The sequence below is a fragment of the Vulpes lagopus genome, chromosome 16 (genome assembly GCF_018345385.1).
Source record: "Vulpes lagopus strain Blue_001 chromosome 16, ASM1834538v1, whole genome shotgun sequence".
NCBI classification, from domain to species: domain Eukaryota; kingdom Metazoa; phylum Chordata; class Mammalia; order Carnivora; family Canidae; genus Vulpes; species Vulpes lagopus.
The window spans coordinates 39,480,979-40,634,411 of NC_054839.1; the positions used below are offsets into that span (position 1 = coordinate 39,480,979).

Sequence of the window (1,153,433 nt, forward strand, 5' to 3'; positions counted from 1 at the left end):
TAAATTGTAAAGTCGAAGCATAAATTCTGAACATTGTTTTTGGAATTTTATTTTGTTTTTTAGATTATTCATGTGGATTGTTAGTAATTAGTATTGTTTTCTTCAGGTATTCTGAAGGTACCAGACATTTGAAACATTTTCCTTTTATCCTTACTATAAGTATCATACAAATCTCTAATTCAGAGATGCCATAACTGAAACGAAGTGAGATGAATGTCCAATTATCAGATAGTATTTGTGTTTCCAACCTAGTTCTGAGTCTAAATCCCACGTTTGATTTTTCCTATACTGTGGCAACTCAGTAAAAAAAAATAATAATAATAATAATAATTTTTTAAATTAAAAATTGCTGTTTTCCATTGCTTTATAACAAAAAAAAAAGAAAAATCATGAATATCTATTTTGTCCCCTTTAAGACTTGTAAAATAAATATAATATAAATTATTACTCTTATCCTACAATCAAGAAGCCCAAAACTCTAAGAAGGTAGACATTGTACCTAAGCTCACATTCCCAGAGAGCACAAGGTTATGGAAATTCTTCTATCACCAGTCTGAAAATTCAATAAGCCACCACAAGGACTCCAGGAAACAAGGAAACATTTTTAAAATGGGGCTCAACTTTACAGGCCGCATCTATCAATGTCCATTTCGCCACACTTTTGCCTGCTAATTTGGTTATTTTTTTCCTTCGGAAAAGGAAGATAAAACTATGCAGAACAGCCATGATATAGACCTTCACTCAGAAAGCATGTCTCCTGATGAAAAAGCACAGAAAAATACAGTAATTCGTAATGTATGAGAAGAGAGAATTTCTACAAATCTTTTGCAATAATTAATCTGTTTTCTTTTTCTGCATTGATAGGCCATTCAAGAAGTAATAGGATGGTCTGTGCCAAAAATATAGGTGCTTTTCGGGTTCATAGTGAGGTTCTCAAGTATGAATATGTGGTGCAGAAGCAGATAGACCTGGGATCTAAAACTTTGTACAGTCGTTTAGTAACTATGAGACCCAGGTGAAGCTAATGGGTCTTTCCCACATCAGTTTTCTAATTTGCAAAATGGAGATTTCTAACTGGCATGTAAAAGGTATGAATTTCAATGAGCTTAGTAGATGCCTACTTCTGGATTCCTTAATATCTGTCAGTCCTGTGGTTTAATTTCACTGTTTTAGGTTCTTATTTTATTGTTTGTATACTTCAGAAAAGGTAGGGTGTTTGTTCATTTTACCATCTATCACTCTTACATATTCCCACAAAGTTGGACACTAATGAAGTTAACTCTCAGTTGCTAACTAATTAATCTGAAAATGCTAAATACCCACAGGAATTAAATCCTTGTTTTCATCATGAGTCACTCACTAAAAATGAAGAGCTATTTAAGGTTGTGTAAAACACTGATTAATTATCAGAAATAAGAGTTCAGGGATACTTAAATTCTTTGCATTTCAATAGCAGATGACAGTGTTTAACTTTCATCACCAAACTAAGTCATTTTAGGATTGAGGATGTGAAAAATGAACTCTCAACTGGGAGAGAGGGGTAACATGACACAAGAGAATGACCCTATTCCCCATTTTTGTGACAGCATGTGAAGCGTGTTGCTGTGAAGTGAACAAACAAAATCACATATGGGAAGAGGCAACAGCTGTCTCCATAAAGTCTTTGGCCTCCTGCTGCCCTCCGTCCTAGAGGCAGACGAGGTGGTTGACGGCTGCCCACCATGCTATACTTTATTGCTTCGTTGACTGTGTTGCAAATGCTGACAACAGTTTACCAGCCGCAAAGAAATTATTTGATTTACTCAAGTTCTTTCGCTACCATTCCAGAGTCTTGCATGTCCTTGGTTAAATGGTGCCCTTGTAAAATTGCGAGGCAAAAAATAAACTGTTTTCCCCTTAACCAAATAGATATAGTGCTGTGATGTGAAATTACTGAAAAAAAATGCGATTTGGGGAAATTACAGTTCCTTGTTTAGTATGTATTTTGCATGCCCTACAGCCTTCCCTAACCAGTAGCTCCCAATTTCATTTAAATTGTAATGATTTCCTTTAAGGACAATTAAGTTGCCTAAGAGCAGTGCATGCATACTAATGCGACAGAGGCAAGGCTCAGTGTAGGAGAGAGTAATAACTGTTTATTAATATGATAATTAAGTGTTAATGCTTAGCAACCTAATGATATCTGTTAAATAACTTACATTTTGGAACCAAATCCTGGCAAATGGAATTCTATTAAAAATAACAAAATGCAGTGAATATAAAAATAAATGATGCTAATCTGCCATTAAATCACATATATTTTCTGATTTGCATCTCATATGAGAGAAGGCCCCTATTCTCTCTTTTCCACCAAATATGTGAAACCAGTGTAATTATCCATGCCCATTTTAGAGTTTTTTGGCTTGTGGATGTTTATATATATTCAAAAGGAAGGAGAAGTAATAAGAAGTAGAGATGAAGACGAATACCATTTTAAAATATTCTTTTCAAAACTATCCTCTTAGAAGTATGCATTTAGATTTTTAAGAAATTCTAAAATAAGAAAATAAAACATCCAAAATGTGATATTCAAAATTTTAACACTTTCTATGGGTCCTATTTCTCCAGTCTCAAATTATCTTTCATTTTTTCATAGTCTATTCCATAAATAATGAGTATTTCCAATATCCCCAGTATTATCTGAATTATTTTCTCTTTTTGAAACTCACTTTTAAATTTTAAAATGCATATTTATAATTCTTCATTATCGTGACACTTTTAGTGACATATGTATTTGAGAATGTAACTAGCTATCCATTCTTAAGTGAACAGTTTTAATCAATGGGAAATATTGGGAAAACAACTAGAAATTGCCATTGTTCTTGCAAAATGGGTAACAGGGAAAATTTGTTCTACAAGTGTAGGTCACTTCTATGTAATGAAATGAACAAATCTCTTATGAGTTGCTTCCTTTTGGAGTTGTCAAACTACTTCCTAGTTAGAAATGAAATACAACAGTATCTTATACATTGAGTGATTTTTGGTCTTCGATCGGCAGTCTGAACCCAACAACCAAAGAATACCATCCAATACCACATTCCTGAAATTTCTTTTTTTTTTTTTTTTGCATTTCCTCAGACTGCACTCTCTCTTTCACTGCTGTCCATGAGTTAAAATACACACAAATTGATTATGTAAAGTCCTTTGAAAGAAAACAAAAAGCCTGGTGAGCTTCTTTCCAGAGAGTGACATGTATGAATGTTGATAGAAGAAGTCAAATGCTTTAGCGGATCAAATAAAAAATGAGAACTAGAAACACTCATTGGATTTAATCATGAGGAACTCTTGATTACTTTTAAAAGGGCAGTAATCTTACAGTATTAAGAGCTAGGTCAGGTTGCAGTGGTCTGAAGTGTGAACTGGATTACATTAAATCCATTAAATCACAAAAAAAATTAAAACAAAAAATAATTAATTTTCAGATGGTAGCTACACTCATAGATGTCAGCTACACTTGTAAGTGTAGCATAATGTATAAAGTTGTCCAATCACTATGTGGTACACCTGAAATTAATGTAACATTGTGTATCAATTATACTTTAATTTAAAAAATATAATATTCAAAAAACTTGGCTATTAAAGGGAGGGAAAGGTAGAGGACATTAGCTAGAGAAAGAATATAAAATTGAGAACTATTTTTAAAGATAGAGTATAGGTTTACTTAAATGTGTTTAGATGTTAAAGAAATATTCAGAAGAAATTGGCTGAAATTAACAGGAAAGGAGTAAAAAATAATCTAACAAATTCTCTGAAAAAGTAGGAGGAGATGAGACTCAGAGCACAAAGGTAGATATTGCCCCTGAATCCTACCCAGTGCGCCTAAGTCTCTCAAATTGCAAAAAAAAGGAGGTGAAGTGGTTGTATTTGTATTGTGAAGGCAGGAATCTCTTACTAAATCACCTCTAATATCTCAGCGAAATAAAACAAAAAGCACTGCTATCCAACCTTTTCTTTACTACATACAGTTTTATGTTTGGTGTATTACTCTTCATAATATTCAATAGTGGAGTTTTCAAAATCTGGGTTTCACAGTACACCTGTCATTATTTTCTTTTAGTCCGTAGACCTCTCAACCTCAGAGGTTGTAGTGGATCTAGTTAGTCTTCTTATTTCCAACTTCTGGCTCAAGTTATTGTCTTGTGTCTCTCTTTGGATCTCTAGGGAAGTGAGGAATTCTTTGCTTTTTGGCCCCAGGTTCATCCCTTTGGCTTCTGGTCAAAATTAGACTGGCATACTGTCTACCTCTTCGCAAACTTGGCTGATATCCATAATGTTAACAGGAGAAGGCCTCTGTCTGTTGGCTAACTCTTCTATTCAGACAGGGGCATAAGTCCCACTCCCTCCATTAAAGCAAACTAGATATTCTGTTTTTCTACTTTTTCTGCATGACTTTGACTATTTGTATCCTATCTTTTATAAAGTGTACTAAGGGAAAAAAGTGCAAACAGAATAAGAAGAGCGTTTTTGTTCTAAGTGCCAGTTAGTTATTTATGTTGAGGAGTTTGGACTTTCATTAATATTCCAAGAGCTTGGAAGTCTCTTGTGATCTAATACATGTCTCCTGAGCAACAAGTAAAAGAATAGGATCCACAGCTCTAGACGAAGAGATTAATAGTTTGATAAATTTGGAGTTAAAATGACTTCTTATTTGATATTATGATTGAATAGAGTAGAACTTGTATATTAGGGCTAGCCATGTGAAAGCAGTAAAAATTACACATTACAGTGAACATGTTTCCAAGGAATGTTGTGGATGGGGTCAAATTCAGGTCAGGAAAAGCTAGAACAGTTAGAGCTCTGAATGGAAATATAGCACATTACCAAATTTTCTGTTAACCTAATGAACATGCACATGTCAATGGTTTGGGGATGGGTAAATTGTTATCTAATAGTGAGTTTACTAAGAAATTCTAAGTGTGCCTAAGAAATTTATCCCTCAATGCCAGATGTTTGCATTTATTGTATTTTTGCTTAATCAGATTTCCTAATGCTACTGTGTCAGAGTGCTAATACGAAATCATGCCTTGTCCAATGAGGTAAATTACTTTAGATAGACCTAAAATTGTAAAGGAGATTATAAGACACAAAACCAAAAAGAAACATGCTAGTGAAGGCATTATGAATGCTTTATTTTTACAAAGAAACAAAGACAATAAACTATTGATTTCAAGATGTCAAATTGTGCTCACATATTTATCTTTCTTTCCTTTAGGTATAATAGAAATTATCAAGTAAACACAATAAATTTTAAAACTGGGCTCAGAAAGAACGATGCTATCAACAGAACAAAATTCGGATTAATTTTATAATAGACAAATCAAACGGGATTGGACTAAGAAAAAAGCCAATTAGTTTCAAAGAGGCTTTGATTAAACATATCAAAGGAGAGACAAACAAAACAGGTGGACTTGTTTCCCACTTCAAAAAAATCACCGATTTGGATTATGAAGTCAGTGTTCCATGTGAGCATGCGCTCTTGCACCTATTCTTATGTATGTGCACGGCTGTGTGTGCTTAGTGGTTGGTAGGAATTGAAGGAGTGTGAAAACTTAATCAGGACCAAAGCTGATTGTGTCTTAGAGTTATAGGGGTCACTTGGGGCGAGTCAAGTAGATAGTCCAAGATGGAGAATCCAGTATGGAAAGGTAGGAAAGCGATTCTCCAAGTGAGCATGATATTGTGACTACCACCATAAATACCAGAGAAGAAAAACTTTCAACGAAGTAGTGAAATCTCCAAATGAGACAAGTTTCCTCATCACCTCCTTCCCTATGTCCTGCTCATAATTGTGCTTAGATTGAAAGGCATTCTCCATACCTCACAGGCAGAAGATGAAAGACTAGGGGTTGAACAGTAGACAGGGGTTTGATCAAAGATGTAAGGAACCCCTTTAGCATCCTTCCTCAAGAGCAAGCAGGTACTGCACGCAGCCCCAGGGAAAGTGCAGAAGTGAGTTTTGCCCACCAGCTTCCATTAGCTGAAGTTTCTGGGGCACCCTAAAACTCATTCTGAGAAGTCTTCAAGCATAGGAAGAGAATTCAAGTGATGAGCAGCCAAAGAATTCATGATGTTGCTGTGTTCTTGATACCAAAACCAAAAGCCAACAAAACAAGAGTAATCTAGTGCCACAGTCCAAACTCATAAATGGCACATTCTCGGAACCCATGATAATAAAACTAGAAATTAGCAACAAAATGCAAATCAAACAAAACAGCTTAGTGCTCAGAAATTTAGCACTTCTTAATAAATCTGGGATCAAAAGCCAATTCAAAGTTAAACTACAGAAGTACTCTACAAGGGGACTACAGTAGAAATGAGAGCTAATCTACCCTTCTAAATCCCAGAGGGGCATTGGGCTGGAGTAAGAAGCAAATCCAAGGACTAGTTGAAGGTCTATAAAAAGGAACAATTGTTCCCAACACCTGTCACCTTCTCACCAATACACATAGTGTAACTTCTGGCAAAAGGACAAGTGGTTCTTCTCTAAGAAATTGAAATAGTTATAAGGTGACAAAGGTGAGAGCAAAGTTGTTGTTTTTTCTTTTTTTTTTTAAGATTTTATTTATTTTAGAAAGAGAAAGAGAGCATGGTCTGGGTGGGGGTGGGGCGAGCACAGGGAGAGGGACAGGCAGGCTCAGTGCTGAGCACAGAGTCCGGCTCAGGGCTCCATTTCACGACCCTGAGATCATGACCTGAGCCAAAATCAGGAGCTGGAAGCTTAACTGACTGAGCCATCCAGGCACCCTGAGAGCAAAGGTTTTTAATGGAGTGTTAAAGCCTCACACTAAAACCTTCTCTGTTCTGGGGATTTAGAGTCCTTGCCTGACAGCTAGCTACTTCTCTGTAAGCTACCACCTGAAAGGTGAAGACTGCCAGTCAATCCCAACATTTCCCCATACATCAGGGTCCCTGCAGACTTCCTAGTCAGGGAAGGTGAGAAATCATCCTGTATATATTACAGAAGAAGAAACCCAAAGCACCCTCCCAGGGCTTAATTATCAAATAAAATGGACAAACAGAAATTACCAGACAGATATATAATGAACACCGGTAGCATGAAAAACATATAAATCAAAAAAAGATATTTTATGCTATCTCATTATTATATCCAGAGGATTAGGGGCAAAAATTTACATGTTTAACACAAAAATAGAATACCAAGGGGGGAAAAAAGGAAATATCAGAGAACAAACAAAAACCATTACGAGAATATGGATTTTGTGTGAAAAACATGAGATTTATTATTTAATCCATTCAGCAATTACTTATGGAGTATCGGCTGTGTGTAAGTATGTCAGGCACTTTCTCCCCATGCTCTCACATCTGAAAATTGTTTGGCAGGAGAATCTTGCCGAAAATTCAGGCTTAAAATGCCATTATCACTGAGAAATGAGAGAAAATTTTTAAAATGCAAATAATATGCAATTTAAAAAAAATCAAAATTTTAGATGAGAGAAACTGGATACTAGAAGGCATGGACTGGGCAAAATCCTGAGAAATGAACCAAAAAAAGATACCGGATGTTGAAGAAATCTGCCTACACCAAGCTGCTTGTGGCCCAGCTGTGAACGATTAGTTGTTAGGCCAATGGGTAGGTGCTCCTGGTGAGTTTCCTCACACCTGGACAGTATTTCCTAAATACCTCCTCCAGGCCTCCAAGAAGGATGCACTGAACCAGAATCTCCAGGGGTGGGGCTCTTGTAACAACTAGCTTCCAACCAGGAACTGAGAAAAGGAAAGGAAGTGGAAGTGGATGGGTGGGTTTGCAGGCCCTGGGAAATGACATCTTGGCTCCAGAAAGGGAAAGCTCAGTTCCTGGAAAACTCGAATCCCTGAGGACTAGGGGAGCTTCAGGCATCAGTGCTTCCTCGGTGAGGTTAGTAGGCTCCTCTCTTTCTGCCTTACTTCTTTTGCCTTGTTTTATAGTATTTCTCTAAATTGGAACGCACACTCTCTGAAAGTGAGAAAGAACTGATTGGTATGACGGTGGAGTGCTTGCCTTGTTTTTCTAAGCCTCAGTCTTATTTGGAATGGAGATACTAACTCCTATTACACACGCTACCATTAATATTTACTAAAATGGTAATAATAATAAAAAAAAATAAAAATAAAAATAAAATGGTAATATAAGGAACACCTGGCATGGTGCACCATGCATACTGGGAATTCGCTAAAAGAGACCCATGAAAGCTAGTAAATTTGCAGCCGCTAATGACAAATATTTGAGTCATTTTCATGATTTTATGAATATTAATCATGTTGTCTTTCTCCTGAAAATATTTGAGGATGTGATTATCAGTAGAACTGCTACAACTGCTGTTTTTACTACTAGTTTACAACTCTTCAGTCAGTTGTCAATGCGGCTAAATTTTATAGGACGAAATGCTTAAGATAGTACATAACCATAATTAGGGAAATCGTTCTTTAATTCACAGGAGAAACTGTGAGGGATGGTTGACAAACCTTAGAATGTACAGAAACCACCAGGAAGATTTGGTGAAGAACACAGTTCCCTCTCTCAGAGTTTCTGATTTGGGTCTTGGAGTAATTCCTGCAGAACCCACAGTTCCCCAGTTCTGTACCTGGGAAGTCAGTCCTTGCTTATGAATTGTTGAGAAATTAAAATATCTTCGTCTGTCTGAGTCAGCTATTTCTGGTTGAGCCATTTATTACATCTTAAACTATTAATAGAGTTTAATATCCCCATCTTTACTCTTATTTTAATTCAAGAGGAAGAGAGTTCTGCTGTAGGGAAGTCAATTAAACGACTCATTACTATAAATATGATGAAGGTAGAAAAATTTTATATTACCATAATCCTGTAAGGTACTTGCAGGCAGATTTAAGAGAAAGCTTAGCAGAATATTTATGGTGTGTTCAACTTCACAGGTGTAAACTGTGAGTAAATCTGTAGTTGGGTGTATTTGATTAGTGCTCCTGCTCTGGCTGTGATGGCTCAATACACAAAAATGGGCTGGAATAAATTGAGGTGAGAAAAGGGTTGACTGCAGTCAAATGGACCTTTCAGGTTCTTGTTTGGGGCTCTCTAAAAGCAAAGTTATTTACTTTAACTTTCAGTTGGCTGTTTTCCTATCCAGAAACCATTAGTTCATTTCTTTATTCAATAAATAACTACTGTAAGTGCCTACCATGTACCAACGAATATGTGAAATTAATTTATTTGATTCTTATACCGGGGCTTTTAGTGAAAATTTACAGAGTTCAATACTGTCCTGACTTAAAAGAATAACACTGTTATCAGAGGACAAAACTCAGGATGGACCCACTTCCATTTAAAACCTATTTCAGGGATCCCTGGGTGGCGCAGCGGTTTGGCGCCTGCCTTTGGCCCAGGGCGCGATCCTGGAGACCCGGGATCGAATCCCACATCAGGCTCCCGGTGCATGGAGCCTGCTTCTCCCTCTGCCTGTGTCTCTGCGTCTCTCTCTCTCTCTCTCTGTGACTATCATAAATAAATAAAAATTAAAAAAAAAAAAAAAAAAAAAAAAAAAAACCTATTTCAAGTTCTCTTTGCAAGTCTGTCCCCAGGGGAAGGAGGGGAGTAAGAGTTCCAGATTTTTGCATTTATGAACCTCAGCCAGTTACATGTAAATCACCCATTCATCAGCACATAGAGCCATGCAGATGATTTCATCCTAATCTAGCCTGATTTGTTTATCAAAGGATCCACCACATTTTAAAGCCTAAGCATTATTTTTGTTCTCCACAGGTCACTTTATGGAGGGCTCCACAAAAAACTAAGTCTCCTCAAACATGTCCATTATTATTTACCAAAAGAAAAAATATATTTCAGAACATTTTGACCTAGGAAATATTTATTTCCTCTTTATTTTTCCAAAATATGTCTGGAATTACCACGATAAGATTTAACTTTGGCAAAAATGTAAATCAATACTAAGTAAAATTATATATGATTGGTAAGCTTATTTGACTAACACATTTGAAAAGATTGTCAGATCTTTAAAAATCATTTCATACTGGATTGAATATAAAATATATGGGCATTTCTTTAAAAAAATTCAGGGTTATGCTTCTGTCAGAAATATTTTACCATTATTTCTATAGGAAAATCAGGTTTGATTTATATCATTTTAACTTAAACTATGAGTCTGTAACACACTGTATGTGTCTGTAACACACCGTATGTGTCAACTATTCTTGCCTCTGTTTCTTCCTGCCTCTTGTGGTAATCAAACTCAAGTTGATGTTTTTTTCTGAAGATATCAACATTACAAGAACTACATCTGTGGAAAACAAAGGAAACGTGGAAATAACCTGAAAAGATTACAATAGCTGTCTGAATGCAGCGAGGTGCAAGTAATAAACCTGGTTGGAAGGAAATAAAACTGATGGGATATAGAGATAGTAATCTGTTAATGAAAAAATAAGCTCAAGGAAGATGTAGGAGACATAATGGGAAATGGAGTGAATAAGTCTTCCCAGACAGAAAACCATTCTGATGACAAGTTGATTCTAGTAATTAGAAATTTTGGTACTGAAAAAAAGCAATCAGATACAAACAAGGAAATGACTGTGGCTTGAGGGTTAGGATCTGCTTGTGGAGTAAATACTGTGGCCCCTACAAGATCACCTTCTTGGTTATAGAATAGTCTAAATAAGTATTCTACTTCAGTGAGTCTAGGATTAAAAACAGGAAAGCATTCATGGGAAGAATGTGAAGAATATACACATTTTATAGATAACCTAATGGGTAAGAACTCTTCCAAAAAAAGAAATTCTCCAAACCAAAATAATAAATGATGGAAGGGTGAAGGGCATAATGAAAATACGGTAATATGTATAGCATCTTAGGAAGCTGTGCATTATTCAGGCTTTCTCATTTGATCCCTATAGTCACCAAACAGGAAGATAAGAATCTCAAACAGATGAAAAGGCTTACACTCAGGCTAAATTTTCCAGGCTGTCTTTGTGTTTTTCTCCAATATACCCATAACTTCCAGCATCTCTTGTTTCTTTCCTTTGAATTCTTCTCCTATGCTTTTTTTTTTTTTTTTTTTAAATCTAGAAATTGTAACAGTAAGTATTCATGATCTTATTCTCTGGGTTTCTTATGCCTTTTTTCAGCAGAGGAAAAACTGAATGGTAGTAGCAGGTCTTATGTTTCCTACTGATACACAATGGGGCAGAGGGGCTCCTACACCAGAGTTATGTGCCATTTTTTGTCTCTGAGCTACTTGCTGTCTGGACTCCAAAACTCCCTTGCAGATTTTTATTTTATTTTATTTTATTTTATTTTATTTTATTTTATTTTTTATTTTATTTTATTTTATTTTATTTTATTTTATATTTAATTTTATTTAATTTTATTTAATTTTATTTAATTTTATTTAATTTTATTTTATTTTATTTTATTTTATTTTATTTTATTTTATTTTATTTTATTTTATTTTATTTTATTTTATTTTATTTTATTTTATTTTATTTTATTTTATTTTATTTTATATTTTTTCTTCCAAGTTCTTGTTTAAATTCAAGTTAGTTAAAACATAGTATAGTATTGTTTGCAGGAATAGAATTTAGCAATTCATCAGTTGTGTATAACACCCAGTGCTCATCCCATCAAGTGCCTTCCTTAATGCTTATCACCCACTTAGCCCATCCCCCTCACAGCTCCCCTTCAGCAGCCCTCAGTTCTCTTAAGAGTCTCTTCTGGTTTGCCTCCCTCTCTGTTTTTGTCTTATTTTATTTTTCCTTCCCTTCCCCTATGTTAATCTGTTTTGTTTTTTAAATTCCACTTATGAGTGAAATCCTATGATATTTGTGTTTCTCTGACTTATACCACTTAGGATAATAACACTCTAGTTCCATCCACGTTGCAGACGGCAAGCTTTCATTCTTTTTGATGGCTGAGTAATTCCCTCTAGATTTTGAGGTGAAGATATTTTCCCCATTTATTTATCTATTGGTAGTTAAGACTTAATAAATTACTCCCTTTCCTTCCTACTTCTGCAGTAATGGAGAGACCTGAAACTGGGGTGTTCAAAGTGAACAAGCTGTCATGAACAGAAGTGCTGGAGAAAGCAGTTTGCAGGGAACCTAAACCACCTGATAGACAGTCCTGACACAGCCCTCTTGATAAATGAATTGGTAGAGCAGAAATGTTAGTATAATCCACTGTCTGGCTTGGACACTGGATGGAGAGGGAAGGAAAGTAGACCTTTATATTTTGGAACTTCTAGAAAACCAGACTCCAAGAAACAGACTAGAATGGTGGTTATCAGGTAGGGTAAAGGGGACAAGGTTGAGCAAAGAATACAAACTTCTAGTAGGAGATAAGTTCTGGGAATCTAGTATACAGAATGATAATTATAGTTAATACTATATTTTATATACTTGTAGGTTGCTTAAAAATAGATTTTAAATGTTTTCACAAAAATAATGGTAGTAATGTGATGTGGATGTCAGCTAATGCTATGGTGGTGATCATTTTGCAATATACAAATCAAATCAACAGTTATATGCCCTTAAACTTACACCATGCTATAGGTCAATTCCATCTAGATAAAGCCAGAGAAAAGCTTAGGAAACTTTTTTAAAAAGGTTTTATTTATTGGAACGCCTAGGTGGCTCAGAGGTTGAGCATCTGCCTTCGGCTCAGGACGTGATCCTGGAGTTCTGGGATCGAGTCCTGCATCCGGGCTCCCTGCATGGAGTCTGCTTCTTCTCCCTCTGCCTCTCTCTGTGTCTCTCATGAATAAATAAATAAAATCTTAAAACAGAAAAAAAAAGATTTTATTTATTTAGAGAGAGAGCCTGTACACACGAGGGCAGGTGGAGGGTGGCAGAGGAAGAGGAAGAGAAAGACTCTCAAGCTGACTCAATGCTGGGCAGAGAGCCCGACGTGGAGCTTGATCTCACCACCCTGAGACCATGACCTGAGCTGAAATCAAGAGTCAAACGCTTAACCAACTGGCCACCCAGGCACTCCAAGAACCATTTTGCTTCTATAGAACATACTTGCAAAACAATGGATTACTGTGTTTTTAGACAAGCATTTAGCATGAACTTTTTCTCAGGAGAATAGTTCTCTTACTCCTACCAGTAAAATAAAATACCATCATGTGCATCTTTAAGTCTACAACAAAAGTAACCTACATGAATTAGAGCAGGTAGAGACATAAAGGAGAACAGATGGGTGCAGTGGGCACGAGTGACTTGCTTGCCTATGAGCCAGTACCTTTTATTGTGGTAACAGCCCCTCAAATTTTCCTTCCCCTACTCTCTCCATAGGATTTAGAATTCTGCTCCTGTCCATTTCCCCTAGATTCCAGCAGTGGGCAGATGACCCAGAACTGGTCAAGTGGGGAGGAGGTTGATTCCCCCTAGCTGGAGGGATGGGCAGAGAGGACATGACAGATCAATAGAATCCATACAGAACTATTTAGAGAAAGTTACATGTCAGGGCACAACAGAATCCTGCTGGACCTACAGTCAGGACAACCTCGAGGCTGAGACTTTTTTGTTAAACAAATTACCTTTCTTTTTTGACAAAGCCAGTTGGAGTTAATTTTTTTTCTCAACTTCTTCCTTAAAATCTAGAAAAGGGGAGGTCAGACCTTTGGAATCGTGTATTTTTTACTGTAATCAAAAGCATCTGATATGCATGTGGTAAGTAACCTTAGGGTGGCTGTAATAATTCTGGTATTAGTAGTATTCACAGGCTGCTATAATCCCTTCCTCTGAGTGTGGGCTGATCCAGTAAAACTCTTAAAATGAACAGAAGGCAAAAGTGATGGATTATCTCTCCCAGAATGAATTTGTGAAGAGTTGCGGCTTTTGTCTTGGCGTGCCCTTCCCTAATCTCTGTAATCTCTGTCTCAGCTCTCTCACTCTGAGACAAACCAGCTGCAGCGTTTGAACTGCTCAGGGGGGAGGTCCGTATGGGGGGGGGGGGGGGGACTGATACCTCCTACCAATATGCAGGAAGGACCTAAGACTATAGTCACATGAGAGAGCTTGGAAGGGGCTCCTTCCCGAGTTCAGACTTTAGAGGATGGTAGCCTCAGCTTGTACCTTGATTTTGGACTTAAGAGACACAGTGAACCCAAGGACTCAGCTAAAATGCATGGAAATTTCTGAACCTGTGGAACTATCAAGGAACTATGATCTAACAGATGTTTTTTTAAGCTGCTAAATTCAGTGATAATTTGTCATGTAGTGATAGGTAATCAATAGAACAGAGTTAACCCCCAAATAGATTGACAAGATATTCTTTGAAAAAACTCCTTAATTGCAATGGTGTATCAATAATAATTTATTAGTGGAATTTAAGTTATTAAATTGATGTATCCTTTCTGGTATAATATAAACACTTTGAACAGATTTTTAAAAAGAAAGGCACACTGGAGAGTGGAGATTGCCAGTAATTTTTATTCCCCTTGCCTTCAGCTTCTTGTACACCAGCATGTGACTGGCAGGTAGAGTGACATTCACATGTTCATGGTTTTTCTGTCTCTGGCCAATACGTTTCCAACCATCTCATGAGTTTCTACCCTTAGTTTGATTAATGCTGGTGGTTTTTGTTGTTGTTGTTGTTTTTGCTACTTTTACTTTTTGTTCCTTTGCTTGTTTGCCTTATTAGATGTGGAGAGTGGGAATGTTACAACACTATTTATTCCACCATCTTTTCTGTGTCAGCTTTATTTGATTCATTCTATTGTGCTCACTCAGGATACTGTTTAGTTTTTGAGGCATGTGAAATCTCTCACCCTATAACTTTAAGGAAAATATATATATATATATATATATATATATATATATATATATATATATATATATTTATAGTATTCTAGCTGTGGTGGAAGTTATGAAAAGAATTATACAGATTATTGTCAGAAGATTGTCAATTAACTTTTAAAATTCATGTATCTTTTCTCTTACTGGATTACAAGCTTCTTGTGGCAGAGATCATGTATTATTCTTGAGCCTCAAATGTACATGGTGATGTAAGTATAGGGGATCAAGAATTAAAGAAAATAAAGAGGGATGAGAAATTGAGTTCAGGTAAAAAAGAAGGAGAAAGGAACATGGTGAATATGCTAAATTTTATGAAATAGAAATATTTGGTACATAAGAACAGGCTAGACTACCATGGGAATAAATTGAAAGTGAAAAAGGACACTCAATTTAAAGTCGCAGTCCTGGGATGCCTGGGTGGCTCAGCGGTTGAGCATCTGCCTTCGGCTCAGGGTGTGATCCTGGAGTCCCGGGATCGAGTCCCACCATCAGGCTTCTGCAGGGAGCCTCCCTGTTTCTGCCTCTCTCTCTGTCTCTCATGAATAAATAAATAAATCTTAAAAAAAAAAAAAAAGTCTCAGCCTTTATTACAGATCAATTCAACAGTATTCAAATACATAAACATGACTAAACATGTAAATTGTAGTCAAAATAGACAGGAAAACAAATAGCACATTTTATTAACTTCCATCAGTGATGCATAAAATAATTGAATAATTGCCCTTGTAGGTAAGTATTTTCACTAAATAATTCAACTCCCATGCTTTCATGAAAGAACAAACCAAATGCTAGTGAAAATATATCTTAATACCAAAAGCTAGACCTCTGACCAGTGTTACTAGTTGATACACATTATTTGTGACGGGTATGGTTTAATTAACTCTAAGACTCAAGGATCAACTGAGTTGTGTGATCTACTTTACCAAACCAAACATATCCAAAGTAACATTTTAATCAAAAGAAATATTTTATTAATGCTGTCATGACTTTCTTGGGACTGCTTCTTCTCCAGAAAACTAAAGATGCTAGGTTTAAAAAAAAAAAAAAAAAAAAAAAGAGGGATGTACTTGTCCTTTAGTGGTGGATATACCGGGAAAGGTGTCAGGAAGGTTAAAACAAACAAACAAACAAACAAACTTGTCCTTGCACCTAACTGAATTAATTATTCAGTAGGGTTATAGTCAACTTTATGAAATAGGACAGAGAATGTTAAATAATTCCTGTGGAAAGTGCTATCAGGAAAATGAGTTTTACTCAAACCACTTTCTCTATCCTCTTATTCTAAACTAACGAATTTCTGTTTTCTCTTCACATAAATGTAATTCTCCTTCATGTGTGCTAGATCTCTATATCACTAGCATAGTTAAGTGCCACTTGAGAAAGGATAACTGAGATGCCATCCTTGGTCCCTAAGGTCTTGGCTACTAGAAAGGAGTAATAGTGATAGTAAACTTATCACTATTAAGCCTCACAAAGTTAGTATGTATAAACGTGTATATATACACAAACATACTCTATACATCAGAAAGCAGGCTATATGTAGTGTTGCACTTTCACTAATTTTCAGTACCTCCTACCATACCTACATGTGAGTTTCCAGAGTCCATGAAATATACTACAGTGTGTGGGTACACTTTTAATTCTCCTTAGAGAAGACTTGACCTCTTTGTGCTCAAGATTAGGTGAACTTTAGAATTAGAGTGCTAGGGATGATGCAAGCAGTGTGATTGTTCAATAGAAAATACGTGGTATCATCATTGGTATGTCATTAGAAATTCAAGTTTGTGCCTCAGTTTTAGTAGTGCCAAAACCTTATATAAAATTTATCCAATGGGGGGGGATCCCTGGGTGGCTCAGCAGTTCAGTGCCTGTCTTCAGCCCAGGGCGTGATCCTGGGGTCCTGGGATCGAGTCCCACATCGGGCTCCCTGTGTGGAGCCTGCTTCTCCCTTTGCCTGTGTCTTTGCCTCTCTCTCTTTCTGTGTCTTTCATGAATAAATAATTGGAATCTTAAAAAAAAAAAAATTATCTGGTGGGATGCTTGGGTAGCTCAGTGATTGAGTATCTACTTTTGGCTCAGGGTGTGAGCCCAGAGTTCCAGGACAGATTCCCACATCCAGCTCCCTCCAGGAGTCTGCTTCTCCCTCTACCTATGTCTCTGCCTCTCTCTCTCTCTCTCTCTCTCTCTCTCTCTGTGTGTGTGTGTGTGTGTGTGTCTGATGAATAAATAAGACCTTTAAAAAATTTAGTTATAAAGTACACTGAGAACTGATATTTGTAAAGACTCATTCCAGAAGTATATCAAAGCAGACTAGAAACAGGCCGTATAATTTGGCTAGATCCATGTGACCTCAGACAATGGTAGGTAATGTTTTCTATGATAGGTAGGCGAGTCAGTTTCCACAGTTCAGGTAGAGCCCCAGTGCTATAGGTTTGAGGGGTAGAGAGAAGCTTCAACCAGGCAACACACTTTAGGACTGATTATATCTTGAAATGAAACTAGAATTCTAGGACAAAATCCAGTTATACTTACAGAGCCACCACCGCAAAGGAAGTAGAAAACTGACTTGAGAGCACATTGACTCCTACATGTTCATCTGTGGGTGTGGGGTTCTAATCTAGTTTGTGGTGAACCAGGAAGACTAAAGGATCCACGAGGAATGCCGTCAGTCAAGACCACAGAGGTGGAGCAAATGGTAGCCCTATATGAGGAAGTTTTAGAAAGGTATGGAGAGAGAAAGTAAGCTTAAAAATCTGAAAAGTGGGGGGCGGGGCGACCAGTATTCATCATTTGCTTTTGCATGGGCTAAGGGCCAACATAAAGAGCTGAAAACAAGAGAAATGGCAGTAGTTCCCAGATTTAATAGAAATGTTAAAGGAAAAATGTGGAACAACTATTTTTAAACAACTTTCAAATCAGTTCATGAAACTTGACATGTATTTAAACCAAGAATAAATTTAAAATGGAATAGCCAAAAATCACGATGTACTTTGTTATTATTACAGACTTGGAGAGAATATGCTAATTGCGACGTAGCAGGAGGAACTTGTGATGCACAAGAGGAGATCCTGTGACCTGGCAATGTAGGCAAATTTAGGGCTGTCTCCAACGTTTAAGTTGCAGTTAGAAAAAAAGACTGATGAAGATTTAATATAGAAAAACAAGTGTTGGGGATCCCCGGTGGCTCAGCGGTTTGGTGCCTGTCTTTGGCCCAGGGTGTGATCCTGGGATCCTGGGATTGAGTCCCACATGGGGCTCCTTGCATGGAGCCTGCTTCTCCCTCTGCCTGTGTCTCTGTCTCTCTCTCTCTCTCTCTCTCTCTCAAATAAATGAATAAAATCTTAAAAAAAAGAAAAAAAGAAAAACAAGAGTTGTTTGTAAGCAGTAGCTGGCCTAGAACTATTTAGCAACTATAGGTTTTATTTTAATTTTCATTACAAATTAGCCATCTAAATATCTTTTTTTCTACCCCAATAAGAAGGCTAATCTTTAGTATTTATCACTAACACCAGCCTTGCTCATTTTTAGCTATATTCACTTTCTTAAGGAAATCTCAGCTTTGTAGTCATTAGTGATCATTATCCTTAAATGAAAATGTACTGGAAATAACTTTTATATCATTCTTATTGGGTAATTTAAGGGAGAAAATGGGAATATTAATGTTGAAAATGTACAGTGTAATAGCTAAAAAGCCTGTTGAAGAGAATAACAAGGATTACCCGGAAAGAAGTATCCTTGTCTGATGCTTCACATAGGGTCTCTATTATTTCATTCCCATTACCCCAAAAAACTCCTCCTTGCTTTCCAAAACAAAGAGACAGAATGCCCGCCAATACAACCTAACACCAAGCTGGTGCTTTTAGCTCCCTATACGTGAAGTACCAGCTTTCTTTCACTGCCAGAATTATTCACTAAACCCTAATTCATGCTTGAATTCTCCATCTTAAGATCTGATAATAGAACTTTTAATCTGGACCAAGCATTCATATGCATGAAGCCTACTTACCAGATGCTGCCTTTACTTACCAGCAATAACCAAGTACCCAAGGGTACTCTCACTTTGTATTAACTGTGAGACCTGGGCTTAACAGCAGATGGGACTCAGCAAGTCCAGGCTCAGGCAGTAATGAAAAAACACTGACCAGCCCTGATGATAGGAGGAAGGACAAGGCACTCAGTGCTGTCTTCCACTTAGACTCAGGTTTATATAGCACCTATTGAGATTGTTCCACATGCCAATCCAAGCCGCCCCCACATCAGCTCACCAGTACCCTCTGATGTCTCCCTGAATAGTCCGTGTTCATGGGAATATTCCATCCATACCTCTCACAGCTTCCACTTATATTACGCTTCCACTTAGCCATTACATTCCTCTCCTGCTCAGCTTTCCACTCTTGTTGCAAAATCTTAACTTCACTGCACTTCAAAAGTTCTCTGTAATTATAGCCTATAAGAACCTTACATTTACTTTCCTTCTTAAACCTAGATTTCCACTAGAAACTTCTGCTTTTTCTGCGGCCTCCATGCATGGAAATCTGTCCTTTACTCTTATATTACTGACCATGAAGCGAGGAGGCAGAGTCCTCATTCTTCTAACCGTGCCTTTTGAAGTTTAATTATTATTTTACCCTCCTAGAGAATCCTCTCCTTCAAATTCCTACCCTCTTGCCCTCCTTTTCATTAATCTATTTTGAAGAGTCACTCATTCACATCATTCAGGAGTTACACTGAACTAAAGGCTCTTTAGTCATCTCAACTCTTGCCGCAAGGGTGAGAAATACTCATATAACAATTTGGTTATACATCAGACAACCAAGTCTCTTTCTTTTCTTCATTCAGTGACCTCTGTTGCCCCTCAATTTCTGCAGTTAACTCCCAAGAGCACACCTTAAACTTCTAAAAACTTAGTTCTTACTCTAATTTTTCGCTATAACTTTCTATTCCTTTCATAACATCACTTCTTAAAAATAGAATACATGATATGTAGATCACTTAAAATATTTTATTTTGCGGTGAGGGGGGAGATGAGAAACATCTTAAACTTTGAGGAGGACTTAAATGTCAGAGGGAATTTATTAAAGTTGTAGAGAACAAAAATGATTTAAAAAATTTTAAAGATTCAATAGAGAAAAAATGTCAAAAGTTATTTGTAAAGTTGAATAAAATAGAAATATTGAGTTTAAGGAAAACACGGAAGGCACAATTAAAAGGAGATAAAATCCTACATTAATTTTTTTTAAAATAAAAGAGAATGTCCTAAATACCAGTAAATCAAAGTCTTAGATAAATGAACAATTTTCTGAATAGCTTATAGAAATGGACTCAGGAAATCAAAACTTGAAAAGCCTATAATTAAGGAAATTGAATTTATAGCTGAATTTTTGTCATGGACACAAATATACTAGGCCCAGATACTTAGGTTCTTTATCCTATTGCTGATTTTCAAACTTTTTTTTTTTTTTTAATTTATTCATGAGAGACAGAGAAAGAGGGGCAGAGACACAGGCAGAGGGAGAAGCAGGCTCCATGCAGGGAGCCCGATGTGGGACTTGATCCCAGGTCTCTAGGATCATGCCCTGGGCTGAAGCCAACACTAAACCGCTGAGCCACCCGGGCTGCCCTGATTTTCAAACTTTTAAACAAGATTTTTCTGAAATAAAATTTTAAGGCTATATATTTCCCCCTGAATACAGTTTTTCTGGAAAGGTAAAATCCTCATGGTTCACAAACGATGAAACTGAAAGCTAGAAAGGTGAGCTTTCCATGGTCAAGGGGATGTCCTCCCCCTAAGTGTGCCAGTTACTGTGACTGCCAAAAAAACTATTCCAGAACTTAGTGACATTTCTTTAAACAATCACAATTTGGCACATGAATCTACTAGTTGGGGGAAATGTCAAAGAATTTGCAGATCTGTTTTAAAACCATCCCAGTAACCAAAAAGCAGTGTTTTTAAAAGATGGAGGTGGAAAGAAGTAAGATGGACACTTAGAACTGAGAATGTCTCAAAAAACAATGGTCCAAAGGGACTCAGAGCATAAAATTTTCACCCTGAATGAAACAGTGGTAGGAAGGATGAGCCCACTAGGAGAACAAAAACATGCCTGTCTTAGCCAGGATTCTGGAGAAAGTCCCATTCCCCCCACTTCAAGATTCGTAACTACTGATCCAGCCATTACTTCAGTTTGGTTCTTGCTGAGCCTAAGGTCATAGTGCAACATTGCCAACATATATTGAAAAATAACTGAAATACGGCACCTGGGTGGCTCAGTGGTTGAGTGTCTGCCTTTGGTTCAGGTCATGATCCCAGGGTACTGGGATTGAGTTCCCCATCAGGCTCCCCCAAGGGAGCCTGCTTCTCCCTCTGCCCATGTCTCTGCCTCTGTCTCTGTGTCTCTCCCAAATAAATAAAATATTTTAAAAAAATAAATAACTGAAATACCTTGAAAGCAAGAATTGCCCCCAAATTTTCAAGTGAGTAGTAGAAAGAAAATATACTCACTTTATGAGCTTGATATTGCAACGATAAAGCAGCTTTTGAAGGGGCTGGGGGTGTTAAGAGGGAAATACAAGATCTAACTGATTTTGGTGGAATCATATACTTGCAGCCGGCTTCCTTTATAATGTGTTTAGGGTGGTACCAGATTCCTGAAACAAAAAGCTAAGAAGGGAGGCGGGGAGGTTTGCAGAAGAGAGAAAAAGGTTACTTTAAATGGAGCTTCACTGAAGCATTCGTGAAGCCAATTTGATTTTTTCGGTTACCAGCAGAAAGCCAGACTTGTTGGAGCGGTCTGTACCAAGGCCAAGCGATTTAGTCCCGGGCTCCTTGTTAGAAGAGGGGTGGACATGTGACTCTTTTGGTCCAAGTACAGGTTACTGAATCAGGATTCTGAGAAGGCCTTTTTAAAGAGGCCTGACTCAACATGCCCTTTTGTTCTTTTTTCATCTCCTGCTTGAACCGCCTATGTCATGACTCTTGAAGTCATTTCTTGAGCATGAAGATAAGGTTCACAATTACTATCTGCATTAAAAATCTTTTATGCCCTCTTTTTAAATGACATGGATTTATTGTCTTCCCCCCACTCCCCTTCTCCTTGCTCTCTGTGTTTAAAAGTATATAAGAAACATTGCAGAAGTGATTTATGTTCTTCCTATAACAGGAACCCATAACTAGGGCAGTGGCCCTACGTTGTCATCAATGCTTCAGGCACCATCTACCTATGGGGCCTGTGGTTTTTGAAAAGTGACTTTCATCCTCAATTGCAACAGGGCTCTGCACTCCCATGCATCACAAAGACATTCCAGAAGATAAAAGGAGAGGCGGAAACTAAAAGTAAAAGGGGAATGACAGCTAAATCTGTTTCATTTAATCCAAGAATAAAGCACTCTCCTTGGGGTTCTTCCCAGTATTATTCCATTTACATTTTATTGGCCAAAAGCATATCACTTAGACCACACCTAGGTGGGCAGCAGCCTGGAAAATCTTGTTTTTAGCTGGAAACATTATTAAGTAGAATTGGGTTTCTGTTCCTTTAAAAAAAGGCGGGGGGTGGGGGGGAGGTGGATTGAGGGGACAGCCAGTACTGTCTAGTTACATCCTCTTTCTCTTCAACATTCTGATCTTGTTTGATTCTATGTAGCAAACCAAAGTCATGGGGATAATCTTTAGCCCAAATTAGGCAAACGGATATTTTTCAAGTTAGGAAAAAAGTTGTAGAGTTTCAGTGATGATTTTAACTATTAGTACATATTGACCATTTGTTCTGTCTTTTAGAGATTACATTAACATATGTGGTAGCATTAAGATTATTATAGTTAATATTGGCAATCGTTCCCAATTTATTAATAAAAAAAAAAAAAAAACTAGTATCACTTTGTCTAACTTCCCAGGGAAAGCTTTTGGTTATTATATTCCTAACCCAAATGTCCTTATTATATTTTCCTCAGGCGTTTAGCCATTTTGTTACATCTTACAGCAGCAATAATTCTCCTTTCCATAAAAAATGGAATTTTACAAGCAGGACAAACGGTTCCATAAATTAAGAGGAATACCTGCCTATGCTGGAACAACGCATTTCTTTCTTATTCACACTTTTGTGATCTATTTGTCTTGGAATCACACTCTCATTTTTCTTAAATTTACAACTCCTTTTTATGGGTTGAAAATCTGGTGAAAAATTGGTTGACACCTCGAATATCAAGAAGCAAGGAATTTATAAGTTAAATGCATATTTCCGATATGAATGTTTTCTCAAAACCTAGCTCTTCCTAAAGTGTTCCTGAATGTATTTAGTAAGGTTTTTCTCCCAATCCGCTTCCAGTAGTCGAGGTGTATGTAAACACATTTGTACATGGATGTAGTTAGCCATTTAGTTGAGAATTTTTTGTTGTTTTTCTGAAACAAAATCTCCTTGGTATATTTTTTTTTCCTTGAAAATTTACTAGTATTAATCCAAATCTACACGTGACAATTGCTAAAGGTAACCAGTCCTGTTGAAACCATAGTAAAGCAACAATAATTTACATTTTGCATTTTGATTCATATTGCATATGATCATTTTCTCACATGTTACAGGTGAGGCAACTTTATCAGAACGGGTAAGCACTTTTCATATTTTCACATTTGAATATGTAGTTATAAGTGGAGTCAGGAATATGGAACCCAGGGCCTTTGTGTAAGACAGACACTTAAAAGCCATGCAGATACTGAAAGTAACATTTGTAGAAGTAGGACTTCCTAGCATTGTTACCAGCCCAGTATATAAGTACCTATTAAATTCCAAGAAAAAAGTATAAAAATTTAAAAATTACTCAACTTTTTCAAAATATATATGGCTTAAGAATTTCAACTTAAGGAGCACCTGGCTGGCTCAGTCGGTAGAGCATGTGGCTCTTGATCTCAGAGTTGTGAGTTCAAGTCCCACATTTGATGAGGAGGTTACTTAAAATCTTAAAAATATTTCAGAAATTTGAGTTGAGATTCTTTAGATATTCTTAGGAAAACTCTTTATAAGAGTCAATACTCATTTATTTCTTATAGATGTATAATTATCTCTGAACTCTTACAGATTTTCTGCAGATGGATCAGACTTCATTCATAAATATGTATTAAGCTACTATTTCATCTCACATCCCATTGATACGAGAGAGCTTGGTTCTTGTCTCACGGAGTCAAAGAATGAATCTTGTAGACACAGGAGAGGGAGTAAAGGGATAGAAGTTTATTAAGTAAAGATAGAGAGAAAGCACTCAGGAGTGAGAGAGGTCCTGACAGGGTTGCCGCTGAGAGCTTATAGGGTTGGTCTTTTATTGAGAACCTAATCAGGGAACCTAAATCCTTTTAACATTATCTACTGATATCACCTTTGAGTGAGGACTAGTGATAACATCTTTAATGCCTTCCTTTTTGGGGTCTGGTTATTCTCTGTTGGTCACAGATGATTGTCATAAAAAGACACCCTCCCCACCCACTCCTAGGGCAGGATGGTCTGGCTTGTTCCTTTATCTCTGGTTTCCTTATACCTCAGCATTTTAGGGATTTTTGTGAATCTGCTTTCATGGCCCCCAGTCCTGCCTAGCCCTATTTTTTCCTAACTCACCATGCTTTGGAAAAAAGTTTGTTGATTTATAAATTTCAGTTAAAGAAAAAAAAAATCCAGGTTTGCAGGGGTGAAAAGTTAAAGCTAAGCTTAGTAATACATTTATACTTCATATGACTTTTTTTTTTAAGATTTTATTTATTTATTTGAAAGAGTACCCAAGAGAGAACACAGTGGAGGAGAAAGGGAGAAGGAAAAGCAGATGCCCTGCTGAGCTGAGAGCCTGATGCTGGGTGCAATCCCAGGACCCTGGGATCATGACTTGAGTCAAAGGCCGACCCTTAACTGACTGAGCCACCCAGGTCTCCCGCTTCATATGAGTTTTGAAAAATAAAATGCATAATGCTTTATTTCTATGTCCAGTTCAGATTAAATAGATCTAGAGTTACAGAGAACTCTTACCAAGTCATTTCTGAATTGGAGAATCATGAGTCCTCTCGAAGAATTTAAAAGTGTTCATTGGGAAAAAAAAAAAAAAAAATGTTCTCTGGAAACTATGCCAGGTGCTTAAGGCTAACGCAGACACAAGAATGAACGAAACACATGGTGTGACCCTCCAACACTTAAAATCTAGCAGGCTAAAACGTAATACTAATACAAAGCAAAATGAAAGGTGGAATGTTACAAGTGTTCAGGAGAGAAGACAAAAGGAAAAAGAGGGAATGAACATTCTCTTTGGGACTTCAGAAAAGTGCTTTATGTATTATTCTCAAAGGTATAAATTCCCTTTTATTGATGAGAAAATATAAAGAGACAATAACTTGTAGGGTCTACATCAATCTTTATCTCTTAGAGACTTTATAGAACAAAGTACTCCCTCTGCCTACCTTCCCCACCCTGTCATACACAGAACTATTTTCATAGTCAGCAAGAAATAAACTTTTGTTAGGTTTTATAACTTAGATTTGAGGCTGTTACTACATTGTCACTTGTAATATACCCTCAATCAGAGGCATTCTGGATAGTGGAAACAGTTAAGTATAAATGTTTTAAAGAGTACATCAAGTGTGTAAAATAGCAACAAATTTAGTTTGGCTGAAGTATGTCACTTGTGTAAGGTAATAATGTGGGATGAGATTATAAAGGCCAGTTAGGTCTATGATTTGGGTGTCCTTTAATGCTGGATGGAAAGCATCTATCCTCAATTCAGTAGGTGTAATTCAGTACTTAGGCAGCAGGCTTAATATATCCTATGAAGATTGCGTCAACATGCAATGCATAGAATAAAAGTGCTTTATAAACTAATGAATCTATTATGCTAGATTTTGAATCTATTCTCTATATTAAGTGGATATAAACAATCCTTCTCTAAAATGGTTTTTATAAAAGCTACACAATGTGATAAACTGAAAATAGTCACTTTTGGAATAACATTATTTAAAGTAAGCATGTTTGCTGTATCAGACAACTAATGGTAATAATATGAGGAATATAAATATACAAAGACATACCTATTCAACTAACAGGTAATTTGAAGAAATTCCAGAAGCTGTGTTGGTAAAGATATGGTTGTTTCCCATAAATCATTACTAAGACCGTTAATATAGGGGGAAAAGAGGGGGATTTCCCATAATTTTGGTCCAATCAATAGTGGCTGCTTACCATCTGTAATGTAACAGTTATAAACTGAAGTGACACATGGTATAGATCCTAGGCTAGGAGAAACTCACAGTATTGCAAATAAAAATGGAAGATGTGGAGCTTGGAAGTAAAAACAAAGATGGTGCTCCATGGAGTGTAGCAAAGATCTGGACAGATAAGCAAATGTTCAAACAACAATAGCAAATAGGGATGAGGGCATTTTGAAACTCATGTAGGGCGATAGGGCACACTCAGGAAAAAAAGGTAGCCATCCCTGCCCTAAGTCTCCATATTCTGGGATTGTAGACAAAACTAATCAGTTATTAAAAAACAGAAAATAAAGTTCCATGTCAGTCCATGGAAATACCATGTAAGTGACTAGAAGACCTTGGGGAAAGAAGACAATAGCAGAACTAGTAAAAGTAGAACCTGATACAATGTCAAACATGCATTTTCCTTGGCTCTAGCTCCTCCCCTTTCAATGAGATATATAATCCCTGCAGATTTGAAGTTCTAGATATGCTATAGATTATTCCAAGACCTCTGAAATAAAGAAGTTCATTGTTGAAATAATCTAAATTATAAAAGATACATACTTTGATATAGACATTTGATTCTGCTAGGAATTAGGAAGACAAATTGTAAAGCTGATTTTTAAAAAGTGTACTAATTTGTAGATTTTGAAAACTCAATCTTAAGAAACCTTAGGCTCAGAAGATATTAATTTTCTAAGAAGAGATCTTTGTTCACATGCTCTTTAGAATTACCTTTTCTCTTGTAGCTTCATAATTAAGATGTCAGAGTTCCCAAGATGTCCCAAAGTAAAGAAACATATTTTAACTTTGAGTTAAAGAAGCCTATTTCCACACTAGTTTTTTGTTTGTTTCTGTGAAAACAAACCTAGCAACACCCCTTTAGTGCTAGATTAGAATGCTTAAAATATGACTTCTCAACCTTGGTGCTACTGAAATGTTGGGCCTACATTCATTTTCTCTTGCTACGTAACAAATGACAAATTAGGCAACTTAAAAACAACACCCATTTATTAACATGCAGTTCTGTAGGTCAAAAGCCCAGTACAGTGTGGAGGGCTTCTCTACTCTGGCTTGGGCTGAGTTCTCATCTGGGGGCTCCATGTCCTTTTCCAAACTCATTCCTGTTATGGAAAGAATTCAGTTTGTTGTGGTTGTGGGATTGAACACCCTGCTTTCTTGCTGGATATCAGCCAGAAACTGCTCTCAGTCCTGAGAAGATGCTTGTAGATCCTTGACCACAGGCCCTTGAATCTCAGCAAAGTGAAGAATCTCTGTCATATCTGCTTTCCCCTGTGTGACCATCAGGAGAAAAGTCTCTGCTTTTAAAGGGTTCTTATGATTAGTGTATTTGATTCACCTATATCTTGAAGTCAGTTATGCTGTATAACATCACAGGTATGAAATCTCCTCATATTCACAGTTCAGGGTACATATCCTCCAATGGGGTAATAAATTGTAAGGGACATCTTAGGATCCTGCCTACCACAGCGTGGGATAACTCTTTGTTGCATGTGCTCATCTATGCATCGTGGAATATTTATCAGGATATGTGGCCTCTACCCACTAGGTAACAGTTATACCCTCCACCACATTTGTATCAATCAAAAATACCTCCAGACCAGCAAAATTGTCCTTGGTTATGCTGGTAACTGGCCAAAGGACACTAACCAAAACCCTATTATGGAACTTAGTGCAAAAATATGCATACTCTTATTTTTTTAAGTCCAGTAAAATATAGATTTTGTTAATAGAATTTATTGGTGCTTATTTTTAAGGCATTTCCTAGCCAAAATTTGTATTATAAGCTTTTTATTCATATAGAACCATAGCATTTATTTAGCTTTGCTAGCTAACAACTATGATAAACCAGTTTTAAAAACTTAAGCAGATAGAAGGCAGAGTAGTGGGAACTTAATATTGAGAGAACTCATTATAAAAGTCATAGCTTAGAACGTATTGGCTTCCAAGTTCTAGTTTCCCTTCAATCTGATATGAATTTGTCACCTTTGGAAATTTCTCTACCCTCCTCAGATTTATTTATATCTTCAACATGGAGCATTTTCATGGTTTTAAGTTTCACAGTTTTACAACTAACTCTGTAAAATGGAAGTATCTTTTATTACTTCTAAAAAGTATCTTTTGTGAGTTTCTGGGGACAGCCTCTTCAAATGTTCTCAGATTGCTAAAAACTTTCATGTCCGTTCTCTCATAATATTTTTGAATTTATGGATTTTATAATATTCCTTCTTGACTCTTATTTCTCCAGGTTGAAGAATTCCAATTTTTTAAAATCTCAACTTATATAGTACTATTTTTTTGCTCCATAATTCATGAATCCTTAACCTTTTGTGAGGAGAGGTGAGAAGGTAGGTTGCTTTTTTTAAAAAAAAAAAAAAACCTTGTTACTATCAGTAGTATGGAGAGAAGGGGTATGGGCTGACACTGCCAAAGCAGATAGTAGCTAGTTGTGTGACTTGAGACTACTTAAATTTGGCAGTCCTTACTGTCCTTTTACTAATCTGGGAATATATATCTCTAGGATTATTAAAAAAAAAAAAGGTGTAATTTATGCAAGGGTCTAATATTGTTACTTGGTACTTAGCTCGTAGAAGTACCTAGTAAACAGATTCATTCATTGAAGAAATAACGTGTTGGAAACTAGTGTATGGTAATGCTGAGTAGGAGTTGAAAACACACACAAGGCTGGCCCTTGTTCTCATTGTTCTCTAGTAAGTTTTATGCTCATTTGAGGATGAGGGAAACGAAGACAAAGATGTTAAATGATGTTCTTGCTCCCCACTGGTAGGAAAACTGAAATTTTAGAAGCTACCCCACAGGACCAGATACAATGATAATTGCCAATTCCATCTTTTTAAGCTTTAACGAGATCTAGTAAGCAATTGATGAGTAGTTTATATCCTATGATAATTTCTGGGGGTGACTTGACAAAATACATCTAGGCTATACTCCAGAATAATATGATTGATGGAGTTTCTAGTGTGGAATACTATCTGAATGTTCAGAAAGGATCACAGGTAAATTTGAGATATAATTCAACTCCAGAAGGTATGTCTGTGTGGCCAAGAATTATGACTATGTATAGCATCATTCATTGACCAATTGTGTATCACTGCCTTAATTTTATTACATGGTATGGACTTTCCTCACTGTGTTAATTTCTTGCCTGAAGTGATTTCCAGAAATGCATATAGTATTTCATGTCTGGATGTATCATTTTACAGAAGGGTACAGTATTATTCTATTTTGTGTTTACCATTGCTCAAGGATTCTCAACTTCCCAGCATGTAATGATATCTTCAAGGTAAAGCTCACAGTAATTAATCCTGGAATATGGCGGATTACTAGAGAATCAAATTAAAAATGAAGTAATTTTTTCTCTACAACCTTAGTGATATCTACAAATCTAGCAGATTGACTAATTACTTTAGAAATCCTATTAAGTTATTATGACCCCAGACAATTTTTAGAAACCCTTCCATTCACAGCTTTGCATCTGTTTTTAATCTATGGTCATTGGCTTTATGAACAAATAATTGAAAAAAAATCTATTTCCTCCTTTCCTCTAATCTTTTAATTTTTCAACATTGTATTAAACTTTTCCAAAAAAATTTGAAGATTATTGGTCTCCTTTTCCAATGTTAACAATAAATCTAAATACTCTTCAATTAACCAAAATGATCTTCACTTACAGAAGTTTTGTAACTCTTTCTTAATATATGCAATTCCGTAACTGTCCCCTAATCCTAGCTTTTATCACACCCTAAGTGGAAATAAGTATATAAATGAGACTAGCTGGGCTATAATTCATAGATATCCCAGGAGCCCCTCTCAGGAATAAAAGTCAACTGGTATTCTTGAAGGAACTATTTAATTATATGGTACCATACTTTAATAATTTTACCCTGCCATTTTTTTTCCCAAATTCTTGGTAATTGCTTCTTTAGTAATTCATTTCTCTTTCCCTAAAATGCTGGCTTTTAAGTGTTCACTACAGCTGTGAATAAGATCACTATCTGTTACATGGTGACCAAGGAATATCCAGCACAATGGCTGATGACCAGAGGCATCTTCCTAGCCCAGCCTACATACTTCCTTCAATTTTCTTGGATGACAGTAGCCCCACATTGAGGTGGAACCCAGCGTGTATAGCATGTGTGTATGTCATTGAGCTTTTTGCTGACCTTTGCATTTGGGCATCCAGAACTTGATGGGCATCCAGGATTTGATTTGCTTGGCAAAAGTAGAGAAATGTTACAATTTTTCCATTTCTAGTGTCTTGGAACAGTTAATACCCATTGCAAATGCAATTCTTACTGTTTCTTTGCTGCCTTCTACCATTGTTTCACACAGATTCTAAAATTCACCATTTTCTCTAGAGTCTAGAGATCAGGCTCTATAATTGAATAGAAACTGGCTGTGGTTTGAGCTTTTGTAGTCTTCTACAAGAGATGTATGTGAGACCCTCATTATACAATGATAGAGTCCTGGAAAGTTAAGAATTCTCAGGTTGGTAAACTTTGCATATTTTAAAGAAGAAAAGTAAGGCTGTTTGCCTGTGACTATTTGCCAAAGGCACTGAATTTATTTGTTTTTACAAAGGTTATTCAAGGCAAGAATAGTTTAGAATTTTTCTCTTTTAAATATACAAAGTATCTGCTCTATTTTCTAGGATGATGATGAATTGTTTCCAAAAATATATGCATTTGAACTGAAATGTATCATACTTGAAAAAAGCCTAAAGGCAAGTGAAGTTTAGATATTTGAAATTACCAAGTTTCATATGCTAACATATCATCAACTGATATATATATATATATATATATATATATATATATATATATGTTATGTTAAAAATGTAAATATTAGTAAAAGATTTTTACTTTCTTATACAGAGGTTCTCTCTCAACTTCTAGGAATATTTACTTTGACAGCTAAAATCACGACTCATAAAATTAAGTTGACTAGCACAGAAGATAAGACTGATAAAATTAATTTGTAGGGATGAGAGTCACAGAAGTAAGGTGGAAATGTCACTGTCTAAATATTAAATATTTGAATTCTGTCATTAAGCAAAATATAGTAAAGACTTCAATCTACTTACTTATGCTGTTTCATCACAGGATACCATATTTGAATAGCAGATATAATGAAAACATTGAGAAAGAACAAAGGGGTCATTAAAATACATGTAAAAATGGGAAATAGGTTACAAAAATGAAATATCTGTTATTCAGAACTAGGAGCTTCTATTTTTACATAGAATTTTGATTTATGGAGCTGTTTTTATTTGACCAACTTTTCAATTCATAAATGTATATATATCTTAGGTATGGTATTGACTTTTTTTTAATGGGATAACTACTCTAGGAAATTAAAATATAGAGAGGAAATGACCTATAAATTAACAAATATGATATATTTAGTTGATTGGTAGATTGGTACAGATTTGGAAGGAAGTCTGTCTTAAAGGAAATAGCCAGAGTTTTGCAGTGAGAATGAAATAATTTTGAATCCCTCTTCTGCCACCAACACATGGTATGAACTTGTCATGGCACTTAGCGTTTTGAGAGGTTTATCTGTAAAATGAGATGTAAGTTCCTAGGGGGTAAAAAAGGCTTACATAGGAGACGACACTTGTAAAGTACTTAGTGGAGTACCTGGCACATAGTAGGCATTCAATAAGTGGTTTATCTGTAAAATGAGATGTAAGTTCCTAGGGGGTAAAAAAGGCTTACACAGGAGACGACACTTGTAAAGTACTTAGTGGAGTACCTGGCACATAGTAGGCATTCAATAAGTGGATTTTATATGCTGTCTGCTATTGATAACATTAATTTGCTCTAAAGTTTTATTTGTCCCTGGCCCTATAACTTTTATAAAAAAGGGTACAGCGTAAACAAAATAAAACTGTGCATTATGTTCATTTAAAAATTTTAGTTAGGTAATGGACATCAAAATAGGGTAACCAAGAAAAGCTTATTCAAAATGCAGAGTGACACTGATTTAACTACTTTTAACATATCTAAGTCCTATCAACCTTGAATCACACATGCTTTCAAATAAACCAATACTGATTTGAGAAATTTCTAGGGGTCAGGACATCTTCAACTATGTTTTCACAGCTTTTCTGAAAGTGTCCCTTGATATATCCAATAAGTTGCCAGGAAGAAATTACGGAGGTTGAAAATAGGAAAATAGAGTTAATTTCCAGGTTGGAAATAAGGCAATTAAGTGACTTCAGGCCTGCCACTTTGAATACCTCCAGTTCTATCAACAGTCTTTCATCTTGGGACCTTGTTTTACCCTTTCCTAGAGGCACAGAGAGAAACAGTTGGAATAAAGGACTGTGGTTATCATTGCTGTTTTTGAGGAGAGGTTGGAAATAATGAAACTGAAGGACTAGATCAAAAGAGTATCATAAAAAATGACTAGTTCCTGACCTTTAATTCCATTTTCTAATGTAAGTTTGCTGTGGGAGTACTTGGGTATGTTTATGTTATTTACACAGTCATTTGTCAAGTACGTAATTATCAAGTGTCTAGTGGATACCCACGACTAAGCCAGGAGATACAGAACATCCAGAAAAATGTGGAATGTTCTCCTCACATTTAGTAAATTAGTTTATCGGGTCAAAGGAAATGTATATTCTGTATTGATAAATAGGAATAGGGGCATTCAGTGAAATAGAATGAGAAGAACACATGACTAAAGATACTGGTAGGGGCTGGTTGTACAAGAGAGAAAGGGGTCTTTCTGGAAGAAGAGCTATCTTAGTTGAGAGTTCCTTGCTAGGGATGAGTTAAGGAAATAAAGAGAAAAAAAAAATGCAAACTTACAGTGGAAGAGTGATAGCTCTGATAGAGAGTTGAACTTTAAATATTTAAAATGTACATTCGTAAATAAGAAAAGACAGCTAGCTGTTCAGTTAGCAAACTACCCATCACTATTCAGTATAGAATAGTGGGTGTTAGGAGACTGAGTTTGGAGCGAACATAATTTATTCAACTAAAAGTACTGAGTGAATTTGTGCCAGAGACACATCAAATGCAGATGTTGGACTCCTGTACTTTTTACAACCTCTATGTCCCTCTAGGTAGAGAGTGGTTTTGACTGTTTTGCATAGTTAAAAAGAGAAGGTTGTCCACCTGGCATAGTTCAGATGAGCTGGGCAAAGATTCAGACTCAAAAGGCGTCAACTCCACTGAACTTTCAGGGGAATATATGCTAATATCAAAGAAAAGTCCTTGCAGGACAGAAATGGGAAGTATAAGTAGTCCTTGGCCTTGTCGTAGAGTTCATTCACATAGTGAAGGAGTGGTTACTCACTGGGCTTCCATGCAGCTGCCTGGCACCGGTGAGAGGTGTGCTTGATCTCCTGAAGCTGGCATTGACTTTTAAATGTTTGCCCTGGAATTCCTATCTCAGATGCCACAGACTTGGAGGGTTTAGCTCTCAAATACAAGCTTTTGGAACTCAGTTTTTGTTTCTCTCAAATTAATGCCTTTGAGATGAATATTAAGCATGTTTTGAAATTCAGTAGATAGGCATTGTCTTTCTATTTTTCCTTTCCCAGAGGCAAGGTGGAAACCAGAATTTCCCAGACTAGAAGATTATCAGGTTTAATGTACGTATGTATATAAACAAACATTTTATTCATGTATCTAGATACACAAATACCAAATGTTTATTTTATATATCATGAACGTGTTATATCTACTGTTTTCTGAAACACCCTTTTTTAAACTTTTTAAAGATTTACTTAGAGAGCACGTTTCTGTGAGTAGGGGAGAAGCAGAGGGAGAGAAGCTTCCAGCACATCCCTGCTGAGTGTGAAGCCCAATGAGGGAGTCCAATCATACAACCAATGAGATCATGACTCATGAGTACATGACCCATGAGATCACGACCTGAGCCAAAACCAAGAGTCTGACACTCAGTGGACTAAGCCACTGAAGTGCCTTGTGAAACGCCATTTCTAATTGCTCCTTTGTAAGTAAAAGTGTTCAGTTTATTTTTATTTTTTTGTTAACTTTTTTATTTATTTATGATAGTCACAGAGAGAGAGAGAGAGGCAGAGACATAGGCAGAGGGAGAAGCAGGCTCCATGCACCGGGAGCCCGACGTGGGATTCGATCCCGGGTCTCCAGGATCGCGCCCTGGGCCAAAGGCAGGCGCCAAACCGCTGCGCCACCCAGGGATCCCAAGTGTTCAGTTTAGAAACACATTGTTTCTTTTGCTAAGTGATAACATTTCATAAGGTAATATATTTTATGTGGAACCCTAAAATATATTTAAGTAGAACATTCCAAACTTACTTGATCATGGAATGAATTTCCTTCTAGATCTGTTTTATTTTCTTGTAAGTGCTGATGAACACCTTATAGGAAATGTCCTGGATGACATAGAAATTAGATTTTTAATTGACCTTTTTCTTCTTTTTCTCGTTTTCTACCTCAACCTAAGCTCAGAGAGGATAGAAACACTCTTATTTATCCTATATTCTCAATATCTAACATGTTATACAAATTACAGTTGGACTCAAACCTGTTTTGTTCAAATTTTCCTCATAAATTTTTTTTCCTGGTAAATGTATCAACATGCATTCCTTGCTAAAGTACAGGTTTGAAACTTGGCTTTTATCGTTATTGCCATGTTAGTATAGCTTTCAATAAAGATGAAGGATAATTAAGTAAAACATGTTTTAAAAGTCTGTAACCACTTAATTAGTAAATATTTTTTATGATCGTGGGATGGGTAAGACTCTTATAGCTATGATGTAAAACTTAGAATTGGAAAGGAACACATAACAGATTTGATTACATTTAGCCTTAAATTCTCTATTAAAAATCATAATTAATGTTGAGATGCAAACAGATAAAAATAATCTGAGAATCTTTTCAAAATGCATTAGTTTCTATATTTCAGTAAGAAATATATAATTTGTTAGGAAACAAAATGACATGAACAAGGAACCACTAAAAGAAAGAAAAACATGCATCATTTAAAAATCCCAAATTAATGATCCAATAAATGAGAAGTTAACTTGTTTTTGCCTGTGGGATTATGATCAATCTTGTTCATTTTTATCAATGTCAGAAATAATTCAATATGTACTATAGATACATTTTTAAGTTGATATTGATCTGAAAGGAAATTTGGAAATATTTAACATATACACCTCCTCTGCCCCAACAATCTCAGTTCTGGATATTTATAGGAAGACAAAAGAAACAAGGATATACGTATTGTGATGGCCAACATAGCAATGAGTTTTGGAGAAAAAGTATCTAAGAATGGTTACATTTCAAAAACCTTCTCACCCATACTGATAAAATTGATCTCTGTATTTCTATACAAAAAATAAATATCGAATTCTTATTTGTGTGCATAAGTATGGTGGGGGTGAGAGAAGAGCCTGAGAGTCTAAAGTTATTGTGCACTAATCTGTTGGTAGCTAAAGTGGGGGAGTACAAAAAAGACACTGTGAGAGAAGATATTCACACTCTATATTACACTGTTCTTTAAAAATTTCCTTTTCCCTAAGGAGTTTATATAGCTTTGTAATTTAAGGAGCTATTTCAGCTGAAATGTTTTTATATCTGAATGCCACATTTGGTGGAAAGAGAATATTAAAAGTAAGATTAAATTAAACATGGAATCTAATCACTAATGTGAATAGGTAACTATTCTTTTTGTGTCATACTAAATTAAGTAATCCTGTTACTAACCTGAATTTGTTAAAATGTTTGCAACCCTTGCTTAAGTTATATGGAGAAAACACTGTGTCTCAGCTGTTGAAAGCCTTGTAGGAGAGGTTTGAATTTAAATAGGTTAATTGTATGAATTTAAGATACAAAGTGGTAAAGACAGTGCAGTTTACAGATGATCAGAATTACAAACCGCAAGTATAATTCATACTGCTGTGTAAAATATAAAATACTATTGAAATAAAAACAATAAAAATAGTTAAACTGGAAAACAGCAAAATCCATTTAATTATTCAATGTATGTGTCTTTTAAGAATAAATGAGAACCTTGACAAAATGTCTATGAATCTCATAAAGTCTTAGTAATAAAGCATATTTTAAAAAGATATTATATAGTTTTTCAGTTATATTTAATTTTCTGGATTCCTTTTCAAGCCTTTAAAAAGTTGTTCAGAGAAAAATAAATCATTTGCATGTTGCATGATTTAGACCTCATACAAAATTAACAGAATGCTGGAAACCTGATTAGTGCATATATTTGTTTTACTGTTGGTAGCTGAGTTTTATTAAGTATGTAATTCTGTTGAAAGAGATACGCTGGTGGCTTGTAGACCTGCTGGCTACTTTATGACTATGTCACATATGTCTTGAGTTGGAGTTCAACCCTGAAACCTCAGAAAAATAATCAGGAGACATTACAGTAGGCAGATACCAGTTCTTCACATTGTGAGTAAGTGGTCTATAATGCACCGTGGTCTTTTATATTTGTTTAAAGTACAGATGATTGTTCTTTTTTTAAGTAATGAAGTTACAGGAAAAAAAATGGACTTAAAGAGCAAACATTCTAAAAAGTATTTGTGCAATAAGTTTAGAAGACAGATAGGAATGCCCTCAAATCAATTTGAAAACCACCAAAACCCCAATAGAAAATTTTTCGGTATTTGTGAGAGAGAGAAGAGGAACAGAGGAAGAATGGAGAGAGGCACTGGGTGTTTAGGCAAACAACTAGGCCAGCAGACAGTGGAAAGAAGGTGATCGTTTTAGTTCTTCAGGTTTAATTTAGTTGTTGGAATGCTCCCCAGGATGCAGATGTGGGGTGGGAATGAAGAAAGCAAGCATTACACATGTTAACTTCCAAGACAAATTGATGAATGAGTCCAAATCAAAACGCAGAGGACACATAATCTAGCAAGTCCATAGTTGGTGACCATAGTCTGTACCACAATGAGGTTCAGAATCCTGCCAGTGACAGTATTTGGCTCCTCTGTTGCTCTGTGAATTACAGCTTACTCCAAACAAGGAGGCATAGCAGCAAAGAGAGACCCCAGCACATCAAGAGGAGGGAGTTCAGGATGCCTGCAAGCTAGGAGTCTGCAAAGGCTGAGACCCTGTGGGGAACTATGGGAGAATGAGGAACACAAGTCAGGCAGAGATGGAATCTCAGGAGAGGCTGGGGTTCTAGCAAGTTCATGCTCAGGCCTACATTGTCATTGAGGACTCCTGGTGAATTCTCCAGTGGGAAGTCCCACATATTGGTGGAGTGGGCTCTCAGTCTACTCAAGGTAATGCCTTAAGAACAGTGTTTATATATAGCCTTTCCAAGACTCTACCAAAGCCCTAGCAACTAAAATCGCAGAATAGAGATTTTTTCTTAACACTCTTCCTCAAATGATTTTGCATATGTAGAAAACTACTTGGCTGTGAATTCATTTGTTCAATTACCACTGATGTTCTTTTAATGTTTAATATCTGCTGAATGACAAAGCAAGGCAAACCATCTTTATACTCAGATACTGTGACAGTGGACTGAATTTTTTTCTACCAAGCAACAAACTGGATATTCTTCATCCTGGGGAAATGGTATCAGTGATAGCTAGCAAGAGTGAGCCATGACAAAGCCACAAGAGGTGACATTTTAAAAGTATTTTCTCAGGATTATGCATTCTACGTGTAAAATGACAAAATTAGATGGATGTTTAATTTATCCTCTTTAGACGGAAATTATGAAGTGACTGGAGGCTATTCTAAGTGCAACCAGCATAGTTGACACTGTATTCACATTAATGTGGACTAACTCATTTCTGGGATAGATTTCTAAATCTAATATATAGTGTATATATATTTATACATATATCCATAAGTACATCTAAATACATAATATGTAAATATATCATGTTTTTTTTTTTTTAGAGATAAGGGAATGATTGCTTGTTTAACTCTCTCAAAAAACTCCTCACAGTGACATAAAGAAATAAGATGAGGCAAGAGCCATAAGGGTGAAGAGCACAGAAGGATGTAAGCAGAAGTGAAGTTTCAATAAATTTATGGGAGGTCAAAAAACAAAGGAAGCATATGTTCAAAGTGAAGAAACCTGTGGTTTAGGACACAGGAAATTTAGAGCTGAACCTAGAAAAATCGCTGGCTCACAAGAAATTTAGGAATAAGAAAGATTGCCTAGGTAACTTTACTTTTTCCTGGGTGATTTGTGAGAGAACCCCAAAATTACAGTCTTAACCTGTTTCTCGTTCATAACCTATTTCAGGTTCATTTCTTTCTGGGTGCTATACTAATCAGGGGTTGGGTCTCTAAGGTCTAAGTCCTGGGTCTTCACTACTTTTATCTTGGACCTCATCCATCTTCACAATGTGGATTCAAAATTAAGCCAAACTCAGCACTATCAATTACACAGAGCAATTTGAGGAAAAAACCTGCATTCAGGAGCCAAGAACTGGATGCTATGAAAAAGGATCTCTCACAGAATGTGAAGTAGCATTGGAATTTAAAAATATAGTTGGGGATTCTCTTTTTAAATAGTAGTAAAAGAAAATAGTAAGGAAAGCTCTTTACTGAAAAAATGGCATCTAATAAAAGCAGAAAGGATAATAGCGTTGGAAAATCTGTTTGGTTACATGGAATTACTGATTCAGGTCAGAGATCATCAGTGCATGCCAGGGTCATCTGGTGGCAGTTTGGCTGTCTTTGAATATTTTGTTATTTGGCAGTGTATCATCCCACCAATCATTTATTAATTGAAGGGAGGAAAAAAAGCCCTCTACAAGAGAAAGGATTATAGTTACTTCTTATATAAAATGCCCATACTTGACATCATGATCAGTGAAATAGTCTGAAATAGTCTCCTAGTATAATTGAATATGACGAACACAGCCTCACCTCTGAAATGTTATTGCTCAGAATGCTCAGCTTTAAGACTCTGGTTCTAGTCCTGTGCTACTCAGTATGGGAGCCACGAGACTTCTGTGGCTATTGGAAGCATGAACTGTGCTCTAAGGTTAGAGTATACCCTGGATTTCATAGATATGATACTCTAATAGTTAATATATATTTTTAAAAAATTTATATTGGGTACTGGTGAAATGCATTTTAGATATGATGAGTTAAACAAAATATCTTATTAAAATAATTTTACCTCATTTTTTTTTCTTAAGAATCACTATTAGAATAGTTAAAATTATATGTGTGGCCCAAATTATATTTTTATTGGACAGCGCTGCTTTAGATCTAACTCCCAGTTCACAAAAAATTCAGGTCAAAGAGAATCAGGTTAATGACCCAAGAGGAAGCAATTAAATAAATCCAGATTGTAGAATAGTCTATCCTACAACTGTCCTAAACTGTCAAAAAGAAAAAAAAAAAAAAAGAAAAGAAAAGAAAAGAAAGTAATTAAGACTAAAGAGCTATCACAAAGGATTGTAAACAGATTGGATTGGGTCCAGAAGGGGGACATGTAAATGGCTATAAACTTTCTGGGAATAAAAAGAAAGTTTTGAATTTCAACTAGACACTAGATGTTTTGGAATTTTCACTACTATAGCATGATATTGTGATTATGAGAGAAATTGTTCTTAACTGTGTTTGAGTGATTTTGTAGTGACAGGAATATCTTTGGAATGACTGAGCAAGTATGTGATGAAGAGATCAGGGGCATTGGATAAAATATTTATTTATTTCATTTTTTAAAAGATTTTATTTATGTATTCATGAGAGACACTGAGGGAGAGAGGCAGAGACACAGGCAGAGGGAGAAGCAGGCTCCATGCAGGGAGCCCGACGTGGGACTTGATGTGAGACTGGATCCTGGGCCTTCAGGATTACACCATGGGCCAAATGCAGTGCTAAACTGCTGAGCCACCCAGGCTGCCCTGGATAAAATATTCAAAATTGCTGAATCTAGATAAAGAATTATATTTTCCTACATGTAAGTTTTCTTATTAAGTGGGAAAAGATGGCCAAAAATTTTACATCTTCTGTTTCTCTGTGGTATGTAGTTTTTTTCCATGTGTATTTCTTTTTTTTTCTTTTCCTTTCTCTTTCCTTTCCTTTCCTTTCCTTTCAAGATTTTATTTATTTATTCATGAGAGACACAGAGAGAGAGGCAGAGACACAAGCAGAGGGAGAAGCAGGCTCCATGCAGGAAGCCTGATTGGGACTCAATCCCGGGACTCCAGGATCAGGCCCTGAGCCAAAGGCAGACGCTCAACCGCTGAGCCACCCAGGCATCCCTCCATGTCTATTTCTTAATGTTAAAACACACAGGGGTGTCTGGGTGGCACAGTCGGTTAAGTGTCTGACTCTTAATTTGGGCTCAGGTTGTGATCTCAGGGTCATAGGGTCAAGCCCTACATTGGGCTCAACTCAAAGCTCAGCATCAGAGTTGGCTTGAGATACTCTCCCCTTCTGCCTCTCCCATTCATGCTCACTCTCTCAAATAAATCTTAACAAAAATACATAACTGTATAATATCAAATAATATGAAAATATTAGCAGTTTCCAATATAAAATTAATTTTCTTTGTACATTGATAATGATTCAATTCCTTCCTTTCTCATCAGTGATCATTTACAATTGGAACACCAGATGCAAAATGGTAATGATTATACCAGTCTGCTTTCCACCACTATCATTAACCCTGTAATTTTTACTCATGTAAATGTAAAATAATAATTGAATGAAATTGGACTCTACCATGGATATTCATTGTAATTAAAACATCAGATTATGAAAAGAAAAATTACTTCTTTAATAACTTGCCATAGATTTCTCCTCCAACTAGACATCTGAACAGCTTTATAGCAACTTTGCTGAACTGCATTTTAATGTTATGTGTCTGTCTTATTTGACTTGATTTGAAATTTATACTCTCCTTTGTCTTCCTTTTTTTTTCTCCTTTGTCTTCCTAATAACAGAATAATCTCTAGCAGTTTAAGTGCAGATCTAATATGAAGATTCTAAAATAGCATCTCAGCCATCTAAAAAATTGCAAAAACACCTAATGCTAGTTATATGTGATACAAAGTAGACTGATAAATCTCATTAATAATCTGGAATTCAAGGAGCATACAAAAAATTTCACTAACACTTGTAATAATTTTTAAATACATATATTTGATAGCCATTTCACTTTAAAATGGATGCTATTGGTAATTCAGAAAAAAAAGTCATAGAAATTCTTTTTTTTAATTTTTTAACTATTCACTGATTTTTGATGTTGGAAACTTCACAGGTGTTAAGGTGTTAGCATTTCTATTTAAATAGGCAACACAGCAAGGTATCTCTCTTTTTACACCTTTTTAGATCCTGAGTACCCTGCAGTCTCAGGCACCATTGATTTAATAAGTCCTCAAATAGCAGACCTAGAAATCAGCACATTGTGAATTAATGAAACAGGAGTGAAAAATGTTAAAGTTAAAACTAACACAAAAGAGGTAAGAAAACTAACAAGAATAGCACAGGCAATTTTGTTGTTTTGTTCTGAAGGAAACATTTGTATTAAAGTATATACATTCACATGTTGACATCATTGTATTGCTGGGTTTTCTAGCTCTTGATTCTAATGTATTTTTTGCGAGAATCTGACTATAATTAGTTTATTAAATATCAAAATTAAATTACTATGTTACAAATGTGAATAAACAACTTAAAAACATGGTTAATAAAAATTTCAAAAAACTTCTTTAACAATTAGTATTGATACTTGAAATCACAGCAGAAATTATCTAATGGTTTAATGTTGCTGCTGTTAATTTCACAAGATGGGAATTTTGTTGGGTATGTGAAATTTATAAAAATTACAGCATAAATCCATACATTTAATACATTTGGGCATTTTAGTTTTGATATGCATTACCAAAAAAGTCCTCTAGATGGCAGTGTTTACCACAGTTAGAAAATATTTTAGCACTATTTTAACTTTTAAAATTGTTCTCAAATGAGCCAAATTGTGTATAGTAAAAACTTCAGTCTTTTAGTATTTAGTATTTCTTCAGAATTTTATTTCACTTTGAGTGAATGTTTAACCTAATTCAGCAGGAGTTTGCTCATTTATTATGTTATTATTGCAATTTAATTTGCACATTTCCAGGAACTGTTAAGTTGAACCAAAAACTTCAGAATAAACATATATGTGACCTGTATCCTTTGAATAAATTAAAATAAGTTCTTGAGAGTATGATAACCAGGATGAAATAAATTTTAGCAACTAACTGGATTTTTTTTTTCCAGGCTTGTATATAATCATAGATTTGAATAGAGTTATAAACACTTTACTGGAAACTATAATCTTTTAACCAAAAGAGGTTTTCATCTTCCATTTGAAATAATCATAGTTTAATTTTTTGCCCTGATAAAAACCCAAATGAATCAGATATGTAACAAAGTCTAGGATAATCATGTTTTGTCAGAGAACTTGGTATGGAGTAGATTTTTTAGAACTATGAAATCATAAGGACATATAAAATCAACTTATACTAGATATATTACTAGCATAAAACTAGGAAAAATGCCTCACATACACATGAATCTTAAATTTTCTGAAAACAAGAATGGACAGAAATGGCCAAGTTCAGGCCCTACCGAGTTGGAAGAGATTTCTTCAGATTTCAACTAGTATTTCAGAGATATAATTTGTAACCTTTTTTTGCCCATTTTTCTGTAGGTTATTGAATGAACTCCAGTGGTATTTTAACTTTTGCTCTGGTGAGTTAGAAACTTTAAATATAAATTAAATCACAGTGTATGAAAAACACAAATGCTCTTCCTCTAAAACAGGCTTCCTCAACTTTGGCACCACTGCAAGATTGGGCCAGCTAATTCTTTGGGGGTGGTGTTGTGGGTGGTTAGGGAAGCCGGGGGAAACTGGTCTGTACATTATAGAATATGTAACATCATCCCTGACCTCCACCTACTAGAGATCAGTAGCAAACAGCAGCAACCCTTCCCACAAACTCTTTCCTTTCCCATAAACTCCTCTTTCTGTGCTCTAGTTGTGATAATCTAAATGTCTTCAGACATAACTTGCGCGTTCTTTTCATGTATTCTCTCTTACAATTATAAAATGCCAGTCATGTTACTACAGTTCATTAGTCCTTCAATGGCTAAGTTAGGAATGGAGTCAAGCAAAATTGCTAAGTTGCTGTGGTGAATTCTTACATGAGGACTATGGGTTGCAAGTAATAGCTATCGTAAAGGCTACTCTAAAGTGTAGCTCTCACACAGTGGTAAGGATGACAATACCTACAATGAACTGGAACCAGGTAATTCTCTACCACAGGGGATCCTCATCTCTGATTCTTTCTGTGCATCATCTTTTTTTTTCTCTCTCTCTCTCTCAACCTTTCTTTGGTTTTCTGGCCTATGTCATGAAAAACTGCTTCCAATTCCTCCTGAGTACATAGTCCAAAGCGATTATATTGTGGAATATCCCTGTTCTCAGCTTCTTTAGTGAAGAGGTTTGCTGGTCAGTCTTGAATTTAGTATCTTCATAACTCAAGAGTTGTCAGATTGGTTGGATCTGTCGACTTCTGGCAGGGTGGAAGGAATCCGAACCATGTGAAGATGGCTGTTTTGCGGACCATGTGGATGGAACATGGGGGAAAACATTTCTGAAAAAGGAGGTCTGTGAGCTTTGGAGATGACCTGTAGGTGTCCACACATTTATCACCTCCTTGATACCTTCGATATGCATTAATGGCTTGGTATTATCACATTGCTCAGAAAGTGTCTGAGCCCTCCCGTTCTGCCCCTGAAGAGTACCAGGCTCTCCAAATAGGCTTCTTTCTCACTGCCAGTCCAAAGTAAAACTAAAACTTAGCTTAAGATACTGTCTCTCTGAGGAAAAAAATCCTAAAGTTAACATGTGTAATGTGTAAATTCCTCGAGTCTCTGAGCAGTATTTCCATCAAAAGAATGCTTGGTAACAGAATTAATTACTGTCGGGTAAAATGATTAGTATAATCCTTTCTCCAATGTTTTCGCCTTTTTTTTTTTTTTTTTTTCCTGGTGGTCATGACACTTCTTAAAACTCCTCCTAGGTCCTTGCTCCTTAAGATGTGGTCTTCCACCAACATCACGATCCCCTGGGAATTTGGTAGAAATGCACAGCTTCAGGTCCCACCCTAAAACTACTGTATCAGAACCTGCATTTTAATTTAACAAGATATATGGGTAATTAGTATCCATACTAAAGTTTGAGAAACACAGAATCAGGTTAATTCTTCTTTAAATCATGAAATCAATTTTAGCATAATATTAAGCTTAAAATAATAAACTCAGTAGACCTTCTGGACTAACCTGAAGATTGAAAACAATTAGATTGCTGGCATATTTATGAATATTATCAAGAACTTGCTACTAAGCATTTGAACTGTTAAGATTAATGTCACAAGCAAAATTTTTTAAATCTAAAATATAAAGGAGAGATAGTGTTGAAGAGTTAGGAAAGTAGAAAGGACTCACAGGCTAGGATGCCTCAGCTGGATTGTACTTGAGATACAGATATTGAATATTTCTGTGCTGAGCATACAGGAGACTTTAAAAAGTATAGTAGGAAAAAAATGTAGTTGGTATTTTTTTTTACATAGTATGGTTGAGGTTTTTAAATAGATTTTTGAATGAGCTAGTGAATAGATTAATGACACTAAATTTGTCCCATATGAGTTTAATAATGTCATGTAACTCTCATTTTATACTTTCTTAATTGTGCTATTTACGTGAAGTGTCCCTTGGTCATTAGGATGTACTTAACTGTTGTAATATATCAAAAAGTCGGTCTGGTTCCATGGTGAGAAACAAATATTACTCAAAAATAATCCCATTACACTTCTTCACCATAGCTGTTAAAGACACCTTTATTGGTATAGTTGTTATTCCCAGAAATTAACAAATAAGTTTGCAGTGAGGTCATAGATACACTGACATTGCTCTCAAACATGGCGCTATTTACTCTCCAAAATCAATACATTGCATGAATATTTTTGTGATATGTTTATGATCTTTTTGAAATTATATTGTAAGGCATTTATTGTTTTTTGTTATATTTTACAAGGATATTTTTCCAAAGAAAATTTCCCTAGTTAAGCTTTCTTATAAAATTCCATGTAATGTGTCTTGTAACATACTATTTTTAAAAATAAGTCACTTATGATGTGTCCTGGCTTACTTCAAAGCAGATCAACTCCATTCTATACATTCAAGAAGTTTCCGTGAGGCTCTGTTAATCCTTTCTAAAAATTCACCAATCTTCTATGGCTTGAGCAAAGTAAATTCATAGGCATAGGATTGAAAAGATGATGCGCATTTTAGAATCTTTTAAAGGAGTGTATTAGTATATGCTACAGAGTCAGTTTTTCATTTAAGAAAAAATTAAAGAATTATGTGTATATACACAATTTTTGTAGACTGAGTGGTATTGACTTAAGTCCCAGTCAAAGCGTACCAGTATCTTTAAAGGCTGAGCAATCCTTATATCCATTACTTGGGTCTTATCAATGATACAGAGTTAAGCCAGGGCGGCAGGAGTCAATGGAATATGCATAGTCTCCCTGACTCATCCTAATTCAATTAGAGGGGACTGTGGGTTGAATTTGGTTCCTGAGAGGAGATTATAAGAGAAAAATGAGGCTTATCCAGTCTGCCCTATATTAAGTCTATTTATGTGCACATTATATAACAAATCGGGCTCTTAGAATACCATATGAATTTGTCCTTAAAAAGGAAAAAAATTATAGGCTTGAAGAAGTTGGGGGGAGTATAGAATGAGTTTCTAGAATGGTGTTTCAAGTAATAGGAACTTCTATTTTCAACAACCTGTTAATGAGAAAGTCCTGAAAGAAGGAAAAAATGTACTATATTTTAACTTGACAAAGTTCTAATATCTAAGAAAACCATTTTCCCGGTTATCCTTGGGCAGATGCTGTTGTGCTGGAAACATGTTTTTGTCTCGAACATTTTTCTGTCTCTATTTTTAAGTGTAAATAGAGGTGCTTCCAAATGTGTGTTGTTATTTTGCGTCTTCGGACATTTATATAAGTATGAATGGAATAGATCATACTTGATATTCTAATCTGTTTTTTACCCACCAAAATCTCATACACAGGAAACAGAAAGTTTTGTGTGTTCTATTTCACTTGAACTTACATGACTTTAAAGTGATCAAATTAAAGTGGAACATATATTCTTCTATTACTACCTTAAAATCCCCTTTTCATGTTTTCCTGAGTGATTACATGTGTACCACCTATGACAGGGAAAAACCTTCATTATGAAAGCTATGTCTGTACATAACCTTAAGTCTTAAATAACCAATAACAAAATTTGAAAATTCAATATTTCCTTTATACAGTAATTGTGATAAAAACAGCACTGGAAAATGTCAGTTAATATTGTAATAACGTTAGAGCTACAAACCTGACATCTATAATCGTTGTCAGTCATAAAATATAGCAAATTGGGATTAAATTTAGTTCAGTCATTCAAACGGAATGAAGCTTCTTGTCACCTGCTTTCCTTTGTGATTTGATTACCATGGACTGGGTTTTCCTTAAAGAAAAAGAAAAAAAAAAAGTATTCAAAGGAAAGAAAAAGGAAAAAAAAAAGTATACAAAGGAAAGAGCTAATAGTAAAGCAGAAGAATTATTCAAGAAGCTCAAGACACATTGCCAGTTTGCACAGCCTTAAAAGGTGTTAATTTTCTTTTTTGTGGTGTTAAAATTCTGCATTGTCATTTTCTAAACAGTGATAATATGAATAACCTTTAGTATTCACAGGTTTTCCTCTGGAAGTATACTACTAGTCTAGCCTCTTTTGTGAAATGGGGACAATAATACCTGCTGTGACGTCAGAGCCCTTGTGACTGATTGATTGATTAATGTCCCTTAGACAGAGTAAGATATCTGGATTAAAGCAACTTTAGAAGTATAGGGCATAGAAGTATTTTTTAAACTTAATTTTTAACTTTGATTACAATATACAACTAGGATACCGGAGATGAAATATAGTCTTGAAATCTTTGAGGTCATTTGATCATTCCGATTACTACAGTCTGACTCTTATATAAAACGTTTCTTTAAAAAGCTTTTACAATCCGTGTGAAATGTGATTTTAAAATGCTGGGTGATAACTAGAAAATCAGATGAAAATCCAATTAAACAAGGTCATAATTTAGGTTATTAAATGCCATTACCTGGAAACTGTTATTTAACATATATAAACGGAGCAGCATTAAATGTTTAAAATATAAAAAAATTGTAACTTGACATCTGTTTCTGTATAAATCTTTAATAGCATTTTAGTTTTCAGTTAGCTGGCTGAAGGTGACTTAGCTTTACAAGTGTCCCATGACTTACATAACACACAGAGAACACTACAGGCAATTTTACTACAGTCCAGATGACATAATTCCTAAAGTCCTAATCAGGTACAACGCAGGTGAGAACATCATAATTCCTGGATGTAGAACACATTCATTGACAAAGATGAATAAGGGCTGAAGAGATCTAATTGGAAGTCTAGAATACATATTGAAAGATCCGTAAGAGAAGTCATAATTGGAAATCTAATATTTTATTAAATGCACTAGGGAAAAATGACTAAAATGTAGTAAAACAATATACTCCCTCACAAAAACTAAAATTACTATTTCCCAAATTCATAATTCTGCAGGCATAACTTTTGAAATAGAGGTGGATTGTGAGCAGCTCTCATTATGCACATGTTTTACATAGTGTTTTGGGCAGAAGCCTCAAGTTATTTTTTCCCTGGAATATTAATGAGATATCTACTCGTAGTTCTTATTCTATAGTTTATAAGTTGGAATATAATAGGGCAAACAATAAGCTTCAGTTCTGACTTTAAGAGCTAAAACCGGTATGGTTAAAGAATTTCAATAATTTAGAAATGCTAAATAAACACAAAATAGGATGCACTGAAGTCAGCTCTATTTCTGTATTCAATTTCCTTTGCAAAGAACCTAGAGGTACTTCTTTTTGGGGGCTTTGACCTGTGGGTTCCATTAATTGGAGTCTCATGGTCATAGATTTAATCATGTGATGATTTTCTTCTCTTTCCTAACCTTCGTCTGTGTTCTAAGATTTCATCTATGAGCCTAGGATAATAATGGGTTCTGACTACGAGTCAAGCTATCCCTTAGCAAACAGAAACAATTACGCTTGATAATAAGGTTAAATAATTATTGCTAAGCTATGTGTTGGAGATTACAACAGAACTTTGAAATGGCTACAGTATGATTAGAATAAGAATGTGAGATAGCATGATCCTTATGAAATGAACTGGAAAGTGGCTGTGCTGCTGTGTTTATTATAAATGTATCAGGATGATGGTTCATTTATTTTAAACTAGTCCAAAGCATAAAGTAGGTGACAATTGGAACAATGCACTGGTGTTAACTGTAGACTTTGTGAATGGCAAAATAATCATCAATGGTAAGAGAAAAGAATTCCTTTATTTCACATTGTATCAGGTAATTTTTTTTTTTTTTACTTTTAGATACTTAAGCAGCCCTTTTTAAAGTTAAATTTGTGTATTCTAATCTTACAAACTATTATAAGAGTTGGTAGACTATTTAAAAACAATCAACCTATTATTGCTTGCAAGAAACCAGTTTTACATTTTTCGTGTAAGGGATCGATGTCTTTTACAGTGGGCTTTTAGGCACTTTTACTGTGAATATTCGCCAGAGAAGTTTGAATAAAAAGGAGCTTTTCATAGATGAGGGGAAATTGCAATACTAAATGAGTTGGTTAAAAAATGGAATTATATACAATACCTAAGTTTGATAGGCTTAGTGGTTTGTTTTTTTTTTAACTTTTAAATATCTAAAAATAAGTTGTTCCTATTGGGAAAAAAAAAAAAAAACACCCATTGTACTAAAAACCACAATGTATTCCCTAAATATGCCATCATGGTGCCTAACTATGTGAAGAGTCTTAATGCATCTACAGCCCAGTACAGAATATGGAACACGGAGGTTTAAAATAAATGCTCTTTATCCTCCGTGGAAGTTAGAACAAGTGACTCCATCATGCATTAAGACCTTCTCAGACAACCTTCGAGGTCATTCAAAAATACATTTTTGTGTGTTCCAAGTGAACTGTTACTAATGCCTCCAGCTTAGGGATCTGGCAGTGTAGGTATACAGCCCCTTACACAAATGTTCATGGTTTACTAATTTATTTATTTATTCTGGTTTACTAATTTTTAAAGCTCAACCAAAAACAGTGCTTTGGGGGGCAACTATTTAGGGAATAATAAGGCGAATCCTTTCTGGAGTCGTTCGGTTCAGCTCTCCTAGGAAAAGGAGAAGCGTGCGAGGTCTGCTACAGAACCGGTGAGAAACGCACAGGGCAGGGCAAGCGCTACACCTGCTAAAGTTGGCATCAAAAGTGCAAAGGGGAAGGACGAAGTCCTAACGGCCTGGGGAGCAGCTGCGCGGGACGGCGCCGGCCTCCGCGAGCCGAGTCTGCAGCCGGGTGAGCTGCGGGCGGGCTCGGCTGCAGCCGCGCGGCCCAGGGGCTCGGGGTCGCGGCGGCGGGAGCCCCGGGGCGAGGCCCGCAGGGACCCCGGCGCCCGGCGCCGCGGGCTGGTCCCGGGAGTCCGAGAGGCTCCCGCGCGCCCTCCCTCCGTCCCCCTCCCCGCGGGCAGCGTGCGCCCCCGCGTGCTCCCGGGCCGAGCTCAGACCCCTTTCCTCTCCGCTCCTGCTGCAGGTGCGAACCCCGCGAGCCGACCTTTCGCCGTCCGCCCTCTCTGCCCTTCTCGCCAGGGCTCCCGCCGGCAAAGCCTCTGGGTGCGGTTCTGGGCACCTGGTCTGATCGACGCTCTCCCGCCCGGAGTGGGGGGGGGGGTGACGGTGCAAACCGCGGGCCTGCTGGCACGCTGTGCACTGCGGTTGGCTCGCTCCCTTCTTTGCATTTTGGTCCCTCGGTTGAGCAAAGGCGAGTGCGAAACGTGCGCCCGCGTCGGCGCGCCCCCGCCCCCACCCCTCCCCCGGGCCGCCCACCGCTGCGGGAGGCTCCCGGATCCTCGCCCGCGCCCCGCCGCCGCCCCCCGGGCTCCGCGGGTCTCGGCCCCGCGCGGCGCACGGCAGCAGCGCCCCCCGCCCCCTGCAGCCCGGCTCGCGGGGTTGCTCCGGCGCTTCCCTCCGGGCCGCCCTGCTGGGCATGCTCAGTGCGCCTCCGGGAGCCCGGCTCTCCCGGGGCCGGGATCGGCTCTCCGGGTTTTCGCGGCTGCCGAGGGGCGCGGAGGAGGGGGGAGGCTGGAGACAGTCGGAGCCTTGTTCCTCGCCCCCTCCCTGCCGCCGGGCTGCGGCCGCCCGCACCGCAAGATGCGGGCCAATCAGGGCCCGGGGGCGGGCCCGGGCAGTCCCGCCCTCCCTCCGGGCTTATTGAGAGTTCCTGCAAGAAATTCAGTTCAGAGAGGAGAGGAGAGGAGCGGCGAGGAGCGGAGCGGGGCAGAGGAGCAGGCAGAGGGGCGAGCGTGCGCGGCGGCGGAGCGCCTCGACCCCGGAGCACGGGAGGCAGCGCCCGCCAGGAATTTTTCAGGCGACTGTCATCCCGGAGAGAAGCCAGGGGACCGCGTCACCCCAACTCTGACGTCTCCTGCAAGAAGTTCAGAGACTTCAGCAGTCCTGACCTCGGAGGGAAATGGCACGCCTGACGCGGTGGAAAATCCCCCAGAGCTGAAGAAGTGCCCCTGGGTGGTGCGTGTGCGCGTGTCTGTGCGTGTGCAACACCACGAGAGCGCGGACCCCGTGGGTGATGGAGACGAAATGCGGAGAGAATGACTAGCGACGAATCTGTGAATGTGTTCCCCGGAGTTGCTAATTTGCCAGCCCGAAGCAGCACATTGTACGAGGAGGAGACGTTTGGCTGCTTGTGATTTCTCCCCAAACTGGTGCTGCCAGATGCATGGCTCTCTACGTGTGGGAACCAGTCGTTCCTAGCTGCAGCATACCGGGAAAGGGGAAAGGTTGAGGCAACTAACGTAAGTGTAAAGTTTCGCATGCACGATTGTAAATGTTGTGTCTAGATGTGTCCTCGGTGTGGACGAGGGGCGTCCGTAATTGGGGAGACGGTTGGGGCACAGCTCACCTACTAGGCTGTATCTGCATCCCTACCTGCATCACTCTGCTGGAACTAATCGCGGGCATCAGCTACCGTGCAGCCTAATGCAGATAAGATTAGAGCCTGGGAACTGACCAGTTCTACTCAAGTAGGTGGCTGCCTGGAGGCTTGCACCCATCTAGATTGCAGTTAGGGGAGCATCTAAGCAGAAGCCTTTTTACCTGCGTTCAGTGGGTTGCAGTGTTTACGTGTGGCAGATGTTACTAATGTTATAACCGGGGATCAGGGTTAAGAAACTGCATTTTTTTTTCCCCCTGTCTTTTACGCTCAGTCGAAAATATTGTGCTGTTACATGGGAATGTTAGCTGCGTTTCACTTACATCTCAACACTCTCTTCCACATCTAGGATAAGGAATCCTGTATTATACATTTTTAAAAGTTTCGTGTGTTTCTTAATCCAAATGGGGAGAATTTGGCAATATGGAGAAATGAGAGCAAGGTCTGGGCAGGAGATTTGAAGTCTTGGTATTGTGCTCTTAGGCAATGAGGATATGTAGTGGCCGGTGACTATTGGCTTCTGATGCTGCAGCAGCATGTCCGGATGCTTGTTTCCCAGTAAGATGGGATTAGAAGGCAGTTGAGGAACTGGGGGCAGAGAAAAAAAGATAGTCTTTTTAGAAGGAAGAGATGACTCAGTGTAACAGAGAAGAAAACATCACATTTGACATGTGACAAAGCAATTAGCAGGAACCATAGCTAAATACTTAGTGTTTTTCACTTGTACCTAAAAAAACTAAGGGAGGTGGATTAGGAGCCAGGAGGCGGGTAAGACAGGGGGAGGGGAAGAAGAGAACAAGAATGCATGTTTTGAATTAAACAGTGTCCTGAAAAACAGTGTGGGTGAATACAGGTAAAAATAGCAGCTGTCCTTAATTCAGAAGTAGATTAATCTCATTTTCTCTGGGCAAATGCAACAAGCAGTGGGTATTTAGTGTTTTCATCCACAGAGTTAACTTGCAAACAGTGGCAGAGCAAACTGCCATGTTTACTAATGTGCAGTGGAAAATGTGTTGTGATATTTCATGACTGTGTGTTTTTGTTTACTGAAGAATAATATTGTCTATACGATTGTGTTGACAGTGGCTGTCTCCAAATAAGCGATGAGATGTAATGCATCCTCCAGTCCATGCACGCTTCCTCTTGCAGTCCGTGCATCATTCCTCAGTGGAAACCTTTAAACCCTAAAATCCAGGAAAAGAAAATAAATACATTATCATGGACCTGAGGGATTTTTACCTGTTGGCTGCTCTGATTGCCTGTTTAAGGCTGGATTCCGCAATAGCTCAAGAACTTATTTACACTATTAGAGAGGAATTGCCTGAAAATGTGCCCATAGGAAACATACCAAAGGATCTGAACATTTCTCACATCAATGCTGCCACAGGGACCAGTGCCAGCCTTGTCTACAGACTGGTTTCTAAAGCTGGGGATGCCCCTCTGGTGAAAGTGTCCAGTAGCACTGGGGAAATTTTCACAACCTCCAACAGAATAGACAGAGAAAAACTCTGTGCTGGAGCCTCTTATGCGGAGGAGAATGAGTGTTTCTTTGAACTTGAGGTAGTGATCCTCCCCAATGATTTCTTCAGGCTGATCAAAATAAAAATAATTGTCAAGGATACCAATGATAATGCCCCCATGTTTCCATCTCCTGTCATCAATATTTCCATTCCAGAAAACACTTTGATCAACAGCCGCTTTCCAATTCCATCAGCAACAGATCCTGACACAGGCTTCAATGGTGTACAGCATTATGAATTGTTAAATGGGCAGAGTGTTTTTGGACTGGATATCGTGGAAACTCCGGAGGGAGAGAAGTGGCCACAATTGATTGTTCAGCAAAACTTGGACAGAGAACAGAAAGACACCTATGTGATGAAAATCAAAGTAGAGGATGGAGGCACTCCACAGAAATCCAGCACGGCCATACTGCAGGTCACAGTAAGTGATGTAAATGACAACAGGCCAGTGTTTAAAGAGGGTCAAGTGGAGGTGCATATCCCAGAGAATGCTCCTGTAGGCACCTCTGTGATTCAGCTCCACGCCACTGACGCAGATATAGGCAGTAATGCTGAAATCCGATACATTTTTGGTGCCCAGGTCGCCCCTGCAACCAAAAGACTCTTTGCTTTAAATAATACTACTGGGCTGATTACAGTTCAGAGGTCCTTAGATCGAGAGGAGACGGCCATTCACAAAGTGACAGTGCTGGCTAGTGATGGCAGCTCCACACCCGCTCGGGCAACGGTTACCATCAATGTCACTGATGTAAATGATAACCCTCCTAACATAGACCTCAGGTACATTATAAGTCCCATCAATGGCACGGTGTATTTATCTGAGAAAGATCCTGTCAATACAAAGATTGCCCTCATTACAGTTTCAGATAAGGACACAGATGTGAATGGCAAAGTGATCTGTTTTATTGAAAGAGAGGTCCCATTTCATTTGAAGGCAGTATACGACAACCAGTATTTGTTAGAGACCTCCTCTTTGTTGGACTATGAGGGCACCAAAGAATTCAGCTTTAAAATTGTCGCCTCTGATTCTGGGAAGCCCAGTTTAAATCAGACTGCCCTGGTAAGGGTTAAGCTTGAGGACGAAAATGACAACCCACCAATTTTCAACCAGCCTGTAATTGAGCTGTCAGTTTCTGAAAACAACCGACGTGGGTTATACTTAACAACTATTAGTGCCACAGATGAAGACAGTGGGAAAAATGCGGACATTGTTTATCAGCTTGGACCGAATGCCTCCTTCTTTGATCTGGACCGAAAGACAGGAGTTTTGACAGCCTCCAGAGTCTTTGACAGAGAAGAACAAGAACGATTCATTTTTACAGTAACTGCCAGGGACAATGGGACCCCTCCCCTCCAAAGCCAAGCGGCTGTGATAGTTACTGTTCTGGATGAGAATGACAATAGCCCCAAGTTTACTCATAATCATTTTCAATTTTTTGTGTCTGAGAATCTGCCAAAGTATAGTACTGTGGGGGTAATCACAGTGACAGATGCAGATGCTGGAGAGAATAAAGCTGTGACTCTTTCCATTCTGAATGACAATGATAATTTTGTGTTGGATCCCTATTCTGGAGTCATAAAGTCAAATGTCTCGTTTGATAGAGAGCAGCAGAGTTCCTACACTTTCGATGTCAAGGCCACTGATGGAGGACAACCGCCCCGCTCTTCTACTGCAAAAGTAACCATCAATGTCATGGATGTCAATGACAATAGCCCAGTTGTCATTTCTCCACCTTCCAACACTTCTTTTAAGTTGGTGCCCCTCTCAGCCATTCCCGGCTCTGTGGTGGCAGAAGTTTTTGCGGTGGACATCGACACTGGGATGAACGCCGAACTTAAGTACACGATTGTGAGTGGGAACAACAAAGGCTTGTTTCGGATCGATCCAGTAACAGGTAACATCACCCTGGAAGAAAAACCGGCACCCACTGACGTGGGCTTGCACCGTCTGGTGGTCAACATCAGTGACCTGGGATACCCTAAGTCTTTGCACACACTCGTGCTTGTTTTTCTTTACGTTAATGACACTGCTGGGAATGCCTCCTATATCTATGACTTGATTCGCAGGACTATGGAGACCCCACTGGACAGGAACATAGGGGACAGTAGCCAACCCTATCAAAATGAGGACTATCTCACCATCATGATCGCCATCGTCGCAGGCGCCATGGTGGTCATCGTCGTGATCTTCGTGACCGTCCTGGTGCGCTGTCGCCACGCGTCAAGGTTCAAAGCAGCTCAGAGGAGCAAGCAGGGTGCTGAATGGATGTCCCCAAACCAGGAGAACAAACAAAACAAGAAAAAGAAAAGGAAGAAAAGAAAGTCTCCCAAGAGCTCCCTTTTGAACTTTGTTACAATCGAAGAGTCCAAACCTGATGATGCAGTTCACGAACCTATCAATGGGACAATAAGCCTCCCGGCTGAGCTGGAGGAGCAAAGTATAGGAAGATTTGACTGGGGCCCGGCCCCTCCAACAACCTTCAAGCCTAACAGCCCTGACCTGGCCAAGCACTACAAATCTGCTTCTCCACAGCCTGCTTTTCATCTTAAACCAGACACTCCAGTTTCTGTGAAAAAGCATCATGTGATTCAGGAACTCCCGTTGGACAACACCTTTGTCGGGGGTTGTGACACCCTTTCCAAACGCTCTTCCACTAGTTCAGATCACTTCAGTGCCTCAGAGTGCAGTTCCCAAGGAGGCTTCAAGACAAAGGGCCCCTTACACACCAGACAGGTAAACGAGCACTTTTACTGGTCTATAAGTACTGCATACAAGTGCCCAGTCAACCAGTATTAACGTGCCAGTGTGTCTGTTGTTTTGGTCTAACTTTAGCTTAGTTATAAAGAGGGAAAAAAAAACTTGACCCCTTTTCTGTTCCTCTGGGGCTCAGTCAAGAATTTTTAGAACAGCTTTGAAATTTCTGAGTTCTGAGAATTATTTAACCTCCCAGTTTCCTTCAAATGGCAAAAGATGAAAAGAGGAAGTAATTCCAAAAATGTCCCAAGATAATGTTTGCTGAAGAAGAAAACCTGTCCTGATATGCCAAATTCTGCTCCGGGGGTTTCCAAATTGACTGCTTCAAGATTTTCACCTTACCTTTTGATCTAAAGAGTCACCTTCAAATCCCAAGTTTTAAATGACGTTTGAAGGTCTGACTGTAATTATTTTGGAGCTGTGGTTGCTAAAGGGGTTAATTTTTTTTTAGTCTCTAAACAAGATAGTAGATTATTAAATGTACATCAGCTGTGAAGCACATGATTGTCGATAGATTGCAACGAAGCCATATAGGAAGCCTTCTCTTTGATTTCAGATGATTTCATTGTAATATAGCAAATCGGGTATTGACTAGAAAGGTTGGCAAATTGTCCATAATGGCCAAATTACTCTTTCAAGAAAAAAAAAATAGAAGGAATGCTTTCTCCCTGATATAACCAATTTATATAGAAAAGAATGAATCCATTGTAAATATTCTCCCATCTTAGTAATGCATAAGTGATCTGTCATAACTCATTTTAAACTGTGAAATATGCCATATGAAGAGGGATTAAGAGGCTGAGAAACTCATATTTCAACCAAATCCAGAATTAGTTTTTCTTAGGTCTAATAATTCCTTGTTAATAAAGATTTAAATGCAGCGCTGTCTAATTTATTTCACTGGTGCTTGTCTATTGCCATGAAATTTGAGTGTCAGTAATAGCCTGTAGATGGCACTAGGGTATCATGTCGCTTGTGCTGGCCAGGTGCCAATCCCGCAGTAGCAAGGAAGGGGGGGGGGGAGGGAAGGATCAAGCTGGTACTACAACCAAAGATACCTTTTATTTAATGATAGTTGCTCTGGAGCAACTAGCATTTAAATTCATTTGCTTGCTCTTTTGCGATTAGCTCTCACCACACCAACTTTCTAGGATTTCGTAACCCAAGTTCTATCCTTGTTGTTGGTATTGAGTCCACCTATGGTGATGGCCCATCTGAATTTGTTAGAAATAAGGAACGTGTAGATTTCAGAAAATCAAGTCAAGCAAAATAAATTTGCAGAGTAGTTTTGACGGTTGTTGATTAGTATTTGAAAACTCGAGAGTTTTTCCTTTCTTATGTTGGGAGGGGTGGGGGGTGGCGGGAAGTAGAATGTTTTATTGAAACTCTATTTCCCTCCTACCTACCATCTTAATGTTTATTGCTCTGGAGTGACTTTAAGGTTTTGTGGCAATAGATACTTATAAAAATAATTTTGACAGTGGATCACATAGATATTCCCAGAACAGTAAGCATAATGCCTGTGATTACTCGACTAAAATTTCTATTTTTTAAAGTAAAAGATTAGATACCTAGAGCATTTTAAAAGTACATATACTTAGAGCTAGAGTGCACAGAATGAAAGGAATTTAAATAAGTCTGAATAGAAACTCTAGAGGAGAATGTGAGATTATTCGATAGAAGTTGAAGTTGGAAAGATGTATTTTTATGTTAAATTCCTCAGCTTTTCAAGAAAGAATGGTGTTTTAAAATTTAGGAAATTTCCGAGCTTAGTAAAGGTTTATAAAAGTTGGTAAATAGATAATCATGTTGAGTAATTTATGAAGCTAAGTGGATTTAAATATGAATTTGCTGTTAATGAAAAGAAAGAAAATGGCTTTTTAAATTTACCTTTAATGTGAAGGTCACTCACAATACACTGATATTTTATGATTTGATTTGCATAGAATCTTAAGAAAAGCGAACATGATTTAAACTTTTCACATAAAATCTGAAATCTGTCTTCCGAAAGGATATACTGACATTCTTCCGACATCATCTTTCTTTTCATGTAAATGTGGTGTGTGTTAGCATTGACGTACAGGCCCACTTTTTCTGACTTCGCAAAAGTTGAAACTATATGTAGTACAGTGACATAAATGTTAAGTGCATTTCAGCAAATTATGGAAAAGATATTTTGTTGAGGCTTAGTCATAAGAGTATTTGTATGATGTAATCTTTAAAATAGGATGCTGACTAATTCTCTAACTGGAACTAAAGTGCGTTTTAGACATTCCTTGAGACCATGTGTCACTGTGCAGTTCCCATTGTAGGCACTTTGATGTTCAGACATAGCTATAATTCACTATTATGATAAAGAGCTATTGAAATGGCTTTGCTTATACCTTTCAGAAGTTTTCATGCTGAGGAAGAAAAAGTGCCATGTTAGAGAAAAGGAATTTTGGAAGTAAGGAGAAGTGGTGGTGAAAGCAATATGTACAATTTTAGTATAAAAGAGGCATATTTTCTATGAATGAGGAACACAAATTATATACTATCCTTTTAGTTTTCTTTTTTTAACTGAACCACATGAGTGTTATCTGAAGATGTTCTAGTTAAGCTAAAATAAAAATTCTTTTTTTAGCTCCTTCACTTCCACTCGTGGCTTTTATACAAAAATGTGCTCCCGAAGCTACACAATTTTGAAAAAGTAGGGTTTATTACAACAAAAAAGCTTTCAAAGGAATTTATAAACATATAATCTGTGAAGATCTTTAGTTGAGTGGGCACAGTGCTGTTAAGAGGAATACTTTTTCACTTAATGGTGCTAGGTGATGTGTGAATAAAATGTAAGACTCTTCTTGAGTAAAGCTTTACCAAATTTAAATATCATTAATTTGTATTGTCTGTACAATGAAAACATGATGTCTGACTCTTGAACCATGAGTTTGCTTACAGTGCGTTGGTTCTTATTTTGTCTTCTATTCACCTGCTGTTTTGCCTTGTGTGACCCCGCAAAGAACGTTGTAAACCGCACTCCTCATCCACTTTGTTTCACTAAGCTTTCATTTTCCTCGAATATGGCAAATCTGTCACTGGATTTTCTACCAGTTGTTTCACATGAATTTTTGGAAGTACCCTTAGCATTCACAGATTGAGTGAAATGTCCCTTAAAAAAAAAAAAAAAAAAAAAAGAAAAGCAAGATCATATTTTGATATTTATTCACAAATAAGCAAAGTTCACTCTTACAGGATTAAGAGGATGACAACATAATTAATTCTGGTAAGGCTTTCAGTGATAAAGCTCATTGGTGTATTTTACTAAAAGGGAAATATATTCTTAATGGATATGATTTTTATAATGTATGACGTTAAGTTTTCACATTTTAAAGTGTCTCAGAATCACGTGGAGGGTTTCTTAAAACATGGGTTGTTGGACCCCTCTCCCAGAGGTTCTGAGTCAGCGCCATTGGGTTAAACCCCCAGTGGCACTGAAAATCTACACTGCTGACAAGATCCTAGGCCATGTGGATGCTACTAGCCCAGGGACCATACTTTGAGAACCACTGCCTCAGCATATTGGAATCAGAAGCCTCAGCTCCCTTCCCTATCAGATGATCATTTCCAGAGTACCTGTTTGTGTACAGTCCAGCTCTCGGCTCACTTATTGACAGCTGTTTTATTGTAGCTGGAGGGGCTTTACAGTAAGCTGTTTATTGCTATTTCCCAATCCGGTTGACAGCATTTGGGGAATTAATTTTCTTGGCCCCAGTGTGGTTTTTTGTGGGGGTATGAATGAAAATGTTTGTTGTTGTTGTTGTTGTTGTTTTTAAGTGACCTATTTACATTTGACAACTTCTTCCAGTAATAACACAATCTGTGAGAGTTGTACTAGAGTTTGGTTCTGGGTAAACGGTCATGTTTAATTTTCTAAATGAAATGCTTATTTTAGAGTTTAAACATCCTGACTTTCACTGTTCTCAATTGAGAGTATCGGCTCCTATATACATCTGTGTATATATTGAAGGAATTGTACATTGAAAACGTGTATGCATGCTATACTCAAGTATATACATATACTTGTACTGTGTAAAGGGAGTTGCCTCTATTCCCAATCATTTAGAGATACTATGCTATATTTATGATTACTTTTCATTTTTGAGTAATCCCACTACAGCCACTAAAATGCTATGTCACGTAAAAGGCTCAAGACAGTCATAGAATTGCTATTTAGAAGAGTGAAAAAATGCAATTGAAAGTGAAGGGAGCAAATCTTAACTAATGTGAGGCTAGTAAAAAACTTGGAGTTACTTTACTAAATTTTGCAGTGTATCGTGACAGTTGAACACAGGTGGCATGTGGAGAAAAATTGCCCCCCCCCCCAAAGCAAGTTATATTTAAAGTGCTGTCAGTTGTGATTTTTATTTCTACTCCTTCCCTTTGGCTAAGTGCCCTGTGATCATGAAGTCAGTTATGAGGCAAAGGATACCCAGACCCCTTGGACTGATTCAGGAATTTGAAATGAGGATGGACCATCTATTCAAACTGGCCACCTTTCTTCTTGGGTTTGTGGGACAAATACTTGATTTTTTTTTTTTGATTTTTTTTTTTTGATTTTTTTTTTTTTCAAATTGATACAGCTAAGTTATAAAATTCAAGGTGTATTTTAGTATTCATTGCTAATAACCTTAAAGAGAGTAAAAATAAAAGTTGCCATCGTATTAAGCATAGATGTGTCTTCTGATTACTGAATATGTGTTAACATAGAGAACATAATTTCTGTAGTTAAAATATTATCTACTAAATTTTGCAATTATTTCTATATATAGGAACACTAAACTGATGTTCCTTTAATTTCAAATGAGTCATCCTTATGGTGTCACAGAACAGGCGTTAGCATCATTAAAATTACCTTGCAAGTATTGTACTTGTAATAATGTGTTATATTCTTATGGTATATGCATAGTCTTACTAAATATGTCAAGCTATAATGCTCTTCTCGTAATAGCACAAATTGAAATATATGTGAAATAATAAAATAGAATTTGGATTTAATGAAAAACCTCAAACCTAAAATCACATTTCCTTATAACTAATTGTGAATTAGTTTGACTCTTGAACTTTCATTTTTCATGTTGACATACATGAGATTTGTGTAAACTATGCCCCCCAAAATTGGCCTCTGAATTATTTTTCCTATTAGATTACATGACAGTACTGAGGTATGAAAATGAGACCTGTAAATTATTTTCTCAGAAGCTCTGTTTCCACAGTTTTATTTTGTTATTCAGATTTTATTTCTGATTGTGTTTTGGTTGGGTAGGAATGCAGAAATCCCCCACATGCTAAAAACTACAGTGGTCATATTGGTCCAGAGGTAGCGGATCAAGCGTTCATAGGATCGAGGGCCATGTCAACTATCCTTCTCTTTTTTCAGTACTTTCTCAGTTTGGCTTTGGCAGAGTCGAACTCTTAGCTTGCATACTGTTACAGACCAAAACAAAACTGAGTTTGATGGATTATTTACCACTTTCACTTAAAATCCCTGTGGTAAGCGTTCTCTGAATTTAGGGTGGTGTTTTCTCTGAATTTAGGGTGGTGTTTTCTTGATGGAGATCCTCTATTCAAACTAGTCTCCTGCTAATATTTTTTTCTCTCCTGCTAATATTAACGAACCAGTTAATATCTTATATAGTCGAGGTAGTTGGAAACTAAGAATTAGTTGACATGGATTTTTAAAGTTTGGCTTTTTTGAAAGCTGATTTGATGTTTAATATCTTTTCCAGGATTTTATATACCAAGCCCCTGAAGTTTGCGTGTTTTTTTTTTTGTTTTGTTTTGTTTTGTTTTGTTTTTTAACTATGACTCTAATCACAGGCCAGATGTTAGTGAGAATTTGAGAATGCAAATCAGCAAGGGGCTTACTCTGAAGTCTTCAGTATCTGGAGGCAGAGTAGCTCAATAACTAATGATGCTAAAGTGATAAATTCTTTGTAATAGTTAGGATCCCTCAAATCTGCATCAGATCACAGAGGAAAATCTGAATGTAGAAAGGAGATCTCTCATGTAAAGACTCTGCTATTTAAGATTTCATCAGTTATTTCAGATAGCTGTTCAATCTGTCAAACATTTCATTTGGAAAGGAACACATGCTTTTTACCTTTGTTTGATACAAACCTATTGGGCTGTCAGTCATCAGAAACATAGAACAAGAAAGACATATTACTATGATTGACATTTTGGTTTTGATTTATATTCCTTTTTCCCTAAGCCAAGATTGATTAAAATGGAAATTCCTAAGTAAAACAACTACCCTTCCTTAACAGTGAAGAATGATGGCAGGAACAAGCTGGGAAAACAACCCATATTTAATCTCTCACTCATATTTTTGTCCTCTAGACAGTTTGTATCCTATAGACAAGAACGGTAGCAGAACTAGTAGACTGTTCCAAGCCGTAATATGACTTTAAGGCATTCAAAACTTGAAGTCATTCATTAGGGATGTGTTTTTACATACATATCCATTATTTAAATGGCATGTGAAAATATTTCCCCTGATCGTTAACAGTCTGATTGATTACAGCGCCATCAGCACATAACACTTTAAAATGATGGACTTGGAGCCACCTGTACTGCTGGGGGTGGCGAAGATATAAGCATGGTCTTTGAGGCATATTTGATTAATTCTTTCTAGCGTTTTACGCTCATTATTCCGGAATTCCTTGAGAAAACAAGTGCAATTAACTTACCTTTTCTTAAAAGGAGTCTACCACAACCTCACCACTCATTAATTTATATAGATTTTTTAATTATATGGGCTGCAGGGAGATGGAAATTTGGTCTGTTTGCCATGTTTGTATAATATCTTGTATTTTAACATTCTCCCATCGCTTGTCTATCTGACCATCTCTGCCTTTTAGTGTTGCACTGCCTGCGAATATCCAGTCTCTGGCCTTTTTCAGTCTGTTAGCAGTTGATTAAGAAATACTCTAATCCCTTCCAGGATATTGAGAAACTAATGGGTTGCAGAGTATTTGGGTCTTTAAGCTTCAATTGTAAATGGTATGAAGAATTGTCATTGAGCTGATATTTGCATATATCTCTCCCAGTGCTAGTTACTCTGCCTCCTTTTTTTTGTCCTCCTAATCTTCAGCTTTCATTCTAAGAATATTTATTTTGGTCGGAAATAAGCATGCCAGTGATAGAAATTTGGGATTCACCTCCAAATGAATGCCATCACAGACAGGGAAGTTCTGGCACATTTTGCATAGATCTGTATGAACACAGTGAACCCTTCATAAGCTCTTAGATTGCAGGAAATCAGTGCTGAAAATTAAGTGGGGTTTTAAAGATTTGCAAAGTAGAGAGCTTTGTATAATGCCGGTATCGCAGGTGCCTATTAAATATGAAGTAAAGGCTTTGTAATACAACTAGCTAACACATTTCCCCTCCGCATTAGAGTGATTTATAGCCTAGGGAATTAGTCTTGCCTATTTTTTCCAAATGCAGAAACATTGGAAGTGTCTGAAAGAATAAAAATGCCAAACACATGCCTTAGAATAGACAGATTTGCCTTCTGATGAATCTAGTGATGCCAAGTGGACAGTGCAGGCCTGCCCACACTTACCTTCAGCACTCTGGATGCCTGTGGTCTGGCTTTCCACTCTTCCTGAGAAGAAACCCTCAATTGTGTGTGCATAGATTCTCCTCTACATGTAAATCAGATTAAAACCCTAGGTATCTATAAAACTATAGCATTACCATAATTAAGAGGGCTGGCTACTAAGTGAGTGCTTTGATCCTCCTAGGAATTGATATGGAAACATTTCTCAGGCTGTATTTTTAGAATTCGTCTTTGCTCCATTTGTAAATACTGTGTATCCGTAGCACAGCATCTCGTTCCAGACATATGTGCATTTCAATACATTTACCTTCATGACAGTGCTCAGTAGAATGCCTTGCAGTTCTTTAATACTTAATGTCTTTGGCCCCGTTAGATATAAATCAGTGGAAATAGCCATGCATATTTTGAAATGATTTTACAAATCCTATATTTTTGCCTACCAGAAAGAGCATATAATCCATGTGCAGTCCACAGTAGGTACAGTGGACTTGCTGAGAATCATCATAGATGATTGATTTTTAAAACAAAAACGTTTTTTGTGCAAGACAATAGCAACCGCAATTCAGTGAATGAGGTTTTTTCCTCATTAAACAAACCTCAATATGGAGAAGAATGGAAACACAGAAGGATATAGAAAATGAAACCATATCTTTTATAGGAAGAAAATGTCTTCTGCTGACAGGAGTTCTGTAGTAGATGTTTTCTTTGGGAAAAAAAAAAATACTGGTGTCTTTTGGATTCGGAGGATATAACCAGTCTGTGCCTCTGTGTGATAGGAGTTGCATGCTGAGGACTTTCAAATACACAGCTACATAGGATTCTGCAGGAAACTTTTTGTAGAAGGTGCAAGTGACAAATGGAGACAAAATGGAGTGAGTTCTGAGTTGTGAGTTGATGCCCTCCTGTGTCATATATTCATGTCATTGAACCAATTTTCACATTGGAAGCCTAGAATCACAATAGCCTTCCTTCTGTTTGTCAGCTGTGAACACACCTGCACTGGCGACTTTTCTTTGCTCCACTTCATGTCATTCACTAGGTGGATTATATTCATTCATATTACTTAATATACACCTGCTTTCTTAAGTTTCTTGAGAGATTTTTAAATGATGCAGATTTTTTTTCTGCACATCTATTCTGCATGTCTGTGTGTTTTGCTCAAGAACATCCGTAAAGTATCAAAACACCCACAATGTGTCCTTTCTTCCTAGAAATAGAAAATCTCGATCTTTTTTTCTTTTGCAATTTTTAAAATTGAGTTTTTCTTACTGATAACCATTTTCAAGGTGAAGAAGTAATGTTAAATTTAACTGTGTGGATTAATGTTCCAATGCATTCCTAATCTTCAAATTTCCAACATAAAAAAGATGTTAGAATTTTTATAAAAATAAATTCTCTTTTTGCTGCAGAATTGAAATGAGTATCAAAATTACATTAAGTTGTAGTAAAAACAGACACAGTCTTTAGGATATTTTAGTTTGACATGAGCTCATTCTTGGTCTTGACAGCAAAATCTTCTGCCAAGCAGTGACGGCAAAATATGTTGAATTCATTGATTGATTTTTAAACATGGTAATAATTAAGCAAAATCATTTTGACACCTCAAGTCTCTGTTTTAGACAATTAAATTCTGCTTTCGCTAAGGTTATTGACTTCTGGATGATACTGGAAGCAACGCTCCTCAGGGTTTAAACTATTCCTGTAGGACCATCTGTTATTGGCAAGGCTGTGCATCCACTCTAGCCAATGCAGTAGCAACCCCAGGCGTATATTCAGGATTGTTCAAAACACGGTCCTCGTTCCTCATGATCCTTCAGTCTCAAGTGGTAACTCAGTGAAGTCAAATACTGCTATATCATAATTTAAAGCTTAATAATTACGGTGGCTGTAGGCAAGTTCCTTAAAGTAAGAGATGTATCTTATTTACCTTTGTATTTCCAAGACCAAATCTACAATGATGCCTAAGAGTGAACTTAGTAGGCATTCAGTAAATGTTGGCCTAACCGGGAGAGAGGAGCTGATATTGGCGTTGTACTTTCTGTGTGTATAGCAGTTGCATTGATTTAATCCCCATAACCGTATAAGGAAAATGTTCCCTTCTCTCTCAGCTAATGTAGAAACTGAGATTCAGAAAATATGTTGGGCTTTTTTTTTTTTTTTTTCCCAAGTCACATGGCTAAAGCCAATGGCTTTTATTTCCAGGCTACAACCCTACCTTTACTCTGGTATTTCTTCCTTATATGTGGTGGCCTACTTTTACTTGTAAAACACTATTTTTAGGCTATATATGTTTGAAACATTTTCTTCATTAGGGACATATTTTCGTTGCAAAGGTTTGCAACCCATTTATATATATATTTTAAAAACCATATTATAAGGCAACTCAGTGCACTCAAAATTATTCTTTACAAATTACCTCCTAGTAAACTAACTCTAGCTTACGTTAAAATGTGGTAAGTGTATGACACAGAGAAGTTCATCTGTATCCATTGCTGCTGTGACAGAGGCCAAAATGAATAAAATATATGTGGAGAGACTGAATGTTTGACTTTAGCTGCCGTACATACTTTCCTCTATACCATGTGTGTCTTGATGACAAAAGCTCTAATTAGTTTAAAGAATTTTTTGTGGCCAAGGAATCACTATGCTCTCTAATCTAAGAAATTATGGGCTCTCTGGCACCCCTCTATTCATATTTCTGGAGGTCTAACTTAATCCAGTCCTATGGATGAGCGTGTATAGCTTGTCTTGGACTCTGCATTTTACCATTTTGATATTTTAACATATATAGTACACCTTTGTATCATTTATCAGTGTCTTGACTCAATGATTTCTGCATGTACATCAGAGGGAAGCAGAAAATTAGAAAACTGCCAAACTACTGATTCTAATGGAAATACTTTCCTGTCACATAATCAGATATCTCCAATTTCCATCTTCTCCTTCATTTCTTCCACACCACTATGTCTGCCAATCATAATACCTTCTTAAAAAAATATATATTGAGATATAATGGAAAACGAAAGGATGAACTAAAAAAACAGAACCAGATTCCTTTTTTAAGATTTTATTTATTTAAGAGAGAGAGCATGAGTGGGGGAAGGGATAAAGGGAGAAAGAATCTGAAGCAGACTCTGTACTGAGTGGAGAGCCCAACGCTGGGCTCCATCTCACCCACCACAAGATCGTGACCTGAGCCAAAACCAAGAGTGGATGTTTAACTGACTGAGCCACCCAGACATCCCAGATTCCTTTTCTTCTAACCTTTTTCATCAGAAATTTTGACATGAGGGATCCCTGGGTGGCTCAGCGGTTTGGCTCCTGCCTTTGGCCCAGGGCGCGATTCTGGAGACCCGGGATCGAATCCCACGTCGGGCTCCCGGTGCATGGAGCCTGCTTCTCCCTCTGCCTGTGTCTCTGCCTCTCTCTCTCTCTCTCTCTCTCTCTCTCTCTCTGTGACTATCATAAAAAATAAAAAGAAAAAAAAGAAATTTTGACTTGAATCTTTAAATACTTAGATTATTGAGTAATTACCTCTAAACATAGTGTTCAATAGATTTACTTTGTTACCTGCTTGATAGGGACAGGTGATTTAGAAGTAAGAAAAAAAGTTGTTACATTAAAGTTCCCTTAATAATCTTTTGAGTCAGCCAGACATCACCCTAGAATCATGTATGGATTCTATAAAAAGAAGCAAAATAATAATTGAATAGTGATTAGAGCAGTGTCTAGCTACTATATTAATTTTAGAAAGATAAATTTGGTGTCTAAAAGAACACACAGAATAGTTTCTCAAGACTCAAATGGGCCTTTGAGACTATTTGGCCTATTTAATTCTTTTTCCAGCTAAAAAAAACCGAGACCCAAGAAGTAATTTGATATTTGGAGTAGGAAAAATGACTCCATGAACTGCTACTAAAAACTGTGACATTGGGCACTTCATTTAAATATACCAGTCCTAGCTTTTGTTGTCTGTAAAATGAATGTGATCATGCCTAAGCCATAAGGTTATCTTGAGATTAAGTGAATGGGTACGTGGACCCCTCTAAATGTTTGGCCTCCGGTAGGCAGACATGAAAAAAAATAAAAACAAAAACCCTCACACAAAACAAAACCTATCTTCTCTTTTTTTTCTGTCCAAGGATATCAGCTTGCCACTGACAGAGGTGCTGATTTCACTTAATGCCTGTTCTCGTAGTTTTGTTCTTGGTGGTTTTTGGAATCTGAGTTTTATATCTTTTTAATAAGTAAGTTATCTTTGTTAATCTGCCTTTGGTTTAAAACACTTTTTTGGAAGCGGGGGGGGGGGGGTGGTGGTTATGTAGGATTTCTGAAAAGTTGATCTTGTAACAACAGCATCAGAATAGTGCCAACAGGATCTTCTGCTTTCTTTTGAATCTTAGTCCCTATTGTTTCCCATTTATATAATTGCTTTGTCTTTCATTTTGAGTGTTTCACCATTTTCATTTGCATGTTGTATTTAAAATTATTCTGCTTTTAGCATTTGTTATTAATTTACTTCCCTGTTGATTGCCCATTGGAGCTCCACCCGTCTGGGGATTTTCACCTTATACATCACTCCTATTACAAAACAACATATAAGAGAGTGAATCTGTTTCACAGTCAGTACTTAACACAGCTGGAGCCATTTGAAACCTGCTGGTTTTTGCTTCCAATTATTCCATAGACTAGAAAGCATCTCTGTTGAAGTAATGACATCCATGGTGTAATCAAACTAGTTAAAATGCCTTGGAGTATATGGATCATATTTCTGGGATTCATCATATGTAAGCCAGAAGCATAAAAATCAATAGATTTTTTCCTTTCTTATTTTAAAGTAATATATATTCACTTATAAGCAAGTTTTTAATGTCTAAATATGCAGGCCTATATTGTTTGAAACTGTAGGTGACGTAATAACATAAATTGGATCCAACAAATGAAAATATAACACGATATGATGGCATCTGAAAAATACCTTTTTTAAATATCCTGGAGTCAGAATCATTGCCTTGTGTTAGACTAGCTGAAATCATCAAGATGAAGTTATTGATTTGGATTTGGAGCAGAATGTAGTGGGGATTTGTTACTAATTCAATTAACTTTATCAACTAAATAAGTAGATTTGGCCAATTTTTAGTTGCTTCATTGTGACTTGGTTGTAGAAATTAAAATTTTAACGTCTACTGACCTTTACTATCTTCTCAGTGTGATAAAATTGTTTTTGTATTGGCTTTTTGGTTTAGTTCTAATTTTGTATACAGACAGTGGCCAAGTAAGAAAAAAAGGACTTTAGAACAAAAACAATATGCAAACTTACTCCTTGTGCTTGGAAAATTTGAATCAAACAGATAAAACATAGCACATTGGCAGGATTTCCTTTAGAGTACTGATTGTTTTATGCTAAGATGTTCTATCTTACAGCAGTGGGATGGTGAGCAGAGCAGGGACATAGTATGGATGTTACCTTGAGTTATCAGACTTCAAGGAGTTGTAAAGATTATAGCATGGCATATACTAGATGTTCAATAAATTTTACTTAACCCCACCACAAGGGCAAACATGGAGATAATCAGACAAAATGAAGGTGTTAAATGCATTTTAAGTGGCAAGAATCAGACTCTAAAGATTTAGATTTATTGGTTTTTTTTTTTAGATTTATTTTTTATAAAAAAATATTTAGTCTTCTCATGGCATCAAGTACAATGTATACTGTATATACATAAATACAAGTCAAGATGACCGCCATTTTATGTTGTCCATTTCAATGATAAACCTCTGTTAACTCTTAGAATAGAGAAGTGATTGTGCATCCCAGGAAGTATATGTAAATTACAGTTCAGATAATGACCAAACACTTATTTTATGAAGAGAATTATATTTTTTGTGCTGCAGTTTTCACATCTCTCCTTCTGTGAACAGAGTCCACCTGATTTTTTTCCTGTAGCTGTGTGAGGGACCTTTCCAGGTTGAATTCCTATTTGGGCATAAGCTTTGCAAGTAGACAATTTCTAGCCTTTATCACTAGACTACTACACCATGTTATATTTTCCTTAATGGATACTAAAACTTGTTCCAGAATTATATCCTACAGTTTTAAATGTGTATTTTTTTGAGAATTTCTAAAATCTTTTTAAAAAATACATAACTATGAATTTTTTCTGCCAAAGATCTGTAATAGGATCTACTGATATATGTATGTTAATATTTATTTTTCATTAATTCTATTATTCAACAGACATCTATTGAGTCACTGCTGTGATCCAGAAACCATATGAGAGAGAAAGATTTTTAAGAAAATAAGACATTGCTTTTGCTTTAAAAGATTCCAGTGGGTTTTAAACACAATACTTTTTTTTCTTGGAATTCCCTTATTTAAAATATGAGTTCTCTCTGTTTTAAATTGATGTCATCATTTCCCTGAAATATATTTTTTGAAGTCTTTTTCTTAACTGGTGCCAGAGACTTGATCTTTCAGTAGGGTAATAAAATTCTAAGATCTATTACTCTAATTATAAGAATGCCACATTTAAATTTATCCTTTGGTTAATTTAGAGGGAAATGTACTTTTTCATCCTTAAAATCACACGTCTTCTACAGGCAAAGGTGTTAATAAAATATAGTTGTGAGAAAACTTCATTTTTGTAACTATGAGATTAGCATATTTGTTATATTAAAAATCACTTTAAAAACATGGCACACATTGATAATGTTGAATAATAACCTAAGTGGAAGAAGACAGTGTCCTCTACAAATGGAGTTCCACTTACACAGGGATCCCCCCCCTTTTTTTTAGAGATCCCTTTTTAAAGGGTCATTTTGAATCATGATATTCTGCGAAACAGCCTTCACCCTTTGAAAAGATTTAATCTTAAATGAAACATAGATTTTAAACTCTTGCTAGAATAAATATTTGGTTTAATTGGCTTTTACCTCCAGATGGTTATGAGTTGGGCAAGTCTATTTTCTTATGAATAGTTATCACAATATTTCAAGGAATTAATGCAATGAAATGATGTTGAAAAATTGAGACCTTCATTGTATATTTTGTTCTTAAATTGAGAAACAGTGATATCCTGAAGATTTGGTTTCCTTTAATCACAGAAGAAAATGTCATAAGTGAGCTTTATATTTCAGGCAAGACAGACTATAATATTTTTAACTTTAATCATTTCTAAAACACTAATTTACATATGGATGATGTTTATATGAGCAGGTCATTTCAAAATTCTGACATAGTATTCAAACAGAATTTTTTTTTAGAAAAATGGTGCATTTAATGCCTCACCTGCACTCTCTTGTGCAGACCTTTTTTTAAGATAAATTTTTACTGCCAGAAAATGTACTATTTTAAATGCAGTTAGGCTTCAGTGATAACCATCAAGATGGTGCCTACCTCCAAAAAGATCTTTCCAACTGTTCTGTGGATACTTAGGCAACTATCTCTAAGTAATTACTCCAACCTAAATGAGCTACAAAATTGAAACCTTAGGAATGTGTACACCTTAGGAATAAAATGTGTAATGGCACTTAAATATACTTAATAAAATAATTTGGTGGGAAATGATAAATTTGATATGACCAAGCACATAACTAATGTAATTCATTTTTCAATGTGAAAATATGGACAGTTAGTTAAGCTAATTTAGTACCAGGAAACAGTATACATTAAACTTAGTAAAATAGATACATATAAATAAGGATTGGTATGGAAATCACATGAATGTTACTCTGTTTGCAGTAGCTAGTTTCTACATATGATCGATCAGAAATGTGTCAATCTCATCATTATGGTAATTGTTAACTTGGTGTCTTTACATAGTTTTAATTTATTGCTTACTATGATTTTTGTGACTGTGCATTGCTGTACCAAAGAAAATGAACCAGTAGGGGTCATTAAAATAAATGAATTTTCCTATATTTAAAACTTTGGTACTTCTTGCTTTCTAATTTTGGGCAACAATCCTATCTATTAAAAAACACTTATACTTTGCTGAAGTTTCACTTAGCATTTTGAGAATTACATTTTCTCATCTGAAAATTATATCATCAAATTCAGCCATTTTTTTTCATTTCTATTAAAAATTGAACGATGACTTTAATTAATACTTAGACATCCTCTTTGGCAGATTTCCTCATATCACCCAATATCTGTCTGGCCTACTTCTTTCTATCATTTGATATATGTTCAAACGGTGCAAATCAATGTTGACATTGACTCATGAAAAACAATTACAAAATAAACCCTATGGTTCAATCTCTCCTGACAATGAACAATTTGCAATATCCCCGTTGTTTGTTTGATCTCTGTTATCATTCTCTTGCCTTAATGTTGATAACAGAGCATTGCCTTTATCTTCTTTGAGGTCTCTGCCTGATTCATTTTCCCTTCTGAGCTAGAAAATTAACTTTTTTTCCTCCTGAATCAGAAAGCACAAAACAGAAGAACTCTAAAAATTTCAAACAGATTATTGGTGTTTATAATTTGATTAGAAAATTATCCAGTTAAAACAGTATGTAGTTACCCTACTTTGATCAATAATACCACTCTGAATTTTTTCTGTAGTAAAGCATGAAGATTAATTTTAGTATTTTAACTTTTGTGAATATTAGAGATACATAGTTTTGGGGTAATGTGTAAATATAATTTTTGAAAAGTCAAACAGTGGCCATTTAGATTTACAGTGGTGTTTATTATCAGGATATATCCTGGAAAAGTTAATTAAACCTAATGCTTGTTGATTTTATTGGCAGCATGTTTATTCGAACACAAAATAGGGTTAAATAGAAGAAATAATGTAAATAATCAGAACTGTCAATCTATTGCTGAAGGAAAATCAAGTTTGGGATTAAAAAGACTGATTTGCAAATTAACTGAAGTAGCCCCCAAATATACCACCTAAATGTCAGACAACAAGTGCTATTTGCTTACAGGAACATATACTGGAACTATGTTTTGCCACAACAGAGCAGCCTACCACATTCTCTCCAGAACAGTACAGAAGGGGGCCTTTCAGGATGGTTCTGAAACCTGAACAGTAGCATAGGAATGCTCATTCTAATATCTAATACCTCAATGATTTCTGAACCTCAAATTTGCGTCCATTTATCCTGACTTACTGCACTGTGCTCTGTCATCTTATAAAAACTTTAGGAAAGAACAGTTATATCAGTGTTTCTGCTGGAGGTATTACAAAAAGGCTATTTTTACACTGTAGGTGGATGTGTTTAGGAGTTGACAAAGATGGAGGAGATGTAGTTCCAGAAATGCCACATGTTGGTCACAAGACACTTTTTTTTGTTTGTTTTTCATATTAAGCAGCCTCATTCAATGCTCACATCTTGAATGTGTAACAGATGCCTTTCTTAGCCATAAGGCTATGTGGACCTGATACTTAAATTTTTTTCTTCCACGAGTATAAGGTCATTTGGAGGTAATTCAAAATAAAATCTCCAAACTATTTAATTTTACTAACCCAGGCAACAGCAAATTATAAAGACTCTAAAAGTAATATAAAGGAAAACAATAAGCCACATAGATTAAGTGTCAAATGAATATCCTGTGATTCTTCCCTAAGAGGCATCTTAGCTATTTTGAGCAGTAGTAATTGATGGAATGAGATGTAAGCAGTCACTGGCAAGGTGAGAAGCTGGACAGGCCAAGTCTTAAAATCCTGTGAGTTTATGGAGCATTGTCAGTATGAGCCATTCTGGGGACAATACAGTGAATCACAGCTATATGATTAATCAAATCAGTCCTCTATTGTAAAAGTACAAAGAGAGTGATGCCCGTTGGCATCTGATTTGGAATTGGATACTTGTATATTAATGAATTTGTGTAGACTGTGCGTTCCAATGTTTTGCCTGGAAAAGAAATTCATTAGGAATCTGGACAAAAGCAACATTAGATAGCCACAATAGAGTTAGAGTAGCCTATACAGAGGAAAAGCTAACGTTAAGAAGAGTAAACTCATTAGTCCTAATAGTATGTTACTGAGGTTGAAACTAATTATTGAGTACTTTAACATGATTAGTCATTACTTTATTACTAAAAGATGTAAACATGCTCTAAACATATATAAAAGTAACTGGCCAAAATAAACCACACTAATTTCAGCTAAATAGCAAACCGTTTCACAGGAGGAATGGGGGACATTTGGAGCTCTAAAGGAGAAGATCACAATATTCATTTTGGCACCATTATCTCTTTATTTCTGAAATATGTTGGAACTAGATTTCCAACACCAGTAATGATAATAACCAACACTGACTTGAGTATTCACTGTATGCCTGGCATTCTTCTCAACCCTTTCCGTGTATTAACTCCTTAAATGAGAACAGCGACCTTGTGAGTCAGGTACTATTATTAATATCCCTCTTTTATATCTGAGAATAAGTTAAATGATTTGCTTAAGGTCACAGTTCTTGTAGGTGGAGAGTAGTTCAGGACTTGAACTCTCCCAGTGTTCTACCAGAAGCTTTGCTCATAGTTGCTAGGCAATACTGCCTCTCAATTGAACTTTAAGTTAAAAAAAATAAAATTGTGATGCATCACTGAGAGTCAGTTGTGCCAAAAATAAATTCTTTGTGTGAAGGTAAAAAAGGACAAAGTATAATGTGTTTTGTTTTTAATCCCTTTGTGTATACATTTTGCCACCTGAGCACATGGCATGATGATGTGGCCGTACCTGAGGCATGTGTGGGTTTTTCTGGTTTCCCGTGAACCTTCACAGACAGTACAGAGGAAGAGTGGAAGAGTAGGAAAAGCGTTTATATCTTTTAGGCAGTAGGATTCTGAATACTTTTCACCAACAGTGGATTTTAGCAGTGAATTTAAAACATTCTGCTAATCTCAAAATAGAACAAGAGTTTTTTGATTATCCTTTTTTAGACTACTCGTATCCGATAAGAAGGGATGTAGAAGAGGGGGAGGTCAAACTGTAAAACTATAGTGATAACAAAAAGCTCTCTCTCTTCTGCTCTAGGCTAGAATGATGCTTTCTGACTTTTTTAAAAAACTATATTCCAGCCCCTGTTTCTGAATGGGTCAGAAGTACCCACCACCATCCACCTCTGCACAAACTTGCCAGCTAAGACCTTCTGGCAAGGTCCATCAGCAAGGACCTTCTCCTATTTGTAGTGCACTGTGAGAACACAACCTCACGTCTCTTTAGAAACATGCATATAAGTATTGTTTATTAAATTTTAGCCCTTTCATAAGGTTTTTCAGGTTTATCACCTGCAACCACAAAAATTATCCATTAATTTTATACAGTTCTATAAACATATCATATTTTATTACTGGTTTAATGCCTCCTTGCTTAAAACTCTCACAGTAGATGGTAAACACTTGCCAACCATGTGTTGGACTTTCAACCTCCTCCTTAAGCCTGAGAACTGGAGAGAATGATTTCAGCCCTATAGTCAAATAACATTTCTTTTTTGTTGATTCTTATAATGGTTGCATTACAATAAAACTTCTAGGTGAGAAAGTTGCAGTTTTGAGGTACATTTGAAGGTTAAAATGAATAGCTAGGAGTTACACATACACAACTTTCCTTATTCCATCTGGCAAAGGAGAGTGATCTTGGAACAACAACATGCTAACCTTTCTGTCCATTGTGTCTAGTGCACGGGGGTCATTAAATAACTTTCATGAATGCTATTCTTATTTAGAACATAAATTCCGTCACATTCCTAAACAATAAAAAAATTATCTCTTTGAACAAATTTTTTGATATGACACAAGCAGATTGACTTACACTTCCAAAACCTGTAGTTTTAAAGCTAAAGTTACATTTTGATTGTGTGGACTCAATTATTATTTAAAATTTTTTTTTTAATTTTTTATTTATTTATGATAGTCACAGAGAGAGAGAGAGAGGCAGAGACACAGGCGGAGGGAGAAGCAGGCTCCATGCACCGGGAGCCCGATGTGGGATTCGATCCCAGGTCTCCAGGATCGCGCCCTGGGCCAAAGGCAGGCGCCAAACCGCTGCGCCACCCAGGGATCCCTCAATTATTATTTAAAGCTTAGTTTGATTTGGGGGCAGTAGCTTTTTCTTGATGACCTTTACTAATAAGCTTTAATTGGCAGAAAAATTTCAATTATTGTAATTAAAGAGCAGAATTGAACATGTTGACCGAAGTAGATTTCATGTTTCTAATTAGGCAACAAGTATTTGGTAAGGGCATACTTTCAGATCACCCATTTGTGAAAGAAACCTAAGTTTACCTGGTAATTTGTCAGTGAACTAGAGTATGGCAAGATTTCATTAGTTTAAATTATTAAGGTAAGATATTGGAAAAATATGATTCTCAGATAGGACTTCAAAGACATACAGGCAAGTTTACTTTGAACTCAATAAAATATGTAAGAATGGAAATCAATTTGTGGTACTGATGTGAGGAATGATTTTTGTATATTTGTTTAAAGAGTCATTTTTAGAGAAGTAATCTTTTTTTAAAATTATACTGTCTTGATGTAACTCATGTTTAATGAGACCAAACATAAAAGTAAACACTTTTAGTAAGCTCTTTTTATCGGGTTCAAGTAGAAGGCTGCCAACCTGTTTGGTTTTGCAATAGGTTACGGTCTTATGACGGAGTTCCCAGGTGGGGTTTGGAAACTAAAACCCTGGCATACAGACAGGGTTTTTTAACATGATGTGTTGCTCCCACTTTCTAGATAACTTAAAATATGGCTGGAGTTCTTCTTATTTAGAAATTTACAAGGCCTTGTGAGAGACTAATTTTGCATCGACATTCTTGGTGTTGGTGATAATTTGTAGTGACATCATGCTAGTTGGTTATGATTGTGATAGGCAAGCTTCATCCAAATGGACATTACAGGAGCCAAATTTAAGAGTCTTAGTAGTGGACATTTCTGCCTTGAGGAGAGCAGAGGCTCTCCAGCGGGTACTTTGCTTTCTACCTCCACAGTTATGTATTAATATACATCAGTTCACAGAAGTCGTGGAAGGGCATGAGAGGATGAATGGAAATGGACAATATTACAGTAGTGGAGTGAAAGTTCTGTGGTCGTTTTTCTGCATGGATGTGGTAGAAAAGGCACATGGACACCAATTCCCAGCCTTTGAACATTCAGGAAAATGAATTAGCTTTCAAGAAAATGAATAAAATGGGAAGTGAAAAACAGCTATGTAACTTAAGCTGGTATGCTTCTTCTCATTAAATAAATACTTTTTCGCAAGTATCAAGAATTGGTTCAACAAGGAGACCCAATATTGTATGTAGTATATGATTTTGTCCATTTAATTACAACCACTTTTATCTCTTAAAAACATTCACAGGAAAGGTATGCTTTGCCTGACCACAATAAGAAAGTTAGATATGATGAATATACACAACGAATCTATTCGATCATATACATATGGCTGTAAGAAATATCTGAAGTGAAAAGATTTTTTCCATACCTTACCAAAAGTTTTAATAATATTTCAACTACAGCATATTGAAGCCTTCCTTGATTTCAGCTCCCTTTTTGGCTATAAAACTTATCTACGATAGCAATAGAATTATGGCAATATTTGGTTGACCCTTGAATGACATGGGATTGAACTGCTCAGGTCCACTTAATGTGAATTTTTTTTTTTTATCAGTACAATACTGTCAACTTATTTTCTCGTGATTTTCTTAATATTTTCTTTTCTTTAGCTTTATTGTAAGAACACAGTATATAATACATATGCCATATAGCATATGTGTTAATCAACTGTTTATGTTGTGGGTAAGGCTTCCAGTCAACAGTAGGCTATTAAATTTTGCGGGGAGTCAAAAGTTATACACAGATTTTCGACTGTGCCCCTAACTCCTGAGTTGTTCAAGCATTAACTGCCTTCTACTACTAAGGCTGTGTATTTTCTCAAGTTATCTGAGAACTTTTTAACCATCTTTATTGCAAATTGATAAAATTACTGTTTTAAAATTACTGTTTTAATTTGGCAAGCTCTGGAACATATTTTTACATAGATTTCTGATGGGTGTGCTAATATTTAGATTTTTGACAGTATGACTTTTTTTGAGAGGATTAATGCAGCTGCACAACATTACCATAGTAGAGTAAAAATTCTGTTGTGGGTTTTCAACAGTGATGTGATCGAAAAGGCAAATGGACACCCATTTCTAATTAGAGATATCTATTCAATAGATCATTTCTTTTCCTTGATTGCATGCATTTGATTTTTTTAAACCACAAAATGTGTGTGAAAGCTGTGCACAGATTGACATAAGTGAACTACAGCAACACGAAAATAATTTACTTGGCATCACTTTTATGGGTCAAGCAATGGATTCTAGCAACTCACGATGTTTTTTAAAGCTTTTAAAAATTACCCCTTATAATAGTAATTATAAAGATGAAAGATCAGGAGTATGCCAAATAATCATAAGGCATTTGAAATGATTATAGATGAGGTTTTGACATACAGAGTGACATTAAGATAGAAGAATACAGTCAACCGAAATGATGGAGCTCTAGATATAGACAAATAAGATGATTGTTTATAAACTTTCAATAAATTTGATACCTAGGGATATTTGTAGCTTATGAACCCTTATTTATGTTTATTTAACTTAAAAAAATTAAGAAAGAGTATTTGAAGTTATTTAGTTTCTAGTATTCTAAGAGAGTGGCTAAGAGACCGGCAATGTCTAACTTAGTGTGAATGTAGTTAAAGGAATCATTACTATGCTACTGTCCTGGTCTTAAAGTGCAAAGAATTGAGAAGACATAGAAATTTACTTAATTAACCCCTGTTGATTTTACAGGACAAGAAATAAGATTACTCTTTGGCAATCACATGTTACTTGAATTATATTTAATTTTTATTAACCTGAAAACATACCAGCACACTCCCACACACAACCCCTAATGCAAATATGGACAGAAGGAATCCCCCCCCCCCCCCCATAAATCAGTGTATTTCTTTCTAACATACAACAAATATTAGTAGGTCTGATGAAAAAAATAAGGGGCCTTAGTAAGGCAAAGCTCGTGCCTTACAGTTTATGGCCTGACTAAAAGTAGATAAAATCTGCATTTTTGTGTTTCCTCTATATAGCCCCCAAATATCAACCGACTTCTCACAGAAAATGTATATGCTTTTCATTCTGACCAATAAAAGGCAACTTGGTGAGTTATAGAGATTGACTGGGTGCTTGACATGTGGTGCTGCTCCATTAAAATACTGGGGAGGTTTAGGAGAATTTAACTTGCTTGCTTGTTTTTAGATATGTTGATATCCAAATATTCTAAAAATATAAAAATGCAAGTTTAGTTCACATATAATAGGTTTCCTTACATTGCTTTGTAGTTCATATGTAAAAAAAAAGAAAATAATGTGCTCCTAGTCATTCTATAATTGTGTTCTGATATTACCAGGCAGTTTCTGTAGACATAGTCAAATAAGCACATTGTTCATTATTTAAATGCAAAATGCATCTTTTCAATCACTATTGCCTAAGTAATTTCTAGAGAATGATCATTGAGTGGTCCTTCTTCCCACTTCACCACTTTAAGATAGGTGGATGTGTTTGATTCCTTTTCCATTCTTTTATTATTAAAAGAGCCCTTGGGAAAATAAAACATTTGTTTTCAATTAAAAAGAAAAACCACTCTGGTAATTATATTGTTTTACTTCTGCAAAGTAACCACATTTTTACATACTCCAAATAAATTGTCACATGTAACTATATGCTAAAAAACGATGGAATGTGGCTGAAAATAATTTCCCTTATTGTACTACGATGTATGAATAATTATAGATGTAAACACTTAATGTCACATTTTCCTGTAATACCATTATTCTATAGGTACCATTCACAATACAGTATATTCTATTGCTACTTTGTGGAATGAGTTCTTGAGATTCATATTAAGGCACTACACAAAGCATTATTATTAAAGAATTATAGGGAAAACGTTCCCAATTGAAAACTGATAACTGAAGGTATTATGTAAAATAAGTATATTGCAGAGTAGATAAGTTCAATGTAGCAATATCTTTCTATTTTGGTTTCAAATTAAGTTTTTATATACACGAAAACGATTTGCCTCAAGAATTAGGTGATATATTTTAGAAGATTTAAAATAACCAAAATATTGTCGCAGTGTGTTACATTAGTAATTTATCAATAAAAATTATTACTGTTAATAATTGGTAGAATTTTTTTCCTCCCTGTGCTAGTGATTTAAGTTGATGGGGATTTAGTAACATGTATAGGGATGCATCTTAATATCTATATTTACTGAACAGTGTTAAAAACACAAAACTGTCCTCATTAAAATGGACTTTTGTACACTATAATTTGAATTAAGTAATAAATATATGAAGTATTTAAAAAGTTGTATATCAAAATGTATAACATTCCATTTTTGGCTATATTTTGTAAAACATTTTCGGTGTAATCAGTATGACTCTCACATATGTCAAATCAAGTATTTTACTATTTATTTAAACAGATATATACCTAATGTATTTGGAAGCTTATTGCACTCATATAATTGTATATATTGTGGCTTCAAAAGTCTGTACTTATCCTTGCTTTAAAAAAGTAGTGTGTGCATTTCTTTCCAATTTATTTTAATTATATTAAGGAAAACATCCTTTACTAAATGTATCTTAAAATTCACAATAAAGTTTCAGAAATTGTTTTGTACAATGTGGAGATTTTGTGTTGAATTTGTTTGTGAGCATTTTTTGAAATTGTTCTCTGGTTTTCTAATAAGGGTTCCCTGAACTTGATCTTATTGATAAAATGATGAGTTGCAACACGTGGTGTGGTGACTAGCTAGCCTCTGTTTAATTGGGAGGCTGTTTTCCTAAGTGGTGGAGTGCTAACGCCTGTGGAACCTTGGCAAAAAGACACGAGATGGGCTTCCCCCTCAAATTTCTAGTAACTTACTATGTCCAGTTTTCAGCATTGGGAAGTCAAGGAATTTTACTGAGTGTCCTAGAATGCAGAGAAGCAGTTAACATGGAGGTAACGTGAAGAAAATATATGCGGGTCTGTTAATCAAACTTGTTTATGCTTTCTTTACAGAAATTAGGTAGATATTTAAGAGTTCAAGTTTGGCGTGTTACCTTTGACAACCTATTAAAAAGATAAGGCTAGACTCCTAAATACAGTAAATGTAAATACCCATATTTGGTTCAAGGTAGTTTACTGAGGGACAGACTCACTTATTTTTGCTAAGAAAATTCAGGTTTCTCAAGTGAGGAAAAGCCCTGTTTGGTTGTGAGTTCGCCACAGTACTTAAGGTCACCCTTGAAGCCTGTTGGGACACAACCTACTGGCTATTTCCACATGAAATCCATGAACCTCTACATTGCTGGATGGGATAAGTATCTGTTTCATGTTCAGATTTCCTACGATCAGAAGTGGGGAGTGGAGCTGAATTTTTATAACCACATTCCCAGTTGCACTTTGATTATTTTATGCATACTTGTTAAAGACAAGCAAAAAAATCATAGATGTCCTTAAAAGGTCCTGACATTTTTCATGTGAAAGGATTTCTTTTTGTAATGATACTCATTTGAAATATCAGAGGTGAAAACGTAATCATAAATATGGAATGCATATTGTTGCTCTTAAATTTATTTTTTAACCCGGAGAGATTGAACCCATCTGCCCTATTTGCTGGTTTTGTTTGTGTAGGTGTTTTTTTTTTTCTTAAAAAGAGTAAGTTGGTCAGGTCCATTCATCAAATGCAGTTGATGAATATGAAATAAAAAATATGAAAATATTTTTGCTTACACTGACATTCTGATGCAACCCATAAAACAGAAAACCTTTTTACTCTCCATTCAGGTACTGAAAAATCTTTTGAATACTGACGTAGTCAAACATGAGGACCAATAGGAGCTGGGCAGGTGGCTTGTTGGCATCTCAAATATTAAACAGCCGGGGATTAACAGGGTGCTTTTTCCATAGAAGTGAAGTGATTCAAAATCACTTCATTTTCCCCTTTGGATTAGTTCTTTGCAGCTGTTTCCTATTCTAATGCTATCCAACAGTTATATCCATTTCTTCTTTTATATTTTTTCATGAGATACATTTCTTACAAGGATTTTACTCACTCTTAAATTCATAAATAGTGCATATTTTGTTAGTAATATTAAAACACATTAATACAGTACATTATCCCAAACCATTTTGACCACTTAATTTCACCTCAATCATGCATTCTGATATTAACTTGAAAGGTTAAATAAGAATTATTGGTCATAATTTAGAAGATGCAAGTTTTTTTTGTTTTTTTTTTTTTTTATGCAAGTGATTTTTAACAAGAATCAGTTGGGGGAAAAGGAATGCATATTCCTGGCACCAATGTATTCTGATCAACAATACCAGATAATGTAGTCTATACTTTTAAGTATTTGGTGATTAGAAATAAAACGCTTAAATTTAGAGATATGTGTGGGTATGTGTTCATATATTTATATATAGATAATTTATGCATATATATATGGAATAATATATGTATGTTATTTATTATTTTTATTTAGATTGAGAATGATTGGAATGTTAATTCTTTTATATTGTAAAACCTAATTTTTGTTGTTTGTTAAGTGCTATTGGCTACTTATTTATTATACAATCAGATTTTAATACATATTTTAATGCCAGTACTTACTTTTGATATTATTTGAATTAAACCTATCAGCTTTCTGTTTTAAATTTTTAACTAGAGTTGGAATTTTTGGAATTTTTATTAATATTTTTATTAACCTAAGTATCATAGGCTGAGGGCATTACTTTTATATAGCTGTTATTGATATTTAAACATATTTTCTTTAGTAGAGCACAATACCCACTTAGTTTTTGAAAATGTGCAAGTAAGCATTTACTCATGAATATATAAATAAATTCAGAATTCTCTAATTAGTGTAAATGAATCCTTCCTTTAACTTTTTAGTGACTTTAAAATGTGTCATAAGAAAAAGGATGATTCCATACTTTATAAATATCTGCTGATCACCTATATTATGGTGCATGTTTTTGCCAAGTGAGTCTTTACACATAATTCGATGTGTTTTGCATGCTGCACTTACATTCTTTATTTGTAAGGTGACTAGGTTTGGGGGGAGGGTGATGAGGATAAAATGGAGTTTTGTATACCAAGTGGGATTTAATGATATGCTGCAATTCAAAAGAAATCTGGCAGAGTTCCTGGTTCATAGTAGAAACTCAAACAGAAGACTCCTGATGATGGAGTTGTTTTTATTAATGTATATTAGCAATTATAATTTCTACCCTTTTCAAATAAAATTTCAGTTAATCTTGTTAGATAACAGGATGCATGCTAAGATTAATTTCATTTAATTTCTTTTTCCTCAATATACTTGGAAGATAGAAAAAGTATATTCCTTATACAATGGGAAAAATAACTATTTTTTGTTTTGTTAGACAGAGTGCGCACTTGATATTTAAAATAAATATTGTCCTTACAGTCCAGAAAAGTCATCATCCAACTATTTGCCATTTTAGTGAAAGTCTGTGTTTAATAAAATGGTATTCTATTTTTAAAATATTGAAAGCAAAATACTGGCACACTTTTGACAAGCATGTGTTATTTGCATTATTACTTCATTTCTTATTTAGAAGGGTAAGGGTGTTCAAATTAATCCATTTGTGAATCAGAACTATTGGTACAGTTAACGGATTATTCTTAAATATATGGATTAAACGTATACATGTGATATTGTGCCTTTTAGCAATTACTTGTTTTAGTCCTTTTAGAAATGTGCAGTAGCCTCAAGCACATAGTTATTAATATAATAAATATGTTTGTTACTTTAAATATTTTGTTTTATAACTGGCAGTGCTTAAATTTTCTGTTTTGACTTCATTGAGTATCATTTAAAAGCTGTAGGCTCACTTTCCAGAAAAAGTCATATACTCACATATATTTTTTTTAACTGAAATCATTCAGAGCTTCCACAGACCCTGTGAAGCCCATTGATGAAATCTGTCAGGGACCTATGGCCCTGGGTAATAACCAAACACATGTAAATTATTGGACTCCCTATGCAACTCCTACTAAATATTCTTTGAAAATAGTTTGAAGTACTTCCATTAAAAGAATTTTATTTTTTTATTTTTTTATTTTTTAAATTTTATTTATTTATGATAGGCACACAGTGAGAGAGAGAGAAGCAGAGACATAGGCAGAGGGAGAAGCAGGCTCCATGCACCGGGAGCCCGACGTGGGATTCGATCCCGGGTCTCCAGGATCACGCCCCGGGCCAAAGGCAGGCGCCAAACCGCTGCGCCACCCAGGAATCCCTAAAAGAATTTTAATATTCTTTTCTCAGCACTATTTTTTAGAAAATGAACTATTTTGAGAACAGTTACTCCTCTAATAATGGATAGAGCCTAGGAATATTTTCCCTTCCTTGTACAAAAAAAAAAATATGGTAATACATTAAAAACATACGTTTTGCCATAGGAATGAATACATTGATCACATTAATAAGATGCTTTTTATCCCATGTATAACTGATGCTGTTAGCAGACATGCAAATAAGCAGCTAGACAGCTAGCCAAATGGAATGGGGCAGCTATAAGTTTAAGCTCCCTTTGATACATGAAGTTTTCGCTATTTGTTAAATCTGATTTCTTTTTTATATTTTGCCTATTGTTCTATTGCTGCTGTAAGGTGCACAGACAATCCCTACAGAGTGACATCACACAGGTGTAATTTCCTGCTCACCTTCACATTTCTAACCTAGATTTTGCCTGACATTTTCTTTCTTCTAACAAAGAGAATAATAAAAACGATACTTTTTTTTGCCGAGAGCCATATAAATTTGTAAAGTAATTTCACATAAAATAGTGTGTTTGAATCCCACTAAAAATGTGTGAAGTTGGTTTTTATCCCCATTTCTGAGAAAATTAAAGCTCAGTGTCTGAGCCTTTTTCAAGGCCACACAGCTCCTATGTGGCTCAGCTAGGAGTTTTTTTTTTTAATTATTCAACACTCATGCCAAGAATCGGGATTGATTTGAAAAAGAGACAAAAATATGTTAATGACAGTGATGTGAAACATTGCATAAATATACATCAAATTGTATTTGCCCAGAATTCATCTTTGAAAATACATTCAAAACTTTAAGGAATTTATTATAGTATGTTAATAGTATTTGTCACATATGCAGAGAGACTTTTCACAATACATTTTCACTATCTGTAGTTTTCTCTAACTCCTGATCAGAGACATTTCAAACGTAGCAAGGTCATAAGGATTTCTGTCTTCCTCTCTGTGTGTCTGTCTCTGTCCCTCTGTCCTTCCCTCCCCCCCCTTCTTCCTTCTTTCCTTCCTTTGAGTGTCTCTTTGCCAGAATTAAGACATAAATGTAGTTTCTCATCTCTCAGGGGGTAATATGTCCTAAGTGAGGATTCTAACCAAGACAAACTTATTTCCATGTCCTGAGTATGATTCTTTATCAGTACGTTTTTAAAGGATGGATTTCTTTCTTTATTCCCCTCCTGTTATGATTCCTCTTTAGTTTTGGCAAACTGAGAGTAGTACCGGAACTGCTATCTGTAGTAATTATTATGTATTAAATATATTCAACACATTATTTTATTCAGGGGCTTTTTAAATGCTCAAAACAGCCCTATGAAGTAAATGCCTCATCATTTAATTGATGAGGAACCTTGAGTTTCATTGGCATTATGTATCCAAAAAATTTGTTTCACCTTCCTAACAAACTCACAAGATTAAGTAATAAATCACTTCAACTTTTCCTTTAAAAGTTAGTGATCTCTTTATATATTATGACTTTATTGAGGCATATTATACATATTATTCTCCATTTATGTTCTACAATTCCGCTGTTTTTAGTGAATTTAGCAACTTGTGCAACCATCATTATAAGTCACTTTTAGAACATTTTTATCGGTCCACTGAGGTCCTATTGTTGATCTCTGCCCCGCCCCCACCAACCACTACTTTACTACCTGTCTTTATAGATTTGACTTTTTTTGACATTTAGTATACATGAGGTCATACAACGTGTATGATTTTTTCCTCTTGTATTTTGTTTTTTGTTTTTTTTTAAATTTTTTTTATTATTATTATTTATTTATGATAGTCACAGAGAGAGAGAGAGAGAGGCAGAGACACAGGCAGAGGGAGAAGCAGGCTCCATTCACCGGGAGCCCGATGTGGGATTCGATCCCGGGTCTCCAGGATCGCGCCCTGGGCCAAAGGCAGGCGCCGAACCACTGCACCACCCAGGGATCCCCATGTATTTTGTTTTTTAATGATTATTTTTGAGACTTATAAAAACTACAACTTAAACTATTACAGTTATTAATACTGTGAAAATATAGTAACGTATTCTCATGGAGATGAGTCATTCCCCCCAATTGACCTCAATTCTTATATTTCTCAAAAAGAACTGATAAAAACCAATAACAAATTGTCATTACTGCACCCAAAATTGATATTTGCGTCTTTTGTTATCCACTAAATAAATAATAGACTATTAAAAGATTAATTAAAGGATCTCAAAATGTATGGAATTAAAAATATTCAAGACACTATGAATTTACCAAGTGGGGCTGACCTTACTGCATTTTTATAAGCATTTTTTGGTAGTTTTGGTAGTGATTTGGATGTGTCTCTGATAGCCTCTTGTTATGGAGTTTCCTCAGTTGACACCAAAGATCCACCCTCACTTAAACTGGCAATTCTTCCTTGAAAAATATTCCACCGATGTAAATATTCCACCGTTGTAATTACAACTGGCTTGTGGTAGACATTCCCTCCTTTATATGAGTGGTGGATGTCTCTTCATTATGTTTTTGAGACCTGTTGGTATTTACCATATTTGTGCATGTATTTAACCTGCAGAGTGGTTCCAACTGTGCCACTCTTAGTTATAGAACCATAAAACCTATCAGTCCTCCCTCAGGAAGTTACATGAGCAGAAAGAAATTACTTACTATGTCCTTGCATAAATTATTGATAGAGATCATTAGAACAGAAAACTTCAAATTTAAAGGACAATCAATCTAACAAAATAATAAATAGGAGTATCCATATACTTGAGAAGCAATGATAATATATATTACAAAACAGCGAATAATCCAGCTATATGTGTTTTTATCTTAAGATGGCATTCCTGGGTTTTGGTAGCAAATTGAATTCTTCAATTGTAATTTTTGAGCAAATATTCCAATGATTGTATTTTCAGCAAATATTAAATAGGTGGTAACATGAGGAGATGCCAGACACGGTCACTAACAGATAAATAGCTCACTGAAGATTCATCATATGTATGAAGAATGAAGCACATAAAAATAACGGAGAGTAAAGTGAAGTTACAAAGTTTATTTTCATCTTCTGTGCTCACTATTGAATTTTCTCTTTGTCTCTTTTTAAAATTTGGAGCCAGTGATTCTGTGAGTGTCTCAATATTTGTGAAACAGAGAAATATTAAATGTGTTAACATTTCTATAATGTTTATATGAGTGCAATAATCAATAAATTAATATTTGGAAGGGCTTAGGATACGAAGAACATCATAAAGCATTTGATAAATAATATCGCTAAACAAAATAAAATTTTCCTCTCAATTTAACTTTAACAACTATTTTTGTTTTCACAGTATTTTGTCCCATCAGGTTTTTTTTAAAAAGATTCATTTGACTCCTGTGGGGAAAAAGAACAAAATCATCTAAGTGTGTAAAATTTGGAAGTTACATTGTTTCTTGTTCCTGTGTGTGTGTGTATAACTTAAATATCAATGACACTGAAGGTAAATGCTACCCCTGTTTGTATAATAAAATATGATTTAACAGAAATAGTTAAAACTAGCTTCACTTCTGCAGAAATATGGACAAAATTAGTAGAAGGTTGTTGCCATGGGGATTACAAGAGACCATCAAATTGAAAAATTGAAAAGAGCTCTTTTTTGAAACTTCCATAAACTCATAAGTGCAGGCTTTTTCTTTCATCATTACTTGTGATTAAATTTTTCTTTTCTCACTTATAAAGAAGTGAACTAAGAATATATATCCAAGATGATCTACAGTAATATAGGCCTTGCATGAGAGGTTACATATTTTTATGATTGATTTCTTTTGGAAAAACTCCTGTTTTGGACTTTAACAGATTCAGGATCATCTCTTAATTTCACTCAACATCAGATCAGATTTGAGATATTGTGCTTTTCTGCATTCACTTTTATCAAATATAATGAAATGTAAATAGAAGAAAAATAGATAAATGACTACACAAAAGGAATTGCATGAATGGAAGGGGTAAAATCCTGAGAGTGTGACAGAGGCTTTTTTTTCTTCTTCTGTGTGTGTGTGTGTATGTGTCTGTGCATGTGTGCACACGCATGTGCTCAGGTGTTTTCAATAACCTGCAGCACACAGCACGATTCCTTATATACAGTTGACCAAGAACTAAAGCTTCAAGGAAAGGGAAGATCTTATGATACTCACCACTCTGGTGTGGGATTAACTTATTACATATCTTTTTTTCACCAGGCTGAAGAATTTATTCTAGATATAGTCTGACTCTGGCTCGTCACTGGATGTATGCTTGATTATAACCAAATGTGAATTTAATCAGGCATATATGAGTGCAGTAATAATGTCTCATGCTGTAATTGGGTTTCATGTGCATATTTTCAGTTTATCTCTCTAGTTTTTACAAAATTAAATTGGGTGCTAACAAATTGAGAAAGGAACAATAGGAGGAAGGAGCCCACAACAGAACTGAGCAGAGAAGATGGTTCCTGCTAAACAGTCTTCCCTTCTGGCTATTTGATGGAAGATATTAGAATTTTACATAAACTTCCTTACGAACACATGGAAGTCATATAAGCTTCTGGTAATGAATAATTCAATGATCAGTGTATTTAAATTGAGTGGATGTAAAGTTGCAACTTTAAAAAAAGGAGTTGCCACTTTGTACACAAAAGCAAGGCAAGGACTGTCCCTCTTGTAGAACAGCTGCATTATTTTCAATGGCCTCTCCTGGAGAAACCTGCTTTCCTCACAATGATTTCTACTTTTCTGAGTTTAGCCATTAATGCTTAGTTATTCGGCTTTCCTTCCATTTCATGAGAAGCCCAGGGAACTTCGGATACCTTTCTAACTCAACCCCTCTACCTTTGAATTCATTTTCGTTAAGTCAGCCTGGGTATGTTATTGTCATTTGGAATCCAAGGATCCTAAAAATATTTTATACTTATCAATCTATGGATTTTATATTTATAAGACTAGGCAATATATACATGGTCAAAATGTTCTACAGCCAACAGGTTCTGTGCTTTATGACTGGAATGGTCAGGAAACCTTCACAGTAGAGATGGAAACTTCAGAAGTGCCTCAGTGTCTAGGTCGGTAGTAACATAAATGTTTGGTTTTTAGCTTTTTCATGTCACTTTAATATTTATTCTCTCAGTTATACCTACCACATGGGTTTGGAAAGTCAAGCTTTTTCTTTTCCCCCACATCTTATCATTGACAAAATTAAGGTCGTTGATGGAATGCATGGTGGAAGAAGAAAATATTTTATATTCTTAATATGTACTAAGAACTATATTAATCTAAGTCTCCCAGCAATCCTTATAATCATAGTTTGATTTGACCTAATTTTTACAAGTAAGCAATCAAGGAAGTGACTTGCCTAGGGTCACATGGAAAGCAAATAGACTAATTCTAGTAAGAACTCTTTGTTTCTGATTTGATTCAGATTTTTTTTTCTTTCATATAGTTTCTAGAAGGAGAATTAGCAGGGAAAATAAGAGAAAGACATCTTGGAAGATGCCTGAGGCAGGGCCAGTAGAGGAGAGATAATAGAGTGCTGAAGTATATTAACAGTCTAGCTGAGGGTGCTGCTGGTTTGGCCAAGCAGTGATTTGTGCTGGCTAGAGGTGTGCCCGAAGTAGCAGGGGTGTTAAATTACAGTGAGCAGCAGAAACTCTCTGGATGTTTTCATTGTTTCCAGTGTTTTCAAACTGAAGTGTGGGCATGTGTTCCTAACATGTAAAATTATATATTATTTTTTACAAAAACATTGGAAATACTTTGGTCAGTAGAAAGCAATTCAGGATTGTGAGTAGGGGAGGACATGGACAGAGTAGTAGACTGTGGAGATGAACTCTTCAAATTCATTCAAATACTTATCAAGTATTTATTGATAGCCTGTTACATGCTCCAATCTGAGACAATAAAGTGAGCAAGATACCCTTCCTGTGTTCAAGGAATTTTTTTTAGATTATTTATTTATTTATTTATTTGACAGAAAGAGCAAGCAAGCGGGGAGGGGGGCGGCAGATAGAGGGATAGGGAGAAGCAGATGCCCCACTGAGCAAGGAGCCCATGTAGGGCTCAATCCCAGGATCTTGGGATCATGTCCTGAGGTGAAGGCAGACGCTTAACTGACTGAGCCACCCAGGTGCTCCAAGGAATTTCTATTTTTCGAGGCACATACATTTTCCCAGGAATTTACATTCTAGACAGAGAAATATAGTGGTTATATAATGTACATATTAAGTATACATAGGTATAAATATTTGTTTTACTTATGGAATTAGGACTTAGCTCACAGTAAAGATTGAAACCTTAAAGAGTGAATTATTCTCCCCAAGAAAGGAGTATTTTCAGAAGTCACTAAGTATTAGTGGTTATTAAAATGTAAAAAACATATTTCATTGTTTTGAGAGTTCAGTCTTCAGAGATCATGTGTGAGTGGAATAGAGGCGAAAGCCGTGAGAACTTCTTGTGCAATCATTTTGCAGTATTTTTCAGTGGGATAGAAAATACAAATTACCAGTGTGACATTTCCCCTCACCCCCATTTTCTACTGATATATAAGGAGGCCAAATGAAAAATTAGCTTTCATTTGACATTTTTAAATATTTCTGAGAAGAATCAAGAACTTAAGGCATATAGAACACTAAAAATGCACTGTATGCTCCAAGTAAAAGAGAAAAATTAAGTTTTCTGCTATGTTTCAAAATACACCATTTAAAATTACAGAAATGTTTGAATTATAAATAGTAGAACTATTCATATTTTAAAAACTTTGTTGACAAATCTAGATTAGCTAATGCATTTGAACACTTTTCCTATCTGTAATTACTAAATTTACATGAACAGCTTTTTACTTGATTCTGACCACCCAGTATGCTGGATTCAGCATTTTCAAAGTAGAAATCCAAAGTTCTGTCTTGGAAACTGCATTACTCAATTTGCAACTTCATCTTTCTCAAAAAGATACATTAATTCCTCAATTTCTAGATACTGAATTCATTAGACATACAAGAAAACAAAACATTTCTACCTAATTTAAGGTTTTAAAGTCTTAGTGACCTTTAAAGAAATCTAGTAAAGAAATCTGGCAGTTTCAAACTTGCGAAAAGTCAAAATTAGCCCTCCTACCATTCATCCATTAATTCTTAAACAAGCACTGATATTTTGTTCATGAGTAGTGTCTTTGCCTGTCTTATTTTTTGCTTATCTAATGTTAGATGTATTAAAGATTCCAGGCTTAGCACCATCATGTAATTAGCAGCAGGCATGGAGGTCAAAGGGCCTAGTGACAGGAATTATGTAATATCTTTACACCTCAGCGTCTTTATCTGTACAATCAGAAATTTTAAGTAGAGGGTCACCTGGGTGGCTCAGTCAGTTAAGCGTCTGCCTCCAGCTCAGATCATGATCCCGGGTCCAGGGATTCAGTCCTACATCGGGCTCTGCTCAGGGAGCCAGCTTTTCCCTCTGCCTGTGTCTCTGCCGCTCTCTCTGTGTCTCTCATGAATAAATAAATAAAATCTTTTAGAAAAAAAGAAATTTTGAGTAGAATTTCCAAGATTCTTTGGTTATTAATATTCAACGAAGACCTCTCCAAAATTTTCAAATAGCGTAAGCCTTACAAAATGAGATTGGCAAAGAAGCTTTTACTTGATAAATGTAAATGTGAAGAATAGCATAAATGTTTGATGTGCCTTGGTAGTGGTATCTAAAGTTGTATCAGTTTTGATCATTTTATTTTAAGAATATTTGTTTCATTTCATCTTATTTTAGAAATATTAGTTTCACTGGATTAGTTTACATCCACCGATTGCATTTAAGAGATAAATTAAAATATCATGCTTTTCTTTTTTCAAGTGAAGTTATTTTTCCTTGAAGTATTAGTGTAGTAACTAACCTCTTTCCCCCCTAAGTCCTTTATATCCACCTGGAACTTCTTTCCCTCCCTAGCTTGTCAGGTGGCTTTCTCCTTCACTAGATTCACATCTCTGTTCATTACTCCTCCAATGCTATCTAGTCTTTAAAATCATTCTTTCTAACATTGCACATTTTTTTTTAAATTCTGTATATTCTTGTGACTAATGAGAAATAAGCTTTATGAGGCTGGTTCCTTCTTTGTTTTTCTTTTATTAAGATTTTATTTATTTATTTTATTCCTGAGAGACTCAGTGAGAGAGGCAGAGACATAGGCAGAAGGAGAAGCAGGCTCCCTGTGGGAGCCCAATGCAGGACTCGATCCCAGGACCCAGGGATCACAACCTGAGTCAAAGGCGGATGCTCAACCACTGAGCCACCCAGGCCTCCCTGGTTCCTTCTTTATGGCAAAGCTATATCCCTATTGCCTGGATTTGCTTTGCTGCCTAGTAAACTAGATTCTAGCAACATGTGACACTTTATTTGAAAGTAAATTATATGAGAGAAATATTTTCTCAGTCACAGTAGTCACATACCTGCTACTCAATAGTCAAGTGTGGTTAGTGGTTACTATTTTGGAGGGTGTAGTCATAGAACATTTCCATCACCCCAGGAATTGTTATGCTCAGCACCACAGTGATTGACATATAAAAGATGCACAAGAAATGAGTGGTCAAAACACAAATCTGAAAATTTAATGTTTTGAATTAAAATCTATTATTTTTTGCTTTCTTTAGATAAAAGACTTCCTAGGCAGTGAAAGATATTATAAAAGTGAAAGGTGAAACCCATATCCCAGACCCTTATTTACCAGTAAAGTCAAAGATTTCCAGGGCAAATCACTAGTTTTTTCTTCTTTTCAAGTGTGGTTCCAAGTATTTTATTAAAAGAAAAATATTTCTTTATAGATAACTTATTGAAATTAGCAGAAAATTAATTTGTTAGGAAGACAGAATTAGTGTTAATAGACATCACATGAGGAATTATACCTTCCTTGCCAATTAAAAAATACTTTTTTTAAAAAAAGATTGTATTTATTTATTCATAAGAGACACAGGCAGAGGGAGAAGCAGGCTCCCTTGCAGGGAACCCCATGTGGGACTCGATCCCAGTACCCCACGATCACGCCCTGAGCCAAAGGCAGATGTGCTTAACCGCTGAGCCACCCAGGCATCCCTAAAGAATACTTTTAATAAAATTGTTTATTTTATAAATAACAAAGCTATCAAAATAAAAATCCCCATACCTTTAACTTTAAAAAAACTACATTTGCTCCACATTAGTAGGTTTAATAAAGATTTAGACAAAATTAAGAAGATAGCAAGGGGAGGGCTGATTATTTACAACAGTAAATAACCTCTTTTATACTAATACTAATACTAATACTAATATAGGTTTGGTGATATAACAAAGAAATGACTTAAGTCAGTAAGTTATTGCCAACCAAAATTATTATCACTAAATTAGTAATCTCACATAGATGCATAGAAATTGGTATAATATAGTACACAGATTTTTTTCCAATTCTGCTTAAAATTCAACTTCATGAGTAAATAATCACATATAAGCTGGCTTGTTAGTTTTAATACCAAAAATTTCTTATAAGAGTTTTTCAAATCGATTTTACTCTTGAAATTGACTTGCTCATCTGAAGAATATGGGCTTTGAAATTGATGTATTGTGGACACAGCTGCATTTTCCTTTACCCTATATCAATAAAATAAAATAGATGTGATTTCCAACTTATAGGCATATACATGTGATAACATTATGATTATATGTATATATGAGGTTGTAGAAAATCTATGATGCAGTTCAGGAACATTTTTTAATCAGTCATCCATTAGAAAAATAGAATTTTATAGATAGACCATTTAAAGATGTTAGAAGGTCTTCTGCTGGAAACAGAAACTTTATCTAAGAAAACTCATTTTCTAATCTTCACAGGTTATAGCAGACCATACTGTGTAAATCAAATCCATCCGTGGACACTTTGGTGCACATTTCTATACGCTGCCTTTCCTCTATCCCCAGAGGTTCAACAAGACTCGGGGAAAGACAGTTATGATTGTTTTCAGTTACTGAAGAAAGCAGCTTTTATATTTATGGGGAGGATCAGAGAGGCATCGTACAACCTGGAGAGCTCCCTTGGCTCCAGGTTTTAAGTTGTTAGGGTGTGTTTGTTCTTTTGTTTGTCTTTCAGAGCTGCATGGAACAGCATGACCATCATGTTCAGCTTTGATGCCTGTGGGAGGGATAGGTTAGATATAAAACACAGTACAGAGGAAGACAGATGCTTGCTGCATTTGTATTGAAAAGTTTAGAGGAAAAATGTTAAAAGCATTTGGGTCCACTTAAATTCAAACAAACAAACAAACAAACAAGCAAAAATACTTACAAATTGCTGGTCAGACTATCAGTGGTTCCTCTCTTTAATGATAACATACACTATAGAAAATGGCCTTAATACTTCAGATTTTGCTTTGCAAAACCATTTTTCTTTTCCTTTTTTTTTTAAAGATTTTATTTATTTATTCATGAGAGACACAGAGAGAGAGGCAGAGACACAGGCAGAGGGAGAAGCAGGCTCCATGCAGGGAACCTGATATGGGACTGGATCCTGGAACTCTGGGATCAGGCCCTGGTCAGAGGGCGGCGCTAAACTGCTGAGCCACCCAGGCATCCCCTGCAAAACCATTTATTGTGCAGGCTTAAGATCAGCTCATGAATTTAACATGTCTGAAGCTTAATGTGTGTGTTCATTCTGGGACTGTACCAAACCCATATGGGAAGAAATAAACATTAGTATATCTAACTATTGTTACACATTAAAGTTATTATCCAGCTGGTCTTTGACCAGATCTTTCCCTTTCATCTCTTTATCCTAATCTTTTCCCTTTCTGGTAGATCATTAAAACTTAACTAATTCTATTTAAGGTCTTGCTACTAAAAATGCAGTCCACTCATGGACCAGAAATATCTACCTTACCTGGGAGTTTGAAATGCAGGATCCTCATTCCTCCTGAAGCAGGATTTCCAGGTGATCTGGAATGTATATTGAAGTTTGAGAAACAATATTTTAATGTATACATTATACTGCAGTGGACATTTCCTAATCCCATATAAAGTTTTGATTCCTGAAATGAAATTATGCTTTTTCTCTTACATAAAACTGTCAAGACCTGATTTTTTTTAAGATTCCATTTATTTATTCATGGACACACACACACACACACACACACACACACACAGGCAGAGACACAGGCAGAGACACAGGCAGAGACACAGGCAGAGGGAGAAGCAGGCTCCATGCAGGGAGCCTGACATGGGACTTGATCCCGGATCTCCAGGATCACGCCCTGGGCTGAAGGTGGTGCTAAACCACTGAGCCACCTGGGCTGCCCAAGACCTGAATTTTTAACTTCATTGTCACTCAACATACTCAAAGGTTAAGTAAACATAAATTATTTTAATATTATACTTATCTGTCAGTATCCAGATTGTTTACTTGAGTCTATGCTTTTAGGATTCAAGAGACAATGTGAAGGATAGTTCATTCCAACAGCAAATCATTTCATATCTATCAATACCTAAATTATGTTGTTATACACCAGACAAGTTTTGGCTTTTGAAGTACTTATTAAAAATATTTACAACTAGTTGAAGAATATCAATGATAGAGTGTCCCCATGATACAATGATTTTTTTTCAGAAGATTTGAGATCTGTGGTCTTGGTGCCATGTCTTTGAAGAGACTTAAAAATAGTAGATTATATATGTGACCAAATTAAATATTTCAAACAATCAATTTTGTTTTATTAATTGCAGCCTCTTAGTCTCATGTATAAAGATTTCTTGGCCTATTGATGAAGTACATTGTTTTAATGTCTACTTATTTCATATATTGCAATCACTTACACCATGTTGCATATTTTTATATGTATATAAAATCAGCTATAATCCTGATTCATGACATCACATCTGTCCACTCACACCCATGATACTAACTTTAAAACAGTATTCATTCTCTTCTCTTTGTTCTCAATTTATCCATCTTCTATAATTTAGTTGAATAATACTTACCCTTGTCCTTTTTAGCTAATTTTTTTAGCTCAAAATCATCTACACATTCAACTACTTTCAAATCTGAAAACAATTAGGAAAAGAATATTGTTTTAAATTGTTTATCAGAGACTTCATCATTATTTATAAAGCATAACAATTAATAAACATTTCTTTTTGGTTTAACCAATCATTTACTTCTTTTTTGGGCATATATCTTCAACTAGAAATCTGAGATATATTGGACTCTCAGAATACAATATAAAACTGCATAGACATTTTCAGAATATCATAAAATTCTTCTTAAAAATTTATTCTAGGGGCTCCTGGGTGGCCCAGTCAGTTAAGCATCTTGCCTTTGGTTCAGGTCATGATCCCTGGGTCCTGGGATTGAGCCCCACATTGGGCTCTCTCTTCAGTAGGAAGTCTGCTTCTCCCTCTCTCTCTGCTGCTCTCCCTGTTTGTGCTCTCTCTCTCTCTCTGACAAATAATAAATAAATAAACTCTTAAAAATATCTATTCTATTATATAGTTCTGTATTTTAAGAAGCTTAATTATAAGTAGCCACTTATAATTATTTTAAATATTAATGTATTTTATTTAATTATATGTAAAGCAGATGACTTAATTTTTAAGTTGTTATTTTATATTTTTCACATAGAGTTGGTGATGGGTTTTCACTCTTCCCTACTAAACAAATAAAATACACAAAATTAGACAATGAGAGTAGAAATCTATATGGTAGAAATATTGTTAAAGAAAATGTCACATAGGGATCCCTGGGTGGCGCAGTGGTTTAGCGCCTGCCTTTGGCCCAGGGCGCGATCCTGGAGACCCGGGATCGAATCCCACATCAGGCTCCCGGTGCATGGAGCCTGCTTCTCCCTCTGCCTGTGTCTCTGCCTCTCTCTCTCTCACTGTGTGCCTATCATAAATAAATAAAAATTAAAAAAAAAAATTAAAAAAAAAAAAAAAAAGAAAATGTCACATAAATTGTCCTTCGTGGTGTTGGTGGCGTTTCCTTACCACGTGCATGTGTGTATGTATGTGTAATTATGGTTAGAATACAACATAAGAACTATTCTTTTATTGTGCATTTTTAAGGACTAAATACTTTGTGTTGTGTTCTTTAAAAAAAAAAACAAATTACAAACAATACTTTTATTTTAGTTGACAGTCTCCCTAATGGTTCAAGAAATTAGTATAACATAGACTCACTGCCCTCAAGGACGTTGATAGATATAAGAGATCGAGAAAATTAGTGGGCAAGGCATTACTGTAGAAGGTAGTATATGACACTGCCATAAGGGAAGTCTTGATTATGTCATATAGACATTCTGTGGAAGGAGTTGTTGCAGTCAGCTGAGAAGACCAGAAAGAAATGTATTAGGATGAGGTTTGAAAGATGAATCACCTTTTGACAGATCAAGAAAGGTCACCCCTAAATGAATGGAAAATAGTGAAAAACTGTTCTATTTCTACAATTCATGGTTTTATTTGCCAAGGTAATAAAGTTACTTTCCCTGATAACACAGACATGAATTTATAGGGTAGAGTTGTCATTTACAATTTATGAACACCCCTCACCCTGTGCATGCCTTAGTTTTAAAATCCTGTACCTCCACAAATTCAGAGATCTAAGTGGGGATCAAGTTAGATTATCACATGATCAAAAGGCATAATTTGTTCAGAATTAGCATAGAAGCCATTGCATGAAAAGGACCTTGACCTCTTTTTCCATTATAACTCTCATCTTCATATTTTTTTACTGCTAAAGAGGCTGTGTGAGTTTTATTTCCAGTTTGTTCCCTGTGTCCTATAATAGAATGTTCAGACACCAAGCACCTGAAAGAAACTTTATCATGCATTTCCACTGATCGGGTTGTTCTGAAGTACCAACTAAAGAAAGAGGCATTGTTCTTTTTTTTTTTCACTTGAGCACAAAACAGAAAATTTAGCTGCACATGCAAATTATTACATGTTTTAGAAAAAGCCAACTATAGCACCAGGGCACTAGTTTTCTCACTAATGCCAGGCATTTAAGTAGGAAAATTATCAATGCATCATAGAATAATTTGCAAATATACATGGAAAGGTACTGCAAATATATCTTATATCTTAATTTTTAACCACTGAAACAGTCTTGTTATTGTGTATGTTTACCCAAATTATTATTTGAAAATAAAATAATAACCTTCATTATAAACATTAAAATTAGTCGAACTGCTTAGACAATTTCTCTTTTCCCTCAAACATCAGGCATAATGGTTTTTTTTTCTTTTTTGGCTTTTGAAAATTAAAATATATAATGTATGGGAAATTTTGTAGTTAAAAGTGGTGGCCTTTATCCTCTGAAGCACCCTGATTTAATAATATCCCAAGGACTTAAGATAAACATAATAAGAATAGCAGCTAAGATATTTGAAGTGATATTTGGATTCTAAAGAAGAAGAAGAAGCAGCAGCAGCAGCAGCAGCAGCAGCAGCAGCAGGGGCTTGTAAAGGATCTAGTTCACAACAAGGTTTTTCAAAAATATATTTACCTATACTGCCCCAAATTCCACCTGACACACTAATTTTGTATTTTTTTTTAACCCAGGCTTAGATTCAGTGGAACTGGATTTCATTTCTGCCAATTGCTTGCTCTCTGGTTTTAGGCAAAATTTTAGCCTCCCTGATACTTTCTGAAATACATTGTAGTAAGATTCAAATGTACTTTGAACTAGGTATTCAATACATAGTAATTATTTTTATTACCTTTGATATTGGCTACAGTGGTAGTAACAGTAGCTGTAGCCATAATTCACATCTACAGATAAATTAATTAAATCCAATTAATTCCTCTCAACACCTAGCCAAGAAAGCTGCAGTGAGGAAATAGAGACATTGTTTTCATTTATTTTCCTTTTTCAAGAGATTGAAAGGAGAGTCATTTTAGAACTTAGATCCTTCCTGCCATGGCACCTACCAAGCATTTTATAGAAGTTGAGAGTAGTCATGAGGAGCTTAAGGTAGGAGAGCACTTAAGGGAAGGCTGACTAAAGTAGGAGGGTGCTTCAAAATAAATTTTATCTAATTCCCAACTTCCCAGAAAGGACTAATAGACACTTTATTTGACCTCCTTCAACCAATGGTCTGGATGGTGAAAATTTACTCTCCATGCATTAAGGGATGTTGATGAATCGAGGAGTAAGCAGAGATCAGTTCATCTAAGGTCTAATCAGCAAAGATTGAGATTGTAGGAAGAAGAGTGATTGGACATTTTCAGCAAAGGAATAGCTTGATCTGACCTATGATTTAAAAAAAATCATTCCAATTACTATGCAAGAATGATTTCAGTGGGTAAAGAATGAAAACAAAGAAATAATGGTAGCTTGGACCTGGGTACATAGCCAAGGACGTAAAGAATGGGAAGATTTAGGATATATACTACATAAATGGTAGAGCTGATATGACATGTTCACAGATTAAGTATAGAAGTTGGAGTAAGGAGATGATTTGTATCTAACTTCTTGATTCCTTGGTTTTTGGCCTGAATGAAAAAGGGAATGGGGAATCCTGGCACTGGCATAGATTTAGGATGGAAACTAAGAGTCCTGCTTTAGTTAGAAGTTTAAGTTGCCTATTTGACATCTAAATATCAATGCCAGGGAGATAGTTTAATTAATGAGTCTTGAGAGCGAAGGAGGTTGTATCTGGAGATAGAGATTGGGAATCTGTCATTGTATAGCTAAATGCCCTGAAATCTAGTTGGCATGGGGGAGAAGAGACTCAAGGACAGTACCTTGAGACATGCCTACATTCAGAAGTGGGAGGAGGGGAGCCACCAAGGTATACAGAGAATAAGGCGAGGGGCAAATTGAGGACAGTGGTGTCCTAGAAACCAAGTAAAGAAAGTGTGTCTGGAAAAGAGAGTGATTAACTGGTAAAATTTTGCTAAGGGTGCATGAGTGCATTAGAAGACAGAATGGACCATTGGAAAAGAGGTGGTGACCTCGAGACGAATGGTTGTAGAATATGTTTCATGGCAATTTTTTCATGTCTTGCATTTTCGGTCACTTCCCTTTGATGACTTTAAAAGAAATAGCTCAGTTACTGTGTCCCTTCACTTCTCCAAGATTAGCCCACATTATTCTGATTCTACACCCACTTATAGAGCTGGCACACAGTTATTCTCAGCATTTTTAGGATATTCATGTGGAATGCTTATTATACTGGCTCTGTTACACTATTACCTACGAAAATTCAAATCCTGTCCTATCTTAACGAGTTAAAAATATTATCTTAACCTCCAAGTTGTTTTCATATTCATTTTGTAAACCTGTTTTGAGAATGCTCTGTGTCCTTTTTCTACATTTCCTCTCTATTCTCTCTCAAACCTCTTGCGATACAAATTTCCTCTACAACTCCCCTGAAATTGCTCTGCTTAATGACACCAGTGATTTCTTAAACACTGAAACCAGTGGTTTTTTATGATTATTCTCTCTATGCAGCTACTTTAAGTAGGAAGTTGAAAAAAATTGTTTGTACTGTTTGCAAGTTTGATTTACCATGACTTAAATTTCAATAATAAATCCCCAGGAACTCCTTTTTGACTTAAGCTTTTCATAGACCCCAGTTTGAAAGCCACTGATCTAGAAAACAAGCATTATGCTAATGTCTTTTACAGAGGACTACACCTAAGGTAAAGGCCAAGTTGATTGTCTCTGGGTTCCTCCACATCTCCCATGGTTAAATTTCACATTAATTTGAAATTGATTTTTAGTAATTAAAATCACAGTTATATTAGCCTCTTGACACAAATTTAAAATGAAGAGCTTTAACTTTATAAACGATAATGCTTATTGCAGTTGATGGTACTAAAAGGTAACAATACAACTCTGTAAACACATTTGGAGTTGCTATCCTTGAACATGAGCCAGCATCATAATCTGCTTATCAGTGAGAAATGTTCAGGGAGTGTGAAATTCAACAAGACAAGCCAAAGAAAATTAATTCAGACTTGCCTTAGAAATGCCAATTGACCTAATCTTCTCAATCTATTAATTCTGAAGGTAGAAGGAGCAATAGATAGAAAAGCCTAGGGGGTAATCATAATGACACAAGACCTAGGAGTAGCTCAGGAGTCAGCCCCACTCCTGAAGACCAACCAGGGAATTTTGAATAGTTATTTTAAATGTGCATAGGCCATTCTGAGTCTTATAGGTCAAAAGCAAAATCCAAAAATCAATAACAAAAAGTGAATTAGGAAACTTGAAGACATAAATAATGTGATGGGGTTGATTTAATACAAGTGACTCTTGGAGTTGAAGCATCCTATAATAATAGCAGTGAGCCAGCCCATGCAGCTCAATAGTGAGCTTCACTAGCAGATCTGTAGATAATAAAATGTTTGAATCATAAGACTTCTAAATGACATAACTAAGAAAAAAAAGTTTCTGCAAAGTAGTGCCAGTTACATAGCATGCAGAGTGTGGTTGTGAGTTAAAGTTTGTAGGCTTTAGACTCTGTCCATTCTTTAATTTTCCTTTACAAATAATAAAGCAGAGGAACACCTGGGTGGCTCAGTGGTTGAGCATCTGCCTTCACCTCAGGCCATGATCTCAGGGTCTTACAATTGAGTCCTGCGTCAGGAGAGCCTGCTTTTCCCTCTGCCTATGTCTCTGCCTCTCTGTGTCTTTCATGAATAAACAAATAAAATCTTTAAAATAATAATAATAATAAAGCAGAAAGCATCTGTAATTAAGAGATGAAACTGATCTAGGAAATATTATAGATTTAAAAAGCATCTCAGTATGTCATACTTAAATATTCATTAGCTATTTCATCCAACAATCAGGTTTTGTAGGAAGAATTTCAAAGAAATCATATTAATGAGTCATTCGGAAATTTAGAAAAAAATTCTATCCTAGGTGTCTAATGGACCATAAACACATGGACTGATAGATATATTTTAGTTTGGACTTTTCTTGGATGCTGGAAATATGGACTGTGGATTTCTTAGCAACCCATAGTTTCAAGTCTGTATTGCAATCAATATTTACTTTCCTATTCTATTTCTCTTTTCCATTCCCCTAACCTTGAGTTTGAAATAGGTTTTAAAAAGATGATAGGAACAGATTCCCAAGAGAAGTAATGAGAGCACATCTAAGAAACTGGGAAGAAATGCTATAGCTTAGCTTAATTTTTTAACATTTTTCTCCGAAATAAGAGCTCTTAGTTAGAGAAGATCTATGACATATTTGCCTCATAAAATGATGACCCCAAAACCACTTCTGGTGTTTTTATCCTTAATTCTAATAGAGTATGACAGGCATAAAAACTAGATTTAATACCAGTAATTATTATAATTATTATAAATTAAATAAATAGCAGTTAACACTGGAAATCTGTTTTTGCTTAACCTGGTTTATTGGGATGTAGCCCTACAGTTTTGATTTGACCTATAACTTAGTTACTTTAACAACCCACTTCATTGTCAGCGCATGAACATTGAACAGACTTCAGTGGGCAGCCTGTGGATAGATCGCCACGGGTCTGTCACAGCTACTGCCTTAAGCCTCAATGATCCCCTTACAAGGGCCCCTCATGCAGATGTTTAAATAAAGAAAATATAATATCTATATGGACTTTTGTGTGTGACAGTTTTGAGTGAGAGCTGGCTGTGATAGTTGCTATGGGCGTTGGGCAATAAGTAGATGTTCTTTGAACCTCTGTTTTCTGTACAAAGTGATTTTACTACCTTACTCATAGCAGTTAAAGAATGCCAACTCAGTATGGTCCCTGGGATGTCGTAATACTTTCCCTTCCATCTTTAGGACTCAACAGTGTTTATTATGTGTTACCGTGTACCACAACTATATATGGACTAGGGATATGGGCATAAGTGCACAAGTTCATATTTAGTCTCTGTCCTTATGGGCTTCAGAGTAGAACTGGGGAGAAAATTAAGCAAGCCCTTGTAATGTGCACTCTTTGTAGTAGTATAGGGTTCCAAGGGGTTTTATAGCCAGGGGATCTGTTTGTCACTGTATTGGAGGTCAGAAAAGTCTTTCTCTGTCATGGGACTATTTTGAGGCATTTAAAAATGAAATTATTTGTATAAATCTTTATTTGATGTCCAGCATAAAATAAGCATGCAGCAAATATTACCTGTCATTAACAAGTTTAAGATGGACCTAACTGGCAAAGACAGTGAGGTGGATGTTTCAGGAAAATGCAACAACATGTACAGAGACCTGGAGTGAATGAGACTGGCACTTAGAGGAGTTGGGAGAAAAAAAAAGGCTACTGCACACAGTATGAGTTTGGACTAAAAGGGATGGAGTATTCAAGGCTAGAGTCATGAAAAGGCCTATTATAAACTAAGTTAGAAAATGTAGACGTTAAATTGTAGTGGAAACTCATCAAAAGTCTTAATATGAAGAGTTGCCATAATCAAATATAGACCAAACAATGGTAAGGAATAGTTCCTGAATATTAGAATGAATGGTTATTGCATGCCAAATATGTCATTGAATCCTCCCAATGTAAGATTCATGGCCCTATTTTACAACTGAAGAGATTGAGAAAGACAGAAATGAGTCATTTGTCCAAGATCATACAACTATGCTGGTGAAAATGGAATTTTAGCCTATTTTTGTGCTGCCTTAACTTCTGTGTTCCCCCCCCCCCCACCATCTTAGTGATCTTAACAAGATCTCTTTCAGTGGACAGAGAGGTAAGTTATGAGTTGGCAGGAGTAAGAATTGAGGAAATAATGTCACGTGGACTAAGAGAGTAGCAGCGAAATAAAGAGCAGATAACAGGCTTGAGAGACAGAGTCGACAGCATTTGCTACCTGAGTGTATATTGTGTTTGGATGAGAAAGAGGATTCAAAGATGAACTCCAGGCCTGGCTTTGGCATTGGGTGGGTATTGCTTCCATTGAGTGAACTAAGGAAAACATGAAGAGTTTAGGTGTGGAAGTTAAACATTATCAGTTCAATTTTGGACATGTTGAGGTGGAGACTTCTGGGACATATCCAAGTTGAGAGGTCCAGTAGAGTGCAGTATGTCTTTCTGTGTAAAGGCTGAGATTTGGGGACCATCAGTGGTAAATGGTAAAAAATAGTAATTGAAGTCTTGCTCTACAAGAGGTTGTAAGGGAGAAGAGGACAAAGGGACGAAACACTGACACAGAAGCATCAATACTTAAAGGTTATACACAGAGACAAGACTGTGGAGTTGTGTTTTCAGACATGAACAGAAGTATGGAGTGGGAGGGTGGAGGGCCAGAGGCCAACAAATTTGGAAGGTCTAAGTGTCAAATGATGACATGATACTAAATATGGTAAGGCTTGGGAAATCAATTGGATTTGGTATAGGTCCTCCTGTGAGAAATTTTGGCATAGTGGTAAATTTCAGACAGCAGTCAGGCAAAAGCAATGATAAAATAATACAGCAATAATAAAGGCACTTAATCGAATGCTTACTATGTACTGGGCACAATATTCCATATTAACAAGAGATATTTTAATTCTTTTACCAACTATTAAGAATGTGTGACTCTTACTCCCATTTTTTAGAAATAGAAACATTATAGCTATGAGAAATTACAGTTAGTATCTCAATAATTGCACTGTCTTTCCAATAGCAAATTGGTATAACATGTTTTTCCTTATTTATTTATTTATTTATTTATTTATTTATTTATTTATTTATTTATTTTGTAATAGGATCATTGGAGTAAGATCTTATGAGGGTAGAAAAAAGTATCCTCACATCCTCTTAAAAAGGGGAATGCCTATGTTGGTACAAAAAAAAGAGAAGTCCTATGAACAAACCAGATTTGTAGTGGAAGTCACAAAGCTAAATAAAGGATAAAAATAATCTATTCTTTCTTAATGTTTTATTATAGAGATATATACTCATTTTTCCTTAGTCTAAAATGCTTAGTAGTGCAGAAATAAATGAAGGCAAGTAGCACTATCAGTTGAAACATTTCTGAATATGTTTTCAGTCCTAATAGTGACTTTTATTTTTGCTTTTTGTTTTTAATTCTGGAAACCATTCAAGAGACCTTTGAACAATAGTGCTTTGATAGTAGAGTGATGTTAGCCAAAAACTTTAATGTTGGACAGAAAGTACCTTTTAGTTGAAGAGAGAATAAATGAAGAGAGTGGGGCAAGATGTATGTGCAAAGATCTAGGCAGATCATCTGGTTAAGCATGGGGGGCTGAACCTGAAAAGATTTACGGGACCCTGAGCAATTTGCTTTAGGCTGGTAATAATTGCAGTGCCGCTTGTTCCCCACTTCCCTTATTCACTTTCTCTGCATCGCCGCTCTTTTTGAGTTCATCCATCTTAATGAAATATCCATCTTCTGTCTTTCTTTCCTGCTTTACATTTTAGACCTTATAGGGGATTGTAAGTAGTTTTCTCAGCTGGACTCACTCACTAGCCAGAGGCCAACTTTGCTTCCAAGTAAGACTCCATGCAATTTCCCCCATTAGGCATTTGTTTCATTGTCTTACACGAGAGCAATAAAACTTATCATCTAGCTCAATCAAACATATCAGCTGGAAATGTCTTCTCGCTGTGAATGAACAGATCAGTTTAAAAAATTTAAAAAAGGGTTCCCCCGGATTTTGTTAGAACAGTACGGATCATTAGACGTGGTTTCTATGTCTACGTATTTGTGCATTTCTAAAATCTTTGCTGATATTTTAAAGTAAGTACTATCATAATTTGCTTTATAATTAGTTAAGGTGTAGGACTGGAAGTATAACTTTTAGGTGAGTTTTGAGAGTTAGAGAAATAAGTACTTTATTCTATCCATAACGAATGTGAACAAATAACCCCTCTGCAGCAACAATTAAGTTTCTATTCTCTCTTATAATAAGGGAAAATATATTTATGAGATCTTTTTCACTTATCTGGGACACTCCCTGAGCTTTGAATGGGAGGATCATTGGTGTGGGTGGTAGCAAGGGAGGGCTTAGGGGAGACAATTGTAGAAGCAGGAAGCTGGGTTTCACCACAATCATCAATGTGTGTGTGTGTGTGTGTGTGTGTAAGAGAGATATTTAATTTTCTCACAAATACATAGTCTTGTTATTTTATTTTTTATTATTTTTTTATTTTTATTTTTTTTTATATTCTTGTTATTTTAATCAGTGTTTTATCTTGGAGCTCCTATGTAATATCCCACAGACCATACATATATGTATATATATATAATGTATATATAATACATAATACATTATACATAATACATTATATATAATACATATGTATTATATAATACACAATACATTATACATAATACATTATATATAATACATATGTATTATATAATACACATATTATATAATATATAGGTATTTTTCCCCATTTTATAGCCTATTTGCTCCAGGCCCTGAATATGGTAGTCTCATGGATAGTTAGGGTGGTTTATATGTGAGAGTTCAGATCAGATAGTTTACCACATCAAGGTGATTTACATATAACAAATCTCAGGTTGTTGCAGGCAGAAACCAACCAAGACCCCTTTATTTCTGGGGTTGTGAAAATTACTTTTCAATAATAGTAATAGTACTTTTCATCATTAAAAAGCTAGTTTCTCTGAAGAATATCATAAATGTCTGAGGCATAAGCACCATACACTATCCAAGTTTAGAGGATCACTAAAGATATATTGAGTCAAATTACAAAGGATGTTTGCTTCTGCCCATATATGGATATACCATGCAAAAGTGTCTAAAAGCAAATTTCTACTCAACCTTTCACTCAATGGAAATGTCTCTTTATAAAAGAGCATTTAGCTTTACTTAAATCAAAGTCAGTGAGTACGGAGTATTTTTCTGATACGAGAGGCTTAATTTGTCTTCAAATGTAGAGTAACTTATTACACATAAATTTGACATTAACACAAGGTAAATAAATGAAAGAGCCTCTTAAGATGGAAATAAGAAATCTAGGATGCTGGCAGCCTGGGTGGCTTAGCTGTTTAGCGCCACCTTTGGCCCAGGGGTGATCCTGGAGACCTAAGATCGAGTCCTACTTTGGGCTCCCTGCATGGAGCCTACCTCTCCCTCTGCCAGTGTCTCTGCCTCTCTCTGTGTCTCTCATGAATAAATAAATAAAATCTTAAAAAAAAAATCTAGGATGTGACACATAAGACTTGTATTTAGTGCTGTGGGATCTCCCCCACACAGATCCAGCCCACCTTATCTTCTGCTTAACTTGAAGGAATGTAGCTTTAGCTATTAGTTCAATAAACAGATAAATTTATTTTTAACAATGTTTGTGATCCATAAAAAAGAGCCATTGATAGTTGGACTTTATAGATAGGACTGCCATAATAAACAATAAATTTCTTTCCTCCTTCCATATCTTCCATGTATGCATGTATGCATGTATGTTTATATTATCTACTATCTGCAATCAATGGTTCATCTCAAAATTAATATTTTACATATAAGTACACAAGAACAAGTTGCATATATATCTGCAATGTATGCATGGGTGTATGTGAAAGATATTTAATTTTCCACACTTAAGTATTCTTGTTAATCAATGTTTTGTCGTGTAGACCATATGGTCTATTGGATATTAAAGATGCCTTTAATTTTTTCTTCCACTTTAAAATATAAAATAATATGAATAAAATGATTATAAAATTTAATGTCTATAAATTATATGGATTATTAACCTTTGTCCTCTTTAATGAATAGTTTCATTTGACAAGGACAACCTGTCATCTGAGTTGTTGGAAAAATGTTAGCTTTTGGTTCTGTACAAAGTGATTTAAAAAAGAAAAAAACACAAATAATTCATGCATACAATTCTACAGATCAAGCCTCTTTTGGAGGAAGTTTATGGTTTGAGAAGAGGGTGGTGGGGTTCTGTTTTATTTTTGTCTTATCGCTGGAGGCATAAAACAGCATTTTCTGCCTGTAAAGAGTACTTAGAATTCGAAATTCAAAACATATCGAGGCACACACTTCCTGCTGCCTTGCTAACCTATTTTCCAGGGTCATTTTCTTTCAAGTGCAGTTAAATTTTTTCTCTGTCGAACTGAAGTATGTACCAGAGGCTCTTGGGATTTGAGTTCACCATTCCAGACTTTTATCTAGAGCAGGTAGGCTAAGTGAATTTTCCATCTTGCGAGACTCCTGCAGTGAGGCCACGGAGGGGGAAATGGAGCTAAGTACTGACAGATGTGCCACGAGGCCCCAGATTGTGAATCAGGGTTGCAGTTGGAAAAAATATATATAATTTGCTGATCTTGGAGGATATATCTTTCAAGGGGCTAAGCTATTCACCCTTACAGTTTCTGCTTTAATATTTTTCACTGGAAGTTTGATTCAGTGCCCATACTTCTCAGGTGACATAGTTCTCCAACCTTCACTCCTCCCAATTGTTTTTATAAAGCAAATTGCAAATTCTATTTATTTAAGAAGAGCGCTACAGGGGAGAGGGGAATAGAAAAATCCCTTCATGTGGATAACTTCAGTGTTGCCAACCCCTGCTCCAATTTTTTTGGTCTGTCTGTATAAGGTAACCATAGGGGCCTAAAATTCCCCCTCTTTGATTCTTCCTTAAAGATTTTTTTTTTTTTTTTTGGTTATTATTCTGATTTCGAGTATTCTGGGCTGAAGGAACAGAGTTTGAGAGAGTTGAGTAATCCTTTGCTATTTAGATTTTAGCTGCTATGGCTACAAAGGTATGAGTTTCTGCTTGAGGTCTAAATACAGCCTATAGATTTATTTTATTTGGTCTTGCAAGTGTTTTAAATTTGAATTGGCTGCCAATATGTTAGCTTTCCTTGAATGGCTGCATGAACCAGCAACACCGCTCTACTCTTGAATGGCCACAAAACCCCTCAAGAATTTATCTCCAGCTACCACTTTAGAAAGCACAGGCTCCCTCAGATTCATTGGTCCTGAACTGCCCACTATTCCCTCCATGTGAGGCCACATCCCTATTGCCATTTTTCTCTTTCTCCCCATCTGAGCTTCACTTATTTACTTTAACCACCTGTTCATTGAAGTCGTTTGAGTTTTCTGCTCATTCTACAGAGAGGGCAGAGATGTTACAAATTTTCTACCAACTGTTATGAATTAGTATGTGTTGCCTGGAGAGTTGTATGAAGAATAATGCTGGGGCTCTGGCCTAAGCAGCAAAGTGTGCCTCCAGAATTACACTACCTACTAGGGGAAGCCATGAGAGCAATCATGCCAGACATGGTTGACATACACTTAAGATGAAGAACATCAAGGTTGCCTGAAATAGTTCCATTATAGCAATTGGAAGAGAGGCTGGTGCTTACTGTACAATTTATTTCGGACAGATTAACACACAGTCACAGATCTTGGCTGCATAATAATCTTGTTAGACCCATTTTACAGATAAGAAGCTGAAGTCCAAGGTCTCATCTAATGTAATAAAATTAGGAAGTGGGAGTCTTAAGTTTTGAAGGTACATCTCTGTTTATTACATTGTACTCCCTTAGTGTTTTGAAAATATTAATATTTTTTTTCTGTACAGCAGCCAATGAAATCCATATAACCGTAAGCAGAGAATTAGATGCTAAAAGTAGGGCTTTTTAGAGAATCAGATCCACTGCTCTCATTTATTGAGGGCTTGTGATGCATGCATCATGCCGCTAGGTACTTCATAAAGGTTATCTCATTTACCTCTACAATTTCTCAATTTGTAGGAAAGTATAATCATGACTTTATAGAAGAGGAAACGTAAGTTCAGTGGCTTCAGGCAATATATCTAAGATCACAAAACTAATAAGTCACTGAGGCAGGATTTATATCCTGAGGGATAATTTCTTCAATGCCTAGTTTCTAGGCACTATACCATTAAAGGTCTTTGTTGAAATGTATAATAAAATGAGGATATAACTATATTACCAAAGATAAATCACTGCCATCACAATTTTGCCTATATCTAGTTCTTGAGATTTTGGATGAGATCATAAGTAGCTCAGTATCTTGGTTCAAGGCTTTCAGTTTGGCTTCTGAGGCATAGGGAAGAAGTATGTCAATTTGACACAGTATTGCATGAATAAAGTTGAGTTTTAATGATTGGTGACAATCTGTACCCACAAAGTCTTCTGTTATGAATGGGAATAGCACCCCAGGACATACCCTAAGCTAAAAAAGCCAACTGTTACCCTCTTTTTAAAATTTTACCCCAGTTTGTAAGTATTTATGCTGGCCTTTTCTTAAAGTAGTTGCCCTATCTTCATTTTTATCTTTTAAATATTATTTGGGGGATCCCTGGGTGGCTGAGTAGTTTAGCACTTGCCTTCAGCCCAGGGCGTGATCCTGGAGTCCCAGGATCAAGTCCCGCATCTTGCTCCCTACATGGAGCCTGCTTCTCCCTCTGCCTGTGTCTCTGCCTCTCTCTCTCTCTCTGTGCCTCTCATGTATAAATAAATAAAATATTTTTAAAAAAATATTATTTGGGCTGAAGTGCATACAGTTAATTTAAAAAATCATTCCCTGTAGAAAAATTTACTTGGAAAAATTAAAAATGACAAAAATCACTCATTAAGAATATGGAACCAGGTCATGGTAATGGATTTGGGCATGCTGTATTTAGTGTAAGAGAGATAAGTTGCTTGGGTTGGAAGTTGTCACACTTTATGACATCACTCCTTGATAGCTCCAGGTATATGGTGGCCATATTTCTCCCTTACTCCTGATTACGTATGATTTTTAAATTATCTCCCTGGTTCTCATTTCTTACATCTGGTAAGTTTATTCCAATATGCATCCCCATTGTTATTATATTATAACACTCTAATGTTCTATCGCAAAAGTTTGATTCTAAAGGAAAGACCTCTTACAGAGTTTCCTTAACTATCTCAAGCCAAATGGTTTTTTTCACTTTAGACTTCTTGTCCTTTCTAGACAGCCACTCTCCGTATCTGGTATAGAAATAATCCTTTTACCAGAGACTTTACCCATTTTTAAAGTAACTTTTAACAAATGATTTTTGAAACCTTAATTAAAATGCAGTCTTCTGTGTTAGGCAAATAATCATGATCTTCCCCTACAAGCAAATAGTTATTATGTTCAGCAGCGTTATATGTGTTGCCATTTCTTTTTAGTGGACACTGGGATACATGCCTGTGTATGTTTTAAACTTTCTTAATGAGGCATTAAATTCAAATATGAATACCAAAAAGAACTTTGCAAAAGAATGTAAATAAAAGTACCCTGATATTTTTACAATTCCATAGCACTGTTACTTCTGAATAACATGAAACAATTCTTGCCCTTAAAGAATGTAGCAACTAGAATGAGAGACCAACCTATAAATAAGCTGATTCCTATTATGTAATAAATTATATGAAAGAGGAATAGGATTGTAACAGGATGCTCTATAAGCATACAGTGGTGCACCTAATCTAATTCTAATTTGGGGAATTGGGTGTGTTGCCAGCTTTATAATTCGACACAGTGCGATACAGCAGAAAAAGAAGCCGAGACCCATGTGAGATTTTGAGCAATGAGCTAATTGGACAAAAAAGATATAGAGAGGAAAATAAGTGCTAAAGAGGTTGATTTACTTGTTCAAGAGCCCTTACATGGTTAATAGAAGTTTTTATTAATCATAGAAAATGTCATTTTATATATCTTGTTAGGAAAATACATAGATACTTTGTTGTTGTTATTTCTCCCTAGCACAGGGTTGCTAAGATTCTGTGAATTGACAGGGACATGACAGTTTTAACAGCTACAGGATTAAGTTTAAAGTATTGTTTAACTTACAAAACAATCTCTTAGTCCATTTAGAGCTTTTTGGTGACAATAATTAAAAAATGAACACTTCACAATCTGCTATAAGATTCTATTTTAAAGAAGCAAAAGAAGTGTAAACAGCAATAATGTTATGAGTAAAATCTGTCAGAGCTTTCCTTAACAACAAAAACAACAAAATGGAAGGACTTTTCTATAGTAAAGCATTGGAATACATCCCTGTGTAAGTTTTTAATTTTCTTAATGAAGCAAAAATTTAAATACAAATACCGATGCGGGAGAGCTTGGTTCTTGTCTCACGGAGTCAAAGAATGAATCTCATGGACAACAGAGAGTGAGTAAAGTGATAAAAGTTTATTAAGCAGAGATACAGGGACAGCTCTCAGAAGTGAGAGGGGTCCTGACAGGGTTGCACTGAGGACTTTCTGGCTGGCCTTTTATTGAGAACCTAGCCAGGGAGCCCATGGCCTTGAGATTCTGGTGCCGTCTTGGTTTGAGCAGGGACTATTGATAACACCTTAATGACATATTTCTTTGTGGTCTGGTGAGTTTCTGTGATTACTTAGTAGCCATTGAAGGGGGATACTCTCTAACATTTGGGAGTTAGGGAGCCAGGTTTACTTTTTTTCTCTGTTTTTACTGTCTTATCTTTGTTTTATTGGGATGGGTAGGAGCCTGACTCTGGGGCCTTTCAGTGTCTTTGGGGTTCATAGGAGCCCATAGATTCCTGGGAGCCCGACTCTGGGCCTTTCCTTATCTTTCCCTGTCTAGCCTCTAACTTGTTCCTACATCAATACCACAATGAGCATTGTAAAATATATATAACTAGTTTGAACTGATGGTTTTAGAATGTTACAGCTTTTACTTCCTTAAAATGTGAATTTTCAATAGTTGCATAGTTCTTGCCTCATAGTTGCATTCTTGGTTTTTATGTCAAATGCAATAATCTGTGTGATAAATATAACTGTGGTGTTCATTTATAAATAACCATTGATTTTCTACAATGACTCTGTTGACTGCCAGTGTCAACAAAATGAATAGAATAATATCTCTACACTCAAGTGTGTAATGTCTTATGAATGTATGAGGAGTAGGGAAGGATGCATAAAACATATATTAATAACTACTTGTTCAATGAACATTTGTTTGTTTATTTGTTTTAAAGATTTATTTATTTATTTGAGAGAGAGAAAGAGAGCACCATGGGAGGGGCAAAGGGAGAGGGAGAGAGGATCTTAAGTAGGCTCCATGGTGAGTGCAGAGTCCAACGTGGGGCTCCATCTCAAGACACTGAGATCATGACCTGAGCCAAAACCAAGATTCAGATGCTCAACTGACTGTGCCCCTTAATGAACATTTATTAAACATTTATTAAACTGGAGCTAGTGCCCATCCTTAGAAATACTAAAATGATCCAGACTTACTAATGAAAGGTGCCCTAAAAGTCATTTTAAAAAAATATCGTATAGATTCAGAGGAAGCTGAGCTCATTCAGTTAGAGATAACAAAGATTTAAAGATTGGAATAGCATTTTATATGAATTTTGAATAATGGTTGACATTCGGTAGTCTTTTAAAATTTTTTCTTCTGTATTACTAATATTCATTTTTAAAGTCACTGAAAACCTTTTTAGTATTCTTGGTATAGATCTGTTTCTGTCCTCATATTTCCTCCTCTTCCCTGTTTATTTCCCCATGGTTATGAACATTCTGTATCAGCCTTTAGAATCAATGTTCTTGAACTATAGCAATATAAGATGGGGATATGATGCCAAGGCTTAGCTGAGAGATTATATATTGAAATCATTTTCAAATCAGATATTTTACATCAGAAGAAGGCTGCAAGAATAAAGGTTTTGTCACAACTTGTCATAAATGTGAATACGGATTGCCACCTGCTTTGGATAACAAGTGATTTTCTAGAGAAGTTGTCTACAACATGGTTGCCTTTATCAGTATGTTTTCTTCTCTCCCGGCATTGTATTTGTCATTTTTAATATGGGCTTTGGTTATCTATTGCTGTAAAGCAAACAATTTGTTTCTGCGTGAAATAGTAAGGATGTGACCTCAAGTTCCCGAAGACTGCTCTGCCTCCTTTTATTTTTCCTTGGGTGTGTCAGAAGCTTTGTTTCTGACTATTTCATGTAAACTTAAATTCCTCTATAATTAATTTTGATACATTTGCTAATAAATTGGATTATGAATATAACTCCAGATAGCTATCTAAGTTTGGTCATAGTGCAATAATTGTTATTATGGAATAGCCATGAAGGAAAGGAAAAAATAAATGTTCCAATACTTATTTATTTATTTTTCTCTCACTTTAATTTTAATTTTATTATATTTATTATTTTTTTTAGTAATCTCTACACACAATGGGGGGCTTGAACTCATGACCCCAATATCAAAAGTCACATATTCTTCCAACTGAGCTAACCGAGTGCCGTGAAAGGTTCCAGAATTTAGATGGAATGGGGCTCAAAAAGATACAAAAGGCTTTTGAAAATGAATTGGAAATGGATAGATGCCAAAGCTGGGCCTGAGTCCGTTATTTAAAGCAAGTGACTCAAAATGTTGATTTTCCTGCCACAGGGGAATGTCAACACTTGTAAAGAAAAAGATATTGACTTAAATCAAATGAGTTAGAAGGCCACATCAAAAGCTTTTCCATGGTTAAATGAAAGCTTGATGAAGAGTGGCTTTTCTCCTTATGAAACAGTAAATTTGACTTTACGTACTAGAGAATTGTATGATACAAACACTATCAGAGTCAGGTACTATCCTTACTATTTCTATATTAGCATCTTAAATTCTCATAACCACACTATGAAGTAAATATAGTTATTATCCTTATCATTTTATAAGATGGGAAATAGAGCCCCAAAGGGTTTAAGTAATTTGCTGAGAGCTATGCAGTTATTAAGTAGTAGAAGCAGATTAGACCTTATATAGTCTGGCCACAGATTCTCTTTGCTCTTAACCATTTCATTATGCTCTCTAATGATATACATAGTCCCTTTTAAAGTCAAATAACGTAACCTAAATATTTTATACTTGGATAGGACAAAGGCTTAAAAAAATCATAATGAATTCTTATGGATTTATTACTTTAAAGTAGGACAAGGAGGGATATTGTTCTAAGGCAAGAAACTTGAATTAATTAATCACTAATGACATAGTGTTAGGAACCTTTATTTTTCAGTGATCTTTTTATAAAATATGTGATTATTAATGTTACACAAAGACCTTTTCTAGTTAGTTTACAAAGAAATAATACTTCCCAGATAATAGAAATAAGCGTAAAGCAGTGGTCTACTGGGCAGAAATGCAGTTAGAGATAAATATGGACTTGGACCACTCATTGTAAGCATCTTATTCCAACATTATGCATTTTTTTTATCCTGATACAGACAAGAAACCTTATTTCTCCTATTGCGATGATAATAAAATAGCACAGAATAAAGGCACAACAAAACAATCAAACAAAACAAACTCAAAATCCTTAAAAATTCTTATTGGGCATGCTTTATGTAAGATTCTAATAAAATAAGCACACACATTTGACAAAAAAATATGTTATGTTGTGTTACCAAACTTTAACAATGTACTAACCAAATAATTTATATAAATTCATCACACTCATGGTTTAGGTACACACCTAAATAACTACATTTTGTATTATACGACATTAAGTTTTCAAAGCGGTTAAGTGACTTGTTCGAGGTTATGTAGTATAAAGTAGGCTTTCAGTTCAAAAGAATGCCATGAATGCTGTGAATCAGTCTATTCTCTTAGACTCCTGCCCTAGGCAGTCATCTTTTAGATGCCTGATTCATATGTATCACAGGTGGGGGGTATAGAACTAGCAAACCAAGACTCTGCATCCATGGTACTTATCTGTATCTAGCAGAGGAGTAAAACAAATTATTGTATGTCATATGCTCATAAAGGTCAAAGGTGAATTAGAGAAGTATAAAGGGCTGGGGAATTATGGCAAATGTGAAAATTATTCTATATGGAGTGGTCAGCAGAGGCCATAGTGATAAGAAAATCCAGAGGGACCCATTTCAAAACCCTTGTTAACCATTCAGACAAACTGACCCCACCCTACAGCATTTTCCACTCAAGAAGAAACACATTCATAAAGCCTAATGAATCATATTGGCTTAAATATGGTTAAGTCATTACTTGTAATTCATATATATATATATGTATATATGAAAGTCTGCAAAATGGGTGGAATTATGGAGCTTCTAATTAACAGAACATGATAAGCTATTAAGAAGTAATTGTAAATGAACAAATCAGGCCTTCAAATAAGATATATCACACTAACAAAAAAATGCAAATGCCAAAACATCTTGGAAAGTTATTCAAATTTACTAACAAATAAAAATTATATTAAAGATAATAATTAATGCCTATCCACCTGTCAAAAATAAAAAAAAAAAGAAGTATCCAAGATTGATTCCCCAAAACAGACATTCTCTGAATTTATGAAAAGGCTGATGGCCATATAAATTAGAATAACTTTCTTTTTCCTGGAAGGGGTGGATAGATGGAAGGATGGATGGCTAGATAGAATAAAATGTTCTCTTTGAACAGGGTTCAATCTCCATTCTGCCACTTAATTCTAAGGTAGTCTTGACAATTCATAAAGCAGAACAGTATCAGACTTACTGAGAACATAGATGAAGTAATTAATGTAAGCTTTTTAACCCAGAACATAATGCAATAAGCACCCACAAAATATTAAATATTACTATTGTAAAATACAATTGTAAAATACCATTATGTAAAATACATAATGGTATATTCAGCAGCCATAAAATTCAGCTATGAATTTAATGGCATGCTGAATTTTTTAATAATATATTATGGATTAATAAAAATTGCAGGTTATAAAACAATGTGTATGGTATGCTTTTACTTGGTAAAAATAATCATATTTATTTTATCATATATAACCACATTTATGTTTCACTATTTAACTAGTTCAAACTCCTTTCTTTATTATCACAGTTCCCTAATGAAACATATGGAATGGAAGAAATAAAGAATAACAGAGTTTATTTCTGAGTGATAGGATTACATGTCATTTAATTTTTTTTTTCATTTATTCCTTCACATATTGTTTTTCAACTCACAATATCAAGTACTTATGCTTTGCTAGAGCCTATTTCAGATGCTGTATTGCTGTGGCCAATCACATGGTCAAGGTCTCTGCCTGGGGTTTTCACTGAGGGGTATAGTTGACAGGTACGGTATATTTGTAAGATAATTTTCACAGGGTTAGTGTCACTGGGGCATGAAACAGAGTAAGGAGGTAGAAACTGCCCGGGTAAAAGAGGGAGGAAGGAGGTCCTGTGTATAAAGCGTGATCCTCTGAGATCTTAGGATAAAGATCTAAAATAATAAAAATATTGAAATACTTTTCTGAATATATTCAGAAATAAACTCAGACCAGGTTGAGGAGAGGAAGACACAGGTGAAAAGCAGTCTGGTCTAACGCTGGAGATGAAAAATAAGCTCCACCCAGGTGACAATAGAAAAAGAGCCACCAGAGCAGAGGGCCCATCCTGGAGGGCAGTGGAAATTTGACAGCCGGAGTCAAATATTTGTGCTTCTTAATACTCCTGTTGACTTCAGTATTTTTCTATAGAGACATGTTACATATTTCCAGATATTTCAACTGATCGTAATTATAAATCTGTGTTGTTATAAGGGGGAGAAATAACACATCTAAAAATGTTTATAGACAAAATGAGAACAGCAAAAAATTAACTTGGAGATGTATTATAATTGCATGACGTGCAAATGCACATGCATTTGGGCAATGACTAGAAGATATCAAAGCACATAATTATGCTTGAGTGGATTAATAACTTTTAAAAAACTAAATCCTTTAAGCTTTCAGCTAATTAATTTTTTACAGTAAGGTAAGAGAAAAATCATGTTATTTATTCCCTTCACAAACTTCAGAAACCCCTTTTATCTTTACTTCAAAATTCCTGTAGGCTTTCATACTTTATTGTAATGGCCTGGTTTCAGATTACCAATAACAAAACTGGACATATTTATTGATAGTTTTCCTGACCATGTATGAGAGAAAAATAACAATGTAAGCCACCAATTATTACCTAAAGAACCGTACAGTTTGGCCACCTCAATATATGTGATGATATATCTTTGCACAATATTATATTCTGTTTAAATTCAGTTGCTCAACACAGCAAAGTTTGGGGATAAAAAATAAACTTTTTTGTTCTTCATTGATATATTAATAACTAAAACCAGAAACTATAATTACTGCCTGAATATCTTCCTACAAGATAAAATGAAATGTTACATGATTTGAAGTTAGAGAGTTTAATGTTTTTGATCTGACCTTGTTACAGAAAACCTGCACTGGAATTCTAAATGGTTGGAATATAGTGACAGAGAAGCAACTCTGAGATAGAAAAGTGAGAGCACACATAGAGGATAATTTTAATAACTATGTCTAACAAATGAAATTAAAGTATCAGATCTATCTTCTGAAAGTACTATTCCATATCCACTATATTACATATTTTTAAAATATGAGTTTTAGATATTTTTAATACATGTTATACTTGAGAGTAGTTTGACTCCTGTCTGCTGAGGACTGCTAATTTTTTTTTATATATTTTATTTATTTATTCATGAGAGACACACAGAGAGAAGCAGAGACATAGGCAGAGGGAGAAGCAGGCTCCATGCAGGGAGCATAATGTGGGACTCGATCCTGGGACCCCGGGATGAAGCCCTGAGCAGAAGGCAGGCACGCTCAATCACTGAGCCACCCAGGGGCCGGAGGATTGCTAAATTTATGAACAATTGTACAGAATATTTCTGTAACTTTGTGCCTACGGATAGCCATACTGTATTGTACCCTTAAAAATCTGTCAAGAGAGTAGATACATTAGGAGTCCCTACCACGATACAATTTTTAAAAATAATAAAATAATATACATAGGTTTTTATAATACTATGATCTTAAAATAAGAAAATAGATTGATTCCAAAAAGAAATTATGAGCAATTAGTGCAATTTTAATTGAGAGCTGTGGTCTTCCACATTTTTATTTATCAGGGCTCAGATCTGTGTGCGCCTCTCTATATTTGATTCCTTTTGATTCTCATTCATGCGCATGGAGTTGCTACAGTAACGAAACATTTGAAAGCTCAGAGTTGGTTACTTCTCTGATTTTATATGCAGGAACTTAAAAGTGTTACTATTTATATATGGTAACTAATTAATTGTCCTGGCTACTCTGCATCATGATCTGAAAGTAGAAGACATGGATAGCAATGAAAGACTGCGAAAATACACACACACAGGATCTTGCTCATATTTTCTCGTTAACTTCTACATTTCCCTACTAAATTTAATGACATGCTTAAGAGAGATTTTTCTCTCTCTCTCTCTCTCTCTTTTTTTTTTTTTTTTTTGTGGCCTCACACCAAAGTGCTGTTTTCTCGGGTTAGAACAGTGCAGGTAGTTGTATACTGGACAGTTAGCTTTTTTTTTTTTTTTCCGAATACATTATGACTTAAACAGTAATGTCTAGGGGGTACTTGATCAGTTTTCCTTTCTCCCCGACATGAAAAAAAGATGTGAAAGGCTCTGAAGCACCTTATCTTCTCCCCTCACTTGGGAGTTTGGGAAGAGGACATTGAAGTAAGGCTGATTTTATTTTCTGTTGCAGAGTCCTGCAGGCCAGGAACTAGGTCAAAAACTGCTGACCTTCTGTGAACAATTTCTTCTGGTGATCAGATAGGAAAGGCTTTTGATGCTTGTTCTGTGAGTTAGGAGTCCAGCAAGTGGAAGCCAGCGCTGCTTGTGGTCTTTGGCATGTGCACTTTAATAAAAATATTTCACACAGAAATTCCCGAGAGAATCTGTGTAGTCCACTTTAATCAACTGAAATTTTGAAACTAAAGTTCTAGAGAGAAGCTTTCAGATAGTCAGATGCTTTCAAAGTTAACAAGTATTTTGCACTTTTTGTATTTTAGGAGAAATCCAACCTGTAATTCAGTTTGAGAAAGAGACTGGCATGTCTTCCTATTTTATGAAAAGTTATAATTTACAAATGTTAGGGTTTGCAAATGTATATTATTTAGGGTGGCTAGTAAGTATTAATAAATGGAAAGAATGGAGCCAGGGAAAAATCTCACCTGAATATGAAAAATTAATACCACTAAAAATTATTGGCTTTATAATTGCTTCCCAAAAGATGTGTTAAAATCTCTACTCCTAGGGTCATTTAAGAAGGCTGACTTGAACCAAATGCTTACACTGTGGGCTAGGCCAGTTAATAGGTTTTGGCCCTCTCCAATTCCCAAACACTGTTGACTGTACATAGAATATCACAGTTATCACTTTAGGAAGTCCAGAGAAGGGCAAAACTCTCTATAATCCTTGGAGGAATTGTGGTGTTGCTATTATTACAACGTCTTCTCTAGTTGTGAAACTAATGGAAGAGGCACAAATTACAGACATTTGGCAAGGGGAATAGTTTCATTTTCTATTATTCTCCTCTATTAGCTACCAATTCCCTCTCCCTACTCACATTAACCCTGCCGGACAGTCCCTAGAAATTAAAGTGTTTATTAGGTTCCAGTCCTCTCTACACTGTCAGTAGTACTTTCTACAGTCAACAGTTCCCCACCGTAAATAATAGCTCTGCATGTGGGACTGTGACCTGCAGAAAGTGACTTACTTCTCTTGGAGTTCCGTGGCTCTCTTTGGAGCTTACCCTCAGACAAGCTGCAAAAGCCTTGGGCTCTATGGATAAATATCGTATGGAACAAGAAGGAAGAAAGAGATGTAGCTATTCAGAGGAGGCTGGATGGAGTCAGTGAGTCCTAAGCCAGGTGTTTCTGTCATTGAACAGCTGTAAGCATGGAAGTGGCAGCAAGGCAACAAAGCAAGACCTCCTGAATAATTCATCCCTGCTCTATGCTCTTTTGAGGCTGTACTCTTATTTATGAACATAGATTACACTGTTATTGATTGCAGTCCTCACAGAGGCATTTCATTAACTAGGAGGTTTGTCTGTTTGCATATGCTTTGTTTCCTTGAGAGTTTCCTTGTATTTGAACAGAAATTTATAGCTGAAGCAAAATTAAAGAGAATTGTCTAACAATTCTGGCTCGTTCTGCAGTCAGGAAGGGGATTGGAAATGGTTTCCTCTAGATACCCAGAGTCTTAAATCACTTTATTCCATTAATTGTACTGTGATCTGAACGTGTGATGAAAAACACCCCCCCCAAAAAAAAATTCCTCTTCCCAACAGTCTCTCTACCGACATCATTTACTACTGTTGTTCCAGATAGATTATCTGAAATTTCAAATAAATTTTCCCATGGTGCTTGGATTTCAGAGATGCTTAAGATATCTAAGTAGCTAGAAAAATTGCTTGAATGCTCCACAAACTAGCTCCTAACCACATTAATTCAAAGGGTGTGAGAGTTCAATTGTACTCAGCACTGCATGAATGTTCAGAGGGAATCCAGAATCTGACTCAGTAGGATGAATTGTTCTGGTAGGTGCCTATAAGGAGAAGTGGCCTTTCTCAAGAGGAATCCTGAATGATGCTTGTGGCACATAATAGTATAGTAGCTGGTTAAAGTATAATGCTAATTTAAATCCTATAAGAGCACGATGGTGTAAGGGTTGCCACAGCCCACATGATTGTCTTGAATCATGATATTTAAACGTGAACTTTGAGACTTCGTGCAATCGAATCAAAATAGATATATGAAGACAATTTTTTGTATTGCAGGAAAGGAAACTCATGAAACTTTTGGAGTATTTGTTTCTGCTGCATTTTGTTGCTGTTGTGGATGATGATTTATTTGTTTGAAACCCGTAAGTGTGAAAAGAAATGAATCACAAAAACTAAGAGGGGTCAGGATTTCTCAGGTGGCCGTGATGTTCATCTGAAGAAGCTCTTCAGAATGTCTCTGAGCTGTAGTACTTTGACAGTGGAAGAAAGAATAAGGAAATTCATATCAGTATTTGATTCATGTGCAAATGAATTACAAAGAAACTCAAAGTTCTAAGAACCATGCTAAAAATAATAGAAAAAAGTAAGCAGGCAAGGGCTTCTTTCTTACAGAATGAAAATATTTTGGTTGCATACTTTACTTATTTATTACAGTGTTATTGGTTTTCTTTGCACTAAGTGATACGTTATTTTTTTTTTCAGTGTGAGGCTTATTTTTTTCCTGAATAAACTTGCTTACAAGAGTCAATTCCTAAATGAATTAATTCCTTAAGAAGGTACATTGCCAGCTGTTAGGCCAAAAGTTATTCACCACCTGTCCCTTCAGTCATCTTTCCAGTTATCTTAAAGGTTTTAAATGGGAATGTTCAAATAAATTGCAAATCTAAAAGAATATTTTATTTTTCAAAAAATTTTTACCTTCACTGCATCCTTCTGGGATGCAGTCTTATCTCTCTGACCTCCATTCTTGAGGTTCAAGAACTCATCCTGTTGATTTTCTTTTTGTAAATTCCATTTGCTTTAAGCAAGTGCTATGAAGGGCCAGTGTGCCAAGAGTGTGCCAAATGTGACAGACCACAATGGCCTCAAGTCATGTTATCCTTGTGTTTGAACAATTCAGTGGTAAACCTTGTCTTTTGGAATGGTTCATATGGTTTATAATGGTTTATATATCTCTACATAGGTTGCCTACTCTCATCCTTTGTACATGACTGTCCATCCTTTGTCCATGACGTTAACCTGAAAGTCCTATGTCTCGATGAGTCAAGGCAGGTGATCAGTCTACACTGCAACCTTCTTCTCTAACATCCTCCTATTCCAATCCCTTCCTTCCTTCCTTTCAACAATTTCCAGGTGCATGATCTTGAAGAAATCATCTTATTTTGCTGATCTTCAATCTCTTCATTTGCAAGAGAGGAGTAATAATAGTTTCTTTCACAGTTTTTTTTTTTTTTTAAGATTAAAGATAGTGTCACTGGGTTGGTATCTATCCTATTATTCATGAATGGAGTTACTTTTTCTCTTTTTAGTGTGATATTATTTTGGACTACAGGGAGACGGTTATTTTCTCTTGCTGATAGGAACTAAACTAGTATAATTTCAACATGGTAGTTTGTGTAATTTCATAATTCCTATGGCTAGATAGACATAGCAAAAAACACCGGAGAAGGCAAGTCCCATTTACCATATCTCATAAACAGTACAAGCTGTAACAAAGACTATTCTTTTGTATCCATGCTTTGGGACCTTTTATCCTTTGGGATTAAAAAAATAGCACTAAAAAAGAAATTCAGTGCTTGTCATTCCTGTTCTCTGTTTGCTACATAAACAGTTGAGCCCAGGATATATGGAAATGAATTGACATTGTGTTCTATTGGCTGATATAGTAGTCTCCTCTTATCCATGGAGGGTATGTTCCAAGACCCCCAGTGGATGCCTGAAACCACCGATAGTACCCAACTCTCTAAATATATTTTTTCCTCTACGTACCTACCTATGATAAAGTTTAATTTATAAATTAAGCACAGTAAGAGATTAAAACAATAATAATACAATAGAACAATTGTAACAATCTACTGTAATAAAAGCTGTGTGAATGTGGTCTCTCTCTCTTTCAAAATATCTTATTGTACTAGACTCACATTACTTGTGATGATGTGAGATGAGATGAAGAGAGGTGAGCAACACAGACTTTGTGATGTAGTGTTAGGCTGCCACTGACCTTCTGTGGATACATCAGAAAGAGGATCATCTGCTTCTGGACTGAGTGGATGGCAGGTAACTGAGACCTCACAAAGTGAGACTGCAGATAAGGGAGCAATGCTGAACCATGTGAAACAAAATGAAGAAGCAGACGTATTTACTTTCTTTGGGCCTAAAATAAATGTTGATACCCTTATCCTTGTAACTTGTCTCTTAGGAACATTAAAAGGTCTAGTGATACCAATTATGCCAATTATAAGAGTGTGTATATGATATACTACAGAAAGACATGGTAATTATCATCATTTTAGAGAAAAGCATAAGATTCTGACATTCAGTTACCTTTGTAAGAAGTTTACTTTTAAAATCACTTCATCTCATTTGGCATCTAAACCCACCACAGATGCTTTATGATTTTATGTTTTTAATTAATGTCAACCCCCAGGTTGCAGTGAGAGTTGTCTGATTTCCCTGCCAGAGCCCAGACTGAGAGAATTATGCTGGCAATGAAGAAATGATGATGCCCATTAAGGTTTCAAACTCAAGTTTGAAACTTTAGGAAAAATCTGGTCTGTTTATGTGCTACTCTTAAGGTTGTCTTCTGCTAAGGGCCCTTCTATGATCACCAGAGAAATACCTTTAATAAATATTATCACTGAAAAACAGACCACATTCATAATTATAGTACTACTTCATTATCTCACATGGCATATTTTTATTTCTTATAGAATTCCTATTCAATAAAAGAAATTATTTGGAATTATAAGCACCTTTTACATGATCTTACATGGGTTTGAGAGTCAGTAGAGTTTACATACAACGTAGGCGAGGTGCTGTCATCATATAGGTGCCATATCAGAGACTTTTAGCAAACTGAACATTCTTTAAAGATGCTGGGTGAAGTAGAAATAATCATTCTTAGACTCGCTATTAATGTAATTTACATTCATTCATTTAAATTATATTATTTGAGCACTTTGTATATCTATGTCTTTGGAAATGAATATTTCAGAAACAAATACAAGAAAATCCAGCTAAAAAGAAATGTATAGCTTAGGCGCACCTGGGTGGCTCAGTTGGCTAAACATCTGTCTTTGGCTCAGTCACGATCCCAGGACGTTGGGATCAAGCCCCATGTTGGGCTCCCTGCTCAGTCAATCGGGAGCCTGCATCTTCTCCCTCTGCCGCTCCCCCCAGTTCATGCTTTCTCTCTCCTGCTTTCTCTCTCTCTCTTTCAAATAAATACATGAGGGGCAGCCCTGGTGGCTTAGCGGTTTAGCGCCACCTTCAGCCCAGGGCATGATCCTGGAGACAGGGGATTGAGTCCCACCTTGGGCTCCCTGCATGGAGCCTGCTTCTCCCTCTGCCTGTGTCTCTGCCTCTTTCTCTTTCTCTTTCTCTCTCTGTCTCTAATAAATAAATAAAATCTTAAAAAAAATACATGAAATCTTTAAAAAAAGATTTAATAGAGGAGATTTTTAAATTACATAACTTCAGAGAGTGGTAAATGGCTCAGGTGATTTACACACACAGTTTCAGGGCAAGGATAAATATAAAGAGGTATGATGCAATTAAGATCTATTAATATCCAAAAAGGAGTGCATTTCTTCAATCAATTAATATTCTATATATGTCAGGCATGAATGTAGGCTCTAAGGATACAGGGGATAGCATAAAAGATAAGCAATCTATTTTATAAAGCAAAGAAGGAAATAAAAAATAACATCAGATAATGTTAAATATTCCAAAGAAATGTGTAGAGATTGAGAGGAAGCATATATGATATAGTCTGATCTCCTTAATGATGTGGTATTGGAGTTGAGGCTTGAAGGATTAAATTTGCCAGCCACATGAAAATCAGGGAAGTGGATGTCCAGGCAGTAAGAAGAGCAAGCTCAAGAGCTCTGAAACAGTCATGTTTGCCAGTCATATTAGGATTTGAGTTGGATTCTTAGTTATTGATAAAATTCAGACACCTAAAGGTAGATGAGTTTGATACTGCCTCTTTTTTTTTTTTTTTCTATTCCCACAAAATAGTTTCCTTTTGTTGGTTATTTCAGAGTGAGTCCAATGTTTTACTTCTCTTTGTACAGTTTTTAGTATTCTGGATCTTTCCTTTAGGGTATATAGCTTCTGTCAACAGTGAGTAATTTCTCAGCAAATACAGAAGGAAAAAGGGGACTGCCCCTGGGAAGTAAAGGGAAGATGGCTTAAAAATAAAATCACCTAATGGAATACATCATGCATCTAGCATATGTTCCATTGTTATAAAAAAAAATACAAGAATATTTGCTTTCCATATATTTGGTAATTACTACTAAGATAATCCAATTTCAACACAAATAAATTATGGTTTTACATCTCCTTCTTTCCCATTTGGGAATCTTCCCATGCTTCTGTCACACTCTAGCCTCTGATACGGTAATATCAAATAATCACTTAACCAAAGCCTTATAACAGATTTTAAAATATTACAAAAGCCTGAAGCATTGAACTGTCTCTGAAAAACTTTTGAAAGATTTAGAAATGATGCTGGAATTACTTGGGCCTGCCAGCCTATTGCATTCAGGTCCAGACAGTTTTAGTTTGCTTCTGAAAAATAACTGAGATGAGTTTTAAAAGGCGAGTTAAAGAGAAACTGTGAAATATCTGATAAGCTGGGAAGGGATGCCAAAATACAAAATTGAAAATCACATGTATAGAAAGCAAAACCCCTTTGACAAAATATATACATTAAGAGAATGCAGTGAAAATTAGGTATAAAGAAATCATTATAGGATAACATTTCTTAATATAGCAGAAGTGTCCAAAACAAGATAGTATCTCTCACATATTCTAAACTGGCAGTGGATTATTTTATATACTTACTTTTTACATCTTATACGAAGAGAACTTTTTGTCATTTTAGTTTCTGTTTATTTTTATTCTCTACTTTACATTTGTTTCAATTCAATGCACCAATTCTTTTGAAATTAGTTGTATAAAACAATATATGCCTTGAGCAAGACGCCAAAGTATATGTGTGTGTTCATGGTGTGTCTTTAATTCTAAGGTCACAACAAGGCCAAATGAGACTGCTATTGCTTTTGTCATTCATACAAAATGATTTCCTTTGGCGATTTAGTTATTTCAGGGTGAACTAAATTTTTCATCAGTGCCTATTATACTGTAAATGTATTTTTTCAGCAAATGGTAAATCTCCAGTAACTGTAGATAAAAGTGTCATAGAAGAAGAAACCTCTTCTAAGCAAAAGGGTAGATATTAAAGGTGTTTTTGGTTTTTTTTAGTTGTAGACCTTCATCACCATCTATAGAATACCCTAAATGTGTAAGGCATTTCAAAGTACACAAGGATGAAAATGACACAACTTCAATAGGTGAAAGGAGCTCAAATAGCTCATAGTTTTACAAACAGAAAGTATGTTTAAACAAGCTAAGTATGTTGAGAGAAGTGCTGTAAAAATTTTTTAAAAAATATATTGTGGAAATGACAACTAGCTCTGTTAGAGAAGAAGGTTAGAAAGAAGAGCTTGGCCTGAGTCATAGGGCCACACAGGTACCCCTGGGTACACAGGAAAATGGGAGAGGGCAGCATGGCCATCAAGCCCTGAGGTCAGAAAGAGGCACAGGGCAGGTCTTGGTTGCACTGATTAGGGTTAGGTGGGGAAGTATCTGGAATGTTGCACAAAGTTTGGGGCCCAGGTAATAGCTAACCTCATCCACTTAAACAGGAAGACAGAATGGTCTCTTTGCTAGAAGGCCCTGCTGCATTGAGATCTAAGCCTCAGTTCCTCTAATTAGCATCTTAGATGTATTCTTCCTAGGTATTTAAAATGTAATTTAAATTTAAAAATGTAATAAAAAAATAAAATGTAAAACTCTCATCCTCCTCATTCTTATTTCTTGAGCATAATTTTGAAGGAGGTTTCCCCAAATAAAGTGGGTTTAAAAGTAGCATTAATGATGATTCTTTTTTTTTTTTTTTTTTTTTTGTATTGATAGGCTTTATGTTTTTCATCTTACTGGGGAAAAAGAAGGTTCTTTTTTTTTTTTTTTTAAGAGTATAAAGACAAAACAACATGCCATTGAACAAAGCTAATATTCCTTCCTTTCCAAAAGGGCATCAATCATTTTGAGGCAGCAGACATTTTCTTAAGCCTGTCAGGTCTAAGGGGATTTAATCAGAGATTTAGAAATATTCTCTTATCTACCCAAAGAGATGCTGATTTCAACTGATTTACTGTTGCTGTTGCAAAACTGAAGAAATGCTCAGAGATTTAGGTTAGAAAACATATGTTGTTCATAATTCTTTCTTCATCAATGAGGTAAAATCAGAAATCTAGCAATGTCATGCTTTTTTACTCTGAAAGGTACAGAGAGGCCTTAGGCACAAGTGGATTTCTGGAAGCAGTAGATTTCATAAATTTGAGCTAAATTGTATCAGGCATGGAGAGCTGCCAAATTCTAATTCATTAGTTCACTGTTTGGCAGAGTTCCGCTTCCTATCAACAATGAAGCATACAGGTTTCTTGTGGGGGTATGGAATGTTCTCACTTCCAAAAGGCAGCTTGTACTTTTATTTAATGTAAAACATGATTCTTAAAACAAGTACAACACAAAAAGTCTCATAAGTTCTCTACTTATGAGAAGATGAAGTTTGGGGGAATTTGTGAAATATTACAGTTTCTCTTATGTTATTTGAGATGTTTTAAGAAGTGAAAAAATATTAAGAATCTTTGAATTCACTTGTATCATCTTGCAACAAAAGAATTACCTCATTTTTAAAAAATATTATGTATTTATTTATTCATAAGAGACACAGAGAGAGAGAGGGGCAGAGACATAGGCAGAGGGAGAAGCAGGCTTCCTGCTGGGAGCCTGATGTGGGACTCAATCCCAGGACCCTGGGATCAGGCCCTGAGCCGACGGCAGATGCTCAACCACTGAGCCACCCAGGCGTCCCAAGAATTACATGTTTAGACACAATGATGATACGGGAACTCTGAGTGCACCTGAGCCATGGTAACTTAAAGGTGAGTGTGGTCCAGAAATGAGTGAAGATGTTCCCTTCAGCTCTACTCTGATTGCTGCTTCCTGAGGTCTTTACAAAGCCTTAAAAGCCCAAAGTCCCTGAGCTTAATGACATTTTTCTCTTGATTATTATTTGCCTCAGTTTTGATCGATTGAAAGATATTTTTTTTCTTCATTTAAGTATTGAGCAAAAAGCTTTCCCAGCTTCTAAAAGGGCAGTATTCCCCATTGTTAGTTGCTGTGTGAGATGAGGTCCTTGGTTCAGATGAGGTCTTCAGTTCTAACATTATAGGATTTTAGAATGCAGTGTTTCCTCTTAGATTTCCTACCCAAGTCGGAATCATGCCCATTTCTTTCAAAACAGTCATGAAAGAAGTTGTAGCTATTGATTTACCAGGAGAAACTAACCTGTTCCCCTTGTGTTACTCAGACACATACCCCCACATCCAGCAACTCATAAGGAGAAATAGCAAGGCAGTTAGGAAATACAGTCATGGTCCTTCACTACCTTAAATATTAATAACAGTAAAGAGGAAGAGATGTTATTTTTTCTTCAAGTATTTTTTTTATCACTTGCTATATGCAAAGTGTTGTATTAAGCTGCAATGGGAGAATATAAAAGTAAAAAAAAGATTGTCTTTCTTACTAAAAGTTGGTCTCTAGTAGCAGAAGACACAATAAATGGCCCTATTTCAAGATAGTATAAATCAACAAATGTTGATTTAAAAAAAAAACAGGAACCCTAGATATTCATGGAAGGAATAATTTTTTTTTTTTTATTTATTTATGATAGTCACAGAGAGAGAGAGAGAGAGAGAGGCAGAGACACAGGCAGAGGGAGAAGCAGGTTCCATGCACCGGGAGCCCAACGTGGGATTCGATCCCGGGTCTCCAGGATCGCGCCCTGGGCCAAAGGCAGGCGCCAAACTGCTGCGCCACCCAGGGATCCCCTTTTTTTTTTTATTTACATGGAAGGAATAATTTTAAATAGAAAGGCCAAAGAGACCCTCAAGAAGAGGATGAGCATTTCCCCGGACTTTGAAAAAAATGGAGGACTTTTGGGGGTTAAAATAGGTAAAGGCAGAGGACAAGGTACTGTACAGCAGAAGTCATATATGGTGAATATTGAATTCAGTTTTTCCATAGATTAAGCTTTTTATGGAGTGGACAGTGGAGAGTAATTGGAAGGTCTTAGGAAAGCGAGAGTCACAATCAAAATTGTTGAGATAAAGTTAATCTACTGTAGCAGGTAGGTTGGATTTAAAAGGATTAGTTACTAACTCTGCTTGCAAATAGTTGTGCAGTGAAAAGATACGGCCTTCTTGAAGTTCTTGTTAGATGAGTGAACAGCACTGAGTGCATTTGTGTAAATTTGATTACAAAAGGCAAGTTCTACTTACTCTATTTTCCAGTATATATATATTTTTTTCTTTTTGGTAGGTTAAAAACAAGTGTGCATTAGCTGTAAATGGCTCTCCACTTATTTACCAATCGTTATTCTCACTCTTTGATATAATTACAGGCACTTATTTTGGTGTTTTGTGGTTAAGAATCACATGACTTAAATAAATTACACATATTGATTTAGCAAAACCAAGGTTGGGGGAGCAACATGGGGCCATTGAGATGAATAAGAAACCAATGATTATATTTCTTGTTAACATTCATTCAAGATGTCTTAATTATGAGTTCACTTTACTTGCCACGGCAATCAAACTATGGCTTAATAAAAATAACAATCTTTATTAGTTATGATTTTTTGGACTTGTTATGGAAAGTTAATGCCTCAGACTTTTTGTTTTGATTAAAACTAGAATTTTGTTTTGCCACTAAAATATGGACTGAAAATATTCCTGCCTACATATATCCCTTATAAGCTTTTATTTTTTTTAAAGATTTTATTTATTTATTCATGAGAGACACAGAGAGATAGGCAGAGACATAGGCAGAGGGAGAAGCAGGCTCCCTGCGGGAAGCCCAATGTGGACTCCATCCCAGGAGCCTGGGATCATGCTTTGAGCTAAAGGCAGATGCTCAACCACTGAGCCACCCCTGATAACCATTTATTTTCAGAATCTTAGTATTAGAGAGTATTTCTGCTGCTAAGAAGTTCTGTAAATTTGAGTTTTAGTTTCTTCATTTGTAAAATGTGGATAAAAATACAATCCAGGGTATTTGTAAGGGTTAAATACATTAATTTGTGTGAAACTGTCTAGGTAAAAGGAGAGTTTTTAAAACTATATCAATGCAATTTTATTACTACTGCCATTCCCTAGTTTTAAAGTTAATAATCTTAGGTTTTTACAGGAAGTAAAAGCTTTTAAAGTAGTTTTTCTGTATGAAAGTAGAAATTGCGATTTCTTTGTGATTTTAGGGTAATAAGTAATCATAAAATATCAAAGCCTCATGGCTATTAATATTCATAGTTTGATTTTGCCTTTAGTGTTACTTTGTTTTTTATGAAAATAGATGTCTGTTTAGGTTTATTTCTTTACTTTCTTGTGAAAATGTGAATGATGACCATAATAACACAGGTACTGTGATTAAAATAAGATAGCTCACTGAATTATCATCACACCTATAAAGTAGGCAGTATTACATACCTTTCATAAGAAAAGTGAGATTTAGAAATATTAAAAATGATATGTTTGATATGACTGAACTGAGCAGTGAAACAGAATTCAGCTGAGGCAGTCAGCAGTAGGAGCCCATATCCTTGCTATGTTATGCTTGCTGTGTTCACACTGATAGTATGAAGGTAGCTTTTGAAGGATCACAAATTCAAGGAGGACAGATCTCTATCTTTGCACTTTTCCCACATAATTACTCATGTTAATATTCCCTCAACAGATCTAGCAGCACTGTTGGAACATAGTTGCTCCATAAATACTCTCACAAGGTTGTTGGTATCATATAGTAGACTAGGGCCGAGACTTGGGTGCTGAGGTTTGAGTACCAGTTTGGGGGAGGGGGAAACCATGGCCTCATTTGTGCCATCCTAGTTGTAGCCCTGCTCAAGGAAAGTTTGCTTCTTTGGATGATCCCAGTTCTTGATTAGAACTGATTAGATCATGGGATGGTTTTACATCTTAGGAATCAAAAACTTCATATAATATATTTTTGAAGATCAAAGGAACTTGTCTATTTATTGTATTCATCGCTGGATAGTTTTCAGTTGCTGTATTTTTGCAATTTAACATGTAAACTCAAAACTTGAAGAACATGAAACCTCCAGGCCTTGATCAATTTTTCTTAGGCTTTAATGGTAAGTAAAAATGTCCTTATGACAAGTGTAAAGAATGTAGAGAAGGACTTCAAAGGACCTGGAAGAAAAATATGACTGAAGTAAGAAATGCCAAGTTTTAAATGCAAATGAATATGTTGATTGATTCAGAAAAGTGGTAATTTTAAAGAGAATGTTGGTTTCCTTTGCCTTAATCTTTTCATTTAAAATTAAAACTCGTACAAGCATTCTAACCAAATGCTGGTTATTGCATATAACAAGGAACAACATAATTACTTTTTTCTTTTCTTTTTTTTTCTTTTCTGTGTCTCATTGCACATGTGCATGCTGCTGTTACCTAGGAGAGGAAGCAGTGTACATCAGCTGTAAAAATCCAAAGAATAGAGGAAATTCCTATAATTGGTCCCTAACTGTCTGGGGAGAGCTGCTTCACACACAGAAATGGTCTTGAACAAATCTTATTCTGTAGTATGTTTCCTTCAAATCACAAAGGGAAAGAAAAAATACAAATTCCAATTAATGTAATTTTGCAGAAAAAAAAAGACATGGAAGGTATTCTTAACATCCTGGATATGCTTATGAATTCTCAAAGCCACTGAGACTTAGTGACTTCTGAGGACTTGAAGTATGTTAAAAAGATAGACCCGCATTTAAATGCTGATCTCAACTTTTCACTGGGGACCACTAAAAAGCCTTTCAGAAGAAAAGACCAGGATCAGCAAAACATGAAATCATTATAGCAGCAGACTTTCTAGGTCTGCTTTATATTTTATTTTTGAAAAGGACATTTGTTTAAAGATATGATAGTTTTATCCTGCATGTAATGCCTACTCATTTATTGGGGAGGGTGGAGCAGGCTGGAGGGGTGGGATGGAATACTGTGACAGTGAGTTTACAGACCAGAAATGCAAGAGAACTGGCCTAGACCCCAGCTATTTTTTAGCAATTCATCTGTGAAGGCATTTTCCTAATTCTTAATGAGGGCAAAAAAATGAACAGCAGCCTCTGCTTACAATGGATCCCTGAAATATAAGGAGATGATTTTGGCTATTGCAAAGGTGACTGTCTCGGATCAGCCCCCAAATGTCCTTGTCTTCTTTCAAAATCCCTCCATCTCAGTTGTTAGTCCTTTCGGTTAAAAACAGCAGCAGCAGCAACAACAACAACAACAACAACAACAAAACTGAATATGGTACCCTTCTCAAGTTCATTACCACAGCTGTGAACATGGGTCGAAATGGTCACTTTAAAGTAAGGCAAGCGTATCCTCCCTCCAGCAACAGTGCAGAGTGGGTGGTTAGATGTGACCAAACAGCATGTCATTGCTCTCCTAGTAAATACTCATCATGGTCTTGTATGTGTGATGTAGATTTCCTCTCACTCTTTCCTCTTGTCCCACTCCCACCTGTACCATTGAAAAAAAAAACAAAACACCATAAGTAGATTTAAATAACTGCAAAGAAAAAGCCATTTTGTCTTTCCAAAAATGATCATTTCTCATTCAAAAAATGAAGTTCTGATAGAAAGTTGAAGCATCCAATTTTCAGCTGTTGAAAATAAGAAATTGAACAAAAAAGAAGGCTAAGGCTAAAAACAATGGTCTAAGAAGTCTTTTCAGATGAACAGTAATACTTGCAGAACAAATCAAATGCTGTAGGCTAGAGGAGGGGAGTAGGGAAACGGTCCATTAGAGCATCTTTCTTACATTGTTTATCTACTTTGTATGTATAAAAATGCTTCTGCTTGCCTCTGGGCACCTATATAACACAATTCAGAACCTTGAAAGAATAACTAAACTTAAACAAGAAAGCCAAAAATCACAGTTGTTCCTTGCCGAACCAGAATCTCACTTCCTATCAGAAAAAGGAGATCGGAGAAAAAAACCTGCTTCACTATTTACTTTATGAAAATGTTTAGAAAAAACCCTGCTCTTAAGTGGAAGTTTGTTTTGACTGAAGAAGGCTTTTCTGGCAGAGTACGTTTAATAAAAAAGAAAGGAGTTGCCAGTTATCCACAAGCATTGAAAGCATTTCAGAATTGGACCCCTTTCATAAGTCCTTAATGTAACCACTGCCGCTTCTAAATGTGAACAGTCTCAAAGATTCCTGGAAGGATCTATTTTGGAAAGGGTCATTTGCTGGTTTCCGATGTTCCCTGCATATTTTTTGTGCACTTTACAAAATTTACTGAGCAGATGATTTTTCAAGATTTCCATTGACATAAATAATGGCAGAAAGCCTGAATCAAGATGTCCATCAGAGCAAACCAAGGACAATCATTCTGGTTTGTTTGTTTTGTCTTGGTTTGTGTTTTAGGAATTTGGCTTGAAAATTACACTAGAAATTTCATTTGGAGGAAAGAACATATGGCATGTGTGATATCCTCCATTGGGCAAATCATCATATAGCCACATATTAATTTATATGCATTTTATATATGCTTAGTTTTGTGACATCTTAACAAGTCAAGTAAATTATCGTGAGTGCATATAGCTTCATTACATAATATCTTAGGAAAAGCTTTATTAGATACACGTATTTCTGCTGTTATTCAATATCAAATATAACAGAGACTGTTTAGCATGAGTTTCCTGGAAACATTTGAAGACATTTCAATGTCATTTTATGTTGACTGAAATGAAACGTGGACTATTTCCTCAATTACCTGCCTAAAACATTCAGCAAAAAGAGACCTATTAAATCTGAAGATTAAAGGCAAGCCAGCTTTATAGCAGACAAAATTAATTCTTAAACTTATTGCCTTGCAAGTTAAGAGCAAAAGACTTTCTGATTATAGATATTAAGATCCTATAATGTCATCCTTCAAAAGCACGTGTTAATCTAAAATCCTTGTAAAATATGATTTTGGTGTCATTTTATTGACATATATATCATCTCTTCTGAAGTTTGAGAAATGTCATTGAAATGACTTTCTAAACACTTTAGGGAGACTTTTCATTCATTATACTAGTATATTTTATATGCTATAAAAAGTAATACAGTAACCATCGTGTAGTAATTTGACTTTGAACTGGACTACTTTGCATTAATGCTTCTCTTAGTCATTATCCATAAAAGATTCTTGTTACTTGTTTCTGGATTTGAAAAGTTATGACATGCATATCTGAATATACAACTGAAACTTCAAAACTTTTCTTTGTGTCTACTATTTTATACCATAAAACCTATAGTATAAACTGTAGTGTTGATGATAATCTAATAGGGTGAAATATACTTTCCTATTAGGCATGAAGAGTCTCTACTTCTTAATGAGAAATCCTATTTTGTCTTAATTAAGACTGTTGAGCTTCTCTGGTACTAAATGAGGTGCCTAAAATCCCTCAACATTCCTATCATGTATGAAAAAGGAAGAACAAAAAAATTTGACAAGGTAAAAATAATTAATTCAGAACGCTTGGAAGAATCCTAATAGAGAGATAATTCATTTATAAGTATCTTGTTCAGACCAAATCATGAGTTCTTGAAGAATTCTATTTCTTTGGTGTTTGCTACTATATTTAGACAGCCCTCCAAAGAATGCTTTGAGCAATCATCAATATATGTTGGAGCAGATATATACACTATATATATATATATATATATATTTTTTTTTTACTGTCATCATTACATTGTACTATAGTGTATAATATATTTTTCCTTTAAAATCGTTTAGGGAGACTGATGAATGTCTGATTTAAGAGAACTTTCATTTTCTGGTTGTTTTTATGTCAAACACTGAAGATCAGAAATCTGAAAATCTGTGAACACCACCACTCCCCATTAAATCTATGGATATGCTTGTAAAGCAGGGATTTAGTGTCTAGAATAACTTATTTTTGGAATTATGGGGTCAAAGTGACAGGTGGGCTTTAAATAATTGGCAAACATGAGAGGTTTTAATTTGAAAGAATGTGACCGCTGACATAGTGTTCCCTACTTCATCTCATTTATTTGTGTAAGGAAAATATCTTGTGAATTGCAGAACATTTGCATGTCCTTTTTGCATGTTTTTCTCCCTGATGCATACCATACCCACCTTCTATCAACAGCTTTAAAATGTAAGTGGAATGAATCAGAAGGAACATTGGATCTGATATACAACGTATTCTCTGGACACTCTATTAGCCTTCTTTTACAGTGAATGATAAAAGTCGTTCACACAGGGATTTAGGATCCTTGACATTTTTACTCCTTCAATGTCAGTTTGGTATATAGCAAGTGCCTAATGTATTACACATTTAATATGTGTATTTGTTCCCAGAACTATAGATATTTCCTAGTATGAATATTTTATAAATGGTATGAATATTTCACTAATTAACTGAGGTGGTTCAAGATTAATAGACAAGATTACCTGGACTATATTTTCTTTAGTAATGACAACACCAACAGTAAGATATATACAGCAAGGCCCTTCTCACATGAACACTGTTCATGAGGATGAAAAACAAGGACCATTATTCCTAAGAAACTGTTGGAAATTTTACAAAGTTGTAGCACCCTCTTGGTCCTTCATTTTAAAACATTTTCTTCTTGTTTCCTAACAAAATAAACCCACTATTTTCAAAGCAAATTTAACCTCTTTTGGAAATTGTGTGGCAAGGCAAAGATTGAGAATTGTTGCTCTAAAGAGTTCTATTTGCATTTCCTCTTTACACATTTTTCTATCAGAAAGCTCCCAAAAGCCACCCGTTTTGCCTTTCTTAGACTAGGGGAGTTCCTCTGTGATAATTACTATTGCCCTTCAGGGGGATATAGGGCCCGTTTCCTCATGAGAAGAAATGGGAAGTGTGTTCTCTGGCACCGTTCAGTCTCCCAAAATACACAGGTGCTTAATGCTTATGATACACCAAAGTATAAGGATGCATTTCTTCTTCAGTTTCCCTTTCACAGTCTGCCTGAGTGTGTCACAGCCATGGTATCTTTAAATGAATTGAATAGGACTTGGGTTGGAAGCCTCTATCACTGGGGAAGCTACATGTATATGATGATATATCTCTCCCTTTGCATCATTCCCCCAGAGTTCGGCCTGCTAGTCTATCTGGCCAACACAATGTCACCTCCCTCCCACCTTCCCTGCTTGCTCCCTCCCTTGCTTCTTTCCTTCCTAGATCTTTTGTGACTTTTCTTAAAATTTTTTTTTAATTTTTATTTATTTATGATAGTCACAGAGAGATAGAGAGAGAGGCAGAGACACAGGCAGAGGGAGAAGCAGGCTCCATGCACCGGGAGCCTGACGTGGGATTCGATCCCGGGTCTCCAGGATCGCGCCCTGGGCCAAAGGCAGGCGCCAAACCGCTGCGCCACCCAGGGATCCCTTTTGTGACTTTTCTAAACCTGTAAGCCCAAGAGAGGAGGAACACTTCTCGGAGAGCTCTCCGACTTCTTCCACTTCAGATACTTACAGATGTCTTTTATTTTGTAAAAGTGTATCTAACATAAATGCTGTTTGTTAGATACATTTATTTTAGATACATTTATATTTTGTTTATGTTAGATACATTTATATTTTGTGCTGGGTGTATCTGTATTAGATGTATTTATATTTTCTAAGAATTGGCATTATGAAGTAAGTCAGTGTGACAAGAAACATTTTTCCAATAACTAGCAGAAAGGGGCACTATACAAAACCCCAAACCTGGAGCAGATCAAACTTTAACCACAAGGTGTACTGATTCTAAACCTTAGATTCCTTAATGTTAAACTCTATGTCTACCTTATAGAATTGTTGTGAAGTTCAATTGAGGATATTTTTGAAAATATAAAGAGTAAAATTGAATTCATAAAGTCTGGTCCTGTTGCTGTCCAGATGTATTTGATGAAATAATTTGTTTTGATGTATTTAATATATATTTAAGGAAAGTTAAGTCTAATGATGTATTTGATGAAATAATGTTTTGATGTATTTAATATATATTTAAGGAAACTAAGTCTAATTTTTGATTGCTTGTTTTCTCATTTTATGTACTCTCATAAAATCTATCAGTTATTTCTAAATTTTGCAAGGATTTCAATTTCAGAAACCAAATTCAAATAATGCTAGTATCTATTTGTATTTATTTATTCTCTTAATATTTTAATTTTACTTTCCCTTAGTATCACCTTGCACTCTCAGAGCTTACCTTTTTTCATTCTGTAACATTTTCTTGAGCATGTGTTATGTGCCAAACACTCTTAATTGCTAGCTAGAAAGTACTGAACTAGGCTGCCATCTTTATTTTCATTTAAAATTCAAACATTGGAAATGAATGGGACCATTGAAACTGTTGCTGATTTAAAAGTCACAAAATCAAAATGAATTATAACCCATAATTGTTAAAATATCAGCTTTTTATTAGAATCAGTTTGAGCCATTTTTCTAGGTCTTTGATGCAGAGCAATTTTATATCCATATTGAATCAATGTAAGATCTTAGCTGAGGCAATTAATGTTGATAAATGGAACTATATAAAAGTTTATTAAAACTTACACAGGCGTACCTTGGAGGTATTGCGGGTTTGGTTCTAGATCATTACAGTAAAACAAATATTGCAATAAAGTGAGTCAAATAAATTTTTTGGTTTCCCAGTGCATATAAAAGTTACGCTTACATTATCCTGTAGCCTATTAAATCTAGCATTATATCTGAAAAAAATGTACATTCCTTAATTAAAAAATATATTATCACTAAAAAAATGCAAGCCATCATCTGAGCTTTTAGCAAATAATAATCTTTTTGTGCTTTAGCAAATCTTACCTCAGTGTTGATTGCTTCTAACTGAGTTAGGGTGGTGGTTGCTGAAGGTTGGGGTGGCTGTGGCAATTTCTTAACGTAAGACAACAACAAAGTTTGCCACATTAATTACCTCTCTCTTTCGTGAATGATTTCTCTGTAGCATGCAATATTATTTGAAAGCATTTAACTTACATAGAACTTCCTTCAAAATTGGAGTCAGTCCTCCCAAATGCTGCCACTGATTTATCAATTAAGTTTTTGTAATATTCTAAACCCTTTCTTGTCTTTTCAACAATCTTCACAGCCTGTCCACTAGAAGTAGATTCCATCTTGAGAAGCCACTTTCTTTGCTCATCCATAGAAAGCAATTGCTCATCCATTACAATTTTATCATTTATCATGAGATTGCAGCAATTCAGTGACATCTTCAGTTCTCTTGCTATTTCTACCACATGGGCCGTAACTTCCTCTACTGAAGTCTTAATCCTCTGAAAGTCATCCGTGATGGTTGATGTCAACTTCTTCCAAATTCCTGTTAATGTTGATATGTTGACCTCTTCCCATGAATCACAGATGTTCCTAATGCCATCTGGAATGGTGAATCCTGTCCAAAAAGTTTTCAATTTACTTTGCTGAGATTCATCTCTGGAATCACTATTTATGGCAGCAATAACCTTATAAGTTGTATTTCTTAAGTAATAAGACTTGAAAGTTGAAATTACTACTTGATCCATGGGCTGCAGAATGCATCACTGTGTTACCAGGCATGAAAGCATTGATCTCATTGTATATCTCCATCAGAGCTCTTATGGGATCAGGTGCATTATCAATGAGCAGAAATATTTTGAAAGGAATATGGGTTTTTGAAGAGTAGGTTTCAACAGTGGACTTAAATTATTTAGTAAGCCATGCTGAAAACAGATTGAATGTCATCTAGGCTTCCATCTAGGCTTCTGTTCCATTTACAGAGCACCAGAAGAGCAAATTTAGCATAATTCTTAAGGGCCCTAGGATTTTTTAAATGGCCAGTGAGCATTGGCTTCAGCATCAAGTTACCAGGTACATTTGCCCCTGATGAAACAGCCTGTCCTTTGAACCTTTGAAACCAGGCACTGACTTCTCCTCACTAGCAATGAAAGTACTAGATACCATCTTTTCCCAATAGAAAGCTATTTCATCTACACTGAAAATCTGTTGTTTAATGTAGCTATCTTCATTAATTATTTTAGCCAGATCTGAATAAGTTGCTGAATCAGTACTTGCTGCTTCACCTAGCAATATTGTGTTATGGAGATACCTTCTTTCCTTAAACCTCGTGAACCAACCTCTGCTAGCTTCAAACTCTCTTCTGCAGCTTCCTCACCTCTCTCAGCCTTCACAAAATTGAAGGGAGTTAGGACTTTGCTCTGATCAGGCTTTGGCGTAAAGGAATGTTATAGCTGGTTTGATCTTCTGCCCAGACCACTAAAACTTTCTCCATGTCAGCAATATGAGGGTGTTTTGCTTTCTTATCATTCATGTGTTCACTGGAGTGGCACTTTTACATTTCCTTCAAGAACTTTTCCTTTGCATTAACAGCTTGGCTAACTAGTGTAAGAGGCATAGCTTTCAATCTATCTCAGCTTTCAACATACCTTCCTCACTAAGTTTAATAATTTCAGCTTTTGATTTAAATTGGAGACATGTGACTCTTACTTCCTCTTGAACACTTGGAGGCCAATATAGGGTTATTAACTGACTAAATTTCAATATTGTGTCTCAGAGAATAGGAGAGAAGAGGGAGAGAGAAAAGAGGATAGCTGGTTGTGGAGTACTCAGAACACATAGCATTTCTGATTAACTTTTTTGTCTTGTATGGGCACAGTTCATGATGCCCTAAAACAATTATAATATTAACATCAAAGATCACTGATCACAGATAATGAATATGTAATAATACTTAAAAAGTTTGAAATATTGCTAAGATTACCAAAATGTGAGAGACACAAAGTGAGAAAGTGCTGTTGGAAAAATGATGCCAATAGACTTGCTCAACATAGGGTTGCCACAAATCTTCAATTTGTAAACAGAACCCAATTTCTGCAAAGCACGATAAAATAAAGCATGCTTGCAAACTTACTAGATCATACAAAAGCTTAATTGTTTGATTTTCTTAAAACATATAGTACCAAAACAATGGGGATGAAATGGGATTAATTATCCACATTCTGGAGTCAAATGAACATATTCTGATATTTACTTGTATCTTCTCAGACTTTCATATCAGAATTTGTTTTATTGACAGTAACGTAAAAGAGTAGTCACCAGTACTACCACAATATTTTCTTACCCAAAGTGAATTTAGGTAGTCACATAAAATTATTTTATAAAGGGGTGCCTGGGTGGTTCAGTTGGTTAAATATCTGCCTTTGGTTCAGGTCATGATCTTAGGGTCCTGGGATCTGGCCTGCCTTGGGCTCTCTGCTGTCAGGAGTTTGCTTCTTCCTCTCCCTCTGCTTCTCTCTCACCTTTCACTAGTGCTCTCTCTCTCTCTCTCTCTCTCTCTCAAATAAATAAATAAAATCTTTTATGTGAAAAAAATTGTTTTACATAAAAATGTAAACCCTATGTTTATAAGTGGTAAGAGGCAAGTCTTAAAGCCATTGAAAATACTGGCACACTATAAATAAAGAATTGTTGATGTAAAATGGATTCCATGTGATGATGTTGCCAGAAACCAAGGAATTCTAGAGTTGGTGCAATCACTTTGTTGAGACTCAGGATTGTAGTTATTCTGTGTAACCTAAAACTGGCACTCTATGTTGCTTCCCTTACTCTCTTCTTCCCACTACTGAACTTCCATGCCTTCTACTTTCCAATTCTTGTTTTTTCCCATAACACTTAACCTGCTGTTCCTATTGCATATGTCTTTTGTCTCTCTTTTTATTTTTGTCCATATTAAATGATTTGCAGAATATTCCAAACAATAGAGGTAGAGTCATTCTAAAGTTTCTTTAGGCCTCCCATTGCTTTTAATCATATATTTGTCTTATATTTTCTCTATTGTTAGGCATCTAGTTCCTTACCTTTTGTGATGTCCCAAGTTATTCTTCAAAGTTAGCTTTCAATAAGATACATAACAGCAAAATAAATATTACAAACAAATGTGGGGAAAATACAAAAGAAAGAAAATGTAGTGCCCTAAAACTGAGCCAGAAAAGAATGTATGTCCTGGAAAACCATGCAGACATGGAATGTTCACTGCAGACTTCAGCTTAAGCATTCCAATAGCTAAGACAACAAGAGAAATGTATTACGATGATCCTCAGTGTCCGGGGCATGCATTTTTCAAAATAAGAACAAACTCTTTCTGATCCTAAGAGAAGAGAAACATTTATCCTAATGGTACAAATAGAGAGAAGGCATATTGGAATTAACTGGGGGCTTTTAAGAAACACTAGTCATAGGGCAGCCCGGGTGGCTCAGCGGTTTAGCATCACCTTCAGTCCACGGCCTGATCCTGGAGACCTGGGATCGAGTCCCATGTCGGGCTCCCTGCATGGAGCCTGCTTCTCCTCTGCCTATGTCTCTGTCTCTCATGAATAAATAAATAAAATCTTAAAAAAAAAAAAACACCATTTATAGGCCTCACCTTAGATCACTTAAATCAGAATCTTTGTGGGGAGGGGGACCAACAATTCTTGTTTTTTAAAAAACACTGAAGGTAATTGTAATGTGCCCTCAGAGTTGAGAACACCTAAGTTGAGTACAGAGGACTGGTCCCTTGGCTTGAAGCGACTACATACCAATTGTACTGTATGTGCTTGACAGTATTATTACACTGAGTTTTCTTATTTCTAAATCAAAGAGTTTGAATTAGATACTTTAAAGCATCTTTCAAGTTTGCAATATTTTTCTCCTTATTCTTTCACCAGTGGAGTTTTACCTCTAATAGTTCTCATGTTGCACATTTTCCAGAAAAAGCTAAGATATACATGGATGGCCACCTGCGGTCATTATAATTAATGGTCAATTCTGGCAATGTGAGCCAGACACTTTGTATGACTAAGTTCTGGACCCAGGAGGTACATTTAGTCTTCCAGACAATAATTGACTAAAAGTGCTCATCATAAATCAGTAGCCATTGACGCTAGCGAGCATGTTCTTTTATGATTTAACCCTTTCTTAAACCCCAAGAATATTGTTGTTCTGAAAAATAAGGCAATGGGGAATGAGTAGAAAATAGCACTTTCCAGTAGCAAAAGAGAAATCAATTGATGGAATGACATTATGAAGAGTATTTCAGATAAAGAGAAATACCCAATCCTGTTGTAAAAGTAACCCCCAAACACCAGACCACTTGCAAATAACCCAGATGACTTAATTATTAGCTGGTTTCTCATTTGTGACCAAATATCAGTGGATGGGAATTGTTTTGAGGTTAATGAAAGCATAATTACTTTATTTCTAAGGGTTCATATCCACAGTCAGATTGCGTACTGTAGAGCAGATGTCATGCTATGGTGCAACCTGAACCCTATTACAACAGTTCTCTCAACTGGATTGGGTCACCAGATGTACAAGTCATATACTTTGAAAGGCAAAACTGCTGATTGTTGGGATGCTTTTAATTTTTAAAGCAATAGTAAACATATTTTGGTTATGTTCAAATCCTTGGTGATACTGGATATTAATAGCCACTGCAAATTCAAGAGATAGCTGCTTACAAAGAAGTCTGTAAGATGGTTTCATTTTTATTCACAGAGAAGTGGGAGAAAAGGAGATAAAGTTAGAGAATTTTGTATTATCACTCTGTTAGTTTCATTGGTAACTTCTGTGCTGGAATCAAATGGGGGAATTTGCTCTGATTGCAATATCCTACTGTGCTGAATCTCTGGGTGATTAAGACTTGTTAATAGCAGGGAAGAGTCAATAAGACTGCTCATAGGTTTGAATGGCAATGTTGAACCGTCAGAACAAAAACATTACTTTAATAAGCAAATCTGATTGGCACATAGTGTGGCAGTTGATGCCAGAGAGTCTTCTGTTAATGTTTTAGTTGGTTATGTTATTACTTGGGTGATTTGACAAGAATCTACCATGGCTTATGCAAAATAGGACATGACAGATGTTGGGACAGCAGAAGATACACATGTGATAGTGCTAACTGGAGTTTTGCCCTTGAGAATTGGGGTGTGTGTGTGTCATTTCCTTCCCAATATAGGTAACATCTTACTGCTTTGGGCTCTCAAATGGGAGATCCTGAATCACACAATGGCACACGTTGAGATTGTTTCATATTATTTTTCTTTAAATCATAATCATTCCACTTTGTTTCCAAAGAGAATTTTGTGTGATCTGATTTGTACAATTTTTCCATCATATACTAACAGATTACTGTGAATTTAGTACTTTAGATCAATAAAAGACACAGACTGTATGTAAACAAAACTTGAACACACAAAAACCATTATAACCATATCTTAAACATATCTTGCAATTTATGTAACTTGAATAAATAGTGGACACTATGTATTGAGTACCTGTAATGTGCCAGACAAGACACTAAACAGTCTCAATAGCCCAGATCATTTGGTCCTCACAACAACTCAATGAAAAGGGAACGTGTTATTCTTAACCTTTTTATAGAGGAGGATATTAGGGCTCAATGATACAGAGTACTTTGCTCAGAATCTCTCAAATAAATAGTCAAGATGGGCTTTAAAGCTACTTCATATGATAAATTCATGTAATTTTCCATTGAGTTAAAATGTAATTAATGCTACCATGAACATAGGGTGTGTATATCTTTTTGAATTGGTGTTTTTATTTTCTTTGTCTAAACAGAAGTGAAATTGCTGGATTGTATGGTATTTTAATTTTCAATTTTTTGATGGAACTTCCATATTGTTTTCCATAGTTGCCACACCAATTTACATTCCCAAAAACAGTCCATTGCTAAATGGCTAAAATGGACATCTTCCCAGGCTCTCTCTATCTCTGTCTCTCTTAAACAGAAAATTTCCTTATTCCTTACTATATGATCTATACAAGACTACTGATGATAATTAGACTGGAATCAGATTACTTGTGGGCATTCCTTCCAGCTTCAAATTTTAAAGAAATTTTTGAGATGGAATTGAACAAATTTTCTCTCCATTTTGGACATTTTCAAAGTTATGTTTTTTTAGTAAAAGCCAAGTATTGATTATGGACAAAGAAAAACAAATAATCCCTGTGGTTGATGACATTATTAGGCCGAGCAGCTCTTTAAATAGCTGGAAGAGACCACCAGTGAAAAAAGAACTCCCTTTTGCTCCCATATATTAATAGCACATAAGTAGCTTTCACAGAATCTGTAACAATAGCACTACCTCTCACTATTGCAGATATAGCTGAACAAATGTGGATAGGTTAAATGTTCTAAAATGTATTATAAAATTACATGTCACAGCAGCTGAAAGCCAATTTCCATTACAACATAGCTTCACTGTGCAGAAGTTGAGTCATCTCTATTTTGGTAACTGTTCTTTATCACTAAAGATAATTCATGCTATATTTTCATCCTCATGATGGAGGCAAGAGGATCACCTCAAAGTTTTGACCTACAAAATTGCACTTGATAAAGCAGACTGAGGAAATAGTGATAGAAACTCTCATGCTTTCATTGAGCTTATGGTTGTAGATTTCAATAGACAAGATTTGATTTAAATAGATTATCAACTAGTCTTTATCTTTACATTATTACCTGAATCTGACTTGGCTTACGTGTATCAGTTTCTGCTCTTCATAGGCAGGATAAAATATTTGCTGAGTAAAATGAGTGAATGAGAAGTTCTTGCTTTTCACATTGCCTCTCATGTTGCTACACAGTAACATTCCAGGGCACATAAATATAAATAATTTCCCTGAGTCATTTTACAGAGCCTTCTATTCATAACCACATTGTGTAAAATTTGTGGAAAGAGAAAATGGAGCCACAGATATTTTCCTGTTTTTCCTGTTATTATTATCTACTTTGTAAAATGTTAAAGTCCAAGTGATTGATTCAGATTGCAACTTTAGTCTCCATTTCAAGGGATTACATGGTGTTATTCATCTGGAACTACAGCATTACATAGACAGTTTAGTTACCCTTCATTTCTAGTGGGTGCAGTTAAATATAGCACATCAAATTCTCGAAGTATATACTTAGTGCCACCTCCCAATCTGCTTTGCTTAGGCACTATATGATGGAGCAAACTCAAAGGACCAACCACAGGTCTAGGCTATGATGCCATCTAGAATACAGGTACTCTTAAAGAGGCCCAAGTGCTGCACTGAAGGAAAGATGCATGATCTATCCATCACCTGTAGTTACAGTTTAAGAATATTCAGTATGGGTGGAGAGAAATTAATAGCAATTGAGGAATCACCATAGCAGACACAGCAGAGAAGACCTTTCTTGCATTTTAGGAACAGAAAATGTCATCGTAAATGAGGATAACATAACGAGCATAGCTTCACTACAGTCAACACTATCAGATCTCCTATTGTCCCACTGTCCAAGAAGAGAAAAATATATGGCGGGAAAACATTCCATACCTCCCTCCACTCCAATGTGCTACAATGTCTTCCACTTATATTTTTCTGCAAATGTTTTTTTTTTATTGATTCATCACAAGTTTATTGCATGCATTTTCAAATTCCCCTTGACTATTCTCATTGTACATCCTCTCCTCAGAACACTTCTTTATAAACCACCAATTATTCGTATCTCCTAAACACTGCCCATCAGTGTTCTTAATGTGAAATTGCCTTGGCTACTGAAGTACTGGTATTTGGTTAGATCTTCTACCTCATAATTTTAGAAAACCTTAAGCTTTATGTGAATATAAGTGAGACAGATTGAAAAATGTAGAGGGAAAGACGGGAAATGTTCCTTATCAAAATGATGTCTGCGGGAAGAAAATGGAGAGAGACATAGAAAATATAAATTGGATGCATGCAGCTAGATATTAGATTATTTTTCCCCAAGCTGGGTTCTGAAGCCAAATATCCAGTTTGAGCCGCCTATGATACCCCACATGTCTCTGCCCTACCCTAATGGCATCATAAACAACAAACAATAAAAACTAGAAAATATTAATATATTTTAACAATTCACAACAAATGTTTTGATATTTCTGAAATTGTGCTGCTTCTTGAATCATGGATCTTAAAAATAGTTGATAACCTTTTTAATGGCACATGGAATTGTAGTAGTATCTTGTGTAATTGACAGCATTGTAGAGTCAGTGAAATGCATTATTGTTAGCAATAATAGTTAACAGTAATCTTTCCTACCCAGGAATGATTTTTTATAAATCTATGCATATTATATAGTGGCCTGGAAATTTCTTATTCCTCACATGGCATTGCTACCTCCTAACTACAGCCTCTCTCCAATTTTTATGGCATAATAACCAACAAGCACAACGTGATGTTTTTCCTCCTAAATGATCAGTTGTTTGAAGGAGTTTTAAACATAAATTTGGGTGAAGAGTTGAGAAGTTTAAATTGTCATCTCACCCATGCCAGATGCCACTTTCACATTGTTTTAGAAGTTCCTGGAGTGTATTTATAGATGGCTTGTTTGTTCTCTTGCATGTTGCTAAGTTTATATATGCTGCTGTCTGGAAGTATTTTCAGATGAATTGTAGTAGCAAACCCTGCAATTTAGCCTGTATTCCTGAAGAATGTGCTTTTGAAAAACAAAACAAAACAAAAACAAAAACAAAAACAAAACAAAAAAGGAAGGGGGAAAATAACCCCAAGCTTTAAATAAAGAAGCACACATATGTTAGAGGCAAATGCAGCAAGAGAGAATTGGCTACGGGACCAAGATTTCAGCGACTCTGATTCTCCAGGGTCATCTTACTGCTGCATGAGCAGCAAGGCTAGTGATTCCAGGTCCCCTTGGGGTAGCCACGTATATGAACCATGGTGAATTAGAGTGCCAAAAAGAATGGCTTATTCTGGATTATTAAAACAGCTAATTCTGTGATAAAGGGTGATTTATATCACTTATTACAAGTTTGTGTTTTTATCTAAATGAAATGACCTATATCTAAGAACCTCAGGGAGTGTTTTGAATTTTAAATTCTCCTGAATCCTGATCTTTGCTATTTGAAAATGGGAAAAGAAGAGGATACAACTACTAAGGCTTTTGTTTCTTCAATCATACATTTTTGTCAACACTGGATTCCATAGTTACTTTGAAAATACTTGGAAGCTGTCTTAGGAGATTTTGTGAGGAAAAAAATCACTTTTATTGGAAGTTAAATAGCTCAACATGAAAATAGAATTATTGGACATAAATATTGTAAAATTATCAAAATGATATTGATACAGACTTTCAAGTGAGGACTTTTCCTGACCTCCTTTAATAAATTTTCATTGCAATCTCTTTTTTTTTAAAGATTTATTTATTTATTTATTTATTTATTTATTTATTTATTTATTCATTCAGAGAGAGTGAAAGAGAGGCAGAGACACAGGCAGAGAGAGAAGCAGGCTCCATGCAGGGAGCCCGATGTGGGACTCGATCCCCGGTCTCCAGGATCACACCCCGGGCTGGAGGCGGCGCTAAACCAATGCACCACTGGGGCTGCCCTGCAATCTCTTTTAAGAGACATCTCTGACTGTGAAGATTCACTAGTATCTTTAGGTAAAAGTCTTTCTCATACTGCTCTCACCGTGGACTTTTTAAAAGAGCACATGAGAACCCCATGTATTTCTAAACTAAATTAGTCCATGAAACAGGCACTGTTTCTAGCATTGCTTTTGATTAATTTATTGCATGAAGAGTCTAACCTTCACTATTAAGATACTTTCTTAGTGATGTCTTATTATAACCTTTCATTTGTGGATGAACAACACAAGAAGTAATGTACTCATTTAGATGAAACACAAAATGCCTGCCAGGGAACCTGGGATTGTTCCAATTCTCCTCTTAGGCAGATCTTTTATCCCCCTTTGATACAGACCAGGTTCTATAGAGCACTAAACTAATGAAAAGGGGTTGTCTTTTTCTTTAATGTTATGACATGGAATTTTGATTTGATATTATAGAACTGTGGAATTGAAGAAGACCTTATAGTCATGTAATCTAACTTCTCAAGCAATGTAAGAATTCTGATTTAGAATTCTTTGCATGCAATTCTTCTATGCAAGTGGATCCAAATATCTAAAACTCATCATTTTTACAGGTAGCCTATGTCACTATGGGGCTTCACTTACAAGTCAAGCTAAAATCCACTTCTCTTTTACCTTTATCTGTTGGTCCTCTTTCTACTCTCTGGGGGAAAAAAATGGATAGATCAATTTTTCTCCAACTTAAGGCCCATCAGAATTTTGGAGCAGCTTATTATGGCCCTTTTCTATGCATATAGATCAAGATGTCACATTCCAAATTCAATTTATTTTTTATTTTTTGAGATCATGCATTTCTCGTTTGGAAATCTGATATGCAGATTTTATATGGGGACAGGATTGCCTACATATGGTCTGAATGTGGCAGAGTACTTTTGAAGTGTTGTTTCTCATTGGTACCCAATCTATGAATGTATTTTTTGAGAAGCATTACTGAAATATCTTACAGGAATATATCATCTTGAGTACTGGTATACAAAACTGTTTATTGTGGAAATTCACAAAACACATAATGTACTCAGGATAGATTTCCTGGGTATAATTGCATCTGAGTATGGCTTTAAGGAATGCACAGAGTTTTAAATAGGAAAAGGGATCAGGAGTGTTTTCCCTCTGTCTGACAAAAACACTTTGTATTGAATTCCTGAGTTTTACTGACCCATTTGATACACTAAAGACCTCAATCTTCGACATACACTTTTTCAACCATATCTGTAGCCATATATTTAAAATCACTTAGTTTTTTAATGTTATGTTCTGCCCTTGACATTACTAACCTCTCTGTTGTTGATTTTTGACCCACTATTATAGCCTGTTAAAATTATTTCAAATTTTTGCTGTTATCTGCCATTATTGCTATCATCTATGTGATATTTTCTATTTGACACACATGAGTTCTGTATCTTAATTTAACTTATTGATTTAAACATGGTGAAAATGGAAAGTCTTTGAACTGCAGTTTCAGTTTACGTAGTACAAGAAGGTAAACTCAATTGTGAACCCCTCAGAAATTTCTAACTGGAGAAATGAGGATCATTTCTTGAAAGCCATAAACTTTTAATTGTGGATCAGAAGATGAGAGGAAAGGAGAATGAGGAGTGTATTTTAAGTAATTCAAATATATTCCTGGAGGTGAGAAGTTATAGTCACATGGTGAAATGACAGCATTGGTTGCTGAGAGGGACAAAATGAAAATTGGGGCTGAAGTAATATCCATTCTTTCCCCGTTTCCCCTGATCAGAAAATCAACTTTAATTTTCTAACTCTCTGATTTCTTATACTTTCATATAACTTACCCATTGAAATTTAAGTCATATCTATAGGTACAGAAGGCAATTCGGTAGATAATTAAACTGAGCTGACATTTGCATTTGTAATCCCTGTGAGAAGAGAACACCTCTTTCCTGATAATTGCAGCAGAAATTCCAGGTAGGCATTTGACTGATTTGGTGTGAGATCATAGAGTCAAACCTGTGGTTAGGTGAGTGGGCAGCAGCTGAGCTCTCATGGAAAAGTGATCTTCTGTTATCAGAACAAGGGTGCGGTTCTGCAGGCCATCATAGGGTCTGTTGTAGGTGTGATCCCATGTTTCTGACACCTGTGCTTCCAGTTGCAGAGGCACATGGTCCAAGCAGCGCTGTACTGTGTTGTTGAAGATGACCCCTGAGTAGAAACCAAAAGTTGTGTGAAAATAAGACAAAGTAGTTTGTCCTTAGTTTCTTTGTATTTTATTTATCTTCCAAACTTTTTCTGAACTTCCCCCAATCTTTCTGCAACATTTCCCCATAATCATTAATGCTTTTTCATAAGCAATTTCCAAAAAAAAAAAAAAATCATGTCACTGAGATTTTGTGAATGTAATACTTTCTATCCTGGCTTAACCTCAGAAGCAACAAATCATAGGGTTAGCAACCAAGATGTCAACAAGTTCAGTAATGCACACAACATAATTGGAAGAATTTGCCATGTTAAATCACACATCATAACCTTTAAGGTTAGGAGAATGTCTGTAAGGTGTGCCTTCTTCTCCTTTCAAATCCATTCTATTTTCCAGGAGCAGTAAACCAGTCACAGAGAGGCAAAGTATCTCTGATGATCAGTGGAGATGGATTTATATAACATCCATCTCCAAAGAGGTAGGATTCCTGTGATATGGAGACTTCCTGGACCCCTTCTACAATCTCTGCTTTAGGATAAATAATACATTGGAGATCACAGATCCAAATGATAGTTTAAAACATAAGTTGAAATTTCATATTTAATTACAAAATATATCATCAAGCCCAAACTATAATGTAAGTAAGCACCAGTTTGAAGTAAACATCTAAACATCTGCTCTTTCTTTTCATTGTTCTCAGTTGTTATTTCTACATTTTAACTTGGTAGTATTTTATTTTTAATAAATAATTATTTCAGTTTCCTCACTGCAAAAGACATCATAGAACATGAAAGCCTATGTAATATCCTGTAAGCAACATAACCATTTTAGAGTATTAGATCTATGAATTTTAGATAATTCATACATTTTAAAAAAGCAGATGAATTACTTTACTACATTTAGAATTAAGGCCTTATATTGTGTATGATGGTCATCTTATAGTTCTGCTTTTTATTGTTGTTTTGGTTTTAAATGTTTATTCATCTTTGATGTGTTTTGTTTCTAATAGCAAGATGGTATCAGAGATACTCTGAAATAATCCTTTCTTGCAGAGCTAAGTGACTACATCTGTCTCCTGTTTCTTTCTTTGTGTGTGCAGAAAGTGAAAATGCCCATTCATAATAAGAAAATGTAAGTCTGGTAGGCACCAAGGTTTTAATATTTAATTTTCCACATTATAAAGCAGACTCTTCTCTGCCTTCCCATAAATGCAGAAATGGATAAGATTAATTAAACATTAAACCATTATTCTTCATAAAAGAAAAGTCCATTGCCAGTCATGTTTGATATACTTTCTTTCCAAGGTGATCTTTCCCAAGTCTTAACTCTCATCCCTTCTTAAAATTTTTAAAATAATAACAAGGATTGTAGTCATTTTACTGTCATTTTTCTCTTTTATTTTTCTCTTATATTATTGTGACAGACTTTCACATGAATTGTGGATTGATTCCAGAATAGAGAATTTATTCGATATTATCCAACTTAGCACTTATCTTGTAGTAGAACTGTCTGGCAGGATAGAAAAACAAATTTCTTTTCTAGATCTCTTAGCTATAAAAATAAATATATACCATATATTTACATAGTATATATTCATTACATATTACATATATATGTAAATATATAATGTATATTTATTCTTTATTATACATTTATTTATACATGTATATATATATTTGATTCAAATTAAGAGCAGATATGTGAACATTTAGCAGCCAATTATGTTGATGTTTGTGATTATACTCTTTTAACCAGTGACTCATTCCTAATAGATTCAAAAGGTAAAAAACAAAAAAGCCAAGAAATATTAGACCCAAATGTACAGTTGAAATGAGGCTAGAATATTGGATGGAAACACACATGCACACACACATGCACATGCATACATTTCTCATGCACATAATTTCTATCATGCATTGTTACCTTCTACATCTATAAACATAACTCATAATTGCTTGCACTTTTTAAACCATGGGCATAATCACCATGAACATAATTATAGCATTCGCCAGATTCTGTTCATCATAGAGAGGTTACCTTTCCTGTCTCCCCTTCTTTTCTTAGACAAGGTTATTAGCTATTTTCACTGTCAGATGATGATATACTTTCTGTATTTTACAATGATATTGAAGAAAATCCATGGAAACATTCTGCATAAAATATAAATATAAAAGAACTGCTAACTATTATTCATGATTATGTTATAATTGTTCTCAGAGGATTGCCTTCTGTCCTGAGGTGGCAATGAGTTAAAAAAAAAAAAAAAAAAAGCCGGTGGTCAGGTGTTACACTAGGCGGGAGAATATGTCTGCCATTGGGAAGAGACAAAACGGATAGATAGACCAAGATCAAATTTACCTCTTTTGTCTGCTTTTTGACTTTCTGAGAGTAGACAGAGTTTCATTAAATCATCAAACTCATGTGCTAATGAGAATTTTTTGAACAGGATTGTATAGTAGCTGTTCCACCATCATTCCTATGTGACACCTTAGATTGGAATATAGTTGTGGAGGCTCAGTATTTCCTAGGGGAATTCAAGAAATGGAAAGAGAAGTAACACCAGTGTTTATCCATAGAAACCTTACTAGTAATGACACTCTATGTCCCCTTTTCTAAACAGCAACTGAAGCAAAAGTTTAACAACCAGTAATACAAACTGGGGGTTAAATGCTAGAGGGAGAGCAGAGGGTGATAATAAACCCATTGAGTGTCTGAATTAAATTAAATAAATAAATAAACTTAAGGAAGACCTCTGTGTGGTACCCAACTGCCATAACTTTGATTAACCTCACTGTGTTTCAGCACTGGGTCATGCAAGCCTTTGACACAGTTTCTTTGAGATGTCAGTCACATTTCAATAACTTTTCAGCATGGGCTTGTAAGTCCTGTCTTTTCATTGACTTTGAATGAGGCAGGTTGCTTATGAATGCAGCTTGAAGTGTCACTCAGAGATACTTGCATTGTGTTATCTTTGATTGGCATGTCTGGGAGTTGTGGAAAAAATTCCAGCATATCCAAATGTGCTTCTCTAAACACTGAATATCTTTACACAAGTGTTTTCTCCAGGAGAATCAGCTCATACCCTTATGATGATAATCTGTTATTGCAGTGTTCCCTCTTACTATAGAGGAGGTATATCCTAAAGGGGTAGGTTTATAGGACTTGGGAACTCAGATTGCGTTTGCAATTCTGATCCTACAAGCCTTTGGGGCTACAATTTAACTAATGTATCACATTAACTGCCACATGCAGAGCCTATCTAACAACCTAATTACTTTGATGAGAATACCTGTGTAATATCCTTCTACTTGGCAAAAACAAGTGGTGCTAAAAAGATCCCAAAGCATCTACTTCATCTAGAAAAAAATAATAAAAGCATTCCCTTCATTAACAAAATGCCAGACATATAAACAACTGATTTGCAAATGATCCTTATGGACAAAGAAGTGCTCTTGTCCCCAGTACTGACTCCCTTGCAACAGATGACATGAGCTGTTGGTATCCAGACTTGAGCAATTAGAGAGACTGGCTTGATATATTATGTATACATACATATAACAAAAGCAAAAAAACCTTGAAATGCATAGGAGAACTATGTTTAGAGGGCTAAAGCAAGGATATGCTCAAAATGCCCTTCCCCACAGATGAGCCTTTGTTCTGTTGTAGTGCAAAAAGTGCACACATGCACATGAACACACACACTTTCAGACACACACACACATGTGTAGCACATGGCAGTGTATTGGATTACAGGGGAAGAGTCATTACCAATGTCCCCCCCAAATTCTCATCATCCCACAGAGAAGAGAGCTTAGGCTTGGCATAGATAGAACAATCACAACAGGTAAAATGCTGTAGGAGGGGTTTTCCACCCCAATAATGCTTTACATATTAGAGACCATGGCTGGACAACCGTGTACAGCTAGAATTCTAGAATTTCTGGTCAAAAAAGTGGTCTTGGAAGGTGATGTCTTCAGAGAATACCATGTATGTCTGCTCTTCCGTTTGGGCTCATTGGGTCTGTTGAGCAAGTTTTTTCTGACACTACCAAAAGCAAGGGAAAATCAGCCTCTAGGACCATCTGGGTTGTCTCCGCTCAGTTAGAGACCAAATTCAATTAATTTACTATTAATGTTGGTAAGGAGTACCTTTTTATAATATGAATATGCTGGGTCCATTATGGGACAGTTGTCATTTATATATTATTATTCATTTAAAGTCTGTACTCCCACCTAACACATAGCAAAGATCAATTGGTTTAATGAAATAAAAATCTCGATTGCCATGGCAATGAAATATGATGGGGTAAAATAGCTTGAGGACACTAGGGATATTTGGGAAGTACCAAAGTCAGATTTCAACTGTTTTAAATTTTGCCTGCAGTCAGCCCTACTCCTTTTTAGGAAAGGGAAGAAACTTCTCTATACTTTTTCTTTGTCATACCTCTCTCCTTGCTGCCAAGAAATAGGAGCACCAATGCTCCTATTTAATGATTAATGATTAATTAATTAATTAATAATGGTTTAAACAGACCTTTATAACTATCCTTGACATTTAACCACTATTTATAATATTTTCCCATATATATAACTGATGTACAAATTAATTCTTTAAAAAAATCAAACCATTTATAAACTAGTATCTTAGCTACATTGATCTAACGAGTACTTATTTAACAGAAGCAAAATTTCACTCTATGAGTATACTCGTGTTTACTACAGAACAATTTTATTGGTTGATTAAGATGGTTAAATGAAAAGTAAAATAGCTTCAGTGTGTTAATTAACTTACAACAATATATCAGCTAAAAGCCCAGGCTCAGGAACCACATAGTCTAAATTTGAATCCTGAACACTACTTACTATACACGTATTACATATATAATTTTTAAATCTTTTTATACTTCAGTTTTCTGACCTGGAAAATAAGGATATTAATAGATCACTAGGAATATTAAAGTAGTATAAGTAACACACTGAAAACAGTGATAAGTGCACATGGTAAGTGCTCAATAAATGTCAGCTATATTGAATATTAAATATTAGCAGAGAATTTACATTATTTTGAAGAATTTCAATAGAAAAGTAAATGCATACTAATATGTTAATAATACTAAGTTAGTAATTAATGGAGACTAGATATATTTCAGTTTAAAAATTAGGCTGTTCATTTTAAATACAATGCCTATTATGTAAATGTTTAATTATTACATTTCTTAAAACTCAACCTTTTGTATATTAATACATGAAGGAAGCTGTAAAAAGAGATGCTTGGAAAAGCTTAAGATACAAAGAATGTTGCTGTAATAGGAGTTTAGGATACTTAACCTGTTAAACCATGTTTCCACTGTTCTCAACTCATTATTATATAAAATTATAGATACAGACATAAACTTTAAGGAGAAACTTTCTTTACTTGAAGTATATTTCACATATAACATTGTGTAAGTTTAAGGTATACAACATGTTGGTTTGATACATTTAACATTGTAATGATTGTCATTTATAGCATTAGAAGACTCTTTTTAAAAGGACACTATAAATGGCCAAACTAAAAGGTAGAAAATATGAAAATGTCTGGTCAACCTAAGACAAATTAAGCAAAGCTAAGTGAGAATGTAAGAGACTAGCCCATTGGAATATATGAGAGGTTGTTATAGATCACTTATTCTGCATGCTATTGAGTTTAGAACTAAGAATAAATAAATTTCAAATGCATCATGGACTGGATGGTGGCAATACTGATAATGAAAGAGATAAGTGGACATAGTTTCAAAAATTTCCAGAATTTACTTACTTCTCTTTCTTTTTGTATTCTCATGCTCACAATTATGTTGTAATTTTTCTGGAGCTTAATATTTCTGTAACACAGGAGAGAGGAGAGATTCTTCTTTTCTTCTCATGTTTTGTTCTCTCCCACCTCTGGCCAGGTAAAGCCAAAGAGCTTTGATTTTAAGCACAAGGTGTGTGGGTAAGCAGAGTAAGGATTAAGATTAAAGGGTAAGAACTAATTGTTCCCTAATAAGGCTTATTCTTTCGCCGACAACACTCTTGCACATGCACTATGTTCAGGCTGCAGAGTCACCGAGGTGTGTGTATAATATGACACCATAGGTCCAAATCCATTTCTGTATGAGGCCCAGTGGCATACCAAGGAGAGTACTGATCTAGGAGCTAGGAAGGAAGAGAGGTGAATATTTTATTAGTGTCTGCTCTGTGTCAGACACAGACACTTTATTTCCATTATCTCACTAAATTTTCACACATTTCTGCACATTTCCAATTTTGCAGACAAGAAAACTGAGGCTCAAAGACTCGCCCAGGGTCAGAAGTTTCATGAGGTGCAGAACTAGAATTTGCCCTCGGCACTGATTCTAAACCCAGAATCCTTCTCCTTCCACATGACCTGATTTCTAGTTCCAGGCTTGCCATTGGCTATGTTGACATAAACAAGTCACTTTCCTAATGTGTTACTTTAGGCAGGTGTACCAGGACCCATCTGGATCTTGGGAATATCTAAATTAGTAAAACCCAATGGGGTGAAACTAAATACATTAATGCCATTGACAGGAATGCATCACATAGAAGGTACACAGAAATCTCTCTTTTTTTTTTTTTACACAGAAATCTCTTTCTCAACACCAGTGAAACGTTTTAACCCCACAAGGATAATGCTTCCTGAACAATGTATTTCTCTGCCAGGTCAGCAGAAATCTAATGTAGACAGCAATGACCATAAGGGGGAAAAGATGAAAAATCAAAGAGAATCCAAAATCTGTCTTCTATTCCCACTTCTTCTTATTCGCTGTGTATTTCAAAAGATTTCTTTTGTTTCCTCCTCCTCCACTTCCTCCTCCAAAAAATTAATCAAAACAAGAGAGAATTACTACAGGTGAGGTCAATGATCTACATCAACAAATAATACCACAAGAAAGGTAGGGGTGATACTCTAGTAGATGTTAGGTTATTAAATTTAATAAAGAATAATGTAGCTTGAAAAGTGCTTTGGGTTTGTCATAAATTAATACTGGGCAGCCAACAATATGTTTATTGTTTTACAGCTAAGAACTGATTAAGAAACCTCATAGGACCTTCTACCTTGTTACAGAATTAATTTTTAACATCCTTTTCTACTTCACAAGATTGAAAAATGCTTGAGGGAAGAGAACAGGTTGTTTATATGCCCTTATTTTTCATTATACCTATAATATTCCTATATACATGTTGGATATTTAATAAGTATATATTAAAGTCTTCAAATGAATATATATGCCTACTATATCTGAGACCCTCACTAGTCATTTATCTAGTTGAGTTTAGAGTTTTCATTTGCTGCGTTTATTTGTCATGAATAACAAAGACCTGAGCATACTTAAAACTCAGTTTGATCTTCTTTGTCTCCAGTGGATAGCAGTATGGCATACTACAAATGCCATTGCTTTGACAATATTTAGTAGTTACGGAATGCATGCATTTTACTCTTTTGAGACTGTGGATTCATTATTGTTTAGTATTTGAAAACAAAACAGTTATGATTCAGAATAATTGTATAAATTATAATAAAAGTAAAGACATATCCAGTCATGGCTAGGCATAAAAACAAGATTTTTTTTTTTTTGCTTAACTCTTTAGATGAAGCATATTTTGAGAATTAAGATAGTGTTTGGAGTGATCTTCAGGTACTGATTATTTAACTAATAATCCTAAACTAATTTTGAGCAATAGTTTATAACATGCATATAAATAATGGATATTTTATAATCTACTGTGACTAGATGTTTTATGAAGGAGAAGTACAGAAACTTGTGTATTTTTTAATAACTTCTTGGAAACTTTTAATTTCTTCTTAATAGTCATGATAAGTTGGTTCTCTAATACCTTACATTTTCTTTAGATTAATCAAGAATGGAGATGACAGGTATTAAGTTTAATTGAAAGCACAGACTCTCTTCTAAACACGTTTTTATAACTTAATAATCATACTAACTGATGATGGGTGTCATAAAACTGCCTTAGAAAGAAACATCTCAATAAAGAAAAATTAAAGTAGCACTAGAAAATCACTAGTGCTAAAAACAAAAAAGATAGAAACAGAAGTAATGAAAGTTTTTCTCTTCAACCAAATGTATGTTTATAAAGGATGTAGAGCATTGTTCTTCACCTTAAACATGTGAATGGAGGTGCTATGTTGGAGCAGAGCCATGTCTTGATTTGTTCTAACTGGGGACAGGCTAGGAGAGGAAAGGAGACAGTTCTGGGTGGTTACATCTCTCAGAATTTCTTGCAGGAAATATGCTGCCATGTGTTCATCTAAAAGTAGCAAACCATGACAGTTTTGATTTATTTGCTTTCTGATTTTGGGAACTTATCTTTTGTGAGTCAGGTAGGAATAAAAAGATGGGTAGAAAGAAGTCCTTTACTGCAACATGTCCATAAAGGTGAAGAGATTTTGTCTTTCCATGTTTTAATTTAAAAGCGATTATATTAATACCTGAATGAATGAATGAGAAAGCCTACAACAAAATTAGGGAATTTGCATACTAAATTTGATGAACCCTCTTAATTGTTTTTTCAATGTTTGTACCACTAATAAAATAGCAACAGAATTATTTCTTGGACAGAATGACATTAATTTCATGGATGAACTAATCTTTACATTAAAAGCAACATTATTTGCTTCATCTCCTTGGAAGATTTTTGGTATAAGAAAGTTACATTCTGCTGAGTAGGAGCCATGCTTCCTAATTGTTAATTTCACAATAAGCCTCAACTTTCTCATCTATAAAATGGTGCTAAAATATTCTTCATGAGGTTATTGTTAGCAATAATCTAGAAAGTATATATAGTGTGTTAAAGAGGTAAGACATTTCAGAGATATTGATCCCTTTTTGCAGGTATCTCTACCATGTAAGAAAACTGCTTGGTAGTTACAGTGAAATGTCATATTTTATTTATGTAGATATTAATTTCCTTTATTGCAGTTGGAATTGTAACATCTATAATTCAGTTATTCATAAGAAAGAAAAAAAAAAACATAAATACCCAGTCAGAAATCTAGAGCAATTAATGAATGTTGGGAGAGACCTTGTCAATAAATTCAACTCAGTCATCGTAAGATAGATTCAAGTTCTTAAATGTGTTTAGAATATATTCATTATGATCAATTATACCATTAAAAAAAAAGAACAAAGCAAATAACTTAGATCCAGGTGAGAAAATTGAAGCCCAGGGCAACTACATGAATTCTATAAGATTACATACCTTTATTTAATGGCGGATCCCAAGTCATGGCAAGTCTCTTGCATTCCCATATCCAGCCAACTTTCCACTATATAACAAAAGATTTTTTCTTACAAAGAGCGATATTTATATGATCTTGCATCAGAGGATTCTATTTGCTATCATACAAGGACTTTTTCTAACTAAAAGTCCTGAAAGGGGTATACATTTAAGAGGCATTCCCTTGAGGTTGCTGATAGTATCTAAAAAAGATTAGAGAACAATATAATGTGGAAAAAGGCAGAGAAAAATAATTATTCTGTATGATGAAAAAAAAAGTTTAAGATACCACAACAAAGACATTAAAAGTTAACATTGCTCTAGGCAGCAATATGTTGTAATTCTTTGGCAGAACACAGAGCAGATTTCCCCAGTCCCAATACAATAGCTCATGGGGCCTGCAGGTTCAACACATTTTAAAATAATAACTCATGCTCATTGTTTGCTTGTGGGACAAATAGTTGGAGCTTCTAGAAGCAAGAATAAGAATCTATATGTCTCCGACTACACAGCAGGCCAAAATATATTTGTAGATCTTATGTCCGTTGATTCTGATATTTTATAACAATTCCTACATTAAAAAATAAATATTTATATGCAGTAGTACCCTGAAAGAGATGGAGATTATTTTATGATAGCTTTGTGTAATTTGTCTGTCTCACTGCTCAATTCTGAGTTGTTTTGAGAGACTTTGCCATTAACTGGTGTCTTCAGAATCTTGCAGAGTATATGTTAGGAAGTCAGTAGTTGTTAAATAGATTAATAAGTCGATAGATTTTGTTGACAATGGAGGATTCCTTCTCAATGGAATAGTGCCTCTAGGCCAATTTCCTCTGTAGTAGTCCAAATAATTTCCTTAAAACAAGATGTTTTTAAGCTACTTAAACATATGCTGACTCCTTATTACAAACTCTATATTTTTCTGTGTCTTAATACATGAGAAAATAACTAGAGAACTGTAATGTTACATAAATAGAAAAAATATCAATTTATTTTAGCAAGGTTTTAAAGAGGGCTTATTATATGACCCTGAGGACCTCAAGGTTAATTAGACGTAATATTCGTCATATTAGGCCAAGCATACCCGTGACTAAACACTGATATGATGTAAATGAACTAAGTGTAAAGTACTACGTAAGCAATAATGAAAAAGCAATTTGGTTTGTTGTGCCAGGGAAGAGTAAGAGATAATTAGAGAAAGTCATACTTTAAACTGAATCTCTAAGATTGAGTGGTACAAAGATTAAAGGAGAAAAAGGGAGAAGCCAAAGGAGAGGGTTTGGGTAGTGAAAGCCAAAATGTTGAGTGGCAGAGAGAGGAATTCAACACTCATTTCTAACCCTTCATTCTAGGTGTTAGCCATGAGTGAGGGCTAATAATGATTCACATTCATAATGGGTGCCATCAGCATCCACAAGGGTGGCCTGTGTACAAAGAAAAATCTATATTGCACATTTAATCATGTAATTGCATATAAACGCAGAGCAAGAACAATGACATAAGTATTAATGTCTCTTCCAGAAGCACCATCAGCCTTCTTTGAGGCCTTTATGAAGATACTTATCTCTTCATGGATAGGCATGATGTGTAGTAGGTTTAGAAGATTTGAATTTAATTCACACACTACATACATATATAAGTTTAGAAAAAAAATAGTCTTCTTAGATTCCTCATATATTGAAATATATTGTCTGTTCTTGGGGACAGCATGAGATTATTAAATAAGTGGCATATGAAGTTATAAAGTTAGAGTAAGATGAATACATAATCATTGCTATTTTCTTTATGTAGTTACAAATTTTCTAAAAAAATAAAAACAGACAATGAAAGATCTGGTGCTATAAAACAAAGACCATTAAATATTAAAACTCAATATTTTAAACCCTTTTAAACCCAACTTTATGACTACCTAGCTCAGTATTTTCCAAACTAACTTACATCATTCTTTGAGGTCCTGAGGTTATTTACCTGGCTCACTCCCATATACCCTATCTTAGTGCTTAAGCATTTCTAAAATGTGTAGGTTTCTGTATCTCAGGATAGATTACATCATTTGGGCAATCAGTGCCTGAGATAACTTCTACTCCTGCATCTTGAGGAAGCAAATGAATTTGTGTCATTTCCCTATGTAAGTCACCACAATTCCAGATTGCATAATTTTTTTTTTTGTCTACTTGACTAAATTTTGTTCCGTGACTCTTTCCTCTGCTAGTTTATGGCTGAGTGGAGCATTCTGCATTTACCTATCTTACATTAGAAGTATAGACTAAAAATCTGTTTGAAAGACACTTTAATAGTAACATTTAATTTTTAAAAAGAAGAAAGATATGGGAATGAATAATCTTTCCTTATTTACTGATGCAATGATAGTGTTTGGAAGGAAGTATTAAATGTTGTAAGCTAACAATTAATTGTAAGCTCTCATAGCTGATTGCTTACAGACAATGTAAAGGTACATTATGTACATTATGTATTTTATTCCAGGTTAAGGTCCAAAAGATCTAAACCCAGTTAATTAAATACAGATCATAACAACAACAACAACAACAGCAACAACAAAATCAACAACCAAACCCAAAAAGGAAGAAAAAAAAAAAAAAAGCTTGTGAACCTCTTAAGTTTTTAAGCCCACAATGGATTTAAAAAAAAAAATCCTATGGTAAACACTTTTTGTTGTTGTTGTTGTTGTTAAAGACTTTATTTATTTATTCATAGAGACACACAGAGAGAGAGAGAGAGGCAGAGACACAGGCAGAGGGAGAAGCAGGCTCCATGCAGGGAGCCCGACGTGGGACTCGATCCCAAGTCTCCAGGATCACGCCCTGGGCTGATGTCCGCGCTAAACCGCTGAGCCAGCAGGACTGCCCCACCATGGATTTTAATTTAAGATGTAGCCTTTTATTTTTCCATCCACTACATCCTTGCTGAAAGGACATTCTGTTTCTTACTTGATATATTCTAAACATGATCTTAACCGTTTGTGCTTTCAGTCACTGTTATAAACCACCTGCTACTGCAAAGAAGATGTTTTAAATCCCAAGCACAACTAAATTAATAATCATATGATGCATGCCAGGTCACCTAGCTTTTTTTCTGACCAAATAAACTAATTTAAATAAGTTACTTGTTCTACATTTGGATGCTGACCCTGGTAAATTGTGGTGACATCCAGAAAATTACTTGTTAGGAAAAGGTATTTAGGATAAATAGGTTGTAGTGTGAAGGTGCTGCAATGCCAGAGATATAAATATTTAGGAGCTTGATTAAATTTTGATCTTTAGTTCAGGCCAATCTTCGGTTGAATACTATCATGTTCTATGGCTTCATATTTTTCAGAAAGCTGTGGCCACTTGGAAAGTTAATTTAAGGTGTACATGTACATTTCACCTTGCTTGGCTTACAGGGAATCATATTTATAATAGATCTTTCTCAAACAAAGAAGAAATGCTGTGAGCTCACTTTAATGAAGCACAGATAAACAAACAAAATCCATTGTGCCATATGGCAATTATGCCATATGATTGAATTTATTACCAGATAAAACTGTTGGCTTATGCATTTCACAGTTTTTACTCTACATATCCAGTGTTGTTTAGAGGTTTTCTGTAGGCTTATTTGCCCAGAATTCAACAACAACAAAACAATGTATCTTTGTTGCAGGAAGTATAAGAAAATGAAATCCAACTAGAACAGTGAAAAAAATTACAGACCAGTTCCCACCCAGTCCTATTACAAATGCCAAGATCTATAAAGACATTTAACCTAATGAATATAGCATTTTGTTTAGTTATGGAGAGGTGTATGCTTGTATGCAGTGTCCACAGCAAAAGTTTCTGTAGCATATAATCTTTTGCTCCTAAAGAGAAAGTAGATTTTTCTTACCTTAAAATTATTTAACATTGCCCTTATGAAACCTTAACTGCCAATTAGGCTGCTAAATTGTATTGAGTTCAGATAAACCGGTGTTGAAAATTTAATGTCATTTTTTATTTATGTAGTAATGTTACACTTTTCTTAATATATCATATATTTTAGTCCTGATCATCCAGTCAACTTACCTGAATTATAAGGAATACTAGCAAGTCCTTCCCTTGGGGAGTAACTGAATAGTTCTTGCTATTTTATGTGGGTTATCTTCAAATCCTCAAATAAGTCATATTTGAGATCTGACATTTTTATGGCTCAAAATCTTTTTTAATTTACACCCTTAATTAGGTCACATTAAGAAAAGTGCTTTTTTAAAAAATCCAATGTATCCATTCATCTGTGAAAGTGGACATTTATATTATTACTTCAGATAAGATTGCTCTCTGTGGTTCAGAGGCTCTGATGCATTTAACAAGTGTAATTTCATAGCATGCATACATAGACAACATTATAAGTCGTATTCAGTGTAACTTTTATTCTGGCTATAAATTATTTTGTTTTCTTTTTTAACTTCTCTGTGTTTCTCATTTTTCATTAAGTCACTTTAAAAATAAACTTAAAATGTGATGCTTATGTTTGGAACCCATCACAACCCCCTCTCAAGAACAAAGCTGGATGCGAACCCCCCTTACTTCCACTTGGATATGCAGTTTGACTTTCTCAATGAAGTTGGCAGTGATCCTTAAGGCTGAAAGGGAATCCTTCAAGGAGGACAATAGTGCTTTTCTTTGGCAGTAGGAAAAGAAGCAAGAGAACACAATTAATTCCCTACTCTTGCCTTCAATGGCTCAATTCAGCTGGGCCCGTTCACCGGCATTTTCAGTGATTGGCATGGAAAGGAATACAGAAAAGTGGATCTACAGAATTGCTCCTCAACGAAGACAACTCACTTATCTATAACCTGTCACATTTGCCACCAATTAGTGTCAGTAACATAAATTCTTTACAAATTTGTCAAGATACTTCTTTTCTTTTTCTTTTTTTTTAAGATTGGTTATCAGAGCATATCCTTAAATTTCATCCCTCTCCATTATATAAGTTTCTTCTCTTTTTTAATGGATAACATAAAATATGATATAATTGTGAATGGTATTTGGCCCCATTCATGGAAATTTCCTGAGAGCCAACATAAACAATGGGTTGGTACAAGAAGTTGGCTAGAATGAGTCTGACACCTTGATTGTATATTTCTGAGGTGTTATTGCTTGGGGAAAGTGTATATATATTGGGTTCAAGAGAGCATAGAATTTTAAGTTAACCTGTCATTTTCCTCCTTTTGAACATATGATTTTAATAGTATCTTCTTTCCCAGTTAAGGCAGGTAGAACAAAGGAGAAATGTGTTTGCTTTTATCAGTATCTCTAGCCTACTTTCGGTCAGTTCAACTTAGAGTGAGAAAGTATCAGTGACTGCTCATCCATCTGTTTTGTAGGTCACTTGACTAAGCCTCATTCCCAAGAGGATATTTTTTATCAAGTTGAATTCAACAGTAATTTACTCTAATCAGATCCTAAGAGTGGGAATGATTAGTACTTCATTTTCCAATTGGCCTACCTAATCTTTTCTCTAACTCCCATCTCCAACTGGATAAACTTTTTAAGAATCTGGGAAAACCACTAGTTGATTTTTGAAAGTTATCAAACCTTGTCAGGATCTGTTTTTGATGTAAATAGCATTTTTTTTAATGGAGAGATGCAATTAAAAGTAACTTGTAAGGTTGAAGATAACATAATCTTTTTCTTTAATTTCCTCTGATTCTATGTGGCTATGTTTTCAGCATTCTCTGGTTGATATGTGATTGGTATCACAATATTTAAGTTTGGGGATTTCCGTCGAAGTTTGGGGCATTTTCATATACCAAACGAAATGAAACTATTTCTGAATAAATCTAAGAGAAAGAGGCTGAACAAAAGAATTTATGTGTTGAACAGATTGTATCATTCATCCCAGGAGGTCACCAATTTAAAGTATGTTGGAATAAGGGAGGAAAGAAGAAAACCAACATTATGTTAGTCACAAATAAAGAAAAAAGAAACAAAGAAATGATAGAAACTTAAATATTCCTACTACTCTCATTGCTACTCCAAGTAGTCTCTAATATGTAGCTCCAGTCATTTGGCAGTCTGAGTTCATTGCATTTATTTTCACATTTACTTATCCCCAAATCCCATGAGATAGGAGCTGTAGTGTTCCCATGTCACTGATAGGAAACAAAGGCATATTGATTTTTTTTTAATTTATAAGGAAGTTATATTATGCAAAACTTTTGTCTATTGCTGAAATGGATACTAGGAGGAGTTAAGTAACTTTGTCCAAATCACAAAGCTGGCAATATCTGGATTCTAACCCAGATGGTGGTCTGACTAGTGTCTTTGGTTCTAAAAACTGTGCTGTGCTGCCACTCCTTACTTGAGTTGATACGGGATAAAATGTAAAACAGGATAAAGCTATTACTCTCATCCAGACATAAAATTAAAACATGCCAAAGATTTTGAGAATCCATTCATTAATGAGAGAGCATGTAAGTTATTGCATATGGCTTAAAGGGGTACCCCAAATTCCACACATTAAAGTCAGATAAGGAGTGCCAGAATAAATCTACAAATGGATGCAAACTGGCCAAACAAGCCAGTCACCAGAGAGGCCTAAGGAATTGCAGTCCACCAGCACAATTTATATTTTTATAGATGATAATTATTTGTATTACTATCTCTATTAATTGCACTTTCACCCCCTTAGCTTTCTCCACTACTGAAATACCCACAAGAGTCACTTTATTCTTATGGGACACATTTATTACAGGCAGAAGGTACAAAACAGCAGCAGCAGTATCATTTGCATGAAAAAGGGTCCAGAGAAAGTAGGTAGAGGCTTTTTTTGTCCTCCCACTCCTGAGTGGGTTGCATAGGACTTAAATCATCACCATGGTATATGCAAAAGCACCTCTGTGCCAGGTACCCCAAAGTCTGCTTATAGTGGGAGGTATGCTGTTCACACAGGCACTTCCTAGTCATATGACCAGCATTAACCTTTAAATCCCCACCCACCAGAACTAGAAGCAAATCATAAATCCAATTACTATTTAACAATGCTAGCAGCTTGATACATCCTACTCCAAAACAACAGGTAGACTCATGGTTATAGACTAGCGTTTATCATTAGTTAAGAGATTCTATAACTTTGGGTCAGTAGCCATGGGGATTAATGTGTGTCCATGCAAACCAAACTGAAAGGAACTCGTGCATTTTTCTACAGTTTAAATTCTATCCGTATACAGCCATTAAAACAAAAACAAAAACAATAACAAACAACCCTGGACAAAGATAATTAGATAACAATGAAGTAGAGATATAACGCAGATGGGTGACAGGACAAATTTCAGTCTTTCACAATTTTTTCATAGAACGTGTACTCAAAAGTTAGACAAATGCTATATAATACCAGTCTAACCTGATAAAATATTTTTTAAAAATCCAGGCAATCTTTGTGCTTTTCTATCTAGAACCCAAGTTTCTGGTACATGAATATATTTATTGTTGACTTTCTCTTTGGTTCTCCTTTCCCTGCACATCCTCCCCCTCCCCATAGAGACTGTATTTTACAAAATTAGAATTCACAGAAAGGAGCTGTTGCATAGTTCTTGAGTTAATTTAAAACTCTTTTTTTTGGGATGCCTGGGTGGCTCAGTGGTTGATCATCTGCCTTCAGCTCAGGACATGAGGTTCCGGGATTGAGTCCCACATCGGGCTCCTGCATGGAGTCTGCTTCTCCCCCTGCCTGTGTCTCTGCCTCTCTCTCTGTGTCTCTCATGAATAAATAAATAAATAAAATCTTAAAAAAATGAAATAAAGCAAAACTCTTTATTTGTAAATATAGTTGAAATTTTACTTTCAGCAATATCTCCTCTCATGAAATAATTGTGCTGTATATCGCTTTAAAGATGGTTAGAAAAAAATTTCTTTGACTCTCTTCATTTATCTGATTTCTTTCATTTAAAATTTTTTCTACCAAAAAAAAAAAAAAAACTGAGGGCAGGTCAAACTATATGAACAGGCAAATAAATGTCCCCTTGAATTTAAATAATTTTTTCAATAATTTGAAACTTTGAGCTTTGTCTACTTGTATATTCTCAATGGGAGATACAGCTCCCAAAGGTGCTAAAATTGGTTCCTGGAGGGAGGTGGTGAAAAAAAGCCTTACTCTTTGTGTGTATAAAACACAGATATACATACATTACAGAAATATTTATACCCTTTATCTGTGGCATTAAAGTTTCATGGGGTTAAGAGTTAAGAAAAAAAGCTGTAAAAGATTACATAGGGGAGAAATGGAAAAAAGGTTGATAAACAACCTCCTTGAAGTTCACTGAATAGTGAATTACAATATAGTCCATGGATTATTTTTATCTTTTTAACATTGAACTGATCAATTGTTTTGACTTTAAGCATATTGAACTCAGATTTTGCTGGTAAATTATAATTATGCTATGTTATGTTCTCTAATTTGATTAAAAAATGTAAATAAATAAAACTTGGGTTACACTGTATAAAGCATTACTCTCTGTGATGTACCAAATTGAACACCTTGACTTTTAATTAGCTCTATCCAGCAAAACAGGAACATTTTATTGCCTACCTCAGTGATTGCATTTCTCAGTGTGATCCAGGTGTTTGATGGGCAAAGTTTTGGCAGTTACTGTATCAGAAGAAAACATGACTTGGCAATGCATAGACTAATGTAAAGTGTTCTTTCTGTTACCATATGGAACAAAAGTAATTATTAATGATGGAACCTAGAGCAGTTTTATCACTTGCAGTTTGTTGATATATATTCTTCATAGATGACAGTGTTGATCCTGAACTTAGAAGTAGATATGGAACATTGGAAGTCAACTGCATTAGGAATGTAAACAATATTTTCCCTTGCCTTTTTCTAGAGACAAAAGCAGAGGAAATATTATCACTTATATTTTATGTGGTTTTTGTTTGGATAAAGTTATATTTATCTAAGTAAGATTATAGACTGATTTGGCCTGCTTCAATACATCTAATAGGTACTATACTTTTATTTAGCATCACATTGTGGATTCAACATTAATTCTAGCTAAGTTTCAACCTAAAGGCAAATTTTTTTAAAGATTTTATTTATTTATTCACAGTGAGGAAGACAGAAAGAGAGAGATAGAGAGAGAGAGAGGCAGAAACACAGGCAGAGGGAGAAGCAGGCCATGCAGGGAGCCTGACCTGGGACTCGATCCCAGGTCTCCAGGATCAGGCCCTGGGCTGAAGGTGGTGCTAAACCGCTAAGCCACCCAGGCTGCCCAAGGCAAAATATTAATAAGGAACTAAGGGCTAGGACTAGGAAATAAGATCACACTGAGGTCAGTGATATGATTCTAATTGGAAAATTAAATATTCTAGTAAGATTGGACTAACATCACAAGGCAAAGGATGCCCAAATAGATATACAACATCATCATGTAGATCCTTACACATTTTTGCATTTAGTTAAATGACAAAGAAAATATTACTTAGTTTTTTTTTAAAAGTTGGAAAATTTGTAGCTTCACTTGTTCTTTTAATTCTTTGATAGATAACTAGTATATATATTCTACTAGGAACAGCAAATCAGGGCAAATGAGAATTCCTACCCTGCAAGAGTTGTGTTGCTAAGGGCAAAAAGAACAGTGTACACAGAGTTACAACAGAATGTGTCGTGTGTGTGTGTGTGTGTTCTGCCTCAGAATGCAGCAACATGTAGGTTCTAAATGTGGATCTTCCACACATTGCCTGTATGTTCTTGAAGAGATGTGTTAACTCACCTATTGAATGACAATCATGATGATTGTAGCATAAAACTACTTTTATATGTATTCAGGCAAATACATAAAATGTGACAAACACCCTGACTATCATACAGTAAGTGTTCAAAGAAGATCTAATATTAGGGATAAAGAAGATAAGGATGAGGCATCTGTGTGGCTCAGTTGGTTAAGCTTCTGCTTTCAGCTCAGGTCATGATCCCAAGTTTCTTGGATGGAGCTGACTTTGGGCTCCCTGCTCAGTGGGGTGTCTGCTTCTCCTTCTGCTCTTCCCCCTGCTCATGCTCTCATTCTTTTTCAAAAATAAATCAATAAAAATCTTTAAAAAATGATGATGAGGGGAATGATACTAAGAAATTGTGTACACAGCCTTGGAAGGTGCACCGAGCAGGATTATGCGTGGAAGTTGGGGCCGAACGCTACTTACTCTATGTTGGTTATGTCCTAAATGTAGAAAATGACTCAGAAATAATCTAACTGGCATTATCCTGACATCAAATTTGCACTATTAAAAATGTATAAAACTGGGATCCCTGGGTGGCGCAGCGGTTTGGCGCCTGCCTTTGGCCCAGGGCGCGATCCTGGAGACCTGGGATCGAATCCCACATCAGGCTCCCAGTGCATGGAGCCTGCTTCTCCCTCTGCCTGTGTCTCTGCCTCTCTCTCTTTCTCTCTGTATGACTATCATAAATAAATAAAATTAAAAAAAAAATGTATAAAACTAAGATGCTTGCTTATATGGCAAGAGGAATATGGCATGGCGCATCTAATGATTGGATAAACTACATGCATGTAAAATTATGTGTGAATTTCCTAAAATTTAGTTGCAGGTTAAGACAGTAACACCATTAGTTATATAAAATTAATAACTTTCTTATAAATGAGTGACAGCAGCAGTATGGGAGTCTTAATCAGCACAAAGAAGTAAAGATACATATAATCCACATTTTTATAGCTATTATAATTATATGTCTATAACTACAATATATTTATATATTAATTATATACTTATAAATTCAATATATATTTATATATTATTTATAAGTTATGTATTAAATATACATAATATGTAAATATATTAAAATATTATATATTAATAGCTATCTTATAGCTATAATGTCTGTTCCATTGATCATTTCAATGCTACTCAAAAATAGGATTTGACATACTAATTTCCAGTGACTGATCCTACCTCCTTCAAAATAACTAATACGCCTTTAGAAGAATGAGTGGCAAAATATATACAATGAATAATTAAAGATCAGTAATGTGACATCCTCCTTAAGAGGAAAAAAAAAACCCTAATTTGGTAGTATGACAAGGAATTTGGAATTTTCATGATGTTTCACTCTTTGGCTGGTATATATGACTTATCCCTTGCAATAGGCCATACATACAATCTAAGAGTTGCCCTTTTGGCCTAGTGCTCACTTCTGAAGACAAATATGTTTGTTTTATGTAAAGCTCTAGTTTCTGGGATCTTTTACCTAAAAGAATAATATGGAAATATTGTTAAATTATATCTCAGATGATAATAACCATATCTACATTCCACATGTTACTAGATTCATTACTTCTCTTACTTGCTATCCCGGGTTTATGTATTTACCTATAGGTTTGCTTTACAAAAAGGGACTTGAAAATATGATATTTAGAGGCAGAATTAGAATTTTAACTCCCTTTGGTTAGATAAAAAAAGAAATGTTCTAGGAAACCACCTGAAAGAATGGCAAGGCAGATAATGAAAGGGGGGGGATGAGATTCAATTCATTCAATTGTTTGTTTATCTAGATAGTCAGTCAGTCAATAAGCATTGAGTAGTCACTGTGTTCTAAATGCTAGGAATACAGAAAGTATTGACTTTATGGAGGAAACATAGTGAAGTAGGGTAATAGGTTAAAATACATTGGGTGGGTGTGCTTTATTGAGGAATAATATAAAACAAGCCCAAGCCTAGAACCGGAGAGGTAAACAGATACATATTGGTTAAGGCTTAGCCATTTTCTGAGTATATATGTTAGTCAGGCTCAGTGAACTTCTGTTTCCTTATCAATATAGGAAGGATCACACCAGCCTTGCAAAACTGTCATGAGATTATAAATATTATGTGTACAATGCCTAGTCTATTGAAGGCCTTGAAAAATTCTAATCATTAAACACCATCATGAATCCACGAAGATCTCTCATGTGTTGCACTTGTCTATAATGTCCCTTTCTTTTAGAATTGCTTTTTCAAAGGCCTCATAAACTACATAAATAGGTATTATATTTAACTTTTAATTCTCACTATTGGCTAATTATTCCTTGGTCAGGAGTTTTTACTCCTCTAAAAGGGTGAAGAGATGGTAGTGAGATGCTCATTGGGTATTTTGGGAAATTATTAATCTCAGTGAACCTGGCTCAAATGCATCACTACCAGTTTGGATTTCAGGGGCCACCTGGCTTATCATCTGCACAACAACAGTCTGTGTGACATTAAAAGAATCATTTCCATACTTTAATTTTCTGTAAATGAGCATTTTTTGCATAGTAGTTTTCCATACGAAGAGCTTAAACCTAGATTGCAAGGACTCTTAAAATGTGCACTTGCTTAGATGTTGCTTTGTTAGTCTATTTATTATTAAATTCTTTCATATGTATGTAAAGCCTCCTCCACTAAATTGTCAAGTCTTTGAGATCAAGGACTCATCTACTTCTTTAAAATAATTTGGAAATGTGGTACAGAAAGTAAGTGTTGTGTACGTCGTAAGGGTCACTTGTTATGGCTAAATGTAATTATATTATATGATGAACTTCAAGAGACATGTTGTCATTTCACTAAGGATTCATCACAATAGCTTTGATTTTTCATTTTATAAATAAGAAATCAAAGCTTCAAGATGCAAAATAGCCCGTCCTAAAACCGAATAAAGAAGTTTGAAACAGCTTTTTTCATTATCCCAAAGAACTATTTTGATCTAAAACAAAAGATTTCACTATTTCTAGAAAAGCTGAATATCAAGTTAGCCTTCCTAGAGGATGAGTTTTGAAACAATTCTTATGTCATTATGATGCTAAATATCAGTATTTTCTAGAGACTTTTATTCAAATAAGTAGTATAAATATTGCTTGTGGGTTAGAAAGTATTAAGCACAATTTTTAGAGAAACCTTTTAAAAAATCAGTAATGAAGGTTTATGTGTACTTATGAATAGGGAAGATGTCCAGACTATAAGCATACCAATTAAAGACAGATGCATTTGAAAAATGAAATATGCCAAACCATGTGATTAGGCTACATTATTGGCTTACTTAGGAAAATGAATTTGATCATTTTCATAACACACAATTACCTAAATCCCATTGGCAAAATAGAGCTTCAAAATAAATCAAGATCATAGCTGGTAAAATGTTAGGTATGGATATGAAGTAGGAAGAGGGTGAGTAAGTGGAGAGGAAAGAGAAAAAGTGGCAAAATCAGAGAATCCTCTTTCAGGAAATCAGAGATCACCATTTATTTTTTCTTTTGAAATATGATTTATCATCATTAACTCTTTAAAATGACAGATGTGTGAGTTTGCAGTGGATTAGGTATTATTGTAGGAAAATTTTACAAAATGTACATATTTTTCAATTTCATACATGCTTTCTGGACACAGAATGGGGACCACTTATTTCAAATAGGTCACACCGATTTTGACTAAAATTGACTGAAAATATATGACAATGCTAGTGAACCAAACTGCTAAAATTATGCAAAAAAATTTTGGTGGCCTGATAAATAGTTTTGTGTGTCCATACTGCAGTGTTATCCTTTATGATTTATCAAATTGGAAAATAGTGTATGTTTCCCCAAATACACATTTACTAGTATAAAATGTATGTGTTCATTCAAGTTTATTAAAATGTTCACCTTGTCTCCACTGTTATTTAATATAATGCCTAGTTAGTTTAATTAATATTGTGTATTTGATAAAGAAATAGTGATTTTCATGTTTGTTTGTACGAATTTAATCAGTCCCTGCTGGAGCCTTGTATATTTTTTCTAACAAATGTTATATCAGGCTATCTAATAAGTGGTATATGCTATACACTAGAAGTAGTACAAATGACAATGAGTTCTTCCTCTAAAATAGGAATTTTTCATTGTACTAAAGTGAGATTTTTCTACTTTGAAATTGACAAAATAAGTTGTTTATCACTTTGGCATAGGTGTCCTTTTTGGCACATCTGCCTCATTCCCACTATCATAATTTAAAATATTATATATTGCTTATTATGAATAATCTTCACTTTCACATAATTATGCTATCAGCTTACCAGTAAGTAATTTGTGTGTATCACTTAATTATCTTGAAACACAGTATCCTAAGTCAGAACTGCATTACCCTTAATTTATCATATTAAAATTAGAACTGTAATATGGCCAAATGAACTTTCATCATAAAATATGAAATAATCACAACCGATGATTAACCTACTATTTTTCACTTAAAGATGATATAAACCCTTGTTACTAAATACAGAGCAAGCCTAGAAAATAATCAATGTTTTTTTTTGTTTGTTTGTTTTTTTTTTTTTTGGAAAATAGTCAATGTTTAAGATAACCTTGGTGACCTTACATTTATCTCATATTTTATATGAAATATTCTTTTATTTTTTTGTTTTTGAAGATTTTATTTATTTAATTATTTGACAGAGAGATAGTAAGAAAGAGCAAGAGCACAAGTTGGAGGGTGGAGAAGGCTCCCCACTGAGAAGGAAGCCTGATGCATGCTGTGGGGCTGGATCCCAGGGTCCTGAGATCATGATCTGAGGCAGATCCTTAACTGAGTCCCTAAAACACTCTCTTAAAGTAAAGCACTTAAAATATCTAGCACACAGTAAGTACTTTACATGTATATGTTGGATGAATGAATAAATGGATAAAACGCAATTGCATGTATAGTAGGGCATCAAAAGTTTCCATAAATTACCCAATTTAATCCTCATAATGTCTCTGACATAAACAAGTACTTTTATTGACTGTCTTCCACATGTGAGGCACTTTATATATTTAATCTTCCTCAATTCTAACAGCATTATTTTCAATTTACTCATAAAGAAACAGATTTGAAAAATTGGGTGATTTGGTCAATGACATCATTATCTTAGTGGTCGAGTGAGTATTGATGCAAGTTCTAGCTGACTCAGAAGTCCATCAAAATTTCTTTCCTTATACCACAAACTACTACTATATATACTAAATATATATTTTGAGGTTGTCAATTTTATACAATTACATGTTATGTATCTGATATACTAAATATATTTTTATCTTGGGGCTATTAGTTTATTTTACATTTAGGCAATTATGAAAATTCAAGCTTTAGAGCTTAATAAATATTATTCAGTTATATATAAATTTAATGACAGAAAAGAAAATGAAAAACTGCTCATTAAAAAAAAGAAAAGAAAGACCAAAAAAATAAAAAGTAAAAAAGGACTGTGTCCCTTAGTTTTTTTTTTTTAAGATTTTATTTATTCATAGAGACAGAGAGAGAGAGAGAGAGAGAGAGAGAGAGACAGGCAGAGGGAGAAGCAGGCCCTATGCAAGGAGCCTGAATGGGACTCGATCCCCGGTCTCTGGGATCACGCCCTGGACTGAAGGCGCTAAACTGCTGGGCCACCTGGGCTGCCCATGCCCCTTAGTTTTAAAAGATACTTTATCAGTGTTCTTGTCACTCATTTTCTATTTACTTACTTACTTACTTACTTACTTACTTACTTACTTATAGAAAGAGTGTGGAGAGTGTGGGGGGAGGAACAGAGGGAGAAAGAATCTCAAGTAGGCTCACACTCAGCCTGTAGCTAGGCACTTTCTCATGACCCTGAGATCATGACCTGAGCTGAAATCAAGAGTTGGACACATAACAGACTGAGCTACCCAGGCACCCAGTCACTCCTTTTCTGAGGAGGCTGCTTTTATTCTGTAAAATTAGATCATTTCTGAACATCATAAAAATCATAAGGGCTTTCAAGTTTTTATTTAAAAGTACACGTTTATTTCACAAATAGGCACATTTTATAATAGTTCTAATTCGTGTGCTCACTTCATCTCTGGGTACACAGAGAATTTGCAGCTAGAATTATTTATTTCAGCACTTTCCTGTCAGTGACCCATTCTTTTCCCGTAATCTAACATGCAATTCTCAAAACCTATAGCCAAAGAATAGGGGTTTTATGGTCTAAAAGAAAGTGTTCTGCTTCTTGTGTTTCATTTCCAAAATTTAGAGTTCCTTTACCCGATAGTATTATTTTAATTTACTAAATTACTGACAGGTGAAGGAAGACTTTCCTTTTACTTGATTATTTTCTTGGAACTATTTTCTTAAAAAATAGTACAATCCTCCATATTTTTAGTCTTTGCCAAAAAGTGTAAGCAATTTCACATGATCTTTCCAAATCAGTTGGTGATTCAACTATAGAAAAGAGACATAAAATACTGAATGAATGGAACAGCAACTCAAGGGCCAGATTTCAATTTTCAAAGAGCGCTAGTGGCAAGATATGTGATTGCAGATGTAGCAGTGTGTGATGAGAGAGGATCTGAGTTCAAGAGTCAGGTAAGCTTGTGAAGAAAAAGTTTCAGAAGAACATTCTGGGGAAGGGTAATGGTTTTTATTTCAGTGAAGCTGAACTGATTTAAGTGAGATTAAAAATTCTCTTATAAAAAGGGGGAGATCATGAAGGTGAAAACAATTTCATTACATAAGCAGATTTAATCAAAAGGGATCGTTTGTAAAGTGTCATGCTAAGTACATATGCAGTTTAAAATCTACGTTGTAACTGGGAAGGAACATGGCCCCAAAGGGAGATGGGGGGAATATCAAAACAGCCCCTATCATTGATATAACTAGTCTGACAATGCTCTAAATTCCATGTGAGTTTATTATTTTTGCCATAGAATCATGAAACATTTGAGTTTCCATCAGTTCAATGCATAAACAGGCTAGTTAGAAGTAATAAAGATACACATGTCTGTAATCCTCACAGTAAAACCTAGACTAAAATCAACATGATAGGTTTTAAACTCTAGGACCCAGATTTTAGATTAGGAACTGTCAGTTGCTTCTTCACATGAACGTCATGCCATTCTTTTCAAGAGATAATCTAGAAGGAAACACAAAGTTTAAGATGTTTCTGCATTTCATGATGCTTGAAAGCAAAGCCTAATTTTGACTATCTCATATAAAAACTATGTATTATTCAAGTGTATTTGATTATCTTGAAATGTCTCACGTAATAGTCTTAAGATCACTAAACTCTAACCACACCATCACTACTGTAATTTGATCTCAATTGGCCTCTTTGCAACTAGATTCAAAGTATTTCACTTAGCCCTGCACATTACCATCAAATTGACTGTGTGAATTCCCTGCTCAGAGAACTTCAATGCCTCCCCACTGCCTATTCAATGACAGAAATTCCTTAGTCAGGCATTCAAGTCCCTGTGCAATCCACCAGTCTCCAGCGTTTTCTATGAGTGCAAGCTAAATTATCTTCTATGAGTACAAACTATATTATCCTGTTTCTTGTCCATCATGCATCCCTTCTGTTTCAACATAATTTAAAATACTTTTCCTGACTGTGTGATACACATTTATTATAGATTAGGAAAATATAGAAAAGGAAGAAAAGAAAGAAAAACTCTTGTTCTGCTGCTTGAAGAAAATCAATATTAATTGCTAACCTTGCTAGCAAGTTTGAAATTATATTGAATTTAGAGTTTGCAATATTTCTCTTAAGTAGTTTCCTTTTTCTTTTTTTTTTAGTTTCTTTTTTTAGTTTCCTTTTTCTAAAATTTTATAGTATATACATTTTGTGAGCATTTCTAATATACTTGTAAAAATTCTTGAAAGTGGGATTACTGAATTATAAGGTAGGAAGATTTGAAAGCTTTTCAGTTTTTGTCAACATCTTTATCTGCAAAGCAGTCACAATGAGTAGCCTTCCAAAAGGTGAGGGTAAGGTGTTCATTTCTCCAACCCTCCTCACATATGTGTTGGTATTTAATGTTTTAAAATTATGAGTATTTTTTTCATTGACGTAATTATTTTCCCAGTACTATTATTGTATTTTTATTGATATTAAAGATCCTAATATATGTATAACATTTTGTCATATATCGTGACATTTTCCCTAATTTACTTAGATTCTGCTGCCTTTTATTAACATTTTAAAGTGCTTAGTGGAGCTTTTTTTCTTTCTTTTTTTTTATGGTTGTTTCCTTTGCCATATAGTTATAAGATATTTTAGGCAAATTGTTACCTATATTTTTACATATGTATTTAAGTATAAAGATGTTATTGCCCTGTTCTATAGGGACCTTGTTTTGGTATGTGATGAGAAGTAGAAATATAACATTGTCTTTGAAACAAATTTATCAATTCCCCAGTTACTATGGATTTAATAAACTAATGGTTTTCATTGCCAATTTAATTATGAACTAAATTAATGTATATACTAATCCATTTCTCTTATTTTTGTTTTTCACTTTCATCTGGCAAGTGTTCTCTTAGTAGTACAGTGGGTTTATAATATATTTTACATCCGATAGTTCAAGTCTAATCATTATCTCTTTGTACCTTCCCTTTATGGAGAGTAAAGAAAAGCTTGAATGTGTTTTTTTGTTTACTTTGAGAGGTATGAAAGATAAATAAAGATGGTAATTTGGTCATCAAGTAGTTTTAGGTTTTCTTTTTTTAATAGTGTTTCATTTTTTAGACCTTTGACTTTTGTTGTTTTATATGTGAAAACACAGATGTTAGGGCACACTGTTGGCAACACAATATTTTTGAATGTCAGCGTTTTATATCTGTGTATCATACTATGTTGAGAATATGTTCAGTTGTAGATATGGTTTGACTACTTTACAGATGAGATCACTGAGGCTCAGAATGATCTCGGGATTGCAAAATCTGAAGAAACTCATAAAGGAGCCTTTGTTTTTGCCTGTGTACAAAGTCTGTTATACTCAAACAGCTAAGGATCATGGAACCCAAAGTCCAAAGCCCAATTCTAGTAGTTTCACTCTAGCACTATGCAGAGTTCCTTATGTCCTTCACATCTGATGCATTTTAATTGAAGCTCTGGGAAGACTCACAATTGTTTGATCTTTTAATTTAGGAGGATAACTTTTGAAAAAGGACCTCTGCTCTTTTATGATAGAGACCTCTTATTAAAAGGGACATAAATATTATAGCTGCTACAGAAAGAAACATTCTCACATAAACTCAGTATTGGTTCTGAGGTATTGTGGAGACTTAGAAATTTTTAATTATAAGATGGTGTTGGTATTACATTGAGGCATTCCAATCCATTCCATAACAAGCACTGGTGTTACTTTTAACAGTCTAGGTTATCCATTGTTTGCTTTTATTCTTTTTATTACTTTTTTTTTCTTCACTGTCACTCGTGATGTTTACCTCAAAAGAAAACTTGTGTCATAGCTGAAAATAGTGTAACGTAAACCTAGAGTTAAAAATCAATAGATTATTCTCTTTGGAGTTAAAATGTTCATTGAGTGATACACACAAAAATATTATTTGGAATGTGTACATCAATATAAAAAACAAATAAAAATTCCTTACTGTATTTTGGAGTTACATTATTATACATAGGTCGATGTTTTCAATTTTGTGGATACACTTATGTGTGTATACTTATATTTATATATAATATATATTTACATACATATATATGAGTATATATATATATATATATATATATATATATATATATCTGAGAGGATATGCTAAATGGGTGAGGCAAATTTATATCCTAATTCATTAACAGCCTACTTTTTAAATTTTTGTTCTGAAATTTTATTTATTTATTTGAGAGAAAGAGAGAGAGAGAGAGAGAGAGAGAGAATGAGCAGGGGGAGAGGAGGAGAGAGGGAGAAGCAGACCCTGCTGATCATGTAGCCCAATGGGGGCTCGATCCCAGGACCCTGAGATGATGACCTGTGTCAAAGTCAGGTGCTTAATTGACTGGGCCACCCAGGCACCCCTGCTTTTAAAAAAAAAATTCTTAAAGGAATCCTGTTTTTAAGAAATTGCTTTTACATTGAACTTTAGAAGAAAAGCTGAAATATGAAATCCCAGAGTGTTTTCTATTCACACATAAAATATACTCCCTTTACTTCTTTTCTCCCAGCTGTACAGAAGCTGATTCAGTGAGTGATGATTAAGTGGCAGTATACATCACAATTACAGTTTTTGTTTTTGCTTCTAACCAGATTGCATTTAAAGCACTTTCTGAAGGCATGAATGAAAAGGTAGGAGTTACTGTTTGATATTGTTTTACTGTGAAAATTTTCCATTGCTGGGTGGCAGTGGCATGGGAAAGGGTAAGGAATAGTGTTGCTCTGGGGAGCTGACAAGACACTTGATATCAGTGGTTCTGCCTTCTATAGATAGGCAGTGCTTTTCCAGCCTGATGGGGATGGTTAGGCACTTGCTGACACCCTTCAGGAGTAAATCAGAGATTCTGTTCACGAAGCACTTTGCACTCTAGAGAAATGTACCCATTTTCTGAGTGATTACATTTCTTTTTCAAAGTTTTGTCTCTTAGCTCTCCGTATTTTTTATTGTGCTCCCTCTTTAGAAAACTTCTTCTATAGATATCCCATAATCAGCCTAAAATACAGAAGTTCAACATCAGCTAAATAAGTTGAGAAGGAATAAATTGTTTAGAGCAATTTGTAAGCCACCAGACAAAGAAGGAAATTCTCAAAGTATCTGCTAATATTAGAAGACAATAAGGAAATGAGTGAGAAAAGACTGTGACAGATATCTCTGAGGAAGAAAGGGGCAACTAAAGGTCTTTCTGAAAGAATTTTTGATAAAGCTGAGCTAAGATAGAAACTGCAGTACTTACTTCTTGGTACTTATGTCTGTAGTTTCCTAGTATTAATTCTTACATGGAATTAATAGTATTCCTTAAATGCATACTTGTGATTCAAGATACAAAGATTTCCTGTGTCCCAGCAGGCTTTACTTTAATAAAGATAGTATGAATCAAGACAAATATTTCTATGAGTTCTGCTTGATGTATACATTTAAGGGAAAGTTATTTTGTGCTCTCCAAGTATTTTTGCATTTCATTTAAACTGAAAAATACATATAAAAGAGTCCCTGGAACATCCTGAACACTCAGCAAATTATCTCATTATTATTTTCATAATTACTAAGTGTATAGTATTTCTTGATAGCATAACGAGGATCAAGAGAAGCCAATAAAGTTATAATTTAATTAATTAAACAGTTACAGGTTAGCAGATGTAAAGTGCATTAATGATTGAAGCAATGTCAAGCTCTTTAGGGACTGTGAAGAGGGAGCATTAATGAAGATGTCAACCACTTCAGAGGCAAGGGCAAAAAGCCACGGACTTAGTGACATATCTACTCTAATGTTTTCTTTTATTTTCTTTTAAATGTAGTTCAATGATTTAAAATCACTAGGAAGAGTATGTTTGAACTTCTAGAGATGTGTAATAGATGTTATACAGTGCCATGGAGCACAGGGACCCATTATTATATTTCATTGTCTCTTTTATTACCTGAGGGTAAGTGCAGGCAATAGAACAAGGTGTCAAACTTACTTTTAACCTTTGCTAGAGGAAGAAGTTAGATGAAGGGTTGAAAGGTATTTCTAAGTTATTATCCTTAGAGACACCTCACTCGCTGTCCCTTTGCAGCTACTGAGCATGAATGTTATCCAGTCTGTATGTCAGCCCCTCATAGCAAGTTCTACTTAGTCCTGTTGTGTTCTCCACGGGGCCATTCACCCGAGTGCCTCTGCTTCATCTAATGCATTGTAGATGAGTTAGCTTTTCCCACTGTGCAGTCTAGTTGGATGAATTGTGCTTAACAACACAATAAACTCCCTTTCTGAATATGTAGAAAAAATTACTTTTTACATCATTTCATTTAGGACATTCTAGATCAAATGTCAGATTTACTGACAGTAATACATCCCCTTAAGTTAGATCTCTCTACGTATATACATATCTCTCTCTCTCTCTATATATATATGTATATGCACACACATATATAGATATAATTGAGATAATTATTATAGATAATATAGTAATGTAATTATTATTACATTATGTATAATATATAGATAATTTAAAAGCTAATATTGGAAGTCATTGATATTTGCCTCATTTATTTTAACGTTTACAAAATTAACAACAGATTCGTAAAAGCCCATTGACTTTTGACTTAAATGGATGGTTTCAGGTGGGCCCCATCAGTTTATCTGACATGCTGTATACATAAAAGGACGTAGAGAATATGGTCATTTAGGTATGTGAAGCCTCACCTATTCAGTGAGTTCTCAGATCATCTTTTTTTATGAGCAAAAAAAGGAAAACTAGAGCATCAAGCTAAAGTTCTAAAGTCTGTGTAATGGCAACTACTGTATTCACAGCATTTCTAAGTTTATGTAAATTGATTCTAACCTTTGACAACTTTTTTGTTGTTAGTTGACCTGCAGGATTAGACTGAGAGAATGACATGAATCCACAGATTTTAGTGTAAAATTTTAGATTCAGAGGGCCCAACTTGAGATCGTTGTTTGCTTGACACTTAGTGAGAGCAAATGCTTCGTGATTTATTCAATATCTACCCTACTTCTAGAAAAAAACTGGAACAATTAGTCTACTCACCATCACCAACTTTCTAATTAGAATCAGTTCTCTTGTTGCTATTTCATTGCCATTTTGTTTTTGCCATTTTATCACTTATATGGGTTTGTGGATATTTTAACCATCCTTTCCTGTCACCCAGCAATAATAAAACTACTGCACTGAGTAAGAGCAGGTTGTGAGAATACAAATTGCCACTCTTGTTTGTATTACTCTTTTTAAATTCATTTTTTCCTAATACTTTTGACATAAGGTAGCTATGCAAAACTATAAAACTTAAAGAAAAGTTAAAGAAATTTAAATAGGGACACCTCAGTGGCTTAGTGGTTGCGTGTCTGCCTTTAGCTCAGATCATGATTCCTGGGTCCAGGATGGACCCACATTGGGCTCCCTACCCTGCGGGGAGCCTGCCTCTCCCTCTGCCTTTTTCCCTGCCTCTTCCTTTGTGTCTCTCATGATAAATAAATAAAATCTTTAAAAAAAATAAATTTAAATAGAAATGAGATTTAGACAAAGAATTTAAAAATAATTGTGCACAGTAAAATGAATTGTTTATCATCAGAAGATATAAGGGAAAACATTACATTTAGGAGACTTTGAAAATAATACCTACATTTTTTTTTTATTTCACTTAATTTTAACAGGCATTTCCCCTAAGCATTTAAACATTCTTTAAAATTATATTATTCCTAGATGCCTAGAATTACAGATCTGGGCAATTCTTCAGAGATCAGTCCCATTCCTTACCAGATGTGAATGATTTAGAGATGATATAAATGTTTTGACATTCTGCAAGGTAATATTTCTGTATTGCATACTATTCTATAGATCTGTTTGTTTGGGTCTTTATTTTATTTTATTTTATTTTATTTTATTTTATTTTATTTTATTTTATTTTATTAATTTATTTTAGTCATTTACTCCTCCTGTGTCTTTTGTTGTTCTTGCTGCTGCTACTATACACATTATATTTCATCTTGCCAATAATACTAATTTTGGTGGGTTTTTTAAAAAAGATCTTATTTATTTATTCATGAGACACAGAGAGAGAGAGAGAGAGAGAGAGGCAGAGACACAGGCAGAGGGAGAAGCATGCTCCATGCAGGGAGCTCTACATGGGACTCGATCCTGGGTCTCCAGGATCACACTCTGGGGTGAAGCAGCGCTAAACTTCTGAGCCACCCGGGCTGCTGTAATTTTGGTTTTTCAGTGATGTTCTTCATGATCAGAAATTGTCATGTGAGTGTTTTGTGTGTATATGATTGTGTGTGTGTGTGTTTAATCAAATCTGCAAGAGTGGTTTTTGAACTGCTTTACCTTCTGCAATGTTTTTTACAAATATTTTTTATTCATAAATGTGGATAACACTTAATTTCACAAGGATGTTGTCTGGAGTAGCTAATTAAAAACTACTTAGCACATTTATAATAAGTAATCTGAAGTCCTTATCTGATAATGTTTTCCCACAACAGTGAACTGTTTAGCTCTCAATTGGTTGTGTTCCTTGTTTTTATCAGTTCTAAGTATGTGGTTTTTCTTTCTATCACGAATGTATAAATGCTTTTTACCCCACAAATTTGCCTTAGTGACAGTTCCAGGATGCTAAAATAAAATAAAAAAATATGTTTTTCCTTTATTGTAAAGAGTAATTATAGATCAAATGATCATGAGAGCAGAAAGTTCACTTAATGGTAGTTTGTAACAACTCTTTTCCAAAACTCCTGTCCTAAAAAGCCCAATTACTATTTGAGCTATACTGAGTCCTCCTCCCCCTTTTTTTCTAATCACAGCTTAGCAATGAAAGTATTTTTTATTAAAAAATATCCTATTGCTTTACTTTGCATTATATTTGATAGATTTACTCTCAAATTGATTGGTTCCTAAAAATAGAGATAGTTTATTTTGTAATGCAGGGAAAATTCTTAAAAGAAAAGAGAAATTAATGGGATAACTTGTAGTTAAACCTGCAGTTATATTTTGAAAATATTTCAGTTACAAACTTCCTAGAACATTTTTAAAACTGTGCCAGTCACATATTTGAAAATGAAAGCAAGGTAAGGAAAATTATTGCTTAATTTTACGTAGTTTTTAAACTTAGACTTTATTTTTGGGGGGCAGTTTTTTAGGCTCACAGCAAAATTGAGAAGAAAGTACAGAATTCCTATATAACCCCCATTTCCACACTTGCAGAACCTCCTTAATGCTACCCACAGCAGTTTTACATACTTTTTACTTTTACTATTAAAAGAGAAAGAAAAAAAAAAAATAAAAGAGAAAGAAAAAAAAAAAATAAAAGAGAAAGAAAACAGAGATGGATGAATAATGCAGCAACACAAAACCCACAGAACTACCATGTCAAATATGGTTGTCGGCACTACATACTGTGGTTATCCTTAGCCAGTGGTGTAAAACAGAACCTCTGATAAGAGCAGTTAAAGAGATGTGAAAAGCATCTACAAGTGGTCTTTTAGCCAACATGATGTAATTAGGATCCTGTTCCTTGAGCTGCTGAAGATTCTTGTGCTATTGCTGAGAACTATATCCATCCAGGGGAAGACTATCTACAGAAGAAAAAACAATTTAGTTTTTATACTTCTTAGTTGGTACAATGAAAATATATTCTGGAGAGAAGATTTTAATAAAATGAATATTTTTTTAAAAAAATTCTTCTGAGTCTAGGAAATAGAATGTTTTTCAAATGAGTTGGTTGAATTTTACGGGCTATGGCTTTGTTGTGGTACCATGTGATAATCCAGTTAAAACAGTGACAGCAATACTGTAAATTGCTAAAAAAAAAAAAAAAAAAAAAAGGATATAGGAAACATTCTCCCCAACACACATACACATACACATATATACAATTTATTGTGTGATGCCTCTTTATTGATGGCTCCTCTACGTAGATGTTAAGTACATGTTTTTCCCAAAATAAGTAAAATTTGTAGTCTTTTTTTTTTTAAGATTTTATTTATTTATCCATGAGAGAGAGAGAGAGAGAGAGAGAGAGAGGCAGAGGGAGAAGCAGACTCCATATAGGGAGCCCGTTGTGGGACTCAATCCCAGGACTCCAGGATCATGCCCTGAGCCGAAGGCAGGCCCTAAACCACTGAGCCACCCAGGAATCCCCAAACTTGTAGTTTCTTAAGAAAAAATTATTATCTGTCAAATATTAACCATGTTTCAGCAAAGAGAAAACATTGACTGTTAGGTGCTTGCTTAGCTTTACCAAGATAGTGTGCATAATTCCAAAAGTTAGCTTTCTTTTCTGTACTAGTTTGAGTACAACTATAGCTTTGGCATACAAGAATCAAGATTTGCCTTTTAGTCAAAGGTATTTAGTTTCTATTTAATTGTGGCTTTTTTGTGAGTATAAAAATTCCAACTGCAGTTATTTGGACCAGGTGTTGTTATATAACAAACCCAACAGTTCATGATAAATAGGGTATTGTATGAGACCTTGTTTTAGATTCATTTAGCCAGGGAAAGGAACTAATCATTTCTTTAGTAACAAAGACTCAGTAGGTGACAAGTACTATGATAGGTACTTTAAATACATTATCTAATTTAATCTTCACAACAAGGAGTCCATTAAAGTGAACTGAAGAGCAGAAAGCTAATAATGCTTCTAAAGTCACATAGCTATGAATGACAAATGTAGAGTTTAGTAAAATATATTGCCCTGATGGCTAATATAGTAATGTTTCATTCTAGTCAAATATGCATCCTCTCTTCTGTATTAACAGAGAGGATGCCATCCTGAGCTGTGGTTTCTCAAATGTTTTCCTTTAGTCCGATTTACCACACATATGCCTATGGACTAACCTTGAGGATCTTAAATATATTACCTTTTTAAAAATAGAACATTTAAAACCTCTTCTGAATTTGGTAATAATTTTAAATAATCCATGACTTTGAAGTAATAACCAAGAAATACCTTGGGTACAAGTCCAAACTATAATCATTCACATGCAATCCAAGTGAATTCTATACCACAGTATACAGAGTTTTTTAAAGAAACTCTGAAATACTTCTTGGACACAGCTGTATTCCATGCTGTCTGAGTAATTGGAATGCAAGTAACACTTGATTGAATCGCATACAAGCCAAAGACTAATGCCTACTTCTGTGCTATTCATGCTTCAGTGAAGGTGGTAAAAATGAAACAATATTTGTCTTTTGGAAAAAAAACCTCTCAAGATTTTAAATAAAAATATATGTCATAAGAGACCCAAATGTTTCATAGTTTTCCTATCAGCTGAGGGAGACAACTTGATTTTCCACTAAGGTTTGCTTTTCAGTTCTTAAAATTACTGATTTTAGCCCGAGATTTTGGCCAAATTCTGGGCTGAGAAGACAAATTGATAAAACATCTGAAAAGAAGGGTGTCTGGGTGACTCAGTTGGTTAAGCGTCAGATTTTGGCTCAGGTCATGATTTCAGGGTCCTGGGATTGAGCCCCACATTGTCTCCACTCAGCAAAAGTCTGCTTCTTCCTTTGTAACCCTGCTATGAGAGAGAGACACACACACACTCTCCCTCTCAAATAAATAAATAAATAAATAAATAAATAAATAAATAAATAAATAAATAAATAAATAAGGGGATCCTTGGGTAGCTCAGCGGTTTTAGCACCTGCCTTCAGCCCACAGCATATCCTGAAGTCCTGGGATCCAGTCCCACATCAGGCTCTCTGCATGGAGCCTGCTTCTCTCTCTGCCTGTCTCTATCTCTGTATCTCTCATGAATAAATAAATAAAATCTTTTAAAAATAAATAAATAAATAAATAAATAAATAAATAAAATATTAGGGAAAAAAAAGACACCTGAAAAGAATGGATCACTTTTAATTGGAAGACAGTAATGATACATGGTTAGATTTTCCCCAAAAATAAGATTCAGAAAATTGGTAAGATTTTGAAATTGTATAGAAAGATTCATGAATCGAAGTACTGACTTGTCATTATTTTAAAAACACAGAGAGTAGGAGAGAGACAATTTGTGCCTGTTTTTTTTTAAGTGTATTTATGCAGGCACAAAACCAAACTAGAATGTCTAAGGTCTTTTTTCATAGGCTATGAAGTAATACAAGACATGGGTTATATCTTGGTATTCTTATGTCACCTTATCACTTTTGGCAAGTTTACTTAATCTTATTTCCATCATCTATAAAGAAACACAGAATAAGAATCAGTGTTAAATGCTACAAATTGGGGTGGGGGATGAGTAACTGGGTGATGGGTATTAAGGAGAGCACATGATTTGATGAGCACTGGGGATTGTACACAACTGATAAATTATTGAAAACTACATCTGAAATTAATTATGTACTATATGTTGACTAATTGAATTCAAATACTGAAAAAATATTTTTTAAATGCTACAAAATATCTAGAGCATAAAACACATTGAATGCCTTTCAGAAATCTCAGTTTCATTCTTTCCTCCCCATATTAAACCTGGACCATTAGCCTAGGGTGGAAATGATGACACCAACAAAAAAGGTATGTAAAATTTGCTAAGTTACAGGACTGGGAAATTGAAAACTGAGGAGAAGAGAGTAGAATGATGGAAATAGTTTTTCACCATCAGTTCTCACTAGTCTATGATTTGAATTCATGCCTATCACTGCTATAGATATTACTTAGGAATATCCTGCTCCTAAGTATCCAGAAGTTCTAATTGCTTATTTATGAGTATATGTCCTATGACTTAACATCACAGCCAAAGATTAGTGGACTATAAAGATTTTCAATTTTATAAACAAATGTAGTCAACAGGAGTCCTTGGAGTGGAAGAGTTAAAAAATTATTTTTCCATTTTCTCTTTCCTACCAAATGTATTCATTCCATATCTGGTACTTTTTCTACCAGCTCACCTTCCAAATTCCCTAAAACTAGAAAGTAAATTAACCAAGATAAATTGCGTTAACAATATTGGAACTAGTTCATAATGCCACCTAATGGCCGACAGCCCCATTCATAAGTCCCATTGTCTGTTAACTGTAGCCACCTACAGGCCAGAATTGACTTCCAGGGCTGGAATCCTTGCAAATCTCCTATATTGAAATAGATATACTAGTCTCCTAATGAGAAAAGAGAAGCAAGATATGATTTTCAAAAAATGATTAGCATACTTGTATTGGAAGTGTTATTCTGAGGTATTTTTGTTTCGGTTCAGAGTCCTAAGATTTTTGTTGATACTGTTGCTACTTTAAAGACATTAATCAGGGACACCTGGGGGGCTCAGCAGTTGAGTATCATGTCTGCCTTGGGCTCAGGCCATGATCCTGGGGTCTGGGATCAAGTCCCACATTGGGATCCCTTCAAGGAGTCTGCTTTTTCCTCTGCCTATTATCTCTGCTTCTCTGTATCTCTCATAAATAAATAAATAAAATCTTAAAAAGACAAATTACTCAGATCTTATTTTTCACTAATAAACTAAACTTTCCTAATAGCTACTTCTTTGGGTTACAAATGGTAACAATTTCTCTTTTTGGGGGTCAAAACATGCCTAGCTCAGATCTTATTAGTGTGTTACTGAATTGTATAATTACTAAATTTTGAAGTTACTATAGATCCCCCCCCTCTTTACCTAGCAGCTTAGTAATCTACATCACTAAATAACTGAAATTCTATTCAGTAAGTGAATCTAATAGCTGGTTGGGCCTCAGAAATGCCAAAGCCAACGTGAGAAACTCATTCACATTGCCCACATTATTATTTTTCTGTAAGAAACTTAATGATGTTATAAAACTGAACATTACAGTTGGAGAGTAAAAGCTCTGGCTCCTAGGATATTTCTCATTGTGCTTTTTATGGGAAGTAAAATGAAATAACATAGGGGAGAAATCATGTGGTTTAGTGCTGTTGAGATGACAACTTTAGCAAACAAGGTATGCTACCATCAAGGAAGGCTGGAGAGGCGTTAGGCATTATAACTGTCTCCTCACTTGGGGGAATAAACTATGTCCAAAGAGTTACAGCAGTGGCAGTAGTTCAAATCTCTATGGGCCCTTAAATATGAGATTTTTGCTTTTCTCCTTTAGGTTTTTGCCTGGATTCTAATAGCTATACATATATCCAGGTATATTGAGTCATTTTCCTTACAATTTGGTACAGATTTAATGAAGAAATTAATAATAAGCCACATTATTGAAGTTTTGACTTTGCTACAAATTGAGAACTATTAATCCCATAGAGTCAAAAGCAAAATACCTAAAATAAAAATCTACCAGTAAAGACTGGAATCATTTTCCATGTATGTTTCATAAGTTAGATACAGAATAGATCTTTTATGTGAATGTTAATAGAAAATAAAAAGCATCCAAGTAAGTGGACAAAGGGCTTTTTGTTAGCTTAAAAATAGGATCAGAATGAAAATAAGTTTAATTAAAACTGATAATTTCAGCTAGAATCTCTCAAATTGTTTTTGATATATGTCCAAAATCTTAAATCTTGTTTCCGTGTTTTAGATTTAAGTAAAATGTATTCCCTTTAAAGGATTACATTATGCCTCAGAAAATAATTATAGAACAACTTGAAAAAGCATGAAACTCAATAAACAATAAGTAATACTTAAAGCCATTTTGGGAATGAAAGCACATGATCATTTTTATTTCTCAGGAGTCGCTAGTTAATTGATACTCTAAATGAAATCAGGGGAAAAAAAAAAGATAAGGTGTCTGACATACCTGAGGCAGTATTAACAGTAAATGTCTACCACATTTTGAACCATGCCAGAGAGCTAGTCTACTGATTTTTACATATATTTGGTAAGTTTAATGCTTATATGAGTGTTAGTATCTTCATTATGCAAATAAGGCTTAAGGATAGAGCAAGATCAGCTGTGTGTGACATCAGAGGCACTGATCTCACAGCAACAATATAGTGTGTCCTTGTAGGAGATACTGAAGGCACAATTGTATTGGTTATAAAAGTAAAGAAAGGATGTTTGAGTGCCTATTTGTATCTGATATAAGTAAGATTTCTAATAATCTTGGCATAATAAACAGTAGTGGTGTAAAGAACAGCAGTGGGATTTTGATTCACAAACCCTGAATTCAGAATATTTCCCTGTGAGCCTCAGTTTTCTCATCTGTAAAAAGAAGTTTTCATATCACCTTCTGGTTGATACATAATAGTCATATGAAATGTTGTATGTGTTTTGTCAATTACAGATCACATACAGATGTTGATTTTTTTATTATCGTAACTATTAATTACTGTAGCAAAGCAGAAGTCAGGAGCAAAAAAGTGCTCCAACCCTGCTGTCTGTACTCAAGCCTATAATCATTCTATTTATGAAAATGTTTCTTAGGATGATTGAAATGTAGAACATTTGTCTCTAATAATCTGATTACTGTTGGAAGATGGAAAATATGACAAACTAGAGTGAGCATGAACAAATTCAAAGGTTGTGGCTGCCATCACAGATTATTGGGCCTGTAAGCTAAAATCTGCATATAACAGTAAGAGAACAACACTGGCAGCAAGTCCTACAAGTCATGGCAATCCGCATATTCAACAAAACATGGTAATATCTGTAGTTAGAGTTTTATGAACTTTAGCCTTTGTAATTTTGAACAGTGTAGATTTAAGTTGACAAAATCTATACCATATTAGCTTCATCTCTTGCATTTTTCATGAGGGTTCTTGTGTAGATAAAACATAGATTGTGTTTTGAATTTCAGCTTTATGTACTTTTATAATATTTAAGTCATTTAAATAAAGAACATATGTGATTTTAAATTTCATTGCACCAAAGGGATATAGAATTTATTTAAATTAATACTTGAGTTCAAACATGCTATGAATTTACAAATTCACTGGAGAAGGAACAAAGTGAAACATTTTAGGAAGCATTCAAAGGAGAAAGAAGTTGAAACTGAGTCATTTTCCACTGCCACATATAACATCAAGGATTGAGGAAAAGTACAATGAAGTTCTAAAAATGATAACACACTTTTAGATCTACGGTCTCTCTAATGTTCAAGAAAAATAATTTCAGAGAAGATTATAGAATTACTTTATGTGAATACTGGTTCTACCAGTTCCAAGCTGTGTGACCTAGACCAAGAGATTTAACTTATCTATATTTCCATTTTTTCATCTATACAATAGTACTCGTCTCAGGTTATTTCTAAGAGTTAACAAATGCGAGCATCTAAAATGTGACTGACTCAAGCCTTTTGTGATTGGAATACACCCTCGATGAAATAGCATGTGTTCTTTTTCTCATATTTCTATCAAGCTTAGCGATTTTCCTTCATTTTTCTTCTTCAGCATTTCAGTACTTCATTGTAAATTTATACAACCTTTGCTTTTATAGCTGGTAATGGGTAGTATAGTTAATACATTTTTTTCTCTTTTAGTTGCACAACATTGTTTATTCACCCTCCAGTGAATTTATAAATTCCTAACCTATAAAATGCCTGCCATGGGGTAAGCACATAGTAAGTACCAAATAAGAAACAAATAGCATCGTTATTTTTAAGTTCAGTGAAAGATTATGCCTTCTAATGGATGTTTAATCCAAGTGCTTATAGTCAAGAAACATAGATTCAATAATGAAATTTTATAGTAACCCAAATTCTTCCTATTCAAAGTGTTGATGAGGACCAGCAACATTAGCATTACTTGAAAGCATGTTAGAAATGCAGACTCAAAAAAATAAAAAAAGAAAAAAAGAAAAAAAAAAAAGAAATGAAGACTCTCAGGTCCCACCCCAGAAGTAAGGAATCAGATATATATTTTACAAGTTCCCACAGATAATTCACATAAATATTAAAATGTGAGAAAGACTGTCCTAAAACATTTTTATCCAACATTAGTAATCATTGAATCCACCATTTTAATAGATACTTAGCAGGTGCCTATTTTGGTTTCCTGAAATTTTTCCATTCCAGTCATTTGAAAGGTTACAGTCAATGCAAAGGGGGCAAAGGTTGATTTGGAATGACCATGCTAAGACCCTCCCAAACTAATTAGCATCTTAGTTTGAGCGAGGGGAGAGGTCACAGAAGCAATTAAGAAAAATCAGGACAATCCTGTGATTTGGGAATGCTAGTAAATTGATCCATGACAGGTGTAACTGATGGTACTTACAGGTAGACTAAAAGCTCCAGAACAAATTGGGTAAAGAAGCGACACCAAATATGGACTTGGGACCTTTTGCCCAGAGACCTCCATGAACACTTGCAAAGGGACCAAAAAAATAATGTTAAAATGCAGGTAAGTGTGACGGAGAATATTCTAGAGGACTCACTATTTGACCAGAGATTCTCTATAGTTTCCTTTGGGTATTTAGAACAATTTTATTTATAACATGTGACTAAGTAGTTCTATTTCAGGAGTTATTTGTCACAGTATAGCTTTTTTTTTTTTTAATTAACTTTTATTGGTGTTCAATTTAGGAGTTATTTGTCACAGTATAGCTTTTTATAAAAGGAAATTACAAAATTTTCACAAAATTCTATATTGATTGAAGGCAGAATTCAAATTTGCTTATCCTTCATATATTCATGACCTGATTCATGGATATGGTGTATGTTCAGAAAAAAATCGTTCAGTAAACATTTATTGAATGGAACTTGACTGAAGCCTTTGGATTCATTCATAGGAGACAAAGTTCTTCGGATAAATTACTGCTATCTCATCATTGAGGAAAGGACTACTGAGGTTATACATGTTGGGCTTTGTAAATAGAAAGCAATCTTAGAAAAAGCCAAATAAGAATACAATTTATATAAACAAACAATTATATTTCTGTACTTGTATGCCATTAAAGTGAGAAAGAAGACAAGTGATATTTGAATCTTGAATTACATATCCTCCACACACACTGTTCCTTCTTATTGTTGTAATGGTCTGCCTCTGAATGTGGAATTTGATATTAGAAAATAATGCACACGTATTAATGATTTTTACTCTTCCTTCTTTTGGCATATATAGTCTAAAACAACTTTTCAGGTTAAAAAAATTTTGAATGAAGGCAACGAATATACAAAAGAAGATATAATGTGTCTCCTTTATATAAATTATGTCATCTCTTTAGTTACATTATCTAATTTTATAGCTACTGTTCTTCTTCTTCCATGCCACAAATTAAATATGATTCTGGGGCACCTGGCTGGCTCAGTCGGTAGAGCATGTGACTCTTGACCTTGGGGTTGTAAATTCAAGCCCCACGTTGGGTGTAGAGATTACTTAAACATAGAATCTTTTAAAAAATTAAATATGATTCTATTATTAATATTAAAAATACTTGAAATATTAATTCAAATGTCAAAGACTTCCATGACAACCATTGACTTTCTTATAGCATTCTTTTCATTAGAATACAGCTAGAATTGTATTTTTAAGCTGCTCGGTAATATTTTTTAAACATATATTTGATAATGCAACCAATCTCACAGAATCCAGAATGCCCAGTTCTCAACTCAAGCACTCTGAACCCTAATCTTGTGTATATTTCAAATTATTAAACACTTTGTTTCTGCTGGATGAAGTGACAATTACACCCTCTGCCAAGTCTTCTCAAGACTTCCTAGGACATGGCAAGACCTTTCCCTTTTTAGGGGAGAACAAGTGGCCAGTCTGTTAGATAAATAAATGAATGAATGATAAATAAATGAACGAATAAATAGACATTATTAATCGACATACTTAGCTAATCATTAGAGTTTTCTTATGACTTTTGCCAAAATTCTAAGTTATTTTATGTCAGCCTTATATGGAAAAATCAGGAAGAAGGTATAAAACAAAAAAAACAAAAACAACCCTGTTTTGCCACTACTGAATTGTCCATTCAAGTTGAATCTCTGGTACATAGTAGATGCTTGATAAAATTTGGTGAATGAACAGATGGCCTGCAGACTGATCTTGATGTTGGGTATCATCTGAATTTGTTAGCATACCCATTTCTAGAAGCTGGATAAAACTGAACTGCAGTCTAAAATGATTTGAGATCCAAGAGACGGGTTATTATAGTACATTAAACAACACTATGACCTCATCCACAAAACTAGAGATAAATGTCACATCAAGCCATTCAAGCAGAAATTCTTGTTCTTTAGTCAGTAACTCTAGGAGGGGGGAAAAAACCACAATGATGAAATAGACCAAATCCCCTATCTTTCACATTGCAGAGTAGCTGCAGTTCCTAATAGCGAGGCTCAGCAGCTTTTGGGCTGATCAGGCTATTTTGGTGCTATATCAAGAGAAAATTTTGACAGTCTTGGCTCGCAATTTAACCTCATTCAGAACTGTTACAATCTGGTGGGGGAATATCCACGGAATACTAACCATCTATCTTGTTTTAAAACCAGCCATTCTCTCATAAATAATAGCTGTATTTCATGCATGATCCTCTTTTTGTTCTGTTGCTGCAGAGGCAGCCAACTAAGCAACAGAGGAAGCAAAAGTAAACTAACATATTCCCAGTTCTCTTGGCATCACTGATGAAAATGTCTATGATGCTTATGATGATCCAAAAGACATCAGAAGAAAAACCGTGTTGGCTTGTGTAATATAAGTAAAGTGTGTGTAACAGGAGGACGGAGCATGGACAGCCAATGTTTGCCAATTGAGAACAAAGCTTGGAGGGAGAATGTGTTACAGCGCCGCAGTGTGATGCAGTTCACGGAGACTAGGAGATGAGCACTGAAAATATTTTTAACACTCAGAACTTGCATTTACCATTTATATTCTAGTAATGGTTGAATTACTTACTATATTAAAATTTATTTCTTAAGGAAGATTAGAAAGTATAAACCTTTCTCTCTGTAGATTAGAATAAAATGGGGTTTTCGACATATTTGTAAAATTGGTACTAAGAAGGTTTATTCCTATATCCTTTAATCTTTGCTCTCACGGAGCATATCAAATACTTTTTTTAAGGCCTACAACTAAGAATCCTAGTGGAGGGTTTTAGCACAGGGGCTAGTAAAGCCCCTTTTTTGAAATACAGGCAGTCCTGGTGTTACACACTAGGGAAGGGCCTTAAAAATGACTATGAGCTGAGGTTTTGCAAACAGGTCTTAATAATTGATGGGAAAAATACAGTTGTTCTGTCTCTTTTTTCTCCAAATGCTGGAAACTCTCTTTCTGATGGCTACAAGTATGGGGAAATGAACAAATGGTAAAACTACTATTTATTTAGTACACTGTAGTTTAAAGCTTCAGAAACTTTGGGGATTAAAGTATTTTGTTTCTTTGCAAACACACACACACACACATACACACACACACACAAAACTTACCAAAAAAAATTTAAATAGTACTTGCCTTTTTTTTTATCTCATCATAGAACTTGGAGTACAGAAGTAGCATCTTTTCTATGTCTTGGTGAATTGTCATGCTCCTTTTAAATTTGGATCAGCTAGCAACATTTTATCTGTTGCAGTTTCAATGTTTTGAAGAGTCTCTGAGAGTGCCATTATTGTGACGTTTTTGCCAGTCACTTCTTCTGGGACATCATCATCCTTTCTGTCACAGCTACTTTGCTCTACTACATCAATAATTTTGCCTTGTGTAAGTTCCTCTAGATCTAAAGTGTCTTGAACAGTAGCAGGATCAACACTCTCTACTCAGTTATTTCTTCTATAGCTCACTTATATTCTATCCAAATTTTACTTGTGATGCTATCACTTTTTGTTTCTTTGCTGTACTTGCCTCTTTGTTGGCCAATAGCCTCTTCCAGTTACCCATTTCTGTAAAATGTCACGTGGGTTTATCACTGGGAGACAGAAGGCAATAGAACTATATGCTTTGCTGTCTGTGCATTTTGAAAGAAGTACCACAACTGGTCACTGATAAACACATAGTGATTTGTGGACTGAACAGCTAGCAGCAAAGTTTGTACTGCGTAACTTTACAAACTGTTTGCCAGCTACTGTAGTATCTGAAGTTTGAGCCATGTTATTGGGACACTGGTGTTTAAATCATGGTACCTGCAATTTCATACATGTAGGAAATGCATAAATGACCCTGCCTGTATAGATAATTTGTTAATAAATTACATGATTTAAGATGCTTTATACCTACAGAATAAATTCTTTTAGGTTATTTATCAAAAATAAAAACACTGAGGTCTGTAGGGTATATATGGTTTGTTCTCAGCCATAGCTATGCCTACATAGAATTTGCCTGAGTGTCAATATTTCCCATAGTTCTAAAGATGATTAGAAAGAAAATTATAGTTTATAACCAGTTTGGTCTCACAGGGTCAGCTAGTAGAGTTCTTTGGGGGTCAAGGAGCATTTTGTTTTGTTTTGTCTTGTTTTTCACCTTACAGATTGTGAAACTTCACTTTAACAAATGGCCTGTATAAGTGATGCAGTTCTGGAGCATTCATTCTCATTAACTAGGCTAATAAGAAAATACTAATTTACATGGGGAGATGTCTCTACCCCAACTGGTTGTTTGCATTTGGCAGTTCCTTTGGACAAACTCATTCAGTCTAGAAGTGAAATCATTTATTGGAATATTGCCTATTAGCTACAGAAATAGAATATATTAAGAGTTAAATCTCAAAGTATCAAAATGAACACGGTAAAAACATTTTTCTCTCCGTATCTGAGAAACATTTATCTTTAGATCATGAGACCACTTAATAGAATAAGCACTTTATATATAACCTTGGTGTGAAACGAGTACTGACAAACTTTAAGTTTCCAATGCTTGTTTGTCAACAACGCTTATTATGTACCAAAATTGGTTCATTTTTAAATCTTCCCTTGTAAATACTTGGACTTTACATTTCATATGGTAATATTCTACATATATTTGAACAGTGCCAGTACACTGTATATGTGTATTATTTCTTTATCTTTTGCTTCCTTTAGTTATTTTTGTTGATGGTAATCTTTCTTTAAGGACATATAGTATTGCTCCTTGTAGAGAATAAAAAGCTCCTTAGGATTCTCAAGGGCAATATTTACAGACTACTACCTTGATTATTTTTGTACTGGGAATATTTCCATCAGGAAGCTATTTTCAATTATTGGTGTAAGTCTTCATTCATAGAATGAATTTTTCCTCCAAAAGGAAAACACAGAGAGTAAAATTTTGTAACTTTTGGCCCCTCCCAGTGAGGGTAATGGTCAATGAGACGTATAATTTCTAGTTGGTATATATGCTCCCAATTATAAGATTAAATGACAACATATACCAGGAACTAGTAGGACATACACTTTAAATACAGGCCCTACATTTAGATGGAATTTATATGGGCTAGAAAATTAAAACAGACTAAAATTCTCTTTCAAACCAAATTGTCAACCTGTTCAAAATGAGTGTTCCCAAGACATGGTAATAAATTGAGTTACATCATATTCATATTTGGAAACTTCTAAGGGCATTTTTCAAAACAGCCTTCTCTGGTGTTACATGGATGCAGCTCTCAGAGTGTCTTGTACTAACATGATGCATACTCTGACATGTTCCATTTAAGGAGTACTTTGTCCTCATTTTTCTGCTGACTACTTCCTTGTCAACTTTTTTTCTTAATCCTACATGAACAACACTCTTGATTAAAACAAAACAAAACAAAACATATTGGACTCATGATATCTCGTAAGAATACTTGGTAATGAAGAGCCACAGAACTGATTTTTTTCCCATAATTTCTGTAAAATAAAGTGCATACTTTATTTTAAACAGTCATAATTTCTTTTTCCCAGGGGTAGAGTGATTTTTAAATTAATATATAGACCCTCTTTTCTTAATAGTACTAGTGACACATTTTTTGTTGCTGTCTCTAATTAGTTATTTAAGGCTGATATAGGAATACTTCCCACTAGACATCACTAAATGTACATAACCCAGTTATGTTTCCAGACTGACTTCTGTTACTGTAACACGATTAAAATACCACATTAATTATGCAAAACTTTATAAAATGGAATTCAACAGAGGTAATAAATGCATTTTAATAAAACATAAATTCTTAATCTGTATATTCTGTTGAATGAGATGCAGAATATTTTTTCAATTCATAGAGATTAACTACTTTTTTATACAGTTATTATCTTTAATCTTATCCAGCTAAAAAAAGAAAACCTTTTTCCTGGTTAATGAGGATTCAAGATCATTGTCATTAATTTTATTTTAGCTTTATAATCTAATTTGAATAATTACTTGGTACACTGGAAAGCTCCAGAGACATTCTAGTATGTTTTAGGCTTGGGTTTTCATTTCACAGAAGAACAAGTAGAAATCGATGTTTGAAAAGATAGAGTTTTGGAAGTTTGTTGGTAATTTTTATTTAAAAATAGCACTGTAAAATTATTTGGTCTGTATATTTAAGAATTTGAAAATGGGTATAGCTCTGAGAACATACGTTTGTGATTTTGTTTGTTTTTTGTTTTTTTTTTGAAGAAGCAACACAGACATGAGAGTGATAAAAAGTATCATTTGTACCTATGGCTCTTTAGGTAATTTGTCTCCAAATTCTGAGAAAAGCTTTGAAATCTAGAATAAGGGATAGTAGAACATTAAAAAGACTAAATAATTGGTGAAGTTTTGATTTAAAAACTAAATCGCAACTCAGAAATACTAAGCAAAATTAAGCAAAATTTGTGAGTGTGCAAGACCTAAATTATATCTTGTCAGAGGCCAAACAGGATCACTGATTAAAAGAAAGTTAAGAGGGACGCCTGGGTAGCTCAGAGGTGGAGCATCTGCCTTTGGCTCAGGGTGTAATCCCAGCATTCTGGGATTGAGTCCTGCATTGGGCTCCCTGCATGGAGCCTGCTTCTCCCTCTGCCTGTGTCTCTGCCTCTCTTTCTCTGTCTTTCATGAATAAATAAATAAAATCTTTAAAAATAAATGAATGAATGAAAAAGAAAGAAAGAAAGAATAAAGAAAAGAAAAGAAAGAAAAGAAAAGAAAAAAGAAAAGAAAGAAAAGAAAAGAAAAGAAAAGAAAAGAAAAGAAAAGAAAAGAAAAGAAAAGAAAAGAAAGTTAGGAAAAGTTCCAGTCAGTCTCCAGGAAACTATTCAGTAGAGCAGAAATGTTACATTTCATATTAATAGTAAATTTAATACTAAAGTTAGGACAGGATCTTACCATTTTACGAACAGAAGATTTAGAGTACAGGGAAGTGAATACAGATTACATTTGTAGGGTTTCAACATAAACCAACATTAATCATGTAAAAGTAACATCCTGTTCTAGGAGATTGTGATTAACCACAGATGGTACTTGCTTAAATGCACAACAAAACAACACAAACAAAAATCATTACATTCCTTAAAGTATTATTACCACAAGTAACTGTTTATTATACGTTTTATTCTCAAATTACCAATGTTCTCTGTATTCTTGTTCATTCATTTCTTTGAGTCAGTTTTGTTATTACCAATATAATAAATTGAACAATGTTTAAACTCTAAGGTAATTAGGTATAGGTATTTCTTTTTTTCAAAATTAAACCAGAGATTTCTATTATCATCACTACTACCTTATTGTAAGTACACCTCACGTTAAGTTAGGTAGGTTAGCAATGTTTTAATGGTTTGCTAATCAAAAAGTTATTGTACTTTTTGCAAAACAATGATTTTTTTCAATTATATTTTATAACAAAATCACATAATTTCATGTGTTTATTATGCACCAATACATGTATCATACCTAATGTACATAAATATTCCTCACAAATGTGTTAATTCACAGGTTGTACTTCTGATAACACTTCTGTTACCCACTCAGCCCTGACTCTATTTGTTGACTACCATCCTAGTAAGCTGTTAACATTGGGCAGTTGATTTCAAGGCAGTTTGCCTAAATATTAGTAATTTGTTTTTATTTTCTAATTCCTTCTGAAATCCCAAATTGTTTTATTGATTTTGATTTGCCAATTCCCCTTAATGCAGAAAGTGGTCACAGTTACATGACAACAGCTTTAGGCTGAAAACTAACAATACTTCATAGAAAAATAGTTTAATATATGGCCAGAGTGGTACATAAAGAGGGACCTTTGAACATTGACTACTAGGCAAAAGAATGTTGCTAATGTAGCAATGTGTTCATTAGCATTGTGATTTTGAAAATTTCAATTCAAATAGACTTTTCATACATTTTCCAGTAAAATCCCAAAGTTGTATTCTGAAGACTGTGTGAAATATATGTATAGAAACAAAAATATTTATTTATTTATTTATTTATTTATTTATTTATTTATTTATTTATTATTTTACTTATTTATTCATGACAGGCATAGAGAGGCAGAGACATAGGCAGAGGGAGAAGCAGGCTCTCTGGAGGGAGCCTGATGTGGGACTTGATCCCAGAACACCAGGATCACGACCTGAGCTGAATGCAGACGCTCAACCACTAAGCCATCTAGGTGCCTGGAAAAAAATATTTATTACAGTTTATTGGGTACTTGGTTAAAATTTTGAGTGCTTTGATAATGATTTAGGAATGATAAAATCATGTTTTAAATTAGTGAAAATTTTATTAATTTACCAAGATAGAGTTTCTTTTTCCACTTAAGATAACACATTTAAGAACTATTTTATATTTCATACACTTAATCATATTTTTAAAAGTCTTCTTTTTTAAATTTATTTTTAAGTAATCCCTATACTCAACATGGGGCTTGAACTCATAATCCCAAGATTAAGAGTCAAATACTACACTGACTGAATCAGCAGGTCCCCCTCATCTCATCATATTTGTAAGTGTAAAATAGGAATAGAGCTATAAATATTATAATTTCTTTTTTTAAGATTTTATTTGTTAATTCGTAAGAGACCCAGATAGAGAGGCAGAGACACAGGCAGAGGGAGAAGCAGGCTCCATGCAGGGAGCCCAACGTGGGACTGGATCCTGGGACTCCAGGATCACGCCCTGGGCTGAAGGCGGCGCTAAACCGCTGAGCCACCCAGGCTGCCCTGAATATTATAATTTTTTAATTTAACTTTTCTTTTCTACATGATAAATGTATCCTAATTGCCTTGCCTTTTGCACTCCTCCAAAATACTTGATTGAGCTGAAGGCAGCCGCTGAGCCAGTTAGTTTTGTTAACTAGAACATATAGAATATAACCCAGGTAAGGAGCTACCTCATGAAGGGCCTGAAATGTAATGCTTTACAATGTGTACTTACTTTATCTAATGGAAAGACATTGAGAAGTTTTAGACATTTCTATAGAACTATCATTTAGAAATTATTAGCATTTGGAACTATATCTAAATTAATATATACATAATGAATATTTAAAAGGGAGCAGGTTGGCTACACAAACAGAATCAGTGTCTGTTCTACCTACTGCACTAAAAAACATGATACCCTAAATATTAATATTAAAAGTTAATAGCTATGAGTGAAATGCAATGTCAGGTAAACATGCTGACAAAAGAATCAAAGATTCAGGGAGAGGTAACAAGTAGGATTAAAGAATGTGAGGGAAGAGAAGTAACTCTGAATTTAAATCTACATTTCTCAAAGAATGTTAATATCATCCATTTACTCATTCAAAAATATTTATTGAGCATCTACTATGTGCCAAATATTATTTTAGCCCCCAGGAGCTGGCAGAGAAAAGGGACAAAATTCTTTTTTCAACGGAGTTTACGCTTGAGAGGGATAAGACTGAAAATAAAGGTACAATTTTTATCAAGTGGTGATAAGTGTCAGGAGAAAAATCAAGCAGAGAGTGCAGAAGAGTAAGAAGTAGCAGGGAAGTGAGGAGATTAGTTGCTCTTTAAAAATAGTGACCAGGGACATCTCACCAAAATGACATTTGAGAAACAAACACAGAAATAGCTGAAGATGCAGGCAAATGGGTATCTGAGGGAAAGTGAGACAGAGAAGAAAAGCAGCAAGGGCAAAGGCCCTGAGGTGAGACCATTTCTATTACATTCGGTAAACAGCAAAGGAGCCAGGGAGATTGTAGAAAAGCAAGTGCCGGAAAGTTGCGGGAGACCACGGTAGAGACTGGTGAGTGATGATGATTATGGCATGGGAGCAGGTATCTTTTATGACATGACATAAAATTAAAAGTTGTTATTTTTGAACAGAGCAGTGAGATGATCTCACTTTGGTCTTCATTCTGCTTATTCTCTTGAGAACAGATCACAGGAGAGCAATTTCAGAAACAGGACAACCTCATTCGAGGCTCTTTCATTACCAGGCAGGAGATGTTTAGCAACGAATGTAGTGGGAAGACTTCAGATTTTGGATAAATTAATCGGACATGATCAGACATTAAACACTGCTTCCCTGTCATTTTTTTGCACATTCGCTACTCAGAGGATGAAGTGATGGCAATAAACATGTCTTAATTTACTTTGAATGGGATAATTAAACTCTATATTGTGCACACATTGAGTGTAGCTGGTGATCAGTCTTGAATAAGACGTACTATCATTTCTCTTCCTTCAGTCTTTGAAAAGGAGCTTCGTTTCATGAAGTTTTATGATCAGTTCTATTAATAGTTTTCATAGAAACTAAAGAAGACTGTGTAGATGCAGATTCATTTGTCACAAATACTATTTCCTTTCCTCATAGTTTTGCTGTTGGGTTATTTTTATTTTTTTATTTTTAAAGATTTTATTTATTTATTCATGAGAGACACAGAGAAAGAGGCAGAGACACAGATAGAGAGAGAAGCAGGCTCCATGCATGGAGCCCAATGTGGGTCTCGATGCCTGGACCAGGATCACACCTTGAATCAAAGGCAGCTGCTCAACCCTGAGGCACCCAGGCGTCCCTCGTTGTTGGTTTGAAAAGCACTTCAGCTGAGAAATCTCCCTGACTAAAGGCCCACACCATACCTGTTACCAGTCTGTATGCCCACAGCCTCTCTGTTTTGCTTGTTATGGCACCAATGCTTTGCAGTGCTTGCCGTTTTAAACTTCTATCTTCCTCTTAGCTGACTAGTCCTTCTCATTGAATGAAATTCTTTCTTCTGCTTCATTACACAGCTATCTGACTTACCAAAGCATGTTTCCAGTTCTTCACATACCGAAAAGGCATAGCTTCTCACAAATGTCTGAACATAATCTATTTCCACAAATCAAATTCCCCAGTATGCTAAATCTCTATATACAGACTTTCTCCCAAGTAAGAAATTTGCTTTTATTCATACCTATAAAAGATCTATAACTAAAATAATGTAGGTAAAGTACTTTGAGAAGTACTTGGCACATGGAATGTGCGCAACATGTTTTTGTCCCCTTACTAGCATGACTATACTCATTTTCTTTTTTGCAATGGTTGGAAAAATAGAGGTTGTAAGTGGAGTGCTTTGGGCAATCCACAGCTTTGCTTATTTTATTTTTTCTTTAAACTTTTAATACAGGTTAAAGCTTTTTGCATGTGAAAATTATAATAATATATTCCTATAACTGCCTTGTCAATATATTTGTCAATTCTTTCCCAAATTTTTTGATCTTGAAATTTATAGAATTGCATAATGGGGCTAGATAAGTATTCCACAAAGTAGATCAAGATTTTCTTACAGTTTTGACATATCATGATATATTAACATTTTTATTTGTTATTAGTAGTGGTCACAGTATCGTGATTCATTATTTTTTTACTTTTAAAGATTTTATTTATTTATTCATGAAAGACACACAGAGAGAGAGGCAGAGACATAGGCAGAGGGAGAAGCAGGCTCCCTGCGGGGGAGGGAGGCAAAGGCAAATGTGCAACCACTGAACCACCCAGGTGTCCCAATCATTATTTTTTTGAATTAAAAAACACATTTGAAAAGTCCTAACTAAAGTATTCAGACGGAGTGTTTTATTTGCTCGTAAGGAAAACAATGGGTATTGTCAAATAGATTTTAAAATCTAAATCAGAGAGAGTATCATGTTGTGTGTGAAATATAGAAGAAAGAGCACAGAAATATATATATGATGAGTCATAGCACAGAAAGGTGTGATGGAATTTCAACTAGATGGGAAAATAGATGGGGAGATTTTGAGAAATGTTCTGAAATGTGCCTATTGTAACTACAAGAGAAAACATTAGTGATTTCTTAGTACCTCCAGGAAGAATGAACCATTATAATAGAGAAGTGAGAACTGGGGATGGCAAAGCAAGTTTGAAAAAGCTTCCTAGGATCTCTATCCCCCTTATGAAAACCAGATTTTAAAAACCATATTTTTCCTTTAAGCAATTAATTGAATTGAATTAACTCAAATATTATACTATATAAGAAATTAGGAATTTAAAAGGAAAAGAGTATAGAAAGTATAGAAGGGAATGAGAGTATAGAAGAGAATGCCCTAGAATCCTCTTGTATTTTATCCAGGGAGCATTAATAAAAGCTACATATGTGGGAATGCCTGGGTGGCTCATCAGTTGAGTGCCTGCCTTTGGCTCAGGATATGATCCCGGGGTCTGGGATCTAGTCCCACATCGGGCTCCTTCCACGGAGCCTGCTTCTCCCTCCTCCTGTGTCTCTGCCTCTCTGTGTCTCTCATGAATAAATAGACAAAATCTTAAAAAAAAAAAAAAAAAAAAGCTACATCTGTTAGGTTGGGGGTTGTGTTTTGTTTTTTTGTTTTTACTTTATATTTCCTGAAAAATCAAAACATTCCCAGTCCCTTTCCTCTTCTTTCTCTCTTTCATAACTGACTTCAATAACCTTCCTCTTTGTGTATCCACAAGAAGAACAGTAATTTTATTCCCCAAAGAAAAACAAACGTACTGATTGACTGAGAAGTTTTGAGCAAAACAAACTACTTCAAAAGAGAGAACTAAATATTGAAAATGATACATGTAGGTGAATTATACTGTTGGGTGTCCTGAGACACCTTCATCATTTGGCTATCTGCTTCTAAGCATTTGTGTGTGTGTGTGTGTGTGTGTGTGTGTGTGTGTGTGTGTGTGTGTTTTCCTGAGCATTTGATTTTAAACAAAAAGTTGCATTGTTTTTAGTTTTTTTTTCCCTTGTCTATCACACTAATACACTAAGGGATTGCAAATAGAAATATGCGTGACAACTGATCCATTTCCCATTAGAACAACACAAGGCGCCTAAAAAATGTCTATACTTAGGATAAACAAATTCTGTCTCCAGCTCAGGTTTACAGTGTCTGATCAGGTTCCAGGGGATTCTCCAATTCTCAAGTGTTAGAATAAACGAATATATATTGAGAACCACAGTTTCCATAAAAGCATTTTTTTAGTTCAAAACAATCTTTTACATATTAATACTAAAATTCTATGCTCTTAATTCCTTTTTATTCAGAGATTATAAATCACATTAAAGACACATTAAGGTGCAATAAATCCTCCAAGTTTTTCTCAATTTTGGTTGACTTTTATATTTTTACAGTTGAGTAGAACCATTCTATAGTACTTGTCTTGAGTTTTCTTCCTCTGGATAACCTTATAAATGAAACTACCTGTAGGTATTTTAGGATATAAATATCATGTTAGATGACTTTCTATATATAAATTATATTGAATTTTACTCCATAATATTCACTATTATAGGGAGATGGATTACTAATAGATTTTTCCATTATTTACTGTTACATAGCCAAACACATGCTTCTTTGTAGAAATTTTGAAGTATTTACCTAACAAATCCTGAAAGTATATTATGTAAGAAATTCCCTTCCCCACTTTTGGGTTTCAGCATGTAGAAGAACCCTATCCTCCAGTGCCCACAATTTGGGATTGATATCTTCATGAGGTCAGCAATCACTCCTAGTTTGCTCAAACGGACATCTCTCAAATGTCTGAAATAAGACTTATGCAAAACTCTTTAGCTTCCACTAGGAACTCAATTATATTACCATATTGCCATTTTGGTAACTTTACTAAGATTTATGGGGTAACAGGTCACTGAACTATATGTTTCCTAAGCATTGTCTTCCTATTGAATAGTTTGTCTTATTTATTTATTCATTGTCTTAAATCTTTCCTTGTTATACTTTTAATAAGTGTGTTTTATTTTTCTAGGCAAAAATTAAAAGTAACATTGCTGGATAAAAGATTATGATAGTCTTAGCTTTGATAGATACTATCATATTACTCTCACCATTGATTTTGCCAATGCTAGCAATAAGTTTTGAATATTTAAAATATTGCCACTCTTAAGAGTCAGTTTGTATCATATGTAATATCTATTGACTTTTTATTGTATCTGGTGAGTTTTGCTTTTTATATTTCATCTTTTGTGATTGAAGGATGGGTGTTGTTCATTTTGTTTAAAAAAATCACTTCAGTGGTTAACATGAAATAGGGACATAGGATGACTAATCTATTAAAACTGATCATTATATTGTCATCTAATAATGTGTTTCTTCCTGTTTTCTTTATTATGTCCAGATATAGAGGGCTGGGCAGGGAAAGCTGATTTTCCTTAAAGGGAAAATCCCTGAAGAGAAAATGCCTTTTGCTTGGGAAATTAGCAGGAATGAATATGTAAATCTGAATGTTCAGATTATTGCTTCAATTTGCTGGAATGACATTTTGTCAAATATATGCCAGACTATCTAGAGTTTAGGAGCTTGATAAAAATGCAGATTACTGCTCCAGATCTTTTGAATTAGAATTTCTGGAAAGTGAGGGTAAGGAATCTGCATTTTAGCATTGCCCATATGCAAACTAAAATTTGAATGCCAATGCTAGAGGGAGGAAGAAAGTGACCAATTTATATGTAATTATTAGATTTTTGCATTCAAGAGCTGAATTGAACAAATAATTAGAAATCCCTACTATAGACCACAATGTTTTTTTTTTAAGGGAGCTATTAAGATGCATAATTTAAAGAGAAAATATACGTTAAGGCTTAATATGATTTTCCATGTCCTCTGCATAATTTAATCATTGGCAGTTGCAGTGCTTAGGTGAAGTAGGACAGGCTTAACATAAAAGAGTTGTTTTGCTGTTCAATGCAATCACTAAAAACAAGCACAGCAGGTAGATTCCTGAAACAATTGTGAGCCTAAAGAGGATAAGTTTAAAAATAGGAAAGACAACTTTCATGCAAACTGCAAAGTGTGAATACTTCTCATAGTTAACAGTGAAAAGCTGTCCATTTCTTTACTACATTCAGTAAGTAGTACTGATTTCACAAACCTCCATAATATCTTTTGGCAAAATTAAAATAACTTGTTTTGGAGGGGCATCTGGGTGGCTCAGTGGTTGAGCATCTGCCTTTGCCTCAGGGTAGGATCCCAGGTCCTGGGATCAATCCCTCATCGGTCTTCCTGCATGGAGCCTGCTTCTCCCTCTGCCTGTCTCTGCCTCTCTCTCTGTGTGTGTGTGTCTCTCATGAATAAATAAATAAATTCTTAAAAAAAAGAACCTTTTTTTGAAACTGAAGGTAAAATGAACCTCTCTTTTCTTCATAGCACTTTTGCTTAGCAACACTTAACATCAAGTTAAGTATTGTGATTGAAGACTTTATTTTATTTTAGAGATTTTATTTATTTATTTATTTATTTATTTATTTATTTATTTATTTATTTATGAGAGAGAGAGAGAGAGGATAGAGCCAGAGTGAGAGGAGAGGGAATCTCAAGCAGTCTCTGTGCTGAGTGTAGAGCCTGACACAGGGTTCAGTCTCAGAACCCTGAGATCATGACCCAAGCTGAAATCAAGAGTCAGACAATCAGCCAACTGAGCTACCTAGGCACCCCTTGTGATTGGTTCCTTTAAACATTTCTTTTTACATGATGGATTCAAGGGGTGAATACTTTTTAATTTAGCCCATAATGAAACAAAGTACTAATACATAGCTATTAAAAACCTCTGCATGGAAAACAATCACATTTTATTTAAAACATATATTTTTATATTTATAATGCACTCTATCTTGTTTAATCTTCATATAGTAGGTGGCAGGGCTGATAAAAGTCAAGAATCTGTCAGTTACTCAGAAAGTTCTTGAAGCATTTTGGATCACAGAATGTCAAGAGAAAGAGGAAAGCTTAATGGTCTCTGTCAAAAGAGGTTCTTAGTCTTTTACTTGATATAACATGAACGATAGATGATACTCACATGCCTAACATGTTCCTACGAATATACCCTGCTTTTGACAATCCCAGGATTTTTCAGAGAAGCAGAGCAATTAGCACCACAGATTTTTTTTAATCAATTAATCTGCCTAAATCTGTTCCCATTAGTACTGTTTATTCTTAGCCTCCATAAGGGTAAAAAAAAAAAGCAAGAATTTAATTAGAGGAAATTTCCTCACAGTAAATACATGTAATGATTTCTTTACCATAAAGAAGTTTTGTGGTCTGCAAAAAGCAAATTCGGAAAGAAAGGAGCTGGTCTATTATAGGGTGTGAAAAGCACTAGTGAGAGATCAAGCTGCTCATTCTCAGTGTGTACTGGGAAGAAAGGGAAAGTTAAGCAAGTTTGAAACTGATCTTTCTCCGGCAGGTTGTAAATTTATTGGCCTACAACCTTGGTTGAATTTTTTGTAACTCATATATCATTACTTACAAAAATCTCAACTTTATTTTCCTTTATTTCATTTTTTAAAAAGGCTTATTTATTTGATAGAACACAAGTGCACATGAGTGGGGGGAGGGGCAGAGATAGAGGGAGATAAGCAGACTCTGCACTGAGTATGGAGCCCAGTGGGCTCCATCTCACAGCCCTGAGCAGAAATCAAGAGTCGGACGCTTAGCCAAATGAGTCACTCAGGCACCCCTGAACATAATTTACAAACAATTGCAAACTGAATAGTACTTGAAAAATTTTTTTTTTCATTTAGGTTGCTATTTTCTCCAGCACTGCACACCAACACAGAACATAAGAGTTGCCCTTACTTCAGTTCACTTGTTTATCTGGGGTTTTGGAAGAATTGGGGAAATGGTGAAAGATACTACTATCACATACTATGTTCTCTTCATTAAAATCTTTTTTGAAAGAAAGGATATTGGCAGTTATTCCAGAAATTCATTAGAATGTAAGTACTAATATAACTGATACAATAATTATAATGAATAGTATTAGTTTTATGAAATTGTAAATTCAATGTACTTTCTTATATGCTTTAAAAAGTGAGCATTACATGCGAGTCAAGTGGTTTTATTTAGCATTCATTTTACAAAAACATTACTGTAGCAACATCCTCAACTTCAAAATGTTAAGTTCAAAAATTTAAGGAAGGGAATTTTGCGTTATTAGAAGATAAACTGGGTACACCGTTTTCATTTGAGCTTCGTGGGAGAGGCTGAAGTCCTGTTAGACACTGTCAGCTGCCCAGTTGGCCAGCTTCTGGCTACTGAAAAAAATCCCTTCAAATATCTTGTCAGGTATCGGCTGGGACAAACAGTATATATTCTATTCCTGGCAATATTGAACAACCCCTTAGAAGCAGGATGCTTCTCCAAAAAGGGTGCAAAGGACATTATTCTCTCAAGATTCAGAGCCACTCCCAAAGATAACCAAAAGAAAGTGAGGCTTAGGTCAAGCCCGGGAGTGGGCAGGATCAGCAGGACCCTAGCCGCACATGGAGTGAGATCCACAATTCTGTGCAGCCAGGCATAGCCACACATGGGGTGCAGCCCACATTGCTGTTTGGCCATAATTTGGAGGTCCCCAACATGACATTGCCAAGTCAAGTTCTCAGGATACAAAAAGGAGAAAAACAACAAGGCAATAGCTGCTCCTGGGAAAGAAAGAATTCACAACTAACGGGTACCTGAAAGCAAATTCACAAGCCACAGTTCAAGGATCTAATTCATACACATGTTTTTTTTGCCTGCCAATCCGAATTTGGAAAGGGGCAACATGAAATTTTACCTTCTTCTCTTGGCCAGGCAGCACAGCAGACATCTGGGACAGCCGACCTTGTTAAGAATTCGCACCCTTTGCTGATTTCTGCCAGTTTTCCCAGGATCCTGTCTGCAGGCTTCAAAGTGAGCGGGCTGTTCCTGTGGGCTTCATCCTGGTCCCTAGTCCCTATAAAAGAAAAACTAATTTTCCTTCTCTCCTCAATGATGAGTGTTTCGCTGTGACCCCTTTATCTCTAGGGCACCTCAGTGAATATTTATCTAAAAGGTTAAAAGTTCTCTCCTGTGGCCACTGCAATCTAGGATTATCTTTGGAAAGGTTAACCTGATTATCTTTGGTAAGGTTAAAACAAAATTCTACTCACCTGAGGCCTCACAGGGGCCCTAGTCAGAACCAGTTTGACACTGGAGCCATTCTGATCCTGGACTCTGCCGGGTTTCTGAGTCGGACCCAGTCAGATGCTGGACCCAGCCCTGTTTCTCAGCCGGAGCCAGGTTGATCCTGCAATTGTCCTATATTTAAGTCAGACCCACTGGGGCAGCCCAGGTGGCTCAGCAGTTTAACGCTGTCTTCAGCCTAGGGATCCTGGAGACCCGAGATCGAATCCCGCATCGGGCTTCCTGCATGGAGCCTGCTTCTCCCTCTACCTGTGTCTCTGCCTCTCTCTCTCTCTCTCTCTGTGTGTGTCTCTCATGAATGAATGAATAAATAAAATCTTTAAAAAAAAAATAAGTCAGACTCACTGAGAAAAAGAAATTCTCAAATAAACTCTGAAAACTCATAAGGCAAAAGTTGCTAAGCTAGGATCCAAGGACTTTCCTACCACCTCCACCTCCAGAGGCAGCAAGAAAGCCACCAGCTCATGGGGTGGAACAGGTACAGCTCCTGTGTAGGTGTGCTCACTGAGGCCAGGGCTCTGGGGGACTCCTTTGGTTCTCCCCTCTGACAACAGAGCTGTTAGAAGACAAACTGAGGCATATTAGAAATTTTAAGAGTTTATCTGAGCAAGAATTGATTCAAATCGGGCAGCATCCAGTCTAGCGGATAGAAAGGAGCTCAAGGGAGTCATACAAAATAAGACTTGCATAGGCTGAGGGGGGCAGAAAGGAGGAAGTTATACTAGGAAAAAGGGCAGGTTGGTTATTGCAAAGTTGCTTTTCTGTGGGGGATGGCAGAGGTCTGTCGGGCAAATGACCTCACTAGTGTTGATCAGGTGATTTCTGATTGACAGGGTTGAGATTCCTTTTCTGGGAGAGCTGAACCTGTAATTAAGTCTTGGTTTGGTGCTGGGGGACTTGGTATAGGCCATCCATTTGGGGCTTGTTGCCTTGCTTTTAATATGTGCAACTAAATATAGTTTAGAGAGCTTTCTAAACAGAAGTTTTAAACTCAAAGAAATGACAAGAAAGATGGACGTTCTGATAGGATTAGTCCTTCATATTTTCACATGTTGAGATGACTTAAAGTTATATTTAATGTTCTTACATGTACAGTTGTTGATGAATTAAATGTACCACTTTGGCAAGTATTTGAAAGATTATTTTTCCTGTTTTCAATTTTTGCTAGATGATTCTAAACTGTAAGCAACATGCTGTTTAGAGAGAGTTCAAGGTTTGGGATCAAACACACCTATCTAATGCAGATTTTGCCACTTAAACGTTTAAAAACAGGAACAGTCTATATTTCTTCTTCTTTTTTTTTAAAGATTTACTTATTTTAGAGAATGTGTGTACAAGGAGGAAGGCAGAGGGAAAGAGAGTTTTGAGCAGGCTCTGCACTGAGCATGGAGCCCTAAGCAGCTCCATCTCATGACCCTGAGATCACCTGAATGGAAATGAAGAGTCTGTCACTTAGCCAACTGCGCCACCCAGGCGCCTCGGCTATTTAATATTCCTGTATTTCAGTTTCCTCATGTATAAAATGGCAATGATAATACCCAACCTTTAAAGGCACTGTGATTAAGTGTAATAAATATGTAGCTCCTAATTTTCTAACCACAATAAATATTCTCTTTACTATAGCTCCATAGAGATCACATATCAGGCATCTTTGTATATCCAGGTTTTTGTATAATGCATATACCATGTGCATGCAGAGCTAATTTTTGTTGATACCTGCTTCTTGAAAAAATAAACTTTTAATGAATATGCTTTACATAAAAAATCATATTCTAGAATATCCTCTTATCTAATACTTGAAATACGTTTTTAAAGAAAATTTAAACAAGGTAGCACTTATTAAGTGTATATTGACTTTATCAATACTATTGTTTGTGCTTGATGCTATGTAAACTTGGAAAGTAACTAGCATTGTTTTGTACTTCGTATGCTTGTTTTACACTGTTTTCTTGGGTTATTCTGTTGTAAAATAAGTATGGCTACTTATGGAGGAATTTGCCTAGGAGTTAAGAGCTTTCAAAATGAATGACACTGAATGCTGTGTCACCACAACTAGTTCTACCAAAAGAGAGTAGTAAGGAACTATGAACTTTGAGTGACCTAAGGATGACAAACTTTTATTGGAAGTAAATGAAAACTTTTCTCACTGGAGATTATTGCCATTAAACCTGGATAAAACTTACTTAACAAATGCAATCCAGTCCATGGAGCTAGCTTTTCATCCTTAGTTATCATTAGCATAAGTTGCATGAAACTCCATCTCCTCTTCCATATGGGCCCAGCATTCAAACCATGGACTTCTTTCTCTAAATCAGTGACCTACCTACACAGCATACTTCAATGCCAGACATTCCCTTGCCTGGGAAGTTAATACACTCAGATTTTTGTCTTATTCTTGTTTTGTTTTTTAACTCTGGTGACTTTGTTTTATTTTTTTAAATTCCTCTTTCCCTTCCTTTGACCTCCCCTCCCCCAAAGAAAAAGGCTAAAAGAAACAAAATCACATGGCTATGGAGTAACTACTATGGAAGGAGAAATGACCTTTTACATTAGTAAAGACTCTGCTATCCAATAGGGTACTTATGAACCCCATGTGGCAATTGAGCCCTTGAATGTGGCTAGTTTAAATTGAGATGTGCTCCAAGTGTGAAAATACACAGTAATTCCAAAGACAGCACACATACACATGGAAATTATAAAGATCTCGCTAACATTTTATATTGATATCATGTTGAAGAGATGGTATTTTGGATATACTGCGTAAAATAAAGTGCATTTTTAAAAGTAATTTCACCTATTTCTTCTTGCTTTTAAGATATGACTATTTTAGATACTTAAAATTACATATGTGGCTCACATCTTCTATAGGACAGTTCTGGCTTAGAACTTGCCAATTTTGTATCTGTGCTCATTAACAGAATCTTCTCCCACAATTAAATTGAGGGACAATATAAATAAGAATGGTTAGAAATATGAATGAAAAGATTTTGTCTGAAATTCTTGGCTAAAAAAAGAAAAAAGAGAAGAAAGGCAGCAAACAACCCTGGCAGGCATGACAGCCCTAAGTGATTTCCAAGTCTTAGCCATTTATCACTGAGAAGCAGAGTTCAATGCTACTAACAGGCAACAATGCCATTGAGGATATAGATTCATTTACTTACTATGGATATGCTGTGTCTACTCTGAGTATAATAGTGGTAGGTGTAGGAGAGGAAAAAGTTTTCCTCCACCCACCCTCCTAAGGTCCCTGGATAGATCTGAAAATTAAACTGGCAAAGACAGATTAACAGGATGAAAGAATATGTATTTATTTAATATAAGTTTTACCTGACATGGGAGCCTTCATATGAAAATGAAGACCCAAAGAAACAGACCTGAGTATTTTTATGCTAGATTTCATGAAAAGTAGACAGTTGTGGAGAGAGATGATGGTTTGAGGTAAGTATAGTAAACTTGGGGAAACTTAGCAAGGCTTATTTGTTCTGATTCTGTGCAGCATTCCTTTGTTCCTAGAGATAAGAATGCTCCATTCTTCCATGTATAGAGGGGAAACTTCTCATATGAGAGTTTTATGACCGATTTCAGAGGAGAGGGTTGGGGTAAGGTCAGATTGAACATCCTGCTTCTGCTGTTTTCTCAAGCCTCAACTTAAAATATTCAATATGCCAAGGTGACATATTTTGGGGGTAGCATGTGCTGGACCCCCACCAAGGGACATTACAGGTGCATAGCCTTATTATCTGATTAAGGAAATGTTGTCTGACCTCAAACAAATTGAGACAAATTAGGGCATATTGAAATTGGTCATATAGGTAAAAAAATTACTAGGTATATATTAAGGTGGAAAATTAAGAAGTAGCTTTTATTTTATGATAACCATATCCATTATTCCTTTAGCAAAAAATACACTGACAAAATCCATATAATTTCAAAATAAAATATAAAAAACATTTTTCTGTATGAAAAGCTTCACTTAAGATTCTTAAGTATTTATTCCATTTTAAAAGTCAACTTAAACAATAAGAAAAGAAAGAGGTCTCCTGTATGTGTAGTTTAAGGTAAAGCATACTTTTTCTTTGGGTTTTCAAACCAACTGGAATTTACAGTGGTTGCTTTTTTAATGACTCCCAAATATACCACTGAGTCGATAGGCTAAAGATGTACAAATATATAATTTCTATTTACAAAAATGTTGTAAGGAACAAACCTTAACCCTCACATCATAGAACACACATCTTTTTTATTTTATTATTTTAATTTCTTAAAGAGAGGTGCAAAGTGAAAGGAAACACTTATTTTAGCATGATTTTCAGAGCCATAGTTTGTGTCACTTTGTACTTTTATATGCGATATAGGAGACTGACTCTTTTTTCTAACCCTGTCTTCTCTAAATTTTAATCAAAATTTTAATTCAAAACATATATTGATTTTTATTTCCTACCTCGGTGCCTAAGTATTCAAATTAATATATGCTTTATTTCATAGTCTTAATTTTTTAAAAGTAATTTCTATCCCCAGCATGAGGCCTGAACTCACAACCCTGAGATCAAGAATCGTGTGCTCTTCTGACTGAGCCAGCCAGGTGCCCCTTAATTTTTTTAATTATAAAATTAAAGTACCAGGAAAGGAGTGACAAGAGCAAAATTCTTTTCATATCAAATGAAAGAATATTGGGCTTGTGTGATGAAACCTGTTCTGCCCCCAACAACCATATGGCTTTATGATTTTCATATCAATTATCTGAGTCACAGTTCCTCATTTCCAAAGCAGCAGTGGTGGTGGGTAATACTTGCCAGTTTTGAAGTTCAAAACTAAAATTGTTTTAAAGTTGTATCATTTAAACCATACCATGATGGGGTATTTAGTGGGATTTTTAACCCTCACAGATTCCTAGCATCTCTGTAACATGACTAAGAAGCTTCCAAACTCAATTCTATCTCACTCTGTTATGTTGGAATTGAAGTTCAGTTAATATCTGAAATAAAAATAAAATTTTAGAGAACTGGATAGAATCTGTGAAAGAATAATTATATATTTAAGTGAAAGTTTACTTGTTTTCAGGTAGTAACTTAAAATTAGATGAATAAACACCCCCCCTTTTTTTCTCTTAAAAGAACATATCCAAACTCCTGTTCTTTAAAAAAGCTGGGATGAGGAGGGTGTGGCAGGTAGAACACTTGCATGTTTTTTTTTTTCACTTTATCACTATTCAGTGGACTTGCAACAAAAGAATGATTAAATACTTGATTAACATCATGTAAGCATGCGTCATTGTCATTCCAGTTTCCTGACAAGATACCAAATCCTCTGAGTTTTATGTGAGAAGTAATCCCAAGATCCAATGTCAGCATAATTCCCCCAAGACAGTTTAAATATCATTCTTTCTTAAATCAAGGAATCCCTTAGGTTTGTTTGGATTCTATTTCTGTAGATATACATATCAATATCCATCTATCAAACATCTATCTCTTTACACAGGCATATACACACACACATATATTTTTTCCCTTGGAATACCCTGAAGGATTGTTGAACGCTTGCCATTTGTTTCTCTTTATAGTACTCTAATGAAATACATTTTAAAAAGTGTGCATGGTTGACAAATTATATCTTTTGGGAAAGCCTAAACCTGGAATAAAAAAAAACAAAACATGAGGGGAAAGACGTTTATTATGATTACTAGACTGGAATCTCAGTAGGCTAGGATTATTGTAAGTAAAATTGATTTTGTCCATGATTTGATTTTAATCTAGTTTCGCAGAATCATATTCTACAAGGAACAGATATTTAATTTAGTACATTATGATGAAAAGGCTTCAGTTCAAAGAAGTTTAATGCATTTGATGCGATAAAAGCACTAACTGATTATTAGGTTTTTAAAAATAGTTATTCCTTATTATTTTATTACCATCCAAATAACTTCTCATAATATTTATATTAAATGTGGAAAAATATTTTAGGCTCTTGTACTGGTACTCAGGCTGATTGTCTCAGTAAAAGGCAGCACTTCCTTACGAAGGAATGAATAGGATTTAAAATTTGCTGCATAGTTGTTTTGTTTTGTTTTGTTTGATCTGGAGATTTTCAGAGAAACCACTTGCCATAGAATGAGTTGGAGCTGTCTACTTACCAGCTACAGTTGTAAACAAGAGTCTATGGAAACCAATCTCTTGTAATTTTCCAGTCTACTGTTTTCCAATATCAAGGAGTTAGAACACTTGGCAATTTTGAAGATGCTGCTCAACAGAGGTCTCTAGCACTTTAACAGTTGGGACCAGATGGGACTATTTTCTGAGGTTAAAACCAAGGCCAAGAGAACTATCCAAGCAAAGGAAAAGAGACAAAAAGGGAAATTCAGAGGGTGGCATATCATATTTCTTTTTTTATTAAATTTATGTTAAAACATTCTTGGTCTCTCTTCATTTTTCCTATACGCTCTTGATGCTATATAAATATTGTGTCAATTCATCACATTTCCTGAAGCTCCACAACTTATTTGTACTACAGTGATTCCTCCATATCCGAGGTTTCACTGTCTATGGTCAACCATAACCTAGAAGTAGAGGATCCTCCTTCTGACCTATTGTCAGAAAGTCAGTAGTAGCCTAATGCTACATCACAGTGCCTCCATCATTCCCCTCACTTCATCTCATCAGGTGGACATTTTATCATCTCACATCATCACAAGCAGGGTGAGTGCAGTACAATAAGATATTTTGAGAGAGAGAGAGACCATATTCATAGAACTTTTATTATAGTATATTGATATAATTGTCCTATTATTGTCATTAATATCTAGTGTGCATGATTTATGAATTAAACTTTATTGTACATAAGTATATATAGGAAAATCATAGTAAGTGTAGGATTCAATACTATCCCCAGTTTCAGGCATCCACTTAGGGCCTTGGAACATATTTGCTGCAGATAAAGGGAAGCTGCGACATATTTTTGAGTTGTAATTAATTCAGAGTATCCACTTTTTTTAAGTTAAGGTTGTGCTTTCCTTTTCTGTAAATAAACGATTAAAACCATCTTTTATCTCTATATCATTAATTCCTTTACAAACATTTTGTTCTATTAAATTACAAAGTCACATCCAAATGGCTCTAGGCATGTGGCACGCACTTTGTTATTGCTTTTAAGCTGAAGAATTAAATAGTATTTGAGACCTAATGGGAGAATCTGCAGTACAGTATAGAGAAAGGAGGGTGACCATTGTCTGATAGTAATAGCTTTATTGCGTTGGAAAGCTTCTTAAATTCTATGAGCCTCAGGTTCATTTAGTAAACTAAATGGAACCTTAATAATATCTACCTGCAAGAGGTACTGTATGTATTAAAATTATGCAAATTAGTTAAAGCACCTCCCCAAACTGAGCACTTAGTTAGTCCTTAATAAATGGTTGCTGCTTCTTCTGATATTTATGCTTCCTGACTCCCTTGTGGCTAGATGGTCTCTTGCGAATAGCACACAATGAATTGTGGGCAGGAGTGAGGTTTATTCCTGCTGGGCCGGAGCATGTAATTGCTCCTGTAAGATTGTCCAGAACTCTTTATTTCTCTCTACCATGGCAACCAGCAATGTTACAGGTAGTAGCTGCTCCATCAACTAAGACCCCAAAGTGAGTAAGACACAGAACAGAGCCTCTAGCTGATCTGTGATGGACGTGTAATATGTGTGAAGAATAAATCCTTTGTATTTGCTTTAAACTACTGAGCCCATTTGGGGGCTATTTACTGTGACATATCTACCCCATCCTGATTTACATAACCTTTAGATACATACCATATAGAGTTTAATACTAACATTATTCTGGTTCTTTGAAGCTACTTACCACTTAGCAGATTCTGACCTGGATTAGGAAACTTTAATGCACATGTTTTAGATTGCTTCTCTTCACTTTTAAGAGACAAGAGATGAATATATTCTATTGTTCTCAAACACATTAGAAAAGACCAAATTTACATCAATTTAATTAAGCTGACGCATATTTAGCTAGTTTCTCCAAAATTGTTTTAGGACACAAATTCACTCCCAATACTTCTGATTTCAGAATAATTTTGCAATTCACTACATTGCTGAATGAAATCTATCTGTATACAATTTTGAAAGTTTAAAAAAAAAATGGAACAGTTTAAGACCAGCACTCCAGATGTTGTAAGGAACACACAATTGTTCATAGTTCCTGATGATTATCTTTTTCTTCCTTTTCAACATGTATCTGCCTCTGCGAATGCGAGCTAACAGTATACAATGTGCAATATGCAGTCATACAGAGAAATGGCAGGAGATGTGCTTGCTTTTATATTATCTAAGATGGTTAACATTGTGAAAGAAGTCTTGCATCCTCTGCAAATTTCTCCCTTACCACTCTTGGGAACTGCAAAGAAGGCTTTTCTTTTGTCAGATGGCTGTAGCATGCTTGCACCCATTCTGATCAACACTGGAATTTTTTCTGCAATATGTTGAGGAATTTGGGGCACAGGTCACAAGCTTAAATGTGTTGTGTTTTTTTGTTTTGTTTTTTTTTAAATCTATCTAATCTCTCCAATTTCTTGTCCGTGTTTCACTATCTCTTTGGGGCAAGTAAGATTGATAGTGCTACCTTGGATTCCTGTCACTTGGGGCCTGGTGAAGTAGTGTAAGACACATCACCCACGCTGAAGCAAGGGAGCACTCCTTCTGCCCGTCTTTATCAGTAATCTTTGACTTCCACCAGCTGCAGTTGCTAGAATGCTTCACTCAGCCTCCTCCTCCCTCCTCTAGATTCAGGAGTAATGAGAATTCCCCTCGTTCCTGCCTACAAGTCCTGCACTGAGATTACATCAGTTCATTTAGCTGGAGCTTTTCAGGCACTCGTTGGCAGGAACTGATTTCCTTATTTTAGTCCCTTTGCTTTTGGACTCTGCCCAAAAGACAGATTCATGGAAGTGAATTCTCCCGTCGCAAGGTCTGTTTCAGATAATTACCTGAAAATGTTAGAAAATGTAAGCCAGTAGGCAAGTTGTTTTTCTTTATCTGTAAGCCCACTAAGAACGTGTCTATAATGCACTTTTCTTCTTGGGAGTTTGTTGAGAGGCAAGAGACAGGAAGGGAAATGAGAAAATTAATTGATTTCCCTTTCAAATTGTTTCATTAGAAAGTTTCTAAAAGACCAAAGGTTCTGAAATAACAATGAAAAAGTAAACTGAAAAAAAAAAATAGCACGTATTTTTAAACCAATCTTTTATTCATCAGTCATCATGTCATTTCAAATACATTTCCTACCAGTTTCAAACCACATCTCCTTTGCATACGAATATAGCAATTATTTTATACCTATGCTAGGTGTATATACAAATATATGATTAATGCATTGTTCCTGCTCTCAAAGACCTTGCAGTTCAACTGGTATTAGGTTTTCTTCTCATTTGACTGTCTTCATAACTGATCAGCAAGGTCTCTGTGAAGGCAGTCAAATGAATAGAAAAACTGGTTTTTGATGAAAACTGCTGTGATTGAAGGAAACACCTCCTTAACTAGACTGCTTAACCTAGGGGAATGGAAACTATGGAGAAATGAGGGGCCAGGAGAAGTCCCCATTTGAAGAGAAAGAAACAGAATTGTTGGAGGGGAGGGTGGGATGGGGTAACTGGGTGATGGGCATTAAGGAGGGCACATGATGTAATGAGCACTGGGTGTTATAGAAGACTGATGAATCACTGAACTCTACCTCTGAAACTAATACATTCTATGTTAATTAATTAAATGTAAATAAAATAATTTTAAAAAGGGGAAGTTTTGGGGGATCCCTGGGTGGCTCAGCGGTTTAGCTCCTGCCTTCGGCCTGGGGCGTGATTCTGGAGTCCTGGGATCGAGTCCCACATCAGGCTCCCTGCATGGAGCCTGCTTCTCCCTCTGCCTGTGCCTCTGCTTCTCTTCTCTCTCTCTGTGTCTCTCATGAATAAATAAATTTTTTTTTTAAAAAAAGGGGAGGGAAGGTTTTACCTTTTGTTTCTGTTTTTGTTTTTACTGCTACTAGACAATATTTTTTTTCATATTTCACGTGACATAATTAACTTAACATGAGTACACAAACAGTAATTGAAAAAAATCGTTTGACTCATCAGCTATGCAAGATGTAGCTTTATTTGGTTCTATAATGATGATAATGATGAGAGTGATAATAATAGTAAAATAGTACAAACCAGATCTTATTTGCCAAACAGGTTGCTCTTCCTTCCTCCCCAAAGATTTTATGCATGAACATTCTAGTACAAATGATCTTAAAGGTAACCTTTATAGAATAGACACCAGAGAAGGGAATTGTAGAAGAAAAAATCCAATCCACATCATCTGGGAAATGATTCAAGAGTGGATAGAATTGGCCTATATTACTTTTGATGTTCTGCTTGGATTTGAGTCCATGAATGTTGTTCTCAGAGTAATTTAGAGAAAGTAATTTGGAGATAGAGGAGGAAACGGAAACAAAAAGGCTGATTTGAATATCATCATATTTCCATTATATGGTGATAATTGTTAGAATTGTGATGCTGGTGGTGAGAATGGAAATGAAGAAATTTATAAAAGAGCCATTTCAAAACAAAACAAAAATAAATATCCAGGTCTTAGAGAGTGATTAGATATGACAGGTGAGAAAAAAAGAATCTAAAGTACTTATTATTTGCGAAGTGACATAGCAGACAAAAAACAAAAAGGAAAACAACAAACAAATGGAAACTAAAAAATCAAAACAGGTATTTGTGATTGTAAAGATCCTAGATTTGAAATTTAGCTCTTCACTTCCACTGTGGAAGCTTGGAGAAATTACCTAACTTTTTAGGCTTGGGTAAATTGGCTGTTTTAAAAGTTACATGGAATAAAGCATGGTAAATATCCACTACCCGTGGTCTCCTTTGCTCCACTGGAGTGCCAAGCAATGCTCTGGCATTTTGTGCACCTGACCTCTTGAAATCCTTCCAGCAAAAATGCTGAGGAAGGTTTCTTCTCATGATTTGTAAGAGTGAGGATCAAGTGATGTGAGCAACCTGCCCTGTCTTAGTTCATTCAGGCTGCTATGGCAAAATATCACAGACTGGGTAGTTTACAAACACAAGAAATTTATTGCTCACAGTTTTGGAGGCTGGAAGTCCAAAATCAGGGTACCAGCATGGTCTGGTGAGTGCCCTCTTCTGATCATAGTTCTCCTGGTATCCTTAAATGGGGAAAAGGAGGCTAAGGGGCTCTGTGGGCTGTCTTTTATCAGAGCACTTTCCTGAAGATTCCACCTTCTGGTAATCTTCTCCAAAAAGCCATTGTCTTTGGGGATTAGGATTTCAACATATGAATTTGGGGAGGGTTACAAACATTCCCGCTATGGCTAGAGTCACATGGATAATGAGTGGCACAATTAGAATTTCTATCTAGATCTCTCTAAATTTAGAATCCCCCCCCCCAAAAAAAAAGAACCACATTCCCTATTACACAGCAGGCACTCAGTAGTGACATTTTTCCTCTTTGCAAAGTGTTTGTTACACTTTTTGAACATACAGCAAAAGTGGTGGGCTTTCACTCCAGAGGGGGAAAAAAGAGAACACATATAAACACAAAATGTTGGCATTATGGATGCTTTTAAACCAGTAAAAACCTCTGAGAAGGGATGTCTGGGTGCCTTAGCGGTTGAGTTTCTGCCTTCAGCTCAGGTCATGATCCCCGGGTCCCGGACTGAGTCCCCCACATCAGGCTCTCTGCAGGGAGCCTGCTTTTCTCCTCTGCCTATGTCTCTGCCTCTTTCTCTTTGTCTCTCATGAATAAATGAATAAATAAAATCTTTCAAAAAACCACAAAACTCTGAGAAGCTGATAGTTTCAAATTTAATTTTTATAAATTTGAAAATATGTTAACTAGAAAATAAGCACAACACTAGAAATATATTTCCTCCTCAAAACAGTTTCTTCTGTTAAAGCTTCCTGTGTTACTCTGGGAAGGCAAACGTTGAGTAGTTTCACTGTTGCCTGGAAAGGACATTTAGACCCACAGATGCCTGGATTCTCCTCCCAAGACTCCTCAAGACTACACTCCTTCCTCTCATTCAGGTCTCTGCTCAAATGTCAGGGGCCCTCTTTGACCAACCGCCTTATTTACAATCACCCCACAACATGTCACATTCCACACCCTGCTGTAGTTTTCTTTATAACACTCTATAAATATTTGACAGTGTATCACAGTTATATTAAATTTTTGTTTTCCTATTTCCCCACTGGAATGTAAGATCATGAGGTCTGGACTTTGTCTTGCTTGTTTGCCTCAGCACCTAGAACAATTGTGTCAAAAGGTAGGCAGTAAATATGTACTGTGCACATGAATGGAAGAGTTTCTAGGTAGCAATTGCAGGTGGACAACAGTAAAGTTGTGCTTGCTGTTTTCAAATGACAGATGAGGATAGAGCAGGAAGAAGAGGACAGTTGTTCTGGAACTTTTGGTTCAGAGTGCTTGAGTGACCCTGTGAGAGCTCAGACTCTTGGGGAGTGGCTGCGTAAGAGGAAGAAGAGAGCAGTGTGCAGTTGGGTGCAATTGGAATAGCCTCACTGATGTTGAGCTTATTTACTAAAATTTCCTTAAGATATTTTTCATTCAATATATGTTGAAAGACCTCTTTTTAAAAAAACTTATACCTGGGATGCCTGGGTGGCCCAGTCTGTTAAGCCTACCTTTGGCTCCAGTCGGGGATCCCAGAGTGCTGCAATCAAGCCCAGAGTAGGGAGCTCCCCGCTCAGCATAAAATTTGCTGCTGCTTCTCCCTCTGCTGCTCCCCCTGCTTGTGTTCTCTCTTGGGCTCTCTCTCAAATAAATAAATAAAAATCTTTAAAAAAAATTACACCTAAGAACAAGTGGTATATATGTGTTTACAGTAATTAGAAAGCTGTCTTAAATTTGCAGGTTACCTCTATCCAGTTAGTTTCAGGATGTGGGCTTCCCTGTGTCATATAATGCCTTCATCTCTAGCTAAAAGCCCTTTCCAAAGGTGTGCTAATGTATAGAAAACTATTAATACAATTATTTATTACTCTTTGAAGGTCAGAGGTGAGCCACTTAGAGTGTTGCCATTTAGCATGGATCATAAGTATGCTGTTATTGCTATTTAGGATTCCCCACACACTTCAACACATGGAAGTCTGTTTGCTCTCATTTACAGTAATACTTCTGTGGTAGGAGGAAAAGTATGTATAGTTATAAGTTCAATTACAGCTCCTGGTTTATCAGTAGCAGTGTCCTAGACTGGACCGTGGCCCTGACGAGGGCAATGCAGTGAAAAATGAGGATCGTGCCGAGTACAATGGAAACTTAAAATGAGATTGGGTTTAAATTCACTGCTGGGACTTGCACACTTGGCACAGAAGAACATGGGGTCGCTATAGTAAGATAAGGAGCATTCAATCATAGCCTTCAGGGAAGCTAAGATACTCGTTTTATGGCTGTTGTTTAAATGCCTAGAACTTTCTCTTGGATGATGTATACGTTTGTATATAAGGCTGCATGTATATATATTTTTAGACACAAACACATACATGTGTGTATTTTGAATAAGCTTTATTTGCATATTGAGAGAGAAAAATTGTAAATTTGAAAAATTTACAATTTATTATCTTTTCAATATTATTTTTATGATGCTTGATAAAAAAAAGAAGATATAATGTAAAATATGAGACTTTAGAAATAATGTTTCCTTATGATTTTAACAGCTATTGTTAAGGAATGTTACTATTTAAAAAAGATATACATTCAATTTTTAAATTTTTATTTGTACATTTATAATTGCAGAGTTTCAGAGAATAAGACTGAATTGGAAAAAAATAAACAACAAAAATTGTAAGTGAGAGAGAGAGCATGTTATTTGTGGGCTGCTTATGTGCCAGATGTATCGGTTGGCCATTTTGGGGGAGGGGGGTTGCAATACTATATATAGTCACAGATAATAATATAAAAGCTTAAGTATCATCTCTCTTTTTTGAGGAAAGGATACAAAATTAAGACATTCAATAATTTGTCCATTTTTATATTGGTTGCCATTGACAGAATTTGAAGTATGTATTATTTCTGGGCTTATCTAGTTTTTCCCCTCTTTCCACAAAAATAATGTTAATTTGGGCTTGTTTGTTTATTATGTTTTTCTTAACATATTATTTAGGAAAGGGCATCACAGAGTAAGCCTAATTAAGTTCTGGGAATGCCTGAAAATCTCTCAAACACAGCAAATACATGGTTAAGTGGTTTAGATTAGGTATATCTCTGCTTTTGATGGCCAGCTATTGTGCTGATGATCTATTACCTTGTTGTAAGATGCACATTTTGGTTATTTCCAAGTGTTGTCATGCTGAGAATTTCATATCCTCTCAGTTATTTCCCTAGATCAGTTGTCAATGGATAAAAAATTAGTTTGAATCTAAGAAGGAGTGGTTAATTTAAAAACTACTGTGCTTACCTTTGGATTTCTGTCATTTATTTATTCATTCAGCAGATACATGATGAATTATCACTTGTGTAGATACTGTGCCAGACCTTGTCCTGATCTTTATGGAGCCTGAGGGTTTCTACTAGAGTTGAGAACACAAATTTTTAGACAGGTAATATAAAGAAGAGGAGTAGGTCTATGGGGTCCATCTGTAATAACCCAAAAGACACTTGCACATGTTAAAATGAAATAATTCATGTTAAAATATTGACAATTTTTGTTGTTTAACTATGTGCAGAACATTTGGCTTATAGCTCAACACTTTGAAATGCCTCATTTATAGAGATTATGTTGTTTAAAATGTTTTCTACCAATAGATAGTGAGTTCCTAGAGGAGTGGGATTATCTTTCCATTTGGAGAGTTTAGGAGACAATATAGGTTAATAATTACCAAATAAGGTAGAGAAATATAAGCTTAGGAAGCAGTTGGTGACTATTAGTAAGTGGGAAATAAGCCTATGATAAAAATGGGAAGAAGATATTTATGGGTACCTAATATATCATAGGTATCTTGAATTGGTAATACCATTTAGTGATCCAAATCAATGTTATCATTAGAATTTTCTGTTTTATAAATGAAGAACATAGCATAATGGGGTTTCATCCTGCAATAAATGCATGTTTTTTTTTAATGCATGTTTAAAATAACTGGAATCTTGAGTCAACTATACCTGACTTCAAATTCTGGTGATTTCAAGTTATATTCTTATAGCATTGTATAAGATATTTAAACTCACCAATCATCAATTTTCTGATATATGCAGGGAACAGAATAAAAACCTTATAGAGCTTCTGTGATATTTCTTTGAGATAAGATACATGATATTCTTTGAAGAGTGTGTGACATCTAGTTGGTTTTTAATGACTGATAGATACCATTATAGTTATTGTTTTATGCTTAAAACCTGTGTTCTGTTTGCTATACCTCAAAGGGCAAAGATTTCCAAACAGTATATCAATGGTATTGAATTTTAGGAAAGCAGAGACAGTGGCTTGTTATCTTTCCACATATTTGGTTATTTTTAAGTTGCTATGCTAGTAGGCCCAAAGGCCACCAAGACTAGACCCATGCTTCTCTGTGGATACAGAATCAACTTTAGCATCTCTCTCCCAAGTTCCTCCAGTCAATCAGATTCAAACTATTCAGTTAATTTCACTCAGCAATGATGTAGCCTCTTTTAAAGAAAATGGGCATTGAATCACAGATTTTAACCTGGAAAACACATTCAGAATTCCTGAGTTATCTTTGTCTAGTTACAGGTTTTCCTAACCCCACGGAAGCATATCAAGTAGCTGCAGCCTGAATCGAGAACCATTAGTTTTCCAGAAGCCTGTATTCAACTGGAAATGTTAAAAAGATAAGAATACTATTTCATGGTGATGATTTATATCTTTTTAATTAAATATCTATATTGTCATGAATCTGAGAATATACGTTGAATAGTGTAGTAATATAGTTATAGACTAGAGAGTCATGCATCTTTGTATCTTAAATTCCTTTCACAGTGTATATAAAATGGTGCCTACATCATCAGTGCTGGCTTAAAAGCTTAGGTTGCATCCATTCCTTCTGTTTGTGATAGTGTGGATGATGATGATAAAGATAAAGCATCCACTCATACTCATGGAGTACCTGGCCCTATGTTAAGTGCTTTACATGTAGTATTCCATATAATCCTCACAATATCCCCATTCCTAAGGTGCCATTTCATCTGCATTTAACAGAGGATGAAAAGAATGGGTGGGAAGGCTAATTAGTCAAGGTTTATACACTGTTACAGAACCATGATGTGAACCCAGACCGTGGGTTTCTAGTTTTATGTTTTGTTGTGCCCTGTGAAGAACAAATAGTTCTGAGGCTAGGGGGTCTCCCATAAATAGTCCCCCCAGGACACACTTCTAACCAAGAAAGCTTCTTTATTATCTATGATATTGGACCTTCATCCTCTCCTATAGTGAATATAATTAATAATCGACTGTGCATCTTATTGGGAAATCAAACAGAGATACAAAAATAGACATAGAAATACATAGATTGTATCTGGTCACCTATCTAACTAGAATAGATTTAGCAATCAGATCCAGAAATAATCACATTTTTGTTAATTAGGCCTTCAGTATTCTTTTTTAAATGCTATCCATTCTCTTAACAAATAAGTGCTTGTCTCTTGATAAGTGAATTGCAGTATTGGTCTCAATTAGTAGATTAGCCACTTTATGAGAATTGATAAGACCTCTTTAAATATCCTAATATCTGTGGTCTCCTTTTAAAATAATAGCACTCAGTTTCATAGATTCCACTTTAGTAAATCCTTGAATATCGCCTTTCGTGAAATATGCTATTTGTTTGTTCTATAACTGCTGGCACTGTTTCTATGTAGACGTTATTCCTTAGAATATGAGCCCCCCTTCACCCCCTGCATGTCTAGAATATGTAATTCCATTTGGATATGGCCAAAAATCCTAGAGGTAGTACTGAGCCTTTAAAAGCAATGAATGTGAATTGGATGACAGCTGATTCTGTTGACACAACCTGTTGAGTTACACACATATTTATCTTAAAACATCAACAAATATATTAGAATTTTCAGAAAAATGATTTGACACTTGTAAACTGTATGGAACTTCTCAGAGTTTATTTTGACCAATGCTTTAGCAACTATCTATTACCCTTATATTTACTGTTTCAACAAGCATACTGTAATAATATAAAAAGTGCCAAAGCAAATAATAATTTTTAGTAAGTGCGATATTTTCCTCAAAGGAAAGAAAAACAGGATCAAAATAGTTCAATGAGTTTTAAGCAGAAATAACAAAGTATTCCACTAAAGGAAAGTTGAATTTCATAGTAGGATCAACACAATGGTTAAAATTTTAAGCAAGAATTTAGCACCATATAGAGCTAAAGACTTTTAGCATCATATAGTTCCTTGATGGTCTCAACAAGTAGAATATGCTTATCCTTTTGCTGCCCAAGCAAGCACATTTACTCATCTATCCATAGAAAAAATACATATTTTTTTGAAAATCCATTGAATACATGTCCCAGTGCCAGATAATATGACAGATGCTGGGAAGTAAATGTTCCTGACATTAAGGATTGTGATTTTTCTCAGGGTGAATTTAGTCCTGTTATTTCCACTTTTAACCCTTCAAGCTGTTTTGATTATAACAAGTTCCTTAACATTAAAGCATTGCAGAGTTTTATTTTTTATTCTGAAGTGTTGAATGTTAACATAGTAACTGTCCAAAACTTAAATATGCCAACCAGATGTGAATTAGAAAAAGATAGAAAAACTCTGAAATTTTACTAATTGATTTATCTAAACTCCAGGGCTGCCAATATAGTCATTTTAGGGCTCTTTTTTTTTTTTAAATATTTTATTTATTTATTTATGAGAGACAGAGAGAAACAGGCAGAGAGATATAGGCAGAGAGAGAAGCAGGCTCCATGCAGGGAACCCGATGTGGGACTCAATCCTGGGATTCCAGGATCACACCCTGGGCCGAAGGCAGATGCTCAACCCCTGAGCCACCCAGGCATCCCAAGTTTTAGGGCTCTTAGATGAATTTTTTTTCAGACGAAATTGGAATATACAACAAAATCGACAGTAATTAATCCAACATCTTTGAACCAGTATATGCAAAAGCTCACATATTCCCAGACAAAATAAACAAAGGTCTTTGCCTGCTTTGTCTGTGGGTGTATATATATATATATATACAGTTGAATGTACTTATGCTTTCATTTGCAGATTAAAATATATGGAAATAGAAATGACTCAATCTTAAAATAGCAGAATTTTTCCCCCAGTGTATTACTCTGTGAACTAAGTTATGTACTTTCAATTAAAGTGAACTATTATTGATATTTTGAAGAGATTTTAGAAGTGATTCTAAATATATGGTCATAAAGAATAAAAAGAAAACATTCATGTTTTACCCCTTCCCTTTTTTTCTTCTTTATTTTCCTACTCTATCTATTACAACTAGGTTTGCTATTTTTTCCAAAGTGGGTAGGTGGGTGAGTGGGGGGAATCAACAGTTTGTATCTTCCACTGATGATGATTCAGATATTCCATAATTTTAGAGCATCTTAGAATAGAGTGTTTTCCTCCACTGAAAAGAGTGTAATGATCTCTAGCTCATTGGGTTTTTGTGAGGATTCAATTAATTAATAGCTATAAATTGTTTAGAACAATATCTGACATATAATAAGTGCTCATTAAAAGTGTTCAGTAATCAGAGAACTTGTTTCAAACATGAGTCTTGATAAATATTGTAATAGTAAACTTCAATGTGTCATTTATATCATTAACATACCTAATTTAAATGACAACTTTGTCTGAAAGGCAAGTCATATATATCTGTCTCTCTGTGTGTGTATATAGGTGGATCGCAAAGATGTTTTGCATTATTTAGTTTGTTTTGGTGTGTAAATCACTGTTTTGAGATAGCTTATGGACTGGAGACCATATTTGGCAGGAAAGAGTGAGCGCAAGAGAGACCAAGATCTAATGGCTTTTATGTGTGTTTTAGTCTCTGCCCCCTTTCAATATCTTGTATCATGTTTTATGCTGTTAACCGAGATTTCTTACCCCAGAGCACAACACTTTGTTCCTTCATTCTGAAACACTTTGCTGTTTCTTGTCATGTGTCGTGTTTCTTCTGTGCTATTTGTGGCTTCCATATCCTTCTGCTCCTCCCTTCCATTCTGAGGTTCCTGGAGGATAGAGCAAAAGTAAGGTTATAGACAAAGCTCTGACATAAATCCCCCCTTCCCCATTTTTAATAATATGGGTTGGACAGTTGAGTTGAAATTGAAATTCCTATTTTATTTTATTTGTAAATTGTGCCCTAATGTATGTCTTATTCAAATGATCTGTATTTCCTCCACCTTGGGATCTCTGCTGCTCCCACTGGCTTCACTGAAACAAGGTACTCTATTGCACTTGACCTCTCCCACCCTTTCTCAGACTATGAGCTGGTCTCTAGATGACTGCTCCCTTTCAAACTGATAGAACTGCTTATTTGTCTTGTCCGTATGGGCAACACCATATGGATATCTGCAGTGCATCAAACTCATCCTTGTCCAAAACAGTAATATCTATGCTCTGCCTTTGTAGCTTGTCCTAGTAAACAGCATACCACTTCCTCAAACCAGAAACTTTGAATACTCCTTCATTCTCTACCCTCTACCTCTGCAAATAAGTCACAAAACTCAGTTCTTTCTGCCTAATACATATCTCATGAGTTTATATATTTATATATAACTTATACAGCTCACTTCCTCCTGTTGCACATTCACCCACCACTTCTACCAACCTTTCATCTGAGTGTCTGCACCTCCCTCCTACCTGGTCTTCTTGGATCCACTCTTAAGCTACCTATACTGGCAGATTTTTTTTTTTTCCAGCGATGCTGCTAGCGTGATTACAAATATGATCCTGCTGAGTAGAAATTCCCATGGATTTTTTAGTCATCCTTCAGATAACCTCCCAAGTCTTTAACAGGTTTTTCAAGGTGATCTGAATACTGACCATTTAGCCTCACTTCTTTTAGTTCCTAGAGCCCTTCAGGCTCCTTTCCTTCTTACCCTGAGGATGTGTTTCCTCTACCCACCCAAAGCATCTTCCCTTTCTCCCTTCCTCCACTCCTTAATGGGGTGACTTCTGTTCTCACTGCGGTTACATTCCTCAGGGTGTCCCCTTGGCCTTCTACTGGCCCCACTTCTGTATATGGTGTGCACCCTGTTTGTTTACACCTGTACTGCTGCTGCTCATTGATATCTCCCAGCCTATATGAGCACCAAATAATTATTTGGGAAACTGAATTCGGATTCAGAAATACGAGAACCTAGTTCCAATCACATCCCTTATAGCTGAGTGACTATAAATTAAATGTGGATGCCATTTAACTTCTCTGGGTTTTATTTCCTCCATTTATAAAATATGGACTATAATTTCAATCTTGTGTGACTGCATTAAGTTTTAATAACATCATATGGTAGCTAACATGGTACCTGGAACACTTAAAGTACAGCGTGAATGGCAGCTATTATCTGGTATTTTCCAATATAAATTATTCAACCTTCCAATGAGTTCAGTTGTATTATCTATTAATCCTGCCTACCAAGATATGACCTAACAAATACTAAGTAAGATAGCCTAACATATATTAGGAGAGAAAAAAGTTGAGAGGCAGATGGCTTTTGCCTGCCAAAGTTGTAAAAAATGACCAGTTTCCCTTAGGTCTTTTCTTACTGGTCCTTCACTATTTGGTAATGGATTTTTGTGTTGTTTCACCTTTTCATTGTGCTTCTGGCTTTTTAACCTTAATTAAGAACCACTAATCCTTACTTCAGATCATGCAACCCATCTCCCAAAAAGATGGAGACAGGAGGATAGTTAGCAAGTCAGTGCCAATTTCAAGCCAGCTAATGTTTCCTTTCCCTTTATTAATGTGTTTGCATTTTTATAAGAGCTCTCAGAGATAATATGGTTTAACCTAAAGGCTGCAAGAGTAGGTATTTTCATTGCCAAGGTCAGTCTGGTAGGTAATTATTTTGGAGCAGATTCTATTTAAGGAATCTTGAAACATTCTCTACTTTATCTGTGCTCTGAGTAGAGCCTGATTCCTACTTCCACCACATCTTCATTTGCAGCCATTAATACAATTCAAAAAACCAAGTGAAGGAATAAGATTTCTAATCCCCCAAGGATCTATATATATTGCTTGTTGAGCTTTTAGTTGTATTTTTTATTACTAAGTCTTGACATGTTTGTGTATGCTGAAGATTTCAATTAAAATAGACAGCAGGGTGATATTGAATCAATACTTGTTGTTTTGTATCTAGGGAAAAAGAAGCAATATGAAATATGGAAATCTGAGAGAATGTAACTACTCTAGGATCTGCTATGAGACATACCCTCCTGCTTGTCAGATAGACATGATTTTTAGAGCAGAGAATTTGTGGGCTTAACGACGACAACTTGCCAGTTTCATTAGTTCTGTATCTTACTCTAGACGGAGTAACTGTTCCTATCATTAAAGTACCAGTCCTAAGCTTCCATTAAGTTGGAGCCAAATGATAACATATTTTAGAAGTGCTTCGTACGATAACAATATGTAGCTGAATACTGCTTATCAATGAGTAAACTTGTGATAACTTCACTGTAAACTGGATTCTGCTCTCTCATTCTTGCTTCAGTTTAATTTTCATGAGCTTGCCAAGAACATCATTATTAGTGCTTCTTATAAATACCCAGTAAATATCACACTGAAAGAGAGTCATTCTTAGAAGAGTGGAAAATTTACAAATAGAAACTTAAGTACCCATATGGTAGGAACCCAGTGGGCGGAATCACTGATTGATTTTCATTATGGTAAAGTTGTGGCTTTTCCCCCCTGCCTACTCAGGGGTGTATGGAGAGTTCAAACAGATTAGATCCAAAGAACAGTGAATTGATTAAACATATGTAAGGAACTCTTCAGAATAAGTGCTATCAGATCATGGGGTATCTCTTTTGACCAAAACTTAGATGGGATATCCACCTGCAAAGAGCAAAATAATATGTTTTCATTTTTAAAACCAAAGTATTTCATTATTGTGTGCCATACTGTGCACCCCACATAGCATCAGCCTGGGATTCAGAGAACCTGCGGGAAATCTTGTGACAAACATTTAAGGTCAACTAGATAACATTTTCATTCTCTGTGATTCCCTCTGAATTTGCTATTGTTCAATCTGAATTCATTGTTCTCCAAAGGCAAGAAACAGAACAAACAGTAACTGTTGGATATCTTGTCTTGCTGTCTATCTGCAGAATTTTTGGCTACATGCAGTTCTTCAGAGTATGATAGAAAATAGTATTTATGTTTATACATTTTGTGTTTTTCTTGAACGTATCATTTTCTTACAGATGCATTACACTTCTTAAACTACTAATGTACAAGTTTCCCAATTTGGCAGTTATTTCATAGACTGGCAAGGTAAATACTTCCTTTGTTTGGAAAGTTAATCCTGAAGTAAAGATGAGGTTACTCAGCCAGCTACCTACCAATAAATGCTTGGTGCCTTGTTTAAAAGTGCATGGCTTCTTTATAGTCATCTGCAGGCAAAGATTCCTACAATAGGTGTTGATAAGTTCGTAATATATATACATATGCCTCTAGGGCTTTTTCTCCACCAACAGCGGGCAAGAACTATAATAATCTGTCTCTTGAGAAAACTCTGTTCATTGCAGGGAAGAAGAACCTGGTTGCTTTTTTCATAACACTTGGAATACGTTTCATTCCTATTGTTACAGATGTCCAAATATAAAATGATATGGTAAATGATTTTCCACAATTTATAGATTTCTACTGTTAGCAACATCATCCCTTAATGTGTGCCTATAAAATAGTTCATCAGGACAGTATAAATAATATAGTCAAGATTCTTTTTAAAGAAATATGCTAGGCCCATGGAATAATTAGTTCTGTATTGTTCAAATATTATCATTTTTACATTTATTCAGGTGTTTCAATAGACATAGTCTAGTGTTCAAGAAAGCTACTTTCCGTTAAAATAAAAAAAATCAATTAAAGAGAGCTCAAAGTTAAAGAAAGTAGATCATTTTAAATTTTAGACTATTAGAAATGTCTGATTACAAGCACTCACATCTAAAAAGTAATTTACCTTTCAAGGGTGACCAGAATTTTTGGTCTCCTAAAGCTTTAAGCACATGTCACCACTGCAAACTCTGCAGGTATTTCAGTATTATAATGTTTGCCAGTGGTTTTGTTTTTAATTCAAACTGTAACAGGCCCCCATGTTTGCCTGTCAGTATAACAGAACTAACCCAGCAGCAGATTCAATTCTACAGACATGATATGAACACCTACTGTGTATAAAAACTATGCTAACCACTGATCAGGACATACCTGTGAATAAGGCAGAGGCCCTGCCTATAAACTGCCCACTATCTAAGGGGAGAGGCATAAGCTTTATTGAGCTTTTAATTAAAGCCAAATAGCTTCAGAGTTAGCAGGCCCAGGGAAACTCCATTCAGCACACTTTTGTTCTATCCCCCTCCCACCCAGTTACTGTTAATCTTTGTTTTCCCATGCAGTCTGATTTTTTTCTTTTGACCTCCTTCCTCTGAAGCTGAGAACATACATCTGTCTGGGAGTAAATGCCCTGAGTCACTGCACAAGCACATGAAAACAAACAGGAGGGGCAGGCAGCATGTTATGCTTTTGAAAGCATGGCCTTATTCCCCTTCACTCCTGACAGTGTCACTTCAGGCCCTGAGCATATGGGCAACGGCTTGTCTTCAGAACCACTCATGGCACATATGTAAAATTTACCTTACCTTTCTGGAAAAATGCAGTGTTTGTGAACCACTCGGGAGAGGGATGGATTTATGCAAGGGAAAAAAATACCCCCCCCACCCCCCCTACCCCCGTCAAGCTATTAAACACTGGTTTCCAAGCCATTTTCGGTCACTAGGATATGATTGAGGAGCTCTCATGTTAGGCTGTAAGATGAGCAATGTTTGGATCCTTTTTGAATGAAACTCCTGTCAAGATTTCTTTTAGGGATCAATTTCACTGTATCTTTGGAATCCTAGGTTTTTGAGGTCATTATCAAGGATTAGGGATGGGCAACACATGTAATGACAGAAGTAGTATAAAAGTTATTTTTCTGTTACTGAAGAGAAGTGCAATAGTATCAGAAACAGCTATTTCTCATGCAATTAATCCTTCTGAATTGATTTTTCAAAGAAATCTGGCTCATAGAGTATACTATGCTTTTTTTGATAGAGAAAGTGGTAATATGTTCTATAGTGCTTTGGAGTGAATAATCTTAAAGTATTAATGCATATAGGTCCTTAAATCCATCTTCCAATTTAACATTAGTATTCCCGTTTCACTACGTATAATATTTTTAACATCAGAAGAGTTGACGTTCTGTGTAGGTAGAACACAAGATCTTAGCGGCATGCCGTTAGGATCCTGTTTTACTTGGAATGGCATTGTAAGTTTTCACTTATATGTTTTATTTTACTTAATGGTATTACATTTATTCCATCCTGTATCTACTTGTGAAGTTGTATCAATAATTTCTCGTGGTGAAATGTAGTCCCAAACTGATAGGCAGCAAGGGTAGGAAAGAAATAGAACACTCATGAGAAGACCTTCTGGATGTCGATTTCCAATGAACAGAAGGAGGGAGAGTCCTTTGTATGTAACTGTATATTTTGCATAACTTAACCTTTGAAGTGCTGTGAGATTTATTTATATATATGAAATCAAAAGGAAAATGCCATTCTTTTCTATTGCAGATGTCATTTTGGTTAGAGCTATAATTAGAAATGCATAACTTGAATATTTAGAAAGTGTTTTGTTTTTACTTGGGTGGGGTGTTGAGGAGGAAAGAGAATGGCAAGTGTACTTCAGCAGGTGCCGCTTACTAGTCAACTGAAGAGTTCATCCCAGTGGAGCCTGTGAGCACCATGGCCTTTTGGAAAAGGCATTAGAGTGAGTGCTAAGAAACTTGAGTTCTAGCTGGTTTTGCCACTAGTATGTAACCAAGAAAACCTCACTAGTCTTATCTCATTGCCTTACCTGCAGTCCCCATTAGTACTTTCTATGTTAAATGCATATTATCTAAATATATATATATATATATAATATATTATATATATATTATGTATTATGTGCTTACTATGCAGACATGGTGATAAGTCTTTTATGTATGTTGGCTTATTTGAAATGTCTTTTCAGAATATTTACTATATTATATTGAAATTATCTCTGCATGAGTTAACTTTCCTGTGTCATGGAGACTATAGTTTATTGACATATTGGGTGCTTAGTAAGGTTTGTTAAGAGGAACTGATCTTTTATGTCTCTCATTTCTCAATTGTTTGGGTTTTTATTTTGTCAGATAAAAACAAGATCATATTTTCTTCCCATCAGGGTGAGGAGGGTTTTCTTAGTGTTTTCTGTATTGTTGTTATGTTATGGGTTAGCCTTTTTTTTGGTATACATTTCCTGTGTTATCATAGATCATTGCTATTTTAATTTTATGTTTATAGCTCAGATGACTCACTCAGACAACATTCCCTCAATAGATTGTTCTGAGTGATAAAATGGGCAAAAACATCATAGATTCTCTGTTCTATGATACAATAAAAATGTATAGCAAAGCCACAGGGTTTGCCAAAATCTTTGATCTTTACATTTGATCTTTATGTTGATCATTGTGAACTTGACCTTAGCTCTTTTAAAAATAGCTATGCCTTTTTATGTTTTTGTATTTGTTTTTGTGATACAACTACTTGATATATTTACTAAGCTTTATCAGTTTTATCAAACAGAAAAAAGTTTGGTTGGATAAGGTTTGTTAGTCTGTCCCTGTTAATCTAAAAACATCGTTCAAGAGTTATTTTCTAAAATAGTCTTAGAGTCTATATTTTAAAGCTGAGTATAAAATCCATTAGCAGCCCACACTGAGGGCTAATTGCTGGAGTGTAATCTTGGCAACATTTTATAACTGCTAGTGAAGCCCACATAGCTAAGAGGGTACATTATCTTATAATAATTATATTCTTGGGGGATTTTGTTCTTAACATATTATAATAGTGTGAATAATAGCATGGGTCTCTGGCCAAGGATGGAATTCTAATCTGTTGAGATGAAGATCTCCTACTAACATAAACTATGTTTGTGGTTTGAGTTTCACTTGAGGTGGATGAATGAGTTACATTTAGTTAAACACTCTTCCTTTTTCTCTTTCTTTTTGTCCATTAAAACATGTCAGTACCATTCAGAAGGAGGAAAGAGAAAAAGAGAGAGAGAAAAAAAAACAAGGATAAAATGAAAACAAAACCAAAACACATACTAAAAGTAATCAGGGACAACAATCACCAGAGTTTGATGAAAAGTTCCTTTCCACACTGTTATGGACAAAGTGAGGCCACGTGTTTATTCCTTTTGGAAAGGAACACTAAAGTTTCTCATCATTGTCAATTAAATTTTAGTAGGCATGATAGGACATTAAAAACATTTATAGGATTTATGTAAGGAGGGGGTGGTAAAAAGTAAAATAGAAAAGGGAAGCCTGAATCATGTTGTAGAAAAACTCAAATTCAACTGAGAACCACATCAGGTGCTAAAGTTGGTATTAGTCACTAAAATGATAAAGATGCTAGACAAAGGGCTCTGTTTGTAAATGTTATTTTACCTAGACCTTTGCTGAGGCTCCCCTGCCTCTTAGAGATCTGAGTAAACTTGCTCTTTCTCCTAAATTCCTTGTATCCTATAAATGTCTCAAACTTTCTCTAAATCGTGAATTCCCAAAGGCTGGCATTTCCATTGTCTGTTCCATTTGTGCCCTCTGTGCACAGACAATCTCTACTTCATCTAATATGTCCAGTATCAGATAGGATATCAGATCCAGCATACTCATTTTTTTTCCATAAAAAATCCATTTACAACAAGCATTTCACATTTTAAGTAATTTTGTTGAAGATTTGAGTGGCCATACCCTGAAGCTGTTTCTTTATCCTCTCCCTCCCATTTCACTGGGAATAATTCCTCCCCCTTCTCTGGAGCCCTGATACAAACTGACATCCATGCCCTTAAGGGGCTCCCCCACCACCTCCATGAATTTGCTCATTTTCTTGAATTATTAATGTTCAATAAGATTTAGTCACAGCCTTTTCCTATCTCTGAGACTGTAGTGTAAAGTCAGCAGCCTTTGGAAGATCTCAGGATATACTTTAACATCTGCCATTCCACTTATGATACTCCATTGAAAGCATTAGATTTGTTTTAAAAAGGATGGCCTGGGGCAAGCTTAGGGCATAATTCTCTTGGGGCTAAAAAAATGAGTGAGTTATTGCCCTTTATATGTGTGTGTGCGTATATCGTGCATAAATACACACTTTAATACATGAAAATAACACTGAATATTTTTGAAAAGCACTAAAAATTCCATGTAGAATTGGCATTTTGGGTATCATTTTGATAGCCACACAAAATGTGACATGAATTTTAATTTCTAGTGGCTCTAGTAATGGAATTTTGTTATAAGATTATATTTCTTACTATTTTCTGATGCACGGGGTATTTTAAACTTTTCTTTTCAAAACGATATTGCTTTCTTCCATTTTTCTCCCTTTGAATGCAGCTTCAAGATAAACAAATTTCAGAAATCGGGCGAATTTCTTCAGATTGAGCTTTGTGGGCATTTTTGGTTGCCTGCCTAATATCTGTGACTCCACTCCTTATTCCCAGTAGAGCCCTGATGTGTTTGGGTTTCTTCCTTGGTTCCAACCCTTGCCCCAGGGCTGGGATTTTGTTCAAATGAGCTAATCCTATTAATACCGTTCTTCTTTTCCTAGGTTGGGGATGGATAAGTTTAAACCGGCTTAAACTAATTTGATAAGAGATTTGCAGTGTAATATTCCACTGAGTGTGTGTATATATATATATATATATATATATATATATATATATATATATTCAGCCATCAAAAAGGATGAATACTTACCATGTACATCGACATGGATGGAACTGGAAGGTCTTATGCTGAGTGAAATAAGTCATTCAGAGAAAGACAATTATCACATGGTTTCACTCATGTGGAATATAAGAAACAGTGCAGAGGATAATAGGGTAGGGGAGTGAAAATTGAATGGGAAGATATCAAAGAGGGAGAAAAACCATGAGAGACCCTTTTTTAAAAAAATTTTTAATTTGCCAACATATAGTATAACACTTAGTGCTCATCTCATCATAAGAGACTCTTAACTATAGGAAACAAAATGAGGGTCGAAGGAGTGGAGGTAGGTGGAGGGATGGTGATGGGCTTATTAAGAAGGGCACGTGTTGTGATGAACACTGGGTGTTATATACAACTGATAAACCACTGAACACTTAATTAAGGGGAAAAAAAGAATGCTTGTGTGCATGCGAGAGAGATTTGCAGTGGCTTGCTTAAAGTTTCTATGCATTTATTTTGTTTTTGTTTTTTTTTGTGTTTTTTTTGTTTGTTTTTTGTTTCTATGAATTTAAAGCAGAGAATAGAAAGCTCACACAACTCTCCTACAGGACATCAACAAAGTCACACATACATGATCATGACTGTTATACTGGGAGGCCATCCCATGACCATCGGAGATAGCAAACTTGAAACTGCAGACCACAATGTGTAAAGGAATTGGAAATTGATGGTGGTATTAAACTGCTAGATCAACTAATGTTGACACATTCTCTAACTTTGGATTCTTATTAGAAGAACCAATACTTTTCTGTGTACTCTAAGCCATTTTTTTCCTTCTTACTAAACCAGCCCAGACATTTTCCTATTACTTGAGTCTATGTTTCCAGTGACTACATCTTTTTATCTCAGTGTCCTATAGGCCCTGCAGTTATATTACATTATTTCCATTATACTATTTCCTATAAGTTTTATCCTTGACTTTGGTACCACCATTTGGTTTGTCACAGAAAAGAAATCTGACATTTTTCCTTCCTCTTCCCCCTCACTTTTCTCACATCCAACTGATCATTACGTCTTATTGATTCAAACTTCAGTATCTCTCTTAAATTCATACAATTCTCTAATGTCTACTTCAACTGGCTTGCTTCAATCCTTAAATCATTCTTTATGTGGATTCCTGCAATAGATGCCAATCACTTTCTTGGCCTTCCATTTCTTTCCCCAGCGATCCAATCTCCAAAATTACTTCCAGGAAGAGCTTTCTAAAATACAAATTTGGCATGTCATTTTCTTGCATAAAATTTGTAAGCAATTTCCTATCCCTCGAGAATAAAGTCCCGTCTTTTTCATGATATTTAAGACATGCTATTTTTTTCTTTTCCTTTTTGTACACTTCTTAGCTTATTACTGTATGAATCCCATGTGCCAACTCTACTGAATTTTCCAAAATTTCCTAAATATGACTTTCTTTCTCACAACTTTAAGGTTTTTCAAATTCACCTCCTTTCATGTACTCCTTCTAACTTATAATATTTGTGTATGGCAAACCCTTTTTTATCTTCAAAGATTGTCAGGGATTATCTTTTATGTAATTGCTACTCTACTACTCCTTAGGAAGCATTAGGTCAAACTCTCCCTCTTCGCCAATGACATGATACTCTACTAGAAAATCCAAAAGACTCCATCCCAAGATTGCTAGAACTCATACAGCAGTTTGGCAGCATGGCAGGATACAAAATCAGTGCCCAGAAGTCAGTGGCATTTCTATACACTAACAATGAGACTGAAGAAAGAGAAATTAAGGAATCAATCCCATTTACAATTGTACCCAAAAGCATAAGATACCTAGGAATAAACCTAACCAAAGAGGTAAAGGATCTATACCCTAAAAACTATAGAACACTTCTGAAAGAAATTGAGGAAGACACAAAGAGATGGAAAAATATTCCATGCTCATGGATTGGCAGAATTAATATTGTGAAAATGTCAATGCTACCCAGGGCAATTTACACGTTTAATGCAATCCCTATCAAAATACCATGGACTTTCTTCAGAGAGTTAGAACAAATTATTTTAAGATTTGTGTGGAATCAGAAAAGACCCCGAATAGCCAGGGGAATTTTAAAAAAGAAAACCATAGTTGGGGGCATCACAATGCCAGATTTCAGGTTGTACTACAAAGCTGTGGTCATCAAGACAGTGTGGTACTGGCACAAAAACAGACACATAGATCAATGGAAAAGAATAGAGAACCCAGAAGTGGACCCTCAACTTTATGGTCAACTAATATTCGATAAAGGAGGAAAGACTATCCATTGGAAGAAAGACAGTCTCTTCAATAAATGGTGCTGGGAAAATTGGACATCCACATGCAGAAGAATGAAACTAGACCACTCTCTTGCACCATACACAAAGATAAACTCAAAATGGATGAAAGATCTAAATGTGAGACAAGATTCCATCAAAATCCTAGAGGAGAACACAGGCAACACCCTTTTTGAACTCGGCCACAGTAACTTCTTGCAAGATACATCCACAAAGGCAAAAGAAACAAAAGCAAAAATGAACTATTGGGACTTCATCAAGATAAGAAGCTTTTGCACAGCAAAGGATACAGTCAACAAAACTAAAGGACAACCTACAGAATGGGAGAAGATATTTGCAAATGACGTATCAGATAAAGGGCTAGTTTCCAAGATCTATAAAGAACTTATTAAACTCAACAGCAAAGAAACAAACAATCCAATCATGAAATGGGCGAAAGACATGAAGAGAAATCTCACAGAGGAAGACATAGACATGGCCAACAAGCACATGAGAAAATGCTCTGCATCACTTGTCATCAGGGAAATACAAATCAAAACCACAATTAGATACCACCTCACACCAGTGAGAATGGGGAACATTAACAAGGCAGGAAACCACAAATGTTGGAGAGGATGCGGAGAAAAGGGAACCCTCTTACACTGTTGGTGGGAATGTGAACTGGTGCAGCCACTCTGGAAAACTGTGTGGAGGTTCCTCAAAGAGTTAAAAATAGACCTGCCCTACGACCCAGCAATTGCACTGTTGGAGATTTACCCCAAAGATACAGATGCAATGAAATGCCGGGACACCTGCACCCCGATGTTTCTAGCAGCAATGTCCTCAATAGCCAAACTGTGGAAGGAGCCTCAGTGTCCATCGAAAGATGAATGGATAAAGAAGATGTGGTTTATGTATACAATGGAATATTACTCAGCAATTAGAAATGACAAATACCCGCCATTTGCTTTGACATGGATGGAACTGGAGGGTATTATGCTGAGTGAAATCGGAGAAGGACAAACATTATATGGTTTCATTCATTTGGGGAATATAAATAATAGTGAAAGGGAATAGAGGGGAAGGGAGAAGAAATGGGTAGGAAATATCAGAAAGGGAGACAGAACATGAGAGACTCCTAACTCTGGGAAACGACCTAGGGGTGAGGGAAGGGGAGGAGGGCGGGGGGTGGGGGTGACTGGGTGGTGGGCACTTAGGAGGGCACTTGACGGGATGAGCGCTGGGTGTTACTCTGTATGTTGGCAAATTGAACACCAATAAAAATAAATTAATTATTAAAAAAAAAGGAAGCATTAGGTATTTCTCTTCAGGGCTCCTGCAGTGTCACTGCATACCTCTATTAGAGCACAACAAGGCAAATTCTAATTGTTCATTTTCTTTTCTGTTTCTTTACCAAATCCTGAACTCTTGGAGCTAGGTACCATTTGTCATTGTATTTCTGATATTGTCATTGTGCTTGGCACATAGTAGACAAGGAATGTTTGTTTTCTAATGAATAGTGAGAAAGACAATTGCTAATGTAAAGACTAAAGACTATCTGTACATGATGTCAGCCCGGCTTGTTAAAAAGGAAAATTTCAGAGAGTTAACTGTTCTTTTTTTCAGCTATCTTTGTAGTAACACATGACCAGTTTTATATTTGTTTTGGTCATTTCATTTTGTTTTTCGCTTAGATACTTGAAATTGCTTTGTAGTTTTGTGTTTCTGCTCTGGAATGTATTCAGTAACAGGAGATAAGGCGGATTTGTCTTACATGAGAATTTAAGCCACTAATCACAAAATGGAAATCACATTTTTAACCAAAATTATTTATTAATTACAATAATATTAAATGAATGTATATTCTGTCCAACTTAAGGGTAGACTGTAGTACTTTGAGTGATCTCAGGAAGCGATCTTCTCTAGATTATTATGGGAGAGGATACTGTAGTTATCAGGATGGGCTAGGTCATGTTGTAGTAAAACTAAACGAAGCATCCTCACACCTCCCTCCCCAAACTCCAAGATCTCAGAGGCTCAACGCTACAAAACCTCACTTCTCACTTGTGCTTCAAACCTCATGCATGACCGAATACCTCCATTATATGCACTCACTCAGGGACCCAGGCTGACAAAATTTGCCCATCTTGGAGACGCACCCTTAGGAACATTGGTCCTTCCTGACGAAGAAGTCCAGGAGCAACTGGGACACCAAAGCTCATTTTGGGAACAAAAAAGACAAGGATTGAGCAGGATTTTTTCCCCCACCTGCCCAAACTTGGAAGTGATACACTTCATTTTGATGGCAATTCTGTGGCAAGAACTAGTCAGATGGCTTTGTCTAATGCCCGAGGGCTAAAAACATGAAGGAGCAAAAAGGAACTATGACTGTTAGTGAGCAGTTCATTCTACCATAATTTTGTGATACCTCTTTCATAGATGGGACTTTAGGAATACAGCTTTAGAAAAGTTACTGAAATTTGTGAGAAGGCAAAGAGAGGAAAGAAAAACATTTTCTTTCTTTCCTGTAAGCAATACTACTTTTCATTTTATTTATTTATTTATTTATTTACTTATTTAAGATTTTATTTATTTATTCATGAGAGACACACACACACACACACACACACACACAGAGGAGAGAGAGGCAGAAACAAAGGTAGAGGGGGAAGTAGGCTCCATGCAGGGAGCCCGACGTGGGACTCGATCCCTAGTCTCTAGGATCACACCCTGGGCCGAAGGCGGCGCTAAACCACTGAGCCACCTGGGCTGCCCTACTCTTCATTTTAGAATCAAGTTCCCTTTCTCAGCCTTCATGCTCTTTATTATCTATTTTATTTATATTTACATTGAATTAAACATAGAGCATTAAATGAAATATAAATGACATTTTAACAGTAATACATTATCCTGTTTTTATCAAGACTTATTCTAAGGTGCAGTACCCAACTGTGTTTTTATTTTATTTATTTTTATTTAAAAAATATTTTATTAATTCATTCCTTTAATTATTTATTTATGTGTGTGTGTGTGTGAGAGAGAGAGAGAGAGAGAGATAGAGAGGAAGAGAGAGAGAGAGAGAGAGAGAGAATGCCTTGTATGAGCTGGGGAGGAGATGAGGAGGACCAGAGAAGGAAGGAGACGGACAAGCAGACTCAGTGCTGAGCATAAGCCCCAAGCAAGGTCTGGATCTTAGGACCCTGAGATCATGACCAGAGCAGAAACCAAGAGTAATCCACTAAGCCACCCAGGCACCTCCCAACTCTATTTTTAGGGGAACATGTTGGCTGATAGCATTGGGAGTTCAGACATAGCCCAGACTTAATTCAGGCTCAGCTGTGTCCTGTTGCTCTAATAAAGTACAGACATGGGTTCTTTTAATTTTCTGTATTTAGATCATTTGTGCTTTATTTCTAGGTGGGCTCTTGTCACTTAGTGTTCCCTAGACATCTCCGCATCCTACTTGCTCAGTCAATGTGGGATTAACATTAAGAGGATGACATTAGTTACTATAGATTGTGTCTAGAAGAAGGCCTGGTACTTGGTAAACTTGCATGCATGTTAGTTGTTTTATTTTTGCCCACTATTCCAAGAAAGTCCCAAAAGAGGATTTCATTGCCTTGGCTCATATGAAATGCTCAAGTCTTAACTAATTAGTGTGATTAGTAGATCATATATTGTGAATGGCTGGTACATCATTTGCCCAATCTTGGAGCCGGGAGGAATGTATGGGTTGTGTGCATCTGACATTCTTGAATTTGTTGTTGGGGAGGAGGATTCCTTGGATAATAAAAGAATTCTGGGGAGACAAAACAAACAAACAAAATGCCTACTGTGCTTATTACCTAAATACACACTAGTGTGTTCATTTGGAATTGTCCATATGCATATATGGGGTGTACTGATAAAGTCTCATTTTCTATCAATGTTTTTATACATTATTCAAAATTATCAATTATAATGGAGGGAAATATTTCAGAACAATATAGGCTACATAAAATTTTAAGTCTTAAAGAAGTAGAAATTTTCCTTCTGAAATAATTATCTTATAAGTTAATTATTTAATAAAGCTGTAACCTGTTTTATTTGTGTGATGAATTTTTATTGTTTCTTCAAAATATTAAGCTTTGCCAGGAAAATTTATTCAATATTTCTTACCTCCAGCACTCCTCCATGCCCCTGTTGTGTACTACAGTTTTTATCCTGAGTTAAAAAATTTGATGAGCAATTGGTTATTGAAAAACATATTTCTAAGTTTTCAATGTAATCTTAATGTTTATTTTCATAAATAAGGCATAATAGTGTGATTATTATTACTTAAGTGCTTTCCTTTCTGGAAGAGTAGAGGGGCATTGGGGCTGCTCAGTTGTTGAGCATCTGCCTTTGGCTCAGGTTGTGATCCCAGAGTCCTGGGATCAAGTCCCACATCAGGCTCCCTGCCTGTGTCTCTGCCTCTCTCTGTGTGTCTCTCATGAATAAATAAATAAAATCTTAAAAAAAAAAAGAAGAGTAGATTATTTGACTAGGGGCTTTAAGAGTTAGATTTGGAATGTCATCTGGAAATCGGACACCATTTGGTTCAAATCTAATTAATTTAGATTTGGGGCATGTTTACGTTTGTTAAGGCAACTTGCTCTGTTATTTCTTTAGTAGCAGTTACATTACAAAATAATTACTTTAAATACCATAGGATATTGCATTTTCCTAAAGTCCTAACATAACGTTGATCAAATTATGAAAAATCACATTATAATATATATTATATACTATAAATATATTTATAATGATCATAAACATAATAACTGTATTCCTATTCTCTCAGGTCTATGGTGATCTTAAAATATCTCTGAAAAATGTTTGAAGTATGTGACTTTTCATAATGTGATCAATGTTATAATATTTTTATTTTAAAGACAGTCTCTTAAGTTAAAATTTAATTTGTTTTATAATATAAACCCCCAAATAATTTCTTAATGCTGGCAGGCAATATCAAAGCTATTTCCTTGGATTCTAGGTGAGTTCTTGATTTCAAGTGGAATTTCGTGCAACTTACTTTAAAGTTTTTGTGATTTCCATTTCTGGTGTAAAACAGCTGTTTTCATCATTTCCATATGAGCTGTTATTTATATCCTCATGTTAAGCTTCTAGGAATTTCTTTTCACTGGACCGTCTCACGACATAATCTAAAATTTGCTATCTTTCCCCCCAGCTCTCTCATTACCACCGACTTTCCATTTCTACTGCAGTGATCTTTTCACTATTTTTATTACCAAAAAAATTGGCCTCTATTCTAGAATCCGAATATTCTTATTGCTCAGAGTGACATTTTTCCATTGGCCAAGAATTAAGGCTTATGGGATTAAATTAGCTACTCCACATTCTCAAGTTGTTCTTCTTTATCAGAAGTTCCCATTACTTTCATCTTGCTGAGATACTGAAGTATATAGCAGTAATATACTTTCATTTCTGAAATGGAACATTCCTAAACCACAACCCATCTGAGAGTTTCCATCTCTCATTTCTGTGATCTGTGACAGTAAACTTGGCACCAGAGAGGAATTTACAGAATAATCTGTCATCTGAAAGCTATAATATAGTTTTCACAGGAAGAGCTCTCCTAGTATTAGACTTATAGAACGTAACAAGAATAGCATTGTGTACTCAACATGAAAATTTGAAAATTTCTTTAAGATGACACATGTAAATCCAGAATGAAGACCTCATAATTATATGTTTATATTTGGGATCATAAGAAGTCACAAAAATGGGTATAGTCTTAGTTAACAACAACAAGAACAACAAGAAGAAAATAACCCTTTAAAATAATACTTTTAGGGGATCCCTGGGTGGCTCAGCGGTTTAGCGCCTGCCTTTGGTCCAGGGCGTGATCCTGGAGTCCCGGGATCGAGTCCCATGTCAGACTCCTGGCATGGAGCCTGCTTCTCTCTCTGCCTGTGTCTCTGCCTCTCTCTCTCTGTCTCTCTCTCTCTATGTCTATCACGAACAAATAAATAAAATCTTAAAATAAAATAACACTTTTAGCATTGAAAAGTATTTTTATTTATTTAGCATTGAAAAATTATAGTGGAATATTATAGCTGTTCATAGAATATAGTGGAATATTATAGCTGAGTAAAACTGCAGAAAGCATGAGTATCCCCAGACTCAGGGCTGAGAGTATATACAAGAGTGAAAAAGCTAAGTCCAAAAACTGCTCCTGTGCAAGCCAAGCAAGTAACGTACTGTCATGATTAAATGTCGCTAAAGTGAGCATTTTTTCCCCCAGTTTCAACACTACTTAATCTGAAATTTGAAAGAAGTTAAACAAAAATCCACAACTTCTCTTGAAATGATTTAGAGTTTTTCTCCCTATGGAACAGCACTCAGGGAAAAGTGTAGGATTTGGTGGAAAGTTGAAGGGGATGTAATCAGGGATTGAGGGGTACTCTAAAGCTGCTTTTAACTAAGTCTGTGGGGTAATCTGAAAACTAGATCCTCTAGCCTAGTGTCGGGTATATGCTAAACCCCAGTTTTAATTTACAACCCACAATATAGTTTCCTTGGCAGTGATTCATAAATCCACATCTCAGCCAACAACTGCTGCATGATAATGGTGCTTTCTCTGGAGCAGCTTCTATCTCCACTAAGCCTGTGTCTCAGGCCACGAAGGCTTCTGCTTAGAGAATACCACCCATACCAGTCTTAACAAATGCATAGCCTTATTGAAAATGTGCTGGTGCCTCATATTGTTATGCCGGTCCATGGTCATTAAAATTTTATCATATAAACCCTGCTGTCTGCACAGAAGAGGAATTGAAAATGCTGGCAAGAGATGACCACATATTTTATCAGAATCTCCTAAAAGGGAAAACCAACATGTTTAGAGCAGGAAGGAACCAAAATAACATTGCCTTTAATTTAAATATAACAAAATGTCAAAAGCCCTGAAATTGACATTTATCTACTACAGTTCATTTTCACATTTTCCTTGAATGTTTCGGTTTCTCGAAGTTGCATGACAGTTAGATCCAGTTGCACATGATATGATTTTCATGTTTCTCTTGGAAAGCTGATATTAATCAAAAGATGCCACTGAGACCCAAAGACAGCATGCTATTGATTGCAGTGTTGACTTATCAAAGGGCTGAGAGATTAGTGGGTTTAGCGCTTTATGTAAGAAAGAGAGATTTCAATGGCTGGAAACCTGATTTAGGGAATGTACTTTAGCTTATGAATGCAGATAAAATATGTAACAGTGGAGACAAAACCAATCTCATGGTATCCACAACATTCTTGTTAAATGCCTGTGCATTCCCCATCCCCCTCATCCATCCATATCCCTCCTTACAGTTGTGTCTGAATACATTTTGTTTATTGTGAAATGTGGCATTTTATGTTACTCACTTTTAGATTTAGAACAGACTGTAACTCTACTAAAATGCTCATGTGCTGTTCCAATTTTCATCAATGGTATGAGTAATCATTTTAAAAAGAGAAAATCTATCAGAGCTTTGAAAATATATAGGAGTTCTTTCTTGTCATATTTTAACATTTTGTTTTTAATAGTTTTTTTTTAAAGATTTTATTCATTTATTTGAGAGAGAGAGTACACAGGAGCAGTGGAGAGGGGCAGAGGGAGGGGGAGAATCAAACTCTCCATTGACCAGCGAGCCTGATGTGGGACTCTATTCCAGGACCCTGAGATCATGCCCTAAATGGAAGGTAGACGCTTAATGAACTGAGCCACACAGGTGGCGATTTGTAATAGTTTTAATGATTAATGTCTGTAAGTTTTCAAGGTTAAACTCAGTGTATTTAGATAACTTTTAAGGCAGATGAGAAAATCAACCAAGGACAAATGTTGGATTATGTGTTAAACTGTTAAATATTTATATTATTTTGTGTATAGATAAGAATTCTTATCATTGGTAAGCAACGTCTGAATAGTGTTCTAATCTATTATTAAGATTTGCTCTGATTTATCATTTTCTCTTCAGCCTTTTGTGATTGTTGTGGAGTTTAGCACGAAGAATTTTCATCCCAAGCAAAGTTAATTAATCTATGTCGAAATCTACCTTGGTTAGGTGCCTATCATACTTACATTCATTTTTTTCTCTAAAAAATCAAAATTTAATATATAATTTAATTTTAATACATAGTTTAATTTAATAAATAATTGTATACTTATTTATTTGAAACAGTTTTTGTTTTTATTGAAGCCAAGTTTCTGAGTTAGTTTTAAAATGTTCTAAAGGCAAGAGAAGATAGGGTTATGATGAATAATTGCAAGTGTCTGCTTAAGAAATTGAACACTCTGTATTGATCCTATGAGCATAATTCTGCCATTATGGAAATTCTGAGTAAATACAGTAGAAAAATTGAAGTGGGGATTATATCTATTGTAGATAATGTATATGCAAATAAGTGTTATATTTAGCACATTCATATAAGAATAAAGCTTAATTAGATATTTTGGTAAGGGCTGTGTGTCTTCTACATGACTTGCACAGGTTGGATAGTATATGCCTGCCTGCCACTGTGTTCTGTGGTGTACTCTTGGTCTGAAATCTATTTATACAACAACAGAGAACGTTTGTCAGCTCAGATTTCATACTACCAAGAAGAAATGAACAATTACTTGATAATAATTGAGTCTTCTTTTTCTCTTTAAGCATTATATAGCATATAATAAACATATATACACATACACATATATGCATGTGTGTATATATAGGCACACAGAACCAACAGAACATAGTGTTTCAGAACCACTATGTTCATGATGTCACCACACAGTTCTTTTCAGTGGGAATGTAATATTATCCTAGGGTTGGCTAGGAAAGTTGAACAAATTGACTAAACTTATAGCAATGTGATATTCCTGAACTTATGTTTATTAAATTATACCTCAAATAGTTTAAATAGGTCAAATGCTTCAAATAGTTTAAAATTTTGAACAAATTTTAAGAAATGGAAGAACATCCTGGCATAAAAATATAGACCTAAAAAAATATAAGCCTAAATAATTCCATGGTGTATTTGCAAAAAAACACAATTTTTTTACCATATTTGTTCCTTCAGAGCTAGATCTGTCATATAGTTCCCTTTGCCCAGGGTGCCATGGCTAGACCATTGGTCTGTATTTTACAGTGTACATTGGTTTATGTTTTTGCTCCTTTCTCTTTAACTAAACATGCTAAAAGATTGTCAGTAAAATCCTGCTTCACTCATAACGAAGACTTTGGTATGAATGTCATAGGCAGGATCAGTATATTGAGAATGTTAAGGATTGGCCTTAGCTTATTACGTTCATGTTCTTTTGTTTATACTTCAAATAGTATATAACATGTTTAGGATTATGTCACTGTCCATGTTATTTATAGAAATTAAAATAATGGGCACCTGGGTAGCTCAGTTGGTTAAGCACTTGACTCTTGATTTTGGCTCAGTTCATGATCTCGGGGTTATGAGACTGAGCTCCCTGTCAGGCTCCACACTGGGGGCATGGAGCCTGCTTAAGATTCTACTTCTGACCCTCCCTCTCCCAAATTTGAAGTAAAACACTATCCTTTTGAAATTTGTAAGTTTATTTCCTATAAAATAATTCCATAGTCTGAATTTCTTCCTAATCTTTGCTGTCTTCAGTGAATAGATGCTTTATTTGTTTATCATTACTGAAATGAAATGGACATTAAGTTTTCAAAGGATATTGAATATCTTGCTTCATGGAAGTGTCTCAATGATTTCCAGTATGAGAATACTCAGCCAACTGTTCCTTAAGCAACAAAGACATTTAATAATTTAATAATCTTATATTACAGAAAGTGGAGAGATAGGCGGTTCTGGGGTCCAGTGGGTCAGTGATTTAAGGGTAGCTTTTGTGACGTGTATAATTTTGAAAATTCTCTTGGCTTCCCCTCAGGGCCATGCGATGCCTGCCACAGCACTGATTATGAGGCCCTCATGCTATTGTTTCAGGCAGGTGGATACTCTAAAGCAACATATCCTTGCTAACAAAACCTTTATGTACAATTCCAGCACCTATATTCTCACAGATTGAATAACAAAATTTTCTTCTGTCCATGTCCCATTTTTTTTTCCTCTTCAGTCTTTCAGTATCACATCTATAACACAGGAACTCAGCCTCTTTCTATTTTTTAAAATTTATTTACTTATTCATGAGAAACAGAGAGAGAAAGAGAGAGAGGCAGAGACACAGGCAGAGGGAGAAGCAGGCTCTATGCAGGGAGCCCAACGTGGGATTTGATCCCGGGTCTCCAGGATCAGGCCCTGGACTGAAGGCAACGCTAAACCGCTGAGCCATCGAGTCTGCCCTCTCTCTAACTTTTCAGAAATACTTCCTGACCAGTGGGCTAGTCCCTTTCCCCATACCCTCTGGACTATTACCTTTTCCTTGTTTGTTTGGTGCTAACATTTATATGAGCGTTGACTTTTCCTTGTAGTCACCCATAGCTCTATGGAAAATATTTTATTATCCTGTCCCAACATTTAGTAAAAATATAAATGCACTATTTGACAACAGCACTGCAACAAAGAAAGAGAATTCCTCATTTTCACTGGCATGAGGGTAACTATTATAGCCCCTTTGCTTGTAAATCTGTGCAGGAGGAATGGCAGTAAAAGTGGACAGAAAATCAGGGAAGTGAGTCCAGCTTATATTTAAGGATTTCCTCAGACCTTCTAATTTTTACTTTTTACCACTCATCACAGCAGTCAAGAGTCAGCATTTAGAAGAAAACTTAACAGACTAAAAACACGGACCAGTATTAGAACTCGGTGACCCAGATTTTACAAACTAAGAAAATCATCCTGGTAGATAGACAAATAAAAGCTAATTTGAACAAAACACTTGTCGTGCTTAGGAGCAAGCTCTTCAAATTATTACTCAGTAACTTCCATGGAACAGCATCAGTCCTGTTTTATATTGAGAGCTATCTTCTTAAGTTTGATGCCCTTGATATAATATAGGTAATGATACTTAATATTTCACAGTTTTTTTTCCTCTCTCTTTTTTTAAGATTTTTATTTATTTATTCATAGACACAGAGAGAGAGAGGCAGAGACACAGGCAGAGGGAGAAGCAGGCTCCATGCAGGGAGCCCGATGTGGGACTCAATCCCGGGTCCCCAGGATTACACCCCAGGCTGGAGGCGGAGCCAAACCGCTGCGCCACCAGGGCTGCCCAGTATTTCACAGTTTTAACTCAAACTAAAAAAATAGCCTGGCCATTTGTCTCAGTCTTATAATAAGTCTCATTCAACTTGTGCTAATGACATGTAAAAACTTCTTGGTTTTACATTTAAATCTTAGGACAAGAGATTTGTTTTACTAGTCGGGAGGATTTTTACATAAATACAAGCAATTATTCACTTTTCCAAGTTGGAGATATTTGCTTATTAAAACTGAATTTTTAATTCCAAAAGTCACTTAGTGATTGCCTTCACACCTACAATCCATGACTACTGACTTTTTTAACAACCTTCAATGGCAGCACAGTGGCTAATTACAAAATTCCTATTGGTGCAGGTACACCTATATTCTCTATAGAATTGCCCTCTTACTAAAGCTTTTTAAACTTTTGTTTTGAGATTGTTTGTTCCCTGTATTTACCAATGCAAGTTTCTGTAAAAATCATATGAAGCCTAAGTGAAAGACCAGAAGGGCTATATCTCCTTTACAGGCATTGTTTCCAAAGTTGGTTTCTCTTAATTCTGTAATAATAGGTCAGAAGCAATATAAAACATTTCACATTCAAAAAGTGGACTGGCAAAGCAAGTGTTTCAGACACAAATAATGGAAAAAACTATCAAAATATCCAAACAATGAAAAACCTAATGTTTTATAGAATTGTATCTTAAACATAAACTGATGGATATTTTGGAGGGATGCAAGTGTTATTTGAATTGGATTTATGGGTGGGAAAAAAGAGTTAAGAGTTCTGTGTGAAATTATTACTATGGATTGCAGAAAATATAGATAATCCTTAACTTCATTGTGCGTGTATATGTATATTTTTTTCATTTTCTGAAATAACTTGTTTTTTTTTTTATATACTTGCTCATTACAAAAATTATGGATGGTTTCAACTTTAGATTACTCTGGTTTCATTATTGGTTCTTTTCTTAACACATGCTTGCAAAGTATTTATGGCTGGAAAAAAGAGACAACATTATAGCTCTCTTAAAGATTTCCATAAATGGTTTAATTTTTTTCACTCATTTATGCTTTGAATACAAAGTTTGAAGCAGTAATTTTTTTTCTTTATTTTACTCACAAAATGTCACTGTGAAACCATAGCATACAGTTTTAGGGGTAGTTATTCTAAATTTCTTGATTCAGAGCTCCTAGGGGCTTCAAATGGGTTACTGTGAATGACTAGTTTAAAATACTAATAAAGCAAATTTACTCTAGGAGTTGAGGATTTTTAGGTCTTCATATACCTGATAGTTTTCATTTTACTGTCCAAAATTTTAAATTTTGTTTTCTAAGTCTTAGGGTAATACCTTTAATCAACAATAAAAGAAGAGTGAAGACAAGCTTCAATGAATTGGGCAGAAAGAACCCGAGTTGTGGCCAAAGTATCCTTAATCTCAGTTGAAGGAAAGTCCTGGCTCTAGAGACCCTTGTGAACATTTTGAATCCTAGAACAATTATCGTTTCATTTTGCCCATTTGCACCAATGGAGAATGTTTTACTATTAGTCTAAAGCTATAGTTACAGAGCATCATATGCCTGGGACATTTCCTTTACTCATGCATGATAAAGTATAGTCTCTTTCTGATAAGGGGATCACTAAGCGACCAAGAAGAGTAACTGGTTCAGAAATTGCAAAGTTTTGGGTGTCCTAAAGCCTTTGCTAATTTTTATAGTTGTTTTGACAGGAGGATAAAGGGTTTTGACTTTTTTCCAAATACTGTTTATCAAAATGAGATATTTACTTGGAAAGAATGAAAAACTAATAGAAAAACTAAAATACTTAGAGTTTGGGAGTTGAAAAATGGAGAGCAATGAGAGGTTGCATGAGGTTAGTATTATTATTTATGTTTAAATGTTCTTGGCAGAATTTTGATGTGTTTTCCTGGTTGGAAAAAATGATGAATAAGCAATAGTTCCATAATGCATATTGATCATTCAAAAGCACATTGAAAACTAAAAGGCAAACAACTCAGTCAAAGCTCTTAAAAATGCAGGGAATTATGCCAGTAAAGGAAGCTGCTTTCTAGGGAACATAGGGATGTATTAGCTTTTGAATGAAGAGGTTAACCACTAAAGGGCTATTTTAGAAGTGATAGAAAAACAGCAAATATTGGAAAAAAGATAGATAATTCTCCATGACTAGGAACAGACTTCCATGCAAGTCTACGAAGGATATTTTTAAGAACTAGATAATTAGACTGAAAACTGGCAAAAGACTACATTATATTCTTTTTAAGAAACCATTATATTTTTCTCATGCTTCCCTGCATAGCTTTTCATGTATAAATCTCATCTAAGGGCAAATTTGAGGAAGATAGCATCCTCCTTTCTTTGTGCTCTTCCTTTCTGATAAAAAAAAAATGATTCCAACAGCTTTTTAAGTATTTTATCAAAATTATTATTCCATCTGTCTTGCCTTGATATTACGAGTTCCATGACAGCAGATAATCTTTTTTGATCATTTTTGCATAATCAGTATTTAAGTCAAAATATTTATTGAATAAATTAAGACATTGATAGGAATATATTAAGATTTATTTAAAATTATAGAGTTCATATGGGCTATTTTTAGAAGCTAATTTGATTTTAGGCCAACATGATTTTGCCAGAATTATCTTTCTGATATAATTCAGAAAGAATAAAGTTCTTTGAAGATGCCAAGATATCTGTAGCCTTCATTTAAATTTGTAACTAATCCATTAAAATTAAGGTGTCATTTATTCTAAGGAGTCACTGTGTGTGCCCTGAAGCAGATATTTAAATGACATGTTTTCAGTGTAGGGAAGTAACACATGTTAGTAAAATATTTAGAAGAAAACATATTTGGAATGCAAGTACAAGAGAGGAAGTCTTAAAGCTTGCAGTCTCATAAGCCTCGGGTTAACTTTTAATAGTTAAACATCTTTATCTTTTTCTCTAAATTTCACACTTTAAAAATGAGTTTTTTCCTTTATATAGTGTTATACTTGCTTAGAAATATAATTTACTTGTTTGTTATTTTTTGAGAAGAACATACTGTAAAAGAGACACAGTAGGCACAAAATAAGCTACAAATATGGCATATAGCATTCTACTATGTATTTTACAGTTTTATATAGTATTATATATGATATAGGTTATGTAGTATGAGATATACTATATATAGTTAGAGAATTCTTTCTTCATTCTATAAACTTTCGAATAGGTTTATTGAGGTAAACTGACAGGGAATAAAATGCACATAGTTAAAATTCAATTGATAGGTTTTGACATGTGGATATACTTGCAAAAGCATCACCACAATTAAAATAGCAGACATCTCCAACACCCACAAAAGATCCTTCAAGCCTTTGTAACCATCCCCTCCTTAGTAACTTTTAATCTACCGTTTCATAAATGAAATTGCTTTAGGATATAGTGGACATTCAACAAATGGAAATTAAGTAAGTCAATATTAAGTTCATGCTCCTAAGCAATTCTTTTCAGACAGAATAATTTAGTTAATTTTTGATGCCAATGGCAAGATCATCATTATATACTTCATCATTATATACAATGTGCCTCTATAGTCTGGAGAGTAAAAGATAAAATAAAGGGGCTTCCCTCAATAGCAATCAAGATTTTTAAATACTTAAGGAAGAGTCAGGAAACATTCATATTAATTTTTTTGGACACTCCATGAATTATATTTGGAATGACTTGGTTTTGCTCTTTTATTATGTTTGTCTAATATCGGATAAGAACCAATAGCAGATGGTCTGGCTTTGTGTGGAAGAATTAAGATAAAACATACTAAACCATTTTCTCCTGTCCATTTAGAAGACAAAATTAGAATAAAGCACCACAAGCAAGCAATAGGTTCTTCTTCCCTAGCACGTGTACACATACGTATCTTCATACTAACACACAGTTATCATACATTATGCTAATCTAAATAATGTATGTCTCACAATTTGTGAATAATAACATATACCCATCATAAATTCCATATAACCAACTGATTCTTACGGAATATTTTAATTAATTGGTGGTAAAGGACAAATGAGTATAATTTTGACATGCCTATCGGTTGATATTTTTTATTTATGTTAATAAATAAAGCAGAAGTAAAGCAGAAGTAAGACGTATTTCAGAACTTCATCTATTCATCAAAAATGCAAGCACTTATCTGTTTAATCAGATAATAGTTCTCCTATACTGGAAGAATATTTCATCACTTTTTTTCTCCTGTATGCAATGATAATAGCTATAGTTTATTCTGTATTATTAATATTTTTCCATCACTCTCCTTAGTCTAGATAATTAACAAAGCAATAAATCAAGCCATAATATGCAATGTTTGCCAATTTCTATGGTGTAAGTCTTTCCACCACAACCAATTTCAAGGTACCAACATGATATTACGGAACATCGAGTTGAGAAGGATTGCGTATAGTACACCATTATATACTGTTTTCACCATACATTTACAATAGATGGAAAAACCTCAAGAGCATAGATAATAGTGAAAGTAAAACAATTATTTCAATATTATTTATTAAATTATAAGTTCACATGCATTAATTTTAATATTGATTGTGTTTAATAGCCAGCTCAAAAAAATCCCTGAAAAAGGTAACATGTTTTAACAGCTCAGTACACCATTGCCCATAGATTGCTGTACTGCTAGATATAGAAACTATGCTTATTCTGATACAAATTTTTGCTTTTTAGTAATTAATCACTGCTCAATCACTGGTCAAGTTGCTAAAGTCCACCTAAGTTTGTACCAGATTGTAAAGTTCTATATCTCTTGATCTAATTAACTCAACAGTTTCCTGTCATTCCTTTACATTAAAATACACTGATTTAAAGGTAAAATACAAAAATTGGTTTCTATTGGCCTTCGATAAAACAATTGAGAATAATACATGGGCTAACAGTTGCACGCAGGCTTCACTTTTCTGAGGTGCCTGAGCACAGAAAACAGTTATGGCAATCAGAGCTACTTCTATTACTACCATTCTCTTTCTCTTCATCTTTTTCTTGCTTTTTCTTCTTTTTTCACCTCCAGATACAATGTCTTATAACATGAGACATTCCTTAAAATACAATCTGGCTTCTTGTTGATATAATTTAATGTATTTTCTTTGTTTATATTCTTTCTGATAGACTGTCTTTGCCTAAAAATTGCATTTGAATATGCATTCTTTCTAGTCTAACTTGTTTTTCTTTTTAAGTGTTTCCCAACTGCCTTATTTTTAAGCTAGTTTTTTCCCCCCTTGTTGGCTGTTTGTAGCCATGGCAACAACCTGTGGTTCGCCATTGTGAGCCTCTCCATCCAGGAGCTTTGCACAGGCTGGCCAAATGCCAGGGATATGTGTTGATTCAGAACTTTGAAAGGGTCCATTTAGTTGTCCAGTCTTTGATCCAAATTGAGAGTTCTTCGCTCTGTTTGCTTCCCCTTAGGCAAACTATCTTCATTTACTTGTTTCAAATTCTTGACTTAGCTATTAGGTGTCACTTCAAGTAACTGTTAAAATGAAAAGATTCACTTCAAATATATCTTTATTTTATTTGCTTTCCTATTTCCTGGAAGTTGATTATGTTGGCATATAGAAGATGCAGTTTTAGTATAGAACTTTTGGTATGTCTTTGAAGTTTTGAAATTGTGTTACAAAGGATGCTAATGTGATTGCTTTTTTATGGGTAAAGGAAGGCAAATGACAGTTGGTGGGGAAGAGAAAAAAAGAGTGCAGCCCTCGAGTACTAATTTGAAACAGGTGTTGATCATTTTTGCCTAGATTAAATAGTGTAACTATAAACAAATTGTTTTCTAAAATGAAGGCTCAAAGTTAAAAAGGCTGAAAGAAAGGCTTTCCAGGAGATCGTCCCCAAGCCTCTTCCTGAAACAGAAATGTTACTGTAAAATAGAAGTCTCAAAGTGGTGAAGAGTAGTTGGTTGGAAATACAAGCCGAAAGAGAAAACTGCATTGCAGTGATTGTTTTGATTTGGTGAATAAATTGCTATTTTCAGATTCAATTTATATCAATAGGTAAAACTCTGTACCTGCAGGCCCTATCACAGTCAGAATCAGGGCACTGAAACAGCCAGGTTTCAACAGTCTGCTTCCCTTTCGACAATAATTGCACCCCCATTCTGGAAGCCTAAGAGAGGAGCCTTTGATGTCTGATCGGCAAGCAATATTCTTCTATTTCTAATGGAAGGAACACCATGGTGTAAAATTTAGAGAATATCTCAGAAAATTCTGCCTTCTCATTGTTAAAAAAGCTGAGGGTGTTGAACTGCTAGAAAGATTCATCTTTATTAAATGTGACTGAACACTGGAAGTGTAAGATACTGTTTCCTGAAAGAAAGTAAAGAATTCACATTTTGGTTATTTACAATGCTCAGTATAGCAGATTGAATTAAACAGGTATTCATGGAAGTTGTGCATAATTCCTGTCTAAGAAGAAAAGCAGCAAAGTAATTTCACACACTTCTCACTATGGAGGAGGAGGGATTCAGGTGAAATACCTCAGTCTTCCTAAGCTCTGATTCAGTTCCATAATTTAAGACCATCTCCTTGTCAATGTTAGCACTCAGAAGCTGGAGCATGTTTACGAAATGAAGCAATCTTCCATTTTGAGGCCATAATGCATTCAAAGTAATTCAAAAATATTAAAAAATATTAAAAAATTAAAATATTTTATTTATTTCAAAGAGAGCAAGAGAACTCGAGTTGGGGGAGGGGGTAGAGAGAATAGGAGAAGCAGACTCCCCACTAAATAGGGAGCTCAATGCCAGGCTCGATCCCAGGATGGCAGGATCATGACCTTAGCTAAAGGCAGATGCTTAACTGACTGAGCCACCTAGGTGCCCCAATTCAAAAATAGTTTTTTTCTAACTTTTCATTTGGTTAATATTAACAAAAATGCAAATATATATATATATATATATATATATATATATATATATAGAGAGAGAGAGAGAGAGAGAGAGAGAGAGAGAACAAACCACAAAAGCTTACATTTGAAAATGACATCATAATCAGTATAAAAAATGCCACATGGTATATTCATAGTAACATATAAACTTTTAAACCCAGAGGTATAAAGGGAAAAATATGTAATTTATTTCAGTGATACTTTACTTTTCTATTATCAAAAACTTTTGTGGGTGCTTGAATAAAATAAAGCTATACTACTTGTCATGTGTAAGTATGCATTCAAGTATTTAATGATTCTGTTTTTCCTGTTACATTCATTTATTAAATATTTATTGAGTGTCTGGTATTCAGGCACTATACTAATGAGAGATATACAACTGTGAATGGCTTTTGCAGAATTCCACTTAATTTTTGAAAAAGAGCCTATAGGTATATAGCAAAATATTCTTCCTTTGCTAGTAGTTGTACAGTATAACAGTATAACATAAGCAGTTGTCAATTTGCTTCTTGAGTTTGAAGCTTGACTAGGTCTGTATTGGGTAACATAGAAATGAGTCGTACCCTGGATGACAAGAAATGTAAGGGAGACTGGAATTTTGAAAACGGAATGTTTCTTTTATTTCTTTTTAACTTTTTAAAAAATATTTTATTTTACTTTATTTTTTAAAAAGATTTTATTCATTCCACAGAAAGAGAGGGAGAGGGAAAAGGAGGCATCCCCTGACCCCTGATGCTAATCTTAATCCAGGAGCAGGGAGCCTGATGCTAAGCCTAACCCAGGACCCTGGGATCATGACCTGAGCAGAAGGTAGACACTTAACTGACTGAACCACCCAGGCATCCTGTTTCTTTCATTTCACATAGACAAAGAAGATAAGGACAGAAATGCCAAGTTATAATATGTAGATATTTGTGTAACGAAGATATTCATATTTAATTGTGTACTTTGTTTCAACAGAGTTTTCTCATACTAGTTTTCACCAGTGTTTTAACTACTGATAGAAATCTCATATATTCAGATTTTGTGGGCTCAAAACATTTCATACACCAAATGAAAAATTTCCATAGTCTCATATGATTTAGGTTAACAGATGACAGATACATAATCCAGTCAAAACTAAACACATTGTTAGTGATGTTATTATGATGATTCTATTCCCATAATTCTGCATATGATATAACAGGTTGGATTGATTTCTTTGACCCCTCCTCAGATATTTGATTATTGACTGAAATCTACATGGCATTTTTCTCTGTGGGGATTTGGCTGTATATAAGAACAACATGCCAACTATGTATTTTACTGTTTTGATTTTTCCAGCTGCTTTCTTGATGGACAGTCTGTTCCTGATTTTTCGTTTTACTTTGCAAACAATTTGGGGGAAAAAAAGGATGTTTGCATTTCATTTTATGATGTGGAGGTACTTTTTCAGGGGTTCAGACCTCCTGACCCACACTTTGTCTTCTTAATAATCCAGACAGATATGGATACTGCTTGGGTTGCTATGGATTCAACAAAGCTTTACGTGAGCACTGAATCCAGAAATAATTTTGTCTGTCAATGTACTTCAGCTTCTATTTAACTGCAGCTTGTCAATGGCTGGTGGGGAGAAGGCAGGTGGTTGGATGCATTGGCATTAGTCACACATGATATAGCATTGTCAAACTGGGATAAGTGACTATCACACAACCAAATAAAAGCTTTTTTGTTGTTTTTCTGTATGTTTTTTCCCCCACAGATGGATGCTACCTATAAGCAGTACTTGACTTTTAGAGGAAAAGGAACATATACTACACACACAGACTAAAAAGAAAAATTTAACTTGATACATGTGCATTTTGAAATATACAATATAATATGAAATTAAGGGCTTATTTGCAGAAAATTTATTAAAGCATTAAGTTTTTCAACCATAGATTTGTTTATAACTAAATAATTCTTAGTTTGTAAATGATTGACAGAGTATGTCCAATAAAGCAAATTATTAGTTAAAAGCCACCGTATCCATCTACCATCCCTCTCCAGGCACTTTCTCTCCCTATTGACTGTCATATGGGCAAAACAGTTTGCCCATTGTCCCTGGAGTGCGTCTGGAATTCCCCTCTTCTGCCTCTGAAATTTTGCTCTATCCCCAATCAGAGTGGAGTCGCTTTCAGCTTCCTCCCTGCCTTCCGGATAATCCTTTTAAATCTCTTCTCTGGGGACGCCTGGGTGGCTCAGCAATAGAGTCTGCCTTTGGCTACGGGCCTGATCCTGGGTTCGGGGATTTAGTCCTGCATCAGACCCTCTGCGAGGAGCCTGCTTCTCCCTCTACCTATGTCTCTGCCTCTCTCTGTCTCTTGCGAATAAATAAATAAAATCTTTAAAAAAATAAATCTCTTCTCTGATATTTCCCCATTTTCCCTGTCTACTCTAGCTTAAGGTCATCCTTCTTCTCCTTAAGCATTTACTGAAGACTTATTATAGCCAAGGTAATGTTCAGGTCCTGGGAATAGTGCCTCCCCTTATAGTCTTGTGGAAGATCCATAAAAAGCAAACATCACAATGGGAATACATAGATAGTAAAAATAAAGGAGTTACTGCCTGAAGATCTTGAGAAGGTCTCACAGGCAACTACTGAACGGACATTTTTCAAAAGAAGGAGAAGATTCTCATGTCAATTTTGTGAGGGAAGGCATTTCAAGAAGAGGAAAAAAAAGTGTGAGAAAACGATGTGAATAATGGGTCTGTTCAAAAAGCTGTAATTAGTTTAGCACTACTTAAAGGAAAAGTGAGAAACAGGCAGGTGATGATGGTTGTTATGAGACTAGGTATTTATGAAGTCATGAGATCACGAATGTTCTTATTTGGCCAAATAAATTAAGTTTGAACTTTATAATGGTTTTGAGTTAGGGGAGTGGGTGACATAGTCGTATTTAAATGTCAGAAAGAGAATTTAATTATCAAGATTCATTATTGAGTTTAGAGGCAGAGATACTAGAATATGAGCATTGCAATGCCTAAGTGACGGGTATGAGAGAACTAAAGTGTTAAGGAGAGACTAGTAGATGGATCAGAGAATGAGAAAAAAGGAAATGTCTAGGAGAAGGATGGCAAATACAGCTGTGAGTGCCAGCTCTCCCACTCTTGCACCCACAGGTGCAGAACTAACCAATCAGGATACTCATTGTAGCTAAACCAGAGTATGGCTCAAGAACACAACATTTCTGAAACCTACCCCAATCAATCCAAGAGGCCAACCTAGGGGACCCATATTTGCAATTACTGAGATAAGATGACTCGTAGTTTATTGTTTTTTGGGGGAATTTTATGGAAAAATAAATTTTATGTAGTAACTCATTATTTGGCCATCCCATTTGTTATGACATGTCATATATTTTACCTACTTATGTTTCTTATGAAATGCAAAATGAATCTTTCATTTTTAATTAGTTTTACCCATTTATGACTCTTCTTCCAATTAAATTGCAAGTTCATTTAGAATCCTGATGATAGCCCCAGTATCCTAATGGATAAGGCACTGGCCTCCTAGAATCCTGATGATATTATTTACCTAACACATAATTTGGACATAATTAGCAATTAGTCCATATTTACTAAGTGAACTTGTGAGCCGTATAGGCTATCACAAGGCAATGTCCAAAGAATGGTAACAGATAGGAACACCTTGCATGTTAGTGATAGGTGAATTTGTAAAACAAAACAAAAAAAAAATAAACAGTAACAACAAAGAGTTGGATTACTACTAGAGAAAAAAGGGTGTATAAGTGTGTCTATGTCCAAATACTTCTACTTGAGTCCATCTCAGTTGTTTTTCTGTGGGTATTCAAAGTAGTTATCTTCCCTCACCTACAACATTACTTCTAAATTGATATGTACCTTCTGGAATATCAATCTGAGGTTATTGGATTTGTAATTTTTATCTGTGGACAGCAAAACTTTATTTTTCCCTACATAAATTCATTTGCACTATAGTTTTAATTACTCACAGACTTTCACAGAAATAATTTTCTGGAATTCCTGAAGGTTTTGTAATTTTTGTTTTGTAATCGTTGTTAAAAACAGTCATTATTTTACAGTTGGAATATATTTAAGTTCTAAAAATGCAAAAATAGTAAAAATGTTTTAGCTGTGATTTATCCTATTCTTCCTTCATAGCTGAAACAAAAATATAAAAATAGAACTATTTCTTCAGTAAACCTGGGATCATGGGCACATACACAGTAACAGGTGGGCATCTCTCCTTTTCCCCTCATGGTGCCCATCTGCTGGTACCCATCTGCCTTATCTTTGTAAACAGGGATATTTTAAAACTGTAAGGGAATATCAGTATCTGTAAATTGCTTAGAGAGCAAGATTTATTTAGATTCCCAAAAGTGACAGTATAATTCACTTAAAGTGAAACTTCATTTATAGTAAAACCGAATGAATGCTCAGATATCTAAATGTATTGTGTTGTTTAAATTGCATTTTTGGTTTATATAGAGGCACTTTTCTTGGAGCAGGGTTTACTTATGAAATCAAATTGAATTCTACTCTATTTCTGTTTAACAGATCACGATTATGCCCTAAATGAAATCATTCTGTTTTCTAAACAGTGGAAAACAGGACATGGCTAGCTTTGTCTGGCCTGCATATGATTCATATTTGCCTGTGTATCGGAGCTTCTTCTTCATATTATGTGGCTATTTCAATGGCATTCACATTGTTAAATTCAGAACTATTGGAGGTTGCATTGATTGTATTGCCCTTCTGAGAGTGCTAGATATCCTCTCAGAGGCCAAAAAGAAAAATGTCTTGTAGAAAATATTGTTGAGCACTTATTGGGTGCCCTTGGGTCCTATGTAGTAGGTGCTATTATTGAAAAAGACTGCAGTGCAAGAAGTACACTTTTGAAGGCTTATGTGAATTCTTATGTAGTACCTACCCATAAATGTAATAATATGAAAGAGAAAATGCTTTTATATAAAATCAATATTGTTATTTGAGACTATTGTTAAAATATTAGCCATGAAACAAGTCAAATATGCTTGTACTCTGATTTTGATGAGTAGTAGCTTTGGTGATGTAATAGGTCAGTGAACTATTCTAAAGAATATGGGAAAAGTACAAATAAAATTTACTGAACTGAGACCAAAACTCATTTTCAAGAAGTTCATTTACTGAGTTTTATAGAAGACTTGTATGATTGTAAAGCTTGAGGTAAATTGGCATGATGATTGGAAAAATGACACAGTAACTTCCTCTCTGTAGAGGCTTTGAGCCAATCCACTTATTTGTGAATCCAATTTATCAAATTCATCTCTTAAATTATATAGCCTGCTTTTCCTGAGTAGCTCAAATTGTCTTACAGACATTATCTCATTTGTCCTCATAAAGAGATGGGGAGTTACTATTGAATGAATGCTTCATGGAGTGAATATGTTAATGAATGGAAATTTAAAGTAAGTGTTTTTAATCCCTACTGTATCACCCACTGGCTTTATGACAATGATAAGTAACTTAACCTCTATTAGTCTTATTTTCTTTATCTATACCATGGAGAAATATTCATACTTTTCAGTTAATATCATGAGGAGTATTGTAGGAAGTCATGCCTATGCTCAAGAAAATTCCTGGAATCCTTCTGACGATAAGACATGCACTAAATTTTAATAAACTTTAAGCTATGCTAAATAAAGTGTGTTTTGTTATTGAATTAACCTCATCTCAAGGCAGTTCATTCTCATAGTTTTCAGAGTGATTTTCATTACTCACATGAATTTTTATTTTTTTATTTTTTGAAAATTTACTTATTAGAGAGTGAGTGAGCACATGCATTAGTGGGGATAAGAGCAGAGGGAGAAGGAGAGAAATCCTCAAGCAGACTCCCTGCTGAGTGTGGAACCCTAGGTGGGGCTCCATCCCAAGACCCTGAAATCATGACCTAAGCCAAAATCAAGAGGCAGGAATTTAGCCAACTGAGCCACTCAGTTACCTCTACTGAAATTAATTTTTAAAGCACTTATAGAGCCCAAAATATTTATCTGAAATTATGCTGGTATAGATTACAAAGATGAATAATGTGGTTGCTACCTTTCAGGAACTTTTGATCTAACTGGAAGGACAAACATGCTTAAGAATTTAATAAAACAGGAGTTGAGAGCTATAATTGTCCCCATGAACACTGAGCCATGGGAGCATAGATGAAATAGAGATTCATTCTGCTTGGAGGGAATAAAAAGAATTATGCAGGAACAGAGATTAGAAAATGATATTGGGACCAAATGTAAAGGAGTTGAATTGTTGCTGTATTTTGAATCCTATTAACAGAAACGTCAGTTTTTAAGCCTCTTGAATCTGATCTGTTTATATGATCTATTCTATGTATTTGAAAGGTGATTGTGATGGTAGTGAGAAAAATAGATTAAAAATGGGTTGTGGAGGGCAGCCGAGGTGGCTCAGTGGTTTAGCGCCGCCTTCAGCTCAGGACCTGAACCTGGAGACCCAGGATCAAGTCCCACGTTGGAGCCTGCTTCTCCCTCTGCCTGTGTCTCTGCCTCTGTGTGTGTGTGTGTGTGTGTGATGAATAAATAAATAAAATCTTAAAAAAAATGGGTTGTGGAGAGGAACAACAACCAAGAAGGATAAATCAAACAGGATTTGAAGACTTCTAACTTGAGTTGACTGCGTGGATGGTGATACCATTAACCAAATATCAGAAGTAAGGAGGGGTAGCAAAACTAAATGGAAGGAAAGGATAACAAAGTGTGATCTTTATAAATTTCAGTTTGATAGTCCCCTGTACCTTACATTCCAATCTTGACTTAAAAATCAGGCTATATATATATTTTAATATCCACCCAAATATATGCAGCTTTGATATTTACCTGTGTTGAGGTAACAGAGCAATAGAGGTCAATGTGCCTCTCCAAAGAGAATAGAGGGAGAAAGAATACAAGAGAGGGAGGACCAAACCTAATAACATTTACGATGTTACTCCCAAACAACATGTCCATGCAGAGAGCAGGAATAAAAGTTGTAAGGGAAGAGACAGAAGTGAATAATGCAATGAAAGCTCTAGAAGAAAATCTCAAAAAATGATTATCATATTACTAAAAGCTTTAGTGATGTCAAGGAGACTTCATTAAGCCCCAAACTCATTTTGTAAGACCAAGAATTGATCTCTGGAAGAGCAATTACAAATTTACTGTGGGATGGAATGTGATGCTTATATTATAGTAAACAGAAGATAAAGCTAGATAATTCAAAAAGTTTGGTAACTAAGGAAAGGAAAGACAAGACATCCTCTTGAAGAGGAACTAGGCTCAAAAGAGATCTTTGACTATGGAGGATATTTTAACATATCTACAAGCATAGGAAAAAGGTAAAAAGGTAGGTAGAAGCAGTGAAAGTCCAGGAGGGAGAATATAGCTTTCTTAGAGTAAAGCTGTAAGAAGTGGAAGAAGAATAAGATCAAAAACACAGTCCAAAATTAATTGAGCCACTTATTCCCAAGGACTGTAAACAAGTCAGCTAGTGGTGGTGTAGAAATAGGTCACTTGCTGAAGGATTAGTGGTATGTGTTCAGTGGAGGGAGGGATGGGTATTTTGAGTAGGGTAGTTATAACTCAGAACTTTGTTAAAAGAAGTAGAAAGGGAAGCCAGGTAGATGTGATTAAGTGTGCCTGGTAGCAGTGAAATAAAAACAGTGATATTATAGACTTCAGGTAAGTGGAGCAATAGAATGTTGTGGGGAAAAAGATTGAGGACATGTATTTTCTCTCAGCAAGTGAATGAAAATTCTAGAGGACACAGTCAGCCTAGAAAGGACATTTTGCAAGGCAAGAGACATGAAAGAGTCCAGCAGGGGCCTGTGCATATGCTGCCTGTGGCAGCCCTACTTCTTCAAAGAGCCAGTTCTTTGTTTACATAAAGGACATCTAGAGAAGACAATCTTACTTTTCAGCCAGGCCCAGAACAGCCGTCTTTGGATAATATTCCAGCAAGATGTGTATGTCAGAAGTTATAGAAAGTGATCTTTGAGTGGGGATGATTAAATTGCCTAGATTTAGGAAAGGCAAAAGAAGTGTAAAGTTCTGACTGGCTTCAAGTTTGAACAGGAGAACATATTTTGATCTGACTTTTAATACCCTAAGTATTAAGGGTATAGAAACAGTTGTGAAGAGCAAGTAAACAGAGTTCAAAATGGGCCAATGGCCTGAGCTTTGGGTTATACACCCTGAAAACAGGAACAAGAACATGGGATCCAGAGAATGCTTGCCTCATGATGGCAACCCTTTCCCTTGTGGTGTCTGTCTGCTACCCTCAGGGCCTTTCCTTTCTTGGCTACTTTGTCTTTTTTCATAGTTAAGGTGAGTTTATCATCTGAAGAATGACAAGTGAGGAGGCCCAGTCTATGCACAAATCATAGGTTATATGGTCAACACATGGTTTTGAATGATATATTTTTAAAAAACATTTTGTCATAATCTCAGCATATGAAAATCAAAACCTTGATCTATTTCCTGGGGTTTATGTCAATGAAAAAAATCAGACATATGGAGAAAGAATTATGCATAGAGTTTATCAGAAATAGATACATGGTTAAAAGTATATGATGTGTCCATAGCACGCAATTATAATTTTTTACTTAATATTTAATGCTATTGGAAAAAAGCCTTGTTATGAATTTAAGTAAAAAAAGTAAGATACAAAAGAATCATTCATATTTTAGGAAGGAGAAGTGTGTGTGTGTGTGTGTGTGTGTGTGTGTGTGTGTGTGTATCACAAGCATATATTTAGAAAAAAACTCTGGAAAAAATATAATATGATTCTTGCACTGATTATTCCTGAGTGGTGGTTTCATAGATGCCTTATGCTTTTCCAATACACTCACCTAGATAGGCTGAATTTTTCATCGTGACCACGTATCCCTTTTCTAATCAAAGAAATATTGCTAATAAAAAATAATACTTATGTGATCACTGCTATAATTTTGTTATGCCACGATTTTTATGGTATACACAAGTGCGCATGCACATACACACACACACACACACACACATTGACACATTGTCTGGGTCTTAAATGAATACAGTGACTTCATCTAGTAATTGGCCCTAATTATCTCCTGCAGGTCTGGGACGTGTGTTCTTTTTGCCATGATGTCTAATGCCAGCCAATTTACACTTAGGTCCTCTACAATTGATCTTCTGGGCTTTTCATGATATAATAACACTTTAGAATTTTCTCAACAGCATGACTGGTTAATCTTTTTACATAAAAAAGGAAATATTTGTCTATAATTGAGTGTTTTCAGTGTTAACTATTTGATGAGTTAGTTAGAGGAGGAAGGTGTAGAAACCATCCCAATTATGGGGGTAGAAGCTGGATGAATCAGAGGCTGTCTCTGCTGTTCATGAGGTAGAAAACAATGTGATTCTCTAACCATTAAATTCATTTGTACTCTTCCTGTTCATTAGTCCGTGAATAGTATAAACTGGTTGAAACAATGATTCAGAATTTTCTTATCAGTGTTCATTCAGCAGGAGAAATCTTGAGGTCCCACGGTTTGTTTTGCTTTTTTTCTTTCCTTCTTGCATCAGTGATAAATTAGAATAAAGTAATTAAATACCGTTGGTAATAATTTGCTTGTTGTACCTTGAAAAAGACTATAACTCATTATAGAAGACCCACTGGCCAGGTTTATTCTGATTCTTTCTGTCTTTCTCTCCTGCATACACATACACACAAACAGGCTACCAGATTATTTAAACACTATTTTTCTGTTGTGACTACAGCCTAAATCCCACTAAATCTAATAGTTATCAATAATGCAACCATTATTAAAAATACTATTAGAGAAGAGTTGTTGAGTTCTGAATATGGCCCAGGTGCTGTATACATGCTATGCATAACTCATTCCTTGTTGATGACTTTCCTATTCCTTTACTAGTATTCAAATAATATATTAATTTACTCTATAACTTTATTTATTTATTTATTTATATTTATTTATATTTATTTATTTATTTATTTATTTATTATTTATTTACTGAGAGACACAGAAGGGGAGGCAGAGACATAGGCAGAGGGAGAAGCAGGCTCCCCGCTGGGAGCCTGAAATGGGACTCAATCCCAGGACCCCAGGATCACCAAAGGCAGATGCTCAACCACTGAGCCACTCAGATTCCCCACTCTATAACTTTATTGAAGTTTAAATTTATTTAATTTCTCATAGTTTAACAATTAATAGAATCACTGTTCAAAAATTTTGTTGTTTTGAGATCCAGTGCTTTTTTTAAAAATTAAGATTTTTATTTTAATTCCAGTATAGTTAACATACAGTGTTACATTAGTTTCAGGTATACAATATAGCGATTCAATGCTTCCATACAACACCTGGTGCTCATCACAAGTGCACTCCTTAATCTCCATCACCCATTTTACCCGTCCCCCTACTTACCTCCCCTCTGGTAATCAACAGTTTGCTCTCTATGGTTAAGAGTTTGTTTCTTGATTTGTCACTCTCTCTCCTTTTTTTTTCCCTTTGCTCATTTGTTTTGTTTCTTAAATTCCACTTTATGAGTGAAATTATATGGTATTTTTCTTCCTCTATTTCACTTAACATTATACTCTCTAGTTCCATCCAGTGCTTTTAAAAATAAAACCTATATAAGTAACAGAGTGATTTTGGAATTTCAAAAAGAAAGGGAAAAAGAGTAGAGGAAGAGAAGAAGGAAAGAAGAAGGGGAAGGAGAAACAGAAAGAAAGGAAAGAGACAAGAGAAAGGAAAAGGAAGAAATGGACTTACTACTCTGCACAGAATATTCTACCCAAAGCGAGATCCTGTATTTATTCTTAGCTTCATGGTTTAATTGGTAGTTGAGCTAGCTGAACTGTGTACTCTTGATACAACTATAAAGAAGAGTTGCCATGCTGTTTTTGCTGAGTAAAACAGAGATGAATTTGAAAATCAGCACATTGTTACTTTGGAGTGCAGGTTGCTAATATTAGTGGCCACATAGACATTTCTTTAAGGAATAGGATATTGAAACATGAACATCTATCATAAAAGCAAAAGATTTTTGCAGGATAATTTCATGAAGACGGCCACAACAGTAAGCTCTCCGGCTATCATTTGTTGATACTATTATTTATCTATGTACATTTAATTTGATGAGTTTTTTAGAGGTTTCTCTGATTGAAAATGCCTCAGATCCCATTATAATGGCCTAGTGATGTTTCATATGCAGTCTCTTGCATAACTGTGATGGGTTGGTGCTGTACACAAAACATTTAATTATTTGCACACCAAAAATATTTCCTCAGTAGTAAACTCACTGCTCAAGTAATTATTTAACAGATACCCTAATGAAAAGCATTTTAGCAAAACTTTCATCTCTCAAGACAAGAATGAAATGCTTTTGTTTTAGAAAACTAGTATTTTGGTATCCCTATTATGTTAAATAAATAAAAATCATTTAATTAATGATAAACTGGATTAAATCTTTTAGTAATATTCTGCTTTATTAGACTTTAGACTATAAATGTAGGATGTGAATATAGACTTTTCTGTTTCCTTATGGTTACATTGTTCATAACATGTGCCTAGTAAGTTATGAATATCAATTATGTAAGTACACATTTAATATCATTTTATCATGGAGTTGATGCTATAACATCAGAAAGGAATGATTAAAAATGATACATGAAGAGAAAATGTGACAATATATTAAGTAAAGTCAGAAGTTTTTGCTCAGATGTTACATATATGTCTTAACTTTTTCTTTAGTTTTATGTTGATATAAAGAATTGTATTAGTCACCTTCTTTCTAAGTCACATGAATATTATGATTAATATTATAATGTTTGTGAAATTTTTTGAATCCATAGAAGAGTAACCGGCAGAGAGTGAGAACTAAGTATTTAACAGAAAAATGGAAGTCAAATACTTCCACATTTGAGTTTACCAGCTGTTTTCTATCTACTGCCAAAGGTGACTGATCTGAGTTTGAATTACTTTCCTTTAAATTAGTAAAGTTCAGTGGAAATGTTAATATGCCCTGAGGTGTAGTATCTCTGTCATTGGGACAAGGAATCTCTGCATGAGTTAAAAGTTGTTACAAATTGAGCAATATATACACAAGCAAGGAAAAGAATATTGCAAAGAGATCAGGATAATCTATTAATATGGAATTCTGAATCTAATAGAACATTCATCAAAATGATAGCAACTATCACAATCTATTAACTAGTATTTTATCAGTCTGGAAGCTATATCATTTCTGATATTCTTCAGTATTATTCTTCTGGCTTCCAAGTGTATGTGTTCTGTTTGGAGTTGGTGGAGTGCTGTTATCCATGGTGCTGTTGTGCTTCAACTGTTATTAGCATCTTGCCTTGCAGGCTTTGTAGGTAATAGAAGAAAAGATGATTGAAAGAACCTCCCCACATCCACTGCTCCTAAACAGAAGGGATTACAGTTTCTAGTTTAGCTGATTAAAAGTTAAGGTTTTGGAGTCCTATAGTTTGGAGTTGGAATAGATACTCTATATTAGCTAAGGGACTTGGAGGAAGTTATTTAACCTTTCTGTGCCTCAGTTTTATCTTAAAGCAAAGCAATCATTGCAACAATAATGGTAGCTTATTTTAGGGAAAATGTAAGGTTAGAATGAAACTCTATGTGTAAAGCCATAGCATGGTGCTTGCCGGTTAGAAAGTCTTCAGTAAATACCAGCTGCTATTGTTATAGTTATTTTAACTAACATGATTAACTTATTCTTCACATTTCTCTAAAGTTGATTTGTTAACTGATGGATATGTCGCGTGGCAAGTAATATCCAAAAGGATTTTTACACGTATTCTCTTTAAAGAAAAACACATAAAGATCTAATAGCAACACAAAGCAGTTGACAGTTGATAAAAAAGGGCTAGTCAGTCTAGTAAATAAAGAAATGGTTTTGGTAGTAAAAAAAAATGGGTGGAATTTGCTGTGGGAGAAAATCAAGTGCGGAGTGAGGGCTGAAGGATTTACAAGGCAAAGGGAACAGATTGGATGGGGTACATAAATGTAAAGAAGTTTAACATGCTCATAAATCAGTGCAAAACTCTAGATCCCTAGCAGCAGAGGAGGATCCAGTCTGTGTGACTTAAAGCATATATTTTCAGAGCTCTCTTTAAGGAAGAGAATACACATAAGGCCTTTGAGGAGGCCTGTGCAAATGAAGGGACTGATGTGTTAACTTCACTATGAATCCACATCTATCTAAGAGAAGTATTTACTAAGTGAAATGAAATGAGTAGGGTGGCCTCAAATTATGGAGAGCTCTGAAACCTCAGAAGGAGTTTAGAACGTATTAAAACAGTGGTTCTCAAAGTATACTTCCAGGACTAGCAGTATCAGCCTCATCTAGTAACTTGTCAGAAAGAGTAATATTTTAGGGCCTAATCTCCAACCTTCTGATCCAGAAATTCTAAGGCTAGCAGACTTTGTTTTAACAAGCCTTCCTGGTGATTATGATACACACTCAAGTTTGAAAGGCACTGCATTAGATGATGGGCTCTGGGCTCCCTATAATGAACATGAGTTAGGGAATAGCATCCTCTGAATGAGAGAGGGTTTAGGCACATTCCTAGTACTGAGCATTGGCTAGATTAGAGGCAGACAGGCAAGTGATAGTGCTGTTGAGTTGGAAGCATATAATGCTTAGAAGAAGGCATATAAGAAGGGGAAACTGACTAGATTTGATTGCCGTCTGTCAAGTATGAAGGAGGATTGATTCAGGTTGAGTCAGGGTGTCCAGGTTACTTTGGACACCAAAGAGTGAAAGTTGAGGACTTAGAGGTAGTTTGCTGGAAAGAGAAGATGGGATTGATGGATGATGGAAGGGATAGAAGATTCTGTTTTAAATGTAGTTAGAGACCCAGACTAAGACATATTCAGTGCACATTGTAAATTCTTTTCATTTCTGTACTGGAGGTGTCTCCTAAAGTCTCAGGTTGACAATGGGACTCATTCAGGGCTGACATCCTCCCAAATCAGTATCCCTCAAGACTGCAGCAGGTGACGTAAAGATGTGAGACTTTATGGATGTAGGGGTTTGGTATCTCCAGATTTCTAGCATCTTCTGTTCCTCAAACCATAATTGACTATCTGTATAAACTGGGGAGAGAGATACAAATCTGAACATGAACAAACCACAGAACCACTCAGAGGCATCAGAAAATGGAAGTTTGAGATTCTACAATAGCAACAGCACAGGTTTATTTTTTCTTGTTCTCTTTCATCATTTATAAGTAACATGTAGAATAAAAGAAGGGAAATGACAGTTACACTACCTAGAGTTGTATAGCATCTTCTGTATTTCCCCAACTTTTATTTTATTTAATAAAATAATTTTTAAAAAATTATTCTTTCATCACTCCTATCATACAAATAGGGCCAGTACTATTATCCTTATCTTTGAGATGAGTGTAGGGAGGACCAGAGAGAGGAATTGACCTCCATTAAGTTAAAAAAAAATTCTGCTTTGAACATGCGAACTTTGGGATATCCATGACATATCCAACTAAAAAGTATCTGGTACCCAGTGGGGTGAAAGGGACTGGAGTTGGTTGCAGGACTAGAAGTATAGAGTTAGCATACTTCCTGGATAGCAACATAATACAAAACAATGTATATAATAACATACCCCCCTCACCTTGCAAAAGAATAAACTAACAATTTTATAGATTGTGCACTAGCTGATTTCTTCTTGCTTGAATTGTTTACATAGAAAAGAAATGTGATATAGTTCTTTTCCCAGTGGGTAGCTGTACCTAAAAAAAAAAAATTCCACTATTGGTTTTAGTGCTTTTTACTTTCCAGTAACTTTGAATAGGCTCTAGCAATTTTAACTGCTAGAAAGACTGTAAACAGAAACAAAGGATTTGTTGAGAGCTTTTCATTATTTTGTTCCATATTATTATGGTTTTGTTTCATTCTTTTATTCCAAAATGTACATATTATATCCGATGCTGATTGGGAATTATCCAAACTTTAATAAAATCTGCCTGTTTCATTTGTACTTTTGCACTGTATACAGAATAAATGTATTTGCATTTTATGCTAATATGAATAGTGAAGTAAGCTGTGATTAGAAGCCTTCTTTTTGTGTATAGTCACACAAGACCAAAAGCATTTTCCATATATCAGTTATTTCTAAAGCGGTATATAAACTGCATTCTGTGTCTTTAACTGTGTGAAGTTGTTTTACTCGTGACTCTCCTCACCACTCTCAAATTGGCTGTCTTACATTTTATGAAAGATACCTGAATAAAAACATTAGTCTTAGTCACAAGGACTCAAAGGTTTATAGGTAGTGAGTTTTGGCCACACAAATTGTTGATCAGCACCAGCCAAAATGAGCAGGACATCACCTGCATATACACATGAGGATTCTTATTTAAATTCCACTGCATGGCCTGAACATCGTATAGGGTTAGTAACTTCTTGCTGAATGAGTGAATGGAAGTTGTCTTCTTCCTTCTGTTTACCCAATACTCCAACTACTCAAGAAAGTTAGGAGAGAATAGTGCTTTCAATTCCACAAATGACAATATACTGAAAAGATTTCTAAGCCAAACTAATGTAGTATTTCTCGCCATACAGAGAATTTTAATTTAAAAAAAATACTTTATTTACACATTTTCTAAGTTGATAAATATAAGTAATACTTTGAAATTTAAATAAATATTTCCAAATACCTCATAATCCCTCTATTTTATCATGATTTATGTTGTAGCTCTTTCCCTTTTGTTCTTTGCACTATGATACAAATATATCTACAAATTTATTATCTTCGCTTTTGTACTCAAAATTATATCTTAAATATTTTCAAACATTTTCACATTTTCACTATTATCATTTTGATGGCAGCACAATATTCATTGTAATATCATTGGATTGATAGTCTAAAATATATTTAGTCATTTCCACTCTTGTCATAGATATTGCTGCTTTAAAAGGTTTTGGAGAATAGTTCTTTTTACTTTTATAAACTTAGGAAGAATTTCCAGAAAAAAAAAATTTCAGAATACATTTTCATACTCTTTGGGATATTTCATTATAATATATTCATACATTGGCAGTATTGCTAAAGCTTGAATATATATTATAATTATGAAAAATATATAATTATAAATATTATAAATAATATGTATTTGAGCTTAAGTATTATATATATATATATATATATATATATATATATATATATATATATGATCTTGATACAGGAGACCAAATTGGGCTTAGATGGATTACATCTTTTAAAAAGTATTTCTTCCAAAAAATAAAAAAAGTATTTCTTCCTAGGAAATTTTAACATTTCCACTTGAAATTGAATTAGATTTAAAAACTTGAAAAATCCGTGAAATTATTTCCCTTTAAAGTTGTAAATATAACTATTTATATCTTATTAAAATATATAATGCATAGTTGTTATATATAATAATAAAATATATATAGTAATATATATCACATAATAGGAGCTAAATAAATGAAAATTACATTCAAATTAATGGTCCCAAAGAGATACTTTTAGAATAAATGATCTTAATGAAACATATAAAGCCAAAAAAAAAAAATCTGTTTTTAAATATTTCCCTTTACTGATCTTCCCTCTTCTTTAGGTTATTGAGTTCTAAATGATGGCCCAAGGACCCGTGTGGAAGGGATTGTATAAAATCACCCGGGATATAACTAAAAATACTTATTTCTAGATCTCATCAACCAAATCTTTAGGGGTTGAGACGTGGGAGTCCGTATTTTTAATAAGTTCCCCAGGTAGTTCCGATAATTTCAGATAGGATTCAGGACCAATGACCTAGATTACGAGAGATGTCCACTCCATTTCTATTCCTGTTTTATATTTTTTCCAGTCCATTCTTCATGTTTTAAATAGATCCCATTCTCTAAGGGCTTAGACTTAAGTATTATATTTTCCCTGTGAGATCCAATTTTAATCCCATTATTTAATGATGCCAGCTACTTCTTTTTTAGATTTATCATCTAAGCCTTATATAAAGCCATTCTGAATATAGGGCAGGAGAAAATACCTGTGAAATAAGTAGAAATATATTATTTAAAGGATATTGAAATACCGTATTCATTCTTCACTTTCACTGACAGGATGTAATCATCACCTGCTATCCTAGCTAAATTCATTCCTAATGTTTGAAAATTAGAATGTGTATATTATCTCTGGAAGACTTTTTTTTTAAATATTTTATTTATTTATTCATTCCTGAGAAACACACAGAGAGAGGCAGAGACATAGGCAGAGGGAGAAGCAGACTCCCTGTGGGGAGCCTGATGCAGGACTGGATCTCAGGACTCCAGGATCACACCCTGAGCCAAAGGTAGACACTCAACCACTGAGCCATCTAGGTGCCCCTGAAAGACATTTTTGAAATGTACATATTGACATTATCATGGTATAAATTAATGTGATCACCACTACAGGAAGCACAAAGGCCTGAAGAGGTGTTTGATGGCAGGAAAACTGATGACCCATCAGATATAGGGTGCCACCCGCGGGGAGCTCACATGGAATGTTTGAGGAAAATGTAAGGCACATTTAAAAGTTTTGAAGCAGGAGTGTGGAAGAAGGCGTGGAGAAGGAATTCTGAGGACAAAGTGATTAATAGTACAGACATAGCTACACAGAAAAGCCCATCTAGCTCTGTTTTTGCCTAGTTTTACTGCTAGCCAAGCACACTTACCCGAACCCTAAACAAACCAAAATAAAAAACCCACAATTTTTATTTATTTTTTTAAAAATTAAGAAAAAGATATTTTATTTATTTATTTATTTATTTATTTATTTATTTATTTATTTATTTATGAGAGAGAGAGATTGAGAGAGAGAGAGAGGAGAAGCAGAGACACAGGGAGAGGGAGAAGCAGGCTCCATGCAGGGAGCTTGACATGGGACTCCAACCCCGAGGGCCTCCAGGATCACACCCTGGACTGAAGGCGACACTAAACTGCTGAGCCACCCAGGCTGCCCAAAACCCACAATGATTTAAAGTGAATTCAAATAATAAAAGAAAGTCCCCTTACTTCACTAAACCAAATTCCCCACTCCTCCCTCAGCCAAACTCCTCTTTCTACCATGTTTTTCATAAAGATGTAGCTGAGAAATCTATGATTCTGCTTGCCTTAGTTTTTTTTTCAAATTTCCTTCATCTCCTGTGTGACATTTTAAAACAGGAAATACTTGCTGCACCACCTCTTCCTCCGTCATCCACCTCTTTCCTAAAGGAGCCTTGTTTAATGTCTGCTAAAGAGACAGAGAGGAGAAAAATGATGCCACAAATAATTTGGAAAAAAAAGTATTTGTTACATGGACTACTTCAAAGTACCCCTTTTATTTTTTGCTGGATTGTTGACATACACAGTTAGAGATTCCTGCCTTGAAGATTGGTTGGACAGCTCTAATGCTAATCGTCATCATCATCATCATCAACAACAACAAACAACAGCAATAACAACAATGGCTAATGCATTTAATTATCTGTTATTATAAGGAATAACAAGAGCCTTAAATAAAATAGCACATTTACTCATTTCCCAAATCCCATGAATCTAATATTTCCCTTCCCACTTTACAGAAAATTAAAGCACAAATAATTCAAGAAACGTCTCCAAAATCTCACATTTACCAAATAAGAAAAACTGGATTCCAACCTGGACTCCTTAGAAGCCTACAGTTTACTGCTTGCTGCCAAAAACTTTAAAAACATATTTGTTTTAAGATATGGTCTATGTAATGAAATGCTCATAATGAAGTATAAGGTATAAATTCATTTTTAATATAAGAAACTGATATTTTGTGTGAATATTTTAAAAGAATCTGATTAATGTACAGAACTGTAAGAATTTTCTAAATCTATAATGTGGTTTTTAACTATATGTCTGCACTAAACAAATCAATATATCTAGGAAAATAAGAGTTAATTTTTTCCTCTGTGACCTAATCCTTTCTATGGAATAAATCAGAATCCTGGTAACACCACACTGTAGAATAGGAGCATTTTTCAAAGGCATTTTTCTCTTCTCAGTTTTTCAAAGAACTTCATCAAAACTAATGGGACTATAGAGAAGATTTATCAGAAACTCAGTCAGGTCTTTTAGATCTCCCCTGCACATGGGAATGGGCACATCCATCTGCCTTCCCTAGACACTAGTGGGATAGAGAACTCATGACAGATACTATGCCTTCTAAAGAGACTTTTTTTTTTTAAATAAAGGCTCTTTCTTCCTATGCTATTCTCTAATAATAAGTAGCAATCATTAAAATAGTTTCTGTAAAATGTTATTTAATTTTGTAGTTATAATGGATAGACTAGAGAGTAAAAATCTTAAGAATATATCATGACTGATTTTACAAGTGGGACAGACTCTTTGGCAGTATATGAAGTAATGAGAATTCTTGCTTCATACGATATTGGTTTCCTTTGAATCTTCATTTAACTAATTGGTAGGGTGTTTTTAAGTATATTCCAAGTCCAGTAATATTAGATCTATCTAATAATATGTGCATCTGTTGTGGGCTACTTCTGCTGAAGAAAAAAAAAAAAACATCTAGTGAAGATACCCTCAGACAGAATAAAGATTAAAATGTGAAAGTAAACTTCCATCATTGTAGATTCTTAATATAGTGATGATATGTTAATAATAAACATACTATAGAATGAGGAGGTAAATTGATTGAATCTATTTTCCCTCTGTTTTTGAAATTTAAACTGTTGTTCAAAGCCCAGTATAAGGGGACAAAATGTGAAAGTTTTTGGAATAAGTACTTTCTAGAAGTCAGATATTATATATATATATATATATATATATATATATATATATATACACACACATATATAATCTATATAGAGACTATATATAGACTATATATACACACACGTATATATATATGCACATTCATATATATAGTATCTTTGTTGCAAAAAAAGTTATTTGTAAAGCTGCTTTTATTTTTTTAAAGATGTTTATTTATTTATTTATTTATTTATTTATTTATTTATTTATGAAACCGTGAGAGAGTGAGTGGAGGTAAGCCGGGGTGGGCAGGGGGAGAAGCAGAGGGAGAGAGAGAGAATCTCAAGCAGACTCCGTTTTAAGCTTGGAGTGTGACTTGGGGCTGGATCTCATGACCTTGAGATCATGACCTGAGCCCAAATCTAAAGTTGGACCCTTAACCAACAGAGACACCCAAACAGCCCTGTAAAGCTGCTTTTAAAATCTAATGGTACTTCCTGGGGCACCTGGGTGGCACAGTTGGTTAAGTATCTGCCTTTGGCTCAGGTCATGATCACAGGGTCTTGGGATCCAGGCCCACATCCAGATCCCTGCTCAGCAGGAAGCCTGCTTCTCCCTGTCCTGCTCCCCCTGATTGTGCCCTCTCTCTCATTCTCTTTGTCAAATAAGTAAAATCTTAATAAAATAAAATATAACAGTACTTCCAGTATATTTGCTATATATAATGGATTTCTAAATCATGTGCTCTTCTGTATATGTGATGTGTGTACACTTATAATTGAGAAAAAGCTCCATAAATGAACCAGGTCAATCAGTTTGATTGGGAGATTGTAGAAAATAAATCTGATAAAGACCAATATGATGTAACAAGAATTTTTATAAACTGATGTGGACTCTTTTAAAACCATCTCTGTCTCAGGGCGCCTGGATAGCTCAGTCTGTTAAGCATCGAACTTCAGCTCAGGTCATGATCTCAGGGTTGTGAGATCCAGCCCCACATCGGTCTTCTTGCTCAATGCGGTACCTGCTTCTCCCTCTTCCTCTGCCACTGCCCCTGCTTGTGCTTTCTCTCTCAAATAAAATCTTTAAAAAAAATTAAAACCCCGCTGTCTCAATACTGTTATGTTTAACATTAAAACAACAACCAAAAAAGAAAACAAAACAAAAAACAACCCTAAACAGACTCCATGTCCACATAAAACTACAGAAAGACCCAGAGGTAGATGTCTGAAAATGAAAGCACTAGACACACTGATAATTAACAGACTAGTCAATATGTCCCTTTCTAATACCATTCATAATATTTTCCATTAGAGACACAAACAGCATAATAAACCTGATAATAAAAGTATCGTCAGATGGCAAATGAACAGAAAGAAGGATATTCATAGAAGATTAAACTCTCTCTTAGGAAGGCTAACTTTGTTTCAGTGAAAGTTAACTTATATGACTAATTAGATTTAGCACATCATTAATCCTATTTGGAAACCAAACAGGAATAATCACTGATCTCTAATACTTGATAGTTGTCTTTTTAAATGGGGGAAAAAAAGGAGTGCAAAAATTGGATCTCTTAGAGTCCTGGTTGTTAAATTCATTTCAAAAACAGAATAGTGACTGTTGGGACTAGCTTCATGAATTAAAAAAAAAATCAGTCTTGAACATATTTTATTACCATTCTAACTAGGGATGAAGTATGGTTTCAAGTACACACCTAGATGATACACATTTTGATATAAATTTTGAGAAATTTATTGTATCTTTGTTTATTGAGTTAAATTAGGATTTTGAAGAGCTTATGAATTATTCTAGGCAACTTTAAAATCTCAGTAAAATCTCTTAGTGTGAGTTTATGGATGTAGTAAATTATATTTTTAATAATAAGCATTTCTCTTAATGATTGCTATGTTGTCCATATTTCAATATTGATAGATTGATGGTTTTACATAAAAATAAACGTTTTGAATCTTTTACAAATATTTACCCCAAGGAATCTTAAAGACATTCTATGGAAAATTTAACTGACTTACTTATATTAAGGTAGCTTGGTTGTAACCATTTGTGGAGACGTTGGGAACAAGGTCATAGCATTATTTCAAATAATAAATATTTATTTTACAAATGACATAATACAGGAGAAACCTATATTTATTTTGTGTGGAAACTTTGAGGCATAGTAATTAAGCTGAAAAATCTTCCTGACAATAACTGATTTCTTACAAGCTTTCCACAGAATACTCACCTGTACTGGTAGAAATTAAAGCTAGGGGAATAAGAAGTAAAAGCTAAAAATGCTTAATATAGCAAGTGCATTCATGTTTTTGGTATGGCTACTAGTTGTTTCTGGAAGGTTATCTTCTTAAGCAGGGTTTCTGGGATTCATAATTACCATGGGGGACTCTCCTGTCCCTCCATCCCACTAGGAGTACACGACTCCGTCTGTTCCTCCTACTTCTCAGATCCCATGTTGCTCTCTCTCTGTCTTTCAGTCACAGCCAAACAACTCCAGTTTTAATTAAACCAAGGGGATTGACATTCTCTCCTAGGTACTTAGAATGCTGTACCAAGAGCATTCTCAGACCATGCCAGGCAGGGAACAAGCCATGGCTTTTCCCATTTTGGGATTTCTCTACCCTTGTTTTGTTAACAGTAAGAAACAAACTAAAACTTGGATTCCCGGCAGCACAGCATAGCTCCTACTCTTGTTCCTTTGTGTCTGGTGAAATAATTTTCAGGGACATAACTCTTAAAGTTTCATGGCACAACTTTTCAATGTTTTACATAGTTTTGAAATTATTTTGCTCTTTTATTCTAACTGATATGGTTCATAGAAGCATGGTAACTGTGTATTTGAATCTTAGTTTAAATATCAAATCTCCCACTTCTATTAGAGTATGGTGATTTCAAAAGCTAGCTTAGCTCTGTAGTTGGAAAATAAGCTTTTGATTAAGACTTAGTGTGTGTTGACTTTATTAGCTATGTGACTTCAGGAAGATATTTTGCCTTTCTACGTCTTAGTGAATCTTCGTAAAATGTGGATAATTATAATACAAGCTAGTCTTCATCTATCATTTTATAAATGGGTAAAGGATGTTAAGTACTTAGAAAAATGGCAGGGTCATATAAATACTCAATAACATATATCAGTAATATCAATAAAGATATTATTTTATATAAATGTTTTTTAAAGTTTTATTTATTCATTTGAGAGAAAGGGAGAGAGCACAAAGGGACAGTGAGAGGGAGAAACGCATTACCCACTGAGCAGAGAGCTTGACATGAGGCTCAATCCCAGGACCATGAGATTATAACCTGAGCCAAAGACAGATACTTAACTGACTGAGCCACCTGGGCACCCCTAAATATTTTTTACCCTTTTAAAAGTATCAGCAGAGAGGAATATTTTCATTGTTAGGAAAATTTAGGTATTTGTTTTCTATCTTGAGACTATTTAAAAATACTATGAATAACATGCATTGGTCATGAATTAAGTTTAAAAACCTACTTTTTAGCATGGATAAAAATTAAGATGTTATTATTTCTTTATGTACAAAAATAATTTGATTCTGTTCCTTGCAAATTTTATTTTCTCAGAAATATGATTGAAGAATGGAAATGATGTTGTTATATTTCCTTTTTTTTAAAGATTTTATTTATTCATGAGAGATGCACAGAGAGAGGCAGAGACACAGGCAGAGGGAGAAGCAGGCTCCCCTCAAGGAGCCCAATGTGGAACTCAATTGCAGGACTCTGGTACTACGTCCTGAGCCAAAGGCAGACGCTCAACCACTGAGCCATGCAGGCGTCCCAAGTTACAGTTTCCTTTAACAGTAAATTTATTTAGCTTAAAAATTAAATAATCCAGAAGAAACATGCAAAGGTAGCATATACTCTAGAAATATAAGTGGGTTTGCTCATTTCCCTTCACATCTTTTTTCTGTAATGTTTTTTTTCCTTTGCTACTCTCATCAATTATCAGCATTTCTACTACTTGTTACTGAGCCTGAAACCTGTATCTCAAACTTGCTTGACATTTCAGGCCAAATTAGTTAACTTGGAGATTAAATGACATATGGAGTGGGTCTCGGAGGATAAGTAGGAGCTTGTCAGACTGAGAACAATAGAATAAATGCTATAGCCTGAGCACAGGAAGAGAGGTGGGAAAGACCCAGTTTGTCTGTAGAGCACAGTGTGCTAAAGGCAAGTGGTTATGAAGGATGAAAAGGAGGCTAGTATAGTTGGCAAAGGACTATGGCTCTTTCTCAGGTATTGATGGCTTCTCTTGCTTTGTCAATAATGATTGATTGAAGTCTTTGCTTTTTATTTTGTTTTTCTTTTTGAGTTTTAATTATATGACTTTTCAAAAAAAATCTCTAAATGAATGAATCTTTTCTTTTGTGTAAGGCCCGGCGTTCAAGTTCCAATATCATAATCTGAGATGAAGTCTGTGTTATCTCTTTTAAAGAATATTTAAGAGCCTATTAATCACCTCTCCTATCTCCAGTCTGATACCTCACATATAATCTAATTCAGACATCCCTTTACAGCGAAACTCTGTTAACCAGTCTTTTCCTCTTTTCCACAACACCTTGACTCTAGTTAAAAACTTCAGTAATTTTCAATGCTATGCCGAATTTCCTATAAAACCCTGTGTCTTTGAACTTGAAATAAGGCTTTGACCTAACTTTTTAGCTTTTGCTACAGTGATTCTGCTACAAACACACCACTTTCCAACTAAATGGGGCTATTCACATTTGGACAAGTGCCTAGGTGATACCATTAATTTGTTTATACATTTAGTTATTCAGTATATTTTTGTGTGCCTGTTTTGCGTCAGTTTAGTACTAGGCTCCTAGGATGAACATAAAAATGAATTATGATTTTGATGCAATCTCCTTCCTTAAAATAGTCTTTTCCACAAGCCAATGCTTATTAAAATTCTTCAAGTTCTTGTTCAAATGTCATTTTCTCAATGAAGCCTATCTCATCCACCCTATTTAAAATTGTAATCACTCATTTCAGCGTGGGCAATCCGAATCCCCAACTAACCTCTGCTTTTCTTTTTTTCTTAGCATTAATGTTCTAACTTGTCATATAACTTATTATGACTATAGTAAATAATTTGCCTCTACTCACTAGAATGTTAGCTTTCCAAGGGCAGGGATCTGTAACCTTTAAGCAATGTATCCTAACTGCCTGGAACGTAGTAACAGTCAATAAAATGTCCAGCTCAAAAGACACTCTCTTAATGAAATTTCTTCTGAGGACCGAAGCTATAGTTTATTTAATACTTTTCTTGTGCCTCTCAGATGAGACTTCATGTTTTCCCTTGCAGCATCTTCTTATTAAAGAGTTCTATGAGGCTAGACAGGGTTGTTTACATATTGTTATCTTCCATAGCATTTAGCCCATTAGCCGAGTAAATGGCAAAGAACTGTTTACTGGAAAAAAAAAAATGAATGAGGATTATAAAATGTGAAGTAATATACTGTGAACATCTTCTACCTTTTCAAATATAGTAGTCCACTAATCATATGAGAGGTCTCAGATCTCTAGATTTGTTCATTCAGGCTCTTTTAATTTGAATTTAGTATATATCAGAGCATTTTAGATAGTAATGTGGATAATCTCTTCTCTCTTACCTGGTCGAATATGTTTGATATAAGCTATTTTCTAATCATTTTATAGAATGAGATTGAGCCCTGCCTGGAAAGAGAAGAGTTCTAGATGCTGCAGTGTTTGCTGCAAGAACACACAATATAACAGATGTTCTTTTCTTCTTTATAGTCACAGAAAACCATCTTCACTTTGCAACATTAAAGGGTAAATCTGACACAAATATTGAACAGTTCTCTTGACTTCTTACCCCAACCCCAAAACTTAGAGTTTATCTAAAATTGGTTACAGCTGTTCCTTTCAGCTTCTTTTTTTTTCTTTCTTTCTTTCTTTCTTTCTTTCTTTCTTTCTTTCTTTCTTTCTTTCTCTTCTTTCTTTCTTTCTTTCTTCTTTCTTTCTTTTTTTTTCAACCTTACTGATGGACACGTTTATGCACCAGCAGTAAAAAAGAGCCTCTGACTGCAGGTGCATTTACCATTTGGGGAGTGTGCTGCCCTTGTTTTGTTAGCCTCAGCATTTTCCAAAACCTCACTTCGCCTGTGGAGCTTGTGAATATATCACTGTCCACCTCTTTTGCCTTTTGTATTTACCGTTGTCTTATGCTTCAGCGTTTCTGATGCCCTTGAGAAGCCGTAACCATGCTTTACGTTTGAAAGAGCGCCAGCTCATTTAATCAGGTGGAGTTTGAGAGGCATGGATGAATTTATTCTATCTAACATTTAATAAAAAATAAATTAAAAATGTGACTTACGCCATGACACGCTTAGCATTATCTTTCTAGGTTTAAATTTGAGAGTTGTCAGCACCCTCCCTGGTCTGGAAACTGACATGTTATCAATCTAGTGCGTGGGTGACAAGGCCGCTGATGTCTTCCCAAGGTTCTTGTTTAATAATTAATTTTTCATTGCAGGCATGTTCAATAAATGGATTACAAAACTTAAGCCCATTTAAAAGGTTTTAGAAATTCATTATTAGTTTTAAAAGATGAATGCACAAATTAACTATCCCATGATAGATGGGGCATACCAAATATAGCCAGATCCTCCGAGGTCTTAGCCTATATTTATATACAGTATAGAATAAGTTATAAAGTCAGTACAGTTTTGTAGACAATGCCACTGAATCATTGAGGGAATGATTATTTTCAAAGGAGACTCAGAAAGGGAGATGAGATGACAAAATCAGACTGAGCATTTTCATCTTTTCGCTTGCCCTCGGAAGTCCTCAAAACACCTAGCCTGTGGACATGCTTCATGCTATTTCTGGAGTCACTACCTTAGCTTGAGTTCTTCCATAGAATGATATTATGATTTAAAATGAAAGGAATCTTATCAGTTATCACATCTTAATTTCCTTGATTAAATTTTATGCCAGTTATTAGGCTGGAGCTTCCAGCTTCAGACCCACCAGCTTTGTGATTTCAGGTCACGAGCTCTTTGAACTGCATTTCCCCTTGGCCATCTGTCTTTCCCTTAGGATCTGCTGAAAGGGAGCACCTTAGGAAGGTCCACTACTCAGGAAGAGGGGAGAATGGCTTCCTTCTTTGCTAGTGGTGCCTTTCATTGCCCTCTAGCCGTGACACCTCACCTGGCAGCAATCCTTTCCTTTTCTTCTTTTTTCTTCATTCCTAGAATCTGTCTCATTGTACCCCCTTTAGGCAGGGCCTGAAGTTACCAGGCAGGGCCAGGCAGTGCTCCTCTTCAGAAGTCCAAGTTCCCATTCTGTGACGTCTTCTGACAGGCATCCAGAGTCTAATAACCCCAGGCTGATCCCTTTGTGTTCTAAGCTGTATAAGTGTTTGATCCTTTCCACAGGTATTCATAACTATGTTATCTCAGTGTCTTTTTTCATTTCCTTCCTTCCTTCCTTCCTTCCTTCCTTCCTTCCTTCCTTCCTTCCTTTTCTCCCTGTTTTATTTGAACTTTTAATTGTCCAACATTTGATTAACAATTCTTTGTGTTAAAACAACTAATAAGCTTTATATTTTCCCAGCCAGTCCTTGGGTGGTACAAATGTCACAGAATTTTAAAAACAAAATGAAAGAACCAATTTCTCTCTAGCCTTCTAAATTTTTTTTTTTTTAAATTTTTTATTTATTTATGATAGTCACAGAGAGAGAGAGAGAGGCAGAGACACAGGCGGAGGGAGAAGCAGGCTCCATGCACCGGGAGCCTGATGTGGGATTCGATCCCGGGTCTCCAGGATCGCGCCCTGGGCCAAAGGCAGGCGCCAAACCGCTGCGCCACCCAGGGATCCCTCTCTCTAGCCTTCTAAGGGATTCCATGCAATTGGGTAATTAGAGAATTCAGTGGTTCTTAAACAATTGAAAATGTTTTATATGTTTTATATGGTATGTCTTTTGTATTTCAAGCCAATGTGTGAAGAAGAAGGCCAGTACTATGACATGGCTACGACTCTAAAATCTCTTCCTTATTAACTGTTGTACTAGTGAGGAAGTCTATTATTCAGTTTCCTTGCTCCTTCAGAGTAAATGAGAAGCTTCAGATAAAAAACAGAAGTTACCCTCCTTTCATTAATGTCTTTCAGAGACAGTATACTAACACTTTTGCTTTCTGAAATGGCTACTCTTGCTTCATAGTCATCCCTCAGATTATACTGAAGAAATGCTATGTCAGGACTTAGTCTAACTAAAATATTGCCCCAAATAAAATTGAACTGAAGTTTTTATTTATAGGAAGTTAGAATTACTGACATTGTCTTATTTTTCCGTATTTAGTGCATGTGTAAATATCTGGCAAATCAGGAGAATAAAGCCATTTCCTTGTTTAATCATTTTTGCATTTACTGTATATTTGTTCATTCATTTTTTTCTAATGATATTTTGCAAATGGTTACTACATATTATACAACATACTAAAACCTGAACATTTTTAATGACAAATTCCTTGTGGAATCACTCCTCACAAAATAATAACTAGTGTGAGCAATTCAGAGAAAATTGTTTCATGAAGACTGAAAATTATTTGTTGTCTCTACTAGAGTTCATTTTATAGGAAATATAAATGTAAGTATCTAAACTTTGAGGTAAAACATTTTCTTCATCTGATAATGGCAGACATGTTTTCTCCTTTGCTGCTACTTTACTTTTGTTTTGTTTCGTTTTGTTTTACTTTTTAGCTGTAGTTATTTCTGTACTTTTTTTTGAGTCCAGACTAAGCAATCAGAGAATTTTACTCTATAGTTCTGATTTACATCTTCATAAAGACAATGAACAGGCAAAAATAATGATATTCCTTGGTCGTAGGAGATCTTTGATGATAAAATTCTTGGCCTGTTTTCTCTGCTATTCTGTATTTTGTCTTTTAGAGCTTGTATTTTTATCTGTTCAGTTTGTTGTTTTGTCTAGTCCAAAGTTGTCCATGGTTTTCTGTCTGGATTAAGCCATTAATTAGTCAATGTGCTTGTACTACCCTCTCAATTCAACTTAGAGTGACAAGGGGCTGTGAAGGGAAAACAGATACTGACTCTAAAATTAAAAGAGCTAATTTTCTAACAGAAGTGTGATGAGATAGGAAAGAATAAATGAATTAATATTACAGAAGAGATACAATGGTCAAAGAAAAGAACATTACTTAGATGTAGTTAATCTGGTGCATGGGCAAGGAGAACAAGCAGCACCTTTGATGACGTGGTATGCATTTCAGGTTGCCCCACTCCACTGTGCTTGAGGCAGCAACAGTGTCTTTCCTCTGTTGTACCCCACCTACCAAAACATAGTAGGTGTTCAGAAGATATTTAATGAGTGAATGCATCAGTAGATGACTGAAGCATTTGTTTTCCTGTAGGGATTAGTTTCCTTTCTTCTCCTGAATCTCAGGTTATAATCTGCTCATTGATAGACCAGGAGACATAAAATATTTATTAGAAGTCACTGTTATCATCAATATATTTCTCTAAAAATCTAGAGTTCGTGGAATTGTTTTCATTGTAACTTTAGGCAAAAACAAATCTTATTCTATCAGTGGAGACTTAAAAGTTCCATCAAATAGGAAGGAAGTAATATTAAATAAAAAAATATACTTTAACATGATCATCTATCATTTCCTACATTCTGAAATATTAAGGTATGAGACTTCTCCTAATAATCAAGAAGTATGCCCCAATGATTTTCTACATTGCCTCTCTCATTTCCATTTATATTTATGCTAGTGAAACTTATTACTATCCTTCATGAAAACACTATTATTTTTCCCCTAAGGAAAATACTTTATTTCTTTCATGAAAATATGCTTTACTTTACTTCTGAAATAAAGACTTCATTTTGGCTTTGTTTTTATTTTTGTTCTTTTTGATTGTTTTCAAGTCAACCTCAAAATTATTTCCAGGTTTGAGTTTAGGTAAAAATGTTAATAGAATTGTAAAGCAGTTAGTCAAGTGAAATTATAATGAATAAATTAAATTTGAGATAACTGAAATAACAGCTATGTTTATGAAGGAAAAGTAAATGAAGGGGCCCCGAGCCCACTGAGAAAAAAAAAAAAAGAAAAGAAAAAGAAAAGTAAATCAAAATTATGCTTTCAAAAAAGTGTGTATCTGGAGAAAGTAATTTTATTGTGATATTGCCCATGATTCTTAGAAAAAAAATATTTCTTTTTCTTCCTAGAGAGTACTCTTTGGGTAACATATACAGGAGACAGTTAATTTTGGTGAAACAGCATGAATCATACTTGTGCACTGCAATGGGAAAAAATGTGTTCCATTTCTTCTTTTCTATTAATAGTTTTTAGATATGAATGAACTGGTCTTGCAAAATTAAGTTTACACCTGCTGATGCTTTGGAGCTCCATCTTGATCCTTATCATATATAGGTAAGTCATAACTTATCATATATAGATAAGTTATGGACCATAGACAGGTTAAAAATACTGACTCACAGAAAAGAGAATAAGAAAATATTTTATGAACTCTAGTCTTGGCAAAGTAGAATCAAAAACATACTAAGAAAAAGAATATTAATATTGAAGATCTTTTCAGATTGGTCTTCTGGAAAGGAAAATTATCATTAAACGGGAACAAGAAAACCAAAATTTATAAAGAGAGAAATGCTAGACCAATTTTTTCTTTATGTTTTCTGTAGTGAACTTCTTCTTTTTCCCCCTATTATATGATTGTAAGTTTTTGGTGTGATAAAATACTTGTAACATGAAATTACCCTTTTTAACTGTTTTAAATTGTACAATTCAGTGGCATTTAGTGCATTTATGGTGTTGTGCAGCAATCATCAAAATGTAGTTCCAGATCCTCATCACTCCAAAAGGAAACTCCTTGCCCATGAAGCAGTCACTTCCCTTTCTCTCCTTCTCCCAACCCCTGGCAACCACTAATCTTTTTACTGTCTTTATGAATTTACTTAATCTGAATATTTCACATAAATGAAATCATACATGTGGCCTTTTTGTGACTTTTGTGGCTTCTTTCACCTGAGTGAATAATGCTTTAGCCATACAACATTCCTTTTTATGGTTGAGTAATGTTCTGTGTGGCTATACCACATTTTGTTTATTCATCAGTTGATAGACATTTGAGTGGTGTCCACATTTTGACTATTGGAATAGTGCTAGTGCTGGTATAAATATTGGTGTACAAAGTTTTGTTTCAACATCCATTTTTAATTCTCTTGAGTATATACCTAGGTGTGGAATTTCTAGTCACATGGTAATACTATGTTTAATTAATTGAGGAACTACCAACCTGTTTTCCATAGTCACTGTACCATTTTATATCCCCATCAGCACTTTTCCATTTTTTTACATCCCCACCAACACTTCTTTTTCATTTTGTGTTACCCAATTCTAGTGCGTCTAAAGTGGTATCTCATTGTGGTTTTGATTTGCATTTCTCTTGTGAGAATGATGATGTTGAACATCTTTTCATTTGCTTCTTGGCCATTTTCATATCTTTTTAAGATTTGTATATCGTGACTTCTTTAATAATTTCCCTAACTTTGGCTTCAGTGCCTTTCTAATTTTTGCCATTGTATTGCTGCTATGAATATCTCTCTATAAAAATTGTGTGCATATCTGTTTTTTTTCTATAGGATAGCTTCCCTAAAGTGGAATTGTGGGACCAAAGCAAGTATTTCTAGAGTTTGATATGAATGAACTTATTCTTAATTAGTGAAAGTATGTCTCTTTTAAGAAAAAAATATGCAAAATTTTAATCAAAATTAGGATAAGGAGGGGTTGGGAGATAGAAATTATATAAGTTATCCAATTGATGAAAATATCAAATATAAATAGCATAAATCTTAGTATTTTATTAGAAATCAAGTGTGGAGATATCTGTGTTCTTCAGAAATATGAATTCCTTTTGAATGTAAATTAGAAGTTGCTATCAATTTTGTTTGCTATTGAGTTTGTTTTTGATATTGATTTGATTCTGACATTTGATTAACTGTTACAAATGCTGTGTTCTTCTGAAGAAAAGGAAGAAGATAGGGAGATGATGGACTGTCACTTGAGTTTTCACCAGTCTAGGCATAGCTACTGTTTGGAGTTTACTACTTATAATTATTTAAAATATTCTGGTTTTTAAAACTTTATCCTATTTTACTCCTCAAGATATAAGGCTATACTTGATTATTATTTTAAATCTCATCTAATTTAGTCTTTAAATTAATGGCCCCATTCACTGGACTGTTACTAAATTTGTAAAGGAGTTGGAAAACTGCAAACAATTACAGAAAAAAAATATATATATAAACAAACAAACAAAACCACTGAATTTCTTCCATTGAAAAGAATTGCTATCTTTTTTTAGATAAGAAAGTTGCTGATACATTTATTATACTGCTATGGCTTGAAAACTTATTATTTTTCATCAGTCTTTGAAATGTGCTATTATAGAGTGCCTTGTTTCTTCTAAGGAAACAGCCTAAGCTTCTAGCAAGATGGTAATTTTGAATTGTTCTACAATGCAGGTAAAAATGCTGCCAATCTGAAGACGTATTTCTCCTTGTTCAATTTTTTATTTCCCCATTGTGCTAATGGCTCACCCTGTTCTTTAATATTCTGTGAGAGTCTTAGGAAGTGGCTGCTATATCAAGTGCATAGTCAATTAGACACTCTGTCACATGAAGTGAGAATGTAAATTTTAACAATAATTTAGATATCTAAAATAATTCACAAGTATACAGGATTGTTAGTTCATTATTCATGAATAAAGTGATTTAGAGCTGAAGCTGAGATGAAAGTCTTTCTGGTAAAGAGGTTGAGTAAAAAAAAAAAAGACTTAGGAGCAAAGAGTAATTTCATAAAGTGCTATTTCTACAATCACCAAGTGGCATTTATTACTTGATAAAATTAGTGGAGGAATAAATTTTTATCTGTTTCTCAAATAATTGTATTTGTAAGATCATAGCAAGCAAACCATTGGAAAGATGAAACTAGACTGTAGTCTATCTATTGGCTACAATCTCTACATTAAGGAACTTGCCTGTTCCTGATAGTGATGTGACTATCTTATTTCATTAGGTCATTTGGGATATAGTGGGTCAGATAAGGAAAATATTTCTAGCTAACTTAACATTACATGCTAATTCATAAATTAATTAGATTATTCATAAATGAATTAGAATATAATCTTTTCAATAATACACATTCTAGTTGCTCCGTATTATTTCAGTTGGGATCACAATCAGTTTATGATTCGTAACATATGATATATTTATACCAGTACTTATTCATGTGATTGGGAAACAAGTGGAAATCTTTTAATTTTGCGCCTCTCAAAAACCCTTTCTCCAAAACTCACCTACCTTCCTAGTAGTCCCCATTGCTTAGTATATATGTAATTGCCTCTAGCTCTGACATTCTAATGCCCACTAACTCTTTCCTTATTTTTTCATTTGTATTCTTGACTAGTTCTTTCATTTACATTCCATATGGGAAATTTTGTATGTGTTCTACTTTCTAAAGCATTTTCTAAGTACTCAGAGCACTATATAGAACAATACTCTCCAACAATGAAAATTCAATAAACATCCCCAAAGTCTGTGTCATCCTTTCTGTCATGAAATGTACTACCTTGTCTTATGCTTTTTGTAGAATACAAAACTCACAAACTTGCCATTTGGTGTCTAGTGAGGGAGAAATTGTGTGAGGACTCTTTTTAAAAAACCTTTTCTTGGCATTTTGAGGGTGGACTGGAAATGGAGAAACTGGCAAAAGTGCTTTTGTGAGATTTTATTGTATAAACATCAGACCACATGTTAAAAAGTTGCCTTTAAGATAGAGAATTCTATTTTCATCTTGCATCATAACCAAATTTCTATGGCCTCAATTAACTTGTGTGCATTTTCCAATAAACTTTCATTTCTTGGGGAGCAAAGAACTTTACTCAGGTTTTACAAACAACAGTTCTGTTAAAAAATACTTTTGAATAGATATTTATGGTGTCATAAAGCACATTCTTAATTTATTTGACGTTTTAATTAGAATACCTATTTAAAGTTTTAAGTTTTAGAGCCATTTCCCTTGCTTCAAAGCATGAGTATATTGCCTGGCCCACTCATATGGTAATTATTATTTAAAAGAAAATTACATTTTAAAAAATATGGAGCATCTTTTCTAATCATGAGGCTGTAGCATCACGGTTTTGCGATTATGCAGTTCTTTGCAATATAAATTCTGCCTACCAATGATTTAGTTGATTAAAAAAATAATGAGGTGCATATCATATGACTCTTTTTTCATTTTGTAAATTTATTGGTATAATACACATTATGTAGGTTGTTGAATGTGGCAATTCACTAGAAAAGTGCAAAACAAGGTCAAATTGGAATGCAGATGAGGTTATAAACTTTTAAAATAGTCAATAAAGCAATTAATGTATCAACAGCATGTGCTATTAAGCAGCAATGTAATGATGCCAGTGATCACACCAGGGTCCTCTGAGTGTTTATAAACAGGCGAGGAAGCTGGGCTCTATAGATATTTCACATGCATGCTGCAGAAAAATACCAACATGTAGCCTTGGAATTATTAAAAAGAACTTGATTTCAAATGTTTGCAAGAAGCTCAGAAATATACATATTACCAAGCATACTTAGAAGAAATAAAATAGAATCATAGCAAATATAAATTATAGTCCCCCTTTTAGTGTAACTTTCTTTTTATTGTGAAGCAACATGCATTCATTGTAATAAATTTAAGTAAAACTAAAGTGTAGAAACTAAAAATAAAAATCTCTGTCCTTTTCAATGCCATTTCTGGAGGTAGGCTTTGTGCATAGTTTAGTTTGAATTCAATTTTCCTGTTTGTTATATCTATCTATGTAGTGATGTAGATACACATATAGATATTACCATATGTATATGTTTATCTATCCTCTATATAAGCATTGATAGTAAAATAATGGAATCATGCTTGACTTGATTGTTTTGCATATTTATTTTTTCTCTATTTCACTCTACTATGTAATTTTATGTTAATTTTTTTGTTAAATTGGAATACTTGAAACATTATTGAGAATGAAGCAAATCTTCTTATGGAGCAGTAATATTCAGTGCAATTGATAATACCTTGCTATGTTTTTAGGTATCTCAAGCCATCATGGCCTTAGTACCCCTAAAAATGTATTGAAAAATCATTATGAAAATTCACTATAGAAATTGTAATAAGATATCAATTAACTTAAATTCCAAGAATAAAACAAGCAACTAAAGGTCATTCTTTCCTCACCAGTTGTAAAGATGGACTATCTAGTATTTGGACTTTATTTCCAGTTTACATCTAAAAGGTAGTATCAGATTGTCCTGATTTTTTTGTCCTAAATATAAACCAGATTATTTAGTTGCATTTGTTTTGTTATGATCATTTATTCATAAGGTGTCCAGGAAAATACAGGAAGTGCTTATGTTCCTGTTTTTGTGGATGTGATGAAGAGACCTTACCAATGAAAAATAGTCTATGAATTTATGAACTTTTAGATAATATTCATGGCTATGGGAATGGATGTAGTGGCTATTAAGTATAGAGGGTTTAGGGAGGATTTTTTTAAAAGATTTTGTTTATTTATTCATGAGGGACACACAGAGAAAGGTGGAGACATAGGCAGAGGGAGAAGCAGGCTCCCTGCGGGGGAAGCCTGATGTGAGACTCGATCCCAGGACCCCAGGATCATGACCAGAGCCAAAGGCAGATGCCCAACCACTGAGCCACACCGGTGCCCCTAGAGTAGGATTGACTATCATTTTTTCTATATATTTTCCCCTCCCAGATTGTATAAAAAAGCGTGCAGCACTATATTGAAATGCAAGAGTATAATACACCCAACTCCAACATACAAACATACACACATACAACTAAACATCTATTTTACTAATTTACATGCTTTTGTAGTAGAAAGATGATAAGCCATTATCAGTCAGCCACCATGCAGTTATTATTACAGGACTTGAACAGTACAGCAGCTGAACATCATTCAGTGAATAACTAAATTTTATAATCAGTCATGCAAATAAGCTATGTTGATGCCTGGGTGGAATCCAAAGAGAAGTATATAGCCTGTGAACTTTGATACAGTTCATGGTTAAAGAAGAAAATAACTCTGGTCTTGTTAACACCTGAAATTTTAAATAAGCTTTAAGATAAAAAAAAAACATAGTATCAGATTGAACTGTATATACAATGCATTATTATTAGGCATAGCTCCTTGTTCATAGGCCCAATTTATACATGTAACATAATCATAATTTATTAACTGCCAATGAATTAGCTTTATATTTTTTTTTTAGCTTTATATTTTTTAATAATAATTTAGCTTTTTTAGTATTATCAATGCTTAAATGCACTTATATTCTGTCAACATCAGTAGTTTTGGTTGCTAGGAACTGATCTTGGAACTGTGGTAGAGAAGACAGAAAGAATACATACTTTTGTCAAGGCAAAGAAGGAAACAAGCAAAAACACAAGCAAAATGATTTTGCCTTGTAATAAGCACCCTGAAAAAGATAAACCTGAGAAATAACAGTAGACACTATGGTATAATAGGCAGTAATAGCTGGACAAATCAGAGATACTTTTCTGAGGATATGAGAGTCAAACTGAGATCTGAATGGTCTAGATAAGCAGAGATTTGGAAAGGTGCTTCAGGCAGAAATAAGTGCAAATAACCTGAGGCTGACTCTCTTGGCAGGTTGGAAGAACAGAGAGATAGCCAATAGCGCTGGAACAGGAAGAGTGACATATAGGGTCTGCTGATATGAGAGATCTTTTCAAATCAACCTCTGGTGACAGTATAGGAAATTACTAAAAATCTGCTTATCATTAAAAATGGTGAGGAAATATACAAGTATGATATTTTATAAAATAGCATGTCAATTATTGTTTTGTTAAAAGGAAAAAGATAATAAAAATTTTGTTAGAAATTATTTTGGTAATAAATTTCAATTATAGTTAAATTAGTCCCTTCATAATTTATTATACGTAGATGGATTTTATTTCTGTCATTTACTTTCTTGAGTCTATTATGTGGTTCCGATTTGGAATTAGAGTGTTGGAAAAATATCTTGGCTTTAATCAGATCCAAATATATCCTTGCTTCCCTTTTACAAATGAGGAAACCCAGGGCCAAATGGTTTCAGTGATTTTTGCTAGGTCAATCAAGTGGTGCTAGGAAAGCATCTAGAAGTAACTTAACCTGAGCACTTAGAGCAGTGTGTGTTTTCCTGCTGCACCACATGTGAATCCTTATGGAAATACTGAAGGGGTGGGAAAAATGACGTCGGTTTGAAAATGTAGATTATAGATACCTTAAAAACATGTGACAGGCAGCCCCAGTGGCTCAGGGGTTTAGCGCTGCTTTGAGCCCAGGGCGTGATCTTAGAGACCTGGGATCCAGTTCCACGTTGGGCTCCCAGCATGGAGCCTGCTTCTCCCTCTGCCTGTCTCTGCCTTTCTCTCTCTCTGTGTCTCTCGTGAATAAATAAAATCTAAAAAAAAAAAATGACAATTTTCATGACCACTTACATGTCTTATTTAAGTAATTCTTAAAGCAATCTTAGATGATAGCAAATATTATTCTAGCTATTAAAAATTGTGAATGATTTCCTTGTTCTCAGTTTTACAGTAAGTGGAATCTTGCGCTAGTAAAGATTTACTCTCAATCCTAAATTAACATTTGATAGAGTTGCTATTTATTTACATCTGTCTTCTTGAAATTTTGAATTTTGTAAAATTTAGTTTATTTATTTGCATAGTAGAAATGTATAAAAAGGGCATATAGATTGTAATGAGTTACTTATTTATGAGCATTTGTATAATTTATTTAGTTGGTATTAGAAAATGTTCAGATTGAGAAGTTTTGCAAAAAGTAGCTTTCCAATAGAATGCAATTCTTATTTACATTTGATTACATCAGTGAAAATAAGAGTGAATGTATAAAGTAAAAGTTTATGATTTCTGTTGTCAGATCACACGCTAAACTCATGTTTTAATTTGAGAATATTTTTAAAGCCATCTGCTGCATCTCTAGTAATTCTGAGAACGCAATCAGTTCCCAATTACCTTCTCAAAAGAAGGATAAAGTAAAGCAGTGAATAATCCAAAAACTATTTATATTTGACTAATTACCTATCTTCTCCTTTTATTTTTTTCCCTCACAAATTTTCTCACACATATGCCTGACCTCTCACACATTCACTTTTTCACAAATTGGAAATAAACAGGTATTTCTTTGTTCATTTTATTATTTTTTAAGTCACAACTCTCCTGGATAGCAAAGGGAAGAAAAGTATTCCATCATAGTGAATCATCTGCACATTTTATTCTACAAAGTGACATTTTAAAATGTCATAGTTTTTTTCCCCCTTAAAGGTAGTGAGAACTCTGAGAAGAATCTTTAACACCTAAGAATAATTCATAGGAATTAGAAAACATTCCATTAAAACAATAGGGTATCATTTACTTAACACATGATTTTAATATAAGTTTGTATGTATAAAGAAATATATATGTGCTACTTTAGATATGTCTCTGTTTTATTACAGAATAGCATTATTAACTCCTGCAGAAATCCCACTGAAGTTAACCTGTAGTTCTGCAGCTTCTTCTAATTTACATATTTTGAAAAAACACCCAGAGGTCATAGTAATATGGTAGATATTATGGTAGATCTTGTCTGCCTACAGAAAAAAAAAGGCAAAAAAAAAAAAAACAAAAAAACACCACACACACACACACACACACACTCAGACTGTCTTAAACAAACAAGCAAACAAACAAAAAATATGTTGGCTCTTTGATCTGAAAGGCCAGGATATACAGGCTTCAGCTATGATTTGAAAAGGAATTTTGCTCTATAAGTCTGCCATTTTCCTGTATCATCTTTGCTTTGTCATAAGACGTAGACTCTTGCTGGTTTCTCTCATACTAGAAATACTGTAAAATACTATAAAACATTATAACAGTTTTTAACCTCACATAGCACATGCTACCTGGAACATCAAAGCCAAGTTCTAGGCTTCCCTCTGATTAGAGCAATTTAATTCATTGAGTCACTTTGAAACAGTCATTTGTGTCTATGGATGCCATATGGGGGTTGGCTAACTCAAGTTTTGTACTTGTTCTCAAACCAACTACCAGTTTGATTATTTGGATTGGCAAAGCAGTCAGAGGCCACTCTTAAGGCCAAGAGTGGAATCATCCTTCCTAAACTCTGATAATGTGTAATGTAAAAAAAAACAAACAAACAAACAAACAAACAAACAAAAAACAAGTTCTGTAATTTATCTCATGGAAGGAATGAGAAATAAGCAGAAGTACTTTTATAATGAGAATGGAGGGGATTTTTTTTGGTTGTTTTGATTAAAATATATAATTTACTTTATGCACATATACATTACATTTTTAAAAGTGCTTCACTTACTATTAATGCTATGTTATAATAATTTTATCATGAAATAATGACAGTTATATTTAACTTTCTTATTTCTCAACAGTAAACATTCATTTTTTGGAAAAATATTTTTTTAAATGAAAGTCAGAAGATTTTCTATACTCGGCAAACTTCTTATCATTTATGATTGTTCTTATTAATTTATAATTGTTTTCTTTCCTACAATATAGTGAAATTTGAGAAAACTGTGAACTTCCTAATTATGAAACAAACTATGTTTCCTTTAGTTAAATACCATAGAGTTAAACATAAACATATAACTATGCAATTTTAAACAACATAAAACAATATATGACATATGGCATCTAGATCATACTTGAAACTAGGAAATAAGGGGGTGCCTGGGTGGCTCACTTTGTTGAGCATCTGGTTTTGGCTCAGACCATGACATTGAGGTCCTGGGATTTGCCCCTTGTTGCTTCTCCCTCTGCCTCTGCCCACCGCTGCTCATGCTCACTCTCTCTCTTAAATAAATAAATAAAATCTTAAAAAAAATAAAACTAGTAAATAAGAGAAAATTAATAAAATATTTTCCATCTGCATTGTTCTAAACATAAACTCTAATAAAATTACTGGGCTGTGGTCTAATTCATCTCAGAAAATATAATCCTTTCATCAGAGGCAAGAGGAGGAAAACACCATGATGTTCATGCCTGCCCAACCCCTGCTTTAATCAATATACCATAAGTACTTTTTGTCTCACTTCAGGGTTGTGATTACAGATATGCTGTTAGATAGATCATATCTCCTACCATTTTGTAAATATACACACATGTATTTTTGTGTGAATTATTATATACATATATATACATAATGTCCGTGTAGTATAATAACAGGTTAAATGATGATTCCTCTCTTCTCCAAAATCTCTTACTGAATATAATGTGTTTTTTTTTTAAGATTTTATTTATTTATTCATAAGAGACACACAGAGAGAGACAGAGACATAGGCAGAGGGAGAGGCAGGCTCCATGCAGGGAGCCTGATGCGAGACTCAATCCCAGGACTCCGGGATCACGCCCTGAGCAGAAGGCAGACACTCAACTGCTGAGCCATCCAGGCGTCCCTATAAAGTTATTTTTTAAATAAGAGACATTTTTTATGTGAATATTTAAACTAAAGTTGAAGGAGATATGTTCTTACTTTGGAAAACTCTATTTAAAGTCTTCAATACTGGATGTATATGCCCAGATAACCTATTAGGTAATTAAAATGCTAGTAATAATTAAAGCATTTGGTCTCCCTGAGTGACTTTGTTGGGTCATCATTGTCTTCACTTCTATTGACTGTCACTAGCAGAAGTTATGATTGTTTTTTTTTAGATAAAATGTAAATGTTGAGAATAATACTAATATTTATTTATATACTATATATATTATTTATTATACACACACACAAGCACAATAGTCTTTGAGTGTCTATATAGTGTAATTGGTCACTTAGTACAAAGTTGCAAGTACCCACTGGATGAAGATATGTCTGAAAACACTGATAAAGAAACTGAAATGTAATGGATGTTGTGAATAGATGTACGTTCTTTTTCTTTTTCTTTCTTTTTTTTTTATGTACATTCTTCTACTTAAGCATTTGGGCAATTTATTCACATAAGAAGCTGAAATGAAGGGAGAAAAATAGCATAATAACTACTGCATAGTAAACACTGAAAAAATGAGCTCATAATTTTTTAGTGCTTCTAAGATCTCATGCAAACCTCTCAGCATCCTCTGAGGTAGGTATTTATTGCCATTTTCAAAATGAGAAAACTGGTTAACTTGCCCAAAGGACTTTAAACTCAAACCTATTTGACCACACACTTATGATCTTCATAGCACCTCATTTGAAAGCAGTTATGTGAAAAGGGGAAGTAAATCTTTTAGGAAAACTAAAGAAGGGTATCAAGCTCCTGCCTGGTTTGTTAAATACAAGAAAGAAAGAGGATTGTATTTATCCTATTTCATTTGTCATATGCAAGGAAAACAATAATGGATTTAGAGATGCTGAGAAGGAATGAGAGAAAAGAATAAAATTATTTCCCAGCTACAAGCTTCTACTTGAGTGAGACTCCTCTATCACCGGACTGCTCCTTTCTCAGAACTTTTATAGAAATTTTAACTCGTAAGTATGAACTTGTCTCTTTTTCCAGTAAGCTATTTTTTGTTAACTGATAACTTTTTCAACTTTAGAGTTTCAATGAAAATTTTACTCTTGTAGAAATGGAATATACAATAAACTTAAGTGTATGTCAAAACCAGGAGTTCACATTGCTGCTAATAAAAAAAAAATGTTGCTTGGGAGATAGAAGAATCCCAGTGTTTTCTCTTTTCCTAGATTTTCTGATTGAAACATACATTCTCACCATTTCTTTGCAAGACAGCATCTGGAGGAGGTGCTCAGTGCAGGCCAGTGTTGATGCAGGTGGTAGAAATGATCTAAGATCTTTTTGAGGAGGGCATAGATGGGGTAAGCAGATGATACTTTTCTTCTTTCTGGAAAGCCCAGATGTAGGTAGGGCTGGAAGACAGTGTTCCTATATTTAACAAATTCAATCAAAGCGGAAAAGGCTACTTCCCATCCTGCCTTTTTAACTATTGAATTATATTGCATTTTTTGCATCCTAATATTTAACTCATGTCTACTTTTATATCCATCCTCTTATTTTGGCTTTTTGGTATATTTTGGAAGCACATTCTATAGGAAAATGTGTATACTATAGGAATTGATATAAGGGATTTGTTACTTTATGGTTACTGACAAATAAATTACCGTTGGACTCATTTTGTTATAAATCTTACCTGTGTCATACATTTTAGGGTAATTTTCCCAGTTAATTTTCAACTTCTGCCATTGCAGTTTATTTTTAAACATTTATTAATGTTTGCAATTAGCATTATGACAAATCAAGAAAGTGGATGTATATATATTTATGCATTTAGTAAGTAAAGAGCTTTAATTTATAGGATAGCAAGAATTTCATTAATAAGTTAATCAACTGGGGAAGGTTTTTTTTTTTTTTTTTTTTTCCCGGTAGAACTTGTATAATTAACAGGATCTTTAATAAGATGTAAGAATTAAGTACGTTTAAATTGAATCAAGTTTTATATAACTAATTATATTAGTAATAAAAAAATTAAATCTTTTTCAAGTGTATTTTTGAATATAATTTACTGCTTTTTATTTTTTTATGTCTTAGCCTTATTTTTCTCTATTCTGGAAATTTCTTTAAGGTCAGTACTTTATATATTCTGTTAATAGATACAACACCTAGCATATAGCACATGTTTAAAATAGACTGTTAATAGCAAAACACATGGAGCTTACTTTAATAGCATTGTACAAAGGCTGACTATGATGGAACAAATATAGCTTATAAAACAGCTTGGAACCAGCATGTGTGTTTTTATGCATTTTTTGTTTATTTTGTTTTAGATTTATACTGAATTTCACCCTAATACTCTTTACTACTGAAAGAATTTTGCTAAAATATTTGTTTATTTGGCAAATATTTAATTACGTACCTACTGAGTGCCAAGTATAAAGCAAGGGGTTGGGTATAAAGTAGTAAAGAAAGCATACATAAACACAATTTTGGTTCTTTAAAATTAATGATTAGTTTAAATAAATAAGAATGCAAAGGAATATATTATTACAAATTGTGGTAAGGCTTCTAGTGGAAAAATAGAGGGTATAAGAAAGGAAAATGGGACTTTCTTTAGATCAAATAAGGAGAATTGTCTTATAGGCAGAATATTCAAGTTGAGATCTGAAGGATGGATAGAAGATTCTAGAGCACTGTGAAGTGGTTGAAGTAGTTAGAAACCAAAAGGAAATGTTGGTCAAGATAATAAGTCTTTATCTTTAAATTAACAGTCTTTTTAGATAGAAAAATATATGATCCCATTATACTTTTATAAGGTTATTCTGGCTATCCTATATGAAGTAGACTTGCACTTGGCTTGAACTTGGATGGTGGAGATGGAGAGGGTGTGTGTATGTGTGTGTGTGTGTGTGTGTGATAGAGACAGAGAGAGAAAGAAACAGAGAGAGAGAGAGAGAGAATATGTGGTGTGATCAAAATCACATCTTGATGAAGCTGCTGAGGGGGATGGAGGTTTTAAGAATGCCCCTCAGGTTGGGAACAGAAGTAAATGAATAATCAACATTGCCATTTCTTGAAATGGAGAAATGGGATAAAAACAAGTTGTTGGAGAGGTACGTGGGTGGCTCAGTCAGTTAAACATCTGACTCTTGATTTTGGCTCAGATCAAGATCTCAGGGTCATGAGATTGAGCCCCGCTTTGGAGCCTCCCTTTAAGAGTCATGCTCAGGGCAGAGTCTGCTTGTCCCTCTGCCTCTACTCCCCTCCCCGCCTTGTTCAGCCTGTTCTTGATTGCCAGCATGTGTGTGCTCAGTCTCTCTCTCAAATAAATACAATAAACAAAATCTTTAAAGGATGAGATACTTAAAAAAATACACGTTGTTGGAAGGATCAAAAGTTAAGATGGATGATAAATACAGGCAAATGTGTGTGTGTGTGTGTGTGTGTGTGTATACACATGTATATGCATGTAGGCATATAGTTTGTATATTAATGTGAACATCATTGCTAAATAAATGATAATCAAAACAAGTGGGAATAGATATTACCATGTAGGAGAAAAAAATAACTCCAAGTTGAGCTCTTAAGAGTTTCAGTAGGCAGCAGTTAAATAGAAGAGAATGAGATAAGAAAGAAAATCAGAAAGATACGGAGAGGGATGGGAAAGAATAACTAGTAGGTGGTGAGTTAGAAAAGTCAAACAGAGAGGGAGAGGAGAGGGATGGAAGAGGTGGGAAGGAGAAGAGAAGAAGGGAGGGTAGAGGGAGAGATTCAAGTATAGTGTGCTCATTTGTGTGAAAGGAGCACCGAAAAGTATCCATATGATTTGATTTGATAGATATGAAGATTATTGGTGGCCTTAGGAATGTTTTTTTTTTTTCAGTTATAAGGGAGAGAACCTAATTAGAATAGACAACTATTTTTAAGAACTTTGAACATGATCGAGAGAAGAGAAAATAGATGATATTTTAAGGGAAATATGAAGTAAAATACAATTCGTTGTGTTTGTTTTAAAATGGGAGTCAGAATATTTGTATGTTGTTAGAGTGAGCCATTAGAGAGGACTGCTGGAGATTCAGGGGAAGGAAATCTTTGAGAAGGTATGGTGTGTGGAGGTTGACTCCAGGGTAGATGGTTATATTGACTTGTAATAGCAAGAAAGAGATTTCCACCATTATTAATGAGCAAGATGATAGAAAAGATAGATTTAAGACCATGTGGTTGTGTAGACATTTTGGATAAAATATGAAGTTTCTGCCAAATGACTTTTATTTTCTCAATAAGATGTGATACAGGGTGTTGGTTTTTCATTGGGATCCACACTTCGGCATTCTGTTACAGAAGTAAAGAAAGGACATAATTATAAGAAAGCTTGCGTAGGGTCTGTTTCTGCATGGATTGCAAGTCAAACCATTCAGAGCTAGTGAGAATTCCAAGTTTGTTGTTTACTTTTTGTGCGGGCTTTAATCTCCCTGCTCTGATAAGGATGTTTAATATCAGCTGAACACTAACAACATGTAGTTTAGAAAATCAAGTCATTCTCTGCTAAGCAAATATGAATATTGACCATAAATTTAAGGATAGTTTTCTGTAATAATTCATAAACATAAATATGTTTATTCTTTAATTCTGAACAGGTACAGTATTTGGCTTTGATAATTTAAATAGTTGTGTATATATATTTTTTCTCATAGAAGTTAATAGCTCAAAATAAGAAGAAAGCAATATATGTATGGGTCTCTGGTCTATAATTCACTTCTATATAGGAATACTGGATAAATATGTTCTGTAGATAATATGGAAGAATTAAAATAGGAAATATGTTAATGTCTGTAATAAATTTCATTTTATGAACAAATACATATGTATAAAAGGTACTCTTCAGAAATTTATAATAAAGCCTGCTAGCTAATATTATCCTTTTTTTTGTAAGCATGTGGAAATTATAGTAGCTTTAATTTTGCAGATGGAAAATCTTGAGTAAGAAGAAAATCTATGTTGTTGTTTTCTTTCCCCTCATATTTACAGAGCAACTTTACCCTAAACATCTCAGGAGCTCTTGCTGAAAATTATCATTTAAATGTATTCTTAAATTTCAGCACCTGAAAATAAGTCTCTTTTCTCTTATGGTTAATAACAGCAATGATAATTGTAACAATAACATAAAAACTATTGAAGATAATAATATAAGATGAAATAAAAATGTCAAATACCTGAAAGTATATATCTAAATTGTTGTTCATATCTTTGGTAAATTAATATATCATCTTAATGAGAAAGTTGGAAAGCTTGTTTTTTTTTTTTTTCATTTATGTTATGAAAAGGTTTTAAAGTATTTTGAGGGCTTAACACATATGGTTAAAGATTAACTTAGCATATTTTCACTTAACATTTTGACATCTATATGGGTTGTGTGCTTCACTCAGATATTGCAATTTTGTCTTTAAAATCAGGGTTCTTTTCCTTGTACCTTAGCAATTTTCTGTAGGAAATTGGTGGCATGGACTATTTCCACTGAGGAGATCAGATTTCACCAGAAGCACTATTTCCCAGCACTCCTTTCTGGTAGAAGCTGGGTTCCTAGTGGAAATGATGCTGCTATTAGGATGATCTGAAGTACGCTGGAGAGAGACCTTCTGCTCAGTTACCATTCAAGCTGGAGCCTGCTATGACAGTTGTCAACAGTGCCCTTTCTGATGTCTCCCAGTTGTGTTCCATTTAGAATAAGTACTTAAAGAGACACCTGCTAGGAAAGCCAGAATAGAGAAGCTGCATGATTCTGGCAAACATATGTAGACAATAATATCCCTTTCCTACCTTGGGCAATAACTTAATAAAGCCTTTAAGACAACAGAATCTTAAGTAGTCATCCTTTTTGTTGTTGATGAGAAGGAGGAATATGGATACTAGCATCAAAACTTCCTTTGTGTGCCTACAGCTGTGATCTGGGCACTGCCACACTTTCCTGCTGCTATGACTCTCTAGCCATATGCTGCCGCTTAGAGCACAGTCTATGATTCCGGCTACAGTGTTTGTGAAGTTGGCATATAGGCTGTCATCATTGTATTCTAAATACCCTGCAAGCAAGATTTGTCTTCTTCCTATGAAAATTAGACAAGATCCCCTGAGTGTCAAACATATAGGTGTATATATTCTAAAGATAGAAAGAGAGGTATACTATTCAAGAAGAGTGAAATATTATTTATTAATTGTTACCTAGGGGGAAGTATAAAGAACTCAAAAATTTATTAACAAAATGAGAACAAAATGACATAGCCCAAACCTATTATAGTTTTCCAGTGAATAGAGGAACAAGATACTCCCAAGAAATAATTTAAACATAACAGATTAGAGTTTGGATCCCTGGTTTGGGGGGAGGGAGCCTGGTCTACTTTTGAGAATTTGGAAAGGGTTTAAATGGAAAGCGAAAATGAAAAATTAGGTCAAATTTCCAAAAGAGATGTCTTATTATGCTTTGTCTTTATTCTCAAGAACTATAAAATTTAAAAAATCATAGTGTAGATGGATCTATAGATAGAATCAAAGGTGATGTAAACTCTCTTCACTTTCCTAGACATGGTGTTCATCCTTTTTCTGTTATTTGATTACAGATAAAATGTAATATCCTGGACTGGATATAGGTCATATAAATGACAAATGACAGTTTGTATTCGTTTTTCCCACTTTCCCTGCCTTCAGCTTAAAGGACATGCCCTCAACCTTAGCACTGCCTCTGTTGCCTAAATATTGACTCCCGTTGTCCATATTGGTTCTCAGCTTTGTTACATTTACTCAGTTGCTACTCCCAGGAAAAGATAGTATGCATGGGAATAATGTGTGTTTCTTGCCTAAGGGGATCTACAGTTTATTCATGAAGCCAAAAAATATTTGAAACTCGAGGAATTATTTTACTGGTAAAATTTCAGGCATTGAGAGATGCCATGGAGGAAATGAGTTTTAGCCAAAGGGCCTGTAGAGTCTTCCTCAAATTATGCCCATATAAGAGCTACCTAGTGGAACTTTAAATGTATCTCCAGTTTATGTGTTCCTTAGATTGACTGTTTTATAAATAAGTACTGTGTCTTCAGTATATTTTTTCTGTTAATATTTTAAGATGATTAATCTTTTCTTCCTCCAATATTGAAAACTGAAAAAAAAAAAGTGGATACAAAATAATTGCTTGTAACTGAAATGCAATTTCCTAGTGAGAGGATTTTAGGATTGAAGGATATTCATTAGATTGATTGAAGTAGACAGTAGGCAATAGTTACTTTGCATATTTTTCCTCAAAGGGCAAAGGGAATATCTCCTGTCTCACTTTGTTCATATCCTGTCTTTCAAAAGAATATTTTTTCAATGCCTCCTTTCTCTCTCCCAATCTCAGATCCTCATTCTTTTCAAAAAAATTAGGCAAAACCTCACCTCTTATGGACTGTTTCATGTGATTAGCTAAATCACACTGATTACTGGATTGCTCTTCCACACAGTTTTACTTAGAAATATATTCTTTTTTACTCATTGTAAAGTTGCTTTTGGAGGGGGATGATATCATAGCACTTAGTATGTAAATATATTGCCTCTTACCATCTCCTACTGCAGTTACTTCTATTTCCTCTACAATACTGAGATCTCCCCAAGGTCAAGTACATTATTTTTTTATTGCTGGCACCTAGTTACCTAGTTCCTGGCACATAGGGTGCACTTGATAAAGGTTTGCTGAATGAGAATATTAATGAATATAGAAATGCCTATTGAGTGAGTCTTTAATTTCTTTGTCCCCTCTTCCCTACCTTTCTGTATCACTGCTCTTAAACAAAATGTTCGACATTGCCTGGAGTTTTTTGAACTTCTCAGAAATAGCCTTTAACTTCCTAAATAGTAGTTAATTAGTATCAGCAAAGTGGTTAAAAGCATACCCTATTAGCTGGATGCCTTTGGGCAAGATACTTGGATCTTTGCTTTTGTTTATGTACTTTATATATTAAATGGGAAAAAAATAATACCTATCTACCTTATGAGATGGTTTTTGGATTAAGTAATCCATGAATGTAAAGCATGTAGGAGAGTATTTAACACATGTTGGTCAATGTTGCAATTATCAACTCTTACCCAACTAAAAACATCCATTCAGATAATTTGACATTAGAACTGATTCTGTGTTCCTCTCCCAAATAATTTTATTTCATTCATGTATTTTTAACTGAGAAAATCTTGTGGTATTAGAACTAATTCTGATTGTTGTAATTCAATAATTTGAGGTAATTTATATGTTTATCTGTAACATGGCCTGTCTGTGTCTTTTCTAGTTCATTATAAAGAGGTACTTTGTAGGCATTTATCATGCTAGTTCATGGCGAAGTTACGGACTTCTTAAATGGAAATTTTAAACCTACAATTTTCTTTTATTAGTTTAGTACAATGATTAATATTCTCAAAATAAACAAAGGAGTAAAAGCCTCAGCATCTCTAACATCAGACAGGCTTTTATTAGTGTCATATCAAAAGTCATTTAACTACCATGTGGTTAAAACTGTCGTATTTAAACCAGGTTATGTCACAACACTGTTGCAGATAAGGTGAATAGTTCATACTGTACTGCACGTTCAGTCGCTCATAATTAAATTTCACAATATAAAATTTCATTTCAGAGCTGCTTTAGACTTTCAGTTGGCATAAGACCTAGAAATTTCTACATGGGCAATTTGTCATTTATGAATGGGTTTTGTTTCTAAAATATATGGTTAAGGTCAATTGTTTCAAATTAGGAAGATGCTTTATTAGAGAAACAATGTGTTTTAAGAAGAGGTTAGGTAAACATACACAAGCTCACAAATAATTTGCCCAGAAATTACCTCAAGAACAAGTTCTGTAGAATGTTTACTGATACATGACTGTTATGTGGAAAAGTGCTTTCAGAAGTTCAAAATAGGATGTCAAGGTTGTCTTTCCCTCAACTCTGGACTTTAATTTCCCTGCTTTTTATCTAATACAATTTCTACACAAATGTAATCAAATCTCCTTCATCTCAAGCCCATAGCTTACAGCAGAAAGTTGAACAAGGTAGGCCTCAAATGACTCTGAGTAAAGGATTGTAACTAGAGAAGAAAAGAATGTGGTTGGCGTAGGGAAAACAGAAATGAGATTTTCTTTTCTATAGTCATTTACAGCTACCAGTAGCTTCTAAAGTGGGGAGCACATTTCCCAGAGGATAATTGATGATGCACTGTAGTGTACAGAAAAACATTAGAAGTTCAATTTATTTTTTTAAAGAAAATAATGCTTAACCCTCTATTAATTACTATATGAATCGAGACTCAACTCCATCACCAGGGTCATTGTGGTCATATACACCTTTGCTAGGTATTCTGAGGGCAGAGTAGGAGAATCATAACATGGAAAGATGAAGAGTAGCATCCTTCATCACACATTTGCTGTCAGTGTAATATATAATGTTCCATGTTCACTCCTGTTAGGTGAAATAACAATTATATTATTCCATTATGACCGATCCTCAGCAAGTGGGCATCTGTCTGTGTTCAGATGGACAAAGCACATAACTGATAATTGAACATAATGCAAATAACATCAAGACAATCACTTGTCTTGCAAACAAACATCAAGAAAATCACTTGTCTATTCCTAGAATAAGCTTTACATCAGATACAATGTATTTTGAAACTGATGATTTATCTGATAAAGAAGTCATAAAAATGGAAAATGGACAAGATATTTGAAATCATGTCTTACATTGTCTATTATTAATGATGAATTTTACCCTAGCTTTTTATCGTGCCTTGAGAAATTAGCTAGCAATATAAACACATGGCTATAACTGAAATTGGATAGTTACGTATAGTAGGTCCATGTTCATATCTTATTTTTCAAATTGGTTGAAGTACACAATCAAAATAGATTGAAACCACTGGTCTAGAACAGCGTCCTGTTGCTTTTTCATTTTCCTTTGAGGATTTCCAGTGTCAGTCTGTCCTATTCCTCTTTCACTTCTACACCTTGTAACTCATAAATACAGTTTCATCTCTCCTTTTGTAGCTTACAATGCCACCCAACACAATCTTATGTGCGTGTCTTTTAATAAAATAGCTATGGTGTGGTGTCTTGTTATTTGGGAGTTTGCTTACATCTTGAGAAGGTAAAAAAAAGAATGAAGGTGAACCTTGGGATTTCTAAGAAGACTATTGCAATTTTTCAAAAGTGATGGATTAAGAAAAGAGGTGAGTATTGAGGAGTTGGATACCAGGAATCTACCCTGATGAGGCCACAATGAAAAATAAAACACAGAGCTACTCAGAGGGCTAATTCTCCTAATGATACTACAATTGATTGAATACAAAAGAAGGAAAGTAGTGGTTTTAGGGTATAGTTACAGCCAGTAATATTAGATAGAGTTTTGATTAGAGAGGGACTGAACATAGTACATAGGTCAAGGAAGAAATTGTCTGAGGCTACTTACATTTACTAATACCAGATGAAATTTTAACAAATATTTCATTTATTTATTTGAGAGAGAGAGAGAGAGAGAGCTAGTGAGATAGTGAGCAACAGCAGGGAGGAGGAGCAGAGGGAGAAGGAGAAGCAGGCACCCCCACTGAGCAGGGAGCCCAATGCAGGGCTCCATCCCAGGACCCTGGGATCATGACCTGAGCTGAAGACAGATGCTTAACCAACTAAGCCACCCAGATGACGCAGATGAATTTTTATATATGAAGCATGGACGAAGAAAAGACAGGGACCAGTCTTCTAACTTAGCTTTATTTCCTAGTCTTATTTTACTATTAAGGAAGGATGATAGCACACGCGTAAGTCATAAATCTTAAGTTTCTATCAGAGCTGTGAGTGATTCAAGTTGATCTTGAAACTTTTTGTTCACCAAAACTAGGTTTGAAATTTCTATGTAAGAGTAACAGAGATTAGAACTGTGTCAAATCATTCTTGTGAAACATAAATGAGACAGTGAAACAGGATTTCAGATGGGTGTTTTTGCAAACAGCCATTGAACTCAACAAGGCCACAAATTAGTGACTCCAGAACTTATTGTAAAATATGCTCTAGTATTTTTGAGAAAAACTGTGGTATTGCATATATGCTTGGTGAAAAGAGTAGCACAAGCCATTTCTTAAGCTGAAATGATTGCAAGTATATAGTTTGCACGACTTACGTCATATCCCTTTCAGGATTCAACATTAGGTTAAATTGCAAGGAAAGGCCTACAAAAAGAAAAAGCATGGTGTCTGGAAAATATACTTTTGAAAACAAATTATTTTTTCCTGGGTTTAATAGCAATTGTCTCTCATTCTCCTTCTACCACTATGTGTCTGTAGTAGGTAGGAAGACATGATCAGTCTGTTTAACAAGACTGATCAGAAGAGAATCTAGGTTTGGATATCTTTCAGCAGTTCTATTTCTAAGAAGTAGAACATTCTAGTTCTATAGAAATTCTAGTTCTATAGAAATTGTATAGTAGTTTTATTTCTTGTGTTATGGGGTGTGTGTGTGTGTGTGTGTGTGTGTGTGTGTGTGTGTGTGTTAGCAATGCAGTCAGGTGGAGTTCCTTATAATTAGTGGGGAATAGCATAGGGTTAGGAAATATATGGTCATAATAACCTTAGTTTTCTTCCTTGGTATTAAGAACATTTGCCCTCAGTAGATAACATATGCCTAAAACACAATTTTTGCTACATCAATTGTATTAAGCTCACATTTATGACCTAATGTTATCTTTTAGTATAGCACACTATTGGTTAAGGGTAGCCTGAAGTCTAAACTGTAATGTAAATGCATTCCTTATAAAATATAAAAGAGCAAGGAGCTATTTAGTTTTATTCTTTTCAACTAAAATATCTTTTGGGCTTTTAAGATCTCTTGGATGCATTGTTTGAAAGGGCTTTCTCCCATTTTATTATTCTTGTTTTGTTTCTGCTCTTCATCAGGACAAACACATGTTCAAGGACACATCTGAAGGATGGAATTTATGGGCTGTCTGTTCCAGTGTGCATTAGATTTGCAGTCATTGAATAGATTAGTTTAAGCAATTAAAAGAGACACCATATAAACCTTACACAAGCATATAATGATGCCAGGAGGCAGTAATGGCCTTGGGAGAATATAAATCAAATAATCAGAATAAGATTATATTGTAGTTCCTTTTCAAAAATGCAAGAGAGGAAGCATAAACTTTTCCATGCATTCATCCTTGATCTTATTTAATGTTTTTGAGAGATGGGAAAAATGTGGTTTTAAGAAAGGGATTTTTTAAGGACACATCAGTAAACATTATTCTGGAGGTTTGTGTTTGGTTTTGTTTATGTTCATTTGCATATTATGGACTGCTGTTTGCATAATAAGACTACTGTTATTTCTAGTCAGTCCATGGATGATTACACATATGAATAACACAATCGTGTATCCTTTGTGATATACATTATTGTAATCTATAAAAGTATCCTGATAATTCTCTGCACTGAAGGCCTGTGAGTCATGCTACAGTGTTAGATGACAATTCCACAGTATTGTACTACCATTTAAAAGGAGGAAGATTCTAAAAACACATAGAATTCATCCAAACACACTTTAGATCTGCAGTGCTTTGATTAGAAAGCTGATCTCATACATGGCCCAAGATCTGGACAACTTGGCCCCCTTTGATCAATATCTATGACTGACACGTTTGCGCAGTGATCTGCATAGATAAGACGGCCAAACAATTAGACTGAGTAGCTGGCAATTCTGACACCGATCATTACAGGCTAGACAGAAGAATTCGATATAGGCCAACTTCTTCTCCTCTCTCTCTCTTTTTAAATGCCTTCGGAGACTTGTAACCATAATGGAGGAGGGGATAGTGTGGGGAATAATGTAAACCTCAGTGCTTGGAATAGTCTTGTGTAACTCTGGAAATGTTAGGATAGGTCTCATTAGCCAGAAGGGACCCAGAGTGAGAACTCAACTAGTAAGGTGGGCAAGTGTGAGAAATGAGGCTACTAAGCCTTTTGTTAACCCCTTACTTTTTTCATAAGGGCTTCCAAAGACATGCCTCATTGCTTGCTATTCTCAGTATGCATGTAATTTCACCTAATACTACACATTTCTACAAATTATTTTTTAGGTTCTTCTACAGTGAAAATTATGTGAGAGTAATAATCATCACACTATCTCTATTTGTTATGCATCTAGATTTTTGGAAATTCTAATCAGTTTCAAGAAGCATCGACCTGGAACAACTTTCATAGGTGTGAGATAATCTAGTCTTTTTTGCAAGAATACCTAAGGCAGATTCACTTTTCTATTTTCTCTTCTTTCAAAGAGTATGTATTAATAATCACAGAAAGAGAAAAGGAGAATTGGATCTGGAATGATATCTTAATAGCACACATATATGCAAATATTTTGGACACATAACCAGGAGCTAAAATATCATTGTTATTAATATGATTATTTTAAGACCTGTGACTTTTTCCAGGAAGCACTTTTGCAATTAACTTTCACTCTCAAAAATGTAAAAGGTAGCTAGTTATGCCTCAAGAGTATGTATATGCTCCATTTCAGAATTATATAAGGAGAAAAATCTAATAGCTGATACTCTGAAGAATAGATTTAACTTCTATAGTTGATTCTGTGTATATGTGTGAAAATAGAATATGATGAAAATACATTTTAGATGTTTTAGGTAAAATACAAATATTTCTGAGATTTTTTATAATAATTGTTAGAAAGTGAATCAGTCAATGCTTGTTATTGAAAAATGGTTTGAAACAGAAGGTATTTAATTGATGAGCATGATCCTATTTCACACAGGAAGTGGTGGGCAAGAGTCAAATTTTGATTTCGATTTCTTAGTCATACTATTGAAGTTAAAGAGTACAATGTTTTTTCACCTGACAAGGATTGTGTTATGAACATAATTACAAGCAGTAAACTGTAGTGATTTCAATTTACTATTACTTTATATGCTTCTAGACATAACAACGAGCAAAAATGTGTTGAAATAGAAAGTGTCTACACATATAATTTGCTTTTGGGGTGTCTGAATTCAAAAAGGATTCAATGTAAGATATTAAAACGTAAAGATTAATGGACTTAACTCATATATAGCAAAGTATAGGACAGAAAATATGTATGTTACAAACACTTAGGAAAAGAAATAGAATCACTAAGAAGTATTTACAGTAGCAAGAATGGCAAACAAAGTTCATTTTTATTTTTGAAGAAATAGATTGGCGGCTTACTGGAATGCTACAGAACTAAATTAGCAATGTCAGTACGACTCTTGACAGTTTTTGTTATATTTCAAGGAATAGAATAGATAAATAGGTTCTAGGTGTTAGATCTAAGAGGATCCAACTATACTTAAAGGGAGTCATTATGTAATGCGGTAACAGGCAGGATCTGGAATGAGAAGATTTCATTTGGAATTCCAGCTGGTAATGTCTAATTAAGAGCTCTTGGTGAAATCATTCACATTTTCCAATCTTTCTCTATAAAACAGGGATAGTATTTTAAAGGGTTGTTGTAAGAGTTAAAGATCATGTATGTGTAGTTCCTAAAATATTGTAAGTGTTAAAAAATGGTAATGTGTGAATACTATCCTAGAAAGAAATTTCTGGTATTGTGATGTAGGTATTTATTTGCCCTTGGTCTATTTTTATCAGTTGCTTCAATGTAGACATGTATATTATGTTTATCAAATTTGCACTCAGCACAAAGCTGAATTGATAGCTAGTGTTTTAGATGATTGACACAATCAAGGTTTAGAAAATATTGACTGATGGAAACAATGTTGCCCAAGCCATCAGCATGAAATAGAGCCCTCCCCTCAAATACAAGAAATCAACTTAAAGAACCAAGGACGAAGGAGTCATGATTTGACAACATTTCATCTTAAAGAGTTAGGAACTCAGTTGATTGTAAGTGGACTATGAGTCATCCTGTGATGAGAATGCCAAGAAAAGCTAATGGAATCTTGGGCATCGTTAATAGAAGTATACTGTACAGAGCCATGGAGGTAATTCCCACTGTTCTCTGCACTGATAAAAGTAACTGGTAGATAATGTAATGTTCTGGACATTGCACTTCAATAGATGTAAAATTAGAAGAGGAAAAAAAGAAGTATCTGGAAATGTCTTATGAGGCAAGTTAGTAGGTTAAGTATTATAGTTATACACAAGTGTTTCAAAAGCTCTTACACAGAAAAAGAAATAAACTTCTTCTTTTAAACTTTATCTGCTAAAATGTAGGATTAATGGAAGTTATATAAGCAGGTAAATTTGGATTTTCTGTAATTAAGAAACTTCTTTCTAACTGAACTGTTAAAAATGGAATGCTTTTCCTTATGAGGTGGTAAATCCTTTGCCAATGTAAGTGTTGAAGCAGATGCTGAATGATTTCCTGTTAGAACTGGATGAGAGTCTCCCTCATTCCACAAACAAGTACTGAGTGCATACTAGGTACTAGGGTTACAGAGATGATAAAGAGAGACTAGTGAATGGTACAAGTTTTAAAATAGCAATATGTGCCAGGATGCATTGAAGGAGAAACTAACTCATCCGCTTAAGACTTCTAATTATTCTGTAAATGTGAAATTTAATGGATAAAAATAAAATGAAGAAATTAAACCCTTGAGGTCAAAATACTTAGTTTGATTTAACTTTTGACTTTAGCTAGCATTTATTCTGAGAAAAACTGTTGCATTTTCTTTGTATTTGTATTCTTTGCTTTTCTGTTACAAGTAGTATTATTATAGTTATAAGTTGGGCTTATCTGTGATTTTAGACAGCCCTGTTCCTTATGAAATATTCATATGAATATGTAAAAAAACTGCATTACATTCAAGCAGTATTATTTATTTATTTATTTTTAAGATTTTATTTATTCACTCATGAGAGACACAGAGAGAGAGAGGCAGAGACACAGGCAGAGGGAGAAACAAGCTCCACGCAGGCAGCCTGACTTGGGACTCGATTCTGGATCTACAGGATCCCGCTCTGGGCTGAAGGCTGGGCTAAACCGCTGGGCCACCAGGGTTGCCCGTTAAACTACTTTTCTAATGTCAGGTTGAAAGCTATATTGGGATAGTCCTCCAGCTTTGTTCCTTTTCTTTCACACTGTTCTGTCAGGTAGGCATTGAAGCTTGCATTTCATATGTTTATTTATTCATATATTTAGGAGGTGAGGCTATGGGCCACTTTTAGTTTATCCATATGACTCCATGCCATTGCATTTTGTTTGCTAATGTTTCCTGATTCTAAGTTACTAACAACTCTATACAGAATATGTTTCTAATTTTCTTTTCTTTTTCACACTCTGATCTTCATTTTCTTACCTCTTCACCATAGAGTTCATTTGTGAACTTTCCATTGAATGCACCACTGTATCTTTGAACACTGGCATGCCCTCACAACCCTATAGCAAAAGGTGTAGGGCACTAAAATTATTGTAAATAGTTTTTACCTCACTATGAAGTCAGCTTAAAAAAACTATCATCTAAAAATCATAGAATCATGGAACTTTAGAGCAAAGCTGAATTTAAGAAATATTTGAATCTCTCTACTGCTCTGAGAGGAAATTGCCTTTATTCTCACTTACAGGAAAGATATCCTTAGTATTTCCTAAGGAGTGAGTCTATTTTCCTAATAAAACCATTATTATTAACATTCCTCACTGACTATATAATTATAAACATCATAGAGATTAACATACTGAACTATATATACATTTGTGTATAGTTATATAGTTATAAAGTTATAATATATATATAATACATCAGGACATAAACTATATAAATTAAAAAAATATATATAGCAGTTCTAGGTTCACATTGAGGGGAAGATAAAGAAATTTCCCATGTATCCTCTGCCCCCACACATGCGTTTCCTCCCCCATTATCAATATCCCTCACCAAAATAGTACATCTGTTACAATTGATGAATATACATGGACACATCATGATCACCCAAAGTCCATCTTTTACATTAGAGTTCACTTTTGGTGTTGTATATTCTATGGGATTGGACAAATGTATAATGACAGGTACCCACTATTATTGTATTATACAGAATATTTTTATTGCCCTAAAAATGCTCTGTGGTTTATATTTTCCTCCCTCCCAACCCCTAACCCCTAGCAAGTACTGCTCTTTTTACTGTGTCCATAGTTTTGCCTTTTCCAGAATATCATGTAGTTGGAATCATTCAGTATGTAGCCTTTTTAGATGGGTTTCTTCACTTAGTAATATGTATTTATGTTCCCTTCATGTCTTTTCAGGAAGCTTGATAGCTCATTTCTTTTTAGCACTGAATAATATTTTTGGTTCTGGAAGTACCATAGTTTATTTATCTATTCCCCGGCTGAAGGACATCTTGGTTGCTTCCAAGTTATGGCAATTTAAAGTAAAGCTACCATAAACATCTGTGTGAAAGTTTTTGTGTGGACATAAGTTTTCAACTCCCTTGGGCAAATACCAAAGAGCACAAATGCTAGGTTGCATTAATATGTTTGACTTTGTAAAAAAACTGCCAACTGTATTCCAGAATGGCTGTACCGTCTTTCATTCTCACCAGCAATGAATGAGAGTTCCTCTCGCTCGATATCCTCACTAGCATTTTGGTGTTGTCAGTGTCCCAACTTTTGGCCATTTTAATAGATATTTTGTAGTATTTTGTTTTAACTTAATTTTATTTTTATAAAAGTGTTTTTATGTTCTCTCATTTGATAAACAACTTAAACAGCAAGTGAGGTAGGCAGGGCAATCATTACTATTCTTGTTTGCTAAATCAGATAACCAAAACTCTGACATAAGGGACTGGCCCAGGGGCTTGTGTGTATTGATTTACAGAGATAGGAGAAGAATCAGACCTTTTTTTGCTTAATGCCCCTAATGTCAAGAAATAAGAGGTACCATGAGCATATATAATAAATATTTTTAAAATATGGCATACAGTTTAGTTATTTCCTTGTTCGTGGCATAAATTAGTCATTGGAATATTTTCAAAAGGATTTAGATGACCTGATTTAATTCTTAAAAGTCTAAAGTCCTCTTTGACCTTGGATCTCTAGCTTCCTCTCCTTAATTTATAATTTGACATTGACTAGTATGTTTTGAAGAAATATATCTTAATTTTTTATGTAAGAATTTATGTACCTGTTTTTATATATTTTATCTTCTCTTTAACTAGAGCAACAACAGCTGACATTAAAAATAATCAGAGATTATTCTATTAATATGGTAATAGTGTCATCACCTTCACCATGTTATTAGGGCATAATGAGTTGCTGTGATTAAAAATAATCATTCATTCATAAGCATTACAATAAATAAATTATGAAAACTTTTGCAATCGATTAATAATAAATTTCTGACGTAAGGTGTGATGGCCCTAAGTGAAAAAAAGAAGTAGAACAATTTAATATAAATAGAGAAATTGAGATTTGTAAAAGGTCACGATTGGAATGTTTGAGCAGGTTGCTTTTTGGAGATATATGGAGGAGGCTGCTATAGCTTGATGCGTATAATCTGGAAGGCTTCCTAAGCATATGGAGTGGTGAGAAAAAGTGGCACAGAAATGCTAGTGACGAAAGATGAAAATTGGATAAATCAAGGGAAAAGACTGGGGGAAGGGAAATGTCTGAGGGAAAATGAGAGCAGATGTAGAGATGGTCAGTTTATTTTCTGACATCATAAGATTATTTTGAATATGCTCTTTAAAAGAATAAGCTACTATAATATTTCAGTAAGAGGCTAAAATGGTTGGAATGGTTAAAGGAGGTTCTACATGATAGCAGTTTCCAGTTTCAGCATATTGACTAAAAGAGAATTTAATGTTAAGAATATCTAGTAATTGGTGAGCTGCATTTTTTAAGTTTATGCTTTGCATAGCATCATACTGACTTTATTTTATAGTATGTGCGTTATTTCCCTTCTGACTATAAGGGCATTTACAATGTATGAAGAATTTTAAATGCTTTATTTTTTTTTTATTTCTAAAAAGAAACATTAACATTTTTGTCCAAATATATTATCTCTAATAGATGAAAAACTACATACTTAGTAGTTTTGGTTTTTATTTTATGATATTTGGGCAGATTCACGGTGTATAGTTCTATAATGGCCTTGATTTTACATATGCCCCAGATCTCTCACTCAAAAAAAAAAAAATGATGTTAATTAACCTTGGACATAAACTTTTACTTCAAACGGATATTTATATATAGATATTTATTCCAGATAATTGAAGGTAATGTTTAGAACATAAATTTTGTCTGTCATTCTGAAACCAGAAAGAAATTTTGCCAAGAAAGGACTTGAGATTAGAAGGGGAAAAAGTCCTTAATTGAAGGGCTGTTAGAATGCTGAACAAACTTTTCTTTTTTGTATTTTTCCCAGGAATTCATCCCATTCGAATAGATTGAGCCATAAAAAGCACACAGTAGGTCAATGTTGCCATAAAGCAATCATTTTAAGTCAAAAAGTTGTCATAGAGAATTTGACAGTGACCTCCTAGGCCAAAGGTAGGAACTGCACTTGCTCCAGTTCAGATGGATATAATTCATTTGCCATTCACTGTTAAAGTATGCAATCACCACAGTCTATTTCCTTTGTAGTTTTGGTGTTTGCTAATATAATTAGATTCTTTTTTCTATCTTTATCTGGTATGCCTAATCTTGTCTCAGAAGAAGCCAAATATATAACCACGGTGAGAAGTATTCCATTTAGACTTGACTCTTAAATGTACTGGATAGTAGTGTGCTCCACAAAAAGTGATACAAAATTAGATTTTGCTACATGTCTGTTTAGAATTTACCCTATTGCCAATAGGCATCCATCTTACCTACCAAACAGCAACTGAGTTTATACTATTTATTCATTTCATGCAGTTGCAGAACTCACAAAGTATCAACCTAGGAGATAATGTATTATTCTCATTATTAAATCTGTAAACTATTCTAGTATTACTAATAGTTTCAACATTTATATCACTACAATTTTAATGTGTTACTTAATAGATAGTATGCACACAAATTTTCTCTACATGTAATACCTGTGACCAAAAAAATGTTGCCTTATTCAAAATTATTACAAGTTCAGAAACATACAAGATTCTCTTGTTTTTACTTTGATAAAATGAATCTATTAATCCATTATATATTGACTCATTACATTGTGTTTTTTATTGTTTCCATAAAAGAAGAATAATGAACATTTGGAGTTCTTACATGAAGCTGCTGCCTATCTCTGTGTCACCTTCGACCAACAACTATGTTTGTAAGATTATTTGAATATTTTTATCCCATCATCTCTACATTATTAAGAGAAAAAAAGGGAGGGAGGCAATTACAAAAAAGTTCAGATAGTAGTCATAAAAACAAAGTTTTATCAATTTAATTCACTTAGCATGGGATTCGGTAAGATTAAGTAGTGAATTTTTAAAACTTACTTGTATCCCTCCTGGATTTAAACCCATCTACTAAATATTCAATTATGAAAAGACAGTAAACTAGACCTAAAATGCTAGAAACAAAAGACTGTATTTAAAAAACAATGTGAAAACCCACTGCTATATGGTCAGTCTTCGACAAAGCAGGAAAAAGAATGGGATTAGGAAAAAGAATGTCTCTTGAACAAATGGTGTTGGGAAAACTGGACAGCAGTGTGCAAAAGAATGAAACTGGACCACCTTATTACACCATACATAAAAATAAATTAAAAATGGATTGAAGACCTAAATGCGAGACCTGAAACCATAAAAATCCTAGGAGAGAACATAGACAGTAACCTCTTTGACATTGGCCATAGCAACTTCTTTCTAGATATGTCTCCTGAGGCAATGAAACAGAAGCAAATAAACTTTGGGACTTCATCAAAATAAATAGCTTTTGTACAGCAAAAGAAACAGTCAACAAAACTAAATGGCAACCTATGGAATTGGAGAAGATATTTGCAAATGACATATGCGATAAAGGGTTAATATCCAAATATATAAAGAATTTATAAACTCAACACCCAAAGAACAAATAATCCAATTAAAAAATGGGCAGAAGACATGTATAGACATTTTTCCAAAGAAGGCAACCAGGTGGCCAGCAGACATATGAAAAGATGTTCAACATCACTGATCATCAAGGAAATCCAAATCAAAACTACAATGGGATATCACCTCACACCTGTCAGAATGGCTAAAATCAAAACAACAGAAACAACAGGTGTTGGTGGGGATATGGAGGAAAGGGAATCCTTTTACACTATTCACGGGAATACAAACTGGTGCAGCCACTCTGGAAAAAAGTAGGGAGATTCCTCAAAAAATTAAAAATAGAACCACCCTATGATTGTAATTGCATAGCTAGGTATTTATCTGAAGAATACAAAAATACTAATTTGAAGGAATACATGCACCCTGATGTTTATAGCAGCATTACCTATAATAGCCAGATTATGGAGAAAGCCCAAGTGTCCATTGACTGATACATGGATAGAAGATGCGGTGTGTGTGTGTGTGTGTGTGTGTGTGTGTGTGTGTGTGTGTAATGAAATATAAAAGAATGAAAGAATAAAATCCATAAAAAAGAATGAAAGAATAAAATCTTGCCATTTACAATGACATGGATGGAGCTAGAGAGTATTATGCTAAGCAAAATAAGTCAGTTAGATAAAGGCAAATACTATATCATTTCACTCATATGTGAAATTTAAGAAACAAAACAAAGGAGTAAAGGACAATAAAAAGAGAGGCAAACCAAATGTAGAGAACAAACTGATAATCACTAGAAGGGAGGTGGGTGGAGGGATGTGTTAAATTAGTGATGAGGATTAAGGTGTACACTTGTTGGAGTGAACACTAGGAGTTGAATGGAAGTGTACTGTGTACCTGAAACTAATAAAGTACACTGTATGCTAACCAAGTGAAATCTAAATAAAAACATAAAAAAACCCAACCAAGGTGTAAGATGGGAATTCATATGGCATTTTACTTTTCTGGAAATTGAGTCTCTTCTTCATAGCACAAAAATCCAAGGTTTGATTTTTGTTATACGTTTTCATTGATATGTATAAAAGAAAAAAATATCTGCTTATAATTGATGAGATTTTCTTGGTAGTATCTGTAGCACTTGAGAAATTGTTCTGACTCATACCCAGTTTTGCAGATTTCCTTGAATATTTAAAAGCAATTACTTATGATCCCTCTCTAGAGAATGTGAATCTAGGAGAGTGATACATGTCTTCAGATTATTAGAAGTCTAGGTAAGTCCATCACCAAACCATATTCATGAAAGATCTTTCTCATTATCCCTTTCTCCAAATCAGTTTTTTTCTAATGCATTATTAAGTAATTACTTGCCTTATAATTTTTGTTAATGAAAGACATCTACAATTTATAATCAAAGTTTTTGATCAGCATAAACAATCTAATGCTACTTTTTTCAATTGATTCATTTCTATCCAAACAAAAATACTTGATATTTTAGGCTGTGCAGACTTACACTGGATAAGCATTTGAATTTTAGTCAATATAATTTAAATATTTTTTTAAATTCAAAAAGAACATAGGCATCCATTACCCCCTTTGAAAACTCTCTTAACAATTGCATTTATTTTGTTAGTTTTTGTAATAACTATTTAGCACCAGGCAATGTGTCTACTGAGAACTATGTTCAGGCTAGAGTACCTTGTTTCTTGTCATCACTGTGCTCAAAGTCTAGTGGACTTAATTTCAGGGATATAATCTCCATGTTACATAAAAAAACAATGAACTTTGCTTGCTTTTATAATATCTTTTAAATGATATATACCAATGGAGTATATGTTTTGTTCTTTTTTGGTTCGGTTTGGTTTCAGGAGTAGAGTTTAGTGATTCATCACTTACAGATAACACCCAGTGCTCATCACAATACCCATCACCCCTTTAGCCTAATCCTCACCCATTCCTCCCTCCAACCCCCCAACCCGCGATGCAGCAACCCTCAATTTGTTCTCTATACTTGAGTCTCTTTTATGGTTTGCCTCTTTCCCTCTTTTTTTTTTTCTTTTTCCTACATTCATTTGTTTTGTTTCTTAAATTCCATATCTGAGTGAAATCATATGGTTTTTGTCTTTCTCTGACTGACTTATTTCTCTTAGCATAATATACTCTAGCTTCATCCATGTTGACCAAGGGCATATTTGAACCCACACTTTAAAATATAATGCAATATTTCTTTTTCAGTTCTACTTTAAATTTGTATCATTGTTTAAACAAAAATAGGAACGGTAAAATTTTTTGTACTACAGTCATATTAATGTTGAAGATATCATAACTATGGGGTGCCTGGGGTGGCTCAGCTTGTTAAGTGTCTGCCTTTGGCCCAGGTCATGATCTAAGGGTCCCGGGATCAAGCCCTATGCTGGGCTCTCTGCTCAGCAGGAGTCTGCTTCTCCCTCTCATTCTCCCTCTCTCAAATAAATTAAGTAATTAAATAAAATAAAAAAGAAATAATAATTAGAAGATATACAGATATGTTAAATACATATATATACATACGATATATATGTCTGTGTATGTGTATGAATGAATTTCCACATCTGCAGTCTTCAGACCTAATAAGTAATTACATAATGTTCTGCTTATTTTACCAATTGATAGTCAATATAGTTTAACCTTCCATAGAAACAAGCCATGCATGGATAAACATGTATAGTTTTTTAATAATTTGAAAAAATAACCAGCATTACTTTTAGAATTTTACAAGTTAATTGGGCATTATTATTAAGAGTTACATTAGTGATCCTATTTTCTTTGGAAAATATTTTTTTTCATTCTCTGGTGCATTAAAATTATAATGAATGTTATTTTCTGTTTTCTTAACTGCCCAATTATAAATTCTGTTAAAGTAATAATTATACATCTATAGCTAGAATATAGAGCTTTTAATCTAATCATGTAAAAATTCATGTAAAATCTAAGGAGGTAAATAATAATGTGAGAGTGACCTTCATTATATCTTGGGCAAAATTTAATTAACAAGAGATCATCTTCTTCCATGAGCCCACTGTGGCCTTTTGAAATTTTTTGGAGTGATTGAATTCCTATCATAAATTCTTCATTTTTAAATTTTTTTTATTAGAGTTTGATTCGCCAACATATAGTATAACACCAAGTGCTCATCCCGTCAAGTGCCTGTCACCCAGTCACTCCATCCCCCCGCCTACCTCACCTTCTACTACCCCTTGGTTATTTCCCAGAGTTAGGAGTCTCTCCTGTTCCGTTATAAATTCTTTACAGGAATTTCAAAATTACTGGAGGAAAGTAAGTAGAGAAAATAAATCTAGACGTATAACTTTGATGATCGTCAACAAAGCACTCTGATACACATGGGGTCTTAGGATGTGGCATTGGTTAGAAATATTTATATGTTACTTTTAAAAATTAAAACCAGGATCCCTGGGTGGCGCAGCAGTTTGGCGCCTGCCTTTGGCCCAGGGCGTGATCCTGGAGACCTGGGATCGAGTCCCATGTCGGGCTCCTGGTGCATGGAGCCTGATTCTCCCTCTGCCTGTGTCTCTGCATCTCTCTCTGTGTGACTATCATAAATGAATAAAAAATAAAAATTAAAACCATTCATTTGTTATTATTTTCTTTTAAATTGCTTCTGTAAGATGTTCATAGAAAGTTGACACCTAATTTTGGCTGATGACCAAAAGCTCTGTTTGCAATTAAATATATTTTTTAAGTGAACACTAGTTCATCAGAAGTGTTTTGACTTCAGTTCTGTTACAAAAGCATAAGGACTGATCTTTATTGGCTGTTAAGTCAATTCACAAACAAAACTTTCAGATAATTTTCTGGGACTTTTTGCTTTATACTTTTTAGTGTCAAAATCATTTTCTAATAAGTATTCTAGTATGTTAGATGATGTTTTAGAACACTCAGGAAATGATATAAAAGTCCTCAGTAAGTTAAATGGGTTCAGAAACTATGGAAAACTTGACATAAAGTCTCAAGCACTTCGGAAAGTCTGTTGATTTCTATTTCTTTGATTGAGACACAAAGATCTTAGGCCAGGAGAATATCTTTTCTTATTTGAGTAATTTTGTAATCGATACTTTTGTATGAATGGCTTACAATTGGCCAAAATTATGATAATTTCTTTCCTTTTCTTTTTTTTTTTTTAAGATTTTACTTATTTATTCATGAGAGACAGAGAGAGAAAGGTAGAAACATAGGCAGAGGGAGAAGAAGCAGGCTCCATGCAAGAAGCCCAATGTGGGACTTGATCCCAGGACCCTAGGATCACGCCCTGAGCCAAAGGCAGACAGACGCTCAATCGCTGAGCCACCGAGAGGTCCTGAGAATTTCTTTCTTATTAAGAGAATGCTTTTGTTTATAGTTTACAATTGTTAAACACCCTTACAGAAGAAAGCAGTATAGGATGTTGGTTTTATTTTTTTTAATTTCAAAATCATTTGTATTTCAAGGCACCTGCTCTAGTATTCACTTAAGATTTTCAGAAACTCTACGTGCCACCTCTTTTGCCTGCCCCATGTTATATGAAGAATACTACATTCAAACAGAAATTTTTTATTGTGTCCTTTAAAAAATATCGTTTGAATATTTCCTGAATTTTTTATTTGAGGTGACTCATTTGAAACTACATAAACCCACATACACTCTTACTTTAAAGTAGGTAGTAACTTGCCACAAATTAGAATATCTGTAAGTGATCATTTAGCTCAGCTCCTAAAAGAGGAGGAAAAGACAGAGGTTGAGTTTAGGATAGAAAGAACAGCAAGTTTTCAAAGAAAAACTAGTCAGAAAATAGGATGGGAAATTTAAATGTTTTCATTCCTGAGAAAAATGTCTAAGTATAAAACACAGCATGATGAATCTCTGTAGAGAGAACCACCTACTCGCTATCGTGAGTACTCCTCTAAGTGACACTTCAATGGAAATGGGGAGAGCTCCTATTTATGTTTAACTTAGCTTAAAAACAGCAGTAAAGCTGTGTGCCTAATATAGAAATGCTCTCAGAAGATCTAGTTCATTTCATGAAAAAATAAAAGAACAAAAACTTAAAAAAATACATCAATGAATAGCATGTCCTAGTTGCATTTGTAAGGGGGAAAGTGAAGAGATTTTTGTTTGTTTATTTATTTTTTATTTTGGTAATGTAATATATGAGAAAACAAATATGGGTCCTTAAATATTAAATGCTATGTAGTACATATTTATAAAATTAAAGTCATGTAAATCCATGTTACTGCCTCATCATCTTTCTCTATCTTCAGTCTTATACAATTTAAGGCATACCATGAAGAAAATGGAAAATTGACCCTCCTACTGTATCAGTGCTATTCCCTGATGGCACTTTCTACTTCCTTTCATCTTATTTTCAGGAAGTGAGATTAGTCATAAGAATTTCTTGTCTTTATCCAAACTACCTCATAAATCCATCATTCTAAATACTCCAGTTTTAATACCCCACCTCCAGGATTTTCTTTGCATCATTAGCTTTCATTTTAGCCAGTTGTTCTTACAACTATACCATCCCTCTTCATTATGTTCAGTTGTAGTGTTTTCATGGATTTCATTTCTTCTGCCTTCAGACAAGGGGAGATCTCTTAAACAGGAATACACCTTCATGTATGATCCTTCCTCTTCTAATCATAAATCTTTTTGTTTTTGGAAATGAAACTCTCTGTGGATGATATTTAATAAATGCTACTATATCTTATTTTTACAAACCTTATATTAATCCATCATCAAATGTGTAATAACTTCTCTCAAGCTTACAAGCAACTCTCTTTCATTTTACTTTGTATTAGCTCAGCTTGCCACAAGTAATACCATAGACTAGGTGTTCTCCAAACAGAAATTAATTTTCTCTTATTTCCAAAGGATGAAAGTCCAAGATCAGGGTACCAGTAGAGTATAGTTCTGGTAAGAAGTCTCTTCTTTTCTTGCAGACTGCTTCCTTGTCATCAAGTCCTCACAGGGCAGGAAGAAAAGACAGAAGTTCTTCAGTGTCTCTTCCTTTACATAAGGCACTAATCCTATCAGGGCCTCACCCTTATGTCCTCATCTAAACCTAATTATCTCCCAAAGGCCCCATCTCCAAATACCATCACACTGGGGGTTGAGCTTCAACATACAAGTTTTGGGGAGACACAGTTCACTCCATAGCAACTTTTCTGAAGTATTTAACCTCTCTGACTGATCTTTCTTTAGGGAATGAGCTGTTTTTAACTTCATGACATTCCACCAAGGCATCTTCATTTACTTTCTCTATACAAACCTCAGTTAGGTCACAGATACCTAATAGGCATCACATTTGCAGATTATGCGAAACTTGGAGGTGTAGTACTCTATTAGAAGGCTATCTTGTAAGATGGACAAAAGTAAGGGTGAAAATAGAGTTCAGTGTAGCTGTGGCACAAGTATGGTTGGAGGATTATGAGGCTTATCAGCACATGTCAGAAAGATGTTGGGATTTTAGTTGCTGGAAGTCTGAATATTAGTCAATAGTGTGATATGACTGCCAAAGTGCAAATGCAATTTTAAGCTACTTTAGTCAGCATACAGCTCCCAAAATAAGGGAGATAAAAACCTCAGTCTATGCTCTAACTACAAAGCACTGTTACATTAAATCCTGGGTGCCACATACTCAGTGATTTATGAGGGTGAATCAAAATCATGCCTTATGAGTATCCCCTGTGAAAATAGAAGATTCATTCTAAAAAGACACCAACTTGGAAGCCAAGGCTTCAAATTCCTCATAAATCGAAACATTTATAATGCTAATCCAATTAAAAATAATCCTTTTGTCCCTGGAAAACAAACAAACAATGACCTATCTGAATATATAAACAAGTAGGGATATAGGAAATAGTCAAAATTTTACTTATAACATTTAAATTACATCGTCTGTTGTCAAGTTATTAGAGAGATGGTACTTTCTAAGGGTGATGTTCTCACAAGAAATTTTTCTTTCAAACCATAATTAGCCATATATCCATTCATTCCTTTAGTCAGCAAATGCATTCTGAGCACATCCTTGTTTTCAGGCACTGTTGTAGGTAATAGGGATGGGATGACTCAGTGAGCAAGAGTAACAAAGCCTAGCCCTTGTGTTCTTAGATTTGCATAACAAGAGAACAATCAGTTTTCATTTATCACTTTGGTATCTTTACCTCATTGCCACAACAGCTACATTTTGTTCCTTGATTTTTTTTTTTTTTAATTGGTTTCGGAGGTAGAACTTGGTGATTCATCAGTTACATATAACACCCGGTCCTCATTATAACAAGTCCCCTCCTTAATGCCCATCACCCAATGATCCATTCTTCCCACCCACTTCCCCCCCAGCAACCCTCAGTTTGTTTCCTAGACCTCTATAAGCAACCAAAATGATTCATATTCTCAAAGTTGATGTGCCTTCCTCCAACAGGACTCATAACATGAAAGAATCCTAAAGATGCTCAACATAGTGCAGCTTCTTCCTTTGTTCTGAGGTATAGTTTTGGGGAAAAAAAGATCACCTTATATTCAAGCATGTATGATACTTGATGAATCTTAAAAAGGAGGTATGTTGAAATCTTTCTGGCTCCAAAGGACCAACGTTGGAGGGGCAGATTACAGCTGATTATATTTATTTGAATAGTATTCTAATAATTACTCTTAAATTTTCTAAAAATGGAAATAACTCATTAGGAGAGCAAGTTTACTATCTCTGGGAATCCTAACATAGAGCTGGAGGACCAGTCTCCACCATCCCTCCCTATCTCCCTTCGTTCCTTCTTCTCTCTCTGTCTCTTTCTCAAAGTTCTACTAGTGAATCCTCAATTCCCTCTGAATTCTACTTTGTTATATAATTTTAACCTTTACAGAGCTTTGAAATAATCAGATCATTGTTAGTTGATGATATGCTCTTGAGCAAGGAAAGATGGGTAACAGGTTGTTGTGATCTAAGATTTTGATCTGAAGGAGGGAGAGTTTAGCGGGGGCTGTACCTGATATAATTATGTCCTTTGTATGAGAGATGGGGGGGGGGTTGCTGTTGGGATGTTACCTTTTGTGCTAGAGCACAGGTTGGTCAGGGAGCGAACACCTGCAGTGATAGACACCAGAGGTTTCTACAAGGAGGCAATGGGGAGGAGCCCAAGTTCCCTTTGGGAATACACTCCAGCACCCTTGTATAAGTTAATGTCACTCTTGCAACAACCTAGAAACTGCTCTTCCCATCAGCTTTAGCCCATTAAGTATTTAGGTTAAAACTGTATGGGATCCCTGGGTGGCGCAGTGGTTTGGCACCTGCCTTTGGCCCAGGGCGCGATCCTGGAGACCCGGGATCGAATCCCACATCGGGCTCCCCGTGCATGGAGCCTGCTTCTCCCTCTGCCTGTGTCTCTGCCTCTCTCTCTCTCTCTGTGACTATCATAAATAAATTAAAAAAAAAAAAAAAAGATTAAAAACTGTATGAGGCAACACAGCAATCACAGAGTAGTGGGGGCAGAGTTGAGGGCCTAAACTGAATCACATTTTATCCTATTGCTTGCAGGGTGGCTTTGTACAAAGGACTTAATCTCTCCAAATACCAGTTTTATGAATAAAGTGGAGAAAATAGTTTTTATCTAGCAAGGTTGTTGTGAGATTATATATTTAGACTATGCACATACATAGTTGTGTACACATATAATTATATACATATAAATATAGCATAAATCCATATAGAAGGAGACTCACAAGTGTCATAAGGCATGAGCTAGCAGCAGTTGGAAACATTTTTTAAAAGTATAGAATTGTGTTATTTCAAGGTTGCAGCAGCTCCTGATACTTGGCAGATGCTACTGCCCACTCTTCTAGACTGTTGGCCTAGAGGTTTCTTCACTTGATGTTGTACCCTGACCCTGTACCCTGACCACATTATGACATTATGATATGGAGTGTGATTATCATGATATCATGTGTCCTTGAAATTTCAATTGGTTTGCTGAACTGCAGAGCTATCATATTATAGTTGGAAGCAAAAGGGAAAGGTAAAGTGAAGATCACTGTTATGCCTTCCAGTATCTCTTCAGGAAAGAGAGTGTGGTTTTCTTGATTTTCTATGATTCAGTTCCCTTATCATCTATTTAGTGTAGCTCCCCCAGTAGAATTCTGAACCTAAGGATAAAATACATATATTAGATATACAAGGTAAAATTATTGTGAAGAAATATATATATGTATATGAAATATGTATATTTCAAACATGTACTACAAATAGGTTTGTTGGTAAGAGGAGTGGAAGTGGTAAATGAGGAGTCATGAGGACATAACACTAGTACCCCCATTTTTATTAGTGGGTATGGGGTAGAGGGCTGACATATGACAAGAAAAGAGCAGATAAAAAGGAAGGACATAGGCACTAATGCAGTTAGAAATATTTTGAGTAATATTTTTCAACCGTAAGTCTGTATTCTAGACTTGCCAAGAAATTTTGGGGATAAGTGTATGAGTGTATGTATACAACATATATTTTAAATTTGGCAATGGCTAACCTTGTGGTTAAGAGATGCAGTGGAAGGGCACCTGGGTGGCTCAGTTGCTTAAGCTCTGAATCTTGGTTTCAACTCAGGTTGTGATTTCACCAGTCATGAGATTGAACCCCATGCCGGGCTCCATGCTCAGTGCAGAGACTACTTCAGATTCTCTCTCCCTCTGCTTCTCCCCCTACTTGTGCACACTCTCCCTCTAAAATAAATAAATAAAATCTTAAAGAGATGTAGTGAAATGTTCAATTCCTGATTCAGCAATTATATTTGAGCATGTACTATGTTCTGGGCATTATAAACACTGGGGACGCAAGGATGAACAAATCCTATCAGGCCCATGACATGAAAGAGCATAGGGTAAATAATTACAATATTATGGCATGTGGATTCAATGTTAGCATTTTTGCATATATTTTTAAAAATCATATTATAACATATTGGTAATTATTTTTTCTGAGCAGAATTTTGTAAGCTCTTATGCCTGTAGCACATGTTTATTTGCATATGTTCATGCATACCCATTCTGGTTTTAACTTTTTCTTTTCTCAAAAATAATAAATCTGATTATCTGTTTTGGTGTTTCCTGCTTTTGCACTGGGGAATGGCATGAGTAGCCAAGATAGAATATAGGTTACAGCATATAATTAGCATCCCTTAAATCTGTGGCCTTGCATTTAATGCTTTACATTTCTTTGGCTTCACGTGACTGTTTAACCTCTAGGAAAATGATATTACTCTGTTATGAAAAGGATTTCATTTTGGATGAGATGAATGAGAAAGAAAAGATTATAAGAACAAGAGACACATTTTCAGAGCACCTTTGATATGCTAGGTCCTTTCTTGTTCTTGGAACAAACTATGAACTTACACTATTTCTATGAGGCCGTAAAACCGCACAGTAGTGTGAAATGTCAGCTTGAATAATTAGGACAATGTTGTAGATGCAGGAGGTTGAACATCACTCAGTAAATACAGGGGAGCAGGATTTGTATCAATTACTGCCCAAGGTGCCTTCCACAATCCATTGTGCTTTTGCTGGAGAAGCATTTGTACCCTAGAGTGTGCTGTCAGCACCCTGCTATTTCATGAAGGAGAAACTAGCCTGTGCATAACTATGTGCGATGTTCATCTATAGGAATGTACGTTTAGGAGATACAAGAAAATTGGGAGAAATGACTTGCAGCATTACCAGGCCAGTAAAGCCAGTTTGCTTACCTTAGCACAGATGCTTCCCCCTACTTTAGTTAAAATCATCTCTAGTAACAGATGAAAGAAATAATTACAACACACCCCATGTTTATTTTATAGGGAGAGGATTAACATACAAATTCACCTTCTCCTTTGAACGTTGCTTTTAAACAGATAGATCCCTGCAGGCACTTAGAAGATGGAAACTGTATCTACATTTAAAAGGGGAATGAGGAAATTAAATTGTTATCAGGGAAGTGGAACCCCCAAATCCCCCTCTTTTTAAACAAATGCTATGGGAAATTCAGTGAGGAAAAGCTACATACCACCATCAAGACCATGTCTGTTTTTGTTGGGAGGCCTACATTGGTGTTTTGACGTCCATGGCATTATGGATACTGACTCTGTTAGGAAGTGGGGGCACTGGAAGACCATTTTGCTCAGACACACTCATCTTTGCTTTCTTTTTTCTAGTTCACTCCCCTAGCATTTAAAATGATCACCCAGGTTGCTTATGTGAAAACAGGGTCTTTGATGACAATTTCACTTGTGACTGCTGCTTATTTCTCATTTAAAGTTATGAGTCCAATTATGTCAGCATTCACTCTTTCTGATGTGAAAGAAAACTCCCTGTGGCTGAGCAAAAATGTATTCCATTTTCCTCATCCCCCGAGACACCTTTCATTCCAGGCTGCTTTGGAAGACTTTCACTTGGATGTGTCTGTATATATCTTCACTTTATTTGTAATAGCATTTGCTATCACCATAAGCAAATGGTGTATATATCTGCTGCACTGAAAAATAAAAGAGAGAGAGAGAGAGAGAGAGAGAGAGAGAGAGAGAGGAGAAAGGAATAAATTAGCACTTAAACCCAAATCCTTCATCATTATGAAGCATTTATTAATAATCTATTTGTATGAGGTGCTGGGCTAGAGTCTTTGCAAAGTTAAGTGCTCATTGCACTATGCTCTAGGGCTTTACCAATAACCAAGAAATAGGGCATAATGGAAGACATTTAACCCAGTAAACACTGAGAAAAAATAAATTAAATGATAAAATTCAATATTTTTCTTGCTTACAAGCCAAGGGTTAAGTGTATCTGATAGAAAATTCACATTCAACCAGCTGTCCTTAGTAATGAGAAAAAATAAATACACAATGGGAAAACCTGTCCCATACCATATGACAGATAGATGGATAGATAGCTTGTAGAAGAGGAGCCGTTTGTTGTTAAGTAGACAATTTTAAGCTCTTCACCTGGTTTTAATCATTTAAAAAAGTCCACATGATCACCTGTCTTGAATGTTTATTTTCCTTGTCAATGTCCTGGCAGAGCTGAGTAGATACTTTCTAGTGAAGTTTTTCTGTGTGTATTGTCTGTGGTCATCTGTTTTACATTTTTAAATTCGGCCACTTAGTATTATAAAACATTAAGATAACAATACCTTTTAACCAAATATATACAATAACCTAATATACAAGGAGAAAACAATATTTTCCCAGAACAGAATCTGAAATTTTCATTTAAGTAATAATCCTGAGTGAAAAATACCACAAATATGCTTTATTGTGAAAATACTATGTTCCCCAACTAAAGACACTTATACATCAAGTATCTCAAAGTTATTTTTAAAAATCCTACATGACATAGCATAATGACAGTGATTATTTTTATAGATGAGGAAATTAACATTTATAAAGGTTGAATAAAGTGCTAAAAATCTCATAGCTATTAAGTGACAAAATCTGGATTCAAATCTTTCTGATTATACTTCACTGCTGTAGCATGTCACAGATGCAGGAGAGATAACAACTTCTGAGGGAATTCTGTGTATTAAATTGGAACATTGGGGATCCCTGGGTGGCTCAGCGGTTTAGCACCTGCTTTTGGCTCAGGGCGTGATCCTGGGGTCCCCCAGATCAAGTCCCACATCAGGCTCCCTGCATGGAGCCTGTTTTTCCCTCTGCCTGTGTCTCTGCCTCTCTCTCTGTTTCTCATGAATAAATAAATAAAATCTTTAAAAAAAATTGGAACATACACAACTATTTGAGTTACAGACAAGTCTGATTGTCATTAAATATTTTGTGTCACTCTATATATACATCATCTAATGTAATATTTACAGAGATCCTGTGGTAGGTATTGTTTTTTTCCATTTCATATCGTATACTTGTTTGCCAAGATTAATTAAGTTTTCACAGTCATTTGAAAGTGAATAGAACCTAGACCTAGAAAGCAAGGTCCAAAGACATTTCTTCTAACCACTAGATTCTTCTGTTAAATATAAATTATTCAGGGGCATCTGGTTGGCTCAGTCGTTTAAGCATCTGATTCTTGATTTCAGCTCATGTCATGATCTCAGGGTTGTGAGATCAAGCCCCACATTGGGCTCTGAGCTGGGCATGGAACCTGCTTAAGATTCTCTCTCTCCCTCTCCCACTCTAATGTATATGTATATATGTATATATACATATATATTTAATGATTATATATAGTTCAATAATTATATATATATATTTCAAAGTTTTTTTGAATAGCATTTAAATCTGAGTCTAAAAGCCTTTCTGTGTCTTTTTTTCTTTCTTTCATATACAGGTACCCAGTTTACTCAGAACTGGTGCCAAGCAAAATTGTAAACTATGGAAGTTTCTATTTCAGTGTCTTCTAACTTCTGCCTGTATCCCTTTTTCCTTTATCTTGTTTCTCCACTCATTTTTCCAAAGCTCTATTTTATTTCTTGTTTCATTCCTACTAGTCCACTAAGATGATAGTTGATAAAAGATTAAGGCTCTGCATCTCCCAGGAGTATTTACATTTTAATGGGGGTCTCTTGCCGATCAAAAAAGCCTCCAAGATGCAGAGGAATAAATTCTAAAGGTAACAGGAGGGAGAGATATTTTTAGATAGGAGCATCTGGCTTGCCCCTCTAATCACATCCCATAAGCTGCCTACTCCATTTATTTGTAAGACCTTGGCTTTGCTGTTTACGCGGAGAAGGTTCTCTGTAATTGCACATGCTTTTTCAAAGGTTTGAATCCTGTCTCAGAGATGGTGTGATATTGGTACTTCAGTGTTTATTCTCTCTCCTTGTTCGGCATTTTTGATGACTGGAACACATTCTAAAAGGCTTTTTAACGATGATGTAAGGCCTTGAACAAAATGAAAATCTGTTGTTTTAGCATATTTGGAAGGGAATAGTTCAGCTGTCACAGGATGAAAGACTTGTCTGGAAATGCCATCTTTCCTTCGCTGTGTTATGATGCACACCTAAAAGGGAAATACCGTTTTGTATAAACGTTAGAGTTCTCTTAGATATAAAGAAAAGAATGCATAATAAAGCACCCAGCAAGCTTTTGTCACTTCACCTGCAGAAATCTCTCTTTAAAGCATATTTAGCCAAACCAGTACGCCTACTTGTTTTATTAACTGAAAGAACTGAAAAGATTAAGAGAAAGTTTTTTTTTCTTTTAAGCATTGATTTAACGTATATGCTAGATTAAATTGGGCGCTCTCACATAGTAATTTTCTATGCAAAAATAGACACCCTACTGGGTAGTTTCAAACCTAAAATGCTGAATAATTTTCAAAAAGCCTTAGTAATTAAGTATGATGATAATGCATTAAAAATGGAAAATAATTAAAGGAGGCTTTCAACACATTCTTGAAGTGAAGAAAGTTGGGGAAACATCCTGAAAAACTTGGCTTCCATTTGGTCAATTAATTAATATCCTAGTTTTTAACTGTGGAGTACAGTAAAGTTTTTCCTGACAAAATATTAACATTTGCCACTCTTTTTAATATTTGTATAAAAATCTCTAGAAATCTCTATTTCCTGCTTTATGTTATTTATTTTCCCAAACACTCTGAGGATGCTTATGTATTTTAGAGCTTATAATTAAAGATAGGCTGTTTAGTGCCGTACCTTTTCTTTTCTTTATCACTGTACATACTTAAGAAGAAAGCAAAAAGAAAGAGACATATACATCTGAACCTCGAATATAAATCCAGCATTCCAACTTCCTTCCCAAGAGCAGAGTGAATAAGTTTGAAAAGTAAAAGGGCAAGACATCACTATAATATCTCACGTAGCAACATATTTTTTTCAGGAAGTCCCTGTTATTTTGGTTTACTGGTCAGTTATTAATCACCAGCAATTCCTTAAATTTCTATGATATGCTAGGACCCATAGCAGTATGAATGGCATCTACTTCTCTCCAAATAAATCTTAACATTTATGCAGTTTGATGTCTCCAGATAACCTATTAGTATATCTGGCAAATGTATATGGTAAACCAACCATTTCTGCAGAGTTGCCAATTTATATCAGTAGCACCACTATCCTCTGAATCATACAACTTCAATTTATGAAAGTATCTTTAAAATGTCCATTAGTCTTCACTGTCCCATATTTGTTAATAACTCTTGTCACTTCTACATCTGTACTATCTCAACAATTTTCCCCATAAAAAAAAATCCCTACTATATTCTATTTCCCTCTAGGTTAGGTAGTCACAGTAACTATTTGATTTTCCTCTTAATCCAGTACTTCCTGTTCAATCCCGACAACTCCCTGAGGACAGATTTACCTAGTCAAAGAGTACCTTTAATTATGCTAACCCTATAACCCAGATATTTCCCCTAAAAAATATGATCATGTTTACCTGAATATGCATGCTCCTTTATAATTTCACCCCTAAAACTTGTCCAAAATGTTTTTCCTAAACATAACCTAATTTCAAGCTAAAATGAATGATATATTCTTCTCTAAAAAAAAGATTCCATACATTTCCACCTCTGAAAAGATGTGTACTCATGCTGATCCTATCCTTCTGTTCCAATTCTTTAATTTTCATTTAAATCTGTCTCCATGAAGTCTTTCTCACCAACATCTCTATCATTAACAAAAAGAAAAAAGATAAAATATATCAATATGTTGTTTTAAAACTTTTTAGTTCTTCATCTTCATTTTTATTGTGGCAGTTGAATTCTGCTTTGTACTAATCTGTACTAATCTTTGCGCTAATCTGTGTACTTGTCCTAATTTTCATACCAGGGATTATTTTTTGGAGAGAGAACATATTTTACCAGTTTGTTTTTACAGTAAAGTTCCTTTTTTATTCTAATGTATTTTGCTAATGTACTATTCTAACAGCTACTGTTTCTGACTCTTGGTTTCCTCATCTGTAATATGGAGATAATAATTTGTTATTGATGGGGCTGTTTTGACAGATGAATAAGGTAATGCTACGTAAAAATACTTTAGCATAGTTGTATTTACTTTAGCTCTCATTATAGGATATCAGGGATTGATATGTACATTATGAAAATTTCAGATGAATTGTCTGACCTTAAATATTCTGGCTATTGTACACTACCCTGCTGTCCTGCCAGCCAGTTTCCCATAAAAGAGATGTTTCATGGTAGGACAAGCTCTCAATTGAGCACTGTTGAATTATATACCCTAAGATCAACCTAGTCAACACTACTTGATTAACATTTTATGGCCTTATGCTAAAATGTGAGTTTGAAGTTATTTTTTCTTCTTCTGAAGTTGAAGAGACTGTTTGCATTAAGGATGAAAAATTCATAGCAAAAACACAGCACATTTATTGAACATATATTTTGTACAAGGCATATGGTAGCTTCATTTTACAGAAAAGTGTCATTTTTTGGAGCTATTCTTGAAAAATTCATATTTACTACATATTAGCCCCCTTCTGGCTACTAAAATTCCATGAGGAATTATTTCCAAAATATATAGTATTTGTGGTAGGGTCAGACAGAGATAGAAAAAGAGATATTTTGCCATAAAATCCATGAAGACTTTACAGTTTTGAGATGGCCAATGACGCCTGGATTCTCCAGTGTTCACAAGATGTTATAATTTAGGATTACATATTTATGGCCTTTGCTATGATTTTATTTTTTACTCTTTTTACCATTATTGCTATTAATATCAGTACCACAGTCAGGTTTCTTTTCACAGGTGTTTTATATGACCTTTTGGAAAATATTTTTAAGGCAGCAAATAAAATATAATATGTGTCCATAAATGTAATAATATAATATTTTTTGTATTTTCATATGCCGTCAATGTGATTTAATTGTACCAATGTTTAATGAGTATCTGTTTTGTACTCAGCATTTCATCACTCTAATCAAAATCCCTTTGTTTAGCCTTTATGCTAAAATGTGGTCTCTAAATTTTTCATATGTTTTATAATTAAAGAGGTAGTTCCATTGAAGGAAGAAAGATTTATGAGAAGATTACAGAACATTTATTGATAGGGATCTTGTGTAACAAATATCAATGGCTTGGTGGTTGAGAAGTATCATGGTTTTGAGCAGTTCTTGAATTAATTATAATAACTGCTATTTGAATATTGCTAATAGTTTTCAAAGAGATTTAATAGTCATTGTTTCATTAGATGCTCACAAAAGCCCTAAGATACAGACATAGAATCATTATAATTATTGAAATATGCCACTGAGAAGAATGAATTGCTGAGTTTTCAAGACACAGGCCTAGGGTCCTGCAGTTTATATTTAGGAAGGCAAAGACTCAAAGCTTATTCACTCGTCTGTACAACTCACATTTTTACATTGTCGCAAACAGGTTTTCTGGCCCACATTGGTGCCATTTCAAAGCAAGTTCTCTGCAGTCTGTCTTCTCACTTCCCTCTCCCTGAATATAGTAATTGCTTGAGGTCTTCTCATATTTTTGTATTGATAGAAAAATTACACCAAGAGTCAAACTTCTTTGAATACAAAGCGTAACGATAGATATAGATAAGTACAAGGTCCTTTGAGTATAGAGATCTATATTAATCTCTAGGAGTCTCCAGAGAAAGCTATAACGTGACAAGTCTATATAGTTAATTTCAAAAAAAGTTTCCAAAACCTTAGAGTAATTGTGTCTGAATCTAATGGAGGTAATTTTCATGTAATTTCAAAATTTACAAGTTAAGTAAACTGAAAATTTCAAGGAACGAGAATTGTCACCAGGGAAATTATTGGCAGTAGTGGAGTGGAAAAATGTCAGTTCTCTATGATTTCCCCAATCATTGATTATCTATCTAAGCAATTTAAGGTGGAACATTAAAATAATCTTTGTTAATCTTCTTCTGTTGTCCCATTTCAAATAGATATCTATGACCATGACAAAAATAGGCTCTGTAATCTATTCCATGAAGGCACAGTGGTGAATGGGGTCGGGGCAGGTGAAGGATGGAGTTCATGACTAGAAAAAGAGCAAAAACAATTATTGTGAAATTATACATAAGTTGTCATGTAAAGATAATAACTTATCATGATTTATTAGGCTTGCAAATACAATAAAAAGATACGATAACTACCTTTAATGTGAATTAGAGGTATTAGAGGTATTAATTAGATATTGATGTCTAAATAATGCTTAATTTAAGAGAGTCATGATAATGCTTCTCAAACTATCGAGTAGGGTTAATTACAATCTCTAATGTTTTGTTTCTTCTACTTGTAAATTTGATATAATAATTGGAGGAATATCAAATGTCATTCAGAGAATGCTGTGAGGTTACAAGTCAATCTGTTCTTCAAGACTTGCTCTCCAGCCATTGTTAATCCATTACCTTAGTGGTCAGTTTTCTAGGGATATTCAGATAATTGGCTCAAGATACTTGAGAATTAAAGCAGAAAAATCAGTTCCATCATTTAAATTAAGAAATTCAGATTCCATATTAGGTCTTCACTAGCTTTCTTTCAGCTCAGAAACAGTGAAATTCTGAATGATTAAACATTCCTTTTGAAATAATAAGAATGGTTTTAAAGAAGCTTCATTGAGCAGGATATGTTTTATTTGCTAAGGAAGAGAAGGCGGCAGCTAAGGCACCAGAACAAGTTCTTGATCTGAGGGGTTTGTTGGTATAGGCACCGGCCTTATTCCATTTCTTCATCTTCCTCATATAGCCTTGAAATGTGCATTTGATTGCACAACCCAGATAGAGCATGTAGTTTGGATTTAAAATATGGCTTGACCAGTAAGGTGACTCAGAATGGTTTTAGAAAGAATGGTGCAATACTTTATTATTCCAGAAAAATGAAGGAATGGTCAGATGAAAATTTCCAAAACTGAATTAGATAATATTACTATATGCAATGAATTGCAGGCTCACCCTGTCTTAGCCTTTGTGTTCTGTTTGGTAGAGGGGATTGAAAGGTGTAGGTGTATTGAATAAAATCAAAGATAGAGGGTGCCTGGGTGGTTCAGTTGGTCAAGCAACTGATTCTTGGTTTCAGTTCAGGTTATAATCTTGTGGGTTGTGGGATGCAGCCCCCACATCAGGCTCCACACTGAGGGGGAGATCACTCTTGCTCACTCTCTCTCTCAAATGAATAAATGAATCTTAAAAAAAAATCAGAGACAGTATTCTTTTGAAGCACAACACATCGCAGATGCATGTGCAGGGATTGACAGAAATGTACTAACGCTCCACATTTATTGTAATTTTGCCCAAATCATGGAATTATGCATTGCTGATAAGGACAACACATTATGTTGTAATGCCATTGAATATATCATGTGTTGTAACATAATACTAATAATCCCTGAATTGTACATATTCACACATATTTCCAATAACTGTTTTGTGTATTGAAATGCCAAAATTTCTTTACAAGATTTCTCCATCAAACAGAAAATCCCATGTATCAGAAATATCTTGAAAACCACTTTCTAAAAAAAAAAATTATTTATTTATTTATTTATTTATTTATTTATTTATTTATTTGAGAGAGCAAGGCAGTGCACACACACGCACACACACAGAACTGCTAGTTGGGGGAGGGGCAGAGGGAGAGAATCCTCAAGCAGATGCCCAGTTGAGTGCAGAGTCTGACATGGGGCTCCATTCCACCCCCCCTGAGATCATGACCTTAACGGAAACCAAGTCAATGGCTTAACCAGCTGAACCACCCAGGTGCCCCCAAAGCACTTTTTAGGGCAAGCTCATAAAGATATATTTCCTAAAAGAGAAATGTCAGGGATCCCTGGGTGGCGCAGCGGTTTGGCGCCTGCCTTTGGCCCGGGGCGCGATCCTGGAGACCCGGAATCGAATCCCACGTCGGGCTCCCGGTGCATGGAGCCTGCTTCTCCCTCTATGTCTCTGCCTCTCTCTCTCTCTCTGTGTGTGACTATCATAAATAAAAAAAAAAAAAAAAAAAAAAAAGAGAAATGTCATAGAGATTGTGTTCTTGACCAAAAAGTCAGAATGAAATACATCAGATAATGACAAATAATGTATAATAAGGGAGAGATACAATATTTATAAACTTTATTAAAACTTGGAGTAGAAAATTATGTTCCAAGGCATTAGCATGCTTAAAAGATGCCTAAATATGTCTTCCCCCTACGTCCATATGATTATATGAATGGACTGAAGACTAATGTGATAAGAGATTGAGAATTTCTAAAGTTTATAATCTAAATAGTCTTTATTCCAGCATAATAATATATTTGTAATTTCTGTAACATGGTTTTGCTTTGCAGATAATACCATTTGTACCTGCCTTTTCTTTTCTTTTTTCTTTAAATTTCTTTTTCTAATTGTTTAAAAGATTTTATTTATTTATTTATTCATGAGAGACACAGAGAGAGAGAGAGAGAGAGAGACACATGCAGAAGCAGGCTCCATTCAGGGAGCCTAGTGTGGGATTCGATCTCGAGACCCCAGGATCACACCCTGGGCTAAAGGCAGATGCTCAACCGCTGAGCCACCCAGGTGTCCCTTCTTAACTTTTAGACCCAATTTCTGCCAATCTCAATTGTAAAGTTAGTTGAAATGCAGATTAAATTTTTGTTAATGAACACTACCTTATTTTTATTTTATTTTTATGGACTAATCTCCTTTCTTCCAATTCTCATTCTTTATTGGTAAGTCTCATTATATATCTACTGGTTTATATTTGAGTTATCTATGTATTTATCTTATTGTCTTTTTCTTAGAGTGTTACTTTTTTAGTAAGCAAAATCCATACAAAAAGTAAGAGACCTTAGTTGTATTTTCAAGCATAACTTCATTAACTAGTAACTTCTGGAGTCTTTGATTTGTTTTATTATAATATAGCATGATTTTATGAAGATTCTGATAACCAAGATTCCTTAACCTACACAATTACATTAATTAAATTCAATTCTAATTAAATTAGAATTCTTGGTATTCTAACTGATTTATTGATAATTCAAAATCTTCTTTATGATTCAGGTATTTTAAATGTATTTGTTTTGCATAATTATAAATAACCAAACATTTACATGCTTTTTTTTTCCTCCAAAGGATCTCTTGAGATCTTTATTGCAAAACCAGTCCATTGGTTTAATACATTTCTGAAAAGATGGGACCCTTTTTAAATATCTGAATGTTTTCTCCTCTTTTGCTACTAAGTGGAATACCAGCGAGTTGTTAATTGGATGAAATGCAGTCATCATGGTAACTGCTTCTCTAATCTATTGGGTTTTTTTAAAAAAAATTTTGAGCATAATATTACCTTAAATAACTCCAGATTTGATTCAGGGACATATGTTACTAACAAGAAGAAAAAAAAATGTGTTAAAATCATTCTGAATGACTCCATGGATGAAGTACCATATATGATATACAAATGACAATGTTTGCCTCTATTTTAAACTCAGAAAGAAGAAATTAACTGAAATGGTATTGGTAGTGTAGTATTTATTGAATGCCCATGTCAGTCAATATTTTAAGTACTTTAAACACGTTTACATATTAAATATGACTTTATATACTGTAAGTATATCATTAGCCATTTGAGTGACTCAGTTAAATACGGAACAGCTTGAATAAAAACCATGGTGCCCAAAGGAAGCAAAATCTATTATCTCACAGTAACTAACTCATTACATTTTAGTTGAATATATAAGTCTGCCCCTTTTATATGTTTTCTGATGTTATATCTCAATATGAAGAAAAAATGATAGATATTTCCTCAATTAAATAACATGAATACATGTATTTTAAAATAATTCTATTAGAATTTTGCTTATCATATTTTGCGCATACATTCAAATTGAAGTGATTGGACATGCAAAATTTGTGTAGACAGATACAGAAACAGACTCAATACATTATATTCAAAAATAAAGTATAAGTGATTATATTAATCCAACAAAAATAATTTTCTGGATTTTCCCACTCTTCCACGGTTGTTATGGTGATGAGTTTAAAATGAAAGAGAAAGATATAAAAGAACAAAAAGGTCAAAGATTATGTCAATAAGAATAGTTTCTGCATGAAGTTAGGAATTGTTGAAGAGAACATTGGAACAAACAACCACCACGTGGAAAAATTGCATTTTGATTTGTGGCTGCTGCAATTTTTACAGAGTTTTCTAGAGTTTATTTTGTGTTTCTAAACTCAGTCAAGATCCTCCATTCAAAAAGAGCCATGACTCCAAATTTCATAGAGGTCTACATCCAAATTACTGCAACTAAATTAATTGATTATTGCATCTTGCAAGCTTCCCCATAGTCTAATTCTGTGGCATCAATTTTTAATCAATATTTAAATACCAGTGCTTTATTTATTTCAGTCTATCATGTAAAGGAAATTATTTCATTTAAATCTTGACTTTGTAACCATGATCATCTTAAATAAGCCCTACTGATACTTTTCTGTTTTATTTTTCCTTCATGGTAATTAATTATATATATAGTATTTTCAGGGCTTCTTGTCAAACCACTATCTCTCAGAATTAAAGCTTGGACTACTCTAGTTTAGAAGACTAAAATGTCTACTACTTACAGAGAGATTGACAAAATTTATTTTGAATCATAGGAATGAGCCATACTTTTAGAGTATTGAGGTATGAACCACACAGTTTTACTCCATCTGAAAGATGATTTATTTATGTATTTGTTTAATAAATATTGCTTTCCTTTATGTATGAAGTTTATACCAAATGTGAATAGATATAAAGTAATGAACAAGCAATATATTTTTCTGCCCCCATGTAGCTTAGGAACAAGTTGAGGAGTCAGGCAGCAACAAAAATAAAGAAGTAAGTATTTAATTTCATATAGTAATACAGTTACCCCTTGAACATTACGGGTTTGAACTACCTGGTCCACTTATATGTGGGTTGTTTGTTTGTTTATTTGTCTTGATAAATACAGTACTGTAATTTTTTCAACATTTTCTTTCTCTGCTTTAAATATACAGTTTATAATACATAAATATACAAAATATGTGTTTATCAACTGTTTATGTTACTGGCAAGGCTTGAAGTCAACAGTAGGCTATTAATTAGTAATTGAGTTTGTGGGAATCAAAAGTCATATGTGGATTTTTGATTGTGTGGGGAGGCTGTTTGTGCAAGGATCAACTGTACATACTAAGCAGAAAGAGGAGGTTAATACCAATTTTCTTTTCTATATGTAACAATTTCAGATAAGAGTGAAGAGCATGCTGTTTAGCATCAGGCATTCCTGGATGTGAATGCAAATTTCTGCAAGTTAAGTAATTTTACTGAAGTTGAAATTCCTTATTTACACAGTAGAATAATAAAATGAACCTTATAGAGTACCTATGATTACCAAATAGGATAATGTATATAAAAAGCATAGCCAAATATCTAGTACATTATCCACATTCTAAAATGATTATAGCAGTACTAATTGTTATTACATATTTCTGACAAATAAAGGCAGATGGTAGAACTAGAAAAAGTATATTAAGAAACATAATGATTGCCACAAATATTTATATTTTATATCTCATTGCTTGAGAAAAAAAGATTGCATGATATGAACAGAAATTATTGTTCTGTCTTTCCAGATTGTGTACTTTCCAGTTTTGTAAAATGGCTTATACAATTTGATCTATAGGATTTTCAATCTTTAATAGAATATATAGTAGTGAGATAAAAAATAAGTCAGAGAATTATTTTTAAATGCCTTAGATATCATTATAGTTTATGAAGATTTAGGAACTTGACTGAGAGCTCACTGTTACTAACTGGTAAAATATTGTAATTCAAACTCACCTTCTGTTATTATTGATATATCTTTCTCATTTATTTAATGGACAGACAGTGAAAGAGCCAGGTGTAATTCAGGGGTTCCATTACCATCTATGTGCAGAGACTCCTTCTTCAAGCACTAATTTACATTAGTTTCAACCAATGATTTCTACTTGTCTAGATTTCTTCAGAATTTTAATTTTGTCACTCAACATGATGGTATAACTGTCTTTAATTTCCTTTTCCAAAAATCTGGTTAAAAATGCCATTCAAAATACGAAAACCCTTTAAAAATAATCCTTAAACATTCGCTACATACACCTGGTTTGGGGGCTCACATTATTAATCAGATAACAAAATGACACAGAAACTGAAGCTCAGAAAAGTACTATAAGTTATGCTGTCAAATTGTAGAATTGTTAAGAATAGAGTGTATAGATCCCTGATAAACTGTGATATTCATGCTTTCTAAACAAAAATATTCCAAATGACATTAAGCCTGATAATACCTCAAAAAAAAAAAAAAACCTGTATAATACATTTAGGAAAAACCAGGTATCATTTTCAACTCAAAGAAATGCTTATCCTTTACTACTTTTACAAACTAGAAGATTTTGTGATACTTGAAAGGATGTTCCATAACTAACATTGAAAACATTAGGATTTTAAAAATTGTAACATTTATTTTTGTTTTACTTCTAGTTAAATACCCTTATTTTCCTGCTGTTTCTCTGTTAAGGTCTACTTTGTAATCAAAACAATGCACCTCTAGGTGAACAACTGTTACTTAGTAATTATCTACAATAAGGATTTTACTTTTCGTTATTTCACTGGAGTTAATTGTAACTATGCACCTTGACAGAGCTTATTTCTTCATTTTATTTGTACCATCTGTCACTATATTTCTATTTGTACAATATACACCTAGTTTATTGCACTGTACCTAGTGAAGGAGACACCACTGATTCAACTCAGTAACACCTTAACTTGATAAACCTTAAGTTCTAAATTAGAAAAAAAATAACTGAATGAATTAGTAAAATGTAAAAATGCAAATATACTAAAATTGAGTATAAGTATCCAAAGGAAATGTTATCATAAAATATTCACTGCAAATTCCTCAACCCATAACAATTCTGCTTTCTGTTGTATCTGCTTTTTTTCTCTTACGTCTTACCTAGCTTTTACATTTGCCCCAGAGAGTGTATGTTAGGGAAGACGATTGTGTAACAGTCAACTTAGTGAAGTAGCTGCAAACTGTACTATCATGTCATTCTGCTGAATCAATGTCAAGGTGAATCTTGGAAAACAGTGACAAGGGCAGTGGGCATGCTGGCTTTAGGTATTTGGAGTGTATTTGTTTATCAACCAGGATTTGTATTTATATAATTTTTGACTTTTTTTTAAATTTTTGACATTTTAATATTGATTACTTTTGGTTGGGATCATTACATTGCAAGTGGATGTTTATTTTTTTTCTTAGTTCAACTGAAACCCAGTCTCTTCTGCCCTAATATTTTCTAACCTCATTTGTATTTTTTTAAAGATTTTATTTATTTATTTGTGACAGACACACACAGAGAGAGAGAGAGAGAGGCAGAGGGAGAAGCAGGTTCCATGTAGAAAGCCTGATGTGGGATTTGATCCTGGAACTCCAGGATCATGTCACTGAGCCACCCAGGCATCCCTCATTTGTATTTTTTATAGAATTACTGGATTCTAAATGTTTCATATAAAAACAAGTGTCATGTTTTGAGATGTTTAGTTAGAGCTGAGGCAAATTAATACAGATTTTCTAATTGATATTTACAGAATTCAAAACACTTTACAAGATTCTAAGATTTGATTGATGACTTTTTTTTTTTTTTTTGCCTTGTTTGCCTGACGTTCAAATTGCTGAAATCGAAATGAGAACTAAACATTTTATCTTGGCAGTAAAACAACACTGCAAATATCTCTTACCTTGGGTTGAGTAAAGCATTTTTATAAATCTATGAACCACTGAGGGCATTCTTATCCCCAGTTTAGATACTGGGGTCTAATAAGTCTACTTTAACTATTATAGCAATACAAAATCTTGAAAGTGTTTTTCTCAGTGGGTGCCAAATTTGGCTGGATTATTTGGATTATGAAAGAAAACCAACTACCACATGCTAATATATGCTGTTGACAAGTCATCTTAATCTTTCCTGTTGAGTTTTACAAGAAACTGAGAAACTTGTTTAACTCTAAACTGATTCTTTCATATTCTCTTTATTAACCATGATGAAAATAGACTGATGTCATAGACTAAAGGCTTTTAGATCACAGACTATTAAGAAAAAAAAGTTCTTTATAGAAAGAGGGCATTTGTTTTCTGTCAAAGAGAGACTTGTTTACATAAGAAATCACGCATATCTCAGGATAGAGGAGGGAGAACCTAGGAAGGCAAAAATATACTGTGAAAATGAATACTATTGTGGTTCTCTGGGTGATAAAATATAAAGAATATGCAATATTTCTGAAAAATTTGCTATATTTAATATACTTCTTATATAGTTTAGAGAACAATGTTTCAATTAACTCAATAAATTTCATTATTTTAACTCTTTCTACATCAAAGTATTATATCATGCAATATATAATACATCTTATATGAATGCAAAAAACATACTACTTGAAAATAACTGGCTATTTTCTAAACTTTTCATATTAAATATCCTAGAAATGGTTTTAGGGACATTTCTGCCTCAGTCACACAACTATAAAATATACTATATTCTGAATTTTAATATATAATTTAAAAGTCTTTAAGTCTATTCTAAAACAAACAAACAAAAAAGGGTATTTACACATTTAAGCCTGGTCAAAAAAATGGAAGTTTTTTTTTTCCTTCTAACTTTCCAAAGTGAATGATGTGACTTTTCTTCTTCTGAAGGGAGTAAATCAAGTATTTAATTATAATATACTACTCTATCTAGGGAAGTCATTTCTTTCTTTTCGGTGGGGAGGGTTGTTTTGTTTTGCTGATGTGTCTCTTAAGTATTCATCTGAGTTTACAGTTACAGGAGAAATATTTTAGAAATCAGTTTGGAATCAAAGAAAAATGAAAGGTTTCAAAAGTTAATTTCTTTAAAATGATTTTTGTATTACAAGACAGTTGAAGGGATGTTCTTAGCTAGCTTTGATATTATATGGAGGAAGAAACTGAGACGCTGGAAAGCTAAGTGAATTTACTTTAATATTAAACACCTCACAAGTAGCAGAGCCAAGATTTTTACTCAAGGCTTCTACATCCTGTGAATCAAAAGTGCTCTGAAACTCTTTCAAGAAAGAGAGATCATGAATTATTCTTTGAGGTCTCCCAAAAGAGACTCGACAATTTCCTTCCTGTTATGAGAGTGGATGCTAATATTTGTGTCCAGTTGACTACTGACTTCTACCTCACAAATTTCCCAAATACTTCATTCCTAGTAATGTTAACATTTCATTTAAAAAAGAGGAAGCACCTCCACACAGTTTTCCAGAGTGGCTGTACCAGTTCACATTCCCACCAACAATGCAAGAGGGTTCCCCTTTCTCGATATCCTCTCCAACATTTGCTTCAACGTGGGTGGAACTGGAGGGTATTAGGTTGAGTGGAGTAAGTCAATCGGAGAAGGACAAACATCATATGGTCTCATTCATTTGGGGAATATAAGAAATAGTGAAAGGGAATAAAGGGGAAAGGAGAGAAAATGAGTGGGAAATATCAGAGAGGGAGACAGAACATGAGAGACTCCTAACTCTGGGAAACGAACAAGGGGTGGTGGAAAGGGAGGTGAGCGGGGGGGGGGGGGGGGGGGGGGGGGGGATGGGGTGACTGGGTGACGGGCACTGAGGGGGGCACTTGATGGGATGAGCACTGGGTGTTATATGTTGGTAAACCAAACTCCAATAAAAAATATACAAAAAAAAAAGAGGAAGTCAGATGTGTAAACCCACATCCATCCATCCACCCACACATATGCATGGGTAGGTATACATGTACTCTCACTCATACTGTCCATCACTGAAAATACAGATTCTCTCAGCAACTTCATAGAACTTTGCTATGTAAGTTGTGATGAGGGGGATGACGATAAGCAAACTCTGTCACTTCTGGGAAATCTTTGTAAGATTTGAAAATTTAAAGAATTGGCATTATTAGTAGCATTAAATCAGAGTTTAATCAGATTAAACTCTGAGTGGAATCACTCAGTGGATTAAACGCAGAGTGGAATCAGCGGCTGATGATATCAGGTGTTAAGGACTTGGCAGAGGAAATTTCTCTCTTCTAGGAATATACATATGAAACAGAAAATTCATGTCAGCTGTTCAATGCTTCTTACTTTTGAGAGCACTGGGAATACAGTGCATCAGAAATCCAATGAGTAAAAGCATTTTTCTCTTTGATTTCTGTGTGTGTGTGTGTGTGTGTGTGTGTGTGTGTGTGTGTTGGTGTGCTTGAACTCATTCTTCCAAAACATCATTAGCTTCAAAACTAAAATTAAATATATTACATTTGTCTTCTATATCAAACATCCTTTTATGCTTTCCCGAGGATACAGCAGAATCCCTCTGGTTGACCATGGGAGTTTTTTTTTCTTTTCTCAAGATTCCTCAGCACTATATTTATAAACCACCAAGTGGGTAAGATGTGTGGAGGTTGGATGCTCATTATTTCTTGTTCTTAATATTTTGTTTGTTATACAGACCCCATATATTCTGAGACTATTTTTATATCTCCTATTTTTACAATGGGGTTAGCTCATTTTTCAGTATTAAATGAACAAAGAAGAAAAGGACAAAGTAACATTTATTATTGGAATTAAACTTACAAAGAAAATTTAAATACAGAACATTCTATTCATGACTAAAAGCAATTTTTACAAAGCTCTAAGCTGATCCCTTGTTTTGAAATAAGTAAGATGGGATGGGAGTTCAGTGAGCTGTAGTCAACAAAACAGAGCTGGAAAACATTAGTTGATGTGGGCAGAAAAGATAGGTTTCCCTTTTGAAAATTTTAAAACCCTGAGCACATTCAGTGTGTGCTGCCACTTAATGCATTGTCCAAGTATTTCCTGCACATCCAATTTTTATGAGAACCTTAAAAGGTTTCTAGTAGACAGTTTAATCACATTTCCTCTCACCACTTGTATGTGTGCTTCTTATATGGAGGTCATTGTCATAAAAAGGAAACTTGTTTGGTTTCTTGGTGTACCTTTTCATTTTCATTTTTTTGGGGGGGAGGGGAGGTCAGAGAGGGATGTGGAACCTGGATAAATACCCGAAAGCAGGTAACATTTACAAATGCATGCCATTGCTTGATTTGTCAAATGAGCTATCATTAATATCTGCAAAACACATATTTGTATATCTCTAGACTTGGCTCCACCTCCTCCCCTGCCCTCCAAAGGAATTAATGACCGTGAACATTAATAGATGAATGACAGCAGGACAATTGCTCATAATCCCTATGATATATGTGTAGTCATATGAGGGCTTCAAAAGATTGTCATGCTCATACTTCTTTGATGGCTTTTACACCAGATAACCTAAATTTACAGATCAAAGGTTATAAGGAATGAAAACAGAGCCCTAAAATGAGAAACCAAGCGTTGTCCTCTCCAGGTCTCATTTTCCCCCAGTAAATATTCTTTAGTTGAAGTTTTTGCTGCTGCTGTCACTGACAGGGCGTAGGAAAGTACTAAATCAAAATTACTCTTCTTGAGAGAGATTTTATATCAGGAACAATGGAAGAAATAAATTTTGGTCATTTTGTGAAAACTACTCAAGATGATTTTTAAGGTCACAAAATGGTGTTACAGATTTGAATGACTGTATCCTTGGAAGGAGAGCAGAATGCTAAATAGCAGTACTTTTAGGTAAAATAAAAGAGCACATTCTGTTGGTTTGATGTAGTGCTTTCAACGTCTGTACAAGGCCAGAGAATACCATAGGAAAACAATTTAGATAAAAAGACCGTGTCTACATTTCATAGAGTGAATATCTGTTTCTTGTTAATATAGATCATCAGAAAGCAGCAAAAAAAAATTCTCAATTTAACCAGGTAACTGCCAATTAATAGTGTGAGAGTATAAACTATACTTTATTATAGGACTAGATTATATATCACTTAGGAGCATAGTAGAACACAATACATCTTTCAAGTTTCTATTTATTTCATTACCAGGAATTACAAAGATTTTCCCGTGATATTATTAAGTGAAAATTCCATGCTCCATTATATCCCTTAGTATATCTAAATATTTGTCTTATTGTGAAGACTAAATAATATAGAAAGTATACTAACTGGCATATTCCAAAAGGCACACCACAATATTTTATTATATGGATGTGTACACATTGTTATGGTATAGAATAAGGTTTAAATGATCAAAAACATAGTTTCTAAAATTTTTCATTTTCACATAAAAAGTAAAAATAAAAGATTAAGTTAATATGAAGGATTCAACCTAATAGTATAAATAAGTTTTAATCAGAAGTTATGTTTACTCAATACCTTATGTTATATTGACATTTTTCATGTCTAGTCGCCTTATAAGTTCTGATTTATTAAATCTTATTTTTACTATTAAATTGAATCATTCAAATTAATTTAATCTTTTATTTTTAACTTTGAGGTTTGACCAAAATATTTTGATAGCATGAGTTTTCAAATTTTTTGTGTACAATATTTAAGAGGAAAATGACAAACAGCACTATTCTTTGGTTAAAAAAAAATATCACTTCTTTTGGATGTGCTTAAAGGTAAATATATTTAAAATATCACAATTATGTCTTATAATTTATATATTCAGTATGGAAGTAATTCTCAGTCCAAAAAATATTTTTAAGCATATAAGATGGAGTCAAGATTTTTTTAAAACCATATACATTTTCAAAACTGTAGGCCTACATCAGCTTGATAGGGAAAGGTGATGAGTTGTGGAACACATTTCTTTCTTGGTTATGAGACTTTAGAAGATTTCTTTAGTATTCTGAGCTTTATTTCCATATCAGAAAAGTGGAGAAATAATGTTCACCTTGTGTATTGTGAGAACATGAAATTTTGTATACAAATTGCCAGAGTAGAATGTCTGAAACTTGTATTAGATACATGGTACCAGTTATTACCACCTTCATCATCATGATCCCACCACCTTGTTGAAATAGACGTCATTAAAATCTCCTTTATCTTAGAGAAATTTCAGAATACTTCTCCGAGTTTATACTTAAAAAAACATGACATAATTGAGAACCTAATAGCTGACCCTCCAAGGCCACACAGCAGATGTATATGGCAAACTGAGAAGAAGCCCATGGCTCATGACTTCTAAACTAGTATTCTTTCCCTATGATTATAAGTGAAAGGAATCAATATGATATGCTTTTCTTTTCTAACATTTTTCCACCCTTACTCCCATGTGGTATGTATGCAGGTTAGAGAGATATGAATTGAAATAGGATTTGAAAATAAAATAATTTGATTGATAGAGATTATTTGGCTATTTATTTAATTTTCTACCCAATAAATGTGCATTTACTAGGTGTTATGCACTGAATTGCATCCCCTCCGGAATACTTATGTTGAAGTCCTAAGCTATAATACCTTAGAATATGATTGTATCAGAAATAGGGTCTTTAGAGGGATAATTAAGTTAAAATGAGGCCATGAGGGCGTGCTTTAATCTAATATTGTTGGTGTCCTTATAAGAAGAGGAAATTAGGACATTGGTACACACAGAGAGAAGACAATCTGAAGATAGGAATATGATGGCCATCTATAAGATAGGGAGAGAGGCCTCAAAAGAAACCAATTTTTTGGCACTTTAATTTTGAACTTCTATCTTCCAGAATTGTGGTACTTTGTTATAGTCGGCTTAGCAAATTAATATAGTAGGTACTAGACACTCTTCTGAAAACTTGATTCGCATCATGTCATTCAGACGTGAATTTCAAGACTAGTTATTTCAACTGTCATGAAAATGTTAAGATCATGTACCCAAATGGAGACTTTATTCTTTTCCTTAAAAACATGACCATCTAAGGGTCAAAGGAGAAGAGTGGTACCCAGAAATCTCTCATTAGAAAGCCATCGTAATGTTACTTTGAACACATTTTCCTAGTCCAAGCCTATGAACCTACTTTAGTAGATGGTGTGAACTAGGAAACTCTTCATACTATGTTTTACTGATTCCTTGTGTGTCTTTCACTCCTGAAAGAATGTTTGTTAGTTCACACAAAATGAAGACTCTATCCCCAAGCACTTAGCACAGAAAATTGTAGTGTGTGGCACATGTAGGTACTTGATAAATGCTCACGGAATTATACTGAAACCTCTTCATAATGCTGATCTGAGTACCTATGCTATGTAACTCTTTGCCTTGGTGGTGAAATAGTCTTATAACATGATCTTTTAAATGCCTCAATAATTAAATTTGCTTGGATGGTCTCCAGGAAAGACTAACTCATGCCAGTGTTATTATAGCAAAATTCCAGAACGGTAATTCTGGTTCTTGGTTGTAGAGATGATCCTTGGTACCTAAAGCTAATTAACATAACAATAAAAATCTTAATCCATGCAGTTTACAAGTGGAAAAAACAATTAGAGTGATGTTATACTAATTAGAAGAAAATAAGGAGTTTGGATTGAGAGCATGGTGACACAGTTTGAGTTACCAATAGGAGCATGTATAAAGGGAGGGAATGGAGGGGGAGCTATCAACACAGGGCATAACAGCTTCCGTTACTTGAGAAACTGTGACTTATTTTAAGGGTGTTTCAAATGTCTTTTAATTCATCTGAGAAGAGAAAGATATAACTTAAAAACATGGTGATTTGGGTTTTCCCCAACCCCCACAGATACTATAGAGTAGGCAAGAAAGGGAACAGGAAAATTGTATTCAGGGAAAATCAGTGAGGGAGCACCTACTTCCCCACTGCTAAGATAAGACGGGAGCCATATGCAGTGATAAAACCATATAAGGCTACTGGGTTTTTTTAGAGGAAATTCAGTATGTTGATTAATGGTGCTTCTCTAGGAATACAAGGTTTGGAAAGTAAAATAGCATTTGGAAATATAATTCTGTAATTCAGGTATTGCTGTTGCCATGATAGTTTTATTTAGATGATTATATGTAGATAATAAATAAATGAAGCCCAGCAAAGAATTAATTATAATTAAATTAACATATCCAGAGGCAAAGATTTATTTTAAGAATTATCACAGAAATTTGTTAGGAAAAATATTTTTATGCTATTATCTATTTATTTTACTATGTATTATTATATTATAATACATTTGTATGCTATGAAGTGTTACATAAAGGGAATATAAATAATTGTAAAAGCATTCAAGTATGCCATTAATGAAAGAGTCATTGAAGACGTAAGAATAAGGAGAAAATGTACAAATCGACTTAACAAGTTTAACAGATCAACAGACAACAACTGATGACTATATAATTGTGTCAAACTCAGAAATGAACAGGGAATTGAAGTTAAAGACTGTTGTTCAGGGAAGAACCAACTTTATATTCGGTGTGACTTAGTTAAATCAAATATGTGTATTGTGGCCGCTCCACAAAAGACTCCAAAAGGAACACATACAGAGTTCTCAACATATTGAATCATGATATATTAGAGAAAATATTTTATGAGGTGCATTTTTAGAGATTTGACTCAGACACAAATGTAAATTAAAGGGAGTTATTTTTACCATTGGAAGAAATTTTCAATTTTTAAAATAAAACAGCTTATGCATGGTCACCTGGGTGGCTCTGTCAGTTAAGCACCAGACTCTTGATCTCAGTTCAGAACTTGATCCCGAGGTCACGAGTTCAAGCCCTGTGGTGGGCTCCATGGTGGAAGTGGAACCTACTTAAAAAAATAAACAAATAAAATGGCTTGTAAAAGAATATTTAGAAATCATGTTTTAAAATTTCTCAATGAATAGTCATCTATCATAACATATTTCTTAATCCATTTTAAATTATTTGAGAATATAATTTGATAGTTGAATCAAATTGACAAGGAATAGATTTAAAGTTTATTTGTAGGCCATTTATCCACTTTAGTTTTATGATTTGTATACTTCTTATTTTCTATTTGACAGATCATTTGCTGAGATCTTTAATGTCTCTTACAAAACCTTATGTTTATATTTGTGCCATTCACTTATATATTCATCCTACTTTGTGAGTTTTAAAAAGCATCAGAGGTTTATGTGCTGTATCACAGCCTGCCAATTCTCCCTGTGGGATAGTGCATTCTACTAATCCCAATCCCTACAGATTTCAATAATGATTTAACTACACTAGCCAACTTGAAATTCTAAACACTCTAACTCTGTGCAGTGAAATTCTCTAATATGTATCAAACCTGTAGATATTTTAATTTTTATATGCACATATTTTTACATTTTTTACATTTTTCTTTTCACACAAAGCATGTGCTTATCTGTGTAATACATTTAAAAATAATAACATCAAAACATGAGAGACTCCTAACTCTGGGAAATGAACAGGTGTAGTGGATGGGGAGGTGGGCAGGGGGTTGGGGTGACTGGGTGACAAGCACTGAGAGGGGCACTTGGTGAGATGAGCACTGGGTGTTATGCTATATGTTGGCAAATTGAACTCCAGTACAAAAATAAAAATAAATAAAAAATAAAAAATAATAATAACATGGTGGGGAGAATACATTGCAGTGGGAATCTTACTATATTCAAAGTGGTGCTATCTGAAAGGGCAAATTTTTTTTAATCCATCCTGCTCTGTCTGTATTTGAGGACTGCCTGAGATAAGATATAAATATATTTTAAATGTAACACTAACAATTTGATTTGGTGAGAGCTAAAAAGAGTAGTTTATAAATTACATGAGTTTTTAAATGATACACTTTCTGTGAGCAGCAGGTGGCTACTTGTTCATGGATTGGTGGCACAATTGAGTTCTTACCCAAAGGAATTTTCCAAAGGTTTTTAAATTATACAAGTTGAAAAACAGTATTGAATAAGAGAGTAAGCTAACAGTGGTCAAATATGTTAAGGATAAAATAAAATTTAAGAATAGCTGTCTTTCAGGTTCCAGGATTTGAGAGTAGGTGGTCTCTATTTCTCTTAACATCATTTTTTTTCTTGGCCCTCCTACTTCTTGCTTTAATTCTGTGCCAATGTCACTGCATGCTTTTAGAACCTGACCTCAAGTTGAAAGCTTATTGCAGGGACTAGATGAAGCAGGAAGATCTTACATCTTTCAACCTGTTTTGAACATAAAATTATTCCACTGATACGTAAACTACTGTATTTAAGCATGAAACAGACAACAGTTTCATGAAATAGACTATATCTAGAAAAATGGAAAGAATTGTGGAGGTGATTAAGAAACTTTTTGTTAATTCTTAGCACCTACTTCACCCTCATTAATAAAGCTGTAATAGAAGAGTGCAGTTGCCAACATTAGGGCCCTCTTGCCATGGCAGTGGACTCACAAGTGGGTTTTTTAATCAGTTAGCTTTGTGACATTGAGCAAATTACTTACCCTGTGCTTAGGTTTCCTTATCTAATAAAATGAGGATATAGATTGTATACATTCTCTTTGGTGATTATGAAGATTAAAGAAAAGGAGAATACATTTGAATTACTTGGAGCCACATATGGCACATAGTAATGTTAGCTGTAATTATAAGCTTTTGATTTTTTATAAGCTTTTGATTTTAACTCCAATATCAAAATAACCCCAATCATATAGAACTAGATATGTTGATTATCTTGATTAAAATGGAATCTTTATTCAATTTATAAAGTTAAAATATTTGAATACAAAATTTTCAGAAATAATTCTGTCATGAAACAGAGTTTATATATAATTATGTACACAACTAAAAGATGTGCTGTGTTTTTCTCATTTCACTTAGTCTTCGTTGTCAAGATTTGGTACATGTAATTAGTTATCAAATGTGCCAATTATACAACTGCTTATGTGTATTAGGCAGGTGTAACATACCTTAAATATTAATTCTGTGAATCTGGAGAATTTATATAAATGATGAACCATTTTTGATTCTTCAGATAATGGGCATACAATAATACATCTATTCACTGGTGGTTTAATCTTTTCAGATTTGTGTGTATTTTTTTTAGCTATCTGAATCATGATACATTAATACATTATATTCTCAGTTTCTGAATCGAACATAAATATTCTCCTCTCTTTCATCTCCAGTGGTGCCAGGAGAATATTAGATAAGATAAAGTTGAAAACTGATAAACATAGACTTCTGGTTCTATTTATTTCTAAACATTTAGGAAAATAATGAGATTTTTTTAATAAGATGAAAAAAATAAGTGAGTTAGAAAAATATGACCATTGCAATCATAGTTAGTCATGGTAGCATTATCCTTTCCCCAAGGAGAAAAGAAGGGAGATGTATTTTACTTGGCTGTATCACCTAAAGAAAGACTCAACTGTGAAACTGAGCAGGACTGTCCAGTTCCTAATACCTAATACAGGAGTGGAAAATTAGAGTTATCTGCAGCACTAGCAATAGGAACAGATTGCATTATAAATCATCATATCATTGACAGACAATTACATTCAGAACTTTCCAAGCATGAGGCAGTGGCTATGTTTGTCCACCAACAAAGTTATTCAAGCCAAAAGCTCAGTGCAGATGTGAACATAAGGAAGTTACTTCTGGGTGACTTGCTGGAATTAATTTCTCCTATTACCTTCCTCCTACACGTCTCTAATAGAATCATGAAAATTAAAGATAGAAAATGCCTATTACTGCTCATTGAGTCTGCTCTCCTGGTCATTCAGAAGCAATTCAAATGTACTGTCTTTCTTTCTTTCTCTTTCTTTCTTTCTTTCTTTCTTTCTTTCTTTCTTTCTTTCTTTCTTTCTTTCTTCTTTCTTTCTTTCTTTTTTTCTTTCTTTCTTTCTTCTTTCTTTCTTTCTTTCTTTCTTTCTTTCTTTCTTTCTTTCTTTCTTTCTTCTTTTGTCAGTTTATATAACTGTTAGAATTATTTCTGTTATGATAGTTTTGAGAATTTCCCTGGAAGTTTTGCTAATCACCCGACTCAACTCCACTGTATTCATTTAGGAAGCATTCGAATAACAATCCACCTCCTTTTAAATCACTTTCTGTACATGCGGTCTTTCCCTGAGGTCTAAGATTCTGCAAGAGAGATGCTATGCTTTAGTATTCAATTTTTCCACTAGGGTTGAATATGTGCTTTTCTTCTGCTTTATGCAAAGCATATGTCCATGTAATATGTGTGTGTTCATGTGGCAAATTTTAGCTCTGCCAGGTCTCCCACTAAAATTGGCTTTGTCTGTATATGATTTTGGTAAAATGAAGATTATTTACTACTATGAGAGGAACAGATGCAATAAAGATGGCCCTTCACCTTAGTTTTATCAACTGGATTGGCCAGTAGAACCTATTGGAGGTGATTTCGTTGTCTGCCTTATAAATGGGATTAGTCTGAATCTAATTCTGGGTTTTAGTCTTTAAAGAAATCCTATTTCTTAAATAAATACAATTTCTGCTTCCATAGTTACAATAATTAAATGTAGTTAAGGATATTGAATTTTAAAATGCTTATCCAATATTCCTAACTTCGTCACTTTGGAAATACACCAGTCACCCGAAACCTTTTAGCTAACGTTTCCTGGTTTACCAGAGAATTCTCTGACATAACTCTACTATCTGTTCTAGAATATGTTTTTCAGGTAGAGATCTTTGCAAGCTGAACTAAGAACTTATGTCAGTTTGTTGAGTATATACTTTATGGTCTTTATGCATAATGAAATTCAGTACAAACATTCATCAGTCTTACTCAAAGAGTAAGCCTCCATTACTGAACTCCGAGATTCACTCTTAGATAGTTTTATGTAAATGGTAGTCTTGCAGATTCCAAGAATAACCCTATAATCTGGCTTCACCATAATTGTTGAGGCATTCATATGAAGAGGCATTTTTTAAATACTGATTGAAAATATGCAAACATTCAGGAGGTTATTGTTTTAGGATGCCTTTGATTTTGGAAAGGGATTATTTTTTGCTCTGAAAATTATGGCTCACTAGAAACAAGAATTCACTCAATAGAATTGATTTGGAACACAAAATGCTACATAATTTTCAATATATCCATGTTACATAAGTGCAGAAGGCTGCATAATTTTACATTACATGGGTTGAGGATTGGGGATATGTGTTTTGTTTCTGCTTCAACAATTGCCTGTAAAAAAGATGATGAATTGCAAGGTGGTTACAGGCTTTAATTTTTTGATTGAATGAAGGGATTGTGTTTATAGAAGGTCATTCAGCTCCTAAGGGGAAGGTTATTAATATAAGAAATTATGTGCTGAGGTAAACCACCTCAGTCAGACAGTGAAATTCATCATTCAAGACTTGTTTAGGGACATGCAAAATACACTGTAAATTGAGTGTCTCCCTTTCAAGGAGATTAATGCTGCTGCTCAGGAATTTTCAGGAAGTTGTGATAAGAGTCCTAAGGATTAGTGACAATCAGCATACAGTTAATTTTTCCTTACTTTATCTGGAAACCAAATCTGTTTTGGGATACTTCCCTAAATTCTTGTTCTGCATATCTTGCTTGAAAATACATGGGGATAACTGTTTATTCCTATCATCCTTGAGAAAAAGTTAAAAACACACATTTTAAAATATGTGGGTTCATTAAGTCAGTATTTTTCAAGGCAAAGAGTATATAAGTGAACACAAACAGTGGAAACAGTGTTTAGATATCAAGCATATGTCCTTCTGAACAATAGCATGCCGATGTTTATTCTTGGAACGGTGTTGTAAGGGTCACAAACAGCATATTATTCAGGTTTTTCTAGGAAAGGGACATATTATCAGTTATATGAATATACTTAAGAAAGGAAAGAATGTTAAAAACATTGCCCTAATCTGTTATTTTGAAAAATGAACATCATGCTAGGTTTAAAACTTAATAAGGAATAATAGGAACATGTTGTATATAATTTTAAATGTTAATGCTAATTAACAGAATTTGATTTGTATAGCCCCTCATACTTTTCAAATTCTTTCACACCTAATTATCTCATTTAAGCCTCTTAGCCACCTTCCTTGACAGGCAGGAAAGGGGTCATTATCCCCACAGGGACATAACCATTTGCTCATGGTGTTAAAGTAAATACAAACCTTTTTCCACTAGAACACTGAAGATTTTGCCTGCATGCAACCAACCTGTCTGAATGAAACAATCCCAAATATTCAATACTTCCAATTAGCTGTAGCAAATCTATGGGGTTCTATGAATGCCAATGTATTTTGTGGTTCCAAAGTAGAATTTGAAATTGAAAATACTGAATATCTGAATTCAAAAACAGTTTTAAGAATATACTACCTGCTAGATACTGTGCACAGCACTGGAACATCACAGTGAAAATAGGCACAAAACCACATGATTATTATACAGAGAAATGAATGTTCAAAAAGTTATTTTTGCTATGAATACAAAAGGAAAAGAGTAAAAAGAGTATAAGCCAATAACTTGGACTTTGGGTGAGTTGGTTTCAAGATGAATGAAAAAATCTTAGGTGGAGAACTTAGCAGACATTTAAAAATGCACAATGAGGCATAGGGAAATAGTTGGTTCTGAAGCAGTGAATTTGGGTGTTGTCCCTTAAAGGTGTGTGGAAGAAAATTAAAGGTGTGGAATTACATGAAGTTTCCCAGAGAAATAAGAACTAATAAAAAGATAAGCTAACCAAGAATGTAGACTTGAACAACACCAATATCGAAGATGCTTCTGGTGAGAAAGGAACAGTCAAGGATACTGAAATGAAGAGAATTATTGAGGAACAGAGAGATCAGCATTATGGAAGAAAAGGGAAAGAAAGGAGAGTGATGACTTTCCAACTTTTGTCAAATGTTAAGGAAGCTGAGGCATAAGGAAGTTGAAAATAGAAGGTACAGAATACTCTTTCCAAAGCGCACAAGAGAAATATGTGGAAAACAGAGGATTGAAAATGCCAGTGAGAGTTAGATTAATTACAAGTAAATTATGTGACAAAGATGATATCATTATTTAGACTTACCTCCATTTGGCATGTCAGGAGTACTCAGTGGTCTTATCATGATAATATAGGAATAGTGGGGCATCCATCTGATACTTGGATACATATATTTTCTGCTTATTTTTTTAAGAGAGGAAACTTAGTGAAAATTATTACCGTAGTGACTATATAAAACTTTTAAAATGGTAAATTAAGACGTAGAACTGAGTTTGAAAATGTTTCCCTTTACTTGTCTTAACCCTTTTCAGCAAAAAAGGAATGAGAACCTGATACAAAGCAAGCTTTTAAAAAAAAGTCTTAATAAAGTATAATATAATTATAAAAGTTTATATAGATGCTTATGGTTATAAGAAAGAGAATTAATTTATACCAGCTACATTAAAAGATCTCTTGTTATCCAAAGGGAGAAAATGAAGAACACTTGAGTTCTTACCTAAGTGGAAAAGAGAATAATCAATTAAGCACTTTGTCTGTGTATCTCTATTCTCTCATTGTCTGTCTGTGTCTCTCTTCTTTTACTCTTGGTGTCTAAATATTTCTGGAAACGTCTGTTTACTTTCTCTGTAACATTTTATCACCTTTATACATGGCTGCTCCTGGGACGTTGTATACTCCAACCCTTCAATTTCAACTTCAGTCACCAACTGAGACTCTTTCCTCCATCCCAATATCCATTTCCACAAAAGCATTGGGGAAGAAGAACTCATCATTTTTTGAACATAGCACATACAGAAATTTCAGCATAAGCCATAGTCATCTTAGATTTTGCTTGTCTGGGTGTCTGAGGCACACCGCTTTGCAGCTAATGTGCCAGGTTGTAGGGGAGAAGTGATGGGAGGTGATTTTATCCTGTATGTTGGGCTGTCTCTTCAGGGGATTTGGGTATAGCAGAGGGAGATGTCTTAAGTAGTTTGTAATATACATAATTTAAAGTGAAATCATAGCATTTTATATTTACATAATTGTTTATATAAATAAAGAAAATTATTACTCTGGGAACATTTTAGTAAGGGGATGTTTATGTATTTATTTGATATTGTAATGAAATTAAAAGGAATCTTCTGGTAGATTCTCTCTTACATACTTTGTATTGGACTCTCACACAAAATATTTGTCATTTCTTTTCAATAAACTTATTTTACACTGAATCACAATGAATAACTATCATAAAAACAAATAGCATGTCAACACATATATTGGACCAGGGCCTCTTGAGATAATGTCTGAATTTTTACCAAGACTGTAGTGATGAGTGTTTCTGATTATGATAATCAAATAATTCATTAGTAATTCTGTTTCAAAAAGGATTTAGAATATAAAATATGTCTAGAATATGGTGAGTTATTTGACTCAGGCTATTGGAAGATGAGAAAAGCTAAAAAAACATTTTTGGCCCTTAATATCAGGTGAGTGCCCCACTTTTACATGTAACACCTCTCCAAAGGCCTGGTTTCATGGCAATTCATCTTAAAATATACTTTTGTTTGTGAAAGTGTATTATTAGCTTATGAAGAATAAATTGAGCAAAAGATGCTGTCCAACTTGATGTCAACATAAGGCATCCAATGATGCAATTAAGTTTTCAACAAGTGAGGTGTATGTTTTATTACTTGATGCTAAATATATGTAGTAAGCAACTAAAGTAAGAGAAAGTAGGTTGTTACTTTATTTTTCAAAGAAAACTTCATTTGCAAGTAGTTTCAGTTTAATGAGCAGCAGAAAATAAGGTTTTGTTTTCTTTCATGTGTACTTTCTATAGCTTATTTAAAAGTTCTTGAATATTTGCTGAATGTGTCCTTTATTGAGTGTTTGTGTGTGAATGAGTTTTCCTTCCTTAGGCAAACTTTCCTTGTGTTTAGCTATTTATTTTAATAAGACTGTGGACAAATTTCTATACTTCTCCATGCTTTAGAAAGCTCACTAGGGAATAAGATTGGAAGGAATATTCTGTATTTGGAGAAGATATGTACAATGTCAATTAGCTTAAAAACACAAAATACAAGTTGGTAAAGTTCAGTCAAGCCTTGCTCACAATCAGCCATTAACACAAAAGGGTCTAAGCTATATGGATAAATTACATATACAGTTATAATACTTAGACCTACAATTCTGGCCATATTCAAACACATATTTTTCATAGTATCTGGTTTTAAATTCATGAGACTCTCCTTTTTAGCTGATGTTTCAGAATATCTGATTGGCCCTTTTAACTCCCCAATTCTGAGCATGGGGTATTTCAAGTTGAACTGAGAAAGATGTGTTTTATGAATACATTTGAATATTGAGTTAAGCAGATGGTTTCTTGAGATTTGGTTATAAGTCCCTTCCAGGGAGAATTTTTTTTCCCTATTAAATTGAATGGCCATCTGGATTGAATGAACTAGAGACTCTAAATTCAGTCTATTGATGAGTCTTTGTTATTAGTCCTTTTCATGAGAGTGATCTGGGCAATTTGTAAGAATATTAATGAACTAGGTTCAAAGGTTCCTTTAAACTCTGTAAGCCTGTAATTTAAAATATGGGATTGAAAATATGGCTGAATTTCTTTTTGCTTCAATTATATTAAAAGGAATTAAGATAATTTCTACCCTATGTCATACGTCATCCCAAACAGAATATGTCACCCATTGGCCTCTGAATATTTGACCTTGGGTCAGTCAGTCTCTATGCCTTAATTTCCTCATTGATAATAGAGTTTGCAAAAAGAATCTTTAGCATCCTTTTCATCTCTACCATTCAGTGAGCCTATCAGATACTGAAGTTACCCAAAGGAAGGGAATTGCTACAAATCCTTACTTGCAAGCACAATTTTCAAGCCCAGATTCCAACTCTTAAAAGGGTTTCAGTGCCACTGAGGGGAATAAAAAAGAGACCTAATAGAACTTCAAAAGAGCAAAGGCTAAAAGAAAGGCAAAGACAGATTCAGAACTACTGAGCTCAGTGTCAGGAGTATGAATCATATTTACTCTGATTTCCTGCTTCTTTTCATGTTCAGTCTCAAAAGAAGCCAGCTACCTTATCTGGTTGCTTCCTTCTGCTTCTCTACAGACACACAGACATGCAGACTGACACACACACTCTCTCTCTCTCACACACACACACACACACATACACACACATACACACACACATCCTGCAGACCCCTACCTCTTAGAAGCTGGAAAAAAGTTATATTTTGTTTTCTAAAGTGTCCCATAGCTGTTTGGGTAATTGCATATTATGGATTACAAGATTAATTTAAACAACATCTTGCGACACTGAGGTAAGAAAATGAACACAAATTAATATTGTTGGTCTCATTCTCTATTTTAGGTATCCTGGTAATCCAAATGGTAAGAAAAAGATATTGGGTAGTCTAGCAGAAGCTTCTCTGTTGTTTCACTGAAGGGAAGATGAAAAAGTCTACTCATTCTTGTCAGATCCTTATCATCTGAAGTTGAATAAAAAAAAAATCTTTGTGAAAGAGCTTGAATTTGTAATAGAGTGCTAATTCAAGATCACAAAGTGCCATGCTTCAGTGCTGCTGAATTTAAGTTAAGAGGCAATAATTAGGAGATATATATTTATATCTCCTATATGTGTGTGTGTGTGTGTGTTCTCTTTTCCTAAAATTATTTTTTAAATCATGCATTATCTTGGTTTGGAAGCGTATTCCTGTTATCAGTATTATTTCTTTAAAGATTTTATTTATTTGAGAGAGAGAAAAAGAGAGCATGAGAAGGGGGAGGGGCAGAGGGACAAACAGACTCCTTGTTGAGCATAGAACCTGCCTTAGGGCTCCATCCCAGGACCCTGAGACCAAGACTTGAGCCAAAATCAAGAGTCAAATACTTACCCAACTGAGCCACCCAGGTGACCCTCTGTTATTGGTATTATTAATATGAAAAGTTTTATAAAATATTATTTATTGTTTAATCTCTATTTATTGTTAAAATATTGACCTTCCTTCAACTCATAAGAGCTATCATAAACTTCAACATTAATCCTTATTTAGAATATAATATTTATATAATATCATTGTAGGACAAAAGTATGTTACTGTCTAACAAAAGACTGTATGTATTCTTCTAAAAAATACAACGTAAGGAAAAAAAAACCTGTAAAAATGTAAAATTCATTCCTATTCTCAGATTTTATTCTCTTTTCTCTTCTATTTTGATTATATATATATATATATATATATATATATATATATATATATATAAATGCATTTGGGAAGATAGAGAGTTCATTAAAATGACCACCTTGAAAATACTGTCAATTCTTTGAGGACAGAAATATTTAATTGTATTCTTTTAACAAAATCTATTTAACAAATACTAAAAATTATTTGGTACATAGAGGTTATTATGAAATATTTGTTGAATGAATGGATGTGTTTATTTTTAAAATAAAATTTATAGCATTTTACATGCTTCTTGAAGAGAATACTGAATCATGTATTTTACCATTTTCTTCCTCAGAAAACAAAAGTTTTCCAAGTTATGCTTCATATTTATTACCATAAATTTTCAAAATAGATTTTTTTTTGTTTCTGTAATCTGTTTCTGTTCATTTTCATACTTCCCTTCTTCAAGGAACAACTTCATAAGGAGAAATCAAAGAAATAGTAGTGTTTTAGAGATTCATCTAAGTGTTACAGTTCTATTACCTGAGGATTAAAGATAAACAGTAAAGTGGTTTTGATGAAGTTATATTAGTTTGGAGCTTGGAGAAAAAGTAATTCAAAAGATAGACTCTATTAGTAGTGACTATATCTACAGATATTTTCTTATTTGTTAAAATACATCTCTTCAGGGATTCTCAGCCCAAACCTGTAATAGAACCATTTTTAAGGCTTTGAAAGTGAGCATGTTTCTCATGTGACTTGATTTTGTTCCTTAAAAACATAGAACTTTAATTTTGAAAATAGATTTTAAAATGCTCTAGCCTTTCATACATTCACAGCTTGATAGATTCCAGACTTGCTAAAGATTTGCCCTCCAGCAGTACTGTGGTTAGTTTCTTTAATTTGGCCCTATATACTCTAAACTATTTCAAAAGTTGTCCAGTGCACTGATTGGTTCTCTAGAATGAAAATAAAAGTATAGTCAATAAACATCAGGCCTTTGATAGTGTTTTTTTTCTCTTCATGAATAAAAATATGTATATAGAGCATGAGAGTTATAGTTTTACCTTAGTTTTAATACAGCCACATACATTTCCAAAACTATCAGCAGGATGAGAGCAAATGATTATAGCAGAATCAGTGGTAAAGTTTCCACTCTCCTGCAGTTTCCTTTATCAACTAAATTATTTATGCTATTTTATGAGGATCTAAATTTAGAGATTTATATTTGGGGAAAAAAACTATTTTTAAGTTTTGGTTAACATATTTAGTAATATCTAGCACAAATACTGCTGCATTCTTCTCTTGTTGAGATGGAGGAGATCTAAACTCTAAACTTCCCATTTTACAGACAAAAATACTGAGGCAAAAGCACATGGTCAGATGGTAGTGGGGCTAACGGTCAATTCCAAGCCCCCCAAAGAGCCAGTTGGAACTTTCCCCATATTCTAGAATATCTTAACTGTAATAAATCATTAATTAAAGAGTTGCAAATTTTCACTCAATTTTTGATAGTGTACAATTTCCATAAGTGAATTAAAATAAGAACATGAAACATTCAACTTACAAAAGCACATCTTAAAATTATGAATTTAATGGGTAGTGTTTGTTCTTAGTATACTACAAAAAAATCTTGTTCTCTTGCTTTGTATAGGCTATTAATACTATAGTTCCAATTCAGGGTCTGTTTTAGAAAGCTTGCCAGGAAGAGAAGTGTAATAAACCCTGAACTTATTCAAGAATTTGTCTAGAAAGATAATGTTCAAATAACTGGCACAGCCTTGAATTTTGAATACACTTTAAAGCACTCTAGATGTGAATCTCTAGATTTATTATCGGATTTCTTTGACTAAAGGTTTACTTGAAGGTTGTTGTTAAAGACTACCATGCAGATAGTGAAGGCTAATATTATATTAAATATTTATTTTTGGAAAGAATTTTTCATGATATAAGGACATAGTCCTATTAATGGAAATTATATCCAGCCCAGATTTTTAAAAAATTCTCTCTTTACCACAGAAATTTCAAAATATAGTTTTTTTTTTAAAAAATATTTTATTTATTACTTCATGAAAAATACACACACACACACACACACACACAGAGGCAGAGAAACAGGCAGAGGGAGAAACAGGCTCCCGTTGGGGAGTCCCAAGCGGGACTTGATCCCGAAACCCTGGGATCATACCCTGAGCTGAAGGCAGATGTCAACCACTGAGCCACCCAGGCGTCCCTCAAAATATAATTCTTTTTTTTAAGATTTTTTTTAATTAATTAATTAATTAATTAATTAATTTTTAAAAGATTTTATTTATTTATTTATTCATAGAGACACAGACTGAGAGAGAGAGGCAGAGACCCAGGCAGAGGGAGAAGCAGGCCCCACGCAGGAAGCCCAACATGGGACTCAATCCTGGGACTCCAGGATCCCGCCCTGGGCCAAAGGCAGGTGCTAAACCATTGAGCCAACCAGGGATCCCTCAAAATATAATTCTTGATAGAATTTTTTTTCAGAAATATTTCACCCTAAACTCCAGGATGCATTTTTGTTAGACATTATACACATTAACTTAGTGTCCTATCTGTGCTTTATTTATAGCACATTTAAAACTTTATAGATAGGGGTGTCCTGGTGGCTCAGTCGGTAAGCACCTGCCTTTGGCTCATGTCATGATCCAGGGTCTTGGGTTTGGACCCTGTGCTGGGCTTCCTGCTCAGCGGGAAGTCTCCTTGTCCCTTTTCCCTCTGTTTGCTGCTCCCCCTCCTTGTGCTCTCTCTCTGTCAAGTGAATTAATAAAATCTTTTAAAAATTTTTATTAATATATGTTTTCACATACTTTATGTGGTTAAAAGTGAAATATTTTAGAAAAATGTATTACTTGTACTATTAATCATGTACATATTCTTTCATATACAAATATATGCAATCATCTCTATGAAAAAATATATGAGGGATCCCTGGGTGGGTCAGTGGTTTAGCTCCTGGCTTTGGCTCAGGGCCTGATCCTGGAGACCTGGGATCGAGTCCCACATCAGGCTCCCTGCATGGAGCCTGCTTCTCCCCCTGCCTGTCTCTGCCTCTCTCTCCCTCTCTCTCTGGGATCCCTGGGTGGCGCAGCGGTTTGGCGCCTGCCTTTGGCCCAGGGCGCGATCCTGGAGACCCGGGATCGAATCCCATGTCGGGCTCCCGGTGCATGGAGCCTGCTTCTCCCTCTGCCTGTGTCTCTGCCTCTCTCTCTCTCTGTGTGACTATCATAAATAAATAAAAATTAAAAAAAATAAATTCCTTTATAAAAAAAATCATATATATATATATATGAATTGCTCACATGAAACATGTATTTACAACCATGGTATGTGTGTGTGCACACATGTAAATGCCGTTTATAAATGGCCACCTCTGCAGGGATGGAAAGCCTGTCACCCTATCACTGGACTCTGCTGTATCGTAGCCTCATAGAACTTTTCTGTGCATTTTGATAGCTAATATTATTGTTTTCTAATATGTTGGTTTTAGCACTCTGTATTTGGTACTCTTTCAGAACTCCTGTTTCAGGAATTTTATTATACTGAATAAGGGAATAAACTTAAAATAAACTACCAAAACCCCCAAAACAATTGCCTTGAATAAAAATAGAGCATGAATAATCCTGATCAACCCCAGTACTGAAAAGGTCTTTATTGTATTACTTGAAATATATTTGGACAGAAGTTAACATCTTTCTTAAGTGTATGCGGAGCTGCAAAGGCCTACATTGCCTGCATCATTTATTTAAATGCGTAATTAAGTTACAATGTGCAGTGTCGACTGGCATTAATAGGTCTTTGCTCAAGCAATATAACATGTAATCGTTTTGTAATTTGAAACCTTTCAATATATTATTGTTCTTATGAAATGGCTTTACAGAAAGGTAGTAATACAAGGAGAGGGGACAATGAAGAAATTTTAAAGTTCAGAACCTTAGTTACTAGGCTTGGCGGTAATTGCTCATGAACGAATTAACAGCCAAATGTGGGAAAATATATGGGCTTATTTATATATTTATTTACTTAGCAAAATTTTATTCATCCTGGGTACCCAGCTCCCTAGTACTGTGAGAAATCTTTGGCACACTGAATATTCAGTTCAAAGAGCATGTCGGCTCTGCTTTTGCATATTTAGAGGGAACTTGGTAAGTTACATTGACTTAGGGAGTTATTGTTTAACTCTTAATTGCATTGTCAAAAATTCTACAAGACTTCAAAATTATTTTTCCTTTTCTTCTCTCTCTCATACTTTATTGAGAAAAGAAGGCAAAATCCAGCCTTTTCAAAACCTAATGATTATTTTTGGAGTGTATCTCTGTCTTTATTTCTGCATTTGTGAATAGTCCCTTAAGAAAAACCTTCCAAGTCATTGCATAAGAGGAAAATCAACTGAAAAAGCATTCTCAAGAAATGGATAATGTACAGAATTGCTAAAACTTTATAGTAACCAAATTTATTTATGGCAATAGATTGCTTTCAAATATCACATAAGCAATAACACATTGAAAAAAAAACTATTTCTTGGTTATGGTACTTGGCACCTATACATTTTATTAAATTGTTAGAATTATCTGAAAAATGTCAGCCAGCCAATGATAGGAATTTTGGAATAGCATATAAGATATAAATTCCTAAGCAAAGAAAAAAATAAAATGTCTCATCTGGTGCTTGGGTTTGTACCTCTTAATGAATTTCCTCAGACTTTAATTTCACATTTTTAATATTTTTTCCAATTTTTTTTAGTTAGTTCGGATTTTTTTCTGATTATAATGTATTCCTTGTAACTTGACTGTTTTGGAACAAGTGGATTTCATTTAGTATATCATAACGTAGTAAATTGAGGTAAAGTTTCTACTAATGTTTGAATATGACCTACTTGTGACAACAAAATACACAATAAATTTTTTTTAAATTTTGATTTCACTTAATCACAAGGAACTATAATTGAAGAAACCAAACTGGTCTACTTAATGGCCTGTGCCAAAGGACTAAAAAATCATAATTTGTTTTCTCATATATATCACACATGGAACAGTCAATTTGTTGCTGTTTGTTGAATAGTATGACTACCTCTATCTGGCTAGTCACTGTGCAAACCTGGATTAAAAATGAAAAGGCTTGTTGGAATAGGAACAAAAAACTGCTATTAAGAAGGAGAGGAGAGGAGGTACCTTTGAGACATCAAGAAGGAAGAAGGAGAAATGATGTCTGTCTCTAGACTGAAAGGAGGTCTGGAATGGGGATTGTAAGAAGAGTGAAGGAAAACTAAAAAAAAAAAATGGTAAGGGTTATTTCATTTCAGGGGGTTATGAAGTAGATCCTATCCTCATCAACTTCCTTACCAGGTGGTTTGCTGCTCTAGAAGAACCAAAGGTGAACTTAGCACTCTCCTGGGTAGGGAAATGCTGCAGGACCCAGGAGTTGAACTGGAATTATTTGTTCGTATATATAGTAGGTAACTTCAAATTTATCCATTTAGGTAATATATTACTGTAAGAAACTTATTTCTTGCCATGAGTTGTTAAGGTCCATTTGGAGAAGCAAAGCATGAAGACTTAAAACCACGGCGTTGTTTAATTTTTCTACTGCAAGTAGTCTCAATCCATGCAGCTAGTGTACCTTATTTTTTGTGATAGCATCTGTGAGACAAAAAATGCTAATTTGGGGATTCTAGGGGATACTAATTTTGCAATGAATTGTCTGTCATGGAGTAATAACAACAACGACAAAACAAACAAGCACACAAAAAGAAAACAGCTACAAAGGAATTATCAATTAGAGAGTTAGAAGCCAAAACAATCTAGGTGACTACAAATCATTGTAAAGTCTTGCATTTATTCATTTATTCTTTTATTTCACTTAAAATTTTCACTTAAAATACCTAGTAATGTTGAAGGCATTGTATTATATACTTGTGATAACCTGTCAAAAAGAGGATCATGTTCCCTCGTGAAGTGAAAAAAAGTGAAACCATATTTAAAGGAAGTAGAGAAAGACATTTATGCTGTAATACCATAGAAGGAAAAATTAGCATGTTCCTCACCTGGCTTTAGGGAAACTTCTTTTTCTTTTTAAAAGAGATTTTATTTATTCATTTGAGAGTAAGAGAGAGAGAGAGAAGAAAGCAGGAATGGAGGTGGGGGAGGGGCAGAAGGTGAGGACTAGCAGACTCCCTGCTGGGTGAGGAGCTTGATGCCCTTGAAGGAGGCTCAATCCCAGGATCTGGAGATTAGGACCGGAGCTGAAGTCAGGGACTCAACCCACTGAGCCACCCAGGTGCCCTAGAAAAACATTTTCACTGACAAGGGGAGAATTGACCCTGAGCCAAATCAGAAGGCACCTAACACCCACATGATATCTTAATTTCTGAGGAAGCAAAATTTCAAGATTTTATGGCTTATAAAATTGTTTTACAACCATCACAAAAATATGTTGAGTTTTAACAAGGCCTTGCTAATCTTTTTTCCCCTATGTGCTTATTCATATTCAAGTATTTGAAAAATTTAGAGAAAGTAAAGAAAAATAAGGAAAATATTTATGTCCCCCATACCCAGAATTAACATATGCTAATATTTAGTGATATTTGTCTCCGATTTTTAAAGAAAAATATTCTTTGTTTTTTTAGAGGGAAGAGCAAAACAAGCAATTTTTTTTAAATGAACAGATTTCCTGTATATTGAAGGTATCGTTGACATTCCTTTTGAATTCTTTGATGGTCCACCTTCGTTTCTCATTTTACTTAAGTAATCTCTACCTTGAAATTGATATGGTTATTCTGGTCATGTGTATTTTATGATTTGGATAGGTATTTATATGGCATTTGGTTTAAAAAATTATTATACTGCCTTTTTATTTTAATCAAAATGCCTATTACTCAAGCTGAATACCTTTGTGTTCCCCACAGTTTGATGGGCATTTTAGTTTTGTTTTCAAATTATATTTAATGGTGGCAGAAAATATGCCAATGGAGAAGGGTATATAGAATATATTAGAAGGCTGTTGATACAGGCTCAAGGCTTCCTGATTTAAAACACACTAGGTTTCAGGACAGTAAGTGATTGGAACACATTTTCAGAAATGGTAAGAATCTATACTATAGATCTCCTAAGCTATAAATTTTCATCAGTTTCTAGAAATACTCTTTGAGGTAAGCATGTTTAGGTATGTTCTAAGAGTTCTTCCCTTGTCTGCTTATAAATAAAGAATTTCATTTGTCTATCTGAGGAAGTATTTTAGAGTCAGGAGCTAGTAGAAAACACCATCAGAAAACATACTTTCTGAGAAAGTACTTAGATTTCATTTTCCCTATGTTTTGTAATTAAAAAATTATTTTTACAACAACAACATGAATAGTTAAATGATTCCAGAAAGAGAACATAGAGGTGAAAAGAAAACCATGAGTGTGTGGTGTCTAGAAGCCTAGTGACATAAATATGTCCAGAATAAAGGAGTCATCATTTGTGTCAAGTGAGATGAGAACTGCGAATTGCTCTGTGAGCTACTAATGTGGAAATCATTGGTAGTTATGACAGAGCAGTTTCAGTGGAATGGAGACGGTGAAAACCTGACACATATGGGTCCTCCGAAGGAATGAATGAAGAGAAGTTCAAGGCACCAAAAACAGACAGTTCTTTAAATTCATTTCTGTACATGTGAATTTCTTATTAACCTTAGAGCTCTTTTTAATCAGAAGTTTTAAGAATGTTTCATAATTTGTAAAAAGAATTCTTCACAAAAATACTTTCTTAAAATGGGTAGGAATAACATTTTCAAAGGGAGTTTTTTTTTTTTTTAACAAGTGGAATTGTTTAATGAAACCTATAGCATAAAAATACAAGGTTACTGCCTCTATAATGATTGCACAGAACTTATAACAGTGCCATTGATTTTTAGCAAACAACCTTGATTTTATAAGAAGGTAGTAGGAGGAGTAGAATAAAAAGGCATATTGTTGCTACTATAGGGTTTGATAGAAAATGTAAAGAACCCTCTTTTTAGCAAAGAAAACAGCTGTGTCTTAGCTATGTTTATGTGATTTTTCATAAAACTTTTGTTGCTTTTGCTACTGTTGATACTTTTCTCTTACTACCATGACTATGAAGTCCCTTTTTAGAAATTTGTCAAAAATGAAAAAGCTAATATTCATGACCATGAGGCAAGTTTGAGTAGGTGTGATATCTCTTTTTCTTTCCTCCATCTCCCTCTCTCCCTCCCCCTTCCCTTTGACGACTTCTTCTTCTTCTTCTTCTTGAGTAGTTATTTCTGTAGGTAGTAAATGACAATTTCCCAAGAACTATAATGGGTGTTTTGGAGAAGAAAGACTTATCCACATATTAAAATCGAGACTATTAATCATAGGTAGTGGAAAACATCAAATGGATTTTAAAGTATAAAACTAATGTATTTACAGTGATTTCCATTTAATATGATTGTTGTTATGAGCTCTGGACCTCTCAAGTGATTTGTCTGTAATGCGAAATCTGATTTAGCAAAATCATCTTAACCATAATTCATTATATAGTTATTCACATCAAATTTGGCAAACAAAAAATTTAGTGGGTGAAATCTTGAGACATTTATAATAAATCTTCTTTCCATTTCAGGCTACAGCTCTCCCTGAAATAGAAACTTGTTAGAAAGGATTCATAGTGATTAAATTGTTTTGCACTTAAGAACTTGTTTCCTTAAGGTTTTGGCTATTTATAATATTTGATCTCAAAATAGTGTTTATAGTTATTTTTAAACTTCTTTTCTATTTTTACCCCAAGCTCATAGATTTATAATCTCCAGAAGCTATTTACATCATAACACTCAAAAAATTTAAAAAGTGAGGAAGGAAAAGTGGATTAAACTTTTCCTTTGATGCCATTTCCTGCTTTACAAACAGAGGCTGCTCTAGAATTAGACATAGGAGAGGCTTAGGTTTGAGATCTTGTTGGGATGAAGGGACTGACTCAGGGGTCACAGTAATATTGCAAACACACCCAGTTTGCTTATATTTCTTTACTGAATTTGAGAGAGAGGAAGGTGACTTAACACTTTGATACCACCAGAGTGGAGCGCTTATGCATCCCATTATTTGATAATCCTGTCTTATGCGAAGCCCTATTCTGTAACTTCTCATCATTGGATCTGCTGTTAAATTTATTGTTCTAATAACTTGTCCCTATCCTCAAATTAATCCTCACAGGGTCCACGATTAAATCACTGGCGAAATCCTTGTAGCTCACATAGTCACAAGAATTCATGTCTTCTAGCCTTTGCATATGCTATCTGTTCTGTTGTGAATGTGTGCTAACCACGATTCCCTTACTGGCTCATCTTTCTAGATTCTTCCCATGCATCAAACTCAGGAGAGTAGTCATTCTGTCTTCTTTGTCCCTAAGGAACCTGTGGATACATTTTCATGTGGCATTTTCACATATTGTGGTGGTGATTTCTATGTATGTAGTTTCACTGCTGTAGTATTACAGATCTTAAATGCTGTATCTTAACCAATAAAATCCAGACACATAGCATGCACTCAGTAAATATCTGATGATCAAATGAACAAACAAGCAGAACAGAATATCTGAATGAATGAGCAAATAAACAAAATCCTTGAGGTAAATGTGGCAGAGGAGAAATAGCCTGAGTTTTGTCACTTAGGAATGCTTTTGCTTGGCAAATCATTGCACAAAGGGCACTGAATATATCTGAACCTCTGTCTTCCCCATCTGTTAAGGAAGGTTTATGTTTCTTCTCTCTGTAGAGGTTTCTCGGAGATGATACATAAAATCTTATATGTAAAGGTATAAAGTATTATACAAACATAGGGTTTTTTTTCACATTCAGAGGCATTATGATACAATCCTTAAAAAATAAAAAAAACCCTCCCAATATGTGACAGATTAATAAGGAAAAGGAAGAACAAATGCTAAAGAGCATGAGATCAGATTAAAAGAGGAGTGAAGCCAAAATTTGCTTTATTGTCATGAGCACCAGACAAGGAAATGTTAACTCAGTGATTCTAAACTGGCTACACATTAGAATTATCTGGGTATTTAAACCATGTTTTTGCCTGAGCTCTAATTCATCTGGTGTGAGGTAGGGCTCAGTTACTGATATTTTTTTTAAAGCTCCCCAGGTGATCCTAGTATATTTCCAGGCTGTGAGCCACTACCAGGCCATAGGACTTGAAATGTTTCTAGGGTGAAAAACTGCATAAGACATGAGATGTTTTAAAAAGATTGATCAACATGAATAGGTATGAAGAGAGACAAGGGATAGGAGTTGAATGATTAAAATGTCTAGGAGCATCACAGATGAAAATAACTTTTTTAAGGTCTAAGCTTTTTTATTTAGAAATTTCTAGCAAAGGAAGCCTCTCCATTATTTGGAGAGATATACGAAAGATAGTCCTTCATAATTAACAGTGAAGTTGTTCAGATAAACCCAGGCACATTCCAAGAATTAAGCTGTCAGAGCAGCATTTTACAAAGTACACCTAGAAAGTACTTAGTTTGCAAGCAGAGGTTAAAATGGCTATTGCTATTTATTTACTTACACATGAAAAGTTCCTAGAGGAGGTAAGTTTTGAACATGGCTGAAATGATACTGTTTGTACAGAGGACAGGAACAAAATATTTTTTCATGAGAAACAAATTTCTAAAATAGTTTGGGCTTAAGTGTCATGCCTTCCTAGTCTGTCATATTGCTATTTCCCTTAAACTAACAATGAGATAACTAATTGATATACTTGAAATAGTAATACAGAGGATCCTAGAATTCTTTTTTGCTGCTCTTCTGTGTTTAAAATTATTTCAAAGTAAAAAGCCTAAAAGAATGTAATGTGTTTAAAAATATATTTAAATATAAAATAGGGTCTTGAGGTGAAAATACACTGAACTTGCACTAAACTCTAAAATTAATTTGCTTTTTAAAATGTCTTTGATACTCATTTTCTAACAGATTATTCCTTGGCATGGGCAAAGGAAAATTTCATTAGTTAATTGAAAATGTGCCATACCAGTTTGAAAAAATATCATCTTCCCTACTTATGTCATACAAATCTGTTCATATGTTATAGTCTTATGAAAGAGGAAAGGTTATATAGTAATGGTGAACTTTTTTTTTGGAGGCTCTACAACATCTTTCATTAATGTAGAAGCCTTTAAAACTCCAATGTTATGGTTAACATAGGGCCAGACAGCAATATGTATAAATATTCCTTGCCTTGAATCTAATAAGAGATTTAGGAAAGAAGGAAGTAAGGATAAAAGGAAGCAAATAATATCTTATTTTCACATAAAAAAATCTTGTGAAGAATATGGAAAACAGCCATTTTAATATTTTCATGGAGAAAGATCAAGCCATAATTTAATGTCTTATATACCACAATTCACATCCTTTTCTAAGTGAATTATTTTAGTTAACCTGTTTCAAAAAATACTTGATATTTGGCACAGAAGAAAAGTGAAGTAATATTTTAAGACTTTAAACATTTAGTTTTTCACCTTTGTTTGCTTCAAATGTATCATTTATAAAAGCTGTGCACGTAATTTATAATATACGGAGTGTGGTCCCAGAAACCCGGGCAGGCAGCCCAACCTTGGGAAGGGTATTTTATATGCCTAATTTTCCTCAACTGTAAGTGGAGATAATAATAATATCTATGTAGAGATGTGTATGATATATATCAAGCGCTTGAATAATAACTCACACAAATAGTAGCACATGGAAGATTTAGCTACTAACATCATAAGCACAATCATATTGCTTTAAAAAAGACAGTGTAGAAATAAAAGAACTACATTTGAGATTTCTTTAGTTTTACTTAAAGCATCTTGACAATTTGTTTATCCTGGGGACATTTTTAATCTCTTTTGGAAAAGGCTCCATGTTAATGCATGTTCCAGTGAGTGTAGACCCTTGCTAGTTCAAATGGTACTCCTTTAATTAGATTCTTAGCAAGCAACCATGTCTCTCAATAGACACTCTACATGTGGAGTAGTTTGTCACAATTATTTGGTAATCTCTTTCAGTGTAACTCACACAGCAAAAGTGACAATATTCCTGTCACTCCTCAGAAATGTCCCAGCTCTGCGGGTTTCCACATTCAGGAGAATGAAGAAAGCCATTACGAGGTATGCCATATCTCTATAGAGACCATGTTAGAATTGAGCAATTTGCATTTTCCTAGTGATTTTATATAGCCTGAGTTAACTATTATAAATATTTTCTTGCCATCCTCCTTTATGTTTATATTTTATACTAGTACTTCTTTAAACAACTGAAATAATTTTAGAACAAAAAGCAAATACTATTTTTCTTCTTTGGTAATAATCTAACTTAATATGATGTTCCTGTCATTGAATGCAAGGTGTTGATTATTACCTAGTTTTGGAGAAAATAATGAGTAACGTTCTTTTGGAGTTAAAGACTCTTAATTGAGTCATTTTTAGTAATTGAGCTGAAAGATACAAACATCTATTTGTTGAAAGACTGATTTGTTTCATCCCTTATACTTAAGGAAGATAAAAAAGACAATGTTGCTTAATATGAACTGGAATTTCCATTAATCTTGTCCCTTTTTTCTGTCTTTTCTCAGCTTGATCCTTTATTTCCTTGTATATTTGGTTTTAAAATAAAAATTACTTTCCTTTTTTTTTTAATGAGTCCATCCATTATAAAATGTAGAAGATCCATATTTTATTCTTTTTTTTTTCTTTTTTTATATTGGGAGGGCTATTCCAGCACCAATTATTCTAACATGACTGAATACAAGAATCTGTTATCTTTCTTTTAGTTTATTAAAATTGTGGTATAAAACACATAACATAACATTTACCATTTAATCATTTTAAAGTTACAGTTCAATAATATCAAGTGTGTTCACACTGTGAAATAGAAGATCAATTTTTTAAGGTCGATATTCTTAAGGAATTGTGTTTCAATAGTTAACTCTACTATTAATACATAGATATGTGTTTCATGTATTTCTACAGTCCTAACATGTAGATTGTAGATAGACATATAATATGTGTATGTATATATGTAAGTATGAGTGTGTTATTATGTACTCTATTTTCTCATTGAAGCTAGCCCCCCCCATTTCCTTAAAGGTATTGAAAATATTTTAATTAGTGGTAGTAGTACAGAGTTTTTGCATTTGTTTTTGCCAAGTATAGGAATCTATCATTTTCAAAACTCCTAGTAGTAATGTAGGTCAGAGAAACTACTTTAATAGAAATTTGATTGAGTAAGCAAACTCTTTTCTAACAAATTATTAATTGAGATGGAAAAAGGATAACATGATATTTTAGATCGTTTTATGCCTAATGCTTCCTTTGCATTTTTTCTTTTTCTTTATGCAGATCTAAGTATTCAAACATCCTTCTAATCCTATAGCATATATTCTTCCTCATCTTCCACTTTTATTTTCTCTCGTTCTGCAAAATCTCAGTCACTTGACAGTTGAGAGAAGAACTATAATTTAACCCTTTGATTTTTCATCATTGCTGTGTAATTTCAAGTGTATAGAACTGGAAATTTCTCTCATGAGTCACCCTTATTTCATCCAGCACAACACAATAATGGATCGAAGTGCTATAAAGCATTCTGTGAGACAGGGTTTCTGTATAAATGCTTAATATCTGTAGACCAATAACAACGGGGATAGTTTCCATAACCAGTTCCTTAAAAGTTATTAATCTAGTATTAACCATTCTTGAGAATTAATGAAAGGTGATTATAACCTACAAAATTGCTTCCTGTGCTATGCTGTTTTTTTCCTTTATATCAAATAATGTGGTAAACCTGGTAAATATATTACTTTTTTTTCACAATTTATATTTTCCCTCTTTATTTACCTTACTAAAGCAAAAAAAAAAAATGTTAGATCTTTTAATCATAAAAAAATAATTAAATAAAACTATACTGTCAAGGAGAAAGTCATATTTCTTGTTAGCTGATGTTGATTAATATGAATGAAGTTATTAAGTTTATGTTATGACTTTAGATACAAAATGGAATGAAGGCTGTATGACTAGCAAGCTTTTACTCATTCTTAAATTATCAGACTTTACCCATCATGCTTAACCTAGATATAACAATTTTTGCTTACTTACAGAGAAATGTTAGCTATTGCATAATTTTTTTGAATCAGACATTATCCCAAGCATTTCATGTGTATTACCAAATTTTGTCTAACTTAAAATGTTAAGATATTATTGTATAACATCTTAGTATAACACATGCTATAATTTCATCTACTAATGAGAAAAAATGCTGTTGATTAAACTCTGGGAAAGCTTATTTTTTATTTCTTTAGCATGTATTCTGCTTTGAGATATGTTAAAATAGAAGAAAGCTTACATATTAGAAGCATTTAATTCTGACAACAGGCCCATTATTATTATTCTAGTTCTACAGATAGGGAAACTGAGACATACAGAACTTACATATTTGCTTGAATTCACACAAGTAGCAATGAATGGAACTGGAATATAACCACAGCAACCATAGTTTCAGAAACTACAATATTAACTGCTTAAAGATAGTATTTAAGTAAAAAAAAAAAATTCACGGGCTATTTGACTGTGAGGGACCATAGAGATTATATATTCATACTACTGAAGCATAGCTTGATGACAAGAAAGATGGAGTAGCTTGCCCTAGGCCACAGAGCTAGCTAGTGATAACACTAGAATAAGATCTAGGTTTTCTGATCTTGGGGTGATCTAATGACTACTCCCAAACTGCATAAAAATTTTCCAACCAAATGTTAGAGAAAATAATTCATATTTGAAATTTTTCTTAAATTGGATTTTAAATAAGGTATGGAATTTAAAGGAACTGTCACATTTAAGCTTTTTTTCATCCTGGCAGGCCTTCTGTCATTGGATACACAAAGTGCCTTAATGGTTAAAATAGAAGCAAAGAAATGAATAAGTGCACATTGTTTTCATGCCATAAATGCATATTACCTTTACTAAGCATCTTTGATCTATAAATTTTATTGTCATTTCCCGTCTATTATGTTCAGTTCCCTTTACCCATGAAATAGTATGGGATGCAAGCAGATAGAGCTTTCAGTGTCTATATTCTGCAATCTGTAGGAAAATGTCTCATAGTTATTGGAATTCACACAAGACTGCATCTCAGTATGAGTAGCTGTTCCCTGTCACTGTTTTTGATGCTTGAGCTAAAGTATTTTTACAAAATGGTCTAGTGTTCAGTGTATGAATTTTTGAGATAAGACTTTTCCCTTGTAGCAATGAAATCCGAAAATCAATGTCAGATGGAAATCTTAGCTCTAAGAGTTAGGGAGATTGGTGGAAGAGTTTTAAAATAAGTATGAATTTCAGCCGCTAGACTTTGGAAATGTGGCAGTTATCGCAAGTGTGAAATTCATGGGTGCAGATGGTTGATCAAGATATCCCAGGGTGGACTACTACTATAAATCTCCCAACCAAAACCAAGAAAACAATTTTGATAAGAGAAATATTTCTGACCTTTTATGTAAATTTATAACACAGGTTTTGCTGGATTCACTGATACACAGAACTTAAATTATCATTGGAATTTCGTGAACATTACAATTGTGTCATTTGATGGAGATATTTAATAGAATAAAAATGTGTCAAATGAAGAGTTAAAGGAGCATGTGGGAAGAGAATAGAACTAAAATGTATTAGACTATTAAGATTATTATGTGTCTTGCGTTTCACACTTATAATCTCATTTAGGGCAATACTTGTCCTTTTTAATTTTCTCACCATTAAAGATGAAGGTACAGGTTTACCTTGAGCTTGAGTTCACTGACTTAAAACACACTGAGGGCTAGGAGAACAAGGGTTCTCTGTGCTTGTAATTACAACTTAGAACACTCCTACTTAAATTAATAATAACAAATGGAGTAACAGCAAAATGGTAACGTTATCTGTGACTCTAATAAAAAGGGAAAGATGTAAAGCCAAAAACCCTTTTGCTTTTGTCTTACTTGATCTTGGTCTTTTCTTTTCTTTTCTTATCTCTCTTCTCTTTTTCACCTATGACATAGTAACCTTACCTAACAGTCTGGATCTAAATAAATAGAATTAATTATGTGAATAATATGCCACATATTTATATTTTCCCGTTCTTGGTGTTTTATTTAGTTGTGTGACCCAAGCACATTTAATTTTCAATAAATAAACATATTCAGCCCTTAGAATAGATATTACAGTTGATATCAGCCTTTAAGTTAAAATAATCAATAGGCAAATCATTTAGCAATAGTTCTTTATGTGTTACAATATTTGGGAGTAACATAGGTAATTTAAATTAATAGATTGTCACTAATAATAATAAATTAGTTCACAAGCCAGTTTATTTTCATTTTCTTTCTTCATAAGAAAAGCCTTTTCAAAAACCCAAAGGTAAAAATATTTAAAATACACACACACATACATAATACCATATATATTTTGGGAATAATTCCTAATATATCAAAATATTTAAATTCTCAGTAACATATAGAATTATCCTCCAAAATGAAATAAATTAACAAAAATGATAAAAGCTCTATTACACCTCAGTCACTTACTCTGAAACTTTGTATGTATTATAATAAGTAGAAGAAGTATGCTAGATGACAGACTGACTCACTCACTCAGCTGGATAAGAATTTATTTCTCGGCAGCCCCGGTGGCTCAGCGGTTTAGCGCTGCCTTCAGCCCAGGGTGTGATCCTGGAGACCCGGGATTGAGTCCCATGTCGGGCTCCCTGCGTGGAGCCTGCTTCTCCCTCTGCCTGTGTCTGTGCCTTTCTCTCTGTGTGTTTCTCATGAATAATAAGTAAAATCTAAAAAAAAAGAATTTATTCTTCTTCCATCTTTATCATAAAGGACCCAAATCTGCACTTCAGCAAAATAACAAAAAATACATAACATGGGTTGCAGACTTGTTAGAGTTAAGTTCTCACATGTCCAGCTGGGAAAAGTCAAAGATCTTACATGCCATTTTATGTAAGATTGTCCTTGCAAACAGTTTCTAACAAATCCCGGGACAATTGCTCTCTACCATTATAAACAGTATTTAATGACTGGTTGAAAACTCTCCTTGATATGTATTTATTATATGTAACTTATATAAGGATGAATTTTCCCTAAGTCTTTACATTTTTGACCACTTATTAGCCACCAAGTATATATGAATTTGAAACAAATTACTAAGAATTCAAAGAATTTATAGTACAATAGGATAGATACTACGTGCATTCATGTCTAATGCCTATGTATATTTTTCTAGAAACATGAATATTTTATTTCACACTATTGAACTTGTTTAACAATTGTAGGAGGTATCAGCAATGTGGTAAAATTTAAAAATATACCTATTTGACCAACTCTGTACAAATCTCTGCCTTTTGAGGTACTTTGATTTGATTTTTTAAATGGAACCGTAAGTACATCCCCTAAACAGAGATTTAAAATGGAACCATAAATAAACCCCCTAAACATCCCCCAGATAAACAGAGATTGGGTGCTAGATATTCCCTCCTTTGTTACTTGTCCATAGACATGATATTGAGACTGTTCTTTGGAGGGGAAACAAATTACCCTTTTTCCCTTTGTTGGCCTTTTCCATAATTATGCTGAAACCAATCTATGAATCCTGAATTAACAATCCCTTCCTGCCTGCCTTCCACAAATATGCATCTAGCAAATATATATCAGAGATGCTGTTATGTGATATGCTGAGTACATCATGCTGAGAAGGTACACATGCTTCTCTGTGTCTCAGATTTTATAGGGGATATACTCTTATAGTCAATAAGTTACCATAAAGAGCAAGCAGTGCTACAAATAGGTTCAAGATTCAGAAACATACAACAGGAACCAATTTAACCTAGTAGAGGAAAAATATAATAATGTTAATATAAGACTTGAAGAAATCTACCAGGTGAATGATCAGAAGTGATGTGATCACTGTGGTTGTGGGCAAATGAGAATGTTTCTCAAGAAGACTGCATGTGTGAAGCTGGGTGTTAGAGGAAGTCATCACAGGTTTGAGAAAAGTTCCACTGATTATTTCTCTTCTCAATTCAGAGCTCTTTCCTGGCACTATTATCAAGAGATGATATCTACATACACTTAAGTATGAGGAACAATGACTATAAAATGTTTCTCAGTTCATGTTCAATATTGTTGCTTTAAAAACTTCTAAACAGGGATCCCTGGGTGGCTCAGTGGTTGAGCACCTGCCTTTGGCCAAGGGCTGGAGTCCTGGGATCAAGTTCCACATCAGGCTGCCTGCATGGACCCTGCTTCTCTCTCTGCCTATGTTTCTGCCTCTCTCTGTCTCTCATGAATAAATAAATAAAATCATAAATAAATAAATAAATAAATAAATAAATAAATAAATAAATACTTCTAAACAATCGTGAACTCGAATATGAATATCTATAAATGTTTTGCCAAATATTAAGATTTTTAAATCAATTTTATATATAATACATACTATATATGAATATATGTAATCGATGTGATTTAATGTTGCATCTATATGTGAATGTGCAAATCTGATTTTATTTATGAGAATTCATAGCCCCCTATTATTAAAGAGAGCGCACATTAGTGTTTTCTAGAAGCTAAGTAAATATACATGATCAATGGAATTGTTCCATTAGAGATTCATGGGGAAGTTTTCAGTTTGATTCCCTGTATTCCAGCAACAACTATAAATCAGATACTGGATTTTCCACTAGCTAAGATTTTTTTTAAATTACTTAACTCTGTTTAAAGGATGGCTATCACCCTCTTTTACTTTTTGTTATGTATGTTCTGCGAATTTCTTCTTTACCATAGGACAAGTGGCCTTGGGTTTATTCATGGGAAGAGCCACATTTGACAGATTTGCTGATGGTGTCAGTGGTGGTTGCATGCCTGATGGACAGCACCAAACCTTGCTGTGGCCCAACTCCTGCTAATTAGTTGTTTGAAGCCACTCTGTGTGCCACAGACACAGGCTTATCAGCCAAAGACATCTTTGCCTTTCAGAATGACAGGTGTGATGCAGCTGTTTGTGGAGAGAATGGAGTGTACAAAGAGAGAGGAGAAGAGCCTTTCAAACAAGTGACAACCACAGTACCTTTCACTGAGGGATCCTGAAAATATAACAAAACAGCCAAAAGGTAGAATACAAAAAGATACAAATCAATATCTGTTATATCAGCATGGAAACCACACATAAAATGACAATAAATAGCATCAGACTATGAGAATGAGAGAATTATATACCTCTCACAGTACTTTATAAATCAACTGAAGTTTCATGTCATGATTAACACAGGTCAGGCATTTGTTTATAGAATTAACATAGATGTGTGGAGTTTTCAGAAGGTTCTGAGTATATCTGTGGAAACTCATAAGGAGGCTTGCCAGAAAGCCTAGTATTTAAAGTCCTATAGAGTATTTGATCATAAATAACTTTTTGGGATGCTAAGTATCTCAAGATATTGAAGACACATCGGGAGGAGTAACAGTAATACAAATATATGTGAGAAGAGTATAGAAATGGAAAAGATAGAAAAAAGAGGAAGTGTTAACATTTTTTTTAGAAAATTAAAATATTGAAATGATAATGAATGAAATTTTCTTCTTCTCTGTGATGATTATGAACTATGAGATTTCTTCCTAACTACCATTGAAAGGATTCGGAAATCTAATGGAAAGTCAAAAGATCCATCGTTAGAAGTGCACATTGGCAAATTAAATAAATACCTTTCACAAAAGCATTCATATTATAATATCCTCATTCTGATTTTTAAATATCCAAGAATCAATGTGTTTACAGATGATATTTCATATTTATAAAACAATTTTAATTGTGCATATACATTATAGGGTTTATAAATATGTTCTAAATTATTATGTAAGCTGCAGAAATTCTGATAGTAAGAAACTTCAAACTCGAAATGGGTTTTTGGATATTTGTGTTGGTTTTATATATTTATATAACATAAATATTATAATTATTATACTCTATAGACATATATAATAATTATTTCAGAGGGCATAAAAGATGTTATTTGTGTATCACCAAATTCTGGAAAGAATGGAGGTAGAATTACAGCTAGTCTTCTTATCTGTTCTATAGTATATAAAACTGTAGATATAAATATAAGAATGTTTTACCTATTTAAAGGGCTTGAGGGGTACCTGGATGGCTCACTAGGCTAAGCTAAGTGTCTGCCTTTGGCTCAGGTCATGATTCCAGCAGCCTGGGATAGAGCTCCCAGTCAAGCTCCCTGCTCAGCAGGGAGTTTGCTTCCTTCCCCTCCCGCCCTCACAACTCTTGCACTCTTGCTCTCTCTCTCTCAAATAAATACAATCTTTTTTTTTTAAAGACTTTATTTATTTATTCGTGAAAGACGCAGAGAGAGAGGCAGAGACACAGGCAGAGGGAGAAGCAGGCTCCATGCAAGGAGCCTGATGTGGGACTCGATCCCTAGACCCCAGGATCACGCCTTGGGCCAAAGGCAGGCGCCAAACTGCTGAGCCACCCAGGCTTCCCTCAGATAAATAAAATCTTTAAAAAAAAGTCTTGAGACACACTTGTCTAGTCAATTAAGTAGAAAAATGATACAGATAATATAAACTATATAATCCATATTTTAACTTGATTTTAGTTTTTATTTTAACATTATATACTTTTGAGTTTAAAAATGCTAAGATTTCTAAAGTGTCATAGAATCACTCTAATTATTGAGGAAGGTTACCTAGATTTATTTATTTCCTTTAGTTAGTTCCAGGGAACAGAAGTGTTAGAATTTATGCGTATGTGTTACAAGTACTAAATATAGATGAAATCTTAAAAAAGAATAGATTAAGTAAATACCTTCTCTTTAAATGCCATTTATTTCTTCAATTTTGGAATTATTGGATACCTCGATTGTTTGGTATCTACAGTATGTTATATGTGAGAGAGATTCTGGAGCCATAACCACCAGGAGATCCACATTAAGCAGGTCAGGAATAGGGATAAGTCATTATATATTTAATACTTTCCTAATATACTTTAATTTTTCAATATGTCACCCACATGTTTGCATCTTAAAATTGGAATGAAAGTGAGGAAACTGCCATGACATTCAAATATTTTTTAGAAATCTGTTCTCTAGCTATGGAAGATAGAACTTCCTTGATGCCCAGGAGTCAGAATCTCCCAAATAATTCTACTCACTGTCAGTTAAAGATGAAAAAGGAAGCCAAAACTAATTAACTAACTAACCAACAAAATCCCATAACACATATAGATTTGACAATTAATTCTAAAATAATGAAATTTGTATATTTAAAATATGAGTTTAGCCCACATCTAAGAACAGGAATTTTCTTTAAAAATACACTTTTAGGGAAGAGTTTTATACTTTTTTCAAATTGGATCCTATAGCCTTCTATATAATATTCCTATTCTTTTGCTACATAGTTATTCCCATGTTTTCGTGAGGAGGTCAACCTGCTTTAAAATATACTTTCTGGCTGAATTATCTCAATTTCGACTTAAATGGATATTTAGGACGTGATATCTGTTTAGAAGAAATGAACAGTATAAAATATCAACACATTTCATACTGATACTTAACTTTAAGCAATTTGTAGATATGCATGTTACCAAAATTTTATATGAGATTTGGTATTGTTTTTAAAGAAATGGCTGGATTGTTTATTCACTTATTGGCATAGTAATTATATGAGAAGTTTTCTGGCCAAAACCATGGAAAACCTCTATTCAACCTGGAAAGGAAAAGAAAGGACCTGTAGGGTGAATCTAATCTTGATTCAGAATATAACTGGAAAACAGGACATGTACTCTATTAAGACAAATATGGATATAATAAGGAAAGCCAAATTTAAAATAAAAAATGGATTGAAAACAGATCAATCATGGCAGTATACAGTGTAACACTATGCAGCAATGAAAAGAAGAAACCATGGATACATGCAATAACTTGGTGGATGAGTATCATGCTAAGTGAAAGAGAAAAAAACATATAAAAGGTTACATATTCTATGATGTAATCTCTGTGACATTTTGGAAAAGGTAAAACTATAGAGACAGAACTTAGGTCTGTGGTTGCCAGGAGTTGGGGCTTTAGGGGCTCAGAGGAAGTTCTTAGAGGGTTGAAGATGTTCTATCTATAATTTGACTGCAGTTGTAAAACATGAAAAAATTGCAGTGGCTGGAGTTAAATCAGCAAAGGAGAGTTGTTTTAGGAGTGTAGTTAGGAGAGAAATGAACTCAACTCCTTTGAAATAAATGTAGGAGAGTTCTTAAGCGCTGGAGTGAGCTAGTGGGAAAAGATTGGAGGACATTAAGAGGGAGGTTGGTCAATGTGATTAGGGCTGAGTTTCTGATTGGCAATTAGCCAAGCTGGGCTTCTCCCCTCCCACAGAGACTAGCAGATGCAGAAGTGATTTTTTTTTTTTTTTGATGTATGCATTTCAAAGGGATAACTACTACAAGAAAGACATTCCAGAGATGTGACACTGATGTGAGCTGGGAAGAGTTACATCTCAAAAGGGCAGTGACAGTATTTACAGTTGCCAGTTTTGGTTTTTGTTTTTAAGTAAATGCTCTAAGAAGAGAGAGGCCCAGTGATCTAGAGTGAGGAAGAAGCCTGTCTCAAATGGAGTCAAGCTGAGGGGAGCATTAAGAGCATTTTAGGTTCCCATATTGTGTGTGTCAGAACTCGTAGAACTTTACTCCTAAATGGGTGACTTTCACTGTCTGCAAATTATTCCATGGTATGTTTAAAAAAAAAAAAGCAACAACAACAAAACAACAACAACAACAACAAAAACACCTGACATACAGCTGGAAAAATCGAATACAGTTGGGAAAAATATCCTCCTTGGTGTAGATTGAAAGCAGTAGAATCACGATGCCAAAGAGAAAGGGGAAAGAATGAGATTATAACCCCACAGGGAATAAGTCCCTTTCTCTTCCATATATGGAACATCTGACATCTTTCATTAGTGACATGATAATTCATAGAACGTAATATATACACCAGACGGCAGGTCTCTGTGGAGAAATACAAAATAGAGACCCTAGCTGCTATAGATAAATTACGGTTGCTTGCTTATCTTTCTGTTTACTGGATTGTTAAGAAAAACAAGAAGTTGTTACCCAGAGGAGCATGTTTGATTAAAATCAATACACTTATATATCCACATGCAATGCCACACTCACTCTTCCAACTTCATAGAATTGAAGCAACCATACTATTCTTTCCACAACAACTGATGTACACAGTAATGGTGAAAAGCATCTCAGCAGGAGTGAACTTCGCTTTTTGTCCTGTGCCTCTTTCTCAGAATGCAGTAGTCTAGTGGCAGCAAAGAAAAGAGAGTTTCTGTATGTTGACTCCTATACTTCTGAATGCTTTATTTTAATTCCAGAACCAGAGTGTCTACTCTCCCCACAGTGGCAATTGGAGGGCAAAGTTCTTGTTTTCACATAGGTGACAAAGGGCTGGGGGCACAAGGGACCAGGATCTCCAGAGGACAGCTTGTTAACAGGATTCACCAGCCCCTCTCCCTCCACCCTTTAGTCGATTCATTGAAAATACAAAAGGCTCATTTAGCAGCACCCTTAGGCATATGCATCACAGAACCAGTCAACACAAATATTTCCTCTCTGAGGCTCCCTTGTGACCTTGAGAAGTGTGGCCAAGGACTTAGAGGATGGAACAGACTGCAGGTTTCGTGATAAACCAAAAAATTATGCCCTGCTGCATGATGAAGAGAAATAAAAGGGAGAGAGCTAGATATATGTTTAGTTTAAATAAGGCTCGATAAATTCTATAATGCTTTGTGCGGCCTTGGCTCCAGATCAGAGGTACTCAGCCTGCACAGTAATCAGGACTTTCTCAATAAACCTCAGCCTGTTACGGTTCTTACCACATTTACTTTCTCAATATGATAGTACTTTACAGCTATCTACTCGATTATGGCCGGAGTTCCTAGCAGTTATTGATAACCATACCGTAGGCTTTATATCTCAACCAGCACAGGCAGGAGGAAGGCAATCAGCACAGTGAATTTCCTAACCTGGATCTATCTTCCTGAAACGCGAAGATGATGACTCAGTTCTACAATTGAGCTTGTGATTCTCACTGTGGCGAAACTTCTTATGTCATTTTTATTTTTAGCTCTTTGGCACAATTATAGAAAAGTATTGTAGGAAAATCACAGCTTCCATAAGGAGGAGCCCTGACTGCTTTTAAGAGGTTCTACATGTTGGGAAAACTCATAAAACCTGTGTAGTGCATTTCTTGGTGGGGAAATGCAGATAAAAATGTGTTTACTAAAAGAAGGAAGCAAGATTGCAAGACAGTTTCAGTTTATCTTTCCCATTCTCGATCCTCTCTTTCTGAACCCTGCCTTGTATTTCCTTTGCCGGAGTGGCTATCAAAAATCCACTCTTCTAAGGTTTCCCTTTCTTCAAAAATCACCTCTCTTAAATTCAAGGGTCCATTTCCTGCGTGTGCAGCATAACTAAGTTGCGTGAACTGTAGTTGATGAGAATGACAATTTTGAGTAACTACCACCTCTCTCTCACTCAGATGCAGGTGAGTAAAATGAATTAGTTTAATAGAAAGCCAGAGGTGTTTGCAAAAGCTGAATTCAGTAAGACTGTGTCATAGTGATTTGATACGTCAGAGTGACTTCAATACCACAAAATATGGGGCCAGAATTTTGGATCGCCATCTCTGTAACGTAATGCATGGTTATTATCCACGTTATGTATGCAATCAGTCCTTTACTAAAAGCAGTGTTATGGCTTTTATGTCTGCAACAACATAATTTTTGATATTCTTGTTATGTAGAAAAATGACATTTAGATTTTACAGTTTGGGATTTTAGTAATTTTATCTATATGGGTATGCTTTGATTTCTAAGCCAGTGTCTAGTACACTTCAAATACCAGACTTGATGTGAAATAATGATATGAATGCAAGATCTAGGTAATATTTTATAACAGCTGTTACTTAATGGTCACTTCTGATGGTTTGTTAGTAATTAGCATATTAGTATTACTGTTACCAGTGCTAAAGTGTAGCAATATCCAGTAATAAGAGTGCTCTTAATGATTTTATATTATTATGAGTGCTTGCTATTTATGAGGGTGCTCTACAGCTACCAATCAGTACATTCCTTATTTGCAAGTTTCAAATGCATTTATTAACATCTCCCTTTTATACAAATATTCTCATGCTTCCTTTTCTACTTTATCTTTGCTAAAAAGTGTCTGCTGTAGAAAATAGAACGTAGCTTTTTTTTTTTCCCATGACAGAATGCACATCTCCGTTTTTAATGCATGAGCAGGCGGTTTGGTTCATTAAGCTCAGTGGCACCGATAGTAAACTAAAGAGGAATGAAAGGAAGAGGAACTGAAATACCATCATCCCACTAATGATACTGAAACTGCTCAGCTTTATTGGGAGACTGCCCAGACATCCACTAATAGAAGGCATGGTCCAGGATGTGAACTTGGTGTTGGAGTGCCAAAACCACAAAATCTAGAAAAAAATAAAAAAGCATTACCTAGAAGAACATCTGGAACAATTTAAGGAATTGTCCAGAATTATGGGGTGTGTGTGTGTGTGTGTGTGTGTATTACTATATTTGTTGGTGGATGAATTAGAGAGAATGAGAGAGAGGGCATACACACAACAAGATAGAAGAACAAAATGGAAGTGGAAAATAATCCAGTTACCTCAAGACTGTATTGAAATAAGGATAGCAGTTGAATCACAGGGATATATGTATCTCAGGATGCATGAATTGGAGAATATCCAGATCGCTTGGTGTCACTTTTTGAGTTAAAGAATGTAGCTTCAGAATGTTAAATAATTTCTGATAAATGCGCATTTTCTTAAGAAGAGACTGGAAATACATGGCTCTTCAGACACCCATACACTTCCATATCACAGTATTTACTAACACTCAGTTATAATAATTAACACTATGATTTCTTTTATAAATGAATATTATTGTTCCCAGTTCACCCCTGCACATGAAGAAGTATTCAGAAATGTGCCCTTTGAAATGAGGGAAGAAAACAGATTCTCTGTTCGAATTGGGCTTATGCCCAGTTCGAACAGAGAATCACTCAGCTGGGGATGGCAGCTTTCGTGGCCTCTGGCTAACACAAACCCCTCAGTGGCTTTTCACAGCCACTTAGAATCAAGTCCCAGTAGGCTCCAAGTGGAAGCTGCAGCTGCGGACACTGGGGAATCACCTATGTGGCCCTCAGCACATGCTCACAGGTCCCTTTCTGATATCAGTTCTGCTTATGTTTTTGTAAAGAAGGTCGGAGGGCAGATAAAGAAGGGACATTCACCCACTTTCCCCTTCCTATTTGATAAACCCTCTGAGAGAGATAAATCTTTTGGAAATTGCTCAGGTATGCTCTGAGAAACACAGATCAGAGATTGGGCTCAGTGACATCTTTGCTCTTCAAAAAACACAGAACTAATCATAGAAGTCCCTTCTTTAATGTTCCAACAAAGGCAAATGAGTCACAGAACAGAGATATTAAGAAGACCAGGTTTGATAATTGTACCTGAGTTCATCCTGAACATTTAAACGTGGTAGGGGAATCCACCCATGGTTAAAACTCGTCCTGCTGGAGACTTCACTGAGAGCAAATGGTATATTTTACAATGCCAAGAGGATCCCTCCTATAGGGGAAGGACATGGAACATATGGAAGAAATGGAAAAAGTCCAGCAAGATATCCTTAAATAGAAATGAGTTTTTAGATAAAGAAAAGACTTTCATGAGAAAGAAATACCAGCTCTTTCTGGGTCCCAGGTGTTTATAACCCAGCAGAAATCTCCATTTACTATTATAGGTTATAAAAAATTATGTTATTACAATTCCTCCAATTTGTATCATTTTTTATTCCCATACTCTTCAAAGTAACAAAAGAGAAATTAAGTATTCTTACAGGGACTAAAAGACCTTGATAAAACTAAAAACATCTTAGAGTTCGGTAATATCAACTGGTGAACTGGAATGTTAGCTGGTTTGGCAATATAAAAGCAAAATCCTGATTTTTACTGCAACCCTCTTTCTCTTTCTCACCAGTTTTCTCTCCATTCAATGTTGAGTCCAGGAACTTCATATTTTTTAAAGATATCCAGTAAAAGAAACATCTTGGACCTTAATCAAAGCAAATTCTTCAAGATATCATAAACTATTGTTATATGATATTATGGCTCAAAAGTTAATAAGTCCATTTAATTCAGAATAGCCTAGGTAATTAAGTACACTCTTTTGATATTCAGTTTAACATACAAATATTAATATATTGCTTATCTATAATATGCAATATTTTCCTAGGCACTTCAGGGATAAGCAGTTCTTGAGTTCTACATCCAAGGTTTCTAGAGTTTGGGACAGATCCTACGTACACATTAATAGTGCAACCCTTGTTACTGTCTGCTGTGTTGGGCACACCAGCTGGAAGTAAGTTGGGCAGTGAGAAAGATTCAGGCTGACATACCAAAGAATGACTCTTGGAAGAGGTGGTTTCCAGAAGAGCATTTGAGAATAGTAGAAGAGCTATTGGGAGATTAGAGTACTAATCAGGAAAGAAAATTGTAAGAGCAGTGGAGTTTAGATGAATGAGGTAGCAAAATAAGGGGTAGAGGATGGGAAATTTTATGGTACATCATGGTATAGAGAGTGTACTATCAGGAGGGGTACATTTTTACCCTTGATCCTACTATCAAGAAGAATACATTTTTTACCGTTGGCAAAGAGGCCAAGAAGTGGTAGAAGAGTTACAGTTTGATCAAATATATTGCTGATGTGAATTTGTAAACCAGAAATAATATCATGGCACTAAAGATTTAGTGAGATACACAGCAATAGAGTTCAAGATTATAAATGTCTTTTAAAAATGTTTTTGAGAGAAACAATACTTAGTCTCTCTCTCTCTCTCTCTCTCTCTCTCTCTCTCTTTCTCTCTCTGTGATTTACAAAGCTTCCAGTAAAGGAATTTTTTTCCATTCAGGTAGTAATGTTTTGGGAGGTGGAAAAGAAGCGGAAACAGAGAGGAAAAAACATTTTTATTAATAACATTGATGTGGCATATGCCCTTTATTTTCACTTCTTCTTCAAAAGCATGCCTTCTATTTGATGACCTACAATAGTATAAACTTGATCAGTCTGTAAGAGCACTTATTTTATAAATGGTCTGGTCAACTATCAACATAATATTACCTAATAAAAATATTATAATGAGGCAAAAGCCAGGTTAGCTTTAGGATTCTTTTCTTATGCTAATTCTTTTACTTTTTCCCCTCAAGTGAGCATAACCACCACTGACCCACTCTCCCAGCACACACCCATAGAAAATCAGCCTAATTCCTGAGATCCTTTCAGTATTGCAGACATTTTAGATTGTCTGTTGAGTGCAGGACAATGAGAGACAAGTGTAAACTGAGGGACAAGCATAAAATAAATGACAATGATATGATACCTACTGTATTATTGCAGGTGCTGTGAGAATACAAAGAAGAAACAATTAGATTCTAATAGAAGCCACGTGAAAGAACCAGTAGAGTGTGATATTTAAGATCTATCTTCTAGGCTGAAGCCTGTATTTGTTGGTGCAAGACTCTAGTGCTTTTCCTGCCTAGGTCATGGAAGCCCATACAGAAAAAGGGACCAGAAACTCAAAAGTGGTTTGGAATGTCAAGCACCCTACATGGAGGAGCAGCTGTCCTGGAGACTCCCACAGTCCTGTGATGGACTTTATGAGAAATAAACTTTTGTTAAACTACTGAAAGAAAAAGACCCACCTTGAGTGATGGTTAGGGGTTCAGTAGGTGATCAATTAGGAGCAAAAGCCGTCCAGGTAGAGGGGACGGCAGATGGGAAAAGGGAAAGGATGAAGGTGTACGTGTGCAGTTATGTTACTGGAGGAGCTAGTCATCTGCAGAGGCTGGACCAGAACTTTCCAAACTATGTCTCATGAGATGGGGAAAAGCAAACAAAGAAGCATGGTCTGAAAACAGCAAATATTTAAACCTCCAGATTTCCTTCCTAGAGGACTTCTTTTTACCTCTTTAATATGTTAATAGGTTTCATTACTCTTCCATAAGACACTTCCATTATTTCAGGAGGCATCTTATGTGACTAGTATTTTATGGTCTACAACTTGGGAAAGGCTGACTCAGTAAGTAAAATGTGCCTATTTTGTTAGAAGAAGGAAAATGAAGGTATTTAAGATTCACTGGGTGCTTGAAACCGGGACAAATCCTTTCAAACAAACAAATACACACACACACACACACACACACAAACACATTAGTACTGATTATACATCTGGCAGTATGTCTGTGGCTTCGTAAGCATGAGAAAAAGATGAGTAAAACAGTGTAAATCTCTAAGTAGCTGGCAGTGTGTTTGAGTTTTACAAAGAAGTGAATATTATTTCCAACTGTTGGCATAGGTGAATCCTCTTGAAGCAGGTGACAGTCCAGCAGTGTCTTATAGCAGATGCAGATCTATAGGAAGGGCATTCTGCAGGCAGAGGGAATGGCAGGAACCAAAGTTCTGTCTTGAGCCCCAGGGAGAATGAGGTGACCTGGCTCAATTAGATCTGTGCAGCATGTTTTGAAAAAAAAAAAAAAGAGAAAAAGAGTTTAATCTTATCTAGATAATAAAGGATACTGAATGTCATGATAAGGAGTTTGAAAGTCAATCTCTAGCTAGTGTGAAGTTGTAAATTTTTTTTTTTTTTTAAAGAAAGGAGGAGGTGGGACACTTGGGTACATCAGAACCAAGAGACTCGGGGCTTTAGACATTCAGGCCTGGCTGGGAAGCTGTACCCTGAGACCAGCCCAGACCTTCCCTTCCTACCTTTCTTTTTTTTTTTTTTTTAAATTTTTTTTTTAAATTTATTTATGATAGAGAGAGAGAGAGAGAGAGAGAGAGAGAGAGAGAGGCAGAGACATAGGCAGAGGGAGAAGCAGGCTCCATGCACCGGGAGCCCGATGTGGGATTCGATCCCGGTCTCCAGGATCGCGCCCTGGGCCAAAGGCAGGCGCCAAACCGCTGCGCCACCCAGGGATCCCCTGAAGTTGTAAATTTGTGAACTGTGACATCATCATAAGAAAGAAGAAACAGAGAACTTCATGAGATCAACATTATTGATCTTTAATTAAGATAGTGCGGACAGATAGCACTTATGTACTCATATATTTTTGAAGACAGTTTCGTTTCATGGGATTTATATATTTTTAAGTTATGTCCTGTAACTGGACAGCTTTTCCAATAGTTAGTGTCATGGTTAAAGAGTAGTTGCCATTACCTTACATTTAAAGCAGTGAACAAATTACCATTGAGTAACTGCTTTTTGGATATGTTTTGAGGGCATACAGAATTGAACAAGTATTAATCAAGTGTTGTTCTGTTTGAGGGAAGCCTTATCTACGTATATGACATTTTTTTGAGAGCAATTATATTCTAGGTAATATGGAATTGAAATGTAAATACAATAACACAGAAAGAGGAATGCGGGTTGCTCCTCTTCACTAAAAGAATTGAAAACAGGATCGGGCCTTGATGAATGAGGAAAATCTGAAAAGGTAGGGAGCAAGCATTAGCTTAATGCAGTAGGAGAAAGCATGAGCAAAAGTGCACTATCAAGTCTTGTTGCTGCACTTGCCTGGTATTGAAGAGGAATAGGCAGGATTCTAATATGACAAGTAAATATTGTTTGTGGAGTGGAAGGACACTGAGGAAATATAAGGTGAATTATGACAACCAAGATTTTACTTCCAGGTTTCTAAAAATGTTAACCAGACTTTGTGGCACATGAGATAAATATTAGTTTCAGAAGTAATTATATTGCCACCAAGATAATTTCTTAGGAACCAGTGTTCCATGGAGACAGAGAACTACTTGATTTTGAATTTGGTGATTTGGCATTCAAGACTGAATAGGCAATATAGCAGGAAGTTATGTGTTAGAGAAGTGCAAATTTGCTTTTAAAAGTGGATTGTACTAAAAAAAGTGGATTATATGGCAGACAGATTTAGTAAGTTATGCATAAAATACTACAACAACTGAATTAAGAACAGCCATGTATTTTCAAAGCATTGTTTAAAGTTACCTTAGATAAACCTATAAAGCTATCTTGCTTTACCCAATTCTAACATTGGTGAAATTTCCTCTTCCATATTTCACATATGCAACGATTTCTCTACTTTTGCATTATTTTTGTGGTTATGAATTCAAGAATATTTACAATTTGAATATTTGTAGAAGGCATTGGAAGTAATCCTGGAGTTTTAGGACCATGATGCTTTAAAACTGATTTTTTTTTTTTTTACATCTGAAAAAGAATTCATTTTTAGATGTCTATCATTACTTTCTTTTGTAAAATATTTTCAAACAATGTAACTCTGGAATTACATATTCTTATTCCTACTAATATAAAATGTTTTCCTAATCGCAAATCAAAACTGCAAATTATGATATTCATCTAGTGGTTCAGTTAGTTGCAAATACATATTCATAGATGACCTTCTAACTACTAGTTTATGAGGATTCCTGTCTAACATGACTGAAGTACTTTGCATGAATTATTTTATTTAAAACTCAAAATAATTACTATCTCCCATTTTTTTGGAGGAGACTACTGTGTTGCAAAAAGGTTTAGCAATTTGTCCAAGTTCACACATCCATGGTTAGTGTTGAAATTTCAATGGTGGCTCCAGAATCTACAATTTTTGCCACCGTATGAAACTCAGTATCATCAGGAATTTATTAGCAATAAGCAATGCATTGAATTAATATAATTATTACCAAAAGTTAAGAAAAATAACCAAATATGTTATATGACACCACTGCCTATTATTGCTTTATATATATTTATATATATAAATAGAGAGTATATTATATATATAATATATATTATGCCAAATAAATACCCTGTTAGTTAATTCTTCTTGTGTTGTAGATGGGAATCTTTTTTGTTGTACAGAAAAAGGAGACCTTGAGATAGTTTTCAGACAATTAAGATTATTCATACCAGGGCTATGAGATATTAAATACCATAGAATTACAGAAAGATACCTGAATGAACTTAGATTTTTTTGCATTAAATTTTATATTGTCTCCCTGCCCAATAATATAATTATTTGCTTTTCTACTTTTTTTTTTCTTTGAGTCCAATGAGGTTTCAAAATCTTTCTGTTCATGATTGCCAGCTTTTATTACTGAGAGTGGACTATCCCATTTGAAAGGCACATGTCTCATCCCTTATCAATTTTCCTTTATTTTGGAGTTGTTGCTGTCACAAGTGATGATGTCTGATGTTTGAACTTCATAGGATGATTGTACCCAGAGGCTTTTTAGGCAGCTGTGTTTGGTGTCTCATGGACATTAAAAGGAATGCCCTCGCCATAGCTTCCTAACAAAGTAGTAGTCATATAGTAAGTACTATGAATCCAACCAGTGTTTTGTCATTATTCTACTTACTTTGATTTATTCTTTAGTACTTCAATAGCACAATATAACCAATCTCTTGTTTGTTCTATTCACTGCCACTATGCATTGAGCTGAGTGCTTTGTAGCTATTTTTCCTTAAATAATAACTTCTCCTTTTTCATCTTGTATCCTGAAGCATTTTTTTGGATTTGTCCTTTGGCTCCAGGATTTGTTTGCATTCATTTGTACTAAACTACATTTATAAAAAAAAAATTGTCTTCAAGCCAAGCCACTTAAATTATCTAAATGTGTCAGTAAGTTCTAAAGGATGTCTTATTTCCTATTCTGCTTTTTTTTACAGTATTAGTAATTGTGCAACCTATTGTAAATCTAATTTGAATAATTTTTTATTCAATTAGATGCTCGATGTGTTGTCTCACAAATGCATTTCTGAGATTTCCTTTTATGTTCCTTTCCTATTTCTAGGTCTGGGCAAAATGAGGAGAGCTATCTTTTGTCAAAAATACCTTTTTAGTTGAGGTTATTTTTTAAATGAGCGAGGTGGGAAAATGGACTTCTTACATATTCATGTTATTTACACATAATTAATCCCAAATTGTCATTTGATATTGGCAAGTGCATTAGCTTATTTCCAAAGCTATCATGCCATCTGTAGGGTTATGTGTATATGTATATCTCTCAGAGGAAAAAAAAAGTGATCATTGGTAGCCAACCACTGGGACCAACTGTGTTCATTCTGTTGGGCTCCCTCAATCTTAGACATAGTGATGTTTAGCCTCTCTTTTCAGTGTAAGAATATGTTTTAAAATGAAGGGTGGTCTGTGGCTGCTGCCAAAGCAATAATGTAGCCAGGTATAAAATTAGCTTAAGATTTGTACTTGTTTGTTTTTCCACCACCCTAGATAATGCCTCCACTAGTGATTTTGATAGTGGAAATTCCCACTATTCACATGATAAAATTCAAAGTAAGAGAAACATAATTATTAATTGTGCATTAGGTATTTTTTCATTTGACTTGAGAAGAAGTCAGTGTTCTCTACTCTTTTAAAATTAGCTCACAGCAAATCTGCTAAGTGTCTGTTTTCCAAAGTGACTGTCTTCTCCATGGGAGAGGCATAGCTTTTCACAAACAACAGCTTTACTGTTTCTATAGTGATGCCTCCTCCTCACTACACTGAATGACAGTGTGCCATAGTCTTAGGTTATTCACACTCACACATAGATTCCTTGGTTTACTTGTCTTCTGTGCACATGATGCCCTGTCCAATTTGGAAGCGGACATTCATTAGAAAAGAAAAAAGAAAAACATCGAAGCCATCCTGCTGTTCTTGCTTGTGCTCTACCCTGTTCTTCACCTTCTGTTCTCTGGTGTATTATACTTTTAAAACCACAGAAATTTTGTCTTAATCTCAAATTCCCATTAATTCTCCACCTTTGTAAATATCTTTGTTTACAAATAGATTTCCTTTTTGTGTTTTGTTTTGTTTTCAGTTGTAAAGTGTATAACTTGCCAGCTATTCCTCATTCCACTTTTAGGATCTCAGACACTAAAGCCTGGTTGTTTATTTTGCCTCTCCACCATGATATCCAACATCACACTCCACAGAGATGAAGATAGGCTTTCAGGGTCCAAAAATGAAAAAAAGGGGACGCCTGGGTGGCTCAGCAGTTAGGCATCTGCCTTCAGCTCGGGGTGTGATCCTGGAGACCCGGGATGGATTCCCACATCGGGCTACATGCATGGAGCCTACTTCTCTCTCTGCCTGTGTCTCTGCCCCTCTCTCTGTGTGTCTCTCATGAATAGATAAATCTTTTTAAAAAAATGAAAAAGTGTTTCTTTTCACTTAGCTTATTTGCGAGTTTGATTGTCCTTACTCATCTCCCTTTTTTCACCCTCCCCTCCCCCTACTTTCTCCTTTATGATACAATCCTTATTTTTGTACCTGCCATTATCTGTGAAGCTATTTCTGAACTAATTTAAAAATCTTTTGGGTGCGAAATGCAAATGAAGGAAAACGGAATATTGGATTAAAAGTTTGTCTGTGATCAGCAGGCTGAACATAAGTATCCATTGAGATGAAAGGGCTTGTGGGAGTCCCTGAAATAGAGAAGTGTTCCCTATTCCTACCAAGTTTAGAGACATACAGTTCCAGATAAGGTATATTTGAATTCACAGGAGCCAACCGTCAGAAAAAAAATAAGTTTCTCAGGAGTTGAAAAATAATATTTTTTCCTCTATGAACATCAAACGTTGTGCACTTGAAAGGGGCCGTCCAATGAAGATGTTGTTTCCTGACTAAGGTGTTGGTTTAAACATAAAACTGACCATATGATGCCTGGAGGGAAAAACTGGAGTGAAAGTGATCTAAGTGCTTTCACAAATATCTGAAGCCTGGAATGAGCAAAATGCAGGTAGATTTTCTGAGAGAAAACTCCTGAAAACCTGTTAACTGAAATTGATGGCTTGTAAATTCACATTCTCTAGATCGTTGACCACTTCTGATTTGGGATTCTCCTTGAATTTGAAACCACTTTGTGAAGATAGCAGAAGCCTAGGTGCAAAGCAAAAACTGCCAGGAGAGAAACTAATCCAATGGTACTGAGATTTACATTTCTTTGAATCTTGCTTCCTGTTAATTCTAGTACTATTATGTATTTATAGAATGCAGCGTTGTTTTAAACACATATCTATTTTTAATGGTCAAAAGGACGTATATCTGATTTTCTTGCCTTTCAACCAGTGCATTTCTTTTCTTTTTTTTTTTTTGTTTCCAGTTTTTATTTAAATTCTAGTTAGTTAACATACAGTGTAATATTGGTTTCTAGAGTGGAATTGACTGATTCATCACTTACATGCAACAGCCAGTGCTCATCACAACAAATACTGTCCTTCATACCCATCACCCATTTAGCCTATTTATTTTCAGTTTTCAGTTTGGCTAAGATTAATTAAATATCAAGCATTATTAGGAGCCTTTATATACATTGTCTTATTTAATCTTCTCAATGAAATCTGTAAGATATATATTATTATTTTAATGTTTTGATTATAAAACTATTTCAATATTGAAGAGGGACCCAACACCAAGTGGTAAAAGCAATCTGAATTGCAGGACAGTGTTCTAAAGATACATATCTTTAAGAAATCAGAAAACATCATTATATTAAATAAAAATAGAATATGCGAAACTATCAAATTTTTCTTTTTCTTTAAAGCCATGTTTTGCCTGGTGACATTTAAAACATTTTGATCTTCAGAAGTCTCTTTTCTCTATTTATTTCAAAAATAATTTCTCTAACATAGTTTGTAATACCTCTTTTTACTATTCATTTTTGTTTCACTGCTAATTAGGCTACATACACCCGTGACTTGAGATCATCATCATTGATGCCCATGTCTATAAGACAAAAAATCAAGTAATATCAAATGCTAGAGAAACTGAATTTTTCCTAATTCACACCTTTAAAAAATAAGTTCATTAGTTTCTTTGTTATGCTGAAGACCAGAGAAATGCATTTGAATTTAGAGAGAAGCAACCAGATTTGAATGAACAATAAAAAACTTGATGTTTTATAATTTTCTTTTCTTTTTTTACTTCGCTACTTCTAAGGTGAGTTATTTGTTACGCAGAGCTTCTTTCTTAATCAGCAGCAACTGAATATCTGATCTGTTGTCATGCTCTCATTTTTCACTGAGGAAGATAGATGCACAATAATTGAGTTAATATATTTTCTTATTTCCTTACCCTGATTCTTGATGCATAGTATTCACTTTAATTCACAGTACAAAGTCTAATCCGTTCTGGTCATTGGTTTAAGTAAGTTCTGGCAATATCTTAGTGAATAACTGTATCAACTGCTAAACACTATGAGGATTCATATTATGAATTTATAGCTACGTTTACAAATCCTACAGGGCCAGTGAGCCCTTTCATATTTTTTATACTGGAACTTATAGATTATTAGAGTTAGCGATTTAATGTGCGGAGGCTTGGAATACATACTTTCATTCTCCCTAAATACTGTAAACACATGTTATGCTTTAGGCAGCACGCCAGATCCTGAAGTCATACCTTTCCCTTGAAAGACAACCAATTCTAATATGTTTATGTATTATAAAGGCTGACTTTGAATTTTAAATATAGATCCTCTTGACCACCAAGACAATTCATCAAAGCATTAAATACTGTCATTGTAAATTCTGCTTTTCTGTCTTCTCATTTAATGAATGATAATGGATTGATTAATGCTTAGTAAACTTTAACAGTAAACCACCAATAGATTGGGGACAGATAACTTTTTGGAATGTAGATATTAAACACACAGGATTATATAGAAAAGACAAGATAAAATGTGATTTTTATGGTAAGTGGAAACTTTTCCCTGGTTGACATTTAAAAATACATAGCACAGTTCTTTTCACCAAAATAGACGCTGGAATGGAAACTGCCCACACTCTCTCGTAGAAAAGCAGGAAAATGTTTCCAGCAGCCTCTCACCCCTTGCTTTGTATGCTCTGTGTATCTGGCATCATGTGCACTCAGTGAGAATCCAAATGTGTTGATGTTTACTAAACAGCATGGTGCACAATTTCCCACCACAGTGCATAGGAAGAAAAGCAGAACATATGCTTGGATATTCCAAATAACTTGTTAGAAGATGCATGTGGATCTATATCTAATATGAAATTAATTTTTCACACACACATGGAGCTCTGTAACCAGATTTTTACACAGTGGGTTGTGATATTGTAATCCCTCATTCATGAGCTATGTGTTTGAATTACACTACTTGAATTATCAAAGTCATCTTGCTGTTTGAATGCCGTTGGCATCATATTTGAAAAAAATTTTATAATCAAGTCTAGCTCCTTTAGGGGAGATGTTGATACTGCCCCTGTAGGTGGTACAATAGATGTTAGTTAGTGGCTTGAAGCTAATTTTTCTATTTCATCTGTTTATGAAACATTGTTTTTCCAAAAGATACCATAGTTGGGATAGACCCTTCATTTTCCTCTTTCTCTCTCTCTCTCTCTCTCTCTCTCTCTTTCTTTCTTATGCACACACACAAACATATATGTCCACTTTTGCACATGGAATCCAGAATCCATTACCTTCCTCATCTATAAAACACTGCTAAAAAGACAACTCAATGGACTTTTAAAAGTTTGAAAAATTTCGAAAATTTTATAGAGGCTTGGATGCTTGGGGAGTCTTCAAACCTCCAGATAGCCAGTTAAGTGAGTCTTACCAGTGAAATGAATCTTATTTAGTGTTTGGCCTCAAAAGAATCATACCAAGTATATTTTACTGAATACCTATTCTAAGCTGAATATCTCCCTAGGCATTCTCATTTATCTTTCTTACTTGTGACAGCTTTATAATGTTATAATTATTTCCATGTGAGAGCTATGTAAAGCTGAAGGAGTTCCATATATTGTTATGCAACACAGTACTGCTTCTGATGCTATTTTTGTCTAGCCTTCTTTATTACTGACTTTGATAAAGATCCAGAAAATATGTTCATCATATCTGCATGTTGTATGAAGTAAAGTCTACAAGGTAGGTGACAGAATCAGGATGAATAAAATTTATAAGTGACTAGAATAACAAAGACAAAAATTAACTGCTTTATGTGTGATAGTCTACATATGCATTAGAGCTGAGGAGGCATATAATTAGAAAATGCATTTGACCCAGCTTTGCAATGAATCAAGTGATAAGATTTGGAATGTTAAATTCATCATAATTCATTGTAATCTAGCAGAATTACATTGTTTCTGGAAAAAAAAATGTGACTCTGCTAGAGTTTCTTGGACCAGGTTAAGAAAATATTCTGGGTCTGTGTAATGAATATAATGATTTGAATTTATGTTGGGGTAGTCAAATCCTAGCTAGGGTTTTACATTCAACTCTGGGTGCCAAATTTTCAAAGATGCATTGCTAGATTGGAAAGTATACAAAGGGGGTAAACTTGGATGGTTGTGATCTGGACTCCATTTCCTGTTTCAGCTGGGGATGATACATCTGGAAAACCGGGAGACTTGAGGAGCTGGGACAGAGTGGGAGTAGGAATTGTGTATCTATGTATCCTCATTGTTAAAAAAGATATTTATTTATTTATTTATTTATTTATTTATTTATTTATTTATTTATGAGAGAGAGTGTGCAAGAGAGCAAGGGAAGGGAGAGGCATAGAAGGAAGGAGAGGGAAAGGCCAACTCTGGCTCTACACTGAGCTGAGCCCATAGTGCCACTGATCTCAACACCCTGAAATCATGACCTGAGCCCAAACCAAGAGATCAGATGCTTAACCAGCTGACCCATCCAGATGCCTCTCTCTGTGTCTTGAAATGTTCAAAAGATTATCTTGGAAAGTGGAATAAAGTGAATCTAAAGCATTCAATGGACCAGTGAATGTATGGAGATTAGGAGAAAAGCCTGCCTTACTAAAAGGAAAGTTAGAGCAAGTAAAAAATGTCCCATGATAGAATGGTTTATAATGAGCTTCTTTTCTTTGGAACTACGTTTCTCATGTTAAAAAGTAAATTGGATCGTTTGTCGTTCACTATTCCTTCCATTTTAAGTGCATAAGACTTTATACTTAAAGTGTTGAATGAAGTAATGAGAGAAAATAACTTATGCATATTTTCAATATATAAAAAATGGCATTCCTCCTACTTTTAAAACATGTTTTTATAGATATTGTGGTGACATTTCATAACAGGCCATAATGGCATTATATAACATAAGTAAACTGACTCATGAAAGTTTTTACAAAAAAGATCCTATTCAGACACAAGTTAAGTTGATTTGACATTTTTTCTTATCAAGGCGATGTTTTTTCAGAGTAAATAGAAAAAATGTAATGCTTTATATTATCTGTATTTAATGACTTTAAAAATGTATCTATATACACATAAATACATTTTCACTGGCCTCACTGAAGAATGTGATATAAAGAACATAAGAAATAGTATTTTTTAAAGTATTAATATAGATAAAAGATTTGATAAAAAACTTATTTGGTTTCATTAAACTCCTCTGCATATGGTTTGTGGGGTTTTTAATTTGCCACACCCATCTTTTCTCTAGTAGAATGTGATTTTATGAAGAATTTCGAGATACTTAAAGTTCTTCCAAACAGTACAGCCAAGCTAGATGTATGCTGGGGACATGGGTACAGCCAGATATGATAAAATTATTTCAGCTTTATTTATCACAACTACAACTGAAAAGGGCAGGTCAACATTCTAGAGAAAAAACCAGAATCTTACAGTTCTGTATGAATTGATTCATTAAAGAGATGAATATAATTAATTATATTTCCTTGTCCATATGTGATAATAAAATAGTTATGGCAATAAACGAGAGATGCATTTTACCCTCTTGAAATCAAAGATTTACAATAGATCAACATCATTAATTTTGATGATTTCCTCAGATTTGGTTCATACTTTTATCATTTGCCCTTTATTGAGAATCTTCAGTATCTGGCACTTTTAAGATAATTTTATAAGAATTTGAAGTGTGGTAGTAGATAGACATGTTAAAATAATCAAAACACTGTTTTACAAATATGCTAGACATATGTGTAGAAAGAATTGTCACTCATTCTGATTAGGAGGCTTGAAGAAGTCATTTAGGGAGATAAAGTTTGACTTGTGTCTGGAAGGATGAGACATTTGCCACATAGTAAGGGTAGAGCAGACAATTTCAGACAAAGAGAATAAGAAATGTAGGGGAAAAAAAAGAGATAAAATAGCACCGACATAAAAAACTGGTTTTGTATGAGTGTCAGGAATTAAATCTTAAAAGTTGCACTAAGGCAGATCAAGAAATGACCAATATCTACAATCAATATAACATGATAAATGTGAATAATAAGAAATTTAAACTGATAGTGACTTGGGCATACGGGTATGGCAAAAGACCATTCTAGACATAGGATGGGCAGACGAATTAGAGTATATCTCATCCTGATTCAGAAAGATGAATTAGGAGACTATCACAAGGGGTGTCTGGGTGCCTCAATTGGTTAAGCGTCTGCCTTTGGCTCAGGTCATGATCCCAGGTCCTAGGAATGAGCCCTGTATCAGGTTCCCTGCTCAACGGAGAGCCTACTTCTCCCCCTGCCATCCCCCTGTCCCCCACCCCACCTGTTCATTCTCTCTCTCTAATAAATAAATAACATCTTTTTTATAAAGATGATCATGGGGTGTCTGGGTGGCTCAGTGGTTGAGTGTCTGCCTCTGGCTCAGGGAGTGATCCCAGGGTTCTGGGATCATTTCTGCATCAGGCTTCCTGCAGGGAGCCTGCTTCTCCCTCTGCCTGTGTCTCTGACTCTCTCATGAATAAATAAATAAAATCTTTAAAAAAACAAAAACAAAAAACACTATCACTAAAATCCAGTTCTGAAGCAAAGAGAAACAGAGTGACAATCAGCAGTAGACCATGATGGTCAGTTTATTTTTCTTATCCTCTATGCTCACAGAAGAATTACAGAGAGTCGTGTTTTAACTGGAGTTAAAACTTCCCCTCTGTGGACCTAACCCTCCCTTCTCTTCTTTTCCTCCTTTCCATCCAAAACTGTTTTTGAGTCCATAGTCTACCTTCAGTCTCCTAGTTACTAGAGAAACAATAGTGAAAAGTAAGGAAAAAGTGACAGGAATGTGTCTAAGTTTGTGTGCATGCATGTTTATAAGCATGCGTGCACATGCACGTGTGTGTGTGTTTGGAGGGGGCGCTAACAAGGTTTTGCAAGTTCAAGTGGAATGAGCAAATATTTGACCAACAGCAAAATGTCAAATATATAACATATCTTCTGTAAAAACAAAACTTGGAGGTATGCAAAATAAATCCTCATTTTCCACAACAGTATTATCATTGTTCAAAATATTTGTATTAGAGCATGGAATCTGAGCAAGATGGATGGGAAAGTAGATAGGATGGAAATGGAGAGTTTCAGCCTTTACAGTCTAAGAAATCTGTGTTCAAATCTTATCTCTATTGCTTTCCAGCAGTAAAACTTTAAGTAGTTTATTTGACCTCTCTGAGCTTCAGTTTTCTTTCCACTGGAAAGGTGGCAAAAACAAAACAAATAATGTACTCAGCATCTGGCTCATGGGAGGCCTTCAATAAATGTTGGTTTATTGACGATGATGATTAAGACTCTGTTAGGAAGAGGATGCTGTTAAAACCTGTTTTTATTGTTACTGCTCTAATTGTTAAACTCAGTATTAATTTTGTCATCTTAAAATCACTTCTTAAATGCTCCATCTCTTACATGCTTAAGAAAGCAGAAAGAAATTGTGATGAAGGACATCTTATGGTGGGCAGCTTTGCTAAATGAAAGTCTTGCATGGGTTGACTGAATCTAAAATTTAGTATGTAATCAGTTATTTTAGACCTATTTAAACACATAGCCTGTAAATTCTTTAAAAGAGGGCAGCCTGGTTGGCTCAGCAGTGTAGCGCTGCCTTCAGCCCAGGCGTGATCCTGGAGACCCAGGATCAAGTCCCACATCGGGCTCCCTGCATGGAGCCTGCTTCTCCCTCTGCCTGTGTCTCTGCTTCTCTCTCTCTCTCTCTCTCTCTCTCTGTCACTCTCTGTCTCTCGTGAATAAATAAAATCTTTTTAAAAATTATTTAAAAGAACCAGTTTTTTTTTCTGATGTTTTTAAACTCCGTGCTTCTTAGCATGGTGCCTGGCACATAGTAGGCATGTAATAAATACTTGTTCATTATATCATATGGAAGCTTTATTTTTCCCGACTTTTCCTTGAAGTGAACAGAAGTCATCACCTGGAGTCAATCAACATCTGCCATACTCTTATGCCATTTGTCTTGTAATCCTTGTGTGTAGCAGCAAATTTATTTCATGAACAGACTGCAAATGTCCAGTATCCATCCTGGGTCCTCGTTCACTGGACTCATGTCTGATGTTTCTTCCTTGTATCATGGTAGAAAGCTAGTACAGATACCATCTATAGAACACTCAACACATTTTTGTTCTTACAGTTCTTAATTTTTTTTTCTCAGTCGTGTTGGTATTCCTCAAATATTTGTTAAAAAGATGTAAAAGGAAGGTACATTGGTATATTTGGGGGTATTCTTCTATAAGAGAATACGAAAACCTCAACCAATCATTTTAAATGATTGTAGTATTTCGTGTAATTATATATTATCTTTTATAAAAATTTTGACGATGGATTGAAAACGAGTTAGTATTGTTGAAATTCGCCGTGTAAATAAATGTAATTATAAAACTAATTATAGTATTTTGTCATGGTAAAATTACCTAATTTGCCCAGTTGTACTGTTATCTTCGTAGACTAATATTGGATTTAGCCATGCTAAATTTGTACTGCATATTACATTCCAGCAGCAGTTTCAGAACCCATTATTAACTGTCAGATGTCATATTATATCAGTGAAATTTGAATCACTCATTACGTTTTGGCATTTATATTATGACAGTAATTCAGCCTAGGAAACCTATTTAGACGGTGATTTTAACTTTAGCTAATTTATTATTTAAATAATACACATTTAACTATCTATCAATTATATTTATGTGACTATATACTATAAAGTAAACTTTTAATTGATCAGACTCAAATTAATTGAAAGCCCATTTATTTATTAAGTAATTCACAAAAATAACTGCAGACTTTTCATACCTGATTTTAAAAGGAAAAATGAAAGCACACAAAGTAATATTAGGATTTTTTTCAAAAAGTTGGTTATATTTGGTAGAGTCAGAAAATATTCATCTCAATGATCTTTATTTGACCCCTACAGATTTACATTATCAATGGTTTTGAAAGGTTTACTTTTTGATAATAGAAGGATCCAAGTCATCAAAGAAAAATGATAGCTTGATATACATTTATAATGATACATTATGGGTGTTTTTTGAATAGCATGGCTTAACAAATTGTTTTTCCCTCATATTTCTAAGCTTTTTAAAAATTGTAGCTATTATCACACATTCATGCCTCTGTTTTGTCTTTTACACTTTATGATTCATATAAAAATATTAAATCATATACTATTCAGTAACTCAGCATTGTACTCTGCAGGCCCCCTAAAGGGAGGAAATATTACTTAAAGATAGCAATTAGGTATTTTAAATATTTAGATACCTAAATATCATTCTACAGTCTTAGTCTCTCTTATTGAGACAAATTGTTCCCTCGTTCTGCATTCATAAACATCACCAGAAAGAACATTAATAATCATTAGGTATGTGCCTCAATAGAAATTGGGAAAGAGTTTAATGGGATTTTAACTTAAATGAAGACCAACCATGAGTAACACTTACTTTATGATGGATCCTCAGGGTCTGAGAAATAACCACTAACAAGAAAATGATCACATATCTTTTGGTTTGCTCTTTCTTCCTGCGTAAATTCCAGAATAAAAGGCTTAAAAAGTAAAACTGGAATAACAATTCAGTCCTATTAAATGCTGAATATAAAAATGCAGCACAAGAAATTGATTTGATCATTACCATAAACAGTTTGAGAACCATACAGATCTAGTTTCTGGATTTCTAATATTAATATCCATAGTCTTAGAATAACTGTGTTTTGCCTTAGGGTTGCTAGATTTCAAGAATGTCAGAAATTTAGTGTATCTCCCTACTGTAAAGTGATGGTATTCATATACATGTGGGCAAGTTTTTTCCCCAAGATTATTATTTCTCTCACAAAGTGATACCTATAGAAATGATAAAATAGAAACAGATTCTCATAAAACAAATATTCCAAATATATCTCATGTAACATTCTTGCCTTTTCTTTTTTCTATAGTCCTATTTCTCTTCCTCCCATCATAACAAAGCAGTGTACTCCATACCTTCTATGCTCAATATTTTTTTTTACTTATGGATAGAAAGGAATAAAAGCCTATTTTTAAAATTTATTTATTTACTCATGAGAGACAGAGAGAGAGAGAGAGAGAGAGAGAAAGAGAGAGGCAGAGGGAGAAGACATAGGCAGAGACATAGACAGAGGGAGAAGCAGACTCCATGCAGGGAGCTTGATGTGGGACCTGATCACGGGACCCTTGGATCACACCCTGAGCCGAAGGCACTCAACCACTGAGCCACCCAGGTGTCCCTAAAGGCCCACTTTTAAGTGAAAATTTGTAGTAAATGAACAAATTTGAAAGAATACAATTTCAGGATAGTTTTTAATTCTTCATTAGTTAATATATATTTCTGGCTCAAATGATTTTTTTGAAAACAGGGGTGCACATTTAAAAGCATATTTTAAAAATACTCAACCAGTTAATATTGCTACATATCTCTCCCAATCTAGCTATCATAATTCAAGAGTTTACTTTAGAAATAACTTGAAAGAAGCATAAAGCAAAAATAATATCTGCCACACTGTAGAGCACTTATAATAAAAGCATTTTGAGAAAGAAATGGGCACTCCTAATCCATTCTGTGTTCTTCTCTGTAATGTTCATCAGACATCCCTAAGTGGTAGGGAAGATAGTTTGTGGTGTGTCTTAGCATAGACCCACTGAAAATGATCTAATCTGTATTGACTGGTGCTTCTAACCTATGAAAAAGTTAAATTAAAACTGCCCCTGTAAAATAAAAGCTAATAAGGATCAAAAGACATCATATTTTTAATAAGTTCTAATCCCTCAAAACCATTGAGTTATTTCAATAATAGAGATCATAGCTATTTGTAATAGCATGTAAAGAAATGTTTAAAATTATAAAGAAAAAAATTGGCTACATACAAAAACAGAGAATATGTCTTTCTGGAATTGAATGCTCTATTAATATATTCTTAGTATTCTTTTGTGAGGCAAATGCACCCATTTATCTGAAATGATCATTAGTGAGCATAATAAGCTCAGAGGATTATAATGTGCCTGTAACATTCTTATGTGTAAATTATTTTAATTATATTTAAAAATTAATCTTAAAGTGCTTTACCGTGTTCTGAAACTATTCAGACAGTATTATTTTAGGAAAAGAATGAAGGTAAAGGAATAAACAATGTATGAAGATTCTGTTTTAGAGATATACACTTTTCAATTTTTAACGTATTTGTAAAACTTGATCAAGGAAGGAAGGAAGGATTTGCTTTTAAGATCGTGGCTCATTCCTTTCCTTTCTACTTGTTTTTCTTCTTGTCCTTTCTCCAACTTTCCACCATGACAAAGTGATTGAGAACACTTTAGCACTTTTGTTCAGCAAGTGTTCTTTTTTGGGACTTTCCAGGCAATTGGTCCACTCTCAAGTTTATTTGCATTTTTAAGGTAACACGCAAAATAAAGCACTCTTGGATCTAATTAATGCTCACAGTTTAACTTCTGAAACACAATAAACAAACAGTACAGGTCACCCACCTGCAAAATACTAAAGGGGCCTCATGATTATTGGGAGAGAGAGAGCATTGCATGAGAAATTGTGCAGACAGGAGAAAGTATGCAGGGTTGGCTCTAGAGAAAATGAGTTTGCTCATCAGTTTTGGATACAGTTAAATATAAATGAAAAATATTTTATTTTTTTTTTAATTTTTTTTTTAATTTTTTTTTATTTATTTATGACAGTCACAGAGAGAGAGAGAGAGGCAGAGACACAGGCGGAGGGAGAAGCAGGCTCCATGCACCGGGAGCCCGATGTGGGATTCGATCCCGGTCCGCAGGATCGCGCCCTGGGCCAAAGGCAGGCGCCAAACCGCTGCGCCACCCAGGGATCCCTGAAAAATATTTTAAATGTGCTTTGGTAGTGATATGATGGGATATTGAAATAAATTTTCTATAATCAGTTTTTTTATTAAGTGGCTTCAACTATGACAACAACAAAAGAAAATTACGTAGAATTTAGAATAAAGTTGATCTGGTTTCAAAGCACCTAATATCTGCTTTTCTGTCTTTCCAATCCAGCTTTTTGGGGGAGGGAGGTGCACTGAGTGAGCCTCAGAAATTGATGGATCAATGATCAAAGAATGTTGGAAATGTTCCCATTGTTACCATGAAACTGAGGAATAAAAATACAGAATGTCTGTACCATAATTTCCCATAATACTATAAAGCACTTTTGTACTATAATTTTCTATAATGTCCTATAGTGATAAAGTTCCCAGGAAATTTTATATGTCACATAGCTCATACAGTGATTTACTGTTGTTATTATTAGATATTATCCCAAAAAATCAGTTTCAGAAGTGTTCAATCACATATTTTGTTTTGGAAAACCAAAACTCCATAAATTGATTTCCCAGGATTTTGTCCCAATCATCATTTATTATTTGCTAGTCAGTATCCTGAATGGTTTTCCCCTTCATTATCTCAGTTAATCCTCAAGACCAAATTTTGAGGTGGTTTTGATTTTACCACTATTTTATAGTTGAGCAAACTGAAGCCTAGAAAGGTTATATAACTTTTCTAAGGGTTACTAGGCCAGAGAGGACAGAGGCAGAATTGGAATCTAAGCAGGCTGTTTTCAAACCTTATTTTTTGTTTGTTTGTTTTAAACTTTATTCCAGCCCTATGAGACAACTAAATTAACTTCTGAATAGGAGCATTTACATATTTAAATGATACCAACTACTTTAAAAGAAATAGGATATTGTGACTTTGAAAATGTGACTTATAAAAAAAAACAAAAAAAAAAAACAAAAAAAGAAAATGTGACTTATAACATTCCACTTGTTAACACAGATCCACTATTGTAGAGAGAAGAATTTTTTTTTTTTTTTACTTGTAGTGAGCTGCTAAAAACAGTTTTGGGGAAGTGATATCTTCCCAATGTCTAAAAATATACAATTAATTTTCTCAATGTTTAGCTTTTATTTCAAATTATTTCTCAAAATGTTCTTGCTTGCCACCATTTTTCTACTAGGGTGTGCTGAAGGATGACAAAATAGTGAGTAGCAAATACATATTAATTAAAAACCTTGGACACAGCAATGATGCAAATCATAGGGGATTCTTTCTTGAGGGAAATATGTTCATTTCATGAATCTAGATTGCTCATGTCATATAATATAATAATAATTTTTGTTGGCAAATTATCCCATCTTTTATATTAAAAATTACTGGCTTTAAGGGATTTACCAAGTGGTTTGGAAGGGAAAGTATGGGTAGATCATTATAATACAGAGTGATGAACGCCATGAAAGCTATAGGCAGGGAGGCTATCCGGCATACAAGTGACTCAACCCAGTGTGGAGGATTATTTTAAGAGGTATTTTGAGAAGGAAACCCTCAACTGAAACTTCATGAACTAAGAAAACAAAAGTGAACTTCATTTCCTTAACAGTTTTATTTCAGATAGTTTCAAACAGATCATGAAAAGAATAAACAACTAATTTTCCTCCCAGTACTATAATAAATACTAGCAAAAGCTAAAGCCACTCTCAATATTAACTTCGAGTAAAAGATCTATATTTAGCAGCCATTTGGATGCAGGATCTTCATACAACAGAGGAATATGGGAGTTGCAAAATAGGCAGTAATGTTTCTCTATAACAGGAAGACTTAACAGCAAAGGTTTTTCTTCTCAGAATCATTAGACTTAATATGCTTTACAACCCTACACCTACTCCCCAGAAACACATATTACTGAATATATATTTTTTTTCCTGGCTTAAAATCAAAGTTTTTTTCTAAGTGATTCTTTTTGCATGCACTCCCTTCTGAGCTAATACAACACCTACAAGATATGGCCAAAAAAAAAAAAAAAAAAAAAAAGCTTAGACATGCACTATCCCTTTCTCTAAAGATTGTTAGGTATTAGTAACTGAAGTTTGAGAACATATTATTTAAGTGGCTTCAAAACTAATGTAAAGGCAATAGAGCAATACTGTTAATACTGTTTAAGTAATATTAGTATGACTGATGATGGCATGTTGCTGTATTGTTGAATGCTCAACAATCAGTGAAAATAGAGTCTATGATTGGTTATAGAATTTGTTTGCTTCAGTTTTATAGTCCTCCTTTTATAAAATGAGAAGCTCAGTTGTTAAAAAAAAATCAGTGACACTTATTAATGATGCTAAGGCAGACTTTATTCAGGACCATCGCAATAGGCATAGGGACCACTGCAGTGGCATTTTATAGTGGACGAGAGAGATTGATTGGACTCAACTCTGAATACAGTGTGGGCAAGTGGAATTTATAGCCAAAGAGTAGGGTGGGGGTGAGTGGATGGGAAATTACTCAGAGAAAACATCAGTGGTTAAGTGAGGTTCTGGCTAAAGCAACCTAACAGGATTATTGCTGAAGACAGTCTCAGATGATCAGATACCAGCTACAGTGGCAGAGGATGAGGAACCTGATCAGATATCCAGGAAGATCAGATAACTAGGAATTTGCAAGACAGTGCACAGATGAACCTGGAAGGAGGTTCAGTAGCCTGACTAAAAAGTTTGGTCAAACAGAGAATCTTTCTCATAGGAGAGAAAGGAAAGGATATAAAAGTTTACAAGGATTGTTTCCCCACAAGTGCTTTAAATCCTCCAAACTCTATATAGATTTCAATTTCTTCCCTTATTCTGTGATTTCATTAATGATAGTGTATAAAGTATAATGTCAGCACTATTTCATTTATATAAAAGCAGTGCCATTTTATTTATTTATAGATAAGTAAACCTCTGAAAATATTAAAATATTTGTCTAAGAGCTGAAAATAATGGGCAAATTGTATGTAATGGAAACAACATGGCTCACTGGAGGCATTTAGTGTCCAGAATGGAATAGCCTTTGACTGATTAAGTGGGCAGACTTTATTGACTACGTTATTAAATATGAAATCTATTAAACTTAAGTACAACCTTTCCCCCCTTCAAATGTTAACATCAGTGCCAGTGGGAGAGTAAAACTTGTGACATTTAGAAAGGAGAGAGAATCAGATGAGATTTACCAGAAAGAGGATATATAAATAATTGAATAGGAATGTCTGTAACAATGCAGCTCTTTTAGATAATGTGTGACAAAATATTTCCCTATTTTCTAATAGGGAAAAGTTTCTAATAGAGGACTCAATCAGTTTTTCCTAAGGCCCCGCAATCAGGGTAATTTTGGAGGCTTCCTTCCAAGTTCTGATTTATCACCCCAGTATCCCAAGGGCCCTCCATGTGATTGCCTTGGCACTGATATTTATGCTGGATGAACTCAAAGTGCCGCACTTAACTCGATATTATCCTTCTTTAGGTCACGAGAGTGCTATCTTTCAAGTACATTTGGGTGATTTTCACACCGCCCCATATCTCACCAACACTAGAGGTATCTCTTCTTTGAAACTGAGAAGGAGTCCACTAGACCTGTAAATAAAATTCAGCAAGTCTCAGTAAATATTTCTTTTCCCAGCTGGGATGCCAGTTCACAGAAGAGGAAAGTCGATGCACTGAAGTGGGATAAATTAGTGCATTGGCTCCTAGTACCAGCTTCGCAGCTGTGTCATGATTTCCTTTAGGGGTCTAGGAAAATGTAGCTTTTCACGCCTGATATTCTTTCTATTGTTGTTATCTATTTCCTCTTCAGAGGTGTAAAGAAATGACCTTTCCCCTGGAAATGCCAAACTGATTCTTTCAGAGAGACTGCTGTTGCTTCTAAAGCGACAGGCCTCTGTTTTGCTCTTTTGAAGAATCTGCCATTGCAATCACAGGTAAAGTAGTTAGCAGGAAGAAGACAGTGCCAGGAGTCTCCAAGGTAGGCTTACTCTCACGACGGGGCTTGGGATTTGCCATTGCCTCGCCGTGTTCAAGCTGCCAGAGAGCTTCTTGCATGCTGATATCTTTAGATAGCAAGACCTTCACTGTCCTTGTTTACATTCTTAAAGGGAGGCTTTCATTTTACTCAAAGTTTGCAGGCTGACAGCTTTGGAATGTGAATTTTTCTGTGTCTTTTCAGGTAGCACTGACAGGATCTTCCTACACTGCCTCACATTGGTTTTTTGCAAAGCTTGGGTAGAGACTGGTGTCAACTCTGCTCTCCAGCTAGCTGGACCCGAGGCCAAAGGCAGTGGGCCTTCCCTAGCCCAGCAAGGGCTCAAGTGGCATGTCTGCTGCTGATGCCCACATAATTTTTACTAGAGTACTTACAGGGTAACAAAGAGTGGGTTCATTGGTGTAAGTCAGGAGTGAAAATGTTCTCCTCCTCGATCCTTTGCCGAATATGGATGCCACTTAGGATATGTATTGTTAGAATGGTTTAGACATTGACATTGTTAGGAAATGGAAATTCTTTATTTTAGGAACCTTGACATTATCACTCTCTTGTCATTTGCATAATGTTAACTGATCGGCCAACTCTTGATTTTTATATATCTTTCCTTGTAATCCAACCTATCTTTTACTGAAATAGACTGAAGACCTCAAATACATCCAGCTCTAGTAAAACTACACTGTAGATGTTTGTAAATTTTTAAAATCTGAAGATTCATTAAATTCAGATGACCTTGCACATCTTTAAATTAGAACAAAGACACATGTTTTATTAGTAAAATTGTGTCTCCATAAAGCCAAAGGGTTATAAAGCAATCAGCAATTATTTGACAATAACACTACAGTGTATTGCTCTATGTACTTTCTTTAGACTATATAGTTATTCTTAGACTGTACTGTATTTTCTTAAAATAATTTTGAAATTTCTATTTTAGAGATAGCGTCACAATCAGACTAGTAATTAACACAAGAAGAAATTACTTTATTTGATTGCTTTATATTATTTCATCAGAAACAGTATTACATGCCAATTTAATTACCAAATTTCTTCTCTAAACTTACACTCAGGTGATTTTTGTGCCTGAAAGCATGCAGACTTTCTGTTCCTGAGAGCATTTAAAGACTGACTATAAAACTTAAAGATAGTTTTTATGAGATATTGCATAAAACTAACTAATCTACTTCATCTAAACTTTATCCTTTAACTGCATTCTAAGCTGACATGTTGGTTAAATGTTGGCTCTAGAAAGGCTCTTTTTGTTCATATGCAGATATTAACAGAAATTAATATGAACAAATGCCAACCAAAGAAACAATGAATGAGAGTCCCTATTTACACCAAAAAGAAAATGTTAATGATGATGGAATCGAGCTCTGAGTCCCCTACAAATAGGAAGCTTTCTGAAAAATGAAATGTAATTAAAGTATGGATAACTATTTAGTAATTTGGGTAAAGAAAAGCTTTATGTGCATAAACTAGCCAAACAGCCCTTTGTTGTTCTTACTAACCATCATGATTTAATAGAATCGCATATTCAAGAAGGAGATACTGATAGAACCATACCTAAATCCTAAATGCTTTTGTTTTGAAAGATGTTTCCAAATATCTGATATTCAGAGTACTGATAGTAGACTCCCCACAGATCATTTTCACCAGTAATTGCTATAAAATTTTAAATAAAACTGTGTAGTGATTATATAGACATAATAAAATTGGTATCAGAGGACCTAGGAGAGAGAATGGGAAGGGCCTTATGAAGCATTGTCTACTCTATGCCAGACAGTCTCCTAAACACTGTTGAAGCCAGAATCATTGGAGGTGTGAGGAGCTGTTACCTAGTCAAGGAGGCAGGCTCATAAGCAGTTACTACATTGAGGACTATTAAAATAGAAGACAACAGAGAGCTCTGAGAATATCCAGAAAAACATGGGAAACTGTCCTGTGGAGATTGGTAATATGAGGGTGGCCGGGGAGAGACTACTTCAAACGTGTGTTGAAATTTGAGCTGATTCTTAAAATGTGGAGTCAGGTAAAAAGGAAGAGAATTCCAGACAAAGGGAAAAGTATGCAGCTGTGGGCTTAATATAAATATAAGTAAATCCATGTAGCAGGACCTATTGGTGTTGTGTGTGGACATGGCAAAAGATGGGTTTGTAAGGACAGGAATACAAGCCACATGCAACTTTCATGTCCTACTAAAACAGGTACACCTTTCACCTGTAGCAAAGGAATGCAATGAAATATTTTAAGCATATTTTATTAGCATCAAATTTGATTTCTAGGGAAGAAATCACTCTAGCAAGTGTTTGAAATTAACTATCATATCATTTGTTCAGGTTAATGGAGCTGATTAATTAACGGCATGCCCTCCCAAATAGAATCTCCTTTAGGAACCAAAAGAGAAAACAAATCAAATGAAAAATAAATAAACTTACCATGTTTAGGCTTTACAGTGAGTCAGAGTTGACTTTAATAATTTAATTGTTTGGAGCACCTAGATAGCTCAGTCAGTTAAGCCTCTGCCTTCCGCTCAGATCATGATCTCCAGGTCCCAGGATCTAGTCCTACATTGGGCTCCCTGCTCCCTGGGATCCTGCTTCTCCCTCTTCCTCTGCTACTCCCCCTGCTTGTGGGAGGGCAAGATATTTTGTATTTGTATGTATGTATGTATGTATCTCTCAAATAAATAAAATCTTTAAAAAAATTTAATTGTGCTATTCATCCTAGTACGGATATTATCTTAAGGAATTAATTAATTGAATTGGAATAAAGATTCCAAACATTTTTGTCAACCCCAGCATGATGCTTCTTGGGTTATTCTGTACAAAATAAAGGATAAGCACATTTTTTTTTTTTTTTTTTTTTTTTTTGCTGAGGGCCTGTTTGTTGTTGTTGTTGTTGTTGTTATTTTCTTTCCTGTTCTTTGCCATGCAGTTCAAAGTTCTAGGACTATTGCTGTGGTCAAAGCAGATATTACCTATCTGTTTATGAATTTGGAGGAGGAGTAGCTGTAGGATCAGTATGTGGATCACATTTCCAGAGATGTAACCGCAGGAGAAAATGAGCTATCAAGCTTTAATATTTGCTACATTTTCCCTATCAAATAACAATAATATATAATCTGAAATCATTTATATAGTTGGAAATGGATGGGTATAAGTAAATGAAGGAGGAGGAGGAAAAAAGGAGAAGGAGAAATGAACATATGGACCAAAATGAAGAACAAATGTGTTTAAACTTCTGATGCATAACCTGTACTTTGTATTAGGGTATAAATGAAGCAATATAAAGAAAGGTCTGTATTTGTGCCCTCATTACCTCCAGAGTTGCTGCTTTTAACAGTGTAGTTTTCTGCAATGTACAAGTAGAGCAGCTGCTCTTTTACAGACTCCTTTCTGGTTACTTAACATCCTTTCCCCCTCATCTTTTCTACCTCTACCTACATACATATCTTTTGCTAATCAATAAAACAAACAAACCAACAAAATCTTGACTGCTCATTTATTTTCTAAAGGATTTCAGTAAACCAAATGTACCAATGGAATAATGCTCATTTGCCCTCAAGCAAAAAAGTCATTTGAACTTCAAAAGTCAAACATAGATTGAATTCATGGTAAAGCACAAAACTCTTAATACCCTCTGACCTCTTCAAAGACTTTGTTATAAGATATTGTTAACACTCTGAGATCGCAGAATGTAAGACAGATGTGGAGAATTTAGCATGTAGTCTAGATGAATTTAATTGGTATGATTAAATTCTTGAACAATAATGGCTTAAACTTAAAAAAATTAAAGGCTAATTCTATGGAATTATGTTAAAGGAAAAAGATTGAAAGTTTAAGAGATTGAATGTTATATAGGGACTCCTAAATTCTTTATATTCAATTATGTGAAGTTTTTTAAAGGAAAAGCCTTATCAGGTTTTTTTGTGAAACAGAAATAAATCTTCAAAGGTATATGCCCTTCTATTCCAAGGTAAATCCCTCCCCCACCAAGATAAGAGTGCATGCACCTGGTTTTTAGGGAAAATTATGATTGTAGAAATACCTTTTTTTGTGGGAACATGGAGGTATAGAGGAGAGCAGATGATGAGTATCATATTTCTGGCATAGACATTGCTGATATGCATGTTAAGATATTCACTGAATATCATATTTACAGTGGACATTCTATTCCCATAATCTCATCTCTACTTACTAATTTGGGTGCCTATGACAGTGGTCTTGAATCAAAGGGATGGGACTGATAGGCCTGTAATGAAAATTTTTAAGGGAGATTCATAATGTTCCAGAGGAAGCACAATGAGATTGTGTACATATTAACCTGTCTCTAAAAAAAAAAAAAAAAAAAAAAGCCAAAAAACAAAACAACAACAACAAAAAAAAAAACATAGGGGAAAAATTATCTTTCTGTTGTTGTTACAGGTTCCAGAAAATATTTCCCAGGCATAAAACTATTATTTTTAAAAGAAGCTTTTTTATTGTGGTTGATAACCTATTTTCAGGTGATCAGAGAAACTAATTACTACTCTGTTTCACATTTGTGCTCTAGCACTAGATGCCTTAAATGCATTTGAGCTTTCATAAGTTAAAAAGAGATTACTTCCAACTTTCTCCCATTTTCCTTGATATGCAGTGTATTTTACTATTCTTTTACAATCTCTAAAATGGTGATAAATATTTAGTTTAAACTAACCTATCATCTGTCAAAACTGCTACAGTGTGCTAGAAAGTAGCAAAATACTATCACATTTTATATTCCCATTTATACATGTTACTGAAGTTAGTAAATTATTTCTTTATTATTGTGGAAAGGACTAAAATAAGAAAATCCTTCATTTTTTGTATTTGAAAGCAAAACTATATTTATGAAGCCAAAAATCTATATCTATACTGCATGCAAATGATCCACCTTTTCCCATTTATCTCTTTGCAGAAAGAAACTGAACAGAATTCCTAATGTTTCACCCTTTCAATAGATCTTTCCCATGATAATAAATGTCTCCCTTTTTCTCTAGTAGATAAGTAAATATGTGTTTGTGTTTATACATATATAAGTATACATAAAATTGCATTCCCAATGAAGAAAACAGAAGAAACAGTGAACAAATACATTAACCAAGGGTTTGAATTCCCAGTTGAATTCTCAACCACTTATTCACTGGCCTTACACAAATTACTTAATTTTTTTCCATTTTTTTTTTTTTTTGGTTTGGTTTGGTTTGGTTTCTGTCAGTAAGCTGGCACAATAACAGTAATAATAACATCTAATTCATAGAGTTGCTATGGAGATATATATATATATGTGTGTGTGTGTGTGTGTGTGTGTGTGTGTCCAGTTTAACATAGTTTCTGGAATAATAGCTCAGTTAATGTTGGCTGTTAGTTTAGTCCTGTGTCAATTGAAAAGTTGTTTATATTTTTTAAATGAAAAGTCTAGCAAAATCAGGAAATGAATAAATGCTACAAAAGCATAATTGTATTCAATAACAATGGTCCGATTCCAAGCAGATTGGGAGATTTGTACCTTGTCAGCACTTAGCACATATTAAGGAAACAATCAATCAAGATATTGTTACAACATGGCAGTCCAGATACATGAGCATTAGTATCATGACACCAAACCCACTCTTACTTCTTTTATAAATACCTCATATTTGTCACCTGTGAAGTAGAAGAAAGAGGAATATAGTCTTTATTGAATTTTCAAACTCCATGTTTATATATTTCCTTTTAGAAAGAAATGTATTCAGGTTCTCATTATTCACAGTACTTATAGTCTATAATGATGCCTCAGATACTGAATTTGTGAATATTGAACCATTGCTCCTGGGGCAAACACAGGGTTAGTGAGCCTCTGGTCATAGCATTTTAATGTATTGTCAGTACGTAACTTTGTCTTATATGTGCTCCTATTTAAAAACATCTTATTTAATACATATTTTTGATTCATTAGTATTGAACTTGTGGGCAACAACACTGTAACTCATGCTTGAACAAAGCTTATCTAACACATATTTTCTCTGTAAGACACATCACGGTCTTTTTGTGTTTAGGAACACTAGACAGCACTTTATCACTATCACTATAAAATTGGAGTCCATTTTAAAGAGCAAAATCAACAACAAAAAGCACAGAGATGCAAAAAAATTGCTCTAAATAGATTCAGAAAAAAATGCTTATTTACAAAATAATAGCTGAAACAGGAAGGCAGAGTGTCACACTTTTTAAATTTAGCTGGGTATATGTGTGCTGGGCAACTCAAATTTTTTTGATCTCTGGGTATCAGAGATTTTTTTGATCTTCTGTGGTCCAGAGTGGCCACAGAAACACTGTGATTACTGACTTTGGGATAGCAAATAAGTTTCAACAAGTAGGAAAATTCATAAATATGAAACATAGGAATAATAAAGATTGACTATACCTAAATAATCTATATTTAAAAAAATTTTTTTCATTACACTGGGATAACAATGGTACAGAGATGATTTATAATAATAATAATGAGTAAATGTCAGGTCAGGCTCTGAAGTAAGTACTTCATATTCATTTAACCACCTTGACTATACTACTTTTTGCTACAGACAGGAAAATAAAGGCTTCAGGAAATAATGCCACAATCTCACAGCTAGAAGTGGACTAGCCAGGATTCGAAACATTCTGCTTGAGTCTAGAAGCTACAAGCTCTTAACGACCATGTTGTATTTCTTATTATAAGGAATGCAGCTTTCAGTTGTTCACAATAGAGCAAGATTAGTGACTTAAAGAATATTGCATTCCATTTTAGTGCTTCTTTGATTTTTGAATCTCACATTCAAAGCTTTACTTCTTACCTTTGAACATACTATTCAAATATAAAATATTTCCTCCTTTGTATATGTTCCAAAGCCATATTTTTATTCATGTTTTTGACTATCTAAATAAGTTTACGTTTTTCTCTACTTGTATTTCCACTAAAAATGATTCATAGGTGTCATGTTCCCAACATTCATTCATGAGCCATTCAGAAGTTTCATTATTTAGACATAGTGGGTAATGCCCTGGATCAGCCTCTCTAAGCCCATTTATCTCATAGTGACTTAATAGCAAAAGAATGCCATAGTACTTTTGGAATCACCTTTTATAACAATATTTCCTTGGGACAACAGAGTTTCTTGGTAGAATAACAAAAATATATATCTCCAGTACAGTCAGTTAGGTACTTATAGTCACATGATATATGGAAGATTTGGAAACTCCCCCACCTCAAAGGCATTGCTGGCAGCCTGAGAAAGGAACTGGAAGGAACTTTGGAAAGTTTGGATCTGAAGAAAGTGAGAAGAAAACAGATGGAGATCAGAAGTTGGGGAAGTTGAGCATAAGGACTGAGGGAACCAGAGGGACTCCTAGTCTTTTAAGAGGGGACCATCTTAGAGGCAGGACATCTTCCAACCTAAAAAGTATCTCTTTTTACTGCTGCTCCCTCAGATTTTGATTTGTAAACTGACTTTTGCATATCTATATTTGTTGCTTTGGATGTGTTTTTTTCATCTTCCTACTATCCTGAAGATAATTCTACAGATTTTTATTTATATTTTTGTCCCTGAAGTTCAAAATTCACAAATAATTGAAACATTCTTAGAATATTTAGAGTTAATTCTTTTCCTCTCTCTCTCTCTTTCTCCCTACCTCCCTCCTTTCCCCCTTCTCTCTCCCTCTGTAATTGTTTTATCTTTCAATTTTTAGTATAAATAAAAATTCTAAGGACTTTGTATTTTAAAAACATATAGATCCATGGATTTCCCCTTCGATAGTCTGATCAAATAGGTCTGCAATGCAGTTCAGTGATCTGCATTTCTAAAATGTGCCCCAAGGATCCCTCGGTGGCTCAGCGGTTTGGCACCTGCCTTCAGCTCAGGGCGTGATCCTGGAGTCCTGGGATCAAGTCCCACATCGGGCTCCCTGCATGGAGACTGCTTCTCCCTCTGCCTGTGCCTCTGCCTCTCTCTCTGTGTGTGTCTCTCATAAATAAATAAATAAATAAAATCTTTAAAAAATAAATAAATAAAAAATAAAATGTGCCCCAGGTGATTCTGATGGAAGTATTATGGAACCATCTTGAATTCTATGATTTAGTGCTTAAAAAGAAATGAAGTTTGTATAGGAGGTTACAAAGGATCTCTACATTCTGATATGGAAATGTAAATGGAATTGGCCTTTCAGAGGCCCAGAAAAAAGCTCTACACAACATTTGAGTATACAATTAGGAGCAAGAGGTTGGCAATGATGGTGCCATCATTTGGAAAGAAGTGTTGGGAATTTGGCCTGGGGGAACTTTCTCTTCTCACCCACAATGATCAAGAGAAGAAAATGAAAGATAATCCATAGAAACCTTTCATGTTCATACCTTTTCCTTGTCTTTCACTACTGGTAATTTGGCCATCAAATGTTTTACTTTGATTGGATTGTAGCAGAAAATGAAGAGAGAATTTTTCTTTTTTTTTTTTAAAGATTTTATGTGTTTATTCATGAGAGACAGAGAGAGGCAAAGACACAAGCACACTCCATGCAGGGAGCCTGATGTGGGACTCGATCCCAGGACTCCAGGATCACACCCTGGCCCAAAGGCAGGCCTTAAACCGCCTAGCCACCCAGGGATTAGATTAAGGGAGAAATTAAGATTAGAGGGCAGTGATTGAGCCGTATTTATGTCAAGAGATTGAGAAGGAAAGGAAGATTAATTACCTTTTAACTACCAAGTTATATAGTTCGGTAGCACATTCTGGAAAAATGTCCATTACTGGATGAGCAGCATTATCATCATCATTATCATTATGATATCCATCATCAAACATTGTTACATTTATCCATAATTAAGGACAATGCTATGGACTGAATTTTGTCCTCCCAAATTCATATGTTTACTGTAAACCTCCAATATGATTGCATTTGGAGATAGGGCCTATAGAGAAGTAATTAAGGTTAAGTGAGGGTATAAGGGTAGGGCCCTGATCCAATAGGATTAGTATCTTTATAGAGAGACCATAGTGATCTATCTCTCTTTCTGTGTCCCTTCCCATGGACCTTGGAAAGGCCATGTAACAGACACAGAGAGATAGTGGGCATCTACAAGCCAGGAGGCATGTTCTCACCATAAACTGCATCAGCCAGCACCTTGATCTTGGACTTCCCAACCTGCAGAACTATGAGAAATACATATCTTTGGTTAAGCTGCTCCATTGTATTTTCTTATGGCAGTTCAAGCAAACTTGTTTGTTCTTGTTAAAGACAAAAACTTTAATACATTCTTATCTTGTTGTCCTAGGAATTTGAAAAGAATTATTATCCATTATAGTCAAAGAGCCCAAGTCTAGAGAAGTAAAGTAACTTGTTCAAGGTCACATAGCTAGTAAAAATTGTGTGTGTTAGGTGTAACTCAGTCTAACACCAGAACTTAAAATCCTAGTGATAGATAAAACCATGCCTATTTCTCATAGTTACATGTAATTTGACTTTATTTTTTTTTATTATGGGTTTTTAATTTGAATATTATGTTTTTCTTTTAAAATCACTTTTCATCTTAATTTATTTGATAAGAAACATAACAACTCATCATTGAATAAACTTACTGTTATATATTGAATAGATTCTTTGTCAATAAATTTGTTATTCCTTTTTAAAAGGATTTCGGATTCTGTATGATACAGTCAGAAATTTTGCAATCTATTCAGAGGAGGGTTTTTTTTTTTTCCCTCCTAATAGGTGGAATATTTCTAGACACTAAAGCTTTTGTGGCAGACTTCAAAGGAAAGTTGTCTAAGGGCAGCATGTATTTTAGAAGAGTTTCTCAAATGCTTTCCTGTTCTTTGTTACACTTTGTATTTTAAGTTCTTTGAAAGTAGGTATAGTGCCTCATATTCAAAAGATGTTAGAAGAACCTAAACTAGATTTCTGTTGGTTTAATTCGACATTTCTTTGAAAACATGCAAGTTGGCAGAGACAGAAGTTCCTCAAGGAGGTCCAGAATTTCAGTTCAGAAAAGACTGGTTGTCCGTAGACACACTGTTTCAAAGCATTTAACACTGTGATGTAACTTGAGAAGGACATGGGGCCTCAGTAAGATATCTGAAAGATCAGCTAGGTGTATTTTCAAACAGAAGAATTTTCTATTAAGGTTGACTCCCTTGTTTGAATTAAAAGTTTCTAATGTTTCATGTTAATGTATAATGATAAAAGAATTTACAATCATTGTAAATGGAAAAACCAACAAATAGGTAACCATTGGGATATAATTTCACTTAGGGGGAAGGACTCATAAGTATTATTTTTAAGTTAAGCTTCAATCGATTTTAAGGTAATTCATTTTAATTTATTTTAAATAACTTCCTTAACAAAGGAAATAGAGGCACCTGGGTGTCTCAGTCAGTTGAATGTCTGACACTGGATTTCAGCTCAGGTGGTGATCTCTGGGTCCTGGGATTGAGCTCCGTGTCAGGCTCCATGCTCAGGGTGGAATCTGCTTGAGATTCCTTCTTTCTTTGTCTCTCTCTGCCCCTTCCTCTCTCTCCCCAGCTCGTGCATGCACACTCGCTTAATCTCATTCTCTCTTTAAAATAAATAAATTTTTAAAGAAAAAAGGACGTAACTCTCTCTTGCTGTTTGTCTTCTTCCTTCACCTTGCTATTTTAACTTACATTCCAATAGTGCCAAAAAGTAGAAACAAAACATCTCAGTTTCTGTAGTGGTGTCACTCTAACATACTGAGCAATCAGTCACAATTTCTGCACCTCCGGTTCTATTATCGTGTTTAGCGGCACTAAATTATTGTTTTTTCCTTCATAGGTGGTAAGATGGAAAGAACAGCCATCTTTAGGAAGGAGGAACCCTGAGATATTAAGTGGCCATGAGGGAACTGACCCTCTCTTTCTTGAAGAGTGACTCAATACTGAAGAACAGATGCTCCCAGGCATTACACAGCCTGGTCTGGCATTCCGTTTATCCTAATATGTGGCAGCACCATGGTCAGCAGCATTTATCAGCTGTTTCTGTTCCCCTTGTCTCTGGTCGCTTTTCTTGAAGACTTGCAGATGCTAAAAGCAGCATCACCTGGTGGCTCCTTATGTTACCAGATTTCTTCCTAACTCATTTCTTGTTGGCAGTAAGTCCTAGACATAATTACATAGCTCTTTGCCTACTCTAAAGGGTTCAATCACATGCTTTTCCCTAAGGCTAGATATAGATTCAGTGACTCTCTCAGAATCCATAACCTTAAAGTAGCACAGCTCCCTCATTCCACTCATGCCTAAAGGGTATTGTCAGGTAAGACTTGCAATCTCTATCTATCATCTCTCTCTATCATCATCTATCTGTCTATATGTGGTATAATCCCTAAATATCACATAGGTCCTCTTGAAAAGTTGCATATATACTAACCAAGTGCAAAACCAATTATTAAATACAGTGCACCTAAAAAAGACTGTCTTGCAAGCTATTTTTTAACAGAACCATTATCACTGGCCCACATTACCAATATTATGTATATGGTCAAACTGAATTGAACAAATGAATGCCACTGTATTTTGTATATTATTTAGTGGCAGTGGTGGTAGTATTATTAGCCAAATCATAATAGATTAACCAAATATTACCATGGGAGAAAAAATGAATAATATTAAATCCTTATATATCCAATTATTATTACTTGAATAGTTGATGAAAGTGGTTACAAATGTATAATGTACCAAAAATGCTTATGCATTAGAACTTCCAACTTAAAGGGATCACAAGTAGAAGGATGTTTGGTAATGAAGTTACTGTAAGCTCGTTATGACAAATGAAAGAAAATTAATTTTCTCTTCCCTTATATATCCTAGAAATTACATCCCCAAAGTATGTGGAGTTATCTGAAGTGCATATTATGAAAGGATTGAGCTATAGAGTACTGTTTATATTTAGCAGGTAGTGACAGAGCATGAACATTTATTAATACTCCCACATTAAACTAATTTATATTATACATCCTGAGATCTGCTTTTATTGCTTTTAAGGGTAAATATTAGACAAATGGTGTCCTAGCAAGTAAGTTAAAATGATATTATTTTGTTCTTTGGTCATGTAAGACAGCAATAAAATGTGATGGTCCACTTGAAGATCTCTTGCCAGTTTTCAGCATGAGCAAAGCTGAAAAATTAAATTATGGGATTTAAAAAGTATGCTAGTTATTTTAAAATGATAAGTGTTCCATTATTGTAAATATAGTTTATTTTTAGTAAGTTTAGTAATTTTAATATCAGTTTAAAATATAGCCAAAAAAGGGGAAAACATTTTTTTGATAACAGATTCTTTGTAGTTATATATCTTTTTATTCAAATATGACTTACTTTTTAGGCCCTAAATTTTGTTGGTTTGCCAAAATACTGACAGGAAGTCATGGAAAACCATGGAAAACCATGGATGGTAAGATATCAGAGATTTCAAATGATAATCAAACGAAAAACACAAGCGTGGTCACAAACACATAAACACAGAATAATCAAGTTAAATACTTACAAGTAGAAATACACTTTATACAAATATGTAGGCATGAAATTACTTTAAAAAGGTCTATAATAATTGCTGGAAGAGAAAACGATGTATTCTGAAATCAGTTCTATTATAGAAAAAAAAAAACCTAAATGCTTTAAAGGAATATTTAGATGTATGAAAATAATTTTACATAAATCTTGTTTTGGAGACAACATCAATGCAAATCTTTTCTAAAGGCAAGAACAACTTAATAGCTTTAATGGATCAAATTTAGAAAAATTTATCATTTAGACTAAATAAAGATTTTATTTATTTCTTCATGAGAGACACAGGGAGAGAGAGAGGCAGAGACACAGGCAGAGGGAGAAGCAGGCTCCATGCAGGGAGCCTGATGTGGGGCTTGATTCCAGGACCCCAGGATCATGCCCTGGGTGGAAGGCAGGCACTAAACCGCTTAGCCACCCAGGTGTCCCGAGTATTAGAGTATTTATACAGAAAGCCAAAAAGAAGGAAAATATACTTTAAACATTTTTGGTAATTTACCCACTGCTTAAAAATTCTGCTTTATTGCCAGTAATATTCACATATTTTTCACAGATGGAAATTAATTTGATGTAAAGGGACTCTAGCTGAGTATAGTGCCCAGTAATTTGAGTCATGAAAAGAAAGAGAAAAAAAGCAAAGGTCAATAAAATAGAAAAGAAAATAGAAAAGAAAAGAAAGAAAAGGAATTTAACAGCTCTCAGAAGACTATCAATATGAATCATGTTTCTAAAAAGAAAGGGTAAAAAAATCCACATAATTTTAGGTGATAGAATTATCTTCTGTTTCTAGTATTTTTGGTGGATAATAAAACAGCAGGTTTAATACGTTAGTGAAAACAAGGCATGCATATATTCTCTCATTCAGCAAGATTGGAATCTGCTTAATTATTTAGGAAAATACGTTAATCAACAATAACCCACATTTGAGATTTCCTTTTATATTTAGAGAACACAATTTTTTTTTCTATTGAAAAGGTATTTACATAGTTAGTGATACTTTTCCCAAGTTCTTTGCAAATCATTTTCTAAATATATACCCAATGTCCTGCATTTTGTTCCCAGGAAGCTTTTATGCACTGCTCATATACAAGCTGATTTTTGCTTCCCTCCCTCGGCCCTTGCATTATCTATATGTGTTTACACATTTCACTGTAATGGCCCCAGAGGAAGTATTATGGTCCATCTCGTCGATAATCCATATTTTAAATTCTCTAAATACATGGATGGCATTATCAGCTATCATTGTACTGATGTCCATTTTAAGAAGTATCTAAATACATATTTACCAGCTTAATCTATATCTTGAAAGGTCCCTAAGTGTGTATTTATATGATAAAATATACTGACACAATGCAAACTGACCTTTTATGCACTGTTATAACTGGTTTTTAATTTTTAAAGTAAAACACAAAGCTATGAGGTACATTTAAAGCATACATTTAGTTGCACAACTTAAGTATTTTCTTTTGGTAAATGGCTTTTGGATTCTTTTGGTTTATAAATGTCCTAGAATCAAATTTGAACAAATTACCTAAAAGCCAATAAAATATAAGAAATTCTTAGGGTATTTTCTTTTTCTCTTTGTTTTTGGATTGAACTTATTTTTCAAAAGGGCAGGGGCAGGAATACATGTGGCAGGACAAAGTATCTATTTCCAAAAAATAGAAACATTCCTTGATATATAATATGATATTTAGATATGCTCCATTACCCAAAGAACTCCTACAGAATGAATACTCTTGATCTGCATGTTACTTAGGTTATGTGATCTTTTAGGGGCTTTTATTCTACTTAGAGTGTTTGGAATGCTTTCTTTAGTCGTATTTGTTTAAAACTGTATCTACTAATTCAAGCTAGAAACCATACTTGTGTATATAACATTGGATATGTGAAATTCAGAAAACATACTTAAATTCAGAATTAAATAGTAATATGTATATTTATGTGGGTTTTCCCCCTAAATTAACTAGATTGAAATCTCACATAAGGCAGACACAGATCTTCATTCCTCTCATTCCTCTCATTGTCAATTGTGTCTCTGAAATATGTCTCTGAAAACAAGCACTGGAAAATCTACTTCCATGGTGTATTTGAATCGAGTTTACTAATTGCACAATGCATTGGGCACAACTGAAATACACTTGGAGACTTAAGCCACAAATGCACATATACAAGATACTTTCACAAAAGAGCATTTATCAGGGTATTTATTGACTTGTGCCTTGGTTGTACCTTCATTTAAAATCCAAGCAATGGACATTAAGGAGGGCATGTGATATAGTGAGCACCTGGTGTTATATAAGACTGATGAATCACTGACCTCTAAATCCGAAACCAGTAATACATTATGTTAATTAATTGAATTTAAATAAAGTGGAAAGATAAAATCCAAGCAATAGCATTAGCTTCCATGTCAGTATCCCATTCCTCTTAGCTATTCCGCTGACAGCTCCTCTCTGTGACCCCAGCAGCAGGCCCAGCTCATGTGTTTCAGTCTTGTCCAGGTGTTCCTACATTAGATTTGGTGTTCTCCCTATCTCATGTAGGATACTAGCCTGTGCTTCTGTTTCTGAACTATTGTCTCTGTCTGGGAAGATAGAAGTTCAGTTTGGGATAATCCTTGCCCCTGCTCTCAGACTCAGGGATTGAAAGTAAAGAACAAGTTTTGTGTAGAACAAATTTGGGATGTGATTACCAAAAGAAAAGGAAGTGCCTTCTAGTCTGAAAACAATGATAAATATCTAGTACACGGGACTCTAAAGTTTTACTAACTCTGGATTCTAGTGTGTTCACCAGAGAATATTGGTGTGTGTGTGTGTGTGTGTGTGTGTTTCTGTGTGTATTTGTGTATGCTTCTTTGATAGACTTGGTCTTCTAGAAGTTCAGCTGGGTCAGACAGATATTTTTGTTGATGAGGTTAGGTGGTTTATAATGTTTAGGTTTTTCCATCCGTCTCTGTCTACATTTAAAACACAACCACTTAAAATTTCAAAGCAGTGAATGCAGTAGCACTTCTACTTAATGAAGGCTTAGTCAGAATTATCTTTGCTGAGGGCACACACCTGCGTGTAGCTGGCATCTCAAACCTGGGTCTACCTGAAGTTCACTGCCGATAATAATTGATTTCCTTCCTTCAGTCAACTTAACATAGATCAAGAGTGAAGTGGCACTTGGCTACATACACAATCTCAGCAGCTGCAATTTTTCTGTTGCCTGTCAGAGTCCTTCTTTTATGGTTAAAATACAGGCTGGGCATGTTACTGAATTTAATTTTAAAGCACTGATTCCTCCCTATGCATCCGAGTTAGGGAGACATCTGGCACCACCAGATTTGAAAAGAAAATCATCTCCTTTGACATCATTAAATTTGTACCTTTCCTCTTTATTAAGTACTTGCAATAGTTTTATAATATTTCATCCCCATTATCCAAACATTGGGAGGTGATATTTTATTCTTATGCCCCAAGCATCAGGATTAATAAATGGATAATACCAAATCATGTATATACAAAATTGGTCCTATGATGTTTTGTGCTCAGATTGGAAGTAATTGTGTGCCATCCTCAGTTTAGAAAAGAGATGAAATTTCCTTATTTCTATAATTCGAGGAAAATAATGTATGGTCTTGGGGACTACAGCAGGTCAAAACTTCATTGGGATACTTACTGTTCCTTTTGGAGGCATCATTCAAAGCCTGAAAAGGGAAATGAGGAAAAGAATATGGAGGGGAGAAGGGACCATGAATTGCCCTTCCCTCACAGTGCATGTGGCTTTAAAGAACTGGGATTTGAATCACTTTGAATTAATTCGCTATGCATATATGGGAAAGGAGTGAGGGAAATAAATTCTTTTTTCCAAGATAATGTTTAAAATAAGACTCAGGTCATTGATAAATTATTTTACAGCTGACACTACTCTCATACATAATGGTAGCTATATGAGGATTTATTGGTTTTTGAAAAACCTTACATATAATTCCATATAGAAAAAAACTAAGATAAAAGATAATATTAAACTATGAACTTAAATGAAGCTACCTTTGATGTTAGTAAAGTATGGTATTATATGCCTTGAGGAATCCATGGTAATATTCCCATCTGATTTTCCTCCAATCTTCTCCACTCCTAGTTCACTAAACTGGGAATCAGAGTTATTCTACTCTCCCCTTTCCTTCATCCTTACCTTAGATCGTTCTCTGATACCCAATTCCTACCTTTAGAATGTCATATTTTTCCTACACTGTCTTAACTGAGCCCCTAATTATCTTTTATATGAATTAATATAATATTTTACGTCTTTCCATGTAAGTTTCTAGTGAGAAAATCAAGAAATAAAGAGATTTACTTTGAGGGGATTCCAGATAAAACTTCAGATCTGTGTTTGGTCCTCCAGCTTTGTAGCAGGGATGCGTGAGCTACAGAGCAAATCTTGGAATGTCTCCACTAATATTTACTAAAAAAGAAAAAAAAAGGATAATAATTGTTATTAGTTTCCTAAACCCAGATATGTGAATTTCCAAAGAAAGTGGAGGGGCAGGTTATAGCTTGGGCAATTCAAATATGGCATGATTCTAAAGTTATTTTTATTGTTTTTTTTTCATTATTGTCATGAAATATGCTGATTATGAAAACTACAGAGAAAATGCGCTTTCTATAGAGCTCTAACATTTTATAACCTGTGGTTAATTCTTAACTGTATTGCTAGATTTTAACTATGTTTAAAAAATACTTAATTTATTTTCAATAGCATATTATGCTGTTTTAATTTGCACTGCTTATAGCTCATTTAATTAAACATAAGAAAAACAGGCGTATAGGGGGAAAATCACATAATTGTCATGCAGTGTACATGGTAGAAGGATTCCTGTTTTTTTTCTGAAGACTAAGATGTTTGTCAAGAAGACTTTTATATATGCCTATATTTATGCATTCCTTATTTAGGGAGCTGCAGGCTATTGTAAAACTCATTATCATAATTTTCTTCATTTTTTTTTCACTTTGCTACCTCTTAAAGATAGATACCCTGTCTTTTAAACATATTTGGATCTGATCTAAATGCCCAGATTTAATCACATTGAATTTTTAAAAATAAATAATCTTTTAAAAAGTAAGATATTTTTATGTTAGAGTTTTCTTTTAAGCTGCTCATGAGGCAACAATTACATGAGAATTCAGACTGAGACAAGCCACTGAGGTGCTGTTTTCAGTACCCAAATGGTCTCCACGAAACAGAGCATCGAGGGGTATATTTTCTTTTAACTTGACTTCATTTCTCTCTAATTAGTAGTGTGCAATGTACCATTGTGATGCCTGCTTCACCCCCTTGGTTCTTGCACCTCCCCTTGGGGATTTCCCAGCTGTTTTGCTCTCCTGTTGTAATTGAAATCTTACTTGTTCCAGCCTGTAACTGATAGTGAACCCAACCATTTTATGTTTGTCATTCAACAGATGTACAACAGAAACACTTAAAGTGGCATATGGAAAAACTGCCCTGCTCAAGTGAAATCAGATCCACTCCTATATCACTATTCCATTCTCTCAACATTCTGTGATTTTTCTCCTCTTTGCAAATACTTTGTTGTTGCAAAGTCAGCCGAAAGTCATAATATTCATTGGCTATATGGTGATTCTTCTTTAGCCTTATTACATGATTCTATATAATAAGGGCTTCACAGAATAATGTAGATGATTCAAATATAATAGGGCTCTCTATACACTTTTGTCAAGTCTGGCCACTTCTGTTAAGTAAAATAATTAAGCTTACATGAATATGTCTTGCTCACGAATAAATCGAGTGATGTGTGAATTAGTTAATATATTTCTTAAATTAAAAAAATTACTTGCAAATGCAAAATGAACCTCCAAATCAATTAATTCCAATTATAATTACATCTTCAATTCAAGAGTAATTCAAATAATTCAAGAACATTTGCTTAAAAAGAAATATTATCTTTCCAATATAACATAAGGGATCTTTGAGTAATTGATTCCATATTATACGGTATATTTTCAAAAAATATTGTTGGATGCTTTATAGATTGTTTGATAAGCTTTTCTGAGGATATGTTAGGCCCTGAGTGACTTAACTAGTGTGGAAAGAAGAGACGGGGCCTGTACTGAGAGGGACAGAGTCTCGGGTAATTGGCCATTTCTTAAGATGGAAAACCCTGGTGAAATGGGATACCCAATTACAATGTCCATTGCACTAAGAATTTTTCATGTAAGTATCAAACAAAATTAGATCCAGAAGAAAAAATATGGAAGTTAAGTATTTGGGTGGTGGTGAATCAGGAAATAAAATGAATAGCAAATTCATATTGCAAGTATTGTTTTTAATTTTTAGCAAAACCTCAGCCGATCTCTGAGAATGTGAGGACCAGGGTGGGAGGAAAAAATAATTGACCAGTGTTTAGGATCATGCTAGGGTACCAGTCAAGGGTCTTAGAATCTAAGTGAGAGCTCTGGTCCCAGTGGAGACTGCCAGGGCTCATTAGCTAACCGAGACAGAAGGCTGAATGACTGATAGTATCAGAGAAGTATTTTTGAAAAAAAAAAAATGATTGATGACATTGCAGCCAGTGGGTTTAAGGATAGAGAAATGGAAGCAGGGAAATGAGTTAAAGGGCTGCTAAAATATCCAAATAAGATACCAGAATTGAACAGAGGACTTGGGGAATGCCCATGACATAGGAAGATATTTCAGATGTGTAAGTGGCGTGGCACTCCATGAAATGTGAAGCAAGGAAAATGTGGCAGGTCATCCAGATATCTGTAGCCTGACTGGCTGGAAACTGTTTTAATATTGGTAGAAGGTGAGGTCGGGGGCTACTAGAAGAAAAACAGATTTGGGAGATAAAATGAGGAAATCAGGCATCTAATATCTTGGAAATTCTGTTGATACATCTAGACACAGTGTAAAGTTATTATTCTGAAGCAGGAATCTGGAGAGAAGTCAGATTAGATATACTTTAAAAAGTAATGGTTGCATATTAACCAGTTACATAATATTTTAAGTATGTTTCAGAATCTTCTATGGAAGGTCATTTTTAACATAAATCTATTGGGAAGTTAATATAATATTATTTTTTAAAATGTAATACCATTCGTCCCTTGAAATAACTTATATCTATACAAAATGTATTTGATAGGAAAATGGTTAAAATTTTATTACTATATTTTGCAGTTTACAAAAACACAGATTGGATTATCATTAGAGGAGTTAGTTTTCTTGCACCAGTTCACAATTTATTTGCAGTGACTTTTTTTTGTTCTAAATTATTCAAATAGCTGACGTTATTTTTAAAGTGATCACTTCTCCCTTTTGAATAAAAGTCTGTTACTAGAGATTAGTGCTTCATACATTATAAACAGAACAGAGAAATGAGCTGCTTTAAATAATTCTAGTATATCATGTTTTCCTTTTAAGTGAAAAAAGAATAGAAACATGGCACTTATATTTAGCTATGTTTGTAATAAGACATGGCTATAGACTCATACATTTTATTTCAATTGTAATATTAAAATGCAAACATTCACATGGTTTTTTATGTACTATAGTTTTTCATACTAGCAAGAAAAATTGTATTAATATTGGTTCAATTTTAATGAAGTAGAACAAAAGGTTGTAAAATATATCAGATACATTTCAGCTATTTATATCAAAACAAGTTTTCTCTGTTGAAAGCCTGGCTAAATTTAACAGGATTCTTAAAGTATATATGAATATGTAAAACTTTATTTTATTTACAATAAATTCATATTTTTCCAAATCATCAACACATTGACATTATGCTTTTTTAAAAAATGAATATTTTTGAAGGTTAAATTAAATTAAATACTTTTATAAACATAAAGTTTAAAGTCTATGGTACTGTTGAATTGATTTTATTAGAATACATATATGTCAGATGGCTGAAGTGTACCTAGAGAAGGTCTTTAATGGAGAAAAAGTAAATGGCTTTCTGGCTAGACTTCAGTGAGTTGTTGAGACTCACAGAAGACAGAAGATGAGAAAAGATAATGTGGAATGAAATATATATTCTGTAGCATGAATATATATTTAGAAACCTGGAAGTAATGGTAATGAGTACAAAACTGGAAAATTTGGCATAGTGGATTAATCTCATTTTTAATTTTTTATGTTTTAATTTTAATTTTTGATGTTTCATTTTTTTTCTTTTATATTTCCGTGAAAATCCAGATTTCAATTTCATTCACACCATCTTCCTATTGCTATTGCACTTTCTGGCACTGATTAAAATGAGAGAGCAGGAAGCTCTTGGTATTAACTCCCATGGGTGTATGTTTGGCAGTCTTGTAGTGTAACTCTATCTATTACCTGGGGATTGCCTTTATCTTCTTGAAGCTTATTTGATGAAGATATCACCAAACCTCATAGCTACACAAAGATAGCTTGGAAGATTACTACTTATAGACAAAGTCATTTCAGCATAAAAATTTGAGATGTGCAATACTTTCAACACATTTTTTGTAGGCTTTAGAGCAGGGCAAAATTTGAAGCAAGAAAGAGAAAAAAAGAAAGGTTTCTGCCCACTACATAGTTCTCCTTTCTCCCTTCCCTACTACTTGATTTGGGAAAAGGAAGCAGAACAGGAATTGGGACAAGGGAAAAAAGAAAGGAGTCAGAACAGGCTTAAGAATGGCAGGATGTCCAAAGGGGGTCCGGCTTGGTGAGGGTTAAAGGACAGAAGGATGCGGCGGTTCTTCTGATCATGATCTTTGGAGCCACTTACTTTTGCCTCATTTTGTTCAGATCAGTAAAGTTCTCTATTCCTCACTTCCCTCCTCTGCAAAATGAAGCCACTAACAGTATAGTATGTTAGTTCATGAGAACTAGGTGAATTAATACATATAAAGTATTTGGGAAAAGACCTGACATATCAAAAATGCTGGGTGAACATTTATTCAATACAAAATAAAGGGAAACTCAAAGGAGTACTTGTTTTTAAGAGATTTTGGAATTAAGGCAGACAAAAAATTAAAACATGTTACTTAACAGCACCTCAAAAGTTGACTTCCATAATTCAGGTGTGTCTTGTGACCTAGCAATCTCATCCATGGGTACATGTGCCAAGGAGACCCTCATAGTTCTGTATAGGTGGCTCCATGCATTAATGAGGATACGGATTGTTAGAGCTTACTTGTGTGCTTAGTATGTACTGAACTTATTTGTAAGCAGTTTTTGTACATCAACACATTTACCCCTCAGGCAAACTACATGAGTAGACTATTTTATGGGTGGAGTATTGAGGCCCAGAAAAATGACTTGCCGAAGATCACACACCTAGTCCATCAGGGATCCGAAATTCAAGCCAAGACAAACTGACCTGAAATCTTGCTTTTAGCTATCAGTCATAGCAAATGGAAAGTCAGACACAGGGAAAGCCGCTGATAGATTCATTCACAAGCATTTCCTCAATATCCACAAAGGGCCAGAAACTGTTCTAGATTTGCCACTGAAGCAAAGGTCGGGGATTGGGGAGGATGTTATTCCCAATCTCAAAAAGTTCAGCTTTTCTTGAGTAAAACAGGCATATAAGCAAGAATTACCATCTAGTGAAATTAGTGCTGAAGGTTCACAGAAAACAGAATTAACTTCTGTTTCTTTATTTGTGGGATTCAGGTGAAGACATAGTAGAGAATGGAACTGTGAATGGAATCACTAACAAGATCAAGACGTTTAATAGGTACTAGGATGCCTTTCCAAACAAAAGACCATCTTTAAAAAAAATCATGTGAAAATGATATTTAAGTATGAAAGGAATGTAATAAAAGAAGGTCAATTTATAAAATTTGCATAACATAAAAATTATTGATACTTCAGTCATCAAATTGAAGTAGACTATTGGGAAGAAGATCTCACATCAGATTTTCATGCTTTTTTATTCCTAAGAAATGTAGAGCCAATTCCTAAGAAATAGGGGACAAAGGTATAAGAGAAATGGCTTTCATTTTGAACTTCAGGGTTCACTAGTGTGGACAATATCAAATTCAAACAAATACAGTTCCTTTCAACTGTTTCCCCATGTGACTAAACGTACTGTCACTTTTATTCTTCTCTATTCTGTACACAGCTGCTGTTTTCTTTGTTTCTGATGTTTCAACTCACTCAACATTACTTTTATGCTCAAACTTCAGTATTTCTTACACCTGGAAAAAGAAATGCTGGTTCTTTTATATTTCAAATTCATAGTGCTTTTGATTTTCAACTTTTATCTCCAATTAGATGTCTAGGGTCATATTTAAGCTTTTTTTCTCCTTTTTATAATTTGAGTAAATACATTATTTGTCCTTAAAAATCTGTTAATAAGTATATATTAAATAAATTGGGAGGCATAATCCCTTTCAAAATTAAAATCCCTTTCAAAAATGATTATCTTCTAATATTTTCTGTTCAAAAGAAATGAAGTCCACTGATTTTTAGTTCATTATTTAAATGTGTATAGGCTAGAATTCTAATGCAAAAAATATTTGTTGAGATGGCTGGGTAGTTAGGAGGAAAACAAGTTTTGTAGCATCATAACAAACCCTCAAAGAAAAGTGAACCCAGCACCTAACACTGATTTGATGGTGAGAATAGAACTGCAGATCATCCATCATTTTGTGTCATGACCTCTGCTGAATCTACTAGCAAAGTCTGTGTTACTGAATCACGATGACAGACCCAAATACAAATGTCACGACTTTGCTATGTTCCCTGGGTCTTGCCACATCACCATCACCATTTTATATTCACTTCCTAGGGACACTTTGGAAGATTTAAAGGCTTTCAACCTAATCTGACTGGCTCCACACAAACACCTGGAGCTTTGCCAAGAGCCAAGCCCGATTATGTCAACAAGACAGCTTCGTCCACAGGGGAGCTCCAGACGGGTATGCAGGAGCTCTGGGAACTGCCATGAATTAGCTTTATATGCTCCAAGAGGCAATTTCCTATAAAAACAAACTTCAAAAGCTGCCAGAGGAAATTGTTTCCCATTGGAACCAGTCCTAGCTAGTGATTGTCTTTAACAACTGTGTCACTTTGGTAGCCAGTCCTCAGGACATACCATGCTTAGCACGTGGACATCAGTTTCAAGACAGAACCAAAGCCTAATTAACACTGTACATGTTGGAACACTTCTGTAAGAATTATGGAGTTGTTGTTCAGCACGCAATTATTTAAGTTATTGTTTTTAAGTTTAAAAGTTAGCTAGCTAAACAGGTATTTTCTGATCTCAAAGAGGCTTGCTCCTTTAAAGAGGTCATTCTATTAAACATAGTATCTAGATTAAACTAGGCACAAAGCACTCCTCAGTTCATTAGCCTTTTGCTAAAGTGTTAAATGGAACAGTAGGAAGCTTCACATACAGGTATATTTAAATATTAGTGGCATTTAAATAGGCCTTTTGCATTTTGACTCTTTGTTCTGTTCTTTCCAAAGAGTCTTCCAGTTGAAAGACCACTAGGGAGGTTAACTCTTAGCTTCCCCAATGTACTATGAACTTGGCTTCTTTTTTTTTTTTTTAAGATTTTATTTATTTATTTACGAGAGAGAGACAGAGAGACAGAGAGACAGAGAGGGAGAGAGAGGCAGAGACACAGACAGAGGGAGAAGCAGGCTCCATGCAGGGAGCCTGATGTGGGACTCGATTCTGGGACTCCAGGATCATGCCCTGGGCTGAAGGCAGACGTTTAACCACTGAGCCATGCAGACGTCCCTGAACTTGGCTTCTTAAACAGTAATCAGTTGGTGTACAATAGCTACATCATAGCTACATCTATAAGCCCCACAACATAATGACTTTTTGTACAACCCATAAAGGAAACACCAGGAGTTTGTGATGATTCTAGTGTTCTTCTGGGCTTCTACAAAATTTAGAAGTATCTGTAAATTGTAATTTTGGGTATGGTTTTATATATATATGCATCCAAAAGTGCATAAACATTTAGATCATGAGGCGTATATAAATTATATTCAGGGTAGTAAATTGGTAAATGTGTGTTGAGGGAACACCAGAATATAAAGACTATGTGAATATAAAGGAAGTCATATTAGTGCAAAGGAATAGATTCATACAAGCTGGAGTTTGTTTTTTTTTGTTTTTGTTTTTGTTTTTTTTTCACTCTGCCAGAAGGTAGAATAGATATGTTCTTTACTTCCATAGAAACAGATATTTGGTAGTGGTTTCACTGAGTGGTTTCTCTGAGTATGTGTCAGCTAGTATTAGCTAGTTAAACAGTACCAGGTGAAACTAGTCATGGTCAGGCCATTTCTGTTACTAGTCACCTGCTATCCATATTTTCCTATACAACCAAAGAAGAATTTGTTCAATTTCAAGTTTACAAGAAACATTTTTCCTAATATTTAATTAATTAATTAATTTGACAGAGAGAGAGAGAGAAAGAGAGAGAGAATAGCACAAGCAGGAGAAACGGGAGGGGAGAAGCAGACCTCTCGTTGAGCAGGAATCCAGATGTGGGGCTGGATCCCAGGACTCTGGGACCATTACTGGAGCCAAAGGCAGACACTTAACCAAGTAAACCCAAAAAACCCATGCACCCCACGGGTTTTTTTGTAAATGTCTAGTCTACAAACATTATCTGGTATTGATTTCCTTACACAATTATAACCTCTTGTCTATATGAAATTGCTAACTTAAACTAAAAACTTATGTAGAAATGTTTAAATCATTTATTCATTCACCTATTAAAAACCACTAATCATGTTACCGCAGTTAAAATAATCTTCCTGGTAGAGTGTCTGGGTGGCTCAGTGGGTTAAGTGTTCAACTCTTGATTTTGTCTCAGTCTCTCTCTCTGCCCCTCCACTTACCCCCCAAAAAGATAAATCATCATCCTCATCATCATCATCATCATCTTCATCTTCTGGCTTTTTTGAGAATACAAAGATAAGAAACAGTGGTTATATTCCTTACATAAGAAGGACAGGTATACAGTAGTTAAGGAAAAAAAGCAAGACAATGAAAAACAGAAAGACAAACAGAGTGTATAAGGAAGATGAGAGTATGATTCCCCTGGCCTTGGGATAGAGAGAGGATCAGCTAGGATGCTACAGAGGAGTTGGCATTTCAGACAAGGCCAATAAGCTGAATTTACACCTGTAGAAATATGAATAAAGGAAGGACAAAAGACAACAGGATTGGTCTGACCAAGACAAGACCTGGGCTCCAGGGAGGAGTTTCAGTTTAGTTTTGTTAGAAAGAAGAAAGAAAAAAGATGGAGCACATCCCCTGAATGTTACCGTGAGGAATCAGTAAAGAAGGTAGCACAGGAAGGTATGTTTACCAGATGCTAATGTGCAGGAATGTTGAAAGGGAAAGATTGATTGGCTGGGAGACTACATGGTCAAGTGTTGGTTCTAAAATAGGGGCAATGAAAATGAAAAGAAAGGGACACTTTGAGATGCAAAAAAGACTTAATGACTGATTCTTTTCCAGTATCAAGAGGCAGAGCTTAAGATCTTGAGCCAAAGTGACTCAGCCTGTTGGCTCTATCAACAAGCACAAGGAGCAGAGGAAGGATATGGATGGCCTTAGAAATAAACTCAGTTGGGGATCCCTGGGTGGCTCAGCAGTTTAGTGTCTGCCTTTGGCTCTGCCATGGAGTCCCAGGGTCTGATCCTGGAGCCCAAGGATCGAGTCCCACATCGGGGTCCCTGCATGGAGCCTGCTTCTCCCTCTGCCTATGTCTCTGCCTCTCTCTCTGTGTGTCTCTCATGAATAAATAATAAAATCTTAAAAAAAAGAAAGAAACTTGGTGCTGTGCATGATTAGTATAGCACTGATGTATCATCCAGTGGCTTAAAGACCTTGGGAAAGGCTCCAAGAGCAGAGAAACATGGGATAATCATTTGATTTGAGTTAATGTCTCTGAGTTGATATTAACAGCTATTTTATAAGATAGCAATCATAGGGAAAATGCATTTTTAATTTTATTTGATTAAACATTTGGGAAAGGCATTTAGGCATTATAACCTAAATTTAACCAAATGGGATCACCCTACATATGGAAAAGTAGAGAGATTGAGAAATGGATAACCATTACTCATATCTATATATACTCACTCATAATGGTATATACTCAGTATACACATGTATCAGTATATGTGAAAAATATTTTTATAGGTTTGATTTTGCATAAATATCTATGAAATACATTCATAATTATAACATCATTAGAGGTAAAGCTTAGGGGAAAAACATATGGTATTATAGTGAGTTAGAGTATTTAAATTTCTGCAAGATGTTTTAAATACTTTCTTCAATCGAAGAATATTCTAATTCTGTTTTAGTTATTAGTCATCTTTAAATACACTAAATCCAATATAAAATTTTATATGCTATAAGTTCATTATAAGTTTGGTTTTCTTGAATATGATCAGACAACACAATTTTTATTTATAATCTTTAAAAATGATTTGTGTCTTGGGTTAGATTATGTTCTTTTCAGACACCTATGCTCCTATACCCTTTGTGTACTGTTACTGTATCAAAAAGATTTTTTTTTTTTAGGTTGTTGATCAGTTAGTGTCATTCTTTAACTCTGTGAAAATTGAGTAGCCTCCTCTGGTTTGCTCTGAATCCAATAGCATATTTAAGCAACTATGTGAAGAGAAAACAAATGTATTTGAAATATTTTCCCAGAATTTTATATCCAACAAAAAGGTAACATTCCAAGGAATTATGTGAGCTTTTTTTTTTTCCACTGAAGTTTTCATTATACTACTTAATTGATAGGCATCTAACTCTATTAGCAGTGTTATCCCAGAAGCTGAGAGTCATGTGCATACCAGGGTAAAATCTATTCTTAAATTTCCCCCATAGATAGTAACCCCAGTATGCCAACAGTGACCTACAAATCTGCAGCTGAAAGCCAGCCACTCATCATGCTAACAATTAATTCGGACACATCTTAATATACAGGCCCATTTCTCAGTCTCAGATTTAATTTGGTGCTTCAGATGAAATCTTATTTGTGAAAATCAAATAGAGGTTAACTGAAGATTAGGCTTTCTGCTATGTAAACGTCCTCAGCTTTGATGTGACACCAGTGTGACATCTAGGTTTTATTTCCGTATCCCTATTGGTTCTACCTCTCTGTCTCAGAGATCATTTCCTCCTGCCAGTTAACAAACAGAAGTGGTGCACAAGAATTAGTATGCTTGTCACAGCTGCTATCATTTTGGAATTCCCTTGTAACAACTCAGAATATAAAAGGCAAGGAAAACATCGCCTGCTTAGTGCAGCTTAATCTCTAGGAAGACTGGTGTCCGGAAGCCACACCTCGTACTTTACACTGCCAATTTTAAAAAGCCTTTCAGCTGGAAACAAAAAAGAGGTCGAAGGTGTTTTTTTCTTTGTTTGTTTGTTTGTTAATATAAAATGCTGCACAACAGCCAATACAAATAACAATACACATTTTGGATCAACAACTCATATACACCAAAGATCTGTATGACAGAAGGAGATACCACTGCTGAGGAGAACCCCCTCATCTGCAGTGTGCCTCTGTCCACAGAGAGCCTGGCCCCACAAAACTCACATTACTCCTAAGTCTCCCAGAGTCTGTAACAGGCCATGGTATGAACTCACATCTTTGTGTATTGACCCATCCAAGGGACCTTGCTTTTGTAATAGCTGCAGCTGCTCCATTTAATGTGTTTCCATTAATGTTTTTGCTTTAATGTTTGTGCCACAGGCACAGAGTTTGTGAAAGGTACAATTTGAAAAGTTGAAACTTAATAAAAAAATATTATCTAGCTCTAATGTATCCATGTGCTGATCATCTTGAATTCATTCTCTTCTTCCTAGAAAACAAGCATTTTAAGAGTTGGTTTTGCCATTGTGAAAACCTACCAACTCTTTATTTAAGATACTCTAGATAGGTTCACACATTTATTGGCCAGGGGTAAATTAACATATCAAAAATAGATACATTTTGAATTTCATAGAAGTGGTCTAATAATCACTATATTCTAATAATTACTATATTGACACCTACAACTAGGGTAGAGGACCTTAATGTAAATACCAGTGTCTCTAGAGCACCCGGGGTGGCTCAGTGGTTGAGCATCTGCCTTTGGCTCGGGGTGTGATCCTGGGATCCAGGCCCACATTGGGTTTCCTCTGGGGAGCCTGCTTCTCCCTCTGCCTATGTCTCTGCCTCTCTCTGTGTTTCTCATGAATAAATAAATAAAATGTTTAAAAAAACCCATAAATACCAATGTCTCACAACTCAGTCTTTAATCGCTTGAACTTTTTTCATAATATAATTATAAACAATATCTTTGATTATGTATATTATGTATATATTTATGCATGAACATATATTAATATTAACGTCTTTAGATGATATTATATTTGATTAGAATATATTTATGACCTAACTTTAAGAACCTGGAGATGATGTCCATTTATGGAAATATGTTTAACGTGTCCTGCTCTTTTTTGGAGAAGTTGATAATGAAGGTGTGTTAATGACCACTGGCAAACCAGCCAAATTGCTTCAGATGAAGTAGCTATTAGTCTTTTAAAAAATCAAGTTGGAAATTAAGCAATCGTAAAATCACTTGTTTAACCAGTGTTCAGTTCCTTTCATATCTGTATTCCTGTCTCTACTTAAAAAATTATATCCCAAGTGGACGCTGCTAGTCATTAAGAAGGAAAGTACATGTTGCATATTTTGTCTCTAGTTCCAAAGATGTGCTCTGGCTTTATTCACATTAAGGTTTCAATGATGTTTTTGTAATATTTATAACTCAGCTTGGCCAATTTGTTGCTGTTTTGTTTTATTTTCCTCTCAACAAACTCAAAACCAAAGTAATAAAAAGTTGGAACTTTTTCTCTTTCTTTTATATAGTTTTTATATGTTTTAGCCTTAGGGTTGTATGTAAATGAGTTATTTTTTTAATATAAACTTTAGATTTTTGAATAAAGATTTGATAAGTTAAAAATGGGCTGCAAACTTAAGATTTTGAAATAAATTATATAACCTAGAATTTCTAGAACCAAATATGTAGCTTTTTCTAAAGGTTTTATATATTGATTTATTTGAGAGAGAGAGAAAGCAAGCGAGTGTGAGCACTGGAGCATGTAAGTGAGCAACCCAGCAAGCTGGGGTAGGAGGAAATGGGAAAGAGAAAAGAGGGAGGGAGAGAGACAAGCCAACCCCTCACTGAGTGCAGAGCCGAGCATGGGGCTCAATCCCAGGACCCCAAGGTCATGACCTGAGCCAAAATCAAGAGTCAGATGCTCAACTGACTGAGACACCCAGGCATCTTCAAAACCTATCTTGTTGTTGTTGTTGTTTTTTTAAACATTTCAAAGGGATATTTTTCTTTAACTTTTTAAAGTAAGGTTGACTGAGGCAAATTTCATGTAGTAAAATCTCCCCTTTCAGTGTACAGTTGCTGTTTATTTGAAAAATGGACACTGTTCTATAATCACAAGCACAATCAAGATATGGAACATTCTATCATCCTCAGTAATTCCCTTTGTCCCTTTATTGTTGACATTTCCCCCAATCCCAGCCCTTTGATAACCTCTAATCTGTTTTCTGTCCGCAGATTTTTGCCTTTTCCAAAATGTCATGTAAATAGAATCATACGTTATGTAACATTTTGAGTCTGGCTTTTTACTTGTCTTTCATTTTTAATAATGCCATTACTAATTCCCTTGTATGGCTGTTTATAACATCTAACAGAGACAAACATCCTTATCAAATGTGGGTGTGGTGGGAGGTAAACTTTTTAACTCAACCTGCATAGGTGATAAAGAAAAATGTTTGTTCTCTTCAAATTATTATCATAATTTTGATGTATAGCTCACCATAAAACTTGAAGAGCAATCACTGCGGATATGCAGGAGACGTTTAATAAGTTACTCAAACTTCTTTAAAAAATTATTTTACTCTATACCTTCTCCCTGATTCCCTGTATTCTTTGTTACTTTTTTTTTTAAGATCTTATTTATTTATTTGAGGGAGAGTGAGCATATGAGAGAAAAAGAGAGAGAGAGAACTCCAGCAGCAAGCAGAGGGGAAGGACAGATGGAGAAGCAGACTCCTCACGGAGCAGGGAGCCAGATTTGGGATTAGATCACAGAACCCTGGGATCATGACCTGAGCCAAAGGCAGACATTTAACTGACTGAGCCACCCAGGTGCCCATCACTTTTTCTTAATATACTGTATTAGTATTTACTAAAATAAGTGAGTGATTTAAGAACATTTAAGTTATTTTAGCTTTTTCCTACTGTTCTAAAACTTTCTGTACTATCTGATAGACTGTTAAAAAAACAATGATTTTCTTAGATGATTAATGATACGTAGTATTGTTTATCAATGTTCCTGGTTTTACCTCAAAAAAGTCAATTAAATAACATAATTAAAAGATTGTACATGTTGGAGGAAAAGTATATACTTTTAATAACTGGGGACAAACTTCGTATTTAGTTCTGTTTTATGTTATGTTATCAATATTTTTTAAAGTTTAATTTTGGTGCACTATATTTATATTTCTCTTCTGAAAGGGTTATGGCAGAGGAATTTAGGAATTATTTTGTGTTTAAGATAAAATTGACTATCACATAGGACTTTGAAGTATCAAACTATGCCTTGATTTACCTCTAGATACTACAAGGTTACTGATTTTCATTTATGTTTTCATTTATCTTTACATCAGCCCTACAAATTATTAGTACTTTCTTGTTTTAAACGTAGTATTATATGTTTTTTTTTTCTTTTATTCTGTTTGCCAGTATTTTCCTCAGATGTTGTTCAACACTGGCTTGAATTTAATTAGTAAGTGGATATGTTTGCGATTTTACCTGTAAGAAACTGGATAGAAGAGATGAGATCTATTTTTATATTCAGTAATAAAATTTTAAAAATAATAGTTATTTTTGTTGTTTAATAGTTATTTTTTTGTTGTTGTTTATTTTTATTTATTTATTTATTTATTTTTTGTTTAATAGTTATTGAGGGACACCTGAGTGGCTCAGTGGTTAAGCATCTGCCTTCGGCTCAGGGCATGAACCTGGAGTCCTGGGATCGAGTCCCACATCGGGCTCCCTGCAGGAAGCCTGCTTCTCCCTCTGCCTGAGTCTCTGCCTCTCTCTCTCTCTCTGTGTCTCTCACGAATAAATAAATAAAATCTTGAAAAAAAATAGTTATTGATAACATGCGATCTCTGGGGAAGTCTTGTGTGTGTATGAGTGCATGTGTGTGTATGTGTCTTTTAATAATGTCCTCTAACTATCCTGTTGGGGATGAGAGCATAGGGCACTATCATCTTCACTGTTCCTGGTCATTCTTTTTAACTGAATCACTTTGTTTTCCATTAGTTATCATTTAAAACAATTCCACAGCTTCAAATAGAATATGGACAAGATATGAACTCTCATTTCCTTTTCTACCATTTCCTACCATCTTTGTGTAGGCTTAGCTGTCTCTTGTAAATGATGGACACTAACCTGGTTGCTCCAGATTTTTGGATGGCTTCATTCCACTTACCCTAACCATCAGTAAGTACTGTTAACACCACCTTCAAAATATAACCCATACCTGAGCCATTTCTCAATCTCAAACACCACCACTACCCAGGTCCAATTTAGCATCATCTGATGCTAGAGTATCCTTTTCTATTACTGCTGTACAAATGGCCATAAGCTTAGTGGCTTATAGCAACAGAAAGTTACCTACAGAAATTCAAAATCAGTTTCACTGGCCTACAATCAAGATGTCTGTGGGCTTGTTCATTTTGGAAACTCTGGAAGAGAATCCATTTGCTTGGCTTTTCTTGCTTCCTGAATCCTTAACCGGTGACCTATTCTTTCCATCACTCCAGCCTCTTGCTTCACATCTCCTACCACTCTTCTGTAGTCAATTCTTATTTTACCTTCAATTTATAAAAAAAAACACATGTAATTACTAGTAATCCAGGATAATCATCCCACCTCAAAAATCTTTATCACATCTTCAAAGTCCCTTTCATTATACAAGGTAATATTCACAGTTTTCAGGGATGAGGACTTGCACATCTTTGGGGTCATTACTAAATTTACCACACCCCTGAATTGCTTTGATAAAAACAAAGCTGATTTCTTAAGTTAAGTTTTTATAGACTCTGAGCTTTTCTGCTTTTTGTCCTTTCTGTTGAGAATATGGCCTCTTCTCATCATTTAATCCCTGCTCAAAAGCCGTTTCCTCAAAGAGATCTTCTCTGACTGCATATTTTAAAAATCTTCCTTCCTTCCCACTTTTTAGTTCTGCATTATTTTCTTCACAGTCCATATAACTCTGATATCATTTTATTTGTTCATTATCTAATTGACTCCTCCACCACAAGTCAGATTTTTGTCTTATTCATTGATGCATTCGCTAGATTAATTGTGTTGGTAAGAACATAGTAATCTCTTAAATACATATTGAGTAAACAATGTATTATTCCAATTATAAAGGCACAAACTGAGACTCACAGGTGTTAATTCTTTAGGATCACAGATCTAGTAGGGGCAGAACTAAAATTTCAACTCAGATTTGTTTAACTTCAAAATTCACATTCTTTATATTACCCTTTTTCTCTTTAATGGAATTTAACTTTAATAATCATGACCTTTATTAGTATGCATCTACATTAGCCACAACAAGAAGAACCAAACCCAGAACTGACATCATTTGCATTTTTTCAGGGAATCCTGGAGAGTAATATGCTAATAAGTGCTATTGTCAGTGCTTTGCTGACATTGTGCCATTTTGGAATCCATTCCATGACCATGTGGCGAATTCAAGCTCAGGGAATGATTTATGTAAGTCCTTGAATATGTTATACAATATGGTCTTTAACATGCAAGTTATCTTTCTATCATCCTAAAAATGTTTCTGGAATGTAAAATGCACTCATTCTTTGGGTAGTTTTATTGAATCCTTAAGGAGTCTCTAGGTTTTAATTCAATACTAGAAATGCAATTTTATATATGTAATGCCTTTTTTTTACTTACTATTTCTTTAAAGATAAATATTAATGCCTTACCAAGTCAATGATTATAGTCAATATGCAAAAACACTATATTATTTTAATAAATGAGAATACTTTCCTTCTATAGTGCCATGTAGCTTGTGATTTCTTTTGGCACCATTTATTTTATCAGGCTGGTTGTCTATCAGCCAAATTCTTGAATCACTGTATTCATGTGGAGTAGTTGCTTGGATGTGTGAGAAAACAGGAATTTCATACGTTGATTTTGTTTTGAAACCCGTCGACTTTTATCACTACTTTGGCAATTTTGATTTAGCTCATCAGATAACTTAACAAACTTGCATTAAGCTTTTTAAAGCTTTTGAAACACTCTGCTTAATATTACTTAGAGATAACAGAATAAAGTTTAGTACCAGTCCTAAATGCTCCTGAAATATGGTATGAAAAAATATAGTATGTCCAAAAGAAGGAAGTACATTTGCATTTGTTCTATGTGTCATTTAGTGACAAACCAAATGGAATGAAAACATTCTAGAACCACCCTTCCCTTCCAGATCATTAGAAAATGCTAGTAAATTAAACTTAAAGAATATCATGTTGTTGATTTTAACAATATGAACATGAGTACCTTAAACTTATGGAGGGAATTATTTTATTCCTGAAGAGTTTAGCCTCTATTCTTAAGACATTGACTATGCTGATAATAGAAGCATCTTATAGCTTGAGCTATTTAGGAATAGAATATATAAAGACAGCAACAAAAACCTATCCTTTTATATGGGTACAATCTTTTGGATAGATTTCGGACTTTCACTTGGGATATTTCTGGAATATGCTCTAAACCTTGATCATTTTTTAAATTGGAAAATCAAATATAATAATCCTGTATCTGATTGGATTTAAGATTATATTTTAACATTTTGCTATATACATATTATTTCAAGTAAATGAAAGTGGAATTAAAAATTTAGTCCAAACTACCTTTGACAAGTCAAAGAAAAATTTTGTTGAAAATATCTCAGTATGCTAAGACAAGTTTTTAAAAAATAGATTTTAAATAGTTAAATAGATTTAATAGATTCAAATTTTGTTTTAGTAAAACATTTTTAATGACCTGAATTGAATTGATTAATTTTGACTATTTAATAAATCATGAAAGTAATTTTGGATATAAAACAACTAAGACTCTGTAAAAAAAGTTTTCCAGGTATTCATCTTTGGAGTCCATGCAGTGAAGACAAGGATATGGACATGGAGACATGGAAGACCTAGGAGAATGCTTTATAAATATTGTGTGCTTTATAAATTTAGGTTGACTGGGTGAACACATTAGATGACATAACAATATAGAAAAAAGAAATCAGAAAACCTGACATTTTTGATACCTGATATAATAATAGTGTGAACGAATCAGTTTTGTTCACTAAAACAACATTTTTATGGTCTGAAATAAAATATGCCACAAATACCTTGGACCATTTTGCAAGTCCTGTCTAAAATTACTATTTAAGGGACACCTGGGTGGCTCAGCAGTTTGGCACCTGCCTTTGGCCCAGGGTGTGATCCTAGAAACACAGGATCAAGTCCCACATCAGGCTCCCTGCATGGAGCCTGCTTCTCCCTCTGCCTGTGTCTCTGCCTCTCTCTCTCTCTGTGTGTCTCTCATGAACAAATAAATAAAATCTTTAAAATAAATAAATAAAATAAAATTACTATTTAATATTAGAGCACAGTCGCTGAGGTGAACCAAAATATGCTTTGAGAATAGGGTGAGATTTTACGCATACCTCAGTAACTAGTCTGTGTTCTAATAAAGATCAATACTTTATCATTTTCAATTAAAATTATATTAAGATGTCATATGAAACTTCATTATTAAAGGAAATCTTTGGCTAACTCTTTGATATAATTAAGCAACTTGGGATGCCCGGGTAGCTCAGTGGTTGAGTGTCTGCCTTTGACTCAGGACGTGATCCTGGGGTCCGGGATGGAGTCCCATGTCAGGCTCCTGCAGAGAGCCTACTTCTCCCTCTGCCTATGTCTGCCTCTCTCTCTTTCTCTCTCTGTCTCTCATGAATAAATAAATAAAATCTTAAAAAAAATAAACAACTTGCAGAATTATTACTTTCTATGCTATAAAATCTCTACTTTTAATTATTTAATTTAGGTTTTTTGCCTATATATTTATGGCTTATTTATTAAAGTCTGCTTATACCTGATGAAATAGTTTTGTGTTTTCTTCAATATTTATTAGTTTATTTGAGAGAGAAAGAGCGTGAGCATTAGAGGGAGGGACATAGAGAAAGAGAAACTCAAGCGTGAATTGTGGAGCCTTACTCAGAGTCCGATCATGACACTGAGATCACGACCTCAGCTAAAACTGAGAGTTGGAAGCTTAACTCACTGGGCCACCCAGGTGCCCCCCTATTGAAATATTTTGAAGGAATTGTCTTTATAAATTATTCTTTATACTTTTTCCATAAAGTAGGGCACATGTGTATTTAATGTTCCATTTTTAAATGAGGTATGACTCAATATTCTGCCTTTATTAGATACATTGTCTGAAAACACTATAATATAAAAATGACTTCATTTTTAAACTTTATGGAAAACTAAAAACATGTAAATATATACTGAAAGTAGAACCATTTTTTCTGTTTCGCATATGAAAATAATCTCAAATTCTATATATACAATTCTTAGTGTTGTGAGATTTATAATCTAATGGAGAATATGAGATAGAACATGTTTGTTTCTCAATAATTTGATGCTTTTTTAACATTTTACACTGCCTTATTAAATGTATAGATAATTACATATTACAATCTCTAAAAACTCATTAACTATTTAAAATACATGTTACAATTTCACCATACAGCTCTCTATATAAATGTATTAATAATATCCATATGGTGCATATGTACTAGCTTATATCCATCCAGATTCAGGGAAGTCAGTTGTCTTTATTTAATATGTATCTTTTTAAAGTAATAATGAAAACCAATAATAGATTAATTATTTCAAAAATCTAAAGTATCATAAATTCAAACTAATTGTTCAATATAGATGTAGCACTGCATAATAAGAACTTCTATTCATAATTATGACTGAAACATGTCAACAATTGAAAGTAGGATTTGTTTGATATGGTACAGGTTCTAAGTCTTTGAATATTGGTCATCCATTAACCATACACATTTCAACTTTCAACTAATTTCATCAGAGATGTCCATTCCTTAGAAGATATGGATAAATTTGAAATTACTGAGCATGCAAAACATTCAAGATCTGCATGCCAAGACAAAAGAAAATACATGAAGTAAATAAATCCTATACATATGTTTGTGTGTATCAGTAAAAAATTCTAATACTTATGTACACAGTATATCTGTGTGTTTAAGTATTAAGTGGAACTCATTACACTTGACCCTTGAACAACACAGATTTGAACTGAGTGGGTACACTTACACATGGATTTTTTGTTAATAAATACAATGTAGTAATGTAAATATATTTTCTCTCTGGTATAATTTTCTTATTAATATTTTCTTTTCTCTAGCTTACTTTATTATAAGAATATAGTATATAATACATATAACATACAAAATATGTGTTAAATCAGCTGTTTATGTTATCAGTAATGCTTCCTGTCAACAATAGACTATTAGTAGTTAAGTTTTGGGGGAATCAAAAGTTATACACAGATTTTCCACTGCATGAGAGGGTGTGGTTTGGTGTCCCTCACCATGCTCCCCTCCCATGTTGTTTAAGGATTACTGTAAAGAGTTAATGTTTGGAGGGCTTATGCCAAGTGAAATAAAAAAGAAAGAGAAAGACAAATACTGTATTGTATCATTTACATGTGGAATCAAAAAACAAAAAGGCCAGCTTCACATAAGCAGAAAATAGAAGAATGGTTACCAGGGACTGAAGAGAAAGGGGAAACAGAGTGATGTAGATCAAAGGGTACACATTTTCATTTATAAGAAGTATAAGTTTTAAGGATCTAATGAACAGCATGGACCATAATTCGTAATATGGTATTGTATACTTGAAAGTTGCTGAGAGTAGATCTTAAGCATTCTCAGCACACACACACAAAACTTACTTATGCAAACTATATGAAGTGATGAATGTGTTCATTATCTTGATCTTGGCAATCATTTGACAATATATATGTATATCAAATTATCACATTGTACACTTTGAACATAAACAATTATATCTGTCAATGATGCCTCAACAAAGTTTAAAAAAAAAAGAATGAAAAGCCAAGGGACTAGTGAGCTGATTCATGCTGCTTTGTACCGACATGTTCAAAATATTGATATAGGTTGAGGCATAAAATTCAATAATAAAGAAAACAACTCTCAACATTTTCTAAAAGCGGTGTTCATATAGTCTGCAATTTTATGAGTAGTCAGTTGACATAAAATCATATAGACAAACTCAGTAAGAAATCTGCAAAAATAAATGTGCAGGATAAAAGAACTATCTCCAGGCCAAATTAATATGTTTCTTAGCTAAATCTTCTAGACATGTTGCTAATTATTTCCAGTTATGATATTAAGGCACATTGGGAATTGAATGCACCACAAAAATCCTCACATAAGGATAACAATTTCATACAGGGACAATTAACAGATGTTTTTATTTTTAAGTTGGGGATTCTGGTCACAGAGTTTGTAGAACTGCTATGAAATTAGGATGACTTAATAAAAAAAGTTCCTGCATCATTTACCACTCCAAATTTATTTCTTCCAGAAAATAAATGGTCTGGCTTACTCTCTTAAGGATGCCATTTAAAATACTGCCTTTTTCTATGAAAACTGACTAAGTACTTGGTAGAAGATATGTTGTGCCATTGCTAGTGAAGTATGACTCTTATGAGTTTGGCTTCCAGAAAGTCTCAGAGGGATATAAAATGGTCCGTTTAGCTTATGTTTATATAAACCCTATTACTCTGTAAGGTTCAAAAAGGAATAGCTACTATATTTCTGTGATTCAATTTTCCTCTTGTTGCCTATTTCTTTTTGATCCTCTGAAGTATCTTCATTTTTTCCTAATCCAGAAGTCTAAGAGAGATCTGAGTAGGAAAACATGATTGTACTTATTTATCTAGTGTAAAATACCGCTTTCAGCTGAACATAAAAATGGAGACAAACATTTCCACCTTTAACTTAAAATTGTACAATGTAGAATTCAAGGTCATAAGAGATATAAAAGGTTTAGAAAATATAAATAACTAAAGACAGAGTTCAATTTGAGCTGACATTTGAAACTTCAATTTGAATTTACATTATAATCAGAACCTGATAACCACAGTTTATGAATAGGGTACTTTTATTAGAGAAAGATCAAAGTTTTGGTTTGCTGACATGTTACCCCAGGCAGAAGTGGCTTTGTCTTGGGTCTAAAAATTTCAGCAGTCCCCCCCTTTGGTCATCCTTTTGATCATTTAAGAGTTTGGATTAAAAATATCAATCTCGGGGCACCTGGGTGGCTCAATTGGTTAAGCATCTCCTTTTGGCTCAGGTCATGATCTCAGGGTCCTGGTATCAAGCACCACATCTGGTTCCCTGTTTAGTAGGGAGTCTGCTTCTCTCTTTCCCTCTGCTCCTCCCCCTTGTGCTCTCTCTTTTCTCTCAAATTAATAAATACAATATATTTATTGTATTTATTAATTGATATGTATCACTATATATATATATATAGGGATATATATCAATCTTAGTGTAATTCTTAGTTACCATTGCCTCTTCAGGGGTCAGTGTAGGATATACAAGAAGCCATATTACGAGTGTGTTCTTATACATGGTTACACTCTTTTGTTCTGTCATTCCAGTGTCAGAGGGATCATATGTCAACTGGCCAAGGGTTGCCCGTGTGCATTTAAAACTTTTAAGAAAAAAAATTACAAAGTAAGACTTTTGAGAGAACATGGCATATTAGAGAGACAATAATAATTATTAGCAACAAAACAGTCAGTGGTTTGGAGAGTGCTCCTGAGCCAGAGTCCCCATGACCCAAACCAGCTAGAATCAAATAAGCCAAGAAATGATCCCAAAGAGAGGGATACTTCTATAAGCCAGTTGGCCTCTTTATGTATTTCTTATAACTGTGTCTCTACTTCCCCTGAAGTGCTTACTCAGCAAGGCTGTTTGAGAGAAACTGAGATATTGAAAATCAGGGTCAATGTTTTGACTACAAATCCCTAGGAAGGTTCATGGGGGAGGTCAAGTGTTTTTAAATCTCTGATCTAGGAGCTGTTGCAATTGTAAACTTGGTGGACTTTGGTTTATAGGCTTGTGGTCTCTTCAGAGTAGAAAGACAACTCAGATAGCGGAGAAATAGACTGTGAGTACTCTGATAAAGGAGGATAGAGGAGAGTAGTAGAAGTCATTTCAGTCTTACAGTTTTTTGTTTAAAATACCCATCTTTAATTTTTCATTAGCCTTTGCAAAGAATCATCCAGTGAAGCTATTTTGGAATTTTGAAGCCCTTTCAAGGTTTCTGCATGCCAGTTGAAATAGGTATTTTATTCTTTTTGACTTGGGAACACTCTTTCAAGCACTCCTATTGATGTAAATGATCTTATCTAATTGGAACATTCCTCATAATGGTCATTGTAATTCCAGGCTGTCCTAGTATGATTTTGCCATTTTTGTCGCTATCTACAGCTTCCAGGACCACAGTTCCTAGACAGAAAATAAGCAGATGTGCCAAAAGGATGGCATGCTCAATTCTTTGAAACTTGAGGATCCCATTTCTTTAGCTAAGCTTTGGGTCTCTCAGAGCCACTTTAATACCTAAAGAAGGGTGTGCTGCTGGGTTGGGGATTTTGTGGTATTTTACATTGTTCCTCCCTGCACAGAAATTTTCTTGAGGTTCATAGGATGATTTAGTGTCAATCTAGCCCATTCTGTGACCAATTTATCCTGGCATGGGAGTCTTAGAGTCAGGTGGTGAGCTCTCTAACAGCTTCACAGCACTCTATGCCACGTCCACCAATTTTGTGGCTTTGGCTTCTGAGCTGGCCATTAGCAATTGATCTGTTCTTCCTTTCAAGAGGAGATTTTTTTTTACAGTGGTGTACACTCTAATGTCTTTTAATAGTCCCATTTGTGCCTGCTTAGATTTTGGTTTTGATGAATTTCTTGTCTAAATTTATTTGCCCAAGTCCCCTATTGGTTTATAATGTGGATTTATCTTGAGGCTTTGTGAATCTCTAAGAGCTACCTACCTCCCATTGTCAACTCCCAGGGTAGCTCTCCTGGAAACTTTCTGGAAACCAGAACCTTTCTGGCATTTTTAATAAATCCCAGAATATTTTCAGGACCCCAGAACCTTTCTGAGATCAGTCAGTTGATCTATCAATCTATTTCTCTGTCTCTCTGTGGAAGCTGCCTCCAAAGGAGCAGAGCTCAAATCCAAGAGTGACTTACTCACAGCCCTCATTCACTACAACAGAAACAGTGAACTCACTGTGGATCTTATCATCCCACCGGCTGTTGGGAGTAACTTTATGATCTCATTCCTCATCACCAAAAACTGCTTAAAAATCATTAAAGGAAAACAATTTAAGTGACATAAACATCTATTTAACACTTTATGAAGTGGACACTCTCAGAGAACTGCAAAATGGGTCAGAAGGCAGAAAATGTTTAAAGGATAGAGAAAGGAACAAGGGAGAGAAAAATAAAAATACCTCACTGGCTGGGGCCACATAATCCTTCTTGTTTGGGGTGAGAAGGCGGAGAGTTGGATTGTCACTTGGGAATTGGCTGCCTGGAAATAATGTTGTTTCTGGTCATGTGGAATATTTACAGGGACACAAAGGTTATTAAAGTTTTAGTTCATTGATGTGGTACCTGGGTAGGAGTGGCTTCATCTTGGGCCTAGAAATTTATTTCACCAAACATAAATCTTCTTTCTATCTTACAATACTATCTAATACCATGAATAGCACATAAGATAGATTACGTTTTTGGTTTGTATTTGAATGATTAAATTTATTTCCACTGAAAAGCAAATAAGCATTTTGATCTTACTGTTTACAAAATACCTTATTGGAGTCCAATAAGCGTTAAAATTTGCTGATTATTTCTAATATAATATTCCTACTTACCCTAAAAATTACTTACTTTGAACTATTTTGAATAAAGAGTAACAATGTATTTTTGTTTATTTTAAAGTACACATAATTCTCTTTTCTCTTGAAACTTATGTTTGTCCTTTAGAATGAATTAAAATGAGGAGAAATTGCAAAGCATATTTTAAAAAGATACAACAGTTACTCTCTCCAGTGTACTAATTTTTAGGGATTTCATGAAAGCCTAATCAGAGTTGTTGACTTTCAATCAAAGAGGTTCCAACAATAAAGGAATCTACATATTTCTTGTCATAGTAAATACTAACTTCAACCTATGTAGACTACAGAATGGGTAAATAACAGATTCCAAAGTCTTTATCTACAGTCCTTTTAAGATTGTTCATTGTAATAAAGAACCAAGCAAAAATACCTTTTGAAAGGTTTGTTTTTCCTTCTCAACAACTACTTTGGGAGAAAGCAAATTCAAAGTTTTATGATGAAAAAAATAAATATATAAATCAATGCTTGAGGAGGCAGCTCTGTTAAGGTTTGAAAATTTGGCAAACCAGCGGTTCAGGTAGCTTTCTCTTTTATTTGTTTAAAATATGGACTACACAGCCAAGCACTTTATCTTTCTTATGCTCAATTGAAGGAAGTGATGAGCTGGAACACATCTGTTGGTTTTGGCTGCCCTAACGAACCCCTTCTTTGTAGGGTACTTTGTTGTATTCATGCATATTGACACCCATTTTAAGCTTTACTTTAAATACTTTGGCTTTTCATTTGAAATAAATTATCACACCTTTTTGACAGAGAACACTGATTCTTTTTCCTTCTGCTTGTTTCTGGCAAATGTCAGCATTTGTAACATGGAAAGGGAAAGTATTATGTGTTATTAATTAGTCTATTGTTTGATATATTCTAAGTGTAGTTTTTTTTTTTTTCATTTTTATCTTGGTGATACTGTGCCACAGGATAGGAGTTTAGATATAATTATTTTCTGTGCTTATTTAAGATAAGTGAATTTTTATTTAAAAAATTAGATACTGATTGAAATTGGAGTTAAAGTAAATCCTCCTCTCCTGAGAATCATTATCAAATATTTTTAAAAATTATAACAGTAAGCAACAACAGTACTTAAACACCAATTAAGGGCAGCAATATAACTATAAAAGATAATTTAAAACGGGCAGCAATATAACTATAAAAGATAATTTAAAACTTCCTCTTTTTTGGACACATTTTAATTAAAATGTATGTTTTGTCATTTGCTCAGCAAGTGAATCTGCTCATGGCTAGGAGAAAAGGGCAAAATCATACACCTGAATTTATAAAAATGCTCCTTTCCACAGCAGTGTTCTGAAACCAGTCAAGATTTCAAATCTTGATAATAGATATATATTCTCAAAATGTTATCAAATAAGAAACTAGATGAGACTCTGTCCTTTAAGAAGGAAAGCTCTGTATATTTTATATTCAGCAGCAGTGATTTATTTGGATATATTTGTTTTGGTCCCTAGTGAAATAGTTCTCTAGAGTGTTAAAAAAATCTAGGGATTAATTATTTATCTCTATAAAATGACAAATCTAATTAAATGCATAATTTCATTGGCCCGAAATTTCTTAAATGATTTTACTCGAATGTATCAATAGTACTACAATATTATAATGATGTTTTGTTAAAATGAGAACTAAACTAAAGAATGCTAAGATGTTAATGTACTCATTTAGCTTCTATTCATTAGGTAATTTTAAAAAACACAACGTAGAGTTTTACAAATGGTTCAGTAATTATTCAGTATAGTCAACAGTATGTACCAATCACATAGATGTGAGAGAGATGTGATGTGTATGTGTGTATGAGAAACACGTTTTAAACAAATTAAAATTCCTAAGCAAAATGGTATCCTTTAAAATATTAGTCTTCTGCAGACTCCTTTTTCTAGTCCAAATTTAGGAAGAGGGAGAAGGTATATGCAACATTCATCATTAAAAGAATTAATAAACCTCTGCAACTTTGTGATCCCAACATGTTAGTAATGTAAATGGTAATTACTATATAGTCTATTGAGTTCATTCTCCAATCATATGATATCATCATCACACCAAGATTCACAAAACTATGAACTATGAACTTTGTTTCGTAAAAAAAAGTTAGGTTTCTTTAACAACCCCTTGAGATAAAAAATATTTACAAAAGTACATCTAAGCTTTGGAAATTCCTGCAGAAAAATTTCTCCTACTCTCTGCAGGCTGTCCCCAAACCTGGAAAGGAACATTGATGCTAACTTAGGTAAGGTCAAGGAAATTCAGTTTAAAAATATTGTGATTATGACTGTGTGTGTGTGTGTGTGTGTGTGTGTGTGTGTGTGTGTGTGTGTGTTGAGGGGATTGATTGTGCACATGCCCCCTACACTTAGGTTCTAACTCTGGCCATATTGGCATTTGATCATAATCCTACTGATCTAGAACTGGTTTAGTTTTAGATGGTTTCTTAGATACTGTTACCATCTTATCTAGGGCCAGACCAAGGTGTACTGGAAAGAGTGTGCAGTTGGTCATCAAGTACACATGCTGCATTCTGCACACCTAACATTTATGGAAAATTGAGATAGTTACTTAATTTCTTCACATCTTAGTTTTCCGGTTTGAGAGAAGGAATTACAATCTCCAATAAATAGATTTGTTCTGGGAAACATAGATGATCTATGTAAAGCATCTGCCGCAATAAACAGCAGTACTCAATAAACTTTTCCCTAAGCTTTGAAATATCATGGAAAATAATTTGTATTTGTAGAATAATGTTATTTAAAGAAGAAGACCAGACAAATATAATATTTGCTTTCAATTTAGAAGTCCATTTAGTAGAAATGATGCATTTGAGGCTGGTTATTTCATTGGAAGCCCAATAATGGATATTTGGATACTTGTACCCAGATAGATAAATGTATTTTTTTTCTGTGCATCAAACCAGGCTTGCTCCAGACATTGGTGATTAGCAGGCTTATATTACCTAATTTGATAAGTATTTATTTCTATGCAAATGTAACACTTTAATAGCATAAACATTCAATAAATTGTATTTATATGAATATCTAAGCAGACTTGGAATTAGTTAGAAATTTTACATCTTGTCTCATAGCCATCATTGATTAATAAAAGCTTAATAAATTTATGCTAGAGAAAATTGTTAGTGAAAAAGAAGAAATAATTAAGCTACAAAGAAGTTACACTAGTTTAGGCTTAAATTTCCATGGCGATTATTTACAATTACTCTGTGATAAGTTATTAAATTCATTCTGAACAAGACTGTTTAGTTGGAGGGCACTACTTTCTTAATTTTTTAAAACATATTTATTTATTTACTTGAGAGAGAGAGATAGTGTGGTGGGGAGAGACATAGGGAGAAGGAGAGAGAGTCTTAAATAGACTGCTGAGTCTGACGTGGGGCTCCATCTCACAGCCCTGAGATCATAACTCTGAGGATCAAGACCTGAGCCAAAACCAAGGGTCAATTATTCAACCTACTATACCACTCAGGCACCCCTACTTTCTTAATGTTACATCTTTTATCTTTGTAACTAAAAGGAATCATAAATTCTTCTATTAAATACTATATGTTGACTTTTTAAAAGGTGAAGGCCTGTTACCCATTTTTCCCTATGATCAGTAGGTAAACTAAACATTTGTGGCATTTGCATGTTTTAGTTCAGTAGTGCATTTACACATTAATTTGACTGTGTTTTAGTAATTAGTAATAAACTGCTGGTAGTTTGTTTGTAACTGGCCACAGTTCTTCCTGCCAGTATTTTAAATATCTGGGTTTTTGTAGTAATATTCACTGTTTTTCAGCTTTGCCTCTTTTTTTTTAAGACCATTTCTTTAAAGAGGGTAAGCTATTTTTGAACCTGAATTTCACTATATTGTGTATAATAAAGCACTTGTCCTTGTTCTCTTTTTAAGAACAATTGAAGGATAATTTGTCAGGTGGGATAGCATGATTAACAAAAAAAATCTGCTATACTTGATAAAGAACAGAATAATAGGCAATTTATACTCAATGCTACTGAAAAACCACCATGAAATCAATATAATTTCCAAAGGTATTTTGTTTTTGTCTTTAAGATTTTTATTTATTGGGCAGCCCAGATGGCTCAGCGGTTTACCACTGACTCCAGCCCAGGGCCTGATCCTGGGGATCCTGAATCGAGTCCCACGTCGGGCTCCCTGCATGGAGCCTACTTCTCCCTCTGCCTGTGTCTCTGCCTCTCTCTCTGTCTCATGAATAAATAAATAATTTTTTTAAAAGATTTTTATTTATTTATATGTTAGGTAAATAATACTCTTTATCTTGATGTCTTTCTTTCTTTCTTTCTTTCTTTCTTTCTTTCTTTCTTTCTTTCTTTCTTTCTTTTTTCTTTCTGTATTTCCTTCCACTCTTCCTTCTTTCTGTCATTCCGGTTTCCATTCATTTGCACATTTCAGCAAATATTTATTGAGTATTAACTATGTACCAGGAGTTATTTGGTCACAATCTCTGGATATATATATATAGAACATATATATATATATATATATATATATATATTCTATATTCTGGAATATATAAATATAGAATATATATTCTATATTCTGGAATATATATATATATTCTTTTCTTTAAGCATATATATATTCTGCTTAAAGAAAAGAATAGAGTAAATCTACTTTAATGCATGCCTTCTTACAATCAAATTAGATACTATTTTTATTGCTTTAAGAATTGCTTAAGGAATTCTGAGAGTCAGAATGCCTTGAGGCGGTCATCTCTATTCTATTAATTCCACGTACATCAGCCCATGGTAGCGATCTTCCCATTTTTTGACAAGTGAAAGAGTTGGTGCTTATGAAAAATCAATTTCCACAACCATCACTGACTCCATTCATCATGCTCCTGCCAAAAAAGGGGAAAGTGAACAGTTCCATGTGAACAATTTGCATTTATGCATGTGAGGAATTACACTGATTGTTTATTGATTGCTTATCCTCATTTAGGCTGCTCCAGAGTGACTAGCAAGCCTGAACACATATGACCACAGGATTGGGATAATGTTAGGACAGACTGATGTTTGCGATGATTGCTGTTGGAACTATAATTACCAGTGAGTGGTATTACCACTTGACCTTTATAGAAAACAATATTTAAGCCAAACAAAAATAACAGAACTGATAAACCTGTACTTAATCATTTCCTCAAATATTATTTTTAATCCAGTAACAACTAAACTTTGGTCACCTAGTCATAATATTAGTACTTTTTAAATGTGTCACTGCTTATGGAAATAACATTCCACAGTCAGATGTCATGCTCTGCACTATTCTATTTTATGGCACTCAGATGCTCTCTTTCTTCCACATACTACTTTAAATCCCCCCAGGCTCCATCAGTGCCTTAGGCTGTGAAATCGGAATAGAAAATGAGTTGCTCCTAGACAAATCAGATACATTTTATATGCAAATAATTTCTTCCTCAGAATCATCAGAGTACAATAATTTGGTGTTTGACACAGTGATTTTTCATTGTCTATAATATGTCTTTTAAATATTAGAGTTCTGACCCAACAGGAATTGATTGGAGTGGTAGCTAAACTTTGTAAGTTTTTCTTTTCCTTCATTCTGCTTTTCCTTAGATGTCTAGTTTAGAATTACCTAATTCTTATAAGATTTATTACATAGAGGATATTGGGGATTTTATATTTCATCACCTTATGTATTTTATATATCCTTTCACCCAGCTTTTTTTTTTAATCCTTATGGGTATTACTGAGTATCCTGAATGTTCTACCCATAAGACAGTATTGAAAGATAAGGCTTAATTCAGAAGCATTTCTATGGAAACTTTATGTTTTGTGATTTTCTACAGGCTTGTGAAGATATTTTGGACTGCAAACTTTGTAATCAAGTGAAAGAAAGAATGAGAGAGAAAAAAAAAGAGAGAGAGAGGGGGATGGGTCTGAAAAATATTGGAGTTGACTACCAGTAAGCAAAAATATTTTAAGTATGAGCTATTAATTTGATGCATTATTTTAAGCATGGGGAAATAGCATTAATATGGAAGCTGAGTGGGAGCATTCCTTAAAATATCTTTATTAGTTATTCCCCTCATGATTACAAAATCTTTGACAATCACACACCTGGTACACTGAAAGATGCTTAATGCAGGACCATAGGGGCCTCATTAGCAGATTCTTTAATACAACTGTTTTGCCCCCTTTGTCAATTAGAATTTCTTTGTAAAATAGCAAGAATACTTCTTTCCACTTGTTTTCCCCTGGTGGACAAAAGACGCATCAGGCTATAAACCAATAATTGAAATTGCCATTCACAGTATCTAGATATTCATTGCTTTAATAAGTTTTTGTTTCTTTACTAAACTAAAATACAATTTTATTTGTAAACACATTTGAGGCAAAATGTGTAGTAGCATGACTTTTTTTTGACACAAAAACGCCTATGCTAAAATAACATTCAATGATTTTGCAATCAAGTCTCAAAAGTGCTATTTAGAAGTTCCATTTATCAGTATTAGTTAAGATGATCACCAATAATAATATTAAAAGCATATTTATATTAGTGAAAATGGAATTATATATATATATATATATATATATATATATGTTCACTCATCTATACAAAAAGATAGCAATACCTATCTTGTAGTGTTATTGGCTCTACCATAGAAAAACTCCTAACTAGCTTCCATAATAATGTTTATTTTCACAAGCTTGCAATAATCACCAAAATAATATTTGCTACCTGAAAATATTTTGTTCTCTGGCACTTGGTTATAAGATTCTTCAAATTTACTTTGGTTTCTTTTAGATAGAGGTTTTTTTTTTTTTTTTAAGATTTCATTTATTTATTCTTGAGAGGCACACAGAGAGAGGCAAAGACATAGGCAGAGGGAGAAGCAGGCTCCCTCCAGGGTCGGGGGGGCCCGATGAGGAACTTGGTCCCAGGACCCCAGGATCACGGTCTGAGCCAAAGGCAGACGCTCAACCAACGAGCCACCCAGGTGCCCCTAGATTCGGTTTTAGAGCTTAATACAGCTCTTTTAATAGAAACAAAGTGTGTTAGTGTTAGAGGTTTAATTTCAGCTTGTGTCATCATGTACTTAAGTACTCAGTCTGGTTTAAATAAAATAGCATAAGCAACACAACTACTACTGATTGAGCAACTACCTGCTCCGGTACCTTACATTCATTTTATTCCCAGTAATTTTAAAAACTATACGTTTTTACCTACTTTTTAACAGATGAGGAACTTGGGATTCTGAGAAGTTAAATAACTTATCCATTGTCATATAACTAACAGATGACAAGACTAAACTTAAATTTGAGTGGATTTCTTGGGCTGTGAAGTTCCTAAATTTTCCATACTGATTAGTTTTGATTTATAAGTTAATAAAAATGTAATGTAACAGAAGGTCGCTTAAAGAAAAAAAAATTGTACTAATCCTTTGCTTCCAAAAGAGAATTTTAAGTCCATTTATTACTTGGACTTATTATTCCAAACCTACTTGCAAAACCGTTTTGTAAAGTTAACAGAATGTTGAATGAATTGTATCTGCATGTTTTTTTTTTTCTGCATGGTTTTATGATAGTAAATAACAGTAATAAAACATAACTCTGTATCATATGGTCCTTTTTGGCTAGCATTTTCAATACATATTCTTCTTCATCCCTAATTGTATTTCTTTTGGTACTTCATGACTCTTTTCTGTACTGTTTTTATCTTGTGTATTCTTAATAGATTTATTTTTATTTATGGTTACTATTTTAATAACAACTTTCTCTAGTCACGACAGTCAAGGCCAACATATGGAATATTCTTATAAACTTTATGAAAACTTCTGATCATATTAACTTTATTGAACATATTTTCACTGATATTCAATAAATATTCATTAAACATATAATATATATATATATATATTTTTTTTTTTTTGCCAAGGACCAAGGTAGATAACTAGAATTACAAAAGCTAGTAAAACAAGATCCCTACTTTCATAAGCCTGTAAGTACAGAAGACATAATGAACAAAGAAATACACTGAAATTAGAAGGCACTGACCTGGAGGTGTATACAGATTGGTGCTAAATTGTTGTAATAATGAACCTTTGCAGGAAACACACAAAAAAGTGTCACTTCAATAATGATACTGACCCTTAGAGACAGAGAGATTTGCTACCATATTTAGTGCCTTCATAGAATTTACTGATTTCTTTTTTCTACTTTGGCCACACATTTGGTAATAATTTAATCATTCTTGTTATTGCAGAATAGTTAACAAAAAAACTAGATTCCAGAAAGATCTTGTGATCTTTATCATTTTGCCTGTTTTCTGTTATAGCAAAGCTAGACAAAATTTCTATAAATCTTAAAATGTATTCAATACATTGTCTACTTAGTACCCAGACTCCAGGTATTCTCCACCCCTTTTTAATTATTTTTAATTTTATTTATTTTTAGTTTAATTTATTTATTCATGAGCAGCAGCAGCAGAGAGAGAGAAAGAGAGAGAGAGAGGCAGAGACACAGAGGGAGAACCAGGCTCCATGCAGGGAGCCCGACGTGGTACTCGATCCCAGGTCTCCAGGATCATGCCCCGGGCTGAAGGCAGTGCTAAATCACTGAGCCACCCGGGCTGCCCAACCCCTTTAAAAAAAAAATGATTATTTTTCATTTTTAAATCATAGGAGTAGCTTTAGTGTAGTTTCTCAAAATGTAATGTGTGTACAATTCCCTTGGATTTCTTGCTAAAATATAGATATGCATTCAGTAATCCTGGGGTAAGGCCTGAGATCCTGTATTTCTAATAAGCTTTTAGGTTTTGTTGATGCAACTGGTTTAGGGTCTGCATGTGAAGAAACAGGAGGAAGAGTAGTCATGACTAATCTGCATTCTGTAAGGCTGATAGCCTATCTTACCTCTGTGGTCAATTAGCCTAGTAATGCTTTATGGTGAAGCAGGAATGGAAATATTTCAATGAACCTAAGTTTAATCAGATTGGTTTTGAAAGACCTATCAGGCAAGTATCAGGAATTGGGTCACATAACCTGCTCTCAAGCCTGTTAACACTTAGTTAAATCTTTTTTCACTTTAGCCCCAAAATAATAGATGAAATCACTCTATTACTATATAATTATTTAAAAGATACTTTTATAAATATAAAAATCATATACATTTGCTATAAATAGTAAACACATCTTGCCTATCTTGACTTCTATCTGGTCTATGTTGTTCATGGCATGTTGATGATAGATCATAGCACTATGGGAACTTGATAAAATCAAATTTAATCTGCCCTGTTTTACTTCAATATGGGAATCCACGGTCCCAAATACAATCCATGTCCTTACATTTGCCAAGATTTGCTTTTTCATTAGGATGAAACTGTGTAGTCTGCATATTTAATATATTTTTTTATTATTTGATAGTAATGTCTAGTTTTTTTCCTGCCAGTCTGGCTGGCTATGATACTTTTATAACTTAATCTGTAGGTACCTTGGATAGAAAGAAAGGTGTGATGAAAGGTAGATTGCAGATTAGATTTTGTTTGTTTCAAATAGGTACAAATAACAATGTTTTCCTTTTGCAGAATGCATAATAATTGCTGTTATTATGCACATGCTAGTTGCCAATATTTGAAAATTAAATGGATTGGTGGATGAATACGTGTAGACAGGGTGCTAAGCACTATACTAATTTGCCTCACTGAATGCAACACAATATTATCCCAGGTTTATATTATTATTATCCCAACTTTATATACAAAACTTAGATGGAGTGCTTTACTTTAGGTTGTATAGCAAGAAATTATAAACAGCAGAGTCAGACTACAAATCCAGAAGCAGTCCTCGTCTTTATAGTAGTTATTTAAGTATGCTAATGAGTATATGTGGGTTGTGGAACTATTTGTAGAATAGGTAACTAGCTCTTTGCTTCCATAACAACAATGACAAAGGTAATCATACATAGCCAAGATTACACTGGGCAAAAGCGTTCAGCAGATGGGCCTGTTCTAATATAGTAACTAATAGTCTGATTCATGTTGGATACTGGCTTGGAAACAAGTTTCCAGCAAGAGGTGGTTATATATTCTTCCAACATCTTCTAAGCTATGAGTTAGTTAACATTAAATCATAACACCTGGGGCCACTCTGAATTACCAGAGCTCCAAACAGCTGCTAGTCGGATAACACTGAAGTACCCATGATACCAAGCCTCAAAAAGTAAAAATTAAATTGAATTGTATTTGGGATTTAAAATAAAATTTAACAAATATTTTTAGCAGGAATGTTTATTCATAGATGAACACACATCCGTGTGTGTGTATGTATAGATAGATAGATATACATCTGTTCACACCTACATACATAAGAGTCTAAAATTTGACATTTTCCCCTGGATTTGAACTATTAAAAAATATATTTTGCATTCATAAAAACATGCTGTCAGCAGCTAGAGCTTCATTGGCAACCCATTGAAGGAGTCATGTTTATTTCTAGAATTGATTGATGGTTTACTGAGGAAAAGAACATTGGGCTTTGGGAAAAAATGTCATAAAACAGAAAATAAATATGAACTACTGTGGTATTTGGCAACCTTTTATCAACTCTGCTAAGCCAAAAGGGCAGTCTGCCAAATATTGTATTGTATCCAGAGTAGATAAAAATACTATAACAAAATAAATAAGGAAAAAGCCATGGTATCATCTTAGTCTGAAGAAAATATAAGAGAATTGGAATATTGACTACTTTTTATATTAACAAACCTGTTTTTTTTTTTTCTTTCATTAAGGGTACAATGGAGGGAAGGTTAGCTTACAGCCCCAGTGGGCAAGTGTGTGGTTGGGTGACTTTGTGCCTGTTATTTAACTTCAATGATCTTGATGTCTGCCTGTGTAACTAACATAAAAGTATTAAAAAACATCACCATTCATCTCCTTCCAGCAATAGAAATCCATGTTTCTAATTTTATAGATTTTATTTTTACTTATTTTAGTTTAAAGGTTGCATCTGTCTTGATATTCTCTGTGGATAGAGACTTGTCACCCTTGGGTTTTCCTAAAATGTCCTCAAGCCTTAAATTATTGTCTTTGTGGGATGAGCACTGGGTGTTATGCTATATATTGGCAAATTGAATTTAAATTAAAAAAAATTACTGTCTTTGGACCACTGCTATTGAGTGTACTGAATAAGTTTACTGTAGAATTAATTCCCTTGTTTGGCAATTAGAACATAAAAATATTCTCCAGAGATCTGCTATATATCCTGTAGGATTTCTGCAGTATGTGTACTTTAGGAAACACTGCAAAATTAAATTTTTAAAACTTACAACTATTTCCGTATTGTAAAATGAATACAAATGGTGCTGTATGATACCATCAAATCAAGTGTTTAAACACCCACAGAAACATAAGTAAACAATGGCTAACAAAATATTTATTAGGTGTCTGTGAAACAAGGAGGATAGTAGAATAGGATATATTCTGCCATTGGTATCTTTTCCATGGAACCCCTATGGTCAGTAACCTTAGTCAATGTTCTTAGAACATCCAAAAACATTACTTACAGGTAGGTTGACCATATATCCCACTTTGTCCACAATCATGTTGGTTGTCTTTATGTAGTTATTAACAGCAATCTCTTTTACTCTCTAAAGTGTTTGAAATTGGGTAATTAAATAATTTATCATCCTACCTAGGAAGTATAAGAAGTTCCCAACTTTATATAGTTGAACTTCAGATCTTCATAGCTTTTCCTCCTAATACTCCTGGAGAAACTAAGGATGTATGAATTATATTCCCAACTTTCTAGAAAATGAAATAATAATTTTCATTTAGGAAAAAATACAAGAACTGTGGCTAAGAACTAATTTGACTCTTACAGGAATAATTCCAATTAGTTAATAAATCTTTTGAGCACTAATAGATTCACAACGGGGGCTTTCTATGTATTTATTTTTATGTATTAATATTTTGTTAATACTGCTTCATTTGTAACTTTAATGGGAAGAGGTAAAAGACAGCTGGCAATTGTCCTGCCCTGCTTGTGAAGACATGTACCCTTTATTGTCTTCATTTTTACCCCACTCAGGACACTGTAATAAAGTAATTTATATTTTGCCAAAAGTTAAACAATTTAGGAATCATGCAAAATGTCATAAAATATGCATTTTGGTTATGCCAAGTACCAGTCTCCTCTGTTCTTTATATATGTAGTATACATTCTTATAATCTAAATATTTACTAATATTTAGGAAAATGAAATACTGACAAGGCTCTTAACCCAGAGATCATTTTTACAGATGACTTGTTTGAGTGCTTGGTCCAAAATGAAATGTAGAAAAGCGAGACATCCTACGGGGTGTGAGGGGATGGGGAGATGGAGAATTACATGCAAATAAATTAGATAGGAAGGCTCCTGATTGATTAACAGTGGATCGTATGCCCAAATGCTGCTATTACAGCAGAATTTCATTGATATTAACCAGGATAATGGCTGCCTGTATCAAATCATGTTTTGGTCACTAAGCAGTCTGTCAGGCTCAAGGCTGAGCTGTTCAAGTCACCCCTGGCACCCAGTGAGCCAGAGACAACTGGTTATTACACCAGGCTAATCACACAGATCACTTAACAGCATGTCTGTCTCAGTCAGTTGGAAAGCACCTTCATATTTTGTGGATTTTTCTGCAAGCCAATACAGTTATGCCACACATGTTTTGAGATAATGTTTAAAATACTTTACTAAGCAAAATAATCTAGCTGACAGTTCCTTCTCATGGGTCAAGTTAACTGTAACATTATCCAAGCATTTTTACAAAGAGCAGTCTCTAAACCTGTTTGCCATATGCATATGAAATGAATCATTATTGTAATGAAATTCCAAACACCCTAGAGTAATGGAGAGGAAAGGGAAAATAAAATAAAAACCTGCTGCCCTGGTATTGAAGACTGCCAAAGAAAGGGAATTGCTTCACTGAGCATGTGGTTAGTGATTTCAGAGTTGCTGCAGGAGTTCTGATGCAGCCGGTGGTAGGGGGCAGGTGGTCCCTACTGGATACTCAATAGTAGATATTAAATGTCTAGTGAGGATCACTGAGGCTTTGCTGTCTGGAATATTATAAAATGGTAGTGTTTGAAATTAGAGGTGGTTGAAAGTCAGCATTTGTTTCATTTAACTCTTAAATGTTACCTTTTGACCTAATTACTACTCCATAGGTTTCCTCAATACTAATGCATTCTTCATTCCTGCATTTGATAGCTTTTTATTTCAACCATTTTTTGCATCAGGAATTGCATGTTTATAGAAGGCAAAGAAGAGAAAAAGTGTGCTTGGTTTATTGTATAGGGCTGAGAACAACTCATATTCGTTGCCTACCTCAAGGGACATGCCCCCTCTGGAGAAGCTGACATCATAATTAATTACACCTGTTTGTTTCATAGGAATTCAGTCTTGGACTCCACTGTGTAGAGAGTTGATCCCATTCATAAACCTGTATAACATACTTTAATAACTTGAACTCTAGAAATATATCATTAAATTAGTAATGTCTTCCATACTTCATGACTGGACTGCTACTCAATACCTGGTTGAATTTGGAAGTAAAAAGACCCCTTAGGCTAATCATTTAGTACGGCTAGAGTACTAGTGACTCCACTGTCTCTCTGTTTAATTAGCAAATCACCTGTTACTTTGAAAACATTGAAAAATAGTGAAGTGAAAGGAAATAGTAAGAAATTGATATACTTTAAGATTTTTGTTCATCCCAGTTGTTTTGCAGCACTATAGAAATAAACAAATCACCCTATAAACCATAAGTTAATAGTTTTTTTTTAATTATTTGGGTGGATTTTTAAAAGTTTAATGACTCTTGTGACAGAAAAATTAAGTACTTTTGAACTTTCACAACAATCCACGGTAGGGACATCTGGGTGGCTTAGCGGTTGAGTGTCTGCCTTAGACTCCAGATGTGATCCTGGAATCCAGGATCTAGTCCCACATCGGGGTCCCTGTGGGGAGCCTGCTTCTTCCTCTGCCTAAGTCACTACCTCTCTCTCTCTCTCTGTGTCTTTCATGAATGAATGAATGAATCAATGAGTGAATAAAAAAATAAATAAATCTTTAAAAAAATAATCCACAGTAGTGGACCTTTATAACAGATTAAATAATGATGAAATGGATAGTGCCTACTATATTTCTCATTTGAATGAGATTCTTCATTGTCTTTAAGAAGTAGGCCATACAAAACATGTTATTATAATGATAATTATTACATCTCTGATTTCAAAATATTCCTAAAGTGAAATATATGAATAATCTCAATTTTTACTTGAGAAATCTTATGCCTGATATTTATTAACATTTTCACTGTTTTAAATATCCTATATTAATAAATGGCCTTGTGTGTGCCAGACTCTGTTCATGGTATTTTATATTGCAGAGGCAGTATTTTAAAAAAAGAAATCACCCCTCTGAGAAGTTTTGCCTTGACAAAGACTCTTTAGTTGATCGAACTTTAGTCAGGCTCCTGATCCTTTTCTAAGCCTCATCTGTGGACTTCCTTAAAAATCAATTCAGCAAGAATTGTGCTATATTAGTTTAACCAGAACCCTCACCCTTGATATCTCATCATCCTCGCTATCTGTCAGGGTTCCTCATCCTCCACCATTTCCTAGGTGGTGTCTCATTACCCTGGCCTATCTTATTAGAGTGGTTTAGCCAGAATTCCCTTTACACCTGGTGTTTCCTCTTAGTGATTCCATCTACAGACCCCTACCCTACTCCTTGGCTAAAAATTCCCACTTGCACAAGCTGTATATGGAATTGAGCCCAAATGCTTCCACACTGTAAAATCCCATTGCAATAGGCCCTGTGCCTATTGCAGTAGTCCTCAGTAAAGTCTGCCTTAGTGTCTTTAACAAGTGTCACTGAGTATTTTTCTCGTTAATAGTATCTGTGATCACTTAGGACTAAATCAGTTGTTAGTACTGTATTTTGGAAGCTTTGATAAATACTGACTAGAATTAATTTTTAAGAGCTGACTAAAGCAAATACTGAATAGCTCTAAGAAAAAAAGAGATCTGATTGGGGAATTCTGTATGGCTGGTTTAGAAGTGTTTTCACCATTTCGTTATATTTCCTCTCAGAAAATTATTCTAAAAAATCCCATAGTCCACACATTATAAAAATTAAGAATTCAATGTATATATAAATATATAATGTTATATATATATATATACATATATATATATATAAATCCTGATTTGGGGTCTGATGAATTCTTTGGAAATAAACTGCATAAATTATTTTCTGAAGTTAATATAGTTAGCTTAAATAATTTATAGAGAAATAGACTGTGTATGGATTTTGTTCAAAAAAATGTTCAAAAGAATTTCAAAATCCACAGGACTACTCTCCATTTCCTTAATAATATACATTAACCTAGGGATCCCTGGGTGGCGCAGCGGTTTGGCGCCTGCCTTTGGCCCGGGGCGCGATCCTGGAGACCCGGGATCGAATCCCACGTCGGGCTCCCGGTGCATGGAGCCTGCTTCTCCCTCCGCCTGTGTCTCTGCCTCTCTCTCTCTCTGTGTGACTATCATAAATAGATAAAAAATATATATATATATATACATTAACCTTTCTGCAATTTGAACTACATATACATTGAATTAATATATATTTTTTAAAATAACTAACTAACTAACTAAATAAATAAATAAATAATAAAATAACCAAAAAACTGCATGGCAATTTTGAACATTCAGGAATTATATAACATTTTCTTCCTTGAATTTATATAGTAGTTTATAGATAGCTGCTTGATGTTTAAAAGCATTTTTCTCCTTAATCCTCAAACAAATAAAATGATAAATTCTGACACTCTGGTAATTTGCATAACAATTGGCCACAAAGAGTAATTCATTAATATTCAATGAAGTTCTAATTTGCACAATGCCTGCAGCAATATGTAAACTTCATTTTGCTTTAAGATGGAAATTTGTTACAGTGCAAATATCAGTAAGTATAATTTTATTAATCAGCCCCAGTGAGCATTTGATTCTGTGACCTTGACAATGTCTGTACTTTTGTCCTAGAACACACAGAAAAATGAAAATAAAGGTCACTGTATTTTCTTCTGGTTGCTACTTAGTTAACATAGTTCTAGATAAACACACCATGGTGCAAGAAACCCTCATTATTGAAAAGAAAGCTAATGTTATTGCTTAATCTTCTCCCCACCACAAAAGAATCAGGCTTATTTTCAATCACGTTCATTAATGTAGTCAAGTAGCATTTGTTGAATATCTGTCATTTTCCAGGGAACTTATGAGATGCTGGGGATACATTTAGACTTGGTTTGGCCTCCAAGAATTTTCAGACTACACATTTTGAATTAAGAAGGATGCATTTACTGTGAAATAGGAATGGAGATGCTGTAAATGCATTTTGGTTTGACCTAAATTACAATAGTAATAATAAGAGTCACCATTTATTGAGTGCTTATAAGTACCAGGCACTATTCTTAGTGGTTAACATGTATTAACTTGTTTAATTTTCAAAACAACCCTGGGAAGTGCATATCATTATTATCCCCATTTTAAGTAAGGAAAATGGGGAATAGTGAGGTTGTTAAATATGTTTATACAAAGAGCAATTTGGCCTACATTGTGATTTAAAATCAAAGTTTAATTTCTCCCAGGATTTTCTGGTTAGATTTAAATGTACCAAGTAACTTAATCAAAATTAATATGCAGGTTATGCATCTTACTGACTGAAACCTTGTTCTCAAAATTTTTAGATAACCAAAGTACCTTTCATCTATTCATTTGAAGTAGATATCCAACCTGTCTTAGCTAGGCACTGAAGATTTATTAGTAAAACAAACAAACCTTGTAGTTTAGATGCTTATATAAGGAAGTTGGAGACAAATGATAAACAAGTAAATAAGTAAATATATGCATACTATACTCTCAGAAGTGGTAAGAAAACAAAGCAGGGGCCTCTGGGTGACACCATCCTTTAGGTGTACAAACTCTAGGTTTCAGCTCAGGTCACAATCTGTAGTCTTGAGATGCAGTCCTCTACCCCTACTGCTTTCATCAGGCTCAGAGCTTAGCAAAGAGTCTGCTGGAGTTTCTCTCTCTCTCACCCCCTCCGCCAGTCCTCTCTCTCTCTCTCTCTCTCTCTCTGTGTGTGAGTGTGTGTGTGTCTCTAAAATAAATAAATAAATCTTAAAAAAGAAAAAGAATGAAAAACAAAGCAGTACACGATGATTGACAGTGGGAGTTGGATAAGGTTAATCTGTAGCTGAGTAGTGAGGAATTATTTAGTTGAACAAAGACTTGAATGATGGATAAAGGAGGCTAAATTCAACAATATGGAGGAAGGTATGTCAGGAAGAAGGAATAGACCCTAGGGAAACCAAAAGAGATTGGTTTTATGGAGGAAAAGGTCAAAAGGTTGACCTGAGTATATTATAAAGTCAGAGATTGCAACTGCTGGACAGCATTGTAACACAGTGACCCCGGAAAATAGTTTAGATTTTATTCTAAATATGATAAGAAAACAGTGGATGTTTTGAGGAAGTAAATCAAGTACAAAAGATTACGAATTTTAAAAGAGGCCTCTGGCTTCTGTAAGATTATACAGGTAGCTAGGAGGGAAGTGACCATGTAAGTTAGAAGTTCCTGCTCCAGTCCAGGTGACTACTGCCAGGATGGTACAGAAGTGGTGAGACGTGGTCAGATTCAGGGAAGATTTAAATGACTGAGTCAACAAAACTTTCTGGTGGACAGGAATTTTAAAACTCTTACTCAGACTGCTAAGTGTCCAAAGTTCAGACAGACTCATAAAATATTCAATTTTTTGACCCTGGTTTCTGATATTGTGAATTGACATTTAAAAGAAGGTAGGGTTTGTGGGTATCTGTGTGGTGCAGTTGGTTAAGGAGCCAGCTCTTGGTTTCAGCTCAGGTTTGATCTCAGGCTCGTGAGATCAAGTCCCAAGTGGGGCTCCACACTAAGGAGTCTGCTTGAGATTATCTCTTCCTCCCCTTCTGCCCCCTCCCACTAGTGCTCCCTCTCAAAAATAAAATAAATAAATATTTTTAAAAATTCAAAAAATAAAAGAAGGTAGGGTTTTAATGAAAGTTATGAGGAAAGATAATTTAAAATCACTGATTATTCATTATCATAAATCAGTGGTTGTATTAAAGGGAAAACAGGAGGAGATAACATATAGTCATTCCTTATTACCTGAGAATAAATTGTAAATGAAGTAAGTACTGATTTTATATTTCTTAGCTGATAATTACTGAATATTGCTATTAAGGGAAAATAATTTTATTACATATTGGACATCTTGCTAGTAAAGTCAATCATATGTTCATCAGTGACTCATCAAGATTAGAAATTAATGTGATAATACACTAATGTAGCAAGATTCCAATCCACACCCAGCTATATTGAGGTATAATAGACAAAATTGTAATATACTTAAAGTGTACATTGTAAAAAAAAAATAAATAAATAAAGTGTACAATGTAATATACATACACATTGTGAAAGGATTCCCACAATCAAGTTAACACATCCATCACTTCAAATATTACCTTTTTTTCTTTTTAGCGAGAACTCTTAAGACCCATTCTCTTAGCAAGTTTCAATTATACAATACAATTATTATAGTCACCATGCTTGCTATATATTATATATATATTCTATATTAGATCCTACAATTATTATTATTAGATCCTACAATACAATTATTATAGTCACCATGCTTACTATATATTATATATATATTCTATATTAGATCCTAAGAACTTATTCATCTTATAATTGAAAATTTTTACCCTTTTACCAACTTCTCATTTCCTCTCCTAGCCCTTGGCAATCACCAATCCACTCTGTTTCTATGATTTGGACTGTTTTAGATGCCACATGTAAGTAAGACCATACCGTATTTGGCTTTTTCTGTGTGACTTATTGCATTTAACCTAATGCCCTCCAGGTTCATTCATGTTGTTGCAAATGGCCAAGACTTTCTTCATTTTATGACTGAACTATACACACACATACACACACACACACATTTATTCATATATAAATGGTATTATTCTATCTCTCTTTCTCCATATAAATAGTCAAAGTTTCTTTATTCACTCCTTTACTGAGAGACACTTAAATTGTTTCCATGTGTTGGCTATTGTAAATAATGTTGCAATGAACATAGTGGTGCAGGTATCTCTTGGAAAATCATAATTTCAATTTCTTTGGGTATACCCTGAGGGGATTCCTGGATAATAGAGTAGCTCAGTTTTTAAATTTTTTTTGGAACTTCTAGACTGTTTTCTTTCTTTCTTTTTTAATATTTTATTTGTTTATTCATGAGAGACACAGAGTGGTAGAGGCAGAGGGAGAAGCAGGCTCTCCAAGGAGAGCCCAATGTGGGACTTGATCCCAGGGCCCTAGGATCACGCCCTTAGCTGAAGGCACATGCTCAACCACTGAGCCACCCAGGTGTCCCTAGACTGTTTGCATAGTGGCTGCACCTATTTACATTCCTACCAACAGTGTGTAAGGGTTCCCTTTTCTTCACAGCCTCACCAGCATTTGTTATCACATATCTTTTTAATAATAGCTATCCTAACAGATATGAGGTGATATCTCACTGTAGTTTTGATTTGAAAAGCAGTAAGATTTCTTAGGTGATTTTCATAGCGCACAGTCTCCACTTTGCCAACCATATGTCCTTGGCATGATATGTGGGATGACAGGCTCTTCACAGTAGGCTAATGGACTCTCTTTATTCAGTCACTGTGCTTACCTTTTTGACCATTGGATTGTATTAACTATCTCTTGTACTTTCCACTTAGAAAAAAGCAATATGTGGATGTAAATCCAAGGATTTAAGATAAGAAAGGAGTTTAAAGTACATAGTAAAGTGTGGTTGTGAAAAATATATAAAAGAAAGCATGGTGAAATATTCTCTTTAAAAATAAAAAAGAGGGCACTTCAGTGACTCACTCAGTTAAGCATCTGCTTTTAGCTCAGGTCATGATCCTGGGGTTCTGGGATTGAGCCTGCATGGCTCCCTGCTCAGTGGGGAGTCTGCTTTTCCTTCTCCCCTTGTCCCTCCCCCTTCTTGTGCTTTCCCTCTCTCTTTCTCTTTCTTAAAAAAAAAATGAAATCTAAACAAAAATAAATAAAAAGGAACAGGAATAAAGATCACAGAGTAAAATAATTCAAGTAATTTGGAGCCTTTTTTGCATACCAGTAATTTCTAATTGAAAGCACCTTCTTTGGAAGAAAATGTTATGGGTCAAAGATTGTGTTTGCTCTTAGAAACTTGATTGAATGAATGAATGAATGAATGAATGAATGAATGAATGAAGCAGCCCTGAGATTCCAGCAGCCCTAAGCTGCTGCCTAGGACAGGTTTCCATTAGGCAAAACTCTCCTTCAGAATAACCTTCTCTATTGCCAAGAGATCATTTCAAATATGTCCACATTTATACAAATGCAGAGGGAATCAACCTTTCCTTTTCTAATCTTGATGGGGTAACTGTAGTCTTTTCTCTGTAACATTAGTCTTTTGTCTAGATTTAATGTCTGTGAACACTTATGCCTGCTATTAGAAATGTTTATTACTCCAAAGGAGGAAGGAAGATGAAAGGAAGAGAAGAGGGTAGAGACTCTCCTAAAGGAGCATTTGATTCTAGAGATTCACTGACCAGGAAAAAGTGATCATTTTAATTACTAAATCAAATCCTTTAGGATATTTAATATTAAAAAATTATAGAATATTCTGGTTAATTCATATTTAGAACACACTTTGAAAAGATGGTCATATGTTTCACAGAACTGCATTCACGTTAGTAAAGAATTTAGTGAATATCTAATTTGATACTAGCATATGGAAAAATAAGAAAAAAGACTGATTCCTAAGAATTACTTCCTTCTTCCTCTTCTTCTTCATTATCCTCTTCCTCCTCCTTGTTCTCTCTCTCCTCCTTTCTGTTCTCCTCCTTCCTTTTATCCCATAAACAAAACAAAGCAAAGTGTTTAGTGATTTCTGTGCATATGGGCTGAGAACACCATGTTGTAACCAGATATGATTGGTAGAAAAGACCAAAGAGAAAGATTCCAGCTAAACTGTGAAAAGGCATTAATAATCCATCTGAGATTAACAATCTCCCGTTCTTGTCTATATACAATGCTGCTCCTTATTTTTAAAAATCTCATTTGTGTTTATTTTAATGTGTGTATTCTTTAAATACAATCATATTTATGTGAGGGAATTATGAACAAAAGGAAGCCATATCATATGGAGAGGGTTCAATGTTATTTTGTAAAAAATAATCATATATGTTTTATTCATCATAACATATGTACCAACTTGGCGATACCCTCCTTTACCATTTGTGCAAAATTGTTTTTGAAAATTATGATTTACCTGGTTTACTTAGAATATTCATTACTAGAGGACTAATATTTTGTATTCTGCAGTAGCTTTATTCTTTTTTTTTTGCAGTAACTTTATTCTTTAATAAACCTGAAACAGCCAAACTTCTACAATTCAGAGATCCATGTCACTATGACAAAGTGCTAAATTCTAATTCAAAACCTACACACATTTGGATTATGGGTTAAAAAATAATTTTAAATAAATATATGTGACTATCATCTTGTATTTTTAATGACCCCTTATCCCACTTTCCGCAAGAAATCTGAATATGGGTGGGTTGAATGTCTTTAAACCATTATAAGTAATGCCTAGGGCACTAGAAAGATTAATACAGTATTTATTTTGAGAGTAAAATCCCAATCAACAGATCCCTATAACCTATGGGATGGAGTCTTAATTACTTTACATGGCATAGAACTATATCCTCAATTGTTTCTTTGTTTACATCCCTGGCTCTTTTTCTGTATCTCAACATATGAATTAGTGAGACAGAATTTCTTGAAATTCCTTACTGAACCATATCATTTCATTGCTTTATGTCTTTGCACTTATATTCTTTGCATAGAATTTTCTTCGCCACTACCCACTTTTAAAGTCTTGCTCTAGCACAAAAATGAAACTTCCTTTTCTTTGTAGCTTTGCCTAACATTTTCCTTCTTTTCCTGTGTCAATTATTCTCTTTTTTAACTGTTTTTAAAGATTTGTTTATTTATAAGAGAGAGAGAGAAAGGGAGAGTGTATGCATGATTGGGGTTAGGGGCAGAGGGAGAGAATCTTCAAGCAGACTCCCTGCTGAGCATGGAGCCTAATGCAAGCTCCATCCCAGTACCCATGATATCATGACCTAAGCCAAAATAGAGTTGGATGCCCAACTGACTGAGCCACCCAGGCACCTCTATTCTCATCTTGAATGTTGATATACTTTGATTGGCTTTTATTGTATCAATACAAATATGGTATGATTATGTATCTATGTCTGTCTCCCTAGACTCTGTGCTTCTTGAAGGCAAGAACTATTTTAATCATCATTTTTATAATGTGTGTGGTAGAAGCTCAATAAATATTTGTTGAATGAATTAATTCCCTAGAATGAAATTCTCTTCTCAATAATGCTATTTTTCATCTGTTCAGTTTATTATTTATGTATACTTCCTATAGGGATCCCCAAGTTATATCTGCCTTAGATCAATACCATTGAGAACTAAAAAATGGTCTTACTTTTTTTTTTCAACTAGAGAAGGAGAGCTGTTTGAGAAAGCTGTCACTATCTGCAGTAGACTGGGATACTGCTTAAATGATTGTCACTAATTGAAGAAAGGAGACTAATGGTTACAAGCAACACCACCGCAATAATGAGAACATTACATTGACATTATCATGTCGTTCCTTGGTAGGCTCACACGTTTTGCATACAGGGGCTGCAACATTATTCTTCTCTAGCTTCTGCACACATTACAAAAATGCCACAATGCTATAGTAAATGTGAAGCTGGCTGAGAAATAAGCTTCCTTTACACATATTCAAATGGATCAGGAGTAGTCATGACATGTAAGTGCTCGCCAACTGCAGATGAAAGCCAGAAGTTCCCATAAGCCAATGGCTAGTGATAACTGGTAGAAAATGACCCTAAAGGATCATGCTAACTGTTATAGAAATATCATGCTGCAGTGAAAGCCTAAATTATTTGTTTTGTTGAATAAATCACTGATTAACCTGCTAATATTGCCTATAAAATGAAGGAGAGAGTTTGCAGACAGCCATCCTGGAACATTACTGGGCAACAGTTACTGCTTCCCAGAGGAGAGAAGAGCTGAATCCTTCCAAAAGCAATGAGCAAGCACACAAACAAATCAGTGGGGAAAGCAAGAGGATACAGCAGAATTCACTGTTTGTAGTAACAAAGGGATGCTGTTTTATAGCCACAGTAAAAGTTCAGTTGTAGAACAAAATGAGCACAAACATTCCTCCTTGTAATGAACTGCCTTAAACTGACAGCATTATCATGTTTTACCATCTTTGCAAAACATTTTTATTAGCTTGATTGGTAATGAATAAACAGAGCCCACTTCCTTTGCCCTATCATTTGAATGTGGAAGAATGTCTTACATAGAAATGATGACAGCCATAAAAATACAGGGGGCATAAAAATACCACTTCTGGTGTGGAAGCATTGCATATCACCAGTAAAGAAAGAGTAAATTAAGAAAGAGTGGGAAATCACCACATCACCACATTTTTTTCCCCTCCAGTCATATATTGACTAGGATTGTTTGATTAAAGGTATTTATAAATTATTTGTCAGGAGGTACCTTTCATAAAAGTGTAGACTGTAAGTATTTATTAAGCATGTTATATATTTCCACATAATGCTATTTATTTTAGACTACAAAGGAAAAATAATTTATATGTTAAATAAGCCATTCAGAAACTTTATCGTGTGTTGGTTAGCTTTTAACAATACTGTCCTTTTTTTCTTATTTCAGTTTCTATATGTGTGTGTATTTAATTCCACTTTTGAAACTATCTGATTAGTGACCCTAGAACTAAAATCTAATTAGGATTCATTCATTTTAAATGTATTTATTAAAATACTATAGATGTAGCCTTGAGTGTTTTAGTAAAGTGGAAGCAGAAAAAGGGCCCAAATGCTAATAACAGTGCAAAGGCTTTTATATAGTTTCATTGCTTAATCAAGAACTTTACAGTGCAATATACACACAGGATGAAAAAGCAAGTTAACAGGCTGCGATACAGTATTGACAGCAGGAGAGTTAAGGTCAAGCAAAGTTGAATGGCAACATTACTGCTAGCCATTCTTCCTTGTAGATCTGAACTTTAATCCACAGAGATTGTTAAAGCCTCAGGTGGAGGCTGGGTGATAATGGTGGCTGTTATCCTAAGGAACAGATGGTAGAGTGAGTGACACCTATAAATGTGCAGGCTGTGTTGCTTCAGTGACAAGATGCTAAACCCTTCTGGCACTGAAGTAAAAAGACAGGTGTCTTGACACAAAAAGAAGTATTGAAACTATGCCTCTAGCCATGTATAACAGTGGAGCCAATTCTTCAAGCCTAAGTAACTGAAAATCTAAATTGGGGTGTATTAGTATGGGAAGATTGCTCTTGGATCTTGCCCATTAATGTTTCTCCCTTTCTTTCCTTCTCCCCTCCTTGTCTGCCCTCCCCTCCCTTGTTTCCTTCCTTCCTTCCTTCCTTCTCAATGAGACTCATTGCCTTTCATCTCATAGTAAGTTAGCAAGTAATAATTGCAGTCTAAATTTTTGATTTTAATGGGTTCATGCATTTATGTGAATAATCTCCATTTCTTATTTGTAAGACAAAATAGCAAACACAGTATTTCTTAGAATTTTAGAATTACATGTGACAGTGGAGTTCTTCAGTTACCTTTATGTCTGCTTTAAGTGTAGTGTGAAGTTAATCACATGTATATATGCCATTTATTATAATTGTAATTAGCAATGTCAGGTTAAGAGATTCATGTGGCCAACAGGGAAACCACAATAGTGTAAAAACCAATATAATGAATGTACTTACTTTAAATTCCATTATCACTTCAACAGATTACTTGTTTTAAAAGGTATTAAAGCTAATAACATTTAATCTACTTGCTTGAGTGTAGCAGCATTTTTGGGGGAAGCCAATGAAAATAAAGCGTCAATAATCAAGTACAACAGATGTTAAAGTTTTCAACACAATTCTTTCTCAAAGAAATTAGGTTCTAATAGCAAATTCCTTGCCCTCTTTTTCCTCCCTTGGATTTTAAATGATAGAGTCATATATTTGTCTACAAAGAGATAAATGTTGATGGAACAATAAATCATTTCATAAGACTCAAATTAAGTTCTGGCACTAGTAATAAATAAATAAAGACATTACAAATGTTGAAAGACAACATGAGGATTGTTTACATATACTTCAGTGAGGTGGTAATAAGAGTGAACAGTATCACTAGATTCAATGTAGTAATGGTATTTATAATTAATTACATCTTGGGCCCTACTTTTCCTCACCTGCAAAATCAATGTCTCATCAAATTAATTTTTTCCTAGCTCTATTATTCTAGACTGTGTCTTTTTAAAAGACATTTTCTTTTCATCTATCCCTAGTAAAATTAATTCACTACACCCACTTTTGCATTAAGTCTAATATTTGTTGAAAGAGTATAGGTAAGTGCATATAATCATGGTTAATTAGCAGTAAATCAGTAGAGTCCAAGTTCTCTGAAGATGGGTGCCTGGTAGAGGAGAGATGTTCACGGACTAAATGTAGGGCCAGGTTCCAGGTCTTCTGACTGTCATATGACAATGCATTTTAAGGTACCATGTAGTCTATCTTTTATATATTACATGTACAGTGTTGTGAAATTGTTAAATTGCTAGCAAAAGCCGATTTTAATCTTTTTTGCTTATTTGTTTTCTTTCACAAAGGATCCCACCATAATAATAAAATCCAACCAAGGGGAAAATATTATTCATTCTTTGATTCACCATCAAAATTATTTTTAAATTATTTCAGTGATTCTATTTAACATTTTAAAAAAGATTTTATTTATTTATTCATGAGAGACACACACAGAGAGAGAGAGAGAGAGAGAGAGAGAGGCAGAGGGAGAAGCAGGCTCCATGCAGGGAGCCCCACATGGGACTCGATCCCAGCTCTCCAGGATCATGCTCTGGACTGAAGGCGGCACTAAACTGCTGAGCCACCCAGACTGCCCTCTATTTAACATTTTAGATACCAGTGTAGTCTATGTAACTATCCTAATTATACTAATTTAGTGTTTGTTTTGCTTTGTTATTCTGCCCTTAAGTGCAAAATCCACAAATAAGTTATTGAAAAAAATTATGATCACAAAGTTAAGTCTATGCATGTTTATGAATGTTATATGTAGCAATATGTAGGTACAACATATGTAGCACATATATGACATGTTACAACACAAAAATGTGACATATATATGCATGTATATATATATACACACACAGACATATATATGCATGTATATGCAAGACGTGTGTGTGTGTGTATATATGCATGGACTCAATTTAGTGATTGGAAATTTTCAAAGGTAACCTATAGTAATGTGACAAAATATCATAAGCTTTGTTTTATAGTACGTCCTACATACATGGCCTGTTTTCTCTTAACAAGTATAGAATTAGTTTGTATACATGTGTTATATATTTAATAAAAGCTTATGTTCACATAATTTTAACTTGCATGTTATTGTAATAATTTGTCCACAGCTGTATATATTAATATAGTCAGTTTCCTACTACTGAGGAATTCTTCATGACCCTGGAATAAATGCTGAAGGTGATAGACTAACCAAGAAGAAAAATATTTTCAATGATTGCATTACATAAAACCACACAAATAAGCCTTTTATAGACCCTTGGAGTTTTGTGAAGTGAAATTTGCAAAGTGCTCTGTGTAGCAAAGTAAGCATTCTAAATAGGAAATTATTGATTTCCATTGCAAAATTCATAACCTGGTCTTTAAGAGTCTTAGAATAAGTATTTATTGACTTTGGGTCAACTAAGATTTGGGGGGACATAATCGATATATTTGGGTGGTAATTGATACACTATAATATTTATATTATAGGAAAGTCACATGTTAGGGGAAGAGTAAAGACAGTGTGGTTTATATATGTTTAGAAAGCTATTACAGCAAAATGCTATTGTATGTAGTGCATGTAAATCTCAAAATCTTTACAGTCCTGCAGAGTTAGTCATTTTAACATTGCCAAGAACCTAAATTTATTTCACTGAAGGGTATACTAGCATAGCATTGTAATGAGCTCTCTTTTAAACATATACTTAATTATTTTTATAGAACATTGCCCAAGTTATAATATATTGAGTGCTTCACAAATTCAAAACATATAATAATTGTCAAACATTAAATTCTCTGTGTGTTATGACTCACCAACCTTGATTTTGCTGTACTTATTTAAAATGTATTAATTTCCCGATGTGTTTATGTGCAAAGCCTTGCTCTCACATTATTGCAGATTAACAGAGCTACAATAGAAAGTGAAGTCACTCCACCTACTCTGGCAATAAATCCACTGCGTGGTGAAAGATGATAGCTAACCTTACACAATAAGGTCTGCCTTGCTACAGGCTCAGAGCTGAGAATTTGCATAGTGATAGTAAATTGCCTGTTTAGAAATTGTCTCACATTTGAGTATTAACTTTCCTACGTTATGTTTGATTGATTATTTATTGAAATGTAACTCCCACAGAGAACTTACATTGACTGGCTAAGATAAAATACAATTTTAAAAACAGCTAGGTGATTAGATTCCTGAATGACATGAGATTTCTTCTCTAATCCTGTATAAAGTTCCACAGATTAAAAATATGGCTGAGGGTTTCTGGCCATATAGAGGAATATTGTTTGAAACTATATATGAGATTGGGCACTCGAAAAGGAAATAGTAAAATTTGATATATGAGAGAGGTGCGCACATTGAATATCATTGGGTTAAGGATCGAATTTTCAATAGATATTGATGGGAGACTTTGTTATTCATTTAAATAAAAACATTAAGTAGGCCCCTGCCTCACACCATACACAAAAATCAATCCCAGATGCATTAAAGAACCAAATATGTAAGGAAAAATTAGTGAACTTTTAGAAGCCAATATAGAAATATATCTCTGCAATACAATATCTCTTTTAAAATAGACAAAAAATTATATCATATGCAGACAAAGGCTAATAAATTCAAGTACAATTAATAAGAAACTCTATGTGAAGTTACCAAAAAACTGAATGAAAATTCAGACCATTAACTGGAACATATTTTCCACTTACTTAGTCTATGAAATCTATGAATGATTACTATGCAAAATAAATAATGAACTTTGATGCATCAATATGAATAAAAACAATAATCTGTGGGGGAACAATTGGCAAAATAATTTTACAGAAGAGAAAGAATTACAGTTGTATGAAATGATATTTCACCTTATTAACTAACAAAGAAGTGCTAATAAAACTATAGTGAAATATCATTTCACACCTCTCTGGTTGAAGAAAAATTTTAAAAGTCTCAAAATACCAAGTAGTCTGCATGTGGCTTCAGTGAAATTCCTGTTCATTGTGGAAACAAGAATTGAAAGAGCCACTTTAATGACAGATTAGTATCACCTAGTAAATATCCTGCAATACAGCTATTCTACTACAAAATAGGTTCTCTGGAAATAATTTTTGTTGATAAAGTATTATAGACTTCAGCATTATCCAAAAGTAACAGAATTCTTTACCAAAGAATAGATACATCTATCCACTGTTCATTTTTTAACTAATTAATTTAGCAAATATTTATTAAACACCTCTTATACGCTAGATGTTCTAGATGTGGAAGATATAGCAGCAAACAACACTAACAAAAATTCTGTCCTTATAGAGCTTGTGTTTTATGAAGAAGAGCCAGATAATAAAAAAAAAGCAAATATTGGAAGATAGTAACTGTTAGCAAGACCAATAAAGAAGGAAAGAAGGATAAAGGGTATTGGCAGGAAGTTGCAATCTTAAATTTTGCTTTACTAGTAGAGAATATAGAGCAAGGAAAACATTTGTAATCCATTGTGCAGTCCAGAAGTAGGTTTAGTTGCTTTGTTAGTAGAAGCAAGGTTGAGAACAAAAACATTCGTAACTGTAAAAAAACAAACAAACAAACAAACAAACAAACAAAAAAAGCACTGTAGATAAATTAATGCCTTATTATGTGGAGCCTGTTTTGATAAGCTGAAAGTAAAAATTTAAGTTTGCCAAAATGCCAAGGAAGAATCATTTCAGTATGTGTGGGAACAGCAGGCACTGGTTGAAATAGAAATTTTTGTAATGTTAATGGCCTGGCCATAGGAACTGTAAGCCACCTAGGAGATTGCCTTGGGATGGAAGACTGCTGATTAAAAATCTGGACTACTAAGTCAGATAGACATTTATGCACTTCTCAGCTTTGCTAGATGTCACCCAGCTGAACATGAGCAAGTTCCTCAGGGTCTGGATTACCCATAATCCATAGAGACTTTATAATGGATTAAATTGAACATCTATAAATGTTTCACTGCAGACCCTCGACACAAGGAAAACACTCATAAATGGGAAATGTCTTTGTTGTAATGGTTGCTTGGGTGTTTAGGATTGTTGAATCCTCCTGGTGAAGTCCAGGAGAGGAAGAAGAGAAGAACAATTTTTTAAAGCCCAGTGGATTTGTAAAGAATCAAGGAAATTCTGGATGTGCTAGTCAGAGTGGAAGTCTTATTTCTAGAAACCTCTGCCTGTATCCTATGTTGCTAGGAAAGAGAGAAGACCAAACAGGGAGGACAGTAGTAGGATAAGTTTAGTTTGCTGGGATTTTTTTGCTTTATTTTGTTTTGAGTTTTCCTTAGAGCCTTTAAGATATTGACTTGAAGCCTAGAGAGAAAGAAATACTGTTTCTTTTTGTACCTTGGGAGATAATAGACTGAAATTTTAGCCTGAAATTCAGAGTGGGAAGTCTGTGAGCCAGCAAGCAATTCCAAAACTTAATATTAGAACAACAGGGAGATGCTAAATGTGCCAGGCATTATTAAATGCCTTTACAAATGCTATTCAACTTAACAGTCACATTCTATAACATATATATTATTTCTATTACCATATTACAGATGAGGAAGGCAACAGTCCAGTAAGTCATATAATTTACCCAAGGTTGCCAAACAGTAACATGGTAAACAGGGATTTAAACCAGGACTAGTTGTCTGGTGCCCATGCCATCTCCCTGACTACCTCAAACGTGAGTCGGAATGAAAAACAAACAAAAAACAAAACCAAAAAAGATACAAAAAACCAAGATTACGTATTTCCTGTGTCTTTAAATTTTGAAGAATCCTTCTCTCTAAAAAGTGTGTTGATTTCTCCAACATACGTTCTTATCAGACTTTAAAATGGCGCATTGGTAATATAAAATGTGTATGTTCCCCTTGACAGTGAGGATTTTAGTACTGTGTCCCTGAATGATTGGGGGAAAAGTTCTCCTCAGGTGATTCCAAAGGCTAGCCAGGTTTGAAAAACACTGGGTTAAAGTTCAAAAGCATTATTTAAAATAACTAAAATAAAGCAGAATTTACAAGTTTAACATTTTTTCAAAATTTACCTTTTAACAGACTTCATTCACTTGGGAAAAATATTAATAATACAATACTACATATAAATTATTCTGTGTTCTTTACTAAGTGTCTGCTGCTCCAACCTTGTATGTCAGAGATACTAGTCTCTGTATGTCTCTTAAGGACAAGAATTACACCAAATAACACTGAATGTAGCTGAGTCATGCAAATGTCTACACACACGCATACAAACATACACACGAAAGTGACAAACCTGATCACATTGATGGCGAATAGCATAGATTAGAAGACCGTGATTTATTTTACTTCCCACCTGCATTTTTTTCACTCAGGATTAGTTTTTAACTAAGTCTTCAAGGTTTGGAGAAGCTTGGGTTAGGAAGTCAGATAAATAACAGTCAAAATAAAAATAGATTTGCTTTTGAGAACCTGTTACTATCATCTGTGTTGTCTTCTTTATCCTTTTTAATATATTACTTAGGCATCTCATGTAACACACCATTGGTTGATTTTCTTCTCTCTCCTTAATATACATGCCAAAGTCTTTTTCTTGTTTCATTTTTAAAAAGAATTAATCAAGGTTAAATTTTCTCCACAAGAAGAACTTTATTGTTTGTTTACTGTCTTAATTGTCAGGGTTTCCAATTTGAATCATTAAACTATTTGCTATCTTTAAATCATATATTTACCCAAATGAGATTTTTCCCTAATTAAAGCTAGCCCTACTTTCTGGAAGTATAGGGCAGTTGAAGGAGGTTGATTGTTGTCTCTGGGAGGCCACAGGAGTAAATTGGGAGATTCTGGATGCAAGCAATTGAAACTCTGATTCAAACTGACTTTTTAAAAAATAAGAAAATGTATACTTCCCTTAAGTATCTTGATGCAGTCAGATCAGTGATTCGATAATGTCAGAGAGAAATCCAGAACTTTCTTCTATATTCTACTGCCTGGTGTCAGATTCATTTTAGTTCTCATGTTTACAAGATAATGCAAGTGACAATTTGGACAGTTTCCTTCACATGCAGGAGTCCATAAAAACAAACCTCTTCCCCAAATGTGGAACCTTCTCCTTTGATCCTGTTGGACCAGATTATATAATGGTTCTAATCCTTGATCAAGAGCAATAACAGGGCAGTACCATATGGCTGGTTCTCATGAGAATTTGCTTTCTGGAGCTTGGCATGTACCCAGCTGTTCTTGATGCATGTGGCTGTATGTAGCAGAGATAGACACTTCAAATGATACCAAGGTTCTATAATTAAGTGGAGAGGAAGAAATGGATATTGACCATTCAACCAACTTAACACTAGAGCTAATTAGCTGTGTGATCAGGAAAACATTGATTAAGCTCTCAGAGTAATATGAGTATAGAGATTAAAACTGCTTCATAAAGAACTAAGAAATTAAATGAGATAACGTGGCATGAAGTATAATATAATACTTGGCAATTATTGTCAAAATTATTACATGGTTATAACAATATCATGTTCATGTCACTATTATTTCTAAAATGTGAAAATTGAACATTGCTGTCTCTCCCCAGTCTCTATGAACTAGATAAATGACATTCTCAAGCATTTTTTTTTTCTTGGTAGGAACTGTGACATCTCAACAGTAATTAGTGAGCAAAAGTCATGATACAGAATGACCCACACATGCGCTGTTCAATGATGCCCCTCAATTGAGGAAAATGGTGAAATAATGAATAGTCACATTTTGCCAAGGGCCTTTTATTGGATGATAGAATAAGAGGATGTAGATCAGAATGATAGACATGCAGACATGTCACCTTGGTGCTGCTGATGTCCTGTCACTTATCAATAGAATGTAATTTTCTGAAGCAGACTAAAACCAATGGCACCATTCCTGCCTTGGCAGATATATGTTTCCTGAGGTAAATGGTTTTAGGAAAACTCTACCTTTCCCATTTTAAAAACCAAGAGAGATACATTAATCAAGTAAATGCAAATTAAATCAAAATTATTGTCAGTAACAAAAAATAAGTGATCTGTTTGGGCAAAGAGGCTAAAATGATATACCCTTCAAAGAGATCAATTTGAAAATATTTATTAATAGTACTAAAGATACACATGCTTTTGAACTCAAAATTATATTCACCAATTTTCCAAAGGCATAATTGATACAGACATGAATTTATTAACTTGTTACCATGCTGTGTTTTGGTAAAGCATTAAAAAACCTAACAATATCCAATGATAGATATTTAATATCATGACTTATAAAGCTGTTATCCTGTTAAGTGAGTAAAAAAAATATATAAAAAATGCAGTTGGTGTCATCCCATGTGTCATCTCTTTAAAGGAGAAATTACATTTACATAATAAAACAATTATTAGTATTTTTAATGTATTTTAGAATTACAAGTTTCAATAGTAGTGGAATTACTAAAGTAGAGTTTCAACAATGAGAGAAAAGGAAAATATTGTTTTCAGCAGTACCTTCTATAGTTAGAAAAATTATTAAGATAGATGTTTATCACTTAGAGGTTATGTGTAGTTTATGGAAGAATAGGCATCATAATTATGACTTTCCTTTTGGAAATAGTATTAAGACGTATTGATATCAGAAATATGTTTTAACTGTCCTTTTTTATATAAAGATGCTATTGGCAATCTAAATGTTTTGTATTATAAAACTTGACTCTTTTTTTTTAATACATTTGTAGAGATACCAATAGAAGAGTTTTAAACTTACAAGTTTTGGGAAAAATGCCCACGTGAGTTAAAAAATGAACATGGCTTTAGCATTAGTAATACTCTGTCAATAAGGATTAGATTCAGTTGCATTTAATAGAAAAACACAAATTAGAATCACTTAAAATATATCAAGGGTTATTTATCTGCATATAAATTGGAGGGGATCCCTGGATGACTCAGCAGTTTAGCGCCTGCCTTCGGCCTAGGGCATGATCCTGGAGTCCCGGGATCGAGTCCCACATCAGGCTCCCTGCATAGAGCCTGCTTCTCCCTCTGCCTGTGTCTCTGCCTCTCTCTCTCTCTCACTCTGTGTCTCTCATGAATAAATAAATAAAATCTTTAAAAAATAAATAAATAAATTAGGTTTGGAGATGGGTGACCGTAGGTTTCTGGGTTGCTTCCTGGTGTGCACAGAGACCTGACACAACATCCTGGCATATGGCTTCCATTTTCACGTTCATCACAGATCTTAGAAGGTTATTAGAACTTTAGACTGCATTCCTTCATTCCAGGTAACTGGAAGGACAAAGGAAGGAAAATGAGTGAATCTAATCTCTTTTACAGAAGACTTCCCACCTGTCTCACACATTTCTGCTGGTATCTCATTGGCTCAAATTTACATACCCAGTAGTTCATACTTGCAAGGGGCACTCGCAAGTCTTTTTTTAAGTGTGTGGTGGCAATGTGTTAGCTAAACATCACAATACTACAACTAAGGTGGAAGAGAAAAATAGCTGTTGGAGTAGGCAATCAGCAGCTTTTTCTACATGATTAAATTTCTACTATCAATACTTTCGATACCACTATCCTTCCCTTAATAAAATTTCTATTTAATGTAAGCTGTTTATGAAAGTCTTCTCAATGATACAATCCCATTTTAGCATCTTGAAATCAAAGATTTATTTTGTTATATGTCAGCCCTTAGATAAAATTAAATCATATTCAATGATACAGCAATCATTTAAAATGAATTTAAAAGGAATAGCTATGCAATCTTGCATACAGTTTGATAATACTCAAGATATTTCAATTCTGCTGTATTTACCCAAAGTAAGTCAGAAAATATAGAGGGATAAGAGGAGTGATAATTTTTAGGGGAAATAATATAGAATGTCTGATGAAAACTACACATAACTAAGAAATATAGCAATATGATTATCTCCTTCATTTTGTAACTCCATTCAGTAATGTGTGTGGAATTTTTTGTGTATTTGTTTTCTGTTTATTTTTTAAATATATTAGAATGAATTAAAATAGTAACTATTAAAAACTAGGCATGTTTTTGATAAACATACAAGTTTCTGTTTTTGTACTGGGCATTGTTCATTAGTTTCAATTAGATTTATCCCATTTCTTTCACTGTGTATGACATTGTTCATGACATTCCTGCCTTAGTATGGCACTTTTGAAAGAAACTGCCCTGCAGTTTCTGGACCAAAGTATGGTGTCTTTGTTTTGTTTTTGCCAAGCGACCTTGTCCCTGATAGTTGCAGCATCTAGAAGTTAGCCAGTCACCTTTGAGCTATGGCAGAGCATGACAAGATGAGCAAGGACAACCCCGTGAAGATTCCCTTCACAGGGAATGTGAATTATAAAATAAAGAGAATTGACTGAGAACAAACTTTAAAAAAAAAATCACAATCAGAGAGAGACTGGGGGACAGGCTTCTGGAATCACATAAGGGCCAAAGCTGAAGGGGACAAGGAATAAAGCAGGTGGGAAGTCAAGAAAACATGGGCTAGAGAGAAAAGCCGGGGTCAGCATGCAGGGAGAAGTAGAAACACATGGAATGATTAAGACGACGTACATGTCTTTTCAGAGTGTTAATGGCCTTTGGAGCTGCTTTGATTCTTGACCAGACCTGCCCTGCTGCTTTAGAAAAAGTTTCTGTTCTTGCAATGGGAAGAACAAAGCTAAAACACATAAATGTGAAATTGTTTAGATTAATTTATGTTAAATGAGCCATAGCTGTATGGTGGGTCATTAATTTAGAAATATTAATAATATCCATTACGTTTTGACAGAGAAGAAAGCTTATTTATCTGACTGAAGTTATGTGTAATTACCTCTTGCAGGACACACTCCCCTATTTAAGATATTCTCTTTAAATAAATTCTAGAGTACTGTTGTCTAATAGAAATATAATGTGAACCACAAATATAAGCCATACATGCAATTTAAAATTTTCTAGTAGCTGTATTAGCAAACATAAAAAGAAATAGGGGGAAATGAATTTTAATCCATTTACTAAATAATTGATATTAATAATGTTTCATTTAATCCCATATATCTAAAACATTATCACTTCAACATGAAATCAATGTGAAAATATCATAGCAATATATTATATTTCTCTTGAAATATAGTGTATATTTTATATCTCAAGCACATCTCAGTTTGAACTAATTATACTTCAACTACTCAATAGCTACATGTGGTGGCTGGCTACTATATTGAACAGCCTGGTTCTAGAGAGTACCATAACTGATGTCACTGGCCTCCAGTCCTCCTTAAAATAAATGAATCAGCTAGCTTACAGCCATCTCTCCTAAACTCTTCTTGCTTTTTTTTTTTTTAGTTCTTTATTAGACTAGAAAATAATTTATGTTGTGTGCTTATACCGATACAATTCTTTCTAGTTACTAATTCATAGGAGATAGGAATTTTCCATTGCATAAATAGAAGGAATATATAGGCATAGGAACATTTGCAGTAGATAGTGGGGAGGGAGGAAGAGCAGGAATGGAAGAGAGGAAGAACACCCAGAGCAAGATGTTGTAAGGTTAAGAATGTGAGATGTAATGATGAGACTGTGAGATACAATGTAATGCAAGATGTTAATACTTAGAAAATGGCAAAACATTAAAATACCAAATTCTGAATACAGGAATTTTAATATATTGAGAGTTGCATGAACGGAAGAATGAAAATAGCTTATCTCCTCCTTACAAGTTATTTTCCATGAAGAAAAGAACCTCATAATAATAAAGAGGTACAGGTGTTTGGGGCAAATTATTAGATTGCATGCAGATGCTGTTGATTGAGCCCTAGATGCAGCCATTTTATCCGAAACTCATTATTATATGACTTATTTTATTGAAGTAGCTTAATATATCACTAAAATAAGTTCATAACTTATGTGCTTGTTTCATGATTGAAGTATTGCTTTCATAATTACATTCAGACAGGACGGAATTTTAAAAATCCAAACCCCTGAAACACTCTTTAAAATACATGAATTCATATGTTCTACCGGTTTGGCATGTGACTGAAATTACTTAGTCCTTACTTGGCCAAAAAATATTTCATATGAAACCTGAGGATATGTAAGACTATGTATACTTTTACATTTTTCTTCCCAAATATGTTTTCTTTTCCTGCCAAGGACAAAATAGAAGTGCTGAGCTAATACAATCTTCAGAGATCAAGCCCCTACTAATTATAATTTCCTATGCTGATTTTTAATTTCTTTGTAATATCAGTAACAGTTTTAACACCTTGTCAGGCATTCAGGAACTTCCATCTGTGCCGTATAGTGTATTCATGAAACAAACCCATCTGTACAGCTGATTAAAAGTTGGATTAAATCCACGTTTTGACTTTGCCCTGGAAGAGGTGAATCCTAGTGCAGTTGTTGCTGTTAAAGGCAAAATGTGGGATGACTGACATATATGGAGGTAATGGAACCAAAAGTCATTTTCTGTTTGTTTGTTAGTTAATTTTAATATAATCCAAATTTAAATAAAATCAAAATAATTCTAAGAGTAAGTGAGATAATTTGACCCAATTAGAAATAAAAGATTTCCTCTCATTGTTCCTTTGTAGTCAGAAACATATAGCAAGACCCACCCAATTTTATGCTACTTAATATTGGCCACATCATGTGAGTTATTTGTCGGGAAATTGTAATTACAAATTATAATACATTATTAATATTATATTGTCATTATATAATATCTTAATAATAAATTCTCTTGAAATGCCTAGCTGTCTGTCATTCTTTAGTGTGGCTGGAAATTCCACAATTATAGCTTCATGCCATTACCTCAATAATGTTTTATTGGCCTTTTAAATTGCATGTGTTATGGTAAAGAGTAAAGAAAATGTTAATGTATTTGGTCAGTTAAAAAATATTTGAGTATTTACTATATGGTAGGTACTGTATTAGGCACTGAAAATGAAGTCCTGAGCTAACCAAAAATCATTTGTTTTCCCAGGACTTATATTATATGGTGAGGAGACCTAAGAAATAAATAAGTTTATATATATATATATATATATATATATATATATATATATATATATATGTAATGTTATATACATTGTATATAGAGGGTGTGGGAAATCAGTTTTAAATAGAATGGTCTTAAATATCACTGAAAAAAATCTCTCTTCAGTGAGGATCTCAAGAAAGAGAGCAAGCTGGCCATGTGGATATCTAGTCAGAGGAAACATCCCAGTTCCTAAGTCAGGAGAGCACCTGGTGTGCTTGAGGAATAGCAGAAGGCATGCAGTCAGGATTTGAGCCTGGGGGTTGGCAACCAGAGTGTACTCTCTTCCATACTCTGCATGGCCTCACATGGTTATGTTTCAAGTAGAAAGACACAGATTCTTTTCCCACTGAAATATAAAACTGTTATCTTTAGGAAATACTATTTTAAAAATAAAATGTAAAACAACGGAGAGATTTGCTTTTATGCGCAACCTTTCTAAATTGTAATATCACTCAAGGAGAAGGGAAATGTAAAAACTGACATAATTATACTGTACAATTATGAATAAACCCAGTGAGGAAGTGATCAGTAGAATAGCTGTCAAAATCAAGGTGAGTGCATAGGGAGCTCTCTAACAAACTAATACTTCGATACTGTGGAATATTGATAGAATAAACTGGAAGTGAACCAAAGGTAAATTCAAAAGAGTAACATAATTCCTAAAAATGATGTTCTTAAAGTTCAAATCCTAAATGCACTACAATATGTGGAAACGTCAAGGAATTTAAAAGTGATTTATTTAACCTATGTTGTAAATAAGATAGACAAGGTGAGGTTTACTATCTAGTGTTTACTATCTAGTGTTAATATTAATATTAATATTAGTGTTTACTATCTAGTGTCTAAGAGAGTAGACAGGGAACCATAGAATGTTGCTGGTTACATTACTGCATTAAAAAAAAATCCCCCCCAAAACACTGACAGGCTTGAATTTGAATCCCAGGATGGTCAGTTAGTAGCTCTATGACTCAAGACATATTTAAGTTTTTAAATTTCACTCAGTTTCATTGCTGATTATATGTGATTTAGAGTTATATGAAATAATATTTCAGAGCATTAATCACAGTTCTGGGCACATAGACAATAACTAAGAGTTATTTGTATAACTGTAGGGCAATTTCTGTGTAATTACCTCTTCAGTAATCTATTTAATCAATTCAATAAACACTGTGTAGAAGTGTACTGTGACAGGCATCATGGCAAGTCAAACATGGAAGAGGCATCATTCCCACCATCTTGGAGGAATGGTATGTAAATAATGATCTGCAATATAAAGAAAAAGATTTGAAAATTAGAGGTAAAATATGCAGTCTAAACCTGGAAGCCAGAGTAAATACTTTCACAGCTGTTACTGGAAATGATATTTGAGAGAAAAGAAAATGCCTCAGTCCGGGCTACTATACCAAAACAACTGTAGACTTGCTATATTATAAATAACAAACTTATATTTCTCAGAGTTCTGGAGTCTGGGAAGTCCAAGAATAAGGTGCCAGCCAATTCAGTGTCTGAGGAGAGCCCATCTCCTGGCTCATAGACTGCAGGCTTTTCACTCTGTCCTCACATAGCAGAAGGGATAGCGAGCTCTCTGGGGTCTCTCTCTCTTTTTTTTTTTTAAAGATTTTATATATTTATTCATGAGAGACACACACAGAGAGAGAGAGGCAGAGACGCAGGCAGAGGGAGAAGCAGGCTCCATGCAGGGAGCCCAACGTGGGACTCGATCCCAGGTCTCCAGGATCACACCCTGGGCTGAAGGCAGCGCTAAACCACTGAGCCACCCGGGCTGCCCTGGGGTCTCTTTTATAAGGGCACGAATAACATTCATTAGGGCACCACCTCAAAATACCTTCACATTGAGGTTTAGGTTTCAACACATGAATTTTGGGGAGGCAGAAACATTCAGTATATAACCAAAGACTCACAGGAAGAATTTTGAAATGGAATTTGGTAATGATATTTCAGACAATAAGATAAACACCAAGATATTGAACACTGTGAGTGTGCAACAAGACTTGAGATAAAAAATAGAATCATTAACAGGGGCCCTCGATAGGGTAGACTAATGAACCCTCTTGTAACAAAGGGGAACTCAGGCCTGACTTCAGGGAAGGCTTGGTTTACTATATTCTCAAGGATTCATCTCTACTGAAGAGAATTCCTGTGAAATATCCAAGCATACTTAAATCCAGGATCACTATGTCCTGGTTTATCCCATTTACAGCTACTAGCTTAATTATTTACATAGCTTGATTTCACTCTCAAAAGTGTCCCATTCTGGAATGATAAATTATATGGATACCATACCCAAGTTTGAAAGCAACATTAGGCATATTGAAAAGGTAAAGTGATTTAATTTTGCCATCTACATGCCCTGCTTCCTGAGACACTGATAAATCTCTTTATTCCACTTCTAAGTCCCCAAAGTGATCCTTTTTAAAAAGCAAACAAATGTTAGGTCATTTTTGAAAGAAACACTGCGTTAGTTCATAATCCATATATCAAAGCTTCTCAGGTAAAAGGCTCTTCCTTTTATAAAGCATTAGCAGTAATCAGCATAAAAAATAGTAACTTAATCATGTATATAGAATCTGATAATTATAAAGGATTTCAATGTCATATACTTAGAAAATGATACCAAAATTAAATCAAGTGAGGAAAAGTAACAAGATAGTTGACGGTAAGCTGGAAAATTTTCCAAGGCATCCAAGTACCCAAACTTGAGTAGATAAAACAAAACTGTCTGTTTGAAGATGAGTGAATGTGAACATTGGCTAAAAGTTAGAAGGACATGGGTTACTGTAATTATACACAATAGAATAGTTACCCACTGAGTGCTGATTTTGCTTGAATGTAGGCCACTTTAATGCTTAGGTGATAATAACAATACGTCATTTAGAGTATTGTAAATCACCTCAAGGGATCAATATGAAAACTCTAGGGTTGAACAATGCCCAAGTGCTGGTACCTTGATGAAGAACAATAAATACATCGGCTTCTTTTATAGAACAAGTAGGACTAAAATATAAGCCAAGTGTGTTATGTTTGGCATGACATCCACAATCTGTCTGTTTTATATGCTTCGGAAATATGTTAAATATCTTTTAAAGTTTTCTGATAAGGTCCCCCCAGAGTGAAAATCTAGTGGGTGAACAGAAAAAAAAAATGACTCCATCACTTTGCCCGTCTTTCTGCACAGCAAAAACCATCTGTTTGGGACCTGCCTTCTTCCTCTCATCCCAGAAGCAGACGGTGATTCACGCAGGGACAGTGCAAGCACGTTAGGTTTGCAAGGTGGCTTTTTATTCCCCTAGGTAAAGATGGGGTGAGTCAGACATTGCCTCTCATAATAGCAAGTCTGTCTCTTGTGATCTTCAGTCCCTTACGAATATAACTAAGGAGACTCACGAAGAGTCATATTCTGCAACTTGAAACAGATTATTATTAAAATGTTTTGACGTATTTGGCTTGTTTCTGGATACCAGTGTTAATTTTAAAAATTGCAGAAATAGATGCAGGCATACTTATTCAGACCATTCCCTGCTGACCAGTATGGTAGCCACCAGCTACATGTTGTTGTTTAGATTTAAATTAGTTAAAATACAATAAAATAAAAAATTCAGACCTTTAGTCACAGTAGGCACATTTCAAGGGATCAATAGCCACATGTGGCTTGAGGCTACCATTTTGGACAGCTCAAATATAGAACGTTTCCATCACTGAAGAAAGTTCTGTTGGAAAGCACTGACTAAGCATGTAAGTTTCTCTTTCTTTTGTATTTGATGTCTTGGGAACAATCATAAATGGATCACACACCAGCTGGCTCACTTAGAATCAGTCATGTGGTTGAATGGATACTTCATATTATCATAAGAAGTGAAATTCCACAACTTATACATTTAGTTTAATTTATGCAGTTCATGTCTAATCAACTAAACTTAAGAGGGTTGCTGGCATCCTTTGTAATCATCTAAATTTAAATGACTAAAACTATTTTTGTAAGAGCTGGTTTTTTTTTTTTCCTGGCTTACTTTCCACGAAATGTGAATCTATGCACAGAGGGTAGAGAAATAATAATGACTAATATGCTAGGCATAAATATTGATAGTCCTATGACATTGGCATGCTTTGTAATACTATGCTAAACCACTATATAATTTGATATTTGAAAGTGAGCAATCAAAAAATAGTATTTTTAACTTATAAGGCAAACCAAGTTTTCATGGTTTTATTTTTGGTTATTCTTACTTTAGTTCTTTTATACTATGTTGACCCCTACTCTGTAGCATTTACAGATATTACGTAAACCAAGAAGAACAGCATGGTATGAAGTTATTTATATCTAAGTTTACATGGCATGAAATAAAAAAAATTAACAGACAGTAATGTTTCCGATTGGCATAATTTTCTCAAGGATAATTCAAAGAATTCAACAACAGTCTATAATATAATACACAGCTTTTGTGTGTGTACAGTTTACCAAATATAAAAAAGATCTCCAAAAATAAATTTATAAAAGGGGCAAGAATTGGGGGATCCCTGGGTGGCTCAGCCGTTTAACGCCTGCTTTGGACCCAGGGCGTGATTCTGGAGTCCTGGGATCGAGTCCCATATCGGGCTCCCTGCCTGGAGCCTGCTTCTCCCTCCGCCTGTGTCTCTGCCTCTCTCTCTCTGTGTGTGTCTCCCATGAATAAATAAATAAAACCTTTAAAAAAATAAAAAGGGGAGAGAATAAAAGGGGCTAGAAATTGAACACTTGCATGTAAGCAAGGCCCGCCACTAATAAAGAGGTATGATTTAACTTTGGTTTGCAAATGAATACTCAGCTGAAACCACAAAGGATGGGAGTTTTAAGAATGTATAGAAACATGATTTTTTTCTCCTACTGCAGGTGTCTTGAGGCATACAGGATGATTGCTAGAGCAAATCTGATCAGATTTATGCATGAAACATACTGTATTAATAAAGCTGTTTTATTGCATTTGCCAGGTGGCTTCTTGCACGTAAAGCTATATTTCTGAAGCTCATATAATGTGTGTTTTTTTTTTTCAAATTCCTTATGCCACAATGTTGGCTACCTTATGCTTTGTGCTTAAAATTCAATTGTTCCATGTTTTTGTGAAGTTTTAATTATGGTTAATTTAAATTGAGATAGCCTTCTAAAAATAGAAGTGTTGATTGTGTTGTTCCTTTTCTTGCGAATTTATATACATAGACCAAGATATCTTGCTCTTCTAGAAATACTACCTTAGTGCTACCTCTATATGTCTATCGGATTCTCTTCTCAGTGATTTATATATTTTTTTCTTATTTGATGTTTACACTAATTCCATAGGGATGATTTTGTAAGTCCTCTTTATAATTAAGAATTAGGGAGGTTAATCAATTTGCCTACTGTCCACAGGTGAGAAAAGTCAAAGTCCAAAATTTGAATCCAATTAGAACTGACAGCACCACCAATTGTTTTTTATCAGAACTCTATACTGAGTTCTTGCCTTATGGCAGGTCTTTTATCTGCCAGTTTCTGTTGGTTCTGATGTTAATGCAATAAAGATAGTATATGACCTTGAATGTTGTCTTCCTAACACTTATCATGCTTATAATTAAATGATCAGTATTTCAATTAATGGTTTAATGTCTTCCTTCCCCATTAAAATGTAATGTTCAGGAGAGCTCACCATAGTGAGCTCTTGCTAAATATTTATGAAAAGAACAAACTGAAAGAAAGACTCGATAATAATGACTAAAGACATGAATGAAGGAAAGAAGGGAGACAGGGAGTGAGGGAGAGAGGGAGAGAAGGAACCAATGAGAGAGAGGTGGAAGAGGGAAGAAGAAAAAACAGTCCATATTCTCCTGTAAGCCAAAAGCTAATAAATTATTCACATTCAGATGATTGCTATGAGGAAGTACAGGAACACAGTAGGGATATGAACCTGGATTTAGGTTGGGTCCTGAAGGATGAGTAGGAAGTAATTCAGGTGAAACTAGGACCTACTGTATTTTGTAACTCAGGTTAATACTTTAAGATTTATCAATGACCATATTTATATTTCTAAAAAGTTTCTTTGGCTTCAAGGTTTAAAACAGACTTAAGGGAGCTAAGTGTGGTTTGGTTTTTTTCTTTTTTTTCTTTTGCTTAAAGGGCCGAAAAGGGAAGAATTTGCCAGGATAAGGGAGAGAACTGTTGTTATAGTAGAAGAAGCTCTTTGGCAGAAGCTGTGACTTTTCTTGGAGGCACACAGAAGCAGGCCTTTCATAAGAGATCCCTGAGAATATTTACTCAGACTTGTATCTCTGCCCACCATCCAGTCCCCTACTGATGTCACCTTGCCTGAACCTAACAAGAAGACAGAAGGCAGGAGGGTCCTGTTGAGTATCAGCCTTCTGGGCCCAAAGGAGGTAGAAAAGGCAAAATATTCAGCACAGTTATAAATTAGTCATCCTAAAAGAGATTAGTCTTCTTGAGGGAATTGATCGAGATTTTGGGCATACTGTAACTGAACTAATGTGAGTTCACTCCTTGGTGAGTCACAGATAGAAACTATACCAGATGGAGTTATTGCACAAAGTAAACTTTATTTGCAGCAAATAAAGAGATCATAGAAAAAACTTCCAAAGCCATGACTCCCTGAGCAAGGGTGGATTTTTTGTTGTTTTTTCTCTTTTTTTTGCTTTAGGGTTAGGATGAATATTTAGATAGGGAAGCCTTGTCATCCTATGCAGAGGCAGGCATAAGTTCTCATGTGCACTTTAAGGAAACATGTCTATACATATATGTTATGTAAGTGAGGCTTGTGCTCCTCCTCGGGCAGGTATTTTAGTAGTATAATGTATAGTATAATACATATTATATATTGTATAGTATACTATTATACAATTATTTATTAATATATTAATATATATAATTAATATATATACATTATGTATACTATATAATGTATAGTATAATACATATTATAGTAGTATAATAAGATAATTAATTGTTAGTTATTCTGTGGGTCACTTCATGGTCCATTTGCTCCAGAGTGAATCCAGAGTTAAGCTGAAACAGTTCTGGGTGGTCTGAGCCAGCTGCAATTCTTTGGGAACTCTTTATCATTATTGCTTGAGGGCTAGTTTGGTTTCCATCACAGGATATTCTGTCCTTCTAGTCTTTTGCCTGAGTGAAGAGGCTGGAAGGAAGAGCTTAAAAATATGGGACAAAGTGGGCACAAGCAGGTGAGCACTGAAGGTTGGGTTTTGGGGTCTAGCTGGCGACAATACTACCACAAAACCTACAGATTGTAGATGCTACTAAACTTATTCTTTTTTAAATTAATTATTTTTTTTTTTAATTTATGATAGAGAGAGAGAGAGAGAGAGAGGCAGAGACATAGGCAGAGGGAGAAGCAGGCTCCATGCACCGGGAGCCCAATGTGGGATTCGATCCCGGGTCTCCAGGATCGCGCACTGGGCCAAAGGGAGGCGCCAAACCACTGCGCCACCCAGGGATCCCTAAACTTATTCTTTAAGCTTGACTTATTTGTTTATGTAGGTACTCTACTCTTCTGTTGAGTAAGAATTAAATATTGTTTCTGCCTTTTGACCTAAAGATACTGAATAACTTTTCATTATTAAATTGTACATGTAAAAAATAAATAAATAAATAAATAAATAAATAAATAAATAAATAAATAAATAAATTGTACATGTAACTCCATTTCCCAATGCAAATAGAGTGATTCTGTTTGCCACCTCTATACTTCCCTTAATAAAGAATTATTTTTAAAGCATTATAGAATCACAAGGTATTGAGATGGTATGTAAATAACTACTTTTTTCTCAGTGATTTATTTTCTAAAGGAAATACTTTTTCTCCTGATCAAATGAGCCTCTACATGTCCCCCAATAAAGGCCTAGATTTGTTCTAGAACTTTCAGTCATTTGTTTTCATGCTGTTCCTTCAACTGTAAAATTAGGGCATTTGACCAGATAAATGATCAATGAGGTTCCCTGAGGCTCTACAATTTTGTGGTTCTGTTTCCTGGAAGATCATCTAATTGAAAGCCAGTGTTTGTTGCAGTGAACATTTAAGGATATCATCTTCAAAAAAGCAGCCCATTTTAACTTCAATCACAGAGTGATGTGATCTTGTTGAATTTCTAATTGCAAAGCAACTACATGTGGTCTGCAGGTCAACTTTTAATAGCACAAGTATATTTTGGTTGATAGAATTGTAACCACACTGTTATCAAAGTGGCTCCAAGAAACCTAGAGAATTGCATCTTTGAAAAAAAAAGCCTATTAATGATGCCAGAGAACTTCAGGAGATTGCCTTCCCAAATATTAATTTTTCTATATTATTCCTACTTTTATTATAGTGTTACACCCAATTAAAGCATCAAGCACTTAACCTATACTTGTGAAAAAAGCAGTTTATGATGGGTGTAATCATATTCCCATAGGTCCAATTATCTCAGTTGGCTCCCAATTAATCCATGCAGTTGTTAGGGACTCATTTTAATTAGATCTCTTCCTCTCAAAGAACAATCTTTTTTTTTTTTCATATTTCACATTATTATTTCCTTTTCTGGAACCCTGCAGGGTAGGGATACTACTTTGAAATGTAGTTGTTTGTTTGATAGCTAGTTGAGATTTAATAAAGATGATAGTTTTAACCAGAGTCTTTCTGAGTAGAGATATAAATGCAAGTCCTTCTCTAGGAAAATTAAATGCAAATATGTACAAAGAGAGAGGAGGCATTTCTTGTATATTTTAACATTTTTCTTATTAAATCTCATTGATCTTTTGCATTATCTCCCTGAATGTGAAAATTGGCATAGAATTAACTGCTTCTTTTTTTATACTATCTGATCTACCTGTTAACTTTATTACCTTTAAGGACATTAATTTATGTTTTAAATTAAGATATAATAAAGTGAGCTCTGGAAGGAAGACATTTGATCCACAGTGACATTTTGCCTGTTAAATCTCCTCTAGGCCATAGATAAAGTACGAAGGATAAAAGGTTGCTTTGTCAGCAAGGGGTTTCTTTTATATTTGCTTTCTGGTAGCTCGTATACTCTTGCTTTCTTTTTAGAGTTCATCAAGAAAACTCTTTGAAATTATAGATTAAAATCTAAAATTGTGTCACTCTTGTCCCACTTTCTAAGCTGTTAAAAATATTGTTTTATGTATGAGTAAAACCTTCTCAGTAAATCCAGAACTGATACAACTTTATAGGAGTACAATTCCCTTTGTCACATCCTACATACCCTATTCACTAGCATAGAGTGCATTTTCCTGACAGGAAGGAAAGTAAACCATTTCATCTTTAAATTTACTGACATTGGGGCTCCCTGGGTGGCTCAGCGGTTTAGTGCCTGCCTTTGGCCCAGAGCCTGATCCCGGAGTCCTGGGATCGAGTCCCATATCGGGCTCCCTGCATGGAGCCTGCTTCTTCCTCGCCTGTGTCTCTTTCTTTCTCTCTGTGTCTCTCATGAATACATAAAATCTTTAAAATAAATAAATAAATAAATTTACTGACATTAAGGAATTTAGGAAGTTAGCCTTCATAAGGACTGAATTACCTCATAAACTTTGTTATATATACTCAACATAATATATAAGTAAGTATAAACTTAAAATTTGTTTGGAAAATCTGGCTGACCAGATATATATAGTGAGATATAAATTTAGTGCCTTAGACTGTGTCTACTGTGGCCATCAGGGAAAGATTTACACATTTAGAATGTCAATGAACAATAAAAGTCATAAATATACAAAAACACCTATAGATATAATTTTTGTAGTAAAATATCTTTATTGACTGGGAACTTATAGAATGATAAACTAAGACCTTGACTCTAGAATTTTCTCAATACTAGTCTTTTTCACTGAGTTGATTTTTTCAACCCATATATTTCTTCTTCATGGCAACTATCACACTTTGTTGCGATTATTACTTTTTGAGTCTTTCTACTCTATTAGACTGAGTAAATGTAGGACTTAATTGTAGGAATATCTGCAATTGCAGAGATTTTTTTTATTGCCTGGAGTATTTACAAGGCTCTCAATAAATGTTTATGGAAAGAAAGGAGAAGAGAAAGAAGGATCACTTTTAATATTTATATGGTGGCTTGTTCTATAGATAAGATCGACTACTACAGACATTCTTTTAGTACTTAAGGAATAAACATATATATTGAACATAGTTCAACAGAATCCCTTTATCCTGAATCCCATCCCTTCCTGTCAGGCTGCTCACCATAATTAACTCTTTTCCTGAAAGGTACTTGCTATGTATTGTTAGTAGAAGTTCAAAAGGATCAATGGATATATTACTATTAGGGTGAGTGTCAATTTTAATCTCCATCTGGCGTGAACTAACAAAAATTTATGTAAACCAGAGTCTCCAGTTATTAAATGAAAATAAAGACTAGTTGAACAAACATTAAATCAGGAACAATTCTGATTATCTTGACTCGGTTTTTCTCAGATGAATAAATGAGAGAGAAGTAAACTGCCAGAATGTTGTTTGGTGATATAGGAATTCCATCTTTGGGATCTGTTTAAAGGAATTAGGCTAAGATTGCCTGAAAGTTAATGCATCTGCACTTTTTAGATAAAACTTCCCCTTGGATCTTATGGGGGATCTTTTCCCCAGCACAGCACCTAGAAGTTTCTGCTAATGTGAATTTCATTGACTCCTTTTCTTTTCCTGCTTTGTCAACCATATCCCCTTCAGATGGGCACAATTTTTCTTTACATATGTTTTTACTTCAATTATGTTTTTAGACTCTAGATCAGACCTGGGACTCAGTTAATGTGAAGAAATTCTAACCATATCCACTCAAACCATTAGGAGTTGATTATATGGTTTAACTTGTCTGAAATCAGTGTTACTTCACTTCTTTTGTGTAGAGAACCCTACCGTAGCTTCAAGTGACAACACATTAGATATTCAAAAATCTTATTGAATGAAAGCACTATGTGGTACTCTAATGCCATGTTACAATAGCCGATATCAGTGGTGAGACATATTTATTGAGGAAGCTAAAATCTCAACTTATATTTGGGCTTGCTGTTTTACATAGTAATCTTCAGTTATCTAGCACCATTGATCACTGACTCATCCCAATAATTAAGTTTCCCAAATACATGAGTTTGAGAATGTTAGAATATTTAATGCTGTCAAGACCAACTAAAACTATTTTTGGTATTCCCCCTCTCCTCCTTCCCTGTCTCCTCTCCTCTTCCCCCTCTACTTTCACTCCCCAACTCTGTTTTTTTATAATTATAAGTGCATTATTCATTTAAGCATTTCTTTAGGATAATTTAAGATCATTTTAAAGAATAAAATTTGCCTTTATTAATAGACTAAAGAATAGAACCAAGTGCCCCAGTATTACTTTATTTCAAAAATTAAATAACAATATAGTGCTTCTAAATTAACAGAGTTATTGAGAAGCTAACAAATATAGTGCTTTGATACAATAAATGCTCTTCTTTCTTTGGTTATATAGTCATAGCATTGACCCCTAGCCTTGGTCCATTTTTCCCAATGTTATACATCCAAGTGGATGCACTCAACCTGTGCATGAAATTTTTGTGAGACAGCTCTAAATCTACTTATTTCCCTTTTAGGAAAACAAATCTGAGTGAAAGTTAAAAATGGTTTTGGGGTGGAGTACCCATGAATCTACTCCAATTTACTTTTAAAATAAATCATTCTCAACCTTTATTATTTGTAAAAATTTCATTTTCACACACTTTGCAATTATTAATGTCATTTTGTATCCCAGACTCTGTAAAATATTGGCTTCAATCTGATTGCAATGGATACCCATGAAGAACATTACATATACATTAAAAACCTCAACCATTTAGCTAATACCAGGTGCCTCTGTTCACAACAAGCAACTTTTTGTCATGAGGTAGTTCCATTTTGCAGTCCATTCCAAGAATATTAACAGGCATATATAAGATCTCTTATACGAAAAATACCCCAAGGACAAGAACATAGTAAATATCAACCTGGGGTCCACTTGGAAAAATTAAATGGAAAAAAAATCTCAATTTTTCTTAAATTATAAGGAGATAATTATTTTGAATGAATCTTTTTCTCTGTGTATCAATTACTCAATGAACTGATAGATTTTGCATAGCTACTAGGAAAAATATATTTCTATTTCATCTTGCACTTTTATGCTATTTCAGGATTCTAGTAAGATTTTATATATTTAATGTGTATACAAATGGGAAATATCAAGAAATCAGCATTTTCTTAATCAATGTACACATACACTAACAGTGACACACAAAAAAAGCTGTAATAGCATTTTTGGCACTGTCGATCATTTCTTTGCTTGCTCAGAAATCACTGAATTTGCTATACCAGGAAAACTGAAGTGATCAACTGTAGCCTTCTTAGCTATTGAACTTGCACTGCACATGACTTTGAACTTCATTCCCTAGATCTGCTTTAGAAGATGTAGAATAATTGTGCTGCTTCTTCCCTTCATTTCTCCCCCTCTTTTTCATTTTGGAAACTAAGCATTTTAAAGCTAAATTATAAAATGCTATTATGTTACAAGAATTCTTCTCACTTTCTTCAAACTATTTAACCTTTAGCTTAATAGATGTGTGACTTAATGATCTATGGCTATTCCAAGGTCTGAAATTGGAACATCTCATATAATCTGTATAGAAAGTTCTACATGCAAATGTTAAGGGCTGTAAACCAAAGAAATTTAAATAAGTTAAGTCCTTTCTAAGTCACAAGCTTCTTGTTGCCTGGATCATCTCTTTTAATTGATCTTGTCTCTAAAATAAAGACAATGATATTCAATGATATTTTGTTTGTTTGGAAGCACCTGCGCATGTTTGTGCCATTGAATATGGTGGGGTTTTTTTGTTTTTTTGTTTTTTGTTTTTTGTTTTTTGTTTTTTTTACCATATAGACCTTCTCCATACTCCACCTCTTGAGAAATATATTATAGAAAGACAGTATAGAAATATAATACAGAAGGTCCTACATAGTTAAAACTGTCAAAGATAATACATTCCTCTAACCTACCATAAAATAAATGAAACCATGGCTCGACAAACTTGGCATGGGACTCCTTGGAAAATTAGACTTGAGAGTACTGGTTGTCTTGTGCCTGGCATCCCTGTAGTCAGCCTTGATGCCATCTCACCTCTTCTACTAAATGCTACACTTTTAATAAGAATGAATTTTCATCCCTCTCAGTGTGAAAAAATAATTTCTTCCTTTCTTTTGGAAGTCTCTTTGAGCATCTCTAGGAAAATGGAGTAGGAGAGAGTCACAGGTATGAAGTATTTGGCTTTAGTTATATAGTAAATCTGGAATTAAAGTTCTGTTAGCCTTAGTAGAATCATCTTTATCTTAGTTCAACCTCACTGTCCTTTCCCTTGTGTTTACATACTTCATATACTTGCCACTAAATATTGCCTTTTATTTGGTTCTGATTCTATCTTTCAATACAACTGCTACTTAGCTAAATATAGCTTGTTTTTGTTCGCTTGTTGCCCTGTCTGAATTCTGTTTACTTTCTACTTTTATATATATTTATTATGTTCTTCTTTACTCATGTATATAGTTTATAGAGAAAATATATGTGCTATTTTATAAAATTTATATATGCACACATAAAACATATACACAAAAACTAAGTACTCTACTAATTTTAGAAGATGAAGTATTTACTATACTTTTGTTTTATATTCTTTTTACTATACTTTTGTTTTAAATGCTGAGCTCTGAATTTGAATGTGAGCTGATTCATGGTTTATTTATTAAATTTCTTGGTCAGTTCTCAAGAGTACTATGTTAATAAATTTGGATATTCATATGGTATGGACTGACCCAATGGTTTAACATAATTTATGTTTAATGACATCAAATAAATAGATTTTAAATTATGTACCTTAGAAGCAATTTGTTTACTTCGCATATTCCTTATCTTTACATCATGCAATAACATGTAATAATGTTGGATGTACTTAAAAGATAATTATTGAGATTTTAAATTTCAAATGCACTTAAGAATACATTTAGGGATTTTGACTAGGCCTTTGAACTATTTCAGTTCCTTAATAATAGAAAATTGGAAGATCTTTCTTTATTATTCATGTGATTAGAGTTTGGTAAAATCTTATCTTCTGTACTTCTTTACTCTTTCATCTACACAAAAACATTTTAGCTAAATTGATATTGAGATACTTGACATTAGCTGGTGCATATGAGGCTGTTGAATAATTACTATTGGATATTTTCTTTACATAGTAGTTAGATATTTTCCCCTTTTTTGGGTAAGGTAAGGTAATATCTTTCCTCATATATGATATATAAGTTAGACTCTAATAATTTACATGTTATGCTTGAGTTCTACTCCTATATCCTGAAAGGTAAACTCTAGTTTATTTTTCATCATGTCTAAATTCTAAGAATTTTTCATTTTTTTAAGAAGGACACAGAAATTAATTGAATGACTAAATGAATAAAACAACCAGATTTAAGTAAACCTAGGGTAGAACATTCAGAACAAAATTACAGTAGTTAATTTGACTAATAAGCCTTTAGCAAAGGATCTAAAATAATTCAGTGACTTAAAGACAAAAAAATAAGAATAAAGTAAAACAAATTAGTTTATTTTAATGGTCCAAATTAGCTATTCCAAGTCAATGAATGGTTGTACTCCAAAAAGTCATTCAGAAACCTAAGCTAAGGGCAACTGTGTCATTTTTAACTTGTGCTCTCCAAAGTCATTCTAAGAAAGGTGAACAAAAAAAGCCTTGAAGATCTAACATGCAAGATGGTCCAGAAACCAACCACATGACTATACCTAGCTACAGGGAGTGCTGGAAAATACAGTCCCTAGATAGTCAGTAACTCCCATCTACAAATCAATTATTATAAAATAAGCAGAATTTGGTATATAATTACCAATATCCACCATAATTCCCTTGACACATAAAATATTTTTAAAAAGACTACAAGGTTTAGAAATACATGGCAAAAATATGGGAATTCGAATTGCTATCTCCATGATATGCCACCTTAGATTCATACCAGTATTGCATCAAAGATTATTCTATGGGGATCCCTGGGTGGCGCAGCGGTTTGGCGCCTGCCTTGGGCCCAGGGCATGATCCTGGAGACCCGGGATCGAATCCCACATCGGGCTCCCGGTGCATGGAGCCTGCTTCTCCCTCTGCCTGTGTCTCTGCCTCTCTCTCTCTCTCTGTGACTATCATACATAAATAAATAAAAAATTAAAAAAAAAAGATTATTCTATAAAAAATGTTGTTGACCTCACTGATATCAACATCAGAGGTGACTGATCTTTTTGCAAGTATCTCCTTATTATCTTTAATAATATACAATGGTATATCACTTAATAAAAGTCCTAAAACAATTTACATATTCACTTTATAACCTCATATGATAACCAATTTAATGAGTTAACTTGTGGTTTACAAAACATCCATTTATGTTCATCTTATCTTATCTTATTCAAGATTCTTTGATTTTCATTGTTTTGAAATGCTAAGATTTATAATAAATATATTCATCTTATATTCCTCATAATTTTTTAAATAGTTTATTCTGAATGTACAACTGTTTTTTTCCCCTTAAACACTAAAATATACTGTTTTACCTACACTAGCCACTTAATTTTGAATTTGTAGCTCTAACTCTAAACTTAGGCTATTTTAAAGAACATCCATTTCCTCCTTCCCGTGAGTAATGTACTGTTTACTCTGGGCCTTCTACAGGTCCATGGTACCAAGATATGACCATACTTCCCAGCACGTGTTATTAATAAGGCACCTTCTTGAGAGTTCTAAGGGATGCAAAAGATTTTGACATGCACATGGAACCACTTAAGTATAGAGGCCTCCTGGTCCATAGCCATAAGAACACATAATCTGGAATTCAAAAGCTAACTCTGGAGAAACTCTCTGTATTTGTTGACGTCTTATCCATTGGAATTTTCTTCTTGTGCTCTTCTACTGTTTTGTTCATCCTTGTTTTCCTGGACAATGTTTCAAAATCCAGGACATATATTTCTTATTTCCTCAATTTTATGGGATTCCTCTATCTCCATCCCCCAACACCTTAGCCTCCCAATTTCATTTAGTTTTATGGTTCTTTTGGTGGGTTTTTTTTGGGGGGGAGGATATTATTACTACATATTTCAGAAAACTAAAACTGCTTTTTCACATTAAAGAAGGTCAAACAAAAAGGATTTGCAATGTAGTGGATGCCTATATTTTGTGGCAAAAAAAATTCTATTTTTATTCTGCAGAGTGTTATATAACACAATGGAAAGATGATGAGTTTTAAGGCTAAAAAAATACTCACTTTTATTCCCAGCTTCAATATTTTATTTCAGTTGAACAGACATACTGCATTCCTATGATATGTCACTCACTCTCCTAACTATATACACTGTAGGTTCAGAAAAGAATAAGAGTCATGGCACTCAAAAGTCTGCTAACTCTGTGATATGGACAATATAGTTCATATTTGTAGGTACCAGTTTCCTTCTCTATGGAAAGGGAATAAGATCTGTCTCATAAGAATATTATGAGAAATTAAATGATTTTATTCAATTCCCATAATTATAATGCATAATTATAGTGAATATGAACTTATATGTTTCTACTCAGCAAATTTTTTCTTCTATGGAATAATTTCAAAATTTTAACTACACTTTTGGAGATTCTTTGAATATTGAATTTATTTTTTAAAGATTTTATTTATTTATTCATGAGAGACAGAGAGACAGAGAGGCAGAAACACAGGCAGAGGGAGAAGCAGATGCCACGCTGGATCCGGATATGGGACTTGATCCCAGGACTCCATGCCCCAAGCCAAAGGCAGACACTCAACCCCTGAGCCACCCAGGTGTCCTAAATATTGACTTTACATAGAGGAAGCAAAAAAAGAAATATCCCTAAAATACCTTACAAGCTGGTGATAAACAATTTATCACAAATTCTTTCCATGTTTTTATAATTCATATAATTCATTTTTCACTGATAATTTCTTCACATAAAAATAAATCTTAGAGATGTATTCATTTCATTTGTACTTTAACCTGCCTTAGAATATTAATATTAGGGCAACCCAGGTGGCTCAGCGGTTAAGCGCCGCCTTCATCCAGGGCGTGATCCTGAAGACCCGGGATCGAGTCCCGTGTCAGGCTCCCTGCACGGAGCCTGCTTATCCCTCTGCCTGTGTCTCTGCCTCTCTCTCTCTCTCTCTCTCTGTGTCTCTATGAATAAATAAATAAAATATTTTTTAAGAAATAAAATAGAATACTAATATTATATATACATATATTTATAAATACATATATGTATTTTTCCTTGGTTAATACTTCTCATAAATAAGAGGAGTCAATGAATTACCAATATGATTTATAATTTTGGTATAGGAAGGACCAGACTTTCCATTTTAGTTTCTAATGTAAATGCTTGATATATTTCCACTAATATCATTTTCATCAGGTTAATATACTTTTTACATAATTATGAGAATAGACAATCAGCAGTTGTGCTTCTTTATGGAATTCTCAAGGAATCAGAATTCCTAACGTATGTAGATTAAGGATAGCATGATACATTTTAAAAAAATTTTTCATGCAATGTTTCTTGATAACTCTGGACTACAAGATATGCTTCAGAATTCAGTTTACCCTATCCTCTACTCCCGCATCTCACACACACACACACACACACACACACACACACACACACACAAAGCTCTTTCAACAAAGAGAATGAAAAAAGGTTAAGAAGCCATTTAGTTAAGAAAGATTCAGGAAGAAATGGGTGACAACACTGCCAGAAATTAGAAGAAAAAAAATAGTGATTAATTTTACTTATTGGTAATCAATGAATTACTGAAAAAATTTATGAAGATTCAATATTAACATTATTACAAGAAAGTTTATGTTCATAATATTTACCTGTCCCCATGCATGTTTTGACAGTTTTGGTTGTCTGGATGGCATCTTTAAACAAATGATGGCATATTTTGTACCTTTTTGCCATACTGCTTGGAGTGGGATATGGTATCATTTACCTAAAGTGATTAAGCAGTGTCGAGCTTTGGGTCAATGCACTGAAACTTTTTATAGGTAAAGCCTATATGAGAGCATTATTGTAGTCACAATAAGGGAAATAGAGCAGAATAGACATCCTACTCTGTTCACCTTATGCCCCCAGTCAGAATCCACTGAGCAAGTTTTCTTAGTTGGATGACATTTCTCCATTCATTTTTATTTGAAGTGGAAAATTCCTTTAATAAAAATTGCATTAACAACCTACTAAAAAGTTTTTGGGAATACAGGTTTGAATGTGTGTCATACTTTTCTTCGTATCAGTTCCCATTTGAATCTTCATTTATTCCTTTCTTTGTTCAGTGTCACTGATACTATCCCATAAATTCTAGGACTGGTTTCACTTTTTACTGCACAGCCGCCCACCAGATTCTTAACTGCAAGAGTACAATTGGAACTGTGGTGTCCAATATGGTAGCCAAGAGACACATGTAGCTTTTAACATTGAAAGTTTAATTAATTAAAAATTAAATAAAATTAAAAGTTTAGTCCCTCAGTTGTACCTGCCACATTTCAATTGTTAAGTAGGCACATGAGGCTAGTGGTTACTGTATTAGACAGCATAGGGAATATGTCCGTGACTGCACTGAAAAAAGAATAATGCTGCTTTAGAATGAGTAACAGTCTAGTTGCTTGCTTTGAGAGATTGCTATATCATTCTACTGAGACAGTTGTTAATATAACACAGAATTGTAAAAATCATACATTATTGGTACATGGACTTAGTGAAATTTTATCTCTTATAATAAGGCAAAGAGATTTTAATAGTGGGAGGTTTTTAAACTTGTTTTTGTTTTTTGTTGGCCTCTTTTTTTTATTAGTTTTTGACTAAAGTGAATCATTGTTATTTTATGTCTTGACATGAAAAAACTTCAGTTTATACATTACAAACCTTGCTCACTTCTTTCACAGAAAATTTTTCTTTGAAGTCATTGGGAGATCCAAACAGGAGTAGGAGATAGAAGAATTGTGCCAGGGGGCAAAATGCTATTCCTTTTCATGTATCTATAAAATGAAATAAAATATGTTTGATGAATTGCCAGTCTATTTGCTCTGCATCAAAACTTGCAAGGTACCGATGTTATTATGAAATATAGATGCCAAGGACAACTGGAGTGTCTGAAGAGGGAGTGAAAATCTTAGAAGGCATGGTGAGGAACTTTGTAAAAAATACGAAGTAGAGAAATTAAAGTGTCTGGGTCTATTGTTAGCTATTTGTTGTGAGCTAATGTTTCCTATAACCTGAAAGTGCCCTCTGTGTTTCTGATATTTCATGACTTAGGAATCCACTTTCATGACTGTCTAAGTCTTAAACAAATGCTATGTGTATATTTATGAGTAAAACACATCATTTGGCCTCAGAATGTTTAAATATTAGTTTGATATGAAGATAGCTATACCTATTTCCCTTTTCTGATATTTTATGACTCTCAGTATGCTTATTTCATTTTTATATTTATTCTGAAATTTTATTTTTAAGCCTCCTTATGTCTATTTTAGGCAAAACGTAGATTAAAAAAGTCAACCCAAGATATACGTTTTCTTTTAATGGATTAATTGAGTTGATTATATTTGTCATATTTTGTTACAGTAGGTACATTTTCATTTGGCATTCTGATTTTTGATTTTATGATTTACCTTTTTGGTTTCTTGGTACAAAAGTGGATAGGGGCATGCCTTTGCATTGTCACAAAAACAAAAGTAGCTTCAGTGATATGAGGGCATAGAGAGAAACAAATTGTGCTTTGTAGTTTAGGCCTCTTTCACACAAGGAGATGCCTTCTCCACCCTGCCACACTTTGAATTAGCAGTAACAGGGCAGTAACCCTCTCTTCCCCTAATCCTACCTGGGAAATTGCATCCCATGTCAGCAGTTCTCACAATAACTGTAGGAACACAGGACCTATGTCCCTGTCCCCTCTGTTCCACATGTGCATACGCACATAAATATGGAAGTGTGCCCTATATTCAAAAAGCTGTCTTTCTCTCTTTTTCTTCTCTCTCTCTCTCTCTCTCTCTCTCAAAGGATAGTGGGACCTCACTTGATTGCAAAGGGAATGTGCTTTGGACTGAGAAAAGGAACTATGCACTGTTGGATCTCAATGCCTGGCTGGTAAATGACACAGTTAATTGCAAGGCAAGCAAGCCTCCCCCCTTCTCTTCTATAACCTCTGTTAGGCAGACGTCAGTGCCAATGACAGGACACAGAAGAGATCCCAGTGAGGATGACTGTAACTAGGGCATAGGGGTACAATAGCACCTGGTTCTGGGGCTCCCAAACAGACCAGGCTCAGCTACTCACAGCTGACAAAATCCAAAGGCAGAGAGAGGAGGTGGGGAAACAAGAAAGGAATCTATTTCAGTGAGGTCCACATTTGGAAAACAGTGGACTAGTGTTCCAAAGGCTGTCTCCAAAGTGCTGAAAATACTTCCAGGTTCATACAAGGAAAATGTGGGACAGAGGTCAGTGGGTCTGTGCAGGGGGGCAGTAAAGGTTAGGTGGATCATTGTCTCGCGGTCAAACATGTGTGGTCTTTATTGCTTGAGATGGTAGTTTCCGTTCCCATCACAGGATGCTTTGCACTCTGGGTCTTTTGCCTGAGTTAAAAGAGAAGCTGGAAAGGAGAACTTAAACAGTAGAAAGTACAGACTGAGGTCAAAAAGAGGTAGCTGAAGTCCTCTTTCATGATTACTTTCACCCTGGCTGCAAGAGGCTAGGAGTTGGGTCCTACCCACACGTAGTGCCATGCCTTTGGCATTGTTGTGAGGAATAACACCTCAGCCCTACCAAAACTCAGAAGGTATTGGGAAATGCAGGGCTGAAAAATACGGCAGGTGAGGACAGAGACATCCTTTCACTTTCTGGACACACACACACACACACACACGCATACACACACGCATACACACACACACAGGTTTTCTGTTGCCAAGGTACTAAGTGACCTCAATGATGTCCTGGAGCTCTGCTGCTCTCCCAGAGTGCCAAGACCTGAGGGGATGTATCTATCCCCACCATGGGGTAAGAGGCCAGGTTTGCTTAGAAAGGTAGAACAGCCACAAAAGGAAGAACTCCAAATGAGGACAGAAGAGGAGGCCATGTAAGAGATTCACTCTTGTTCATCCTATTTTCCTAATATGGAATTTATTTGAAATATTGGTTGAGTAATATTTCTGACTTATTTTCTTTCACTTCTTTGACAAATGCTCTTGATGAATTAGTTTCAGGACCAGCTCTGTGGACTTTGGCCCACAGAAGTGTCCTACACTTGTGTTAATGTTCTGCTGTTTGCCATCTTGGAATTCTTAATACTTTTGAATAAGAGGCCTCACATTCTGCACTGGACTCCAAAGATGATGAAGCCAATTCTGATTAATCTTACCTGTAACAATATTTACCAGATTAGTTATAGAGTCATCTCTTATATCTCTTTCAACTTCCACATTTCATCAATCATCAAGTGTTATCTATTTCCATCTTTTTTTTTCTTTTTTTCTTTACGTCATAAATCCTCTTTTCTCCATTCCTGCTGCCACTTTCTTATTTCAGGATAAGGTAGTCTCTTAACTGGGCCATTGTGGTAGTCTCAGGATCTTTTTGTTTTGTCTTTATGATTCAGCCTTCGTATACCTACAAGAGTTATCATCTTAAGGCAAAGATATCATCTAGATTGCCACTTAAATAAGCCATGACAAACTGCTTTTTCTAAAATTATTTTTTTATTCTATGTATTTTTCTTGAGTGTATTTTGTATTTAGTGGTAATTTAGTGATATACTAAATTGACATTTTCTTCTATTAAAGAATTTTCATTGCTCTCTTCTTCTTTAATAGTAATGGTGTTTTTCTTCTGTATCTAAGATTACATGATACCCATTTTTAAAAAGATGTGTTCATTTATTTTAGAGAGAGAGAACACAGATGGGGTGGGCTAGGGGTGTTGGTGCAGGAGAAGGGGAGAGAGTCTTTGACCAGACTCCCAGCTGAGTATGAAGTCTGACCCAGGGCTTAGTCTCAGGACCCTGAGACTATGACCTGAGCAGAAATCAAGAATCAACTGCTTAACTGACTGAGCTACCCAGGCACCTCATGATGATACCCATTTTTTAAGAGTTGTTCAATATCTTACCTCTGGTGTGTGTGTGTATGAGTGAGTGACAAAATGAGAGAGAAAAAGAAAGATGAAAACTTTTTCCTTGGACCTACAGTGTTTTTGTGCCTATTCTCCATTTATCCTTCTTGCAGGGTTTTTCTGTTAGAGAAACTAGAGGTAGTATAAAGAGATGATGAATGTCAGGTATCTGATTATGAAGCAGATTTTGTCTTCTAGTTCAGTCTATTCCTAAAGCAAGCTTAAACCAGAGGGTTGTGTTGAAACCTAGAGATACATAGCTAGTAAGAGGTAGGTGTCCAGCTTCGAGTATATACATTTACCCTAATTTTAGGAATTGTGCATTTTCATTTTGAAATATTTTAACTCTTTCTAAAATCTGCTGTTAAGGTACTGGTAAGGAAGAGAATGCCAACATTCTGTGGTGATTAAGATAACTGATTTTGGAACTAAATTGAATTCCAATCATACCAACCCTTCTTAATATGATTATATCTTCAGTTCCTAAACAAGTTTTCTCATGTGAAAAATCGAATTGTAGTGCTTATGTTATAACATTGTTCTGAGGATAAAAAGAGATAATTGCCTGTCAACAATCATAAGTGATTGTTGATTTCATGTAATATTGTTGTTATTGTTCCTGCGGTGGGTGCAAGAGGGTGCAGATGGATTTTGATCATTCTATTATCATAGCTCTTGATAGGGCAAAGTTTAAAATGGGTACAGTCACTGTTACATATTACAGATATTACTGGAATGCTCACCTTACCCACACCATATTATTGGTGGAAATGATATTTAAAAAGATAAATTTCTTTGTGCTGCTTAAGAGTCAATAATCTAGATGAGTGATTCTTAAGTCTGTACTTGCACGTGTATTATTCACTAATATTATGTTTTGATAATAGGGACTGTAGATGAGAGAATCTCACAAATAATTGTACAATCATTACATGTTGGTTTCTTCCTAAGTCACCATCAGCAGCATTCAAATGAGTTGCATATGGAGTGTGCTCTGCTGGCACACCATACCTGTGTGATCAAGAAGAGATGGTGGCAAAATTTTTTAAGTGCAGCTATGGAGAATAATCAATATCAGAGCAAATCACATCAGCTTTTAAAAACACATGGCACCTTCTAGAGAATTATCCTTGTGATACTTGAATGGGCTGGAGTGTTTCAGAATGGGAGGAAGTCCTGAAACTCCTTTTGTGATTGATTATGGTTTAACTCTCATGCATTCACCCACTTTAGGAATGAATTTGACTTTTGGCATATGTATGCACCAGTCGAGATATGTGTAAAATAAAATGTATCTCATTAAAGTTGTCCAAACAATATACTACATAATTCTAAAAGAATCCACTTAGGATCCCTGGGTGGCTAAGCGGTTTAGCATCTGCCTTTGGCCCGGGGCGCGATCCTGGAGACCCGGGATCGAATCCCACATCGGGCTCCTGGTGCATGGAACCTGCTTCTCCCTCTGCCTGTGTCTCTGCCTCTCTCTCTCTCTCTCTCTCTCTCTCTCTGGGACTATCATAAATAAATAAAAATTTTAAAAAAACCTTTTAAAAGAATCCACTTTATATTTATCCATTGCTATTGGTTTAGGTCTCTGTATTCCTAACAACTATTTAAATCATTATGATAGCCTTGTCAATGTAAAATCAGTACTCTAAGGCTATCCTCCTTTTCTGATTTACAATATGCTTTGGGATATATCAGCAATTCAAGTTTTTCTGCTTGAATGTGCGTGTTCAGTAGCATTGAACCCAAAATATGAAGGTCTAATGAATTGGCTTTAATGTTTGGTTTCCTTGCCTCCTTAAATGTTTTTGTTTTAATTGGTTATACTACACTATATCCTGAACTACACTGAAAAGTTCATAGCATTGATGCTAATGGTCTCTTTCTAATTACTGCATAATGAACAGGGTCTGACAGTGCAGTTTTAGAGGTTAGACACCACACTTAGTGATTATCTTCATATTTTTATGAAGTAGAAATCTAAGCCTTCCATTATAATGTGGGAATTGTATATGTACACATGTGCTACAGTGTATATGTATATGTGTGTCTATTTTAGATAAATGTTTGGCAAAATGTATATTTAGGATATTTTATTTTTAGGTTATATTTATGTGTTTGAATATACATGTGCATGTCTATGTAAACATGTGCACATTCATTGGAGAAAAAAACACTACATAATAATCAAATTTTCAATTTATTTACCAAAAGCTTTATTTCCAGTTTGATATATTCTTTCATAAATGTATCTAGTACTTATAAAACATCTTTCTCTCTCTCTCTCTTTCTCTCTCTCTCTCTCTCTGGTCTTGAGTTTGACAAAATATTCAGATTGGTCACAATTAAAATACTCTAATGAAAAGCGTTAGGATCATGCCATATATTTAACAGATTTAGGCATCTTGTTTTCATTATAAATGCATGCCTCTGCATAAAATCTTTATAAATTGTTGTTACACTTTGATATTTAAGGAGAAATAAGGCAAGAAATCAAACAAATTATGAAAATTGGGGAGGAACAGCCACATTAGGAATCCAAAACACCTGTTACACAAAAAGTGCCAAACTATTATACTTACGCTTCTAGTATTGGTTCTCCAAAGCATTGATTTGTTTTTATCAAAGATGGTGAGAAAAATTTAATCTGGTTTTGGCTATACACATTTTGGTTTGATATGCCTCTCCAGAGTGAAAATATTACTATTTAATTTGAAAGAAGTCTGATGCCAAGGTACCTATCAAAAGAGCAATAGACAATATGTTAACATTTTAGAAAAAAAAAGACCTCTAAATATCTTTTACACAAATTAAATTGTAAGTACATATATTGATTTTTCTGAGTTTCTAAAAGAATTTCAACTGAATTTTTGTGCATATTTGTTTTAGAGATTTTTCAGTCCCCTTTTGATTCCAGTATCATTATTTCTTTCTTTATTCTATTTAGTATTACTTATTCTATTTATCACTATTCCTTAAATTTAGCTTAGTTAAGGCATGCTTTCATATGTGAAAATTCTATTTATTCACCTTGTCAGCATTGCTACATTTTTAGGTGCTGTAAGCAAAGTACATGGCAGGGAAACATTCCTATTGTATTATTTGCAGTCTAAAGTTAATATACACATTAAAGGTATGTGACAATACAGATAAAGCTAAATGGATGGAAGGAAGGAAAATGAAATAAGAAAAAATGATTTAAATGAATATATCAATGTGTTGAGTAAAATGAGCAGAAATGAATCAGTTAGCAGCATTTCTGAGAGGAGAAAAGCTCAATACAGATGTAGAGGAAACATTTAAATTTTAAACAGGAGGCGACTGGGAGCCAGTGAAAGGATCTAAGGGGGTAATAATGTGTTTGAGCAAAGTAAAAATGTTCTCCATGTTGGCAAATCTTAATCATTTCTTGCTGTGATAATTAATCAGACAGCTAAGCACTAGCCACTCACCTGCTTCAAAACATAAATTTTACTTTATGTGCACAACAAATTACCCTTTCATGCACACATAAAAAATATACAAATTCTCCATGGGATGGAGGAGATGTTCGATATCTGTCTTTGGTGGAAATAATTATTATTAATTTAAGATTAGCATACTCTAGACAGACTGTTAGTATTCCCGTTTTATCTAAACACAGCCATGTGAGGGGCACAAGGCTGTCAGTGTATTGGTGGAAGCTCTCCCACTGTTCCCAACAGCTGCTGAAATCACAAACATTTCAATCCTATTAATTCAACATGAAAAAATCATTAGCATTGTACTGAGGTGTTGGAACCAGCTCATTCCTGCTTGGTTGATCTCTCAAGTCAAATTAGGAAACCTCCTGCTCAGGAGCAATTTACTTTTTGTTGAATAAAGCCTATTATTCTGGTCACATTTTAAGATGGTGCTCCTTTTGCTTGTCTTATAAGCAATGATAAATTTAACTCAAGAAGGAAATTGACTATTAGGAATTTGAGAGGAAGGGCTTTTCTGTCTCTTATGAATCTCATCAATATAATTCTTAGAAAAAAATCCATAAAATATTTAAATAAATAACACAAATCATCATCATCATCACCATCATCATCATCATCACAGTCATCAGCAACAGAAACAGTTAACATTTATTTAATCTTCGTTTAATGTGGGGCATCATTCTAATTACTGAAGATATGTTAACCCTTTTGATCCTCCTAACATCTTTATGAGTCTGTTATTCACATTCTTCAGATGAGGAAACTGAGATACAGAGAGAAAATGTAAATCATTTACAGTTCTGTAGCTATATATCATGGAGAGTGAATTTGAATCCAGACAGTTTGACCCTGGACTATATGGTCATTGTATACAGTTGAATGTAGAAATAAAATTAAACAAAAGAGAAAGTGAAAAGAAATGAGAAACTTGTCCCTCTAAGATATTTATAGTCGATCTCTTTATTTCTATAGGTGAGGAAATAGCTAGTAAATGCCAGAACTAATATAAATTTGAAATATCAGATTTATGAAAGTCAGTATGTCAGTGGTCCAACTGGGACTAGAAGCCATAATTTCCTTTCATCTATAACTCTGTCTATTTCTAGCTTGGAAGAATAACACTGAATAGATCATGATTCTTTATATCCGGATTTCTTCTTTCATGTGTTTGTGTTGGGTATAACACAGGGTATAAAGGAGACAATATAATCAGGGCTTGATTTATTATATAACAGTTGTTCACTACACAAAGTAAAATAATGGCACATTTGACTTTATGTATAATTAACCAAGTATGGGAAGTATATTTTCTTTATGAACATGTATTGGGTGTGATGGATGTTGAAAGACTAACACAATCACAGTGTTTAGTTAGGAGAGTAATTATATGCCTTTCATTTAGTTTTAGGTTTCTCTCAAAACAGTAATTCACCGATATTTCTGATTAACCTTTACTTGAAAGTCATGCTTTAGATTCCATCTTTATAGTTTTGGGCATTTGATCTAAGTAGATAAATTGCTTAGCTATTTCATAAATTGAATAAGAATTTTTGTTCTGTAAGGCCTATTTAGTGTTCACAGACTCATCAAGTATCCTTCTTTCAGGAAATATAAGAGGGTTACTATGAAAATGATGGTACTACGTCCTAAGAATTGATAACTGTTTAAAAAATGTTTCACAGTTTAGGAATTTCTGGTACAAGCATCAGAATTCCTTATCGAGAGTTGTTGGACTCTCTGCTTCCAGTCATGGTGCTGAGATAGGATTTCAAATGAACAGGGGTAAAGCACTAATCCTATTAGATACCTTTGGGCTGGCTATTTATGAACTTAGCACCTCATATTTCCTTTCTCTTTTGCATCTTTGGGGAGAGGTTTGTGGCCATGTCTATTTTGCCAAGTAGACTTTAAGCTACTTTAAAAGCAGTCACTTTTAAAGTTATTTTTTAGTTGTTGCCTCACTTGTTTATTTCCTTACAGAAGATTTTTTTAAAATAACTTAATAAAGATAAAATAACCTGTCTGGTTAAAACAGTGAAATGGAATATGATGAAATGATATCTGTTAGATTACTTATTTGCAAGATATGTCCTGTTGTGGCTTTTGCAAGTTTCTGCGTGCTCTTTCAAGTTATTTCTGCACCACTATGAAGACTCCATATGCCTAGCGCATGGGTCCTCCTCAAGCAGTTACTACGTATATTTTCACTAAATGGAAACTTGACCTTTCTCACATATCTCTTTAATACATGAAACTAGTGAACTCCATGACAATAACCTGTTAATCACTACAAGATGTGTTTAAGGGTGTTTAAGATGGTGTTTATGGACATGGATTTTGGGCAATCTGTGACGTTCTGACACTATTGCAGGTGTGTGCCCGTGTGTGTGTGTTTGTGTCTCCATTTGAGGTAAGAAAACCTATTGGTTTTGATAAGATTCTGAAAGAGATATCTGGCAAATAAAGCTTCAGGAACCACTAATTTAAGGGTAAGGAGTGGACAATTCTGTGTAGGCTAAATTTATTCATCTTGAATCACTATGCTAATAACATAACAGGAAACCAGACAAAACCAAAATGTGAAAGATTGTGTTTTTATATGGTAAAAAGAAATAAGGAGAGATTGAGCAAGAATATTTTTAAATTTGTTAGTGCAACCTGTATAAAATAGCTGTTATTTGATGAAAGAATACAAAATAAAAATATTTTGCAATAACTTTTCACTTGTTAATATTTTATTAAAATTATTCATTAGTTCAGTATCTTTTTCATGCTTAGTTTATGAAATGTACTATCCTGAATCTTGTGTAAAATACCAAAAATATAGTCTCGTATGCTTTTTCCTCTCAGAAAATTACATTTTATGTTGCGTTAGAAGTAAGGCAAATGATCCTGAAAGGTTACCAGATAAAAAAGATACTTGTTAAGGGTCAATTCAGGGGTAAGATCTCTGAGGGACTGAATCATTACTTATGTCTTTAGGGAAAGAGCTAGTTTCTGCCTGACAGTTTAGATTCAGATAGATGTAAAGGACATGCATGTTTCAGAAATGGGAGCTCCATGAGCACACATAAAAAGTGAGACTCTCATAAGCATCTTCAAGGTAAAGAGAGTAGAGTTGCCTACTCGTATTATCTGATTCGTGCTTGAGTGCATTGAAAACTATTGTAGTAGTGACCAGTTTTCAATGTCTGAACAAGCATTTGTACTGCCAATTAAATATTATCCTGAAAACCATTTTTTTATTGGAAGGCTGTATTAGTTTGCTAGGGCTGCCATAACAAAATACTAAACAAGAGTAGATAGCTTAAACAAGAGAAACTTATTTTCTCACGTTCTGGATGTTGGAAGTACAAGCTCAAGGAGTCAGCTGGTTTGGTTTTTCCCGAAGCCTCTCTTCTTGGCTTGCAGATCATTGCCTGTGTATGGTGTCTTCACGTGGTCTTTTCTCTGTGGGTGCGTATCCCTATCTCTCTCTACATCCAAATTTCTTTTTCTCATAAGGGCTCTAGTCAAACTGGGTTAGAGCCCACCCGTCAGCATCATGTGAACACAATTACCTCTTAAAGACCCTACTTTCAAATATAGTCACATTCTGAAGTACTGTGTAATAGGGCTCCAAAGTATGAATTTGGGGGGAATATAATTCATTCCATAACAAACTCCAATGTTCTGGCTGTAAGAAAATAAACATTTTAAATATATTACAGCACAATAGTATATTTAATTAATAATATGTGAATGAAAATTTTAATATCCTCAACTAAAATTTTTTGAATAACCATAATGTTTCAACATATGTAAGGAACATTTTCAAATACATTATGTTTCATTTACAATTACTTCATGAGAAGAGGAGCAAAATTATACAGTGACAAACCTAAGATAAAGGTTCATGAAATTCTTTTTTTCTTTTTAAATATTTTATTTATTTATTCATGAGAGACAGAGAGAGGCAGAGACACAAGCAGAGGGAGCCTGCTATGAGACTCAATCCCGGATCCGGGATCCCAGGATCACTCCCTGAGCTGAAGGCAGACGCTCAACCACTGAGCCACCCAGGCGTTCATGAAATTCTGACTCCGAACTTACTGCTTTTTCTACCAGTTTCTGTCAAGCCTATACATTTCCTATATGTGCCTGGACAGGAAGATTTGTGATTCTCTTTGGTTTAGTTTCCTTACGTCCTACAGATTTCTATGCATATACAGTTCTGTGCATATCTAAATGTCTGTAAATATATGTGGTACCACATAGCCTTGAATTTGTGCACAAAGTATGTCCAATCTTTAATTTATGAGACATTTTCTGTATCTCCTAAATATCTCCCTATTTTAATAGTTAGAAACCTCCCCAGTTTTAATAGAATGAACTTTAGTTACATAAGATTTTGCAAGTGTTTGATAGTTAAGCTTTACATTATATTTGGGAGCATCTTGACAGTATGTTGTGTCAAATGAAAGTAGTAAAATCAGTCTGAGATTTCACAGCTGCCCTAATTAGCTGATACTCTTGAAACTTTGAGAAGTCAGTAGCACAATCTGTTGTAGATATAATTTTGCAATGAACAACTATATATTTTGGGTTCACCAAAAGTGTCCAGCACTATATTTATGTGTCTAAACCAGCTATTCCTTGTATTTTAGCTAATCATGTTAATCAAAATTGCATATGCTTTTAGCTTTGAAATATTTCAGACTTAATCAACTCAGCCTCAAAATAGGTTTGGGAGCTGTGTTAACAAGGAGAGGCTGCATTTGATAGTCACTCTGAGTGTGGGATTTGAAACAGAGCTGGTTTTGAATTCTGACTGTGCCACACATTAGGTGTTGAATCTCAGTTGAATCTTTATTTCTCTTCCTCCCTGGAAACAGACATAATAATATCTATTTCACAGACTGATAAAATAAACCAAGCATTTAATATGTGTGCAGAACCTATAATATAGTCAGTACTCAATACATAAAGCTACTATTTATTTTACCAGATATATATTTTAATTATTTTTCAAAAGCTTTCAACTAAGCAGAGGTAGGTATCAATTAATATTGATGTCTAGCATAGACTAGTCATATGCTAGAGGATTGAAAAAGTGCCAAACTGCAAAGGTTCAAGATACAGTACCCAAGACTGCCTTCACTTCTGACACCGCTTGAAATTTGGGGGTTCACAAAACCACTCTCAGGTATAATAATTGGCTGGAGAGCTTACAGAACTCAATGAAAGCTGTTATAGTCATGGTTACAGTTTATTATAGGATGAATATTAAAATCAGTGAAAGAATGAGACTCATAGGGCCAAACCTGGGTATGTTCCAAAAGTTTCCAATGTCCTCAGGATGTGTTATCTTCCTGTCATTGATGTGACAATATTCAGAGAGTACTATTAACCTAGGAAGCTCACTTGAAAGCTCTGATGTCCAGAATATCTATTGAGGGCTCATAACTTAGTCCTGATTGATTGATTGACTGATTGCCCACATGGTTGAACTCCATCACAATGTTAACTGATAGAATGCGACTCACCCTAAATCACATGGTTGGTCTTTTCCAGCATAGCCAACATGCTCCATAAGATAGTTGGGGTGTAGCTAGCATGCCTATAATATCTGATGTGGCAAATGTCTGCCCTAAATGAAGTCACTCATGTCATATCTGACATAGATTACCTTCCAGAAGCTGGGGGGAAAGGGCCGTACTCTCATTGGGCAAGGCCAAATTGTTGACTACACAGTTATGTTGCTAGAATTACACAGGTAAGTTGATTTGATATGTGTTTGTTGCACTGTTATTTTATAAACGCTCAGTAGGGTGACTGTGAAATAATATTGAATATGAACATAAATACAAAATGTTGCTATTTTATGAACATTTTCAAAGTATAATCTGCAACAGGCAATATTATAATGATATTTTTAATGTTATAAACATACCTGAAAGCTGGACTGACAGTTGTAAGTCCTTCATGGTTTTAATGCTATAAATCAAGTCCACTTTGAAACATTTTCTATATATAAAAATACCATTAATCTTAATATATATCTATAAAGATTACAACACAATATAGCTATAAATCTTTTTTTCAAAGATTTTATTTATTTATTCATGAGAGACACAGAGAGAGAGAGGCAGAGACACAGGCAGAGGGAGAAGCCGGCTCCATGTAGGGAGCCTGACATGGGACTCGATCCCGGGACTCTTGGGATCACACCCTGGGCTGAAGGCAGTGCTAAACCACTGAGCCACCTGGGCTGACCTTATAAATCTTTTACACAGAAGTTTGTTGAGGTCTGAATAGAGAATTGGACTACCCGCCTTGATTGTTAATTTGTAGTATATAAGCACATATTCAATAACTTATACCTGCTTATTTGGGGAATGAATTCTTGGCACCAGTTTCGTAGTTTGTATGTTTTTAGTTACAAGATGAATAAATATATCCATCAAAATTGATTAGTGTGGAGGAAGGTGATCTAAACAATTAACTAAAGGTGACTGAGTAGCACTTTTTAAATTTAAAAATGTGAATGGAATAATTTGTGGCTACACCTGATAGAACTGTAAGGAGGAGTTCTGAGTTTCTGTCCTATTGATGTCATAGTTAACCAGGACATTGTGAGAGATGGAAATATCCTCAATAGGATAATTATGTAAATGAAAACACTCCCTGATGACTAAGTTTATAAAATTATATGAAGGGGATTTTCAAGGTTAGATTCAAATCCATAGAGCCAAGTCTCAAATCTGTATAGTGGTCATGGTCTACATCATGACCTATAAAGCTTTATTTGTATTACTGATAATGCAACCAGCTCCTGTTTCTGTTAAAATATTTCTTTTCGTAAAGCATATGCATATATGCTTAAATTGTAAGTTCCCATTTTGGTATCAGAGATAGCAAATATTACACATGTCCATGTTGAGGTGAAGTGACTTGAAACGAGTTGAAGTGAAGTAAGGTGAAGTGAGGCGATGTGAGCTACAGGAACTAAGTATGTAAAATATCAACAATTAATACTTATCATAAAGTTTCTCTCATAGATTACATTTCTTGGAATATTTTAAAGTTGTAGGTCAACTAAATCTTAGGACAATTTTCATATTTTATTCTTATACAAGTAAAAATGCCAGTTTTCAAATGAGCCTGTCCAAATTCAAGAACTCAATTAGTCTTATATTACACAATTTGGGAATATAAGCAATTTAGCAAAAAATAAAGTATCAGGAAAAAACAAAACAAAAGTATCAGTCTTTGGGTCTAAAATGGAAGCAAAACAATGAAAGTATTTGGTAGTGATTTAGTATTTAGAAATTTGGTCTTAATGACTTTGGAAAATAATATTTTAAAAGTTTTTATTTAAATAATCTCTACACCCAACATGGGCTCGAAAAGATGACCCCGAGATCAAGATTCACATGATTCTCCGACTGAGCCAGCCAGGTGCCCTGAAAAATGATTTTTTAAATGTTAGTTTTGCAGTGAGGTAGTGAAATTTTGTCTTATCTCAAATAGAAGCTAATAATTGAATAATTTTAAATTATTTCCCAAAGCTGGCCTGTATGAACACATCTAGATATTATTTAAGCCAGGTGAACGTAAACATTAAATTTTATATGACATCACAGATGATAGTAGCAGGTTGACTTTTAAGAATATTAGTGCCAGGCACCTGGGTGGCTCAGTGGTTGAGTATCTGCCTTTGGCTCAGGTCATGATCCCGGGGTCCTGGGATTGAGTCCTGCATCAGGCTTCCCTCAGGAAGCCTGCTTCTTCCTCTGCCTATGTCTCTGCTTCTCTCTGTCTGTCTCTCATGAATAAATAAATAAAATCTTTAAAAAATAAATAAAAATATCATTGCCTATAAAGTTAAAAATTGCATTTTATTTTCAGATCAAAAGAATACCTTAAATGTAAGAAAGAAACTAAATGAGAAATTTTTTTTCCAAATATTTTCTGACTTTTCAAGGGATATATATACTAGGACTTATTCTTCCACATATGGTGACATTCTAATGGTCCACAACAGATAATTAAGCAACATCAAATGTTTTAAGAAATATGGCAATCTATTTCTCATGATATAAAATATACTTTTCTTGAATATTGATATAAAACATTTTAAATTGTGTTTTCAAGAAAGGTGTGGAAGAGAAATCTATTGATAAATAGGGAATATAATTTAATATTATGATAATACTAGTTTGGATTTGGCTATGACATTTATAATATATATCCTTTGACTTTGGGTTTTACTGCTTGTGAATTATTGAAACTTGATTCACTTATGAGATATGTTTATCTCAATTCAGTTCAAAGTGAATTTCCTTTTCCTTTCCATGCAAGAACTCATATTGAATGTTCAGTGGGACTATAATCCATCATGTTGTGTCTTGGAAAACACACTTATAAACTTAATATTGTACAGATAATTTACATTTCTATTGCATAGGAAACACAGAGTTTTATTTTATTAGGCTAATGAGACAATACTAAGTATTATCTGAGCATATCCGATTCAAGAATTTCATAATCATAAGTAAAATAAAGTGGATTCAAAATCTAAAGGCTAAAAATAACCCTAAAAAGCTATCTTCTCTGTTTTTACTAGAGCCACATTCAGACACAAATTAGATAGAAACTGTCTGACTTCAACAGCAATCCTATATATAACTATGATGCTTGTACAGAAGAAATTCCATAAACTTCCCTAGCAGGTTATTTCAATATCTAAAGCTTTTCATTGGAAATAAATTAAAGCCTCTAATGAAAGTTTATTCCTTTGATTACTAGCATTTTCTCCTGCATAGAATTGAGAAATACCTGGCTATTCTCTTGGAAAGCTCCTTCTCTAAGCCTAAGATTTTTTTTTATTGAATCACATTTGACTATCCCTCTTTGGAGTTATATTTATTCATTATTTGTGTATATATATTTACATATACACACGTATGTGTATATATATATATATATATGTATATATAAGATATTGTCAGTAGAATTAAATGGTTAAGATGATTTGAATTCGTAGAATATACTGAAAACCATAAATCTACAGAAAATGCACAATGGAATAACAGGTCAACTGTAGTTGGTGAAATGTTTTTAAAAACAAAACAAACATAGAGCAATGACGACAATAATTCAGAAAACTTTCTCTAAACATATGTACTTTAAAGTCTTTTAAGTTATAGGTACTAAGATGGAATAAAATGCTATGTTTTAGGCTCTTAAATAATCCATAGTCTATTTGGCAAGTTAGACAAGCAGAGGTCTAAGTTACTTTTTAGCACATTGTGATAAGTTCTAAAATCTTGGTTAGCACAAAGGACAATCAGTGCATAAAAAGTCAAGAAATCTCAAGGAAGTCTTCATGGAGGAGTTCAACATTGAAAAAAAGAATAGGAATTAGACAAGCAAAATTGGCCTAGTAGATGGTGGAAAGAGTTTTCTTGAGCAGAAGGAGCAACAATAGCAATGTAAGTTGGTAACTAGAATAAATAGCAATTGGTTCAGTGGCAGGAAGAAAAGTGTGCAGAGGTTGGAAATAAAGGCAGCTGAAAATAAAGACTGAAACAATCATCAGAATCATGCCATAATATTCTGAAAAGTTTGGACTTTCTAATAAAGTTAAGGGGAAGGTTTGAAGATTGTTAAACAGGGGAGTAACACAATTGATTTGCATTTTATGGAAATGTTTCTGGAAGCAGAAGAATAGTGAAATTTTTAAAATGCATTCTTAGTAGCACACATACACACTTGAATAAAAGCAAAGAGTTCACTTGATTGTCTATTGTACTAACACTGGAGTGAAATGATAAGAGCCTGATCCAAGGGGAATTTGTGATGAATTTTGAGCCAAAGAGAGAGGGAGGATTAAAGATATCCAGCAGGGCTCCCACTTGGGAATCACATGACTGCGAAGGGTGTGACACTACCTTATTTATTCCACTCATCAAAGGAACACAAGAACAACAGTTTTGGGAATAAGATGTTGAGTCTACTTTTAGATATGTTGATTATTAGAGATTTCTAGAATATTCAAGTAAATATTACATAAACACTCAATGCCATGAAAACTCAAATGTATAGGTTGAAAGCTCAGAAGAAATAACTAGACTGATGATATAGCATAAATTGTCAACAAATCAATGGTAATTGATGATGTCACCTGTAAAGAAAGTTTTATTTCTTCCTTACCAATGTGTATATCTTTGTTACCTTGTCTTGTCATATTGGATTAGCAAGGACTTCCAATATGACATTGCAAAGGAGTGGTGAGGGGACAGTCTTACCTTGTACCTGGGGTCATAGTGATAAAGCTTTTGAGTTTCTCACCACTATGACATTAGCTGTAGGTTTTTCGTACATAGTCTTTGTCATGTTGAAGCAGTTCCCTTCAAATGATACTTACTTAGTCTAAAGATTGATGATTTATATATTGGATAAAAAAATGAAACTTAAAGAAATCTTAGCAACATAAATGTAAAAGTACCAAATTTAAATCAAAGAATCAATTGCACAAATTAAGAGTGGGCAAGATAGTTTGAGGAGTATTAAACCTGGAAAATTAAATTACTATTATTTCCTAAGGAATAACAATATAACATGATGACAGAAACAGAAGGAGAAAATACCAAAATTAAAAGCAAAGAAAAAATTCCTAATGAAGCTTCTAGGTTTTTTTTTTTTTAAAGATTTTATTTATTTATTTATTTATTTATTTATTTATTTATTTATTTATTCATGAGAGACACAGTGAAAAAGAGGAGACAGAGACAATGGCATAGGGAGAAGCAGGCTCCTCTCAGGGAGCCTAATGTGGGACTCAATCCTCAGAACTGGGGATCACATCCTGAGGTGAAGGCAGATGCTCAACCACTGAGCCACCCAGGCATCCCAAGCTTCTAGGTTTTTATTGGCATAGCTACAAATTTTACAGGCCCTGTAGAAATAAGAATATGATTTAAGAACAGTTATTTGGAAACTTCAGTGAACAAAAAAAAATTGAGCAGAATAACATTGTTGCCCTAAATTGTTCCTGAAAAAGTGGGGTTATCGACCAGTTCAATTAAAATAGTGAATTGATGTGTACATCATATATTATGAAGGATAGTTAACTGAACTAAGTAGGAAGGGTATAACAGTTCTTTTAAACTTAAAGATTTATCATGTGAAAAGAAAATGATGTTTTTATTATTCTGAATGACCAAATAGGAATTTTAGGAAGGTATATTTTTGAATTAGTGCACAAAAATAAATTTACTCATAGTTGTTAATATACAAAATACTTGCCTATCAAATTAATGAGTGCTTTGACACTGTGACTATTCTAGAAGTACTTTAAAAACCAACTACTAGTTGTTTTATGGCCTCCTAGGTTATATAGGCCTTAAAATTAAATTATAAAGTGATGTTCCCAATATTGATACCTCATTGGAAAAATGAACCATAGGAACGCTTTTTCTTTTTACCGAGTTTACATTAATTTTCTACATCAATGACATTTGTGGAAGAAAAGGAAAAAAAATAAGATGAAAGAGGAGAAAGAGGAAGAGAATAATTTGGCTCCACCTGCCATGTCTATACCTATTTGTATTTCTGTATTTATATCCTTCACACACACAGTGGAATATTACCTGCAAAAGTGTAATCTGTTTTTATTTGACTTCCCTTTATTCTCGGTTAAAGCTCAAAATCTTGCAGTACATTCTACTGGGATTCTTTTCCTCTGTTAGTGTAATATTTTCAGCAAATCTCTTCATGGTTTTATTTTTATTTTTATTTTTTTGAGAAATAGAGCATAGAGGAAAGATAGATAATGAACAACAGAGACTTAAATATTATTATTAGGCAGATGACTAAAGAAAAACACTTAAATATCATCCTCTTTTACCATATTTGAAAGATATTGTAAATTTAATGTGTCAATAATTATGTTATTGAACATTTTGGATTAAAAAAATCAGTATGGGTAACCTGGGTGGCTCAGTCAGTTGGGTGTCTGCCTTCAGCTCAGGTTGTGATCCCAGGGTCCTGGGCTCAAACCAGCATCCAGCTTCCTGCCTGGTGGAGAGCCTGCTTCTCTCTCTCTCTCTCTCTCTCTCTCTGCTGCTCCCCCTGCTTGTGATCTCTCTCTCTCTCTCTCTCTCTAATAAATAAATAAATACAATCTTTTTATAAAATCAGTATACCTAAAGATATGCAATAAATGAGGTGAGCAATGGGCTGATGTGTGAGTAGAATCTTTTTGCTCTTAGTGAATATACTTGAGATTCACAAGCAGTCTCTAAAAGCCAGCTTGGCTAACTTAGAGAAATTTGACTACATTCATTTAAGTCACTTTAGATCTCTAAGCATTTATGTAACATACTACACCTCAGGCAGTGTGGTAGAAATCAAATATAACATGAATAGTGCTATATTTGGGGTCTTTGGTATATGGGAGGGGGAAAAGGGCTAAGGCAAGCTACTTCAATTGTTGCAAGATTATTTTGAGGCAATTTCGGTTAGAAGTGGGGGAGGAATCCCACCAAAGTCTTGGAACAGCTGGACTTCACAGAGATGGGAGTATATTCTCATGACAATGCAAGACACTACTCCAGTAGAGTGGCAAGCATCCATGGATCTTCACCCTAATGTACTTTAAAGAGGTTCATTTCCTTCTCTATTTTTCTTACTCTCTGTATATGTATGCTTCTTTTACCATATAATTTCTGTATCTTTCACTTTCTATCACACAAGTTTTCACTATCTTAAAATTTTTTATCAAGCCTCCTTTGGCCCAGCTCTGCTTTTTCCCTGTTACAGCTCAGAATCTATTTCCTGAGTTCTCACAATACATCTTACCACCTTCAGGTTGGCTTTCAACTTGTGTGATCTTTCCATGTTGCCTCTTTCAAATATTAAAGAAAGAAAATTCAATCCACCTCCCGTGATGTACACAAACACATTCCTTCTCTTATATCCTCCTCCCTTCCCCCTCCTTCTCTCCCTCCCCTCCAATCTCCTCTCCTCCCTCCACTCCCCCTTCTTCCCCTCCTACTCCCTCTCAATTTCTTTCTTCTGCCAAGAAAAGTTTGTAAATGCTTTTAAATTTCAAAAAAAGAAAAAAAAAAGAAGAAAAGAAAAGACCAGGAAATATTTACATGAGTAAATTTACTCATGTAAATTATTTCTTGTTGGACTATTTTAAAACTCTAGAGAAAAAAAAAAACCATAAAACTCTAGAGGTTGTAGAAAAGTGATAATAGTGGAAATGATCCTTATACATAGAAAACTAATTGCTCCTTTGGATAATTCTGGTCCTTACCTATTTGTAAATTCATTTCAGAATCACTGTTCTCTGTATATATGTCTCTGCTTTTTTGAGTCTCCTTTAAATAAATTGTAACATCTTACTGGTTCCCTCATTAATTAAGAAGGAAAATAAATTATTTGACACATGTTCATGTTATACTCATGTGAGATTTATTATCACATTCTCCTTTTATTTTTTTAAAGACTTATTTATTTGAGAAAGAGTCTGAGCATGTGAGTGGAGGGGGAGGGGCAGAGAAGAGGGAGAGAGAATCTCCAGCAAACTCCAACCCCCTGGCCACTCAGTGCAGAGCCTGAAGCAGGGGCTCAATCTCACAACCCTGAAATCATGACCCAAACCTAAAGCAAAAGTCAGCTGTTTAACCACCTGAGCCACCCAGAAGCTCCTATAAAAATGTATCCTTTTCTTTTTAAAGTATATCCTTTAACACTATTTGTTTGTTTTTTAAACCAGATTCTATAAAAGGTCATTGACCAGCCTTTGGAGAGGTAACTGTCACAGTCCAAACAGCTGTAGCTAGGAGATAACTGGGGAGAAAAAAAAGTATATATATATATATATATATATTGATGATTATATTGATGATTAGATTATGTAAGGCCTTATAGAAAATTTTGCAACTTTGACAATTATTCTGAGTGAGAAAGGGTGCAGAGAAGTGCCAAATTGATTGACACTTTTAAAGGACTACTGTGGATGTGGTTTTGACAGGAAACAGGAGGTCAAGGGTAGAAGCAAGGAAATCAATTAAAAGGCTGTTACAGTTATCTGGATGAAGGGCGATGATAGCTTGAACAACTAAGTAGGCAATGGTAAAATAGTACAATTGAATCATATTATGGATATCTTTTGAGTGAACAGAATTTGCCATTGAATTAGATGCAAGGCAAATGAGAATGAGAGAAATCATGAGCTACGTCAAGATATTGGACTTAGTTAATTGGAATGGTGGAACATTTAGGAAATATGCACGGTGTGGTATTTTTGTACTTGTTAAGTTTAACAAACTCATTAAACTTCCATATATAGATGTTGTGGAAGGAGCCAGGCATTCAGATGTCTGGACTAGAAATATAATATTGGGAATCACTAACATCCATATGATATTTTAACCCCAAGCATTTGTGGTAATATACAAATATCAGCCAAATGAGATCAAAAAAGACTATTAGTTCAGAGCTTCTTATGTAAAAGTTTCAGCCATCATTAGTATTTGGCATCTTTCAGGGCAGGCCGGGGAGTAGGAAAGCTTTTCAGTAGAGAAAAAAAATAAAGGAAGATTTCAGATATGCTCTGGTTGGAGGTTACTAGCATGAGAAAGGTGGAGGTGGGCTAATTAAAAGTGGGGCTTTAGATATGATTGGTTCTAGAAGGTGATTTGGCTTTGTATTTGGTCTTAAACTTGAGTTGTAAAGGGAAAAGGGTGGTAGCAAAATAGCAAGCATTTGTTGACAAAGTACTAACTATTCTGGAATAGTTGCTGTAGCGACTGTGGTTTGGCTTAATGGACACCTTACGTGGATCAGAATTCTATTGTCATATTTGTCTGGTCATTGTTGGTATATTCAGTCTCTCTTACACTAGATAAGATGACCATGGAAATAAATTAGGTAAAAAAAGATAAAGGTGGAAACAGGAAGATTTACATTCATATAAATGTGTCTAGAATTTTGTTGCTACACTGCATGAGGCATGACTTTAAGTGGCAATTTTAAGCCCTATGCTTTCATATATTTCCAATAGTGCTTCTGATCCAAGTTCAGCTCATCTCTGCAAGGACACAGCTGACTGAAATATCGTTGTTACCTTATTTAAAGAACACCTGTAATAAAAAATAATCAAATGAGTTATGTGGAAATCCTAAGTATTAGACTGATGTGTGGAGATACCTTCGCTATGAGTCAAGGTCATTTGGAGAGAATCAGGAGGTTTTCTAAAGGGGGAAAAAAATTCTGGGCACCATCAACATCATAATTGATTAGCATTGCTGTTATTGTCATTTTACCCACTTTTGTCTTTCACCTCTTTTCTTCTTTCATTGCGTTCTGTTGTCAAGTTTTTCCTCCCTAAACCTGTGGCCTTCTTTCAAAGAATGACTTCCAATTAAGCAAAGCCATGTACTTTAAATTTTAAAGGACTCTCTGTGGGGTGAGTCTCACTACAAGCCCTCTGGCACAATGCTACATTTAAAAACTGTCCAACTGTTGTGTGGCCTTTTACTGTTGCTCTTCAGCTCTGTGCTCTCCAGTGCTGCAGCTTTTCATTAGAATTCTGGGCATGTTACATCATGTTGGCATCCCTATCCTTCCCTTTATTACTATGCCCTTCCTTTTACCCCTTTCTCTTTTGCTTCTGCTTGGATCTTTTGTTATCCGGCTTCTTTTACCCTCCTTGCCTTGCTTCCTTGTCCTTTGTCTTCTTCCGTTATGATTTATGATTATGCCCTGCTCCTTCCTTCTTCAGGCCATCTGCTTCCAAGCGAACTCCCTACCTTAAACCACAGTCAATACTTTGTATAACTATTTGACTATTTGCAACTGAATTTTTAAACAACCAAAACTGAGATAACTTTCATTTACAGTTATATTAAAAACGCACAAATTTTCTTACACCATTTCCCTGCGTTTGTAAAACCTAGTGCTATTCCCTTTTCAACACTTTATTCTAAAAATTTCAATTAGAAATGATTGTGCATTTTATCAGGGATGATTCCTTTTCTACAAGATGTTACATGTAGATCCTTCTCTTTTTATGGAGGTCCAGAAAGGAAGGGCCTATTTAACTTCATCTTCCTTTCCCTCCCTCCTCCCTCCCTCCTTCCCCCTTCCCTTTCTTTCTTTCTTTCTTTCTTTCTTTCTTTCTTTCTTTCTTTCTTTCTTTCTTCTTTCTTTCTTCTTTTTCTTCTTTCTTTCTTTCTTTCTTTCTTTCTTTCTTTCTTTCTTTCTTTCTTTCTTTCTTTTTTCTTTTCTTTTTTCCTTCCTTCCTTCCTTCCTTCCTTCCTTCCTTCCTTCCTTCCTTCCTTCCTTCCTTCTCTCCATGAGAGAGACAGGAGAGAGCGACCTAAAGAAAAGGCCAATAGTAGGGCAAAGAATCAGGCAGATTTAGAATATTAGTGAGAAACTATTTGGTTGCATATAATAGAAAGCAATGCCAAATTACTTAAGCCAGAAACATAATTGTGTGGTGATTTATTATGCCTTGTAACATAAGAGCAGAAATTAGAAATTTGCAAGAGTAAGAAATAGGACTCTTTCATTGTTTCTCATCGCATTTGTTTTATTCTTCTCTCTTCCACGTTGTCTTTCTCCATGAGGAAGAAAATGGCTGCCCCACAAATCACATCTAAAAAATTAGCTGACACTGAGACAGGAATGTCTCGCACAGAAGAATTTCAGAGGGAAGGTACTCTGCCTGGCATATCTAAACCAACCAAGTCCAATTAATAATTGTTGGAGTAGAAGAGGGTGACACAGTACAATTAATCATGGCTTCCAGGGAAGTCTGTCTCCCACAATCCCTAATTGTTTAACTTGAAAAAAATGTGCTCAATCTCTTTGAGATTTAGTGTTCTTATTTGTAAAATGGGGATAGTAGTACCTACCACATTAAATAAGAATACCTGTAAATGCTAGCTGTTATTATTGCCAAAAACAAGACATTAAGGGCATTATATTCTAACTATATAATTATTGTGGAGCACATTCTAATTTGGTATATTCACGCCCCTGACATATAGCCTTAGTTTTAAGAAAATGCAGGCAGCACTTACCTCTTAATATTATGAGGCCATTTGCACATGGATGACAGTTCTGGCAAATGTCCATGATTATCTAGGTCACCCTAAGTACTGTAGAAAGTAAGGAAGTATTAAGTCTTCCTTTGAGCAAGTATATTTAGACAATGGTTAAAGATAAATGACACCCAAGGAAAGCCCTTGTGGGTCTGTGTTCATATATTTATCCCCTTAGAAAATGATTAGAAACCATAATAAGGTTCTAAACTGGAGGTTCATATTGTTGGAAGTTTGGAGAGATAAGAGGAGATTCTAGTACTTGAGGTAGAATGGGAGCAGCACTATAGTAGACCGTGGCAGGCCAAAAGGAAAGATATGGACTTCAGTGTTTTTAGAAAATTTTTGGAGAATTTACAGACTGACTAGATGTGAGTGATATTGGCTATCAGAGATCTAGCTTTGGCTTAAGGTTTCCTGATTTCACATCTGGGTAGCTGTGAATGCTTCAAAAGAATATTGCCAGATGAAATGCTCAGTGACTATTTTAAAAATATAAATCCCTCTATAAATTCCAGTGGTTTTTTTAAAATATGAATCAGGTTATGGTTATAGGGCAACATGAGTTCTGTCTGTCACAGTTCTGACTCAGCCTTCATAAGAAAAGTCACCAAAATATAGAAGATCTAATATAAATATATTCAGAAACTTCTGTAATTTAGATCAGTACTTCATAAAGCATATTGTTCATTTCTTAAATGTTAATAGGTGATAACAAAACACACTGTATTAAGCAAAGATAAATAGATATCTTTACTGCAAGACTTCACAGAAACTTTAGCATGCCAAATGTGCATTTTCATCCAAGAAAGGAATATGCAATATGCTGAATTTCCAAGATATATTTGATATCAGTGCACTTTTGCAGTTCTGAAGACCTGGCTTGAGAAAACAACTTTGTTACATTGTTTCTCCACATTGCATTATATTATTCCAAAATTAGTAAAATCCAATCAGCACAACCTATATAACAGCAAGATTGTTTTATACATACTTTATTAAAAGCACTTGTATTTCCTGTTTACAAAACATTGAATTAAATTAATAATAGTGTTTACAAACCCATAACATTTAGAAACTTTTACATTAATGGATTTTTTAATGTGTATGACAGTGACTTTTACATTGTGATAGAGTTGTATTCAGTGTAGGTTCACAGATATTATGGACTCACTTAATGCTATTTATCTTCACTCTACCATACAAAATTTTTTACTATGTACACCAACAATTCCACCTAGATTTTAGGGCCCAGAATATACAATCATCAAGTTAGCATTGTATTCTCTAATTATTCTCCTTATTATAATTTTTCTTTTATACTTTATTATATGTCAGTATTGCTATCCTAATTTTACCTAATGTGTTGAAGGTTTTCTTATTGCTGTTCTTTTGTCTGATTGGTGTCTAAAAATTAAAAATCATTCAATAGGATGTATTTAATATTTTAGTTTCCTGCCAGATATGGCTCTTAAACTCTCTTAATTTTGCATTTTGTAGCGGAAGTGTGTGTGGTATATATGGCACTTAGAATTATAGTGCTTCTTAAAAAAAAAAAGAATTATAGTGGTTCTTAGAAGAAAAAAATTGTTGGAATATTCTCAATTTTTTAAAACAATTATTGGTGCTATATCTCTATATAAATGTCCCCCCCTTATGTGTATATCATCTAATGTAAATACTTTTTAATGAAATCTAGGAACTGGTCCTAAATTAAAGATATTTAACAACATTTAATACCCATTGTGCCCATTCCTGCCTTAGGCTACCCAAATGCTTAGACATGGTCACTGGGCTATCAGAAATTCACTTGAAACTTTAGGCCAACCGAGGAGGAGGAGGAGGATTCAGTTACAATTTGAAGTCCACAGGTGCTTTCTTCTTTTGAACTCACATCTTATTTTTACATACACCATTGGTGCTTTCATCAGTCTGTCCCCTTATTTGTCATTAATTATGTCCCGGCTGAATAACTTCATCACAGTTTCTTAGAAAAAGATCTGAAATCATTTTCAAATTATTATGTTGTTTGTATTCTGATGCCAAAGGACTTCACTATGGTTGCTTAGCAAAAGGTCTAGAATCTTCTTCACATTATTCATTTAAACAAAAGTAACACAAATGTTAAGCTATCTTCATTATTACTATCATCACTTTATTCTAAGCAGTAATCATGTTTCATGTTCATATTTAATCCATAATCTTAGCACATTCATGGAAATGAGAAGGATTATTTTTAAGAAAATGAGATCTTAAAGACTTCTACAAGACCATTTAGCTACAGAGTAGCTGGGATGGAAGCCCGGGTATAGTTATCTCCAAAGACTAAATTCAGTCTATTAAACCACCCTTCCTTCTATCACATCTAAAAAATGTATTATTGACATCTACACTAAGTATAATGGGCTCCTGTTTGAAGATAAGACATAAAAATTAAGCTATATTCGAGCACCTGGGTGGCTAAGTCAGTTAAACATCAACCTTTGGTTCAAGTCATGATCCCAGGCTCCTGGGATGGAACCCTCAGCTCAGATCATGATCTCAGGCTCTTGGGATGGAGCCCCATTTCAGGTTCCATGCTCAGGAAAACTTACTAACTAAGCTTTGTAAATTTAGATTAAAAACTAAATCTGTAGGCAAGAAATACTTTAACAAGCTTCTTTTTCACCATCTCATAGGCTTGGAGTTTATCTTAACTAATATTTAGGGCCCCTAATAGCTCTAAGGCAGCTGCCCCATGCTTTCAGGCAGGTACTACCAATGCATGGGAAGATGAAAATAAATCTGCTCAAGAAAATATTAGAATTTGTTTCTTACAGCCCATGCTTACTTATACTCAGAACTTCCATGAGACATACGTAAATCTGGTGTTTATTTGGGGAGCCAGTACCTTTATATGTGCTTTTGTCTCATTGTAGTTTGAATTGTTAAAACTATTTGTTGTTGTTCCCTCCCCAATTGCTTATAATTCTCATGACAACTTAATTATAAGCTTTCTAGAAATTACTATCTGATAACTTTTATGCTTTTTTTTGCCTCTTAGCACATAGCAATTTTAAGACAAATGGCAATAGAATATTTTATAACTTTCTAATTCTGTTATTCATAGCTTGAAGATATAAATAGGAGTCATTTTTCTAACATCACGGTATAGTGGATTATTGAATCAGATTCAAATTTACCTCGAGTCCTCGATTGAAGTCCTTCCTGAATAGGCTATAGTAGGAATAATTTTAAATGTCACTTACCCCCTCTGAACCTCAGTTTGTACACCTACAAAAATTTTGACATAACAGAATTGTTGTGAAGTATAAATAACATAATATATATGAAAACACTTTACAAAGTGTTATACTTATAATACCTTCCCTCTTAGTTTAAATAGATCTTAAAGTCAATAAGCTAAATATGAATTCTAACCCTCATACTTACCTTTTAATTTTATTAAGTTTATGAGCCCCAATTTGCTCATCTACAAAGTGCAATTAAAAATAAGTTTCCAGAGTATTTTGACCATGAGCATATTTAAATAAGGACAATGGTTAAAAGACAATTATTTTCTTTCATCTCATCACTGTACCATAATCCAAATCTACTTGATGTGTCCTTCAGTTGATGGTTTTCTTTTTCAATGTTAAAGAAAACAATTCCTGAAGTTGTTATATTATGAAAAGACAATGCTTTGTGTTATAATGATCTTGGTTATTTTGATTATTATTGGGAATACCAACATGATCTCTTCCTTGCTGTAATGAAAAGCATGAGACTATATAAATAAATAGATCACCTACTTGTAAATTATATAAGACATCTCAATAAGGACCATGGGAGACATTTAAGAATTTTTGCTCTGAGAATCAGATCTAGGAAGACTAGATATTAACTTGCTACTAAGACTAGATATTAGTACTTGCTACTAAAGAATATTTAAGTGGTTGGAGGTAGAAGAATGACACAAAGACCCAGTACAGGCTGAGTATCAAACTTTGAGGGCTGTGTTTAAGATAACCTGTGAATGTTAGGGCTATTTAAACACTAGACAGTAAATAAATTGAGACTAATACAACTCTTAAGCAAATTTGCACTCATCTGTCAGACCTATTGTATACTGCTTAAATTTTAGCTTCTTTTTATTTTTAAGGTTCCTATGTGGTATAAGTAAGTGGAAAACACCTTGAAGATTCCCTAAGAAGTTAAAAATAAAGAAAAGATAATTATATGAAACTTACACTTTAAGATCAGAATATGCACATGAAAAATCACCATGATATGACAAAATGGGTCCCAGACTAGGACTACAGTATTGAACCATAACCAGAATGAATTCAGGTTTTATAGGGATTGAAACTTATATTGGAAGAACTTTCAGACAAAAATCTTACTTTCACAGATGTTATAAAAATATATTACCATGTGAACACTTTGTTCTGGCCTCTCTCCAGCCTTGGAAGAGACCTTCTCAAGTGAAGAGCTTAACTTTCTTTCACTTCAGGGCTGGTCTACCACTGAGTAGAGCTGTTTAATAGATGAGTATATGTGAAAGAAAAACATGTCAATAAGAAAAAAAAGTCAAATCAGGAGAATCCCTGAGATAAATATTCACGTTGTCCATCCAAGTAATGACAAGGAGAAAAATCAAAGATAATAGATTTGAGAATTTGAGTTTTGTCAGCAAAATTGCTTATATTGTGGGATGGGTCCATCTGGCCTACCACATCTGATTCCTTAATTATAAAGGTTGGATTAATCCTGACCTAAGTCTTAGCATTGCTTTTCCCTGTCCCCTCCAGTATCCCCATATAAGAAGAGATGATAAGGCAAAATGATTGCACTTCTCTGGTCTCTTCTGCACTTCTTATTGTAAATTAATGAATAGGCCTACTGATTATACATATAAATTTATTCAAGCCTAAACATTACTTATCTCTCAAAAGATATCCACATGTTGACTCGGTAACTCAGATTCTGTTATCATGAAGTAAACATAACTATTTTTCTCTAGCACTCTTTATATTAGCAGAGGTTTTACCAATCTTCTAGACAAAAGCAAGTTCTCAAAATAAACTAAGAGCTCATCATTTGGAATTTGAAAAACAGCAATTAGAAATCAGAGATATAAACCTATTCTCAATGCTTTGCAGCCACCTCTTGGTTCCCTCTGATAGGATCATGCATGAAATTTATTAGTCCTATTTTATACCAAAACAGTGGCTCTATTAGTAGAGCAGTTGCTGTAACAGTGGCAGATAGGAATAATCCATTATTTCTGTTTTTCTTTACAAATTGTTTTGAAGGTTCCAAGTACTCCTTTATACTTGTATATCTAGGAAAGCAGAGATGTCAAAAGAAGGAAGAAAGCAAGGCATGCCTGTGAAACGGAGCTTTTCTTTAACTTAAACCACCTCTGAAATGCAGACACTAATGTACATTCATATTGATCTATTGGTTCTTAGTATCTGTTTATTATTGCATTTTTTTGTATCTACATTATTTATTGACAACTTTATACTCAGAGGAATTAGATAAAGACTAGACTTTTTATTATGGGGAAATAGAATGTTGTAGAAACATAGCACATTACACACAAGGATGTGCACAATGATAAATTAGATATGCATATCATCTGTACTATAACATCCTACAGTGCCAGGTAAATAATTGAGTTAATTTATTGAGTTGATACCCAATTATAAGTTATATATGGCTCAAGCATACTATAAAAACAACATTTTGACTGCTATATTATGGATCCTCTTATTTTCGGGTAAACAAATGTCTCATTATTACATGTTCTTCTTATTAATCACCTCATTTTTAAGTCAAATCTCTGGAAGTCAAGTAAACCCATGATTAGCATTAGTGAAACACCAACAAAACCTGTAACTTTGAGAAGGTAGCTATTGATCACCTTGGTGAGGTAGTTTAATACCTCAGATTTGAAAAAAAAAAGATATGTTTAAGAAACAAAATATAAATAGTAGATGCAGTTTGATAGGAAATTATTTGGAACTTTGACCATCTACATTTTATAAAAATTGGAGTACTAGGGATCTCTGTTAGTTTACAGAAACAAAAACATGCCAAAGGACTGATGATTTAGGGCTGAAGTTAGAAGTGGCTTGCTATGACAGTTGTGTATTTGTCGTTCTTTGCTCCAAAGATGCTAACTTTTCTATTCTTATATCCAGGTAATTCTATAAGACTACAAGCATCTTATTTTTCTTGCTTTCTCCAGCAGGGGCAAAATGACCACTGCTTTTGGACAAATTCATAATCAGTTGCTGGTATCTGACTTAGTTATGCTTAGCCATAAATTATTGTGCTAGGGTTGGAGAGAGTTAATAACATGAGTTAATTAAATTTAAATAATTTAAAATATTTGATTTTCTGATGTTTAATTGGTCCTCAAGAAAAGGTAATACTATTTTAAACTATTTTAAGTTTAAATAACTTTATTTAAACTATTTTAAGTTTAAGGAAAACATACTTAAAAGGAAAAATGGAAGTCTTTTATCTGAATGAATTAACTAATTCAAGCCACAAAAAATGGTAAAATCATACTTATGTACTTACATGCATACTTATATACATTCAGTATATAGCCATTAGTATAACCTCGGTTTAAGTGGTGGTGTGATAGAAATGGAAACAATTTGCATGAATACCTAAGTAAACCAGATTTGATAGATAGAAATGTAGTCATATACCATATATTTATTGATTTTATTAGTATTTTCATTTCCATTACTCATTACATTTTTGGATTCTGAAATTGTTCCTTGCACTTAGAAAATAAAATGTAATATTTCTTTAAAATGCCATTGATAAGCAATGCCCTTTTCTTTACATGAGACATCTATACCCTAGTATAGTTATGTATTTATTTATGTTATATAGCATTAACATATACATAGTTATCCACTTACCTAGGAATCTGAAGTAACCTTCAAAAATATATGAATTTTTAAAATATATATATATGAATTTTATCAGCTTTAGAATAAATTATACAATGAGGAAACAATAATTAAACAAATGGATCAATCATTCACATGCAATAAGTAGAGATCAAAAAAAAAAAAATAAGTAGAGATCAAATTATAGGAACTAAAATAATACTTAACAGGATTCATTCTCTGTGACCTTGCATTACAGGAGATGTTGAATGCTATAAGGTCTTCAGCAAGTTCCATGAACCTCTTACTTCTTAGAGATTTAATTTATTCCTTCGCAGTTTGATTGACACTATTAATTGATTGTGGGTATCAGAACACAACTGTGCACACAAATGAAAGTAAAAGAGTTAAGGATTAAAAGTAAAATACAGTTTTGTTTTGAATTCACACAGGATCATTCAGGAAATTTTATATCTACCCATTCTTAAAAGCTCACAGTGGTACCATCCGTTTGTTCACCAGATCTCAAAAATGTATTAAGCAGTGGAGATACCAAGAGAGCATGCACTCTTTCCTTTCTTCTTCTTATTTATAAAAAATTTATATTTGTATATTTACTGACAATATATTTAATCTCTGTCTTTTTTCCTAGGTAATAATTTAGAGTAAGATAAGGTAATTTTTGAGAACATGGTAATGTAGGAACCAGAGCAAAACGTCAGGAGACCGAGAGAATTCCTATTAGAAAAGGACATTTGAACATAGCTTTGGGTACTGAGGAGTTGTTAATTGGTTAAAAAAAAAGAGGCCTATATCCTTCTCCCTGTGTTCCTTACTACTGAAGCGGAGCAGGCCTTAGAGTCTTAGAAAATGGGGGTGGATGGATCTACTCACTTACAGGTATGATTTAGCTATATCGTGATAAATGTATATGCTAGAAATATTATGAAACATATAATATATACATGAACATGTCAGATATATTTAAAAGTAAGTGCAAAGATAATCTGAAAGAATAATTAATCCAAATATTCCAGTATTGGAATTTACATGTGGCGCATAATGGTAGCCTTTATCATTACATTTTGGACAATGATTTTAAATTTCTTGCAAAGATATTAAACAATGACAACATCAAGAAAGGAACTATAAAAAAGATTGACAAAAAGGAGGAGATACATTCAGGAGTAGTAAACCCAACAAAATAAAACTAAATTCAATGTGAACCTTTTCTTGGTAATAACACAAAAATAATATTATATATTCTGAAGGTATTAAGCATCAATTCTATAAAGTTTAGATATTACCTTTGGTCACACAACCAATAAGGGGATAAAAGGCAATAGATCATTGTCAACTCTTATTTTTTAGAAAACATCAGTTTCGTTTCTTTTGGAATATTTTATTTTGTTCTTTATATATTTCCTTAGATTTTCAGGAGTTATAAAAGATAAATAAAATAACTAATAGAAAATGCATTGGTTTATCTTAACATTATTTTAAACATTTTTAGGTATCATTACATTCTTGCTATAGCTTCCATAGGGTGATACACTGAATCATATTTGGCAGTTACAAATCAATCTTGTTTTGGCTAATTTACTGTTACTGTTTTGAATATTTTAAGATCAACTGGAAGTTGGGATAGCCAGCAAATGATGCTGGTGAAAGTTAGAGTTTAAGTAGAAAGCATAGTTCTACTCTAGTATATTTCATTTTGTGTCCCTTTGTAAATTGATTGTTTAGAACACCCCCAAAATGTTCTTGTACAGTAAATGTGATGAAAGGTCTGTAGCTTCCCAGGCCTCATTGTGAAACTCACTCATTCATTTACTCTTTTATTCATTTCAGTTTTTATTACATGTTATCTCAGTGAGATCTTCCCTTGGCACTAAGTCTAAAATTTTAAACTCTCACTAAATATTTCATATTTCTTTTTTTCTTTGCTTTATTTTCCCTTCCATTTAACTCTGTGTAACCTATTTTTCCTTTTTATTATGTCTATTATCTCTCTTCTCCAGTAGAATATAAAATTCACTTATGGCAGATTTTTTTTAATATCTTATTTATTTATTCATGAGAGACACAGGAAGAGGCAAAAACATAGGCAAAGGGAGAAGCAGGCTCCCTGCTGGGAGCCCCATGCAGAACTCTATCCCAGGATCCCAGGATCATGACCTGAGCTGAAGGCAGACGCTCAACCACTGAGCCACCAAGGTGCCTCCCATCTTTTTAACTACTCTTTTTCTATGACCAGAATAAGGCATATAATTGATCAAAAAAATTTATAACAGTGATTATTTGTGTTCTTAAAGAAATGAAATGAAATACAACTATACAGTAGAACTCCCAGACTTAACCACATTTCTGAGCATTTCATCTTTTATTGTGAGGCAAAAATCTATTGGTTAGAGCATAGGGACATAACTACCATCATTAAAATAGGCACTTTGAATAGGTAACTAATATATGTTATCTCTCACTCTCCATATAGCTCTGACTAATGATAAGCAAAACTGAGGTCAGAGATTTTAGGTAAAGAACTTGTAGTCACACAGCTACAAGGAGAGTGACAATTGGATTACCTTTTTTTTTTTTTAAACCTTCCAGATTTCACATTTTTATACATGAAATAAAACAGAAACTTTTCTTTTAATTCTCCTTTATTTCTGCTGTTACTCTTCCCTGGTAGTGCTAATGCTTTACTGTAGCAAGGTAATCTAGATTATTAGGAGAGAGAAAGAGAAGGTTTAAGGAAGCAGAGAATGGAAAGGACAAAGGGAAGGAAATCCCAAGAGGGATAGCTAGTAGAGTTCTATCTTTGGTCACTAGTCTACATCTACTTCTCTCTCACTTCTCTCTCTCTCTCTCTCTCTCTCTCTCTCTCTCTCTATATATATATATATATATATATATATATATATATATATATATAAAGTTAATTTGTACTGTTATAAAAATATATATATTATATATATAATTGATAGAGATAGATATATATAGATATATAGATATGTGTGTGTGTATGTATTTCTGAAGTAAGGAGAGTAGAGAAATCAAGCTTATTTGAAGACAGTTTACAATTGGAAGTTAATGTTTATGATCTTGATCTGTTGATCATTCCAGTTTGCAACCTTATTAGACAGTGAAGTTTGATTTCATTGATTTAATGTTCCTTTTTTAATTTTATGAAATGCAACATACAGATTTTTTTAATCTCTCCAGTACAATTCTTTTTTTTTTTTTCCAGTACAATTCTATATCAAGTAGCAATAGAATCCCCTTTACCTGAGATCCAATATGAATATAAGAAATACTATGATTGGTCCTATTATTAATAATACATATTTCTATTTTGGATGTATTAAGGAATCTTGTTACATGAAAATGCATGAGTTATTACAGTGTTAGTATCATATGATTAAAAAACATAACCATATGATGTCAATAGTATCCTATTGCAAACACAAATGTCATTAATTTATTCTTGACCTTTATCATGTCCCTAGGAGGTTAAATGATCCAACTTTGTCTAGATTATTCATGGTAAAGAAGTATATAATGTTCAGGGCAGCATAAAAATAAATTATCTGAGCATTTTTCTTCTAGCATTAATCCGCTGAAATTAATTCCAATTTTTTAAAAGTTAATTTTTACCACTCCTGAATATGAACATTTCTTATGACACAAAATGATAGTCTATGTTGTAATTTACCTAACCATGCATAAGTAAGGATTTATATTTGAAGCTCTTCTTGGTGATAATTGTATTAACCATCATCTTGCCCCACTTTTCTCTCACCCACTAGAAACCTTATTCCAAAAAAGGCTAAGATATATAATTTTAATATATTCTTTAATTTATATTTATTTAATTAAATTTTCATACAACACATAGTTTTTGTTCTATCTGATTAGAGGAAACTGTAATACAGCCTTCAAAAGAGGAGACTGTAATACAGCCTTCAAAAATTTAGAAGGGAACTCATATTTGCCCACAATACTGAATATGATTTTATTGTTTGCTTAATGGGGTATCTTCTACTTTACATGGGTTTATAGAACACCTTTATATTTGCAGTGGGAATAATTTATCGAGGGAAATATCTTCAGAAAGTATATTTTGGATGAATGTATTGTCAAAATAACTTCTTGAATAAGTGGCATTTGGGTTTTCTTTTTCACTTGGGAATGGCACCTGCCTTCAAAGGTAAAAGAATCAAGTGGAAATATCAGTGGAAGTCCCTGTTCATTGAAAACAAAACAAAAAAAAAAAAAAGTATTGTATTCAGACATCCCCCTCAAGATTGTGTAATAAGACTTGGTTAAGCAGCTAAATTGATATCCACTATTTGTGAATAGTTTATATGTTTTCTTTTAAAAGCTGGACTAGGGGCGCCGAGGCGGCTCAATCAGTCAAGCTTCTGAGTTCGGCTCAAGTCATAATCTTGGGGGTCGTGGTATGGAGCCCTGAATCAGACTCCTTGCTCAGTGTGGAGTCTGCTTGTCCCTATCCCTCTCCCCCTCTTCCCCCCTCCCCCCTGCTCATGCTTTCTCTCTTTCAAATAAATAAATGAAATCTTTAAAAAAAATAAATAAATGAAAGCTGGACTCTGTTATTTTGTACATTATTATGAATGAACTCAAAACAATGTAAACCAAGTAACAGTATCTGGTTTTCATTGACATACATACATGCATATACACACACATAGAACACATAGAAACACATAATTGGATACACTTCATGTTTTAGATCTTTCAATTAATTTTAACTTGAATAATTTTCTCAGAATTTTTCTACATCAAAAATAAATATGTCTCAAGTTTTTGATGTGTCTTACTTCCTGTGTATTTGACTTATTTAAATCCAGTTCCTTTATTTTAAAAAATGACTTTATACAAGAAGACTATCTCAGGAAAATGATAATCAGATTTAGTAAACACTATCAGAGGAAAAAATAGGAGAGAGCAGAGATGGTTATAGTATTAAAATAGCTAGAAAATTTCCAAAGAAATTTGGACAGAGTATAATGACTTATAGTTTGCCTTTTATTCTTTTTTTTTTTCTAAGAGAGACGCTATTTTATCCAGAACAATATGATAGTGACATGAGGCACACAACACAAACATTATTATAAGATATGTAATTTAAAACTAAGCAGGACTTTTATTTAGTGTCTTTTTGTTTTTGTTATGTGTTTATTTCTTTCTTTTTTTTTTTTGAGAACATCTTGTAAGGTTACCGTATTTCAGGACTACACTATACCTTCCTTTCTGAACCCCCAAAAACTCTATGATCAGGTTTTTAAAAGTGACCAGTTCATCCTCCCCCCACCTCCAAAAAAAAACCATAGTAGCTTATACTGTCTAAGGAATTGCTGTGGGGCAGCCCGGGTGGCTCAGCGGTTGAGCATCTGCCTTCAGCCCAGGGCGTGACCCTGGAGACCCAGAATCGAGTCCCACGTTGGGCTCCTGCGTGGAACCTGCTTCTTCCTCTGCCTGTGTCTCTGCCTCTCTGTATCTCCCATGAATAAATAAATACAATCTTTTAAAAAATAAAATAAAATAAAAAATTGCTGTGCCATTTGGAAACATACTGATGTTGGATTGTTAAAACATTCACTGAAATAAAGGGTTAGAAGATTTATTGGCAAACAAAATCTGAACTCAAAGCTTGGGAATCTAAGATGATTTTAATTGTCCACTTAATTTTTCAAGTTGTTTCTCAACTAAACTGAACTTTGATTATTTAGAATTTGCCATTGTGGGCTGAATTTGACCTTTTGCTCTATGCATATGCTTAATATATGCCTTTCTAGCTTATGTAGAAAAAGCCAATTCAAAGGCTTCAGTTTTGTTACAATGTACTAGAAAAATATATGATGTCTGTGCAATATCAATAGCTCCACAATGCTACCTTCAAAATTAACAACAGTAGGAAAAAAAAATTAGATAGTCATTTAAAGGTAATATTGCTGGTATAGAATAAACAACAAGGTTATCCAAATGACTTCTGCCTTCAAAGCTTAGCAGTGTCCACTTTCCTCTTAAAAGGAAATCTAGTTTTAAAATGTTAATAGGGGCAGCCCAGGTGGCTCAGCGGTTTAGCGCCTGCCTTCAGCCCAGGGTGTGATCCTAGAGACCCGGGATCGAGTCCCATGTCAGGCTCCCTGCATGGAGCCTGCTTCTCCCTCTGTCTGTGTCTCTGCCTCTCTCTCTCTCTCTCTCTCTCTGTGTGTCTCTTATGAATAAATAAATAAAATATTTAAAAAATTAATAGGAAATTTTTCTACATTCAAATGTATTAGCTTTTCATTTCCTGGTGCCCATTACAATATTTATTCTTGTATTTAAATGAACGAAAATCATCATATTTGTGTGAAGGCTATTTTACAGAAAATTAGAACTCTAAGTTCCGACTTGCATTTTAGCAAGCATTATTAACATGACCCTATCATATGTAAGCTGAGTAGCAAATGAATAAGTGCTGTTTTTGTTTTGTTATGCTTTGTTTCATTATGTTTCTCTTGACTATCAGTTTTGTGGAATAATAACTCTTTTATCATTCACTGTGAATGATATCATTCACTGTGAATGAATCTAACAAATTCATTATATCATATAATTTTAACTACATGCACAATACATCTGATAAAATCAAAAGAAAAATATTCCAAGAAATACTAAAATATGAAAAAATACTATGATTTATTTTAAAATTAGTTCTGAATTTCAACAAATGCAAATGAAATATTCCTTCTTTTAATTTTCCAAATATATATCTATGTAACTATTAAAAATTCAGATTCACAAGTAAGTCATACTCTTGCTCTATAACCCATGAAGGAGGAACATAATGAAAGAGTGGGGGCGGGGGAAACAACTAAACTTCATGAGCTGGAAAGGGATCATGCAATGTCATAAAGCTGGAAACTGGGAAACAGAGACATAAAATAAAAGTGAAGTTGCTGTTTGTGAGTTTGAATAAAATCTCCACAGTAAATTGCTGTCCACAGTAGAAGCCAACAAGGGCTAAAAAATCAAGTGAAACTATTGCAGCAGATGTTCCTTGAAACATTGAGCATACAGTAGGCTCCAAAAAGCTCAAGGCTAAGAGCACAAATGATTCAGATAATATGATCGTCTATTATAAGAGGGATAAGTAATTTGTGGTAAAGAATGAGCATATTTCAAATGTAATTTTAACTCCAATTTTCATTATTTCCAAAATTACTGACATAACCCAGGGTCCACCATTCTTGGATTTATAATCTTTCATGTGTAAAACATGAAAATTAAGTAACAGTTATTTTTAAGTAAAATACTACTGAATTTCTTCTTTATTTTTGGCACTTGATAATGCTCAAGAATAAGGCTAAAAAATATAAACTCTGAACATCACAATCTCCATGTGACTTTTAGTAAAATCATCTATATAATACATGGGTTGCTGCAATTCTAGTTAATTTGTTTTACAATTTTCTTATTCCTCAATGCATCTAAATTCCTTTCTATAAAAAGACAATAGAGTTGGATCTGAACATGGTGGATCTGAATGATGGATCCAGTTGTCTTAACAAACATACTTGAGAACATCTTCCTTTTTGTATTTAATATATACTGTTATCATATTTATATGCCACTATATGTGTGGCTGCCTTGTTCTAACAGATGTGTAACATTGCATTACATGTATATATCACATTTTTTTTAGTCAATTCTCTGTTAATGGGTAGTTTCCAATTTATTTATTTATTTTTTTGGTAGTTTCCAATTTAATGTGAATTTAAAAAATATATTTTTATTTGTACAGTAGACCAACAATACCCCTCCCCCCCCAAACTCCATATCCTGATCTCCAGAATCTGTAACTGTGTCACCTTACAAGAGAAAATGAACTTTGACATGTGAACAAATTAAGGAATTTGAGACAAGGAGATTATTTTAGATTAATAGGGCAGTCCCAATGTAATTGCAAAGTCTTTAAAAGTGGAAAAGAGAAGGAGAATAGGAGAGTTAGAGAGACATGTGACCATGGAAGAATGGTCAGAGGGATGCAACATTGCTGGCTTTGAAGATGGAGAGAGTCATGAGCCAAGAAACGTAAGCAGGCTTTGGAAAATGGAAAAAGCACAGAAATGTAGCCTGAAGAGGAATGTAGCACCATCATTGTCTTGGTATTAGTCAGGTAAGAACTGAATCAGTCTTCCTACCTACAGAAAAATAAAATTATAAACCTGGATTAAGTCACTGGATTTGTGGTAATTTGTTACAGCAGCAAGAGAAAACTAATACAGTATGCTTATATTAACATTTCTGTAGGTAGCCATTTCTTGAAATAGAATTACTAAAATACAGAAAACAACATACTTTGAGTGTTTCAAGAAAGGTATAAAGGCTGCGAAATAAAAAAACCCATATCTTTTACAGTAAAAGCAGATCTTATCCCTAGCAAAGGGCATTGCTGTCTTGTCATCATATATGCTTTTATCTTTTAAAAGGTGAATGGTTAAGTATCATTGTTTATGTACCAGGATAATACAATGCATTCTCTGTTCTCTTGGAGCCTGAAGTGAAATCAAATTGAGTCAATTGCTATACCATAACAATAAATAATAGAAGACATAAAACATTCTAGTAAAATGTGCAAAGAAAGTTACATATTAATTTTCAGTAAGAAAAAGAGTACTCTAGCTACAGTTATATCTTGAATAGGACAGATTTCATTCCACAAGTCTCATCCCAGACAATGTGCACTAAATGCATATAATGCTAAATCCATTGGTGATCACATTTGTTCAACTTGTCTTTAATGGCTGACCATTGAGTAATTTTTAACCCACATATTCTAAAGATTTTATTTATCTATTTTAGAGAGAGATAGAGAGACATACAAAATGGGAAGAGGGGCAGAGGGAGAGAGAGAAAGAATCACAAGAAGTGGGACTCGATTACACAACCCTGATACCATGACCTGAGCTGAAATCAAGAGTTGGACACTTAACCAACTGAGCCACTCAGGCTCCCCAAACCCAAAGATTTTAGAAACATAGAGAAAGTAACTATTTTTAAATCATTTGATAAATTTTACTTATTTTAAATGAGAAGATATTTTCTTTTGACAGTATTTAAATTATTTGATATTTTATTTTCTGACAGTATTTAAATATTTTACTTATTTATATATGTGGGTATGCATGCATTTATTGAATAATTGATTGTCTCAACCCAAATCTTTGGTCAGAATTAGCCTTAGAAAGTATGACAAACAATAATATTTTTCTTTGACATTCTGTTAACTTGTCTACTGCATTCTTCTTCTAAAATGCATTTGTCAGGCAGCCCGGGTGGCTCAGCACTTTAGCGCTGCCTTGGGTCCAGGATATGATCCTGGAGTCCCGGGATGGAGTCCCACATCGGGCTCCCTGCATGGAGCCTGCTTCTCCCTCTGCCTGTGTCTCTGCCTCTCTCTCTCTCTCTCTCTGTCTCTCTCTCTCTCTGTCTCTCATAAATAAATACATAAAATTTAAAATAAAATAAAATAAAATAAAATAAAATAAAATAAAATAAAATAAAATAAAATGCATTTGTCTCCTTAGATGAAGGGAGATCTCAAATTTGCATCTTTCCTGACTCTGTCAATAATATAATCCCTCTTCTACATCTTCCATCATCAAAACATGCATGTTCTGTATCACAGCACTGGGGCTCTTTGCTGGAATACAAACTGAAGTAGCCAATGGCAGTTATTTTTAACACAGTATTCCTATGTTGCAAACATTTTCATGTTGACATCAGTATTCAAAGGCCAGTGTCATGACTCAAAACAATGTATTTGACAGTGAAATTTTCAGGCACCAGAGAGGGGATTGATGTTTGTTTGCTTGTTTGTTTTGTTAGTAAAGCAACCTGTGGGTAGCTCACTAATCAGGCTCTGCTCTTTGCTCTCTGTTGACTCGTGTGCTTACTTAGAGAAGGGTACTTGAAATTTGGCTTTAGAAAAAAATCACAAGATGAGTGCAAAGGACCATAGAGTGTACCATGTAACCTGTTTTGGGTAAACTGAAACTGGGAACAAGCAAATAAGTATTTCTGAATGATAAATTATTTTCTTTGATATAGTTATACGTAGTTATTGTTGGGACTAGGTAACATTTAAAAATAGTGTAAATTCTATTCATGGATGTAGTTTTTATGAAGTAAAATAATCAGTCTATATGTGTAGTCTCTTGCTGTCCTTCACAGTGCCACGATTCCCTAAGTCTGTAAATGTTAATAACAGCAGTATAGACAATATTATGTTATTTTCCAGTGGATTGGAAAAAACTCCTTCCAGGAAGTTGTGCAGTAAATCAATTGTCAAGTCGTGTTTTCTACCAGCACATCTCGCTATATCCTTCAAATGAAAAAGCCTGGAGACTATCTTATGGCTAAAGCTTTCAATCTCAATTCTGATCTTGTCCCTGAACCAAGGGCTTACTTAGAAATGGTATGTTTCCCAAAGATATATCAGAGCACACCATATCTACTATGACACTTTTGGGTGGTATAATCATCTCCCTAAAACCAAACCTCTGAAAATTTGGTTGGGGGCAGAATGAGTGATCTCTATCAAAACAGCAGCTGAATGTCATGGATTTTGCTATTGGGTGTTATTTTTGAAGCCAGGGATTGTTTTATCAACACTCTCCTTTTGAGCTACAGGGTCTTGGGTTTAATTGCAAATCTGATTCTCCCGTCACTGAAAGCAGTGTCCATTATTTGGGTCACATTCTTATAACTAAGGAAGACAGGTATTTTCAATATATCTGTATGTTTTTTGATGTGAAAAATGGTTCTGTGATAGTGTACATTCACAATCCTATCTTATATTGCAAACTGGAATATTGATTCCACTTACTGTCATTAAGAGACATCTCCGTATCAAGCTGTAGTTTTCCACAGCTATTACTTTCTCTAAAAATGATATTATGCCTGAGGAAATAGTGTTCTATGGAACACCTCCTGGAACTGCAGTTGTTGCTGGGCTGTTTCAAACTAGACCTGACAAAAAGAAAAAGATCTTGAACTAAATCACCACGTACACTTCTAAGTTTAAAAGAAGAATGAGGGGCACCTGGGTGGCTCAGTTGGTTAAGTGTCTGACTCTTGATCTCAGCTCTGGTCTTGATCTCAGGGTCATGAGTTCAAGGCCTGTGTTGAACTCCATGCTGGGTGTGGAGCCTACTTAAAAAAGAGAGAGAGAGAGAAATTAAAAATAAAGGGGTTTCCCCTGTGTTTAATTTGAATATTTCCTTGAAAATAAAAATAGAAGCAAAAAGATAAGAAAATTCTACTGTAAACTGGTGTGAAGATTGGTGTCAAGAAACGGTCTAACAAGAAATTAGTAAATAAGCAGAATAATTTTCTAGGAAGAATAAGAGGTACCTATCATGGCATATCAAGGAAAGCATATTAAATCTTATAAATATTTTAACTAGTAAATTGTTATTACATTGCTTGACAATTCAGTACAGAGTGAGATATTCATAAAGCATTCAATAAATGTTAATTGATGGTGATTAGATAAAATCCTGCTGAACACCCCCTTGCATACAATCAAATGAGTGACCTGAGCGAAAGGAGGAGCATGTTCCTTTTCCATTGCTGCTAATTTGTCATCTTTAAAATCTTGATAATCTCTATGGGTTAATTTCATTGATGAGTTAATTAATTAATGTTTATTATCTGAGTTTAGTAAGAGAGCCTATGTAATCTCATTTATCCCTATGCTGATTGGCACTAACAAATAAATGTGATAAGCATTTTCCTCTAAGTGTAGAGTGAATTAAGTGCTGCCTAAGCTAAGGCAAGTTCATTTTAAATTACCAGTACATGAAGGTTACTTTAGCTTACTAAATGACTTTATAGGCTGCTTTTTGGATTTATCACTTATTTTTTCTAAATGCTTCATCATCATTGTTTCTCCTCATTCAGTGCTGTGAAATAAGTCAACAGCACAAATATGTAGATTAAGAAACACAGTCAAAGATATTTTGTAGTGTTTGAAATGGCATAAAGAAGTTGGAATTATCAACCCAGGCCTGTCTTAAATGGCAACTGCTTAACTTCCTCGACCATGTTCCAGCTACATGTTTTGATTGAGGACCAAGTATTATCATGCTAAGATCATCTCTTTCACATCAATGGTTTGTTTCATATTTGAGGTAGTGGAGAAGGTTACTAAAATTAAAATATTTGTTGGGGGAAAAACTTTAAAGGAACCTCAGCACATACTAGTTTGAAAGATTACTTATTCAGATTTCTGCTCACCTTTGGCTCAAAGCTTGACCCTAGCCCTGTGATTTTGCATGTTGTCTTACAGGCTTAGAATGCCTAGCACGACATCTGGGGACTGATGCCCATCTGACACCAAAATAGAAGATGCTCTATGACTGAGCTAGTTGTCCCCTAATAACCCATTGTCTTAGTTTCATGGCAGTGCCTATGAGCCATTAGATAACTATTTTTTAGTCCTGACCCTGAAAACTAAATTCCTTGATTTTTAACTCTTTCGTCTCAGTTCTGGCGTTCAAAGTTTTCATATGGTAAAGAATAAAAGTAGATAGGCTTCTTACCTTTCACAGTCTTCCAGCCTTAACTTATCAGTCACTTCACATATTTTTACTGTAGTAAAATGTAGTTTGGCACATGGCATTTGATTTATGCTTTGGTTATACAGAAGTATTTTTTTGTTAATAACTAAAAATTTTACTGACACTACCACTACGGGGGTTACTAGTGGTTTAATGTTTGTCAAGCATGTAATATTTATGGCATTTTTCACTAATCACTTTACACATCTCAACTGATGCAATTCTAACCAAAGAAAAAAAACACCTCCAGAAAAATGGGATCTAAATGTTTCTTTACTCTGTATTATTAAAGAAATAGTTTCTAAGAAGTTATGGAACTTTTCTAAATATGTTCATCTAGTAAGCTATAGAGTATGAATTTCAACCAGTGTGAGACTGTTAAAGAACTTTGATGAAAGGGTCTCTGAATCTAACCCAATATCTTTGTATCTCTGTCACCCAACATAATCCATTACACCTGAAGGTATTCTTGACGTTGACAATGATGATGCCAGAGTTTCATGATCATGCTTTAACTCACAGGTTTCTAAGCATTTCTAAGTTAGATTATTTCTCCCAAAGAATATATTTCTCCTGTTCAAATACATACTCTACTCTTCATGTTTTGACTCAGCTATAATTAATAACTCTTCATTTACATAATGTTAGCTGTCTTTTGGCCCCAAGTGTGCTTTTTATTCTTCCCTAATCAAAGTATTTCATTACAGACACTTGGGTTGTGATCAATAGCTGATGAATAACTTCAAAGGAAATTGTCTAAAATCAGATGCCTACAGGGCAAGGAAAAGTAGCCACGAGATGAAGGACTTTTAAATAATGAACAATCAAATATATTTATTACTTGTAGAAGCAAGGTTTTTATAGTCCTCTTATGTTTATGATTATTTATATGCTTTCTTGAATTAAATTCTCAGTCTAAGTTTTAACTTATCATCCTGTCTTATGATGTATTATTTTCTCTGTCATTAGCATATGTACTTCTCATGTAATTCTATATTTCTTTATGTGGGTAGAGAAGAATGAAAACTGCATGTTAGCTTTTATTTCTTTGTATAATATATTTTCACATACAAAAGAGATTTGTTTGCAAAGTTTTAATATATATGGGGTATGAATTTATTGATGAAAAATGCCATACGTTACACCAATTCGCAGGCACTTCCAAGCTTCTCCTTCTAAGATAGATGAGGTGAACTTTATTTAGGTGTGATGGGGGATTGGGCAATTTGTTGTTTTCCCCTAGCTAACTGTATAATTTAAGAGGAAGTCAACATAAGCAACAAACATGTTGAATCAACATGTAGTTAAGCTTGGAAAAATGTGCTAGCATCCAAATTTGATTAATGCCAGTATGGAGAACAATCTTTCCCATGTCTCCTATAAACATTATCACAATAGCAGCAGTTTATATGCTACATATTTTGCCTTTGTTCTTCATTTTAGAAAATGATGTCCTGGTATGCACATGTGTTATGTATAATATTCTTATAATGTACAAATGTCCCAAGAAACCTTATATATTTTCATGAATAGAAGCAACTGAGTTATCTATTCTATAAAATCTTTATTGTAAAAACCATCACTATAAAATTTAACCCTTTGTAAGCATTTCTAGAATAACTGTTTTTTTTTTATTAGAGAAGGGTATATATTTTATAGTTTCAGGTTTAATTGGATATTACAAGTTATAAAATAAAACTTACAAATTTAAATTTTTATTTGTTAGCATTCATGAACACAAATTACTTTAAACTATAAAATAATAGTTGAGTGTTTAGCATTGAGAGTAGGTGTCAGTGCACTAATGTTTCAATACCAACATAATATTTACCCAAATGAAGGAAACTATTTTAAGAAACTCTAAATTGAACAAAATGAGCAGATTAGATACTTTATCTTTTTTTTTTTTAAGACATTTATTTATTTGGGCACCTGAGTAGCTGAGTCAGTTAAGTGTCCAACTCTTGATTTGGGTATTTTGGTTCAGGTCAGGATCTCAGGGTTGTGGGATCCATTCCTACATTGGGCTCTGTGCTTAGCACAGAGTCTGTTTGTCCCTCTGCCTCTGCTCCTCCCCAGGAATATTTATTTGTTTACTTACTTACTTACTTACTTATTTGAGAGAGACAGCACACGTTGGGGAAAGGGAGAGTGAGAGACAGAATCTCAAGCAGACTCCCCACACTGGTGTGGGGCTGGATAACTGATTGTGAGATCATGACCTAAGCCAAAACCAAGAGTCAGATGTCCAACCAATTGAGCCAGCCAGCCACTTTATATCACTTGCATTTTCTTTCTTTCTGTCTTTTGTTTTTTTTTTAACCACTCTGTTGAGGTATGATTGACATGCAAGAAGCTTCACATATTTTATGTATGCAACTTGATGAGCTTTAGAGTAAGTATGTACCTGTGAAACCATCACCATAATCTATACCACAAACATAGCAATCACCAGCAAATGCTGCATGATACCACTTGTAGGAGGAACCTAAAATAATCATAGAAACAGAGAGTAAAATAGTGGTTTCCAGGGTGTGAGAGAAAGGAGAAATGAGGAGATATTAGTCAAAGTGTATAAAGTGTCAATCATATAAGATGAATAGGTACTAGAGATCTACTGTACAGTGTGGAGCCACTTGCATTTTCTAAATTAGCATATAGTGAATTATTTCTCTAAAACATGTTTTCATATAGTATCTATTATAATGGAAATGTAACTTTATTTTCCTTTGCTAAAAGTTACACTTACCAGTCTCTTTCATCCATAACCTTATTCCCATTGTCATCATTCTGTCCTGTTCTATTAAAATAATTTATTATAATTTATAAATGAATTGGAAATCTTCTCCCTTCTTCCCAACTGCCTTTTTCATTTACTTCAGTTTTCTCAAGTGCCAGAAGCTTACCTTATTGTAATTTTTACATTTTACATTAAGGAAAGCATAAATCCAACTAAATTTGCTTTTATTTAGACCCTTAATAAAACAAGAATTATCTATGTAAGGCAGAAATGTTACAGAAAGAAAACAGCTCTAAGAAATGTCTAGTCTTTGGCTTATATCAGCTTAGCCTCAGGCAACTAAACTGCCTGTCATGCGTAAGACATTGGTTTATGTTTTAACTATAGTGAAGGCATGTTACAAAATTGAAACTATCATTTTTTCCTAACTGTATAGTAATTTTATTTCATTCATAAATGAACACATATCAAATCTCATTTCATAAACATGTTTGGTGTTTTAGTTAGAACTAAGCATCTAGTCAAAGTTATTTCTGTATATCTTACATATCTGAGTATACAAAAATACTCTGAAAAAATGATTTTTAAACTGTGCACCATGAGCGTAATGAAGTGTAATGAAGCATTTTTAGTGTTGTTAAAAGAAAAAAATAATTAGGGCAGATATGTTTCATCACTTTCTATTCTTTATAGACTGAATCAACATCAAGGAATGAGAATGTATGGCTATAAATATTTTACTAAATGGAAAAATCTTTAATTTCAATTAATGTATCTATCTGTCAAATGTATATAGGATATCTTGAGAAAACAAATGATGTTTTAATTCCATCTACTCTTCTGGATCTAAAGGTGAGCAACACCAAGAGAGTTGAACATGATTGTTTAAGGTATTTTAACATGAAGCTTGATCTGTCTTATCATATAACTGTTGTTTATTAGGCCAATTATTCAAATCCTAGCACTCTGCTCAATTAATTATATAAACAAGGCAATGTAATCCATTATATTAATGCAGAGTCAAAGCCAGAGAGTTATTTGTGGTATTGTTTGTATGAGCAGGAGGGAAGGGCAATTCCTAGAAGGAAGTAATTGGGTCAAGTGTAAACACTGAATAGAATGATATACACTTAACAAAAATATAATAATAATATAATGTATTGCGTGATAGTAGTTACTGAAATATTAAAATTCTGGGAAATCTATACTGTTTTTTATTTTACAACATTTTTCCTAGCAATAATAACTTCATTGTATTAATTTGTATTCAATGTATAATTTCATTGTTTATTCCAAATTTATCTTGGAAAAACACACGTATGTATGTACACATATACATACATGCATATATATGTATACATACAAACCTACACATAGATATTATATTTTGGCATTTTCTTTTTTTTTAAGATTTTTTAAAAAATTTTATTACACGGAGAAAGAAAGTCCACAAGCAAGCAGAGCAGCAGGCAGAGGGAGAGGGAGAAGCAGGCTCCCCACTGAGCAGAGAGCCCTACGCCAGCCTTGATCCCGAGACCCCAGGATCCTGATACCAGCTGAAGGCAGACACCTAACCAACTGAGCCCACCCAGGCGGCCCTTGGCATTTCTTTTTTTAAATTTGATTTGTTTTTCTACAACTAGGAGTCTCATTCAGCTACGATAGTGCTGATATTAGAAGTTGAAACATTCAAATAAAACTCACAAGACATATATTTTACATTTATGTCTTTCCTTAGAACACTGAAGCCTTATCGTTATCAGTTTAGATGTTCTGATTATTTCCTTTATTAACAGCATATTAGTATATCTATTTTCTAAAACTGAAAATCTGTGCTCTGAATGGCTTTTTAGTTTCCTTTTAAATACTTTTAGAGATAGAAACGTTAGCGCTAAAATAGAAGTTAAGTATCTTTAGTGCTTCATAATTTTCAGATGTTCTCTCTTACAAGGTGTTTTTTTTTAAAAGAGTTCATTTCTTAAAGGAAGTACATATTCAAGCAAATCACGTAAATTAAACTTCATATCATCAAACTCTGTATAAGTCAGTGTTGCTTATGTTTCTGTTATAAGTAATATAAGTAAATATAAGTAAAAAAAAAAAGTAGAAATGAATAAGCTCTCTGGACACAAATCTTTCCAGTTCAGAGCATGTGTATCAGAATCAGACCTCCATGAGGTAGCCCCAGAGGCTCAGCGGTTTAGCGCAGTCTTCAGCCCAGGGTGTGATCCTGGAGTCCTGGGATGGAGTCCCACATCGGGCTCCCTGCATGGAGCCTGCTTCTCCCTCTGCCTGTGTCTCTGCCTCTCTCTCTCTCTCTTTCTCTCTCATGAATAAATAAATAAAATCTAAAAAAAAAAAAAAAAAAAAAGAATCAGACCTCCATATCTTTGCTTTTCCTAGACTCCTGACTTTGGGGAAGTTACTCATTTCATTAGACTTCAATTTCTTCACTCTCACACATACACACACATACACCCACAAGCAAATTCGGGATCCCTGGGTGGCGCAGCGGTTTGGCGCCTGCCTTTGGCCCAGGGCGCGATCCTGAAGACCCGGGATCGAATCCCACGTCAGGCTCCCGGTGCATGGAGCCTGCTTCTTCCTCTGCCTGTGTCTCTGCCTCTCTCTCTCTCTCTGTATGACTATCATAAATAAATAATAAAAAAAAAAAATTAAAAAAAAAAAACAAGCAAATAACAACGTCTGTATCACATGAGTGCACATTATGAAGATTATATTAGAAAATGCGCATGGTATTGGGCATAGAGTTAACCAGTGGTAAATGAGAACTTTTGCTATTTTCTTTACTATATTTTTAATTATTATTATTATACCTTAACACAGAATACAGAATACCAGAAAAATTCAGCTTACAATAGCCTAATAAATTATTTTGTTGCTGGTAAAATAAAGGGATAGACAAAACCAACCAAACAGTAGTAGTAACAACAGAAGAAAGTCAATTATTGATGAAGGCTTTTGAACCTGCCTTTAAAAAAAATGCAGTTTTTTTTTTTTTTTCTGCACACAAATATCAGGTCAAGCAAACAGGAGTCATGATAATCAGGAATTTCATAGTTTCCTTTTTTTAAGATTTTATTTATTTATTTGACAGAGAGAAAGAGAGAGGAAGAGAGAGAGAAAGAGCACAGGTAGGGGGAGTGACAGAAGGAGAAGGAGAAACAGATTCCTGCTGAGCAGGGAGCCTCATATGTGGGGCTCTATCCCAAGACGCTGGGATCATGACCTGAGCCCAAAGCAGTTGCTTAACCAGCGGAGACACACAGGTGCCCCAGTTTTATAGTTTCTTAACTTCTGTTGAATTAATCTCAAGAATTGGGTAGGCTGAGCCTCAACAAAATGTAGAAACACACATGTACTAACATATGTATTTATATATATGTGTATATATATACATACATGTATATATACATGCATACACTGAGATATGGACATACATATAGAGAGAGACAGAGAGAGAGGGAAAGAGAGTGACATATAGTATTTTTGTTCACAGCAGCCATGTCACGGAAGTATGATCAGAGAGAAAGCATGAGGTACATTATATTCGAAAAAGTCTCACAGCTATTCCTCATTTCATGATAACTGAAGCCTTCGCATAAATGTGTCGGTCCGATGAAAGTTGTGGAATGCAAATATCTCTAATTTCCACTTCTAATTACAGTGTCTGTTTGTTTATTCCAGACAAAAGCTAACAAAAATTAGAATTCACTGAAAAGTTTAAAATATCTAAGTAGAGGAAAAGGGGCGTCGAACTGAATTCCTTATGACTATGAAAAGGAAGAGAAATATGTATATAGCAGAATTTATAGAAAGAAGATTTCAAAGCATGGAGAGGATAGAAAATAATTTGTCAAAGTGTGAAAATTATTCCCACTGACACATATTTTTAAATGACGGTATGTGACTCTTACTGTATATAAGAAAACAGCTTATTGTTGGAGTAGGTCAGCACATTTTGCCAATTCAGCACATGTTTGACAGAACAAATAAGTTTGCTTTTGAAAGTCCCGTCCTGATTTATAAAGAGCACTTAATTTGTTTCCTTTTGTTGAACCTCAGATTAATCCACCCACTATTTTCAGTCTGGCCTTTGGATGTTCTTCCTGTTTTTCCCTCAACTGTAATTACTTACTGGGAATTCTTGTGTTCTTTTGAGAGCGTGCAGTGACACAACTCAGAAGTGGTGAATAATGGGTTCAGACTGCTACCGGATTCCAGCTCATCCTTTCATAACCTTTTGGAAAGCTTAGAATCCCTTGTTTTATCGGCGGCTTATATTAGTTTTAATCTCAGTTATGGCCTGAGAAAGCTTTGTAAAATTAAAGAAAGAAGGGAGAGGAGTGACACTGGGTTTTTTTTTTTCTGCAGGACCTCTTGTAGGCTTCTGTCTCATTATGTTAACAATCTGCCAAGAGAATGGAGTCAGATCTCAAGAGCAGACTAGATTGATTTACTTTACAGGCCTTTCCACCCAGCCTAATTATTGCATTACAAATAGCGATTCTTTCACCCCATGAAGGAGCACTTTGATTAGTGCTTGCGATACAGGTGCCCGGGTCTGCTACAGTATGTGCATGTTAACTAGCTTCCTGTAACACAGTCAAACGGCCCTAACAGTACAGAACAGGGGCAGGCGTCTTCTTATACATATTTCTTGAGGTCTCTAAATGAACATGCTTAGGACTATTATAAACAATGCAGTATGATGTTTTTATTGTTGGGTAAAAATAGGCACACTCTATTGCAGCATCCCTTAAAAAAAAAGAAGAGCCTAACATAGTCTCTCCTATCAACATTATGTTTGAAATATGGTTAAATATTTGAAATCTTGTTTTAGAGAAGAGTGAGTATAGTGTTTCTGAGTGCAAATTGTAACTGCCTTTTGTATTAGTTTTCTGTGACTGCTATAACAAATTACTCAAAGTTGGGTGGTTTAAATAACAGAAATTTATTCTCTCACAATTCTGAGGTCAGAAGTCTAAAGTTGAGGTGTTGGCAAGACCACGTGCTCTCAGGAGGCTCTGGACAGGCATCCCTTCCATGCCTTTCTCCTAGTTGCCGGTGGCCATGGCAACACTTGGCATTCCTTGGATAGTGGTGGCATCCATTTCAATCTCAGCCTCTGTCATCACATTGACATCCCCCTCTGTATGTCTCCTCAATGTGTCTCTTATAAGGACTGTATTTAGGGCCCCTGGATATTCCAAGATGCTCTCATGTAAAGGTCTTTACCTTAGGTTTTATGGGCAAAGACCCCTTTTGCTAAATAAATTTACATTCACAGGTTCCAGGCATTAGGACATTGATAGATGTTTTGGGGAACCACCATTCAATCCACTATATATCTTACATGCTTGGCCAGGGCGTTCAGTGATTTGTCATAGATGTGCTGGTCTTTAGACAATTATTTTTTGTTGTACTAATGAAGGACTCATTTAAAAATGGGTATTGTTTCTAAGCAAAAATGGGCTTCTGAAAAAAATAGTACTAATCAGTTAAAACAGGAGAAAATGTTTTCCTTTTATGTTGTAGTGCAGTAGTACACAAACATCAGTGATTTTGTTCCTTCTGCCCACCCTCTGTGGAATGTTTGATAATCTCTAGAGACATTTATTTTCAATGTGGCAAAATATGCATTAAATGAAGTTTACCATTTTAAGGGTATAGTTCAGTGACACTAGGTATCTGCATTTCACCACCATCAACAACACCTATTTCTAGCACTTTTTCATCTTCCTGAGCTGAAAGTCTATAGCCATTTAACAATAACCACTTATTCCTCCCTCTCACAAGCCCCGGCAACCACCATTCTATTTTCTGTTTCTATGAATTTGACTATTCTAGGTACCTTATGTCAGTGAAATCCAGCATTTGCCCTTCAGCATCTATACTGTTTTGCTTAGCATAATGTTTTCAAGGCTCATCCATACTGCAGTATGCATCAGAATTTCATTCCCTTTTGAGACTGAATGATATTCTTTTGCAGTTATATACCACATCTGGGCATTTTCGTTGCTTCCACCTTTTGGCTATTGTAAATAATGTTGCCATGTACATTGATATATGAGTATCTACTTGAATCTCTGCTTTCCATTATTTTGAGTATATATCCAGAAGTGGAATTGTAGGATCATATGTTAATTATATGTTCAGTTTTTTTGTTGTTGTTGTTGAGGAATCATCATCCTATAGAAATGTTTCATGACCAGTGGTGGTAGTGCTACTGGCATCTAGTGGATAGAAGCCAGGGATGCTGAGAGATAGCCTACTATATACAAGACAGCACCCTTCCCCATAAGCAAAGCATTAACTGGTCCAGAATGTCAATAATGTCCCTGTTGAGAAACTTTGTTTTTAAAAAAAATCGTAAATGAAGAATGATCCTCATTCTATTACTTTAATTATTCCAAATATTGTCAAAGAGATATGGAATATTGTGTTATACAGTTCTATAAATAATGCTGAAAATGTGTATAATGCATGAAAATGTGTATAATACAATTTCTCTTTACCTATGTGTGAGCCTATCTCTCTCTTCTGCTACTGCTCTCTCTTCTGCTACTGCTCTGCTCTCTAATATTGGTTTACATGGTGGACAGTGAAGAGGATTGCTGTTTAACTGTGTTACTTTCCTTCAGTTTGGGACTTTTTTCAGGGGTGTAACTTTTAGAAAACAATTTATAAAATCATGCATGAGGACTACTAATATGAGTACCTTCAAATTTTATTACATTATTTGTGATAATGTAATTAAAGAACATAGCTTAAAAACTTATAAACATATTTTTAATAGGTAAATATACCAGAGTACTTTAAAACCTTGCAGGACAATTTTAACAATCAATGATTACAAGAGAAATGATTTTATAGAAAAGAAATAATTTAAAACTTCTAGTGGTTATAGAATTTTAGAGCTAGAAGAAATTTCAGATTGCAAAGGGCCTGTATGTAAATGGAAATGTGTAACTGTTACCACAGTGAATCTACAATGCCTATTTCATTGATAAAGAAACTGACACTCAAGGAGATTAAATAGGTTCTTCAAAACCAATCAGCTAATGAGTGGTAGATCCAAGAGTAAATATCTTCTCTGTTGGCTCTAATGCTGCCACTCCAAACCCCTTGAGTCAATCTTTCTTTCACAAATGAAGAACCCAAGACCCATAGAGATTGAGTTGGCCAAAGGTGCCAGACAAAGAAAGACCAAACCTAGCTTTCAAACTTGTGTGTTGTGTTATTACAGTTTTTATTTAGTCTATGAATCTTAAGCCTCTTCCATGGACATCTAGATCCTAAGTAACTGGCAGCTCTTCGCCCAAGGTCCTATTTGTATGGACTAGAAAAGTGTCTCCTTCAAAGTAAAAAAATGGAGGATTCCAGTAGATTATTTGGTCCACATATTAGAGGGGGGAAAAAGTAACTACAAACATTTGACTGCACAAAAGTAAAGTTATGTAGCATCCTATTGGTCAAAATTTCTTCCCAGAATGATCCAATTTTGCTGTTCATAAGTTTGTTACATTGCTCAATAAAAGTGATGGTTTGCATCAACATAAACTAAGGTATATATTGTAGAACATCCAATGAATGAATGAGGAATATTTCTTTACAGAAAAGTTAGGGAAGAGTTATTTTGTCTGGCACGGCTATGAATATGGAAATTATTGTAAAATGAGTTACATTATGTCTTTTTAAAATAGGTGATTACACAAAGTAAAAGGACAGATTAACATTTCAGTTATCTTTTTTATAAAAAAGATTAAAAATTATCAGAAAACCACATCAATGATTATTGAAATGTCAAATTGTTGTAACATAAGCAAAGATTCAGCAATCATTAATTTAGTACAATTGAAAATTATTTTGGGATGCCTGGGTGGCTCAGCAGTTGAGTATCTGCCTTCCAATCAGGGTATGATCCCAGGGCACTGGGATCATGTCCCACATCAGGCTCTCTGCAGGGAGCCTGCTTCTCCCTCTGCCTATGTCTCTGCCTCTCTCTCTGTGTCTCTCATGAATAAATAAAAATCTTTAAACAATAAAAAGAAAAGAAAATTATTTCTCCTTTTTTTAGTGTTATGCAGTCACAGAAAAATGATTTTAAAAATCCACTAGATTCACATATCACCTGTAGCATAATTCTAATTACCAGTGAGTTCTAATTAGTGCATGATTTTCTGCTTTTTAATCACCATACAAACATCATTCATGAGTTTACATAATTTTTAATATAATAAAGATTTTTAAAATCTAAGATGGATAACTAGCTAAATTTATTGTTTGCTCATCATGTCTATATTTTCTGAGTAAATGCAAAGATAATGCATGATAATGCAAACCAAATCATGTTTTAATTGCTTTTTAATATATATTCACAAACATAAATTTTAATATTATTTAACCACTTATTGAAAATATTGATATGGCTGTATAATATAATAAATATAATGGCCTCACAATTAAACTGATATGTAAACTACATTTAATCTTACGTTCAAGCTCAGAGACACTAAAACTGACATGCGTATTTTTGTGTTTACAATGCAATCAATTCATTAATAAAAGATTTTTATGGGACTAAAACTTAAAAAAAAAAAAAAAGCACTTGTGCAGCACCTAGGTGGCTCAGTCAGTTAAGTGTCTGATTCTTGGTTTTGGCTCAGGTCATAATCTCCTGGGGCATAGGGTGGAGACTCATCTCCATCTGGCTCTGAGCTCAGCTCAGCTCAGAGGGAGCCTGCTTAGGATTCTCTCTCTCCTCTTTATCTGCCCCAACCCCTGTTCTCTCTTTCTCTCTCTCTCTCTCAAATAAATAAATCTAAAAAAAAAAAACAAAAACAAAAACAAAAAACAAAAAAACAAAAACAAAAACAAAAAAAACCACCTTTTGTGAGCTGGGATGAAGTTGGGAAAATAGAAATTCTGTTGTTTATTTCAATAGAGTTTTTAATATAGGCAAAGTTTAAAGATATTAAAAGACTAAAACATGAAAGTGGGCACACTGGAGGGACATTGAAGTAGTAACTGCTAGAAATCGTTACTGTCCTGAGGACAGTAGGAGCAAAGGGAAGGGGATGTTTGGAAACTAGGAACTTGAAACAGGTCCTCTATCTTACTGGGACCAGATCTTTGAGGAGATGGGCCTACCTGGCTAGTGCTGATCTCTCAAGAGCGTATAGGTCAAGTTCCCTAGAGAGAGAATCCAAACCCCAGTAGCTCAGGTGATGAGCTATGGAATTTGAATTATAAAAAGGTGGCACTGGTGGTACATCTTCTGAGTCATGATGGGTCTGGAGGTGTGAAAAGGAGCTAGAATCTGAAATGAATTGCAATTTTGAACCAATGTCACAACCTGGGTAATGTACCAATGCTTGGGTTGTGCTGTCAGGAACTGACAGGAACCTTCTCTCCTAAAATGTATGAGTTACATATTCGATGGGGCCCTCCTGCATACACCAGCCCGACAGCAGGTGCTCCTCCTCCCTTCCACTCAGCTAAGTGTCCCATTCTGGAAGAACCTACTAAGGGGCCAGCTGGCAAAAAAGTAATGCAGTTTGCAGAGTTCATCTTCTGTCTCATAGAGACTAGTGGAATGGATTTGGATTGAAGGATAATTGCTTAATAACCAGCACAGTGCCCAAACCTGGCTTCAAAACCTGTCTTATACTATTACATATGTTACATTTATTTCTAGCAAATTACCATCAACCTACTAGTATTTACTAGTGTACCTAAAAAAATTACTGAAGGAGAAAGCATGATATGTTATATGTGCTCAAGATAACCATATCATGTGAATCATCATTATTGAAATTTGTTTTTAAATATCCTGCCTGGATATGGTAGTTCGACATTAGACTCAGATTTCATTGAATCAATTGCTGGAAGAATCTAGATTAAAAATAGGTTATATTATAGGAGTTAAGTCTCAGATTTAGCGATAGGAGCCAGAATCCAATATTTTAATGCTCAGTTTTAAACTGGCGTTAATATAACACAATTAGTGCTTAAAATATTTTCATAAGTGATGAATGTATATTTTTAAGAAATGTTCATCTATTTACTTCAGCAAATATCTATTCCCCACCTGCAGTGTGCCTGATGTTGTGTAAATTGCTAGAAATGCTAGAATGAATGAAAAAAGACCTTTAAAATAAAGAAGTTTCTAAAATCTATGATATAACATATATTATATTTGGCTATTTGCTTTCAATCTAATATCTTCTATAAAATGTGTTTAAGATAACCAGTTAACATATAACAATCACAAATTTTTACAATGATGTTTTTCCCTATACAGGCCATATTTTTTAACCTCTTGGTGCATTTGTGTGTGAGTAACCACAAATTAATGCCTGATATCACCTGAGGGGGTCCCTGATGCAATCAATATAAACCAAAATACTCTCCTGAGAAGTAAATGCAACTTTAGTTTGTGATAATGTCTTTCCCTTAACTGACCTTATAAATTAACTTGCCTGAAACCTACACAGTTGTTTTCTGATATTTTGGTTTATGTTGATCATCTGACAGCCCCTTAGGCCAATGCTGTGCACAGCCACTATTACCAAGGTGTTTATGCTTTGGTAATGCATTTCTCGAATCACATTATATACCAGCTTTTATTACAGACATCCACTATAGAAATTCAGATAAGATCCTTTCAGTTTTGAGTTACAATGTCACCCATAGTTGAATTTTTGCATTTATATAATATTTTCACAAGGTGATATAAAAACATTTTTAAAACAATAGGACATTAACTGGATTTCTCAGCTGGGCTGTCTCTATGGAAGTGTCCTATACTTTAAACCAGCAAGACTACTAAAAGTCATCTGCAAATTCCACCTTCATTTACATTTTGTTTTTTGTGTATTTCACAATGTTTGTCAGGTATTGTGTGGCTAGAGACATGTCATTGTGTTTTACTCTCTCTTACAAAATTGTTAACTGGAACACTGCCATTTGCCATACCAAAAAATCTCACAGATGGAAATTGAATATCTTACCTATCACTCCACTTCGTGCTACTGATATTAATCTGAATATCAAATGACATATTTGTTATTTTTTATGTGGATATATAATATATTTCTGTTTAGGAGGAGACAGTTCGACCAATCCATATACAGTTTGGAAAAACACAAAGCCTGCCAAATTTGTTATTGGGAAAACAGCTGACAAATTCTAGGGCATTTGGATATGGAAACAATTGGCAAATTGTCCATAAAAAGTAATCTCAGGAAACATACTGATGTTTCTAATTTTTAAAATAATGGATTTAATAAATATAAATCATGAATTATGAATAAATAATAGATAATTTTGTCACCAAGTATTTATTGGTGGTTACTATGCTCAAGTTGCAATGATATATGGCTCCTTATAAATCCCTTTTACTTTCTATTCTTATCTGGGGATTCTGTAAGAATCTTAGGCCAAACTGTTTTTTTGCCTAGTATAATAATTTAAAAATCTTCCTGAAAAAGGTAGCGGAATCTAAGAAATGATTTATAATCAATAAGTATTTGAGACTGGACAAATTTCAAACTATTCAAAGTTTATGAAAATGAGTATAATGCCACAACTCTGTGATACAAGCAAGAATGTTATTTCAATTACATGACGAAATTAATGTTCACAAAGAGTGAAACTTTTTGACAGGATGACATGGTTAATGGTAGAACGTGGATTAGAATTTATGTCTCCTATCTAGAAGAATGTACGTGATGACGCACTATCCTAAATATTCTCTAAACTTTAAATCAAAATGCTACTCTTGTTGATTAGAAATTATATATAATATTTCACCAGTATATTTCAAAATAATACGATTGAATAACTTACAACAATAATTAAAGATACTTCTAAATGTAATTGAAATGTCGTAATATCTAAGTTATATTGTTATACTATGACTAAGAGTATTTGTGTAAAACAGTATATGATATCTTACATTGAATCAAAGCATAATGTATAAATGGATGGTTATGGATTAGTATGGGTTTCTGTGGATACTTCAAATACCTTAGTTGCATTAGGAGTGGAACTAAATGCCTTAGAAAATAAAAATAAAATCTAAGAATATTATTTTTTCTTTATCAATGCCTAGCATAAGAACTTTAATCAGTAATTGTAGAATGAACATAATTCTTTTTTAAGATTTTATTTATTTATTCATGAGAGACATAGAGAGAATGAGTGAAAGAGAGAGAGAGGCAGAGACACAGGCAGAGGGAGAAGCAGGCTCCACGCAGGGAGCCCGATGTGCGACTCCATCCCCGGACTCCAGGATCACACCCCAGGGCAAAGGCAGGTGCTAAACCACTGAGCTACCCAGGGATCCCCAAGAGTGAACATAATTATATTATTACATCTCAGCACTTCTTGTTGAATGTCTTATTGGAGATTAAGAACACAGAATTATGTAAAGGTCTTCAAAGCTAAATGTGATTCTTTCGGTCTTCCAAAATTAAGTTTTCCTTTATTTTTAACAATTTATATACTATGATCAAGGAAATGTTTTCTCTCTGAGATTCTAACATGTTATACATTGAAGAGAAAGCTAGAGTTTTAAGTTTCTTTTAAGACTGATTTCTCATTCATAATTATAATTTAGAAGGTGAATTGAAGATTGACAAAATTGCTCCATGCTTGGGCAGCCCAGATGGCTCAGTGGTTTAGTGCTGCCTTCAACCCAGGGCCTGATCGTGGAGACCTTGGATCGAGTCCCACTTCAGGCTCCCTGCATGGAGCCTGCTTCTCCTTCTGCCTGTGTCTCTGCCTCTCTCTCTCTCTTTCTCTCTCTCTCTCTTTCTCTCATGAATAATTTTTTTAAAAATCTTAAAAAGAAAAATTACTCCATGCCATAAGAAGGCTCTATCAGTGAAACTTTGCTGCAGTATGGGTATCATCTAATCTATTTGTCATTGACTTACACATTGATAGTAAGGTTTTACATAGAAATTCAGAAGCCCAGTGCTCCATGACTCAAGATGGACTAGCTAGAGCTTTGGATGAATGACGGAATCTAGATTTTCAAAAATTCATCTTCCATGTGCATCAAACATTGCCCAATTTTAAGCAGGTGGTACTGCATCCTTCTTTCCCTGCCTTCACCAGTGAAAACACTTACTCTTATTTTAAAATATGCTACATTTACAATGAAACTAAAGATAACAAACATCTATTTGGAGATAAGATATAAAGATATTGACCATTATTTCAAATATTATGACTTTAATATGAAATTTGAAAACATATCATTATCATATTTTTAGCCTTTTACAGCACAGAACACATTTTTACAAATATAATGCATGTTATCTTTTTCTTATTCTTGTTCTTTTCTAAAGAACTCTAATTTCAATGAGTATAGAATATGTGGGTTTATTTTCCCAATGGTGATTATAGTGATTAAGTTTATTTTTCCTTTGAGATATCAAGACAGATATTATAGTAATTTTCAGATGCAAAAGCATCTATGTTTAAGTAAGTTTGTATTGCTTATCACATAAAAAGTTGAAATAATCAGAAAACATCAGATATAGCTTTGTTTTGTTTTTAATCCTACAGCAACAAAACACAAGAGGACAGGTGTTTTGACAATTTACTGGACCAGGTGTTAATTCTTAGCATGCTTTAAGCATTCCATAATAATGGGAGTTCAGTATTCTGTTATCCTAGTTAAGACAATAATTACACAGCAGTTGAAAGGTATTTAAATTTGAGTAAGAGAATTTGTTTAAAACTTTAGAGAAGTGTTAATAATTTTTAAAAATCCTGGTGAAGGGACTCCTGGGGTGGCTCCGCAGTTGAGCGTCTGCCTTTGGCTCAGGGCGTGAGCCCAGAGTCCCAGGATCAAGTCCTGCATTGGGCTTCCTGCATGGAGCCTGCTTCTCCCTCTGCCTGTGTCTCTGTGTCTTTCTGTGTCTTTCATGAATAAATAAATAAAATATTTTTAAAATTTTTTTTAAAAATAAAAATAAAATTTGGAGCAATATGTCTCAGGACTAAACCCGTGAGTTTCCTGATATATTTCATGAGGTTCATATTTGAGAGCAGATGTTTTGCTTGCATTCTATATTATTTGCTTGCATTTCGACTCTTATTCACTAAGCCTCTTTAATTCCATTCTGAGCAGATACTAATACATAATTCACCTAGAAATGTGTTTTGTTGTTGAAAGAATTTAGGAAGGAAAACAGGGAAAGCTCGTTTCTGACCCTGATTTTGACACCTATCAGCCGTGATGTTTTTCCAAGTCAGTTTCCACTTCTGGAAAATAATGAAATTTTCCTAGGTGACCTTAAAACTTCAGCTTAACTGACTTTTTAAATTGCCTTTCTGATATACAACAGTACTTATGGTTAGAGTTTTCCTTCCATTTCCACAGCCCTTTACACTGTCCTAAAGCTTTTGATGTGTCTATTATATATACTGTAACTATAAAATTCTTGAAAGCAGGAGATGGTTTAGATGATTCTTTAGTTATAATAGCAACCAAATGTAACCATTCACGTGAGTTATGTTTGTATTTGTTGAAAGAATAGATGAGTGATTCCTAACATCTCTTCTAACTCTAAAAATCCATCAGATTTTGTCTGGATTATCATCAAAGTTCCTTTCAACTTTAAAATTAGACAGTTCCATATTCATCTATTCCATACTTAGATTTTCTTAAGTAACTATGTCACCTGCCTGTTATAATGTGATGATGTAGTGTTTGATTAAAAAAGAATGTATTCCATCACAGGAAGTATTGTTTAAATACTAAATGTCAAATAATTTAATGTGCTATGTTCTAAATTCCCATTAAGAAGGGAATGATATACAGAATCTATTTCTGCACTATCATGTCTTATATTACATCGTCTCTCCATGTGCTTGAATTGCTTTTTACTGGCATATATCTCTATTTTTATTTATGTAGGCTTTATGTGTTCCGATTCTATAACTAAGATAATGCTCATCAAATTTTGAAGCTGTTTTTAATTTTGAAAGGATAGTTCTATTTTAATTGAAAATATAATACTTAGAATACATCTTGAGGCATAATCCTTAAAACAAAAACAAAAAAAAAAAAAAAGGAAAGAAACATTCAATAAAACTTCTCTGTGCCCTGCTTTTTCTCAAGTGGATAGTACTGTTTTGTCAATAGCTCCATCTGCAGACCAGGGACAGCTTGTGAATCTTGCTTAGTGATCAGGTTATAAAGAATGAGCTCTCAGCTCACAGTTGTCTATTAAAATTTGATTTGAAAGGCAACACCCGAAGACACCTTTTTGAGGTTAATTTTTTAGCACTGTCAGGTTTTATATGATCTCTGAGAGGATAGCTGTAGGCTCTGTCGATGGGAATTCACTGGGAGAGAGGGAAAGAAGGAAAAGGAAGCAATACCCATTGCTGAAGGCCTGCAATCAAGCATAATAAACTCTTCAGTCAGCTGTTTAAATAAATACACAGCAAATTAATTTTTTTCCTTTTTTTTTCTGCAGAAAATTGATTTATTTGAACATTTTCCCCCATGAAGGCAGTTTCTAAGCTGTCATGTACTCAGCGCTCTTTCCCTAGTGATGTGAGAACAGTTCAGTTCCCACTGCCAACGCTATAATTTCAGTAGTTTAAATAATATGTGCTCCTAGCAGTGGTATTGTCAGCAGTGATTCTGCATTAAAGGATGTGGGTGAGGGGATGAGTTTTGCCATGCTTGAATGTATTTTCTGCTGGGGGTCTCTAGCTTTGGAACACTAGAGGGCTGTATAAGTCTTTTTTTTAGTAACCTGTAATGGTACTGGAATCCCTGAGAAGATGGGGTTGACCTTATATGTTAGAATCAAATCTCAGTCTTTGAAAATGCAAAAATATCAGCAGAAGTCAAAAGGATAGTGTATACTAGTGGCTATATACATGTATGTGTGCCTCTTTTTATACAGTGTATGTCGAAGCATAATTACTAGAATTGAGAACACCTGCTTATTGAATGTATTGGTCCTCAATACAACCATACCTTAATTTTTAAATGACCATAGATTTTTCCCATACAGGCATGAGAGGCAATATATTTTCTTACATAATTAATATGCTTATATTGGAGCACATTAACATAGGATGCGAAACAAATGCAAGGAGTACAATGAATTTGCTACTATGTATACCATATTCATAACAGCAGGGTGGTTATGAGGCTGAGATGAGGTAATAGCTGAGAAAATGCCTTGAAAGTAGGCAAGTGCTGTAAAAATATAAGGTGGCTATACTTATTGTTTTTAATCAGTAAGTTTCCATGGTGTAGTGGTTTTCAGACAGTGGTTTCTGGAACATAACAGACTGAATTAGATTAGGGAAAATTGCATTGTTGGTGAAGCAATTTATTCAAAACCACATCACAAAGAAAGATAATTCTCTCATACTTTTTTTTGGTTGATTTTGGCTTCAATGCTTATACACATCAACTTTTAGTTTCAAGCTAAAATGATCCTTCCACATCTGCTTCCACACTGAATAGATAGCAACACTGTGCACTTCTGTTCTTACAAACTCTTTGAAGAGTAGAAAAGCACTTTTACATAAGATACTTGGACACATGGTCTCTATTCATCAGGTGAAAACTGAGAAAAAGTGGAAAGGCAGATCAATCTATATAAACAAATAATAGATGGAGTGCATGATCTAAATAGTTTATTTATTACAAAGCTGAGATCACATAATGGATGTGTGAAATATAACAAAAGTAGAGGGATTAAGGCAGTGGGTCTCAGGAGTTTGTGACAGAAAAAATAAGGCAAGTGTATTGAGTCAAGTGTATAAAGTAGGTACATAAATAGTCATGGAAAAAAGGCAGACTATGATAAATGTTTAAAAAGAGGAAAACGTTAAGAGAAGAAAATAGTAAATGTAGATAGAAGTGTAGAAAATCTGTCATAAACAAGGCAGCATTTGGAAGAGAGGCTTTGGATTTGGTAACATATTGAGAAGTACAAATTAAGAAAAGATTATTAAGGAGAAAGAGAAGCATGAACAAAATTTCCCAGGCAGAAAAGGCAAGACCTAATTCCACAACATAAACTGTAATTCAAACCAAAGAATTTTAAACTTTATCCTCTAGGACCTAGAGCATAGGCCATGGGAACAGGAAAATGTCAAGATCTCTTGAAGAGAGCAGTCTTATTGCACAAAATGAAAGCTATGAAAAGGGAACACTTGCAACCTCATGTCACCATTAAGTTTTGAAATACACAAGGCCAGTAGATATGGGTGGGAAAAAAGTGAGCAAAAATAAAGAATGGAGGCAAAAATGTGCATGACTTTGTATATCTATTAATTCATTCAAAATAAGTGCTGGACATTGAAGTTCTATATAGTTGTAAGTATCCAGTAAGTAATAAGAAATTCAAGTATAGAACTTGAAAAAAGAAGTCTCAGTGTGTGGAATTGGGAGAAAGCTACATAGAGTGATGATTGAACTAGAGTAGATGCAAAGCCTGAGAGCAGTAAAGACAAAATGAAGAAAGCTCCAGGAAATGCATTGTTGAAGATCTGGAAGGAAAAATTAGTATGACACCAAGTAAAACAAAGGCGTTAAGTGAAACAAAGTAGAAAAAATATGAAGAAAAAAAAACATCAATAAGGCAGAATTTTAAAGAATGGCTATGTAGCATTTTCAAATTCTGGAGAATGGAAATCCATATCTCAAAAAAGGGGGTAACTCCAGGCATCTGGGTGGCTCAGTCACTTGAGCTGCTGATTCTTGGTTTCGGCTCAGGTGATAACTCCTGGTTGTGAAATCAAGTCCTGCATTGGGCTCTGTACTCAACACAGAGTCTGCTTCAGAGTCTCTCCCTCCAACTCCAACTCTCTCTCTCAAATAAATAAATACAATATTTTTTTTTAAGAGAGTAACTCATGGATTTACTATCTGTTCCTTTCCTGTATTTCTATGTTTGAATCAAGCATATTCTTCAGTTTGGTCCTAGAAAAAATTCTCAGCTTATTGGAGTTTGTGATCGCCTCACAAGAAAAACTTCTAGGTCTCCCATACTCACCTTTTGTCTCATGAGTCATCTGCAGCTTACCTTGCAGCTGCCCAGAATGTGTCTGATCCTACTTTCTGTAGGAAATCTGTCCTTCTTTGGGCATAATTAGGACCCAGCCTTTTGTTCTGAATAGTCTTTTTTTTTAAAGTCCCACTTCTTTATACTCAGTCTTTCAAATTTAAATTTAGAAACTATAATTAAAATTTTGAAAATCTGTACTTCTATTTTCTGAACCTAATAGTTCTCTTTTTTTTGCTAGTCCTGTATTCTGTCTCAGAATGTCACCTCTGAAGGAAACGATGAGGCCTTTGTTCAAACCCTTACTAGTAAATTACTCACTTATTAGAAAATGTTATACAGTGGTAGTAAGTAAGAAATGGTTTCACTACCATCTGCAACTATATTCACAGATGTAGTATGTGAAATAAATGTGTATTTTCTAGAGAATAAATGTTATTTATTTTTCCTACGTTTTTCTTTCAGGATATGGAAAAGTTGGGATTAATTTGTTCTTTTATTTTTAATTTGTTTATCTATCTATTTCTTTATTTACTTTGGAGAGAAGAGCAGAGGGGGAGGACACAATATCAAGCAAACTCCTCACTAAGTGTGGAGCCCGATGTAGTGCTTGATCCCACGACCCATGAGATCATAACCTGAGCCAAACCAAGAGTCAGAGGCTTAACTGACTGAGCCCCTCAGGTGCCCCTAACTTGTTCTTTTAGTTTAAAACATTTTATTGAGCCTCTGTGTTGACTATGTTGGTTGACCTCTCCAAGAGATTTGAAATGGTCCAACATTGATGGTGTGCACTTAAAGTATGAAATAATTTTGGCTATTAATTTAGAAGATTCAAACAAATTTCCCAGAAGTAAATGTACAGAAACAAAACAAATTTCCATTAATAAGCAAAGTATACTTCAAGCTCTAATAATGAGCACTATCACAACTAATAATTTATTTCTTAGATATGAAATGTAAAACAATCCTTCATATATGCAATACTAATTATATGATTTTAAAGGGACTATATTCACATTGAGTATAAACTATATGTAACAGAGCATGAGAAAAATCCTTTTCTTTTGATATTGCTTTTTAGTAAGGATCATGTTTATTCAAGCCTAGATTTTATGCTCAATCACAAAATATAATACCCATTTTATAAACAAAGCAGGAGTTTATAGACAAAGCTAATAACTCAATTCCCATTTTAAATTTGTATACAGGAGCACCTGAGCAGCTCAGTTAGTTGACTGTCTGACTCTTGTTTCGGTCAAAGGACATGATCTCAGGGTCCTGAGATTAAGCCCCTCTTCCAGCTCTATGCTGAGTGTGGAATCTGCTAAAGATTCTCTCTCTCTCCCTCTTCCTCTGCTTCTCCCCCTGATTGCATGCACTCATGCTCTCCCTCAGGAAACAAAGAAATAAATTTGTATAAAGAGGTTGTAAATTTCCAACTTCAAGAATTTCCATTTGTAATAATTTAATTATAATTTTTTTCCTCAAAATACCAATCAATGACAAGAGTAGATAATGAAAAAATGTTTATTGTCAGGTTGTACTTACTAATTATTGTGAACATTTTAGGTTGAATACTTTGTAGTGTTACATTTTATTTCCTTGCCATAATTTATCAAAACTACTTTGAAAAAAGTGATGATGTGTAGTGATGATGATAATTGCAGTCATATTGCCTATAATAATGATCAGGGAATAAACACTTAGGTGATGTATATGTAGGATATATTTTAGCTGAATTACAAATAAGAAATTAAAAGTTGAAGAAATTAAATTATTTGTCAAGGGATATAACCACTTAAGATGCAACATATCTCCCAGCTTCAACTGATGTTGTTTCCTATTTTGGATCCTAGGTTGCTAAAAAAAAAAAAAAAAAAAGTTTTTTTTTTATATTTTTTTAGACTTTTAAAATTTATTTGCTTATTTGAAAGAGTGAAAGAGAGAGGGCGGGATAGGGGGAGAGGGAGAGAGAGACTCTCAAGCTGACTCCACACGGAGCCTTGAGCCAAAATCAGGAGTCAGTCACTTAACCAACTGAGCCACCCAAGGACTCCAGCCATAAAAGTTTTTAAAGTCCGGTTTCATTACTATTAGATAGCTACTATTATTTCTTCCTAGAGGGTCATTATTTTTATATCACTGGTTTTGATCAAGATGTCACTGGTATCTTGGTCTGATCTCTCTCTGTGTCTTTCTATCTATATATAATACACATAATCATCTCCTATGTACATATATATTATATATAATGTGTATATTATACATAATCATGTGTGTGTATGTACACACATACATACATATACATATATACGTGTATACATATATATATATGTATACACGTATATATGTATATATTTTTTTCCCATTTGGAAAACAAGAAAGAAACCAATAAGCAAACTTCTGAGGGACAAACGTGGTAATAATTTTGTATACCCGGGAGGTAAAGACCACTTAATATACTAGGTCAATAACTGTTTGGTTGCTGCTGGAGACTGGTCTGCTGCTTTTCATCCTTGTATATCTGCCCTTCAGATTTGACCTGCAATAATTAGGAGCTTTCCAAGAAATTCTATAATTTGTGCAAAGAATTTCAAGTGATTTTTTATGTATCGGTAAGTTAGACTTTAGCAATAGGTAGGGTAAATCAGAGAAATGACCAATTATGCAGAATAACCAAAGGGCACAATTGTAATTAAAATACAAGACTCTTAATTGACTATTCTGTAGGAGTCAAGTAAAAGACAAGAGAAGCTGTTGTTTGTTTTCTTGGACTATTTGGTAACTCCAGACATTTCCCAGCTATTGCTAAATCAAAGGAATTTTTCCTTTCTTTTTTCTTTTTCTTTCTTTCTTTTTTTTTTTTTTTACAATTTCATACTATGTACAAGACATTGTGCTACTCATTATAAAAAATACTAGAAGTATCAGAAATAGTTCCTTCCCCAAAAAACCTTTTGATCTGTTTAGAAGTGATCTATTTAAGGCATCATCTTGAAAAGTTAAGCAGTGGGACACCTAGGTGGCTCAGTGGTTGAGCACCTGCCTTCGGCCCAGGGCATGATCCTGGAGTCCTGGGATCGAGTCTCACATCAGTCTCCCTGCATGAAGCCTGCTTCTCCCTCTGCCTGTGTCTCTGCCTCTTTCTGTGTGTGTCTCTTGTGAATAAAAATAATCAAAATCTTTTTAAAAAATGAAAACTTAAACAGTAATATGCAAAATGATATTCACACGAAATTATTTTATAAATGGATTATTTGCGTTCCGACACTTAAAATATCGCTATGAACTACATGCCTTTAGAGAGATGTAGGGTAGGAAGAGAGCTTGGATTTGGATTTGAAAGATGGCTATGATTTGGGTACTTGTGATGGTGGGGAAACACAATTGTCTTTGTTTTGTAATACTGATTAAGGAGATGCAGTTCAGCATAAAGATTAAGCCCGTGGGTTCTGTATGCATACCCTCAGATTTTAAACCTATGATCTATTCTTCCCTGGCTGTTTCCTCATCTGTAAGAACAGAATGATAATAACAGCCATCTCTTATGGCTGGTGTGAGGATAAATGCATTGGAACATTTACACACACTGCCTGTTGACAGAGTGAGCGCCAGCTGTTGTTATCAAGGTACGGTCTGTGAATGCATGCACTCAACCAAAATGAGATATTGTAAATGCCTGTGGCTAGTGTGGGGCAGGGGAATTGGGGGAACATTTGGAAACTTCTCTAAATTTTGCTGTAACTAATGCCTGTTTGTTTTTGAAGCCAATGTGGTATTGGATGACTCCATTGAGGCCAGCAACTAATGACTTGGGACAAGCATGACTTGTCAGTTAAACCATGTAAATTGACAGTGTGTCTGGACCAACCTGGTGTTAGGCAGATAGTTTGTGAGTGCCTGCTGGGCAAAAGGGGGGAAAAACACAAATAGAGAGTGTCTTTTAGATTTGGTATTATCACAAAACCTTCCTTGATTGTGGGCTTTTACCTGCCACCCACCTTCTGGGTCATAACAAGTTGTAACATTGTATTTAAATGACAACAGCCACTGTAAGTAGATTTAACAAGGTGGTGGTCCCCAGAGGCATTGTAAAATGTTCCCAGCAAACCCCTGCCATTTGTCTCTAACCACTCCGTGGACTAATAAAACCCAGAAAAAGCAAGAAATAGGGCTGCAATCCCATTCTCTCTGCAGCTGCTCATGTAAGACCACGGTTTTCCCTGCACCTGAGATGTTTGCCTGTAGAGAGTTATTTTTCAAGCTGCCAGTGGAAACTGAACAGATCCTAATGCCACCAATAGCTTTTAAAGCTTCAACTCTGATACAGCTTTGAAAGTAATTAGATAAAGAAAATTAATTCCAGTTGGGAACACATAAAACATTTCATTTGGAAACTGACATGAATAAAATTATAACTATGGTAAATATAAAATATGAAAATCTAAAATTACAATACATTCTGACTTTAATATTTCCATACAAATTAATGTTTTGTTAACACTCAATAAAGTACATAGTAGCCAGGAGACCAACACAACAATCAGAGAGGACGCTTTTTTTTTTTTTTTTTTTTTTTGTGCAAAGCCTCTGGGCAGACCCAAACTCTGAGACTGAGCTGGGAAGCAGGAAGAGATTGTGAAAGAGCAGCCAAAGCAATACATCAAGAGTGATCAATTGGACATTTTCTCTCTCCTTCTTTCTCTCTCCCTCCTTCCTCCCCTCCCGCACTCCTTTTCTCCCTATATTAAGAAACATGATAGATATAAACAGAGACAGACAGATAGACATGGAAATAAAGATAGATGGTACATTGTCAACAAGGTCAATATTGCCCCAACAGGTGAAAATTGATTTTGAGGAGCAAAAATTCTTACGTGTTATAATGATTATAGACCCTCCAAAGAAAGGGCCACGGTACATAAAGAGTTATTGTCTGTGTGTGTGGGGGGTGGGGAGGGTATTAAAACTTCACATTGGGCATGGGTGATTGGACAAAAGTGTCTAATAATAGCAGTGAGATAATATAAAAATACTGGGAAACACTGCTGTAGATATATATGGACTTTGGGTGATAGATACCTTCAGTCAGACCCCTAATTCTATGGAGAGGGCTCAGAGGACAGCAGCATCATGGAATTTAAAACCGAAACAAAACCCCCAAACTGTTATGTGCATATATTTATTCTGATATGTACAATATCAGATAAACATATATATTTAACTTCAGCTGAGCTTCACAGATATTTATGCCTACTGTATGCTAGGCATTGTACATCCTCGGGAATAGAGCAGTGAATGTGCTCGTAAGGGGAATATGAGCAAGATGAAACAAATCAACTAGCACTAGCAGAGAGGATGTAGGAAGGAAGGAAGAAGTTAGTGCTTGGAGAGCATATAGCAGAGGAGCCCGTGGAAGGTGACTTTTAATGGGACTTGGGTGGCGAATAGAAGGCAGCCAGACAGAGTTCACAGAAGAAAAGTGTTCCAAGTAAAGATACTAGCATGGCCAAAGGCCAGAGGTCAGAAGCAGTGTGATGTGTTCAAATAAACAAGTGGGATCCGAAAGGCTGAGATTTGGAGGAAAGGAAGAGGCCAGTTGAAGACAGTGAGTTCTGAAGGAGCTCAGAGGTGAATGGAGGCCACACATGTCATGTAAAGCATTTTGGAATATATCCCCAAAGAAAAGGGAAACTTCTGTATAATTTTAAGAAGGAGAGTGATCCATCAGGATTGTGTAGCTAAAACACTGGATTCCATCAAGTTAAATTTCCAATGCCAATAAATATCTAATAACAGATTTCCTTCAAGTACTAGTAAATACTCTTGCAACCATTTCAGGTTCTTGTTTAAAGTAAAAACTCTGAAGGTTGGAATCCTTCCTTGGCAATATACCATCTGGAAATTGGGGAAAAAAAAGAATGCAATGGCTTATTTAGCCAAATACAGTACTCACCATTTCCTTTTGTGTATTTTCAATTCCCTGTGGTCAACCCTGGTCTGTAAGCCAATGATCTTCCTTCTGACCTAAGTCAGAAGGCAAACAACAGCCTAATGTTAGGACACAATTCCCACGTCATTCCCCTCACTTGATCTTCGCACATCATCACAAGAAGAAAGAGGAGGGCAGCACAATATGATAGATTGAGGGAGAGAGTACATTCACATAAGTTTCATTACTGTGTATTGTTATAATTGTTCTCTTTTATTATTACCATTGTTCATCTTTTACTGTTGCCTGATGTATAAATTAACTTTTATCATAGGTATGTATTTACAGGAATAAACATAGTATAAATAGAGTTTGGTACTATCCGTGGTTTTGTACTGGGGCCTTGGAATGTATTCCCCGTGAATAAGGGGGGGATGACTGTGTACAGATAGTATACTCATAGGGGGTGAAGCTATTGTGACAAGTTTTTACAGGGCATTCGGGCCAGTTTGGAATAAGATGCTTGTGGACAAATAAGATGCCTGTGCAGTTAACGGAGTAGTCCAAGTTGATGGAATGACTCAAGATAGAATTTGAATAAAGGTAGGAGTGTGATTGAGCTGGTTTTCCTGACTTTTGTGATTTCTACTTGCAACATGGAAATCATATATGATGCCATATGGATTGGTTGGGGCCAGTATATCTGTGGTAATGGAAAGCCAAAGACCCTCTGTGAGCTGTAGTCAATACATCTTTTGGAACACTGGTTGTTTTATTCTAAAATAAAAGTATAGAAGGAGTAGATGATTTTAAGCCATTTTATTAATAAGGATACATGATCCGTTAAATTATTCCACCACCCTATCGCTGATTTTTTATGTTCACAAGAGGAGTGAATATAAAACAAAACTTTAACTCAAAGTATTTTCTATAAAAGCAGGTGACAAACTGAGAGAATTTAATAATCAAAGCTTTTGTAGGATGTAAAGAGTTTACATATGAACATAAAAATACACTGCAGTGAAAAAAAAAATACACTGCAGTGAAGGCATAAAAATAAGAAAATCTATTGTCTCTTATGTTTTATATCAGTGCATGGTTATTATGTACATATGTATACTATTTATTTTTGGTGTTCATTTTGTTGCTGTTTTATCCTTTCTTGAATTATATTTGGCTGCAAGAGTATTTACAAAACATTACATTAAAATTCATATTTCTTGAAATGTGTGACTTTTGTTGTTTTGTTTTGCGTTTCTGTTGAGGGGAGTTTATTTTGGTACTGTGTATTGTGTCCAAGTTCTCTTTGGTAGTAGCTCCTGAGTTCACATAGAGAGCTACAGGGCTTTTGAAATGCCATTAATCAAAATGGGAAATTATAAAGGAAAATGCAGTTTTATTTTATTACAAGAACCTGTGGATGAAAGTAAGCCCTGAAAAAAAACAAACAAACAAACAAACAAACAAAAAAAAACATGAGCTGGTCTGAAAACACTTAGTGAAATAGTGACTCCTAGAAAGCAGACTCTCACAGTTAGTGGATATGACTATTGTCTTTAAATTCAAAATACTGAAAAATATATGTAAAAAGACTAACCCAAATAAAACTTCTCAGATTATCTAGAGAATAAACTGTGTATTAAGCATAATGCACTACTAAATTATTTGCTTGGCTGTCTAAATTGGCAAAATCCCACTAATCTCTATCTCTTATCAATGAAAAGAAACTTTCTAAATTACCTATAAATAAGATGGTCATTGTTAGAAAGTAAGGAAGCATTGAATCAGTGTCTAAATATATGTGTATTATTTCTTTTGCTGTCTGACATAGATCAGTTGTACAAAAGTCCAAGATAGTGCAGCATAAAACTGAAACGCTACTTAGTGACAGTATACATACATCATCCATGCTGTTGTCAGATTCTAAAGTGCCTCGGACATAGTTTATCTTCCATAAGTATTTGCCAAAGTAATCTAGGAGTTAAAATTTTGAATCTAAACTCTTAAACACATGCTGATTCTTACTAGAAGAAATAATAATGAAAAAACTATGTGAACCCTAGCTAGATTATCAGAATCCTTTAGTAGCATTAAAGATTTTTAAAAAGCAATTTAATTTGGTGGTTTCTCCCATGAATCATCTACCTCTTTTTAAAATAGAATTTTCAAAAGATCATCTAATTAAAGATGCATTCAGGACCTTGCCATGTATCAGGTGAGCTAATTTTCAAAAGCATTTGCATATAAAAATTATATAAATTGTTCTTTTTAGCATTGGAAATCTATGCATATTATATCACTGAAAGCAATTATGTCTCTATATTCTTAGATAACATATTTAAATAATCTATTGGGGATTTGCTTTTCAAATTAAATTACTGTAACATTAACATTGCTACATTCTTACAAAAATGAAGGTTTCAGATACATTAGTTCCAATTTAAACCTTTTCTTCTCCTCTTCTTTCAGAGCACTGCAATAATAATTTGGAACAAAAAAAAAATTAAACACACATGAGAAGGTTATGTTGAGTTGGGATCTTTAGTCTAAAAGCTCCAAAAGGCCCATTATTGGATGTAGTGCTTTTGCCTGTTTGGGTATGTGCTGGTGAATGCATGTGTTATTACAATGTGTAAAATGCAATTGAGTTCAATCTTGTCAAGGTTTCAATTCCACCAAGATGCCATTATAATTATGTTGATACGTGTATTATGGCACAGTGAGCATTATTTGATGCATTTTTATAATTAATAAGAAATTAATGAGACTACACCCCTCAATTTTTCTAAGATGAAATTGCTTTTTCAGAATACCAATTGTATGTACAAAATGTTCAAGAACTCGACACTCAATGCATTTAATTTTTTGAGAAAAAATACTGGAAAAGGACAATTAGTTTAATTAAAGTTTCAATTGAACACATAGATTATGTATTTATTTATACAATGTAATCGTGCACCTGAAGCGATCATGATGGATAGGTTAAATATAATGAATATGTACCTTGAAATGTTTATCTTCAGGGCATCTGGGTGGCTCAGTGGTTGAGCATTTGCCTTTGGCACAGATTGTGATCCCGGGGTCCTGGGATTGAGTCCCACGTTGGGGTCCCCGCAAGGAGCTTGCTCCTCTCTCTGCCTATGTCTCTGCCTCTCTCTCTGTCTCCCAAATAAAATATTTTTAAAAAAGAAGAAGAAAAAAAGAAAAGAAAAGAAATACTTATCTTGCCTCAGAACATGTAATGTACAGGCCACGACCCTTCTTTGAATATTTGCTGGAACTCTGCCCCTTCTTTCTTGCAAAAATAAACCAAAAAACCGCATTAACTATGAATCCTAGGTTTGTTTTCAAGAGTCAGTGTGAGATTCATTAGAGATTTCTTGACTCTCTACTTTTTCTGCAATTGCTCTTATCAATCTAAACAGAACTTGTTAACAACCTCATCAAAGTTTACCTAAGTAATCAACTCAATTTCCATAGAAACAATATTTCTTTTCTTCCGCTCATATTTCACTGCAAGTTCATATTACTTCATAACATCTAATCAGTTTATATAGTACCAGTAAAATTATTAGTGAAGTCAACAGATTGGGAACAAAAACAACTTAATGCTGTGAACACCTCCTCCCTCCCACCCATGGGTGTTTGTGTGCATACACACGTGTACTGCAGATGTCCTCTTAGCTGAGTCTCCAGACTGTTGTAGACATTGGTCAGTGTGGTTATCAAGTGCAGTCCAGTAGGAGTTATCAACTATTCAAGGAATACCAAACAGTAATCCATTAATCAGAAGGCAGTTTGGAGAGATTACTCTACTATACTCAAAATGTGACCTGGAAATTTTTTGATTGATGTTCTGACCTCTTTGCAAAAACCACAAAGATTCACATAACATGTAGCTCCTAGAGAAATTTCTCTCTCCCTCTTGCTCTCTTCTTCTCTCTCTTCCCTGCCCCCCATTCCTGTCACATATTTATATATGTATAATTATTTTTACTATTTACATGTTTAAATATCAGATTCCTGACTAGTCCAAAGCCCTCTGCACCTTAGTGGTAAATATAGTTAAAAAGCTCACATTTTCCATTCCCTAATCCAGTTATTTTTCCTGCTTTTTTCTAAGAAAATTCTCTTTCTCTTATTAAATGTTCCTCCTGTAGGGATGCCTGGGTGGCTCAGCAGTTGAGCATCTGCCTTTGGCTGAGGGCAAGATCCAGGGTCCGAGATCAAGTCCCACATCAGATTCCTTGCAGGGAGCCGGCTTCTCCCTCTGCCTATGTCTCTGCCTCTCTCTCTCTTTATGTGTCTCTCAAGAGTAAATAAATAAAATCTTAAAAAGATGTTCCTCCCATATATAGGAATAATCACCATGGTTGATAATATGTAGAACATATGCTCTGTATTGACAAACTCTGTTTCCAATCTTCGCTTTGTAATAACTATTTGGCTTTGTGCATGAATAAATTATTAGGTAGATGTGATAAGCTTAGAATAGTGCCTGGCCCTCGGTAAGTGTCACCTGTATTAACTATTACTAAGTTACTTGATCTTAGTCACTCTGACACTTGGTTTCTCAACCATTAAAATGGATATTTCATAAAATAATGACTGTTAAGAACCTAAGTGACTCATTTCTGTATGACATGCAAGTGTTTGTGTTCAATTGTGGTTCATTCATTTTAAATCAGCTCCTAAGTTCTGAGGAATTTTCTGGGTTTAGAGAAAAGATCTAAATGCTATACTTCTATATAGTCATTGCTTTATTTACGATGTTTTATATACGCATTTAAAAGCATGCAACGTACCATGACAACACTTGACTGTAATATTTGTTACAATCATTAATGAACTTCAGAAATAAATCTCTAGTGAAAAATAAAGTAAGGATAAGAGGAACTAAGCCAGCAAGCTAAGGCCAATGTTTGTACAGGAACATCAAAAGTAGGTGGAAGGGAAAATGAGAAACCATAACATAGGAACTTTACAAAACAATCATAAGTTTTCATAATTTACAAAATAACTTACAATAATCTGATAAATGTTTCTTTAGAATATTCTGTTCATGATTTTTTAATTACAGTTTAAAAAGAAATTGTTTCTAATTTTTAAGTAAAAGAGAAATTCTTTTTTATGCAAATATTCAAATACAAAACACGTACTTTAAAAGGACACCAAACTGTCACTGAGGCAGAAGGTTAACTAATACATATTTTTAAGAAATTTCTTCAATACCATATGTGCTGTTTACTTTAAAAAACTTTTAAACATGTTTGTATCTCAAACCAGCTTACTCACCGTTGTAGAGCTTAAAAGAATAGAATTCATATTTATAAAACTTTAAAAAATAGTAAAAGCATTGTTGACAAGTGGCTTTTTATAAGTTCAAGGCACTTAAAATGAAATTTCACATTGATTAGATAGCATTTTTAAAAATTCTATTATCTTAAAACTGCTGTCTGGGCATTGTGTTTATGGTTTTCTAAATTGCTTTATAAAGAAGTTAAGAGGACAGGTACCCTGATGGCTGTACACCCTTTAATGATTTTCTAACTACGGTCAATCCATTAACCTTTAAGACATTCATGTATCACTATCTGTATCTTCTGGGTTTGAGGCTAAAAGAAGTTTTAATCCACATACCTACTTTGAATAGTTGAAAATGAATCAATATTGACACATAAATAGATGTTCATGTTTTAATAGTATAAGGGAAAACAAATATATAAATTATGTTAGGATTGCTAAATGTAGTGAACATTTTGTAGAAAATGGATGTTTCTGTATACCAAGGGTGTACAGTTTTATGATTTTAGCAGGATATGTATGATCTGCATTCCAAAACATGCATGCCAATAAGTTATAGAATGAGATCCACCTATGCACATTTAAATACAGAATTGCTTTCTTTTTTTTTTAGCTAGATTTTAGATTCACCAAGAAATAGATGATAGTTACACATCATAAAGACTTAATTTCAATAGCAATATGTTAGTTCTTAAGAGGATGATGTAATCAATGAAAAGAGCCTTAATATTTGGAGTAACAGATCTAAATGAGTTTTTTTAAAGATCTTATTTATTTATTAATGAGAGATACAGAGAGAGAGGCAGAGACACAGGCAGACAGAGAGAAGCAGGCTCCATGCAGAGAGCCTGATGCCGGACTCGATCCCGGGTCTCCTGGATCACGCACTGGGCTGAAGGCAGGCACCAAACCACTGAGGCACCCAGGCGTCCCTGGAGTAACAGATCTAGATAACGATCTTAGCTTCACCAATAACTTGTCATGAGAACTTTAGGAAGTTTATAACCTATCCACAGATTTCCATGTTTTAAGCATATATGTTAAGTCACCTGAGAAGATGGGCAGGTGTATTTAATTTTTCCTTTTATACCTTTGCAATGTTTCAGACAATTTTTTGTACTGATTAAAAATAACTAATGTTGAAGCTAGGTCTGATGGAATAGGATTTGATTACTAATATTACGTGACATGTTTCCATTAGACTGCAATGATTATAATGATCGCTTTTGTAGATGATGAGTAATTCAGTGATTCATATTATAATATGAAGCAAATAGTTTCTATTTTTTAAAGGTAACAATGCTGAGGTCAGAGTTTACTTGGGATGCCAGAGCTAACTTGCATGAAATAAAGTTTCTGAAATTGTGGTTCTTCGTGTTGTAAGGATCGAGATAAAACACCTGAAAAAAAAAAAAAAAAGCACAGAAACGGACAATTGTTAGATGCCCTTACCAAAATCTGGACCTATAAAAAAGAAAAGGACCTATTTGTGAATGTTAAAATTGTCTGGATGCAGTACTATATCGTTATATGAGTTTAGGGGAGGGGGAGAGGAGAATTGAGCAATCTGCCTCTTTCAAATTACTTTGTGTAATGCTTGAAGATATACTAGATTAATAAAAATAGGAATGAAAAAAATCTAAAAAGGAAAGGGAAAAGATCTAAGAAGTTAAACTCCTCTTTCTGCAAATAAGAAAACTGACACGAGGTACTAAACTGATGGCTCAAGAGCAAGAGCTTCTTGGTGACAGGGCTATGAAAGCCAATGATACTATTATATAGTAAACTATACTGCTCTTATATTCTGAGGAAGGATGAAGAAGGGTCAGAAAAGGAGGTGGTATTTGCTCACTGCCAGTTAGAGATTCTGTACTATGCACTTGAACACTATGTATTTAATCATCCCAAGGGTAGACATCATTATGATCACTTTAGGGAGGACACCTGAAACTCAATTTCCTTAAGTTACTTTTTCCTTTCACAAGTGAGTCACTCCCAATAATGGATGGGATTCTCTCTCTCAGCCTGAGTACTGACTGTAGATCCTGATTAGAAGTCAACATTCTTGACTACTTTGTAGAAGATAGTAACATTATAATCAGAAATATTCACAAAACAATTACTAGTACCATTCTCTGCAAAATCAATCAAAATTTGAAAGCCAGATACATTTGCATTTCTTTTGCCCATTTAAAATATTATTCAAAATTGCAAGAAAGTGATATTTATGATTTCAAAAAAGAGCACTTGGAGAAAAATCAAACCACAGGTAAAGACACAAGCAATAGGCTTCCGAAAATAGCACACTGATCTTTCTCATTTGTGTTTATTGAATTTTACTCTTTAGTTTCAGAACTGAAACTTAAAAAAAATCTACAAAACGCAAATGAAGGATTTTATCAGAAAATTCTCAGTCTATTTTTACATATAAGGAATGTGAGGCATGTAATCAGGAGTTTAAATTTCTTATTTCCACAAGAATCCTGTCTAGTTTTCTCGTGACATTAAATAGACCTCACAAAAATTTAAGATTGGAGTAGTAAATGGAAATACAAATCATGACAAGAGTTAAATTCAAAGATTTATCAGGAGAGATTTAGAATTAAATACACTATGGGTGTCTCCATGGCTCAGTTGGCAAAGCAACGATGTTTGCTCTCAGGTCATGAATTTGGAGCCCATGAATCAGGTCCTGATTTGGAGCCCTGTGTGGGGCTCCACACACAAAGAGGAGCCTGCTTCAGGATTCTCTCTTCCCCTCTCTCTCTGCCCCTCCCCCAGTCACTCTCTTTCTCTCTCAAATAAATAAATAAATTTTTAAAGATGAAATATACTGTGATTTGTTTTTAGAATCATTAGATGGTAATTTAATATACTCCATTGGAAGCATCAGTTAACTACACTCTTTCATCCGAATTCAATATAGGTTTTCATGTCTATAAGGAAAATTTTTGTTGAGTTTGTTTTTCTGTAAGGTTTAGAGCATCTTATAGAAGTGAAATAAATATTAGTTAAGTTAAAGTGAATTACATTAAAGGCAAACACTTATTTTACAGATGATTGATTCAAATTCACATATCCACAGTTGTAGTGTGTTTTTTAATAAATGCAAAAGAAAAGTAGTTATTACTTTTTTCTAATCCTTACTGTTAATTATATTCCTTTGATAACCCTAATATTTAATGAAAAACTCCTATATTCATTTTACAGTTTTTAGAAAGAAAACTAAAAATGGCAGTTTGTAGGTTATACAATTCCGAAGTATAATACAAATTAACATAATGGCTTGCCCACAGAGCCCATTTATATTAATATTAAACTATACTACTGATTATCCATCTGTATTCAATAATTTTTCATCAGTAACATATAAAATGGGAACCCTTTTTACATATAAGGGTTGTCAATACATTGTTGACAGTTCTTTTTAGTTTATGTTATAGAGTCAAGCAGAATGTGAATTTTTAGGATTAAAACAAAATAACTGGGCAGCCCGGGTGGCGCAGTGGTTTAGCACTGCCTTCGGCCTAGGACGTGATCCTGGAGATCTGGGTTCGAGTCCCACATCGGGCTCCCTGCATGGAGCCTGCTTCTCCCTCTGCCTGTGTTTCTGCCTCTCTGTGTATCTCTCATGAATAAATAAATAAAATCTTTAAAAAGAAAAAAAAAACTGACAATTCCTTTGATAACTGTATCAGACAAGGTTTATTTTAGAATATTCATTTACCAGGTGCCTGGGTGGCTCAGTCAGTTAAGCATCTGCCTTCAGCTCATATTGTGATCCAAGGTCCTGTAATCGAGCCCCATAGTGGGCTCCCTGCTCAGCAGAGAGTCTGCTTCTTCCTTTCCCTCTCCCATTCCCCTTGGTTGTACTCTCTGATGCTCTCTCTCTCAAATAAATAAATAAAGCATTTTTAAAAAGAATATTCATTTACTATGGATATAAATAAAGATTTTTAAATCACTCTCATAAAATTAACACCATAGATTTTAAAATGTTATATTAATTGTATGCCTAACATTAAATATCTTGCTTGATGGTGGGAAAAAATCTGATAATTTGGAGAGGATACAAATGTTATAAATTAACTCCCCATATGTGTAAGTGAAAATTCGTATTAATATTTAATTTTATACACTATAAATAAAATTCAAAATAATATATCCTAATTTTAGACTTAGACCTTGTCATAATTCTCTAAATGTGTTGATGGCAACAGAATGATACCATAAACTAATTTCATAGCAAGTTAATAACACAAAGAAGACAAATTAATTGAAACTCTGTAATTATTTTAAAGAATTATTAAACTAAATGTTAGGAAAAAATCTAAATTATTTAAATGAATGCCGTGGAACATAATAGGCTAGTTGAGTCCATATCTAGATATCTAGATATTGGGCTTATGTAGTGACAATAACCACTGAAGTTGAAAATGGATTGTGTGTTAGTTTGCTAGGACCATTATAATAAAGTACCAAAACTGGGTGTCTTGAACAAAAGAAATTTATTTTTTCACAGTTCTGGAAGGTAGAAACCTGAAATCAAGATGTTTGCAGGTTTGGTTTCTCCTAAGAGCTGCAAGTGAGGCTCTGTTCCAAGCCTCTCTCCCAGCTTCTGGAAACCTCAGTATTTCCTTGGCTTGAAGGCATTCTCCATGTGCCTTCACCATCCTTCCTCCGTGCCTGCCTCCTGTGTCTGTCACTGTTCAAATGTCTCATTTTGATAAGGGCATGGTCCTATTCAATTAGGGTCCAGCCTAATGACCTTATTTTAACTTGATCATCTACAAATATTTCCAAATAAGGTCAGCATCACAAGCGCTATGAATTAGGATTTTGACTTTTCAGGGACATAGTAAAATACATAACATATGGACTTTGTATAAATTCATTATATGACCAAGATTTTCCAGAAATAGTGGTTGTTGCATATGAATATAAGGAAATATATTTGTTTCACTTAGTGTCACACAACTTCTATCTGTCCTCATATAACCTTCACTCTTCCCACTTGACCAAATACGTACTGTCTTCTGGGAGATACATCAAAATACATTCGTGTCATCAAGTTGGTAAAAGTTCAGTATTTTTAAAGATGCTGGTCTAAATGTTTGAATCCTAAGCTAGAACTAAGATAGTAAGGTTTAGTAGCCTTTTATATCAAATCTCGATTCTTTTCTTCTTTCCACATACATTTACTAAATACCTACTATGTGCTGCACTTTTTGTTAGGGATATCTCACTATGAATTATTTAAGTCAAATGAACAGATTACTTAAAATTACATATTTTATTTTGAAGCTCAATTTATTTTATCTTTCAACAAATATTTATTGATACCTACCATATTCTAGTATTCTATTAGGTGCTGGTAAAACAAGACAAATAAGGCCACTCCCCTCATGGAACTTAAATTCTAATAATATGACAGATAATTTAAAAATGCTAGATGAATAATTTCAGATAGGAGTGTTAATAGAAGGAAAATAACAGGATAGTGAGGGAGTCATGTTAGGGAGACATTTATACATGAGGCTACTTTACATGCAGTTAAGGAAGTCTTCTTGGAGGAGGTGCACTTTAGCTATTTATAAGAGAAACCAAGTAAAAACTCTTGAACAGATATGATTACCTATGTTTAGTGGACTCATTTACACATTACATGTATAAAGTAAAATTTTCTGAGCTTGTTTTTTGTTTTTGTTTTTGTTTTCTGCGTAGTTAAGAGTGATCCTTGTAACACATGTGTGATGGCAGAAAGACCCTTTGCTATCTTTGTTCATTTCATGTAAGTTGTCTCAGCTCAAATAGCTACTAGTTAATTCCAAGTGAATGTCTTATACCTGTGTTGTCTTCTTGCTTTTCTCCTTACTTCCACCTTCTTATCCTCCATTTGTATTTGGTTTTCTGAGTTGTTAGAGAGAGGCTCAGGTTGCTTGTTAGGAAATACTGCTGTAACACCTCTGAGAACATTGGCTCCCTTTCTGTCAACTTGGCACAATTCACACATCTTCAATTCGCTTCATTATTTATTGTTTTGTAGAACAGTGACAGGATACTTGGCTGGGAAAAAAAAAAAAAGATGGAAGGCCGCTCTCTGCCCCAAGGACATGCAATTTAAGTTAGACAATTCAGACATAAAACACAATGGCTGGGAAACTGTTTTGTTTTCAGTGTGAAAACAACCCGAGTTTCCATTCTTGTTTGCAGAGGTAAGATACGTTTTCTTAAAGAGCAAATAGATATGGAGAGATAGACAGTACTATCTTTACATTTTATTCTTTGTTTTAGACCAATTACTAGCTAAATTTCACCCCTATAGTTAAATACTAGAAAAAAATTCCATGATGTAGGTAGGCTTAGATGCATAAGCATACATGTAGGTATTTCCTTAGCTTATTATTGGACAAAAACAAATGCAGTGGATTCAATGAGGTAAAATCAAATTCAAAACCAAATGCAAAATGACATTGAATTAATTATTACCAAAAATGTAGGTGAAATATTTCCTTAAGTAGTCTGAAAATGCTTTGTATATCAAATCAGTGATCTGAAAGCAGTAGGGCAGAAATTATTGAAAACAAATGTGAAATAATAATTCTACAATGAAAGAGTAAAATCTATTGAATACACTAGATTTAAAAAATCTGAGCAAACAATAAAAAATTGTCTCTGTATTAACAGTGAGCTAACTTATACACAGTGGATGCTCAACAAATATTCTGGAAGAAAAGGAGCAAGAAAGATTCTTCAGAAAAAGAGTACTTTACATTAAGTTGCTTTTAAAATTTTGGTCTATGAAAGCCAGTTGTTCTGGAAATTCTTAGAGGGTTCTCTCCATAACCACTCCATATTACCATCTACATTTCTCCAAGAAATTCTTATCTTACTATGAATTGCTTAAATCAAACTAATGGACTACTTAAATTATATGTTTTTAAGGGAATAAATAAAGTTTTGATGACAGTAATCAAATAAATACTAGTATTTCTCATTTCAGGTCCCTTTTAGTAATGAAGCAGTTGTGGGTAGGACACCACCACATATGTGAGATTGATGTGTGCAAAGAAAACATATAGGATATAAGATCCTATAGGACAAGAGAGATGAGCAGAGAGGGAAGTTAGACAAACTCTTAGAAAAACAAATTACTATGTACCAGTTGTCTTGAAGGTCAACCATAGCTATGTATGCCACCAAAAAATGTTGTATCTTAGTTACAAAAAATGGTTGCTAGTGTTTTGTTTATATTTTTATCACTCACCTCTTCGAACTGTTCTAAAAGAAGAGGCAAAGAAAAATAATCACCCTAATCTGCCTTACTGAATATAGGCTGCTAGGAATTATAACTATAGAATCTACAGAGACAGGGAAACAAATAAGTAATTTAATTCCCAACCTCCTGAAGCTCATATCTTTTCAAATCATTCAGTGGATTTTATTCATTGTGCTTATTCCACTGTAAAATTAGATGTACAAAGAAATACATAATTCTTTTATTTGCTATTGGTTATAAATCTTTAGAATAAGCTTAGGCTACAGTTATTTAAAACTATGTATCATGACCACATTTGCCGGGTTTTTCCAATATTTAGTTAATACTACATAGACAGATACTTATTAAGATTCATTTAGTTGTGAAGCTAAATATAGCTTACTCTCAAATTATGTTGGTGAGGCATAATAATATATAATACAACACTGCACTTAGTACTAGGTACGTACACTATTTGTCAGGAATAAATTATGTAGTTAGGGGAATATAATGGCGACTCTCTATGGCAACAAGAATGAATTCAAACATGCCCATTTGTAGGTATTGACAGACCCTAGATTTTCATAATTTTTGTTAAGACTTACTAAAGCTATTAACCGATAAAATATTATAAATTTGGAGTTCTTAACTTGTGATTCATAACTCCACTAGATCCATGGACCTAGGTTCAACACTTCAAGTTTTCTGTAAAACCCCAACATATACAGTATTTGCATTACGCTGGAGAGATTTCATTAGATTTCCAAAAGACACTGAGAAAACAACAATAATAACAACAACAACAAATAAACAAAATTGAAAATGAGAGTGAACAATTATTTTGTAAAATTCTTGTCCAGTATATTGATGTTTCCATTGCTGTGGATGTTTTATGAAACATCCAAGTGTCTGGGAATAACAAGAGTCGTAAGTAATAAACCAGGACATTTGTGAGGGCTTTAGAGTTTGCAAAGACCTTGCACATGGGTGACACCCTCCCAAGTTTTTCCATCCTTCCCTGTCCTTCCTTCTTCCTCCTTCCCTTCTTCCTTACATTGTCATCAAGCCAGGCACTATGTTAAGAACGGGCATCTTGTGTCCACTGTTAGATCCATTTTAACAGATTTTTTCCCCTCCCTTTCTTTTCTCAGCTTTCTCTGCTCACTTTTTTAGATAAAATGTGCTGACAGCCACCCTACTAGTTCTAAAGCTTGATGTCCTAAATAGATGATTTATATTTTGAACCTAAGGCTGGCATTATAGCTTCCTTCTATATATCATAGTTCCTCTTTTTATTCGGTTCACAAGTATGTAAGGAAAGCTTCACTTTCCTTAACTATAAAAGATGAAGAGAGTAATAATAGCCCACCTCGTAAGTTTGTATGAAAAATAAAACTGAGTATAAATCTCATATATTCAAATATTTTGCTCATATCTGAAATATAACAGGTCAAAGCAAGTATCAATAAATGCCAGCCATTACTAGGAAGTAGCTAATGCCACATGAAAATCTCTTGACTCTCACAATATAGTCTGTTGTGAATAGGAAATTTTTATCATGATCATTAATAACAATAAAGGAATAAGTGTTTTCCTGTAGACAATCTGGCACATTGTAGAACAATTTTTGGGAAGTGCATTCTGGAATCTGCCTGGCTAACATGGTGAAAATTCTTGAACTGTTTGATTGGAGTACAGAAAGATACACTGTGTCTGTCTTCCCAGGTAGTTAAAAAGAAAAACCTATTTTTTAATTCACTTCTGGCATTTTCTACAAATGGGGTCACCTTATGGAGCTTCTGGCAAAATAGCTTTATGAGGTTTCTTCGAGAGCAACCAAAAGATAGAAAACTATAGAACATCAGAAGCCAGTTGGAAGAATCTGTGCATGAGGAGCGAATGGGACCTGGAGCCAGCTGGAGCCGAGAACAGACATCCAGCAGAATTCCATCTGGACTCAGGCAGAAACTACCCTTGCAGCCTGCGAGGCATGGAGCATTCCCTGGCTTTGACCTGGTCTGCTCTGACCACAGCCCCTTCCACATTTGACCTGCTCTGTTTTTTAGCTCTGACTTCTGGATGTGCCCCTGTTGCCATGGCTACCAGTCCTTGGTTTTGACTCAGCCTGGCTTCTGGTCACAGCTTCTGCACTCATGCACAACCGGCTGCTCAGTTCCTAGCTTTGGATTAATTTGCAACCTTATCTGTACACTTGCTTCAGGCCTCTAATTCAACAATAACCTCTTTGGTTTCACTCATTGGATTGAGGTCCAGACCCAGGGTCCCAAAAATGGGCCTGGAGGGGAAAACTTCAGTTTGATTATTTGATGTTATTTGGGTCCTGTCCATGTCTCTCTTTAGTGGATGGCTCTGAAACAGCACTTCATTACTCACCTTTAGTGGCGAATACTTCCCTACCTAATCTAATCTCTCTTGAAGCCATAAGTAAATCAATCCTGCCAGCATGCATTTACTCTTCTATGAATGGTTCAAGTGTTAGCTTACATGAATTTATATCAATAATTCAATTTAAAATTATAGTGAGCATAGACAAGGGGAAAGCATGTATAGAGGACAATACTGGGCAGAGAATCACCACATAAATAATAATCAGACTATGCCAAGTACCTCACAGGTACATTAAAAAAAATAATAACAGCAACATGAAAAACAGAGCAAAGGGAGTGCATTCATAGGTGGCAGAAATGATGTATGTTGGGGACACCACAGAAGTCTTCCTTGTGGAGGCAAATTTGATATGGCTCTTAATGAGCGAGCAGAATTTAGGCAGAAGCTGGGCAATGTATGTGGAACTAGCAGGATGAGAAAACAATGAGGGAGAAAATGTGGAATTGTAAGATATGGAACATCATCAGGGAAGTAGTTAATTTCTATTTTGGCAAGAGGATACTGTTGGTATAAGAAAATACTCCCAAGAACAAAATTGACCAGTTGGCTAGAATTTTCCACAGAGAGTTTCAAAGCTTCTGTGAGGAGCCTACATTTTCTTATAAAATTACTGTTAAGACATGGCATATGTTACTTATACCTTGGAAAGATCATTTTTTTATGTTGTATGGGGGAAATACTGGGAATGGGATGGCAGAGATAGGGAGAAGCCTCAGAAATATTCCAGGCAAAAGGGTATAAGTGCTGAAACAAAGACAGTAAAAGAGAATATACAAGAAAGAGTGGATGGGAGGTATATGGCATAGAGTAGACATGAGAAGGCTGCAAAGTTTATAACCATATCTGCACTTCCAAGCATATTATTTTCTATGGGGATTAATGAAATTTTTAAAGGAGAAATGAATCCCATTTATCTTCTTAGAAAGAAAACTTTAAAAATGGATTCTTTCTTGAACTTCATAGAAGTTTTCAGAAGCCACAATAGCATCTAGTACAGTGGTCCCTAAACTTGGTGTGTATCAGAATCATTTGAATAACTTGTTAATTTTTTTAAAATGTCATAGGTATTAGGTAATATATTTAAATCTTTATCTTGGAAAAAACAAGTAGCTATTTGGGAAGGGATCTGAAAATTGCTGATGGCAGGACACGAGTATCTAGCCTCAACCCTCAGCTTTCCCTGAAGTCATTACAAACTGCCACTAATGCTCTTTTGACCCGATGGCATCGTTATAAGTTATTTTAATGGCAGCTCAATAAAATGAATTTCTTATTTGTCCTTATCCAACATAGATAAAATTATACAGACTGTAAATGGCATAATTATGTATGCATGCAGACAAATTATTCAGAAGAGAATTTCAATAAAATAAATCTTGAAGCTGTTTAGAATCACTTTTTTCATTTTTAATGGGAATGACTATTGGCCAATTAGACAAGATTGTATTTTTTATGTAGCTAAGGGGCTAGTGAACTTATCCCTCACTGGTCTGGTTGGATGGATTCAGTGTGCCCTGCTAGCAGAATTACAGTTGAAAGTCTGTGGTTCTTTTTTTATCTTGCTCCAAGCTCCATGGTGCTCAGCCAAGCAAGAAGCTCCTATTGCCTTCAAAGATGGTTCTTCACTCGAATAAGCACTGTGGGGTGCAGAGCAAGAGGAGAGTCTGGCCTTGTGTAAGAAGCTTTAACATATGCCTCGTTTTAGATCAGACTCCACCTAACGAGGACTTTATGGAAACTCCAAGTCATGTACACATCTGTAATTCACAATAGGAAATTATGAATTACACAATAAACCAGATTAAACTGTATGTTTAAAAGAGATTTAGGATATTAGGATAAAAAAGTTAGAAATAAAAGAATTTTCATATCTGATTCTTTTTATGCATCTAGTTTATTTGTCAGGAGATATAGTAGCAATTTATAGGTCAGTGGTACAGATAACGTATATGTAGGAAGACACAAAACATTTGTAGGATGTACGTCCTTTTATTCTGTGAAAAAATATATTTGGGGATATAGGCCACTTTTCTATGTTAGTGAAGATACATAGTTATGAAAATTTTCATCTTTATTTCTCAAATCTCTTTTTGTCACCAGCTACCAAAGATGATAATATATGCTCTGTTCCCCCAGACAGTTCTAATTCAGCAGCATTTTTCTCTCATGCTGTCAGGTTCTGCCCAGATTTTTTTTTCCTTGACATTTGTAAGGATCCTACTGCCTTCAGGGCTATGAAATAATAGTAATGGTCACAGAGTATTCCAGTTTTGTTTTGTTTTGCTTTGCTTGAATGAATATACACCTAAAACTCCCAGGACAGTAAATTCCTAGGTTATGTAAGTGAGAAATCTGTCAAAATATTTATGAAATATCATAAGCCAAAATATCATTAGGTACCACAACTTAACCAGGAATAGGACACATTTATCATGTATCTGGTTATCTCCCTTCACATCATTTAAGCTACGGTTGTTAAGACTCTCTATTGAGACCAGTTTATTAAAAAGATGCAGGAAAAAAGAAGATACTGAATAGTGTCACTTAGCATTAAATATATAACATTGTTACTTATTTTTAAAACCATAAGAGAACTCTTGATATTCTGTGGTCTCAGAAGATAATGACAGCTGAAATCTAAATTAGAAGTATTTCAACTCAAAATTAGTTATAAGTCTAAGCCACTAATTTTCTCCCTTATAGTGTTCCTTACTAATTTTTACATATATTCTGCTATGAAACAGAATTATTTAGGTTTTCCTTTCTTTGTCTTCTCTTATTTGCCTTTGACTTCCTTCACTCATTGATGCTACATCTCCCATTCATCCTTTCCCACTTATCTCTTCACATACATCTGAGAGTTTGCTGCATGCCAGTCCCTTGCTGGATACTGAATATGCAGTATCTTAGACAATCCATCTAACTTAGAGGAATTGCCTAGTTTTTTGACATTTAAATTCTGTTTTCCACATTGTCTTTTTCTTTTTTAAATATTTTATTTATTTGAGAGAGACAAAGAGTACAAGCAGGGGTGGGGAAGAACAGAAGGACAAGCAGACTTCCCACTGAGTGTGGAGCCCAACATGGGCCTCGATCCCAGGACCCTGAGATTGTGAGCTGAGTTGAAGTCAGATGCTTAACCGACTGAGCCACCCAGGTGCCCCCACAATGTCTTCGAATCATTTATTATACTAGTTCTTTTGGGTCTTATCTTTTATATAATTGAAATGTTTTGTGTTTGTTATTTTTCCCCTCAAAGTTCTTAGCTGTACTGAAAGGATTAAAATTTCTGGAAGCCTTCCCATCCTTACTCCCAACACACACACACACACACACACACGCACACACACACGATAATTTTCTAGCATGTCATATCACTGACCTGTAGGGAAAGTAAGCCTGAACTATTTGATTGATTGACTTTGAGTGATTATATCCTAAGAAGTACGTGTATTAATTTCTGCCAGTACTGTGCTGTTAGAACTCCAGAACTATATGGTTAGAAGTATAAATCAACCAGAAAATGTAGTTTATTCAAAGTCCACCATTCCTCCTTGCATATTTAGAGATTAGGCAGTAGCTCCACAGTTCCACAGACAAAATTTGGCTTCTGGCCTCAGTTTGTATACCTGCATATAGATTTATTTGGTTTATGAAGAACCTAGTTGTATTTGTGTCTGGATAAAATTGTGAGCCAATTTTATCAATTTATTTTCAACATTTTCATTGGAGTTATGTAACAAATCATGGTCCCAGGGTTGATTCAACTGTGATTTCATGGTCTAACCTAGATAAATAAGGGTAAACCTCAGGGGATCTCTCAGTGGTAAAGCAATTTGAATTAGTAAAATATCCTGGAACTGCACATGCAAACAGCCAGTCTTGTTGAGCAGACAATATGACAATATTGGTGCATCAGAGTTCTCATTCGTGGCTTGTGGAAGGCAGAGAGCTTTGGGGAAGAGCTGGTGAGGGGTAATGAGAAGTGTCACTTAAAGTTACTTCCTGGAAGTAAAGATCAAAGTGAAGGACACTCATCCTCCTGGCACTAGAATTCATATCAAAGTGTCAGACTTCAGAGTTATCTCAATTCTGCAGTTACAGCCAGAAAGGGGAAATACGCAGTAAACTTTCTATAAGAAATAAGGTTCTTGGGCAGCCCAGGTGGCTCAGTGGTTTAGCACCGTCTTCAGCCTAGGGCCTGATCCTGGAGACCCAGGATCTAGTCCCATGTCGGGCTCCCTGCATGGAGCCTGCTTCTCCCTCTGCCTGTGTTTCTGCCATTCTCTCTCTCTGTGTCTCATGAATAAATAAATAAAATATTTAAAATAAAAAAATAAATAAATAAATAAATAAAATAGAGATAAAGTTCATCTTAAAATTCTTAGTTCTTAGTTTTTATTGCCTTATTAAAGAAATAGAAAATGATAGCATAATTATGGCTATCGCTAAACCAACATGTCGCCAAATCAAAATTCTCACCTCAAAAAAGGGGATCCGGGATAAAGATTCATACATGGACCAGTTTTTCACTATTTTGTTTAAATGCCAAATTATTAAATTTTCCCTTTTTTTTCTAATATCCTCACTTGTATTTTCAAGAATTATTTTCTCTTAAGCCTCTCTATGAATTGTTTTAGATTTCAGTTATTTGTACTAAACGACTAATAATAATATTGTGATTGATAAATTGCTAGGTGTATTTCTAGAAAGCATCACTAAGATATTTGTACTATGTAACCTTAAAACCATTTCTGCAGTTTGAAAATAAATATTATAGAGAAAATTTTTTAAAAACCCAGATTTTATTTTTGCTTCCAAAAGTCTTTACGTGCAAATTTATTGGGCATTAAAGTCAAATATATGAGTACACAGATCATTATTATAAGTTGGAAAAGTCAGTAATCAATGTTGGGACACACCTCTTCTTTCATCATCTCAGGCTACCTTGTCTAAACACAATCTATTGCACAGATAATGGAATGACAAGATGATAAGACCAAAGAAGACAAAAAAGGAAACTCAGTGTGAAAAGGCTGAGGAAATAAAGACAAGTCTGTAGTGCAAGTACCCAGGATAGCTCTTGCTTTCCAGGTGAATGAAGCTGGTGCTAAAGGCATCAGTGTTCCTGTGCTAATCCCACTTTTCCAAGGAACGCTTACCAGGCTGCAGTTTCTCTTCCTCCAGTACTCTTCCATGTTCTAAGCCCCAATAAGTTATTATTTGCTCAACCGTATGGCAGTATGTTAATATTTTCAATTCATGCGTACACACACACACACACACACACACACACACACACACACACTGGAGACAGAGAGAGAGGAAGAGAAGGAAAGAATGAAATTTCAGGCATTTATATGGTTCTGAATGTTCGAAAGATTTAAATATTTAACCCTTCTCAGGCAGTGAGACCCCCCCTTTTTTTCCAATAAATCCATGGGTGGAGTTAAGATGAGAACAAGAGAAGAAACAGGAAAGAACAGACCAAGGCAGGGAAGGGAGGGAGAGGTGGGAGGTGGTGGAAAGAAGCAACAATGGGAACGAAGTGTTTAAAAAGTTTCTCAGGGAAAATGCAGCAGGATACATGTACTTTAAAATTGGAGAAGAAAATTAAAACCTGCTAAAGAATAAGGAAACACTCTTTCCTGTGCTTCTTCTGTCAAACCTACAGAACTATACCCTAAATGGAGAGATAAGCCATATTAAACTGCATCTGGTTTCAAATGTTCCAAGGTCTGTTTTAGCATAGTTATTTTTCCATAATTCATTCTGAAATTATTGGAAGAGTGGTCCTCCCCAAGGATGTGAAACTTAGAGACACTAATATTTGAGTCTATGATTCTGATGGTTAAACTGAGTCTCTTTTTTTGGTTAAAATAGAGAATGCACAAAATCAGCCTTCATTCAAGACTGAAATTCTTTAATTCTGTCAATACTTACTGGACCCTGCTATAAGGCAAAGGCTACATTTAACAGTAAAACAAATATGACCCTATCTTCATGGTCCTTATAAACTAGTGGGAAAATAAGCCAATTTATCATTGTCTTGGTTACTTTCTATATTTTTATCATTTTAAATATTTTAGTTACTTTTCCCATCATTGGAGATAATTTAGATTTTCCTTTTGCTTTTGTTGTGCTTATTTTGTTTGCACAAATGGAAGAGAACATGCAAATAACACGCAAGGGACTTGACCCTGACAGTGGCACTTAAAAATATGACCTGGGGCAAATTAGTTACTGGACCTCTTTAAATCTATTTTCTCCTTTGCAAAAAAAGAGGATACTAGTTCATAAGTCAGAGTTTGTTGAATATGATCATTAGTATAAAGCACCTAGTTTAATGACTAGAAAATAATAGATGCTAAAAAATGTTAGTTGCATTTTTTTTCCTCTCCTGGCTATTAACATAGTATTTCATCAGTTCTGAAAAGCCATAGATTGCAAAGCACAGAGTATCATTATTTTATGTACTGTTGAGAAAATAATGCTGACAAATTACAATATGATACCATCTTAGCACATTGATTATATGACACATTCTGAATCTAGAATGCATGTATGCATTTTAGGAAATGGGTGTTTAAATTGTGCTCCTGAGACATAGCGGTGGTGGTGTTTTAAATTTCAAGATAACTCATGTTACTGGATATAGAAAAAAGATAAAATTGATAACTGTATGTATACACATCCATGTGTGTGTTGAGGAAGGACGTGGAAGTAAAAAGTAAATTAACCAGTAAAGGATCATGACTGAACATTACCCTTAAGAAGGGAGACAGAACATAAAGACTCCTAACTCGGGGAAACGAACTAGGGGTGGTGGAAGGGGAGGAGGGCGGGTGTTGGAGGGGAATGGGTGATGGGCACTGAGGTGGACACTTGATGGGATGAGCACTGGGTGTTTTTCTGTATGTTGGTAAATTGAACACCAATAAAAAATAATTAAAAAAAATAAAATAAAATAAATAAAATCCTAAAAAAAAAAAAAAGATCCGCTTACTCTGTAGTTTAAGCGATAGACTGGAACAAATGCATAAAAAATCTTTAAAACTTATAGGTACCAAAAATTATAAATACCTCTTAAGTTAAAATAGAAATTGTTTTATTTCTACGGGAAATTAGAAATACTCAAAAACTAATTCAATTTAACATAATAGTATTTCTTATTGTATTCATTATCTTTAAGTGGAAGAAGTTTTACTTCTAAATATAATTAATGACATTGGCATCATTCAGCCAACTTACCCAATAATGTTTTTCCCAACACAAATTTGATTGTTATAAATAACTTGAGAAAACTCAAACCACTCAACAGGAATCATAAAAAGTCCAACAGAGACAAGGTTGTCCTGATAGATTTCTTTGATGTGGAGACACTGGAAGACTAACATTAGACTTAGAATAGACATCATGACAGCTAATCCATGTAAGTGATGGCACTTTTGTGCTCAGAAATGAGCCCAGGGTTTGGGATGCTTTTCCTTGCACTATGGTAGGAGGAGATATTATGGAATTGTCTTTCCATGAATTCTTGAAATGAAATACACACACACACACACACACACACACACATACCATTCAAATCTACTGGATTCCAAAGGATCACTTCAATATTGGATATCAAATTGCTATGAAATGCAGCATACAGAATCAAAATTTTGTTTAATGTCACATTTGCAGTTAGAAAGTGCAGTTGTTAATCTCGCTAAAGCCATTTTTGCGACGTAATCTGAGCCATGAAGGGGCTCCTTGCCCACGGGTCTCTTTGTTCTCCTACCTGCTGAACTGCTCAGATTCATACCTGTGTGAGAACCTCATATGATTAAGGAACTTGGTGTGCTCTTTCATTTGTATTAACCATTCACCTAGTAACAGCAGATGCTGCAGTGACTCAGTGAGAGCTGTTTACGGAAGAGGATAAGGGAGAGCTCATGGGAAGTTAAGTGATCCGCACAAATGAGCTGAGTCTTCCATAACTGTACGGAGCTAGAGTGGAAACTCATGTAAATAGCTATCTGATATTTTAGATCCGCTGATCTCTCCATGCTGAGATAGCCTAATTTGTAGATTCCCTGGTGGCCCAGACATGCACATGTAATAAAAATGCACACAGGACTTTCGGAATCTTGTTTCTGCTGTTTGCTTTTTCTTATCATAACCCCACCCTCGCCCCTACTCTGACTTGCTCTTTTGGGGCAAAAGATAATTCTGCTTTATACTCTTCTTCACATATTCTTTTGGGGGATTCAAGAAAGCAAACACAACTGTCTAGGAATTCACCAGGTAAATGGCCAAATCTGTCATTTGTTTTCCTCTCTCTGTGTAAAGGGAGATCTACAGTGTACCTAACTATTATAAGAAATTTCAAACTTGGAATTTTATAAATATGTATCTACTTCTCATCAGATTATTCTGTTAGTGGAAAGCACGGGAATGTGAACTCTTAGCAGCTCCCATTTCAAGAGACAATGGAGGAAGGGATTTTTTTTAAACAGCCCCCACCCTGAGGTGCTCCTAAGCAATGCATGCACCTTTAAATGTGTGCAACATACCTAAAAAGGAGTCACTTTCACAGTAGGAGAATGACACTTATTAAAGAAAGAAAAGGAAAAATGTCATTAGCTTTGGAGGAAGACTGTAGATTTTTTTTTGTCTTTTAAGAGAGAACAAAGTACCTAACCAAATTTGTTTTTCAAAGAGTAGCCTGGATGCAAAGAAGTGGGAGCTTTTCTAATTAGAATGTAATTCCAGAAAGCTCTGATGGTGTCTCAACTCTACTGAATATGGAAATTTCAGGCCTTCTCTGTTAATTAACTCAATTCACTAATATTGAGATGGACAGGGCTCCTTGCTGCTATGCTTTAGTATTACCCTTTGAAAGCAGTAGGTCAGTGGGCTTCCACCACCATGCTTGCTTGCACAACTGGCTTTGTTCAGTAACAGTCTGAGCCAAGTAAATGGCCTGCTGACAAGCATTTTGCTTTGGTTTTACTTTTTTTTTTTCCTTTCCCTTTTAAAATCTTTCATTTGTTTTGCCAACATGCCTGCTTTTCTGGCACACCTGCTTTCCTCCTTAGATGGTGTTAGTTCTCTCAGAATCAATTGCGAGCAGCTTGCAACCAAATGCCTGATTAAAAAGTTAGCAGACCTTGAGTGCAATTACTTCAGCTCTATAGCACTCAGGCATTAAACCCAGTGTTAATTGTTTCCCATTTTTGTAACGATCCTTATAATAGGATAAAAACAGAAGAGATCATTTCTTGTAGTTAAAACAGCAGAAAATAAAGTCATTCACTCTGATTAATCATCACAATATGAAATTAAACTCTATTGGGAGTAAATACATTCTAAGGTATTTTTTGACTCTAGAAAAGGTCATTATTCTTTCTATAGCAAGATATATCTACCAATTGTCATTGCAACAAATTATTCACCTAAAAGATCTATGTAATAAATAAATTTTAATGTAATTATTTGAAGATTTTATTTTGTTTCTGAGCATTATTTACTTTAATGATGTTTATCATAAATACATATTTCCTTGATAAATCATTTTATGCTCAATGTGGCTTATTTTTTTTTATACTGTAACTTTTAAAACATTTAAACTAAATATTTTTTAAAGAATTGATTTTCCATAAGGAGAGATTCCATAATAATCTTTCATAAGAAGATTGCATGAAAAAAATTCTAGCCAACATTTTCTTATCCCAGTATTCCATAGCATTAAAATATTCTGTAAGACTTAGAATTTTAGGACACCTGGGTGGCTCAATTGGCTAAGCATTTGGCTTTGGCTCAGGTCATGATCCCAGTGTCCTAGGATCGAGTCTCACATCAGGCTCCCTGCTCATCAGAGAGTGCTTCTCCCTCTCCCTCTGCCTGCTCCTTGTTTATTCTTTCTCTCTCTCTTTCTGTCAAATGAATAAGTAAAAAGTTTTTTTAAAAAGGTTTAGAAAAAAAAAGTAGAAAAAAAAATAAAAAATAAAAAAAAATAAAAATAAAATAAAAAGGTTTAGACTTTTGTTATTTAACACACCTAACATTTTAAATATTTTCTCCATGTGAAAATAAGGAAATGCTTGAAAGCCTCTTTTCTATTTTCTACTCTGCATAGCTGTTTGGTACTGTTTCCTTTTCTTTTCTTTTTTCTTTTTTTTACCTGCCTTCAAGAAACTGAGCATCATTTGTCAGATAGGACCCATTGGATTTAAGTGCTGGTTTTGATGAGATCAGGCTATGATTTTGTGTTTTCTTGCATGATCCAAGGGTCCATCCTTGGCAGAGTCCCTTGCAGTTCCCAGAGAAGAAGACACTGTAGGCAGGGTTACAACTGTTAAATGGTCTTCAGAATTAAAATGGTGGAAAAATCTATTGAGATAATCAACACTCCTATAGAGTCCATTCACTTGCATTTATTTATATATGCTTTTTAAAAATTATTAAAAGAAATGCAGAGCTTATCTCCTCTTTTTTCCTTCTGTCAACTCAGGTAAATTTGTAGTAAATTTTTTTTTTTAACAGATAATTACTTTCCTTTAGTGTTTAAAGGAAAACTCAGTCAAACTAGTTCTTTTATATTGACAATGTTAAGGAAAAGAAATCTTTGTGATTATGTAGATTGTTATGTGTTTTGATTCAATACATATTTGGAGTACCTATCAGATGTTAAGGGCTGTACTAAGCACTAGATATATCAAGTCAAAGAATACAGGGTTCCTCCCTTTCAAGAATTCCTACTTTTAGTTTTGATTAGTCATACTTTCTTCACATATGATCTTGATCATACTATCAGATAATAAGCTGAAATTAATTTCAGATGTTGAAAGAAATCAGATGTTGAAAGAAACAATGGAGGCTGTATCAGAGCACCATTTTTAAGTACTCAGCATTATTGGGACATAATAATTTAATCTCAAAAAGATAAATGTTACTACATTCATATATATGATATATATTCATATATATATATCAATGTATTTAGGTGAAATCAGTAAAAAGAAAAAAGAGATCCTCGTACATGTTGGGAAATGTGCTTCAAAAGCAACCAGAATTTGTGATGTTCTTTTTACTTAGGAGTTACAGAGTTTGTATTCTACCAAAGAAAGAAAGAAAGAAAGAAAAGACAAGATTTTAAACCTGGGGGGGCGGGGGTATTTTGCATGGATTTATAAACTAGTGGGAATATGAGTTATAGCCTCCTAATGTCTGACAAGGCCATGCATGAACTGGAATATCTCTTATTGGAAGGTTTCCCTGGGTGAGCTGGAACCTTCTCTTATACACATCTATTGGACCTTAAAGTTCTCCTTTATATTACCTAACACATTTGTAATTACTTATTCCAGCCAATTTTACTTATTAGACTGTAAGTAAGCTTTAGGAGTGGAGAAATTGTGACATTTTGATTGCCAAAGTTCCCTCAGTATCTAAGAGTACTTGATAGAAAGTAGGTGATTAACAATGTTTGTTGAATAGCTAAGTACAATTCTTTTAGGAATTTCTTAAAGCTTAAACCATTGTATTTTAGCATGTATTCTCCACATTTACAAATTCTTCCAATGATATAGTTTCAGAGATGTTCATTTTTTGAGGACTCATAATTTAGTTTTTCTTTTACTCTATTTTTCTGGTACGTGTATCTCTTGCTTGAAATTTGAAGCCTAGGGCAGCCTGGGTGGCTCAGTGGTTAAGCACTGCCTTCAGCCAGGGCGTGGTCCTGAAGACCCGGGATCGAGTCCCACGTCGGGCTCCCTGCATGGAGCCTGCTTCTCCCTCTGCCTGTGTGTCTGCCTCTCTCTCTCTCTCTCTCTCTCTCTCTCTCTCTGTGTCTCTAATGAATAAGTAAATAGAATCTTAAAAAAAAAAAAATTTGAAGCCTAGTAATGAAATTAGTGAATAAATTGAATTAGAAAAATTTTAACAAATATTTATATATGATTATATTTATTATTTATAAATATACTTAGCATCTATTTAACATATATTGCTAAAATAAATTTAAATATCAAATTGTTAATTCTTAATTCCTTCTTTCACCAGAAACATGATGATTGTGTTTTTTAGTCAAACGATATTATGCTATGTACCTTGGAAGAGATTACGTATGTATGGAAGTCCAATGATCATGCCCTTGCACTGAAAGAACTTTTTTCCAACAGAGTTTTCCAGAAACTGAAATTAGTTAGCTGCCATGTTTGACCAGTTATCACCCAAACTGTATGTCTGATGAAAATCTGCTAGATTTTCATATCTAGGAAAAGTTAGGTATCAAATGAGATATCTGAGCTGCATTCTGTATGCAGTTTGTCAGTCTGTGAAATCTAAGATAAAATTCCTTCTATAGACACTAAACTCTATGATCTATTCCAGGATAGGTAATTCCTAATTCCCAAAATACCATCATCTATCTTCTTTCATCTGTCAGGCTAGCCCATGGAGTAGATCAGAATTATTTTCTGATATGAGGAATATTTCATTTCATCTTCATGAAGTTAACTCTGAAATATGCTCCTAGAAGTGTCAAGATAGGTTTATATCATTATAAAATATGAATTAAAATGTCTATTTAATGGAGTACCTTTAAAAGTGTATAGGATTCAAATATTTTTAAAGGAACAAGGGATAGTTTTAGACAATAATAAAAATCACGTGAATGTAGAAATACTTTTTAAATGCATATAATTATATAAATTAGAATATTTAAGACTTAAAAATACCCACTAAGAGCTAAATATAATGTACATGAGTGTTTGTATCTCCAACACACACACACACGCACTCAAAAAATTAACATTCAACATGATACAGAATAGTGCTATCATTTAAGTTCCTTGAATATGGCCTTACATCCCCTCCACTCTCACTACAGAAGTCCTTGCCCACATCCTCTCCCTGTCTAATTCTTAGTTTTTTTTTTTTAAATAGGCCATTTGTAAAGCAGTTTTAGGTTTATCAAAATACAATGAACACAGACTTCCCATAGATACTCTCTTCCTGAGCAATCTTTCCTATTAATGTTCTACATTAGTTTTGTACACCTGTTGCAATGGATGAACAATATTAATGTGTTATAGCCAAAGCCCATAGTTTATATATTAGCTCTTTCTGTTCAAAACTTTTAAAATATATCCTAAAGTTTTCTTTCAAATATTTAACTGTACTTTGCCCACATTCTGAGCACAAATATAAATAATTGTTGGTTACAATATTTCTTTGAAAAAAGTGAATCCTAGACTACCAATTTGTTAATAATTCTCAACATTCTGTAAATAGGATAATATATTCCTGGATTTCAAGGTCCTAAATGTAAAATGTAGGAAATTTAATATTTTTTTTTTCAAATTGGAAGCTGTCTTACAGTTCTCAAATTTTAAGTGTGCAGGCTAACTTGTACTACATAGTAAGTTACCCCTCATGGGGAAATTTTATAGTCTCATTCTGAAACTGTCTTTCCCTCTCTGCCCCAGACAAAACTTAGAAGGCATTTCTGTGCACACATATTGGATCTTAGAGTCAAGTGGACTTAACATGTGTTTACTTTCTTCTCTTCAAAAACATTGCTCAGGTATTTGGATCTTTACCTTCTGAATGTGATGTATTCACATTTGGAGCATATTTGAGAGTTTTGTCTCTTCAAAAGTAACCATGTTTTCCTGAGTATAGCACATTATTTTATAGATGCTACCTACCTAAATCTACAGAAGCTTTTGACATGCAGAAGTTCCTGACATATGTTTGAATTTTATATTTGTATTCAGGGAAAACAAATGATCCCCAGTTTACAAATAACTTAGGTTGGTGACTCAGTAATGTTTTCAAAAGAGAGACTAAGAGCCACAGGGCAAATGTGATTATCAATGAGCTGTGGGAGAGATTTTTATTTCAGATATCAGGCCCAAAGTCACAGTGACTATCTGCAATAATAGGTGGATATATATATATATATATATTTTTAAATACAATCCACCCAATTTGACTTCAGAACAAAGGCCTCTCTACCCAGGAGAAAAGTAATATAAAATCTTGCTTGTGTTTATTCCAACTGGGTTAGTTTCTGTGTTTTCTTAAGATCACTAAAAGGCTCTGATTCTTACAGCGTGGAGGAGGCAGTTACATATTACATTTTTCAAGGCTTAAAACATTTCCCTCCAGCTTATTAGGATATCAGTGTTTTAAAGTCTACAGAATAATGCTTATTAATTCTTTTAAAAATATTTTGATATGATTTCCATATCCAAATGGTACTGCTCTGTATGTATGTAGCAAACTTGTTTGGAAAACATATTCTCAGATTTCTGTAATTCAAAGCCCCTATGGAAGTCCATCACATTCATCTCATTCTCTCATACTATACCACCTCACTATGCTTTCTAAATTTATGATCCAAAAAGTACATTCCTGTACATTAAGCTGAGAATAAAGTCAAGACTGATCTTTATCCCAAGGAACAGAAATTATACATTTAGGTGAGTGTTGTCCTTCAAACTTCCCCTTTGTACCTACTATAATTAATATTATAATTTCTCAGAATATTTTGGAATTCCTCTTTCATAATGGCCTTCAAAATTTTGAAGCCATTGAAAAAAAATGTGCCATATCATTTTGCAGTCTCTCCTTCTTAAACTACTATTGTTCACCACTACAGACAGCTTTTAGACATTTCAGGAAGTAAAATCAGATTGTAAAAGGGAGAGCTGGCACCTTGAGACTGTACAATATAATGTCATGCTCTCATAACAATTCAAAACCAGATGCTCCAAAATATTTAAAAATATTGTGCTATCACTGCAGTATTTAGTTTATTAAGTAGCTCCTCCTTGAAAGAATTAAAAAGATGTTTTATACAATTTTGGTTATTTAATAAATGTTTTTCCTCATCTTATAATCATAATTTTACATGATGAATTCTACCCTAAATGAAGTATCATTGCTAAACAAGTAATTTTTTGTCACCAGGCAAGGCTGGATATTATATGTCACTAAATGTAACTGCAAAAAGACTGTTTCTAGAATGTGCTTTATGGCATCAGAATTTGTCCATATTAATTCAGGTTTTCTTAGATTCAATTAATAAAGTTTGGATTTAATTTTCAAAATTAATAAAGTACAAATCTCAGGTATAATTGACAGATCTCAGATATAATTTCCTTGTCTAAGAATGGAGAAATTTCATGTTCTAAGACATTTGTCTGTAGTAGAGGGAGTTTGTGCATAAATTTTGTATCATATATGCATATATAAATACACAGACACAAATTTATATCTATGTTGTATTATATTCTTAAAAGTACCCTCATTTTCTTCCTAACTTAATCTTAAAAAAAGACTTGAATATCACACATTCCTAATCAAAATTTCTCAACTGTAAACAGTATTTTCATTGACATCTTTTGAGAGAACCAAAAGAAGGCAAAATTAGAAAATGAATAAATAAAATCAAACTGCTATGTGGGGCACAAGATCAAATGAAACAAATTATATCACATTTTAGGTGTAAATTAACAATCCTTCATGAGGACTTTTAAATAACCTTATTGTATAGTAATAGTATTTTTTGGATGATTCATACAGATGGTTTCTTCCATTTGTCTAATGTAGAATAACATAATCTGTCCTGTAAAGCCTTGAATTACTAGTTTTTATTCTTACTAGGTAATTATGATACACAGGGGAAGTTTAACGTGGATGTGTATGTTTATGTGTATGTGTGGGGGAGAATATGGGTATGAGTGCATGCTTAAACTCTTTTCTGAGTCAAATGTCCATGGTCTGAGCTTAATTATAAAATTGGGGCTACCTCCTAAAAAGATACTAATTACTTAAAGTAAATATGGCCTACTTTGGTTTTACAAGTCTTATTTGTATTGAGAATTATTAACAGAAATGCTAGGGAGATGCCTCTTGTCTCTTTGTTAATTCTGCTAGAATTACTTGAGATAAATTCTTGAATTCTAGACACTAAATTAGACTTTATTTCATTTATCAATGCTTACAGATTTGACCCATTATTTTTCAGTGATTTTTTATTACTCAAAGAAAAGACTTACTTTTTGTAAAAGACCAATGCTATGTCAATGGGTTCTATATTTTTACTTAATAACAGTGATAACTTTGTGTAATTTCTAATTAAATTGCTGTAACTATTATGTGTGCTGATTTTGTAAATATGATAAGGGTAACTTACTTTGTCACATGGATTTGTTTATACTAGAAAACTAAATTGGAAAGGACTCTTGCTGAGTCGTTTCTTCCCTATTTCTGTACATATAATTTATAGATGCAAAAATTCTGCTTGCAGATTCAGGAGCAGCTGCTCCTGTTTAATGTAATCATTTTATATTTTGTATGCTCAGATAAAGTGCTGCATTCCTACTGGGCAACATTTAACTGTGAGAAATAGGTTGAGGTTGTTTCTGATAGCAGGAACTAAATAAGAATATAAGAAGCAAAATAACCAACAACTCTGACAATTCTTAATCCTCTCTACTTGCCTGGGACCCCAGAGGAAATTTAAGGGTGGGGTGATGTCACCAAACCAAAGAGGAAAGTTGACTCAGACACTTAGGATGTAGGGAGGAGATTCCTATTGTATGCTTTTTCCTAATATTTAAATTCAAGCACCAAGTTTACACCCAGAAAGAGTACAAAGAATTTACTTTTATTCTTAAAGCTATCAATTGTTTTTTGCACATGAAGAGAAATGCGTCCTACCTTTCTCACAAATCATACTGAGATAAAAAGGAAATAAAAATACTTAAAAATTTTAACCGCAAATTATTAATATGAGTCTTTTCAGCCATAGGTGCTTCTAGGAGCCATAGGTGCTTCTATTCAATGTACTTTATTTATAAAGCACAAAAGACATAGGTCCTTAATTTGAGGGTCATTTCATAATAAGACTGCAAACTAAACAGGCTAAGTTTAAGTTCATGTGGGTTCCCCACATACACTGAAACAAGTTTCCTCAACTAAATATACAGTTGAGTAGTGAAGGTCGACAAAAATTGACACATGTGTGCTGAAATTAAGCAGTTGCCGGTCTTCAAGTAGCCAACTGTTTAATGAGTGATAATAAGTAGAGTATAGATGAACACTCACCGTTTCCCCTGAAAATGTTACTCAATTTTATATGGCCAGTAATCATCCACACCCTAGTCCTATCTCTAAATAACATAGATATCTCTAAGAATAAAAAGAAATCATTTTAGAGTTGTTGATACTTTTACATCCATCTCCTATGGTCAGGGAAGTTGTTATCTATCTTTTTCAAACACAAGCCAACCCTTCCTATTTGTCTCCAAATATTCTAGGATGTAAACTTGAAAGAGGATAGAAAGAAAAGACTGACCATTTGGTGGATTGTTATCAATCCAATTTGGTGGATGTTTCATTTTGCTACTCTTAAAATAAGACAGTAAACTTGCTGGGGAGACAGAGATCTTTTCCCATGGAAATCACCTTTGGAAGATGGACAATGATACTTCATTTGTACTACATCCTTTTTAGATGTCCTGGTTCAATTCTGGGTAAATCATCTTCATCCAGTAAATAAATATTCATTATAAGCTTATAAAATGTCAAGTGTATATGTTCTCAGAAAAACTCGATGGGTTTGATTTCATCAATTCTTATTTGGGGCTGTTACATTTCTCTACCTGGATATGAAAAATAATTTTTCAAGGATATGCAAAGTTAACAAGGATTCTGTATTTGAGTCAACAGCCTGCTCTAACAGTCTCAGTTACTCTTTTAGCCTTTTTATTTTTCATCTTCACAAATTGGCAATGAATTCCAATCCAGGGAAGGCAACGGATCTAGGTATTATTTTGGCATAAACTCAGAAACACTCCCCTTCTTTCTTTTTTTTCTCCCTAGGCTATTGTTAATTAGTGAAGGTTTCCCATTCATGCGCTGACCTTGCCTAAGTATGCAGAGTTTGCAAGAATTAGAAGGAAATCACGTTTTAAAACCTGCTGGCCAAATACATCATCAGAACTGGTAGAAACTAGCCTAATGAAATTTGACTTCTTCGGAAGTTGTGGGATATACTGTTTGTCTTATTCACCACTTTATTCTTAGCAGCTAGAATGATGTCTAGCATATAGTAGGTGCTCAATAATTAATTTATTAAGTAGAAGGATGAATGATGAGTAGTGTTTCGTGTTGAAAACCAGAAAATAAGCATTCTAGTTTCCACTGCAACTTCTATAGACGAGTCACTTTACTTTATTTCCTTATCTGAAAAAGAAATGTAACATTAAAATAGAAAATCTCTAAGTAATTTGCAGCTAAAAATAAATAAATAAAGGCTACATTAGCAGAACCATTTAATCAAATATACTCCCAATAAACAGGAGAGGAGAATGACTCATTTTTCCAGTTACAAATAGTAAAACGACTCATTATAAAATAATTCGGTGCTCAAAACATTTCATTTATCACTAGTCAAAAATTTCCTTATGATTTTGTCCTTCAAAACTATTCCTTTTTTAATAATGAGCTCATTTTACTCATAATTACTAGTAATTTTCCTAAGTCATAAATCCAGAAATCTCTTCTTGATTTACCACTTTGGACCTCATCTCTCAAACATGAATAAAAAAGAACATGTGTGTATTAATATTAGATTCCCTTAGTTGAGCCTGCAAGTATTGAGCAGTAACAAATTAGACTTATAATCACAGATTGCTTTTGGGTCCCACTTACCTTACATTCTAATTTACCATGAATTTCACTCAATTCTGGATTTTATTAAGAGGATGAAGGTGTATTGATTGTAGATGGCAAGGAGCTGTCGAGGAACTTCCTATTTTTTTAAACAATTATTTTTTTAAAGATTTTATTTATTTATTCATGAAAGAAACAGAGAAAGAGAGAGAGGCAGAGACAGAGGCAGAGGGAGAAGCAGGCTCCATGCAGGGAGCCCGATGTGGGATTCGATCCCGGGTCTCCAGGGTCACACCCTGGGCTGAAGGCGGCGCTAAACCACTGAGCTACCCGGGCTGCCCAGAACTTCCTTTGAATTGAGTTAGTAGTTTTAGTTGAAAATATGTTCTTTTGTTGGGACACCTGAGTGGCTCAGCGGTTGAGCATCTGCCTTTGGCTCAAGGCATGATCTGGAGTTCTGGGATCGAGTCCCACATCAGGCTCACTGCATGGAGCCTGCTTCTCCCTCTGCCTCTGTCTCTGCCTCTCTCTCTGTGTCTCTCATGAACAAATAAATAAAATCTTAAAAAAAAAATGTCACTTTGTCATTGTGTAGCACACATCAGCAGACCCTAAGCGAAGGGTGGGTGATGGTCTGGCAAGGCTGAAGAAAAGACCCAGAAACCGTAAGATGTAGGTTTATTGGAACTTACACGGAGTCCAGGAGCAGCAGACTGGACAAATTTAGCATCCTCTGCTAAAATCTCCATGCAGCAAGCTTTAATAATGTAGGAACTAGCCTAGCAACTGTCTGTGGACACTCTTTTCTTGCATGGCCAGAACATTCCAAGGACCTTGAGGGCTGCCATCTGGACATTTTTTGTTACAAAGGAGAAGCTCCAGGTTGGTGACCTCTAGGGCCCCTGACCTTAAAGACTAAACTTGTTTCTCTACATATTCTCTCTGATGGCAATATAGAGGGAAGACAAGATCTTATATTCTGAAGATAGTGATTAATGGGTGCACTCAGAGGATGCTTATACAAACCAGCCATCCAGCATGTACCATACAGTTATTTAAAACAACTTCTCAGGCTTGGAATACACTCATGACTGTTTTTTTTTTTAATCTCAATTAAAATGTGTTCTCTTAAAAATAAGAAAGGTCAAATGTTTCCAATTAATATTAGTAGAGATGTTTGTACTAAACTGCAGTTTCCAGTCTGCAGTTTTCTTTTTTCCCTTTTTTGGAGTGATTTCCTTTGCTACTTTGAGAGGAGATATATAGGAAAACATTATTTCAAGTAGATAAAGAGCATATATTCATTGGATTTAATGCTCAGGTAAAGCAAAAACCAGTTCACAGATGGAACTTTAATATCATTTTTTGTTTTTTACCTCATCATAAGTAATTTCAGACAACTTATGTGTGTGTATATGTGTATTATTTAGGATTAGATAGATGAATGATACATTAATATTTCTTAAATATGCTTAAAAGAACTAAATCAGAGTTAAGAATATTTCCTTGAAAAGATATTTAAGGAATTCTGCACTTGAAATCATATTTAAACAACACTGCACTTTTTTTCCTACTTCCACAATATCAATGTGTAATTTTAGAGAGAACGATTATTTTAGGTGTCAGTTATTGACTCGTAAATTTGTTTGTTTGTCTTGTAATAATTGGCATAGTGTGCCAAATTCAGGTTGTTATTTTGTGATTGGAGGAAAAGACAGGAATTTTTTACCACAATGATTCAAAATCTTAGTAGATAAAGTAAAGAATAGAAGTTAGAATAGCAGAGCAGGGATAGTAAAATTGTTTGGCATTCCTTAGCTCAAGAGAGACCCCATCTCCTGTGTACTATATGTTTTCTATTTTTTTCCTAATTGCTCTGAGTGATGAAGAGGAATACATAAATATTAGAATGTGTTTTAATGTTGCCAGGATAATCCATGCAAATTTTAGTGTATCCAAATAATGAAATTTTAAAATACTGTATTGCATAACCAGACAATACCACTTTAAACACTTAATCTGGGATCCCTGGGTGGCTCAGCAGTTTAGTGCCTGCCTTCGGCCCAGGGCGTGATCCTGGAGACCTGGGATCGGGTCCCACATCAGGCTCCCTGCATGGAGCCTGCTTCTCCCTTTGCCTATGTCTCTGCCTCTCTCTCTCTGTGTTTCTCATGAATAAATAAATAAAATCTTTAATAATAAAAAATAAACACTTAATCTACCCATAGTCAGATCTTAGCTTATGCATATTTATACAAAAAAACACATTAACAAAATGTAATTCAGCTAAGTAAAATCTTTACTAACCTGATTTTTACACTTAACAATAGAGTACGAATATTTTCATGTCAGTAAACATCAATAAAATTTTAAGGATTGTGATTTGTTCAGTTCTATGATATGTAGCTTATTAAATGAATGCCTATCCGTGTTAGGCATGTCACTCATTTCTACCTTTTGGTTATTTTATGCAAAGACAGAATGAACTTGACCACTTAATCTTTGCCATAGGAATCCTTGGAGGTTAGTGGGACTGGGATTGTAGACTTGAATGTGAATCATTCATTGGTGAATAATGTTCTGTATCAGAAAGAAACACATGAAAGGAGTATTCAGGCAAAGATTGAGATTTCTTAGGTAGCTCAGAGTTCTTTTAGTGACTCTTAGAGAACGGTGCCCAATACAGGAACTTGTGTATCTTCCCTGAGCTTCTTAAATTTTCCCTCTCTTTCCTTTCTACTAACCTGCAAGAAAAAATATTGTAAAAGTGTTTCGTGATGTTTCTTAAATTAAACCAGTGTGGCATCTTCCGACTTGCAGCATCCTGAACCTATATTTGTATGCATGGCCTTTTATGCTTGTGTAGAGTACAGAATTTCTGATGAAAGTTTCGCATGGTTAGAATTCATAGCAGCAGCCCTGAGATAAAATAACATGAAGCAGCCTTAGTAGTTACTGGTTCCCATCTTATTCCTTCTCAGGGCAGCCAGGGACCTAGAGCTAACTTGTTAGCGATAAATCAGATAAACAAATGTGACATTCAAACCGTTAACAAGACATAGCCAATAATAATAATAATGCTTACCATGGGAGAAAATGGAATGGGTAAGAGAGACATTTTAGGAAAACAAAAGTGCGAAGGCTTTAGAAAGTCTGAAGTAGTCTCATGATAACATATGTTGTCCCAATTCAGTCAAGCAGGGCTTGACTGTATTTATAACACAAATTGGGTATATTTCCATGGGGATAACCCAGAGGCAATATTCCCAGAGGCAGGCAGTAAGAAAGCTAATCCCTCTTTCTCTCTTCGAATATGCAAACAATTATAGGTTTCTTGAAAGGATAATAGGAAAACCTTCACTTTCTCAGAGGAGAAACAATGTGTTCTAAACTGTCCATCTTCATCCACTGCTCCCACCAAAAACAGCTTTCCCTCAGAAAGGCTCTGAGCTGACATTATCTACAAGCACTTTGGGAGATGTGCCAAGGTAATGGGGTCCAGGCAGTTCCCTTACGAGAGAAGAACATTTTTTTTTTTCTGATGGAAGGAATCACATCTTAAAACTAGCTAAATGTTGATAGCCCAGGAGCTTAAAAGAGAATATGCAACTGTAAATTTCAAGAATGGTATTAACTTTGTATAAAGTACCTACTATGTGTCAAATATCATACACCACCAGTGCTTCTTATTTTATCTGCTTGGGCCTTACAACACTTCTCTGGTGAAGGCACTATTTTCTTCATCTTGCAAAGCCAGGAACTCATTCAAAGAGAAAAAGCAACTTGCCCTAGGCCAGTCTCTGCAGAGCAAGGGCTTCTAGCGGAGAGGTCAGGTTCTGGCTTCCTCACCTGGCACTCTACTGCAACATCTGAACAAATACTGTTAAGTCCTTGAACACCTTATAACTCCTGTTTCTTAACATTTCATGGATCCTTGTTTTTCTGCATTTCAATTTTTTTTCATATCCTTTCCTTATTTCTACTTGATACTTCAGACATTGTTGTACTTGCATCAGTCATTATGATGATAAATTAAATATTGATTTGCTTGATCAATTTGCTTCTTTCCATAATATCCATGTTCTGATTCTTTGTCCATATGCCCCACCATCCCAACCTCCCATTAAAAGGATAAACTGTGCACAATTTTGCCAATTAAGACTTAAATATCTTTGAGTCAAATTAATTAGGAAATATTTTCATAAACCACCATGGTTTAAGCATTGTACCACTAATTTACACTGTCTTCTTGCAAATAAATTACATTAGATTTCTGTCTTTGCTTATTCTCACTTATAAAGTGGTAAAGGAATATCATAGTATATAATGTGTGTGAGATGGAATCCAATTGTATTTGAAACAGTTTTGAAAAAAAATGTTTTTCTTATTCTCAGTGAAATCATAGTACCAGGCTATGTACCAGTAGGTGTTCAATTAATACTAGTTCTCATGGCTGTTCTGTGAGAAACACTGGGTTCAGGTATTACTGGGGCTACAGATTCACACGTTTTAGGAGAAAAAAATATAGTAGTTAAAGCAATAGTAATTATGCTTAGAAGAATATCATAGATGCAGATTTTTTTTCCTTCTGTCTATGGAACATATACTTTATAATGGCTTATGCGGCCTCTGAAAATACTTTATAAAGACTGAAGAATATCCTGTCCCATTGTTTTTCTCCTGTATTTGACTTCTTTTTCACTCACCTGAGTTATAACTAAGAGGTATTCTCCAATGATAAAATCAAAGATACTATAATCACTGAAACTACAGACTTTTGAGTAGGCCATCACTTTAAAAGTTGTTTGACAGTCATGTATAATGGGCAACCTGGTCATTGACCTTAATTCTGTGCTTCTCACAAAAGGATACAGATCAATTAGGGGCATATTGAAACAGAAACAGAAAAACTTGCATTATTGGTTTTCTCTAAAGGGTTAAATTCACATGAGAGAGGAAAGCACTATAATAAATTAAAATGGTAGCATCTTCGTATACAAGGAAAAATACATTTCAGATATTAATAATCAAGTTGGGCTTGCATATTGTGGAGCACTCACCTAGGCACGTTTCAAAATCTATTGAGGAGGGAATGAGATAGTTGTGCATGAAGGTGAAATGTGCTACAATAGACTCAATTAGTACCATTTATGATTATAGTTTATGTGATGTCGGCATCAGTTCATTAAAAATGTACTGAACTATCAAATCATTTCACACAGGTCATTGAACAGCAATAAAGTGGTATCAGCTCTTCTCCATTATGACTCTGAGCTGGATTTGAACCAGTGACTCATAGGAAATAGCCTATGTTCTATTGTTGTCTATAAAAATGCATTTATAGAGTGGCAATATATCTATCTATAGCATTTGTGTCTAACTGCATTCTTTTTTCTTAGAAATGGATACAGTCTATAAATTGCCTCTGGGAAAAACACAAGTTTTATGTATTATAAAGTGATTATACATTACATACTTATATTTTATATACTTTATTACTTATATATTCATAATTTTGTTAAATATGAGTAAAAGTGGTCACATGTGACATGATATTGAAAGGTCTTTTGGCTGTTAAAGCAGAATGAAAATTAGGTGCAGTCAGACATACAGCACAAATTTACTACTCTCATATAATTCCATAAGTCATAAATCTCCACCCCACACAGCTGCAAATATTCTCATATCTCATGGATTACATCAGCTAAAGAACATTTACCAAGAGTACTAAGCAGAAATCTGTGCTGAAATGCACACTTCTATTTTATTAAAACACTAAAATGTATTGAAGTACCGATATACATATTTTAGGTCACTTCTGATAGTGACATTGTAAAAATGGATGCCAGAATAATATTCCTAATACCTTTCTACTGGGATGTTCTATAACCAAAGACTGGTAGTAATATCTGAGCCAGTGGGCAATCATGACTTCTTTGCAACTACCTTAAAACCATTAAGTAAACAAAATGCCTGTTCATTCAAAAGAATTGGAATGTTACATTATATATGTATTTATTCTGATCTATGGAACAAATATTTGCATTTTTCTGCTTATTTCAGGTGTTTTTTATTTTTTTTAATAACTGACAACTAGTATATTCTCTTGTTGACTTTTTTTTTGCTATAATTTTCAACGGTTTACCATTGGGGGGTTTTTTGTTCTTAAACGAGACTGAAATTCTTTCTTGTATTTTGCAAGTTAGACATCCTATGGTAAATAGAAAATGGTAAATTTCATTGCTAGATTTGTTCCAAGTTTCATCTGTTTTGCTTTTACGTTGTATCATTTGTTAAGAGTTGTTTTGACTGTGTGTAGGGCCGCGCCCCTTTGACCTGGGAAGAGTGTTAATCCGAGTGTCCTGTGGTCTTCTTTGTAGTCGCAGCGCCGCGTTACCTTTCACCTCCCCGACGGCTCCCAGGAAAGCTGCAGTGACAGTGGTCTAGGAGACCACGAGCCGGTGGGTAGTGGAACCCTGATCTCACACCCTCTTCCTCTGGTTCAGCCACAGGACGAATTCTACGACCAGGCCTCTCCGGACAAGAGGACCGAAGCAGATGGCAACTCCGACCCCAACTCGGTGAGTCCCCTTAAACTCTGTGACCGTGGAGTTCTGCTTTTCTGTTGCGTGCACTCGCCTTTGAATGGTGATCTGGGGGGAGCCAGGCAATGGACTTTTGGGTTCTGCTGGCTTTCTTGTTGCTGTATTCAAAATATATCAAGTCTGCTGCGCCTGTTGTTGTTCTGTGGAATGCTATTCTCTAGAGAAGACTTTAAAGCAAGTGCAAAGAGGGGTGATAATGATTTGGGGGTCTTGCTTTTTTTTTTTTTTGGTCTATTTCAATTTTGGATATGTTTTTAACCGATTGCATTGAACAAGCAGAATGAGTGAGGTGGAATTCGCAAAAGTCTTTATTCTGAACAGAGCCACACTATACCTCAGAAATCATTGCCCATTCAAAGTAAGCCCTGTGAGGGTACTTCTTTCTTTGCCTTTGCAGGTAATTTGGGGCATGTACTATACCTTTTTTTTGGTGTGTGATTATATTAAAAAAAAATCACTGACTAGTTCACTTTCATTAAAAAGTTAAAAGTCTAATGCAATAATTATGTCCAGTCCAGAGTAATGACTGTGATTTCTACTTGATTTAAATTAAAACTGTTTTCTGACTCATCTTGACCTGCATCAGGCTGGTGGACTACAGTGAGAAATGGGGATAGGGTGAGCTTTCCCTAATTTTCTAGCTACTTCTCTTCTGCAGTAGACATTGATTTGCCTCTGGCAATTCTGTGGTTGAAGTATAATACCAAGAGGAGGTAAACAGCACAAAGGCTTTCTTAACTCATCTATTGTGAGAATCCAGAATTGGTGTTCTCTGACTTCTAGGATTTATAAACTGCCTCTTTGTTTCCAGGGTGATTGGAGATCTTTTGTACATATTACCCCCCATCTCCTAAAGCTATGCACCCATTTCTGCATGTTTCTCCAATCAGTATCTTTCTTCCCATGGGCATGCATAGTTACATTTGCCTCTTCTTTCTGCTGAAGTTTCTCTCTACTCCAACCACTCTTTTACAAAGACCTAAGTAAATTGTACACCAGCTCTGCTTCTTGATCTTTCACATTCTGTATATTCAATTCATAAGGAAAACATAAGTGTATCTTTTTACTTCATATATCCAGAAGGGCAGGCCATATGCAAAGAGGTGGCTTCTCATCCCATGGCATTTGGAAGAGCTGGCCAACTGCCCTTCTTAGATGTCCTGGTTTTGATTAGTCTAAGTACCATTGAATCTAAGTGATTCCTCTGAATCATCCTTTCCTAGACATGTGTGAGAGGTCAGATAGGTAAGATAGCTTTTTCTTAACTGATTTCCTGGTTTTCAACTTCCCAATCTCCAATTTTAAGACATCTCATATTGTCATTAAGCTGAGAGTACCAAACTGGTTCTTGGCCTCCTCTTCTGCATGTGGGAATGGTTGAATTCTAACGTCTTTGGGCTTCAGCTAAAACCAAGACAGGAAGACTCTTGTTTTAAGAAAACAGTTTTAGGTATTATCTGTACAGTTCACCAAAGTTGGGTTCTGTTTGTTTGTCTGTTGTTTTTTACAGAAGTAAAAGGGGAAGAAAAGTAGACTTTAAGTATGGCTAACCTAAGTTACCTTAGACCAGAACTTTATCCAAAATGTGTAACTACTCACCTAATGCCTTTTAGACCAGGGCAGTAGCACTAAGTGAGCTGCCAAAAGGTAGCAGTTAAAGAAGATTCTAAAACCAAAAAAAAAAAAAAAAAAAGGCCCTTCTTTCAAAATAGCTTCAAGAGGTCCCCAGAGTTTTTACCAATCTAGTCACATGGAAAAAGAGACCCAAAGGATGACATACTCTTGCACACTCCAACATTCAACCCAAAACAGTGACTTCACCCAGGAGAATCATGGTCAATAAAGTGTGTTAAACTACTCCTTGGTGGAGATAACTTCCTTATTCATCATTAAGAAAGAAGGAGAATAGGCAGAGAAGGAAAGGAGGAGCCCTGAGGGCCCCTGGAAGCCAGCTATTCTTTTGACATTTAATGGGACTTAAGATTTTAACCTCCTCTGTAAATGTCTAGAGCAGAATTAATCAGAATAGCCTAGAAATATTAAGAGATTCATAACTAAATAGTAATTCATATTAGGACAGTATTATGATATATCATCTTAAAATTCCACAGTTGTATTTTTGTAATTAACTTTGAGGAATTTGTGAAGTGAGGTATAGTATAATTGAAGCAGTAATCTTCGATAGTAATAATCTTGCTATTCAGATCTAGACTGTGTTCTTTGTCTTCAGTGGGGTTTTCTGTCAGTGGTGTGATAATTCTTGAAGAACCAAGATTTTATATTAAATGTGCTCTATCCATGTACATCATGAATGTCAGTATTATTTGTATGGTTATTAAGTATTAAACCTGTACAGATTCCTATTTTTTAAAATGTTATGCTTCTCAAAAATACATCTTTGAAGATTAGTAGTGATTCCATAGTATTTTCTTTCATTATACTTTTTTAATTATACTTTTTAAACAGGATTAATAAACAGTGTATTTAATGAGAGTTTTTGGAAACATTAGGCTTTAATATAGGGTCTTGCTTCTATACACACACGGTGGTATTGCTCTACAGTATTCTTCTTTGCTTTCAAATTTATACTTCTGAGTTGTTAGCATCATAAATTTTGTATTACACCAAATACATGAATTTTGAAAAAAATAAAATATGAAGGTTTTTACATGCAATCCAAAAATAAAGTTCACAAATTATACACCTATAATTGATGGTTTTTGTAAATGATATTATGCAAAATCTACAGTAGTCTTTATTGTATCAGATGTGGCTGATGCCAGTAGTTCAGATGTGCTGGACATACAACTTTCTTTTCTTTGTTTTATTAAAAAAAAAAAAGCTTGAAAATTCACTCACCCCCCTCAATTTCACATGATCTACATCATGCTGAAATGAATTAGAATATTCTGGTTCCTTGATTATCTGTCTACTGTGATTCCTCTTGTTTCACTAGGTCCACAAGTATCTCAAATAATACTTGCCTATATCTCAACCCGCCTGGCCCCTTCATGACTACTGTCATTGTCTTCATGCCACTGGTGGGCAAAGGAGTTTGTTCATGGCTGTCTCTGGACCGTAGTACCTAGATGCATGATGAGTTTATTACCCTAGGACCTTCCTGCTTGCCTGGATTCAGCCATGGGATCTAGGCTCAAGACTCTGTGATCTTAACCTGCTAGGTTTCTCTGATTTCTGCCCAACAAGCACCATGTAGAATCTCTCCCCTCTATTCCTATTTCTTTCATCCCTTCCATCCCAGCCAGGCTGAGTAAATGTTTTTAATGTCTGCAGCTGGACGTCCCCACTGTATTTCTTGATAGTTTTCCACAAAGACAAAATTCCTCCAACCTTTTTTTCTCCTAGTAGCAATTGAAAAAACTAATCTCCGTGGTAAGTTTAGAACTTCGAAAAATAACAGAATACCTTTTTACCGTTCTCTACCCTGTCTCATCCTTATCTATGCTGTGAATCTAAAGCCAATAGCTGTTTGAAAAGACTGGAGCAGGTAAAGGGATATATATATATATATATATATATATATATATATATATATATACAGAAAAAATAAGTATACTAACACTTGAAATTATTTTCATAAATAATCGTGTAATATGATAGTTGTGTTTATTGCCAAAATAATTACAGAGCATGCTATTAAATTGTATAGTGAGTGGATATAAAAGTGATAGGTAAAAGAAACTATTCCTTTTTAATGACATAGTTTTAAAAAACATGCGATGAATAACTTCAACCCATTAGTCATTGATTACCACATGAGATCCAGTTCTCACAGGAAATTCAAAGTATATACTTGGTTGGTATATTAATTTATAAAATGAACTGGTGCCCCAGAAGCCTACAGTGGTGACCAGTAAGTTTGTTTCTTTTTTTCAGTATCATAAACATTTTTTAAGACAATTGTCGCTATATGAGTATGTGTTGGGTTTTAAATAATATTAAGAATTTCTTATTTTGTTAGATGTGATAATGGTATAGTAATTTTATTAAGAGAAATCCCTATTGGCAGTGATGGACTGTGAAGAATTTATAGCAGAAACAATATAATGTCCGGGAATTTGTTTTAATGATACTTCAGCAAAATACTAATAATGATGATAATGGTGATAGTAATAATGGGACTAAATTAAACAATGAAATGTTAGTGCTTGTTGAGGTTGGATAATGGATGTATAAAGTCTTATTATAGGGATCCCTGGGTGGCGCAGTGGTTTGGCACCTGCCTTTGGCCCAGGGCGCGATTCTGGAGACCTGGGATCGAATCCCACATCGGGCTCCCGGTGCATGGAGTCTGCTTCTCCCTCTGCCTGTGTCTCTGCCTCTCTCTCTCTCTCTCTGTGGCTATCATAAATTAAAAAAAAAAAAAAGTCTTATTATATTGTTCTTCTTAATCTTTTACAAATCTCAAACTGTGAAGTTTATTTTAAATGTATAGTAGGAGACTGATATAAAACCCAGAATCAATATATGAAATATCCAAGTTCTTCCTTTTTCTATTAGTTGTTTTGAACTAAAGATATGGTTTATTATGCAAAAGTATAGCCAGATGGTTTTGTATAAAGCAAGCATATTTTATACATTGAAGTATATTTCAAATGGTGAAATTGCAATTAAACAGAGATTTTCAGTAATTACATTTGTATTTGGAAGACTAGAATGTAAATTGGCATTTGCTTCCATTAAAGACCTTTTGAGTAAAATAAAGTCTTTGAAAAGTTCTCCTTAGAATTTAGCAATAAAACCGTTAAGCAAGAACCTCAGCCCAGCTCTGTTTGTGTAACACCCAGGGGGAGTTTAAGGACAGGGCGTGATGACAAGTATCCTTTGGCAAAGAGATGGTGTCTCCGTGTTCTAGGCACATCTGAGTCTTAGAACATATAGTCAGCTTCCCCACAGATAACACACTCACATGCAGAATGTCTTGAACAGAGTTTTGCCACCTTTTCTGCATATAGAGACTTGAACTATTCCCAATAGCAGAGTAGATCATATTTCTTTAAGAAGGCAGCTCATGAATGTGATCATATACTCCACGTATAATTCAATAAAATCATTACTTCTAAGAAAATACTAAGGGGATTTTCAGTGGAAGTTTGCTATTTTTAATGATAGTCACAGAGAGAGAGAGAGAGAGAGAGGCAGAGACACAGGCAGAGGGAGAAGCAGGCTCCATGCACCGGGAGCCCGATGTGGGATTCGATCCCGGGTCTCCAGGATCGCGCCCTGGGCCAAAGGCCGGCGCCAAACCGCTGCGCCACCCAGGGATCCCCAGAATTTCACTAACTTAAAGGCAAACAAAAACAATTATGTGATCAGATCAGGAACAGCTTATTACCACTAATTCAGAATTAAGGCTTAATCTTGTCCCACTGAGAATCATAAATAGAGTTATTTTTATATCTGGCATTTCTTTTAAATGTCATTTTAAAAGATGTTCTGCTGTTTAACATGTGCAAAATTGCAGATTATATTTACTTTATTAAAGCCCTATCTGTTCGTATGCTCCTGACTCTTTCTGGACTATATTTGAGTCAGTTGGTGGATTTCTTTCTCACTAAGGATAATTTCGGTACTGGAGGATATGTAAGGGTAATATTTATTCAGGTCTACTTATAAGTCAGGGATGCTAGTAAATGCTTCAATATATTGTCCATGATTCCATACCAATATTACAAATTATATAGTGTTTAAGTAGATTGGATTTCAGGAAATTTCAGTTATTTGTCTAAAATTACTTAACAGATAGCTGAGGCACAATATGAATTTAGGAGTGCCTGACTCCACAGCTTATGCTCTCTCTGTGCAGAGAAACCACCTTCATGTACACATGGCTTACAGCAGTGTCATCACTGGCATTGAATTTTAAATTCTATGGCACTAATGTATATACCTCTATATCTAGGTGTAGAGATATATACACACATTTTTTTTTTCTTTCTAGCTGCCCCAAGCAGCTCCTTCTGGGTGCCTGGGTGGCTCAGTTGGTTAAGTGTCTGACTCTTGATTCCCTCTCAGGTCATGACCTCATGGGTCATGACAATCTTACTTTTTAAGGGAAGATTTGAGAAATTGGATCTTAAGATGACTTGGTTGAATGATCTGTTAGCAAGATGAACAAGTTATGAAAGATCTGCTCCTGTGGTTTTGTTTTGTTTTGCTTTTTGGAGGGGAGGCATGGGTTAGTCCTTAGTAGAACCCTGCAGATCATACAGTATAACATATTTCTATACAGAGGCATTAAAAGGGGAGGCTTTGCCTACAGTTACATAGTTTTTGAGTTAAGAATAAAATTCATATATGTCAACTCTTGTTTAGTGCTCTTTTCAGTAAATAATTTTTCCTTTTCATGACCTTTATATCTTTTGTCCTTTTTTTTTTCTTACACATTTTCCTCAGAGAAAACCTGTATGATTATTTGATTAACAATTGTCTGTCCCATTAATCAGTGAGGACTGGTTTGCTCACCTTTCTATTCTCTGTGGATGACAGCACCTGGCATAGAGTAGGCCAGTAATGTGTATTTGTGACTGAATGAATAAATCAGTATTTCAACAGCACATGAAATACAATCAAACAAATTAAAATTGTTCTATTGAAATAAAAATAAATAAATAAACAAAAGTACACCAGGTTAACTGTAGCTATCTTTAGCTTGGAACATTGATTTCTTCCTTTTAATTAATTGTATCTTCAACAATTTTAATAATGTATTTAAAATTATGCTTTCATTTGGTGATGAGGTGACATAAATGGAAAGCACCTGATGTAGAGCTGAGGAAATATTTATTCTTAATATGTATATTTTTTGTATATTTACATAAAAATATTCTTCCTGTCAGTTGTACATGCTAAGAAATGTCGAGAATTTGAAATATGTAGGTATGAGAGATAGACTGTCAGTGTAGGAAGAAAATAAACAGGTTAATAAATTAAAAAGATTTTTAAAAATTCAGAAAAAATAAATCCAAATTTCAATCCTAAGAATTTGTGCTAATACTAACCTGCAGGAAAAAACAATCATTAGCCATAATATGCTTTGGGAATTAAACATGAATTTTATTTTTTTGGCACAGTATTGTATTAAATAACTTTATGAACTGTGTTTATAATTTTTCTAAGTAGCCTGGGTTGAGCTAATTATACAAACTCACAGAATATTGTTCAGAAGTTTTATATTGTCACCTGCTGTGTATATTTCCCCATGGGATTTTCATAGTCAGTTCATGGTGACTATACAATAATGGATCCTGAATTAATAAATGCAGAGTTCCTTAGATAATAATATAGAGAAAAAGAAATTAATCCTATTGTGATTTCAGTTTAAAGGGGAAAAATAGGGCAGCCCTGGAGGCTCAGCAGTTTAGTGCCGCCTTCAGCCCAGGGCGTGATCCTGGAGACCTGGGATCGAGTCCCACATTGGGCTGGCTCCTTGTGTGGAGCCTGCTTCTCCCTCTGCCTGTGTCTCTGCCTCTCTCTCTCTCTTTGTGTCTCTGAATAAGTAAATAAAATCTTTAAAAAAAAAAGAGAAAAACTAATTTAAAAAATAAAGGAGGAAATAATAATAATTTGATTACCTTATTTTATTCTATGAGACTTTAATTTTTTGCTTTATTAAATATATTTTTCTAATTCTGACTTCAAAACTTATCTATTATTTATTTTCATCTCAAAATTGGGGCAGAAAGCTTTCTGGAGCAGAATGATCTATATTGTAAACGAAATATATATATATTATATCTCCCCATCTCCTTTCTATGTACCTACCGTCTGTGTTCTTTGGCTAATTACAACACTTAGTGCCTTATAGCAGCACACATCCATAATCTCACAGTATCTTTAAGTCAAGAGTCTGAAAAAAAAAAGTCAAGAGTCTGACCATGGTTTGTCTGAATTCTCTGTATAGGGTCTCAAAAGCCAGCAATCAGGGTGTCAGCCAGGTTACATTCTCATCTACAGGCAAACCGTGGAAGAATTTGCTAAGATTTTTCAGACTGTTAGCAGAATTTATTTCCTTGCATTTGTAGGATTGAGCACCTCAGCATCTTTCTGGTCTTCAGCTGGAGTCTGCTCTCAGCTTCTAGAGACCACCCTCAGGTGCTAGCTACACATGCCTCCTAACATGTCTACTTACTTCTTTAAAGCCAATTAGAGAGATAGAGTCTCTAGAGTGGGTTTGTAACAGCATAATATTTTAGAGAACTTAATCATCGGAGTTGCATTTTGTCACCAGGCATATTCTATTGGTTAGAAGCAAGTCTTAGGTCCTGCCCACACTCAAGGGAAGTGGATACACACAGTTATGAATACCAGGAGGTGGGGACCATAAGGGTCCACCCTAAAATATGTCTGCCACAATCTGTATAAGACTTAGTCATCCTGATATACCTTAGTATTCAAAAGTTTTTGTTTAAGATCCTTTATTCACTTGACTATTCCATGATTTACTTATTTATTAATTTATCTGTTTATTCTGTTAATACTCATGTAGTCTACTGTGGTGCCAAGTACTATGCTAGCTTCTAGAAATAGACATTAAAACCAAGACTTCCTAAACTTACAAAAACTCTCCGTTACTAAACTGGGAGAGCAAGAGTTCTTAATCTAGATTTCCTTAGTTGGAGAAGCCTATGAGTAGGTTTTTGAGAATCTATGAAGTTCCTGAAATTGTTTTGCAATTTTTTTTCTATGAAGGTAGGCTATGAGCATTTTATAGACTATAAGAAGACCCCACCCCCCAAAAAGGAGGAAAAAGGAAAAGAAACACTGATTTTTTAGAAGATACTGGATACCTGTAACAGTGAATTATAATAAATGCTAATGCCAAATGTATAAAAAAAGTGGGTTTTAGCATAGAATAAGTCTTGAATAAGTAAACAATAACGATTGTTTTCATAAAAATGATACTTTAGTTTTAAAATTTCTTTTTAGGCACTATATATAATATATTTATTGTAGAGAGAAAACACATGTGCATGTAGGAGCAGGAAGGAAGGGCAGAGGGAAAGAGAGAGAATCTTAAGCAGACTCCATGCTGAGTATGGAGCCCAACCTGGGCTGGATCCCAGGACCCTGAGATCATGACCTGAGCCAAAACAAGAGTGGGATGCTCAACCAACTGCACCACCCAGCGCCCAGATAAAGTGATACTTTGTTTTTTTCTTTTTCTTTTCTTTTAAAGTGATACTTTGAAGAAGTGACACTAGATGAACAAAAACTGTCAAGCATATAAAATGTTTATGCCTGGGCATGTGTGTGAACATTCTCACCAGTGGGGGCCTCTTGGTGCTGTGAAAGGTTCATATTTGGGGAAGCAATGAATAGTTCATTGTCTTTGGAGCACATGCAAATATGATTAGCTCCACTACTTGGTCTTAGATTCCAAACCTCCAAAATAGAGCTATTAATAACCTATAAAAATATTGTTATAAAGATTACAGATACTTGACATAGCTAATCACCTAGCACAGAACCTGAAACATAGATACTCAATAAATGGTTGCTATTAAATTATTTGAGTATGTGACAATAAATGAAAATGGACTGCGAAATAGATGGGGACCAGATTTTGAATGATGGGAAGGATAGGATGTAGCAGATAAGGGAAAAGAAAGACTTGAGAGTCTTTTCAAGATTTTGGTTTGTGAAACATTGGAGAATTATGCAATTAAATAAATTAGAAAATATAAGAGAAAAGCTCAGATTAGGAATTACTAATTTTACCTTAATTTTAAAGTTTGAGGGATCCCTGGGTGGCGCAGCGGTTTGGCGCCTGCCTTTGGCCCAGGGCGCGATCCTGGAGACCCGGGATCGAGTCCCACGTCAGGCTCCCGGTGCATGGAGCCTGCTTCTCCCTCCGCCTGTGTCTCTGCCTCTTTCTCTCTCTCTCTCTCTCTCTCTGTGACTATCATAGATTAAAAAAAAAAAAAATTTTAAAGTTTGAGCTGCCAGACAAGAAAATCTAGGAAGTAGGAATATGACCCTGGTCATATTCTTTGAGTAAATACAATAATTATGAGGAGAGACAAGGAACCCAATAAAAAATCATCACAAACCTTAACATTTAAGGCAGGCAAAGATGAAAGTGGAGTGGAGTAAAGATATTTGAAAGCTCTGAAGAGATTTGAATCCTGTACATATAGTCAATGACTTTTTTGGGAACCAACTATTTGTAAGTGTTATTAAGAACAAAGGCTGTGAAATCAAAATAACCTATGACCTAACTCATAGACCTTGGGGCCACTGGGCTATTGGCACTTAATACAGGCTCAGTTTACAGGTATCATTATATTTTATTGTTATTATTATTATCAATAGATATTGAAAAAGTGTAGAACAAACAAAATAGGTATCTGATTATTTAGCAAAATTTCCAATCAGGTTTTAAAAATTACCATAGTGAGTTTTCAAATGTAAAATTGCTACACATTTGAAGAAATAAAATTCTAAAAAAAAAAACAAAAAACATTAGTTTCAAATTCTTTTTTTTTTTAGTTTCAAATTCTTAAAACTTTATGCTTTGAAAACTTTTCACGTGACTTTTTCATGTTTAGCATATCTGATGGCTGATTTCAAAACATTGCTATTTGCTAAAGATTTATAAAAATTATATAGTAGAGTGAATTTATGCTCCAGTATCTGCACTGTTTTACTTTAAAATACTTATATTCATTTATTATTTTAAATTATTTACTATTCATTACTTGCAATACATTTTCCATTTTGTTGCCATTTATTTTTTACTTAAAAGGTACAGTGAAATGACTTTATGAAATATTACCTATTGTAGCTAAAAGATACCTATAAAATAGGCTGGGACTCAAGCTTTCTCTGCTGGAAAGTTTTAGATCTCATCAATTTAAAGTATGACTTTAATTCCCAAAATAATTAGCTTTGAGTACTCATTTATTATAAATACTTAAAAGGTTTTATAATATTCTCTTGCATTTGAGCATATTAAACCAGGTCACAAAGTGTTTAGTATTAGTGTTTAGTAAGTAGAAAAATGTATAGTAACAATATGCCTCCTAGTGTAAAGTAAGGGTAATGTCAACTTACATTGTATGGGTATGGAATCGCATTTCCAGAACTGTGTGCTGTCATGTGATTCATTCTTGAAGGACCCATAAGGAGAAATGGCAGTATTTAACCTTGAACATGTAGTATGCCCTAGAGGTGAAATAACAATTACTTTTATGTCTGTGTTTATAATAATTTGAGAGTGGTAGAAGTGAAGAGGTAAATAAGCAAATCAGTCGTATCTAAAAATAAGCTTACTGATATCATTACCTTTTAGAAGCATAAAATTAAGTTGTTTTTTTAAGCTCAAAATGAAGCCATTTCATAGGAAAACATGAAAGTAATTACTAACTCTAAGGTACATAGACTCATAAAATCAAACTATTATTCTATCTTACCTTAATATGTAAAAATAAATAAATAAAATAAATTGTCCATAAAGTTTTAAAACAATTTGAAATTTTTGACGAAACTATTGATGTTTATTTAAAATATCCCCAATTTACTTGAGCATTATTTCGACACATATTTCTACTAGGGGAATTATTCCGATTAGTGTAACTAACAAATATATACATGCCCACATTTTAATAAACCTGAAGTAAGTTTGCCAAATAATAGATGGGATGATCAGCTAAATTTGAATTTAATATAGATAATGACATTGGGAGGTATCTATATATGTCTCAAATATAGCAATATTGCCGTGTACTTTGAAATATTTAGGACTTACGTGGACTAAAATAAATTATATCAAATATCTGAAATTTGAAATTTAACTGTCTTTTATTTTTTCTAAATCTGGTTACTTTAATGATGCACTGTTTTAGTAAAATGGCATTAAATGAATTAAATTATGTAACTCAAATATTACGAGGAAATCTATCCCTGGCACATATTTAATTGTAAATAAATTTCAGAGCAGTGATTAGTTGACCTCATATTAGAATTAGTCATGTAACACTGCCCCATATAAAAACATTATTTCTTTACTTAAAACACATCAGTTTCTGGAATAGTTCTTTCTGTGTCCAGAAAATAATCATATATCAACATTAGAAGTTCAGCTTATACATATATTCAACACTATAAATGCAGTGTTCTTTTTTTTTTCTTTTTAAAATTTTATGTATTTATTCATGAGAGACACAGAGAGAGAGGCAGAGACATAGGCAGAGAGAGAAGCAGGCTCCACGCAGGGAGCCCGATATGGGACTCGATCCTGGGACTCCAGGATCACGCCCTGGGCCAAAGGAAGGTCATCAACTTCTGAGCCACTCAGGTGTCCCGCATTGTTCAATCTTTGAATGATGATTCCTGTGTTGGTCTTTTACTGTTGCTGCAGACAGAAATTGTGGTTAAAGTTTCTAATTCATGATTTTTAAATTTTTGGTTTGATGATTCTTTTGATACATCATATTTTAGGATTCTTTATGTTTTCATTGACTATGACATGCTTTTTTTGCTTTCAGTATCTAATCTGTAGATTTTAGGATCTTAACCACTTCCAAGAGAGCCTTTGTCAACATGGGAGAATGGTGAGGTTGGAGAGAGAAGGGGAAGGAGAAGAGGAGAGATACTGTTAAAATTTGTTTCTGGAATTTTAAGGCTTTGCTTACATATCTTAGAAAATATATCCATTTAGAAAACACAAAATGTTTTGACACTGAGAAGAAATGTGTGTACTGGTTAATTGCTTTGGAGCTAGACAGACTGAGCCCAAGGCAGGCCTCTTCCATTGCCAGCCAGAAGAGCTTGGCAGGTTAGTGACCCTGGCCCAATGACATCTGTCACATGGGATGAGCACAATGCTTAGCTATAGACTTACTGTACAGGTTGTAACACTTGTAACTCATGTGGAATAGTTCTGGGTTCATAGTAAGTTTTCAATTGTGTTAGCTATCAGTGAAAGAGTTAAAGTCAAACTTCACCAGTTCTATAAGCAAACCCCTTGGCTTCCACCCTGTCCTCAGAAATAATATATAAGGAAAGAAATATCAGACCCATCTTTCCTAAATTCCAATTTCTTGTTGACCAGTGGAAGAAGATCTTGTTTTTTTAGTGTATCTTGAATCATCAATATAATGTCTTAGCTCTGCATATTTTTTACTTGTATATATAGAAAATTTTGTGTTTGAAAATTGTGTGATTTAATACCAGCTTGAAATGTTACACAGATTTAATAAAATAGAGACAGAGAGAGCTTTTGAATAATAACATGGAGGGAACTTGGCATTTCTATAAGATCAACCCAAGCATCTACAAATAGATTTAACTGGTAAGCACTTAGTTATATATGAGGAATATTAATGAAAATCTTGTAGATATTCTAGAATTCTTATCTTCACTTGAATTTTGGACCTTTACAGATTTATTCCTAATTGGGCAAAAAACTCTTTATTTCTTTGCAATTAGTAATAACCTAACTCCTAGTCAGATCTGCAAACAGGCAATATACTGTACTTTGAGCAAATTTGCCATTTAATCTCTGCAAATCAACAGTGTAGTTAAAAATAACATAATAACAATTTCAATTTAAATGATCCTTGGAAGAAAAGAATTAAACCATAAACTTCCTAAAGTGCAGGCACTGGTTTCATTGATTTTTTTGTGTGTGTTTTTGTGTTCTGATATGAACAGCTATTTTATCATTCCTCAGTATTCCGATCAAAAATCCTTTCACATTTAAAATAAGAAAACTTGAACTGATTTTTAAAATATTTTAGAAAAAAAATCTCTTTAGTTAAGGAGGGGTATACATTATATTGTATTTTTTTAAGATGCTAAGCACAGTAGGGCAATTGTGAAATTGCCAGAAATAGGGGCCAGAAATAGATGCAAGGACCCCACAAAACAACACACTGAGTCTTAGGGAAGGCATCATCCTATTGTAGGAAGAGTGGTGCCCCATTGGAATATTTTCTCAAGGCTTCTTTTTATTAGGGAAATATATTTTTTAAAAGAAGTAAAAGAGGGTTCTTCATTTGGAAGAGGATATTGAGTTCTGATTTAAGCTCCTTAAGAAATAGTTATAGAATATCTAACAGTAACTCTTTAGTAATCTGTCCTAAGTCAGATCTATTATGCAGTAGATTATGTTTTAAAATAAGAAGTGCGGGTATTTTGAGCAAGAAATACCAATATTTCATATACAGTAAAGTCTTGACATAAGTGACAAGCAGCAAAAGAGAAAAGAGAAATTGGTCTATAGTCTATCAATTTTACATGATGCTAGCACAGTCAGAAGGCTTTTTAGTGCTTTAGTTTGTTTGTTGTTCAGAAAAAGTATGAATGGGTTGCCTGGGTGGCTCGGTCGGTTAAACATCTGCCTTTTGCTCAGGTCATGATCTTGGGGTCCTGGGATCAAACCCCACATGGGGCTCCCTGCGCACAGGGAACCTGCTTCTCCCTCTTCTCTCTACTCATGCTCTCTCGCAAATAAATAAAATCTCAAAAAAAAAGGTATGAAGTAGGAAAGTATTTTATGATCTGCAGAGCCCTAGGATCATGTGCTTCAGAAAAGGAAAATTGAGATTGACATTCACTTTGTACTTTCTAGTGATGCTCTGAAGTCTTGATGTCTCTCTCTCTTGCCCCCCTTGCTCTAGTTCTCAATCTTGTTCTCTCTCCCTTTATCTCTCTTGTTCTTTCAATCTTGCTCTCTGTCTCTTTAAGATAATAATACAACAATTAAAGTATTAGAAATAATATAAGCAAAGTGTCCTGAATAAGGTCTGGCAGATAATAAGAGCTCAAAAATGTCAGTAATATTGTTATTAAGTGAGAAATGCTCTCTCTCCTCACACCTAGTCCTAACAATATGATGTTTCTAATCAAATTTGAGTTAATAAACTGAAGAGATAATTTGAGTGAATAAATGAGGCAAGACCTGTGGGATATTTCCATGAATTATGTGCCATGTGCCAGAATTTTTTTATGAACATAAGAAGCTGTATTTTGACTATTCAGACAACATTTTTATCTGCTTCATAGTTTTCAAAATAATTATTTTAATGAGTTTTTTCACATATAAAATCAGAGGAAAGGCAATAATGCTTAATTTTGATAGTTTAGGTGGTTACTGAATAGTTTTAAAGTTCTCAAATGGTCAAGTATTCAAAATAACCTGCCAAATGTATATGGAAAGTATAAACTTTATAAAGAGTTTTTAAAACTAAAAACCCACTGTATCTTGTTATGCTTATCCTCACACAATAAAAATATATAAATTGGGCAGCCCGGGTAGCTCAGTGGTTTAGCGCCGCCTTCAGTCCAGAGCCTGATCCTGGAGACCTGGGATCGAGTCTCATGTCGGCTTCCTGCATGGAGCCTGCTTCTCCCTCTGCCTGTGTCTCTGCCTCTCTCTCTCTCTCTGTGTCTCTCATGAATAAATAAATGAAATCTTAAAAACAAAAAACCATAAATTATTGATTTAGGTTATACTTAACAGATATTTGAATCAGTAATAGTAACCCATAGTGAAATAAAATGTCGTGGAAGAGGTAAGGACAAAATAAAACATCTGCTTTTATTTTTTTTAACATCTACTTTTATTATATATGTTTTTATGTTGACAAAAATGATACATTTGTAAGAATATATAGTTAAACTCTGAATGCTATTGATACAGAAACCAAATTTTCTATTTCATTTAGAGGGTGTTTCTGTTTTCCTTATATCTTCAAATTGCTTATTTATTTGGGCCCCAAACAAGTGGAGGAAAGCATTCTGATTCATTGTTAGAAAGCCTGATACATGGCATGGACTTTTTCATTTTCACTGAATTGTATGAGCACCTGGAATAGTGTTTCCTTTCTCCTAAGCATCCCCTTCCTCTTTGACCTTTGCTACAATGGGGTCACTCACTTGCAACATTACTGACTCACACCCAAAGACCTCACTTAGTACACACCAGGTTGGAGGTCTCCATGGAGTGAAAAGGCAAAAGTAAGGGAGACCTTGAGTGGTCCATCAGTAAATTCCTTTGCTACTATTCAAGGTTATATTCTATAGAGATCATCCATCTTCTTTTTGTTTTTCTTATTGACATTTATATTTTTCTTCCTCTCACAATTCAAAATGCTAATTTTGACCTACAACATTTTAATCTATTTCCCCACTATTTTAGGAACCGTTTCTTTCTTGTCCTATGGTGATGTGGAGGTCAAGTGGAGCAGCGCACCTAAAGGGTCCCTTGGTTTGATTCTAGGTCTGAGTGTAGCTTAGTTTATATCCTGCTTGGAGGAGTTTGACAGAACTTTCTTCTATTAGCCTTTAGGGTGAGGTTCAAACTCTCTCTATTCTCGTCGTCTCTTTCCTAGCACTATTAGTTTGGGGAATTGGAGGTTTGAGTGAACAATGTGACTTGTCCTCTTATTGCAAGCAACAAGAACAAAATGTTAACTATCATGCTGCCTCTTTGTACTAGTAAAGCAAAATGAAGGGCCTTTTTAAATATTTAAATTGTTTTTCCCCCTCCAATCTTTATTAAGAAGAAATGTGTGAGATCGTAAATATGTGAGACTTTGTAATTATTAAAAAAAAATCACTGTGGTGTCCTTGAAGTTTTAGACTTTGGTATGTTTTCCCCAAGCAATAAGAGCAGTTTATGGAAATTACACTATAAATTAAAAGTTTAATCTTAACTTAATGATACTCTGTAAACTCTGTAATCAATTATCGTAGACATCTAACTTGTAGTTTTGCTGAAATTTTTTATTAGCTTTTATCTATCTGTTTATGTTTTGAAGGACAAATATGCTACAAAATACACAGTTATAAAATACCCTCTGATCCTGATTGTCCCCAAAGAAGCAAATTTCTTCCATATACACCTTATTCATTGGTTCATCTTTCATTCAAACATTTTTCATTTATTTCAAAAATTATTTAATTCAATAATTTCATTTTTTATTTATTTACACATTGGCAAACTTTTACAGACTACCTATTTATATTGCAGGATGTTTGAAGAAGCACATTTTTAAAATGAGTTATTGTTCATTTGCTTTTGTCTACTTAAGTAATGCTCATTTTATTCACACTTCCTATGAAAAAGGATTATATATAAAATATGTAGTCACATATTAATAATTAAATAAATCATGAAACAGTCTCAAAAGTGATCAGCTCCTTAACTGAAAGATTTCCTCAGTTATTTTAATTATGATTTAGGTGAATACTTAAGTCCCTACTTTACAAAGGCCAAAAATTGCATAGTATTCCGTTTAGCAGACGTTAAGATTTTGGACTTATTTTCCCATAGCCAATCCAACAAGTGAATTCTAAGATTGATTCATTGGAACTATAAACACACACACATACACACACACACACACGCACACACACACGTACTTTATATGAGATGTGGGCTGATGTCTCTATGTGACATAATTAATTAGAACTGCACAGAAATTAGGACTAGCTTCAGTAGAATGCATTATTTTATGCCTGTGGAGGCTTTATTTTGCCTTTAATACAAGTAGTTCAGTTTGTAGGCAGCCCCATCATTTTTCTACCTCCAAAAACTGTGATTATAGCCAGGTTTAATGAAAGAAAAGTAGAAGACACTACATAATTTCTTATACAGTTGGACCTTAATAATAATACTTACCATTTATTGAGCACTTACAATGTGCAGGGCGGTGTGATACGTTATTTTCCTGGCTAAAATCATTTTGTCCTTGTTACAACCTTAGGAATTAAGTTTTATTTTCCCATACAAAACCCCCTGAGGCTTAAAATCACTAATAAATTCTTCAAGGTCCAGTGCTGATGAGCAGAGGATAGGGTCTTGAATTCAGCTTTCAACTGCTCAAGTAATTGCCTCCTCAAAACACTCCTTAACTAATGTTCTATTTTTAATCTTCATATTTTTATATTTAGCAAACAGTTTTTCAATGGAGATATTTAGCATTTTAACACACCCACTGAAAGCCAATTAATTTTGGACTCCTGAGTATGAGTAGGATCTGTAGTCTCAGATTAGCCATTAACTAGACTTTGTCTTTCACATCACAAAAGGACAACTGGGATCCGAGTGTAACAGGACTTTAATGTAAATATGTGGGCTTTAAGAAATGTTGATACAATAGCTCTAACCTCCTCTTAGCTTTTGTTTGAAAAATGCTTAGATGATTTTGATACTAATTTTTAAGCTTTAGATAAAAGAGACAAGCTGCTACTTATGCTATAATGGCCTATGTAAAGAAAACAAAGTGCCACTTGGTTAGGTTGCTATTTTTAAAAGTAAAAATACAGGACACCTTGTACAATTTGATTTTCAGATGAATGATAATTTTATTTAATGTACCACAATTTTTCAGGGATATGCTTATACTGAAACAACATCTATGTTTATCTAAAAATCAAATTTAACTGGGTATCTGATATTTTATCTGGCACACTTGCGCCTACTGATAAATATTGGTTATGTTTTACTCTTAGTAATTTTATTTTTATTTATTTTTTTTTCTTAGTAATTTTATTGATAGTAGTTGCACACAGATTTGGATCACCATTACTATTACTTCATCCTCCTTTGTGTGGGAGCAAGCAGATTTTTACTCTAGAATCCCAGTGCTCTTCACTTCAGGATATTTTGCTGACCACTTGTTGCCATCTAATGGAAGTTCCATGTGTTTTGTTCAGTGCTGTATCCCCAGTGCCTAGAATGATGCCTATAACACAGGGGGCACTTCATCGATATACTGAAAAAGCAATCAGGGATGCTTGGATGGCTCAGTCGGTTAAGCATCTGCCTTTGGCTCAGGTCAGGATCCTGGGATCCTGGGATTGAGCCCTGCATCCAACCCTGCATTGGACTCCCTGCTTGGTGGGGAGTCAGCTTCTCCCCTTCCCTCTGCCTGCTGCTTCCCCTGCTTGTGCTCTCTCTCTCTCTCTCTGTGTCAAATGAATAAATAAAATATTTTAAAAAAAAAAGGTCATGAACGACTATGGAAAGCACTCCTTGCACTTGTGTTAGGTATTCAACATATAGTTAGGAGGGAAATGTGTACATCTTTCTTACCACTGATAGAAGCACAAAAACTGTTGCAGTGACCCTCTGTGCCAGAGGCAGTGAACCAGCCATTTGTTCTCACTGCCTGTCCTCCTAATTCTGATTATGTGTGGGAAAAATAAGTGAGTGGGTGAGCCTTGTTCCTCTGTAAACTCTAATCCCAAGGACCGTTGATAGATGAAAGGGCTGCCTGCAGCTTAAAGAGCTGCATGAATGCTGAAGGCAGCCTTTTGATTTCCATTTCACTCCACCAAACTGCATTTTAGATTCTGCAAATCTTGGCAGACCCTCAAGGAAGGTGCATGCCCCTGTTATCCAGAATAATGAATTGTACTTGAAAAGTGAACCCAGCCAATGTTGCTATTGGGAAAAAAAATGGTTCCAGCACATGATAAATGAATTTCTCCCCAACACTGAGAATTAGAAGAAAAAAAATGCAGTCATTTGAGACACACATGACACTGTCTAATATTATCTTTGCATCATCAAGTCTATTAAGATAATGTATGGAAAACATGTTTATTCATCTGGCAAAACTGATAAATAAATAAAACTGTTAAATAAGTAATCAGAGTGCCAGTTCTGCTGAATAGTCTGTCATGTGGACACTTCATTTACTGTTTAGCTGAAGGCTGAACAGGACAGACCAGGAGCCAAGTAGACAATAACTTTTAAATATAGATGAGGGTTTATTATTAAACCTACGGTTCAATATTTGTAAGAGCTCCTGGTAAAAGTCACATATTGTCCTTTGGTATTTTCTCCTTTGTTCTTTTGTGTCTTTTCTTTCAGAAATTTAATTTTTAACTTTTGTATTCAACAACGTAAAATATCATAGAAAGTATATACAAGGAGTCCTGTATACCACAAAGTAATACATATATTACTTGTTGATTTTTGTTCCTACCAAGATGTAATTTCCATATAAATCCAGTGATTTTGTCCTAAGCATAATTTGGGTCAGTTCTAGTACAAATATTATTCTGGTCAAGTATTTGGTTCAATATGTAGCAAATACAGATGAATCTACAACTCCAGTTTTATAGATATGTGTGTATGTCAGTTGTGGTAAATTTGGATGGAAAATATATTTAATATGTCATAAATATCCCAGCATTTAATATTATTGCACTAACATAGGAAATTTCAGATATAATAGTATCCTAAAAGATAAGTCTGAAGGATTCTTAATACCTCCCTTCTGTCCAACACCCAGAAACCTAGTAAATGTCACATTTGATCAGGACATGACTATCTCATCTAGTTGGAACTTTGCAGCCTTACTTAAAAGCAAGTGTTAAATCAGAAGGAAATACTATGAAAAGTGATGCAGTTGTTCTTCCACCAGCAGATATATCTTTGGGGAAAACTGTGAATGGAAAATACTTGAAAAACATATTGATAATGGATAGTGTCCATTGAGTGATAGGATTGAGAAGGAATTTATCATTCTGTTTTTCTCTGTATTTTAATTATATATTTCAGGCCTATGTTCACTTCCTATTAAGGAAAATAGCTCCTGTTAATAATTTTTAAAAATTCTTTTTGGTAATCATGTTAGAATAAATCAATCACCCATCTAGTCATTAACACTTCTTTAGAGTAATATTAATTAAGAGAGATATGCTAATTTTGGACAAAATAAATGTATAATTAGTAATGTATAATAATTTACCTGAAATAATAGAGAACCCTTTTTTACATTTAGGTCAGCAGAAAAAAAATAGTTAGGTTGAATAAAAACAATTACTTGTTCCATTATCACAATGAAATGATGAAAATAAATGTGTATATACAAAAATTTCATCTGTCTATATACGCATTTAAATTATTTTTAGAAGATTCTATTCTGCAGAGGAAGATTCAGTATGAAAAATCATCTGTTGAGTCAGGTGCATTGGAAAAACATTGATTTCAACCTGAAAAAGAATCTATTTCTTTGAAGCAAGCAGAAGAACTCTGAGCTGCCGAGTTGCTGACAGAGTCAAAGAAAGCATGAGATAACAAAGTACCAAAGACTGGGAAGTCAAAGAGTGGGGAAGAATGGGGCCAAAGTTGAGTGCTCACTTTGAGGACTCAAAGTATTTTGGAATATAAATCTCACAACCTCAAATATAAGCAATAAAATGTAGTATTTATATTTATAAAGAGAAGTCAAAATATTTATCACAAATGAAAAGGAGATGCATTGTTACAGCCATGTTTAATTAAAGAGAATTTTACTAGAGAAAATCAATAAATGAGAAATTACACCAAAGTTCATTGAATAGGTGTGTACTATGGTTTTATGTTGTTGTATTTGTGATTTGTTAATATCATGTATTTTTCAATCGGTTTTGAACTGCATAATTAGATAACAACGTTTTAAATTATGGGAGGTATTCTATAGGCAACTAAAATGTAAAACTTTTCGAAAGATAGTTGGGACACCAGAAATATGTCATATTTTTTTAAACCTTTACACTTGCAGGAATAGGTGTCACACCTAAACATGCAATATAAAAGTGGTAAAAAAAGGGCCACTTATAATAAAGAAAACACATTGATTAAAGCTCAACTAGTTCTTAATGCTCTATGTATGAATTTCAGTGTATAGTTTGTGAATGCATGTTCAGTCATATATGTCTATGACATTTCCGGGATGTAAATTGAATACATTGAACAATTTCTCAACGACTAACATATCACTACTCTACATGGAAGAATCTTTTTGATATAATATACAAGCATATTTAGAATTTTGGAAAAATTATGGTGAATACATGCAAGAAATTATACTTTCTTAAATTCAAATTAATTTTCAATGAAAAAGTCTGTGTTTATCACAGCCACATTCTCCAAGTTAAAAGGCAACTAATCTCTCGCTAAATGATCTATGCTCTCTTAGATTTCTGCATGTTTAATTGTTAATCTCTGCATAGTCGTTGAGAGTGTGTAAGTATTGGTCTTAAGAAAACTTTCTAACTCTACTTACTTTTGAACTGATATACTTTATTTTTTAATGTGCTCCTAGAATATTTTTATCTGGTAATCCAAGCTTTTGATAAAATGTCAATACAAATAATATGTTCTATATATTAAGCTATTTGACTTAATTGTGATACTGATGGTGACAATCATGAGAGGATGTACTATCACAATTAAGTCAATTACAGTTCTAATAGGTTGGTGGCCTATTATTTAACTCTTCACTCACTCTCACCAAATAAAATGAAGCCAATTTCACAGTTCCCCAGTGAAACTAATATCTGTTTTTAATATCCACCTTAGTCAAATTAACTAACAAATTAATTGCACTTGTACCACATCAATATCATGCCCTAGCCAAAATTCTCCTGAGTGCTGTGTGTTTATGTGCATGTGTATGAGGGTATCCATGTTTTAAGTAATAGACCAAAATACATTTTAAGATCTGTACAAAGCATTGAGAAAAGTTACCTATTTTTTAAGGACAGCTAAAGGCCTTTTCAAGGGATACCTCTTGAAACTCTATCAGATGGAAATAAAATCCAGAATTTGTAAGACCTGGCCCAGAGTTATCAACTAAAGAGTACGATTCTTTATGTGACATATATGTTTTATGAACAAAATAATGTATTTATTAAACCTTTACACTTGCTCACTAATAGAGTTAAAAAGACACTTCAAATATAAAGCAGTATTTTCTTACAATGTAAGTACATAGAAGTGTACAAATGAATCCCAAATAAGTCCCTGGGAAAGATTTGTTTAATTTATTTATGAAAATCACTGGAAATGGATTATATTCATTCTCTCTCTCTTTCTCTCTCTCCTTGGAATTTTATAGTAATTAAGAAAAGAAATATGAAAAAAAAATCTTAAGGGTGCTTTCAACTAGATTAGAGTGCTCCCTGAGACATGTGTGTAATTTCAGTCTTACTGCATAAATAGAGAAAAAAAATTATAACATGGTATAAAGTTAGCTCCTTTAAAAAAACATATACTTTTAATGTGTTTGTCTAAAATATTTTACATGTGTTTTCTTGAATAAATAAGGAGTTCAGACAAACTCCAATACTAATGTCTATACCAATATCCATAATTAGTGTTCATAAAATGTAAAGTACAAAACAGATATGACAGTATAATACTCTACTTCTGCAGAATATGTAACAGGACCAACTGCTAATTGCTAGTGTACGGCAATTAAGTATTTTATCATGCACTTGCATTAAATGTTAGAAGAAAAATGTGTAATTACAGAATTGCTTGAAGTGCTTTTATTTTGTATTTGCCTTTTGTTGGCTTATTAGAAACTTAAGAAAGCCAGTCATAAGAAATAGTATTAGCAGAACAAAATATAATTTTTTTTTGTTTTCTACAAAAAAACATAATTGACACTCAATAATAGCTGCTAGACAGTCCCTTAGTAGACACTGTGGTACTGAAATATTTCATCTTGAATGGACTCAAATGAACTCTAAAGCCATGGTTCTGATCATGCACTTTTACACTTGATGCACATATTCTGGAATTCAAATCACTTTGGAAACTTGCACAGTATATTTAATAGTTCTTTCTTGGTCTATTGGTCTAATAAACTCATTGAAAGTACTTAGATGGAAGGGATCTAGTTTAATTGCTTTTCTGGAACGCATATTCCACTCATTTATTTGTGCTTTTATTGATTTAAAATTTACTGGGGTTTATATATAACTGGGAAAGGAAATATAAATGAGATATGGTCTCAATTTGAAAACTGTTATAATTGAGGTAATGGGGCATTTGTAAGTATCACATCATATCAGTAGGGAAGCTTATCATTGTTAAATATTGATATTGAAACCCAATTCTGAAATCCCTCTTTAATAAAATTTTGAGAAAATTATATTAGGAACAAAATTTATCAGAGAAAAAATAGAAGTACTAAAATTTGTTTCTGGCATTTTTTTTCTCTTTGCTATATATAGAGAGCATTTGCATAATCAAATTGATAACATTAAAATAATTAAAATGATTGTGCATGGTCTGAAAATTGTTAATAGTGTAGAGCAAAATTAAATATTTTTCAAGAAATAAAAGTATTTGCAAGCATAAGCAAAATATTAGGATTTAATTTAATAATTTCTTGTAGTTGGAAAACACTAGAAAAGTAGCCCACTGAGTGATAGGTGTTTTAAATATTTCTGAATAGGTTTTTAAAATATTTATGGCTTTTTAAAATTAGAAAACCTCCTCAATCAAAACAAATACATATTGAATTCCCAGAAGAAATAAAAAGATTTTGTTTTTAAAGTATTTCATAAATCTATCAAGGAGGAATATATAGAGCCCAATTTGTGTTATGGACAGTTAATGGAAATATCACTATGGAAAAGTTAAGAATAGATCCAGCAATTATATTGCTAGATATTTACCCAAAAATACAAAAATCCTAATTCAAAGTAATATATACACCTTGATGTTTATAGCAGCACTATCTACAATAGCGAGGTTATGGAAGCAGCCCAAATGTCTATCAACTTATGAATGGATAAAGAAGAGGATATATATGTATTTATATGGAATATAGGTGGAATATTACTCAGCCATTAAAAAGAATGAAATCTTGCCATTTGCAATAATGTGAATGGAGTGAGAGAGTATTATGCTAAGTGAAATCAGTCAACTGAAAGACAAATATATGATTTCACTTATATGTAGAATTTAAGACCCAAAACAAAACAAATGAGCAAAAGGGTAAAAAAGAGAGAAAGAGGTAAACCAAGAAAAAGATTCTTAATTATAGAGATAAACTGATGGTTACCAGAGGGGAGGTGGTGGGAGCATGAGTTAATTAGATGATGGGGATTAAGAAGGGCACTTGTGATGAGTACCAGGTGCTGTATGGAAGAGGTGAATGGCTATATTGTACACCTGAAACTAGTATTTCACTGTGTAGTAACTAACTGAAATTTAAATGAAAAAAATTTAAAAAACAGATTAAGAAACCCAAATGAACAAAGAAAAAAAAGATTCTAAGACCATCTTAATTGTCATTTCATCTTCTATCTTATACTTACCATATACTTCTTAGAAAATTTATTCTACCGCTTACAGCAAAAAACAAAAAAACAAAAAACCCACCACCAACAAAAGTACCTATATATCACTACATATCAAAACCACTTGAAATTAAAATTTTTCTAAATGATCAAAACTATGGTTTTGCAAAAAGAACCATTTCAAGATTCCAGAGGTAACAAGAAAAATAAATTACATGATTTTAAATTGTTCACTTAAAGTAATTGTTACAACAGAGATACTTTAAAGAAAGCTAGTATTCTAATTATATTCCACTTTGATTATCACTGTCTTTCCTTTAGAGCAGTTTTATAGATATACTGTACTAATCAAAGCTGTTTCAGTTTAGTAAAATAAGGTAAATAATTACAAGGCCAAATATATGAACTCATTCCCTCAAGTTCCCCATACGGTTCTTATGAGGCATTTATGTAAGATCTGGTAATTGTCCTTTTTCCCCTAAAACACTTTTAGAATTTATGAATACACCCTTAGTTTTTAATCTCCATTAATGTGTCATGTGCTAAACAAATTTAAGCAAGCACAAAATTTTGCATGTTTAGATTAATTAAATCATTAAGCCAGTAGTTGCTATGCTGCAAATATCCATTTGGCCCTGTTGAATTTATTATCTAATATCTGTGGGCACTGATTAGCAGTTTTGCTCATTATTAAACTGAACTTGTTGCATAAATCAAGGCCCTGAAACATTTACTTAGCATGGTTGTTCCCTGAGCCATTTTTAACCTTTCTGGCTCAAATACTTCATTAGTTTAAAAAAGATAAATATGTATTAATTTCTTGAGCATAATTTTGAATACAAAACACTACAGTATTTGAAAAATTTTGTTTCAACTCATATATTTTTTCTATATATCCTACATATTTAAATTTTCATTTAATATAAAGAAAACTAGTGGAATAAAAAACAACAAAAAACATAGTTTCTTTTTAATAGCCATGTTTTGCTCCAGTAAAAACTCTACCCCTATATTTGAAATACTCCCTCTGCCTTTTTTTTTTTTTTTGTCTTATTTTATAGAATTGGTTACTTGGCAAAAAAATGAATTAAAGCAAAATATTTTTTTCATAGAGTAATGAACCATTACATAGTATATATGTGAGTTCTGCCAAACAGATTTCAAATATTTCTGTTGAGTTTTTAATCTTTTGACTTATTATAGTTAAGGCAAAACAATGGGCCAGGAGTGGAGAACGTTATTTCACATTCTTGTAAAGTCTTTGACTCATCCACTTATTTAACGTGTCACGTGTAAAATTCCTAAAAGGAAAACTGCAAATGGCAAATATGAATATGTATATGTACTACATATAGAGGAAATGAAAGTACAATGTATCTGTCTCACATTTACGTATATGTGGATATATACATATGCGCATATCTATAAACCTATATATTTATGTGAGTATGCATGTATAAATCTATATACATAGATACATATAGACCATCTTACACTTTGCATTTTATTTTTTCAATTAAAGAATTTTTCTAAAAAAAAAAAAGAATTTTTCTAGAAAAAATGGACAATGTCCAACTTGTTAATGTATGCACTCAAGAATCATTTGTTAAGAAATGGGACAAAGTTGGGCAGCCCAGGTGGCGCAGCGGTTTAGCGCTGCCTGCAGCCCAGGATGTGATCCTGGAGACCCGGGATCGAGTCCCACGTCGGGCTCCCTGCATGGAGCCTGCTTCTCCCTCTGCCTGTGTCTCTGCCTCTCTCTTCGCTCTCTCTGATTGAATAAATAAATCTTAAAAAATAAATAAATAGATAAATAAATTAAATGTTTTAAAAAAAAAAAGAAATGGGACAAAGTGTAGATAAATTTAAAGAGTGCTTGGTATAACAATTTTTCTCCTGCCTGGATAGAAGGTATGTTGTACTAGTCATTTTTGTATGTGTGTGAAATAAAACTAATCTCTGTGCAATGTAGAGTTAAAATTTGCATTTCTTAGATACCTTCAATATTGGATCAAACAGTGTGACCTTCATTTGAATTATGGGAATACAATAAACATTTGTTTTGTTTGTAATACATTATTGTATATCACTGTTACATGATCTTATTGATTAAAAATAATTATTTTTTAATGTTTGGCAGCACAGCCTTGTGCTTTTAATATGCTATCCAATCTAAAGCATTGTTAAAATCCTAGTCTGCTAGAGGATTATGCCAAATTTTTACTTTTACCTTGTAAGTTCGGTTTTTCTTGTGCACTTAATTAACAATGGTGTTGGTGAGCCAAGAGAAGAGTCTCATACTCTTTAAAGAGTTTTTACATCATTACTGAGAAAAGGAATGATCCCTATATGTTAGTACATTGTATTTATAAAATGTGCTTATCAATAATGTGCATAAATCTTTTTTAAGTTATGTCACTAATACTAAATTACTAAATGTTGCCATATGTTTTTCTCTCTGGTGCAAATATCCTGAATTCTTTGTTTCTAATTTTTGCCATTATTGAGAAATTATCAAAACAAAATTTTCTGTCAACCCAGAAATTCTTTCTACAAATATAGGAGGGAAAGAAATCACTTTCCTTATTGATAAACATTGAGCCAAAATATGAGAAGCATCATAGGCAATCCTGAGAGGTTGCAAAGACAGAATGAAATCTTATCCCCTTGTATGGACAAGAGATAAAACCCATTACAGAATGTTTTCAAGATAAGCAACAATTATTCCTTAAGTAACAGAACTTCATAGCACCAGTTGTCACATATAGTGCAACTAGCTTTATCTGCTTATAGGACTCACCATCTGTGTTTGCTCATTGGTGTCTCATTTTGCAACCTGTAGCAAGGGTACCCCACTGAATTTGGGCTCCTGCTCATCCACAGAAACTGGGAGATTAGGTGTCCTATCTACCTGGATGTGTAAGATTCAAAGTGATGACTCCCAGGTTCTTGAGAAATATTCCTGGATTCTAAAGATGACAAAAGGCCTCTAGTTTTCAAAAAGATTTATGTATATTTCAGACAGATGAGAAAGTACTTACAATTTTAAGTTTTATAAAGTATATACTTTATGAAAAGAGAAGGGATGGCAATCTCTTCCTTTATTATCAACTGAGAAAATGAAACCTTTTATTTTTTTTAACTTTCCTTTATACCTAACCATTAATACTGTATTTGTTCAATCTAAACTAACCTGATGCTACCTTAATTTTGGCTATCTTAACTAGTTATGTGGTCTGTGTTTAACAATATTGTTCCCACCACTAATTCTATTTTCCTTAAAATAAGGAATTGAGGTGGCAGCTGCACGTTGCTTTCATATAAATTTTCACCAGAATGTTTTTCTCAGAGAACCAGGGTGGGAGGTTTTTTGTTCCTAGTCTTTGATTCAGAATATTATACTCAGATGTAGCATACTAAGTAGAATATTGTTCATGAAAATATATTGGGCATATTGTTTTTCTCTCTTCCCCTCATATCACACATCTCAGTCATATTATTCTGACTTCAGAAAATATTTTGCCTTGATTCATTACTTCTAAATCAACTTAAATTTAGCAAAGCCCTGTTTCCAAGTGGATGTTTTGTGTAGTCCCACAGTATGTTACATTAATAAACCATAATTGCTTCAGTTATGTCATACCATCTGTTGCCCCAAACACCAATATCCTTGAAAAAAATTCACGCTTAAAAACTCTATTAAAAAGCTTTGTATATAATAATATTAATTCCACCATGTTTCAAGCCCTGATGAGCAGTATACTAATGTATAGAAGAATTTGATGTAATTTAAAATAAAATTACCTTAAAAGGGTGAAGGGGAAACAAAATAATTTTCTGTCTACCCTTCTGAGTTCTTGGCTGAGACTCTGTCAATGAAAGACAGATTATCATGTAAAAAAAAATACAAAAACAAAAAAAGAAACTCACAACAGAGATTTATTAGCATTTTGTATCTGACATATACACATGAGATACCCAGGGAAAAATGAATAACTTCCCAAGGTGCTATCATTGAGAGTAGAAAAAATTCCAAATCTGTTTCATCATTGGAAAGACTATTCTTTTCCCTTTGTTTTTAAACCAAAACTTAAGAGTTAAAAAACATCCCTTTCCTGCCTTAAAAAGAATTCTAGCCATGGTTATTTATAATTAAATTATTGACTAATGCTTTTAGGGTATTAGAAAAATAATTTTTCTGGCTCTATAACCATTTTTTATAACCATTTTTAAGTAAGAAAACTATCATGCATTTTAATGTTTTCTGTGTTACAAATGATTTTTATATGCACAGAATAAAATAAATTTGATCATAAAGCAGTATCCTTTATAGATAATAGTACCATCCTTGTTTATTGTTGTAGACCACTGGATCCAAATCACAACCAGTTTCTAGGGGAGGAATGTAGGAATGTATTTCTTAATAATTCTATCCCATATCCTCTTTTTGTGAATTTATGTTTTGTAACTTCATAAATACCTTACTGCATTCCGTAGCTTCCAGGGTATCATTAGAATTCCTTTCTAGCACCTCACGTGAAAATCTAGCTCTGGTTAATACAACATCATTAAAGTTAACTTTTATAATGACAAGGAGAAATGCTCTAAGAAGATGATCTTTAGTGCCAAGTCTACACATACACATTGAGGACATACAAGCACCGTATCTAATAGGACACCAAAAATGTCCCATGTAATCTTCACAGTTCTTGATAAATACTTCCAAATTTAGAAAAGATCACAGAACCAGTTTTGAAGATTTCATGGTCCATTGTATTCTTGAAATATTATCTTTCCTTGGACCTTTTCTAATGTTGCTATAACCTTTAACCTTAAGGTACAGTGGAAAATAAATGTCCAAAATAATACTTATTTTTTAAGTAAAATAATAGGAAACTGACCACATTGAAATACTGTTTTCTTCTATACTTACTTTTTACTTTTCCTCTCTTTTACATTTATTCTATTTATCCATGTGTTCATATAAACTAGTCTTAACCCTTTAATAATCAACTATTATTATAGCTTATTTTATTCCTGTCATTATTTCCTTGTTCTATTTCTTTTGAAATTTTTCTTTTTTGGCCTTAAGTTTTAAAATTTGAATTCAATTAATTAACGATAGTATATTATTATTTTCAGAGGTAGAGTTCAGTGATTCATCAGTCTTATATAATACCCAGTGCTCATCACGTCATGTACTTTCCTTAATGTCCATCACCCAGTTACCCATGCCCCTTCCCCCCTTTCCTCCAGTGACCTTCAGTTTGTTTCCTATGATTAAGAGTCTTTTGGTTCGTCTCCCTCTCTGATTTCATCTTGTTTTATCTTTCCTCTCCTTTCCCCTTTGAACCTCTGTTTTGTTTCTTAAATTCCATATATGAGCGAGATCATAGGATAATTATTTTTCTCTGATTGACTTATTTCACTTGGCACAATTTCCTCTAGTTCCATCCACATCATTGCAAATATCGATTTCATTTTTTTGATGATTGAGTAGTATTCCACTGTATTTATATACCACATGTTCTTTATCCAGTCATCTGTCAATGGACATCTGGGCTCTTTCCATAATTTGATTATTGTGGACATTGCTGCTATGAACATTGGGGTGGAGGTACCCCTTCAGATCACTACACATCTATCTTTGTGGTAAATACCAGTAGTGCAATTGCTGGGTTGTAGGGTAACTCTATTTTCAACTTTTTGAGGACCCTACATACTGTTTTCCATAGTGACCACATCAGCTTGCATTCCCACCAACAGCGTAAGAGGCTTCCTTTGTCCACATCCTCACCATCTTTCGTTTACTGACTTGCTAATTTTAGTCATTCTGATTGGCATGAGGTGATATCTCACCAATATATAGATATACACAATGTATCATTATAGTTTTGATTAGTATTTCCCTGATGCCAAGTGATGTTGAATATTTTTTCATGTATCTGTTGGCCATTTGTATGTCTTTAGAGAAATACCTGTTCCTGTCTCCTGCCCATTTTTTGATTGGGTTCTTTGTTCTGTGGGTATTGAGTTTGATAAGTTCTTTATAGATTTTGGATACTGGCCCTTTATCTGATAAGACATTTGCAAATATCTTCTCTCATTCTGTTAGTTGTCTTTTGTTTTTTGTCAGCTGTTTCCTTTGCTGTACAAAAGTGTTGTTGTATCTTGATGAAGTCCCAATAGCTCATTTTTTGCCTTTGTTTCCCTCGCCTTTGGAGACATTTCCAGCAAGAGGTTGCTGTGGCCAATTTCAAAGAGGTTGCTGCCTGTATTCTCCTCTAGGGTTTTGATGGATTCCTGTCTCACATTTATGCCTTCCTCCATTTTGAGTCAATTTTTGTGTATGGTGTAAGGAAATTGTCTAGCTTCATTCTTCTGCGTGTGGCTGTCCAATTTTCACAACACCATTTGTTAAAGAGACTGTCCTATTTCTATTAGACATTCTTTCCTGCTTTATCAAAAATTAGTTGACCATAGAGTTGAGGGTCCGTTTCTGGGTTCTCTATTCTGTTTCATATCTTTTGAAATATTTCTTAGTCATTTCTCTAAAATAACATTACAGAAAATTAAGCTATATTTGTCTCAAACAGACAAAATAAATAAAATGAGAAAACATTTAAACAAACCAGTTACAGTAAAAATATGTATAAACTGGAATAAAGCAATATAAAATCTACAATTCCCTGAAATTTTTTTCTACATTAGAGTTTAGGAGAAAGGAAAATCACAGAAAACAAGGAGAAAATAGAATGTTTTTGAAAAGCACTGTATATTCCTGGTATCAATGTAGATTCAGTTAATTGCTTTTGCTTTTAATATCTTGAGCCACTGATATATCAAATTTCAATAGCACTGCTTTCTGAAAAGTTCTGAACTATCAATTAACTATTAAGTATTGAGGCAGAAAAGCATTACGTAGACTATTTTAAATTCTTCCTTCTTCCATCCTTCCATCTATCCCTCCTTTCTCCCCAATCCTTATCTCTCTCACCTTTCTTTCTTATTAAAACCTTAATACTGATCTCTGACTTAACAAATACATTAGATGCATCATAATGATTCATGCCCATTATTCTAGTTAACTGGGAATGTGTTCTACTTTTTTTGTGTCTTGTTGAACATACAGCACTGTTTGGTTGATTGAATCTTGCCTTTTCTTAAAGGTGAGTATAGTCCAATCACACTCAGGATATAAATAAAGCCTCTCCCTTACTGTGTTTATCTGTGCTGTATGTATTGAGAGTCACTCCTGCAAAGAGGCTCACACCAAAATGATACTCTCTGAAAGTTTCCTGGATAATGTACAGTTCATTAAATAGTTGACTTTCTCACAAGCTGTCGATGTTTTCAATTTTCTCCTTTTATTGTATTTTCAGTAGGTTCTTTTCAATCAAGATTGTCATGAAAACACACTTCGTTTATTTGTAATGTTACTGTTTAATGCTTCAAATAGTACAGATATTTTCTTCAATACTTAAAATTATTTTATCACTTTATTTTCCTTCCAGTGTATCTCTCCCCTCATTGCTTTGCATAACCATAACTAAATCATCAAAATTTTATACTATTTCAATATTATCAAGCCTATAACTATTGCAGATCTTTTCTTCTGGCTTACTCAAATTTCATTGTTGTTAGATAATTACAAATTAAAATATGTTCTAAGCCTCTTGTAATTCTGTCGGAGTCAACTCTTCTTCCCTTGAAGTTTAAATCATAGCTGATCATTACTTGTTACATGATAATTGATTTCTGTTTAATTTGGCTTCTTTCTTTATTGCAGTAGATCAAACTACTTGACAAGATTCCAAAAGTAGGATTTTGCTTTAGTTTTTCTTTTAAGATAGTTACCATCTGTGGGTAAAAGTTTGGCTCAGATTGGCTTAATTTTTATACTACTATTTCTCCTAATGTGATTCATCTTAAGGTAAAATGCACTATTAGCAAAATCTACATTTAAGTGAGAAATATATTTTAGGCCAGATACATTATTTACAAAATATTGATATAAAAGAGCTGCAGAAAGCATATGATGCTCTGGGAAAACCAACATATCACAATTGCTTTATTTTAGATGCAAAACAACAAACTAAATCTAATATCAAGATAAATGGGAAACAGAGAAATTAATGATGGGTTGATATCAGTCGATGCCTTTTGTGGGACATTAACATAGAATTCCTGGGGATCCCTGGGTGGCTCAGCAGTTTAGTGCCACCTTTGGCCCAGGGCATGATCCTGGAGTCCCGGGTTCGAGTCCCACATCCTGCTTCTCCCTCTACCTGTGTCTCTGCCTCTCTCTCTCTCTCTTTCTCTGTTCTCATGAGTAAATAAATAGAATCTAAGGGAAAAAATAGATTTTTGTTTATCATAGATTAATATTAACTTGTAATATTAAATAATAAAGAGCAACTAAGGTACTTATTCTTTTTAACATCAAAGACAGATTACCTGTAGTAGTTAATGTAATTTTGCATTTTTAAAAAAATCTTGATTTGACAGAACCCAATACAGGAGGTTAAATTTTTTTGGGTAGGGGGTTAATACCTAAATTAAAAAAAAATAAAACCCTTATATTAAATTGTATATGTTATTGTATTTAGGTTATATATTAAGTGGAAAGAGACAATACGGTAATATAAGGAAAGAATTCAGATTATAGAACTATAGGGGTGCCTGGGTAGCCTAGTTAGTTAAGCATCTGCCTTCAGCTCAGGTCATGATTTCGGGGTCCTGGGATTAAGAACCCCGTGTTAGGCTCCCTGCTCAGCAAGAAGTCTGCTGTTCCCTCTCCCTCTGTCTGCTACTTCCCCTGCTTATGCTGTCTCTCTCTCTCTCTCAAATGAATAAATAAAATCTTTAAAAACAAACATAAATTTAGGTATTTTGAAAGACTGCCTCATATTTATTATATTAACTTTTTTAAAAAGTAAGTTCAAGGATATTTTTGTTTGTTTTCTCTTCCTGGCTACGTAGATTTTTTAGCTGTTCTTAAAGACTGGATTACTGGTGTTCATCAAGACTCTTTGATACCAGAATAAGTTAAAGACTTAAAATATCTATGGAATTATTGTTAATTTTTGTACATTTAGAAGTTTTAGGGTTTACACAACAAAACACCACCTCACACCTGTCAGGATGGCTAAGATTAACACCACAGGAAACAACAGATGTTGGTAGGGATGTGGAGAAAGAGGAAACCTCTTACACTTTTGGTTGGAATGCAAACTGGTACAGCCACTCTGGAAAACAGTATGGAGGTTTCTTAAAAAGTTAAAAATGGAACTATCCTATGATTCAGAAATTGTACTACTAGATATTTGTCCAGAGGGTACAAAAATGCTGATTCAAAGGGGCATATGCACCCTGATGTTAACAGCAGCATTATCAACAATAGCCAAATTATGGAAAGAGCCCAAATATGCATCAACTGATGAATGGATAAAGATCACTGTGGTATTACCTAGGATTAAAAAGAATGAAATCTTGCCATTTGCAACAATCTGGATGGAACTATGGTAAATTATGCTAAACAAAATAAGTCAGAGAAAGATAAAAATATTGTATGGTTTCACTCATATTTAAGAAACAAAACAGGTGAATATAGAGGAACGGTGACGGGCATTAAGGAGGACACTTGTTGGGGTGCCTGGGTGGCTCGTCCGTCTTTGCCTCAGGGTCATGATCCCAAGGTCCTTGGATTGAGCCCCATGTCTGCTCTCTGCTCAGCAGGGAGCCTACTTCTCCCTTTCCCTCTGTCTGCTGTCCCCTCTGTTAGTGTTTCCTCTCTCTCTAATAAAAAAATAAAATATTTACATGTAAAAAATAAGGACACTGTTGGGACAAGCATGGGGTGTTATATGTAAATGTTATATATAAATCACTAAATTTGAATCTTGAAACCAATGCTACACTATATGTTAAGTAACTTAAATTTCAAATAAATAAATAAATAAAATTTGATAAATAAGGCAGTTTTAGAGTTTAAAAATTTTGTGCTTAGGAGTTTTGGGTCAAGAGTTCTAAACGTTTTTTCATTAATGTTTTCTTAAATATATTTTTAGAATATTAGTCGGAGATAATAATCATATTAATAACTTTTTAAAAATGCAAGAACTTCTTATCTAAGCCTCAGATTTGAAAATCACCATGTTAGTTAAATAATCACTGTGGAATACAAATGTAATCAATTTTGTTGTTTGGTTTGAGAATATAAGCTTATATAAATGTGTAAAAAACAGAAAACCTTAAGCAATACAAAACAAACTTACATGACATCATAAAAATGATCATTTATTTTTCTTTTAGAGTTCTTCCAATTTTTCCCATTTGATTAAGCATGTCTACATGTGAAAAAATCAATGAAACCCTGCTTTAGCTGACCTGGAAAACATGCCAATCATTTATTGACATGACAAAATATGTTTGCTTCTGATTTGTTAAATAGATCTGTGAAATTACTGCAGTCACATAATATCCCCAGATGTAAAATTATTAAATTTGACTATAAAAGATATTCTCAAACTTTTTTTCTTCAATTATATAACTTTTCAATCACATGCAGTATTATTTGTAATATCAAATGGCTGCTGTAATTGAAGAAAAGATAAACAGCACAGAGCCCAACCTGTTGCCTTCCCAGGAACCACCCCAATGTCCACAATGATGACCACCTCCCCAAGGGACCCTCAGGGACCTTTGAGCTTGTAGGGGTCCATGGAGCACTACTCTCAAATCACGTCATTCCACATGACTATCCCACGCAGTTACTTTAAAATTACCTTTAATTGATTGATTTTAAAGATTTTATGTATTTTTTCATGAGAGACACAGAGAGAGAGGCAGAGACATAGGCAGAGGGAAAAGCAGGCTCCCTGTGGGAAGCCTAATGCAGGACTCCATTCCAGAATCCTGGGATCATGACCTGAGCCAAAGGCAGACACTAAACTACTGAGCCAGCCATGTATCCCTAAGATTAACCTTTTAATATATTCCTGACTTCACTCTAGTTTACTGACAGAATGTATCAGAATTTATTTCAAGTAGACTGGCTCTATGTAATTTGTTCCTAACAATAAGATTGAAGACAGCTAGACACAGCCTATAAAACCATGCAGTAATTATTCAATTAATTGAATTTAAAGAATAGAACATATTCCAACCTTTTTTGGAACTGGATAAGCAATAGCCAACCACAAATACAGCACTTTTTGGGGGGCTTAGGTAAAAGCAGACATTTAATGTAACATCCATATTAAAATAGAACAAAGCAAAAATAAGTATGGGAAACCTTTTAGAAGTATTGATTGTTAAGCAATTTAAAAGTCAAACTTTGTTTCTATTCTTTATTTGTGAAACAGTGGAAAGTTTAAAAAAAAGTTTTTATAATAATACATTTGTAATTTCCCTAGAAAACTAGTGGGTTTTTTCTATTAATTCTCCATTTCAAGATACTGTCTGCATTAGAACCCCAAACTATATAATTATATAAAAAGTATTATGCTGTCAGTTTACCGAGTTTCCATGAATTATATTTGAGAAAATAACTTGCTTAATCAACTTTAAGTATAATCCTCAGGAATTTTATCCTGTGTATCTTTCTCCTGTAGACATAAAAATTAAGGACAACACATGACAGATTTTAGGTCAAGAAATTTATTTTAAACTTTTCAGGTGCATAGACTTTAATTTTCCCTAAATTTTCAACAGTTTAATAAACATCTAACACATGAATATATATATGTGTGTATATGTTTGTGTATATATACACACAAACACACATATAAACACATACCCATGTAATAAAGGTTCTCTCCTTTGAGTGAAAAATAAAATAAAAAGTAATAACAGTAAAAAGCCGATGGGCAAAAATTGATTCATAAATGAGATGGTGGCATTCATCTCAACGCTCTTATTGGAAACCTAAATCTCAGTAAATTTGTAGCCTAAGGATACAATGGGCTTAAAGGATTTCTGTCTCTGAAGAAAAATTAGAAGGCCTTTGAGGTAAGGTAAATGGAAAAGGTTGTTTGGGCAAATGTGGAGCTCTAGCACTATTAAATGTTAAGCACCATCAGGGGGTATCTCAGTCATTAACAAGAGTGGCATGTGGGAAATTGTTTCAAGCAGGAGAAAAATTATAGATGGCTATGTGAATGTGGCCCAATGCCATAGGGAAATTCTGTCAAGCAAGAAATGATTTTTTTTACAAAGTTATTGTAAAGAAAAAGTGAAGAGTTGTGACCATTTCTTCCCATTTTCTGTCCATTCTCCCAGAATATGGGAGAACAAGATAGTTGTAAGAGAGGGGAAACAGAAAGAGAGATTTTGGAGGTGAGTGGGTCACTCAGTGGTGTTCAACCAAAGAAGTGAGGGCAAGTAAAGATGTAAAATTCCAGAATTATTATACTCTAGCTGTTTAGCATCCTTGATTGTTTAGGCAGTGGTTTATTTGGTTTGAAAGTTGGTTTTATGGGTGGTTAAAAAAATCTCCAAGACTGTTTCTTTTTATTATATTGCAAATTAGCTTCTGCTGTGTTGCTGCAACATACTTTTTCACTTGAGAAGGCATTGTGTAAGGAATAATTCAGGAATTTTATCTCTGACCCTATTAGAAACCTAAGCACCACATATACACACAGAAGACTGTATTTTGAGACAGCTACGTTCATAGAGCACTAGGCCATCCACTTGCCAACTCTGAGAAATACCCTCAGATTCACAGTTCTGGAAGAAGACATAGATAAACTCCCAGCTGGAAGTGTGTAGTGATGACAGCAGTTACATAAATTTCACCAGTACTGAGGTCGGTTTACCTTTACAGTGCTAACTCAACATTACTCTTAGATTTTCCTTAAATAGCCCAAAAATTGGTAGTCAAGACAGATGATAACTACAATTATTTTTTAGATTTTAATATGATGCTCATTTTGTTTGCATGCTTATATTTTCTGTTCATATGTTTGTAACTCATCTTGACTTATACTGTATTCTAAGCAATAATACTTTAATTCTATTTTCAGTTTTTCTTTAAATAAGTTATATTTGTCTGGTCAGGCAATTAATAATAATATAGTTCTATCAATATGATTAATTTACTCTAAAAGAGAAAAAAATGTTATTGCCATAAGGAGATGAGAGGTTTTTTTTTTTTTTTTTTTTTTTTTCCAACCCATTTTTGGAAATAACAAATTATGCTAGCCAAAAATTTTGGTTTTATTTTGAGATTTACCACTTAAAAGTTCTAGCCCTGAGCATATTGTGTATTAATTTTATGGTAGATTCTCTTTAAAAAGCCATGCTATTTTGGGATTCTTCCCGTAGAGAGGTGGGAAAGTGTAGGCCTGTTGGAGTTTGCTGTGTGTTGCTGCTGGGAACCCTGAGATTTCCAAATAAACATACTTGGGCCAACCTCCCAGCTGAGCCCAGACCCCAGTTGGTCTGTCAGAGGACTTGCAGCAAAGGTGAACAGTTACACATTTAGGTCTGCTTTCCTCAGAAATGCGTACAATGTCATGATGATTACTTTCTTCTAAAAGGCATTCCTTGAATTGAAAATTAGAATCAGTTAAAGAACATCCGAAACTTAATCTCGTAATTTTACCTATTTTTTGTCACTTTAGCATACTATTATATTGACTCTCTGATAGTTTTCATTTTTTAAAATGTGCTGGCATTGATCTGCCTAAAATTTAATCTGTTATTCTGCTACTATATTAACTGCTTTTTAGTTCACTTATGTTTATTTCTCCCTGCGTGTATTGAAGAATCAAAATAATCAGTGTAGTATCTCCAGTATGTTTAACAAGTGTATGAGCTGATACTCAGATGTGAATGCTTTCTCTGACTCCATCCTATCCCATAGATCGACTTTTATAATAAGAGGTCTATGTTTGATGTGGTTTGAAATGGAGCAAGCTTGTATCACAAAGGTAGAGGATGCTAACCCAATAGAGTTGCCTCAATATACATCACTCATTTAATAGTCTCAGCTTGAAACACAGAGTGTTGGCCACAAAAGAAACAGAAGACCTCTTTTAGTTTCTTTGTCTTAGGTCAAAATGGAAACTGAATTTGTTGGTCATATATTCATGTTATATGATCATTGGTTCACCTCTACACACTGCAATACAGTTCAAAGTAATTGTCAGTCCTTTAAAAGAAAAAAAAAGGGGCAGTGTCATGGCAGGCCACTTTGGAGGTCCTCTGATAGAATGTGTGAGATCTTCAAGCCCCCTGCCTAGTGCCACTCACTAGTGCTTTATTTTCATGACACAAGAAATTAATTTTTAAGACAAAATAATGAATCATAAGGGGTATTTTAAAGGATTTGATTTCTGAAATATTAAGTTCTTAAATGAATGGATAAAATACTCTTTTTTAAAATGATTTTTTATTTACGTATTCATGAGAGAGAGAGAGAGAGAGAGAGAGAGAGGCAGAGACACAGGCAGAGGGAGACGCAGGCTCCATCCAGGGAGCCTAATGTGGGACTTGATCCCAGGACTCCAGGATCATGCCCTGGGCTGAAGGCAGACGCTCAAACACTGAGCCACCCAGGCATCCCTGGATAAAATACGCTTTAAGTGACTTATTTTATTTAAAAAAAATTGATAAGAGAAGAAGCAGCCTTGCACAGTCTCACTTAGGAAGTTCTGTTAGAAATGCAGAGATCAGAATTTGTTAAATATATGGAAAGGAGATACACATTTAAATTAATTTTAATTGGTTGCACTTGATATTTATGTAATGGTGAGTAAAAGTACTGGTTATACTAGAAAACTACCCAATTGGTTTCAACTTTTCACTTATAATCAAATCTTTATACAGTACAAAGGCAATTTATTTGTGTGTTTTATATTAGATATTCTCCCAACATGCACCCCCATAGTCTAGTCTCCCCAAACTACTAATTCATGTGCTTTCTTAATTATATGGCCTCATGTAAACTATTTCCCTAACTGAAATAACCTTACCATTGTTCATTACCTAACAGAGTTTTATTTATCTTTAATTTAAAATACTACTTTCTCTCTGAAATGCTTTTAGTGTATTTCTATTTGGAATTAAACAATTTCCCTCATTTTCTTAAGAGAGGTGTTATAATGTTTAGCAGTTATAAACTGCCTCCTACTTCAATTATGTGCCTCTAGAAGCCAAGGACAATATTTCATTCCTCCTTTTATCAATTATCATGCCTTGTACATATTTGGAATTAAATGAATGTCATTTGAACTCAACTTAATAATACTTTCTTGGCAACACCTGAAATAATGAAGGCAGTTATGAAAAAAGTTCAGGATAGTTTTTGTGGAGATAGAGATGGTATAGAGAAAAATGAAATATAAGGGTTAAAATGAATAGTGTATTGGCACCTTTTGAATCATATGAACCTGAAATAAATGAAACTTTTATCACTCATTTAAGAATTTCATGGCCATAGGAGTCAATGGTTCTCCAATTTGGTCAGTGATTTGGTAACTTGAATCTGTGGTGATCAAATGGAAATGCCTAGGTTGTTTGGAGCAGAAATATTTGGTTGTAATCTAGAATTTGTGGGCTTTCATTTGAGCCTGAAAGTCATCATTAATTCTCTACTCAAAATAACCTTGTTAAAAAAAAAAAAAAAAACCTTGTTGAGTATACAGTTGACCCTTAAATAATGTGGGGGTTAGGGGCACTAATCCCTGTGTGTTAACTTTTGACTCCTCAAAAATGTAACTATTAACAGTCTACTGATGACCTGAAGCCTTACCAATAACATAAACGATCAACACCTATTTTGTATGCTATATGTATTATACACTGTATTCTTATCATAAAGTAAGCTAGAAAAAAGATGTTACTAAGAAAATCATAAGGAAAAGAAAAAAAAAAACACATTTATAATACTACACTGTAAAAAATCTACCTGTAAGTAAATCTGCACAATTAAAAACAATGTTGTTCAAGTAGCAAGTATATATTTTATTAGAATTTGAGAAGCAGCTTTCTTAGGCTTTTCCATGAAATGGCATCATTTCTTTCTCGACATATAAAGTGATTAAATAGAGTATAGGACAATATTTTTAAAAGTTTTCATTCTAAATAATGAGTAGGTATTCAGGTGGTAGGAAAGTACTCTCAAGAAAATAAAAAATAATCAAGATGTCATAAGCAAGTACATATATGCATTTATTTTTTTCTGGAGAGGATATCCATTTCTTTAACTAGGTTGTCAGAGTGATTTGTGACACCAAAATGAACAACTAAAAGAAAAATACCTACGCACATATACTTAATTTTGTATATAATTTCAGGAACAGTCTTAACCCCATGTATGGATCTTGTTTAGGGGAGGAGAAAAATGAGACTAATAAGAAAAAAAAAAATAAAAAATAGAAATATAACTTAATGAAAATAAGAGCTTATGAAAGAGAAAGGCAAATAAAAGAGAAGGACAAATTAAAAAAAAAAACAGTCTAACATAATGAAATTAAGGGCTTATAAAACACTAAAACTTGGTATTGGTGTCCAGATAAAATGAATGATGAAAACTAGATGATAATCACTGGAGTGATTTATCACAAGTGTTTTGGTACAGAGTGGATAGAGAATTTGTGTTTGGAGCACAAAGAGAGCTTGAGACATAAAGAAATATTAACAAGAATTGATGGTAGATCCTTGTCCTCAGAAGAGTATTAAGATGGAACCAAAATCTTGCTTCAGCCTTTGTAAATTTCTTGTGCTTACTGAGAAATAGATTTTATGGTAGGTCCCACTAGTGGTAAACCAGGGCTTAGAGAAGACAATTAATAATTCCAAATCTGGTTGTCTATAAATGCCTCTGAACCACTTAGGTAGTTTTGACCACAGAGTAGTAGTTTTGCAGATTATTGGACTTAATATATTGTCAGCATTCAAAATTTTTTTGATATCTCCTTTTAGGTAATTGCACTAAATGTCAGAAATTATACAAGAGGTATCTGTTAGTACATTAAGAAATGTTGAAAGAACAAGGCTCTCTAGAAGTAACAATTATCAATCAACTTAGTATTTTATCCTTCATAGGAGATAGTTTCCTGAGATGAGTGATCTATATCAGGATGATTATTGAAATGACTTAACAGCATTTTAATTTACACAGATTGTTCTTAGACTAGGTGCTATCTAGATAAAGAAATCTTATCTTCTAATATGGAATATAACAGTGTGAAATTGCAAAGGTAAGTCCATTTTTTTTAAGAGAATAGAACCCAATATTTTACACTTCTTTTAAAAAATAAGAGTCATTTTCTGTCTCTCAGGTTAGGTGTGTAACAATATAGTCTTTGGTCTCAACACATTACCCAGAATCACTCGATGGAGCATAAGATTCTCACTGGCTTTCAGGAGGAATATTTAAGTTTGAGACTGACTCATTAGAGGGTGTGAAGAGAAATGGATGAGTTGATCATGTGTCGCATGAATAGTTATTATGCTGACCAGATGAGGTACATTTTTCGAGATCCAAGTATCATGACGGGTGGACAGTGGAAGTTTTGTATTAAGTGGATCTCTGAGCCAGAGCTTCAGGCAGTAGGCATTTGAAACCACAAAGAGACCAAAGAGACCAAAGCAAAAATGTGAGGCGGCCCTTGAGTTGCTGGTTTTCATAGCAGCACCTGGCACCCTCTTCCTGGGCACACATGGACCATAATTTAATGTCTGTGGATGAAAACTAAATTTCTTCTGAAGAAACGTTAGAGTAGTTAAATGATTCTGCTTCGTGATGAGAACTTTTTGTTTTTCAGTTTGGAGTCACGTATTTCCTTTTAGTAATCTTATTTGCATGTTTCCTTCCAAAGTAAGTTTGTTGTCATGAGGAGTAGGAATATATGCTACAATTAAAAGCATCTCTGATAACATTGTACTTCAGGGAATTCACTTTTGCTCTGCGTCTTCTTTGAGATAGAAAACCCACAACAGATGGTGTATTTAATGTTAATCTCCTTATTATTCACCACCCAGTATTGCAGGAAACCTTCACATAGCAAAATATAGCCTGGCTTAATAATCATGCTATCTCGATGCTTATTTTATCCCATCCATGGAATGATACTGACTTGCCAGTGGCAATAAAGTCTTAAGACTTTGATTTGCGTTTTGAAATTTGTTCTAGAAAGCAAAACCATTTTCCAGACATAATCTATTTACAAATTTTCACTGTCTGGAATTCAAAAATTACGACTTCGTGGTTTCTATTTGCAGCAAATGTGAGGCATTACATATTTTATGCTAAAGTTTAGTAGCTCTCATGGCATTTTAAAAAATGGCAATAAAAAAAAAATGGCAATAAAGAGATTTAATCTAAGAATTAGGGCTCCATAAACATAGGAATATCTGTGGAACTGAAGATTGGCAAGGCTGCAGCCAAGAGGTCACTCTACTGACCACCTCTGTGTGGTTGGAACTCTGGCCATGTGCAGTACTAATGAAGCAAACTCTCACTTTCTGTGATCCTCTCCCATTTCCCCTTATGTCCTCTCATCCTGTTCTGACTCCTCTCAGTTATTTTCAACATCAACTTGAGATTATAGAAGAAAAGTTGTCAAAGTTGACATAACAATTATTGAGCTTATTGTATTTTAACAGCTATACTGAGATACCATTTGCATACTATAAAATGCTCTCATGTAAAGTGTACATTTCTGTGGTTTTCAGTATATTCATAGAGTCATGTTATCATCAATAGTCTCAATTATAGAATATTTTCATCACCCCAAAAAGAAACCTATATCCATTAGCAGTCACTTCCTGCCACCACTACCCTGCATGCCTTATCAGTATTTGACAATATTTAGCGCTTCATGCGAGGCTTAATGACCTTTTCCACACATGCATTATGGTGATATCAGAGATATACTTGTTTAACAAGCACTTTATTGAGTATCTCCCAGGTGTCAGACAGCATGATAAGTAGGATGGAAGAATGAATATGACACTGGATCTAGGCCTAGTAAGAAAGTGATCTAGTAAGAAATAAAATCATGTATGCCAGTATTTCTAGAAAAATGAGAGAAACATTTCAACAATGTAATCTCAGAAGAAGATTTGGTTATAATTTATCTTGGATGGGGAAAATATAAAGTTTATACACATATACTATAGGAAATGATTTATTGCTTTTTTATTAAAACATTCATTTCATATAATACATTTCATGTAATGCTTTTTAATTAAAGCATTCATTTCATTTCATAGTTTATGACAAGCCTGAATCTATAGTCTTTCAAGAGATATAGATCCTGTTGGTACTGGAAACTTGAATGTTCAAAGATATATTTTAAAGAAACATGTTTGAACACCTTTAATTTTTTATAATCGTTTAGATCTAGTTTTGACTCTGGAGATAGTACTTGGGTGTTTAATTATGTCCACAGTCAACTCACTTAATGTGCTCCAATGAGAGCTTTTTGAAGATATTTTTCCTAAATTTATAGTGTAGATCTCACCCGTTTTGTCAGATTCTAACTGATTGACATGCCTATTTTTCACTGCATTTTAATTGTTATTTTTTTTTATTTATTTTTTATTATTTATTTACGATAGTCACAGAGAGGGAGAGAGAGAGAGAGGCAGAGACACAGGCAGAGGGAGAAGCAGGCTCCATGCACCAGGAGCCCGACGTGGGATTCGATCCCGGGTCTCCAGGATCGCGCCCTGGGCCAAAGGCAAGGCGCCAAACCGCTGCGCCACCCAGGGATCCCCTAATTGTTATTTTTTAAAGATGTACATCTTTATTTAAGAGAAAGAGTGAGGAGGGGGAGGGGCTGGGTAAGAGAGAGAGAGACAGAGTCCTCAAGCAGACCACACTAAGCATGGAGCCTGACGCAGGGCTCTATCCCGGAATGGGGAGATTAGGACCAGAGCCAAAAGCAAGTTAGCTGCTTAACTGACTGAGCCACCCAGGCATCTCTCACCGTATTTTTTATCGTAAAAACATTGTTGCTTGATAACTTTCTCTTACCTTTTATCTCCCCAACACACCAACACATCAAATGTCCAGGTTCATGGCAGCATTTTCTGCAAAAAGAATCTGTTTCTCTACCCTTGGTCTATATATCTCGTAACAGTCATTTTCTCATTCATGTTTTTGACCTTCAGTAAATGAATGTGGCAATATTTGTTTGGTCGTGATTTAACATTGCTTGTCCCTGTTGCAATATTTTTCCGGTTCGAAGTTTAGCATTTTGGCTGCTGATATACTTCAGTATATTTATATGAAGCCATTTTATGTAGTAGATTTTATGATCTCCATTATGGAACACTTATTATGATTTATATATTTATATTTTAGTTGTGGTTAATGGCTACTGCAGAATGAAACTAATAGGAGCATCAATTTCAGAAGAAAGAGTTCCCTATTTATTATGCATGCCAAAACTACAGACAAAGCAATTAAGAGACCATGTACCTGTAGCATGGAGGGGCTTCTATTAAATATGCAATTCCTGTGGTTGTAAAAAAATGGGAGGAAGTTTATTCTAGAGGCCGCAGCCCTTACTGGTTGATCACTAAGAGTCAACCTACACAGGCAGGAGGACAAAGGCCCATATTGAGTGTCTCCAGTGGGGATCAATGATAGAATGTAAGTTGCCTTACCTTGCAGAGATAGTTAAATAGCACTCAGATCTGCAAAGATTAAAGAAGCTTAAAGACTGACTGGAAAGTCATGGGAAGAGTGGTTGTGGCTAGTTGGCAGAGAACAATATGAACGCCACTGGTTTTTCTCTAGGCTTACTAAATTTATTGCATTACCTCCTATTATGTGCCATTATAGTATTATCATTGATATTGTCTTTAGTATTATTTTTACAGAAGAAATGCAGGAAATGGTTTTTCAATGGATCATTCAAGCACAGCTTTCCCATTCTTCTACTTAAATCGTGGACTGTTGGAAATTTCAGTGTAGTTTCTAGTTCTGGGCATTCATTTCTTTCTTGTGAAATGTGTTTGTCTAAGATTGAAACATTTGAGATCAGGGTTTCAGAAGTTGCTACTGTGAGGAGCTTTATAGTTGTTCTGTCCCCATGAGGCAAACCTGTAAGCACTCAGTAGACAGACTGAGCCCTTCTCCAGGCCCTATACCTGACTAACTACAAGCATTTTTTCCCTCTTCACCCTGCAGAGTGAATAGTTCTTATCTTCACTTTAAAGAAAAAAAAATCTGGAGCTCATTAAACTATGGAATTTGTTCAAAGTCAGACAACTAAAACCATTCAATTCAAAGTCAGGATGAAAGCCTCAATACAGATACTTTTCCCTGAATAAAGAAGCACCACATTTAGATAAGAAAATATGAGCCTAGGTAGTACGATGTTTTCCTTGAAGCTGAAAAATATTTTAACAAATCACCTCAAAGAGTACATGTCTGTATGGATTTTAGTAATATTTGTTTCTGTATTTGCTTCCAGTATCTTCATGGAATGTATTAATACATTAGGGAAATATTTAAAATATCAAACTTTCATTTTTATTAATCTTTTAGGTAGATTCACAGTACACCTTTTGCAAAGAGACAAATATTAACTTTGATTTCAATCTAATTGCCAGTTGTGATAAGAGGAAAGTGCCAGAAATGAGTTTGTGATCATAGCTTTCCTACCTTTACCTTGGTATCAGCACTTTAAGAAATAGTAAATTGGCAGTGGAAGTTTATCAGCTGAGCTTACAGTTGTGTGTCCTATTTTTCAACTTTTCATGCATCTGTCATATTCTAGGTTTCAGCCAGGTTTGCTGAGCATCAGAATCCTCAGTCAACAAAGTGCTAAAATCCATAGCTCTGAAAACTCTCTTTTAACCAATAACGAATGCTCTTCAACTCAAGTGGAACTGCAAAACTTAAGAAAATCTGAAAGCAATCCCCTATCAGTGAACCAGGCTCCTTCTATTTCAATTTCTTTGAGGATACAAAAGTAGTAAAAATATAGATATGAACAATACATCCTATGCAGTGTATTTCAGGACTACCAGCCAGGGAAAAGGACAAAATTCTGAAATAGAAGTCAGAGCATACCAAGTTTTCTAGCAGTATAAGTATTTTGCATTCCAAATATTTGTATTTGAAATACAAATATTATCAATAATATATGGAATATATATATTATTGATAATATACATATTATTCTAAAATGTCAGTGAAACAAAATTTAAATTAAAAAATGCTTCCACCATCCATTTTTGTTTCTATTTTTTACTTGGTAATTCCTGTTCCTAAAATCCAGATAGTTTGGTTACTAAGAATAATAATTCAATCCTGAGGATGAAGACTATTTTTTTTTTAATTTAAAGATCCATCTTAATTTGTATACTACTGTTAAAGAGTATACATGATATATTTCTTATTTTAATTGACTATATATTTATTTGTTAGTAGACTGGTTCATACAAGAAATCAATACCAATAATTCTGATCTTTTATAACAGTTGCAAAGACTTTTGAAATTAATTTAAATTATATAAGAGTATTTCTCAGTGAGGTAGCTTCTCAGTTTCTTGTTCCATGAAATTGTGTGTTATTTTTTATTCAGGCAGCTGTAAGTCTTATATATAATATAATTATATAATGCATATTATTTCTCTTTAATGTAAATTTACATGGAAAAAATACACTGTACTGATAGAAATGTTTGCCTCTGAATGAAGTCACTAATGAGTTTCTCTTGTTTTAATTACCCATAGAACCTATTTCTCAATCCCATGGCATACTACTCTATCCAGTTTTTCTATAGCTTCTTTTCTCATAAGATTTCATTCCACGCAAGAATGGAAAATTGAAAAGGAGTGAGATTGTGGCAAAATAATTGATGTCCCTTTAGGTTTTCCCCATGAGAATGCTCCCATAATAGCTTAAATTCCCCTGATTTAGGTCTCACAGTTTAACTTGTCAATATGTAATTATGATTCCAAAACAAAACAGATTACTTTGCAGTTATGGTGTGGATGCTGTCATGCTGAATAAGAAAGAAGCATTGGCTAGAAGAAGGGAATGTCTCATTAGTAGTTTCTTATTTAATGATCTACTAAGGTTAGGACTCTAACTGTGAATGCTATCTTTGACAGTCTTAAGCAGGATTCCTCCAGAGGCTTTGTAATAGCTGTAAAGGTTTGAGTCTATAACCTTAAATTTGAATGCTATGATTATGGCCATTATAAAAAGAAATATGTGTACACATAGCAGGATGCATGTATCTGTGAATCGTGTGTGTAAAGAAACTTATGTGTTAACATGTAATGCCTAATCACATAGAACTACATCCTTCATTTATAATCAACTTTGAAATTCTAAAAAAATGAAACTATCAAAGCAATAAAATGTTTGTATTTAAATAGTTGATTGGTTTTAATCTCATGTTGATTACAGAAGTAAGGACTACCTGTTTTGGACTATTGAATTTTCTTTCTTTTTTTTTTCTCCATTGTAATGTTATATGCTAACTGATTTTTTAATTTGGATTAAAAATAATACAAGGAGTTTAGCTTACATACTCTAATCTGATTATGCTTTATACTCTACCTATGTGTTAATTTTAAGTAAAAAGATATAATTAACATATTGATTGAGCAGCCACTATTTAGAAGACCATGCTGTGTATATGTGCATATGTATATATATATATTTGTATATAATACCTGTATTATATTTTATAACATTGTATCATATATGTCATGTACATTATATCCTTAATGTATATTATACCTATATTATATTATTATATACTATATATTATATATGTTATATTTATATTATCACCTCTGATCTATATCTGTGTATATGACTTCTTCTCTCGTTAGCCTTGTCTAGTAAAGAAATAGCATATAATTAACTGGGGACACCTGGGTGGCTCAGTCTAAGCGGCTGACTCTTGATTTTGGCTCATGTCATGATCTCAGATCTCTGAGTCAGGTTCCAAGCTCAGTAGGGAGTCAGCCTGAGGATTCTTCCTCTCCCTCTGCCCCTCCCTCCTCTCTCTCTCAATCTCTCTCCACCCCCCTCTCTCAAATAGATAAATAAACCTTTAAAGATACCAAAAAACAAAAAAAAAACTAATTAATTTGTAAAAATAATAATAAATTAAGAAAAATTACAGGGTGTTTTGTGAGTTAATTAAAGAGAAATGGTATAATTGGATAAGAATGGTCAAGGAATGACATCTCAGCTAAGATGTAAAGAATGGAAAGGTATGGTTGGATAAGGAGGATACCACATAGTGAGGAATGCTTAAGACCCAGAGGGAATTAAGAACAAGTCATATATCTTTAAGGAATGAAATGAAGGCACTGATTTGGAGCATACTAATCACTGAAAAAGAGAGTGGTAGACAAAGGGAGATCATACACAGGCTTGTGAACTGTGTAAAGCTTTTCAACATTATTCCTAAAGCAGTGGAGAACCATTGTCAGATTCTAAATTAATGCTGCTGGAACTGGATGTGAGGAGGAGTCAAAGGAGGTATCAGTAAAGACACTTAGATTTCTGACTTGAGCAACCAGCTGGATTATTACGGTACTATGTCCTGAGGTAGCAACCAACCACTGGAGGAATGATAAATGCTTGTAAGAAATACAACCAGATGTTTCTGTTAGGAACCAGGGAAGAGCTAGGGCTGAATATGTAAACCTAGGTATTCTCAAACCTAAATATCTGTGTTGTTACTAGGCCACTCCTTATTTCTCCTTCTAAGACATTTAGTTAAAATGGAATCATTGGTGGATGTAGCAAGGCCAGCTTCTATGAAACAGTCAAGAGCAGAAGCCATCACTGGAGTTTGTTGAAGAGTGAAGAATCACTGGTTGGAAACCAAAGGATGTGACTTTCTTCGGAATCTTTGGTGGAAAGTAAGAAATGTCAAATGGTAGCTAGACACATTGGCTTAAGGAAGTTATTTCTGAAGATGAATATGACTTAATCTATTTGAAAGACTTGTAAGATAGTGGGGAGTTTAAAGATACAAAAGAGGGGATCCTTAGATGGCTCAGCGGTTTAGCACCTGCCTCTGGCCCAGGGAGTGGTCCTGGAGTCCTGGGATCGAGTCCCACATCGGGCTCCCTGCATGGAGCCTGCTTCTCCCTCTGCCTGTGTCTCTGCCTTTCTCTCTGTCTCTCTCTGTCTCTGTCTCTGTCTCTCTCTCTCTGTCTTTCATGAATAAATAAATAAAATCTTAAAAAAAAAAAGATACAAAAGAGATGGATTCAACAGCAGTCGGGTATTTAGGAGTCTAGAGAGATTGGAATATACAACCCAGAAGTAAAAAAAAAATAGTAACAGACACTGTATTAAAAAAAAAAAAAAAAAGCTTTTGAAAAGAGGATCTGGGGTAGCCCAGGTGGCTCAGTGGTTTAGCGCCACCTTCAGCCCAGGGCCTAATACTGGAGACCCGGGATCAAGTCCCACATCGGGCTCCTTGCATGGAGCCTGCTTCTCCCTCTGCCTGTGTCTCTGCCTCTCTCTTTCTTTCTCTCTCTCTCTTTCTTTTTCTGTGTCTCTCATGAATAAATAAATAAAATCTTAAAAAAAAAGAAAGAAAAGAGGATCTGTTGGTAGCTTCTACATCATCAATTTAAGGTTAGTCTCATATGAAGACTTTTATTTTCTCTCTATAAGTAGGTGGATCTTGCCTGGGGGTTAAGGCTGGTTCAGGAAAGGAAAAACAGAAAGGAGGCTATGGAAGGAGAAAGATGGAACACTTCAAAAGTGGTTGTGAAGAGTACCATGGATTGCCCAGAGAACCAGTGTAGTTGTGCCAAGCAATGTTCAGTTTTCACCAAAGGCTGGTGATCACAAATATGTCCCTGAACTATCCTGGTTATGCGATGTGATTTTTCTCCAGCAATAGTTAACAACTCAGGTGTAGGGATGGAGGAAAACAGAAATGAATTTATTGAAAAGCAGTGTTTTTTTGCTCTGTGGTTTTGCCCACAGCAACAGGGTAGGTAGGTTACTGAGTAGAGGGATTTTATGAACAGATGATAGAATTTTAAAATGAAAAGCAGGGGAGAAAATTAAATCTAGAGTAGACTAATTGAGAGAAGAAAGTGAAGGAGAAAATTAATTGGAGAGTAACCATAAGGTAAAAGGAACTCTGGTGGGAATTGTTCAGGATGCCTGTGTCCTTATGCAGATGGTGTGGAATGACAGTTGCACTGTATCTCTGTTGGTTTTGTACCACCCCACAAAAAAAATCATCGCTCAACTAAATACCCTTAATTGTGTGACTACCACTTAATAGCATTAATTATAAAGACGTAAGTCTACAAGTCATTTTTCAGTTTATAAAGCATTGAACGTGCATTATTTCAACCTGCTACCTCAAGGTAATATCTAGTCAGCTACTGTGCTAAAATCCAGTGGTACAAGATGAACAAGATGTGATCCTTGCCTTCAAGAAACTCACATAAGGCAATGGGCAATTTTATTTAGGAGAGTCATACAAAATTACAGAAAGAAATTGAATTGGATCCTAATTGAGAACAGGGAAATTCAGAAGGTTTAAAAGATTTACCCAAATTTATATTATCAAAAAGTCAGAAGTTGAAGTAGAATCCAACTCCTATGAATCTAAATCCTATTACTTTGTTTTCCGCATTTGGACATACTGTCGGCAAAATCACATGTATTTAAAAGTTACTGTCACCACCAATTAGCATCAAGAACAACTAGAGTGAATTGTAGATTTTTAACATGTAATCAGACATTCATATTAATTCAGTCATATGCAATGACATATTTGTTTCCAAGACCCACCCAAGATATCCAGGAACAAAGTGTCAGATTAAGAGACTAGAAAAAGGGGGGAAATTATTTTTATACTGGAACATTTGACTGTTCTGTGACCTCAGCAGAATTATTTGCCCATTCACTGTTAAGCTTTCTCATTTATAATTGCATATGCAATAGACTTACCAGACTATCCCACAAGCTTTTTTATGAAAAATGGCTAATAAGAATAATTATATAAAAACAGCAATCTTTTAGCAGTTGAACTGTCAAGTGATAATGAGGATGTTAGCTGGGAGTACAACTGGTATGTAGGGCAGAAGAGGACAATTATTTCTCATGGCAACAAGGTAAAAAAGAACATCAATGCCATTTAATTGCTATTTTTAGCCTATGTGGAGCTTGCTAAGACTTTGATAACGCCCTTCTATTTATCCATAACATTCAATCTCTGGCTATTATAATTTTTCACATACAGTTAGGTGAGCAAATCATTCTGATAGATCTACAAATAGTAGGCAAAGGTCAGAGTTTTTAAATTACATGTATTTATTGCTTATGAAGAGACTTCCAAATGTATTGGAATATTGTTTGAATTAAGCCATCACAATTCACAATAAATGCCTGAGAGGACCAGGATTAGAAAGAGTATCTGAGATATGTGAGTGTGCTATTTAGGTAGGATAACTTACCATATCACAGTGAACATATTCTCATAGGAAACATACTTCAAATTTTATTAGGCTTTATCTAATATATTTTGATGAAGCAAAAGCTCTTGAAAAGTTACCTTGAGCCTGTAGTGAAATTTTGATTATTCTGTGCCTAATAATGTTAAAAATATTATTTATAATATAAAACATGACATGTTTCCATTATTGAGGAATTTATGAATATAGATATTAATACATATTGGTCAGTTTCACTTTCTTTTTTTGATACTCAATGTTCAATCATATTAAGTATTGACATTATTATAAAATAATAATTTTAGACTTACTAATTTTCCTTTATTTTTGATAGCCACTTATTTAAATGTGTCCTTCAATTCACAAATAAATTAAATATCTTCTTATTTTATGTCTATAACTGTCACATATGGATTCTGTGCCTTCAAGCTTTACAATTCTGTCTTCAAAATACATTGCCCTTGGGACTCCTGGGTGGCTCAGCAGTTGAGTGTCTGCCTTCAGCTCAGGTTGTTGTCCTGGAGTTCCAGGATCGAGTCCTGCATCGGGCTCCCTGCATGGAGCCTGATTCTCCCTCTGCCTATATCTCTGATTCTCTCTCTCTCTTTCTCTCTCTCAGTGTGTCTCTTACGAATAAATAAATTAAATATTAAAAAAAAAAAAACATTGCGGGATACCTGGGTGGCTCAGTACCTGCCTTCAGCCCAGGGCGTGATTCTGGAATCCCAGGATCGAGTCCTGCATCAGGCTCCCTGCATGGAGCCTCATTCTCCCTCTGCCTGTGTCTCTGCCTCTCACTCTCTCTGTGTCTCTCATGAATAAATAAATAAAATCTTAAAAAATACATTGCTCAAATATAACCACTTCATGAAGCTAACCACTTACATTTCCTTTTCTAAAATTTTAATTGTCCTTTTTTCCACTATCAATCTTCTCTTCCAATTAATTTTTTATTAAAATGTTGAGGTAATTGATTCACTTGCAGCTTTAAGAAATAAAAGAGATCCTCTTTTGCCCAAGTTATCAAATGGTAACATTTTGCAAAGCTGTAGTACAAAATCACAATCAGGGTATTGACATTTGTACAATCTATCTATCTTATCGAAATTTACCAGTGTTACTGGTACTCATTTGTGTGTGTGTGTGTGTGTGTGTGTGTGTGTGTGTGTGTGTGCTGTAGCTACTTCTATACAATTTTATCTCCTGGGTAGGTTCATATATACACCATAACAGTCAAGATACTAAATAGTTCCCACACTACAAATATCTCTCCTATTGATTGCTCTTTTATAACCCTGCATACCTCTTTCTCATCACCCCAACCCATCCCTAAACTCTGGTAACCACTAATCTGTCCTCCATTTCTTTTCTTTTTTTTTTAAGATTTTTTTTTTAAATTTATTTGAGAGAAAGAGAGATAACAAGCAGGGTTGAGGAAGGGCAGAGGGAGAGGGAGAAACAGACTCCTTGCTGAGCAGGGAGCCCAGCCCAGGGCTCAATCCCAGAACAGTTAAGGCAGACACTTAACCGACTGAGCCATCCAGGCGCCCTGTCCTCCATTTCTTAAGTTTATCACTTCACAATTGTTATATTAATGAAATCATACAGTATGTAAACTTTTTGTGTCAGTGGGTTTTTTTCAGCATAATTTCCTGGAGATTTGTCCAAATGGCTGCATGTGTCAATAGTTAAATCCATTTCATTGCTTAGTAGTATTCCATGGTAAAATCAGTTTGATTAATCATTCATTAATTGAAGGATATTTGGGATATCCAGATTTGCATAGGTTTCTATATTTGCCTACTAAGCTGAAGGTACATGTTTTCGTGTAAAACATGAATTTCTATGTGATGTGACCAAAAAGTATGTGGTATAGTTGCAGATTTGATTTCATAAGACTTAATAAGTCTTAGTCTCCAGAAACGCTGTACCATTTTACATTCTTACAACCATGTATCCAGTTGTGAATCCAATGTGATCCAGCATCTCCACATCCTCACCATTTGATGGTGCCTTCCATTAAGTTTTGATCACTAGATCTTCTGCCAAATAAGCCTTAAAATTCTCTGAATGTTCTTCATAAACACAAGCATCCCTCAACCAACGAACAAACAAAAATCCCATAGGTGGTGATTTGGCTGCACAAATTTTTTAGTATGGAGTAGATTTTTTTGGTAACCTCAAAAATATTGTATTTATATGGGTGCCTGGCTGGCACAGTTGGTGGAGTGTGTAACTCTTGATCTGGAGGTTGTGAATTTCAGTCCCACATTGGGTACAGAGATTACTTAAAAAATAAAATCTTTAGAAAAATGATGTATCAAAAGAGTAACAATGGTGTACAATAACATTGAAAAACATACATAATATTAAGCGAAAGACTTAAATTATTGTATGTATTGTACATTATATATATGGAGAAAATAAAAATGTTTCTTTTTTTAAGATTTATTTATTTATTTATGATAGAGAGAGAAAGAGAGAGGCAGAGACACAGGAGGGGGAAGAAGCAGGCTCCATGCTGGGAGCCCGACGTGGGACTCGATCCCGGGACTCCAGGATCGCACCCTGGGCCAAAGGCAGGTGGTAAACCGCTGAGCCACCCAAGGATCCTCAATAAAAATGTTTCTTATGTTTAACCTTTAGTAGTAGCATTATAGGTGACTTTATAATTTATTTGTATTTATCTGCAACTTCTAATCTTTTAAATGACAATTTATAAAGAAAATAAACAATAAAAACTCCAAACATACCAACATTTCATGATACATATTACTTAGTATTTGCCCATCAAGGTACATCTCTCTTATAACCAAGTGGTATAAAGAAACCCTTTCTTTTCTAGAACTTCCATTAATTTTCACCTTCCATTTACAAATTTACATCCTTCTTTCCCTTTAGAATGTTGTGATGGGTGAATATATTTTGCTCTTGCCCTCTTGACTTCCATTAAATGATAAAGGGACATTTGGATTTCTCCTGTCACTTCTCCTAATGTACTTTACATGATCTTTATAAAACACTGTGTGTGTGCATGTGTGTGCGCATGTGTATAAACATCCCCAGGTCTTACTTGCACAGTGCCTTAGTCTGCTTGGGCTGCCATCACAAATTAACACAGACCGAGTAGCTTAAGCAACAGAAATTCATTTTCTCGTAGTTCTGGAGGCTGAGAAGTCCAAGATCATGCTGTCAGAAAATTTGGTTCCTGACCACATGTCCTCTATGGTGGAAGAGATACAAAACTCCTGTGTCTTTGCTGCTTCTTATAAGGGCACCAGCCCTTTCATTTTAGGACCCCACCCTTATGACCACATCAACTCTTTATCACTTCCCCATGGGCCTTAACTCTGAAATACAGTCACATTGAGGATTAGAGCTTCATTATATGAATTTTTGGGGAGAAGGGAAGCACATTCAATTCATAGCACACAGAATAACACACAATAGGCTTGTTTATTAAGCAATCCTTTAGGCTTTGGCTGCAAAATAACAGAAAAACATATTTTTCAACTAAAATGTAGTTCTAAATTAGGTTAGCATGGATGTGATCATATGTGATTTATACAATAAGAATTAAAATTTCACATGAGAAACTCTAAAAACACTACAATTTTTTTTTCTGAGTTTATAAGGATTATTTCTTACTGATTACATAATTTGATAGTGAAAAGTCACTTACCGTAATGCCAATTATATTTGTTTTTTGTATTTTAAGATGGTACTTTCAATAGTTTTAAAGAAAATTTGTGTTAAGTTGTTGATATTGGTGGTAAGTTGTGATTCACTAAATATTGCTCCAAACATGTCCTCTTGACCTATAATGCGAAAGAAAGAACTGTAAGGGCTTAAGAGGTTTATGCATTTTTTTGTTGGAATCATGCATTTGCATTGTAATATCATTTGTTGAGGTCAAGACTATCGATTCATTAGCTGAAAGATGGATTTATTCAGTGTTGTAAAATGAAAGAAATCGAAATAGTAATTGAAGGTCAGTCAGTGATTGGCATTTTGGTGTAATGGATAGGAAAGGGAGACAGAAGACAAGTGTCAGGGGAGAAGGGGGCAGATTAAAAAACCAATGTAAAACAAACCTTAAACTGCATAACCCATGCCATGCATTTTTATTCAAATCTAGTCTGGTAGTGTCATCTGTGTAAACATTTCCTCCATAATTAGAAAGTGAACTCCTTGAGAAAGAAGCAGAGATGCAGATTCCATCATATCCTGGGTGTCACCAGCAAGTGCTTTTCCCAGAGAAACACTTAATGCACTTTCTGAATGGAATGGACTTAGACTGAACAACACTGAATTGATTAGACTTTTCCCTTAGGACTGGATGAAGGTCCAAGAAACAATTGAATCTTAAAGGTGTTTTTTTTTTTTTTTAATGTAAGGATAGAAACAACCCCCTCCACACACACACACACTTTCTTCCAGTCATGTACCACTTTTATTTTACCTACATTTTCCACATAATCGCAGTGGATTTGCTGTGATCCTATCATTCCCTTCCACAGTTTATTAATTGCAGTCTGTTGTGTAACTGTGAGATGTCAAAATAATCTCCATTAACATCTAAGACACTGTGCTTTACTCTTGGTATATAATTAAATGAATGCATCAAAAATTTGAGCATGATTTTTTATAAGATGCAAACAAAATTATAACTAGATGTTAAAATTATGACCTAATTGACCATTAAGACTAGCCATTAATTTGGTTTCTAAGACATGAAAGACAACTCCACTTCAGAACAACTAATAATAGGCCAAATCACTTTGATATATCAACTGTTATATCCCTGACAAGCAATCATATTAATCAAATAAATGCATGTGATAGAGAGCACTTTGGTATAGCCATTCTACTTTCCTTGAGTTTTATGTTACATACTTTCACACCTTTTCACTGACTAGTTGTTTGGTCTGAAGAAAGGAATAGGCAATCTATTCAGACCATGTTGTGACTTCTTTATTATATAAGGCACATATATATAGGAAAGAGAAATCATCTAAAGGCACCCTGATTTTTGATATGGAGATAAAAATGGATCATCGAGGGATCCCTGGGTGGCTCAGCGGTTTGGCGCCTGCCTTTGGCCCAGGGCATGATCCTGGAGACCTGGGATCGAGTCTCACATCAGGCTCCCTGCGTGGAGCCTTCTTCTCCCTCTGCATGGGTCTCTGCCTCTCTCTCTCTCTCTCTCTCTCTCATGAATAAATAAATAAAGTCTTAAAAAAAAAGGTTTTTTTTTTAAAAAAAATGGATCATCGTGAGCCTTAACCGGGAAATCCAAAGCTCTCTCTGTGTTTTATGAATATCTACAGTGGGCTTGCATTCCTATACAGAAGTTTTCTTCTTTATCTGCCTTCTACTGCCCCAAAGATGTAGCAGTATTATTATTACTATTATTATTATTATTTACAAAAATGTACACTCCTGGAAACTATTTTTCAATGTAGTGGACTTTTTTTTCTTAATATTCTAGGATAAGGGGAAATCTGATAAGTTTTCAAAGGTCAAGTAACTTCAAATTTAACACTAAGCTTTTATGTTTTTAAAAACTTTGGGGGACTCTGCCACTTTGAATTTCTTCCACGCCCAGCTCCACTCTGAAACCAGATTCTCATACGTTTCCTTGTCTCTTCTCCAAATCCCCTCCTTCTCTGCTGTTCTCATTCTCTCCTCCCTCCGGGAGCAAAGAAAACAACTAAAATAAAAACTAATAATTTATTTTTCTAAGGAAGCAGGAGAGGGATTCTCCATGTTTGCTTAGGCTCTTGCCACCATTTTTTGAAGTCTTAGGGTCCCTCCCAAGCAGCAGAAATATGAGCCCCAGATGTTAAAACAATGAATAGATTACCATTCTATTTATTTTCTGGTAGACCAGTGTTCTAGAAGGAATGCATTTAAATATACAGAACTGTACGTGAATGTCTATATATTTTCTTGCTTTCATAAAATAACATTTTTAGTAAAAAAAGAAATCTTATATTTGAGTATGAAGACGTTCAATGATAGAAAAGCCTAAAGAGATCACCAACCACATGAGAGGTGTAGTAAAGCAGAGCATGAAATCTAAGATGGAGATAAATTTGAAGCATTCTCTCTACTAGCATTAGCAGCTGTTCTGTCAAAATCTGCCATTCTCTCCAGTTTCTATGAACCTAGGACTGAGGAAGTTCATTTCAGGAATTTGTTTCACTATACTTTCTGGGTTTCCCATACAGCTTGTCTTCATCATACCCTGTGAATCTCGAGGGCATATCCATTCATGAAAATGGAAAGACAATCTTTATCACAAAACTAGATAATTATTCTTCTGCACTTAAGTTGCTATCACTATTTATTTTGCATGCTGTTATGTTCTCGATATAAGAGTGGAAACTGTATATCAGCATTAGGATCAATTTGAGGTTACAATTTCAAGACATAGCAATGTACCAACAAAAATGATTTACATAGCGTTTTAGCACCGATCAAACATGAATGAGTATATGGTATTCAAAATGTACATTTATTGATCTGAAACAGTTAAAAGAACATGTACAAACTTTATGATATTGTATTATATTTGTATAGCTTCCTAAGGGAAGAATATTCTCCACATGATGTCTATCAGAGAGAAAAGAGGCTACATCTGTGTGGATGAATATAACCCTTCCATTGATTTATGAACAACAAAAAAATCCTCAGGGTACCAAAATTTAAAAAAGCCAACAACCCTACATTATGTGCATGATGTATCTGAGTGAGTTTAATTTTTATTTGCATTCCTGAGATGGATGAAAGATATAGAAAAAATCACTTGTGAGAGAGAACTCCCTATTGACTGTGAATCAGGAAAAAAGTAAAATGTGTTGGTATATCAGCAACTCGATGGAATATTTTTATGATTAATATACTAACTTCTGAGAGGAGAATTCAAATAACTAGAAGGAAGGAAGGAAGGAAGGAGAATTTGGAAGAAAGAAAGAAGAAAGAAGAAAAAGAAAGAAAGAAAGAAAGAAAGAAAGAAAGAAAGAAAGAAAGAAAAAAGAAAGAAAGAAAGAAAGAAAGAAAGAAAGAAAGAAAGAAAGGGAGAAAAAAGAAAGAAAGAGAAAGAGGAGGAGGAGGAAGAAATAAGTTCACATAGTTCTCTCTGTTTTAAGAGTCTTGCATTTTCAGAAGATATTGTCATTTTAGTGACATCACATGTAGTGATCCCTCCACTTCTCCTTCATCAGTCTTTTTTGCCATATTTAAAACCATTTTTAAAATCTTTGCCAAGCTGCTGGTAAAAGAATATCAAAATTTCTCGTAAAAAATATTGAAACAGGATGTCACTGTCAGTGTTCCTTTTGGGTCTGCCAGCTTTTAAGATTACATCCTTCTGGTCTATTGTCAGCAACAAAGCCCTTTCATTCCTGTCCCACAATTGTTTCTCAAGCATGGACTGCATGGCAGACGCATTTTAGCCCCTGGGAATATAATGGACGATGACAGTCAATGGCTTTTACAAAGGACTGCATTGAGGGAGGGTAGAATTAATAAATTAAAACCAAAAAAGCTATATGATATTTCAGTTGCAAAAAGTGCTTGATGAAAATAAACATGGATAATGTGATTCAAAATGGGGGGTGGATAGGCAGTTAGGCTGCTAATCTAGAATGACTGGATAAGGACTCACCATCTAACAGGTAACATTTAAATCCAAACTTGAAAACAAAAAGGTGTCAAGGATGGAACAATGGTTTTGGCAAAGAGGGCCATGTAAATCTGTTGAGGACTGAATGGGCTTTTCTCTTGAAAAACAGAAAAAAGATCACTTTTTTTCTGTTTAGTGAGGGTAGAGCCTAGTAAGTAAGGTTGAGTGTGGTGGGTGATGACAGCAACAGGGCAACAGTCAGATCACAAAATCCTTTTTCTGAAAACGAGTTCAGATTTTATTTACAGCACAAGGAGAAGACAGTGTGATGTTCAAAGCATGGGAAATGAGCTCTCATTTATTGTTTCGATGGATTGCTCTGGCTTGAGCTTAAAGGTGAATGTTCAGGAGCATGTTAAAGAGGCCAGAAGAATAGTATGGAGTATGCAGCAGGCACCCAGATGAGAAGTGGTGGTTTTGGCTAAAGTAGGGGTCAAGAGATAGAAGATAGAAGCACATGCAGGATCTATTCTGAAGGTGCAGCCAAGAGGACTTGCAAATAGATTGGATTTACCTGTGGAAGGGAGAAGGAAGGATGGCTCCTGGATTTTCCACATCATGACTGGGTAGGTAGTGTGATGGTGCTATGAAAGCTGGGATGTGAAAATGGGGCAGGAAGAGGTTTACACAGGAAGTAGAGGGGAAGAATCAATAAGAATTCTATTTAGAATAATTAAAGGTAGAAGAGGGATCCCTGGGTGGCGCAGCGGTTTGGCGCCTGCCTTTGGCCCAGGGCGCGATCCTGGAGACCCGGGATCGAATCCCACATCAGGCTCCCGGTGCATGGAGCCTGCTTCTCCCTCCGCCTGTGTCTCTGCCTCTCTCTCTCTCTCTGTGACTATCATAAATAAATAAAAAAAAAATTTAAAAAAAAAAATATTTAAAAAAAAAAAAATTAAAGGTAGAAGAATATAGAAAACAGAAGAGTTGAGACATCAGTCCTTATTATCGAACTCCCCAAGCCTGAACAATGTCCAGCCAAAGCCAAGAATGTGAAATAAACCCCACAAAAGTCCATGAATTCAACCAGAGAAGAAAGCTGTTAGAGAACATGTGAAACTGAATATTGTTTAGAGTATTACTAATCACCATATATATACAAGCGTACATACAGGCAACATATTTATACTCCAGATACACCAATCTGCAGACCCATATACCCGTGGTTTTAATATAAATGAGGAGCATGACCGTGGTCTGCTGGTGATGCTTTTTTTTGCCCCACCTGGGTGGCTCTGGGAGTTCCTGTGACTCGGTTTCACAACTCTCCATTGACTTAGGGGAGATGGCTTTGCTCTGATCTCTCATGCATTTAGTATGTCTGCTTCACTGAGATCTATTTGTGTTCAAAACCAGGAGCTTTTTAAAGGTTTAATGATGTGTAAAACACAGCAGCCTACATGCTGGGCGCAGAAAAAATATATATCAGGGTGATGATGTCATCGGTGATCATAGATTTATAGTTTGTTGTGTTTGAATATTTTTTCCTTGTAAATACATTTTTATGTGGAAGTAGTGCTCCATATGGGTCAAGAAATTCTAAAACTACACAGTGCCTAGCTTCTGGACTGACAGTGGATCATACTACTATAGGTAAGTGTAGACTGGGCAGTGGCAGGTCTGTGGCAGAGGCCGTGGGAAGGTTCAGACAAAGTGGAAGTTAGATAAGGTAGCTTTAAATCAAAAATATATTTTAAGTTATGGCCCGGAGACAAAGATGTCTTGAGTTAAATCTTCCCTTTCAACTCTGCAATTCAAGAGTAGCTTGCAGCCAATTTTATTAATTGACCATTTATTTGAATTCACATAATTACCTACTATGACATCCAGAGCTGAGTGTTTTCACCATTCACTGGGAGGCCAGGCTGTGCAGTCAAGATTAAAAGGCAGTTAAGTGCCACCCAGGGAAGAGACCAGATTATGATTCTGTGCTGCTAAGAATAGGAAACATACAGGCCAGGCTCCAGCAGTACGGCCTTTGCTTACAGCAAGAAAGGGGAGAGTGCACAAGACCCAGTGCCTTGCAATGCACGGGTCCCTCGTGGCCAGCAGATCCACCCTGCAGCCTGGGCAGGCAATGTAGCTGCACAGCCCAACCTTATGCTGCAGTGGACAGACCCTACCCCCCTGTGCCACAGGGTCTGAATGCAGAAGGCTGAGGTGTACCTGAGGGCCACTGACTCCTGTGCTGAAACAGAATTAAGGAGTACACATCAAGCCTGGAACAGAGAAAGGTATTCCCCAAGTGAGGCCCCGGTAGATTGAGGGCCCTTTAGACTCTAGGCCTGATCTCGTGTGGTCCAGTGAGGGTTGAAAGACTATGCATGAGACTACCTCTCCCAGCACTGAGAAACAACTATTTTGGGACTCAATAGGCTCAGTATTTCTGATTTTTTAAAAAATTTCTGTTGCTCTCCAATGTGTAAAAATATGCTCTTAGCTGTGCATGTTGAAGTAGCTGAAGCTGCAAGCTTAGTGATGTGAGAAAGAATGGACCTTGCCTGGGTTGACCTCCATTTAAATCCTGATCTACCCTTTCGGTTAAGTTGATATCAAATAAGTATTTAACTTCTAGGAAGTCTACTTTCATAATATTAGAGTCACTGTCTGCCTCAAGAGATTTGTAAGGTTAAATGAAGCAATGTATAATAAAATATTGTTCAGATAGCAAGCCCAGAGTGTCTTCTAAAAAAAAAATGTCAGAAGACAAACGTTCCTATTTTGTGGGGATAGAAAGGGCTTTAAGAAATATGTGTTCTTAGTAGCTTATTTGTTTACACAAATCTGTTCACAATCACCAAGAGTTCACGGTCCCAGGAAAGTGAGCATATTAATAGTTTGAGCAGGATGTAAGTAGTCAAAGGGTGAGATGTTTCATGCACTTTACTCTCCTGACAAATCCCTCTGATTGTGATCAAAAGTAACTCTTACTGACAGAAACAACAGGTTTCAAATTCACTGCACAGAAGAAACTTAAGTGCAGTTTCCGCTTGTAGCCTTTTAACGATTCCTTCTGACCCCACTTCTCAAGTCTTCAAAACCCCAGTGCTTGTCAGCTTTGTCATTGAAGCACAAATTAAGAACTTTTCCACTACCACCAGGTAATTATGTCTCACTTCATTGACAAAGTCTTCCATTTGGCTTACAGAATTTCAGTTCCCTTAATTACAACTAAAAACAATCCTAGGAACAACTTATAGAATAAGCCATTTGAACCTTTGCCCTAAGGAGTCTTGAGAACCAAATTTCAGCTTCTGGCTGACTGCATCCAGAGTGGTCTGAGGGGAATCCAGCATTTTCCAGACTAAGCCCATACTTTGCATCACTGCCTTCCTTTACTGTTAGCGCCTGCCCTCTCTGCTTGAGGCGCTGACTCGGGCAATTGCTCCAGAGGAACTCACTGTGTACTAGGGCACTTTCTTAAAGTTTCAGGGAGGGAAGAAAGGTTTTTTTTTTTTTTTTTTTTTTTTTTTTTTTTCTGTCAGTGCCAAAGAGGGCTTTGGGGTATTTTCTTCCTCAGCAACTCTTTAACTCTCCCCTTGTGAAACATCTTTCTGTGTACTTTGCAGAGAATGGAATCTCACCGGAGGCCCTCTGAAATGACTGCAGCAAAGCGTAGCCGGGAGTCTAACGCAGTCAGTGTTAAGTCCCCCTGACCCCCACTTGGGCAGCTGCAGGACAGGACTTTCGACCTCTCTTTTGACTATGCTAAAATCGTCATATCATAAAAGACCCTTTTTAAAGTCTAAATTTGTGTGATACTATGTAAAGCGATTCCCCAAAGCAGTCTTTTTACTGGAAATGGACTTAGGTGTAATAATGGCCCTGGTTAGTAATAAAAGAAATAGTGGCATGGCTGGCTAATAATCATTCACTTCTGTTCTTTGTCAATAATTTGGTCCTACTTCTGATATTGACCTTTGTATAAAATTCTACATATCATAGTCCGGGTGTACTCATCATCTATCTCTGTAGATTCTTTATAAACACACACACACACACACACACACACACACACACACACGTTGCTTTTCTTTGAGTATCTTCTCTATCATATACTAATCATACATTTAACTTAGAATATAACAAGATGTTATAAATTTATGAACATTTGTCATATTATAGACTAGATTTTTTTTTTACTTCAGCTTTTCCCTCTTTTAAAAAATGCTTATCAAATTTATCGGGGGTTTCTATTATAATTAATGTAGAGGGAAATGATGGTTCCTATACAGTAAAGGGAAAGCAATAACTCATTATATAATCATGTACATGGTGATATCTATATTTATTAGTAGGCGAGAAGCATAGGTTTCTCTGAAGTTGTATGATTTTCTCTGAAAGGAATCTCTTTAATATTAAAATAGTCCTAAAATCTACATTTATAAAATAGACTACACTTACTCAGTATTACATATTCAAAGTCTCAATGAATATATTGTGTTTTTAGTGTTAATTTTGTATATTTAAAGAATCTGTAGTCACGTTTTTGGATTAACCAAGGAAATTTTTCTAAACTTCTAACCAAGTCTTTGTGATAAATAATTATCAGCTTCTTTTATAACGTAATTATATCCATAAGATTTTTGCATGGTTTACGCACAAAAAATTAGTTCCTTTCTCGTGCCTGCTGGCAATTTTTTCCCTTTATGTTTTTCTCTAATCCATTTGAACTTGAAAGGATGGACTACTTCCTCAGCAGTATTTGGGTGTCTCTCGTCCATAATCTTATTGATGGGCTCCTTTGTAATTTGTAAAGCAAAATTAAAATCGACCTGTAATCTGTTAAAACAGTGCTAAGCATTCACATCAACCATTAGCTCTGATAACTCCTTTATCTTTGTGAAGAAGGAAAGGCTCTTAAGTATTGATTTTAAATAACAAAACATAGCTGCTGATCTGGTTTGGCCTGTGACACACATAGGCTCACGGGTTTTGTTCTTTCTACTTAATAGTTGCTTGCCTTTTTTGTTATGAAATAATATCCTCTTCTGTTTCAGAGGAGTACTGTAGACTTGTTTCTTTCCTAACAAACAACTGTAGTTTGACTGTTTGCCACGATAGAGACCTAAGTAAAACACTGTAAGACTATAATTCAGGATGTTGTCCACAGTTCTACTACAAAATATTAATAATTAAATTATGTACTTCAAACATTATAAAAATAATTTACTAGTACAATTTGATCAGCATATTTACAACATCTAGACTGTTGATTATTGTGGTGGAAAGAGTAACCCTCTCCAAAAATATTCCTTCTGCTCCCTGTACTTCCCAAATCCTTAGCAGGTAGGCAGATTCATCTCCTTTATGTTGGCTGATGGGATGAAGTATATCCAGGCTAATAAGAGCACAACCTTCAATCTCTCTCTTTCAGCTGAGATGACCTAGAAGGCTACATGTTCTAGGTGAGAATGTAGTATCAGTTAGTCTGATCTCCAAGTGGCTTTGTAAAGAAACACTCACCTGCAAAGATGATGTAAAATTATCAAGAAATAGAGCTTTGTTTTATGATAGCAGACATTCAATCATTTATTATATCATAATGTAGGCTAACCTGGGTAATATAATTTTAGATTAATTCATGAGTAGAAATTATCATGTCATCACCTACAATGATGTGTCCCATGAAAATCCACTGTAAAACTTTCAGAAAAATATTATTATAATAATATTATAATATTATTATATTATTGTTATTAATATAAGAATATTATTCTCTATGTTAAGTTGGAGAGTTTCTTATTCCATTCAGCCTCTTATTGTCAAGGATAAGAGTGAGTGAAAAGCCAGAAAAAAGTGAAATTGTTCTTTAACAGAAGAATTGTGCTTGCTATAACTCATCTTACCAGAGAAGATTTAAGGGCAGAATGTCTCTAGAGTTTTTGAAGACATTATAGGCCAATTTCTTGAAGAAGACAGTTTTTAACTTACTTAAAAGTCCTACTATATTATTTTTATGTTATTTTCTCAGGTTTAGTTCTTAAATATCTTCAAAATATGTTGAAAATGTGATTTGTTTTCACTGAATTATATGTAATTTGCATCTAATTATCTCAAGCTCAAAATTTATATTAAAAACCACCTTGCAATCTACTAAGAACTATTTATATTTTATTGTGTTTTCATGGAAATTCATATACAACATGGTAAAGCTTTTGGTCTTATCACCTTGATTTATCTAAGAATCTAACTTTGCTTTTAAAGTTCTGAAATGTCTAACTACCAAAGAAGAAAAATATTGAGTTCCTTCCATTTTTCGAATGCTGTGACATTATAAATATGGAAACAGAAATTACCTGTTTGTTTCTTTGAAGAAAATCCACTCAAAAGCAAATCACCTTTTTTTTTTTTTACAGAGAAATAAAGTTTATACCTTAATACTCAAGTAGTGTACTATTTATATTATAGTAGCCAGTTTTTCCCAGTACCTACATTTTGTATTCAGGCTCTAGAAGAAACAAACGAAATACATATTTTCATATAGTGTATTATATATATGATATCATGATATACATAATATATTACATGCATATACAAAGTTGAAGTCTCCATTACCTAAAAAAAAGTTTTGAAATTTAAAGATGTATTTTAAGACTCTATCTCTTGTTAATGAAACTACTATTATAGGACTCTAAACAAATTTAGAATGGTTTTTATATTGCATTCAAAGAATAGCGTTGGTAGTCTAGGCTCAGAATAAGAGTCTGAAACTAATTTTATTCTGCTCACATACTGTTTTATATGATAGACGCTAGAGAAATGAGTATGTTATGGACCTTTACCCTCTAGATTTACCAGTGTAATGGAGAACATCGATGTGTAAATGGAAAACTTCAAATACAAGTTGATTATTATAACTGTTACAATAGTACGACTAATTGAGTACTTTAATATGCAAAAGGAACTTCAGATAGTTTCAGGAGAGAAAATTAAAAGAAATAATGCAAATGTGAACTAGACAGTAACAATGGTAGGAAAAAATGAAAGGTATGTTTTGCAGATAATTTTTTCTTTATTTAGCCACATTTGGATGATAAAAGAAAAAAAGAAATTAAAAATTGATACCTAAGTTTCTAGAATAAGTGACCCAGTAATTCCATTAATTATATTAGAGAATCCTTAAAAACAAATAAAAAACATTTGAGAGAAAGTACTTTTTTTCTGTGAAATAACTTTTGTATCTCCAATGTAAGCATGTGGCCCAGCCTGGAGGTAACATCAAAGAAGTACTTTTTAAAATGGACACACAGAGCTACTTTATGTTGTACCTCTATTCTTCAGTAGATGTTCTCCTAGGCCATCATAATTTTAACCATTACTGTACTAGCATGTTGTTTGTTTTTCCTCCAAATTTCTTGTTAATCTTTAGTAATTGCTCTAGATTTTCCTAATTTTTAGGATTAAAAAATGTTTATTTATTTGAGAGAGAGAGACAGAGATAGCAAGAGAGAGCACAAGTAGGAAAAGAGACGGAAGCAGACTCCCTGCTGAGCAGGGAGCCCCACTCGACTACAGGACCCTGTGATCATGACTTGAGCCAAAAGCAGACGCTTAACTGACTGAGCCACCCAGGTGCCTCCCTAGTTTTGTATTAGCTTTGCTAATGATGATATCCTGCACCTATTAAATAAAATCTGACACCTAGCAGTTTTTCTGCAAGCCAACAAAAAGCGTCCATATTTAGCATATTCAGGCTTTACTTTTTGCATATAAACTACACGGATTTTAGCTATTAGTTCATTTGAGTTCAGAAGAAATATTTCATAGTATGTTTATAGATCTGGCTATCCATTTAATATCTATATACCCTTACTCAATAAAATTTGTGGCTGATTGGAAATGTTTTACTGCCTTAATCTTTCAAAAAATTATAACTTTTACAACTACCTTCTTGGAAAAGGTCTTATTTCACTTTCTGTTGCTGAAAATGGCCCTACTATAAAGTTGCAACAGAATACATTATAAATATCAAAACTCAAGTTATGGCTTCAAAGTTAATGTCTAGAAAACAAATATGTAGCATTCTAAAAACTTACTTCTAGGGGTTAAAGAGTACTTTTTAGGTGGTTAGAAAAAAAGTAATTACTATTGATTAGCAATTGGCTCAGATTCTGTAGAAGGGTTATTAAGGTCTTAAAATACAGAACAGAGTGTTATAAACAATGCTGTGTTCTCCCAGTCTGTCTTGGACTAACCATTTCTTTGTCTGAATTGTCCTTTTGACATAGCTTATGCATCTCAGGAGCTTTGATATAAGGAGCACTTTAGAAGTAAAGACTATTTCAGCATTTAAAATGGAGAATGCTCGGAAACCCCCATAGAAGCAGTATAAACTCTGAGTGAATGGAATGGAATAATTATAGCACCTATCAATAATGAATCGTTGTATATGAAATTACTTTGTGAAATAAGATTAAATAATCCTTCTGGATTTATATGATTATAATGGAAATAGAAATGGCTCCAAAATGTGTAAAAATGGGGATATTATCAAATGGCAGAGGCAATAAAATGTCTCCATTACACATGTATTTTTTATATACAGGAGAAACTTTACAGTATTGAGATACCTCTTGAAACGTTAGTTAATTTTCAAATGATTGAACACAGAATTGTCTGTGTAGGCACCTGGCATTCACCCAAATCACATTTCTTTTGAGGGTCAGGTCTTTTTTCCCTTACATAGCTTCTCAATTTAAGTAACAAATTTAACTCTTCAATCTTCCACAGAAATGTTGTCTCTCTTTTTGAGCAGTTTTTGTCCTGATTGAAGTAATGTATAAAGCCACCTTACAAATACGTTTTATGTGTTACAATTTAGTACATATGGCACATATATTTGAGTTACATACTGACATGAGGGAGAATTTCACATTGATTTATTTAACTTATACAAGTTTAATTTGCAGTAAGAATAAATTCATCCCATCAGTAATCATTCAACAAGTATTTAGTGCATTTTTACAATGTATTCGGCTGTATTTTAGGCATTGGGGATAGAAGGATACACAAGGAACATTCTGCTGTTTTGTTGGTCCTTTCTTTAATTTTCTTCCAAATTAGTTGAGTGATTTTGTCTTAGAACTAGACTCCCTTTTGACCAGTACAGAGATGCCCAGATTTCTTCTTTTAGGTATTTCATATAATTAAATCGCTGGGCCAATCATCAACATAGTGAACATATTATGTTGATTTTTATATGTATATGATTTTTCCCAAAGATAGAATCCATATATGATTCATTTTAATCCAGTGCCTGGAAATCTGTAGTTTCTCAACATTGTTTGTAGAACTGAATTAACCATAAGACTTACTACATCATAATGCAAAGGGAGTTGAGATAAGCATCAAGCTCTGGCACTGGACTCAGTAAATATGTCAGAAGTTATTGGGATTATGCCCAGCTGATACCTGAGAGGGCAATGACACCATCCAAATTTTGGTCTTTCACACATCTGTACTAAAATTCTAAGGTGGAACTTGGTGATGCTCAAAGAAAGAGATGGCCTAGCATTAGAGAATGGAGGAAGGAAGTAAACATTCAGACAGGGAAATATCGAGCCTAGGCGACACAGGAAAATAGCTCATAGATGCTCTGGGCATGAAACTCTTTACAAAACTAGACACCACGGTAGTATAGGCTGAGATGGGGGAATAACCTAGAAACTAGAAATCAATATCAGGAAATCTCAACTAAGATCAGATGTTCCAGGTGATATGGGTAATAATCTGCCTTGAACCAGATTGGGATGGAAAGTAGGTGGGGCTAACTTTCATGGGAAACAAGGTACCTGTGGGTTTATCTTTCTCATCTTTAGGGGACTGGAGAAAGAACCTTTCTGGGGACTGTCAACTATAAGACAATCTGCATTAGTGTTTTCTGTGTTTGGCCTGTTAATAAATGGGTTCATTTTACATTTAAAATTTAGCAATAGGTAATAGAAAAATCAGGCACTTCCTTCATTAGGATAAAATCCCCACACAAAATATTTTTTTTCCGTGAAACTGAATAAAGCAAATGTAGGTTATTTGGCTCCTGGAATTGCATCCTATATTATATGATACATGTTTTTGCTCCACTTTTTAGAGAATTATTCCACACTATTTGCAGTGCAAAAAAAAAGAAAGAAAGAAAAATTGACAATCTAAAAATGCACATCAGTAGTTAATCATAGCCTTGGAATTTGAATTAACCGAACTTTGTGTCTACTTAACACTAAGCTTAAAGCTTAGTTTCTTAAAGCTTAAAGAACTTCATTCTTCTTTATCATTAGGGTGTCAGTGTTTATGTTATATTCTGTATGTAGGTACCAGAGTACATGGAGAATTTTTAAAAATTGGTTAGCTGTCACTCTCAGTTTGCCTTAAATTTGACATGAGTTCTAGAACTCATTCATTTCCTGTTATCTCTTCCCTCCTAGTTTTCTTCTATGTTGCCACCTTCTTTGTAATTCTTTCTAATTTAATTCTTCTCAATACAGAAAGAGCCAAGGAATAGCAGAAGGGCATGTGATTCCAGGTGCTTTTCCCAAAGTTGGTGTGCTATGAATGCTGTGAATCATATGGCTCTATGATGCTATGAATCATATTCTCTATCTTTTCTGCAGCAAGATGCATTGTGCTTCAAGTCTGTCACTGTAAAAAATAACCAGTTAGTCTCCTTTAGGCAGAGAGGGTTTAAATTGAATACGGTCCTTTGGGATCTTAGTTCCAAGGTCATTTTAGGGAGATTTCACATGAAGTCCAGGAAAAGACCCTATTGGCCAACATAAATGAAAGGATTCGTTACTAGAAAAGCTCTGCTTCTCTTAGAAAATGAGAAATTAAAAAAAAAATTAACTGCCGAGTCACCCTGAGCTTAAAACTCCAGCTGACAAGCTTGTGAAAAGTAGATTAGCCAAATTTCTGAAAATGTCATGAATTACTTTTGCTTTCCCTCAATTGAGAATAGTGTCAAGGGGCTAATCAAACAAGTTGTAGTAGAGAAATCAGGGATATTAGTCTAGAGTATCGTTTGTAATGTTGTACATAATGCCTCTCTTGTGCGTTCGTGAATCACTTAAAAGGTAAAGAGTGACTGTTCTTTGATAAAAATGCCAACTTGTTTTGCCAGCATCATCCTTCTTCCCTCCAACAATTCTGTATTAGTGAAGCTGAAGTTTAGCTGCAAGTGGCACAAAACCCAAACTAGCATGTGACATTAACCAAATAGTAATTTCCTTTTTTGCTTATATACAAATTTAGGGCTGGTATGGGGCTTTCTGTTGTCAGGGCCATAGCTTCTTTGTACTTGTTGCTTTCCATACATTGCCTCTAACTTAAGATAGCAGCTCTAAAACCCAGGCAGGGGATGGTGGAGGAGATGAAGAAGAGGCCAAAAATATCCTCTAGTACTTCTATTTATCACTGATTGCCCAGTACTTTATATCAAGACAGGCTGGAAAATATGTCATGGTGGCCACATGCCCAACCAAAATGGACATTTCTGTGGAGCAAGGAAGGAGCAGATGTTGAAGGAAAACCAGAAGTCTCTGCACCTCATTTGTTTCAGGGAAGTCTTATAAAATATTGATATTCTTCTACTGTAATTTTTTTGTAGAAATACTAATGGGATTTTAGATTCTGTGACTTACAAAGAATTTTGTAAACTTTGCATGACATTCTCTTACTTGAATTTAGCCATTAAGCTTCAGTTATTCAACAATTACAAAATTTGAATGCAAAACAACAGCAAACAGATGAAAATATGGATTGTATCTATCAATAACTCAAAATTCATCTCTTTGCCTTACATGTAAAAATGTTTTGGAACTATGGATTTTTTTCAGTTATGGCTGCTTTTTGCTAAATATAAAAGGCAAGTTTTTAAATGACGATTGTTTTTTTCTTTCAACTAATGTTATTACAATTTGTTTTCTACTCAATAATTTCAAGAAAAAAGTAGTATTATTATATCCATGAGTCTGAAGTCGCATTTCTCATAGATTCCTCTTTCCTCTTGTTTAATTAGCACCATATAACCAAGAAAATTAGCCTTACAGTTACCCCAAGATATACTTAAAATTTAGAACATATCTTCGATCATCAAACTTTTATAAAATTAATCTGTTTTGTCAACTATCTTTAAAACCTTTCATGATAAATGGACCAATGTTTCTAATGTAATAGTTTCCTGATAAAACTAGTTTAGTATATACATTTGTACACTCACCCACACAGAGCTATCTGATTTATTTCAGTCGTTTATAATAATGTATTTAATTATGTAATCATGTATTTGAGTAAGTTTGGAAATACTGGGTTTAACAAAATTCAGCACAATTTTATAATGGAGCATTTTGAAGATCTTCTAATATGTTACTCTTCACTGAACCTCTTCCAGAGAGGAGTATAATATGTAAACATATTTGGACACATATCTTTTATTCTAAAATCAATTAATTATCCTCATAGAACCAGTATTCTGTGGAAAATATTTTAGGAAATGATGAAAATCATTGACTGAGGTACAAATAGTTTATATATTTATTAAAATCTAGTTACAAATTGAGCATACAACCTACTTTACCATAACCCTGGAGAAAAAAGTCTTCATAGGAAGAGGGTAAGTACCCATGCTGGTCATTTTAGGAGCACTGGGAATATCTAACATGGGAAATTCATTATTATAGAAATCATCTAATTTTGCTAATAATTTTTTAAATCCAACTGTATTCTGAATAGCAATCCTATAGAGTATAATAATGTATTCATTGTTTTATTTCATTTATCTAGGCTGTATCTGTAACAAGAAATTATTTTGAATGACTTTGTTCACCGCTGTCCTTCATGAACATCATTTATTTGCCACCTTTACTCCATCTCAACTGGTAATAGAATAAAAACAAAAATAAAGGAAAACATTTATTATTGAAAGCCTACCATGCAGAAGGAATGATACTTCGCACTGGAAATACAAAATTAATATAATTGTGGACTATAATAAGTTTACATTTAAATATGGAAGAGATGCAAAAATTGATGCCTATCCAGAACATTACTTAAAATTATGTAAAACTCTTTGGAATTGACTAGAAAAATTGTCTAGGACAAAGAAAAATATTCATATTATCAAGCTTCTAATCACATTTGAGTACTAATAGCATGTTTATTACTTGTTACAAAATTCAGAAGGATACTTCCATAGAAACCAAATAATTTTGAATTAATTAATCTTGAGTGACAATAAATATATATACATTCCAGAAAGCAGGAATTGTGAGTCCTGTGTTTTCTGACTACAGTGCAGAATAATTAGATATTAGTAACAAGATTGAATAACCCCTGCATGGAAGATACACTTAAAATAAAAATAGTAGGCTGTTTTGAAAATCAGAAAAACTTAAACTAATGTAACATATTTAAAAGTCACAGGCCTAGATCCTTATATTATTAAACTAATAAGTAAAAAAGAAAATATATAACTGTTTATTCAACTAGGAAGAGTAATCAAATCTAAATAATTGAGGAAGACTAAATAATTAATTAAAGGCTATATGATATAGAAAACAGAAAAAGGATAGGTAAATATATATAACAGCTGGAAAGTTTAATTAGTAGAAAGGGAAAAATCATAAAGGAGTAAGAGTAAGAAATAGGATCTAAGCAAATTAATGGGAAAAATTTTAAGTTAGTATGATTTAAAGATTTATTTTTTTGCCTGTTAATTAACATAATGTTTAAATTATCAAAAAACTAAAACAAGCTTGAAGTTATCTGAGAGGTTATACATAGTTAGGATCACAGCCTCTCTAACCAGAGTATCCGGTTCCAAAACCTGGCTCTGCTAATTACCTGTTGTATGAACTTGGTCAAATATGGGAAGTCCTAACTGCATTATTTCTCTCTTCTAAAATGGGGATAATAGAACCTACTAAATAATATTGTTTTAAGAATTAGGGTGCCTAGGTGGCTTAGTAGGTTAAGCCTTGGCCTTCAGCTCAGGTCATGATCCCAGGATCTTGGGTTGGAATCCTGTGTCAGGCTCCCTGCTCCTCGGGGAGCCTGCTTCTCCCTCTGTCTCTACTTCTCTCTCTCTCTCGCTCTTGCTCTCGCTCTCTCTCACTCTCTTGTCTCTCTCTTTCTCATGAATAAATAAAGAAAATCTTAAAAAAACATTAAATAATAGTATATATAAAGCACCTAGTATAATTTAAGCACTATAACGATCGTTTGCTAAATCTAAAACTGCACCTCTTTTCTACTTTAATCTCCATTATATAAATCACCTCTGCTTAAAACAAAAAGTGAACATATTGCCTTTATTTTTCATTCTACTTGTATTTTGCATTCTATTTGTCACTTAATTTTACCTTCATTATAAGCTACAAACAATTGTCTGACATAATGAGAAGGTGTATATCAGTAATCAAAAACTTTTTAAAAATGCATCTACAAATATAAAAAGCATTCTGAAAGTGTTTTATTTTCATGTAGGACAAAATAAAAAGCCTCATATGTAAGTGGGAAAATATTCCCATGCAAATTCACATGACTCATTCTTCCCCAACTAGCTCTTTCTCTCTCTCTCTCTCTCTCTCTCTCTCTCTCTCACACACACACACACACACACACATACACATTTCAAAAACTAAGAAATGTGTGTTGGAAGAAAAGACTGTCTTGCAAATAGGATAAGACTAATTGCAATGAGTTGAGGAAAATCAAACTCTTTTTTTACCTGTGTTGGCATATTTTTCTTTGAATTGTCCACCTAAACCAAAGGACATTTTATTTCTTTTTAAGATTTTATTTATTTATTCATGAGAGATAAAGACAGAGGCAGAGACACAGGCAGAGGGAGAAGCAGGCTCCATACAGAGAGCCCGAGGTGGGACTCGATCCGGGGACTCCAGTATCACACCCTGAGCCAAAGGCAGATGCTGAACCACTGAGCCACCCAGGTGTCCCAACATTTTAAAATTTATTCCTGATTTTTGTTTATTTTTTCAACTTTAATTCTAGCATAGTTAACATACAGTGTTATATTAGCTCTAGGTACACAATATAGGAACTCAACAATTTTGTGCAACACCCAATGCTCATAATAACCAGTGCATTCCTTAATCCCCATCACCTATTTTACCCATTCTCTACCAACCTTCCTTTTGGTAACTGTTTTTTTTTTTTTTTTTTTTTTTATAGTTAAGACTCTGTTTTTTGGTGTGTCTCTTTCTCTTTTTCCCTTCTGTTTGTTAGTTTTGTTTCTTAAATTCCACATATTTGTCTTTCTCTGACTGACTTATTTCACTTAGCATCCATCCATGTCATTGCAAATGGCAAGATTTCATTCTTTTTATGGCTGAATAATATTCTGTATATATAGATATCTACATATCTATTACATATAGATATATACACATCATATCATCTTTATCCATTCATCTATTGATGGACACTTGGGCTGCTTCCATAATTTGGCTCTTGTAAATAATGCTGCTATTAAACATCGGGACACATGTATGCCTTTGAATTAGTGTCTTGGTATTTTGGGAGTAAATACCTAGTAGTGTCATTACTGGATTGTAGGACAGTTCTATTTTTAATTTTTTGATGAACTTCCATACTGCTTTCTACAGTGACTGCTCTGGTTTGTATTCACACCAATAGTGTAAGAGGGTTCCTTTTTCCACACACCCTCACCAACACTTGTTTCTTGTGTTTTTTATTTTAGCCCCTCTGATGGGTGTGAGGTGATATTTCATTGTGTGTGTTTTCTTTCATTGTGGTTTTCATTTGCACTTTCCTGATGATGAGTGATGTTGAGCATCTACTCATCTGTCTGTTGGCTATCTGTATATCTTCTTTGGAGATATGTTATTCATGTCTTCTACCTATTTTTAAGTGGACTATTTTGTTTAGAAGTGTTGAGTTTTTGGAAGTTCTTTATAGATTTTGGACACTATCCCTTTATTGGATATGTCATTTGCAAATTCCTTCTCCCATTCAGTAGATTGCCTCTTAGTTTCATCAATTGTTTTCTTTGCTCTTTAAAAGCTTTTTATTTGGGTGTAGTTCTAATAGTTCATTTTTACTCTTATTTCTCTGGCCTCAAATCTAGAAAAAAGAGGTTCTGGCCAATGTCAGAGACATTACTACCTGTGCTCTATTCTAGGATTTTTATGGTTTCAGATCTCACATTCAGGTCTTTATTCTGTTTTGAGTTTATTTTTGTGTATGGTATAACAAAGCAGTCCAATTTCATTCTTTTGCATGTAGCTGACCAGTTTTTACAACACCATTTGTTGAAGAGACTGTCTTTTTCCAATAGATGTTCTTTCTTGCTTGCTGAAGATAAGTGACTATTTAAGTGTGGGTTTATTTCTGGGTTTTGTATTCTATTGATCTATGTATCTATTTTTGTGCCAGTACCATACTATTTTGATTACTGTAGTTTTGTAATATGGCCTAAAGTCTGCAATTATGGTATATCCTACTTTGCTCTGCTTTTCCAAAATTGCTTTGGCTATTTGGGGTATTTGGTGGTTCCACATACATTCTAGGATTGCTTGTTCTAGCTGTGAAAAATGGTATTTTGATAAAGATTGCATTAAATCTCTAGGTTGCTTTGGGTAGTATAGATATTTTAACAATATTTATTCTTCCAATCCATGAGCATGGAATTCTTTCCATTTCTTTTTGTTATCTTCAATTTCTTTCATTAGTGTTCTATAGTTTTCAGAGTACAGATCTTTCACTTCTTTGGTAAGGTTTATCCCTTATCATTTTTGATGCAATTGTACAAGGGTTTGATTTCTTAATTTATCTTTTTTGCTGCTTAATTATTAGTGTATAGAAATTCAACAGATTTCTGCACATTGATTTTTTGTTTTTTTGGTCCTGTGACTTCACTGAATTCATTTATAAGATCTACTAGTTTTTTTGGTAGAATCTTGCAGGTTTTTTATATAGTATTTCATCTGCAAATAGTGGAAGTTTTACTTCTTCCTTACCAATTTAAATGCCTTTTGTTTCTTTTGTTGTCTGATTGCTGTGGCTAGGACTTCCAGTACTATGTTGAATAAAAATGGTGAAAAGAGACATCCTTGGGTAGCCTCAATGGCCCAGCAGTTTAGCGCCACCTGCAGCCCAGGGCATGATCCTGGAGACCCGGGATCAAGTCCCATGTCAGGATCCCTGTATGGAGCCTGCTTCTCCCTCTGCCTGTGTCTCTGCCCCTCTCTCTCTCTGTGTCTCTCATGAATAAATAAATAAAATCTTAAAAAAAAAAGGACATCTCTTTCTTGGTCCTGACATTAGGGGGAAGGTCTCAGTTTTTCCCCATTGAGTATGATTTCTGATTTTGAATCATAATATTTTAATAGAAACAAGTTATCAATGGCATTGTTGATAAAAATTAAAGATCCTTTTCAGTTTTTGGTTACTTTGGAAAATTGTTTCTGAAATATAAAAGGGGGATCTGTCTGTATCATGAATACTATTTGTAATTACCTTTGAAAAGCTCAAGTAAATTCTATACCATTCAAATATAGATCATTTAAAGTGAATATTACTAAAATTACCCAGCCATTAAAAAGGGTGATATCTTACCATTTGGTAAGATAAACTAGCATTTATAATAGATGAACCTAGAGGGTATTATGTTAGGTCTGAAATAGTCTGAAATAAGTCAGACTGAGAAAGACAAATACCATAAGACTCCACACTTATGTGGAACGTAAAGAACAAAACAAATGCATAAACAATGAGAGGTAGAATCTGGCCTATAAATACAGAGAACAGACTTATAGATTCTGGACAATGGGTGAAGGGGAGTGGGAGATATGGACTTCCAGTTATGGAAGGAATAAGGCATGGGAATAAAGGGCACAGCATAAAGAATATAGTTAATGATATAATAATGGTGTTATGGTGATAGGTATAGTTGTGGTGAGCATAGCAGAACCTATAGAGAAATTGAATCACTGTGCTTTACACTTGAGACTAGTGTAATATTTTGTGTCAACTGTACTGAAATAAAAACATGTTATGAAAAATAAAGTAGATATTATTATAGTTATTGTGATCACAACAAAATAAATCCAAGTCAGGAGTTTCATAAATTATAGAAAATTACTAAAATAAAATTTAAAAAACAATAAAACTAGCATTTATAATTTTCACAAGAATAGATTACTGTATTTAAAAAATACAATAATGTTTTGAATTATAAGGCTTTAATATTGCAGAGTTAAAATGTCTATTTAAAAGCATTGCTGTTATGTTTTAGTGGTAAAATATCTTGTTGCACAGTAAAGAAGGTATCATTGTTCTTCTCAACATGAAGATAGTGGAAAAATAAGCACTGAAACACACACACACACACACACACACACACACACACTTGCATGTGCCATAAAGCTTCCTACACGTTACAGTGTCTTTAAGGTCATTATTTTATATTGAAATATTATTTAAACAGTTACATGAGTTAATTTATACATTGCCATATCCCTTTGACTCTTTAGATTATTCAGAAATGTGCATTCTGTTACAGGCTTAAGAATCTTGCTCTATTTGGAGAGGAAAATAGGAATATCACTTTTTAAAATGATACCTGTAAGACAATTTCCTTCCACAGGTTACCAAAGATAGTAATATGGTAATATGGTTACCAAAGATAGTAAAATATCTTGTTGCACAGTAAAGAAGGTATCATTGTTCTTCTCAACATGAAGATAGTGGAAAAATAAGCACGGAAACACACACACACACACACACACACACACACTTGCATGTGCCATAAAGCTTCCTACAAGTTACAGTGTCTTTAAGGTCATTATTTTATATTGAAATATTATTTAAACAGTTACATGAGTTAATTTATACATTGACATATCCCTTTGACTCTTTAGATTATTCAGAAATGTGCATTCTGTTACAGTCTTAAGAATCTTGCTCTATTTGGAGAGGAAAATAGAAATATCACTTTTTAAAATGATACCTGTAAGACAATTTCCTTCCACAGGTTACCAAAGATAGTAATATGGTAGTTATTTGTTATCCCTCTGTAAAATTAGGGGAAAGATGTGCAGGTACATCTTCATGATTATTAGAATTAAGGAAAAAGATCACAACCCAAGCAAATACAGGAGGGATATGGGAAGGTGTTTGCCAATACTGGAAGTAATGCAGAATGCAGTCACCTTTGTGCCCATAAGAAAATGTACTATATGGTTCAGTGGAAGAGAATGGCAATGGTTACTAGAAAGTCAATTTAATTAACCTACTCTCCCAACAATAGCCTTGTGTATTCTGTTGATTTGAACATTCAGTTATCAAATGGCATATGTAAAAATACAGTTGCTTTAGTTTTCTTTTTCGACTAAGGCATATAATGGCCCCAAGTTAAGAATAAATGCCCCTAAGGTACCCTTGGCTCTGCAAAGTCCCACAAAGAGTATACAAGTTATAGATTTATTTAAATAGTGGTTAAAATAAAATGCTTTTTAGCAATTGCTACATACATGGCAAATGATAACTGATTAAAAGTTATAATTGGAATTTAACTTCTATAAAGCTGGTATGATGAATAACTGGGATGAAAACTGAAGTAATTATAGGATAATGACCCCATTTTCCAAGTTGTCAAAGCCCAGTTTTATCAAATACAGAAGTATGTCATCATCAACTTAAAACAAGCTTGATTTTTATTGCCTTTCTTGAAATCTTTTATTAACTAATTTGACAAGTTTTTATCTTACATCTATTTACCCCAGATAGTGAAAATCTAGGGGTAGGGTAATCAATATCAGAAGGCTCTGTTCTGGTTCACCAAGGGAAAACAAAGTTGAAGATTTCTCAATGAAAATGACTATTGTTCTCTTTTTTTTTTTCTTTTTTTTTTTTTTTAATTTTTATTTATTTATGATAGTCACAGAGAGAGAGAGAGGCAGAGACACAGGCGGAGGGAGAAGCAGGCTCCATGCACCGGGAGCCTGATATGGGATTCGATCCCGGGTCTCCAGGATCGCGCCCTGGGCCAAAGGCGGGCGCCAAACCGCTGCGCCACCCAGGGATCCCGACTATTGTTCTCTTTGTCATGGTTTTAACTGACAATAAAACGAACATAATAGGACTGAGCCTACAAATCAAGTAAAGGAAATTAAATATACTTTATGTTTTTCATATTCGATGTATTCTTATAATCTTAGGATAACAAACAATGTGTCCCAATTCCAATCTCACTCCCTGAATAGCACATAGAGGGTAGTTTGGTTCTAACCAAACTACCAAAAACTAGATTTTTTTTTCTAAATGATTTTTGATTACAGACAAAATTCCTACAGCAGGATGCTACTATGTGTCATTTCTATATGTTATTTATATTATTTGTTTATAATACAGATTATAATACAGATTGTTTGAAAGAAAAAAAATAGAAGTGTCTTTTCTTAGATGTTTAATTCTACTGACTTTTCTCTTTTTCCTTTTTAACCACTTTACAGTGCATTTAATGAGTTTGTGGGACAAATATTCATTTCTCAGACTGAGAAGAATTATGCCACCTGACCAGATTACATATACATGTTTCAGGTGCAAATTACATATACTGCTGATTATTTTATTCTACTTTCTAATGATAGGAAAGAATAATCTGTCAGTTATTTTCACAGTCTAGTGTGCACCTGATTTAAAATTATTTTATTCCCTTCCTCAAGAACACCATTATGTTAATGAGTATGTAGAAAAAAAAGAAAGGAAAAGAATAAATCATTGGAAAGTAAAGATGTTCTAGTCAATGCACAAAGATTATAATAATTTTGTGTGTTTCTTCCAGGTTGAAGAACATATATTTTATGACTATATAATTTTCTATATATATATATATTAATCTGAAAATTGCAAGTGTTGTAAATGTCTCTATAATGATGATTATGTAACTCACTCTTTTTATTAGGAGTTCTTCTGAGAAACAGAACCAATAAGATGAATGTATAAAATTGTAAATGTAACTGTAAAATACATGCATACATAAAGGCATCTATTTTTTAAGAAACAAATAGGAAAATCATGTGATGATAAACAATAAGAGAAGATGGCCCTATAAAGATGGAGGCAGAGATTGGAGTTAGATTCCCCGAAGCCAAGGAACACCAGAAACCACCAGAAATTGAACGGGGCAAGGAAAAATTTCCCCAGTGCCTTCAGAGGGAGTATAGCCTTATTGACACCTTGATTTTGGACTCTAGCTTTGACTGTGAGAGAAAAAAAAATTCTATTGTTGTAAATCATCCAATCTGTGGTAATTTAGCATGACAGCCCTAAGCAGGAATACACTCTCATTACAACTAACCATTGGATCTTTCTCCACCTTCCTCACATTACTTTTGAAAAGAATAATGAACCTTAAATCTTACCTGACTTGTGTTAAATCTAAAATTTTGAGACTTCGTGTCTAGAGGGAATCCCCGTTTTGGCACTTCTCTTTAGAGCGTTGCATGGAGTGGTATAGGTTAGGACTGCCATTTACACTGACAAGGAGGAAGGGTTTTGTGTTTGATGAATATGTTTAAAATACCACATTCATTGAATTGAATTGCATTGAATTGAATTGAATTGAATTTAGTCAAAATTCCTTTCCTCATCCAACTTATTCTTGCCCAGAGAATTAACTGACCCAATCTGTGATGTGTAGAGTACAATTAGTTACTTCCATGAGCATAAGAAAGAACAACGAAAGCTATCAAAGACATGGTCTTTTGAGGTGCATTGCTCAGTTTAGAGCCATGTTGCAACCAAAGACTCATTAAGCTCACCTAATTAAATAAAAAAAAATAACCCAAATAATTAAGGACAAAGTCATGACCTTTAATGATTCCTTAGCTTATCACTGTTGCAAAATGAATTTTAATTACCATTAATGGTTTGTATATATCTTAGGTATGACACAGCAGTTATAATCTACCCAAAGGGAGTCCTCTGTTCCTTTTGTAGAGGAGGTACCCATTTGGGAATGAGTATTAATTACTCATACACAGAAATAAATGTGCATTACATTCTCAAGACATTTTCTGACAACTGTCATAAAATTTTAATTGTATCCTGGGTGGCTTTTAATATAAAACTATCCTTGAGAGCTTTTAGAAAAACTTAAAACTTTAGTTGCCAGGTAAAGAAAGCTTAACAACTAATTTTCTGATTATGTTCAGGCAGCATAAGTTACAATTAGTTTACATGAATAGAACTGACAGTTTGATATGTGGTTCAAATCAAATTTAATTTCCTACTAAAATTACTAAATTTACAAAACCAGCACTACAATGTACTATGTTTATATGAACCTACAATTTGTTTTTCAGTAGTTTCTTTATAAATATATATGTATAAATAGCTTTTCCCCCAAAAAATCAATGTATTACTGCTCACTTTTAGTTAGAAGGCTCTTCAGCAATCAGTTGTTCATACTATAAATTGTGGGTCCCCTTTTGGGAATCTCTTAGAAATGAATTTTGGAGAGGTAGCAAGGTTTTATAGTCCAAGGGGGAGATCCTACTGGCACAGGGGCTGGTGGAGAGTCCATCTATGGAGCCCCATTCAAGGATGAATTCCACTCACGGTTACGTTTTAATCGGAGAGGACTGGTTGCCATGGCAAATGCTGGTCCCCACGATAATGGAAGCCAATTTTTCTTTACACTGGGTCGAGCAGATGAACTTAACAATAAGCATACCATTTTTGGAAAGGTCACAGGGGATACAATATATAACATGCTGTGGTTGACAGAAGTAGACATTGGTGAGGAAGAAAGACCACGTAATCCACACAAAATAAGAAGCTGTGAGGTTTTGTTTAATCCTTTTGATGACATCATTCCAAGAGAAATAAAAAAGCCAAAAAAAGAGAAACCAGAAGAAGAACTAAAGAAATTGAAATCCAAAGGCACAAAGTAATCAGAAATAATAAAATAATAGAAATTCAAAAAAAAAAATTAGTAAATTTTTAGGCAAAAAAAAAAGGTAGTAAGTGTTAAACTTTTAGTGTTTATAAGAAATAACTTAAGGATTTCTGTTAGTTATCTATTACTATGTAAAACCAAAGCAAGGCAAACCAACCAACCCCTAAAACTGCATGATTTAATGTAATGAACCTTTGTTTAGCTTGAATTCTGTGGGTCAGCAACGAGGGCTGAGCTCAGCTGGGAGCGGTCTTTAGTCTATGGCTGGGTCCTGTGACTGTATTCAGATGCCGCTCAGATGGTGGATTGGGCAGGGGATGGTCTAAGATGGCCTTACTCACATCTCAGGTCATTAATTCCCTGTTGGCCTAGGTGAAAGAGCAATTAGACCACGTTTCTTATCATCCCACAGGCTAGCATAGTAGGCTTGTTCTCATGGGCAGCTTTGCACTGTCTTGGTGGGGAAGGTGGCACTGGGAAAGGCCTCTTGTGTTGTAAGCTCAGAATTGGCACAGTTCCATTTATTCCATACTGTGTTGCACAAAGCAAGTCATGAAACCCATCAAGATACAAGGCATACATAAATAGGCTCAACGTATCAATGGGAGAAGCTGCCAAGTCACAGTGCAAAAATAATGTGATCGTAGGGTAAAATGGGGAATTGTAATCCCTTTTGCAGCCTACCACAAGATGCTTGTCAAATATGAATGGATCCATACAAAGAATCTAATTTAGTTGGTCTAGAAACCACTTGAGTAATATTTACAGAGCAGAAACAGCCCATTAGTGACAAAGTGTACCTATGGTTCTCATAAAGTTGGGGTGGGGTGAGTTGTAATTCTGTTAAGTATTAATTTCTCCAGTGAAATAACAAGGTAAAGTTGATAAGTCTAACTGCCCACTCAAGTCTGCAAGTCTTGCCATCTAATTTCAGTTCTCCAGGAAAGCATTTCACATTTAGTACAATATTATTAAATATTGTATTACCCTTAGGTGTATAAAAGAATATCCTATTTACATAAAGCAATTTATATTTATTATTTTTAAATATCTTATTAAGTCCAGTCCATATATTTTATACTTATAAATTAATGGATCAATTAAAAAAACTGATGTCTTTGTCATGTTTCAAAACAACAGGTCTTTTTATTATAAGGCTCTTAGGTTGTTTGGGTTATGAAGTCTTTTAAATTTAGGGAACATCTTTCTGTATGCTTCTGTGGTTTGAAATAGTGCTTATTTCCATGTCATATACTTCATATGGAGTGTCTTACAATACAGAAAAGAGTACAAGTTTGTGGTTTAGATATGTCAGAATTTTTATGTCTTTGCTTCATTCAGCATGGAGCAAAGACGTAAATTACCTGAGTGAGCGGCTCTTATAGGGAGGTTCTATTTGAACTAAATCTCACTGATGAGGACGAGATGTCAGACCAATGGTTAGGGAGTGTGAAGCATGTAGTAAGGCAGAAAGAGGGAAATATCCCAGTTTGTACAAAGATACCATGTGGTGTTCAATATATGGTACAAAGTAGAAGAGAGGTGAAGCTGACTCTGTGTCACAGGGCCAGGGACACCATGTAAAGAGCTTGGGTATAACCCAAAAGTTATCTGGGATTTTTCAGGAGATAAAAAATAAACTTTCCCAAATTATAGGCATTTCAAATCAGTCCAGGTAAATGATTTTGACTTTGGAGTTTGTGTAGAGGGAGAAGAGAATCTGTAAAATCCTAAGATGATCAGAAAATAGCCCATGAAGGAGGTGAAGAAGATAATAGACTTTCAGAAGGTAATGTTGAGTGTCAAGAAGAAAGAGGCTAGGGATCCCTGGGTGGTGCAGCAGTTTGGCGCCTGCCTTTGGCCCAGAGCGCGATCCTGGAGACCCAGGATCGAATCCCACATCGGGCTCCCTGGCCTGCTTCTCCCTCTGCCTGTGTCTCTGCCTCTCTCTCTCTCTCTCTCTCTCTCTCTCTCTGTGACTATCATAAATAAATAAAAATTAAAAAAAAAAAAAAGAAGAAAGAGGCTATACAATCAATAAGACTGAGAAGTACCCGGTAGCCATCAGGAGGTCAATGGCAGCTTTGGTGAAAGTGGCTCCAGTAGACTGTAGAAGGCTGTTGAGACTTGGAGGCATTGGATCTAAATCATCTTTCTGAGCAGCTGGAAGCAAAGGAAGAAAGACTTTACAATCTTACTATGAACAGACACAAAAATATTTAAATGTTTATATATATATAAACAATACATAGATAATTTTAAAGTTTTATCCCCATTTTATTTAATGGCTCTAGAATCATGAAACGCTATGTTGAAAATTGCGCTTCTCACTGAAAAGTAATCTTCTGGCAAAAATTTTGCTGAGGTGAACCTTTAACACTCCCTAGAGAGAATCTTACTCCACCCCAAACCTGTAGTGGACTTCATTCCATATGAGATGGGTAATTTTATGTATCAACTTATTTATGTCACAATACTCAAATATTTGATCAAACATTATGCCACATGTTATTGTAAAGATATTTTTACATGAGATTAACATTTAAATCAGCAGACTTTGAGTAAAGGAGATTATCCTCTGTAATTATGGTGGGCCTTTGTCCAATCCTTTGAAGGCATTAAGAGAAGAAAAAGGGGTTTTCCCAGTGAAGAGGAAGTTCTACCAGTAGGTTTCCTTTGGACTCAAACTGCAATTTTTTCCTGGGTCTCCAGTCCACAACAACACATTTTGTAGATTCTGTCCTTGACAGATTCTGCAATTGAGTAAGCCAGTTCCTTAAACTAAATCTCATTTTCTCTTTCTCTGTCTACACACACACACACACATTTTGCCATTGTGGCAACAATTATTTCTCTGAACTTTTTAATTGTGGATTGTGTTGTCTGAACATTTCTATATATGAAAGTATTAAATCATTACCTACTAGTGATATATGTTTTTTGTTGCTGTTTCCTCCACTCATAATTGCTTTCCGTATTCATATTTTAATTGTTACCCCATTACCTTTCATTCTGTCTCTGTGAATAATATGCAGAAACTAAGAGCACAAAGCACTAGTTAATGAAAATATAAGTGAAACATTTGTACTGTCTGAACATCATTAACATGAAAGACTTTTTTAAAAAAATATTTTATTTATTTATTCATGAGAGACACAGAGAGAGAGTGGCAGAGACACAAGCAGAGGGAGAAGCAGGCTCCATGCATGCAGGGAGCCCAACATGGGACTTGATCCCAGGTATCCAGGATCACACCCTGGGCCAAAGGTGGCGCTAAACCGCTGAGCCACCTGGGCTGTCCAGCATGAAAGACTTTTCAAGAGTATTCTTGTCACTTACTTAGACAACCAAGGTAACTCTAATGAGAAGTATAGAAAATAAATATTTTACTTTCTTGTATTCCTGTGTTGCATTTTTGGTTTTCTTGTGGTCTTGTCTAACAGAAAAGCACATTCATTTTTCCACAGGGAGAATTCACAATGATTAACTTGGAGGGTCCTTGGAGTGTTTAATGAAAATTTTACTGGGTAGCTTTTAACAGGAACTTGTGAAAAAAATGTTTACCTCACTTCAGTCACTGAATACCCAAGCCTAGAGGACTTCCTGTTCAGTGACTTAAGTTATTCAGTGACCAAATGTGCCCTGGATAAAAGATTTATTTTAATTAGAATAACTGTTTGAATGACTTCTGTGTTAATCTTTACAGAGTAAACACTAAAGACTTTTCAATAGTCTGCAAGGCTCTACATAATCTGGCCGCTGGCTCTCTCCTTGACCTCATCTCTCCACACATCTCCCTTATTTCTCTCAGTGTCAGCACTGCAGGCCTCCATTTATTCTGCAGACATGCAAAGCTAATTCTGCCTGGAATTCTCTTCACCTAGGTATCTTCAAACTCCTTCACTTCTTTGAGGTTTTCTGTTTAAATGTCACATTCTCAGTAGGCCTTTGACGTTATATAAAATGTCAACCAATCCTATAGGTCTTATCTATTTGTTATGTATATCAAAAAACTACCTGCTAATTATATAATTTGTTAATTAAATAGTTAATATGGCCAATATAGATAGGTTTTGGGTTCACTCCAATCCAGACTCTGTATCTACCAAGAGTGATGCCAGTGCTCAGCACTCGCTGAACATAATGCATCATTAGCTGACTAATGAGCCATGAAAACTCAAGGGTGCTCATAACCAGGGTGCTCATGATCACTGTGTGCAATGCAACTAGTGGTTCTCATCTAGGCAGATAATTAGAAATACCTGAGCACGCTCCCAGCACTCCCACAAAACACATGCTAGATAGCTATACATTATCTCTCTCCTTCATCCCCCTACCGTCTAAAGTTCAGGTGTATTCTTCAGAACAGTAGTGTTGAGAGCTAAAGAAGGTAATACGTTTAGACCTGCGATTTTAAAAATATTACGTTGTACTCTCAAACACTTCAAAGAGATGTGTGAGAGTTTTTAACCACTAAAATTCAGCAGCAGAACCCACTTTAATAATAGGAAGATGAGGCCTCCTTTTGAGGCTTATCTTTCCATCAGAGAGAGATGAGGCTTGAATCTGACAATATATGAGAAGAATTTAGAAGACCATAAAACTCTTAAGAGCACAAGAAAATTTTCCTAAAAGCCAAATAAATAAGTTTATTTTTATATTGAAAGAAATTGTGCTAAATGGTTAAACTTATTCCTAATATTAAATAATATTTGGGTTCAGTTGCATCCTTCCTTGTACAAAGGGAAAGCAGGCACTAGTGATGGGAAGGCAGAGCAAGACACAGGGAAAGGGGCACCAGGTGAGGAGTCAGAAGACCTGTGTTGGAGCTTCAGCTATCTTACTCCCTAAGATGTATGACCCTTGGAGTCACCTAATAAAATAAAATTGCTTATGATCTATAAAATGCCAGTAATATTTTTCTTAAAAACTGTATGGGAGAGTGAGGATAATCAAGTGAAATAATACTTGAAAAATTGCTTCTAAATTTAAAGGGCCATAAGATACACACATGGTTTTTAAGATACCATTTGATAACCAATTACCTCATCTCATTGATATTATTACAAATATAGCTAGGATCCTTTACAAAAACACTTTGAAACTTTCTTCTAGTTAGTAGCATTAACTTCCTGAGAGGAACCGTTTCCTCATACCACGATTCCAATGCTGTGGATTATGATGGGGCTGCCAATGATGTTGTCATTCGACTCTTAGGAAATTGGAGGGAAGGTACCCAAGTAGTGTCAGTCAGAGCCCTTCCTGAGCATTATTTTAGTCAGAAAAAAAGAGACTTTTCTAGAATCCACTGGCAATGATAATATCTGCTTTCTAAATAGCCAGGGGTAGCTTTTTACCACTTTGTTCTGAATTAATCAAGTTTGGTATGAAATTCTGGCATATTGTAACTTAAATTAAAATGATACTTCATACAGAGAGTGGCATAAATTGTTGTTTTTTGAGATTATTCCAGCTGCTGTTGTTCTCACAGCTAGGTTATTTCATCGAGGGCTGGGCAGAAAAAAATACTAGTATGTATAGCAAACCTTTAGATCTTGTTGTTCTTAGAGTTTCAACAAGAATATTTGTGATAATAGTATAGTATTTTGTACTTTAAGGGGTTGCAAAAATGTTCACTGTGTGTGTGTGCACGTGCGTGCATGCATGTGTGTGTTTAAAGGGAGCATCTTATGTGTATGTAACTCAGGACGTAGTAGTGTGTTGCTGCAGGGGAAACCAGGCGTGTTAAGAAAATGTTTTCCATCTTGCTAACAATTTTTAATGTGCCCACAGTTTACTATTTCTACTGTTACTAATATTGAAGTGATTATATTCTGGTTTTACAACATTGCATGTTCTGAAAAATATCATTTAAATATTGTTCTGTTATCATCTTTCACTAATCAGAATGCCAAAAAAATTAATGGGCCACTGATTTGGTGCCCATTTACACTGCATATACATAAAGAAAGAGCTTTGGATCACAAGACTCAAAAGCACTTCTTTATTACAGAGCCATTTACACTTTGAGGGCCAGGTGTATTTTTATATAATAAACTAAGGAAAACCAAAAGGTGAGCCACTGTTATGAAATAAAACATGCCTGCCAGGTATTAATAACTGTAGCTTTTGTCACACTTGACAAGAGCTATTTTTGAATTTGTTACAAATTTCAGAATCTCTAACAACAGATTATGCTGCCAATATTCATAAGGGTACTAAAAAGACTGTCAGCCTTGACGTATGCTGCATTCATTAGACATTTACACTGAGTGAAGAGTCACAAGTTAGTATAACTCTTGTAGGAATGCATGCAATTAAGGCCAATATAAAGAGGAAGTGCATATGAGAAGGGATGGAAAGGAAACATGTAATAATATTTTAATTAAGGCATCCTTTAAAAATATCTATTAATCTTTATAAATCTAGAGTTTCAGATTCTCTTGACTTTTCTCCAAAAATTGCCCTGACTCTTCTGAATTACATATTGGTATCAAAATGACATCATAGAGCAGGGACCAGCTGAATTTTCAATTTTCAATTCATCTGGCTCATTCTTTGAAGTTGAAATATCAACATACATTAATGAAAATAGCATTCCTAAAACCAAGAGTAAGAAAAACAATTGAATCTGTGTACGCTGCCATGATAACTATTTCATAGTGTTATTTTCAGTCATACTTTCAAATTGTCTGGTTGGATAGATTCCCATCTTCCATAAACGGGTGGCCTGTACAGCCCTGGAAGTCAACCAATGACACTAAAATTGGGTTTGATTAAATGAAATGAGTTTTGGTGGAGTTTTGTTTTGTTTTGTTTTTTGTTTTGTTGTTTTTTTTTTGGTGAGGGTTTTTTGTTTGATTTGTTTTTGTGTTTTCAGTTTTTCTTTCTGCAACTTCATATTTGGTTGCATTTTTTCAAAACATGTTCTTAATTACGTAGTCAAATTAATAAAGTAGTTGGGTAGCCGTGAAAAATACTTGTTGACTTCTCTCTAAGTTTATGTCTCTTAAAACTAACAGCATAAACAAATTAAAATAATACTGTGGTTAAATAAGGGTATCGGAATGAATATGTAATGACATTTAGTCTATTTAAACTTAGTGACATGAGAAAAAATGCTTAAAAGCAGATGTTTTCATCAGTGAGTGTAAGACTGGGATATAATACTTTGAAGTTGATTTTAGAAATATTTTGATTGTTAAATTTGCAGAAGACTGAAAGATAAATGCTTAAACTTTCAATAATTTGCTGCTCTTTCTTAATTATCATATGTTGATACTTACTTTATGTGGGAAAATACATAATAAAATTTAGAAGAATTTTCAGGAAAAATCTTTTGGTGTATTTTAACTTCGATACGGTATATCTTGGCTTTATGACGATATCTGTTTTCTTACAACTTCATGTTTTTAAAATATGATTTTCTACTTTAGTTTTGCTTCTAATGGAAGCACATGGGACCTGCATCATTAAAAGTTAAATACTGCAAAACAAACTGTTATGATCAATAGGGACATTTAAACTAATTTTTCTTAATTCTATTATTTTTATTTTTAAAATATTTTATTTATTTATTCACAAAGACACACACACAGAGGCAGAGACCCTGGCAGAGGGAGAAACAGAATTCCCGCAAGAAGCCTGATGTGGTACTCCGGCCAGATCCCGGGATCATATGCTGAGCCAAAGGCAAACGCTCAACTGCTAAGCCACCCAGGAGTCCCTAAAAATAATTTTTTAAAAGCACACAGATCCTTTCAATATATGGATTCTTTTCACTTTTTTAACCATTTTCTAGAATATTGATCAAAAATAGTGTTTACTCATCAAAAGTGAAAGATACATACTTACATGCCTTTCTAGGAGATAAATTTTTTCCTATTGACAAATGAAATCCAGAATTAGTAAATGATTATGTATTTTATAAACTTAATCTATATATTCAGTACTTTTACTGTTATTGTGCAATACTATTTCTCCCACTATGTAACCTCATGTACTTTCTCTTTTATATCTGCATTTTTCATTTCTTTTTTAGTTATTTAACTACTGGAATCTTTATATAGAACTTAAAACTTAGAGGTCTATATGGAACTTACAGACCTCTATATAAAACAATTTTAAAAGCATAATATATTTTATCACAGCTAAGAAAAGAGTTTATAATTTAATTCAACTCAGTGGCTAAATTATATTTCATGTTAAACTAAATAATAAAACCACTGAAGATATTTCTTTTATTCTCATTGTTTTCATATACTCTTTAGAAGTATTTTTATTGGGACACCTGGGTGGCTCAGCAGTTGAGCGTCTGCCTTCAGCTCAGGGCATGATCCCGGGGTCCAGGACCAAGTCCCACATCAGGTTCCCTGCAAGGAACCTACTTCTCTCTTTTCCTATGTCTGCCTCTCTCTCTCTCTCTCTCTCTCTCTCTCTGTCACTCATGAATAAATAAATAAAATCTTTAAAAATAAAAGTATTTTTTTAATAAAAATCATAGTTTTTTAAAAAAGAAAAAATATAACATATGCAAAAAAACATAGTAAAAATTTCCATTACTCCTGTCTCCAACTTTAGTCTTGTGGATGTTTTCAAGATCGGTAAATAGATGTAGGTATAATTATAAAAGAAATCAAGTTCATTGTGTTGTTGGTAAGCCTTTTTTTTTAACAATATATTTCAGAAAACCTTCACATCCTATCTATTCTACTGACTTCTCCCAATAAGTTGATTATCTACTACCAAAATTAAGTGACTAACAGTTCAGTATCTAGCTTAAAAAAGGATCTGAGGATCTAGAGAACAATGACTTATTAAAAAAAAAAAAAAAAAAAAAAAAAAACTTTCCTCAAGGTGATTATTATACTCAGAGGCAAAGGGAATTTGATGATTAATTTATGAGTATCTAAATAGTTTTGTACTTTCTGTTTATTTTTTACATATTCTCAATATTTGACCTTAAGAAAAGTATCAGCCATGAGATGTAGAAAGGGGTACAGTGGTCATTATGAGAAAATAGAAAGTGAACTAAAATTTTTAAAAAGAATAGATTAATAGTCTGGAACATATCCACAATTATCTGGAAACAGCTGGTGCCCTTTCACCATTGCTTCAAGTACAGGCTCTGGTTTTATGCCTCTCTGCCAGAAATAACATCAGTCCAGAAGCCCTGAATCCCAGCAGCAGGGAACTGCCAGAGTGCTAGGGTACATGAGTGCACAAGTGGCTTCCTCAGCCTGCATGAAGATGTGTTGCTAAACCATGGGATAACCTTTTAACTTTTTCATAGATGCTTTGAGTTATGCATATCTTTAAGCTACTACATCTTATCTGTAGTTCAACCATTTTCTAAAAACTATAATTAATTCTCATACTGTCACTTAGTTTGAAATAGCGTATTGCGGGATCCCTGGGTGGCGCAGCGGTTTGGCGCCTGCCTTTGGCCCAGGGCGCGATCCTGGAGACCCGGATCGAATCCCACGTCAGGCTCCCAGTGCATGGAGCCTGCTTCTCCCTCTGCCTGTCTCTGCCTCTCTCTCTCTCTCTCTCTGTATGACTATCATAAATAAATAATTAAAAAAAAAAAAAATGAAATAGCGTATTGCACTCTGCAAAATTGCTGTAATAGCCAAACCCTCATAACAGGTAGAAAGAAAAGTGAAAGCCAAGGAGGATGGCTATTATGATATGGGAGTGAGCAATAAAAGATAGAATCAATCAAATATTTATGTATTTGGAACAGATAATAAAGTCACAATTTCTAAGAGTGTTAAAAAAATCTAAGTATTTTTCTTCATTTATAACTCATCTTCAGTGTCTTAAATATTAAAACTCACAGGTCGAATTATAAATCTTTTCTACCCTTGGGGCACCTGGGTGGCTCAGTGGTTGAGCGTCTGTCTGCCTTTGGCTCAGGTCATGATCTCAGAGATTGAGTCTCACATCCGGCTCCCCTGCTTCTCCCTCTGCCTGTGTCTCTGCCTCTCTCTCTCTCTATGTCTATTATGAATAAATAAATAAATCTGTAAATAATAATAATAATAATAATAATAATAAATATTTTTTTTCTACCCTTATTGGGACAACTGGATGCTAACTTACAGGACATGTTTAAGCATAAAGATCTCCAACTTAAGAAGTAAACACAAATAGAATACCTTAGGATGAAATAAATAGAGCCATTAGAGATGTATAGACATTTTCCTCATTTTGCAGAGAAGGAAATTGTAACTCAGAATTTAAGTTAATGGGAGTCTATAACCTAAGTCTCTAAGTTTCTCTTTTGTTATTGATTAATAAGCACATGATAGGAATCTGACTTAAAATTCCATAAACATGTTTGTTTTCAAGCTTCATTAATTTGAATGCATAAAAAGTATTTTTAAATAAGCACTATTTAAAGCCTCAAATGAAAATCTGTTCTTGTTTGTCCAGAAGCTTTCTTGTATTTTACAGGTGTAGGGAGCAGACCACCACCCAAAATGAATATCAAAACATGATCAATATTTCTTAGAAGAGCTGCTAAAATTTGGATGAGGCTTCTCTTCCTTTAGTACAGATTCCAGATTATAAAGAATCTCAAGTGAATGAAAAAGATTCATACCATAACAAGAATATTGCTTCTTGAGATGCTCATAATATATGATCCTTTTATGTTAACCTTTGTCTTGTTGGTAACAGTGCTTGCCACTGCCAGGTTGAAAACCATGATTTTTAATCAGCTCTCCATATATAACTTTTAATGAGTACATCACAGCAATCCATTGAGATTAAATGGGGATAAAGATTGTTGTTTTCTTGTACTTGATAGGTATAAAGTGCAGCATCCTCCCAGTCTGAAAATAAATGCAAAAGTGGAGCTATCTATTATCAGCAAGTTCTCATTTGTCTTTTGTTCTTTAGACCAGAGTTCTTATCACCACCTGAGTCTGATAGAACCAATATTACCAAGAAAGCAGGGGACAAAAGGGATCAAAGACAGGGGACAAAGGAAGCAAAGACAAAAAAAAAAAAAAAAAAAAAGGTTTCAAAAACAAAACAGGGTTTTTTTGTTTTGTTTTGTTTTTACCTCCAACACTTCTTAATCATTTAAAGTTATTTTTAAAGTCCTTTTTGTTAAGGCATTCCAGTACTATCATGATAATAAGCATGGGGATAACAATAGAAGATTAAAAAAAAAAAAAAAACAGAGACTTTTTAACATCAAGCATCATAGCCTGGCCTGGGGAAATGGGAGAAAATAGTGGTAGTAGAAAGGTAGATAAACATTTCAAAAGAGAAAGAGTTTAGTAAAATATTTCAGAAGCCAGATTTCTCCCCAGAGTAAATTCACAGAATGATAATGCAACCAACATCAGCAAAAGATTTAGTTGTGCTATAATTGGATAAAATCTCTTATTTTATCCTTCAACTTCTTTGCTGAAAAGTGGGGGAAAACTGTGTTGGTGATGTTAACCATATTTTGTATTTTCATTGGATCAGCAGGCACATGAAAATCGACATTCCAAATTGTACTCAGAGGATTCTGCTAATTTCTAAATAGCATTTCTTTTAGCACATATGTGATACTAGATTGATGAATGATGGAGACTTTTTTTTTCTTGTTCTTGTTAACGTCATAGTTTACTTAAAAATAAAATACCACAAAGACACTTAATAGATGGCGCAGAGATAAGAATCCTCCAAATAGAGATATGACTAGGGAACCAATCTACCTCGATTAATAGATATCTAATACTCGAAGCCCTGCAGTAAGAGAGAAGTAAAATGTTACGAAGTCAGCATTAAGTTTTCATCTCATTTGAGATGGTTCCAGGAGATAAGCCACACACTGTCTAAAAATAATGAAGTCTGAAAGGTTGGCCACTGGGAATCCTTGTCACAAACACATATCTTCTCATGCTCTGACAGTATTAATAATTTCTTTCCATAGACAAAAGACCTTCAAAACCATAGGCCATATCAGAAGGAAATAGGAGGTTAAAAATAAGTTAAAATTAAAACCTACACTTAAATTTGAAATTGCAAGCAGAGAAGTTATTGTTTATTAAATTCTAGTAATGATTGACAATACAAAATATCAGTATAACTTCATTGCATACACAAGGAGATATGAGTGTGTGTATGTATGTGTTCATGGTATATTGTGTGTGTATTTATGACTCTTATAAAAGTGGTAGATCATTAAATTCCTGCAAAAGGAGGAATTTTTTTATTGAAACAAATCCTTTTGCCCCCCCCCCCCCCCGTGTGGTGATATAATTTCTTTGTAGTATGCAGTACTATCTTGTGTTTATGTGGTATTGATCTGTATGAGAGCCTTTTGCTCTATATTTTTGTTCTGTAGCGGTGGTAAATATCATGTTTTTATGTCACAGATATATACTACCTACCCTGTAAGACAGATACAAGAAGAAAAAGACTAAACACATCAATTTGATCTATCAGATACTTTTGCAAATAGGAAAAAAGCAAAAACAAAAACAAGTTTAAAACAGACTTCTTATAATAAAAAGAGATTGCATAATATTCAGTTCCAATACAGTTTTACTGGGTATTTGAGACACAATCAGATTTCATTACATCTCAACAAACAGTGTAGTTATTAGTTTTTGGAACAAATTTGATTCTACTGATGTGCAAACAAAAAGAAAAAGACACAAACCGTTTTGTTGCTCGGAAAACTTCATACAAATGGTAATAAAAGGTAGTTACTTTTTCCTGAAATCGTTCACTTTAGTGCAATAGGTTCTATTTTCTCAGCTGTCAGTACTATTATTGGCATAAAGACTGGGTGTATACCTGGAATTTTCCAATTTCCTTAAGTGGGGATTCCGTGTCTGAAGAAATGGTGCATTTCGAGTCCTTTTCAACCTGTCAGTATTTGAGAGTTATTAACTTCAACTTCCTTTCTGCCTTTTGAAATCTGACACTGATTTGTCCCATATTTCCCAGAGGCCTCTGTGTGCAATTAGCCATTGGAGTCACTGAGTAATTACTTCATTTTTCATGTAAAATGCTCTTGATTTATTATATACTTGGGAAGCAATGGCAGAGATAGGTCAACAGCAGTTAGAGGAGATTAAAGTAGATATTCTATTTAACTGTGGAAGCAATCAATCCCATAAGTCTGCTAGCGAAGGGTAAGAAGGGTGCCACTCAGAGTTTAACAGTGGCTTTCTGGATGGGTTTGCCACTGCTTTGAAAATTCGCTGAGAAATGGGAGGGCATCTTTAAAAATCCTGCCTTGCAAACTTATCAAAGTGAGCAGTAGAATGGCTCACCTCTTAGGACAAATTCAAGAAAAAAATGTTTTTAATTCCCAGCGAGAGTTTTACATCCCTTATAAACTCTGTAAATCACTGAGGTTGTACTGTTTACAAGGGAAAAAAGGAGGCCATTGTTATACTTCCCTGCCATCCTTTAAGGAGAATTTTGCTAGCAATTGCTGGCCTAATGTCATACTTTTCTAAATGGATTTCCCCTGTCTGTGGCTAGGTTACTCTGACTTAAATAAATGATCCTTTGCAGGCTGATACAAAAGGTATGACTGGCTTAGAAGGAAGAAAGCTCGTTTCCTCTTGACTAGGTACTCACATTTTATGCGTAGTTTAGTAGTTGATACCGTACAGCTGAAAATTACACCTCACTTGCTTAGGAAAACACATTTTAGCACGATGCCAGCACTTTGTTTCTGTTTGTACAATTGCACTATCACGGGGAGCTTCCTCTCAGTAGAGTAGTTTCCTTCTGTGGGGCTGGCGTCTGAAGAGAGGATAATTGAGTGACCTTGTCTCGCTGAGGAGGGATGCCAAGTCGGAAATGGAAGACTCCCCTGTGAAGGGAGCTGCTGAGAGTTTTCATTGCACAGGATAACAAAGCAGGGGTGGATCTTTCAAAAATTAGAGAGCTAGCTCCAAAGGCACTAGGCTGTCTCTTCCTCTGCCATTTCTGTTTTTGTATTTCTAATTCTAGTCATTGAGAGACAGTGAAATTGCTGGAAGGAGAAAAAAAGAGAAAAAGAAAAAGCTATTCCTTTGGGGTCATCACCATTTGCTTTAACAATATATTAGTTATTTCTTGTTTGCGCCATTTAGGGTGTTTTCCTGTGATAACATCTTCCACTCCCTTTACTCTGGAGACTATGGCATAACAACTCACCAATGGGAGTTGTTGTACTGTAATTTGATTCTTTTTAGTATTTATTTAGGGACGCATTTGGGTGTCTTCAGATGTTTGACCAGTGTATGCATAATTAGGGTGTTTGATGATTAACTTCTAATAAATGAGACATTCTTCTCTGTATTATTTTATCTTCAACTTTCTTACATATTTTGGGCTATTGCGTCATGTACAGTTAAAAATGGAAAAAGGCAAGCTGGTTTCCTTATGTAGTTTTAACATAGGAACCTCATCAGCCCAAAGCGTACAGAGTCTATGATATAAAAAGTCCAGAATGCTAAACCTTCTACTGTGGACTTTCAGCACCGTGTCCACGGAAGCTTCTTAATACCATTCCCTATTTTACAGAAATTAAAAGAGAGAGAGGCAGAGATGAATGCAGAAAAAGAGAAACCAATCATCTGTAGGTCAAAGTAGTAGGGAAGATTTATATCTAACATACTAAGTGATGAATTCAGAGAGAGAATTCTGTCTTTTAATTAAAAAAAATGACATGACAATATTTGCTGGTCTGGAATTTTTTTTAGCAGCTTGGATAAGACAAGGTAGCCAGCTATTTCACCCTGACACTTAAGTAATTTGGGAATGATCACAACATAGAAAAATGGACAAAACTAACAAAAGTTTTGCATAGTCAGATATTTTCCCCCAAAGATGCCTTGTAAGAGTGATGACGTTTTCTGAAAGACTTGTGTAGAGAGGATTGGTGCTACTAGTTTTCCCTGTCCCAAAACAAAACTGGCCAAGGAGTGAGGAAATCCCAGGAACATTCATATTCAAATCCACAACCACTGTAAGGCCTACCTCTTCAAATTTAGCTCTGGCAACCACGGAAAGGCTTTTTTTTTTTTTTTTTTCCTACCACTATGGCAGTTGAGTGAATTTACGGATAGGTTCACAGTACTTTCATATATTTTTGCTTGTACCCAAAGTAATCGTGTAGGTTTATCATTTATAAGTAATCTAAAAGACAGATCTCTTATTCACAGAGGTTTTGTTAAAAACAAAAGTAATCCTAACATTTCAAAGGTATGTGGCTTTGAGATGCTCTTGCTGGGGATGTGTTAAGTCTGTTTAGAGCTTCCATTCATGTGAAATTTGACGTTATTGTATTTCAGATGTTCATTTCAGGTATTTGTTCCAGATATTAGTTTCAGATAGAGAAAAACCATATCAAAAACATCTTGGATGTTAACTCCCAATGCAATGAGAATTAATCTCTAAGTATTCATAAGATAAAAGGACAAATTATGCCAAATTAACAAATATTAGTGACCTCGGAGAGGAGGAGTGAAGGAGAGAGAGACATTTCAAAGCATTGTATAATTTACAAAACATGGACTTGAAGACTATGATGATTTTTAGGCATTTTAGCTTGGCAAAATTTCTGAACTTTGAGCTGTACACTTTCCTCTTCTGGGGGAATCTTCATTCTGACAAAATTATTAATCAAAATATTTATACAAGACACAGTATTCTTATTTTTAACTTTTATTAGCACCGCAGGATCACAGTCACTTTACATAACATTTGTAACTCAAACCTCAGGTGTTCCTTCTTTATGCTTGTTCAGTTCATAATTAAAATAAATAGCATTATTTCTTCTCTAAAGCACCTACAATGGAGAGACTCCAGTTAGTGGAAGGTTTCTGCTTTTCTTGATAGGTGGATTTACACTTCTAGCTATTATTTATTTTTGTTGAGCACCAATTATCTCCCAGCCTGGTGCTCAGTCCTAAGAACATATAAGGAATAATACTGTCATAGCCTTTTCTACTGGGGGAATCAGACTAATATCCAATTAAGTAGTATACCTAAGTGCTTTGAAAGGGAGGAGCTGTGTGGTGGAGATGTAAATAAATGGAAGGATTTAAATGCATTGTAGGAGCTAATATCAAAAGGTTAAATCGGGTTGATTGAGGAGAGGGCTCCGTCAAGAATAACTTTGTAGCCCTAGCCTTGGCAATAAGGTGAAAACTGTGGGGTTTGAAAGGGAAGATGAGAAGCCTCATGTTGGACATACTGATTTTGGAGTATCTTTGGAGAAGAGGAACAGAAATGTCTGAGATGCAGTTGAGTGTATGTTGTGGGCAGAGGCCAGATGACAGCAGCTTGAAGCACAAATGGGTGGTAAAGAGGGACATTCAGTGTAGAGAAATGTACCCAAAGATACTTGGCTTAATGCAGCAAGAATGAGTCGATGGACTAAAGAGAACCTTTTTTTTTTTTTTTTTTGGTTTGTTTTAGAAGGAAAAAATTTGGACCTATGTAAATGCTGAGGTGCTAAGTGCCAGAAAAGAAGGAAGCATCGAAGGCTAAATAAAGAGTCATAATTGATAATATTTAGTTCCACGGACAGGAAGGAAAATGAATGCAGAGTGCATATGGTGGAGGTGAGGTGTGAGAGCAGACAGGCCAATGTTAACTTGAAACATAGGAAAGCAGAAAAGAGAAGTGAGGAATAAGGGAGGATTGTAAACAGGTGGCAAATTGGGGGACTGCCCTACCGATAATGTCTTCCAAGAATTGATATGGCCTTTTTTGAGGTGAAGGGAGATTGGTGGAGATGAGGGGTTACAGAGAGCAGGGGAGATTTAAAATGCTGTTGTGAATGAGAGGAATGAGAGGGAAAGAGAGAACTAGAAACAGTGCCTGGCAATACTAGGAGTACATGGCTGAGGTTAGAACCACAAATGAATAATGACATTAGCCTGTGAGATTCTGAGATTTTTCTCCTGAGGCATATGTGCGCGCATGGGCACACGTGCGTGCACACACACACACACACACACACACACACACACACATTTCAGATTTTTTAATAGAGATTTCCCCTGAATGTTACCAGCTATATTAAAATAAGAGCAAAAGTTGGCAATTTTTTCAAGTTACCTGGGTTATCTACATATTTTGGTTTAAGAATAATATTCTCTATTTTAAGAATGAATATTCTCTACTTCTTTAGTTCCCAACTTATATCATTACAAACTGCCACATATTGGCTTCTTTTGGCTTTGCTGGAAAGCTCATATGACCACTTTAGCCCTTTTGCATTCCTCAGCAAAGACTGAGTTAACATTTGCAGGGATGGGGTGGGATAGTCAAACATTCTCACTTCTGTTCCTCTCCCTCTGGGCTGCCCTTTTGATAGCTCTGCATTTCCAGATTTCTGCATGTCACTTTGCAAATCCAAATTTGTTACCATTGACACTCCCCTTTTGCTGAAGAGAGTTCTCAACAGATCTTAACATTTGTCAGATTTGCCTGTGACCTCTTTAGAAATTCTTGAACAGAAAGGGTGCTGATTATTTGTTCTGAAATTATATATAAAAGTTCAAGACACACAAGATTCACAAAACTAAAGTGCCAGTCTTCAATGGCAGAATAAAGATAGGAAAGGAAGGGAGAATTAGAATTAGAATTAGAATTAGAATAGAATTAGAATTAGAATTCTTCTAAAGGAAGAATTATAAGAAAAAAAATCTGATACTTCTTTTATTATTTTTTGATACTTCTGAAACAAATGGAATTCATACCCCAAAGGAAATTGATAATCATTTATTTAATTCTAAAACTATGAGGATGTATCATACATAACAAGATACTTTAAAACTATTTTTATTACTTTCAATTTGCTGGATTTTAACAGAATTATTCTTATAATTAGATTGTGATAAAGATTTCTGTAGCTTATTTTGGCAAAGCCACGAACTCATTAAAGCCCCTTTCCACTACTTACTTAGTTTTTCCCTCTCACTTCTCCACCTGAGTTGCAGATGATTAAGCACATTAATCATTATTTAGCATCACTTCATAATGGGATATCTACATATCAGTGGAGGTTTCATTCGTGTACATACATAAATAAATGTATGTACATACATACATACATAAATCTACAGTATATAACCCAATTCAAAACTTTCTGACTTGTTCTTTTAGGTAAATCATGGTCTGCTTAAATGTCTTTCAAAAGTTTAAATTTCAAAAACCGTAGGAAGTTTGCAGTTTTCTTTCTCTCTGATATATGACTTTTTTCTTTTGTGCTAGCAGAGAAATCCAGGTGATGAGAATGAGTCTATGATAGTATCACTTGATCCAGTCATCTTCTTTGTAATAATGATAATAATAACAACAACAAAAGCATCTTTAACTTAATCTCTTCTCACCCCTCATTATACCTCTCTCCTGAATCTAACCCCCATACCCCCATGGAGCACTGTGTGTGAGCATGCTTCTCTTGAGTCACTGTGCATGCATATCCTATTATTCTTACATAAAAAAATAATAAATAAATAAATAAACAAACAAACAAACAAATAAATAAATAAATAAATTCAGTTCATCTGAACCGTAGTTTGGGGAATGAACCATGCTCTTAGAAGGCACACATCATCTATTACTTGAACAAATGAATGGTTGTCATTCCCAGTAATAGTGTTACCACTTGGCAGTTTCTTTTTCTCATGTCAACTCTTTTTCATTATTTCACTTTTGGGCAATTGCTCAAGCCCTATTTTTCAGTTCCTCATCTGTAGTATCTTGTGTATAGCAAGTGCTCTATGGTTGTAAGTAATAATAGTGATAGCAGTGGGGAGGTTGATGATGGGGCATTTCACAAATAGGCAGTGGGTACAGGGAAGGCAAATGAGAGAGTGAGTTAACTTTAAAGAATGGTGAAGATTCTTCCCTGAACACATTGCTATGACTTCACCTGAAGTCACCCTTGCTTTAGGGTCTTTTTGAAGAAACACCCTGCAAGTAAGAGGAACACTGCACACTCTCTTCTGAGATTATGATTTCAATCCAGTGAAGGAGATCGAGGTGACTGTGCCATCTACTCTTATTCTATCTACTGATAGTTTAAATAAAATAAGAGGTTCTAGTAGCTTTCTGTAGCTGCTATAACAAATTACCACAGACTTGGTCAACTGAAAACCACAAATTTCTTCTCTCCTATTTCTGGAGGCTAGAAGTCAGAAATCAAGGTGCTGGCAGGACTGCAATCTCTCTAGAGGTTTTAGGGGAATTCTTATTCCTTAGGTCTTCAGTTCCTGTGGAAGTCACACGTTCCTTGGTTTGTGGATACCTTTGCCTCCACGGTCACATTGCTCCCTCCTCTTTTTCCTGTGTGTCTGTTCTCTGTGTTTCCATTCTAAGGACACTTATCATTGGACATAGGTCCCACCTGGAAAATTCAGGATGATCTCATGTCTAGATTTTTAATTATGTTTACAGAGACCCTTCTTCCAAATGAGATCACATTCACAATTCCAGAGATTAGGATATGAACATATCTTTTTGGAGCCATAGTTGAACCACCTACAGATAGGTACACTTAGGTTATATGAAGCTATGTTTAGAAATAACTGTGAAATTATCCTTCTTAATCAATACTGAGGTTACTTAATCTTTTTCTTTCATTCTAAAAGCTACCCGATTTTCAGTTTGATGTTGTAGTCAAACCTTTTCCAGAAGATCTTCTCTAGCCACTCAAATTTATATCAGACTCCCATTTTCCAGATGTCAATAGCATATTTTGTCTGTATTGCTTATTTTGGTTCCTGCTCATATATTATCTTAAAATTTAAGGCATTTAGAAGAAATTCCATGCCTTGATCCTGTCCCTTGATATTTTGATTCAATTCAGCTTCAGAAAGGTTTCTGGTATGATATTCAAAAAAAAAAATCTCAAGGTAATTTTTAAAGTACAGCCAAGGTATAGGAGACACTGCCTTATACAATAATTCCTCCAAGTGTGGTATCAAATTTCTCTTTAAAAATCTAATGCAAATTCTTGGATCTATCCCAGAAAAAATGTATATATGTGTACAAACAAACAAAATACTATATTAAAAAGATATGTGTGTACACATGTCCATATAAGTCCTTTCATAGAGGTAAGAAAGTTAAAGAGAACCATATTAAAAACCTCTAAATAATGAGTGAATTTTGTGAATTGTTTCCTATACCAAATTTTTCTGAAGCAAATCCCACAAGGTAAGTTAAATCTTTTTGAACTAGTTTGCATTGTGAGGATTCAGTCACATTGTGCCTTAAACTGAGCCTCTCTGTTTATAAAAATGACTCACAATAGCATAGCATGGGCATCCTGAGGCCTGAGCAATATAGTGGGCACTTCCCTATTTTCACTCATGATATCAATATCAGTGCTCCTACTGAAAGGTAGTTTCTTTTGACAGTTTTTATAAAATTGAAATTCTATGTTAGCCACCTATGATAGGATCTGTGATGTTCATAAAAGCAGTTTTCTTATTCTATCTTCAAAGCGGTGACTGTGTTTTGAGTGACTGACAGAGAGCAAGATTCTACATCATATGGCAGAAACTACTGACCTCATCATGGCCCATTTCCTTTCAAATTGTGCAGGAAAATAAATGATGAGAAAATGTGAAGGAAATGTTTCAGAAACAATCTTTCATGTTTCTAACCACATTACACAACACATGGAAAGGCTAATACTGTATTTTATCTCAGTTAGTGTAACTCATAGTCATGCTTTCAACAGAGGGAAAAAAAAGATTTAAATGCAGGTCTTGGTTTAATTTAGAACTGATTGCTCATTAATCTTTGGAATAGGTATGCAAGCTGTCTTCCAAATGAAGGGGAGGCTGTTGGCTGAGTACCCTAAACCCTACTGTGCTGTTTTCAATTTGTTTTTCCATATGATATTTAGTCTTTCATTCAGTGTTTAATACTAAACATTAATGGGGAAAATATTGCTTAATGAGCTGTTGTGTTGGGCAGAATGCAGCGAAACACGCCTCCTTTGCAAGAGCTCGCCAGCTTGTGCCAGTATTTAGATAGTGTCATTAATCATGAAGCATTTCATTCTCCTCTATCCTGGAAGACAAGGGTTTCCTGATGTCATGGAAACAGGCCCTTTTAAAACTGGTTTTGAATTAAGACATAGGCTACCTAAATACAAGACATCATATGGTTCAATTACTGTGAGGCAAATACCTCGTTTATGGTTCATAAGTGCTTCTGCTGTGGATTTTATTAGCTTTAAAGAGTAAAAGTCCAGAGTTAAGAATTCATCCTGCTAATGCGCAGGACTTGATGATTCTGCCATTGGAAAAGATCACCTAGATAATCAGATACCTGATAGATCAATTCTTAAGGCAATGAGCATTAAAATAAGCTTGTCTGGTCCCAGGGAGACTGCTTTGCCTCATAGGTTTTCATGTGGCTTCAGACCTGCAAGGTGACCTGTAGGACAACCACAGGAATAGTGCAGTAGTACACAATACCCGGCCGTTTCTGAACTGATATTATCTCCCACACAGAGTAATGACAAAAAAAAAAAAAATAGATGTATTTAGTTCACGTTCAGATTACTGATTTCTTTTATTAACAGAAGAGAAGGACTAAGGAATTTCAGGACAATAATAAATTCCAAATTAAATGAGAGAGAGAGGGGGAAAAAGTCATTATGTACACATTTAATACAAATTCAAGGAAATCTATCACTAACATCTTATTACATAGTATTTGTGAGTTTAAGAAGTTAAAGGGAAAAGATGCTAACACGGAGAAAAGTATGAGGGTACTGAAAGGACATAAAGAGGACTGTAGCTCCAAACACCCCTGTAGCCCCTGCCCGCTGGGAGGCACGTTGCTCCCTCTCGTCATCGCTAATAGTCAGAAGAGGACAAGGCCTCCTCACTTTTTTGTCGTGAACCTATTTGGCTTGCTGCTTTGGCAGCAGAGGACGATCTGAGTAATAGGAAATATGTGTCAGTCAAAAAAGTTTTACTTAGTGTAATCCCTTGTCAGTAAAATGTGAAAGTGTAGATTCTGTTTTAATAGGACTGCCACTGTTCACTCCAAAACAGAAGCTCGTGGAAACTGTGAGCCCTGGTCATCCTGGCTTTGCAGAAGCTTTCCAATGGCCTCAAGCTGCTTTGGTCTGCAAAATCAGAAAAATACTTAACAAAGTCTACGTAATTGAGAATGTTACAGTGTTGTGCAAATACAGATTAAAAGGCTCTTCAGTCATAGCAGGATCAGAACCTCTGGTAAGGAAGAGAACTGGCTTGTGTTTTGTCTATTTCTTTCATAATGCTTAGCAAAGGTCTGAAAAACATGATACTCACACATTAAGAGGATTCATAGACTAATAAAAAATCTTAGGGCCAAAAAGACCTTAGGGATTCTCTAGACTAACTCCTTTTTTTATCTCTCAGCTATGGAAATTGAGACTCAGAGCTGTAAGTGGTTTACTCAAGGACATACTGCTAATTAGAAACAAGCCTGAGATTATAAAAAGTGTTCCTCTGACTCCTCCATTGATGGTCAATTTGATCATCACAAAGCTTTTGCCCATTTTTCTGTCACCAGTTACATATATAACCCAATTAGTGGTGAATCCACTTGGCATATATGGCCAGTTGTACTGATTGGCTATAATACTAAGCAATCTCTCATGTAGGATTTATTAGGTACCTGATGTTTTTAGAGGCTTTACATATATGAACTTGTTTAATCCTTACAGAACCCTAAGAGGAATACACTGTTATCACCACCTTCTTTCAGGATATCAGAGCACTGACAGCTGAAAAACCCATCTAAATTCAGAGTTCGGGGATCCCTGGGTGGCGCAGCGGTTTGGCGCCTGCCTTTGGCCCAGGGCGCGATCCTGGAGACCCGGGATCGAATCCCACGTCGGGCTCCCGGTGCATGGAGCCTGCTTCTCCCTCTGCCTGTGTCTCTGCCTCTCTCTCTATCTCTCTGTGACTATCATACATAAATAAAAATTTAAAAAAATAAAAAATAAAACTAAATTCAGAGTTCAGGTGCTCATTCAACTTTCCAAAGCACAATGCTAGTGCCAAGTGGCCAGGTCCACAGAGGTCTTCCCAGCCTCAAACAGACTATGCCCAGAGACAGGCATTTCTCCATGAACTCTGAGAAAAATTTTTGTTACGTAGGGGTCACCAGACAAAATTTCTTTTATTTAAAGCAGTTTTACTTCAGAGATTTTGTTGCCATATTTGCCCTTAGGCCTCTGTTGGGACCACTGGGTTCTAGTAAAGAAACTCGCCCTGATTTCAAACAATCAGTTAGGGTTCTGGGCCTTCCTATTCTAAAAGTTTTTAAATTCTTTATAAAAATGGATGGAACTCCCCTTGAATTTTCTTGGCTCTTTCCCCCTTCCCAACAACCCAACAACACCATAGAGCAAGGATTTCTGAATATGACAAGTCAAAAGTTTTATCCCCGTTCCCTGCTAACCCATATATACCCAAAAATATTCCTCCTGAATATACAACCTTCAGGTGTTTCCTCATAAAGCAAATGTCTGCTTAAACGTGACTAACTTGTCACCCTTAACATAAATAGACTAACATAAGTTTTGACTTCCTCAAAGTGCACCCTTTAATCCCTGCTTAACAGCCCCAATCTTGCACATACAGAGGTCTATTTCCATAATATTTAATTAATATTTAATATTAGATTAGATGACATTTTAGACAGATTAGGTTAAAATAGATTAATATTTAAATCTAGTTTTCATTTGGGAGAGGAGTTTTCCTAACAAGGGTCAGGAATCAGCTATTGTTTCTAAATTTCACTATTGAAACTTTTTCAGTATTGCTCTATTGTTACTTGTTTTGATGAGATAGGAAATAGGATTGGATAGAACATGCCAATTTGGTTTTTTTGGGAATAACAGATGCCATAATCTGGGATGTATTTATTTGTTCTCTCCTTTATTTATTTATGCATGCATTCATTCATCATTTTTTGTCATGCCTACTTCCAGAATGATTTTATTGTACGTAATTTAAATATATATATATATATATATATATATATATATATATATATATATAATCATTAAAAAGAAAAACAAGAATTATGTGTTAAAAGAATGGAATGCAAAAGTGTGGAGAGCATGACAGGAAAGGAAATGTAAGATCAGCTACTGAAATGGAGCTTTAATATTAGCTCTGAGTTTCCAGAAGGCCAGTTTTAAAAAGGAAGGACAGTGGATTGGGTAGCTGTCACTGTATAATAAAAGGAAACATAGCAGTTCATTAGGAAACACACTTTTCTTTAATGTTGAACTCTGGGTGGAATTTCAACATGAGCTTTTAAGAGAAGCTTTGAAGAACACAGTGGATGTAGTCCTTGATGGCAATTTATTATTATTATTATTACTATTATCATTATTATTATTTTAAATTACAGGGACTTCTAAGAATGCCTGTTTCATAGGAAAAGCTAAAAGCATAATTATTGTCAAAGGTCCTCAAATCTATCTTTAATCCTCCAGTTATGCAGCCAGTTATGTAGTTCTCTGGTGATCTTGCTAGATAAAGGGATCAAGTTTAGAGGAAATGTGGTTTATACCATAATTGGATTTTTTGCTCTACAATGATTTAATAAATCAATTAGGTATCAAGTGTCCAATATGTCCCCTGAGCTGTATGAGGTGCTTTGAGGTCATACTCAAAATATAAGTTTTAAAAAAGTGTTCTTAATCTCAAGTATCTTACATTTTAGAAAAATAAACTTATGTAAAGCATACTGGAAATATACAGTTAAATTATATTTTTTTATGTTCTATTCTGTATCAAACAGCTTACCAGGGGTTAGCGAACTTTCTATAAAGGTCTTGATGGCAAATGTTTTAGGCTTCCCTGATTATAAAAGGCTTCATTGGCAACTACTCAATCCTGCCACTGTAGCAGGAAAGTACTAAACAAATGCCATGGCTGGATCTGGTCTGCTGGCAGTGGTTTGCAAACTTGTTATAGAAAATAGCTTTTAACTTACTTCTAAACTATGGGACACTGATTACAGATGCATAATGAATTTAAGGGAAGAGAGACCCTTAAGTAAGGAGATAGTTGCTGATGATGAAGAGAATGAATTGGAGTATGATCTGAGTAGATAAAATGACTGGCACATAACACACAAAGTATATGTATGTGTGTGTTGAGGTTCCATAGTTTCAGGAAGTTCTTCAGGTATGTAGCCAAACGGCTAAAGACAAGGAGTCAGATAGTCTCTGAATAATAACTGGGTGCATTAATCAAAATACCAAATTGTTCAGGGGCACCTGGGTGGCTTAGTTGGTTGAAGGACCAACTCTTGGTTTCCACTCAGGTCATGATCTCAGGGTTATGAGATGGAACCTGGTGCAGGCTCCCTGCTCAGCAGGGAGTCTGCTTGTCCCTTTCCCTGTGCTCTCTCCCCAACTTGTGTACTCTCTCTCTCTCTGTGTGTCTCTAAAATGAATAAGTAAAATATTTTTTAAAAATACTGAATTGCTCACAAAATATATGTGGAAAAATGATAAGCCATGCTGGAATGTCTTCCTACTCTACCTTCATAAATATTTTCTTTCCAGAACTTTTCTAATTTGGAACATGTGTTAGGGTATATTTTAAAAATGTAATTAATAAATATTGAAGAGAAAATGTCAGAGGCTTAGAATATCATGTTGGCGTTTTTGCCATTATAGAGCATTGTAGAATAACAAAAAGGGAAGCATACCTTCCAGGATCATGATTGATAATATTAGATGTTAGGTATCATGATTTTTTTAAATTTAATTTTATTTATTTATGATAGGCACACAGTGAGAGAGAGAGAAAGGCAGAGACATAGGCAGAGGGAGAAGCAGGCTCCATGCACCAGGAGCCTGACGTGGGATTCGATCCCGAGTCTCCAGGATCGCGCCCTGGGCCAGAGGCAGGCGCCAAACTGCTGCGCCACCCAGGGATCCCAGGTATCATGATTGATAATATTAGATGTATTCAGTAGTTCTTTTTCCTTTGCTTGAAGGACTTGAAGCCATGAAACCATCTTGAACTACTGTAAACATATCTTTGAATATTTTTGCACATTGTATCTATTGAATACTGTATGTTTTTTGTGGACTCTTGTTTTATAAAGTTAATGCATGTTTCATCTATTAAATTGTACTTAGGAAAATTAATTATATTGGGCTATTATACTATTTTCAAGTTGATGAAAGTTAACAAAGAAACTAATGTTATATGGGCCAATTTTTTCTTCTAAAACTAAAGTTATTTCAAATGATATCCAGAAAAATTCTTTTAAAAAATTCATTTTCAGAAGGAGCAAAACCAAAACCAGTGATTATGGGAGGAAGATGTAACATTGTAAACTTAGAAATGTAATAGTCATCCTCTTTTATTTGAAAACATAAAAAAAACAACAACAACAATGCAGATCCTTGAAAAGTCTAACTAATTTTAAAGCTAAATCTGTAATAGTGAGACACACTCTGTAAGTTTAATTTATATGAATTCATTCCTATATACACACAGAAAGGCAATCTCTTTTTGTATCCTAACTTTGTATTTTCAAAGAAATTTTTATGTTTACAAATTTGAAATTCACTATAGAAGGGATTCTAAATTTGTTTTATGAAAAATTAAAGAAAATAACAAGCAACAAACTTGCTTTTGTGCAAAACTTGTATAGAATAGCTCTATATAATCCATAATCTTCTATCAATTTTACTACACATTTGTGGTTTTGCTAAATAATATTTTTAATTTTTCCTTTTTTTGATTTTGAAAGATTTCTAATATAGAGAAAAAATGAAATGCTTGTATACTTTCTTTCCTTCTGCTTGCTTAATTTTTTATGAAAGAAATAAGACATTACAGAAACAGCATTATCTCTCTACTCAGGCATATCTTTCCATGTATGTATGATTTTATGATTTTTCTAAATAGTTATGTATTCCCCCAGAAATATATAATTATTTTCTTTTTTTTAAGATTTTATTTATTTATGAGAGACATGGAAAGAGAGAGAGAGAGAGGGAGGCAGAGACACAGGCAGAGGGAGAAGCAGGCTTCTTCCGAGGAGCCCGATGTGGGACTCGTTCCCAGATCGCGGGATCACGTCCTGAGCCAAAGGCAGATGCTCACCCACTGAGCCACCCAGGTGTCCCTAATTATTTTCTTATTTTAAATTTTACCAAGATGATATCAGGTATTTATCCTTTTGCAGCTTTTATCTTAAAAATCAGATTGTCTTAAGAGCATTTTAATGACAAGAAATTTGATTAGCTGAAATTATTAAAATACTGTTACTTACTAAACATGTTAGTAACTCTCTCTAATTGGTAGAATAATAATAAACTTGAATTTGTTCAACCATCAATCATATTTTGATTTCTTATTCCAAAATAATATATTGTGATGCCTGGGTGTCTCAGTGGTTGAGCATCTGTTGTTGGCTCAGGGTGTGATCTTGGAGTTCTGGGATCGATTCCCATATCGGGCTCCCTGCTTGGAGCCTGCTTCTCCCTCTGCTTATGTCTCTACCTCTCTTTCTGTGTCTCTCATGAATAAATAAATAAAATCTTCAAAAACAAGAACAAAACAAAAAAAACCCCAAAATTATATATTGTGTACCTGTGAGCAAAGCAATGTTGATATGAGTACCTCAGTAATACAAATAAATACATCTATTTATACAAAATGGACATCATGCATTATCCAGAAAAAAATTCTCCATAAACCCTTTCTGACTCTTCTGCTCTTTTTTCAGTGACTGTTACTCATTTTAGAGCTGTGTTACTAAAGAACCAGGAATGAGATTGGTAGCTCTCTCACAGAACTTGCAGAAATCCAGGTATAATCAGGAAGCTAATATAGTTTTATGATGATGAAAACACTGTACTTATAAAACAGAATGGAAATAAGTAGATATTTGGGCCTTGAATTTAAACTGAGACAAATGTCTCTATGTGAAATGGACTATTACAGGTTTATCTTCAATTCATTTCAGAAATACACTACAGTAGACCAGTGGACCAGATAATCACATATAGTTGAAAGTGTGAACAATGCAGTGTAGCCATTCATTGCTTTTACATTATGTAGCAGGCAGAAAATTGGTAAGAATTCAAAATGCCTGTAAATAGCAACCTCTTCTGAATAGAGATTTTCAGAGTGCTTACTAAATAAGACAATGGAAGCTTGCTAAATCAACTGGTTTTCTTATGTCAGCTGCAAAAGCGCACCTGAAGAATAAATTTTCAACATTGAATTTCTGAATTCTATATAATGTACTTAAGAAAGCCTTAATGTAAACTGTTGCCTAAGGCTTCTCCTTCCTACACTCAGCAACCCGTTTTGCATGTCTCTCTTCTTTCCGTTTCTGCTTCATTTTCCCATTCATTATTTTTACACTCAAACAATTTTTTCGGCACACTGCCATTCTCTGTCTACATATAAAGAAATGCCCCTGCACCATCTCTCGGCCCCACCACTGAATGAATTTTGTATTATACGAACTAGGTCTAGGTCTTCGAACAAGGTGAATGTCCCAATAAGTGTGGCTAATTCAAGACCAAAAAATAGATTTTATTGAATCACATTTAGGGACCTGGGATATGCCAGGCAACCATGTCTCAGCAAAATCAATTTGCAAACTTTGATTAAGTATACAGTACTGTGTATGCCTAATCAAACTTTATTTTACTCAGACCTATTTAACCAGGTTTGCAAATATAGAGTCCATATTTTTAAAGAGATAAATCTCTACTCTGTCCGAATCCACCTAGTGATTACCAGGCGCTTATTTTACTTCCTAATATGTGGATGTGGGCTTGGGGGTCACAGAACGGAATTTACCCAAGAGTTGTTGATTCAGCTAAAACAAAAATGCCATGTCAAACCTCCTTCTGCAGTTAGTGCTAGTTACTGCCAGGAAATAGCTTTCTGAAAAGGAGTTCTTAAATTTAATCTCCACTTGATTGAATTAAACACACATATCTATCTGCAAAGAGAGTAAGAGGAGAAAAAAGAAAAGAGAAAAAGAGTCATCTCATTGCCAAACTGTTAAAGAAAAGAATGGCTAGACCTTTTGAGGGAAAAATATCCCGACTTCAACTTATTTCAAGGGCATAGTCAGGGCTTTTTTTTTTTTTTTTTAAGTTAAGAAAGGTTACACATTTGTACTCTGTCAGCCATTCTATTGTTTTCATTAAAGACTGAAGAATGAAAGACCATGAGAATATTCAGCTGTACCTGATAAGATTTTTTTCTTTAAAGATGACCCCAACCTGTGGAAGATGATTTATGAAATCATGGTTTTCATTATTGGACTTGGTGCTGACTGTGTTGTTTTTGATTGATGGGCCTGGAGTTTTCGTCTTCTTTTGTCTTCAGCAGAGAACAAGGGCATAAGAACACTGCTAGCAGATGGATGAAATTCTGAAAGGTAGCACTATTTAGGGATGGTTCGTTTTAAGGAAACAAGAGGAAAGCCTTCTAATACTTTAGGCACATAATAAAACATGAGGCTTTATTTTATGTTTTATTGTTTTTTTAAAGGATATACATAAACATGGCAGACAATTTGTAAATGTTTTCATTTTCTGTTGATGAAAATAATAGTAAAACGCAAGAAAAGGGACATTTCATTCACCCTGACATTTAAAATGTTCTAGCGGAGAAGAATACCTATTGTTTTATAGACAAACAGAAAATAGATGTGTCTGTGTGTATAGTATATATAGGAACATATGGAGGTTTTGGGTTGTTTTTGTTTTGCTAGAGTTAATATTCCTACAGCTTATTAAATTTCAGGGGATTTTTTAATCACATAAACAATATCCAATATGAAATAATTTTTTCTTATTTTTTGTGAACGTAAAGACCATGTGTGTGAATGTGTGAGTGCGCATATGTGTATGTGTTCTTTAAAACTTCTCAAAATAATACTGACATGTCTATAAATTGATGGGGGTAGATTTCCACAGCTAAGCCTTGGCACATAGCGTCTGTGGATACTCGGAAGGGCCAGCTAGGACCACAGACAGTGAGAAGCATCTTCATTCCCCTCCTTTGAAATACTTTCTAGTTATTCTCGGAGCTTAATCTCACTTTTTGTTGGATAAATTGTTTTCTGTGTTTCCGTGAAAGTTCAGCAAAAAAGTAGGCAGGCATGGATCTAGCCCTAAATATTATAAAAGTTTTGGGACCCTCTTTAAGAAAAAAATATAAAATTATAAATGTGGAGATTGCATAAGAAAGTAAATATATGAATAGGAAGATATCTGTACAAGTGAGAATCCTTGAAAGCAAAGCTTCATTAACTTCATGGTAAACCTGTCTCTGCAATTCTTTTCAAAATGGATTGGATTTAAAAAGTCATCCAATATAGGTAAAACACATCAGTTATGATGACTTGACCAGTCTATATCACTATGGCCACCACCACCATCACCACTTATTGAGCGGTTACAACAAGGCAAGCACTGTGCAAAGACTTTGCAGTAATTATCCCCTTTAAGTCCCATAAGAAGGCTATGAGGCATGTGTGATCTTCTTATCTGCAGTTTAGAGATGAGGCGGTTAATACTGAACGAGGTCAAATAATATGCCCCAGGGTATGCAGTTAATATTTGCAGGAATAAAAATTCCAATTCAAGTGTATAGGGATTTCAAGTCATTGAAATTAAATAGGATACTCTTTTGTATAAATACAATGAAAAACAACAACTACAATGCAAAACGGATGTGGACGTTTTTGTCTTTCTTCAAAAACAGGACTCAAATTCACAGTGATTGTTATGTTTCATAAATACTTCAGGAATTTTAATGGGACAGATATAATACCAGAATCTTTCTGGATATTAATCCTGGGAGGAGCACTGGAACGTTCAAAGCTCATCACAATTTCAGGCCTCGTTGACACCATTTATCTTGCATGTTTATTGGAAAGAATGGTTTTTCTTTAGTAAGCGAAGGAAGCATCACAACAAATTTCTTGGTTTCTAAATTTGACCTAGTTGTTTATAGCTAACAAAAATTTAACAGCACTTCGATGAGAAATTTCAGGGATCATGTAAAATGGCTATTTTTGCAAACATTTTAACCTCTTAAAAATTCAAATACAGCTACTTTGTAAGAGAATTAATGTAAAAATGTTAAAAATATGTTTTTCAAATCAAAATACAAAATTCAAGACTTGGCTGCTTTAAAAGTGGAAAACAAAAGCAAAGATTATTACACCCTGAACAGGAAGGCAGTGCATGTATTTTTAAAATGAGGCACGTTAAAATGCAAAACAGTCAATAGTTTGATTAAACAGAAATACTTTTCTTGAAGATACAGAAATAATGATGTATATTAATGACTCATAGTTCAGGTGTAACATTGGGTCCTGACTCCACCTTATAAACCTGAGAGATACCTTGAGACAAAGTTTTTCACAATCTACTGTAATTTTCTCAGGGGAAGAGTGAACGTCAGAAAACAAGCAGAACTTGCAAGTTCAGGCAAAATTTATCAGTCTTTATTTGGAAATACATCTCATAAGTGCATATGAATATTGAATTCTCCATAACATACACATGTTGGTTTTCATAGAAAATGTTTTAAGTGTCCAGGTAAGTTGCATTTTTTCTTTGAAATCTTCATGTAAATTGTGAGCACCAAGAAGATGTCAGCGGGCTCTGTGGGAACTGTCAAAGCAAACATTGCACTAGCTAAAATTAAGCAGGCAAGGAAGACTTTTTTCAAGACTATTGCAACAGAAGGGAGAGACTGGACTGCCCAAACAAAAGGTGAGAGGGTTTTTCTTTTTGTTTTGTTTTGTTTTTAAGATTTTATTTATTCATTCATAAGAGACACACAGAGAGAGAGGGAGAGAGAGGCAGAGACACAGGCAGAGGGAGAAGCAGGCTCCCTGCAGGAGCCTGATGTGGGACTCAATCCCGGATCCCAGGATCACTCCCTGAGCCGAAGGAAGATGCTCAACCACTGAGCCACCCAAGCATCCCAGTGAGAGGAATTTTAAGCATTGAGGTGAGCCATGGAAAAGTTCTGGAGGAAAAACAAATAAAAAAAAAAGAAAAAAAGAAAAGTTCTGGAGGACATTGGCTATGTCATGCTAGTGTAGTTAGTCCTGAGTTTGCAGATGTTTTTGTCTCTGACTAGGCCACCTCTGTTTGCTAACTGCTACCCATCTAAGAAATTAGGGTCCTAAGCTCCCACAGATACTGGGAGATAGGAGTGTTCACTCTTTCAAGGTTACATTTTAAAGAGTTGGTTCCCAGGTCCCTGAGAAAGACATTTCCTGGGTTGTAAAACTGACAAGAGTCTGGGAGAAGATTTGCAAACATTCCATAGAAGCAGAAAAATAATTCATGATTTCAAGTTTTCAAAACTAAGTGCTCTAAGAGCAGGGAGTCCAGAGGCCTGGAGTCAGGAAGAAATATGTCTAAATTTTAGCCAAGCTGATGGGAACTTGCTAAGAGCTCGGTCACAGTGTATGTATATAGTCTGATTTGAGAATCTGCTGGTTTCTTTTTATCTACTACAACATGCCTCCACCTCTTTTACACCTAATGTTATATAATAATAACAAAAGGCACATTTATAAGTATTTATTATATGCCAAGCAAAATTCAAACCCATTATGTTCACAATCTCCTTCAGTCCTCGCAACATCCCAAGAAGTGTTATTTGTTTGTTTGTTTCCATTGTCAAAATTTACCTATGAGAGAAGAGAAGCTTTGGAAGGCCAATAAGTGAAGGGACTGGGATTTGAATCAAGGCCTTTCTGACTTCAAATAACAGTAATACAATATTACCTCCCCTAGAGTTTTTCAAAAGAAAGTGGCTCCTAATTTCTCCACGTTTTCATAAACTAGGCTTGATATCACTACATCTGTTACTCAGCCTTCCCATACGGTGCAAGATAGTGAAAATGACTAAGATGATTGGCTAATGTGCTGGATGGTACAGGGTAACTGTATTTGAGGTGGTCTTTTCGTGAATATCTCTGGGGGTGCCAAGATTCCCTGTCTGGTGAAAGTCAATGCTTGTTAAAAATTGATTAATTGAGGGCAGCCCAGGTGGCTCAGCGGTTTAGCTCTGCCTTTGGCCCAGAGCCTGATCCTGGAGACCTGAGATCGATTCCCACATTGGGCTTCCTGCATGGAGCCTGCTTCTCCCTCCGCCTGTGTCTCTGCCTATCTCTCTCTCTCTCTCCTCTCTCTCTCTGTGTGTGTGTGTGTGTCTCATGAATAAATAAATAAATAAATAAAACCTGATTAATGGAATATAAAGTTCTTGCTGTTATTTGTACTTTCTTGATATCTGTATTTCAAAGTACATTCTTCCATATGATGATTATTAGCGAGCAACACAAAAGTGAAGAATTCAATATCTGTTATCTAATGAGCACACTTTTCAATGAACTGTTGTGGTAGAGAAAAAGCACATGGGAAAAAGAAAACATGAATATGCTCTTGACAGGCATGCAAATCAGGGCTTTGGATAGCCCTGACTGAGGGTGGAGGCCTTGAAGAAGTAGAGAAATGAACTCCAGGGAGGAGGGGCCTCCAGGCTGCCAAGGTGGCAATGCCGGCAATTGGATGGAGGTGCCAGGAACAAGCACTCTTGAGCAGAATCACCTCTTCCTGAGCCCACGGCTGGACGGCACCGAGGAGCAGCCTGTGCACCCCAGACGCCTGCTCCAGCACTGCTTCATGGCCAGAGTGACTGCCAGTGACATCCCAGGAAGCCCTGAGGAGGCCCCTATCCCAAACTTAGACCCATGTGGACCAGCCCCATAAACATCCAATAAATGTCTCTACACCCTCAAAAAAAAAAAAAAAAAAAAAAAAAAAAAAAAAAAAAAAAAGGCCCCCAGCCCTCAGGTGGTATAAAAAGTGATACATTTCTCCTCTTAGCATGTGGCTGAGAGACCAGGATAGTATGGGGTAACTCAATTGGTTCCCTGAGAATGCGAGGTGAGATCTGGCCTTCTAAAAAGGTCTTTACTGCTTTATGATTTAAAACCTTTCTTTTTGAGAACATTGTTCTCAGTTTTCAGAAACATGGGTAAAGAAGCTACTTCCAGATATGCCTTAACTCAGATTACAATAGATTCTTGCTCTCTCCCAAAGATCCATGACTCCAGTTTAGAGTTACCTGAGGACCATTTAAAGATACAGCTACTTAGGTGCCTCTCTAGAGATTCTCATTCATTTGGGCTGGGTGGTGGTTGGGCTTCTGAAATCCTTTAAATCATCTCAGGCGATTCTTTTTTTTTTTTTTTTTTTTTAAGATTTATTTATTTATTTATTTATTTATTTATTTATTTATTTATGATAGACATAGGGAGAGAGAGAGAGAGAGAGAGAGAGAGAGAGAGGCAGAGACACAGGAGGGAGAAGCAGGCTCCATGCACCGGGACCCCGACGCGGGACTCGATCCCGGGACTCCAGGATCGCGCCCTGGGCCAAAGGCAGGCGCCAAATTGCTGAGCCACCCATGGATCCCCCAGGCAAATCTAATCATAAGCAGACTTGAGATCTCTTGCTCTTTATCCTCAGAGTTTACAATAAAAGGAACAAACACATCCAAACATTCACCCTTCTATCTCAGGCCAGGGATGTAAGGATGTACCTAGCAATTTGTTATTTCTATGTGAAACTCATAGTCTTGTAGACATTCCAGGTATTGTCAAAAGCAAGCCATCTGGGGATCCCTGGGTGGCTCAGCGGTTTGGCGCCTGCCTTTGGCCCAGGGCATGATCCTGGAGTCCCAGGATCCAGTCCTGTGTCCGGCTCCCGGCATGGGGCCTGCTTCTCCCTCTGCCTATGTCTGCCTCTCTCTCTCTGTGTCTCTGTCTCTGTCTCTCTCTCTCTCTCTTTGTGTCTATCATGAATAAATAAATAAATCTTAAAAAAAAAAGCAAGCCATCTCTTCAATATCACATTCTTCCCAGATGCAGAGCATAATTCATGTAATATTTACTCCTTCTAGAAAGCTGCATGGTATAATGGAAAGAGCATTGGACCAGGTGTTTAAAGAGGAGTATTCTTATCCCAAATCTACCTCAAAATAAGGTTTGAGGACTTGTATCAGCCAATTAACACATTGAGCCTCAGTTTCTTCCCCTAAATATGATATTCCCTTCTAGCTCTTTTACTAATGTTTTAGACATCTAGTCTCTAGCTTGCAACAGTTCAAATTAAGTATTATTAACCGCATTTTATAGATGATTAATTTACAATAAAAAATCTGGACAATTTGCCCCCACTCAAACCTTTAAGGATCAGAGATAAGACTTCCAGACAAATCTCTTTGCCTTTAATGTTGAATAGGTTAATAGGTTAAGGTTCATTTGTAAACAAAACTCCTTTAACTTATTTAAACAGAAAGGTGGCTTACAAATTCAGTGAATGAAATGGGAGGGGCAGGCTCTAGGCTTAGCTTCCAATAATGATTACCCGCCCCTAGAGACACTCCCCTTGTCCTGGATTGGGAAAGCTCTTGCTTACTTTGTAAGGAGCCATTGAGTTACAAAGCAGCTAACAAAGAGAGATGCAGTTAGAATCCCACCAGCAAAATTGATTCATGGCACTTTGCCTGTCCTTCACTTAACTCAGTTCTGAATATGAATGTAAGATAAGTTCATCTGATTGGTGAAAATCTAAATTTAATCAAGACCAGGGTTGCAAAGCCATTTGGGAAATGTAGTTTTACCCCTCCTACCTTCTGCATATAAGAAGGAGGTAAAATGGATCTTGAACAGCCAATGTACAACATCTGCCACAAATTTATATGCAGGTTTCACTGTTTCTGATTATATTATATGCTTGTTCTGATCAAGAAATGAGATAATGTGTGAGAAGTCCCCACAATATGAGGTCTTTTTCAAATGCACGTTATTATCCTCAGGAAGGGTCCAAATGATACGTCATACTCCTTAAGAGCAACATTTATTTAGAAGGTACCATGTCCCAAGGACTATTTTAAATGCTTTATACCAAATAATTTATTTGATCTGCACAGCAACCTTATAGACAAATCAAGGCATGGTGGTTAAACAGCTATCACAAGTAACATGAAATAGAGCCAGCTTTGTACACATTTAGTCTGCACACCTAGGACCAGGTAATCCTGTGTCCCTGTGGCAGACATAGACACAACTATGCTTTCATTGAACCCTTGGATGCTTTACAACTTGATTAATGCTAGAACTTGACACATACCCGAAAAAAATCAAACAGTAAACAACACCCACAAATACACACGTGCAGTTTTTCTGACAAAGGAGATAAATGACTTAGGCCAGAAACAGTAAAGAGGGTTGCATAAGGAAGAAGGAAAGCCCAAAGCTCTCCCCATGTAAAGTTCAAAATAAATTATTATTTTGCAATTTGTCCACCCGTGATACCCATTCTGAATTTTTGCTGCATAAAAATGAAGAAAAAATGTGTTTCAACTTAAATACATTTTGCCTTAAGGAGCTTCAGACAGTTTGAACTTGAAATGCAGCCTGTGAATGAATATTTAATTTCACTTTCCTTATAAGTGAAGTTGAATCACTTTTGCAAGTCTGAGGGTGACAGTTTCAAATTTCAGCTCAGGCAGGCAATCAACAGAGAATAATATTACAGCAGGGTAAAAAGTTGGTGATTCAGTAATGACATTTTAATGTTACAGAACAGAGTATTGGTATAGAAATTTGCAGTCCCTTGTGATAGCTTTCTGTTGACTTAACAATCAATACCATCATAACAATAAAAATATGCAAGTCCCTAGCTATAGGCAATGCCTAAGAATGAGAACTTGTCCATCATTTGTTACAGCCTTCCAGCTTTTCCTACACAACAAAGAATTTTCCTTGTATTTAATCTGGTGTTATAAAGCAAGGCATAGACATTTAAAGATATTGAAAAAGTATTTCTTCCTTTTGGCTATTATTTACTAAAGCATAGGTGGTTTTACAGACTACTTTTTAAAGTTAGCTTCTAAAACTCATTTGCATTTTTATTTTAAATTCAAATAGCTTTGAATGCAATAGATGGTATCTTATCTTCATTAAGCATTTATTAAGCTTCCTTGTTGCGTGGCGCCATAATCAGGATTTAAAACAGACATGGTCTCTGTCCATTAGAACAGAGCGGCCTATAACCTACTATAACCACAGAATGGACTTCAGCCCACTCACTGTCTTTACTTACTGAGTTAAAGAATAATGACTGTAACAGTCTGGTCTTTTCTAGTAATGATGTTTATAAATTGATCTTCTTTCTTATTATGATCCACAAGCATTTTCTCATTTCTGACATGTTTTTCTGTTTCCAAGGAACCTTGAAATAAACTGTTATTATGTCCATCTTCCAGGGTGGGAGGAAAGAATGAGAAACAGCTAGAGTTTGCAGCTTTTTAAATTTTGAGTTAGGGAAATATGATCATAGAAATTTTCTAGCCTTGTTTTGTCGGGTTATTCAACTCTATCTATAAACAAAATATGTGTAGGCTTACAGGCCCACAAAAGTCAATGTGATATTGAATCACTCTCCCCCACCAAATATTTCTAAGCATGATTTATTCACTTCACAACAGTTTATACTGAGTAGCTATCTGCCGAAGATAGAGAAGGCAGTGAGATATCATGTCTACCCTCAAGGACCATGTAATCTTGAAAAAGAGAAAAGTCCGAAGTTTTTAAAAGGTACTGAAGGAAATATACTCTACATAGGTGCAAGAACTATTCAGGTGTACAGATTACTCTCCTGCCTTAATAAATGCATCTCATGAGAGATGGAACTAGAAATAGTCTTTGAATGCTGAGTAGAGCTAGCTCAGGCTCAGAAAGGTAAAAAGGGCACACTAGAGAGATTGAATAGCACTGAGGTGTTCATCAACCTCGGAACTCAAAGAATGTCTGGAAATGGTACATAAACTGATATGGAAAGAATGTAGGATATGTAATGATGGGATTTCTGAAGGTAAGTGTGGAACAGAATACAAGTGCCAGCTTTTGAAGGATCATGTTTGCTTTACTAAGGAGTTTGCATTTGTCCTAATAAAATTAGCAGCTGTTGAAGGGGAGTGATTTGTTAAGACGATATAAGGGAAGATAACCAAGGGAATAAATATTTACTCAAAGAGTGTTTTACCTCATAAGCATTACTTATCCTGTCTCAGAGCACATGTGAAGTGTCCCTGATACCTTTCCTGGCAGACAAAAACTTACCAGTGCACTCTTATCTGGCCACCTCTTTCCATGTGCATTTACTAAACACTCATGGTTCTATCCATAGTTCTTGGACCTGTGGACACAGCAATAACAAATGCTGACAGTCTCTATGCTCAAAGAAGTTCAGTTTCTTGAGGGTATATGAATTCATTACCTATAAACAAATCACCCAAACCATAATCCTTTTATTTCTCAAAATTCTGTGGGTTAACTGGGCAATATTCTATTAGTCTAATCTAGGCTTACTCTCGGGGCTGTATTCAGCAGAAGTTAGCTGGACTTGGTGGTCTATAATGGTCTTACTCACGTGACCAGCCCAGGTTAAAGAATTGATAAATAGACTCCATCCTTTGAATGGAGAAGCTGAAAAGAAGTTTGGGCATATGACCATAAGGGGAGTTATAATTAAATAAATGAATAAGAAAATTACAAATACCAAAAAAAAGCTTTGAAGGAAATAGCCTAGTATGAGACAGGCATGAGTCCAGCAGATTGTTTTAGAAAAAAAAGGATCAGCCAAGGCCTTCCTAAGAAGGTTGCATTAATCTGCAACCTGAAAAACAAAAGGAGTCAATAAGTACAATGGCTTATCTTGAAGAGGCATGAAAGGATATTTGAGGAGCAGAGAAGAGGTAAAGTGGATCTGAGGAATGAGAAGCTGTAAGGGCCAAGGGTCTTGAAATGAAGTTGGATTTGTAGTTAGGATCATTCTGCTTAATGAATTTTGTGGACGATGGTAAGAAGATTTAAACTTTTCTTTTGGCAAATTTCACACATCATCTGTCTCTTTTGTTGACTTTACATGTTTATAGGAATGTGATGATATCTTATGTCCTTTCATTTAGCAAGGACCTCCCTCATTTTTGCACATAAAGGGTGATCAATAAATGTGATCTGAGTGGAAGTGGTAAGGGAATAGATAACAATAATTTGGAAATATTAAGATTGAAATCCATCATTGAAATATTTACATACCTTAAAGAGGGACATCATCTTTTGGATATTAAAATAAGATGGGATTGATATGATTATTATCCCTTTTGTAAGATAAGAAAAATGAAGCTTGAATAAGTCAAACTGCTTACTCAAATTCCCTCAGAAATTATCAGTGGATCTGATTACCCTTACCCAATACCCTATATCTCCTTTCATGTTTTCTTTTTCATAAAATAATAAAAAAGGGAATATATCAGTAAAGGAAAAAATTACACACTAATATTTTCTTACAATAATTCTAAAGTATTATTTAGGTTTAGCATAAAAGAGAATCATCTTTTGTGTTTGGTTAAATGTAGATTCTAACTAAATCATACAATCCCCATGGAGACTCTGGAAATACATATTTTTAATTTCTCCCCTGAAACACTGATGTATCTACACTGTATTTTGGAAAACAGAGTTTTCATGTTTCTTCACAGGGTAAAGACATTTATTCTAAAAACTTTTGTCAAATAAATTATTCCATTGCTTAAGAATTATGTGATAAAGGGGTGTCTGGGTGGCTCGGTTGGTTAAGTGTCTGTCTTCAGCTCAGGTCATGATCCCTGGGTCCAGGGATCCAGCCCTCTGTTGGGCTCCCTGCTCAGTGGAGAATCTGCTTCTCCCTCTCTCTCTGCCACTCCCCTTGCTTGTGCTCTGTCTCAAATCAGTAAATAAAATCTTAAAGAAAAATTAATTATATGATAAAAAAAGAATTACAAAAAAAGAATTATATGCTTTTGGAGATTAAACACACATTTATGAAGATAAATTAACAGATTTAGTACAATACCAAATTGTACATAATAAGCATTTTTGTGGAAGGAATTGACTGACTCTTAAAGGAACATTTTATAGTGGGATTTATACTTTTCCAATATTTTAACAAACTGCCTTGAGTGTTTACTTCTATTTTATTAGAAGTTTATTCTTTATTAAGGTAACTTCTATTTAGATATCTGGACATTCCTCCTATGCATGTACTTTTTTATTCTTCTTATCCCTTTGCAATACAAGGGGAAAATTATTTAAAAGTTTTGGTGGATAAAATTGCTAACCTTGGGAGATGATTATTTTTCTTAATATGTTTTTTATATAGTTTTAATTTTTATAAAAGAATAAATCATGTTTGCATTAAAAAATTTAATAAACTTTATGAAAAAAATATCTTTATCATATAAAAGACCATAATTTTTCTAAGCGGTCTATTAATAGAGCATCCTTGTGCAATAGAAGTATAAGAGCCAAATATGAAATTCTGAATGTTCTAGTAGCTGTGTTAAAAATAAAGGTAAAAAAAATACGTGTACTACAATAATACCTCATACAATGTGACAGCTAACGTGAAATGAAGTTTTACTAGAGCTATAGTCAGTTTAACAGAAAAATATTTTACTTCAGTTTGTAAGGTTAAAATTTAATTAATTAAATTTAGCCCATAGGCACATTTCCAATGCTCAATAGCTGCATGTGAGTAGTAGCCACCGTATTGGATAATGCACAGAAAGAGTATCAAAGCTAGCCATCGGCAAAATTGCAGAAACTGCTGTTTCTCACCTATATATTAATTAAGCCTTTATATCACTTTCTGGATGCCTAACACACAACTGCAGACCAGAAGGCACTGAAAGTTCTCAGACTTTATGAATTGTTTTATAACTCTGCCTTCTGTTAGATGACAGTGCTTTGTTAGAAGTCACTTGGACTCTACTGCTTTATGCTTTCTGGAGAGCTTAATGCCTTTAAGTAAAATGCACTACCTTATATAAAGGTCCTTGCATGAGTGTGCTACTGGCTAATGGAGGGCAGATTTTTTGAGTCAGTTTGATTTTTCACTTCTTCAGGATGCTGTGTTACTACAATGATGAATACTTTTTGGGATTCTCATTTATCTTAATTGTTTAATAGGCCTGCATATTGGACCAGTTAGAATTTACTAGTATGATTATTGTTGCTGACTATTGAGAAAGTGACTTTTTGATTCTAGGTACATTTTTTTTTAAATTTTGCTAGTATGATTATTGTTGCTGACTATTGAGAAAGTGACCTTTTGATTCTAGGTACATTTTTTTAAATTTATAAATGGACAGTTGGGGTAGAAGCATTTGGATGAGGAAGAGATGATATATAGTTGGTGGAAGAAAATAGAATGGAAGAGGAAAAATAACCCTCACAATGAAAGATTACAGAGGAGGAAAATTCCTGAAATCACTTGGTTCATCTTTTTCTGTGTTGTTTAATGAAATTTTCTAAGACACAAAATATATTTGACATTCAGAATTGGCAAATGCTTAATAATGATTCACCACGTGATGAAATATCCTAGAGTCAGTCCTAGGACTGACTTATCCCTGAAGGAGGAATGAGATGTAAAACACTCAAGTTCTTGGGGCACCTGAGTGGCACAGTTAGTTATGCACCTGACTTTTGGTTTCAGCTCAGGTTATGATCTCATGGTGGTGGGATGGAGCCCCATGTTGGACTTGGCACTCAGTATGGAGTCAGCTTCAGATTCTCTCTCCTTCTCCCTCTGCCCCCTCCCTTCCTTAAATAAATAAATCTTAAAAAAATTAAAAACACTCAAGTTCTTGAGTCTCCCAGTCAAAAAAGAAGATGGCTTTCTGATATGGAAGTTGGGCGCAAACCTTGCAGGTAATACATGTTTTAATTTCAGACTTCTCGGCATGGAATACTGTTAAGAATGTGCATATTAAGTTTAAATTAAGTGATATTTTATTTTTAGCAGTTCTTTACATTTGGTCCTATGCAAAGAAGCCAAATATTGCCAGAACTTGTAGCCTTGATTGGAAAGACAGGAGTGAGGTGGAATGGGAAACACTTACAAGGCCGAGAATCCCATCAACAGCAGGACTAAATGGGGACTGATTATGACCACTTCTGAAATCCTAGTTTCAGATTGTATTGTGTGTGTGTGTGTGTGGGGGGGGTTACCCCTTTACCCAGGACAGTATTCTGGGAATTGAAAAAGTCATGTCCCCACAGGCTTGGAGAGCCCTGGGATCCCACTGCCTGTTGGACTATGGACTACATTCTTGATTCAGAATGTCAGGAACCAGTCCCCTTCTGGACATGTGCTGGCAAGAAACAGAGGGCCTCTAAGTCAGGTCTCTCAGGTTTCTCTCAAGAGCAAATTCTTTGCTGACATAGGGATGGAAAGGCAAGAGTTCATGAGAGATTTGTGGTTTGTGTGTCTAAAATTCTCTTCAGATATATACCCAATACTGGGATTGCTAGATCATATGGTAGTTCTATTTTTCTTTTTTTTTAAGGGAATCTCCATACTGTTTTCCATAGGAGCTGTACCAATTTATATTCTTATCAGCTATGTACAAGAGATTTCTCATGTTTTGCATTAAATTTGAAAGTTTCCAGTGATTCTTTTCCTACAGAAATATTTCCTATGAAAATAACAACTAATCAGTTAACTCAGCTATTAGAAATATAATTAAACCTAACAAAATTCTTGTAATGTGAATTATTGTATTTTAGGTATTAGCTCTTTCAAGTATTTTTTGTTATTGTTTATCTCAACCAAATGGAAAATGCTATGTGGAAAGAAGGAAAAAAAGCAAGTAATTTTCATATCATATAAGGAATATATCTCATTTATAATGAAAATGGTGATATTAGAATATTAGTTTAGGAATAAATGAAATGTAGTCTACTGAAAAAAAGTAGAAAATAAAAGTAGGAAAGATATAGGAAAACCTGGACACCAAGAATGTAATGTAGTCTTTGAAATGGATTAACATTTTTGGGGAAACTTACCAGTTTTATCAACAATAAAATATGTTAAAATTGTAATGTTCATGATGTAAAAAATCTTGACATTTCAGACTTTGGGTAGTACTAATAAAAATAACAATTACCAGGTCTTCCTAAGAGTCAGTTATGCTGATAAATGTTTTATATGCACTCTCTCATTACAAACTTACCCTGGTAGGAAATTTTATTTTTCCTGTCTTATATACTTTTTAAAAAAGGAAGGAAAAAGAAACTCTGAGACATACACTGAGCATACAAACTGGAATTACAATTACTGTAACAATATAATTACTCTCTTTTATGTCATACACTTAATAATTTATTAATTCTATGCAATAGATCAGAAGAGATTATTCTAGTATGTTGCCCACTTTTTATGTGTCAGTATGGTATTCACATAGTTACATATTTCTATCAGTGCTACTGCACTTAATAAGTTTTAGAGGAAATGATTAATAATTCTTCTGTCTCAGCACCCGCCCCCATGGGCTATGTGGTTTAAACTGGATTTTGATGTACACCAACAACACTGCCTCCATCACCACCAACTTGAGAATTATGACTTCTAGTCACAGAGATGTTCAGATCATATAGCTTGTTAACTAGAACTACACTGTTCCTTACACCCTGCCATACTGTTTTGGACACATTTTTAAAAAATGAATTACTTTCATCATTATTCAAATATATACATCATAGAAATTGTGTTTTTCAAACATGGGCATTTTTTTAAATAAAAATATCTGTTTCAAAGATTTAGTGTGAAGGAAAGATTAAATAAGATAAATCACACATTACTCTTTCCTTTTTTCACTCAGATATTGCCTTTCTTTTCATTTCAAGTTGTAGAAGTTTTATATTTTTAAACATAATACTAGGATAAAATATATATGGTATAACTATTCTTCTAGCCCCAAATCTGTAAGCTTTTATTTTTTTATTATTTAATTTTTATTTTTTTAATTTTTTATTTGTTTCTCTCTTCCACATTTGTCTTTTGGTGTTCAGGTCTAACATATCTATCAGAATATAAGTAAACAATGATGCAAAGTAAAATATTTATTTAATACTTAGTCCTGTTTACTCTTCTTTAAGTGAATTATGGACATACGACATCTGAGAATGATATCCTTTATTTTTAGATCTAAAAATTCCTCTGGTCTTGTATTTTGATTCCTTTGATGGAAATCAACTTTTGGTATAGCTGCCAACTGACCTGAAAACCAAACTTAAGGCTAAACTGTAAGAACAAATTTATCCAAAGGCAAGATGAAAACTACTTCTCTATACTTTTAGCTCCTCTCTTTCCCTACATCATACAAGATACAATGTCTGCATTTTGATTTATTCTTTTTTTAAATATTTTATTTATTTACTTGACAGAGTGATAGAACCAGAGAGCACAAGTGGAGGGTAGGGGCAGAAGGAGAGGGAGAAGCAGGCTTCTTGCTGAGCAGGGAGCCAGATGTGATGCGGAGCTCATCTCAAGATCCTGGGATCACAACTTGAGCCGAAGGCAGATGCTTTAACCAACTGAGCCACCCAGGCATCCCAATCTATTCCTTTCTTAAATGTTTGCAGGGTCTTATTTTTAAAATGTCCATCTAATATTGAGCTGATATTTCTTTGATTTAAATTCTAGTGTATTCTACTTGAAAATCAGAATATTTATAGGGATTGAGAATGAAATATGACATTATGTTATTATATATAGGGAACAAGTTCCAAAAGACAATGTTTCTTTTAAGACTATTGGAATGTTTAGGAAGTGTGTAGGTTAATAGTTAACGCAAAGAGTATTTCGTAAAGATACTTCTTGACTGTATTTTTCCAACTTGAGAGAGGAGACATTAGACTAGGTTGCAATTAAGGAGAGGAGAGTGTCAAAAACAAAGAGAGGGGATGCCTGAGTGGCTCAGCAGTTTAGCACCTGCCTTCACCCCAAGGCGTGATCCTGGATTCCCAGGATTGATTCCCACATTGGGCTCCCTGCATGGAGCCTGCTTCTCCCTCTGCCTATATCTCTGCCTCTCTCTCTGTGTCTCTCATGAATAAATAAATAGAATCTTTAAAACAAAACAAAACGAAAAAAGCAAAGTATAGGGGTCCTTGGGTGGCTCAGTCAGTTAAGCATCTGACTCTTGCTTTCAACTCATGTCATAATCTCAGGGCCCTAGGATCAAGCCCCCTGTCGGCTTCATGATCAGCAAGGAGTTTGCGTGAGGATTCTCTACCTCTCCCCCTACTCCTGCTTGCATGCACAGGCTCTCTCTCTTTTCTCTTTCTAAAATAAATAAATAAAATTTTAAAAACAAGAAACAAAACAAAGAGATTGCCTATAGCAGTTTTTCTTTGCACAGTTTCTTAGCTTTTGTTCCCTCATGGGGAGGGAATTGGTGCTGTGTAAAGAACACCTGCTTACAAGTCTGAGAACCTGAATTATCAACTGTTCTTTCTACCACCTGGCAATCTTAAAAATGTCCCCTAACCTCTTTTGGTCTCAAATTTCTAACTGTTATTATGTGGCATATGAAACATCATCTCTAACTCTATAACTGAGGGATCTCTCAGTTATAAACATGACAGGTTGAGAAAGAAGGGAAGAGAGATGGCTAGCTTTTGAGCATAAACTCAGATTTATATTGACTATTGGACTTTAGGACAAGTGAGGAATTCGGTTAAAATTATAACAAACTAAGCATGGTAAGTAAGTAAAACAAAGCCTGGCTTTCTAAATATAGATGATTTATGTGTACCATTCTTCTTTTTAATTTTTTTTTCTAGAGAGAGAGCACATGCAAGTGAGTGGGGGGGCAGAGGGAAGGAGAAAAAGAATTTTAAGCAGCTCTACACCCACCACATAGCTTGACACTGGGCTCGATCTCATAACCCTGAGATTAAAACCTGAGCCAAAACCAAGAGTCTGACGCTTAACTAACTGAGCAACCCAGGTGCCCCAGTGGGAATGACAGGTATCAAACCTCATATATGTCAAACATATATGAGCTCAGTACTCTACCACTGAGCTATATCCCCTGAGTACCACTCTTCTTAATATGCTCCTAATATTATTAAAAATAAGCAGAAACTTTAAAGAATTCTTTGCAAATATAAGTGTTGAAAAAAAAGTTTGTGGTTGCCTGGTGTTAAAAGGTGGAAAATCAAAGATAATACATGAATTATGTGTCCTTCTGAAAGCAGATAACTAATCATAGCCAGTAATGCAATGGATGTAAGAGCCTTAATAGAATATAGATAAATAATCCCGTATTGCCTTGGGATTTTAATAAGAAAAAAAACCTTTTTTTTTTTTTTTTGCTTGCATTTGGTCTTCCACTAATTGCACTATTAGGAACTTAATTGCTTGTGATATGAGGCCATGTTCACTATTAAATAAGGGACAAGTAGTTAATTGTTGATATAAGTATGTAATTGTATCTCACTAAGGAATTATTGACATTATGTTCCATGTTCCAAATTACCAACTTCTATAAACCAGTGTAGGTCATCTTAAGACAGATATTCACAGTATCTAATTGACATAGATAACATTTATTTATTCAATATCATATATATATATTAGTTTGTACATCATATGTAATAGTTTGTACTGAGGCTCAATGTTAGCAATGAAGGAAGGAAATGAATGTACCAGTGCAAGAGATACTTAAATAATGGAAGAATGGAACACTAGGATAATTATTATCTAGAAGATAATGAGCTTTGGGATTTGGAGAACAGAAAATGTAAAAAAAAAAATAATAATAAGACCTGGGATACATAATATAGAAGGCATGAAGATAGTCTGGCTATAGTGGACAAGGATCAAAATTGGTCAGAAGAGTTAATGGATTCCCTTAGTTTACCAGAGGGATGTAACGTTTTAAAAAATGTGATCTAGTTTGAGTAGCAGAAGAGTACTATTTTGAATATGAGCCAACTAACAGAGGCCAACCAAGTTAACATTTTTCTTAGTCAAAAAAGAATGAGTGAATACAGTATTGAAGATAGATATTTAAGTGTTCACACCATGAGGAATAACAAGAACAATAGTAAATATCGAACTTTCATTATTGTGGGTCAGACTAGATCTTAGGCACTTTTAAACATATAAACCATATAATCCCCTTAGTAAAGCAATAGTGAGTGGGTATCACTATTACATCTACTTTACAGAGAGGAAACTGAGTCCCAGACAAGAGGAGTAAAGCAATCTGTTCAAGAGCACTAAATAAGTGGTAGTCAGGATTTGAATCCGGGTAGTCTGATTGAAGAGTGTATGCTCTCAATTGCTAGCAATGATTGGTGCCTAGTGGATCCTGCAGAGATGAAGGGCTGAACCTCGAGTGGCATACATATTCTGGGTTTAGAAGGTAGAAATGCAGCCAATAAAGGAGGGAAAAGAGTCATTATCATGGTCGCTAGCTAGTGCTAAATTCAACAACCCTCTTCTTTTATAATGTGCTATTTCAAGAAGGAAGGTTTCGGGCTGATCACCTCTGGACCCAGAGTCTTTCTCAGCAAGCAGTCATTCCCTGAATGCCAGCTGTTTCCAAAGCACTATGTTAAATCAGAAGTATCACCTTAATGCTCCGTGGGGAAGAACTGGATCCTGACTGACCAGGAATAACTCCCTGCCAGTCCCCAATGGTCATGAGGGGGTGCCTTTCCACAGAGTAACAGCTGGAAGTGCTTGCCAGTTGTTTTATTTCAAATGATTTATTCCAGAGAGAGCCAATCTCATTTTCTTTAGTGTTTCTCAAAGTATCATCTGCTGACCACCTGCATTAAAAATACCTGGTGTGTTTTTAAAATAGAGGTTTCTGGGCCCAGGCACGAATTAGAAATCAGATTCTGACAGAGAATACATAAGAATCTCCAGTGGTTTGCCAGAAACTTTTTCTTTGCTTCTTTTAATTATGAAAATTTTAGCCATAGGTTTAATCAACCTCTGTCTACCCATCTACTAAACTCAACAATTATAAAAATTGAAATTTTGCCATATTTTCCCAGTCCTCCCTTCCCTTCCTCCATTTCTTCCTTGTTTTCTTGCATTGAATTACTTTTTTTTCTTTAATTGAACTAATTTTCAAGTATCTAGACATCATTTCATCTTACATACTCTATGCATAGTGAAAGATGTAGGTATTTGCTTATATAACCCACTGACATTATCATACCTAATGCCATTATCATACCTGTGCCAGTTGTAAAGATACCTTTACAGTATCTCTTTAGTATCATTCTTTTTTTTAAAGATTTTATTTATTTATTCATGAGAGACACAGAGAGAGAGGCAGAGACATAGACAGAGGGAGAAGTAGGCTCCATGCAGGAAACCAGATGTGGGACTTGATCCGGGCACTCCGGGATCATGAGAGCCAAAGGCATGCTCAACTGCTGAGCCACCCAGGTGTCCCCCCCTTACTATCATTCTTATTGAAAGGTTCACAATTGTCTGAAGAAGAGTATTTGTGTGCATGTTTTTTCTAACCAAGGACAAACAAAATTCAGACATTGCCTTTGGTTGTTATGTATAATAAGTATAATAAATCTCCTTGGATTTAAAGCCATCGCTCACTCATTAAAAAAAAATATTTTATTTATTTATTCATGAAAGACACACAGAGAGAGGCAGAGACATAGGCAGAGGGAGAAGGAGGCTCCTCGAGGGGAGCCCGATATGGAGCTGGATCCTAGATCCCAGATTCATGGCTTGAGCCAAAGGCAGACATTCAACCTCTGAGCCACCTGGACATCCCAATCCCCCACCCATTTTAAATCATTTTTTAATATAGTGAATATATTGAAGAAAGCAAGTCAATTCTCCTATGAAATGTCTGACAATCTGGATATGGCTCCACACTCTTAATTCTAAAAAAATCATATAAATATTCTGAATGTATATATCCCTTCAAGCCTGCTAACCTCAAAGTTTTTGTTTTCTGGTTTAATTGTTGGCAGAAGTAGAGAATGATGGAGAGAAATGGTCTATAGATGCAGGATAGATGAATGGATGGATGGGCAGATACACATGTACATATTTAATATACTTAGGTAATTCTTATGTATGGTCAGGATATATTTATCTTCTCAAACTCATGGCAAATTTGAGACAGCTGTTTCAATCATCTAATGGTTTATTTACAAAATCAAAAACCGCCTCTTCCACTGGATTTGCATTTCATTGTTTGTCAGGCTTGGTGGATTGTTGTCCATGTCAGCATCACCCAGTCCTAATATTTCATGCTATGATGGAATGTCTCAGTATCTTGACTATTATCACTTAGTACAATTTCATGCCTTGAAAGCTGAGAGCTTGCTGTTTACTGAATATCTGCCATCCTAAAAGCATATAAGTCTCTGAATAGAAAATTCCCTGGGTAAGTAGCTCTGTTGAGCTTGTTCTTTAGCCAACCAGATTCATTTTCTAATAATGTTTCACACCTCTGCATTCTCATCGACAGAAAGTTTACATTCCATTTCCTTTCACTTGTTAGAATTTCTTTCCTCATCTATAAATTAACAAAATTATTTTTAATTCCTAGGTCTTACAAATGAAATTCAACCAATTACTCAGTGATCATGGTTATGATTGGCATTGTTACTTATTAGTGACACATTATATCATCATAAATATTCACTGTTATACTGAAAAATGTTATTAAGCCTTTTTAAGCATTGCAATTATCATTAGTAATTATAAGTTTCATCATGTGGTATACCATAATGTGAATATGAAAGGCAAGTGTATTGACAAAATGAGCTGTTTTATAAATCAGCCAGTCTGTCAAATTCCTTCATCAGTGGCTAGTAGAGAGTAGGAAATTAATAAATATTTGTTAAGTGAGCGAATGCATATTTTTGATAATAAACTAGTGGGTTTTTTTGTTTGTTTGTTTGTTGTTTTTTTCATAAACCAGTGTTTTAAATATAAAGTATGGTATTGTCCTTGATATGGCAATTCCTTGGTAAGTGTGGATACCAAGGTATGAAAGTTATTTGTATCTGAGAAACCTAGAATTGAGTTGCTTTTTTTTTAGACCACTCACATTTAAAGGTTTAAAATACTTTTTATGCTAATCAATTAAATTACCAAGGTTGTATGAAACATGAGCACAATTTTGCTTGTTTAAAAATGAAACTATTTAGATTGTTGTTATTTGCTCAAGTATGTCAAATAATATATAAATGTGTGCTGAATTTGAATTTAATACAACTGTTGTTGTAACAAGACTTAATTATTGGAAGGTTGACAAAGAGAACAATCTGTGTAGCTTTAGAAATTGAAGTTAGGGATATAATTTGCAGCTTTGTCTCACAAAGGAAGACTTGCTAGCTAGTATTCAAATTTCACAGGAATATATTTGCCAAACTGAGAGAAAGTACAATTGAACTTTTCCTCTAAATACCATAAAGGAGATTTACCAAAAATCTGCCAAAAGATATAAATGTAAGAATTTCTATATATGATCTTCCTCTGAATATTTTTTGTTTGTGCACAGAATATACTCTAACAAGTTTATAATCACTTAGGGAACCTATTATTTAATTTATTTATTGTATAGTATTCTAGTCTAGATTGAAGTTTAGGGTTATCCCGTAAGTAGTGAGAAATCACTCTTAGGATATTTTTAATGAGGCAAGACTTTCACTTCATTAATAAAACATTCAGTAGGACAAAGTTCCAGGATCACACTTAGCTCTAGCCTGCTCACCTTTTCTTTGCAATAATGTCTCTAATTTGTTGTATTAATTTGTATATATTTCATGTATTCGTCAAAGAAATTCATTTAATTTGATCATGACCTTATTATTCAAAGCTTAAATGGGAAACATAACCTTTTCTCCTCAAGTGGTGTCACAAAAGGTTGCATCTTAGTCTTGCCGCAGATCAATGGCTGTCATGCAGAATGAGGCTTCCATCAGCTCTGAGTGGCACCTGGTGGTTATTTATAGCATGACCAGCAAAGCCATCTATCTTTTCTGACAGCTTGCAGTGTTACTAACCCAGCATCATGTTTTCCTCTAATGCTACTTCCAAAACATCCACCCATCTATTCATCATTCATTTATTCAACCCAATTTTAAACAAATATGTATTGAAGATTTAATGCCAAGGATAGAATGATCAACAAGCTACCTCCCTACCTTCAGGAAGCTTTCATTTTCTCTTTACTGATTAGAGAAAATGTGATGGCATACAGATATATGTAAATACAGGACAAGGCTCCAAGACCCAAAGAACTTACTGTCTTATAAGGGAATATAACCATGAAAGCAAATAACTGTAAATCAGGGAAGCTAAAAATAAATACCATGAGAAAGTGATAATATAATAGAGAAGACAGAAAGTGTTTCTTCTATGTCTCCCTCCAGGATATTTCTTTTTTTTTTTAATTTATTTTTTATTTTTTTATTAATGATAGTCACACAGAGAGAGAGAGAGAGAGGCAGAGACATAGGCAGAGAGAGAAGCAGGCTCCATGCACCTGGAGCCCAACGTGGGATTTGATCCCGGGTCTCCTGGATCAGGCCCTGGGCCAAAGGCAGGCGCTAAACCGCTGCGCCACCCAGGGATCCCCAGGATATTTCTTTTAAAGCAGCTTCTTTTTTAAAAACCCTGAAAGAAGTCTTTTCTCTCATTTTGTTGACCCAAGTTGGGTCACTTATGCCCATTTGGGAACCAGACTTATGGCTGGAGAGTGCCATGCATGTGTGGGTTTCATTTGGGTTACCTGGATCAATCCTTTAACACAAGTTATATAGACTAAGGGGTGGGACTTATCATTATACATTCCCATGATGTGAAATCAGCCTAAATCAAAGTACAGGAGGTGCAGAGGGTAAGCATGGATAATAAACCATGTCTTTAAGAAGGAGAGGGAACCTAATCAACAATCATTAAAAAATTACTATAATAAAAATTTACCTTGCCTTATGAGAAAAAGATACCATTATAAAACCAACATATGTTGGTTATGTTACAATTATCTGAGCAGATGATATTATGACAAAAGTAATTATATGATATATGAGTTAAAGCCTCAAATATCTACACATTAAACAGAATAATTCAAAACAGGGATCCCTGGGTGGTGCAGCGGTTTAGCTCCTGCCTTTGGCGCAGGGCACGATACTGGAGACCCGGGATCGAATCCCACGTCGGGCTCCCGGTGCATGGAGACTGCTTCTCCCTCTGCCTATGTCTCTGCCTCTCTCTCTCTCTCTGTGACTATCATAAATAAATAAATTAAAAAAAAAAAAACAGTGCCAGTTCTTCAAGGGGAATCAGATGCTTTTTAAATTTTTTTCATTTAAATTCAGTTAATTGGCATATAATGTATTATTGGTTTCAGAGGTAGAGGTCAGTGATTCACCAGTTGCATATAACACCAAGTGTTCATTACATCACGTGCCCTCCTAATGCCCATCACCCAGTTACCCCACCCCCCACCATCTCCCCTCCAGCAACCCTCAGTTTCTTTCCCTTGACGATGAGTCTCTTATGATTTGTCTCCCTCTCTGATTTGTCGTTTTACTTTATCCTCTCTTTACCTATGATCCTCTATTCTGTCTCTTAAGTTCCACATATGAGTAAGATCATATATTTGTCTTTCTCTGATTGACTTATTTCACTTAGCATAATATCCTCTAGTTCCATCCACATCATTACAGATGGCAAGATTTTAATTTTTTGATGGCTGAGTAGTATTCCATTGTATTTATATACCACATCTTCTTTATCTGTTCATCTGTCAATGGACATTTGGGCTCTTTCCATAGTTTGACTATTGTGGACATTGCTGCTATGAACTTTGGAGTGGAGGTGCTCCTTTGGATCATTACGTTCATATCCTTGGGGTAACTCTATTTTCAACTTTTTGAGGAGCTTTCATCCGGTTTTCCAGAATGGCTGTGCCAGTGTGCATTCCCACCAACAGTGTAAGCAGCTTCCCCTTTCTCCGCATCCTCGCCAACACCTGTTGCTTCCTGACTTGTTCATTTCAGCCATTCTGACTGGCGTGAGCTAATATCTCATTGTGGTTTTGATTTGTATTTCCCTGGTGCGGAGTGATGTTGAGCATTTTTTCATATGTCTATTGGCCATCTCTGTCTTCTTTGGAGAAATGCCTGTTCCTGGCTTCTGCCCATTTCTTGATTGGATTATTTGTTCTTTGAGTGTTTCAGTTTGGTAAGTTCTTTATAGATTTTGGGTGCTAGCCCTTTATCTGATATGTCATTTGCAAATATCTTCTCCCATTCTATTGGTTGTCTTTTGGTTTTGTTAACAGTTTCCTTTGTTGTGTAAAAGCTTTTTATCTTGATGCAATCCCGGTTGTTCATTTTTGCCCTTGTTTTCCTTGCCTTTGGAGATGAGTCTAACAGAAGTTTCTGTGGCTAAGGTCAAAGAGGTTGCTGCGTGTAAGAGGAACCAGATTCTTTTTGGTGTCTTACTTTATTGAAAGGATAGCAGCTAAAGAAGAAACAAACAACTTTCTAAGAATAGAATTTGGAAACTGACATGCTATTTTCTCATTAATGTGGTACATTTGGGAGTCCTTAGTTGGTACTAGATCAAAAAATGTTTTGAATTCTCTATTGGTTCATAGTAGGTCCTTACTAAATATTGTCTCACTGAACACCCACACCTACACACACTATATGTTTGTCCAAGATCTGTTTAGTTCTAGGCAAGATTTACCTGAAAATTTTAATAAAAGCTAGCTTCTCATTAAATTTCCCTATTTGAGTTTTAAACCAAATGATCCTTAACTAATGTCTAAAAAGAAGAACCATAGACTAATTAGACTCAATCGGGATAGCTGGGTCCTATCCAGGTGTGTTCTTATTATACAATGAAACAAAAAGGCAAAGGAGTATCTGCTTTGTTAACAGTAGAAGTGTTTAGTGAGGTTTAGTTTCAGTTTAAATTAGATGTTAAAGAGAAGCTGAGAAGGCGGCTGTAAAACTAATACCCCAAAGTGAAGGGATATCTCATTTCTATAAACTGAGGGCTTAATTAGCTGAAAGAAAAGGTAGGCTTACTTCCAGACCTGCTGTGATTCTCTATAGGGTAGCCTGAAGCAGGGACAGGCTTGTTTGGCAGAGAAAAGCCATGGAAAGTTCTGACCAAGAAAATACATTTTATACATATTTAACTTTTATCTATAAGAAATAAGCTTATTTGGATCAGGTGCCAGGAGGATAACTGCCCTAGCTTGCCTCAGAGTTCTTTGTGTCAGGAAATTGTTTTGTGTTTTATGTATCTAATTAGTCTATTACAAAAAAGTTAGGCAGGCTATAGATTGACGCAGTTGACGGTTTTCTTGCTTGAAACACTCTTTTAGGTCCACACCTCATCCATTAAAACAGTTTAGCATCACAAGCTGACCCAAAAAGTTCCCCCAAACAAAAACAAAAACATAAACCCCAGAAATAGATGTAACAGGTATAAAACAAACAGGCACACATAAAACCTGTGCTAAATCTCATGAACTACACCCACGAAGAATCAGTCCATATAATTGCCAGCACCATGTTCTAGTTTTAAAGTGCACAGTGATTAAAGAAACAAATTAGGAGGAGAAATGGTTAGCTACAGCTGATGCAGTGAGAACAGCACCAATAAGGCCCCCAGCATGACAGTGTTGCAGGACCCCCAGCTCATCTACAGAGAAAACACTCACGAGCCTAAAAATACCACTTAGGACTTTTGACAAAAAGGCAAAAACTGTGAAAAACGCATGAGGCCTTGATGGCACTGATGTCCTTCAGCAGAGGACAAGAATTTCTATTGCTAATCATAACACTGGGGTAAGCATTATTGTCAGCATAGTCTCCTGAAGAAGTCAGGAAAGCAGATACAAGCTTTAGAAATATTTCAACCAGTGCTTGAGTTTTTGTGTTTAGACAGGGATCAGGAAATCACTAGCTTACTCAGTTGCTGAGAGTTCACAATTGAAATGGTTTTCTTGTTTGAGGACAATAAAAACCGAAAAGTTTTTAACTCTAGCTCTCTGAGTTCTGAGCATACCAGAAACTGGTTATACTGTAAGCTAGCAATAATGTGTGTAAAGATGAGTAACCTTCACTGATTTTCTCTCTACGTATATGTTCAGTGGGATCAACAAAATTACAAAAAGCACTGGGCATACAAAGATGGAATTTTCCTGAAAGGATTTCCAGTATGTGGATATATACACAGTGTATATATAATTGTGTATTAATAAAAAAATATATACTGAGGGAATTCTGGAATAAGAAAAAGGAGCAGAAACCCTAGTCTGGGATGGACTCCTTTGGGAGTAGACATTAAAATGGTTTTTCAGTGCAATCACACAGTAATATGTGATATACAGCATCAGCTGTCAATCATGCCACACTTAGGAAGGAGCATCATGACTAATTCAAAAGAACAAAATATAAAATTAAAACCATCTATATTTTGTTTGAAAAGTATCTACTACCTTTATGATGACTCTGTCGTTTAAAAACTTTACAGGATGTAAGATAATAAAATCACTACCAAATACAAAGAATTTGCAATGCGACTAAAATGCACTGTGTTGGTGTATACACACACACACACATTCTATTTTTATATATTTTACATTTTGTGTATTCTAGTACACTCACCTGTGGGAACTAATTACTAAACCAATTAATAAACTGTTTTTATTAGTTAGTTTTATTTAAGTGTCTAATTCATCTGAAATACATTTTTATGTAATGCAATATAGGGATTCAATTTTATTTTCCTCAAGATGGATTACCAGCACTTTTTATGCCACCAACTTTTATTAAATAATTGATCCTACTCACACAGAATTGAACTATCACCAGTTTCACACATTAAACTCTCACAAATGTATAAATTCTCATATATATATAAATGTATGTATGTATATGTATATATTGTATTTTATTTCTATAAATTATTCATCAGCCAATACAACATTAATCTTATTACAGTGAGTCTATATAATTTTATGGTATCATTGAAAGTAACCTCATTATTTTCTGTTCCTACTCTTGGCTATTTTGGATGTTTAGTTTTCCATATAAAGAGCTAGGTTTTTATATCTGTGCTCTACAGCTACTCCTAAAAGTCTCTTATCCATTCATTATGATTTATCACTTTTTAAAAGTAATTTTTAAATCTCTGCTTTACGATAGCTCTTGCATTTGTTCTCTCGGGCACTCATTTGGTCCTCACCAGTGACCATCCCTTTGTCAGAGCACACGCTCAATTGCTAATTGGGAATTCAGGTTTGTTAGTGCCAGAATTCTCCTAGGTACTATATTTGAATCCCTATAGGCCACCTGTCCCTCTGTGCAACCCTGTCCCACTGTGTCTGCTTGTGTTTCTCTGGGCTGATGATCTCCCTCCAGATAACTACATTACTACATTAGCTTCATTTTTACTGCTCAATGTTGGCTTCTAGTTCAGAGGTGGTGGTTGGAGTTCCCTAGTGTCAACATTTTGGTAGCCGGATACAACAACCTCAGTGGTTTAAAACAAATGTCAGTTGTCAGTCATGAATCCTGTTGGATGCTATGGTCGTGCTGGAGGGCAGCCATGGCTCTACTTCACATGCCTCCGCCACTTGAGCCCATAGCTCTGACACGGACTTCCTGCCATGGTTCTCCTGATCCTGGCCTACAAGCTTGTCTAGTCAACTTCTCTCTCCATAGATCTTTAGTCCTCATTGCACCTGGCTGGTCTGTCAGTTTGACTTAGGAGAGGCAAAACTGGAGTTGGCAGAGAGGGGAAATGAGACTTTTTCAGGTATGGTCTTAGAATTCATGCAATAAAACTGTCTTTGAGACAGATTTGAAATATCTCATTTCTCATAGAGACACAATATTTTAGATTATTCATATAATAAGCTATTTCACTCTTTATATACATTCCTTAACAGTTTATGTTATGAATACTGACAGAGTAAGTTTGACAAAGGATGGAAGAACATGTAACCATATCAATACATACTGTAAATACTCAAGCTATATTGACTTTACAGGTATAGTTTCTTTAAAAATGAAAACATCTCTAAGGAGAAATTTAGTGAAAGACACATAGGTATTTTTATTAACTCAATAACTATAAACTAAGTCTTTCTGCATACATGGAAATTATCCTTTTTTTCTAGATAATATAAACAAATGTGTACAGAATTAGGCAATGCTTTGAGGAATGATTGCATGTTACACATATATCTTTATATGCTGTAGTTTATACAGTTTTATTGATCAGATACTTAGCTCATATATTGAAAGCCTAAAATTATTCTTTAAAATTCATAGTCCAAGTTGATTCACAAAAGAAATCTCTAGCACTGCATCCTGGCAAGACAGAGGAAAAATTGTCAAAATCTTCACAAATATGTATATTTAGTGTTAACATGATATACTACAATTAAAATATGATAATGTTAGTATGATATATTATAATTAAAATACGATAGTATGTTTAATGTTTCTTTTAAAAATACATATATCAAAAAAAATAAAAAAAAAATAAAAATACATATATCACAGGCACCTGTCTGGCTTAGTAAAGCATGAGACTCTTGATCTTGGGGTTGTAAATTCGAGCCCCATGTTGGGTGTAGAGATTATTTTAAAAAATAAAATCTTTTAAAAAATATATGTATCAGACAAATTAACTTCAATCAAATTTTAGATCAATACATCTTGTGAAAAAATTTTATGTATATGCACGCTATTAATGGTTTCACAGAATTTTTTTTAATAATGTGAAGTTAATGGCATGTTCACTTTCTAGATCACTTCTGAAATTTCACTACTAGCTAACAATCCAGTGGTTTATTATGACGTTTATCTGTCCACACACACATGTTGCCAGTGCTAATCTTATTTGATTGAAGTAAACCTCTAGCAATGTTGTCAAATTGAGATATATATATATATAATGTATATAATATACATATAATATTGAGATATATATAGTCTCCACACAAGCATATATAACAAATACATATACTCATATGCATATATAATATTATACACATATATTCACATGTTGTTCCCTTCCCTATTTATCCCTTGAATATAGAAATTCCAGAGTGCAAATACCATGTCTTATTTAATATTGTTAAATCTGAATTCAGAACTCACTGGCTAATATATGCATATGGTAGAGACACCAGAAATGTTTCCCAAATGAAGAAATTTACTTTAAACCATCTAGCATATTATTTGGTAAGTCTAATGGTTCATTATCTCAAAATAAGTCATTATTGCATAAGAATATTATAAACATCAAGAATAGGCCTTTACAAGTGAATTGTAGAGTGACTAGTACATAAAGAAATTATGCAGAGAATTAGCCTTGGCAAGGTTATTCCATCAATGTTAGACATGTTTCCATGGCATAACATTTTACTTTTTTAAAGAAACAGAAAACAAAAGTAGTTTCAAATTTTCCCCAAGCTATACTTCAAGTTTTCAAGAATACTATTTAACTGTCAGAGCTGAACACCTTAGAATTTATCATCCTCCTTTCTACTTCACTTTCTTGCAGAATGGAATAAAAAAGTGACAGATATCAGTGTTTTAAAATTGATTTTGTGAACACATAAATAATCCAAATTGCAGGTACATTTTATTTTTTAATACTAGAGCAGAACTTTAAAGGATACATGTGTATGTCTCTACATCCTTTACTCGATACATAACAAATATTTTTAGAGCTCCTCTCATCTTACAAAACACGAGCACATGTTTTATTCTACTTGATTTTTACAACAAGTGAATGAAATATTCAAATAATTATTGTTGTTTACAGTTAAGGGAAAAAAGTCTCAGAGGAATTAAGTGATATTCCCATGAGTAGAATTTGAATCCAAAACCATGTCCGAATTCCGATCGCACTTTTCCTGTCACTGTACATGCATATTAGTGTGGTATAAAATTTTCTTGGCAATGAATAACTGTCTTATATAGGTGTCTACATGAGAGTGTCTCAATATCATTGGCAAGAAAGCTGGGGAATAATTGTAATTTAATCATACCTATTTAAATTACATGTATGTCACCAAAGACTGCCCAGAAATACAGTCTTCTAGAATTTTCTCTTTCTTTTTAATTTAGGGTACTTTGTAGGGAGAATACTGGTAAAGAATAACACACTGTATTGCCATTTCCTGTTAGAAATGTAGATATCAAAGTACTTTTAGAAGAGGAAATTTTTTCCATCTCTATTGAGCTATAATTGACATACGACCTAGTCTAAGATGTATAACCTAGCGATTTCATTTATGTTATAAATGTTATATATATAAAATGATTACCACAGTAAGGTTTCCATTGTGTGTGTGTGTGTGTGTGTCTGTGTGTATGTGTGTATGTGGTGAGAACATTTAAGATCTACCCTCTTAGGAACACTCAAGTTTACCATTCAGTATTGTTAATTATAAGTACCATACTGTACATCAGATCCCTAGAACTTATTCATCTTACAGCTGGAAGTTTGTACCCTTTGACCAACTCTTGCTCATTTCCTCAACCCCCCTCCAACCCCTGAAAACTACTTTCTTTTTCTTAAGCTTGACTTTTTTTAGATTCCACATATGAGTGAGATCATATATAATTTGTCTTTCTCTGACAGTTTTCACTTAGCATAATGCCCTCAACATTCATATGTTTTGTCAAAAATAGCAGGGTTTTCTTATTGTATGTGCTGAAAAATGTTTTATTATATATATATATATTCAAGGCATTGGAAACAACTTCTCTATTAACAGATGAATATCATATTTTCCTTATCTATTCATCTGTCAATAAGCACTTAGGTTGTTTCTATGTCTTGACTATTGTGAATAATGCTGAAGTGAACCTGAGAGTACAGATATTTCTTCTAGATAGTGATGTCATCTCCTTCAGATACAAACTGAGAAGTGGAATTGCTGAATCATATGCTTGTTCAATTTTTAAATGGATTTTTAAAAATAAAATTAAATTTTCCTTGCTTCTGTATATATGCATGAAAATACATATGTTGCTGGTGATGATAGTTTTCGTATGTTAGAGGTGACATGAAAGGAGCTACCTTCACTTTCTTCACTTTTCACATTGTTATTGTGGCAATATTACAGTAATGATAAACTTGACTTTTGACTTGCCTACCTCAGTTGTCCCTTTAAATAAAGACACTGACACAGCAGTCTCCTTCTCTGGCCATAATATGTTGAGGGCTGTAATTCCTTTGGGGTATATTCTTGTTTCATATAAGACAAAGGTATAAATGAGTGAGAAAGTGACAATTTGGCATACTTTTTGACATGTTATCTAATCAGAGACTCATAATTGCTTTCAAGTAAACATTAAAAATGTTTGAGGTCAAACATTCATATGTAACTACAGATCTTTCTTCTGTGCATTTCAGATGATTTAACAATTTCTAAATAGGTTGTAGACTCTTCAGAACATGAGTCAAAAAGAATAGTTTTTTATCTTCAATCATCTGGTCGACATTCTTATTCAGAGCAAAAACTCTGCAGTGTCCATGAGTTTCAGAGTGAAACACAACGGGCTTAGTATGTGTGGGTGGGTGCCAATATCCAGGGAAGTGAGAGAGCCAGAAGGTCCTCACAATATTATCACAGAACCATTTATTTTGTTAACATCATAAAATTATATTTTAAGATTATTTTATAATGTTCACCTCTGCAATGCAGCTTGGATATTGAGATTGTCTTCATCATAATTAAGAATAATTTTTTGCCCGAGAGTATTGGAGAGTTCTCAGAATTAACTGAATATTTGGAGAAATCAAAGTAGAGAAAAATAAGAGGAAAAGTAAATCATGTCATAGTCATACAGATTCTCCTGCAGCTGTTTTCAGAACACCTCCTTGTTGTAGATGCTTGGAGTTGCCCAAATGATATCCATTTTACCAGGTACTTTTCTTCCTTGCTTTCAGAGTATGACTCCATTTAGGGTGGCAACACACCCAGAATTAAATGCTAAATCATGATTTGTATAGGCCTATCACAAAAATTTGATTTCATTTTGTCAGACACTAACTCTCAGCTTTGCTGTAGCTAGGGATGGTAGGGTGACCTACTTCTTCTCAGTAAGGAATGAGGAGAAGACTAGTAAGAATGGACAGCAGTGGCTGAGGCCGCTTTCAGATGTTATTCCTGGAGCTGAAGTAGCTATATTGGGAGACTGAAATGACAAACATTGGGTCAAAAGACCAACTGCCAAAAATGGCAGAGAGAAAAGTAGAAAGGGACTGGCCCTTGCAGACATTGTTGAGCTGTTGCTCCGTCATTTGTCTTCTTACCACCAGCCATCTTGTTCTGTGGGATATTGATGCCTTCATTGCTCAGGCCACAGTTAGAAGCTTTGTTACTGTTGCTTGAAGCTGAGAACATTCCAAACTAATAATCTTCCCTTACTATCTGCAAGTAGATGAAAAGTTTACATCAATAGAGTTTATAGATTTCGGTTTATACACTGAGGTGATTCATTTATGAACTTTGTATTTGTGTTTTATTTTGCATTTATGTGTGTGTTTCTCTGAATAGCTTGTGATTTTTTTCAATATTTCCTGAAGCGTCTTTGTTAGTGACTTTTGCTCTGGATATCTTTCAAATCTCCAAAGGAGTGGAGATTTTGGATTTTGCTTAATTTAAGGCATGGAGTAGGAGGAGATAGTTTACAGTTGTTGATTGCTGTTTCAAAGACAGACTTTTTAAACTGGATCTATATTTAACATTGAATAACTCAACATTGTGTTGTGCTATTTAAGCTGATTTCACAAAATAGATGTTTTAACTGACAAATAGTTTCTCATAATAACCCCTTTATAGTTTCATGGACATGTAAGATTATGCTAAAAATAATTATGAATTTATGTAAGATAATTCACATTTTTATGATGTAAGAGGATGGATAGAGCATAATTTTTTAAATCATTTTATATTTTTTATGTTAATTACACACACACACACACACACACACCTACATATATTTGTCTAGAGAAAAGTGATTCATGTATGGTTTGTATTAGGTTTGTATTAATAACAATCAAATCAACTTCTATGGAAAACTTATATGCTAGGTGCTGTAATAAATATTTTCATGATAATTCTTTTAATCTTCACAAACAGCCTCAAATAGGTTTTATTATTATCCTTGCTTTTCAAATGAGGGAACCAAGTCACAGAGAGATAAAGCAGTATGTGAAACACCTTACAGCCAGTACCAGTAGAGACAATCCAAACCTGGGATGTCTGTTGGATGGCTCTTTCTTGATATCTGTAACTTGCCCACAGTCCATCTCAAATTTCATATGATTTAAGTACCAAATCTCATTTAGTTTAGATAGGCATAAATTCCCATAAATCAGATCATAACCATAAGTAGTCAGGTATTGATAGTTATGAAATACACTCTGTGAAGTGCTTGGGTGCTTTTTTTTTTAATATGTATTTATTTATTCATTAGAGACGCAGAGAGAGAGAGAGAGAGAGAGAGAGAGAGAGGATTGAAAGAGAGAGAGAGAGAGACAGGTAGAGGCAGAAGCAGGCTTCTCACAGGTGCCCAATGTGAGACTTGATCCTAGATCCCGGGATCATGACCTGATCCAAAGACAACTGCCTAACCGCTGAGCCACCCAGGCATCCCATGCTTGAGTGTTATGATCCCATTTAATCCTCACACTAATTAGGTATTGTTATTATTTAGTTTTGTATGAGAAAACAGGTTCAGAACCAGTTGGCCAAGCCATATAGCTTATACGTAGATAATGTCGAGAGGTTATAGGTGTGTCTGACTAGAGTACATACTTCTAACTAAACCTTTCCTAATAAGATGTATGGCGTTATAATATTGTTTTATTTATCTCTCTCTCTCTCTCTCTCTCTCTCTCTGTCTCTCTGTCTCTCTGTCTCTCTCTCTCTCTGTCACACACACAGACACACACACACACACACACACTCACAGACATTAAAGCCCCTCCCTGTTCATGTCAGCATTGATACTTTGAATTCTTTTTAATGACTGAAATACATGAAATGAGTTAGTTGTTTAAGTAAAATGGTTATTAGATTATTCACTCTATACTTCATACCAATGAATAATACATTTTAAGAAAGGTAACAAATTGAACTATCCATTATATTTCATCTGCTTATTTAAATGGGTATGGTTTAAGAACCTTTATATCCTAAGAAATGTTTTAAGCAGAGATATTTGTTTGACAAACTGAGGGTTGAAATAACATCATTATCATCAAATTAACGTTGTTCCCTCCTTACTGACAATATTTTCCACTATTAGTCGCCAAAAGACACTCCTAGTTTCCTAGCTGTGATAATAAAGCAATGTCATCAGTACTGAGTCAAATCAATCCTTTTGAATTTGCTGACAGATTTAGTTAGGAAGGACACTGAAGTTGATTAATAAAATTATGTTTTACATTTTTAATGTCATCAATCCCTAAGAAATATTTATTTTCTTACATGATATGGGAACGAGGCAAGCACTCTGTTTACTTGGCTTCATAGCATTGACATATCAGAAATATTATACATTGAATTCACTTTGCAACAGAGATGTTATTGTACTCTTTTAAAAATATTGGATATATAACCCATGTCCACTATTAAAAAGATATACTTATTTCATTTTTAAAATATTTATGATAAAGTTTTCTTTTAATCTGATAGTAGTTTAATACAGTATAATTAATTACGATTGCAGATCCTCAAATATAGTAATATTGGAACATCTCACTGAATGCATTTAACAGTGATTTTTTGACAATTCTCTTTATAACAAAATAGTGTTTTATCTCTTTATGTGACAAAGCCTAATAATTTGTGTGATATTAGTGTTAGGTAATATTTTAGTGATTTTAAAAAAGAAAAGTCTCCTGTTGGGGAAGGAGATTTCAGCTAAATGGTGATAATACTTTGAGTGTGTATCTGAGAGTGGACACATACAAATCCCCAGGCTGTGTCAAGAATACTTGAGCAATGAACTGGTTTACTGGCTTTATGAAGGTATGTGTGTTATAAGTGAAGTCACAGAAAAGGGCTGCGGCATTTGTCTTAGGGAAAAAAATTTGAGAAGATTTTTAAAGAAAGAAAGACAACTCAACTCTCAGCAAGTGAGAAGCTCAGTGAAGAAGGCTGTACACTGAAAGGGAGAAAAAATGACATTAAACCTAAAAGGGCAGAACACTTGAAGAGTTAAGGCAAAGAGTAAAAGGTAAAGGACAAGGGAAGAGTCAAGAGAGAGGGTTTAGTTAGGGAAGAGACTGGAGGGAAACTGAGACACTTGAATTCAGAGAGAGAGAGAGAAAAGAGACAGAGAAAGACCATCTGGTGCTATTGTTTTGTCGTAATATTCAGGTTGAACCAATGTTTACAGTTCATTGTGACTAAATAGCCTCAAACCTCTCTATCTGGGCTTGGGCTGTCAGGATTTCAGTGGTGACATGAGAATTTTTCTCTCCTGATGGGAGACCATTTTGATGGCATGCTACTAAGTAGAGCTCATATCAAATATGCATTTATTACATTGTCTTTCATCTACCTTGTGTGGACATAGGAAGAATAAAGATAAGAACATACACATGAGAGGGAGGAAGGGAGAAGACAAGGGGAGAAAAGGAAAATATTCATGCAGGAAAAATTGGAAAGCTGCAAAAAATAGTCTGCTAGTTCCCAATGGTTCATCTCAAAATGGATGAATTTAAACATCTTTAAGAATATAGAAGTTTTAAAACTTATTGTTTAGGAATTGAGTAGTGTGTAGTAAAATATCATGATAAAAAGCCCTTATAAGGAAACATATTTTTTGCAAACCTATTTTCAAGTTACAGTGACAGCAGGGGTGTAAGAAGGTGATTAACATATTCTGCGCATCTACTATGTGCCAACAAGTGTGCTTTATACATATGGTCTCTTTTAGCAAAACTGGCAGATATTTGCTAATCTTGTATCTAGATAGTCTCCACAACCAACAACAAATGCGTTTCTTTATGCTATAAGCATATAACACTTGTATAATGAAAAAAAAGCATCTTGTTATACTCAGCAGTCTCTTTTCCTTAGAAATTTTATAAAATTCATCTTTTCTACCAGTCTGGGAGTCTTCACACATCACCTAACTTGATAGGTTATATTTTCCACCTCTCTGTTGTGACAGTGTTGTTTCAGGATGATATTTATCCACAGGAAAAATTGTAGATGTAGACACAGTTTCAATTATTCTTTGGGATGGCAATAGAACTCATTCAAGGAGACTCTAGGTAACTTCCTCTGTTCTGCCTCAGAATTCATTAGTACTAAGAACCATAGGGACAAACTATTAAGAACTCTGGAATATCAACTCAAAAGGTAGAGGATTTGTTCACTCTGGTAACTACCAGTTTAAGAATCCCATGCTGATTCAGTGATGCACAGTGTTAGCCAAGAAATAGTAATCCCATCTCCCTTTCCACTTCAGTCATCTAAATAATTTTATTAATGTAAAATTTCTGCATATTAAGCCTAAATTCATTTTACATTTTAATCCTACTCAGTGACCATTGTTGATATGCTTGTGATTCAGTGTATTTTATACCATAATTTTAATGATTTTTTTTTTTATGATTTTTAATTTACTTAATATTTTCTTCTATGAATAGTAAAGGCTCTTATAACCAAATATTGACTACATATACCTTTTAAAATTTCAATTCAGCAAGTATTTATTGAATATTTAATATACTAGTAGTTATGGTTCAGTCTATTGTATACAGTTTCAGTTTAGTACATCAGATGGTAGAAGTGAATCTCTCAGTTTTCTGTGATTTTCTCATTTAACTATTGAAATCATGTCTTCCAAACAGCTGACATCTGTATGAACTCAGAAATAAGAGCCATCTTTTTCACTGGGGTCTGTCTTTAAGTTTTATGTGCCATGGAGCTGTGTTCCCTGAGTCATAGTATGGTTTGCCCGTGCAGATGGATACGCCGAGGTGAGAAATGGATGCAAACTTGTGGTTTTACTGAATTTGATCATGATCATAAAAATATCCATAGGTTATCTGTGCCTCAGTTTATATTAATATATTGAGTATATTGATCATCATACTCAATTTCCTTAAATGGTGATGTTAAATAAAGTTAAGTACATGGTAATTTTATCTTGACCTTTTAAGATTTGATGGACATTAAAAGTTGTGATTGGTATATGCACAGCGAGATTAAAGAGTTAAGGATTTTTATACCTTTTATTAAGACAGTTATTCATGGCATTGCTTGTTAATGGAAAATTTATGCAAACATATACAAACTACATATCCATAGGAGATAAAGAGCCAGTCTGTTCTTTTATGGATACTATATGAATGAAAATTCCCCTTTCTCTTTGCAGCATTATAAGAGAAGCTTTACTAGTCCCCAGGGAAAAGTCAAAATCTGCATTTAAATAAAGATATTAATAACTTGAACTGGGTTCTCTTTAGAAAGCTAAGTGGCTTGAGATATTTTGTATAGGTAAGAATGTGAAGAGAATTGCTAATGACACATACAGAATGATTTCTGAAGGGCTCATCTTTTGTCATTTATCACATTGTATGCAGTAAATTACTAGTTACATTGTAACATGAATTCTAATAAATGTATTATTCAGGACTTATTGATAAAATTTTAATAGAGATATACCAGCTTAGTTTCAGCATGCATTTATCAATAGTATTCATTGTAATAATTCTAACTTAGGTTTCTAAATAGACTATGTCTCCCTATATATGCCAATAAAAATTTAAAAAAACATAATACCTTCATTATTATTAATTTGTCATTCATATTTATATTAGGTTATTAAAAGTAAGACTGGCAAATGTTAATAGTTCAGGTCTTTTTGCCTGCTAATTTTTTTCAATTTATGCTATGCATCTGCTTTATCTTTTTGTTAAAATCTCTACCACTATAACCTTCAAAAATTACCCTGCAGATAATAATCATAAAATATATCATTTCTTCTGTAAGACTTAGAATCTCTGTGAAATCCAAAGGAAACTTAAGTAATCTGCTGTGGCTTAATATCTTAGACTATATATAAAACTACAATTGTCAATTGGAAGTTCCTCAAATGTACAAAATATACTAAGAACATTTGTATTTATTTTTTTCCTAAGAACATTTTTTTTTTTTAGAAAGTTAGTTTTTTTTTTTTTAATTTTTATTTATTTATGATAGTCACAGAGAGAGAGAGAGGCAGAGACACAGGCAGAGGGAGAAGCGGGCTCCATGCACCGGGAGCCCGATGTGGGATTCAATCCCGGGTCTCCAGGATAGCAACCTGGGCCAAAGGCAGGCGCCAAACCACTGCGCCACCCAGGGATCCCCCCTAAGAACATTTTTAAGTTCATGATCACATATTAGTATTTAAATGGAATAAATACAACTAGAAATCATAAAGCACCAAATATAATAACTAACAATAATGCACTGTTTTATACTTTCAGAAACTGTTCAGTATTATCATCCCTCATGATAATTTTTTTTAAAACATAGAATGCATAAATTCTTGGCTCTCAAATTCTTTCCTCCTATCTAGTGCTTTTTGAGTTTCACTTGATTCTAATAATAAGACAGGCTTGGATGCTTAAACCCTAAAACTCAGAAGGTTCTTAACTAGGAGAAAGATTTTTAAAGATGAGAGTTCTGGAATCATTTTCAATGTTGAAACTTGGCCACAGATGTCCATAGTCAATAGGAAAATCAACAAAGCAAAATTGTAGTATAGATTCATTTTTTTTCTGCCAAAATGAACTATATTTCTATTTTAAATCAGTAAATATGTTATATTAGGAAATATAATTTGGGAGAACCACAAAATAACCCAGATCTTGACCCAATGCACATTCTTTTTTATTGTTTTATATATTCTCCTCATAATACCAGGATGGTTATTAGGATACAGAATGGAACTAAATACCAGGGTTCAAATTCCAACTGTGTCACTTAGCTGCTATGTAAGTTTGGCAAAGTTACTTAAACTCTGTTGCCTCAGTCTTCTCACCTGTGAAGCAGCAATAATAGAACTTTCTTTATAGTGTTGTTATAAAGATTAAATGTGTTCATCATAAGTAAATTGTTTTACATTGTGTCTGGCAAATAGAGTATGGGATATGTGGTTAGCTACTACAATGTTAAACTAAAAATGTGTCTGTCTTTCCGTCATATCAAGTAACTACACATCCAGAAGCTGACCAAGTTTAGATCCATTATGATGGAATTAAAATTATTGCCAACTTCTATTTCTGCAAGAACCTTTAGTAGATCTACAGTATTAATATTTTTTAACAGTGCCTCTAAGATCAATTAAATGGAATTGACTGCTTTTAGCTAAACTTGTAGGAGCTGAGTAACTGCTAAGAATGTCTTTTTGCTTATTTCACAATTGGTTCTCATTGTTGTCAAGGTAACAATTTAACAATCACCTTTTCTCACTGCCTCCCCCCTCCCTGAAAAAAAAAAAAAAGGCATGTACTAAGGAATCAGTACTTTTGAAACTAACTAAAAATATGAAGTAAAAAACACATAGATTTTATGAGCAAGTAGTAATTTTTTTTCCCAAGGGTTCTATGGTGGTCTGGCTTACTGGATAAGGAATCATTTTCTCTAGGTTCTCAACAGAGGTAATTTCCTCATACCAGATATTAGCAGTTGAACAACATTAATGAAGGCTGCCTTTTATTGAATATTTACTGTTTACCACCCAGTGTGCTCTGGGCACTTCACCTATATTTATTTAAAAAAAATCCTTCTAAATCACCTAACAGTCAGATATTATATCACCATTTTATAGCTGTGAAAGTTTAGATTCGGAGAGATAAAACACTTCTTCAAGTTTGTACAGAGAGAAGTAGAACTGGTAGGATTTGAACCCAGTCATGTGTCTTACGTAGTCTTTCATGTTAATTCCTATATGAGCTTCCAAAAGTATTTTTGGGTTTCAAGGCTTGTGTCTGTACAAAGCCACACAATCCACCCCCCTTGGCTTTTTCCTCTAGATATTTATAAGATTTCATATTTTTAGTATTTGGTACCTCATAATAGAAAATAGAGATATGCTTGTATATGTTATTGAGTGTGGCCCTGCTGAGGTGAGCTTTTTCTTCACAGTTAAACTGACCCAGATTCTAGTAACTCACCAAATACTCTTTAGGAATATTGCACTTTTCAAAGATGCATTAACACTTTCAGATTTCCAGATATTTTAGTGACTAGTGGTAATGTACTCAGGGAATTGAGTTAATGCGTCTTATATAAGTGCCTGAATTTTAGGGAGTAGGCACTGGATAAATATGGCAAGCCATGTGTTGGGTGTGCACATGTACTAAAATTCAACAGAAGGATATATATATATATATATTCTAAGTATAAAAGTGCCTTAAGTTATACTGTTTCTTTTTGGGTTTTATTTTCTTGTTATCTTCTCATTCTCATCTATATGTATATATACATACCTACAGATGTCACAACTCAAACTAGCAAGGAAGGGTCTGTTATATTCTTTTAATTATGGAAGCAATTATACTAATATAAAAATGCCATTAATCAGTACTTGCCCAATCACTTAGAATGGAAACATTCCTATGAATTGAAAAAACAGAGAGAATTTGTGTATCTCAGGGCTTCACCAGAGACCACGACAAAAGTGGACAAAGTCCAGTTGACAGGCAGACAGCAGAATTCACAGGATGACCCTTTACCATCAGCTTTGAAGGACAATTAAAATGCTCTTCTTCATGAAATGCTCTGGCTTTATCAGTTATAGATATGACAGATAAAATGTCCATGATAGAAGGAAAAAAAGAGAGAAGGGGGTACAGATAAAGAGAGAGAGAGAAAGAAAATGAACCATTAGGGAATGAGAAGCCTGCAGAAAGTCATAATGAGAAAAGTGGCACGGCTCCATGTACAAACAAGGGGCCATCTGAGATACTACATTTTTCATATTTCCTGTGTACTATCACCACACCCTGAAGGAATATTTGATAATATGAAGAGTATAGTATAATAAAGATGCTCAGTGGCACAGAAGGAATTATACCAATATCTACTTAGTTACAGAGATCTTGTAAAATAAGAGAGGAAATGGAAGTGCTTGAAGTGTTTGGTTACAATCTGAGCAGTTCTATCCTTCTGTTCTTTCCTTTCTTCCACCCCTTCATCCTCCTTCCCTCTTCTCTCCCTCTCTTCCTTCTTTCCTCTCTCCTTCCTTCCTTTCCTCCTAGCTTTCTATAATTGATGCCTTTTTGTAAATTTAATATTAATATGCTATATATATTTAAATAGGTATCTGAGAAGACAACATAATGTGGTTTTGTCATAGCAAAATGTTTTTTTTTATGTCAACAGGTATGTTACTATCCTCATTAAAACAAATTAAACTGTCAACTGTAACTGCATATTTAATTATTACATTTATAAGCATCTTTGGAGCAATAGGAAAAGAAATAATAACCAGAATTTTTTAAAAGTAGCAATACAGCCTCAAATTGATAAAGGGCATAAGGAAGATACTGATTAGTCATTAATTAGGCAATAGGGATGTTTTTGACCCAATTTCTTTTTAGGCCCTATAAACATACACAGGCATATATACTGCACAGCACACATACACACAGCAACACACTCATGAACGTGCATAAATGAGCCGTTAAATAAGCATCCTTACTTACATTATGTTTTCAAAATAATGCTTTTGCATATATTTTGTCCAATTTTGTTCCTTCACCCTGTCTCCTTGACCATATCAAGTGGGTATTCTTATAACTTTGGGTATTTAACCTCTTTGGGAAGCACAAGGAAGAATGCTTGGAAACTTTCTCTCTAGGAGTATACTCACAACTTTATTCAACTCATTATCAATGTGAGGTACTTGTAGATATGGAAATAAGGTATGTAACCTAATTGTTAATACAAAACAAATTTGGGTTCACAAGACATTGAGCAAAGGATCATTTTATCATCCATATTTTATCAATGAATAAACTGGGACACTAGTAAAAATATATGTAACTGGTAATATGTCTTGTATTTGAGAGATGTTTAATAGAGAGTATTACCATTATCACTGTATTGCAAGAAGAGTATGTATAGTGATGAACTGTAAAGGATGATGAATCTTGTTTTCAAGAAATGAGGTTACCAAAATGGTTAACATATAAAAAGTCCACATATAAAAAGTGGACAACACTAAGAGATTCAATACTAGGTAATTAAGAGAAATGATGGTTACCTACCTTACATTTTCAAAATGCTCATTCTGCATTCTGTATTAATAATATAATATGTCATTAGAGAAGACTCTGAGATGATGGTAGTTTGGATCAGCATGGTGGTAATGGAGGTATAAGGAAATAGATTGATTATCAAGTTATTTTTGAAATAAAGCATTGGCTGACAGATTAGAGGTAATGTGTGAGAAAAGCTAAGAATGATCTAAAGGCTTCTGGACTTTGTTTCTGAAAAACATGGTGGTGCTATTTCCTAGGATGAGAAAGAGTGCAGGGTAGACAAATTGATACTTGGGGAAGAAGATGATAGACTGGTTCTGGATATGATAAATTAAAAAAAAAACCTATTAGACATTCAGTTGCAGGCATGGAAGAGATAGTTGGACAAACAAATAAAGAGAGGACAGTGAGCTATGCAGAAAAGATGGAGGGTACAGATGCAGATGTGACTGGTAGGTGTGGGGTGCTTCTGCTTTCTCAGTAAAATAGATAGCAAAGTCATCATCTAAGAATGCAGTTGAGGAGGAAGGCATTGGAAGTTTGAGAAGATTAGTGAGTAGACTTGGGTAATCCATGGAGGATCTCTACAACAGTCCACAAGAAGCCAGGAACTGTGGTTGTCTTTGTGGAAGAGATTTGATGGGGCTGAAGATTGGGGTTGAGGGGAAACGGATTCAGTAACAAATGGTGATGGAGTGAATGAAGGTGAGCCTTTGTGGAACTTAGTGCCTCTTTAGGTCATCTCAAGGGCATTCAAATTTATTTATTTATTTATTTATTTATTTATTTATTTATTTATTTATTCATTCATTCATTCATTCATTCATGAGAGAGGCAGAGACATAGGCAGGACCCCAGGATCACAACCCGAGCAGAAGGCAAATGTTCAATCACTGAACCACCCAGGTGCCCCAAGGACATTCAAATTTAAACTGTGATTAATTTTAAGCACTTATTGATATATTGTACCTCCCAGTCTGAAGCATTTTTTTAAAGTGTGTTTCCCAAACACCTGTATTAGAATCATCTGAGATACATGTTAAAACACAGTTTACTATCACTCCAGGTGTCTTAACTCATTATCTCCTTGAACACAAACGTTTGAAAGTCACATTTATGCTTCATAGGAAGTCATTAAAGAACAAGTAATGGTGATCAGATATCATTTTAGAAAGATTGCCCTTAAAGTAATATGGAGAATAAACTCACTCCATGGAAGTGGATTTTCAGAAGCTACGCTGCCTGTCTTAGTAGGGGGTCTTGAACCGAGGCAAGGGGACTAGAAAGCACACATAGGATCTGAGACATGCTTAAGAGGGTTTAGACTCTGTAGAACTTGGGGATCCGCAGATGTTTCATGAGTGATGGAATGGAAGACTTGAAAGAATCTCAGTTACTGGCTTCAAAGGAATGCTGATCCCATAGATGAAGATCAGGGTTCAGGATAAAAAGCATAGTTGTTGGTGAGGAGGTGAAAGTGAGAGGTGTGGAAGGCAAAAAAAACTCAGGAATGGATTTGTTACACTAGAAGTAGTACATCAGCGGATAGAATAAGATAAATATTTCTAATATGAAGACTTCTTTTGTCCATGGTTGGGGAAGGGGTTGAGAGGAGGAAGAAGGGTGGGAAGGAAGGAGGGAGGAAAGTGAATTTTTCAGGTTTGTACAGAATTAAAAATTCTGTACAGAGATATAGTCTCATTTCTGTGAGCAAAACAATTCACCAGTATTTGAAAAAAGTAAGCCCAGAATCCAGGTTCTATATTTTTTTATTTGAGAGTTCTTTATTTCTCTCAGTGTACTTGGAACTTTCAAGGGAACATTTTTAGGGTGTTAACATTTGATTAAAGCAGCCTTTCTTTACTTACCAAATTGTAAGGATTTTGCAGAAGAGACTAGTACTATTTCTTTTTTTCTTTAGCTTAGGCTGAATTTACCATATTAATACATTTTAATAAAACGTTGTATTGGCTAACACAGAGGAGCTTTCGCTTAAAAACTTATACATTTAATTTATTAAAATAAAAGTCAGCATTTAATTTCTGTGGGATTATTTAGACTAAAAGCAAATTCTATGCTTGTAATAATTTAACAAATGAGCAAACAGGCACAATGATACTAAACAGCATTTCGAGGATTAGAGCAAGTGGAAGAGCCACTTCAGTGTTCATTCTTCTATAATGCTGTGGTTAGTGTAAGCTCACCAAAGCATGAGAAAGATTTTTGATGTGAATAAAACTAGACGGTGTACTGCCTACCTTAATAGTATAATTATTTTGAAGTATATAAATCATACTAATTGAGCTGTCACATATACTTACATTTTACTAAAATTAATTTTATATGTGTTTAACTGGCAATTTAGTTACAATCCAAAGCTAAACTACTTAGTCTGAGTCATTATAAATACTGTTAGATTCAGGTTATGACAAGATTTAAATGATTTTGAATGCATTTTTCAGGTCATCGGAATTTTTGTGTTTATATTTCTGGATTTGTTGAAACATAATTTGGTCCCCTATGAAAGGTCTTTTATCATTTGATTTCTGGTAACATCAAGATTGTGTTAAGATCATCCAAGGTTACAGTCCTGATACAGTCAGTTTTCACAGGCTTTTGTTGTATTGATGCTGCAGCGTAAATCAGGGCTCCTTCTTGCTATTAAATCACTCAAGTCACATTTCCCCCAAGATGGTACAGATGTATAAATTGCTACTGCTGAAACTTCACTTTCCACCAGATGTTCAAGAAAGGCTAATATGCTTTCACCCTAAATACGGCTCAGTCATTGCCTTTCTATAGAAAAGTATGTGTTAGAAAGAGTAGGATGGTATCCTTAATGAAGGTGAAATGTGGTGTGGCCACACAGAGAGGATGGGAAAGTAACTGCAAGAAATTAAATAGAGCCTTTGTAACTGTTTCATGTGAAAAAGAAGTTGGAACCTTTGAACACAAAAATCAGATTTCCAGGAGACACCAATGTGAATATACTTACACTTGTCCCTTTCCAAATCCTCTTTTTTCTAAGAGTGCCACCCAAGTCTGGGAAGCTGTGCCCAACCACTTTTCTACAAATAGGCCACTATCCATCCCTTATCCGGACTAAACGGAAGAGTCACAGATTTGTTCCGTTAAGCATGTCCAACCTTTGATTACTTCTATTACTGCACAGTCCCTATATCTGGCTATTAAATTGTGCAATTTTCCATCATCATAGAGTCGGGCTGCTTCAGTTTGAGCATACTGTACTCTGCCTTCTAATTCCAGTAAAGTCAATTATATAAAATCTTTTGCTTTTACAAAATGCTCTTTAGCACACTGGCTCCCTCAAAGCAGGCAGAGCCAAGCAAAAGAGAATTGTGGAACCTTTTCAGGTGTAACTGTGTTCTGCTCAGCAGGTACATTTATTACTAATGGGTAAAATAGTCTCCCTTTTTAGCTACATAATGCTTCTGAAGCCTTCCGTTTGCTGGTTTTGATAGACATTCCGGTTACACTGAGAGAAGGAGGTGAATACCATTGATCACACTATGAAGCTGCCACGGGAGCACTTTTTTCCCCCTTTTTTTAATCATTCGCTTTGCTTCATAAGTCAGCGACTGCACTTGTCTTAATGGGCTGATTTGCATGGTATACTGGGGTCCTCCCTGGCTTAAACGCTTGAATCTGCTTACTGGTCTGTGCAAATACTTATAAGGAGATGAGACTTCAATATTTTGGTTTCATATATGCAATGTAAATGTTTGAGGAGAAAGGATGCCATTGATCACTTTGGTGCATATAGTGTGAAACAGACATGCTCTGGAATCCTGGTATCACTTAAATTTAAATTCTTAATGCTGATTATTTTGCCTTCCCCCCCCCCTTAGATATCTACTTATATATGAATAAGTAATATAGAATCATGTGTAGATTCATGGCTAGCTTAAGACAGTACTCGATGAAACATTCTTTGCTAACAATGACTAATGGTACCTTTGAGGAAAATATGGTGATTTTGGCAGGGAGTTGGGGAAAGACAGTCCTTCCTGCTGTGTATTATGATATTCAGAGCACACAGTATTGCCGTTGACCCTATAAGGTGAAAAGGGAATGAATCTAATGGATCCAACAAACTTTTTTGTTCTGGGTCTTTACCATCCTGCTATTCAAAGTGAGGTGCATGTACTAATAGACTTTAACACCATCAGCTTCCCCTGGGAACTTGGTGAAAATGGAGAATCTTAGGTCCAGAACTATTGAATCAGAATCTGTGTTTTATTATTTTATTTTTTTTAGAATCTGTGTTTTAAATGCACACTAAGTGCTGGAAATCCTTGCTTTGCAGACCTGTCTCTGCCCTCTCCCTGGCTGTGTCTGTTGTACTCTCTTGAATTCAAAGAGCAGAATCATAGAATCACCCCGACTGTTTATAACCTTAATGAAGTCTGTCAGGAGAGCACATGCCTAAGGAGGTAATTCTCTTACATACAAAGTGTCATTTAAGAGGTTGAATGAGCTACTTCTTCTGCCACAATTACAAAAAATATTTATGGTATTATGTTTGGTGAGTTAGACATGCATTATGCAAGGTATGAGACATTTGATTTTGGATAGCTTGTGCAAGTGGTGACATCACATTTCAGTTTATACCAAGAACAACTAACTTTTTTCTCACGATTCCCTGACTACCAACTGTTAAAGTGTGGGGGTAGTGGAAAGCCACTGAATTCATTTAACTGAATTCCTCTTCTGCAGTTGAAAATAGGAGTGCTGTTTACCTTAGCTCTGAGTAATGGCAGTAACTAGCATGCTTTAGGGATGGACCTTAAAAGCCCTGAAGCTTGTGATGTCTCCACTTCTCTCTGTATTTCAGGAATTTAAGGCATTAAATACTTTTCCAAAAAAAAACAAATACTTTTCCATGTTCAAATCATTAGACTAGTGTGACCCAAACATGTCTGCACCTTAGAATCACTTGGCATCTTTAAAGCATTCCAAGGCTCAGACCATATTCTAAACCAATTAAACCACAGTCTATGGGAGTGGTATACACATATCAGCATTTTTGAGATTCTCAGCTAATTTTGATGTTCAGATAATTTGGGCAACTATTGTCATACACAAAGATATGATCATGGATGATTTGAACTCTCATATTTAGCTCCTCTCATGTTTCCACTGAATTTCATCCTTAGACAAACAGCTCAGGTCCCAAGCAAAGTTCCCAAGTGAATATCCTTCCTGAATTCTGTATTTCTATTAATCGCACTTTCATTCTCCAAACCATAAAGGTTTAAGCTGCTACAATTAGCTTTTTTCTCTTTTTGGTTTTAAGCTTCATCTCTCCCATTTGCTCTCTTCAGATAAGCATGTTAAGAACTGGATCTGAGGTTTAGGTATTATTTTGCCCCTATTGTACTCCCGCACATATATTTTTTCCTAAATAGTTTATAGTCGTGTATCAGTAAGGAGGCTACCGAGAGGCATAATTTATACTATTTGCCAGTTTCTGTGGTGTAAATTATAACACCATGGCAATGATGGCTTTCAAGAGTCATGATATTTAACAATCAGTTCTTGCAAGCTGGCACAAGCTGGCTCCAGAACACACTGCATCAAGTACTTTTAAAAAGTACTTTAAAAAATACAGGTGTTGAATAGGATTACTGAGTAAGGAGTAGGGCTATAAGGACAAGGGCTCTGATTACACATGAATTTTGACATTAATATCTGTTCACTTGTATGTTAAGTTGTTGAACTTTATGTTCTAATATATTCATTTATTTAATAACTAAAGAAAAATTAGCATTTGGTACTCATATTTTTATTCACAGTTTATCTCAAAACTGTGTATTTTAATGCAATTGATATACCTAAAGTAATTATTTATTGGGGCACCTGCGTGGCTCGGTGGTTGAGCATCTGGCTTCAACTCAGGTTGTGATCCAGGTCCTGGGACTGAATCCCACATTGGGCTCCCTGCAGGGAGCCTGCTTCTCCCTCTGCTTGTGTCTCTACCTCTCTCTGTGTCGCTCATGAATAAATAAATAAAATCTTTAAAAATTGAAATTAAATTAAAAATAAAGTACTTATTAATTCTCAAGGCACTATATGACATTCCTTTGAAACAAAAATAACTATGCTTACACATAAAACAATAAGCTAAAATTGTAGGCCTTATATTTTGTGCATATTGCTTTAATGTCATCATGTGTCCTGCAAGAAAAACAAAATCACAATCCATGTTAAGCATAATGTTAATTTTTTTTTTGCATAGCTGATTTTATGGACACTCAGGCTTTTTAAAATGTATTTGAAGGTGTATGCTTTTGAAATGTAAGTCATTTAAACTAAAACCATTATTTTGCTGACCCATTTTTTTCAAGATCAATATTACTTCTAAACGTTTTCTTTTCCATTCAACACAAAACACTAATTTTAATTCAGTGAAGTCTGAGAATAGAAATGTACAGTATCCCAGAGGAACTTGAAAGATTAAAAAGGTATTTTTGGCTAAAGATGATTTATTTAGTTTTGATATAACTGAAACTATGCAACAGGAATCTTTTAAGATGTAACAAATGTGATTTGTAGTCTTAAATTCCACATGAGTGAGTAATCAAAGGAGTTTGTGAGTCAGGCATAATCTTTTAAGAAGGTTTAATGTGGTTGTGATATCTTAGGAACTGACTCCCGATTAATTTATTTTAGCATTTTGAAGACAGTCTCTGGAGGCATTCCTTAATGGTGGGCAGGCAGAGGATGTGCAGTTTTAATTGTTGACCAACATGAGCCTTCCTTATTTACCATCCAATAATTTGTCTGAGCAGATATGAAAAATCTTTGGCCAATTTCTCTTATGGTATTCATCGCATAAGTGTTAGTCATCTAAGCAGTATTATTTTTAAAAATGAAGAAACGACCAGAGTGTAGGTAGAAGCTTCTAGTGTTGTCATATCTGCTGAGATTCTATAATGATTAGGACGGTGTCACCAGTGAAGGGCTTACATGCTGGAGTACTTTAGGCAATTTCACAGGTGTTGAGTGAGGGAAGAGTCTACAGCTCCTGCTGTCTCTGTCACTCAGGAGCTGTGCCTGTCTCTCCCACTAACTCATCTATGTGACCTTGGAGAAAGTCGCTTAAAACCCCGGGTATCTTTATTCTGATGTCTCTAAAACAGTGCGTTGGTTTAAATTTAACCACCTCATAGTAGTATTGGTACAAAATCTATTCAATGCTTTGCAGTCATTGTGAGAAAAAGCCAAGGCTTTTTATAATTTTTTGTTTTCTGTTAGTTATGTTCTTACTTTTGAAATTTGAATTTCCCCTTGCTTGGCAGAGTTTCTGAATATCCACCATTTCTCACCACAATTATTGACACCCTACTGTCACCTTAAATATAGAAAATTCTTGCTAAGTAAGCCATACTGGGCCACCATAGAGTTCATTCCTCCCATGGTTTCCTATTTGTTAAAGTAGCTTCGAGCTGATAAAGCTCTTTAAATTAGGAGAGGTAGCAGTTCTACATTTAAATATTTATATTACATTTCTAAATTATAACTGCTTTCCTGTTTTTCTTATCTCTCCTATTATTTAAGTCTGTAATTCAGTATATTTTACTTGATAGTGTCATTGATTTTCTGTCATGCTCATTTGAATTGTATGCTTTAAACAATATAAACAATATTTATATTTTATAACTCTGGATGTAAGTCATTACCTGTCACAAAGTCTGAAAAAAATTAAATAGTATACAATATAAAGATACTAAAATAGCACAATTGATTTGACAAATGGAACAGGTCAAACATTATGTCAGTTTGTTGGTGTTGTTCCTCACTTCTTTTATCTAGAATACAGATGCTCTTTAACTAAACAAGCTGTAGCTATAAACTGGAGGTGGGGTTTAGATAATGTTATTCTGCATGAGCACAACAGTTGCACACCTCCTCACCATATTTTCGTGTGCTGTGTATGATTTACATAATTTGTATAAATGTTAAAGGATTCAAAAGCAAGCCCAGAGCTAACTTTGAATCTAAAATCCAATTTGATATGCAGATATTTATTAGATGCTATAACATTAAACATTAATTCATAGCTGTAAGCATGATAATGCGTTTTGTCTTCAAGTTCATTAGGAATATGAGGTAAACTGGCACCAAAGCAGATGGATGCTGAAGCGGCAATCTAACTGCCTTTCTTCTACTCCTTTAAGAACAAACTCTTTTTCTATTACTAGTTTTTGTAGTTTTCATCTATTTTATGGTTTTATATTTTTAGGCCCTCCAGAAATTTACATCAATGAATATACCTTCGATATATTAACTCAAACTCAAAAGCTGTTAAAATCCAAAAGGGGATTTTTTTATTTCGGAAGTAAAACCTCATGTCATGTCAATCAATATCATCCACATGGAAGGCAGATATAAATATCTTCCTATTTTTCATTGCGACATGATACCAATGTCATAAATGCTATCAAATCTCTATTCCTCTATATTATTGCACTAGGTGACAGCCATGGTTAGGAACTGGCCCCTCTAACACCGTAAACAACCCTGAACCCCATAAATACACATGCTTCTGTGACTCAGCTGGTTGGATTCTTTTCCTCTGGGTCACCCTCTCCGCAGGCAACACTTACCGCAGGCTTAATATTTTCCACCTGGAACATCAGGCCCCTGAAAGTAATATTTCCTACAGTTTCAACTGAAAACAGACAACACTGAATCACAAGTTATTATTTTCAAGAGCCAGAAGCAGCATATGTGGGTCCTTTCAGAGTTAAAGTACCCCTACCTCTACCCTATAAAAAACATACTGCTTCAATATAATTTAATATCCATGATATATCTGGCATTAGTTTTGGATTTTCCTACTACCTAAGCATTACTACTTCCTGCAGAATGTCATCATAGTGGAGAGTAACCAACAACTGACAATAATTTGAATTAGAGTTAGTTAATATTTAAAGTAAATGGCTACACTTGACGTGTTATAGTAGTCTTTTCTCATGGGAAAATTTGGGCAGTAGTGATTATAATGCACAGTAGGTTTATAGTCTTTGCATGTGACCATGTGTCCTCTCAGTAGATAATTCAAACTATCTTAAATAAGATTTTGTGTAAGATCAAGGCAGTTTTCTGATTTTCCTGATTATGCATGTTAACTTGATTACATTCCACCACACTTCCAACTATGTTGAGTATAGATAAGTGAAAAAGCATATATTACCATTGGAAGTGATGGGGAAATATGGAGAGAGATTGGGAAAGTGAGGAAAGCAATAGAAATCAGCAAAGTGTAGGACAACAGAAAAAAGATTCTCTTTGTCCCTGCTTCAGCTGGGCGTGTACGCCTTCCTAAGTTTAGGTTGAATTCAATACATAAATTCCTTTGTACTGAAGATAATTCTCTGTTAAAAATAAATAGAATATTTTTGGAGCATACATTGTTGGTTCTAAGTGTACTATATAGTTTCTATTTAATTCCGATGTGCTTATATTTAAGTAAATATGAATAAAATTATGATCTGAAGGAAGCTAAGTAAAAAACTACTGAAACGATTTAAACTATTTGTAACTGCATAAAATGGGTAAAGTTGAATAAAAAAGTCTATAGTACAAGAGCTCAGGGATTATGTATGATTTAAGAAACTTGGTACACGATTTTAGAGTTATAATTTTTATTTTGTACAAGAAAATCATTATCAGAAAAAAGCGCAATTTATTTCTCAGCATGTACCAGTTTGTTAGGTACTATACAGAGCTAATTCACTCACTTGTTTCCAAATCCTTAGGACTTCAAGATGTGCAACTGATAATAATATAAATGTATGTAAAAGACTTAAAAACAGCAGAGAGTGAATCTGAGAGCAAGATGAACTATGTTAATTTAAGGTATATTGTTCAGGGACAACAGCAGCTGGTTTTACGGGTAACATGTATACAGAAATTGATCCAAAAAAAAAATTGACACTTTCTCTTGGAAGATTTCCTAGAGTAAAGAAAGGTGGTGGCAGTTAGTCAGTGTGCTTGGGGCTATAGGAAAGTATTGAAACCTCAATACTTTAAATAAAAAATAGCTCGACATAACTTAGTGTTTGCCAACTTTGCTGTATTTTGCAATTACCTGGGAATCTTTTAAAAATATTAATGCTTGGCTTTCACTTTCAGACACTCTGATTTGATTAGTATGGGGTATGAGCTAGGCATTGGGATTTTCAAAAACTTCCTAGCCTATTTTAATGTACAGCTATGTTTGAGAATCACTGGCATGAATGTACTTTCTTTAATAGGCAATAACTTTTTGTATTTATAGCTTTCCTTAGTTGTATTTAAATGTTAATATATCTTTATTTTAAAATAAGACAGGCTCTTGAACTACTTGGATTCAAAAAGCGATTCTGGCTACTTGGGTTGTGAACAGCTGACAGATGCATTTAGTGAAATTCTATATAGGGTTAAAAATGAACATATTGAAACCTTACATATTAACGTGGATAAATATCAAAATAATAAATGTTTTTGGAGAGGGGAAACTCCAAAAGCATTCACATAGTACCATAACATTCATATAAAGTATAAAAAGATGTAAAATAATTGCTTTTGTTTATGAGTATGTAATAAGCATAAAATACATGAATAGGCATAACATTCACTAAATTTAAGATAGTGATTACTTCTAAGAAATGTGGGAAGAATTAGAATGATGAAGGGGTAAACGTTTATTATCTTTAATTTTTTAAGTAATATCCCAATCAAATACAGCAAAATTATAAGATTAGGCAAAATTAATGGTAATGCACATGTTTCCATAAGTTTAATAGATGGTGCTGGGAAAACTGGACAGATGCATGCAAAAGAATGAAATTGAACCTTATCTTTCATTGTATACAAAACTCAACTCAAAAAGGATTAAAGACTTAAACATAAGACCTGAAAGCAGTGAAACTCCGAGAAGAAAGAGGAGACTATCTCCTTGACATTGGCTTTGGCAAGGAGTTTTTGGAATTGATGCTGAAAGCATAGGCAACAAAAACAACGGTAAATAAGCAGCTGCATCAATCTACAATACTTCTGGATGGCAAAGGAAGCAATTGGCAAAAGGAAGAGGCAACCCATGGAATGTTAGAAGATACTTACAGAGCATCTATCTGATAAAGGGTTAATATCCAAAATGTATAAGGATCTCATAAAAATCAAGAGCAAAAACCTCCAAATAGTTCAATTAAAAAATGGGCAAAGGACCTAAACAGACATTTTTCTGAAGAAGATATACAGATAGACAATAGGATAGGAAAATGTGCTCAACATTACTCATCATCAAGGAAATGCAAATCAAGACCACAATGAGATAGCACTTCACACCTGTAGGAATAGGTATTATAAAAAAATCAGAAGATACCAGTTTTTGGTATGAATATGAAGAAAAGGAAACCCTTGTACACTGTTGGTGGTAATGTAAACTAGTACAGCTACTATGGAAAACAGTATGGAGGTTCCTTGAGAAATTAAAAATAGAACTACCAACCATCCAGAAATTCCATTTCTGGGCATATACCCACTATCTCAAAGAGATGTCTGTACTCCCATGTTTATTTGCAGCATTTTTCACAATGGCCAAGAAATGGAAACAGCCTAAGTATCTATCCATAGATGAATGATATAGATCATGTTTTCTTTATTCATTCATACACACACATAGTAGAATACTATTGAACCTTTAAAAGGAGGGAAATCCTGCCATTAATGACAACATGATGAACTTAGAGTACATTATGGTAAGTGAAACAAGTTAGATACACAAACACAAATATCACATTACTTCACTTACATATGTAATTAAGAAGAAATATTTCAAATTCTTAGTAACAGGCAGTAGAATTATGGTACTATAGTTTGAAGATGGGAGAATAGGGAAAATATGATCAAAGGTTAAAGACCTTCCATTTTAACATGTTATGGAGTCCTAATGTAAAGCATGGTGACTATAATTAATAGTAATGTATTGTATAGTTGCAATTTGATAAGATCTGAACTATTCTCACCACATATGCACAAAGGATCTCTATGGGAAGTAGTGGATATGTTAATGAGTTTGTGGCAATTTTTTTCACAATGTATACATAAATCAAAACATCACAGTGTATACCTTGAATATATATACTTTTTTGTCAAAAACAAATACATTTAAAAGAGCATACTTTTCAAGCTTATGATATTCTTTTTTTTATAAAAAAAGATTTTATTTATTTATTCATGAGAGACACACACACACACACACAGAGAGGCAGAGACACAGGCAGAGGGAGAAGCAGGCTCCACGCAGGGAGCCCAATATGGGACTCGATCCTGGGTCTCCAGGATCACACCCTGGGCTGAAGGCAGCGCTAAACTGCTGAGCCACCTGGGCTGCCCCGTGATATTCTTTTTTTATAGTGAAACAGTATAAGAAATTGAATATTATAGATGAAGAGAGACTATCCTTTAGCATTGCATGCATACTTCTCTAAGAATACAAATATGGTAAATATGAATGGTCACACTGAGCAATTTAAAATAGAAGTCTAAATTGAAAGAATTGTCCAATTAAAATTAACCAGAATTTATTCATTTATTTTTAATACTCTCATCTTAAAACATTTATTGGGAATCAAATTAATGTCTCATTTGGGGCCAAGACAAAAGCATTATAGTTTGCTTTTGGAATCTGGTATATTATGGGAACATCAAAGAATATTTTAATAGAATTTTGTGTTTTTATTCCAAAATATTAGAAACTATTGTGAAATGTTATGAGTGGGAAAAAATGAATACTTTTATGTGAGGGGAAAACTTGTGCAGAAAACAATTCTAAATTATGTAATGTTTTAGGTTTTAAAATATGGAAATATATGAATAAAATGGCAAGGAATATATGGTCAATGTTGATCAGTGTCAACACAAGACACTGATATCCCCATAGGCTGGGGTTATTAACAGAATTAAAATGAATAAATATAAACCCAAAAAATTATAATAGTTCTTTTTATAATTAAATCATTAAACCCATAATTGAATTAGGTAGGTGATGATCTTACCTTGATCTTTTTGTAAAACTATAGAAATATGTGAAAAGAAAATTGTCAAGCATTTCTAAAAGACTTAACCATATCAGAGAAAATTAACACAAATAATAGCTATTCTAAAATACTTACCTAATTAGAAAAAAGAATTCTCATTGTTCCTCAAAAGGATTTCCTCATATTAAGATATAAACTTGGTAATTTTTACAATCATACATTCAAGAGGATCAAGTAATAAACTCTTGGGGCAAACTTATATCTCAAAATTCACTTTCCCTACATTTTGCCAAGAAATGATATGCAAAGATTGTGTTTTTCAGGAAGAAAGGAAACTTTACCAGTAATCCCCTAATCTTTTTTTTTTTTTTTTTCCACTCCTTCTACAAGAGAAGAGATAGTCTGGGTCTCTTTTCTTCAAGTCCACTGTTACTTTAGGTAATTCATCATTAAGGGATAAAGAGCACAGCTTTCCATATGTGTCTTTAATACACATTCCCTTTGAACAGGAAGGAGGGAATGGTTCCTATCTCAGCACTGCTTCCTTTTGCCCATTATACATCATTGGGGAGATCAATTTTGTCTGTGTAGGATAGATGGACAAGGAAGAGATCCCTATGACCTTTTTCATTCTTGTTCTATGATTTGTAAATTTAGTACATCTATGAACGTTCTTAAATATTATAGGTGATAATTAAAAATCTAATAGGAAATTCAAGTTTGCTATTTTTTTCCTCTACATTGTAGCTCATGTTTTATTTGCTCGGATAAGAACTTTTATGTGGCTGTAAGAATAATGTTTTTTTTAAACTACCCTATAAACTGCATACTATTTTTAGAAAGAAAATGCATTCCTTTAATGAAATAAGTCTTTGCTTGGAGACTTTTTCCCCCAGACTATTTTAGTTTGGACTGCAATTACAATATATGCTTATTAGAAATGACAAAAAAAAAGTTGTAAAAAACTTGTAAAGTTTTTAGTTCTAGAACTATACATTTATATGTAAAAAAAGCCATTGTGCTATTAAAAAATTCAGTTATTATTCCAAAGGCAAATATCATATTTTCCTCTAATTAAAAAGTGTATGGGTGCTTCCTGGATTGATTGTTGACAATGAAGTGAGTTAGGATGGAAAGATTTATTTTGTTTATTTTTATTGCTGAATTATTACTAATATATGCACATACCACTAATGTGGTATGTGCATATATTAGTAATAATTCAAAAATAAATAATTCAGGAATATTCTTAATAATTCAGGAATTAAAAAAAGAAAAACAGTTTTGACCCATGTAGAAGCCACTGATGTCCTAATTTCAAATTCTCAGAAGAAATCTGATTTAGCTCTCTACCACCACGGAAATATGGCTACTGGTTGCCTCCAAAATGACATTTCCACAGATGTCCCCATGGGTGTCCACAGTGGCTAGAGGATTACTGGGAAGAAGAACTGATTTAATTAACTTCAAGAGTGTTTATGTTAGCACAGTTAAAAGTAATTCATCATTATAATAGGCACTGGAGGAACAAAAAAGGAGAACCAGTCTGCCTTTGATGAAGCTAGTGATTTCCTGTGGATAGATTATAGTTCTGGGACCTGCAAAAAGGAAATATTAGAGAACAATATGATATAGAATCTCACTATGTTGAAAGTGCGTTTGACAGCTAGTGGGAAGAGTAGCTTTCTAGGTCAGCTCACTTTGTTGAGGACAGCTTTATGTAGGAAGTTAGACTTGAGGTTTTCATTGAAAGAAGTGGAGTCATTTTTTTTTTAAGGCAGGATTTTATATGGGTAGGAAATTCTAAGATTCTAAATTCTTAGAAAATTCTAAGATTTTCTTTAGGCTTCACCTTCTTTTCCTTATTGTTGCAAGCTGAGTTAAAGGCCCTTTCAAATTCTTCCATAATATATGTCTTATTTGTAGTATATACTGCTATGTAATAGGGAATATTAGTCTCTCAACTTGAGTAGGGACATCCTGAGGACAGGCCAGTGTTTTAGTCTGTATTTCTTATATCTAGCACCTCTAAATATTAGTGGGGACCTCTAAAATGTGGGCTATTTGACTGCTGGCTGGCTGGACAGACAGCTGACTGGGGTAAGATAGATGGGTGGATGGATGGATGGATGGATGGATAGATGAATGGACAGATATATTTAAACTGAAAGGATTGACTTGGTCAAAATCACATAAGAAAGGATACCTAGGGAGTGATAATAGTGAGGGAAATATCCATCTGAAACACTGTATGTTTAGGTAAGGTAATATATTTGGTTGTGTAGACAAGGTGAAACCTATATATGGCACTTCTGAGAGGCCATTAATGTGATTCTGCACCTGACCAATTTTGAGAAAGTTGCTGAGAACTCTTAAGAGAGTGGCATCATGAAAGTAACAATTTGAGTGGACTGAAAGATGAGACCAGGAGTATATTGCAGTAATCTAGGCATGGAGCGATGGGGTCATGGACCAGAAGAGTAGTGGTGAGAATATAGCAGTTCAGCCAAGTCCTAGAACAGTCCAAAGATAGGATTCCCAAGAAACGCATATATGTTATAAATGAGGATGATGAAGAGGGAGCAGTAAGAAATCCATCCAAAATTTTGAATTTGGCTATTGGGAAAGTGATAAAATATTGACAGAATTGAAAACTTGGCAAAAGATAGTTTGCTTGAGGTAGATGGCTAATAAGCTATGCTTTGAACCTATCAAGCATAATACAATTCGTTTTAACTAATAAAACCTAAGAGCAATTACAAAAACCAGTTATAGCCACAGTATTAGAATAATTAAGATGCCCTTTCCTCCTCCCCAGTAAGCATGACTTTCCCCCAGTGAAACCAATATGTAGCAATTTTGCACTCCTGTCAGCTACAATATCAAGAGATTTTCTTTTGGATATTAGCTGATAAAGTTGTCAGCCATTATAGTGATATGTTCATCATCCTTCAGAGGATTATTGAAGACATAAGAGTCTTCAAGCCTCAAAAGAATATTTGAGAATTTAGGGGCCCCATGACAGGCAAGGCCTTTGCTTAAGCTTAAAAACAACCAAACAGAGACGCTGAAGGAAATCTTGCCAACATTATCAAAATTTTTGCAAAAGATAGTAATTGCCATTATTATCTTTGAACTCTAATAGTATGTAAATTTATTCTAAGTTCTTAAATAGTCTAATGAAAAGAGAACATCACAGGATCTCCAATTTATGACTCTAGATGATTTTCTACATACTAATAGTGTACTTTGGATTTTTATGTATTCATTTTTAATAGAACACTTACTAGATAGCTAGATCCCAAAATGCTTGATTTTTAGCTGTGGAAATCTCACGTGCTAATTTTATGACTTCTAAGAATTGAAGTGGTCTTTCTAAATCTTAGATTTCTTACTTGTAAACAGTTTTGTGAATGTACATAAATATTGAACATAAAATGCAGAGTACAAACAATTGCTAGCATTATTTTCTGTAAATATTATTTAAAAGTTTATTTCATTAAACTAATAATAGCTTTGCAAAAATTAAAAAATAATAGTTTTGTAGATAAAGCTATGGTGAAATTCATCAAAGTTTTCTTATGCTCAGGTTCACATTAAAATGTCACCATAGCACATGCTTAGGACATTATAATTTGAAAGAATGGAGCCTACTTATTATTTTGCAAAGCCAGGCTAGGTAAACTGTATCAAAACACAGTCTGCAAAATAGAGTAAATTCTGTGGAATATCAGGAATAGACAGTTGTATGAATTAGTTTTATAGATTTTCTAAATTTTATTCTGCAAAAGTATTTTCCTTCATTCATTTTGTGCAGAATAGACCTGACTTTAGAAGTATAGTTTTTTAGTGAATTTTAATTCCCATTACTTTGCTAAGCTATCAATAATTTTGGCATAAAAAATACATAAAAAATAGATTACAATTTGATAACATTAGCAATGTCACAACTCTGAAAACATTATTGGTCATTAGTATTATTCAGACGTGCTCTTCTATGTCCAAAATCTTGCTTATTCTTCCCCTCTACCACTTCCCAGTATCTCCAATTGAAATATGACAAATCGTTTTACATCTTTCTAAATGCTCAATCTTCTTTCAAAGCCTCTGCAGTCTTCCAGCCAACAGGAAAGTACTTTCCCGCCTCTGACTCATCTTTGTCCGTTAGTCAGAATTCCCTGGGAAATACTCTATTCTATCATTCATTATCATTATTTAGTCGCTTCTGTTCTCGTATTTGTAGGAATGAAAGGCAGAGACTCTTTGTTGATGATCTCTGAATCCTGTGTTGTGTAATGGCCTATGTGTTATATATATAATAGGGGTAAATAGGGGTTTATTAACTATGTTTTGTTAAATTGTTGCAAAATGACAACTTGCTTATGGTGTGGTGTTATTAGCTAGTTGCACACAATCCAGATTTTGTACAACTTTGAAATAGTATGAATAAAATCAACAGATGGCTCCTGAAATTTTCTTGGATCAAATTTGGTCATCACTATTTTTCATTCTTTGAAAAAAATAAACTTCAAAGTGAATAATTGGAAATATTAAAGCCTAAACTGCTACTTCCTTCTTTGTATTTTACGATGGCAGTTTTCAAAGCAGTATTCTTGCCTATTATGTAGAGAAGGTAAGTCTCATGAAGGCGATGGAATTTTCAACTGTTTTATGTTTTTGAAGGTGCAAATGTTGCTTATGTACAATTAATGTAACAGTACATGTAGGAAAACTTTTTCTAATCCTTAAAAAGAATCCTGTATGGATGCATGGTAATCATTTTTGCTAAAGCAACATTGTAAGTTATCTGTGTACACCAAAGTAAAATTGGGATATAGATGTTTAATAAAATTCTAGAAAAGTATTATGCATAGATTTAAATACGTATTTTGATGATTTCACTCCTTTTGAAAACCCTGTGAAAAAGATCTTGGTATTTATTTAGTCATTTTATTTGTAATATATGATTTTCTTAATACTCATGTGAGGTGTTCATGGCAATATTAATGTCTCCATTATACCCATAACACAGTGGAAGATGATAAAGAGCAGGTGACAAGCCTGTAGTGCCAAAGCTAAGAGTGGAGGAACAAAATATCAAGTCCAGATCACTGCTTTCTCTGAAAACAAAAACAAAATCAAAATCCTGCAATCTAAACTAAATACAGTAGAAGAAACAGAAGGGAAGAGGGCAGACAGGAAGACATAATAATGAGAAATAAAAAGAAGATGAAATAATCACTTCGAAGTTATATCTTGTCATTGCATGGCATACTTAAGCATGAAATGATATTAAATTTTACTCTTGTTAATTTTCCTATTTGTCTGAAGCATTCTGAAGGCCTTTTCCTGGTTATATGTTTAAATACTAGTGGCTAATTGGGTGTTTAATATTAAAGTACCTTAAGATATAGGTTTTTTTTTTTTTCTTCTTTTTTCACTCCAGTCAGTGTTTCATAGAAGATTGTATAAGCTCACTAGGAGGAGCAGATGATTTTATCCTTTTGTCTCTTGCTGAGCTGCATTAAGAGGACTGTCTGCACTATTAAATTTCTTTATATCAAAGGTGTATCACCTCTGCTGGGGGCTGAAAGGTTGATTGAAACTAAGGAAGAATTGGACAGCTAAAAGGGCCAAAAGCATCAAAATGTGGCTGATAAGTTTCCGTGATAGAAAAGATATTCAGCTAGAATTATTTCATGTTTCAAAGAAGATCGCAGCATAATTTAATTTCCTTTAAACAAATCTACAAACTTGATTATATGGCTGGAAAAATTATTTGAAAATCAAAAATAGTGGGTAGCAAATGTCTTTGTTTTTTCCATTATGAACCAATAGATGGTCCTCTCAGCTGGTTTTCCAAGTATTTTCCTTTCGTTAATATGGTGCTTTTTAACATATGGTCTAATTTACCTTTGTTAGCCTACAATTAAATCTCTGTCCCAGTTTCTTTGATGTAGTATTATCAAAACTGCATGTGGTCTTATACATACCACCAAGATAGGTCAGTACAGGGAATTTCAAACATTTTCTTTTCACACTAAGATTTTTAACCTGTCCTCATAACTCAGTCTCTTTAATCCTAGGATTAACCTAGCTACAATTCTGGGAATCTTTTCTTTAAAGTGTTGCAATGTCTTTTTGCTATATAGTGAAAAGAACTAACACAGGACTCCAATTAGGGCCTGACCCTTACAATGTGAAATGCAGCTTTCACTCAGTTTATCTCACATGTACACGTGGACTGTGCATACACATTCACTGCACACAATGTACAGCGATGTCTCTAGGGATGTAATTGGAGTTCTGTGGGTCTGAGCCATCAAAAATATACTTCTGTAGCAGCTTCTCACAAAACTATGTGGATTTCTGGCATTAGGTCATCCATAAATACTACATGACATAGATTTTCACATCTCAAATCCACCATTTTCTTGGACTTGTATTTGTGCCTACTTTGGTCTGAGAAATCCCTTTCTAAAGAGCCAATAACTAAATTTTTCCACTAACTTTTTGTCTTTTTTTTACTGGCTAACAAGAGAAAAGAAAGGAACCAAGTCAGCCAAATATTAGGACCTAATTACAGTGTGATAACTAAATGATTAAGACATAAATGACTCCAGTAAAGTTCATATAATGAGAAAGAGGTAGAATTTTTGTAGTTCTCTAACCTAATGGAAAATAATCAGATACAATGTCATCACAGTACTTTTTCAGTACTCGAGTGTTGAGTTGAATTGGCAATTTGGTAAAGATGCAAGATCAGGATCTAATCATGTTCTATGTTGGCCATGCAACATCAAACAGAATTTGTTAAATACTCAGCTTTTAAAAATTATAAGACACCTTTTACTCAATCATGATTTTTTCAAGTGATTCTAATAACAGATTAGCTCTATCCCAGATAATCATGTTATCTGTTTTTATTTTATTAAATTTTGTAACCCTTAAGTACCGCGCATTTTTAAAGAATGGCAATTAGTGACAAACTGAGATGAAGGAACTGGGTTCTGATTACCTCATAGAGATTTAATTTGGTACAGAAATATTAAAACATTAAGTAGAAAGGAATGTGAAATGATTTTTTTTTTGCAGGAAGAAAAAAAGTCACAAGTAAATTTCTTGGGAAAAGCTGCATTAGTATGGGCAGATTCCTCTGACATAGACTCATAATATGTGGTAATTATTCCCAGTTATATTCCTTAAGCATTAGCAGTTTATTATGAACACAGTGCAATTTATAAGCCTAATATTAGACTCAAATCTCCCAGGCTATTAGTTATGTTAACTCTGAATACACATGCTCAAGCAGAATTGTGTTGGAAATATTACTTAATGAAGGTGTAATTGATAAAGGAAATCTATTTTGCAACCTAAAAACTATATTGTAGCCTTTTCAACAACTTTTATAGAGCCCAGAAAAGTAACACCTCATAGATTTCATTAAATATATATGATCGTAAATAGATGATGAATATAAAGTTTGCATTCCTGTATTTGTTGAAAAATCTTGCTATCAGAGTGGAGAAAAAAGTGCTTTAAAAATTGCATGATCAGAAAAGAAAATTTCATGATCATTTTTATGCCCCTAAACTTAATAAACTTAAATGTTTAGAAGGAAGATGTTAACCTTGTAATTTAGAGCCCAAATCCCTATTTATATTTTAGGGAATCTTTTGTTTATCCCCACCTATTTATTAATAGAATATGCCATTTGTCCATAAATGCATTTTTATGTATTTATTTATTTAAAAAATAATTATATGTGAGAAAGACAGATTTCTTTTTTAGACTCCATGATTTCATTTTCACTAGATCCTACATTTAACAGGTTTAACAATTTTAAGATTTTTGACTATGATAGACAACATAAACATCCGTTCATTTAATATGAACATACTATTTCTTGATCGTTAGTCATTGCTCAAGGAAACCAAAATGAAATTTGCATTCACCTGCTTCATCTTAAGGATAAAATGTACATTACTCTACAGAAAAGAAAACTAGCAACATTCTTTACATATGTAGCATGGCTATTTTAATATTCTGTATAAGTCTTTATAAAAACTTTTGATAATTCTAGTTTCTTTCAGGTAAATCACATTTGGGGTCCACTTTTTCCTACCCACCCTTCAGAAATTCCAATAAAACTATTTTTAACTGAGTAGCTAATCCGTGGTGCTTATTTGATATTGTAATCTCCAGCTGTCTCCTTTTGTTATTTTTACTTACAAGTGCTGATTTTGCTATTTCTTAGCATTTTTATAAATGCCTCTTATCTATAAGTTCATGTTCATATGCTTAATTCTAAGCAACAAAATGGGTTAACGATATGGAAAGTTTGAAACATTCCCTTGTAACAGAATAAGTAGTCATCAGTAATATCTTTAGCAATTTTTTTTATTGCGGTATAACATTATGTCAGTTTCAGGTGTACAACATAGTGATTGGACATTTGTATACACTGTGAATTAATCATTCATTACAAGAAGTCTAGTTTCTGTCATCATCATATGAAGTTATATAATATGCAATATAATATTATTGACTATAGTCACCGTGCTGTACATTACATCCCATTGACTTCTTTATTTTATGATTAGAAGTTTGTGCCTCTTAACTCCCTTCTCACATTTCCCCCAAGCCCACCACCAACTCTGACAACCACCAGTTTGTTCCCTCTATCTGTGAGTTTCATTTCGTTTTGTTTTTTAGAGTGAGCATATAAGAGAAATTATGTGGTTCTTTCTTTCTCTGTCTGAATTATTTCATCTAGCATAATACTCTCTATGCCCAGCCATGTTGTTGCAAATGGCAAGATCTCATTATTTTTTATGGCTGAATAGTATTCGATTCACGTCTTCTTTTTCTATTCATTCATTGATAGCCACTTTGGTTGTTTCCATACCTTGATTAAATGAATAATGCTACAGTGAATATAGGGGTGCAAGTATCTTTTCAAATTAGTTTTGTTATTTTCTTCAGATACTACTTAGAAGGAAGTAGAATTGCTAGATTATATGGTTCACCTATTTTTTGTCTTTTTGAGGAATATCCATACTGTTTTCCATAGTGGCTGCACCCATTTACATTCCCACCAACAGTGCAGGAGGGTTCCCTTACCTCAACATCATTGCCAAAACTTACTACTTATCTTTTTGATAATAGCCAGTATGATAAATGTGAGGTGATACCCCATTGTGGTTTTGATTTGCATTTCCTTTATAATTAGTGATGTTGAGCATCTTTTTTATGTGCTTATTGACCATCTGTATGTCTTTGGAAAAACATCTATTCAAGTCTTCTGCCCATTTTAAATTGGATTTTTGTTGTGTTGAGTTGTAAGTTATTTATGTATTTTGTGTATTAATCTCTTGTTGGATAAATGATTTGCAAATATCCTCTTTCATTCAGTATGTTGCCTTTTTATCTTGCTGATGATTTCTTTCACTTTACAGAAATTTTGTAGTTTGATATAGTCCCATTTGTTTATTTTTGTTTTTGTGGCCATTACCTTTGGGGTTGAATCCAAAAAAAAAAAAACTATCTGTAAGTGCAATGTCAAGTTTACCACATATGTTTTCTACTTGGAGGCTTATGGTTTCTGGTCTTTACATTCATCTTTAATCCATTTTGAGTTAATTTGTATATGATACAGGATAGTAGTCCAGTTTCATTCTTTCACATGTGGCTGTTCCATTTTCCCACATTCTTTATTGAAGAGATTATCCTTTCCCCATTGTATGGGCTTGGATCCCTTGTCATGAACTGGCTGTATATTGCATGGGTCCATTTCTGGGATCTCTATTCTAGTACATTGTTCTATGTGAGTGCTTTTATGACAAGACCATACAGTTTTCATTACCACATGTGGGTAGTATAGCTTGAAATCAGGAAATGTGATGCTGCTAGCACTGTTTTCCTTTCTCAAGAGTGCTTTCACTACTTGAAGTCATTTGTGGTTCCATAAAATCTGAAGGTTGATTGATTCTACTATTCTGTGGAAAATGCCATTGGCATTTTGATGAGGATTGCATCAAATCCATAGGCTGTTTTTTTCTAATATGGATATTTTTAACAATATTATTCCAATACATAAGCAAGAATATCTTTCCTCTTTTTGTATCTTCTTAAGTTTCCTTTATCAGCCTTTTGTAGTTTTCAGTGTACAGGTGTTTCACTTCCTTGTTTATATTTATTCCTAGATATTTTATTGCTTTCAAAGCCATTAGAAATGGGATTATTTTCTTAATTTCTCTTTCTGGTAGTTTTATTAGTCTACAAAAACACAACAGATTTTTATATGTTGATTTTGTGTCCTGCAATTTTATTAAAATTTTAAATTAGATATAACAGTTTTTAATGTAGTCTTTAGGGTGTTCTATATACAAAATCATGTTATTTTTACTAAAAAAATGGCAGTTTTACTTTTTCCTTTCCAATTTGGATGTATTTCATATCTCTTTCTTGCCTAGTTGTTTTGCCTTGGACTTTCAATACTATGTTGAATAAATGTGCTAACAGGGGGCATCCTCGTCTTATCATATCTGATCTTAGAAGAAAAGCTTTCAGGTTTTCACCATTCAGAATGATACTAGCTGTTAGGCTTGCCATTATGGCTTTTACTAGGTTGAGAAACATTCTGTCTATCCACTTTGTTGAGTGTTTTTATTATAAATAGATGTTGAATTTCATCAAGTGTTTTCTCTGCATCTATTGAGATGGTCATATGATTTTTATCCTTCAGTTTGAAGTATCAGATTTTTTGAGATATTGAACCATCCTTTCATCCCTGGAATAAATCCTCCTTGATCATGGTGTATGATCCTTTCAAAGTGTTAATTCAGGTTGCAAACATTTTGTTGAAGAATTTTGCATTTATGCTCATCAGGGATTACCTTTTTTTTTTTTTTTTTTATTTTTTTTTAAATTTTTATTTATTTATGATAGTCACAGAGAGAGAGAGAGAGGCAGAGACACAGGCAGAGGGAGAAGCAGGCTCCATGCACCGGGAGCCCGATGTGGGATTCGATCCTGGGTCTCCAGGATCGTGCCCTGGGCCAAAGGCAGGCGCCAAACCGCTGCGCCACCCAGGGATCCCGGATTACCTTTTTTTGAGGTGTTTTTTGTCTAATTCTGGTATTAGGGTAACACTCGACTCATAAAATGAGTTTGGAAGCATTCCCTTCCCTTCAACTTTTTGGAAACGTTTAAGAGGATAGGTATTAAATTTTCTTTGAATGTTTGCTAGAATTTACCAGCGAAGACATCTGACCCTATACTTTAGATTGTCGGGAGGTTTTTGATTAGTGATTCAATCTCCTTGATAGTAATCAATCTATTCATATTTTCTATTTCTTGTTGATGAGGTCCTGGAAGACTGTATGTCTGTAAGAATTTATCCATGTCATCTAGGTTTTCCAATTTGTTGGCATATAGTCAATGATACCTGTCTCTTGTGATCTTTTGTATTTTTTGGTATCATTTGAAACTTCCTCTCTTTCATTTCCAATTTTATTTCTCTAGGCCCTCTCTCTGTTGTTCTTAGTGAATCTAGCAAAAAAATTCTCGTTGTTTATTCTTTCAAAGAACTAGCTCTTAGTTTCATTGATCTTCTCTATTGTCTTTTAAATCTTTATTTCATTTATTTCTGCTCTGATCCATATTATTTCCTTCCTTCTAATTTAAGGATTGGTTTATTCCTCTTTTTTGTTGCTTTATGTGTACAGTTAGATTTGTTTATTTGAGATTTTTTCATGTTTTTACTGCATCCTGTAGATTTTGGTAGCTGTATTTTCATTTTAATTTGTTTCAAGGTTTTTAAAAAAACTTCTTCTTTAATTTATTCATTGATCCATTTGTTGTTTAGTAGTATGTTTTAGTGGCATGTTTCCACATATTTGTGATTTTTTTCCAGTTTTCTTTTTATGATTGGTTTCCAGTTTCATATGAAACTGTGCTTAATAAACTTTCAGTCTTCTTAAATATATTGAGACTTGTTCTATGGCCTAACATATGATCTTGCTGGAGAATTTTCCATGCACAGGGTGTCTGGGTGGCTCAGGTGGTAAAGTGTCTGCCTTTGACTCAGGTCATGATCCCAGAGACCTGGGATCGAACCCCCTCCTGGGCTACTCATCATGGAGTCTGCTTCTCCATCTCCTTCTGCTGCTACCCTCGCTTGTGCTCTCTCTCTCTGCTCTCTCTCTCTCTCTCTCAAATAAATAAATAAATAAATAAATAAATAAATAAATAAAATCTTTAAAAGAGAATATTCTATACACATTTGAAAAAAGTGAGTATTCTACTACTTCTATATAGAAGATTCTGTATAAATCTATTAAGTCCATCTGGTATAATGTCATTTAAGCCTATTGTTTCCTTATTGATTTTATGTCTGGATGATTTATTCATTGATGTAATAGGGATATTAAAGTTTCTTACTACTTTATTATATTATATTATTATCACCCTTTAGTTCTGTTAATATGGGCTTTGTATATTTAGGTACTTCTATGTTGGATGCATAAATATTTACACATGTTATATCTCCTTGCTGGATTGACACCTTTTTCACTATGTAATGCTTGTCTTTGTCTTTTATTACAGTCTTCACTTTAAGGTTTATTTTGTCTGATATAAGGAAAGCTACCTAGGATTTCTTTTGGTTTCCATTTTCATAAAACATCTTTTTCCATCACTTCACCTTCAATCTATGTATGTTCTTGTATCTGAGGTGAAGCTCTTATAGGCAGTATATAGATGGGTATTGTTTTATTTTGCTTTGTTTTAATACATTCAGCTAGCCACTCTGTCTTTTGATTGGGGAATTTAGTCCATTTACATTTAAAGTAATTATAGATATGTATGCAGTTATTGCCATTTTGTTGTATTCTAGATCTTTTGTAGTTCTTTTTCAAACTTCTTTTCTTGATCTCTTCTTTTGTTATTTGAAGACTTTATTTATTGTTTCATTTTAGATTCCATTCTATTATCTTTTGTGTATATACTTTAGGTTTTGAGTTGCAGTTAACTTGAGACTTACATATGATAGCCTATATATATGCCATTCTATTTTAAGTTGATAGCAAATTAAGTTTGAATGCATTCTAAAATTCTCCATCCCCTCCTAACATTTTATGTGATTGATGTCACATTTTACATCTTTTTATTTTTTGCATCCTTACCTAATTATTATAGTTATCGTTATTGTTATTACCATTGTCACTTAACCTTCATGCTAACTTTATTAGTGATTAGTTCATTACCTTTACCAGTGAGATTTTTTACTTTCATATGCTTTCTGGTTACTAATCAGTGCCCTTTCTTTTCAGCTTAAAGAAGTTCCTTTAATATTTTCTGTAAGGCCAGTTTCATAGTGGTGAACTTTTTTAGTCTTTGCTTAATTGGAAAATTCTCTCTCTCCTTCAATTCTGAATGATAACCTTGGTAAACAGAATATTCTTAGTTGGAAGTTTTATGCTGTCAGCACTTTGAGTAAGTCATGCCACTTTTTTTCAGCCTCCAAATTTCTGTTGAAAAGTTTGCTCAGTCTTATGGGAGTTACCTTGTATGGAACATTTTGTTTTTCCTCTTGCTGCTTTTAAGATTCCGTCTTTAACTTTTGACATTTAATTATAATGTGTCTTGTTGTGAATTTCCTTGGATTTATCTTTTTTTGGAACTTTTTGGGCTCTTTGGATCTGGATGTCTGTTTCCTTTTCTAGGTTAGGGAAATTTTCAGTCATCATTTCTTCAAATAAATTTTCTGTTCCTTCCTTTCTCTCTCTTCTCTTTTTGGGACTCCTATTATATGAATGTTGTTTTGTTAGATGTTTTCTCATAATCCCTTAAGCTATCTTAATTTTTTTAAGTTATTATTTTTTTTTTTCTTTTTGCATTCTGTTTGAGTGAGTTCCACTGCCCTGTCTTCCAGGTCACCGATCCTTTCGTCTACTTTGATTTTGAACCGCTCTAGTGTATTTTTCAGTTCAGTTATTGTATTCTTCAGCTCTGTGACTTATGTTTGGTATTTGCTTATGTTTTCTATCTCTCTATTGAAGTTCTTTCTGAGTTTATTCATTCTTTCCTGAGAGTGGTGAATATCTTTATGACCATACTTTGAAAACTTCCTCAGGTAAATTATTTATCTCTGTTTCATTATGGCTTCTCTTCTGGCATTTTATCTTATTAGTTCATTTGGTGCATATTCCTCTGTTTCCTCATTTTGCTTGACTCTCTGTGTTTGTTTCTCTGAGTTAGTTGAAACAGCTATCTCTCCCAATCTTCACAGGAAGACCGGGGATGTTTCAGTCTGCTGTCTGTGAAGTGCCCTGGAAGTGGTAGCCTGCCAAGAATTGTCTATTTGATTGTTTCAATCTCGTAGAACCCAGAAAAATAAGTCTCCTTGGCCATTAGAGGCAGGCTTCAAGGAGTGTCTCCTGTGAGAAGTGTGTGCACTCTCTTTCTTTAGTGGGACTATGGAGGAGCAGCAGGCTGAGGTAAATAAACCTGACAGGTTTAGTTGGACAGAGCCACATGAGAATGCTGCTTTTAGCATAGTGAAGCTGAAGGAGAGTATTAGTCCAGGCAAGTCCACCTGCCTGGATTAGTGGGACAAAGCTGCAGGAGAGCACAGAGACAGAGCAAGCAGTGCTCTCAAGATAAAATGAGAATGCAAAAGTAGTGTCTCTGCCAGCACCTCCATCCCCAGAAAGAATCCCAATAGACCTTTACTCCTCAAGCAGAGACTATAAGGCTAGCCAATGAATTTCCCTTACATAGGGTCTAGGCACTCTTCAACTTGTAGCTTTTGTGCTGGGTCCCTAGGAGAATGAGGCTCTGTGTGAGCCTTTTAAGAATAGTCTCAGTGTCCTAAAGCCCTTGTGGTCTCCTAAACACTAGTCCCTTTGGTTTTCAAAACCAGATGTTTTGAGGGCTCATGTCTCCAGTGCAGATCCCAGGGACTAAAGATGCCTCATGTGGGCTCAAACCCCTTGCTCCTCAAGGCTTTGCTCCATAGTTATGAGATCTCTCCTACTTGTGGATCACCACATGGTGGGGGGAGTGTGATTTGACTAGACTGTCTCTGCCTCTCCTATGCATCTTGATGTGGCTTTTTTTATCCTTTGTTGTGGTAGGGTTGTTCAGCTAGTATTCAACTCTTTTTCAGAAAGAATTGTTTTATATGTAGTTGTAGATCTGTTGTATCTCTGGAAGAGGTGAGTTCAGGGTCTTGCTACATTGCCATTTTAAACTGTCCTCTTGATTTTGACTTCAGTATAAGAATTAAGTGCTGAGCTAGCAAACTTATCAAATATTTGCTACTCTTTTTCTAGGGTTACCAGCTGGACACTGGGATAAAACCCTGCTAATGGGCTTCCTGTTTCAAACAGAAAAGGATGCAGATGTTTTAACCTGCAACAAACACAGAGAAACATATTTCCATAATAGACAACACACACACACAAGCTCTGAGCTTTTTAAATATCTATTCGTTTGGAGTATGGCATCTAATATGCTAACATTTTCTAAAATATAAGCTCTCTAAGATTGCAAATTATTTTTCTATTAGCACAACAAACTTTCAGTGAAATTCTCATTATAGGTATACCACTCTTGGCTCCATTTCTTATGAAAATTCTTTTCAAAATATCATCTCTCTAATGCATAATATTCCCGGCTGGAGAAAAAAAAAGTCTTATTAGGAGAAAGCAAAATAATATCTTTCCTTGTGGAAGCTTTGTGTTAAAACTCATAACTTCATTTCCTCTGCCTCTAAGCTACACTATGTAGAAGTCACTCCTGGTAAGTTATAATTAGACATGTAGGATAATTCTAATGATGTCTTACAACTGATGAAATCAGTTTCAGCCCTGTCTACCACCTGATTACCATGGAAACCATTGCTGGCCAACCAAGTAATTCTGATCAAAAGGAATTATTATTAATCCTCCTAGTATATGTTGGATAGGGATTTGCACAGCTTTTGTTAAAGTTTCTTGTGGAGGCTGAAAGGTCCAGTAAGGGTAAATATTAATTCTTAATGTGCTGGAGAGCAAGAATGGCTTAGTCTCTATGGGACACAACTGGCTCTTGGTAAATCAGATATTAACAGATTATAGGATCAGCCTTGCACTACCCAGGGATTAGAGATAAACAGGTGAATTTGTAGAGGAGGAAAATAATTTCTAAAGCTGACTTAACCAAGTCATTGCCTTGCCAAATTGAATTTGAACAAGAAAAACAGAATGAGCAAAAAATTAGAAATTTTTAAAATAATATTTATGGTAATTTCCGGGAAATCAGATGATAACACTGAACAATTGTTCTCTTTCTTTGCATAAGTATAGATATGAGATGATGTGGAGGATGATGACTAAATGTACTGAGAGGCACAATGTTCTTAGGGACCTTTTTTTACATATCTTTATCTAGATATTTACCATATTATATTGCACACTTAAAAAATGGTTAAAGTAGTAGGTCTCATGTTATGTAAGTAGGCTTAACTCATTAAAAATGCAAACCCAAAATAAAATAAAATTCAAAAATTGTGTAATCAGACTTGACATAATAAATACTGCCAAGAACTGAAAACAAGCTCTTAATTAAAAGAATCATCATGCAAACTCGTGTCATGTAAAGTTGTGACAAAATCATAAGTGTTTCCCCAACTTTCAGTTTATATTCCAAGACTAAAAAAAAAAAAAAAAATGAAAATGAGGACTATTAGTTATATTAGCATTTTGTCACTATTAATCATGAACATTGTAAAACTACTTGTCTTGCTGGTTTGTTGGTATTCTAATGAGTATATAGAAGCTCAAGATTGATAGCAACATGGGACCTAATTCATTCAGACCAGTGGAAACTGATAGCCTTGAAAAATGTCACTGTTTTTATGATTGTGTCAGAATTAGAAAGCTGTACATTCTTCGACCAATTAAAATCCATTATCAATGCCAACTGAAAAATTTTTCAGCCTGTTGGCCAAGGGATGAATAAGTTTGTTTTGAAATGCTCATTAAGTATGTGGCTTTGTCTTAAATCCATTTGTTTTATGGAAGATAAGGTAAAGCCAAGCCAGTATTTTCTAAATTAGTTCTTGGCTACTCTGACCTTTCATGTTACTTTATACATTTCTTGTTTTAGTTTTCTGGTGTGTGTAGTTAGGCCCTTGCTTTGCTCTTGTTTTGGCATTCAGAAAGAGTCAGAAGGTTGAATTGGCACTTGTGCCATGTATTTTTGGCGTGCCCTGTGAAATGTGTTAATTTCTGCAGCTGTGTAAACTGAAAAAGGAAATATCATGTAGATGTGCCTGGAATTAGGAGCTACCATTTACACATTTGGCTAACTTAATAAAGTTAATCATGAAGGTAAATTACGTATATTTATTTATTTATTTTTTTGTCAGTGGTTAAATCGCAAAAACCTAAAGAGAAATGATATTATGGTGAGCAAAGATACTACTATGTGATATGGGAGTCCAAACAATTTCAAAATCGAATAATTTATTACTAAACTAATATTTTACGCTAATAATACCTTCAAAGCTCATGAGAAAATGATTCAGATCAGATAAGACTAAGAAACAATGAACTAAAGGTGAATGTATTCTTTTAGGCAATTAGAGTAGTTCTTACTAGTCTGAAATCTAGAATTTACTTATTTGAATAATTAGGTATTCTATACATTTAACAGTGTTTTCCATCCTTCAGAAGAGATCATCCCTTGGCTGATTAATTTGTATATTAATTAATATAGTTATTTCTTTATACTTTTTTCTTTTTTTTCTTTTTTTTTTTAAGATTTTATTTATCTATTCGTAGAGACAGAGACAGACAGAGAGAGAGAGAGAGAGGCAGAGACATAGGCAGAGGGAGAAGCAGGCTCCATGCAGGAGCCTGACGTGGGACTCGATACCAGGTCTCCGGGATCATGCCCTGGATTGAAGGCGATGCTAAACCACTGAGCAACCCAGGCTGCCCCTCTTTCAAATTTGCTATTTGCATACATAACCTGACCACTAGGGATAATTAAGGGTACATAAATAATAGGTTTTAAGATTTATAATATAGGAACCTTGAAACTGTATAGTAGAAAAGAAATGTAGGACTGAGAAGTCATTTTTAAAATATGTACTGCTTCTTCCCTTTTTTAATAGATACTTTTTGTGTTTTTCATTATTCACCAATGATTACTCTTTTTCTTCTTTAATTCATTGAAATAAAAACCCTAATGAATTTAATAAAAATATAAAGTAATAAAATATGAAAGAGCCAGCCTAATGGCAGTTTTTATTCTGAAGATCATTATTGTAAAAATAGTTTATTGGCTTTGGAAACTCTGTCCCTACATTTAGGAATTTCAAAACCCCTGAGATTTAAACAACCTATGCTTATATTTTTTTGAAAACCTTTTAACAATTTTTAAGAGAAATAATTTTTTAAACTGAAATAATTTATTTAATACTTATCTTGCTTTGTGAAGTACATTCTAAAATTTAAAATAATTTTTTGCCTCAATTTATTTTTAGGTGGTTGTCCTAATAATTTATCTCCCTTTCTTCAAGACACAAAAAAATCGAAAACAAAAACCCCATCCCAATATCTTACATTTTCATTGCTTTGAGAATACAAAATTTATTTCTAGCTTTGTGATAAATACTTGTGAAAACATTGGAGATATTCAGACTTGTTAATGTAGCTTGTCTGCCCATACCCATACAGGAAGCACTCCATCCGCCAGAGTGCATACAAATAACACACTTCACTTGCTGGTGAAGTCACATCCAAAGAGTGGTTTTAATGTTCTAGAGATGTAAATGGAGTGTATGGTGGAATGGCAATAAAAAAGCAATTTCATTTAGGAAAACTCATTTCTTAGTGTATATCCTGTGAAGGGATATTGTTTGATTAAAATAAAAGACATTAAAATTCAATAAAGACAGAGTGATCATGGCTGAAGAAAGTTGAATCATTTTAAAGTTAATTATGCTTGCAGTTGATCTTGTGGCTCTGTGGTGATATATGTGATGTAAAATCTTTATGTTTCCATGAAACCATATCATATCTCTATGTTGGATGCGTGGAGGAACACGATGGCATGGAGGAAAATAAAAAAGGGCACAGAAAATAAGAATAAGAATATGAGAGTTTCTTTATGAAAAAGGAAGTTTGAAAATAATATTCTGTTAGATACATTTGTCCCACATTTACATTAGTGAAAGAAATGCAACAGTGTTCATTACCCAGTACGTAGAAGACCTTGTCTAAGTCCCACTCTACTCCTTCCATTTGTTACCTGTGTGACTTTAGACTTAACTTCACACCTTTCTGAATTTATTTTCTCATCTATAAATTGGAGCTAATGATATCTGTTCTACATGTATCATATTGCAAATAATATAAAAGCACTGTATACATTGTAAAATTAGCATATTTCAAAATATCTTTATTAGACAGTATTTGTAAATGTAATATTCATTACAGAAACTGATTTAACTCTTGAATTTCTGCCAAAATCTAAAAATTATTTCTAGACATCAAACACAAGTTGATAGTAAATGAAGCAATGGCCTAATTTCTTTTAGCAATGGTTTAGGCAGTTTCTCCTGTAAATCAAAGTGGCCAGTGACATCAGCATTGGCATACCTGCCTTGTGGATCAAAAAATAAATAAATGCATGAGGGAAATTCTGAGATATTCTTTTATGGTCAAACTGCAAAATTTACTGGTACAGTTGTCACTGCATTGGCTTAAGTTGGCCTGCTTACAGCTCATGTAAGTATACGCATATGCCAACTGTTTGATGGAATAACTCACATTATGTGAAGAGAAATTCATTCATTGTAAAGAACTATTTATCATTTATGCCATATATTTAAGAATTCTTACTGTTTTTTTTTTTGTCAATATGATGAGGCGTTATTACCTTGTGTAGATGTTTGTTTACCTCAGGGTAAACTTTAATTTACTCAACAAATGTATACTTGAGAAATTAAGGATAAAGTACAAACTTACTTACAGACTATAATGGGTTGTAGAGTTGAATTCAGAAATAAATTTTTTTCTAACCCTTTATTAATTCCTTTAACACAATAGAGCTGTGGTAGCTATTTTGAAGCAGAAGGAGAGAATCTTAAAGCAGAATCTCCATTGAGTGAGGAGCCAGACACTGGCTCGGCACCAGGCTTGATCCTATGACTCAGGAGATCATGACTTAAGCAGAAACCAAGAGTTGGACACTTAACCGACTGAGACACTCTCAGGCTTCCCAACAAACTCTATTTTGTAGGATAAACACTAACTAGGATCTCTCAATTAAAAATGAACAAGCAACAGTAATGGCTGCAGCAGCCACATTTATTGTCTGCCCACTGCATGAGAAACAGCATATCTTACATGTATTTATTATTTAATTAACTAAACAAAGAAAGATACTATTATGTTATTAACCACATTTCAATATGAGATAAGCGATATTTATATACATTAAATTTCATCCCAAGTTCATATAAAACTCAGGTGAACTATGGAAAATGAATTAAAGCAAGTCCTGGTTTGAAGAAACAAGGTTGGGCCAGGAATGAGCAATACGGATGTTCCTAAGGAAAGCAGCAACTACATACTCAAAATTGAAGAAGGAAAGGATGTCTCATCCTACGCTGAGTCACACGTTTGTACAGAATTTTCTGTATAAGTATTTCTTCTTGATCTTGGATTTCAACCAGACCCACTTTTGTTTAGGATCAGACTGTCCAGATTACAAGCATAATGGGGTATATTGGACCCAATGTTTCAGTATTGAAAACTATCATTTCTCAGTCTACTTGACTATTCCTAGCTACCTCTCTCTACTGAGTTGGTTTCAGTTCTAGTATTAAGGTACACTTACTGTTTTAATAACCCCAATTTTTTAAAGATTTTATTTATTTATTCATGAGAGACACAGAGAGAGAGCAGCAGAGACATAGGAAGAGGGAAAAACAAACTCCTTGCGGGGAGCCCAATGTGGGACTCGATCCCAGAACTACGGGATCATGCCCTGGGCTGAAGGCAGACGTTCAACCGCTGAGCCACCCAGGCATCCCAATAACCCCAAATCTTAATGATTAAACACAATACCTTTTATTTATTATTGTATCACTGACCAGAGTGTGTCTGAGATAAGGTTTTGTGTTGTTACACAATGGGCTATGTCTTAGACTCCTCTCTCAAGCCTTTAAATCTTTTAGACAAGTACAGCTATATGGAAGAGAATTGTGTGGGGTTTTACGGGTTGGGCCTGCAGGTGATGAATAACGTCCATGCACACATTGTATTGGTCATCTGTCACATATCTGCCATCCACCAACAGAAGGAATAGGAAATATTTTCTTGATGAATGCACAGGTGAAAAAGAGGAATAGTTTTGTAAATAATTAACCAGCCTGTCATTTTGCCCTAGAACTGTTTACTGATTGTAAAAAGCTAGCAACAATTATTTAGCATGCCTTCCCTTACAAGCACCTGAATGTATAGGATACATGGTAGGGATGGACTATTTTTTCAGATAAAATAATTTGCTTCTGATGTCAAGGAGTGGACAGGATGCTTTTGTTTTTAATAAATAAACGTTTTTGTTAAAACATAATATAGTTAAATAAAACTACATATAAGGGTACTTGCCCAAACCAAAAACAACCGTGTAAGAAGTTCCCAGATCAAGAAACAGAACATAACCTAAATCCAGAATTCTTTTTAGGGGGTCTCTTCCAATTCCCTTTTAGTACATGTCTTGTGGTGAACATATGTGTGGAATTATTTTAGGTATAGACATAGGAATGGAATTATGGGGCATAAGACATGTTTTTTTTTTTTTCAGTGTTAGCACATACTGCCAAGCCAAGCAGTATTCCAAAGTTGTTATGCCAATTTACATTCCCACCCACATGCATGAGACTTTTGGGTGTGCTGCATTCTCTCCTAGTTGGTATTTTATGTCTCTTTCATTTTAGCCATTCTGTTGGCATATCAACTATCTCATTGCCATTTTATTCATATGTCCTCAATGGCTAATGTTATTAAGCATCTTTTCAGTCACAGATTTCTGATTTATGTGATGGGAATCCCACTCCTATATGTTTTTTTTCTCTTTCATTTCAAATTATAACTTGAAAATTTAGAAGTCGCCTTTGTTTTTTCCCCCTTGTTTTCAACAAACAAGCGTGCAGGAATTATCCATAGGGTGAAATCTGCATTGTCGTTTTCTCATCATGGAGTAAAGTGAAAACAGAGATGTAGTGCATTTGAGCATAATTCCTTTACTGTACAACAAAGAGAGTCACCTATTGTCTATTCTCACTTGAACTTGGCAGGAAAATGCTTTATTATGACTGTTTTGCCATCATAAAATTTTTAGTTTCTGAAAACAATGTTCATTTTGAAGAAATCAGTAAGAAAAATCTAGCACACTCTGGAATGGAAATTGCTCATAAACTTTCTCTCTTCTAATTTCTTTTTGACTTCAAAAAGTATTAAAATCATATGTTACATATTAATTTAAGCAATTTAAAGATATAGAGTTTAAGCCTGTAGTATCTTTATGTCAAGAGTTATAACAATTTAGCGACACCTAGGGGGTTCAGTCAGTTAAGCATCAGACTCCTGGTTTCAGCTCAGGTAATGATCTTGGGGTCCTGAGATGGAACCCTGCATTGGCCTCTGTGCTCAGCATGATATCTGCTTCTCCTCTCCCTCTCCCTCTGCCCCTCCCCTGCTCACACACGTGGATGTGCACATACCCTCTCTTTCTTAAATAAATAAGTAAATCTTTTCTTAAAAAAGAATTATGACAATTTAATTGAAATTAAGGCACAGTTTAGGTTTCCATATTCAACTCAATATGAAGGAATGACCTCAGAGGTAAAGTATACCATGCTGCATTTCAAAAGAGAGTTCAGGATGTAGAAGTAGAATTGAGCAATCCAGAAGCAAAGCTAAAGTTTATTTTGGAAATAAATCTCATCCAAAGATGGATGAGAACCTCTAGCAGTTTCCTAACACTACTGAGATTATGGTAACTCTCCTCATATTTAAGTTAAAATAATACTAAGCCATAGAACAAATAAAAGGCAATTTAGCAAAATTACGCTTATTATTGTGGTTACTAGGCAATGATTTTGTGTGTACCAAATGATTTTGAAAAATAAGGCCACTGGTTTTCTGACAATCCTAATATTGCCAAATAGATGAACCATTTGAATGAAGAGTGAATCACGGATATCTGATATCTGGGGTCCTAGGTTAACTAACTTAACCTAGTTAACTTAGTTAACTAACTTAACCTTAGTTAACTAGGTTAACTAAAAGTTAGAGGGGATCCCTGGGTGGCGTAGTGGTTTGGCGCCTGCCTTTGACTGGAGACCCAGGATCGAATCCCACATCAGGCTCCCGGTGCATGGAGCCTGCTTCTCCCTCTGCCTATGTCTCTGCCTCTCTCTCTCTCTCTCTCTCTCTCTCTCTCTCTCTGTGTGTGGCTATCATAAATAAAATAAATAAATAAATAAATAAATAAATAAATAAATAAATAAATAAAATACTAAAAGAGCACTGGCAAAACCATTTCCTATCCTGGGACCTGAGTTCCATTAGAATCTTCCAGCCTGCCATGCCTTCAACCATGGGTTCCTAATACAGGTTTTCCTTTCTTAGCTGTTCAGCTTTTTGTGAATATCTGTGGTAGATTAAAACAGAAACATCTTGTAGTTCATCCGTTATTCTCAAGCAGTATGTAACATCTCTAGTCTCTGCTTTGTCTTAATGAATTCAATTTTAATGAATATTATGTGAAAGTACTTTGCTATATATAATATTAAAGCCTTAGCCTGTGAGTGAACATGAAATGAGTTAAGCTTAGTAAAGTTATTAATACATCTTAAAGTATTATCATTGCTTTAACATATTAGTGACTTCCATACTCCAAATTGGCTCATGTGATAAGAAAGCAATTATCATACTACCAATACAAATATTATGATAAGAGTTTTATGTTGAATTACCAGCTTTGATAAAACCCTGGTAGTTTCCATTTAATAATTGATTTATACGCTCTAGATAATGTACTAACACCCACTGTAGACATGATATTTAGGGAATTATAGATCCTGTTTTCCTTTTTACAAATGTATTTCCACTTAAAAGGAACTGGATATAGAAAGAGTTACTTGCCAAAGGCACAGTAATTTACCATTTTACTTAATTTTTCAATCACAAATGATTAATTTTACCAGCTACTTTTCCATACTTACTTGCTGTCATTTCCCTCCAACATATCCTGTACTACAACTTATTGAAAGAAAAAAAAAAAAAAAAGAGCAGTTTCCCAGCCCATATAATGAATCCCTTTGCACTTTTGTCATCTTCCCAGAATGACCTTCTTGACTTGTGATTTCCACACTCTGATTTCTCCTTTCAGTCTTAAGTCAAACCTGCACTTTTAATGCAGCCCTATACTGGTGTCTAGGAAGTCAGACATTTCCTTTTTGGAACTCTCCTAGCACAGTTTTTTTCATACTCTGTTATAGCATGTTTTACATTATTATTGAATTATTTTTATATATCATTATCCTTTTAATAGACTCAGAATATGATTGATAGACTCCTAGTATAATGGCTGGTATGCCATAGAAATATTCAGAAATGTTTTTATGAATGGATGAATGAATGAATGAATGAATGAACGTTATTAGTTTAGCTTTAGAAAATAGCTTACAAATGAAGTTAAATTGTTTGAACATTATCTTCAGTTTATATCTATGCTATTTTAAAACCTACATATATTCTAAATTTATCAGACTTTTTAAAAAATGATAACAATTTTTACTACTGTATTCCAATGTTCTTGGCCTTATTCATCTTTTTATCTAGTTGACAAGCATTGATCACCCATTTTATGCTACACACTGAATTCTACTAATGATGCAACAGTGAACAAAACAGAAATTTTCCACTTTAATGTACCTTGCTTTAGAGTCAGGGAAAGCAGAACACAAACAAATGAATATGTGACATATAATATCAACCCAAGAAATGCACAGCTCCTTTGATTAAGTTTAAAGGACAGTTTATTTGAACTTACCTTCTAAATACTGAAATTCGACTGAGAATAAGAACAAGAATGATCAGTTATGTTGTGTTTTTTATGTAAAATCCAGAATGCTTATAGATGTTAGAATGCACCAAGTATTTGTTTGTCAGTTTAAAGAAATTGGAAGGATTCATGTGAAGACCACATCATAAAAATGAATTGGTGTCATGTAGGATCAGAATGACCTCATTACAGATTTTGATAGATTTCTCTAAATTTCCAGCCATTTTCACAGACTATCTTGAAAATTTTGTATTTTATGTATTTGTGCTTTTCATTTATACATTAAATTAAAGTGGCACTGAATCCAACTCTATCAGCATTACTGTATTTAACCCTTGGGTCTAAAAAAATAATTATTGCCTCTTGACCAAAGATAATACCTATCTGGCCATGCTGTTGGTTCCAAGCAAGATTATGCAAACAAAAAAATCAGTTAACATCATTGAAATAAAGATACAATTGTGAAAATCTAATTAACACTCTTTCTTCATTTTTTACCCAGAAAAATGCTTACCTGATTTGCTCTGTTGTTTAATATTGCATTTACAAAAAGAGACTTCTAATTTCTGAGTACATAAAAACAACAAAATACACTTTACCTAACTTAAATATGAAGACACTCGAATGGAACCACTATTTAAATGGTATTTTAAATAGCTGGCATATTAATACATAAAGTGTGATACTTTGAGGTGATAAGTATTATGAAAAAACATTACAAGCTATTGTAGCTCAGGTCCTAACTCCTATAAGCCAATTAAGAGATACACGTTAATATGAATACATACATGTGTTTAAATGCATGTCAAGAATTCACTTCTGTAGCATATGAATTGTCCCTATTAGCATGCATGCATTATTCTCTGATATCTAGATTTGTTTATGAAATAGATAAATAGCTTGAAAAATAAGGTTTTCATTAATTTTCAATTACATGTTAATTAAGATAATTTTTATGAGAGCATTTTTGTATGTTAAGTTAGGTTTTAAAAAAAACGATGAAAGTGAGAGAAGATTAATTGCTTAGTAATCATAAATATAAAATGTGAAAACTCCAAAGACACTAAAATTAAACTAATAGTTAACATTTATTCTTTTAATTAACATTTGGCAAACTTGCTATTGCAAGTTAGTGTGATATAATTTAGTTGATTAAAATTATAATTGACATTTAATAAGTGTGTTGATTAAAATATATGTTGTTTTGTCTTCCATTTCAAATGACAATTACCTGCTTAAGCATCCCTTTCATTTCACAGATTAATAAGAACAATAGAATTTTAATATTCCTCTGGCCCCAAGACTGTTATTTATATGATTTATACTACAAAGGATTTTCCCAGTACAGAATTTACTACCTTGTAGTAAATTAGGCAACTTCCTAAGGGCATTGAGCCATATTTTCCTGGTGTGCACAATCTATGCCCTGGGAGTAATTGAAGCACACTGGGAGCTGTGTGAACTCGTACAGGCCAGTGGGGTGCTATTTAGTAAATAACTACTGAGACTAGATGGTATTCACCATTTCTTCCTCATTCTAAACCTATCATTTTTATTTTCTAATCACTGTCTACAATCCTGCCTCCTTGCTTTCTGTCATGTCTTCAATCTGGTGGTCACCAGTGATCAGAACAGAGAGTGCTAGTGACGGGGGTCCTGCCACGTGGGAAGGGCAAAATCCAGTCTAAGAATTTCTCCTGTATGTTTTCATCTCCTCCAACTTTATATTCCTCTATGACATCTTTCCCTCCTCTCTGGTTTTCTGTAAAGACTGATGAAAAATTAGTTTTCCTATCACATCTATTAGGTTCTCTTTTTTTCCTATGCGGTCTACACCTTTCTTCCTGGTGCACCCTGGTACTTTAAAGAGGTCTCTGTCCAGCTTACCTTTTGTGAAAAGACATTAAGTCCTCTAAAATTTCACTAAATATTACATATTTTAAAATTCTAAACAATAGGTTTCATAAAAGGTGGATATTACTTAGGGATATCAAGAATGTTATTATAGTAAAAAATTGTGGAGAATTGACTACTATTGCTTTGAAAATTCCCAGGCTCCACTTGCCTCAGGTCAGTTATCTCAAGCCTCAGGTATCATGTTGTCATCAATTCCCGGAGGCAGCTTTAAGCAGCCTTCTCATCTCTTATTCTGTTAGGCCTGTTAGGTTGTTATGCGCATTGGGCCTTTTAGCCTGGGCAATGCCATAATATTCCATTTGACTCAAGACTTCTCCGTAACTGAGGTTTACCTAAATATAAACATTTGGATAATAAATATAACCTACTTTATTTCCTAATGTTTTCTTATGCTGTAACAAGTAAGTAAAAAGAACTTGCTTAAATAAGTCATTTTTACTTATGTATAAAAGAAATTTTACACAGAAGAGAAATTGGTACCATCAATATCGTTACAAACGCACCAAGCGAAAACAATCTTGCCATTGGAAGTATATTCCTGGAAGCTCTTTGGAAATACTAATTGAATAAAACAAGTAGTGTTATTAATAATCAAAATGAACAATATTAGAAATCTGCCCATTGACTGAATTGGCTTATTATTCACTTTTCTTGTTTCCATAGTCTATGAAAATCATACCAGAGAGAATGATGAGACACAAACCCTAATAAATCTCAGAAGTCGTTAAAATGCAATCACCCATGTTTTTGTAAGCTTTTCTTTTTAAAGCTTCTTTCCATATCACCAGTGGTTTTTAAATAATCAGTGTGATTATTAAGTATCTTGGTTTCAAAATATGACATTGAACTGAAATACACTTTGATTTTGATAAAGATTTAGTCAGCATGTATTGTTAAACCCTTGTATGTTCATGTTATACAGGAGAAAACTAATCTTTGATTAGCAATATAGTAAGATTCTTAAGAAGATCTATTAATATGATGTACATCCTTTATGGACTTAACAATTCTAACAAACTATATTGTTGATAAATCATGCATTGTGGAATAAAAACAGAAATCTTTGAGTTTTGGTCTCACTTCTACCATTTGCTGACCTTATGACTTGATCTACTTGTTTAGCCTGTTTGTGTATTAGTTTCCCATTTTATAAAATTTAGATATTAATTCTTATAGCATTGATGTACTAATAAAGTTAATATGGAGAGAGTATTTTGTATGGTTCCTTACATATCGAAGGCACTAAATACATTTTAATTTGTCTTGTTAATAAATCAAGAATAAACTCCAAATTTGCTCCCTTGAATAAGAATGTGTGGTAATAGGACTTGATGAACTATTATAGAAACAGATTTGAGCTGAATGGAAAATTATTCTTCCCATTTCCTCAGACCTATATACATACAGTATCACCAAATTTCTTGAGAAAGAGTCATTGGTATGATGCACAAAAATTGCAGTTTTATTTAAACACAGTGTTCCAGCTGATGTTATCCAAGGTATGCCTTATAGCTAAATTGTAGATTTGCGAGATTATTTGTGAATTTATGAATTGGTGCATCCAGTCTCCTATGATTTGGGAATTAACAGTTCAAATTGCTCTCCAACTTTGAGTGAAGGTTTTTTTATGCCTACATTCCCAGACCTTTTATGCCTATGCTGCACTTTGAAGTTGGCCCTCATTGCAGTACTTACCATACCACTTTTAAATAACTGTTTACATGTATAGCTCCCTTCAGTTCACTTAGCAATGTTCCAAGACTCTGCTATGTGCTAGTGATAAAATGAGTCAAAGATGTTTGCTGCTCTCCCAGAGGCAGTTGCAGGGTAAGGGAGAAACCCTTGATGGCAGGACCCTGTCACCATGTTGGTGTTGCCTAGCGACTAACACATGGCCAGTGTCTGGTTTCCACTCGGGTACGTTTGCCGAGTGAATAAATGAATACACTATGTTATTGCCTCCCTGGAAGGATTCAACAATCCTCCACTCTCCCTTGAACAGAAGACTATGTGGAGCCAAGATTTTGCAGCTGCAAGAAAAATAGAGGACTAGTTTCTCTCATTCCTCCTCTACTTTTAGCTTAGCCTATTCTTATTCTGACCCACATTTGTTTTATTTATTGATGTGGAAATATGCCCTTGATATATTAAGTAAAAGAATTAGGTTAAAAATGAGATGTGTAGCATGATCCCATTTTTTAAAAATGTGTGAGTTTGGCTGTCATTGTGTGGTTGAATTCAGAGGAATCTTTATTTCTCTCAATGTTTTTAAGTAAGCATGTATTACTTTTATAAATAAGAAAAAAGTAAGTTATTTTAAAAACAAAGAAGTAACTTGGACTAGAAACAGGATGTAAAATGGTCAAAGGGTCTGCATGCGTGCCCATCTATAAACAAAAGGGCCGTTTGGCTACTTAAAGTATGGTTTCTAGGAACTTTATTTGCCCTGTTAGACACTTACCTCATGGTGAAAGGGATGAGTTGATGAAAGTATATTTGCTTTTTCTCACTAGCAATTTCATTGCCCTTAATAAGTCCTGTAATATCAAGGATGATGTGGATTCTAACATGCTAACTTCACCATTGGTGCTAATACCTTTGACCAAACGTCCTTGACTATCAACAGCAATCATTGCTGTGTGCTTATCTGCTAGTGATCAAACCAGTTGACCTCAGCCTTAAGAATTTAAAATAACCAGAAAAAGTTTTTTTTTTTCCTTCTCTTTAGCTATAGGCCATTGTTCTGTGTCTATCTTTTGACATATGAATGATGTCCTTCCCTTAGTCACAGGTTACCTTGAAGATATTTATAGACCAAGCTCAGATCCCTCTGAGGGAGCTCTTCAGTTTGCACTCTTCAGGCTCAATGTTTTGTATCCTCCAAACCTCCTTTGTAACATATTTATTCTGGCAAAGGTGTTCTGTATTAGGAAAGTTTTTTTTTTTTTTTTGGTATACATTTTTCTTACCTACTCTGAGTGCAAAACAAAATAAAACAAAAAGTAAAAAGGTAATGAAAAAGGAAAAAAAAAATCAAGTCGCACCAGGAGATTTGTGGTTCACATACTCATCAATGCATATTATATAATTTCTCCCACTTCTACTCCTATTTATATTGCCTCTTCTTCAGGAAATGACATCGGCTTGGTTTTCTGAATTCTTCTGTGTACATTCTTATTAATCCCTTTTGCTTTTCTCAGACATGTCATTCCTTAAATGCTTTATTTATCTGTAATCTGAGTGTAATCATATATTTTGGTTAATTGCAGTCATATCAGAGTAAATTTTACTGTATAAACGTATTTTGCCACAAAGCAAATAGGACACAGTGTGTATTCTTTCTTATTTCAGGTCAGTATTGTAAAACTGCGTGTGTAATTTAATCCCATGCATGCTACAATAAAAATAAAAATCTTTTCCCTCTCTTCAGCTCTTTATCTTAGACTAAGATCCTATTGTATACTATGAAAATGTGGCTATTAATGCACCAAATGTTTAGTTGTTTGATTATGCATAAATTTATATTATTTTTAGCAAATTTATCTTTTTTAATATTGAGGCATATCCTAAAAAGATTGATATGTTAATTACTGTCAGGTCTGAGCTAATACTCCATTTTTTGTTGATTGAAATGACTGACAAACCAAGAGCTGAATTTAATAATCCAATTTATGTAAAAGGAAGAACGAATATCTGGAATGATTCAAGCCCATTAACCCTAGATATCTCATACAATCATTCAGTCACTCAGCATCTATCCAGTGGAGATATATAAATTTAAAATTCAATCTTTATAATAACTTTATAGTAATAGATATATTTTTCTCTGTTTTGCTGCTGAGGCAGTTATGGACAGAAAGATCGACTTGCCTGAAGTGTGTATTAGCACTCTTTTGTCTTTTACATTTCACTACATTTGCAGACCAATATTTGTCAATAAAAAGATCACACAGTTCCAAGGCCTGTCCTGAGGGAGTTCAGAGTGCTACAGTTTTACAAGCATTCTGTACAATCCCTTGCCAGGACCTTGATCTAGTTTCATTGGGCTATAAGTCAAGCTTACAGTAAGAAATTCAGCATTCTTTGCATAAAGTTTGTGCAAGAACATACATTGTTTTTAAGACCTTTGTTAATATATACAATAAGGTCTTTATTAATCTAAGGTAAGTTTTTCTGACACTTATGGATTCATTAGTTGTGATTTCCCCCCCCCCTATCCTTCATGCATTGGGTTATACAGAATGAAATCAGGATGTTTAAAAAAGATTGTAGAGAAACATGATCCACCATCTAGTATGGAGATGTTGTGCATAGCTTCCATTGAACTTTTAAAATAGCAGAAACAAGATAGGCAAAATGTTACTGCTTAGAGCCAAATAGATATTTTTTAAATAAAATGTTTTTATAATAAAGAAGAGAGACAAGTATCAAAGCTTTAGCTTTCAAACTTACTTAATAATGTTTAATTACCTCAAAATATAGAATGCTGGTTCTTCGGATATGTTTTTTATATCTCTTGACATTTTTATTGAGCTTGGTTAATTTTCTTCATCATAATCAACATGAAACATTTACTGAGAATAGCTACCCTTGGTGATGACTGAGCTTACTATGAAAAACCTATGTGAGTTAGAATACTTGATGCTAAAGACTCCCAAACTTGGTTGATGGGCTTCTTCATAAGACTAGTGGCTGGAAAAGTTGTATTTTATGTGCTGAAAATTTTCAGTAGATTAAGGAAGCCATTCTGTGAGGTTGCAATTCAAATGGAAATGGGGCAGTTGCCCAGATTTTATTCCTGGGCTCCTGACTTCCAGTTTACAATTCTGACAAGAACAAACTTTCATATCTGGAATTGATGCAAAACATGAATCTAAGCAAACCAGTGAGCTGCTAGTTTCCCACACATGAGATTAAATGGATTAGAAAAGAAGTTCATTCATAGAAGAATAAATGCAAACAATGGGAAAAAATGGAGAGATAGGACATCAAGTAAGTCAAGTAACTAAACAGGCTTCATTTTGCCAGTGAATGTGCAGGTAAGATGTACTACAGCTAATCAAGGATCATTTAATTAGGATTTAACTGTTATGGTAGTAATGCAGCTTTGTAATCAGAAGTATTTACCATATATATTAAACAATCATTTCCCACAGATTCACAACATACATTTGTAATTTAGAAAATTAGTACCTTTAGAGATTTTGAGTTTTATTTTATTCACAAAAAAAAAAAAAACCATTTTGTTAACCTTTTCAAAAGAGCAGTGTCAAATTTTCTGATGTTGGCACTGTCACTAAAACCTATTTCCTTTTTCATTTTTCCATATGTTTGCATGCCATAAAAATGACAGCACCTAGCTCACTGATTTCAAATTCAAAATATAAAATCAGAACTTACAAAATAAATTACACAGTAACTATTCTGTATAAGATTCTGTGACAAAAATGCTCTAATTATAAGTCATGTTCAAGAATGGTTTTTAATTTGGAACTCCACTAGTATGTTTATGATGAGAAAGAAGGATATCCATCTACATAACTTTTGAAGGGGTGGATTATAGTAAAATATACATAGTTTCTTTAAATGTGGTAAACTTTTATTAAGATGATGGAAAAAAAAAGGTAGAATGTTACTCCATAGGGTATTGGTTTTTAATGATTGCCAGATAACTTCCACTCAACTAATTAGTCTTTTTTTAAGTTGGGATCATGAATTTCTATGGAATTAGAAACTCATTATGTTTAGTTTCCACCTCTTTTCTCATAATCATCATCATAATAGCAATCAATACTTTCTGTGAACAAGCTTTTAACATTACATAGTGTACTTTTACCCATGTTTACCAATAGTATCAAAGGAAACCTAAGTTTGTATTGTTCACAGGCTAGGTGGTAGTCTGGAAAATATAATGTAGAAAAATAGATGCTCCAATAAATTGCAGGACTATTTAAAATATAAACCAATTAAATGGAGGTTTTCACTATAGATCTGCTTTAAGTTCAGAGAATGTATTAATGGTTCATATATTCTATTGGATATTCTGTGGTTAAGAAAAGATATATAGAACTATGGTATCTACTCCTCTCATTAAATTTCATTAATGTACAGAATCTCAATTTCTGGTTCTAGCAAGGAATACTTTTTCTTGTTTCATTAATAAATGAGTTGAATAGAAAGAAAGAATCATTACCCTGCTACTTACCAAATAGACTAGCACGTCCATATGGCCGATTTGATCACTTTCTTCTATAACCAGTATTTAGTACAAACCAAAAAATGTTTTATTCCTACCTCTCTGTTTTCTATCATGGCTATCAGTTCTGATCAGCTTCTATCATTACACCATTATGTTATGATGGATATGTTTATAATTAATTAGACTATAACTTAGCTTTCATTAATTACATTTTGGATGGATGTCTTCATTTCTTGCTGCTTAAGAGATTTGATGGGGATTAGAAGTCTTAATGAACTTCAGATGTCACCCTTATCTGTTCAACCAAGAGTGTCTTCACCAAACTTTTATTATGATACTTTTTTCTTTGGTAACCATCCACACATGCCCAAATTCATCTAATTTATGATAAACACTAATTATTCTAACCAGAAGGCTTTTTTTTAAAAGATTTTATTTATTTATTCATGAGAGAAACAGAGAGAGAGAGGCAGAGACATAGGCAGAGGGAGAAGCAGGCTCCCTGTGGAAGACTAATGCGGCTCTTGAACCCAGGACCCCAGAATCACAATCTAAACTAAAGGCAGACGCTAAACCACTGAGCCACCCAGGCATCCCTAGAAGGATTTTGTATAAAACTACTTCCCCACAAGTTTGGCCTGTACATATGCAAGTGAAGTGCTATGTTAGATAATCTTGGTGACCTGAACAAACATACACAGGTCCTTCCTCCATTCCTAAGACATAATTTATGCTTTAGGGGAAGTTTTTAAGAGCACTCTTGTAAAAGCAAAGGCACATCTTTTTTTTTTTTTCTTCCTATTTTCTGAAAACAGCATAAACTCTGCAGCCATTGGGATGGATCGTCTTCCCAAATAAATGGACAAAAAAAGCCTTTGATGAGATAGGAAAATTTTAAAAATAAACCTGAAATGTATTAGCTGTGTTTCTGTTGGATTCTTGCTTTTATTATTGACAAACCATGGGAAACTGAGTTATACACTTAGTGAGATAGGAAGTCACTGCGATTGCCTAAATTGTATGTCTATTGCACCATTAAATTTTATAACTTCAGAAGGCATTGGAAATAAAAAAATTCACTGTGACCAAAATTGTCAAACTTTAATGGTCTTTATCTGTAATGTTTTTCACAAAGCTCTTTAGGCAGGAAGAGAGATGAAGTGCTATTGGTTTAATGGTGGAATATATTCAAACAAGATATGTGGTACAATAGTCATTATTCTTTTGTGTCTAAAAGCAAATACCATAAAATGATGAATGTAATAGAACTTTAGATTTTGGATTTTTCATTCAAATTATGCAAAAACAGTTGTTATGCACTAAAATATCTGCATTACATTTGTTATGGTTTGACCATCCTGGTGCAAAAACATTTTTTTAGCAAATAGACTGAGATTGTATGTATTGCTTTTAGATATAATTGCAAGTATCATTGGTGAAGTTTCCAGGTAACTATTTCTTTACTTTTTAATATAGTAATTAAAAGTAATCAAGATTGACAAGTATAATTCCAGGTATTGCTAAAATCTTGTGGAAGAGTATAAGTAGATTTAGCCTAGTGCCTCTTAACCTACAAACTCCAGACATCTTTAATCAAAGGAAAATTAAATAAATTGATGAATCTAATAATCTGATTCTCTTTTTCTTTCCCTCTTTTTTTCTTCTTAATTTTTAAAATATAGATATATGTTTGTTTTGGTAGTATAAACTTTTGGGCAGTGTACAAGGAATGTATAATAGGATTTCTTCAGAATGGTTGTGAACACTTGTATGCAGACTGGGAAATAAACAGCATGGCCATCCAGTGGTACTAAATTCATTTTAGATTTAAGTTTCCTGGTCTGTGGACATTATAAATGACAGAGTCTCAGAGTCGGAAGAAACTATCTATACAGGTTTTCTGAAGCTTAGATTCTTCCCATACGACTTCCAAATGGTCTTCCACACAATGTTTGTATATCTCTAGGGAAAGGAACTCATCTTTCCTCTAAAGAAACTCAATCTTTTTAGGCTTGCTCAGATTAAAAGTGTTGTTTTCTCAAAAATGAAACAAAAATTCATCTTATCATCATCACATACTTATCATACCCACATCATACAAAAGATCTATTTCATCCACATTATAACACTTGAAATATTTGATGACATTTCCTTTCTTACGATGCACATCTTTGACGTTGGTCTAAGTTCCTTTGCCATACAGATTGTTTTCTCTGTTTTTCTCTTCTCACTCAGAGCTGAGCACAGTAATCCTAGTGTTCCTGACCAGTGCAGAGGAGAAGACTATCAACTTCATTGCTATAGATAAAATTCTAAGAGTGAAGCCTTCCAACTTTGTTAAGGCTTGTTGCCTCTGCCACCCAGGCCATATTCCTATTAAGGCTTCCTGCATGCCTGGATCTATACTGAGTGCACACTCATGATAACTCCCTGCTGCAAAGTTCGGCTTGCTGAATATGGTAAGCTGTTACAGATTCAGGGCAATGAGCACTGTAACTGTAACTTCTGAAAATGCCATCCTATCTTAGGGCATTGGTTACTACTCTAACTTTAGAAAAATATTTAATTAGATATTTAGAGGAAGGTAGGGATAAAATCACAGCTTGAGAATCTATTACCCAACTGGTAGACTGTTGGAGTCTTGGATATGATCTGAAAGAGTTTTTAGAAATTCTTATGATTTCTTTTTTGTTTTTTTTTTCTTTTTTTCAAACTGTTTTCTTTGGGCTCGTAATGTGCACTGTCTGCCAGGGGCACATAAACTGCCAACAGTAACTAAATGCTATCTCCTTTAAACTTTGACTTCATGCCATTGAAAAAGAAGATGGTTTCAAAATTCCCAGGTCATATTGCTTTCAGAGTGCCCAGAAAACAGATAAACAAAAATATACAAAAGGTTGTATTCCATATGCCATTGTCATTCATTTAAAAAAAAAATTGCTTCCCTCCACCCCAACAAAATAGCAATATCTATTAAAACAGCTTGGAATTCACTGAAGCAACAACACTTAGACTTTAGTAATGAGGCATTCCTCTGGCTTCACATCTGTTAACATTTTTTGCTGTAGACTAAATTTTGAAGGGAAACTAATAAAAATTCCTGACAGTAATCAGGAAATATCCTGAAACAATTACACTTTAAAAGTCCACTGTTGTAATATTTACTATTTTTTAAAGTGAAGTCCTACGTGATTTCACATGAATCACTTTACAGCCTGCTTGTACATTAAGACAACAATTGCATTTATACGACTTTTACATTATTTATTTGGAATCAAAAAGTAAGGTGTAAGACTGATGCTTCTGTCACTTCTCTTAGTTTTTCCTATTATCTTGTATCTCTTTTATTTTTCATGTGTCTATTTTTTTTTCCTTAGCATTCTTATCTACCTCCCTTTGAGATGATAATGTCTTTCATTCTTTGAAGTTGAATGAGGGTGGAAGGGAACTAGGACGTGGCTTCCAGAAGACAGAGCAGGATAAGGGAATGCAAGATAGCAGTAGTCAGCAACTGGTAGAGCCTTCTGTAGCAAAACAATCTGACAGTTGTTATACATTGGATACCACCTAGCCAGTTATAGTAGACCTTATTTGTGGGTGGTGGAAAATGATACGCAGTGGATTTGCAATGTAGAGTAGGTGGTCAATGAATCTGAAATGTTTTCTGGAACAGATGGGTTTGGGTGAGGCATTCTGGTGGATACTGTTTGCATTATAAACACTCTCCTGAACTTTTACTTCATAGCACAGCTATTTCCATTTGAATAAGAAAGGCATAATAATGGGATAAGGGGTGAGAGGTGGAAGGTAATAATAATGTTGGAGGGAGAGATAAGTTTTGCTTGATATTAAGGATGTCTTTAATCACATTCTTTTTTTAAAAAAATCAACTGACAAAATTTATTCAGCTTATTTATTTTAAAAACTTAATCCCAGATACTGCATTTGGCTCTACCCAATCTCATCAATTTCTCTCATTCACATTTTTAGCATCAGAATTTTCATCTATTAATACCATAGGGGTGGCTAAGAAGTTCTGAGCATCTTTCTCTGAGTGATGCGAGTTCTTTTAGCAATGTAGTATTTTTATGCTTTCAGAAATCATATTTGGCCCATTTTCATACATCTATCCTTTCACAGAGGAAAGCGGATATGCATTTGGTTTTGTTTGTGCATCCATAACATTTTTACCATTTTGAAATTCAAATCTGTTTATTCTCTGGGGGGGAAAACTAAAAAAGTATGACATAATAGTTTTCATGTTGAAATAGTACACTTCCAAAGCTGGCGACAAATTATAGTGAGAGGATTGTACTAGTAATTTGATCACATGGGCAAGTCTGATCTCTCAGAAATAACATATGTTCTACATTTTCAGCAGTATTTAGTGGCATCTTGCAAAAACTCCAAGCCTTTAAACTTCTTTAACTCCTGTACTTTATTAACCCCTGTCAAAGACCATTCAGAGCTCAAGTAGACCAAGCAAATACATTTATGTTTCCATGAAGTTGAAACAAGATGATCTTCGTCAGGATAAGGATATAATCCATACCCCCTGGGAGCTTTTGGCATGCCAGGTGTTCTCTATTCAGGAAGGGAACAGTTGTGGAGAACTCTCCTTTCTATCCAAAAGGGGCTTTAATGATGTAAGGAACCTGAGGCTAGCTCAAGAGTTTCATGCAAACTTTGCATAACCAAAGCCCTGCTTTATTTGTAAGAGCTGTCCAATGTAACATATGCCAAAGTCATAACTGTTGTAGCTAAGTCAGCATCTCCACAAGTTTGTCGAAAACCAAGCCCATTTGTTTATTTTCATTGCAGTTGAAAAACACTGACACATGAAAGCAAGTTGATCAAATCTGTTCCAAATTGCAGAGTGAAATTTAAAGTGTTAGGAAAGAGATGAAAATAAATGAACTGCATAAAACACATGTTTAGTCTTTGGATTTTTAAAATGTAGTCTTCTTTTTAATCTTTCAAGATAAAAATGTAATTTTTTCTTTCAATTTTTGAGTGTTTGAAGAAAGGACCCTTTTCTATCTATTAATTGAAATGAGAATTTTATATACAAAAGGAAAAAAAAAACGTTTTAACATTAGATGCCCAAGGGACAATTTCAAAACCTGAAACTCCGTATATGAAGCTACATTAGGAGATACTTTGGTAATATTTAGAGGGACATCTGTCTTTTGCTAGTGTGCCCCAGATCACAGATCAGTAATCACTTAGCAACTACAAATTGCAGTTTCTCCCCCTCAGTTTATCACAGCTCAATCTGAACAAAGATTCTTTTAAATAAAACTAGTCAGAAGTCTGAGAACTCTTGGAAAGATCATTCAATTGCAAAGGAATCTCTGTATTCTTTCAGTTACTTGTATGTACAATTTGTGGCATATAGGTACATGGGTGTTCGTAGAATATATATCACTAAATAATTATGAGCCTATTAAAGTGCCAATGATTTTAGAGTTCCCTTAAGTACAATTTAAATATTTAAAAGTCAGGAATCATATCCTGGATACCATAAGTAAATGGGCATCCAGAAAGATGGTGAGATACGAAGAGATAGGGAATGAGTTATAAGCACTTACATGTTTTCCCAGTACGATTCCTTGTCTTGTGACAGCTTTATTCAAACATGTAGATGTCCACTTAGAGAACGATATATTTGGAATTAGGTACATGATGCTTGTTAACAGTAACAAGGCTTCTTAATCTAAATCTGTGCAGACTCTACTGAAAGTATCCTTTCGTGCATAGGTGTAGCTAATAATGAACACATTCCCTGCATGCGTTTGTTTAGCTCAAGCGGTGCCTTCATCTTTCCCTATAAAACATTTAAGATATCTAGGGCAGTTTACCACATTCCGCCTTCAATTTGCTCAACATCATGCCAGATTATTTTTACTCAATTGACAGAAGGACAAAAATTGGGCAGGGGCCAAAGGGAAGCAACTAAAATACAGAAAAGCAAGTACAAGTTCGGACACCGAACTGGTATGGACCGGCTATTAGCCTGAAGGGAAAAAAAAGTAAGTTAATAGTGTTGTTCAGTTATCTGACAGTAACTGTCAGATACCAGATTATTTTCAGGATCCCAGATTATCTGTGTCTACTGAAGGAACAAAAGATAATGCTTAAAATTGCAGAAGAGATTATTTAATTCATACATAAATAAAGAATAGCTATAAGAGTTGTATAATAAATGTAGTAACAAAACAAATGAAATCTTCTTTCCAAAGAATGGTGCATTATAGAAGAATCCTTCTACCTTGCCTGGCCTACATTTATGCTAATAAACAAAGGGCCTCTTAATGACATTCCTCTGATCAGACTATAACTCTGAGTTGGTATATAATTTGAACAGGGTCCCAACCATTCATATTTGCCATCAGATGGGTCTTGAGAGTTCTGTAGGTAAGTTCTCCCGGGAAAAGTCAACAGCAGAGAATTCTTTGATATATGTTATTGCGGTCCCCTATGTAGTTTGTGGAGTTTATTTGTTGTTTTTAAATGAGGAGCATTATTTGCAAATATCTTCAGGGTGATACTTCTGTTTATCTGGGAGCAGCCCACTATTTTAGTGAATGATACTGTATTTCGGTGTCCACTGCTACATCATTATCTGTCTAGATGGATATTGAAATAAAACCATTTGGAAAAGATTGACTTTACATGAGTAAAAGTTGTACATATTTCAGAAGAGAATCCATCTCGTGTATGTGCACAGAGTGAATTTCTCTTCCTCACTGCCTCCAGAGTGTTTATTTTAGGATATCTCCCTATCTGTGTATCTATCTCTCTATCATCTATTGATCTACCTACCTACCTATCTACCTATCTATCTTCACTGATCAAAGTCAAGCATGTAGCTAGCCAGATTTTCAAAGTTGTAATAGCATTTCAGGAATTTTTCTGTTACATTTTAGGGAAAGATAAATGATATTTCTTTAAATCACTGCACCAGGAAATGATTATCCAATTCATCCAGTTTAAGGAAAGATTTCAACTGATGTGGATGTCAGCCTTTGTGTAAAAGTACTCTTTTGTCATTAAGAAGGTCAAAATATTTCTTCCCCGTTACATGACTAAAGAATACCAATCATATAAGTAATAATGTAATTTGGGGACATTTAAAAAAACAAATCAAAAGGGAGGTAAGCTACTGATGAATATTATTTTTTTAAGTTTATTTATTACCAGTCCAGGGACTAACAGATGCAAGCCTTGAATTTATTTGAAGAACTCTGGCAGAAGTCAGGTTTCTCATTATTTTGGGGGGAAACTTGTGGTTTTTAGACTATCTTAGTATTCATATAGCCTGTTATTAGTCAAAAGTTTTTATAGATTTGGCAACAGAGAAGCAGGAAAAAAATAAATTACTAAATTTTTTTGTCTTGTTTTGGAAAAAAAATTAATATCTTGTCTTCCATTTAAGGCAATTGATACTAAACTTGTGGGCCAGAAAGAATTGTATGACTCAAAGTCATAATCTAGGGCAGCCCGGGTGGCTCAGCGGTTTAGCACTGCCCAGGGTGTGATCCTGGAGACCTGGGATCGAGTCCCTATTTGGGCTCCCTACATGGAGCCTGCTTCTCCCTCTGCCTGTGTCATTACCTCTCTCTCTGTGTCTCTCATGAATAAATAAATAAAATCTTTTAAAAAAGTCATAATCTAGTCAGAAGGTACCATTCAATGAGTGATGCTCAGCTTCTCACGCACATCCTTACCTCCCCATGCTCAGCAGCGTTCTGTCCTAAGGAGCTAAACTTCTTACCAAGAGGTGTAGATACAACTGCAATGGCTGGCAAGTTTCCAAATTTCTAGTCTTCCACTTTCCTGGAACACCAGAAGTCATTCATTTTGAACAGCAACATCTGGCCCTGAAAGTGGCCATAACTAAGCAGAAGAATCAGAAAGTGACATTGGCACAAGTTGTAGTTGCCAGTGGCCACTCAGGAATATTCAGCATTACTTATGAGATTATTTCTAATTTCCTATTCTACACTGTTCGCAAAGGTATGACCATGCTATGGTTTGAGCATTGTAAAACTATGTTAAAATGCTAAACCTCATGTGGAGAATACATTTCTACATTGTAGCCTTCCTGAAAATGTCATTCTCTTAATGCTACTGAGCTATTTTCTTTGTTTTTAAAGAATAAATGATTTCAGAAACACAATTTTATTTTTCATATTTCCATTATTATCATTATAGATACAAATAAATGCAGAGGCTACTTTTCTCATACTTGGCAGTTGTAGTTTATTACTTGATATCCAAGTTAAAAATCTAAAATTGATTTCCCATGTGAAGTGAGTTTTAGCCAACCATCTGCTTAGGAGAGGGGAAAGGCAGACAAAGCTCATTCTTTCCTGCTGCTGCTTCTCAGTGCTGTTAGATGACTACTGGGAACCTTAAAATAGGATTGCCAGGTTTAACTTTTCAGAATATGGAGTAGGCATATGTGTCTACCAGGGACTTGGGGCAGGGTAGGTTGTACTTAGACCAGTGGGACTAACTCACTTACTAGAAACTGACGTTGCTGAATGCCATAGATGGGAGCACAGATGTCACAACCATGTCCTGCTTCCCATCTCACATTCATGATTCAGCAATAAAAATAGAATCATCTTGAATATATAGATCACCTGGGAACCCAGGTCTAGACTTCAATGTTATTATAATACCTGGATTGCTTAATCTAGTGGATGGCAATTTTCAGGATGTTTAGGTTATAGAAAACTAACTTTGGTGCTGGCTACAAATTAAAGGAACATCTATGAAAAAACAGAAGTTCTGGAGCCAAAGAATTTGCATGATGTTCAAATGTGGAAAATATTGGAAACTTTAGTGTTCGGAGTATGCCCAACTGTGGAATAGAATTCCTGGCATTATAAAGTTTGTCATTCAAAATATACTTTAATAGAAAAGAAAAGGTGGAAATAATTAATGCAATACCTAACTAAATACTTAAATCTGATATATGAAGCTAGATTTTGAAATGCAGCAAATACTGAATCATATTTTAAAAGCCCATGGAATTCATAGGAAGGCAACATAACATTAAAGATGTTTTCTGCCAAAATATATAAAAAATGATTATAAACTCTGTATTTATTTTCTCATATTTATGGTATTTTCTTGGCTTCCTGGCTTCTTTCCTTCATTTATCAAAGTCTGTGTGGTATTCAAGCATTAAATCTCTCTGGTCCCACATGTGCTCATCCTCATTTTAATCTCTTCCCCTCTCTTCCTCGCTTCCCATCCTATTCCTGTCTTTCTTCCATTATATTACCTAATCCTTACATATAAAGAATTTCTATACTGTCTGCTTTACTTCACAGAATATCTTAAATATGTTTCTATAAATTTCGAAGTAGGGAGATTTTCTTCCTTACGTGTCAGTACATATTTTCCCCCCAGAAAACCTCAAAGGCTAAAATTTATCAACTGAAACAGAAATAGTCATGTTGAAGCAGGAAAATGTTCGCTACTTAATGCCATTTAACCTAAACCTATTCAATGATTTAGTGTGCATGACCTCCGTAATTGCTATTTGAAAACCAGAGAAAAGTAAGAAGAAAAGGAGGAGGGAAAAAGAATGAGGTGGGGAGGGAGGAGGGAAAGCAGAAGAAAAATGTATGCATTTGTATGTGGCTATTCAGGACTCGGAGCAAGTAGACATTCACAAGGACATAGCCAAATATTTAAAGTAGGTTCTACTATTTAGCGAAAGTAAAAAATTAAAACCAGAGTTCACTATTATGCTTTTCTCTTTCCAGAGTTTTAAAGAACAAAGCTAAAACTCTATCCATGTGTTTTCCTGTTATTTTCTTACTTACCCCATATCTGCTAACATATATCCAGGGAAAAAAAAAGTTCTTTTTGTTATACTTACCAACGTTTAAAATTCTGTAGTCCCTGTCAAGAAAATGGTAAATGCAGACGATTCACAATTAGCTGTTTCCTGGTTCTTGCTGGTTCTCTGCCCTTCAAAAGTGACCTTGCCAATAGAGGATCCATTTCAGTTCTGGATATTTTCGCTTGAACCTTGTTTCAAGTCTGAATTGTCTTTCTTTCAATTATATAATCTGCTGTGGTGTAGTGAACCTGACTTTATTTTATTTAACAATGTTTAAAGTACTGAAATAGGATAGACGACTTAGATATAATTTCACTGAATAAGTACATCAAATTTGGGACACCTGGGTGGCTCAGTGGTTGAGCATCTGCCTTCAGCTCAGGGTGTGATCCCAGGGTCTTGGGATCCAGTCCCACATCGGGCTTCCTGCGGGGACCCTGCTTCTCCCTCTGCCTGTATCTCTGTCTCTCTCTCTCTCTGTGTGTCTTTCATGAATAAATAAATAAAATCTATTTTTTTAAAAAAGGAACATCAAATTTAAGAGCCTTAAAGGGCCATCTAAATGACTTTTGTTTCAGTGGCTACAAATGGTTGATGTTTCATTTTAAACTGTCAAGAATCTCCAGAATGCTTATACTGATGGATTACAGTTCTTCATGTAATTTTTTTTAAAGATTGTATTTCTTTATTTATGAGAGACACAGAAAGAGAAGCAGAGATATAGGCAGAGGGAGAAGCAGGCTCCCTGCAGGGAGCCCGATGCACGACTGGATCCAGGGATCCCAGGATCATGACCTGAGCCAAAGGCAGACAAGACACTCAACCACTGAGCCACCCAGGTGCCCCACAGTTCTTTATGTTAAATGCTTGGGACATATTAAGCTTTCATGTTAAAAATTCGTGTTGACCATGAGTTGTATTTCCAACATTTCAGAGTGAGATCAAATGAAAACAATTTTCCCAGGAATGTTGTAGGTGCTACAGTGAACTATTTAAGATGTGATTTGTTAAAATGTTCTAAATTATGTTTTGCTACACAGAAAGCCCACTTAAAGCAGAAACATTAAAAAACAAAAAATCTCCCCATGGTTTCAGTTAGATAAATGCTGCCCGAGGGCAGGCCACACAATCGGCACCCCTCTGTACCATGTCAGAATACATTTGGAGTGATAAAGCATGTCTGTGCATTAGTGAGTCCAAACCCGTGTCCTTTACTGAACACAGTGTTTAGCATGCGAGAAAGAATGTAGATTAGAAGAAAGAGATTTTGTTGGGCAGAAATCCTAAGCTGTTTCCTTTGTTGACTTTCCCTCTCAGATATATTTACGCTGAAGCATATTTATTACTACTTTTTCCATTGCTTTGTTAGTATTACAAGCGCTTTAAACTTTGGGAAGTCCCCCATCTCTGAGGAGAAATGATGTCAGTCATTGAATGGGAGGACATCGCTCCAGGGGAGAGGTTTACCATGAATGCTTTCTAAGTGGCTCTTCTGGGCTCTAAGGGAGATCTGTGCCTTGTTTCTGAGAGAAGCATATAAACTCTGTTTTGGAAAGGCCTGGCTTTTCTTTAGTCACCTCTTGGGTGCTTCTTTCTAAACCACTGTATATGGTTTTGCTGAATCATGGAAAATAGAAATTTCTCTGTAGCTAAAAATCCCATGTATGTTTTAAACTGAAAGTTGGTAATCTTAGATGAAAAATGTAAGAATCTACAACGTTGTGGCATTTATAGATGTCACATCCATGTATTTTTCTATCGTTAATGCTTATGTGGTTGTTTTTTATTTGTTGGCTCGGTTTTGGTTTTGTTTTTGCGCTATGCCAGACACTGATGATACGGTGGTGAATAAAACCACATTGTCCTTATAGGATGTAAATTCTAAGTAATTCAAAGATTAAGGATATAATTTTGGATTTGAACAGACTTAAACTGTGATCCTAACTTTGCTGATTATTAACCCTGTGAATATGGAAATGTGTTTGAAATTCTGTGAGTCACAATGTGCTTATGGGTAAAAAAACAAATAATAATCCCCTTTTGGGGGGTTTATGTACATAATTATAGTGAGGAGCCTAAGCTATGCCCCAACTTCCCAGAAATATATAATAAATATTAGTTACCAATAGTGTTTGATATGTGCTAAGGTTCTAATAATAATAGCTGTCCATTGGCTGTGTGGGTCACAGATATTGTCTGCAAACTTCGCAGCCATCTTACAAGGGATATATTCTGTTATAGCTGAAGAATCTGGGGCTTAAGGCAAGAGTCTAAGGAACAGTCGTCCAAGTCTCATTGTTGTTACTTTGAACAAAGACTTGAACCACGTTCATCTAATGCCAAAGCCCATGTATTTTCCATTGCATTGATCTGCTCCTTAATCTGAAGTTCCCACTGGTTGGAGCAGCCATTCTTCTCTTTCTTCCTGTTTGGGAGAGAAACAAATACCTTTCCCTATCCCCAAGCCTGTATTCTGAAAGCAGCAAAAGAGTCAGCAAATCTCCTCATAAAAACTGCACTCTGACTACATAACCTTAGAGCAGATTTTAGCCATCCACCATTAAAATAATCTTTCTCTAGAATCACTTCTTTCCTAACTTATTCCATTCCAGATCTGTGCCCTCATATATAGGGTCTCCATACAACTTATCTCCCAAACTTGGACATTTGGGGAAGTAAAAAGGGGCACTAATGGTAATTATTCTGGGTTAGCGGTTGCAAACCAGCTCCATCCTGGAGAAACCAAGTGTACGGTCATTCTGTTTACAAGAGTCCAAGGTTTAGATTTTCTGTCAGATTAGAAAAATACTGCGCATAAAAAGGAGAAATATTCTTTGCCCTGATAAGTGGACACATAAGCATTTCCCCAGCAAGGCCAGAGTAAAGTCACTACACTATTAAAGCAGCTCAGCCGGTGCTCAGCCACCTGCTATAGCTGGGTGATAGTAATTTCCACCTTTCTTGCTTCTTTAGACTGAGGGGAGATGAGTAACTGGCACCCTCTTATAACATTTAAATAATCTCTTTTCTGTTCAGGGGATCTTTGGATAAAAACACTCCTTTTTTTTTCTTTTCCCTGCAAGTCTTTTGGTCAGTGCCCAAATACACACCCAATGTATTTGGGAGGAAATGTGCTGTGTAAAATGGTTTGTTGAATCAAAGCTAAGTATCTCTGCAAAGGAAGAGGTATTTGTAAAGTCTAATGCAAATTTTGCTATCACAGCAAACACCAGTTATTTGAGGCGGTTTCTTATTGCAACTGACATCTTGGAAATTGACTGCTAGGTTAAATCTTTTATAAAGAAATAATGAAGAGAAATGTGGAGATAAGCAGAGTGTTCAGTAGGTGATTGAACCCACGGGTGGGGGAGAAAGAAAGGAAAGAAAATGGAGCAAATAGAAATGAGACATAATATAGTTATTATGATTTCCCTCAGATTTTACAGAGTTTTAGGATCTGTTTACAATCAGTGAATTTGCCAAAATTGGTTGTCCATCTTTACCAGGTATCTGTGATACTGGTGATAGGTGATGTCTTTTAAAATAATATTTTTATTATTCGCATTTAGATAGCAAGCAAGCTATAAATAAAAGGAAAGAGAATTGACTATAAATCTGGTTTTACAGTTACTGTAGCTATAAGCAGGAACATTGCAACAATTTACCTTAAAATTTACATAAAACTCATAATTGACATAATATATCTTAATCTGATAGAAACTCAAAGTAGAAAGTCAGGGAAAGGTCACTGAAGAGGGACATACAAGTAAAAATATTTAAAAATTCTTTAATGCCCCCACCCCCCGAAAAAAACCCTTATTAAAACAGCAGAGGCCAATTATAAAGCTGTGAATTTCAGTGACCTATTTAACTTGAATGATTCTTGTCCTGACTTGTAATTCCATTTACTCACTTTTTCTATCCTCTATTCTTTTTTTTTGCCTGCTTCATTCATTCATTTCCTTTTATTTATTCACAGTTCTGAGATAATCCATTTCTTTTTGAACCTGATTTCCTTAGAAGACTTTCACTCCCACTTCTTCTTTACTAGCTTTCTATATAGTTATACTGCTACATTTCCATTTTTAGGATCCCGTTCCCCCCTTCTTATTAGTCCTACTTTTCAGAAACTCTGGCAATAAAATCCTAAGTGTCTTTTCGTAGAAGTATTGGACTCTGCTCATCTAAAATTCCTGCCTGACTATAGTTTCTTTTCTTTATTATTTAAAACATGAGCAGTTCATGTCTTCTGAGGATTCCTACCACTTACACATAAACAAGCACCAGTTTTTCCTTATTTATCCGAATTAAGCCAGGAGGAAGCAGTGCCTCTATTTATTTCTACTTTCCGTGAGATAAAATTGACTTCAAGGCAAGTCTTAAATTTTATCAGATATTCTACTTTTAGATAGTGGAACCGTCTAGCAGTTTTCATGATAGTTAATGTACCCATAAGCACTGCCAGCTACAAACTGAATTAGAAAAAGCATTTTCCATGTTGCAGGCTTTTCAGTAGAGTATCCACCTTTATCTTTTTTTCCTTCAATCAATTGTTCTTTTTGAATACTTGCCCGAAGAACAATGTACCTCCCAGCAACTTTGGTCTATTCATTTTGCTCCAACTTTTCTTCCCATTACTGTAGGCCAGTGGTTATCAGAGGAAGGGCTGGGGACTCCCAGGTTTCTGAAAGATCACACCGTTTTGTCAGTAATACTAAGTCTGCTTTTTCTACTATCATCCTCTCACATGACAAGGAGTTTGCCAAAGACTGTGTATCAAGTGTGATGGCTTTATTTCTCTGATCATAAATGGGGTGAGCTCTTGGTATCCATATGTTTCGAATGTTTCTGTTTAATTCTTCATATGGCAAACACTGATCGTTATATCTCACGCAAACTGAAGCTCGTTAGAATCCTCAGTACCCTTTAAAAGTATACAGAGATCCTGAGACCTGATTGGAGAACCTGCTGCTCTGTTCAGTCAGGGGTAGTGATTTACCAAGTCACAATGAAAACAGTAAAATATATGTAATTTGTGTAAAGGTGCAAATACATTTTGCTTTTTTCTAATACTTGGCTGAAGTTTGACCGGACACCTTAAGCTGAAGTGGTTTTGGCAGCCCTTTCTAGTTTCTCTTAAGAGTTTCCCGTTTTTCTCCAGCATTTTTCCTCATTCTCTAAAAAGGCTTTTCGCCTGAGGACAGCGTGCTTTATTTGTTATTTATTTATTTAGAAAAAGAGACATTTATATTTATTTCATTAGTAGTGATTTTAGTCGGCTGTCATCACCTTTTGATAAAAATAAATAACTGGCACTTGGAAAGATGATTTAAAACACATAAGGGCATAATGTCAATTATTTTGCTTATTATCTCTGTCATTATCATATCCATGTGATAAATAACTTTTGTTTTTCCTTGTTTACTGTTGAGTATATTTTGCATGACTTAAGTTAAGAGTCGACATTATATCAGTTTAAAATGCTGAGAAACAGAGATTTTCAGCAGAGGTAACTTTAAGATAATACACATTTAAATGGCATGTCAGCATTAATAAGAATTTGAATTTATAACAAAATTAATAGTGACATCTCTGCTGCATCCATTAAGATGATTTAATAAATCAGGATCCAGGTCAATCAACAATCAGATTGTGATCATTATGGTTTCAAAGTTTTAAATTAGGAGGATGGATATAAATCTTTAATCTAAACTATATTGGCATTTACTTTATGTAGCCAGTAATAATATAATAATAATAATATAGATATTGGGCATGTTAATGAACAAGTTTTTACGTACATTTTTAAATTCAGTTTTTCTCTTATAAAAGAAATATATGCAAATAAAATAAATCAGATTTCTCTGAACCATGAAGACATTTCTTGTTTACTTAATAAGACCTCTGGTTATACTCCGTTTTAGAATTGGTTTAACGGCAGTTTAATGATGTCATCAAAGGCTGAGTCTTTTCTATTCTACTGTGTCACCTTTTATTCCTTTCGTTGCTTTCAATATGGCTGTACTAGATTCAAATTCCACACAGCTAGACTCTGTCTTTTAAGGCAGAAAGTAGTCTGTGTGAAAGAGATGACTTATTAATTAATTTTTAAAATATGAGGACTAGATTTTCTCAGAAGCCCTCCCAGAGACTTTTCCTAATGTGTTCCTCCCTAGGATAGTGTCATATGGCCATCCCCTAGGGCAAGCAAAGGTTGGAAAATAAATATCAGGTGGAAACGAAGATTTGAATAATTGATTTATATCTCTCAGTCACTTTCTAGGCTGGGCACATTAACATTCTGAGAAATATACTAGTTTTATTAGAAATGGAGGGGGTGATTCCCTTTGAATAAGAAACTAACAGCTTTTGCCACAATTGATAAGTGATAAAAACAAGGATATGCACAGGATGCTCAGAAACCCAGAGGGTCAGGAAGCCCTATGTCGTAGCGGGGGGGAGGCACACTGGAAGGGTGGACTCAGTGATCCAAATCTAGAAGGCACAGTAAGAGTTGGCCAGGTAAAGTCATGTGGAAAGGCAAATGGAAAGATATCCAAGGCCTTAAGTGGTATGAAAAATCTGAAATGATTTCAATAAGGAAGACCAGCTTTTCATTGTACAAAATGTATTTGTTAGAAGGCCGTTACTATACATTTTAGCTCACCCTTGCATGGGTGTGTTTCAAGACCCAAGCAGTGCTAGGATTAAACCAGTATGGGGGGAATCCACATCGTCATAGCACTGCACTAGATCCATGAAGTGCTTTCACACACTTATGATTTCCCTACACATTTAAAGTGGTGTGAGAAAGCCATGTCTTTTTTTTTTTTTTTTTTTTCCTGTTAGTCCTCCACTGGAATTCATTATTGCATTCTGTGGGATTACATTAGCAGTCCCTTGTGAGGTCTTCTTAAGGGCTAAAGCACAAAAGAATTGAAATCACTGAACAAAGAGGCTTGGGACCCATTGGCTTGGGGTTTTTGTTTTGTTTTTCTTCTAATATTATACTCTCAAGTTGAGAAGTTGAAATCAGACACCTACTTTTTAAGGTATTTGCTATATAATGACTGTTAAGACTCTGCTTTTTCCACACAAATTGTTCAGTTAGTTATTTGCCAAGTTCTTCAGCAACTTTATAGTCCCATTTGATATGGTTTTGCCTGGAGAATAGATATTCCATGTGTTTCCTTACAGGGCATGTGGGAACCCAGTAATTGTGACTGGGCTGTTTCTATCGCTCTTGCCAGTCATTATTGCAAATACAAATTTATAAGTTATCTGGATATAGGATGACTCTTCTCAGTAAGGACAGCTGTAATTGGATAACAACTACTAACTATGAAGAAGTGATGGCTATATATTTTTGCCCTGAGGAAATGTATTATATAGAAGTGATCTATTATTTATGCATTGTCTTTAAGATTCACTTGTAAAGATTTCAAAATATATATATTTGTTTACCTTTTGATTAATAGTGATTCCTTGCCTAGGACTGATGCTTATTGCATGTGTCAAGAGGATGCACCCTTGCATTGGCAAACAAAGCTATACCTTGAGAGACATGTATTTTTAGCTGATTATTAAAAATAAAGTGAATAGGGATCCCTGGGTGGCGCAGCGGTTTGGCGCCTGCCTTTGGCCCAGGGCGCGATCCTGGAGACCCGGGATCGAATCCCACATCAGGCTCCCGGTGCATGGAGCCTGCTTCTCCCTCCGCCTGTGTCTCTGCCTCTCTCTCTCTCTCTGTGACTATCATAAATAAATTTAAAAAAAAAAAATTAAAAAAAAAATAAAAAAATAAAGTGAATAGACTGCATGGCAACCAGGAAGATAGGATAATACTTTTTCTAAATCCAGTGTTTGTTTGGATGACCTATGACAGTGGGTATTTATTCCAGTGATAGGATAGGAACAGGCTGCATTGGCCTGAAGTGGTTGCAGGGTGTGAGTGAGTATGAAGGCCCTTGAGTTGTTAGAGGATTAATGGTGATGTTGGACCGCACTGTGAATAACTTGCTTAATGAACCCCAGCTTTTTTTTTCTCTGAAATCGAATGGCTAGTCAGAAAATAAAAAATAGAAGACAGTAAACTATAACCTAGAGTCTGATGCTCACTTCTTTCATTTAAACAAATTAAAGAAATCTGTGTATATGATAATCAAATGTGTTTTCATATTTACTTACGTTGATCCTCCCATCCCGATTCCAAAGAAATATCAGTAATATCACCAAATCTCTTTTTGCAGCTTCTTATTTTACCAAAAGAAAAGGGGGAAAATCTTTGCTCCTGTCTAAACCATTTGAACATCAAAAATAAGCTGCTGGCGAGAGAAAGATGCAGACCTACTCTAGTGTAATACACACCTTTCAGAAGTTTCTTTCTAGCACCGAAAATGGAATAATCTCACCTTGGATGAGTTTATGGTTCTGCCCAGCTCAGAGCAGTGGAAGACCATAGGCAGAAACCCAGGATGATTATTCAGGAGAGAAAAATAATTGAATACACATGGTGTCAGCCTCTATTCTAGGAGCCCTCAAGTGCATGTTCACTTATACTCCACTATAGCTCTACTGGATAGGGATTATGATCGTCACTATTTATAAATGGAAAAAAAAAACTGAGGCTTTGAGTAGCCTAATAACTTGTCTGGGGTCCCTCATTTGCATGTGGTAGTACCAGAATTCAGTTACAGGTGTGCCTAATTCCAAGTTTTTCCCACTGCATAGCTCAGTAAAAAGCTGCTATCTTAATGAATGGTGAGATGAGTACTGTTTTATCCCTTGGCAGCATAATCAACAAATCTCACAGCATGCAATTAAAAATTATTTTGTCCAGGTGCATGGTATCTAGAAACTACATGTCGCTTTTGTTATTTGTCTTATTTTTTTTTTTGTAAGTTTGTTGTGTTTAGTGGATAAAAACCACACTTTAATTTGTAATAAAAATTATTCTCAAAGATTTTAATAAATATTAACTGTGGTTTAGTGATTGACATAGATAATACATTGGTCTTAGTTTTTCAACTTTCTTAGTAGACCCTAAAATGTTATTTTCTTGTATATTTAAATATGTAACCAGAAGTCAATCTAAGATTGAATTAAATGTGATATGTAAACTTTTTGTTTTCTTCTTTCACATTCAGTGAGGATATATCAACTTTAAATATTTGTGAGAGGGCAGCCTGGGTGGCTCAGTGGTTTAGCGCCACCTTCAGCCCAGGGCATGATCCTGGAGCCTCGGGAACGAGTCCCACATCAGTCTCCCTCCATGGAGCCTGCTTCTCCCTTTGCCTGTGTCTCTGCCTCTCTCCCTCTCTGTGTCTCTCATGAATAAATACATAAAATCTTTAAAAAAAATATTTGTGAGAATCAGCAAAAGAGAAAGGAAAATCTAATGCAGATGTAGATTTTTTAAAATAGACAAATCAAGTCCTAAATAAATGAGAATACCTTTAAGTCTTTTGTGCTCTTCACTTGTATAAACCTAAACCCAAGAAGAATCCATTACTTATAAAAGAAGTCATAATCATTCCAGCAGTAGAATTTGCAAGTATATTTATTGAATGCAGTTACAATAATTCAAGAAATATCAACCAAAAACATTCTTTCTACTGAGAATTTACCTTTAATTTATACATTTCATCTAATCTTACAAAGTTACTTTTTTTACTACTATACTCCTCACTCCAGATTTTGATTTAAAACAGGCTATAGTATGTGGTAGCCCCCTTTCTTTCAATCTAAATTCTGCATATCATGTATTATATAATGTTGGGCAAATCATATGACCTTTTGAAATCTCAGTGTTCTGTTTCATAAAATGAATCTCAGAGTATTTTCCAGTTTTGAATAACTGGGATTGTACAATATTAAATATATGTTGCTATTATTAATTCTATAACTTGAGTTTATTGAGTTTATCTCATTTTTCCTTTCTAAAAAAAACTGATTATTTCACAAATTTATTAACCATACAAAGCTTGCTGTAAGCAATAGCAGTCATTTCACAACAATAAATTTGGTTGGAAGCATTCAGAGGGAGAAGCTTGGTGTCACTACCTTCCTTTTGCATGGAGAATAAAAGAAGATGCTTAGAAAAGGAAGAATAGTTCAGTAATTAGCACAGAATTGTTTAGCCAATCAAGAATAACAAGGAAGCATATAAAGCACAGTTTCACAAAGATATTTTTAAAAAATTAATACAATCTGTTTATGCTTTGCTATTACTGTGTTTAGAAACAGAATTGAATACTCCTTTAGCACACTTCAATCAGTGATTACATGATATGAACCCCTGATATCTTCTTGGAGTCAAGGCATCTCCTAAATTCAAATTATGTTTATGATTCAAGAAGTGTGAGCATACATTTTGCTAATATGGTTATCTGTGAAAGATGAGTTGAGAGAAAGTCTATGACAATCAGAATTATTGCCCATCTCCCCTGGATGGCTCCTCTAATATTGTGCATATTCCATGAGAGACTGAAAGTGCTTGGAGTGTGTCTTTGCTCAAGTTCTCAGGGTGATTCTGATTCTTAATATCCCTTTCTTTATCCTCTCCTCTCCATTATACTAGTTTTAAACCCTTAAACATGTTAGATGCATACTATACACAAACCCAGTCCTTCTATCCATACTTTCTTCAAATATTTTTACTTATATATGGCTTTCTCAATATATTTAAATCTTTGACAAAATATATTCTATTTATTTTGTGTCCTCATTCTACAATGTATACTTGAGTCAAACTCTATGAGAGGAATGCAATTGACTTGGTAGAAAAATTTTAAAATGTTTGATAGATAAATAGCTGACAGTGTCATGAGACTTTAGAGTGAATATAAGTACATCATAGACAAAGTAACATAAGAGCATATTTTTAAGTGTACACATTTTTACCTCATATTTAACCCCATAATTATCAAGTGCCTAATGATTTTTTGAAAGAGAGTATTTTGCTAATACAGAATAGTTTTCTCATTATATAAATATGTTCTCTGGACGCTGTATAAGTTCAAACCTATTTATTTCAAACTTTCTATAAATTTATTTTTTAATAGAGTTTACCAACATTGTTTTTGCATGTTGATGCAATTGCCTTGAACACTGCCACTTTTGGAATTCCCATCTTACCAAGAGATCAGCAGAGTTACTTAATGCCCATGCTCTGGTCACTGACATACATTGTAGTAATTTAACTTTATTCAGTGTATTTTATTCAGTACAGAATATTCAGGCTCCTTTTATGTTCTAGTTGTCAGCTACATTTATTTAAAAGTAACTGTGCTATGTCCTCTACTATATGTAATTGTCCTTTTTATTCATTCAAAAAATAGTATGTGTTCATTAAAGAAACATCATCATCTATTCCACTCCTTTTTCTGCTCCATTTCTCAAACTCGTATATTAATTAGAACATTTTGTATTTAAATCAAACATCAAATTAGAAAGAGGGCAGTTGACATTGCAAAGATGATGGCCCTTAATGTATTTTAAATGAGATGGAAGTTTAAAAATTCTCAGTCCTTTTCTATAGTTTGTAAAGAAAATGTGAATGCAAATATGCCCAGGCCACCAATAAATAAGCATATTTAATTCTGCTATGGGCAAATAGTTATGTTGTTGTAGGTTTTTATGTAATTGATTATGGCTGGCCATTAAGGAAAAGACCGTAAAACATGGATATATTTATTAATCCCAATCTTCAAGTCCGGTTTTCTTTTCCTCCCCATTGCCAAGTAGATAGGTAGACCTATATAAGTAAGCATCATACAAATACACACTAACTTCTTTCTGGAAGCAATAGGAGGTGTAAATTCTAATGGAAGGAAATCTGGGTGCTGATATTTCTTAAAGTAAGGTAACTTCCTATATATATCACCAAAAAATACTTGTTTCACTGCAGTGCTATAGAAGGTAAACTTCACAGTTTATCATTTAGGCCAATGACCCATAAAAATCTAGGAGAATTTTCCACTGCAATCAGTTATCAGATCGCCATCCTCCTGTCCGGATTATCACAGTAGTTTTCTTACTAGACTCCCAGCCCACTGAGTCACCTTCCACCTTTCTACCAGATGAAAAGTGAAAGTGTTTTATTTCTCAGCTTCATATCCATTTAGTTCTCCTATCAGCCACAGTATAATATCAAATGCCTTAGCATTGTACCCGTTATCCCCTAACAAACTTCATAGATTTGTCTCTTGCCTCACCCTCTCACTTTTCTCTTATTCGGCTAATATTTCCTTACTACCCAGTAGACAAATGGATAAATGAACCTCAGTCCTGCCTTCAGTAACTCAATGTATTCCTCATTTAAGAGGTAAACTCAGGAGTCACCTCTGAAAACACATTTTATCTTCAGTTAACCTGGATGCTTCTCCGTAACAACTACCCACAGTTTTCTAGTTCTATAATAATTTATGCATACTTGTTTTACTTATTCATGTGACTAATGCATGACATACCTTTAAAGCTATTCACTCATTTAATACATATTTATTCAACATTAATTATGTGTAAGTGACTGGTCATTGCCAAAAGCTACTTTGGATTCCTGCTGTCCTTTCCCAATGGCATGAATCTCTCATGCCTATCAATGTGTCCATATTTTGCTGCACTATTTTCTTTTTTTTTTTTTTTTTGCACTATTTTTGATGTTACTGAATTTCTGTTCCCCAGACAGACATCAGCTCCCCCTTCCACAGTGACAGCTCCTCTCCCTACAGAGTTCTGAAGACACTGTGCCAACTCAGCTCTTTGCATAAAGGAGTTAGCAGTGGTGCTGTGTCCATGTTTGTATTCACAAGTCTTCTTTTCCCCCATTCTTATAACATAAATCATTACTTGTCTTGTCTGAGTAGCCTTGTGGCTATTTGCAAACATGAAGTGTCATCTACATTTTGACTTTTCTATTGTCAGTGTGCAGATATTTTTTAGAAGGAGAAAATTTTAGATCTATGACCTTAAATATCAACAAATGAGAATTATATGATTTTAAGACTGGAAGGACATTTATACTTGGAACAATCAAACCCAAGAGCTCAAGCTCAAGGTCATGCAACAAGTCAGATGAAATATACAGAAAACAATAAAAGTGAAAGTATAGAGCAGTGCTTTCATTTGCATCTAAAAATGCCCAAGATTTAAATAATGTATCAATGTTATACAGAAGAAATAAATCAATTACTCTTTGTCCAGTGGGTTTTTAAAGTCCTACTTTAGGAAAAAAGCAATGCCCATATTTTTCCCCTACTCTGCTCTTTTGAAAAGAAGAGTAATATGTCACCTGTAGAGATAGGAAAGTTTCTTCTAGCTCTGTCATAGTGGGGCAATTCTGAAGTAGAAATGTGACTTTCATTGCATTTTTTTACATAGCTTAACCTGAAGTACTGTTGGCTAATTTTATATCCATAAGATATGAAAGTATGCAGTTCAAACCCACAAGTGTAGATGGCCAAGTAAAATATGTTTAACCCACTGACCCATCTCCCCTTCACTTTGTGCTCTGCAGACTTTGAAGTTTACAATTCCAAAGGCAAACAACTCTGTTTTAAATGTAAAGAATAACAGAGAATCGCACTGCCAAGCAGACTGAGAGGAGCAGCTTGAGGAATAAAGGATTTGTTGTGAGAGTAGACAATGCATGATATTCTTACTAATAATGCATGATGTCTTGCTTTTTCATTTAGTTAGTGCTAGAATGTGTTTGGGACTTATTAAAAATATCTGACCTGAATTGCATGTCCAACCATATAAAAATTTCCAAAGTTAATTTAATAAATATTCTTAAGATGATGGGATACCTGAGTAATTTTTGAAAATACCATGAATTATAATTCTTTGGTGTTGTAACTTTCTCATCTGTTGCTAAAACATATATATATATAGTACACCTATCATAGATATATGTCTTAATTGGCTTAGTAAATTATTTCTGCAAATCATTAGCTGAAATAATTTTGTTAGCCTTGGAAAACCATAAATGTTTTCTCCAGTGACTTCCTAATCTTAATATCTCAATTCAGTTTCATTTGACAAATTTATTTATTTACTTAATTTTTCCATGTGACAAATTTATTTGTTTTTGCATTTGACAAATTTATATTGGATACTTACCATATGTCGTGTAGTTCTGAGTTTATGCAAACTAGCAAGGCAAAATTCCCTGTTCTCAATGATTCAAAATTTGTCTCTAATTCCTAGTTTTATATAGCAGTAGGTTTTGAGAAGGTTGCAAGTGTGTCACTTAATATATTGTTTACTCCTAACAGAAATTATCATGTAAACTAAAAAGAAAAAAATATGTATATATGTGTGTGAGTGTATGTGTGTGTGTGTGTGTGTGTATGTATATATAAAGAGTTTAGGTGTATTTTTACTGTGAATTGTACATCAGGTTTATTTTGAGCAACTTGATTCCATATCAGGATAGATTGGATGTAGATCGTTTTCATTGCTGTCATAAACTGAATGCCTTAAACTGAATACATGATAAATTCCTTCTCTAAGACTCCTACAGTATGAGCTACTTTTAAGTTGTTCATTCATTTATGAAGGTTTAGGTTTGGTTCTCTGAATTGGGGGAAAAATTGCAATTCATGATACCAAGAAATGAGCATAGACTTCTTGCCATGCAACATTGAATTTGTGAATCTAACCTGAATATATAATGTGAGTTTCCTAAATTCGTTGGCAAGTTCCTCTTTTATGAAATCACTGAAGCTCAAGGCTCTATTAGATACACTTGTTGACACTTGGGTGCCTTAAAAATGTACCTGTTCACTGAAGAAAATGATAAAACAGACAGAGCATTTGTAGAGTTTAACAGTATTCAAAGCCTCCTACTTACATTGTACAACTTTCATTAGGAACTTTCAAGACATTGACATGAAGAATATCTTTATAATTGCATGGCTTGTCAGCAGAATGTACATATGCAGGACCTAAAATCTTAAATAGGTTCTGATCACTTACTGTAGAGCAATTCTTGCTCATAAAATTGTTGGTTGTTATTGGATGTTATTTTTTTTTGACATTTTACTGATGACAGTTTATTTTATATTACAGCATTCTACTGAAATAAGACAAAAAATAATGACTTATGGATCAGTGTTAAAATAAGGGATGATACTGGTAATTTTACATATTATACACTGTCTTACAATGACTGTGTAAGTAAAACAAAGATGTCATTTGAGTTTATTTTCTCAAAGAACTCCAAACCAAAAACTGTGGTTGTTTTCTCATTTGATATTATCCTCATAATAGTATGTTGGATTGGGATAAAGGACAGAGAGTTAGGAAAAATACCCTGGTGTTCTTTACTCTCCACTTAATAGAGATGAATACTAATTTTAAGTCATAGTATGAGAAGCTTTGAGAGGAAAAACAAAGGAAAGGCAGCTCAAGGTATAATATAAATGGAGCTGTGAAAGTTTGATAATCTTGGAAACTAGTCCCATTTCTCCATGATAACAGTTTCTCATCGCATACATTCCATACATTTCCTAGCATGTGACAGTGGGATCTAAAAGATAAAAGTCATAGCATAGAAAGCAATGTTGTGGGTGGAATGGTCTTGCTCAGATTTTTAGACAATGACTAGGTCTCCCATTTGGTTTCCGGCTGTTCTCTCTGAGGAATTATTATTCACTCGGGAGATCTACTAGAGGATGTGATTTAATCATAAGGTCATGGGGTGACTTCTGTTTTTGGGTCAGAGTGAAAAAAAGATGGAGGGTTGTAAGATCCATGGCCACAATTGATTTCTCATGTCAGCAAAAACATAGATTGAGTCTACTATGTTTGCCACTTATCCACAGTTTAAGAGGAGAGAGCATTAACTCGTATCACTGGGGAAATGCATTCTCTTTTGAATCAGCATTTTGAAACTTAGATAAGTGCATTTTAGACATTGTTTATCAACCAGGCTTTTTTCAATGGAAAAATTATCTAAACAATCTTATTAGTTGTGGCCATATGCCTGGATGTTATCTATCTCTTTGTCCCTGTTTATATCTCTCCGTGTCTCTCTCTCTGATTATGAAAAATACATGACTATGAAAAGAAAATATTTGTGTGTGTGTATGTCAGCATTTTCTTCCAGCAAACACAACATTAAGATGTAGCACTTTAATTAAAATAGACATATACGCCCGTATAAAATGCTATGCAAGCCTTTTAATATAACTTTGTTTAGTTGAGGTAAAGATCCCTATCTGGCAAGAACAATCATCACTAAAGTCATTGACTACATTTTTGAGTCTGCATGAAACTGGAAGATTAGCTTATAAGAGGCAAAAGCAAATCAATATGGCTCTGCTTATCTGATACTACACTTAGCCCCCTCTAACCAGTCAAGGGATTTGAAATCTCTTTACCAGCTAACTTTGAGCCACCTGAGAGCCTAGACAAACATCAAGCTTTTACTCTTTTGGACACTATTTGCATAGATAGGGAGAGATGATCTTGAAATGAATTTATGCTTAAATTACCACTCTAACTACCATTAGAATTTATGTTTAAATCTCAAAGCCATTTGGTACAAATTCTATCTTTGAAGGTCCTAGAAAATTAAACAATTTTTTGAGAACTGTTGTAAGTTCGAATGGTCATCCTTAATCTTTGACTCAGAGCTTGATTTATGTGTAATGGCAGAACATATTGGTTCTTGTGTTTTTAGAAATCATTTGTCATGAACCAATTCGTGTGTGCATCCAATATAAAGAAAAAAGTCGCATTTCTTTAACGATCTTTCACATTGGATTAAACCATTTTGAGACAGAGTTTGAGAAGGGAGGAAGCTAAATGTTGGGGAGAGAAGATGGTAAATGAGCCTGGGGATGGTACCTGAAAACACATATACAGATAAAGGTTAGATGCTAAAATTTGAAGTGGCTAACTTCTTAACCCAATGATTTTATTCATAAACTAAGGAGAGTTTCCTTATTTTTTTTAAAGATTTATTTATTTATTTATTTATTTATTTATTTATTTATTTATGATAGACAGAGAGAGAGAGAGGCAGAGACACAGACAGAGGGAGAAGCAGGCTCCATGCAGGGAGCCCGACGTGGGAGTCGATCCCGGGTCTCCAGGATTGCGCCCTGGGCCGAAGGCAGTGCTAAACTGCTGAGCCACCTGGGCTGCCTGAGAGTTTCCTTCTTGCATGATTTTCTGTTACTATAATTATTTAACAAATGCATGTTGTAACAGTGTGAAGAAACATGATGAAAACACATGGATAGAGAAAATGAGACTGCACACACAATTTAAAGGAATATTGGGGATCCCTGGGTGGCGCAGCGGTTTGGCGCCTGCCTTTGGCGCAGGGCGTGATCCTGGAGACCCGGAATCGAATCCCACATCGGGCTCCCGGTGCATGGAGCCTGCTTCTCCCTCTGCCTGTGTCTCTGCCTCTCTCTCTCTCTCTCTCTCTCTCTCTCTCTGTGACTATCATAAATAAATAAAAATTTAAAGGAATATTGAGCATTGCAATCTACTTCAGAATAGCATAAAACATAATAAAATAAGTCTAATTCACAATAATTCTATCGGTTGTTACTAATTTTGTTTCTTAGAAAAAGGACCTGAATGTACATGTAGGCTTTACTCTCTGAGAAGCTGCCTCATTACATCTTTATGAAGATTGGCTGTTTTTCCAAGACTTTTGCATGATCACATGCTTGTGAACATATCTATTGGTTAGCAGGATTTTGAAACAAGTGTTTGTGATATTCAATAGTATCAATAACAGTATCATATAAAATGCAATTTTCTGCCCACAGATGACAATGAACATTAAATTATTTTAAATTTATTTTTGTAAATAGTAAATCGCAGGACTTGGATAAAAGGCATGAACATTTTTCTTTTAATTCCTAAAAAAATTGGCTCACAGCGGTGTAAATTTCTCAGTAAAAAATAAAGCCTTCAAATCTTCAAAACCTTCACATATGACCAATTAAACATGACTGAGAATCTTATAAAGTGGTTGTAGTGGAGAATAGAAGGAAAAAAACTTGATAAGATCATAAATAACACATTGACTATCTTTGAACCTTGGTAACAGCCCCTGTGAAATCTATATCAATCCATTAATGAAAAAGCTAAAATCAGTTTGCTGAAGGTGAAATCATTATTCAGCATAGACTAATTCCATTTCCAGTGAGTAGGGAGTATAATTCTTATGAGTGTAAATATAGTCATACATCTTATAGTTTCATAAATATAAATGATATATCTACCATTCCTTTTAGTCTAGAAGAGTTCATTCTGTTGGCATGCACAATCATTTAAAGGAAATATATCTTTACATTGAGTGGTCATGGATAAAAATTGAGACAACTATAAATTAATGATATTCTCTGATAGAAGGCTCTTTGAAAATATGTTTACAATCATCACCTTCTCCTTAGATACCTATTTCAAGGGATTTGACTGGTATCTAGATAATAGCAAACTGACTTTTAAAAACTGCCCAATACCAGCTTAGGGGAAAGAACTCTATTTTTCTCTTTTTAATTCATTTAATTATGTATTCATCAAAAGATTGGTACAGCCATGCACCACGCACATAGTAGGCTCGGAGACAGACATAAATGGAGCTGAAGGCTGCATTTGAGAAACTTCCAGTGGAAATTGCAGAGAGTAATAATTGCAGAAAAGGAGGTTTTGTCAGTAAACCTATCCAGGGAGCTCAGAGGAGGAAGCAGCAAGATCTTTGTAATTTTATGGGAAATTTCACACTAGAAATAACTTTTGAGATACATTTGAAGGATGAGTAGAAATCAATCAAAAGGTGGGGACTTTCATTGCTTAATTGGTTGGCTGGAGAAGAAAGTCTTATAATTGGTAATAGTGTACAGCCAGGAGGAAAAGAAAAAAAAAAGGTAAAATAATGCTTTGTTTCTGAGGAGTTTCTGCTTGTTTATTTGTCTGTTTTTTAAAAGGAGTCTATCCATGAGACCATTTCTCCAAAATAATGTGTTATCTTTGGAGTGCAGAATGATAAATGGTTATTTCAATATTGTATATTAATTACAGAGTTGATTTTTGTGTCTCAGGGGACCATTAAATTGACAAGTTATGGTTTTGTTGTGGAAAGTAAAACATTCAGAAATTATTGAAAATGCAGATATAACTCTTACCATTATTGTATCAGTTAAAGAACAGAGAAACTGTGACATTGTGTAGCAAAGCTGATGTTCAGTGATATAGTTTAATAACTTGACCTATTTGACAGATCTCTGTCTGGTGTTTTGGTCTCAATAAATTAATGTTAATATTAATAGATCATGTTGCCATGTAACATGTGCATGCTAGTGTCGGAAACTATTCAAATTTGTCATTAATTCAGAATTAAGTAGATCTCCATTTCTGTCAATCACTACTAGCATATTTCTATGACACCATGATTTCTGGAACCCATTTGCAAGGTACAGGCTATAGTCTAATTAATTTAAAACAGATTAAACTGATCAATAAATAATTAAAAATAACCTTACTGCTATTAGTAAGGCTTGCTGTGTGAGTACAATGAAATAAATCATAATGCTTCAAGTTACATTTGGTAAGTACTTCCTTTATTCTTTGGTAGATAAACCATTTATCCAACTAAAAATACATCATTTCACCCCCAAAGCTGAGGGATAATCATGGTATGTTCATCAGGGGCTTCATGGGATGGAGTGGAGCAGGAATACAAAGAGGTTAAAGATACAGTATCTGACTTTCAAAAAACGAAGACAAAAAAACAAACTTTGGTAGTGGAGAAGGGAATACATTTCAAAGATTTTTTCTATTGAGAAGGAAGATTTAATGTCATTTTCATAAAATAGTAGTAAGTTAATAATATTATGAACAGGGCAGACACACCTCTGTTTTGGAGTAATGTGCAGCATTGTTGCAAAATATATATAATTTGTATACATAAAACAGAAGAATCTTATGGGCCATTAAACTGATTTATTACCAACATTTTTGACTCTAGTTAAAGATACCTTTTCTTCTCTTTCCTTGTCAGACATGTTTCTTAGAACAAAATAGAAAATACAGTTGTAACAGTCTTTCATTTGCTACATTAAACACATTTAAGTGCCTGTCCACCAAAGACTTTCACATCTCATGCTTTCTCTCAAGATTGACATATTATTCCCCAGAGTTCTGAAGTGATTTTTTTTTCTATTAAACCCTACCAGATGGGTAATATCTGAAACCACTGTTTGAATTAAAATGTAACTGAACCCACTTAACTCTTATTACAATGAGAGCTGACTGCCCTCTTATAATCTTCCTGTTCAAATCCTCCAAATATCCAAAACCATTTACTATAAGCTATACATTTAAGTTATAAATAAAGATAATGAGAAAGAAGACAGAAGCTCTGAGAATCTGTTGATCATATCATCTTATGTCTGATTAATCACCTCCATGACATCATTAATACCTTATTTAGATGACCTGAGACCCTTCTGGTTAATTTGTAGGACTGGAATAAGATAAAGGAACATTCCAGTTATTGGGGGCAGGAGAGGAGGTGATGGGCCAGGGTGGAGTTAGGCATGAGAAAACATTATATTTTATTTACTTTTTACCTTTCCTGAAAACTGGTGTAAATATTCTTCATGTTTTCTTACTTAAAAATGTCTCAACTCTCTTTGCAGCATCAACAGATATACACAGATAACATTAGATTTTACAAACTTTAAGTCAGGATGCTTAACTAGTAATCAAAGTAAAGATATGAATTCGTTAAAACTAAAGATCAAATATTCATAATATGTACAGCTGTAGTGCACGTGTAGAAAAGTGTTCATTTATATGTTAATTGTTCCTGTAAGTTTCGTGTTGTCAAAATTATCATGGATACTCTGATCAGAGGTATTTTTACTGAAAAATAGTGATTTGGTTTAGATTCTGTGTTTGAAATCTAAGTCCTGAAAGACATAAGGATAGTTAAAGAAAAGAGAGCAATATATTTTAATAATGGTTACTAATCACCCATAAACAATAATATAAATAAACAACGTATTTCAGTAGAAATATTATATCTTTGAATTGTTATTACTCCTTTGTTAGAATATCATCTTGCTAAAGAAATTTTGTTTCAATTATTTTTAGTTAGAAACTTTTTACATTATTTGTATTGATTTTCACATAGGGTTGCATATGGGGGAAATGAGAGTTTGGAAAATTAGAGTGGTTGCTGGAAATTCCCAGAAAGTGAAAGACCAATCAATATTAGGTCATAAATGGAAGAGTGGCACAAGCAAGATCTCCCTCTTCATATGGGAGATCATGATGACACTGTATTTTTGTTATTTTTGCTGAAATCTGGATGCCAATTGATCAGTCTTGCTTGCCTTAGAATTGCTGCTGGAATAACTAGGTAATATTCATTGTTCTCGGGAAACAACTAAAACCAATTAGCAAATTGACTTTGATGTGCACCATCCTTGACAATGGCAGTGCATTTCCCCCTGAAGAGATACGGTTTTCCTGAGCATTTCAAATGAAACATGAACACCAAGAACTCACATTTTTTTAGAAGGGAGGCAGTGGGATACAGTGTTTTTAACCAACCTTGTGAGTGTGGATGCAAAGCAATGAATGAAGAGTCAAAAGATCCTTATATGTATATTGTGATGAAGTACTGATACAGCAAGAGACCCCTCTTTTGTGTTCTTTGAGTCTGCTTGGCCTCATCAGATAAAGGCTCATATTGTAACCTTTCTTTTGTGACAGCCTCGTTGATCAGCAGAAATTAATGCCTGATAACATTTATTTGTTTTATTTTTTTGCCTGATAGCATTTAATGTGAACTATATTATGCTTTGTAAAGATAAGGTGCATTTTCCTTCATATAGGAAATAATTAAAGATATTTTATTACCCTTGTATCATAGTTGAAGACTGTCTCTTAGGGTTAGCAAAATCACAAATCCCATCCTTGGACAGCAGCTTTTCATAAGTGTTCAGGTTTTCTCTAGACAGCTTTCTTCCTAAAACAAACAAACAAACAAAAAGCAGTTGATTAAATGACCAAGTAAATTCACAAGAAATTATTGTAACACTGTCATAATTGAAACAGCAGAAACGTCAGGTGTTTGCTTGTATTTTAAGCATCTTAGGAGCTAGAGAAAGAGCAGTCATCTCAAAGGGTACAGCTTTCTGAGTTTTGGGGGGGGGGGTTGTTTTGTGTTTTTCACTCAACTTAGCAATTGTATTGTGTCTGTAGCCACCAATTCTGACATCCTTGACATTAATATCAACCCCATTTCTGGATCTCATCAGATAGCTTTCCTTGCCCATGGGCTAGGTGGCCTATTCTTGCTAATTAGATTCACTTCAAAGAATTTGGCCTGTCAATACCCTTGGATTTGAATTAGGGTCATTTTAAAGAAATACATTTGTTTTCACAGTGTATATTTAGAAGATGAAAAGTTTAACAATTAGTAGATTTCCCGGGTAAGAGTTCATTTTTAAGCATAGCTTTAAAAGAAAGGTTGTAATATTTTTCCTCTATTCACCTACCCTTTCTGATCTTCATATAGCTTCTTTTTAGAAGAAATTATTGGAGCGCCTAACCTGCACGCTTTACACAGCCATCGATGCCAAGTCACGGATTTTCTTTTTTTTCCCCTTTTTTCCTTTTAATAATTCAGCTCTTATGCACCCCTTATCACATTGAATTTGCCCTTGGTGTAGATGGCAAAGCTCTAAGTGAGGGTTTAATTATAGCCATTTAGAGACAACTTAAAAACTCCTGTCTAATTTACTGCAGTTCTAAAGTAGAGTCTGGATAAGAGTTTGAAAGTTTTAAAACTACTAATAGATAACATGCTTACAGGGAGGTTTGTATAGTTCAAATTATTTTTCAAGGAGAAATGAAAGAATACAAGAGACTTTTTCATATTACAGTCACATGACCAGATCTAGGTTAAAATTTTAACTCCTTTACTTCTGCCTTAGAATGTAGTAGCTTCATTGATTGTTTCTGTTAATCTTCCCTAAGGTGGTCTTTGAAGAACTTTTAGCTAATATTTCTGATTTAGGACTTGCTTGATGTTTGTTTTCTTTTTTTTTTTTTTTCAGAGAAAACTGCTTTAGATCATAAAAACTTATTTTTTAAAGATTTTATTTATTTATTTATTTATTTATTTATTTATTTATTTATTTATGAGAGACACAGAGAGAGGCAGAGACATAGGCATAGGGAGAAGCAAGCTCCATGAGGGGAGCCCGATGCAGGACTCGATCCCAGGACCCCAGGATCACGACCTGAGCCGAAGGCAAACGGTCAACCACTCAGCCACCCAGGCATCCCAAATCATAAAAACTTTAATTTGGTACTAAGACTTACAAATTCTGGCAAGAGGAAAATCATCTTCAGTTATTTTTAACTCACTTAAAAATTCCCTCAGATATATATAATTATTATATGCCCAAGTTTCCTCTTACTGTTTCTCTTATAATACTTTAATCAAATATTTTGTCACTGTGAAACAAAGAAATAGGTGCTCCAAACACTTCTCCTGTATGTTTTCTTTGCTGTCGCATGCCAAGCTCTTCCCATAATGAATTTCCCAAATGAATTCTAATCCTTTATAAATTCCCATAATGAATTCTAATCCTTTATAAATTATGAGATGTAAGTTTGTCTCCTGAAAAATAGAAAGTGAAAGACCTGAGTTAAGGAATGAAAACACTATCCCTAAGAGAGAGGCTATTGCCAAGGCAGTGGTCTTTGGAAGGAGAAATATTTTAACTGCTATTTTAAAAATATAGTTTCAAATTTCATTCTTCAAAGAAATAAAATGGCTTTTTTTTACATGTATATAGTGTTGTAAGCACTGTGTACACTGTTAGAAACCCTTCATTGTGTTTCTCATACCGATGGTTGCCACGAATATTTTTTCCTCAACTTGAATCAGAGTTTCACTTCTGGGTCCCAAAAAAAGAAAACAGATAATATCATGTTTTATAGACCATGGAAGAAAATGTGATTTTCTCCCTTAAAATAACCACAATCCCTTCACTATCTTTTTCTCCCCAGTAATATGTGTCATCTACTGTACTTATTACAATGTCAATTCGCTATGGAGGTTTGTATTGCTTATGTCTTATCACTTCCCAAGTTTCTGAGCTTGCTTACAGTTGTTTCAGTGTATGGTTTAATGAAATCCCTGAAATAGGAAAGTAATATGAAATATCTTCAGAGGATATTGGAATGGAGAAGAGTTTTGAAGGTTTTGTCTTGAACTTCCAAAGATAGAGCTATCATTTTATCGAGTGTGACTCTTAGGATTTCAGTATTAGGAAGCTGTATCATATAGGCCCATTAATTCATGAACTCCAATGTATTCCTCAGGATTAAAATCTTTATAGCTTCATTTAAATTATTTGTGACTAAAGAGCCAATTTCTAATGAATTTAGTACTTTTTCCTCTATGCTCCATATAAATAAATCCTTGATCTCAACTGTGTGTTTGGATGACTTTTAACTTCACTAGGTCCATATATATTCTAAGTCTAATCCCTCTCCACTGATCTTTTTTTCTCTACCTGGGAAACAATAACCTAATATTTGTGTTTTTTTCAGTGTTTAAGGCACAGGCCATTCTGAGCCCCTTATCAAATAGCCAGTTATTTCTTAAAAAGGAAGGAAAGAAAGGAAAGAAAGCTCATTGCCTTCAGCAGCTCTATACATGCATGCACAAATATAATGCACAATTTAAGTTCCATTTTTTCCTTGTAGGTTTTCCTCTCCTGCTTTTCCTTTTCTTCCCCCTTTTTTCTTCTTCTCCTCCTTTCTCCATTCCCTTGTCCTCTTGTTTTTCTTATTCCTCCTCCTTCTCTTCCTCCTCTTCTTCAGCGAGGTTACCAGGGCACACAGCAAAGTTTGTTCCCTATACTAATACACAGCCCCTTCAGCCCCAGGCAAGAATCTCAGTTCACCAAGACCTATGGCAGTGCACCCCAGTCACACCTGTCACCCTAAGCCTGCCCCTGCGTGCCACCAAATGTACATGAATGAGAAGATATTATTGTAATCATTCAACAAAGATTTATTCATCCAGCTATGTGTTCCAGGAGCACAATTTCTCTTCCACACTTAGGTTTTGAAAGTGAAGATTAGTTCATCTAATAGCTGCACTGTGCTAAAATATTATGCTGAGTTCTGACCTGATGTCAACACTAATACCAGGGTAATCCAGAGGTATAGATACCATACTTCTTGGGTTTGGAACTTCATTGACATTAATTTGGCCCATGATACCCTGCAGCAGTCCCTCTGAACCTTTATATCATCCATAGGGGTGTCATACAGGAGAAAATTGCCACGCGCAATTCCTGCATCACAGCTCTAGCTGTGCATCTTTCCTTGCCACTCAGGAAAGAAGATCAGAGTGCAGTGATGAAGAGAAAAGGATAACATGACACTAATTTATTTTTAAAAAATACGTAATGGTCGGGGTGCCTGGATGGCTCAGTCAGTTAGGTATCTGCCTTCAGCTCAGGTCATGATCAGGGTCCTGGGATCAAGCCCCGTATGGGGCTCCCTGCTCAGGAGGGAGTCTGCTTCTCCCTTTCACTCTTCCTGCCACTTCCCCTGCTCATGCTCATTCTCTATCTCAAATAAATGTTTAAAAGTACGTAATGCTTAAAGCCTTGGGTCTGAGTCCTTGAAGTAACACCAGCAGCACATTCCTTGCCATGTTAATAAAAACTCGTATGCTCTAGTGTCACCCTGCTTTAGGAAGCCATCCTTCGCCACCCTGAGAAACTTCTCTGTAAGTTGTGCTCAGCTGTCCACTCTCCTCACACCCTCTTGTGATGTGCAGCACACATGGCAGGACAGATGGCCAGAGAGAGGTGTGTTATCTGTGCTCGTGCAGCAGTTTCTCTGTGCATCTTTACTATTAGCATATGACTCTTCTGCCCTTAATTTCTTCCTAAGATAGTGTTAAGTGAGGTAGTCACATCTGCTGTACAGATTGTTGGGATCCTTGCTGCAAAACAATTAGGTAGGGATTGCCTATACAGTGAAAAAATTCCACGTGTCTGTTTCTGCATGGTTTCCCGTGAGAGGCAAAGGCCATCTATTGACAGCTTGAAGGTGACTTGCCTGGTGAACTTTTGTCATCTTCCTAATTCAGCAGCAAACTGCGGGTTCACAGAACTGAATGACCTAAAAATCTTTTTATCTTAAGGCCACTAAAATGCCTAATGGTACATAGTAGCCTTGACTGTGAATGAGAGCATAAAGCCTAAGTCCCGTCCTCTTATGTGTAAACATTCAACTGGTTAGGAAACAAGAAGTTATAGCAAGTTCTATGAGCTACCAAAACACTAGTCTCCTTAGATTTTTTTCATTAATAGTGAATGAATACATATTTTGGAACAATGACAAAAAGAAGGATATAAAATATGTTTCTTAACCTCAAGAGGTCTCAAGTCTAGTTGAAGAAATGAAAACCCACAGCTTTGAAGTGGATACTGTGCTTGGGGGTAGGATAGGTGGTAGCGGATATGTTTTGACTTATCTGTGAAAGACAGAACTATAATACTACACTTGTCACATATGGTGCTTTAGGGGAATCCTGTGCATTTTGATATTTTTGTCTTTTGGATAGCATGGAATTCAAAATGAATTAGGTTTTAATGTCGTACTGTAATTGCATTCAGTGATCACATTAGAAATACACGGCATTTACTTAATATTCTATTGAAAATCCAGTTTTATTTTATACTATTTTTATTTAATAAATGTAATACCGAAATTTAGGTTTTTTACTGTGTCTGTTTAGAAGCCTAAAGCTGTGACCATTCTCACTTACTTTCTGTATATACATAGAAGTAATGTTCATATGCCCATTTTGTTCCTGGAGCATATAAAAGCAGTTCTGTATAAAAAGCACACATCCCTTGTATAGCAAAAGGTAGTTCGATTCAGATTCTTTAGTGTGGCCCTTAAGAACAGAGCCTCCTATTATTTTCAGGTTTCTCATTTAGCTTTGAAAAAATGTGCCCCCCAAACCCCTGACTTAATGACACTTTCTGATGGAGTCAGTGTGAACATGTATGGTTTTAGTAACTGTAAAATGAACTCAGGATGGATTACTTCTCACAAAAACCAGAGCTCAGGCAAAGTGATGTAAAAAAAAAAAATCTTACGTCTTTGAAATGTTGAACGAAAATAATTCCGGCACAGTTTATGTGATTAGATCTATTTTCATTTAGCCACACAGTTTGTACTTCTCTTCATCCTTGGGGTTTTTTAGCAAAGTTATTTGTGTAATCAATCCTTTAAAGAGGAAAAGAAAATGTAACCTAGAGTCTCTCTTTGAAAGAATGTTCTTTTTTCTCCACAATTTAAATTTCTTCGAAAAATGTTTTCTAAGTAGATTGTAATCTATTATACTGATGAACAGAATTGTATCCTTAAGATCAGCTTGTGACACACTTGGAGCTATTGCTGAAATATTGACTTTAAAAACCTCATTTGTGATAGTAATTCCACCTAACTGTAGACCTAGTGGCAGAAAGGAACATTGGGAAGAGAAAGGAAGAATATTGGGCAGAAAAGGTAAGATGAAGGAAAGATAGGAATATAGATATGAAAAGAGAGATAGTAAGTATCTTCTCAGTTCTCTCTAAGTTGCAGTCAGATTTTAAGAAAAAGGGACATATAATTTTATCAGCCTTTCAAAGTATTTCTTTAAAAAAAAGATTTTATTTATTTATTTATTCATTAGAAACACACAGAGAGAGAGAGAGTGAGAACGGCAAAGACACGGGCAGAGGGAGAAGCAGGCTCCATGCAGGGAGCCTGACATGGGACTCGATCCCGGGTCTCCAGGACCACACCCTGGGCCAAAGGAGGCGCTAAACCCACTGAGCCACCCGGGCTGCCCCTCAAAATATTTCTTAGCACATTTGTGTTCCTACAAGTGCTCATTATCCTACTTTATTCTTGGGAAAGATATTTTCTTTCTTATTCCTTTAAAATAATTTATATCTTGGGATGCATGATATAGCCAACTCTGGGATGCATCAGTGTACAACCAATTGGTTAACTTATATATTAAACTATGTATATGCCTTGCTGATTAAACTGTTTGCTAGTATTGTTTTCAGCACACTATTTTTTAAAATTATTTTTCTACTTTTCATAATTATATATATATGATACTTATGCTATTGGCCTAGGTAGTTTGTTGATTATTTAAATGAGTTAATGAAAGTAGGAATAACAAAAACATTTTGATTTAAAACCTATAATTGTATAACCATTTTTATGGCCTTGGCTATTTTTTGGTTAGTCTCCTTCAGGAGCTTGTCACTGTGTTTTTTATTAACTCATAGTATAATTCATCCATTTTTATAATATTTAAGTACAAAATTCTCTAAAATTTAAAATACAAGTAAAGAGGGGCACCTGTGTGGCTTAGTCAGTTAAGCAACCAACTCTTGGTTTCAGTTCAGGTCATTATCTCCAGGTCCTGGGATTGAGCCCCACGTCAAGATTAGCACTTGGTGTGGAATCTGCTGGAGATTCTCTCTCTCCATCTCCCCACCCCCACTCACATACACTCTCTCTGAAATAAATAAATCTTAAAAAAAAAGAAAAGAAAGACTTTTTTGATATAGAACCTTTCTAGATGTTTATGATATTTCCCTCCCACCTTTCACACATTTTACCCATATATAATTCAGAACGTTCTGTTTTGATTTTGTTTGGATAACTTTTTCATTTTGCCTTTCAAGAGAGATCACCATAGTTTTCATGACCAAAAAATACCATTTGACACTTAAATTGTAATGATACATAAAATATTTAATTAAGCTTACATATTGATAAAAAAGAGTGCAGTTAAAAAGACCATGTTAATTAAATTAGATTATTAAAAACAGGGATCCCTGGGTGGCTCAGCAGTTTAGCGCCTGCCTTTGGCTCAGGGCACGATCCTGGAGTCCCAGGATCGAGTCCCATGTCAGGCTCCTGGCATGGAGCCTGCTTCTCCCTCCTCCTGTGTCTCTGCCTCTCTCTTTCTCTCTCTCTATGTCTATCATAAATAAATATATCTTTAAAAAATTATTAAAAAATAAAATACTAAGATAAAATCTGAGAACAATCCACAGTAACTTTTGGAAAGCAGGCAGCCCAGTGGGTGCGAGGTAAAATACAGAAGCCTGTGAACCAGAGCAGCCAGTGCATGAGGGATCTCCCATCATTAGCTTTGAGACAACAGAGGTCCTTTAACAGGTGAGTTGGCTAAAGTCCTCTACTGTATTAGAATATAGGCTAATGTGCTAGGTTCTCTGATTCAACCATATTTTACTTTTTTCTATTTTAGGCGATGGTAAATTTAAAGGTATTGATTTTCTCTTTTTTTCCTGCATTTGTGCATGTGTGATTCTAATCTTTAGGAAATTTTGAGCAGTTGAACTCCATGGGAAGTCCGTTATGAGGATGTACTCACTTTGTTTCTTGGTAGTGTGTAAATTGAACATTTGTTTCTCATTAGATGCCCGGCACTCACAAAATAGAAGTGATCGTGCTTGCTTTTGTGGGTTTTTGTTGTTGTTGTTGTTGTTTTCAAATATCTCATGCAGGACTTTGACGCTAAAGAAGACTCAATTTATTCCATGGGATATTCGAGTAGTATTTAGTGGTAGTGGTGGTGAGGTGTATTTCTGGGTCTAGAAATAATGATTTTAAGTGCAAACATACTACAGTTATTCAAATTATATTTCATCTTAAGTAATAGTTAGCTCCACTCTTATCAGCTATTCTCAATTTATTACGTGCATTTTCTTAATATTACATTGCAGGCTAATGAGTGTTCTCTAGCATGGCTATGTTCACTTACAAGTCTGTAAGGAACAATGCAAGATGAACATTTAAAGTCCTGTAAGTCACACTAAGTGTTGAAGAAGCCCAGTTCTATTACTTGTCCTGATGTTTCATATTATAATCGTATGAAAATAGGTGTCCCCTGTAATGAAAGAGAATGAAAGGGCAAATATACTGCCTATTTTTTTCCTGTCATATAGACTAAAACAAAGCCACAGCTTAGTATTAGGTACTAATACAAAGAGGATAAAATTAATAGGGAGCAATGATAATAGGAAAACAGCTGTTTCACTGCAAGGGTGGGAACTCACAAGTGCCGGTGTTGCTAGGCAAATCCTGTAATCCTGTTAGTGATTACAGGTAATAGTATAGAGTTACTTCCAAGAATTTTGGTGATCGAGTTAAGAAAGGATATCGCTTATTAGTAGGCACCTGAGTCATAACATGCAATTACAGAAAAAGTAGCCTAACTCCATCTGGCAAATACTGACAACTTTTGATAAAGTAACTATGCCATTGGCAATGAAATTTCTGTTATCTTTTAGTAACAAGTTCAGTGTTTTTAATGGAGTTAATCACATATCAGGCAGTACTCTATTAATCCCTGAATGGCTTTAGAATATTGATAAGTAATACTTAGCAACTTAAATCTGTTTGCCTAAAATTGGCAGTGTTTTGTGAAGCAGTGGCATAATATATGGGAAGAATATCATCAACTGGTTGAGTGCACTTGAACATTCTTTCCTTTCTCCGGGTCTAATTGTCCTCGATGAGACTATTAGCTGTGGTGACCTCTGAGCATTCTTTCAGCTCTAAACTACTCTGACCTGTCTGTTATCATGGAAGAAATATGTTTTGTTGTTCACCAAAGGAATGTACTCTGTTTTATAGACATATGCCCTCCAGTTAGAGACGGTTCAGATTTAGAAGATGAAATGCCATAGAGGCTGGGATCTTTCTGGCAAACCCACGCGAGTGCGTTTTGAGAAGTGGAAGTTCGGTCAAATGGTGGTATAGAAAAATGCCTGTGCACAGGTGCTAGAGAGAATTGACTAGAAACTCACCAGCCATTTACTACTTGTGTGCTTTGGGGCAAAGTACTTACAGTGTCCCCATCTAAAAAATGAGGATAAAAGTCTATCTTCTAGAATTGTTGTGAAAATTGAATATAATAAAATGTGTAAAGTGCTGAGCTCAGTGGTGGAAACTGCTGTTCCCTCTCTCCCTAGCTTCCTGTCTGTTGCAATCTAAATGAATGAGAATTCCCTAATCAAATTTCTAAAAGTAGTATTATTCCATCACTTTTAGTCCCTCCATGATGCTCGTTTTTCCTCTTGCCTTCTCATATTCTGTCAAATTCACAGAGGCTCCCTGTTCCCTTTCCATCCATTCCTCTCTACTGCAATGTAGGGAATTTACCTGAAAGACCTACACTTACTAACAAAATAAAGCAAGGAGGGAAGGAGTGCTGAATTGATTTAAGTAAATCATATTAATGTAAATATAAAGACCTGGTAAATGAGTCCAAACTTTTGAGTCTAAATGATCTAGTTTGTTCTCAGCACTGACCTCGATGCCCTGTGTGATGTTCCTAGCTAATAATGGTCTCGGCCTGCCCTTGACAGTCTGGCAATACTCTCTACAGCAATTAACCTAGAAATTGCTATCATTGTTTATACAAAGCCCATCAAGGAGGTCAACAGATAATAATAACATTTGCCTTTCTTGTATACCAAGCACTAATAAATGTATTATTTGAATCTCACAATAATCCCATGAGATAAGCAGATATTATTATTTATGAATTGTTTGTTTTAATTGAGTCATTAAGAAGTAACTTTTCCGAGGTCTTATAAATAGAAAGTGTCAGAAGCTAGGACTGGAAGTTAGGCCTCCTGTTATATTATCCTCATACTTACACAGTGGGGACTCTTCGAAAACCTTTCTTTGACAGGTTCCAATAATTAATTTCATCCACCTGTTACAATAGTACCACCTACCCTTACATAGACCAAGTGTATCTGCCTTGTTCACATTGCTCTTAAATAGGTAACTATTTAAAGGCTATTTAAAGGTGAATTTTAAAGGCTGTTTCTGTTTGACATCCTCTTTTCACTATGCACTGTATTGAAGAAGTAATTCGGATTAACTCTATGTGTACATATATGGCTGTCTGTTTCTTTTCTCTTTTTTTGGTCCTTTTTCCTATTCTTTTTTTTCTTTTTTCTTTTCTTTTTCTTTCTCATAGTTTTTTTTAATTTTTAAAATTTTGATTAAGATAAAATGCATATGTAAAAAAATTACCATCATAATAAAGATCTGTATCTGTACAGTTCAGTAATGTTAAGTATAATCACACTGTGGTACAACCCATCTTCAGAACTTTCTCATCTTGCAAGACTGGAACTTTGTACCTATGAAACAACTCCCCATCTCTTTTTCCCCCAAGCACCTGGCGGCTACTCTTCTACTTTCAAACGTACCAAGGTTGACCACTCTCAATACCTTATGTAAGCGAAATTATATAGTATGTGCCTTTTTGTAACTGGTTTGTTTCACTTAGCATCGTGCCCTTAAGGTTTGTCCACATTGTACCATGTGTCAGAATTTTCTTCATTTTTATGACTGAATAATTTTCTATTGTATATATATGCTACATTTTGTTTCCACTCACCCATCAATGGATATTCAGGTCATTTTCACCTTTTGGCTATTGAAATAATATTGCTATGAATATGAGTGCACAACTCTCTGTGAAATCATACTTTCAATTCTTTGGGATATATATATTTGGAAGTAATATTGCTAGATTACATGGCAATTCTAATTTTTATTTTTGGGAGAACCACCATACTGTTTTCCATAGCAGTTGTCCTAGACATCAATAGTAGAAGACCTCCTAGGAACCAGGCTAAATTAGAATAATCTAGGACTTTTTGTCTGCTCTGTGCTTTATTCTTCACATCCAATCATTGGTCATGTTTTACAGATTATACTTCTTCAGCATATCCTGATGCTTCCATGTTTACAGACCAAATTACCTCATACCCAGATAATTATAATTATGTCCTTAGGGACTTGTCTTGCTAATGGCTATTTTCTCCCTGCAGTATATCTTCAAACTCCTGCCAAATAAGCATTTTTATATTAGAGCTCTAATACTGCCCTTCCTTTGGTTGATATTTAAATGTGTCTCTATTCATTGACTACTATATAAAATCAAAACTGCTTAGTCTGGGGATCAAGATTTGCTATAATTTCAACTTCTTTTCCAATCCAGTTTCCCCTATTTCCCTCTCCCACGCCTATGTTCTAGCCAGGTTGAATTACTTACAGACATATTTTCTACACTTTCTACTTTCCGATTTTGCCTGTTTATATGCTGTTCACCACCTGGAATGTTTTAAACATACTTACTCTGCTTCTTATCCAAATGCTTCGTGTCCTTTAAACTCAGCTAAAATTCTGAAACCATCCCAGATTTCATGGTTTTATATAGCCTCCCCAAACCCAGGACCCTGATAACACCTTATCGGTTGTTATTCTTTGGCATGTATCACTTTCTTTCTTGTACAGTAGTTATTTATGTACCTTAAATTTCATACAAGTTTTAGCTCCAAGCAGCTTGAGGGCAGATATCGTGTGTGTGTGTGTGTGTGTGTGTGTGTGTGTTCATCTTTTTATCTTCTCCAGTACAAAAGGAGTACTTTGCACATAATTAACAATCAATACATATGTTTTGAGGGAAGAAAAATCAACAAATAAATTAAGTATTGTGAAATGGGACAGACACAGTTTTCTCAGACTTTTAAAGTTGATGAAAACTTCATATTTACTGGGAAGAAGCAAGGAGAAATGTATTCAAACAGCCCTGGCATGTGAGCCTACAACCACAGATCTTTTAAAGCAAATTACTTATAACTTTTCTGAGCATTGAGGAGGTATTTGAGGAAACAAACAAAAACCAAAAAGTTTGGTTTCTGAAATACGTGTTTGAGGAAAAATTGTAAGTAGTGCCAGTAGGATTTTGCTAGTCAATGAGAAGGAGTATTTTATTTAATAGTTAACTTCCTGCTTTCTTAAATTATTTATTATTTTGGGGGGTATATTAGGCTGGATGCTAAAAACTAGCTCAATTCACGATTAATTGAACAGTCACTTTAATGTGTTAGATGCTTCAAGTTCTAGCTCCATTTAATTTCAAGAATACTCAAATATTAAAGGAAAAAGTATTTTAAAGAGTTTTATTGTAGCTAAATATGCACAAAAGACTATCATTTTGGACACACTTAAATTTTGCCTAACATCGTAAAATACATCTTAGTACCCATCCCTCCTATGAAATGCAACTTTAACTAAGAAACAAAAATATTTATTTTGATATATAGACGAACTTTTTTTCACATGGGCAGAATATATGGAAAGTCAAGTACTATTCTGTTAAATTGTAGGGATGATTGAATAATAACAATGTGTGATCCCTGGGTGCCTGAGTGGCTCACCTGGTTAAGTGGCTGCCTTTGGTCATGATCCCAGAGTCCTGGGATTTGGTCCCGCATCAGGCTTGCTGCTTATCAGGGATTCTACTTGAAGATTCTCTTCCTCTGCCCCTCCCCCAACTCCTCCTCGCATGCACACTCTCTTTCATTCTCTCTCAAATAAATAAAAATATTTTTTTAAAAAAGAATATGTGATCCTCAAATATCCAATAAAATCTCAATATTGGGACATAATGACAAGTTAACTGAAAAGTCACTGAACTAATTTCCTCATGTTCCTCATGTTGACTGACTTCGTGAGAAATGCTTCTTTATAATTAATTTAGAAAAAAATGGATAAATACGATTCATCTTTCTCAAATGTAGAGAACATTTTTTCCACCTTTGTAACATTTTTGAACTCATAATATTACTTTAAAAATCATCTTGTATCATCAGCAATGATGGTCTTTTAATTAAAAGAGAACATTTATAATTTTCCCAAACCTCATTAAGCTATAATTAACTAAGTCTGTGTCATTATCATTTCCATGTATTTCTTATAAATGCAGCAAAATATTATTTTATGGATTTACCCATGACCAGAAGTTTCAATGATATAACTGAATGAAATGGCTCTAATTCACAAATGCAAAGAAATAGTGACAGTGGTTTAAAAAAAAAAAATTACCAGATACTTGTGAAAAATAGCAAGGGAGATTTTATTCAAGACTACTGCAATAGGGGGAGAAAGTTGAGCTCATTTTGCTGAAACAAAAGAGAGGTGAGCTAATGGAAAAGTACTTTAAGGAAGAGGTTGGTCTAAATGATTAAGTCATTGTGTTTCTTAATTGTCCCCTTATCCAGGGGTCCTACAGGAATTGGGAAGTAAGGATCTGATTTTTTTCTTGATGATAAGATTTCAAAGGGATGGCTTCTAGGTCTTGGAGAAAGACATTCCTGGATTGTAGAAGATTTCTATCTCAAAGGGGTAGAGAAAGAGTTTGCCATTGCAACTTTTCTAGAGTAAATGCTTTAAGAAAAAGAGATCAGGGAACTAAAGTCAGGAAGAAATCTTTCTAAAGCTGAATTAAACTGAGGAAATAGGGCAGCCCAGGTGGCTCAGTGGTTTAACACCACCATCAGCTCAGGGTGTGGTCCTGGAGACCTGGGATCAAGTCCCACATCGGGCTCCCTCCCTGGGGCCTGCTTCTCTCTCTGCCTGTGTTTCTGCCTCTCTCTTTCTCTCTGTGTCTCTCATGAATAAAAAAACAAAACAAAACAAAACAAAAAAACTGAGGAAATGTTCTGACCTTTTTTGTTTACAGTAGGTATTTGCTTTTTAGGAGTTTTTAACTACGTAGCAAAAAAAAATAAATTTAAGGTTTAAATTTTAATTAGAATTAATTTAATTTTAATTTAATTAATTTTAATTAATTTTAATTTACTTATTCATGAGAGACACAGAGAGAGGCAGAGATCTAGGCTGAGGGAGAAGTAGGCCCCATGCAGGGAGCCTGATGTAGGACTCCATCGAGGAATTCCAGGATCATGCCCTGAGCTGAAGGCTCAACTGCTGAGCCACCCAGGTGTCCCCTTAGCAAAATATTTGAATTTGTTCTTTGTTACACTTCTCACTGGAGTGATTCTGACCCAATATGTGACAAGAATTCTTCCCAAAGGAGGTAGTACACTGCTCTCTGGGGGAAGTTAATTTTCAGTACTTTCGACAAATGAGATGTCATACCTAAAGGAGTAGAAGTAGACAATTTTTAGGCTTTCTGTCAACAGTTTCCAATTATCAGTCTTTCTGGTATTGTTTGATAGTCTTTCTATCAAAATTATTTCTTACTGGATCATCCTCAATCCGCCCTCACCGTATACCACGCTTCCTTATTTGTTAATTCAGGAAGAACTACTGTTATTTCTAAGTGCCTAAATTCATATTCTGTAACTAAAGAGTTCCCCTATATTTTTTCATCCATGTTAGAATTATTTAAATACTAAGAAAAGTAAAATAAAATTAACTTTCTTTTTCAAAAATAAATGGCATTGTGCTTTCCTGCACAACATGTTCTGTTAAAACCAAAGTGATTATCAATAGTGCAAGAAAGAAGGGAACTCTGTTCTCTACCTCAAAAAATTAGCATTTTATGAAAGAAAAGAGAAATGGAGCAGACCTTAAGTTTTCTTCTCACCAACTCAAAAATCCCAATTAGAAAAATTATCTGATACTAATTTTATCTTGTAAACTAATTATAGAAAACAGGATAGTGTTAAGTGTAAAGTGGCATGTCAAGGTTGTACACATAAACCTTTAAATATTCCTGATTTATACTAAATAAAGTGAATTAGCAAGTAAGTGCAGTGTACAAATTTAACCACATATTCTTCTCAGATAACTATCAAAGTATCTACATAGTTGCAGAAAAGGGCACAGATGTTCACCCTAAAAAAACCTGTAATTAAGACACATTTATGCTCTGCAGATGCAGCCATTTCTAAAGACTACCAAGTACTCTTGTAAACACACCCAAACCAAAGGAAAATCTTTTTGAACTTTCTTGGTTTTATTTTAACAAGAAAATCAAAACAAGAATCCTGTTCATACAAATGTGGCCATTTAATAATGTAACATTTGCTCACCAGCCATGTATATTTTACAGGATGTGTTGAACTTAAATTCATAATATTTAATTTTTTTTATCCCAGACACAGTTTCTGAAACTTAACAGGAAGATTTATGTCCTAAGTCATGAGTAATATAAAATTAGAGGTATCACTGATTTCAGTAAATCCAATATAAATCAATATTTGAACACTATAAGGAACTAACAAATGCCTATGGAAGTAAAGAAAGATTATCTCAAAATTTTGAATATATTCAGTAATTTAGGCATGTGTTTTATTTAATCTTGAAAATACTAGAAAATAATACTGAATATATCCATCCTTTAGTGAAAGGATACTTTCAAATTCATTTTTGCAGTAACATTTTAACTCTTTTAGTCATGTTAATAAAGACATCCAAAAAGGACTCTGCATGCTTTCAAATTCATTTTTGCAGTAACATTTTAACTCTTTTTTTTTTTTAATCTACGATAGTCACACAGAGAGAGAGAGAGAGAGAGAGAGAGAGAGAGGCCTGTGCACCAGGAGCCCGACGTGGGATTCAATCCCTGGTCTCCAGGATCGCGCCCTGGGCCAAAGGCAGGCGCCAAACAGCTGCACCACCCAGGGATCCCACATTTTAACTCTTTAATCATGTTAACAAAGACATCCAAAAAGGATTCATTATCTGTTCTGATAACGTCAAATTTAATTGTTCTCCTTACAGTGGAGTCCGTTGTTTTTTCTTTCTTTTTTTAAACAAAATTTTGTGTACTTCATTCGTTTTTACTTCAGATATTTGTCACTTAAATTTCTTAATTTAAATATTCCATCTGTATTTCAAAAATATATTTACATCCTGACATCTTGATTACACTTTAAGAGATGTAGAGATTTAATGTAACCTGTAAGGATTGCATCTAAGTTGTACAGAAGTTTGTTTCTTGGGTTATAGGTATTACAGAGTTCCTGGAGTTACCCTTCTAAAACAAATTTCATTATGCTTTCAAAAATATTTTAATGATTACTCCTCAGCATCATAATAAAGTTCAAATGCCTGAGTAAAGTATAAAATACTTCATGGATAACCCTTTGTTTCACTTGCCCCATTCTCTATATCCTCTCTGTCACCCTCCGACATCTGGGACTCTGCTCTGCAGTTCCTCATGCTTGCCATTTTCTTTCTACAGGGTATATGAAACTTCTTTTCACTGGTCACCTTTGAACCCATCATTTTCCAATCTTGATGTTAAATTGCAATTAACCTGTTAAAGAATACTTTTTCAAAAGCTCTTCCTTGAGACATTCATGGGTGGCTCACATGGTTAAGCTGCCAACTCTTGATTTCTGCTTAGGTCATGATCCCAGAATCCTGGGATCAAGCCCTGTGTTGGTTTCCTGGCTCACCAGGGACTCTGCTCCAGGATTCTCTTTCCCTCTGCCCTTACCCCCATTCTATCTCTCTCTCTAAAATAAATAAATAAGTCTTGAAAATAAATAAGTAAAAGGGCTTCCTTGGAATGTGACGTTTGAATTTTAAGATTAAGGCTATAAGGACAATGCCAACACAATATTGAGAATTGAAGCCCTGTTTTGGTTGACAAGGAAAGGTAGTTAAATGTGTATTTATTTTGAATTATGCTTTCTTCTTTGAAAAATACTAAATGTCTTTTATTTTGCCTTCACAAACTTCTTATTTTGAAACAATTACAGACTCAGAAGAAGTTGCAAGAATAGTACAGAATATCCTCTGTACCTTTCCTTGAACTTCCCCCCAATGGTGACATGTAATATAACTGCAGGTAAGATATGGAACCAGGAAACTGACACTGACACATTACCATTTAACCAGACTGCAAATCTCACTTAGTTATCACTATTTTCTAACATGCATTCATCTGTTTGTATAGTGTACCCCTCTATCCTGTACATAGGCTCTATTTCATTCACCACTGTAAACATGTTTGGTTTTTTCCTTACATATAACTTTTCTTAAAATAAATCTATTAGTTATTTGTGATTTTGTTTTGAAATGAATGAATACACAATAGAAAAACATAATTGGTGGAAGCAGAATAAAATGGATGTTTGAGCTACATCATATTTGTTTAATGTTGGTTTGGGTAGACATATGTATGATACTGAAAAAGTAAACGTTGCTTATAAAGCACAAAAGAATGTGACAGTAAGTTCTGTTGTACATTATCTGTGATATCAAAAATACAAAATTGCACATATACATTATGTCTGATATCACGAATACAAAAATAATATCATGATTAACGTTGAATCCTGTTGAACATAACCACAGTTTATGAGATTTTATTTATTTTTTAAAGATTTTTTAAAATGTATTTATTCATGAGAGACACAGAGAGAGAGGCAGAGACACAGGCAGAGGGAGAAGCAGGCTCCATGCAGGGAGCCTGGTGTGGGACTCAATCCTGGGTCTCCAGTATCAGGCCCTGGGCTGAAGGTGGGGTTAAACCGCTGGGCCACCAGGGCTGCCCAGTTTATGAGATTTTAAATGTGCTTATAATAGTTGAGGTCAGTTATACTGATGGACAGTTAAGAATCATATTGCTTTTATCATCTACTTTAAAAAGAACTTAGGATGAACCAGGCCAACTTAATTATTATCATCTACACTATCCAGGGATGTTAGATTGTAATGAAATCCATTATTTACTGGGATTCTGGTATTTTTATCAGCTAATATTTCTTTAGATACTTAGTATGTAGCTAGGAGTTTTGTACACATTAATCTAGGGACTATGCAATCTTCTATGAGAAAGTATAAAAGTATGACACCTTCACTTCCCTCTATGAACATGCAATTTAATTAGATAAATAATATACTTACACATTAAAGTTTAAAAAATACTCAAGAGGTTAATAGAAATCTTATAACTCATGATTAATTTTAGAAACAGTAAATGCAATTAAAAGGAGGTTTTAAAAGAGACACCAATATTAGTATCATTTCACAAAAAGATCTGGGTCTGGGTTAGAATGAATTGAAAGATATTGTAATGGAAGAGAAACATACCAATGGTTATTGAGAAAAGATTATTTCAGTCAATAAATTTAGGTAAACATGCTTATTTCATAGATATAATCTTTTGGCATTAGGTGATACATAAAGAGTTAAAGAATGATCATAATCAGTAAATAAACTTTCTGAACCTGTAGAGGTCCATTTTGTGATAACAAAAACAGTAGCTTAGGTAGGAGAAATATATTTTTAACATGAACTTAGGGAATTTAAAAGAACATTGTAAATCACTCACATTGAATCTGAAGTCCAAGGAAGAAATAATGGATTCTCTTTGCTGTTGTTTTATTTCCTTCTTTCCTTATTTTGATTTAGTGAATCCTAATATACCTTAATAGAAAATTTTACTACACGTACATTGTAAGTTATTTTGAGAGTTTTATAACAAATGCAAAGTGATACTTTTAAAATTTGCAATACTAGTTTTATACTAACCTCGGATTACTCCTATATGATTATGTGAGTAATATATATGAACTATATGATTTGTTTTAAATAATTAATTCTATCACTCTATTCAATAAACAGTTATTAGGCCCTTGTAATATATCAAGAGTTTTACTAGGCACTGGCTATTCAGATGAACAAAATTTGTTACTGTGAAGAGAAAAATCACAGGCCAGTTGAGATGGAATCTAAGCAATTTGTATGGGCCATCCACATACCAAACAACAACCAAAAACTAGGACTTCATCATTTTTCTCTATTTTGTAATTTAATAAGTCCCATGCTCTCCTTCATCTCTGCTGGAGTGCAAGAAAGACAAAGGAAATGAAGACTTAAACCTAACTGATTATCTGTTAACGCAAAGTCACATAGTCAAAGGAAAAAAAATAATGCCTCCTCTGAAGAGGTCTCTTTCTGTTTCTAGCACTCTAATTCTTACTTGAGTTGGAAGTCACAGTTTTCACAGCTACTCAGATTTTCCTGATTTCATGTAGCTGGTGACAATGTGCCAGTTAAAACATCATCTGCACATGTTGACAAGTGTCTAAGGAAGAGAATCAAGTGTTTCAAATACACCAAGATGACTCAGAAATAACTGTCAGACAGCCGTGTTCTCCAGAGGTGGCACATCACTTGGACTACAAGAGCCATTAGATGACATTTCTCCAGGAGGGAACCTTGTCGTTCTGCTCCCTGCCTGCTATACGGGCTTCACTCTTGCAATGTGATGAGCCAGAAAACAGAGTAGAGGAAGGTATGGAACAACTGTAGGAGGGAAGTGTATTTTTACTCCAACTCCATGTACTCTAAAATGAAAGAAATTAATAAGTTCATCTGTGTCCCTCCCTTTTATGATAAAGGAAGGGCAGTCATGATAAAAACTGTGTCTGAGGTTACACTTGTCCTTTCTGAAATGCAGAGCTACAGAATTAAAGGGTTGGAAGAGTTGGTGAGAAATACCTCCTGAGCCTTTCCCTAGTTTTGAATTTGTTAGCATCAGAGTTTCTATTCTCCTTGAATCCTCAATTCACATTGGCAGTTGTACAATTATGTTCTCTCCTGTTTTCAGCATAATCTTTGCATCTACTTTGCAGAATGCAAGAAAATCAATCTTTGACTCACATATTTGAGGGATGTAGCAGTATCTAGCTATTTCCTCTCTCCAAGGTTTTCTTTCTCATATAGAGATAATTTTTTCTTTCCTTAATCTGCATGGGGTTTCACTCTCTATTTCATTCCATTTTCTGTATACTCTGGTAATGTATTTCTAGCTGTCAGAAAATTAGGCAATTTAATGCAGTGGGTAGAAAGAAGATATTCCTAATAATTTCCCTGTATATCCTAAGTATATTAGTTCTGCAAAAAGACTTTAAAAAAATAAACTTACTGCTGCATAAGATCACGCTTTAGACAGCTGTTGGAATGAAATCATTTTCTTTTCAGTATAAACATCTTAAATGTTTACCAATTAAAATCAATATTACACTTCCAATAATGGAGGACCTGCTGAAGATTTAGACTAATCAAATTGTCACCCATGATGGAAGAATTAGGGTCTCCACCTCCCTCTAGCTACATGACTAGAGGTATCTGTGTATTTTGTAGACAATCAAGTCAAGGATAGTTTACCAAACCTGCTCCACTGTATGAATATGTGTTTAAATAAAATAAACACAAAGTAAAAAAGAAGTGAGAAAATAAACTTTGTTTCTTCAGAAACTGCAAAAGTAGTAGGCCCAACATCATTATTCCAAGCCTCAACGTGTGTTCATGGAAATATGTACACACTGACATGCGGAAAAAAATGCATAATGCATGAAGGGAATATGTTCACATGTACCAATATAGTTGCTCATATTTAAGTACATTTTCTCATGAAAGTCAGTAAAAATTGAACTCTGCCATCTGGATTTTACATATTTTGGTTATAGAATTTACTATGGAGTCTGTCTTGAATATATAAAATAAGCAAGGAGGAGTTGGAATGATGTTCATAAATCTCTGTCAAATTTTAAGGGTCTATCTTTTGGAATGAACCCCCAAAGGTATTATTCCAATACCAGACTTCTATTTTATAATTTTCATTATTCTAATTTCATGCTTTATCTTTTTATTTCCATCAAAAATGATATGTATAGTTCTCAACTGATTTCTGGCTAATACTTAAGCTGGATATTCTAGTAGACAGTCTTAATCTTGATCCTCTTCTTCTTTGCAAAAGGATTTAAAGGAAACATGATATATATTGTAAAATATATTGTAAATATAAATATATTGTAAAATATATTGTAAAAAAATATATTGTATTTTTAATTTAACCAAGGGAGAAAAATCAAAAGATCTGATAAGATTTGATAAGTAAAATCAACCTAAAGGACATTCGGTTTGTTTAGTCACACTAAGAATTACAAAAAAATAAGGATCTTTATATAATCATCTCTTTTTATAGATGAAGGGAGAGATAAGCTATATAAAATATATAAGTTGTTTAAGATATTGCTCAGAGCACAAGAGCTACAATTAGAATGTGATATAATTGTCCTTTTTCTTAGAATGTGATATGCCTCAATTGGTTGGTCTTGACATGTTACAAGATTCCACACATTCATGCATATGCACACACGTGTACACACACATGTACTTACCCCTCAGCCACATTCATGACAAAATCCACAAAAAGAGAGATAGAGATAGAGAAACAGAGAGATAGAGAGGCCGAGAAACATGCATATGTACATCCACCATCTCCAGGGACTAATAGTATTGTAATAATTTTATTTAATACAAAAAAAAATGTAGGAAGGACATGTTTATGGATAGAGTCTTCTCACAATGGATACAAGGTTTCACTCTTGGAATCCCAGTTGGATCCATTCAATGTTGAGATCATCCTGTGGTAATGACTTTGAGAATAACTCCCTGATGCAAGGGACCAAAATTTTGCTAATGCTTAACTTAGATATTCTCTAAATGTAGTAGCTCTCATGCAGGAGTACTGTATGAAACAAAAATTTGACTAAAATATTTCCATGATGTTTACATGACATTGGGAAATTACCTTCTTTTAAGTTGATAGACTGAGTTTTAACTTCTCATGAAATATTTTAAATTATTATTTAAACAAGTAGGTACTCTATCCATTTTAAAATGTTATTGATGGATTTTATTGAAAAATAGAGGGGAAATGCAGATCACATTTAGAATGCTAGCTGTCCTTAGCATTCTAAGGACAGCTAGTACTTCATAGCAAGTCTAATGGAGGTCAGTTTAAATCTCCAGAATGATGTCAGACTAAGAAGGTAAGTCCAATATATTGACCAGTAATTTAAAATAGAACTCTGCCTAACTTAATCAAAATGTTATCAATTTAAGAATCTGACATTACAAAATTAAGAGATTTTTTCTTATAAATTTAAAAGTCTTAACTTAAACATAAGCCAATAAATGATATCACATTATGCAGCTAAAGACAGATTTTGAGTATCTGCTCAAACACTAATGGAGCCAGTGGTTAACACTACACATAAGCCTTCACATTTCTTAATAAGCTTGTCCTACAGCATATAACTTTAAAAAAAATCCAGTATTTGGGGCAGCTGAGTGGCTCAGTTGGTTAAGCATCTGACATGGGCTCATGTCTTGATTTCGGAGTCTTGGGATTGAGCCCAACATTGGGGGGAATCTGGGAATCCGCTTGTTCCTCTCCCTCTGCCTCTCCCTACCACCATCCCCTCACTTATGCTCTCTCTTTCTCTCTCAAATTAAAAAAAAAATCCAGTACTTTGAGCCATTTATAGATCAAACTTTTTCTTACCTTAAAATATATATTCTGATGATCAATAGATAAAACAAATTGAATTTATGTGGTATGCATTTGTTTTCCACTTCCTTTTTTTGTGCAGAACAAACATCTTTGTGTATATGCTTTAAATTTATGCTTTAAAATCATTCTCAGATCTCAACTTTGAAATATCATTTTTACTATGATTTTGCTGACACTGGAAATACCAAATGAATGACATCTTAAAAAGGAGAATGCTATTTCGACAAGAAAAATTAGTGACATGAAAGACTGATGTATTTATTGCTTTCTAAACAAATCACATTTTCACCTCTTTCTAACTCCATGAGTACTACTGTGTTTTATTTTTTATATATTTGCATTAAAAATTCATTAATTTGAATTAGTAATTATTTACACACATTTAGTCCACAGAGCATACATACACAAATAATTAGAGCAATGTATTTTAACTCATTTTATTAGAATGATACTTGGAATTATACTTATTTCACTGCCGACAGGCAAAATTTGAACTGAGTGGAGGAGTAAAGAGGTGTAATTATGAGCTTAGCACATAGTTCTTCCTGTCAGATGAGTAAAGGCATTGTGGGCCTGTGGATCCAGTCCACTTAATAGATACCAGTGGCACTTTGGTATATAGTCAGTGCTTCATTGACTTAATAGAAGCACACCAGGGCCATGCTATTATGCAGATTACCTCATCAGCCATCCAACCCTGGGCTATACAAGAGCACTTGAGGACACACAGTGGCAGCCCCACTTCATTTGCTCTGAGTGACCTATTGTTCTCAATGGTGTTCCATCAAAAATTAGCTCCACTGGGAGAAGGATAGGTTTAGGAGATTATTAGGTACTCATGCAAATACCGTATCTAATGCTAGGCAATTGCTGGAGATGTGGTTACTATTATACCCCAAACTCAGAAATCTTGATGTATTAGAAAGGTATTGATGAGGTTAAAAAGAACCTTCATTTAACATTTATTTCAGTTCACCTTGAATTTTATCACTGCTTTAATGCAATCAATCATCAAGACTCTGGAACACGAATTACGGCAATTTTCAGTGATTTTCAGAGAACCTAATATTACTTTCAATTTTTAATGTACAATTGACTCAAGCCACATTCATTACATACAGGTAGCAAATTTGAATAACAACATAAAAGGAAAGCAACTTTCAAATATTGTCACATGAAGACTTTAAATAGTTGCTCCAACTAGCCAATGTCTCTTTTAATTAACATTCATAAACACAGAAGAAAGAAAACCTCTGAATTTTAAATTTACATTAAAAGTCAAGCTGTTTTAGTAGAGGGTAGGCATATTGCACACCAAAACATCCTTTGAGAATCACAGTTAAGGTTTAATAAACACTCTCCCCATTTCTGCTGTGGTGTGAGTTTCATTTTGCATATGCTGACCTTGGTTCAGGATACAGAAAGTTTGCTATTAAACTTACAACCTGCCATCAAGGTGGGCATCAGATTTTGCAAAGCAACCCCTATCCATTTTTTCCCTTTTTAGCAACATGTCTTTGCAGCTGCCACAGGAATATCCAGGGCATCAAACAAGGACATATGCAAAACAAGATTCTTAGTTCCTGTACAGATGAGTCTCTCTGTAGTAGGTTTGCTCGGCAGAACTCTGTGGGATCCTCCCCAACATTTCCTACTAACTGCCAACATCTCCCACGTAGCTCAAATGTCCTTTTACCAGAGACAAAAGCACCTTTTTTTAGAGCTAGCCAAACAAACCTCAAACTTGTTTTTTCATCACACCTAACGATATTTGAAAGAGATATAAATAGCTATCATCACCCTACCTAATATTCAGCTCTTAGATTTTAAAAGCACACATACTTAATGCTGTTAACACGTGTAACTATACACTGGGCTTTATGAGCTCAGAGGTAGTACAGAAATCCTGAAGACCCAGTAGCCCAAATAATGGCCAGATGAATGAATTGAATGGTTAAAGAGAGAATTTCTAAAGATGGTCCGTTGTTACTGTTTAATTCCTACCCCTTGTTCCAACAACCTTCAACTTAAGACACAGAAGAAATAGTTGTGCTTTGTCCTCACGGTAGTAGATTTGCCACTATGTTACCAGACAGTCTCAGTGTTTCTCCTAGAATGTAATTCATCTTCATTGTTTCTGTGCCGACAGGATGGAACCTGCTTACAAATTTTACAGCTAGCAATACTTTTTATTGTTGTTCTGAAAGGGCTCCTGAGGGCTTTCTATTTTATTTTTAGGAACATTCTGAATTTTTTTCCCCTTTATGCTATACTTTTCACTATTATGAGTGATGACCCTGGAATACTGGGGAGGAAAAAAACAACCAACACCCACCAAACTCTGTAACTGTCATAAGTTTTAATGCAATCTTCCAATACTTTGATTTATTGCAGGTGCTAGATTTTAACTATGTTATAGCTAATGAAGAATATCAACAGTCTTTGTGGAATGCTGACATTCCTTCAAACTAAAAAAAAAAAAAAAAAAACCTTCAGGATGGCTCAAATGTCTTTCAGACGAAAAATGATACAATAAGGGAGGTGATACTTGTGCTTTTAGGTACTGAATTAAAACTTAAGGCATCTGAAATGTAGTCAGCTTTATGAAGAAACTGTGAAATTATATCATTCAATGTCAACTGTGTTACTTTAAATGTTTTATTTTATTTGTGTAATATCCATCAGGCTTGATTATAGTTGAAAGTATCCCAAAAGAGGCCCAAGAAGCCAATGTAGTATGAAATCACCATTGGCGATTGTCTTTTGCCTGAAATTAAAATTAATTTACATGACTTCAGAGAAAAATTATTTACCAGTCATGGGGAGAGAAAACAAAAACAAAGTTTGCAACACTTAAAATGAAACTAAAAATAAATGTGGTATTTTGTATATTAACATTTTACAGACCTCTATTTGTAAATCACCTTGCAAGAGGTCAGTTGTCCCCATGAAAAAAGGCACAGGCAAACAAAGAAACATGCTGAAACTAAAGAGCTAGAGGTAGACCATAATGTACCATATACTTATTTTTTTCTAGAAGAGAGAGATATTCTCTCTTAAGCTCTTGCATAATCAAGTTTTATACTAATGTTGAAAGCCAATTGCCAACTGTTTTGTAATAGATTATAAAAACACAAATTCGATCCAAGTAAACATTAAAGAAAAAAAAAAACAAAACAATGGGCATCCTAAAGAAAAATTCCATATATATTGATTACTTTATTAAATGAGAGTTTGTAACTGTTCATTCTAGAAAAATGAATTTAACTACTTTGAAAATCATTTTTTAATTTTAGGACCTTGTATAAATAATATATATTAATAGAATAAGAATTTTGTCTTTTTAATGTAATAATAACTATATGTAATCTGATAAATTCATTCTAACATTTTAAATACTTTAATTCTGGACAAAGGCTAATAAAAATGCTGAAAATAATTAAACTCCTGCCAAAGGTGTCCTACTGATCTAGAAATGACCATGTTATTAACATTTTATAAAAATTGGTATTTTCCTTTAATTAGTAGTTTTGCTTAAGTTAAAACGATTAATAATTTACTGTTTGTTATATGAGGGAGATTGTAAAATTCTATCAAAGTATCATCATTATGTAATCAATTTAAACTTATTTTGGTAAGCAACTTAATTATATTCCTTACATTGTATCAAATTTAATTTTAATTAGAATGACAAGTCATATTGCATTGCTCAGAGTATATCACTGATGAATATTTCTATGCTAGTTATGGAAGCAATACATTTATTCTAGTTACTGTGACAATAAAATAAAAAATCTTGTGAGCCATCTGCATTGATAAACTTACTGAATAATCTCAGGAAAGAATCGAAAAGTGTACGATATAGATTATATTTGAAGGGCATTTGTGCTCATAACAAAAAGTGTGTGTCCAATGTGGGTATCGTGTATAGTTAACTACATTTTGTTTTCTTGTATGTAGGGAGATTGTTGTGAGAGCACACATGAGTTTTAATTCAAGTATGCCTCAGTGATCTAATAAGCTTTGGTCATGAGATTATTCCTATCGTATGTGGTTTTACAGAGTAAGGAATAGACATCTGAGGGAAAGCAATCATGTGAAGTTGAATCTTTGCATGCAATTTAGCAACCAGGAGTTTTAACATGTGTTGTCAAATGCACACCTATGTTGATGATCTATCTACCTTGCTCCCTGAAGAGTCTGAAGTTGGCTGAAAGGATTTGGGAGCCTGCTGGTTTAAATTACTCAAAGAATTAATTGATAAACAGTGTCATTCATTTGGGCATCTGTGGCTCATCTTTGTTAGAGTATACAATATACCCCCTACCTTCCATCTGGAAAACATTCCATTTCCCTAATAACTTGCCCTTCAAGGTTTGTCTCCCAAACATTGCCCTGAAGAAATCCTCTGATTCAGAAAATCTGATTTCACCAATGGCCTCGTTCAAACATTCTACTTTTATGTTTGTATGTTGTAATCGTCTCCACTCCTCTTGATAGAAATGTTCTCTACATTTCTCTTTACTCATCCAAATCTTGCCTGCTCACCAAAGCTCATCTTGATGCAAACTTCTTTATGATGGTTCGAGTGGGTTCTCTGAATTCACTTGTCCGTATGATTCATCTCAAACCTTGATCATAATTTGACTTGTGATACTCTTTACTCCTTTTCTCTTTTCTAAGAAACTACAAGTTCCATAGTGATGGGAATATACTTCTCTTATCTTTCTGATTTTTTTTTTTCCTGCTCATGAGGACAAAGTGGAAAGGTGGGGCTTTGGACTTCATTGCCAGGTTTGCTTTCCACTCCTTCAGGTACTAATTCTGACTGGGCAAATTACCTAAACATTATGTGTCATCTCTTCATATGATAACCCTGTCACCAAAGGAGTGTTGTAAGAATTAAATAAGATACTTAATTTATGCGTGAAATTTTGTCTCACTTAGTAGGTGCTGAAATATATTTGTTCAGTGGTTAAGTGATCTGGCTCACACTCTAGGATTTCCCTTTGTTCCTAAGTAATAATCTTTAGTTAACTATCTGAACTGGATAGAGTCAGTGCTAGGCTTCTGACACATCACCTTCACTTTTGTGCTTTGTCTCAGTTGCCTTTGTTAAAGAAGTTACATTATTGTTTTTCATACAGTGATGAATTTTAAGCCTCTTTTTTTTGGAGCAAAATGGGCTGACCAAAAAAGAAAATATTGGTGAGAAAGATAAATAGAGACCGTTATAATTGTAGAACAAGAGCTACGAACCTGTTCAGGGATTTGTAGAAGAGATTTGAAGAAAACAGATTTTGGCTTAGCAAAGACAGGAGTTGGAAGAGGAAGTATATTGTAAAACTTGATGACCTTGTCAAATGCCTAAACCGGAAGATTCTTTCAAAAGAGTGGTTTTCAAGCTAACCTTTAAAATGCAAAGCTTCTGTAAAGCTTCAGCGATTCTGTAAAAGCTTAATCTTTCACTTAATAAACTATTTTTTACTGCTTAAAATAGTACAGAAATATCTGGCTTGAGAGTCAGAGTGGACACCCAAAAAGGAATAGTATCATCAAAGGGGACAACAATTTGGAGTCTATGTTCCCATTGAAGTTTTCTCCTGAGAATAGTACAGAAGGCATAGTCAATTCTTGTTATTTGCAGTAGTTTTGTTCTATAAAATCACCATGAACACTAAATTAGCCGATGCAGAATCATTGCTCTTTGGGGAAGTACAGGGTTAGGTTCCTCTGAGCATCTGGTCACAATATTTTCATCAAACAATCAATATATAAACTTGTTTTATTCACGTTTCTATTTAAAGGCACTTTATTTACTATATATTGTTGATTCATTAACATTGAACTCATGGCCAACAGCACCATAACTCATGCCTGAACAAAGCTCATCTAACACGTGCACTTTTTCCAAAAGGCACATCACAGCTTTCTTGAGCTTAAGAACTCTAGACAGCACTGCTGCCTTATGCTTGGGGTCATTTTAAGCAGTGAAATAACCAAAAAAAAAAAAAAAAAAGCACAAAAATCCAACAAAGTGTGGCAGTAAGTAGACCTCAAAAAGGACATTTCACTACAATGTAAGAATCGAAACAAGAAAGCAGAAAGTCATCTTGTTGGCTTTCAGCTATGAATGTGGACATCAGGCAACTCAAATTTCCCACTGCTCTGTCCATGTCCATTACTGACTACAAAAGCATGGTCATTGGTTTCTGTGATTACAAATACATTGTTAGCAAGTAAGAAAATTTGTAAATAGAGAATGTGTGAATAAGGAAGATTGTTCTTGCTTCTTAATCAGGTGGAGAAAAGAAAAAACAGTATTCACTTGGTTTAGGTTGTTACTAGAGTGAGAAACCACCATGCACAATCAAGCGATGACTCATCTGTAGATGTGCTGTTAGACTATCTTCAGCTTGTCCCCTGGCCTTGTTACTCCAGTGTTGCCATGACCAAGCAGCAGAGACATCACCTAAGAACTTGTTGAAAATGCAGACTTTCAGGCCCCACTCCAGATTTACTGAAGAAGAACATGTATCATAGCAATTTATATGCATTTTGAAGTTTGAAAAGTATGAGTCATGGAATGGAATGAGGCTAGTTTCCATAAAAAGTCTAGGTAGCTGGTACTTGCTGTAGGAAATAGAAGTGGAAGCAGAGGGCCCCAGTGTTGGTAGAAAGTAGAAAGAAGGAGGGGCTTTTTTTTTTTTTTTTTCTTAGCTAAATCACTTTTGTCAAAATGAAAGCCTTTCCACTTTTGGTCTTGTTTAATAAGTATGATGTTCTTAAACTCCATTTTTTAAGCAGCTAACAGCTCTTTCCATTTTCTTCTTACTTTTATTTCTCTTCTAAAGTGTCACTTTCTACTTTCACTTTAATTACATTTAAAAAAAAAAAGGTGTGCCAATTTTTTCTAAGCAAGAAGTTTTGCAACAGACAGGAAATTTGATTTTTAAAATGCCATTCTCGAGCTCTTTGCCCATATAATTTCTCTCATTAAAAACAAATGAAAACAACCAAATAGAAATAATGTGCTTTCATCTTAAAAGCAAGAGCGAAAAAGTAAATAAATAAATTAATTAATTAAAAAAAAAAAGAACAAGAGAGAGCCACATGAGAGTTTAATGGATTGCCGCACTGTTAAATACTGTCTGTCTTATTTTATTTCTGCTTTTTTGAGTTGATTAAAAGGATATCTTTTTAAAAATATTTATTTATTTATTTATTGACAGAGAGAGAGAGAGAGAGAGAGAGCGCAAACAGGGGGAGTGGCAGGCAGAGGGAGAGGGAAAAGAAGGCTTGTAGGCTCTCCACTGAGCAAGGAGCTCCTTGCTGGGGGCAGAGTGGACTCCATCCCAGAATTCTGAGTTAATGATGCAAGCCAAAGGCAGACATTTAACCGACTGAGCCACCCAGGTGCCCCCAAAAAGATATCTTTCTCTTAAAAATAATATGTCAAAGAGACTTCCAAGTACAGAATAAATCTGGAAAATCAGAGGCAAGAGGGAATCTGATATTTAATGATATATATATCCCTTCCAGCTTCTCTTTGGGTAGCATTAAAAAAAAAAAGAAAGAAAGAAAACCCACTCAAACCAAGTTCAGAATTTATGAGGTTACCAAGAAAGCAAAAGAGAGGAGTAAACAGGGAAAGGAGTGTTGTTTCCATTAAAACATCATCGAAGCTCTTCAAAGCAAATTTTTGTTTCCAAAACGCAGAACACTGTGCCCTGCTGTCTTCTAACAAGAGGATTTTCCTTCTTGCCAGTTGTTTCCATTCACAATATTCAGCCACCTAGTGACTGATTTGTGCCAGGTGGAATTTTTCCAAGCATGCAATATTTACAATTCTCTGTTTACTAGTTCCTGGAGACAGTTAGATAAAAATATAGCAGCAAAGAGTTCTAACTCCAGATAGAGGGATATACTTAAGTATCTGAGACTCAAATGCAGACGGAGCTCTGAAATGCATTTGTTCCACTTACAAAAAACCATTTTATTACTTGTTTATGAAGATGAAAACATCATTATATTAAGTAATCATAGAAGCCGTGCCTTTAGATATGACACCTACAACCTACAAAGGTTACCTGCAGCATAAAGAGGTGTCAGTAAAAACCAAAAGTTGTACAGAGTAAAGAGTACAATGTATACCAAATTTGCCGGGTCAGTACCCAGAGGACTTTTAAGAAATAATCTGAAATTGTGTCAAAAATCAGAGTTGAATGAAAAGTGATACTTAAACACATTATTAACAGTATCCTTATGTTGTGCTCACAGATACACTGGAGGGAATTGTTCATCTAAATTGATTTATGAACTACCTACCTCCCCCTAGCAATGGGCATCTCTTAAATTCCACTTCTTAAGTATGCTCTTGAAGTTTAGGCATTAATATTTTTATTTTTCCACCTTTTCATGCCTTCAAGGTTTGATAACACTATTGATTTTGGTGCCAGTGAATCATTATGTTTTTTGAGGACCGTTCACGTTCTACCGTTATGGAAGTGCAGCTGCTATAAAAATGTATTTTAAAGAAACCATACTTAGATCACAAGAAAAATCAAAAGAGGGGAAGGTAAAGGAAGGGATTTCATTGAATCTTGAATCAATAGTATTTGACCTTATCCAGTGTTTAATTGATTGGCTCTTCAAATCTGTAAAACGGAGGATTACCCTCCCTGGTTAGAGAGGCTGTTTTACAGCCACGGCGTATATATGTATCGATCATGACTGTGCATTAGGTCATGGTTATCATTTAATGGATAGATCAGAATGGAAGAATCTGTTTAAGTGTTCCACAGCCTTGTGATCCATCTGCAAGTTGCCAGGTGTTTGTGACACTGTGTGTCAACGAGCAGTTTTATTTTGGAATAGTGACCTTCTGGAAACACTTTAAGCTATTGTTTATAAAACATGTGTACAGGACCAGTGACAAGATGGATTATTGTTATACACTGCATATCTGTGCCCCTCCAAAATCATATGTGAAGCCCAGACCCTGGTGTGGCTGTACTTGGAAAGGGGTGTCTAAAGAAGTAATTCCTGTTAACTGAGAACATAAGCATGAGGCACTAATTGGTAGGATTAGTGTCCTTAGAAGATGAGACACCAGAGGGCTCATGCCTTTGCTCTCTCTTTCCATGAGAACACAAAGAAGAGGTATTGTGAGTGCACAGAGAGATGATTGGCACCCATTAGCCCTGAGAAGAGTCCTCAGAATGAAACTTACCTTGCTGGTGCCTTGATTTTGGACTTTGCCATCTCCACAACTGAGAAATAAATTGTGGGTTTCAGTGCCCCAGCCTGTGGTGTTTTGTTATGGCAGCCCAAGCAGACTAATACTGTTAAATAGGACATAAAAAAGAATAAGAACATGCATGATAAGCATGGATAATTTCAAAGAAACCCCTGAATTGGGTGACTTAACAAATAAAGGCCTAAAGTAGGTATCTTTGGTTGCTATCTCTTTATGATTAAAGTTTAAAAACTCTCTTGAGAATGTTTCCAACTATATCACCAACTATAACTGAGGGAAAGAATGCAACATAAGAAATGAATGTATAGGGTGAAGCCAGTTTGTTTTTTACTTCCTGTCAGTGAGAAAATAAACTGGATCAATATTAAGATGCTATACCTTGGAATATATTGATTCAGTCCACCTTGTGCTTTACGGTCCTGGGCATGTCAGCTAATCTCTTTCAAATGTGGTTCCTTCATGTGTAATATCTAGTTAATACCCTGTGTGGTTAGTGTGAAGATTAAATGAGGTAATATGAAATAACTGAGCTCAGTGTGTGGTACCTAATAGCCCTCAAATATGTTTGAGGATTTGAAATGCTGTTCCCATTTTCCATTATTTCATTAGCATTGATCTTAATTAAAGAAAATACAGTTGGTCCTTGAACAACATGATTTTGAATTACATGGGCAGTTATACTTACACATGGATTTTTTCCAGTGGATACAGTACAGGAGTATAAATCTATTTTCTCTTTCTTATGATTTTTTTTAAATAACATTTCCTCTTCTCTAGCTTACTTTGCTATAAGAATACAACGTATAACACATATAACATACAAAATATGTGGTAATCAACTGTTCGTGTTATCAGTAAGCCTTCCTGGTCAACAGTAGGCTCTTAGTGAAATTTTAGGGAGTCAAAAGTTACACATGGCTTTTCAATTTTACAGGAATCAGTGTCCCAACCCCTGCATTATTCAGGGGTCAACTGTAATTTTGTTTTTCCTTTAAGATAGCTATAAATCAAACATACATTTTTTTCTTTTACCACTTTCCTACTTAATTTTTTTAAAGAATCAATTATTTATTTGAGAGAGTGAGAGAGCAAGCCAGTGATGAGAGAGGGGTAGAGGGAGAGGGAGAATCTTGAAGCAGACTCCCCCCTGAACAGCCAGCCTGACGTGGGGCTCGACCTCAAGACCCAGAGATCATGGCCTGAGCTGAAATCAAAAGTCAACCTACTGAGCCACCCTGGTGCTCCACCACCTCCCTACTTTAAATACACAAAATACAACCAATTTCTTAGAACAGAAGTAGTGTCATTACTGGTAGCTTTTGGTATTGTTAGCAGTAGGAGACTCCTGGCATGAAGATATAATGTGGTTCAAATTAGGCTTTCATTATTAGTTACTATCATAAGCCCATTATCTTCTAGTACACTTTAAATGAACTAGCTTAAGATTTGGCTGGCCAAGCTCGGCTCATCCGTCAAAACTTGGCTACTCTGCCAGAGAAGGGTAATTTTAATAACTAAGTTATGGAATTGTAGAGAGGATTAAATGAGAGAATACATGTGAAGTGTTTAGTATTATGTCTGGTCTTGAGTAGGTTCTTTGCAAATGATTATTATTTATTTTAGAGGGAAAGAGAGAGAGCACAGCCCAAGAAGCAGAGGGGCAAAGAGAATAAGAATCTTTAAGCAGGGGATCCCTGGGTGGCACAGCGGTTTAGAGCCTGCCTTTGGCCCAGGGCGCGATCCTGGAGACCCGGGATCGAATCCCACATCGGGCTCCCGGTGCATGGAGCTTGCTTCTCCCTCTGCCTATGTCTCTGCCTCTCTCTCGCTCTCTGTATGACTCTCATAAATAAATAAAAAAATTTTTAAAAAATGTTAAAAAAAAAAAGAATCTTTAAGCAGACTCTCCGCTGAAAAGGGAGCCTGACTTGGGGCTCGATTCCAGGACCCTGAGATCATGACCTGAGCTGAAATCAAGCATCAGAGGCCTAACTGACTAAGCCATTCAGCATCCCAATTCTTTTTAATGTCTATGATTATTAATATTATAATGTTTTCCTATTAGCTACACAGTCCATCTTCTTGGTTATGTACAATTGGTCATGTATACTTTGGAATAGTGTAAATGAGAAAAGATTCGTCATGATGTTGGGTAAGAAGACAAGTAGCATTTTGGTCTACAATATTATTCAAAAGCTATTAAGTAGCGTAGACCCTGGCCAGTGATCCAGTGATTAAAGTGAGATGGAAGCTACAGAAGAGTTGTGAAGAGAAAAATGACACAATCTGATATCAATATCAAGAGATTCACTCTAATTCTGTTTGAAAAATACATGAGAAATAAGAAGTAGGAAGACCTGCTAGGTGGTTACTGTAACATTGAGACAGGAAATGATGGCGATTTGGACAAGGGTGCTAGATGTGGCAAGAAGTGGCAGATTCTGGATTGCTTATGAAGATCCACAGAATATGACTATGCATCAAACATGGGGTGAAGTAAAGATAGTTGTATGAAGTAACTATAAGATATTGGTCTTGAGACACTAGGGGAATTGAGTTTTCATTGAGAGATAGATAAAAGAAAACTGAGACGAGATGAGATTCCATCTGCCATGACTGCCATTAGAGAAGAGAAGAGGTCTGAGGACTAAGGACTGTGCCCTGTAATACACCAGCACTTCGGAGTTGTCACACAACATTGGAGGAGTCGTGGGCAGTGATGTCAAGAGAACTCCCAAGCAAGTGTTTGTTGGAAGCCAAGTGAAGCAAATACAGTATTTGGGGAAAGAGGAACTGATTAACTGCACGCAGTGCCATGGTGAAGAGGGATGGAATTACTTGGAGATTTCACACCTCTATGATTGGGAAGATTATGTTGCTTTTAATATGCATTGGGGGTTAGAAAGAAGAAGTTTGGGGACATACACCAATGAATTTACTTCAGGATGAGTTGATGCATAGTATGGGTGAGATATCAAGTCGGATATGTTTAACTAAAATATGAATCTAGGGATCCCTGGGTGGCGCAGCGGTTTGGTGCCTGCCTTTGGCCCAGGGCGCGATCCTGGAGACCCGGGATCGAATCCCACGTCGGGTTCCCGGTGCATGGAGCCTGCTTCTCCCCACAGAGTGCCTGTGTCTCTGCCTCTCTCCCTCTCTCTCTGTGTGACTATCATAAATAAAGAAAAATTAAAAAAAATAAATAAAATATGAATCTGAAGGCCAGGTGAGAGCTGAGTCAGGTCTGGAAGTTAAAGTTATAGGTCATGTATCATATGAGTAGAGATTATGTTGAAGCTATGGGATTAGATATCCGTGAGCATGTAGAGTGTGAAGTGACCAAAGGAAGTATCCTGGGAATGTCTAACATTTAAGGATGTGATTAAAAAAAAAAAAAAAAAAAGATTTAAAAGAGGAGTAGGTCAGTAAGAGCAAAATCAACAAGAGTAGGCCTGTGTGATATTTTCAAGTCAAGGATTTCTTTGGACACATACACATCTATAGCTAAAAAAATAATTGGGTTGGTAGTAGAATTCATGCTTCCTTAGCATTAATCCTTCTGACCTTGTAAGACATGCAGCTTCCATGGGCTCCATTCTCTCAGCTTGTAACTGGCATTCAGCATTTTCCTTCTTTAGCCCTCTTCTGTTTATCCAGTTGGCAAAGCATCCAGCACCCAGTAGGCCAGGTAAACGTAGCAGCACTGCTGTGGGGATGATGATTGGTAATGATGTCTCCTATTGCTCCAAAGCCCCTGGTACTCTCATCAGCTGCTGTTGAAGATGTTGGCACTTGGTGACCCTGGCACGTCAGATACTAGGAGACCTGCCAGGGTTGCAGGCCCTGCTGCTGTGCAAAGAGTTCTAGATGTGCCAAAGCTATGACACATTTTCTGTCTCCTCCAAAGCATAGTGCCACACTCTGATGCAAAGAAGGAGGAAACCCTTTCTCACATTTTCTGCGTTGATCACAATAATTTCTGCTTTGGGTCCTAAATATCAAATAGCAATAACTTGTCATCTATGAGACAATGGGAACTGAGCAGAAAACAAAAAGAGTGAAAAACACAGGATTGTACTTTAAATCATTGCTTCTCTTTGACAGCCAGGGCAGTCATTCATAAATTTCTTTCTTCAGCAAACCTTTACTGAGAGCCCAGGATGCACCAGCATCCTTCTTCCAGCAAACGCTGCCTGCTGGTTATCAAATGAGAAGGTGTTTTCCTCATGTCACTACCTCATCCAAGTAGATCTCTGAATCCATGCTTGACAAACTCTCAGTACTTCGCAGTCACCTCACTGTAGCTTCTGATTCAGGAGGTCTGGCGTGAGCCCAGGATTCTACTTTCTACTTTGGTCTGATGTGTACATATGTTTGGTCATCACTGTTTCGGCATTCCATTTGTATCTGAATCATACATGTACATAGTCTTTGAATCCTAGGCCGAAACTCCTAATGCACAAGGAAGGAGGAAGCTTACAGGTGTGATGAGCTGTTTGAGTGCTAGGGATAGGGAAAAGGAGATGGGTGTCAGGAAATAAAATATAATTGGTTGACGTGGAAGTCAAATGTGACCCTGAAAAACATAATTTTAGTTGGGGGAGGGTAATGATTGCAAGGACTTGAAAGGTGATGTGGAAGTGAGATCTATTAGGCCTTAGGCTATTAATCATTAGAGAACCTGGTAGCAAAAAGAAAGGTAAATTGCAATCCCAGAAGCACTTGAGATAGAGCAGCAAGGTTAGGGGAAAGTGGTTTTTGTTGTTGAATTTTGTTTCTTGTTGTTTGGCGATGGGGCTGTTATTTCTACAATGGAAGGAGTCTGCAGACAGGGGAGATTGAATAGAACCGTGTCTTATATAGTCAGGGTGGAGGGTGAAGATTTACAGATCAAGATCCAGTGGTGTGCTTGTCAACCAACAAGCCCCCTGGAATGTGACAGCGAAAGATAAAAGAAAACAGGTGAAAGATTAGGGGTAAAGCAGGAGAGAGGTTCTTTCTCTGAGAGACTAATGAAGAAAAGGAATGAGTGTTAAGGTGGAGAGATAAAGAAAATGAGGGCTTCAGTAGTCTCAGTGAAATAACAGATGGTGTCATTTGCCAAGAGTGAAGTGTTTGGGCCTGAACTGAAAAGCTCCCATGCTGAATTCTCCCGTGAGTCAATAAGGGATCATTACGGGAATCATTGAACACCAGGGAGGGTCAAAGCACAGGTTGAACAGCACAGATTTGTAGAAGAGCCTGTCAACACCAGTCTGGGGGCTGCTCTTGCAATCGCCGGCCGTTCAGGAAAGAAGCAAAGAAAGCAGTCGAGGGGGCTTTGGCTGGGTGAAGAGTCAGCAAGGAAGGCGGAACTGAGGGTCAGTAGAGCGAGGCTTTATAAGGTCCTCGCAGGAGCATCTGCAATCTCTGTCCTTGGCGGGAAAAGGCTGAGCAGGAGGGCAGGTGAGGCCCAAAAGGAGTTAATGAACGTGGAGCAGAAAGTGCACCGAGTACCACAGGTCTCAATCAGGATGAAAAATACATTTAGTAGGCACAAGAAAGAAGACGAGATGGATTTTGCGTGCAGATCACTTCTGCAGTCAAGGTTTGGGGGAGTGGTGCACTAATGAGTGGCACAATCATTTTTACCTCTTTTGCCATTTGTTTTGGTTTCTAATTTGCAGTCTCAACCATAGCCTAAGGCCTGGAACACTTACACATTTTACGTACACTGAATGATAAGGGAATTGTAACTGTTAGGGATCTTTCTTTCCCCCCATCTAAACCGAGTGACTCACTAAAACTATTAAAATTCAAGATGTAAATGCAAAATACTATTGCATTCTATTTGTGTATTACATATGTTCAGAAACATGAATACATTAAAATACACTTGGTATGCAATTGAACGGGAACTTTAATATATTTTTCTTTAGAGACATTCTTAAATTTCCTGTGCCAGGTACATTTTATATGAGTGTATAAAATTTATATAGCTAGCTGTAACTTATAATTGTAATACATAGTGCATTTTTAGTGGTAAAGATGTGTTGTTTTGACACCAACCCCCTCAAGGCCTGAAAGAGTTAATGTGCCCCCATAATCCTAGATTTAATATAATGAAATGACTCTGTTTGGGGGAAATAAAGCATTTTGCCTATTGTCGCTTGCTTTTGTTATGAGCCTTTCTGACTTCTCTGCATTCATTTAGAATTAATAAAAAAACACTTCTCTGGGTGTTTGTGATTCATGGATATCTCGAGCTGGGAGGTGCCACTTGCATCTGTCTGCATTAATTCCTCATTTTGAGGGTGTGTTAAGCTCTCCCAACATGGGTTACCTGACAGGTAGCCAGATGGGGAAAGAGCCAGGACTGGAAGCGGGGGCCCCTAGCCAGTGTTTTCTGAACTATATGGCTCATGCGTTCTGTCTTATTGAGGAAAGGATTTTAGAAATGAAACTCTCATGCCAGCATTTCCCTAAGTACCCTGGCTGCCCCACCGACCGCACAAACCATGTTGTGAGACGTTGCTACAACTGCCGCCTCATGATGGATGGGTTTATATAGCAGTGTCAACCCCCGGTATTGATTCAGAAGGTTTCACCTCTCACAAAATAAACTTCTTCACCTTGCTTTCAAAACTGAGGAGGAAAATGCCAATTTTTTTTTTTGTTTTTAATCGCAAAAGGGTATTTCAAGAATCACATTTTTTTAAGCTCTTGGAGTTCTCACACTCAGTGCATACAGTAGACCAGTAGACGTGCGTCTGGAGGCACAACAATCCCTCGTCCAGAATGAATTTCTGAGTGGTCACGTGCTCATCGTGGAAGATCACCTAAGGTGAATGATGACAAGAGGCTTATAATTCTTGCTGTTTGGGGGTGTTTGAGAGCCATCAAGAAAGGCTTGCTGCTTTGTCCCTACTTCAAGAACAGGAAAATACTCCATATTAATTGAATGCACTTGGCTCGATAGTGTAAGTGTGACAAATAGAGATGTGCCAAACTGCCTGAAAATAATTTGGGTCATCTGCAAATCACAGCGCCTGCCAGTTTGCAGACAATTCCTAGTCCTTGTGGTCTGTCACATTTCTTTTCCATTAGCTATTTACCATCTGACGAGTGAAAGAGCACACTAATTTATTTCTTGAAAAAGAGATATTCTGTTTTACTGATGTCCCCTCCCACCCAACTCCCCACCCCCCACCAATCCCCCACTCCTGCCCCTGACAAGCTTATTGTGTGGTGTAAACTCCGTTACCTTTGCAAATGCTCAGTGGGGTCTCTCCCCAAAACAGGGAGTGTTAAAGAGATGGAAAAAAAAAATTGAATCTGCTGTTCTGCTTTATCATTTGAAATGTTGATTGTTTTTAGCTTAGCTCATACTTGGGATACGCTTCGAGACCTTAAGGAGTATTTATGGCAGTGGACATAGCACATGTCTGTGGATTGGACAGCAGGCATCGTTCTTGCTCTGTGACTGAGGCCCTAACCAGCCTTATGTTTCTGAGTTTACAGGAAATTCAGGGTAAACCTTTTATTTACAAACAGGGACCACTTGCCAAGATGGAATAAAAAAGCAACTGATTAATCAGCATGCAGCCTTCATCTTGAAGGGCCTCGCTGCCAGGCCCTTTTCAACGTTCAGGAGATTGGGCTCGCGTGAGAGGGATGTAGTGTGGAAATGCCTTTGATAGCTCAGTGATTGAGTCTATCATGCTTTGGAAAGGGACAGGACTAGGTTTAAACAACCCTGCCTGATAGAACACAGAGTGTGCATGGCTGGAAAAAAAATTACCTCATTATAGCTCAGTGCTGTTGCCCTTTGGAGTAAAATGAGAGAAAAGCTTGCTCTGGTACTTCTGCTGATAAAATTCACTTTCTGGAACACAACCAAATCCCAGCATATATCATCGGAGAGAAATAAAGCAGTCAAAAAATTGTATTCCTAAATAGGCCTGGAACATCTTGGCAACTGCTAAAGCAACACAAATAAGGAACAGTGCCCTACTAGCTCGACCCTTAAATTATGCAGCTGTTCATTACCCGAATTATACATCTCAGGCTGCCCTTTGGAAAAAGGCATGGAGCACGGAGCTGGAACAATCCCTGAATTATAGTACAATAAGAAAGACCTCCTAAAGTGTCACATGCATGTAGTGGAAGATAAGAAAGGCCAGCTTAAGTTCTTGGCATTTTAAAGAAGGCAATCAAGAAAGCCTTTGAATTCTTTAGTTTTCTTTCTCTGCAATTCATTTGCATTTTTGTGTTAGTTAGACAAAGCATCCCATTCATGTGTCAGCAGTCCTGTGTCAGTCTTCTGCTCTGGAGACGTGCATGTGTGTTTTGGTTTAGGCTGCACGCTATTTACAGATGGGACCGTTAAAAACATTAATAACCACAGTAACAAGCCCGCTGTGTTTAGAGAATCAGTAATGACAATATTTAGTATCTCAAAGAATAAAGACATCATAAAAATAAAGCTATCATAGAGCTTAAGGGCACGACTCCAAAATTCATTTTGCCCCCTGTAATGGATTTTACATTTATGCCAAAGTGAAACATACCACACTAGTTAGCTTGAGACTTGAGTAGCACGCTCTTTTTATTTTGATGTGATAAGATTTGTATTTCCTCACCAGACTTTACTAGCATTACTTGTATTTGCATCCACTTGGTTGTGTTAATAAAATGTAGATATTTTCTTGAACCACCATGAGATTAAAACTTAGAAGATTTTATTTTCCCATCCAGTTCTTAATTTTTTGGACAAAAGTTAATGAGGAAACTGACACTTTGTGTCATATTTTTTACTTAAATTACATGGACAAATTAATGTTTTACAATTCCCTTTTCGGTGAATATTTGGTATGACGACATTGTCTTACATAAAGCAAATAATCACAGATTACGTGTGAAAAGTGAGCATTGTATTAGACGAAAGTAGGTGATTGCAAAGTTTATTTTTGGCCCCCAGTTAGGCGACCTGGGCTCCCTTTCACTTTTTCCAAACCTCCTGTCATAGCAGAATGTCTCCTCCCCAAAAATGTTCACATCCTAACCCCTAGGCCCTGGAAATATGTCACTCTATATGGCAAAAGGGACTCTGTGCATGTTACTTCAACTAGGGACCTTAATATATGGAGATTTTCCCTGGTTACCTAGGTAAACCCAATCTAATCACATGAAGCCTGAAAAGCATGTAACTCTCTCTGGCCAGAGCCCAAAGACATAAGGTCAAAGGAGAACATAGAGGGATTGAAAGTAGAAGAAGGATTTAGATGCTGCTGCTGATTTAAAGATGAGAGGGAGAGATGGAGTAAGAGATGAAGGGGACCTTAGGATGGCTCCCAGCCCACAGCCATCAAGGAAGCAGTGTCCTCCACACAACAACCACAGGAAACTGAAGCTGGCCAACAAGGCAAACAAGCCGGGAAGCGGATTCATCCCCAGAAGCCCCAGAGGGAACTGAGATGCTGCCCATACTTGTATTTTGCAGAGGGCCTACCCCAGTCATCTGTACCCAGACTTCTGACCTATAGAACTGCAGGATGACAAATGGATTTTGTTAAGCCATTATGTGGGGTAGTTTGTTACATGAGCAATATAAAATTAACACACTTGTCCTCTGGTGTTCTTTCAGAATTTTACCCTTCCCAGGAATATACACAGTTTAACCATTATTTTTCCTTGTGGAATTAAGTACTAGGTACCAGCTATACCAATTACAGATACTAGTGGTGGTGGTTTTTATTGCTTGCTTCCTTGCTTATCTGGGGAGAATGAAGAGTGCCTTCTGATCACCAAAAACATGCCAAAGCGAAAGATAGGAGAGTGTAATACTTGATTAAATGGACTCTGGAGATGGACTGAAAGGGCTTGAATTCTTACTCAATCACTTGCTAGCTTTGTGACCTCAAGCAAATTACTTAACCTCTCTGTGCCCATGTTTTTTTTTAATCTATAGAGAATAATAATAATGCCAGTCCTGTTATGCAGAGATGATTTAATGATTATTACAATTGTCCATCTCTGTAGTTGTAAAAAAGTGCATTTAGCTATTTCAGTAGGAGCTTTTAATTTAAAATAGGAATCATCATGTTTTATTAATTTTCTAGCATGTTTCAAATATAGTAGTAGCAGTCCTTGAGCTTAACATTTTGAAACGGAATTGATATTTCTTCTGAAATTGAAACATGCTCTTAAATGGTATTGAGTCAACCTTGATGCGAGACTTACTCTATAAGATGGATATTTAAAACTCTGTGTGTTCAGATTAATATTAATCCCAGGGAGTTACAGGGTAACAATTTTAAGAAAAGTTCTTTCCTTTTCAGAAATAATGATGTCAAGTTTCTTCCTTTGAACTTAGGAAGACATCAGTAATGAGCCCACCGTCCCCACCCAGCCCAACCCAGCCCAGCCCAGGAGCAGCAAGAGTCCTTTTTATTATTATTATTTTTTCAGTTTCATTGAGACTCCGATCTCACTGAGGTGGGCACTTGCAGCCTGTGCAGCTGCTAGCAAAGCATATGTAAACACACACTTCCAGTGTGCAGATTTATGTCTCCCCTGAGTGCAGTGGGGCCACCAGTTCTCCTCCATTCTGCCTCTGTTCTGCCCTGACCATGCCCTCATTCTGGAGATTTACGACCATCGCTACACAAAAGCCCTGTGCCTGTTAGTGCAGGAGTCATTCTAGCAAACCAGCTCAGTGCAAGCGTACACCTTGTACCCCAGGACGCACATAGATATAAGATGTTTGTTTTCTCTTTGGGTCACTTGTACAACCCAAAATCAACAGAGTCATTAATTAAATCGGTGTTTCTCAAGCTCCAGAGCGCATCGGAATCCCTGGTGGGTTTGCTAAAATGCAGATTCAGATTCAGGTGATCTGAAGTGGGACTTGAGTCACCCTTTCTGACAGCCTTCAGGGGGATGCCACTGCTATTGCTCCTGGGAGCGCACTTCACGTAGCAAGAATTTCAAGCACCATTTAAACTTAGTAATTATGTTCTTTTGAAGCACATCATTGTCACCTTTATGAATAAGTGCCAATATCTTTGAATATGAACTCTAATTCTTAATCACTGCAAAGTACTTACATTTTTCTATAAGAACATAGATTTGGTATCTGCTCTTAGTAAGGACAACTGTAATCACGAGAAAGGCTTCTATGTGTAAACTTAAATAATTCCCCTTGAAGTAAAAGTATAAATCCCGCAGGAATTTGGTATTTGGACTTCAGCATTAAGACATGCAAAAAACCTAGCATAAACAATTTCTGGTAATTCAGATTTGGGGAAAGAAGAAATGTCGGATTACCTTTGAATTACTTACGGCAAGTGGTCCTGAGCAGGCCACACAATCTTTGTGTAATGGAGGGATATAGTTGGACCTGTGGCTAGGGTTTTAATGCAGGAATAAAATGAATTAACTATGTAAATAACTTAGGAAAAATTCCCAAATTAAAGGAATAAACCTTTTTCAAGATATTCAGCACATATGAAAAGGTATGTATTTGCAGATCCTAATTGAGGACTATCCATCCTTAAGGGAAAGTTTAGCTCTCACTGTGGAACTACTATTCTATGGGCATAGCTAAAATGTGGAAGGAACCACTGGTTTGTCATTAAAACTTTAGATCTAGCCTTGCCAGTGTTCCATATCATTTACCTTTCTTCTAAGCCTATTGGCTTGAGGCAGAAAAAACAAGTCACATGGTAGAAAAGTATCACCATAAAACGGTTCCCTTGAGAAAAAATACAGGATCTTTCCTATCTCCCAATCTTGAATTTCTCCTAGCTGAGCCAATTTGCTTAGGATCAAACTATTTGGGGCCTAAGTAGAAAAGATCCCCAGGACTTTGAAACCATTAGCAGATTCTTACCAAATTAATTTTGATGTCATGGGTAAGGAGTTTGATTTGAAATATTTGAAAATAATATGACATTATCACATTATTTATTTACTTGGTGACTGGATATTTGTAAGACTCTGGAGTTTTTAATTGAGGAAATCACACTGAGAAAGCTTTGGTCTAAATGAGTTTCTCTCTCTTCATCTTTTCCCTCAAGGAGAGTTGCACAGAAACTATAAAGGAGGAAGCTTACGTCAATAGGTTACTGAGCCTAAGGAACAATAGATTTTTAAGAGGTAGTGAGAGAGTCTGCTTCAAAGAGAATGAAAATTATGTGCCAGGAGAAACAAAAAATGAATAAAGAGCATTTTTGATATGGTGGAAGGGTTGAAGAAAAGCAGAAAAGTGAACCAGAAGAAGTTACAAGTTGCTGTAATATTGCCCTTTGGAAAAAGTACCTCCAAAGTGTGGCTAGAGCTCTCTTTTCTCATTCTGCTATTTAAGTCAAACACAAATGCATGGTCAAAAAAATAGAAATAGAGGAAAATTAATACATGTGTTTGGCTTACTCCCTAATGTTTGGAAATGAAGCAATGTATACACTTCACAGCAAAAAATATATAATCATGATATGGCGCATTTACTGAGCACCATTATTATGAATGTCTCACAGTACCTTAGGTATTATCTCAATAATTTTTAATAAAATATCTGTGGTGTAAGAGGCAAATAAAAATCTCTCTTAAAAAAAAAACCTAATGACTAATGCAGTCGGAAAGCTGGAGACTGAGGTCATCTCAAAGACAGAATAAGCGAAGACATGCAGGAAGAGTTCTCTAAGAATCATCCTTGTGGTTTTTGTTATTGTTTTTCTCGTTACTGTATGTCTAGAAAATTGAAATGAACACCTTCCCGGGTCTGTTTCAGCTGTGGTCATAAAGGCTGGAACGGCAGCTGGGCTGAGTTGAAGTTGTCTTTTCTGTCTTCTGGTCTGGTTCACTTTTAGACTCTTGCTTATGTGAAAAGCTCAAGTCCCCTGAAACTAAGAGATGTGCATGTTTGCGGTGAAAGTTTTCATTAATAATTTCAAATCATACGCTGCCAAGGATCTGCCACTGTTTCAAGTTATGGCTATTTGGAGTTCTCGTGTTTTTCTGCCAATGTGAAAATTGGTTTTGCGGGATTGTTTATTGCTGCTTCTTTACTACTTTTTTTCTCCTTCCACCAAGAGAATACTTGTGTTCTGCAGAAACAATGGAAGCCTAAAAAGATAGAATGTTTTCACGTCAGAAAAATTAAAGTCATAAAGGAGATAGATTTCCAGAATTAAATTAGAATTGAACAAGTCAGTTATGTGTACATCCATCAGCCCAGTGGTCAGGATCTCATTTCCACTGAAGCAAACTTAGCTAGAGGGCAGATAGAATTTCTACAGAGAATCCCCCCACATCTTTCACAGCAAATTATGCTGAGAAGAGAAAGCACTCACCTACCAGTGAATATAATGTCTTTAAAAAGGCATTCTCCTATTTAAGAACAACTGCTAATTAAGTTCACGAAATATTCTAAATAAGCGCAGGATGAAACCAAATATTAGAAAGAGTGTCCAGATAGACTGATTGAATATCATATCCAGAATACAACTTTGATGCTCAGGCATCCCTTTCTTACCATGTTAAAGTTAGTAAAACCCCTCATTTTGAATATTAGTTTAAAAAAATGTTAATATTCACTAGTGATACTAGATAACGTTTATGCTCAATAAAATTTTTAATATGTCAAGTGTATGTTCACATTTTTACGATTCAGAGGGGATATTTTTGTTCTTCAACTCCATGACACAAAGGATAAACGTCACGGAGGAAGAAAAGAAGGCAAAAGAGCGGATGCGTATTAATTGGACACCTATTGTGTTCTGTGTATTATACTATATGATTTTATTTATGTGTTTTAACAAACTTCACAATGATATTCAGAGGTAGGCATTACCATCTCAGACTTTACAAAATTGAAAACTGAAGTTCTGGCTGCCTAATTAGTCTACCCAAAGTCACGATGCTCACACAGAATATGTAGCTTGTCTGAAGACAGGTGTCTCTGAATCCAATGCAGGAGAGAAAAATTGTTCACTGATTGTGGGCATTTTCTCTATTCATATTTCTCTATTCACCTTCATCATGGATTATATATATATATATATATATATAATTGTATATATAATATAAATATATTATACATATATTTTTTGAGAGTGAGAGAGTACATGCCCATGAGCCACGGTGGGGGGGGGGGTCTGGTGGGGGAAGTTGGTGAGAGGGAGAATCCCAAGCAGTCTCCATGGCCAGCCCAGATCCCCAAGGCAGGACTCTGTCTCACCACCCTGTGATCACGACCGGAGCTGAAATCAAAAGTCAGTCACTTAACTGACTGAGCCACCCAGGTGCCCCTACATGCAAAATTTTCATGCCATGTTTGTAATAGCATGTTGATTCTAAAACCAGGAGCACAAGATTACCCTCCCAAGGTTATTCCATGTTTTTTTTTTTTTTTAATGAAATTGCTTTTCATTTTAAATAAATGTTGCTCAAATAGAGATCCAGTGCCCTTTATTAACTTCGTACAGTTATACATAGTATAATGTGTGCTATTATAAGTTATGGTTGGATATATGACTTCAGTTTATTAGCCAACAGTTATGGGGTTTATTAAACTTATGAAAGATTAAGAAAGCTTTTGAGGTGGGTGACGTCAAAATTTAAAATGTTCCTAAGTGACTTGAGCAGTCCTTGGCTTATATCAGAAATTCAAGCCATTATCATTAGTCTGAATTTTTGTTTTTTGTTTTTTCACAAGTACCCCCCAAGTGAATTTATATCCAGTAGGGACAGTTGGAAATACCAAACTGCAATCTAAGTGTGGGATACACCAGATTTTAAGAGGGATGCAACCGTTATAAAGCGACATATGCCAGCCGCATACCTCAGTCACCAAGGGCCTTCTGGGATGGAAAATTCTTAACTTTAGGAACTTTAGGCAAATCAATAGTGGTCCCTTTAATGAAATCCCCTTGTTTTTCCCAGATTAGTTCATCTTTTTTTGTAGTTGAATTTCTTTCCAGAGGCCAAATCAAATATCAGGAAATAATTTTCAGAACAATCTTAAGTTTCCAAACCTATGCATATTGAAAGAAAAGTGTAATTATTGCACCTTATTTTGACCTCATATCATATTCAGTATTTTTATAAAGTACTTTTAAATTGGATATTGAGAGACACCAAATGTTATTTACCTTATTGTTATTACATTCTGTGATTTTGTATATGTGTCATTAATCCCTGTTAAGTATTTTATGTTGATTTATATTCAAATGGTCTTCAAGCTTAATTTTTTCTTATTGCCTAAGGAAAAAAACCCTATAAGAAGAAAATTGTCAAATCATTGCACAGTATCTCCTATTGTTGCAGAGGAGAATTTTATTATTTATAATTTGTTAATTTTATTTTTTAATTTTAGATCATTTGCATATAATATAATTTATTTAATCAAAACTGCCTATATTTAGTTGCTAAGAGACCTGGAGCATTTGGAATTAGGAAGAAACTGATTCTGATGAGATGCAAACAACAGTATCCTGGGCTAAGGTTGACACAACAATTTAAAAATAGAATTTATACTGACTTACTCCATTAGGACAAAAATAAAAAAAAAATGACGTCAAAGAGACACAAACTGCCAACATACATTTTATATTTGCAACTTAGAAAATATATAAATTTTAAAATTTCACTTCAGCCAACTTGTGTGCAAATAATAATTTTCCTTTTATATAAGGATACAAGAACATTAAACTATTTTTCTCCTTTTAGTTCCCATCAAAGGTTATTCTGCATTTTTAAAAGCACCTATAGGCTATTTTATGTTAACATATTTCTCATATTTTATTAATTTATATTAAACTATTTTTATTCAGTGATGTCTATTGTTAAAATAATTGAGATAGCTTTGCATTTTCCAGAGTGTTACATCATCCCCTAACATCCCTGACAAGATCTGAAGTGAGTAACGTAGACCGTATCAGGTCTAGACTGTGATTTTGCACTTGCACACCAAATCTCATCCCACTGGTGGCAGTCCAAACGTGTTCTCGGTTGGAACAGTACTGTGGATTTTTTAATCAAACACCCTACGACTTGAAGCCTGAAGCCTTTGGGTGGTGTGCTAGAGTATAGGATCAATGAATTGTTTCATATATACACATAAGACTACGTTTTTAAAAATTTTTGTAATTTTTTTTGATATAGAGGACAAACAGGGAGAGGGAGAAGCAGACTCCCCACTGAGCAGGGAGCCCAACACTGGGTTTGATCCCAGGATCCTGAGATCATGACCTGAGCCGAAGGCAGACCCTCAACCAACTGAGCCACCCAGGTGCGCCCCTAAATGACACTTCTAAATGATAATGTCAACAGGGTCTCAAGTAGTGCTCCTACTCCTGTTAGTAGGCAGTAGATTCCTATCCCCACCTTTAGCTGGGGCCTTTCATTTCTGCTTGTGTTTGGGAGAATTCTCTTTGTCTTGTGTGCCTGGAGGGGTGGACAACTTTTCCCTTCCTCCCTTCTAGGTTCCTTGGCCAGTCTAATAGTTACTTTGGCATAAGACAGATTCACAGGACAAAAACAGATTTCATGTATGGAGCTTCATAAACATATGAGACTCCTTGGGTGTCCGGTAACTGAAGCCTATGTACTAACCTGAGCTAGGGGGAAGGGAGTGGGGTATGGGGCTGCAAAGGGGAAGGAGGGGAAGAAGGTTTGGTAAACTAATGTTTGCCAGGACATGCAGATAAGTCTTTGTGATATAAAAAGTTGTTTCTGGGAATGGCTTTCTTCCTGGTACAGGCCCCCATCTAAATTCTTTTAGGTTGTTCTGTGAGAGGTAAGAGGTTTTTCCTGTCTGCAGGGCCCCCATTGTCTTCAGGTCGAAATAATCCACATGCCAAAGAGGCACAATCTGTGGTGGTGTATTCCTCACGTGCGTTACCATTCATGATCGCTCGTCTTTAGAACAGGCTGCAGTGCAGAGAATGTTGGGGGATATAGTTGAACAATCTATTCTCATAGGATTTTCCAGTGTGTGCTCGGCCAAAGGCGGGTCATTGCTGCATGGCTTTTTTTGCAGCAAACCTTATCTAACAGTGAAAAAGTAGGCATCAAGAAGCTGTGCTTTCAAATTCAGTAGAAGCCCCCTTGTGGTTCTTACTAATGTTTTACTGGCTTGCAAGGAGAGAAGTCATCCTTTCTTATTTATTGTTAAAAACCATTAAAAACTGCCAAGAAGAAAGGTTGTAAGGTTAAACCACATTTCACAATAAAAGAACATTTCATCCTATCTACCACTGTGGCCAAAAGTATGTTTTATAATCAGACAGCCCTTGGTTTAAATTCTGGTTTGGCCACTTATGAGCTCAGCTATTTTGTGCTAGTTAATGTCTCTGCCTTTGTGTTTCTTCTTTGTCAAAATAAAAATAAAAAGGCCTGCATCACAAAGTTATTAGGAATTTTAAAAAAGAATGCAAATCAGATACTTGACCTGGTGCCTGGTATATAAATACCCAACAATGTTAACTTTTTTTTCTTTATTTAATTTGGTTTATGTTGGTGTTGATTATTATTGTTGTTAATGTTATTATTTAACAAGCTAACAAGCTAGGAAATGCATGAATATTAAATGGATCAAGCTCATACAAAAAGGTCTGAGCAGGCTCTGTGTTAAAAAGAGGTAAGTAAGAGATGCAAAAATTCTCAAATATAAAATGAGGAGGAAGCAATTGAGATCCAGGAATCTAATGCTCTGAAGTAAGCAGAGGTGACGTGTCCACCTAATGTCTTCTTTTACGTGTTCCTACTGGACTAACGTAAAAGCAGCGTGAAGCAGATAGTTAGGATTGCCATAGGGCCTGCTTTTGATTTAGGCAATTGTGCTGTGATGGCAAACAAAGATGAATTTCAGTCCTAACTCTGCCACGTGTTGTAAGTTTAGGATGCTGGGACGTGCTCCCGGAGTATGACTCTTGGCTCCAATTCTTGTGTCTGGTATAGGACACATGCTCAGAAAACGACTTTTCTCCTTTTCTTTTTTCACTTATATGGCAAAGGTTTGGGCAACACTCATCCTCATTATCATATATTAGATAAATGTAAAAATATCTACATTTTAGAATGTATGTGTGAGAAAGAGAGAGGGAGAGAGGGAGAGAAACTCAATATTATGAAATCAGTGAATATAAATGTGCTGTAAAAATTACACTGTTATTTGAGGGAGTTGCTAGGATTATAGGGACATCCTTTGAGTATAATTTCAGGTTAAAGTAGGAAGGGTGATGCCACTATCTTTATAAAGTATGACTCAACAGGGTATGAGTTTGTGCCCCTCTCACTGGTTTAAGTGTTACTGTTACCTTAAAAAATAGTTTCACAGTGACGTCTAGACTAGTATTTGTCCAAATATCTGGGTATTGTGACCGAACCAAACTGGTAAATAAAATTAACTACCACAGGGTTGTATCCATTTCTCTTTCAGAACTGAATTTTTAAAAAGGAGTTTATTTATTTATTTATTTATTTATTTATTTATTTGAGAGGGAAAAAAGAGAGATATAGCATGAGTGGGATTGAGGTGAGGGAAGGGCAGAGGTAGAGGGAGAAGTGGACTCCCTGCTGAGCAGGAAGCCCCATGTGGGCTCGATCCCAAGAACTCGAGATCACTGCCTGAGCCAAAGGCAGATGCTTAACTGATTGAGCCACCCAGGCATCTCTCAGAATTGAATTTAAATTATTTTGTTATTGGCTGATTTTATGTTATTAATAAATACTCCAAACACCAGCAGCAATCATACAACAATATAATCCTTCAAAATCTATTTCTTTTTTTTAAAGATTTTATTTATTTATTCATGAGAGATCCGGAGAGAGAGGCAGAGACAGAGGTAGAGGGAGAAGCAGGCTCCCTGCAGGGAGCCTAATGCAGGACTTGATCCTAGGACCCTGGGGTCACGACCTGAGCCAAAGACAGGTGCTCAACCACTGAGCCACCTAGGTGCCCCTCAAAATCTATTTCTGAATTTTTTTTTGTTTTTGCTTCTGACTTTAAAATCTGTAATTTATATAACAACAACAACAAAAGAAATAGAATCAGAAGTAAAGATTTTGTTCTGAGGTCATCCCATTTAAAAATTTCCATCCAGCATAATTTTTTTCCTTCACAGAGCTATCAGGTCCTCAGGGACCCCACTGTTTACTTCAAGACAGAGGAGAAAGAGCATTGCAAGGGGACAAACTGCTCATGGCTGTGTTGTGAAGAACACGGCACCCCTGCTGGTCTGGCCTTCATGGGGGGTGTCTAGTCCATCATTTTTACCTTAGTGCTATATTTGTGTACAAAGAGCATTGCAGGTTTCTGATGTCTCCTGCAGTTAATGTCTGGGACCAGGTTAAAAATAAAATCTCCATCTTATTCTTTGACAAATATTCTGAGACCATTACACTATTTGGTTCCTGAAAAATCTATACACACTGTATGCTTATTTCTCTTACCGAAGAAAATGGTTCCCGATTCTTTTCATCTTTAGTTTACCTTGTAGTTGGTGTTTTAAATGGAAACGTGTTCTGGTAAGAAAGTCTTCCCTGTAATGGGAATCCTGTATGTTTTCAATTCTATCATAATTAAGAGTCTTTGCAGTTGTAAATGCCACCTTTAGGTTAAATATAAACCAAGCATCTGTCAGCATCAATGTAAGAGAGCAAATAATGCCATAAATGCTAGGAGAGTAAAACTCTAACTGCATTGAAATGAGCTTGTCATCTCAATGAGCACTGACAAACAAATCCCTGCTTAGTTCTGTAAAAGAGCAGAGTTAATAAGTACATATATTTTCTCAGATAGTGGCATATATTATATATACCTTTCCTTAGAGTTGTGCCAAGAAGCACATGTGACCTTACGGGTCATGTTGCTTGGTCCCCTTCTACTCTGGCTCCCCTTCCCCAAAATACCCTTTCCAAGGAACTGACTGCAGGACCCAGCTCTCCCTGGAAGCTTTCCCTGACCACCTCTGAAAAGGTGAAAGGCCAGACCTCAGTGCTCTGTAGCATGCATTTGTCATTGTATTTGCCACCTTACCTGTTTACTTGTGTGTCTTACCCACGAGACTATGATGTCCTTGAACTTCTTTGTTTTCCTAGCACTGAGGTCTGCACAATTAGTATTTGTTGAGTGGATGAATTAACATAAAGTAATACATCAGTACACAACTGGTGAGTTCTGGTGTTTCAAGAATTATGATAGAGCTGTGAAGATTGTGTTAATAAAAGGGTCTGGATGGGGGGGGATGTGTGTGTGCCTGGGTGGCTCAGTTGGCTAAGCAGCTGCTTTCAGCCCAGGTCATGATCTCAGGGTCCTGGGATAGAGCCCCTTGTAGGGCTTCCTGTTCAACAAGGATCTGTTACTTCCTCTCTCTCTCTGCACCCCCCCCCCGCACCATGCCCTCTCATAAATAAATAAATAAATAAATAAATAAATAAATAAATAAATAAATAATTTTTTAAAAGGTCTTGGCTACATTCTTTTGACGAAACAGAGATAGTCATGCATAAGCCATGGCTTATCAAGAGTTGATTAAAGGGCCTCTTTCTAACATGGTGCACTCTGCCTCTCATACAACTTTGTTCTCTTTGCTTCAAATCCCCTCCAGCTCCCCTGAACGGGCACAGCAGTTATCACTTCATAATGGAGAGTTACTTAGCACTCCTGAATGCCTCAGCAATTTGGAAGGCACTTCTCTCCTAGGTGAGCCAAGGAGGCGTAGAGAGTTCTTTGAATCCTCTTCTTAGTGGGACCACAGAGAGCAGCCTTCTCTTTGCTTTTTAGAAAACACCTGCTGGCAGCTTTGATTCTCTATTATTCTCTCTCACTGCCCACCCTTCCTTTGCTTTACAGCATTTATCACCATCTGTAATTGTTTCTAAGTGTTTGGTTATTTCACTGCAGTGCCAAAAAGGCAATGCAGAATCCATCTTCTGCATCTCCTCTCCATTTTTGCTTCACCACTCTAAAGCTTACCCCCCAAGTAAAACACAGAAGCGAAATAAATACACTGTTCCTCAGGTGAGAAACACCGGGCTTGCTTGCCAAGCATCTTGCTGCTCCTGAGTTCTCATCCAGTGAAAGTCTGTCTGGCTTGTTTACCCATTTAGTGCTACTAAACGGTTGTCTGGATAGGGATAAGCCTTCTTGCTGTAGCTGTGTCCTCTCTACCTAGCAGAGTCTGAAACCACTAGGCTTGCTGCCAACTCATTTGCCTTGGTCACCAGTTTAAATAAGTTGCTCACTAAGTCATGAAATGTTTCATACCATTTTTTGCTACTTTTAAAATTTACTTCATCAAATCTGCAGGGAATTTGGGGCCACTTACATGATTGTCCCTTTGTTCACAAAGAGATGCCTAGTGATAAGTGCCACCAAACATCAAACCAAATAAACAGATTTATGATAGCTCTGGCACTCCTGTAGTTCGGAGCCAGAGTGCTCTCATAATACTATTTCAATTTGCGTTGGTTAAACTTCGTCTCTCTCGTAAAAATGGATTTGCCGAGATTCAACTCTTCCCAGTGACAATCGGGTATGACTTGACTTTAATTCAGAAGATCTCCCGAGTTGTCTGGAAATCATGAGGACTTGTTTACCTTATATTTAGCATGCAGTATATATGCTTGTTTTGAATAACTGAGTATGTTCCAAGAAACATATACACCCATGCAGGCACGCGCAGACACGCAAACTTCCTCTTCTGAGCAGAGTTTAAAGTTTGTGTCTATGATTTTCTGGCACTGATTCAACCAATTTCTTTTTTCTTTTTTTTTTTTTAAATAAACCTAAGATTTATTTATTTATTTATTTATTTATTTATTTATTTATTTATTTATGATAGGCACAGAGAGAGAGGCAGAGACACAGGCAGAGGGAGAAGCAGGCTCCACGCCTGGAGCCCGACTCGGGCCTCGATCCTGGGACTCCAGGATCACACCCTGGGCCAAAGGCAGGCGCTAAACTGCTGAGCTACCCAGGGATCCCCTGATTCAACCAATTTCTAATCAGGATCTTTCCAGTTATACATTTAAAAATAAATGGAGAAGTGCTTTTGGGAGTCATTATCTCATACATAAAGAAAATACCCCACAACACACGTTTATTCCCAAAAAACTTACAGAGCCTAGGTGTTTCTAAACAGTATCCTCTTTGCTCAAAATGCAGTAGTCAGTTCAGGAACTGTCTATGCTAAGACTGCATGTGATGAATATAGGCCATTTGTACTTGAACGTATAAGATACTGAAGGCATTTGTTTTATATAGAATTATTTGCTTATGTGCAGTGTTTTCCCACCCCCAACCCCTGCCAGATGAAAAATAAGGCTAAAAAGCCTTTGAGATTCATACTCTACCTATATTATACCAGAAGAATCCTAAAGAACTTTTTCTAGAAGTTATTTATTTTGTTCTCGATCTATTCTTCTAAGTAATAGTTTTGTTTATCACATTTCCCTCCTCTTGCCTTACAAGAGAAAAGTGTGGAAAAAGAAACCGAACACTGGCAACAAATCTGTCCAGTGGACAATAGTTGAAGCACAGTAGGTGTTGGCAGAGTGGATGAGCATCTGAAACATGGTAAATATGCAGCATGGGCAAGTGCTTCTGGTGCTGAATTTTGCCGCAGGACATGCTGAGGCAGACACTTGTATAGACAACTGCTTCTAAATATGTCACTATATCAGCAGGAAACAGAAGATCTCCCCACTTCTATTTTTCAATTCTGAAAATGGGTCCCTATGAGTAATTACGTGGTGAATTAGCAAGCATCCTGAATAAGCAACCAGTGCCAAGCGGTTGGACAAGAGGATTTTAAAGAGCAAAGAAAAACAGGAAGAAACCATCAGAATAAGCATTGAACAGACTTCCATATGATTCATGCCATGTGCAAGTGGCGTGTAAGGGGAAGAAGTGATGGAGTGTAATGTTTCTCAGGCAGTCCTGCTATCAAGCACTTACAAAGTGTTTTTAATCCTCTAATTGGGTTAAATTCATTTAATTAGCACTGAAAAGATGCAATTTAAGTGTTTAATAAAACGTTTTACATTCAGAACAGCTAACAGATGTTTTTCATTGTAGATGTGAAGTTATGCATGGTTTTCTTCTAGAAATTCGGTACTTTCATAAAATAAGAAATACCTGTTTTTCTTCAATAGATGGTGACTGAAAAAAGAAAATTCACATGTATGGTGTTGCCTTTGTCATATGGAAAGATCCTTATTTTTATACTCTTCATTTCAGACTGTGTATCCTTACATTTACACACATTCCACACACGCACACACACACACACACATACACACACACACACACACACACGAGTGCACTCCTCAATTAAGATCTGAGCAAGAGCAAAGCTTCCTTTGGTTGACGAGGGTTAACAAGGGATCCCTGGACATTTTATTAAAAGCCCATATGATGTATTAGCCTCAGGGAAAGACGTTGGAGAGCATCATGAATCATGGTGTCCTTCATGAACTGGAGACATCCTACTTAGAGTGTGACTTCCTCTCAAGCAAAAAGGTTGCCGGGAAAACATTGAACATAGATTCCTTTGGGCAGCACTGCTAGGAGATGGCGGGTGGTGAGGGGAAGTGGGATAAGTAGTTGAAATTGTGGGACACCCGGGTGGCTCAGCAGTTGAGCACCTGCCTTTGGCTCAGCGTGTGATCCTGGGGTCCTGGGATCGAGTCCCACATGGGGCTTCTGTGGAGAGCCTGCTTCTCCCTCTGCCTGTGTCTCTGCCTGTGTGTGTCTCTCATGAATAAATACAATATTTTTTAAAAAAAGAAGTTGAAATTACATATTTGAATTGAATCTTCACATTCAGTGACTGAGCAGCTCCCAGAATCAGTGGAGGTGTAACTTTTCTTTTTTCCAAACTGTTTAATCCAGCTTTTGTACACTGCACTACCAATCAGAATAATTGTGAAGCACTCAGAATCCACCAGTCACACAGTCACACCAGGCAGATATGCCAGAGGGCTCTGACTCCAAGTTACAGGTATAAAAGTACTGAAATTATAGAGATGCAGTCTATAGAAAACCTATCTTGATTAAATGATATATGCCTCCCAGTGTGGCTTACTCACTCTTCTCGATCGTCTTCTGCTATCACTTTACACATTTCCTAAATCCCTACCGTTAATGTAAAATAAAGCAGAAATACAGAATGATCTCCAGAAGGGAACTATTTGTAAGCTTGCTTTTTCAAAAATGAAGAAAGAAAATAGCAAGAGGAAGTGTGGCTAGAAAATGACATCTTTGAATGATTAATTGAAAGCTCACAAATTAAAATCGTCACTCCTCTTTTAAAGTGAGGTTTAAGAATTCCTTAAGTTATGTTCTGCTTTAGAAAAGAACATTCAAACTTTTAGGGCCAGTCTCCAAGAAAATATGCTTTGATATTTCTTTGAAGTTCAATTCAATATCTTTGTCTAAGGGGGAAAAAAAATCACATCTTGACTGTAGAAATCATATTGAAACACTAAAGTGCTTACTTGTGCTGCTGTCAATCATACTCGTCACACTCGGTGACTGTCCTCAATCCAGGCAGAAAACCCATTCTCAGTTAACATGGATCAATTGGAAAGAATATAAACCACTCCACTGCCCTTAAGACATATAGACGTCAACTCTCACACAGGTTATTTGAGGCTCGGTAGGAATGGTGAGCGGCCTAGAAGGGCTCCTGACACACATGGAGATTCGATTGTAATGCCATGGTGTAAATTTGTATGAAATTTGTATGAAAAATTAAAAAAAAGTAATTGGAAATAATATACCTTAACTATAGCCTCATTACTGTAAATGACAACAGCAGAATACTTCTAAGGTACTTCTCACTTTCATAGTGTTATTCTTTGGATCCTGCCAGGGGGCTCGTGAGTTTAAATGGTGTGTGCCCACTGAATCACAAACAGACCTGGGCCAATATTATTTAGGTCTGAAAAATATACTTAATATGGTTTCTGTAATTACAAAACCAGAGGATAAAGGTAATAAATGATAGTAATTTGGTAAAGCATTTTGTTCGGTGACTCAAAAATATTTTGGAGAGAGAAAATATCTCTGGTCTTGATAAAAGGCAACCTGGGAAGATTAAAAACTGGCTGATGAATTTCGTGCAACAGGTAATTGTCAGGTATCCTAGATTCATTTTTGATACCTAATGGGATCTTTGAAGGGTCAGTGATATTTTATTTATGTTTTCAACATTGATCTTTAATGAGTAACTAAAGGCTTATTAATTAGATGTTACATGATGCCAAATCAGCTCCAAGGATTGTGGAAAAGTACAGATATAGTTTCAGAGAGATTAAAGACACCAGCAGGAATAAACAAAATTAAGTTAATTCTAGGCTTCATACCTCCGAAAGATAGAGTACAAGACTTTGGATTCATTGCCTATTTGTCTTTCATCTTATTTTTATTGTGATTGTGCACCGGTGTCACCTAATATATTTATCCAATTGATTTTGATGCTCACAGTAACCTCCTAATGGATCAGGTGTTATAGGCTATAATTTGAGAGGTGAATTTAAGGTACAGAGACATTAGATAAGGCCCCAATGTCCACTACCTATGATGACACAGGTATTTGAACCTTGGTGCTCAAAATGGAGCCCAGAGCTCCTTCGCCTACACTATGCTATCTATCATGAGAGTGTGTTTTAAATATTTACTTGCTGCATTTTTTTGTTACTCCTGGGTTAATATTTTTTAAAATGACTAACATCATACCTTTAGGAAAAATGGAAGACTTGTGAAGAATATTTTAGGACAAAATATTTCTTTTAATCCTCAAAGCTTGACCTGAGCTTAAGTCACAGGTTTAACCCACTGAGCCACCCACATGCCCCTCAGTACATGTATTTTTATCTATAAAGTTTAAAATTGAATAAAATTTCGTGATGTCATTGTCATTAATTTCACCCACAGGAATATAATGATCATGAGTTAAAATGCATTATGTGGCTATGGAATTGCTCTGGTATCTATAGGTGTTTATAAAATAATGTTAAAGACATGGCTCTTAAGGTCAAAATACTTCTAATTTGGAAATATGAAAGACGGGATAGATAGCCAAGAGTGTTGCATACATGTAAGTAGGAAAGGTTCAATAATTACGTGTTTTAGTTCCTAATCCATCTATGCCCTGGTTGAAACCATATGAAGATGTAATGAAGGTCATACAGGAGGAATATAATTTTGTTGTCATGGTATTTAGAACAGACTAGCCAATAATGCCAGAAGCAGGAGACTGGTGAAAACAAGGCTTATTAGGGTTTTAGGAATGTGAGACAAGCAGCCACTGGACAGAAGTTTGATAGAGTAATGAGAGGAGTAATGCAGCTGAGATGTATTACAGGGAAATGTAAGCCACAGTTCCTGTCAGATTTCTAAAGAAGAGGTGGGAATGATCTGCCAATTTTGCTTCATGATGATTGTAATGAACCTCTGTTTCAGAGCTGTTTCATTCTAATTCAGTCCAACTCCATGGACACAAGATCACATGCTTAATCTAATTCCATGACTTTTTTTCCTCAGTATCTTCCAAAAATACATGTGTTCATTACTAGGAACCAAAAACATTAGATTTAACAGTGGTGAATAAAATAAGGGTGACTCCCCACAGATGTATTCTTGGATTGAATATGTGTGACAGGAACAGTGACCCTATAGAAAATGCAGGTGCACAAGGATTATTCTTAAGTACCACTTCTCTTAAGTAAATTCTGGAATGGGAAAAAAAGGGAAACAGTCTTGTATTTCTCTGAATGCCGGCCTATTCAGTAAAAGAAAATCAGAAATTTAAACTTGTCAGCTCTAATTGCACGATAAACTGACATAGTTTAACTTGACACGAATGTTATCTCTGTCCTTAACATTTTTCTGGCCTTCTGGAAACTTTTTTTTCAATTTCCTCGGTAAAAACAACTCGTCACAAGTCCCAGAGACATCATAAGTGCATTTAAACCTTAACCCTTAGAAGACAGAAGCGCTCTGTCACAAATCTGAGGATCAACACTTACCCTTCTAATCTTTATAGGTTACTTTTCTGAATAATGATTCTCTCTTAGCAAAGGCCACAAATTCCAACTCTGGAATGGAATGGCAATGTTTCTTCTACAGAAATAAAAGTAACTAGGCACATTATGAAAATAACCGTGAAGTTTGCACTATGGTTTTCCTATCCATTTTCTCTTCCAGAATTTGAGTAACGTAGATTTCCAGTGAAAGGTATTGTTTCTGTCGTGTCAATGGATGATTTTTTTTATGAGCTGTACTAAGTCACAGTATTGAGACTTCATCCAAGTGGAGGTCTTGACGTCTAGTTTCCCAGAATGGGAGTGAAATATAATCGATGCTCTAAGTTTGTGTATGTGTTCAAATTTACTTATTTGCAGCACAAGGAAATTTTCCAGTTTCTGAGGACCAATCCAGAAACATAAGTGACAGGTGGTGAACCTGTCACTTCCCGTTGCTTGGTGAATTATATTAATCTGAGTGCTCTGAATAATTCTAGTCTATAGGCAGCATATTTCTGTGCTTAGGAAGTTACCGTGTTCTATTTGCTTAGGAAATTGGACTTTTTATAATACTTCACCTTGCAGTTAATTTTTCTGTGTCGGGATCCCTGGGTGGCGCAGCAGTTTAGGGCCCGCCTTTGGCCCAGGGCGCGATCCTGGAGACCCGGGATCGAATCCCACATCGGGCTCCCGGTGCATGGAGCCTGCTTCTCCCTCTGCCTATGTCTCTGCCTCTCTCTCTCTCTCTCTCTCTCTCTCTCGCTGTGTGACTATCATAAATAAATAAAAATTAAAAAAAATTTTTTCTGTGTCATCTTTGCATTGGCTATTATTCTACTTGCTCAAGTGCTTTCATTCCATAGAATGTCTTATGGCTGCATCTGCACTGAAGACTATTCTAATTGACATATACAGTTTTATTTTATTATGTTCATTTTAAATACCATTACTAATTTAAAATTGATGTCCTCTGTCAACAACAGAGAAGCAGCAGCATGAGTACCATTTCTTGGAATTAGAAGCTCTAAATCACAACCTCATTCTAAAGAACTGTGTGACTTCTGGAAAGTCACTTTACCTCTCTGAACCCGTCTTACATAATGAAGATGATGGGGCTGAGGGAAATGCCCTCTACTGTCTCTCTCCAACAATTCTAAAACATCTAATCTTATTTACAGTATTCACCAATGTTTCTGCCTTTTTCCATCTTGTGAAGGCAAGAACATGGCAGGAGAGTGGAGCGAGATGGTGCGTGTCATCGCCCCAGAGGTATTCTCTAAGATGCAAAAAGGGAATATTAGCTAGCCTCACTTTCTTCCTCCTTTATGGACCTTCTGTAGGAAAAACAAAAAGGAAGGAGGGAGGAGCTAGGAAAGAACTGCAACCACAAGGTCACCACTGTTTGAGAGAGTAGTATCCCGTCCTGTGTATGCAGGTGCATTTCAGCGATACAATCTCAGCTACACTTGGTGGACCAAGTTGGAGAAGCAGCAAGGAGAGAGACATAGTTAAAATAGTCCTGGTATTTCCACTAGTCATTCTTCCCAGGAGAGTAAACTGCTGTGGGTGACATGAATTCTTGGTCCTCCATGACCCTCATGTTCCTTATAATTCAAGCACCTCAACATGCTGAGTGGGCTTCAAGGGTATTCCTGACTCCCCCTGAATTTTGCCTTGAGTGCTCACTTTAAAACCTACTTATCGTGTGATGCTGGCGTAGGTTCCAAATATATTAAGTGCCAAAGCAAAACAAAACCAATAAAAAGAAGATTTAAAATACAAATCAGCTTATCATAAAAGAATCTCCATACTGCCCATAAAAATCTGTGCTTTAGAAGCAGTGAGTCAAATTATCAGAGAAAAGCAACAAAAATAAATTCTTTAACTCCTTAAAAATGAAATCAACCATGTCTTTGATTTTTAAAATTTTTATTATACTTATTACTTTTTAATTTTTATTATTTGGGATTTCTCATAACACACACACTCATAACACACACACATAAACACACACGTACACACATACACACTTTACAGCTATTGCCTCTAAACAACTTCCTGTGCTAGAATTGTTTCTTGATAATTGAATCCACCAGGTGGAAGGGTAAGTAGGTGCGTAAAGTGCAACTGCAGACTCCCTCAGAGGAAAAAAATAAGATTTTATTTATTTACTCATGAGAGACTCGCAGAGAGAGGCAGAGATACAGAGGGAAAAGCAGGCTTCCCGCGGGGATCCTGATGTGGGACTCCATCCCCAGACCCGGGATCACTCAACCACTGAGCTACCCAGATGTCCCGAGAAAATTTTATAATCATTCCAACTTTTGAGGTTAAGCCAGATGTTCTAGAGATGTATTTAGAGGGGAGAAGAAAACCTCATTTAATATGAAGTGTTAGGGGTCCATTTCCTTATTTTCCTACAGAAACCAGTCATCAAGCCCAACAGAGGAGCAGAGGGCACAAGGACCAAGGATTTTAGGTGTCTTGAGGGCCGTTCCTATAGAGCATAATTAACATCTACACTACTATTCTTGTCAAGAAAGGGAAACACTGAATATGTTAATGCTTGGGAATGCAGTATTTCTTTTACTCCTGTTCTCACTTAGTAGTTCTGTTAAAACTATAGTTTGCTTTAAAAAAAGAGAAACTCATATCACAATTCATAGTGAAGGAATTCTCTTGTTAAGTTTGATTGGATGATTTCAAAAAAGAAGAAAGAAAAATAGCTAGAGAGCTTTACCAGCCCATCATTTTTGTAATCCATTTGGATGTGAAGTATACAGGGATTTTTCATACATCGAGTTTTCTTAGCAAAGCTTAAGAATGAGCATATGTGCATATGCAAATGAAACTAAAATGTCCACTAAATGCTAATTATGAAATCATTGGATCAACTTCAGAAAACTTAATCTTACTGGTTCCTAGAGTCTATAATTTCCAACATCCACACAGCACACTTTCCTATCTCAAAATACAAGTTCTTGAATTAATAAGGATGATACACATACATTCACTAACAAGTATGCTGTTAAATAAACAGGAAATGTGGCCTGTGCCTTGTTCTCTAATGATATGAAGGAAGCAGATGGCTTGAGAAAAGATGTGTCAGTACACGGTGGTATATCATAAACAGGAATAGATTTCTAGCTCACCTCAGATGCAGCCTTTTTTTTCCAGTCCCTACAGTTCACTAAGTGCTGTCACTCAAGTTGAACTTAAACGTGTCAGAATTTTGATTCATGCCTTTAAACACTTAGGCAGTATCTATATGTCACAAACTGAGTTGTGGCCATTTGCACAATCGATACTGATCGTCTCAGCCAAAAATGATCATAGGTTAATATACATCTGTCATTGAGATAACTAGAGAGAATGGAACGGCTTGGCTTCTCTCCATTCATTTGGTACATTTTGTAAGGTACTCGAATACCGTGATCCAGGAATATGTTCTTATGGAAAGAAAAAAAAAATCAAATCCAGCACATCACAGCAAAAATAACATGACAATAATTTAACATCAATTCCAAATAACAATAATAATCACATAATTGGCCTGTTAATGTAATTTGGACATTTTGTCAGTCTCACTAATAATTTAGATTTAGTAATAGCTGGTGAGGCAGTAACATCACAGGCCTGGATTGCTCTAATACACTGGCACTGTAGCTAGGTACTAAAGATATTGGTGTTGAGGTAGTGAAGAAACAAAGAATCACGGGAAAGAAAAGTGAACTACAATGAAAGACAGTGAAGAAACTTTGAGCAGCCCAGAAGGAGAAAACACTAAATAGTAATTTCAGGTCTTATAAAGGAGTTCAGAAGACACTCATAGAGATTGCTTATCTTGTCATGTAGCAATTAGAAAGAGTATGTTTTTTTTAAGTTGTGTATGTTTACAAACACAATCTGCTCATTTGTAATGAGCATTTTAATTAAACAAATGAAAACAGTTTTGAAAATTTCATTATTGACCTGACCATCTTAGGGATTCAAATGGCTTTGGGATGGGCAGACAACCAAATTAACACACTTCAAACAGCATTAACTCCTAAAATATTAGTGATGACCATTAACCAGAAACAATTAATATAAATATAAATAAGTCCTCAGTGTTACCTTGACCTTCACCACTACTCATTCACCTGGACACCAACTTTCAAGATGTATCTCTGCATAAGGAAAATATGGTTTATAGTTGTCATTTCTAATTCTCTTTGTAAAATTAGGTATCAGCTCCTCATCTCCTGCAAACAAACATATCTTTAAAAAGTCATTAAATCTTTATTTTATCAGAAGGAAAAAAACATCTAATGGCAAATTAACACCATGCATTTGAGGAAGATCTTTAGTGTCTCTTGGTTCATGACTTTGGCTTTCTGCAACTTTATGCCAAAGAATTTATTTATTTATTTATTTATTTATTTATTTATTATGCCAAAGAATTTAAAGGACAATTTGTAACCATCAGTATATATTCATAGTCTATTTCAGGAGCCCAGTCAGGCATGATCCTTTAGAAACACAAAGTATACTTCTTTAGCTCTGCATAAGGTTTTTGTAGGGTATTCACCTGAGAGGAGATACATTTTGGTGACCGTAAGAATAATTACCAAGAAGCAATGCTTTTGATTCAGTGACAAACTCCAAAAGAGAAAGAAATTTGGTTCAGTTGTATTGCTTAAAGGGAGGATGCTCAAGCTATATGGAATCTTAAATAGTCTATTTAATCCAGTAATATTGTTTTGTCTTCTCTCATCTGTGTCATCTTTTAGCAAAATAGGCTTGGGGAATATAATTAAGTTATATATAATAATAATATATATATATAATATAGTTATGTAAGCAAAATTAATGCTACTATCAACTTGGTAACTCGAAGATAGCAAGCTTATGGATAAATAGATGGATATATACACACACACACATATGCATATGTAGTATATATATATATATATATATATATATATATATATATATATAGTATCTCTGAGTAATTTATTAGTTTTTACCATAGTTGCAATATATGTTTTTTTTTGTTCTATTTACATTCCATGCTGACAGAAAGAAAATTCTGGGGCATTTCAGTCACTCTTAGTGATTGATTTTGAACCAAAGCCATACCAATTGTTCTAGACGACAACTTGACTTTATAAATCTTGTGGAAGGTTCACAGATCTAAGAACCTTTGACTGTCATCGAGATTAAAAAGTCAAGGTTCACTGTGCAGGTCACTTCTATTAGAGAGAAACTAACTGACATCCTTAGCAGTATTGATAATGTTTGGTAAGGGCCAACTGTCTTGTGATTTTATTGATGTGGTAGACTGAGGCACATAAGCCAACTCAAGAAGTCAAAACAAGATTCAAGTGCTTTAACTATACTTTACTCCATAAAGTTAAAAAGACTCTATGACTTAGAGTCTAAAAAGAAACTATGACTTAAGAATTTACTGATAATTCTTACTTTCAATGAAGATATACTAGGTTATAGTTATTTTTGTTATGATCCATCTGTACAATGAATGTGATTTTTGGTGAGTAAATTATGTGCAACATTCCAAGGATTTTTACTAAAATATTAAAAAGACCAGGGTATATTTCACTCATTCTTACTACATCTCTTTGTATCAACTCACATGGCTACTCTGAATTTTTAAAAATATTTATTCTGAGCTATTATCCTTATAATTGGCTTATAAATTATATACATACTTAATAGAAAGCATTATTTCCAAACTGATCATACTTGGATTTGTGGTGGATGATCATAAAGGATTTTGAAACTGCATTTAGACCAGTCAGCCTTTTCAGTTTAGATTTCAGTTGGAAGGATGTTTATTGGCTTTGGATCTAGTGATTTACCAACAAAACAAAACAAAAACAAAGACTTTCCCACATTTGCTCTTGTTTTTTATACGATAATTTTTCTCGTCTCTTCATTCTCTGGTTTCCTGAATACATTCTTCCAAATCTTCCAAAGTTCTTTCTAGATTTCAAGCTTGTCTCACCCTCCCTAGTCCTTACCCTTTTAGGTATAAGAGAGGTTATAATTTCATACTTTTCCAGGTCCTTGCCTCCCTCTCTACTTTTTATTAGTTCACTTGCCCCAGCCCACACTCCACAAAGCATTCCTTCATTAAGCTATTTTTATTAGTCCTTTTGAGGTCTATCTCTTCCATGCCAGGACATTGAAAGATACCCTAACAATGCCAGCTCATGGAGAGGCATATTTTCACATTGAGATTTGATGGATGCCTCAAAGCCTTCTCTACCTCAAAATCCCATTCATCTGCCATCATGCCTCAAGCTTTCATGTGTGTGAATTGAAACGGCTTTATATGGCTCTTACTGAGGTGTAGATATTTTTCCAAAGGATAACACTTAGCATTTTAGTCAATAACATTATAAGATTAATGAGTTTGTCAGAGTAGCCAACCACCAATTATGCCCAGGAGACAGGTCATTTTGATGAGACATATTGGAAGATAATAAAAACGTATTTAATTGCAAAGGGACAGCAGACCTAGATAGGAAGCATATGTGATTAGTTATAACTCTTCCAAAGAAATTGTTGAAATAACTCAGAGGAAGAAAAAAAAAGGACCTCTCAGGATATAAGGTCAAATTTTGCTTATGAAGATTTCTTCTCCTGACAGTCCTTCCCCCTTATTTTGTTTTATTACATTAACTATGAAACTTCATTCTGAGAGTAATGCTAGTTTCCCTAAAATTTTGCATGTAAACATTATCTTAATCTTGAGAAATTTGTAAATATTTTTATTTAGATAGTAAAGCACATCGATGTTGCAACAAATTTTTCCTATCTCAGAAAATTGATAATGACTTACGTTTCATAAAATCATAATGATGAGTTTTTGGTGATAAATATGGCAAAATATATCCGTTGAATAGTTGGGACTTAGGGTCAACTACCAGTAACATCAAAATATTAAAGAGATGTTTCCTCATGTCAGAAAACTATGGTCTCTGATTGGCAATAGGCTGAGCAGAACATAATGCAGGGAACCTCAGCTGAATTTGTATAGATGTTATAAAATTCCCATGTAATACTTATTATTTTAAGAGAGAAATTTATCTTTCAAAGACCAATATTAATGAAGTAATTTCTCTGGATTTGCAAGGTGCATTCAGAGATAAACATACATTTTAGATTGGAATGGGTAATTCTGTGCATCACCCTGAGAGGGCAAGATTTTTCTCCACAATACTCTATTATACAGGCCATTTTCAATAATGAAGTAATGCCATTTTCAACAGTTCCCTCAGGAGATTCTTTCAAAATACAACATTAAACTTCTCATTTTTTAGAGTAGTTTTCTTTATGTGCAACAGAATTTAAGCAATAAATTTTACCATGATATTCCCTGTATAATCTAATGTGACATATTAGCTTCTTTTAAAATTACCTTTTTCCCTAAAATTTGTGAAAAATAATTTCATCCTTTAAAGTTCTAAACCAGTATATTTACAGGGTCTAAACCACATTTAAGTTTTTAATATAGTCCCTAATCCACTTAATTTTTTCTAAATATCTTCCCATTCACTTGAACATACCTGTACCAAAGAACTAAATCCTATACAACTATCTGCATCTCATTAGGGCTCTGCTTTAGAATAATTGCTAATTACTTTGGTGTCTTCAGGCTTTAAAGAATTATTTTGTTATGTATCCTGTGAGTCTGGACTTCTGAAGATATGTAAAGAGTTCTGATGGTTAAAGGATTTGTGAACTTTCTGACATGATCAAATAGTTTGATAGGACATAGGAAGCAACCTAATTATGTTTTACTTTGGGGCATTCCACTTGCTTCAACTCCAAAGTAGGATAGTGCATAAGTGCTTTTGAATGCAGCTGTTTTACATTTATTAATACCATTTAGACATTCCAAATATTATCTCAGTGAAATTTTATGCCATGAACTCTTAGCAATATTTCTTATGTGGATAAAAACTGTTTGATTACTATTTTATAAATGTAAATTACTTGTCACATAATGTTTTATGTACAGTTTTTATGCTCGCTCACTGATTTGAGGGCTCAGAACAAACTTTATTTATTCATTTGTTTAGAAATATATCCGGTAATTATCTACAATGTTCCAGGCCATGGTAACTCATGCAGTTATCAAAAAGCAAATTACCTGACTTTGTGGTGCTTACATTCTACTGTGAGAGCTAGGTCATTAACAAATAAATATATTGTGACAGGTAGCAATGAGTGCTATCAGGAAAAATTAAGCTGGGTAAGAAATAGAGTGGGTAGAGGATATTTTGTTTTTATAAAGTGTTCGGGAAATGTCTCTATGATTGAAAATGCAATGAGTGAATGCATTTCTCTAGGGCAAATGAGAAGACCGTACAGACAGAAATAAGCAAATCCGAAGGCCCTGAGACCTCATGAATCTTGGTGTATTTGAGGAACAGAAGTTAATGGAGCTGAGAAAGGTTGGGTGCAGGAGAGCAGGTGGGACAGTGGGGGAGATGAGTTCAGAGAGTTAGGCAGGAGCCAGATCATGTGAGAATTTTGGGCCATGGAAAGGAGCATGTCTTTTACTCTGATCTGATGGGAGGCAAATGAGGCACAAGCATTCTGCTTTAACTATTGTGTTAGGTTTTGTAGCCCCCAAATATATCCATGTCTTAGTCCCCAGAACATGTGACAATGTTATCTTCCATGGCAAAAGAGTCTTTGCAGATGTGATTAAATTTAGGATTTTGAGATGAGATTATCCTGGATTATCCACCTGGCATTATGTAATCACAGCAGTTTTCATAAGAGGAATTCAGGAGGAGTTTGAAGAGATGATGTGATAAAAGAAGTGGAGATTGGAGAGATGTATTTTGAAGTCAAGGAACATGGATGGCCTCTAGAAACTGAAAGAAGGAAAGAGGATGGATTCTTGCACAGAGTTTCCAGAAGGAAGCAGTGCCATTGACATGCTGACTTTAGTTTAATGAAATTGATTTCAGACTTTTGACCTCTAGGACTATAAGAGAATAAACTTATGTTGTTTTAAGCCACTGAGCCTGTGGTAATTTGTTCCTGCAGCAATAGGAAACTAATATAAGAATATTAGTCATATACTTATAACTCCAGTTGACCCTTGAACAACACGGGGTGAACTGCATGGGTCCACTTAGATATGATATTTTTTTTGTAGATACAGTAGAGTACTACAAATTATTTTCTCTTCTTTATGATTTTCTTAATAATATTTTTTTCTCTAGTTCACGTTATTGCAAGAACACAGCATATAATACCTACAACATACAAAATAACGCGTTCATCAACTATTTATGTTATCAGTAAGACTTGTGGTCAACAGCACGATATTAGTAGTTAAGTTTGGGACGAATCAGAAGTTATGTGCAGATTTTCAACTGAATAGGAATCAGTGCTCCTAACCTCCATGTTGTTCAAGGGTCAACTATATATCTATCTAAATCAATTGATTGAAATAGATGGATAGATAGATGATAGATAGATGATAGATAGATGATAGATAGATAGATAGATAGATAGATAGATAGATAGATAGATAATAGATAGATAGATGCCTCTAGTTAGAGACTGGAATGTTGAAAGAGAGGAAGACGGTTCAGTCAGTAGAGCATGAGACTCTTGATCTTGGGTTTATGAGTTCAAGCACCATGTTGAGGATTGAGCTTTAGAAAAAATAGAAGAAGGGTGTCCTGTTAGGAAGTAATAGTGGCTTGAGCTGGTAGGTTTTCAGAGAAGTAGGTAGACTAATAACTTACTGATTGACTATGTGTCTTGAATAAATGATAGATGTTATAGAAGTTTTCTATTACTGAGTAACAAATTACCATGGTTTGGCTGATTATAGCAATACAAATACATTGTCACAGCTTCCTTGCATGTATTATATCATGAGTCCAAGTAGGCTTAACATGCCTAGGAGCTCACAAGGCTGAAATCAAGGTATCAGCTGGCCTGAACTCTTTTCTGGAGGCTTTGAGGAAGAATCCATTTTTTAGCTAATTTTGATTATTAGCAGAATCCTGTCCTTTATGGTTGTGGGACTGAGATCCTTGTGGTCTGTGCTGGCTGCCCGGCTGGAGTTGCTCTCCACCATTCGAGGCAATGCTCTCAGATCCCTCGTGTGTGTTCTTTTTTATTTTAAAAGCCACCAATGGTACATTGTTCTTGTGCTTTGAATATGAACTTCCTTCTGCCTTCTGCTAGAGAAAGCTCCCTATTTTTCAAGGGCTTTCATGATGATATTAGGCCTATCCAATAGTTTCTCTTTTATTTAACTAAAAATCAACTTTATTAGTTGATGAATGACTTTATTATGTCTGGAATGTTTTGTCATTGTCTTAATCAATTTGGGCTGCTATGAGAGAATACTGTATAGTCTGAATGGCTTAACCAATAAACATTTATTTCTCACAGTTCTGGAGGCTGGGAGGTCCAAGCCCAAGGTGCCAGCGATATTGATGTCTGTTGAAATCCCCCTTCCTGGTTTAGACAACACCCTTATTGCTATATCCTCACATGGCTGAGAGGAAAGAAGGAGGGCAATTGTGATTGAGGGAGCAAGCTTTCTTGTCTCTTCTTTATAAGGAGACTAATCCCATCATTGAGTTTTCCACCAGTATGCCTCATCTAATCCTAAAGTTCTCACCCCTAAATACTACCACACCAAGTGTCAGGGTTTGGTATATGAACTGGGGGAGGACAGAAACCTTTAGTACATAGTAGCCATATAATTTAACACAATCACTTGTGTGATATCTTAGCATATTCGTGATCCCAGGAACTAGGTTAGAGCACACTGAGGAGAGAGACATTTTAGACATCTGTCTAACAGGTGCCAAGACTTACTCCTTTTTATTTTATTTTTTGTCTGAATTGATCAAGCAATGTGCCATATAAAAGAATGGTAAATGTAGGGAGAGTAACAGGTTTGGAAAAAGGAAAAATAGGAAGAATTACATTACTTAGAACTGCCAATTAGAAATTAAAATGATGCTGAGGAGCAGTCAGATATACTGACATGGCCCCAGGAGAACAATATGGGGCTGGGAATATAAATTGGAGAACCACCAGTACATAATTATGGGAGATCACCTGGAGAGAGTCAAGATGAAGAGCACTGAGCAATCCAACATTTAGAGATCTGGAAAAGGATGAGATGCCATCCAAGGAGACTGAAACAGAGAGACTAGTGATGGACTAGAGAAATCAGGAAAAAGTGACAGCACCAGGGAATTTGTTAAAATTGAAAATTTGGGAGCTTCTCCCCAAACCTACCAAATCAGAATTCCTGGATGGGGTCAAGCAATATATGCATTAAAAAGCCCTCCAGCTCACTCTAATACATGTAAAAGTTTGAGAGCTTCAGTTATTTAGATCACTGGACCAGGACAGAATGGAGATAGATAAGTCCTCAGTGTCCTTGCATCTCGAAGTGAGGTCCTTGACTACAGCAGCATTCTTTGTGAGGTTGTTAGAAATTAGGGGACGGAAGACCCCAGATTTACTGAGCAAGAGTTCTCATTTTATTTTATTTTATTTTTTTAAGAGTTCTCATTTTAATGATTTCTACAGGTGGTTCATATGCACAGTAACATTTGAGAAGCACTGATCAGTGCTACATGATTTCAGTTATAAAAAGACAATCAGGTGCAAACAGACACACACACACTCAACACACACACTCACCACACACACACACCTACAGATCACATACACCATATAATGGATGTTTTATTTCATTTAAAAATAATCTTTCAGGTGTGCCTGGGTGGCTCAGTTGGTTAAGTGTCTGCCTTTGGGCTCAGATTGTGAGCTCAGGGTCCTGGGACGGAGCCCCACATTGGGCTTCTTGCTCGTTGTGGAGTCTGCTTCTCCCTCTCCCTCTGCTGCTCCCCACTGTTGTGCGATCACTCTCTCTCTCTCAAATAAATAAATAAATAAATAAATAAATAAATAAATAAGTAAATAAGTAAATAAATAAATAAATAAATAATCTTTTAAAAATAAAAATAAAAGTAGTAAAATAATATCTCAGACATATTTTACAATATATAAAGTCTTTAAATTCTTAATAACTTAACATAGATTTCGTCCAAATTTCTGAATGCTTAAAATAAACTGGGACCAGTCTATGCCCTTTGAAGACCAGGAGAAAAATCTCTAGCTCAGACTAGGGGAGGAACAAGGCTGCAGTTATCAGTGTCCAAGATGAAGGTCATCAGAGTCCACTGTGCAAATGAAAGTTCTTTTTCCCCATCCTCATTCTGAAATATGAAAACCAGTGGAGATTGTGTAAAGGCAAATTACCACACAATATTTTGTACTACCGGCCTAGTTTTAGATAAGCAACTGAGAACTCTTTTAAGAGGACAGAAGATTACATAGATTGCTTCTTCATTTTTAAATTGGATCTCAGCCTGAAATTAATCTGTAAATACTTCATTTCTTAACACTTTAGATTGACTCCTTAAAATGTGTTGCACATCAAATAAGATTTACTACGTTCTTTTGAGACACAATGCAAATCACAAGTAATGGAGAATAAATCAGGAAATTTCGATATGTGAATGAGTACTTAATAAAAGATATTAAATATAATCAAAAGAAATGGTAAACTGTAAAGAAAATATGATCTGTAGTAATGTAAATAAGGTGTTTCATATCATGCAGCTTGGTCAAAATTTGGTAGTTAATTTAAATAATCAATAACCTTAGACGTTTACCATTCAACTGATTGCAACATCAAATACTAATAATGGCTAATAAGTAAAATTTTCAAAGATAATTTTCTTTTCAGCAGTTAGCTTTTGCAGGTGAGAAAAAGGTGGCTGATATTTATTTCATGCAGAAGAAAGCTAAAGATTTATAAGAGAGTGCTCTCCATTCTTTGTGAGCTATAAAGTCTGTCCAAATAGCAATATCCTCTCCCGCAGAGAATCTGCTGCTTGGGCTGGCCATGTGTTATTGTATTTGGACTGTCTCCATCTGCAAATGTTGACTTTTCATCTGTGACCAAGGAAAAAAATCTGTATGAGGAATGTGTAAAACATTTAATCCTTGTTTACTTGTTAACCAAAGGTTTTGTCAAATCCTGCTGGTGTGGGTTTTTTGCATTTGCTTGTCAAGGTGACTGTAGGTGCATTCATAATGTAGGGTTTAAATCTGAACTATAAGCTAAAACTCTGCCTAAAGCGTTAGGTTTTTACTTAGTTTTAGAAATCCAAATATTTGTTCTAAATACAATTTTATGTTCAAAAACCTAAATGTGACCTAAATAATACAATAATCTATAGAAAAAATTGATTTACAATTCCTTTGCTCTAATCTGGGGCTTCATATTAAAATGAAAATAACACTGAAAAGTTTGATTATCTATGGCAAACCACAGTGGTTTTTGATAAAGGAATATGAAAATGGTAGAGATCATTCATCAAAATCTAGTCTCCTACTTTCAATTTATAGATGAGAAACTAGGAGCTAAAATCTCTTAAGAATCTAAAATTACTTTCACAACATCCATATTAATTCACTGTTTTACTGTGGTTTCAAATCTGTTTCTGTTTAACTTAGCTATTGATGATGAGCATGTGACCTGAGATTTCCAAACTGGTTCTGATTTTAGATATTCCGTCTTTTGAAACCAACATGAGAGCAAACAAAACCTGTTGAGTGGATGAATGAAAAATATTTTTCCCATAAGTATACTCAAATTTGCCAGATCTGTTTTGGCTTTAGATTGCCCACATAACTATGCCGTACTATGTCATATACCAACCTCAGTTCATGGTAACGGAATTTATTATACCGTTTGATTGTTTTTCTGTATAAGAGCAGAGTAATAACAGATATTTATTCCCACATGACATTGAGTTAAAAATTTGATTTGGCATTGTGTAATGTGATCTGAAGTAGAATGATGTATCAAAAGGGAATGTGGGCAATGCTGAACGATTTCTTCTGTTTTGTCATGCCAGCTTTCACATTTGAAATTAACTATTACCATATTTAGATTGGAAGCAAATTAATTGATTTTTTAACAGCAACTCTTCAATGAATATAGTAAGTGATGATGGAATAATAGATAGGAGAGGTGCCTAGCAAATTAATTTATCTGACATTTTTTCAGGTCCCTCCATATTTACATAAGCATTTAGCTTTAGCTTTCCACTCAAAGTAAGCCACAACAATGATAGGAAATTGTTAGGCTGTTACACTTTGCCTCAAAAAAAAAAAAAAAAAGGATAGAAATACGGTGAAAATGAGCTTGTGAAAAATACTAATATTTTTGTATTGGTCTTCTCTTAGAGATGCTAAAATTAACTTCAAATGTGGTTGGATGAGAATATTTGTTGCCCTGAAATTTTATTACGGGAAAATTAAGGCAAGAAGCAGGTATGAAAAGTAAGATTTTTCTCAGTATATTAATAACAGCAAGTGCAAAGCAAAATTATAGGAGCTTACATAAAATGGAAATTCCTTTAAAGCAAGTAAAGAAATATCATCACTGTGCCTAGAGATCTGGATAACTGCTTCAGCAAATCCAAATCTGTGGATGAGTCCTTCACAATAAGGTGTTTAGTGATGCAGGACTCTGAATACTACATTCCTGCTTTTGTAAAATCTTGGGGAAATCAGCAAAATTGGAACTTAAGAACAAATGTTTTGCATAAAAATAGTGATATATGTTCTTACCACAAAAAAAAAAGGCCATTATAACATGAAAATCAAATGTGTTCTGCATGGAAGAGGTAGTTTTCTATAATAAAAATTGAACAAAATGAAAAATTGAGTGAGATGGGATGAGTTTGATCCCAAATGATATAAAAATGACTTATCTCTTTTGCAATTCAATTCTGGCAGTCTGTTTAATCCTATTTTACCCAACAGTAAAAATTCTAAAGAAAATTCTTTCGTATAAAAGGCCAAATCTTCATATAGCATGAAACCTAACCAGAAATATGAAAGGTCTCGTGATTTTTTTTTTAAATATCAGTTTCAAGCTTTGGAATTAAAAAGTTTCAAGTCATCAGGTTGAAAAGTACAGGGAGGACAGGCCATAAGGTACTTGCTAATTACAGCAGTGAGTTAATCAATGAAGTAACAGTTCTGCTTCTGGCTATAATAAAATGAGATCAAGACCCATTCAACTATCCTACCATTTAAGTATAGCTGGAGATCCATTAACTTGGATAGTTTCACATTTTAAACTCACGTCTTTAAAAGTCAGCACTTCAAACAGCTCTCTGACAGCTGTTGACGCCTAACCATAGAAAAAGTATTTTGTTGGATTTTGAGTGAGAAGGTGAGCTGTACAAAGGTGGAGAGGGAAATACATTGACACCTGATATAAATATTAACTGAGACAACCTTCAGGCTTTTGGCTATGTGCTTTTGTATTTGCTTTCAACATTTAAATGTAGAGACAGATGGCTTGTACGGTTTTATCAGCCTTTGTGTCTTTATACATTTAAAAACCTGGAATGATAACCAAACTCGTGGATTGCAGATTTTGAAAGGGAACAAATAATTTAGGTTCTTTTTTTAAAGTCAATAAATGTTTCAGTATTAGAAAAACCATGATGGTAGATTTTAATTATTTTGAAGAGAAAGGAAACACATTGCGTAATGCCAAAATTGTACAAAGTAGTAATAAGCAGTTTGGAATCCTGACTTGAGTCCTACATAGATATTGTATAATGTAGCACAAGTAAAACAAGAAAATAAATAAAAATATGGAGAAACAGAGAAAACACATGTGCGTGCACAGACACACACACACGTAAAAATCTTAAGGCATTTATTAAGAATCCAGCACAGTGTCTAAAACATGTGCTATATGATAGTCAGTAAACATTATTTTAGGGAACTTATGAATGAAAAATAAATATAATTAATGTCAGCAATTAAGATAATTACTTATAGTGATAATATTAAAAATAATCATGGTCAAAGATAAAGAGCGATATTTTAGTGCATATACTTTTTGCTATATTAGCAAAAATTTCCTAATATTTTAAGTGCTATATATTTGATGGAGAATTATAGATTATTTTTAATTGTATTATAGAAAATGATAATATTCAGGGGCAACCTGGGTGGCTCAGCGGTTTAGCACTGCCTTCAGTCCAGGGCATGATCCCGGAGACCCGGGGTTGAGTCCCACGTCAGGCTCCTGCATGGAGCCTGCTTCTCCCTTTGCCTGTGTCTCTGCATCTCTCTCTCTCTCTCTCTGTGTGTGTGTCTCTATGAGTAAATAAATAAAATCTAAAAAAAAAATCTTAAAAAAAAGAAAGAAAATGATAATATTCAATATCAGTGCTTTATAAAGAAGATTTTTCTCCTTTCAAAAAGTATAAAACATTTCAGTCATTGTTTCTAAAAATGAAGGAAATGAATTAGAAACTCTTCCGTGTTTAGCATGCTTCCTATTATAAACTTCTAAAGAACAGGGACTGTCAGGACTTTTTAAAATAAAGTGTTTGCTTTTTTTCTTTCTTATCATTTCATGACAACTTGGAAGCATTGCTATTTCTCCAAATAAAACTCATGTTTTTTTTTGTTGTTGTTTTTTTGGTTTTTGTTTTTTCCTATCAGGGCAACTGCTGGTGATTATATAAGGGCCCAAATTAAAAAAAAAAAAAAAAAGGAAAAAGAAAAAAGAAAAGAAAGAAAGAAAAGAAAAAAATTTCCCATTTGATGTCATGCCCCAAAATAAAAACTTACCAAAGCATAAAGCAAATTATATTTTCCAACAGTGCAGCTCAAGCACATAAGGAAACTGATATAATATAGTTTTGTTTTGTTTGCTTGTTTTTTCTTTAATGCTGTCTTCACTCAGTTCTGAGGCAGTGGCCAGAACTTGATCAGCTCCACTTCTTGAATAAACCGAAACCACACTACTTCCCCTCTAGAGTTCTCACACTCCTAGGTCATCATGCACCCTCTCTAATTGCCCCTGGGGTCAGGTACCAGATTACCTGGGACAGCCTTGATGCATTAGAATTTGAGAAATTACTCAAATTAGTCAATCCATGGAGAATCAGGAAACTAATACATCCCACCCTGTTTGCCACACATAAACCCCTTTAGAGCTATAAATAACAAAAACTTTAGTCTTTCATCTGAATGTTGTATTGTGTTCCACTCAGTGGTGGATCTTTAAATCTTATACAGCAATCAGGTACTGAAAGACTTACCTAAGAATCTATAAAATGTCTATGAATCTATTTATACGTTTTATCTAAAGCCTTCAAATTTATTTATAAGAATAAATCATAAGTACAATTCTCGAAGAGCGATCAATATTCAATGGAAAGAAACTTTTTTTTTTTTTACTAGTCAAAGATTTTATAGAGTACACATAAATTTTGACTGTAAATGTCTTCAATTGTCAATTATCTGTAAGAGGAACTTTCAGAAAAAGGTAAAAATGATAAAACAGGGAACAAAGTCCATCTCACCTTGTAAAGAGACAAGCCTTCCTAAATCAGTTAACTGGTAATGACACCTATTCATTCCTAAGGCCACTTTTTTCTTCTTCTTTGTTCACTGCTTTTAAAATAATTGTTTCCCAACATAAGCTGAAAACTATATGAGAACATGTTGACATGAATTTTGTTCACTGCTGGCACAGTATCAGCATATAGTACATGTTCAGTAAATATTTATGGAATAAATAAATGTTACCAGTTCTGAAAAAACTACATACACTGTTTGTTGAAATGTGTCACTCATTGATGAAGACTTAGGGTTCATGTATACTCACACACAACACACTCACACACACACACACACACACACACACACACTTTCTTAATCTCTGGATAATATTCTTAATTTGACGAGAGGGCAATGAATGTTGAATAAAGCTATTTTTAAAATGATCTTGCAGGGAAGCCTGGGTGGCTCAGTGGTTGAGCCTCTACCTTCCGTTCAGGGCGTGATCCTGGGGTCTGGTATTGAGTACCCCATCGGGCTCCCCGAGAGGAGCCTGCTTCTCGCTCTGCCTGTGTCTCTGCTTCTCTCTTTCTCTCTCTCTGTGTCTCTCATGAATAAACAAAATCTAAAACAAAATAAAAAAATAATCTTGCATATTATCCCTTCTTTATGTATTATTTTTTTCTTTTTAAAGATTTTTATTTATTTATTCATGAGAGACAGAGAGAGAGAGAGAGAGAGAGAGAGAGGCAGAGACACAGGCAGAGGGAGAAGCAGTCTCCATGCAGGAGCCTGAAGTAGGACTTGATTGACCGCTGCACCACCGGGGCCGCCCCTTCTTTATGTATTCAATAAAAACTTGCTTCTATTGATATTTTTAAGGTAGCCGATTATTTGTTTTCCTTTGGAGGTATCAACAACAACAACAAAAAAAAACTTAATGGTTCTAGAAAAGTATAAATAAAAGGGTGAAAAAGCCTCAGCTAGATTACACATCAGATTGGCAATTACTTTATCTCCATTGATGTCTTGAAAGGAGTGAATATACTTAACAGAGAAGTTAAATAATTCATTTATTATCTGTCACAAAGTATTGCTAGGCAAAAAGATGTGTTATTGAAGCTTTTGGTGTGATGTTTGTGAAATCAGCATCTTCTATTATAATTACTTAGGGTCTGCCTTTAAGCAGAGGATATTTTTAATTATTCCTCAGAACATTTTCAACCTCATAAATTTTTAATTAACAATTAACATTGTTCATAGATCATCACTATTGCTTAGCACTATGAGGAATCAGAAGACTTGAGAAGTCATTTTTTTCCATTAATGGATTTTAACTATAGTTGGGATAAAACAAAATAAGATGATCCTCATGAATGTACAGAACCTTACCCTAAGGACAAAAGTATCGTTAAGGCAAGATTTGAAGGAGCTCTGTTAGGAAATTTGTCATTCATCAGTGAAAAGAGATCTGTAGAAATCTTTAAGGTACATATGAGCTATGAACTGGTATAGTTATGGAAGTTAGCTGTGATACTTGGGAAGCAAGCTGACTTTGAAAGAATAAATTAAATGAAAACAGGAGAGGCAAAAAACATCTACCTGTGATCTCAATGTAGAGCATGGAATGGTTTAAGCGAAATGTGTTAGTGGCCACGGAGTCAGGGAGTAGACCAAGGTGAAACTAAAAGGGAGAAATTAGTTTGAACTTTTGAAACATGGCAGAATTCGAAGGGCAAAGAAAGGCTTATATAGAAATACAAATTAAATATACTAGGAAGGTAGTAATCATTGGAGATTTGTGAGAGAAATAGTATTGAATAATGAACGTGTGTTTAAACAAAATAAAACTGTTTGCTTTTGAGAGGATGTGAATACAGGTCACATGAGAAGGAATTTTGAGGTTCTTCTAACAAGAAGAATTTAGATTTTTAAAATGACGAAAATTTGAGTTTGTAGGAAACAGTACATTTTAGCCACATTGCTTTTACATCTGGTGTCCATTGAGATGTTGCTTGTGTTTTGGAGCCTCAGGTATTTACCTTCAACTTTTACCTATTTCGATATGTGTTTTTCCATATGCAAAGAATAAGTGGACAATTAGTAAGATGAATAGATGTTCATGTTAAAATACCATGATTATTGGGCCCTTAAAAATGTGAGTAGTGCTAACTTGGGTTTTAGCAAAGACACACATTCCAGTTGTTTGGTATTTTAGCCTTGATGAGGCAAACCTACAGATATGTTTTCTTATTTTCTTCTACATTTTACCCTGATCACTCTCTATTTTTAAAATGTTCTACACCTCAGCCATTCTTGCCTATCCACTTAACCTCATTCGTAAAATCAATTCCTAATTTCCAGCCTATCACTTATGGCTTGATTGTTGAATCAAGGAGAAAAGAACTAAACAAAACAATTTTTTCCTAAATCATCTGGCTATTGTTTTTCAGTAAAAGGCTAATTTCCTTTTTCATATAATCAGAAAGGGTTAACTTTTGAACTCCTGGTTAAAATATATGTTCTAGATGGCCTGCTAGTATAAACAAACTAAGAAAACCCAAGTTAATAGATAAATGTCTATGATGACTTTTCCCCCCCTGAATATTAGATTCCATGAGATCCAATTTGCAACTTACCTAGACTTTCACTCTAGTGAAATCTGGGTTATTTGATACACTTAGACATATAGAAAATGGTCTAAGCTTGGAAGGAACCAAATGCTGTCTTTGGATGCAAATGACTGTCTATTTACTTGGATTTCAGAATGCTTGCAGCAGACCAGGTGTTCCTTTAGTAACATACAAGCTAATTAAAATATTCCTTAAATTATTTTTGATTTTTAAAAATGTTGCCCAATTATTTCCAGGTAATTTCATATAAAATTAATGTTTATGTGGAAAATGATATTTTATATGACCACTTAGAGTACTTATTTTTAATATTATATTTCAAGTAATACTTTTGCATTTTGTTTTTTATGGAGTTGTACATTTACACCTTTTTCAACATCACATAAAGAATAAATTCTATTTTTCATAATTTCTCATAAATAAGAGCTTTTTATCGAGGATTAGAAGATACATTGGAACAATACATATGCCGTACAAAGAGTGATCAGAAATGATACAAAGGGGTATGGTATATCTGTTTACTCGTGTCTGTTTCTAGGTGTATACGAAGGCATAAGGAAAGAGAGAATTCTTCAATGAAGAATTTGATTCCTTCTGTTACTCTTAAAAGAATTTGAATTCTTTGAGTTGCTTAACTTATACTTTTCACCAATGCACTTTTTCTCTAAGGAGACAATTTTACATTAAAATTCTAACCACTTTCTTCTCTTATTCTCTCTGTCTCTTGCCCTCTGTAGATGGGCCTTTGGGTCCCCGAGGATTAGCTGAAGCTACAGAGATGTGCACTCAAGAGTGCTTGGTTTTGGGTCACTCTGATAATTGCTGGATGCCTCCTGGCTTGGGTCCATATCAACACCCTAAATCTCCTCTCTCAACCTTTGCACCCCAGAAAGAATGGGTCAAGAAGGACAAGCTTGTGAATGGGCACACCCTTACCAGAGCCTGGAAAGAAGATAGCAACAGGAACCAGTTCAATGACCGTAAGCAGTATGGCTCCAATGAAGGCCATTTCAACAATGGCAGCCACATGACAGACATTCCTCTGGCAAATCTGAAGTCTTATAAGCAAGCAGGAGGTGCTATTGAGAGTCCGAAGGAGCACCAACTCTAAAAAAAAAAAAAAAAACAAAGAAAAAAAAGGCTATCTGGGACCTAATAACTTTAATCTAAATAGACATGCTAATACCGTGTGTGTCAGAGCTTTATGTATTCAATAGATCTCTATAACTATGCCCCTTTATAGCAGGGATATCCATAACTTTGTGTTAGCACCATGGAGGATACAATATTTTATGACATAAAAGAGAAAATAGTTCTACTAGCCATGTGATCTTGTTTACTAGAATTGATTAAACTCTCCAGAGATCACTCCATTGTGCAAATATCCTTTTTTTTTTTTTTTAATTGAATTTTTCTTTTGACCCTGGACTGCTGCTATGAACAATAGAATATGCATTTGGAGAGTAAGAAAGTTCCATGGATTAGAGTGACTGACAAACATATCCAGTTAGAAACTTGTGCTCTTTTTGTCATTGATTTGTGCTGGGACTGCTATACTTGACATTATACTTCAAGCGAAACTTAAAAAAGATAAGCATTAAACCTATCGTGCTGTTAACAACGTTAGTGGATACTTGTAAGTCAATCAGTGTTAAAGTATTTGTAAATAGAAGCAAGTTATTATTAACAACTTTTGTGTACTTACAACGTTCACCTAAAAAATGTTGTAGCATAATTCTGTGTTTTCTGGTTGCTTCTTCCCTTTTTCTTAATTTGCCCCTTTGCCTCTTTGTCGTTATTTTTGTTGTTTCTTTTAGTGAGGTGTTTCTGCGTTAGTAGTCTGTCTTGACACACGTTGTTCAAAGGATCTCAAACACTTGTGTTTAAAAAAAGGTTCTGGAATCTTGCTTCTTTTGTGACAGCTTATGGCGCTAGGATTCTGTAAAAAAATAAAGCTAAAACAAAAACTTTATATAAAAACAGTACTTCTGCAAACGCTTGGAAATTCAGAACCGATTTTCTTGACATCCTTGTTTTCAAAGTAGGCGAAAGCAAAATCACTTAATTAGTAGCATTAAGTGCGAGAGTAATGGGAAAGTGTTATCCTTCAGAAAGTAATATAATATCCTGTACTTGTCACTCATACAAAACTAATGTATCAAAATTAGCATATATTGAAGAAAAATTACTATTCAAAAATAGTTTCAACTGGGCAAATGTGTGTCTACAACTTTGTTGAAATGGCAGAGTTTGTGTTGATCCTCATATACGATAATGTTGTTGTAACACAAGTGTTAGACCATAGCCACAAAATATTTAATGTGTTGTGCCTTCATGATGTAACAGAACATTCTCCAGGTAGGCTAGTTGGGGGAAATAAAGGGATAAATCTCTAATTATTGCTGTTTAACTGTTTGTTATCATAGTCGGTCAATGCCTGGCAGGTACCAGCATCTTGTCACTTAGGTCAAACCAACAGAGTGACAACTAATGTTAATAAGATCTCAGTTGCACGTGCAAACAAATCCAAATTCGAACATTCTTAGGAGGTTTTTGTTAAGGCATGACAGATGATTTAAACAAATAAATAGCATGCAACAAAATGTCTTTATTGAAAGAAGTGAAAGTTATCTTAATGCCACGGTTCAACATCAGTTTAAAAGAAAAAAATAAAATAAAAAATAAAAAAAAAGGTTTGCTAATCTGATAGTTAATTTGTTCTTACCAAAAATAAAATTACTTTGTAAATAGCGATTCACATTTTTCCACAGTATAATGGAAAATAATGGGTAGGGGTGCATTGCTTATTGCAGTACATTTTTGTCGGTTTGTGAGGGGTGTTTGATGACTTTGACAGAATAAATATCTAAACAATTATCCTTGTTACTGCTTTGCCAGTTCTACGTTATTTACAATTATTCAGCTCTTGCAATAAATGTTCTGAATTCCTGATTGTAGTGTCTTAATTCTTGGTCAACATCCAAAGTGATGATTTCTACTCTAATTGTTGGATAAATATATGTTGATAAAACAGCTCCCAATTAGAAATCAAGGCAGACTTATTAGGAGTTTAATACCTGTGTCCTGAAAATATGGTTTCAAGTTAGAGTTAAACCCCCTAATGGCCTATGAAATCATTTTCTAGGGAAATGCATGGAGAAAGCCGGTGCACTTTCTAGTCCTGATGCATGCAAGTTTCATCAAAGTGAAATCCCAAGTCAGAAAGCTGGCAGGTAGCATTAGAGTGAGGTTACCTGCTTGACTTCAGTCTCCTTAGTAAAATTGCATGAAACAAGCTCTCATATATTTTATTGTTGGCCAAGGCAGAAGAGGACTATTCTAAGGCCTTGAAACAAGGGCTAAAACTCCATCTATATTCATTTCAGATTAGGAAAATAGGTACAGAAAGCCATCAAGGATAATAAGACATGCTCACACATATGCTATGTGTTTGTATTCTCCAGAAAACACCTGGATCAGTTTTCACTCATGTTAAGGTCTTAGAGTAGGTCAGCAGGCCTGACTTCCTCCAGAGCTTTCTGAAGTGATGGGAAGATTCTGGAGTTAGAGACGTGGAGATAAAGATACTTGCTTGCACCATAACCCCTCACCTCTGAGTAAACCATATTTACCCATTTATCTGAGGCACACCCATAGCACCCTGGCCTTTCTTTGCAGGAGTGCAGCCTCACAACACAGAGAATGAATGAGTCTTAAAGACAGGCCATTCTGGAAAAGGTAAAAGAAAATTCATGCACGCAGTGTCTTTCTTCAGGTTTTGCCAATCAGTTAAGTCATTCCTCACTGCCCTTCAGAGTGAAAGGTGAGAGAAATTAAAACAATTTCTCTTATATTTTTCCTTCCCATATGGAGTAGAACTATACTCAAATAAAAAAAATTAAGAAAACAAAAAAGAGTACTAACTAGAAGTATGGGGAAGAAGCTCCCCATCCATTCCATTCCATACCATATTTCTTTGAATAAAAACACTATAACAGTATCTGTTTTCTTTCTTCCTTTCTTCCTTTCTTCCTTTTTTTTTCTTTTTTACAGTATCTGTTCTTTTTGAGGCTTTCAGTTATATGCTCTGTGAAATTTTCAGGTTGATGATCTCACAAACCAAAATGAAGAATTTATCCAGTACTTAAAATAGTACATTCATAAGGACTCTTCCTTCAGTATTACCCACATTATTAAATTGTGTAAACACTGAATATTTGAATCATTATTTATGTGGAAATTCAAGCCATTTACATTTCCTAGAAAAGCACACCTATGTGAAAGGTATAAAGATAATGACTTTTACAGTGATTATCAAATGTTATGATGCTATATATTAACATTTTTAGGACAGGCATAGAAACAAACTTTATAAAGCTGAATATGACCTATTTGAATGAGCATTTACATGGACTCCAACATAAAATATATATTTAAACAATGGCCATTCATTAATAGACAACTGAGTGGTCCTTTTGCTGCACTGATGCTATTCAGCAGATCTCATTCAGCACAAAGCCGTGTTTCCTCCCCCCTATCATTCCTTAGCTAAACACTAGAAATGCAGCTGAGGCCCCAAAGCCCTTCTAGTATTTATTAAACTCTCTTGGCTGGAAGCCAGGGATGGCTAATTATTATTAGTGAGGAGTTTTGGCAGCCAGGGATGAAAGGGATGCCTTGTCGGTTTCAATTCTAATGTGGATGCCAGGGTGTTGCTTTGCAAGAGGGCAAACCAAACTATGAGAAGGAGGAGTGGTGTTGCCAGTTTAAAAATGCTTCATTGTTCTGCTTTGTTTTAAATAGAGCTGATTTTCTCTCCCTGAAGGAAGCTCCTTCATTGGTTCTTTTGGGAGAGATTGCTTTTAGATTCCCCCTATGTTCTTAAAGGCACAGATCACATAATGAATTCTCTATGTACTCTTCCTTCCTGTTCACAACTACTGCTCTAAATTTTAGTAAATATCAACCAGGCTCTGCACTGTTGAGAAAATGTAAATTTATCCTCTTAGTTTTGAAATATCTTTGTGAGATAAATACTGTTAAAACATGACTATCATGATAATAATCATGATAAAGGTGAATGAAAGTATAAATTGAGTATCCAAAAATATCAATTTTTTGTTGTGTTGATGCTACCATTGTCTGTTTTAAAACATGAAGTAAGGACTATATTTTCAACTTCTATCAATGCATTTTATTTTGTTATGTCTTGAAAGTCTTAGTGTCCCACACATGGAAGTGAGTTCTGTCCATGTTTTTGTTATCCTAATGTATGACAGTTTTCTTGAAGGTTTACAGTAAAAATCTCTTTTGAACTAGTCTTGCATTTTTTATCCTTAGATTTTCTTTTTAAAGTCCTATCATTGTATTCGTTTTAGCATATATACAACACAATTATTATTGGACTTATTCAATGCCAGTTATTATAGAACTCATATATTTGCAAATATGTCCAACCACAGTGATTTTTCAGATAACATCACAGTAGCACTTAAATTCAAACTCTGAAAAAAAAAAACCAAACTGTCTTTTCTGGATTTTTGTTGTTCTTAAAAATTTTTTATTGAAGTATAACTGACATATAATATTACATTAGTTTCAGGTTTACAACATGATTCGCTATTTGTATATATTGCAAAATGATCACCATAAAAAATTTAGTTAACATTCCGCATTGTCCATAATTCTAATGTTTTTCTTGAGACAGGAACTTTTATGATTTTCTCTCTTAGCAACTTTTAATTATGCAATACAGTATTTTTAACTTTAGTCACCATGCTGTACATTATCTTTGTGGCTCTTGTCTTCTAACTAGAGTTTATTTTACTTTCAAATTCATCATTAGTTATGGCATCATTGACATCATCCTGAATAATGATACTCGATTATAATAAAAAAAAAAACCTTCACCTTGAACTCTAATACAATTAAGGTGTACTGTGATACATTATTAGGTGATTCTTAGTTAAATTACAGTGTTTTTATATTTCACTACATGTTTATTCTTTGTGGTCCATATTATTTTTTGGATGAAGTGTTTTTGCTTTGTTGAAGAAAAATCTCATGAAAAGATTTAAGGTCCCATATATTCATTCACCATTAAATCCATACATTCCCCAAAATATTTCAATATCAATATAACAGTTCAGTCTCAGCGACAGGGCACCAACCTCTTACCGATAGACACATAATGGAACACTCCCACCTTCTGGAAACATTTTCTTCTCCCAGTTTCCTAGATACTACAACCTCTTGATTTCCTCTTACCTCACTGGCCATACCTTCTCAGATCTTTATTCTTTTTAGACATGCTTGTTTACAACTGTAAGTTTCCCTTTCAGCACTGACTTTACTTCATCACATCAGTTTGGTATGTGGTATTTTCATTTTTATTCAAACATAAGTATTTTCTAGTTATCCTGGTGATTTCTTCTTTGAAGCATAGGTTGTTTAAGAGTGTATTGTTTAATGCCCACATATTTATGAGTTTTCCAGATGTTTTTCTATTATTGATTTTCAGCTTCATTCCAGTGTAGTCAGAAAAGATTGTTTTAGGGCATCTGGGTGCCAGTTAAGCATCTGCCTTTGGCTCAGGTCATGATCCCAGGATCCTGGGATAGAGCCCCACATTGGGCTCCCTGCTCAGTGGAGAGTCTGCTTCTCCCTCACCCTCTACCCCTCTCCTCAGTTCTTGCCTGCTCTCTTTATCTTTCTCAATATCTTTTTAAAAAAGAAAAGATCATTTTATAATTTCAAACTTCTAAAATTTATTGAGACCTGTTTTGTGGCTTAACATATCTGACCATTCCCATTTTTAAATTGAAATACCTCCCTCAGCATTCTCAATCCTACTTACAACCTGCTCTGCTTTCCCGCATCCATGGCACTGGGCACCTTCATTCTCTAAGCTACAATTTACTTATTTTCAATGCTTATTGTTCGTTGTCTGTCTCCCCTCACTAGAAGATAAACTCCACAGAGGCAAATATTTTGAACTCTTGTTCATTGATGTATCCACCACTCTGAGAATAGTTCCAGGAACCATGCATATGCTCAGTTTATAATTGATGAGTGAACAAACGAATGAATGAACTACCACCCCATCTCTCAGCCTTTCCATTTCTACAGGTTTTATACATATGATAGGGAGAAACTGATCTTACTTGATCAACATCCCAGTTTTCACAAGGATAACAAGGTCCATAAGAAATTTAAACTAGGAGACTTTGGGGTTATGTGATTAGGAAATTATAACAAAATGCATTATTGGCAAAAAACTGAAACACTCCATTCTCCACATTTTTCCTATATCTTTCTATCTACTCATTGAATTTGTCTATTTTTTTTCTTACGGGGGACTCTAGACTTTGTTTCAGTAAGTTTCAAGTAAAAAATTATTATATTTCTAGGAATTTGATGGTATGGAAGAAACTACATATAGAGCAAGTAATTTCCATTTTACCCAACAATTTTTCTTCATGGAATCTATTTTTCCTTCTGTACTCCTTGAAGTCTGCACACTCCAATGGCTGGTGAATGTGATCACTGTTTTTATAGGTTATTTGTCCTCCCTGATGCTTCATGACTTGAGGTTCTAATACAAGCCTCCCTTACCCTCTAGGGCATTCTCTGTACATCCTCCCCACAGTGCTGTCCACCCCCACTAAGGAGATACTATCTGTGGCCATCAGCCTTATGGACAAAACTAAGATGGTCGCAGCTATCATTTTTAAACCATATCATATTTCTACCAAAAACAAGTTTTAGATTGCTTTTCCTCCCCCCAACCCCCCCATACATCAGAGGAAAATAAAAATAATAAAAAAATTACGCCCCCCCCCCAAAAAAATACAGGAAATTGAGTCAAAGAGAATGTATGTGTCTGTCTACTATGTGTGTGTGTGTGTGTGTGTGTGTATTCATAAATTCATGTTACCAATTCTGCATACCTTCCAGGAATTGGCCATATATTGTCTCTGAAGTTATTGGGAGCCAAAGCAAAACAAATGAACAAAAGCACACCATTTATCAGTAAAATAAGTAAAATGGGCTTTTAAATTTCAGCAGACCATATTCTATCTTTGTGATTTTCTTCAAAATCTGATAACAAATGACCATTAGAAACAATATTTTTAAATAAACACATTTTTTTTCAAAGTGGATCACGTTTTAAGTAATACTTTGTATAAATTGTGAACATCACAATATAACTACATAAGATTCTATATAAATATATTTTTTACTTCACTTATAATAATATTTTTTAAATGTTCAATTGTACATCTCTTAAGTAATCTTGCTTGCAAGTTCCACCCTTTAGAAGATATCATAATAATGGCAACTCTGCTGGTCCCCAGACCACTCATGTCACCGAGCTTCCTGTCGCTATCTAATTCTCTTCCCTGCATTACGGGGAGGGGAGTTTCCCTTAGGAAAGCCTAGAGTTTCAAAAGGAGGAAATAATTTCCTTGGCTGTGATAGCCAGGAGGACTGTAATCCTTGTAAAACAAGACATATAGTCAAGCGTTCTCATTCCCCCTACCTTTGGTTAAAGCATCCCTAATAAAATTGTGTTTGGGATCTAACTAAACGTCCACCGTCCTTGGATATGACAGAGGTTACAGGAGACTTAAAATCCTTACTGCCTGGTGCTTATGGGCCAGAAGGCCTTTAGTTGTTTCCTAATATGACAACCGATGTAGTCTTTTTTTTTTTTTTTAATCAGGGTCTTATTTACCTTTGGTTGGAATTGTCCTGCACAGCAGTGGGGGCTTGAATCAGGGCTCAGAGATCTTCAGAGTAACTGTCAAGAGAGGCCTGACACACATCACAAGACAGAGTATAATTTCCTGGGAAATCTATCTGCACAATTGTCAGACTAAAACTCAAATATGTGGGAAACTTATTTGCTGTCCTTTGTTTTTCTGAAGCATGTAAACATCCTTCCAGGAGGCTTTGTCTGATGAATTTGTCCTTGATTACAATGGCGTTTGTAGAGGACTTACTCTGTGCTCAGCACAATTCTAAGGATTTACATGTGTTAACATTTAATTTTCTCATGTACTTTTTTTGAAAGATGTGTGCTGTTTGTCTCACAGTCTATAGATGACGCAACTGAGATACAGAGAGTTTAAATGAATCGAGTCTAGATCGTAGACCAAGCAAGCAAGCAAGCAGGGGTGTCATTCTGCATGTCTGATTGTAGAGCCCTGGGGCTTAACCACTATGCAATATTCCCTCCTTTTGAAAGATTCAAGCACTCTTTGGTTCTGGGACTGACTGATAAATTGCCTTTTCTTCTTCTTTTTTTTTTTTAATAACAGCAATATATGCAACTGATGAATTGCTGATCTCTATATCTGAAAGTAATAATGTACTATATGTTGGCTAATTGAATTTAAATAAAAAAATTACAAAATAAATAAATAAGAGCAATAAAATGATTTATTAATTTGTTCCACAATAACTATCCCCCTTCCACTTAGAGGCGGGTTTACCCCATGGATGACATAGTCATATGTTGGTGTAAATGTCTTATTTATTTAATGTGTAATAATTTGTGCTATTTAGCCTTTGGACAAAATCCTAGAAAAATGGCACACAAGTTCAGAATGAATACAGCCGTGTTACTAGGAAATCTAGCTAAAGTCCCTGCTGCTGAATAAAAGTGCCCAATTCCTTTTACATGCCCTAGGTGTATCTGTTCACAGTTCATACCTTTTTAAACGTAACACTCGCCTTCTGTTCCCTGAAAAATCAGGTGAGGAATGAAGTGAGCTGCAGACCAGGCTTCCATTGCCAATAAACAGGGCATTAAAATGAGACCCAAATCAGCCTGATAATTAACTTTAGCCAGCCTATTTTCTTCTGGTCACGGAAGTGCAGCTCCCAGAGACATCAAGGGGAGCTTCGTGCTCACATGGAGAAGAAAATGGACTCCCCGAGCATCATGGACAAAGCTATGCGTATGTTAAGCTTCAAAGCATAAGTGCCCTTTCTTACTGCATCACCAATTTTAATCAACTCTTCTTACATTCACAGTTATTTTCCAAATGGAGATGTACCTCTTAATCTGACAAACAAGAATCCCAGATTACACATATGAAATTAATTACAATGCAAAGGTCATACCACAGAGCAGTACTTCATCAGTCTTCCCCCCAGGAAAGGCTGACCATGTATTTTATTTTATTTTTAAAAACTATTTATTAATTTGAGAGAGAAGGCATGAGCAGGAGGAACAGAGGGAGAGGGAGAGAGAATCTCAAGCAGACCCTGTGCTGAGCATAGAGCCTGACACAGGGCTCCATCCTACGACCAGGAGATCATGACCTGAGCTGAAACTAAGAGTCCGACTGCATCACGCAGGCACCCCTAGATTTCAAATGACAGTTCCCTGTAGTTCACAATCTTACAGGGCACTTTTCTGTAACAGGGAATGATAACAAAAAACAGGAAGTATTAAATATAAATATTCAATTAATAGGAGTTTAGTAATATCACAGTATCATTCAATAAGCCATTACTCCATGAAGCCATTTGTACTTTTATACTCTGTTCTTTTATACTCTGATCTTTATTTGCCATGGCATGCTTGCTGATGTAAATAATTCAACATCAGGTGCATAATAAATATCTGTCTTTCTATCCACAAATAGTAATCAGTATGAGAAAACCAACAATATTAAACTTCTTGAGAAAGAAAATGCGTATCGGTGTTTCTTTTAAAAATGTGAACATGGAACTTTTGCATGTTTTATCATTTGTAGTTAGAAGTATAAAATATATAGTTATATAGATATATAGACTGTTACATGTTATGTTTAGCATTTATTACCAATGACTTATATGGTTATTTTTTGTGTTAATTTGATATTGCTTATACAATTCCAGAAGTCTAGGCAAAGAAGTTCATCTAGTACAAATACCAATTTCCCAGTGGGATAACATTTAAAATACCTAGGGCAGGTGAAAAAAATCACCAGAGAAGAGCTTCGGTTATGCATTCTAGGGGCTCATGAATTAATTTAAACTTACATTGTATAAAATGAAATACTTAACTATTTAGTTCATGGTTGATGCCTTAGCAATATTTAGTGGTAGTAAAGTTCTTTATAATATTTCAATATTTATTAAAATTAATAATGGAATGAGGATAAAGAGATTTAGCTTATAAATCCTACTTAGGTAGAAAAATTTAAAGGAGATAATGATCCTGAATCTCATCAACTTGAGAAATTTCCATTTTGCAGTATAAAATCTGGCATTTTATATAATTGACACAATCACTTTTTAATGAAGGAAAATTGGGAGAGTAATACCCACTTCCATAGGCTTATTGTGAAGATTGAATGGGTTGATTCATTTATAGAGCTTAGAATGGTGCCCAGAATACCATAAGTGCTTCATAAATGCATTTTATTTAATTATTTTTGTGAGTAATGGTAATAGCTTATTCAAAGCCTTTTCTAATCACAAAACATTTAAAATATATTAATTCTTCAGAATATTACAAACACATTTTCCTCTAATGCCGCTCCTACATACTAAGAGTTAAACCAGGATTCTCACTAAGTTCCTCTATTCTCAGAGAAGATTTTACCTGCCATTCACTCCAGAGCTATGCTGTTAGTCAAGAATTCTCCCCACTTTTTACCAAAAATAGGTAGAAACTTGGCTGTGTCCCCTTTCTTTTTTTCTCTCTTCACTATTGTTTAAATTCTTCAGCTTTTCTGATTCCACATCTTTTGGTTCTTTCAGGCTTATTCTATAATTATTCTATTGTTATTCTATAGTTCAGCCTGCACAAATTCAAACACTTCCAGAAGCCTTTGAGAAAGATAGTGGAGTCTGTTTGGCCATCATAGCCACTTCTTACACAGTGGGTCCTACTTGTCAAATCTTACAGACTTTTGGGGAATCCCTGGGTGGCTCAGCAGTTTAGCACCTGCCTTTGGCCCAGGGAGTAATCCTGGAGTCCCGGGATTGAGTCCCACATCAGGCTCCCTGCATGGAGTCCACTTCTCCCTCTGCCTGTGTCTCTGCCTCTCCCTCTCTCTCTCTCTCTCTTCTCTCTCTCTGTGTGTCTCATGCATAAATAAATAAAATCTTTAAGAAAAAAATCTTACAAACTTTCAAGGGAAGCCTAAATCCATGGTGTCATGGGAAATATCTCTCTAGAATATATTATGGGCTTAAAACAAACAATTCTGGCCCAGGTCAGTAGTTCTCTCTTCCATTTTCTGTAAACTCAACCATTTTTTATTTTACTTGCTCATAAGCTTATACCTTTTCATGAGCATTTTTAAATGCTTGAGCCTCTCTAATTTAAAACAAACACGGAATAACAAACAAGTAGAAAGCCTTCCTTCACTCACTTCATCTATTGTCAGACCTGTCTTTGTGTTTCATAATCTTGAAAAAGGTCTATCAACACACCACCATCTATTTCTGCCTCTAACCACTCCCAACAAGATGTCTCTTGCTAAATTCTCCAAAAGATCTTGCCCAAATTTATTCCTAAACCAAAAGGCCACCTCTCAGACTTTATCTCATCCAGTCTTTTAGTAGCATATCTCATCTTCTTAGAGTATTCTACTCCCTTAGGTTTTAAAACAAGGACTTCTGATGGATTTCCTCTTGTATCCTCAGAACATGTCTTCTTAATATCCTGTACAAAACTACTTCATTTTCCAAGTTTTAACTGTTAGCTTTCCCCAAGGTTTTGTCTTCTCCCACACTGTATATTCTAAGAGCATCTCCCTCACTCTGATGTTTCAATTACAAGTGCCCCAAATGTACATTTATATATAGTCCAGCCTTTTCTCCTTCACACCAGATCCATGAAAACAACTGACCAATAAAATATCCCAGAAATGCCTTCAACTTAATTCCACTCAGTGTCTCCTTGCACCTTCTAGAGAAGTCAGATCTCATGTTTCCAGACTATATATGAATATAGAAGTAAAGAAAGAACAAGAGCCAGCTCCTGTGAGCTGCTAGGATGGTGGTATATGAGAACAAGCCTCTCAGGGTAAGGCCAAGATAGCAGATTATGCTAAGACATAAGGGATAGTGAAATAGCCCTTTCCATTAAATCACTGGAAGCCATAAAGCCACTAAACTACTTGAGCCACCAAGGGCCTCAGAGTTCATTGGTGCTGAGCAAATTTGGGGCATTGTTTAAATTGGATCTGATACAGGCACGTCAGTGGGGGTAGTAAGCTCTAACATATCCTTATCTGCTTCTAAACCTATCCTCCACAGGTAGCTGGTGTATTTTGTCTAAAATGAAATCTGATCATATCATTCTGGGTTAAAACTGTTTGGTATTCCTCTATTACTCTCAGTCCAAAAGTCCCTATGTCTTAAAATAGCCCATAGACTCTGGCAACTCAGACCTCTGATTACTTGACCAACCTCTTCACTGTCTACCCCAAAACATGGATTACTTGGTGATCCAGCTTAAATTGAACACTTTTAAGTTCCTTGAAAAGACCACGCATGCTCTTTTGTGCTTCTGGGCCTTTGTGAATGTTCTTCACTCTGCTGGTATATTCTTTCCTTTTGTTCTCTTCTCTAGAGTAGCTAATTCTTACTCTTTAGATCAGAGCTTAAAAGAGGACTTCTTTTAGAAAGGCTTTTTTGACTGTTCCCAGGGAACCAGGTGCTATTGCCCCCTCATAGCATTGCACTGTATTCTAATTGTTCATTTACTTGCCAGTATCCCTCATTTGACTCTAAACTCCTAGAGAATAAATATTCCATCTCTATTATTCATCATTGTGTTCACGGAGTCTTTGACACAGTGAGAGTTCAGTAATATTTGCAGAATCGATTCACAACCGTAATATAATTGTAGGGTTCTACACACGGTGAAGTGTTTTGAGTTCTTGCAAGTGCACAGTGGAATTACTCAGAGAACCTGGAAGACAATCCGAGTGATTGTGATAGAGGTATTACAGGTATTATAAAGGTATTAACGGTATTAGTAAACCAATTTAGAACTGTTCTGCTTTCGCCTCCTTTGATATGTTAGTGTTTCAGGTTTTCCCTTTTATTTAGTATGATCCCATTAGGTTGTAATTGTCAGTTTATTTGCTGCAGCTCCTCCTAGCTGGAAACTATTTGAAGACTGGTTACTCCTGTGGACTACGTATCTCATCCAGAATTTATAATATGTAGGCATTTAATGAATGCATTGTATGAAATATGTAATAAAACTCCTCTGCCTCGAGAAGTAGCAAACTAAATTTGCTATAAATATGACAACAATTTGTCAGAATTTTTAAAAGGTATACATCAGATATGGGTTTGATTAAATGGCTTTTAAGTATCCTTTCTTCCAACTTAATGTTCTATAACACTTTGTAGCATGATAAATAGGATATATTTATGGAGCAGTATTAGGAAAATATAAGATTGGGAAATAAGGATCTATAAACCAAAGCAGAAAATTGAGACCCGAAGTTAAGTCTGTTTCCTGTAATTATTTTATTGGAATTTTTTTTAACATGCTAATAAGCAGACAATAGACTAGTTCTGAAGTTAAAAAAAATCTTCTGTTCAAAGTTCTTTTTTGATTTCTCCTTCTTCAACTTTGTATTATAGTATAAATAATTCAAAAACATTTCAAATTTTCAAATTCAAATATGAACTACTCAGGAATTATGCTGCAATTGCTAAATGGCACTATAAAATAAAATGGTTGGGCTGTGGATGTGGAAAAAGCTACACTCAAATACAGTTGTTCAAAGTTTTATGCATTAAATACTGAATTATGAGTTATCAGTCATTCTTAAAAGGTGCATTTTATTTGAAATACTAAAAGATATTCCATAAGAGACAGTAATTTGCACTTACTCAATGCTCCAGTATATAGAAGCAGTAATGCTTATGCAGTGGAGATAAACTGCTGTTTTAAATTTACCAAGAGTTTCTTCTATTGCTCCAAGTGGAATCTGGGTTTTTAAATTATTCAAGCTGATGAAATGGCAAATATGGTATTTATAAGTAGATTCTGAATTTTAGATTGGACATTGGAACTGTGCTTGGGAACCACTCTCCCTGTATTCTGGTCAGGTCACCTTGAGAGCAACAGTGACTCATGCCAATTGGAGCTACAATCTTTAACAGTGATGAAGTCTAAATGAAGACGATTAGATGGAGTTGTTGCGATGTCATTAAAAGCTCACTTAGAGCTGAAGGAGATTAATGTCTATTCATCTTCTCCTCACCCCCCACCCCCAACACATACACAAAGAGAGGCGGCAGGAATTTGACTTCAAGTATGAAGACAGAAGCTGACCCTCAGCAAAATGATTCAACCAAATAGAAGGTCCTAGAAGTGACGATGGCTACATGCTAAGTCTACGTTATCTGATACCCATTTTTAAGGTGTCCCTTCCAGCACCATAGTTCTTACGGTTATAATCAAACTTCGGCAATGTTGTATGAAATCCTAAAAACTGGTGTGAACTGCGCTGTGTAGGAATGGTGTAGAACCACTTGCTTGTCTCCAAAGTGGCAGCATTTGGAGAAGCAATTGAAAGACTAGAGGGGGAAAAAAAGAACCCTGAAATGACACTGTATGAAGACATGGCAAAAGGAAAACAGTATCAGTTTGTGGTACTAGAGAAACACTTCTTGGGAATCCTCGGAAATAATAAGGGAAGGTGAATCTATGCAAAGACACATATTCTCTCTAATCAAATAGGAATGGGGGCTTGGAATCTATTAGTTGGTATTATGGGAAGAGATATCGCTTTGTTCATTGAAAATGCTTCAATTAACAATTTATATAAATAAGCATTCTTGCACCCCTAAATAGGTTATACTCCAAAAGTTTGCCTGGCTATTATTGAATGTTAGAAATCTGGATCATTTTTCTGAAGGAGGGAGTGATAATTGTATAGGACAGCTAGGTGCCTCAAAAGCCTCTTTGCCTTATTAATTTTTTTGCTATAATCCACAATCCTTGGGTAACACATTACTATGGACATCGTCTCCTGCTTCCATACAAAGCCTATTGAACCAACTGGGGTCTGAATACAGTCTAAATTGCAAACCAATTTTGAAATTAATGCTATTGAAAGAATAAGAACCTTTCTTTTAATTCACTTCCATCATGATACAGGTCTTCCCTCCCCCTCCTTTTTTTTTTTTTTTTAACCTCATCATTGTAGAAAAGTATAAAATTACAGTGAGTAACCACTGGTGGAATTTTGTACCCTGAGAGCATAATCTTCAGATGATCCAGGTCTTCCTTGACAATTCAAAAGACCAGGGATTTAGGACTGTCAGGCTGGGGCTAACCTGTCAAACCAGTACCCTCATGAGGAAAAGCAGAAAAGCCACTCACCCTGGGTCACAATGAAAGGTAGAGATGAGGTGGGTAGTGGGGCAATGTTAGGCTGCAGCCATCGGAAGGGAACGAATGAAAAGGCAGTAAAGAAAGCAAGTTCCAAGCATTAGCTCAGGCTAGAAAATTCTAAGAAACTATTCTTGGGAGGATGACTTGATACAGTTCCTACTTACACAACAGACTTAGCTTTTCCCTTTCAGCAAGTAATATTTATCAGAACACTGTTCTTAATGCTTGCTTTACACTTGCTGAGGTGAAAAATCTTTTCCCAACAATTTTAATTGATTAATCACACTTTTCTTCAACTGTAATTTCCACTTTTTTTTATTAGAATACTTATTTTGCTTTTGGTACACCAACCAAATATACAGTCATTGACTCTGGCTTGTGCAATTTATTTTCTTGAGAAAATTAATACTATGTCTTATCTCTGTCATATTGATTATTTTAAAGTTCATTGAAATTGATGTTTCTAGAAACCTATACCACACCCATTCCTTTTAAATATAATCTTATCTTTTATGTGTAACTATGTATGAAATATTGGAAAGATCCTCTGTAGTTACTGGCAACCTCATGAATTCAATTATCCAGAATATAAAAGAATAGGAGGCGATCAACTTAAGGTGAATTTACTTAAACAAAATGTTCAGTAATACAAAGAGTAGAGTTGCCTATTTAATCATATTACCTATACAAGCAGCTGAGTATAATTCTACATTATAGCAGTTCTCTCAGATTTCATATATCATAGTCACTTGAATTAAATTTAAGGAAATTACCCTACATGAGTAAAATATTCTTTGACTTACTGATTTTAAATGTTGACATTTTTTGAATGTTTCCTTAAAAAAGGAAACCAAAAAAAATCAGAGTTTTCAGTCTATTTTTTCTCTTTTGTTCTAAATTATTATATTATTTCTATCCAGAAGATGTTGCTAAACATACCAGGTGATTATAAATTTTCAAACGATGCCACCTTGCTTGTATTTTTTTCAGTGCATGACATGTTTATAGGTACCTTATGTCCAATTTTCTAAAGGTTGACTTTTTTTATACCTTCAACAAAGTTAAATCTTACTGGTCTAAGTTCAAAATATCTTTCTGACGATTCCAGATATAAAAACTTCTCTTTTGTTAGAGAAATGTTATGATGTTTGTGTTAAATTGACTGCATAGATTTTTTTTTTTATTACTGAGGCTGAACAAGGTCAATAAATTTTGAATTCTTTGCTGCACAATGGGATCAAGACATAATTCTATATTATGTTAATAAAATTAAATTGAAATTTATATAAAATATGGTTCAATAAGAAAGTCTTCTTTGGATTTGTACCTTGTACATATTTGTGCATAGGATGTGTACCTAATGTGTGTTATTTGCTATAGGCTTACATAGTAAAATTTTATAATTTTTGGCTCTGAACCAAATTGAATTATAATGAGTTTATGTTTTCCTCTTCTGTTTTTAAAGTGATTTAAGAACTGATAAGATTTGATCAATCACTGTGCTTTTAATATATTTTTTCTTAGATGCTTTAGGATTTTTATACGAAAGTTATTTCCTAACTTCTTTATTGCCACAAACCTAATTTTGTTCAGCAATAGAAAGGTTTTTTAAAAATCTCACTGAAGGTAAGATTGGTCTCTGCTATAGGAGTGAATATATAACAAATTTCTAGCCAATGACACAGAAGGACATTCCTCTGGGAAACCTTTGGGACAGTTATTTTGTTTGTTTGTTTTTTCTTTAATAAAAAATATGTCTTGATTGGATGTAGCTGTCTCGTTATGATGAGAAGGACAGGAGTGAATGTGTACTAACCCAGCAATCCCCAACCTTGAGACTTCCTAACAAGTGAACAATCAACACTCAATGGTTTAAGCCACTGTGACATAAGTTCGTGATTAATTACAAAAAGCATCTCTCAGGTGCCTAGGTGGCTCAGTCAGGTATGCAGCCAATTTGATTTTGGCTCAGGTCAGGATCTCAGCATCCTGGGATCAAGCCCCACCTCAGGTTTTGCGCTCAGCCGGGTGCCTGATTGGGATTCTCTCTCTTCCTTCCTCTGCCCCTCCCCGAACTCAGGCATGCTCACTCTCTCTCCCTCTCTCTTTTAAATAAATAAATAAATAAATAAATAAATAAATAAATAAATAAAGTTTTAAAAAACAACTCACACAGAAAAATCACTTCACAGATGTAACTTGGATGTAGCTTGATCTCATCTACAAATGGATGTAGCTTCAACTCTGACAGCTTGTACATTTTAAAAAGAAATAAGCAAAATGAATGGGAGAGAATAAAATAGGCATTTTTCCAAACCAAAGAGGGAGCTCTGTGAAAAAATGAATATGTCATAAGGATGCAATCAATGTTAGGTGCCTTTATCATTATATCTGATTTTCATACTGTGATAATTCTAGCCTAGGACAATTTCATTGGCTGTCCAGTGAGAGGTTAGGAAGTCAGTATGATTTGGCTGAAAGAAGATGAAATGAAAGCTACGACACCCAGAAACAAGATACTGGTTCTAATCTTATTTTTTAAGAGTAACTAATGGGTTTTAAGCAGCATTACAAATACAAGACAGTTAACCTCTATTAGCAAACACAAAAGACATATTCTGAAAGTACATTAAAAAAAAAAAAAAACTTGATATCTGGGGCACCTGGGTGACTCAAGTCAGTTAAGCAATGGACTCGATGTCAGTCATGTCTTGATCTCAGAGTTGTAAGTTCAAGCTGTGTACTGGCTCCACACAGTGTGGAGCTTACTTAGACACACAAACAAACAAACAGACATTATATTAAAATTAGCAATTCCTTATTCAGATGAATTATAGCCATTAAATCTACAGATAGTCAGGATCAACACTGCGAAAGCCATTCTTTGCCTTTCAGTTGGGGCCTAATTAAATTTTAGATAATCTTAGTATAGTAGATCAAAAACCCATATAGGAATAGTAAAAACTGAGCAGAAAACCCATGTAAAAATAGTAAAATCATAGGTAACTTTATTAAGTCAATCTTTGCAAAAATAACAACAATAACCAATGATTCAGAATTGTCCTTTACCCTCTTGGTTGAGATTGATTAGCCATGCCCCTATGACCAAGTGGGTAGTACTAGACCTTGAAGAAAATGTGTCTGTTTCTTTTCAGCTCTGATACGCACAAACCTTTTTTTTTTTCTTTTAATCTCCCTAATCTTTTTAAAGCAATATTTTGTCTTTCTAGCTACCATACCACATGTAGTACTTGATTGGTAGATGCTTAACACATCTTTCCTGATATACCAACAAATTCCCAGCCTCATTAGAAATAAAAATGAGATACAATTCTTTAGTCTATCAAATTAGCATTTTTTAAAGGACACTGCCCAGTTTTGGAGAGATATAATGAAAGCAGCCATTTTATCCATTGCTGGAAGGGGAATACATTGTCACAAGCTTATACTAGTTATGTAGAATAAGGAAACAAATACTTAAATCACAAATAGAGCTTAAATGAAATAATAAAATGAAGCATCCAGTAACAATATTTGGTACACAGTGACACTGGTAGCTTACAAAAAAATGGACAAAGAAACAATAATTGGACCCCTATTTATATGTCTTATAAATTTTGTGTTGCTTCCTTGACCAGAAATTCCAGAAGGCTGGATAGCAGATTCATCATATTTACTTTTGTACCCTGACATATTATGCAATGCCTGCCATATTGTCACTCAGTTAACATTTGTTAAATTCATAAAGTTTACTTAGCTCTCCTAATTACTAAAGAGAAATGCCATCAGCAAAAGTGTACTGGTTATCAGTGGAAAAATATAATACATTTAACATTCAGTGAATGATCATATATGAAGTAGTGTGATAGATGAGGAAAGCACAGGCTCTGATTTTGGGAGAAATGCATCTGAGCTCCAACATGCTACCCACCATTCATGAGGTTATTCAGCCTCCAGAACCTCTGTTTATATTTATGTGCATCTGCAGTAAAGAAAGTCCATCTTATGGGGTTTCTGATGTATTAAATGGGAACAAAAACATTTAAAGGTGTTGTAAATTTTATGCAATCATGGATCTATAAGTATTTCATCTATAAGCATTTCACAAATTTTCAGATTTGGAGGAACTCTTTAAACATTCTAGACAAGGTCCTTACTCAGACTCAAAACTGGTAAGATTCCTGTCACCTACAGTGTGTTCTTTTCACTAGACCACACTCTTCTTGGGATTCTTTTGACTGTTTGTGATTACAGTACCTGGACATTCTATGTTGCCTGTTTTCCACAGGAACTTCATAGTTTCTGCCAAGGAGGAAGAACAGAATAGGATGAGGTGGACAAAAGAGACAAGTGTGTCTGGTTGAGGGTTTGGTCGACATGGTGAAGGTTGAAGAGCTCCCTCTTCTCAGTATAGCAAGCAGCCAGCTATTGTATGTTTCACTTGTGTCCAGTCTGTCAGGGAAACAAGTGGTTGTTCTTAGGAAAGCCTTTGTGTCATTGTGTTTGTGGTTTTAAAGTAAAATTCAAAAGGCATAGAAAGAAACCAATACAGGGGAAACTTTTATGGGGTATATTTGCCCTCAAAGTTCCTACAAATCAGAACATCCACAAACGAGTTTAATTTTTAGAATTACGAGTTATTTAATATTATTAGATTTTATTTATTATGATTATGATGATAAATGTTATTATCATTAATATTATTTTATTGTCTGTCTATAAGAGTATTTATAAATGTAGCAAAAGTGTGATCCATGCCCTCATGGATTCCAGGGTTTACATGACACCTTCTATCTGATGTTCAAATGTGTTAATTCCTTTTATCCTCACAATTTCAATGGGGAGTCAGGATGTAAAGATGGAAAATTTAAGCAAGTAATAATATTAAGTAATTACTGAGCATTCCCTGTCTTTCAGACATTGTTACATGGTTTATGTCTACTAATTTATTGAATTGTCATGGCAATGTTGTGAAGCAGAGGTATTATCCCATTTTATAGATAAGAAAGGAGAGGCTGAGAGAATTGAAATTATTTGTCCAACAATCACACAACCATCAGATTGTGAATCCAACAGCCTGGTTCAGGAAAATAAAATTATTTACTAAATTTAAGTCAATGATTAAATTTAATCTAGAATTAAATTATTTGTTTTTATTCAGGGGATTGCTTTATCCAGATTGCAAGTAGACATGATGTGAATTTTCAGTTACTTTTTCTAAGCAGGAAACCAAGATCCAAAATGAGTAACATAAGTGCAATGATACTTTCATTCCATGGAAGAGAGAACAGAAGCCAGAATTGTCAATTTCTCTTCTATTTTTCCAACTGCTTCTGTGGTTTCATATGGCAGTGCTGTGGGCTGCATTATTAAGTACGAGTTGATTCTTCTGATTTTATGTCTCTTTGGAGTTTTTAACATTCCTTATTTTCTGACTTTTAAAAAAATAAATAGGGTAATTTGAATTCAGTATTGTGATGATTGTTTATAGAATTTAGTTTAGCTGTAGATAATGGAAATGTCTTTCATAAAAAGTATCATTTTGTTAAGCTGAAGGTGGGCTTTGTTCCCTTGATAACTTTTTGACATTGAGACTGCCAAAAGAAGATGGATTTGTATTTTAAATGCTTTGAAGTTGGGACAATTTAAATGAGGGAAATTTCAAATGTCGCATTGAGACACAGCAAATTCTTTCATTGCCTCAAGCAGATAAAGAAAAAAAAAAAGTCTGACTCATTTGCGTTCTTTTAAAGCTGTTTTAAAATTGTAATGATGAGGTGTTTGTATGTGTCAGGAGTTTTAAGGCTTAGTGGCATGATTAACTGAAAACCAAAAACATGAATGCTGGTTGGTAATATCAACATTTTCATGAGGTTTTAACTTTTTGAATAATGCGAAAAGTTGGAATGTTAGAAGGTGTCCTTGGAATTATATTTTATTTGGCAGAATCATCCCCAGGGGGGTGCACATATTAAAAAAAATTCTTGTTTCTCATATTTCTCTCCCAACATTTTATGCAGGTGAAATCAGATAAAAAGCAACATTCATAAAACACCTGAATAAAGGAAAATATCTTAAGATACAGCCTGAAGGAGAATATAAAGAAAAGGTTAGGACCATTTCTTCCCTATTTCCATTTCTAGACCAGGTAATACTGAACTCTTTTTTTACTCCAACCCACAATAAGAAACACATATTACATTGTGATTTGGTACATATATCCAAATACACAACTGAAATAAAAGTTTCATGATGTACTACATGTGATGTACTCTATTTGCTATTTTTTTTTTGTTATATTTCACCGTGTTTCATTTTATTTAAAGCAAAATACTGACCATTACCATTAATTGAACTTCCTGGTTCACTACTGAAATTTTTGAAATCTTGAAGAGAAAGTGAACCTTCCCGTTCTCCTTTATGCCCACCCTATGTCATGGGCAACCATCTTTCTAGCTTTGAGAAAGACATAACTACAATCTTGGGTCATTCAACAGTTGAATTCTCAGATGATCTATTTTATGAAACACTTACCGTTTCTGTGCAGTTAAAGATATAAATTGTCCCACGACCTGATTTTGATGGATACCAGTTGACTTTGCCCTTTCCAAACACTTTTCATATGCGCTTAAAATGAATACCTTTTGAAAATTTAAAACAATGAACTGATTCAAGTATTCTTTGCTGAAACACATGACTGTTTCCAGGCAGTTATTAAAGTGTGTCAAGCTGTTTGTCGAGTACAAAAAGTTTTTGTAGAGGAAGAAAATTTTAGTTTTTTGAAAATATACATGCCACAGACTTGCCTATGAATACACCACTTGTTACATATATTAAAGTATGGGATTAAACTCTTATCTCTCGCCACTTGTCTTCTCATTTCTTAAGAAATAACTTTACTCCTAAAGATCAACCATAATGTTATATTAGCTGAAGCCAAGTGAAGTCTAGATACTGTAAAGGTTTATAGAACAGCTGCAGATGTGCAGATCTGTTCCCTGCAACTACATGCAGCCTGATACTGATCTTTCTGCCTGAAGTCTCAGATAGCTTAAGTCTACCTTGGACCTCTTTCCACAACACGTGCGCGCGTGCACACACTCACTCACTCACTCACTCACTCACTCAGTTCCCTTTCCAGATGCTCCTGTGACCTATACTTTGCTTAGTTCAACCTCTCCTCTCTCTCTCTCACTCTCTCTCTCTCTCTCTTTCTGGCTCTTTCTCATTTCTATCTCCATCACCTATGTCTATCTCTATGCCATGGCACTGCTTTTTATTCTTAGAATGCACCATTTGCATCTGAATTTATTCTTCCCATAAATTATATTTTCATAGATGACTCTTGATCTGAGTTTTTGTTTCTTGACCTCTGCCTCTTGAGAGCGTGGTTGAGTTACAAGGTTTGCTGCTTGTTGAGGTCATTTCTTCTTTACCTGTTTGTATGCTTCCCTGTATTTTTAAAATATACAGGACTTGCATTGACCTGGCTTATCCCATTTTCTCTCTATGTCTTCTCTCTTTCTCTCTATGTCTTCTCCCATTTGCACTTCCTCTTTATGAACTGTCCACTACCTATCTTACTTAGTCTTTGGCAAAGTCAATTAAGTTTCTGGAAAATGAATTACAATTTTCCTTTGAGTTGTATCTAGGATGAATAGACATATTCCTTTGGAAAAAAATTTGAATTGAAAAACTTGATTTGTCATCTCAATCACGTACTGGGAAATATTGTTTGCAATTATTTTTGTGAATAGGTTATTTTTCTAAACCAGATACTCATATCTCTCAGACATATCAGATTCCATCCTCTTGGTTTTAGGTGATAATAGCAAATCTTGCCTTGAGGTGATGCATTCTAACAGAAATTTTTATTGATATTGGACAAGTCTCTTAATTTCAAATGTTCAATTAATAATACAAAGAAAGTAATGCAAATTAACCAGTTCTATCAATACATAGAATTTATTTAAAATAAGTAGTGTATATGCTGAGAACTCCCAATGTATGTCAATTTTGTTCACTACTCGTTTCTAGCATCCAGCATAAAGCCTGCGCTTAGAAGATTCTTAAAAAAAAAAAAAAAAAAAAAAAAGATTTTATTTATTCATGAGAGACACAGAGAGAGGCAGAGACATAGGCAGAGGGGAAGCAGGCTCCATGCAGGGAGCCCGATGTGGAACTCAATCCTTGGATTCTAGGATCACACCCTGGCCCGAAGGCAGGCGCTCAACTGCTGAGCCACCCAGGTGTTCCTAGAAAGTTCTTAATATATCTATAAAATGTAAAAAGAATGGATGTTCATGTCCTCCATTCAAATGCCAAAAGTAAAGTAGACCAAAAGAGAATTTTATTTGTCATTGTAGATAGGGGAATTCATAATCTTCTTGTGCATGTTACACTATCACACTTTCAAGAAAGAAGAAAAGAAAATAATTCAGCAGAATAATGTAATATGTGCTAAGTAATGCTAAAGCTTCCTTCATTTCAGTTTATTTTTCCTTAGGGTTTTTAAGTGTTACAAAAGATACTGATATTAATTGTTCTAAAGCAACACTTCATTTTTCTTCCAGATATGCAGGATGCTTCCATGAAGGCAAATTGGAACACTCAAAAAATATTTATGTTAATCAGCAACTGCTTTAGTGCACACTCTGCCCTGTTAGCCTCTTTGATTTAAGAGTCTGCTGCTAAGTGGAAAAGTGCCCACATCCTCCATCTCAACCCTTTCTCTCCACTACTTTGAAATACTGTGTGTGCTCCATCATATCTCTATCCACAGGGTAACTTCCAGACATCTCTGCTTCCCACCATTGGGTAACAGGGCCAACCATTCCTTCCTCTGCCTGCCTTCTTCCAACGGGGGATCACTCTGATGGATTAACAATCTCAGTGTGAGAGTGAGCACAGGGAAAACGGTTTGTAAGAATAGGAAACTGTGAGCTCATCGCTTCAAGGACCGGCTAGTTCTTTCCAGGTGAGAACCCCCTGGCTCCCCTGAGAATCTTCTATCAGCCTCTCCTGCATGCTTTGGGCCATCCAGCCAGATGCTGGGTGCAAGTGGCCCAAGCATGCCCCCACGACGGAGAATCTCATGGAAAGGATCGTGAGGAAAGGAAATTGTAAGGCTGCTTCCACTAAGAGACTCTGCAGGCAAACTTCTGGACGAACTCCAGTCATTACACATTTGGAAAGGGTTTCACACAAAGGTATTTTGTGCATGAATGGTCTAGAGGAATAGGTTTCTGGACCAACTGGTGTGTAGCTAATTTTAAAAAGTCAGTTTACCATAACAATTATTTTATGGGCTGCAGAGCAGATCTCATTAAAGAAGGAAGGGAATCATAAATTAGAGGAGAGGCAAACACATTAATATGCCTAATGCTGCCTCTCTTAACAGGAACATTACAAATAGGATTAAGAATACAACTTTATTGTCATTTTCTTTTCTCTTTATTTAAAAAATAAAAAGGGTTGTTCAGTGAAGATTTTCAAATGTGGCATCTCTCAATTTCTTTATTTGGCTTCTCACAAACATTTACACAATACCCATTAGTTTGTCCAAAAAGTTCTCCGAAGTGTCCTAATTATTTTATCAGTTTATTCACTTTATTAGAACCTCTTTTGTTTTATAGAAATATTTTGAAATTCCTTCTATTTGTATTTTATTTCTCCAGTGGCCACCTACTTTCTTCCGTAATCTGTTTTGGAATTAAAACGAGTTGCTCAAGGCTGTTCTTGATAGCTATTAGAGAAAATAAAATATGTATGCCCCATTATGTCTTTCACTGAAAAAAAGCTCAATATTTTCAGTCTCATTTATTTGATATATTTAAATAGACAGGCTTTTGCGTGTACTTTTTCAGAGTGGGGTGTTTAAAAGACCCATTTTTCTTTTTTGTTTGTTCCTCTCTTCTCTCACAAACTTTCCCCAAATGATAGTATATATTTTCAAAATTTAAAAAAAAATTACTAGTTAGGAAAAGATTGTATCTTTGCAATATATGTAAGGTACTGAACACTTTTGAGATACTCTTCTCAAGTTTTAGAGGTAATTCTAAGGTCCCTTCTTATAAATCTTACCGTTAAATCCTTTTTTGTGCATTCATTAATCCCATAAACATTAATTGAATATTTACAACATTGTGGATAGTGGTAGATTCAGATTTGAAAGAATGAAAGCTTGATTTTGGAGTCTGTCTTTAACAAAGTCTATAGGATGAACCATTTCCCAAATGGCAAATGTTTAACAAAAACATAAGAACTTGTGAATGCATTGCATTGGGCCCTCCCAGGGCCTTGGAAGCTGCCTATGGAAAGAACGCACCCTCCCCCCCCAAAAAAAAGAACGCACCCTGCCAACTGGTGCTGGCAATACAGAGATGAAGAAGATATATTAGGACCATGTTCATGAAATTCAGAATTGAGACGGAAATAGTGACTTTAAATAAACCTCATATCCAATCAGTGTTTCTGTCCTTATTCTGCTCTGGATGATCTGGCTTCTTATTCAGCTTCTCCCACCTGATCTCCTGTCTCTTTCTCTGCACCATGGCTTCCGATACCCAGCTCACTGTATTCAAATTTCTCTACTTTTCCCTTCACATCACATTCTATTCACTCCCCCTCTAGCCTTAGTTAAAACCTAGCTTCATCCAGGATATCTCTTTCCTTGTGGGTAACTCATTATTCTACTGCCTGTTGTAAACTCTTGAGGAACACAGCTGTGAGCATTCTTCCAATTCCATGGCTATTTTGAATAATTATTTATAAGCAGTGATTCCCAAGTCACACCAAGTGAGGACACATATTTTTGTAATCATGAGTCGGTATTTTCGTCACTATTTCCTCAATCCTTCTGGATTTCTGGACACTGTCAGATGCTTCTTCTGAAGAGATCTGAGCATATTCAAGGGCATGTAAACAAAGTTCTCTCCAGCCTAACCTCCTCGCTCTTATGATAACTTCTGGTTTGCTATGACCACATCTATAGTCATTGACATTGTCAGAGGCCACAGATTCTCCCCAAGATGCCCCTTTACTGTGATGCCTGATGAAGTCTACACTGAGGCTGTAGTGCTCAAGGTCAAAGAGGCTAAGTTCTGAACCAAGGAAAATGTCCTCAGTGTTGACACAACTGGAGCTTTTTCCAGTACTGCAGAGGTTTAGAACCTCATGTACACATATCATGAGTAGGCAATGTCCTAGGTCTTCAGTGGAGCAGACAAATATCCCCACCACCGCTACATCTGTTTTTTTTTCCCCAACATGGTTAAAGAATGATTTCAAGCATACATAAAAGATGAAACAATTTTGAGTGAACATTTCACTCAAAATAACAATCACCTTGATGCCACTACTATTTTGCTATATTTGCGTGACCACATCTCTATCCATCTATCCATCAACATCTTGTTTCTTGACTCACTCCAAAATAGACTTTCCCCTAAATTCTTCAGTATGCATGCCACTCAAGTTAATGTGAATGTTTTTGGAGGTGACAAGTGTTAAAATAGCAATTCTTCTCTTTTACTTCTTATGCAGTAAGAATCTTGTGGTATGGTTACTACTTTCTCTGCACCAGCAAGATTTTGCTGTTATTTTCTGAGTTAGGCTTTCATCATTATCTTCAAATTCATATTGCTCTCTGCAACTCGTTAGAGGATTTGGTAACCTTATTCATAATCTATTTCTTTGTGTCAACTTCTGCAGCCATTATGGGTAGCTGTAATATCAATTAGCAACCCATTTCCCTGGCTGCAACTCAGACCTTGTTATCACCTGGAAACAATCAACTTGTGAGATTATTGGTGGGCAATTCTCCATGGCATTTCTACACCTCATCCTGGCTTATCTTGCCAAACATTTTTGAATAGCAAATAGACTTGGCAGCCAGAGATAGCCTATCCCTCTGCATTTGCTTCCTAACTAACATGCCACACATAAGAGAGTATTTTCCTCCCCTCACATTTCATTGTAGTAAAAGTCTTCTTCCTCTACCCAGAGGATATTTGCTTAAATTGCAAGGTAATAAGACAATGATTCCACTGAGGCAAAGGTCTGGAGGTATTGCTAGAAGCTCCCTTTTAGATTTGGTGTTTCCCAAGCTGGGTGTTCTCAGCATCACTCACAACAGTTTTTTTAACCTTGTCCTGACCTTCCATCCTTAATAAATTAACTTTCAGTGTGTCATCCACTGCTGTTTTGTTTTTCCTCCTTTTCTTACACTTGACTCACATTTCTACCGATTCTATTGCTATTATCTTAAAATTCTTTTAATACTTATTCAACCCTATGAACATCCTATCCAATTCACAAGCAAATGTCTCTACTCCTGCACTTGAACTTTTGAACTCTGTTAGTAAAAAGAGGGAAGAGGGTAATGACATCTTTAAATAGTTCAAGAATATGATGACTTTAGCTGGGTCACCAATCCTACCAACAATTTTTGCCTTTAACTTTATTTTATCTCCCACTCCCCACATAATGAACAGAATCCCTCAGTGTTTTCCCATGACCTTCACACTGAAATCCAGACTTCTTAGGAATGGTTAACTTTCTACATGATCTGGTTCTGGAATTCAAGTTTAGTCATACTTCACCCATTCCAAACAACTTGCAGGTCCTTGAGTAGGGGATGGTTTCATCTGTCTCAAGGCTTTGCAAATGCTGTTCTCTCTCTGGACTGCATTTTTCCTCTCTTTCTACCCAGTGGAGTTTTACTAATTCTTGCTACCTTGGTTCAAAAAATTTATATTTATTTATTTTAGAGAGAGAATGAGTAGAGAGAGGCAGAGGGAAAGGAAGAGAGAGAGAGAGAGAACCTGAAGCAGACTCCACACTGAGCATAGAACCTGGCACTTGGCTTTATCCCACAACCAGGGGATCATCACCTCAGCTGAAACCAAGAGTCAGATGTTTAACTGATTGGTCCTCCCAGGAGCCCATGCAAACTTTGTTCAAATATCACCACCTCTTTTGACTCCTCAGAAGGAAGGAGAATTTAATTAGAAAAAAAAACATGGCTTTGTAGATAGACTTACCTAGATACAATTCTTTACTGAGGTTGGACTTGCTTCTAAACATCTGTAAATCTTATATTCCTAGAAAATGACCATAGTCATGCTTTGTGTTTTGTGCTATAGAAGTAAGAGTTAAATTATACAGATAATGGATATGTCATTTACAATGCCACCACATAATTTAACTTTGGCCTTTTGATGCTAGATTATAAGGAAGTTTGCTTTTGCCTTTGTACTGAGTATATTTTCCACAATAGTCCACACAGATAACATCTGGGTGATGAACACCGATTCTCTCTACACAGTATCTTTTAAAGTGAAAATGAAAGATATTTATTTTTAAATGTGATATTCATGAAATAGGTGTCATTTGACAAATTTATTTTGGAATTTAGTGCCTTGAAACTGTTTTTATCCCTTTAAAAATTGGCTTGTTTTTCTCCATTATATAAAATGAATATGTAACTCTGGAGTGTCAAAAAGCTCAGAATTTAGAGCCCAGATTAGTGTATTATAATGGGTTAACTATATTCCTTTTACAGACACCTTTTTAATTTATTTTTTCCATTTCTTTGATTTTTCTTTCTATTTTAATAACACTTTATTTTGATCCTCGACATTTTTAAAAATAGATAGATATTCACAGGAAAATAAAAAGGAAATAACTAATTCTATTTTGAAAGTACAGTACATACCTTCAAGCAATTTGTTATTCAAAATGTTCAAAATCAGCTTGCATTAAAAAGGAGTAGAATAAAAACACTGAACTTGAAAATAAAATTTTATAAAATAAAGGATGATTTTTATGAAAGGATCTATTTAAAATTCTGCTAATTACAATAAAATATGTACTGTGTTATTTAAAATATGCTTTCAAATAAATCATTTTATTTGAGCCTCAAAATACGTTCCTTAATCTGTTTGGGCTGCTATAACAAAAATACCAGAGATTGGGTGGCTTAAACAACTAACATTTATTTGTCACAGTTCTGGAGGCTGGGAAGCTCAAGATTCAGGTGCCAGCTGATTTGTCATCTTGTGAGAAACTACTTCCTTGCTCATTAACAGCTGTCTTCTCACCATGTCCTCATTGGTGAAAGAAGTGAAAGATCTCTCTGGGGTCTCTTTTATAAGGGCACTAGTCAAGTGTCCTTGAAACTAGTCACGCCTGGGACGCCCAGGTGGCTCAGCAGTTGAGCTCCTGCCTTCAGCCCTGGGCATGATCTTGAAGTCCCAGGATCGAGTCCTGAGTCAGGCTCCCTGCATAGAGCCTGCTTCTCTCTCTGCCTCTCTCTTTCCATCTCTCATGAATAAACAAATAAAATCTAAAAAAAAGGAAAAAAGAAAAAAGAAAGAAAGGAAAGAAAGAAGAAAGAAAGAAAGAAAGAAAGAAAGAAAGAAAGAAAGAAAGAAAGAAAGAAAAGAAACTAGTCAAGGCTACCAAAGGCTCTACTTCTAAATATCATCACATTGGGAATTAGCTTTCAACATGAATTTAGTGGGGGAATACAAACATTTAGTCTATAGTAACACCCCTGTGAAAGAGGTAATAATAGGAGTGCCTGAATGACTTAGTTGGTTAAGTGTCTGGCTCTTGATCTTAGCCTAGGTCTTGATCTGAGGGTTGTGAGTTCAAGCTCCCCTGTGGAACTTACTTAAAACACAAACACACACACACACACACACACACACACAAAACAGTAACAGAATTCCACCAAATGGTCTCTCATAGATTTCGCCAGAAACTTCAAAATCCCAAGACCTTATATGGACCACTGAACATTTGAGTAAACATAAAATAGTTAATCCTTTGGCCACTGGATGGCTTGATCTTTTTACTTAGCAACTTAGCTACTTAGGGAGTTTTGGAAAGTTGTTTAGCTCTGGGTGCCTCTGTCTCTGTTGGTAAGATGAGGGTAATATGCCTACTGAATAGTGGTATTATAATAACTATATTCCTTTTACAGGCACCTTTTTAAATAAGGTGCCTTTTTAATCTTAAATAAGATACCAGGAGAAAAAAAAAAACTTAGGAGAGTGCCAGAATTTAATAACTATTCAAAAATATTATTCTTACTATACATTTTGAAATAAAAACTATCCTCCATTGCCTACACTGGCCAAGGGCATAAAAAGGAAAAAAGTATTTATTGAACCTACTCAAGAATAATGGTAGAGGCAGAGAGGCTGGTAGGGAGGATGCCACTGTAGGGCAGTACAGAGATTATTATAAAACATTTGCTTTGGGAAGGATAAGTAAGTAATAAATATATGTGATTTTTATGAAGTAGTAAAATAAAAGCAACTTTTGGGCCTTTTACAAAAATCGAGATAGGTTTGTTCTCAAAGAGTATATAATAACTGCCATGAATATCACACAATGGAATATATTAACACATGCAAATAATGTGAATATCAGCAATCCAATCATTGTTATTTTGGAACACTTTTAGTTTAAGGTCTTGAATGTGGTATACAATCTGAGTCTGGATTATAGGAATAAGAAGCTAAGAGTGAATATGACTAAAGATGATGCAAAAATATATGAGATTTAGTGAAAACTCTGAAATAATAGAGATAAATTAGTACAGGGGCAAAATGACTCTTGAAAAACTTACATTGATTAGAGAATATTTTTCATTGAAATAAATTTCTGGAGTGGTCCAGTGACTGACTCCTTGACATCACAAGTATGAGATACAATAAGGTATGATCTGTGCAGTACTGAAGTCAAGTAAAAGAGAATTTAACATCGATTACCTATGTTTCCCAAGAAATTGGGACACACAGATTATATTTTAGGTAGTTAGAAGTCAAATAGAAAATAGGTTTAGGGATGCCTGGGTGCTCAGTGGTTGAGCATCTGCCTTTGGCTCAGGGCATGATCCCAGGGTCCTGGGATCGAGTTCCATATTGGGCTCCCAGTGGGAGTCCCTCTGCTTCTCCCTCTGCTTCTTTATCTGTATCTCTCATGAATAAATAAATATAATCTTAAAAAAAAAAAAAGAAAATAGGTGGTTTCGAAGTTTAGGCTATTACGAACTAACTTTCTATATGATTAGCAATTTTATTCTTTGCAATTTGGGGGTTGTAATTTATTATTTTATATAATTATAATTATACTGAAGTTAAAACCCAAACTTACCCTGGATCCTCTATTCAGCACTCCATGGCCAGCACTACTACAGTTAAACCCTCTACTGGAAGCCTTGCTGTAAAGCAGGAAGACCATCTTGCGGCCAGAAAACCTAAGGTCAAACCCTTTGTTGAACTTTTTAAATAACGTAGCCTTGGACAAACCCCCATGATCTCACAGAGACTCTGATGTCCCTATTTGTATAATGGGAATTATGATCCATATCCCACAGGCCTGCTGCAATTGAAGGTCATCATATAGGATAGAAGCTCAATAGATGTTTAAAGATCTGTATTACACAGTTGAGCCGTTTCTGTACAGTGGAAACAGGGAAGAACTTAGAGTCCATTAAACCTCTGGTCTCAGGAAAATTAATAATACTCTAAACTTCTGGTCCCTCACCTGTAAAGTGGAGAAATTCCTCCTTACAGAGAAAAAAAGTATTGTATTAAACAAGATGATGTGTGTAAACTGCCTAACATAGCTCTCAACACAGATTGGGCTCTCCATAGATGGGAACTCTACCATTTATATTATTACCCGATAGAGACTCTTCTAAGAGCTCGCTCTTGCATGGTTTTAAAAATAAATTTAAATAAGTTCTTAAGCATTTAGTTTCAATTAAAAAATTATATATGTGTGAAGTCTAACATACCAAAGTACAAAACTTTTGGAGTATTAGATGCATTTGTTTTTTGTTTCAGAAAAGGATTTTTTTTTCCTCTTTAAGGAAGGGTAAGGGGAGACTGTCTTTGTTTTCCTAGGATGGGACCTCTCTTAGCCTGGAAACAGTATAAAAGTATAAAAAAGTATTTGTGATACACTAGTAATAACAATAGCAATGATAATCATAAAATAAATAAAAACTAGCAACATATAGGTGCTATCTTAAGCATGTTACAGGTTATTATCTACTTTAATCTCTCAACAACCTTATATTAGCAACTTTTATTTTCTTCATTTTAAAGATGAGGATTTGAAGAACAGAGAAGCTAAGTAACCTGTTTGAGGTCACATAGTAAGGCAGTTATCTGCTCCTAATGTGAAAAATGGGGATTAGTAGAAGGAGAGGGTAGTAAAATTCTAAGGAAAAGACTGAGAAAGAAAAGGAGAACTGGGGTCTGATAAGTGCTATTTTTTGTCCTATTTCAAAGGAAAACTCAATTTTGTTTTTGTATTAACCATTATTATGATTTCCACTTAGTCATCTTCAATTCTCTTTTCTTTAGACTCCAACTGGAATATGGACTTCATGATTCTTGCCCATTGTCTACACCATGGTCAAGCAAGGTCATGTGACTAGAAGACATTACCTATTTCCCTCTATAAAAATAATTCTAAAATATAAATCTTCATCTTAGTGTTCTTATCTGGCCTGAAGCCCACCACACTTTTATCCCTAGTTATCTATGTTTCAGATAATAATGGCACTGCTGTCTCCCCCACCTGTCGAGGCCAAAATCCTAGAAGTCGTGCTGAATTTTGCTCTTTTTCTCACACCACTCCTAAAGCCGGTCACCATTATCTGCAATTTGTAATTTACATCTAACCATATTTAGCATCTTCCCTGGTATACCAATAATGTTGCACTGTTAGCTGCAGTGGTCTTCCCACTGGGTCCCTGAATCGTCTCTGGGCTATTCAGAATGTATTCTCCACATTCCAGCCAGATCATCTTCTTAGGGCCTCTATCAGATCACATTGCATTAGAACAAAATTAAAACTCATTACCTGGTCTGTAAGTAAAGAAACCATGTGTCTCAGATTGCCTGGGAGAGTCCTCATTTATATGGGTTGCCCTAAATTACTCTACCCTCCTATTCTCAATGTTTTCTCTTTCTTCTTTTGTGTCCTTCTTCTCCTCCTCTTCCTCCTTCCCCTCCTTCTCCTCCTTCCTCTCCATTTTTTTTGTTGATAGAGCCCTTTCCACTATAAAAATGGACACAGTTAAAGCAATAAATTATGTGACATCTCTAACTATAAAGCTCTACATGTCTTGGACCTTGCCTACCTTTCTGCCCTTATCTCGTCTACACCTGCCCTCCTACTCCCAGCCTTTGTTAACTCTTCTCTAGTTACACAAACTGTCAGGATACCCCCAAGGTTGTCCCTGCCTCAGGATCTTTTATTTGCCATTTCCTCTCTGTACAGTGACTTTTGCCCCAGCTGCGTACAGGGCCTGGTTCTTTCTCTTCCTTCAGGCCTTAGATCAAATAGTACCTACAGAAACGCCATTTTTCACTACTTAACTAATCTATGTCTTCCTTTAATAAAAATAAACATATTTTTAAATAACACTTGGCCACAATCATATTATGTATATATTTTGATTATCCATTTACTTATGTATCTTCTCCTTGTCTATACCATGTTTTCTTTTTTAATCCAATTAACGCAATTGACTTGAGCTTTCTGGGCCTATTGACTCCACCTCTACCATCCTTCATAAACATCATGTTCACCTTCCAGGGAACCAGCTATTCTTTCTTGACATGCAAGAATCAAGGAAAGGAAGCTACAGCGATGAAATATTTATTTTATGGTTACAGGCTCTCCTTTAGATATAGACAAACTATTTTTTTTTCTTTTTTAAGTCTTACATGTGAATGGGTATCCAAAGAATATTTGAGACAATCTGTAAGGGGTCTAGTAAAACTAAGACCCTCACTAGAGAGAAATGTTAAAATAAGCCTGCTATTTAATACTGGCTTTTATAGATGGATAGATAAATACTGTCTGAGATGTTTATAACATGGCTGTAACGAAGTCCTGCCATAATAATTGAACTGGCGGTTTAGCTGAGGCTTGCAACTATTCATTAGAGATGAGGGACTGTGAGTTGATTAAGAAGAGATTTCATGAAAGTCTCTGAGTGATTCTTATCAAGTTTAAAAAAGGAGAGGAAAAGCATAAAATGGGTATAATAGGCAGAGTAATAGCCTCACAAAGATGTCCACATCCTAATCTCTGGAACCTGTTAATACTTTGTAGATGCTATTAAACTAAGGACTTTGAGAAGAGGAGATTAGCCTGATTTTTCCACATGGGTTCCATCCAATCACAGGAGCCCTTAAAAAGTAGAGAAAATTTCCCATCTGTAGTCAGTCAAAGGAAGATGTGACTAGGGAAAAATGATTAGACAGGAGCAACATTTTTGGCTTTAGAGAAGGAGGAAGGGGGCCACAAGCCAAAAAATGTGCATGTCCTCTAGGAACTGGAAAAGCAAGGAAACAGATTCTCTCTAGAGCCTCCAAAAAGGAACACAGCCCTGACAACACTGGGATTCTAGCCCAGATATCCATGTCGGACTTCCATCGAACTGTAAAATAAAAAGTCTGTGCTGTTTCAAGCCACTAAAGTTACGTGATGTGTATAGAACAATAGAAATTTAATACAATGAGGGAAATGACAGAATTATAGTTTTGCCTTTCCTCTATCACTGTTCAGATTATTAGAAGGAATTTTATTTCTGACTTAGCTTATACCCTTAGACCGACATCTCCTCCATTCCCCCCGCCTCCAGCCCCTAGTAACACTATTCTACTCTGTTTCTATGAATTCTACTTTTTTTTTTTAAGATTCCCCTTATAATGAGATCCTACAGTATTTGTCTTTCCTTGTCTGATTTCTTTTTCTTTTTTAAGATTTTATTTATTTCTTCATGAGAGAGAGAGAGAGAGAGAGAGAGGCAGAGACACAGATAGAGGGAGAAGCAGGTTCCTTGCGGGGAGCCTGATGTGGGACTCAATCCTGGGACTCCAGGATCATGCCCTGACCCAAAGCCTGAGCCACCCAAGGTGTCCCTGGTTTATTTTTCTTAACACAATGTCCTCTAGGTTCATCCATGTTGTCACAAATGGCAGGATTTCCTTCTTTTTAAAGGCTAAATAATAGTCCTCTGTGTGCACACAGATGTGTATGTGTCTCTATCACCTTTTCTTTATCCATTTATCTGTTGATGGACACTTAGGTTTTTTCTTTATCTAGACTCTTCTGAGTAATGCGGCAATACACATGGAAGTGCAGATATCTCTTCAAGATACTGATTTTATTTCCTTTGGATGTACAGCCAGAAGTGGGATTACTGAATCATGTACTAGTTCTATTTTTAATATTTTGAGGACAATCCATATTGTTTTCTTTTCTCCACATCCTCATTAACAGTTGTTACCTTTTGAGATTTTTTTTTGGAGGGGGGTAGTAAAAAAAACACCCAAAATTTGTTGTCTAACAAGACAGACCACATCAGCAGGTAAAATTACAGGGATTTCTCCCTAGATCATATATATTCACAAGGAAGTATTTACTTAACAATGCGAAAGTCTCTGGTATATTCTTTTTTATGATAGTCACTTCACAGTGTACACTGCTACTAGTATTGTGTTCAACTTACAGTTCCAGGAGGAAAGGCACAACTTGGCAAAAAATTGTTTTGGATCCTAAAGTCAGGTGCAGTAACATAGCAAACTTTTGATATCAGTCTTTTGTTTTGTTTTGTTTTTTGTTTTTTGTTTTTTGTTTTTGTTTTTGTTTTTTGTTTTTTGTTTTATATCAGTCTTGATTGACGTTTCTACACAGGAGGCTTCTCCAATAATCAAAAATTAAGACCTTTCTTTCTCCTTCCTTGTTAAACCATTAGAGCAATGCTTCATCATTTGCCTAATATTACATATACTAAAGGGTGAAGAGGGGGTTATAAAAATAATCATAAAAATATCTCGAATGTCCAGCTGCTCCCACCATACATCAACCCAAGCTAAAGACGGGGGATCAGAACACTTCAGTGGTCATAAAATAGGAAAATAGAGACAATGGCTACAAAAATCAAAAATAAACGAAGTCGACCAATTAAAGCTTTCACACCTATAACTTGCCTGGTCCAACTTCGAAGCCTTCATGCAGTACTCAAAAACAGTCTTCGTAATGACATGGCATAAGCTGTATGAAGGACATTTTTGTACAAAATAACATGTGAACCTATTAGAAACATGTCCTTCCATGAGTTTCTTCAAGAAGGAAAACCCAGTTCTTCCTCAAGCAGGGACTCGCAAACTAAATTAAGTCCCTGAGAGTCCCTGCTCAGGTGCCCACCCCTCCTGGTGGCTCAGGAAGCAAGCATCTAGAAAGCATAGGGAATACATTGGCACTCTTGGGGCTCCAACTGAACTCTATATTTAAATAAGCAACACTACATTTTGACTCCCTAAGGACTAAAATCAGTCCACTTGAGGGTTTCCTACTTATGATTCCAAGGTTGAAGGAATTCTGCAATTCTACAAGCTTAGTTCTTTTTTTTTTTTTTTAAGTACATTCAGAAGAAAAAAAAAGGATGGGTATAGAGTTGGGGGTCATACAAAATAGATCCCTAAAGAGATGTCACATCTTGCCCATGTACCTGCATACAGTCATCAGGGAAGTATATTGAGTTATTATTGCTAAATCCATCCTAACAAGTGGTTTTGATTTGCCTTTCCCTGATGCTACTGATTTTAAGCACCTATCCATATGTACCTGTTGGCTACTTGAATGTTTTCTTCAGAAAAATGACTATTGAGGTCCTTTACCCATTTTTAAATTAGATTTTGTTGTTATTGTTGTTATTGAGTTGTATGAGTTCTTTTTTTAAAAAAAGATTTTATTTATTTATTCATGAGAGACACACACACAGAGAGAGGCAGAGACACAGGCCAAAGGAGAAGAAGACTTCATGCAGGGAGCCCGATGTGAGACTCAATCCTGGACCCTGGGATCACACCCTGAGCCAAAGGCAGACACTCAATTGCTAAGCCACCCAGGTGTCCCAAATTGTATGAGTTCTTTATAGATTTTGGATATTAACTCTTTAAAAAAAAAAAGATTTTATTTATTCATGAGAGAGGCAGAGACATAAGCAGAGGGAGAAGCAGACTAATCCTAGTGCAGGACTCAATCCCAGGACCCCAGGATCACGCCCTGAGGTGAAAGCAGCTGCTCAACCACTGAGCTACCCAGGTGTCCCATAGATATTAACTCTTTACCAGATATGTAGTTTGCAAATATTTTTAACCATTGCACAGGTTTCCTTTTCATTTTGTTAACTGTTTCTTTTGCTATGCAGAAACTTTTTAGTTAGATGTACCCTCACTTGTCTATTTTTGCTTATTAGCGTGTGCTTTTTTGTCATATCTAAAAAATTCCCAAGTCTAATGTCAAGAAGCTTTTCCCATTGTTTTCATGAAGACACTGTCCTTGAGGACACTGACTGCTCTACTCCCAGTTTTATCCTAGACCCTAGGATATGGCCTTGCACAGAATTGGATCAATGCAAATGGAGTTTAGATGCCCCCATCCCCATCCTTGAGCAAATTTCCACTGATAGCCTATTACCAGAAGAATGTCACTGACAACTAATTTAGGGATCAAGAAGTCACATAGGAGGACAGGGGATGTGCTCAAACAGAATCTTGACCTCAGTAATGGCTGTCATTCTGTCAGTGAAAGAGCAATGCTGCTGAAGACTCAGGACCTAACCCCTGATGGTCCAATGTACACACTGAATCCACAAAGCCCTGCCTGACATTCATCTGAGATTACATACCTGGTTCAATGCTACTGGGGCTTTGAATCTCCACAAAAAACTGGTTACCCACTTGATTGAGTTAAATCACTATGACACCCCCAGACACTTATAAACCCTAACAGGCCATCCAATCTGTTAAGATTGTTACAGTCCTAACAGACTCTACAATCATAAGAATCCAGCATGTCTACCTATATTTAGGGATTATGAGGAGGAATTTTAGAATACTCTGATGTGGGGACAGAGAGGAGACATGCCTGATATAAATGATTACATGAAAAAAATATCAAAAGTCAAGCAATTAAATGAATCATGTTTCTTCTTTGATATTCTCATGTGTATTTTTAAGTAATTCCAAGTCGAGACACATATTGTGTCTGTATCTGCCACTCTTTATGAGTCCTTACAAATTCTGTGCTGCTTCAGCCCTCTTGAATGAGAAAACTAAGATTATTTTCTTGCCTGAAAAATTATTATTAATAATTTTTACTAGAAATTGACTTCTCAATGTAAAAATTTTCCCAAGTTTCACAGGCATTTTACTTAATAACTGAAAAAAATCTTGAATCAAATTTCTAAATTTAATTTCTTTCATTAGTTAATTTTGAAAAGTATCTAGAAACATACTGAGATGTTTAGATTGCTTCTTTTTTTTTTTTTTTTTTTTTTGCTGCAAAAAGCTTTATTGTCTCCATTTGGTCCACGTTTTGGGAAAGGGCTCCAGAATGGTTAAAAAGCTGCCTAGTGGCTGCATGGGAAAAGGTTCAGGCACAAGCCCTGGCACCGAGGGGTTGCCAGAGGAGCCCCTCAAAGGCTGCTGGTCTCCAGAGGATCCTAGTCGTGCTTGAGAGTGAGCCTTTCGAAAAGATACTCGCCCAGCCCAGCCTGGGGGGTGGCCAGCCTGCGGAGGTTAGTCAGGTGGTCGCCCATCTTCTTGATGAGTTAGATTGCTTTTTAATAGTGGGGATTAATGTTCTCTTCCAAGATCAGTCACATCACCACAATTTACAAGGAAGCCATTTTATCAGTATGTAATGTCTATGTCAGTTCTATATTTCTACAATTACCAACTTATTAGCTTCATGGAGTATATTTTGGTATATTTCAACTTCCCATACATCACTTTCTCCATGCCCCCAAGTTTAGCACTTCTAGAAATATCTGAGATGTTTGCTGAGCATAATTTAACCACATTCTTTCTAACACATTTTTGACAAAGTATTTTGGTTACTAACAAAAAAAGATAAAACAAATGTTAAGCAAATAAATTGTGAATTAATTTTTCCAAACCATTTAACTCTCATTCTTTTGTTTTTCCTTGTGTCCTCACTGGTGAAGAGTAGGTGCTCTTCATTTACACTTCTCACTGTTTTCTGTGGCCTGTATTATGGGAGAGTCGGTTGAGTGAATGTGAATAAAAAGAAGACAGCATCTGTGAGCTTGTTAGAAGAGCAGAAACTCTGTGGAACAAATAATCCTAAGATTTGTGTGGAACCAGAAAAGACCCTGAATAGCCAAAGGAATGTTGAAAAACAAAAACAAAAACCCAAAGCTAGGGGCATCACAGTGCCTGACTTCAAGCTATAGTACAAAGCTGTGATCATCAAAATAGCATGGTACTAGAACAAAAACAGACATGTAGATCAGTGGAACAGAATAGAGAACCCAGAAATGGACCCTCAACTCTATAATCAATGAATCTTCGACAAAGCAGAAAGGAGTGTCCAATGGAAAAAAGACAGTCTCTTCAATAAATGGTGTTGGGATAATTGGATAGCCAAATGTGGAAGAATGAAACTGGACCGATATTTTACACCATATACAAGAAACTCAAGATGGATGAAAGATCTAGATATGAGACAAGAATCCATCAAAATCCTAGAGAACACAGGCAGCAACCTTTCTGAACTCAGCCACAGCAACTCTTGCAAAACACATCTATGAAGGCAAGGGAAACAAAAGCAATAATGAACTATTGGGACTTCATCAAGATAAAAAGCTTCTACACAGCAAAGGAAACAGTCAACAAAATTAAAAGGTAACCTAAAGAACGGGAGAAGACATTTGCAAATGACATATCAGATAAAGGGCTATTATCCAAGATCTATAAAGAACTTATCAAATTCAACACCCAAAAAACAAACTATCCAGTCAAGAAATGGGCAGAAGACATGAACAGACATTTCTCCAAAGTACACCTACATACACATAGCAAAAAGCACATGAAAAGATGCTCCACATCACTTGTCATCAGAGAAATACAAATCAAAACCACAATGAAATACCACTTTACACCGGTGAGAATGGCTGAAAGTAACAAGACAAGAAACAATAAATGTTGGCAAGGATGTGGAGAAAGGGGAACCCTCTTGCACTGTTGTTGCAAATGCAAACTGGTACAGCCACTCTGGAAAACAGTGTGGAGTTTCCTCAAGAAGTTAAAAATAGAACTACCCGATGACCTGGCAATTGCACTACTAGATATTTACCCCAAAGATATAGATGTAGTGAAATGACAGGACATCTGCACCCCAATGTTCATAGAAGCAATGTCTACAATAGCCAAACTGTGGAAGGAGCCAAGATGTCCTACGACAGATGAATGGATAAAGAAGATGTGGTATATGTATACAATGGAATATTACTGAGCCATCAGAAAGGATTTTACATCCACATGGATGGAGCTGAAGGGTATTATGCTGAGTAAAATAAGTCAATCAGAGAAAGACACTTTTCATAAGGTTTCACTCATATGTGGAATATAAAAAATAGTGAAAGGGACCATAAGGGAAAGGGGGGAATCTGAGTTGGGAAAAATTAGAGAGGAAGACAAACCATGAGAAATTCCTGATTCTGGAAAACAAACAGAGGGTTATGGAATGGGAGGTATTGGTGGGGGGGGTGGGGGTCGGATAGGATAACTGGGTGATGGGTATTAAGGAGGGCATGTGATGTGATAAGCACTGGGTGTTATATATGTTGGGAAATGAATTTAAATTAAAAAATAAATAAATAACTAAAAATTAAATTAAATTAAAAAAAAAAAAAAAAGAGGAGAAACTCTGGCATTACCTGAACCTAGTGAATAAGGACCTGTATTTGAATAAGATCTTTAGGTGAGAGGCACCTGGCTGGCTCAGTCAGCTAAGCATCTGCCTTCAGCTCAGGTCATAACCCCAGGGTACTGGGATTAAGCCCCTCATTTGGCTCCCTGCTCAGCCGATAGCCTGCTTCCCCTCTCCTCCCTGCTCATGCTCTCTCTCACTATCTCTATCTCTCTCTCTTAAATAAGTAAAAATCTTAAAAAATAATAAAATAAAATCTTTAGGTGATACACACATGTCATATTTTGAGAAACACTGCTCCGAAGTACAATCCATTCGGATCAAGATAATAGGACTAATTTTTTGACAACACTGAGACCATGATTCTTCTCAGCCCTGTTTTTCTCAGTCACATCACAGTAGGTAAGCCCTTCTGGGAAACATCTTCCATTTACCCTCCCCACTCCACTGTTTTGACCTTCTCTGAGTCATGGAGCCCCATGCCCTCACCCTCATCTGTTCCACTGGGCCCTGGTCATCCTAATAACAGTCATAGTAATAATAGCAGGAAACAATAACCATTATGGGCATTGATAATGATAGAATGCTTCTTCTAGCACCTGTGATTTAAGTAACACCCTCTAATCCTCCAAAGGAAGATACAACTTCCCTACAGCTTTCTCAAGATGCTGTTGCTGATTCTATGTTACCTAGTATACCTCAGAACACGCCCAATCACTTTTTTGCTCTGAGACAGTTCTTAGAAAATTCTTTCTTCCATTCTCATAGAAAAGGCTTGGTCTTCTGAGGCTTGTGGTTTGAAGCCAGTCAGTCGGCCCTTCTCCTCATCGTTACTCATACCTTCTGCCTTCCCTGCCACTCTTTCTAACTCTTCTAAGGCTTTGAATCTCAACCTCTGCCTTTACTGACAGAACTCTGTCATCCACATGATTCAACAGCAGCCTTGTGTGACCTCAATTTTAATGACTTTTATCTCCACGCTTTTTAATCTCTCTTTCAGGGATGCAACTGGACTTTGGCATTATCTGAAATTGTCAAACCTCTGCAATCAGTATGATGTTTAAAGAAATAACTCTGTAGTGTTAGGAAAATCATACAGACCTCCTTCCTAGCTTTGCCCAAAGTCTATTACTATTATTATTATTATTATCTTCTTTCGAAAACTTTTAGCTATTTTGATCCCCTCCCTCCTTCATACATGCCTGGTAGATCTTAATTCTGCTTGACCCAACTTTGTGTCTTCTGAGCAACTTCATCGAAACAAGTAAATATTACTGGAGAAAACCAGACTAGCCTGATCTCACTTGAAATTCATTCCCACAGACTTCAAAGAGTTAGTCAATTGCTCTGAAATGCTACACATTTTTTTTTTTTACTCTTTGCTCAATATTTCTACCTTGTCCCTCCACCTCACTCTCAGCTGATAGCCTCACCTACATAAGAATGAGACAATAAATGTCTTCAGGAAAGGACTGTGTTACTATCTTACTCTGAACTGTAAAAACAGTACGCGTGGGTTACTGGCCATTGATTTGTGCGTGATACTTCATATACCCCTCATCTCATCCTTACAACAGATCTACAAGGTAGATGTCTTATTGCAGATGAGAAAACTGAGGAAGTGGGGGGGTGAAATGACTAACCACATTCATGCTGGAGCCTAAAGTCAAACCACATCTGACTCTAGAGTTCAGACTTCAGTCTGCTTTCAAATCATAAACCGGTATGCACAGGCTTGTTTTATTGCCATAACCTGCTCAGCAAGTGCTATGTGCCAGACTGTTTCATGGTGTTGTGGATGAATCATTATACCAGAAGACATCTACCAGAAAATCATAATTATTATCGATATGTTTTTCTGTTCAAAGGGTACTGTACTTTGTCAGGAGCTGTTGGTTCTAGTCTTGGATCTGAATCTTACCAAGTCTTCCATCTTGAGCAATTCCCTTATTGCCACTAAGACTTTAATGTACCATTTTTAAAAAATAAAATTTAATTTATTTATTCATGAGAGACAGAGTCATAAGCAGAGGGAGAAGCAGGTTCCTCACAGGGAGCCTGATGTGGGACTTGATACCGGGACTCCAGGATCACACCCTGAGCTTAAGGGAGGTGCTCAACCACTGAGCCACCCAGGGATCCCAAATGTACCATTTTTAAATTAAAGAGGACTGAGCACTAAGGATATTCCCAGCTCTTACACATTAAGAGCTATAATGACCATAGGCACCGATCCATTTCTGGTTGTACAGTAGTTAAGGATATCCAGAAAATCTTTGATGCTGCATTCTTTGAAAAGTTGGGTCTATGTTCTTTCTTCTTGGATCTGTTGCAGGCTCTGTGACTACCCTGACTGGTAGGATATGGTAAAGATGACATCGTGCCACATTCTATCTTTTGGAGTACTTACACTTGAAACTCTATGCTGCCATGTTAGATTTTGATCATCCTTCTGGAGAGACTACATGAGAGGTCCTAAGAACTCCTGGTGAGGGAGAATGGCCTTGTGGCCATTCCTGCCAAGGCACCAGAAATGTGAGTAAAGCCATCTTGGATTTTCTAGACTAGATCAGCTGCCAGCTGAGTTCATACAGTAACCACATTTGGTGCCATTTAGAAGAGAAAAATCTTCAGCTAAATGGGCCCTGAATTCCTGGCCTAATAGCGATAGACACAGTACAATAGTTGTTTTTTTAAGCTACCAAATTTGCTGTGGTTTGTAATGCAGTAGATAACTAGAACAGATTCCAGTTCTACTCATGGATTTAGACTGTTCGGTTTGCTTTCCTGCCCCAAGCAATTGCAGAAAGAATAAAACAATAAGTATAAACAAAGTGAGTGATTGAATCTTTTACAAATCAGAGGGGAAAAAAAAAAAAAAAAAAAAAAAAAAAACTTTGCCCTGAAATGTCAGATTCTCAATGTTTGTACATGCCTTGGCCCAATTAAGAGTATCTTGAAATGAGAGCAGGTAGGAAACCCAACAGGCATTAAATGAAGGTGCTGACAGAGCCCAAAAAACCCTCATAATTAGGGACTTCTCTTAGGAGGTTGGTTTCAGAGCTTAACATTTCTCATGCTAGGTTTAATATATGCTGAAATAATATAATAAGCACAATTTATTCCTCTGTCCCTTCCCTACTCATTGAGTGGTTTTGTTTCTCTAACCTTGAAAAATAAACTCTACTCTGATGGTGAAGGCCTGAATTGAAGGATGTATCCAGTCCTTCCTCGGGAGCTATGTGACAATTACTTCCATCTAACTGGTAAAACTAATTATGGAATATTAAAACCAGTTAACAGAATATTTTCTGTAGAATGAATTTAGCAATTAAGACTGTCTCTCTTTATATATATATATATATATATATATATATATATATATATATATATATATATTTGGTGAATAAATGCCTAAGAGACAGAGAAATAGTAATACACGTAAGAATCAGTACAATCTGATGCATGTGGATGAGTGATACTTGCAGAGGAGTCTGAAAAGCCAAACTTAGCAATCTGACAACTGAAGTTAAACCATGGAGAGAGCATTCCTTAAAAAATCTGTGGGAGTTGTAGGCTCTAAAGAAGCTGTTTCCCCTGTGAAGCTGCTCCCAAGGAGGTCCACAGCCAAGTATCTGGTTGTAAAATTGGGGCTACTTTGATCAGTAGAACTAGCACTTAAAAAGAGAAACAGATGAAAGCAAGGACCAGGTGGGACCCTCTGGCATCTCTGTTAGTCTATCTTGATGTCTGATCGTAATGACCTTCTAAGAAACTGATTTGTTTCCTTTTCACCTCCCAAATCTCCCAAAGTTTCTTTTCTTTTTTTTGTTTTTTTTTTCCTCTCTCTCTTTAGCCATTCTAATTTAGAATCTTCCAGGATATAGAATTGTGGGAAAAATTTCCCAGCCTGAGCCCACTTAATATTTCACAATCCATGACTATGTGCCATATACAGTATGGCAGGTTGAAAATAACTGGTTATTTTCTGACTGAAATGGTTAATACTTCAGAGCCTTCTCCCCACCCCTCATTCTATACAGAATGTCACAAATAAAAATTAGAAGAAGAGAACAGTGAAATCTACATGTTACAGCTAAAGGACACATTTACATGTTTATGATATCTGTTGGCATCGTGAAAGAAATCAGTATATTCTACCAAAGGCATAAATCATCATTAATGTTTGTGTAGATAATAACTTCTTAAGAACTATAAAAATTCCCCATATTAGCATTCTCCTCGCTTTAAAATTGTAGTCTATAAAATTCACCTCAGGGGTTATATGAGAACAGAGGGTAACAAGGTTTCAAACTTGAGAATTTACCCTTTTACCTGGAGGTGCCTGTACTTAGGATGATCTAATCTCTGTTCTCATTTGGTGACCTAATCTAAACCTTTTAGGTTCTTGGGATTGTGCTATATACAGCACCTGTTTCTAGCCTAGAAAATTAGACAAATTAATCTTGACTCCAAAATGTTACCTTCCCATTATCCAGGATCAGAACATTAAAAAGACTACATATATCTTAAGATCCCAGCTCTATCTAATCCAGCAATCACAAAAGGATAAGCACTCAAGATGTAAGAGGACCCCAAGTTTCTCAGGGAACCATGGAGAAGGTGAGCAAGGGCCAGTTCAGTCTTGACTGTGGAATTTGCCACTGGATCTGTGGTAGAGTTCATTTTAATTAATTTTGATTGGTCCCTCAGATCCCTGCTTAAGCCAAACTTCAAAAAAAAAAAATGTGTGATTTATGAAAAAGGCTGAAAGAATTAAAAAAAATAAAAAAATAATAATATTAACAATAACATGACACTTATTAATAAAGAAAAGTTACTTTTAAGTCCTTTGAAAAAGATCTACAGGACACCTGGAATTTTGCAAAGAAAAGATGGTCAAGTCTTTTCAGACAAGCATAAATATATTTAATGTAGATATATGTGGAATTTTGACCCCTCTGAAGCACTTTGAATTCCAATGATCCATTTGCACATAAAGGATACTATTTGGACCTCACTCCACTTCTAAGTCAGAATGTCTGTTGTATCACTGGGACTGTAGGTAATCTGCTACCTTCCTCCCCTTGGATTGAGGCAGTTTCTTATCTTCAATTTCTTCTCACTGGATGCAGGATTTTCATGGTATCATTCCACTCTATCTTTAGAGAAAATGTAAATCTTCCTAAAGGAACTAGAATCATCGTTTAAAGCCTTGCACTTAGCTACAGAATGATTCAAGCAGAGACAGTAACTCCCTTACCAGTGATCCTTAATTTTGACTTACAGATTTTGGCTCTATAGGAGACATTTCTGTGTCTCTGTTCAGGCAGTCCCAGGCTTCCCTGATGAGACTGATAGAAAAGGCATTGACTTGCATCAATTGAAAGGTTTTATGACTGGACTGAGATCAGAAATTCATTTTACAGACCACTGAACAATTGCTAAATGCCTGCTCACTTCAGTTTCCAGCCATTCACTAATAATTTTAGTCCTGGGGTGGATTTTATGAATACTGGTCAAATGCCACAATAGTGAAAATGTGAATTATTGGAAAAAAAGATGATTTTGCTTTACTATGTGACCTCATTGTTCTCAAAATTTCCTTTTCAATTTGTTTGTTGTGAATTTCGTCTTAGTCTATGAAAGCAACTAATTTCCCATATTAACATTCTCACTGCCATTTGAAATTAAGAACTTTGTAATGGGTTGAAATAAAATTAATATAAAAATTAATTTACCATATATTTTCTCTTCTCTGGTATTCCCGTTTTTATGTTTAGACTGTTAAATACTAGCTGTAGAGGACTATTTTCTTTTTAATAGAAGCTTTAAATATAATATCTGTTTTAAATACTTGTAGATACTTATCAAAATCATTAGTGCAATATGTGAATTTTGACCTTTGTGAATCATAACAAGACCACCAACTGACTTTAAAGTATACAAATACTTTGATAATTTCAGTGATGGTAGGCTACATTGTTCCCTAAATTTCAGTGGTTTAAAAACCAAAAAATTTTGTTGGTGTCTTGTTTTGTCATTTTTCTCACATAATAGTGCAGGGTGGAAGTTTCATTTTGGGCCCATGTTCAGGATCCTAGGCTGTCATATACAACATTTATTTTTTAGGACATGGACAAGTCCAATTAGCTGGAAGGGGTAAAAAGGACGAAGGTGATATTTTGAAAAGATTATGGAGAAATTTAGGAGAAAGAAAGGAGTTAAGAACAATAGAATTCTCCACATATGGGAGGAAACGTATGTGAGAGGCTCCCTTGTTAGGGCTCTTGATTTCAGGTGATAGGATATGGCTGAGTTTAGGGGCTCAAAGAGTATCGTAAGGCCTCATTCTTCTTCTGTCCCTGGTTCTGCTTTCCCCTCTGTTGACTTCATTCTTAGTAGGATCTCTACTCATAGTGACATCCAGTACAAGGATACATCCTCATGGTCTTATATTCATCACAAAAAAATTATTTTGTTATTATACATATATATGTCTATATTTTATATTTTATGTATTTTATATATAAATGTTATAAATATATAATATGTAGCCCTCAACCTCTGGTACCTTCAGCTTTGTCTGACCATGTCTTCATCACATGCCTATCTCTATAGTCAGGGGGTATACTTTAATTCCACCAAGATTATCTGGAAAAGTTTCCAAGATATGGTAAGTTTCCAAGAAATTTGGGTGCTTTTACCTTATGAAAACAGAGACCATTGCAGCCATAATCACCAAATGTCCTCTACCTATGAGGAAAAAGATATTGTGAGGGAACACGTTAACTCTTTTTTTTTTTTTAAATTTTATTTATTCATTCATGAGAGACAGAGGGAGAGAGAGAGGCAGAGACACAGGCAGAGGGAGAAGCAGGCTCCATGCAGGAGCCTGACGTGGGACTCGATCCTGGAACTCCAGGATCACACCCTGGGCTGAAGGCAGCACTAAACTGCTGAGCTACTCAGGCTGCCCACAGGTTAACTCTTTAATGTGAAAAGTATCCTATTGCTGTACTTTGCTTTTCTTTGCAGTGAAACATAGTGTTTATAAATCATGGATTCATTTGCTCCTAGTTATGATTAACAGCCTCTTTGTGTTTCAAAATCATCCTGAAATCTAGATTTTGATATGAAGTAACCTAATTTTCGGAACATGACTTACCAAGACACTTCTGTGGGTTCATTATGGCTATTTAGACATTTTGCAACCTCTGCCCTACGTCCTTTAAGGAAGTGAGTTGGAAATTTCCCCTAGCGTGGGAGATGTTAAAGGCAGGCAAGTGTGTGTGTGTGTGTGAGAGAGAAGTGAAGATTTGTCAAATTGTGGGTGGGGGGATGCCAGTTTCTGAAAGTGGCAAAGAGTGGCAACAGTCTCATCATCAGTGTATTAAAGGCTGAGGAGCTTAGATGGTAGTAGCTGGGAATATCTGTGATGATTTAAACCCTAAGAACTCTAATCTTAGAGGATTGGGAAAGACCTCAGGGCTCTGGTCAAGGAGCAATAGCAACAGTGACAACTATAACGTGAGAGGCAGTGAACCCCATTTTCCTGTATTACAGCAGCTATAGCTTTTTGGTAAAACTCAAGGGAAGGAGAGAGAAACATGAAAAATAATTAATATTGAACCTTATGCCAATATTGGTGAGTGGAGGATTTGAACCAAATTTTTTAAAAAGTGTCACTTCATATACTAGAGATGTCTTAGAACATTCATACTATTACATTAGCATAGCTCCAAGGTTGAAGATGGCACACTGATACAACAGGTACTATTTATCCCTCAGTGCTGTGAGCACCTGGTTACATACGTTCCATTGAAAAAGATGGAATAAAAGGAAAAAGAAAAAAAGAAGAAGATGGAATAGCTAAAAGTCTGAAATGCAATACAGATCATGGGATATTAAAAATAACCAATAGTTTTGGTAGTCTCAAACAAATTGAGTAAGTGACAGTTGAAGATGGGGAAGCTGTAATAATGTTCATAATAGAAGAAATTTTAAAAAGTGAAAGTGAGATGATTATCCACTACGTTGCCTTAAAATGAACAATTTGTAGTAGACAGTCACTGAGATGAGTGACATCCCCAAGAGATATACTGGCCTCTTCTACTAATGAGAAGCTTGATTCTACTGTGTTTTAAAAGGCATGTTATTTCATCTGTCTGGAATTACCTGGGGCAAAGCTACTATAAACACACTCAAATCAGCATTGCACACTAGCTAATGACATGTCTGCCTGACACAGGCCTATGTCCCCGACCTTAACCACCTTCTACATCAGGAGAAAATCAAGATCATTATGGCTATTTTTTCCACCTGCTTTAAGCCTTCACTGAGAGAGAGATCTATGTTCACAGGAAAACGAGGGGAGGCAGAAATCTGTTGCCTCGATAATGTACTTTTAAGCCATTCACAAAGAACATGCACATAGTTTCATTATCTTTTTCTCTTTCTCCTTTATTTCTTTTTTCTCTTTTGCTCATTCAGAAACAAAGAAATTTTTATAGAAGTGATTGCTTTCAGGTTATAGATAGAGAAATCAAACAATATCAATTATATGTTGGGGAGGCCTTCCTATGACTCGATAAACAGGAGAAAAAAAAAAAAGATAAACAGGAGATATAGTGAAAAGAAATGCTAATAAGAGAAGTGTGCTTGTACGACAAAATATGCACATTAGAAAATATAAAGACATTTGTATGTCTGATATATCCTTTTTATTATTTTGCAAAACTAGGATAAGGAATGTATGTAATATTTAAATGAAATGGCATTATGTAGGAAGCAGGTTATATTTAAAGTATCACATTCAATTTCGTCTTTATTTTTAAGCCATAAATCAAATAATAATTCTATGATTAAATCACTTAAAACTTAGGCAATTTTATTCTGTTTTCTGAAATGAAGATTTCGTAGTTATAAATTAGGAAATAATCAAACTCTTTGAGGCAAGTAAGAATCAATTTTTAGCATATGTGGTTTTGCTTTCATGAAGAAACATGTATTTCTCACACAAAGCCAGAAGATTCAATTAATAATGATGCTACCATAAGACATGAATGTTTATTTTTGAAAATTAAATTCAGAAAATGTCATCTTCTACCTTCAAACACATTGACATTTCATTAATTAAAAAAGGAAGTTTGTCTTTCATGCATTTTTCTTTCTGCACTGAGATCATGGTTGTTGACCTCCGCCAACTGCAGCCTTATAGCTGTGGGACACTCTCTCTTTGCTTCCTGGCAGAACAGCCATTGTCCCACAGCTGGCATCCCTGGAACTGGTGGACAACACCTGTAGCTTCCTATTCAGAGAAAGAAACCAGGCAAAGTAGTGTCAATTCTGAATCTTGACTGACTAATGGATCAGATGTGAAGTTGAATTATCACATTTAGGATTATATTTTCTTTTAGTTACTTATTGGAGCAAATCATCAAATTTTGGTTTATTAAAATAAAAACCACCACTTTCACTATCAATTCACGGTGATTACGTTTCACTTTTCTCTTTTGTTATCTGGTAAAAAGAATGAGTTTTCAAGCCAATTAAAAAATGCATAGGTTGTGACTATTAGTTGATTGTTTATCCATTTGTCACATCCAGCCCTAAATTAATGCCATTCTCAGAATGGAAACTCAGCTGCGTTGTTAAATTGCTGCCTGGCTAAGTGCTCTGTGAGGAAGAACGTGGCTATGAGCAGTCAAGGGCCATTATGACTTAAATGCACACGAAGGTCATCTAAAGTTGGCTTAATCTTTTCCCCATTTTCCACAGTCTGTTTAATAACAATCACTACCATTGACATTCATACTTTCTCCCACCTTTCCTAGGATTTGGTCTGACCTTACCAAAGAAGAGGAGGCCTGTTTTGTGGTGCAGCCAGGGAGAGCTCCTGTCTGTTTAGGGATTAGCCAGCTTTGCCACACATTGAAGAGTAATTAGTTTAAGAAAAAGAAAGGAAACAAAGGAACGATAAAATTGCCCGAGGTAGCAGTCTAAGAATGCTAAAGAATTTACTATAATGAGTTTCTGAAGAGGACTCCAGGAAACTTTACATATATATAAATCTATTCCAGAAATTCTGAATTTGGATTCCCTGGCATTTTTCTTGATCTTGAATGAATTTTAGTTTGTTCATTTATTTATTTAACCAATATAATAATATTCCAAGTAAAAAAAAACAAATCTGGCTTAGTTAGGAGAGACTTTATTAGACAGGATTTTGTAAATAGAGAGTATCTCAGCCCATAGATTTTCAAGTGTCTGAGGGTTAGGCAGGAAAGGGCTTTTCTTTTTTAGTGAGAAATTAGCAGGACTACAAAAGACTGGGTTTGGGAAGAAGGATCAAAGGGTGCCTTATGGGATAGTAGGTCAGAAAATACTTCACAACAAGGCCAGTGTATTTTCAGGAGGGGCTGTATGCTCGCTCTATCTGAGGGTGAGCCAAAGTTCCTCCTGGGAAAGCTGAGAGAATTCACAGAAGTTTGGGTAACAAGCATTTCGTTCTGATTGATTAGTGGGGACAATAGATCAGCTAGTGATTTATGTGGCTAAGAATGGCAATTTGGACACAAGTTCTGTGCCTGGCCTTGTCATAGGCAAACAAGGGGGACGTCCACATTTTAAAAGTTTTTAAGTATCCTCAACAACTTTAAAAAGATGCTATAACTTTAACATAAAGCAGAATAAAAAAGCATATTATTTATAATAAAATAATATGTAGTTTAAAAATGTAAATACTCAGATATGAATTTACCATAAGTCAAAATGAAGTATATAAGATTCTTGTATTGACACATAGAGTCACCCAGGGTGGGAAAAGCTACAAAAACAAACAAACAGACAAACAAACAAAAACAGACTTAAGCAGGTGTTTCTTTGGTGATTTAAAATCTGTGATCAGCATGGCTATTAGTGACATGGTTTTCTATAATGATGATCAAATCTTGGTAATGTTTCAAAACAAACACAAAACAGTCTTCCCTGAATTTAAAAGTTAGCTGCATTCCTGCATGATATATTTCTATTAAAACCATGTGAAAATATTTGTGTCCATCTATGTAATGGAGTAGGTCACCAGGCTCAGGTAACTATAAACAGTTGTCTCACTTATATAAAAGCGAGAGATGGGGGCATTTTTTTTCTCTTGTGGGACCTGAACAATATGGCTTTAATTTTCCCTCAGCTTGAGTAGACTAGAAACTAGCTTCAACCTGACTCCAGGTCCCAAACCTCTTTTTCCTGAGAACATTTACTTTAGAAAACAGGCAATCGTAAATTATTTCTCTGCCTATTTGAGATGCGAACCTTCTTCCAGCATCTTGCCAGTTTTAAAATCAGTTTTAAAATCCAGTTTCTTGGGCACCTGGGTGGCTCATTCGGTTAAGCATCTGCCTTTGACTCAGGTCATGATCCTGGGGTCCTGGGATGGAGCCGGCAGTGGGGCTCCCTTCTCAGCAGGCAGTCTGCTTCTCCCTCTGCCCTTCCCCCTCTGCTGGTGATCTCTCTCTCTCACTTTCTCTCTCTCAAACGAGTAAATAAAATCTTTAAAAACAAACAAAAATCCAATTTCTCAAAGACCTGGGAGCCATCTTTGGAGTGTAATCATCAAGGAAGATAGTGCCCCTATCTCTCATTCTCTATAGGCACCTACCATCGATAAGCAACAATTAGCAAACACAGAAGGCCTAATCACATTGAACAAATGGCCCCATAGTCCTCTAGTATTTTTCCATTAGTTCATCACAATGTTTAAAAACACTCTTACTTTTTGTTTCAGAGGAGTTCAGTTCAATCTTTCTACCTCATTGCAAAAATTTTGGGTAAAGTCTTCCTTGCCTGTCCAACTGACCCGGTGCAACTGGATCTACAGCAAACTGCAGTTGGCCCCCAACCTTGACCCCCACCGGCTAAATGTCAGCAACTTCTCCCAGTTAGAGTGTAAACAAAAACCTCCCACGTCATTTTTCAAAATTCCTGCTGCACATGGTATGAGTCTCTGGAGACCCATTGATTTAAAGTATCTGACACTTGAGGACCAGAGTTGCTAACCTGCTTCCACACTACTACTTGCATGGAGCCTTGAGAAAGTTACTTGCGCTTCTTAAAATTTAGTTTTCTGCTCTTGGTAAATACATAGTAATGAAGCCTACTCTATATATGACTAATCCAAACATAAACCTAAACTAGAACCACTTTATAAGCAAATTACACGGAATTATCACCGCACACTTGTTTTTAAGTTATCTCAATTCAACTGCATTTGAGAGAGAGAGAAAGGCTGAGAACATTTTGAGTGACAGTGTAAGCAGGTGGTTACAGGCTTCCTGGACCTCCTGTAGAAAGCTATTGAAGAACTAATTAAGGGCCAAAGAAAACATTGCCTAAACAAAAAGTGAGATGTGCCTGGGAGACAAAGGCAAAACAACAAACAGTAAAAGGGTGGAAGCATTCTAAGCACTGAACACCTTGAATAAATTAATTTCTAAATATACTACTTCTAGAGAATTTTGTATAAAATATATTAGTAATTTTACCGAAGAATTTTACCGAAGAATTCTAAGCACTGAACACCTTGAATAAATTAATTTCTAAATATACTACTTCTAGAGAATTTTATATAAAATATATTAGTAAATACATTACAGCTAGACATAAATCCATTTAGAATTGTATGAGTAAAAACCAGTTTAATATACTTTATGGATGAATTAAGAGATGTTCATGAGTCATTTTAAAAATTGCTCATGAAAATTTTGCAAGCTTTGCTCCATGTTCTGACTTTAGGCTCTAACTCCTCCAAGGTAATACATGATTCCTCCATATAAAAGACAGAGGAGCCTGTATCACAGACTGTTTATCAGCCAAGAGCTATTGAATTCTTACTTTGCGCTCCCACTGTGCTAAGCCTTTACATTTACCAATTCCTTTAAAGTCTGCCACTCTTCGATCTAAGTACCAGTTTATGTACACTTGATAATTTCTCCTCCATTGGAAAAATTTCAAAACATATTTACCAAATGCCTGATAGAGAATGTACAGAGTACAAGGAATAAGCATGAACAGTTCTGCCTTCGGAAAATATATTCTCCAGAAAAAGAAGAGAAGACAGTAGAAAGTCAATGCCACAGGAAATGCAATAGAGATAAAATCTTACAAGGTACTTTAGAAACCATAGAAAAGAAAACTGGCTGCTAGCTCCGGAGATCACAGATGTGGCCTTTGAGCATGCTATATGTTACATTAGGTAACAAGATACAGATGGAGCAAAGTGTGTCAACTGCTCTAGCTTTGGAATCTGAAGACCCAGCTTCCAGTGCAAAGAAATCACTTAACCTCCCTTGAAGGTTGTTGTTGTTGTTGTTGTTGTTTTTTAAATCTGTAAAATGGGTATAAAATAAAGACTAGATCTGGATCCAGTGTTGCTTTCAGCCAGCATGTGCTGGTTCATTATACTGGTTACCTGTGACAACACTTTTTTTTGTTTTTTTGTTGTTTTTGGCAGTCATTCTGATTGGCCAGCGCCCACACTGTACTAATTGTTAACTATTGTGTGTATCGCCTCTGCTTACACTACAGGGATTTTGTGAATATACAATCGGTTTATGATAAAGCATTTTTAAAAATATTATATCGTTAATAATAGGGATGTTTGCTCAAGAAGTATTTTGTCAATTTACAACTTAAAACAGTTTTGAAGTATATTTCGTGAAGTTGAAAACTCTGTCTTATTCATCCTTGATTCGCCACAATGCCCATTTGCCCTAACTGGAGCGAGTCTATACTTTGTGACCCCATCTACCTGGATGCCAGTTGATTACAGACTATTTTGCGTATAAGTAAGGGCAGGGACCAGAGATTTGTAGCATGGCCTGGGAAATAATTTACATAAATCAAATCCTGTTCTTGGCAGTTGTAAAAATAGAAGGAGGAATTTGACAACTGGTAGAGAAAACAAAGAGAAAAACAACAACAAAAAAAATCAACCTAGATTTCCCTAAAGTGAAAGTCCACCCTTATTACTAAGATCCCCAGGGTTTCCAGGCTTCCTCGAGTTTAGAAAACTTCTTTAAGTTGGTCTTAAGTAACCCGTGCCTTGTCAGCATTTAGTCTTTACAACCTGTTCACTGTTCCTTCGTACCTCTCACGACAGACTTTCTTAATTTGATCTATTTTGATGAATCTTTTATCGTTAGAGCAAAAGTATCCTAATTAAAATAGATGACCAATTTTGTATCCCAGTGTCTAGCAAAGTGCCTTGCACACAAGAGGCAATCAATAAATTACTGAAAAAGAAAATATCTATACCTAAAAAAAATTATATAAGTATTTGTTTGAATTGTCAATACTACCAATTTATATATGTGTGTGTGTGTGTGTGTGTGTCAATTTAGATCTAGATATCTCAAATAGGGAAGAATCCTAAAAACCATAAAAATGAAAATTTTCTCTTTTCAAAATGCCTTCAAGTGACATAATTTTCCCTAAAGGCATATGAATTGACCTAAAAACTTCCCCTTTTCTTACTCTTTTTTAAAATATGTACCATAAATTGCCCTTAGACAGCATTTGTATTCCTGTTTGAGTTGATAAAAACCTTTGTAGTTCACTGCCATCTTCATTATGCATGAAATGTGACTTTATGGAATATACTGGGACTCTAGGAGCAATAATGTATTACCTTGAGGCTCACATAGATCAAAATCTGATGGCTAGATTGAGAGATAGGATGAAATGCAGGTTGAGCAAACATTTTCAGTTGAGGTTTCTTGACTTGACAGACTAAAGGTTTTATGACTATTTGGGCTATTTTATAGTGAGGATCATACATTCATCAAGAAGGCTGATGACCAATCTATTCCATTGTTGGCCTTAATACTGGGTGTTCATCTCCATTTCTTGTGATAATATTATGTCATTTTAAAATTCCTTTATTGCAGTGCACCTAAGCATATTTTATCACAACGTTACTTGCCACAATGTCTTGATCCTAACCTACCTCTAGTATGTGTTTGTTCATTAAATAATCCATACTGTAGCCCTAGAAAAGCACAGGGAATGTAAATCTCAGATGCAATAATTTAAGGACAAAGCCACAAAACTAATTAGGCACCGACAATTAGAACCATGCTTTTGTAGATTTACTATTTATTCCTGACTGGGACTAGTTTTCTGAGAATGTTGGTTCCCACTTTCTATTTTTAATAGAACTCCTGAGTTTCAGGTAGGCACCAGGCTACCCAGCAAATTACATTTCCCGGCCTCGTTTGAAGCTCACTGTGAGCGGAGGTGATGTGAACCACTTCTGTGTTGTCTCTTAAAAGGGGATTTTGCCCTTTCTTCCCTCTCCCTGAGAAATAGACACAATATCAAGAGCTGCAACCGCTTCCTCAGATCTCGAAGTTAGAAGCTGCAGATTGCGAATGGCAGTGCTGCCGTACTAGCCATTTCCTTCTGAAACATACTGTAAAAAAAGAGAGAGAGAGAGAGAGAGATGGTATTTTAAAGCTTCTGTAAGTTTTGCTCTCTTTGTTGTAACAGCTCAGACTATACCTTAATAGTATATTAACATTTTAAAATTCACCTTCTATTTTAGATCTTTATTTCTTTCCTCATGTCCTTTCCTCCTGTCCAGCTGAGAGAGCAGCCTTAACTTGTCTCCCATTCCTCTATCATTATTGCCCTCTGTCATCGCCTCGGGGCTCCCTTCTACTTGCCTTAGGCACTGTGGTCACCCCATTTTTGCCAGTGATTCATGATTTATAGGCAGTTTAAAATCAGCCCATAACCCTTCTGAATTTGCATATTTCTAAAAGTCAGGAATGTAATTAATATTTATGTCATCATCCTCAGCCCTTAGCACATTCTTTGGCACACGCTATGATTGAGGAAATGTGGGTTGGGTGAATGAACACAGAAAACCTGCCCCAAAGGGGGCCAAAGTAGAGAGGGGCAGCCTGGGGACAGTCGGATGGGGAGGGAGGAACCACCTCACTCGAGGGCTCCGCTCCAGATTGGAGAAAGGAGAACACCAGGAATCAAAACTCGATTGTTATGCATGTGCACCTCAGGTTGTTTTATTTTTTTTTCCTTAATTTTAATTTTAATTTTTTAGCGCCAGCTGGCAGAGCACACTCTTCCCCCGCCAGCTGCCTGCCTGAGCTGCTGGCCAGCTGCCAGCATCTGTGCCTGTGGAAAGAGGGCTCCCCCCGAAACTCAAGGCAGGCCCCTGTATATCATCCCTTCAAGCTTTCGCGATGACTCGTATTTTTTTTAGTACCTAATCATTAAGCTAGTTATCCTTTGAACAGTTAACTTTCTTCAAGAACTAAAGTGGCTGTGGTTCTCTAAAGAAATGTTTAGTTCACATCAGCTTTATTTTCATGAGCTCATTTATAGATTGCAGTCCTACTTGAGATTTTTGTTTGTAATTGCCAAGCGTACAAAGGTGTTCCGAGACCTGAATATCAGACGCAATTGATACTTCAGTGACTACTTGTTCTTGTTCCTTTTCTTGGCAAGTGAGATAAGCTCAAAAAGTGCTCTCCTTGTTTGGTTGGTTTTTTTTTTTTTTTTTTTTTTTTTGGTCTCAGGTTTGTATTCATGATCCTATATGTAGTGACCATAAGTTGTCACCTAATGGAATCAGTTCAGTGACCTGCACAAACTAAATTAGCAATCTCTATCTACTTTCTACTGGATATGTGTCTAAATCACAGTTGGCTATCTTGTTAGCTGCCTCAGTTAGAAGTTCGGTGAGAGAATGAAACAACCTAGCCTTTCATCCCCCGGGGATGTCCCTTAGCATATTGGAGGCTCATTAGCAGAGCTTTGGCACTGAGAATGACCACAATATACTTGTACTAACAGGTTTTCGTACTTGGTAAATGTCTATACATGGTAAATGTCTATAGCAAATACTATTGACATTTAATTTTTAAATTATCTTCTGTATTTGTTTGTAATTTACTCAGGAAGTATGCATAGTTCCCATCTGTTGAAATATTGATTCTGATTTATGATTTAGTAAATTAAGGAATGGTTGGTTTGCATATTAAACTTCACAAGTGATTCACAATATATTACATTTATATTGCCCTTTAGAGTTCTACAAAGTCCTTCCGTGAATGCTATCTGTGAGCATATTGGGGAAAAGAATCATGTTTAATTCATCTTTATATCCTTAACATCTAACCCAATGCTAGCACAAGGAAGCTACATAACACAGGGCTTTTAATGAACTCATTTGAGTCTCTCAACAAGTCAAAGAAGATGATAAAAGTGATAATTTTAAAACATGCGCATGACTTATTTGATACACCTTATGTTAGTTTCCTATTGTTGCTATGTAACAATTTATCACAAAGTTAATGGTTTAAAACAACACAAATTTATTGTGTTATGGTTCTGGACACTGGGAATCCAAAATGGGTCAAAAAATCAACACAGGGCACCAATTTTCTGAAAGTCCTAGGTAAGAATCTGTTTCCTTGTCATTTGCAGCTTCCAGGAGTTGCCTTGTGTTGGCCTGTGGCCCTACCTCAGTTTGACCTCTGGTTTTGTCATCACATCTCCTGTGATTCCAATTGTCCTGCTTCCTCTTAGAAGGACATTTCTGATTACATTGAACCTGCCTGGATGATCCAGAATAATCTTCCCCTCTCAGGATGCTTAACTTAATTACATCTGCAAAGTTCCCTTTACCACCGTGTAAGGTAACAAATATACAGGTTTCTAGGATTAGGAAATGGACATTTTTGTGGGGGATGGAGAAGCAATATTCAACCTACCATACTCCTTGAGAGGAACAGTCTAATATGGACTTCCCTGGCTTTGGTAGACTGTTTATAGAATAGAATGCCATGGAAAGCAACAGTGCATGATCTTCCAGGCTAGGTCAAATGTGTCAATACAACTTTATAGCTTCTACCTGGCTTTGTCGCTTTCATCTTTCTTGGGATATGGGTTTTGGAACCCTAAGCTGTTTTTTTATATATAAAGATAAAAGGTCTGGTTACACTGAAGATGCTGTTAGAGAGATGAGCTGGTGTTTTGCAAGATGTGTAAGTTCTAGAGATCTGATTTACAACAGGTCACAATATTGTACTGTGCACTAAAAATTTGTTAAGAAGGTAGATTTAGTATTAAATGTTCTTAATGTGCATGCATATGCACACACAGAATACATTTATAGTTAAAATTTGAATGAAAACATAAGTATGAAAGTTAACCTCTTTGGAAACCTCAGCAAATGTTGGGAAGGGTTTTGACTTGTATAATTACATGAGATGGGGCCTCTAGTCATTTTTTCTGGATATTAAAGTAAATGTTAACTCAAGAAGTCTGGAAGAATTTGGTTGTTCTGCCAAATTTTTATTTCCATCTAGATGTTGCTCTGAAGCTTAAATAGCCCCTTAATACAAAAAAAATTCAAAACCTGAGTTTGATGTTTCCTCCTATAATTACTAATTTTATCTGATGTTCCCTATATTAATAACACATCTGGAATTCATCTCCTACCTTACCTTCTCATTTTCGACTGGCCATTACATTTTAAAGGCTCTACTTCTCATAGCTTGCATATCTCTCTCCAACTCATCACTTCTCTCCATCCTTCTGTCCATAGCTTTAATTCTCACCTGGGTTACATCCACTCCTTAGGTGCTTTGGCCTAACAACCTATTTTTGAAAAAAAAAAAAAATAGGTGCAAAAACAAATAGGTGCAAAAACACCTATTTTTTTTTTAATGATTTTATTTATTTATTTGAGAGAGAATGAGAGTGAGCAAGCAAGAGCACAAGCCAGGGAAGGAGCAAAGGGAGAGGGAGAAGCAGACTTCTCGCTGAGCAGGGGCCTCACCCCCCCTCCACCTACCACAACCCAAGCCAAAGGCAGGTGCTTAACCGACCGAGTCATCCAGGTGCCCCTGCCACCTCTTGTTTTGTTTCTTTCTTAATCATTCTCCAGCCTCCTTTTAGGGTTATCTTTCTATAGAGCAATCTGAGTTATGCTCTTAGTTATTGATTCAATTTGTTGAGTTCACACTATGTGCCAGCCCCAATGATTTACTTTTTACCTTAGTATTAGTCTGATTGGACTGCCATTACAAAATACCATAGGCTGGGGGCTTAAACACAAAAATGGATTTTCTCACATTTCTCAGTCTAGAAGTCCAATGTCAAGGTTTCAGCCAACTCAATTTCTGGTGAGGACTCTCTTTCTGGCTCGCAGACAGCTACCCTCTCTCCATGTCCTCAAGGGGCCTTTCCTTGGTGCACCTGTATGGAGAGAGGGAGGAAGAGTTCTCTTATAAGGACCCTAATTCTTCAGATCAGGTCCCCACACTTATGACCTCATTTCACCTTAATTAGGTCCTTAAAGACCCCATCTCCAAACTCAGTCATAGAACAGGCTGCAAAATAAGAATTTTGTGGGAATACAAACCTTCCATTTATCACATCTATTTTAGTTAATTTAATTTTTAAAAAGATTTTGTTTATTTATTCATGAGAGAGAGAGAGTGAGAGAGGGAGAGAGGCAGAGACATAGGCAGAGGGAGAAGCAGGCTCCATGCAGGAAGCCCAATGCAGGACTTGATCCCAGGACCTGGGCATCATGAACTGAGCCAAAGGCGGGTGCCCAATCATTGAGCCACCCAGGTATCCCAGTTGATTTAATTTTTCATCTCAACTAAAGCTATGAGATAGATATTACAATTACCATTTAATAGGAAAGCATACTGAGACAAAAAGAAGTAACAATCTTTATTAGTATCACAACTCAGAATTTCCTGATTATAGGGTTCACGATGGCAAACCTAGTAATAATAACAAACCATTAAGCCCACTAACTTTTGCTGGATAGCCACAGATTTGCAAACAAGTCCCTTTGCAATTTTTCCTATTGACTCTCTGCCTCTTCTCTTTTGGCTTTCTAATCACTAGTTTACAGGCCATACTACTAAGCTTCTATGTCTTTGCACATGATTCTCTCCCTACCCAACTTTCTACTCATTTTCTAAAGCTTTTACATGTCATCTCCTGCAAGAAACCAACAGCTTCCCACTCTTATCTATGTGTGTCATTTAGGGTAATTATTTTCACAGACCTTCACTCTAGCACCACTTGCCTATCTCTTACCACACTGCCTTATCATTGTTTTCTCTGGTGCTTCCCAGGTGTTTAGGAACCATTTCGTTTCAGTGGCTGAATCTTGGCATTACTCTAACACATAGCACCATAACCTGACACATAAATTTCTAAATGTTTGCTGAATAAATCACCTAAGGTTGTCTGTGCAAGTGTGGGTCACTTCTCCCTGGCAGAAGAACCATGTAGTTTTGTCATCCAATCTGTTACTCCTTACTCTGATGACTGGGAAGTTCTGAGTTCCAGCATTTTTTCTTACCTAAAAGGTGTGATATCTGTGTATAGATTTGGATTTTTTTTTTTCATTTTAAGTAACAGTGCTCATTCTTTTGGAACAAAATTTACCTAAGCTTCAAGACTTGAGAATGTGGAACTTAAGAAAATTTCATTCTACTATTATACTTTGGAAATGTAATTTTTAAAGTGCAAACAGAATCCAGGAGTTATATTTAGTTTCTAAATTGGCATTTAGTTGGAGCATAGTATTGAAAATTGTCTTTCAATTTTCTGTTAGCTTGTCAGCTCGTATATTGTTCAATGACTCCAAGATACAATATCTGCTACCATAGTAGCCTAAGTACCTTAAAAATGATCTGTGCCTAGTGGAATTAAATTTTGTATAGAATAGGTGTCTTCTTGTATAATAATGATCATAAATTACTGTTCCTTTATATCAAGGATATAACAAGAAAAAAATGATTATGTTTTTCATTCATAAAGCAATAAAGAATTTAACAAAAGGCTTTAGCTTGAGGTATATTAATAGATAACAATATATTCATTTTGTTTATCTGAATAATAATTACATATTTTATGAGTTTAATCATCAACCTAGGAAAACTCATTCAGCAGCAATACCTGGGATCATGTATTTTTCATTTTGCATTAATTAGATAATGCCAGCCACAATACAAGTTGCCAAGATAAAGACATTTTTCATCTGTTAAATTTCACACTTGTTTATAAAAGAGAAGTACTTCAAAGTTTCTTAACCCAGTGCTTATCATTTTAATTGTAAAGACCAAATGTCAAGTTGTCTTTGCAAAGATATATAACAAAGCAATTTTTAAAATTCTTACATCTCGTGCCTTCTATTTGTGTTTCAATATTCTGATATAGGTTTTAAGATGAAAGTTTCTCCTTCCCTCATTATGTTTTATTGCTAAAGTAAACACTGTAGGGATATAAAATCCAGCTACCATTCCCCATTCCCCTAATTTTAGTATAGTGCATTCAGATTAGTGTTTCTGTGAGGCACAGAACAGAGCAGGTTTGTGTCAAGGTAAAAAAAAAAAAAAAAAAAAAAAAAAAGGGAGGGTGGAGACTGAGAGGAGAGAAACAGCATTAACACTAAGAAAGATCTAAGTTTATGCAGCTTTTAGAAAACTGCTACTGAGAAATATTTATAGAATCAGCAGTTATTTTTATCTTTCATTTTTCAAAAGGTGATACATGTGTTAAGTTTTTTTATATTTTAACAGTATTGTGGGGAGCCTCGCCCACTCAGTCTGTAGGACAGTGACTCTTGATCTCAGTTTTGACTTTGAGCTCCATTTCAGTGTAGAGTGTAATTAAAAAAAAAAAAAAAGTGATGCTATTGTCATCATGCCCTTGGCAGTACTGAGGGAGCTTTGGGCAGTGCGTCAGTGTGCCAGGGCTACCATAAGAAAGTACCATAGACTGAGAGGCTTAAACAGCAGGTGTTTATTTTGTTCATAATTCTGGAGGCTGTGATTCCAAGATCAGGGTGCCTCCAGGTTTGGTTTGTTCTAAGGCCTTTCTCCTTCTCTTGTGGACTGCAGCCTTTCTCACTGGATCCTGAAGTGGTCTGTCTCTGGTATTTATGTTTCCCTGGTATTTCTCTGTATTCCCTAATCTCCTCTGCTTATAAAGACACCAGTCAGATTAGATTAAGGCCCATCCTAACAACCTCATTTTAACTTAATTACTTCTTCCAAAGCCCTATCTCCAAATACAGTCACTTTCTGAGGTGTTGGGTGTTAGGGGTTCAATACACAAGTTTTGAGAGGACAATTTTGGTCCATAACAAGTAGTTTTAGTAGATTAAGACATGTCATGTGATCAAGTTAGCAATTTAAATTATTTTTATAAGAAAGGTTTGGGAAGTCTGTAAATATCTATGCTGAAATAATTCTCTTATCCTGAGGACACAGGCTTGACTAACTAAGCATAATAGATCTTACTTAAATAATACTTTGGGGATCCCGGGGTGGCTCAGTGGTTTAGCACCTTCTTTTGGGCCAGGGCATGATCCTGGAGTCCTGGGATCAAGTCCCGCATCGGGCTCCCTGCATGGAGCCTGCTTCTCTCTCTGCCTGTGTTTCTGCCTCTCTCTCTCTCTCAATCTGTCTTTCATGAATGAATAAATAAATGGATAGAATCTTTAAAAAATAATAATAATACTTCTTTTTCACATTATCTAACTTTATGGAATTGTATCTACTTATTATAATTCCTGCATAATGTTTATATCTTACGAATTGTATTTAAGATAGTCATGTGACATTAAACTTTTACTCTTGTCTAGTATATGAGAAGGGAAAGAAGAAAGAATTGAATGTGATTATCACATTGAATGATACTTTTAAAGAGAATATACATCTGAAGGAGTAGTCGAAATGAAAAGCATTTCTCATGTGAGGTGTCTAAATATAAATCTGAAAATCTTTTAAAACTAATTTCCCAGAAAAGTGAGGAAAAATTATAAAGGAATGAGATTTCTTTTTAATGAAACAGAAAATGTAATAGACCACTGTTTTTTTTAAGCCCTATAATGCGTTCAGTATGTAATACATTTAAAATTGGGTTATTATAAACTATATGATTATCTATTTACTTTGTAATTGAATTAAATGTCTTCCATCAAAAGTAATGGCAATAGTTGATTTATTTACAGAGTATATCCATGTAGAGCTATATAAAACTTAAATCTGAGGCATTATTTTAATATGAAATAGCATACTATAAAGTAGCATCATGGAGTGCCTGGAAAATACAAATGTAATGCAGTGTTTGATCTACCTGTCATAACTAACCAAAGACCTCCTATTGTTCCTTATTTCTTATCCCTATTAAGGGATTGTCACATCATGATTTTAGATACTATTCATCTTATATTTTTTCTCTCCCAAGATTTCTAGGATTTGTTTTTTTTTTCATGAATGATATCTTCATAAGTAATATTTTTAAAATACATGTAATTTTCCTACAAATTATCATTCTTTGGTTAAACCATCAAATGGGTACCACCTGATAGGCAGTGATTCAGACAAACCAAAGGGAAAGTCTTGTCCCTCAGGTTGCAGAAATCTATTAGTGGAAACAAAAAAGCACACTGACTTTGCAAGATAATGTGAAAATGGCAAAATCAGAGGTAAACACATGGTGCTTAGAGGGGAAGGTGATAAACAGGCTCAGGAGTTGTGTTAATGGGTGATGTCACAGAAGATGACAGTATCAGAAGTGAATTTTGAGGAGCACCTGGGTAGCTCCATTGGTTAAGCATTGGACTCTTGATTTTGGCTCAGGTCATGGTCTCAAGATCATGAGATCGAGCCCTGCAGGGGTCTCCACACTGGGTGTGGATCCTACTTAAGACTCTCTCTCTTCCTCTGCCTTTGCCCCTTCAGGTCTGCCCCTCTCTGTAAAAAAAAACAATAAATAAATAATAATACTTTTGAAAGAGATAAGAATGAGGGCAAAATGAGGAATTCTCAGTGAGAAATTGTTTGCAAGTTCTGATGTACATTAGAGCATGTTCCAAGTTTGAAGAAGAGAATTAAAATATCTTGGTACTTACTAACCAGGAGGGACAACAATTTAAGTACTGGTTTGAATTACAGAAGGAAGCAAGGCACCTTTCATAAAAAGCCTTATATGCCCTATGAAGGTGTTCAAATTTTATCTTATAGGCAATGGAAGCTTTGCAGAGGTTGATGCTGGGAAAAATATTTTAGAAGATATCATCATATTCAATACAAATTACCACCAATTTCCCAACCTCAAACAACACACATTTATTATCTCACAGTTTCCATAGGCCAGGAGGCCAGACATGGCTTATTTAGGTTCCCTGCTTGGAGTCTCACAAGTCTTCAAGAAAGGTGCCAGCTAGACTGTGTTGTCCAACTGGGGAAATTCCACATCCGAGCTCATTTTAGGGTGTTCACAGAATTAATTTCCTTGTGGCTGTGTGACTGAGGGTACTAGGGCATCTTAGAGGCCAACCTTAGATCTCCACCAGACATCTCTATACAGACAGTTCACAAACACAACATGACTGCTTCTTTTTTCAAGGCCAGCAGGAGGACTTCTTTGTCTCCTGTCTTCTCTAGTGGAGTCTTCTAGATCACAATATAGTCCTGGAAATAATATCCCATCACTTTTGCCATATTCTATTGGTTAGTTAAAAGTTCTAGGCTCCTCCCACACTCAAGAGGGACACATAATACAAGGGTTTGCAATACAGAAAATAACAAACAGAAATGGACAAGAGCAGAATCATTACTGTGGTCCACACAAACAGCATCAGCATTTCCTGTGAACTTGTCAGAAATTCACACACTCAGGTCCTATCCCAGACGGACCTTCTTGAATCAGAAATGCTGGTAGTGGGGCCCGATCGTTCTTTGCATCACCAATTTCTCCAGGTAATTCTGATACCTGCCAAAAAGTTTGAGAACCACTGATTTAGGTGCTAGATCTTGTTCATCTAGAAATAAGATTTGATGTATTACCTGATGATAACAGAAATGAGCTGGGGAATGTTTTCAAAATCAGCTTATCTCCTCCAGGATTAATAGGAATTGTAGTGGTGGAAGAGAGCAGAGAAGAGAAACTAAAAAACAAGAGTCAGCGTGTGAAGCAAGGTTCAAGTTGTTAAATTGTGTACAGCAATAGATGAAGAAAGGATGGGAATTTGAGGAAGTGGGTGGAGAAAGCAGATCCTGACAGGAAGAGACAGTGAATTTTTATCTGTTTTATCTGTTTTTATTTTTTATTTTATCTATTTTTATTTTTATCTGTTTTCTCTATTTAGGGACCTGGTGTGAACAATAGTGATACAAAAGGGGAGTAGACAATGGATGTTGGTGTTTTATCCAAAGAGAGTTTATTGAATGAAACGACAAAGGACTGAGATATATCCACATTCAAGGGACAGATAGAGAAAGAAATCAATAAATGTAGTATTAAAAAAATGTAGGAGGAAAAGCTGGAGAAATGTTTCTTAGGAGTTTAGGACAAGGAGAGTTAAAAAAAAGAGAGAGAGAAGTATTCAAGAGTGCTGTGCTTCACAGGGCAGTTCTAATACTTCCAGTTACGAATGGCACACACCTAATTCAAACCATTTAAAGCAATGAATATCTGCATGAATGCACTTATTTTTTCATGTACATGGGAAATCCTGGGTGATGCCTGACTGGATCAGTCATGACTGGATCCAGGGTATTAAAACAAGTTATCAGGAGTTTTCCTCTCTCTTTTTTTCTCTCTCGCTCTCTTTCTCAATCTCCTGGTGTCTTTTGCTCTGTGTCTTCTCTGTTTCTCTCTTTCCCTTTTCTCAATCCTTCCCTGACCCCCTACCATTCCAGTTTCATTTTGTATTCCAGAGTTGGGGAGGGGTAACATGACTTTCTCTCCCCAGACACTCATTTAAATCTTATAAAAAGGCTCTGATTGGCTCTGCTTCGAACAGATGACTACCTCAAGAGGATAAAATATATCCACTGGCCAGCCTGCATCATATGTCCACTCTTGAAAAAAGCAGGAAGGACTAATTGAGTGATAATCCATCAGAAACAGTGTTATTGCCAGTGAGGTAAGTTCTGTGAAATGTCCACTTTTTGACAATCAAAAGGTCTTTGATGTCAAAACTATTCTGGTAGGTGGGCTGCTACAAAGGCAAGATTGTAGTGGCTGAAAAGTGTAAAAGAAAGGCAGTGATCCATGTTCTGTCCATGACGTCATGCCCCCTGAAACAGCTCCTCACGGAGAAACTCATCAGTGAGCTGTGGCCAGAGTTGCCGAGTTTTCAGTTTTTACCATTGTTAAAAGATAATTTAAAGTTATTCCTATTTTCTTTTTTTTTTTTTTCTTTTTTTATTCCTATTTTCTGACCTGAAATAGCCACCATCACCCTGAAATGAGGTTTTCAGTCTTGGCCCTGTGCTTTTCATCTGCAGCCCTATCCATGGGGCATGAAGGCTTCAAGGGTCAGCTTCTGTGCCTCAATTTCTACTTGTGTCCTGGAGTCCAAATTCCCTGTTCCAATGCCTGGAAGTCTACTTACAAATTTTGCAAAGTTCTCTACTCCATGTTGATCCTCTAAAGGAAAGACCCTCCTGCAGTAGGACTCAACTGCAGGCCCAACAGGTGGCTATTTGCTGTTTGGAGACAAATAAAATACTTAGAAATGTGGACTATGATAACCAAATGCATGGATATGAAGCTTCCTATAATGCTACAGCTGGAGCAGAAAGCACAGAAAGGCATCATATGGACTAGCTCTGCTTGGTCTCCACTTTCTGGCAAGAAACTCCAGGAGGTCCCAGAAATTTGAACCTGAGGAAAATGACATTGGACTGAAAAGCATTCAGATGTGGGAGTCAGTAAAAAGCCTGGGTTTAAATCTTGACTTTGCTTCTTATTAACTCTGTAACCAGGAACATGTTTCACGCTCTCTCTTAGGGGCAATTTCTGGATTTAATATAATAGGATTATTGTTAGTATTAACTAACATAGCACTTCTAAGCTGGCAAGCAAAATATAATATGTTCTTGATAAATGGTTTGTTCGCTTTCCTTTTATTACTCCAAACAGTAGCAAAATAAAAATTTACAAACATGGTCATTTTTTTGTGAATAGGCATTTCTTTATGAAGAAACACAGGCTTGTATGAGTTGTGCCACACGTTGGGGATGTTTAACTTTACGAATTATATACAAACAAAGTATATAATTTACATTAAAAAATGTTGAATGTCTTTGAAACTTCCTTAGAGGTATTTGCTTTTGCAGTGCCTCACCTACTTCTTTGTTCTATGTCTTAGTAAATTCATAACAGGTATTGGAATCTAGTTGGGGAGGAAAAATATTCAAAAGTTATTCAAGTTTGTTAACACTTTTCAAATATCTTTTGTCCAAAAAGAAATGAGTAGAGAAAAAATATGTGTGCAGAATCCTTTATATGGTAAAATTATCATATATTATTTATATCCTGTATATATTTTTCAACCTGGAAACATCTGGGAATGGAATTCTTGTATATATTCAGGATACCAAAAGACAGAGGGAGAGAGAGAAGAGAGAAAGTACAAGAAAGCGTGAGAGAGTGTGAGCACTCACAAGAGCTCTGCCCCTAACCACTGAGCTTACTTGGCATTCCTAAGATCAACCTATCAGCTATCCCTTTTTCCTTCCAGCCTTACACAGCACAGTGCTTTTCAGATCTCCTCCTTTTCCTGAGGACATAGACAAGAAAGTGTCATATCCGTATCAAGAAAGGACTCTTTATGAACAGAATTTCTGACCAGACCTGGCAGGTATGCTTGGGCTGTGTCAGCATGAAAGACAGTGGCAGGCCTGTGAGAACTGTTGGAGAAGCTCACTCTTCCTTAGCCCTGCTCTTTGGTCTCCTGGAAGCAGCTATTCTTTAATTCTGTATTCACTTTACAGACTTTGATTCTGGATCCCTGAGCCATTGCCAAGAGTTGCCAGGAGTCAGATTCTAGAGCAAGAAATTGCTATTAAGTGTCTATTGTGAGTCCGTGGCAACAGGAAAGCAGGCAGAGAAGGTCCTATCTGCAGAAATTTGGAATTTAGTGGGGAAGGCAGACTAAGAACTAAATAAATATATCGAATTAAAAATAAGAATTATGAAAGAAATGGGATGTTAAAATATAAAATAAGAAAGCACTCCAAATTCTACTGTTTGAATTTTTCCATGATTTTGACTAAGCATAATTTACAACTCTAATCCTATTCCTTACATGCTTAATCTTATGAGTGCATATCATTTATCTCCCTGAAAAACCTGATTTTGATTGCCAAGGAAGGAAGAAGATGCAGAGGTTTGGATAAAGATCAGTAGTGAGGATGAAGCCTTCTTTCTTTGTAATAATAAGTGCCTCCCTGTGCATTTGGGCATATCTAGAAAGCAGCAAGTCCTATGAATTTACAGTGATCAGCTCAGCAATGAAAAGTTGAAAAGCTGGATGGTGTCGGATCAGAGATTTCTCAGTTTCAAAGCCAGAGTTTGAATTCTAGCTCTGTCACTTACAGGCTGGTGATTTTTGACAAGTTACTAAACTTTACTAATCTCCACTGTCTTCATCTGTTTAAATTGCTATTAAAGCAATATCTACTCCACAGGGTTAAGAATTAAGTACGATGATTCACATAAAGCACTTAGCACATTATATCATCCAGAGAGAGTAGCTATCTTTATTTTATTTTTTAAAGATTTTATTTATTTATTCATGAGAGACACAGAGAGAGAGAGAGGCAGAGACACAGACAGAGGGAGAAGCAGGCTCCATGCGGGGAGCCCGATGTGGGACTCGATTCCGGGTCTCCAGGATCAGGCCCCGAGCCCAAGGCGGCGCTAAACCGCTGAGCCACTCGGGCTGCCCCAAGAGAGTAGCTACCTTTAATAATGTGAAATACGTTTTGATAATTGTGATAGTAAAATTGTTTTTCATTTATTCCATCTGTAAATATATCTATATGCATATCCATGAATTTATACAGTTTGCAATTATTTACAGAGAACATGATAAAATGTTGAGATTATAAGGAAATTTGTTTTTAAAAGCAGACATATTGCTAATGTGTAGAAAAACAGGAGTCCATTTTCTATTGATTATTGCTGCTCTTTTTCTTTGAAGTCTTACTTGAGAGTAAAAGTGTCATGTCTTTAAAGATATGTTTTATACTTCCCCAAAGATATTTAGTTACTAGCTTCTATGTTTTCCACTGAAATCTGCACTTTTCATATTTTAGTAATTACTAATTTTTATTCAATTTTTTTTTTTTTACCTTTACTCTTACTTTCCTTTGATTTTTGCTGGTATACAATGCTGTCCCGGGAGTATAGTATGCACCAAGGACCTCTTGTTTAATGAACAGGTAGATGAATGAATGAATGAATCACTAAAATATTTGAAAATGGCCATCACCATAATAAAAATACAGAAAAGATGTAGATTCACAAATTCTGTAGTCTGGGTATCTGGAAAAGCACATTTTGTTCATGATAGTTCTCACACTTATTTTAACATCGCCAATATTCATAGGCTAGGTAGATATTATGGGCCTATACGCAAAGAGTTCCATAGAATTCAACATAAGAATCTCTTTGAAACATCATAAATACACATAATTATGAAAATTGAGTGGGTAATCTTGCTAAGATAGACTCCAAAATAGTACCAATTCATCAATCCCTTCCATGTCTGTATGCTTTGCAATATGACTTTGCTTCTCCTTTCAACATAAAGGGAATCCGTTTCCCCATTTGGGATACCCTCAATACTTGTTTTTGCCTAAAGAATCTGGAGAATTGCTTTGCACTAGCTCCGAGCCTAGGCTCTGAGCCTAGCTTTTGAAATCCTGATACTATCATATGAACAGTCACAGCTTAACCTGCCGGATAATTAAAGACACAGGAACCATGCCAGATATACCTGACAACAGTCAGTTAATCATCAGATTAGTGAACTTCCAAGTGAACTACCAGCTGATGGCAGAAACATAAGCAAAACCAGACAAAATCAGCCAAACCTGGATAAGATAAGCAAAATTTCCTGGCTGATCCACAATCCTAGGAGCAATAATACTTGTAATTTTAAGACACTAGATTTTGGTGTAGTTCATTATATAGTAATATATAACTGGTTTACATACGTACTCATATAGAATCAGTTATGTAATATATGCATACTTAGTATACACGAAATATACTTACAATCTTTAGATGTGCAATAGATATGTACAATTATATACATACATATAGATATATTCACATAAATGGAGGGCAGAGAGCATGTATGTGTGCAGAAGAGTGAATGAGTTTGGAAACTCATGTTTTCATCTCTCCTCAACAACCCCAATGACAACAGAAAATTCTAACTCTAGCTTTAGGTTAGAGATTTGCTGTGGTAGGTCTTCCTCTATAAGTAGTCTTAGCTCGTAAATGTCTTTTAAATAGTAGCTGCCACTCAGTGGTGGTGGCAACCATAGCAAATAGAAATAGAAGTTTGAATCTTTCTGAAGACTGTCAGTGAAGAATTAGTTTTAAAGACCCATAGGTAACCCATTTCTGGTCTCCAGATGTAATCTCCTGCAGATATGAAATGGCTAAGGTTCATGGAATTCATGATTATAAGCCTTTATTTTATCCTCTGAGAAAGATGGCTGGGTCAAAACTGTCAAAGAATTAGTTTGATCATGAACATATGAAAACACTCAATTTTTCTTTTCTTTGGTAGTATTCCAATATTTCAGATTATTATTTCTAATATTCTAATATTAAAATGCAAAACATCTCTGTATAATTATAAGATTGTTTAATCGTGGATTTGTGGGTCATATATTGACATTATTGGGGGAGAAACCTTTGAATTAAAAGTTCTCCATTAAAAGCATACAAAATAAAATAAATAAAAGCATAAAACAGATGAAAAATACTAATAAATTACTAGGTATAACATGACAACAGGAGATGCAGCCAGAAAATATGATGACCCAAGGGCCCTTGGCAGGCAAGATACAACTTGGAAACCTTAGTTTTGAGGTCATGCAAAGTAAAAGCCAAAACATGGAGTATTTGGTAAGCCCTCTTCTCATTAAAATGGGATCAGAGTAAGCATGAAGCAGATGTAGGCCATCCCCCCTTTTTTTACCCGAGAGATTGTAAAGGAGAGTTGGGTTGGCAGTGATGGGAGAAAGAGAGAAGGAGGAGGAGGAGCAGGAGAAGGAGAAGGGAGGAGGAGAAAGAAGAGAAGAAGAAGAAACAAAGGGAAATCTTGGTCAGCCCTATCAACAATATGCAGCCCAGAGTCTCATCACTGAAATAGTTTCAGGAACTATCTCATGATAAGTTGTGCTTAAAGTAGTTCAGTCCTGGCCACCTGACAATGGAGCAGACACTGATCCATAATGGAAAAGCCGTATCTATTGTAAACCTTCAGAAATCTCCACAATAATATTTACAAAGCAATAAACAGCACAGTGGTTGAGATGTTTTCAACTTGCCATTTGAAAAGGGTACAGAGGAGGACCCTGGGGAAAGAGAGAGATTCTAGGTTTCTTTTAGAATGAGAAGTTGAAGATAAGGACTAGAGAAGAGATTTAGAATATAGAAAAATTTGTAATAACCAACATTAAATTCCAGAGGGTGCAAAATGATGCAGGAGTTGGAGAGAGGTAGGAGAGGAGAGGACAGGAAAGGGTTTAGAGTAAATGATTTGTAGTGAAGACTTGGGAATCATGGGATTTTTGTGGGAAGGGACATACCTCCAGGATATAAGATATTCTATGTGGTAGATCTTGATGATAACAATGTAGAAAGTTAGTGTCATTGAATATGTTAGTGTCTTAGAAGATTTTTCTAGGCTCCCACGGAACAAAGATCCGAGTAATCTTATACCCAAAATTTCAGGACTATTTCTAGGTAGGATGTCTCATTCATGTTCTGGGGCATCTCCTTTACTTCCAAAGATAAAGAGATGCACATCACCATCAAATTCTTTAGAGACCCCTAAGTAGAACTTTTAAAGTAGAACTTTAAAATATAGTCTAGATATCTATTATTCTTATAAAACTATTTTAAGTTATATTTTCCACTGTTTTTACTTGTGTGTAAATGCTCAATGAATTTGATCAGTAAGGTTACTCTTACAATCTTGTACCTCTTAGGTTTTTAAAATGTATATACACATATACATATAGATGTACTGTCTGAGAATAATACCAGTTTCCTCTTGCCAAATATCATAAATTCTGTTTTCTTGCCATATTGTGTGGGCTAGTACCATGAATAAAATGTTGAAAATTAGTGATGATAATGGACATTTTGCTTTGTTCCGATTAACACAGAACATACTTATCTTTTTTTTTAAATAAACTTTGTGGGGTTTTTTTAACATTTTATTTATTTATTCATGAGACAGAGAGAGAGAGAGAGAGAGAGAGAGAGGGACACAGGCAGAGGAAGAAGCAGGCTCCATCCAGGGAGCCCGATGTGGGACTTGATCACAGATCCTGGGATCATGCCTAAGCCAAAGGCAGATGCTCAAACGCTGAGCCAATGAACACTCTGCTCTATTTTGGAATACTGTGACTACTAGCATAGATTTTCCTTCCTACAGTAAGCAATGAATTCAATTCATTTTTTTCTTTTCATTTCAGATACTGAAATATCATCAGATGAAAACTGCCTTTATTATGATGGTCATACTTTAAAAAATCTTTTAACCTGTTAATACAATGAACTACGTGAAGTATATGGTTTTAATGTTACACTATCCATGTATTCTTGGTATAAATCACACAGTAAAATTAGTGTTTCTCTTTGTAAATGTGCATTCAAATTGTTAACTTCGTAAGTAGGATTTTGCATCTATATTTGTGAAATTGGCATATGACTTTTTCCTTTTTTCTCCTTGTCAATGTTGTTATCAGGGTTTTTCTTACTTTGTAATTTGAGTTTTTCTGTAATTTGGAATAAATTACGTGAAATTAGAAATGTCTATCACAAGTCATCTGGGCTTGTTTTGGTTAGTAGATTTATAACTGCTTACTTTGGTTGTTGTTTATACACCACTTCAAAATTCTCTCAATCTTATTACTGCAACAGTGATCATTTCTATGCAGATATTGATTTGCTTTTTGCAAGGATAATTGGGCAACCCATTATCTTGAACCACTCCATGTATGTACCCCTAGTCTACCATGGGTCCACTTTCAGGATACTCTTCAATCATTCATGGACAACCTAGAAATGCTGAGAAATTAATGACCCTTGGACTATGATTTACCAAAGAGGAATGAGAACAAATGGATACTTGTCCCCCTACTTTTCCTAGGGAAAGAGTTCTGAGACATGTTTTCTTAAATCTAGCAGTATTTACCTAGAGTTGAGGACAATTTCTTTAATCCTTAGGTTGATCATCCCACTTCTCCGTTTCATTCCACCTATCCTGTACTTCTGCTCTATGGCATCACATTTCTACATAACTACCACATGCAAAACTTTATGTTGGTTCTAAGGAAACCAGGCTTAAGCATTTTTATAATATGTAATTTTTCTATCTTTTGTGTTGTGTTAAGTTACATTTTTATAAAGTCAGTTTTACCTCAGTTGTCAAATCAATTGACATAAAATGGCTCTTAGTACTTTCTTAAAATAAGATTTTATTTAGCCATTTATAAGATGCACAAATTTACGTTTCTTTAAGGAAAGAAAGACTTCATCAATTACACTATGACATGTTATTGATTGTAATGCATCCTGATATCAGAGATATTAAAATGTAGGAAAATATATGTTTGTAAATTTCAAATCCTAGCATTGATTTTCATCCTTTCAATCTATGTATTTTTAAAGTCTTAACAAATAAACTGTTGGTTTTATTGGTCCAAGATTTTTATATTTCTGTTTTCCATTGTGGCTTTATGTTAATTCCTTACTTATATATTTTTTAAGATAGTTCTTCACTTCCTTTTCTTGTTTCTCGTGATGTGCTCTAATCTCACTAATTCTCAAGCATTTTACTCCTAATATAAGCTTATAGGACTAAAGTTTCTCCTCTAAATGCTACTTTAGCTAGATAATAAATTCTGGTATGCGATTTTGATTACAAATTGGTTCTAAATTTTTATTTTATTTATTTATGACTTAGTTTTTGACCTGTAAGTTATTTATGTACTCATTTAAAAACTTCCAAACTTTAAAATATGGGGCTAATAAGAGTTAGCTTTGAACATGGAATTATAACTCGTTTATATTGTGATTATATCAGAAACATGCTCTGAATATTATCCTTTCTTTGTTATTTATTGAGTGATTTTTGTTACATTTTGTTACATTTAGTATACTATCATTTGAAAAATACTAATAAATATTCCACGTAGGCTTGAAAACATGTTTATTCTCCAAATCATGGACTCCATATTTCACCCTCCTATTTTTTAATGATCTCTTTTATTTTTTAAACTTTTAGTATATACGTTAGACCTTATTATTTTGCCTGTCTTGTAATTGCTCTTTCACATTTTCTCTCTTTCTATGTTTTTATTTTCTGTAATTTCCCAGTTATATCTTTACTTCACTAATTCTCTACTCATCAAATTTGCTATTTGGTTGATTCAGAATTTGCTAATTAGATTTATAATTTTTTTACCATACATTTTATTTGCAAAAGTAGAATTTTGTTCATTTCCAGCCCTGTTTATGCATTTCAAAATGTTTTTATATCTTTATATACTTTTTCAACATTTAAAAGTCTGTATCTAAAAATTCTATTACATAAAAATATTGCTTATTGTGTCTACTTTTTGCTCTCAGAAGACTGCACAAGTATTGTGTGTGTCATTTGGGGTTGTGAATTCACATTCAGGGAGACATTACTGTAGGAATCCTCTCTAATATAAATTAAATGTTCTTCTAGAACACTTTTGCCATGTTTCTGTCACTTTTGGTCTCACTTGAGATTGTTTTTTTATATTAATTTGTTGGATTTGATGTTGCTGGGAAATGCAAGAGGGAAAATATGTAATCTTGTATGAAGTCATAATCATATTGTTTAATTCTCATTAAAACTATTTTTATTTCCTCATTAATCTCAAAGACAGATGAATTTGTTTTCTAGCTGTTAAAGATTAAATTTTTTTTTCTAACCGGTCTGTTCAATAATAGTGAAGTGCTTTGAACGTCCAAATAAATGATGATGCCATCTTTTAAATGCTCTGAATTTCAGTTATCCACCATATGAGGGCACAACTTGTAACTATTGTGTGGCTGTTAAACCAAAAATTTTAGTCACTGAGATTGCAACACTCAATCCCAATCCATCATCCCTCCAACAGCTGTAGTCTTTAGTTTCAATTTCTTCTTTATGACTCATTAAGATTTCTGTCCATATATACTTGCTATAGTTTTTAAATAATGTCTTTTTAGCATTGTGTGGAAGGATATTTGGGACATTTAGTCTACTTAATGCTGAAAAATAAAATCCAAATTCATTCATTTCTTAATTTCATTTAAAGTGCAATGAAATAAAATCCTCAAATGCCTCATTTTCCACCTGATGTGAGGGGAAAATACCTTAATCGTCTCTCTCTCTATAGAAATACACAATGCGTTAGACACATAGATGCATACAAAATAAGCTACTACAAATAGTTGTACAACATGGAAATCTTCAATAGCTTTGCTGGTGGAAGGGGATATAATTGTAGGCCTTTCTATCCAACCAAAATTAGCAGTTGCTATTTTCCTACCCCAGAAAAATGCATCTAATAGCAGTTTACTGAAACTCCATCATTGCAAAATGTCACTAGTATAGGGGAAAAAAACCCACTCATATAATCAGAGAAATACTATGTTTAGCTCATTTCTCCAGCCTCTCAACCTCTAAATTTAATAGTTTTTAAGTATAACTACAGTAATGAATTATGAAGTTATGAAGAAATGATTCATTACATAGGCCTTTGATTCATTCACTGCCACCTCTGATTGTAGCCACCATTTAAAAGTGTCACTTTGAAATAAATTTTTAGACAAATATAAATGTGTAATATTATAATGTGTAAAAATATTTGAATAGAAAACAAATACTTGATTCAAAATTAAATATACAAATATAGAATTGGTGATTTAAGCAGCTTTAAAAATAGTTTGCTTGCATAATTTTGTTCAAATGAGGTATCAAATCATATTTTTAAAAGATATCTACAGTGAATACTTATCATGATAGTTACTGATCTATTGTCTTTCAGCTCCAAATCCACTCTTTCTTGCCTTGTCTTGTGTAATTGGAACTGTTCTAACCCCAAGCATTTTTTTCTTTGATACTTAGTACAATGTTTATTATTAGATGACATTTAAAAAAATCTAGAAGGAAAAAGAGAAGCTTATTTTCTTGGTTATGGTGTGTTTATTCTTCCTGCCTCTGATGGTCAGTGGTTTGAGAGACACCTGTTGGGCTGTGCCTTCAGCAATATTCTCCAGTGTCCCTGTGGGCAGCTTCCTTGCTAGTGGCGTGGGGGGACCCAGTGGTGTACACTTTCCCATGAGTTTCACATCACTGCAAAACAAGATTGTCATATTTAGCAAATAAAGATACAAGATAGTTAAATTTGAATTTCAGACTAATACTTCTTGCAATATTTGAGATATACTAACCTTTTATTCATTATTTATCTGACATTCAAATTTTGCCCTACATCTTCTATTTTATCTGGCAACCCTACATCCAGTGGGAGTTCTCTGCTTATCAGCTGCAGACAGTTGGCATCCTTGTTGGCAGCTTTCTGCTCAGCAGCTCTAGTCCACAGCATCTCTTTGAATTTTGTTTTCCAGGGCCCACAACCACACCTTCTCCAACAATATTTGAGTTTCAGCCTGGCTTGGGACCAGTGGAGTTGGGGGTGGGGGGGCTCATTCTTCTAACTTTCTTACCTCCTTGCATCCTCTCCCTTGGCCTTGGATATAGCAGCTGTTCCCCATCTTTGCTATTCCTGTATTCTTTAAGAGTTGTTTTCTGTTTACTAATCATCTTAATTAGTTAATAATTCTTTATATTAAATTTTCTCTGTGTCAATTACTGTAATGGATTCTGTTTCCTAACTGGATCCTGACTGATGCAGAATTAGCCCTGGAAGTGGCCCTAGTAGATAAACCTTTAAAGATGAGATTTAGGGATTGGTTTGGTCATGCTCATGGGCTTGAGTTCAGTGGTGATATTCTGACCGTTGGGGCACAGGATGCTAATAATTCAAAGCATGTAGTGGCATCACAGTTAATCAAACTACCACCTGTGGTTGATTCTGATGAAGTGCCAATTGAAGCACGTGCCCTGGGAGCCTAAGTGGCTTCAGCACTTGACCGTTAAGCAATCACGATACATATAAGCGTTGCGGTGTGAGAGGAATCTGCTGAGCGCACTGGAGCACTTACAAAAAATAAATGACAAGATCAAGTCCTTTACCCCTCAGTTCAAATCATGATCTGAAATCAGAGCTCTCATGTCAGCCCTTCTAGAATCTCGTATTTTTAGCCTCAGAGCTGATTCTGCTCAAAAATCAAACACAATAATTGTGCACGTTGCTAAATAACATCAGTTGAATTCACAATGTCACCATGTGACACAATTTCTCATGTGAACATTGCATTGATTCGAAAAGAATGGAACCAAGCTTGGAATTGACAACATTAGCTGGGACTTGGATGAAATGGATGCGTCAAACTCACAAGTCAATCTGAGCTTCCCTTGCAAGTAGAGGAAGCTTCTCTCTTGTGTCAGTAGAGACTAGCTGCCCTTTGTTTGGAAGCACTGTGATAACCTCACCTTTTGCAGTTGCTTTGAAAGAGGATACTTTTCCTTCTCAAAACCCATCACAGCTACCCCTAGTGATGCCACTAGGCCTGTAACTAGAGTCAAGTATCAGAATGCTTCCAGTGGTCTGAAGAAGACCCATGGCTCTCACCCTCCAGCATGATCTCCAGCATCTGAACAAGCAGTTACCTTCTTAGCACAGGATGGATGTGCACTGGCAATTACCCTCCAGCAAGCTTCTCTGTCATTTTACTGAGAAGCTTCTTACTGTGTTTTGCTGGCACCCTCACAGGTGACTTCCATGAGAGAGGTGTGCTAGGAATCCCGTGGTTCGCACCATTCAGGGAGTTTTGTCAGCATTCTGGCACATGGCTTCCTTGCTTTTCATGTTCGGGAGAGCCAGAATTGCATATTTTTAAGTGAGTGTTATTAACAGTCCGGAAGGCGTTTTCTTATTCTCAGCTAAGAGGAACTGCTGTAAATAGGCTTTTAGTAATGTGGTGGTGAGGTGTAGGAGGAAGGGAAGTGTTCTATAGTCCTATAATTAGGTCTCAATCTTTTAGCTAGCCTCTGCCTCTGGACTGGGAACTACACAAGAGTTTCTCAGGTTTTTTGTTGTTGTTTACTTCTTTGTTTCCCCCGTGTAGGTAGGTGGGACAGGATGGCTAGAGTGAGCTGGTGATATTTCTGTTCCCTCATGTAGAAGGCTAGAGCTGGGTGGAGTTGGGCATTTCCCATCCTCTCCCAGGTGAGTTACGTACGGCTCTGATAATGATCTAGCACGTTAAGCTCTGGTTAACTAGTTTCTCCAGAAGACAGGCCTTGTTAAGAAAACAGTGCTCTGGAGTATTTAAAAATGCTTCCTTTTCCCTCCTCCTGACAGACACAGGAAGGAAGATTTCCCTGACATTTAATGTGGGAATCTGGTAGAGTTTCTGGAGGTAAATCTCAATAATATTGTGGGGAACCCCTATGATTGGGTCCCTTAACTCTCAAACTTGCCCAAAGAGATCATCTAGCAATTCATTGCTTACAGACCAGATTTTCCTGCCAGCACTGGATCCAGAGGTTTCTACTTGCTAGCATTAGCCCTGGTGGCCAGGACTTCCTTATATTTGCTTCCCCTTCCTGTCTTAGGATAGCAGTTTTCCCTGTGTTCTCCATATAGGATCTCTTACATATTCAAGAAGAGTTGATTTTTCAGTCTATTTAACTTTTTACTTGTTGTCCTAGCTCCTGAATACAGAAGTGGAAGCTGGAAGTCTATAAATTTGCTGTATAAAAATAATGCGATTTATATTTATATCCTGTAGAGTTCTCTTCTACTACTTTGAATAACCACTTTTTATTAGTAACATTTTTAGTATTAAATGCTCCTTATTCAGATAATTGGGGTGTTTTCTTTCTATTGACTGGACCCTAACACATTTATAATTATATTCAGCCCATATTTAAACACCCTTGATATCTGGGAAGCAAACTGATGGTTCCGTATTCCATCACAGATTTACAGTATATAATTTCAATTAGATAGTATATGTGTTGGCTCCTGTATTCAAGGCTCTGTAACTACTGCAGAAGAAAAGCTGTAAATTCACAACTCCTGTGGAGTTAAGCCTATGGGGCAAGGGGATAAGTATCCATAGACCACAGAGATCATCCCTGTGGTAAGTTTATGCCCTAGCATAATTTTTCAGCTACTCATTGCATGTATGATCTTCTTGACATCAACTTAATTATCTTTCCTTGAACATTAACTAAAGTTGTCTTTTAAGATATTGCAACCAAACATTGTAGTATAGCATCAGATATCAAGATAAATTACCTGAGAAGTTCCTTTATAATTAGTTGAGAAACTTCTACTAGACTGATTTAAATCCATAATTGATTTCACATACAGTTAAAATCTTGATTCCTATAACAGCTAATTTTTGCTCTTAAATTAGCTAGCTAGATTAAAAAAATAAACCTAATATTTTGCTGCTTAAGTTTTCTTTTTTTTTTTTTCCAAAGATTTATTTATTTATTAGAGAGAGAAAGAGAGCATGTGCATGCATGCGTGGGGGGAGGGGCAGAGGCAAAGGGAGAGCATCTTCAAGCAGACTCCTGGCTCAATGCAGAGCCCCATGCAGGGCCCAATCCCACAACCCATGAGATCAAGACCTGAGCTGAAAACCAACAGTCAGATGCTTAACCAGATACCCTTGAAATTTTCTTAATATATAGATAATTTGGTTCTAAAGTTTGGTCATCTGACATACCTTGTAAGGAGCAAGAGCCTGGAAGAGAGATAGATATACTGATCTATCATAATAGTTTTGGAAATTATTCTAAATTTGATAGCAGGGTGTTTGGGTATTTATGTGGAGGGTGGTTAGATGGTATAGGTAAACAGAAGGATGGCGATGGTGGAAAAAACAAAGCTAACAGGACAGGGAGGAAGGGGATGAGAAGCACAGAAAGCACAGAGGCAAGCAGAAGGGTTTATAGTACAATCGTTGGCCAGTGGAAACTTCCTGATGGCAGGGAAGTTTGAAGGATTTTTCAGAATAAGGATATTGAATATCAAATTGTAAGGTTTTTTTTTTCCTTTAGATGATCTCATAACTGCTAGTATTTTTTAAGTTAATTGTTTGCAATACATTTTATAGCTTTACCTAAAACATTTAAAATTAAATCTTCAAATTTTCATTTTTAAAATCTTGATTTGGGGGGCACCTGCATGACTCAGTCAGTTAAACATCACACTCTAGATTTTGGCTCAGGTCATGATCTCAGGGTTGTGAGATCAAGCCCCACACTGGACTCTCCACTCAGGGGAAGTCTGCTAGAGATTCTCACCCTCTCCCCAAACCCTCTCCCCTTTGCATGCTCTCTCATTCTCTCTAAAATAAAAATAAACTAATAAATCTAAAAAATAAAAACTCGATGTAATAATATCCCAGCCACTCTGATATATATAATTACTAAAATATCTATTTTTTGTCCTGAAACCTAGAACTCCAGTTGGCTCCCCTTGTCTCCATTTTTTCTAACAGAGGCCATTTTGATTCTCAACATGAATATATTTAATAGGTGACCATTTACTTTCTAAATGGTTTCTTCAGTGTGTTTCTCAAAAGTTTGTTACATCATTTACAAAATAATGGAAATAAGCATTTAGATATGGAAAATAATTTAAGTAATTCTCAACATTCATTAACAATGTATTTATGTTCCCAAACTTGGACAAATTAACATTTTTATAGATTTGGCATTGAGAAATTTTTCAATTGCCAAGAAAATGACACTAAAAATCCAGAGTAAAATTAACCTTACTATCTCTACTGTATACTCCATTGCATAGTATAAATTTCTTTCATAAACAAACAATTCTTAGATTATCAGTGGGATTATTCAATGGGATAATGGGTTCCCTTTTGCCCAGAGAACAGTGTAGAATATAAACACTTTTTGTGTAATACAGAATAGACTCCCAGAACAATAATAACAAAATCCTAATGTAAAAACACAAAAGGATTTTACTATTGTTTATACAAGTTGAGACTTTAAATTCTGAAAGTATAAAAAATATATTTTGATCATATCTGAGCATGTGGTGTGTATTCTGAAATAAAACTATGCCTTTCCAGTGACACTGAAATTTTTAAATTAAGTTAATGGCCAGTTATACACAGCAGAAGAGCAGAATTTAAGGACATTAGTAACTGGTATATATCATGCATATAGATGGGGATTCTTAATGCAAATTTAAAAAGTTAAATGGAAACTAACTTATCAAATATATAATTGTATGAATGACAGATTGGAGACCAGTGAAAATTTTTATATCATTTAGAAAGAAGTGGAAATTGTTAGCTTTGTTAATTGGTAAAAAATAGTGAACAAAGGGCAATAATAAGAGACTGTCCAGTTATTTAAAATAAAAAGAAAAGTTGCCACCTATAAATTAACCAACAAAAACCATACATAATGGATGCAATCAAAGTTATCCAAAATTATCTCAAAGAGACTGACATAATATAAGACAAAGCTTTACTTGACTTACCACATGAGGTAGTTTATCTATAGAAAGTTTATACTTAAAGCCAGAGTTTGGTTAGAAGAAGGAGAGGGGTGCCTGAGTAGCACAGTGGGTCCAGCAACCAACTCTTGGTTTCAGCTCAGGTCCTTATCTCAGGGTTGTTGGATCAAGCCCTGCATTGGGCTCTGTGCCTAGTGGGGAGTCTGGTTAAAAGTCTCCCACTTTCCTTCCTCCCCCAGTAAATAAATAAATATTAAAAAAAAAGAAGAGAAGAAAGAGAAAAGTAAGTCAGAGGAATTAAGATCAGTGGAGTCAATGCAAGCCCATTGGCTATGTCAGTGATTCTATTTTATTTTTTATTTTTTTAAAGATTTTATTTATTTATTCAGCAGGCTCCATGCAGGGAGCCCAACATGGGACTAGATCCCAGGACTCCAGGATCACACCACAGGCAGAAGGTGGTGCTAAACCACTGGACCAGTGATTTTAAACTACAAGGCATTGGTCTGTCCCCCAGTACACATGTCCTAGTCCTATACTTCTACCCTGGATCAGAATTCACAGTTTAGGGTGAGATTTGTGCATGGGCTTGTAAAATTGCTCCCCAAGTAATTCTGATGCTCACTACTTGAAAAAATTATTGACTTAAAATATTTGAATATTTAGGAAGTGGGCCTGAGTATGCTGTATATAGATTCATTTAATTAATTGGCTAAATTTGTTTAATAATATTGCAAATAATAATGCTTAATCTTTGTTTATAAGTTTAATACAAAAGTATTTATGTGTTATGTGAAAATGAGAACTTATTTGTAAAACTCATTTTAAGATTTTCTCTTAATATTTGTGAGCTTGTTCTTTTTTAGAGAGAGAGAAAAGGTACAAAAGGGGTTTTAAGACCTTCAAGCATCCTTGTTCAAGGGCAGAATTGTCCTAGGTTTATTTTATAGATAAGTGTTTTTATTTTATTTTTAATATGTATTTATTTTAGAGAGAGACAGAGGGAAAATGTATGGGAGTAGGGGGAGGAGCAGGGGGAGAAAATCTTTAAGCAGCCCCCTCCTGAGTATGGAGCTTGACATGGGGCTTGATCTCACAACCCATGAGATCATGACCTGAGTTGAGTTGGTCACTCCACCAACTAAGCCCCCAGGTGCCCTGATAAGTGATTTTATATATATATATATATATATATATATATATATATATATATATATATATAATATATATAGCACCCAGTATGCTCAGGAATCCAAGATTTTTTCCTCAACCTCAAGCTTCTGCTCTGAGTTTAATTCTATATCCCCCTATAGTTTAAGTGACAATTCTATTTGGATAGGGATCTCAATATGACCAAAAGATTGTTTTTATTCCTTTTTATTTCAAAGATTTTATTTATTTATTCATGAAACACAGAAAGAGGCAGAGACATAGGCAGAGGGAGAAGCAGACCTCCATGCAGGGAGCTTGATGCAGGACTCGATCCCAGGACTCCAGGATCATGACCTGAGCCAAAGGCAGACACTTAACCACTGAGCCACCCAGATGCCCCCAAAAGATTGTTTTCCTTAAAATACTCTTCTAGCCTTGGTCTTCCCCAACTTAGTTGTCAACCTCGACTGCTCTCTGCTTCCAGCCTCTCTATATTAGGAGTTTTTGGTTACTTTCCTTCAAAATATGGCTGGAGTCTAGCCATTAACTAATCATCAGCCTAAAACACCTTTCTTCTGTTCTGAATTGCTGCCATAGCCCCCAACTTGTCTTCCTCCTTATATCCTTACATTTCTCTCAAAGTCAATCCCTCAGGCAGTTGTCAGTGTGATCTTATAAAATGTAAGATTAGTTCATGTAACTCAACTGTTCTAAATCCTGCAAATGATCTCTAAAAATTTTTAGAATGAAACCCTGATAGCCTCCTTATCAGGGTCTATATAACCTTATCTAACCTACCCTAAAAAGGCCTCCAACCTCACCACTCTGCACTGTCTTCTTCCCTCTTGCTGTTCCTTTTATAGTTAAACTTTGACTAAATGGTCTGTGCTTACTATTCCTGCTGTCTGGAAAGCTTGTCCTTCAGAGTGATGCGACTCTCTCTTTTGGTCATTTCTATTTCTATTCAAGTGTACCTCTTCAGAGAGGCTGTTAACCACCCTAAGTAAAATAGTCTTCCCCAAAGTCACTGTCTACTTCTTTGTTTTGCTCATTTGTCTTGATTCCTCTTTTCATTACATATGTCTTTATTTCTATTTTATTTTATTTATTTATTTTTTAAGAGAAGGAGAGAGGGGGAAGGGGCAGAGGACAAGGGAGAAAGAATCTTAAGCAGGCTCCAAGCGCAGTGTAGAGGCTGACAGGGGGCTCAATCTCACAACCCTGAGATGATGACCTGAGCCAAAATCTAAAGTGGGTTGCTTAACCAGCTGAGCCACCCAGGCACCCCATTACACATGTCATTAATTACTTGTTTAAATCTATCTCCTTCATGAGAGTGTGAACCCTGAATCAGACTTTTAAAAAATCAAATTAATTTTAATGTTTTAATAAAAATTTAATTTCTAAATTATTGTTGAGAGTTCAGAATTTAGAACAGTTAACTGTATATTAAGCAAATAATAAGTATATTTTAAAGGAATGAATTGTAAATGGAGAGTGTTATACAATACCTCCTTTCCCCACATATCAACCACGTCTTTCACAATGCCTAAATGGCTTAAACCTGTGAAATGTTTTTTGTCTGTTCAGCACGAATTTTCCCTGTTCAAGAGCACCTTGTTGACAACGAGAAGGTAGATGTTCAAAGCACTATCGTGCAAACTTCAGTCTCTCCTATCAAATCCTGCTGCTGCTCACCCCTTCAAACCTGTGGCAAACCTGAATTCCTAGGCTTTTTCACCAAAACTAATGACAGACAAATTTTTAAAGGATTTTCAGTTTTTCATTTTACACACGTTAATTGAATGGTATTTGTATATTAATAACTAAGTAAAAATCCAGAACCCTTTTTCCTTACTGTGTCACCCAACGTAGAACATGTTAAATTCAGCTGACATTCAAATTTTCCCTATTTTTTTTTTCCTTTCAAGTCTTATTTCTGGCTATTCTCATATTCTTCTAGAATAGCCAGATCAGAAATAATCTCATATGGGTGTTCTAAGATAACTTACTAGAAATTTTATTTAGGTACCTAAGAGGTCTAGAAGGTGCTGGATACAGGATGAGGGATTGATAAAAGGAAAAAAAGTTTGTGTTTTTATAATCCACTGTTTGTGAGTGAAATCATGGGGGCATGTAAGGCAAAGATGGTCATGAGATGATAATTCCTTATGTTGAGTGATAATATGAAAGTTTAATATTCTATTTCTTTCTTTCTCTCTCTCTCTACATATATTATACATATATATGTTTTTCAATTCCAGGTTTGCTCCAATTACTCATACATTTTCAATATTAAAATAGAATGTGCTTTAAGGTTACTAAATGTTAACTTATATCTGTAAAAGTGACAAAATTTGTCTTTGCATCTGTATGCTTTAATTTAGGAGGTCCTTGAAACTATTTGTCAGGAAGTATGTGCTTGTGTGTGCCAGATGGTTTCTAGAAAAATGTAAGAAATAAGGATTACTTTGTCAATATTTTTAGGTGTTTGCCTGAAGCATTTCCATTCACTTAAGAGGAGAGTTAAATCATAATATTGTTTCGGAATGTTTCAATTTATTTTTTAATTAGGCAACAATTATTGTTCAGTCACTGAAAGGGTTTACAGAATGAGTAGGACATTTAAAGGTAAAATAAAATTCTTGCCTTTATGTGGCTTATGATGAGAGGGGGCCAAATTTATATCTGTCTGTTGAACTAATAGGATCAATAAAGGAGAAAAAGGGAAGGGATATCCATACAGCCATTATAGGATAATGCCTATAACATAACAGGCAGTTGACTGAGTGGCTGTATCAATTTCTTAAGCCTTCCTTAACGAAACAGCACACACTTACTGACTTAAAGCTACAAAATTTTCTTGTCTTGCAACTTTATAGAGTCTTTGGCAGCCCAGGTGGCCTAGCGGTTTAGCACCACCTTCAGCCCAGGGCCTGATCCTGAAGACCCGGGATCGAATCCCTGCATGGAGCCTGCTTCTCCCTTTGCCTCTCTCTCTCTCTCTCTCTCTCTCTCTCTCTCTCTCTCTCTGTGTCTCTCATGAATAAATAAAATCTTAAAAAAAAGAAAACTTTACAGAGTCTAGAAACCTGATGTCAAGGTATTGGCAGGGCCATGCCCCCTCTGAAGCCTGTAGAGGAATCTTTCCTTGCCTTCTCTGATGGTTTGATGCAAATTTTTGTGTTCCTTTGCTTGCATTTGCATAAGTCCAATCTCTGCCTTTGTCCTCACTTGGAGTTCTCTGCACGTGTCTTCCCTTACAGGGGCTCCAGTCATATTGGATTTGACCTCTACTCTACTCCGAATTTAGTTACATCTGTGAAGTTCTCATTTCCCAATTAGTGGGAGTAACAACTTCAACATATTTATATTTTTTTTTTTTGGAGAGGACACCATTCAATAATAACTGTGGCTTATGAGAAATATTCACAAGAGTATATTAAATAGATGGAAACATTACATGACAATAGAGATATAATAAGAGGCTTCCCAAATGAATAGAAGAGCTTCGATAGATCTTGAAAAAAAGTGAGAATAGTGATAGTTGGAAAAAGTGGAGATTGTGTTTAGGAAACCATAAACATACAATTAAATTGAAGAATAAGTTGTGTGTAAATATCACAAAAGGGAACTAGGGAGAACTGGGTTGGTTCTATTTTAGGAAGAGGCTCTATTACCATGAGTTTGTATTCAATTCTCCAGACAACTTTGTCAGCACATGCCATGTCAGAAACTGATAGGACTGGATCTGTGTGTTAAAGTTCAGGATAGTAGACGAGTGGGGTAAAAGTCCAGGTTAGAGAAATGACCCCCTGACCTAGAATGGTAAAATTGATAAGGAGGTCCTAGATTTTTTTTCAATCCATGTTTGAATTCTTTGTAATACGGTACACACAAAATATAAGACTCGCTTTTTGTTTCAAGCACATTTTCCTGGCTTGTTTAATGACAAATAACAGAACTCAAAAGTCATTCCCCAACATTTGGTGTTTACATTATCTCTGGAAAGTTTTGCATCAAACTGCATCAAAGCAGTCAATTTAAAATTATTATGGATTTACTTTATTTAGAGAATGCATTATTAAAAATCAGCCAAGTTCCATCTTTGTTTATATTGTTATGCTTTATTTTGTAAAAGTTATAGTTTAAAAATATCTCTTTGATTTTTTTTTTACATGAAGCAAATTGTATTTATACTTCCTTTCCTACACCTAAAAGGTTTTCTTCTCAGGAACAAGCATTCCAAAAATATATTTCAGGAAACATTTTATCAAGTCAAGAAAAAAATCTATTTAGTCACAGCTAAGAATAAACTCGTGCAAATAAAAACCACATGCCAGACAAAGCCTTATAAATGTATTCATTCATTCAAAAGAGTTTTATTGATTACCGATTATAATTAAACCACTGCATCAAGCAAAATGTAGAATAAAAAAGCTTTCCGACGTGGTCTCTTCTTTAAAGTTACTTGTATTCTATAAATGAATATGAGATTCTTATAAAAATAATTATAGTTCAAGAAGAAGAGTGACTGTTGCAACAGATGTGGGATAAATAATTAAGGTACGTGTGTGTATGAAACATGTGGTGCTAATCCAGTAGCACTAACATCCCCTTTGTCTTTGCTGTTAGAACTCATATTGTTTAGGTAGCATGAAGCCATATGGTAGCTGATCTTGGTGAGTCTAAGGCTAAGAAATCATGGTAATTCTAGCCCTCCAGACATAGGCATGTGAATGGCCAGGTGACATGATTCTAGCCAATAAGATATGACCATGCTAGATATATCTGAGAAAAATTGTTCTTACTCTTAAAAAGAAACTTGAGAGGTATGTCTTTTTTCATCTGTCTGGTTTTTTTGAAAGTGTCATCTTTCTTTTACACTTGGAACAATGGCAACCATTTCTGAATCTCGAGGTTTGGTAACTCTGTAATAATGCTAGGCCAGAAAGATGAATTCAGAGGAACTGGATTCTTGATGATATGAACTAAGGAATTTATCAAGCATATAAGCATCCTATCTCATAATTTCTCATTATATGCAATATTATATTTTTATTATTAAAAACTAATTCTATTTTGTGGACATGGAGCTGAAAGCTTCCCAATTAAAAAAGAATTCTAAGTAGATGACATTGGGGCTAGTTCTTAAAAAATTACTACAGTTTTATTATATGCTTAAGTGCCTGATAATACACATAGCAGAGGAGCTGAGATAGGTCTAATGTTTAAATGTCAAATAATTTATATGGAAATACCAACCATTTATTGTTATGGTTAATCTCAATTGATGGAAAGAAATTACTTTTTTATTATATATATGTTTACATATATATGTTATATATTTACATATATATTATATATTTATATATATTTCTTTTTTGATCTAAAACTTTTAAATTCATTTCTATTTAAAAACCAAGCAAGTTCCTAAAGGTCTTTTACCTTGTTCTTATTTCTCAAACTATATTTCAAGGCCCATCATTTAGCACTATAAAGAATGTATTTAAAACTCACAAGAAAGTATCACATACAAAGATATGAAGCATAAATTCTATTATGGAAGAGGATTAAATAAGCAAATATCAAACAAAATCTAAACTTTATTCTGAGGTTAATTTTTATTAAGTCCTTGAAATAGTCATTACTGTCAGGTCAATTGCTTTGTTCTGTGCTTTAAAAAGTCTGCATCCATTTATTGGATTGGAACACTAATATTCTTTATAGATAGACCTCTGAGGTGCCCAGAAATCCAATTAGATTCCAGGAGATTGAAATGGGATATGAATCTAAGCTACTTAAGAAATGTGAGGACTGAGCTACACTTTTCTGACAATACTTCCTGAAAACCATACTTCTGTAAATAGTATTCATACCCTGCAACAAAATCTATTCTGAAGACTGAAAGGCATTTAGGAAGACTGAGGTGGAGCATACAGGGAGGGCTGACATTTTGGTGACATCGGTTCAAAGCTGCTGATTCTTTTTGTGGGCCTTTCAAAGTCTCTCTTGTTTTTAGTAAAGCCATGTGTGCCTGCAAACGATGTATAATATGTGTTATTTCTGGATGAATGCACTTAATTATCTCTAAAAATCATTTCACCAACAGATGTCTCCTCCTCCTTTTCCTTGTACTAATCATTCTCTGCATTTGCAAACTTTTTTTTTTTTTTTTTTTTCCCTGAGTCCTTGTGTTCCCTCTCTTCTTCTTTCTGAAGGATTTCTTCTCCAGGGCAATTCTCCCTCTCAAAACCAGAACGTGTAGCAGCATAAAAGACACCCTAACAGCTTTGAAAATGTTCCCTAGTGCATATTTTCGTATAACTGCCAGATTTGTCCAAACAAAGAAAAGGAATTTTCATCATTTTAGTAATTTTTGCAATGGCATCATAATCCAAATTTATCAATTTATCCCTTATTTATTTATCCATGTAAGTGCAGTTATACTTCATTGTTTTGACGGTGATTAGAAAATGAAAAGAACTGTACAAAATTTTATTGTTACTCATTTCCGTTTCTGTATCTTGTTTTGTGAATCACACCAATTAAGTTGTTTAGGTGTAAGGATCACATAGGGCTTATTCCTTTGGCTCTGCACTCAAGTTCCCAGTCTCGAGAAAAACAAACATATCACCCAGGTTCAGAAATGCAAAAAAGACCAGTTGTGATTGCACATATATTAGAGTTTTATTCAGCCTTAAGCCAATAGTACTTTTACATTTGAGATTTCATAAAATCTTGGCTCATTTAAAGTGATTATGGTAGACATATTTGCTTTTAAATTTATTATTCAACTGAAGATTTGATATGGTACAATCAAAGCAAAGCCACTTAAATGTTCAGAAATAATGAAGATGGAGGCCTCTTTATGTATGAAGACCACATACCTAAGACTGCCAATGTTTACACTTGCTTTAATTAAGGATGGGGTTTTATATTTCAGCAATTTGAATTTTATCATTTCAGTCCTTCCCTCAGGTCTTTGTATGCAACTGATTCTTAAGTAGAAATGTCCACACATTTCTCTGAGAAGCTTTTCCTTTTTTTACCATTTATTTTCATATATCAAAAGCCTGCAACAAGGGATTTTTTAAAAGATTTTATTAATTTATTTGAGAGAGAGGGAGTGGGCAGGGGAGGAGAGGAGGGAGAGAAAGCATCTCAAGCAGGCTCCATGCTGGGCGCAGAGACTGATGAGGGGCTTGGGCTTTATCTCAATACCCTGAGATCATGACCTAAGCTGAAATCAAGAGTTGGTTGCTTAACGAACTGAGCCACCCAGGCACCCCAACAAGGGATTCTTATGTTGGGATTAGCCCTGGCATTATAAGTCTGAAAAATCCCCCTGAGATGATGGTTCTGATATGTGACCCTGCTAAAGAATCACTAGGTTGCATGATTATAAGTACAGAGCATCATGACCTGGAAAGTTATGGCCAGGGCAACTATATGTGTCTTCAGTAGAATACTTAAAAAAAACTCCACTAAATTTTGGAAGGTGTACAGTCTTTTTATTTATTTTATGTATTTTATTTATTTTTTTGGTAGAGTCTTTTTAAATTTAATTCCATTCAAAACAGTGCTCCTAAAGTATCAGCCACTTTGGAGAATAAAGATCCAATTAGAGACACTAAGGGTATTAAAACATATTATACTAAGTTTGATATGACCTACAGAGAATGGATCCTGACCTTTAAAACACAATTTAAAATTCATAAGCCTTATTTTACTTAATTGTACAATTACAGTGTTATCTAATTGCTCTTTGAGCTCTAATATTCCATGATATGTTGATACTCTGTCCAATACATTGAATAACTATATTATAGTACTTTTTTTTTTCAAAAAGGATTCCAAAACACATAAAAAAGGAACATTTTATTAAATAAAAAAGTAACTTGAGAAAATGAGGATTAAGACAAAAGACCAAAGTTGCCAACATCAAGTCAATAAAGTTTCTTTTATTTGACATCACCACTGCCTCTAGGCTTCTCACCAGTCATTTATAAGAAATAAAATGATAGTATCTCGAATAATTATCTTCGTAGTGGGATGCTGTAAAATATTAGCATTTCTAATTATATTTTTAACTCATCCATATTTTAATGTCCAATTTTTGTGTGCTTTATAGTATACATATTAACACAGTGCTAATAAAAGATATATATGTCTAGGCATGGTTGGGAAAAGAATTTTAATGATGCAGTAAACATTTGGAAGACACAGATATAGGGAAAAAATACCAGCTCCTTAGCAAAACCAAAGTTTTAGTAGTTCCAAGTGCTGAGAAAAAAATCAATGCAAGAAGTAACATTTAGAAATTTTCAAGGGAAGGAAAACACAAGTGCTCTCAAGAGTCAACTAGGTAACACAAATCCTTAAAGCAGCTTGCTTTGAGATAGCGGGATGCCATTGCCCTGTACAGAAATGGACAGCACCCTGCCTAAAAGAATTTGAATGTTTCTATAAATATATTTATAGGTTTATATATAAATGTTTTTATATATCTTATATACATATAAATGTTACTTCACATATATAAAATATATAGATACATTTATATATAGATACATTTATATAATATATGTATTTTGAAAATATAAAAAATATACATTATTTATATTAAGCAGAACATTTGCAGACCTAAGGTTTATGCTATTCCTTGAAATGCATAGAACCCTGAACATTGATTTCAGAACAGATAAAGAAGAAATCGTATGCTTCTTAATTTTGTGAACTTCAAAGTTCAGAAAACAATATTGAAATACACCTTTGTAAGCATGATTTTAAAAATATAGCATAAATAATTTTTTTCCACTGAGATTTTGATGGAACCTAAAATATATTTAAAAGTTATTCTATCATGAACCGAAAGTGAAAGTGTCTTGTGCCATTATATAAGATGAGATTTATAAAAAAACAAGTCAAGGGATGGCTGGATTGCTCAGTGGTTTAGCGTGTGCCTTTGGCTCAGGGTGTGTGATCCCTGGGTCCTGGGATGAAATCCCACATCGAGTTCCCTGCGGGGACCTTGCTTCTTCCTCTGCCTGTGTCTTTTTGTGTCTCTTATGAACAAATAAATAAAATCTTTTAAAAAAAGAAAAGAAAAGTCAAATAAGAGTTAGGAGAAAATTTTTAGTATTGATATTGAAGATATTTTTCTTAAAAAAGATTTTATTTTTATTTATTCATGAGAGACACAGAGAGAAAGGTAGAGACATAGGCAGAGGGAGAAGCAGACTCCTAGGGAAGATCCCAATGTGGAACTCCATCCTAGGACCCTGACAACCCAAGCCAAAGGTGGGCGCTCAACCACTGAGCCACCCAGGTGTCACTATATTGAAGATCTTAATTAATATTTTAACTGAATATGTAAGTTCATGTGTTCTCTGTATGAAGACAGGTCCTAGAGTACAAGAACTTCCTTAAGAAGTATTTTTATATGATCTATGAATTGAATAAAAACTGGATTGATATAAAAACAATTCTACCTTGAAAGGCTACGGCAAAGAGTCTGAACATTTTTCAGGCAAATGTTGCTGATATGTTGACAGGGGGCCAAGAGCCACAGGTGGCCTCTAGACGTTGGAAAGGCAGGAAAGTGGAGTTTCTCTCAGAGCCTCCACAAAAGAGAATAGCTTTGCTGACATCTTCATTTTAGCCATGAGACCCTCTTCTGGAGATACCTCAGAACTATGAGGTAATAAGTTTATGAGGTTTAAGCCACAAATTTTGTTGTAATTTGTTACAGCCACAATGTGAAAGAACAGTATTTTTGAGGACCTCTGGTATAATACTTTCACTTAGACTTCTAAACTAAATTTGTTAAGAGAAACAATTGTATTTTCTATACCTCTGACCCTTCTATGTGTCTTTTTCTTATCCCCAGGGAGGATTACGGCTGTTTATGGAAAACTGATGTCTCCCATCATTACATTACATATTTTTTACCTTTTAGTGTTCAAATAACAGTACATATTTTCCCTCAAACTATAGATTTTGTTTTTCAGTCACAAAAATTCTTTAGATTTTTATATAATATTACTTCCTTTGGTCCATTTTTTAATGTTGCTGCAATAGAGGACTCCCATCTATTAACCAATCCCCTTTGGTTGCCCATATTTTCAAATTTAGTAACATATGTTTATTCTCTCTCTTCATGGTCATTTGGTTGCCAAGAGATGTACTTTTCAACAAAAATTGCTCTATTGTTTAAGTTAATGTGTATTCTCAAAATAAATGAATAAGAATATACCTAGCAATATGAATTTGTTGAATACTTTTTCAGCAACTTGACATAAAATTTGTGTTATTATAAAAACTGTAGAACTCAGTGATAACCCTTCATGAAATAGTTCATTCTTTAACTATGATATTTGCACACAGACCAAAGATGTCACATATGAGAGGAAAAATAAAAGGATGTCTATATGACTTTGGGTCTCAAAAACTGTATCTAGGAATTTTTTAAAGATTTTATTTATTCATGAGAGACACAGAGACATAGGCAGAGGCATGAGAGACACAGAGACATAGGCAGAGACATAGGCAGAGGGAGAAGCAGGCTCCCCGAGAGGAGCCTGATACAAGACTTGCTCCCAGGACCCTGAGATCACTACCTGAGCCAAAGGCAAGATGCTCAACCACTCAGCCTCCCAAGCACCCTGTAGGAATATTTTTAACCCAGGGAAATCGAAGTTAGAAGGTCTGATCAAAGCCATACCCGTCTTTATTGGAAAAATGAAGATCTGTTGCATTGTCACAGGAGAGAAGCCGGGAGGTGGTCACCCCGAGCTAATTGGATGTGCTGTGTTTAATAAGGTTGCTGCCTAATGGACTTCATCACAGGCAACTCTTTATTGCCCAAGAGATCTTGACATTAGAAACATTATTGAAAGGGTTTCTGTCTACACATGTATCCAGCTATTTACTCGCCCAGAGTTAACGTAAGATTTTTTCTGAAGGTTGATTGGTTCAGCCATCACTTTGATTTTCTGTCTCCTGTCACTTTTTGCAGTAATCACATAAGTAGTTTTTGTTGTTGTTTTCTAAGCAACCTGGATTAAGGAAATAGTTTTTCACTTGTACTAAGAGGTGTTTTTCATTAAACAACCTGATCAAAGTTGCTATTTTCAATTTATATGCTAATAAAGTGTACTTTAAAACTTATAAACGTGTGTTACCCGGTGGGATTTTATTCCTGGATCCAACATAATCTATGGCCTCCAAGGATCTCTTCAGGTTATAAGAGCAAGAGAAAAGTGGTTGTCAATTGAAAAGTATGAGGCCATATTCACAGTGAGTTGGGGCATTAGAGCAATAAATGATTAAGAGAGATTAGAAAGAAATGTAGATAAAACAAAGAGCATATAGAAGTTTTAGCATTAATTATTTATCTTTTTCCTAAGATTATTATGTATCATATGATTGTTTTAATTGTATGTTTATCTCTTAAATATTCCCTTACATTTCTTTATTTACAATATACACATAATCTCTCATGCCTAATAGATATTACCTCGCTTTCATTAAATCTTATAAGACCATCTATGGCTGCAAAGAGCTATGACCACTGTTTTCTTTTGAGATGACCACTGATTAAGATCTCTGCTCTAAGTAGTGAATTTTAAGAACTCCTAAAGTATAGAGAATCATGTTTGTTTTTATATGACCATTCTTCCGAGAAAAATCCTATGGGTCTGATGTGACCAACTGATTCAAAGGAAACCAATATATAGGTCAATAAGTTTTGCCTGAAGAGGCTTAAAATTAAGATTCTACCAAAATGGGCATGATGTAGCTAGCTGGTTAACTCAGATCCTTTCTGAAAAATTTAACTATGCAACACAGAAAAGCATCAGCATTTTATTATGGAAATTACACCTGAGGAGACACAAAGGGACCTTGAGATGGTAGAGGAATGAGTTAGCAGAAGCCATGAGTAAACAAAAGCTATGAGTCATCAGAATTTGTAAAAAATCAGAAGCGATAAGGAATCAGAAACCACAAGACACATTCGAAGTTGAGCTCGCTTGTTCACAACAAGCCACTGGAGCTTATTAGAGTTTATTCAACTCTAATCTTGAAACACAGTTGGTGAGAAGTGTCCCAAATAAAGGATTCCAAATACCTGTTGCTGATAGAATAGAACTGAGCCAGTTCTGGGTTTGGGGTCGGGTAAGTGTAAGATGTAGTGTGTCATAGAATTCCATGATTGGCAGCAATTCATGAAACTACTTTATATATGGGTGCCTTACATGGAAATTTTTCTTCTCTATTTGATGCATCGATGTTCTTGGAAATGAAAACGAAAAGCCTGTATTTTCAGATGCAATAGAAAGAGCCATCACTCAGCGTGGATAATGTACTTTCTGTTTATTCTAGGCCCCTCCTCTTTAGATGATTCTTACTTAGAATTTTTTTTTTCTGACCATTACTAAGTAATCTCATCAAAAAAAAACTTGTGCATTCCGTTGCTTTTAAATTTATACTGAAATTCAGTTAATTGAGGCCCTGCATTGCCTTCTTCCTGATAATTTACATAATTTGGGCATGGAGTGAGTATATGTGTGAGTAGGTGTATGTCCACATGTTAAGATATGGTATGTTGAGTGCTATGAGCAACAGTATTAATGATTTTCTAATTTAGATTACCTTTAATAAAAATATATTCAAAGCATTCCTGTGGTAGAGACTACTGATATTTAATGATATCTCATTTTCTTCTTTTTATTCATCTCACTCATCTCCTTGAAGAGAGATGAGGCTATAGGACTTTCTGCAGACAATGACAGTTGAACTGAAATCACCTGTATGAGTTCCAGGTGGAAATATTTACCAAAGATCAACTCTTTAACTTATTTCTTTAACTTATCTCCTGCAGCATGGATATAGAGATACATGTAAATATGTAGTAGGTAAAATATCCAGCTTATAACGGGATCTCTGGGTGGCTCAGTAGTTTAGCGCCTGCCTTTGGCCCAGGGTGTGATCCTGATGTCCCAGAATTGAGACCCACATCGGGCTCCCTGCATGGAGCCTGCTTCTCCCTCTGCCTGTGTCTCTGCCTCTCTTTCTCTCTGTGTCTTTCATGAATAAATAAATAAAAATCTTAAAAAAAAATATCCAGCATATGAAAAACAGCTGCACTTGACAGTTGCAAAGAAGAACAACAGCAGGCAGCACAAAGAAAGAAAGAGAACTTTGTTATTTTCAGCCACTGAGATTTTTTAGACTGCTGGCTATTATAACATGATCTAGTCCATCCTGACACAGCCATAAAAGAAGAGCACCATTATAAAATTTATTAAGTATTGATGATAGAAACTTTTATCAGATAAGGGATATTTCCCAAATGCTTCCACACTTTAGGGAAAGAATGCAAAAGATGCAGACTCATATTCTCTTAATCAGGTAAACATCTTGAATGACACATTTTATAAGTAATGATAATCACTTGTGAACTAACCCTTCAGAGCAATATGTTAAAACTAATCTCATTTGTAATCAAGAGAAATCTTTCTCTACCTAATATTTCTGATTTTATAAATAGATAGTATACTACTTCCTAGGGAACATAAAGCATTAATTTGCAAATCCATGTTTAACAAATCAGATATATAAAAATTTCCATGCTTTATTTAGTCACATGACCTTTATTTCATATGAACTTCTAGTATTCCTGGCTAGAAATATTCTACAACTAATTTCTGCTTAAATTATTGTTGAATTAAATTACCATTAATATCAGTTATATTATTTTTACTTTGGATGGTGGTATGATATCTTCTTTTTCTGTCCTCTTATATCTATTTCTATAATTAAGTTGACCTCAATAAAGGAAAAATATAACTGCCTTACTTCTTTCTGAAATTGACGTGGTTCTGATCAAATCTGATTAAAACGAAAATGTAAAGCTTCCATTACTAAGAACTGGCTTACAGAAAAACAGATAAGCATATTAATAGCCATGTGAATTACTCTCATTTCATTGGCCAAAGCAAGTTATATGGCTAATTGCACTGATTATATTCAGAATAATGTAAATAATAGTGACAAAAGTGGGCATTTCTTTGTTCTCAAATTTATGAATATGGTACATAGGCTTCCCTGTTTTGTCTGATGTTGGCTAGTAGCATGAGAAAAACATCATGATGGTTTTTCTTACAACAGGAATTTTTGTTGGGCATGGATATCGATTTTACCAAAATCTTTTTGGGGTCTACTAAGAAAACCAGAAAAAAAAAAAAAGAAAACCAGATAGGTTCTTTTTTTTGCCCATTACGGTGCTGATTATTAATCAATTAATTAATTAATTATTAATTAATATATGTTTGTTTACCTATCTTAGCTCTTTGGGGGTTCCCGGACCCACTTATAAAGTGAATGTGTAGAGGGGGTTTCCCAGATAACCCACAGCAGTTCTCAGACACCAGCTAATGTCCTGCTCATGTCCAAGAATTCAATTCAATTCTGACACTCTCTATCCAAATATAGCATCAGATTCCACAGTTTAAGAGTTCAGTCCTACAAGGCTATAACCCTACACCCTGCTTCAGAAGCCAGCTGCACGCCTAGGTTGTTAGCTGGGTTTTTGACAACTAGCTACAAATTGGATGTTCCAATGAATATGCTCCCATCTTCCTTAGGTTTGATTGATTTGCTAGTGCAGCTAACAGAACAGAGAGAAATATGTTATTTACTAGATCACTGTTTTACTATAGTAGGATATAACTCAGGACCAGCCAGATTGAAGAGATGCAGAGGTCAGGAGACTGGGACTGAAGGCTCCAATTCTCTAATCCTGTGGTTGGGTCCATCCTTAGGTGCTAGGGAGAGGGTGAGGGAGAGGCAGACTATAAGTTTTGGCAACCAAGGAAGTAGCTCACTCTTAGGACAGAAGGAAGAAATGGAAGATATATGGGTGTTATCAGAACCTAGAACATGGTGGGAGGGGACATCTCTGTGGGTAAAGAGCTGGGACCTAGACCTCTGAGGGATTACTTATACCTCAAGAGTTTGGAGGAGACCCCTTAAAAAGCTCTGAGGAGGGGGTGCTGGCTATCTTCTTTTAGTACCTTTGATGGGGGATAGTTGAAACTGGTTCTGGTTCTGTAAGAGTGGAGAAAATAAAAACATGGAATTTGGTATATCTGTTTTTGCTAAAATGAAAAGCTGTTGGTGAAATGATCTGAAGGGATAGCAAGAAAACCAGAGTAAAGCAAGCTCATCTCCCTCTGGCCTACCAGCTTCCCTCTGACACTGTTGATTGCTGAAACTGATAGAGAGGCAGCCAGCTGACAAAGGAGAAATGCCATTTTCAAAGGCCAACAAGCTGCGACAATACAATGTGGCTTGTATGTACAGCAATGTGGCTTTGGAGTTGAGGGACAATAGCCTGATAAGTGCCTCAGTGGAACATGTTTCTAATTTCTACCTTAAGTATCATTAGTATGGTATTACAAGTGTACTAGGATTGTAAAAATAAAAAAAAAGTAAACATATTTTCTTTACTGTGGGATGGTTTACACAACATGAGAATTTTCTGTCCCTTAAAAATTAAAATGCAATTTGGATCAAATCTCTGAGATCATGGCCATTTGGGATGAAATTTTGGACAACTTATTTAATTTCAGCTGTGGTTATTGCTAAGTATATGTTTTCTGCATTGTTTAATTCTTGGACACTTTCTGATACATTCTGGAAAAATATTCTGTTGCCACTCTTACTTGTGTTCACCATACTTCTGCAAAACATTGTCAGGTAATACATAGTATGATATTGATCTTGTAAATTATGAGACAAAGTGACAATTTAGAACACAGGGATATTTCATGATGCAATAGCAAGTATAGGTATAGACAGACACACATGCTGACATGTTTATAAATTCACAAAATATCATATTTTGAATAATAAAATTTTAGCGTAATGCTTTCCTCAAATATATATGGAATTTTAGAATAGAACTGATTGAGCATTAAATCAAGGACCAGTTTAAATACGGTTGCCCTTTGTAGGTGTCTCTTGCAGGTGCATATCAAACTGGCTTCACTTCAGCACCTTAAGATTTGAGGACTGATATTAACATTACCTTTGAGGTAAATGAAGTTTAACTATTGCCATTTATCATTGGACTTGAATAGGTACAATTATTTAGATAAAAGGAACTTGGAGAAAACTTTTGAAAATAACTAGTTCTCTTTCTTTATCTCGTAGATCTTTAAAGCTCTGTGTTCCCTCTGGGGCACTTTGCCTCACTCATCATTTGGGCCATCTTATCTAGAAATTCCAGGCCATGCCGCCTTTGAAGAAACCACTCCTTTCTTTTTAGCTGGTAGCTTTTTTTTGACAAGTTTTTGGATCTTTGTTGAACAACTGTATTCATTTCTACAGTCTCCAATATAAGGCCAACGATAGCAGAGCTAAACATTCTAGTGTTTTGAGGATGACACATTTGATTCCTCTTAGTTTCAGGTGAGCTTTCAGAGCATATCATGAGGGAAAAAAATTGTTTACTCCTTTGCAGAAAAGAGTGTGAAATGTATTCATGCATTATCATTTTTTCCCCAATTCTTCCAAGTTTGTAACAGAATAACACTATTTAAAAGATGTTTTGTCATGATAAGTAATAACCTAAAATTAAAATGTTGAATTTATGGATATAGAAAGGAAGAAATCTTTGTTCATTTGATGTTATTAATTTTTACAAAAAGCATAAAACATTTGCTTTTAAGCAGTTAAATGTCAAAAGAGAATATTTGATTTTACTGTGGATGTTCTCAGAAGAAAATTTGGTCTTGATCCTGTCTTATATAGTCATTCTGTGGATCTTGAGAGCATTTTCCTTGCTCTATCAATGAAATTATTCTTTTCTTCTGTTTTTACTAGTAGTGTTCCAAAAACATGACTAACTACAAAGCAAATCTCCCAATGCATGTGTCAAAACAATGTGATACATGCCTGAGTGCAATACCAGAAACAAAGCTCTGGTGATGTTTCTAAAGCAACACTTAATTAAGTTGTTGTTCATGCAGTAAACACAACATCAGACTCTTGGGTCCAGCATTCTGAACCAAGGGACAACACAGCTTCACAGTCTCTGATAACAGGACATGCTTTGGGCAAAGCAAAAACACTCAACCAAATGGAAAAGCAGACATTTTAATAGATTATCTGATTAAAAACTAGTTTTACAAGCCCATTTTATTTTAGAAGCAAGGATAGCAAATGGAAAAAGTATTGTGATAATGGATGAAGGTGTCAAATTTAGCAAAATAATAATAGGGAAGAGTAATCTTACTTTTAGCTTAAAAAATAAAGGGGAAATTGTTTTAGAATTATAATTGGGATGGACATAATCTTATTTCTTATTTTAAAATCAAATTTAACTCTAACACTAAGATAAGGCAATATCTATGTACAGGTAAGACAGACACAGAGGAAATACAATTCTATTAAAATGACCAGAGGAATGAGCGATCCTGGTTTTATAATGTAAATGGTTCTTGTCTGTGGATTTTGTGTTACCATTCATGCCAACTTGTCTAAAATTAAAGCAACACAAACTTCAGGTCCGTGGTACTAACTAAATATATGAGAAAAAATTCGCCTAATAAATGTCTTATCTCTTTATTTAAAAAGTCAATTTAGGAGCAGTTAAAATTCAAGACACTTTCTTTATACCCACCTTAAATTATATTAATCATTAAGTAACTGTACATTTTGATTAGATGCATGAATGATAGAAATATCACTTGGTGAAGACATATTCTAAGAAAATAAAATGATAGTTGTCTCTAGACCTAGAGAAAAAAAGTAATTGTTTATGTACTTAAGTTCTGGTTTTAACCTTATACTGTATTTCTTCCCTCGATTGTAGGAAAGTGTTCAGAAGTTGAGTTCAGGATATGGCAAACAGGCCCGGTTAACAGCAATGTTATAAAAGTACAATACTAGCTAATGTGCTTACACAAAAGGGTAGAAATGAGATTTAGCAGGGTCAGGGGAGAGGTAAGCAGAATATAAGACATAGATTTAATAAAAGCCATGAATAATGACAAATATAGAAAACAGTTGGGAGGTCAACATAAATCACTATAGCAGCTTGTCATAGGCATTTGATTTGGTTCTCCCAAACTCCGGTCCAGCTTCATTCAATTTGGAGATAATAGAAAGCTGAAAACAACCTTCCCATACTCTCTTACGGGTAGGGTCTAGATGTAAGTGAGGCAACCTTAATAGTTGCACACATTTATGGCATGGAAGGCAGACATGTGGGAGAAGCCATCTCCTGCTGCTGTTTTCTCTTACAAGCAAGATCACAAGTCGTGGGAAATGTGACCAGACTCAACATCTAGTTTCCAGCTTTCTGGGCACTGATAAACACTGTTGGCCAGTCTTGGTGGCTGCAGTGTCAACAGCATCTTCTTGTATTCCTGGTTGGAGCTAGATGGTGGTATTTTAAATCATTAGTGAGTTGATGACCTTCAGACTGTGGCATCTCTGTGCCTCCCAAAGGCTTGGCTAACTTTTTGTGGAGGTGGGGTAGGGGTGGTGGCTTCATTCTCTGCATTTAATTATTTTCTGATTAAAACAAGTAGAAAAGTTTCTATTTTCTGTACTGAAATTAGAGTGAGAAACACAAGACTTAAATGCTTGGACACACTAAAAAAATAAAAATAAAAAATAAATAAAAATAAATGCTTGGACACAGTGTTACTGATGATAAGGAATGAAGGAGGAAGAAAGGGTAAGAAAGGAAGAAGTTTCAAAAGCGGAAGAGAAAATGAAGTTTCTTACTGATTATTGATCACCTATAATACCCTGGTAACTGTCCTTGTCACTTTCACTTGTTTGAATTTTCTGGGTCACAGATGTGACTTAGAAAAATCAAAAATAATAAATCTACCAGTATTGTACTTATTCTATTTATAGCTTCTAGTCAGATTAATAGCACAAGCATATTTCGTACAATAGGCACTCTTTCTCAAAACACACACATCCAGACACAGCCAGAACTAGTATAACATCATTAAAGGTGCACAAGTCTTGTAAAACCACGGAGTCTTCTCTCAATGGATGATTTTAAAAGTCTGTTAATAATCCCCCAATATTCTGACTTTCCAATAATGACTACCTTCATATTTTCGTAAAGGATGACATATCAAAAATTTGGAATTTTCTCTGGCTAATGGCCTCGGGGAAGGCTTATATGTCTATTAATAATCTAACACTACTCATGAACGTTCACTCTCTCTTTATCTCACTCCAGTCCAGTCTCACTCACAGTTTTTATCTCAAAGTCAGCTTGAAATCCATTCTTTCAGAGGTAAACCATTCTTCCTTCTGAGCCAATTTGAAACAACAGCAAAATTCCAAAAAACTCAATTTGCCCCTTTTCAATTCTTCCCCTTGTCCCTGTTTCTAGTCTTGTTCATAGAGCAGAATCTTAGCCCATGTACTTAATGCTCTATTCACCTTCCCAATCTTGACCGGTTCTATTTCTTTTAGAGAGTTCCTTCCCTTATATTACTGAGTCTACTAACTGGATTCTCCAACATTTGTATAGGCTAATCAGAATGTTTACTACTATTTCCCAAATACATTCTTCTCACGGATTCCCCATTACCAAACTCTGAATAGATATCCTGAAAACCATCCCTGTCCCCTAATAATGCATCTCCCATGAGAAACAATTATGTACAGAGCTAATTAGAAATGACACAGCTGGGGGCACCTGGGTGGCTCAGTGGTTGAGCTTCTGCCTTTGGCTCAGGTCATGATCCTGGGGTCCTGGAATCAACTACCACATAGAGCTCCCTGCATGGAGCCTGCTTCTCCCTCTGCCTATGTGTCTCTCATGACTAAATAAGTTAATAAAAATCTTTAAAAAAAAAAAAAGGAATGACACAGCTGTACTCCCCTCTCTGTACCCTACTATGTATGAATCCTCAGCTTCCTTTCTGAAACAGCGTTTGTCTAGATTTTTGCCCCCTCATATCCTCACAAATAATTCCATCTTCATATAGGTCGATATATATATTTTGTTTTAAAATGAAAGAATATGGGCAGCCCCGGTGGCTCAGTGGTTTAGTGCCTTCAGTCCAGGCATGATCCTGGAGACCTGGGATCAAGTCACACATCGGGCTCCCTGCTTGGAGCCTGCTTCTCCCTCTGCCTGTCTCTGCCTCTCTCTCTCTCTCCATGAATAAATAAATAAAATCTTTAAAAAAATAAAATGAAATGAAAGAATATTTGAAATGAAATGTAAATAACCAAACTTTAAAATACTTTTAATATCCAAAATTCTTTCCATCTTTTATTTCATTTAGACAAAGAAGCTTACCTCTAGAAAGGTAGCCTCTCTGGGGACAAATATCCTACTTGAGGAATTACCATGTTCCTAGATATCAATATAATCCTTCATATAAGGTAGCACACATTTAATAATTTTTATATGAAGAAAAAAAAAGAATTTATGAGTTTGTTGTCACTCAAATATAGTTATTATCGACTATAGTTAGTACTTGTTAAGTATAATTTACTATTTAACCTTGAATGTTACAGGTTATGGGCACAAGTTCAGTTTTTGTGAACTACAGGAAATGTAGTTTTTATTTAATGGTGAAAACTATATTGTACATTCAACTAATTACTACCATTGAGTACTTTCAATATTCCTAGCTCAAACAAAAATAATACAGAAGAGAGTAAATTATCTAAATGTCTGTGAAAAGAAAATCTATTCAAAATCAAGGAAAGAAGGGCGTGCTTGGGTGGTGGAGTTGGTTGAGTATCTAACTCTTGGTTTCAGATCGGGTCATGATCTCAGGGTCATAGGATGGACCCGATATTATCTGTTACCTATGGATCAACTTTTTCCCCCCAAAGCCCAACATATTTCTCATCAACTAACTTTACAGTTCAGCTGGTAAACCATTTATTATGTACACAGGAAATGTAAACTAATATGAGTTTTTGCTAAGTAACACACAATGATGTTCTGTTACCAAAAAAAAAAAAAAAATTCCCCAAATTTGACACCAAATGCCTTCTGGATTATTCATAGTTTTGGATAATCCATGCTGCTGCTTTCTGGTAGTTGAGACTTATTTGTAAAAAAAATTCCAAAAATGTCCTAATTACTTAAAATAAAAATACATCGTTCTATACTTGTAAGCAGAATTTTGATATTTATACTCTGGATATTTATGATATAACATCTGTTTAAAATTTCATGTGCTATTTAAATTAACTATGATAGATTGAATAAATTAGTAGGAAGATTTTTTATTAAGCTAGAATAACGAAAATAAGGATGTTTAAAAACAAACATCTCAACATTTTCTATCATACCTTGAAAAATGACATTACATAAATAAAGTTATATTTATTACTTTTTCACAAACTTAAACCACTGAGAAATCCTTTGACCTCTAGGAATGGTTTAACTTAATACTTTAGTTCTTTCTTACCAAAAAAGCTGCATTCATCTAATTTGCTCATTTCATTGGAATAAATAGTCACTCTGATATCTGATATATACACAATCCAGGAAAAAAAAAAAAAAGACTGACTCAACATTTGTTAGAGTCCTATCTTCTTTAAATAGCTGGCTTTATTCCACAGAGAGCATGGTGAGATGATATAAAAGTTTTTCAGAGGAATATTAAATATGTTTATAGATAAAGGAATCAATTTCAGTGTAATTTGGCATCATATGAAAGGGAAATATATAAACCATATCAATCACTGTTAGACATCTTCACAGCTCTCTCAAAGGCTGATTGACTTGTTATCTCATTCACTCACCTAATCCAGAACATTCACTGGGTCTACTATATACACAGGATTATGCTAGATGCTACCTACTTCTAAAGAAATGAGTTTGGGGGAATCCCTGGGTGGCTCAGCGGTTTAGCGCGTGCCTTTGGCCCAGGGCGTAATCCTGTGGTCCCGAGATTGAGTCCCACATCAGGCTCCCTGCATGGAGCCTGCTTCTTCTTCCACCTCTTTCTCTCTCTCTCTCTCTCATAAATAAATAAAATCTAAAAAAAAAAAAAAAAAAAAAGAAAAAGAAATGAGCTTGGTACTTTACAGTAAGCTCTGTGATGGAGGTGAGCGCATGGTTCTGTGGGAACAAATGTGAGGAGCACTCTACTTGGGAAACATCTGAGTGGAATAAAGCATAATTAGAAAGATTACCACCCCCCACGATTCTCTCAGTCTTCCGATACATTTTTAGATTTGCTAAAATCATTTTTCCTAAAAATGAATCTCATGTTACTTTTCTAATTGAAATCCTTCCTACTGCTTTCCTGGCAAAGTCTCAACTTCTTTCATGGCTCATAAGACTCTCTATGATTTTCTCTTGCCCATATCCACAAACTCATCTCTAAACATTCCTTAAAATATCCTGTACCATAAAGCCAAACCACGTGAGTTATAGTTCCCCAAATTCATCTTTTGATCATTCTTCTGCTTAGAATACTTTTTTTAAAAAAAGATTTTTAATTTTACTTGACAGAGAGAAAGAGAGAGAGAGAGAGCACAATCATGGGGGGTAGCAGAGGAAGAGGGAGAGGCAGGCTTTCTGCTGAGCAGGGAGCCTGATGCTGGGCTCAATCCCAGGACCCTGGGATCATGACCTGAGCTGAAGGCAGATGCCCAATCACCGAGCCACCCAGGTGCCCCTGTTTAGAATACTTTTATACAAATCTTAAATTTTTAGACTCATACCACGTTTCACCAAATGAGTAAAACTTCCCAGAACCATCAAGCTGTTTTGATGGCCCTCCATGGTGCTCCGATTTTATCTGGCACTTTCTTTTCAATATTTATCACATTATACCATAAAAGCCTCTCTGACAAACTGGACTGGGAAATATATGAAGATAAAAATGATTTCATTCATTTCTACATTTTCAGGTAAGCACACTGTCTGGCAGTCAATGAAACTCTGCTAAATGAATTAAATAATAATTGATCGTGGAGCAGCACTGAATTGCTTTTTTGTTTTTTTTTCCATCACAGCAATTCATCCCAGGGAGATAAGAGTGGACGTTTTTTTTAAAGTTTAGGGTATTAGGATGGCTATACCCCTCAACTTCCCAAGTGATATCTCCACCTCTTGTCTTTTTTCCCATTAAATTTGTCCTCAGGTTGTGTTAGGACATTCTTTTTGGACACTCATATTAACCTGAGCTTAACTAAGCTAAGCCTGATCTATCATATTATAATATATTCACACACACACACACACACACACACACACACACGTCTATATACCTCATTTCCCTGTAGTTCTTTTTTTTCATGCCTAATATATCATACAGTGCCTGGGGCATGATATTTTCTCAATTTTTCCATTCATCTATTTATTCATTTAGTAAGTATGCATCTAGGAACTTTTATTGAGCAGGAGTGCTAAGTATTAAGGAATAATCAACACAGTGTTTGTAATATTATAACCTGAAATAAATAAGCAAAAGGAGAGATAATATCAGAGAGGTACATGTCAGACAGAAACGTGACCTAAACACTGGAGCACCAGGTACATTTTCCCTGAGGATTTGAGTGGGAGAAAAACATAAATGTTGAATTGGCATTAACTAAGTGAAGTTGGGCATTCCAAAGAGATGAACAGGAGTATGCAAAGAACCAGTAGTGAGAAATATGACTTAATCAAGGAATAAAATGAATGACAGTATATTTGACTCTTCAAGAGCGAGTGATTATATGGTATGAGATTAAAGGTAAGAGGTGGGAATATAGAGATGAAACTATTCAGGCCTGTTGGCCACAGTAAAAATTTGAGGTTTTTTTTTTTTTTTTTCTAGAAGCAATGAGAAGCAATTACTTGGCTTTTCACAAGAGATGACATCATATTTCATTTAACAAAAAATTTAAGTGTGAGGAATGGAATATAATGAGGCCAGATAAAATATGAAGACACTGGAAATCCAAACAAGAGTTGAAGTAGCCAGATGAGGGTAAAATAATGCACATAGAGACAGTGAAATGGATAGTAGGAAATAAAAGTGAAATCAGTAAGTTTTAATGAGAGGTGGGATGCTGCAAGTGAGGGAGAAAGTTGTGTCAAGTCAATAGGACAGATGTGAATAGAAATTTGAAGTTGAAAAATGAAGTCACATATAATTTGAAGAGAGTTGGTGTAAGGAGTTTATTTTATTTATTTTATTTTATCTATTTTTTGAAAAGGAGTTTACAGTAAGGGTAGAAAGAAATGGAGTATAATAATTTTCAGAAGTCATTATAAAAGGAAAGTCCTGTTTAGGTTTTTGAGGTTTAAACTGCACCATGGAATGACCAAGATGGATGTGAAAATCCTAGAAGGAAAATGGAGTGATGTAAAGTTACAAGTCAGTTGATTAGAAAGAACAGAATTGAGTGATAATGGCGACTGCATTGAGAAGCTCAATAAATCATTGACATTGTTATTAAGGGACTATAAATGATTAAGAATGAAGAGAGGAAGCAAGTGAGCCAGGTGTTGAAATCATCAAGGAAGATGGAAGAATTGCATTGATCATTTGGGAAAGATGCAAAGTGAAATGGCGCAACTTCAAATAAATGGTGCTAACTAAGTTGGAAGTGGGAGAGCTAACATCTCAGTGTGAAGGGGCAGCAGATCCATACTCTGGAATTTGTACCACGGCATATGGGCAGAGTAGATACAACCCCACCTTCGGGAGAAGGGAGACGTAGTATTGCACTTTTGTGCCATACCAGTGTCCTATGTCTTAGCACTCTTAATTGCTGGCTACCGATACACAATTCAAATTAACCTTTTTTTATTTTTTTAAGATTTTTATTTATTTATTTGAGAGAACAAGGGAGACACCACAAGCAGGTTTCGTGGTAGACAGAAAAAGAGGGAGAAGCAGACTCCCTGCAGAGCAGGGAGCACCATGCGGGGTTTGATCCCAGGGTTTTGGGATCATGACCTAGCCAAAGGCAGACGCTTAACAGACAGAGCCACCCAGGTGCCCCTAACCACTTTTTTTAAGGGAATTTTTTTGTCTATCATAATTGAAAGTCTGCCTTTGGAGATATCATAGTACAGGTGTTTAGGTGATGAGCCAGATTCTCTCCCTCTTCTTGGCTGTGTGAAAGTGTCAATGGCAGGAAGGCTCTCTAACATGGTGGCAAAGAGGGTCTCCATGGTACTTAGCTCTCCTATTATCCACTCACTCTTCTCAATGCCAGCAAAAATTGTGGGGAGAACTTCTATGGCCTGTTTGCATTAGATACTATCTTCCACAAATCACTAGAACCAGAGATACCGTACTTGGCTTGGTGAGGCCTCACTCATGCATCCACCTTTTTGCTAGGGTGAGGAAGGGACAACGCTTCTAAAACTACATAGCATGGAGAAGCCTGGGTGGCTTGGTGGTTGAGTGTCTGCCTTCAGCCCAGGGTATGATCTTGAGGTCCTGGGATCGAGTCCCACATCGGGCTCCCTGCATGGGGCCTGCTTCTCCCTCTGCCTGTGTCCCTGCCTCTCTCTCTTTCTGTGTCTCTCATGAGTAAATAAATAAAATCTTAAAAAAAATAAAACTACACAGTATGATGTTCACTTTTGAAAAAAAACATTCAATTTTCAGAGAAAGAAGCGTGTTCCTGACTGTCAAAAATAACATTTATATAAAATAAATATACGGACGCCCAGGTGGCTCAGTCAGTTAAGCATCTGCCTTCTGCCCTGCTCATGATCTCAGTGTCCCCAGAGATCAAGTCCTGCATTGGGCTCCCTGCTCAACGGGGAGCCTGCTTCTCTCCTTCTCCTTATGCTCTCTCCCCTCCCACTCATGCTCTCTTTCTCATTCTGCTCTCTCTCTCAAATAAGTACATAAAATCCTTAAAAACATAAACATTCATAGAAAATACATAACCTATGAAAAGAGTTAATATTTCTAAACAGAACTCATCTTTCCCTAAAAATATATTTCTCCTTATCAACATGATATTTTACTCTCCTTATCTACATTAGTTTTTAATTTAATTATTTTTAAAATGTATTTTAAAGTGACACCTTCATTTTTTTTTTCCCCTGTTGCCCAAGCAGACCATCTGGGAGTCATCTATGATGCTTTTCACACAGGAAAAGTAATTTATTTTTAGCTAGAAAAGCACTGGAAAAAAATATTTAGATGTAGTTAAGGCTTATAACGTAGACAAGAAAGATTTTTGAAGTTTTTAAAACACTGACATATTAATGATTTTCTTGCATATCAGGACCAATGAATCCCAGAAATATTTAGTACTGTGACCGTTCTTAGTAAGTCATTTTCACATAGTGGTTAAGACAATAGAGTATGGCATCAACAAACTTGACTCTGGATCTCAGTCTACTAAACCATATTCTGTGTGACATTGGACACGTTTCTTTTTCTGTAAAATGGAGACAAAGACAATCTAATTCAGAGATAGCATGTAAAAATAAAGCATAGAATTTGCTGTATATGGTGTCTGGAACATGGTAACAGTTTAATAAATATTAAAGATGATCGTGTTATTATCAGAAATTGCCTCCACTCTGGGATTTGGCCTTTTCTCTCTGTAAGATGAGGAGGATGTTGTTACCTTATTTTAGAATGGCACATGTTTCCGTGTGAATGCCCTAGTGGTGTCAAGGAGGATAGGTTCCCACTGCAATGCTAATAGGTCTAGCTAATCCTTTAAATTATTTTATCCAAACATCAAAACAATGGAGAGCAGCTTCAACCTGGAATCTGACTATAGATTATCAATAGGACCTTACCCTCTCTTCAGGCTCAAAGAAAAAAAAAAAAAAAAAAAAAACAGAGGAAAAGGGAAAGCTGAAATGTTTCAGAATATAAAAGTATCAATAAGAATCAGAAAATAGAAGAAAGAAGTACATTTGGGGGAATCTTGTGGGATCTATCTTTAGTTTTGCTCCAGCAACCTGAACCTTATTTTTTGTGGTGATCCAAATGGCCTTGCCTAGCTGCCTTACTTCTCTGACACTTTCTCCTTCTAAATTTAACAGCAGGGCTAAGTAAGTGCTTCTGGGACAATGTAGTAACTAGTCAAACCCAATCTGAATTGTTTAATCAATAAAGCAAATATGCCTTCTGCAAACTATATTAGTTTTGCTTTTTACCTCCATCTAAGAAAAGTCGATGTATGTACTCAAGTGGAGTTGAAAAGATAGCACAGATAAAAATACCCATTGCAACTGGTCACTCCTTTCTTGTGTGATACACCTAAATGCAAATAAAAGGTTCATTATTCTTCTGAGCATGAATTAAACAAATATGTACGCATGATACAAAGTCAAACTACCTTCAAGTTATCTTGGTCCTATGCCATGAGAATCGATTTAGAAAATGTGAACAAATCACATTATGTAAATAAGCATTAGAGTAGGGAGTTGCCTTTCTTTTCACCTTGTGTTTCTCTGCCGAGGGACTGTAATTACTATAGTACAACCTTGGCCTTCTTAGCTTCTTCCCTTATTCCTTATCAAGGCAAGATGAGAGGGAATTATCTGATTGATAAGTTTTGATGCAGAACTGAGTAAATGTAGTCAGCTGCATCACCCTTCCTTCTCTTAAGGAATCTGTCTACTTCCAGAGACCTTGCATCTCACTCTGTTATTCCTTTCTATAAGCTTAGGTCATGATTTCTCAACCATGGTACCCCCTGACACGTTAGGCCAGATGATTCTTTGTTTTGTGGACCACCTTGGGCATTGTAGGATGTTTAGCAGCACCCCTGGCTTATACCTGCTTGATGTCTGTAGCACTCCTCCATTTGTGACAACCAAACTTTCTCAAATATCACCGAATGTCCCTTGGAGGATAGGTGAGGAGTGGGATTGCTTCCAGTGGAAAACCCCTGCTTTAAAGACTGCCTTTATAGGGAGCAATGCCTTACAGATGGGTGACTCAGCTTAATTTTTAAGCAGTCTCCACACTCAACATGGGATGGAGCCAGAACCCACAACCCCAAGATCAAGAGTCTCATGCACCAGAGACTGAGGCAGACAGGGGCCACTAACCTAATTCTAATTAACCTAAGCCAAATTTTACAGTAATTCTGTCAGTAGCAAAGTTGATACTTTAAATTCTATTTATGTAACTCCTTTATCTCTCTCAACAGTCCAGACTCTAAAAGGGTTTTGGGCCTTTTCCAACTTTAAGGAGAATACAAACCACTTTCTATTTGTTTGCTTGAGAAAATTAGCTATAGAAGGACTATGAGCCCATTGATAGGAGTGAGGAGGTAAAATATTTTAAAATATTAAAACAGAATCTTTACTTTCTGGTCAATATTAATGATTTGTCTGACAGCCATATTTTTGCTTATTAAGCAGACTATGTCTTCATTTTTTTTTTTTTTACTTTTCAAATAACTTTTGTCATTAACATTTATTTCAATTAAAGAAATGTGAATTCAGAATTAATGTAAGGTAAAACCTTTTCAAAGTATTTGGCAAAAGAAATACTATTAAGAGTTTGGTTAAAATATTTGTGGTATCTGTGCTGTATATTACAGATAGACATTAATTATTATTTCTTTAGATATAGAATTAGGATGGTGACTTTGGACCAGAACATGGTCAGAGAAAAGATATATTTTCCTGGCCTCACTTTGCCTAGCAACGATTTCTCACACTGTGGAGATTAATGGACAAGAGAATAGACTCTGGCGTCAGACAGGCATGGGTCATTTATTAGCTCCATGGCTGTATTTAATATAAAAATTTCCTCTGATATTGTTTTCTCACCTCTAAATGAGGCTAAGCTGAGGACCTCCTTCATACATTTTTATTTTTGAGGATTACATTAGATAATATGTGTCAAGTACTCATCAGCTAGGTGGCATACAGGAGGCACTAAAAAAATTACAGTCATTATTCTAATTCATACTCAAAATGATGACAGCAGAATAAGTATCTATTCCTGATGTGCTCAGAGCAGAAAGTAGAGTGATCCTTGAGTCTCTGGGATCCATGGAGATGAGAGAGATAATCTAGGACACTGGAGCACAGAACATCGTGGTCAGCAAGCCTGGCAGGGTGAGGCCATGGTAGAGACGGGGAGGCTGCAGCCTGCAGGCACGCCAATGGGAAGAGTGAGACAGGGGAGGTTTCCAATGAATATAGGAAAAATAAATCACGGAAAACATTACCATCCCCAGTTACCCCAGTCAGGGAAAAGGATTTGTGTTTGTTAGAAAGTACATTGTGGATTTCAGCGAATGCAGATGGTGTCAAATTAAGCCTGAATGTGGCCTGCTTCTGGAGCTCTTTCTGTTTCATCAGAAGATGACCAGTGAGCCTAAGAGAAGAGCACGATGAGAAACAGACAACCAGTGTCAGTACTGAAGTCTTTCCTCGAGCTGCAAATAATTTAGAACCTTACTGATGGGAAATGATGGTTAAATAAAATTCGCAGTTGCTGTGCTTATTGATATTATCAACATATAGAATATACGGTTTCATTTTTTAGTGACAGTTTTGATGGCTCTTGATAACTAATTTTTGAAAGGACTCTGCTCAAGTGTTGTTAAAAATGATAGATAGACGGGCAGCCCCGGTGGCTCAGCGGTTTAGTGCCACCTTTGGCCCAGGGTGTGATCCTGGAGACCCGGGATCGAGTGCCATGTGGGACTCCCTGCATGGAGCCTGCTTCTCCCTCCTCCTGTGTCTCTGCCTTTCTCTCTCTGTGTCTCTCATGAATAAACACAATCTTAAAAAAATATATGATAGATAGACCCAAAGACTGTACGACCAACCATGTGAACACAGGAAGTGTGCGTAAGGAACAACTTCTTTCAATTGTGTCTGACAGCTGTATTGATTCTAGTTGTACAAGTGGTGCCCACCGAGCAGGGATTGTTACCAGATAACCCATTCTTCCAGTAGCGGGTTGGAGAGACATTTCCACACTGTGCAAAGTAGGATCAATGGCCCTTGGGGTACAACCTTTCCCCTACCTGTTCAGTTGGTAAGACATTGAAACAAATGGTGGCTAAAAAAGCAAGGAACAGGGAGTGGGGGTGGGGGATGTGAAATAGAGTGCTGGTATTCTGCTTCTTTTCTTTCTGCATACATAGGATTTTATTTGTTCACACTAACTCATTTGATAGTCCTATTGCAAGGAGAGTAGAGAGTTGTCATGGAGAAATTGTAAAAGGAAAGGAAATCACAAAACTTAAGAAAATTTTCTATACATTCCACCCTTTGGAGAGAAGAAAGAAAGTGACATCTTTGATTGTTTAATTTCAGTTTTCCCAATTCCCTCTCAAATGGTTATCATGCAATTCAGCACTCAGGCACAAAGATTATGCTGTTACAACTTCCTTGTGAATAGAAGGAGTTCTGTACTCTGTGGAAACAGGAAGGGCAATGTGATTACCCTTCTCTTTTATCTTAAGACTCTTCTCACAATTTGTAGAATTCAAGGTACTACAGTTCAAGCTTAACATAGTCACTTCCCCACCTTCATCTCACATGGGAAGAATGTTAAATAGAAACCTAGCAAGGAGTGAAAATTCAGCCTTAGAAAATATTTTTTACTTTAAACAAAATCCGTAAAAATACAATAATGCTGTCTATCAATAACATAGAGATCTTGTTTTATCTTGTATATCAATTTCATCATTGTCCATGTAAATTCATAGTTTTGAGAGAGATGTGTAAAAACAGATGTTTCACTATTAGAATGTCACCATGATGACCTGGAACTATCATATATGGAAAAAAAATTAAAATACTGCACTTGGGGGGTAGTGAATGTGTTTTTTAAAACTCTAAATAATCGGGACGCCTGGGTGGCTCAGCGTTTGAGCACCTGCCTTCCACCCAGGGCGTGATCCTGGAGTACCAGGATCGAGTCCCACATCGGGCTCCCTGCTTGGAGCCTGGTTCCGCCTCTGCCTATGTCTCTGCCCCTCTCTCTCTCTCTCTCTGTCTCTCATGAATAAATAAATAAAACCTTAAAAAAAAAACCTCTAAATAATCTTTGTCAAACTGTTCTGATCTGGTTTAATAGCAGAGTTTCTCAAAAGCCTTTGAGAAAGTAAAATTTCTACATCATTCTTGTAATTTTACATATAAACACAATGTAAAATGGAGAAGTGAAGCCAAAACTCAAGTTCAAATCATGGCTTATCTTTTTGACCTTTGGAGTTTAGATGTCTTGAGTTAATTTAAAACAAAGGAAGAAGCAAAAAAAAATTACCACAAACTCTGCTTGTCCTCATTTCTTTATAATCAAGTCTACTGTTGTTGATGTTGTTTAAAGATTTTATTTACTTATTTGACAGAGAGAGAGAGAGAGAGAGAGAGAGAGCACAAGCAGGGGGAGCAACAGAGGGAGAGAGAGAAGCAGGCTCCCTGCAGAGCAGGGAGCATGATGTGGGGTTCTGGGATAGAACCCCAGGATCTTGACCTGACTGAGCCACCCAGGCACCGGAAACACTTCTGTTGTTATCATATGCTTACTATTGTGCTGCACTCAGAAAATATCTTTTTTTAAAAGATATTGGCTTGGCTTATTCTAGCCATATGTAAATTAGATTTAAAAATAAATAATAAATTTATCTTTTACTCTAGGAATAAAATTTCAGGATTCCATAGATTTGTTTCTTATGCAAAGCACACTCTTTCTTAAGACCTAACTGAGCATTGCTCATTTGTTTACAGAAGAATGGAAGAGTTAGGAAAGGCTGGAACCTGAGAATTTTCCTAAAACATGTTCTTTCTGTTCTTTATGGGCTTGTGTAGGCAGATTCCTTTGGCTACAATGTCTACTACCCAATTCAATACTACTCTTTTTTATACTCAATTCAAATGTCAATTCTCCTTTTGTAAAACCTTTCTCTGCATTCCAAGGCCAGATTATATGTGTTTCCATAGCACTTTGTGAGCGTGTGGAGTGTGTGGATTTCCCTGGTTTAAATACCATCTATTTTGACTGAGTTGTCAGCTGGATTTTATGCATCTTTATGCCTGTTTGGCGTCGTCTCTTATTATTCATCCAATAAGTGCTTGCTAAATAAATGCTCAATGAAATGTTTATCCATCTTGGATGTGAAGGTAACAGGGAATATGACTTAGTTACCAATACTGAAAGAAAATTTAGTCTGGAAGAAAGAACATAATACAGACACACACACAATCATGATTCATGGTGGTATTTTTGTATCATTTATCCCTAAACTCAGAAGTCATCTTATAAAACCAACTCTTAATTTATCTCATGTCCAATCAGTTATGATTCTGGCATTTCTACTCTGACTCCAATTCTTCCCCCTTTGTCAGCCTATCAAATGCTAGAGCCCTAGTTCTGAATCTAAAATCACAATTTTACTGAGGAACTTTTGCTAATTTTACATACACATTTCTAATATACAAAACAAATATACTTATTATATATTTGACTTAAATAATAAAATATATTTGGATTTGATCTGCTTATAATTTCATCTTACCTCATTTTTTAACTATAAAGTTCTTATGAAATTCTCATGTTGTATCCTATACTATGCTAAAAGATACAAGAGATATAAAAACAAGTTTATATCAACAAACAGCTATCCCCGAGGTTCTTATATCTAGGTAGAAAGAAAATATAAGTCAAAGAAAATGTAAGTTAAAGAAACCTGGGACATAACAGAAATGTATAAATATTTGTGGAATGACTGAATAAAGTTTAACTTCACAAGACTAAGATCACAAGCACAATGGTAAAGTAGAAATGAAGGAAATCATTGAACACTCAAGGGCCAGTAAAAGAATAGCTAGATGTTAGAGTTAGTACAGTTTGGGAAAATAGGTTGTGAAAAAAGAGTCTATATGAAGAAACAGTGGTCCCAGATGTTAAGATCTTCAAAAAAAGACACAAACACTGTGGCAGAGTCTACAATTTTCACAGAAACTTTCCCAAAATGACCGTACCTTAGAAAAATGTTTTATTTTTATTTTATTTATCTTTTAAAGATTTTATTTATTTATTCGTGAGAGGTACAGAGAGAGGCAGAGACATAAGCAGAGGAAGAAGCAGGCTCCATGCAGGTATCCTGACATAGGACTCGATCCCAGGATCTGAGATCATGACCAAGCGGAAGGCAGACGCTCAACCACGAGCTACCAAGGTGTCCCGAAAAATGGTTTAATATCTTCTAAGTTCACATATTTTGCTTTCTTCAGCATACTAGCTGGCCTTGACCTTGGATCTGTATATAGACCTTGGATCCTGCATGCTTACTTGGATTGAGTGTTGCTTGCTCTGATTTCTCTGTACCTGACCCTATCATGTTCCTCACCCATCACTGACTTTATGGATTTGAGTTTTGCCACGCACCATATGCTTTGATTGGTCTGCCACAAAGTGTCTTGGGAATAAATTTTAAAATTTTGATAAGAATTATAAGCTGAAACATGAGCTATAAGCAGGTGGCTCAGTTTGAAAAGCACAAACCTTGTACAATCCAACAAGAAATATTTCCAGCAAAAAAACAAAGCCACAGACCTTTTACTGGCTGGGTCAGAAAATGGCATCTGTTAAGCTCACTTGGCAGAATTGTTGCTTTTAGTCCACAAGGGAGCTGATGAAAAGGAAAGTGCAAAACACACACAGAGAACACGGGCCTTCATAGAGAGATATCAGTAATTAGGGGAATTTGCTTGTGTGCTACAGATGGCACAAGCCAGAACCATATAATGTGAATGAGTCTGTATTGTGTAATCGGTTTCTTACTAGAAAAACTATCACTGTTTTCATTTTCTGAGCGTGGTTGTGGCTCCAAGCTTATTCAGTGGTAATGGTCTGCATTCTGATACGGGCAAGAATAGATGTCTGCATTCATGAGTAGGACAGGGCTTCTCTTTTAAAGAATAGAACTGAACTGCCTTTGGCAACATATTTCTAGAAGATGTTCATTTACAGCAAGGGGGGAGTTTATACATGATTTACTTTGCTGATATATTCACTTAACACTGGTGGGTGGACATGAGTGGGAAAATTGCCCAATTTTAGTTTTCTGTTAAAAACTGAGTCTGTTGGATATGCTCATTTACAACAGCTATATTCAATCCTCGGAAATGGTTAAGAGTGAACAGAAGGGTGAGGAGACTTTCAGTGGAGAGCAACTAAACCTTCCAAACAGTGAGGAAAAGTAGAGAAATTTGCACCCGTATCACTCCATATTTTTCTGATCTTTTTTTCAAGCTGAAACATTGAGAGAATTTTATTTTGACCCTAGATCTCTTCTTCCTCGTGTCTTTATTCTCCTCATTACTTCCATTTTATTTTAAAGCTATTGATTGAACACTGTGGAAGAAACCCGGCCAATAGCTTTATTCTAAAATTAAAGTGTTTGCTTTCTTGCTTTGCTTCATTACATGCTATTTGTATAATCAAAGAATAGACAAAAGTGTCCTGGAACCCTAACACTAATGGAGACACTCTATAGGGATTTGAGGTAATCATCAGATTCATTATATCTAAATTGTGCATCCAAATCATGGAATAGAGAAGGGATAGTAGATGCAGAGAAAAATAATATCTACTTAATATTCTCAGAATATATTTTATGGAAGAGTTAAAAACCATCCAGAGCCAGCAGCTGCATGCAGAATATAGCAGACTGTTCAAATGGAGAAAGATGGATTTGTACATCTGTATCTACTCTGGCCACAGTCTGACTCTAGTGCTTATGACTGATATTCCTTAGCCTCTAGGGCAACATTCAAATGCATGGGCAGAAACAAAACAGAAATGGTGGAGCTTGAAAAGAGGGCATTTATGAGAGCATTGCAAACAGCTCATTTAAAGGGTTTTCAAAATATGGTTGTAATATTGCTCAGTCACTTCATTCTGAAGACTCTTAAAAGTCACTCGCCTCAAAAACTGTAAGCTCATAAACACTGTTCTATTTCTTTCTTTTTCAGTTCTACATTGTTAGTTTCAACAGCAAAAAATCACAGTGAATAGGATTGGTCTCTGTATTCAGCAAAGACCTCAAATTCTACTTCGGTGTCCAGGAGCCAGAATCACTAAATACGAACACGTCTGTCTTTAAAGAAAGTAGATGTTAACATGTCTAAAAAGATGTTAAAATGTTGTGTTGATGCTATGGAGATCACTGTGTTTGTCACTAGGCCTGCCAGTAAATTCCCCTAATTGCAAACTCCCTCAGATTCTATGTACTGCTTTGTACTTTTCTTTTCTTCAGCTCTGTGGTGGACTAACACAAAAGAAGGTGGAAGTTTCAATTTTTTTTTTTTTTTTAGCTGCCAGAGTGTTTAATATGTGTTATGTGCTTTTACCAGCTATTCAGCCAGAAGTTGCTATTTGATACATCATCACTAATAATTTCCAAAAGAATAAGGACAGCTCTCAGTTTTCATACTTTATGATATTGCTTAGGTTTTGTGGCTGTTTGTAATGTTACATATGGAATTTAAAAAAAATTAACTATATTATTGGATAGGTAGTCATTAATGGGGCTCCAATATATCAATAAAATAAAATAAAAAGGTACTTATTTACCTTCCTCAAGAAAAACACAACTGCCGATATTATATTTTTATGGGTGATGTTCTAAATAAAGATTTTGTGAATTAATAGGCATGTAAAAATAAATAAATAAGTGGACGGCTAAGTGAAATCAACTGCTTTTACGTAAAAAGCACTATTATATAAAACATGTTCTGAACTTTGACCTTAAGATATTCATATGGTGGCTGCTAATATATCTGTAGTTCTTATAAAAATACATCCGTTCTGGCAAATTTTGAAAGGTGCTACAAAGTTATAACTTCGAACTATGTAGTATCAACTGTTATTGTAATGGATAGACTTTAAGGGTACCATACCAGCCATGTTTCCCATTTTCTAATATTCATACCTATGTGTAATCTTCTTTCTTTGGGTATGAGAAGGAACTGTGATTTGATTCTAACCACTAGCATGTGGAAAAGGTGATGGCATGTTATATCATCATGAAAGAATCCATCTTGATAGCTGACTTGCTCTAGAAACTCTCCTTGCTGGCTTGATGAGGAAAGTGGCTATATTAGGAGAGATCACATAGGCAAAATCTGTGGACAGCCTCTAGGAACTCTAGGTAGCTTCACAGAGTTGAGGACACTCTCCAACTAATAGCCATCAAGAAGTCAAGCCCTCAGCTATATAGCCTCAAGAAAATAAATTCTACTAACAATCTGAAGGAAAGATGGAACAATCTGGAAGTAATGTCTTCCCCAATCACACCACAAATGAGAAGATAGCCTGTTAAACATTTGGATTACAGCTTGTGAGGCCCTAATCAGAAGGTTCAACTAAGCCGTGACTGAATTTCTGACCATACAAACTATAACAAAATCAATGTGTGTTATTTTAAGCCTCTAATATTGTGGTAAATTTGTTAATACATTAGCAGATAACTATACACCTGTAAGTTCATATTTAAAGAGTTGGCAGTGTAAAAACAATAGTGAGCCCAGACAAAGTGCAAAATGATGATGAATGTGGATTAACATGAGAGCAAAAAAGTTAACAGGAGACTTTAGTTTGTAGTAAGCAACATAACAAAACATATGTTGTATTGTCACAAAATATACCTACTAAATACAAATTAGTATAATGCGGCCATTCTTGCATAAAATGTTAACATATGAGGGTAATGAAATTAGAAACAAGAGCAAATATCTCATGTGGCTTTCATCATAATTTTCCTTAAAGTTAAAAATGAGAGCTATTGCTAAAATACGTGACTAATATGTCCTAAATTATGACCATACTCTATTGACTTTAAAAAAATTATCATTTTTAATACATGTGCTATTTATGATTTATTTGTTGTTTTAGTGGTACACAATAAATTGTGTCAATATTTTGGTATTTCCTTCATCTACCCACAGGGAGAGAAGTTATGATGTGGCTGAAGGACACTGATGATTTATTGGTGGATGGGAGAGACCATAGGGAAAATAATGGAGGGACTATAAATAGAAACAGACTAGGCAAGAATTATCTTGGTGTTGGTGTCTAAGGTGCTTGGACCCCTTACACTGGCACAGCTCTACCGTTCATAAGCCCATCAGGTTGAGAGTTGGATCCACAGCCTGGAGAAGGGCGCTTTTCTCTTATTTCTCTTTCCGTGTGTGTGTGTGTGTGTGTGTGTGTGTGTGTTTGTGTGTGTGACGTTTTTCTCTACTTAAATGTCAGAGCTCAAGACACAAGAGTTTAATGGTACAGACATGGGAAAAATGGCCCCAGGTGCTCACTTAGCCTGCTTTTGGTTTAGGCCTTAGTTTAGTGGCTCAAAGTTAGAAAACATAACTTAAACCAGTTCAAGGGCCCCAAATATGTTTGTTTTGAAATTATCTTTTTATTTCAGAATACTGTTTTAGTTACAGAAAAGTGTGAATATACGACAGAGTTCCCATATATCCACACTTCTTACATTAGTATACTGTCATAATTAATGAACTGGTATTATTAACTAGAGCTTATACTTTTTTTCACATTTCTTTAGTTTCTGCCTAATATCTTTTTTTTTTTTTCCTACTCTAAAATCCCGTAAGGGATACCACATTGCAATTAGTCATCATGTCTTCTTAGGCACCTTTTGGCCCTAGAACCTCTCAGACTTCCTTTGTTCCCTTCCCTTGTTTTTGATACCTTGACAATTTTGAAGAGAACTGCTCATGTATTTGTGGGATGTCCCTCAACTGGGGTTTGTCTAATTTGTTTCTTATAATTGGACTGGGGTTATGGGTTTTTGGTTGGAAGACTGCAGAGAGAATTTCTGTTCTGATCACATCATACCAAGGGTACGTGAATCAATATGACTTATTGATGTTAATCATGATCACTTGGCTCAGGTGGTATTTGACAGATTTTTCCACTATGAAGTTATTACCTTTTTTTTTCTCTTTCCAAAGCATATTATCTGGAAACAAGCCACTATACATCCCATACTTAAGAAGTGGGGAGTTCTCCATAGAGTTTTAACACTGGTAGGTATCAGGGTAAAATCCTTATCTGGGATACAGTGATATGAGATAATGTAGACACATCTCCATAGACATATAATATGTATGTTCATTCATCATTCTAATTTATCTTTATATGTTATCTATGTATGTATCTAAAAATTATTATTTTCTAAGTTGTGTGCATGTTAATAGTTAGGTTGAACTCCAGAGACCCAGAGATATAGAAAGGTTTTACTAGGCTGCAAGTTTTTAAACCACACTGTGAAATTTTGATAAGTCAGTAATATTGCAGAAGCAGTGAGATAAACTGAAAAGAAAGAACATCATGAAAAGGAAAAGGAAGAACATTCATGAAGGATATCAGGAGCAAGAAAGAGTCTCTGGACTGGAAACCTCTATAATTAAAGAGGTACAAGGACACTTATCTTAGGAGTCCTATATTGTTAATAACAGCAACTAAACAAACAAACTTGTGGGTTATTTCAAATCAACCAGGCATCAAAAATATTTTTTAAATAAAGACGTGTACTGAATTTTTTACAACCAAACATACATGGTACTTGAAATACACACACACACACACACACACACACACACAAACACACACACACATTTATACGCTAGAGATTTTTATATAAATAATTCACACCATTATAAAAGAGATAAGATTGCAACATTCATATCATTTTACAATCCTTTCCATTGTAGAATAGGTGCACTGGCTCATGTATCTGAATAGTGTAGAAATAAGAAAGGCTTGAGACCTAATCTGCTGAGGGACTTATCTGATTCTTTAACATTTCTTTATTTTTGTTCTTTTCCTTCATCCTTAGGCTGATTTCCTCACGGTTAAAAGTAATTAGAAATAACAGCTTCTTCATTTTCCCATAGGTAGGGAAAAAAGAAAAACTTCTTATCTAGCTATTCAAAGGATATTCCTGTAATTCTTTCACAGTTGAGCTGATAATTTTGGCTAAGGGAATGGAATCCGTTGGCTGGTTTAACAGACCTTTTACCAAACTGCTCTTGCTCTCAACATCCACCTCCTCAACTCCATCTGCTGGTGAGTTTCTTCATGAAACACAGGGCTCAATTCTACATATCCTAAACAAAAACATGGAGAGTGGTAGGAGGAAGGAAACGTAGTGGTCAAATAGTGAACTTTATATGTCCTAACATCTAATATCTTGTTAGCTATGAAATAATTACTTTATATGTTTTCCTTATTATGCAGAGAATATGAATATGACCTATGTAGTTAACTCTAATTTATTGATCAATAGATCACATGTTTTCAAAATCAGATCTTGTCAAATACTGGATTATTATTTTAGAATCATTATTTTAGAAATTTTTAAAACAGTGTCAGAACACTGGAAACATAAGAATGATTCTGATATTACCAATAATGCACATATTCTTTGAATTAAGCAAATACGTGGTTGCATGAGTAGATTGTGAAATCAAGTGTGTAACTTTTTTCTCTTGGAAAGATTTTAAGCTTTGGATGCAAAAACCACATTTTGGTGTCTAGTTTCCTCCTACTCCAACTTGTAATATATTTCCTAGTGTATTTCCTAGGGAATAATGTGAATAATAATTAAGTTAATACTGCCTGTCTTTAGATTAGACAAATATAGATATGAACAATTTCACTTTGGGATGAATGATAGTTCAGACAATTATATGTTTATTTAATTTGTTTATCATTTGCAAATGTCCATTGATGTACTACACATCTGACATCATTATTATTATATTATTTAGCATTAATATGACATGTTGAATTTTCAAGATGCTATAATCATTAATTACCCATACTGCATAACACTCCTGTGAGGTAATATAGAAAATAAGTGGTGATACAGAAAATTAAGTTACAGATAATTTAGGTTGCTGACTTGATGGAATTACCACTTATAAGTGAAGATATTGTAAATTAGTGGTTAGTAACCTGTGGAATTATTGAGCTTCTTGCATTGATATATGCAAATACAGATAATTCAAAAAGTTTGTTGGAGCTGTGCCTTTTCTGCCATGTTATTTAATATTATGACATTTGTATACTCTCAGTTCTGAACAGCTTGCATAGAAATTTGCTTAGACTTTTCCATTCTTCTTGAATCATAGATTAAAAGCTCTGACAAAAACCATATACTCTTATCTATTTTAAAGATTGCTTAGAAAATCTCTGACAACTTCCTTTTTATCAATATTGTCCGGTATCTCTATTCCATTTTTAATAAAGTCATGCCCTCTAAAAAATCATGTGCTAATGGTCTTTGAAATACATGTTATAGTTATTTTGCAGAATATTCCCCTTAAGCCTAAAAGGCTTCCTTGACCCTTACCTGTCAGGGGAAAGAAAGAAAGCAAAGTGGAGTTTCAAAGTTGATTCAAGGACTATCATGAAAGTGAGGGGGATTTTCCATATTTGTTTTGATAATTATGTTAACATGAATTTCCCTTTTTCTCCATTTCTTACAGCAAATGAGGAGCTTTCCAAGACATAGACTTCCTCATTTGCCATCTTAGTGGTGATAGGAAGCCTAAAAATACTCACATAATTTCTTAAGCTTTTCTTCTCCTAAGCTCAGACATTCTCCCTAGGAATGCAAGAGATTTCATTAAACTATCTTATATGAATAAATGTAGATTAGTATTTTCAAATGCATCTTTTTAAAAAACAAATTCAGAATGTGACATTATAATAGGAAAGGAAAATTTACCCTCCTGTGAATACAAGGTAATATCAAGATGTTTTTCTGTAACAACAAAAGTTATTGAATCTAGGTTTGTATTCTATGGACTCGTTCTTCCCACTGATCTTTTTGACTAGCTACTGCCTTCATTGCCTCAGGTGTTCAGAGAACTAACTAAAGCATGGCTTCCTATAACCAGCCTTCAGATTTGATAATTTGCTGGGAAGTCTTAGAGAACTCAGGGTAGCAGTTTATTTATCATTACTAATTTGTTATAAAGGATACAACTCAGGAATAGCCAAATAGAAGATATTCAGAGGGAAAGTTTTGGGGGAAAGGAATGTGATGCTTCCAGGCCCTCTCCAGCCATACCACTCTCCTAGTACCTCCATGGATACACTAACCCAGCAACTCTGCATCCCATCATTTAGGGTTTTTTTTTTTTTTTTTTTTTTTTTTTTTTTTTTTTTTTAGCTATCATCTTATAGGCATGTCTGATGAAATCATTGGCCTTTGGTGTTAATTAATGCAATTTCCAGTCTTTCTCCCTTCCTTGATGGTTGGGGAATAGAGCTGAAAATCCCAAGCATCTAATCAATATATGACATTTCTGGCAATCAGCCCCCATCCTAACACTATCTAGGAGTGGCCAAGAGTTGCTTCCATAGAACAAAAGACACAATCCTATCACTCTTACCGCCCAGGGAATTCCAGGAGTTTTAGGAGCTCTGTGGCAGAAACTGGGGACAAAGACCAAATAGTGTATGATATCACAACTGTATGCAGAAGGCTTTTTAAGACTGTCCAATTGATGCAGTTATAGCTACACTAAGAATAATTTTGGAATAAATGAGACTCATATTTTTTACCATTAAATCCAGGTACAGATGAATTGTTACCCTAATAATTGTCCAAATTGGGAAAAACAATGAAGGAATCCACAGATTAGTTAATAATCTTTGCAAAATAAAAAATAGTATGAATATATTTAGATTTCCATAGCTCTTTAAAAATTATATACTAGTAATATACCTTGATAAACTATAAAAATAACTTCCCTTATCATTCTCTGATATCACTCTCAGGGGCTTTTTTATTTGTCTCTATTCATATAATCACCTAAATTATTTTATTTGGAAGAATATGGACCAATTCAGAATAAGAGGAACTAATAGGTATTTTTTTTTTAATTTTTATTTATTTATGATAGTCACAGAGAGAGAGAGAGAGAGGCAGAGACACAGGCAGAGGGAGAAGCAGGCTCCATGCACCGGGAGCGTGACGTGGGATTCGATTCCGCGTCTCCAGGATCGCGCCCTGGGCCAAAGGCAGGCACCAAACCGCTGCGCCACCCAGGGATCCCGAACTAATAGTTTTAATCTAATTAAGAAATTCTGGATTCTGAGACTGTTCATTGTATAGTTATCAATCAACCCCAACTCTTTCACAAAATGCTATACATTGAAAGGTATTATTTCTAACTATTCTACACTTGCATTTTAAAAATGTCTAAACTTGCTGTTCTAGAAAAATTGCTGTAATTTGGCATATATAAGAAGAATCTTAATGCATGAATGTTTTCTTGATCTGTTAGGTATGTAAATGCTACCTAGCAAAGGTACTAAGGGCCTTCTTCCTAATATAGAAAGAACGGTGAAGCAGATTACTTGACTATTTAGATTAATGATAATGGGCCTTGAGCCCTGAAAATATTAGTGTGCTTACATTGTCTCTACGTGATCACCAAATAATTTGGTTTTAGCCTAGGTAATAGTACTATTTCACATACTCTCTTTAGGGATCAACAAGTTACAGGATCATATTTGGCTACTTGGCTTTACTGCAATTATCACCCGTTGATTCATTGTTCATTACAGTTTTAGCATATTCTGCCAAAATCTAATTTTGTGTGTGTTATTTTTCCTGTTTCATGAAGGTCTCCAGCAAAAAGGATGCTTTAAAGATAACTTTATCACCCAAAAAGGAATAAATCATCTTTGAGTTACCAAGGGTAACTTCGCTCTAGGGTGGAAAGTGATATACAGGATCATTTAAAGTGCTGAGAGAAGATCTTAGGATGATGGGTAGGTACTTCCATTACATAAGACTTTGTGTTATGTGAAGGTCTAAAATGAAAGGTTTCCAGATCTAGGAAGAGGCTGAAGAATGTGAGGGTGTGTGGAGTTAACTGAAGTTTTGGATGAATGGTGTCACCTGAACAAATCATTATGCAGAATTTAAGGGCTGGCTAATAGCCTCAACTGAGGGAGTTTGGGGGAAATGAGAATGCTCTGCAAATAGACCCTGTAAAAGTACTCATTTCAGTAGCCATATCAGATGTTATAGATTTCTATTGTTCTCTGGACTCAATGACCAGCCACTTTTACTATCTTCACTGTTCCCCATTGTGGTCACTGTGGGATACAATTCACCTTGAATTATTTGTTCATATGTGAGTTAGGAAGTTTGATTATCTAATTCTTTTTTTCAGATAATTTAGCTTTACCATCTGTCCTCTCTCTACTCCCTCATGGTATTTACTGTAAGAGATTATTAACTGTAACTCTCCTGCTTGCAATAAATTGGCAACTTATAAGGTAAGCAAAGGATTTTGGGGACAGACTCAGGCATGTTAATGGTATCTAGCACTGAGGAAAAGAAAAATGCTTACTATATATCAGAAATATAATTAGAAAGAAGAGAGTATCCTAGCCTGTGTGAAATTCATATTGTGGTGGGCAAAGTTGTTCTAGTTAGGACCTCATGGTTAAAAAGAAGAGAGTCACTCAAGTTACTTCCAGTAGGGGATGCCTGGATGGCTCAGTGGTTTGGCGCCTGCCTTCAGCCCAGTGCATGATCCTGGAGTCCTGGGATCAAGTCCCACATCAGGCTCCCTGCATGGAGCCTGCTTCTCCCTCTGCCTCTCTCTCTAAAGAAATAAGTAAATAAATAAGTAAATAAGGAAATAAATAATAAAGAAGTTATTTTAAGAATAACTGTTTATCCAAGAAAAATGCATAATTAGGCCATAAGGAGATAGAAATTATAATATAGCAGACCGATGTGAAAATTTAGGAACATACAGGGGTTTTTTTGGCAGGGTTGGCGGGCGGGATCTCAGGCAGTACAATAAGAACATCAGCTGTAGATCAGACAGGATTATTAATGATTATGTGGTCTGCTATGTAATGACTCATGGCCCTCCAGATTTCTATTTCTCTCTTTTACTACAAGTTTACTTTGTCTTGCTCTCCATTGTGCACAGATATTTGATTTGCCATATAGCTCCTGTTTACTCCTAACTATTCTTTCCTCATCACTCCAGCATGAATCATGCTCTTCCTTACCTAACAAAGTATTTCAGGGTTTCCTTGAGCAGGTCTTTCTAGATTTATCTTCTGCTAAAAGCTACTTTATTGCTCCTATGTCTTCCAGTTCGAATTCCTGAAAGGTAAAATATGATCACGTAGTTGATCTTTGTTTTCTATTCAGTCTATTGACTGGAAAACCATGAATTTGGAACTCATCCATTGTTTGATTTTCTGTGGCTCAGAGAGCGGGAAGTCAAGTGATTAAAAATATGGTTGCTTAGACTTTTCTTTAGAAGTTAATAGTAAAACAAAAGCTCAAAATGATTGATTTGTTTCACATAAAGAAATAATTTTAGGAGCATCTGGGTGGCTTAGTTGGTTGGGTGTCTGCCTTCGGCTCAGATCATGATCTCAAGGTCCTGGGATTAAGCCCAGCATCAGGCTCCCTTCTCAGCAAGGAGTCTGCTTCTCCGTCTCCCTCTGCCTTCCCCCTCCCTCCCCCAACTTGTACTTTCTCTCACATGCTGTCTTTCAAATAAATAAAATATTTTTTTTTAAAAAAGGGAAATAATTTCAGAACAATGTAAAGAGTGCCAATGATAAGATCCTGTAAAACAGAAGGGAAACATAAGGCGGTAATAAATGACAAACACTGGGAGGTCAGAGACATTTTCATACAAACAATATACTCAAGTTAGAATTGAGTAGCCATTTTCCAGGTCCTTAAGTAGGCAGGAGACCTTTTCAAAATGAGAGAACAGGGATCCCTGGGTGGCGCAGCGGTTTGGCGCCTGCCTTTGGCCCAGGGCGCGATCCTGGAGACCCGGGATCGAATCCCACGTCGGGCTTCCGGTGCATGGAGCCTGCTTCTCCCTCTGCCTGTGTCTCTGCCTCTCTCTCTCTCTCCCTGTGTGACTATCATAAATAAATAAAAAAAATTAAAAACAAAAAACAAAAAACAAAAAAAAAAAAAAAACAAAATGAGAGAACATATGGCAAGGCACAGAGGAAGAAAACTCTTTTATATACTTGGGAAATCATAAATAGTTTTGTCTGGTGGAGGAGGAAAATGATGGAAATTTGTCAGCAATCATTTGCAGTAATAGTTAAGGTCCAGATAATGGAGATCCTTCTACATCAATGAAATGATTATGGATTTTATCCAGTGAGTGATGTGGAAACAGAAAAGTTTTAAGTGGGTATGTGTTTTACTTGGATATGCATTTTTCAAAGAGCATTCTGGCAATACATGAGACAGGATTGAAGATGGGCGAGATAAGTGATCGATTAGTTATCATTCACAATGGTGCTGTCTAGAGAACAAGGGAGGAATGGAATGGCAGTGATGGTTGTAATGAAGATGTAAAGATAATGCAAAGCTGCTAAAGAACAATCAGTGGCCCCTTTCTCTGTGAAATTATACTCTATGTATATCCTGAAAACTAAAAGGCCTTTAAGGCTCTAATTGCAGCTCAGTACGGTGTGGTTCAGGTTGGCATTTGTCAGTACCACCCCATTTCTACTTTGTCCAAACCAGCTACACCCTTAAATTTCTCCATGAATTTCCAGCAAATTTCCAGTACTTGAGGGGTAACTGTGAATCCTGTGTATTGGAGAGTAATGTCACTGCATTTGAGCAAAGAGGGACTGCAAGGATGTACTCTAGAAGCAGCAGGTGGCATATTGGCATGTTGGGTGAACTTCATTGATAGCCACCTAGTGCTACCAGCCATGGCCTGTCCACCTTGGGCATCACGCTGGCTACAGAGCATGGAAATGAAGAGGTGGGGTAACTTCTGGGGCTGCTGGATGCTTATTTGGAAATGAAGACTTTTTTGGTGGAGAACATGTGACACTGGCTAACTTTACAGTTGTCTGCACCCTGCTGTGGCTCTATCAATAGGTGTTGGGGCATTCCCTCAACCAAGTCTTACCCGATATCAACCACTGGTTCCTCACCTGCATTAACCAGTCCCACGTTCATGTTGTTTGTGGAAAGGTGAAACAGCCCAGTGTGAGGCTAAAATGTTCGCAGATGTACCGCCCCAAAAGGACACCTCACAGAAACAGAGTAGTCCACAGGAGGAAAAGTAGAATCTCAAGCCTAAGCAGAAAGAAGAGAAAAGCATGCTGCCTCTTCTCATGAGGAGATAGATGAAGATGAAGAGGTACTGGCTGCTAAGCTGAAGACCAGGGATTCCTTTGCTTGCCTGTCCATGATGACCTTTGTGTTGAATGACTTTTGGTGCAAATACTCCAATGAGGACACTTTCTCTGTAGTGCTGCCATATTTTGAGAAGTATGGTTGGTCCCTGTTATACTCCACATCCTGCTTTCCTGAAGAGCTCTCCCAGACTGTTCCGAGGTGGGGAACTGGACCTTGGAAGCAAGGAGACCCAGACAGTGGTATGAGAGTACTTTTCCTGGGAGAGAACCTTTTGGCATGTGGGCAAAATCTTCAATCTGGGCAGTATCTTCAAATGAACATTCCTTGCCATCGCCCAGCTGCCTCCATCTGCCCTTTAGAGAGATGGGTATCAGTAAGGAAACTGAACATTGAAAGAAAAAAAAAAAAACAATTAGTGGGTGTCAGTGACAGGTTTTTGATTTTAAAACCAATGATCAAACGTTAACAATGTGAATATTATTGTTAGATGATCATATTTAAATCATTATTATACTTTTATTTTAGTTATGAGGTTTTTATTAAGAATGATGGCTGAAATTTTATGAATGATGTCTAAAAGCACCAGGAACTTTTCACAGAAGAGATGATCGAAGGCTTAGAGATTATTTATAAGACTATTATTTATTCATCTAGAGGTAAGAAGTAGTGGGAGAGGGCATTCCAACATCAAGGACAGCAGAAAAAAAAAAAAAAGAATCCTCTGCTTTTATAATACTGGGATCCACCCCCTCAGTTACTAGGAACTAGAATCACCTTCACAGTCAGGGGGCTATAGAATTTGTCATAAATTCCTGGTAACTTCATGGATATATAAAGGGTAATGTTACATACAAACATTTAATTCATTTGCTCATTCATAAAATGCTTATTGACAAACTGTTCCTTCTGCCTCTGTACATAAATGCTAGTGAGAGCAATAAGAAGTAAAATATCTATTGTTTGTCAGACACTGATAACTACAATGAAGAAAAATAAGACAGAAGTCCCAATCAGAGTACTGGAGTCTCTCAGATGCCCCTTGCCTCCTGCCCATGCCAATGTGAAGGTCCAGGAAGAGGGCAATTACTTCATGTCTGGAAGGACCTGGAATTTTCATTATATCCTCTCCCTCTTGTTGTTTACATCCTTATTGTTAGCCTAGTTTAGTTGCTCTTAAGGTTTATTGTATACGTATTGAATACAAAATTTATTAAAAATGCAATCTCCTTGGCCTCCACAGTTTATATTCTGATGTGATAGAGATATGGCACCATTCAGGAATATGCATTTTTTACAACACCCTAGACTATTCTTATTCAAGAGCTCTGCAGTACACAATTTCACAAATGCCAGTAACATTATTCTCATTTCTAAAACAATAAATTAGAATGAAGTCCAGTGATTGGGCTGAAATGAGCTTGTAGAACAGTATCAGATGCAAACTTTTGAGTTTAGGTCCCTGGTGGAATAAAATGCCCTGAAAGCCAGCCAGACTTCCAGTATTTCATAGAAGTGATGGGGCATGGGAAAACATTCTTTTCAAACATTTGCCATGTTGGAACTTAACCTTAATCTTACTCCTTGGAAGTTATTTCTAGTGGGCATCGATACTTAGGAATCATAATTCTTGTGGTAACCAATGTACATTAGAAAGGATTTCTGTGATTTATTTAATTTAGGCATAGAAGACAAAGGGTCAGAAACAATCCAAAAAATATACAATACCCTTGTTTTATCTTTAAAGATTTATTTATTTGAGAGAGAGAGAATGAGTGAGGGTGAGGGGAGAGAGAGAGGGAGAGAGAGAATCTTAAGCTGACTCAATGCTGAGCACAGAGCCCTTTACAGGGCTCGATCTCATGATCCTGAGATCAAGACCTGAGCCGGTATCATGAGTTGGCCACTTCATAGACTCAGCCACTCAGGAGCCCCACCTTGATTTTATCTTTGAATATAAGTTGAATTGAATTTCAGAAGTTTTTGCTTTATGTGTTTAGAAATTTGCAAATTAAGGCCAAAAGCATAATTATCATAAATTTAACAATGCACAATGTCACCTTAGTTTTGTGGTCTTTTTATGTTTCTTTTAAATATATGAATTTGCTTTCATGTTATGAAGCTACTGTTTACTCTGAAGCAGGACTTAATGCAACTTAATGCAAGTCTTCAACCACATTCCTCCTGTCTTTAAGGTGATTAAGCTATACATATAAACTATTTATATTTTGGATATTAGGAATTTGTTTCTTCCTTATGGTAAGAAACTTGTTAGTGCTTTTATTCTCAGTAGGGAAAGAAATTGTAATTTTTATATTTTAATAATATTTGGATATCCAAAAGCCATATGTGTGTAGTATAACTTAGCAATTTATGAGAATGAAAAGGCATCTGACTAGCTTCAGCAATAATTTCTATTTTGAGCATATTTTCTTATGTCTTCAAGCTTTTATTTCAAACGTGTATTGGGAATGTATGTGGTATTGTTATAGATCAAAGAATTTACTATATCAGAAATGTTTAGAGGCTTTTTTCCCCTCCTAATTAATATCAGAAAGTTCACTAATGCTGTATCTTCTTTGACTTTCTATTTGCAAGATGGAAGCCCTAGTAATAAGTGTAGATTAATTAGAGTAATGGGCTAAGATGGAGTTGCTATAACATCTGGAATGATCTGGACTTCGCTCCAGGGAAGAGCATAAACACCAATAGCCAAGGGTCATATCTATCCAGCATTTATCAAATTTACTGTATTTCAATATCTCCTAGATTGCCAGTGAGTTTTTTTTTTTTTTTTTGCCAGTGAGTTTTTTAAAAAATATTTTATTTGTTTGTTTGATAGGGAAAGAGAGAGAGAGAGATAGCACAAGTAGGCAGAGTGGCAGGCAGAAGAAGGAAGAAGCAGACATCCCCCCCACTGAGGAAAGAGTTTAATGCTGGACTCAAACCCAGGGCCTTGGGATTGTGACCTGAGCCAAAGGCCGATGCTTACCTAATTGAGTCACCCAGATGCCCTGCTGGTGAGTTTATAAAGGAGATCATTCTATGCCAAAATTTTATATATCAAAGGACATTTCATTTTTTAAAAAAAGAAGAAATTTGAGGTAAAGACAATAATTTGAAGTAGTCCTCTGAACTAATTCTTAAATGATTAGAAGTTTACAATAATTTGAAAATGATTTAAACCTTGAGCTTAACTGACTTTATTAATTGATCAAACTCAGCACCCAGTGACATGCATTGTATAGAACCAGGTAACTTGAAGAAAATGGACTACAGAAATTCAAAGACATAAAGACATAAAATGTAGCTAGAAATGAGGTTATTATTAAAGTAGGTACCATAAATACTATATCTTTGCCAGTAGTGGGTTAGAGTTTTGTCATTAATCAGTGAACATGAAAATAGAAATCTAGTTATTTATACAATCTACAGAATTCTTAAGGTAAATACAGAACAGTTGTTTCAAAAATACACAGATATTCTGACTAATAAAAGAAACATAGAAAGTAATACAATAAAGTGAATGTTCTCAAGAGTATAATCTGTACATATAATTCATAAATGCATAATGAAATTTAATATAGAATGCAGCATAAAAAACAAAATGTTGGCATAGGTAATGAATAATATCCCAAGTCCCACTGCCAAATTTAATGGTATTGTTTATTAGAGCATCCTTCAATACAAGGCCTGGCTTGATATTTTACCTGTATTATTCTTTTTACAGATTTTAGTCTTAGAATTTAAACTCTGAGATTTGTGAATGACAACCAAGAGATGTAAGAATGAGTTTGTTTTATAAAGTTTTAAAACAGGAAAAATGAATATATAGTGATTTAAATCAGAACCATGGTTGCCTAGAGGAAGGTCTGGGGGAAGATTGTAAAAGTGCATGAAGAAACTTTTCGAGTGAAAGAAATACAGTGCTTGGGATGATCAGTACATGGATCTATGAATTTGTCAAAACTCATCAAATTGTACATAAAAAATGGATGCATAAAAGTCCAGTAAAATGATTTAAAAACAATTTTATGTAAGTTAATTTAATTTTCACCTTAATTATTTTCTACTGTGACACACTTTTTCCATGTCAAAATGTATTTTATTATACAATAATTATTTATCTTCTTTATGTTTAGAGGCCAGAGGCTGTGTTTATCTTATTTACCATCGTATTCCTAGTGAGTGGCCCATAATTCATATTCAAAAATATTTTTGGAATTTAAATAGATGATAAGATCCTCAGAGCTCTATTTTCATTGATAATCTTGAAATATTTGAGCTGTCAAAAATTTATTTAGAATATAGGATACTATAAATGTCCTATAACCTAACTTCATAGGTTCCTGATTTCCAGAAAAGTGAAACTATTTACTTACTTACTGTGACTACTACAGTGCTGTATGTATATCAATTATGCATGAATGTGTATGTTAGTGTATCTTATTATTAGCTAAATGAATAAGGTAGGCATTATGACACTAATTTTATAAATGTTAAAATTAGCTGGACTATATTAACAATGCTGTCAAAATTGCAAATAATAGCTAGTTTTTAAAATATTTTTTTCAGGAGTTTGTGTATTACCTGAATTTTCTATGAGTTTTTACTTGATAATGAAATGAGAATAATTTATAGCTGAACTCAACGGTAATTTACATACTCTCATACTTTCCAGTTTTCCACCATGTAGGGAGCAGTGACACATTTCCAAAGTGACAGGAAGTGCTATATTTCAAGGCTCTCAAGGTATCTACCTTAGACCACAGAGCTGTTCCATCACCTGAGTTACTTCAAAATGAAGGTTTCATTTAAGAGAGACAGAATGAATGTCACAGACTTAGAGGGAATTTTGAAGCATTTTAACCTGTCTGAGCTCCAGTTTCCTTATTTTTAAAATAAAGAAATTGAGCTAAACATTCTTAAAGATCTCATTCAAAACTGAGTCTATAATTCTATGATCATCATAGGATTCAAGTTTCTTTTTTTTTAAAGAACTCAACCTGAAAATAAGAATAAGATATGAAATATGAAAAAAGAGATTATCTTTTAGAATTTAGGATGACATTGTAATAATGACTTATAGACTAACACTTATTTTCTCATTTTATGTCTCAAAAACTTTGTCTCCACTGAATGCACAAATAATGCCTTAAAAGATGGCCCATTAAAATAATTTTCTCTCAACCTAACAGACTAAATAGTATGAAGAATTATGACTGCTTTTCAATCTTACATATCTTCTAGTTCATATTATTCTTAAAATCCAGCACAATATCTACAATTTAGCAATTTCCCAATAGCTATTCATTATTATTATAGGAGATGACATAATTAGGAAAAAATTATCAATGTCATTTATGCTATTAGATCATAATTACCTCTCTTATTAACAGTTTATAAGCATTTAACTAAAAAACAAGTAAAAAACTTGTATATTTTAGTAGACATTATTACTTCAATCACAAATCTCTCCCTCATGGTTTTTTGTAAGGCTTTCAATATTAATACCTTGAACCCACATACAAAATTTCTTACAGGATGGATATCCTGTGCAGTATTGAGTACCTCATTAATTATTCAAGAATTTGTAGGTCTAGTTACAGAATCAAAAATGTCATTAATCATTGATGCCGCTTGCTTAAATGCATTAGAATAAGCATTTACTTCTCACAACAGAAACACCGAATGTATAGATCACCTCTGTTTAAAAATTGCTTTCTCATTTTATCCACTGAAAAGTTGGTGAAGGTTCAGTCTTCAAAGTCATTTTCTATCAGAGGAATATTGCCTTCATTCTGCATCTTAAATGAATCAGTTTAAATGGGTATTCAAGTAATTTTCTAAACTTTTACATATACTTCTAATGGGAAATTCTGTTCAAAGATCATCTTTTTAAACTATAAATATATTTTTAAAAGTAGATTTCCTGGGGTGCCTGGGTAGTTCAGTCAGTTAAGTGACTCACTCTTGATTTCAGCTCAGGTCATGATCTCAGAGTTGTGAGATTGAGCCCTGCGTCAGGCACTGTACTGGGCATGGAACCTGCTTAAGATTCTCTTTTTCCTCTCCCTTTGTCTCTCCCCCCCTAAAGAAGTAAATAAAAATAAATAAAAATAAAAAGTAGACTTGTTACATTTCTTGACAGTTTGTAAATCAGTAAACATTTTCTTTTTTCTTCTTTTTTTTTTTTTAATCAGTAAGCATTTTCAAATAGAATAAAAAATTCAGGAGTTTCAAGGCTATGATCTGGGAACTAAAGTGAAGTGAAAACTGACATAAATATAAAGTATTAGATGAAATAAAAATTGATATAATTCAGGTCAAGTGTCTCAATTTATGGATGAAGAAACTGAGACCAAGTGACAATATGACCAGTTCAAGTTCACATGTATAATTAGATTAGGGGCTAATACTAGAAATAAAATTCTAGACTCCTCAGTAGTACTCTGCTAAAGCATTACACTATTATATAATCTGTGTAATGTTACTTCAAACCAATTCTGCTTGAATTGTGTAATTATCTAAAATTGCTTATGAAAACACAACCTTAGGGTAAATTGTTTTGCCCTTTTCTAGATGAATAATCCATGCTTCTTAAATGCCAAGCCAGATACAATGAAAGCACAGGATTCCTTATGGCCACAAGAAAGAAATTTTGTACAATTTGTACAAAACTTCAATTTTTAAAATATTTCATTTATTTGAATGAGAGAGAGAGATTTTAAAAAGGGGGGGGGCGGAGGAGAAGAGGGAGAGGGATAAGCAGGTTCCACACTGAGCATGGAGCCTGATACAGGGCTTGATCCCAAGGACCTTGAAATCTTGACCTGAGATTCATGAATCATGAATCTGAGCTGAAAACAAGAGTCAGACACCTAACTGATTGTGCCACCAAGGTGCCTCACAACTTCAATTTAATAATTTTATTTTCATTTGCATGGCAATAGGAAAATACAACAAAATAATTTTGAGAATATCTGCTAAGATGTGTTATGTGAAAAATATTTCCTCATTAGGTTAATGGTAAGAATAACAACCTATACATGATTATAAACCTTTGATCAACTTAATTTCCTGGAAAATCTTGAGACTGAGTATGATTCTAGGAAAAACTAATTAATAAGGTGATTATTTTCCCCAGTATCTTATGTCTATATATTCTGACTTAATTCATACTGCTGGTAGGTTTCTCAATGGTATTCTTCTTGTTACTAACTAACTAATGCTAACTAATGGGTTAGTAATAATACATCTCTATCATGTATTAAAGATCCTGACATGCATCACTGTCCTATTACTGATTATCTATAGCGTAAGTGTTGAGAAATGAAACAAACTCTATCTATAAGCAAGTGTTGAGAAATGAAACAAACTCTTTAGAAGTTCTCACATTATTTTAATGCTTTGGTAAGGTAAAATAAATAAATGGGATGAAAACTACATGTACAGCAGACCCTCCTTATCTGCGGTTTCACTTTCCTTGCTTTCAGTTGCCCCCAGTCAACTGAAGTAGGAAAATAGATGATCCTCCTGTCATCTTCAGGTCATGAGTAGCCTAATGCTACATACAGTGCCTGTGTCATTTCCCTCACTTCATCTCATCACATAGCATTTTATCATCTCACAGAATCACAAGGGTGAGTATAGTACAATGAGATCTTTCGAGAGAGATAGAGAATGCATTCACATAACTTTTATTGCAGTATATTGTTGTTACTGTTATATTTTATTATTAGTTATTGTTGTTAATCTCTTACTGTGCCCAATTTATAAATTAAACTTTATAAGGAGCACCTGGGTGCTGCAGTTGGTTTAAACATCCAACTCTTGGTTTCAGCTCAGGTCCTGATCTCAATGTTTTGAGATCAAGCCCTATGTCGGGCTCTTGCTCAGTGAGTAGTTCGCCTGTGATTCTCTTTCCCTCTGACCTTCTTGCTCATGCTCTGTCTCTATTTCTCAGATAAATAAATAAACCTTAAAAAAACTTTATCCTAAGTATGTACATATAGAAAAAAAAAAACAGTACTTACAAGGTTTGGTATTATCAGTAGTTTGAGGCATCCACCTGGGATTTTGGAACATTTCCCCTTCTGTCCCATCAGGGAGGACTAATGTAGATAGAAGATGATAGATAGATAGACAGACAGACAGATGATAGGTAGATTTTTAAAATCAGAGATGCCTGGGTGGCTCAGTGGTTGAGTGTCTGCCTTTGGCTCAGGGCATGATCCCAGGGTCTGGGATCAGGTCCCACAGTGGGCTACTCACGAGGAGCCTGCTTCTCCCTCTGCCTGTATCTCTGCCTCTCTCTGTGTCTCTCATGAATAAATAAATAAAATATTAAAAAAATAAAATCATATAATCCAAAAACTGTAAAAAGAAAGAAAAAGTAATTTTGTAGAATATTAGTAACATATGTTTAGAAATATTTGTGTGTAATGCTCTTGCAAAGAAGACAAATATGATTTGAAAAAAAAAAAAAAAGCCAAGGAGAAACTCATGGAAGGCCCAAAGAATTACCCAAGTTATTTTCTGGAAGCACATAATATAAGCAGGTTATCTCAAGATATGGCTGATTTCAGCCAGTGAAAAATGCTTAAAAATGGGAAATAAGGAACCAATGTTAAATTCTGTTTGAAATGGACCAATTAGAAAAACAACATATTGAAATGTTCAAAAATCTTCCTGAATTAATCAAACATTTGGAACCTCATCAGATATTAAAGTACTTCATAAAAAAAAAAATAAAGTACTTCATAAATTTCTCAGCAAAGTGTTCACTTAGTAACGTAAAAAATCATTTAAGTTGCTTTGAATCCTTCTTATTCCTAGTGTGATGTATTTTTTTAGTATGGAAATTAAAAAAAACATTCTCTCAATGAATTTTTATTATTTATTTCCTATAGCTTATTGATGGACAAGCCATTGAGTCAGGGGAAAGATATCATCTCTTTTATTTCTGGAATTCTTACCATGCATCTGCAAATATACTGAAAACTAATTCGTTGACTAATTAAAAATTCTGTGGGTCTTTCAAGCTTTTACCAGCCACATAAGCCTAGTTACAATTTCATTACTAGTGGTAAGTAAGTAGCATAGATTCAGATTTCTCCTTCTATCAGAAATTATTCCTTTGACACGTTTTCTTTTTTTATGTGATTGAGCCCTGAAGTAGTCTGCAAAATAGAAACGCTCAGCTAATGAGTTCAAAACATTTAAACTAGTTCTAGTTTACATTTGCTTGGGAATCAGAAATCATGTTTCCCAAGTACCAGTGGTTCATATTGCAATAAAAAGACTTTTCACTACGTGGATTGAACAAATTTTTCACTTATTATTTGACCGACCATTTAAAATAAATACATTTCCAGGTTTATGTTTATCTTTTGCTGCATGCTTTATTATAATATAAAATGACGGGGTTGCTGAATTCTAATAATATGCTTGGACTTTGGGAATAACCAACCACAGTGAGGATGAATAACTAAAGATCATGTTGACTGGATAAGGAGATCCTCCGAGTTTTTGCTAAACGCACTCAGTATGCAATGGTTCGACTCGCTGAGCTTTTGTCTACCAGCTTCACTGGACACTGGGGCTGGATAATTGGCACTGCTGGCTACCTTGAGAACCATTACCTGTCAATTCCTAGGTCTCAAGGTAGCAGGCAATAGTGTTCATTGTACATGGTTGTTACCAAACTTGTAAGGAAAATCTAGAAGTCTGTAGAGTTTCTCTAAATTAAAACACATATACACTCACAGTCAGAGGACATTAATGCTATGGCTTTTCATGATTTATTTTGAATTAGGAAGGAAGAAAAGATTTGCTTACATAGCAAACCCCTCTGGAAACTTTCCTTTTATGTGCTCCAGAGAGTTAACAGTACACTTACATTCTAGAAAGAAGTAATGTTACTCAAACTTTTAAAACACCTTTATCTGTGATTCCTCTAAGAAGATAATGGAAAGAGGCTTTATTTTGCAATCAATATTGTTGTTAAAAGACATTTATGGCTTCATGGAACTCACTTAAAAGAACCCCTCAGAAAAAGTAACTGAACAAGAGCTGATACCTGACTCTTTCTTTTCTCTTAATTTAAGACAGGAACATCAAAGTTGTAGGCCCTCCAGCAGTAGCAAAAGTCAAGTGCTGCCATTAGACTACAAAGCAGCCTCCGTAAATTATTAACTTTCCAACTGCAGCATCAAGTTAGCTTCTATATAAAATCATAAATATTAATCAGTCAAGGAATTATTTAAAATATATAAAAGTATTATTTTAAGGGGCTGCAAAGCATTTTGAGTTTTTTCTAATTTAGAATCATTTACCATAGAAACATTCCTTACAGATAACTGGGGGCATTTATCATACCACCTGAGTAATTTTCAGCTTTCTTCGTGGCTTAGGTTGGCAAAATCAAAGAAGCATCCGTACTCAGGTAAAAACTCCATCCTCAAAGATTCCCAAACACCAAATCATAAGTATATGTAGCTTAGGTGGTAACATGAGCACATGTGATGATGTGAATTTTTTTCCCAGACATCCAGAAGGGAAGGAATTTTTGTTAGTCTCCTACTCCTGTGAATGCTTCTGAGTCCCTACAGATTTTCTTATCTCTTCAACCTGTTTTGTAGCATTAGACATAATCCAGTACCAGCCTTCCTTTTATATGGCATGAAATGGCCCGACTGGGAAGAATAAAGAGTTCCTCATTAAATGCAGCATTCGATTCTTTTCCTCCCAGACTCACTCTCCTCTTTACTTGATTAACATGGATTTAGGTGGAGGCCGAGAATTGCTTTATCTTCAGGGACATTTTTGTGCGATTTTCAATAGCATGGTCCCCTGAGTGAGCATTGCTGAGCAGCACCCTCTTATGTAAGATTTCTTGTGTCTTTTTCTTTTTTCATGACAAATCTTTGAAGAATTCAAGAGACCCATAAAGGGTTATTATATATTTTCCTGTTACATTTCTTGCTTTTTTTTTGGATGTGAAAGTGAATATTGACTTCATAAGTTCAACATTACTTGACTTTGGTTGACAGGTGAGGTGAAATACACAGGACTTTGGGAGTGAAAGGTTATATACAAGAATTAAATATGCTTTCTCTGAGCTTCAGCATTCTTTGTACTATATAACTGAATCCTTCTAAGACTGGGATTGTCAACTTCATGTTTCTACAAACTAAGTAAAATTTAGATATTTATTTTATGAAATTAAGTATTAATATTTCAAGAGATACTTTTTACAACCTGAACTAGGAAAATTTGCAAATTTTATCCACCTGACTTTCTTGTACACATAATGTCATGTTAGAGAAATTGGAGAAGGGTTTGGTTAATATAATCAAAATTCAGAAAAGTCTGCTTCTGCTTCTAATGACATTTATTTATCAATTGTGTGACCTCAGATAAATCTCTCATCCCCTGAGACTCACAGCTTTCATCTGTAAGTTAGACATAAATATTTGCATTATTTCACAGAGCAAATGAGTGGGGGGAAAAAGAAAAGAGACTGTTAGATTAGTCCTACAACAAAAGAAACACTTTCCAAACTGTAAGGAAGTGCAGATAAAAGTGTTAACATGCCAGTGATATAAGCTCTCATATATGTTATATTATGAAATGCATTTATATTTTTAGAATTATTTTGCAGCTTGAAATGAAGTTACCAGTTTCATAATGATCAGCAGTGTATGCCAGGATTAGCATAAATTATTTCTATGCGATTTGACAGAGGTGACACTTTGTGAATTAGATTGAACATGATAACATAAGAATGCATACTGCCTTTCCTCCCCTCAGATAAATTACCCCGAGGAACGACTATTGGAGGATGGATCGAATGAGCATGTATTAGGTCACCTAAGAAGGACATATTAGATACACCTAATGATAAAGATATGTATATCAGTATCATTAAAGATACATGTATCAAGTATCCACCCAAAACAAAATATTACTTCTGTAGACTTCATTCAACATGATAAATAGCTCTATTGGCTTTCCAAATATCATGTGGAAGATACCAAACGGTTACATATGCAGTGATATGATATCTTGCCAAGCTGTGGGGCACTTGGGACTCAGCTGATTTTACCACCTTAAGTATGAAAATAAATATATAAACCTCGGCTTTGTGCACATATATATGAATATAAAAGTATTCTATTTTTATTTCCCAAAACCTTATTACTTTTGTATCAAGAAAAATTAAAGCCTGGGAGAGAGTTTTAAATCATGTAAATTTCTTCAAAGGCAAAGCATGAAAGAATCAGTTGGAGGTGCACATTGTTTGATAGCATAGCTGCCACCATCATTATTCCTAATTATTCTTGACATTTTGTCCATTATACCGTGAGGCTCCTTGGAGGATAGAAATAATCAGCTGGAAGTGAGGACTAGTTAATTATCTATATAGTATAAAAAAGTTGTAGTGTTGTAGATAAAACATCAATTATGGAAATTGGTGATAAACCCTGACAGTAGAAATATATCTTGGAAATGACTGTTAGCCACAAGTTTAGAAATCTTGTACTATCTCTTCTCCTCAATAAACTAGTAAAATCTCATTTGCAACAAGCAATATATATGAGTAGTTTAAGTGAATTACATCATAAGAAACTACAAAATATAATCGCCTTTTAAGGCTGTAAATACAGTGGTTTTTAAAATTGATTATTTATGCAGGATAATTATATACATTGCTCCTGTCTGTTTAGAAGTGATTGTTACTTGGATTTTGATTATATTAAACAAGAAAATGCTAGTTAATTTTGCAAACACAACTTTATAAGCATGGTTGTAATTTTTATATGTTCTTAACCCAGAATTTGGACCATAACAGGCTTTTGGATCTCAATGTGCATTGTTACAAAAGTCATTTACATTGGAACTTTACCAAAGTACACACTTCGGCAAAGGTTAACTCATGAAAATAATTAGCTTACCGATAATATTGGAAATGAGGTTGGTGTTTCTACATAATCTTATAACAATGGATTGGAAAATGAAGATTATCCTTGGTTTATAAAAATTTTTGTTTATATTTTGCAATTTAAAATATCAACATTTGCATTCCTTGCTTAAAACCCCTCTTCAACTCTTTTTTCTTGGATGTATAGATTATGTTAGTAAATGCAGCAACATGTCTGTTTTTTTGAGAATTCTGTAAATGAAGGAATATGTAAATCTTATTAACTGGAACAATCCCATCAACTGACTACTAGTGCAGATGGGAAAATAATAACAAACGAAGTGTAGTCTGACTGCCAGGCCCTAACCTATTCTCTGGATCAGTATTAACATCTCAGCTAGAGGAAATACTGCTAACCCAGGGAATCCATAGGCATTGAGGGTATTTTGGGTTGTCTCAGTGCCTAGGTAGAAGAACTACTGGAATTTAGTGGAGAAGAGGGGTACTAACATACAGTATAGTGTGTACAGTGATAATCTGACCCATCTTAAATTTGCCCAGGACTAGTGGGTTCTCAAGATGAAAGTAGATATATAGGGAAAATTCTGGAATTTTGATTTCTGTTCACTTATATTTAAAAATGAAGATAAAGGTTTTACCATATTGATATACAGATTAATATAATTACATGTGAATTATTCATAAAGTAAATAAATACACATATATTTCCTTGTATCCTCAAGTTTATGGATAGTTGTTTTTCAATAAAATAAAATAATGCAATGAAACAATGTTTGAAGATCCTTGCTTTAGAAGAGGAAATATCTATTAGGTTATACCTGATAATGAGCACACCCTCAGAATTATCAATAGTGCATAGTATGGTTTATCAGGACAATTCTTTGATTAGCTTCAAGATGAAAGAAGAGTAAAGGTTTTTTTGTTGTTACAATTTTTTTTTCCTTTTCCCAGTGTCAAAACCCCTCTTGCTTAAATCGTTTAGAATAGTTACATTGTTGAGGGTTCAGTCAGAGAAGCAGACAGCATATGTGTGTGTGTTTATAAACACACACCAAACAAACAGGGCATATTAAGAGATTTGACCCCAGGCAACTGTGCCATTCGGCTAAGAAATCTCTGTAAAGTTGTCTTCACCTCTGATGTTGGAGCTTAAAGTCTGCAGAGCAGGTTGACATATTACAAGATTACTTCACTAGTCATTTGAAAGATGAACTGCATCTCTCCTTCTGAGGCTTAAATGATGTATACCATCTTCTCATATAGTAGGGATATATTCTGAATAGGAATGGGTTGCATGATTTGTAATAGGCCAACTTTAAGGCAGTGTAAATATAACCTGAGTTGTAAGTGGTTATAAAACCCTGAGGCAAATATATTTTCAATTATCAGATATATAATTAATATCTATAGAATTGATTCCTTAGGGAGTAAGTTAATTTAATGCAATATGTTATTTAGATCCATTTAAAATTTAGTGGCTAGAGTAATATGTGGAATACTTAAGCAAAAGAACATGACAAACAATGCAGTGGTTCTGATTAATTTACTTCTTTGGTGCTTCCAATCTGCATCAGAGGGCATTAATCAACTTTACTTCATGGCTTGCTATGCCTTGTAATTATAGCATGATTTGCTATTATTAATATTTTAAAAATATTAATAATAAAGTTTGTATTCTCATTGATAAAATCATGCTAACACCTTAAAATGTACAGTTAAATACATTATTAGATATTTGCATACATTTATCTATGGTAGAGAGCTCTATTATCAGTTGCACAATTTGAGAATTTTAATTGGTAGTCTGTATTCTGTGCAATCAAGGCAAAAACCAAATGTGAAATAATAAAAGGGGTAGGATTTAAAAATGAAATACAACACACAGAGACACCCACACAAGCAGAGACATATATAATTTTTTATCCTACATTTTAGTTATAACTATTTATTTATTTATTTATTTTTTGTTTTTTTGGTTTTTTTTTTTTAGTTATAACTATTTAAAAAACACACTTGAACTGACTTCTCTTACAGAATTCATCAAATGGCTACATAATTGCTTACTTACTTGTGTCTATCCCCACCAAACTCAGGACATAATAATTGAGGGCAGTTTTTATAATATGAATGTTAAGTGTACAAAACTTTGGTGAAAATGTAGCACAATGTTAAAAGAAAAAAACAACCAACTTCTAGTACCTTCCCTAAAACTTAACTATGCAGGTTATAAATCCTTCATCTTTAAAATAGAAAACCTAAATGAGATAACCTAAAATTAACTTCCTTTCTAAATTTTTGTGAACTATGATTCTGGTTCAGCTCTAACTTGTCTTCTCCTTTTTATTAATTGAATATAGAAGAGACACACAAGAATGAAGTTTGTATTTTAAAGAGGAGAAGAAAGAAGCATAGACAATGTTATAGCTTTGCCTAGTTTAAGAAGGGATCATTCTTTGGATCTGCAGTGATCCTATTACAGGATCCCTAATTCTACTAATATTCTCCAGAAGGCTATTGTTCTCTTGAATGATTGTCACTTTTCTCATAGATTGCCATTTTAGTCAAAAGCTGCTAAGTAAATCCCTCTTGTACTGTTTGATTAAGTAAAATCTGTAAGTGGAGAGAAAAACCAACTTTCTTCACATGCTTATGTAAATACTAGATTGTGTTAACTTTTTGGCAGAAAATAGTGTTTGTTCCCTCCCTAAGACATTAAGTCACTGAGTAAATTCATTTTTTACAGGTAAGATTGAAGCCAATGGATCTCTTTTAGAGTTTGCTGGGCAGTGCTCATCTCAGCATTTCCCCATAAACAGACTCCGAGAAGGAGATTAGCAAGGGGAGGAATTCTAGGATGCAATTTAGAGATTAACATTGGAAGAATGGAAGGGAAAGAAGCAGGACTGGACAGAGGATGGATGTGAGTTGTGATGCAGTCTCAGGACCTCCGTTGATCCATGGGGAGCTCTGAGGCCTGGATGGACCTTTATAGTTGTTCTGAATAGGAGCAAACTCTGCATAATGAATCAGCCATCAGCTTCAGGCAGTCCTAGGAAGACACCCTTGCCTCTGAGGAGGTTGGCACAATGAGGCAAGACTGTTCTGAAGAGAATTGTCAGCAGAAAGATGTCTGCCAGCAACATTCCCACCAGCTAGAGGAATATGTGCCATAGTCCTAAAGGGGTAGAGAATTAGAAAATCTACTGTGGAATGTTGTCATCTCTGCCTCCTGCATCTCCACAACTTCTGTAGAGTTATCTGTTTTTCATTCTGTTTATTTTGAATCTGAATAAACTGAGGTAATTTGATAAAGACTGCTGAATTTTGGATTCTGTTTTCCAAATTAATAAATGATATTTAATCCATCAGAATATCAGATTAAAAGAATGAATAAATGGCAACAATAAAGAAAATAGAAAATTAAAAAGGGGTCCAAAATCAAATCAAATCAAATCAATTAGAATATTTGAATAAATCATGAGAATATTATGTGATATTCAAGACAACTGATTTCAAGAAGAAATTATTTTCCTTCTTATTGGTTTTCACCAAAAATTTTAGGAAAATATGATTTGACAGGGCCACATGCAGGAGTGCATTTTGACCAGTACACTGTTGCTTGGCACACCTTAGATGTACCAGGATTCATGCCAGAATGGACAGATTCCATTTTAACAGTCTAAAAACACTTGAAAATAATTAGACATAGTATTAAAATGAGACCAGGCATGTCACATTCTGAATTACAAGTTAACATTCCATTTTATCTCAATATAATTTTGAATAAAGATGTCCCATGCTCCTATGAGATAGGAGAGAATTGATTGTTGAACAAAAAAGTTAAAACTGAAATTCTTCTGTAAAATATTTTTTAAATATTTGGAAAACAACCTGCAAAGAGAGTCCATAAAGGTTAAACTTAGCAGAAATAAAATGTAGTGGTATCTTTTTTGTAGCAAAGGTTGCATTAAAATTAATCTATATGTATAAAAGCCAGGTAGCCCTATTATAAAGTTTATTAAATCATAGCAAAATTAGCTCTTGTAGATACCTCGTTATACAACTATACATTCATTGAAGGCAGGAATAATGTCTTTATAAACATAAGACAAAAATTGTCTTCTAGAAATTATTTGGTGTTATTCGAAGTACTGATGTTCAGACAATTCCTGGTAAGTAAAACAGCCTTAGTTTTTAAAAAGTTATTTTTGTAGAAGTTGTTGTAGGATTATGTTTTCCCCCACTAGACCTTGAATTCTTTGAGTACAGGGGCCACGGGGGATTTGTGTAGGTAGCTGTGACACCTAGCACAGGACCTGGCACATTGTGAGTACTTAGCCAATGTCCATGAAACTGTTAGTGAACTAATAAATACATTCTGTAATACCTGGATAGAGAAGCAAGATTTCTCATATTAGGAAAGAGCAGGACCTAATGTTTCTCAGCTCCTTTCCAACTAACAATGCTTAAGAATATATTATCTTTCAAGGACATAGACCTAACCCTCCTAAGAACAAGGCACTACTAGTATTATGGATAGTCACATAAGACTCAGCAACTTTGAGTCTCACCTGAAAGAACAAAAACATTTTTTCTATCTATGTAGCTTGATGAATGGAAATAATTTTTAAACCCTAAGAAAATAATTTTCTCTTGTCCATGGGGAAGCCTTAGATTATAGTTGCTTCAATAAGGACATAAACTTTGTCTTTAGTATTTTTTTAAGGTAATTAACTAAGATAAATTCATTTTTTACTCTAATAGTAAAAACTGCTTCAGACTAGGTTACATAGAGTTAGTAAAGACAAAAGGCAATGTTAAAACCATATTTTACAAGGAAAGTCTAGTTTAAGGAGAATGGACGATAAAGCACAAGTAGTAACAAAAGGGCAAATTAGGTTGAAAAGAAATATTTTTGGATGACCAAAAAACCGATCAAGATATAGAACGTGTCCTTCACCTCAACTGTTTCTCATTCTTCATTCAAGTCAATCTCTACATTTCATAGATGCACAGTGTTGTGATTTCTACAAATGACTGATTTTTAACTCAACTTACCTCTCTCCAGTTGATTTAGAAACACAGAAACCATAATGTTGGTATAACTGAATTTCATATACATTAATGTAAACAAAAAGAAATTTTAGGATATGGTAGATTTTTTTTCTGTGTAAGGGTGTGTGTGTGTGTGTGTGTGTGTGTGTGTGTGTGTGTGTAAACTCAATTCTCTGTAAATTTTAAATCAATGACAGGGACAATTAACTAAAGTACTATGCAAACATCCTTTTATTCAAGGATTAGATTTAACTTTATAATGGTTTTTATATTCCATTGTTATACAGTAAATACAAAGTTTTTTAGAAGCAAAATGGGAATTCTTAATTGAAAGAAATATTTAATAGTTGGATGTTGATAAATTAATTACATTTTGGTAAGCTAGGCATATATAAGTAGAATAATACCAGAGTATTATTGGGAATAATGGAATCTCTTTATATTGCAACCACAATGCATTAATAAATACAGTGCAGGGTAGGAAAGATGAAAGCAGTGAAAACTTTCTTATGAAGAGTCATTTGTTTTTGCAGTTAATAGAGGGTTGTTTTTAGATGTTTGGTTAGTTATATCACTGGCTAAAGCATTTTATTAGCTCTTATATCAATCATGTAAGAGGTTGCTTTTTGTATTTGTTCAAAATGGTAAGTGCTGGAGTCAGAGGACCTCAGTTTTTGTCTTGACACTACCATCTGCCAAATGTGTAATCTCTCTTTGTTCAGTTTCCTTCTCTTAAAATGGGGATGATAATTGTACTCACTTCAGAGGATTGTTTTGAACATTAAATGAGATAAATAATGGATGTAAAGCTATTAGCACAGTGCCTAGCACTAGACAAGTCCTCAATAAATGTCTGTTGTTTTGTTGCTATTGTCATTGCTACAAGGCATGCAATAAAAAAATAAAAGGGAGACTTTACATAGATGAATTTATCTTAATGCCTAATCAATGAAAAATTCATTCCTTCATTCCAAAAGCATTGTTGAGAGCACACTGTGTATGAAGCATTGTGCTAATGGAGTGCCAGAATGGATGCTGTATTGTCTCTGTTCTGGAGGAGTGCCTGGTCTAGTGGGGGAAATAAGCATGTCAAGTGTTATTACAACATAATAAGATAAAAGCTGTAATAATAATATATACCAAATCTATATTACCACACAGAAGATGGTGGCCTTGACTTGTGAGAAGAGATACATAGAGAAATTTTATTTGATTTATGTCTTAAAAGATGATCAGGAGATTTCCAAACTTGGGGATAGAAAGGAAGAAGCCAGGAGGATGATATTCTTGGCTCAGGATTCAATATAGACATAAACAAGGAGATAAGACAGGATCTGGTCCACCTAAGCAATGGTAAGTGCCATGTAGGGAAGTATGTAGAAAATAAAGAGAACTGGAGAAGGACCCTATCCTGGAGCGTCTTGGCTGTAAAATTTATCCCATTGTCTCCTTTATTGTTGTGAACACAATAAACACAGTTATCTCTCCTTAAATATGGACGTCAGAGAACAATATTGTATAATTAATGAACACTTGATTAATTTAGAAGAATCTAGAACTACTTTTTCCCAAAAGTAGAAGAATGGACAGGATTCTGTCCATTCAGAAGAATGGACACTGAATACAGAGGTATGAGAAATTCATTTAATATTTGACAGCCTTCAACTGGCTTCTCAAACTGATTAATTTGGCACACTTATATTTAAAAAATTTAATAACCAATTAAGAGCAACAAATCACATATTGCCAGCAGCTGAGACTTTCACCAATCTTTTTTTAAAAATCTATTTTTACCTATATAATCAAGCAGTTACTGCATTATGAAACACATTCATCTATGGCAAAAGTGATTTGTTCAATGTAGTTTTTAAATGTTTTCAAAAAGTTCCCAAGTGAGTCTACTGATTTAAATAGAAATATCTTCCTCTTTCAGCATCAAGACAAATGTAAGCCATTCTCTTGTGGAATTTATGATAGTTTGTCATATATTGTAGTCATTTGTTGCATTTAAGATACTCCAAGTATCTATTACCATATGCAAAAAACGTTTAGGGTCTAAGTAGCCCAAGATGTTTCCTTGGGACATTTCAGCATACTTTGTCTCATTTGATCCTGGAATTCTAGTTATAGTTGATTTGACCAGAGAATATTGACATTTAACCCTGGTGATTAAATAGATTTGAGTAAGGGCCTAGATTCTACATTTTTTACAAGCTCTGGTGTAATGGTCCCAGAACCATTCTTTATGAAATAAACATTGTTTGATTGATTGATTGATTGATCTTTAAAGATTTTATTTATTTGTTCATGAGACACACAGAAAAAAAGAGAGAGAGAGAGAGAGAGAGAGAGGCAGAGGGAGAAGCAGGCTCCATGCAGGGAGCCTGATGCAGGACTCAATCCCGGTCCTCCAGGATCACGCCCTGGGCTGAAGGCAGACGCTCAACCACTGAGCAACCCAGGCATCCCTGAAGTCAAGATTTAAAGGGGATAAGATTCAGCCAGTTCTACCTAAAGTTTATTTTAGAATACAGGGATGGTATGAGAAATGTGGAAGGTATTAAATTATCTAGGAATCCATATCTACCCTTATGGAGAACAACTTATATAAACAATGTCACTGAGGAGAGTGGGTAAGCATAACCCTTATAACCAGTGTGTGGGGAGAAAAATCTGAAAGTCCCAAGCATAGAGTGGGGATCCAAGTTCTTCTGTAGGTTTCACAATGCACTGGAAGGGTAAGGCCTTAATGAGCCCCCCCCCCCAAAAAAAAATCTTCAAAAAAAAAAAAAACTTCATGATTGCTTACATTAGAAGAATTATATTTGACATAATATTTTTAAAAACTAAAGTTTTATTTATCTAAGAATATCTAGTATTTTGCAGAACCTTTTTCTTCAGTTTTTCATCAGCTTCTCTTCTGAGATGATAATTTAATTAACTAGCAAAGCCTAAAAATTAATACATTTGAAGACCAAAATGTCTATCTATAGCACTGTTACTGGAAAGGAAATTCAAATTGAAAAGGAGAACAAATATTTAAGTAATGTGTAACAATAGTACAGACATATTTTTTTTGAAATTCTAAATTTACCAAATAACTCACCAATTCAATTTCAAATGTTACAGAATTACATTTTTATTTTTCATGTAACAAGTTGATGGTGAGAAATGCATAAAAAGCAGAAAAGCAATGCAGTGATTAGTGTTGTGTGAAACCAATTGTAATGTAGACTCAGATATCTTGAATTTGTTTGTAATGAGGTGTTTTATGTTGGGCCAGAACAATTGGTAAAAGTATTATACAGTTCAGACCGTAAAAATATCATCTTCATAGCCTATACATGTATATACTTTGGAAAGTTCAATTCCATATATATATTCATAAAATGTAGATTTAAAAAAAAGCTTTACATATTGGTTTCTCAGTTACTTACAAACCTATTTCACCCTTTTCTGCCCATGTGAAAAACATGTTTTAGATATAAATATCTCATTGGGTGTTCCTTAACAATATGTGGGTCCTCTTCCCTCTAATGGCAGAAGGATGAGGTTGTGTGAATCTCTTCACCAATGGGGGTGGGGAACAATTTCAATGTATTGTACTTTCTTAGTAGATGCTGATATTTGGAAAGAGCACCAGAACTACTTTTTGTAAATATAGAAACATACTGATTCACCATTTAAGTAGTTCTCTTACTTCAGTTCATTATAAGCTTAAAAGTGAAATCATCTAGTTTAGGAGTTGGAAAAGCTTCATAGGTGAATTAGCAATACATGTACATTATAGTCATGAAAAGTTCAAGCTGGTCTTGAGATAGTACTTAAAGTTTTGACAAAGTTTGATCAGTCTTTTCTTACATACTCCATATAGTCCAGTTAGTTTCATTTTAAGTTTTGTTTTGAACTCTAACAATGGTTTTGTACCACTTTGGGTGTTTTCACTAAGATCCTTTCTTAGTATAAATACTCAACATATTAATTAAAACAACCACATATATATCTGCTGTATCTGCTGATATATCTCATATATCACCTTTAGTATTAAAATTAGTAATTATTACATGCCTTGCATTTTTGTTATTTTATTATATATTTCCTATTTGGTTACCACTCAGTGAAAATTTAATTTAGTTGCAAAAACTGTGTTTTTTTTTTTAATATCATTTAGAAATTCTGTCAGTTTTAAGGGTAAAACATGTGCATAGATGTTAAGTGCACATTCAAATTGGTGGTACTTAACTAAATCCGACAATGGGGATCTGTTTTAAGTGTGTATGTCATAATTATTTAAAGCTCTGTACATTTGGCATTTGCTACATGAACACATGCCCTTCACAGTGTGAGTGTTTGCTGTGAGTGGTACGTGAGTACTTGTTGATAAAGCTTTGGTGGCACTTAAGCACCTAATAGAGGTTTGGGGTACAGAGACTATGAAGAGTTTTAATGAATCATGAGGTTTGTAAAAATAGCACTGATGCCAGGCTTTATATCTGTGAAGTAATTTGCATTCTCATTTTCAGATAAGAGAACTTGAACCCTAGAGTGGTCAAATGAACCATGAATGACTACTTCAGAGAGTGAATAGAGAGTAAAGTACATTTCCCAGCACACCATTTACATAGAGATGTTTCTAAAGTCAGGGAATTCAACAGGGTAATAAACATCAAAATGTTTCTGTATTCAGTGAAGTTTAATCAAAAATAGATCAAGTAATTCTGAATTAAAAAAAAAAATACTTCGTTGGTGGTAGATGCCATTGAAGGGGCATTTGTTCTGGGCCAGCCAGATCCATTTCTTACCTGTTAAGTTAGCTAATAGAAACAGAAAACTTCTCTTTCTATAGTTAGGTGTTGGTCTCACCCAGCTCTACACTGAATCGCTTGAGGGAAGGAAGGGACAGTGGTTAAATAATCTTTGTGTTCACATAAAGTGCCTCCACATAATAGGCAATTAATAATTACTTATTGAATATATATCTTAATGCAATTTGACAATTCTGAAAGGGATTCACATATGCTGGAAAAACAGGGATTTGAAGCTTGGCTAATTAGAATTCCATAGATTTCTTAAGTAGTCACTAGATAAGATTAATGGCCACAAGGTAATGACCCCTTAAATGTTAATTTATGTCCCCAGTAAGTGGGTCTCTGTACTTTTGATAATAAGGGAAATTGGTAGGGTTAGAAGAATGAGTTGAATCTCTCTGACAAAGACAAAGCATGTTCTTAGCTAATCCCTGAGTCAAGAAGCCACAGGTAGTGACACTCATTTCTTCGTATTGTTTGGTTATGGGGATGGGTCTTGTGCATAATTACAATTAGATACAGGTAAGCACCAGTACAGTTTTTTGTTGGCAAGCTATAGTCAACTCGAGGTAGCTGCCAACTTATTTCCTCTTGGTGAGAAATAGGGATTCTGAAGAGAATTTTAGAATAATAACTATTAAATGCTCGTTTTTATGTACTTAGTAATATGCATTGAGGACCAACAGTATTTGCTCAGTTAAATCAAGATATAATCTGATGTCATTGTGAAATTGCTTAGATAATACATTTATTATTTCTTAACTTTTTCCTTTTAAGGGAAAAGCGTGTGTGTTTAATGTTTTAGGTTAGCCCTTAAGTGAGTGCTATCTGAATTTCGAAGGTCCAGAAATACCAGTTTCCAAGGAAAGTTTAAGCTTTGGATTTCTTGCTTCAAATAGCTCACATGTACAAAGGATTGAGTTCTATTAGACAATTTGTAGTGATAGAATATGTTTTTTTAGAGTCTGACCATTTTGATTAATGAGAATTCATCGCTTACTTGGTGTCAAAAAGCATGCTTGGATGTGGACATCAGGTAACGCCTCCTACTCTTAAAAGAAAATCCTTCATTTCTAGAGCAATTTTACCGTTTTGAGAACCTATAAAATACTATGATGTCTTTTTGATGGGTTTGAAATTAGAGTTTCATAGAGTATGAGGGTATTCTGAAATTGGAAGTATCTACACCCTGATGGACACTTTTAAAACTGTTTTATAATGAATCTATATAAGCAGATATTCAGATCTGCCAGACAAATCTCTTCACTTAGATAATATGGGAAAAAAACATGAACAAGAATTCTTCCAATTTCTTCTAGTTGGGCCCAATTTACTATTGTATTAGTGTAGCTGTGGTGACACATCACCATTCTTTATTGCTATTTCATTTTATAATATTTTTGAATATGCAAGTTAATATTTCATTTCTAAAGGTTTACATTTTTAATGTAGCATGTAATGTCACCTGAGGAGTCTCTAAAATCAGCAACAAGTTATATTCAAGGAAATTGGATTCCACTTGTAACAACAGGAACCCCTCTGAAGGGGATGCCTGGGAGCTCAGTGGTTGAGCAACAGCCTTCGGCTCAGGTCATGGTCCAGGGGTCCTGGGATCAAGTCCCACATTGAGCTCTTGGTGGAAGCCTACTTCTCCCTCTGTCTAACTCTGTGTCTCTCTTGAATAAATAAATAAAATCTTTAAGAAAAGAAAAAAACCCTTTCGAAGTGTGTGTAATTCGCCTCAATTATTGTTTGCATTTTAGTCTTGGGATCCATTTGATCTTAAGCTCTTAAAGCGCTTTCATTTACTGATGTACTAATAAATTTATTGATATGTATTTATGAATGCTATATGTAATTACCCACCCTATTTTTGTTTTATCATCTAAAAGAAGGACTGCTAAAATATGCTTGTTCTGAGATACATTGATTTTCCTACTTTTCTTTACATATGTGTACATAAACACACCAAATTTCAATAAGTTGAGACCTTTAAAATTTTTGTTATTTTATAGCCTCAGTTAATTTACTATTAACTGTTCATGTTAAGACTGTCATTAGGTATGATGCAAAGATTAATATTTATCCCAGAGTTAACACAGCAAAAAAAAAAAGTTGAATTTTTAACATTTATAGTTAAATACATTATGGATATGAATAAGATGGAATATTATATATGGAAGATATTTGTGACAATGCTAATTGAGACAATCTGGATACATACACATATGTACAACAACATATACATATACTCACATGTACATGTATGCCTCAAATTTGCAATGTGTGAATATAAAAAAATTGGAAAAAATATGTCAATATATAAAACAGCTGTTGTCTATAGATGGAGAGATTATAGGACTGTCATTCTGTGTGTGGCACACTACTGCTGCTGCCAAGATCCTAAATATTTAGTGAATTCACATTCAGGAAGAAGAATTATCTTTATATTGTCTCACTGTCCCCATCTGCTCCACGTTTTCTATAGAGAAAAGCAAAAAGACAGATGTATAAGCAGAAACCCACTTTAGAAACATTAAATATTTAACAAAAATTGGATGCCAAGTAATTTATATAGAAATTTGCAGTTTACATGGCTTTAACCACTCTTTATATCTCAGCACAATTTTTTTTTTTTGCTTTGTATGGGTAGGCTTTTAATTATGCTCATATGAATGAATTTAATTTATATTAAACTTTATCCTCAAATAACATGCTAAAATAATTTCAGTTTCCCTGAATACCACAGGTTTCTCATCATTATGGATACAACCACAAGGTGTATTGCAAGGTGTATTTTCAAGATCATGAGATGCTATTTATTAAAGAGATATACTACCATTTTAAAATTGTATGGAAATATGAACTTATAATTGAAAATTATTTTTAAATTAATATATTATAATTTACTTGGTCCAGATGTCTTCTTTTTAAAATATTCATTCAGATGTGTATTTAGCACAGATGATAACCTATTCTACACACATTAACATGACTTAAAATCCACTTGTAAGAAAAATCGTAAAAAATAGAAATCATATAACAAGATTAAAAGAGGAACACAAGTGTGCAGATTTTTACAAGCATTTTTTTCTCAAATAAAACAAGATTTGTTATTAAGATTCTTGATAACCAAATAAACAGTGCAATCCTGTCACATACTTACTTTTTCTGGAATCAAACTCTATCTTAAATATATTTTTCATAAACCAAATTTTAATAGTGGAAATTTGTATATACTTAGGATTCTAAGTAATACTTTGAATAACAGCTTAATATTAACAGTAAATTCACAAACAGATCTCACATTGTAATCTTTACTGATGAAACCTGTATCATTGTTATTTAAAAACATTTTCTAGGTTCAGGGAAAGCAGCATCAAAATAGAGGGTTGTGGGTTCCAGTTCCTCTTGCCTAATAAAAATGACTCTGCCTAGAAAGCAAATCTATAACCAATAAAGAAGCTGTAGAATGCTATTAATGATCCTTTACTTTCTATTAACTCAGGAAATACACCATAGTGGTTAAAAGCATGGGGTTTGAAATGGAAAGAAATGGATTTGAGTTTGTGTTGTGCTGTTTATATTTCACCTTCAACACTTTAAACTCTGGAAACTTCAATTTCTGTATCTTTAAAATTCTGATTATTATAGATCTATTATTATGTATCTATACATATATACTATTTGTAAAAATAGTTCACAGTTCATACCTTCAGGTTTGAAAGGAAATTGCCAACTTATCTGTCATTTTACATGTTTAGTTCCAGAGCTAAGTGTTCTTTTTTTTTTTTTTTTTAATGGTTAATAGTAGCCTCTTGTAAGTTAAAACGTATTCACATTACACAAGTATGTTTTAATATCTCAAATAGTACTTCTCACAATACTATTCATGAGACTCTAATAAAAACTTATTATTTTTTAAATGAAAAGAATCCACAATTTAAATAAGGACATTTTAAACAACTTAAAATTATATTTTTAATGGCTGGCCTTTGTTATTTTTGACTTATTATCCATATTTCCTTAGATATATGATATTAATCTTCTGCTTTCAAAGTATATATATATATATATATATATATATTGTTCAAATCTTGAGTTATCTATAAAAGGTTTATCTACTTAAGTTTTACTTAACGTATTTCTTTTTTTTTTTCAAAAATTGTATTTATTTATTCATGAAAGACACAAAGAGAGGCAGAGACATAGGCAGAGACAGAGACAGAAGCAGAGTTCCTGTGAGAATTCTGACGTGGAACTCGATCCCAGGACCCCGGGATCACAACCTGAATGGAAGGTAAATGCTCAACCCCTGAGCCACCGAGGCATCCCTACTTAACCTATTTGTTAAGCATAGATTATATTTACTCTAATACATGAGTACTCTTTATTACAACATCATAAATTAACTCTACTCAACATGTCTACGGTGTGTAGTTTGCTGATACATGCTATACAAGAAGAAATTGACAGGCAAGGAGGATGGACACATGTGTTTGAGTGGTTTGTGGGGTTGAGGTGGAAAGGCAGAAATGGGATGCTAATCACCAAAGAAGTTAAGGGAAAGAAGTGACAGTATAAGTATTCTGACTTTGGCTATAATGACATTTGGGCAAAAATCAGGATTGTTAAAAAAAAATGTAATAAACTGTCAGGGCAGGTACTGAGTTAATTCTCTGGTTTCTGGTCTATATTAACACAGGCTAGATACACACTTATGGAGGAAAATATATGGGGGATTTAAGTTTGTGATTAAGTGGCAGAACCAGTTGATCTTAAAAATTTTGGCATTCTTATTTGCAACCCTGCACCTGACTGCATGTAACTCTACCCTCCAGCCTTTGTAATGAATTATTTCAAAAGCAGGAAAACATATATCTCAACTCCAGTATTGTCCTTGCTTCAGGCCATTTATCATGCTGCTCTCCATGTTGCTGCCAGAATAATCTTTCCAAAACATTAATTTGATTATGTCATGACCTTTCCCCTATCCTCCAAATGTTCATGTTCTACTCTTTCTCTGATTAAAGCACAAATGCACACTTGAAACAGGCCTGACAAAGATTCACCATTAAGGATTCACCTTAAGGATTTCCCATTTTTCTACCATGCCATAAGTCCTTATTCCAGCCATGCTGCACTACGTAGTATCTACCCAATTTTTTATATTCTCTAAACCTCAGTGACTTGCTGTTTTTTTTTTGTTTTTGTTTCTGGGGTTTTTTGTTGTTGTTGTTGTTTTGTTTTGTTTTTTGTTTTTTGTTTTTAACATTAGGTAAATCCCAAAGAATTCTTCATTGCACTCCTAAAAGGTCAATTCTCTGGGAACCCTCCAAGACCATTTTAGAGGCAGAGTTAGGCCCTTTTTCTGTGAGCCTGTTAACACTGTACATGTCTTCTTTATAGCACACATTGCACTATAATCTTTGTGTATGTGCTTATTACCCTACTTTGTGTATGTGTGTATCACCCTACTTAAATACTTGAACTTTTTGAGAGTAGGGGCTTTAAAAAAGAATCCTTCAATTTATTTCTTCAGCAGAATGCCATGTGTGTATGGTAAGCTCTGATAAATATTTGGTGAATGACCAAGTTAGTTTGTCATCCAGATTCTTGCTAATCTTTATGTGTTTTGCTAATGATTCAAGTTTTGTGTAATTAGTGGTTAAATATGGAATGACCAAGAGATTGTAAATGCACAGGTCAGACAGAACCTGGACCTGTGACTACCATACAGAGTGGTTGTGTAAGATAAAGTGCAATTGCTTTTAACATTAGGCCAGTTGCATACTTTGGGACAAGTTAAGTGACTACTCAAGAAATGAAAGGCTGAGCACACAAGGTACTTTTGATAGTTTGCTAGAAGCAGGATGTATATATGATTAATAATCAAGAAAGTCTGGATAAACAAGGAAAAAAACCTGAAGTTCTTCTGGAAAATAAATAGAATGAATGGAAGAAAAATGACATGATGAATAGAAGTTTAGATGATGGTACTAATTGTAATAATGTGATAATGTCATAAGTCTGTTTTGGCTTACTTCTGATGTTAAGCATAATTAACTTCAGTATATGATATGACTTTTTTGTACATAGTCTTAAGATATTTTCTGGAAAAAACAATTCCCTTTTACCTATACTTTAATAAAAATCTTTTTAAAAATAATATATATATACACACACACATATATATTATATATATATTCTAAATGTATATATATATATATTCTAAGCGTTTTCTTCAGCATGTATTTATACAATTAGGTATTTCTTCTTTAATCCATTCAGTTATTTTCCAGTGTTTAGCCAATCAACTTGCATTTCTGGAAAAAAACTCAACTAGTTATGATATATTATTTTCTGCATGCATGGCTGGATTTTATTTGATTATATTTTATTTGGAATTTCTATATCTAGTATCATGAGTGTCTTAAGTTAATAGCATAATTTTTTTCATGGTATTCTCTTATTATCTTTTAACATTCTGAGGCCTCTAGTTGTATCTCTTCTGCTCATTCTATTCTTTTAATAACTTTTTCAGGGCTGAAGAATCTGAGTGGCATTTCCTATTTCATTTCTAGCATTGTTTATGTGTGCCTACTCTCGTTTTTCTTGATCCATCTCACCAGAAGCTCTTCAGTTTTATTAGACTTTTCAAGGAAACAACTTTGGCTTTGTTGATAGCAACCATATGTTTGATTTCTGTTTTATTACTTTCTACTCTTATCTTGACTATTTTTCTCTAATTTGTTTAGGTTTGTCTTGCTGGTCTTTTATCAATTTCTTAGGAAGTATATCTACTAAGCTCATTACTTTTCTTTCTATATAAGCATTTAAGCCAGGGGTCAACAAAATTTTTCTTATAAATGAAAATACAGTGAATATTTCAATAAGGACACATATGGATTCTGTTAAATATCTGTGTTTTTTCACAACCCTTTAAAAGTATACAAATTTTGTTTTAGTTCAACAGTTGTATAAATGAGCAACAGGCTAGATTTGGCCCATAGCCATGACTTGTCTACATGTGGTTTGTCACAAGTGTCCCTCTAAGTTATATAATGGATCCAGCTAACAACTTTTGAGATTATAAATTTCAATTTGTAAATATTTGCCAATTTCCATTAGTATTGCAATTTTGATTCACAAGACTTCGGATTTATTTTCTTACCTTTTAAGATTCTTTCTGGGCATAATATTATTTTTACTTTCTAACTTATTCACATTCTATATAATGACTTTCCAAACTTTCGAAACTCATCAAGGCATGCTTCCAACAAATGAATATTGAATGTACATTTGAAAAGAAAGTGTATTCTTTAGCTGTAGGATTCAGATGTTCTATGGAACATTTAGATCACCTTTAACGTTTTCTCGATTAAATTTTCTACATATTTTACTAAATCCTTGACAGTTCTACAAATTCCTTAAGTACGTGTTTTAAAATCTCCCATTGAAACGATATTGTTTGTTTCTTTTTGTAATTTCCATAAATTTTGAAGCTATGCTGTGTTTCTATGTAAATTAAATTTGTTTTGTTTCATAATGAATTGAAATTTTTATCATTATAAAGTAATGCTATCTGCTATCTTTCTTTCTTTCTTATGTTTTGGTTTAGAACCATTTTTGCATGGTATTAATATTACTATGACAAATTTTGTTATTGTTATTAGCTTTATTTGTATTACTTTATTCCTTTATTGTTTAACTGCACTACATTCTTATGTTTGATTTTTTTCTTCAGAAAATAGTATATACCTAGGCTTTATTCTTTCATCCAATCTCAAATTATTTCAGGATTTATTAATTTACCCTTGTTTTAATTATTGATATGTACTATTTAGACCATCTTATTTTGTATTTTCCATTTTTGTGTTTTTTCTTTAAGTTGTTTCTGGATGTAGATTTATTCTACTTTATCCTTTTGGAGATTAGTTATACTTCTTGAATATGTAGGTTGGTGTCTTTATCAGTTCTGGAAATTTTCAGTCAGTAACTTTTCCAAATTAACTTTTTGGAGAATAATGAGTAAGTATATAAGTGAAATCAAATTGAATATGAGTTTATTGTTAAACTGAGTAATAGATAAATGATGATTTATTAGACTATTGTATCTTTATACATTTTTTATTTCACAATTAATAGGCATTTTAGAAAGTAAATATATAACCAGCTACCTAAGAATCACTTTTTATATCTATTCATAGGTGATTTTGCAAGCTATTTTTTCTCCCAGCTATTAAGCATCAGTGGCTTGAGAAATTGGCCTATTTTGACTAGTGTATTTTTTTACACGCACAAAAAATAACTCTTTACTTATACATAATCTAAACATAGAAAAGTACAGAAGTCTTAAGTATAGAGCTCAACAAATATACAAACAACACACCCATGTAACCAGAATTAGAATAAGCACCTTAGACATTCCTCTTTAGCCACTCCTTACATATACTAGATCGAACCTTTCCAAGGGTAACTGATATCCTGACTCCTAGTATTATACAATTGTTTTGTCTGATTTTAAATTTATTTAAATTAAACAAATAATAAGTTTATTTAAATTTGTCATGCAAAATGTGCTCTTTGTTTCTAGTGTCTTTAGTTCCACGTTGTCTTAATATGAGTTTTTAATTTTAGTAATTATATTTTTTGTTTCTAAAGTTCTCTTTTTTTAAGCTTGCTTGCTATCTACTGATATTTTACATCTGTCTTTTATTTATCAAAATACTTATTGTCCTAGTCATATAACTTACTGATTTTTTTTCAATATCTGGAATTTTTGTGGCTCTACTTTTGCTGTCCGTTGTTTTTTGTTCATTCTAATTCATGTTACCTTATTTATGCATGCGTGTTTAGAGATATTTATTTACTTGCCATGTATAGTTTATTTTCTAGAAAAATTTAACTGTGAAAATATACAAGATGTAGGATGAAGATGGATTACTCCAGGAAGGATTTACTTTTACTTCTGTAAGGCACACAGGAGAAATAATATTTTGATGCTTTGGACAACATTCTGGGATTAAGGTTTCTCTGATCACTCAGTCACAGCGAATTTGGGAAATACCCCTATGAAATCTAGCTCCTTATTGCAAATTATCACATTGTTTTTTATTTGTAGGTACTGGTTGGAGGTGATAACATTACTTTTATTATTAGGTTGCTCTTAAATTGAGGGCGTGGATATTTGAGATGTTATCTCCTGGTCTATGTTGAGCCATCTTTGTTCCATAAGCTTTCAATGATTATGTTCACTAAGTCTGAGAAATCTCAAGTCAAAAGTGACTTTAGTGCTTTATTACCACACTGAGTTCTTGTCTTCATGTAATTTTTGTCTGAGGAGCCTTTATATTTTTTGATAGCTCATTGTTACATAAAGAGATGTTTTTGTATGATATTAAGCCATCTACTACACCATGTTTATGTAAATGAAAGTCAACACAAATATTTGTTTCTTTTTTTAAAGATTTTATTTATTCATTCATGAGAGAGAGATAGACATAGACAGAGAGAGAAGCAGGCTCCTCAGAGGGAGCCCAATGTGGGACTCAATCCCTGGACCAGGATCATTCCCCAAGCCAAAGGCAGACTACTCAACCACTGAGCCACCCAGGCACCCAGCCACCTAGGCTTCTTTTTCCCTTTTTGACCTTTATAATAAATTTCCTTTGTTTGAAACACCTATTTTTTAAAATTATTTTTTGGTTTTATTGAAAAAGATAGATTTATTTCAAAAGGCATTTGTACTTCTACTTTATCAACTATTGACTTTTAATGACCTAAACTGTAATTTTAATTTTATAAATTATCTATGGCTATAGGCTCTTCAGAGAGAACTGCTTTTAATACATGTTTAGTAGTTTCACCTTCTTAATTATATTCTGGATTTTCATAAACTCACTTTTTTTGAGAGCAATATCTTATTTATTTCTTGGAGCACAAAGAAAACTGACTCCCTCAGTTCATAAGAGGTTGTTTTACTTACAAACCATTACATGTAGTGAGTAAGCTGGTAGAAAATTAAAACAAAACAAAATATATATATATAATACTTCATGCTACAATTTCAGCATCTCCAAATTCTATTTTTCTCTTTTATCCATTTTCCCCATGCACATCTAAGTTTTTGGCTAGGTTTTTGAGAAAGAAAACTGTGTGGAGATACCTGTTTTTGAAATATTTAGGTTGGTGGAGAAAGGTGAATGACTATGTGTGTGTTTTTAAATTAACACTTTATTTTATGAGCAGTTTTTAGTTCACAGCAAAACTGAGGGGAAAGTACAAAGATTTTCCATACACCACCCTTGTCCCTGCACATGCATAAGCTTCCCCCATTTTCAACATCCCCACCAAGGTGGAACATTTAATACAGTTCATAAGCCGGCTCCCTTATTTTTTACCCACTTGATCTTCATTTCCTGAGAGGGGGTTAATTACAGTATATACCACATATGTATTTTTCTGTACTTTTAGTAGGTTTTTTCTTTATGACTTGTGATATATATTATTTCACAAATACTTGTGACTATTCATTAGAGATAGAAAACTATCATTGTCAGGGCCATAACTATCTTTAACTTTAACTGACCTTATCTGGTAATAATAACCTGATCCTCTGATTTTTCTTTCTGGCACCACACATCCAACATTGATCAAATCACTGTGACAGTGTCACAGATTTAGAATTCTGACTAGTCAACTTGAGACTAGTAAAAATGACTATGATGGTGAAGTAAGGATCTGGAGAGTCAGGAAGATATTTAGTTTGACACTAAAAAAAATAAAAAATAAAAAATGCGTTTTCTAGAGGAATGGATATAGGTTACTTGATAGGCAAAAACCATACGATATTTATTAAAGCGCTAGCTAAATCAAGGTAGCTAAGGTGAGAGGCGCCTGGGTGGCTCAGCGATTGAGCATCTGTCTGTCTTTGGCTCAGGTGGTGATCCTGGAGTTCTAGGATCAAGTCCTACATCGGGCTCCCTGCAGGGAGCCTGCTTCTCTCTCTGCCTGTGTCTCTGCCTCTCTGTCTTGCATGAATAAATAAATAAAATCTTAAAAAAAAAAAAAAGGTAGCTAAGGTGAGGTTCCACAACTGAAATTGGCAAACATTTGTAAGTTTTTTTTGGAAGGAGCACTAAGGAATGCATAGGGAAAGGGGAATGGTTTTATTTCTAAGGGGGAAAACAAATAAAAATTAAAAAGAACAATTTCTTAGAAGACAACCTATACACCAATTCATTAAATCCACATGTTTCTTCAAACTTTTGTTTTATTCTATAATGTTGATTGCATCTTCAGAACATAATTTTCAGAAAAGTTCACTTTGTCTCTGCCTAAGATTCCTGCTCTGCACTGGAGACATAGGGACAAAAAGACTGGCACCCTGAGTGGTGGTATGTAGAAACAGGAGACAAGGAAAGCAGGCTGAGAGAGGAATATGTATAAAGAGATAGAGTTGTTCAGCTCTTCCATCTCTCTGCCCATCAATATACCATTTTTTTTTGTTGTTTATTTGTTTTGTTTTGGCTTCTCAGTCTATATCTGCAACTCCAGGGCACACGGGGAAAGCTGAACATTTTTCAAAACACTATTATAAAGTCCAAATGAAATCCAGTTGTAGTTATTAGTATCCTGGATACGCTGCTATTACAAAGGCCAAAGAGCAGTAGCTAATAAATGTTAAAGTTTAGTTTCTCTTTCAATTAATGGCTGAATCCTGAAATGACAGTGGCTCCATGATATTAGTTACCCAAGATCCTTCTGCCTTATTAATCTGAGGCCCTCAACACACTGCTTCCAATTCATGTCAAAAAGGCACAGAAGTTCTATTTCTCAAATCGCTATTTCAGCCGTAAGAAGAGATAGAAGAGACTTTGGATGCATACTCCTGGCCTCTAATGGTATGGAATAGAAATAAAACTCACCATTTCCTGTTCGATGTTTTTAACCTAGGTGTGGTCACATGGCTCAATTTTGCTGAAATCAAGCCTGAGAAATGTAGTCTTTAGTTGTGTGGCCATGTATGCTGATATAATTTAGTCTCTTTATTACTAAAAAGTAAAGAAGGATATTGTGGGAAAAGCAGTCTCTGATTCATCTAATAAAACTAAATATTGTAGATAGATCATTAGATAAATTGCTTTGCTTCTGAGGAGCTATAGGGATATTTAGAAATTAACCACATATAAATGCCTACTTGGTACATGGAATGCATACAAACACATCTGGAATGAATGAGTGAACGGCTAAACCATCAAAGACTGGGTTAAAAATGCCAATAACAGAGCATGCCAGACTCACGGAATCAATTTAGTAAATATTTACTGGAGGATTGTAGACCAAAATTTGTTATTAGGCACTGGTTAACTAGCATATAAGGCATAGAACCTGTTCCAATGTGTTAAAAACATTATAAGGAAGAAATAAAAAATGAATTATACAATTATATATATTTATATAAATATAAAACTTATATATATATACACTTATAATAATCTTGAATTCTCACACATCAACTTCACAAGTCTTCTGCCTGTTTTAAATCCTATCATCTTACCTCCAAGAAGAATCGCAAATAAGTTTGCTGTGATGCATGCACCTCTTTTCAGCCTTGTGTAGATCCATACATATATTATTAACCAAATTCATGAATCTGATGTTCAAGCAGAATGTTAATGTATTTCGGTGCAATAAAACATTCTTGCCACACAGACCACAAGACTCAATAGTGACATGATGAATGTATTTTCTCTTTATGAAACCTTTGCAGGAAGGCAAGTCACAATGAAAAGGTTTCTTGATGAACATGAAATCTCAAAACTGCATGGGACAAATTGAAATTTTAATATCTATAATAGCCAAATACATTCATTTTACCATAGAAGCTTCCTCATCAATGGGACTGGAATATTTGTAATGTATTGGCATAACTTTCTCTCATGAGTGCTTTGGAAATGATGTCAGCTCTCATTTTACTCACAAAAACAGATTTGTAAAAATCAGACCAATGGTGATCAACACTGTGCGATATCATATCCAGCTCTGAGTTTTTATTGATATATATTTTGCTTAGATATCCTAATGTTTTTTCTAGCAGGTAATTATGGAGCTATCTGATTTCCTCCTTGTGATTTGAAATGTTCTTTTAAATCTTACTATACTAACTTCATCATAAAAATGTACTGAAATATATTAAGAATTGCTTTAGTATATTCCTCAGATATTAAAAATACAAGGCAAACTGAACCAAATACTGTACTTAATGTACAATAAACATTATGGAAACACAGAGGAGGGAAATATATTTGATTAAGGGCATCAAGAAAAGCTCTTTATATAAACAATTATGTTTGAATGGGGCTTGGAAGAATGAATAAGATTTCAAAAATGGAAAAATGGCTAAGAGCAATTTAGGTCAAGGAATCTGTGCAAAGAGGCATAAAAATTACAAGGCATGTTTATAAAGTGGTAAGTAATCTGATATGCCTAGAGGTTACTAATGTTTTAATATAAAATTACATTAGAAAAAATTATAATATGTGAGGTACTATGATAAAAACATTATATTTTTACTATTATAATTTTAATAATGATTTAGGACATGATTGATCAAAAAGGAAAGACTATCGAATCAATGAATTGAACATTCTCAATGAGTGTGACTGAAAAAGCAGAAAATTAATAGAAACGATCCATCCAAAGAGTTGCTTATCTAAAAGATATTATTCAGTAAGACATCTTGAGTTTCATTTTCTCTTTTTCCTTCTCTTCTTAATTATCAAGCTTCCTGAAAAAAGCAGCATGTTAACACACAAGATTGTCTAGATCTATCATATAGGACAGTCTTTCTTTCAGGATAAAATGTTTTGCAGCTAAAAAGAAAAAAAATCATCCTAAACAGGAGACTTTAAGTCTCCCCCAAAAAGACATTACTGTTCCTGCACATGAACTCCTAAATCAGATATTAAACACTCAGTAAATGGAACTTCCCTGCAGCATTTTATCAAACCTGCAGAAGTTGCCTTGTTGGGGGCACTCTGTTATTGCTAGCCCATCCGATATGCAAATGGGAAATACTGTGTATGTGGATAAGAGTAAAAGACAAAGAGAAATATAGACTGAAACCTTTTGATTAAAAAAACTGTTAAAAATTGAAAATTATAGTCCATCCGATGGCAATTTATCACCCTAAGATATTACATTGCAAAAGCAATCAGTTGTTTAAGATTGGTTTCCAAATATGGTACTCAGAAATATATTGTGGGGAAGTGTTTGAAAAAAATATTGATATTATGGAGGGGCTCAAAAATTCTTTATCATTTAAGACATGCATCTATATTTCTTCCTTTCCATGCTCCTTGGAAAAAGGTCATAGGCATACACGATGCCCAGCATAAGTGACAGGGCTCTACAGCCTAAGATCCACAGGGGTTGACAGAAGCTAGTTACTGTGTCACTCTTCTCTAGGTTCCAGAAAAACACAGGAGTAAAGCCCCAACTGATAAAACTTCACAAATAACTCTATTTGACTTATTTGCTTGACTGTAAGATGACTCATCTCAAAGACCTCCTCCACAAAATTTGTCCTGAGAGGATTAATTCTGGAGGATCATTATCCATCATAAGTATGGATCATTTGTAGTTCAGAAACCTTGTATACAACACTGTCTCTAGGCTGATTTATAGTAGCTTGAGGAATGCCACTCTAAAGTTTCCCATTTCTCTCGGAATCTCATATTATACAATACTAACAAAGGAAAGCTTAAAGATGATTCTGCTGAAGAACAAATATGTATTTCCCAAGTTACAATGTCCATGAATATCTATTTGAATATTGAGGATGGAGAATATCAGGAGGAGCGAAGGAAGAGAGGAACTTCATAGGCATTCACCATCCTTATGCAGTCTACACCAGTGACCATCTTTCAGAACTGACAAAAAGTGCCTGGGGGGAGGAAGAAGATATAGAAAACAAAAAGTTAAGAAATAACAAATAAAAAGCCCATATTGAAGTTTTTTTTGTTTTTTTTTTTTTTCATATTGAAGTTTTTAACTGAGTTCTCTGTAAATTTGCTCCTAGACTCCCAAACAAATCACCCGAAGTGGTTGTTTCTTGACTTCTTACCTCAGTGGGAACAAATCTCACAATGCCAATGAGAGATTGAAAGGGTTAGGTAAGAGTATCGTAAAAGAATCTGGAAAATAAATATGCAGTTGCTGTGGAGGTCTGTTAGATTTCTGGAGAAGTATTTCTATACTGGCTCTAGATTATTATAGGTTACTACACCAGTTCATCCAAAAAATGACATCCAGTGATGATTGATCGTTTCTTCTTTCAATTATGATCACCATAATTTTGCTACTACTAGTTCCTTGGAGACTACACAATAGCTTCCCTAACTAATTTTGGGGCTGCACTCTTAAATCCTTTCCATTTTAACAGGTCTGCTGATAGTTCTATAAGAAACATTTCTACACAACACCCTTGTTGCTTAGGATTAAACACCTTTGATCATAACAACCATGCAGTAAATGAAAATTAGAAAAAAATGCTTCTTTATGTGTAGGTTTATGATAGAAGGAATGGTACTGAAGCTTTAGGGATTCTTTAATTAATAATGATAATAAGCACACCTTATTATTATTATTGCATGCATGGTGGGTACGATTCTAAGTACTTTGCTTTTAATACTCACAGAAATCCAGTTAGGTTCTATTGTTATAAAAATGTACAGATTAGGAATTTGGTCACTAGGTGTTTAAGGAACTTGCTCACGGTCACACAGCTAAGTGATAAAGTAAAAAATTAAACCAGGATATTATGAATCTGCAGGCTTTCACCTTACTGCATAGTGAAATCTTCTGACACTTATCACTATTATTTCTGAATGCAATTTTATAAATAGAAAAGCCTTAGGATTTTCCCATGTAATGAATGTTTTCATTTAAAATACTAGCTTAGTCTCAATAGAGAGTAGTTTTAATTAATCAATTAACTTCAAGGCAATGCGTGACACTAAATTTTAAATTTGTATTTACGTTTATTGTGTTTTACTATTTCAAACAATCAATACCTAGACAGCAAGCTTTAGGAAAAAAAAATGTCATTTCTGTATATGGCTACTTCAACTGTCTGTGAATACACTGCAACTCATCTCCTGACCATAACTTTCTTGTTTTCAGATGGCCTTTTTTCCAATTGATTTTATTTACTTTCAAAGTGACATTTCAACAGAGGTATCCACTCTCATTTCCACTCTCCTTTGACATTTCTGTGACTTAGAGTGCAAGGAGCTGCTTGCCAAAGACTTGCTAGATTGATGTTGGGAGGAAAGGAAAAAAAAAATCTGCAGATAGCAGATGTTTCTTTTCTTCTTGTTGTGCCTATTACTTTGAAAAACTGACACTGCTTAAAAACAGATTTCAGATGTTCTGTCTTTTTGGCAGCAAGAGTGGATGTGTTGCCCAACTAGGAGAAGTGTAAGTATTGTCTCAACAGGCAAATTGAAGATGGAGGATGGAGGAATGAATAAACTCTCAGGAATGCTTTGCTTTTTTTTTTTTTTTTTTCTTCTCCTCAATGAGCAATTTAATACAAGAAAACTCTAAGTGGACTCAGTGAGTATCTTAGTTACACATTTCATCTTGGCCTTATCAAAGTATGGCTAATACTCTAAATAACACTTTAGCTAATCGGTTTTATTCTTTCTTATTTGATAAATGGTTCATGGAAAATTTTCAAGTCTCAGATACAACTGATTAGAGATATTTGAGGGAGGGGCACATTTCTAAATCATAGATGAATAATTTAGCCAAAAGTTATTACAAGATCGTAACTGTCATCACCAAAGACACCAATCAAGTTTCTATTAACACATAAGGGGTCTTATACAAATTATTAAAAATATGTCCCTCTTTCTGGTAGACTAATTAAAAAAAAAAAAGTTTCCTACATAGGAAACCAAATTATGAATGGGTGCCTGTGCTTTCAGGCTAAGTGCAAACCTATACAGAGCTTTGAGCAATTGCATGAGCGTGGGCTAACATAAAGTCCCTTCTGGAGTCCTACCAGGTGCTTCTGGGCAGGGCATCACATGTACACGCATATTCTGCAGCCCTCCAAATAGACTAGCCATCTATCCAGAGATTTTTCAGAATCTTCTGATTTAATACAAACATTTGTATCAAATTTATATTAACTAATATAAATTAATTTATATTAAATTAATGTTTATTTAATATTAAAGATTTCCACTTTAATGTTCTGTTCATTTCAAGAGCCAGAAAATGGGCTAACGTAGGCTTTATGTGGCAAAAACATTGACAATTCAAGTCTAGGTCAAGAAAATTCAAGAATGCCAGAGTAAGAATCAGGATGAATCTACCATGCATCTTCCTTCAGATACTTCCATTCTCCTAGATGTATGAGATGAGAAGTATTTTGTCTCATAAATCAGTTTGGGTTATGGACACCATTAAAGCATAATTTTTAAGAACAGTTTGCATGTATTCTTCCTTCCCATTTGTCACATAAGTAATGAAAATCTAGCAGCTAGTAAACTAAGAACTGTCTTCTCTGGCTATATGGTAGGATTAGAGTGGCTTTTTTTATTTATATATGGCAGGTAAACAGAGTAATAAGAACTATTGAGACATTGGTCACTTTCACAAAAGTTGCTACTCCTTTGGAATGCAAACCCATTCTAGAGAAATGGTGGATTTTTTTTTTTTTTTCCCATATAGAGCCCAGGATCTTATGGGAAATGTGGGATGGGATCACCAAACATCCTCTCATATTTAAAGTTAGGGAAATGTGGGAATTTGGCAACCCCATGAAAATCCAGTGCCAGGAAGTCATAGAAGACAAAGAAATAAACTATTGAGGAAAAGATAGGTCGAGTTTGAAGAATTGGTTTTAAAAATATTTTAAGTAATTTTGTTAGTGTATTACTAAAGAAAAATGTTTGACAAATACTACAACTTGAGTGATGCTAGAAGCACCTGCCATTTTGATATTTGAGCCCTAGGGAAAAGTGATTATGTATGTGAGATATAAAAAGAATTTCAACTTGCAAACTTGGCATAATTTTCAATAGTTTTGCTTCAGAAAATGAACTAGCAGTGCCATGCCTGTAGTAGACAAAGCATCCACGAGAGTATGCGACTCAGTAACAATACTGTGGGACTGGGAAATGAAACCTCAGAAGAAGATTTATCAGAAAATAAATGTCTCGCTTTTTGCTGTATTAAGGCAGTATAAACTCTCATATAATATTTAATAACTTAAAAGATTTTTTTTAAACAATTGGGGAGGGACAGCTCCGATGAGGGAAATAACATACTTCCTACTAATAAGGCAGGTAATGGCAAAAGCGATTATTTGGAAAAACAAGAAATGTGGCTATATTTTACCCCTGATTAATGAAGGAGGTCATATGAGATATATCAAGCATCTATCACTATCTGTTTAAGTTGCTGTGTTGTTTTATTTATTCTGCTCTTCTGCAGGATCACCAGTAATCATGCCTATCCCTTACCATTAATATGCTCTGTAGGATTATAAAAAATGGAAAATTTGAAAAATGATATTTCTGTGTTTGATAAGAGAATCTCTTATAATCAATCAGATTTTACTCCGGTACAGAGAGGAACTTGGCTTGATCTTTTTTTTTTTTTTTATTTCATTTATTGCCATCCCTTTTGTACCACCCTTGATATCTGTATCCTACAAAACTCAGCCAATGAACAAGTGAAAGGTTTAAATTGATTGATTGTCAAGATTTTTTCCCAACGATCTCCATTACAAAGTAACTTAAAGTGAAATGCTAAAATATGTACCATACTCTTTTTGGTTTGGGGGTACTAATTAGTAAAGTATGATATTCAAGTTAAAGACCAAATCATTCATTTAATTTTACATCATTAGATTCTAAATTTAAGCCTAACAGACTGTGAAGCACTGGATGTGTTTCAAGAAAATGTTATATTAACATTATATATGTGCATGTGTGTGTGCATTTATGTTTGTATGGATGTATTTATTGAACCCTATTGACATGATGTACTGAATAACAATTATAAAATGTAAAACTATCAGTTTAACCCTGTTAAGCTTTAAACTCAAGTAAGTCTGTTGGATCTCACATATTTTATTAAATTACTTGTAACAGTTTGCAAGATGGAAATATATGTTTAATGCTATAATATAGAATAATCTATCTTGGAAAAATTCCAATTAAAGACTGAAATGCAACATATATATAAACATAAATTTAGATTTTTGTGGGCCAAGTCCATTTTCCATGAAATTAAAATACTACCCAGTTTTGACCTAAACTCACATTGTTATCTGAAGCTTGACACTTGACAGTGTTACGAAAATTAGTTTTTCTACACATAAACTAGAAAATAAAATCTACTTAAATAATAGTACTGTATGTATTACAGAGGACAAAAAAGCTGTACATATTTTGTTTACATTATATTTAGATGATATAAAAATAAAAGTCATAGATAAATTAAAGACTACTTCAGTCAAGTAGAAATTGAAAAATACAAACAAATCTCCAATGAAAGAAATATGGCACTAACAGTACTATAAGAATAGAGATACCAAAAAAGGGTAAACTGGAAGTATATATATTTAAAAAGTATAGTAATTGGTAGAAAACAATGCACTGCATATCACATATTACCATAGCTCAGCAATTGGCAAGTGCTTGATATACAGTAAATGTTAGATGAATGAGTGAGAAAGCTTAAATCAACAAATGATTGAGGTATTCATGTCTGGGAGCAATCAGAGATGACCACAGACAGAACTATAAGATAAAGTTAGACATTTTATCAAAGGCAGTAGAAATAGATAATGAAAGAAATATTAAAGAAAAAGAGATCACTGGGAAATTAGAAATTAAAAAAAGAAGTTACCTTAAGAGAGTAGTGTCATGAAGCAATTAAACTTTGTTTTTTGTAAATTAGAAAATGTCTGGTGTTTTTATTTTTTAATATTTTATTTATTTATTCATGAGAAACACAGAGAGAGATAGGGGCATAGACATAGGCAGAGGGAGAAGCAGGCTCCATGCAGGAAGCCCAATGTGGGACTCAATCCCAGAACTCTAGGAGATGCTCAGCCACTGAGCCACCCAGGCATCCCCAACATCTGGCACTTTTAAAAGACCAAGGAAAACTTTCCTGTGGAGAAGCTGACATTCCAGAAGGAGGGGATTAAAAGGTAAAAATTTATTTGAGCTCAAATGTCTTCTAAAATTCACCATTTCACCGTAGCATGAGCAAAGTTTTTATTTTTGTGTCTGTGGCTACAGAAAATAACTGCTGACTTCTTGATACATGAAAAATTATTGGATTGGGTTTTGACTTTTAGAAGCATGAAATTTGAGAAAAGCATGAAATAATTCTGAGAGAGAGAGAGAAAGGAGAGAAGAATGAACTGAAGTATATGAAATGGAATGAAACTAATTGATTAGTAAGAAACCAGGGAACAATATTTTGAAGTACATCATGGGTACTCCATGAATAAATATCATAAAAATTAAATTTATTCTTATTATACTAACTCATTCCAAAACTACACAAAGAAAAATCTCTTCTCTCTTTTCTTTCTTTTAATTTTCCTTTCTTCTTTCTTCCTGCTTGCTGCTGCTCCCCTTGAGAAAGACAAGAGGGAAAGATGCTACGAGCTGCAGCAACCATCTTGCAACCAGGAGTAGGGTGCCACTCACATACTCATACCTAGTGAGGGATGGGGCATTCTGGGAAATTGATTGTTTCTCTCATAGACTCAACAACTCGGCCGTAGACTTTGGAAATTAAGGAAACAATGAGTGTTCTTATGATTTAAGCCAATTTTATGTAGTCCTTTAGGTATGGCCAAATGTTCCAGATCATATACATAACAATCACATTTGCTTTTGTTTATTATTTAAAAATTGTGGGTTTTTTTCACTCTTATGGGAAAATATTTTGAAGAGAACTTGTCTAAAATGCAGTGCTGTGAAGAAGACAACATAAAATAATTTAAAATGAAAAATTTGAAATCTGTATTAAGATAATTAAAAGACATTGACAAATTACATTTAACCATATGTATTCATGAAGTACTTTGAGCCAGGCTCTTTTGTGTCTCGTTAACACAGAGTAGCAAACAAGGAAAGAGACAAAAACCAAGTAAAAACAACATATGTATTTAGATAATAGCATACACTCTATAAAAGATGCGCTTAAATAAGGTATATGCTAACATATTGAAAGAACAAAATTTGGCAGCAAAATCAAGTACCTTAGAAAATTAAAAAAGGACAAAAATGATCTCTTAAGTAGCTAGGAATTATATGGTTTTAGCAATCTTTAGTATAGCTGCTAACATAGCAAAACCTTGTTTAATTATTAGTCTTGCATCAAAAGTTTGATAGAGTATTAATGCCATTTCAGATTTTGTATCATTATGCAATTCAGTGTTTGAACACACATAGTGTCAACATGATACATATCTGTAAATATGGAACACAGCAAAGCACTTATGCTGTGAATAATGATAGCACTGAATTATGTTTTCAAAATCATTTATTCAAATCATCAGAAAGTATATGCTCTAGAACGTACTCATAAACACATTGCTGATGTATTAGAACTCCTTAAAATAATAAACACACTAATAAAAATTGACATAAAAACATTAAGCTTAATAGCACAAAATGAATGAAACCATAGCCATTAATCCTTTCACTGGATATTAAATATGAGAATATTAGCTTATTATTAGTAGAATTCACTTTAGTAATTAATATCAATTGTCTAATGTCATTAATTGAAGTACTAAAATAGATTGCTTTTTTTTTTTTTACCTCCTCAGAAGTCATCACTTGCTATAGTCATGGTAGTAAAAATGAGAACAACAAAAAGTGATAGAAAAGAATTCATATATTTTATTTTCACTTTGAGCTGATTTTCATGAACAACCATGAGAAAGACCAGCTTATCAACTGGTCTGAAAGAGTAACTGACTTCATTCATCTTTTGGAACAAGGGTTAAGTTAACTCAACCTCCAAGAAAAGCGAGGTAACTACATTTTTCTCACTGATTTGGGCCTTTGCTGGGATATTTTTGACAGAGGAGAAAACAGCTACTACCGTCAGAGTGCCTGAAACAGAGCCACAGAGCAGTGGCATGCCCTAGGTGGAAGCTTGACAGAACCACTCTGGCACACAGCTGACTCTAGCCACACTGAAATTCTTGAAGGTACACTTGTGCCTGCTTCTCTGAATGAGGCTTCTTTTGCTAATAATGTTTCTCCCCTCCCTGATAATCTCCTGTCTGTCTTTCTAGACTCAGCTCATAAATCATTTTTATGAGACTTTCACTAATTTTTAGCTCTGAGTTAACTGTGTCCCTTAACTATGCTTTCATAATCCTTTGGTCAACCTCTCCTCATTACTACATTCTTCGCATTCATTCATTCATTCCTTTTCCATGCTCTGCAATGTAAAATATTCTTCATCCAATTCAAACCTGTGAATCTCCCTGCTCCCCTCCAAACAAATAAATATTCTTCAACTTCCACTTCCTCCCCAAAGATAACTTAACACAATGTGTCAGAGAAATTAGATATTATTTGATTACTGTGCTCTAAATTTCCTGCTACCGAATAAAAACAACATATCTACACATCCAACTTCTTCTCCTTGCTTTTTGTAAAACGGAGGATCTGTCTTTGACCTCTGTATGGTCAATCTGTACCTGCATCTTTGATCTATCTGGTCTCAGGAACCTATACTATGAGCTAAATTCTTTATCTCCTCTGAATTTAGCTTTCCGTCTTACCTTGATCATTCTTATCATCAGTGAAATGTGCTATTCCATTGAAAACACTTCAGTCACTAAGTTCACCTATATATTTAGTTATCATATAATTTGGCCTCTGAAAATTATTCAGTATTTTTCAACATTCCTTTATCTTGAAAGATCCCCTTTCCATAGGCTTCAATGACTATGACAGCATACTCTTCTTGCTCTTCTTTTTTTTTTTTTAAGATTTTATTTATTTATTCATGAGAGACACAGAGAGAGAGGCAGAGACAGAGGCAGAAGGAGAAGAAGGCTCCACGCAGGGAGTCCGATGTGGGACTCAATCTCAGGACTCCAGGATCACGCTGTGGGCCAAAGGCAGGGGCCAAACCACTGAGCCACCCAGGGATCCCCTCTTTTTGCTCTTCTAATGTCTTTTTGGCAACAAATTCTTGACCTCCCTTACAGGTTTATACTTTGTATGTGGACCTTAGATATTGGAAATACCCAAAATTCTGTCCTAGACTCCCTCTAAATTTTACAGTAATTTCTTGTATGCTTTATGCTACTCGACAAATTGCTCCAGGTCTAATTTATGAGATAATCAACCACCTTTTTGACATTTCCACTTGTGTATTTCAAAAGTATCACAAACCAAACAAGTCCAAAAGTAGCTAATAGTCTCCCTTTTCCTTTTCAATCTCCCAAACATGGCCTCCATCCAATTATTTTTATCTTAATGAAGACAGCCACTGTTTGTTTCATTTCACAAGTCAGAAACTTGAAAGTCAAGTCTTCTTTTCATGTTTACCAACTTTATTATAAAAGATGTGGAAGGACTGCCAGATGAAAAGGAGCATAGGGTGAGTTCAAGAAGCATCAATGATGGTCCTGAGTACAGGAGCCTCTATCTCTTTGGAACTGGAGTATGCCATCTTCCCAGCACTTGGATGTGCTCACCAACCCAAAAGGTCATCAAATTTCATTATTTAAGGATTTATTTGTTTTTTTGAAAGTTAACTTTGATTTCTCCCTCTCTTGGTCCTTCTGTGTTTTAATCCAGCTCCAATCTTATGATATTTATATCACAAATATCTCTTAATTCATTCACTTCCCTCCATCTCCTTCCCATCCAATATTTTAATATACTATTGTTTTCCACCTGGACTGCTTTTCTTTTCCTTTTTAAAAATTTCATTAATTTATTAGAGAGAGAAGGGTGGGGCAGAAGGAGAGAATCCTCAAGCAGGCTCTGAGCACAGAGTCTGGAGTCCAATGTCAAGCTCCTTGCTCAGTGGGAACTCTGCTTTTCCCTCTCCCTCTGCCCTTAACTGGCCACCCACCCCCACACTTGTGCATCCTCTCTCTTTCTCAAATAAATAAAATGTTTTTTTTAAATACATATCTACCTTTATTCTCTATCAAGTACAAAGGCCAAGCATAGTGCTTGAAATATATTATGTAATCCATTCCATCTGTTAAATGAACATTATTTTGAAATTTTTAATTTATATTTCCTTCTTTTTCCCTCCCTTACTTAAGTTCAGAGATGATAAAAATGTTCACCTTGGAATTCTCAGTGCCTTAAACAGGTCCTCAAATCCATTAAGGAAAAAATGAATTTTTTTCATAGGTTGGGAATGTAAGGGAAATGATGTATTAGGGAAGATAAGATAGAGTTATTGTAAATCCTTCAAAAAATGTTCATTGTTTATTATAATTATAATGGCATCTAATAAAACAACACTGAATTTGAAATGACTCTTTTCCCCTTTGTTTTTACAAGTGCCTTGTACTTTGATTTATTTTCCATTACCATTTTTAATTAGTAAAGTAATTTAAATAACCTACATAGGGCTGGTGATATGAATAAAAGAAGGAATTGCCACATAGAAATCTTGTCAATTTCTGGTACCTGACTCTTGTAAATAACTCATTTCAAACTGGCAAATGATAGGGAAGCAGCATTGCCTTGTGCTCTCATTAGCCTATTTATTAACACCAATCTCTAGTAAAATCATTGTAAGAATTTGAGGAATTAGCATGCCCAATCTTCAAATTTTGTTCTCTTTGAATCTAAAAAAAAAAAAAAAAAAAAAAAAAGGATGATATTTTTGTATGTTTAATAATGAAATTAGGAAGCAATTGTGATTCTGTCCTAAACTTTTACTTATTCCCTGACCTATATAACAACCTCATATAAATATTGCACCATTATAAAATAGGGATCTATAATATTCCAGGTATATACATATTAATATTATGTGAATTGCCATTCTACTTAAGCTAAAGCTATTTCATGTTTGAATTGAGACACTGAATATCAAAGTTTTCTCATATCTTTGTAAATAATGCTGAGAAAATATTTTGATAGTCTTAACTGAAGTGTGTTCATTAAAAATCAAAAACTATTCCATGATACAAAATATTATTTTTACTGCTTTCTGTTGCTATTATTCATCTTCCCAAATATCATCCTTATTATAAGTGCAGAATGAGCCAACTGCATCCCTGCAGTTTGTCTCAGAAAGATAAAAAAAATGTTCCCAATTTGGTGTTCCCCAAGTGTGCATTAGTCAGGCAGAGTTAATGGAGCTATCTATCACTTCCAGCTCTCCTCTGTGAGCAGAGAGCAATAGATGACCCAGCTGACTCAGCTCAGCTAGTTTGTTATTCATAGGCTGACTGCAGTGTCGTTCTGGTGGACTCGTCACAGAGATCTAAGGCTCAGTTGGGCAAACATATCTGAACTACCATGTCAACTCTAGAGGTGATTCTTGCAGATAAGGTCTTAATTCAGATGGTGTAGTAGGAGAAATCATTAATTCCATTTGTGAATAGAAATAAAAAGCCTAGACCTGATATTACATAGAATCAAATTCCAAAATGGATTTAATCATTGCTTTAGAAATGGGGAGAAGTGGGGGAAATAACGAAGAGTTTCAATCAGTCTGTGACATAAATAACCGATGAAGCAAGGCAGATAGACAATAGAGCATACTCAGTCATTCCTGAAAATATTTTGGAACAAATTACAAAAACAAAATTCTTGAAAAAGGACAGTTGAGTCAAAACTTTAGATCCAAGATGATTAGCATTCTAATCTATTTGTGCTGTTGCTTATTTACTACTTACCAACAAATTTACATCGAAACGTCACTGACTGTAGAAGTTAAATGTCAAAAGTTTGTCTTATCCACCTTTTCTCATTATTTCTCAAATTTGTAAAGTTCATTGAATGTGGGAAAAAATTGAGAAAAAGATTGAATAGATGTCATGAGGTATACTGTTACAGTCTCATCTTCCATGGCCAACCCAACCCAAATGAATTATACCATTTTTTGCCTTTGAGGTATTTAATTCTTGGGTGCAGGCCTTTGTGTCATTTCTTTTCCTTTCCCTAGATCTCATCATTTTTGAATAATGTAGAGATCTGGACATGTACCATCTTTGACATGTCAGAATGATTATTTCTAGAGAACTGTCAAGTTAGATCAACTTTCATCCCTATGTTAAGGCTTGAACTGGGTATTTAATTCAAGGACTGCCTTTCTGAATTTGACAGTATGACACTAAGAATCTAGTGATAGATGTGAGATATACACCTGGAATTTGAATGATTTCCCAAATGTTTGGAATCTGAATATAAATGTTACTAAATACATTAGTTCTAATAATAAATTAACATAAACATTATTTTGGGGATGGGATGAGTGAATTTTGGAAACTTCAAAATGACATTCTGTTACAGACTATTTTGAAAATTTGAGAGATTATTCCTTTATGTTAAAAGCAACATACAAATCTATATTCTATATTTTCTTGTTTATTGTTAATTATTTCAGAATATATTTTATACAAAAAAGGCTATTTTAAAACTATTTTAAATATTTTATAAACTTCAAATGAGTTTTAAAAATCTGTGTGCTCACCATTTTCAGGATATCTCTTCCTTCTCCCCCAGGATATACCATATTAACTAAATGCTAATTTCAACGAATACTCAAATCCAGATCAGCTTTGTAAGATGTGAGGCAACACAAAGTCAGAGTAGTGTTTTTTATTTTTTCCTTGAGACAAGCTTAAAAATTTTTAAAAATGATAAATACAACAAACAAAACTGACAACCTGGTCACTCCACCTTAGAACATTGAAACAGAATATTCACTAACTGGGGTGCTCTCTGGGGTGCCTAGGTAGCTCAGTAGGTTAAGCGTCTGCCTTCAGCTCAGGTCATAATCCCAGAGTCCTAGGATCAAGCCCTGCCTCAGGCTCCCTGCTCAGTGGGAATCCTGCTTATCCTCTCCCTCTGCTTCACCCCTTGATTATGTTCACCTGATCTCTTTCTCTGTCAAATAAATAAATACAATCTTTAAAAAAAGAAGAAAAGATATTCACTAACCAAATCTCATACACATCATAGAGAAATAATAGTTCTATCTCACAGCATGTATTTATAACATAGTGATTAGTTCATGATGGAATAACATGATGGACACCCACAGGTCGAGTTCTAGGACTGGGCTCAAAGGAGCCTGACTAAAATTTGGTCAAAGAGAGAGTTTTTGTCACCAGATAATGCTAAATCCTTTTCCAGAGTGATGTTACCAATTAACAATCCTCTACGATAGTATATAAGAATTTATTTTGCTCAACAAAACTTGTCAACAGAGTTTTCAGTAGTAGTCATACTCATGGGGATGTAATTGTACATCACTGTGATTTTATTTTTATTTTTTTATTACTAATGAGGGAGTGCCCCCATTTCTATATGTTTATAGGTCTTTTGAATTTTCATTTCTTTAATGTGTATATTTATGTGGTTTTTTTTTTTTTTTTTTTTTACCTATTGGTTGGAATGTCTTCCATTTATTAAGTTTTTGGGCTTCTGTATATAGTTTGGATATGAGCCCCTTGTCAGTTGTTGGAAATGTCAACTCAGTCTTCCAGAGGTGAAGTTTACATATTCTTGATAGCTCTTTTGTATGAGCAGGAGTTCTTAGTTTTAATGGATTCAAATTTATAAACTATTTTCTTTATACTATATGCTTTTTCTGTCAGTTTAAAACATTTTTCACTACACAGGTGTCATGAAGTTATTCTCCTTTATTGGTTTATTCATTTCCCTTTGTACTGTAAAAACAAGTTTATTGTAAGTCTTGTGTCCATATATCTATAAACTTCTTTCCACCTTTTCTTTATTCTATTTTGTTGATTTATCCTTCAATTTCTGGCCAATATCACAGATTTGACTAAATAGTTTTCTAATATGCAGTAATATTTGATAGAAAAAGTTATTTTCATTTCTTTATTCTTCTATAATAGGTCTTGACTTTTTTTTGACTATTTGAACTTCCGTCTAAATCTTACAATTTGTTTAATTTCACAAATAACCTACTCAGGTTTTGTTTGGAGCATCTTTCTATTTATCCCTCAATTTGAGGATTGACATTGAATTAGTGAGTGGGTGTTATCAGTAACTAACTGGATGTTCACTAAAGAATCATGTTTTTCTACCCTAAGTCTCCTTCCTCTGTTGTGCTTGCCTTGAAACTTTGTACAAAAAATTATTTTTAAAAGAATGTCTTGCAACTCTCAGAAACTTTGGAAAGAGTGGAGAGTAAGGGTTGCAACCCCAAACCTCCCAGTTTCCATCTGCCTATGGAATTTAAATGCTGGATTAAAAACAAGCAGACAAACAACTATATTTAAGTAATTAGATAATTAAATGACATGTTTATGTTAAATAATTTTCCCCTTAAATTAAAAGGTGATAGTTCTTTTAAAAGTCTTTGATAGTTTATTATTGCCATCAGCTACAGACCATACTGCTCTTCTATGTGATTCAGGCAGAAATGAGCCATCAACTTTCCCTCTACTGTCAAAGAATCAAAATGTTTTGTACCCTATTTTAGGATTTTATTTTCAAAAATACTGTGACAGACTTTATGGATATTATTAGGGGAAAATGTTTCAAAAGAGGTCAGTAAGTTCAAATGACAGAGGAAGAGAGAAGAGCAATATTGCCCCTCCACGTGCAAAGGTAGAAGTAATAAAATAATTTGAGGCTAGTGAAAAACTTAACCAAGTCAATGAAGTGTTAGGGATTACATGCTCTACAATTTTCAAATCAGTGAAAACAAGTAATCCTGCTGTAAATAATTCAAATACTGAAGCATGTGCTTACCCTGAGATTTATTTTGTAAATGGCTTTGTTATTAAGATTTTTAAATTTATAATTATCATTTTTCCTCTAATGCATATTTAAATTTTCTACCCTTAGTTTTATCATTTAAATTTTCCAGCAGCAATTTTTACTTTTGACAAAACGAGTCTCTCTTTTAATGATGGAAATTGGTATAAAGCAGGATTTGATTAATAGAAATCCACCCTCCATTAAACAATCATGAAATGTTTCTAATCTGTTAATAGGGCCTGGGGTAAGCCACTTAGAAATATAACTATGTTTAGTATTTGTTATAAATTTCTATTTCCTGACTTTCCAACCCATTATAAAATAACTACAGTCAATTTATTTTAAAAATGTGGAAATAATTATTTTGTTTCAAAGAGAATTATTATTGTTCTTATGAACTATTGTAAATTGAAATGACTCAATAAACGATCTTGCCCTGTAGTATCTGCTTTATTCTCATCTACTTTCTAAGAATATTATATTTAGCTATACCAAGGAAGATGGTCATCTTAAGTATTATTTGCAATAAATAGCAATATAATATTCCCAAATGAATGAAGGATGTTCACTATGTCTTGTAGTGGGGGATGTCACATTAATTAAACTGGCAAATTATCAATTAACTGAAAAATAAATGAATTAAATATACATCTTAAATTGCAGAATTATTTTAAAGGTAATTGCATCTCTTCAGGGTGCCTTTAACCATAGTTAATTACTATTGTAATGTGGAGCTACGATTTCCCTGCATTTTTAATAAGAGTCCAAAACCACCTTTGGAATTTGCCCCCTTGTGTGTCTTCACCAGATATTTAAATCGTTTTCTAATGACATGCATTATAAGGGGTTTAGCAACTAAGGCAAAAATCATTAAACCTCCCATTTTCATTTATAGGGCTTCTCATTTCTAATCAGTGCTTTACTTCCCATACCATTTAAACCATTTATTTTCTTTCTTCTGATTTTCACACATCCTGGAATGAACCTTATAGCTAAGGTTTTTCTTTTCTTCTGAAAGAAAACACATAGAGCTAACATTTTAGTCACTGTTTTGTAAAATCAACATTGTCTTTTTGCCGAGGCCTTATTTTAGAAAAGAGATAAAAACAGAGGGAAACTATGTTTCCTATCTCAGCACTTATTAAAAGATATTCTCTCTGATTGCTTGGACTGTTCCTGTACCCATTTAAGAAAATGAAGCAATGGGACAATCTTGAGGATAGATATGGGAGGCGAGTTGCCTCAAGTTTATACAAATTTGAGAGGTGTCTTTAACATAATATACAAGCAGACAATTCATATAAATGTTGAAAGGACAAGTAAAAATTTAAACCAAGAGGCTCACTTGTCTCTGCCGAAAACAAGGAAAGAGACGACTCTCCCTCTGCCCCCCTCCTCTTAGAGTAGATACTGTAGAAAATGGGTGAGTACTTTCTTCTCTCTGGGAAACATCTATGTGTCCTGTTAAAAACTAGATTGGCCTTTTGTCAGCTTTTATGGCCAAGAACTGTTGTTCTCTAGGAGCTGAGAGCCAACCCTGTGAACTGTAAACATCAAGGAAGATGGCACCCCCATCTCCCAGTGTCTGTGGAAGTTGAGGAGCCTCAATTCCTGAGTAGCTCACTGAAGGTGGCAAAAATACCTCCCGTCATAAAGATATGAACTATTTCTTTATTCCTTCATTTGTTTCCTGCTACAATAACACTACCACTATGGCCAAATCCAAATTTTCTTATGCAACTAACTCATGCAGATTTAAAATCATGTATAGGATGTTAACAAAAGAAAGCCCCATCATTAATATAAACCATATGAAATTACTTCAGTTAAAGTATGAATAGTGAAATCAATATAAAACATCTACATGTTCTAATTAAACATGCATGACTCTAATGAATTGGTATGTCTTGGATATATATATATATATATATATATATACACATATATATATATACACACACACATATAAGGTAATTGCTAAATAATATTACATTCATCTTTTAATCAAATAACATGACATTTATCATATATATAAAATGTCAAGTAATGTGATATATAAGTATATATCTATGTTTTATATATGTTTTAAAAAGCTGACAAAAGGCCTATCTAGTTTTCCAAACGACACATTTAGAGGAATCAGGAAAAACTGACTCAATATATGAGAATTCAGGAAACTCTGAATCTAAAAATATGATATCTGAGCAACAATCCTGCACAATAAGTTCATCCTTAGAAAAGTGTTCTAAAAGCAGCTGAGAGGGGGAGAGGACTTGCATTTTATATAAAGTATGACTGTGAGGTGGCTAAATTTAGTATATGTTGAAGGCACATCATTCTTTTATAACCAATAAAAAATAGACACTTTTACAAAAGCAAACAACTGAAGAAAAAAATTTAGTAAATTGGAGTATAGCAAATTTTTAGTAAATTGGAGTATAGCAAATTTTTGAGCAATTGATAGGGAATAGGAAAAGAGATTATATTTGACTTGATGCTAAAAATATTTGTCAGGTACACAGTGTTCATGATATTGAAATTTGGAGCTATTATATTAGAATGTAAGCCCTTGAGGACAGGGGTATTTTTGTTTCTTTGTTTACCTATTTTTTTCTCTGCTGAGCCCTCTGACTAAAACTGTTTCTGGAATATTATAGATGCTCAATAAATATTTATGGACTAAAAAGTGACAGATAATTTTAGCATTCTTCAGTAATCTTCAGAGAAAAAGAGTTGTATAAACTGCATAGAAAAAGAAACTGAATTTTAAGAATATTATGATAAAAGTAATCAATAAAGCATCTAAAAATCATACCATAGTATAATGATAATTACATTTGTCAAAATGTGATTTCAATGAAGATTGTTAATCGGGTGAATAGAAGTTAAATATTTTTTACTGATAAAGCACTGGTAGTTAAATCCACAATCATTGTTATGATAATGTTTTTAGAGCTATAACCTTATCCAATTCTAAATTTAAAATAATAATAACATGTAAATAAATAGTGTTTACACAGATGCGAGACTCAGTATCTGAAAGGAGAAAATTTCTCATTACAAACTTATTTTTTTTCATCATGTGAAACTAATATTTTGATATAAGATAGGATAAACAGAAATCAAGGGAATAAGCGGCCAATAAAAGCAGAAAATCATCATATATGTATACATGTATCTGAATATATGTATACATATATGATGCCCAAGCAAGGGGGCAGGAGAAGGGGGGCAAAGGGAGAAAGAGAGAGAGAATCTTGAGCAGCTTCCATATCCAGTGCCACGCCTGATGCAGGCTCAGTCTCACCACCCTGAGAGCATGACCTGAGCCAAAATCAAGAGTCAGACACTTAACTGACTGAGCCATTCAGGCGCCCCTAAAAATTCTGAATTGAGCTCTTTTCCTTGTCCAAACGTTGGTATTGAAGCATTGTTTTATTGTGACCATAATGGCTGTCTCTGTGGCTGGAGTTATTTTTTTATTCAAAATAACTTGTAGAGGGGATCCCTGGGTGGCTCAGCGATTTGGCACCTGCCTTTGGCCCAGGGCGTGATCCTGGAGTCCGGGGGTCGAGTCCCGAGTCGGGCTCCCTGCATGGAGCCTGCTTCTCCCTCCTCCTGTGTCTCTGCCTCTCTCTCTCTCCATGTCTATCATGAATAAATAAATAAAATCTTTTAAAAATAACTTGTAGAAAGTATTTTAAATAAACTCTTTTTGTTTTACTATTTAAACCTGGAATTTTAAGAACTGAGGGTGTTCCTACCTTTGGAATACGACTGTTGCTTGTACCCTATGATTTCTTCCTCTTCCTTTTCAGAGTTCTCTGAAGAGGTATCTGTGCAAAAAGAACAATATGGAAAGAAATTGTTCGTTTGTTAATAACTATATGAAGACCCAATGACATTCACTGAACTTTGAGTTTCTCTGGCTTTTGATGTTGAGTATGAGCTGAAGTCGGAAACCCAGGTGAGCTGTTTATTCCTGCCTTTCATGTTCTACTCTGTTCCTTCGGAAGCAGACTTACTTCAGTTTACCTAAGTGAGAAGGAACGCAGGTGAGGACTGGAGCTGAGGCATCAGGCCAATGAGACCAGGCACAGTCCAGGACTGCTTGCATCACGGAAGATAAAAGCCTCTGCCTCTATGAATGGGAAACGAAATGGCTATGTATGGCCTACATTTATCCGGGTGAAGGCAGATTATTTCACATTCTTTGCCACAGACAGTGGAAATGAGCCCGCTCACAAAACAGTATCATCCTTAAGTGCAGAATTTCTTCTTATGAAAGTGAGACCTAACATTTGGCATGCTGAGACTTATTTAGAACTACACTTCTCTGTGATTGCATTACAATGGAGGAAAAGACAGGTAAAAGCTTCAAAGGATGCATCTTATCCCTGCAAGTTGTGTTGGAAATAAGAATGCAGGGGTAGAAATATCCACCCCCTTCCTAAGACTGAGAGCATATCATATGATTGGCTCTGAGTTCCTCGAGAATTGCCTTTACACTGTCAGATAACAGTTCCCATTACTACTGAAAAAAAAAAATATATATATATATATATATATTTACAGTTAGTTGGTGAAACACATACTTAAGAAACAGTGGGAGATCCTAGTAGGAAAGATTGTTCAAAACATTGGTGGAAGTGATACCTTTAACCACCTCTTTAAAAATGACCAAGATATGCAAACAACCTGAGTGTTTCTCAGTGGACAAACAGATAAAAGATGTGGTAGGCGTATACAGTAATATGTTATAGCCGTGGGAAAGAGAGAGATTCCGTCATTTGCAACAAGGATGGATCTTAGGGCATTATACTAAGTGAAATAAACCAAAGAAAGACAAATATTGCATGATATGATTTATATGCAGGATCTTAAAAAAAAAAAAAAAAAAAAGTCAAGCTCATAGAAACAGAAAATAGAAAAGTAGTGGCCAGGGGCTAGAAGGTAGAAGATAGGGAGAGGTTGGTACAAGGGCACAGACTTTCCACTATAAGGTGAATAAGGTCTGAGGATATAAGGTAAAACATGGTAACTAAAGCTGAATTGTATAACTGAAGCTGCTAAGACAGTAGAACTTCAGTATTCTACTCGAAAAAAAAAAAAAAAAAGAAAGAAAGAACAGAAAATTTGTGAGATTATGGATGTGTTTATTAACATGATGGGGAGTGTCCTTTCATAAATATCAAGTGACCATGATGTACACTTTAAATATCTTAAATTTTTGTCACTTATACCCTAAATTAAAAAAAAATAAGTAAGGTATGAAAAGAGAGTGGGAAGGGAAATATAGTCCCATCAATTTGGAGCGATAGTACAAAAAAGGCTTAGAGTGGAAAGTGAGCATAGTATATTTAAAAGGAGCAAGCGGCTCTATCTCAGCTCATGCTGAGAAGCAGTGAGATCTAAAATTGTACATGTAGAGCAGAGACAGGATTTTGAAGAGACAAGTGAGTCATAGCAGTGAATACCCTATGGGTTCTTGTCTGCTCTGAGAGCCACTCATCTGTTATGATGAAAATGTTCTGCATGTGTGTTTTTGTATAATCCTGCTTGTTATGTTTTGTAGATTGATGTTAGGTTTAAAAACAGGCTCTATGCGAGAAGGAGGAGCATTATGAATCCAAGTGTTAAACTGCCTGTGCTCTTTAGTAAAATTAAAATGCTAATCCACACTTTGAATTTTGTCACTCTTAGTAAACCCTAAAGTGGGTGATTTAGGAAAGAAATTTGAGAATAATTAAGGAGAACATGCCCAAAGTGTGATCATCTTGTCTCATAGTAGCTGCATAGTGTCCACATTTGAGGAAATTGTTTCTGAACAAATGTGAAAAGGTGTGCTGGTTAAAAGAAGAAAAAGCAGAGGTGATTATACATTCTGCAGCCTCTCTCAGTTACCTCCATTAGTGGCTGTGATTCCCAGCCATCTGCACCAAGCAATCAAAAGGCCTGCTGGTGCTTAGTCAGAGAAGGAAGTGTCAGCTCCCTGCACAGTGGTGGTCTCGACCAGAGGTCACAGGACCAATTATGATGAAAAGGACTTTTCAAAATACTGAAAGGGAATCCTTATAACTCCAATTAAACCTGGAAAGCATGGATAGATTGCTTGAATATGGCAATAATTAAAAATTGCTTTAGTAAGAAGGAGGTTATTCTCAGAAGTATTTTATGTTCTTTTTTTTCAGAAGGCAACCTATCCAGCCAGAAGAAATCTAAAAATTTTGGCCAGTTTTTCATTACAAGGTGCCACTGGGATGTAGTAGGATTTAGCAACATTATACTCACCACCGTCACCATGATAATTGTTTCCAAAATAGGGGATGAAACCATTTGACTTGTTTAATTTCAGTAAGTATTAAGAATCTGCAGTTTCCCACATAAACAATGAATTATTTTAAATTTCAGATTAATTAGAAAACATTTTTATGAATACATCGGACCCACTCAGTATTCTGAAATAGCAAACTTCGCAAAGATTTCATATATAACTTTTAAACTTTTATAGATATATGAGCATATAGCAGTTTATACTGAGATGGAATTTATATTAAAAAATATATGATAATATTTAATTACTCAGTTTTTAAGAATCTTGGGGTAGAGCTCATTATATTATGCTTCAGTAACAAAGAGATTGACATGCTACACCATATAGTGCCATAATCACAAGTTAATTAGTTGCAAATAAATCACTTAATTATGCAAAATCCTAAGGCATGTTGCCCTCCAAAAGTAGGTAACAATCCAATTGTCAAAACAGCTTAACAGAATTGGAAATATATACTTTTGTATTCAAGGATAAATATATATGGTGGGATTATTCTAATAACCTCTAAGTGTCTTCATGGGGCTAAATATGTACTAAGCTATTGTTTATTATGTTTATTATTATTATTATTGTTGTTATTGAAACATATTTTTTAAAGGATCTTAGAATTGAGAGCAATAATGAGATAATAGCAATATTAATTTATTTATACATCTGATTCTACACATTCACTTATTTCATCCTGACAACAATCTTAAGAACAAGATAAAATTATTTTACCATTTAACCCATTCTCTGGCATATAGAAATAGCCCAACAAATAGATGTGAAGTGAATCCCCATTTTACTGCTGATCAAGCCAGTGCTCAGCTAGATGATGTCACAGAACCAGTAAACGGCAGAGCTGGGCAAGAATGCTGGCCTATCAGATTCCAGATCCCACACACTTTCCATTGTGAAATTCTTCCTTTCTCTTTTCTCTCTCTCCACTTTGAAGTGTTATTCAATTATTCTGTTCAATGTTTTCTTGACTGTCACTTTAATCTGATTACTTATAATGCCTCCCTTGGTTATCCACTTTATTTGGAGCACTTCACACACTGAGAAACAATCTAAATTTTTCTGGAATGGCTTCAAGACTCAATGCCCTAACTTTTCAGTTTTGTGAATTTTTTTGTTAATCTTTACTCATTATTCTTCCTACATTCGATCTTATCATCACCTGGAAACTCCCAGCCAATTAAAACTTGAGTTGAGACATTCCTTTCCCAAATCACAAATCAGCTCATTCATCTCAGTTGAGATGATCCATATCCTTCAATTTCATGTGGTCCTTCTATTGCTTAAACCCTCCATTTCTCCTCTTTCTTTCGCTTCTCATGATCTTCTTCCTCATCTGAGATTCCTCATTCCTGAGTTCAAACATTCTCTGATTCTTTTTTTGACTAGTTTCTTTTCTCTATTGTTTTTATAATTACATTGCCTGGAGAAAAAAAAAATGGGCCCACCTTTTCTACACACACACCTGGCTAGTAAGCATTACTGGAGATACCTGCAAAATGAGGTAGATTTGTGACACTACTGATTCATGACACCTGACCTCACCTGGAACCTTAATCACAACTTGGAATCTTTCCACAATTCCTTCTTCACTTCTTGCTCCTGTTCTTTAGAGTAGCTATTTAATATTTTGCATAGAGACACCTGGGTGGCTAGTGGTTGAGCATCTGCTTTTGGCTCAGGGCATGATCCCAGGGTCTTGAGATCAAGTCCCACATCAGGCTCCCTGTGGGTGATGCTTCTCCCTCCGTCTATGTCTCTGCCTCACTCTGTGTCTCTCACGAATATATATATGCACATATATATATGTATATATATATACATATATATAAACATATATATATATATGTTTGAATTCATTGCATAAGTCACCATAAATCTCCCTGAACTCTCCTTAAATCTCCACTTCCCTTTTCTCTTACATTCAGGAATATTTACAACAGGATAGATGATGTAATTATTGAATTAATGTCTTCACATTAAAATAGAAATCATTTAATAGATCAGTCTCTACTCTTCACCAGACTAATATACCAATCTGAATCTAGACTGTTCTTTAGCTCTCCTTTGCCAAAGGACACAATGCTACTTCTCAGTTTTATGCCACTTCTCCATTCTTGGTATATTCATTCTTGCCCTCCTTGCTGACTCCTTTCCATGAGTGTGTAGACATCAAGTTACCAAGTTATCCCATTAAACCCCCTCAATGTGTTGGCTCTCTAGCTTCCACCATAGTTTTCTTCTCTTCAAAGTATCTTATGAGTTTTCAACACTATGGCTTTCTCAATCTCCTTATATCCCTCACTCAAACCACAGCAACTTGACAATTGTCTCAGTGTTGCAATAAAATTGCTTTCAGTCAAGTCCCCTACCCTGTCATATTTCTAACAGTGAAAAATTAACATTCTTTTTACTTGACCTCCTGGCATTATCAGAAGTTGCTGGACACTTTTTTTTTACAATGAATTATTTGTCTCCCTTCTACTTTTCTTTCTAATTATTTCCCAGTTTCCTTGATGGGTTATAGAATGTAAATGGTTCTAAGGAACTTTTGCTTGGAATTTTCATTGATGTTTTCATTTTCAACATGGAATATCTACTGCTACCTTTACATTAAATAGCACTGTGCCGGGGGTATAGGAAGTGCAGGGTAAATATTTATTGAATAATTAAATAAAGATTATTTTCATCTGCTAGGATTTGCTGTGAGAGGTGCCAATCTGGTTCAGAAAATTTCTAATGCTTAACGTTATATTTGAAGATGAGGTTCTTTCTTTGAAGCATATGAGAAAGTGCATTTTTCAGACCATTTTGATATCTATGGTTTATTTTCTTTCCTTTTCCAGAGGAATAAAAGAATATAAGCAGGTCTATAAGCATCTTTGTAAAAAAGGGAATGTAGCACACACAAAAAATGTATTTCTTTTTTTATACACAAAAAATTATACAGAAATATTAAATGACAATTAAGACTTGGCTTTTTAAATGTAAATAAGTGAAGGTGTGGAATTTTATATTTTGGCCTAATCATATTTATCCAAACTCACCTGAATCCATTTTCTTTAATATCTTTATAGAAAGACATCTATGAACGATCATTTGTAAAGCCTAAAACTTGTGTAGAATTTATTATGCATCTTTTGATAAGATTGAAAATTTAAGTACATTTAACTTAACCACAAAACTAAAAACAAAGGTAAATTGATCTCTGAGGTACAAGATTTTCTGAAGTGCCGATATGCTGTCACATAATAAATATTATCAATATGTTTCTCAACTCTCTTATGAATTAAATTATTATGAGATGCAAAACAAAACAAGAACAAAAGAAATGACTCCAGCATATAAATGCCTTCTTCAAATGAGTCTTTGTTCTTACATGGTCATGGCTTAATTATCATCCTTATTCTAAGCATCTGGTTCACTACTTTGATTTAGTGAAAGGTTAGTTTGACCCCCACACTCAAAGTATCTTTAAAAAGTAAGAGAAGTAACAATTATTACCTGGAGATTATTTATCAAAAGCAGGATTTTCAAGGATGAAATGATCACTACTTGTCAAGTAACTGACCTTGACAAGCTAGATAAAGTTGACCTAAACTTAGCTATTGTAGATATGTTAAAGATAATAAAGTTTTCTCTTTAAAAGGAATGCTAAATTGCCCAGTAAAAACACACATTAGTCTCTTCAAGTCCTTACATATTAACTTGATAGAGTGAAAGCTTGAAATTTCCAAATATAGACTCTTATTAGTTCTTTATTTCCTCCAGATTAGTATTTATGTGGTAGATGCCATGTTATTGCTTCTTTGATGTCATTTTAGTGCCTTGGGGATTTCTAAGAAAGAGTAGTTGTGAGTTAGAAGATGCTTGAAGAGAAAACTGAGAAAACTTCACTGTTTACTGTTCAAGATTTGTCTGTATGTTCATATATTTTCATATGTATACAAAGATATGCATGTGTGTGTTAGAAACAGGTCTGAAAGGATTAGTGGAAGAGAATCACACTAGAAGAGGAAAATAATCAAGGTAACACTGATTGAAATGACCTGCTCTATTGAAGTGATGTGCTTGCTGACCATCCCCCCTTCTCCCAAAAAGGAGAGGGAGAACACAGGTTTTTCAAAGGCTTTCACAGAAACTCTTTCCCATATTATTAATGTTATAATCAGATTATATAATATCTGGTTAGTAGAGAAAACCATAGAGTTGGTTCAGGCTTCACAAACTGTAGAGTAAGGAGATCTTTCATCTTTTTTACCCGTGCTCCCCATCCTTTTGCCTTGTCTGGAAGGAGGATTGAAGGATCAAGGCTTGGCAGGAAGAAGCCACGGGCAAGGTACTGTCCCTTGTATCATGCCAGTGTAAGCAGAAGGTATTCTCAGATAAGAGTGTTAGCTAAGGTGTTAGGATAATCAGCTAATTAACAATTTCGTGTGTAGTGGAAGGAGGCAGAGTCTTACCAGGCTCTCAAGTACAGGAATATTGAAGCATCCAAGTCCTGAGACGCCAGAGGTTATCTGTCAACAAAACTGCCAGCAGCTAAAGGGACTGTTTGCAACTCTAAGTCCCAGAGTAAATATTGCAGTTATGGAATGGTGGGAGCCAGTGTTCTTATTCTAAATGAGAGAGGAAAGGCTAAAAATATAAGCAGACTGAAAATGCCCCAGAGGTTGTAAAATCTATTTATTTGCTCATGTTTTAGGTAAATGTTTCAAAAGCTGTTTTGGAACATGTTGCTCTAAAGGGAAAGCTCTATTTCTAGTAACAATTAAGAACTGGTTTCTAACTTGTACTTTTGTATTTTGCCACTAGCAGTATGATTTCTAAAGGCAGCCCTACACTCTCCAGACATCACTCATAAGCAGAGCTGACTCGGAAGCTACCAAAGGTGTCTACCTATTTCAAAACGTGTCTAGCTGGGCCAGGTACTAATAGAGTCCACAGAATCCACTTCAGACAGGTTCCATTCTGATATAAAAGCATTTCTTCTTCAATCAGCAAATATTAGCTGAGGACCTACTAAATTCTAGACACTGTTGCCACTCACACACATGCCTACTAAGCTACCAGCTAGGCAGGATTTCACGACATGGGTTTGACTGCTTCTGCTCCACTGTGGCTAATTTTTTCGGGCCTTGTGTCCTATGAAGGACCCTGGGAGTGGACAGGAGCAGTTGGAGCAAACTCCCCAACAGTTCCACCTCTCTGCTGATTGTGTAGATAGTAGCAACTCAAGTCAACCGGAACCTCTGATCACTATGTTCACAAATAGGAAAGAAACTCTTTCCTCTTTAGGTTAGCTTTAAACACATTGTAGGAAGTGGCAAGTGTTAGAAAATGCATTGATACAAAAGAAATGCAAGTTCTATTCTAAAGAGGCTATGAGTGCTGATGATTAAGCTTTGACCTGAAATTTGTTTTCAATCAAGTTTAAAAACAAGTAAAACACATGATCAGGATCAAGCTTTTAAAAACTTTCTTAAGATCTTAGGAAAGGGACATACTTCAAACATATCTATATTGATCTAAGCCTTCTTTCATTTTACTATTTTGAAATAATGGAGCGTGCATTCTATTACTAATCATTTAGCTTAAAGAATTAAAAGAGGAGGCAGGGCATGCCCAAACTGATTGATAAAATTATTCTCAAAATATCGTGATGTGGGCAACTGACATAAAATAGGAAATTCTTTAAAAAGTTTTCTATAACTCCATTACATACATTGTGATGTCTATGCCATTATCTGTGCAAATATGTATATTTCAAAAATTTGTTATAATACACCTGTTTGCATTCTTAATTAAATATCAAGACTAGAATGCAAGGGACACCTGGGTGACTCAGCGGTTGAATGTCTGCCTTCAGCTCAGGGTGTGGTCCTGGAGTTCCAGGTCGGGGTGCCACATTAGGTTCCCTGCATGGAGCCTCCTTTTCCCTCTGCCTGTGTCTCTGCCTATCTCTCTAGGTCTCAAATAAATAAATAAATAAATAAATAAATAAATAAATAAATATTTTTAAAAGACTATAAAATGCAAAAAATCAGTTTTTCTTGCTGAATAATATTTATATAGACTTTTAAGGAAAAGCACTGCAAACCTTTATTTTTACAGATCTAACTCTGTGGATATAATATGGGTTATATGTCTTATAGGGCTTTTATGAAGTGATAGTCTTTCTGGAAACTTTTTCAAGAAACTATCATAATTATCAAATTTCTTCTTCTTTGTAACTAATACTTAGTATAAAACTTGTCTGTAGTAACTTAGTATTTCTCAAATAAATGAATAAACTGTATCTGTCCATATAAAACATGTATTTTGGAGGAATTGTTAGCTCAGGAGGGGGTTACAATATCATCAATAGCTTTCTGGATGCTTACTATGTGCCATACATTGATATAATTTAAAAATGTGTTCTCATCAAATCCCAAAATGATTTGATATTATTGATTTTTGTATTTTGTAGGTTTTTTTAAAAAGATGTATTCATTTATTTATATGAGAGAGGGAGAGAAAGAGAGGAGAGAGGGGCATAGGAAGAGGGAGAGAGAAACTCAAGCTGACTCTGTGCTAAGTGCAGAGCCCCATGCAGGGCTGGATCTCACAACCTTGAGATTATGACCTGAGCTGATGCCAAGAGTCAGTCACTTAACTGACACTGCCACCCAGGCACCCCTGTATTCTCTAGTTTTTTAATTAGAAAGCAACAAAGATATTTCAGTATGAGGTTAGTCAGTTTGAATAAATGAGACATGCTGCATAATAATCAGATATACTTTTCTGATAATACATACTAACACTCAGAAGTAAACAAAAAGTAATTAAATGACATAAGAAGATTCAGATCACAGTAATTCTCAACCAGGAGGTATTTTGCACCCCCAGGGGTCATTTGGCTATAACTCTTCTCTGAACACATTTTTGTTTTCACAAAGAGCAAGGTGCTATGGGCATCTACTAAGTAGAGTCCAGGAATGCTGTTAAACATCCTACAATATGCAAGACCATCCCCTACAAGAATTATCTGTCTCCAAATGTTAATAATACTGAGATTGAGAAACCCTGAATTAGAAGCAGCATTCACATGCTTTGGGACCTCAAAGTAGGGAATATAAGAATCTTTATTTAATAGAGCCTTAGTACTTCTTTTTCTTAAGAACTAACAGCAGTGACTAAATAAGAGTATTTTCATATATCTATGCTAAAAAAAAGAAAAAAAAGAAAGAACAAAAAAAATCCAGCGTGGCTCTTGCAAGTTTCAAGTGCAGATGCTGATACATGGAAGGCTTTCAGTCTTTATTTGGTAAGCTCTCATCTGACTTTACCCTATTCAGAGATCCCATTATCTTAGAACATTAACTCATATATTTTGTCACTAGGGAATGATTTTTTCCTTTGTCATGGTTATGTTTGCTGCTTTAACGAATACATCCCCATATCTCAATGGCTTACCACAAGAGATTATTTCTTGCTCAGCCAAGAATCCAATATGGCTGTTCTTATTTTGGAGTAGCTTTAGTCCATATGGTGATACAATGACCTAGCTCCACTCCATTTTATGGCTACATCATCTCTAGGATCTCAAAATATCTACCTCAAAACTGTAGGAGAAAAGAGCACAAGCACTTGCTTTTCAAAAGCCCTGGCCCAGGGACTTCCTTATCCTCTCTGCTCACATTCCACTGATGAGATGTGGTCACCTACCCACACCTGGATTTAAGAAGTGCTGAGCCGCCATCTTTCACTTCATGTATCATTAATTTCTCTTTCTATAGGGAGAGAATACATTTTGTGTGTGTGTGTTCAGCTGACTTTTGTTACCAGGATCCAATTCATTTATTCCATAATCAAATTTTAAAAGCCTATTAAGTACTGGGCACTCTACTACATTCTAGAGACACACAAGAATGAATTGTTCTTGACTTTGAGGGAGGTACAGACTAGTAGGGTCCTTTAACCATCTCAGAGGTAATTCCTGTGTACGACACCTTGTACCTGAAGAAACTCTGCAGAGTACCTTGCAACATTTCTATAATTTGGCTAGTGTAAAAGTTTTCTCAGTGCTTGCTATGGACTGGTTCTTTGTGTCCCTTCCAAAATTCTTATGTTGAAACCCGACCTTCCGAGGTTAGGAGGCAGGGTCTTTGGGATGGAATTAGGATCTGATGAGGTCATGCCATTGGAGCTCTCAAGAATAGGATTAGTATCCTCATAAGAGTCACACACCAGAGAGTTTGCTGCTTCTCCCTGGTCTTTGCCATGTGAAGATACCACACAAAGTCAGCAATCTGCAACCTGGTTAAGGTTTCTCACAGAGCCTGACTAGGCCAGTACCCTGACCTTGGAATCACAGCCTCCAGAACTGTGAGAAATCAATTCCTGTTTGTAAGCCACCTTGTCTATGGTATTTTTGATAGAGCAGCTCAATCTGACTATAACAAATACCATTTACAATGATCTCTAAGAACATTTAACTTCAGGGAAAGCCTTTAAGGCAAAATTGCCCTAATCAGTATCCCTGGTGGAAAGATACGGCAAGAATTTCAAAAATAAAGAATCTTAATGGTAGTTCCCTCCTTATATAGGGGGAACTTCGGGCTCTGAGGTATTTCAAAGCATTTACAAAAGCTGCTTTCAAATATTTAAATATGCAATTACCCAGAAAAATATGTTTTGTTCTAGTTACTTTTCCTTTTCTTTGCATGTGGGTACATAAATGAACGTAAAAATAAACAAGACTTGAAAATATGGTCCCTTATACATGTGTTCCACAAAGACAGGTGCCACATTTTGCTATCCTCTATGGTTACAGAAATAGCACTTTGTTTACTTCAAAATCAATTCTACTCTTCTAAGCCACTGTTTTAAAAGGTAGGACCTTAGTGATAACCAGTTTACTCTTTTCTACTGTGGCAGAGAACTGTATCTGCCTATCACAGACTCTTTTATCCTGTTCTGATTAATGACAGACTCATTTTTAATTCATTCCTTTACCTCTCAGAATGAAACACTGCATTTTCCAACTTCTCCCTAGGATAATTGTGGCCATGAGACTGATGCAACATCAATGGGGATGTAGCTCCCATTAGATAATGGTTTAAAGGGAAATGGTTCAACTTAAAAATCCATTTTTTCCCTTGCTTTTCCACTCAGCAACTTGGCTCTGAAGCTACAGCTGCATTTCCAGCAGTCGCATTGGACCATGAGGAGCCTAAAAGTCTAGCCGCACACCAACATCATACACCATGTAACCAAAAAATGGGAGTCTGGGTGTCTGGTGAATACTTTGGATCTGCTATACCTCACTTGGACATATCACTAAGTTTCTCTTTCTTAAGAGAGAAATACATTTTTGTCTTTCTTAAGCTGCACTGATTCATTTGCTTGCTCTTTTTTTTTTTCTTTGTTATTTTTAGTTAAATTTCACTCTAACAGATACTGCTATCAAGATGAGTTATGGGGAATTACTCCTACACTTCTTCCAAGATTCCAATTAATCTTCATATTTTCCACAAGCCCTTGCTCAGTTGCTCTGGGATTAAAAGAAACCTTCTGTAAACTCCTGTTGCCATTTTTAATATTTCATTTTATGACTCTTTTTTCTAGTTTAGGTGAACTATTTATTGAAGGATAACAGACAACTTGAAAAGGTGAACATATCATCAGTGCACAGCTCAGTGAACTTTCAGAAAGCAAATATACTCACTTAAGCATTATCGATACTCGAGAAGAATTTTTTGTAATCAATTCCAATTTCTACATGCCACCAAAGGATAACCATTATCCTGACTTTTAACAAAATAGATTGGTTTTGTCTGAACTTTATATAAATGGATCTATACTGTACATACATTTTTTTTAGACCGGGGGTTTTTCCTTAATGTAATGGAAGTGAAGCTTATTTGTGTTTTTTTGTGTGTTACATTTATTTTTCCATTGTCATTACTTTATAGTATTTTCTAGTATATTATGTTCCAGTTTATTTATTTTTTTTATATTTTACTCTGATGATCCATTGTGATTGTTTCCAGTTTGGAGCTATTACAGCACTGCTACTTACATTCTTTTCAATCTTTGGCATAATTGTTCATTTCTTTTTTGTTGTATAGCTAGAAATGGAATTGCTAGTTCATAGGATATAGAAACGTCTAGCTTTAGTTGTAATGCCAAGTAGTGTTTCAAAGTGGTTATGCCAATTTACATGTGTATCAGCAATCTCTAAGTAGTACTCTGTTATCCGACTGTTTATCATAAGTGCTATAGAAAGCTAACTTACATATTATTTCTGTTTACTCCCTATTACTTAAAATTTATTGAGAAATGGTACATTATTTCTATCCACATGTTTCTAACTTACCACTTTAGGGATATTCATCTGTGATGATAGTCATAATGTTACAGTTAAAAAATGTATTAAACTCTTAAAGATATTTCTAAATTTCATAAGTTAAAATGAACTAAGTAATTTTCTTGACACTCTGAGACTATTTAGTATAGTCTGTTATGTAGATATTTTATTACAATTTTTTTAAATTTTTTACATATATTTTTACAAATAAATATATGAAATTGCTAAAAGAAATTTAGTACTATTTTAGACTACTAGATAATGGATGTTTTGACACATCACACGTACTAACTGGAACTATATTACAAACACTAGGAAAGTTGGTTTGGTGATGAAGATATTTATAAAAGTATTTGGGTAAAGTACAGGAGAATACAAAATAATCCATCTTTACTGAGTACAATTTTAAGTTATCTTGGCTGGCATAACTTGTTGCTGACAACTTTCTAGATTTTTCTTCATCCCTTGAGACACATGGTAGCTTTATAGTACCTAGCCACATTTGCCCTGAACATTTCTGGCTTTATATGAACTATGTATTCATGGCTTTGTGATAATAGCATGACCTTCCAGGGTACGTGTAGTGATGTGTGCTGGGGAGAGGTACTGCCCTCTGGAATAGGAAGAGCTGTCTTGGAACTAACAAAAAGGAATACAGTTTGACAATGGAAATGATCAGTTATTAATAATCAAGTTTAACAGGTCAATAGTAGGGAGTCATAGTAGTTCTATGCTGGGAATTTAGAATCAAAGGCAACATGATCTTTGGGGAATATCTCAAAGGCAGTGAAGATTGGAGGGGGCTGGGCTATAGATATGAAGCTGAGTTATGTCAGAACCTCCAAACAAAATCCAGACCAGTGAGAAGAGATGACTTGTATGAAAAAGCACCTATAAGAATTAAGCAGGGGGCAGTTTCAAGCCATAGGAGAAGAAGCAACACTGTTTTTACTTGGGTGATAATATTCTGTGGCAGTAGGGAAACTTTCGGGAGCCAAGAGGCCGAGGCCAAATCATTTCCAGTAGACTGATTGGCCCTTTTGCATGGGTCTTTGACCTGGGAAAGGATGGACAGAGAAAAGGAAAGGGAAAGAGTTAGGGAAGAGGGAAGAAGAATGAGTACACCGCTAAGCACTCAGTTTAGCAAAATGAATTTAATATAGTTACCACCTTCACAAGAGTTATGATCTAGCAGAAGAAACAGACCCTTATATAATAAATGATAATATACTGGAATGAGTTGCATATTGACATTATGCAACTCATGGGTAGTCTAATAAAAGGGAAAGAATACAATATTCAGATTCAAAGGAATGTGGAATTCCATGCCAGGACTATGACTTTAATTCAGTCTTCTCTGTAAAATGACAGGAATAAAAGAAACCTGATACGGATTTTTATTATGATTTAAAGTCACAATCAATTTAAGTGGCCTTAATAAAACCTAATATTATTTTATTTTTGTTGTTATTATCTAGTGCCACGTACTGGTCAAAGTTGTTTACATATATTAACTCATTTAATCTTCATAACATTCCCATGAGTCAGGTACACTTATTTATTTCCTAATTTAATATAAGGAAGGGGATTGACTCATAGAGAGGTTTAGACACTTGACCAAGATCTCTTATATGGGAAATGGTTGAGTCTTATTCAAATGCCAGTTCTAGGAATCTTAGGCAATTACTATCTAGTAGCTTAACAACAACAACAACAACAAAGTCCAATGGAAGCAGAGATGTGGAATGTGTTCTTGTGTTTATGGGTGTAAAATGTGTTTCAGGTATAAAAAAACCTTTCTTGTGTTTATGGGTATAAAAAACCTGCAGTACCACAGACAAGAAGGAGGTGGTAATTAGTGCACCTGTCTCTGCTTTCCTCCATACATTCATTTCTCAGTGATACTGGCACTGCAGCAAGTGTCAGCTCAGTGCATGTATACTTATTGCCTTATGGCTAGAGAGGAAAAAGACCCAGCTTCTCCCTAAGTACTGTTTGCATACCAGGAAAGGGTACTGGTTGGCAAAGCCTAGGTAAAGGGATGGCAACAGAGGCGAGGAACAGCCCAAACAGGGTTACTGGGTTTATAGGGGTGAGGTACAAAAGTATTCAACTTTTTGTCTCTCACAGAGGAGGAGCTGAATAAATTTGTGTAGGGGGGGCGAAATGGGTTGATGATGTCTACAATGGCTTTACTTTCCTGAGAATTATGCAAGTGTAATTTTATTCTATCATGCAACTTCAGATGAACTCATCATATCACTAATTATTGTTTTATTTGATATGCTTTGGAAGCCTTCGATACATTACATATGGTAGTCGATGGCAAGAATTGAACTAAAAAAAAAGATTTCTGCTTAGAAGATAGGCACAAAGATGTAAAATACCTTGAAAGGAAGTCTTAATTCTTCACAAAAGGTTATCCGAATGATTTTCCTGATTATTTCTATCTTTGAAAAAGGTACATATTATGTGGTAATTGTTCTTTTAACTACTGACACAATTAGCGCCTAATGCATGAGAAATATAATTTATGGTTTTATTTGGCATGTACTTACGCACCTGCATAGCAATTACTGCTGTGACATTTTTGTCTGCACTATAAAGCATTGCACATCCTCCCTTTCATCAGTTTAAAATTGAAGCGAAGAGGCTCACTCCTTGGGGAGTACCTGCCCTGATCTTATCTGGTAGAGTGAAAATATGATTGCCTTACTGACACTATAAATTATGCTTTCCCAACTCTAGGACCCTTCTGCAATAGAAATCTACACTATTAGTGTGACTTTTTTGCTCTATAGGAAGTTGTTTTACCTTTACAATACTTAACTAGAAAACCCTCTCTTTTTTCATCTCAAATTATATGGCAATTGAACATCATAAAGAAATATTTCTTATGAAACACAGGATGTAACGCTTCTCCCTATTGTAATGATGAACATAAGGATCTGATTCGAATGGTGAGTGAATATCAAAACTCTAAAGTTGAGTGAAACTATATCAATTTCTTCTTTTGAAATAAGTAGTTAAATGGCTCTCTTGGGTGAATTTTTTCTTTAACTTTTTCCATTTACAATGAATTGGAAACACAAATAGCCAATAACTGTCATTGCCTTGAAAGTTAAAGTGAAATCCTTGTTTGTGTGGTCTCTGTAGACATTTTCATGTCAAAGGTTGTGATTTCGCCAAAGTTCTTGTTAGACCCAATAACCTCAAATGCTTTGGGATGAAACTCTGCTCTAGTATCTGGTTTTTCTCTTTAACTGATAGCATTCAACTTTTAAAATTTTATATATATTTATTTTTTTCCTTTTTCCTGCCTTTCTGTAATGTCACTTGCTTTTCCTTCTATTCATTAGTTTCTTTGGACCTAAAAGGGGGGAAAAAGACATTTTTAAATTCACTTCAAAATACTTTCCCATCAAACTGCTCTTGAAAAGCCTATTTTTCATGACACAATTGCAGAATAAACCTATGGTTAATACCTTATTTACACAAACTGAAGGCTGTTATATCTGTGTTTGGCGACCTTGAAACTATATTGTGCTCGGTGCCCTTTTTATAACCTTAATTACTGGGGAATACAGAGCTTTAAAGAAAGACTAACATTTCACTTTAACATCCACAATAATCTATTATAAAGCCAGCTAAGCCAGTCCCCAAATACAGAGAAATGTTATTACATGCTCAGCTAGCTGTCAAGGGGCCATGAGTCAGTGGCTTACAGTTATCAAAAGTAACAAGGTTGTTCAGAATTTCCTCCAACAAAGCCAGCCAGCTTATGGAAGGATTAAGCTCTCTTTGATTAGAACAACTGGAACATGTCCTACCCTTTTAATTAGCATTCCCTTTTGCTTGGTGGAGGCTGGTAATTTGACACTCACATTAGGCATCTCAAGAAATGATTTGGTATTTTGTCCCACTCATGAGCATTAGAGCCATGGTATATACTTGTGCATCAACTAAATTTGAACTGCAGAAGGATTTATGTTCAAAACCCTGTAAAATCCCAAGGGCACTATGCCTTTAATAGACAAAATGTAATAACACTCCAATATAATGTGTGGCAGGAGACTCGGTTAGCCTTTAGGCATAGTATATTACCCTAAGGCCATGCTCTTTTTGCTTTCTATCTTTGGGAACAAAAAGTTTTATGTCAGCTTTATTGATATTTTACAGGTTTACATTTTAATTCATACCTTAAGGCAACTTAGTGAGAGAAGGCCTCTACTTATGCCGCTGGATTACTTAGTTGGTAAGTAAATACAATTTTTCAGTGACCACAGGAAACAGAACAGAGTGGAGGCTACGTAGAATGAAAAAGGAGAATATCATTCTGCCACTCCTCAAGGACACATGATCTGTCTGAAAACAAATTTAGGCATAAATTTCTCCTTTCTCCAACTCACAGGCTGACTCTACTTATATTGTTCTAGCATTTCCTGTCTCCGTAGTTTCTCTATTTCCTTTTCATTTCCTTTTCCATTTTGTCTTATTTTATTTCTTTTCTCTCCTTCCTCTCTCCTTCCCCTGCCACCCTTTAAATGAATAAATATTGAATAAGAAATTTCCAACTGGAAAATTGCCTAGTATTTCTCCTGTTTGTTACACGTAGCACAAATGGTAAAATTAAGAAGGAACTTGTGGTAACAGAGCTTCCTGTTACTTAAGGTAAATTTCCATGTGATTTGGAAAGAGAAAAGTAAAAGTAAAAATGCTACTACTACTAATAATAATAATAGTAATAAAATAATAACTCAGCTGGACAAAAACAGACAACCTAATTCAATGTTTTTATCTTTTAGTACAATATTTTCTACAATCAAGGAGCTATTGCATCTACTTTATTCCTAAAGGGACATTCTATATTTTGCTTCTAAGCCACCCAATTTAGATTTATACTTCAGAATATTTGTTTTCAAATCATTTTTCAGAGAATTATACATCAACTAAAGATTCTTGCATATTTTCTTCTTTCAAAATGTAGCTAAGTATTTCTGGTATTTATGCTTGATTCAGTCAAGCATTCATGAGGCGCCATGACTGTGAGAAGTACAAAAGGTCTTAAAGAAGTAAAACAGCTCTCAGCATATTCGATGTACACGACAAAAGATTAATTGAAGATTTAAAAATTTCCAGGTTTATCTAGTAGAAAGAAAAGTTGCCTGGAAGTTGATTAGAAATAGATTAGTTTACAAAAAAAAAAAAGGAAGAAGAAAGAAATTAGTCTAAAATTTAATTTCTTTTTATTATTTATTATATTATTATTCACATTATTATGTATTGCTATATATTTAATATACTATTATTTATTATTATTATCAATTTAAAATTAGAAACAGATCAGGTTAAGAAAACACTAGGAGCAAATTCACTTTCCTGTAATAAAGGGAATATTGAAAACTGTATTTTAACATATACTTACTTTTGATCCTTGAGTGATGTATGGAGTGTGACGTGGCCTCATCACATTAGGACAAGCATACCTTTCTGCTGCTTTCCATGGTCTTTCCTTGGACTTGAGTTAGGATTGATCTCAGAGGAGCATACAAATAATTCTTTGAAGTTACAAGTATATAGATTTCTTGTATGTTTGTTTTGTTTTTAATTCCCACTGCAAAAAAAATAGTATAAGTCACCTACCAACAACAGTTCTTCCAAAAGTTATTATGTGGGTTTAGAATCACTAGAAGTGTAATTTCTGAAATTATTTTACAACCTCCAGGGCCACACATCTTTGAAGAATATACAATATAAGTACTAATACATGGCAGCATTTTCCCTGAGCCAAAACGGAAAAAAAAAAAATGCTATAGAGAATAAAGTTATTTGTTTTACACTCTAACTCCCTTATGCAACATGTTAAGCCCCTTATAATGGGAACAATGGACCAGATTAATCCTACAGATTTGATTTGTTTGGTCAAACTAGCATTTAAAACTTTTTCAATTTGAAAAGATTCTCAGTGGGCATACACTTTCAGTTGATACATTCCTCATCCCTTTTCATATCACTTTGCACTTCAGAATCACCCTATTTATATTTCTTGCCTCTGTAGGCATTATCAGAAATACTGCTTTAAGACTACATTCTTCCTCATTATATGGTAAAAGAATAATAGAATTATATTAGGATTCTTAGCAATAGTAAGAATAGAAGAAAGCTGCTTTGTTTTAATTTAATGATAACCCTGGTCACAATTTAATAAGCACAGATGATTTTTTAAAAAAGCCCAAAACATAAATTCCTCACAATAACCATATAAGTAAGATACTTTTATCTCCATTTTACAAGTGAGGAAATTGAAGTTCATTGAGGTTAGAACATCTTTCCACTCACATACAGTTTATAAGGGACAGACCTGGATTTAAACCCTTTGGAGTCTGTGTGGTACTAGTGCTTCTGACATTAATCTCATCTCTGTCACACTACTTAGGTTTTTCGCAAGAAAATTTCTGCAGTCTAATGAAAAGCACAAGTTCTAGGAATTATTTTTTTTAAAACTTCTCTTATAAATCTTAAAGAGAAAATCACATCTTTTTATAGTCTCATAGGCATGAAAATGTTATCTCACTGAATCTTCACAAATCCAGGGAGCTTGAAGAGATTAAATAACTGGTGAAAAGGTGAAGTACTCTAGGTAGGAGACTTTGGACTTCAAAGTATCCAAGTTGCAAGATACACACCCCAATACTACCAGTAAGCCAGGATAAAAGAATGCTTACTCAGAGCTATTGTCATTAAAAGAAGACTTTCCATTGGTAGGTCATTCATCAACGTAAAACATTCCACTCTGGCCTTATGTAATCTGTGGTACCCATATTAAGACTACAGATAAGTATTAAATACAATTAGATGAAAGAAGAGGCATAGACAAATATATCAAATCCAACTAAAAATAATCTATTAGAAGAAAAATGCTAATCTCAGAGTCAGGCAGGTTTGTCTTTGTCCATTTCCTGAAAACTGACATCATAACTCTATGAAAAATATATTTTATGAAATTCTAGATTGTTGATGAAACCCTAGTTATTACTTCTGATAGAACTTGATTGGAATTCTAGTTTAGTCACTTTATAGATGTGTGATCTTAGACAAAAAGTTAACATTTCTTGGTCTTTGGGGTGCCTGAGTGGCTTACTCGGTTAAGCATCCAACTCTTGATTTCAGCTCAGGTCATGACCTCAGATTGTGAGAGCGAGCCTCAGTTCAGGCTTTGTGTCAGAGGGGCATCTGCTTGAGATTCTCTACTCCCTCTGCCCTTCCTACTTCCTCCCTCTGCCCACCATGTGTATGTGATATCTCTCTTTCTCTCTAAAATCAATAAATAAATCTTTTAAAAAAAGTTCTTGGTCTTTGGACCCATAACTACAAAAATAAACATGGATACTGTGAGAAATGAGATAATGTGTGCTAAGTAAGTAGCATAGTTCTCAGACTAACTCAAAACAATATTATTTTTCTATTGGAAGTCTCTGTCTTCTTCACAAAGGCAAATCAGAGGTCAAGCAAAAATGAGAGGATTCATGTACCTTCAAAAAAATGTAAAATAGGATGGAAAGTGTAGCCAACTGAATTTAAAAAAACAAAACAAAACAAAACAAAGAGGAGAAACTAATGATTATTGATATCATCTACATATGTTGATTTTGCAGCTACTCGTACATTTCCTAATCTAATCACAAGAAGGCTGTGGGGTACAACTCTTGCCTGCAATTTAGAGAGGATAGAGCTGGAGCATCTGTCTCACACATGAAATTGGTAAGCGTGGGCTGCAGAATTCCTAAGTCTATGCACTTTTGGCAAAAAAATAGAGTCCTTTTTCTTGTCTTTTCAAATTTATGAAGACCTTCTCCATGAAAAATGATTGTAATAGGAGAAAAAAGCATTCCTGTATCCCATTTTCCCCTATAAAGGAATAAAAAATTCCTTTTTTATTCTTTTTAAAAGATTGGAGCATCCTGCTCTCTGCTTATTATGTATGTATATCCTAAATCTAGATACAACTTTTCATTATTAGTTACTAATGGAATAACTGTCCTTAGCAGAAGTCTTTTAAGAAAACTAACTCTATTTTTAATAGCAGAGAAGATTTCTGAAAATATAAATGCTCCTACAAGAAGCAAGCTAACCTGTAAGTGCCTCTTGTAACCATCACCTCTAGGATATATCTTTAAGAACTATAAAAATCAGCAGTACACGTTCAGCCTTGATACTGTATAAAATCAAAGACTTCTGATTTCAGTTACAGCACGTAAACCGTTGGGAGGTTGTCACTCCCATTCTTACAAACTGAAAAATCAATACTTTCTCCTTGACCCATAAGAAAATTGAGGTTGCAGAGCAAACTGACACCCTGAAATTTGGAGAGACAGGCAAATCTTTGGAGTCACTGTCAAGATCTGCCTACTAGGAGTAGAAGCTGCTAAAGTGATGAACCAGTAAGAATATTTAATGTTAATTTTCATAAATGCAAGAGGCTGAGTGTTTGAAACCAGTTTGTAAGTGAGAAAATCCTGGCACTGCTATGGGGGCCACACTTTTCTGAGCTTTACCTCCAGAAAACTTACCTGTCCTCATGGGCATACTCTTCCAACAGGACACAAGAGTAATCACTGTGAAATACACCCTGAGACCTCTCTCTAATAAAGGACTCCTCTGGAAAGGAAAGAACTTTGTCTAAAAAAAACCCTGAAAATTAAATGTAATGTTATGTCCTTGATCCTAGAAGTAAAAAGAGTAGGATAAAACTAAAAATATCTGAATTAAGAGCAGCCCAGGTGGCTCAGTAGTTTAGCACCACCTTCAGCCCAGGGCCTGATCCTGAAGACGGGGGATCAAATCCCACGTTGGGCTCTCTGCGTGGAGCCTGCTTCTCCCTCTGCCTGTGTCTCTGCCTCTCTCTCTCTTTCTCTCTCTCTGTATGTGTTTCTTATGAATAAATAAATAAAATCTTTAAAATATATATATCTGAATTAAGTATTGACTTTAGTTAATATATAGTATCAATATTGGTTCATTAATTGTGAGAAATATACCATACTAATATAAATGTTAATAACAGGGAAACTGAGCGTGGAGTACATGGGATCTCTTTGTATCATGTTTGCAATTTTTCTGTAAGTCAACAACTATTCCAAAATAAAATATTTTAAAAAATCATTAAAGAAACATTAGGAACAGAGGTCCAATCTAGGTGGCCCAGGGACTGGTAGTATTGTTTTCCTGAAAGAATTGCTTAATTTCTATATAGATTCAAGCCCTTAACTATTTTTTTTTAAAGATTTACTTATTTATTTGAGAGAGAGAGAGAGCAAAAATGGAGGGAGGGACAGAGGGAGAGGAAGAAATACAATCTCAAGCAGACTCCCCTCTGAGCACAGAGCCAGACACAGAGCTCAATCTGAGGACCCATAAGATCATTAGTTGAGCCAAAATCTTGAGTCAGAGGTTTAACCCACTGAGGCACCCCGCTGCCCTTAAACCCTTAACTCTTTAGTAGTAGATGGTTTATTTTTTCCTTTATCTAAGAAAACTCCAGCAGTAAGAGAGAGAAAATGAGGAATATTTTCTTTTTCTTTCTTTCTTTTTCTTTCTTCTTTCTTTCTTTCTTTCTTTCTTTCTTTCTTTCTTTCTTTCTTTCTCTTTATCTTTTTCTCTTTCTTTCTTTCTCTCTCTTTTATTTTATCTTTATTTTTTTAAGAAAAAATAAATTGCATTTTGTAGAGAGACTGGAAGACTCCAAGCAATGACCATGTCTATCTATTTTATTCTACCTTTGAGGCCTAGTACAGTTCTTTCTGCATGACAAGTATCCAAACTTTCCTCAAATATTTGTTCCATGAAAAACTAAGTAATTATTAATAAAACTGAAACAAAATTTCAAAGAAGAAAGGGAAGGGAAGGGAAGAGAACAGAAAGGGAGAGGAAAAGAAAAGAGATAAGAAAGAAGAGTCCCAGTGACTGGAGTATGCATGGCTTGTTTGATAAACTGTAAAATAGTCATCATTAAGGGGAGTAAATAAAGGGGACAGTGGTAGAAGATGGGATCTTAGAAGTAGTCAGAAGTAGGCAAATCATGATGGTACTTCAAGTCATTGAAGAAACCTGTTTTTTTCCTTTGAGTGATGTGGGAGGACATTGGATGGTTTTGAACAGAGACATAACATCAGCAGGCTTATATTTAAATGGAATCAGAGTGACCACCATTTTGAGAGGACACTGAAAAAGGCAGGAGATGAAAGACAATTTAGAAAGCTATCTCAGTAATCCACATAAGAGAAATTGTTAGCTTGGACCAGGATGTTGGTAGTCATGATGTGAAAAGTGAGCTTACCTTGAGTTCATTTTGAAGAACTATTATGTGCTATCAGTGCCTGGGTCCGAGGAACAAGTAAAAGATGAGTTTAAAATAACTTAGGGGATCCCTAGGTGGCTCAGTGGTTTAGCACCTGCTTTCCGCCCAGGGTGTGTTCCTGGAGTCCTGGGATCCAGTCCCATGTCGGGCTCCTTGCATCGAGCCTGCTTTTCCCTCTGCCTGTGTCTCTGCCTTGCCTCTCTCTCTCTCTCTCTCTCTCTCTCTCTCTCTGTGTGTGTGTGTTTCTCATGAATAAATAAATAAAATCTTAAAAAAATAAAATAAAATAACAAATATTTTGGCCTACATAACAGGAAAAATAAGGTTGTTATTAGCTAAGATGTGGAGATCATGAGGCAAGAAGAAATTAAGAAGGAATATTAAAACTCAGTTTTGGATATGTTATGGTTAGCATAATTATACATCTAAGTACAGGTAATAAGTAAAATCATGTTTTACTTATTGTAAGTGAAGATATTGTAAATATCATTTACAATAAGTGAAATGTTTAATATATGGATTTGAAGTACAGAGTAGAGGACAAAAAAGAGAAATATAAATTAGAAATCAGCATATAGGTATTTTTTAAAAAACTACAAGATTGGATGAAATTGCCCAAGGAGTTATATTAATATTTAAGATGAAATTCAAAGAAGAAGTCTTAGAGAAATCTAAATTGTAGAAGTTGGGGTGATGGAAAGTAGCAGCAATAATAAGATTGATGGAAAACAGGTAAGTGAGATGCCCTGGAAGCTAAGTGGAGAAATTATTTAAGGGAAGAGAGAGTGATCCCCTGTGTCAAAGGCTACTCATAGGTTAAGAAAGATAAGGGCTGAGAAATGAAAATTGGATTTAGAATCTATTAGCAAGGTCTTTGGTAACTTCACTAAAAACAGTTTCTTTGTAATGATGTGGGCGTGGGGGGAGACCTAATTGGAATGGGTTCATGAGAAAAAGAGAAGGAAGAAATTAGAAGCAGCAAATAGAGACAATTCTTCAAAGGATATTCACAGTAAAAAGAAAGGCAGTGGCATAGCAACTGTAAGGGAAAATGGGCTGAGATAAAGTTTGTCATTTTTGTATTATTTTTAAGATGAGAGAGATAATATCATATTTGGATACTTATTCATTTCCTATAGCTGCTACAACAAATTGCAGGATGGTCTAGCTAAAACAAAAATTTGCCCTCTCATGGTTCTGGAGGCCAAAAGTCTGAAATCAAGGTGTAAGCAGGACTTTACTACTTTAAGAAGTTCTGGGGAAAATCCTTTCTTGCCTCTTCCAGCTTTTCATGGCTTCAGGTGTCGCTTGGCCTCTTTGTCTGTGTCGCTCCAATCTCTTGTCTCCCTGGTCATATCGCCTGTTACTATTCCTATATCTCCATCTTCTCTTCAGGAAACTTGCCATTGGATTTAGAGCACACCTGGATAAAGCATGATAATCTCAACTCAAGATCCCCAACTTAAGTACAACAGGAGAGACTATTTCCCAATAAAGTACCATCCACAGCTTCTAGGTTCTAGGATATGGACATATATTTTTGGGCGGCATCATTCAACCCACTATAGATACTGATGGAAATGATGCATCAGAGAGGGGGAAAAGCTGCTGTTGTGGGAGATATTTGCTAAATTGATATTCTTAAGAAAGTAATAGGAGATGCAAATTAGTTCATGAGTTGAGTATATGATAGTTCTTCCATCGTAGGTGGAAAGATTCCAAAATATATGGGTGGATAGATAAATAGATGGGGTGACAGCTTGTAGAACTCTTCTGATTTTTTTCAAAGCCATGGTCTTACTTGTATTTGTTTGTTTATTTGTTTGTTTGTTCCCTTGTTGTTTTCCAGAAGGAGACCTGAGCTGAAAATTTTTGTGAAAGCAATTTATTAAGGAGGTACTCATAGGAGAGACCATTAAGAGAGAGCTGGGAGACAGCCAGGGAAATATAGGAAGTCAAAAAAGAAGCAATTTCAGGCATAGTCCCATAAATACTCAGCTTGATCTTGTAGGGGAATAGTGGAGTATAAATTATGCCTTAGAGTTGTTCTGACCAAAGGCAAGTGAGCTGGACTTTCACACAACAATATGAAGCAGCCATTGTTTAAATGTTTCCCAGGGGTGACAGGTTCCCAGTACTTCTGCTACAAAACAGGCTCCATTGGCCTGAGATAGTCCTCTGAGAAAAAAGCTCCTAGTTGCTTGAAGTGAAAGCACTCTGCTGGTAAGTGCCAATGAACAAACAAAATGGATCAAAATGTTTCTCAGAGAAGCACGGCATTGTTCAATATAATCGTTGATTGAGAGTGGAGATGAGAGTGACAAGATACTGGAAATTGAAGAGAGAGAAGAAAGAATGAAAGAGTTGTCTCAGCGGGTAGGTGTGAGACTGGACTAGGATGGTAGAGCAAGACCATTGGGGAGAACTAAGAACATGCTACATTTAAAGTGAGACCTGTCACCAAAGTGTGAATTTCCTCAGCCACGTTTAGCATGTAATAGGGAGAAAGATGGATTTAGGGAGGGTTGTGGTTTCACCAAAAGAGTAGGACAAAAACAGAGAGGAGCAATGAGTGGATAATATATGCAAAAGAGATTTACTATGGAATTTAAGTTGGGGAAAGGTGAGAAGTGAGGCCATTTGGAGAGTGAAGGATCATGGATAAGTTCATCAGAAAAATGGATCAAAGGTGGGTTCAAAGTTGTTAGTGAAAGTAAGCTAGAAAGACAGAAAATGGCAATGGAAGAGCTGCATATTTTACATTCAGAAAGATGATGAGATAATGGTAAGACAGAGTCAGAGGTAGGATCACCACAAGGAACGGCTAAGATAGAATGGAGGACAGAATAACAGAAAGACAGGAGATCAAGAAATCAAGATGTGAGGACATCAACAAGAAGATGTATACGGATGCTGAACTCCCCATATATCATATAATAAGAGTAGTGTTGAAGAACATGACCTTATGTCTGGAGCTAAAATCTTCTAGGAATGTAAGGAAGTAGCCCATTTGGTAGATGACTGTACTTTAAGAAACTATAATGAAAGGTGTAGTTTGATAATATGTGGTTCAAGGCTGGATATTCTTTGGAGGAGAGAAGCACAATATTCTAGATGCTGTAAAGGGGACCCAGAACAGCAGTTATTTCACCTCCCAACCCAGTGGTATGAGGGCTGTGGGGGGAGTATTAAGCCCTCTCGTGGAATGGCTTGAGGAGAAGCAGTACCATCAGAGGGAGCCAGCCTTTAGTTATTTCAAGAAGAAAAAGAAAAAGAAGGGAGAAAAGAGGAGTTTGATGACAATTTACCTCAAGTTTCAGAGAATATAGTGAGAGTTTTAGGAGATGGGGGGAAAGTTGTTCAGAAATAGTAGGAGAATTTGGGTTGAGGGGATGAAAGATAATCTGAGGGTGTTGAGCTACTTGTGTGATGGTCACGAACAAATAGGAGCAGCATGATGAATTTAGACCAAAGGGACATAGAGAGTGATGAAGGGAGTAGGGAATGCTGAGCTGGGGAAGGGTCTTACCAGGAAGGAAGAGATCCAGGCTTCCACTTGACTTCTGCCAACGGTGATGCAGACAGAGGTGCCAAAGAAATACTGTATTTTGCAAAGGGGTGGCCCCATCTGGCATGAGGGGTCCCTCTTGACCCTTGCTGACAGTGGCCCGCAGAGAGGGCTCTTACTCTAAACACTGACTCTCTCTTGCTCCTGGCCATCCATCTATAGTTTGGAAAAAATTGGATCAGATTAAATTACAGAAACATTTTTTTTTTTTCCCTGAGAAAATGGCACAGGCTGAACATGTTGTGACCAGAGGGTACTTGAATTTTATTCTTGCTAACAGATTTCTTTTAAAGGATATATTTATATTATGTATGTGGTAGAGTAAATTTAAATTTCCCATCCATTGATTGTGTATATACTAGTGTTTCCGAATCCTGATCCTGGGTGTTTCTCCTATAACTAGAACATTACCCAATGTCATTAATTCCTCTAAGTACCGTAATTAGAGGAAATCATCATCTTTTCTGCTTGCTCTATTAATTTTGATCCCTCCAGTGTTAGTTCTCGTGTTGCTTGAGTTGTTCCTCAGTGCTGGCTGAGGAGTGGACTTATTTTCCTGGGTGAGATTTCCATCAGCCTGCCCCTAGTATCCTTCGCACAGGCTGCTTGTGGGGGAAGAGAAGGCAGCAGGTGCAGCAGCTACCGTGTGATCGGTTTCCCAAGAGAGTGACTGCAGGGTGGGAGGGGCGGTGGGCACAGGAGGTTAGAACTGAATCTTCTGGGTGTGACTACCCCATTTCTGCCAGGGTGTAGCCAACTGCCTTGGGCATTGCCCTGCCACTTCAACTTAAATTCCTAAACCCTGTGCTTTTGCCTGGAGGTGTCTGACTCCCCTGCTAGTGGCTGACACAAGTTAGTAATGCACAGGGGAAATTTCCTTTGGCTGCCTCTGTAGGGGAAAATCAAACTAGTGACAGCTTTGGCTGCCACAGCATCACCTCCTACCTTTCCTGCAGTTTCACTCCCCCGGCCTTTAGTTACAAAGGTAATACTCCGGCACCTATTTTTAAACCATAGAGTTCTTCCTCATATTAATTTTATCTGTTTTCTATGTGTGAAGGATTATGCGTAGTTTCTGAGACACTAACTTCTCCTTCTTTTATTTTCCAATGCAACTCGGGGTTTTTGAGTTCTTTTTTGAATTCTTTTTAGAAATGTGGGGTTGGGTCGACAGGTTTAACATGTGCTTGTTTAATCTTTGAATACAACTGGAATTTGTCTTTCAAGAAAAGGGTAAGCGCTTTTATAGAGCTAAGAAAAGGGGAAGGTTTTATACACTGTGAGAAATCCCATAAGTAATGTGCACAATTTGAGCTGTTCACACAGATTTGGAGGGATTGCTGTCACAACTAGTAGTAAGCAGAGTTTTGTAGACATCAGCCACTAACAACCTCTACCAATGTCCTTTGTAGTATAATTTAGCAGTTTTTTATTTTTTCCTAAGCATGTGTTAAACATGTGTAGGATAGATAAGAAAGAAGGCATTTGTGATCATTGTCAGCCTCTATTATATAAGTTGCCAGAGCCACACTGGATAAAAAAATTACAGCCATTATTTTAACTATTTTTTAAACATAAGTGATAGTAGGGAAATATTAAATTATAGATTCAACCCTTTGTGTCTTGACCAATATGGAGTCTTGATGTAAAAGAAATTAGGCTGCTCACCTGTCTGAAGCATTGGATGTCATATTAATCCAAGGAAATGATTTTATTGTGTAAAGAGCCACATTGTTACAACACTTGGAACAACAGCAAAATAAGTCAGAGAATCAAATGTTTTGGAGAAGCAGTCATATGGAATAGATTTTTTAAAAAGTAGTCATGTTACCCTAAAATAGAGCAGATGTGGGGGAAAGTCTATCTCTAAGTTAGTTTTACCCTCTTATTTGCAGTGTTCTCAGATTTCCAGACCATTTATATCCAGACTTTATATCACAGAGAAGGTAATAAGTATTGGGTTGCAGAAGTCAACCATAGAGATGCGTGTTATAGAGGTCAGAACTAAGAGGAGAGGCTCTAAGTGGGAAGATTAGGAAGAGAAGAAAGAAGAGAAAAAAATCTCAAGCACATATTTTGTGACATAGCACTTACATATAATTTCTCAGAATTCACACAGCATCTCAGAATAGCAGATACAACTGTGATGAGTTTGTCTTTCTAGCAATGTCTCTCATTTGGCAGATCACATTTTAATGTTGATGACAGCTTTTGCTATATGAAGGGAAGGTATAGGGATTTTGAAAAATTCTATGACAGCAAGAAAATTTGTTTATTTTAAAAGCTATCTACATTTTGAGCTATTTGGTTTAGGAGAAAAAATTATTTGGTGGGAGAATGTCTTTTCTCAGGAAAATATTAATGGGGCATGGTTTTGAGAACAAAGTGTAGATAGGAAACATTTAAGCAAAAATAAGAGTTAATTATAATTATATAAAATTTATATAAGTTTATATAAAATTATATAAAAATAATTATAATTTGAAAAATATGGTTGCATGAGTTTGAAAGTGGTATTGTATGGAATAAGAAAGGAAAAAGAGAAAGTTCTCAGAAATATGAGAGGGGACCAGGGCTTATGAAACTCTATATTGATTCAAGGGCCTTATTTTATAGAATAATGTTATTTAATATTAAATTTTCTTGTTTCATGTATTTTCTATAATTACTCTCCAAGGCACATTCTAGCTGGATGCTTATCAACCTTTTTTTTTTTTTTTCTTTCTCCTTTCTGGGAACACATGATAACTACATTTTGCAACCTTCCTTGGACTTAAGATGAGGCATGTCACTGGTTGTATAATGTGGTTGGAAGTCAAATATACCTCTTCTTATCCTGGCTATAAAGTGTTTTATGTCACCCTCCACAGTTTGCTTTTTTGAACAGCAAAGGATTCCCTGAATTATGTGGTGGATGATGTGGATGGTGCTCCAGAGGGCAATGGAGCAGTGATGTATATGGAACCTATCTCTCAGAGCTACTTCTTGGTGGAGAGCCACTCAGAATAGTCACCCAACTCATAATTGTGAAGAGAACTGAGATTTATTTTATAAAACCACTGAGACTTGGAGGTTGTCACAATAGCTAGACATAGCATCATAACTTTAAGCTTTAACACGTTTGCCATTACCCCAAGTCTTCGGTAAAGTATGTTTTATCCAAAATTCTTATTTTAGTGGTACTTTTGGGAGTAGCAAAAGAAATTGGTAGCCTGGGAATTCTATGTGGTTTCCATCAGGAAAGAAAGCAGAAGTGTAAGTCGGTACAGAGTGATAAGGAGGGAACCAGTTAGCAAGAAACACACACACACACGCACACGACAACCCAAACTCAGTAAATTGGAGGGGTCTATAAAGACACAAAAAAGGAAAACAACTTCTTTTTCCAATCTGTATTGACAGAAGATAATCCTTAAAGGATCATAGGAAATGGAGGTAGGGAAGGATATTTATTGCCGCTTTTATATGAGATGAGCACTCAATTCATTTTACATGAGTTTTAAATCAAAATGTGACCCAGGAATTCCAAAGGCACACTGATCCTCAGGTGGGCAGAAGCTCCACATTTGCTCTTCTATGCTGCTGGGATCCTCATGGAAAGTGGGTTACATGATGTAACAACTTGTTTTATTTCAATCTTTATAAAGTATTCATTCCAACATGCCACGCTCCATTTGACTCAGGAATTTTACCAAGATGGCAGACTCTAAAATTTCTTTAAGGTTTATCTTTTGTATAAGGCATGTGGGATACCACCAGCTTCATGCTTATATGATCTTAGAATCAGGAGACCAGCTATATTGGAAAATCATGATGTACCATGGAATAGTAGATGTTCAATGTCTTGGCAGAATGAATTATATCTTAGCATCAGAGATCTAACACAGCCCGGAAGATACAATACGGATATACAGCTAACTCTTCCACAAGAAAGCACATGACTTTTGATGTTTCTCCTTTTTGTAATAAAGAAAACAGGATCTGTTAGATGAAGAAAATTCTTGCACTCTGTATTTTTACTCCAAAAAAAAAAAAAAATCACATTTCAAATGGTAGCTTCAGCACAAGTCACCATCTGATTAAGCTTGTGATAATTCACTGTTATTTTCTAAATTCATTTGTCTTTGGTGTAAGTCAAGCCAAAGTTTTTTGGGTTTTGTTTTGAGCCAATGTTTTGCTGCTTTCTTGATCACTGTAACTTCATAATAGTACCAAAAACATTGAAATGGAGACTATCAGTGGAAGCGTTTCTTGTCCTCATCCACGTTTACACAGAATAGCCACTTAAACAAATGATTAAGACTATTCTCAAATGATTTATTTAACATGAGAAATCGAGAACCTCCAAAAGTACTCATATCAAGAAATTCATCCAGATTTAAATTTATGTTCTTTATTCCCTAATTTAGCATCCACATCCTTAAATACATGCCTTTACATTTCCTCATAATTTTAACAATATTAATAAAACAAGTGTGTATATATATTATATACAGATATACATATATAGATGCATAAATATGTATATATAATATATATGCACATATAATATACATAAAGTATATTATATATATATCTTAAATACAAAATTTTGGGGGAAGGAGTAAGTAAGATTCTCCTAGGGAACATTTAAAAGAGACAGATATCAGAGCTTCACCTCAGAGAATCTGGTTTAACTGGTTAACATAGCAGGATATTTTAAACTGCTACAGGTAATTCTAATGTGTAGCCAGGTGAGGTTATGAGCCTGGTGACCATGTAGAGCAGTATAAGTGGGACATGAGGAAAATTTATATCCCTTTGTGAAATAACACGTGCAATCATTACAGAGTTTTCAGTGAGAGAATCCTCAAATATTAGAATGACTATTTCTGGAGGGAAGGGAAGCTCAGTAAATTTGTTCATTTAGTGTATTCAGAGGCAACTGAATGTCTCCAGTTTATTTCCTAATTTCCCAATCTTTCCTCTTTTTTTAAAGATATATATATATATATATATATATACATATATATATATATATATATTTTAAGATTTTACTTATGAGAGAGAGAGAGAGAGAGAGGCAGAGACACAGGCAGAGGGAGAAGCAGGCTCCATGCAGGGACCCTGATGTGGGACTCTATCCCAGGACTCCAGGATCAAGCCCTGGGCTGAAGGTTAACGCTAAACCGCTGAGCCTCCCGGAGATCCCTTTCCCACTCTTTCTTAAACAATGATTCCTTTTTCCTTCAAAAACTCTGGAAGCACTGCTGAGTATATCTCATAGTATATTTCAATACCTCCCAAGTGCAGGTTCAACGTCTTATCTCCAGCAATTGAACTCTGCTACTACCAGAAGAAGCCCAGTAGGTTGTCTGACCATGCTTTCATTCAACAATTTAATTGAATCATTTTCTTGAAGTTCTCCATCAAACTTAGAAGCAGCCAGCTCACATTATAGTCTTTTAAAAGTGTCTATTGCAACAGCCACTCAAAGTTTTGCTTTCAATAGGCTTTTCACTCCAAGTACCTGCATTTGATAATTTAAATCATATTTCATTATTATGTGCCAGAGATTACCAGGTAGTGTTTCTTCAGATTAGGTTAACCAGATCTTCAATCCCTTCAAACTCTCGGGCAGAAAAATAATTTAGGTCCCCATTTATTTTAGCTTATTTTTCTCATTTATTTTAGCTTATTTTATCAGTTACTATATTGGTCACTGTTGGTAGTAGGCAACAGAATTCCCTCAAGCTAGATTTTTGGGAAAAAAAAAAAAAAAAAAAAAAAGCAGCAGACAGAATTTCTAGAATTGTCTTAGGATTTGAATGCTAACACAAGATAATACACAACCACAGGGTAAATCTGCAACCACAGCACAGGATTGTTCTTGTTGGACAAGAAAAGATTTTGGCATCCCTCTGAAAGATATCTTCCCATCTATGCTGACATCTACCCACATCTTTACACCTATATCCTTAGGAATTTGACAGTGGATCCTATTTCACTGATGTTTTACAGTATCTTGAACTTGGGTAGAAAAGAATAAAATATATACATATATGTATTTAATAAGATATATTTATATATATATACTAAATGCCTCTTCCACAACACTTGATTTCCTAAGGATGGTTCAAAACTTGCACGCTTTTGCCTATTACATCTTTTGTGAATGACTGTTTGGTGGAAACTAGATCACATGAAAATAGAAAACAACTATTGGTGTTTCTACGAAATAGAATTCTAGCATATATAATATAAGAAATAGCATTCTAGCATATATAATAACATTCTAGCATATATGATATAAGAAAGATTTATTGGAAAGATGTATAAGAAGCTCACTGAATTAAAGAAAGTGATGAAAAGCCATGAAGAATAGAAAAAAAAAATCCCTATTACACTTGACGTTTCCCTTGGATAGTTCTTTTGCACTTAAAAAAAAAAAAAATATGTGCTTTAACAGTATGAGATA

At 34.9% G+C, this 1,153,433-nt stretch overlaps 1 protein-coding gene and 1 pseudogene across 4 annotated transcripts; both read left to right on the top strand.

Annotated features, from left to right (window-relative positions):
* The first annotated feature begins 50,489 nt into the window (after positions 1 to 50,489).
* PCDH9 (protocadherin 9) lies at positions 50,490 to 936,256 on the top strand. 4 transcript variants are annotated; one of them, XM_041731044.1, is made up of 5 exons: positions 50,490 to 51,048; positions 52,269 to 55,439; positions 375,258 to 375,359; positions 621,885 to 622,085; positions 934,041 to 936,256. In XM_041731044.1, the coding sequence occupies exons 2-5, from the start codon at positions 52,404 to 52,406 to the stop codon at positions 934,413 to 934,415; spliced, it is 3,714 nt and encodes a 1,237-aa protein (XP_041586978.1). In that variant the 5' UTR covers positions 50,490 to 51,048; positions 52,269 to 52,403; the 3' UTR covers positions 934,416 to 936,256. The 4 variants fall into 4 exon arrangements, with proteins under 4 accessions (XP_041586978.1, XP_041586980.1, XP_041586979.1 ...); XM_041731046.1 differs by having other exon boundaries at positions 622,011 to 622,085; XM_041731045.1 differs by lacking the exon at positions 375,258 to 375,359.
* Positions 936,257 to 1,000,117: 63,861 nt separating this feature from the next.
* On the top strand, positions 1,000,118 to 1,064,868 carry LOC121476898 (annotated as a pseudogene).
* Positions 1,064,869 to 1,153,433: the final 88,565 nt, after the last annotated feature.

Excerpts from the sequence above, each read along its gene's own strand:
- PCDH9 (XM_041731044.1), top strand. The coding sequence starts at position 52,404 with ATGGACCTGAGGGATTTTTACCTGTTGGCTGCTCTGATTGCCTGTTTA. Across the intron at positions 375,360-621,884 it reads ATGAAGAAAGCCATTACGAG|TCGCAGCGCCGCGTTACCTT; the intron begins GTATGCCATATC and ends TCTTCTTTGTAG. Across the intron at positions 622,086-934,040 it reads GCAACTCCGACCCCAACTCG|GATGGGCCTTTGGGTCCCCG; the intron begins GTGAGTCCCCTT and ends TTGCCCTCTGTA.